This window comes from Cervus elaphus, chromosome 12 (assembly GCF_910594005.1).
Source record: "Cervus elaphus chromosome 12, mCerEla1.1, whole genome shotgun sequence".
NCBI lineage: Eukaryota > Metazoa > Chordata > Mammalia > Artiodactyla > Cervidae > Cervus > Cervus elaphus.
Window position 1 is genome coordinate 44,814,032 of NC_057826.1, and position 1,153,433 is coordinate 45,967,464.

Below are 1,153,433 nucleotides of genomic sequence, written 5' to 3' on the forward strand. Positions count from 1 at the left end.
AGTGTGCAAGTCAGACTACTGACTGGGTAATTTAGAAAAATGGGAGGGACAGTTTGTTTTCCTCAGGTTTCTTGGTTATTTTACTTTTTCATCCAAACCTGTGGGCAGTGTAGTCCTGGATTCCAACACTCCCAGAAGCAGGTGGGGAGATATATTTTTATTTACTTATTTGATGTGGATCATTTTAAAAAAACTTTATTAAATTTATTACAATATTGCTTCTGTTTTAGATTTTGGATTTTTTGACAGGAAGCATATGGGATTTTAGCTCCCCCCCCCAGGCATGGAGCCCAAACCACCTGCATTGGAAGCATGGAGTCATAACCTCCCAGGAGAGAAATCCCTAATGGGGTGAGATTTTTAATCACTCCCTTTCACTTATACCTACCTGGCTTCCCAAATACTAAGGATATTTGGCCAGGCCCAAGTCAGAGCACAAGTTATAGGTCTCCTCTGAGATCTAGAGGTCTGAGGTCAGACTTCTCATACCCTGGATCTTCCTGTGTGAAACCCTGAAGGGGAGGACACTCCTCTCATCTTCATCCTATGCACCAGGTTAGTTCCTAGTCTTAGTTCATCTGGAAGCTCACTTACCCCAGCAGGTTGGTGTTCCTGCTATTCACTCCCAAGTTGCCTCACTTCCTATTATAGCACTTGTCACAACTTACTGCAATTACTTGTTGCTTTGGCCTCCCTGCTTGACTGTAAGGTCTGTGAAGGAAGGGACACCAAACATGTAGTGGATACATATAAAATACTGTTGACCCATGACATGTATCTAACGATTGCCTGTTAAAGTGACCCCAGCCTCCAGTTCTTTATGAACTTCCATCACCTATCTTTAACTTCTAAGTCTGCAGAATTTTATTTCAAAATTAACATTCCCAACCCTACTGCCATTCCCAAATCTTCATTATACCAGTTGAGCAGAACTTTCTTCAAGCTTCATAAAGATGTAGATGGAGAAAGAAACTTAGACTTGGTTCCTCTTGTCTGAGCTCTGCCATAACTAACTCAGTGGTTGTAAAGGCCCTCAACCATTCTGGGTCTCACGTCAGAGCCTTGGATACTTTTAAGGCCAATGAAAATTGGGGGAAGAGGAAAAATGAAAAAAAAAAAAAAAAGCTTTTAGGAAAAAATAACCTCAGTAAAAAAATTAAAAATGAAATAAATGAGAAAATTAAATAAAAAATGGCGAAAATGTTGATAATATATAATATCAGTTTAATGGTCTTTATTGCTAGTGTAGTCATTGACAGCTTTGAACTTTCCAAGCCTTATAATCATGGAAACCAGTAAGAGTTACAGAAATCTTCCCACTTTTTCACATTCTGGAAATGGTAACTGGTTTATTGCAAGGAATCATCCTTTCCCACATGACTTAAAGAAGACTTACCTTGTTTATCTATGACACACACCCTCCAAATTTCCATTCTTTGCATCATAAATGATTAGCTGAACCCTGAACCATTTGTGCTAACTAACCAATGTGAACAAAATATCTGATACCTTGACTTGATCAAACTTTAGTCCCATAAAAATTTCTTTTGAATAATGTCTCTCTTTATCTTGTTTTTTTATATGACCTTGTAAAATGTAATTTTTTAATACAGGTATGCCTGAGGAATATTGTGGGTTCCATTCCAGACCACCGCAGTAGAGGGAATCACACATTTTTCAGTTTCCCAGTGAGTATAAAATTTATGTTCACAACATACTGTGGTCTATTAAGTATGTGATAGCATTATGTCCAAAAAAATGTATGTACTTTAATTAAAAAATAACACTTAGAAAAATGGTACTGATAGACTTGCTCAAGGCAGGGTTGTCTCAAACCTTCAATTTGTAAAAAAATGCAGTATCTGTGAATCACAGTAAAGCAAAACAGTCTAAAATGAGTTGTACCTGTATCGTTTATAAGGAAAGGGCCCCTCAAGAGCAAAAGGGCCCTGTGTCAGTTTCCTGGCTGTAAAACAGAGGCAAAATCTTTTTTGACCCCAAAACTAGTGAATTCAGAAGCTGAATTTCCAAAGAAAAGCAAGTCAGATCTTGACCTCAAGTCTAGACCTCAGGAGGAAAAGCAAGCCAGCATCTGAGAGGTGATGGGCACTGGAGGTGACTTGTGTGGCTAACCTGGGTATTGTTGTTGCTGTTATTTTTTAATTTGAATTTGAATGTACACCAACTCTGTAGTCTTCATCATTTATATTACCTATCTGATCATTGAAAGCATTTAAGTTTGTGTCTCTAGAATGCTTTTGTGCTCTCAGAAAAGTGCCCTGAATTACAAAAATATCTCCTCCCTTTCCTCTACCATGTCAATAGGGATAGCCAGGCAATAATGTCTGTTAATATCTCTACTGGATGATTCAAGTGTTTGAATGAAAGGACAAATATTTCATTTATAGTTGAAATGTGTTTCTTTGGTGATAAGATACTAACCAGTGCAACAGTCTCTCCTTTTGAAGCTCTGAAAGATTTTTACCAGATAAAATAAATATCCCTGGAGGGTTTGTGGTAATTTAACTTCAAATCAGAATAGATTCTCTGACATGTTTTAAAAAATGAGTAGAAATAATACATAAGGGAATTAGTTTGGCCAATTCTATGAAATAATAAAAAATAACTTGTGATGGTTTGAATACATGTCCAAAACTTCTGTATTACCCCTCCGTCTCTGGTGGAGCCTATTTCCCCGTCTCCTGAGTGTGGGCTACATTTAGTGATTGGCTTCTAACAAACAGAATGTGGTAGGATGGTGGAGCATAACTAGCAAATATACATCGTGAAATGACACTGGCACTTCCACCTTCTTTTCCTCTCTCTTGTATCTCTCTCTGGAGAAAGCCTGTGAACATGTTGTTAGGACATTCAAGGGACTTCATAGAGAGATCCATGAGGTTAGGAACTAAGATCTACTGCTAATAGCCGTCAAGAAGCTGAGGCTGCCTCATATGAGAATGCCGTTTTAGACGTGGATCCTCCAGTCAGTTGACATCTTAACTGCAACCTCATGAGTGACCCTGCAGCAGACCCACAGAGTTCAACCATCCCTGAATTGCTGACCCACAAATACTCTGCAGTAATGGTTGTTGTTTTTAAGTCACTATCCTATAGTGATTTGCTATACAGCAGTAGAAAACTAATACAGAATTGATTCAACAATCTTCCCTGACATTAATATCCTAAAGATAATGCTAATAATACCAAGCATTTTTGGCGTTTTCTGCTTTATAATGGCTTATATATTTTCCAAAATCCTTTTGATAAGCTGAACCACATGGACATTTATCATTCTTCTCAACTAGCCAGTATTCATCCCTGTTTCCTATGTTTGGAGAACTCTAACCCTCCTTGTGAAGCAGAACCTACTATGTCTTCATGGAGAATCTGGAAAACAGTGCCTTGCTTACTCTGTCACTCCATTACCTACAGGTCATGGACACATGTTCTGAGTTGTGCCAATCAGCTTCACAGCCCCAGACAAATACCTCCACAGCCACATCTAGTTCCCAGAGGCAGCAGTGAAGTGCTTCTAGCAGCTGCATCCAACGCATAGCAGCAAAGACATCAGTGTCTGTGCCTAATGCACGTGGCTGTGATGCTCCGTGGTACCATGGCTGTGGAAGGATTTTGGACTTTGTCATGATTGCATAATATCCAAACTTACACTTTCAGAGACATTTCCAATATCCTTTCCTCAAACCTTTTTCTGCGTAGAATAGCAAGTATTGCTTTCTCTTGCACATAACTAGAAATCCTGACTGATACAAGCAAATTCTGTATCCATTTTACAGATGAGAACTTTGAGGACCAAAGTTCTTAAGTTATGTGTCCATAGATACAAGTAGCAAATGATAGAATTGAGACACATTGATTAGTCCAGATTAGGGTAAGCAAACAGATAATTAAATTTTACATTTAAAAGATAAAGGACTTGTGTACTTTAAAAGAAACAAATTAATTATGTTCATCTTTAAATCAGATGAAATGCTACTTCCTTGCCCTGTCCCTAATATTAAATACCGATATTATGGCATCAAATGCCTTCTTGCTTCAGGAATGGACTGTGTTCTTCCAGACTTCCTTGATATTGTACAGATACTTCTTCTTGCAAGGGCTCTTCTCTGTCCATCCCTGCCACCCACATGTTTTAGTTAGTTTGCATCTTCTTACTTCAAAACCCAGATTTGGTGATGATTCATCTTTGCAGCCTCTCCTGAGCCCTTCAGAAGAGGTAATTATTCTCACCCACTCCTCATGCCCTCTCAGAGTTCTGTTTCTATTCATGATAAAATGTTTCCTAAGCTTGTTAATCTGTGTTAACAACCCTAACATATTCCGACAAAAGAAACAGAAAGACTCCCAGCTCTGCCGACAATGAAGAGAGTCTTGAAAAAAATAGGGGCTTAGAACAAAGTCTACTTATTGAACATGGACCCTAGGGCTTTAATGCCATTAGCTGTAAGAATGCTGACAACTAGGTGTACAATCCCATATAAGACACTGGGGATGTTTTCACAGATAAAAATGAATGATTCTAGAAAAGTCTTTAAGAAAATGACATTTAAAAGTTTCTCAAGTAAAAGGATACCCATCCAACGATGAAGGTCACTACTTGACAAGTCCAATCCTTACACAAAGAGTGTCCCTTTGGTTTTAGTACCTTAATTTTACATTTTAACTTAAAAAATTGAATTATATAGATTCATGTAGAAACCTCCAATACAAAGCAATAGTAAAAACATTTCAAGTCACATTAATAATGACATTACCCAATACCAAGGATAATAAGCAGATTCTAAAGTCTTCCAGAGAGACTTCCTTGGTGGTCCAGTGGTTAAGAATCCACCTGCCAATGCTGAGAACACAGGTTTGATCCCTGATCTGGGAAAATCCCACGTGTTGCAGAGCAGCTAAGTCCATGTGCCACAACTACTAAGCCTGGGTGCTGCAACTACCGAAGCCCACGTGCCTAGAGCCCGTTCTTTGCAATAAGAGAAGCCACCGCAATAAGCCCACGCATTGCAGCAAAGAGAACCCCCCACTCGCAGCAACTAGAGAAAGCCCACACATAGTGACAAAAACCCAGTGCAGCCAAAAATAAATGAATAAATAAAAGATTTAAATAGTAATAAAAAAAATCTTCCAGAGAGGACCAAATAAAGGTCATTTGCAAAGGAAGAAGAATAATTGTCTTAGGGCTTCCCTGGTGGCTCAGTGGTAAAGAATCTGCCTGCCAATGCAGGAGACATGCGTTCCATTCCCAGTCAGGGAAAATCCCACATGCCCTTGAGCAAAGCCTGAGTGCCACTACTGTCGAGCCTGCGCTCTGGAGTTCAGGAACTCCTGAGCCCTCGCACTGCAGCTACTGAAGCCCCCACACCTAGAGCCCGTGCTCTGCAAGAGAGAAGCCCCCATAATGAGAAGCCTGTGCACCACAACTAGAGGGCAGCCCCTGCTCACTACACCTGGAGAAAAGCCCATGCAGCAGCTAAGACCCAATGCGGCCAATATGAAATTAATTAATTAAAAAAAGGATAATTGTCTTAGACTTTTCTGGAACAATGCAGGATATTAGAAGACAGTGTATCAAAATGGATAGTAAAAATTTAGCATTTACTGTTGACATTTCACATACATTCTTTCCTTGCATTATAATCCCCTAAACCAAGATGGTATAATGAAAACTATGATAATACCTGGCAATGACTTTAGAAACTTAAAATTTGCCCTTCTGATCAGTCATTGGGGAGGAAAGTTGGAACAGTTTTATGCTGTTCAACTAAAGCCCTAACTATAAAAATTATAGAATTTTTAACATTATCAAGCGCAGTGTGACGTTTTAAGGAGGAGAAAGGAAGTGTATGTGTCTCTGCGTGTGTATTCTTTTCTGAACTGGCAGTGAGATTGAAGATCCTTGGGTGACTTTTAAAGAAGTTATAAGCCTGTGAAACAAGGAGCTTAAAAGATGATGGTAGATTCTTGATTATAGCAGTGCCATTGAGCAACCCTATAATAAAATATTTTAGGTGAAAAGTAACATTTAGACAGGTTATTTTTTCTAGCACTTGCTTTCAAGGTCAAATATATTTCTTCTTCCTGTTTTGGAAGTGCTACACTGAAAGTAAAATGAGAAAAGACAAGTAAATGTATTTTTTATGATAGAATTCTGAATCTTAAAAGAAGCTAGCTATTGAAGCAATTTGAAGTTGTTGCTACAACAGTGACCAAATCTAGTTATTTTCCATGCTCTAAATGCTTCATACAAAAGCAGAATAATTACCTGGGACAGTGTTATAGAATGAGTGACCCAGATGCACTTTGGATTTTTCAGTGTCCTTGTGAATTCTGCTCAACTGTCTATATAATTGATTGCAACATTGTGTACTTAATTGTCAGCAGTTGGAAGCTTCCAGAAGAAAAGCTGTCCCATAGACTTTAGCATACTCTGACATGAAGGGACGGTTAATTCCCAGAACTTGATTATATTAACATCTCAGTAAGAGTCAAGGAACAGAGTTGTCTGTCCTAGTACTATATATATTATTCCGGGAGAAGCAGTTCACAAACAAGAACTGAACTCCAATTTGTAATACCAACAATGACTTACATTTGGATGATACTTCTTCAGTAAACTTTCATACATATTACCTTAACTGATACAGTGAAAGGACAATATAGCAGAAATGGAAAATACAAATAACGGAGAAAGGACATAATATAGAAGTCATTTGCTTTTGACTTTGTATAACTTTTGGCAATTCTGCATGATGTCATTTTGAGGTGAAACTTTGTTGTTATTCTAAGCAGTCATTTCCTTTGAATTATCTTTTATGACTTAGTCCCTTTGATTTAACCCAGTTCATTCCACAGATAATATTAACTCCCCTCAGTTTTCAACTTTCCATTATTAAAAAATAATTCAGATTACTTCTTTTTGCTCATCTGTTCCATCCTTTCATGCTTCCAAGTTCTTCAGTTTACTCTGCTCCCACCCATGCCCTGTTTTGTTCTAAGTTTCTACTCCCATTATTTACCTCTTTGTTTTGTGGTTACAACCCCCATTCTCTCCTTTTATTGCACATGTCAAAATTGTGATTATATATCCATTTGCTTATTGATTCCCCTACTGCACTATTAGAAGCTCCATCAGGTCAGTTCAGTCGCTCATTCATGTCTGATTCTGCGACCCCGTGGACTGCAGCATGCCAAGCTTCCCTGTCCATCACTGACTCCCAGAGCTTGCTCAAACTCATGTCCATCAAGTCAGTGATGCCATTCAACCATCTCATCCTCTGTCATCCCCTTCTCCTCCTGCTTTCAATCTTTTCCAGCAGGGTCTTTTCCAAGGAGTCAGTTCCTTATGGAGTCAATTCCTTATGGAGCTCAGAAGCTCCATAGTAGTACTTAACCAGTCAGTTTCTTTCACCACTATATATTCATTTATAACAAGAGTGCTTAGCTTAGCATATAGGAAGTTCTTAATTAAATGTGTTGAATAATAAAATGAACAACTAAATTTATATTTCCAGTTAGCCAATTGTAAAAAAAAAAAAAAATTAGAGATGCTAACTCATATCTTACAAAAAAAAAAGATGAATTAAAGATTTAGAAGTGAAAAAAAAGAAATTTCCAAACTTTTCTAGGTTAGGTTTTTATAAATATTTTAAAACTTTGGTGTGATCAAATTTGATGTAGCTTTTCTTTGTCATATTTCATCCTCTGCCACCTCTTCTGCCATTTAACCTCCCCTCCCCCTTTTTCTACACCTCTGCCTTCTTTTTGTTCTGCTTTTAGAATGAAAATTTAAAAATCATATTCATTTATTATCTTTAAAAAATAAAAAAAGACTATTAAGAAAATGAAAGTCTATTCATGGTCCATACACCCACACACCCTTTTCCATCCCAGACAAACCAAGGTAATCGTTTTATCTGTTTTTCATTTGATAAAAACATTTTGTGTATGTGCCAGAAGCTGGAATTATCTAGGAGAATACTAATAAATTTTATGTGTATAATTAAAAATCACCTACACATCAAATCCATTGTAAACATAGTTATAATAACAAATGTGGAAAAATACTTTCAAGTCATGTTGAAACCTTTAGGATTTATGGTAGATTAAAGATGGAAGATATTCTGTGTCACTCTTTCATTGAGGGATAGAGTTTATTTCCCATCCTCTTGTATCTGAGCTAGCCCTGTGACTGCTTAACTGAAAGAGGATGGCAAAACTAACACTGTGCCAGTTGGGGCCTAAACCTTAATAAGGCCCAATGAGATCCCTTGTGGGCTTTGGGGAGTATTGAACTTCTATGCAAGAAATCTGACAACTTTGCTGGAGTGAGTATGTGAAGAGACCACATGGAGAAGCCACATGGAAAGGAAAGGCCCTGAGACTAGACCCGGAAAGGGAGAGAGGACCAGGCATCTGAGTGTCCCATTCAAGACTCTAAATGAAAGGGATCAAAACCAACTGGAGAATAATAAGGGGGCTGTCTTAGTCCATCTGAGCTCCTATAAAAAATGCTAAAGACTGGGTGGCTTATAAACAGAAAGCCATGTACCCTCCAGTTCTGAAAGTACAAGATACGAAGCAGCGGATTTGCTGTCAGTTGAGGGCCCACTTCCTGGTCCGTGAACCATGCCTTCTAGCTGTAACTTCAGTTTATGGGAATGGTTAGGGAGCTCTGTGCAATCTGTTTTATAGAAACACTAATCCCATTCTTGAGTAGTCCATCTTTAGGACCTAATCATCTCCCAAAGGCCATCAGTCTGGGCAGTAGGTTTCTAGATAGGAATTTGGAGCAGAGGGCACAAACATTCAGTCTGCTGGAATGAAAAACCTAAAATATGTGCTCGCTTCGGCAGCACATATACTAAAATTGGAACGATACAGAGAAGATTAGCATGGCCCCTGCGCAAGGATGACACGCAAATTCGTGAAGCGTTCCATATTTTTAAAAAAAAAAAGAAAAAAAAAAGAAAATAGAAAAAAAAAAAAAAAGAAAAAAAAAAAAAAAAAAAAACCTAAAATATGTGTCATTGGCCTTGGGACTGAATTAGGAGCCAAAGCTGAAAGGACCTCAAGGAGGTTGTAAAAGTTGGTTTGATCATAAACTGAATTGTATTTCCAGCACAGTGTTCAGAAAATGGTATGGATGCTAAATAAATAGCTGATGAATAGACATATGAGGTCTTATAAACAACTAAAATACCTCAATTTAAAAATGGGCATTTCACCCAGAACACAAAAATCCAGTAGGTATATAAAAACCTGCTTAGTCTCGATAACATTCAAAGAAGTGCAAATTAAAACAGTATCCTGGTTCGGTATTTGTTTTACCTACCAAAATGGCTACAATAAAATAGAATGATCCTAGGAAGGTATGCATTCTTACCAGTGAGAATAGACATTGTGAAAAGGTTTTTTGAAGGGCAGTGGAAATGGCAACCCACTCCAGTATTCTTGCCTGGAAAATCCCACGGATGGAGGAGCCTGGTAGGCTACAGTCCATGGGGTTGCAAAGAGTTGGACACGACTGAGCGACTTCACTTTAGCAGTACACACTAAATGCCTCAAAAACACATATGCTCTTGAACCCAATAATTTAAATTTTAGAAAAATTTCCTGAGAGAATAATTAAGAATTACACTAAACTTTTAGCCAGGAAGGTGATCTCAGTGTAGTATCTTTTTTATAGTAAAGTTTGTTTATGATTATCTGACTCTAGGAGTTGAACTGCTATATAGCAAAAGTGATGTTGCAAAATTGTATTAATGAATTTGAAAGGATGTTCATATCATTAAGCTTAAAAAAACAGGTAACGTAATGATGTGTTTGGTATGATCCCATTTAAAAAAATTATATAACAAAAATATACTATTATATAAATATATAACCTTAAAATTCTTCTTGTATATGTCATGTATAAGACATATTATATACACAATATATGTTATACTCCATGTGTCATGCATATACCAGATCATTCAGGGTCTTTAGTTCCTAATAGAAACTTGGTTATTTCCCTGAGAGCAGCATGGAGCCATTGTAAGATTTTAAAGCAGTGTAGCAATAAGATCTGCTTGTAATGATTGCTGTGTAGAATATTTCAGAGCTGAGCAAGAGAAGCAGCTATAGCACAGTAACTAAAAACTTGAACTCCAGAGCAAGACAGTCTATAGTTAAATCCAAGCAACACCACTTAAAAGCTGTGTAACTTCAGACAAGGTATTTAATCTCTCTGGACTCCAGATTGATTCTTCTATAAAATGGTGATGACAATAGTACTTACCTCCCAGGAAAGTTATGAGGATTAAATAATGCTATATAAAGTATTCAGAGGAGGGCCTAACACAGTCTGAACTCTGTATGTTATTATAATTCCCTTTTGAAAAATAAGGAGGCTTACTGAGGTTAAGTAACTTGCTTGAGGCCATCCATACAACTACAGTCTTGTAGTTGTGGTGTAGCTTCAGTTGAAGATGGACTGGAATGACCACACATTCCCTGTCTTATAGTATGGAGCACCATATTACCAGTTAATATCCCTAAAAGACAACAACTCTACTGAAGATACAATAATAAATCATGATGGTACTTGTATACATGTACTTGATTCCAAGTACAGTAAAACATGAGTGAAGTTCTGTTAGTTTTTTGGGACAACTGCACATTTTATATATTTTTCATCAACATAAAAACTAACTACACACTGAGTCTTATGCCCTAGAGGGTTTTACCTAATCTATCTGATTAGCTCCTTCCAATGCAGTGCCTCTGCTCCCGAAGTGAGGAAGGTGGATGGATTTAAAATGGGGGACAGGAACATAGCGATGTATACCCTCTTCTAGGATTCAAACCTACATCTGCCCAACTACAAAGTTTATGCTTAGTCCATTGATTTACAGGCTTTCACTTCTATTAAAGTATATTGCTGTCGTCGATTTAGGGCTCTTGAAATAACATTAATGAGAAGTTCAAATCTCCTTGGTGCCACAGAGTGACATTTCCAGAAATGGTATATTAACAGACCTGGCTGTTGACAAACTTGTCAAGTAGAAGCAGTTGGTATGGCCTTACTCTTCGGGATATTTCAGTCAGTTAATTTATCCTGGTTCTCCCTTCAACTTGTCGTCTCCTTGAGAGAACACTTGTTTCTAACTTTCCTCATGTTAAATCCCATTTCATCAGAGAGGGCCTTGTGACCCAGTTTATCTTAGTAACCAGTGCTGGGAGGCAAATGAGGCTGATGAAGTGAAGTGAAGTGAAGTGAAAGTTGCTCAGTTGTGTCCAACTCTTTGCGACCCCATGGACTATACTGTCCATGGAATTCTCCCGACCAGAATACTGGAGTGGGTAGCCTTTCCCTTCTCCAGGGGATCTTCCCAATCCAGGGATCGAATGCAGGTCTCCTGCATTGCAGGTGGATTCTTTACCAGCTGAGCCACAAGAGAAGCCCAAGAATACTGGAGTGGGTAGCCTATCCCTTCTCCAGTGAATCTTCCCGACTCAGGAATCAAATCGGGGTCTCCTGCACTGCAGGCAGATTCTTTACCAGCTGAGCTATCAGGGAAGTCCAAATGGGGCTGATGGGTTATCCTATTCTTTTGTGCATTCAAAAACAACAATCAATAAATATTTAGGCTCTTAATATTCCCTGCACAAATATTTAGTGAATGTTATATTTTAGGGGCTGGAGAAAAAGCAAAGAATAGTCTGTAAATTCTTAGTACTGTGTGCCTGAGATTGTTTCAAACTACATTGTTTCAACCTGATAGTGTGAAAGTCCAGGAAAAATTTCTATCCCATCAGTCTCTTCGCTCTAGTGCTTCTTTTGTACTCCCCCTAGTACTTATGTTCCCTCTCTTAAATAAATAAATAATTTTTTATTATTTATTCCCCACCGTGTCATAGGAAACATCAGAGGTGGTGAAGTTTTCTGTATCCCTTAGCAGTGGATTAAGGTATTTTTAGCTGGTGCACTGATGGCTATGCTTACTACCTTTATCTCTCATCCCTAGAGGGAAATATTCTAATTCCTAAAACTATATAAAGATCTTCCTAATTCTAGGCTATCTTTCCTTAGTAGATTAGTTCTTTCTTCTCTACTTATTTCCAGATAACAAGTAAACCTTAGTTTGAGTTTCTCAGGGATCTAGTACTTATGCAGGAGTCCCAAAATGTCAGTGTTTTAACCCAGATTCAGAATCTTATGGTGAGATCTCAGATATCCTGCTGCTGCTGCTGCTAAGTCGCTTCAGTCATGTCCGACTCTGTGCAACCCCATAGACGGCAGCCCACCAGTCTCCGCCATCCCTGGGATTCTCCAGACAAGAACACTGGAGTGGGTTGCCATTTCCTTCTCCAATGCAGGAAAGTGAAGAGTGAAAGTGAAGTTGCTCAGTAGTGTCTGACTGTTAGCAACCCCATGGACTGCAGCCTACCAGGCTCCTCTGTCCATGGGATTTTCCAGGCAAGATATCCTAACAGGGCCCAAATAATGACAGTCACATCAGAAAAGCACTTCAATTGGCTGAATTGCCTAAGACCACTGTTGGAAGCAAAAAAAAGTGATTATTATAAGGAAAAAAAACACAAAAAAACTAATCAAGTTAAGAAGTCCCTGCTTCTTTTGTAGGATGATAGATGTATGATCAGGCCATTCAAGCTGGCTCTTCTCTTGCTTCACTCATACGACTAGTCGATCCTCTTAATTATAGGGCTTAATGAGTCCCTCATAACTGATGTGCCCACTTGATGTCAGTTTCACCCTATAAGTGGTAGTCTCCTTCTCCCATGAGTAGCTGAGGCTGATGCCATGTCCCTCCTCTGTACCCTGAGGTGCACACAGTGGGATGTCACTCTGGGACCCTTTGTGTACGATCTCCCTATCCAATAAATCACTGATGTCTCTGTTGCTATCCCTGCAAGTACAAGACTTGCAGGCCTGTGGAGCTCAGCCCAACAGCAGAGCAGTAAAGGGCTGGGAAGACTATCAGGTGGTCGTTCTCCATGGGGGCAGTACTGCCCCTTGGGGACATTATGGTTGTGACAGTACCTGGAGTTGCTCCGGCATTTAGTTCCCCGGGCCCCAGAATGCTCACAGTGTAGCAGAACCCGGATAAATAGCACTATTAATTCATTCCCTTGCCCAGGGGAAGGAAACACACAGTGAAAGCTTTCCCCCGAGGTCATATGCCCAGTCAACACCAGAGCTAGAAACAGAATTTGTGTTAGTGACCTGGGTCCTTGGACTCTTTAATCATTAGAAATTGACAGGAAGCCAGATGAGAACTTTAGGCAAGGCTTTTTTGGGACTCTTACTGAAGCACAAGGGAGCGAAAACAAGTACCCTGTTTCCCAGGGCTCTAAAGGGGTAACACAGAGGCAGGCAGACAAGTTGGGCAGGAGGTGTGGCTTATATCGTGGTCTGCTCAGCCCCTTGGTGGTCTGTGGGCAAGGATATGCGCAGGACCTGCTTTTGCTCCCTGCATCCCAGCGTGGCAGTTGGCTTGTGACCTTTTTGTATCCTGTTGCTCATAACTGCACCAGATGCACACGTGTGCAGTTGTATTTAGCCCCTTGTAGTTTCTTGTATTCTGTTGCCCCAGGATCATTCGTCCCTGTGTGAGCACTCTGGTAAAGAGTCCCAGGTCCCAGCCTATCTCACTTGGAACTCCACTGCAGGGCTTTTTCCACCAGAACCACTTTTCTACATAGTTGCTCCTCATGCAGCCAAAGCAAAATTGTCCCATTGAGATTTTCTTTAAGGTGTGATATTTTGGTTTTCTTCAGATGTTATTTCTCACACTCTAAATCCTTCTTTGGGGTGGTTTTCAGTGACATTTCAAAAGAAGCTTCATTACTCTGCAGCTGTATGAGTTTTTTTAGAGAGGGATACTAGTTATGTTGCTTATCCGCTCAAAAATCTTTTATTAAAATTTGATCTTTATTTCCCTACTTAATCCTAATAACTTTTGATTATATTAGAAAATCAAACCTACCTCCAAATGTATAAAATGTGCTGTTTTTAATCATCGAAGAGAAGGAAGGTGCAGGTTTCATTCAATATATAACATTCATTGCAAATGTATCATGTTCCAGTGTTATGTTAGATTCTATGAGAACAGGAGCCATAATGTCAAAGGAAAACAATTGATCCCCCTACCCTCAGACACATGAGACGGTGAATCCCGTATAGTGGTTGTAGTGACATGATGGGATTCATATGAACGTCAAGAAAGGGCAGATTACCCAACTGTGGGTAGTGAGGCCTTCTATGGGGTTGATAACTCCAGTCGAGATTTGAGAGGTAGCCGGTAATAATCAGAAGTATAGTAGTAAGGTGGGGTTTGAAGAATAGGAGATAGAAATCTTGTCAAAGAGACTGGTGTCTGCAAATCTTGGGTTAACAAAATGTGTCATAACTGTGGTGAAACAAATAGTGTAGTTTTGTAGAAACACAGATAAGCATTTTTGTCAGTTGTGAAATAGAAATGGAAGGGAAGGGATAAAGAGGCAAGGAAGAGACTGGATGACGCAGATCTTTTAAGCCAAACCAAGGAATGTGAGAACCATTGAATGGTTTTCAGAAGAGAATTGGTAATTCCCAAAGTAGATTTTTGTAATAAATAATTGTTTTTATTTATTTATTAAATATTTATTTTTGGAATTAATAACCAGCTTCTAAAAATTAGAACCTCAGAGACCAAGACTCATTAAATGTAGAGAATATGGTCTGGCATTCTTACTGAAATTCATCACATCCACTCCCAGCAATGGTGTAAACATATTTCTGATCCTGGACCAATTTTGGCCCATATTCTCTCCCCCGTTCCGTACTCAGTGACAAGGCACTCTCCCCAACCAGTACTTCTAATCAGTGCTTATCAGTCCTGGGGACAGATGTTGTCATAGTAAAGAATGAGGAGACATTAGTTCAGAGTGCAGGAAGGCAGCATCAAAGAGGGGGGATTTATTGCATTATCACATGCATAACACAATTGTTATTTTATATTGTTATTACATATATATAATAAATATGTTATTATATATTGTTATATATATAATATATATATTGTTATACAATAATATATAATTGTTATTAATATAAATATTAATAAAAATGTCACTTTTCCTGCCATTGGACCAAATGATGAGAGATATATAGTGCTACTTCTGAATGAATGTTGGAGATGTAATTAACAATGTTTGGGGTGGGGGGGTGGGAATGTGCTTTCACAAATTGCTAAAGAATAGAGGATAGATGACCAAAATGTGTCCACTGGAGATATATGTAGTAACTGAAGAGGTGTTTTTGAGTGCTGACAGAGGAATGTTTTGTGTGTAACAACAATAGCACTGTATTGACATTCTTCTGTGTTAAATTAAAGCACCAGCCATATTCACATGCTTAGTTTGGAGAAGCTGTTATATTTCACATACTGACATAGAAGTGAAAATTCAGTTTGAGCTTGAATAAAATAGCAGTGACACATTCATCAGACTGACTATAAAAATAGTACTAAACACAGCAGTAGTCAAAGAGTAAATGTTTTCTCAAGATAGAAAAATTTTGTCCTTATTTAAAATCACATGGCATGGAGACAGGCAGCAGAAGATTAAAGATACTGGAGAAGGGAAAATAAATAGGATTTTTTTTTTCCTGAGATAATATGAAAGAATGAAAAAAAAATACATTGAGACATGAGATTGTAAAGGTAACTGGGAGAGAAACAGAACATCGTTGTTTATTTGTGCCTCCTCTATTTTCTAAAATAATTTGAAGTAGCCTACCAAAATAAAAAAAAAAAAAAAGGACAGAGGAATAATGAAGCTAGTAAACAGGGAAAACTAAGGACTTAGAAAAGAGGAAGAAGCAAATATGATAACCATGAGAGCTAATGTAGTTGGAGTGATCCGGTATCAAATTGGGCTCTGAAGTTTTTGGTAGTCTGGGCCAAGGAGAAATGTGATATGTTTCTAATTATCTCTTGCTAAATAAAAAGACACCTCAAACAGACTTTGAGCATTAGAGCATTAGAAATTGTTTATCAGTAGCTCACGGCTCTGTGAGTTTCCTGCAGTTCCGCGGGGAAGTTCTGGCTCTTGGCATCTCTTGCTGCTGTTGCAGGCAGTGCCTGGGGCTCGAATCATCTGAAACCCAGCTCCTTCACTTGTCTGGTCCCTGTGCTGGGAAGACAAACAGCAGGGCTGGAATAGTGAGGGCTCCTCAGGCATCTCTTATCTCTGCCTGGTCTCTCTAACAAACAACCTCAGGGTAGTTTCCAAGGTACGCGGTTCAAAGAGAGGCCAGCAGAAGCTGTATTTTATGACCTAGCCTTGGAAGTGCTCAGCCTCACTTTCTCTGCAGTTCTTTAGAAACAAGTCTCCAAGGCGGGCTTGTGTTCATGGGGAGGGGCATTAGACTTCTCTTTTTGAAAACAGAAAATGGCAAATAATCTGAAACATGTTTTAAAAATACCACAAGGTGTAACAGGTTTTTCATTGTCGAAAAGGTAGTGGTGGTCTTTCTTTCTGTTAAAAAGGTAGTAGTATATCAATTGTTCAAGCTCCCACTTGATGTCAGTCTTTTGTTTTAGATGAAGCAAGGGAGGAGACCATGAAGCATGAGAGCAGAGATGAACAGAGGATGAGATTAAGGAGAAAGGTGTGTGTTTGAAATATCTCTTCATAGGAGCATATAGCAGCAGCACAGTAGAGCCTTGCTTCTCAAAGTGTGGTCTAGGACAAGTGTCATCTGCCTAAGAGAGCCTGTAAGAAATGCAGAACTTGGTCTCTGCTTCAGACCTACTGAATCAGAATGGCAGCTTAACAAATTCACAGGGACTTCCTCTGCAGAAAATGACTGCTGAAGAGGTAAAAAAGAATTGCTGGGTAGTGAGGAGGGAAAAAGTATTGCTGTGTACACACCTAGAGCAGGCCATGTGTCCTCTTTTCTAGGACTGTGACAGAATATGAGTGAGAAAAGAAAACTAAATTCATCCGAGGTTGAGAATTCCACACATTCATTGACCAGGATGTCTCAGAGGAGTGTTGCATGCTTAGGCAGAATTGAAGTGGGAATAAGATCTAAATGGGTTGGGGAGAGCTTGGGTGCAATTGGAAGATGAAGGTTGGAATAAGACTGGAGAGCTATTCCTGCAGAAGTATCAACAGAGTATCCAAATAAGCCATAGCTAGAAAGGAAAAATACCAAGTTAGTTTTCAGAAAGAGATAAATATTATTTTGGTGCACTGGAATTGTATTGTATGGCCTGAAGCAAGTAGACTTTTGACTGAGACATTCACTCACTTTGTTTTATAGAAATATCTATAGCAATGACATTTACTATTTTGATAAACATCCTATATGCAGTGAAGGGCAGACAGCTGACAGACTGGTATCAAATATCAGTAAATTGCAGCCCATCATCACTGATATTTCATATTGTCTTATATGTGTGATTTGTATTAAAAGTATAGGGCTTGTGAAGTGTTGAGTTCCTTGGAGAAGTGGCTGATACCAATTCTAGGCCAGAAAGTGCATAAAATGTGTCTGGCATATCTTATCCTACTGAAAAACAAGGAAGCTATTAGAGACTGGGTTCATATCAAATGGACATGAGAGCCAATTTGAAGGGAGTTGAACTTGCCAAAGATGGGGTAATATTAGCAACAAAAAAGAATGATAATGGGTTGAGATACATCAAATATGTTAAAATCCATTAGTTCTTAATGATACTCACACACAAAAACTCTCATTAGTCATCTTTGGAAGATGCTATGAAACCGACACTATGCTGAAAACTGGTAAATGAAGTAAAGCAACTGAGCTTTTATATTACATTTCTTATAAAAATAGTTTCTTAAGGGTGCAAAATAGTTAATTTGGAAAAGACTTTTAAAAAAAATTTCAGTTAATGCATATGGAAGCAATGGTAGAAATAGAATATCACCATTGAACTCCTAATGAAATAATGGATTTAGGCCATGATCATTAATGGCTCTTAAAACCATTAGGTGAATTGCTGATGGGAGGCTTTATAAAGGTGGATCAGGCTGACAACAGCAAACCTACTGCCCAGTCTTAATGTCACAAAAAGAGAAAGAAGTAGACATTATGTTTCTCCTAGCGGAATTATACAGTACTCCTATAAAATAGTCATGCTATAAACCTGGGCTGAATCTGGTCATAATTTTAGCTTTCCAGATAATAGCTTTCCAGAACCAGACGGATGTGAAAAGTCCTCATAGGGAGGCAAGGAGCAAAGTTTAGCTTATTTCTTCAAGAAATAAATTGTGAAGGAAGAAAGACAGTGAGGGAAAATTACAGATTTAAAAGATATGTAAGAGACTTTGGATTTCAGTTTTGAAACTGAAACTGTTTACCTCAGATTGGGACTTGGCCCATATGCTGGGACTTGAACCCAGCCAAAACCCTGCTTGGAACTTGAACCCATGTGGCTAGGACAGGAACCCAGCCAATATCCACCGTACCTGGTTTCAAGACCTAATGAAACTCGTGTTCTTGATGTCTCATCACAGAAAGAATTCAGTGAGAGACAAAGTGATAGGTAAGAAATGGATTTATTCAGATTCAGAGAAGAGCACACTCCACAGAGAGTGTGGGCCAATGCAGAGGGTGAGTAGAGGAATGTGGCCTGGTTAATGTGGCCTGGTTAGGCTGGGTGATTTCATATGCTAATGAGTGGGAGGAGGATTCCAACTATTTTGGGAAGTTCAGTTCAGTCACTCAACATGTCTGACTCTTTGTGACCCCATGGTCAGCATGCCAGGCCTCCCTATCGATCACCAACTCCCGGAGTTTACTCAAATTCATGTCCATTGCATCGGTGATGCCATCCAACCATCTCATCCTCTGTCATCCCCTTCTCCTCTCACCTTCAATCTTTCCCAGCATCAGGGTCTTTTCAAATGAGTCAGTTCTTCACATCAGGTGGCCAAAGTATTGAAGTTTCAGCTCCAGCATCAGTCCTTCCAATGAATATTAAGGGCTGATTTGCTTCAAGATAGACTGGTGGGATCTCCTTGCAGTCCAAGGGACTCTCAAGAGTCTTCTCCAGCACCACAGTTCAAAAGTATCAATTCTTTGGCGCTCAGCTTTCTTTATAGTCCAACTTTCACATCCATACGTGACTACTACATAGCTTTGACTAGACCTTTGTTGGCAAAGTAATGTCTCTGCATTTTAATATGCTGTCTAGGATGGTCATAGCTTTTCTTCCAAGGAGCCAACGTCTTTTAATTTCACGACTGCAGTCACCATCTGCAGTCATTTTGGAGCCCCCAAAAATGAAGTCTGTCACTGTTTCCATGGTTTCCAGTTCTATCTATTTGCCATGAAGTGATGGAACCAGATGCCATGATCTTCTTTTTCTGAATGTTGCATTTTAAGCCAACTTTTTCACTCTCCTCTTTCATTTTCATCAAGAGGCTCTTTAGTTCTTTTTCGCTTTCTGCCATTAGGGTGGTGTCATCTGTATATCTAAGGTTATTGATATTTCTCCCGGCAATCTTGATTCCAGCTTGTGCTTCATCCAGCCCAGCATTTCTCTTGATGTACTCTGCATATAAGTTAAATAAGCAGGATGACAATATACAGCCTTGACATACTCCTTTTCCTATTTGGAACCAGTCTGTGGTTCCATGTCTAGTTCTAACTTTGCTTCTTGACCTGCATAGAGATTTCTCAGGAGGCAGGTCAGGTGGTCTGGTATTCCCATCTCTTTAAGAATTTTCCACTCGTTGTTGTGATCCACACAGTCAAAGGCTTTGATATAGTCAATAAAGCAGAAATAGATGTTTTTCTGGAACTCTCTTGCTTTTTTGATGATCCAGCAGATGTTAGCAGTTTGATCTCTGGATCTTCTTACTTTTCAAAATCCAGCTTGAGCATCTTGAAGTTCAAGGTTCACATACTGTTGAAGCTTGACTTGGAGAATTTTGAGCATTACTTTACTAGTGTGTGAGATGAGTGCAATTGTGTAGTAGTTTGAGCATTCTTTGGCATTGCCTTTCTTTGGGATCAGAATGAAAACTGACCTTTTCCAGTTCTGTGGCCACTGCTGAATTTTCCAAATTTGCTGGCATTTTAAGTGAAGCACTTTCATAACATCCTCTTTTAGGACTTGAAATAGCTCAGCTGGAATTCCATCACCTCTACCAGCTTTGTTCATAGTGATGCTTCCTAAGGCCCACTGGACTTCACATTCCAGAATGTCTGACTCTAGGTGAGTGATCATACCATCATGATTATATGGGTCGTGAAGATCTTTTTGTATACTTCTTCTGTGTATTCTTGCCACCTCTTCTCAATACTTCTGTTCTGTTAGGTCCATACCATTTCTGTCCTTTATTGTGCCAGTCTTTGCATGAAGTGTTCCCTTGGTGTCTCTAATTTTCTTGAAGAAATCTCTAGTCTTTCTCATTCTTTTGTTTTCCTCTATTTCTTTGCATTGATTGCTGAGGAAGGCTTTCTTATCTCTCCTCGCTATTCTTTGGAACTCTGCATTCAAATGGGTATATCTTCCCTTTTCTCCTTTGCTTTTCACTTCTCTTCTTCTCACAGCTATTTGTAAGCCCTTCTTGGACAGCCATTTTGCCCTTTTGCATTTCTTTTTCTTGGGGATGGTCTTGATCCTGGTCTCCTGTACAATGTCATGAACCTTTGTCCATAGTTCTTCAGGCACTCTGTCTGTCAGATCTAATGCCTTGAATATATTTGTCACTTCCACTGTATAATCATAAGGATTTGATTTAGGTCATACCTGAATGATCTAGTGGTTTTCCCTACTTTCTTCAATTTAAGTCTGAATTTGGCAATAAAGAGTTCATGATCTGAGCCACAGACAAAATGTGGTCCACTGAAGAAGGGAATGGCAAACCACATCAGTATGCTTGCCTTGAGAATCCCATGAATAGTATGAAAAGGCAAAAAGATAGGACACTGAAGGATGAATTCCCCAGGTCGGTAGGTGCCCAATATGCTACTGGAGATCAGTGGAGAAATAACTTCAGAAAGAATGAAGAGACAGAGCCAAAGCAAAAACAACACCCAATTGTGGATGTGACTAGTGATGGAAGCAAGGTCTGATGCTGTAAAGAGGAGTATTGCACAGGAACCTGGAATGTTAGGTCCATGAATCAAGGCAAATTGGAAGTAGTCAAATAGGAGATGGCAAGTGTGAAAATTGACATTTTAGCAATCAGTGAACTAAAATGGACTGAAATGGGTGAATTTAACTCAGATGACTATTATGTCTACTACTGTGGGAAAGAGTTCCTTAGAAATGGAGTAGCCATCATAGTCAACAAAAGAGTCCTAAATGCAGTACTTGGATACAGTCTCAAAAATGACAGAATGGTCTCTGTTCGTTTCCAAGGCAAACCATTCAATATCATGGTAATCCAAGTCTGTGCTCTGACCAGTAATGCTACAGAAGCTGAAGTTGAATGGTTCTATGAAGATCTACAAGACCTTCTAGAACTAACACCCAAAAAAGATGACCTTTTCATTATAAGGGACTGGAATGCAAAAGTAGTAAGTCAAGAAACACCTGGAGTAACAGTCAAATTTGGCCTTAGAGTACAGAATGAAGCAGGGCAAGGCTAATAGAGTTTTGCCAAGAGAACACACTGGTGATAGCAAACACCCTCTTCCAACAACACAAGAGAAGATGCTACACATAGACATCACCAGGTGGTCAATACCAAAATCAGATTGATTATATTCTTTGCAGCCAAAGTTGGAGAAGCTCTATACAGTCAGAAGAAACAAGACCGGGAGCTGACTGTGGCTCAGATCATGAACTCCGCCCTGTTATTTACCTGGGGCCAAACTATGGTGGAGGTAATGAAGATCATGGTGACCTCCTTCAAAAGGTCCCATGCATGTACTGCTACACTCAGTGCCCCCAACGCTGCAGCAGGCCACCACCAGCCCATGCCTCTGCTGGAGACTTACTCCTGGACAAGTCTGGATCAGTCTTTTGTGGGGTCCCTGCTCCTTTCTCCTGGATCCTGGTGTGCACAAGGTTCTGTTTGTGCCCTCCAAGAGTCTATTTCCCTTGTTCTGTGTAAGTTCTGGCAGCCCTATGGTGGGGTAACGGCCACCTCCTCCAAGAGGGCTTAAGCCACACCCAAGTCTCCTGCACCCAGCCATAGCCAAGTCTACTGCACCCAGAGCCCCTGCCCCTGTGGCAGGCCACTGCTGACCCATACCTCCACAGGAGATGCTCAAACACAGTTCTGTCTGTCTCTGTGGGGTCTGTGGGTCCTGGTGCGCCAAAGTTTGTTTGATCCCTCTGAGCATCTCTGGCAGGAATGGGGCTTGATTCTAAATGTGAATTTGCCCCTCTTACCATCTTGCTGGGGCTTCTCCTTTGCCGTTGGACGTGGGGTATCTCCTCACAGCTGCTCCAGCACTGCAGAGCCGCCACTCCAGCGCCTACCATCTTGCTGGGGCTTCTTTGCCCTTGGGCATGGGGTCAGCTTACATGAGCAGAAACCACTAGTTCAGTTTAGTTCAGTCACTCAGTTGTGCCTGGTTCATTGCAACCCCATGGACTGCAACATGCCAGGCTTTCCTGTCCATCACCAACTCCCAGAGCTTGCTCAAAATCATGTCCATTGAGTCAGTTATGCCATCCAGCCAGCTCATCCTTTGTCATCTCCTTCTCCTCCTGCCTTCAATCTTTCCCAGCATCAGGGTCTTTTCCAATGAATCAATTCTTTGCATTAGGTGGTCAGAGTATTGGAGCTTCACTTTCAGCATCAGTCCTTCCAATGAATATTCAGGACTAATTTCCTTTAGGATTGACTGGTTTGATATCCTTGTTGTCCAAGGGACTCTCGAGAGTCTTCTTCAATTCCACAGTTCAAAAGCATCAATACATCAGTGCTCAGCTTTCTCTATGGTCCAACTCTCTCACATACATGGATAATTTTCCATATAAATTATGGAAAAACCATATTTTTGACTATATGGTTCTTTGTCAGTAATGTCTCTGCTTTTTAATACGCTATCTAGGTTTGTCATAGCTTTACTTCCAAGGAGCAAGTGTCTTTTAATTTCTTGGCTGTGGTCACCATCCACAGTGATTTTGGAGCCCAAGAAAATAAAGTCTGTCACTGTTTCCATTGTTTTCCCATCTATTTGCCATGAAGCAATTGGACCGGATGCCATGATCTTTGTTTTTTGAATGCTGAGTTTTAAGCCAGCTTTTTCACACTCCTCTTTCACTTTTATCAAGAGTTTCTTTACTTTCTTTTTGCTTTCTCCCATAAGGGTGGTATCATCTGCATATCTGAGGTTATTGATATTTCTCCTGGCAATCTTGATTCCAGCTTGTGCTTCATCCGGCCCAGCATTTCGCATGATGTACTCTGCATATAAGTTAAATAAGCATGGTGACAATATAGAGCCTTTATGTATATTCTTTTCCAATTTTGAACCTCCTTTCCCAATTTTGAACCAATCTGTTGTTCCATGTCTGGTTCTAACTGTTGCTTCTTGATCTACATACAGATTTCTCAGGAGGCAGATATGGTGGTCTGGTATTCTCATGTCTTTAAGAATTTTCCACAGTTTGTTGTGATCCACACAGTCAAAGGCTTTTGCATAGTCAATGAGGCAGAAGTAGATATTTTTCTGGAATTCTCTTGCTTTATCTGTGATCCAGTGGATGTTGGCAGTTTGATCTCTGGTTCCTCTGCCTTTTCTAAATCCAGCTTGAACATCTTGAAGTTCACAGTTCACATACTGTTGAAGTCTCACTTGGAGAATTTTGAGCATTACTTTGATAGCATGTGTGACGAATGCGATTGTGTGGTCGTTTGAACATCCTTTGGCAATGCCTTTCATAAGGATTGTAATGAAAACTGACCTTTTCCTGTCCTGTGGCCACTGCTGAATTTTCCAGATTTGCTGGCATATTGAGTGCAGCACTTTCACAGCATCATCTTTAGGACTTGAAATAGCTCATCTGGAATTCCATCACCTCCACTAGCTTTATTCATAGTGATGCTTCCTAAGGCCCGTTTAACTTCACACTCAAGGATGTCTGGCTGTAGGTGAGTGATCACACCATCGTGGTTATCTGGGTCATGTAGATCTTTTTTATATAGTTATTCTGTGTATTCTTGCCACCTTTTCTTAATACTTCTGTTCTGTTATTGTGCCCGTGCACTTTGTGTGAAATGTTCCCTTGGTATCTCTAATTTTCTTGAAGTGATCTCTAGTCTTTCCCATTCTATTCTTTTTCCTCTATTTCTTGCATTTTTTACTTAGGAAGGCTTTCTTATCTCTCCTTGCTGTTCTTTGGACCTTTGTATTCAGATGGATATCTTTTCTTTTTTGCCTTTTACTTCTATTCTTGTCACAGGTCTTTGTTAGACCTCCTCAGACAACCATTTTGCCTTGTTGCATTTCTTCTTCTTGGGGATGGTTTTGAGCACTGCCTCCTGTCCAGTCCTCCGTCCATAGGTTTTCAGTCACTCTATCTATTAGATCGAATCCCTTGAATCTATTTGTCACTTCCACTGTATAATTGTAAGGGGTTTGATTTAGGTCATACCTGAATGGCCTAATGATTTTCCCTACTTTCTTCAATTTAAGTCTGAATTTTTCAATAAGGAGTTCATGATCTGAGTCACAGTCTGCTCCTGGTCTTGTTTTTTGCTGACTGTGTAGAGCGCCTCCATTTTTGGCTGAAATAATTATAATCCATGTGACTTTGGTATTGACCATCTGGTGATGTCCATCTGTATGGTTGTCTCGTGTTGTTGGAAGAAGATGTTTGCTATGTTTATGTTCTCTTGGCACTAGAAATTGCTAGAACTGGAGATAAAACACTTCCCTGTTAGTCCAGTGGTTAAGAATCCACCTGCCAATGCAGGGGACACAGGTTTGATTCCTGGTTCAGATTCCACATGCCTCAGGGCAACGGAGCCCATGCACCACAACTTCTGAGCCCGCCATGAGCTACAACTACTGAAGCCTGCATAGACCAGAGCCCTCACTCTGAAACAAGACAAGCCACCACATTGAGAAGCCTGCACATTGCAATGAAGAGTAGACCCTGCTCGCCACAGCTAGGGAAAGCCCTTGTGCAGCAACGAAGACCCAGTACAGCCAAAGATAAACAGATTAAAAAAACCTCTTAAATGGCAGTTTTGATGAATTCCTGAAGGCGAGGCTCTGACTGAGGGTGAGAAACTACTGGATTCCCAGGCTTAGAGATTCCTTGTATCGGGGGAGAGGGGTTTACCTCCAGAAACCTACTAGTTTTCAAGGTATACAGATCTGAGAAAAATTTAACTTTGGTCAGGGAGAGGGAAAACCATTTGAAATACCCAGAGAATGGGCTCCATAACAAAGATCTACCTGCCTTAATTTAAGCAAGGGAAAATCCTTTTATCTGAGCTCGGGGCAGGGTGGTAAAGCAACTCAAGCCCCTCTAGCTTTTCTATCTCATCTAAAATAAGAAAAAAAAAAAAGGCAAAGAAATTTATTGTGAAGGTCACAACCAAGGGTTGCAGGCCCACTAAAACCCCGAGATATAATTATAAGATTACAGCACACTTTACCCTCCACACCTTACCACTGCATCAACAGGGCTTCAGTATAACAGTGGGTTGTAACTGAGAGCTGCAAGATACAGACTAAATTTTAGAAACTGTACTTAAACCCAGAAAACAAGAGAAGAACGGGGGAGGGGGGGGGCCAAGAACACTATAGGAAGCCCTTGGACTGCAAGGAGATCAGATTAGTCAATCCTGAAGGAAATCAACCCTGAATATCCATTGGAAGAACTGAGGCTGAAGCTGAAACTCCAACACTCTGGCCACCTGATGCAAAGAGCCGACTCACTGGAAAAGACACTGATGCTGGGAAATATTGAAGATAGGAGAGGAGGACAACAGAGGACGAGATGGTTGGATGGCAACACTGACTCAATGGACATAAGTTTGAGCCAACTCCGGGAGATGGTAAAGGACAGGGAAGCCTGACAGTCCATGGGGTTACCAAGAGTTGAACATGACTGAGTGACTGAACAACAACGGAGGAAACCAAAGCCTTTGACATCTGTGGCTACCACAAACTTTAAAAAGAGCACAACTCCTCACTAGGTCAACATCAAATCTCATACTAAAGCCTATTCATTTTCATTCCCATTACTCACTATATCCTGTCCTACTTTCAGTAGGAAATTGCAAGGTATGCCTACAAGACCAAAAAAAGAACAATCTGAAGAAACAGCAAACATCAGAACCAGGCTCATAAATGACATAAATTTTAGAATGATCATATAGGGAATTTCAAATAATAATGATTAATTGATTAATATGTGAAGAACTCCAGTGGGAAATGAAGACAACATGCATGAAAACATGCAATGTGTAATGTTATAGATATAGAGACTCTAGGTAAAAATCAAAAAAGAATGCTGGAAATCAAAATTACTGTAACAGAAGTGAAGAGTACCTTTCATGGAATCATCAGACTAGACATGGCCAAGGAGAGAATACATGAGCTTCAAGATAAATCAATAAAATTTCCCAAACTGAAATTCAAAGAAAAGAAGAATTAAATAGATAGTTAGAGATATATAGATAGAAATATGGGTTTCCCTGGTGACCTAGATGGTAAAGAATATGCCTGCAGTGTGGGAGACCTGAGTTCCATCCTGAGTTCCAGGAGGATCAGGAATATCCTCTGAAGAAGGGAATGACTACCCACTGAGGTATTCTTGCCTGAAGAGTTCTATAGACAGAGGAGTCTGGCGGGCTCAAAGAGTCGCAGAGTCAGACACGACTGAATGATTAACATACAACATTGCACAACAAATAGATATATCTATATATATCTCCAAGAACTATGACACAGTTGCAAAACATGTAATATGTGCATAATTGGGAATATTAGAAACACTAGAAAGAGAAGAAAGAGAGAAAAGGACATAAAATGGTTGAAAGTTGTCCAAAATTAATGACAGAAAACAAGCCACCACAGATTCAGTAAATATAGAGGATGCTGAATAGGATAAATATAAAAAAATAAACATATTCACATGGTATAAAATTAAATACAGGTTTTTGAAAGAAGTCAAAGTATAAAACACCTTACCATTAAAGATACAATAAGAATTACAGTGAAATCTTGCCAGAAAGTGTGCAAACAGAAAGTGGAATAAAATAGTCAAAGTGTTGTCGTTGTTTAGTTGCTCAGTCGTGTATGATTCTTTTGTGACTCCGTGGACTGTAGCCCGCCAGGCTCCTTCTGTCCATGGAATTTCCCAGGTAAGAATACTGGAATGGGTTGCTGTTTCCTTTTCCAGGGGATCTCCCTGATCCAGGAATCTAACGAGCTACTCCTGTATGGTAGGGGGATTCTTTACCACTGAGCCAACAGGAAAGTCATGAAAAGTGTTAACTGAGCAAAGAAACACTAACCTAAAATTCTATATTCAGCAAATATATCCTTCCAAAGTGAAGAAGAAATACTTTCTCAGAAAAATGAAAAATAAAGAAATTTATCACTAGTAGACCTGCCCCGCAAAAAGTGTTAAGAATACGGATCAAAGAGAGCTCACATTCATTTTGCGACAGTTCAAAAAAGAGAAACTTTGGAAATACTTTGGCTGTTTGCTCTAGACCTTACCAGTCTTCTGACAAGATTGAGAAATTTTAATTTCAGGTCCTAGGTGTTTACCCAATTGAGTTAAAAATGTTTATTCATGCAGAAACCTACCTGTACATGTTTTTAGCAGCTGTATTAATAACTAAAATGGTGGGAATGTAAATTGGTGTAGCTAATATGGAAAACAGTGTGGAGGTTCCTTCAGTTCAGTTCAGTTCAGTCGCTCAGTCGTGACCGACTCTTTGCGACCCCATGAACCGCAGCATGCCAGGCCTCCCTGTCCATCACCAACTCCTGGAGTTTACCCAAACTCATGTCCATCGAGTCAGTGATGCCATTCAGCCATCTCATCCTCTGTTGTCCCCTTCTCCTCCTGCCCTCAATCTTTCCCAGAATCAGGGTCTTTTCAAATGAGTCAGCTCTTCACATCAGGTGGCCAAAGTACTGGAGTTTCAGCTTCAGCATCAGTCCTTCCAATGAACACCCAGGACTGATCTCCTTTAGGATGGACTGGTTGGATCTCCTTACAGTCCAAGGGACTCTCAAGAGTCTTCTCCAACACCACAGTCAAAAGTATCAATTCTTCTGCACTCAGCTTTCTTTATAGTCCAACTCTCCCATCCATACATGAGCGCTGGAAAAACCATAGCCTTAACTAGACAGAACTTTGCTGGCAAAGTAATGTCTTTGATTTTTAATATGCTGCCTAGGATGGTCATAACTTTCCTTCCAAGGAGTAAGCGTCTTTTAATTTCATGGCTGCAGTCACCATCTGCAGTGATTTTGGCGCCCAGAAAAATGAAGTCAGCCACTGTTTCCACTGTTTCCCCGTCTATTTGCCATGAAGTGATGGGACCAGATGCCATGATCTTAGTTTTCTGAATGTTGAGCTTTAAGCCACCTTTTTCACTCTCCTCTTTCACTTTCATCAAGAGGCTCTTTCGTTCTTCTTCACTCTCTGCCCTAAGGGTGGTGTCCTCTGCATATCTGTGGTTATTGATATTTCTCCCGGCAATCTTGATTCCAGCTTGTGCTCCTTCCAGCCCAGTGTTTCTCATGATGTACTCTGTATATAAGCTAAATAAGCAGGGTGACAATATACAGCCTTGACATACTCCTTTTACTGTTTGGAACCAGCCTGTTGTTCCATGTCTGGTTCTAACTGTTGCTCCCTGACCTGCATACAGGTTTCTCAAGAGGCAGGTCAGGTGGTCTGGTATTCCCATCTCTTTCAGAATTTTCCACAGTTTGTTGTGATCCACACAGTCATAGGCTTTGGCATAGTCAATAAAGCAGAAATAGATGTTTTTCTGGAACTCTCTTGCTTTTTCGATGATCCAGCGGATGTTGGCAATTTAATTCCTTAGAAGACTAAAAATAGGCTACCATATGATTCAACAGTCCCACTCTTGGGTATCTATTTGGAAAAGATGAAAACTGTAATTTCCAAAGGTTGCTGTACCCCTTTGTTCATGACAGAACTATTTAAAATAATCAAGACATGAAAACAATCTAAGTGGCCATCCACAAAAGACTGGCTTAAGAAGATGGGGTCTATACATACCATGGAATATTGCTCAGCCATAAAAAAGAACAAAATATTACCATTTGCAGCAATATGGATGAACCTGAAGAATATTATATTTAGTGAAGCAAGTCAGAGAAAGAAAATCATTATATGATATCACTTTTATGTGGAGTCTAAAAAATAATACAAATGAATCTATATACAAAGCAGAAATAGACCCATGGACATGGAAAAGAAGCTTATGGTTAACAAAGGGGGAAAGGAAGGGGGAAGGGAGAAATTAGGAGTATGAGATTAACAATATAAATTACCACATATAAAATAGGCAACAAGGATATACTGTTTAGCACAGGTAATTGTATTCAATATCTTATAATAACTTATAATAGAAAATAATCTGAAATATGTATACACACACACACACACACACACACATATATATATGCACACACACACAGCTCTCCTGGTGGCTCAGATGATAAAGAATATGCCTACAGTGCAGGAGACCTGGGTTCGATCTCTGGATCAGGATGATCCCCTGGAAAAAGACATGACTACCCACTCCAGTGTTCTTGCCTGGAGAATTCTGTGAACCGAGGAGCCTAGCGAGCTCCCTGGGGTTGCAAAGAGTCGGACACGACTGAGCAGCTAAGAGTTTCACTCATATATACACATATAACTGAGTCACTTTGCTCTACACCTGAAACTAACACAATTTTGGAAATTAACTCCAGTTCAATTAAAAAAACTCACCAAAACTGAAAGTTAACTGAGGTGTTCTTCAATAGATAGATGGATAAACACCAGTGATTTATCCATACAATAGAACATTACTCAGCAATAAGAAGAAATGAACTATTTTGCCATGAAAAGACTTGGTAGAATCTTAAATGAATATTGCTAAATGAAAGAAACCAATCTGAAAAGCTTCTACACTGTATGATTACAGTTATATGACATTATGGAAGGAATCACCATACTGTTCTATATAGTGATTGCACCAATTTTATATTCCCACCAATAGTGTAGGAGGGTTCCCTTTTCTCCACATCCTCTTCAGCATTTGTTATTTGTAGATTTTTTTAAGGATGGCCATTCTTATTGGTGTGAGGTGGTACCTCATTGTAGCTTTGATTTGCGTTTCCAAGAGGAACAATTTTTATTTTGTATTTCCTTTCACTTACATGTGCTAGTTTAAAAAAAAAAAAAAAAAAACTTCTCTGCATATTATACCATTTGGATTCTATCAATTTGGATTTATTTTGACCTTTTTTTTTATTAAGTATAGGTCACATGTTTCTGTTCTTTGGATATCTACTGAGTTTCTACTGCCTACCTGACATGAATGATACATGGTAGACACATTGAAGATTCCTAAGCAACAGTTAACTTGGCTGAACTCATACTACATACTCTGTCCCTCTGCAGTCAGTAGCTGACATTTCTTTCAGATGTGTAGTTTCCACCATTTTTTCCCCCCAACTAGTATCTCTGTGGTCTGTCCTGTGACTCTTAGTTTAGTGGTCAGCCAAATTTCAGGGCAATATTGGTTGTCTGGGAAGATCCCTTGCAGGAGGGCTTGGCAAACCACTCCAGTGTTCTTGCCTGTAGAATCCCATGGACAGAGGAGCCTGGCAGGCTGCAGTTCACAGGGCCACAGAGAATTAGACACAACTGAAGCGAGTTGGCACACATTGGTTGCATATTTTAGGACTTGTGCCTTACGTGGCTCTTCCCTTCCAAGGTCTTCTCAGTAGTTTTCTCTTCACTCTCCAAACCCTGAACACTGGCCTCTGATGCTTCAGAGCAGTAAGGCATCAGTGTTCTGATGTCCCAAGCTGCTATGCAGATTGGGGTTGTCCTCAGGCAAGAAGTTAGAAATTCCTTAATCTCACCAGCTGCAATTTCTGTTTTTCCAGAGTAGACATCCTTCCAATTTCTTCCTGCTTTTGGTTTTCCTCCAGTGTCTCCAGAAGGGTTTTCTTCTTTTACATAATTCTGTTCAAAATTTAAAACTTTAATCTTTGGATAGTTTGTCTATTCAAGCTACTTACTCTACCATTATCAGATGGAACTGTTTATGGAGGGCCAGCAAAGTTTGACCCAGTTTAAAATGAGAAGTCTGTCCTGTTTCTTGCTCATCCTATTGCACAAATATTCATTTAGTGCTTATGAAGTGCCGTGAGCTTTTCTTAGTTATTTGTGAATGCTAACTCATTCATTCCTTGAAAACAGCCCCTGTGAGATCTGCTGTTATTACTCCTATTTGCCAACAGAAAAATTGAGTTAAAGAGAGGTTAAGTTACTTGCCAAAGTTCACACAGCCAGGTAATAGGGTAAATGCTGAATCCAGCTTAGTATGTAGCCCATTCATCTTCTTTTATTAAAAAAAAAAAAAGAAAAAAAGCAAGAATTGATGCAAGAATTCTACCCCTGAGATCATACCATAATGCTGCCCTTTATCTATGGGAGTAACAAAAGGGAAGACAACATCAAGACATCCCTATTAATTTTACACCTCGTTTTGGTATATCATGTTTCTTATCTCTCAGCCTCCGTTTACTCACCTGTGAAGTGAAGTGAAGTGAAATATACTGTTATATTTAACAGTATAGTCCAGAAAGATCAAGTCTCATCTACCTGTGTAATTCCTCTTTGTGTCCACTAGAGGGGGAAGTGATGACAGACAGTCCTGGTTAAAAGACCTGAAAAAGAAAATCCAGTGTAAAAAGTTTATTAAAAAAAAAAAAAAAATATATATATATATATATATATATATATAAATATATAATGTAATACTAGCTATTATATAAAGTAGGGTATGTGGGACAGCATAAAGAAGAAGAGAAATATCACTGTTGTAAATATTTTCATTCCTTTTAGCTGCCTAACTTGTGACCCTCCTTCGCTGTAGAGGTAGAAATGTTGGTTTCCCAACATTCCCTCCAGCTGGGGTGTGGGCGAAGGGCAGAAGCGTTTCTCCTGACTGGGATTTGAAGGCAAAGAAAAGCATGTGCAGAAATATTTTAGGGAGATTGTACAGAGAAAGGAAGATCCTGTTAAGCAGGGGAGGCTTGGAGCTAGCAAGCTGAGTATGAGTGTGTATGACTCACAGGCTTGTGAGGCTTCGACATATCTGTCTTCCTAGATACCGCTCAGATTTGTCTCCTTCTGTTTCCTCCCCATGCCACTGCTGACTTCCTTTCTCACCTGCACTACCGTGCCAGCTTCTTAACCTGCATCAACTTAAAAACTAGTCACAACCTAAAAATTGAGAGTTATGTTTTATTTGGTGGAAATTTTTAGAAACTCAAACCCAGGAGACAGCATCTTGAATGACTCTGAGAGAACTGCTCCAAGGAAGTGGGGCAGGAGTCAGGTTATATAGAAGTTTGCAATAAGGGGCAGGTAGTCTGAACACCAAAGATTATTGTTTATTTAGGAAAACCAGATATCTCAAGTTAAGGAGTTTAGTGCTTTTCTATGTATGGGAAGATGCAAGAGTCTGGACTTACTGAGATCATTCCTTTCATATGCTTCTTGGCTATCTGGAGTCAGTATCCTGCATTATTTTACATCCCTGCCCCTCTGCCCGGTCCTCAGTGCTTGCAGGAGGGAGTGGCTGCAGCTCGATGGCTGCTATGTAATAGACATTGTTCTTCCTGGCTGCCTTCCTGGCTCAGAAATTCACACTTGGAGGGCCAGAATCACTGATGACTGTGACGTCCTTGTTCATTGATAAGTCAGGAAATATTCCATTTCTCCCTGGATCTAGTCTTCTTTCTCCGAGTTTCTATGAATGCCAGACTGATTTTCTGTGGCACAAATTAGATTATCTCACTCTTCTGCTTAAAAATCTCAATGATTCCTGATTTTCTTTGGAAAAATGTTCCATCTTGTGTGATTTGGAAGATGTTTTCATGATTTGACTTCAGTCATCCTGCATAGACTTACCTTTATTTAAAATTTGAATTAATTTATTTAATTGGAGGCTAATTACTTTACAATGTTGTGGTGGTTTTTGCCATACATCAACATGAATCAGCCACAGGTGCACATGTGTCCCCCCCATACTGAATTCCCCTCCCACCACCCTCCCCCACCCATCCCTCCAGGTTGTACCAGAGCATTGACTTTAAGTGCCCTGCTTCATGCATTGAAGTTGCACTGGTCATCTATTTAATATATGGTAATATACATGTTTCAGTGCTATGCTCTCAAATCACCCACCCTTGCCTTCTCCTGCATAGTCCAAAAGTCTGTTCTTTACATCTGTCTCTTTTGCTATCTCTGCATAGACCTTTCATTCAGCCTTCCCATCTTGCACTTTATGCTCTCATCACATTTAACTGTTGGCAGCTACACAAACTGATCATGAATTTTATTACTGTGCATTTAAACTTCTCCCTTATCTTTAGATCCACAGTGTCACATATAATGTACATGATAAGCATTTACATTCAATGTTCATTGAATAAGTGAACAGTACATGTTTACATGTTCTCTGATATTGAATCAAGATGAAAAGAAAGAATTTGCGAGATTCAAGCATATCCAAGAGGTGATGAAATTCAAGGTTATAATAATACTAATAATGATAGTAACATTATTACTGACAATTAGTAACAATAGCTAGCATGTATTGAACACTGTCTATGTATCAGACTTTTTGCCATAAGATACATTGTAATATCCCTTTAGTCCTAGCCACAGTCCTCTGAGGTAACTACTACTATACCCATTAAATAGGAAAAAAAATCTGAGGCATAGGCACAGTGTAGTTAAGTAACTTGCTTAAATTTATCAGGCCTGCCAAAGTATTGGAGTTGCAGCTTTAACATCAGTCCTTCCAATGAACATTCAGGATTGATCCCCTTTAGGATGGACTAGTTGGATCTCCTTGCAGTCCAAGGGACTCTCAAGAGTCTTCTCCAACACCACAGACAAAATTTGAATACAATCAAACTAATACCAGAACCTGCATGTTATACTACTTTGGAGCATACTTTCAATTCTGTGACATAAAAGAAATTCTGGGTAACTTCTGTGATATAAAAGGAAAAGGCATTTGTTTTGAAAAATTTGAGGAATTGTAATGTCAAGGTGTTAAATACTAACTAATCCTGATTTTTTTCTTATTACTTGTTAATTGTCTACATTCCCCTACTAGAAAGAAAACACCATAGGAGAAAAGGAACTTGTCTCTCTTTCACACTGAACACCAAGTCTCTAGAAAGTGTTTAGTATATGTAGTAGACATTTCATAAATATTTAAGGAAGGAAGTAAGGAAGAAAAGGATTACAAAGGATCTGTTAAAATTACAAAAGATCTGTTTGAGGCACTGCCCTTGTTTTACCAAATGTATTTTAAGTTCCTTAAGTGTATGTAATATTTTTTGCTTTTCCCATCAGTTAGCCTGGCATTGTGCATAGTAGGTGTTCAATAAGTAATTATTGATTGAGTGAAGAGTGGTAGAAAAATTAATGAGACACTTAATGAAAGACTTGGAAGTGAGTACCTTTTCAGGTTATCTCTGCTTTTCAGCATTTTGGGCAACTTTACAACTCAATTAGTTTAAGAAAATTAATAATAATAGAAACTATTTTGTCCATAGAAATGCAAATTAGTTGTGTCTGGTGGGATGTAACTAATTATTGGTCAATTCTATTTTAGCATTCCTTGTCTCACTATATATATATATATGTTCTTTGAATTCTTTTTTGAACAGGTTATGAAAACATACTGGTTCCCACATTAATTGGAATGTTATTCAGCCATGTAAAAGAATGAAATTTTGCCATCTGCAACATGAGTGGACTTGGAGGGTATTATGGTAAGTGAAATTAATCAGAGAGAGAGAGAAAAAAATACTGTATGGTATCACTTATACATGGAATCTAAAAAGTAAATAAACTATTGAACAAAACAAAGCAGAAAATGATTCACAGATGTAGAGAACAAACTGGTGGCTACCAGTGGGGAGAGAGAAGAGAGGAGGGGTGAGATAGGGATAGGGAATTAAGAGGCACAAACTACTACATGCAAAATAAATAAGCTACACCGATATATTATACAGCCCAGGGAATATAGCCATATAATAAATAAATGGAGTATAACCTTTAAAAACTGTGAATCACTATGTTGTACACCTGAAACTATGTATATAGTTGTTGTTTAGTTGCTAGGCCCTGTCCATCTCTTTTTGCAGCCTCATGGATTGTAGCCCATCAGGCTCATCTGTCCAGGGGATTTCCCAGGCAAGAATACTGGAGTGGGTTGCCATTTCTTCCTCCAAGGGATCTTTCCAATACAGGAATTGGACTCACATCTTCTTCATTGCAAGTGGATTCTTTACTGCTAAGCTGCCAAGGAAACTTCATGTATATAAATTGTACATCAACTATACCTCAATTTTAAAATTTTTAAAAATTGAGCTAAGTAAAATATTTGATAGAGGATATTTTTATATCTATATGAGAGTCATGAATATACCCTCTTTTAAAAACTGTCCTTTGACAAGATGAAAAACACATATTTCTTTTCATTCATAATCATGTTGCTTCTTAGAAATGAACATTGATGGAATTTGTGGTATCTCTAGATCCATTCAATTATGAGGATCCACTGTGAACAGTTGTGTTTGGGTTTTGTATTGTGATGTCTTCCCAGTTGAGGCCCAACCTCTTTAAAGTTTCTATTCTTTCACAACTTTTAAATAAGTGATAGGTACTTAATATCTTGCTAGATGCATTAGGCCTATCTGTCCACTAGGTGTCACCCTAACATCTTAGGATGCAAAGAAAAGCGTAATCTTTCTTTTCTAAGTAGGTTATTTTGGGTAGTGGATATATAAACGGTCCCATCTCTTCATGGCAAATAGATGGGGAAACAGTGGACACAATGGCAGACTTCATGCTTTTGGGCTCCAAAATCACTGCAGATGGTGACTGCAGCCATGAAATTAAAAGATGCTTACTCCTTGGAAGGAAAGTTATGACCATCCTAGGCAGCATATTAAAAAGCAGAGACATTACTTTGCCAACAAAGGTCCGTCTAGTCAACGCTATGGTTTTTCCAGTAGTCTTGTATGGATGTGAGAGTTGGACTGTAAAGAAAGCTGAGCACTGAAGAATTGATGCTTTTGACTGTGGTGTTGGAGAAGACTCTTGAGAGTCCCTTGGACTGCAAGGAGATCCAACCAGTCCATCCTAAAGGGGATCAATCCTGAATGTTCATTGGAAGGACTGATGTTAAAGCTGCAACTCCAATACTTTGGCCACCTGATGCGAAGAGCTGACTCATTTGAAAAGACCCTGATGCTGGCAAAGATTGAGGGCAGGAGGGGAAGGGGACGACAGAGGATGAGATGGTTGGATGGCATCACCAACTCAATGGACATGATTTTGGGTAAACTCCGGGAGTTGGTGATGGACAGGGAGGCCTGGCACGCTGCAGTCCCTGGGTTGCAAAGAGTCAGACAGACTGAGTGACTGAACTTAACTGATACAAATGGTTGATATTTTATGCCTTAACATAGGGGCTGAGGCAGGCAAGATTCGAGACAAAACTCAAGACTTCATGGTTGTCCATGTTCCTGCTTAAGGCACTTTTCCACACAACACTGAATTTTCTTCCTCCTAGAGTTAAAATATGCCTTTTTTTAGAAAATATTCTTTAAAATAAAAAATATATTCATTCACAAATAAGCATAAATATTTGTCATATGCTAGATCATATAAGAGTCCTCATAATTCTGGAGCAGCATCCCTTTGACATCCATGGTGACAGTCATTGATTGTGGACAATGACTCTCTCCTGGATCAAAACTTAGTCCCTCTCTTCTAGTCTGACTAGAGGAGCAAGCTAGGCCTTTTCCTTGGGCCGTGTCTCTGGCCTGTTTTGTCCAGGTATAGCAAGGAACCTACTAACTCAGTTTATTGGGAATCTCACACCCTTGATATCTGATACTCTAACTTTCCTTCAGCAAGAGTCCTATTAAATTGATTTTGCGAGAGTTCCCCTACACTTTATTCCTTTGGTTAATTTTCCATCCACTGACCTTTTCATTCTGCTCCTTGGCTATAAATTTTCAGTTGTTTTTGGTATATTTGGAGTTGAGCCCAACCTGTCTCCTCTTTTGTGATAGTCTTGACAGCTATTGCGGTAGCTGATAAATGGTTCAGGACTTCCTTTACATTCTAACAAGTGTCAGACTAACACTTTAACACTTTTTTCTTTAACAATTATAGACAGAATTTTACAATCAAATCCCAGGACAGGGTCATCTCACAAATAAAACAATAGGTACTTTGCATTCATTAGTCTCTGTTAATACTGACAGTGTTTTCTGTTGTCAAAAATTAACAACCTTTCCTTATGCTCCAGTTTCCTCTTCTCTTAAGGATTCACTTGTCTTAGGCTTTAACTGGGGTGTGTATGTGTGTGTATGTGTGTGTGTGTGTGTGTGATGAGAAATTAGGATGGGCTTCTTCATCAGAGGTTTTCACCACATTCCAAAATTTGTACTTGGATGCAAATGATACCAAAGATAACATGTAATTCATTTGTTTCTAAGAGTTCATTCATTAAGAAAAAAAAGGAAGTAAAAAAATACAAAAAAAGAAGGAAGTACATATGGATAGAGAATTCCAATGTCTGTAACATCTACTGTATCAGGTAATTTAGATGTCTGATTTAGATGTTGATTAAATTCTCTTGAGTTTTTTGACATTTGCTTCAGATCCATAGAAAACCCAATCCATATAAGTTTAAGAACGTTTAGGTAATTTGATGAAGTAGGAACTTCGTTTGTTTCTCTCCAAAACCTGGGCTATAATATTCACTTCTCTTTTTGCCAGCTACATACAGTAGGCAGGGAACTAAAGTAAATTGACTTTGACTTATTGTGATTTAGTAAAACATCTGAAATGGAAAATTTATAAATCTTTATTTTAGAGGGAAAACTTGTATTGTTTGGTGGCCCAGATAGTAAAGAATCTGCCTGTAATGTGGGAGACCCAGGTTTGATCCCTGGGTCAGGAAGATCCCCTGGAGAAGGGGATGGCTACCCACTCCATTATTCTTGCCTGGAAATTTTCATGGACAGAGAACACTGGTGGGCTACAGTCCATGGGGGTCAGATGTGACTGAATGACTAACATTTTCACTTGTATTATTTGGGCTTCCCTGGTGGTTCAGATGGTAAAGAATCTGCCTGCAATACGGGAAACCTGGGTTCAGCCCCTGGGTTGGGAAGAGTCTCTGGAGAAAGGAATGGCTACCCACTCCAGTATTCTTGCCTGGAGAATTCCATGGACAGAGGAGCCTGGCGGGCTACAGTCCATGGAGTTGCAAAGAGTCAGATATGACTAAGTGGCTAACACTTTCACTTTGTATTGTGTAGAGCAATGATTCTTTTTTTTTTTTTTTTTAGCAATGATTCTTATATTGATATACATTAACTGGGGTTTTTGTTCTTACCATATATTATAACACAGTTAATTATATATAAAATTATCTAGCAAACATGTGCAAAGTAACTATGCAGTCCCTAATTCTCTAATAGAATTCATTACCTGTCTTTCTATTACTATACCAGAGGGAGCCACTAGGTGTCGATCTGACACAGAAATGATCTAAAAAGGCCCTTAGAAAACAAGTGAGCTAACTGTCAAGGTAGAAAGATGCTGTATTTTGCCTTTTTCAGTATATAGGTGAATTTTATGTTTACTCAGCTCTTTGCTATCCATCTGCCTGGAGAAATACTACAATTATTTTACTGAAGTAAAACTATTTTACCACCAAGAGAAATGTAATAAATGTCTTGATTTCCAAAGTAGGGTTATTTTATTTCTTACAGATATAATACAAAAATATAAATTTTTTTTAGAACAGCGATAAAAAGAAAATCCTTGGGTGTAACAAAACTATGCAGAACACATATGAGGGAAACTTTATAGTAGTCTTGAAAGACATAACAATAAACTTCAGCAAGTTAAAAGCCTCCTTTTTGGATGTGATGTATCAGTGACCTGTGGATGTCAACACATGCATTTATTACTATCCCAGTTGAAATACTACAAGTATTTCTAGAGCAATATAAGTAAATTCTAAGATTCATATAAAAAGTAAATTTACATGAAAAAAAAAAACATGAAAATTCTTTTGTTTATTTATTTTATTAAAAGGAAAGAATAATGAGGTGGCCTAATGCTGTGCTTAGTAGCTCAGCCATGTCCAGCTCTTTGCGATTCTTTGGACTATAGCTGGCCAGGCTCCTCTGTCCATGGGAATTCAGACAAGAATACTGGAGTGTGTTGCCATTTCCTCCTCCAGGAGATCTTCTGACCCAGGGATCAGATTCACGTCTCCTGTGTCTCCTGCCTTGCAAATGGATTCTTTACCCGCTGGGCCATCAAGGAAACCCCATCAGATATTAAAGCATACTATAAAGCCTCTTTCTCATGGGTTGGGAAGATGCCCTGAAGGAGAGCATGGCAACCTACTCCAATATTCTTGCCTGGAGAATCCCCTTGAACAGAAGAGCCTGGCAGACTACAGTCCTTGGTACTGCAAAGAGTTGGACATGACTGAGCGACTAAGCACGCTTAAAGGCTCTATAATGAAAACATATGGTGTTGCGGATGGTAGATAGACCAATGGGGAGAACATCAGATACCGAGAAAAAGACCAAAGTCTGTACAGAGGTATATTATATATGTGATCACTCAAACTCTGAGGAAAAAGATGGGCTTTTAAATAAATGGTATTGTGACAACTTGATGGTCATTGGATCACGCCTTATTTCATGCACAAGAATAAACTCCAGTGGATCAAATGTATCAATGAAAAAATATCATAGAAATCAAGAAAACCCTAGTGATTCTTCTTAAACTTTATAACTAAGATAAACTCCTGAATATGAATTCTTCCCTATGATTACAAATTCAGATAAAATAAAAGATAGATGAGTGTGATCCCAAAGTATGCTTTTCATGTCAAAAAGGAGTCATAGGTAAAACAAAATGACAACACACTGGGACATAACATTTGTAAAAGGGTAATTGTATACATTTTTAAGGTATAAATTTTATTTAGAAAAATTTTAAAGACCAAAAACAGAAGAAAAAAGACCAAACCTTCCTGTGGAATGCTGGACAAAAGATATGAGTACAAAGTTCATTTAAAAATATTAACAAATAGTCCTTAAATATATAAAATATTTTCAACTTCATAACAAGGGAGAGGCAAATTAAAACACCACCAACGTATCATTTTCAAATAGCAAGAAATAAAAAGTTTGTGCACTTTGCTAGCACGGCCGTAGAGAAACACTCATATTGCTGGTGGTAGTAGTGGACCCTTATAAAGGGGAACTTGGCAATGTTAGGATGCAGCCTCGAAAACGACAGAATGATCTCTGTTCATTCACAAGACAAATCACTCAATATCACGGTAATCCAAGTCTAAGCCCCGACCAGTAATGCTGAAGAAGCTGAGGTTGAACGGTTCTATGAAGACCCACAAGATCTTCCGGAATTAACACCCAAAAAAGATGTCCTTTTCATTATAGGGGACTGGAATGCAGAAGTAGGAAGTCAAGAAACACCTGGAGTAACAGGCAAATTTGGCCTTGGAGTACAGAATGAAGCAGGGCAAAGGCTAATAGAGTTCTGCTAAGAGAATGCATTTGCTAAGGTCATAGCAAACACCTTCTTCCAACAACACAAGAGAAGCCTCTACACATGGACATCACCAGATGGCCAACACTGAAATCAGATTGATTGTATTCTTTGCAGCCAAAGATGGAGAAGCTCTATACAGTCAGCAAAAAAAAGACCAGAAGCTGACTGTGGCTCAGATCATGAACTGCTTATTGCCAAATTCAGACTTAAATTGAAGAAGTAGGGAAAACTACTAGGCCATTCAGGTAAGACCTAAATCAAATCCCTAACAATTATACAGTAGAAGTGAGAAATAGATTTAAGGGACTAGATCTGATAGATAGAGTGCCTGATGAACTATGGACGGAGGTTCGTGACATTGTACAGGAGACAGAGAGCAAGATCATCCCCAAGAAATAGGAATGCAAAAAAGCAAAATGGTTGTCTGAGGAGGCCTTACAAATAGCTGTGAAAAGAAGAGAAGCCAAAAGCAAAGGAGAAAAGGGAATATACCCATTTGAATGCAGAGTTCCAAAGAATAGCAAGGAGAGATAAGAAAGCCTTCCTCAGTGATCAGTGCAAAAGACAGAGGAACACTATAGAATGGGAAAGACTAGAAAATTAGAGATACCAAGGGAACATTTCATGCAAGGATAGGCTCAATAAAGGACAAAAATGGTATGGACCTAACAGAATCAGAAAATATTAAGAAGAGGTGGCAAGAATACACAGAAGAACTGTACAAAAAAGATCTTCATGACCCAGATAATCATGATGGTGTGATCACTCACCTAGAGCTAGACATCCTGGAATGTGAAGTCAAGTGGGCCTTCGGAAGCATCACTAGGAACAAAGCTAGTAGGGGTGATGGAATTCCAGTTGAGCTATTTCAAATCCTAAAAGACGATGCTGTGAAAGTGCTGCACTCAATATGCCAGCAAATTTGGAAAATTCAGCAGTGGCCACTGGACTGGAAAAGGGCAGTTTTCATTCCAATCCCAAAGAAAGGCAATGCTAAAGAGTGCTCAAACCACCACACAGTTGCACTCATCTCACACGCTAGCAAAGTACTGCTCAAAATTCTCCAAGCCAGGCTTCAACAATATGTGAACCATGAACTTCCAGATGCTCAAGCTGGTTTTAGAAAAGGCAGAGGAACCAGAGATCAAATTGCCAACAGTCGTTGGATCATCGAAAAAGCAAGAGAGTTCCAGAAAAACATCTATTTCTGCTTTATTGACTATGCCAAAGCCTTTGACTGTGGATCACAATAAACTGTGGAAAATTCTGAAAGAGATGGGCATACCTGCCTCTTGAGAAACCTGTATGCAGATCAGGAAGCAACAGTTATAACTGGACATGGAACAACAGACTGGTTCCAAATAGGAAAAGGAGTACATCAAGGCTGTACATTGTCACACTGTTTAACTTATATGCAGAGTACATCATGAGAAACACTGGGCTGGAGGAAGCACAGCTGAAATCAAGATTGCCGGGAGAAATATCAATAACCTCAGATATGCAGGTGACACCACCCTTAGGACAGAAAGTGAAAAAGAACTAAGGAGCCTCTTGATGAAAGTGAAAGAGGAAAGTGAAAAAGTTGGCTTAAAGCTCAATATTCAGAAAACTAAGATCATGGCATCTGGTCCCATCACTTCATGCCAAATAGATGGGGAAACAGTGGAAACAGTGGCTGACTTTATTTTTCTGGGCTCCAGAATCACTGAAGATGGTGATTGCAGCTATGAAATTAAAAGATGTTTACTCCTTGGAAGGAAAGTTATGACCATCCTGCTGCTGCAGCTGCTAAGTCACTTCAGTCGTGTCCGACTCTGTGCAACCCCATAGACAGCAGACCACCAGGCTCCCCCATCCCTGGGATTCTCCAGGCAAGAACACTGGAGTGGGTTGCCATTTCCTTCTCCAGTGCATGAAAATGAAAAGGGAAAGTGAAGTCACTCAGTCATGTCTGACTCTTAGCGACCTCATGGACTGCAGCCTACCAGGCTCCTTTGTCCATGGAATTTTCCAGGCAAGAGTACTGGAGTAGGGTGCCATTGCCTTCTCCATATGACCATCCTAGACAGCATATTAAAAAGCAGAGACATTACTTTGCCAACAAAGGTCCGTCTAGTCAAGGCTGTGGGTTTTTCAGTGGTTATGTATGAATGTGAGAGCTGGACTATAAAGAAAGCTGAGCACCAAAGAATTGATGCTTTAGAAATGTGGTGTTGAAGAAGTCTCTTGAGCGTCCCTTGGACTGCAAGGAGATCCAACAAGTTCATCCTAAAGGAGATCAGTCCTGGGTGTTCATTGGAAGGACTGATGTTGAAGCTGCAACTCCAGTACTTTGGCCACCTGATGCAAAGAGCTGACTCATTAGAAAAGACCCTGATGCTGGGAAAGATTGAGGGCAGGGGGAGAAGGGGACGACAGAGGATGAGATGGTTGGATGGCATCACTGACTCAGTGGACATGAGTTTGAGTAAATTCTGGGAGTTGGTGATGGACAGAGTCCTGGCTTGCTGCAGTCCATGGGGTTGCAAAGAGTTGCAACGACTGAGTGTTTGAACTGAACTGGCAATGTTTAATAGAACCATACATAAATGTATCCTTTGACCTAGCAATTCTGCTTCTTGGAATCTACACTGAAGACATACCTCTGTTAATATGAAACAAAATGTGCATGTTATTCATTTCAGTATTATTTATAAGCACGAAAGATGGTAAATAACCTTGATGCCCATTCATAGCAAGTAATTGAATAAACTATGGGACATTTACACAACGGAGTTATTTGTTCAATTCAGTTCAGTCTCTCAGTCATGCCTGCATCTTTGTGACTCCATGGACTGCAGCACACTAGGCCTCCCTGTCCATCACCAATTCCTGGAGTTTACCCAAACTCATGTCCATCGAGTCGGTGATGCCATCCAGCCATCTCATCCGCTGTCATCCCCTTCTCTTCCTGCCCTCAATCTTTCCCAGCACCAGGGTCTTTTCCAATGAGTCAGCTCTTCGCATCAGGTGGCCAAAGTATTGGAGTTTCAACTTCAGCATCAGCCCTTCCAGTGAATATTCAGGGGTGATCTCCTTTAGGACGGACTGGTGGGATTTCCTTATAATCCAAGGGACTCTCAAGAGTCTTCTCCAACACCACAGTTCAAAGGCATCAATTCTTCCGCGCTCAGCTTTCTTTATAGTCCAACACTCACATCCATACATGACTACTGGAAAAACCATAGCTTTGACTAGATGGGCATTTGTTGGTAAAGTAATGTCTCTGCTTTTTAATATGCTGTCTAGGTTGGTCATAACTTTCTTTACAAGGAGTAAGCATCTTTTAACTTCATGGCTGCAGTCACCATCTGCAGTGATTTTGGAGCCCAGAAAAATAAAGTCTATCACTGTTTCCATTGTTTCCCCATCTATTTGCCATGAAGTGATGGAACCGGATGCCATGATCTTAGTTTTCTGAATGTTGAGTTTTAAGCCAACTTTTTCACTCTCCTCTTTCACTTTCATCAATAGTCTCTTTAGCTCTTTTTCACTTTCTGCCATAAGGGTGGTGTCATCTGCATATCTAAGATTATTGATATTTCTCCCTGCCATCTTTGATTCTAGCTTGTGCTTCATCCAGTCCAGCATTTCTCATGAGGTACTCTACATATAAGTTAAATAAGTGGGGTGACAATATACAGCCTTGACGTACTCCTTTTCCTATTTGGAACCAGTCTGTTGTTCCATGTCCAGTTCTGACTGTTGCTTCTTGACCTGCATACAGATTTCTCAGGAGGCAGGTCAGGTGGTCTGGTATTCCCATCTCTTTAAGAATTTTCCACAGTTTCTGATCCACAGTCAAAGGCTTTGGCATAGTCAATAAAATAGAAGTCGATTTTTTCTGGAACTCTCTTACTTTTTCAATAATCCAACTGATGTTGGCACTTAAGGGATTATTTATAGTCAAAAATTAAAGAAAGAAGAGTTGAAGAATCTGATATGAAATGTTTCCAGATGTAAATTAAAAAAAAAAAAAGAAATACTGAGGAATATATATAGCATGCTAACATTTATATAAGAAAGAAGAGAAAATAAATATAAATATACTTTATTTTTTTTATTTTTTTTAATTTTTTTTTAGGGGTCAGCACATCCGGAGTGCAATGGATAAGCCTCGCCCTGGGAAAACCACCTTCGTGATCATGGTATCTCCCCTGCCAGGTAAGTATATAAATATACTTTTAAATTAAAAGAAATATAGGAATTATAAACTAAAAACTCCTAAGAATGGTTACACAAATGGGAACAGTGGGAATGGAATAAAAATGAAACTTCTCTTTTCCGTTATCATATTGTTTTAACCTTTTGACCAAAGTTTTGCAAAACAACTGATTTGGATTCTAAAAATATTAACGTTATTAAAGATGAACATGCTGGCAAATTATTGCAGTTTAAAGGAGACAAAAGAACATTTTTTTAAAGACAAGAGTGCATAAATTATAAAGAAGAGCTCTTCAATTTTATTTGATGCACTTCAGTGAAACTTGAACTTTAAAAGGTATTAAAGTATAAGTTCTTTATGATGCCTCCAGAGAACATGTTTAAAGAGCATCAGTAACCTTTCTCTATCCCACTTCATTTTACTGATCCTTTTGACTAGTTATCAATTCTATATTAATGTTAGAAGGCATGGGGAATAGTCTTCCAATAAGACAAAAAAAGAAGCTTTGCTGTTTTGTCAGTGAGATGTCCTCTTTTAAAGTTTGCTCTCAAATATTTGAAATTCAATATAGTAGTCCCCCCTTATCCATGGGATTCTGTTCCAAGACCAGTAGATGCCTGAAACTGCTGATAGGACCAAACCCTATATAACACTGTGTTCTTTCCTATATATACATACCAGTGATAAAGTGTAATTTATAAATCCCACACAGTAATATATTAACAACTCTAACTAATGATAGAACAATTGTAACAATATATTGTATTGAAAAGTTATGTGGAGGTGGTCTCTCTCAGCTTCAACTCTGCCAGAAATGTGACAGCAGCTTCTTCACAAGGCTTCACTACTGCCCAGAAGGACACACAATTTAAAGCTTACAAATGGCTTATTTCTGGCATTTTCCATTTAACATTTTCAGACTGCCTTGGGTCTGAAGCCGTGGAAAGTAAATCTCAAATAAAAGGGGTACTACTGTAGATAAATTAACCCATTTTTTAAAAGGCAAATGACTTCATTTGTACATAATAACCATGTTGAAATTATTGCTTATATTGAGAACAGAAGTGGTGTTTGAGTTGTAGGAAAGAACACATTAGTTCAATGTAAGGGCTTGAGAAAATTTCTGACTTTCCTCAAGTGAAAAAAATATATCTTGTATAAAGTTTGAAATTAAAATCCATTGCTGGAAAACATTTGAGTGTAGGAGAGTTTGGTAAACTACAATACTATTGCCTGATTCCTCCTCCATGTCTGAGCTCTTCCTTAAGGTAAAGCCAAAGCTTATTTGGTGATATTTGCAAAATAAATTTTCTACTTTAGAAGAGTATGACAAATAAATGTGTTAAGACCCAGAACAATTCATAACAACTATTAGATAAATCTTCTTTTTAGTTTTCAGTTGTCTAATTCATCAAATTAAAGAAAATTTTGGCTCTTAATTACGTCTCAAAAGAAAAACCATAACTCCATTGAAGAGTTTAAACTATATATTAGTATTTATTGTGGTAAATTTCAGATATGTACACAAAGTAAATAATACAAGTAGATATTAATATAATTAACCTACATGAACCCCTCACCCAGTGATAATGATTTTCAACTTATGTGAATAATCTTGTTATGTCTATACTGACCACTATATCCCCTCCTCTAAATTATAATAATGCAAAACACAGACATTTGCTCATTTCAAGATCAGGTTATACATTATTAGGATCCTTATCCTTATTCCTATTATTATAACATGGGCTGTGTGCTAAGTTGCTTGTCGTGTCTGACTCTTTGCAACTCTATGGACTGTAGCCCATGGACTTGTAATCCACCAGGCTCCTCTGTCTATGGGATCCTCCAGCAAGAATACTGGAGTGGGTTGCCATGCCCTCCTCCAGGGGATCTTCCCAACCTAGGGATCGGATATCTCCTCCATTTGGAGGCAGGTTCTTTACCACTAGTGCCACCTGGGAAGCCCTTATAACCTGGGTATACCTTAACATATAAGCATTAGTAGATCTCAGCACAATGAAATAATACGTTGCATTTGAACAGTTCTTTAGTTGATCAAACCTTACTAGTACCTTGTGGCATGTATCATCACGTGAACTTGGCAGCTACCCAAAACCTGTTTTCCTGGTCAGATCCTTGGCTCTAATAACTAATATGATTCTTTTAATTGTATAATAAAATGTGTCAATTTGGAATATTTGCATAGCTTCATGAACCAATATTTTACCAATGACTAGAGTGTTACATTATAGAATCATGCAGGAGTAAAAAGACCTGTTCAAAATGTAAGAGAGACCAATGGATTTTAACACAATAGAGTATGAAAGTTCACGATCCAGCTTCATATTTCTCATTGCAACTAGCCTAGAAAGTTGCCATCTCTGAGTCTTGGTACAGTGTCAAAGAAGAATATCTATAATTATCTGAAAGGCTATTAATGTGCTATTTTCTTTTCCAACTACATTTCTGTGTGAGGCTAGGTATTTTCTATATACTTAAACAAAAACAGTGTATTAAAGCAGATTGGATGCAGAAGCGAAAATCAGAGTGTAGGTGTTTTCTATTAAGCCTGACACTAAGGGATTTTTCAAAATTGTAAAACAATGTCACAGTTTTCCACCAGTTATTGAAAATATTCTGTTTTTTAATGTTAAAACATATTGATTTATTATCATTATTTTAAAGTAAATAATAAATGTTTTAAAATCCTCAGTTTATTGCCTAATATAGTTAACTATTGATAAATATAACTCATATAAACAAAGATTCTATGTTGTCCTCAGAGCCACTGAGAGATTGCAAAGATGAAAGAAATCTCCCCCTTTATATACAATACGTAATCCTCAAGTAAAAGGAGTTGACAGCATCATTTGTCACACACTGTTTATCCTAACTTAATGTGGTAATTGGGGTGACCGTTTGTCCTATTGAATTAGCTTTATCCAGGGGAAAACCAAATGTCCTCTCATTATGACAGGAGGTAATTTTGCTAGTTGAGGTGGATGCATAAGGAAGTTGGGCTACTGATCTCTCCCAGAAACTGGGAGATAGGGGGGCTATCTCCCTTGATGTTAATATCTCAGAAGATGGCTTGAGGTCCTTGAGAAAGACATTCCTAGATCATAAAGCTGACAAAATGTCAGTCTAGTCTTCAAAGGGACTTATGTACATTTCACAGAGAGGAGAAAATACTTAGATTTCTAAAGTAAATCAAAGAAAAAGGAGGAATGGGAAATTTCTTTGTTTTCAACAGAGGGAAAAAAGCCTGTTTTATTTAATTTCTGTTTGTCCTTACAGTGTTTACAGTCTGGTTACTTCATGCAGTAGTTTATGGTAACTGAGTGGAGAGGGGTCATGAAGAGAGAGGGAACACTCCTCTCTACTCCTATCTCACAACCCCTGCCTCTTTTTCCTCCCCAGTTTGCCATTTTCTCAAGTTTCTGAATGTTTAACTTGGCACTCATTGGCCAAGCCATGACCTGAAGCGATGACACCCTGCAAGTGAAGAGGAGTCTCTTCTTCAGGATCCTGACTTGCTGAGAGATCCAGGAAGAGCTTTCTCAGCTTCCTCTTCCTTGATCCCAAGTTTACAAGCTCCAGGTTAACCGCTGGTTAATAAATAACAGGTTAATAAAGGAATAGAATGTCCCTCTAATCATTATCTAAATTATTTCTTTTTTGTCCTCCCTTTTCAAAATTATTATGTTATAGGTTTTATTTAAAACTGTTTTGCTATACAGAACTCATTTCGGGTACGGGCCAAGATAAGGTATGGTTCAGATAATCACATTAGTGACTGTGTCTGGAAAAGCTTTCTTCTCTTGCTCCCTGGGGTGCTTGCACTGTCCTGATTTTTCTCCTGCTTCACTGGCTACCAGTTCTTGGTCTCCTTACAGGCTGTTCCTCTTCTACCTAGACTCTCACATTAAGGAGAGTATCTCTGTGGAGTTAAAAGTTTTCTCTTTATTCATTATCACCCCACAGATAGTTTCTTCTAATTCTGTGCATTTAATCAGTATTAATCAATACTGATATTGATGAATCTAAATTTATATCTTCAGCTCTGATCTCTCCTATGAGTTCCAAATTTCATATGCAATATAGCTTACTCGAAGCTCAGCTAAACAGCTCATAAGCAATTCATACAATATGTAGAAATAGAATTCTTCATGTCTCTCAGTTCTACCCTCTTACCAGGCTTCTTAATTTAACAACACCATTGTGCATTCAATGGTCCAATCAAAACACAAAAGAAAATAAAAATCTAAGAGTCATTCAACTGATGTGCATCGTCCACACCAAGTCCATTAGCAATTTCTGTTGATTTTACTTCTATCATGTGTTTTTTATCTGGCTCTTCTCTCAATTCTTATAGTTACCACCCCAGTCCTGTCCATACCACCATCCTTTCTCAGGAAAGGATGAGAAACTGCCTTTCAACCAGTCTCCCTGCTTTCATTCATTAACCTCTTCCCCTGTATGTCAATTACCATAATCTTATTCTATAATCTCATGATAAATCTTTAAGAATTATAAATTGCATTTAAAATTAAATTAAAAATCTCTATAGGAATGTTCTTCATACTTTTGGTTCGAATGCCCTTAGGTATTTTTAAATGGACAACTTAAATTTTGGAGAAAAATTCCTTTCATTTAAAAATATCACTATTTTAAAATAAAAAGATCACAAAATTCTCTTAAATATATTGAACTAATTATTAATTATAACCAGCAAAATCACTTTGTAAAATCATCCCTTAATGAGACGCACAGGACTTTTTTTTTTCAATTATATATTTCTGTAGAATAACACTTTTTATAGCTCAAATAAGATAGGGGTCACAGTTTAACATTAATTCCATTCCTAATGTGTATTTTTTTTTTTTGCATAGCCAAATTTCACAGGTTATTCAGATATGCCTTGATAAGCATAATAGAGAGATGAACCCTTAAGAATTATCATCTATGGTTATATTTGTACTCTCATTTCATGATTAAAAGTATTAACTTATCATTATGCATTTGATGGAAGAGTCATATCCTATCAACAACTAAGAGAGAGGAATCCATCCTAATTGACCAAAGTTGATTTTCTATAGTTCAGAACATGTAATTTGGGAACATTTTGTTTCACACTCATAATTAAGTAGATACTAGGAATGCAATTTAATCAACTTTGTAGAAATTAACAGTAAGAAAAGAAAATATTAATCATTATTAAGTACAGTATGTGCTTGTAAAAGGTGTACTACTTACAGGAGACTCTATAACATATTCTTGTTAATTTAAATCTTATAGATGAATCATGAAAATATATAAAATAGTGAATATGTAGTTGTGTAACAATAAGCAGAAGGTTTGCCTGGTAAGGAATCCACATGACAATGCAGGAGATATGGGTTTGATCCCTGGATCCAGAAGATCCCCTGGAGGAGGAAATAGCTCCCCACTCCAGGATTCTTGCCTGGAAAATCCCATGGACAGAGGCACCTGGTGGGCTACAGTCTGTGGGGTGACAAAGAATCGAACATGACTGAGTAATTAAATAACAATAGCAACAACATTAAGCAGGCTGCTTTCCTCCAAGTAAAATATTAAGTGTGGCTTTATATACTCAGTGATGTTGCAGCAGCAGTCCATCAGATATTATATTTTCCAACTCTGAATAAATATTTAAGAATTTTAAAAGCTTCTATCTTATTTCCAATATATGAATATTTTTCTTTATAAAGTAATGTTGATTAGAAGCAAATTTTTTAAGAAAATCATTGATCTTTTCCTTAAGATCATGCACAACATGCCATGGAGACACAGACTGCCTCATGGACAGGTAGCTGTGTGTACCGCTTTGGCTGTATGAACAGTGCTTAGCCAAAATATGGCTCTCCTTAGATCTTTATCCAAACTGGGTCTTCTGTAAAATGGAACATACACTGATTCTTTGAATATACCTCCTATACAGATTTCAATGTATATGAAATATATTTTCTTGATTCATCTATAAGATTTAAATTAACAAGACTATGTTATAGAGTCTCCTGTAAGTAGTACACCTTTTACAAGCACATACTGTACTTAATAATGATTAATATTTTCCTTTTTTGCTATTAATTTCTACAAAGTTGATTAAATTGCATTCCTAGTATCTACTTAATTATGAGTATGAAACAAAATGTTCCCAAATTACATGTTCTGAACTATAGAAAATCAACTTTGGTCAATTAGGATGGATTCCCCTCTCTTATTTCTCTGCAGGTTTCTTCCTAGAAGGGCTGATAGTTATTTTCAATTGATACCATGTTATCTTGTATAATTTTCCCTACTTAAAGGTCAATATCTCTTTTAGAAAATTTTAACAATTAAAAATACATATTTTTTTAAATAATGTATTTTTCCCAGAAGAAGTTAAATAGAATTGGATAATGATTCTGAAAAGCTCAAATGGTTTCAACAATTTTTTTTTTTTCAAATTATATACTATGCCAGTGTAGTTTTCTTTTTCTAGTTTAATTCTTTTGAAAATCCTGATTCAAATTGCAGATGCAGTCACAGCAGGCTCTCTTTCCAAGGTATGGGTCAATCCATCAGGACATATGCAGTTGCCTGTTTTCAGAAAAAGTCTCAGCAAGAAATGGCCAATGGAGTTTTATTCATTCAAGGCAGAATTCAGTACAACAGCTTGTTGTTTTAGGTTATACTTAGCATATCACCTAGAATTTAGTGTATTGGTCCTAAGATACTAAAATATAAATAATACTATTTATATTTATATAATATATTTATATTTATAATACTAAAAACAAAACATACTATTTTATTTTTTATTTTTCTACATGACAAACAAGAAGTGCAGAAACTCCTGTTTATTTTTTCACTTAGTCATTGCCGTAGCAAAATGCTACAGGCTGGGTGGCTTAAGCAATACACATTTATTTCTTACAGTTTTGGAGGCTGAGAAATCCAAGATCAATGTGCTGTTGATCAATTCAGTTTCTGATGAGAGCTCTCTTCCTAGTGGCAAAGGGCCACCTTGGCAGGCAGGATGGGGAGAAGGGAAGAGGGAGGAGGGTAATGGGTGGGAGTGAGGAGCAGAGGATGGAGGGAAAGAGGAAGAAAGGAGGAGAGGGAGAGAGAGGGGAAGAGAAGGGGAGAAGAGGGTGAAGGGCAGAGAGGGAGGGGGAGGAGAGAAAGAAAGATTTTCCTCTTCTTATAAGACCACATTCCTATTGGATTAAGGCTCCACCCTAATGGTCTCATTTAACCTTAATTATTTCCTGAAGACCATATCTCCAGATATAATTAAATCGAGGTTAGGAATATTAACATATGAAGGGCTTCAATGTACCATATGTTGGGATTGCTGTAGGCATTGTGGGTTTAGAGGCAACCTAAAGAGTCCATGCTTTCATGCATTTTAAAGCCATTATGGGGCTCAGACAATAAACAACAGAACAACATGGTATCATTAGCAACCCTGACTGTGGAGAAATAATAAAGATAGGAGGAAAGAGAGCAATGTAGATGAATATACATGCCATCTAGGATAGAGTGGTTAAGGACATTTTCCGTGGATAAAGGAGACATTTGAATAGGGACTTGAATCTGAGGGAGGGAGCTGTATACCTATTTAGGGAAAGGGCATTCTAGGCAAGTGGCAGCGTGACTGTGGAGTTCTTGAAGTGGGAGCATGCTTGAAGTATTTGTGGGATATTTGTGGAATAGCAAGCAGGTCAAACTGGATGATTGGATAAACTAGAGAAAGAAAATGTAATTGAAGAGAGAGCCAGAGGCCAGATCATACTAGGTTGTAGGGCATGATATCTTAGAGTTTCCTTTCAGTAGGTAGGAAAAAGCCCTTAGGGGTCGGGGTTGATGACTGGTTTGAGAGTAGGCGGTAGCTGACAGTTGTGGAGATAAGAGGCTATAGCACTGTTGGCTATCGCAGTCATCCATCCAATCTAGAAGACTCATCTCTGCCTCACTCTTACTCATCACTCACAACCCCCCTGCTTCCTGACCTTTGCTCTGATCTCTTTTAGACATTGTACCATTCCTTTCTCCACTCATTTAATCTTTTGTGATCCAGCTTCTGTCATTGACTGATTTCATCCAGCATATTTTATACTCAGAAAAACATTACAGGTGACCTCTCTTTATGTCTTTCATATAGTTTTAACATTCCTGGATTCTGCCAACTAAATAAGTTATTCTAAGTCTAATTCCTAAATGTGTATGATTCTACCTTACTAAAGTAACACTTTTCTTATCTGGAGATTCTGACTCCAAAGAGTCAGAATGTAAATGGAATTCAGAAGAGAATCCAGAAAAAAAAAAAAAAAAAGCCTGTGGGCTGCCAGAAAAGGGACTGGAATTCATGCCCTAAAGTCCACATTTTTTCTTCTTACAGTCTCATCTCCACAAATGACCATTAGAAGCGATATATGATAAATGTCCACGTGTCACTGAACCAAACTTGGGTCCCCTAGCCCATGCACACTAAAATCTATCTACAGACGCCAGATTGTGATGAAGGAAAGTTTGTTGCAAGGTGCAAGACAAAGATTATGAGTGGCTAATGCTCAAAAGACCTGAATTTCCTTATGATTTTCCAGGGAAAAGTGTTTACAGTGTGAAGGTAAGGGAGAGGGTTGTGGGGTATATGATCAGTTCATGGACACTTTCCTGACTGGTTAGTGATAAGGTAATCAGAAGTCAACATCATCAACCTTATAGTTCCAACTGGTCTGGGTCTACGTGCTGTGCATGTGGGCAGCATACAGTTAACTTCTTCTGCCTGGTGGGGGTTTTAGGATCTGCAAGACAACTCAAATGATATGACTCAGAATATTATCTGAAGCCCTTCGGTGCATGCATGCTCAGTTGCTTCAGTCATGTCCGACTCTTTGCAACGCCATGGACTGTATGTAGCCTGCTTGGCTCCTCTGTCCACAGAATACTCTGGGCAAGCATACTGGAGTAGGTTGCCATGCCTTCCTCCTTGGGGAGGAACTAAAAGTTTTTGATGTTGTTTAATGGCTAAACTAAATAATAATAAAAAATACTATTTTTTCTTGTTTCATTGTTTTTATTTCTGCATTTTATCACTTCCCTGGTTAAATTTGTTCTTTGCAACCCAGGGAAGGCTTTAGGAGGCTAAAGTTGATTGACAAACAAGAGGCAGGTGAGGACATGGGGAGGGGAGGGGTGCAGTGGTCTGTCCCAGAAAGGCTCCAATGGGTACTTCTCAGTCAAACATGGTGCTCAGTGGCAGGGAGTTCCCCCCCTTTTTTGTTTCTGGAGGTCTCCCTTATTTTGCCTCTGAGTTAGAAGAAGAATTTATCTATCCCTAGCTGGTAGAATGAGCCTCTCATCTCACTCAATTTGATGTAGGGTGAAGTCAGTCTCACAATGTGAAAACTGCTTTATCAGCAGGAAATATTGAGGACACCTGAGGGAATAGGGGTATCTGACATTTTTTAAAGTATAGACAGGTCCTGGAATGGCTGGAGTTGACCAATTAGAAAGCATTTCAAACTCTTAAACTTGCTGTTATTTTTCTCTACTCCTCTTTCTTTCCACTGGCCACCTTCCTCTTTGTCCCTTTTCTGTCTGCCTATGTGGGGAAAGGAGGACATGTGTTTTGTATCATCCTGTTTATTTTTTAGGAATTAGAGACAAATTTGTGGAAATAATTTAAAAAAAAGAGAGAAAACTGCTTCAAAGTGTCTTACAAATGCCTGCTAGAGCATTAGTCTTTATATTGGTGACAGCATAACATTTATTTAAGTCTAGCGTCTATTTTTAATGTTGCAGCCTTGGCACCTCGAATTAATCAAGATTAATTAATTGGCCCTGTGAATAGTGACAGCATCTGAGGGACTACGGTGTAGGCTCTCAATGAATGCCAGTTGAATTCAATTTCAATAATTGTCCCATTAAATGAATGACACGAGTCCTGAGAAAGGCAACTTATATATCTGGCTCATGACTCCAACAGCTGTGAAAGGATAGGAAGGCCCTTGGTGGACGCCTTAAAGACAATAAAATGGACTTCACACTCAGATTTCCAACAAGTCTCTGGGGTCTGACACATCTAGCTGGCAACCCGCTGGAAAAGTGGCAGTTTTCAGCTGCAAGAGGCATAGTTCCTGTAAGTCTCAATTTTCTTATTTATAAATGGTAATAATGATTAGCATGTGCTTAAACTTTGACGAGAGGCCATTGCCCTGGGAGCCGCCCCCTGCCCTCTCTGGCCATGCTTCTTGGCAAGGTGTGAAATGTTAGTAGGGCCAGGGAGATGTCTCCATGCAGAGCCTGCAGCACCCCTGCTCCACCCCAAAGACTAGCTCTGAACATGTAGAACCCAGAATTTCCCATTCAAAGGACTCCGAGCCTGCTTTCAGAGCTTGCCTGAGGTGGCCAAGAGGTCCTGCTTGAGGAGGGGTATGAACAGAATTATGTGATCCTCTAGAAGGCTGGCCACAAATGTGCATTTTAGACCTCTTGTGCAGTACTGGTAAGAAGGTGAGAAGAGGGGTGATCTGGAATGGGTACCCCAGGGATCCATGGGGATCTTGGGGCAGCCGCACACCTGTGTAAAAGTCCAAGAATGAGAGGACTTGAAATTTGAACCTGGAATTCTGGTAGTTATGATGTACATTTTTTCAAAGTCAGGTTAGAGTGATGAAATAGATTTTATTTAGCAGATTGCTTGATTTATTTTTAAAGATTATTTGTAATGTGAGGTAATTGCAGATTCACATACAGTTTTAAGAAATAATGTAAACGTATGTCTTGTACATTTTGCCTAGTTTCTCCCAATGATAACATTTTGCAAAAGTATAGCATAGTATCACTACCAGGATATTGACGTATATACAGTCCAAAGATATTCTGATTTCCCCAATTTTACTTGGAATTGTTGGTATGTAAGTGTGTATTAAGTTCTATACATTTTATCATGTGTCAATTCATGTATTTGCTACTACAGTCAGACACTGAACACTTGTAACATCACAAGGATTCCTTGTGGATTTCTTACTTTTAAATACATAGAACATTTCCAGCAAGTGAGGGGGAATAATATTAAACTTAAATGTTTGGTCTAGGCTAAATTTAGAGTAAAGTAATATCAACATGTCAAAATGGAGGATACTTCTGAAAGGGAAAACTCTTCTTGAAACAAAATGCTTGTATTAACCCAGTAATTCTGCTGGGAAAGGTTTTCCTCCTTCCTGCACTTACAGATGGGGGTTGTAGGGAGGCTGCACCAGAAACCACAGCCTCCAATTCCTGGGACAGGCTGGTTCTCTGTCCTTTATTGCTCAGTACCCCACGTCTATATGGGGCTTCCCTGGTGGCTTAGTGGTGAAGAACCTGCCTGCCAATGCAGGAGACGTGGGTTCAGTCCCTGGGTCAGGAAGATCCCCCTGGAGAAGGAAACAGCAACCCACTCCAGTATCCTTGCCTGGAAAATTCCATGGACAGAAGAGCCTGGCAGGCCACAGTCCATGGGGTCACCAAAGAGTCTGACGTGACTTGGTGACTAAATGACAACTACATCTATATGTTATTTACCCAACACGCCTCTTGTTCTTTTATTGCTTAATACTCTGCATCTGTGAACATAAGAAAGCTATTTTATGGGGCAGCCCTCTTATTTTAGTAAACTCTTGGGCTTTCTAAAAGGCCTTGTTTTCAGAGTGTGTAGGAGGGTTGAGGACCATCCTGTTATCTTATTTGGAACCTATAAATATCTCAGGGTTACCTCTACCCTGGAAACAGACTTTTAGTCAACTAGGCCAACTCACATTCTACGGGGGCAGTTAACAAGGCAGAAATGACTTCTATTACCTGATGATGGCAGGAGCTATCACTAAAGCTAGGACCTTCTGGAACACATCAAATGAGAAAAATTGCTGTTGGTTATAGTCAGGATTCAGGTTCAGAGCATGTCTACCCCTGACCTTCCTGTAGCTTGTCCCAGGTGCTCTGAGGCCTGTCCTGGAATCCCTCTGATGGTTGGCAGGAGCCTCTGTTCTGCCTCCCCAACCAGATACAGCCTGTTGGCGGGCTGGCTCTCCAAGCTCTTCTTTTCCGGTCTTTTGGTTTCTAAGTCTCTGCATTTTCAGTAGTTGGTTGACTCCTAGCAGGAGCCAAGACCTGATCTGGGAATGAAGCCAGGACCCAGGGCAGTCAAAAGACAAAAACTGGCTGTGAAAATAAACCGAGTACTTCCTCAGGGACTCGGGTGTTAGCAATGTTCTGGAGGCACACCATTTGTTTATTTTAGGGTCCATGTTATTGATATATATAAACATGTTAGACAAATGATTGGAGCTCTGGAGGTAATGCAACTGTGAACATATGTTGTAGAAGTTGCCAAGAACATCAGTGTGGGCAGTGGGATTCCACAGAAAGGAGTGAGAGGGAGCAGGGAGTACTTGTATTTGCATCTTGAGCATCGTCAAAGCGTATAGAGGGGGGATTTGTTTCAGTCTTACAAACCTTTTCTGTTGCTTTAATTTTTTAAATATAAGAAGGTTATAAGTAAAATAATTATTTTACCATTCACAGAAAAATCACAATTAACATTTTGGCTTAGTTCCTTTTATCTATATATTTATCATAAATTATACTTGAATTGCAAGTGTTTGATCATTATAGAAACTATGGAAAAATAAAAAATAGACAAAATTAAAATAATTTGTAGTTTTACTGATAACACTTCGGCATTTGCTGTGTATTGTTCTAAAATGTGTGTGTATGTGTGTGTGTACCATCTGTTAAAACGTATGCTATATATACTTTAATAAAATTGAGTCATAGTATTCAGCCTATTTTACAATCTTCCTTTTCTACTTAATGATTTATCTTGAACACTTTTCCATATTCTTGTAAAACATGACTTTTAATGATTAAATAATATTCCATCATATAGATGTACCGTAATTGACTGAACGGTTTTCTTATTTTGAATATTTAAGTGGTTTCATCTTTGTAGAATAGGAGGTGGCAGGAATTCAGCTTTTCTGCATGTGGTATCAGATGGACTTTCTAAAAATGACTCTTCATTCTGTCTGTTGCTTCCAGCTCCTGCTGTTTCTGGAAACTTGCTGTATCAACCATCTCTCCTTTTCTCATTAAGGGCATGAATCTTATCCTCTTATGGTAGAACTAAGAGTGTGATTGCAACAAGGCCAGACAAACTCAAATTTAAATATTTTTTCAAGATTTATTTGCTTTTTACTTGAAGGATAATTGCTTTAAAGAATTTTGTTGTTTTCTGCCAAACATCAACATGAATCAGCTACAGGTATACATATATCCCCTCCCTCTTAAACCTCCCTCCCATCTGAATTTAAATCTTACCCTGCCATTTGCCAGCTGTCAAAGACTGAATTACCTATTATTTAAAATTGAATTATTATAAGAATTACATGAGACAGTGTACCCAAATGTATGTAGCTGTTGAGCTGATAATAGTATTACTTACTGACTCTTCTTTGAGACATATCTGTTAAAATGCTTAACAGGGCAGACATTGTGATAGGTATTGAAGATACAAAGACGGGGAAAATAAACATAGATCTAGCTTTGTGGCTGTAACAGTTCAGGATTATAGAAAATCATCAAACAATGAAGTTTTAAAAAATTCAAAATTGCAGCCGTACCACATGCTAGGAAGGAGAGAGACCTGGTTGTCATGAGCTCTGTCGTCCAGAATTTGTTATGGCCATAGGGGCTCTTGTGTGTTCTGGAAAGGGCTGCAGAAAGATTGGTATCCACCAGAAAATATTCTATTTGCTCTAAGATACCTTTTTTTTTGGGTCTTCTCTCCCAAATGAGCAGAAACTATATGAATGTGACTTTGCAGTGATAGGGTACAGGTGGCAACCAGCAGGACATGTCTTTAACTCTTTCCTGCCCATGTGGCACGGCCTTTGATGGCAGCATCTGTGTACTCACAGCCCTTGACACGTGCCCCCAGGATAGGCCTTTGTAACGTGCTTCTTCGCCAGATGCCTGTTGTCTCCTAACCTGTTTGCTCTGCCTCCCTGGCAATCTTGATATTGCCAGAGCTTAGCAGGGTACCTCGCTTATGGTTGATTCTCACAACACACATGGCAGGTTGACTTAGGAGCAATATGATATCTCAGGGCAGAGTTGACAACACGTGCCCAGGACGATGTAGGAAAGAAGGAGGGGGTTTCTGGTCCCTGCATACACCAAAGCCCTAAGACAATTCCTTTGCCTTTAGCTTCAAGGGACTCTTGAGAGTCCCCTGGACTCCAAGGAGATCAAACCTGGCAATCTTAAAGGAAATCAGTCCTGTATATTCATTGGAAGGACTGATGATGAAGCTGAAACTCCAATACTTTGGCCACCTGATGTGAAGAACTGACTCATTGGAGAAGACCCTGATGCTGGAAAAGATTGAAGGCAGGAGGAAAGGTGATGACAGAGGATGGGATGGTTGGATGGCATCACCAACTTGATGGGCATGAGTGTGAGCAAGCTCTGGGAGTTGGTGATGGACAGGGAGTGTGCTGCAGTCCATGGGCTCACAAAGATTCAAACATGACTGAGTGACTGAACTGAACTGACCTGAAGTCAATTCCATGTGAAAAGGAGTGGGAAGAAAACGTCAAGGGGCAGCTGCTAGAAAAGAGTTCAGTGAAAAAGAGGAAGAGGGCTTTCAGACAAGGAGACTTGATGTACTGCACAGGTAAGGAAGGATGAGTGATGTGGCCTGAGACAGAAGTATTGAGGTATGGCTGTGCCAGTGGTAGGGAGAGGCAGGGGGAGGGTTGGTAGGTGGATAAAGAGGAGATGACACTGGGAAAGTAGTTAGAGCTGGCTTGTGAAATGTCTTCTGTCATTTATGTTAGAAACAAATTAAAAGAAAGCACACACAGAGACTGGAGAAGAGCAGGGCTTAAAAAATACAATTTAAATACTGCTAATGATCTGACAGCAAAGAAAAATAATGCAGCAAAACAAACCCTCCCAGATGTGATCAGCATGCTTAAGAATCTTTAACTTTACAAGCCATTCGGAAATAAAACTTCCCGGGTCTGACATCCTTGCTTGTGACCTTGTAATTGCAGAGCTAATAACTTTAATGCTTGAAAATAAAGGGGTATTGAGACCAGAGAAATACAGTATCATCTTTTTTTTTTAAATTTTTGGTTCGTTCTCATATTTTTGTATTAAAATATATAAGCAATAAGATTTTATACTTTACTCCACAAATAAATTCCTGTTGTTAACAAATGTCTTCATATACAAGCAGATTAAAAATATATTTGTATAAAATTTCAAGTTTATGCAAGAAAGAAGTTTATTACCTGAATAAATAGGTGTTCGATATGCTTGCTTCCATCCTGTTATCTATGGATTACATATAGTTTTTGTGTGACTATGTTCCGATGTGTAGAACTGAGGTTCCCCCAGACTCACTTCATTATTTCTCTTCCTAATTCCTAGAAACACACATAGGGCCTTGTATTTAATTTTGATCTCTTCTCTGAGGATTAAGAATTCAGATGCAGACCTCAGTCAGAACAGGTCACACCAACCAATGGACAGTCATGTGGATTTTGCCACCAAGCATTCTGATTTGGTGCCAAACTTGCGGAAAATAGGTGTATGTATCAGAGTCCGAGAAAATAAATGTCTCACTCAAGTTAGGATAGTTTATTTGCAAGGGACTAATTACAAAAGCTTAAAGGAGTAAAGGTCATATCAGAATTTATTAGAGCTGAGTAACCCCTTTCATTCCCAGTTTTGCATTTCATTGTCTATTTGGAAAACAAAATAACAGTGTACCTGCTTGCTTACATCACTTATTTATGTACAAGTAAACTGAATCAAAAAGGGGGAAATAAAAGACTAAAGAAACCTACGATAACAGTCAGAGTGTGTTGAAACCAAATCAGGGTTTTTTCCATTTAGAGTACATTGCTTTACTTGCGAGCACAGGTAGAGAAAAGTAGCAAGTACTTTCTCTGTTTACTAGACACCTCTACCTGCTGTTAGAATACACTGACAACATCTTCAATCTCCATTTCCAGCTCTGCAGGTGTGTCTGTTTTATTGATTGGCCGCCCACCAAATCAGGAGCTGATCTGCCTTATTGAAAAGTCCTGTTGTTCACAATATGTTTTCATTAGTTTATTAAGTGGTCTAAACATTTTGATTTTAAACTGCACTGTAGTGGGCTGCCCTGCCACTTCAAATTAGCTTGATCCTCATTCTCAGTTCTGACTCCACACATGGGCTTTTTATTGGCCAAGTGAATGCTGGAGTAGTTTTAGCTGCCCTTTTCCAAAGAGCTGCCAGGCAGCACCAAATTAGCATACAGATGGCACTCGGAGACAGCAGGAGAGGGAGATGACAGTCTCTTCTGAAAGTTAGAGTGTTTCGCTTTTGTATTTACATGTTTGAATATAGTTGGAATTGGTTTTTATGTGTAGTGTGAGGTAGGGATCCAGAGTCACTTTTTTATATGGAATGTTCCCCCAGCACCATTTACTGAATAGTTTACCCTTTCCCCACTGATTTGCAACACCATCTTTGTTAGCAATCACATTTTTTATGAGTGTTGGTCAAATTCTGAGTTCTAGATTGTGTTCTATTGGTCTGCTTTACTTTTTTTTTTAATCAACATATAACATTTATATCAATAAATTACTATCAGATCTCTAATCTTACTATTTTGTTGGGTATTGTTTTCTTTAATCATCGGTTTTATGGAATATTTTTCTGTTTTTGTTTTTTGCTGTTTTATGAAACATTTTAAATTAGCTTATTTTCTATGAAAATACCTTGTTAGGATTTTGATTGGAATTACATAAATTTATAGATCAGTTTGGAAAGGATAAATATATGTAAATATTACCTTCCTGTCTATAAGCAGAATATGTTTGCCCATTATATGTCTTCTTTAGTACTTCACTAAAAAAGAAAGTGTTAGTTGTTCAGTCATGTCCAACTCTTTGCAACCCTATGGACTCTAGCCTGCCAGGCTCCTCTGTCCATGGGATTTTCCAGGCAAGAATGCTGGAGTGGGTTGCCATGTCCTTCACCAGGGAATCCTCCTGACTGAGGGATCAAACCCTCATCTTCCGTGTCTCCTGCACTGCACTGCTATTCTTTACCTGTTGAGTCATTGAGAAAGCCCAGTACTTCACTAAAGTGTTATAATTTTTCTATAAAATTATCACAGATTATGCCATTGATTGATTGATTCATTGATTATTTTCTTGGAAGACTTACTTTTCAAACCAGCAAATTTGCCAGCATGCTTGTCTCATTCTTGATTTTAAAGAAATTAAAAAAAAATTTTTATTGTAATGCTTACTGTAGGTTTTTCTAAATATGTTTTTTTAAATCAGGTTTGAGTAAGTTCTCTTCTAGAATTTATTTTTATTGAATAGATGTTAGATTTTATTGCATGGTTTAGCTTATCTGTTGACACAGTATTATCATTTTCTTCTTCTAACTTTATGTGGAAAATTTTACTAGCGATTTTATATATTAAACCACTATAATATCTCTAGGATTTAAACAGCAGTTTATTTCACTCCAGAGTTGTGTTTTTTCCACTACATTTTTGCATCTCTCAATAAAATCAACTCTTATTCCTTTTAGCTGCGTCCTGAGAGCTCCAGCCACAGGTTTGGCTAAAAAATAGGCATTTTTACTTTTTCAAAATATAATTTGGATGGATTTTTCTAATTTCTTATTTCACATCCTTTTTCTCAAGACATTTTTATTAAGCATAAATCTTTAGGCAACCAATAACCTTTAAAGGAATCAGTTAAAAATTAAAGTTATCTGGGAGCCAATATGTGGAAATATCATCTTTTAAATGCAATTTTTAAGAAGTTTAGAGCACATGTGATAAAAGAGTATGTCCTATGAGATGCTTTAGAAATAGAAGGTTTAGGATTATGATTTTAGACAGTTATTTTCCTAATAAAATCTTGTAGTCTTATTTAATGGATACAGACACTGGAAGATTCTCAGGGGTCTTAGGTGGATCTATACTACTTGCCTGAGATAGTAACTATGATTGTCACTGCAGCTGATTAATTTTCAGGAAAGAATTGCATCTCCATATTGCAGAGATATTGTTGCCATGGTGATGTTATGACATCAAGATATGCACAGAGGGTGCTGCTGCTTTTTACCTATAGTTTATGGCATGAGCTGCATAAAAACAATTTTAGAACCATTTGAGGAAGATATAAATATACATATATATATGTTAAAGCCAGGATGAGAGTATAAAGCTGTTCTTTAAGATAGTGACTGTGACTATCTTAGTTCTTTTTCTATTTTGATGTACATTGTAATAATCTGATCATAAGTGAGAACATGAGAATTGAGAACTGTATACTTGCATTTTCATTAATTGAAGCTTTCAGTAAAGTACTTTCTTTCACTGAAAATGTAGTCTCTTATTCCTGTTGAGCAGGAGAATTGGAAGCATTGGAATGTGGAAAGAATATTGACTTTAGAATGAAAAATAGAAATTAAAGTTCAATCCCACTTTTTATTATGTGACTGCATTTAATCCCTCTGAATTTTGGCTTATCCTTCAAAAAAATGTGAATAATTTCTTTTGTTGAGAAGATTAAAAAAAAAAGACTGTCTAGATATCAGGTTTCTGGTAACACACCACCCTGATTTACCTCTGGGGAAACTATTCTCTACTATCCTTAATCCATGCAAACAATTTTCTCAGACCTTGACTGAGATTGTAACTCATAACTTGTGACTCTTGGTCATAGCAAATGATCTTGAGTGGATTTATGACATAGGCCAGGCTGTTGAGAATCCTTCTTGAAACTTCTGTCAAATATATTGAGAGAACTGTACTCTTATCAGGTATAGATACTTAGCTGATAAGCTATAAACTTGAGTTGACCATATCTTGATTACCAGTTGAGGATATTCAGCCTGAAAATGAAGTTTATGCATATGAAACCACTAGGTGGTATTTCAAGGGCTCTGAGGAGCTCTGGTTCTTTATGTCTTAGCACAAAAAAATAATTCAGTGAGAGCCAAAGTGGTAGATAAGAAGTGATATTAGAATAGGACGCTTGTGAGGCATCCTACGGGAGAGGGGTGAAAGGATGCCATGTCTTGAGTACTTAGTGGGCTAGAGTTTTATAATCAAAAGAAAAGTGAAGAGGGAGAAAAGACTGCCTTCTTCCTCATTCTTAAGTGGACATCATGCTTCATCATCAGCTTTTCCTCCATCAGGAGAGGGGTTTTCTTGTCCCTACATGATCAAGCGAGGACTATCATGGCACTATGGAAAAATTATTTCAGGTCTAAATACAATGAGGGTCTTTCACTCTGAAATGTTACCTTTCCATAAATTACTGTATTTTTATGTGTGAAGAGAGCATGCCCTAGCAATCATTAACTTACCAAGCTCACTGGGTAGGGTGTGGGTCTCATGTCACCATTGTTTTATTGTTTTGGCTCATGTCTGATGCTTCTGTTGTATGGTTTTGTTGCTGAGCAAGCCTGCACAGTTTTGTGGTTGAGCAAACTTGCTTTCTTGAGTAATCATCAACTTATAGGGGTCTCCTGTACTTTCCTCTTTACTTACAATGCCCTAGAGATATTTACTATTTAATTACCTACTTTGTCCCTTCACTCTGTGCCTATCACATAGGGAAAGTGATCTGAGAAAGAAACATGGCACACTTTGACAACGTGAACTCAGCAACATCTGATCTTTAACTTTTCAAAAATTATGTGAGCTGATATATTGATTAAACCAAAATTAGTTGGTCTTCTGTAGCTCAAAGCTAAAAATAATTCTGAATACCAGAACCATCAATATACTTACATATATGTTATTTTAAATTAAAACCTACTAAATAACTAAAATCTTTCTCATAACTAAAATTATGAGAAAGATTAGCTGTCACTGACTTTGATGTCACATGCTGTTTAGATGTTTCTCAGTTGTTTTTTGTTGCTATTTTAATATTTCTGTTTCTGAATAATTTATGAGGTCAGTTATTTGGTAAATATAATTGACTTTTTAAGTACTCTTTCTCTTTAGTTTTTTTTGGTGGGGATTATCTGTTTGCATTTTATTTATTTTTTTACAATAAGTAACAGAACCATGAGACTAGTGATATTGTTCACAGTGGGATCAATGGATGAGAACTGGACTAAAGTTAGAAGTTTAAAGGTTATATGTTACATGTATGTGGAGAAAGAAGAGTCCTTGAAGGAGAATGAGAATGAAGGCAAAGTGTATAACTTCATAGAGTAAGGGAAGTAAATGAAACATGTCATGAATGTGTTAATGTTCTGCATATTTAAATGTAATACAGAGACCCAATAAATGGTGCCTGAAAATTTTCCCTTGAGATCAGCATTTACAAGGCTTTTAGTAATTAGTGAGAGCAATTCCATGATATTTATTGAGAAGCTCTATATCAGTGAAATGAAAAGGGGTGGATATTAAAAAATGGGAGTTGAAAAGTAGAGATGACTCACTGAACAATCATGAATAAGATGAGAAGAAATACAGTGAAAATAGGAGACCATAGGATCAGGGAGAGTTTAAAATCTTTTCAGAAAGAAAGACCCTACATATACTAATAAGTGAAGGAGAAGAAGCCAGTTTAAAGGAGAAGTAATATATAAAAGAGGGGACTTGATAAAGTTAGTTCCCAGCTGAGAGAAAAATGAGTAAGTGCCAGAGAGCATATGTAAATGTGTCAGCCTTGAACTGGCAAGATGCCACCTGTGAAATCAGGAGAAAGAAGGCCAAAAGTGTGTCTTAGTGTGCACCAGTATGTTGATTATAAATCAGAAAGCTGGGGCTGATTACCACTGTTAATATAAATTTTATGAGTGAAATAGGAAGCAAGATTGTATATGAGAGAAGGACATTTGGCTACGATAAAAGAGAAACAGAGCTGGATGTTTTTTAAAGATGGCAGGACGGATTTTATTCAGGCTACTGCAGCAGTGGAGAGACTTCGGTGTAAACTGAGCTATCTTTGCTGAAACAAAATGTGAGAGGCTTTTAAAATCCTGGAGTGTGCTAATGGAATGTAAGGGGGTGGATTGGTCAATGTGATTAGGGTAGCTGTGTTTGCTAACTGGCACCTAAAAATGTTAGGCTCCTACCCAGCACTGAAATTAGAAGACAGGGGCCTTATCTTTTTCGATGATCACATTTCAGAGATGGCTCCCAGGTCCTTGAGAAAGACATTCCTGGGTTGTAGAAGATCTGTCTCAAAAGGATAGAGAGAAGATTTATAATTGTTAATTGTCTAGTAAATTCTCTAAGAAAAAGGAGATAAGAAGCTCATAGTGAGGACTTGACTGAAACTACCAGCAAATTCTTTTGGAGCATTGAGCTTTCTCAGGCAGGCATTTCAAAGGCATTTCATTAACCTAGGGACATGACCTTGAGCTGATAGAAGCCTTGCTAGAATTTAGCCAAGAATAAAGTGCTTGTCACCACATTGCTGTTTGACTTTCTCAAGGTCATATTGATGTGCATGATTCAGGTGTACATCCAGGTGATAAAGTAGCAAGAGTGATACATAAACAAGAATAAGAAATTTCATAGAAAGCTCTCTAGACTGATTATATAAAAACTGACTCATCATATAAAAAACTGACAGAATGTTCAGTTTAGAGCCATATGGAAAAATGAAGCAAATAGGTAAAAAATACACAGCTACATGACTAGAATCCTAAAAAAAAAAGGTAGGACAGAGCTGCAAGTCAGGCATGACTCTCAGACTTTACCTGCAGCCTTCAACAAAGTCTCATAATACAGAATTGGTTTTTTAATACCAGAGCATGTTATTTCATCATGCATTTAGTGTTTTAATCATCCATGAGATTTATTAAATGCCTACTATATGCCCATCACTGGTCTAAGGATGAAAAACTCAGTGTAAGTAGTTGTAACTATTAATTGTGTGCTGTATACATTTATGTTTAATATAACTGTCAGTAAACTGTATGTGATTCCATCCCTGAGGTTGTGAAGCTCTATTAATAAGTATTTTTATTTTCCATAAAGTCCTGAATTCAAGGAGATTTTTTAGGTACTGTTAATGAGACAGTTTTGAAATGGAGCAGATCCAACTGTCATTTATAGGCAGCACCATCTTCCTTTAATTGGGCAGAATCCTTATACTGAAATGATTTCATAAAATCTTTGCTTTATGATGAGGTTTAGAACATGTAACTAATGAATTCATGAAGTCAGTCATTTTAGTTCACTTGGGCTCCTGTAACAAAATACCATAGACTCTGTAACAATAGAAATTTATTTATCACAGTTCTAGAAGCTGGGGAGTCCAAAATCAAAGTCTTGGCTGATTCAGCGTCTGATGATGGCTGGCTTTCTGGTTCATAGACAGCCATCTTTTTGTTGTGTTCTACCTGGCATAAGAACAAAGGATCTCTCTGGGGTCCCTTTTCTAAGGGCACTAATTCCATTTATGAGGGCTCTGCCCTCAAGCCCTAGTCACATCTAAAAGGTCCCGCCTTCTAATACCACCACCTTTGGGGTTAGGATTTCAACATATGAAATTTGGGCTATAAGCATTCAGTCCCTAGCGTTTTGTGATGCTCTTCATTTGTTTAAACACAATTAAAATTTTATGGTGGACACTTCTTGTTTGTTTGTCTATTTATACTTATTTAACAATTTTTACAATTATTAATGATTCCATGAAATCCTGATGTTATAAACTTAGCTTGAATTTCAAGTCTATGAACTTGGTTAAGTTACTTAATTTACACATTAAAAAAAAGAGAGTTTTAGTATTTAGCTTGCTGAGTGGCATGGAGATTAAATGAAATTGTCTTTTAGGTTGTTCACACAGTCAAAGCCAGGCATATACATGTACTAATATATGGATAGTTTTTCTTTAAGACATTTTTAGGTAGTATTTATATACCTGAGTAAATTGCTGAAGAGCTCATTGGAACTTTAAAGGATAATCTTAGTAACTAATTTTCCCTACAACCCAGGCTTGCACATGTAAAGGAAAAGTAAGATCTGATTCAGATGAACACACATGCAAGCACATCCAGGGCTCATGAACCTTGATTTCTGTTTAAATGCTGTGCCTCTCATTGGCTTATGCCTCTGATTCTCTGAGATGTTCATTTTTTGGTAGGAACTACTTGCCTGAAGTCATGTACAGAGAATTTATTCCCCATCGAGGTCATTTAGCAGGGGATATTTGAATCACAGCAACTTAAGGTTTCATTATTCCAAGTAATTTTGAATTTTAGATGGGAGGCTTGAAACTTAGAAACACTTTTGAATTCTAAAAGAATTACTTTGCTGTTGCTTTTATAGTCACTGTAATAGGCAGTATTGTTAAGAGGAATTTGAACTAATTTGCATTAAAAAATGAGCCATTTCTATTTTACTCCCCTGAAGGACAAAAAAGATTGGGAAATAGCATATGAGGGGGGAAAAGGAAGCTAGAATGGAGGGAAGATAGTAAAGCCAGGAGGCTAGAGCCCAGATTATACCTTTTTTTAAAAGTTGGGAATTGGTAATAAGAAGAAGGGGAAAGAAGACAAGAAGACTAAGGAAGGAGAAGGTGTTTGAGAAAAAGAGACTGCCTGATAAATGTTGTTGTTTGTGTTTCTGTGATATAAATATTTCTGATATCTCACATGTTTAGCAGAATTTGCTAGGTACACAAAAAACTGAGTGAATGAATTTTGTAGAAATTAAGGATGACTGTTGGTTTCCCTATTTGGATTGGCACCAGGCAACATGAAAACAACATGCAGGAGATGGAAGGGCTTCTCTAAACTGATTTAATATTGGGAGAAAAAGCTTGAAGTCAGATTTGCAAACATAAACTCCCGGGGATTTTCATAAATCCAAGAGAAGACAATGTGATTTTTTAAGTTTCTTGGAAGGGAGATCTAGTAAAATATTCTTGTAAGTCTTTTGAGCAGAAAAACCCCAAGTGACCTTTATGTTAACCCCAGGCTTTGTGCTGCCTGAAACCAGTAAGACTCCAAGAGTCACTGAGCATCTATTATTAATCTACTGCTGTTGGCAATGGCAGTCTGCTGGGGAACATTATTTAGAGAAAAGATCCTATTTCTTCCTCATATTTTGGCAGAAGACTAGTAGGAAAATTACGTGAAAAATGAAATGATTTAATATAAATGTTGTATGATAAAGTGGCTTTTTTTGGATGACACTTGTATTATCAGGCTGAAAGTACAGGGTGGTGAGCTGGTATGAAAGTTTTCTTCTATATTTCTTAAAATAATAAATTCAAAGTTATTTTTAAAGTAACTTAGTCACCCAGAATTTATTTCATTCCCAAAGGCAGTTCATAAATTAAGATTTATACTTAACATGCTGCTTTCTTAATTTGGAACACATTAGTATAAGAAAATGACACATTATTTTGGGGCTTCTAAATTAGCTCTTGCAGAAATGGTATTTTTATGCTCATATGAATGTTGTATGTCATTTTAATTTTTTTATTGTTGATATGTACATCTATAATATTGGTGATTAGAGAGAAATAAGAATAGGCAATGTGCTATCTAGTATTCTATCAATTTCAACTCTGTTTTACAACGTATTTACACACAGTGAGAACAGAAGGTAACAATGTAAAATACTATAAGACTTTGGCATGCATTTTGAATTATTGCTTAGGAATATTATAAATTAAACTATGCTTGATTTTACTTTAGCTTTGTGACATGATATGAAAATTTATAACTTCCAGTGATAAAAATAACTCACAGTTGTGTATCATACATTATCTCATTTTTTTCTTCATAATGAGATTTGGAAACAAGCTCAGAAAAATAATGCTTCTTTTTTGGTCTGTGGCCTAATAGCTAACATACTGCCTCTTAAATTTTACAAGTGTAAGTATGCATAGAGTACATATTCATGATTTATTTTAATCTTCAAAAGAATTGATACATAGTTTGGAATAAGTACCCAGCAGAAATCAGTCAGAGTTGCATGATCCGAAGTATAATTTTATGCCATAAATACATTTTATTGGAGACTAAAGTATTAAGAAGTTCTTATATGCATTTAGAAATATATGTGGGTAATGATGTTTAATAGTTTGTCTGCTAAATTTAAGTACTGAAAATTATTAGCTTTAATTTTTTTCCCTCACTTGAATGCTGTAAATGAGCATGTACCACTCACAGAACAATAACGCTAGTCACCATGCATTCATCAAAGTACTTAATGAACACAGTAAAACTAAATAAAATAAAGAAGAACCCTATATAGTCTTTATAATATTTTGATGTTATTTAAAAAATCTGAATATTTAAAATTAATAAAGTTGTGACATATAGCAAATAATTTGTACAGTTATTGATTTCACTTACTAGATGAATTGATTCTTTTTTAGTCTAAACTTAACATATTACCCTGAGTGCCTCACATCAAATTACAAACACGAATTGATGTTCTGAGCCAGTTATTTCCAGATTTTTAAATTTCACAGACTGGTGAAATTAAAAGGAAAACAAATCAAGAGGTTGGCACAGGTCTGTTAGTATTTCCTATTGCCAGTGAGAGCATTAAACAAAACAAAATTTGCAGTTATCAGTATGTTATAAAAGAGAGGATACATGAATACCCCACCCCACCCCACCCTAAAAAAAGGCAAAAAGTTATAATCTCATATAGGAGACATCTTTGAGAAGAACAGTTATAAAACAAATTATCTTTCTTGCTCTCATATTGATTTTTTTCATTTTTCATGCTATGAACTTCCAATCTCATGTTCAGAAAGCTTCATCTAAATGGGCATCCAGGGAATATGATTCTTGGCTCTTACCCAGACTCTGTTTTTATCTCCCTGGCCAGAGTCTTGGCATCATATCTCATTTCCAATAGCTGTTTGTGATGTCTTTCTATTGCATAATCCTTCTGATTCCACTCCTGGTTTTGGTGACCTAGGTTTTATATTGATACAAAGGTTTTGGGTTATGCACATGCCCTTGGCTTTGTCCTTCTCTGTTGTTTAGGGTGAGGAATACCTATACTGTCCCATTGCCCCTTGAAATCCTCACCCTAACTATGATGTTTCCTACTAATTAAAAATTCAGACATGATTTTCCCCACCTGGGACAAATTTCAGTTCTACTAGTTATGCAGCACTGTGCATATTTTCTTCCTGAATATTAATGCTTCCTTGCTGCCCTTGACATTTTTTAAAAAAGAATATATTTTGTTCAATTCTGTGAAATACTTCACTAGTTGTCTTGAGTTTTGAAGATGTGTAGGACTTTTTTCATTACCTAAAAAATAATTTACTGAGGTGAACCTCACGAAGTTTCAAAATTACAGGAGGATATTTTGAGGATCCTCCAGCAGGTCACTTGGAGTTAAAGAGAACCATAGAGGACATTGTTCCACTATTCTACTCACAATGCACAGTGATAACAGCTGAATTAAATGGCCTCCCAACCTCTATCTGGATAGTTCTAATCATAAAGAGATCATCACTGCATAAGAATGGACATCATCATTGGAAATTTCTTTCTTACAATGGCCTAAAGTCTGTAAGTCTGTATCTTTTCTTAATAATAGCCCTTGAGTAATTTGATTATAGCTGTTAAATTCTCCAGGAGTCTTTGCTCCTTTATGTTAAATATCCCTAATCCCTTCATCCATCTACATTTCATATGACATATTTTTCAAATCTTTAATCTCTCAGACTTAATTTTCCTATATATGTTGACTATTTTGACAGTGTCCCAATTCTCATTGACTCCCAAAGCTGGATACAAGCCCTGAAAAAACAACCTTACAAAACAGAGAATGATGGACTATTTCCTTTGGGTCATCTGGACAGAGTAATCCTGTTAACAGAATTGAGATTGGATTAGATTCTTTAAGGTGTTCACATGAATTTTTTGACCAATTAAAGACTTAATGGATTTAATCTTCAGATTTAATCTTTGCTGCTATTATTTCTAACCAGTTCTTGTACCTTTGAATTTCTGAAACAAAATTTGAGGTTTTAGATTTATCTTTGTTAAAATTGACCTTGAAAATACATTTTACATTCACTGTAAGATGGAGACGTGTCACATTATGGAATGAGATCACTTTTTTTACATTTGATTTTTTAAATTTGTTTGGTAAAAAAGGGGTAAATTGAGGAAGAGAATTACTGTCTATTGTTGAGAAAAAGTAAAATAGTAATGACAATGGAAATGATAATATTAAAAATTTTAAACACATTCTCTGTGTAGAAATTGACTGAATTGACCAAAGTTATATTGAGAAGAGATCTACTGAGCACTTTTGTGTAGGAAAAATAAGAATAGCTTATTGCCTTTGCCTTTCTGATTGTTCATTTCCACTTTGAGTAGGCAGAAAATTGTTATCAATATAGAACTCTTTCTTTTTAAAAAACTATTTAATATTGGAGTATCTGAATAATAGTGTGATAGTTTCAGGGGCACAGCAGAGTAACTCAGCCATACACATATATGTATCCATTCTCCCACAAACTCCCCTCGCACCCAGGTGCAACATAACATTGAGCAGAGTTCCATGTGCTATACAGCAGGTCCTTGCTGGTTATCCCTTTTAAATACAGCAGTGTGTACATGACAATGTCAAACTCCCTAACTACCTCTTCTTCTCACCTCCCCCGCCCCCCACATAACCTTAAGTTCCTTCTCTAAGTCTATCAGTCTGTTTCTATTTTGTAAATAAGTTCATTTGTATCATTTCTTTTTAGATTCAGCATATAAGGGATGTCATAAGATCCTTCTCCTTCTCTGTCTTACTTCACTCAGTATGACCCTCTCTGTGTCCATCCATCTTGCTGCAAATGGCATTATTTTCATTTTAATGGCTGAGTAATATTCCATTGTACATATGTACCACGTCATCTTTATCCATTCCTCTGTCAGTGAACATTTAGATTGCTTCCATGTCTTGACTATTGTAAACAGTTCTGCAGTGAACATTGGGGTGCATGTATCCTTTCGCACCATGTTTATCTCTAGATATACGGCTGGGAGTGGGATTGCAGGATCATTTTGGGGTGCAGGTGTCCTTTCGTACCATGTTTTTCTCTAGATATATGGTTGTAAGTGGGATTGCAGGATCATTTTGTAGTTCTGTTTTTAGTTTTTTAAGGAACCTCCAATATTGTTCTCCATAGTGAAACAAAAATGAAAGTGAAGTCACTCAGTCATGTCCAACTGTTTGCAACCCCATGGACTGTAGCCTACCATGCTCCTTCATCCATGGGATTTTTCAAGCAAGAGTACTGGAGTAGGTTGCCATTTCTTTCTCCAGAGGATCTTCCCAACCCAGGGATCGAACCCGGGTCTCCTGCATTGTAGCCAGACGTTTTACTGTCTGAGACACCAGGGAAGTCTAGATCATTCTCCATAGTGGCTGTACCAATTTACATTCCCACCAACAGTGTAGAAGAGTTCCTTAAATGATCATTTTAAATTTTATTTTTTATGATATATATTTCTATTTTCTATTACATATACATTCAACTTAGCTTTTAAAATAAATGTGTTAAACATTAAAGTGAATTTGTTCAAGTACTGTATATTTGAGCCCTCCCACCAAGTTTATACTTTTTCATTAATTCATATTATTGGTATAGTTGTCTGAAAGTCATGAATCCAATTAAGTATATTTTATTATTCAGACCATGCTTTTATACAAGGATATAATTGGAAACTTTATGTTTGTAGTCTAAAAGATAATGGTGTCCAATAGGCATCTCAAATATAAAATTACCCAATTCAGTACTTTTGCATATATTACATATTGCATATATTTTTATTTTCTATAAGTTCATTGGACTTGTTTTCTATTATAATCAAAATATAATATCTTTATCAAAATTGTGTTTTTATTATGGGTTCTCTAGAAAACAGAGCCCCAGGCAATAAAATGATGCTGCCTAACGAGATGCAAATACACATGTGGTGAGACAGAGGGAAAAAGAGAAGAGAGGCAAAGAAAGACATGAAACACAGTGAGCTGGAAGCAGATCCAGCAGGTTGCTCAATGGGCATGTTTACTTGGTATTCAGCACTGTTCGGAGGATCATAAAGAGGAGTCACATTTCAGTGTAGTCTATGGAAGAGAGTTAAAAGGGAGAGATGCAGCTACCTAGCCCTGTGTTCTTCTGCTTTGCATTTGTTCAGGTTCAGCAACACCAAGTCCTCACATTCCTGCCAGTTCACCTACCATGTGCCTCCAGCTTCGTTCTCACCTGGTAGATAGGTCTGCACTAGCAGGTCCATGGCATCAAGTCTCAAGCTTGGACATAAACCCAGTATTAGCCTCCTCAGACTGCTGTAACAAAATACTGTAGACTGTGTGGCTTATGCTCAGTCATATCTGACTCGTTGCAGCCCCATGGACTGTAGCCTGCCAGGCTCCTCTGTCCATGGAATTTTCCAGACAAGAATACTAGAGTGGGTTGCCACTTTCTACTCCAGGGGATCATCCCAGACGAGGGATCAAACCTGTGTCTTTTGCATCTCCTGTATTGGCGGAGAGATTCTTTACCACTAGAGACCTGAGAAGCCCGAGAGAGTAGGTTACAGGACAGAAATTTGTTTCTCACAGTTTTGAAGGCTGGGAATTCCAAGGTCAGGGTACTAGCATGGTTGTGTTCTGGTGAGAGCTCTCTTTATGGATTACAGATGGCTGCCTTCTTGCTGTGTCTTTATCTGGCAGATAGCTTGAGCTAGGTCTCTGGTGTCTCTTCTGTTAAGGGCAATAATCCCATTGTGAAGGGCCACCCTCAGCACCCCATCTGTATCTAATTACCTCTCAAAGCCCCATCTCCAGTTACATCAGGGCTTAAGGCTTCAGCATATGAGTTTGGGGGAGACACAGTTCATTTTACTGCATCGACATGTGCTCACCACCCAAGTTCATGTTCTCCCCTCATTTAAGATACTTCCATTTCATCCCAACATCCCCCAAACTTTTAACTTGTTCTAGCAATCTACTCTAAAGTCAGGTTCAGTGTTTCATCTGAATATCATCAGGTAGGGATGAGAATCAATATACAGTTCATCCTGAGGCAAAATTCTTCTCCAACTATGAACCTGTGAAACCAGGCAAGTTATGTGCATCCAAAATACAATGAGGACAGGAATAGGATAAATATTCTCATCCAAAAATGAAAAAATTGGAAGAAAGAATGAGGTGACAGGTCCCAACCAAGTCCCAAATCTAGCAAGGCAAATTCCTTTAGATTATAAATCTCAAGAATAATTCTCTGTGGTTTGATGCTCTGCCCATCAAGCCCACTGAGGTGGCAACATCACCCCCATGGCTCTTTGGGGTGGCCCTGTCCCTCTGACTCAAAATTCAGCACGAAACAATAAAAATAATACACATTGCTAATTGTGTAATCAGTGCAGTCTTTTGGAAGAGCCGCTTTGCAATGCAAATCAAAAGCCATATAACTTTGCATATCCTTTGATTCAGTAGTTCAAATTCTGGCTATTTTTAATAATGATACTTCTTTGGGCTTCTCTTGTGGCTCAGTTGGTAAAGAATCCACCTGCAAAGTGGGAGACCTGGGTTCAATCCCTGGGTTGGGATTATTCCCCTGGAGAAGGGGAAGGCTACACACTCCAGTATTCTGGCCAGGAAAATTCCATGAACTCTCATAAGGTTTTGGACATAACTGAGTGACTTTCACTTTAATTGTACAAAATATTTCAATATAAGAATGTTTATCACAGTTTTTATATTATAATGAAAAAATGTATAAACCCCCAAAAAAACCCAAGATTGATGTAGTCATTCAGTAGATTAGAATGCAGCCAAAAGGAGTGACGATAGCATACTTAGATAATTTAATACCCTGAAAAAGATTCAACGTAAAGTAAGTGAATGAGGCAGTTACCAAACAATATTCCAATTATGGTAGATGCTATGAGTACCACAGCTGTGTAACTTTATCCTCGCTATTTTTGGTGTATGCTTGATATACTTCCAGTTGCCAGCATCTGCTTCTCTCTGCTTGAGTTTTCTTCTTCCATGTGCTTATCAGGCCAGAGATGCTGAAGAATTATGCCCCTGGGTGAGCACTGGCACACATTGACGGAGTTCATGTATAAATAGCTCAGGTCACACCCCTTTGTTGAGATAACTTTGAGACCCTTGTCCTATATATACTGACCGTGGGAGTCCGAGTGCCTTCTTGGAATCAGCTCCTGTTGCCCACAGTGGTCACTTCCTGGTAACATCCTCTGAACTGGTTGCTTTCCCTTTTCTGTCTCACTCTTTTATGCTCCTACGTGGGTTTCCTGACATCATTCAAGTGAACCACTACCACTCAAATCCTTATCTGAAGGTCTTCTTGTAGGGAAATCCAACCTAAAAACAAATTCAAACAGAATTTAAATTGAAAATTGTATATCTGTATAAATCTGATTGGAAATATGTAGATTGAATTAGCAATATTATTACTGGGGATGCTGAGATGATAGGTGGGTCTTTTCTTCCTTTTTACTTTTTTATACTATCTTTAATGAACCTAGAAGAAGGGAAAAAATAAAAGTTATTTTAAAGAAGAAAAATTAACAAATACTTTCTCCCCTGTTCACTTTTTCTCAGTCCCATCCTCATTTTAGTCCTTTCAAAGGAAAGCTCTTAATATGAGTTTCACTGATATATAGTGCAAAGACTTACTGCATAATTATATAATGGTTTTCACTCAAAGAAATATTAAAGGTAATACAGACTTAAAGCAGTTCCTTCAGCAACTCAATTTGAATTTTAAACTTTCAGTATTCTCTCTGCCTTGACTACATCTTTAAATATTTCAGAGCTAGGAAATTCTCTTTTTCACCAAAAGAGGGTTTGACCTGCAGAATTTTAGGTATAGATATTCATGAAGAATACTTTCCTCCTAGATTATATTATTTACCATGAAGCAATCCTAATTCCTTCTAGATGAAAAGGTATCAGCCCCTATGATGAACTTCAGAAATGGCCATTTTCACAAAAGCTGAAGGGCAGTTGTTTAACTATCACGTAATTCTATTTGTAGAGTTGGAGAGAAAAGTAAATTCTCCAGGCAAAGCTTTGAACCTGTGAAATGAGAAGTGTAAAGAGTAGGAAAAGTCATTGACCCAAGAATCAGGAGACCTGATTTCATAACCTTGGACCAGCTAACTACTTGTTCAGATGTGAATGTGGTAAAATTCAAGCAGAGAGAAAACGTTAAGTAAATGAAAGAGATGAATTCATGTCTACTGGGAACAGACAAGTTACAAAACAAGTAAAGTGATCAGACTTGGACTTTTTGTTTTTCCACATTTAAAAAAGACATGGATATTTGAGAAAGATGTCTTTACCTCAGGAAAGGTGGAGGAGGTGTGACTGATGGGTAACAAATGCACTTGGCCTCAGTTGTGAAGGTGTGGTGGGAACTGTGGGCTGTGGGTGATTGTGCTATTAATGTTAAGAGTTTGCTAGGCTTGCCACAATAAAATATCACAGACATAAACAACAGAAGCTATTTTCTCTCAGCTCTTCAGACTGGAAGTCCAAGATCAGGGCTTCGGCAGCTGTGGCTCTCCTGCGTTCTCTCTCCTTGTCTTGCAGATGGCCTCCTCCTCACTGTTCTCTGTGCACAGGTCCCTGGTGTCTCTCCTCCTTCTAGAGGAAAGTCAGGGAATGATAAAGTCTCAGGTTTTGAGAAACACCGAACTCTGTAATTTAATGATCCATTAAAATCTATTTTGAATCTTACTTTGTGTTTTTCTTGATATAGCTTTAAAAATATAGATCTAACATTACGTTTCTATTTACCTGTTTTCTTTTGAATTGTAAATATAGAAATTTGCTAAAAATTGGATCCACTTAAAAGTAAGTTGACTATGAAACATCCACACAAGAAAACTGTTTACATATTAGGGCAAAGGAAAAATGTGAATAAATTCCCCAAAGTGTAAATCCTGAACCTACTAAGCAATAGGGCAAAAATCAATGACTGAAAGATGGTAAAAATGAAACAGCAAAGAGCAGGAAGACAGTAAAATAACCACAAGGAAACCATTTTTTTAAAGAAACTCTTCTAAAAGCTCAGGTTAAAATGGCAAGTTAAAAACTATGTGGTAGACAAGGGTAATTAAAAAAAAACACTTTTCAGTTGTCATTCTTAGTTATTCTGAAATTAGGATATTACAGTTATAATAGTAGATTAATATTTATTAATAAATGATAGTAAAGACAAAACATTTTAAAACTTTATATTATTTTTTGAAAGAAAAATCAAAATATACAAGCTGTACATTCTGAGAGGGCAGATAAATTGAAATACTACAGAAGTAAGAATAAAGAAATTAATGAAGGTAAGAGCAGAAATTAATGAAATGGAAATAAAAAATATTATCATCAGAGCTTTTTATTTGAAAAGACAGTGTAAGACAATACAAATATACAACCTCAGTAATGAGGCATTTACTGAGATAATAATTTCACCATTTTAAATGAATACTAGCTATACATTTGTACCAATGAATTTGAAAATATAAAAGATATAAATAAACTTCCTGAAAAAATAGCAATTTGGAGTCAAGAATAGGTAGAAACTATAAAGAAAGATAGTCAAAGGGCTCTCTCCCCCACCTCCACTCTGATTTGTAGGCACAAGATTCAAATGTTTGGTAAGTAAATCCAATACAAACTTCAAAGCATAAGAAATTGAGATTTTTAAGCTATTATAAAGCATAGATAAAGATATACAAATTAGCAATTCATGCTATGAAAGGGGTATGCTAGTAGTTCCACAAAAAAAGAAATTTGCAAACTTATTTCATAAATGAACATAGAAGCAAAAATATTAAAAATAAGCATCTAATCTAGAGGAATATTAAAATAATGCTATACCACATTTCATAAATGCAGAGGTGGTTTAACATTAAGAAATCCACTGGTAATTCACTGCATTAGTCATTAAGGAGAGAAAGTATATGATAGATGCTAGAAGGCATTTGATGAAGTTCAACATCTGTTTCTGGGGAATATCTTTAGTAACTTTGAAATTAAAGGAAATATGCTTACTTTGAAAGGTGTTTGTTTTTATAGCTATCAGGATTCCCTGATAGCTCAGTTGGTAAAGAATCTGCGTGCAATGCAGGAGACTCTGGTTCAGTTCCCAGGTCGGGAAGATCCATTGGAGAAGGGATAGGCTACCCACTCCAGTATTCTTGGGTTTTCCTTGTGGCTCAGCTGGAGAATCTGCCTGCAATGTGGGAGACCGGGGTTCTATTCTTGGGTTGGGAAGATCCCTGGAGAAGGGAAAGTGTTCTCACTCCAGTATTCTGGCCTGGAGAATTCCATGGACTGTATAGTGGCCACTACTGAGTGACTTTCACTTTCTTTTGCAGCAGTTAACAGTAGAAACCATACTCATGGGGAAATGCTGGAGGAATTCCCAGTAAATTTAGGAAAAAGAGAAAGATGTCCACTCTCATTACTATTATTTATCTTCAGACTGGAGTTACAGAAGAGGAAACGCAAATTAACAATGAACAGTAAACATGAGAAAATGTGCTTGTCTCTCATACTAATAGGAATGAAAGCTAAAGCTTCCATAAAATACAATCTTTACATATTAGGTACAACATGAATGATGTTTGATTTTGATGAAATTGCTCCCATTACCTATGCCCTTCTTACACCTTCAGAGGTGACCATATCCTGCCCTCTCTTTCTTTGTGCCCCCAGCTTCTCTATGGATTAGCGAAAAGGACTTTACAACTAATTCTTTATAATTTCAAAGCCTCAAGACATCTGCTGAAAGTCAGTGGATTTATCTTCTGGAAAAACAGATGAATCTGAGTAATTGAGTGGGGGTGGTGTGGGGGAGCACTCTGGTCCTGTGGATAATGGCTGTTTTTTCCCTGAAATATCTTAAGAAAAAACACACCTTGCCACTGTGAAGATTGATTTCCTTTCTGCCCATTAACATGATGTGTATCCTATTTTCTGTAAAATAATAGCCCTTACGTTATTTTGTGAAGGTGTACTCTTTCCCCGCTTGTTGAAGGTTAAATTACACATCTTTATCACATTAATCTGTCTATGAATAGAAAATGACCGAGTTGCTGCTCTCTGATACCCAGAGATTTCCATTGACCACTTGACTGTATTTGCAGGCAGGCAGGGGCAGGTGGAGGACATCTCAATGCACCCCCACCTCAGGATCCATTGGAAAAGCAATTATATCATATGCTTCAACTGATCAACAGAAAACTGAAGCCAGGGTCCACTCGAATTGGTAGTCTATGGTTCTTTAATAACAAGAGGGCTTGTTATTTTTTAAAAAAGGGAAATAAAGTAGGTAGAAGAATCCATCTGAAAATCAGCTCCTGGTTTATCTTTCTTAGATCTGAAGGCTGAATGCTGGGCTTGTGTTAACCATGCTACAAGGATTGGAATAGCCTGCGTACCCTGCCCCAGCAGGGTTTTTATCTGTGCTTAATATGCAAAGTATTCTTGCTTGGGAAAGTGCCCAGTCCCCAAAAAGCCATACATCTCCTACTGTTTAAACCATAGGAAGTTAGCATTGTTGACTCTGCTTTTGGCCAAACCATAAAGAGCTAAAAGTGACCCATATGGTGTGGAAAGATGAAAATTAGTTAAATTCTGAGCTAGAGACTCCATTCCATTACTCAGAGGAGTGGAAAATCTTTTTTGAGGTTTTCTATAGAGACTTCACTGAGGGTCAGATTTAAAAACAGTAACCGTAAGGTCAGAAAGCTAAACTGATGATTCACCGTTTTGGATGAGAGATGGGCAGAGATCTTGGATCAGGGTCTGGGATTTGAAGATACAAAGTTTAGGGCAGTGTAAAACCAGCGAAGCTTGGAGGACAAGGGAGCCTAGCGTGCCACAGTCCATGGGGTCACAGTCTGACACGACTGAGCAACTGAAGTGAAGACCAGCGACCCCTGCAGTTACAAAGCACTGCCACATGGGGGCAGCAAACCTTTGCTATCATGAAGTGGCAAGTGCTAACTTGCTTCAAGGGCCTGTGGCTCTCCGATGAGACAGCAACATATCTAATGAACTACCTAAAAGAAAGTTTTCCTACACTGGCATGAACATTCATGACTTTTTTCTTTAGATGGCATCCTAGGAGTAGAAGAAAATCATTACTAGTTCCCTCCACAATTTCACACATTTGTTGTTGTTCAGTTACTCACCCATGTCTGACTGTGCCCCATGGACTACAGACAGCATGCCGGGCTTCCCTGTCCATCACCAACTCCTGGAGCCTGTTCACTCATGTCCATTGAGTTGGTGATGCCATCCAACCATCTCATCCTCTGTCATCCCCTTCTCCTCCTGCCTTCAATCTTGCCCAGCATCAGGGTCTTTTCTAATGAGTCAGCTCTTCACATCAGGTGGCCAAAGTATTGGAACTTCAGCTTCAGCATCAGTCCTTCCAATGAATATTCAGGGTTGATTTCCTTTAGGATTGTCTGGTTTGATGTCCGTGTGCTCCAAGGGACTCTCAACAGTCTTCTCCAACACCATGGTTCATCAATTCTTTGGCACTCAGCCTTCTTTATGGTCCAACTCTCACATCCATGTATGACTACTGGAAAGACCATAGCTTTGACTAGATGGACCTTTGTTGGCAAAGTAATGTCTCTGCTTTTTAATGTGCTGTCTAGGTTTGTCATAACTTTTCTTCCAAGGAGCAAGCGTCTTCCATTGAAACTCCATTGTGAACTTCTCAGTTTCTCTCAATATTAGAATACATGTCTCCTCTCTTGCAGGACTTCCTGGTGGCTCAGACAGTAAAGAATCCACCTGCAATGCAGGAGACCTGGGTTCAATCCCTGGGTTGGGAATATACCCTGGAGAAGGGAATGGCAACCCACTCTGGTATTCTTGCCTAGAGAATTCCACGAACAGAGGAGCCCGGTGGGATACAGTTCATGGGATCGCAGAGAGTCAGACACAATGGAGCGACTTTCACTTTCACTTTCCCCTCTCCTTGAAAACAGCTCATGAGTAATGTTTGGAGGTTATTGTATCTTTGTTCCAAATACTTTAATTCTCTCAATATCCCGATTATGTGGAGACAAATTCTTTGGGTTCTTCTTTTTTGTTATTGTTGTTTAGTCGCTGAGTTGTCTAACATTTTGCAACCCCATGGACTGGACTGTGGCACACCAGCCTTCCCTGTCCTTCACTATTTTCCAGAATTTACTCAAATTCATGTCCATTGAGTCGGTGATGCTGTCTAACCATCTCGTCTTCGCTGCCACGTTCTCCTTTTGACTTCAATATTTCCTAACATCAGGGTCTTTTTCATTGAGTCAGCTCTTCACATCAGATGGCCAAAGTATTGGAGCTTCAGCTTCAGCATCAGTCTTTCCAATGAGTATTCAGGGCTGATTTCCTTTAGGATCAACTGGTTTAATATCCTTGGTTTAATATCCAAGGCACTCTCAAGAGTCTTTTCCAATACCACAGTTCTAATGCATCATTTCTTCAGTGCTCAGCCTTCTTTATGGTCCAATGCTGACATCTGTATATGACTCCTAGAAAAACCATAGCTCTGACTATATGGATCTTTTTCTGCAAAGTGATGTCTTTGCTTACTAATAAGCTGTCTAGATTTTTCATAGTTTTCCTTCCAAGGAGCAAATGTCTTTTAATTTCATAATATAGTTTCATCTAAATTCTTCTCCCTCAGTAAAACAATGGAAATATTTTATACTTTAAGTTTACCAAGTCTCACCCACCAAAAATATCTTTTTCCTGCTTTTCTTCTGTCATTCAAGCAGCTAATTGCTATCTTTATGTAATACTAACATACATCAAATGTTGCTAGCTGTTATCTCCTGATATGCATCCTCTCCTTTTCTGCAATGACAACTCCTGAGTTTTCGCTCTACATACTTTTCACCTCTCTTCTTTTCCCCAGTAGCTTTAATGGAGATGGCCTGAGCCATGTGGATAAATATATCATCTCACTGATGGTAGAGCAACAAGTTTAGAGAGTCCTTGGCCATCTAGTTTGCTTTATTGGAATGCTTGCATCTGGATATTTAAAAGAAAATATACCCCGCCTTATTTAAGACACTATAATTTGGGGATTCTGTTATAGCAAGGGAGCCTATGTTGAATTAATACAAGCCTCTGATAGGTGCCTGGTAATAGTTGAACACTTTATGTGCGTCACATTTAATTTGCACAATCACTCTATAAGGTGGGTCTTATCCTTACTTCTATTTTACAAATGAGTAAACTAAGGACAGAAGATTAAGAAGTTTGGCCAAGGTCACATAGCTAATGGGTGAGAGAACTAATGCCTCTGCTCTGAACTAGCATGCCGTAGCTCCACCCCTTCTTTCATTCCTCACCTATAATTAAGACCAGGGCCTGAGAATCACGCTTGACAATAATTTCATAATTTGTTCCTTTCCTTTCTCTTCATTCCTACTACCACCAGCCATCCTTATTCTCCCTATTTTTTTTCCAAGCTGCCAGTCATATTCTCCTCTAATTCTGATTCATTCTCATTTAGCCTACAAAGTTACCTGACCCCAAATAAACTTGACTGTTGTGTGTTGCTTTGAATTCTTTGTCAAATTATTTTACAAAAGCCTTCATTTGTGACATGGGTCCTGGAATATCTTTTCTTTTTCCTTTGTGCAGTTGTAAAATACAACTTCCCTGGTAGAGTAAATATAGCTTCCTAGATGGCTCAGATAGGAAAGAATCTGCCTGCAATGCAGGAGACTTGGGTTTGACCCCTGGATTGGGAAGATCCCCTAGAGAAGGGAATGGCAACCTACTCCAGTATTCTTGCCTGGAGAATTCCATGGACGGGGAGCCTGGTGGGCTACAGTCCATGGGGTTTCAAAGAGTCAGGCATGACTGAGTGACTAACACACACACACAAAATATAATTTTACAATCAGTTATTATTTTTCAATTGAGGTATAGTTGAATTACAGTATTACTTTTGTTTCAGGCGTACAGCATAGTGATTCAATATTTTTACAGAATTTACTCCTTTAAAAGTGATTCTAAGATAATGGCTATAGTGTACAATATATCCTTGTTTCTTGTCTGTTTTACACGTAGTAGTTTGTATCTCTTACCCCTAACTTGCCCCTCCCGTATTTCCTATCCTCACAGTTAACCACCAGCTTGTTTTCTTTGTGAGTCTGTTTCTGTTACGCACATACATTCATTTGTATTATTTGTTTTTTTGCCCCACTACTGCTGCCAAGCCCTCCCTTCCCTCCATTCTCTAGGTTCCAGTGATACTTAATTGACCTTCCATGCTGATGTTGTGCTCAGCCATGTTTATTATTGCTTTGGAGCTTTTTTTCTTGCTGGGAATCTTGCTTCTTGATATCCCCTAGTTGACTTCTTCACCTTCAGCTTATGTCTGAATTTTGGGACGCATGCCCTGACTCTGCAAGTCTGTGCTGACTGATCAATTCCATAGCAACCTCTGCTCATTTACATTCAGAGTAACGTTCTTCTTTTATGTCTTTTATGTATTCCTGACAAGGCTATGAGCCTTGAGGTCTATGTTGTTTATGACTGTATTCCAGTTAAGAGCACAGAGGAGGTCTTTAATACATATATTTTGAATGGCTAAATCTGTGGATGAAATTGGAAGGGGCAGCAGTTGATGAGACTCTCTAGGGCTGAGCCTATGGCTTTGGTTCAGGTCTGAAGTTTTGAACTTCAGAAATTGGAAATATTGATGACTTGTGGCTTCTTCATGCTCACCCAATGTCTTGATTGAAACAAGATGATACATCAAGCCTGTTACCAGTGGAAGGCATTCAGGTTAGGACAGTGATTGTTAGGGTTATGAGTGCTTCTACTTTAACTCTTCAATTTGCCTCCCCTCCTCTCCCCCCGCCCCCCACCAAAAAAATATGAAGGAAACAAATTTCTCTGCTGCTGTTTTCTGCAGCTGGTGATATTGGGAGTGTTCATGCAGTGGGTGTGTGGGGTGGATGAGACGCAAATATCCCACTTTCAGGATGAACCCACAGAGCAACTATTGGAATGTGCTCCAGTGTCCTCTGATCTAAGAGTCAGGAAATCCGGATTATTGTTTATGCTTCTAGACTCACAGTCAGATCTCTCAGAGAGCCAGGCATCTACCTCAACATTCAGTAGGACTGGCCACGACGCACCAACTCCCTTCTCAGAGGAGGGGAAGACTAGTGGTGATAGGAACAGCATTTTTGGGAGGAAGTGGTGGGATAAGGAGTGAAGCTTTTGATGAGTTGGAAGGGGAAATGACTCTAGGCCACACTGAGTGCTTCATATTGAGTTGGCCAAAAAGTTTGTTTGGGTTTTTCTGTAACACCTTATGGAAAACTTGAATGAACTTTTTGGCCAACCCAATATTTTGTCTTAAAGTGACCACCGTTCGTAGCTTATTCTTTCTTTTCAATAAAGTTTGGTGTGAGGGAGTAGTGGCCAATGGTAACCATGATCTAGGTTCAAGAACTTCAAAGCAAACTAGTTATCCTTTGTTCTTATCCCTTAGATTTAGATGGTTGCTAAGATCTTTAAGTTCTGTATGCAAAACACCATTACTGTCTGTCTCTTATAGTCCATTTTTACAGGCATCACTGGTGCAGGCTCCAGAGACTCAAGAGTCATCAGGATTATTATAACAACTTCCTTTCCAGTCTCCACATGTCTAGGGGGAGCATCTTCTAAGCGACACTACATACCGCAGCTCATTCAGTCCTCATAAAGGGCTGTATAGACCTGGTCCCAAACACTGAATGTTCCCTGTTACCTTCAAGATGAATTTCAAATGCAAATAAGTCAAAATTCTCACAATCTGGATGCAGTTTACCTTTCTGATGTCTTTTCTCCTTATTCCTCTAGGCTGACTATACCTGTAACTGACGTTATTGAGAGCACACATGTGAAATCCTAATTTGTTCTTTGGTCACTTTCCTCAGCAAGCTAAAGCTCTGTAAATGGCAGTTCCATCAGGTTCCATGACTTCTTGTCCACTCTAGTTCTCAAAAAGTCCCATCTAGTGCAAATTTAAACTCTTGTCTTATCTCCTCCCTTCCACATAACACAGGCTCCATTTCCGTCCTGCAGGATCTTGAGGAGGGTGGGACGCCGCCTGTTCCTGCTGTCCTCTTTCCCTTTCTCCCCTGACTTGGAATCCTCTGGTGTTAAGGACCAGGGAGAGGGTCAAGGATGAGTCCCCCTTTTCCTGTGTGTGACCTTCCCTCTGGGTCATTCCTGTTACTATAACACCAACTCACCATCAACACTATCCCTGTTTTAGACCACTTAGTGTTAGCTCTGGGGAGAGGGAGCTGTGAATGTCGGGGCTTCCCTGTGGAGGGGGGCTTCTTGGGAAGTCCTTTCTGGGTCTTCCTTTGCCCACTCTGTCTCAGTCTCTGATGAAGCAGCATCCCTGTAGCCTTTGGGGCTGGAGTGCCATCATGTGTTGCCTGCAGAATGGCTACACTTGGCTCAAAGTGTAGTCATGCAGCGAACAGCATTCACCCTTCTGGCTGACTGAATCTCTTGAAGCGGAATCTCACTGGGCTGTAGGGAGAATTGTGCTTCCCTGTATCCCCATCTTGGGGAACTGAGGGGAAAAACAGTATGAAACTCTCGCCCTGGCCCATAACTCACATGTCTGACATGTTCTCGGTTGTCCTTCCCCCACGTTGCACATTCCACTGCTTGTGTAGGTTGATGGGACAGCTATTATGAGGTGCCAGCTGTAGGGTGGATGAGATGACTTAGTTATTAATACTTCCAAAAAGCTTTAAAGACGTATCAGCTCTTCCAAGAGTTTTCAGAATATTCTTATCAACTGTTAGTTCTTAACTTTAAGTTCTAGTTCCAATTCTGGGAACACAGGAAAAGTCTATTTTTTAAATAAATTCTCAGATAAGTGTATTTCTCCTAATAAAAATAGCTAAATATAATGAGGATTTAAGATCCTAGGTACTGTACAAGCACTTTAATTTCATTCACTTCTCTGACAACCCAATGGAGATGCATTATTAGTATTATAGTCGTTTTATAGATGAAAGCAATTGAGGCTTAGTGAGCTTTAGTTCTTGGGTCACACGTATGGGAAGCAGCAGTAACAGGACTGGGAAACAGGACTTTCTGACTTTAACCTGTGTGACATATTGATCCAAACACTTAGTTCCATGACCTAAGTCTTTACTCCTGTTGTTGAAATTGGACTTCAGAGAGTATCTAGTCAGATATTTCCATCATGCAGAGGAGAACCTTCCCCTAGAGGGCAGGCAAATTTGTCAAGGTCACACAGCAGAACTTTCCTCAAATGCTTTTGTTACTCTCTGTATCCAAACTCTGGGCTTCCCTGGTGTCTCAGTCAGTAAAGAATCCCCCTACAATGCAGGAGACACAGGTTCTGTCCCTGGGTGGAGAAGATCCCCCTGGAGAAGGAAATGGCAACCCACTCCAGTATTCTTGCCTGGAGAACTCCATGGACAGAGGAGCCTGGCGGGCTGCAGTCCATGGGGTTGCGAGAGTCGTTCACGACTTAGCAACTCAACCACCGCAGCCATATCTAAACCCTATTGGCCTTTAACACCTACCTCCAGTTCCACCCCATCCCACCTCCCAAAGCCTTTCCTGTCCAGCCCAGGCCTTGATGGTCTCACTTTCTTCTGAAACATGTACCACTTCCTCAACCACGCACTCAACACTTCCACGTACACAGTTTTGGCATTTCCTTAGTTGCCATGTAACTAATTTAAAAGATCATTTCATATGCACATGACTTTCTCCTTTACATAGTTAGTGACAATACTAACATGAGTATTAATTTAAAAAATTTTCCCTCATGTTGCAATTTAATTCAGTTGCCAGTTATCAATGAGTGGCTCTTTTGGGAGCAGGGGCTCAGACATGCCAATGGAGTCTGGATGAAGATCATACAATTTCCTGTTTTGTTTACTCTCAGTTTTAAAAAGCTAGCCTAATAATATTCTATGTGTAGCTGCAGCCCTCCTAGTGACTGAAACAAAACTGCCTGACGTTCCTCTCTGCAGCCATGGTGGCTGCACAGACCCAGCTGATCTTTATACTTACTTTTCAAAAAAGTGGTATATACTTGAAAAGAATAATAAAAATGGCTTAAAAAATGTGTTGAGCACCTAAGGTGATGTACCTAGGGATGAGTAAAACAATTCCTAATCTCAAGGAACTTTCTACTTAGTAAAGAACATTATTTAAGTGTGCAGATTTTATTGTTAAGAGAACAAGTTGTACAAATGCTATAGCTGTGAAATTTTAAAGAACAGATTGCATCTGGTTTGAGGGGATTTGGGAGACTTCTTAGAGGAAGCATACTTAAGATCGACCTTGTAGGTGAAGATGGGGATTTATGAGCATGAAGGCCAAGGGAAAAGAGGGAAAAGCAAGAAACAGCAAAGAGAAAGGCAAGCAAATAGCATTTGGGTGCAGAGCTTACTGTGATCTCCCTTGGGTATGATGTGTGACCCAGCAGGTTGACTGTGGATCACAGTTTTATTTTGTTTGACCAGCATAAGATTATTTTTTTCCAGTATAATCTGAATGCTTATAGATGGATCTTGCCTAGATATCATTTCTCCTTTCTTCCCTAGACCCTGAAGGCTTCTGAGTAAGTCAAGCAATGGGAGTATGCTGGTAAGGTGGCTGGGAGCCCAATGTTATGTCAGTGTAAAGATTTTCTTTTTTAAATAAATTTATTCATGTTAATTGGAGGCTAATTACTTTACAGTATTGTAGTGGTTTTGCCATACATTACTGTGAATCAGCCACGGGTGTACATGTGTTCCCTATCCTGAACCACCATCCCATCCCTCAGGGTCATCCCAGTGCACCAGCCCCAAGTACCCTGTCCCATGCATTGAACCTGGACTGGCGATCCATTTCACAGATGCTAATATACATGTTTTGATGCCATTCTCCCAAATCATCCCACCCTCACCCTCTCCCACAGAGTCCAAAAGGCTGTTCTATACATCTGCGTCTCTTTTGCTGTCTCGCCTATAGGGTTATCATTACTATCTTTCTAAATTCCATATATATATACCTTAGTATACTGTATTGATGCTTTTCTTTCTGGCTTGTTTCACTCTGTATAATAGGCTCCAGTTTCACCCACCTCATTAGAACTGATTCAAATGTATTCATTTTAATGGCTGAGTAATATTCCATTGTGTATATGTACCACAGCTTTCTTATCCATTCATCTGCTGAGGGACATCTAGGTTGCTTCCATGTCCTGGCTATTATAAAAAGTACTGCAATGAACATTGGGGTACACATGTCTCTTTCGATTCTGGTTTCCTTGGTGTGTATGCCCAGTGGTGGGATTGCTGGGTCGTGTGGCAGTTCTATTTCCAGTTTTTTAAGGAATCTCCACACTGTTCTGCATAGTGGCTGTACTAGTTTGCATTCCCACCAACAATGTAAAAGGGTTCCCTTTTCTCCACACCCTCTCCAGCATTTATTGTTTGTAGACTTTTGGATAGCGGCCATTCTGACTGGCATACTGGCATGAAATGGTACCTCATTGTGGTTTTGATTTGCATTTCTCTGACAATGAGGGTGTTGAGTATCTTTTCATGTGTTTGTTAGCCATCTGTCTGTCTTCTTTGGAGAAATGTCTATTTAATGTTCTTTGGCCCAGTTTTTGATTAGGTCATTTATTTTTCTGGAATTGAGCTACAGGAGTTGCTTGTATATGTCTGAGATTAATTCTTTGTCAGTTGCTTCATTTGCTATTATTTTTTCCCATTCTGAAGGCTGTCTTTTCACCTTGCTTATAGTTTCCTTTGTTGTGCAAAAGCTTTTAAGTTTAATTAGGTCCCATTTGTTTATTTTGGCATTTATTTCCATTACTCTGGGAGGTGGGTCATAGAGGATCCTGCTGTGATTTATGTCGGAGAGTCATGCAGGAGAGACTCAAGTTTTTGAGTGAAAGAGTGATGTGATTGGAGCTGTACTTTGGGACAATGGATCTTGCAGAAAGACCTATTGAAGCAGAAAGAAGTGAGGATCAAGAAATCAGTGTTCCCTCAGGTCCCTTGCAGGCAGAGGAAATTCTACGTCTCCAATAGTTCTTGTGGTCTGCACTACACGATTTAGCAACATCTTGTGTTCTCCGTTTTTTGGTTTTTTTATTGGAGTATAATTGCTTTACACTGTTGAGTCAGTCTCTGCTGTACGGTGAGGTGTATCAGTTATCTGCTGTGCTCAGTCGCTCAATCGTGTCTGACTCTCTGTGACCCCGTGGGCTGTAACTCACCAGGCTCCTCTGTCCATGGGGACTCTCCAGGCAAGAATACTGGAGTGGGTTGCCATGCCCTCCTCCGGGGGATCTTCCCAACCCAGGGATAGAACCCAGGCCTCCTGCATTGCAGGCAGATTCTTTATCATCTGAGCCACCAGGGAAGCCCAAGAATACTGGAGTGGGTAGCCTATCCCTTCTCCAGAGGATCTTTCTGATCCGGGAATCAAACTGGAGTCTCCTGCATTGCAGGTGGCTTCTTTACCAGCTGAGCCACCAAGGGAAGCATGAATCAGGTGTATGTATATGCATATCCCTTCCCTCTTGCCTCCTTCCACGCCACACCTCTAGGCCATCACAAGCACTGAGCTGAGCTCCCTGAGCTATACAACATGTTCCCTCTAGCTATCTATTTCACACATGGTGATGTATATATGTCAATCCTAATCTCCCGACTTGTCCCACCTCCCCTTCCCAGGTGGTGCCAGTGGTAAAGAACCCACCTGCCCATGCAGGAGTCATAAAAGAGGCAGGTTCAATCCCTGGGTTGGAAAGATCCTCTGGAGGAGGGCATGGCAACCCACTCCAGTATTCTTGCCTAGAGAATCCCATGGAGCATAGGAACCTGGTGGGCTACAGTCCATGGGGTCACAAAGAGTTGGACGCAACTGAAGTGACTTAGCACAGACCCCTTCCCCACCCCTTCCCCTGCTGTGTCAACACGTCTACTCTCTACATCTGTGTCTCTGTTGCTCACCATCACTAATCATTAGAGAAATGCAGAGCAAAATGATAAAGAAGCAACACTTCATACCAGTCAGAATGGCCATCAAAAAATCTACAAACAATAAATTGAAACGTTTGATTTCAATATTATGTTGAAAAAGAAGGCTTGAAGGATCAACTCAGGGGTATGTCGCTCTTCACAGAAATAGTGAACATGCCTGGCAACTCAGTTGCCCCATGTTATCTATCACATTATAAAACAAGAATGATAATTAAGAAAAGGCTGTAGACATGGATTGATTTTTTTCTACAGAAAAACCTCATATTTCATAGTGCTCACACAATATGTTTTCTTGGAAATCAAATGACAGGAGCAGAGACTGTTGTCTGTCAGGGCTTTCTGGCTCAAATCGTTTTTTTGCCCCAAATGGCAGGTCTGTCCAGGCTTACATTTTTTACAAAGTATGGGCAACAAAGTGAGTATGGACTGTTATAATACTCATTCATCTCTGTTTCATACTAGAAATACTTATTATATCTTAAGTCTTTTTGTGATTAGAAAGACAATATACTAATTGTAAAAACAAAACAACAAACAAATTCAGAGGTGTGTAAGACGAAGAAGCCTTCCTATGATTAAGAAGAGATAATCGCTGTTAACTGATTTACCATTTGTTTCACCATGGGATGGATGGATGGATGGATAGATTAGGTAGATAGGATTCTTGATGCTTTGAACAAAAGAGTAAACAATGGTGTTTCTATAAGTCCAACTATAGTATATATATTCTTCAGGAATCATTGAGGCAGTTTATTTCACTTTAGGACTGTATCTTGGTTTAAAATTCAACAGCTTCGGTGGGGTATATTTCTTAACTGTGGCTGTTAAAGCGCTACTCACTCTCTAGCTGGTAAACCATTCTGTGCAATAATTTAAATCAGTGGTTGAGTTAACCTGGTAGATAACTTACTGGGTCCTGGAGATTCTGAAGCTGGTTTTCCTGGAAAATTTAAGAGATTGTCAAGATAAATTCCCTCTGGGGTAATATGGTAGCATACCAAAAAGTCCAGGTTAAATAATTCATTTTAAGATGATTATTGAATTTGACTAGATGACTCATGCAAACATCTTTCAGTCTTCCATGGTAATGTATAGCAGAACTGGAAAAGACTCCTGCTCTCCTTGATCTAACTCTCTCCAGTGTCTGCTGCCTCATCCATCCCTTCAGTGCCATTCCTTCTCTAAGGTGAGCAGAAGCTCTTAGGATCACAGGGTCAGAACCTACTTCAAGGAGTTTCTGCTCTGAGTGTCAGAGGATTGTTTAGGCTTAATCCAGCTTAAACTTAGGTCAATGCTCATAGAAATTAAAGAGAGAGGACTTTGCTTCCTCCAGGACTAGGATAGATGATGGAGAGAGACCTAGTTAAATAGAAAGGCTAGTGTGTTTTGCTGGGGTGGTAAAGAGAGAGAGGGAGGTAAGAGGGAGAGAAAGGGAAGGTGAGAAGGAAAAAAGGAAGAGGAAAGAAGGGAGGAGGAGTTGGGGCCAGGGAGAGAAGGAGAGAAACCAGAGGAGGAGGAGGGGATGGGAAGGAAGGAGAGAGGGACACAGATGAAGGAGAAGAAAATGGAAGAGAAATGGAGAGAGAAGAGAGAAATGCTCACCTTCTAAAACTGTATGAGGTTAAAAAGGTGTGAGAAGTAATGTTATGTAAGTGTAGAATCAGATGAAGGTTACAACATGTGTACCTGTGTAAATGATTCCCAGTAAAGACACAGAACATTTTCTTTCCCTCAGAGAGTCTCTTTACTCAAGCTCCAGTTAAATGTTCCACCCTCTGTACAAATCTGGTGATTTCTGTCACTGTAGATTAGTTTGATTGTTAGCTTTATGCAAATAGAATTATATAGGCTGTTCTTTTTGGTATCTGGTGTCTTTTGCTTCATATAAAGTTTGTGGCATTCATTCATAATGCTGGATATGATTGTACTTTATGAATATGCCACATTTGTTTACCCATGAAACTTGTCTTCTTGTTTCATTATGTGATATTTGATTTTTCATTTTGTGTTCCGATAACTGCAATTCCAATATCTGAACTGAGCATAAACGTGCTCACAAATGATGAGGGACCGTATCATTTGGAAACAAATGATAATTGAAATGTGGAGTCAACTTGGAAACTTCATCTGTGTCCTTTATTATCAGCTTCTTATTACCAAATTTTAACCAAAACTAATAACCTCTAAAGTGCCCAAATCTTCTCGGTATTACTGCTTCACATTTACATAGGGCTCTATGGCTTATGGGCTTCCCTGGTAGCTCAGCTGGTAAAGAATCTGCCTGCAATGCAGGAGACCCCAGTCTGATTCCTGGGTCGGGAAGATCCCAAATTTTAACTTTGTGATGTTTTCCTCTATTGGATTTCTCTGGGACTATAATAAGAATGACTAATTCTCATTCTAATTTCTGTCCATAAGGACCAGGTCAGGGTTTCAGTGCAGCCAACCCGACTGCCCTGCTGACCTAGTCTGTTTATATCTGTGTGCTTCGTTTCTGTGCTGACCTTTGTTCACTGTTGGTTGGTCTTTTCAGTTCAGTTCGATTCAGCCTCTCAGTCATGTCTGACTCTTTGTGACCCCATGGACTGCAGCACACCAGGCTTCCCTGTTCATCGCCAATTTCCGGAGCTTCCTCAAACTCATGTCCATGGAGTAGGTGATGCCATCTAACCATCTCATCCTCTGTTGTCCCCTGTTCAGTAAATCTTTAATCCAACTTACTATTGATGGGCAGGGCTGTATCCCCACCCTGTTGTCTGACCTGAGGCCAAGCTGTGGTGGAGGTAATGAAGATGATGGCTTCTTCAAAAGGTCCCACTCAGACACTGCTACACTCTGCCCCTGACCCTGCAGCAGGCCACCACTGACCCACGCCTCTGCCGGAAACTCCTGGACACTCACAGGCAAGTCTGGGTCAGTCTCTGAGGGTCACTGCTCCTTTCTCCTGGGTCCCGATGCACACAAGCTTCTGTGTGTGCCCTCCAAGAGTCTATTTCCCCAGTCCTGTGTAAGTTCTGGTGGCTCTATGGGGGGTTAATGGCGACCTCCTCCGAGAGGGCTTATGCCATACCCAAGTCTACAGCACCCAGAGCCCCTGCCCCTATGCAGCCCACTGCTGACCCGTACCTCCGCAGGAGACACTCAGACACAGTTCTGGCTCAGTCTCTGTGGGGTCTCTGGGTCCTGGTGTGCACAAGGTTTGTTTGAACCCTTTGAGCACCTCTGGCGGGTGTGGGGTTTGATTCTAAATGCAATTTTGCCCCTCCTACCGTCTTGCTGGGGCTTCTCCTTTGCCCTTGCGTGGAGGGTATCTTTTTTGGTGGGATCCAACATTCTCCTGCTGATGGTTGTTCAGCAGCAAGGTGTAATTTTGGAGTTCTTGCAGGAGAAGATGAGCGCACATCCTTCTATTTCACCATCTTGGAGAAAATCTTTTACACATTGCTTTTTAAAAGAAAGGAATTCTCTGTTTGACTTATTTCACTAAGCATGATACCCTCTAGATCCACCAATATTGTTGCAAATCGCAGACTTTCATTCTTTTTATTGCTGTAAAACATTTCATTATGTGTGTGTGTGCATGCACTAAGTTACTTCAGTCGTGTCCTACTCTTTGCGACCCTATGGACTGTTGCCAGTGAGACTCCTCTGTCCATGGGATTCTCCAGGCAAGAATACTGAAGTGGGTTGCCATTTCTTTCTCCAGGGAATCTTCCTGACCCAGGGATTGAACCCACGTCTCCTATGTCTCCTGCATATGCAGGTGGGTTCTTTACTACTGAGTGCCACCTGGGGAGTATATATATATATATGCCAAATCTTCTCTATCCATTCATCTGTTGATGGACACTTGGGTTGCTTCCATTTCTTGGTAGTTTGTAAATAATGCTGCTATGAATGTTGGTGTGCATGTCTCTTTTTGAGTTAGTATTTTAATTTCTTTTAGATACATGCCCAGGAGTGGAATGGGTGGATCATATGGTAGTTCGAGTTTTAGTTTTTTGAGAAACCTCCATATTGTTCTCCAGTAGTGACTGTACCAGTTTATATTAAAACCAATAATGCAGGCAGGAGGATTTCCTTTTCTCCACATTCTCACCATTAGGTATTTTTAGGCTTTTTGATATTAGCCATTCTGACAGGTATGCAGTGATACCTCACTGTAGTTTTGATTAGCACTTCTCTAATAATTAATGATGTGAACTTCGTATGTCTATTGGCCATCTACATGTCTTCTTTGGAAAATATCTATTCAGATCTTCTGCCCATTTTTAACAGGGTTGTTTTTTACATTGATTGTATGAGTTGTTTCTTAAAAATATTGTAAATCAACTATACTTCAATAAAAATAAGTCAATTTAAAAATAAATAAAAGTAAAGAATATTTAAAAGCTGTTCTAAAAAAAGGAAATGAAAGCTCTATCTGCCTTATCAAGATATTTTCAATCCAGTATAGTTCTGAACTCACTTAAGGAAAAAAGAGATTTGTGTAAGTGTCCCTTTGCATTACTGAATGACTACTTAGTATCTTGTTCATGGAATTGAAACAGGAGAGAAAGGGACAGGGCATAACCTTTTAAAGCATGACATAGCTATTGAAGATATGATAAAAACTGGTTAGAACCAATTAGGTTCAAGATGGTAGAAGACTCGACTTTCCAGTTGACCTTGAGCCTTATTATATGCTCTTTGTAATATATGAGATAAATGACACTCATAGGCACCATGGCAGTTCTGAGGCCAAACATTAAAGGCCAAAATGTGAGTGGTGGTCCAATTCCTGGAAATCTCCACCCCTTCCCCAAAATAGTTGGAATAATCCTCTCCCTCATTAGCCTGTGAAATTACCTAGCCCATAAAAATTAACCACCCAATATTTCAGGCCTCTCGCCTGCTGAAATGGCCCACATCTGTCTGTGGAGTTTTTCTTCTAGGGCTGCTCTCGCTTTTTGAGATACCATATTCTGTCTATACAGAGAAGGCAATGGCACCCCATTCCAGTACTCTTGCCTGGAAATCCCATGGATGGAGGAGCCTGGTAGGCTGCAGTCCACAGAGTTGCGAAGAGTTGGACACGACTGAGAGACTTCACTTTCACTTTTCACTTTCATGCATTGGAGAAGGAAATGGCAACCCACTCCAGTGTTCTTGCCTGGAGAATCCCAGGGATGGTGGAGCCTGGTAGGCTGCCATCCATGGGGTCGCACAGAGTTGGACATGACTGAAGTGACTTAGCAGCAGCAGCATTCTGTCTATAAAATGTGTATCTCTCTCAAAAAATCCACTCCTTACCTATCACTTTCTTCTCTCACTAAATTCTTTCTGTAATGAGAAATAAAAAATCTGAGCTTCATTAAGTTCTGAGACCAGGGATATGATTTCAATTAAAAGACATGGATTCAAGTCCCAATCTGAGTTGTGCAATTTCAGAACCAACATATAAATGAACCTCTAGAGAAATGAATGCACTTTTTCATATTGTGTGATATCTGGAAAAGTGATGACCTCTATAAAATGTATTATGTTAAAAAGTCTTTAACCTACATTTTAAAAAAAACTTTTTATTTTGTATTGGGGTATAGTTGATTAACAATGTTGTGATAGTTTCAGGTACGGCTTTCACTTCAAAGCTATTTTTTGCTTTTCAACAATTAAATCAAATCTGGTCATGGTTCCCCAGGAAAAAAGAGTTGCCTCCAAACTCTCTTTGTAAAGATGACATGCCTTATACATTTTGATTGCCTTGCTAAGAAAAACATATTGAAAAGTAAAAGAAAAAAATTTAGCAAGAAAAATATTCCTTCATGATTCTAAATAAATGAAATTTTCATCAAATTTTTTTAGCTATAGCATTTATGTTAATAGTTACTTATAGCTTCTGTTAGTAAATAATGAACTTTGTGCTTGTAGCTTTCTTGTCTTTCTGTGACTTTTTGGAAAGTAAATCCAGATTCAAATATAAAATATAAGGTATGCTAAAATTTTAAAATAAATTTATTATACAGAGCATGTATGTGCATGTATATGTGTTATTTTTATCTGTTTTCAGGCAACACATTTTATCAAGGATGACTGGTATTCTTGTTTAAACCATGCAATTCCTCTACTAAGGCAAAATGGACAAATACTGTTACATTTTACAGATAGGAGTGTTGATCTAAACGGCTAGAAAGAGATGAGGCTGTGGTCAAAATTCAGCCCCTCTGAAAGATTTTTCAGTACTCTTTCTTATGCACATTTCTTTTTTGCTTATCTTTTTCCGTTTTGGGCATAGTCACCCAAGGAGAGGACCAGGCAGAAAACCAGGAACAGAAAGGGTCTGCAGAGGGCATAATGCGAGCGCTGGATGAGCAGCAATTTTTATTTGGATCTGAGAATTAGAAATCTGGCTGAAAAAGCTGGATGGATTATAAAAGTTGAACAAAACTAGATGGCAAATCAATATTCATCCAGAAGAAACTTTATTGACTAATTAAATTTCAAAGAGGTTAATTTGTGTTGCAGCAGCTTTGCAGTTATTTTCTGAAGAGCTGAAGGACTAGCCCTGTAATGTTTGAACTGCACGCTTGGTTTTCAGAGACAGTTGTGTGCAGGGCCTTAGAGTAGGACCATGGGTCAGCATTTCCATGACAGCCTGAAAGGACTTGAGCTTCAAGAAGCTTTTGTGAGGTCAGTGGGGGGCTCTCCTAGGACCAAATCCTGACCTATGATTAGAATAATCCAGTCTTCTCTTGAAATGAGATTTCTAACAGGGATTAACCAGGGCCTCTTTTTCCTCTTTTTAAAAGCAAACTGCACTGTCATCCTTTCTTTATGGAAATTATCTCAAAAGAGGGGCTTGAGAGAGAGTGCTTCTGCTTAAGACGTTGCTGTAGATAATATATAAAATACCATGCAGGTACCAACACCATTGCTTCTCACTCTCTTTTAGAGAACATCCAAGGGAGTTTTAGAATAACAATGGCTTGGTTTTAATGTTCATGAATAAAAGAAGGAGCCTGTAAGTAAGTGTCTTAGTTTGGAAGGCAATAAAGAAACATATCAAGAGAGAAAAGGAACTTGAGACTGATTTGGAAGTGGAATAGAAAAGAATCAATCCTTCTTCTGTATCACCCCAAGTAATGTTGGCTTTGCCAAATGCATCACAGCTTGAGTCAAGTTTCTGTAGTGTCTGGGCTATGGCAAGGAAGAAGCCCATCCATTACAGACAGAATCAACTCCCTAAGTCAGTTGGAGAAGTTGTATGTGTGTGTGTGTGTGTATGTATGTGTATGGGGGAATTTAAATCTTTTTTTTTCTGTTTGCTTTGCTCTATGAAGAAGAAATGAAACTTATTTAAATATCTAAGTTCTTCTAGTGTCTCAAAGTTGCCATCAATTGCATGATGATTGAAGAGAAACTTCTTACTCAAGTTTCCATGGTTAGGCAATGCTAGGGTTGAAATTGTGTTTAAGCCTGTGGAAAAGTATCCTACCCCATTGTGAAAATGATCATTTTAATTATCTTAAAGTTAAAAATCTTTGCCTTGTATTGGGACCATAACTTCTGATTTGAAGACATTTGAAATCAAATTCATATAATTGTTAAAAAGTTTTGCTCAGCCACTTTCAGCCACTTTAAAGCAGATTAACATGAATGAGAAATAGTGTAAAGAATATCCTTTAGAGAATAAGTAGGTGCTGTCAACCTCTAGATCCCCTTCCCAGGTCACAGTTTAATTATCCAGTAGTGGGCATCTGACATAAACTGACAATCAGAGCTTTTAACCACCTATTAGGAAGCCTCTTTGTCATTTTTCTCTTGCTATGGAAATTGTGAGATTTGAAAGATGATTTGTCACTTGCAATCAAATTCTTTACCAATGCATTTATTCATTTGGGGAGTATTTAGAGGGCTTATGTTCTCAGAAATCTTTCAATGGCTTCCAATAAGTGGATTATTTCTATATGATAATCATAATTAGAATGTACTTTTCACTGCATAAAACTATATAGGATCTTGTTAAAATATGACTATATCCGGAAGAACTCTATACCCAGCCCCTAACCTCTGTGATTACTTTAACACTAATTATCTTTCTGTTATCTAGTCAGCAACCTCTTGAAGTGTTGATTCAAAAGTCAGCACAAGGACTCCCTGGTGGTCCAGTGGTTAAGACCTTACCTTCCACTCCAGGGGGTGTGGGTTCAATCCCTGGTCAGGGAACTAAGATTCCACATGCCTGGTGCCCAAGGAACCAAAATATAAAACAGATGCAATATTGTAACAAATTCAATAAAGGCTTTAAAAAAAATGGTCCACATTACACCCACCAAAAAAAAAGTCAGCACAGGCCAGTTTTGAAGGAAAAGAAAGGCCAGAAACAAGCCTAGGAGGTAGAGATGGTTCAAAGGCTGAACAAATAGAGCACATTTCTCGGGGTTTTGGATGGAGTCACAAGCAAAAGATAATTGCCTTTGTTGCATCAGATTCAAGAGTCACTTTAATTTTCTTATCCCAAAAGGAAAGAGTAAAATACTGATGCGGGTCTATCGTATGTCCTCTCACAGAGTTGTTGATAAAGCAGTTAAATGCACAAATGACAGAAATGATAGATTCTGGTCCCATTGTTGCTATTTTATGCAGACAGAGTATGTGTTTTCCCAAGATTAGATTTTTATGACAACATTTTTTTTAAGTCATAACACAAAACTTTTTTTTGTCAAAGAAGATATATTTGGTTTTGACTGTTGCAGAAATCTCAGAGGAAAAATTCCTAGGCAGAATTTTACTTTTAAGAAGTATATGAACCTGAAGAGTAATTTTATTTTCTTTCCGAATAGGTTTTGTTTTTGACTTTGAAAGCCTCAGACTTCCATAAAGCATTATATTTGGAATAAATATATAAAATATTCCAAGGCATTGATATTTTATAAATATATAAAATATTTCAAGGTGTTCATATTGATATAATTATTGATAAATAATTCTGAACAAAAAAAATCCTAGAGAGAGTCTGAGGATAGACTTCTTCCATTTTCTTTCTCTTGTTTCCAGTTTTCCAAGTTGCCTTGACTCAGAGGTCAGGGGAAATGCTTCAGGTCTTGAGTACATAGGGGCTAGGAACCACGAGACCAACTGAGACCATCATCAGTCAGTAAAAGAGCTTCACACAGTGCTTAAAGCTGGAAGCAATCGTCCAAATCAACTGTATAATCCTGTCGTTTTCCAAATTGAAAGCTGAGGTGCAGGGAGATGAAGGGACCTGTCAAGGTCATGATCAGCTAGTGTCAGAACTGTGATCCAAGAAGACTTACTCTCCATTCAGCCATTCTCTCAGTAATTTTCCTGGATCCTTTTTATTTCATCTTTGGTTTGTTTCCACTCCATTTCCTCCACTGGCCCCTGATCTTGATCAAGTTATTGTTTTAGCTTCAGTCCTGCTGTTTGGTTGTACTGAGTGGGATTTCCCCACCTCGAGTCTTGGCATTCTCTGAATGGTTTCGATTCAGAGGTACCTCCAGAGGTTTCATTTGCTGATGACCTTGGGGACTCCCGCTCCACCTGCTGGCCTTTACCTGCTGTGGTCATGCCTACCACACCATAATTTATCCAGTTATGACTTCCTGCCAGGCAGTACTTTGCACTTGCCTAAAACAACCTCAAGTACTCCACATGACCGCTCTTTAAGATGAATATTTTACCACCTTGCTGTTGAGGAAATCAACGCTCAGAGAGGTTAACTCATGTCCCCATCATCTCATACTGGTGAGTGTAAGTCAAGATTAAAACCCAGGAACGTCCAAATCCCATTCTTTTTCCACGACACCCCTCAGTCCCAGTCTAAACTGCTTACAGCTCAGATTTTAGTGTCAAATCATTGCAAATTACTCTACTTAGAGCACTCTAGTTCCCATTAATCTGCTCTGTAAAATATACTTAATTATGTGTTAATACGTGAGGCTTCCCTCTTTGGGCTTTTCCAACACTAGGACTACCCTGCTTTATGCCCTTAGATGTTCTGCCCTGTTATGTGTTCTGGATGTGGGAATGGGGACAGTTAAATGTCATGCTGTTGGCTGAGACAGTTACTCTGTCTGGCTGAAACACTGACTTCCTGATTGAAGCTCCAGCTGAAAACAGACTGTCCAAATGGCGAGATCATAGAATGCCCTGAATGTTTGATGTGACGCTATTGAATATGTCTGTAGTCTTCCCTACTCCTACTTCTGCAGCTCAAGGAATACATAAATTCCCTTTTAAATCATTCCACTGTCGTCATCATGGTCAGGAGAGGTCATTGGCAGCCCTTCTTCCAACAGCTGCTGGAGGACAGCTGCTGTCTTGTTAGCTAAAGCAAGTTGCTTCTGCTTACTTTGCTCCACCTTGTTGGCAGCTGCTTAGATATAAACGTACTTAGAAGGCTCTTGTGTGACAGTCTTAACATTATACCTATTCTGGCAGGATTCTTCACTGCAAGAATGGAAAAGGAGGGAAAGTTAGTCATTGAGTGTTTATTATGTGCAGAAAAATATGCTACAGTTCTTCACATACATTACCTCAACTGACTGTCATAATAATTGTATGAAGTATGGGATTTTGCGCTCATGTTAGAGAGAGGTTAAATCACTTATTCAAGATCACACAATTAATGGGTATGGCTGATGTTTGACTCTAGGTGAGACTGACTCTATATGTATTACCAGGCTGCCTCTGAATACTCCAAGGTCCTGGGGTCCAAACCTCTGTCATGGCATCCATCATTACTCTCATCCTACAAGGCTTAGACAGGACCCTGGTTTCAGAAATTCTAAGAGTCTGCCCTAAGCTTTGATAATTTTATCTCCATTTAACAAGGAGTGTGATTTACATTGCTACACAGAGACCACATGAGGAGCCTGTAGCTTCCTGTAGTTTCCCTCGTCCCCTCGCCTACACGGTGTCTGGGCAGTTATCTCGGTGAAGATGATGCTTCTTGTTGCAGCGTGCCCCTGGTAGGTGGGGAGGCCAACATTCTTCTTCATTTGGCACAGAGTCAGTATATTCTTCTACCTAATGGTTTTGTATATGTGTTAAGTCCCAAGGGAAAAAAAAATCCAGCTGACTAGAGTAGCTAACTAATTCTTTCTCTGAATTGATAGCTCCAAACCTGACTTGAAGGAGAATTTCATTCAAATCATTATTGTCTTTCAGCCTCTTTCTCTCTTCCCATCCCTATGCTCTCCTGCTTTTATCCCCTGTGGCCAGCCCAACCCAATACCTTAAGCCCACATTGCCAGTATGCACCCAGTCTTCTTTTAAAGATGTTCTTTTCTAAGAAGTTGATGATAAATGACATTTTCTTTTTTTTTTTTTTTTAGTAATTCAGGTCATCTTGGTAAACTTGAATTTCGTTTTCTGAAAAACAAGAACATTAAACTGAAAATATTACATGATTCAATATGTCTCTTAAACTTGTTAAAAGAGTTGAACCTTAAGGAACTAATTTTATTCTTTACTCTGCATAAATTTTCAGCAGTGCCCTCACCAGCCACAAGGTACCACCTCTGTCCACCAGTGGGAGGCAGGGAAGGGTTGCCATTTCTCTCAGGTTTGTCCGTGTGGACCCTCCTCTTTCTATTTCCTCTTCATGGGCATCCCATTCTCTCCACAGTCCTCTTATTTGCTTCTCAGTCACCCCCTAGTTCTCTCTGCTGACCAGGCAGAAGCTTCTGCCCCAGACTTTGTCCTGACCCCTGACTGAGGTTTGTTCGAACTTGTTACCAATTTCACTAGACCATATTCAGTTCAACAAGTGTTGGTTTTGTGCAACCATGTGTAAACCTGTGATGCTTGCTGTGTTTCCATTCTAGGAATACAACCTCAGTAAGGAGAAAGCTTTATAGAAAGAAAAGCCAGAGTACTTTTATTCATCCTTCTCTCCTTTTGAAGGAATTTTGCATTTTTCTCAATATCCAGAAAATAATTTTAAAAAATAAGCTTTTTCTATATTAATAAAAATCTTGATAAGAAAATGTATATATTACATCTTTATATACTTATGTAATTTAAGGCTTCCAAAAGAGAAGAGTAATATACTTATCTACTAGGTTTTATATTTTATATAGTATTTCAAGTGTATTCATGTCTTAGGCATGAGGTTTAGAATTCTAAAAATCTCCATTTTGCATTTAAGAAATTTGATAAGATATAGCAAAAAGTAGGGTTGGATGATTGAAGTTGCACATGAATTATGAACAGATTTATTCATATACTTTATGCTCATTAAAATAATACACTTAAGGCAGCATATCAAATAAAGAGAAAGTAGTAGTTGGGTAATGTACCATTCCTTGCTCAAAGAAACTCATTATAGGATTTTACTTTTCTGAGTTTTAATGTAAGTAAGGAAGTGTTGCTCAGTTGTGCCCAGCTCTTTGCAACCCCATGAACTGCAGCCCACCAGGCTCCTCTGTCCATGAGATTTTCCGGGCAAGGATACTGGAGTGGGTTGCCATTTCCTTCTCTAGGGGATCTTCCCAACCCAGGGATCGAACCCAGGTCTCCTGCACTGGGTTCTTTACCAGTGCAGGCAGATTCTTTACCAACTGAGCTACAAGGGGAGTTTTAATGAGATACTTATTAACTTATTTAGCTTTATTGTGTATTATATGCAATTATCCTCCTGTATTGGTACAAAAGCAGTGGAGTAGAATTATTGATTCTTGCCTTCTAGGTCCCACAGTGATTCCAAAAGCACAGTCATAAATAACTAAGATGAAACAAATAAAGCAGTGGAAAGTCTTCAGCGTAGCTAAGTAAATATCTCTCAGCCTTGTTGGATTATTCACTCTTAGTTGTTTCTGTGAACATTTTAGGCCAAGGCACATCTTAGAAGCTCTTTTTTCGTAAGACTCCTCTTCCTTTTCTCCTAAAAGACTATTAAATACAGTTTTAAAGCTCAGGGTTACTGTGCCTCAGATTTCTTTATGTCTCATTGGCACCATTACAATACATCACCTCCAGTTCAGTGTCCCTTCCTGTGTGAAAACATTCTTGAAGTACCCATTAAATTTTGGAACTTCCTGCTTGGAATCCCACTTATTTTAACTTCAGGTGCGATCACCCTGACAGTTACCCTATTCATCTTTATTATAAGTTTTTCAAACACTACTCCCTCAACTTTGTTTATCCAGCAGCATCTATCAGGGATGTTGTAGACAGTGGCTATTTAAGAAACATTGGCTGAAAAGAATTCTTGAGCTGCTGATTGGCACCACTGTGATAGCAATGGAAAGTCAATATTTATTGTTCAGAAAGTAATGACCAAAGCCTGTCATTTGTCTAATGTGTGATTGTTTCTTTTCAATTTCATAATATGTTAGATTGAACCATATTCTCTTGCCATTTTTGCAGTTTAAAAATTGACAAAAGCTGAAAATATTGACAATTTCATGTAATTCAACTTATGTTTTTACTCATAGTTCTTTTTTCAATGTTTTATAGGCTTTTGCATAACTTGTGGACACTGAGATAATAACTATTAATTTTCCAGATTCCAAGAAGATTTTTTTATAGTAGAGAATCTCATTTGTGAGCATTCAGACCATTGTACCTGAATAGTCTATATATTTTCCTTTTGATTTTTTTCCAAATAAGCTCTCTCTATTGTGATGAAGTTAATTTGTCTTCACAATTTTTTAAAAAATATTTATTTATTTTTTTTATTAGTTGGAGGCTAATTACTTCACAACATTTCAGTGGGTTTTGTCATACATTGATATGAATCAGCCATGTCTTCACAATTTTTAAAGTATATGGGATATTATGTGAATAGGAACATTTTCCTTTTCTGAAGAGCTTCAAAATCAGTGATCTTTATTTTATTTTTGTTCATTTAAAAATTGTTCAGGATATATAGAAAGAATGGATTTGTTGTCATTCAGTTATATTTTTCCCCTTTTGCATACAATGCAGATTTGTTTGGGAAAAAATATACAGATATTGGGTTTTGTGCCTATCCAGTTTGACATTCAATCTATTTTTCCAATCTTAAGCTTCATGTGTCTAAACCTGAGTCACTGATCTACTCCCCCAAACCTTCCTTATCTCAACTAATGGCAACCTCATTTTTCCAGTTGGCCAGGCTAACTATCACAGTCATTACTGGATCCTCTTTTGTTCACTTTCCACATCCTATCAATCAGAAATTCCCCTTTGACTCAGCCTTCACTTCTACTTCTCCCATCCTGGCTCTGTCTACCGTTATTTCTGCTCTCATTACTGCAGTGGCCTCCAAAAAAATCTCCTTGTTAATATTCTTGTTCACTTATTTTTTATTCTCAAAATGTAGTCAAAGTAGTGATTTTAAAACATGAGTCAGATCATGTTGCTGTTTTGCTCAAAACCTTAAAATGGCTCTGCATTTCCTGCAGAGTGAAAGCCAGAGGCCTTACAATGATATGCTTCCTCCCCCTGCAGCCCTCTCTGAGTTCTCCTTTTTCATTCGATGTCGGCCACTCAGCCTTCTTGTCATCACTTGAACATGCCAGGCACTCTTCCACTGAGGGCAAAAATCCAAACAAGTTCTCCACACAGAAGCAGGTGCTCAATTAATATTTATTTAATTAAGTGAGTTGAAGTTAGTTTCAATTGGTAGCTATTATGATAAGATTTAGGGCCTTCCCTGGTGGCTCAGACAGTAAAGAGTCTGCCTGCAGTGTGGGAGACCCAGGTTCAATTCCTGGGTCTGGAAGATCCCCTGGAGAAGGACATGGCAACCCACTCCGATATTCTTGCCTGGAAAACCCCATGGATGGAGGAGCCTGGCAGGCTACAGTCCATGGGGTTGCAAAGAGTCAGACATGACTGAGCAGACTCACTCTCACTTTCGTGATAAGATTTAGGGGTGGGAATGCCAGTCTTGTTTTGCTGGAATTGTCATCTCATGGCATCTGTCAGTACACAAGCTCCTTCCCTCTTTCAAATGTCTGTTTTTGTTTTTTGTTTTTTTCCAGTTGATAATGTGGACTTGGGAGGTCTTCCATGATATGTTTTGAACAATAAATAAGATTTGGAACAGCATAAATATCCTAATTATTAGAATTACAGGAAGCACGTTGTTTGGGCAATTGACCAATGTAGGTTGGGTTTCTTAATTCTATAAAATGATTTAGAAGAATTGTCCATGATCAAATTAGAGATTTATAAGGATGAATTTATTTACAGTTATCTCCAGGATACCACTTACTTGATTTTAAATTTAAAAGTTAAATTATGAGATAAATGCATAGTTACAAGTTTTTAATTTTGTATTTCATTTTTAAGCGTGATAATATTGTCAAGCAGCCTGAATGTTAAGACCTTTATTTTTGAGCACTGGTAAATAGATTAGAACACCATCTGCAAAAGCTTGTGAAAGGTTTACTGTGTTTTTACAAATGACATTTCATAGCAATAGCAAGTAATTTTGTTTTTTCAAAAAGGATTATAAAGCACAACATTTATCTTGGCTTCTTTGATGGCCAATGTAAAAATCTATGTTTATTTTTGCCTATGCTAGAAGTACTTCATATATGGAGATAGCTTTCTTAATTTATGAAATTGATATTTCCCAGGAGACAATATGAAACATATTGCATTTAAAGGTTTTATATTGTTGTTGACCAGTGATTTGTTAATAACAACTGTGTTTTAATCATTAGTGTATCTTCCAACTAAGATAAACATTGAATTTTTGATTAAAAATTTTGTGTATAGCCTAAAAGGTTTTTTTTTAAACAAGATCCACAGGCTAACATCAACTCAAAGACTGAAAGGCAGCACCCCCTCCCCCAACATTGCCACTATGCATGCTTCTATTCCTTTTATATAAGTGACAAAACTACAAAGGTTCAAACAGTGTTGCGAGTTACTAGCTTCTCCTTATTAGTTTACCATGTCTACATTTTAGAAATAAAGATCCTTCAACCAAAAAATTAAATAACTGGGATTTGTATAAGGCTTGAGCAAAATTTATATTTCTTAACTGAAGTACGTACAATACTCTGTTTGTTTCTTGTGTGCAACATGGTGATTTGACATTTGTGTAGAGTGTGAAATGATCACCGCAGTAAGTATTGTTGCTATCAGTTACCACACAGAGTCAATATAATATTATTGACTGCATTCCTCATGCTGTACATTACATCCCCATGACTTATTTTATAACTGGGAGTCTGTGGCTTTGATCCCCTTCACCTATTTGTCCTCTTCCAACCACTTTTATTGGGGTTCCCTGATGGCTCAGCTGGTAAAGAAGCCACCTGCAATGCAAGAGACCCTGGTTCGATTCCTGGATCAGGAAGATCTGCTGGAGAAGGGATAGGCTACCCACTCCAGTATTTTTGGGCTGCCCTGGTGGCTCAGCTGGTTAAGAATCTGTCTGCAATGTGGGAGACCTGGGTTCAGTCCCTGGGTTGGGAAGATTCCCTGGTGAAGGAATTGGCTGCCTGCTCCAGTATCCTGTCCTGGAGAATTCTAAGAACCCTGGATAAGGGAACAGCTACCCACTCCAGTATTCTGACCTGGAGGATTCCGTGGACTGTATAGTCCATAGAGTTGCAAAGAGTCAGGCATGACTGAGTGACTTTCACTTTCAACCACTTTTATCAGACTTATTTCATTTAGTGTAATACCCTTAAGGTCCATCTGTGTAATAAATGGCAAGACTTCCTTTTTTATGGCTGAGTAATATTACATTGTGTATGTATATCATGTCTTATTTATCCATTTATCTATCTATAGACACTTAGCTGGTTTCCATATTTCACTATTATAAATAATGCTGCAAGGAATATTGGAGAGCATATATCTTTTAAAGTTAGTGTTTTTTTTTTCCTTTGGTTAAATACCCAGAATTGGAACTTCTGGATCATATGGTAGATCTATATTTAGTTTTTTGAGAAGCTTTCATACTGTTTTCTGCAGTGGCTGTACCAATTTAGATTCCTATCAACAGAGCACACGTGTTCTCTTTTCTTTGTATCTTTACCCATAGAGTGCCTTTATTTAAACAAAAGGCAAAGCACAACTTAGTGAAAGCGATTCTATGAGAAGCTAAGAAGGTAAGTTTATTCCAAAGGACACAGGTGCCAACTGAAAGAGCCTACAAAACTACAAAAATTTGAGTCCCCCCCCCAAAAAAAAGCAGTGTTTGACTACAACCCAAAGTATAAAGCGAATATCTATGAGTTCATACTGACAAAAGGAAATAATTGAATTATAAGTGTGGTGGTTGGTGGGAGACAAATCTCCATGCAGAAATTTTATAAATAATTTATGAAGGTACTATTGACTCGATGGACATGGGTTTGGGTGGACTCCGGGAGTTGGTGATGGACAGGGAGGCCTGGCGTGCTGCGGTTCATGTGGTCACAAAGAGTCAGACACGACTGAGTGACTGAACTGAACTGATGAAGCTACTCCACCCGGAAGGAGTGGGGAGTGTAATTCTCCATTCCTTAAGTACAGTTGTACTTAGTGACTTCTTTCAAAGAATACATTATTTAAAAGAGGAGGGGTTAACTTTGCAGTGCAGAAAAATAATAAAATGCTATTCAAGCCAGATGATCACAGTCAATACCACCGGATATGTCAGTTTGATAGTCTTTACTGCTGGTATGATGTGATGAATCTGATTTTCTGATTTTCCTCCCCTAAACCCATAGCTCTACTCTGATCATGATTAAAAGCATTATAGGGGTTTTATGTATCATCTTCTCAATTTTGTAAATATAAACCTGTTATGAAAGAAAGTTTATTTAAAAACTTGACTACATTAAAAATGCATTATCATCTACAGCCTTATAATCCTTTCTTATTTAGTATGTTTATTTTTCATTCTGCTCTGAACAGTATTGATAATTATAATGCTTCCAAGTTCAATTATGTATAATTGCCCAGTGAACATTTTCATGGAAAAAGCTTTTTTTAAAAATTATTGTTGTTAGGATTATTTCTTTAAGGTATTTCCCTAGAAATGAAATTACTGGGTCAGTGGCTTTTTGACTTTTGATAGATAAATGTAGAAGATTCAGGTATGATCTGATATCATTTAAATCTCAGTTGATATCACTGAATGCTCATATATTGACAAAATAAAAATAGTTTTCATAAAATATATCTCAGAATTCTTCTAGAAACATAATTAAATGTATCCCAGCCTAAGTAAGCTGCATATCTAACTAATAATACGTATAATCCTTTGCAGATGAGTTTTATACTCTCCAGCTGTCTGTGAGATTAGAAAGTGTGCAGATAGCTAAAGAATGAATAGTTTTTTTGTGATTCTTAGGTATTATCGATAAGAAGTCTTAATCCATCTCTGAATTCATTATATCATTAATATTTCTACCAGTTTTGTAGTGTCTACTATAAACTCTTCATAGGTTTATGAAGTCACTGTTCTTTGATGAGCACTGAAAGTGTCAATTAAGACTTTTAATCAATCTATTGCTTAATCTTAATGTCCTTAACAAATAGAGTTCTAGTAAGACCAAAAATTAAGAATGTCTGAGTCTGAGGGTGAAGTTGAAGCTATTTAGTGCTGTGTTTTTCAATTTTTAGTATTTCTTTGAAGTTCTTCAGAGCTCTGCAAATATTTTATTTGATTTTTATTTAAAAATACATCTGAAACAAATTAAAATTTTAGTCAGAAAAGTAACATATGAACCTGAATATTGTAATGTCAAATATGACATATTAGTCACCACCATCAAGTTAATTTGAATTGCCAATGTGATACTCTTTTGTGCAGTCCCAAGAACAACAATTTTATTGAGTATCTTATAAAAAAGTTGTTGACTGAAGAGTGTAACTATCATTGTTTCATTTGGTGTTAGATATTTTTACTTAAATGTGAGCAGTATATCTCTACCCATATAGTATAGCCCTTACGTGCCAAACCAATTAAGTGACAGTAAGTTTAGATCTAATAGTGAATTGTGTCAATGTTTCATTGTAGTTTTAGTACTCTTAGTTGGGTGCTATTTTGCACTTCTGAGTTAGTTTAGTAGATTTCTCTGAGCTTTCACGGATTTTTTATGTTTTTCAAAAATACCACTTATAGATACTTGTATATGAATCAGTATTTTCTTCCTAATGCTGGATACCAGTATGGATATTATTACAGTAATACTTTGGAAGCTGAAGTAGATGACCAGTTGTATCCTCAAGCAATTTAGCAGATGAATTCCTTCCTAAATTTCTACTCTATCCTCCTTTCTTAAGTGAACCAGTTTCAGGGCAACTGAATATTTTTCAGGGATGACAGTCATCTGAAAAATACTCGTTTCCTGGCCGCCATAAAGGTGTGAGGGGTAAGTGCTGGGGACTTCTAGGAAGTCTGGTTTGCCTAATATAGACACTATCGTGTTCCTTTGCATTTCTTTCTTTCCCATACCTGAAATGTGAATGTGAGATAGCTATCTTGCAGCATGGCCATAAGCATAAAAACTGCACCCTAAGGACAGTGAGTAGAAACATTGAAGGTACTCGGAACACCAATGACATCATAAAACTACTCTACCAGTCCTATAATGCCTACCTCCTACCTTTTTGTTAAATGAGAAAATAAACTTTTATTTAGGAAAGCCAAATAATTAATTTGTTTTGGTTTTTGTTACATGTAATTGTTTAAAAACTTAAAAAACTGCTGATGGAGTTCAGCCTTCTCTTTTTTTGTACAAGTAACTGAGACTTTATTTTCCTCCACTCTACAACACTTTAACTTTATTCTCCTTCATGGTAAATCAGGTAAAACTGTGTATTTATTTACTGTCTCTCTTCCACACTAGAATGTAAGTTCCCTAAGGGTAAGAACTAGATAGTTCTTGTCCATTGCTACATTCCAGGTACCTAGCACACAGCAGACACACTTGGTGTCCTTTGAATAAATGAATAAATGCATGAATCAATGAGCTCTCACAGGAGTCCAGTAACTAGATTAAGAAAATGTAAAACAGGGACTAAAATCCAGTTGTCTGATAAGCAGCTCAGTAACCATTCATTGCACTATTGCCTTGGGTGCTCTTTTAAATCCTTAGATAGCCATGATAATTCTGTACACACATTAAAAGAGCAACACATTACAATCCAATTGAATATACTCACTATGTCATCAAACTCTTATAGCATTGCCTCTTCCAGCTTGTCACTCATCTAATACAATTTGTGACACTTTTCCTGAATTGCCATGACTAGAAAATCTCCCTTAAAGGGCTCTATACATGATCTGTTTCTTGGAAAATCACAAGACACCTTCACATATTATTCTATTAATAATATGCACAATAATTTAAAAAATCAATTTAACTTTAACACTTTCCAAATTTATTTTGGTGCTTCCCAGGTGTTGCTAGTGGTAAAGAGCCTGCCTATTGATGCAGGAGACATAAGAGATGCAGGTTTGATCCCTGGGTCAAGAAGATCCCTAGGAGGGAGATCAGTAGCTTTGCCTGGGGAATCTCATGGGCAGAGGAGCCTGGCAGGCTACAGTCCTTGGGGTCTCAAAGAGTCAAACACGATTAAAGTGACTTAGCACACAATAATTTATTTTCTCTCTGAGTATCCTGTCTGTCTTCATTCTGTGGCTGACCCCTACTAAAATCCCAAGGAATTAGTGTTGTACTTTGAAAAACTGAGTCTTGACCATTGTAGTTTTAGTGAGGTATTTTATGTTCTTCAATTTCTTATGATTAAAGTCTTGATGAACATTGGTCTGATGATGAAAACCCTGCTTTGCACAAGTGTTCTTTTTTGGAGATAACTTTTACAGCTGTGAGATTCATGCTGGGCAGTTCAATATGAGAATTTCTAGATTATTTTCTCCTGCTGGCTCTTACAATCCTAAAAATGTAACCTATTCTTTTTTTACATAAAGCTGATGATCATTATTACCATCATCATTACCATCTTCTTCTAATATTAAAAGTGCAGTATTATTTTTAGACAAGTCTTATTTATCTTTTAGACGTGGCCATAATAAAATTATTTTAAATGATTCTTGCCCACAGACACAAATGCACACACAGACACACATGCACTTCCCCCCTACCCCAGTAGCTGCATCTTCACGTCTACTTTGAAATAACACTTTCCTAAATTGGCTTGCTCCATGGCAACCTAAACAGGGAGGTCACTATGGCCTCTTCTGATCCCCTAGTGAAGGGGAAAAGAATAAAAAAGCTTCAGCTTACTGAAGGAACAGAGTGTTGACTGGGTTGTTTTTAAGTTAGCAGGTTTCAGGAATAGACAGTCCATGTGTCTTAAGAACGGAGAAGCATTTTTTTTTTTTGTAGACCAATAATGACTTGAGAGAGGATTTTGTTGATCTTTAGATGAGCAGTTAGGCAAGAATATCCAGGGATTAAAAGAAAGAAAGAAAGAATGTAAAGTCCTCAGTCGTGTCCAACTCTTTGTGACCCCATGGTCTGCAGCCTACCAGGCTCCTCTGTCCATGGGATGTTCCAGGCAAGAGTACTGGAGTGGGTTGCTATTTCCTTCTCAGGGGGATCTTCCCAACCGAGGGATTGAACCCAGGTCTCCCGCATTGCAGGCAGACACTTTACCGCCTGAGCCATTTTCCAGAATATTGTTAAAGACTTCGATTTAATCAGACACATCTGAGTTTTAATCTACTATTCTCCCAAATTCAAAATGTTGATTATCTCAAGGATCCATTCTTGGCTTTTCTTTGTTCTTTCCTAGAACAGCACATTTAAATATCACCTGATGACTCTTAGGTGCACATCTCTAAGCATCTCCTGACTTACAAATCCAAGTGCCTCTTCACCCTTATACCTCTCTTTCGAAATCTAATAGACAAGTCTAATTTAAGATTTTCTAAACAGAAGTCTTAATTTCTATGGCCTGCTTTCTCCTAACTTTCACCATGTTAGGAAGGGTCAAACCCAGTTGCTCAGGACATCAACCAATCAAAATTTTGACTTCCTTTTTTTCCTTCTGTTCCATATGCAATTCATCAATGAATCCTATCGATACTTCTTCCAAATATGTTCAAATCTGAAAACTAAAACCATTTGCCCTGATAAGTCCCAATCTAAGCCACTTTTGTTTCTCTTCTGGACTATTACAACAATTTTTATATGGGTCTCCTTGGTCCATCTTTGTCCTCCCATGGTGCATTTTCCAAATAGCCAAATGTGTGAATGCCATTATATCACTCTCCAGCCTGCAGTGGCTTCACAGGTCAATGAGTAGAATGTCCAAGTTCCTACCATAGTTTGTAAGTCTCTACATGATTCTCTGACCATATCTCCTATCTTTATTCCTATTGCTCACTACATTTCTGCAACCTTGGCTTCTTTTGTTTTTGGTCCCTTAAATACACCATGCGTATTTCCTCTTGGGGCCTTTGTACTTCTTATTTCCTCTGTAAGAGTCTTATTTTCATCACAGACTACTCAGATCAATGTCACTTCTCAGAGAGTTCTCTGATCATCTTAACACCAGTAGGATTTTATGTATACAAAATCACTCCACTCTTTTGCATTTCTGTACTTACTTCTACACATATTTGCTACCTTCCTGCCTATATGCACTGTATATATCTTTGAGGTCAAGGAATTTGATTACCATGCCTAAGAAAGAACCTCTCTTTATAATAAGCGCTCTGTAAGAACTTGTTGACTGAATAATATGAATCCTTACAAACACTTCATTGTCATCTTTGTCTCTAATCTCTTCCTTCAAATGACTTTCCTTCAAAATTAAGCTTCATGAAACATTAACTTCTTGTGTTCAAGAGCACATAATAGATTTCTCAGAGAATAAATTTCCAAACTCCTCTTCCTGAAATTTCAAGACACTAATTTTCTTAACCTACTCTTCATGAACATTTTCACCCATGAATTTGTAAACTTTTTATTGCAAATGAACCCTGGGCTGGAAGACTGAGTTCCATGTCCCTGAGAAAGTCTCTTTCTGGTCTCTCATCTTTGCTGTATCTATCCAACTATAAATTCTCATGCAGTTCCACACAGTTCAATTCCCCCCCACCTACTGAGCACTATTCCAGCTTATAGAAAGCTCTTCTGATACATATATCTCTTATTTTTATATTGTTATCAGATTATATAATATATCCTTATACTATTTATGTGTAGATTAACCCTCTGAAAGATTGAATCTGAATATAAGGGAGCCTTCTCCATGTGGCTCAGTGGTAAGAATCTGTCCACCAGTGCAGGAGCTGTAGGAGAAACAGGTTCAATCCCTGAGTCAGGAAGATTCACTGGAAGAGGAAATGGAAACCCACTATAGTATTCGTGCCTGGAAAATCTCATGCCCAGAGAAGCCTGGCGTACTACAATCCATGGGGTCACAAAGAGTTGGACATGACTGAGTAACTGAGTACGCACATCTATCTCCTAGCATGATGTTCCACAAAGAGTTTATCTATTTAATTCTGATTTTACTACAGTTCAGTTCAGTTCAGTCGCTCAGTTGTGTCCGACTCTTTGCAACCCCATGAATCGCAGCATGCCAGGCCTCCCTGTCCATCACCAGCTTCTGGAGTTTACTCAAACTCATGCCCATTGAGTTAGTGATGCCTTCCAGCCATCTCATCCTCTGTCGTCTCCTTCTCCTCCTGCCCCCAATCCCTCCCAGCGTCAGGGTCTTTTCCAATAAGTCAACTCTTCGCATGAGGTGGCCAAAGTATTGGAGTTTCAGCTTCAGCATCAGTCCTTCCAATGAACACCCAGGACTGATCTCCTTTAGGATGGACAGGTTGGACCTCCTTGCAGTCCAAGGGACTCTCAAGAGTCTTCTCCAACACCACAGTTCAAAAGCATCAATTTTTCAGTGCTCAGCTTTCTTTATAGTCCAACTCTCACATCCATACATGACCACTGGAAAAACTATAGCCTTGACCAGACGAACCAGCGATCAATGCAAAGAAATAGAGGAAAACAACAGAATGGGAAAGACTAGAGATCTCTTCAAGAAAATTAGAGATATCAAGGGAAAATTTCAGGCAAAGATGGGTTTGATAAAGGACAGAAATGGTATGGACCTAACAGAAGCAGAAGATATTAAGAAGCGGTGGCAAGAATACACAGAAAAACTGTATAAAAAAAGATCTTCATGACCCAGATAATCACAATGGTGTGACCACTCACCTAGAGCCAGACATCCTGGAATGTGAAGTCAAGTGGGCCTTAGAAAGCATCACTATGAACAAAGCTACTGGATGTGATGGAATTCCAGTTGAGCTGTTTCAAATCCTGAAAGACGTTGCTATGAAAGTGCTGCACTCAATATGCCAGCAAATTTGGAAAATTCAGCAGTGGCCACAGGACTGGAAAAGGTCAGTTTTCATTCCAATCCCTAAAAAAGGCAATCCAAAAGATTTTACTACACATGGTATCAGAAAAGCATTTATTTACTGTTAATTCCTACTTATTGCAAAAAATATAAAAAAGCAAGACTGATAACAAAAGGCAACTAGTATTGATTTCATTGTTAGGAAAATAATAGGGATGGTGGTGAGGGTTATGCAGAACTGCAGTCACATAACTCACCTAGGGAGGGTCACCACAGCACATGTCCAGGGAATTATTACGGCTTAACGGTGGAGGCCCACTGTTCATTGGACCTGATTTTCCTTTTTCCAAGGAGGACCAGAAATATATATATCCTTTATGTTGAAATACCCGATTCTTAAAAGTTCAAAATATCTGAGGCCCAAGTATAAAAACTTTATTTTGTGATTTTGCAATGTTGAGTCAAAAATTATTCTGTGTTGTCAGTAACTGAGTTCCAGGAATCTGCACTTCATTCCCCCAACTTTATCTTCATCCATTTGCACTTGGCAAATATTTATTTTTTCTCCTTTCTAACACTAGTCTTAATAATTTATCAAAGATATTTTAAACATTTAGTATGTGTCTTCTGATGACAAAAGTAACATACACCCGTAAAGGAAACTTGGAAAATATTGGAAGTTTTCTTCACATAAGAATGTAAGAATAATTCTTCTATACAGTGCTATCATTTTTATGTATTTTCTTTAGTTAGTCTATGGTATATTCAGTTAACATAATAAAGTCATTGGGTTTAGTTTTTATAAAGGAAATTCTCCATAAAATTAAAAATTCTTGGTAAGCATTATTCTAATATCTGCATAAATTTCTGTTGCTTGGATTCACCATAATTTATTTAGCTACTTCTCTATTGTTGGGCAATTATATTGCTTGCAGTGTTTCTCCCATAATGAATAATGTTGCAGGGAACAGTTTTGTACATAAATGTTTATCTATGTCTTTGAATTATTTTCTTAGAAATGAAGTCAATAGATTCAAATATATATAAATATTTTTAAGGCCAAGTTGATTTCTAAAAATACTTTGCCAAATTATAATGCTGCCAGCAATATGAAAGTGTATGTTTTATTGCATCCAGAACATTTGGATATTCTCATTAAAAAATATTTAAGGATACTTGGTAATTCCATGTTTCTCTCCTCTCAGGTCTTCTCTCTTGCCACTGACTTATCTCCACATGTGATCTTTGTTTCTTTTTTAAAGTGAAAATTGGGATTTCTGTCCATCTACCTACAAAATTATCCATAACCAGGCTCATTCTTATTCCTCCCCACTTGCCTCAATAAAACAAATTACCTTTTCAGTTTAGTTTAATACCTCCACTTGTCCTTTATTTCTCATCTCTTTCTATATCCTCCAAGATCATACTTTCTTAGCCACACTCCTGTCTTCAATATTTGCAATATCTTGAAAAAATATATCAGTATATTCAATCTCTCTCTTTTGATTCTTTCCATATCGCTTATAACAGTTATCAATTTTGTTTTCTTAAATATTCTTCATTCTAGTTTTTCCTTTTAGTTTTACTCTTATTTCTCTACTTTCTTTTATAGCCAAGTTCCTTTGAAAGAGTGGTCTTAATGCTCAAACTTAACTTTCTCCACTTCCTGCCTTCTCTTGGGCACCAATCTTTCCCAGCACCAAAGTCTTTTCCAGTGAGTTGGTTCTTCACATCAAGTGGCCAAAGTATTGGAGCTTCAGCTTCAGCATCAGTCCTTCCAAAGAATAGTCAGGGTTGATCGCCTTTAGGATTCTCTAGCACCACAGCTTGAAAGCATCAATTCTTTGGCACTCAGCCTTCTTTCTGGTCCAACTCTCACATCCATACATGACAACTGGAAAGACGATAGCTTCGACTATTTGGACCTTTGTCAGCAAAGTGGTGTCTCTCCTTTTTAATACATGGTCTAGGTTTGTCATAGCTTGTCTTCCAAGGTGCAAGTGTCTTTTAATTTCATGGCTGCAGTCATCATCCACAGTGATTTTGGAGCACAAGAAAATAAAGTCTGTCACTGTTTCCATTTTTCCCCATCTGTTTGCCATGAAGCGATGGGACCAAGAGACCAAATGCAATGACAGATGAGGACCAGAAAGTAGTTGAAACTCACAAGTATGATTTATTTATTCAACTTATATCAAATACTTCCTACATGCAAAACACAGGCAATACAGTGTCTCAAGGTATAGGTGTAGATAATTCATTGTCAGTACTAGAAGAAACAAGAAGTTTGTAGTTATAGAAACCAATGCAGAAACAGAAGGTCAAGGGTCTCCAGGTAATTTAGGGGGACAAGGATGCATGTTGACCATAGCCTAAATGCATCCCAGTATCAACAGCAGAAGGAAGGCAACTGAAACTCATTTTGGAATAATACAAGTATGAAGGAAGGAAATAATGGTGTAAGAGGTATACTAGGAGAGATAGGAAGGAAATTCAGAAGCAATAGAAGCTTTGAAGGTGGCAGTGATGAAGCTAGACTGGTGGGACAAGTGTCCTAATAAGAGTATCTTTGAAAGGCGCCAGTGGAGTCACATAGTTAATCCAAAGTTTTACTCTTTTTGAAATAAATAGAAGATAATACTGATGCAATCAATTGTTCGCCTAAAAATATTCTCTAATTCAGAAGATAAAGTCTTCATAAGAAATTCAAATAAGTTATGTTGATATATAGATATTAGTCTCTATTTTAAAACTCTAAATCTAATGCAAATTGTGTGACATCAGATCAACTCAGACTTCAAGATTGCCTTAACCTCAGCAGATGTAAGATGTTAGAATTTCCTGGTGTAAATAAAAGGGTCCAGACATATTGTTCTACATCACTAGATTTTTTCATGTTGCCTATCATGCTAAATCAGAAGCACATCCATCACATGTCACTTGGACTATTTCAGAGTACACTCTCTCAAGAGAAAATGATTTCCATTTTAATTAAGTTTACAGAATTTGAAATCCAGCCAGAGCAAGATCATTTTGATCCGAGTCACTGTGATGATACCCCCATGTGAAACTGGATAACCACAAGGCTGACCAGATAAACTTGTCTTTCTTCAATCCTATCACCCTCAGCCAAATCAATTGTATGGCAATCCTTATCAATTGCCCATCTTGTCTACTATGATCAGTCCAGCTATTGCCCAGTGACTTTCTCTAGTAATGTTTCGTAGCCTGAGGGCAGGCAAAGGAAAACAGGCTGTAGGCATGATCTGGTATTAGAAAACTGGAAGTGGAGGAGCTGTGTTCATGGCTGGGTCACAAATAAAATCATATGTGCAGCCTAACTGCAAATGAGAAGGTATTTAGTGACCAAAGGCCTCACTGAGAGCTGTCTTGGTGGTCACGGTCATGAAAGAAAAGGGAGATAATGAAGTTTTTACCTGAGATAGGGAGTGCCTAGTGTAGATCTTGGAACTACATAAAAAAGGAAATATAATAAAAATAGAGACAGTATTATGCTGGGACATAAAAAGGTTAAAAATGATTCTCAGTAGTTCATTCACATGAATATCTACACACCTAAGAATTCTTAATTGATTGGTTGATTGATTGGTTTATTTGACTAATAAAAACCAGAAAATAGAGATTTTTAAATCTTAAAGACCTAATAAGGAGACCTTTGGTTGGGGGATTAAGAAGGAAAATTAAACTTTTACTCTAGGACTTGAATCTTGAGTCTACTGATTCAAGGACTTAAATGGTCATCACTGCTTCTTACAGGTGGCAGTACCTGGAACTCAGGAGAAACTGGATTTTTGTCTGTTTTTCTCTTTTTCAACCAAGAACCTCAGAGCTGATCTGTCTTCTCCCTTATTCAAAGCCTGTTTCTGAACTTCTAATCAAGTATATGAACTAATCAATATACTCCATTAATGTCATTATTTTTAACTTAGGGTGTATTTCTGTTTTTGCAATAAAAGAACTCCTGAGATTGGGTGATATCTATTTACTGCCCTGAACAGTACATGATTTTGCCTATTTATTGATGGTTGGTATATGTGTATACACACACACACACACACACACACACACACACACACACACACACACACAATGCTTTCAAAGGAAAGAACGTATTTAATTTTTGTAATAAATATTTGTAATAAAAGATCAGCATTTAGCAGACTAATAGAGTAGATAGCGCCTAAAATGGGGGAGAAAGCTATGTAGGATTAGTTCTACTTCAAATTTGCCTCAGAACTTGTTGGGGGCCTTGATCAGGTTACTTAATCTCTTTATCTGAACCAGTTTTCTCATCCGTTATGTGGGGATAATAATAGCTCTGGCAAAAGTAACTGCAATCATTAACTGAGGTGATGCATGGGAAAGTGGCACATAACTTTGCTAGTGGTTAGAATTCTGTACATAGTCATCACTTATTATTATCCAAATAAGCAGTCAGGTCTTTCTCCTTTACCAGGGAGCAGAGATTATATCTATATTCTTTACCCCTGAATCTCTAGTCCTAAGCACGATGCTCATATAAATGGTGCTCAATAAATACTTGTTGAATAAATGAGTAAAATAAAAGCCAAACGATAAAGGGAACCATTAGAGGTTATATCACCCCATCATTCAGTGTGTTTCTGATTTTGTTCTGTTTCATCAGAACCAAGAAATTTCTAATTTTCACAGGTAACATTTTTTATTATTTCTTTATTGATTTTTTGGTCTATTGGGTCACCATTGCTGTGTGTGGGCTTCTCTGGTTGCAGTAACCTGGGACCGCTCTTCGTTGCAGTGCTCAGCGTTCTGGTTGCAGTAGCTTCTCTTGTTGTTGAGCGTGAGCTCTAGGCACGAGGACTTCAGTAGTCGCAGCACACAGGCTCAGTGGTTGTGGCTTGTGGGCTCTAGAGCGTGGACTCTGAAGTTGAGGCGCCTGGGCTTAGCTGCTCTGTGATATGTGAAATATTCCCTGACCAGGGGTCGGACCCCTGTCCTCTGCATTGGCCTTGGATTCCTATCAACTGGACCACCAGGGAAGTCTGGTAACATTTTAAAAAATATAGGTATCTTGACGTTTCAGGATTTGCTTCAATTACACTGAAATATTTGAAACAGAAGGAGGAGGATGTTTTTCCTTTATGCAGTTGACTCTTCTATTACCTGGTAGCACTTCTTATCATGAGCGTAAATACAGGGCTAGGTCCTTGGCAATGGACTCTGTGCTCAGTGTCAGGTGTGCACTCATTATCGATGAGCCTGCACAGGAACACGCTTGTATCCTTGTCGCTGGAGTTTTTTGTCCTAGTGCCCTTGTCTGCCTTCATTGTACCCTACCAAGCTTGCAGAGACCTGCATTTAAAAGAGACTTAGGCAGTATTGGAAAGCTTTTAGATAATGGTACACACAGAAGTTCAAATACGCACTTAGAGTTAACAGTAGAAACTTAATTCTAGGGGTCACAAGAAAAAGTGGCCAGGTTAGCAGTGCATGACTGAGTGGGGCATATCCACTGTGCTAAAAATGTAGAATAAAACATTTGATTTTATACATGGTTTCAAAAATTCCTATTTGAAAATACTTAATACTTTTTAAAACATTACAACACAAATCACACATGTTGATTTTTAGAACAGTAAAAATATAGTAGCAAAATAGTAACATATTAGACAATTTTATCATTAACCAAACAGTGCTAATAATAGGTTTAATCTGTGGGAAACACATTTGTATCCATACATAAATGTTTTATTGAAAACTCACAAGGTGTGTGAAAATTCAAACACTCAAGTAGTATTCATTGTAAAGTAGGTTTCTCATCTTGCTTCCTGAGTGGCCAAATCTCACTCCTCAGAGGAAACTGCCATTACTAGTACTGTTTGCATTCTTATAGAAATACCTAGTGAATATAAGCATATTTATGTGTGTATATTTTTAAAATTGTACATAAGAACATTTTCTGCACTGTCCTTTTTTTAAAAATCACTTTATCTTGGAAATCTTATTCTATATCAACACATATTAAATTATATATCTAGCCCTGAAATATGAATCCAAATTTAGTGGAAACCCTGCAGCACCAGGACATGATTTTAGTGCTGACAGAGTCTAACTCCCCCATTTTGTGGTGGGAAGACAGGTTCAAGGAGGTAATGTGACAAGGAGAGTGTGACGGAGAAGGGAAACTTTCTCAATCCTGTGACTCTGTGTTATCCCCTACGGGTTGTTGTTGTTGCTTAGTTGCTAAGTCATGTCTCTGCCACCCAATGGACTGTGGCCCACCAGGCTCCTCTGTCTTTGTTTCCCAGGCCAGAATACTGGAGTGGGTAGCCATCTCCTTCTCTAAGGGATCTTGCCGACCCAAGTATCGAACCCACATCTCCTTCAATGACAGGTGGATTCTTTCCCACTGAAAAGTGGTACGTCTGGAAAGTTCACAGAAATTCTAGATTTCCTTCTAGGTGAAATATTGAAAGAAAGAGAAAAAGATTACAAAATAGTGACTGTGGTGAGTCAGCCAGTGTATTCAATTGAGAAAAGCTTAGAGGCTCTTTGCTAAAAGTTTCGGCTGAAGCAATTTTTAGTTCTGATTCAGTTACTGATTAGAAACCTGGGGCAGATATATGAGGCCTTGGAAATTAGATGCTGCTACAATTACTAGCTTTCTGTCTGCCAGCAAAAGGGAGAGGGCCCCCTCCCCCTCCTCTAGCCCCACAGGGGACTGAGCCCAAGCGAACCCATGCCCATTCCACAGAGGCTTGTTCAGTTCTGAACCTGAGCCCTGGGGCCCAGTTCAGCCCAGTGCACCAGTCTGAGCTCCTGGGGCAGTTTTCACAGAAATGTTCTACCTAATTAGGCAAAATATTTTACAAACTAAAAAATCTGTGGGGATATTGCTTTATCAAACACATTGACGAGACAATAATTTTCTATATTTACATTTTTAACACCTGACTTTCTCCTGGGGCAAATCAACTCATCCTGATCCATGTTGTAATTTCTAGCTTTTAGATAGAATTAGCTAACCATCTAACTGCTTCTAACAAAGTAACCATACTTTTCTATGTGAACTTTTCTTGGTATCTTTAGCAAAGCACCATTTAAGTTTACATATAATTCTGAACTTGGAGGTATAGTGTCTTTCCAATAGAGTGCTATAGTTTATTATAGCTAGGATTTTAGTATATTGAACATATTTGATGAAGACAATGGATCCTGACTTTGAATTCATTCTGTAGATATATTAATACTTGGCATCAGTCTCTGTGCTGGGATGAGGGTAGGCAGGGTGGTTGGGTAGAGTGAATGACTAATATAATACAGTTTCTACACCAAGGAGTGCACACTAAAGCAAAGATTTCAACCATGAATAATAACCTATAATACAAAGAGAACGCCCTTTATTTCCTAAGCTTACTGGGTTTTAAAAGAAGAGTACAATAACCATACTATAAAGGAGACAGGTCTCAGGGATTATAGAGGCCTAAGAGAAATTCTAAGGCATAAGCCTTATCCCAAAATCAAGTAGATTAAGGGAAAATTAGAGGAAAATAGAGCAGCATACTTATTAAACAAATGGAGAAGAAATACATTTTTACATCAAGTAATGAAAAGCACATAATAATTGAAAACATTTACAAATGAAACTACAAACCATAATTTTTTAAAGTTTTCGCTTACATATATAAAATTTTCAAACAATCAAAGAAGAATACAGACTAAACACTGGGAAAATATTGTAGCAACTATGAGCAACAAAGTTTTTAATATTTCTTAAGATGTTCATATAAATAAAAAGCCATAAAGAACTTGAATGACAAATGGACAACAAACTTAAGTGAATATTTCAGAAATGAGGAATATAATTAAAAAACAATATTTGAAAACCATGCTAAATTTCACTAGCAAGCAAAGTAATACAAATTGAACAACAAGGTTGAATCATAACTTTCTTTTTACATCAGCAAAAATTTTAAAATAATATAAATCAGTGTTCAAACACCATACAATTACATTCATCTCACACTTGAGCAAAGTAATGCTCAAAATTCTCCAAGGTAGGCTTCAACGGTACATGAACCGAGAACTTTCACATATTCAAGCTAGATTTAGAAAAGGCTGTTGCACCATAGAAAAAGCAAGGAAATTCCAGAAAAAACATCTACTTCTGTTTCATTGTCTACACTAAAACCTTTGACTGTGTGGATCACAACAAACTGTGGAAAATTCTTCAAGAGATGGGAATACCAGACCACCTCACCTGCTTCCTGAGAAACCTGTATGCAGGTCAAGAGGCAACATTGAGAAATGGACATGAAATAACAGAATGGTTCCAAATTGGGAAATGAGTACATCAAGGCTGTATATTGTCACCCTGCTTATTTAACTTATATGCAGAGTACATCATGAGAAATGCTGGGCTGGATGAAGCACAAGCTGGAATCAAGATTGCTGGGAGAAATATCAATAACCTTAGATATACAGATGACACCACCCTAATGGCAGAAAGTGAAGAACTAAAGAGCCTCTTGATGAAAGTGAAAGAGGAGAGGGGAAAAGCTGGCTTAAAACTCAACATTCAAAAAACTAAGATCATGGCATCTGGTCCCATCACTTCATGGCAAATAGATAGGGAAACAATGGAAACAGTGACAGACTTTATTTTCTCATTTGGCTTCAAAATCACTTCAGATGGTGACTGCAGCCGTGAAATGAAAAGACACTTGCTCCTTGGAAGAAAAACTATGACCAATTGAGACATCATATTAAAAACCAGAGACTTTCTTTTGCTGACAAAGGTCCATCTAGTCAAAGTTAAGTTTTTTCCAGTAGTCATGTATGGGTGTGAGAGTTGGACCATAAAGAAAGCTGAACTCTGAAGTATTGATGCTTTTGAACTGTGATATTGGAGAAGACTCTTGAGAGTCCTTGGACTGCAAGGAGATCCAACCAGTCCATCTAAAAGGAAGTCAGTCCTGAATATTCATTGGAAGGGCTGATGCTAAAGCTGAAACTCCAATACTTTGGACACCTGATGTGGAGAACTGACTCATTGGAAAAGACCCTGATGCAGGGAAAGATTGAAGGCAGGAGGAGAAGGGGACAACAGAGGATGAGATGGTTGCATGGCATCACTGACTCAATGGACATGAGTTTCAGCAAGCTCTGGGTGTTGGTGATGGACAGGAAAACCTGGCATGCTGTAGTCCATAGCGTTGCAAAGAGTCAGACACGACTGTGCCTGAACTGAACTGAAATCAGTAGTTTCACACTGTAGCATATTAACTATTTCTTGAATGAATAAACAAATAAAGGGATGGACTGATGAATATTGGAGGAAATACAAGATGCAAATTCTTTTTTACTATGTTTGAAATTTACATGTACAATAAAGGCATATCTCTGAAAAATACTGATGGAACAATATCCATGGCTCTTCTCATTTTCCTTATCTGTAACATTGAGAAAAAAGAATGCATTAATTTCAGTATTCCTTCCTTTTATTTAAATTATCTTTCCAAGTTTACTTTTGCCCCCAAATCTCTATATTACTTATACTTTTAAAATAAAAACCTATAAAATAAGGACTTCAGAATAAGTAACTTATAAATTAGATGTAAGAAAGAGGCAGTAGAGCAGGGTAGTCTGAGGTCAGGACTAGTTACAATTTAGGGAACAGTAGATGAGCTGACAGCCCAGGACAGAGATCTCCAGAATAGTTTAAGTCGTTGTCTATGTCTAAGGTTGGAGGGTGGACTAGGGAAGCCTGCCTTAAGAATACAACCCAAGTCACAGCCTGATGGCTAGGAGTTCAGGTCAGTTGAAGGTGGGACAAAATGATATGCCTGAAAAGGACAGCTTGAACAATGAGAATCCAGTTATGACACTCTGTACATTCTGTACTTGAATCTAAAGAGTCAGCTGATCTGAAATGGAAAGGATGGAGGGCAAGTAGCAGTGAGGAGGTGTTTCAGGAGAATGAGAGGATGGTCATGTCCCAGGTCTCCAGAGGGTCGCTGGGATGAGCCACCAAGTGAGGGTCCTTGGCTTTGCACAGGAAGGAATTTAAGGGCCATCCATCATAAAGTGCAGGCTTCCTAGGTGGCATAGTTGGTAAAGAACCCCCTTGCCAATGCAAGAGATGCAAGAGGCATGGGTTCGATCCCTGGGTTGGGAAGATCCCCTGGAACGGGAAATGGCAACCCACTCCAGTATTCTTGCCTGGAAAATACCATGGACGGAGGAGCCTCATGGGCTGCAGTCCACGGAATCTCAAAGAGGAGGACACGACTGAGCATGCATGCATGCATAGTAAAGTGAAAGAAGGTTTCTTTAGAGAGAATCAAATTCCATAGGCAGAATGCAGTCCATACTCAGAAGGTGAGAGAGGTCTGAAATGGGTTGGTTAGTTTCTATGGGCTCGGTAATTTCACAGGCTAGTGAGTGGAGTATTATCCAACTGTTTGGGAAAGGGTGGATATTTTCAGAAATTGGGCCATCGCCCACTTTTTGGCATTTTATGTTTAGCCTTGGAACTGTCATGGCGCCTGTGGGTATGTCATTTAGCTAATGTATTATGTTGAGTGTAAAGTGAGGCTCAAGTTCTACTGGAAGTCAAGTCTTCTGCTATCTTGGGCCTAATTGCTTCTAGCTAGTTTGTCATATCCTCAATGGCTATGTCATTCTTTTAAAGGTTGTGGCCTGCCCCCTTCTCTCCTGTCTCAGAAGGAATCAGAGAGAATGGAAACTGTCAGGACTTGCAAAGTAAACTGAGGCCTATCAGTAGTCAGAGAGTTGAGATGCAGAGCTGCCTGTGTGGTCAAGTATTCCGAAACTCTACATGGTGTTGTGAAAAGTGTGCTTCTATTTCAGAATTAGTGGGGTTGCCTTCTGAAAATGCAGATTGCCCAGCTTAATTCAGAAGTGTTGAATCCCTGTCCCCCAGGGTAGGCATTTTATGCATCTTCTCAAAATGATTCTCATGCACTTTAACAAACATCAGCATCCTTAAGAATCAGCAGGAAATTTCTAAAGAAGTGATGTATTCCTAGATTCCAGGACTGGAGATTCTGACTCCTTGCACCTGGGGAGTTGTCTAGATATTTGCATTTTTAACAGGCATCTTCAGGCTTGGAAGCAGGTGGTTTACAGATCACACTTAGGGAAATAATGGTAAAGGTTCTTTGAATAAAGTTAGAAGTTAGTGGGGAGACAAAGTCATGATTAGATATTAGGTGGAGCATTACCATGATGTCCTAATTTCTTATTTGTTTGTTTACTTATTTACTTATATGCTACTCTAGTTCTGGTGAATCTGTTTAACATTTAAATAAATATGAGAACTTTGTGAGAGAATCTTGTCCTCTCTTATCTCCACACCATCATTACTGGTTATCATGTAGGTTGTAAACATGCAAAGAAGTGACTTGTGGACTTACTACTTGAGTAAAAAGTGGTTTCATGCAATTGTACCTCCTGGAATTCTTTAACAGGTGTCTGCAGTTAATGTCTGAGTGAGAAGCAGCTGCCCCAGCAGCGTCAAACACCCTCCTTCCAGCTGGCTCTGCCTTCAAGTTAGAAATGGCACTCGACTACCAGATATTTCAATAAGAAAATACAATGAAGAAAGAAAAGAAAAATGGAAGTTGAGTTCTCTTACAGTCCCCAGGATAGAACTTGTAAGTGTATCAGTTCTTAGATAGCAAGAGGTCATTAATTGTCCTTTGTCTGAATGCAGGCTTAAAGTTGGTGAAAATTTTTATATTTTAGGAAATGTAACTCAGTGGTAATTCAGACCGTGGACAGAAAAATCACACACAGGATAGGAAGGGCCTCTTCTCCATCTCCTGCCCTTTTTCTCACCCTACTCCTCACCTCATGTACTCAAGTTTTCTCTAGCAAATTGGAAAATAAGATGAGCAATATATACAAAGGGAACCAGCTTTGTAGGCTTAGGAAATAAAGGATTTGGGGCTATGTAAAATTCTTGGCTACTTTCACTAACTTTGCTTGTGAAATTGTACTTTTTAATCATTTGTTTTGGCTGCTTTCATTGATTTGAAGAGTGTTTTTCTTTTTTTTTAATTTGGTTGCTATTTCCTTTTTTGTCCTTTCTAAAGTTTTACTAACTTAAAACACAGTCACCTGTCTTAACTGGGAGAAGAGGAAGCGTGAAAGGATTTTTGTTCAGTATTGTTTAGTTTAGCACATTTTAAGAAGAGTAAAATATTCTTGGGCTGGGTGTGGTGCTAGCAGCAGAATCAGAAGAAAATAACCTAGTTGGAAAGTGAGATTCTCAGGGGGAAAAATGTGAATATGATTACAATAAATTCTACTTGCTTGCAGCAAAGGTTTTTAAAATTGTTTTTTAATGAGGATGAATGATTATTCCTTTTCAACCCTGGCTTATTGGGATATTTTGCCTGCTTATGAAAGCCACTCAGTTGTAGACGCAGCAGGGACTCAAATCAGTGGTGTATTGAGGCTCTGCACTTGATACTCTCACCAGTGAATCCGCAGCTCAAGGGAGATGAGCAGGTTTTTGGCCTCAGGCCCAGTTGCCTTCCTCCTCTTGTCAACAACTTTTTATCTCCTAACTACGATTCTTTTTATTTTCTCACCCTCTTGTCACAAGTCACACTTATTAGTAGCTTGTTAACAGTCTTTGTGGTTGAAACAGAGGTAAAAATAGCACCTCAACCTTCAACCTTTCAGAGGGTGTGAATGATTCTCCCTTCCCCTCAGAGGAGCCCAGCCTGTGACATTGATATCTGTGTCTTGTTTATGTCTGTCCCCTGTTATAGCCAGTGAGTGCTGAGCGCAGGGACGGTCCAGCCCTGTAGCTGATATTGTACTATCTGAGGTGACTGGAGACCGAACACTCTGACTGCCTGGGGACTACTGAGCTCGCAGGGACTGAAAAACTGGCTGTATCCCAAGACAAACACTAGTGATAAAAGAAGGGCCATGAAGCCAGATGCTTCTTCCTGCAGGTGCCTGTCATCAGAGACCCTCCACCCTGCACTCCATGGAATCTGTCTGGTCGTATAAGTCACGGGTTTCTGAATTCTTTGGGGGCCATTGCATAGAGTACTCATAGAAAGATGGGGACACAAGGGGATTTTCGACAGTCACAGCATATGTACTTCCCTGGCTCCACACGAGGGAGAAGTAAACAATGGACTTCTTTTTTCCTCCAGTCTTTGATTCCTAGCCTGTGTGGGAATATCAGAACTCTAGCATTTGTGTGAATTGTATGCTATAGAGTTGAAGCAGGTATTTCTGAACTTGCCATTTTTTTCCCTAGAGTTTTGCAAATCTCATATTTTCATGGCAGCACAGTCTAATTGGTAAATGTGGGGGCTCTGGGTTCTGTTCTTGACTTGGACACTTAATGGCTTTGTGACCTTGGGCATGTTATGTACCATTGTGATATTTCACTCCCTTCATTAAAAAGTGGAGTTTAATAGTAATGCCTCATCTGTGGAGTTGTGTGAGTGAATGGAGTAGCAGGGCTCTCTTGCTCAGAGACGAGTCTGACACATCATAAACAAACATGTTAGCACTTGGTAAGCATGCAGAAGGATCTGCTTATTTTCCTAAGAGACCACGCATGCCTCAGTGAACCAGTTCTCTTAGGGTAGAGCTTCCCTGGTTGGGTAATGAATTAACTCCCTGATTGGAATTAGAGAGAGATTCTCAGAGGATGGATCCTTGTAGCTCTTGGGTGCTTATTTCTAAGCAGAAGGCAATTGAAAACAATGCAAAATCGTCAATGTTCTAGGCCAGCACATGTCCATTTCTAATGCTATCCTGTGATGGAACACACTGTAATCATTGTGATATCCCATGAAGATGACACAGTCATCAATTCTTTGGCACTCAGTCTTCTTTATGGTCCAACTCTCACATCCATACATGACTATTGGGAAAACTGTAGCTTTGACTAGATGGACCTTTGTCGGCAGAGTGTCTCTGCTTTTTTAATATGCTATTTAGGTTGGTCATAGCTTTTCTTCCAAGGAGCAAGTGTCTTTTAATTTCATGGCTGCAGACATAGTCTAATGTGATTTTGGAGCCCAAGAAAATAAAGTCTTTCATTGTTTTCATTGGTTCCCCATCTCTATGCCTTAAAGTGATGGGACCAGATGCCATGATCTTAGTTTTTTGAAAGTTGAGTTTTAAGTCAGCTTTTTCACTCTCCTCTTTCACCTTCATCAAGAGGCTCTTTAGTTCCATTTTGCTTTCTGTCGTAAGGGTGGTATCATCTGCATAGCTGAGGTTATTGATATTTCTCCCAGCAATCTTGATTCCACCTAGTGCTTCATCCAGCCCAACACTTTGCAGGATGTACTCTGCATATCAGTTAAATAAACTAAGTGACAATATACAGCCTCGACACACTCCTTTCCCAATTTTCAGTCTGCTGTTCCATTTTTGGTTCTAACATGCTTCTTGACCTGAATACAGGTTTCACAGAGGCAAGTAAGGTGGTCTGGTTTTCCTATTGAAAGGTTGTTGCTGAACGATAAGACGCGGGATTCTTGACCTCCGGAGGAGACGAATTCAATCTGGGGCCAGAGACGAGGCTGGATCGCTCAGAGCTTTTGTGTAATAAAGTTTTATTAAAGTATAAAGGAGATAGAGAAAGCTTCTGACATAGGCATCAGAAGGGGGCAAAAGAGTACCCCACTCCTAGTCTTTAGCTGTATGTTATATAGTCACTCACAGTCTGTTAATGAAAAGAAAGGAATGTCATAAAATTTAGAATGGCACCAGATAATTCATCCCTGGCCATAAAACGATTGACTTGAATCTTGTAGAAGGGCAGAATACCAACAAATAGTTTCGTTTACATAGATTAGGGAAACAATACCTGAGTAAGTAAGTTAGGCTGTTTGGCGGAACCAACTTGAAGATAGAGTCTGGGGTACATTAACATAGCTTAAGACAACATTTCCATAAGAAAAAGAAATGTATTGGTTAACTCAAGGTTTGAGAGTAGTTAGCTTCAGGTGAGACCAGGTGTCATGGCAACACAGCATTTTAAGAGAAACCTCCTTTTAAATTTGTATAGAGAAGAAAAAAATATCGCTGTTTTTTTTCCTCCTGCCGCTTAAGAGAGATAAAAATGTCTGGCACTTGCAGCCTCTTTCCTCCGTTTGGAGACCCCTGGCCTTCCTCTCTGTTACCCTCTCACTATCTTGTTAAGAATTTTCCACAGTTTGTTGTGAGCCACACAGTCAAAGGCTTTTAGCATAGTCAGTGGAGTAGAAATAGATAATTTTTTATGGAATTCTCTTGCTTTTTCTATGATCCAACAGATGTTGGCAATTTGATCTCTGGTTCCTTCACCTTTTCTAAATGCAGCCTGTGCATCTGGAAGTTCTCGATTCACATACTGTTGAAGCCTAGCTTGGAGGATTTTGAGCATGACCTTGCTAGCATGTGAAATAAGTTCAATTGTGTGGTAGTTTGAACATTCTTTGGCACTGCCCTTCTTTGTTATTAGAATGAAAACTGACCTTTTTCAGTCCTGTGGCCACTGCTGAGTTTTCCAAATTTGTTGATATATTGAGTGTAGCACTTTAACAGCATCATCTTTCAGTACTTGAAATAGCTCAGCTAGAATTCCATCACCTCCACTAGCTATTTTCATAGTAATGCTTTCTAAATCTCACTTGACTTCACACTCCAGGATGTCTGGCTCTAGATGAGTAATCACACTATCGTGGTTATATGGGTCATTGAGAATTTTTTAGTATAGTTCTTTTGTGTATTCTTCCACCTCTACTTAATACCTTCTGCTTCTGTTAGGTCCATATTGTTTCTGTCCTTTATTGTGCCTATCTTTGCATGAAATGTTCCCTTGTTATCTCTAATTTCCTTGAAGAGGTCTCTAGTCTTTCCCATTCTATTGTTTTTCTGTATTTCTTTGCATGGATCACTTAGGAAGAGTTTATTGTCTCCTTGCTATTATTTGGAACTCTGCATTCAGATGGGTATATCTTTCCTTTTCTCCTTTGCTTTTCACTACTCTTCTTTTCTCATCTATTTGTAAGGCCTCCTCAGACAGCCAATTTGCCTTTTTGCATTTCTTTTTCTTGGGCATGGCTTTGATCACTGCCTTCTCTACAGTATTACAAACTTCTGTCCATAGTTCTTCAGGCACTCTGTCAGATCTCATCCCCTGAATCTATTTGTCACTTTTGCTATATAATCATAAGTGATTTTATTTAGGTCATACCTGAATGGTCTAGTGGTTTTCCCTACTTTCTTCAATTTAAGTCTGAATTTTGCAACAAGGAGTTCATGATCTGAGCCACAGTCAGATCCTGGTCTTGTTTTTGCTGACTGCATAGAACTTCTCCATCTTTGGTTGCAAATAATATAATCAATCTGATTTTGGTATTGACCATCTGGTGATGTCCATGTGTAGATGTTCTTGTGTTGTTGGAAGAGGGTGTTTGCTGTGATCAGTGCATTCTCTTGGCAAAATTCTGTTAGCCTTTGCCCTGCTTCATTTTGTACTTGAAGGCAAAGCTTGCCTGTTACACCAGGTATCTCTTGACTTCCTACTTTCGCATTCCAGTCCTCTATGATGGGAAGGACATCTTTTTTAGTGTTAGTTCTAGAAGGTCTTATAAGTCTTCATAGAACTCTTCAGCTTCAGCTTCTTCAGCATTACTGATTGGGGCATATATTTGGATTACTGTGATATTGAATGGCTTGCCTTGGAAATGAATCTGTTGTTTTTGAGATTGCACCCAAATACTGCATTTCAGACTCTTTGGTTTACTATGTGGGTTGACTTTTCCATTTCTTCTAAGGGATTATTGCCCACAGTGGTAGATATAATGGTTATCTGAATTAAATTCACATGTTCCTGTCCAATTTACCTCACTGATTCCTAAAGTGTCGATGTTCACTCTTGCCATCTCGTGTTTGATACTTCCAGTTTACCTTGATTCATGAACTTAACATTTCAGGTTCCTATGCAATACTGTTCTGTACTACATCAGACTTTACTTTCACCACCAGATACATCACAACTGGGGATTGTTTCTGCTTTGGTTCAGCCTTTTCATTCCTTCTGAAGCTATTTCTCCACTCTTGTCCAAGCATATTGGCCACCTACCGACCTGGGGAGTTCAGAGTTCATCTTTCAGTGTTGAAGTGGTTTGCCATTTCCTTCTCCAGGGGACCACATTTTGTCAGAACTCTACACCATGATCTGTCTGTCTTGGGTGGCCCTACATGGCATGGCTCATAGTTTCATTGAGTTAGACAAGGCTTTGATCTATGTGATCAGTTTGGTGTGTGAGTCAAGAAGGCGAAGTAGGAGGGTGTGCACTCATCTTCTTCTATGAGTGTCCAGGATTCTCCAGTAGAGGCGTGGGTCGACAGTGGCCTGCGTGGGGTCAGGGACACTGACGCCACCAGTCCTGGGAGGCACAGCATCCTGGCATAAGTCATTTTCAGGAGGTCACCAAAGGAAAAATAACAGTATTTTGCATGTTCCAGGTACTCTGCTAGGCTCCAAGGATGTGATGATGAGCAAAATGACATAGTTCCCACCCTTTTAGAACTTGGTTTAGTGAGGGAATCATTGCTAATCAAATAATTGCATAAATGACTAGTAACTCACAACACTGTACAGCAGTTAAATGTGTTATGCCCTGAGGCTTAATTGTGGGGAGTGTCTAAGGGAAGAGGCTCGTGTAATCTGGGGCTTCCCTAATAGCTCAGCAGTAAGGAGTCTGCCTGCAATAAGGGAGACCAGGATTCAATCCCTGGGTTGGGAAAATTTTCTAAGAAAGTATTATTTAGTTTAATTGTGAAGGATGAATACAAAGTAGATTAAAGGGCTGAGGTGTCTTCTAGTAGGGAGAAGAACATTTGAACTGGCCCCATGGCAGGAGGGGAAAGACTCCCTGGGGTCAGAAAGTCATGAATGGGTTGCTGGAGCACAGATAATGAGACATCTTCTGTTTTCTGGGACAGGAGACACATTGTTTTAGAATATTTACTCTGAATGTGAATGGGAAAATGGAGTTGATGTTTTTATAGCCTTTTATTCTGGAACTTCATATTGCTACTGTAAAAATTAGTTCTGATATTGGTAAAAGCTTTCAAAGTTGCTTGGTGGTCTCTTTATGCATATTAGAAAAAGTACTCCATTTATAGTCAAAAAGTAAAATGAGTTATCATATTATTTATCTAACTCTCGTTAGAGGAAATTTATATCCATAATTTTATGTCAGTAAAAGACATTTCATTTTCAAGATGACTCTGAGCCAAGCAAAGCAAATATAAATATTCTGGTTAGCATTAAAGTTGGCCAAATCTCTGCAGAGACTATATATTTCATATGAAGGGAAGTCAACCTACTTAAATGTCTGTTATCTCAGAGCTCTCCAATCTAATAAGTTCTTCAGTGGGATATCAACTTTCTAAATGCCAGGACAAATTACAGCTATTTATGACTTAAGATTCTCTGGGCTATAAAGGACTCAAAATGCTTGTTCTCTCACTCTGACATGTAGTCAATGGGTGGATTTATAGTGCTTTGGGTCCATATAGATATATATATATATGATTAATGAGAATGTTATAGTTATAACCTCATATTTTCATGGCACTTAAAATTTTCTACAACATTTCCATATTTCTTATTGTGTTAAAAGTACAGTTTTAGAACCAGAATATATCTGTGATTTAAATAATCAGACTTTAATGGTTATTTAAAGGTGTTTTTAACAGAAAAAGCAATGAACTGTGTTCAAATTCAAGCTCTGTAATGTATTGTATTAGATGAGTGGCTTTGGGCAAGTCATATAAACTCTATAACACAGTCTCCCCATTTCTATATGGGGTGCATGCGTGAGTGCTCAGTCCCTTTAGTTGTGTCCAACTCTTTGTGACCCTATGGACTATAGCCTGCCAGGCTCCTCTGTCCATGGGATTCTCCAGGCAAGAATACTGGAGTGGGTTGCCATGCCCTCTTCCAGGAGCTCTTCTCAGCCCAGGGGATCAAACCAGCATCTCATGTGTCTCCTGCTTTGCAGGCAGATTGTTTACCGCTGAGCCACGGAGGAAGCCCCTATATAGAGGTAACTAGTACCAAATGTGTGAGGCTGGCATGAGTAATAATTGAGGGCACATATGAAACATTTTCCCAGAAGATGTTTAATCTTTACAAATATTTTTTAAAATGCCACACTTGTTCACACAAAAAGTAAGACTTGAAAACTTGAAAAAAGTTCCCACCCAGGTGTTACTGGCTCCAGTTGACAGGTGATGGGATGGAAGAGAATGGGGGTAAGCCACTTGTTTAAGACCACTTTCCAGTAAAAACAAGTTCTCCTGATTCTCGGTCTTTCATATTTCTCTCCATTCCTGTCCTTCTCCTTTGGAATTTCTTTGCCTGCCCATGTTCTCTTCTTCAGAGACTTATTCCCTTTCATACTAAGCAGAAAATAAATAGCATCCATGAGTTTTATTAACAAGACCCTCTGACCTCAAACTACCACTTTTATGTCTTACAAAAGATATCTCTAATCAGAAACTATCAGCTTACAATAATAGAGCATGCAATGTTGCAAGGGAAAAAAACTAAATTGGACATCAGGGAATTTAAGTTTTAGTCTTTCAATTTCAGTGATTAATTGTATGATTTTAAAAAAGACACTTAACCATTCTATGCTTTATCAAAAAGATGATATTGGACTGGGATATAGCTAGAACTTTTCTACCCTTAATATTTTGAAAATTTATGCACAGATGTAATAATTAAAGTGCTTGTTACTTACCAGGAGCCATTATCAATAGTGAAATGTATGAGGTGCATCTTTGTAGCTGTGATTCACTAGGCCATTCTACACATTGTTCTGGAGATTTTCTCTTTTTATTAAAATATTTCAACTTTAGATTTGTTGGGACTTCCTATGGGAGTTGATTATTCATGTGTATGTGTACATTTGTGAAATATGTGCCAAGTCACTTCAGTTATGTCTGACTCTTTACGACCCCATGGACTGTAGCCCTCAGTCTCCTCTGTCCATGGGGATTCTCCAGGCAAGAATACTGGAGTAGGTTACCACGCCCTGCTCCAGAGGACCTTCCCAACCCAGGGATTGAACCTGCCTCTCATGTCTCCTGCATTGACAGGTGGGTTCTTTGCCACTGGCGCCACCAACACTGCTCTTTCTACTCCATCTTTACTGAGCTACTATTAACCTATAACAACCAAATCAAATGACATCATTTCTGTGATGCTTTCCAACTCATCTAAGTGAAATCAATCACACCAAAAGCACTTAATTACTACCCACCAAGTTGTTTATGTGTCTGTCTCCTATGCAAGACTGATATATTCTTATAATCTAATCTAGAGCCTGGCACAAAATAGATTCTCAATAATTATTTGCTGAACAGATGAAGAATGATTTAGTAAGGCTCCATGCGTCTGTCCCTGAATGTGCTAAAACAGAGCAATTTTCAGATTATCCCAGGATTCTCTTCATTGCATGTTTGACCGTGTGTGATGTTTACGGTGGAAACAGTAACGAAGAAGCTTGTGACAATCTGGGTAACTTTGATGACTTGCAGGACCTGCCCCTGTGACCTTCAGCTGACACTCAGAAAGTAACTGTGCAATCCCATGCTTTGCATTTTCCTTCAGTGTGAGCTGTCACGACAGAGCACATGTTGTTTAAATTGTTTTCTGGTGGAAACTATCAAAATGTGGAACTGCAGAGAGTAGGATTTTGTTGAAAGAGATGAGCCCACAGAAAGCCCAAGGCATATGAAGGGACAGCGTGGTTTTTCCTTGGAACTATAACCTTGAGAATCTTCCCTTGGTTTATAAGTCCTCAACAGCTGCTTCTCAGGAACCCTCCCTGCATGCTGACCAGATCTGTAAGAACTGTTGTGCTAGAGTTAATTTACAACAGACTGGTAACCAATAGCAGTTTTGGACTAAGTAGATTATTATAGAGAACTACAGTAAAGTATATTCAACAGAGGTAGCATGGCATAATTCAGTGACAACAGACTACAGTTTTTCTGGTTCTGTCATTTACTAGCTGAGTGAACTTGCAGAAGCCATTTTATTGTTTGGAGGCTCAGCTTGTCATTTATTAAACAAAACTAATGATCTCTTCCTTTCTGTTTCATGGAATTGTGGTGAGGCTCAATTTAGAAGATAGATGTGTTTCAAAAATGTAGGATGCTATTATTTACCTCTCCCGTTTATATTTTACCTTCATAAATGAAGAAAATGGTGACAGACTGTACTATAATTTTAGCTTGTGGTTGGGCCAATGTTTAGTTGGATTAATTTGTGCAATAACACCAGTCTGTGATCTTGTGCTTAGCTTAACCTAAACAATTATTTAATTTTCACTGCAAATTTAGGTGATTGCCATACATACAGCATGTTAAAAAGCAAAAGCTCTTCTTTCCTACTCTCAAAGAAAGCCTATGTTTAATTTGATTAAGTCATAGACTTTGGAATATTGGATCATCTGAATATGATAACAATCAAAATATGACTTCTTTAGACCCTAGTTAATAGACTCTTTGATTCAAAGCAAATTTTGCTTATAACTAAGAATTCCAAGGTGATAACGAGAATTGAGCTTTCATTAGAAAACTTGGCTTTCACAGCTGTTCTAGGCCAAATATTGAACCAGAGTATTATTTCAGTCATTGGTTTTTATAAAGAGAAAGTAGCACTTAGTTTCATGCGGAATGTCCCAGAATAAGTGGAATTTGTTTGCATTATTCTTCTTCAGTGAAGGGATAAATGTCACCCAGTGATCTGATTAGGTAGTAATGAACTTTAGCATTTACATTAGATTTTTATTTCAGACAGCCTCTTGTAGGGTAGAAAACTTCCAAAAATTGTAATCATATCTTTTTACCTTACAAAAGTTAAACCCAGTCTATAAAGAGGAGACAAAAACAAGACACTTTTGTTTGGGGCCTGTCAAGATTTCAAATCCCAGAGGGTTTGTGTTTGGCAATACAGCCTCTCCTTCCCAAGGGAAAAGCTTGTTTTCTTGGTGGCTATTAGCATTTGCCACACACCTGAAACTGGAAGGACTTCTGAGGTGAGGAGAAAAAATTAATTTGAGAGCTTTGATATAAAGTCCCCCCCACCCCCAAAAAACAAATAAAGGCCATCAGCTAAGTAGGGCAGAGTGTTTTTGCATTCTAAATTCTGGCTTTTCTTAAACTCCTTGTAAAGGCAGACTAGCTCTTTTGTTTGGATTTTAAACATACAGCTTGCCTGGTAAAATTACAAGCTCTGAGAGTCTGGCTGCCTCATTTAATTTGTGGCGTCAGGGGAAACAATCCCCAGTGAAAACATAAACACCAGACTATTATTTACCAGTGACACTGGCTCTGGGCCTAATCTTCAGGTCTCTCCAAAAACTTTTTTTTTTTTCAAGAATGACCTTCCTTGTTTAGATCTGATGAGAGAGTCTCCATGTCTGACCAGACGCTTTGTTTTTGTCAACATTCCTGCCTGGATCTGTCAAATATGACATGATTTCACAGATCAGGCTTCCTTACCTGGAATCAAGGACTTGGTACCCTTGACTAGAACTCACAGACATTGGGGTCATATCCATGGGAACACAAAGTACTTTAAAATAACACCTGTCTGGGAGCTTTGAAGACACATTTATGAGAACAAATGCATTTGACCAGGAACAATACTATTATTGTTGATGAGATAGTTTCAGTTCAGTTCAGTTCAGTCACTTAGTCATATCCGACTCTTTGCAACCCCATGTACCGCAGCACCCCAGGCCTCCCTGTCCATCACCAACTCCCGGAGTCCACCCAAACCCATGTCCATCGAGTTGGTGATGCCATCCAACTATTTCATACTCTGTTGTCCTCTTCTCCTCCTTCCCTCAATCTTTCCCAGCATCGGGGTCTTTTCAAATGAGTCAAAACTGCACATCAGGTGGCCAAAGTACTGGAGTTTCAGCTTCAACATCAGTCCTTCCAATGAACACCCAGGACTGATCTCCTTTAGGATGGACTGGTTGGATCTCCTTGCAGTCCAAGGGACTCTCAAGAGTCTTCTCCAACATCACAGTTCAAAAGAATCAATTCTTTGGTGCTCAGCTTTCCTTCTAGTTCAACTCTCACATCCATACATGACTACTAGAAAAACCATAGCCTTGACCAGACAGACCTTTGTTGACAAAGTAATGTCTCTGCTTTTTAATATGCTGTTTAGGATGGTCATAACTTTTCTTCCAAGGTGCAAATGTCTTTTAATTTCATGGCTGCAGTCACCAGCTGCAGTGACTTTGGAGCCCCGAAAGATGAAGTCTATCACTGTTTCCCCATCTATTTGCCATGAAGTGATGGGACCAGATGCCATGATCTTAGTTTTCTGAATGTTGAGTTTTAAGCCAACTTTTCCCCTCTCCTCTTTCACTTTCATCAAGAGGCTCTTTAGTTTTTCTTTACTTTCTGCCATAAGGGTGGTGTCATCTGCATATCTGAGGTTATTGATATTTCTCCTGGCAATCTTGACTCCAGTTTGTGCTTCTTCCAGCCCAGCATTTCTCATGATGTATTCTGCATATAAGTTAAATAAGCAGGGTGACAATATACAGCCTTTTCCTATTTGGAACCAGTCTGTTATTTCATGTCCAGTTCTAAGTGTTACTTCCTGACCTGCATATATGTTTCTCAAGAGGCAGGTCAGGTGGTCTGGTATTCCCATCTCTTTCAGAGATAGTTTAGTTATTATTATTTTTTTTTTGATAGAAACATATGAATCTTACAGACATTAAAGCAGAGGTATTTTTGGAAGGATGTAGAGGTGACCATATCATTTATTTCCCAGAGTATAACTAGTACATACAGTACAGAATGATAATCTTGAATGGAGGTTCTGGGACTGTGAAAAAAGCAAAACAACAACAAAATAGCCAAAACCAAAAGCACAGGATTTGAAATCACAAGCCTGTGATTATTTCACATTACTCCTGGGACCTCAGTTTTCTCAGCAGTAGGGTGGGGGTATTTTTGTGTGTGTGTCTGTGTGTGTGTTTTATTCTGTGTATCAAAATAAAATGACATAATGTATTTTAAAGTGTTTTATGAATATCACAGCAGTAAGATATTGCTATTATTATGATTACTACTAAGCCTATTGGGAGAGGAAGGAGAGCACATAGAGAAAAATGTAAGTATTTGTTGTATCCTGAGTCCCATACTAGATATTATGCTATCTGTTAAGAATATAAGGACGTATGATCCAGTCCTTGACCTGAACAAGCACGCCTGGTAGGGGAAGTGGCCTTGTAAAAATATAATTGCAAGGCAATGTAGTTGACAGAATAATAGAAATAGCTACTGGATCCTGGGATGAAACCAAAATGTAAGGGAGTAGTTTGATTTAAGTGAGTCTGGAAGGACTTTCAAAGGAAAAGGACACTTAATCATTTGAAGCTTGAAGGATTAGTAAGTTTCCTTCTACCTCCCGTGGGGAAGAGGGTATTCAGAGAGAAGAGTGTTGGAGGAATATAAGAGCAGGGCAGGTTTAGGATCAGCCATTAGTTTGCTGTGCCTGGAGCTCTGCTTCTCTGTGGGGTAAACAGAGTGAGCTGAGGCCAGACAGGGAAAAAGGAGGCAGATTGTGGAGGGTCCCTTTCCCTCAGTGGTAAGCACTTCCCTCTAGATAAGGGCTTTAAGCAGGTAAGTGGCATACATTTATTTAAGTGAATATTTCTGTTGCGCTTTTTGTGTCCTGGGCATTGTTCTAGGAGTTTATGTGTTAATTTATTTCATCTTTATAACTGTCAAGTGAAGTAAAAACTGTTTTTATTCCCATTTAACTTCTGAGAAGAGTGAGGTGAAAACAGGATAAGTAACATTCCCAAGATGACACAGCTCATAAGTGATGGAACCACGATCCAACCCAGCTTCTGAAGTCCACAGACTTAACCACTCCAGTATGCTGTCACTCTGGATTACTTCCCTGCTTTAGAAAGATCACCCTGGCTTCTGGGCAGGGAATGGATTGGGGAGGAGGCAAGGCTACAGGCGAGGAGACCAGTGGGGATAGAGATATAAGAATGGAGACAAGAAATTGTGTTTCAGTGAGAGGGAATGGATGAGTTCAAAGGATGTGTTTGTGGTACAACTGATAGTAATTGGCGTGGCTGACTGTGGAGTATAAGGGACAGGGAGTTAAGGATCTCAAGTTTCGGGGCAAGTGATGATTCCATTAATAAGACAGGAAGAACTAGACTAAGACTAGGAGGAGAAAGAAAACTGATAGTGTGAATTTTGAAGCAACTGTGGAAAATGCAGGTGGCCAGGTATTGAACACAAATGGCTATAGGGGCTGGCATCCAAAAGAAAGGTCTAAGTCTGAATTTTAGATTTGGGAGTCCACTAAAGCTATGGGTGTATATGTGATTGCCCAGGGACATTTCTAATGGATCCCTACTGACTTGATCCAGCTTAGGTGATTGAGTTTGGCTGTGGGCATAAAGTGACAAGAGCAAAGGTTTTGGAATAGAACACTACGGAAAGCCAGTTCTTGTGGTGTCTTCAAGAATGATGGAATGAGCAAAATCCTGTCAATGTTTTCTGCCAGTAGTTACTTGAAATTAGGTATATGTAACTCCTCAGTTAGAGCTTAACAACTGCAGAAATAATAGTTTGCAAAAAAGAAAAGATAAAGTATGTCTGCATGCTGAGTATTTTCTCAGTGAGATAGAATATCTGACTATTCGAAAGGAAAGTTCTTGAAGACTCCCTTGGGAAGATACTTGATTATATCTGCTTTTAGTTTTGTTATGAGAGTGTCACTGTAGGCGCTTGCAGTTGGGATTTATAATATAGGGTGGTTTTCAGGGAAATGGCTTTCTTGGTGCAGGCTGCGGTCCATTACTGGAGGCACTGCTGTTTTTACAGAGTACCTGGGAGGTTGAACTTTCTGTTTTATCCATTGTATAGGTAATCTTAACGTACAAAAGATCCTTTATGTCAGTGGATTTCAGGAAGAGGTGATGCCCTTTATTTTCTGTTCGGGAGGACTTCCTGCTGAAATTCAGCCTGGATGAAAAGGATAAGGATTACTTTATGGCAGGAGTCATTAAAGAGAAGGATCACACACTATTTTTTTTTTTAATTAGTGTATAGATGCTTTACAATATTGTGTTAGTTTCTGCTGTACAATGAAGTGAATCAGCCATGTGATAGTTGCTTGGTCATGTCCAACTCTCTGCAACCCCCATGGACTGTAACCCGCCAGGCTCCTCTGTCCACTCCTTGAGTATCTTGGCACTCGAGTCCCCAGAGAGCAAAAGCAGATGCTACCAGTCATCTTAATGGCCGGGCTCTAAACTCATGCATGTCCCTGCCATTGCGTTTTGTCTGTCAAAGCAAATCACAAATTCTCCAGGCAAGAATCCTAGAGTGAATTGCCATTCCTTTTTCCAGGGGATCTTCCTGACCTGGGGATCGAACCTTTATCTCCTGCACTCCAGATGGATTCCTTACTATCTGAGCCACCACGGAATCCGCTATATGTATACATAAATCCCTTCCCTCCTGGGTGTCCCTCCCACCCGACTTCCCCATCCCACCCCTCTAGGTCACCACAGAGCTGAGCTGAGCTCCTTGTGCTTTAGGGCAGGTTCCCACTGGCTATCTGTTTTACATCTGATAGTGTATAGACGTCAATCCCAGTCCCCCAGTTCATGCCCCCGCCATGTCCAGATGTCCATTTTCTATGTCTACATCTCTATTCCTGCACTGCAAATAGGCTCATCTGTAGCATTTTCTAGATTTCATGTATGAGGAAGTCTAGAAAATGTACAGTTAATGTTAATCTACAATATTTGTTTTTCTCTTGACCAGGAAGGAGGCTTTATTGAGAGTTTACAACATTGTGCCACATGGTTTTGAAATGCCACTAAGGAACATGATGTTGCCAGAGATTTTGGATGCGTGTACCTGCTCTAAGTGATATTAAAACATCTAATACTGTTGTAAAATGACAGAGGAAGAAACCATTTCCAATTAGGAAAATTTACATATTTAGGTATATAGTTAACTATGTAATGGAACAACTTAAACCCAAACAATTCTTGCAGGTTCATGTAGTGGGGACAGACTACCTGAAATTGGGGCTTTGCTCTCCTTGTACTAACTACTTAAAAATTATAGGAATGTTAAAGTTCTATGCATTTGAGTATTTCAAGTACAGCACATTTGATTATAAACACTTTAGAGACTGTCTCCATTATAATAAGTTATCTGACATCGTACCCATTGGAAAGTTTTAGAAACCAGCATTTTCCAGCTACAGCTCTTCATTCTGAAAACTGGTTTTAACACTACAGCTAAAGGGAACAGAGTAGAATTTCTATGAGAAAAGTATAAAAAAAAAGACAGAGGTTAATGGCGACACAGAAGGGGAGAAGTGTAATGTCATGTCATTTGTTTTAGTTATAAGCTAGCCAAATTATAGAGACTTAAAACAATAATAGCTTTATTTCTTATCATTCTGTGGGTTGGCTGGTGATTCTTCTGTGCCAGCTAGCGCTACTCAGTTGGCTGCATTCAGTTGGCAAATGGGCTGTGCTAGACGGTCCAAGACTGCCTCTCTCACATGTCTGGAGCCCTGATGCTGACTGTCAGCTGGGCTAATCCGTTCTCCAGGGTTTTATATGGCCTCTTTTTCCACATAGTATCTTATCATCCATCCAAGATTTTTCCATAAGACCAATCTTTCCAGCAGGAGAGTGTGGGCTTCCTTATAACATGGCACTCGAGTCCCAAGAGAGCAAAAGCAGATGCTACCAGTCATCTTAATGGCCAGGCTCTAAACTCATACATGTCCCTGCCATTGCATTTTATCAATCAGAGCAGATCACAAGGTCAGCTGGAATTCAAGAGAGGGGAAATAATCATCACTTTTGATGGGAGGAGTAGCCGGTTGCTGTAAGGATGGGTGGAACTTCTGGAGACAATTAACCACATCATTAAAATAGATTTTTGGAGATGAGGGCTACTATGGTTCCTTTCAGGGCAGTGCTGAACTAAGTGTCTGGATTACTGGTGCTGAAGAAGAACCGTATTGGTTCATCTGTGCAGAAAAGAGTGCTTCTCAGTAGTTTTGTTGGATTTTCTCTTTATCTTTGCCTTCTGAATTCATACATTATATTTATTACCTGACAGAACCAATAAAATGTATAGGTTTTTCTAATGTTTTCATTGACAACTACTGAGGATCCACTCACTGTTAGGTCAGTGCTGGAAAGCACATGCATGATGCCAACATAATGCTGCCCTTGTGCATTTTACTTCTGAGATCTTAAGATGCTTTTCCAGTGTTAAGATTTCTCAAGCAATGAACTGAAAGTAAGATTTAAACCCAAATAAAGTTATTGTCAGCCTCTGCAGAGAACACTTTGTCATGGTGAATAAAAAATACTATCTAGTCATTGTCTAATGGGTTATTTCTAAATTGAATGTGCCTAATTGGAAAGGACACTTAATTAAGAGGTTTCCTGGAGAAAAAACGAGCAGGTGCCAACTGTCTAATGGCACTCAATAACAATGACTTCTGATTAAGTGAGCTGAGCTTGCCGTGTCAGGAGGGAAGTTGTTTTTTCCTTCTTTTGTTCATTAATCATAACCTGTCTATCACAAAGTATATGCCTCTGTGTAAACTATCTTTGATGCCTTGTTCTTAATCGTGCATGCTTTCCTGTGTGACTCAGGGTGAGGGGTTGATTTACAGGTCACTCAATTTCCAGCTAATAATGTCTAGCCTAAGCTTTAAAGCACATTGTTGAGACAAATAAACCAAAGTGAGTTGTGTGAAAGATTTTAGGATTCTCTCCTTAAGAACAATGGAATCAACTGAGTTGTTTTGGTTAACACCATTTCTTATTTTGCTTGTGAGAAGTATGTCTAATGCCACATCTGACACATACACTACATGTAGAGTCAGGTCCCTGGCGTTATGATGTTGTCACTGATTCATGTAGTAGAACCAGGTCACTGACTAAAATGCAGGTGAGTAACAAGATCATTAACCTGAACTGGAGCACCGTCAGTATTTTTAACCCTCCACAACATGCACCCTGTGGTGCTCATACACTAGGCGCTGAACTAACAGTGCTGACCTCAGAGAGTTAAATGGCAGACACAAATGTTTCACGTTGAAAATACTATTCACGAGTGCTCTGTACTAAACTAGTCTGTGTCTATACTTCTGATTTAAAATTAACGCAATCTGTGTAACTACACGTACTCAGTAAAGACTTGACAATTTTAATAGGAAGATGAACATGGAAGTGCTGTTTACCTAAGACACAAACTCTCCCCTACCTGGATTGCCATGACTCCCATCTCTGCTCATACTGTTCCTAGCAATCTAAGCTTGTCTTCTGAGTTGCTTTTTCTGTCTTTTCTTCCTGTCACTCCCCTTTGAATATTGGCATTCCCTTAGCTTCTGTCCTGAACTTCCTTTTTTGTTCATTTTGCTCTGTGGGCACTTGTGTTCATTCTTATGGGCTTCTGACTGGTAATGCCCATGTATATTTATCATCAGGTCAGATCTCTTTTCAGAAGTTTGAAACCGAAGTATCTATCCTGAGCCTTTCCATCCAATTGTTAGAGAAGAGTCTCACAATTAAACACATCAAAAGTAGCGCTCGTTACATTTTTCACTAGACCTTCCTCTGTTCCCATCCCCCAGTCCCCATGACTTCCTGCCATTCACTTAGTCATCTGAATCCAGCGACACCCATGGAAGACATTCCAGATGTTTCCCTCTCTTCACCTCTCCTGTCTATAAGTGACTTGTGCTTAGTCACTCAGTTGTGTCTGATTCTTTGTGACCCCATGGACTGTAGCCCACCAGGCTCCTCTGTCTATGCAGTTCTCTAGGCGAGAATACTAGAGTGGATTGGCATTTCCTTCTCCAGGGGATCTTCCCAGACCAGGAATCAAATCCATGTCTCTTACATTGGCAGGTGGATTCTTTACTACTGAGCCACCAAGGAAGCCCCATAAGTGACTAAAATCTGTTAATAATTTTTCTGTAAAGTCTTCCAAAAGCAATCCATTCCTTCCTTGCTAGCTCTAAAGCTACTGCCATAGTTCAGATCCTCATCATCTCAGTCTGAACAACTATAATAACATCCTAACTAGTCTCCCTGCCCCTAATATATACTCCATACTGCCCCATACTCCCCTACCATGAGGACTTTATAATGCAAAAATCTCGTTACTTTATGGTCCCGCTGTTAGAGCTGTTGTATCCAAACATTGTAGGTAGTGGGCTTCATCGGTAAAGGAAAAACTTAAACATACATTCCTAATATATGTATATTTATTCAGTTATAACATATCAACATGTATTACTACAGAAATAGATTTCATTAAAAGCACACACAAAAATAGAAATTAAGCATGAGATTAAAATAAATATAACTATACATTCTAATGCTTACTTCCTATGCTCCAGCGTGGAGTGTATTAGCACTGGTGGTAGATACATCCCACAGGTAGACCTCTGAACTATTGGATAGTTCCAAAGTTGTTTTTTATTTTTTTTTAAATTGAAGTATCATCAATTTATGATGTTGTGTTAGTTTCAGGTGTTTAGCACAATGATTCCTTTACAGATTCTTTTCCTTTATAGATTATTACAAAATACTGAGTATAGTTCTCTTTACTATATGGTTGGTCCTTGTTGTTTATCTATTTTACATATAGTAGTATGTATCTGTTAATCCCAAACTCTTAATTTATCCTTCCGCCACATTTCCACTTTGGTCACCATAAGTTTATATGTTTGTGGGTCTATTTCTGTTTTATAAATAAGTTCATTTGTGTATATATATATATATTTTAGATCACACATATAATCAGTGTCATATCATATTAAATGTCTATCTTTGTCTGTCTTCACAATGAATGAAATAATGCCACTTGCAGCAACATGAATGGACCTAAGGGTGATCATACTAAGGTGGAGCCAGTTCCACAGCTTTAGGTCTTACATGGTCTGATATCTCCCTGCTCCTTCAGCCACTTGCCTTAACCCCCTGAGCACACTCTGTGTTCGTCATGCTGAGCCCCTGCATCCCCCTGGAGCACCGTGCTGGCACGTGCCACTGTGTCTTTGCTCCCTCTGCCATCCCAGCTTGGAGTACCCTTCCCAACCTTGTCTACTGGGTGATCATTTATCAGATACTCATGGCACATCTAAATCTTTTCATCTTTGAAGTCTTTCCTGCAATTTTACCCAACAATACTCTGTACAGAACCTCACCAAGAACATCATTTACACAATCTCACTGTACTTGCTTGTATCTATAATAGTCTACTGATACTTGACCTTCCATTCTTGTAACAGAACCCTTTTCTCTGCTGACCTAAAATGAATAGACTGCCAGTTATTTCTCTAGCAAAGAAGGGTTTGTTTGGGTCCAATGAAGAATTGCAATTCAGAATCTGCAATGATGCTGAGCCACATGTAAGTCCTCACACAACAAGGAGAAGAGAACTCACTTAAAGAGGGGGAAAGGAAGGTGGGAGGCTAGGGTAAACAAAGAGGAATTGGAGGAATTGAGAGTTCAAAATATAATAGCTTTTCATTGGCTAAGTTGTGACTGTCTCTCATTGGTGGAGCTCTTGACAAGCAGGAAGAGGAAGTCTTTCTTCTTTCTGTTGGATGCTGCTATTGGTTTAAGGCATGAGGTCCATCCTGTGGCCTCCTGACTATTTTAACTGAGGTTTCTGTTTATTAATTTTTATATTTACCACTTTTGGTCAAGATCTTACTTTGAAAGCATCTCTGATTAAAAGTTAGGTTTTCTGGTTTCAATGACTTTTTTTCCTCAAGGCCAGAAGGAACTTTCCTGGGCATAATGCCCCATGTTTAAGGGAAAGTGTGCAGACTAAAACCTATTGAGGTCACATTTGTGTAACAAGGGGGTGTAGGAGGGAGAACTCTCAGGCACATTTTATCTAAAGTCCAGATGTTATCAGGATATAAACAGTGGAGAATACAAAGGTTCTAATAGGCCTAGTCTGGATATCTTGGGAAAACTCTCATCAGATGTCATCTGCTTCTGTTCTTGGAAATCTTCACTTTCAGTCATTGGATGACGTGCAGGTCCACTCGGGGTTCTTTCTTTAGGTGTGTGATGTGAATCCAAGAGTCTATTCCCTGGAACTTGGCAGCACAGATGTGGTTAGCAGTACCAGATAGGGACCTTCCTAGCAGCATTGAAGAGAGTCTTTCCAGGGGTGTCTTTTTCAATAGACAAAGTCTCCAGGTTTTGAAGTATGATCCTTAAGGTCTTCATCTCCCAAGAATACACTGTGAAAAGATGGCTCTACCAAAGCATGTAGAATTTTTAGTAAAGACAATCAGGCCTTTCAAATATTGAACCATTTCTCTTTTTATTAGTTGAGGGTCAAAAGAGGAAGCGGTCAAATACATTGGGTGTCCTGTAACTATTTCAAAAGGTGAGAATTTATGAGTTCCAAAAGGGGTAGATCTGAGATTTAGAGGGACCAATGGCCAAGGTAATTGGAGGGCCTCTAAATTTTGTCAACTGAGTCTTATTAAAGCCATTACTGTGTTCAACTAAACCAGAGGACTGAGGGTGATAAGCACAGTGAAAGTATTTTAAAACCGGCCAGAGAATGCAGATTTATCAAAGTACCTGGCCTGTAAAATCAGGTCCTTGATCACTGTGGAGTTTGAGAGGAATTCCCCAAATAGGGATAATCTTTTCCAAAAGGACTTTATCCACTGCGAAGGCAGTATCCTGTTTGCCAGGTAAGGCTTCCATCCAGTGTGAAAACATACAGACCATGACTAAAACATATTTCTATTCTTGAGATGGAGAAAATTGTATGACATCCATTTGCCAGATCTTGAATGGTTCATTAGACAGTTTAATGTGTCTGGGAACAGGCTTACCTGGATTGTGTTTTGAATAAGTGGGATGAGTGAGGTAGGCACATTTTGTGGCAATGTTAAGGTTTGTTTCTCCATTGATATCAGTTCATGAATGCTATCACTTTATCAATAAACCAATTATTTAATGCCTGTACAATGATTAGGACAGGGAATGTTGGAGTCTCTACTAGAGCTGGGTTGTTATTTGGTCCAAACAAGAGTTTTCTCTTTTTATCAAAACAACTGATGAATCTTCAGTCTTGTTCTTTATTTTCTAAAGCTAATTTTTGGGCTTCCCTAACCAGTTTTTCTAAGTTATCATTTGGGGAATTATCCCACTGGACCATGACAGAGGTTTGACTGCTATTGGTTCCTTTAAGGGCAGTGTTCCTTGCAGAAATGTCTTGACTAAAGTTATTGAAGTCTTAAAATTGGGTTGATTGAAGCCTCCAACTTAATTTCTTTTTTTAAATTTTTATTTATTTATTTATTTATTTTTCATTTATTTTTATTAGTTGGAGGCTAATTACTTTACAATATTGTAGTGGGTTTTGTCATACATTGACATGAATCAGCCATGGATTTACATGTTTTCCCCATCCCGATCCCCCCTCCCACCTCCCTCTCTACCCGATCCCTCTGGGTCTTCCCAGTGCACCAGGCCCGAGCACTTGTCTCATGCATCCAACCTGGGCTGGTGATCTGTTTCACTATAGATAATATACATGTTTCGATGCTGTTCTCTCAAAACGTCCCACCCTCGCCTTCTCCCACAGAGTCCAAAAGTCTGTTCTGTACATCCAACTTAATTTTTTTTCAAAATTGTTTTAGCCATTCTAGTTCCTGTGCTTTTCTATGTCCATTTTAGAAAAATCTAATCTCTATCTGTAAAAATTCTTGCTGGGATTTTGATAGCAATTGTGTTAAAACTGAGTATCAATTTGGGGAGAATTGGTATCTTTTTTGTGTTAGGTCATCTAATCTGTGAACATGGCATATCACTCCATTTATTTAGATCTTTGATTTGTTGTATCAGTGTTTCTATGATCTTCAGCATAAAATTTTATACAAGTTTTTGGATTTACACCTAAATATTAAAGTTTTGGGCTTCCCTGGTAGCTCAGCTGGTAAAGAATCCATCTGCAATGCAGGAGATCCCAGTTCAATTCCTGGGTCGGGAAGATCCCCTGGAGAAGGGATAGGCTGCCCACTCCAGTATTTTTGGGCTTCCCTGGTGGCTCAGCTGGTAAAGAGTCTGCCTGCAATGTGGGAGACCTGGGTTTGATCCCTGGGTTGGGAAGATCCCGTGGAGGAGGGAATGGCAACCCACTCCAGTATTCTTGCTTGGAGAATCCCCATTGGCGGAGAAGTCTGGTGGGCTACAGTCCATGGGATCACAAAAAGAATTGGGCATGACTAAGCACAGTGCAGCATTCAAGTTTTGAGCAACTATAAATGGTAATGTATTTAAAATTTTGATGTCATATATATATATTGCTAGCACATTAAAACACTATTTTATAGAAGACTGATTTTTTTGTGTGTGTTTATCTTGTATTCTGCAACCTTGATTTACTTATTATTTCTAGAAGGTGCTTTAATTTGGTAGAGTCCTTGAGATTTTCTATATAGACAATCACATCCTTTGTAAATAGGAACAATTTAACTTTTTCCGTAAATCTGTATGTCTTTGAATTACTTTTTTTTTTTTTTTTGACCTTATTCCACTGGTTACAACTTCTAGTACCATGTTGAATAAGAGTAGTGAAAGCAAATACTTTTGCCTTGTTCCCCATCATAAGGGAAGGCCTACCAATCTTTCACCATTAAATATATTGTTTGCTATAAGTTTTTTAAGATAATCTTTATCAGGTGAGGAAGTTCCCCTTTCTTTCTGCTTTTCTGAATTTTTACTATGAATAAATGTTAAATTTTGTCAAATGCCTTTTTCTGCATCTATTGATATGATGATGTGATTTTTTTTCCTTTGACTATTAATGTAGTTGGTTACATTTTCAAATACTGAACCAGCCTATACCCCTAAAATAAATACTAGTTGGTCAAAGCATGTAATTATTTTTATGTATTGCCAAATTCTGTTTGTCTATATTTTGTTAACAATTTTTACATCTAAATTCCTGAGGCATATTGTAGTTTTCTTTTATGGTACTATCTTTTGTTTGATTTTGATATCAAGGTAATCTCAGCTTTGTAAGGTGAATTGAGAAGGGACTTCTGGCAGAAGTTATGTAGAATTGGTGTTAATTCTTTAAAAGTGTGGCAAAATTCTCCAGTGGAACTGTATGTATTTTTTTGAAATTAAATCTTTGTAAATGTTTTAATTAATAAATTCAATTTCTTTAATAGTACAGAGATATTAAAATAGTTTATTTCATATTTGAAGAGTTGTGGTACTTTGTATTTTTCAAAGGATAGGTATATTTCATCAAAGTTGTCAAATTTATGGTGAAAAGTTGTTCAGAGTATACTTTAATTATTATTTTGATGTCTGTAGAGTCTGTAGTAATATCCTCTGTTTTAGTTTTGATGTTGGTAATTTGCATACTCTCCCTTTTTTTGTCTAAATTTTGACTAAATTGTCTTGCTAGAGGTTTGTCAATTTTATTGATATTTCCAAAGACCAAGTACTTCATTTCATTATTTTTGTCTATTGTTTTTCTTTCTAAAATTTCATTTCTGCTCTTTATGATTCCAATCTTTCTACTGACTTTGGACTTATTTTGCTCTTCCTGTTTTAGATGGGAACTTACATTATTAACCTGAAACTTCTTTTTGATTGCATGAATTTAGTGCTTTAAATTGCAATCTTAATGCTGCTTTAGCATTCTCCTGCAAATTTTGTTATTTTATACTTTACCTTTTACTCAGTTCAATGTAGTTTTAAAATTTCTTTAAGATTTCTTTTTTGACTCATTGACTAAATTGTATTGTTCAATCTCTAAGTGTTTAGAGATTTTCTTGTTATCTTCCTGTTATTGGTTTCTAGTTTGAGTTCATTGTGGATGGAAAATACATACATATAACTGTAATTCTTTTAACTTTGTTGAGATTTACTCTTCAGTCATAATATGGCCAATTTTGATATATGTTCTATGGGTTCTTGAGAAGAATGTGGTTTCTCCTATTACTGGGGGGATTGTTCTACAAATGTTAATTAGGTTCTCTTGGTTGTTGCTGTCACTGAATTATATATATTTGCTATTTTCTTATTTAGTTGCCCTATTAATGGAGGGTGTATTAAAGTCTACAGTTAAATTGGACTTGTCTACTTCTGTCTTCAGTTCTCTTAATTTTTACATGACTTATTTTGCACAACCATATTTGGTGTGTATATTTAGGACTGATATATCTTCTTGGTTGACTGACTCTTTTATATTTATGTAATGGTTTTCCCAGTGTCTGATAGTTTTATTTGCTCAGAAGTCTATGGTTTTATATTAATATAGCCACTTTTTCTTTGTTTTGATTAATGTTTACAATTCAGTTCAGTTCAGTCACTCAGTAGTGTCCGACTCTTTGTGACCCCATGACTGCTGCACACCAGGCCTCCCTGTCCATCACCAACTCCTGTGTTTACTCAAACTCATGTCCACTGAGTCGGTGATGCCATCCAACCAACTCATCCTCTGTCATCCCCTTCAAGGAGATCCAACCAGTCCATCCTAAAGGAAATCAGTCCTGGATATTCATTAGAAGGACTGATGTTGAAGCTGAAGCTCCCAATACTTTGACCACCTGATATGAAGAACTGACTCATTTGAAAAAGACCCTGATGTTGGGAAAGATTGAAGGCAGGAGGAAAAGGGGACGACTGAGGATGTTTATAATTATCTTGTCTATACTTTTACTTCAACCTGCCTATGTTGTTATATTTGAAATAAGTTTCTCATAGACATCATATAATGAGGTCATATTATTTTAATCCTCTGTCAATATGAGTTGTTTAATTGTTATAGTTAGATAACCTACATTTAATATAACTTTTATATTTAATATAAATGGCTCATCCTAAGATGGCTTCAGGCTTCCTAATGGTTGTTGTTTCTTAAAGCTCTTAAAAGGAAAAAATGCTTACTATTCTTTGAGAATTATTTTTTAAGACAAAGCCTAGTACATTTTCTGCTGTATCTTCAGGTGGAATTAAACCTCTAAATAATGAAAAATACAAAAAGCTCCAAACTTAACCTCAAATATTTCATACTCCAGAACCCAAGGACAGGGTATATTTTTATAATAATATATATAAATGATATATAAATATATAAAAATAATAATATAAAATAAATATATTTTTATAATTGTCAAAAAAAATGTATTAGTTATTTTTAGTGATTTTATTATTTGGATGATTTAATTTATTTACTCAACTTTTATAAAATCATACACAGATCCTAGTTGTTTATAATGAAAATTCTAGCTTATATTTGGATTGTGAGTGAGCAAATGGAAAAGTTAATCTTTTCTCCTTTGTATCTTATCATTACAAATGTAAATATAAAACTTGGTCTCAGGTTTACAGTGATCACTTCCATGTAATCAACAACTATATGACCTTCTCTGAACTCTTTAGTCTATACTCTAATTAGTTCCAGGTTTGTACATTGTCCCAGGCTTGCAAAGTGAAAACGTGGAAAGGAGATAGATAGAGGATTTTAAACTCTAAGCTCCATTAAGGCAGAGGCTGTATCTTTTTTTTTTGTTTGTTTCTCCCCACTTTATACTAAAGCATAGCATTGTGTAGCCCATAAGAGATGTTTGATTAATGTTTGTCAAATAAATGAATGAACCAATGAAGTAGAGGGTTGATTTATTAACCATCAACTCAATAATAGTCCTCAGTTGTTAGAATATCCTTTTCTTGCATCTTTTGTCTATACCAAATACCCATCCTTCAAGGCATAATTCAAAGTCCAATTCCTTCTCAGTGTTTTCTGAATCTTCTCAGCCCTTCCCAGAAGTAGACAGTCTCTTCCTTTCCTGAAATCGTACAGTTTAAAATTCCACTGATAACTTTCTACTTCTTGTTGGAGATGTTTATTCATGTGCGTTCTTAGGATCTGGCAGATTTCTTAAGTTAAGAAGGACATCTGTGTCCCTTTAATCTTGTCACCACAGCTCTTGTTAGTGTTTTGTGTGCCCCAGGGGTTCTTTCTGAGTGTCTGCTGCAGAAAAGTGTGACCACGTGAGGCGATTGTTGTTGAGGAGGTATTGTCTGGAATTGTTCCATAATGATGGTAAAGAACGGGCAAGATGACATGACCTTTCAGGTTTCACTGCAAAGAACAAATGGGCAGAAAAATATATAGAACCAGAACTTGTGTTTAGTATCACAATGACTTTGTTTTCAGAATTATATCCAGATACAAATTTTGGAAAGTGACAGCTAGTACCTTCTGAATTAAAAATCAGCTGTCATTTTAACTTTGTCAGTGGAATGGATTTGCTATGCAACTCAGTAGTGAAAGTACCTGAATATGTTCTAAAGCTAAATGAACAAGAACTAAAAGTAACAAAAAGAGAGTACAGACCAAAACCAAAATATTGATTTAAAAACATTTTATCTCTTGAAAACTACCCAGGTGAGAACTATCTAGGCTAACATAATTCTTACTTGCTTACTCTTTTTAACTTTTTAAATTACCAGTTTATGGAATGTAAATTTTTGAAGTTTCCATTTAAAGATAGATTAAAAAAATGATACAATCAAAAGAAAGTGTTGTGAAACCTTTACTGAAGAAAGAGTTATCATAGGTATTAAAGACCAACAGAAGTAGATTTATTATGTTCTATAGCAATCTAGGGCCACAGTCCTTTTATTTTATGGGGTCTTAAATTTAAAAAAAAAAAAAAGAGGGTGGAAGACTGAAATGACTCTAGAGGATATGAAGAAATTAGGAAAATGAAGAAATGGCCTTTCCTATTTCAGGGGAGAGAGCAGCTCAGGGGTGGCATTAGTCTATAGCACTTTGTTATGCTTACAAATGACACATTTGTGTTCCAGGAGGCTTTTAGGAGACCAGCTAAAGCAAGTGCATTTCCTTCATAGTCATATTCCCCAAAGTTTTATGTCTTTATGGAGCAATACTTTTTGATATACTACAATGAAATTTAATATAATAATTTGATGGAAAGAACCCTGGAGTTTTCTCCATTCTCTGATTCTCTCTGTGAGGAGAATATGAAAAGATGATGCCTTTTCTCTGAATCTGTTTCCTAAACTGTAAGATATGACGAATAGACTGAATATCTAAGGTCCCTTTTGTCCAACTTTATTTAACGATTCTTTATATATGTATTTAACAACTGTGAAACTCTCTACCTTTTCTCTTAAACCCCGTTCAGCTCAATAAACCTGCAGTGATGAGTGGCTTGGCAGAAGAAATGCCTCCCAGGAGGTCAGTGTACAAGCTAAGTTGGAGGGACTCAGATCCATCTTGGCTCTTTTCAACATTTTACCCTGATTTCACATCTGTTTTCTCTGTGAAGGCTTTCTGTTATATTTTAACGCAGTACTGTGAATAACCATAACTTTTTGGGGATGCCCACTGCATGGGTTGACCATATCTTCAGGTTGGGCCAGGGACAGGCATTGTTTAACTCTACAGATTAATTAAAACTCACTAATTAATGAGGTGACCCCTTTTCCCTCTCCAGAATACCTTGATTTAAGTGGTAAATTATATGGTCACTGTATTTCTCACCACAACTTTGTGAAGAATATATTGGCCTCCTAATCTCAGAGGTCAGGTAATGGTAGCTGGCTTTGAGAGTTTAAGCTTGCAAGCCATGGAGCCAGGATGAAAATTCAGTTCTGTCTGATGCCAAAACTTATGTTCTTAGCTGTTACACTTCAAGGACACCTTTTCCCACTAAATGCTAGAAAAAAATTACATAAAAATGTGACATAGAAAAGGGTATCACGTCCTTTATTTTTTATAAGTACAAATCAGCTTTATACCTAGGACATTTTTCCTGATATTAAACTCAAATCCATCTTGTTGCAAGTTCAAGTGATTTCTTTGGCTGGAGGAATCAGTTTTGGCTTATGTCCCAGCAGAGCTACAGACCAGCTGGTCATGAGGATTTTGTCTTTGTTCAAGGTGTTATTTATCCCTCAAGTCACTGTAAATGTAACACTTTGGTTGCAAAGAACAAAGGATAGAGGTTTCAAGGGATGCTGTGCCCCTTCAGTTCACATATCTACTCTAGAGCAGTGTGAGGGCTTGGGAAACGTGGAAGCTTGAAGTGGTAGGCTAAGGTCATATTCCGATGGCAAATGATTGTACATCATTTGTACATCAGTACATCATTCCTTGACCAGTCACTGCTCTGAGAAGAGAAGAATCCTTTCTAAAAAGTGTTGATTCTGAAGACCTTGGTCACATGGCCTGGAAGACTGTGTCCTATGTCCTAAAGTTGTGCAGATGTGAATTAAAGTGGTAGTTTCATAAAATAGTTAAGACGTAAAGGTGATAATGGTCGTTAAGAGGATGATGGTGTTACTTGTTAGGACAGTATCATTGTCTCAATTAGATGAAAAAGGAAATAGATTCATATGGCTTATGACTTACCTCCCCAAAGTTACACAGAAATTAATAAGCTAGAGCTTGAACTCAGATCTTCTAACTCTAAATCATTCTCCTATTCATTCTGTCTTTCCTCATCAATTCACCCTCCCATGCATCAACTCATGTATATTATCAGTTTTCAGAAAAAATGTACTGAGTACCAACTACATGCTTAAACAGGGGTTCCAAATATGAATGCCTGTTTGAAACACCTTGCGAATCTTTGGAAAACACTAATTCCTGTGTATGCCAACATAGACATTCTGATTTAATTGCTGGGCTGTGACCTGGGCTTCAGAATTTTTAAAAGCCTCCCATTGGATTCTAATGTGTAACCAAATCAGGAATCCACTGAGTTAGGCACTTGGTTAGAAACTAGGAATTAAAGAAGACCTGAAGCATTGCAACAAAATAGGGGATTCAAAGCCTATCCTTCTTATTCCAAAAAATCATTAAAACACAGGGACCCATGCAGTTCATAGCATCCAGGATATGGATAATAAAACACTACAAAATTTTATGGTCTCTCAAAATGTCTGATTTTTTTGGGAGGGCAGAGAGAGGTTTGTCAAGGAACATGGGAAAATGAAAATAAGATTTTTGGAGTGCCTTGTATTTATGCCAAGTGCAAAATGTGAAATTTGTGTCATTTCTACGTTCAAAACATTAAGCAAAATAGAAGATGCGAGTAGAGCAAATTGTTACTGAATTTAGCACCTCACAACAGCTCCTCTCAGGGGGTAATTTAGGCTTCTTTTTATATCATGGCTCAAACTTTGATGTGATGAGAGGATTTTGAAATTCACTTTGAGAATTCCTTTTCTCCCTCAGATTCACACAGTTAAATGATCAGAGATCACATTTAATTTCTATGTGGAAAGCCTTCATTAACTTGATGCAAAGCAGGCACTCTTGAGTCCTGAGGGAAATGAGAAACTGATGGCTTTCTTTCTAAGAGCATGATGAGAAGGTGGGGACCTCGGCTGTGCCGACAGGTGGCTGCTGGGTGGTGCTCTAGGGGTTTCCCCTTAGGAGGGCCAAAAGTCAAGTCACATTAGCAATGAGTCTCCCAATTCTGTCCAATTCAACCCTAAGGAAACTTTAGATTCAGGGATATTTCTGGAATAGCAAAATTATAGCCTTGTCCAAGAGTATTACAGGACAAGTAGAATAAAGATCCTCCTTTTTGGACTCGGCTAAAGCTTGAACAAGTTTACTCTAAAAATGGATGCATTACAAATTGGGGGCAGTTGCTCTGTGGCAGGAACTGGAGGCCATGACTCAGAGGCACAGTAGATATTTAGGTATTATCTACCTGTCCCATAGCATTTGTTAACACTTGCCAACACATTAGATACTCATTTTTGCCATACTTTCTGGTCTCCTGCTAAATGATGTCTAAGACATCTAGTGATGATAGGTTTCCTCATCACAAATCCCTCCTTGCTCTTATATCCCTTAGAAGCAATGTCAGAGGAGAGTCCAGAGTTTCTTGTCAATGAGACTTCAGATGCCATAAGCAATTGACTGGATACAGAAACCTGCTGTGACTCTGAAGGCATGCACTGCAGGCCAGGTAAGTATGCAAAGCTCCAGCTTAGACCAAAAGGAGCAGCAGGGCAGCACAGCTCTCCTCATCCCCTACCATCATCTCCTTTCTCATTCATCCTTTCCCATCCATCCCTTAAAGAGCCTGACTTTCTTGTAGTGATGGGTTGTAGGAGGAATAACTGCCATGTGCCTGCCAGTTTTACGTGCACCATCTCATTTATCTAAGTCACCTGTCAGAAGCTATTATCATCACCTTAGCCAAAGACTGCATCAGGTGTTTTTCTGCCATGTTCTCAAAGCATACTTCATGTCTGAATCTATGCTGATACAGTGTTTTTTTTCCTCTTTGTCTCACTAGACTGTGTGCTTCTGGAGGGTGGAGGCAATGTTTCTCTTTGAAGTATTGCTACTTAGTATAGTAATTTCACAGATCCCTGAGTTGGAAAGATCCCCTGGAGAAGGAAATGGCAACCCACTCCTGGAGAATCCCATGGACAGAGGAACCTTGCATGCTACAGTCCATGGGGTCACAAACACACACAGGGGTTTGAATAGGTGTAAGTGTGTTTTAAATTAGTGACTGATAGTTGCAAATAAAGTATTAACTTAATGGAAGTTTAAAAGTAATTTTCACAAGGTATAGATTGATTATTTATTGATAATTATTTATTATCACAGAATTATACATTGATTAACCTGGGCTTCAGATACCAAAGCTTTAACTTCAGGCCTCAGGGCTTTTCCTGATAACAAACAGCCTCTTTTACGGATGATGAAATCCAAAGTTAGATGTCCTCATATGTTTTTACAACTTGCTCTTAAGTGAACTTTCAGGTTTTGTCTTCTAACTGTGAACTTCAGATGGAAGTTATGAGATAGATTTGTTACAGAACAAATTTGGTACAAAATTTGTTATATAAAAAATATTTAGATGGCTGCCAGGATCAGCTTAGGAAAGAACAGTCAGACTTCTTTTCAGTGGTTTGGTTTATGTTTCGGGATAGGTAGTTGTCACTCAAGTTGTCACTGAGTTACAAAATGCTATGACTGAGCTTATATTTCTAAAAGTATGATAAATGATGTGCTTCTAGCCTTACTTGGACTGACAGGGTACTGTTATCTTGTTACTTTAAAGATAGCTCTTATTATTTATGGTCATATCAAAGCCAAAATCAATGGTTAATGTCTAAGGTCAAAATCATCAAGATATCAGCATATTTTTGTAGTCCAGTTATGATACTGGACTGGCTGCCTAGGACAGCTGAAATTCAGCTTTTTGGTTCTATTTTCGATATTTTGGAAAATGTCAGAGGAGAACTGGAATATGAAGTGTTCAGCCACAGAAGCACCAAAATATCAGTGCTATGATGTGGGAGGGCTTCCCTGGTGTCTCAGAGAGTAAAGAATCTGCCTTCAATGCAGGAGCCCTGGGTTTCTTCCCTGGGTTGAGAAGATTCCCTGGAGAAGGGAATGGCAACCCACTCAAGTATTCTTGTGAAGAGAATCCCATGGACAGAGGAGTCTGGGGGTCTACAGTCCATGGGTTTGCAAAGAGTTGGACAGGACTGAGTGACTAAAACTTTACTTTTATTTATGGTGTAGGAGGTAATTTCAGGTGAATATATATTTTGAGCAGGAATTATCTAGATAATATCTTTAATTATAGTATTTCACCTGTGTAGACAGAGATGCTGGACTTGTCTGTGAAGATTTCTGCCTTTTTTTAAAAAGGAATTATCTATTTGACTGCATTGGGTCTTAGTTGCAGCATGTGGGGTCTATTTAGCCTACCAGGGATCGAACCTGGACCCCCTACATTGGGAGCCTGGAGTCTTGGCCACGGGACCACCAGGGAAGTCCCTCTGCCTCTTTTATATGATGGAATCAAAGTTATTTTTTTTCCCAGCTAGCAAAAAGTCATAATAGGAAAAGAGCAAACTAGAAATTGTTTTTAATAGTGAACATGCTGAATTAAGGAATACAACATTGTGAGAGACAGGCTTAGTAAGAGATACTTTTTCAGTTGCTGTATTCCTGTTATTTCATTGTAATAAAGAGGGACTAGGAAATGAGAAAAGTTGAAACTGCTCCAGCCAAAGTGATGTGGGTAATTAGAGCAATCTCCATTCGGCTGAAGCACAATCAAAGTGACAGGGCTGTTGAAATTCCATCTCCTAAACATTTAAATGCCACAGAGTATTCTCTATAGAAATCTGGGGGCAGTTGTGATGTGGTGGTGTATAAGTGAATGATGGCAGCTGCTCAAGAATACAGGGAGGGTGGAGGGAGCTGAGAGAGAGAGAAGAGGTCGGTACAGAAAATCCTAAGGCTTTATACACACACAGTCAGCTGGGTGGTCGGCAATATTGCAGCCACCTACTTGTTCCCTTCTGCTGCCTTCTAGTCCTGGTCATTTTAATCAGATTTCACCCAATTAAGAATATTAAGGGATGGGGTGTTCGCACAGCAAGGCACTGTGTGGGGTGCTCAGAATGTTCAATGATCAAAAATGCCATCTGGGTCCAGCCTGTCTTGGAGTTTGCTTATAAAACAAAATGGAGGGGTAAGGAAGTTTATGGGACTGACACGGGTGTTATTGAAATGACAAGTCTTACACTGTGTAAGTAAAAGACAAGTAAAAGAAAGCTTAAGGATTGGGACAAAATTGGGAACTCAAAGGGATAGTTCATTGAGTTTGCAGACTGGTCACAGTGGGGCGGTTGAACCATAAAACCAATGAAAACAAGCAGAGAATGTGTAGTTTGAAGAATCAGAGGTGTTGGCAGTGTCATGAGATGGTCTGGGGACTGGATGGTGGAAGTATTGTCCTCTAGCAGGATGGAAGACAAGATCATCCAAACTGAGGCTGTTGGAGAACTGAGAGGCAGCCTTTTTGGCTGGGTTGTTCATGGGCCAGAGAGTGTGCTTGTGTAGACATGAATGCCCTGCACGCCAGGCTTACACAATACTCGAGGAGCTCTGAGTACTATCCATAAGGCTCCAACACACTGGTATTGCCTTCATAGAATGTTTTATCACTAAAATAAATGTCAAAGAATATATGCTATTACACTATTTATTACTACATGTATGTTAGTTATGACATCCTTACTCTGAAGTTCTAACACAAGCAAAATGAGAATTTACAGAAATGAGAATGTTCTTAAGGTAGTGTTTGTGAAGGTAATGTAAATACTTTGCTTGTTAGACTCTAAGAAATCCTCACAACATTGTGAATGCCCTGAATGTAATTCATTTTATGATATAATTGTACTACAATAGAAAATTCTCCCCTACTCCAAGCAGATCATTTCATTTTATACCTCAGAAATTCTCAGTAGCTTGATATAAACACTAATTCCTTTCTTGTGGTTATTGTTTAACTTTCAATTATAGTGGCATATTAAATGAATAAAGGGAAGAGAGGAATTTGCCTTAATTTACCTTTGGTTCAAGTCAGCTCATTTTATTTCTCTTCCTTAGAAGGTGCCAGAAATAGCGCGAAGCCTTGTACAGAAGGTAGCAGCAAACACCAAACAGTCCCTGACCCCTAGGAGCTAAGTGGGAAAGCCACAGGCATCAATAAACAATCTCTTAGGTAGCTAACTATGGTTAACTATTACAATGTCAGGTTAAACAGTTTGTTTTGGTGGGTGGAAAAGACAGAAACTGAGGGTGATCTTGTTTCCTGTTTTCAGAGCACTTTTAAAGGTAGTCAAACAGTGCTTAAGTTATGTTTCCCACATAGTTTAATTATTATTGGTCAGTCACTAAGTCATGTGCTACTCTTTGTGACCCCATGGACTGCAGCACTCCAGGATTTCCTGTCCTTCATTATCTCTTGGAGTTTGCTCAAATTCATGTCCACTGAGTCAGTGATGCTATCTAGCCATCTCATCCTCTGACGCCTCCTTCTCCTCCTCTCCTCAATCTTTCCCAGCATCAAAGTCTTTTCCAATGAGTTGGCTCTGCACATCAGGTGGCCATGGTATTGGAGCTTCAGCTTCAGTATCAGTACTTCCAATGAATATTCAGGGTTAATTTCCTTTAGGATTGACTGGTTTGATCTCCTTGCAATCCAAGGGACTCTAGAGAGTCTTTTCCAGTACTGCAATTTGAAAGCATCAGTTCTTTGGTGCTCAACTTTCTTTATGGTCCAACTCTCACATCCATACATGACTACCAGAAAAACCATAGCTTTAACTATATGGACCTTTGTTGGCAAAGTGATGTCTCTGTTTTATAATATGCTGTCTAAGATTGTCATAGCTTTCTTTGCAAGGAACAAGCATCTTTTAATTTCATGGCTGCAGTCACCATCTGCAGGGATTATTTTCTGTTATGCAACTTTTTATTTCCATATGAAAGAAAACTGTTATGGCTTTAAAGGTCAAGTCCTGGAGGCAGAGTCTTGAGAAAGATCTATCATGTATATTTAAGGTTATAGTCAACATTCTTTTAGACAAAGGTGCAGAGCCAGCATAATTAAGCACAGGGAACACAACACAAGGGTTAGAGCTAAAGGAACTGATCCAATATGGAGTCAGGTTAGTTCTTCTCTGTTACACAGTGTTTAAAGGATTGGGGTTATGTTTCTAGACTCAGAACCACCTCAGGCATGGACAGCTCTGGAGACATATAATGATCTTTCTACTCAAAAGTTAACTCTATAAATGACATTATTTCATCCTTTTTTATGGCTGAGTAATATTCTATTCTATTCTATATATGTATATGAATAGTATATATTCTACTCATCTAACAGATCTATTCATCTGTTGATGAACACTTAGGTCGCTTCCATGTCTTGGCTGTTGTAAATAGTGCCCCTAGGAACACTGGGGTGCATGTATCTTCTCAAATTAGAGCTTTTGTATTTTCTGGATATATGCCCAAGAGTGGGATTGCAGGATTATGTAGAAACTCTATTTTTAGTTTTTTAAGGAATCTGCATACAGTTTTCCATAGTGGCTGCACCAGTTTACATTCCCACTAACAGTGTAGCAGGGCTCTCTTTTTCAACACATGCTTCAGCATTTATTATATGTAGAATTTTTTATAAGGATGCCATTCTGATTGGTGTGAGGTGATGTCTCACTGTAGTTCTGATTTGCACTTCTCTAATAATTCACATTGTTTAGCATCCTTTCCTCTGCCTGTTAGCCATGTATATGCCTTCTTGGAGAAATGTCTATTTAGATGTTCTGGCCAATTTTTGATTGGGTTATTGTTGATTTGGGGGGGTATTGAGTTGTATGAGCGATTTTTCTGCTTTGGAAATTAAGCCTTTGTCAGTTGCATTGTTTGCAAATATTTCCTTCCAGTCCATAGATTTTCTTTTCATTTTGTTTACGAATTTCTTTGTTGCACAAAAGGTTATAAGTTTACTTAGGTCCCATTTGTTTATTTTTCTTTTATTTCTATCACCTTGGGAGACTGACCTAAGAAAATATTGCTACAATTTATGTCAGAGAATGTTTTGTCTATGTTATTGGACCTAGAGATTATCATGTTAAGTGAAGTCAGAGAAATGCAAATATTACATCATATCACTTATGTGTAGAATCTGAAAACAGTACAAATGAACTTACTTACAAAACAGGCTCAGAAACATAGAAAACAAACTTATAGCTACCAAAATGGAGGAGGGATAAGTTGGGAGTATGGAATTAACAGATGCACAATACCATATGTAAAATGAATAAGCTATAAGGATTTACTGTATATCACGGGGAATTATATGTAATATCTTATAATAGGCTATAATGGAAATAAATAAAAATGAATATAGATACACACACACACACACACACACACATATATATGAATCCCTTAGCTATATACTTGAAACTAACACAATATTGGAAATCAACTATACTTCAGTTAAAAGAAAAGTTAACTCTAAATTTCAGATGAATTCAGCCTCATGGTTCTACATGACTGCCTAATTTACAGAATTATTTGTCTCCTGTTTCCTTCACTGTCAAGGTCAGAATGCCTGTTTTCTGTTCTTGACTTTTCAGCTGGTCTTAGAGGCTTTGGGCTGCCTGTCAGAGAAAGAGCTCATGCTCTGAAGGAGTAGAATGCCTCTGATGTATATACTTCACCTTACTGGTGAGGAAGCAGAGTTCTTGGCTTGCCTCATCTTTTGATGAGCTCTAGTAAGACTTGAGCTGTTTGATCCCCATCACAGGGTCCTCCTGCTGCCCCCTCCTGCTTTCTTTCTTTCTCTAGCTTGTCTTCATGCTGGTGGCTTCATCAGTTAACTATCACTATTGATTTTCCATCCACACCTAGCAGCTTCCCCCCAGTTGTGTAAGGATGAGGCAGCCCTCTTTGGGTTTCAGGGCTCAGACAAAGGCTTTCTAACCCAGTTTGATAAGTGTTTGTATGCTGTGTTACTTGAGAGATTTTACAGCAATGTTCTGTGTATTAAAGTCTGATAACAGAAAACAGATTCAAGTCGCAATAGTAAAATAGAAACTCACTATGGTAAAAAAGATTGGTGTTGCTCAGAATAAATCTTATAGCCAAGTTTTTCATAGAGTGAATTTCCATTTCCATTTTTCCATGGACTTCATTACACAATCTGAGCTGGGTATCACTGTAAAAAAATTAAATCGAAGAAGCAAATCTTTAGAGATCACGTTTTAGAAGAGAAAAAATTAGGGCATTTTAATAAATGTGGTGAAGTAGTTAGAAGGCAGCATTTAAAACTCCCTGGATAAGCATTGAATTTTCCATTTTAAAAGATAGTTTATACTTAAAGAGACTTTTGAGATCACCTTTTTGCCCTGGCTAACTGCAGGCTCTAAGGTGATATACTATCCCTAAGTAGTTGTACTATTTTCACCAATTTTGTGCAATTACCCCAGGGCCATTTGCTTTTGAGTAGAATCAGATCTAGGTAAGGATTCTCATGCTGCAGTTGTCACCTCAGACAGATAATAACCTCTGTCTTTATCTGTTCCATATGGTGACAACTACCTCAGAGGGCTGTAGTGAGAAGTATTTAGGATCCTATAGCAGAGTTGCAAATATAGAACCCACCCCTTTGCCTCTCTCTGCTCTAGATGGTAGCTTGGGTTTCACAGGATCACAGGAATATAACACCAGTGTTCCTTATTCTTTAAAAAATTATTTTGTACTCTGTCATGTTCAGAGTTTAATTAACTCTTTTAGGCCATTAGTGTACCATTTAAGGAAAGCCTATCTAAATAAAAGATCCAGGAACCATACACTGGAATGTACACATAGACTGTGATGAAAATACAGTTGAGATTATTATGAACATGTATCGGTACAATGTGAAGAAAGGATGTGGTCTCGAGCTGACTCAGCTGAAAAGGTTTACTAGTCACTAACCACCCAAACAGTTTAGATTCTGAAATAGATTATTTTTAGAGAATGGGGCATAATTGGTCCAGTTTTATCACTTTAATAGTCAACCCTTTCATATCTATTTAAACTGATGCTAATGCCAAATCAAGTTTGTCCATTGAGTTACATGCCATAGACATATTGATCTTCTCTGAAGCCAAGTTCTCACCCTCACATCTTCCCTAGTTTTTTTTTCTCTGGCAGTTTTCACCTCCAGCTTTATTAAGATATTATTTGACACATGACACATGTAAGTTTAAAGTGTATATCAAATCAAATATGATGATTTGATATACTTATATATTGCAAAAAGATGACCACAATAAGGTTAGTTAACACTTCCATTGCCTCACATAATTATCATTTTGTGTGAGTCTGTGTGTGGTGATAACACTTAAGATCTGTTCTCTTAACAACATTCAAGTATGCAATACAACACTGATAACTATACTTACCACGCTATACATTGTATCTCCAGAACTTATTCATCTTGCATAACTGAAACTTTGTACCCTTTGACCAATATCTCCCCATTTTCCTCACCCCCATCCCCATGGCAACTAGCATTGTATTCTCTATTTCAATGAGCTCAGCTTAAGATTCCATGTGTGTGATTTCTTACATAATAGGTAAAGAATGTGATGTAGGTATTTTAAATTATCCTTTGTTATGGAAATCACAAAATTATTTTGAAAAGTTCAAAAGTCTCTCTCTGTGTGTATGTATTCCTTTGCCTAAGATGTATAGACAAGTAAAATTCAAACGGCCCCCGTGTTTCCTGCCCTCAACCTTTCCTTAATACCTGCGGTTTTGCTGTGGCCAGCAGGCAGTGAACTATTCCCTGGATCTCTGAGGCACCCCCCGCAATGGAGCACAGCCCAGTGCCCAGAATACCTGTTCCTCTCGGGTCCTGGCCATCAATCCACTGAGGCCTCAGTGATGTCCTTCCTCCCCCAGAGGACTCGACTCTGGCAGTCCTCCTTTCCACGTTGTTCAACCTCCTAGGAAATCGACAGCTTGCAGGAAGTTGCCACAGTTGCAGCTCTTTCGTCTGAAAAACAGTGCCCTTAAGTTCTTCATGATGAAGGTAAATTAATAAGTGGGCAGGGGATGCTTTTATCACGGGCACACAGTGGTTAAGAACAGGTTTGCAAACTGCATTTGAATCTTGATTTTGTTACTGTGTGACATTGCTAAGCCTTCATTTCCCTAATAGCAAAATAAAGAAAAAACAAGATTATTGACAGTATTATATTGGTTAATGTATGTCAGTGCCTAGCATAAAACACTGTTTTTATCTTTGGGTAATTTACTCCTATAACAAAACAGGCATTGTGAAAGCTAAAAACCTGTAGCTAGTGTCTTATTTACCATAAATATATACACTAAAGCTCCTTATGCAAGCATGTAGTGTAACAGAATAAATTGTATTTTGGATGACACATCAGCCTGAGGAATCTATAAACCAGCCTCACAGTGTCAAGAATTTGGGAGAAAGTAAGAAGTCATAGAAATTACAAACCTGCTTGCTACTCTTCATTTTCCCTCTTCCTTATTTTTAATACCTTTCTTATTTCTTCACTTTTGTTTATATTATCAAAATTTTCTGTTTATGTTGTCAAGCTTTGGGAGTAATCTTTGATCTCTGTATTTTGTCACAGCTCTCGATTATTGCACAGTTCTAAGCATTTTGCTGGATTATGAAATATCATCTTCCACATTAGCAACTTTAATGAGGAAATCAGACAAATGTATAAATCATTCATGAAAAATAGAATAGAAAGCTAGATTGAAAGCTACTAATGTGCTAATTGTTTTTAATAAATAAACAATTTGCTAATTATTTTTAGATGTTGACCTTTTAGTATACTGATGATATTTGAGCAAGTTAATATTTTGGTATATTCACAGTTCCATTATAAATTTACAACTTCTTTCAAGTAAATCAGTTGATAGTTAAAATTTTATTTTCACATGTGTGTATTGCTTGAATGTGAGTTTGTCACACTCCGAACCTACTCCAGTTTTTTGCAAGCACATGTCTAATTCCCTCAACTGTGATGTGCACCTTAGCAAACTGAGTGACAGTCACGTGTCTCATGAAGCAGACAAACTTACAAGATGCTGACTGTTCCATTTCAGTGTTGCAGTGTTCATTAACCGCTGGCTGCAAAAAGAATCCTGCATTATTAAAGAGAAGAGAGGAATAGATTGGAGCAAATGACAGAGTTTTTAGTGTCTTATTTTTTTTGCCAAACATAAAATGGAATCACAGAGGTGAGCTTCTGCTTTAGTTAATTCTTCCCTTGGTTAGAATATCAACATTTTTCTTCTCTGCTACCCTCATCAGAACCACCTGAAGGGAATAACTAATAAGAATTCATCTGCTGTCTTTTGTACATGACAAAATTCAGACTGCCTAGAAATCAAAGGGAGCGGGTTATTTCCACCAGCAAAGAAGTCATAATAGAGCACATTCGAGTAGTCCTTTCCATTGCCTGATTTTCCATATTGGCTTATGGGGGTCAGAAGGCTGATTTTATTGTCCTCATTCTAAACTGACAGAAGCTGGATTATGTTTTCATGGCCCTACAGAAGGGTTCTGGGCTTGCAGAGAATGCTTTTGAAACAGGTTAGATATGCCAGCAGGGGGCAAGCACTAGCTGTGAGAAAGGCTCAGAGAGGCTTTATTTTTCATGGGGCAAGTGCTCACACACTCTCCCTTATAGGCACTCACACACTTATATTTAATTATTCTGAGCCTTATTTTTAAAGGTTTCAATTGTCAAATTTTTGCGTTATATATAGACCCCCAACTTGTGTCTTCGGAGTCACCAAAATTATACCCAAGACTTCTGTTGTAAAAATGTTTTAGTTTAGGGATAAACAGCTTGGCAGAACAGGAAACATGAAGCTGGAAATTATGTGGAGCCTGCCTAAATTTGAATCCCTAAGTGACCTGAAGCAAATTTTGTAACTTCTTTGAGCTTCAGTTTTTTTCCCTTGGTGAAACGGGGATAAGTCTACCTACCTGACTGCATTGTTGAGATGCTGTATGAAGAGACATATGTAAGCTCTGTAAGGCACATCATAAAATCCTGGTAAATATTATCTTTCCTTTGCCATGAGTACAGACCCTGGGAAAGAGTAGACACACATGAATAGTGATAATAACCCATTAGAAAAGCCTGCTAAGAATGGATTTGGGAAGGCTTATGACAAGATGAGTCTGCAGAACTGAAGGACAAATGAGATGCTCAAGTAAGTCTGATGCATATTAATATTTCAGTTAGCAAAGGTGGAGCTACAGGAATATGAAACCAATGACTGAAGTTCACGGTTCACAAACCTAAAATGACTAAGAAATTGTCAGGGGAATTGAGTGCTGCACATGGAAATGGAAATAAAACAGTCTGGATGGTGGTTTTATATCCAGAAACATAATTTACAGTCAAGCAATTGTGTCAGGACAGAGGGATTTTATGCATCTATTTTAGCACCCAAGTTCTTGCTGGCAGGATTTAGGGAAGAAAATATCTTTTGGAGTTTGGCAAATCACAAGCAGACCCAGACCCATCTGTTCTGGAAGGAAGTCTTCTTTATCCATTGCTCTTTTACAGTTTGGAGGATTGACAGATGAAAGATGTGAGCTTGGGGGAGCAAAAATGGGTTACAATTGCAGGAAATAAAATCAGAAAGAACCAACATATTTATGGAGTAGAATGAGCACTGAGAATTCCCCCTGAGAAAGACAGTCTACCTCCTCATCCTGAACTAGGTATTCAGGAAACCACTAAATCAAACAGCTTGATGAAAAGGGTTTGGAAGCAAACAATTTTGCAGGAATGTTCATTCACTTGCTGAAAAGAGTCAATATGGTTGATCTGTGTTCCTAAATCCTGAACACTCCGTGGAAGTAATATTTTATGTCCAAGTATTTTATTTAGTACAAATACTTTTTTTTTAAACAGCAATTTGTACAGAGTTGTCCCTATAGGTATCTAAGAAAACTAGATAAAAAGATTCTTTGAATAATTACCAAGTCTCCCATATTTCTCTATGCTCTGAGGATATGTAAGGCAGCACAATGAAGCAAAATAAATTCTGAAGGGATGCTCAGGTGTTCTTCTGAGGTATTTAAATGTGAAACTTAATAAAACATGCTTGAATACTTATGTGAACTAGAAATCTATCACATTAAACAAGGACTTCACTTTCATTATTACAAGTATGAAATGCCATACTTTTCTACAACACCAAATAGTGTTCTAGAAATAACACCTTATCTTGAGTCAGCACCAGGTGAAGTTTTGACAAGTAACAAATTTACAACCCTTGGGGACCTCACAGTTTCTGACAGACAGGTGCCAGTGTCACTGGGGGAAGAAGGCGGCGCAGCTTACAGCCATCTTGTCAGCTATAATCACCCACGTGTGTTACAAGCTACGATGATTTCTGGATTTCTCCCTCTGTGGAGACAGCAACTTGGAAAAGACACACCCCTTCCAACTAATGGTGGAGATGCATTCGTCATTCACAGTATTGTTGTCATAATACAGTTGTCATTAAGATTTTTCTATGTGAAGCTTGTTAAATATCACATCAGGACCCTCCAAAGTCGTGTCTCACAGCATTTAAAGATGATTTATGCCTTCGTGGTCATCCTAAAGGCAGTTCTAGCATCGTAATTTTCAATTCTCTTTAACAAACTGATACTCACTTCTCCAATAGTACACTGTTCAAACCACACCTGATGTACCTAAATGTTGTAATTAACATAATTTGATATTTTAATGACAGTTTTCATCAGAAATCTGTGATATTGTTGAAGTGAAGAGTCTTATACAAATAAATTCCCATTTAGGGAAAAATTTGGTTTCTAATCTTAAGACTGGCATAGTTTTGGATATGTCCTGCCCCCAGATGCATGTTTTTTAAGCAGGAAGATGCAATTGTTCAAGAAAGTGTGGCTAATGACCTTATGTTTTCTCTCTGATGGTTCAAATAATTTTTAATCTTATTCATGAAGGTATATAAATATTTGGTATATTACTTTCACACAGGCAATACAGCCCCAAATAAACTAGTTCTTTTACAATGGGATCACTAGACATAAGACAACTCGAACTACGTTTTATTATATAAAATGTTAAATCTACAATAAGTTGGCAGATTATTATACACTCCCATGTGCCTATCAGCTGGCTTTAGTGACTATCAAAAGCCCATGACTTGCAGTTCTACCCCATCCACTCCTTCTCAGCCTGTCTTATTGGAAATGAATCTCAGACGTTATATCATTTCACTCATAAATATTTCAGTATACATCTTTAAAATATGTGAATTCTTCATAACACAATCTTCCATACTATTGCTTCATAATATGACTGAATCTCCATTTGAATGTTTTAATTTTCAATTATCTCACAAAGGTTTTCTTTCCCCGTCTCTTCCTCCTCTTTCCCTATCTTTTAACCAGAATCCAAAAATATTTAAACATTGAATTTATATTACATCTTTTAAGGGCACTTTAATCTATTGATTTCCTAATTTTCTTTTGAAATTTATTTGTTGAAGAATATATTGAAGAATTTAGTTGTTTTATAGACTTCTCACTTCCTGGATTTTGTTGATCAAATTCCTCTGGCATAGTTAACAGAATCTATATTTCCTAAAAGTGAAAGTTGCTCAGCTGTGTCTGATACTTTGTAACCCCATGAACTGGGGCCTGCTAGGCTCCTTTGTCCATGGAATTCTCCAGGCCAGAATACTGGAGTGGGGTAGCTGTTCCCTTCTCCAGGGGATCTTCCCAACCCAGGGCTCGAACCAGGGTCTGCTGTATTGCAGGTGGATTCTATACCAACTGAGCTACCAGAGAAGCCCTGTTTCCTAAAAATCAGTAGTTAAATCCACTGGCTTGATTAGACTCAGGTTCAATCTTCTTTGGCATGACTGTTTCATAGGTGGTTGTATATACTTTTTCATAAGAAGACATATTCTATATGATTGTCTCTCTTTTCATGGTGGTAACAGCTGTTGAAGTTCAATGCCACCAGTTTTCCTATGCCGAAATGCTCCCATTTCCTTTAGTTATCTGAAATTGTCTTTTATAGTGTATTTGTCAGGAAAAAAAAAATCACAAAATAATATTCCTTAAATTTTGTATATTTAAAACAGTTTATACTTTTTTTTTTTTTTTAATCCTTGAAAAGTCAGTTTGCCTGACTGTCAAGTTTGTGGGTCATATTTTCTTTCCTGAAGTATTTTAATTCTGTTATTCCATTGCCTTCTGGTACAAACTGTTGCCAAAGAGTCTGGAAACAATTTGATTTTTCACCATATATGTAACTCGGTCTCTTTGTCTGAATGTCCAAATAATTTGCTAGAATATGTGCTGGTATTGATCTTCATGGCTTAATTTTCCAAGGCAGGAAGTAGATTCTCTCATAACAACAGATTTCATTTTTTCTGTTTGTTTTAAATTTTAGGAAACTTTCCTTCAAGATTTTACTTTTTTTTTTTTCTTCTTCAGGTCCCCCTGTTACATGTATGTTCAATTTTCTTTGCCTAGCTTTTGATTTTCTTTTGCCTAGCCATCTTATCTTGCATTCCTTTTACTATTTTACATATTTTTTATTAAAAATTTTTACTCCTTTTACTTATATTTCTCTTAAGGTAATGCGTTATATCTCTAAACTCTGTTTTTTCATTTTTGAAGTTTTTTTTTAAGTAATTTAAGAAAACATAGTTCTCCCATCCAAGTACTAACCAGGCCCGATCCTGCTTAGCTTCTGAGATCAGACAAGATCACGAGATCGGGCGCGTTCAAGGTGGTATGGCCATAGGGAGGTGGGAGGGAGGGCCAGGATGGGGAACACATGTACATCCATGGCTGATTCATATGAATGTATGGCAAAAACCACCACAATATGGTAAAGTAATTAGTCTCCAATTTAAATAAATTTAAAAAAAAAGAAAATGTAGTTCTGATTCTTTTCTGAGTTCTATAAATTTACTGTGATTTTTCTAATTCTAATTTATATTATTCTTTCATATCTTATATCACTTTCTTAAAATTTATTTGAGCTTATTTGAAATGCTAATTTACTTTTTAAAATCTGTTTTGTGGGCTTGTTCTTATGTCATGTTTTTACTTCTGGGGGGTTATTAGTCTCCCTCATATACACATTGTTTTTTCATGTAACAACTTTGTATGGAGTTTGAATGTGTTCCTTTTCTGTTCTTCATTTCTTCACAAAAGTAGTTTTTAAGAACATATTTTAAAAAATTCATCTTGAGTTGGAGTATGCAGTTGCTGTTTTCAAATGACCCACTGTACTTTCAAATGAATGCCTTTATTTTGGGGTTCACCTGTTCTCAAGTTTTTCACATTCCTTGTGGCTTCTGTTTCTTCGAATACAAAAGATGATACCAGAAGGATCTTACAGCCATTTATATTTTAGAATGAGTATATCTTGTCAGCTATTCTTGTTTATTGGTTGTCTGTGGGTTTATTTTAAAATGTTTTATTTTTAATTATTTATTTGGCTGCATGGGGTCTTAGTTGTGGCACACAAGATCTTAGATGTAGCATGTGGGTTCTAGGTCCCTGGTCAGGGATCGAACCTGGGTCCCCTGCACTGGTAGTGTGGAGTCTTAGCCATTGGACCATCAGGGAAGTTCCTATCTGTTGGTTTTGGTTTTATTATAAACCAAATTTAGAATATTTGTCTATTCTGTCTAATTTTAAGTGGTGTTCCCTTGAGTTAAACTTAAAGGAGAGTTTATCATACAGATTAAGGTGGAAGCAGAAGTAAAGAAGCATTGTTGTTCAGTCACTAAAGTTGTATTTGACTCTTTGCAACCCCATGGACTGCAGCATGCCAGGCTTCCATGTCCCTCACTATCTCCTAGAGTTTGCTCACACTCATGTCCATTGAGTTGGTGATGCCACCCAACCATCTCATCCTCTGTTACCCTCTTCTCCTCCTGCCCTCAATCTTTCCCAGCATCAGGGTCTTTTCCAACGAGTCAGCTCTTTGCATCAGGTGGCCAAAGTACTGGAGTTTCAGCTTCAGTATCAGTCCTTCCAATGAATATGCAGGGTTGACTTCCTTTAGGATTGAGAAGCAAAAATTATGCTTTCTTTGCTTTAATGAAATATTTTCTCTTCTTGAATATAAACTATACTAGACATAAGCTAATTTGTTAGGATTGTTTTAGTGGCTTCATGGAGATAGTCATAATATAGAACTGTATCAACCATCATAGGTTGTTTCAAGAAAATCAATCTGTAGTCTCTATAAAGTCTTTGTTCTTAAATAGGTAGCTTCATTTTTTTCCCCTATAGCTTCTATATCTTAAAATATTTTGGTATTTAATTTGGAGAAACTACTGAGAATTAATAATTATATCTGGCTTTTGATTAGTTGTACCCAGGGACAATGGTAATGTTTCTGATGATAAAATGAGATTGTCCTCATGGCTTTGGAGACTTGCCTCTGAATTGTTGTCATTGTTCAGTTGCTAAGTCATGTCCTACTCTGAGACTTCGTGGACTGTGTTGCCTGTCAGGCTCCTCCGTCCATGGGATTTTCTAGGCAAGGATACTGGAGTGGGTTGCCATTTCTTTCTCCAGGGGATCTTCCGGGACTCGGGACCAAACCTGCGTCTTCCATGGGAGGTGGATTCTTTACCACTGAACCACCAGGGAAGCCCTGCGTCTGAATACAGAGAAAAATGTCCTTGCACTTTGAGCCAGAGGAGAACATTATCTAACTCATCACATGCCAGAGGGCGATTTAGAGAGAACATGAGACTGGTTATGCTGTATTCTAGACAGTTATTTCTCTATGCAACCTCAGTGGCTTCTGATTATTTTTGTGAGAGCTGGTTCCTAAGTGAGTTTTAAAATTGAGCTCCCAGTTGCCTTTAGTGAATTTGGCAAGGGTCTTTGACTTGGAAGTTGTGTATCAGTGAGAGTTTGACACCAGTAAGGACAGTAGAAACATGAAAAATAGTGAATACTTCTCAGGATGAGGAAGAATCCAGGGAAGATGGTGGGGAAAGCAGAAACACCTGGGACAGTGACTGACACAGGCAAGTGAGTCTGTAAAATCACTGAAACTCTACAGAGGAGCTTTTGAAATCAAGTTTATAACTAACGATAGTCTGTGGAAGTCATTGATACCAAGAAGCAGCAGCACCGTGAAGGATGTTGGGCTAACAAAAGATCCTAATCCTAGGGTTTCACAAGGTGTCGTATTTGGGTCTCTCCCTGAGAAAAGAGGAATCAGTCCTCTTTTTGTATGTAATTGGAGATTGAGAGAAGATCCACATTTCTTATCTCTTTGAGCCTTGTAGCAAGAATCAAAAGCTGATGGCAAATAAACTGCAAAGAACCCAAAGTTCTGTTTTGTTTCTGCAGGGAAATTGTCTTAAAATTGTAAGTTTTTACACACAGCTCCAGATTTCTGGTCCATCTTTTTTAAAAAGAGCAGATATTACTGTCTGGTGTCTCATTATTCCTTTTATAGGGCTTGTACACTGCCATTTCCTGCAGTCCTTATTTCTCCAAATTTTATCACACTCAGCTGATGTAAAACATCAACATGACCTTCTTAACTATTGTAATTATTTGTGTTTGCCGCCTCTGTTCTACAGGGAAAGAGTTTACCAGAACAATATATCCAGAGATCTCAGTAGAAGCCAAGGGAAAATGCTTGCAAATTGATCAAGAAGAAATGAAGAAGAGTCAGAGCAGGACAATTGATCATTGGGAATATGCCTATAAAAGATAAGAGTAGGGAGGGAGAGCACTTGAGAGATATGAGGTAGCTCAGGGCAACCCCTGGTCACGCTCTTAGGAGCTCAAACTGGAGGTGTTTCCAGCATTGTAACCTGTACCTCAAGTGGCAACTTGATAAAGAATTTTCCAAATGTTAATACGTAGTTTAACATAATACTCACTTCAAGTAGCAGTATTTTTGAAAGTTGAAAATAGCACATATTGTAAAATTTCTGACGTTAACCTTTTTTTTTGGCATACCATTCAGTAGTGTTAAATATATACATATCATAGTACAACAGATATTTAGAACATTTTATCTTACAGAACTGAAACTCTATACCCATGGAATATACTTCATTTTCTCCTCCCCCAGGCCTTGGTAATCACCAGTCTATTTTTCATTTCTGTGAGTTTGATTACTTTAGATGCATCATGCAAGTGGAATCATACAGTATTTGTCTTTTTGGTACTGGCTTATATCACTTAGCATGAAGTCCTCCAGGTTTATCCATGTTGTAGTAAGTGGCAGGGTTTCCTTCCTTTTTAAGATTGAATGATATCTTGTTGTATGTATATACACTCAACCCTTGAACAATATGAATTGTGTGAGTCCACACATATATGAATATTTTTCAATAAATAGGTAACTACAATACTACACAATCCTTAGTTAGTTTAAGAATGCCAAAGTCCAGATACACAGGGTCGACTGTGAAGTTGTATAAGGGTTTTTTGACTGCTGGGGATCAGTGCCTTTAACCCCAAAATTGTTCAAGGATTAACTGTACTATGTTTTCTTTATCCATTTATCCACTGATGGATATTTGGGTTGTTTCCATCTCTTAAGTGCTGGAATAATGCGGCAATGAATATAGATGTATGAATATTTCTTTGATATCCTACTCTGAATTATTTTTGATGTGTATCCAGAAGTCAGATAGCTGGATTGCACAATAATTATATTTAAAAAGTTTTGAGGAAACTCCAAACTATTTTTCATAGCCACTGCACCATTTTATTTTCCCACCAACAGTGCACAAGAATTATAATTTGTCCACATCCTTATAAACACTGTGGTGTGTTTTGTTTTATTTTTTGATAGTATCCACCCTAATGGATGTGAAGTAATATCTCATTGTGGTTTAAAGCTCTTTAATGATAATGAGCATATTTTCATATGCTTGTTAGTCATTTGTGTATCTTCTTTGTCGAAATGTCTATTTAAGTCATTTGCCCATTTTTTTTAATTGGGTTAATTTTGTTGTTGTTGCTAGGTTGTAGAAGTCCTTTATATATTTCTAATATTGAATCCTTATTAGAAAAAGACATACAGACCAATGGAATAGAAGAGAGCTCAGAAATAAATTCTTGCATATATGGTCTGATCTTTGAGATGAATGTTAAAATTGCCCAGTGGAGAAACTATAGTCCCTTTAACAAATGATGTTAGGAAAACTAAATGTCCACTTGCAGAAGAATGAAGTTGGACTTTACCTTATAACATATACAAACTTTAACTCAAAATTGATTAAAAACCTAAACATGAGACCTAAAACTATATACATTCTAGAAGAAAATGTAGGGGGAAAGAAAGCTTCAAGACATTGACTTTGGCAGTGATTTCTTGAATATGACAATATAAGAACAGTCAAAAAAAGCAAAAATAGACCGATGAGACTAAATCAAGCTTAAAAATCTTCTGTACATCAAAGAAAACCATCAATATACAAAATGTTGTATGTTGCAGAAAGTATTTGCAGGTAACACTATTTTTAACTTAATATGGGATCACTTATCAATGTAAAAAGTCTCCACTAGCTATTGGAATTTCAGGTATTGTAAGATGGTGATCTTTTTCTTTAACAGAAGATCTTCCTGGTCTTCTTTAAAAATACTTTTTTTTTTTTTCAAGATATGTATTTGGAAACTGGAAAAATCTATCTGTATGAGAAAGACTATTATCTCCCTTTTAAATCTTCTATGAAGCAGCAAGATATTTCTTCCTTCTACAACTTCCAGAAGTATAGCATCTTCTCCTCCAGAACCCACAAAAAAGATAATGAAGATGTTGATAACAATAACGGCTAATATTCTATCAAGAATTTTTACATTTTTCATGCAGTTAACTCTCACAACAAACACACAAACAGGTAACTTCTCTTTATTTTTCCTCATTTCATAGATGTCCTAAAATCAAAACTATCAGTGTACTTAAGTGTTCTGACGTCAGAATTATTATAAAAAGACTGTGGGTTCATTGTCTTAACTTCCTGTTTCTCCCAAGTGATACACTTTATTAATTTAGAAGATAGCATTGGTTACCTGAGAGCCTTTTCTCAGTTGAGCTGCCAAAGTAACCACGGAGTTGCTGAAGGAGAGGTGAAAAAGGGCAAAGACACGGAAAGTGAAAAGCTCTGATGAGAAGCTTCATGAAGTTCACAGCTGACACAGAGCTAGTCCTTCTGATAAGAGAGCCTTTCTCCCTGGCTCGAAATCAGACGGCAGGGTTTTGTTTTCGCTGTTTTCCTTTCCGGCTCTGCAGAGTACATGAATGTGCTCTCTGGAGATAATAACCAGGAAACTGCAGAATATGAAATGGCATGAAGAGGAAGGCTATGAGTCCAATCATACTAAATAAAATGTGTATCTATTTTTGATACAAGTATTTTTGACCATTTTAAAGAAATGTGGGGTTTTTTTTTAGCCAATTAAATTATTTTGTTTTTGGATTCTGATTATTAGTATATTCTCTTGTGTTTAAAATGTGTACCAGTTCCCAGTCTCCTGACACCTCCTTCCCTTTCCTGGTCTTACACATAAACACACAATTTCCTATTTCACTCTGCTGTTATTGCTAAGTACTAAAAATGTCTTTTATATCCATACTTTTTGAGGCAGTACTATGTATATGTTATGCTTCATCAAATTCTTCACCATTTGTTCTCCTTTAAAATTAAAATCCAGATATTCCCCTCTGACTTAGGTTCTCAGAGGTAGCTGATATCATCCATGGTGGCCATGTCTTTTTCCTTAATCTTTTCATAGTATTTCCAGCCCCCGCCTTAAGACCGCTTCAAGGAAATATTTTATTGTACATGGTTTGCATATATCATACATAGTTGTTTAAGCTAAGTGGAAAGGACTTTTAGTGTAAGACATGGATCATTGCTTATAACCAGAAAATGGGCAATCAAAATCTCTTTAATATCAAATATGGTTTAGTATCAAATATGGTTAGAAAAAGGACATATCTTCAGACATTTAGAATCAATGCAGAATTGACCAGTAATGTTTCCCATCCTTACTGAAGCTTCTACTGAGGTCATTTTCACCATCCTTAGAGTCATCAGCATATATTAAATAACTCCTGAAATGCTGGCAAGTAATAAGATTTAAAATTTTACTTCTTAATCTTTGCAAGAGAGGGAAAGAAATCATTGCTGTTTTTGAATAAAGTAAAACCCAAGAATCATTTATTTATCACTATTATACATAAATGTTTTATCTGAGACATTTATTCCTCCTAGTATTGAACAAGATATCTTAATTTATATAAGAGCTTTATTATCAAACATGTGAAAATGTCTAGTGGGCATAAAATGTTTAGTAAGCAAATATAACCCATCAAAATGATAATTTTTATTTTAGTAAAACCAAGTTGAAATTTGCAGATGGATATCAATAAAGAATAGAAAAGGTAGTGTCACATTATCTTGACTTATCTATGACATATGTATGTAGCTTACTAGTTAGTCTTCATTGATTTTCTCTTGGTAAAGTTAAGTATGTCTATCATTCTCATATATAAAATGAAAGGGAAAAGTACTAATTAACTGATATGTTCCTCTCTGTTTTAACTTTCTCTGAGTTTATAATTCTAACCACATGGTTCATTAGTCCCACAAAAGTGTGATTTTAAACAATTGGAGAAAAAAAGGAATACAGGTATTGAGCACATAGTATATATAAACACAGGAAACTGAAGCTTAGGGAGGATAACAAAACTGATATAAGATCATACAGGAAGAAAGCAGCAGAGCTATGAGTCAGAGCTTTGGTATTCTGAAACTTCTATTAAAAAAAAAAAACCATATTAAAATTTAAAAAAAATTACTTCTCTGAAAACTACACCATGATGAATGTAAGGCAGGCTCGTAACAGCAGAAAATGATGACAATAATATCTGTTAAGAAGTTTGATAACATATTAATTCAGTTCAGTTAGTCCCATGGACTGCAGCACACCAGGCTTCCCTGTCCAACACCAACTCCTGGAACTTGCTCAAACTCATGTCCATCGAGTCGGTGATGCCATCCAACCATCTTATCCTCTGTCGTCCCCTTCTCCTGCCTTCAGTCCTTCCCAGCATCATCAGGGTCTTTTCTAATTAAACATGTTAATTTTTACTAGCTAATATTTATGAAGTCCTGCTACATGTCTTGTGTTTACCAAACTGCTTTACAAGGACTATCTCACTTGATTCATCAGCAAGAGTATGAATTGGGGTTATTTTTATACAATTTTACAGATGAAGTTAACTAAAACTTAAAGAGGTTAAGAAACTTGACCAAAGTCAGGAAGGTAAGTATTAATACATCTTAGGGCTAATATTAGAAATCTGGCACTGTGATTCCAGACTCAGAACTTTTTGATGTTGTGTTGTATTACTAAATCCTAGTTCCCTGAAATAAACAAAAATCAAAGTAATAAGGAAATGAAAAACTTTCTATTCATCCAAATGCTGTGTCTTTTTAGCAGATTAGAACACCTTCAAAGATACCTTCATCCGATGACTTATTTGCTTAAGTACAGTGCTGACACTAATTTTACAGAAGGAAAATAAAAAACTAGTACATCAGAATGAAAATATAGATGGTATCATGCCAAATAGCATTCAATATTGAATGATCATTACTCAAAGTCTAATGATCATTACCCAAACAGAAATATTCTAAGAGAGCATCTGTTTTAATAATTTTACTCCCTTTATTTATTAAAAAAATTTACAAAGTTTGTCGTTGATTATGGTGTTAGTTTAAACAAACACGTGTGAGCTCCTTGCCTTGAAACCAGTCTCAAAATAGGAGTTAAATGGCTGACTTGTAACCTAGTCACCATCATTTCCAAGTTCTGTACAATCAGGTAGGTCAGAAAAATAGTCTTTTTGAGTTTGTTTCATCATTTTAGTATGAGACCAATAACAAGACCACTATGTATTGCAGGTTTTTAAAAGATGAGTATTGAATGACAAGTATGTAAAAAGACTTTGTAAGCGTGTTAAACTTCAGGCATTTTTATGGTGTGATGGACTCCCCACTGTTGTAATATGCAGTTAGAAGGTTTAATCTGGCACATAAATATGAGACAGCTGGTGTGAACTAAGGATGCCATTTGGACCAAGGAACAGAACAAAGCTAATTGGCTACACGGGAACTCAACCCATGTCCTTAGCCTCGTTAACTGTGATCTACTAACTAAGCCCATTGTTACTCACACAACCTACCTTTCACGAGCCTGAATTCATCTGGGCATTGACGACATAAAGATGAGTGACCCTGATCTCTGTCCTCAAGGGACATTCTAGCATGCAGTGCCAGGCAGATGCATAAATAAAGAGGTAACATACTTTATAATAAACTAATGCTGTAGTAGAGATTTATAAAAATGCTAAGAAGGCCCAAAGAAGAAAACCACCAACATTGACAAAGGAAGTGTAGTATTCTCATCTTGTTATTGAATTTGTAGGACCCAACATCTTTACATCTCAAGACACTTGCTGCTGCTGCTGCTGCTAAGTCGCTTCAGTCATGTCCGACTCTGTGCCACCCCTTAGACGGCAGCCCGCCAGGCTCCGCCGTCCCTGGGATTCTCCAGGCAAGAACACTGGAGTGGGTTGCCATTTCCTTCTCCAATGCATGAAAGTGAAAAGTGAAAGTGAAGTCGCTCAGTCCTGTCTGACTCTTCGCCACCCCATGGACTGCAGCCCACCAGGCACCTCTGCCCATGGGATTTTCCAGGCAAGAGTACTAGAGTGGGTTGCCATTGCCTTCTCCGCTCAAAACACTTAAGTTCACTTAAATCTATATGTTAAATAATTTCCTCATTTGGAGATTTCAAAGACACATTTTCCTTTCTTCCCACTTTTCCTTTCCTCCCTCCATCCCTCTCTCTCTTCTTTTTCCTTAATAGTAAACATTTAATATATTACAGCGTCTGTGGGTCAGAAATTCAGGAATATCTTAGCTGGGTGTTTCTGCCTTAGGGTTTCTCAGGTGGCTTCATTCAGCATGTCAGCAGGACTGAGGTCATGTCAAAACTTGAATGTAGCTTTCAATTTCAGCTTTCATAATGGCTTGTGCACATGACATTTGGCAGGAAGTCTTGGTTCTTATCCAGCTGTTGGCATGAGACCGTAGTTCCTGACCATGTTGACTTTCTCCTAGGCTGCTTGAGTGTTCTCATGACATGTTAGCTGGCTTCTCCCAGAGTGAACAAGAGGGAGCGGGCGAAGGAAGGCTGTGGTACTCTGTGTGACCTAACCTCCAAAGTTATGCACTGATACTTCAGCTCTAAGGTATGGTTTTTAAGTGGCCCATAATTTAATGGAAAAGTTTAAGAATAGAACTTAATGTATGCTTTACTATCATGAAATCAACATTTTGATTCTGCAAATCAACTTAGTGTGTACTTTACTATCATGAAATCAATATTTTGCAAATCTTTGCAAGTTGCAGTGGATGGCTTATTCCAAAATATTCATTCCCCTATATATTATGCAGTTATACAGAACTCGAAACGTCAGCTTGCTATTTTAGGTCTAATCAAGTTTATATCCTCAGGCGTCTTGGCAGGTCATCAGTGTTTCCAGTTCATTTGAATTGATACAGAGAGCCAATGATTGGTCACAGTGTTTTTTTTTTTTTTTTTTTTTAATATTTAGGTCCTGTGATTGGCTCCCAGTTCTCTGAAACAAAGAGTGAAGACTTCTGGAAAGCTGAAAGTACAGTTCAGTTCACACAAGCTGATTTATGCTTTTTCAAGAATTCTTTTGTTGCTTAAAGCCAAGTGCACTGGCAATAAGAGAATTATACAAAAATGGCCCTTTTACTCAATCTTTTTTGTTTAGTCAAGCTTTACTACCAATAAAAATTGACCGATGAGCCAGACAGCTTGCTTTTCTCCCACGTGAGCCATAAATGAGACAAATGATCTGGCCTAGCTTATGTCCTGGGATATGGGAGATGAATAGTACCTTCGAGGTTTCATCCATTCTGAAATTACAGCTGAAAGAATTTGAAGAAAATAATTTTATGGTCAATTTGTGAGTAAGTTTTGGGACGTTATATGTGGAATTGTAGGTATATACATGGGTATCATTCGTTTACTCTCCTGTGTTGTTTACTGCCACTAATCCAAGAATTCCAAAAGCTCTTTGCAGAAACTAATGTGTCTTATTGATAAGCATATGCAGGACTCTAACTCAATGATGCATTTATATCATAGTGATTATATATTATTCAAATAGATACTCAGCAGGTGAAACTACCCATCAAGTGCCAAGGAAATTCTCTTAGGGAACGTGGTGTCTTTTCAGGTCAATGAAGTCATCAAGGTCTGTCATTCTTTCCAGTTGTGACATGTTTTAGTAGCAGCTGGTGTCCCTCAGATACATGATTCCTGCCACTTTCAGAGATGTAAACCATTTCTGTTTTGAAGTATATAACCAGAATATTGATGATTAAAGTTAAGCAATGCATTTATCAGCACACACACACACACACACTGGCTTTGGAGCATTCCTCTTAAAAACAGACCGACAATTGTTAACCCTGTTCTTGTTTTCTCTATGAGTATATTTGAATTAGGACAGTATTTTTCACACCTCTTTTCATTATACTACATAATACATTCCGAATACCACTCAGAGTTAAGATCCTCTTACTTGTATTTTCTTCTGTATGCTTAAACATTTAAACCACTGATGTGTGTGTGTGTGTGTGTACATGTACATGTGGTCGCTCAATCATGTCTGATTCTTTGCTACCCCATGGACTGTAGCCTGCCATAGTCCTCTGTCCATGGGATTATCAAGGCAAGAATACTAGAGTGGGTTGCTATTTTCTCCTTCAGAGGATCTTCCCAACCCAGGGATCGAACCCTGTCTCTCTCTCATCTCCTGCATTGGCAGGCAGATTCCTTACCACTGACATTATATCCCAGTTTATTGAGGACTTATATATATATACATTGCACTAGGCTGGGTGCTGGAGGCTCCCAGCTGGTGATTGCCTCAGCACTTTGTTCTGCGTAATGCATACCAGAACAAGAAGAAAAAGTACTCTGTGAATAGGTGTTCTTTCCTCTATGTATTGAAGGACACTCTTCAAAACTGTGTATTGGCTAGCCTGAATTTTTCTGTATAAAAAGTCAGGTTTTGCCCTACAATCCACTTTCAGGTCTAAGAGTTTTCCTTTGCTACTGTTGAATGCTAACAGCCGGGGGCAGCAGAGCTTTGTCCTGGCAGCCACTCTGGTGGTGCTAAAGGTGGGGATCACACTGCCCCAGGGTTTGCCCCCTGATGCAGCTCCTTAGACTTCAAGCAGCTGCTTGAGTCCATTAACAGTCACTTAAGCAGCAGGTAGAGAAAGCTCTGCTGCTGTGAATTAAAGGTGGGGCTGAGAACTGGGAAGGGCTTGGCTACCAGCACCTGATACACACACACACACACACACACACAACACACACACGGTGTTAAATTTAGGGACAGTTTTTTTAAAACGATCATAGAGATATTATTTGGTTGTCATATACAGAAGATTGAATGGTTTTTGCCATAAGTTTTGCCAACAATGTGATATCAAGCTTAACTGTTCGTTTTGCTAGCAGCTATTCATTGTATAGCAAATAATGTAGGCAAAGTAGTCATTTCTAAAGTTGATCACTTTAGAATTGCCATCCTTAATGGAATAGCTATCCTTAAATGCACTGAAAAGTGGCATACAAATCTGTGTCTGTGCTTCTTATATTGTTTGATCTCAGCTGATAGTTGAATGTTCAGTCCTGGAACCATCCTCCTATTTTCCAAAAAGCTGAGAAAAGTAACTAGGAGAAAGCCAGCAGACCAGATGCAGTCTAAAACCTACAAATTATTCCAGGACTTAAGCTTCTTGAAGGCTCTATTTTAAGATCCAGTACTTTTCTGTGTTTGTTTCAACAGGAGGGTTAGAGGATAGAAAATGCTTTATTGATAGAAAGTGGGAGCTGTTACTCCCCCCACCTCCTCCACTCCTCAAAACTAAAAAAGAAAGGGAGGCCATTCAGTTCCTTGCCAGATCTGTAAAAAGCTCATATCAAATGGGAAGACATTATTCCTAAGTGAGAAGCAAAACCTCTGTATCACTCTCAAGTTTTCTACCATTTCCCACTTTGATGTGTGTGTTTGCGTGTGTGTGCGTGTGTTTAATTCAGATTTTTGAGCAACCACCTTCAGATAGATTTCCACACATTAAAAAGAGGAAAACCACCTGAACTGAGATCTCAGCATCTTCTCCCTGTGAATAGGGGGTTCTGTTTAGCTGCTTCTTGGTGGCTAATTGGGAATTATACTGCGTGCAGTGTACTTCTCACAATCCCAAGCAGAGCCAACTACATCTACACCAGTGATTATACACTATCTGTTACCAAATAGGCTGCAAACGCGGCCAGCCCAACCGACTGTAGGACTGGCTCCTAGGTCATCACTCAGCGATACCGAGAAAATTGGGCAGAGGAAGCGCCAGCATTAGAGGCGTCTTCCCTGGAGATGAAGCTGCGCCCCACACAGCTAGTTGTCAGTGCGGTGGTGACGGCCACACCTGGCAGCGGCCACCGCGCATCTCTGGAGAGCAGGGGCTGTGGCTCGGCCCAGAGGCGCTGCCGGGTGCAGCGGCCGCGGCGGCAGAAGGAGCCGAGGCGCTCTGGGTAGAGGAGCCTGGGGATCGCAGCGTCTGTGCTGCATTCCCCAGAGCGGCCGCGGCAGCGCTTGGGAAGTTCCCAGCACGCACTCAGCCGCGCTGCTCCTCAGCCTCAGTTGTTGATGAGCCTGGGCGCTCCTCAACGCGCGGGGAGACAACCTCTTTGGCTTTCTTAGAGACAGAAATGAGAAATGAGCTGCCGAAGGCATCTGGCAAGGAGGAGACTGAAAGGCAGTTTGGTGCCAGCAGCTAAGTTGTAGAATTGCTTTGGAGGCTGCCCCGGGAGCACGAGAGAATTTGACAAGAACAGACACCGTTGCAGACCCCAGGCATGCCTGATTGCACTTGAGTCAGATCGCTGGGACGCAGCCTTCGCTCCAACTATCTGTGGCCGACTAAAGGGAAGGAGACTAGAAACGGGATTGCAAAGTGATATTCCTGAAAGGAAAACACAGGCACTCGAGAAGGAGGGGCGGGGGGACAGCCCAGCTGGCGTGTGCGTTTTTTTTTAAAGGAGAAACCCTCAGGTATGTTCTCTCTTTCTCCATCAGCGCTGCCTCATCTGCATGGGATTGTGTGTGTGTCTTTCCTGGTCGACTCTTGTTGTCTGCACTTTAATTCACAACCAGGGGGTTCTCCTAGTGTAGTAGATGAATTTATCAATGGTCAGCTCTCCTGTGTTTAATAATACAGTTGGCTCTGTTGAGGATTATAGACTTCTCCGGCATTGCTTTATTTTAAATGCAGAATGATAAATGATTGCTTAGTTTCTGCTCAACTTTCAGGGGAAGATCTGCTCAGGGAAAAACAAAGCTGAGATAAAAGGCTAGGGCATTCTCTAAACCCTTGGGATTCAGGGGAAGGATGAGGGCTAAACAGTAAAGAAAAGTTGAGGGCTTCTAGGAAGGGGTTAAAAGCCAAGATGTCATAGACTAGCATTGTTGTCGCCCAGGTGTTTTTCCAGCTCAGCATCCAGTCTGGAGCGAACTGAGCTTTACCAGTGGTTCTGCATTTCCAGCTCTTGATCAATCCTTCAAGATAAAGGTCCTGCAGATTGGCTTTCAAAAGATGAAATGCTTTAACTGTGTACTTGGTTCTGTGTTACAATTGTTCTACCCTGCCGAAGGAGGCAGTCTTAAAAAAAAAAAATCATTTTGCTCCAACAGCTTGAGTAAATCCTAACTTCTGCAATTACATCATCGATACACTTGTATAATAAAGAGAAAAACAGATTATGGTAACAATAGTAATGTTGACTGCCGTTAGTACCTAGGCTGAGATGACAAAGCTCAAAGTCACTTTTCCTTATTAGGCTTTTAAAGGAAAAAAGGAAAGGGGTGGGTGGGTAGCACACATAAAATAAGTTTTTGAAAATATCCTGTATTTCTTTAATAACCTAAGACTGTAAGTTTATCTCATTTTTAATTAATAATAAATTCAGTGCTTTAAAAATAATCCTGACATCTTTTATGCTTAAATATAGTATTATCATGAAAGAGGGTACAATTAGTAGTACATTAAACATATATGTATTTTAATTCAATGAGCTTTACCAGAAGAGAGAAACAAGAGAATGATAAAGTTTGCTACTTTTTAATATATCAAAGTATTTTAAAGTGTTTTGTTAATACAGAGGCTCATGCCAAAGCTGTAGGACACTGATTTTTAATTATTGGTCCTACTTTATTATGGTTTAAAAGTACAAATGAAATAGAAGTAAATGGGATTTAAATTACAATTTATGCATACTGTAAAGTAAATCACCACCCTGCTCTCTTAAAACTAAAACCTCATTTTTGCCAAATGGTAACCATCTGGAGTGCTGATTCGGGCCACCTAGCAGAATGAGGAAATTAGTTGTTTCAAAATTCCACACATTACTATAATAAAAACATCAAAATATGGTAAGCAACTGCCATCAATTCCTGGGTCAGAGAAGTGATTTGGAAGGTGAACAAAGAGTTGAATTTATGAGTGGAAAAATTGTGTATTTCTTCTATGTTGACATCTTATGGGGAATGTTATAATATCTATAGATGAAACTATAGCAGCAATACAACAGTAGTTTTACTGAGTCCATTAAATGATTATTTTTCAAAGAAGTGAGTAAACCGAGCTAAGATAATTTAAAAGAATATTAGAACTCTCATTTACAAAGTTTCTTTTCATACTACAATGGAGTTCTGTTGAAAAAATAATTTTTATGAATTACTTTTATTGGAGGGTAATTGCATTGCAATATTTTGTTGGTCTCTGCCACACATCAACATGAATCAGCCACAGGTATACATTTCTCTCCTCCCTCCTGAACCTCCCTCTCAGCTCCCAACCCATCCCATCCCTCTGGGTTTTGGAAGAGGATAAACAGGTATGGTTTATTTCCTAGTATTTGATTATTCATTGTTAGGCTTCCATTATAGAACGCGGTAACTTCTTCCAGAAATTGTCATCAACATGTGATTCAGTAAATCCACGCCTCCATGAAATATGAGGTAAACATGTTAGATAAGCCTAGAGAATCCACTTTTCATATGTCTATTATTAACAAATTACTTACATTTCTAGGCCATCTACCCCTTTCTGTGGTTGTTAGTCTTAAATAATGAAGTAAATGTGTGATGCATAGATCTACTTGTTTAAGAGCACATGGAACATTGTAAACAGATGGCAACTGTGGTGATTTCCTCTTTCAAAGACAAATTGTATGAAGTATATGTGCGCGTGTAGGGGTCAGTTGAGAAGGAAATAGCTTTTGCGTCTTTGATGATTTAGGACAAATCTGTGATTTTGAATATCTTTTTGCCAGTGCTCCATTTACTTTTATTCCTATTGACCTGCTCAGTTAACGCAATGCATACACCCACCGTGAGTTCCCTTGGGCATTCTATTACCTGTACGTTGTCTTCCACTTTTAATACCATCAATTTCTATTATTCCTTCTTTCCATTCCACTCTGTCTACTATGGAAGAACTTTCTCTAGAATCTCTCAAATGTGAGAATCATCTTCCCACCTGAAAAAAGAATTGTCTTTCAGCTAGAAATTTTGAGATTTTAGAAATATATATGCCAAATTTATTTCTAAAACACACCTTTACAGGTAGAAACTCACTTTCTAACTGTATTATGACTTAAAACCTAATATCAACTTGCTTGAAACCATACATTTAAAATGTCATTCAACAACAATTTTAAGTTCAAGGCATTAACTTTGCATCTGTCTTTGTTGCTGCTGTTGTTACAAATCCTTCTGTCTCTTAAGTTTTCTGTGCTTGGATGGCTAAGCTCCAATTCCCTTCTAGCTTAAAAAAGGGGGGATTTATTAATAGCCCTCTCAGTCTGTAGCTTTTGAGCATGCAGAAGACTGAGCTCCCACTTCTGTAATCTCTATGGAGATAATGATGCCACAGCAGTGCTTTGCACCATTTGTCTCTTAAAGCATAGTTAGGAGGACAGGTGGCATTGTAGCCTGGAGATTGAAAGCCCTCCAGAGGAGAAGTAGAAATGAAGACACACAATTACTTCTCGTTCTCTTGTGAAAATGATCCAAGAGGCATGTATATTTTGCATATCCTCATTACATTGTCTAGTTTGGCCTCAGCATATAGAAATTATTGTAATTTTGATATGGGAGACTATTTTGCATTATTTTGTCTGTTTAGAGAATTAAGAAACTATTTTGTGGAAATAAATGTTGGTTAGCAAGATATAAACTCAATTTAAACAATTATACTCGGGATTCTCAAAGTATTTAAAGAAGTGAAGTATAAAAAATGTAATCAGAGAAGATGGGTTTCTCTCTAAAATAGTTTGTCTCCCTTACACTTTCACAACCTCATCTTTGTCCTGTTTCTTTTCCCAACAGACAATCTCCATGGCCCAAGTCCTGTGTAAAACACCTTTTTTTCCCTGAGTATTCTGGCTTTTGAATATTTGGGTGCAGTATGTCTTCTTGGTAGACAAAAAGTGTTTTGGGTGGATATACTTTGTTTCACGTATTGTTCAAGTTGAAATAGCCTACTCTAGAAGTAACTTTCCCAGGCTTTTTATACTTAAGGAAGGGGAAGAAAAGAAAAAGAGTAAGCTAGGTATAACTATTTCTATTGTATAGATGTTTCTGTTGTACATGCCTGATGACTTAGGCATGATCACTAAGTTGGGTTTCTGAGACAGGACACTGTAAATTTGATCCTAGAAAAACTGAGGGAAGAACAAACATGCTTTGAATCATGTCATTGTGAAGTGGTATGTAACTAAAAAACCTAAACAATTGCTTTATTTATGGGAACTACTTAGTAAAAATTGCTAATCAGATAGAGGACTGAAGCACACATTCTAATGAGAGTCCATTGCTTTTTGCTTTCTAGTAGAAAAGACTGGAGTCAGTTAAATCCAAGTTCAGTCTCTAGCTGGCTGGGTAAACTCAGGCTATCACTTCCTAGTGTTGATTTCCTCCTCTGTAATGAAGACTTATCTGATGCTCCTGGAGAATCAGTTCTCAGACTCTGAAATTCTATAAAATCTATGTAATGCAGACTCCATACGGTCAACTCCATTTGAAATGTAGCTACCGAATTACTTGACTCCAGTTCATTTTTCCCAAGGCTTATTAATATCATTTACCTGCTTGATAAGTTGAAGAACCTGTATGGATCCTTTTTGCACTTTTAAGAAATCTGACAGCTTGTTTTCCTTCACACAACTAGGTTATGGTAAATATTGTTTTATTAATATTCCATATGACCTCATATTTTGTATAAGGCCCTGTATTTGAGAGTCATAAAATATTTGCTGCAGCTTTGATAGATGGTGAAATCCTGCCACTTTAACAAGAAATATGGCATTTGGATACTTGGAATGATTTTGAATCATTCATAGAACAGTTTTGTTGAGAGGTTTTAAAAATAAAGTGAGTGCAAATACCCTACTTAGTCATTTGAATAGATTTACTGTCCTTCCAGCTGTCTTCTTCTGTATGGGCACACTCATGAGAACATGATAGAAAAAAGGGGATTGAGGGGATCTCTCATGGCTGAAGGCAGAGCATAGGAGATTTTATATTTCTGTCTTAATTTCCAAAAAGATTGATTGGCAAGAGGCAAAATATATAAATTAATTTCATACATATAAAAATAAAAATTTAATTCTAGTTGCTTCTTAGAAAGTGATCGATAGGATACCCGAGTGTCACAGTATTCTTGGACAATAGGTGAAGAACATTTTTTTGATATAGTGAGTGATAAGACATATAATGTTTGATGGATAAATACAACAAGTTACAATAAAAACATACACCAGTTGCTATCTTCCTCCTCTTAGACTTGAGTGGGAGCATTCTCTTGATCCTCTCTGTCTAGTCACTATTTTGGTGAGCTGAATTTATTTAGTGACATCTACTACCTCATTGAGGGGAATTACACTAAGGTGTTCCCCCCAAAATTGAGAGATTCAGCTCTTCCAGTTTCTCCCAAACAGCTCCTTTTCCTGATTTCCCAACCTCTCAGGCTCAAATCTCAAGTCATCATCACTGCCTTATACTCCCTCATGTCCTATATTCAGTTACTAATCACATGTTTTCTCTATATCATTTCTAGCTGTGTATTCTTTCCTTCCCCTGTTGGCACCACCTTAGTTCAAGTTCCTGTCACTTAACAATCAGAATACTGCACTAATCTTCCAATTGTTCTGTCATGAGCCTCTCCTCTGAGCATCTGTTCTGCATACTACTGCCAGATTCCTTGTCCTAAAAAATGCCTGGACCATGGCACATGTCACTTTCTGCTCAGAAACTTTCAAGGACATCACATTGTATATGAAATGAAACCTAAAGTATGTAGTGTCAAAAAAATACACCTTTAACAACTACATGCAGGAATGCCTTTTCAGCTTTACCTTTTAGTTCCCGATCAGTCTCTGCCCTAGTTAAACAGATTACTAATTAGGAGATTGGGTTTAGCATACATACTATTGAAACTATGTATAAAGTAAATAACTGATGAGAACCTAGTATATAGCACAGGGAACTCTACTCAATGCATTGTGGTGACCTAAATGGGGAGGGAATCCAAAAACGAAGGAGAATATGTTTATGTATAGCTGATTCACTTTTCAGTACAGTATAAACACAACATTGTAAAGCAACTATGTTCAGATAAAAATTTAAAAAAATATCAGATTGCTCACAGTTTCCAAATACTGAAATTTTATACAATTCCATAGTACTAAGTTATTTGTATCATTCATTTACTAATACATCATATACTTTCTCATGAGATTTCACCTTTGGTCTTGACCTGTAGTTTAAACCTTTATTCTTGCACACAACTTGAAAAAAATTCTAGCAAGACTATAAACACATTAAGTGTGTAAACTTTGACAAATTACTTAAATTTCTGCTTCTTAACTTTATAACCAGAAAATAATGGCACCTTAAAGTGTATTGCTTCATAGAGTTTTCAGGAAGATTAAATGAGATAATATAGATTAAGTGTCCAAAGAATACTGGCTATTCTCAATTGTAGTTATGTTCATACTCCTAACTACCTTGTATATAAAATGTGCATACTTAGTAAATTTGTTTGCTATTGTGCTTAATTTGAATTCTATAATATTATCAGTTACTAGAGGGAAAGACTAGTAAGGGGAGGCGAGAGGGTGGTATACAAAATAGAATATAACAACAACAAAAGACTAAAGTCAGAAGGAAAAATTCAAATTTCCACAGTGACTTAAGATAGTAATTTCCTAGCAGTCATATTTAGAGTAAACTAGAATGGCTTTGGATACTCCAGTTTTTTTAAATCAAGGGCCCTGAGATTCTAGCATTCTTTTGTGTATTTTCTATGATACCCAAAGGGAGGAAATACTAATTTTCTATTTTAGAGCAGATAGGGGTTTCATGAAGAGTCTAACACTGTAAAATGGTCCCAGGAACAAGAAGAGAGATCAGAATATGACCAGTGACCCTAATTTATTCTCATTGTTCAAAGGTCTGACTTTAGGAGGAACTCTGTAAATCTCTGGTGAATGTCAGGATCTTGTATCCTAGGAGCTAGTGAGCACAAGGACTGAAGAGCAGAAGACATATAGCTTCAAGAGAGATGCGAGATGAACAGTTAAAACAGGGAGCTGCCTGATTAAGCATGTCTTAGTATAGGTCTTTGTCAACTCCCTGTGATGTTTGTCTTCCTGTTCTTAATCAAGGGTTCAGAGACTAAGGACTACTTTTTCAGTTTGATTATTTCTAGTCACAGTACTTTCCTCATTGGCTCTAAGTCCCATATCCTCCTTCACTTCTTTTTATCTTTTTTTTTTTAATTGGAGTGTATTATAATGTGTTACTTTCTGCTGTACAGTAAAGTGAATCAGCTGTATGTATACAAATATCATATATTAATGCATATATGTGGAAAATCCCTTGATCTAAATCTTCCCCTTTTAACTTCATCTAATAAGCCAGGACGTGGTCTGCCTCTCTCCTATTTAGGCCAGTGGGACACCCAATTTGTGTCCACATTATTGGTCTTTACCATCCTGGCTTCTGCTTTTATGACATCCAGCTCCCAATGGCTTTAGCGATAGCCACAATTATGTGAAGAAATCCAGAGAATCCCCAATGGTCCTTTTTAGTTTTCTAGAAGGAATTCTTAGAGCATTTGTTTATTCCAAGATGGGAGGCAGTATAGACAGCTGATTATAGACAGCTGTTTTTACTTGTGAAAATTTGTTAGAGAAAAATTTCCACCCAAAAAATACCAAATGAAGAGTCTGAGAAAAACCTGCATTGAATTCTTTGGCTGATCTTGAAATCTCTAAATTTCTCAATAATGACGGTGAAAGGAGGGGATGTCAGTTAGCAGGGGCAAAGAATAGCCAACTTTAGAATCTATGGAGAGAAAACTTGAGCCTGGCTTTGAAAGTATTCTTTGTGAGTTACGAGCTGTATACATATATATATATATATATGTATATATATATATAAAGTGAAGTCAAGTGAAAGTTGTTCAGTTGTGTCTGACTCTTTGCGACCCCATGGACTATTCAGTCCATGGAATTCTCCAGGCCAGAATACTGGAGTCGGTAGCTATTCCCTTCCCTTCTCCAGGGGATCTTCCCAACGCAGGGATCGAACCCAAGTTTCCTGCATTTAAGCCCATATATATGTATACATATGCCCATATGTATATAAACTTATTTATTTTTTTCTTTTTGGTTGTGCTGGGTCTCTGTTGCTGCACACGGGCTTTCTCTAGTTGTGACAAGCTGGGGCTACTCTTTGTTGTGATGCTTGGGCTCTAGGAACACGGGGTTCAGTAGTTGCAGCTTGCAGACTCATTAGTCATGTGAGCCTAGTAGTCTTGGCACGTGAACTTAGTTGCTTTGTGGCATATGGAATCTTCCCTGGGCCAGGGATCAAACTTCTGTCCCTTGCACTGACAGGCCAGTTCTTACCCATGGTACCATCGAGAAGTCCATGAGTTACTAGCTTTTATATTGCATGCATGCGAAGTCTCTCAGTCATATCTGATTCTTTGCGACCCTGTGGATTGTAGCCTCTCAGGGTCTTGTCCATGGGATTCTCCAGGCAAGAATATTGGAGTACATGGCCATTTCCTCCTCTAGGGGATCTTCCAGACCCAGGGATGGAACCCACGGTCTCCTGCATTGGCAGGCAGATTCTTTACCACTAGGGCCACCTGGGAAGCCAAGGTTTTAGGTTATCTTTCTCTTCAGGCACTTGACACCATAGCTGAGTTGAGTTCAGTTCAGTTCAGTCACTCAGTTGTGTCCAACTCTTTGCGAACCCATGGACCACAGCATGTCAGGCCTCCCTGTCCATCACCAGCTCCCAGAGTTTACCCAACTCATGTTCATCGAGTCGGTGATGCCATCCAACCATCTCATCCTCTGTTGTCCCCTTCTCCTCCTGCCCTCAATCTTTCCCAGCATCAGGGTCTTTTCAAATGAGTCAGTTCTTCACATCAGGTGGCGAAAGTATTGGAGTTTCAGCTTTTTCAACACCAGTCCTTCCAATGAACACTCAGGACTGATCTCCTTTAGGATGGACTGGTTGAATCTCCTTGTAGTCCAAGGAACTCACAGGAGTCTTCTCCAACACTACAGTTGAAAGGCGTCAATTCTTTGGTGCTCAGATTTCTTTATAGTCCAACTCTCACATCCATACATGACTACTGGAAAAACCATAGCTTTGACTAGATGGACCTTTGTTGGCAAAGTAATGTCTCTGCTTTTTAATATGCTGTCTAGGTTGGTCATAACTTTCCTTCCAAGGAGTAAGAGTCTTTTAATTTCATGGCTGCAGTCAACATCTGCAGTGATTTTGGAGCCCAGAAAAATAAAGTCATCCACTGTTTCCCCATCTATTTGCCATGAAGTGATGGGACTGGATGCCATAATCTTAGTTTTCTGAGTGTTGAGTTTAAGCCAACTTTTTCACTCTCCTCTTTCACTTTCATCAAGAGGCTCTTTAGCTCTTCTTCACTTTCTGCCATAAGGGTGATGTCATCTGCATATCTGAGGTTACTGATATTTCTCCTGGCAATCTTGATTCCAGCTTGTGCTTCTTACAGCCCAGTGTTACTCATGATGTACTCTGCGTATAAGTTAAATAAGCAGAGTGACAATATACAGCCTTGACGTACTCCTTTCCCGATTTGTAACTAGTCTGTTGTTCCACGTCCAGTTCTAACTGTTGCTTCGTGACCTGCATACAGGTTTCTCAAGAGGCAGGTGAGGTGGTCTGGTATTCCAGTCTCTTTCAGAATTTTCTACAGTTTATTGCTTGACACCATAAACCTTGATTAACTGCTCTCATAGTCGGTTCTAGTTGTCTGTAGTACAGGTCCCACCCCAAATCTATTAATTGCTGATTTGTGTTTGGAATATAAAGCTTTCCTCTGTGAGAAAGGAAGAGATATTTCTTAGAATGCAGAAAATGTTAAAAGTCCACAAGACATAACACAAATTTCAAATCTCAAAATGTAATTAGAATTATAAAACTCTGGATGTGGTTTTAAAAAAATTATAGGAATACCAAGAAAGTACTTGTGAAAATACTTAAAATTTCTGGATGCCTATTTTTAAATTGTTTCTCAGTTAATCCACATATTGTCTCACTTTTCATTGTCAACTCTGGCTCTCAGTTCAGTTATCTAAAATGCCTCGAGGACAGATTTATTGTAGTGCTAAATACTAAATGAAAATGAACCAAAAAATAAATCCTGTTCATATTTTCTAGCAAAAAATGTGTTACTATATGTCTGTGAATATTAATGAGTATTAAAACCAAACTATCATGAAACTAATGGAGAGATACTATGAACTCCTTTTAATCAAGAATCCAAACACTAGTGAACAGTAAGCTAATTTGTGACAATTTGTGTCACAATTTGTGACATCCTTAGAATCAGAATGGATAGAATAGATATTTATAGGTTATAATGCTATTCAAACATTAATATATCTTATTTTTGCAATATTGTACAATAATGATATCATTATTATGACATGGAAGATACTCAAGGTTTCCCCTTAGTGCTTTCCACATTATGAAATATTAATTTATGCTTATCATGATTGATTTTTATTTAATACATTTTAATTATTTGAAATCAATAAGAAGATATGTTGGATGAATTGTCATTTTCTATTTAGTTAAATAGCACAGTCTCAATGATGAGGGATGACTGTCTGGGTAATTAGAATCCTATTTATTTGATTTGAGAGGTAGTAGAAATGACTTTGGAACAGAAGTTAATTCCTTTATAGACTGATTATCAGCACTAAGGGAACTATGATGTCCCAAGATCACAGACCTAGATCTCAATATATTATCTTCATGAGGAAAACAATCAGTCATAAAGAGAGATATAAAAATATTATTGTGCAAAAGCCATCTATTTTCTCAAGAAAGCAATTCAAAGCCAGTATCCTCCTGAAGGGAAACTAAAATATCAACTCCATGAATGAAAGACAGTACATTTTTCGTATTTCAGAGTACCAGCAGGCTTCTCTTAATTACACTTTGCTTAGATCACAACTGAAATTAGTCTGTGGGTCCTGAAGACTCAGCAGGTAACTCAGGAAAAAGGTGGGGCAAGAGTGTCACAGACAACAGGAGAAAGCCAAACTTGGGTTTAAAACATGTCCACACAATGCACATTTCAGAAATCCCGGGACAGCAAGGTGACTTTGTCTACATTCCTTTTTCTTGCTGTGTGCCTTAGGCTGCCTGAGAGACAGCTCCTGTCCCTTTCTGATTGAGATGTGTATATCCTGCCCCTTGAACTGTTGCCTTTGTCTTAACTAGGCAAACTACACAAAACTTGTAGTCTAGGGAATTCCTCTGGGTTGATTACAGAGCTGTGAACAGGTTTTGCAGAAATGAAGCAAGTTCAGTTTTAGACAAGAGGTGTCTGGGTGGTTTTACCATGTAGTGACCTGTGCAGAGAATGAAGGACTTGGCTTTCCCAGCACCTCTCTCCCTCACCATCAAGTTGGATCTGAATTTCTAGTGCCTTTCTCTTCACAGGCTGGTGAGCTCCTTGAGGACAAGGCTGGTGTCATTTTTATCCTTACTGTAAAACTGGTAGAATGCTTACAGACATTAGTTGCAAAGGAAAGAAAGAACTAGTAAATGGAAAGGGTTCAGATGGGGTGTGAAAATAGCAGTTTTCTATGTTCGAGATTATTAACAATAAATGATAATGCTTAAAAGATTCTTTCTTGGTAGCTCATTTCAAAAAGAGGGGATGACGTAAATTATGATTGTTGATCAGAGAGAATATTCCAGGCAGTGAATGTTTTGGGTCAAGAGGAGATAACAAAGTCCTGAATGGAGGGCAGCAAGCTGTTGTGTTGCTATTTAAGAAGCTTTTGGTCACTTTGGTAGGCTCTGCAGGAGGAATGTGCAAATGAATAAATAGAGGATCTGCCATCCAAAGCTCTTACATCTATTGGGGGCGGGAAAAGTAAATACAAATTATTATACAGAGAATGAATTAAGGGTAGGCTGCCAAAGTAGTGAATGTGAATGTGGGCTAAGCACAAACTACAAATGGAAGGAATGAATTATGACTCCCCATTGCAACAGTAATGGTCTGATGAGGAGGAAATGAAAGTATATTCTATTCAAGCAAAGAGGTAAAGAAATATCTTAGGAGAGAGGATACCGTAATGAGTAGGGCTGTTGGGAGGTCTGAATTTCATGGAGTAGGCATCAAGGAGTCCCTTTTTGGTGAAATAGGTTGGGTAGAAAATACTATTGTTTATTAAAATTGCTTGCTTAATTAATTCTCCCTGTTAATGCATTTATTATTATCAACTTATTAATGAATAATTTACTAATTCTGATTTTACAGAGGTCCTAGTGGCTCAGAGGTAAAGATTTCATGTGTCATTATAGCAGGTGCAGGAGACGCAGGTTTGGTCTCTGGGTCGGGTGATTCCCCAGAGGAGGGCATGGCAAACCACTCTAGTATTCTTGCCTGGGAGAATCCCATGGACAGAGGAGCCTGGCGGACTACAGTCCATGGGGGTCATAAAGAGTCAGACACCACTCAGCATGCAGGCAGGGGCTGTTTCTGTTTTGCCCACCATTGTGTCCCCAAACTTAGTGCAGGTCACAACCCATAGCTAGTGTTCAATAAAAATTTGTTGGGTGAGTGAATAAAGTACTGATATCTTCACACTATTGGTATTTTTAAAAGTTTTGACTCCATATCTGTAAATAGTTAGATTCCTTTTGAATATATCTTTTAGTTTTTAATCTGCATAGAGCACCATGCACCATGCAGGAACTGGTGTTGTAAAGAATTGTCTTTCAAAGAAGAAGCCTAGAGCCTTATTAGGGAGAGAAGATATAGGCAGGTACCATCTTGGTGTGAGTAGAACATTAGAGGATAAATTGAGCTGTTTCTTTAACGTCAGCATATTGTTCAGTATTTTGGAGTCTGTTGAATAAGTACCTTCTCTCCAAACTGTGATCAGATATATCTCACCTGAACATTTTGGTTCAGTCTGCATTTATCAGTGAAGGCAAGGTTATACAACCTTAATTACAGTCTTGGGAAGCTGTCAGCAAATTCCAATTAACAAGTACTGCTTAATTGTTAAAGAAAAATTAGGTAATCTTTCTTGGTTTCTGCCTGAAATAATATCCTGGTAAGAAATTCAGGGATATAAATAGAAAAATAATAAATTAGCTAATCATCAGCCCAAACAATTCCTAAAGACACCAAGGCAGGGCAGTAGTCTTAAATTAAAACTGTAACTCCTCAGGCTTCCCCTGTTTTGCCATTAAATCTATAGATTTCTTCTTTGGCAAACATAGGATTTGTACTTTGCTTATTATGGAATATAAAACCTGTTTCTTTTTCTTTTTTTTAACTGTTGAATACAACACAACCCAAATACAAACTACAGGGAGAATTATTTCTTATGTTCAGAGGTCCCTTAATTTATATACCATATAGGTTTTTAAATTATCTGCAAGTTAATATCAATGTTAAATTTTCTAGGGAGCTAGTTTTTTGTTTTCTGGAAAACTGTGCAAAGTACCTTTGTAAAGCATGTATCAATCCATTGCTTGCTTTTTAAGTAAGTATTAAATTGCTTATATTGACACATAACTGGACTTTTTTTTTTTTTTTAAACAGTGACAGCATGGTCGCTGTGTCTGTCCTCTGTTTTTAAAAGGAGCTGTCCTAGGTAGAAGGCAATGGCACCCCACTCCAGTCCTCTTGCCTGGAAAATCCCATGGACGGAGGAGTCTGGTGGGCTGCAGTCCATGGGGTCGCGAAGAGTTGGACAGGATTGAGGGACTTCACTTTCACTTTTAACTTTCAGGCATTGGGGAAGGAAACGGCAACCCACTCCATTGTTCTTGCCTGGAGAATCCCAGGGATTCTGGTGGGCTGCCGTCTATGGGGTCGCACAGGGTCGGACACGACTGAAGCGACTTAGCAGCAGCAGCAGGAGCAGTCCTAGGTAAGAAGATGTAACACTGCAATAGCCCAGCACCTCTGTTTTGGTGGAGATCTCTGGAATTTTTACAATATGGAAATCAGGGGAAACATTGGGCTGAAGAATCTAAGACCACATTCACGTTTCTTTCTGTGATTCTGACTGCTATCCCTAAGCATGGTTTTGAGGTAGGGATTACTTAAATGGGGAAGGACACATAAAGGAAGAACAGACCAACTAGTCCAAAGAGCAAACAAATCATAACAAATATGAAGTATCTCCCCCTCCTCTCCTTAACCCAATTCCCCTTCTTGCCTTCCCTCCATTCTTTTTAGAAAAAAAATTTTTTCCAACTGTATATTAAAGCATACCTGTTTTGTTTCTCATTTCCTTACATGTTTGGAATGTTTTAAATTATCCTAAATAAGCAGATAATTATTTAATGAATCCACAGAATCATCTGTGAAAGAGAGACCAAGAATAAATAAAGAATGATAGAGCTTTCAGGAGAACCCAACAAAAGATTAGGAAGGTTAAATATAGAGCAAGAGGACAGGGACTGCCAAGCCTTCTGCTGGCCAAAAAATTGATGACAGAACTCTAGCTTCAATGAGATATTCAATATTTGTTTATAAAGGATTTATTGGAGGCCCACCTAAGTGTTATGTAATAAAATTTTAAATCTTTTTTTTAATCTTTCAATAGTGATATATGCACATATCTTTCTTATCTCATACCCTCTTCCAAAAATAATGTTTTTGTCATAGTTTTCTTTTTATTGTATAAATGATTCAAGTTGAACATGGCCAATAAACAAACATTTTAAAGGAAAAAAATACTAGATGTGTTAGAAGTAGTAAATTATTTTCTATTTATTTGGTAAGATTTTAGGGCCATGAAGTTTTATGTTTAAGAAACAAAAACAATATAACTCTTATCCTTCTACTCCAGGATGCTGATGTTTTGTTAGTCTAAAATTCTTCCAAATATCTAAGAAAAGTAAATAATTTACATAGCATCAGTTATTAACATCTATAGTCATTAGATTCTTTCCTGAAAATTGTGGTAGGTCAGGTAAGACCTGAGTAATTGAATACTTGAAGGAGGCCTTGAGAAAATGCAGCAGAAAAGGTAAACAAAGATGAGGCCAAGTTGTTGGTAACTGAATATGTACACTTCACAAACATTATCTATGTTGGGCTAGGCTTTTCTGTGCCCCTCAGTTCCAAGGCTCAGACCAAGTGACTGAGAACTTCATCAGCTGCTAGGAAATATTTGATTTAGAATAATGTTCCATATTTGGACACAGCTGGGATCTTGAAGAATCTGCCTTGGAGATGCAATTTCTAATAAAGATCCATCAAGACTTAATTCTTTAAATTCTGTACAGTGTATCAGTATGGGGCCTTTTTAGTAGAATATTTATTACATTTATATTTAGTGTATTAAGTAGTATATTTAAATAGACAATCAGGCAGTTTAAATTCAAATTATGTTTTCCCTAACATAAGTATGTACTTTTTATATTTTCCAGTTATCTATATAACAACGTGTTTCAATGTGAAAGTTTTGGCGTTTCATATTTTGTACTCAAGTGTAGGCACTCCCACTCTTTAGACTTGTGGTGTTGGGCGGGATGCTGGATTGTGCCAGGCCATGGCTTTCTCCTCTCTATAGCAGGAATAATTAATATATTTTTCGCGAACTGTTTCAATGATTTAGCACAGTAATTTTTAAAATATTCAACATAGTGCCTAGAATAGAGCAAGCAAATACAAAATGGCAACTGCAATACTGTTATTGATATTTGCTACCTGTTACCTGTCTGTGCTATATATGATATCATATTGTGACAATAAACATAGTATATTTTGTAGACCTGGAGTCAGTTAACCTGAAGACCAAAACTAGGGCATATTCTGGGACAATGTGGAAATCTGTGAACTGATATCTGGGTCAGTCCAGGAACTAAGGGCCATTCCAGGGCTTGACTCTGGATTTGTTCCTTGATCCTGAAGTCCTCACACTCTGGCATCCATTATGGTCTGCACTGTGTGCCGCTCAAACACTCTTGCTTCATTTGTCAAGTTCACCATCTGGGATAGCTTGCTGATCTCTTTTCCTGGGGAAAGTTACATGAAGAAAGTTATTGGAATGAGCTGGAGCCCTTGTGATTGCAACTGCTCTCAAGACCACAACATATCACCTTCCTCCTATATATAGCATTTGATATGTCTCCTACCTGATGGCTAGCACTTCTCCTGGTCTAGCTGGCTTACCTCCTGTGGTGACCCAGATTACATCCCTGAGTAACCTGAGATCTCAGTCATTTTGCCATTCTTATCCATTCACCATCAAGTCTGGCAGGTAATTGTGAAGATTTTCCTCAGTTGCTTATGGGTGCCAGATGTGTTCCTCCTTGTCTACATAGTGTAATTTCAGCCCTACATTCTCCTAATGATCAGAGTCAATTCTTCCTGCCACAGGTTTAAGAGATGGAATGGAAACCATACCTTAAGGTTTCTTAGTTCTTCACTGTGTCCCAAAAGTAGCAGTGCCCCTCTGGGAGTCAGATACTCTATAAGCAGGAAAAACTAAGTTGTGGAGTTGCAAAGTACAGTTGTTCCATCTGGAACATTGAGAGAGTTAATAAGCAGGGATGCTCCTTGGTTTCCAGACCACTGTGTTCTATCTACTGGGGATGCAATACCGTGTGATGGCCATGGATGTAGAATGTATGCTTCATTCTGCAGTGTGGCATCCCATCCCATCAGGGTATCATTTCTAAGTTGGCATTTCAAATGTGTTTTCAAAGGCTCTTATTATTAAAATTATTAATCTGGAAGTTTCTGGGTTTGGATGTGGTGTGTCATGGAACACGGAGTCCTTAGTGAGGACCCTGCTGCTGCACAAACACTACTGTAAGGTAATACCCTTGGTCTAAAATGAAATTATGTGTGTGGAAAAGGCACATTTATATCTGCAGTTGTGTTGACTCCAGTTAAACTGAAGCAGTGCCCTTTCCAGAGTAGAGGTTCAGTGTAATCAATTGCTACCAAGTGGCTAGTCGATCTTCTTGAAAGATGTTGTTATTAGGTGCTCAGCATTGATCACTGTTGCTGGTGTGCTGGGCATTCAGCAGCAGCAGTACCCAGCTTAGCCTTGATCAATAGGACCCCAGGCTGTTGAATTCAAGCATGATTTCTATTTCAGCCTCAACTGACCATGATTGTTTGCTTGGCTATTCTTTGCTACTTCCATGGTGCATACTATCTGGTGGACCTTAACATGCAACACACAGTATTTCACACTTTGAACTCTTTCTTTCAAACCATCCACATTCCTCCTCTATAGTCTCTTTGACCCTGATGTTCTAAATTTTCTTCTTGCAGGCTCCTGAGAAATTAGGCAAGTGGTTCACCACTGCTCATGAGTCCACGTATATTTTTACCATGGGCCACTTCTCTTTGCACCCAAAGTGAATGATCAGGTAACCTACCCCAAATTCTACCCATTGGAAAGATTTTTCCCTCTCTGATGTCTTTCAGTGCTATACTGAGTGGGATGGTGTACCAACAGTCCATTTTCATGGAATACCCACATGTTCAGATACCCACACATTAGATAACCTGTCCATGCAGTAAGGAAGACTGCTTCAATAGCAATCAAGTCTTTCCTATCTAACTATATACATCCACATTGATCTAGTACTCACAGAATCCAGTTCATAAGTACTGTGTCAGTTCCTATATGATCCTATTGGTGCATGTATGTTGGTGAGGTTCTTCAGTTCCTTCAACACAGTCTTTTCCCTCCCTTTACAGACTCTTTTGTTTAGCTGCTTGTGTTGTTTCTTTTTCCTAGTTATTGGTCTGGGGGTCCATGGGAATGTTTTTGGTAGGTCTTGGAGGGTGCACACATTTTCTTGCAAGTTTTCAAGCAAGAGTGGAGCACTAGCTACTAACAGGGGAGAGCCACTTCTTGTCAGAGGATTCAGGGAAATATGAGGATTGAAGAGTTTCCAGTGAATTAACCCAGATGTCCCCAGCACATGACTCACAGTCCCATTTTTTTTCCCCAACTAAGGCCCCAATCTTGGCACAGCCAACCTGTCTAAATTGAGAGTTAAACCGTCTCTGGAGCTCTGCCACACTTATGATCAATTCCTGGGTCTGATGCTCAACTTTTTCTGCATCTGTTGCGAGAGGTGAGAATTTCTTTATCTGATGACATGGATGTCTGCTGTTGTTACCTTTAGTTTTAAATTGGTGGCATCACTTTAAGCCTTTCGATGTCTTTCTCTGTTGCATTAAGAGGCTTCAGTAGCTATTCCATTCAATGGCACTAATCACTTCCTCTCCCAATCTCTCAAATACCTCAATGTAGTACATGCAAGTTCTTTCCCTTCCACTGGTATTCACACATTGGTCCCCCACTAAAAGTGAATGTGTTAGTAATTGTTCTGTTACAGTATACCACAGGCCATCAGTTTTTGACGTAGCATCAGTGATTGGGTCCTCATTGCCAGTCCAACAGAGAGGATTTAGATAAAAGATCTCATTTTAGAGTCACTTCCCCAGTGCTCCCTTGATAACAACTTTTTTAAGTCAGGTTTTCTGGGAAACACATTATGAAACAGAGATATACGTGCAGAGCTTCTTTTGGAAGAAGCTGAGCCATGATGTATTTGCAACAGAGACCTCAGCCAATCCTAGGCCTCTGATACTAGGATGGCCCCTGTGTTAAAGCAAGAGGGCTAGGCATTTGGGAACTCCAATCAATGAATCATTGCATGTGGGCTGACCCAGAGAAGGGATAATAACCCCTTGGCCTCCGCCATTCTTAGAGAGTGACTCAGCTGTGTGCCTTTGGCAGTTGCATGAATGAGTGCCTTTGTCTTGGAGCGGGTGTTTGTGTGGCATACCACAGCTATGCCATACCAAATCTTCCCTTTAATGCTGAGAGAGGACTTGGATGGGAGGTTGGAAAGCAAATGTTATGGTCGCAGTTACTTTGATTTTAACATCAAGGACATGTAAGCACTCTGGGAAAACCCTTCTATGTCCTTCTATCTTCTATGACACAGAAGTTTACTCAGAAGACTTTCTCACTACTAATTTATTTAAGTTATTTTAGATAATATTTTTAAATGTATTAAAAATTAACAGATTATGGTTCCTAGGTGTCAAAGATTGTCTCTCTAATTTCCTATAGCGTTGTTTTGAGTCTTTACTTTCTGGCTATCAAGTCCTATCTGGTTATCAAGTCCTAGGTGAAGGGTCCAACTGAGTTAGGGGGCCAGATAAACACAGAATACAACCAGAGACTGAAACCTAGTATAATTTTATGGGAGGGAGGAAGGCTTACCATCATTTGTTAGCAGGGGCTTTTGAAAACTTGAATTTGGAGAGACATTCTATATTGTTATGTCTGTGGTTATTTGAGATACAAAAAAATTTTTGTATTTCCTTTGTAATTCCTTCCTATTTTCTTATTTCAATTACATCAGCGCCTAGGCTTGCCGTAGTTCAAGTTACCAACTGCTTCTTGGGCGATGATTATTCCCAGATGCTCTTTGAGGTAAGAGCTGGCTGATGCTAAGCATGTTTTAGTTTTAAACTAAAGAGACTTTCCATGTATAATTTACTATTCCATAATACAAAATATAAGAAACTTTTAAAGAACTGAACTTGTTATGTTAAATTCTTTATTGGGAGCATGTATTGCCAGTTATTATATGGAATGCGGTCTATTTTTGCCTAAAAAGTTGAAAGATGTCTTGCTCTTAGGTAGTTTAAAATAATTTCTTTATAGATTTACTTTAAAAGTACCCTGTGATATAGGAAAAGGATGAAATTTCAGCTCTGTTTATGAGACACTAATTTTAACTTTAAAGTGCCATACCCATTTTGCTTCCATGCTCTAAAGTGTAAATAATTGACTTTCACCCAAGAGTTAAAATCAGATGAAGTTCCACTGAATGAGGAGAATTGCACTGGACCTAACACTCTCAAAGGGGAAGGGAGGGAGGATATTAGTTATGTAAGCATCTAAGTTTTGGTCTGTTGGCACATTGGACAGCATTCATTAAAATTTAAAATTCTCAGTTTTACTACAGAATAAGGACACATCTAGAGTTATGTATAATCAGTGAGGTGAGAAGAACAGCTGAGAAGTCTTATCAGTAGTTAAGTGTAAAAGTCTGTGGTGAGAATTACACAAACGTTTATATATGTTCTTTAATGTGTAGAGTACTGTGAGGGGAAATTTTACTACCTCCATGGAAATATTTAATTTTTTGTGGATTTTTGTTTTCTAAAAAAGGTATTGATCTTAAGTGAACATGAATGAGGGCCTGAATCAAGGCAGTAAGTCCTGGAATGAAAGGCGGTCTGGCAAATGAGAGAAATAGTCAAGTTTAGGACCATAAAATTTAGAACCAGGTAGAAGTTTGGAGCAATTTAATAGAGGGATTAAAGATGAACCTAGAGTTCTAGTCCATATACCTAAGAGAATGTTGGTTTTGCTAATTAGTATTGTATGAGAAATTTAGAGAACTTTGTATTTCATGAATGAAGATAAATTTGAATATATTGACTACTGAATTCAAATACTGAATGGGAGATGTTCATAGTTATTCAGACCAAACTGAATGGAATTAACAAATAGGAATTAATGCAAAGATGAGAAGCTAGGTGCAGACCTACTGATTTGGTTAGATAAAGTTAGAGAAAAGGGAATAAAAGAAGTCTGAAAAGAGGGTGAGAGGCCAGCAGAACACAGACATTTACCTATGCTGGTGTCTCATCATCCCTTTGACAAAACTCACTGTGGCCTCAGACCCAGGCCTAGAGAATAGTCAGAAACACAGAATCTGCTTCTTCCATGGCCCTGTGGTCTCTTATTTCTGCTTTTGACACCCTGTGTTCAGCTTTTCTTTTTCTGAACGTATGTTTTCACTGCTCAGTTTTTCCAAAGATCAAAAGTTGATTGCTCAGGTCACAACATTGTCACTTTCTTGTTGAAATGCCTGAAAGGATCTGACAAAATCTCCATGTTCCAACTCCCAGTTCCCAAGATATAAAAACTAATTGGCCAAGTTTCCATCATGTAACCACTCTGGCCAAAATAACCACATCCAGAGAGAGGCTGTATTGTCATGGAGGTGTAGAGAATGATGTGAAGAAAGGCTGAGTGGTTATTGGTTTCAGATGCAGCAGATAAGTTAGGGAATATTAAGGTTTGGTACAAATGTGCCCAATTAAAGAGAAATTTTAATAGAGTTCTGAGGCTGAAATTGGGACAGCAAGAGGTTGAAGATGACTGACTCATGAGGAAGTAAAGACCAGGACTCCTCTGAGTTAGGTGAAAGGTGCAGTAGCCTGAGGAGGTAACAACACTGAAGGAAAGCTGAAGTCTCTTTTGTTTGTTTTGTATTTATAATTGGGTAGGACATAAACATGCTTATTGCTTAGGTTGAATAAACCCAGTAGAGAGAAAGAGAATTAAGATAGAAGCCAGGGAAGAGATAATTGCTGGAGCATAATTCTAGAGGTGGTGAGAGATGATGCAATCAGGAGCACAGGAGGAGATATGACCTTTGGAAAGAAGACATTCTCATATCCACAAGATGTGCAGTGAACATACAACTCTGAAGTAAATCTCTCTCTCAATACCTATTGTAGTTGTTCCAATTGGGTGACATTAAACCTGTGGATAACTTCAGTCTGTCTTCAGTCAAGGAGGCATTCTGTGTCTGCTAGATTTCCAAGCAGTCATGAGAATCAGGTCTGGCCTTTGTGATGAGACTGGATGTCAAAGAACCTTTTCTTCCCTAAACAGGATGTCTTTCTGTTTACACATTTATGTCTTTGAGTACACAGCCCAACTGCCTTTTTCAACATTGCACCCTCTAACTGGGGCAACTAAAAAAATGCTAATTTTCATACTAAAATCAATTAAACAGGTTTTCACCATTCTAGGAAATTGTCTCTCAAGTGTAATTTCCATCATCAAAGTACTCGCTATATTTTTTCCTAGAATGAGATTTGTAAGCAGTAAAATACATAGATTTCAGGTTTATAATTTGGACTTCCCAGGTGGCGCTAGTGGTACAGTGGTATAGAATCTGCCTGCAATGCAGGAGATGCAGGAGATACATGTTCAATCCTTGGGTGGGAAGATCCCCTGGAATAGGAAATGGCAACCTGCTCCAGTATTCTTGCCCGGAAAATTCCATGGGCAGAGGAACCTGGCCGGCTACAGTCTATGGGGCTGCAAAGAGTCAGACATGAATGAGCAACGAAACACATACAAAAAAATGAATATACATACTCTCCCAAGTAAGATAGAGACATTTCCATCACCCCAAAAGTTTCGTTACGTCACTTTCAAGCCAATTCCCATGCTTCACAGGCAACAACTTTTCAGATTTATGTTATCATAAGTTAGTCTTGCTTTGAACTTCATATGAATGGAATCAGAGAACATTTACTCTTTTGTGTCTGCCTTCCTTGCTCATCATGTGTTAAGATTCGTAGGTAATAGTGGTTCATTTTTTTTTTAAACTCTTTAAGTATAAAATTTATTTAATCATAAAGGATTTCTCTTTCTTCAACATGACTGCACACATTAAAAGTAAAAAAAAAAAAATAGAGACATATATTTACACAAATTAGAAACTACAGTCTCAGGTCCTGGATTGGGGGTTGAGAGGATGGACAGCAGGAGCAACTAGAGGATGGCTTCTCATCTGTTCCAGGTGTCCTGTGGTCATCTTTTTATTGGTTCATTTTTTATTATTGTTTAGTGCCCCACTGTTTCAATATACTGTAATTTGTATATACTTTCTCCTCCTGATGGATATTTTCCCACCTTTTGGCATTATTAATAAGGCTGCACAGAAATTCTTATACAAGTTAGTTTGAAGAAATATATCTTAATTTCTCCTGCATAAATACTTAGGAATGTAATTCCTGGACCTTAGTATAAGTTTTGGTTTAAGTCTACCAGAAACTACCAGATAGTTCTTAAAGTGATTATATTCTTTAACATGGTCTTCTTTAATGCATAAAAATTCTAGTTACTTTTCATCTTCTCTTAAATTTGGTATGTAACCAGTCTTTTAAAATTTTATCCATTCTCATCTATCTGAAATGGTATCTCATTTTTGATTTTTAATTTGCATTTTCTGATATTTAATGTTATAGAACGCATTCCCTTACACCTATTGGCCAGCTTTCTTGGCTGGAGAATCCCATGGACAGAGGATCTTGGTGGGCTACAGTCCATAGGGTCACAAAGAGTTGGACACAACTGAAGCAACTTAGCATGCACGCACACATTGACCAGTTAGAAATCAGTCTGAAATCTGATTACTAACCCTTTGTGTTGCTTTTAAGGATATGCTCTTGCCATTATAGATCAAAAGCAATAAAATGAGCAAAATAAGCTATCAAGTGCCTAATCATGTATAAAGAATACTTTGTGAACAGATTTTTTTCTTGAGACACCCAAGATGCAGAGCTCTATGTATTTCATTAATTAGACATGTGGGCATCTAATCAATGTATCAGTTTGCCAGCAATACTCATAATTTCTTGTTATAGATATATTCAGTGTAATTTTAGCATAAGGCATAACTGTGGCTGAAATATTTACTTGTATAAAATCAATAAAATACAATAAAATCATTATTATAAGTCTTTATCCACTCCTTTAGAGTATGTAATATTTTAAAAGAAATAACTTTTAACTATATATAACACTACACATTTTTATCTTTCTCACAAGGCTTCAGAATTGGTATGATTCTTAGTCTCTCATGAAAAACATCGGGCAGTTTGCTCTAGTCTAAATAGATGCAAAAGAGGAGCCATGTTACATTAGGACTCTCTTTTCTGTCTTACAGTCAGGAAGGGCATGGGGATAGAAGAAAGGTCTGCTCAGATCACAAGCTTACTGTTATTTATTAAAAACATAAATAATATCTAACATTTTTGAGTATTTCTGTGGTTCCAGGCACTCCTCTCATGATCTCTTATTTAATCCTTACAGCAATATGAAGGAGTTGGTACTGTTATTATCTCATTTGTCAGACGAGAAAACTTAGGAACAGAGAGGTTAAGCAGTTTGCTCACTGTATACAGAGAGCCAGGATTCACAGTAGACCATCCGGTCTGGCTTAACCTCCATCCCATGCCCCTCCCCGACTGTAACAAATAGTATATGTTGGAGCTCAGCTGGGCACCAAATGGAATATGCCTTCTATTCACCAAAGATGGAAGTGCTCCCTGATAGAACTGTGGTCATCTTATTTGAACAGTGTGCTGGGTATGGTTTGGGAGCCACGCTTACATTTAAATTCTACTCCCATCACTTGAGTAAGTCATGAGTAACTTCCTTAGGGTCTCTGGGTCTCAGTTTTCTTGTTTTTAGAATATGTGTGCTTAGTTGCTCAGTTGTATCTGACTCTTTGCTTCCCCATGGACTGTAGCCCACCAGGTTCCTCCCTCCACAGGGATTCTCCAGGCAAGATCATTGGAGTGGGTTGCCATGCCCTCCTCCAGGGGATCTTCCCAACCTAGGGATTAAACCCAGGTCTCCTGCATTGCAGGCAGATTCTTTACTGACTGAACCACCAGGGAAGCCCGTTTTTAGAATAAGAATAATATTTTACCTTAGGAGGATTTAAGGATTAATCATCTTAAAATATTGAAGACAGAGTAATCATTTTCTATTAGGATGAAAACAGCAAAAAAGTGCTTGGGAAGCTCAGGTGGGGGCATGTAATTTGCTCTTACAATTTGCTCTTACTCTTGGGCCCCTGCCTTATCACAGGTCACTAGGCTGGTAACGTGTCGCCAAGTAACCTAGTAGGACAGAGACATGGGAAACAGAATTAGTGGCAACTTTTGCTCCAGGATGGTGTTTTTCCTCAATGACCTTCCTTCATGCAGCTTATGTGTCTAGTAAGAATTCCATATCAATGTATGACAAAACCCACTGAAATGTGGTGAAGTAATTAGCCTCCAACTAATAAAAAAGAAAAAAAAAAAAAGAATTCCAATACATGATGAAAGTGCTCATAAGATTCTCTTACAGAAAGCTCTGTTAATATCAAAAGACCTTCTAGCTCCAGAAAATTACTGATGTTGACCATAGAGAATCAAGGTCAAAGTCAAATCACTTAAAGATGGATTTGGATTACTGCTTCTGAGAATGTTGCCATCATAGAAAGATGCCAAATCTTCTTGGATGGATTGCCTTAGAAGGAGGCAGTACAGCACAGGCAAGAGAAGCAGTGAAGCTGGGGCAGGAGACCTGTATTTTTGTTCCAGCTCTGCCGTTTGAACTCAGGCAAGGGTTTTGACCCTTCTAGGTTTTCATTTCATGTTGTGCACAATTTGAGGATTAGTGCTGTTTGAACTGTACTCTCCAAGCCCTGGTACCTGTAGAGGGTCTGTACGGGCGGTAGCTAGTGTGGAAGCAGCAGGTAAAGCGAGCCTCCAGCACTGTTTCTTTAATTCAATCAAAGAGGCTTGGCTTTGATCAGTTATATTCATTGAGTTTCCATGTCTGCTTTAGTTGGGGAAATAAGAGGGGGTGGTGAAATCTGGGGCTAAAATCCAGGTAAACTAAAGCAATATGTCTCTGAAATGACATCATTCTAAGTTGCTCATCTGTAGCCAGTGTACCTGTTTTCTGCCTACTGTCCACACCAGTGGGCAGAAGTTACAAAGACTGGAAAAAAAAAAAGTTACAAAGACTTGCTCTCCAGAGGAGTGTTCTGTAGCTGGGAACAGGGCCAGGCCATGGCCAAGATAGTCAGTGGGCCAGGCTTATTCAAGGCTGCCTAGGGGCTCATATCTGCCCTCTTCTATTACTTGTCTCCTTTGATGGGAAATTCTCCCCCATCTCATGCTTTTCTGTGTTCTCTCTGCTTTTCCCTCATACTCTTGAGGAATGTATTCATAAACCTTTTATACCAAGACAACACAAAGTGACTTACATGCCTTAAAACCTAAGAGCCCCTTGGTGAAATTTGCATTTCAGCAAGGACCAAATCTAAAACAAAAGTGACATAGCTTCTTGAGGCAAGAGTTCTTCACATGTATTACATAGGTGACCACTTTTTTCCTTAGGGTTGGTTCTCATGGGAAGTAGAGCTTAGTGTTTATGAGAATGGACTCTGAAGCCAATCAGTTTGGATTGCATTTCTCCCTGTGTCACTTCCCAGCTGTGTGTCCTTGGCCCAGTTACTTGGGTTCTCAGTTTCTTCATCTGTAAAATGAGTACCCATTGCAGATATTATAAACAAACATTATGTAGTAATGTCTACAAAGGAGTCGATAGAGTATGGCATTTAATAAGCATTTTGAAAATGGAAAAAACATGTACAAGAGGTATTTAATAAATAGTTTAGAAGAATAATGAAAGACTGAAGATCATGATTTGGAACATATGAAAAAGAGAAGATAAAGAAACTATTATGAAAACAATTAGTTCTTGATCTGTCTTTTAAATGATTGAGGCCAGATTAGCTGGAGGACCAGAATAATACAGATGATCTTACTTACAAAGCAAAATCAAGACACAGGTGTAGAGAACAAACATATGGATACTAAAAGGGAAAGTGGGGAGGTGGGATGAGTTGAGAGATTGAGATGACAAATATACACTATTGTTACTATGTATAAAATAGATAGCTGGGAGCCAACTGTATAGCATAGGGAACTCTATTCAGTTCTCTGTGGTCACCTAAAGGGGAAGGAAATCCAAAAACAGGGGATATATGTATACATAAAGCTCATTTCACTTTGCTGTATTGCAGAAACTAACACAACATTATACAGCAACTATACTCCAATAAAATTTTTAAAAAGAGAGAGACAACGAAGGAATAAACTATTGTATCTATGGCATCATGAAGAGGCCTGGAGTAGAGGGTATGAAATAATCTGTACCCAGAGAATAAGAGGGAAAGCTATATTTAAGGAAGATAAGACGGAAATTCAAGGGATGGTTTGGAGTGGTAGATGATATTACTTTAGGAGGCCAGTAGGCTATCACAATATTAAATGTCTGGAGTAAGGAGAATGTACATTATTATAGTGAAGGGACCAAGTTTGGAGTCAGGAGACCCAGGCAATACTTTGGCATCTATGAGACTCATAATTCACAATCCATACCCATACACTGTGGATAATATCCTCATAAGGTCATCAAGAAGATTGTGAGTTGATAGACACGAAAGTATTTCGTAGATTCTGAAGTGCTTATAGAATGATTGGTACTAGATGTCATTGTGGACTTCTAAACCAAAGTAGCAGCAAAGGAGGTGAGTAAAAAATTGTAGATGGGCTATTGTTTGATAAAAAAAAAAAAACCCTCACAAAATACCTTATTAGCTAGAATAAAGAGGGTATGAATCATTTGGCATTCATTCTTGGAGAAATGGGTCTTTCTGTTTATTAAAAATCATTTATTAGCTTCAGATAAACCTCTTAATCACTTTCTAGTTTGCTCATTTTTGTTGAAAAAATTTTCTATGTATTGGTTTCTTGTTTATATCTTAACATAAGACACAAAAATGAATAGTTCTCAGGGACACTGCACATGCATTATTGTGTTTCAGCAATTTTCATTGTCATAGTCAGACATGTGACCATAAGTTACATATATGCTGCTGCTGCTGAGTCACTTCAGTCGTGTCCGACTCTGTACGACCCCATAGACGGCAGCCCACCAGCCTCCCCTGTCCCTGGGATGCTCCAGGCAAGAACACTGGAGTGGGGTGCCATTTCCTTCTCCAATGCGTAAAAGTGAAAGTGAAGTCGCTCAGTCGTGTCCGACTCTTCACGACCCCATGGACTGCAGTTTACCAGGCTCCTCTGTCCATGGGAGTTTCCAGGCAAGAGTACTGGTGTGGGGTGCCATTGCCTTCTCCGAAGTTACATACATACATACATATATATATATACATATATATATATATATACACAAAATTATTTTACTCCCTCATATAAAAAGATATATATGATGGTTCTATTTTTAGCTTTTTAAGGCATCTCCATATTGTTCTCCATAGTGGACAATATATCAATTTATTAATCCATTCCTACCAACAGTGCAAAAAGGTTCCCTTTTCCCTACACCCTCTCCAGTATTTATTGTTTGTAGATTTTTTGATGGCCATTCTGACTGGTATGAAGTGTTGCTTCTTTATCATTTTGCTCTGCATTTCTCTAATGATTAGTGATGGTGAGCATCTTTCCATGTGCCTCCTGGTCATCTGCATGCCTTCTTCGGCACAGGAAGCTCAGCTCAGTGCTCTGTGGTGACCTAGATGGGTGAGATGGGCAGCAGGCAAGTCCAGGAGGGAGGGGATATATGTGTATGTATAGCTGATCCACTTCATTGTGCAGCAGAAACTAGCACAACATTCTAAAGCAACTATATTGCCAATTTTAAAAATAAAAATAAAAACAACAAAAATGAAAGATATATGACAGGTATAAATCCAATAAAGACATTCTAAGGGAGGCTTTTAAAAACCTGATCTTTTTATTTTCTCATCACCTGCCTTGTCCCAGCTGCACTGCTGCTCCCTCCCATCAGCTCCTTGTGACTAATGGTGTGACTAGCTTCCCCTTCCACCTCCAGCTACCCTGGCTTGTTACTTTGCTGTGCTGTAACGGTCCTGCTCATCGAGTTGTGTGGTCAACACACAGGTCAGAGCTACTTTCCACAACACACAGGTCAGAGCTCCTTTCCACAACACGCAGGTCAGAGCTACTTTCCACAACACGCAGTCAGAGCTCCTTCCCACCGGGCCCTCTGGCTCTGCTGACCTGCCCCTGCACATGGTTAGGTTTTGCTGTCTCTCTGCAGCAGCCCCTCTCCCTTCCCACCTCATGGGAAGTATCGTCCAGCCAGCTATTTTTCAAATCGCCAAGAATTTACTGTTGAACAGATATTTGGTGAACTGTGTTCACATATTTCTCTTTGACTTATTCTTGGAAAAATGTCTTTTAAACCAGCAGTCAGACAGTACAGGATATTTACTGTTAAGGTGCTGTAATGAGAAACAGAGGCTTTCTTGCTCTCCTCTGGTGGGGGATTAATGATCATCCTGACAGGGTCCTGCGTGCTTAACACAAAATCAATGCCAACAACGGAGCAGTGAAGAGATTTCCCTATTGGGCTGGTAGCAGGGATTTAGCAGATAGTAATAAACACAAGGTCAGAAACTCAAGTGGCAAGCCATGAGGTTCCTAGGCCAAAGGTGGGGATTCAGTTCAGAGTCAGGGGCTGAGAAAGGTCATGCTGAAATAGAGAGGTTGGAACTTGGGGAGGCAACCTGGCAGGTCCTCTTTCTCAGATCACCCTCTTTCTCTTCTCTCCCTTGCAAGTTAGCATTCGGATACCCAGGTCACCTATTTTATTGCATTTGATAAGGAACTTCGAATTGTTTATTGATCTGAAAAGACTTTAACTTAATTTTGGTAATGATTTAGCAATAAATTGCTGACTGTTCAAAGGTTCATTAGCTCTTTTGGCCCACAAGGACACCTACTGTTGAAGTCATATTAAATAGCTTTTTTACAAAATGGACTTATTAACACACTGGCAAAAAATATTTTAATCCCCATGAGACCCTAATATTCAGTTTGGAGTTGATACATTCTCAGTCCAAATCTGGGGCCTGGAGTCAAATCTGTGTTGCTTATTAATTGCATGTACTAAGTCAGGTCTCCTTGAAATCTCTAAACCTCAGCTTCCTTTTCTGGAAAATAATAATACTGACTTTACCCAATTATTATGGGATTAAAATGAAGTGAGGTAAATTTTAGAAAATTATATACGCAGTGCTTGGCACATAGTAAAAGTCATAATTAAATATTATTACTAAAGTGTCTCATAACATAGTCTAGCATTTTAATCTCTCTCAAAGATTTCCTGCCCAAAAATTTACATCTTACCCCCAAACATCATTACTGAAAACAGTGTGCATGCATGCTAAGCCTCTTCAGTCGTGTCTGACTCTGTGCAACTCTATGGACTGTAGCCCGCCAGGATCCTCTGTCCATGGGATTCTCTAGGCAAGAATACTGGAGAGAGTTGCCTTTTCCTCCTCCAGGGTATTTTTCCGACCAAGGGGTCGAAACTGTATCTGTTATTGCTCCTGCATTGGCAGGCAGGTTTCTTACCAGTAGCACCACCTGTATGAGTGTGTGATTAAAGGGCTTCCCAGGTGGTGCTAGGGGTAAAGAAACCTGCCTGCCAGTGCAGGAGCCTCGGGGGACATGGTTCAGCCACTGGGTCGGAAAGATCGCCTGCAGGAGGGTTGCATGGCAACCCACTCTAATATGCTTGCCTGGAGAATGCCTTGGACAGAGGAATCTGGCAGGCTACAGTGTATAGGGTTGCACAGAGTCATACATGACTGAAGTGACTTAGCATGCACACATGTATGTAATTAAAGGTAATACAACTGGAGGGTAAATATGAGATTTTGAATTCAAGTAGTTAAGTATCATATGATACATATGATGATAGACTGGTCTTCCCGCCCCTCCTCAACCCCTTCTCCTCCCATATATCTTTTACTGATTTTGATTCTATCCTGATCTGGGCTACTAACATTTGTTTTTAAATAGAACTTAAGAGAGGAGATTTGTGGGCTTGTATGTGGTGCATTTTAGGACATGTGTCCATTACCACTGGTAACATTCATTTTGTATGCAGCTTCATTGACCCCAGGTTTAAGGACCAACATATCTTTTTGCTTTAGTTGTTTTTCATAAAGCTCTGGTGGAAGCTGTTGAGAGAGAGGATAACATGGTGCTGCTCACTAGCTGTGTAATTTTGGCTGTGTCTCTTAATCTCTTTGAACCTCTTGTTTCCTCATCTCTAAAATGGACATAATAATGTCTTCAGAGAGTTTCTGTGAGGATTATTTGGGATGGCTTAAGTTTCTGGAGGGCTTCCCTGGAAGCTCAGATGGTAAAGAATCTGCCTGCAATGCAGGAGACCCAGATTTGATCCCTGGGTTGTGAAGATCCCCTGGAGAAAAGAATAGCAACCCACTACCAGTCATGTATGGATGTGAGAGTTGGACTGTGAAGAAAGCTGAACACCGAAAAATTTATGTTTTTGAACTGTGGTGTTGGAGAAGACTCTCGAGAGTCCCTTGGACTGCAAGGAGATCCAACCAGTCCATCTTAAAGGAGATCAGTCCTGGGTGTTCATTGGAAGGATTGATGCTGAAGCTGAAACTCCAGTACTTTGGCCACCTCATGCGAAGAGTTGACTTATTGGAAAAGACCCTGATGCTGGGAGGGATTGGGGGCAGGAGGAGAAGGGGATGACAGAGGATGAGATGTCTGGATGGCATCACTGACTCAATGGGCATGAGTTTGAGTAAACTCTGGGAGTTTGTGATGGACAGGGACGCCTGGCGTGCTGTGATTCATGGGCTCGCAGAGTCGGACATGACTGAGCAACTGAACTGAACTGAACTGAACCAGTATTCTTACCTGGAGAATTCCATAGACAGACAGTAGCCTGGTGAACTACAGTCCATGTTGTCTCAAAGAGTTGGACATGAATGAGCAACTAACACACACACATACAAGTTTCTAAAACATAACAGGTGCTCATTAAATGTTAGTTTCCTGCTCTATCCTGGCCGCTTGCTTGAAGGAAGTTCTGCAGGTGATATTTGAGACTCACCAGCCTTGTTAGGGGCTTCCCAGGTGGCTCAGTGATAAAGAATCTGTCTGCAAAACAGGAGATGTGAGATGGATTTCTGGGTCAAGAAGATCCCCTGGAGAAGGAAATGGCAACCCACTCCAGTATTCTTGCTGGGAAATCCCATGGACAGAGGAGCCTAGTGGGTTACAGTCCATGGGGTCGCAAAAAGTGTTAAATGTGACTTAGCGACAAAACAACAACAAACCTTGTTAAAGTAGCTATGGCTTTGTAATGAAATTGTAACAGAGACTGAGAAAGAGAACCCAGTGACTGGGAAGGTGAGATTTCTATATTGGAAATTTGCCTCTGGACCATGTAGGTATAAAGCATTCTCTATTTCCCCTCCAACTGCTTCTTTATAGTATTTTTTTCTTTGTTTGTTTTTCATGTCATCCTCCAACTGAGTAGGATTCCTAGGTTGCCTCCCACTTCTATCTACCTTATTTTTCACAACAGATGCCACATGATGAATCTTCTGTGAATATTTCTTTCATCTTTTCAACACACTTCTTAGTTCTAATGGTAACTAATATGAGCTGGGCTCTGCACTGTTTTAGATACTCTTCTAAGAAATTTACATGTGTTAACTCATTACAGCTATCCCATGAGGAGATACTATTTTTGTCCCAGTTTAATCACTGTACAAGTGGTTCCCTTTTCTCCACATCCTCTCCAGCAATTATTGTTTGTAGACTTTTTGATGATGGCTACTCTGACTGATGTGAGGTAATACCTCATTGTAGTGTTGATTTGCATTTCTCTTAAAATTAGTGATGTTGAGCATCTTTTCATGTGCCTCTTGACCATCTGTATGTCTTGGACAAATGTCTGTTTAGGTCTTCCATCCATTTTTTTGGTTGGGTTGTTTGTTGTTTTTTTTTTGATATTGCACTGCATGAACTGTGTATATTTTGGAGAAACTAACAATATTATAAAGCAACTATACTCCAATAAATAATAAAAATAATATGGAATAAAAAAAAGAAAAATGTACAAGTGAAAACAGTATAGAAGTGACTTTCTCATGCTTATATGGCTAATATGCCTCATCTAGAAGCTGTGCTGAAAACCAAAAACCATTAGTGTCCCCTCATCAAATGGAGCTTCTGAACCTAAGTTTCAGAGATTTCCACATTCTATTTACATTTTGTCCATGCAGACCCACCCTCCTTTAGTTCCCATCTCTCTCCAAGGTGGGTGTTTTTTTATTTTTAACATGATGTGAATGTTTGTGATGCCTACCTTCTGCATATACTGATTTTCTTTATCTGGATCTAAGGCCAAGTTCAGCTAGTTAGTTCAGTCTTCTTGGAATCTTTATAATCCATCTTCAAAATTATGGGCTTGTTACTTGTTCATTCATTCATTTGTGCATGTATTTATTTATTTGCCCAACAAATATTGTAAGTTTAATATATATCAAGCAATTTGAATATTTAAAGTTAAATAGATCACAGCCCCTGCCCTCTCAAATCACATTTTAGATATAGACACATAAATATTTCACACAAATAACTGTTATATTCTAAGAATTACCATAGCAAATGTGCATTCAAGGCATTGTGGGAGCACAGAGGAGGAAGTGCTGGAGCCTAAGGAGGTCAAACAAGGTGATGCTAATCCCTGCTGGATCTAAGATGTTTAGTTGCTTTAGAGACATTCATGAGTAAGATGTGGGGATAGAGGAGACGGGAAAGAAATGGAGCCAAAAGGAAAAGCATGGACAAAGGCAAGTGGATGAGGCAACATTACAATGATCACAGAACTGTTGTTATTTCAGCATGTCTTAGGCAGACATGCTTCTAGAAGGGACAGGGCATGAAACTACTGAGACAGTGATTTAAGTGGAAGGATTTATATCTTTTAAATGTATTAGTTTTAAGAAAGGTTGATTTGAGAGAAGAGCCAACTTAGAGTTAGGAAGACCATATAGGATATAATTGTAGTAGTCCAGATGAGAAATTGTGGAGTTCAGCACTGAGGCATCACTAGTGGGATGAGTGAACATATCTAGGGTATGGAAATAGGATGGATCATATTGAATCTAGAATGATTCCTGGGTATATGTCTTGGGGAAGTCAATAATTAGGATATGATATTAAACTGAGATTAATCATTCAAGAAAATGACTAGGTGTTGGATGGAGTTTATATTTGGACAACCAGCTGATGATATTTAATAAGTGACTGAAATGTGAGTTAATTTCTAACTTTCTGTGAGTTTGGAGTTAAGTATGGATCACCAAGATTGTGTTATGAACACAAGATCTACCCTCTTTGCAAAATTTTGGGTATGCAGTATTATTAACTAAATGCTCTGTGATGTGCAGTAGGTCCTCAGGGCTTATTCAACTTGCATGACTGAAACATTTTACCTTTTGGACCAATTCTTCAATAACTATTTATTGAATGTCTTTGTGTATGCTGGATTCAGGATGTTTGAAACTGGACAAGTCATTCTTACCATTAAATAGGACATAGGCCAGGGGATGGAAACAGGAATGAGAGAACAGTAGGGAAGAACATGTATTGCCTATGCACTGGCTTGCGGGAGAGTGTGGCAAAGAGAAAAGCTTGGTGTGGGTGGTCAGTGAAGTCTTCACTGAACAAATGATTCTGAAGCTGAAACACAAATTTTACAGACAAGGAAGGCTAGACATGAATGATATTCTAGGTGTAGAGAACAGAAAAGTTATTGAGGTGTGAAAGAGAGTAGAGCCTGTATTGAATAACAAGTTATTCCATGTGGTTAGAATACAGAACAAGTGAGTTCATCTGTGCAATGGTGTCCACATACCCTCAGGTTTGCGTTTTGAAGCAGGGCATCATTGCAGATTAAATTTTCCTGTTTAAAATTGTTCCAACCATTATTGTCTAGAACAATAGCTCTGAACTAGTAATACAGGTCAGGAAGTCTAAACACAATTTCATGAAAATATTAGGGGCATTGACAAAATTGCTGCTTTCATCTAAAAAAAAAAACCATGTATTTGTTTCAAGGTTTGGGAAACCCAGGCTCTTAGGCAGAGGGATTAGTAGAACAATTTATTTTACTGAAGTTGGCTTTAAAGTAATTTATCTACTCTGCTGCTACTTAACTTTCCAATATGTCTCCCCCCACCCCCCCACAGGAGAGATTGCATAGAGGTACAATAAATGTTTTTTGAATTGAATTCAGAAATTAATTTCTTGACATTATTATTAGTAGAAAACAGGTCCTGGCATGTAATTCTGAATGAATGACAAATTGTCTCAGACAAGCAAAATTTGACTCTGACTGTTTATGAAATCCAGAAGACGTGGATTTAGAGTGTCTCTCTCTCCTCCATCATTTTGCTTCCTTCTTGCATTGCAGTGCCCTGTCTCTTATGAAGCTTAGCTCCTGGCCAGAGAATGCATTCCCCAACTCCCTGCAGAATCCTAGTGAAGTGAAATTGGCAATTTTCCGAATGGAGGGAGCTGATAAAGAGCCATCAGGCTCCTAAAACAATGTGCAGTTTTATGATGTATTCTTTAAAGAATTAGAGCATTTATCTACTCAAATCCATAGTTTGATATCAACAAAGATTTTTGGTCATTACTAGTATTTTGTGATATATTTCAGTGATGAAATAGTTCAAGTCAACAAAATTATATGTGAATACCTATTACATACAAGGCATAGTGCTGGTAAACCAGCAAAATTAATGTAAACTGTCGTCGTCTTCACGTAAGTCAAGAAGCTAACTACTACAAATATGACTTAGTTATGTGGTCATTTACATTATAAAACACCAAATCATAGGATGAATTATATATCCAACCAATTTTTTATTATCTTTAGACATGTTTTATTTGTGGTACAATCTCTTTTTGTGATTTGGCACTCTATCTTCAGTTAGGATCTTAACCCTAGGGATGGGTTTCCTGCACCTGCCACAAGTCTAAACTGGTTGGTTAGGGTGGCTTTGCTTTTCCAAGCTACATTCTCTAAGAACTTAGATGTATTATCCTTATTTTCAAATATAAGATTTTCCTATTGTGTTTTTGTCATTATTATATGCCTAAATATTATATAATTGTCTATTTTTTTCAATTCATGATACTCCATTGACAAATTTGATGTTTATATAGGATGTCTTTTCTCTTGGTATTTATATCATCCTATGAAATATTTTCTTACTTGGATTATTTTAATCACTATTTAAGAAACTATCAATCATTGAATACCTAGAAAAGTAAGACTATTTGAATAAGAAAAAATCTTACATGAATAATATTAATTCAGTGAATTTTAAATGTTTGATGTGGGGCAAATATATTTAAATTGAAATGTAGTATTTGTATAAGTAAATGTAATTTTAGGAAAAGATACAAAGTGGAAATGATAAGCTCATATAGTGAATATATAATAGTTATTAAAATTTGCCTGTCACCTTAAACAAACTTTTCTAAATAATTGCTATTACCTTTACTAATATTTTAATTGTGTCTACCCATAAGTGATTTAGGAAAAGGAAAGGCATATTCATATCAATGTATGGCAAAACCAATACAATATTATAAAGTAATCAATAAATAAAACTGAAAAAAAATAAACACAGTTATTGGTTCTGCTTTCCTTACCTAGTTGTTTTAAAAGTGTGTGTTGAAATTCAGATATTTCTGTGTCCCCTCTGAAATTTTTCCACACACTGTGTATCTTGAATAGTTTTGAAAACTGTTAGCAATGGGCTAAATCTAGGATCTAATTCTGATATTCACTTTGCAATTCCTTTTTTTAGGTACTGCCTGAAGTTACGTGGAAATGAAAGAGACTCATGAAACCCCTCCTCCAAGAGAGAATGAATGTCTTTCATAAACGGAGCCTGGCTTCTGGTTTTCCCAGGATAGTGACACTGTGGCAGCCACAGCGGCCCTTCCTGCTATTTTCACTGATTCACAGAACATCTGAACAGTGATGCTGGCCTTGGATTTACAGAGTTCCATCCTGATACATTATTTACTTCCCTGGGACAGAAAAGCTTGCACTAATTGCTCTCCATGGTGGCTAATCTTTTCAAGAGCCTGATTTTACCTTACATCCATAAGCTTTGCAAAGGAATGTTTACAAAGAAATTGGGAAATACAACCAAAAAAAAAGAGAATCGTCAGCCAAAAAAAGATCAAGACCTTCCTGTTGCTGGCCAGACCAAAACCCCCAAATTTTCTAACACCTTGAAAAGCACAGTGAAGAAGCTTGCAAAGTGTTCATCCACTCGCAACTTATCCACTGAAGAAGAGGAGGCTAACAAAGAATTTTCTCTCTCCCCCACATTCAGTTACCGAGTAGCTATTGCCAATGGCCTCCAGAAGAATATTCATGTAACCAACGGTGATCATGAGGAGCTCCTTCAGGAGTTATCTTCCATTGAGAGTTCCTACTCAGAATCACTCAGTGAACTAAGGAGCAGTACAGAAAACCAGGCGCAGTCCACACGCATGATGCCAGTTAGACGCAACAGGAAGAGCTCCAGCAGCCTGGCACCCTCAGAGGGGAGTTCCGATGGGGAGCGCACTCTGCATAGCTTAAAGCTAGGAGCTTTACGCAAACTGAGGAAATGGAAGAAGAGTCAAGAATGTGTCTCCTCGGATTCAGAGTTGAGCACAATGAAGAAAACCTGGGGAATCAGAAGCAAATCTTTGGACAGAACTGCCCGAAACCCAAAGACCAATGCCCTGGAGCCTGGATTCAGTTCCTCTGGCTGCATTAGCCAAACACAGGATGTCATGGAAATGATCTTTAAGGAACTTCAGGGAATAAGTCAGATCGAAACAGAACTTTCTGAACTCCGAGGGCATGTCAATGCTCTCAAGCACTCCATTGATGAGATCTCCAGCAGCGTGGAGGTTGTGCAAAACGAAATTGAGCAGCTGCGGACAGGGTTCGTCCAGTCTCGGAGGGAAACTAGAGACATCCATGATTATATTAAACACTTAGGTCATGTGGGAAGCAAGGCGAGCCTGAGATTTTTAAATGTGCCCGAAGAAAGATTTGAACACATTGAAAGTGTGGTGTACCAAATTCTAATAGATAAAATGGGTTTTTCTGATGCACCAAATGCTATTAAAATTGAATTTGCTCAGAGGATAGGACACCAAAGGGATTGCCCCAACGCAAAGCCTCGACCCATCCTTGTGTACTTTGAAACCCCTCAGCAAAGGGATTCAGTCTTAAAAAAATCCTATAAACTCAAAGGAACAGGCATTGGAATCTCAACAGATATTCTTACTCATGACATCAAAGAAAGAAAAGAAAGAGGGATACCATCCTCCCAGACATATGAGAGCATGGACATAAAGCTGTCTACTCCAGAGCCCAGACTTAAGAAGAACAGTTGGCACTCTCCTGATGACAGTGATGGAGAGCTGGGATCTGACCTCAATAGAAACAGTTATGCTGTGCTTTCCAAGTCAGAGTTTCCAACAAAAGGAAGTGCTTCCAAGTCAAGTTCAAAATCACACAATGCTAGAGCCAAGAATAAAACTGCTAGTAGCAGCAAAATTGCAAATAAATCAGAATATGATAAAATTTCTTCACATTTGCCAGAATCGGATAACTTGGCCAAACAAACCACAACCCATTATGCAGATGTGACACCTCTCTGGCACTCACAGAGTGATTTTTTCACTGCTAAATTTAGCCGTTCTGAATCTGATTTTTCCAAATTATGTCAATCTTATTCAGAGGATTTTTCAGAAAATCAGTTTTTCACTAGAACTAATGGAAGCTCCCTTCTGTCTTCTTCAGACCGGGAACTTTGGCAGAGGAAACAGGAGGGCACCTCTACCATATATGACAGCCCTCAGGATCAGGGTTTGAATGGGGCTTCTCAGGGTGTCCAAGTGCAGAGTGAAATTGAGAACACAGAAACTGTGGACAGTGGAGTGAGTAATGGCATGGTGTGTGCGTCTGGAGACCAGAGCCACTACAGTGATTCTCAGCTCTCTTTACATGAAGATCTTTCTCCATGGAAAGAATGGAATCAAGAAGATCAAGGAGCCAATTTAGGTTTAGATTCATCTACCCAGGAAGTTTTTGACTATGATGCAAACAGTCTATCTGATCAACAGCTTGATGTTTACCATAAAGACCTGGAAGACTTGGGAAAGGGCCACAGTGACCTTCAGGATGACTCTGAGAGCTACGATTTAACCCAAGATGACAACTCATCTCCATGCCCTGGGCTGGATAATGAACCACAAGGACAGTGGGTTGGCCAGTATAATTCTTATCAGGAACCTAATTCTAATGAGCTCTACCAAAATCAAAACCAGTTGTCCATGATGTATCGAAGTCAAAGTGAACTGCAAAGTGATGATTCAGAGGATGCCCCACCCAAATCTTGGCATAGTCGATTAAGCATTGACCTTTCCGATAAGGCTTTCAGCTTCCCCAAATTTGGATCTACACTGCAGAGAGCTAAGTCAGCCTTGGAAGTGGTATGGAACAAAAGCACGCAGAGTCTCAGTGGGTATGAGGACAGCGGCTCTTCCTTAATGGGGAGATTTCGGACATTATCCCAATCAACTGCAAATGAATCAAGTACAACCCTTGACTCTGATGTCTACACAGAACCTTATTATTACAAAGCAGAGGATGAAGAGGACTATAGTGAACCAGTGGCTGATAATGAAACAGATTATGTTGAAGTAATGGAACAAGTCCTTGCTAAGCTAGAAAACAGGACTAGTGTTACTGAAACAGATGAACAAATGCAGGACTATGATCACCCTTCATATGAAACCCCTTATGAAACCCCACAAGATGAGGGTTATGATGGACAGGCAGATGATGTGGTTGGTGAAGGGGGATTGGAACCCTTAAATGAAGCACTGGCTGAAATTGAAATGAAAGAAGATGAAAACCAAAACATCCCTGAAAAACCAGTGGAAGTCACAAAGCCAAAGCGGATTCGTCCCTCTTTCAAAGAAGCAGCTTTGAAAGCCTATAAGAAGCAAATGGCAGAATTGGAAGAGAAGATCCTGGCTGGAGGTATTTATGTTTAACTGCTATATTATGAGCTCACTGGGTTGTGTTCTTGAGAACATGTTCTGTGTTTACCCTTGGGAGAAGGAATTTAGTTTCAAGGAATTTGCATGTTTATTCTGAGAATCTTATTTTACTTGGCTCCCCCAACAAGCTGGGCTTGACAATTTAAAATCAAGGTGCTTTCAAATAGGTCATACTAAAATAAGCACTATACTCCATGGATCAAGATTTCTGTGCTAGGATTAGTCAAAAAACACCCTTCATATTTCCAACTTAATGGCATCAGGTATCAAAGGAAGGGTGGGTGAAATTAAAGAGCAGCCTGGGGTCTACATTTTGGTTCTATTAAGTTTTATAGGGATTGGGAGAAAGATAAACTTAATCTTAAAGAATTAAGAAAGATAGATTCCTAGATTTACCACTCCTTTCCCCACCAATTCTGTGCTTTGGAGCATGGCAGCAGGAAGAACTAGGTCTACACAGCCAACCCCATCCTGAACCATGGAGGACCACAGCTTCACTCACTACCTACTGATGCAGCTAAGGGAGGACATTAAAGTCCTAGTCTGTGCCTGAATGGTCATAAGTCACTCTTTTAAAGGAGTCAGTAAGGGGATAGAGACAAGTATCTTCCTTCAAAGAATGGAGTAGAAGTCTCTTGACCATTATGGAAATGAAAACAGTACCTTACCTAATAATTTTCCTTGACCTCCTGGGGGAACAATTTTGGATCATATACTTTTGAAAAGTAACTGCATATAAGTAAAAGTTTTGTTGACTTTTAATTTCTCAACCAAACTTTATCTCAATCCCTTAACATTTACTTTATTTGCATGCTTATTTCTTTCTATCTTTAAGGTAGTTTGATATAATCTCAGTTTTAATTGATCATATACTGTTAATGGCTTCTTTGAATATGGAAATGTCATCTTTAAAATACTCTACATAATACTTCATAAAGTTATATATTTATATGATCAAATATCACTTGCTATTATAAAATAATATATAATAATTTATTTATCTGGTAGCTGATATGGCTTCATTTTCTGTGATCAGATACTACTTCAAACTGGTCATGTTCTGGCTGACATGGGTGGATCATTGACTAGACAGATACCTTCATGATTAAAATATTTTAGGCCCTAAAACAATTGAAATACTATTAGGGTTCTCTGCTCTAAAATTCTGTTCATATAAAACGGCATATCTTATGTAATTTTTTAAAGAACGTAAGTCAAGGGCATCTTGGGTACATTGGCTGTGTTTTTTGGTTGTTATTTTTAAAAGGAAGAGTTCTCAACTATTTTTAAAATTGATTTGAAAGGGCAAAGTAGTCAAAATTTTATGTAAATGTAACACATACTGGAATATCTTATTTTAGAGTGACTTTTAATATTATATATTCTTATTACTGAAACTCAGTTCATAGTTCAAAGCCTGAAATACAGGTCAGGCTTTGACATTATATTTTACTTACTATGGATTCAGAGAGATCTACTCAAAAGCATATTAAGAATAAGCAGAGTGTGTAGGTATGTATGTTTGTTGTGGTGCAACACATTAATGTTTTCATGCCAATTGGTTAAGGTATCCAAAATGTTAGGCAATATTATAAATACAATGAAATTATATGTTTCCAAAAGAAAAGTGGATCTTCATCAACTTATAAAAAAATCCCAAATTAGCAAACTTTTGCAAGGTAGTTTTTTACTTATAATGATTATTTACATAGGTAAAATCCTAGTCTTTCAATGGTACTTATCCTCAGAAAACATGAATTCATTTGGTTATTCACATAGCACCCACTTCGGAATCCTAAGGTAGGTAAAAACAATTGTGTACCACATACCTAACACACCAGGTGTGTCATACCTGACATGATGACTCCAGAGGACTCAGACCACTCTACCATCTTGGAACTTGGCTTGTTATCCTATGAGCCAACTTTGAATGGAATCTGTTGGATATCATTTATCCTACAGGAAATCATACATACATCTTTAAGATGCTCTCTGATGGCTTGAGAGGCACCAGATTGACTCCCCAGGAGGTTGCAGTAGCCTAGATTTTAAAGGCCATCTCTTTTCTCTTTGGCAGCAGCCAGGCAGTTGTCCCCCTCCTGTGACACCAATATGCCTCATGAGGAAGGGCAGCCAAGGGAGGGCATTTTTCAGGCCCCTTCCCGGTTCAGAGCGTCCCATTGAGGTGCCAATTGTCGTGATGGATTCTGTGCCCATGGCCATCTGCTTACTGGGCTTTGGGCAGATGCCAGCGTATTTTTCTCTTCATGACAATGCAGTCGCAATTGGGTAGCAGTGCTGTCTTCTCTCCATTACTGACCTGGCAAGATTGGACCTTAGATCTCTTGCTGTAAACAATGTGGGAGTGGTTCTCCTGACAGAACTTGATGGAATTGTTGGCTTATGAATTTGAATCATTATTTCAACTTTTGTCTTCAGGGTCCTGGTAAAGAGGGACTTTTTAAAGACCCCAGTGTACATGGATGTTTGATGCCAGTTTATATGAGAATCTTAACTTTGAACAGCAGGCCAATCAGGAGAGAGATTTTAGTCTATGTGTAGCCAGAACCTCCATGAGGCCATATTCTTCCCTTGCTGCTGGACCCTATGTGTGTAACTGGTCTGAAACACATCATGATGGTGAATATCTGATCCTCTCCCCTTAGCCTTTCACCACCCATCAACTGGAATTAATTAATATCTCCTCTGAATTTCCCTATACCTATTTCTTGGAGCTCTGGTATCCACCTTTATAATGATAATTTATCTGTATTCCTTATGTTCTCTTCTAAGCTGTAGTCTGAGGGTCAGAAGTCTTGTCTTGTCATCCTTTCATTTGCACTGTGCCTAGGCCAGTGCTTTATACAAAGATGGCACTGAATATGTTGGATGAATGCCTACATCAAAGGAAGCAGGATACTGAATAAAAAACATGAGCTTTCACAGAAAATCCAAATCCAAACTGTGGCCTTTAATTGCTAAATTGTGCCTTTATTTCCTAGGGGTTCAGAAGTATGATTAGAGATGCAAACCTATTATTGAGCACTATTATATACCAGGCATTTTCCCAGCAGTTTATCTATCTTTTTATTCCTTTGCCTCCTACAGCATCACTAAAAATTTGATTCCATTATTATCTCATTTTACAGGTGAGGAAACTGAGATGCAGAAAGCTTACATAACTTGTTCAGTGTCATACAAGTAGTAAGATGGTGAATACAGAATTAAATAGATGGTTAATTTGTTTTTTGAGAGCAGCCATATGCTTACTCACCTCAAAGACTGTTTTGTTCATGTTTTAAGGTGGAGAGACATGATGAAAGATGGAGGTAACCTTGGCCACAGGCAGGGCTCATTCCAACTAAAGGATTTTCACAAGAAAATAGAAATAATATGAAAAGCACTGAGGTTTTATTGTGAAATAGTTCATTCTCAGTTTTTCTAGTCCAAATGCATGGTTCATCTTATAAATCAAGGCTTGTAGAGCCCCCAAAATACTGTACAACAGATATTTGAACAATGATGTTCTAAAGTCTGAGTGCAATTTACCAGGAATTAGATTCTAAAGTCAGTTTGAACTAAGTTTTTCAAGAAAAATAGTAAAAAATGTTTTGTTTTGAAATGTCATTTCCAGGCTGCCTGTAGGTTCCGGAAGAGGCTGCTGCTAGACAGGATTGTAAAGTCCATAAGTGAATTGCCCTTCCCATTGCTATTGTAATGCCAGAGCCTGCCCCAGCATCTGGCATATTTATATATGCTAGACTCCTCTCTAGTTCCGTGGAGAATTCTTAGAATTCAGATAAACTTTAATTTTCTTTCTTTCTATTGAAAAGACTTTTAAAATTAGATATATTTTAATATAGTACAATGGGAAGAATGTGATAGAAAACTTGACTTTTCTCACCTTTGGCTCAGTTAATCACATCTTTCTATAATGATATTAACTTATACATCTCTAAAAACTTATCTCAATTTACTTAAATTCCAGCTTTAATGTTGAAGAATAAATATTTCAACTAAGTTTCGGAGGTTTGTTGGCCCAAATTTATCTATCAAGAGGTGCTTCTTAAACGTTTGAACGTCTCTGAGCCTCTGCTGCAGAGAGCCCAGCTCAGGAGCTATGAAGTCTGCCTTTTTGATGCAAGTGAGCATCATAGCACGGTTGAAGAGTCTGCTAAGTACTGTGTAGCAAATATTATACCTGCACACGTAGGATTGTTTCATCTCCTCTTTTCTAATTGGAAGAGACAGAATCAGTCTAAGAAAATGTGTGAATAATTTGCTTAAAATGAAGAATGATTTATAATTCTCCAGAGCAGCAGGTTATTACACTTATGAGGAGGTTTTGGTAATTTCTACACATTAAAATATAGAGAAGCACTATATATAGTCCTTGAAATTTAAACATCCTTCTTCAAGGCAAGTATAACAGTACTAGTGATAACAGAAGGCAGCCCGTTTGTAAAATGTTCTATTTAAAATCAGTGCATAGCATTACATTTTTGGTTTAGTATTGTTTGCTTCCAAAAATTTGACAATAACCTAAAATATCAAGTGATTGTCTTGGTTTTTGAGACAGGCTATGATCTATGTGAGGAGTGAAGGGGCCAAGGATCCTTACAGGCAGTGGAAACAGCTAGCATCTCTGCTTCTTGCTAGACAGAAAGCCCAAAATGCCCAAGGGAGTAATTCTTCTAGGAGACAGGATTGGTGCTCAAAAGAACACATGTGTTTATAAATCTCTTGAGTGGGGAGACAGGTAATGGTGGTGTGTACAAGAAGATAGTTCCAAGTGGACCCAAAGCTATTATTCTGATGTGGTATGGAACTAAGAGATAGGAACAGAACCAACACATAACACCTTCCAATTCTATTCACCTCTAGAATCTTTAAGTACATATTTAATCTTCATTGTCTAGTATTAGCCCCACTTTACAAATGAGGTAACTGAGTCTTAAAGAGGCAAAGGCAGGTCTAGGGCTACACAGCTAAGGGTATTGATGGAAATTGATGTACATATAACAGAATTCAGCATCTGATGCTCTTTCCATGACATCCCATTGCAGGTGTGGGTGAGTCTTTTCATGAAGGGACATAGCTTATATTTTTAAGCATGTGAATAGGTTGTGCTTTTATTTTTATTTTTTTAATTTTTTTAATTTTTTTTATTAGTTGGAGGCTAATTACTTCACAACATTTCAGTGGGTTTTGTCATACATTGATATGAATCAGCCATAGAGTTACACATATTCCCCATCCCGATCCCCCCTCTCACCTCCCTCTCCACCCGATTCCTCTAGGTCTTCCCAGTGCACCAGGCCCGAGCACTTGTCTTTATAATAGCCAGGACATGGAAGCAACCTAGATGCCCATCAGCAGATGAATGGATAAGGAAGCTGTGGTACATATACACCATGGAATATTACTCAGCCATTAAAAAGAATTCATTTGAATCAGTTCTAATGAGATGGATGAAACTGGAGCCCATTATACAGAGTGAAGTAAGCCAGAAAGATAAAGAACATTACAGCATACTAACACATATATATGGAATTTAGAAGGATGGTAACAATAACCCTATATGCAAAATAGGTTTTGCTTTTAAAATCAGCCAGTTTTGTGTTGGCTGCTGTAGTAAATACTGATCGCTGTTAACACAAAGTGAGTGATAATAGTTTGGGATGAGATAGTATCATATTTTTAAAAGTTTAGAAAATCTGGAAGGGTGACACTTCTCACATTAAAAGACTTTATTAGAAATGAAGGAGAGCCAGTGATCAGAGTTTTTGAGGAATGAAAGCATTTTACAGGAGGTAGAGAAGAAATTCACAAGGATACACAAAGGTCAGCTTTTAACAGCAACAATGAAATTCTAGTGTTCAAAGATTTTGTTTATTTATAATTATTAGTGGCTCCAAACTGTATTCCTGGAACATTTGTCTTTGTAGGGAAACTAAAAATATAACACATTTTCCAAGGAAATATTAACTGATGATGAAAGAATATGATTTCCAGATTATACTAAGAATATTGCTTCAAAGCCTGCAGTATATATTTCAAACTCCAGGGATTCAAGAAAGGGTATTATGCCAAAATCTCAGATGCATAGTTTGTTTTTTTTTTTCTAATGTCATTGTTCATATACTTTTTGCAAGTTCAAATAAAGAGCTTCTATAGAAATTGGGAATCATGTGAGACTTTTCTGTGGAGTGTGGGATAAAATAAAGAAACCCTGGAGTCTGGTGTAAGACACAGGGAAATATGGCCTAGTCAATTGTTATTGATTAGGTTAGAGTTTGAGGTGCTGGGATCTGACTAGATATACCCACTGGGGTAAATCAGGCTCTGGGATAAATCTCAGGAGGAAGTGAAGAATGAAAGCCCAATGCATTAGAGGAAAATCTCCTACTTGGAAAATATACCTCAGGCTACAAGTGACTACTAAGGCACCTAAGAGTCTAACTCTGGGCATCAGCTGGGGAGGTAGAGAGCAGCCAAGAACAGAGAGAACTGGGGACCTGAGGTGGGCAAGAATTTTCTCCAGGAAGGCTTTTTTTTTACTGGACCTTGGTTACTTGTTTAGGGATTAGGAAAGGATCTAAACATCCCAGAATAGGAACTATTCAGAGGAAAGCAAATCCCATAGGGATTGATATACGAGATTGGTCATCTAGAGAGTGACCCAAATGTCTGAACCTGGGTCTGTAGTCAGTAATGAGTCTCTAATACAGGTAAAAAAAATAGCTTGATTGTTCCCCTGGCATCTAAGGACTGAGCCCAATTTGCAAGCAGAGTGACCTGATGCTGAGTTTCAGGTTGCTGGGTTACCCTGACCACAAATAAAACTGGTCCCCATGATAAGGTATTATTAATAGCTTAGGTTGCCTCCATAGACTACAAGACCAGAAGGAACTAAATGCATTCTTTCTTCACCATGGTTTATTCCAACCTATGGTATGCATTTTCTTATTCTTTTTAAAAGGAAATTGTGTTATGGAATATTGTTAACTATCTCATTCATCAAACTTGGTTCACACTGGGTCTCAGCTACTTCCAAAATAAAAGAAACCCTTAGAGGATAAAAATGTATAACATTCAGCAGATTCTAACAACTATGTAATGACTCTGTAGTCAATCCCAAGCATACTTTGAGCAGTGTTACTTAGAATAAATGTCTCTCTCTACTCCCTCCAGCCATCTTCACTGCCCCAACTTATCCCTTACTTCTTCTCCAATTCAACCATGATTACTACTTTAAAAAGGATAGAACTAATCTCCAAGTATGAAACTTGATGTTTATGTGGGTGTTTTCTATTGTAGTGTTGGCACACACAAACACACACATTAATTTTCTTAAGAACCCCATAAGATAGGTAGCTTGATAATAGATAACATTTACTGAGTGCTTTGCTATGTGCCAGACACTTTTCTACATATTTTACACTATATTAAGTCATAGAGTCCTCACAATAATCCTATGAGATGGATACTGCTATTATCTCCCTTTTATAGATGAGAAACAGATAAGTTTACCTAAGGGGAGGAGAGAAAAAGAAACTAAGAAGTACAAGAGCCAGGATTTAGAGTTAGCATTTCTTTTCCAGATTCTATGTGCTTCCTCACTGCTGCTGAGTTTAAGCTTTCAGAAATTAAGTATTGCTATTCAACTTTATAAGATGGAGATGTGAGCTGGTAAAATGTTGATTTACCTGACAGCACGGATTTGTCAGCAGATCTGCAATTACCAGCTGTTCTCCCAAATCATAAGCCAGCACTCAAGCTATCAGACCATTCTTCCATTTTACATGACATTATTACAGGCAACATGATTATCCAAGTATCACTTCTGTGAAACTCGTGATAAAAGATATTGGTGGTTGCAAGTAATAGTGGCAACAAGAAATGACAGATTGAATATGATCTTACTTCCCAGAGATGTAGGTTAAGCTTCCTCTTTCCTTAATGCCTTTTCTGAGGCTTAATGATGTCTTGTGGAAAGTCCATGGCTTTCATTTTCTATTTCCGTTCTTTAGTGATTACAGTTAAAGACATACACACTCTTATGGGCATGCACACACAGAGATGTGAATTCACTTAATGTTAACAGGGTAGTATTTTACTATCTGAGGAAGATCAATAGGATAATTCCCAAGTTGATCAATGTTCTCTTTGCAGTTTCTAAACACATAAAACAACTTTTGTGCTTTTCTTTTCTTGTTTTTTTAAGAATTAACTCTCACAGATTTAATTCTCGTAAAACATGAGTGAGATAGCCAACCTCTTCAAGAATCTGTTCCCTTAAGTTCATTACTAGTAGTTATGTAGGTTGTAAAACTGGCAAGTGATGTGACCAAGGATCAACTCCAGGACTTTTGAATCCTATTCCGATGCCTTGTACACACAGCATACCCTTAGCTACTTACATACCTTTATGCTTCTTTCTTCCGGACTTGAGAACACCTAGTCTGCAATTCTGGAGAAGGCAATGGCACCCCACTCCAGTACTCTTGCCTGGAAAATCCCCTGGATGGAGGAGCCTGGTGGGTTGCAGTCCATGGGGTTGCTAAGAGTTGGACACTACTGAGCGACTTCACTTTCAATTTTCACTTTCATGCATTGGAGAAGGAAATGGCAACCCACTCCAATGTTCTTGCCTAGAGAATCCCAGGGACGGGAGAGCCTGGTGGGCTGTCGTGTATGGGGTTGCACAGAGTTGGACATGACTGAAGTGACTTAGCAGCAGCAGCAGCAGTCTGCAATACAAACTTTTGGAGCTGTGCCAAGGGTATCTCTCTGCTGAATCTTAAAGTTAAGGTTTCTCAGATTTTAGAATACATGAGGATCACTTGGAAGCACTTGGTGAAAATATAAATTCCTTGATCAAATCTTTAGTTAATCTCAATGCAAGGTGAGTCATGGATCACATTAAGAAATGCATATCAGTTAATAGTTAATAATACTGCTTTTGTCCTTTTGGTTTTTGTTGAATGATTTCATATGTTCCATTGGCTTGAGTTGTCATTTTTGTGTTGATGGTCCTAAATCAGTGTCTTTGGGCTAACTCTTCCTTCCCCAAACCTAGACATTTATTCTTTTAGTCATTAGTTCACCCACTAGTTCCCTCATTCTTTAACAAGTATCTAATTGCCTGGCTAGGCATCTGGGTTATAGTAGTGACAAATCTTATTTGGTCTTTGTCCTTGTGAAGTATGTATGATGAATTTAAATTTCAAAAGCGTACAAATGCGTCATTTTAAACTTTGTGGGAGAAGTAAGTAGAAAGTGCTAAGACAGCATCTTATTTGAAGTTTAGAAAAGTCTTCCCTGAGGAAATGGCATCTGCCCTGAAGTCGAAAGAATGAATACCTTGAACTAGGCTAAGGGAAATACAAAAAGCATCCCAGGCAGAGGAAGTGGATTGAGCCAGAATCTTAAGGCAGACAGTGGCGTGATATATTTGAGAAAATTAAGGAAAGCCTGATGTGGCTGGAGTCTATCAAGCAAGGCAGAGAATGGTATGAGACAAATCTGGTGAAATATCCAGAGCCCAGATTTTTTCTGAGTCTTATAGAGCAGTTGGGACTTTTTCTTTTCTCCTAGTTACCATGGATTGACCAAAAGAATGGAGGACTTGATTCAAATGGGATATTCCATAGGTCTCAAACTCATCATTCATAACAGCAATTTTCATCCTCTGTCTCCTGATCCTGCTTCTCCTCCTGGATTCCCTCTCTCAGCACATGGTACCATACGCTGTTTGCTCAGGTCAAAGAACCATCGTTCTTAGACGCTTCCTTGTCACTCTTTATTAGACATTTGTCTTCCATTTGGCTGCTCAGCATCTGAATTCCTTTCTTTCTGATATTCCTGATGCCTAAGTCCTTGGAGGGAGGTAGTGCCCTGTGTCCTGCTTCTGAGGCTGGAGGTGACTGGAAATGTACCCTCCCTTCACTTAGCAGCCCAGACTTGAGCACAGGACTTAAGGCTTGGTTAACTGGAAGCTTCCACCAAGGATTCGGAATTTGAATCAGTCATTTCACAAGCCCCGACCATTTGACCTTCTAACTATCTCTCAACCATAGCAAATTCTTTCCATCTCCTTGTCTCTACCCTAGTTCTAGAAACCATCACCTCTTGCCTGGACTGTTACTAGAATCTCCTAATTATCTTTTTGCTCTAGTCCACTGTGGCCCCCACAGTCCATCACCTTTTTGTATCCAGAGATACATATGAATCCACAGATCTATTAAGAACATCTTTGTAGTACTTTGAGGAGGAGGTCCAGGCAAGCAGTGGGCTCATTGTGCTGAAAGTGCCTATTTGCTTGCTGCCTCCCTCATAGGCAGTGAGTTGCTGGTCATTAAAAGTTGTGCTGTGTGCCAGGCATCTCTCACAATATCCATCAATGACCACCAGTGAGGTAGCCAAGCAGAGGGTTAAACACGTGGGCCCTGGAGTCAGCCTCCAAGCTGTCTAATCTTAGGCAAGTTGTTTAATTTCTCTGTGACTGAGTTTCCTCAAACTCAGCAGATAATAAGCATACCTCCATGTACTAACAATAAATAAATAAAAATACAGTAGGCTTTCAGCCAAACCAGTAAATATAAATAGGGAGCCAGTCTACCCCAAAAGCAAAGAGATTTCTTACTTTGATCTTAAACTGTTTCTGAGAAATTTTAGCCAGAAGTCAAATGGTACTATTATCTTCTTTCTTTCTTTATTTTTGGCTGTGCTGGGTCTTCGTTGCTTTGCAGGCTTTTCTCTAGTTGCGGCGAGTGGGGTCTACTCTTCACTGCAGTGTGCAGGCTTCTCATTGCAGTGGCTTCTCTTGTTGCGGAGCGCGGGTTCTAGGGCATGCAGGCTTTAGTAATTGCAGCTCCTGGGTTCTAGAGCATGGGCTAAGTAGTTATGGTGCACAGGTTTAGTTGCCCCATGGCATGTGGAATCTTCCCCACCCAGAGATTGAGCCCGGGTCTTCTGCATTGGCAGGTGGATTCTTTTCCCCTGAACCACAAAGGAAGCCTCAAGTACTAGTACTTTCTTATATGTTTCCTAACTGAACTAAACCATTTAGAATGCATTTTGGGGCATGATCAATTATATGATTATTTTTGTGGTTTGACTTCTTGAAAGACTGAGCCTCAGCAACTTGGCACAAAGTGCTCAACACAGTGTTAATAACTACAGTTATTGATGTTTTCATGGAACACAAAAACATGCAACTGCTTGAACTGTCTGGCTAGTTAACTGTTTTGCCTCAGGGTAATTTCAGCACAGAGAACCAAGGAAATCCAACAGCATTTTTTGAGTACTAGAAGTGTGATGAGCTCAGAATTAGGGCTTTGGGATGGGAGAAAACACAAGACACAAAGGCTTAGATTTGCTCCTTGATAGGTTACAGTCTAATTCAGGTCAATTCAAAATTATTTCTTTTAGGGATAGCAGATGCAAATTAGTATATATAGGATGGATAAACAATAAGTTCCTACTGTTTAGCACCATGAAATATATTTAATATCCTGTGATAAACTCTAATGAAAAAGAATATGAAAAAGTATATGTGTATTTGTATAACTGCATCATTTTTCCATACAGCAGAAATTAACAGAATGTTGTAAGCCAAGGATACAGTAATTTAAAAAAAAAACAATAAAATCATTTCTTAAGCTAACTGTTTTAAGAGGTACTGTGGCTTGTAATCAAATATTATTATTCAGTTATTTATTATAAAAATATTCATTAGCACTTATCTGAATGTATACAGTGAAGGACATCATAATTATAATTAGGAGAGGACATAGAAAAGGTAAATCACCAGATAGCTAATGACAATTGCTATTTAATTATTAATTAATTCTCATTTAACTTGTAGCTGTTATTACTACTAGTAAACCTAGAAAATAAAAGGGAATCATCACATAAAGATAGCAACTAACATTTATTCATCTCAAACTATATGACAGAAGTGAATTCTTTGCATTCAATTTTCGCCTGAAGTCTCCACAAACCGTTGAGTGCAGCAGTGTTTCTGGAGCTTCAGGTCACACATCTGAGCCTTCCCCTGGTTTTGGCTGCAGCTGTCATGGACCACAGCATGGTTGCTCAGCCTCATCTTTCACTGTCAGCCTCCCACCTCAAACAGGTGCCTTCATTCTTTTGAATTTCTGCTTTGGAGTCTCCCTGATGTTCAGGGATTCCCATCAGCAGCCCTCACGCAAAGGTGTTCTGGGGTTATTAGGAAAATGCATCAGCCTTCTACCTACCCTTCAGGAGACCACAGCTCTGGAGGGCCTCGCTGAATCAAGCCCCTGTTGTCTACAATAGCAGCCCTAGTGATGTATGTACCCTTAGACTAGACCCTACTTTTCTACCTCATTCTTACTGCTTCTCCTTTCTGCTTCCAGGGGCCACCTCCCAAAGAAGCTACTTATACCCTCATGTCCTCATCCTAACCTCTACTTTTGTGGAAACCCAAACTAAGACATGCAGTCATGACTATTAATGCCCTCACTTTACTGAAGAGGTAACAGAGATTCAGGCCATTAAGTTTAGTGTCATTTACCTAGCTGAGTCACCTTAAGCTGAGCCAGGGTTTGAATGATCACTCTTAATTATTATACCACCTCTTGTGAACAATAGGAAGATACTGATATTTATGAGAAAGGCCTCACTAATTGTAATCAGAAGGCCTAGGTTTGAGAGACCTTAGAAATGATTTTAGACAGTGATGTGAAGTGGGTTAGAGATTAGTGTTAGTGACAGCACTGAATGAGTAAACATACTTCTGTGTATGTTGAAGACAATCAGGACTAGATTGTGTAGAAGTGAATGGGGCTTGCATGCTCATCTTCTTATCATTACCACCCTCCACCAGTCCCTGGCTCCCAGTATCCTGGGCTGGCAAGTTCTGTGTCCACTGCTCGCTGCCTCATTATCCTCTGCCCTTCCCAACACTGCTTTGTAGAACGACTCTGATATTTATTGTAATTGATTTTCAGTTCATTAACTGCATCTCCTGGGGATGTTGGCATTTTTCCGCCTTTTCTCTTCCGTGATACAATGACAGGTTTTCTTGCTGATAAAGCCATTTAAGGAATTGGCAAACAGGTCAACTATATAGTTTCTGGGTAGGTGAGTTTGTCCAGATATCCTGAAATCTCACCATTTCAGTAACAGAGCACAGATAAGGCCAGGCTTAAATGAAACCATCTTTAAACAATTTGAAGTTTCTACATTTTTGAGGTGGAGTTAATAGGACTGATAGACATGTAAAGAATCAGAGCATTATTTCTGTGCAAATATTTTGGAAGGAACACAAGTGTGTGTCTGCCTGACTGAGTGTGTATACGTGCATAATGACCCAATTGGGCAGGTACAAATGATTTTCATTGATGCCTTTTATAGTCAATATAAGAATAAAAACCAGATACAGCAAATCTTTGATCTGGCTCCATAAATTTAACCACAGTCCCAGTCAAGTATGTTATAAAATAATGTGGATACATTATTATTCAGTTCAGTTCAGTTCAGTTGCTCAGTCATGTCCGACTCTTTGCAACCCCATGGACCGCAGCACCCCAGGCCTCCCTGTCCATCACCTACTCCTGGAGTTTACCCAGACTCATGTCCACTGAGTTGGTGAAGCCATCCAACCATCTCATCCTCTGTCATCCCCTTCTCCTCCTGCCTTCAATCTTTCCCAGCATCAGGGTCTTTTCAAATGAGTCAGCTCTTCACATCAGGTGGCCAAAGTACTGGAGTTTCAGTTTCAACATCAGTCCTTCCAATGAACACTCAAAATTGATCTCCTTTAGGATGGACTTGTTGGATCACCTTGCAGTCCAAGGAACTCTCAAGAGTCTCCTCCAACACCACAGTTCAAAAACGTCAATTCTTTGGCGCTCAGCTTTCTTTATAGTCCAAATCTCACATCCATACATGACTACTGAAAAAATCGTAGCCTTGACCAGATGGACCTTTGTTGGCAAAGTAATGTCTCTGCTTTTTAATATGCTGTTCAGGTTGGTCATACATTATTATTAAAACCAATTATTAAACAAAACACATTTTTGCAAATCACTGATGAACTTTATCATACATTTTGTTCGTAATAACTCTAAATTATTTCATGGGTCCTTGATTCTTATGGTCAGTTGCTTAAGTAAGTCATTTTTCTTCCCAAAACTTAACTAGTCAATGGAGTATTAATTAGAAGGATCTCCTTTTCTCATGAAAAAGACATGGTTCTGTGCATCTTCCAGGCTGAGAAATATTATAAAAGTGCTGAGTAGTAGTATTGAACTATAAATGTATCTGTGTGTCGTTGCTCAGTTGTGTCAGACTCTTTGTGACCACATGGACTGTAGCTTACGAGGCTCCCCGTCCATGGGATTTTCCAGGCAAGAGTACTGGAGTGGGTTGCCATTTCCTTCTCCAGGGGATCTTCCTGACCCAGGGATCAAACCCGGGTCTCCTGCATTGCAGGCAGACGCTTTACCCTCTAAGCCACCAGGGCAAACCTTGAATATATCTATTTATTACTATATTTATTACTGTATTTATTACTATAATTTGATTCTGTTGGTGGCTTTTGTTTCTCTGGCATTGTTCAGTGTGAGTATAAATTATTTAGAAAGAAGAAGCAGTTTGTGGATAAAAGTTATTTCCATGTCAAGGTAAATCAAATCAGGTGGACAAGAAAACACTCTTCTGATTACAAGACTGAATAAACATGGGTGATGCTTGGAAACTTTGTCCAACCTCTTGGACTTTCCTGTTGATAACTCAGGTTTGAAGTGTAAATAACTTTCCAACAATTCCTTATTTATCATACTCTCTTTAGCACAAGGTACCCAGTTTTTTGAAAACTCAGACTCTCTTATTTATTTATTTTTATTAAAATATATTTGACTTGCAATATTGTATTATTTTCAAGTAAACATCACAGTTATTCAAAATTGATACAGATTTTGCTCCATAAAAAGTTACTATAAAGTACTGGCTATATTCCTTGTGCTATACAATATATCCTTGTATCTAATTTACTTTATACTTAGTCATTTGTTCCTCTTAGTACCCTTCACCTATCTTGTCTATCCCCCCACCCCTTTCCCCACTGATAACCACGAGTTTGTTATCTGTCTGTTTCTATTTTGTTATATTCAGTCATTTGTTTTATTTTTTAGATTCTACATATAAGTGGAAAGAGAGTATGCTGTCTTTTGTCAGCTGTTTCCTTTGCTATGCAAAAACTTTTAAGTTTAATGAGGTCCCAATTATTTACTTTTGCTCTTGTTTCCTTTGTGTGATGAAACAGATCAAAAAAATATTAAGTTCCATGTCAAAGAGTGTATAACCCGTGTTTATTTTTATCTGGGAGCTCTATGGTTTCTGGTCTTATATTTAGATCTTTAATCCATCTTGAGTTTATTTTTGTATATGATGTGGAAAAGTGTTCTAATTTTATTCTTTTACATGTAACTTTCCAGTTTCCCCATCACCACTTATTGGAGAGACTATCATTTCTCTATTGTGTATTCTTGCCTCCTTTGTCATAGATTGATTGATGATATGTGTATGGGTTTATTCCCAGGGTTTCTATTTATACCACTGATCTTGTGTCTGACATATAGGTGGAAATCAAGAAGTATGATGCTGCCTGCTTTATTTTATTTCTTAAGTTTTCTTTGCCTATTTTAGGTCTTATGTGGTTTTATACAAATTTTAAGGTTATTATTTGTTCTAATTCTGTGAAAACTTTTATGGTGGTTTGATAGGGATTGCATTTAATTTGTAGATTTCTCTGTGTAGTATGGACATTTTAATATTAATAATATTAATTATTCCATCATGTGAAATGCTGGGCTGGATGAAGCCCAAGCTAGAATCAAGATTGTAGGGAGAAATATCAATAACTTCAGATATCCAGATGACACCACCCATATGGCAGACAGTGAAGAAGACCTAAAGAGCCTCTTGATGAAAGTGAAAGAGGACAGTGAAAAAGTTGGCTTAAAGCTCAACATTCAGAAAACTAAGATTATGGCATCCAGTCCCATCACTTCACAGCAAATACTTGATAGGGAAACAATGGAAACAGTGAGAGACTTGTTTTTTTGGGCTTCAAAATCACTGCAAATGGTGACTGCAGCCATGAAATGAGAAGATGTTTGCTCCTTGGAAGAAAAGCTTAGACAAATCTAGGTAGCATATAAGAAAGCAGAGATATTACTCTGCCAGGAAAGGCCTCTCTAGTCAAAGATATGGTTTTTCCAGTAGTCATGTATGGGTATGAGATTTGGACTATAAAGAAAACTGAAGGCCAAAGAATTGGTGGTTTTGAACTGTGGTGTTGGAGAAGACTCTTGAGAGTCCTTTGGACTGCAAGGAGATGAAACCAGTCAATCCTAAAGGAGATCAGTCCTGAATATTTGTTGGAAGGACTGATGCTGAAGCTGAAGCTCCAATACTTTGGCCACCTGATGCGAAGAACTGACTCATTGGAAAAGACCCTGATGCTGGAAGCATTGAAGGTGGGAGGAGAAGGGGTCGACAGAGAATGAGATGGTTGGATGGCATCACCGACTTGATGGACATGAGTTTGAGCAAGCTACAGGAGTTGATGAAGAACAGGGAAGCCTGATGTGAGGCAGTCCATGGGGTCACAAAGAGTCGGACATGATTGGGTGACTGAACTGAACTGAAAATTAATTATTGCAATCCATGAACATGGACTAACTTTACAATTATTTGTATCCAGACTCTTTTGAAATGAAACAGCAGAAAACAAAAAAAGACATGTAGATTTAATGTATCATTTCTTAGACTAATGGGTCTTAGGCTTTAAGGAACATCCTCAATGATTTAGCTGAATTCTGTCATTTGAGAGTGGAGGAAAATGAGGACCTGGAGGTAATATGTTTTGTCTAAGATCACACAGTGATGGTGCTCAAGAGCTTACTGCAAACTGATTCACCTCATGTCCAGTTCAATTTAGTCGCTCAGTCATGTCCGACTCTTTGCAGCCCATGGACTGCAGCACACCAGACTTCCCTGTTCATCACTAACATCCAGAGCTTGCTCAAACTCATGTCCATCAAGTCGGTGATGCCATCCAACCATCTCATCCTCTGTTGACCCCTTCTCCTCCCACCTTAAATGTTTCCAGCATCAGGGTCTTTTCCAATGAGTCAGTTCTTCACATCAGGTGGCCAAAGTATTGGAGTTTCAGCTTCAGCATCAGCCCTTCCAGTGAACACCCAGGACTGATCTCCTTTAGGATGGACTGGTTGTATCTCCTTGCAGTCCAAGGGACTCTCAAGAGTCTTCTCTAACACCACAGTTCAAAAGCATCAATTTTTTGGCCTTAAGTTTTCTTTATAGTCCAAATCTCATACCCATACATGACTACTGGAAAAACCATAGTTTTGACTAGACAGACCTTTGTTGGCAAAGTAATGTCTCTGCTGTCTTTTTAATATGCTGTCTAGGTTTGTCATAGCTTTTCTCCATGGAGCAAGCATCTTTTAATTTCATGGCTGCAGTCACCATTTGCAGTGATTTTGGAGCCCCCCAAAATAAAGTCTGTCACTGTTTCCATTGTTTCCCCATCTATTTGCCATGACGTGATGGGGCCAGATGCCATGATCTTACCTTTTTAAATGTTGAATATTAAGCCAACTTTTTCACTTTCCTCTTTCACTTTCATCAACAGGCTCTTTAGTTCGCCTTCACTTTCTGCCATAAGGGTGGTGTCATCCGCATATCTGAGGTTATTGATATTCCTCCTGGCAATCTTGATTCCAGTTTATGCTTCATCCAGCCCTGCATTCCACATAAGGTACTCTGCATATAAGTTAAATAAGCAGGGTGACAATATACAACCTTAACATACTCCTTTCCTAATTTGGAACCAGTCCATTGTTCCATGCCGGGTTCTAACTTTTGCTTCTTGACCTGCATAGAGATTTCTCAGGAGGCAGGTCAGGTGGTCTGGTATCCCCATCACTTTAAGAATTTTCCACAGTTTGTTGTGATCCACACAGTCAGAGCCTTCAGTATAGTCAGTAAAGCAGAAGTAGATAATTTTTCTGGAATGCTTTTGCTTTTTCTGTGATCCAACAGATGTTGGGAATTTTATCTCTGGTTCCTCTGCCTTTTCTAAATCCAGCTTGAACATCTGGAAGTTCTTGGTTCAGGTACTGTTGAAGCCCGACTTGGAGAATTTTGAGCATTACTTTACTAGTGTTTGAGATGAGTGCAATTGTGCTACAGTTTGAGCATTCTTTGACATTGCCTTTCTTTGCAGTTGAAATGAAAGTTGACCTTTTCCAGTCCTGTGGCCACTGCTGAGTTTTCCAAATTTGCTGGCATATTGAGTGCAGCACTTTACCAACACCATCTTTTAGGATTTGAAATAGCTCAAGTGGAATTCCATCACCTCCACTAGCTTTGTTCATAGTGATGCTTCCTAAAGCCCGCTTGACTTCGCATTCCAGGATTTCTGGCTCTAGGTGATTGATCACAAAAGGATGCCACAATTAAAAAAGCTACTCCCTTAATGATGGCATAGATTCAATTAATGTAAGTTTGAGTCAGACCCCAATGCCTAAATTATAGGAAGAAACATAGATGCAAAATACTCAGTGAAATTCTATTTGCCAACATTAGAATGAAAATCTGAAAATACAAAAAAGAAAAAATACTAAAAAATGTTGAATAGGTTAGAGAAGCATATATATGTATATATCTTAATTTCTAATATTCTAACATTGTCTATTGGGTCATAACAGAAATGATTCTTTTGATCACCTTTCTAGCTTTATGATATTGTCATGGAATTTTGGGTCTTGTAGTTCTTGAATACAGTTGCTCAGAAGCCTAGATGCATGCTAGGAACACCTCGGTGAATTTTATATATAAAGATTCTGACGTCTCACTCTCAAGGATTCTGATTCAGTGGGTCTGCAGAAGGATCTGGGAATGTGTGTGGTCACAGAATGGCCCTTTCTAATCCAGTCCCCTTGTTTCACAGATGAGAAAAGTTGAGACTCAGACATTATCTACCTAGGTAATTTTATATTTCTTTCTTTTCTTTTTTGAGCTTCTTTGGTATATGTGACCTATCTGACATTTTACTGATCATTTTGTGAGCTGGGAGAAGCATCCAACAGGAACAGCTCACTATTAAAGCTTGCTATCATACACTGTGGAGTGTCATTATAGGGTCATTAACCTCGTTCAATTCCATGGGCAGAGAGAAATTTTTGAGAAATAGAGACAAAGATGGAGAGAAAGACAGAAAATAATTTAAATACTACAAGTGGTTTTTCCTGCCTATTCATTCAATGATCTTTTTCCCCTGAGTTGACATCTCTGGCTTACTATCTGCTCCAGGAGGCTTATCCCTACCTACTGCATCCAATCTCCTTTTCCAAGGAGGCTTCTGGTCAAGTTTGCAGAAGGCCTACTGGCAAAGAGGAAGGAGGTCAGGGTGCCTATCCTCACTTTCTGCCTCTATGTCTCAGTGTAGTTGTAGTTGCATCTCTCCAGTTCACAGCTTCTGTCAGACACCATAGCAGCTCGAACTGGTCTCTGAGCATTGGATACACTCTTACGTTCCCTTTGTCCTTAAGCCCTGGCACAGTGACCATTTCCCACTGTATGTAGTCCCTGGAGACCTTACCATCCCTTTTTGCTCCTTTAACTCAGCTTATAACTCTGTTATCTGTCCCTTTGTTAAAGACATACCTTTGATCCATTGTCATTAATTCTGCTTTCTACAATTAACTAGATTAATACAAGATGGAAAATAGAATTGTTTCCCTGAGTAATTCTTGAGTTCCTTTGTGGTGTCAGTATCTCCTTGAACTAAAAAGGATTTATTTTTAAGAATACAATGGTGTGAAATCCTGTTTTCCATATTTACTTGATTTACATTGCACATCACTGTACATTTTATCATTTTTGAATATATATTAGTCTATAAAATTGTTAACACAAAACTATGTGCTTTATGACTTATCTAAGATATTTTCAAAAGCACTTCAGATTACATAGAATTTCCTCCTTAGAAATTGACTTCAGAACCTCCTTCCATGGTTAAGTGCAACTTCACTGTATATATCATAAAAAATTTTAAAGTTGGGAGGGAGACCATAGAGTAAGAAAGCCAGGCCAGAAATAATTTATCTAATTCTCATGACATATAGGTTAGTGTAGCCCAGAATCTGAAACAAGCACTTAAAAATGCCCCAGACTAATGTAAATATGAATATTTATAAATAATAATATAAACTGAAGCAACCATTTTCAAGGACAATTTAACAATATATACCAACATTTTCAGTAAATACACCCTTTCTTTTGTTATTTCTTTCTTTTTGAATGACCCTCTAGCTACACATGTGTAATGCTTTGCACTTGAACATATGTAGCACAATATGCAACCTAAGCATTGTTTGTCAGATGAAATGCAGTATACCACATAAATATCCACCAAGAAGACTTGTTAAAAGCATATAATGTATCCAGACAATGGATTACTCTGTTGTCATTATAAAGAATGAGATATATATAAATGCTTGCATATGGTAAGCTGAAAAAATTCCAAGATATAGAACAGCATGTGCTATATGACCCTATTTGTGAAATATTTCCCTATGTTTTTCTATTTCTTGGTTTTAAATCATAAGCATGTATTATTTATATAATAAAAACAAGCCATAATTCCTTAATGGTGGTGGTGAGAACACTTACTGCTAATTCACATACTGATAACTGACTTCACAGGAACTTATCATTACCAATTCAGAGAAACTTGTATAGGGAGCTCCGTTCGAATTCTTTGCCCCTATATCAACTGCTTGAAATCTAAAACCTATTTCTGGGTGTGTGCACCTTTGTCACTAGGGAGGTAGCAAACTCTGACTTTACAGAGAAATATCTGTGTGCATCATCACTCAAAGGGGAACATGGAAGCTGAGTTCTGTCGGTGATAAGAAGGCTTTTGTCATCTAAGATGTCAGTGATTCAAATGAGAATGTATGAGAGCATGATGCCAGGAAGCAGAGAGAGTTCAGGATAAGACTCCAAAAGCCCGGGCAACTCACAGAGAGGTTTCATACAGAAGGAAGGTATTAAATCAAAGAAAGCAGGATTTACATTCTTAGATGAAGTCATCAGCTGTCCGGGAAAGATAGAAAAGATGAAGATGTGGTCATAAATTCCTCTGTCTTAAAAGGCAGGTCGGGTAGTAATACTTGAGTAGTTTTGTAGGCTGGCCATCTGGGACTTGAGTTACAGAGAATTATTGTTGTACTAGGGGCTTGAAAGCCAAGGTAGGAGGTTGGTTTCTAGACCATAACCCTTTCTTTGCAGGGATGTTTGTCTCTACCTACCTTTGGTCTTGTATTCACTCCCAATGAAACTTAGAAACCAAACTGTTTTATATCTAGATGCTACATCAATAGTGTTAGAACACTTGCTGAAGTCATGGGAATGTCTCATATGAATTGGATGATTTTTTTTCTTAAAGAGAACACTGCATCCCCAAACAGGCCAAACTAGTCTCTAGTGTTAGAAATCAGGTTCGTGCTTATTCTAGCAAATCAAACTCAGGTCTCCCACATGACAGGAAGATTCTTTATTATCTGAGCCACCAGAGAAGCCCAGATAATCTGTATTCGTTGTTCCGTCACTCAGTCGTGTATGGCTTTTTGCAACTCCATGGACTGCAGCACACCAGACTTCCCTGTCCTTCTCCATCTCCTGGAGCTTGCTCAAACTCATGTCCATTGAGTCAGTGATGCTATTCAACCATCTCATCCTCTGTTATCCCCTTCTCTTCCTGCCTTCATTCATTCCCAGTATCAGGGTCTTTTCTAATGGGTTGGCTCTTTGCATCAGGTGGCCAAAGTATTGGAGTTTCAGCTTCAGCTTCAGCATCAGTCCTTCCGATGAATATTCAGGACTAATTTCCTATAGAATTGATTGGTTTGATCTCCTTGCAGTCTAAGGGACTCTCAAGAGTCTTTTCCAACACCACAGTTCAAAAGCATCAATTCTTTGGCGTTCAGCCTTCTTTATGGTCCAACTCTCCCATCCATACTACTGCAAAAACCATAGTTTTGAGTATATGGTTTTTAATATGATGTTAGCATATTAAAGTAATGTTAGCAAAGTAATGTCTGTTTTTTAATATGCTGTCTAGGTTTGTCATAGCTTTTCTTCCAGGGAGCAAGCGTCTGTTAATTTCATGGCTGCAGTTACAATCTATAGTGATTTTGGAGTCTGTCACTGTTTCCATTGTTTTTCCATCTATTTGCCATGAAAAGATGGGACTGGATGCCATGTTCTTAGTTTTTTGAATGTTGAGTTTTAAGCCAGCTACTATAATCTGCTATATTATAAAACAATCTCCTATGAAATATTATAAAATAATCTGCTACTATATATCAAATGGGTTTCCAAGGTTGCACAGTGGCAAAGAATCTGTCTGCTAATGCAGGAGACACAGGAGATGCTGGTTTGATCCCTGAGTGGGGAAGATCCCCTGAAGTAGAAAATGGCAACCCACTCCAGTATTTTGCCTAGAAAATTTCATGGATAGAGAAGTCTAGCAGACTATAGTCCATGGGATTGCAAAGAGTCAGACACGACTGAACATGCATACTATATGCTATAGATGCTTGTATGACTATCAAATTGTACACTCATTTCAATGCATAAATGAACTGAAAGCTGCTTTTGCTAACTAGTAGATGCTAAAATGGGGCTTCCTTGGTGGCTTAGTGGTAAAGAATCCATCTGCAATGCAGGAGACACAGGTTTGGTCCCTGAGTCGGGAAAATCCCCTGCAGGAGGAAATGGTACCCAATCCAGTATTCTTACCTGGAAAATCCCATGGATGGAGGAGCCTGGTGGGCTACAGTCCGTGGAGTTGCAAAGAGTCAGACACAAATGAGCACAGTATAGCAAAGATACTAAAATAGCAAAGTAACTATGGATGTTTTCTAGTTGTTTACCCAATGACAAGCTGAGCCTTTTATATCTATTTTTTTATTTCTGCACAATGACAGATAAGGAAAATACTATTATCCCAATTTTATAGATTAGGAAGGTGGAGAACAGAGAGCTTGCTCTACCTGCCTAAATTATGTTTTATAGAGAAACTGAGAGTAGAAAACCTAGGTCTTTCTGTCTAGAAAGCACTTACTTTTAAACATTTCACTGTGGTGCCTAAAAAAGCAAAAAGTGAATTTTTTGCATCTTTTCATGTGCCTCTTGGCCATCTGTATGGCTTCTTTAGAGAAATGTTTACTTAAGTCTTCTGCTCATTTTTTGATTAGGTTTTTTTCATACATATATTGAGCTACATGAACTGTTTGCATATGTTTGAGATTAAAGCAAAGGAGAAAAGGAAAGATATACCCATTTGAATACACAGTTCCAAAGAATAGCCAGGAGAGATAAGAAAGCCTTCCTCACCAGATCTGAAAGAGACACGTGCACCCCAATGTTCATCGCAGCACTGTTTATAATAGCCAGGACATGGAAGCAACCTAGATGCCCATCAGCAGATGAATGGATAAGGAAGCTGTGGTACATATACACCATGGAATATTACTCAGCCATTAAAAAGAATTCATTTGAATCAGTTCTAATGAGATGGATGAAACTGGAGCCCATTATACAGAGTGAAGTAAGCCAGAAAGATAAAGACCATTACAGTGTACTAACACATATATATGGAATTTAGAAAGATGGTAACGATAACCCTATATGCAAAACAGAAAAAGAGACACAGAAGTACAGAACAGACTTTTGAACTCTGTGGGAGAAGGTGAGGGTGGGATGTTTTGAAAGAACAGCATGTATATTATCTATGGTGAAACAGATCACCAGCCCAGGTGGGATGCATGAGACAAGTGCTCAGGCCTGGTGCACTGGGAAGACCCAGAGGAATCGGGTGGAGAGGGAGGTGGGAGGGGGGATCAGGATGGGGAATACACGTAACTCTATGGCTGATTCATATCAATGTATGACAAAACCCACTGAAATGTTGTGAAGTAATTAGCCTCCAACTAATAAAACATAAAAAAAAAAAAATTAAAAAAAAAAAAAAAAGCCTTCCTCAGCGATCAGTGCAAAGAAATAGAGGAAAACAATAGAATGGGAAAGACTAGAGATCTCTTCAAGAAAATAAGAGATACCAAGGGAACATATTGTGCAAAGATGGGCACAATAAAGGATAGAAATGGTATGGACCTAACAGAAGCAGAAGATATTAAGAGAGGTGGCAAGAATACACAGAAAGTCAAAGAGAAGTTGCTCAGTCGTGTTCGACTCTTTGCAACCCCATTGAATGTAGCCTACCAGGTTCCTTCATCCATGAAATTTTCCAGGCAAGAATACTGGAGTGGGTTGTTACTTCCTTCTCCAGGAAAGCTTCCCGACCCGGGGATTGAACCTGGGTCTCCCACATTGTAGGCAGATGCTTTACTGTCTGAGCCACCAGGGGAGCTCTCAGGAATACACAGAAGGACTGTACAAAATAGATCTTCACGACCCAGATAATCACTATGGTGTGATCACTCACCTAGAGCCAGATATCCTGGAATGTGAAGTCAAGTGGGCCTTAGGAAGCATCACTACGAACAAAGCTAGTGGAGGTGATGGAATTCCAGTTGAGCTATTTCAAATCCTGAAAGATAATGCTGTGAAAGTGCTGCACTCAATATGTCAGCAAATTTGGAAAACTCATCAGTGGCCACAGGACTGGAAAGTCAGTTTTCATTCCACTCTCAAAGAAAGGCAATGCCAAAGAATACTCAAACTACTACACAATTGCACTTATCTCACACGCTAGTAAATTAATGCTCAAAGTTCTCCAAGCCAGACTTTAGCAATACGTGAACCATGAACTTGCAGATGTTCAAGGTGGTTTTAGAAAAGGCAGAGGAACCAGAGATCAAATTGCCAACATCTGCTGGATCATCGAAAAAGCAAGAGAGTTCCAGAAAAACATCTGCTTATTGACTATGCCAAAGCCTTTGACTGTGTGGATCACAATAAACTGTGTAAAATTTTGAAAGAGAAGGGACTACCAGACCACCTGACCTGCCTCTTGAGAAACCTGTATGCAGGTCAGGAAGCAACAGTTAGAACTGGACATGGAACAACAGACTGATTCCAAATAGGAAAAGGAGTACGTCAAGGCTGTATATTGTCACCCTGCTTATTTAAATTATATGTAGAGTGCATCATGAGAAATGCTGTGCTGGATGAAGCACAAGCTGGAATCAAGATTGCTGGGAGAAATATCAATAACCTCAGATATGCAGATGACACGAGCCTCTTGATGAAAGTGAAAGAGCAGAGTGAAAATGTTGGCTTAAAGCTCAACATTCAGAAAACTAAGATCATGTCATCCAGTCCCATCACTTCATGGCAAATAGATGGGGAAACAGTAGACACAGTGGCTGACTTTATTTTTTTGGGCTCCAAAATCACTGCAGATGGTGACTGCAGCCATGAAATTAAAAGACACTTACTCCTTGGAAGGAAAGTTATGACCAACCTAGACAGCATATTAAAAAGCAGAGACATTACTTTGCCAACAAAGGCCTGTCTAGTCAAAACTATGGTTTTTCCAGTAGTCATGTATGGGTATGAGATTTGGACTATAAAGAAAACTGAAGGCCCAAGAATTGATGCTTTTGAACTGTGGTATTGGAGAAGACTCTTGAGAGTCCTTTGGACTTCAAGGAGATAGAACCAGTCCATCCTAAAGGAGATCAGTCCTGGGTGTTCATTGGAAGGACTGATGTTGAAGCTGAAACTCCAATACTCTGGCCACCTGATGCAAAGAGCTGACTCATTTGAAAAGACACTGATGCTGGGAAAGATTGAGGTCAGGAAAAGGGGATGACAGAGGATGAGATGGTTGGATGGCATCACTGACTCAATGGACATGGGTTTGGGTGGACTCCGAGAGTTGGTGATGGACAAGGAGGCCTGGTATGCTGTGGTTCATAGGGTCACAAAGAGTCAGACATGACTGAGCGACTGAACTGAGATTAATCCCTTGTCAGATGCTTTTTTTGCAAATATTTTCTCCCATTCTGAGGGTTGTCTTTTCATCTAGTTTATGGTTTCCTTTGCTGTGCAAAAGCTTTTAAGTTTAATTAGGTCCTATTCGTTTATCTCTGTTTTTATTTTCATTACTATTGGAAGTGGATCAAAAAAGATCTGCTGCGGTTTATGTTTTTTTTTAAGTTTTCTGTTTTTTTGAGTTGCGTTTATACATTAAAATATTTGGGTTCCTTCTTGAGCACTTTGATAAACAGAACAGATGTTTTTGTGATTCTCTCGATATAATAAGTTAAATTATAAATAAGATGAATATCAAGTTCTCTTAAACATCCCAACTCTGTTTAGAAACTTGACTAAATTATCTTTGAGTAAATAGATCACAGTTCCAACCAATTAATTTTGATTAAGTTTAGAATCCTCTGGCTTCTAATTTTGCTTAATAAATTAAATTGTCTTAAATTTCTTCTTACATGTTCATTACCTCCCATCTGTGACCCTACCATGTACCTCCATCATCTCTGCCCTGGGTTACTGCAGTGGCCTCTAAATTAACCTACCTGCATCTGCCTTTCTCCCCTTGACTCTTGCCAGTAGCCCGGGTGAGGCTGATAATGATAAAGCATGTTATTGTGTCATCCTCTGCTAAAAATTGTACTAATGGCACATCATTTTACTCTGAGTCAGAGCCAGAACCCTTACCTCGGTCCTATATCGTCTTCTGCCCATAACCTCTATGAACTCTTTTCCTTTTCCTGCTCCTGAGCCTCTTATTCACTCTGCTTCAGCCACACTGAATTCTTTGTGTTCCTCTAGTTCACCAGAGCATTCTGCTTCAGGCTAGGGTAGACGCTTGTCTTATCAGACACTAAGACAAGTGAAAACAACTAGTTTATTCTAAAGGTGATGCCAAGTTAACACTGTTTGGGAGAGAAGAGATAAATCCGATGGGTAAGAAGCCAGTTGAGGGTGTGTGACTGCTGTGATCATGTGGGCCTAGACCCACTGACTAACTCTAGGACCTCTCTGCTTTAGATATAGTCTGTGAACCAGCAGCATTGGCGTCATTTGAGAATTTGTTAAAATGAGACAGTCAGATCCTACCCTAGACCAACTGAATCAGAATCTGTATTTTAACAAGGAGCTCGGGTGGTTCATATGTCCTAACAGATGTTTGAGAAACACGCTCTAGGGGATCGTGTACAGCATGTCTCTGAGCCTACCTAAGGGCAGGGGACCTGGGAGGAGCTTGTCATCACTTTAGCTGTCATTGGCTGAGTCCTGGTTTCAGGGCCATTCATTTCTGGATTGTCTCACACACTGGCTGAGCATGCTCTATGGTCTGAAAATAGGGACTTGCAGAAAGTGAATCACAGTTGTTTGCAGTATACTGTCTCTAGATGTTCCGAGGTGCACACCCAGACTACGGGTAGGGTACCAATAGCATCTGCTACCCAGACTTCACTCTAGCTATTATCTCAGCCTGAAATGCTCTCCCCTCAGGTATTAACATGGCTAAATCCTCTTCCTCCTCTAAGTCTTTGCTCAAATTTTACTGTCTCACTGAGGTGTTTCTCTGTTTTATTTTCTACCTGCATGTAGGAACCCAGAATTCCCAATTCCCATTATACTGCATTTCCCTGTTTTTCAATTGTACTTATTCTAATTCACTGAATAATTCACTTATTTATTATGTTTATTGTTTGCCTTTCCACTGGAAAGTTAGCTCTATCACAAAAGGAAACTTTGTTTTGCTTACTTATTTGAATAAATAAATTTTCCTATTTTTGAGTATAAATAAAATAGTATATATAAACTTTTCTGTCCTGCATTTTGCTTATCATAAATATTTGCCATATGATGAAAACCCATAACAAATGTCATTTTTATTGGCTGCCAGATATTCTATCATCTCTATAAATTATAATTAAACATTCTTATAATGTTTGGCATTTCTTCCCTGTTTTCTCTTGTCAATTATAAATAATGCTGGCATGAGCTTCTCTGTGCATAAATCTGTTTCATTTTCAATATAATTTCTTCAGAATGGATTCCTAGAAGTCAAAATATTCGACAAAAGCTAAAAATTATCAAGACTCTTGATATGAACATACAAAGTTTTCTTTATTTCTGTCCCCAAATGCCTCTGCTCAGTAATGAATGAATATACCTGAATTGCCACCTCCTTTCCATCAACCTGAGGCAAGATAGTACAGTGGTTAAAAGCGGGTATCTGGAGACAGTAGTTAAGAGCAGGTTTCTGGAGACAAACTGGTTTGGATTGAAACCACTTCTCTGACTTACCAATTGTGTGATTTTGGACAAGTTATTTCACTTACCTGTGCCTCACTTTCTTTATCTGTTAAATGAGAATGTTGCAAATAATGTTGCTTACCAAACAGGGTTGTTGTAAAGATTAAATTACTTAATGCAGGTAAAGCACTTAGATGAGTGACTTGAACATGATAAGCCGTATGTAACTATTATCTATTATTATGTTGCACCTTTTCAATATAATAATACATTGATGAGTGAATAAAGGACACTTTGCTTATGCTTTATATGCATTTGAAGTTCGATCTTGTGGAAGTTGAAAATTTTCCTTTATATTTGGCTTTTCTGTTTTGTATTTGAGAATTTTATGCTCTCAGTGTTTTTTTATTGGTTTACATAGTAGGGATATTGATTTCTTATATTTGGGGTGAATATTTTTCTAACTAAATATTTGCTCTTTAATCATCTATCTTTAATATCTATGAATTGTGTATATTATATATAGTGTATTAACATTTTCCTATGTCTTCATTTTTTCTAAGTTTAGAAGGTTTTTCTCATTCAGAAATGAGAGAGAGATACACCTATATTTTAGATTTAATTTTTATTGTTAGTGGTTTATTTTTTCTTCCTTTATCTCCCTAAAATGCACTGCACAGTCTTTTAGGAACTAAGTTATAACTTGGCTTTTATTTCCAATCACTTAAATTAGCCTGTCATTTTTGAGGGAATTTGAATAATAACAGAGAAGAAATTGGACAGATTCTCTTACTCAGTCATCAGAAGCTGTGGTGAAAACTTTCATGGGAGAGCTCTTTTTCAACATGTTCACAGAAGTCCCATGAAGCTCCTCCAGGCTTCAGTGTAAACTCCCCGCACTCTTTCTAATTGGCAGGGACTAACTCTAACTCCTTCATAGCTGAGTTGAGACAGTGATGCCCAGAGAGTTTTAACCTGGGGGAAGATTCTGAGAGGCTATGGAATAAGTGTTCTCACATGCACACAAAACATCTGGCTTGCTTTATATGAATAATTTGATGCCATCTGTCACAGAGGCTGTTGCTGGGCACAGTTCTGGTAATGGAACATTTCTAGTACTTCATCCCTACTGAAGCTTATCTGCCCTGGGAGTACAGTGCTCTCAGTGGTGAAGAGGATTGTATGTGAGGTTTATGAAGACTGCAATATTTCAAAACTTGGTCTTTTACTTCTAATTTAGCGTGATGGAGTTGGGGCTTGGTATTATAAGAGTTGTGTGGTTTCAGGCGTTGGAGCTCTTAGATCCAAATGATTGCCAGAACATTTGTTCTTATTTTCAGTCAGTTTCATTTTTTATTGTCAAATAAAAATAATTGGAACTTATTGGATAATAATTGGAACATTGATAAATGTGACCTTATCATTGAAAATGCAAGTTTGTACTTATAACTTTAATAGTGATTTTTTAAAAAACCAGTAGAATATAACCAGGCTTGTTTTGTCAGAGCCTCACCAAAATATGCTGTCAAACATATTTTTGTCAGTCAATAGTTATGACATATTTTAATTAATTTTTATTTGCTTTTCTCTTGCTATGAATGAAATCTAGCATCTTTTTTTCACTGAGTTATTTATATATCTGTTTCTGTAAACTACCTCTATTAATATGTTTTTGTTAGTTTTTTTTTAGTTAATAAATTAAAACCTGTTAAGTGTTCAACTTTTAAAATATTTTTATGTTGGTTGTTACTTCTTTAGCTGTGATTATGTTGCAAATATTTTCTCCTAGTTTTACGCTTGTCTTTATTTTGCTTATTGTGAATTTTTGCCATATCAAAATTTCATACTTATTTTGTCTCATTTATTAATCTTTTATTGCATGTGGACCCCAGCTAGAGTTAGAATAGTTTTCCTTATACTCAGATTCTAAGGGAATGGGCCTATTTATTATTTCACCTATTTCATTCACATCTTTGATTCATTTGGAATTTATTCTTGTGTGCGGTTTAAGGAGTAAATCCAGTTTCATCATTTTCTAAATCACTATTCGGTGTCCCAGTACTAATAATTTAAAAGTCTGTTTTTTAACCTAGTGGATTGAGTTGACACTTTTACAATACAGACATACCTGTGAGATATTGTGGGTTTGGTTCCAAAGCACAGCAGTAAAGTGAATATCACAATAAAGGAAGTCATACATGTTTTTTGGTTTTCCAGTGTATATGAAAGTTAACCTATTAAGTCTGCAATAGCATTATGTCTATAAAATGTACATACCTGAATTGAAAAATACTTTATTGCTAAAATATGCTAACCATCATCTGAACCTGCTAGAGTGATAATGTTTTTTGCTGGTGCAGGGTTTGCCTTGATGTTGATGGCTACTGACAGATCAGGGTAATGGTTGCTGGGGTGCCTGTGACAATTGCTTAATATAAGACAAAAATGAAGTTTGCCACATCAGTTGACTCTTTCTTTTTTGAATACCTTCTCAGTAGCATGTAATGCTGTTTGATTGCATTTTGTCTATAGTAGAACTTCTTTCAAAACTGGAATTAATCCTCTAAAGCCTTATTACTGCTTTATCAACTAAGTTTGTATAATAGCCTAGATCCTTTGTTATCATCTCAACAGTCTTCTCAGTATCTTCATCAGGAGTAAATTCCATCTTGAGAAACGACTTTCCTTGCTCATCTATAAAAAGCTACTCCTTATCCTTTCAGATTTTGTCATGAGATCTGTGCAATTCAGTCACATCTTCAGGTCCCGCTTCTATTTCTGGTTTTCTTGCTGTTTCCATCACCTCTGCAGTTCTTTCCTCTACTGAAGTTTTAAACCCCTAAAGTTATCCATGTGGGTTAGAATCAACTTCCTTCAAACTCCTGTTAATGTAGATATTTTGACCTCTTCCCATGAATAACAATATTCTTAATGGCATCTAGAGTGGTAAATCCTTTCCAGAGGTTTTCAATTTACTTTGCTGAGATCCATCAGAAGAAATTTATGGCAAACATAGTCTTACAAAATATATTTCTTAAAGAATGATTTGAAAGTCAAAATTAGTCCTGATTCATGGACTGCAGAATAGACGTTATGTTAGCAGGCTTGAAAATCACATTAGTCAATATTGTACATCTCTATCAGAGCTCTTGGGTGACCAGGTACATTGTTCATAAGCAATAATATTTGAAAGCGGTCTTTTTTTCTGAGCAGTGGGCCTCAACAGTGGGCTTACAGTATTCAGTAAATCTTGTTGTAAACAGATATGCTGTCAGTCAGGCCTTGTTATTCCATTTATAAAGCACAGGCATAATAGATTTAAAATAATTTTTAAGGGTCCTAGGATTTTCAGAATGGTAAATGGGCATTGATTTCAACTTCTGATCACCAACTGGCATAGCTCCTAACAAGAGAATCATTCTGTCCTTTGAATCCTTGAAGCCAAGTGTTGACTTTGCCTCTCCAGCTATGAAAGTTTTAGAGGGCATCTTCTTCCAACATAAGGCTGTTCTGTTTCATCTACACTGAAAATCTGTTGTTTAGTGCAGCCACCTTCATTGATAAGCTTAGCTAGATCTGGATAACTCGCTGCACTTTCTGTATCAATATTTGCCATTGCATCTTGCACTTTGGGGTTATGGAGATGGCTTCTTTTCTTTAACCTCATGAACCAACCTCTGTTAGCTTTAAACTTTTCTTCTGCAGTTTTCTCACCTCTTCCAGCCTTTAAAGAATTGAAGAATTGGGGCTTGCTCTGTATTACCCCACGGCTTAAGGGAGTGTTGCCACTGATTTGATCTTCTATCCAGACCACCAAAACTTCCTCTGTATCAGCAATAAGGCTGTTTTACTCTTATCATTTGTGTGTTCACAGAAGTAGTACTTTCAGTTTCCTTTAAGAACTTCTCACTTGCATTCACAATGTATCTGTTTGCGGCAAGAGGTCTGACTTATAGCCTGTCTTGGCTGTAGACATGCCTACTTAACAAAGCTTAATTATTTCTAACTTTTGATGTAAGTGAGAGATGTGAAACTCTTTCTTTCACTTGAACACTTCGTGGCCATCGTAGGGTTATGATTTGGTCTAATTTCAATATTGTTGTTTCTTACAGAATAGGGAGACTGGGGAGAGGGAGAGAGATGGAAGAACAGCTGGTTGGTGAAGGAGTCAGAACACACACACAGCATGCAACAATTAATTTTACCATCTTACATGGGCATAATTCAGGGAGACTTAAAACCATTACGATAGTAGCACCCAAGATTACTGATCACAGATCACCAAAACAAGTGAAATAATAGTGGAAAAGTTTGACATATTTTTAGATTTATCAAAATGTGACACAGAGACACGAAGAGAGAAAATGCTGTTGTAAAAAGGGCACTGGTGAGACTTGTTCAACGTAGTGTTGCCACGAATCTTCAATTAAAAAAAAAAGCCATATCCTGTGAAGTACAACCATACAAAATACAATAAAATGAGGTGTGCCTATGTACTATACAGATATCCTCCAATTTATGATGGTTTGCCTTAAAGTTTTTCAACTTTACCATGGTTCGAAAGTGATACACATTCAGTAGAAACTGTAACTCCAGTTTTGAATTTTGATTTTTTCCTAGGCTAGCTGTATGCCGTACTCTCTCACCATGCTGGGCAGTGGTAGCAAGCTGCAGCTCCCCGGCAGCCACGTAATCGTGCGGGTGAACAACCAATAGACTTTTTTTTTTTTTTTGAGGGTTATTTTGTTTTATTTAAAATAGTGTTAGTCTTAGGCACCTCATTTAAAAAGAATCATATATATTATAGTAGCAAATTAACATGGAATTAATAAAAATTCAGATTAGGAAATCTAAGGAGTTTGTTTTCCTTATGTCAATATTTATGTAGTGTTTTTTTTTTTTATTGGAATATAATTGCTTTACAGTGTTATGTTAGTTACTGCTATACAAGGAAGTGAATCAGCCATTTGCATACATATATCCCCTCCCTCTTGAGTCTCTCTCCCGCCCCCTCATCCCATCCCTCTAAGTCATCAAAGAGCTGAGCTCCCTGTACTGTAGAGCTGCTCCCCACTAGTTACCTGTTCTACACGAGGTAACGCATATATGTCTGTGGTAGTGTATATGGCATTGCTACTCTCCCAATTTGTCCCACCCTGTGTCCACATGTCCATTGTTTATACCTAGTCAACCAATAGACTTTTAACCACACTATACCCACACAACCATTCTGCTTTTCACATTTAATACAGTATTCAGTATATGACATGAGGCATTCAACACTTCATAAAATTTTGGGTGTTAAATGATCCTACCCAACTATAAGCTAATGTAACTGTTCAGATCATGTTTGAAGTAGCCAGGCTAGGCTGTGATGTTCAGCAGGAGTGGTATATTAACTGCAGTTTTGACTTAAGATATTTTCAGTTTACCATGGAGTTGTCAGGATCAATAATCCCATTATAAGATGAGGAAGATCTGTATTAAAATTTTATATGTACTTGGGCTTTTCTTTCCCTGAACTTTCTATTTTTTTCCCCATTGTTCCATCTCTCCATTCATTGTGCTATAGTACAGTCTTTCAATGATAGAGGCTTTGGTATATATCTCAGTATCTGAAAAGATCTGCCGATAACCAGATAGCTACACAACCCATGGTTTCTCTCTTTTTGACATTCTATTCTGTTTTGGGTTTTGGGTTTTTTGTTTTTTTCACATGAAAAATCCAACTTGTTGAACTCAAAAATCTTGTTGATATTTTCATGGAGATTTTAATATATTACATATGCTATAACATAGTTGAATGATAAATGACCATGATATGTTCATAGCATTGAGATGTATTATCCAAGAATACCTTTCTATTTGTCAAACTCTATCTTGCATTTTAGTATATAGCTCTTTACATGCTAAAGTTTATTTTGTGTTTTTTTCCCCCTTCTTAGATTGCGCAAGTTGTGCTTCACCAATCCCCTACTCCACTTTTTTCTTTTTGGTTTGCTTTCATTTACGATTTAAGACAATGTCTTCAACATAATTGTTTATTTCATTTTATAGTTATCTAGTAATAGAAATAGGATGCTCAGTGAAGTGGTTACTGTCCAAATAAAAGGATATTATTGAAAAAAAAAGATATATAAAAAGAAACATTGAAATTCAAATGACTCTTAAACTTTGTCATCCTTAACCTGGACTATATTCTAGGAACATTGGACTGATTGATAGAAAAAGGTAAAAACAAACCCCACAATGAATAGTTAGCTCAACTTTAGCTCAACAATATTTTGTCACTTCTTTTTTTTTAATAAAACTTTCTGGGGTATATGTTTTCCCACCCACCTATGATTTGACAACTCTATTCTCTAGATCTCCACATATCCAAAAGATACTTCCATCAGAGTATCCATCTACTCTTTTGCTCCTGTTAATCTCTTCTTAGACTGTAAACTCCTGATGTAATTGACTGTGACTGATTTATCTTGCATTTTTCTATTAAAATGCCTGTATTAAGGTCATACTCTATTAAATATTAATTGTATAATTTTGTTCAAAGGTAATTTTGTGAATATATTTAAATGTGGTGAATCTAAGACTTTGTATTTTAAAAGTTCTTATACTTTTGCAAAATCAAGAAGTTGGGATCATTAAACTGGATATTAAACATCACCCATTGTTTATAATTTAAATTTGAACATGTGAGCCAAATTTGATACTTTTTTCATTCCTTTATAACTTTACATTTTCTCTCTGTCAGTTCTACAATATACTAAGTCAGCTATTTGCCAACATAAAGGCATATCACAATAGCAATTATTTACCTGAAATATGTGTTTTCCTTCAATACCCTGCCATCTAGATGAGAGTTCAAATGAGATTTTTACCAATATTTTTTATTTGGTTATTATTCTATCTTGTTGATTTTTAATGAAGGCTAGGCATAAACTCAATTGACTTTTACATAGTTGATTATTGTTTGGTTTTTTTTTGATTATTGTTTTTATTTAATGCCCATGAAGTTCACTACCCAACAAGTTGGGTAATCTATAGTGATGTCTGAAACAAGAGTGGCCTGTGTTGTTTGATCAAGGTTGCTAGATTGTTTTATTTATTTTCCTGTTTTGTAGTTTGTAGATTAACAGATGTTATTTTAGGAGTTGAACTTGGTCATGCTATATTATAAAAGTCATTCTTTGTCTACAGAGGCAAATTGGTATGGCTAAATTCATTAAGACATGATACCATGTAATTAATTCATTTTAACAAAATATTCATACATCAATTATAAATTGGTTAAACAACTCATTGGTAGTATATAAACAAAATATAAATGGAAAGATCATGCTTGTGTATACTTTGGTTTCCTTGACTACTAAATTAGCTGTTTGGGAGTTGTTCCTTACCAATTTTATTGTTATATTTTGTCCTATCTTCTTTCTGTAACTTCTCTAGTAAAGTTATACCAAACTGACCTTTTGTTTATACTTTGGTTATTTTTTATCTTGGGGAAACGCATTTCTTGAGATTCTTTTTTAAAAAATTTCTTCTTTTGATTTTTTTATGCACTGCTACAGAACACACAAGCAAGCACTGTTGTTGTATTGATGATAAATTTGCTTGGTTCTTCAAACTGATCAACTGAAGATTTTAGTCTGTAACCATGTCTAGACAAAATGCAAATGTAGGTATTTGATTTTTCTTTCTTACTGTCATATGTATTTGAAAAGTGTTGAACATACTTCTCTGAGTTGTTTTATAGAATTAATTTTCATGGCTTTATGATATCTTTGCCTAGGTGTTATTTGGTTTTGGGGGATAATTTTATTCTTATGTACATTTTCTAGGAAAATGTTAATAGTCAAATAACAGAATGAAACAGAGTTACAGTGACACTAATACAAACTGAACCATGAAACTGAAATATCTATTTTTCTTCCAGTGAATACAATTTATAAGTAACAAGGAATTTTTTAAATTGAAGTGTAGTTGATTTAGAATATTGTGTTAATTTCTGCCATACAGCATAGTGATTCAGTTATACATATATTTATATTCATTTTTATATTATTTTCAGTTATGGTTCATTATAGGGTAATGGATGTAGTTCCCTGTGCTATACAGTAGGACCTTGTTTATCCATCATATATATGATAGTATAGAATAAAATATAATAATAGTTTGCATCTGTCAACTCCAAACTTCCACTCTATCTCTCCTCTACCCACTTCTCCTCATTGGCTACTACAAGTGTTCTCTATGCCCATGAATCTGCTTCTCTTTCATAGATAAATTCATTTGTGCCATATTTTTGGATTCCACATATAAATGGATATTATATGGTATTTATCTTTCTCTTTCCGACTTATTTAGCTTAGTATAATAATCTCTCGTCCCATCCCTATTGCTGCAAATGGCATTATTTTGTTCTTTCCATGGCTGAGTAGTGTTCCACGGTATGTATGTACTATATCTTCTTTATCCATTCATCTGTTGAACATTTAGGTTGTTTCCATGTCTTGGCTATTGTGAGTAGTGCTGCAATGAACATAGGGGTGCATGTATCTTTTTAAATTGTAGTTTTGTCTGGCTGTATGCCCAGAAATAAGATTGCTGAGTCATATGGTAGTTCTATTTTTAGCTTTTATATAAACCTCCATACTGTTTTTCATAGTGGCTGCATCAACTTACATTCCCACCAATGGTGTAGGAGGGTTCCCTTTTCTCCATACCCTCTCTGGCATTTGTTATCTGTGGACTTTTTAATGATGGCCATTCTGACAGGTGTGAGATGATACCTCATTATAGTTTTGACTTGTAATTCTTTAATAATTAGCAATGTTGAGCATCTTTTCATGTGCCTATTGGCCATCCATATGTTTTCTTTGGAGAAATGTCTATTTAGTTTTTCTGCCCATTTTTCTACTAGGTTGTCTATTTTTGTTATTGTTGACTTGTATGAGTCATTTGCATATTTTGGAAATTAATCCCTTGTCAGTTGCATTGATTGCAATTATCTTGTCCCATCCCATAGGTCGTCTTTCATTTTGTTTATGGTTTCCTTTGCTGTGCAAAAGCTTGGAAGTTTCATTAGGTCTCATTTCTGTATTTTTACTTTTATTTCTATTGTCTTGGGAGACTGACCTAAGGAAACATTGGTGCAATTTATGTCAGATAATGTTTTGCATATGTTCTCTTTTAGGAATTTTATGGTGCCATGTCTTACGTTTAAGTCTTTAAGCCATTCTCAATTTATTTTTGTATGTGGTATGAGGGTGTATTGTAACTTGATTGATTTACATGTGGCTGTCCAGCTTTCCCAACACTACTTGCTGAAGAGACTTTCCGATTGTATATCCTTGCTTCCTTTGTCAAAGACTAATTGACCACAGGTATGTGGGTTTATTCTGGGTTCTCTATTCTCTTCCATTGTTCCACATGTCTGTTTTTGTGCCAATACCATGACACTTTGATTACTCTACCTTTGTAGTATTGTCTATAGTCTGGGAGGGGTATACCTCTTGCTTTACAACAAGGAATTTTAGGACAACTGAATGATGGAAGAGGAGAACTCCCCCAAGTTATCATAGGAGAGTTGTGGGTGCTCTCCCCACATCTGTTGGATGTTCTCCACTAGCATCTATTAGTCTCTGTATGATTTTCTTGACTGCAGGAGCATGCAGGAACCATCTGGAGACAGGGTATTCACATCTTAGAGGAGCAATTGACTAACAGCTAGAGGGAGATGGTAGACATAGCCCCAGCTTCCCTGAACTTACGTGGGCCAGCTCTGGAGTGTGTTCTGTACCACTTTCTATGCCCGACAGGAATAAGCTCCACCTACTTTTGAAGTTAGCTTTTCTGTGTTGGCTTTCTTCATTGACCTCTCTCACTTCCCAGTTCTCTGCCCTTGCTTGTTAACATTGCCTCCCAGGTAAACTGCTTGCCCTTACTTCTTACTTTAGGGTCTGATTCTGGCAGAACACAATCTAAGGTGGTGAACAATGATTGTTTCCTTAGAATTCAGGTTCTTGGAAGACACATCAACTCTACTCAGTATACTTTGGTTGCAACAAACAGAAGAAACACTTTCTGCTCTTGGAAGCTTGCATACCTTTTGCCCTGGATCAGAAGTTTTTCCTACTAATTAATTGGACAAACATCATCTCTCTTAATACCATATTTCTCTCTAATATCTATAATGGACTGATACCCAAGAAATGTAATTATATCATTGAGTTTGTAATAATACTCAAAATAGAACAATTCATTGGTCACCACTGGAAAATGATAGTAAGCCAAACTTTGTGTCAAAGAATAGACAATAAATGAAAAGAATCAAAAAAAAAAAAAAAAAAAGTTGAGTTGGAGCACAAAGACAAGCCTAAAGGCTTCTGAGGAAGTAGATAATCCTTATGTCCAAGGCAAAATCTTAAAATCTTACCTCTCTTGTTAGGAATATAATACAGAAATCCCTTGGGTATGCCAAAGTGGGGGTAGGAAAAAGAGGGAAAGATGGTGAAGAGAAGAAGGTATGAGTACCCCAACATGGGGACAAGAGAACATAGAAGAGGAAAATCTTGTTCTACAATATCTTTTCATACTCAATGGCCATGCTCAGTTTCAATGTTGTTGTTTAGTTGCTAAGTCATGTCCAACTTTTTTGCAATCGTGTGGACTGTAGCCCACCAGGCTCTTCTGTCCATGGGATTTCCCAGGCAAGAATACTGAAGTGGGTTGCCATTTCCTTCTCCAGGGGATCTTCCCGACCCAGCGATTGAACCTGTGTCTCCTGCATTGGCAGATGGATTCTTTACCACTGAACCACCTGGGAAGCCTCTGCTCAGTATCAATACAGACCAAATTGAGTTTCTAGAATGATTTAGAGGCAGGAAGTGTCAAGGAGGAAAGAAGGAGAAGGGAGTGGGAAGTGAATGAGGTAGAGATCTCCTCACCCTGTCCTCTTCCCACAAGTATATCAGTTAAATCAGGGTTATTGATGTTTATAAAAATTAAAAATACATCTTATAATTTAGGCCTCCTCTGTAACACACTGGTGACTGAATTCTTAATTTATGCCAAGATGGGGAATGACTCAAGGTGATTACATACATCTTTTAACAATTCCCATTCTCTGTTATTCTCCTAACAATTTAGAGGTTACAGTTTCCTGAAGAAGGTGACCTGAGCATCACATTCTAGACTGTTATGGTTCTTCACTTCAGCCCCAAACTTCTGCCACTCCATTTTCCTTCTCCTGCTTTTCATAAAATTCAATCTCTAGGGAAAGAAAAATGCCCTTGTTACTGCACTGTGAAATACTCTTTCACATCACTGAGCTAGTGTGTGTACCCTTCCTCTTTTTGAAATGTGCTTTATCGTCCATATGAAAGGGACGTTTACTACAAGATGGTACTTAACATGGTTCCTTGGGCCAGCAGCATCAGGATGGCCAAGGAGCTTGTTAGAAATGAAAAATGTTGGCCCCCACCCAAATATACTGAATTAGAAACTTTGCACATAGAACCTAGCAGTAGAGTTTAACAAGACCTTCGGGTAATTCTGATCCACCATAAATTTTAAGAACCAAAGTACTTTATATAATGATTGGTTGCAAATACTGAGGCCTGAGACAAGGAGGTCCTTCTATAGTTTGGAGTAAAGCTGGCATCCCAGTTCTTCCATCCCGATTCCTTTTGCCAAGAGACAAAATTGTAATTAGGAAGACTCATTGGTTTTGCTCCAGCAAGATGTTGAGAGGGGAGAGAAAGGCCTGTGCTTTCCATTAGGGATAGGCCCCGGGAATCTTGGTAGGGATGGATGAAGAGAAAATCTGTGGTTTTTGGTTTTCTCCCTCCTGGAAAACAGGATATTTCCTATTCCAAAATATCTCTTCCACACTGACTGAAATTTCACCAGCTTGAGTTAACAAGAAAATATTCCTGAATAGGTTAAAGAGTGTGTGGGCAGATGATTTGTCATAAGCTTAATATGAACTAGCTTAATTAGCTTTCATTCTGACCTGGCTGAGATGCCTAGAGAAAATGAGAGTTTTGATTTAGGGGAAGAGAAATTTCAAAGTCAGACATACACGAAGTTGAATAGGAGCTGTGGGACTTTATAGTGGGGAGGGGTGAATGATGGGTAAAGATTTAGGCAAAAAGGGCCTTACTGAGTTTTCACAGGAGAATGAAGGAGGTGCTAAAGATAGAAGCTAAAGCAATACTACCTGTTTCTCACTTTTATTTTCAGTTCAGTTCAGTTCAGTCACTCAGTCATGTCTGACTCTTTGTGACCCCATGGACTGCAGTACGCCAGGCCTCCCTGTCCATCACCAACTCCTGGAGTTCACTCAAACTCAAGTCCATTGAGTCGGTGATGCCATCCAACCATTCAACCATCTCATGCTCTGCACTTTTATTTTAGATTCCTCATAGAAGTTATTGGTAATCAGTCAAGGATAGCTGTCATGCTTCTTTGTTTTGTGGTTTGTTTTTTTTTTTTTTTCCTTTTCCTGTCTTTTAACATTTCTACTTCTCCCTCACTCATTTTCAACTTCCTGGGTTCAGGAGATAGGCGTGTAAGAAAGCAGACTAGTATTTTTTGGCTATGGCATATTGGAACAAAAACCTTTAAAGGGGATTCTCTGATGAATGAGTTCTAGGTACTTAGGAAATGCTACAAGAGTAACTTGACCTTCAAAAGATGACCATTCTTTGTATTTTGTGTGGAAGAAATGCTGTGCTTCCATTAAATGCACAAACATTTTGTGTGTGTGAGCATAAAGGTGAGAATGGATCCACACAGATAATGTAGGGGATCCCAAGATGAGAAACACAAAGGCTGCCCTGAAGAGGCTGTCATGGAGCAGGGTGGGGGCAGTATGCAAATAATTGTACTTCTGCTGCTGCTAAGTCGCTTCAGTCGTGTCTGACTCTGTGCGACCCCATAGATGGTAGCCCACCAGGGTCCGCCATTCCTGGGATTCTCCAGGCAAGAACACTGGAGTGGGTTGCCATTTCCTTCTCCAGTTCATGAAAGTGAAAAGTGAAAGTGAAGTCGCTCAGTTATGTCCAACTCTTCACGACCCCATGGAATGCAGCCTACCAGGCTCCTCCGTCCATGGGATTTTCCAGGCAAGAGTACTGGAGTGGGTTGCCATTGCCTTCTACTACCTGGAAATAAGGAATTTTTTGAGGAACAAAGGACAATAGGAGTTTTATGGATAGAAAAATCACTGTTTGTTTCCACCCATGAATTTCTTTTTTTGTTAAAATTTTCGTAAATAATGTTTTATTGGAACCCAGCTACACCCATGTATTCACAACTTTGTCCAAGGAGAAGTTAAATATGAGAGGCAGATACTGCATGGTTCACAAACATACACAAAAATACCATCCAGCCCTTTATAGAGAAAGATCACCAACCTCTGTTCTATACAGTTCCAATTTTTCACCATTTGAAAACAATACTCTCATGACACCTACATGAATAAATTTTCCTTCTTTTTGATTATTATCTTGGAATAAACTCCCAGAAGTGAGCATGAGCTAGCAGGTATGAGCACTTTGATGACTCTCTAGATGTGATGCTAGATTGTTTTCCACAATGATTATACCAATTCCCGCTGGCTCTGGGGGTGTATGAAAGTGAAAGTGAAAGTTGCTCAGTCATATCCAATTCTTTGTGACCCCATGGACTATACAGTCCATGGAATTCTCCAGGCCAGAATACTGGAGTGGGTAGCCTTTCACTTCTCCAGGGGATCTTCCCAACTCAGGGATCGAACCCAAGTCTCCCCCATTGCAGGAGGATTCTTTACCAGTTGAGCCGCAAGGGAAGCCCAAGAACACTGCAGTGGGTAGCCTATCCCTTCTCCAGTGGATCTTCCTGACTCAGGAATTGAACCAGGGTCTCCTGTATTCAGGCAGATTCTTTACCAACTGAGCTATCATGAGGATGTCAATTTTCACTCCCTCTCCTCTGATGACATCCTACCCCAACATTGAAATGACCTGGGCTGTGAGCACCTGGCCACCCATGAATTTGTGAGATCTGACTCATAGTCAAGTGCAAAAGTTGCTGGATGGATCTTTCTTCCTTAAATTTTTCCTTAAATTCTTTAAATTCTTCCTTAAATTTTCTTTCCTTCCTTTATATTCTTAAAGTATATGGCTTTTGTGTCCAATTTTTGGCAAAATTGTTCTCATGAAAGAAACTTTGCCTACAAAGGTGAGGTACAGAGAATTATTTGGAGACACTACCTCAAGGTCATAGGGCCAGTTCATGGTGACAGAGAGATCCATGGTTCCAAGATCCTGCCATGATTTCATTTCTGTTATTTCTGCCTATGGATATTGGATTGGCTAAAAAGTTCATTGGAGTTTTTCTGTAGATGCTATAGAAAAATCTGAATGGACTTTTTGGTCAACCAAATAGATCTACAGGCTTTATCTAAATGTGACCTGTTTGTTGCTAAGAAGATAATGAAGCAAGGATCACATCCTTGAAACTTGAGAAAATAGAAGAGGGTATGAGGAGATCTCTCTCCCATTCGCATTTAGGGTAGGGGTCTGGCAGGTCAGTGTCTTGAATTTCCATTGTGCTCTCCTTCATTAGGATCAGCAGAGAATAAACTCATAATGAGACTGCACTGTTCCATTCAGTATGTTCCTTCTCACGGCAGGTAGGAGCAGTGAAACACATGCAGTGTGGCTGATTTCCCAAGAGATGATGCTAACATAAGCCAGGAGCTCATTCAGAAGAATTAAACGGAAATCTTCCCAATACATATTTACTCACATCTGTCACTTCCCTCCCCCCCATTTCCTGTGCTTCTTGATCCTCTGCACTCAATCTGTCAGTGGGAGCCAACACCTAAAAATCTTGTTAAGAGCAGTTAAACAGGAACCACTCAAGATACTGTTTAATTTACTTTTGGGAAACAGGCTTTAATTGGAGAATTCCCATCTCTTTGGATGCAATTGCCAAAAGCTTAGAGGTTTTAATTTGCTGTTGTTGACCATCACTAGGTGAGAAAGCTTTCAATGAAGAAAGCTTTGAATTTAGTTATCAAAATTGAAGAGAGATGAGGATATTTGAGAAGTGGAATATATAAACAAACAAATTCATTCTGCATGGATTTCTAGCCAACTAATAATAATTTTATAATAGAAAACTACTTGGGTTTAATATTCATTCATTCCAATTTCATGGTACCTTTGGAATTCTGAAATAGTATCTAGGCCTCCAAATTAGATATGCAAACTACAGTGTCTTTCTCCAGGCTCTGGACTGCACCATGAATGGTGATTGGTCTTTCTCTACAGGATCTCACCTTCTATCCTGGATCAGAGAGAGAAATACTAGGTAGAGTCAGGAAAGCCTGCAGGGGCACGCCTCCCTGTTGCTGGCCTGCTTTCCCAGTCCTAACAAGGGGGCCAGCTCCAAGATACATTCTCCAGATCTGCACTGACACCTACTATCTCTGTCTTTGATTTACCAACAGTCTCAAATCCCTTAGGTCCTCAACTCCATTCTTCTATTTTTTTTTTCCCTGCATGCCAGGATTTCTGGTGCCAACCCTCACTGTTCACCATTTTCTCAGTGCTCATTTTTGCTTCCGAGAATATTTTTCCTTAATGATGAGCCCTGGGAAGAGAACTCAGAATATTCAGTCTGAGTGGGCCCCCTCTTCAATGTTGGGATAATGCTGGCTGCTGGTTTAAACAACAAAATCTCATGGCTTAATATGATTCATCCGTTGTTCACAGGACAGCTCAATGCAGATTAAGAGGCTATGTTCTGAGTAGGAAGGCACATGTCTGGACACCTCTTTTAGGGTGACTTTATGATTTCCAGTTAGTGGGAGAAAATCCAGGAACCTCACAGAAGCTTTTAGGAACCAGCTCATTACAGCAGCCAGAGCTAGTCCTAGGCCCCAATATAACTGCAAGTGACCTGGGAAGTGTATTCTTCTTCTGCAGACAGAAAGAGGCAATGCTATTGGTGAATATCTAGCCTTCCTCTACCTTCTGTCACTAAATGACTTATTAACTTCCAATAAGGGAGGTAATATTAAGTGATTATGATACTGTCTTATGGGGAACAACAAACACAGTTTGAATTTAATTATTTTCTTCTGAGTGGTTAATTAACTATACCCGCAAATTTTTACTATTTGCATGAACACCCAGGTAAAGTTCTGGAGATCTGAATTACCTTATCTCTAATTATGGCTTTCACAGTATTTGAGCCAGTGTTAAATAGAAAAATAAAAAAGGCCAAAGTGTCTTTAAACCAATTACCAAAGTAAAGCCCAGAGAAGCTTCTGGGAATAATTTATTTCACTTTTATGGTCAGTATCAATAAAAGATAGATCATCTAATTTAATAAGTAAGCAGTTGTGGATTCATTAAGGTTAGGTCTAAGGCTTTTCCTGTATGTATCATGATGGTCAACAGCTTAATACAAAACAGATACTGGATAAAGATTAATTTCTTTTCTGTTATCTAAAGACTGATTTCTCCAGTGAATATGGGTCATCATTTAAAAACTTTTCTAGTAGAGTTGGGGCTTATATTTGTTTGAAAAGTGAAAGTGTTAGTCGCTCAGTCATGTCTGACTATTTGCAACCCCGTGGACTGTAACCCGCCAGGTTCCTCTGCCCATGGAATGCTCCAGGCAAGAATACTGGCGTGGGTTGCCATTCCCTTCTCCAGGGCATCTTCCTGACCCAGGAATTGAGCCCGTGTCTCCTGCATTGCAGGCAGATTCTTTACTGTCTGAGACTTTAGAGCAAACACATCTTGTCTCCACTGTTTTCAAACATTTTTTTTTTTTTTCCGAGGTTTGAAAGTTTATGTTTAAATTCAGTGCGTCTGCACACTTGTGTTAAATAGACGTGGAGAGAAGTGCTAAGAGCCAGGGCTTTCATTCAACCTCCGGCGCTCAGCCCTGACCCAAGGTAGCTGGAGGAATCCTCAGAGTTTCTTGCTTGAGGAAACAGACCTGCAGAAGGAGGTTTGTGATGCCGAGAGAGCACACTCTGGACATACAGGTGGCCTGTCCAGGAAGTTAATGACCCAACGACAGAGCATTTCTTTCCTATCAGAAGTGGAAACCAGAAATAGGGTCAATTGGGGGTGTTTCAGTCCTTGAAATTAAGGAATAGAGAGAAGTCCTTGGCAAGGTAGGATTGGGATGGCCACCGAATTTTGTCTGGTACAGTATTCCAAAAAACAGAGCTTCTCTTAAGAATTATCTATCTGTTTTTTAAGAAATCTCCACACTGTGATCACGGGCATCTAGACATTAATGCTGAAGAGAAATACAGACATTTGCATTTGGTTGTTTCAGACCTATCTAGGATAGGTTTTGCCATGCTCATTCAAGGCATTACCATACTCCATCTCAGGCTTGCTTGCTTTGACAATCTTTTAGCTTATAGTCCTGGCCAATGCTGATAGCTCTCAAGGTAAATGACTTTCTAAGATTATTAAGAGTAGTTCTTCCCCATACTCTGTTTAGTTTAATTTGATGACTATTTAAATGATGTTGTCTCAAGTAATTACTTTTACCTCAAGGAAAACTGGAATATCTATGTAACATTAATGAATATTTAGATCAATGCCATATTTAAAATTGCCTTTTAATCATTTACTTAACTTCTGAGACAACAAATGTATCTATTCAATTGTCTTTTAGGGTTAAACGAACCCACCTAATTTTGGATTCTCTATTGTCAGAGTTAATTAATGTCTTATATTGAAAAATTGTTGAAATATTTGACTTTCTTCAATTGATTTTTAAAAAGGCCCTTTCTCCTAGAGAAGGAGAATTCTTTGTTTCAGCCTATAAGTCATACTGTGACAGTTGTAAAGGTTGTCCCAAGTGATGCTATGTTTTGAATACTGTTCTAGGAAATAGCTGTAAATGTTGACACTGCATAGACAAAACTAAAAGGGGATGGAAGTTTTGTACTTTTGATAGATAAATATGAGTGTCAATGGTATGAAGTAGATAGTAAGTCCATAATGAATTGCTTTTATCTGTCTGGAGTTAGGAGGGGATGTTTAGACTTATGTGTCACTAATCCTCAGCTTTTGGATAGTTCTCAAGTCCCTGGGCCTCAGCTTTTCCTGGATTAGAATGAAGATAAGGCTCCCTGTGCCCAACAGGTAGAGTGCTGTGAATCACATGGGATCAATACATGTGAAAACACACTTGTAAAGTGCTTACAGTCTGATTCTTTTCTCAAGTTAAGGAGTTGGAGTATTGTCAGATGAAATACCTGCAGGAGGTCCAGTTCAATGTAAATTTCAGATAAAACAAAAAGTAATTTATCCTTGCTTATATAGTAACTCTAGTTTGGAGTTTGAGAAGCTGCAAAAGACAGTGTCCATTACTTTCCAAAGGAAAGAAATTTTCTGTCCCTTCCTGACTCCTATATTGGTGACTGAATTTCTGGAGGGCCTTTAGGAACCCCTTCTTCAGTCTTAAGGAAAGCCTTGATAAACTGTTCTGAATGTTGCTGCAGTGCAACATGGGTGATTCAATAGCCTCAACTGCTTGAAAAAGTTTTAGAAATGACTCAGATATTTTGAAATTGCAGTGCAGTTAAAAACTATTTAATTCACTCCTCTTAGAGATGAAGACTCAAGCCCAAAGTTGGGAATGGATTGCTTGCCATCAGACAGATAGCTAGCTAGAGTATGAACCACAGCTAGAACTCCCTTCCCCTGACTCCTAGGCCACTGTTCTCTGTACCACCCTGCCCAACCCCACCCCCCCCGCCCCCCTTCCTGTGTTGAGGGGCTAAATCCAGCAACCACCTGCTTTTATAAACAAAGTTTTATTTGGAGCTCAGGGTCAAATGACCGGGGCCATTTGTTTATGTATTGTCCATGACTGCTTTCACTCTACAATGGCAGAGTTGTGTAATTGCAACAGAGACTGTATGGCTGGCAAAGCCTGGTGTTTATTATCTGGCTCTTTATAAAAATAGTCTTGATAGCTGTTGAAGGAGAAAGGTTTGTCATCCCCTCATAGTTATGAGGAGACAGGGGGTTTGCTCTTCTAATTATTGCAGGCAGACCATACTAAATGTAAAATTTCCTTTTCAAAAATGATAAAACATAAGCTGCACATACCATGAGTGAATCCATGAATCTGCTCTAACTGTAGGAGCACTGAATTTCTTTTAGGTGTGCTAGAATTGTCAGAAAGGAATTGCTTTCTCTTTTCATTGTTTATCCCATAATGAGGGCAAATTACATTATTAGTGAATAATGTTTTTGAGAGGTCTTTGTGCACAAGGCATTATGTCTGTTTTACAAATTCTAAACTAAAGCACAATGCATGGGTTTTGCCATTAAGGTGACAACATGTTAAAAGGGGGCACTAGATTTACTCTCTATTATCTGTCACATCTTAAATGATGCTAGGAACACAATGGGATATGCTATACATTTGGATGTGAATACACATTTGGATGCTTGCACATTAGAGTTGCTCTGCAGAGACCAGACTAAGGGAGAATAGGAAGCAGCCCTGGAAGCTGGTCTTGTCTCTGTTTCATTTCTCAATAAGACAAAGGCCATCATGGGAAAGAGCAAGTTCTTCATTAGGTTGGAAGTGTTTAAACAGCTGCAGAATGAACATCAGAAAGGCATGGAAATAAGAGCTGGATGCAGAGGCTGTGAGTATCCCTTTCTATGCTGAGATTCTATGATTAGCAGCTTATGGCCTTTTAGGAGCCCTTTAACAGTGTCCTTTTGATCGCGGTTATTGGTAGTCATCTGTTGGTGCAGTCCATGCGGACAGACATGAATAGCATCTCAAGTGTGTCTATGAATACTGAAGTGCTGTACATATTTCCTGAGGAGACTTTATTTTTCAAATTTATTATTTTCTGCATAAAAATAATCCTGGGCATCACAGCCTTGACTAAATTCTCTGATGCTTCTGTTGAAAATTACATATGGCTTGATGCTTTGCCAAGTTTGCTTCAAACAGTGTTTTGAAACTACAACTGTCTTCTTGCCACCAGTTTTGCATCCACAGAGATATTTCAACAGAAAAGAATGATTTTTTTCCAAGACAATTCAGAAAATCATAGATGATTTGAAATCACACAAGGTACACCATGAAGTCTGATCACGTTTTGAGCCCTTGTGAGGTGGACCCTTCTCCTGGGGATTCTGTGGTACTTGGACCTGATTTTCTGTAGATGAGGAGGAGTCCTACAGGTAGGAGGAGGAATAGTCTTCAACCTTCAGTAAAAACCTTTCCCTTTTCTTGACATCACATACAAGGAAGAAAGTCAGCGGTTACTGACATCTGTTTCCTGCCACATACTTTATGTATTATTTCATTTAATCTGCAGAACGAGTTAACTATTGTTCACCTTCTGGTTTCAGTTCAGTTCAGTCGCTCAGTTGTGTCCGACTCTGCAACCCCGTGAACCACAGCACGCCAGGCCTCCCTCTCCATCACCAATTCCCAGAGTCTACCCAAACCCATGTCCATTGAGTCGGTGATGCCATCCAACCATCTCATCCTCTATCGCCCCCTTCTCCTTCTGCCCTCAATCTTTCCCAACATCAGGGTCTTTTCAAATGAGTCAGCTCTTTGCATCAGGTGGCCAAAGTATTGGAGTTTCAGCTTCAGCATCAGTCCTTCCAATGAACACCCAGGACTGATCTCCTTTAGGATGGACTGGTTGGATCTCCTTGCAGTCCAAGGGACTCTCAAGAGTCTCCTCCAACACGACAGTTCAAATGCATCAATTCTTCAGTGCTCAGCTTTCTTCACAGTCCAACTCTCACATCCATACATGACCACTGGAAAAACCATAGCCTTGACTAGACGAACATTTGTTGGCAAAGTAATGTCTCTGCTTTTAAATATGCTGTCTAGGTTGGTCATAACTTTCCTTCCAAGGACTAAGCATCTTTTAATTTCATGGCTAAAATCACCATCTGCAGTGATTTTGGAGCCCCCCAAAATAGTCAACCACTGTTTCCCCATCAATTTGCCATGAAGTGATGGGACCAGATGCCATGATCTTAGTTTTCTGAATGTTGAGCTTTAAGCCATCTTTTTCACTCTCCTCTTTCACTTTCATCAGGAGGCTTTTTAGTTCTTCTTCACTTTCTACCATAAAGGGTGGTGTCATCTGCATATCTGAGGTTATTGATATTTCTCCAGGCAGTCTTGATTTCAGCTTGTGCTTCCTCCAGCCCAGCGTTTCTCATGATGTACTCTGCATATATGTTAAATAAGCAGGGTGACAATATACAGCCTTGACGAACTCCTTTTCCTATTTGGAACCAGTCAGTTGTTCCATGTCCAGTTCTAACTGATGTAAGATGTTAGTTCTAACTAACATTTACAAATGAAGAAATTGAGTATCAGGGAGATTATGTGATAATAGTAAGGTCGTATAGCTTGAGTTGCTGGCATTGTGGTTTAGGTCTGCTGGATTCTAAAGCCCCTGTTGGATGGTTTTGTTATAGGATCTCCCACCAGCAATGAGGAATCCAAGTAATTCAGACTTGGGGCTGTTCTGATTTAGCCATGAGTATTTATAGCCTGTTTTGACATCAGTCCAAATGTTTCCATTAAGCCCTTGCTGTGTTCAAGGCACTGTGCCAATTGTTACAAAAATTCAGAAATACAAGGCTACCCTCAAGGACTCAAGGATCTCAGAATCTAGTTAAGGGTAAAAGACTTGACAATATAAAAAGATAACTAAAAATGGAAGGCAACCCATGCCAAGAGCTGACTAAGTGAAATATGTAAGTGTTGCAGGGGTTAGAGAAGGCAAGTCCCTTTCAGATGTAGGTGAAACCCCCAGGGAAAGTAATTTGAGTCTGAAAGTGGCGTAAGACATTGTTACAGCCACCAACCAGGTGAGGTTGCAGCATGGACATCACATTTAGCCTACAGACCTATTTTGATGGCTTGCGTAGTTTGCAGTTTTGTGTTGTTTTTAATTTATATCAGTTCATATACAAATCTGTTTTTTGGTATTTCTCAAAAGAAATTTTCAAAAGATGTGGGCCATCCATGTACACATGGCAAAAGTTAGATTGTGTGTCTCCCAGTTTTCTGGCCTTTGCTTTCCCAGGAGTTATAGATATTCTGCTTTTCCCACATACATTTCTTTCCTGGCCCAATGGGTGTTTGACCTTATAACTCCTGATCAACATGAGGAAAGTTAGACCCAGGGTGTGGAACGATTTCTAAGAATCCAACTAATTATTCATAGGATGAATTACACCCCCAAACTTATAACTATTAGTTTAGTTTTCTTTTTACTATACTAGCCCCATTATCATTCGTGAGAATCAGTTCATACTTTAGTAGAGAATGTGGACTTAAAACAGGTACACAATTAATTATGCCACATTTATGGAACCAGGTGTGTCTGGAAAGTCAGAATTTTTTAAATCTTAGAAAGGTAATGCTATTAATCTATCAATGATCAACTATTATGGAACAAGTTCAGCAGGGTCTGGAGCAGCTTCCTAAATTAAACTAATATTTCTACCATGAACTGTATGATTGTTAAACCTAAGTGATAGAAGTAAAAAACTGTGAAATTCGGTTAGAATTTGCTATCAAATCAGGTCAGGTCAGATCTTGCAATAAATTTGTCCCATTTCTAAACTTTTGGGATTTCAGAATTATAGATAAAGGTGTATAAATAGCTACAGCTATCTTAATACTCTTGTGTTTGTTGTCTCAGTTCTCCTATGTATAAAATGAAGATAATAATAGTTTCTACTTAATCAAAGTTTTGATATAATGAACAGTGGCTAGAACATAGTAAGATGTATGAAAGTAATGATTATTATTATTTTCTTTATTCTTATTTTTGTCTAAAATATTGATTTCCTAAATCAGATTCATGATTTGTTTTTCTGCAACCACTTCCTAAGTGTCCACTTCTAAGCATGTAGAAGCACTTTGTATAATCAGTTGTGAATGGCTCACCCTGACCCAGTGGACAGGAAATGGTGACCTATAGGCTACACGTGACCTGCTACCTCTTTGTAAGGGCTTTGACCCAAGAATGTGTTTTTACATTTTAAAATGGATAAAAACAAAGGTCAAAGAAGAGCAATGTTTTGTAATGTGAAAAATTAAAAAAATATATAACATTCAACTTTCAGTGTCCATACACCAAGTTTAGTAGAAAGCCATATGCTTTAATGGAGCCGCTGAATGGTGGAATTGGGGAGATGCAGCAGATGCTGTGTGTCCTGCAAAGCCTGAAGTATTCATTGTATGACCTTTACAGAAAAGGGCTCCCAACCCCTGCTCTGAATTAGCTCTGGTCACACACTCTCTGCTGCTCTCAGCTTCTCTGACTCCTGACTTGGTTGCCCATCCCCAGCCACATCTTGCCTTGTGAAGCAAACCCATTTCACTTGACTTGGTTTCCTAAGATGACCTTGGATTTGCTTCTGTTGCAGTTGAGGGTATTCCACTTCTCTGTGACTCTGCTCAGCCTTCTTCTTTCTTCTGTTATCATTTCTACCAGGAACTTTATATCCCCATTTTTTCCCAGTTCCAGGAGTGAAAATCAGGAGTCTGATCTGTGGCTCATCTCTGGCAGATCCATGGAAGGAGAATGGGGAGCTATAGGGTATTTGCTCCGGCACAATGCAGTCTACAATTTTAGTTGTTATTTCAAGCATTCCTCTGCTGCTAAAACCCCACCCAAAATAAGCCTACTAGATTCTTTGTTGAAAATCTTGTCTTTTCCATGCTGTAGGTATTTGCCCCTGAGTTTATCTATAGATAAAGTTGGTGATAAACCAAAATCTAGGGCAACCCAGAATCTCCATCAGAGTGTCTAGAAAAAGCCTTGATAACTGTTGAGCCTGTACTTTACATCCACTTCTTACTTAAATGGAATCACTAGGGCATGAGAAAGTGAAAATTGTCCCCCAAACAGCCTGGCAGTTTGCCATGTCACTCTTACATGGGACTTGATTTGCATAGACAATATGGCGGGGGGCACTTTTTATCCCACCCTTTCTTTCCAGTCATTACATTTTCTTTTTCATACTGAGGTGATTTTAATGGAGAGTTCAGCCTGGGGTAGGTGGAGGTAAATTGAGAAAGGGATTTGAATTATCTAGGAACTCTTAACAAGAGAGCTTTGTTCTCATTTCTCTTGGGTAATGTGCACTTTTGGGTCTTTCATGTTGATCTGTATAAAAGAACATTTTACTACTTGTAGGTATAATTATGTAACTGAATGATGAATTTACCAACCAGCTCTTTAGAGCTTGCCAACAATTTAAATAGCCATAATCTACAGTGTCTTCCTATTTACAGTTCTTTAAGAATCAGTCACTGTGAAGGACTTATTGGTGATGTTTAGTATCTTTTAGCAACTTTTTAGTATCATCAATATTGCTTAGTTGGGGGCCAGGCAGACCTGTTCTCTGACATTTGTTTATGACAAGAGTCTATTTTCTCATTGGTAAATGTCGTAATTTTTTTTTTTGGTTGACGTATAGGTGCTTCCCTGGTGGCTCAGATGCAGGAGACTCAAGAGACATGGTTTCCATCCCTGGGTTGGATCCCTGGGTTGGAAAGATCTCCTGGAGAAGGAAATGGCAATCCACTCCAGTATTCTTGCCTGTAGAATCCTGTGGACAGAGTCCATGGGGTCAGAGAGATTGGACATGACCGAGCAACTAACACACACACACGTAGTTAATTTACAGTGTTGTGTTAATTTCAAGTGTATGAGCAACATTAGTTAGTATATGTTCTTTTTCAGATTCGTTTCCATTATAGGTTATTGTTTACCTATTTTATATATAATAGTGTTTATCTGTTAATCCCACACTTCTAAATGTAACTTCCCTCCTTTCCCCTGCTTAACCCTTTAGTAACCATATTTTCTTTCCTATGTCTGTGAATCTATTTCTGTTTTGTAAATAAGTTAATTTGTATCATTTTTTTCTGGATTCCACATGTAAGTGCTATCATATGATGGTAAATGACTTAATATTACTCATAGAGTAATGAAAGCACTAAGGAAGACAGTATTAAATACTATTTCATTTGCAACTCAGACTAATGTATGAGCTTTTCACATATGATGGTTGGTATTATTAAAAGTACTGAGCAGCCATTGTAAAATATCAATCTGGCCAGTTGTACTGCCATTTATTAATTCAAAGAATTAATGTGCAATTTAGATGAATTTTAAAAAGCATCAGTGTGTGCACATATTTAAAAAAGCATCAACATGTGTCTGTGTAACTGCTATCTCCAGAGATATAATAGTGTCAGAGAATAATTTTCAAATATTAAATATATAAACATGAAAAATGATTTGTTAAAATCTGAAAACCAAGTCTTAGGTTCTTAATGACCATCTAGTTTATTGGCCTCATAGTATTGGTGAAGGTGCTTAGTAATTTTCTTGAAATCACACAGCTAGTTCATGGTAGAGTCCATGAATATTGTCTCCTACAGTTCTAGGCCACCTTTTTCCTTCCCTCACTCAGATTCTTATATTTAATTGCCTTTAAAATGTGTCCTCCCCTTTTATCTGTAAACATGGAAAACATTTAGGAATTTTTTTTTCAACTTCTTATTTTGTATTGGGGTGTAGCTGATTAACAATGTTGTAATAGTTCCAGATGGACAGCAAAAGGACTCAGCCATACATATTCATGTATAGGAAAATTGTGTTTTTTTGTTTTTTAATGCTTACAGTTCCGAGGAAAACACCCAATTTATTGGGTAGTGAAATAGAAGTAGTTCAGTTTTCTACGAGGTGTCCAGAAGGCTTCCAGCAAAGGAGAAAAAAAGTCTGTACTTTTATTTCATAATGAGTTTGTGTCAATGTAAGAAAAAACTAGGAATTGGAATTTCTGTCATTAGCACCTCCCTCCAACACATAGACATGCACATCTTTAACTTTACTACCTTGTTCTGTTTTAGGTCTGATCCTTGTGAGAATATCCTTGGCTGTAGAGGAGGGATGAAGGGGAAAGAAATGGATGTAGCTGAACAGATATTTCTACCTGCTTTCTTTCCATGAAAGTTTAACTTAATGTTATATACTCATTTAGATAAATGATTATAAAAGCTCATTTTGTATAGTCATCTTGTATTTTCAATATATTTTCCTAATCTACAGAATGGACATTTTATTCCCGTATTTATGATGATAATTTGAGAGATGAGTGATTTACCAAGGGCACATGGTTAGTCAGTGGCTAAACTGGATTTCAGATTTTGGTTTTTGGGCAATAAGCCCAGGGTTCTTCAGAAAAAACCATAAGTTTTTTATCTCTTTATCCATGGGTCTCAAATAGCATTGGAGGTAAAGGAAAAGAAAAGAAAGAGGACAGATGTCCAGCATGCATATGCTATTTCTCACAGATTATCTTTTTTAGAAAATGCTAAATACGTTTTGTTAATATACATTATTAAATATTAAATTATTAAATATTTTAATGCATCGTCTTATTTTCAAAGTGTACTTTTTTTCAGCAATATTCATTCTTAAAATACTAATTTACTAATTGGCACAAATAGTAGCTGCTTTATTGGTTCCATAATATGTAATTTAACTTAATAACAATAATTATAGATCAGCTTGCTAAATAAGACATTACTGCCTCTGTTCTTTTTCTATTCTGTCAGTCTATTCTTTTTGATCATTTCCAAGTTATTAATGTATAACAGAAAGGGGGTAAAGATTTGATTTTCTCAAAGATCCCTTTTTGTAATCACATTTTATGAGCTTATGTATTGTCTTTATAACTCAGGAGCAGTGAATGTGCAGGCAGACCCACCTTCTTTTCTTCCTAAATTGTTTTATTTAAACTACTGATTTCTGGCTTTGCAAATTCCCAGCCTCATGTCTGGATTATTTCCACCTATTTTTCTAAATTCCAGAGTCTGAACCTGTACTCCCTACTGCCATTGACATTTTTTAGGCACATAAAGAGACGCATCTAAAATATGATGCTTTAGAAAGTTTGAAAGTAAAAGGATAGAAAAAGAAGCATCATACAAATTCTTTACAAATGATAGCTATTGTGGTTATATTAATATCAAGATAAAGAAGATATTCAGGCAAAAATGAATATTAAAGAGAGATAGTTCATAATGGTATAAGGTCCATTCACCAGATAAATAATTTTAAATTTATATGTATCTAATAATTTAGTTTAAGGAAAGTTATGACCAACCTAGATAGAATATTAAAAAGCAGGGACATTACTTTGCCAACAAAAGTCCGTCTATTCAAGGCTTTGGTTTTTCCAGTGGTCATGTATGGATGTGAGAGTTGGACTGTGAAGAAAACTGAGCGCCGAAAAATTGATGCTTTTGAACTGTGGTGTTGGAGAAGACTCTTGAGAGTCCCTTGGACTGCAAGGAAATCCAACCAGTCCATCCTAAAGCAGATCAGTCCTGGGTGTTCATTGGAAGGACTGATGCTGAAGCTGAAACTCCAGTACTTTGGCCACCTGATGCGAAGAGTTGACTCATTGGAAAAGACCCTGATGCTGGGAGGGATTGGGGGCAGGAGGAGAAGGGGACAACAGAGGATGAGATGTCTGGATGGCATCACCGACTCGATGGGCATACGTTTGAATAAACTCCTGGAGTTGGTGATGGACAGGGAGGCCTGGCGTGCTGTGATTCATGGGGTCGCAAAGAGTCGGACACGACTGAGCGACTGAACTGAACTGAACTGAACTGAACTGAATAATTTAGTTTTTAAATATATAAGCAAAATCAACAGGAGTAGATGAAAAAATGTATAAACTTACTATTAGAATGATATATGTTGAATTCATCTCTCTCTGTAACTGACAGAACTACCAGAAAATAATTAGTAAGGACATTAAAGATATGATAAACCCAGTCAACACTTTAGGTCTAATTGATGTATTTATAGCACCTAAACCTCAAAATGCAGAATACCCATACAAATTAGAGTATGTTCTTAGACCACATGAAATACAGCAAGAAATAAGCATTGAAAAGACTCTTTAAAATCCACATATGTTTATAAATTAAGAAGTACACTTGTGATATAGCCAACAATTGTGAAATGCAGATATCATAGCTTATTTAGTTAATATACTATAAAAATTAGGTTATGAGAATTAGGAAAATTTAAACTGATTCAACACTGGGTATATTAAGGAATAATACAGTTATGTTTTGAAACAGAGTCCTTATATTTTTAAGCTATTTACAGATGACATATTTACCAGTGATTTGCTTCAAAATAGTCCTGAGAACAGAGAAGTAGACTGGGAATAAAGATGAAAATAATATGCACATGAGCTGATAATTATTGAGTCTGATTTATGAGCTCTTGGCGGATTCATTAAAGTATTATCTCAGTCTTTATATGTGTTATAAATTTTCCACAATTAAAAGTTAAAAAAATAATGCATATAGAAATAACCTCTGAATCAAAGAATAAATTCCAGTGAAAATTAGAAAATATATTAAACAGAATGATAATTTAAAATGCTGTATAAACACTGCAGAATGTAGTGAAGCTAGGTTTTGAAATGCTTTTATAATCTCTCATGAATATGTTAGACCAGAAGACTGGCTGAAAATTACCAATATAAACATTCATTTTGAGATATTAACAAAATCTCCATAAAAAATAGAAATAAAGAAAAGTGTACAAATTAATGGCAAGAGAACAAATATAAAGTTAGAATTAAGAAAGCCAAAAGTTAGTTCTTTGGAAAAATTAAGAAATCTGCTAATCAAAAAAAAAAAAAAAAAAAAGAAAGAAATCTGCTAATCGCCTCGTGAAACTGATAAAAACAGAGAAAAAAAAAAAACAAAGTGAGGAATTAGAAGAAGCATTGCCATTAGTTTTTCAGACATTTAAAAGATTGTAGCAAGATATTATGAATCTTAGAACTTGAAAATGTAAATGAAATAGAAAAATATTAGGAAAATACAAGTATTGTAACTGGCACCAGAAGAAAGAGGGAGTCTGAATAGCCTGGTAACAATGAAAGCAATTAAATCTATACTTTAAATTCTCCTCACAAGAAAAACTCCAGGCTCAGATAGCATCACTGGAAAAGTATACCTAACTTTCAAAGAACACATAATGCCAATTTTTCACAAACTCCTCTCAAATCTTGAGAAAAAAAGGAAACATTCCATCTAAGTTCATTAGGGCAGCACATCTTTGACACTAAAACCTTCCAAGGGCATTATGAGAAAAAAGAACAATAGCATTCATGAATATAAATACAAATATTCTAAGAGATATTAGTAAACTAAATCTAACAATAAATAAGAAAGATAACATAAGCCAGCTGAATTTCTTCTAAGAACACAGATTTTATAACATTCAAATAGGAAGTCGTAGCATTCAACATTATCACAATGATGGGAAAAGTCATATGATCACCTCATTAGATAAAGTTTGTAAAGTATTAGATAACTACCAACAACTGTTTTTGACTAATCTCTAGCAAAATGGTAAAAAGTGAACTTCCTCAGTCTGAAGAGTACCCATAAAATGATACATTTCAGTCATTTATAGGAATGAAATGTTGAAAATTCCCCTAGATCAAGAACAAGGCAAGGACATATGATATCACTTCTCCAACTGGACATTTTCTTTTGAAGATCCTGCATGTTGAAGTAAGACAAAATAAATATAAAAGAATTCTGTTATCTTTCACAGGGGATATAGTCGATAATGTAAAAAATACAAAACACACCATACAATTCACCTATTTAATGTATATAATTCAGTGAATTTTAGTTAACAGCTGTTTTAAAATGCAAGGATAAAGATTATTTAATATATTCTTTTGGCGATACAGAGGATAGATTTTTTAAATTTTTTATTAAATTTGTTTAAGCACTCATGAAAGTAAAAGAATTGTTCAGTTCAGTTCAATTGCTCAGTCGTGTCCGACTCTTTGCGAATCCATGAACTGCACAGCACGCCAGGCCTCCCTGTCCATCACCAACTCCCAGAGTCCACCCAAACCCATGTCCATTGAGTCAGTGATGCCATCCAGCTATCTCATCCTCTGTTGTCCCCTTCTCCTCCCACCCTCAATCTTTCCCAGCATCAGGGTCTTTTCAAATGAATAAGCTCTTCACATCAGGTGGCTAAGTATTGGAGTTTCAGCTTCAACATCAGTCCTTCCAATGAATACCCAGGACTGATCTGCTTTAGGATGGACTGGTTGGATCTCCTTGCAGTCCAAGGGACTCTCAAGAGTCTCCTCCAACACCACAGTTCAAAAGCATCAATTTTCCGGGCTCAGCTTTCTTTCTAGTCCAACTCTCATATCAATACATGACTACTGGAAAAGCCATAGCCTTGACTAGATGGACCTTTGTTAATAAAGTAATGTCTCTGCTTTTTAATATGTTGTCTAGGCTGGTTATAATTGTCCTTCCAAGGAGTAATTTTTGTAATACTTGGAAGGAGTAATCCTTCCAAGTCTCTTAATTTCATGGCTAAAATCACCATCTGCAGTGATTCTGGAGCCCAGAAAAATAAAGTCAGCCACTGTTTCCACTGTTTCCCCATCTATCACGTGGACCACAGCCTTGTCTTACTCAATGAAACTAAGCCATGCCGTGTGGGGCCACCCAAGACGGACAGGTCATGGTGGAGAGATCTGACAGAATGTGGTCCACTGCAAGACGGAATAGCAAACCACTTTAGTATTCTTGCCTTGAGAACCCCCTAAACAGTATGAAAAGAATTGTTAAAAATGCTCTGTACCTACTTTGTAGATTAAATTTTGTTTAATACTTTGTCAATTTTATTCCATCTATTCTCATCATTTAGTTGATATATTTTAAAGCAGTTTCCAGGTGCCAGATAATTTCACTTTTAAACACTAATTTGTATCCCTAAATAGATAAAGTTTGTCAAGACATTCTTCATAAAGAAAAACAAAGTGAGAGGATTTGCTATTTGAATATTAATACATATAACAAAGTTATAATAATAAAGTCAGAGTGGTATTGATCCTAGGATTAAAAATATAGACCGAAGGATGGGACTGAAGAACTTAGAAGTTGATCAATAGACACTTTATTAACCACAAAGTAGTTCCCACAGAGCAGTGGGAAAAGGATGGTATTTTCAATAAATGCTGCTTGGTAAAATGATTATGTAGGAAAAATAAATCTCGATTCCATCCCATCCTCATGTCACACACATAAATAAAATTATTAGGCAAAACAATAAAGATCTAAAAGATCATCTAGAACATTATCTTTATGACTTTGGGTTATGAAAAGATCTCTTAAAATACAAAGAGACACTAATTATAAAGAGAAATATTGATAAATGGGACTGTCACTAAAGTGAAGACATTCTGTTTGATAAATGTAAATAAAAATGTAAAATAAAAATTAAAGTAAATCTATGAAGAAAACAAACAAAAGATAGCATTAAAGGGGTAAAACAGGGGGTCACAAAGTGACAGAAAATACTTGCTAAGTGTTCATTATGGACTGAATTGTGTTCACCCCAAACCCATATGTTGAAGCTTTAATCCCCAATGTGACTGTGTTTAGAAATAGGACCTCTAAGGAGGTAACTGAAGTTAAATGGGGTCATAAAGATGGACTCTAATCCAATAGGACTGGTGTTCTTATAAGAAGGGATACTAGGAGTATGAACAAGGAGACCATGTGAGGACATAAGAAGAAGGCATTTATGTGAAAGTCAGGAAAAGATATCTCACCAGAAACCAACCCAACCAGCACCTCAAAATTGGACTTCTAGCCTCCATAACTATAAGAAAATAAATTTCTGTTATTTAAGCCACCCAGTCTATGGTATTCTGTTATGGCAGCTCTAGAACACTGCTAGAGCATATATTTGACAAGAGAGCTTGTATCCAAAGTGTATGATGAATTTCTACAAATTAGGCAACCCAGCAGAAAAATGAGCAGGAGAGATGAACAGGCAGTGAACAAAAACAATGGTCAAGGAAGTGATTAACTTAGAAGTCAGTACTATAGTTTTTGAGGAAGTAGGAGGAGATAGTAATTTGGAGGAAGCACAAGATAAATTTCAAGGGTACTGGAAATATTCTATATCCTTGCCTGTGTGGGGGGTTATGTGGGCATTCACAGTATGGTAATCTTTGTGTTTTGTGTAATCTGATTTCTGTCTGCACAATTAAAATGCTTTAAAACAAAGTAGAATTACAAAATAATTATGAAGCTATTAGTGGAGAACTCTGGAGAGTTGTTTAGCTGCTTCTTTATTTATATCCCATATAGGATGGCACATTTTAATAGAATCTGCATGAAGAGAGACATGTTAGTAGTATGGAACATCCAAAACAATCTTTTTAAGATGTGTTTCTAAGATTCTCAGAAGTGATGTTTCCTATACCCTTAAGAGTCACGTGGAATAACCAAAACTCTACCAACAAAATGATAAAATCACGGCTGGTAGGCCACTCGAAATAAAATGCTAAGTAAAGGGCCTGAAGATTAGATGGGTTTGATACTCCCCCTAACAAAGTAAGAATATAAATCTCTGCTTGGCTCTTGTGTTTGTTCTGTAACCTCCCTAAAATGAGAGTTTAAAGGAGGGAGAGTTGGGATGATGAAGAAAGGAATCATAAATCCGCTGAAAGGTAGTTCTATGCTGCCGCGGAAATTGTCTTGTTTTTATAGGTTTGAAAAACTGCCATTGACTTCACATGCACTATAGGTGCTGCTGATTTTCTAGCTCAGGGCTTGTCAGTTTCTGGAAGCACTGTTTCCTTTTCTCCTAGCAACGTAAATTGAACTTATCTGATTCAGACAAGTGCCATTCACCTCCTCTCACATATTTTTCTTATTGCTCCCATGCCAAGTGCTATTTTTATAAATGCTGCTCCACACAGTGGAACAGGCTTAAAGTCTGATTGTCTCTATGTTAAATATTGTAATATTAATTCTAACTCCCAGAGGCGAAGTGTTTGTCTTAGCATGTGCTTTGCTTTTGGGAGAGAGCAAGAGAACTTTTTTTTTTTTTGGTAGAATCAAAGAGTCTTAAATTTTAGAGAGCCCATGGAAATCCTCTAGCTCATTAGATATGATGGATTTTAGCATGTACTTTAATACTCTTGATGTCTGAGGGCTCATTATCTATGAAACTATCTGCGTTTTTGCAAAACTCTATATGAGAAAGTTATTCTCTGTATTAGGTTGAGATGTGCAACCTTGAATTTTCCACTCTTTCTTACCTCTGTTGTCCTATTCTTTTATTTGCATTTTTCCCCATTTTTATTTTATTTTTATCTCCGTTTTTCTCAGTAATGAACATCTCTTAACTAGCATATAGACATTGTCAGAGCTCTTAAAGTCCTCAGCTGTGCAGGTTGCAGACTTAAATCAGTCTGAAGAATGTTACTACCACTGGTGGATTTCCTGTGCCCAAACTGCCTCAGTTACCACCGAGAGATGCCTACAGAGCAGTTCCTTTTGGCAGAATCTTGTTTTGGCACAAAAGAGAATTATTACAGATTAGACCTGGCACCTAAGAAGCCGAATTAAAACAACTTTCTGTTTCATACTCTTCAAGCTCACTTTCTCTACTGACCAACGCTTTTATCTCTGCTAGAAACTTCCCTGACTGAGGAAATAATCAAATAATTTCCAACTGTAATCAATTCTGGTTAACTTGGATATTGGGAGAGAAACACAGTTAATTTCTAGTATTGTCTCTAGTCAAAATATAAACCACATGGAAAGAATGTGATTTCGTTTACTTAAAATTGCATCCAATATTTAAGAAAACATCCAACTATTAAAATGTATACAAATGATACCTGTGTAGCTTAGGGATCCAGACTATTAAATGTATCTTTTGATTTTTAAATGGCCTTAAAATGCGCTCCTATAGTGTTTGCATCAGGTGAATTTCCCTTTTTAAAAAAACACACTTGGCAGAGATATAGAAGCAAATATGGACATGACATGTACATGAAGTAGCAGGCAGTAGTGTCCAACTGCTTGTGACCCCATGCACTGTAGCCTGCCAGGTTCCTCTGTCCATGGAATTTTCCAGGCAAGAATACCAGAGTGGGATGCCATTTCCTGCTCCAGGGGATCTTCCCAATCCAGGGATGGAACCCGTGTCTCTTGAATATTGAGTAAGCAGATTCTTTACCGACCGAGCCACCTGGGAAGCCCAGAAGCAAGTATGAGTTCCTTCTTTTTCTTTATTTTCTTTATTCAGTCTCCAAAATTGTCTGCTTTCATAGCCTTAATTCTTCAGATTCAGTTCCCAGGGATCACTCCCCACCCTAGCACACACACACACACTCAGACACATGGTGGTAGAGCATCTGAGTGCACACACGTCTTTGTCTATACCAATGGCCTTCAGTTTGAGGTCACTTTTTCATTCTTAGGAAGACTTGGGCAGAGCGAGGACATCCTAGTCTATGAAGAGAGGGCAGCATTCTTAGACAGCATTGTCAAAATATGATTGTCTGTGTAGTTCCAAACTGTAAATGCTCTTATATGGGTAGGGAGTTTTGCTGATTCATAGAAACATTATTTTTTTTTTTCTCATAGGATATTATTCTTGTTGTTATATGTTGTTAATACTGTTGCTTAATCAGAGTTCAGCTACTATGAGGTTTACCTATCCCTGGGCTGTAACTTTTATCATCTCATGGTACTTCCTTCCCCCAAAATATTCTCTGAAGTTTAAATTTTGACATGGGAATTGGGATTGTTGTTCAAGAAAAGAATGAACTCCCTCTGTATCTTTTAATCATTCTAAGCATCTAGAGAATGGGGACAATGTCATGTGTAGTGACTCAGCACTCATATTGGCAAACAATAATGAAGATTTAAACATTTTCTTCTTTTCATGAGTAAATCACTCTTCCTTCTTCCACTGCTGTGGCGAGGAAAAAAAGAAACTAATTTCACACCAGTGAGACAGAAGAAAATTTGGGATCAACCCCACCTGGCTTTGGGACCAGATAACTAGGAAAGAAACATCATGAAATTTCCAGAAACTTGATATTGAAATTGGCAATATTATGGTTCCATCCTATACTGTACCTCCATACTCTTGACCGTTCTCCTATGCATCATTAACATGTCTCCCCTTCCCAGCGCCTTCCTGCCCCTGTGGGATCAGGGCCACAACAGGCAGTGAGACGTCCAAATGCAGTGTTTTGATCCTGAGTGGAATGTCTGAGGATAGCAGCAGAGCTCTGACCCGTATTGCTGGGGAGGACTTTGGCCCTGACACAACTGCCTGAGGCACACATGTGTTTCCTTTGCTGATGTACAGAAGAACTCTGACATTGGCTAAAGTTCTTTCTCTGAGGATATGTATCACCTGCAAATGTCAACTGATAATTTTATGCTAGCCAAAGGGAAGTGGCTCACTGAAAAATGGAACCACTTCACACCTGCGGGATGACAATACATTCTATATGGGCCTTGGGGCCTTGTAGGCTATTTAGAGGGTTTCTTTAGATACTGTTTAAAAAAAAAAAAAAAGATTTGTCAGTTAAGACCCTGCTGTTTCTGTAGGGAAAAAAAAACAGCATTTGTAAAAAGGCTTAAGAATGAAGGGTTAAGAAGCTCTGTCTACCGGATACTGAGTGTCCTACTTAAGATAGTAAGAGCAAATGCGATTATAATACCATATGACAATGCTTTTTATATTTGCTTATAATCCTCACAGCAATCTTTCAAGATATTAACCTCAGTTTACCCAAGATTAGCCTAGAGAAATTATATGACCATCCATATTTTGAAAGTAGCTGAGTCAGGATTGAAGCTCACACTCGCTAGCTCAAGTTCATATTCTTATCAATTATATTTAGCCAGTTATCAAGAAGTTCATTCTGCACACTGTCCAACTTTGTAATGCTTGATAAATCTGAAGGATAGGGGCTACCCTCCCCACTCTTCCAGGTGGATGTTGATAGTATATAGAGCTGTTGGTTAACACATTATTTGACTGCTCCTTGTGGAAAAGGTGGAAGCTTCAGCCTGGAAGCTCCCATCACTGGAATAAGCTTTCTGATACTTAGGCAAGTGCTTCAGCTCTAAGAAGAAGCAGATTGGTTCTGTCCCTCCACGATGGCACATGTTAATGTGACTGGTGCATGTCAGTAGGGACCTGATGATGATGCCCTAGGAGCACTAAGGGGAATTTGGAGCTTGCATACATAGGAGTGAGAGTGCAGTTGGTGGCCGCATTAGCTTCGGTTCTGTAAGCTCTAAGGATCATCCCCAGATGGCTAGGAATCACCTGCTTTCTACCAAGGCCATCCGGGGTTGCTCCAGCAGCCCCCCACGGTCCTCCTCCCTGGGTCTCTTCGGACTTGCCTGGCTGGCTCTGAACTCTTGCTTTGTGGCACTGGTTTGGTCCTGCCTCTCATCTTCAGTTTAGCATTCGCATTTGTCTCTCCTGCGCTAGAATTTCCTCTTTCCTTCCAGGACTGTCCCTTGATGTGTCCCTCCAGCCTTCTTACCTTGTATTCAGGTAACATCCCCTCCCTAGTTCTGTCCTTATAGAGCCTCAGCACATTTTTTTTTTCCAGTTATTTTTCCCATTTATTCTTCCAGATGGATTTTATAGATTGTTCATAGGTTCTAAATCATCTGTTTATATTGGAGTTGCTTTAAACTTATGCATTATTTTGGGAAGACTTGATACATTTGTAATGATGAATCCTTCTGTCTTCACTATTCTATATTTTTACATTTATTTGAGATTTATTTTTGGTCTCTGTAAATTTTTGAAGGCTTTTAATGTAGGTTCTTATATATATTGTTATGTTTATTTTTATAGGTTTTGCATTTTTATTGCTTCTTTGAATTGGGAATGTTTTCAGTATCTTTTCTGGATTTTGGTAGTATAGAAAAGCTATCAGTGTCTAGACGTTTATTTTGTAACTTGTCCTCTTCCTGAAAACTTTATTAGATTTAAAAGTGTTTTGTTTTGTTTTTTCAGTTGGTAGGCTTTTTAGGAGACATCACTTTGTTGCACAGGTCTTAAAATTTTCCACTTGGCTTGGTTTCTGCTACTGGGATTTTCCTGTTGAGATGTATTCCTTAATTTTTAGTGTTCTCATCACTGGAAAGCTTTACTTATTATACATCCAAACATATTTCTTTCCTTACATATCAAGCATTTAATATCAATATTGGTTTGAATTAAAATCTGATCTACTGTACTTCTTAGATTTGTGGATTTTGATGTGAAATCTCTTTCCTAGGAGCCAGGGAGAGAGTTGTGTCTTTTTAATTTCTTCTTCCCACATTGCCACCCTTCGAGGTCTTGGCTGTGATATTCCCACCCCACTGCCAGGGTGTGAGATCTCAGAAAGCCTCTTCTCTGAGCTGTGCAGTTTAGGATGCTACCTGAACAAACAGCTTAAGGATGACAGAGTGTGGTATCATGAAGTCAAGCACTTAACATGACTTATTTTTACTGTGAACCTCCATAATCTTAAAAATTAGGGGCTTGTATGGGGGTGAGGGGATTAGTGAAATAAATGAAGGAAATTAAGAGGTACACATGTTCAGTAACAAAATAAATGGGTCACAGGGATGAAATTACAGCATGGGGAATATAATCAATAATTATGTGTGTATTATCTTTGTATTGTGCTTCCCTGGTGCCTCAGCAGTAAAGAACCCTCCTGCCAATACAGGAGACATGGGTTTGATCCCTGGGTTGGGAAGATCTCCTGGAGGAGAAAATGGCAACCCACTTCAGCATTCTTGCCTGCAAGATCCCATGAACAGAGGAGCCTGGCAGGCTACAGTCCACGGGATCAGAGAGTTGGACATGACTTAGTGACTAAACAACAACAAATATCTTTGTATGGTAACAGATGATAACTAGACTTATCATTGGTGATAATTGTGTTATGTATAGAAATATAGAATCATTGTGTTATGTACCAGCAACTAACATCGTGATGCATCTCAGTTGTACTTCAAAAAACAAGCCAACAAATACACTCATAGATAAAGAGATGAGTTTTGTGGTTACTAGAGGCAGGGAGTCAGGCAGAGAGAATTGGATGAAGATGATTGAAAGGTATAAACTTCTGGTTATAAATCAATTCTAGGGATGTAATGTACACATGATTTATTTACTTAATACTGCTGTGTGTTATATATGAAAGTAATTAAGAGGGTAAATCCTAAGAGTTCTCATCACAAGGAAAATATGTTTTTGTTTCTATATGATATTATGGGTGTTTACTAAACTGATTGTGGTAATCAAATCATTATGCTGTGCTGTAAACTCATACAGTGCTGTATGTCAATTATATCTCAGTAAGACTGGAAGAAAAAAAAGAGAAAGGAATGACATTAATGGCTGAAAGTATTTCAAGAATTAACAAATATAACAATAGGGGCTACTATTGGGATGATCATTAGGGTCACAAAACACATTCATTCAACAAATATTGACAGAGTATCTGCTATAATTTTAAAAAGTAATGATAGTAAATAAACTATCAGTATTTTATAATAACTATATCTGGTACAACCTAAATATTTACATACATTACTGTTGAGCAGATCCGCTGGAGTAGGAAATGGCAACCCACTCCAGTATTCTTGCCTGGAGACTCTCATGGACAGTGGGCTACAATCCATGGGATTGCAGAGTCAGACGTGACTGAAGCTACTTAGCACAGAAAAATATCTGGCACAATCTAAATCTTTACATACATCATTCCATTTACACTCATGCCAACACAGTTAGGTAGTGTTATAATTCCTCTTTTAAACTGTCTCTTGAAGAGGTTTACAGATTTGCTCAAGGAAGCACATTTAGTGTTGGAGCCAAGTTGTAAACCTGGAAAATCCCTTAATAATCTACAACATTGCTTGTTGCAAGTGATATGAAAGTTGAAAAGAAGTGCTCAACACCTTCAATATTGAGGGAGATAGCCATTTTGATAATTAATATATAATATGGAAACTGAAAGATGAAAGTGAAAGTTAAGTCACTCAGTCGTGTCCGACTCTTTGCGACCCCGTGGACTGTAGCCCACCAGGCTCCTCCGTCGTACTGGAGTGGGTTGCCATTTCCTTCTCCAGCGGATCTTCCTGACCCAGGGATTGAACCCAGGTCTCCTGCATTGCAGGCAGACGCTTTAACCTCTGAGCCACTAGGGAAGTCCTATGTAAACTAAAGTATACGGTAAATGAAAATATATACAAGGTGTAATGGGATTATAAGGGACATAGTTACCTATGATGTCATCACAGATTTGTCTTTTTAGCATGAATTTTGACATTAATTCATTGGAGACCTCACTGGAGAATTTTTTTTTTTTTTAAATTTCCAGCTATTCTATGACAAAGATAGGAAAAAGTTCTCTTTGTTTAGAGAGTAAGTATCTGATTGTATCTTCCTCTCAGGGAAAGATGAAATGATCTTGGAAGAACTCTCCTAGCTTCCAAAATTTCAGTTCCCTTTGGTATCCATTCAGTTATGCTCAATGATGCTAGATTCCTTAGGGTCCTATCCTTATTTGCCATAAATTCTTGATTACCAGTCCTACTCCAACTTAATATTTATGCTTCTATAATTAATCCCTAAGGCTATTTTTATAGAATACTGCAAATTATGAGTAAAATGTTTTTTTTAAAAAAATGTCAATCTTAGCTGTTTTGACAATATAGTCAAAAACTGTTTCCAAACAAATAGTTGAGTCATTCAAATATGTTTAACATGTTTATTTCTTATTACATAGATAAAATGACTGAATTAATTTTTCACTTACCCCAAGGCCCTTTAGTTTCAAATCTATTTGTTGATATGGCTAAATAGTTAAGCTAGTTGTGTTTGCTTTGCATCGGTGTTACTCTTTATATTGTCCTTTGCTTTTATCTAAAGGTATAATTTGATGATTAGCAATTAATAAAATGCATGGGTTATAGCCTTTGTCAAGCTGGTTATTAATGATGTTCTCATGAAATGAAAAGCTTAAGGGGAACATCTTTTATTTTTAAATGAGTTTTTAAGATCTTGTTCATATTGGTGGATAATTAGCAAATGCTGTGGATGCTGCAATGGTCTATTAGCATGATCTGAGAGTCCTTGCAAGGCTGTATTCAGATTCTTCCTGCTATAATGTAGGTATATTCTAGACTTGACGTGACTGCCTTTTGCTGCTATTGAGCATATATGCTCATGTTAGTATGACCTTTTTTCTGTTCTTAGAAAGGAAAGTAGTCGCATTCAGCTTTATAAATACATTGACATTGTCCAAGAATGTTTTGATAACTAACACCTTCTGAAAATGAACCAGCCAAGGTTCATCCTCAAAATGATGTTTTCTTAGTTCAGGTCCTATGGCAAAAATAAGTAAATAAATTTTAAAAGTATACTTAACCACCATAGAAGTTATAAGAACACACCTCTTGGATCTCTGACTGTGAGGAGCCCCAGATGCTGGACTCTGAGAGCCGTTACTGTGTTTCCACTGAGGTCAGACTCCCCCAGGCCAATGCCTGAGCAGGACAGAGAGGCAAAGGCAGACCTGCTTTCTGGGTGTTGGGGTGGAGCTCCTCTAACAGGTGATTCTTGAAATAAGGATTCTCCAAAGTCTTTGCCAGACTCTCTTAGAACCACACGGCTGTCTAAGACAGCTCCACCCAACCTTCCTTCTCTCTCTTTCACCTGGGCTCCAGGTAGGTTCTGCATCTCTGCTTGACAGGTCTCTCGGCCTCTTCCATCTTCCTCTTTATTTTCCTTTACAGATGTCAACCTCAATAAATATTTCTGCAGCTGATCAATCCCACCTGGACATCTGCTTCTAGAAAGACCTGATTAGCACCTAGCCTTTCAAGCTGAGACAATATTAAGAGCTTAGGTTTAAGACCAATTAGAACTCAGGAAGTTGTATATTTTATAGCAAGTTTTGAGGCAACTGTGTGCTTGTGTCTTTAAATAAGCTAGACCCATAGAGTGAAACTTTAAAACAACTTTATTTTTGTCTCCTACTCTTCCTTCAAACTTGTTTGGGGGAACTTTCTCTTCCTGCCCTCTTAGATGAAAACTTCAGTAGATACCATTAACTTTTATGTTATTTTCAGTTAACAAAAAAGTTTTTCTGCACGTTTTAGCTTATCAAACATCTCAGTTCATCAGTTGAAGTGCCCATTCCCATGTAACAATCAAAAGGTCTCTGAAAGTTTTATTAAAATACTTCTTCTCCTTTCATTTAGGCCTATGGATCTATATCTGAGTTTTGGCAGGGAAACCCTTCATTACTGGGGGATTCTCACTCTTGATCTCTTAATATGGCCAAATACAAAACTTTCAGTTATCTGCTTAAATTCTCCTTCCTCTTTGAGGAATTTATCCAGAGAGCTTCAGCATATTTATGGTGAAGTCCTAAACACTTTCTGATGGCTGTCTTAAATAACATCCTGAACAGTGACTCTTTCACAGGTATATCCACATCTGCTCCATAGGAAACACTCACATATCCTTCGTTCAGCAAACTCTTGGCATGCAAGTACTGCAGTACCCAGTACTGCAGGCTCACTGAAGTACACCGTCCCCTTCAACAGATAGACTGCCATAGTCTTTTCCTTTAGATTTCTGAGGCATCTTGTCTCTTAAACTCTGGGGGATACAAATCAAACTGTCAGTCCCATTTTGGACCTTTTTCCAAGGCTGAGAGATGAAAAAGAATCTCCTTTATATTTCACATAGGTTGTGGCATGATGGGGTGTGAAGCAATATTCACCCATATCCCTCTAAATTCTAAGCCTTCCTCTTAACCCCTCCAATCTTTCTTACAAGCTAGAGATGCATATTATGCTTCATGTCACTAAGCTAGCATTAAGCAAGCTTCTTGCAGTGTTAGGCCACCTTTCCTTGTTTTGCGGTTCTACTTTGGAATATGGCAATAGTTGGAACCTATTCAATAGATTGATATTCAAATGATAGTACAAGTACCAGAAGCATTCTCACCTGGGAGTCTGTAAAAACATTGACTTTCAGATCCCAACCCAGAACTCTGCCTTTTAACCTGATTCCTAGGTGATCTGTATTCACAGTGACTTTGAGAAGCACTAACCTAGAGAATGCAGCTGAAACCAGTGAGAAGTATCCTATTTTAATATTCTGCCACGACTGTAGTTTCTGTTTATTCAGTAAATATATATTGACTATGTTAGGTATAAAAGGACTTCCCAGGTGACTCAGTGGTAAAGAATCCACCTGCCAATGCAGGAGACACAGGTTCAATCTCTGGGTCGGGAAGATTCCCTGGAGAAGGAAATGGCAACCCACTCCAGTATTCTTGCCTGGAGAAGCCCATGGACAGAGGAGCCTGGCAGGCTACAGTCCATAGGGTCACAAAGAGTCAGACACAACTGAAATAACCGAGCATGCATGCATACTGAATTTTAGATGAGGAAAGATTATGTTTTGAATTGAGCCTTGAAAAACACATAGCACTTGGCCACGTATGGTTGAATTGATCCTTTGATACGGGAAGATTAGAGTATATAAAAGCACAGAGGGGCAATTCATAGGCACATATACAGAGACCATCTCTGACTGAAAAAGTGTATAAGTGGAGGTGATCCTGGGAGCCACACTAAGGAAGATACATCAGGGCCTTGAATGCAGAGTCAGAGTTTATACTTAATTTAGAAATGAAGTGAAGGACTTCCTCTGGTGATAGAGCAAATGCTTCTCCTCAGCAACTACAAGTGTGTTAGAGAAATAGCTTGAGACTTTAATGGCTTCTGAATTTAAAATCCGGCTGGGGTGAAGTACACATCTAGAGATGACTGCGCTAGGTTTCATGATCTTTGACGCTGCTCATTCGTCTATTTGAAAAAATAATAATAATCTGTGATAGATCAAGTAACTGTGGTCTAAACGACTCCCAGGGAAATATTAAAAGGGGGACGTGTCAGTGCAGTGTTTGGGAGCCTGCTTTGGAGAAGTGCTGATTTTCTGCTCTGCTGTCCAGGAGAACTTTCCTAGTGATAATATTTACTGTCCCCCAGTGTTTCACCCTCATTCTCTCCTCAGTGTGGATGAAACCCCTTCTCAGAGCCAGTAACATTACAAAAAGACAACTAGATATATGCCTCCTAATGGGAGATCTTATCACTACTCATGAGGTAATCTTACCAAATAAATTGTCCCTAAACGTGATCAAGGCTCTAAACCCAAATACCAATCTACTGAAAATACAGTGAAATAGAGTTCCATTAAAAAAACAACACTGCAGGAATAGAATCAGCAAAACCCAGACTATGGGAAACTCTATAGTTATAGAAAAGATTGTCTCCTCATCATCTTTACCTATTAAAAATAAATAAGTGCAAGAAGAGAAAGAGGAGGTAGGGGAAGAAAAACCAATAGGTTAAGAGACAACAAGTCAATCACAATGTGTAGACTTAATTTGAATCCTGATTCAAACAAACATAATTTTTAAGTTATTGTTAAAATGACTTTTAAAGTTATGATACTTGAGACAATTGGAAGTTTTTATCTGTTTTGATATTAAACAAATAGTTATTAAATAAAATGTGGATAAAGCTCCATTCTGATACAATATCCACTCAGTTGCCCGAGTGGCCTTTAGAAATAGTCGTATTATGACAATTTCCTGCTTTCAGCATTCAAAAATGACATAGACTAAACAACAGTTCCTTACCATTGTCCACAATTTAATATGGTCTAGTTCCTGCCTTCCGCTTCAACCTTACCTCATGCTCTTCCAGCCCTTGTTCACTCCTCCAGTCTCACAGACAGAGGTATGATGAAACCCTCAGTAAGGGAGATCTAAAATAAAAGAAGAAAAGGCCCTATGTATTTCTCTATGTACATATAGACATGTAAATATATTTTAACTATCTAGAAATATATATGATGAATTAATAATTATATTTGTGTTTTTTGGTGGGGGGAGGTTTGGATTGAGAGGAAAAATGTTTACCTCCTTTATTGGTAATGTTGAATCCAGTTCTCTACCTATACAGGAAAAATGCTCTCCTGTTCTTCTTCTCACCCTACCACACTTCATATCTGATCACCAAGTGTGTAGGGTATTTTTCCACACATCAAGCAATTCTCTGTGACACCTGCTGGGTGTGTGTGTGTGTGTCTGTGTGTATGCGTGAGTGCACATGTTTGGTCGCTCAGTTGAGCCTGACTCTTTGTGATCCCAGGGACTGCAGCCCACTAGGCTCCTCTGTCCTTGGGGTTTTCCAGGTAAGAACACTGGAGTGAGTTGCCATTATCTCTTCCAGGGGATCTTCCCGACCCAGGAATTGAACCCACATCTCCTGCATTGCAGGAGGATTCTTTACTGCAGAGACACCAGGGAAGCGGGTGTCCCAGAGTTCAATTCAATTCTGACACTGACTACATGGAGCTGGTATCAGATCTCACAAGTGAAGGCTCAGTCCCCACTTCAGATACCAGTTGCAAGTCTCAGGTTGTCTTCTGCTCTTCTGACATACCAACTGTAAATTGGGATTTAGGGTTACAGAATCCAACCCTTTCTTGGGTGCAATAATTTGCTAGAATGACTTACAGAACTCAGTGAAACCTATTTCCTGGCTTGTTATAAAGGACATGAATGAAGAGGCAAATGAAAAGGCATATAGGGAAAGTCCAGGAGGGTCCTGAGTGTGGGAGTTTCTGTCTTCCTGTCTTGGTGGAGTTGGGCTCCACCACCCTCCTGACATGTAACTGTGGTCATCGACCTGGAGGCTCTCTGAACCCTCTGTAATTGGGATTTTTATGGAGGCTTCATCACTTAGGCAAGATTGATCATTAACTCAATCTCCAGTCTCTTTCCCCTTCCAAGGGATGAAAATTCCAAGTTTCTAATCATGGCTTGGTCTTTCTGGTGACCATGCACCATCCTGAAGCTACCCAGGAGCCCACCAAAACGCAGCTCATTAGAACACAAGACACTACATCACCGAGGAAATTATGAGAATTTTAGGAGCTTTGTGCCAGGAACAGGGGCAGAGACCAATGTAAGTGTTTTCTATTTTTCCATACTACCTTAAAAATAAACTGATGTATCACCTGGACAATTAAGTCAGATTTTTAAAAAAGTTTAGTTAACAGTGTTTCCCTTCTTCAAATGTCCTAAATAGAGACTATTAGACCCTTCCATGTTTTCAGAGTAGTTTGGTTATAGCCCTCTTTTAGCATTGCTTGTATCCTACACATATTTATGGAGGACCCCTATAATGTAGTTTATAAAGGTAGTCATGCTCCCTAAAGGAGTCCATTCTGTCTGATTGTTATGGTGATCATTTCTCTTTGAAAATAGCCTGTTTGCCACATGTACTATTTGTTAGTTTGCTTTTTTTCCCACTTTAACCATACATCTCAGAAGTTTTCCTATGATAGGAGATTCTTATCAAATGTGTAAGAAAATGGTTGTTTTCATGGGGAACTTGGGACAGATCTTTGTAAGAAGATTCTGAGATTCTGATAGATTACTGTACCTGGGACTGTGTGTAATTTTATGACTTTCAGTCTTTTTTTTTGAATCGTGTATAGTTTTATGAATTTTCAAACATTATTTTCTAAATTCCTTTAACTTGTAAAGGAATCCAGAGCCCAGAGTAATTTACTGTTTTACAGGAAGAAAATCTCAGAGACCCTGAAATTCCAGTAACTTACTCTTCTTCATAGCAAATTCTAGGAGTAGACCCAGAGGGAGCTATGGCTTCAAGTCTATCTGTAATTTATCTAGTGATTCATCTATCTGTTCACCTGATCATCCCTTTTGGTTCACAATGGATTTGAAATGATTAATTTTATCTAGTAATGAGACTGCTATTCTAAAATGACTGATATGCCATCTCTAAGAGGAATTCATCAAAATAATACTGAGATCATTGTTGGAATAACTTACTTGCAAAATGAGTGTTGTGATGGCATCAATACTCATTCGTATGTAGGGACACTGGAATTAAAAACAAAAATGAAGTTTCCCTCCTGTAGAAGCTACATTTCATATATGCTAAATGACTATGAAAATTTCTCTGCCATATTGGTCTAAATTGTACTCACTGTTACAGAAAAATATAGAATCAAGTGTTTTTACCAGTTCAGTTCAGTCGCTTAGTCATGTCCGACTACTTTCTATCCTATGGACTGCAGTACACCAGGCTTCCCTGTCCAACACCAACTCCTGGAGCTTGCTCAGACTCATGTCCATTTAGTTGATGATGCCATCCAACCATCTCATCCTCTGTCGTCCCCTTCTCCTCCTGCCTTCAGTCTTTCCCAGCATCAGGGTCTTTTCTAATGAGTCAGTTCTTCCCATCAGGTGGCCAAAGTAGTGGAGCTTCAGCTTCAGCATCCATGTTCCAATGAATATTCAGGACTGATTTCCTTTAGGATGGACGGTTTGGATCTCCTTGTAATCCAAGGGACTCTCAAGAGTCTTCTCCAACACCACAGTTCAAAAGCATCCATTCTATGGCACTCAGCTTTCTTTATAGTCCAACTCCCACATCCATACATGACTACTGGAAAAACTATAGCTTTGACTAGATGGGCCTTTGTTGGCAAAGTAATGTCTCTGCTTTTTAATATTATGTCTAAGTTTGTCATAGCTTTTCTTCCAAGGAGCAAGCATCTTTTAGTTTCATGGCTTCAGTCACCATCTGCAGTGATTTTGGAGCCCAAGGAAATAAAACCTGTCACTGTTTCCATTGTTTCCCCATCTATTTGCCAAGAAGTGATAGGACTGGATGCCATGATCTTAATTTTTTGAATGTTGAGTTTTAAGTCAGCTTTTTCCCTCTCCTCTTTCACTTTCATCAAGAGACTCTTTAGTTCCTCTTTGCTTTCTGTCTTAATGGTGGTGTTCTTTGCATATCTGATGTTATTGATATACATTTTTACCAGTACAAAGATCAATAAAAAAGCCATGGCAGATTCAGTGACCTTAGTCAAGCAGAGTAGCCTGGGATAGTTCTGAGATAGCTGGGTCTGGTGATTGCCCCTACAACTTACTACCCTTTATCTTCCTGGAACTGTAACAATCATCAGATCCCCAAATCTTCATTCATGTGCACATTCCCATTTTTGCATGGGTTTTGTTTAAGATTATATAGAAAATAATGCATACCAGCATAAGATAGATATGTCACAAAGAATTGCACTTTTCCAATTTTATTGGAAAATCATAAGGCCAGTGATTACACACACACACACACACACACACACACACACACACACACACACACACACAGTTTAACCTTTCCATAGGCACATTTTAAAACTATCTTACCAGGAAAGATTTTTAACCAAGCAATTTAATGTTTACTTTTTGATCATTTGCAAATAATGAACTTCCTACAAGAGATTTCCATCTTTTTCATCAAATACCAGTAAACCCCTTAAAGGTCATTTTAATTTTATAATACACTGCCAGAGAAGATCAGCAAAGTTTGAAATAGCTGAAGATTTAGGTCCGTTTGCAATTGCCTCTTTAACTTGGAGCTTTAACTTGTCATTTCTGTAATTTTGCAATTTGTGACTGCCTTAAGTGTTTTATTGACCTGAATCACTCTGAGAAGTCTTATCAAAGCTCAGCAGTCTCTTTTTCTTTGACCATAGATGTCCAAAGAATTTGATAGCACTTGATGAACTGGTTGAAGATTTTACTTGGAAAAGAGCAGTTTTGTCTGAGTAGAATCATGATGAATGACCACAAACCCAAACTTCCAAACCCCGCTTCTCTGTGATTTGGGTGCCAAAATTTTCCGGGGTATTTCATTGTTAAGAGGCTGTAACATCTAAAAAAGGATAGAATGTCCCTTTCCTTTTACAGACTTCCTATGGAAAAATCTAAACTGTGGCTAAATCTAACAATCCCCCTGCTCCTACACTTTATTCTACACCTGGGCTACTGAGCTTTGCATGAAAAGAAACCAGACCTGATTGGTGGTATCACTGTAAATCTATGGCCACACAAATATTGGTGCATTTCAGGGCTCACACGTGAGTCTCCTTCTCTTCTTCATTTACACTCTCTCCCTGTGTGATTTCATCCATTCTCACGGTTTTCTTTAAATGCAGTTTTTATACTGAGAACTCATCTTTAGCTCGAATCTTCACTTGGAGTACCTATGCATCCAGTTATCTATATATCAGCTGTTTCATACATATCTCAAAATTAACATGTTAAAAAAACCCTCAAAATTTAAAGATTTATTGATAATCAATTACCATTAGTTGAAATGTATCACTTCTTCTATCACTACCTCATGATCTACCCCATTACTCTTTGGGGACTAACTGTTGTTGTTCATTTGCTAAGTCATGTACAACTGTTTGCAACCCCATGGACTGCAGCACACCAGGCTCCTCTGTCTTCTACTGTCTGCCAGAGTTTTCTCAAATTCAGGTCCATTGAGTCAGTGATGCTAACTACATATCTTTTAAACCACATGGCTTTTAAACTGGTTTCCCTTCTTTCATTTTTGCCTACCCTTCATCAACATCTTCCCACCAGCCTCTTTTCCATAGAGTGGGAGCCATTAATTTAAAAATACATTTACTGAGTTATAATGTATAATACACATATAGTAAAATGCGTGGATATTAAGCATTACACCCAAATAATTAGCATCCAGATAAAATAGGATGTTATTAGCATTCCAAGATGAGTATTGGTTCTTAAATCTGTTTCAGTTTTTTTGTAATTTTTAATCCTAGAATTTCATTTGATTTGTTTTATGTATATTTCTATTTTATGGTGAAATTCTGCATCTTATGAATTTCCTTCAATACATATATAATACACTTCTTAAAAATCTATCTTTCATATTCCAATATCTTGATAAACTGTGTTAACTTGTTTTCACTGTCCTTTTGTTCTTTTCACTTTTTAGTTATTTGGTTCTATCTCCTGACATGCTTGGTAGTGTTTATTATTACTAGTAGTACTGAATCATTATTATGTGTAAAAAAGTGTATAGTTTTAAAAATGATCTTATCTTTGTCTACTGAGAATTCATTTCTTTTCCAGAGTACAGATGGAATAGGTTCAAGCTTTGCCGCATTAGAGACTGGTTTGTTTCCAATTTTTATCCTACTCCTAGAGTAGATTTCTTCAGGAATTTCAATAGAAAATTTGAGGCCTCTAGCAGTTGTTTTGGCCTGTCAGGCTGCTATAATGAATTACCATGAACTGGGTGATTAAACAAACAAACAAACAAACAAACAAACGAACATTTATTTCTCACAGTTCTGGAGGGTGGAAATCCAAAACATGGTGCTGGCAGATTTGATGTGTGAGGGGGTGCATTTCCTGGTTCACAGATGGCTATCTTTTCTGCAATGTCCGAAAATGGTGGAGAGTAGAAAACAGAAGAAAGCTATTTCTTGACCTTTGTGAGGTCAGTAATCCTTTTCATGATCGCTCCACTCATAACCTCACCTAATCCTAATTAACTTTCAAAGACCCTACTTCCTAATACCATCACATTCTTGGGTAGGGATTTAACATATGTGTTTTGAGGGACACAAATAGTCAGTCCACAACAGTACTGTTCCCTTTCCTTGAAGGCTCCTGAATTTTAATTTTTATCTACCCCAAAACTGAAACATCTGCTTAGCATTTCAGTCTCTTAGCAATCACTTTCTGTTTGGTTCTTTGGTGTCTCACTTGCACTTGTGCAATTTAGGGATTAGCAGATGCTTCTGGGGAAATAGCCTATAGAATTTCATTCTTCATGTAATTTTTTTCCTACAGTCTGGAATCTTGTCATCCCAGTTACCAGTATTTTGGTAATTTTTCAATGCCTTCATACAGTTCTTTATTATTTTTTTAAAACACAGTTTATATTTCTTCCTAGTATGGGAGTTAGTTTGATATTAAAATTCTCCATTTTAAATGCAAAAATCAAATCACATCACTCCGTTGGTTGAAACTCTCCAACAATTGTCCATTGCAAGTAGTGTAAAATATAAACTCCCCTCTATGATCTAAAATAGTGCAAACAATCTGCATTGAGTAACAGAATTGGATACAAAACTAGGATCTTTTGATTCCCAGTCCAGGACTGCAACAATTGTGTCTCATGAAGGTGCTTTGTGGTGTGAAGAGCATAATTTGCATTTTGATGCATTGACTGGGATTCCTCCTACCTCCTGGTTAATTTAATGTAAGACTTGGTTATTTGTGTGTTATTTCTATTTCTGGAACCTATCACAGAGCCTGCATCATAGAAACCCTTCAGCGTTTATGAAACTGAACTAAGAAACTTTTCATGTTTCCCCAAAGTTTGTATCATTGCCAAAATTATTTAAGAAGTCTTTAGCCTATCTGAATCTAGCCCTGTATAGTGAGAGATTTAAATGTCAGTCTTTTGCTATCTTCCCCCCAGTGCACACACACATACACACAAACATACATACACTTACACACTTTCCTTTTTTTCTAAAATTCTCCTAACCCTTTTCCTTAGCAGTTAATTATTATTCAAAGAGAAATGTATAAGTATATTGAAAGTCCTTAAATCAAATGTTTCCAGGACTAAGTTTTATAATTCTGTTACTCGAGACCACTACCTTCATGCTACATGTAAGGAAACTGAAGTTTGTGCAGGTTAAATGACTTGCTTAAGGTCATTGGCTTGACGAGCACAGGAGGACAGCAAAATGCCCGTTTTCTGATTCACAGCTTGTGATTATTTTTACAGCCTGTCTTTGCCATGTCGATATATTAAAACAGAGATTTCCTCCTTTGGTCTGTGGTTATTTCCCCTGTTGATTATAATTTTTCTTTACAAATATTTTTAAAGCTGGAAATCTTACATTGTTTTACTAAATAAAATTACATTCATCATTCCCATATGTAGACAAGATAAGCGGAGTTTATGTAGATCAAGGGTTATGGGACCTGGAGTTCATGCCATTTGTCTTCCTCATTCTCTCTCCACTATTCACTCTCCCTTGTGGAACAAGAGAACCAAAGAACAGAATTTTAAAAACACAGGTCAGGTGAATCAGTTCAAATTACTAAACCAGCTACCTTTGTTTAGTGTTTTTTGCATAACAGTTTTGGGACATATATTATTGCATTTAATGCCCGTGGCACCCTCTGCGAAGCATCTGAGATATGCTGAGATCTACTGATATTACAGATGAGAAAGTCAAGACTCAGGCTAAGCAATCTTCAATAAATCATAAAAATTTAAAAAAAATGAACACAGTGACACCAAAGTATTATGTCTTAGAGTTCAGAATTCTTTCTTCCACATTTAGGGGCAATGCATATAAACTTTTACCATATCCTTCTTAATATAATTACCTGGGAACTGGAGGCTCAGTGTAACGTAAGAGTGTTGGTGCCATTATAGAGTATTTTCATTAAAATTCAGTTTTCCAAATTTCAAAGAAAATGTTATAGGGCATCCAGATGTACCTTGAGAGCCTCGTGTTCTGGATAAAGAATTTTCAAGTTGAAAATTTCACTGCTTTTGTAGAACTTGCTCCTGTGTATCTGTGTCATGATTCCCAGACTGATTACTCATCCTATTAATTCTTGAAGCATGTGTCTGCACAACTGGGAATACGCTGTTCATAGGGAAGTATTCTGGTCTCCTTTTGGGGAGTGTAAGAGCAAAACAAATATTTTAAAATGACAAGCAAACCCTTTTCTGTATATGTCTAATATTTTTTTTGTACTTTCTCAGCTTAGAGTATTTTTAAAAAGCCACAGACTTTTACATGATTAAATTAAAGGGTTCTGAGTGCCCATTCTACTCCTGAGCAGGCATCTGTCTTTCCTACTCTGCATCTTTGTTTACCCGTACTGTCTTAGTATTTTAAAAACAGAAACCCTGAGGCTGTTCACTTAATCCTGATGTCTCTTGTCCCGTGGAATAAAAAAGAAGAAAATCTTGTGAGTTCTTTTGGAAAGCAGTATTCTCTGCCTCTGTGGGTGCCATTGCACTGCTGTCGTGTTGACAATAAGAGATCCCTTGGCCAGATGCAGTTCATGTCTCTTGCTGGAAGCCTGTAGATGGCTTTGGCAGATTAATACTTCTGTTGTTCTGGAAGGAAGGCAGTTTCTGTCCTCTGTGACTGAAGTTCATAATCTGACACTTGCTCAGGGTGCATATCTACAAAAGTGAAACATTTCCACAGTTCTTTGCTCTGCGGTGGTATTGCACGCCATCACAGGCCTGGGGTCTGTCAATTGTGGTTATTTGATGACTTGTTCACAAACACATACACACCTAGACTCACACTCTCCTAACACATTTACCCATATACTCACAGACACAGAAGCATACACATGCACTTGTGCAATCTCATGCACACATGTCGTGTTAGTCCCTCAGTTGTGTCCAGCTCCTTGGGACCCCGTCGACTTGCCAGGCTCCTCTGTTCATGGAATTCTCCAGGCAAGAATACTGGACTGAGTTTCCATTCCCTTCTCCAGCACACATATAAATACCTATACTCACCCTTTCCCTAAGGGGCGTGTGCCAGGTGACCAGGCACAGTTCACCATCATCACCTTCATATTGAGGCTTTGAGAGTGGAAACCCTACCTTCTTAGACACAAAGCCTGCTCTGTTTCCTGACACAAGGCAAATACTATTTCTTCCAAGCAAAGACCATACCTGGTGGTGTGTATAGGACATTTTATAGTTTACAAAGTGTGTGGAAATAAATTCTATGAAAACACAATTGTATTATTTTCCTTTTAGAAATTAAAAAGAAAATAAAGTTCTGGCATTCATGGACATGCCCAAGTTCACAGAGCTTTTACATGACAATACTGTCTCTCATTCTCTCTGTCTCTTTTATTTTTCTCAATCTAGGGTGTTTATTTAAAAAATAATAAAAATTATTCTGACAGAAAAATTATTCAGACAGAAAAATGCAGAAAAACAATGTACCCATGCACCAACCACCTAGTTGAAGAAATGAAATATTGCAAATAGAATTGAACCATGTGTGTGTCTCTTTATCCCCCTTTCTTTCTTCCTGATAAGTAACCACTATTTTGTATCTGGCGTTTATTATTTTTTTACATTTCTGTAAATTTTTACTGCATATGAATGTATTTTTAAACAATTCTAGTGTGTCTTCTTACAAGTTTTATAACTTTTTGTTGTCTCAATTTTGTCATGTGTGAAATTAAAAGAATGGTAACTTTTTTTTATTATAATCACAGTAGGTTTTTAAAAGTACCTTTAAAAAATTTAAAATAATGCTGTTATAAACATTCTTACACATAGGGGCATGGAAGACAACCTCTAAGGTATATATAGAATTAGTGAATTGCCCAGTCATGGAAATGCATGTCTTAAGCCCAATTGGATATTACTAAATTGCTTCCAGAAGCTGTACCCAGTTGCATTCCCACTGGCAGTGTATGAAAATGCATAAGAAGATACCATATCCCTGCCAACTTTTTATATAATTTATGAATTTCTGCCTGTCTAAATGAATTGTTAATTCATATGTTTTGTCGTTTTTTTGGTTGACTGTCCTTTTATTGCTCAGTTGTAGGAATTCTTCACAATCCCTATTTAAATCAGTTAATTGTAGTTTATCATAACCTGTGATTTTTTTTCACTCATTTAGAGTGACTTTTGGTTAAGTTTTATATTTAGTGCAGTAAAACTTGACATGTACTTTCTTTATGAGATGTGTATTTTGGGATTTTGTTGAAATTTTTCCATACTCTGAGGTCATATACTCTCAGATTTTCTTCTAAACGTCCTAGAATTTTAATTTTTATAGTTTTCTAATTTCGACATTTAAAAGGAATAACAAGAGATAGAAATCTAATTTTATTTTTTAATTTGTGTGTATAATTATCTCAGCATAATTCACTCAGTCTTCAATTTTTCTCATTGATCTGCAATGCAATCTGTCTTGTACCTAGTACACATTATATATGTATTTATCTATATCTATATATAGATGTTAATACATACAGGATCAGTTGGAGATTCTAGCTTCTGTCCATTAATACATTTGTTTTCTAAACCAAATCCTCAATCTTGATTACTTTATGTTAAGTATAACATGAAATAATATTACAATTTTCATTGCTTGTTGTTTCTAAAGCAAATTCTCATTCTTAATTACATTTTTCTTCTTTAAAAGGTAATTTATTTATTTTAATTGGAAGATAATTAGTTTCAGTTCAGTTCAGTCGCTCAGTTGTGTCCGACTCTTTGCGACCCCATGAATTGCAACACACCAGGCCTCCCTGTCCATCACCAACTCCTGGAGTCCACCCAAACCCATGTCCATCGAGTCGGCGATGCCATCCAGCCATCTCATCCTCTGTTGTCCCCTTCACCTCCTGCCCCTAATCCCTCCCAGCATCAGGGTCTTTTCCAATGAGTCAACTCTTCACATCAGATGGCCAAAGTATTGGAGTTTCAGCTTCAGCATCAGTCCTTCCAATGAACACCCAGGACTGATCTCCTTTAGGATGGACTGGTTGGATCTCCTTGCAGTCCAAGGGACTCTCAAGAGTCCTCCAACACCACAATTCAAAAGCATCAATTCTTCGGCGTTCAGCTTTCTTCACAGTCCAACTCTCACATCCATATATGACCACTGGAAAAAAACATAGCCTTGACTAGATGGACATTTGTTGGCAAAGTAATGTCTCTGCTTTTTAATATGCTGTCTAGGTTGGTCATAACTTTCCTTCCAAGGAGTAAGCGTCTTTTAATTTCACGGCTGCAGTCACATCTGCAGTGATTTTGTAGTCCAAAAAAATAAAGTCTGACAATGTTTCCACTGTTTTCCCATCTCTTTGCCATGAAGTGATGGGACCAGATGCCATGATCTTAGTTTTCTGAACGTTGAGCTTTAAGCCAACTTTTTCACTCTCCTCTTTCCCTTTCATCAAGAGGCTTTTTAGTTCCTATTCACTTTCTGCCATAAGGGTGGTATCATCTGAATATCTGAGGTTATTGATATTTCTCCCGGCAATCTTGATTCCAGCTTGTGCTTCATCCAGCCCAGCGTTTCTCATGATGTATTTTGCATATAAGCTAAATAAGCAGGATGACAATATACAGCCTTGATGTTCTCCTTTTCCTATCTGGAACCAGTCTGTTGTTCCATGTCCAGTTCTAACCGTTGCTTCCTGACCTGCATATAGGTTTCTCAAGAGGCAGGTCAGGTGGTCTGGTATTCCCATCTCTTTCAGAATTTTACAGTTTATTGTGATCCACAGAGTCAAAGGCTTTGGCATAGCCAATAAAGCAGAAATAGATGTTTTTCTGGAACTCTCTTGCTTTTTTGATGATCCAGCGGATGTTGGCAATTTGATCTCTGGTTCCTCTACCTTTTCTAAAACCAGCTTGAACATCTGGAAGTTCACCGTTCACGTATTGCTGAAGCCTGGCTTGGAGAATTTTGAGCATTACTTTACTAGCGTGTGAGATGAGTGCAATTGTGGGGCAGTTTGAGCATTCTTTGGCATTGCCTTTATTTGGGATTGAAATGAAAACTGACCTTTTGCAGTCCTGTGGCCACTGCTGAGTTTTCCAAATTTGCTGGCATATTGAGTGCAGCACTTTCACAGCATCATCTTTCAGGATTTGAAATAGCTCAACTGGAATTCCATCACCTACTCTAGCTTTGTTTGTAGAGATGCTTTCTAAGGCCCACTTGACTTCACATTCCAGGATGTCTGGCTCTAGGTGAGTAATCACACCATAATGATTATCTGGGTCGTGAAGATCTTTTTTGTACAGCTCTTCTGTGTATTCTTGGCACCTCTTCTTAATATCTTCTGCTTCTGTTAGGTCCATACCATTTATTAGTTTACAATATTGTGATAGTTTTTGCCATACATCAGTATGAATCGGCCACAAGTATACATGTGTCCCCTCCATCCTGAAGCCCCACTCCCCACCCTGACACTCTAGGTTGTCACAGTTAATTACTTTATATTAAGGATTACATAAAGTAATATTTATCATGGTTTTTATTGTTTTCTTGGATATTTTCAGCCATTTGTTCTTTCCTAGAAATTTAAGAACCAGCTCAAGTTTGATTAAAAAAGCCTCAATGGACATTTTGATTGTCACATTATTACCGTTACTCTATATTGCCCTTTTTGTACAATAGAACTTCCTTTTTTTAATCTTTTTTTTCAGTTCATGACCATATGATTTTGGTCACCTCAAGGAAGTCCATTTGGGATCTGAATTTATGGCTTTTTAATGTATCTAGTAAGTTTTAAGGCCACTGATAACTGCTTCATGGTAGAGAGTATGGATTTGAGTAACTAAAATGATCAATGCCACCATACTTTACTTTTTAATTAATTTTTATTGAAGTATAGTTGTTTTACAATGCTGTGTTACTGTCTGCTCTACTGCAAAGTGAATCACTTGTATGTGTACATTTATTTAGTAGCTCAGCCATGTCTGACTCTTTGTGACCCCATGGACTGTAGCCTGCCAGGCTCCTCTGTCCAGGTTATTCCCCGCTCAAGAATACTGGAGTGCGTTGCATGCCCTCCCCCAGGGGATATTCCCCACCAGGGATGGAACCCAAGTTTCCTGTGTCTCCTGTATTGCAGGCGGATTCTTTATCGCTGAGCCACGCTAGAAGCCCAGTTGGTAGTGTATTTCCGATCAAAACCAAGCTTTTAGGTTTTTCTTCACTCTTTGTTCGGTATTCCAAGATCCGTAATTATCGCCATCAGTTTTTCCCACCTGGTGTTGACCTCCCTGCTCCCGCAGGCCTGCCCACCTGAACCTGATGCCTGTTTATGACCTGGGCTCCCAATTGTCCCCCAGCCAGGCCCTATTTCAGAGAAGGCAATGGCACCCCACTCCAGGACTCTTGCCTGGAGTATCCCATGGACAGAGGAGCCTGGCGGACTGCCGCCTATGGGGTCGCACAGAGTTGGACACGACTGACGCGACTTGGCAGCAGCAGAAGGCCCCATTTCTCTTTGCTCGCTTCCCTCTCAGACCCTGCCGTGTCCTCTTCCCTGGAGCCCCGGCACCTGTGGGTAACGACCGTGATGGGAGCCACCTGCGACCTCCCGGGGAAAGCGTGGGCAGGAGAGCCCCTAAAACAGGCCACGTGGGCCTGAGGCGGGGCGGAGCAGTGCGCATGCGCTCTCGGAGGACCTGGGGGCGGTGTCAGGGAGGAAGGCGAGCCTGGAGGAGGGGGTCTGGGGGAGCTCCAGGGACCCCGGAGCAGGCGGTGTGGTCACAAGGCGCCTGGAGGAGGCCGCAGCAGCTCCTGGACAGAGAGTAGGTAAGAAGGCAGCCCTGGGGGACAAAGAAAGCCCCTCCTCTCCCCTTTTACCCCGTGACTCAAGTGAGCCCACAGCACCCCAAGTGAATAAACTTAGTTCCCTTGGGACAGACCTCCTTCACTGGCGGGGTGAGAGTCAAGGCAATTGGATGAGCCTCCCTCCCCCCAACCCCCAGACCTGATGCCCGAAATTATTTTAATAGCAAATAAGGCCTTTCACTTCTGTACTTAAAAGACTGAATTATAATACAGAAGACAAATATTTCCTGACCCAGTGAGTTCGTAAAGTATACGGGACGAAAAAGACCGATGTTGGGAGTCTCGTCTGTTCCCTTGGGCTGTTAACCCGAAATCTGAGTCAGGGAGAAACGGGATAGGTGTTGGGGTGCAGAGACCCCCACGGTAGGCGGCTGTGACGTCAGCTGTGATAGGGTCGCTACTTGAGTTATTTCATGTGCGTGAGATCGAGCTCAGGACTCCGGTGTAGGAGAAACATTTCACAAATCGCTGTGCTGCAAAGTAATTTCAAGCCTTGAGTTACTCAAAAGATGCTTACTGTTCATGAGCATGAACTTAGAGAACAAATATGCTCACGCCAAAAGGGACAGACATAAATGTGGGGTTTTCTTTAATTATATTTGTTCCTTGTTAAATATAACAGACACTGCTTCTCTGAGTGTCTAGAGAATATGTTCCAGGGTAGCAGTAACTCTTTTTTCCCCTTTGACTTAAATCTTTTTCTCCATCTCCTCGTAGTCCTCTGCCAGCAGTGCCAGAATGGCCCAGATCTGTCCGCAGGGTGGGTTATGGGGCTTGGAAGTCTTTTCAGCTGTGGGACACGGATTCCTCAGCCCTTTAAAAATGATCTAAGGTACATACAGTCGTGGTTAAAATAGTGACTCAGCCACTAAGTGAGTGGATTTTTTTTTTTTCGATCCATGACAAACATTCTTGAAAATTATCTAATTGTTTTCTCATTCCCTAAGTTGTGAAACAGAGTCCACTGGAGCAGTCTAGGGAGGCCCTTCCATTGAGACAGCACTTGTTTTCTTTAGTGTATTTTCATGTTCATTGTCTGCTTTGATTCAACGCTAGTAAAGTAGGGCACATGTCATTCTGCTCACTTGACAGACCCGAAAGATAAAACACAACAGGGCAAAGGTTTGCTTTTCTCCCAGAGTAAATTGGGAGCAGACCTGGATCTAGAAGTGAGGTCGGCCACGTTGGGTGGTCTCCGGACCCCAGCTTCACACAACTTCAGACCCTTGTATCCAGGACTCATGAGCTCACCTGAATCTCACTAGGCCTGAGTCAGGTGAGCTGTGGAGGTACCACCTCCACTAGGTTATCAGTCATCCAGCCAGCACCCTCCTCCCTCCAGATAGGATGGGGGATGGACCCTGAACCAGGGATTAGGGCAGGAGGAGCTTTGCATTTGTTCATGTAAGGTTCTTAAAGTGGAACTTTTAGTGAACAGTATTCTCCAAACAACATGTCAGTGATAGACAAAATTTTCTAAATAGTAAAACATTACTGTTAATTAGAAATTAATATGTCAAGGTGCTTTGGACTTAAAACATGACACTTCACTCACAGAGGGGCTTTGCTAACCATCCTGTGGCCACGGTGGCAGAGTCAGGGTCTCTGTTCTGTCCCTCTCAGACCTTTGTTCTGTGTCTTGATAAATTCTTCTGTCATTCTCTGTCCTCTGTGGGTATGTTTGTGCATGAGGATAGAAAGGGTAGATAGATACGTATAAATTTACTGCAGTGTATACGGTACCTGATTCATCTGTTATGCAGTCTTTGCTATCCTGCCTACAAATCCCTACACACTTTCTTTCCTCCACTCTATGCAGCAAGTTTTTGTCTTAGACCATTGACTCCATTAGTTATTAGCCTCCCTCTCTGCCTTTCCAGGAGGGAGAAGTTTACCTTTCAAGAAATATTATGGTTTAGGTGGAAAAGATCTGGTTTACTGTGGAGTCCTGAGGGGAAGATCCAGGAAATAAAATAACCCTGTATTTCTGACATTTCCTAGCTGCCCAGAGCATCTCTGTACAGCTGACATAATTTTTCGAAGGATACAGGTTTTGAATACATCACTTATAGTGTGAAACATGTTAGCATTTAAGATATTGGTTTTTTCTGCATAGAATATGACATATACTTATTTTACATGTTATCAGATTTCTAATAACTCAGTTCACCACTTAAATTTATTGGAAAGAAATTTTAAAATGTGTTACTAGCTTGACACTCCTGACAGACACAAGTGTTTCTGAACAAGTGGAAAGATACCTCTTGTTCTTACACAGAATGACTGAACATTATAAAGATTTCATTTTCCCTGATTAATTTTTTTATTTTAAAATTATCCAGTTTTCTTGAGATATGATTGACACATGTAGCACTATGTAAGTTTACATCTGTACAGCATATGATTTGACTTACATATAATGTGAAATACCTCAGTAAATTTAGTTAGCATCTGTCATTCCTTATAGATACTAAAAAAGAAGAGGTTTTCTTCCTTGTGGTGAGAATTCTTAGGTTTATTAACTTCAAACATACCGTATTTCTCCTGTGGGTTGTCTGATTTTGTTTTCTGTTGGATTTCACATATGAGAGCATACATTGTATGTCTTTCTCTGTTTTAGTTCACTTAGCATAATGCCTTCAATATGCATCTGTGTTTTTGTACATGGCAGAATTTCCTTTTTATGGCTGATGGGGGCTTCCCTCATAGCTCAGTTGCTAAAGAATCCGCCTGCAATGCAGGAGACCCTGGTTTGATTCCTGGGTTGGGAAGATCCGCTGGAGAAGGGATAGGCTACCCACTCCAGTATTCTTGGGCTCCTTGTGACTCAGCTGGTAAAGAATCTGCCTGCAATGAGGGAGACCTGCCTTAAATCCCTGGGTTGGAAAGATCCCCTGGAGAAGGGAAAGGCTACCCACTCCAGTATTCTGGCCTGGAGAGTTCCATGGACTATGCAGTCCATGGGGTCACAAAAAGTCAGACCCGACTGAGCGACTTTCACTTTCACTTTTCAGTATTCCACTGTGTATATACCACCCTCGTGGGTTGTTTCCGTGTCTTAGCTATTGCAAATAATGTGGCTAAGAACATGGTGGTACAGATGTCTCTCTGACGTAGTGCTTTTGTTTCCTTAGATGTATTCCTAGAAGTGGAATTGCTGGCTCATATGGTAGTTCTACTATTAATTTTTTGAGGAACCTCTGTGCTGTTTTCCATAGTGGCTGCACCAATTTACAGACATCTCAACAATGCATGAAAGTGAATGTTACTAAGTCATGTCTGACTCTTTGTGACTCTGTGGACTATACAGTCCATGGAATTCTCCAGGCCAGAATACTGGAGTGGGTAGCTGTTGCCTTTGTCAGGGGATCTTCCCAACCCACGGATGGAACCCAGGTCTCCCACATTGCAGGCTGATTCTGTGCCAGCTGAGCCACAGGGAAGCTCCCAACAATGCATAAGTATTCCCTTTTCTCCACAGCCTTGCCAGTGTTTGTGAGTGCTTGTCCTTTTGATAATAGCTGTTCTGACAAGTGTGAGGAGAAGACTCATTGTAGTTTTCATTTGCATTTTCCTAATGATTACTGTTGAGCACCTTTTAACCATTTTAATATGTTAACCATTTGTGTATAACTTCCTTGGAAAATGTCTTTTCAGGTGCTTTGCCTATTTTTTAAAATTGGATTATCTGTTTTTGCTATTGAGTTGATTTTATATTTTGGAAAATTATTGAAATTAAAATGTAAAATTATTAAAATTTCTTGTTTCATATATGATTTGCAAATATATTCCCCCATTCTGTAGATTGTCTTTTTATTTTGCTGATTTATTTCTGTTGCTCTGCAGAAGCGTTTAGTTCGTTGTAGTTCCATTTATTTTTTATCTTGTTCATGGCTTCGTTGTCATATCCATAAAAGTTATTGCTGAGACTCATGTCCAGGAACTTTTTTCCTGTTTCCTTCTAGGAGTTTTATAGTTTGCTGTCTTACATTTAAAATTTTAATCCATTTTGAATTAGTTTTTGTGAATGATGTAAGATAGGGATCTTGTTTTGTAATTTGCATGTGAGTGTCCGAATTTCCTAGTACCGTTTATTGAAGAGACTTTTTTTTCTCCATGAGTATTGTTTGCTATCTTGTCAAAGATTAGTTGGCTATATGTGTATGACTTTATTTCTAGACTCTTGATTCTATTTCATTCATTTCTGTAAAAACAGAATTAAAAAATGCCAGTACAATACTGTTTGGATTACTATAGCTTTAGAATATAGTTTGATATCAGGAAGTGTGATGCCTCCTGCTTTGTTCTTTGTTTTTAACATTGCTTTGTCTATTTAGGGATTTTTGTAGTTCCATATAAACTTTAGGATTGTTTTTTCTACTACTTTAAGAGAAAAACAACTTAAAGGCAGTCACAGGGTAAAAGACACCAACAGAGCCACACTCCAAGAAATACTAAAGGAAGTCTTTCAGGAAGCAGGAAAATCATACTAGGTAGAAACTTAAATCCAGACAAAGAATGAAGAAAACTGCTAGCACAAACTACATGTAAGATACTGCCTGTTCACAAATGGTTCACATCTATTAGGAAAGTAAGAAGCTGGTAGAACAATTTATCATTCAATAAAACCTGCCTGATGAAATCATTGAATTTGTTTAGGGGTTAAAATAATGTATTGTTTTTAAACAGATCTAAAAGACTGAATTAAATAAGTAGATTATACCTCTCTATCCTCTTCTCAGAACTTTGCCTCATAGCCACCTCTCAGAATGTTTGTTTTCTTCCCCATGTCCAAATAACATGCTTATACTGCTATTGGTTCTCGATATTAATCATCCTTTGTAAGGTGATCTGGTGGCAAGCTTGAATTTTCTTTGGTTTATATCCAAAAGTATTTCAGATGTCACTTTCTGAGAATCTTGTCTCTGAGGCTCTTTACTTTATGTAGGGAAGTCTAAAGTTCTCATAACTACAGAACCTCTGTAGTTCTGGGAGCAGCTGAGGAAAGGGTTCTTAAAGTTCAGGGTTCATATATAGGATTTATTTAACTTTGTTCTTATCTCATTCCTAGCATTTGCCTGGATTTTCTGGGTCCATAGACTCTCAGATTCAATTTATCATGAGAACAAACCTTGGCTCTCCTTCCTGAAGCATGACCATTGGACTCTGCTTTAGGATGAATAGGATCCAGAGGTCCAAATACTATATTCAGATGGTCAACCATTCTCTTGCTTTCTCCCTCTTTCTTCTGGTGCACACTCATTATTACCTAGTTTTGGATATGTCAGAGGTTCTTATGACTAAATCATGTTTCTTTCTTGTAGTAACTACTCACATAAGGATCTTTCCTATTGTTTCTTTCATTCTGAGAGTCTTCCTATATTTTAACTTGTTACACTTTAGTGCAGTCACAAGAGAGAGAAGAGATACATGTTTTGGGCCAATTTATCAAGTTTAGATGCAAGTTCCATGTTGCATTTTAAAGCCCTTGGGTGAAGGGTTTAAATAAAATAACACCCTCTACTACAAATGACAAACAAACAAAGAAACCCTACCAGTTTGTAATGAAAAATACAGAGAGGAAAGTCATACTGACTATTGTAGAAATCATGAAAATCTGAATCATGGCAGTGATCAGACTTAGCAGGAGAGTGTGAATGTGAGAGGAGTTTAAGAAGTTGTTTCAACCAATTCAGGTGACTTACTGAGTATAGGGGGTAAATATAATGAAAGAATAAAAAGGGTAGGATGACTGTAAGACTTTGGACTTGATGACTCAGTGGAAGCCACTGCCTTCCTTTAAACAGAGAATCCAGGAGGAAGATAGGCAGAGGAAAAGGTCAGCTCTATTTTATTTTATTTTTTTTTAAATTAGAGATGCCTGGGGCTCACTCAAGTAGAGATGGTCACTAGGTAGATACTTTGTTCTTGAAGTTTGAAAGGCAGTGATTGCAATTATGCTAGTGTTATCCTGAATAAAGTACTTGTAATGAGCTCTAATAATTTTATTTGTTGGTATAGCAGTATTTCTTGATCCTTTGACTCCTTGAGCATATATAAGTAATACAGTGATTCCATCTGGGAAGCATCTGCCTTTATTTAAAATAAGGGAGAACTGTAAGACCTTTGAGACTCATGTTTTTAGAAATAAAAAATGATATATAGAGCAGAATTGGAAGGCTGAAATTTGGGTTTGTCAGAGTGGATAATTTCCTTTCTTATAAAAGTGAACCATTACTGATCCTAATTCCAAGTTGAAGAGAATAAATATTAAGACAAGAACTTGAAATACCCCAGTGACCACATAAATTCCTTTAAACCTTAAAAATATCAAGTGAGGATATTCAGGAGTGCTGTTAAAAAGTGATTCTGATTTGAGAGTTTGCACAGAATGACTTGTGATAGACTAGATTGGAATAAAAGTAGCATATAATCATTTCACATACAGTCTTGTTCTCTTATTTTTCGCTTTAGTTTCAGCTAAAAAGTCATCCTCCTTTCTTCAAATCAACTCAGTCCCTTATTTTATGTTCCATGTGATATTTCTATCTCATCGTACCCACTTAATTTCTTTCTGGAGGCTTCTTTTCTTCCATTCATCTTCCGAAAAGACATTTAATAGATAATCTACCGTAAGACTAAGGCTTAAATTGGCCAAAGTATCAAAAGTAGTAACATGGGTATACCTAGAAATTATCATAGTAAGTGAAGTAAGTCAGACAGAAGACAAATATCCTGTGATAGCTTTTATATGTGGAATCTAAAATATAATACAAGTCATCTTGTTTGCAAAGCACAAACAGGCTCACAGACATAGAAAAGAAACTTATGGTTATTAAAAGGGAAAAGAGGTAGGGAGAGATAAATTACGAGTATGAAATTAACAGATACACACAACTACATATAAAATAGTTAAACAAGGATTTACTATAAAACACAGGGAACTAGATTCAGTACCTTGTAATAACCTGTAATGGAAAAGAATCTGAAGCTGTATACCTGAAACTAACAAACTATTCTAAATCAACTGTAGTTAAAAAAAATACTAAAGGCAGTTGGACAATAGTCAAAGTTGACTGAGGGTGCACTGGCAGTTGGCAGGCAGGCAAGATGGAAAAAGCACCTGCCTTGTTTTTTTTGAGCTTTCAGACTAAGCTCCACATAGCAGCATACTGATTTCCAGGGAACTCTCACTTACTTATGTTCCTCTACTGTGTACTTTGGAGAAGGAAATGGTAACCCACTCCAATATTCTTGGCTAGAAAACCCCATGGACAGAGGCGCCTGGCAGGCTACAGATCATGTGGTAGCAAAGAGTCGGACACTACTGAGCACACACACAACACAATTGTGTATAATGAGAACTACTCTTAGAGTGAAGCTGCATTCCTGGAAATGCAAATTCTCCAAATTATGTTATGCAGGTTCCTATGCAGCAGCAGCATCTGACCACACTGACATCAAATACATTCTTCTGTAGAATGATATCAGAAAATTAGCAAATGAGTTACAACACCTGTTTTCATTGATGTGAAAAAAAAAATTGTGACTAATATTTTAGACAGTTTTCTTTACTTCAGTTCTTAACCCTTATTGCAGTTATAGACATGAGCCATTGACTGGATTTTTAATGTTTAATGCACTAATAGTTGAATAGAACAAGGCTGAAAATAAAGGCTATCTAGGCACAAGGCGGGGAAAAGGCTGTAACCAAAAAAAGGATTTATATTTGTATCTTAAATGAAAATCACATATAAATATGAACATTTTCAAGCCCGTTTAATATAGTTTCTCATGCATTGGTAGTACTGTAATGTACTGCTTGATAGACACAAGTATGTGCCAGGCATGAAGGTGGAATGTGGAGTCCCCTATAAAGGGGACCACCTGGTTTCCATTTTTTGAAGGAGCTCAGAATCTGCAGGAGAGGCAGTGGAAGAAGGCAGTCTTTAAAATTTATGATATTAATTCAACCTTGGAACCCAGCTGAGAACAGGAGCAGCATTGGCTTTCCAGAGGTACTGCTGTTTTCTTACAAAATGAGAACGCAGCTATATCTGTTGAAAGGGAATTAATGTGATCTATAATACTTAAGGGAAGTTGAGTCTTCTCTCAGGCTTTTATATTAAAGAGCATTATACCCATTACTCTGCCATGGTTTTATTCTCTTTTAGGGAAACATGAGAATAGATTAGGTCATCTCTTCAGGTCTCCTTATTTTCAGTCTATGATTACATAAAACGGGAAAAAGCATCCGTGGAAGTGAAAGTTCCCATTAGAAGAGTTGAGTTGAGTCTTGAGAGGATAGAAATGCTAATATATTATGCTAAAAGTTACTAACAACTGATATGAGTGGAGAAGAGGGAAAGGTGGATTCTGGGACTTTGATGCCACACGTTGTAAAACAGGAAAAAAACATGTCAGAGGAAATTTTTGAAGAATCAAATACAAGGATTACCCAGTTTTTTTTCCTGCTGTGTAAGAATGACTTTTTGTTTTGGTTCTATAGCACATTTTTGGAGTTAATAATTTGGCAGTAGTTTTGATATTTCAACAGAAATGCACTTTACTAAGTAATCCTTTTATTTAAAATCTCAAGTTAGGTCAAGAAAAAAATTATCGGCTATAACAGTCATAGTATATAGTTGGTTTTTTTTCAAAGTCTCAGTTTATACCAAGTTCCCTTAAATTGTTTCCCCATAGCATACAGATTCACCTCCAAAGCTGGAAAATCAGTGGTCAGAGGAACAAGCTTGTCCTTTTTTAAGCTGTAACTTGATGTTTTCTTCCATTTCTATTCTTTTGTCTGAAAGATAGAAACTACAGATTAAAAAGAGGTAAATTTATTCAGTCAGCTGAATTTCTCTCCATTGATTGATTTAGCAGTAACAAGAGGAGTCGTCTACTATGGGGGGCAGGGTACCACAGGTTCGAACAATACATTAGACAGAGGCACTCAGCAAACTCAAAGGAGAAAGCATCCTATGTAGCTGGTCCATCTTGGGATGTTTATCCATTCAGCTGGGAGGAATTCTGATAGATGGAGATAGATCCAGAACCTGGAACATGGGCACAAACTTTCAGGTTCTTTTTCAAGAGTGGTATGATAGTACTTTCCACCTCCACATGGGGATACCCTACCCACCTTTATCTTGTGCATCCCCTGATTGCATTAACAGGTGTTTCCTACTTAAGATTAAAAATGTTTCTTACCTGTGCGTCTCAGCCTCCAACTAATGGTTTACAAAAGCAAAAGCTAGAAATAGCAGCTTCCCTTTATGCAAACTATATTTTCTGGCCAAAACAAATAATTTTGTACTTAGTAATCTTTAGAATAGTCAGTACCTCATAAGCTCTAGGTGTATGCATTTCTTGGTAAGATGTGGAATCAGTATGGAGCAGTGTGCTTTGAGTTGCACAGGTTGGTGTTGTGGTATTACTGTTGACTAGTCCCCTTCCCCCTGCAGAATCAGTTAAGACAAATGGTGACCATTCATTCCTCATCAAAGTCACTTTGGTGGCTACACCATCTTCCTTGGGCATTAGCAGGGGGCAAAAGGATACTCTAAACATCTTCAGGTTTGGTTGTAGTGCCTTCTTTTTAAAGTGGAAATATCAACAGACAGTTCCTAACCTGGAAAACATCACAAGAGACAAACAGTAATTTTCAAAGGTTTTATACCAGGAACAATACAGAAAAATGTCGTCATTATTTGGTTTGTTAGGTTGAATGAGGTCTGAATGCAAAATCAATTTCTGTGTCTTTAGCCTGGGAGGTGAGATTGCTTTCTGTGTTTTGAAGATCTAGAGTGAAGATACTACAGGAATTAAAAAATGTATTTTGTGTGGTAGTCGGTTTCAAGGTGATCAAAGAGAGGCTTCCATTCATTAGGAAAGCTATAATTGAACGTTATTTGAACATTATAGCTCTAGCCATATGACATCTTTTTGTGAAAATTAATGATTATTAGTTTTCCACACCATTAAGCGAAGCATGGAGTAAAGATCAAAGTTGTATTTTTGTGAATTTTCTTCCTCATGAGCTTTAGTGCCTAATATAATTATGCCCTCTTGTCGTGATTTCCTATAACTGATTAGCCTCATGAGTGACTTCCATTAGAGATTACCAGGCTAACAGGCAGGAGTGGAAAGTTGACTTAAGTCCTGAAACTTCAGACGAAAGTAATTAGTTGCTTTCTGAAAACTTGCACACCAGGGCAGTATCTTTAATGCATAATGCCTATTTACAGAGTTTTGGGTAGGTTGCTAGATGTGGGCTTTCCTGGTGGCTCAGCTGGTAAAGAATCCTCTTGCAATGTGGGAACCCTGGGTTGATCCCTGGGTTGGGACGATCCCCTGGAGCAGGGAATGGCTACTCACTCCAGTATTCTGGCCTGGAGAATTTTATGGACTGTATAGCCCATGTGGTGTAGGGAATCTAAAAGTTGATGCCCATTCCAGTTGGTGATGCCTCTTCACCTTCCAACTGTTGGAGTAGCATGTGATGCATGCCCCAGAATTTGAGAGACAACATTCTACCTTCTCTTTTCCCTGAATATATACCAGAATTCCTGTGTTGGCAAATTAAATATATTTTTACTTCTGATTTGATACTTGGCGGAACATCCTCCTGTCTGTATGGTATGCTGAGATGGATATAGAAACTATAGGCTCTCACAGATCTTCCTTAACAACTTACCATTTGCTGAGAATTTTGTAGGCATCAAATCAGTTAAACATAGAACAATGTGACCTTGCTAGAAAATGACTTTAACTTCACTTTTTATTTCCTTGTAAAATATAATGTCTAAACCCAGTGATTTCATCCTTCTCTTGAAAAGAACTGTTTTTGTGGACAAAGTCTTACTTGGAACCTTGGTTACAAAGCAGTTAAGATCAGAAATGCTGTAGTTGAATCAAGTGTGGTGGGTGTCCCAGATGCCAAGCCTCTTTCTCACTGCTTGAAGTCTCTTGGGAACCCAAAAGGCTTCTGGGTACACAATTTGAAAATCAGCAGGCAGTATGATCTCTAAAAGTCCTCTCGTTCTGAGATGATAGGATTTTAAAAAGTAATTATTGTTTTCATGTTATTTTCTCTGTACTCTGCTATGCCAGTAATTGATGGGAGAGGTTCCTGTCATCAAAAGATGGTACGATTTCAGCAGATGGGAAGCCAAAAAATAATGGAAGTTATGTGGGAGCCAGCCATGGGCAGCAGAGAGGAGTGTTCTGTTTGGTGGTAAATAGTGAGACATGAGGGGAGAAGTTGCTTTTCCTTAAAGATTACTTGGCTCTCCAGTCTCATTCCCTTCCTTCTCTAGGGACAGTCACTATAAAAACTTTCATATGTGTCCTTTTAAGCTATGTTGTCATATTTTTACTATCCACAGATACTACAGAAGTGGAGCTTTGTTATCTGAACATTTTAATATGAATGATGCCATACTAGATAATTCTGCAACTTGTTTTTTTAGCTCATAACCTATTCATATTGATGACTGTTGGTCTAAGTCATTTATTTTAAGGTATTTTGTCATGTGAATATATAAAAAAGTATCCATTTCATATTACTTAGTATTTATAATATATCTTTTTTGCTATTACCAATAATTTTTTAATAATAGTCTTTCTACATGTAGTCTGGTAAATATGTGCAAGAATTTCTTCACTTCACATACCTAGAATCAGAATTGTTAAGCAAAAGGGTAAGCAAATGTTATCATTACTGATATTTTGTTCTCCAAAGTGATCATATAAATTTTTACTACCATCGGCACCTCATGAAAGTGTTCATCCATAATAACAAAGCAGTCTTAGATGCTAATTTTTTTTTTTCCATTTCAGTGGTTGGGAAATAATACAGCATTGCCATGTTAATTTAAGCTGTCTTCATAGCTGATGACTTTGAGCATCTTTTCCCATGTTTAGTGTTAATTTAGATTTCCTTTTAATGAACTGCATGTTGGAATGAGTTTTCTATTTTTCTACTGGGTTATTCAAGTTCTTTTATTAAGGATGCCAAGTTGTTCTGTGTATTGCAGATATCTTCTCCAGCTCTTTTGTGATATTTTTGTTATTGGTTTTTTCACTTTTAAGGTGATATATTTAGCATTCTTATACTTTGACTTATGCTTCCTGTGTCTTATTTAAAAATTTTTCTTATGGGAAACTACATTAAATATATTCTATGTTACAAAATATTTTATTCACATGCACTCATCTCACATGCTAGTAAAGTAATGCTCAAAATTCTCCAAGCCAGCCTTTAGCACTACGTGAACTGTGAACTTCCAGATGTTCAAGCTGGTTTTAGAAAAGGCAGAGGAACCAGAGATCAAACTGCCAACATCCGCTGGATCATCAAAAAAGCAAGAGAGTTCCAGAAAAACGTCTATTTCTGCTTTATTGACTATGCCAAAGCCTTTGACTGTGGATCACAATAAACTGTGGAAAATTCTGAAAGAGATGGGAATACCAGACCACCTGACCTGCCTCTTGAGAAACCTACATGCAGGTCAGGAAGCAACGGTTAGAACTGGACATGGAACAACAGACTGGTTCCAGATAGGAAAGGGAGTACATCAAGGCTGTATATTGTCACCCTGCTTATTTAACTTATATGCAGAATACATCATGAGAAACGCTGTGCTGGATGAAGCACAAGCTGGAATAAAGATTGCCGGGAGAAATATCAATAACCTCAGATATTCAGATGATACCACCCTTATGGCAGAAAGTGAAGAAGAACTAAAAAGCTTCTTGATGAAAGTGAAATAGGAGAGTGAAAAAGTTGGCTTAAAGCTCAACATTAAGAAAACTAAGATCATGGCATCTGGTCCCATCACTTCTTGGGAAATAGATGGGGAAACAGTGGAAACAGTGTCAGACTTTATTTTTTTGGGCTCCAAAATCAGTGCAGATGGTGGCTGCAGCCATGAAATTAAAAGACTCTTAATCCGTGGAAGGAAAGTTATGACCAACCTAGATAGCATATTAAAAAGCAGAGACATTACTTTGTCAACAAAGGTCCGTCTGGTCAAGGCTATGGTTTTTCCAGTGGTCATGTATGGATGGGAGAGTTGGACTTTGAGGAAAGCTGAGTGCCGAAGAATTGATGCTTTTGAACTGTGGTGTTGGAGAAGACTCTTGAGAGTCCCTTGGACTGCAAGGAGATCCAACCAGTCCATCCTAAAGATCAGTCCTGGGTGTTCATTGGAAGGACTGATGCTGAAGCTGAAACTCCAATACTTTGGCCACCTCATGTGAAGAGTTGACTCATTGGAAAAGACCCTGATGCTGGGAGGGATTGGGGGCAGGAGGAGAAGGGGACGACAGAGGATGAGATGGCTGGATGGCATCACTGACTCGATGGACATGAGTTTGAGTAAACTCCAGGAATTGGTGATGGACAGTGAGGCCTGGAGTGCTGCGATTCATGGGGTCACAAAGAGTCGGACACAACTGAGCGACTGAACTAAACTGAATTGAATATTCCATCATGTGTACATGTACCACATTTTCTTAATCCAGTCATCTGTAGATGGTCACTTGGGTTGCTTCTATATCTTAGGTATTGTAAATAGTGCTGTAATAAACATTGGCATACATGTTCCTCTTTGAATTAGTTTTTTTTTTCCAGATATATACTCGAGTAGAATTGCTGGAAAATATGGTAGTTCTATTTTTAGTTTCTTATAAAACTTCCATACTGTTTTCCATAGTGGTTGTACCAGTTTACATTCCTACCAGTAGGATACAAGGTTTCCCTTTCTCCACATCCTCTTCAACATTTGTTATTTATAGACGTTTTGAGGATAGCTATTCTGACCAGTATGAATCTATTCTGATTTTGATTTGCATTTCCCTGATGATGAGCAATATTGAGCATCTTCTCCTGTGCCTGTTGGCTATCTGTGTGTCTTTTCTAGAGAAATGTCTTCTTTGGAGAAATATCTATTCAGTTCTTCTGCCCATTTTTTAATCAGGTTGTTTATTTTTTGGTGTTGAGTTGTATGAGATTTTTATATATGTTGGATATTAATCCTTTATTGATCATATCAGTTGCAAATATTTTCTTTTTTTTTTGTTTCTATCTTTTTATTAGAGTTTTATAGAAAGACTGTCATTCCATTGGTGATAGCAATTGAACAATACTCATAGAACATAACTTCTTGAGTAACTAATAATTATCAAAGGTTATAGTTGTATAATATTGAGGTATAGAACAAAATACAATTATTGGAGGACAATTGCTCTAAAATATTTTCATTTTGTTGATGAAAGCTTTTATATTGCAAAGGAAACCAAGTTTAATTAGGTCCCATTTATTTTTTGCTTTTATTTCTCTAAAAGGTGGATCCAAAAAGATATTGCTATTATTTGTGTCAAAGAGTGTTCAGTCTGTTTTCCTTTAGGAGCTTTATAGCATCCAGTTTTGCATTTAGGTCTTCAGTGTATTTTGAGTTTATTTTTGTATATGGTATTAGAGAATATTCTAACTTCATTCTTTTAAATGTGGCTGTCCAATTTTCCAAGCACCACTTATTGAAGAGACTGTCTTTTCATTGCCTCCTTTGAAATAGATTAATTGACCATAAGTTAATGGGTTTATTTCTCAGCTCTGTATCTTATTCCATTGATCTGTGTATCTGTTTTTGTAACAGCATCATTCTGTTTTGCTTATTGTAGCTTTGTAGTATAGTGTGAAGTCTAGGAATATAATTCCTCTTTGGGGAAAACCAGTTATGCCAACTTTATTAATTCCTCATGGTTTTGTACTGCTGTTTCTTTTCTATGGAAGTCCGCATGTATATGTGTGTGTTTGTGTATTTGGGGGCTCTCTGATTTCAATGTTTTACAAATCTGTTTTGTGACAGTATTACTCTATACCAATTTTCATAGCTTTTAAATTACCCTTGATATTTTGTAGGGCAATGATATTGTCTACTTTTTTTCACACTGTTGGCTACTCTTTTTTTTAAAACATAAATTTTAGATGTGTTTTATAGAAGTCTGTGAAAGTATCTATCTTATTGTGGTGTTGATTCCATTGCACAGTCTTTACATGTTAATTTTAGGAGATTATATCTTTAGATACTGAGTTTTCTTACCCATAAAATTATATAGTTTTCTATTTCTCATGTCTTTTATCTCTTTCAAAAATGTTTTTATAATTTCCTTTGTAATGATCTTGAACTTGTTTTGTTAGATATTTCCTGTGGACATAGTATTATCCTTACACTACTGTGAATAAAAATTTTTGGTATGTTTTCCCTTGCTGCTGTTTAGTCACTCAGTCATGTCCAACTCTTTGCAGCCCCATGGACTGTAGCAGGCCAGGCTTCCCTGTCCTTCATCATCTCCCAGGGCTTGCTCAAACTCATGTCCATTGAATCAGTGATGCCATCCAACCATCTCCTCCTCTGTTGTCCTATACTCCTCCTGCCTTTAATCTTTCCCAGCATCTGGGTCTTTTCCAATGAGTTGGCTTTTCGCATCATGTGGCCAAAGTATTGGAGCTTCAGCATCAGTCCTTCTAATAAACGTTCAGGATTGATTCCCTTTAGGATTGACTGGTTTGATCTCCTTGGAGTCCAAGGGACTCTCTAGAGTCTTTCCCAACACTACAGTTCAAAAGCATTAGTTCTTCGGTACTCAGCCTTCTTTATGATTAGTTGGTTCTCATTAAAATATAAGTGTAGTGTTTCACTTTTTATGTCAATTTTTACATAGAGTGACTAGAATGGACGTTCTTGCTAGTTTTAGTAGTTTTTCTGTAGCTTCTTTTGGACTTTTATGCAGTTAGTAGTAGTGTCTTCAAACAAAGACTTTTTGCCTTTCTTGCTTAAGTGTGGTTATTGGAATACTGTGCTAAATTGTAGAAATTGTAGCAGGAATATGTATCTGACTCCTGACTTCAAGTTTCATGATTTGTGTATAGTGTGTTGTGTTTTAGTAAACATCTTTTATCAGGGTAAGGAAATTCCTGAAGAGTTAGTTTAATATGGATTTGCTTTCTTTTGTTTCTTTGTTTTTGGTAATTGATGAATCTTTAATTTTATTAGTTTAATGTATGTAGTGAGATTTTTCTTTTTTCCTTCAATACTTTAATGTGGTCAATTATACTGATGGGGTTTTTACATCAACTAAATTGAGTTATAAGCTTTCTCTGTAAAACACAACCATTTTTAAGATTTATTTTCATTTATTTTAAAAAGAAAATTTGTCACAACTGCAAATAGAAAATGTACACTTCCTGTTAATGCTTACTTACATAAAATGACAAATTAGTATTACTGAATGCTAACTCTGCTTTGGGGGGTCTTATATATGCCAGCTGTCCTGGTCCTGACTTCTCAGAAATAAAATCTCATGTCATAGCACATGGCCTCTGGGGAAACGTAAAACATATCCATTTTAAGTGAGTAATTTGATGTATTTTGACTGTTTACACCATGTAACTCATTTCACAATCTAGACAGAGAAAATTTCCAGCAACCTTGAAACTTCTCTCATGCCCTTTGCAGTCAAGTCCTCCAGCCTGCTATACTAGGCAACTGCCTATCTGATCCTAATTACTATACATTCATCTCGCTTCCTCTTGAACTAGAGTGGAATGGAATATTACAGTAAACATATTTTTGTGCCTGATTTTTTTCACTTAGCGTGGTATTGTTGAGATCCATCTATGTGCTTGTATGTAACAGCAATGTATTGATTGTTTTATGGATGTAGCAGGATTTGATTACTTGTTGTTCTACTGGTTGACATTTGTGTTGTTTCTTGTGTTTAGCTATTAATAAGGCTTCTGTGAATTTTTATGTTTAAGTCTTTGGACATAGGTTTTCTTTTTTTTTTTTTTTTTCAAGTAGCAAAATGCCTGGGTCATATGGTATGTTTGAATATTTTGGAAGTAACCTGTTTTCCAAAGTGATTTGTAGCATTTTACATTGTCACCTGGAGTATAAGCAAGTTTAAGTTGCTTCACGTATTTGTCAACACGTCATTCTTTTTGATTTTAGTCATTCTACAGGATGTGTCATAGTATCTCATTATGGTTTTAAATTTGATTTCCCCAGTGATTAATGATGATCATCTTTTTGTGTGCTTTTTGGTCATTCATATATATATTTTTTGAAGTGTCTGTCAACTATTTTGTCCAGTTTTAAATGGGGTTTTCTCAGTGTTTTAGATACAAATTAATATTTTTCTCAGTCGTAGCTTTTTCTTTCACTTTTATTGAGTATTTCAAAGAACAGAACTTTTAGACTTTAATGAAATACATCTCATTTAGTTTTCCTTTGACATTTATGTTTAAAAATTGCTTAACTTAAAACATAGATTTGTAGGATATATTGAAAAGACAGTGTAGAGGTCACATGTATCCTTCATTCATTTTCCTCCAATGGTTATCTTAGAGTATAGCATCAGAACCAGAATTTTAGCATTGGTACTCTCTGTCTATGTATATGATATATACATAGAGAGATATGTCACTTTATCACATTTTGTAGATCATATAGCCATAATTGTAATCAAGATATGGAACTATGCCATCACCAAGATTTATCTCTCATGCTTTCCCTTCATAGTTAGTTTATGGTTATTCTGATCCATCCCTCCCCTCCTCAGCTATTTACAACCCCAGGCAACAACTAATCTGTTTTCCATCCATATAATTTTGTCATTTCAAGAATATTATATAAACAAAATCTTAATTCTTAAATTATGTTTGGATAATAGTGTTTTTTTTTCCCACCACTGAACATAATGGGCTTGATCTATTTAAGCTGTTGTGTATCAACAGTTTGTTTTTATTGCCAGAGTAATACTGTATGATATAGATTTATCAGTGTAACTAGTCAGCTATTGAGGGACATTTTGGTTCTTTCCAGATTTGGGCTATTAATATAAAGCTATTATAAACAACCATTTGTAAGTTTTTATGTGGACATGTTTCATTTCTCTAGGATAAATGCCCAGGGGTGCAATTGAAGGTTATAACTATATATTTAGTTTTATAAGAAACTGTCTAACTGTTTTCCAGAGTTACCATATCATTTTAGATTCCCATTGACAATGTATGAGAGATCGAGTTTCACTGCATCCTTCCTAACATTTGGTATTGTCGGTGTTTTTTATTTTGGCTTTTCTGATAGGAGTGCAGAAGCACTTTGTCTATGCATTTCCTGAATATCTAGTGAAACCATCTTTTCCTGTGTTTGTTTTTTGTCATGTGTCCTCTTGCGTGAAATGTCTGTTTATATCTTTTTTCCATTTTCTAATTCTTTGTATGGCTTTTATAGGGTGTTTTGTTTTGGGGTTTTTTACCGTTGGATTTTGAAAGCTCTTTATGTTATTTCAGGTACTAATCATTTCTTAGATATGTAGTTTGCATATATGTTCTTCCAGTTCATAGCTTGTTTTTTCATGCTTTTAACAGGGTCTTTCCAATAACAAAGTTGTAAATTTCGAATAAAGAAAGCTATTCAGAGTCCTATGCCTTTTAATATTTTTTCCTAAGTTAACTAAGATTTTTGTAATTTCAGAGTTGGAGACAACTGAATATTACACACACACAACTTAAATGTGTGATTTGTCTTGAGATAATGTTTTCCTAAGATGTGAGGTTAAGGCTGAGGTAGTGGTTTTGCTTATGAATGCACAATTGTTTAAGCACCAGTTGTTGAAAAGTCTATCCTCCATTGAATTCTTTTTGCATCTTTGCAAAAAATCAGTTGTGTAGGTCTATTTCTGATTTTTGTGTTTTGTTGCATTGATGGGAGAAGGAAATGGCAACCCACTCCAGTGTTCTTGTCTGGAGAATCCCAGGGATGGGGGAGCCTGGTGGGCTGCCGTCTATGGGATCGCACAGAGTTGGACATGAGTGAAGTGGCTTAGCAGCAGCAGCAGCATTAATTTATGTTTCATTCTGTCCACTGATAACACATAGTCTTGGTTATTATAACTATAAAATAAGTCTTGAATTTGAGTAGTAGAATTTTCTTCCTTGTCTGCTTTGGTTTAGCTGTTCTAGTTCTTTGCTTTCCATATAGTTTTTAGAGAAATCTTCTATGCACCTACAAAAACTTTCTGGAATTTCAAGGATTGAATTAAATATGTATTGAAATGTATATTCAGTTCTTATCAAAAATATATATAAAACTTTATAAAGTTTTATATATATTTGTAAAGACCTGACATCTTGCTGTCTTAAAACTTTCAATTTAGGGGGCAGAAATCAAAGTGGCAAAGTAGGAAGATCCTGAGCTCATCTTCTAGATGAGCTCAGCTTCTAGATGAGCTCATGGACATCAAAACTACAACTGCATATAGAATAACTACCCCTAAGAATGATCTGAAGATCAATAGAACAAATTTTCTACAACTAAGGCTATGAAGGCCACATTGTGACAAATAGGAAGGATAGGGATGCAGTCTAGTCAGAAACTGCACCCCGATGGAACAACCCACAAACAGGAGGAGATATCACAACCACAGAGATCCCTCCACAGAAGCAAGGGATATAAGTCCCACATCAGGCCTCCCAGCCTAGGGACCTGCATTGGAAAGATGAGCTCTTATGATGTCTGGTTTTAAAAAATCAGTGAGATTTTCCAGGAGAGCTAGAGAGCTGTGAGACTCTGCTCTTGAAGGGTTTGTACTCAGACTTGCTCACTCCAAGCCCCAGCACAAAAGCAGCAGCTTAAAAAGAAGCTGGGTAATTTGAGAAGGGGGCTTCCCAGGTGGCTCAGTGGTAGAGAGCCTGCCTGCCAATGCAGTAAACACAGGAGATGCAGGTTCGATACCTGGGTTGGTAAGATCCTCTAAAGGAGGAAATGGCAACCCACTCCAGTATTTTCGCCTGGAGAATTTCATGGACAAAAGAGCCTGGAGGACTACAGTCCACAGAATCACAAAAAATCAGATGGAACTGAACATGCGACAGGAGCAGATTTATTGACTAACTTTAAGGTATCTGCCAAAGGGGCAGAAATATGGTAGAACTTTCTATAGGAAAAGAAATACTGGTGGGCACCATTCTTTTCTCCACTCTTTCAACTAGCTAGCCTGGCACTGCAAGGTGCCATTTCTGTGCTGTGAGCCCTGCCACAGCATTCCCTTGAGGACCAACCACTGTTCAACCTCCCTGCAGCTGGCCTCTCCACAAGGCTTCTGCCCTGTTCTACCTGGTGGGCCACTTTGGCCAGTCCTGGTAAACTTGTAAAGTGGTTCCTGCTCTGGGACACGTGCTGCATGTCCCAGCATGCCTTCAGGAGTTGTGGCCAGGCTTTGCATCCAGTAATGCTAGGGGACACACATCGGCATGCTTGCCGTATTCACTGCCAGGCCTCACGGACAGCTGTGTGGAGTGGCAGGCCCACCCACAAGGGTGTCCACAGCAGTCGCTGCCAAGCCTTTAAGACAACTATCCAATCCCACCCACCGGCACATTTGCAAAAATTATGGCTCAACCACAACTGGAGGGCACGTATAGCCCACACAGGGGATACTCCTGGAGCACATGGCTCTGGGACCTGGGGGAATTGTGCCACTAGGCTCCATGGGACATGTTCTACATAAAGCCGCTCTTTCAAGATCTGGAGACATAGCTTATAAACTTAATACATAGAAGCACACACAGAATTATGCAAAATGAGGAAACAGTAGGAATATATTTCAAACAAAAGAACAAGACAAAACCACAGAAAAAGAACTAAATGAAAGAGAAGCAATGTACCAAGAAGAAAGTGTTCAAAGTGTTAGTCATCAAACTTGTTCATCAGACTTGGAGTTCACCAAACTTGGAGAAGAATGGGTAAACTAAGTAATAACTTGGAACAAATGAAATATAAAAAAGAATAAGTTAGAACTGAAGAATACAATAATGGAAATGAAAAGTACACTACAGGGAATCGACAGCAGACAAAAGGATGCAAAAGAATAAACAACAATTTGGAATACAGAGTTGTAGAAATGACACAATTGAAACAAGGAGGAAAAAGTAAATTTAAGGGACCCCTGGGGCAACAATAATACTAACATTTGCACTGTATGCATCCCAGAAAGAGAAGAAAACCTACTTGAAGAAAAAATGGCTGGAAACCTCCTTGGTGGTGGTTGGTGGTTTAGTTGCTAAGTCATGTTCAACTCTTGCGACCTCTTGGACTGTAGCCTGCCAGGCTCCTCTGTCCAAGGGGATCCTTCAGGCAAGAATACTGGAGTGGGTTGCCATTTCCTTCTCCAGGGGATCTTCCTGATCCAGAAATTGAACCCAGGTCTCCTGCATTGCAGGCAGATTCTTCAATGAGTGAGCTACAAGGGAAGCCGAAAACCTTAACCTGGAACAGAAAACACATCCAAGTTCTAGAACAGAGTCTCAAGCAAGATGAATCCAAAGACCCACATTAATACACCCTATAATTAAATGTCAAAAGTTAGAGACTCTTTAGTTGCATGAGAAAAACTAGTTATATACAAAAGACCGCTCATAAACCATTAGCTGATTTTTCAGAAGAAACCTTGCAGACCAGAAGGGAATGACAATATATTCAAAGTACTAACAGGAAAAAACAAACAAACAAACCATAAATACTCTACCTGACAAGGTTATCATTCAGAGAGAAGGAGAAATCATTTCACAGATAAGCAAAAGCTAAAGGAGTTTTTTGCCACTAAACTGGCTGGCCTTACAAAAAATGTAAAAAGAATTTCTTCAAATGGAAAAGGCAAAGCCATAACTAGAACCAAAATTAAGAAAAATCTCAATGGTCAAAGCAGACTTTGGAAAGGCACATATAAATCAAATATGAAGGTTTAAAGACAAAAGTAGCAAAATTTTACCTTAAATACACAAACTACTAAGATATAAAATATCAAAAACATACAGTGTGAGGGTACAAAAGTAGTGCTTTTAGAATATACTCAAATTTAAGGTGCCATCCACTTTTGGGGTGGGATTTTTTTAAATTTATTTTTTGTTTGTTTTTGGCCATGCTTTACAGCTTGTAAGATCTTAGTTCCCCAACAAGGGATTGAACCTGTGCCCTCCACAGTGAAAGCATGGTGTCCTAATCACTGGACCACTAGGGAGTTCCCCTATCAAATTGAAATAGACTGCTCTATACATAGGTTGCTACATGTGACCGTTAGGTTAGCCACAAACCAAATACCTGTAAGAGGTACACAAAAAATAGAAAGGAACACAAACATAACATTAAAGAAAGAGATCAAATCACAAAGGAAGAGAAAAGTGAAGAAAAACAATTGAAAAACAATGTACAAACTGACAATAAGTACATAACTATCAGTAATTAATGTAATGGGATTAAATGCTCCAATTAAGGCATAATATTATATATATGTATACACAGACACACACACATATATATAGATGTATCACATCTTTATCCATTCCTCTATCACTGTCTTTCAATCTGAAGTGAGTCTCTTATAAGCAGCATATATAGGTCTTTTTTTTTTTTTATCCTTTAAGGTCCCCTATGACTTTTGTTACTATTACATGTATGCGTGCATACTCAGTTGTGTGTGATTCTTTGTGATCCCATGGAACTGCAGCCTGCCAGACTTATTTCTTAATGGAATTTTCTAGGCAAGAATACTGCTGGGGATCTTCCTAACCCAGGGATCAAACCCATGTTTCATGAGTCTCCTGCATTGACAGGCAGATGCTTTACCACTAAGCCATGTGGGAACCTCCGTGGGAAGCCCCATATTACATATAAACAGTATATGTATTTTGCATGTGTGTGTGTGTGGTGGAATATTACTCAGCCACAAGCAAGCATCTAGTCTTGTCAATTACAACAAGATAGGTCAATCTGAAAGATTATTATGCAAATGAAATGTCACATAAAGGCAAATACTGTATTTCATTTATTATGTAGAATGTAAAAAACAAAAACAGTGGATTCATAGACACAGAGAACAAACCGATGGCCCCCGGAGGGAGAGAGGTAGGTGGTTGGACAAAACAAGTAAGACGAATTAAGAGGTATAAGCTTCCAAGTATGAAATAAGTGATGGGAATGTAATGTAAAACATAGAGAATATAGTCAGTAATGTTACAACTTTGTATGGTGACAGAGGTTACTAGACTTACGATGGTGATCAATTCATAATGTATATAAATGTCTCAAATCACTATGTTGTACAGCTGAAAATAGTACAGTATTGTCTGTCAACTATACTTAGATTAAAAAAGGAAAATACTTTCAATTCATGAACATGGTATATCTTTGTATATATTTTATATATATATATATATATATATGTATGTATCTTTGTATGTATTAACATATTCTTAGATTACTTTAATCACTGTAGGGTAGAGGTTTTAAGTCTCTGACAATGATTATGGATTTCTCTACTTTTCCTTTCAGTTGTGTAAGTTTTTACTTCACATGGTTTGCAGCTCTGTATTTAGTGCATAGTTATTTGGGATTGCTGCAGCATCTTGGTGGATGGACCTTTATACCATACTGTATCCTTCGGCCTCTGTTTTCTTTGCTCTGAAGTCTATTTTATTTGATATAAACATAGCTACTATTGCTTTCTTTTGATTAATGTTTGTATGGTATATCTTTCCATCTGTTTACTTTCAGTTTGCTTATATCATATTTGAATTGAGTTCCTTGTAGGCAACATTAGTTAGGTCATGATATTTTATGCACTCTGTTAAGCTCTTTTATGTGACATATTTAAACTATTTGCATTTAATGCAAATATTGATATGTTAATGCTTAAATCTTTCATTTATTCTTGTCTTTTGTTTGTTCATCCCAGATTTCATTTTTTTTTTCCTGCCTTGTTATAGATTACTTGTACCCTTTTTTAGGTTTTGAGTGTATCTCTTTGCAGAGATTTTAAATAGATATTCTAATTGTTGATTTATGCATATGTTTTCAATTGCTGCCTTAAAATTACCACAAACCTGATACAACTTTAGAGTTTTGAAGGTGAAATTTTAATACAGGTAGCACTGGGCTAAAGAAAATTTATCAGCATAGCTGTATTCCTTTCTGGAGGCTTAGGGAGGAATCTTTTTCATGGATTTTTCCAGATTCTAGATGCCACTTATATTTCTTGGCTCATGACCATCTTCTTCCATCTTCAAACTAGCAGCTGTGTGTTGAGCTTTTTCATACTGCATCACTGTGACTTTGTTCTTCTACTTCCCTCTTCCATTTTTAACAGGTCCTGCCTTTGTGATTACATTGAACCCACCAGATAACCCTGAATAATATCTAGGTTAAGGTTAGCTATGAGTAGTCTAATTCCATGTGAAACTTTATTTCCCCTTTTCTAAGTTACATAAAATATTTGGATTCCAAATTTCATTACATAATCATCTTGGGGACCATTATTTTGCCTACCACATATTATTCATACATAATTTATCAAAGCCTGCTGGTGCATACGTTTAACCAGTTCAAGCTAAATGCAGTAATCTTATCTCCCTCTGTTGCTTTACTCTCACACATTTAAAATGTCTTAAATATTTCTTCTGTATACACAGAACCACATTATTCATTTTATTTCAACCATCAAATAAAGTATATAAAACTCAAGAGGAGAAAAGTATATTGTAAACACCCATAGTTTGCTGTTAACATATTCTCTTTTTTTCTAGATGGTCCAGGATTCCTTTTGTATTTACTTTCTGTTTGAAGAGTTTTCTTTAGCCATTCATCTAGAGTAAGTTGGCCGGTTAAAAAGTTTCACTGTTTTCCTTCATCTGAGAATGTCTTGCTTTACTCTTTATTCCTGAGGATATATTTTCACTGGATTTGGAAACTTGAGTTAATAATTTTCTTTCTTATTTCAGCACTTAGAAACTGTCATGCCATTCTCTTTTGCCTCTCTGGTTTCTGATAAATACATTTTCATTCAAAAATTTATTTTTTTATTTTAAAATTTTATTTAATAATGGATATTATATATAATATACATATTATATATATAATAGTTAAATATTATAACTAATATTGTGTTTCAGGTGTATAGCAAAGTGATTCAGTTATACATACACTTTTATCTATTATTTTTCAAATTCTTTTCCCATTTAGGTTATTACAGATTATTGATCAGAGTTCCCTGTACTATACAGTAGGTCCTTATCTATTTTAAATATAACACGTGTACATGCCAATCCCAAACTTTGAGTCTGTCCCTCCCTTCCACCTTTCCTCCTTGGTCACTGTGTTTGTTCTCTTAGTTGGTGAGTCATTTTATATTTTGATAAATAAGTTCATTTGTATGAATTTTTAGATTCCACTTATAAGTGATATGTCTTTCTCTGACTGACTTACTTCACTTAGTATGATAATCTCCAGGCCCATCCATGTTGCTGCAAATAGAATTATTTCAATCTTTTTAATAATGACTGAGTAATATTCCGTTGTATATATGTACCACATCTTTATCCATTCATCTATTGATGCACGTTTAGGTTGCTTCCGTGTCTCGGCACTGCTTTGATACAGAAATAGCGTGTAAATTATAAATAGCACTGCTTTGAACATTGGAGTGCATGTATGCTTTCCAACCATGCATTTTTTCTGGATATATGCCCAGGAATGGGGTTGCTAGATCATATGGTAGCTCTATTTTTAATTTTTAAGGAACCTCCATACTATTCTCCATTGTGGCTGTACCAGTTTACATTCCCACCAACAGTTTAGGAGTGTTCCTTTTTCCCCGCATCCTCTCCAGTATTTATTGTTTGTAGGACTTTTTGATGATGGCCATTCTGATCAGAGTGAGGTGATATCTCACTATCATCATAATTTGGTCTTCTTTGGAGAAATGTCTGTTTAGGTCTTCTGCCCAATTTTTGATTGGGTTGTGTTTTTGTTTTGTTTTAATATTGAGTTGCATGAACAGTTTGTAAATTTTAGAGATCAATTCCTTGTCATTCACACCATTTGCAAATGTTTTCTCCCATTCTGTGGGTTTTCTTTTAATTTTGCTTATGGTTTCATTTGCTGTGCAAAAGCTTTTAAGTTCAATTACCTCCCCCCCCCTTTTTTTATTACCATTATTCTAGGAGATGGATAGAAAAAGATATTGCTGTGATTTATTCACAGAGTATTCTATGTTTTCCTCTAAGATACTTTCATAGTATCTGGTCTTACACTTAGGTCTTTAATCCATTATGAGTTTATTTTCATGTATGGTGTTGAAGAATGGTGGTATGATTATGCAGGTTCTCCTGTTCCATCTTCAAGTTCACTGATGTGTTTTTTCTCTCAAATGAATGTTAAATCTATCTGCTTCATATTTTATTTGTTGTTACATTTTAATTCTAATATTTTCATTTGTTTCTTTTTTATATTTTCAGTTTCTTGCTGAAACTGTCTACTTCTTGAATAAAACTTTCTATATTTTCTTTTGTTTCAGAAATTTATGATCATATGATGAAACATGTTCTGTTGACAACTTTAAAATCCTTGTCAGTTAATTCTAAAACCAGTGTCACCACATTGGCATCTGTTGTCCTTATTTATTCAGTGTAAGGGTCTCGGTAAAACAGGAAACCTGGACCTCTGAGGTATTATATGACTTTGAATCTTACTTAAATCTTGTGTTTTAGCAAATGTTGTCTGACTGCTTCAGTAGTTGTGTGTGAGTTATGCCTTATTTCTGCCAGGTGAAAGTGGAAGTCCAAGTTCTCTCAGTTTCCGTGGACACTGAGGTGGAGAGATTTCTTGTTACTCCTGGACGAGACTGGGAGTTGCTTACACCACCTTGGCTTAGAGGGAAATGGGTGCCTAATTGTTGCTTCTTGTGTGGCCACCACTGACATTGTAGGGTGACCTTGTTATTGTTGGTCAAGTGGTGAAAATCCTCACTCCCCACTTACTACCACTTCTTTTGGGGAGAAGTTCAGGCTTCTTGTGTGGTTTCCAGCTCCCCTTCTATGACGGCTCTCCAGACAGTGTGGGGAGCTGGAGCATCTCATCGCAGCATGGCCGGGGTTAAATGTCCAGGCATACCTTTTGGCCTTTCCTGACAGGAGTGGAAATAGGGCCACAGCTGGTTCTGTGATATTTAGCTTAAGTGGGTTAACTAGTCTGTGAAATGTTTGCTGTTTTGCTAGCCTGTTTCTTTCCTGGTCATTCTGCTAGAGAGAGGAGCCTTTCCTTGTTGGTAAAATTAACATTTTTGGGGTACTGGCTTCTCCAGTGTTTCGTTTGGGATATTTGAGTCAAAAAGAACACTGAGAGAACTTATCACCGTATAGTACTTTGATGCCAAAGTTTCTAGCCTATATGCTTTGTCTCCAACTTTTAGTGTTTTATATGTATATTCATTTTATATATAATGCCCAAAGTTTTTAGCTATATTTAGTGAGAGTGATGGGGAAAGTAAGGCTATTTTTTTTTTTCCTGGAAGCAGTTGTTCAGTTGATTTTACATTGTTCAAGCACTATGTTACCTTGGGGATAAGCACAACTTGGATAAGTGTATGCACCCATGCCCCATGCACACTACTTTATAGAATACAAAAAACTGTTGAGAACTTTATGAACTCGTATGTGATACTGGTGTATAATCTCATGTACTATCTTTTTCTTGAGTTTTTTTTATTGGAGTATGGTTGATTTACAATGCTGTGTTTCAGTTATACAGCAAAGTGATTCAGTTATATAGACACACACACACTTTTTTCAGATTATTTTCCCATATTGGACATTACCGAGTACTGAATAGTTTCTCGTGCTATGTAGCAGATTTTTATTAGTTATCTGTTTTAGTATAGTAGGGTGTACATGTCAGTCTCAATCTCCTATTTTACATTCCCTTCCCCTTATCCTCTCATAACCATAAGTTTGTTTTCTACTTCTGTTTTGTAAATAAGTTCATTTGTACCCTTTATTTAGAATCTACATGTAAGAGATAGAATATGGTATTTTTCTGTGTCTGACTTACTTCACTTATTATGACAATCTCTAGGTCTATCCATGTTGCTGCAAAAGACATTATTTTGTTCCTTTTTGTGACTGAGTAATAGTACAGTGTTATCTCCTTCATCCATTCCTCTGTTGATGGACGTGTAGGTTGCTTCCATGTCCTGGCTATTGTAAATAGTGCTGCAGTGAAGATTAGGGCACATGTATCTTCTCAAATTGTTTTTCTGTGGATATATGCCCAGGAGCGGGATTGCTAGATCATGTGGTAGCCCTATTTTTAGATTTATAAAGAACTTCCATACTGTTCTTAATAGTGGTTGTACCAGTTTACATCCCCACCAACACTGTGGGAACGTTTCCTTTTCTGCACACACTCTCCAGAATTTATTATTTGTGGACTTTTGATGATGGTCATTTTGACTGGTGTGATGATACCTCATTGTAGTTTTGATCTGTATTTCTCTATTCGTTAGTAATGTTGAACATTTTTTCTGATGACAGTGTCAAACCTCATAAAATTAACTTGGTACATTTCCTTCTGTTTCCATTCTGCATATTCTATGTGATTATAGAAGTCCATCTTACTTTTGTAGCTAGGTTTGTTTTATCTGTTTTACACAGACTATAAAACCTGGTATTCTTTTTTGGGGAGATTTTCGTACTGATTCAAGTATTCTTTAGTAACTATTGGTTTGTTTAGTTTTTATGTTTTGTATAAATATTGGTAATTTATATTTTAGAAATTCGTATTTTGGTAATTTAATGTCTTTAGAAAATTACCCATTTCTTTGTTTTAGCATTGACTGACAAAGATATGTATTATGTACTCTAGCTTTTTTTTTTTTTTTATACTCTAGCTTTTAAATGTCTACTTCATCTTTGGCTATGTCTCTTTTACATAATATTGTTCAAATGGACATTACCCTTAATCGGTCTTGCTCAAGGTTTATATTACTATTAAAAACCTTTTAAAACATCTTTTTCATAGCTACATTTTCAGAAAATAATTTTGCATCATTATTTCCAATCTTTGTTATTCTGACTTACTTTCTTTGGGCTTATGCTATGATTCTTTTTAGCTTCTTGAGTTGCATTTTTTATTTCTTTTAATTTATTTAATACATTTAGTTCTGTAATCATATCATACCAGGTTTATCACACAAATACATATGTCTTTGTATGTTTGTATATGTTTAATATTATTTTAGTTATGCATATTTAATGATTTCCACCATTTTTTTCACCTCTGTAAATCTTATGGGGAAATGTTGAATGAGCTTCCAGGTGTAGGTTTTTTGTTTTTTAAATTGCTAACTCGTTGATTCCTTATGCAGTTGGAATTTATGATAACATTTTAGTGCAATGTTTTGAGATTTCTTTTGTGGCAACGTACATCATCAATTTTTATTAGTATTTTATGTGAAAAGAATAAATGTGTTTAATTTGATGTGAATTGTGAAACCACATTTGTATAGGCCTGAGATTCAGTGTTTCATGGGTAAGTTTTTTATGTCTTTGGGTGGATTGAAAACTTCCTTGTTTCTCCATTCCATTAGATAATTTTTATTTCATGCATTTATATTGTATGAGATTTTTATACTGAATTGACTTCCTGCTCTATCCAGGCAGCTCCAAAAACATTGTTTTTTTAGCTTGCTTGTGCACAGATTCTGTGATATAGGCTTAAGGTTATATTTCACTACCGCTCATGGAATTTTATCTTTATTTTCAATTTTGGTATCCTGAATCCCTACACAGTGCTTAGCACTTAGGGGGCACTCTGTCAATACTTGCTGAATGAATGAATGAAGTGTTATGATGCCCCTGTAAGGTATTTTGGCTTTTGTTCCATTCATAGTCACTGTTGAATAGCTTCTTCGTTTGTAGTTATTAGGAGATTGTTCTTCTCTCTGAGTTTGGATATGCTTTACAGTTTTAAAAATTAAGTTACTTAGCATTTGTGTATGCATGTGGAATTGTGGTATATGTGGGTCAGATAGGAGTTCCCTTCCATGTCATCTTGTTATGCCTTGTCCAGAGGACTAGTTTGGAATTTTTAGAAGAGAAAATTAAATTCTGGTCATGTTGTATATCAGTGTCTTTCTCAGAAACCACCTGCGATTCCACATTGCAATTAGGGTATAAACTCCCTAATAAGATATATGAAGACTGTCATACTATGACTCTATTCACCTACCTTTTATTTCATAGAATTCTTCACTGTCATGTTACCATGTTTCAGTCCCTATAGCTCTATATTCTTTCACAATGCCTATTAAAATTCTTTTCCCTCTGCCAAGAATGCCTTCATCTGACAAACACTTTGTTATAGTGAAAGTTTGTTATACATAAGAAACCAAAAGCCTGGAATTTAGAGTTAGAGGCTTCAGATACATGCTAGTCAAACCTTACTTTACTTATGAGAGGGAAAATTGAGGGCAGTGGAGGTCACATGTTGCCTAAATCACATTCAGATTTCCTTCTCAGAGATGCTCACACAGGAACTTCTGATGGGCTTAAACTTACATCTTGTGTGTTCTTATATGCTACAAGTTTTAGTTTCTTAGGTTCCCATGCAGCATGTTGGATAGAATAATCATGTTCACCTGATAAGTGTTTTTGAAAAAATATTTTTTTACTTTTTACTTTTTTATACTTGAATTTGAATTATATTTAGTTATTTTATTCATCTGAAACTTCATGATATGAGATATAAATAAGTATTATAAATATTTACCCTATGTCCTAAGAAACATTTATTTATTTAGAATTTTTATTGGACTATAGTTGATTTCAATGTAGTGTTTTAGGTGTACAGCAAAGTGATTGACTTATTCATATATCTATTCTTTTTAAAATTCTTTTCCCATTTATGATATTACAGAAAATTGAGCACAAGTTCCTTGCGCTATACACTAGATCCTTGTTAGTTATTTATTTTAAATATAGTAGTGTGTGTATATAAGAATCCCAGACTCCCAATTTGTCCCTACCCCACCTTTTTCATTTGGTAACCATAAGTTTGTTTTCTAAGTGTGAGTGTGTTTCTATTTTGTAAGTTCACTTGTATCATTTTTTAAATTTTCTACATATAAGGGATATCATATATTTCTTTATCTGACTTGTTCGCTTCTTATGACAATCTCTAGATGCATTCATGTTGCTGTAAATGGCATTATTTCATTCTTTTTATGAATGTGTAATATTCCAATGTATATATGTGCCACATCTTCTTGATTCCTTCATCTGTCAATGGACAGTTAGGTTTATTTCATGTCCTATCTGTTGTAAATAGCACTGCAATGGATACTGTAGTGCATGTATCCTTTCGAAGCATATTTTTCTCTGGGTATTGCCCAGGAGTGGGATTGCTGGGTCATATGGTGCTTCTGTTTTTAATTTTTCAAGGAACCTCCATACCCTTCTCCATAGTGTCTGTACCAATTTACATTCCCACCAGCAATGTAGGAGGGCTCTCTTTCCTCCATACCCTTTCCGGCATTTATTGTTTGTAGATTTCTTAATGATGGCCATTCAGACTGCTGTGAGGTAATATCTTTCTGTAATTTTTATTTGCATTTCTCTAATTAGTAATGTTGCGCATCTTTTCATCTGCCTCTTGGCCATCTGTATGTCTTCTTTAGAGAAATGTCTATGTCCTCTGCCCACTGTTTTGCATCATTCCATTATGAAAATGTTTAACTGAAGAGAGGATATTTTTTCAAAACTCTAAGTAGGACTGTATCATTTAAATGTATAGCAATATAGCCTTTCAAAATGCATAATTCTTCATTTTACAAGAACACTCCTTCTTTAAAAATTTGTCATAGTTTGTCATAGATTTAAAGTACCATGCACCTAATCCTATTTAAGGATTATACACTATATGTAGTGTAAGTGAACCAGATCTTTTCTTAAATATCTTTTCTTTCTAAAGTCTTAACAGTTTTTTAAAATATTTTATATTTTACTTCTTTTTTTTTCCATTTTGAACTTTTTATTTTGGATTGAAGTATAGCCAGTTGACAGTGTTGCAATCATTTCAGGTGAACAACAAAGGGATTCAGTCATACGTATTCATGCATCCATCTCCTCCAAACTCCCCTCCCATCTAGGCTACCACATAATACTGAGCAGAGTTCCATGTGTTGTACATAGGTCTCTGTTGGTTATCCATTTAAATATACCTGTGTGTACATGTCCATCCCTAACTCCCTAACTTTCCCTTCCCCCATCCTCTGCTTCCCAACTGTAAGTACATTCTCTGTCCATGAGTTTCTTTCTGTTTTCATTAAAATTTGTTTTATTGAAGGGTAATTGCTTTATAGAATTTTGCTGTTTTCTGTCAAACCTCAACATGAATCAGTTATAGGCATACATATATCCCCTCCCATTTGAACCTCCCTCCCACCTCCCTGCCCATCCCACCCCTCTCGGTTGATACAGAGCCCCTGTTTGAGTTTCCTGAGCCATACAGCAAATTCCTGTTGGCTATCTATTTTACGTATGGTAATGTAAGTTTCCATGTTACTCTTTTCACACATCTCACCCTCTCCTCCCCTCTCCCCATGTCCATAAGTCTATTCTCTATGTCTGTTTCTCCACTGTTACCCTGTAAATAAATTCTTCAGTACCATTTTCCTAGATTCTGTATATGTGTTTTAGAATATGATGTTTATCTTTCTCTTTCTGACTTTACTTCACTCTGTATAATAGGTTCTAGGTTCATCCACCTCATTAGAACTGACTCAAATGTGTTCCGTTTTATGGCTGAGTAATAGTCCATTGTGTGTATGTACCACAACTTTATCCATTCATCTGTCGATGGATATCTAGGTTGCTTTCATGTTCTAGCTATTGCAAATAGTGCTGCAGTGAACAATGGGATATATGTGTCTCGTTCAATTTTGGTTTCCTCAGGGTATATGCCTATGAGTGGGATTTCAGAGTCATGTGGTGGTTTTATTCTTAGTTTTTTAAGGAATCTCCATACTGTCTTCCATAGTGGCTGTATCAATTTACATTCCCACCAACAGTGCAAGAGTGTTCCCTTTTCTCCACACTCTCTCCACCATTTATTGTTTGTAAACTTTTTGATGATGGCCATTCTGACCAGTATGAGGTGATATCTTATTGTAGTTATGATTTGCATTTCTCAAATAATGAGCTATATTGAGCATCATTTCCTGTGTTAGCCATCTGTATGTCTTCTTTGGAGAAATGTCTGTTTAGGTCTTTTTCCCACTTTTTAATTGGGTTTTGTTTTTTGGGTATTGAGTTGTATGAGCTGCTTATATATTTTGGAAATTAATCCTTTGTCAGTTGTTTCATTTACTATTATTTCCTCCCATTCCGAGGGTTATCTTTTCACCTTGTTTATAGTTTCCTTTGCTATGCAAAAGCTTTTAAGTTTAATCAGGTCCCACTTGTTTACTTTTGTTTTTATTTCCGTTACTCTAGGAGGTGGGTCATAGAGGATCTTGCTTTGATTTATGTCATCGAGTGCTCTACCTATATTTTCCTCTAAGAGTTTTATAGTTTCTGGTCTTACATTTAGGTCTTTAATCTATTTTGAGTTTATCCTTGTGTATGTGTTAGGAAGTGTTCTAATTTCCTTCTTTTACATGTAGCTGTCCAGTTTCCCCAGCACCTTTTATTGAAGAGGCTGTCTTTGCCCTGTTGTATATTCTTGCCTCCTTTGTCAAAAATAAGGTACCCATAGGTTCATGGGTTTGTTTCTGGGCTTTCTATCTTGTTCCATTGATCTATATTGCTGTTTTTGTGCCAGTACCATACTGTCTTGATGTCTGTAGCTTTGTAGTATAATCTGAAATCAGGAAGGTTGATTCCTCCAGCTCCATTCTTCTTTCTCAAGACTGCTTTGGTTATTCAGGGTCTTTTGTGTTTCTATATGAATTGTGAAAATTTTTGTTCTAGTTCTGTGAAAAATGCCATTGGTAATTTGATGGGGATCGCATTGAATCTGTAGATGCATTTGGTGGTATAGTCATTTTCACAATATTGATTCTTCCTACCCAGGAACATGGAATATCACTCCATCTGTTTATGTCATCTTTGATTTCTTTCATCAGTGTCTTATAATTTTCTGTGTACAGTTCTTTTGTCTCCTTAGGTAAGTTTATTCCTAGATATTTAATTCTTTTTGTTGCAATAGTGAATGGGATTGATTCCTTAATATCTCTTCCTGATTTTTCATTGTTAGTATCTAGAAATGCAAGATATTTCTGTGTATTGATTTTGAATCCTGCAACTTTGCTAAATTGACTGATTAGTTCTAGTAGTTTTCTGATACTATCTTTAGGGTTTTCTATGTACAGTGTCTTGTCATCTGCAAACAGTTAGCTTTACTTCTTTTCTGATCTGGACTCCTTTATTATTTTTTTCTCTGATTGCTGCAGCTAGGACTTCCAGAACTGTGTTGAATAATAGTGGTGAAAGTGGACACCATTGTCTTGTTCCTGAACTTAGGGGGAATGCTTTCAGTTTTTCACCATTGAGAACAATGTTTGCTGTAGGCTTATCATTATGGCCTTTACTATGTTGAGGTAGGTACCTTCTATGCCCATTTTTTGAAGAGTTTTAATCATAAAGGGGTGCTGAATTTTGCCAAAGGCTTTTTCTGCATCTATTGAGATTATCATATGGTTTTTATCTTTCAATTTGTTAATATGGTGTATCACATGGATTGATTGGCGTATATTGAAGAATCCTTGAATCCTGGAATAAACCCAACTTGATCATGGTGTATGAGTTTTTCGATGTGTTGCTAAATTCTGTTTTGCTAAAATTTTGTTGAGGATTTTGGAATCTGTGTTCATCAGTGATATTCGCCTGCAGTTTTCTTTTTTTGTGTGTGTTGTCTTTGTCTGGTTTTGGTATCAGGGTGGTGGTGGCCTCATAGAATGAGTTTGGAAGTGTTCCTTCCTCTGTAATTTTTTTGAAATAGTTTTGAAAAGGTAGGTATTAACTCTGTCATAAATGTTTTATAGAATTCTCCTGTAAAGCCATCTGGTCCTGGGCTTTTGTTTTTTGGGAGATTTTTGATCACAGCTTGAATTTCAGTGCTTATAATTGGGTTGTTCATAATTTTTATTTCTTCCTGGTTCAGTCTTGGAAGGTTGAACTTTTCTAAGAATCTGTCTATTTTTTCCAGTTATCTATTTTATTGTCATATAGTTGTTCATAATAGTCTCTTAAAATCATTTGAATTTCTGCATTGTCTGTTGTAACCTCTCCTTTTTCATTTCTAGTTTTGTTGATTTGATTCTTTTCTCTTTTTTTCTTGATGAATCTGGCTAAAGGTTTGTCAATTTTATCTTCTCAAAGAACCAGCTTTTGGTTTTATTAATCTTTACTCTTGTTTCTTTCATTTATTTCTGCTCATATCTTTATAATTTCTTTCCTTCTACTGATTTCATGAAAAAATGGGCTCAGTAAAGGACAGAAATGGTATGGACCTAACAGAAGCAGAAGATATTAAGAAGAGGTGGCAAGAATACACAGAAGAGCTATACAAAAAATATCTCCATTGCCCAGAAAATCATGATGGTGTGATCACTCACCTAGAGCCAGACATCCTGGAATGTGAAGTCAAGTGGGCCTTAGGAAGCATCACTACGAACAAAGCTAGTGGAGGTGATGGGATTCCAGTTGAGCTATTTCAAATCCTAAAGGATGATGCTGTGACAGTGCTGCACTCAATATGCCAGCAAATTTGGAAAACTCAACAGTGGCCACAGGACTGCAAAAGGTCAGTTTTCATTCAAATCCCAAAGAAAGGAATTCCCAAAGAATGCCCAAACTATAGCACAGTTGCATTCATTTCACACGCTAGTAAAGTAATGCTCAAAATTCTCCAAGCCAGGCTTTAGCAATACGTGAACCGTGAATGTCCAGATGTTCAAGATCGTTTTAGAAAAGGCAGAACCAGAGATCAAATTGCCAACATCTGCTGGATCATCAAAAAAGCAAGAGAGTTCCAGAAAAACATCTATTTCTGCTTTATTGACTATGCCAAAGCCTTCGACTGTGTGGATCACAATAAACTGTGGAAAATTCTTCAAGAGATGGGAATACCAGACCACCTGACCTGCCTCTTGAGAAACCTGTATGCAGGTCAGGAAGCAACGGTTAGAACTGGACATGGAACAACAGACTGGTTCCAAATAAGAAGAGGAGTACGTCAGTCAAGGCTGTATATTGTCACCCTGCTTATTTAGCTTATATGCAGAGTACGTCCTGAGAAATGCTGGGCTAGAAGAAGCACAAGCTGGAATCAAGATTGTGGGGAGAAATGTCAATAACCTCAGATATGCAGATGACACCACCCTTATGGCAGAAAGTGAAGAAGAACTAAAGAGCCTCTTGATGAAAGTGAAAGAGGAGAGTGAAAAAGCTGGCTTAAAGCTCAACATTCAGAAAACTAAGATCATGGCATCTAGTCCCATCACTTCATGGCAAATAGATGGGGAAACAGTGGAAACAGCAGCTGACTTTATTTTTCTGGGCTCCAAAATTAATGCAGATGGTGATTGCAGCCATGAGATTAAAAGACACTTACTCCTTGCAAGGAAAGTTATGACCAACCTAGACAGCATATTAAAAAGCAGAGACATTACTTTGTCCATCTAGTCAAGGCTGTGGTTTTTCCAGTGGTCATGTATGGATGTGAGAATTGGACTATAAAGAAAGCTGAGTGCCGAAGAATTGATGCTTTTGAACTGTGGTGTTGGAGAACACACTTGAGAGTCCCTTGGACTGCAAGGAGATCCAACCAGTCCATCCTAAAGGAGATCAGTCCTGGGTGTTCACTGGAAGGACTGATACTGAAGCTGAAACTTCAATACTTTGGCCACCTGATGCGAAGAACTGACTCATTTGAAAAGACCCTGATGCTGGGAAAGATTGAGGGCAGGAGGAGAAGGGGATGGGAGAGGATGATATGGCTGGATGGCATCACTGACTCAAGGTACATGGGTTTGGGTGGACTCCGGGAGTTGGTGATGGACAGGGAGGCCTGGCGTGATGCAGTTTATGGGGTCTCAAAGTGTCGGACATGACTGAGCAACTGAACTGAACTAATTTTGGGGTTCTTTCTTCTTTTTCCAGTTGTTTTAGGTGTAAAGTTAGGTTGTCTATTTGATTTTCTTGTTTTTGAGGTGGGATTATATTGCTGTAAACTTCCCTCTTAAACTGCTTTTGCTACATCCCATAGGTTTTGAGTTGTCATGTTTTCATTGTCATTTGTTTCTCAATTTTTGAATTCCCTTTTGATTTCTTCAGTAACCTGTTTGTTATTTAGAAACATGTTGTTTAATCTCCATGTGTTTGTGTTTCTTACAGTTTATTTTCTTGTAATTGATATCTAGTCTCATAGCGTTGTGGTCAAAGAAGATGTTTGATATGATTTCAGTTTTCTTGAATTTACTGAGGTTTGAAATGTGACGCAAGATGTGGTCTGTCCTGGAGAATATTCCATGTGCACTTGAGAAGACGGTGTATTGTTTTGCATTGGGATGAAATGTCCTGAAGATATCGATGAGATCCATCTCATCTAATGTATCATTTAAGACTTGTATTTCCTTATCAATTTTCTGTTTTGATGATCTGTCCATTGATATGAGTGGGGTGTTCAAGTCTCCTACTATTATTGTATTACTGTCAATTTCTCCTTTTGTGTCTTAGTGTTTGTCTTAGTTATTGAGGTGCTCCTATGTTGGGTGCATAGATGTTTACAATTGTTATGTCTTCCTCTTGGATTGATCCCTTGATCATTATGTAGTGTTTTTTCTTACCTCTTGTAATCTTTATTTTAAGGTCTATTTTGTCTGATATGAGGATTGCTACTCCACCTTTCTTTTGCTTCCCATTTACATGGAATATATTTTTCCATCCTCTCACTTTCTGTTTATATGTATACTTGGGTCTGTAGTGGGTTTTTTGTAGATAGCATATATATGGGTCTTGTTTTTGTATCCATTCAGCCAGCCTGTGTCTTTTGTTTGGAGCATTTAATCCATTTACATTTAAAGTAATTATTGATATATATGTTCTTATTGCCATTTTCTTAATTGTTTGGGGTTGACTTTGAAGATCTTTTTTTCTTCTCTTGTATTTCTTGACTACATAAGTCCTTTTAAAGCTGGTTTGGTGGTACTCAATTTTCTTTTTTTTTTTTTTTTGGTACTCAATTTTCTTAACTTTTGCTTGTCTGAAAAGCTTTTTATTTATTTCTCCATCATTTTTGAATGAGATCCTTTCTGGGTACAGTACTCTTGGTTGTAGATTTTTTCCCTTTCAGTACTTTAAATATATCCTGCATTCCCTTCTGGTTTGCAGAGTTTCTGCTGAAAGATCAGCTGTTAAGCGTGTGGGATTTCCCTTTTATGTTACTTGTTGCTTCTTCTATGATGCTTTTAATATTCTTTCTTTCTGTTTAGTCTTTGTGAGTTTGGTTAGTATGTGTTTTGATGTGTTTCTCCTTGGGTTTATCCTGTATGGGACTGTTTTTATCTCTTAGACTTGGTTGACTATTTCCTTCTCAATGTTGGGGAAAATTTCAATGATAATCCCTTCAAATTTTTTCTCATACCCTTTCTTTTTTTCTTCTTCTTCTGGAACCCCTATGATCCAAATGTTGGTGCATTTGATATTGTCCAGAGGTCTCTGAGACTGTCCTCAGTTCTTTTCATTCTTTTTACTTTAGTCTACTTTTCAGAAGTTATTTCCACCATTTTATCTTCCAGCTCACTGCTTCTTTCTTCTTCTTCAGATATTCTGCTATTGATTCCTTCTAGAGTATTTTTAATTTCAGTAATTATGTTGTTTGTCTCTGTATGTTTATTCTTTAATTCTTCTAGGTCTTTGTTAATTAAGTCTCACATTCTCTCCATTTTGTTTTCAAGGTTTTTGATCATCTTTACTATCATTATTCTGAATTCTTTTTCAGGTGGTTTGCCTGTTTCCTCTTCATTTATTTGGACTTTTGCATTTCTAGTTTGTTCCTTCATTTGTGTAGTATTTCCCTGCCTTTTCATTATTTATTTTTTAACTTATTATGTTTGAGGTCCCCCTTTCCCAGGCTTCAAGGAAAGTTGAATTCTTTCCTTGAAGAAGGTTGAATTCTTTCTTCATGTTGGTTTCTGCCCTCCTAAGGTTGGTCCAGTGGTTTGTGTAAGCTTTGTATAGGGTGAGATTTGTGCTGAGTTTTTATTTGTTTTTCCTTTGATGGGCAAGGCTGAGTGAGGTGATAATTCTGTCTGCTGATGATTGAGTTTGTCTTTTTGTTTTGTTTGTTGTTTAGATGAGGCATCCTGCACAGGGTCCTACTGGTGGTTGGGTGATACCCAGTCTTGTATTTGAGTACTTTCCTTTTTGTGAGTTTTCACTATTTGATACTCCCTAGGGTTAGTTCTGTTAGTAGTCTGGGGTCTTGGAGTCAGTGCTCCCACTCCAAAGGCTCAGGGCTTGGTCTCTGGTCAGGAACAAAGATTCCAGAAGTGGTTTGTGATGGTATTAAGTGAGATTAAAACAAATATCCAAAACGAGAGACCAAAGATGAACTCCAGACAAATGGTAGTTAAAAATCAGGCAAATAGTAATTAAAATATTGGAATATACACATATACATATACACTCATCAGCAAAGTGAAAGCAGTCCAGCATAAATACAGTAGATTGACCCAGCAACCAAAGGAAATAAAAAATTATATTTACCAGTTAAGAACAAAACTAAATAAATCATAAACTGGAAAGTAAACTAAAGCAAGATGCCGAGTGGAGAATAAAGCAATGAAAACAAAACTAATAGATAAGTTGAAAGGAAAGGAAAGAAAGAAAAGAAAGAATAGATATACAAAGTTAAATAGAGGTAGATAGATTTATATCCATTAAAGGTTAACTGCAATTGAAAAAGAACAGTAGGAAAGGCAAAGAAAGGAATAAATGTAGAAAAAATGTAATAGGTTTAAAAAAATAAAATTATAAAAAAGAGAAAAGAAAAAAAACTCCATAGAACTGCAAAAGCCCAACATAGAGGCAGAGGTTTATAACAACAATAAAAAATGAGACTGAGAAAAATGAAAAATGAGACTGAAAAAAAAATTAAGCTCGAAAGCTTAATTGGATTTCTTAGTGCCAATAAAATTGACAACTACAACGGGGGGAGGGGGTGGGGAAAAAAAAGGAAAAAATTCCAAAAGAATCTACAGAAGGAGTCAAAAAATAAGAATAATAAATGTTTTTATTGAATCACTGCTATGAGAGTCCTTTCCCTCGCTGGGAATCACAGTCCACCTTACCTCCCTAGGAGGAGGCAGCTTACCTGCTGTTGCGGCAGCTCAGATTCTAATCTGGTCTCACTCCTGTGTGTCTTGCCTCCAAGGTCCACAGCTCTCAGAACGAGTGCATTTTCTTTTTTGGGAGCTCTCAGTGGCTTTTTATATATTCCGTAGACACAGAGTCTGCCTAGTTGATCGTGTGTATTTAATCTGCAGCTTGTACAGCTGCTGGGAAGGTTTTGGGTCTTCTTCCTTAGCCACACTGCTCCTGGGTTTCAGCTGTGGTTTTTTTCCCACCTCTACATGTGGGTTTGCTCCTGAGCCGCCCTGGAGGATTTGCTCCTGTGAGGGCCAGTTATGGAGGTGATGCAGCAGTTTGGGTCACAGGGGTTCTGGCAGCACCAGGTACTCAGGGGAGTTGGCGGCTAGGGCAGCAGGAAATACAGTGGCCTAGAAGGGTATGGCAACCAGTGTTGGCCAATACACTCCAGTAGTCTTGCCTGGAGGACCCCCGTCCCTGACAGAGAAGCCTGACAGGCCACTCTGCTGCTGCTGCTGGTAAGTCGTTTCAGTCGTGTCCGACTCTGTGCGACCCCATAGACGGCAGCCCACCAGGCTCCGCCATCCCTGGGATTCTCCAGGCAAGAACACTGGAGTGGGTTGCCATTTCCTTCTTCAGACAGGCCACTCTACGGGGTTGCAAAGGGTCGGACAGGACCGAAGTTGACCCTGCATGCATAGACGCAAGGCTTTTTTTCCCTGTGGCAGCTCTGCCCCAGTGAGATTTGAGCGCAAAGACGGCGCAACTGCTTGGCTTGCGGAGACCCTGGCGCTGCCGAGTGTGCTGGGACATGGACTGCCTCCGCCACAGGAGATGTGGCCCTAACAGTCTTTTTTTGAGCCTCTTGTAGCTGGCCATCAGAAGGCTGCTTTTGCCAGACTTTCTCCATAGTTCCTCCCATTCAGGCACTTGAACTAAGTTCGAGGGAACTTAGAGGGTTCCCCTGTCTAGGATCCTTCTCTGTTGTTCAGCATGTCAGGCACATCGAGGGGCCCCCTGGGTGGGGTCCCACTCTGTATTTCAGCACATCAGGCACTTAAAGGGGCCCCCTGGGTGGGGTCCCACTCTGTATTTCAGCACATCAGTCACTTAAAGGGACCCCCTGGGTGGGGTCCCACTCTGTATTTCAGCACATCAGGCACTTAAAGGGACCCCCTGGGTGGGGTCCCACTCTGTATTTCAGCACATCAGGCACTTAAAGGGGCTCCCTGGGTGGGGTCCCACTCTGTATTTCAGCACATCAGGCACTTAAAGGGGCCCCCTGGGTGGGGTCCTTCTCTGTAGTTCAGTGTCTCAGGCGTTTGATGAGCCAGCCTCTCTATTGTTCAGCTGGCATGTGGGGAGAGAAAGACTATGGTGATGGCTCCAACCCCTATACGTGACTCAGCAGTATTGCCTTGCTTCCATGGCTGCCTGGCTTTCCTCCACCAGCATTTCCCGCCAGGATCTCCTCCCTCACATTTCCTCAGTCCGCTCCTCTGCATTCAACAGCAGCCCTCACCCTGGGATTGCTCCACAGTCGCTAAACTCCAGCTCCCAGCCGCTGCACCTTCCAGGGGTCCAGTGTTCCTGCCTGGATTGTGTATGGCTATCGCAAGGACTGTCTAATTCTCATTCTGTTTCAGTTCAGTTCAGTCGCTCAGTCGTATCCAACTACTTGTGACCCCATGAACCGCAGCACGCCAGGCCTCCCTGTCCATCACCAACTCCCAGAGTCCACCCAAACCCATGTCCATCGAGTTGGTGATGCCATCCAACCATTTCATTCTCTGTCATCCCCTTCTCCTCCTGCCCTCAATCTTTCCCAGCATCAGGGTCTTTTCAAATGAGTCAGCTCTTCGCATCAGGTGGCCAAAGTATTGAAGTTTCAGCTTCAGCATCAGTCCTTCCAGTGAACACCCAGGACTGATTTCCTTTAGGATGGACTGGTTGGATCTCCTTGCAGTCCAAGGGACTCTCAAGAGTCTTCTCCAACACCACAGTTCAAAAGCATCAATTCTTCAGCACTCAGCTTTCTTTGCAGTCCAACTCTCACATCCATACATGACCACTGGAAAAACCATAGCCTTCACTAGATTGACCTTTGTTGACAAAGTAATGTCTCTGTTTTTTAATATGCTCTCTAGGTTGGTCATAACTTTCCTTCCAAGGAGTAAGCGTCTTTTAATTTCATGGCTGCAGTTACCATCTGCAGTGATTTTGGAGCCCAGAAAAATAAAGTCAGCCACTGTTTCCACTGTCTCCCCATCCATTTCCCATGAAGTGATGGGACCCGATGCCATGATCTTAGTTTTTCCATTCCATTTAGGCTGTCACTTATCAGCTGTTTCGCTCTCAGCCTTGAATGTTTCTCCTCTGCCTCAGATAGTTACCCTGATGTGGGGATTGGACCATTGCTTCAGTTTCCCCACCCGCAGGTGGGGAAAGTCCAGTCCTACTGACAGTCCTGTTTCCCCCCACTAGTTCCTCATCCTATCAAGTTTTGCATTTGTTCTATATATTCTTTTCCGCTGGTCAGGTACTCCTGTCCACTCTGAGCTGGTGTTCTGCATATACTTCTGTGTCTGAAGGTATATTCCTGATGTATCCATGTAGAGAGATGTACTCCACTTCCATCTACTCCTCTGCCATCTTGTTCTCTTCTTTCTGTTTAAGTAACTTCATTTGTATCATTTCTTTCTAGATTCCACATATAGGAGATGTCAGATCATATTTCTCCTCCTCTGTTTGACCTACTTCACTGGGTCTGGCAATCTCTAAGTCCAAATCCTCTGCCCATTTTTTGATTGGATTGTTTGGTTTTTTGCTTTTTTTTTATATTGAGTCACATGAGCTGTTTATAACTTTTGAAAATTATTCCCTTGTTGGTCACATCATTTGCAAGTATTTTCTCCTGTTCTGTGGGTTGTCTTTTCATTTTGTTTATGGTCTTTGCTGTGCAAAAGCTTTTATCTTTAATTAGGTCCCATTTGTTTATTTTGTTTTTATTTCCATTAGTCTAGGAGGTGGGTCAAAAAATGTTTTGCCGTGATTTATGTCCAAGAGTGTTCTGCCTGTTTTTCTCTAAGTGTTCTATATTCTCCAGTCTTATATTTAGGACTTAAATCCATTTTGAGTTTATTTTTGTGTGTGGGAGTAGAGAATATTGTAATTTCATTCTTCTATATGTAGCTCTCCAGCTTTCCCAGAACTATTTATTGAAAAGACTACTCTCTTTCCATTGTATATTCTTGCCTCTTTTGTCATAGATTAGGTGACTGTAAGTACATGGGTTTATCTCTGGGCTTTCTGTCCTGTTCCACTGATCTGTGTTTCTGTTTTTATGTCATTACCAGTGTTTTGATAACTATAGCTTGTAGTGTAGCCTGAAGTCAGGGCACCTGATATCTCCAGCTCCACAAGACTTCTTTCACAAAATTGCTTTGGATATTTGGAGTTTTTCATGTTTCCATATAAATTTTGGGCTTCTCTGGTAGCTCAGAAGGTAAAGAATCTGCCTGCAATACAGGAGATCCAGGGTCAGTGCCTGGGTCAGGAAACTCCCCTGAAGAAGGAAATGGCAGCCCACTCCAATATTCTTGCCTGGAGAATCTCACCAACAGAGGAACCTGGTGGGCTGCAGTCCATGGGGTCACAAAAAGTCAGACACAACTGAGCAGCTAACACTATAAATTTAAGACTTTTTTTGTCCTAATTTTGTGGAAAATGCCATTGTAATTTGATAGGGATTGCACTGAATCTTTAGATTACCTTGGGTAATATAGTCATTTTGACAATATTGATTCTTCAAATTGAACAACATGGTATATCTTTTCATCTGTTGTGTCATCTCTTATTTATTTCATCATTGTTTTATAGCTTTTGAAGTATAGGTCTTTTGCCTCCTTGGGTAGGTTTATCCTTAGGTATTTGATTATTTTTGATGCATTAGTGAGTGGAATTATTTCTTTAATTTCTGTTTCTGACCTTTCATTGTTCATGTTATAAATGCAACAGGTTTCTTTGTTTTGTATCCTGCAAGTTTACTTAATTCATTGATAAGCTCTAGTACTTTTCTGGTAGCATCTTTAGAATTTTCTAAGTATAATGTCATGTCATCTGCAAGCAGTGACAGTTTTACTACTTTTCCAATTTGTATTCCTTTCTTTCTTTTCCTTCTCTGATTCCCATGGCTAGGACTTCCAAAACTATGTTGGAAAAAGTAGCAAGAGTGGACATCCTTGTCTTGTCCCTGATCTTAGAGCAAATGTTTTCAGCTTTTCACCTTTGACTGATGTTGGCTGTAAGTTTGTTATACATGGTCTTTGTTATATTGAGGTATATTTCCTCAATGCCTACTTTCTGGAGCTTTCATCATAAATGGGTGCTGAATTTTGTCAAGTTTATTTTTTTCTCCATCTATTGAGATGGTTATATGGTTTTTAGTCTTTAATTTGTTAATGTGGTGTATCACACGTACTGATTTGCAGATACTAAAAAATCCTTGCATCCCTGGGATAAATCCCACTTCTCTGTGGTGTATGATCCTTCAAATGCATTGCTGCGTTTGGTTTGCTAGTATTTTGTTGAGAATTTTTGAATCTGTATTCATCAGTGATACTGACCTGTAGTTTTCTTTTTTGTAGTATCTTTGTCTTTGATTTCAAGGTAATGATGGCCTCAAAGAATGAGTTTGGGAGTGGTCTTTTTTGTAATATTTTGAAAAGGATAGGTGTTAATTCTTCTGGAAACATTTTATAGAATTTTCCTGTGAACCCAGTCTGGTTCTGAACTTTTGTGTGAGCTTTTTATTCACAGTTTAAATTTCTGTCCTTGGATTGTCTATTAATATTTTCTATTTCTTCCTGGTTCAGTCTTGGAACATTGCATCTTTCTAAGAATTTGTTCATTTCTTCTAGGTCATCCCTTTTATTAGCATATAGTTGCTTGTAGTATTCTCTTTTAACCCTTTGTATTTCTGTTGTGTCAGTTGTAACTTTTCCTTTTTAATTTCTAATTTTATTAATTTGAGTGCTCTCTTTTTGTTTCTTGCTTAGGCTAGCTATAAGTGTATCAATTTTGTTTATCTTTTCTAAGAACCAGGTTTTAATTTATCTATCTTATTGTTTTCATCATCACTATTTCAATTTTTTCTGCTCTGATCTTTATGATTTCTTTTGTTCTACTATCTTTGGCTTTGGTTTGTTATTCCTTCTTTAGTTGCTTTAGGTGTAAGTTGTTTATTTGTAATTTTTCTCATTTTCTGAGGTAAGAGTGTATTGCTATAAACTTCCCCTTTCAAACTGCTTTTGCTGGATTCCTTAGGTTTTGGAATGTCATGATTTCATTTTTATATAACTCAAGGTATTTTATATTTTGATTTCTTCAGTGATCCATTGATTGTTTAGTACCATATTGTTTAGCCTCCCTGTATTTGTTTTTTTACAGATTTTTCATGTAGTTGATTTCAAATCTCTTAACATTGTGGTCGGAAAAGATGCTTGATCTGATTTCAACTTTCTTAAATTTAATGAGGCTTGCTTTGTGGCCCAGCATGTGATTAACTCTGAAGAACATTCTATGTACACTTAGTATATTCTGCTGCTCTTGTATGGAATTCTCTGTAAATATCAGTTAAGTCTTTGTTGTCTCATGTGTCATTTAAGACCTCTGTTTCCTTATTGATTTTCTTTCTGGATGATCTGTTCATTAATGAAAGTGGGGTGTTGTTTATAAAGTTTCCACTATTATTGTGTTACTATTGATTTCTTCTTTTATGGCTATTAGTTTTTGCCTTATATTTTGGGGTGCTCCTATATTGGGTATGTGTATATTTGCAATTGTTATATCTTAGATTGATCATTTGATCATCATGTGATATCCTTCTTTGTTTCTTGTGAACAGTCTTTAAAGTCTATTTTGTTTCATATGAATATTGCTACTCCAGCTTTCTTTTGATTTCCATTTGCATGGAATATATTTTTACATCCCCCACTTTCAGTCAGTGTCTGTCCCTAGAGTTGAAGTGGGTTTCTTGTAGACAGCATACATGCAGGTCTTGTTTTTGTATCCATTCAGCCAATCTGTCTTGTGGTTGGAGCATTTACATTTAAGGTAGTTAGAGATACTTGTGTTATTATTGCCATTTTGTTAATTGTTTTGGATTTATTTTGTAGGTCCTTTTTCTTCCCTTCCTCTTTTATTCTCTTGTGATTTGATGACTGACTTTAGCATTGTATTTGGATTTCTTTTCATTTTTGTTTTGATTATATAATGTAGATTTTTGGTTTGAAGTTACCATGAGGTTTTGATATAGCAACCTATATATATAAACATAATTGCTTTTTAAGTTGCTGTTCTCTTAATTTCAAATGCAGTTCCAATATTCTGCATTTGTACTCTTCTCATGATTACTGATTTTGTTATCATATTTGTGTTTGGATGATTTTCTGCCTTTATGTTTACCGTTACTGGTGAAATTTTCTATTCATTATTTTCTTGTTTCTAGTTGTGGCCTTTTCTTTTCTAACTGGAGAATGTCCCTTAGCATTTGTTGCAAAATTAGTCTGGTGGTTCTGAAGTCTCTTTATCTTTCGTTTTTCTGTAAAGCTTTTGATTTCTCTATGAATTCCAAATTAGAGCCTTCCTTGGTAGAGTATTTATACTTTATATATATTGTGTCAATCCCTTCTGGCCTGTAGAGTTTCTGCTGAAAAAAAATCAGCTGATATCATTATGGAAATCCCCTTGTATGATATGTTGCTTTCCCTTGTTAATTTTATTATTTTCTCTTTGGCTTTAATTTTTATCGACTTGATTACCATGTCTCTCAGGATGTTTCTCTTTGGGCTTTTCCTGCCTGGAACTCTGTGCTTCCTGGACTTGGGTTTATGTTTCATTTCCTATGTTAGGGAAGTTTTCAGCTGTCATATCTTCAAGTATTTTCTCAGATCCTCTCTGTCTCTCTTCTCATTTTGACCCTGCCATAGTGGTGCATTTAATGTTGTCCCAGAGGTCTCTGAGACTGTCCTCATTTCTGTAAATTCTTTTTTATTGATTCTGTTCTGCAGCAGTGGTTTCCACCATTTAATCTTCTAGCTCACTCATTTTCCTGCTTTGTGTATTCTGCTATTGATTCCTTATAGTGTTTTTCATTTCAGTTATTATTCATCTCCATTTGTTTGTTCTTTCAATCTTCTAGCTCTTTGTTAAACATTTCTTGCATCTTCTCAATATGTGCCTTTCTTTCCTCAATATTTTGGATCACCTTTAGTATCATTACTCTGATTTTTTTTTTTCCCCCCAGGTAGATAGCCTGCCTTCAGTTCACTTGGTTGTTCTTCTGGAGTTTCATCTTGTTCTTTCATCTTGGACACATTTCTTCTGCTGTCTCATTATGTGTAACTTTCTGTGATTGTAGTGTTCATTCCTCAGGCTGCAAGGTTATAGTTGTTCTTGCTTCTGCTGCCTGCCTCCTGGCGGATAAGGCTGGTCTAAGGGGCTTGTGCTGGCTTCTGGTGGGAGGAACTGGTTCCTGCCCACTGGTGATTGGAGCTTGGCCTTGTTCTTCTGGTGGATAGAGCCATGTCAAGGGCTATGTTTATCAAGCAGCTGTGGGCTCAGGAAGACTCTAGTCAGCCTTTCTCCTGAGGAGTGGGCTGTTTTCCCAGCCTGTTGGTTGTTTGGTCTGAATCATTTCAGCCTTAAGGCTATTGGGTGGGCCAGGTCTTGGTGAGAAAATGGTGACCTTCTGGAGGGCTCTTGCCAATGAGTACTCTTCAGAACTACTGCCAGTGGTATCTTTCTCACTGCAGAAAGCCTCGCCCCACCCCACCGCGAACCTCTGCCGGAGACCCTTCAGTGCCAGCAGGTAAATCTGGCTCAGGCTTTTATGAACTGCCTTTTCTCCTGGGGCCTGGTGCACATGAAATCTTGTGCATGCCCTCCAGGAGTAGTTTCTGTTTCTCTCAGACCTGTGGAATTCCTTTGATCAAACACTACTGGTCTCCAAAGTCAGATATTCTGAGGATTCTTCTTTCTGATCATAGGCCTCCAGGCTGGGGTGCCTGATGTGAACCCTGTGGGAGAACCTCTGTGATATAGCTGTTTTCTAGTTTGTGGGTCTGCCACCTGGCAGATATGGGTTTGACTTTATTGTGATTGCACCCCTCCTATCATCTCATTGTGGCTTTTTCTTTATCTTTGGATATAGGATATATATAGGTAGATTCCAGTGTTTTTGTTTTCTTCTCAGTGATTGTTCAGCAGTTCTTTGTAGTTTTGGTATTTTGGTGAGAGGGGGAGAACTCGGGTCTTTCTACTCTGCCATCTTGTTTACACCTCCCTAAGCCTGGCGTGCTGCGATTCATGGGGTTGCAAAAAGTCAGACACGACTGAGCGAATGAACTGAACTGAAGCACCATTTTAGTAACTAGTGTTTTTTATTTCCTTGATTGCAATATGTCCTCTCTTATTCACTAAATTCTTATGTATAAGGGTGTATTACTTAGCTATACTGTATGTTTTGGTGGTGGTTGTTGGTGGTTTAGTTGCTAAGTCGTGTCTGACTCTTACAGCCCCATGGACTGTAGCCCACCAGGCTCCTCTGTCCGTGGGATTTTCCAGGCAAGGATACTGGACTGGATTGCCATTTCCTTCTCCAACTTTATGTTTTACTAATCTTTTATTCTATTTTGCCAGGATGATATTTTAGCTGTTAAAGACTTTAATATGTGTGTAATCCATCCTCATTAATCACCTTTAAAAAAACTTACATGTCAAACAAACAAAAAAAATTACATGTTTTTACTTGTTTGTTAACCTAGTTACACTTAAAATAGGATAATTTCAAGTTACAACAACTTGCCATTAGGATTTAACTATTAAATCTGTAAATCTGTTAGAAAATAATTCACCCTCCCTATATCAAAAGATGAAATAATAATTTTTTAAAACAGATTTTTAAATATTTCAGTAAAGTGGTATAGCTTATGTAAGGTTGTACATTCTGTGCTCAGCAAATGTTTACTAGACATCTCTTATGTTTCAGGAATGTAATGGGAGTTTAAAAAGTTAAACTATCACTGAGGCATTGTCTAGAAGGATTTCAGATGAAGAAACTGAGAAAAGTTGAGGATTAGCCAAGGGGAATATGCACTGTATAGTACTTATGTATAAAGATCATGAATCCCTGAAAAGTGATAAGTTTCCAGGAAAGGGGTTATGTTTCAACTGAGTTTTGAAGACTGAGAGGCAGTTAGCTGGATAATGAAAGTGATAACTTGTTTTAGGGGAAAGAAACTGAAAATGCAAAGGCTCACACTTAAAAGAGCATGGGATGAAAACTAAATAGCAAAGATTTACTTGTGGCCAAAGTATAGGATGTGAATCAGGACTGGTGAGCCATGAATTTGCAGTAGACAAAGATCTTTTTTTCTCAAGTGGGCAATGGGTGAAATTAGTGGGTTTTTAAAAGAGAATGGAGATGATCATATTTCCATTTTAGAAAGGTTTTAAAGGGGATAAGAAAGGAGTCAAAGTGAACAAAATTGGTTAATTGATAATTAATAAAAATATGTATTCAGTGAAAATATGAATGAACACTGAATGAAACAATGAATGAAAAGTTAATGAATTACTACAGTTAGCAGCTGAAAATTAATAACTTTTGTAAGATTACCCTTATTCAGTCAAATGTGATCGATATAGAAGCCAGTTAGAATGGGGGACTATTTCAAAATACTAGATATATGAAATCAGACTTAATATCATTGTTTCCCAAACTAGCTATTGCTAGTTAGTAGGAAATACCATAATGTTGTTATTTGATGTGTTGGTTATTTATTCATTTGCTGTCTATTTGATTAATCATAATAGTTTTCCAGGAAGTTTGGTTTGACTTGTTTTCAGTGTATAATACTATAATTCTGAAAAATAAAAACTTCGTATTTTACCTTCCAGCATTTATGTTCTTTATTTCTGTTTTACTCTATTGGTTAGGATTTATGGAAATAAAATATTGTAGTGGACATTTTTGCCTTTTAATAACAGGGATATCCTAATATTTTACACTTAAGTTGATTCTGAAAGACATTTTTCAGCATATGAAACAACTCATTCCAGTCTAAGTAGGTTAAAAATTATTTGGAAGGTTTTGAAATTTTATCAAATAGCTTGTATGCTCCTACTTAAAAGCAGATATGTATTTTATGATCAGTTGATGTCATTTTATAGTAGTCAATGATTTTTAAATCATGCTTTTGAAAATCTTCATGGCTATGATATTTTATTCTTCTGATACAGTGCTGAATTTTATTTTCTGTATTTTGTGAAGTATTTAAAATATTTATGGCCATATTGCTTTATTATTTTAAATTGTGCCTACTGTGCTTTATATTCAAAGATATAACCATGGGATAGTGTAAAATCTTCAAAATATTACACAAAAATATTTAGTTATGGTAACTGGTTCATATTTCATGGGTCAAGAAAACAAATAATTTCAGATTTTTATCAATAAAAATCATCATTGAATTACATGTCCTTGAGCAAATCGTTCTCTCTCTGGGACTCATCTGTGAAAATAAGGGGTCTGGGATATAAGAACTGTAAGGTTCTTAGAACTCCAGTTCTAGCTTTCTGCAAACTTGTATTCACATGGAAATCCCTCTGGCTTTATGCTAAAAAACAGTAACATTGTGTAATTTAGAAATGGGCCATGCTATGATGACCCTTGAAAATTTAGACTTGAGTTTCAAAAAGAAACAAAAAATTTGAAAAATCACAAGTCCATCACTCATCTAGTTAGGCCCATGAGCAGTTGAAACTGAGAAATACTGACTTTGTGATTTTATCCTAAGTTATACTGGAGAACCATGGACCAACCATCCCTCACTGTTTTGTTCAACTTACTTGAAACGTTGAATCCAAAGAGCAGCAGATGGGGAGTCAGAAGCCCTGGATTTATATCACTCTGTAATTTGGTGGTTTGGGAATCTTAAGTCATTTAACCCCTTCAGGCATCAGATTTCTTATTTGCAAGGTGAAATATACTTAATCTTTTAGTTCTAAAGTTCTATGATATGAGAAGCAATAAATAATCCCATAATAAAAATTCTTTAATTTGTATAGTCACCTGGGGTTTACTTTCACATATATTGATCTTAATTGATCCTCTTCACAAAGTTAGGAGGCAAAAAGCAAAGTATTAGTTATTAATTATTATTTCAGAGTTAGGTCTAGACTCCAGACCATTTGGTAGTTTGCCCAGTGTGCTTAGCAAGTAGTGGAGTCCCAGCTGGAGCCTAGGCATTCTGATACTTCAACTGTTCTTTTCTTTTAATGACACATTGTCTTTTGTTAAGCTCTGTAATCACCCTTTTATACTTTTCAAGCATTCTGGCACATTTTCCAACTCATTAAATTGCAGGGACCAGCTATCCTTCTTCCCTTGGGGTTCATTTATAATTTTAAACTATATAACATTAACACTTTGTTCATGTATATGTTTAAATGATTTCTTGAAAAGTACTCCATCTAACATTTATTCCTTCTTTTCCTGATTCTCTTTCAGATAGCAGTTCTGTGGATGAAAAGGTTTTAAATCATACTTTTTCTTCCCTGCTGAGGGATCTTGTCTTTTTGTACATGTTTGTTTGTGACATATTAGACCTGTTTTGGTTCTTCGGTTTTAGTTGTGAACTGTGCATGTTATCCCAGCTTTCCATTCATTGGTTGTCCTTTAAGTGTGCCCCAATCTGTTGCTTTTATGAAGAGATAACACCTTGCCAGCTTCGCTTACTATAGCTTACACTTGCCAACCTAGGGGTCTGCTACTGTCAAACGCAGCATCTGTTGTTAAGTCTGGTGAATCATGATCTCTCTGACTGATTCATGATCTTCACTGCACATACCAAGTTTTAAGGGCAAATGGTATTGGAATATGATATTTTCCTTGACTCTGCCAGTGCTTTTGTTTGAATGCTGACAGCTAATTTCAAAACCTCCACCCATAAAAACACAGTAGCTTTGACTTGGAGCTGACCCTGCTTAGCATCTGTCATACTAGGTGTTACGTGTCTAGTGCAGTTGACGCGTGTTCCAAATTCATGTGTACATAGCTATAGGATGCTAAAAGTCTGTTTCTTTTGTTTCTCTCCATTTTCATTTAAGGCTCGGATAGTAAGTGGCAATGATGTGGATGCTTCCAAATTCTCTGCACTACAGGCCTTTGGTGGGTGAGTACATTCATAACCTTCCTAATTCATTCCATTCATCAATGTTTCTTGGCTGTGCTCTCAACATAGGTATTTTGAGTGCAGAATGTTGCCTGATGGTATAATTAGCTTGCCTTGCTGTTGCTTTCTTCTTGCAGTAAAATAGTTTTATGGTGCTTTTTAAAAAGTATATAGATTTGTGTATATTTAAGTTTAATTATGAATAAATGTATCTGTATATAAAGAAGAAAATTGAAATCACCTAGCCAGAATAGATCATTCCATAGACAAGACATAACCATATAATTTTAATTACTAGTACAGTTAATACAGTGTTTTGATATGCTTGTTTGCACTTAATGACATTTGCATGAGAATATCTTTCTGTTTCAATAAGTCAATCAATGTAATCATTTTCTGCAATTGCATTTGATGGGTGTATAAAAGTATTTAAAATGTGACCACAAAATAATGTGTTAATTATATTTTCTATGTAAAACACTTAACAAAGATCTACTTTAATGCCCCTAAAGATACAATTTGGCTCATGTGTTGTTAGGCCTTTTTCTGTGTGCTTGCATATACATGCATATATATATCCATATATACATGAATATACATATATGTTGTATATATTTTTATAGAATAAATAGTTTTGTATATCCCTGTACATTGAACATAAATGCCAACACACGGCCATTCTATAAATAAACAGTAACTTAGTGTTCATTTAATAGTGGGTATCATCATAGTTGTTTCATAAATAATGACTCATTTGTTCTTTACAATGGCTCTTTGAGGTAAGTACTATTTTGACCACCATATATATAGCAGTTAAAAAAAAAAAGGACATTTCTCTTCGTACAGCTAGTAAGTAGCAAAGTGAGTGTTCAAACCCAGTTAGTTCCAGAGTCTGTGACCTTAATCAGTAATACTGTCCTTCATCTTCAACTTGTGGGTTTCTCTTTCCTTACCTTTTCTTTTTTACTGCTTGACAACATATTAGTACTTTGGAAAACTTTCCACCTCATTATTTATACGTAATGGAAATTTTTCAAAATATTTATATAATATTTGTTCATTCTTATATTAATTTTTCCAGAATATTTCTAAGCATCATTATTGTAAATGATACTAGAACAGACGTATAATCAGTTTTCAAAGTGTAGTGTGTGGACCAAAGCTTATGCACACGATAAATAAATTGTTTTTTAAGTATTGCAATTTGAACACATCTGTGTATAATAGAAATAGAAGCAAAATTTAGATATATGTTTTAGGTTGCGGCAAAGAAATAGTCTCAGTTATGTTTTATAGTATTTTCATTCCTTTAAAACGAATCTTGGTAAGTAACATCCACATGCTATTTACTGTAACCCATATGAAAAATTTTGTTTCAATTTTAAAGCTCCAACATAATAAAATCATTTTATTTGGATTTTTCAAATAAGTAAGATATTTGCTATATATACAGTCCTTTTGATGCTCTTTAAATACATGAGGAATTGCATTTATATTGGAATATCACAATAATTTAAATCTGTTATGAAAACTGACTGTGGCAAAAGCTCACTATGGATTAGTTATAGAAAAGTCAGGTAGTAAATGGATTATCCTCTCCGCACTAAACCATATATACTTTCTTTAATTACTAAAAAGTGACAGTGTGATACATCAAGTAGAAGTATTTATCTTAGAAAATAAGTTGAATTTCAATTTAATTTTGGAAAAAAATTGTATGTCATAGTCTTAGAGACTTATCTGAGTTTATGATATTACAGTTCTTGCAGTTCCTACCTTCCTGTGGCATTCATCACTTAATAACAACTTGCTTTCCTATCTCACGTCTGAATATGGACTTTCATCATTGTCAGTGCAAAAGAGTTAGTCTACCTAAATGTTTTGTTAAGTGTATGCTGTGTAAATGTCTAGCTACAATAGTTCATCTTTGCATTTTGATCCTTTCCACATTATTTTTCTAGAAACGTCCTCCTTCATGGACTTAGCAAGGGATTTTGGAAATATGGCGGTATGGGAAAGGGGTGATAATTTTTAGTCATCAGAAAGAGAATTTTCTGTTACCTGAAAATAGATTCCTCCTGAAGAACTTGAAGAATACATTTAAATGCAACTTTTCAGTCAAATTGTCTTCCAGAAATATTTGTTTCTTATTTTACTTTCCCTATAAGTATTTAAATATATATTTTAATAAAGCAAATTGTCACTATAATTCTTAATATTAAAACTTCTATTGTCCTGGGAAACTGAAACTGAGACTGGAGCCGACTTTGAAAACAGGGAGTCATTGCTATTTCATGACAAGGCTGCTGCATCCTTCACCCCTCTGCCTTCAGCACTCCTACTCAGCTCAGAGACAGACCACGGCTATCCTTCCCTCTCACATCTCAAGTGTCAATAACAGTCTATATACAGTGAAGTACAATGAATATACAGTAACAGTCTATATACAATGAAGCCAGGTAACGTAGTTAACAATACTGCTAATTTCTGTTCATCTCTCTGTACAGTTCCTGTAAGTGTTGCTGGAAAAGACATGCCAAAGTTTTATTTTTCCTGTCTGTCACAGTATAATTCAGACAGGTTCTGGGAGAGGAATTGGGAGAGAGTAAAGATGGACAGAAAAAGAGAGAAGGTTATAAAGATGCTTGTTTCAGTGAAATCATACATTTAACATTTTACATTATAGTATTTTTGTGAGTTTGGTAGCTTTTGTCATTATGTAAGCTAAGGGTCTTACCAAGATACAAAAATACGAGACCTATTGGGAGAAAACCATCTCAGATAAAGTGGAGAAACAACAGGGGTAGGCAGGAAGTGCCTTGAACCATGATGCAGGTCTGATAACCTGGGAAAAGAGAAGAAGGAAGGAAAACTAGGCATGAGAAGCCTTAAGCTGACTGCAGTGAAACTGCATGAGACTACAGCGAAGTGTCAGTCAGCGGGGAGTCCCAGAGAACAGGCTGGCTGTGAGGGGAGTCCCACCCTGAGCATCCGCGGCTAGTCTGTTATGCCCATTCATTGGGTGGCAGCAGCTTGGGGAGAGAGTGGCCTGGGTAAATAAATGCTGCAGTTGGTCCTGGAGGTGTGTTAACTGAAGGCTGTCATCCAACTACTCCTAGAAGATTTCTCTGAGGAATATCTGAGTGATACGTGCCCGTGGCTGCCTGGCATTTGATAATTTGACATTATTTGAATGTCAGTTTGATGCCACTTCTTTAACCAGTGACAGTGAATGAAGGCACATAAGTACCTTCATGAATCACTTTCAGAGTTAAACTGCCACTCCCTTGGGGCTTTAATTGCATTTACTTTAAGTTCACTTTTCCCTGGATGTTTGTAGCCGGTTTTATTTTTAATTTTTTTTTTGAAGTTTAGTTGATTTACAATGTATGTGTTTCAGGTGTACAACAAAATGAATCAGTTATACATATGCGTATAGTATTTTATTTATTGCATACTGGGGAGCATTTCAAGGCCTCTCTCTATACTTTTTCCTTCCTAGTCTAGAGGTACCAGTCGTGGTGCTACCAAAATTCAGGAAAGTCTATAAAACAGTGATGGGGGTAGCAGGAAAAACACATGTAGTTTGAGAGAAGAGAGACTCCTTTTTGTTCCCTTCCCTCTTCAGTCACCAAACTTTATCATGGTAGTTCTCATGGAAATAAATTCTCTGAATCTATGTTAAGAAAGATTTATATTCTGCCTGTGCTTCTGAGCTATGCTATAGCCACTCTCCTTAATCCCAGGAACCTGGTGTTTGCTTTCTAACCACTACTAGGATTATTGAACCTGTTAGAAAAGAGGTGATGTTGAAAGATGTAAGAAAAAGAGAAAATGGAGACATACTATTGAAGAGCAGTATCTTTTCTATATGACAAATAGAAAAAGATTAGCTTCTGTGTTGACCTCCCTTTCAAACAGATAAAATTGCTTTAAAAAATATGAAATAAGTGCCAAGATTTCCAAGTTCAATTATTACCATGAACAAATAACTTAGTGAATGTGAGCAAGTCAATCATTAGTCAGAATTCTGAACAGTTCCTTTGTATTTAAGTTTACCTTGATTAAAGTCTTGATTTTTGTTGTAGTTGTTACACCGGACACAAACTAGGTTGTACAATATATGGATATAACAGGTTTAATATACTGTTTCATATTTGTCATAGTTCTCACATTGCTTTTATATTCTCTATAAAGTTTAGGATCCTATATTCTGTCCTAATGCCTTCTTCCCCACTGCTAGTCTCGACCTCCATGTTTTGTCTGGCATGAAATTAGTCACATAACGCAGAAGCTAAGATTGTTCTTACTCTTAAGGAGCTCTTAACTCATCTTGTCTCATAGTTACCCTGGTAACTGAGAACTTTTTTTTCCCCTATCTAGCCCATAAATTAATTTCTTCTGTGCCCCCTCAGGTAATTTCCTTTCTTCTAAAGGAAAAGGCCAGAAATTCTCCTAAGTCTAGACAACAGTTCTTTCCACTGCTATAAACCCTTTGCTAGGTCAGTGGTCCATCATGCATAAATATCCTTGCATGCTGTCAACCAGGTTTGCCAAGTACAAAGCAGTAAATGACAGCCCTCACATAACTTTGCTTCACTCACAATAGCAAATCACTCTTTGGGACAAAATAGAAGCCTTTTTCTTTCACTTTCCAGTTAGTTGTTTTCATGGAAGAACTCTATTTCCTCCCAGGGGATTTGGTAAAGGAGGGCACTATAGATTTAGGGAGAACTGAGTTAAGATTCAGTTCAATTCAGTTCAGTCGCTCAGTCGTGTCCGACTCTTTGTGACCCCATGAATCGCAGCACGCCAGGCCTCCCTGTCCATCACAAACTCCCGGAGTTTACCCAAACTCATGTCCATCGAGTTGGTGATGCCATCCAGCCATCTCATCCTCTGTCGTCCCCCTTTCCTCCTGCCCCCAATCCCTCCCAGCATCAGGGTCTTTTCCAGTGAGTCAATTCTTCACATGAGGTGGCCAAAGTAGTGGAGTTTCAGCTTCAGCGTCAGTCCTTCCAATGAACACCCAGGACTGATCTCCTTTAGGATGGACTGGTTGGATCTCCTTGCAGCCCAAGGGACTCTCCAGAGTCCTCTCCAACACCCCAGTTCAGAAGAGGGCTGTTCACTGTTACATATGGGTCATCAGATGCGAACAGATCTGCTTTCATAATTCAGAGTTGTACAGCAATTCAATCACCACACCTGTACCTTTTTCAACTTAGGTTGCCATCAGCCTCATTTTAGTTTTCAATACATTTTATCTAGGCAATTACAAGGTTATCTTCTAACTGATCTTCCTGCATCAATTTATTCTTCTACATTAATTCCAGTCTGTATGTATGTGGTTAAAGGCTAATCTTCTTAAAGTGAAAGTGGCTCAGTCACGTCCAACTCTTTGTGACCCCATGGACTGGTTAGTCTATGGAATTCTTCAGGCCAGAATACTGGAGTGGGTAGCCTTCCCCTTCTCCAGGGGATCTTCCCAACCCATGGATCAAACCCAGGTCTCCTGCATTGCAAGTGGATTCTTTACCAGCTGAGTCACAAGGGAAGCCCATCTCCTTAAAGCACAGTCCTTTTCTACTGAAATATGTCTAATGGATCCTCATTTCCGCAATATAAAGTATGGCTATTTGTACATGGCTTTGAATCTCCTTCCTGATTTCTGTTTCTCTCTTTTTACAACAAAGTAGTATTACTCCCTTTTCTTACATGTCATTCCTATGGCATATATTAATTTCTTAAGTTACATAACCTTCACAAGATTCATATCCTTGACTACTTGATTTTAAGCTCTCTAAAGGCACAGAGTCTGTCTTTTGTTATTTGGGTTTCCTTTTATAAAGTTTATGATAGTGTCTTGCCCATTTAGGACCTCATTCATAAGTTCATTTTGGTTTAGAATGACAGTCTCTTAGATCATTGGTTAGAATTATTTTTTAAGAGACTTGGGTCTATCATATTTTAAGAAAAAAGTATTCTTGAAATAACTGTGGATTGAGGAGGAGACACATATGAGAAGTACTGAGTTTTAAAAGAAACTTAAACATCTCTCAAACTCAGTGTTACTAAGCTCTTAACAGAAAAAAAAAAATCACCAGGCAATTTTTCTCATAGAAAATATAACCCCAGCTGATTAGGAGGACACTTTGCTTTGGATTATGAATCTTCTTTTCTATTTTGGAGTAATGTTTAAAGATTCTGCTGAGAAAATTTATAAAATATTACTCTATTATGCTAAGATAAATTTTATCCCTTCTATCAGAAAACCTCACCACTTTACAACACTCTAGATATAAATTCACACTGTATTAAAGATTTCCTCTAGTAAACTCTATACTTGCAAGGAGAATTTTTATGATTAATCATTGAGTGATCTTTTTCACCTTGTTCTTTATAAAAGTAATAAACGGAGTCATCTTGCTTAATCCACTATAGAATGAATGAAACCTGGCATCTCATAACTAATGTCAGGCATAGTTATGCCACTGCATAGTGATAGCAGCTAGAAAATAATCCCATGTGAGACTGGGGTCCTCTAGTGCTCAGCACTCCGCCTGCAGTCCTCTTGCCAAGCAGACACATTATATTTTATAACCAAGATCTAGCCTAAACAGAGAACCTCTTAGCTAGGAAAGCTGACATCAGTAAGGCCATCAACTTTCTAAAACTCATTTATCAAAAAATTATTTCTAAGCCATTAGTTTCCTGTGGCAAAAACAAAGCAAAACAAAAAACACCAAAAAACCCCCTCTAACTTTGGCCTACAACCAGCTATGAGTTTCCTAGTTCATGTTGAGCTGAAATGCTTCATTAGACTCATAAGTTCCTCAATATCTCCAATGAGAAAATCTTAGTTATTAGAGAGTCCATTTTTATGTTCACCACAAAGCCCAGCCACTAGGCTGACTCCTTCAATGTATGGAAAACCACCAGGTTTTCCTACAAAACTACAAAATACCAGGACCACATCCTTAGACTCTGTTAATAGGAAATATATGTTAACATAACATCTGTGGAAGGAAGATTTGTTATTGACTGCAGTCTGAACCAGATTTATAAACACCATAGTTTTCTTGGAGTAAATTATAAATAATTTCTTCTAGGTGTATTTTTTCCTACTTAGATGTTGGCAAATAATTCATAGAACTCATTCAAAGGATTAAGAAAATGAAATTGTTACCTCATTACTACTAGCTTATAGTTCACAAAGATAGAGATTGACACCTTTTTCATCTTCTGGCCTAGTTTGTAGCTTAACATTTTTTCTGACTCAGTAGTAAACTACAAATGCAGAAGGACACTCAATGCAGGGATACTGTGTAAGACTCTCAAATCTGGTAATGATTTTAATGAAAAGATTCCTCCATCCACAAAAGACCTGATGTCTACTCTAAATGAGACCATTTTCTGTGCTGATAAAGCAGTGCATAGAGTATTCCTTAGCCAGATTATACTTGTATTATTAAATTGTTCATAAGAATATGCAACTTCAGGATCATTCTGGGTTGCAGAGTTTTATTCATCATATAACTTTCTCTATGGCTCAAAGGGTAAAAAAATCGCCTGCAATGCAGGAGACACAGGAGACGTGGGTTCAATCCCTGGGTCAGGAAGATACCCTGGAGGAGGAAATGACAACCCACTCAAGTATTCTTGCCTGGGGAATCCCATGGATAGAGGAGCCTGCTGGTCTACAATCCATGGGGTCGCAAAGAATCGGACACAACTGAGCAATAATATCATCACATAAAGGCCGCTCTCGTTTTTAAGAAAGATAGGTTTCCATTTCTGATTGAGAATATGCTTATGATCCTTCATCCGTATCAGCCCTGGATGCAGCCCTTCATTCAAGGGAAGGAAACCACAACCGCTACCAACTCTGAAACTTCGCTTTCCATAATTGTTTCACACAGCACTGGTTGGCTCCTCAGAAAGGGCCTGCTTTCCCTTTTAACTTTCAGTGACTGCCAGTCAAAAACATACCCAACAAGAAGTCTGTCTTTCCCTAGTTTCTGAAAGCCCAATCCCAGCTCACTGTACTTGAAATGGTCTTTAAATAAATCCCAGATAATGCACACTTTCCAAAGACTAGCTTTTGGTAAAGCCACCTCAGCTTTAGGGATTGAAGTTGCAATCTACACCCTCTAGCCCCTGAGGCCATATCTTTTCTCACCTTTGTGATTCCCATTCAGAAATGCTTTCCTTCTTCCAGACTCCTCATCTGAAAACCAAAATATCTTTCAAGCTGGTACTTGCCATCCTCTCTTCTAACCTCAAGTATTGCAGGAGGACCCACCTCATTAATGTAGCAGTTCCTAGAGATAATCTAGCCTCAGAAAAAGAAATTCCTAGTTAAGAAACCTTAGGAGAGCATATTTGTTGGAGAAAAAAATTGCTATGTAGAAGCGTATTTTTCTAAAGCTTGATTTGTATTTAATTTGCTTATTGAACATCTGTGTATTACTGTGCATTTTCAGTTCTTTAAAACAGATCTTTTGAGTTAAGTCTCTGGCTTGGCTTAAATTCATTAGAAAATCAATGAATCTTTAAAGATACACTAAATAGAATCAAGTTTAATGTTCGAATGCCTTCCAGTTATTTTATGTATTTGAAAAGCAACGAATTAAAATCACTGATAATCCTTTATGAATATAGTAATTGGGTAGTCAGTTTTAAAACAGTGCTCGTTCAGTAACTATGGAAAATATCACCTGTTACATTGAGCAGAAAAAAAGGCTTGTGTTAGAAAATTACCAATTAGTCAAAAAGCATTGAAAATAATGCCTCTAGGTAACATGGCAATTATGATTACCATGCATCCTTAACCTGAGGGTTCTTTCCAAAGATTAATTGATTTGACTATTCACTACATCTAACATACATAAACTATCTTAGGGGGAAAAAATGAGCTTGATCATTTTATATGCCAATAAAGCATATATTAAATGGTGTCTTAAGTATCTTTTAATAAATGAATACCTTATTCTATGAAGGTAAATAACAGGTTTCCTCTTATAGACAGATATTTGTTGTTGTTTAGTCTCTAAGTCAAGTCCAACTCTTTTGGGACCCTATGGACTATAGCCCACCAGGCTCTTCTGTCCATGGGATTTCCCAGGCAAGAATACTGGAGTGGATTGTCATTTCCTTCTCCAGGGGATATTCCCAACCCAGGGATCAAACCTGTGTCTCCTGCATTGGCAGGAGGATTCTTTACTGCTGAGTCACCAGAGAAGCCCAAAGGCAGACAATAGAGGAGAAAAAAAAAAAAAAAAAGGAAAGAAAAACACAGTAATAGTCACTGCTCACCAAAATAATTTGCTTTCATAATCTCATTTGAAGTAAACAAGTTTGCTTAATCCCCCATATGTTCTTAAATATTGAGCAGCTTGTTAATCGAACCATGATTTTCAGATATGACCAATTCTAAATTGAAGACTAGTAGGAGTTGAGAGTCCCTTGGGCTGCAAGGAGATCCAACCAGTCCATCCTGAAGCAGATCAGTCCTGGGTGTTCACTAGAAGGACTGATGCTGAAGCTGAAACTCCACTACTTTGGCCACCTCATGTGAAGAGTTGACTCATTGGAAAAGACCCTGATGCTGGGAGGGATTGGGGGCAGGAGGAGAAGGGGACGACAGAGGATGAGATGGCTGGATGGCATCACTGACTTGATGGGCATGAGTTTGAGTAAACTCCGGGAGTTGGTGATGGACAGGGAGGCCTGGTGTGCTGCGATTCATGGGGTCACAAAGAGTCGGACACGACTGAGCAACTGAACTGAACTGAGGAGTACGTCAAGGCTGTATATTGTCATCCTGCTTATTTAACTTATATGCAGAGTACATCATGAGAAATGCTGGGCTGGATGAAGCACAGGCTGGAATCAAGATTGCCGGGAGAAATATCAATAATCTCAGATAGCAGATGACACCACCCTTATGGCAGAAAGTGAAGAACAAGTAAGAGCCTCTCAATGAAATGAAAGAGGAGAGTGAAAAAGTTGGCTTAAATCTCAACATTCAGAAAACTAGGATCATGGTATCAGTCCCATCACTTCATGGCAAATAGATGGGGAAACAGGGGAAAAGAGTGGCTGACTTTATTTTTCTGGGCTCCAAAATCACTGCAGATGGTGACTGCAACCATGAAATTAAAACATGCTCTTTGGAAGGAGAGTTATGACCAACCTAGACAGCATATTAAAAAGCAGAGACATTACTTTGTCAACAAGGGTCCGTCTAGTCAAGGCTATGTTTTTTCCAGTGGTCATGTATGGATGTGAGAGTTGGACTATAAAGAAACTGGAGTGCTAAAGAATTGATGCTTTTGAACTGTAGTGTTGGAGAAGACTCTTGAGAGTCCCTTGGACTGCAGGGAGATCCAAGCAGTCCATCCTAAAGGAGATCAGTCCTGAGTGTTCATTGAAAGGACTGATGCTGAAGCTGAAACTCCAATACTTTGGCAATCTGATGTGAAGAGCTGACTCATTTGAAAAGACCCTGATGCTAGGAAAGATTGAGGACAGGAGAAGGGGACGACAGAGGATGAGATGGTTGGATGGCATCACTGGCTCAATGGACATGGGTTTGGGTGGACTCTGGGAGTTGATGATGCACAGGCGTGCTGCGATTCATGGAGTTGCAAAGAGTCAGACACAACTGAGTGACTGAACTGAGGAAGATACTGGTCTTTATTCCTTCTTAACACTTAAAAATAATATAAAATAGAGGATAAATGTAAGGAAACATTTTAGATATTTAAAAAATAGGGCTGATGTTTCAAATTCATTATAACAACAAATACTTTCCCTAGTGTTAAGGTATAACAAGCCCATATCTAAGCACTATGTGTGATTTTCTTTAAACCTCATCACAACTTTTTGAGGTAGATGTTATAATTATTTTTCAAATGAGGTTGCTGAGGCTTAGAGATATTTAACATGGTCAAGGTGAACTAATGATCATTAGAACTGAGGTTTGAACTAGGCCTATGTTATTCTAGGACTTGACCACTTTACTAGTATGCCAAACTAATGTAATTTGCAAATAAATGAAGCTTGAGTCTCTATCAGTTCTTTGTAATTATATATTTTGAACTTAATGTTACATTATGTATTGTTCTGATAAGGTTTCTAAGTAGGTGTATCAAATAAAAGTTGTAGATACATTTCTAGATTCCAGGAAAATATTTGCTAAGGGTTTCTAAAATATCTTTTAGGAATATATATTTCATAATATCACTAAGATAAATTAATGATGAATTGAATGACCAAACCCAAAGTGTGATGACTAGTGAATCAGGTGGACTGTCTTAGTGGGGTGCTTTAAGAATTGACTTTAGGCTTCCCTGGTGGCTGAAACAGTGAAGAATCTGCCTGCTGTGCAGGAAACGGGAGACACGGTTTTGATCTCTGGGTTAGGAAGATCCCCTGGAGGAGGAAATGGCAGACTAATCCAGTATTCTTGCCTGGGAACTCCAGTGGACAGAGGAGCCTGGTGGGCTACAGTCCATAGAGTCACAGAGTCGGACATGACTGAGCACCGGCACTTTATTTTTAGTTGAACTAAATGGAAATGTGAAAGATCTGATTGTAGGATTTGTGGGTGACATTGTTGGTCAAATAGTTAGTGTTATTAGATAATGGAATTAATATCTAAGATTTTCACATATTACAACTGAATTTGGTAAGATGAAGTTAAAATAGTGTATGAGTCAGGATAAACCAGGTTACTATGCAATAAGTCACCATCCTTCTCAGTTTTTTTGTATTAATCAAATAATTCTTACCCATAGTACATTTTCAATGCATATAAAACATGGAAGGAGGATGCACTTGATAGCTACCCAGGGAACCAGGCTGGCAAATTCTCAACACATGTTTTCATGGTTTCACTGTAAGGGAAGTAGGCAGTGACAAACTGTGCTCTTACTCTTAAAACTCTTTGTTAGACGTGACATGTTTCCTTCCTGTTTATACTACAATGAACAAAGCAAATCATGTGGCAATGGCTAGTTTAAGGGGAGGGTTGTTGTGCTCTTATCATGTATCTGAAAGGAGAAAAGACCTGGAGTGTTTCTCAGCAGCCTAATTGTCACATTTAGGGGTAGGCGGGGGGCCTTGAACTCAGACTCTGTAGAAGAGAGGAAATACAGTTGAATATCGACACATGAAAAAAATTCAAAGTGTTCATTGAATCTAGTAGCAGATTAAGTCAGATTGTGATGGTAGCATGGTGAGCTTGCAGGGCAAGTCCCTGGAGAGCCCAGGGAGAGATGTGCAGAATCCAAACAGGACGGAAGGCCCTGTGGCATTCCCAGCTCCCCTGCCTCTCAGGACTGTGCACTCAGTTCAGGGACCAGCACCTGCACAGCGTGTAGGTAAAATAGAAGGTTTGTCGATCAAACAAGTGTGCTGAAAAGGGATCTCAAGTCACACCATATGAAAAACCATCAGTGAGCCAGGGACACTGAACCTGAAAAAAGGAAGGTTCTGGAGAGAATGTATTCAAGGTCTTCAGATATTTAAAAGATTAGATGTGGGAAAGTGATTAAATCATCCCAAACTTCGCAGAGGGAAAATCATGGATCGCTGGTGAAATTATGAGTAGGCAGTCTTCTTAATAGGAGAAGAAATTTCTAATAGTAAGATTTTGTGAAGAACAAAATTCTCTGTTTCCAAAGATATTTAAATAGTTTGAGTGATCGCTTGTTAGAAATGTTGCAAAGGAAATATAGGTATCAGATGCTTGATTCTTTAAAAATTCTTCGAGTTTCAAGAATCTATTACCTCTTATCCTAATATCCTAATGTAATCTTGGTATACAGATGTTGCTCTGTAATGAGCCACCCTGCAATTCAGTAGCTTAAAACAATGATTAACTGATCTTGTCTGCATTCACTTATGCACATATGGTCTGCTGGACAGGGGCTGATTCTCACATGTCTATGGGTGTCTGGCTATTATCTGGGCAACAGAAGGGAGTGGGCTATATGTCACTTTTCATCCAGCTGGCCAGACGAAGGTTGTTCATATGGCAGAGACAGGATTCTAAGAAAACAAGTGGAAGCAGCAAGGCAACCTTAGGCCAGGCTTGAAACTGACAACCTGCACTTTTGCTACATTCTTTTGTCCAGAAAAAGTAATAGTCAGCTCAGACTCAAAGAACATGGAAATAGACCCTGACTCTTTATGAGAGAAAAGAATTCAGGACATTTATCTGATCTACCATACTTATGTTTGCCTATAATTAAATATTATTCAAAATTACACACTTAGAATTTGAAGAAAATAGAATGCTATTTCATGTGTTTACCTTCACTTATAAAATGATATTCTACTTGGAATAATAAAAATAAAAATTACCATGAAAATAGCAGAATCTAATTTTTGGCATTAAACCAATTACCTCAGCTATAATACAGGGTTAAGGGTGACTTCACTTTTCCAGTGGATACAGTTCTCTGAAAATTTATTAAAGGAAAATAGTTCTGATTTGGAGTTACCAGGAAAGATTTTATGAGGAGATGGTGTTGAAATGGGATATGAAGTTTGGTAGGATTTCAATATGTGCATATAGAAACATCAGAGCAGAAAGCAGTTCAAAAACTTAAATAGCATCACAGGCAAGAAAATGTATGGACAATAACATGTCATAGTATATGCAGGAGAAAAGTGGAAGATGGGTTTGAACAGGTAAGTTGAAATTTTGAATGCTTGACTACAGATATTAAATATATTAATCTTTTGAATAATATATCTAACTTTGAAGTTCTGTGTCTTGTTAAAATGACTCAGTTGTTCTGGGAGCATAGTGGTTGAACAATAACTACTAGGTGATGACAATGAGGGGAAGAAACTATGAATTTATATTCAGAAGCCTTTGTAATTTTCATTAACATAGCAGACTCATCTGCCAAAAGTATAAGAAACTTAATTTTTAAATGCACGTTAGTCTTTAGAAGCAAGTGCACTCAGGCATGGCAGACATGTCTTTTGCTTGGAGTGTTTTTACATAACTCTGTCAACCATGATAAACATCATTGCAAATCCTGCTCATTATCTTGATGTTTAGATTCTAAGGTCCTGGGTAGGAAAGGCCAAAGCAGAGATGGATAGAAGCCTTTGCTGCTCAAAATGGTCTGAGTGTAAATCTTTTCACATAATGTCACATCATCCACCTTATCAACTTAACATATAAATATTCCTTCAGGAAGCAATACTTGTTGAAATACTTGTTCCAGGTGACAACTACAGAATCTCATGTTTCAGAAGAATCCCCAAGTTTAATAAGATGCAAGTGTTTGTATCAAGTACAGTAAGTCCCCTATATATAAATGAGTTCCATTCTGAGAGTGAATTCCTAAGTCCAATTTTTTTGTAAGTCCAACAAAGTTAGCCTAGGAACCCAACTAACACAATCAGCTATATTGCACTCTACTGTAATAGGTTTCTAATACTTCTCATACAACTAATGCATAAAACACCACAAAATAAAATATTTTTAATCTCACAGTACAGTACCTTGAAAGGTACAGTAGTACAGTGCAGCAGCTGGCACACAGGGGTTGGCATAGAGTGAATGGGTAAGAAAAATTATTGATTGGAGGAGGGGGAGAAGGTGGGAGATGGTAGAGCAGCAGGGTCAACAGCAATAGGAGATGGAGGTCAAGCTGCAATTTCACTCTAGCCTGTTGTTGATGGCACGGGTTCTGATTCCTTGCTGGATTCAATTCTATCTACCTTTTTGGAAAAAATGATCTGTTGATGTCTGGGGAGTAGCCCATTTTTCCTCTTCATAGATGACACAGTAGCACTGGATTGCATTCTGAATGGCTGCTGCAACCTTGTACCATTCTACATTTGGATCCTGTTCCTCAAAAACAGTGCCTCCTCAAATAAACTAACTTGCGTGATTGGACCTGTGAACACAGTCTCACATCTTCGAAAGTTCACAACTTAAAGGTTCATATGTAGGGAACTTACTGTATAGAAAGGTTAAAAAAAAAAAAAAAGGAGACATAAAATTTCTTCTGGAAATGCAAATTAATCCAAGTATACCATGGGAGAAGTACAGTGTTCCTTATAAGCTTCACATAGGTAAAAAACAGAAATGTCAGAAGTGAGGAAATACAGTTGGCCTTTGAGTTTGTCTCACTGGAAATGTAAGTGCTGAAGAGTTTAAAAAAAAAAAAAGTGGGCTGAAAATATTTGCTATAGCTATCTTTTGCTGGATTTGGGGATTTGAGATTTTTTGTTGATTTACGTATTTCCTTTTATCTATATGTTCTATACACTTTTTTATTTTTCTATAATAAATATATATATATATATATATATATTCTACATTTAAAAGTACAGGAAGGACCAAAGTCATGGATGAAACCTCAGATTATATACAATAGAGTATATTGTCTGGATCAGAACTGAGAGTCAGATTTGACCAGTGTGGTAAAATCTGTGAAATCTCTTGCCCATGTATGCATTTGCCTTCATTGATTTATACAAAGTTTGAGGGGAGTACTTGTAATTGAGGGTTTAGACTTAGATGTGTTCGGTGGGAAGACTGCATTAGCAGTAATGAAAGTGATCTGCAGCGCAATTCAGAGAAACACAGGGCGGTTTACGTGAAAAGTCATCAAAAGTGAAAAAAAAGTGGCCTGACATGGCAATTCAGCCTGAGATCTGAACAGCAGAGAAAGGTGTGTGTGTGTCTGTGTATGTGTGTCTGTGTGTGTGTCCTTATCCAGTCTTAAAAGTTGTATAAGTAGCTCGGAAGGAGGAAAAAGGATACATGTGACTTTGGCATCCAAGAGAAACTGCTGAACCATCCTGCTCCCTCACCAACTGGGTACAGACAGCTCCAAGGGTACAAATTTAGAGACAGAGAGTAAGTAAGGGGATGATATTTTCAGTTTTCCTGTTTAGCCACTGGGACTTGAGGAGGGGAAAATCCTGCAGCATCTCTGAGCTAAAAGCCGATGTGGTGTGACAGTGAATACCCAGGATTTGGAATTAGAAGTCCTAGTTTTAAATCTTGACCACATCACTTATTACCAGGGTGAGTTTGGGAGAGTCATTTAATTTGTGAGTCATTTGAAAAATGCGGATTGTAACCATAACATGTAGCTCTCAAGATTGTTTAATACATCTCAACTTTTTCACCTAGCACACGCAGACATAATCATTTTATGATACATTAAAGGAAAAATAAAAGCTTTGCTTATGATAGCCAGAGATGGTGTCTCCTGGGACTGCAGAGTTTTGAGGACATAGAGCTTTCATGCTAACCCCAGGAAAGCCCTGGGCAAACTGGGATGAGGTGGCCACCCTAGTGGGGCTGAGGGATTCTGGCTGCCCCATGTGACCACTAAGATTAGTGTACCTGTAATGCATGTGTAGCCTCACTAGAAGGTTCGTTAAGAGAATTAAATTAGGCAATATACTTCTATCTATGCAACTCTGCTCCTCTAGGCTCTGCCTGAGAAAATGCACAGATTCATACTTAGAGAAGTAGTTATCTATTTCAGCTCTCTGCTCAGCATTTTTCCTTAGACATGATTGCCTCTGGAAGACACAAAGGTCATATCTCAAGAATAACAAAGGAAAAGAGAAGAGAGGAGTCTTAAGAGAGAATGGAGATCAGAACGGATCCATTTCTGATCTGAACTGAGAGTGAGAAGGAGAAGCTTGGGTAGAACAGAAATATTTTCTCTTGTCCCTTTAAGGAAGCTAGAGTAAGTAGAACTCAGCTGGGCTACATCTCGTTTCTAAAGACTTTTGATATTTGACTAAAGAGGTGGTAGATACTTCCTCCCTTTTAGCATATATTATAGTCCATGTCTCTGCTTTTATTCACTAGATATTAGGCTTATCATCTCAACTGAGATAAGTTTCTTTTTTCCTGATGCTGAAAGCTGGGCCTTGAGCAGAAATGATGAACCTCTTGGAGTCAGCTGAAAACAGATCTTATCATGGCTTAAAACTCAACACTTCCTGCATCGCACCATTGAACACCTCCCTAATGGCAATGTGTCTTATTAATATACTTTAGTTATTTCATGTTCACAACTGAGCAGGCTACAATAGAACTGTCTAATAAACATTCTGATACAATAATTTCTAAGCTCCTCTAGCATTGAAATTGTATGGAGATTGTTGGACCAGATAATGTAAACACAGTAAAAATTTGACACAATATAAATATCAATAGATTTGAGTAGAGGAAAGACTTAGAAGGAGGACTGTATAATTTCAGAGATAAGTCAACACATTTTACACCAAGTGCAAAAGCATTGTTTATGATTAGAGGATGTAAAACATAAGGCCTTCTCTCTCTCTATGCGTGTTGCATATAGCTGAGAAATTAGTTGAGGGGATAATGCTGGAATGTGAATTATAAGTGATCATTGAAAACAGGAAAGAAAAAGCAGGTGGTTTTGTGGCTAAAATATATATGAATGATCTCTTGGTATTTAAGTTCTACTTCACAGTGACTTGGACATGGGAATTAGGGATCCATTTTGGTAGATGAATAGGCTGGTCTTGAGAGGTAATACTGGGACACCAGATCATCCAGTGCCAGATTGGGAAGGACCTTGAACATCAGTTGGGAAGCTTGGGGTTTTTGTTTTCTAAGCTACTTTTCTAACTCCAAATACGCAAAGGATGTGCTGGTTCACCAGAATCAGGGGAAATGCCAAATGCATCTTCTTCCCTAGTATATTATGTTATCTGCATAGCTTATCCTTAGAGAAAGTTTTAGACAATCAGGAATCAGGGAGGGCATTTGAACTTTTTTTAAAAAATTTGTATGAAGATTGAGTTTGAAATTGTCAATATACTGGAAACCAGACAATTGGAAGACTTGAAATATTATGGATAAAAAGCATAAGGACTATTTTATGAGAAATTAAATGATGAGTTTTACTCTAGGCATATTTAGCTGGGGGAAAATGTGAAGTGGTTAGTCAAATATAATGTTGGATAGTTTTCTAGAAATGAGGGACTGGATCATCAGTGAAAGTCTGAGACTGGTATATAGATTAGAGATTAAACTCTGCACAAGTTGATAGTTAAATGGAAATGGCACAGATAGAATATAGAAAACTATGAAGAATGACTAGGAAGAATGTTGTTAAATCCTCATGATAATGCATGCTACTACTTTTTTCCTTCTTTCAAATAACAGAATGTTAAAGTACAGTCTCGTGTTAAGTGGTTGATCGCTCCAGGATATCCTTGATTGATGTGTTCTGAGATCTTACAAAGATCAGGAGTTATTCATCCTCTTTTTAAATTTAGAAGTGAAATTCATGAACTTTAAGTCTGGTGTAAGGTTCTGATGTCTGGAATTCTAGCTAACTAGGTATTCAGCAGTACATCTTTGGGCAGGTTTATTAACATCTATAAATTTTTTTCATTCATATGAATGAATAATTACAATGTCCACCTCATTTCAGTGCTATGTGTATTCAGTGAATTAGTGTATGTAAGCATTTCACACAATATATAACATACAGAAAACAAATGTTCATTACGTGCTAGTCATTAATAATCATGGAATGATTTCAAATATGCTTCAAAATCTCTGTCTTTGAAGGCTTCTTTATAGTTTAGATTATAAACATCGAACTTCTTTAATGAGAACTGAAGTGCTCACATCAGTCAATACCCTTTGTAACATGAGTGGATTCAGATTGCTGACTGTGATATGTCAGCTTCATACAGTCTAAGAAAAGCCAATGTGGGTAACAGGACACACCCCTAATTAAAAAGAGCTTTGCTAGTCCACACTTGATGGGTTATTATTAATAAGTCTTTTGATCTATATTTAATTTCAGAGTCATTCAATAAATTAAATAATAACAAATAAGCTGGTGAAGTTGGGCAAAGAAAATGAGGTCTTATACTGGTATTAGTCATAAAGCCATGACTTAGTACCTGGCATATATTCCTAGTGTGATAGTGGTGAACAACTTACTGAGGCTAATGATTTTATTATCGAGGGAAACTGTAGCTAGTCTAAATTTAAATATTTATTAAATATTTCAATTAACTTGGAAAATTAATAATACTGTCACAATTTCTCTCTACAATGGGAATACATGTCAATATTTTTATAGATTGAAAAATGTTCCTTTTTTGATATTCTTATGTTTTGTTTTCTATTGGATACAGTAGGTATTTTGCTGATTATCACTAGGAGTTTGACTTTTCCACACACTTCCAGGTCTCTGCCATAGAGAGATTTATGTTTTTGTCAAAGCATACATCTTATGTTGGTTAACAAAAATTCTCAGTTCTATGTTCTTTAGTTGTTAGAAAGTGACATACAGTACAGTCATGTTGTTATCATTTGTAAATTTGTGTGTGTGTATGAAAAGATGCTTTTAATATTTTTTTCCATATAACAGTGGAAGTGAGAGTGTGGGTTGCTTAGTTGTGTCCGACTCTTTGTGACCCCATGGATGGTAGCCTGCCAGACTCCTCTGTCCATGGAATTCTCCGGGCAGGAATACTGGACTGGGTTGCCATTCCCTTCTCCAGGGGATCTTTGAGACCCAGGGATTGAACCTGGGTCTTCTTCATTGCAGGCAGATTCTTTACCATCTGAGCCACCACAGCCAGTCATACAACAGATAACAATATATAACTCAAAGGGCTAAGGTGAACCCGGGTGTTTAGTTCACTGCAGGGCTCATCACCTGTGATTGCAGAATTTAGAGACCAAATTCTGTTGGCTTGTGCCTCTGTGAAATCACGAATGGACAAAACAAAAGGCATTCAAGAGATTGCCTGTGCCAGTCTTTGTAGTGAGAGATACTTGAATTGTTGTGGCCTTGTGCCAGAAGATCTCCTGGCGAGGATGTTTAGGTCAGTTCCAGAAAATAGACAATTCCTAGATATTACTGTGAAAGGTCTCCTGGGGTCTCTAGACTCAGAAATCATCTCCCACCTCCTTCCTGCATCTAATGCAAACTAGTTAATTCTGGTTAATGTGCTCCTTAGTTTCCACTTAATTCATTAGTTTTCTAATCTCTTACAGAGCTATATTCTTAAATATTGTACTCCTGATTTAAAATAATCTCCTAAATTACCCTTTATTGAAATTCAACAAGATTAAACATGAAGGGGAAATCTAAAGAAAACAGATTTTGAACAATTCAAGTCACTATGTTTAATTTTAACTTTTCAACATTTGTTACTTAAACAGGTAAGGGATGAGAGACATCTAGATAAAGTTATGCCATATTTTAGGATTTGCTTCTCTTTCTCTGTCTCTCTCCAAGGTAGTCAGAATAATGACCCTGCAAAAATCTATACATTCTAATTCATGAAACCTGTGACTATATTGAGCTTCTCTGGTAACTCAGCTGGTAAAGAATCCATCTGCAATGCAGGAGACCCCTGATGGATTCCTGGATCAGGAAGATCTGCTGGAGAAAGGATAGGCTACCCACTCCAGTATTCTTGGGCTTTGCTGGTGGTTCAGAAGGTAAAGAATCAGCCTGCAATGTGGGAGACCTTCCCTGTGTTGGGAAGATCCTCTGGAGGAGGGCATGACAACCCACTCCAGTATCCTTGCCTGGAGAGTCCCCATGGACAGAGGAGCCTGTTGGGCTACGGTCCATGGGGTGGCAAAGAGTCGGACACAACTGAGTGAATAAGCACAGTATAGTAGCTAAGACAGTAAAGAATCTGTCTGCAATGTAGGAGATCCAGGTTTAATCCCTGGGTCAGGAAGATCCCCTGGAGAAGGGAATGGATATCCACGCTAGTATTCTTGCCTGGAGAATTCCTAACTTACTTAACAAAAGGAACTCTGTGGGTGTGATTGAATTAAGAATCTTGAAATGAGATTATCCTGAATTATCTGGGTGGAACCAGTGTAGTTATAAAGGTCCTTTTAAAGGAAACAGAAGTGTTAGATTCAAAAAAGGAGATGTGATGAGAAGAAAGGAAGCAGAGGTCAGAATCATGTAAGGAAGGGGCCACAAGCTAAGGAATCAGGAAGCTTCAGCCTCTAGAAACTGGAAAAGGCAAGGAAATTGATTCTCCCCAAAAGCAAACAGTAGGATCACACCCTGATGATACCTTGGTTTTAGAACTTTTGATCAAAACTGTAAGATAATGCATTTGTGTTATTTTAAGCCACTAAATGTATAGTAAAGGGCTTCCCAGGTGGCTGAGTGGTAAAGAATCTGCCTGCCAATGCAGGAGATGAAGGGGGCATGGGTTCAATCCCTGGATTGGGAAGATCCCCTAGAGAAGGAAGTGGAAACCTACTCCAGTATTCTTGCCTAGGAAATCCCATGGACAGAGGAACCTGGTGGGCTGCTCTGTTGGGCAGTCCATGGAATTGTGAAGCTGCTGCTGCTGCTAAGTCGATTCAATCATGTCCGACTCTGTGACCTCATAGACGGCAGCCCACCAGGCTCCTCTGTCCCTGCGATTCTCCAGACAAGAATATCGGTGTGGGTTGCCATTTCCTTCTCCAATGTGTGCGTGCATGCTAAGTCGCTTCGATCGTGTCTGACTCTCTGCGTCCCTGTGGACAACAGCCCAGCAGGCTCCTCCATCCACAGGATTCTCTAGGCAAGAATACTGGAGTGGGTTGCCATTTCCTTCTCCAGGAATTGTGAAGAGTCAGACACAATTTAGCAAATAAACAACACTACTACCACCAACAAAAAATTTGTAGTACTTTGTTATAGCAGCATATAGGAAGCTAGTACCCTGTCCCTCTGTTTTTTAAGATGGTCTAAATAATTCTTAAACGTTATCACCAGAGCACTTTGCATCTTCTGAAACACCTGCTGTTGTTCTTTTCAGCCTCCTGTCTTCTATCTTATCCAGAACTTGTGCAAATTTTGTAACAGAACCTCTTGTGCAAATGTACCACTATGGCTGAGGATTGAGGTTGCTTCTGGTATCAATCTAACAGAAGTTATTCATCTAGTATAGGCTAGGTGCTCAGTGATGTGCTAGGTATTGTCTTAATGTACTGTATCCTTTTTTATCTAACAGGTTGCATTGTCTTGTGTAATCATGTGTTGAGTAATAAACTTGGAGAGTGAAGTTACTTGCAACCTGAAAAATCAATTATTGTTCATTAACTAGCATAGGAAAGGAGTTTATTTTCCTAGCTGGAGAATTATATTCTCAAATGTAAATTATAAGACCAGTTTATTTGGTAAGTTATTATTCATAAAGTTATTTGCTTCCTTAAAATATCAGGTGGACACCAAGTCAACATCTGAGATCTAAATGAAAACAATTATTACAAGTGGAAGCAGCCTTTGTTCTGTCAGTCCAGCAGAGTTTCCAGAACTGTCGCCCACAGAGGGGCCACTTTCACTAACAATTGTGTATGTGTGTTGTCAAATTTGAAGTACAGTCTCAAGTGGTCTGGATTGTTGTACACTACTTGGATTTGATTTTTCTTAGCAACCAATTCAGTTGGCACTGAAGTACTAGAAACAATGATAACTGTGATTTCCAGACAGAAAAAATTCAGGTAGCTCTAGTTTAGAATGGTTTCATCATAATATTTTACAGATTGGTGTTTTAAGTAGTGAGATACCAATATATCTACCTTTGGGTTTTTGTACATCATGTGCTGTTAAAATAATTTATTTAAAAATGGAAAAACAGAAAAATTACTTACCCAGAGATAGAGTGGATATTTGTGTGTTTTTTGTTTCTGTATTTTTAAATAATCCATACCCATTTCACAATTTTGAGCTTCAAAAGTGGAATAAAAAGTCCAAATTCACATACTTTCTTTCTCAGTATCTCCTTTCCCACTTTTCAGGATTAGCCACTGTTTACAATTTATTGCATATTCTTCTAGAAATGTATTTTTCTCTCCCTCCTCTCCCCCTCCTATATATAAAATAAAACTCTTTGATTTCTTTCATCAGTGTTTTATAGTTTTCTTTGTACAGGTCTTTTGTTTCTTTAGGTAGATATATTCCTAAGTATTTTATTCTTTTTGTTGCAATGGTGATGGTATTGTTTCCTTAATTTCTCTTTCTGTTTTCTCATTGTTAGTATATAGGAATGCAAGGGATTTCTGTGTGTTAATTTTATATCCTGCAACTTTGCTATATTCATTGATTAGCTCTAAGCTGTGCTACATAAACACAATGGAATATTACTCAGCCATTAAAAAGAATACATTTGAATCAGTTCTAATGAGATGGATAAAACTGGAGCCCATTATACAGAGTGAAGTAAGCCAGAAAGATAAACACCAATACAGTATACTAATGCATATATATGGAATTTAGAAAGATGTAACAATAACCCTATATTCAAGACAGAAAAAGAGACACAGATGTATAGAACAGACTTTTGGATTCTATGGGAGAAGGCGAGGGTGGGATGATCTGAGAGAACAGCAGCAAAACATGTATATTATCAAGTGTGAAACAGATCACCAGCCGAGGTTGGATGCATGAGACAAGTGCTCAGGGCTGGTGCACTGGGAAGACCCAGAGGGATGGGATGGGGAGGGAAGAGGGAGGGGGGTTCAGGATGGGGAACACATGTAAATCCATGGCTGATTCATGTGAATGTATGGCAAAAACCACTACAATATTGTAAAGTAATTAGCCTCCAACTAATAAAAATAATTGGGGAAAAAAAAAGAAGTAATTGATTGCCTTAGTCTGGGGTCCTGAGAGAATGAAAGGTCACTGCTGAAGGATATGCAGTTCCTTTTAGGGGAATGATTGTGGTGATAGTTGCATGACTCTTAATATACTACAGTTGTACACACTAAATGGGTGGCTTTCATGGTATGTGAACTATATTTGAATAAATTTATTATAAAATAAAACTGAAATTATTTTGTGTAATATTTATAAATCAAGTATTTTCACTTAAATGTGTTACCAGCAATACATAATTATATGCATATATTTTCAATATTTCTGGGAGGGTGTGCATAAAAAGCTGTAATAAGTGTTAACTATGCGCCAGGTACTACTATTTTTAATCCCATTATGTCATTTAATTCCCACAACTGTATTAGGTAATCCCCATTATTGTCATTTTACAGGTAAGGAGATTGAGGGGTAGATATTAAATCCAAAGCACACAATGAGTAAATGGCAGAATTGTATCCTAATCCTAGCCCTGTCTTTTTTCAGAACTTAGAAATTGCAGACATTTTCTCATCAGATAAAAGGTTATCATCTTTAATGTAATATTGCATATCAGTCAAATATGGTGACACATAATTTAAGTAAATTTTATCATTAAATATTAAGCTATTTCTTTCTCATAGTTATAAATAATGTGCCTTAAAAATTGTTTCACAAAGATAAGTTACTGGAACTATAATTACTGTATTACTAAATTGCCCTCAAGAAGGATTTTATTACTTTCTTCATGAACTGTTATATATTATTTATATTATAATTTTCTCTCTTGTTAATCTGAAAGGTCACAAGTGTACCTCATTTAAAAAAATTTTTATTACCAGTGAAGTCAAACATTTTCTTGTTTCTTGCCATTTGTACTTTTTATTGTGTGATTGTTCTGTTATTTACTTTTGCTTTATCTTTAGAGTGAACTGTCTTTTCTCTTAAAGTTTATGGGGATTATCTATATACTGAGAGTATTTTTGACTATATATCACAATATTTTCCAGCTTATAGTATTTTAAATACTATTTATGATGTCATTTTGAAGAAATTTTGGTCGTATTTATCAATATTCTCCTGATTTTTGTCTTTGTATAAAATTATAAAACTATTCCCTATACCAAAATTATAAAATGATTTTCTTCTAATCTTCTCAAACAACCATTTGTATCTTTAGTGTAGATCAATTTATTTGAATGTATGGTATGAGATGAAAGAAATTTTCCCTCAACTATTTGTGTATAAAGAACATTTATTGAAGAACACATTATTTTTTGCAGATATTTGAAATTTGAATATTTATGCAAAATAATATGTATTTGTAACCAAATCACTTTGGTTGTTTCCAGACTTTCCATTTTCTATCAGTTTTAGGGCTAATTTCACAGCTTCTTAAGTATAGGCAATTATGCAAGGAAAAAAGTAGCTTAAAGATTAGAAATGAAGACATAAAATTATCTGTGGAGGGAATGATAATATAGAAAAGCCTAAGGTGTCCACTAAATTACTGGAACAATTATCAAGGTAGTAGAGATTAAAGGTTAATATATCCATAGTCAATTTTATTTTTATATGCTATAAGCAAACTATTAAAAATGAAAATTTTAAAATGTCATCAAATTGTGTCAAAACATATACATAGGAATATAAAATTTAAATAATATGCAAGACGTGGCCAAAAACTTTCTAACATGGTTGAGAGAAGGTAAATAAATTGATATGTCATATTCATGAATTTGAAACTACAAAACTATAAAAATGTCACTGTTTTCCAATCTGATTCTGCTTCAACTTCAGTTATAATCCCTAACTTTTAAAAAAAGAAATTGACAAATGATTCTAAAATTTACAGCTAAGTGTGAGGTAGTTGATATTCAAAGTAGTCTTAACAAAGAACAAGTTTAAGCACATATGGTACTTGAATTCAAGATATAGTAGAAAGCTGTAAGAATCAAACAATGGGAACTGGCATAAAAATGAAAAATATATCAATGGAATGGGTAGGGTCCAGAAATTAAGCCATGTAAATGTGCTTGTCTGATTTTCAACAAAGGTGACAAAGTAGTCCAATAGGGAAAAAAAGTCTTTTCAACAAATGGTGCTGAAATAATTGATTATCCATATAGGGGGACATGGAACCTCCACTTCTAACTCATGCCTTACAAAAGTTTTAAAAATGTCATATACTTAAACATTAAAAATTAAAAAAAAAACTTTTTAGATGGAGTCATGCAAGAATATCTTTATTTCTTTAGGTCACAGAAAGGGATAACTATTTAAGAAGTTAATACATTGAAGTGAAGTGAAGTGAAAGTCATTCAGTCATGTCTGACTCTATGACCCCATGGACTGTATAGTCCATGGAATTCTCTAGACCAGAATACTGGAGTGGGTAGCCTTTCCCTTCTTCAGGGGATCTTCCCAACCCAGGGATTGAACCCGGGTCTCCTGCATTGCAGGCAGATTCTTTACCAGCTAAACCACAAGGGAAGCCCAGTTAGTCTTCACCAAAATTCTCCTCATGAAATGATACCATTAAGAAAATAGACAAGCCATGTTTTAGGAGGAAACACATTTGACACATCTGACAAAGGACTGGCATGCAGGTGATACAAAGAAATCCTACAACTAGAGATTAGTAAGTTAACCCAATAAAAAATGAGAAAAATATTTCAACAAATACTTAACAAAAGAACATATAGGGATAGTCTTTATATACATGGAAAAATGGACAACGTCATTAGCCTCATTAGCCTTTAGGTCACCTGTGAATCTAATGTTAATTCAGAAGAAGGGTAAGCATGATAGACCCTGATGATAGATTGAAGGCCCATCTTGATAGGTTACTTGGAGAATTTCCTTGCCATTTGTATTGATGTTGTTCCTATCAAAGAAGTAGAATCTGACAGATCCCAACAAAGACTGTAGGCATTACTTACATTTTCTTTTCCATATAGATAAAAATTGTCCTTTTAAAATAGCCTGATCTGAGAGAATGTTTGTCTGGGTAAGATAAACAGGTGGTCCTTGAACAACACAAGTTTGTACTGTTTGGGACCACTTACACACAGGTATTTTTCACTTGTAAATACTGCAGTACTCTAGGGACGACACTTGGTTGAATCTGCAGATATGAAAGACCCCTGGATGTGCAGGGCCAGCTATAAATTATATGTAGATTAACTCCCCTCTTGTTCAAGGGTGAACTGTATTTGATGGACTAATTCACAAGCTTATTTTGTTGAAATGTATCTGATTAATAAGTTTCTCTTGGTCGTTTTGATTTTACTTGCTAATGGAATTATGAACAACATTTTAGAATCCACCCTAAGAATGGGATTTTTCTCTAGGTAGAAAAGCTATTTTTTTTCCTTTTTTTTTTCTTCAGTATTTTAGCATTACTAGCCATCTTACTAAGCTCTCTTATCAATTCCAATAATTATTCAATTGACTTCTGGTGTTTCCAAAAGCATTCTCTGTAGATAATGGCACTGCATTTAGAAAACTCAGTACACTTAACATGGCCTGGAAGTGTCCTGGGCTGCCTCCCTAGACTCATCTCATGCCCCTCCTTCCTTCCTTCACCCCTCCACTCACTGTTACAGCCTGTTTTGTTTCCTCAAATATGACAATTCCACCATCCAGCGTGAGGGCTTTAAACTTGATATTCGCATTGCCAGGTCTGCTCTTTGTGCACTTCTCACCTCTCCTCACCAACTCCTGTCTGTAACTTAGATCTCTGTATGAGACCCTTCTTCCAAGATGCTTTCCCTGGCCCTAGAGTTTATATTTGGTACCCCTGTTCTCTCACATAATGGCCGGGACTTTTCCTTCAGGGAGCATTTCACGGTTTGTGTGAATCGGTATCCTCTTTGTGATGATGTGTTTGATATCTATCTGCTTTCCAACAATGTTGTAAGTGTCATATCAACAAGAAGGATATCTTTTTTTGTCAATCACTATATTCCTACATCTAGCACAGAGTGTATTGTACAGTAGGAGTGCCATAAAAACTTCTTAAAAAATTGAATGCTATCAAAACTAGTTCCTGTTTTTTTCAGATAAGACCTTGCTGTCACCTGTCTCTTTAGAAGGAAAGAAGAAAAGGTTGTCTCTCTTATGATATTCATGTCTGATAGTGACTAAATAGGCTTCCACTTGAGAAGCATTTGTATTTGAGAAGTACACATGTTAATGAAATAGGGATTTTGGCTAATGATAGAATTCTCAGACATAAAACTACAGGGTGCTTAGAGGAGGAAAAAATGATAAAAGCAATCATTTAACTCAGAGTTGCACAGATGACTGTCTATAAACATTTGACAAAAGATAAGGTCTCCTAAGATATAAATGGTATGGAGGGAATATAAGTATAGAAAAGGAAATGATCTATACAAACAAAGTACATTTCAAACAAAGGCTATTATAATTATATATGGTGCTGTGAGACCTTTATGAGATTGACAGCATTGGAAACAGTTTTTCATTGCCCTTTTCCCTAAAATGGCTAATTTTTCTGAGAGAGACAGCCATTTCACTTGAACAAGTTACAGGATTTTGTCTGTGATAATGTGTAACCTGTACTTGAAGTTCATTGGATCTTAGCAATGGTGCTCAGAAGGAGCGGTACCCTGTGGAGAGAGCTCTGCAAGGAATACTCCTCAGACAACCCCTTTATACTAGATTTTTTTTTCTTCTGACAACAAAGATACCTCCTTCAGGAATCCCCATTCTTTCACAAATACCTAATGAGTGAATTGGCCTAGCCTTACAGATGATACTTGATACTCTGATGTCTGGAGGTATAAGCCTCTGTTTCAGTTAGATTCCGAACAGGAAGATGGCATTGCAAAACAGAACTGAGGAGGCTTGCTTACAAAGGGACAAAGTTCAAAGTGCGAACAGGGGAAACCCACGAGGATGGGAATATGCATGATACACAGTTAAGTGTATAATTCAGTGAGTTTTGTCAAATGGACACATGCTCATTTAAACAGCAAACAAAAATTCAAAATATTTCTATTCCAAAACATTCTCTCTTGTCCCTTTATAATTAATCTCTAATCCTAGGCTATGGGCAGTAACTGAGCAACTTTGTCACTATAGATTAACTGTACCTGTTATTGAACTTAATATAAGTGCAGTAATACAGTAAGTACTTATTGACCCCAGATTCCTTAGCTCATAAGTGGTTGATTGTATTAAGAGACATTTTTTTCTTTGGCTATGTATTGTTCTACCGTATGAATATACCACAGATTATTGGTTTTCAACTGAAACACACCAAGAATGTTTGGAGGTTTGGGGATCTTTTTTGCCATTTTTTTTCATTTATTTTTATTCGTTGGAGGCTAATTACTTTACCGTATTGTAGTGGTTTTGCCATACATTGACATGAATCAGCCATGGGTTTACATGTGTTCCCCATCCCGATCGCCCTTCCCACCTCCCTCCCCATCTCATCCCTCTGGGTCTTCCCAGTGCACCAGCCCTGAGCACTTGTCTCATGCATCCAACCTGGGCTGGTGATCTGTTTCACCCTTGATAGTATACTTGTTTCAATGCTATTCTCTCAGAACATCCCACCCTCGCCTTCTCCCACAGAGTTCCAAAGACTCGGGAAAAATTAAAACTTGTACAAGGATAGTTTAGAGGATTTAATGCCATTTTTGTTAAATCCTCTAAACTATCCTTGTACAAGTTTTAATTTTTTCCAAGTCATTTTATATATTTTTAAATTTTCTGTGTAGGGCATTTTATGTCCTATCTAAGAAATATTTTACCACTTTGAAATTATCAAGATTTTCTTCTGCAATGTCCTTTAGAAATTTTGTAGCTTTAGCTTTTACACTGATGTCTCTGATCCATTTATAGTTAATTTTTATGTATATTATAAAGGTAAGAGATAAAATTTACCATATATGAACATATAGTTGTTCTAAGATCGTTTATTGAAAATACTATACCCATGGAATTTTCTTGGTGATTTTGCTGAGAATGAGTTAATCTTATATGGGTGAGTCAATTTCTGGACTCTCTATTCTGACCACTGATCTATTGATGCTTGTATTTTTTTTTAATGCCAGTATCATACCGTCATAATTGCTTCAGCTATCTAGTAAGCCTTGAAAACCAGTAGTATATTTCTCCAATTTTGTTTTACTTTTTGAAGATTTTTTCATCTAGTATAATTCCTTCCAATTTAAATTTTTACAAGTTCTTAAACAAGAATTGCCAGGATTATAACTGATAACACATTAAATCTCTTGTCCAATTGCTGGTTGGTTGTCATCTTAAAATAATGAATGTTCTGATCAAAGAACATAAAATGTCTCTCCATTTATTTAGGTTTTCTTCAATTTATCTTGGCACTTGTTTGTGTACAGTTTCTGCAAGTATTTGCCAAATTCATCTCTTAAATATTTCATGGTTTTGAGTGCTGCTATAAATTATACTTTAAAAATTTTACTTTACATTTTTTGTTTCTCAGAATTAGAGGTAGAATTTATTTTTGTAATACTAATCTTGTATTCTGCAACCTTGCCAAAATCACTAATTAGGTTTCATTTTTGCAGCTTGCTTAGGATTATCTGTGTACACAAGCCTGTTTTCTGCATATACAGTTTTATTACTTCCTGTCTAAAAATGGATTTTGTTTGTTCTTCCTGCCATAATACAGTGACTAGGATGTGCAGTACGGTGTTAGGTAGTAGTGACAGAATCATCATCCTCATCTTGTTCTCAGTCTTGAGGGGAACCATTCTGGCTTTCACCATTAAACATGTGAACGGTAGGTTTCTCATAATTGCCCGTTATTAAGTTCTTTTCTATTCTAAGAGTTTTTAATTGCTAAAGGTATGTTAGATTTTGTCAAATACCTCTTCCAAAGTCCTGCAGTAAAATAAGGTGAGTAAACCTCCATTCTTACTGCTTTTTGAGAAGCAGTATTTCACCACAGTGTCAAACGTTGTGTGTCAGAAGAGAAACATGGCTTCAGTGACACTGAGTGGAGTACCTTTGAGGACAGTCAGTTTACACAAAGTGGCTGAGTCAACGTGTGTGTGTGTGTGTGTGTGTATGTTCAGATGTTATTACTTCTTTTTGGTTCCTGTGATTTCATGTTCTTAGTGTCACGTTACATGGGTCTTGATACTTAATATTCTCTTTCATACTTATTCAAAATGTTATTAAAATTACTAGTAAGAGCAATACAGCAACACTTAGCAGAACTTCACCCTATTTTCTAGAGATAATTTGAGGTGAATTTGTTACATAGAGAATGGTAAAATACTGTCTCTATTTCTGTGACTTTATCTTAGATATTTAGGTTGTCATATTTAAAAAAAATAAATGATAGAGTAGCAAATAAATGTAAAACAAAACAATTTGCTTTTATACAAATTACAGTTTCTCCATAAATAGGAGTATTTCCATAACTAGTAAGCTACCTCATTTACATAATCAATTCTCACTTATTTGTAGATTATTCATGGCATAATCTCTTATATTTAATCTTTTACTGTCAATTTTTAATCATACCTTTGTCATTTTAATTCATGCCAAATTCAACAGGTTTGGTTCAGGTGTGACAGAATCATTGTGTTATTGACTATGATGTAGTATAACATCAAGAGATAAAACTAAAATGCTGAGATTAAAGCCAACTTGCACTTAAAACAACTGAAAATATATAAGTAGCATATGATTATGTTTTAGTCTCAGATTCTTAAGGTAAAATGAAGCCTGGATCATACATTAATTCCATAATTATTTTTTGACTTTGCTTTCAAAGAGTTAATATTAACTATTTAAGTAAAAGTGAAAGTGAAGTTGCTCAGTTGTGTCCAACTCTTTGCGACCCCATGGACTATAGTCTACCAGGCTCCTCCGTCCATTGGGATTTTCCAGGCAAGAATACTATTTAAGGGAGATATACAGAGAAATAATTACAACAGTCAATAAGAATTTTAGTGGAAAGTGGACTAAAGAAAAAAGGGAGAAGGATACATCAGGAAAGTGGTAACAAAGCTGTGACCTCCTGAGCTAAGTCTAGAGAAACAAATAGGGGTTTCCACTTAAGACTAGACAGAGGTATATGTTTTCGCTGCCAGAAACACTCAAAAGAAATGAGGTTTAAATAAATACAAGGAGTCTGGGAAACCACAAGAATTTCAGTATGGAGAAAATCAAGGTAAGGTAGAACTTGCACAAAGGCGAGGAAGAGATGTAGGAAAAGTCCATATCATGAAGGACCGCATAGTACGTTGAAGTGCATGGTATTTTACAAGACACTTTTGAAAGTCCTGTGGGATTTCAATCAGTAGCATTGACAAAGTAGATCTAGCTTTTAGGGAAATCAACCTAGTATACTACAGAAAATGTATTGTTGATTTGTGAGAATGAAGGAGGGAGGCCAGTTAGAAAACTGTAAAAATCAGGATAAAAAAAATACAAGCTCTAAAGAAATAAAGCAGTGGGGATGAAGAGAAGAGCATATATTCTGTAGTTATTTAGGTGGTAAAATTTAAAGGACTTGGGCTAATTAAATATGGCATTGAAAGGGGGGAGAACAAATCTTGATTTAAATTCCCTGTAAATCTGGATATAGAAAGGAAGAGAACAATTAACATATGTTAGGAAGGGTATCAGCCCTTAAAGTTACAATCAAATACCTTGGAACTTAGTATATCACTCAGGGATAGTAGATATGTCAAAATTTAAATACAAAAGTCTTTATAATGGTGAGGACAGCTAGGCAACTGCAGAAGTCAATTGTATCTCATTTTACAGTGCCTGTAGGATGTATAATCCCCTGTCACTAACATGTCCTGTGAGATAAATGTTATCACTCACATCTGAAAGGATCTTCTCAAAGAGATTGTCTACCCAAAGTTACTAAGTAGCAGAACTAAAATTTGAACCCAAGTGTGCTGAAATCCATGTAATTTCCAGGATTTTAAGAGAAAATGTTATCAGAACTCAGTGGAGGGAGAAAATGACAACTGTACTGAGCTTATGATGTTAGGATGAAAGGATGCCTTGAGATCATCTAGTTTCTGATTCTGTCCTCCAGTATTTTCCTTGAGTATAATCCATCACCCCAAACTGGATCTAGAATTTTGCTAAGAAGTCAGTGATACAAACCTTTGTCCTTAAAGGTTATCTTCATAAAAAAAATTCATGCCACAGCATGATGCACATCATGTTTTACAAGGTTGTCATATGTATCAGTTGTGAGGGACATTATTAACTAATAACATTGTTATCAACAGCATGCCCCATTCACTTTCAGAAGAGTTTGCCAGTTAAGGGGAACTTCGATAGGGAAACTCAGTTCCTATAGTAACTGGATCGCTGTATCCAAATTCATTTGAAAATGATCTTTTCTAAAACATATACTTTTTTATTAAATTACTGAGGGCATCTACTTTCTCACACTGTGTAATATAAAACACTGAGTTAATTGTCAAAAGATCGATTGTAAAGCATGAAACTAGAGCAAAGTGGGGTGGGTGGCTAGACTCTGCTGTCCAATATGGTAGCCCCTTACCACAAACAAACATCAAGCGCGTGAAATATAGCTAGTCCAAATTGAAATGTGCTGTAAGTATAAAATACATACTGGATTGTAAATAATTTACAGGATATAAAATGCAAAATATCTTAATTTTTATTGATTACATGTAAAAATAAAAATTTGAATACATTAAGTCTAATAAAACACATTTCACTGTATTTAGTATAACTACTGCATTATCTTTCTTTTGAATGATGCTGAGGTCTAGAGACAGGATCATTACTTTATGTTAAAGCCTGGTGCATTATCTCTTCTCTGCCAAGGTGGGATGAGATTTTGTTGATTTCTATGGGTATAGAAGTGTTGGTTGCAGTCCTACCTTGCCAGTCATCCCTCTTTGTTTACATGTTAAAACATCCTCTATTTACATGTTAAAACAACAATTAATTAAATTTTATTGTAGAAAGAACTATCTAGTACCCAGTAACCCCCACATGCAGAACTTATAGTTAAAAGCTTGAGGTGAGGTGAGGTGAAGTCTCTCAGTCGTGTCTGACTCTTTGCGACCCCGTGGACTATAACCCACCAGGCTCCTACGTCCTTGGGGTTCTCCAGGCAAGAATACTGGAGTGGGTTGCCATTTCCTTCTCCAGGGGATCTTCCTGACCCAGGGATCGAACCCCTGTCTCCCACATTGGAGGCAGACGCTTTAACCTCTGAGCCACCAGGGAAGCCCCTTAATTAGGCTTTAATTATGTGCTCAATTGCTTAAGCTTTGGTGCCCAAGTGGGATCATAACAGCAAAGATTAACATTTATATTTATAAAAGGGCTATTATAAGAGCTTAAATATAACAAGTCATGTGTTTAATCCTCACAGAAGCCCTGTCAGAGAAGTACTGTGAGTAATGTAATTTTACAGATGAGCAAAATGAGGCACAGGGAGGTTAAACATGTGGCCCAGGCCTCACAGATAATGCAACAGAGACAGAGATTTGAATTCAAGAAGCCTGACTTCAGAATCTGGTTTCTTTCTTCAGCATCTGTAGCCCAAGACACAGCTCACTGGAATGGATTAGTTCCTTTAATATCTCCAGCATTCAGTTAATCTAGGACTCAGTCTCTCCCAAGTTCTGTTTGTCCAAAGCACTAAAGAGCCAGCAGGGCACATGGGGGAGTCATGGCACCAGCCTCCCAGAACCACACAATTCAGAAGCTATTATTTTCTCTGAAGTAAGTGCGTTTCTTTATCTAAAGTAGATTCTCCTCTTATTTTTTCTAGTCATGAACAATTTTTTCTACATGTAGGTAAAGCAAACGAGTTTCACTAAGATGCCAAATAGCTAAAGTTCACAGACTTTGACTCTCAGGTGATTTAGAGGAAACCTCACATGAGATTAAATTTTGCTTTTACTGAATGTTGCAAAATCCTTTTGTCAGGCTCAAGCCTACTGACCCCACATGTTTCTACTTGCACTTCCCAAGTTTGTGATTCCAGGAGCAATGAGAAGCAAAATGATGTACATCTATATTTCTGCTCAGTTCCTCAGTTTCCCAGGCCTTGGCTAATCTTCATGATTCCAATGGGACCAAAATATTTCCTTTGCATCACTTATTTTCTTGCTGCAGCTGAAAATAACTTACCATGGACAAAGAAACTATTGATTAGTCCTAGATGAGAAACAGACTAAAGAGTGAAAATTTTAAAACAACCACAAGAGGACCAGAACCCATGGAAGCCAATCTAGCAATAGTAGCAATATCTTATTTGCCCCAAAAGTACCCATAAAAACCGTAAACCAAAATCCATAGTTTTGAGATGAGTATCTCCTGATGCTGAAAGAATCTTCTTTGCTATGCACCTAATATCAATTATAGTCACATTACTTAGAGCCTGCTTCTCTCAGTAAAACTGTTTACCTCTCAAATGCTAGTTCATCAACTAAGCTCCTTTATGTTGCTTAAAATTATATTCAATGGCATAATGACCAGTAGGGCTTCTCAGGTGGTAGTGGTAAAGAATTTGCCTGCCAAGCAGAAGATGCAGGTTCAATTCCTAGGTTGGGGAGAAACCCTGGAAAAGAAAATGGCAACCCACTCCAGTGTTCTTGCCTGGAAAACCCCATGGACAGTGGAGCCTGGTGGGCTACAGTTCATGGGATCACAAAGAGTCAGGCACAGCTTAGGGACTAAATAGCAACAATAAATGACCAATAATCTTTGAAATTCCATTTCTCCATAAGCTTTTTTTTTCATGTTGAATTCCAAGTTGCCAGTACAAACATTATTTCTTAATATCTAGATGAGTGTTTGATACCTTAATGTAGGGTTCTCTGGTTAATCTGGTATAGAGCACATAGCTTAGACCAGAGATAGATGTGAATCTCAACAATCCTGCTAAGTCTGAATATAAATATTGGAGAATCATACCATTATTTTATTGGCTTTGGCAGACAGCCAACTTGGGTGTTAATGGAAGAGAGTGATAACAACAGCAGGGTAGGATGTAAGCCTATCAAACCACCAACTTTCAAGGAGGAAAAATCTGGGGGAAAGTAGGAGGCAGAGAAGAAAAGGGAGAGTAAGATCATTACCTTAATGTATAAATAGGACACGGAAGTCTTATTTTAATACAGAATGATCCTAGGCTATTATAGCTGACCTGACATTTAGAACTTGACCAATTAAAATTCTTTGCTCATCAAGAAATGAGGATGTGTTTGAACAGGGAGGCTGTCGGAAGAAAAGAGGCACCTGTCCCCCCAAACCCTGTTGTTGTCCAGGAGCTCTTACCATTCCAAGGAGATAAACAGAAGCAGAGTAAGCATTTAGAAAAATGTTAAAGCGATTTACCAACATTCAGATCCGTGACAAGGGGCCCGTCTGATTAGGTAGGGTTGTGAAGCATGTAGTACAAACTGCATACTAGTTATGAGCAGGAAGACCACAGAGTGGTTTATCATGGATAGGATTTTTAAAAACTAAATCTTGCCATCACCATAGTTTGCCTAAGAAGTAGGCAAACTTCTTTGCCTTTTGTAGTAGTACAGAACATATTTTTAGTGCCTAAAATAATGTCTGCCATATTTAAGTTTTCTCTTCCTCTACCCCGTAGACAAACTGCCCTTTACTCAATGTCGGTGTTTGCCCTTCATTTCACTTATGTTTTTGTAATGGCCTTCATTTAAACCTCATAGAATCATAGATTTTAACATCCTGAAAAGAACCATAAGGGGCAGACAGTCCGACATTCTTTTTTAGCCAGAGTCTTCAAACTGTAGATTTTTTTTCTCTTTACTGTAAACAGAACTTTACAGTAGTTGTTCCTCATGATGTATAACAATGTATTTCCCACTTTTTAGTAGCATATGTAGATCACACTGTAGACTTGCATCTTCTGGAAAGTAAGAGCCAGTTTCACTGAAGGTACTGGGATTATCATCTTCCATCAGGGACTATATGCCTTTTTACTTGGGTTATCCATTCTGATTTTTAATCTTTTTGAGTTTTGGGATCTTGCTTACTTTGGCCCTATAGTGTGCAGTCACATTTTATAATACCTTCTTTAACTCTTATTCACATTTTATAATATTTCTGCAGATATTACATATAAAAATAGGGCTGGGAAAATTGTTGAAAGATGCATCCCTGTATCAAAAAATTCTTAAGGAAAAATTATAATTCTAATAATTCTTATTCACACTAAGACCAGAAAGAATGAAAAAATTAGGTCTATTGGGCTGTCTTTCATAAAAGTTTGCATTGAAGAATAGATTTCACATGACCAATTAATACCTTAAACCACAAGTATGGTATAGATTTAATATTTGAGAACTAAGACATCATATCTAGAGTTAAAATTTTGGTTTACCATGCAGTCATGATCTCCACCTTGTTCTTTAGAGTAAGAAGATAGATGTTTTATGGGATGTGCTTTATAGTAAAAGAAGCAGGGATGCTACCCATGAAGAATCATCAAATTAAGGTGAAGAGAGTTTAACAGTCTTTATCAAATGAATACCAATAATTCTGACAGATACTCCTAAGCTATCTTTAAACTGGCAAACTGGATATATGATTAGATTGCTTCACTCTTAACATCTCAAATGAATACTTTTCTGTGGTTATATTCTAGGAATCTGAAAACTTAGAATGCTTCAAAGGCATTCTGAATGAAGATCTGCAAAACTATATCTATCTAAAAGTAAGAATGAGTATTTTTGGATAATATCATGCATTTGTCTCAGGGTTAATATCGCTAAAGAGAACTGATCCTATATAGGTACTGTTTCATAAAATAGTGCCACTACTGGCCTAACTAATAATAGTGAAAAAAAATTATGGTGATGGTAATATAACAGTTACCAGAGGTACCATATGTATAGACTGGGATGATAACTACATCAGTTGATTGGGTTATACCTTGATACTCAAAGAGAATTTTTACAGTTCAGAATTTCATAAGCTCCGCCCCCCCCTCCACCGCTGCCACACACATATATGGGCTAAGGCAACTTCCCATCCTCTTGAGAAAGGACTACATATTGCTACTTATATTAATATGAGCTGATATATAATAACTAGATAACCATATTATATTTATGTTGTGAGTCACCAGTCTCTCTTGCTTAGACATTAAAGAGCAGTCCTAAACTAATTCAGAGGAAAAGCAGAGACAAGAAGAACTTGATTTTTCCACTTTTACTCCAGTGTGTATTTTCTTCTATGGATCTGTTTCCTGATAAATTAACTCTAAATTTTTATTTAGGCATCACGTGTATAAACTTTTAAAAAAGAGAATGTGATTTACAGCTAATTTTTCAAAAGAAACAATGGGTGCCAGCAGAAAATAACATCTTTAAATACTATTTTTTTAAAAAGTCCACTTAGAATTATATCTTGTATAACTGTAAAACCAGAGAAATTATCCTTTAACATAAACTGAAAAAATGCAATGGTATATCTTTATTGCAAGGAATGTTAAAAGAAGTTCTTTAGACTGAAGGAAAATAATTCCAAATAAAAGCATTGACTTTAGGAAAAACCAAAGAGTACAAGAAAAGGAAAATATGTTATACATAGTTATGAAAGAATATTGCTGGTTTAAGTATTAATAATACCATGTGGGGTCCATAACATATATAGCAATAAAATAAATACCAATGATATAGTGTAAATTGAGTTAAAGTATTATGTTTCATTCATCCTTAAGTAAGTGATATAAGTCCTAATTTGAGGTTGACTTTAATAAGCAAGTTTACAGCTTTAATATCTAGAGTTACCACTGTAATAGAATGTAACATACAATACAAAGAAGCTAATGGACTTCCCAGGTGATGCTAGTGGTAAAGAACCCACCTGCCAATGCAGGAGACTGAGACATGGTTTTGATCCCTGTGTCCATGGTTTGGGAAGATTTCCCCAGAGAAAGGCATGGCAACCCACTCCAGTATTCTTGCCTGGAGAATCTTATGGGCAGAAAAATCTGGCCGACTATGGTTCATGACATCGCAAAGAATCAGACACGACTGAATGACAATACAAAGAAGCTAGTAGAGAAGCAAAATGGCATAGCAAAATTTAAAATCTGACCTAGAAGGACACAAGGAAGATAGGATTAAGGGGAAAATAGATGTGGCAGTGGATATCACTACTTTCTGAATGTAGGCTAACTGGATCCAGTCATGACTGTGCTCTTATTGATCTATATAATCAGGGGATAGCAACTTGTCTTTATAAAACAAAACATGATTTTTAAGAAATGTTCTTTAATACATCATGATTCTTCAATCATTTCTTTCTGAAGAAATGAGTATCATTATTTTCCTTGCCTGAATATTTACATATATAATATCAAAGTTATTAATGGCCAGTATATTGCTGGTTTGTGCTAAAAATCAAAAAGAAATTTATCAATATTTAGATAATTTATAAAGTTAAGAGATGTGAATTATTGAAACATTATAGAGAATATGAACAATGAATTGTTTTGAAATTCAGTTATTCACACTATGAATATTTATTGAGAATGTAATATATGCTACTCTTTATGCTTGGATCCAAATGTAGTGAGATGAAAAACATTTCAGCCTATTACTAGAGAGCCATCATTGCAGACAGTGATAAGTATTAGAGTAGAGGTAAATTCTCTATAGAGCAGGGGCACAAAGGGAGGATTGGTTGGTTTTATTCAAGTGAGACATGGAAGTCTTCACAAAGGACAAGACACATTAGCTGTATCTTAAATGATTTGGCTTGGAAATTAATATTTATTTAGAAAAATACAGGTAGATTTGTAACTTGAAAAAGTATCATCTTAAAATATATGACCATTTTTAGCATAATAGTCTATGAAATATTGACCATGCATTTTCTTTTTTTTTTTGACCATGCATTTTCATCACATGAAGTACTGTGTCTGATTTAGTGTGTTTCTTTTGTTTCTGAAGTAACAGATGCTAATAAATAAGAAAATTAATAAGAAAACAGGTCAAAGTGTTTTCCTATGTTGAATTTTCAAATTTTCTGCTTGATTCGTTATCCGTTTTCTTTCCAGTTTGAATTTATTTCATTCAAAGCAGATGGAGAAATTTTTAAAAGGTTTGTGTTATATATTTGACATTTGAAACATTATGTGTCTTACACAGAATAATTGTGTAGAACAGTTAAGTATAGCAATACTTTCTCCTCAATTATACAGCATATTTCAGGATTCTAAAACCAAATTTATCACTTTATATCACAGAATATAACTTTTCTCAAGGGGAGTAATTTGTATTATGATATTTATATTAAGTGACAATAAACCCATACTGTGGGAAAAGCAATTATGGATTGGGAGTAAAGACCGGTCAGTCTTCACATAAGAATAATTTAATACCTTTAAGATTTTGGAGAAAACATCTATTATTTTGTTAAAAAAGAGTGTCTTTGTCTTTTTTTTTTTTTAATTTTTTTATTAGTTGGAGGCTAATTACTTCACAACATTTCAGTGGGTTTTGTCATACATTGATATGAATCAGCCATAGATTTACACGTATTCCCCATCCCGATCCCCCCTCCCACCTCCCTCTCCACCCTATTCCTCTGGGTCTTCCCAGTGCACCAGGCCCGAGCACTTGTCTCATGCATCCCACCTGGGCTGGTGATCTGTTTCACCATAGATAGTATACATGCTGTTCTTTTGAAATATCCCACCCTCACATTCTCCCACAGAGTTCAAAAGTCTGTTCTGTATTTCTGTGTCTCTTTTTCTATTTTGCATATAGGGTTATCATTACCATCTTTCTAAATTCCATATATATGTGTTAGTATGCTGTAATGTTCTTTATCTTTCTGGCTTACTTCACTCTGTATGAGGGGCTCCAGTTTCATCCATCTCATTAGGACTGGTTCAAATGATTTCTTTTTAACAGCTGAGTAATATTCCATGGTGTATATGTACCACAGCTTCCTTATCCATTCATCTGCTGATGGGCATCTAGGTTGCTTCCATGTCCTGGCTATTATAAACAGTGCTGCGATGAACATTGGGGTGCATGTGTCTCTTTCAGATCTGGTTTCCTCGGTGTGTATGCCCAGAAGTGGGATTGCTGGGTCATATGGCAGTTCTATTTCCAGTTTTTTAAGAAATCTCCACACTGTTTTCCATAGCGGCTGAACTAGTTTGCATTCCCACCAACAGTGTAAGAGGGCTCCTTTTTCTCCACACCCTCTCCAGCATTTATTGCTTGTAGACTTTTGGATAGCAGCCATCCTGACTGGCGTGTAATGGTACCTCATTGTGGTTTTGATTTGCATTTCTCTAATAACACATGAAAAGATGCTCAACGTCACTCATTATTAGAGAAATGCAAGTCTTTGTCTTTTAAAGTACTTAATGCACATTGCTCTTAATCACAAACTACTGTGATCTACGGCACACACTAGGAACAGTATCATTTTTACATGAACAGTGTTGGTATGGTGTTTATATACTTTCCAAGTGGCTCCGTAGTAAAGAACCCCCCTGCCAGTGCAGGAAACAAGGGTGTGATCCCTAAGTCTGGAAGACCACCTGGAGAAAGAAGGGAAACCTATGCCGGTATTCTTGCCTGGGAAAGCGCGGCACAGAGGAGCCTGGCAGGCTACAGCCCAGGGGTCGCAGAGAGTCAGCCATGACTTAGCAACTAAAACAACAACAAACCGTGTATGAAAAGGGGTACATAATCATTTCTGAGAGTATTTTTAAAATTAAAGCAGAATTCTGATTATCTCTGAAATTTTTCTTTTTCTCTCCATCACTACTTCTTGCCCTGACCTGGACATCTACCATAGTCTCCCTTGCGGCATCCATCTCTACATTCATTCTTGACCACACCAAGATGTTCTCCATACCATGGACTATTTCAAAATACACTATGAATTGTTTAAAATTCTTTAGTGGCTTCTGTTGCTCTCAAAATGAAGATCAAGGCCATCCATAAAGTGGCCTGACCCTTCTCCATAATGCTAAGTCCTGCTTTTTGCATTCCAGTTGCACTGAATATTCAGTTTCTGAAGTGTGTCTAGTTCTCTTTACCGTTGGTCTTTAGTCTCTGATGCCCTCTCTGCTCAGAGTAGCCTGCTTGCTGCTTGTCTTTGTCTACAAAGGTCACTTGTATTGTCAGTCAGCGTGTTCTCAAGCAAAGACTTTCTGACCTCTGTACTGGTGTGACTCTTCTATAATAAGTCTTCTATAATAAGACTATTCTATAATGGCACCAGGTATGTCTGTTTTACATCACTTAGCCAGCTATATTTACACTTTATCAATATAATGATTTGATCCATCCTCTCTCTCCACTTCCCTGGAAAAGGGCTTCCTTGGTGGCTTAGAGGGTAAAGCATCTGCCTGTGATGCAAGAGACCCAGGTTCAATCCCTGAGTCTGGAAGATCCCCTGGAGAAGGAAATGGCAATCCACTCCAGTACTCTTGCCTGGAAAATCCCGTGGATAGAGAAGGCTGGGAGGCCTCAGTCCATGGGGTTGCAGAGTCAGACATGACTGAGAGACTTCACTTTCACTTTTCTTCTCTCCACTAGGTAGTGAGGGGCACCAGGGTGCAGATTGTATGTTTCTGCTTACCAGTGGTTCTCCGTTATCTAGCAGGATATGCCTGGTACAGTGAACAGGATATGCCTGCTCAGTGAACAATTGTTTACTTTTCTGATATCATTTCTAAACTAAGTAAAAAGTCATTATGATGGAAATTAATAAGAAAACATAAACACCTTGCTTTGGATAAATCCCAAATTTAAGTAATTTTCCAGTTGTGATGTGTATAAAAGCAAGCAAAATACTTGCTGAGCTATTATCTCACCCACAAAATAAAAATAGGCAAATAGTAATAAGAGATTTTGTCATTCTCAATCTATGTAATTGTAATAAGAGAATTTGCAAGAAAGACTGTTACATTGATAATGGAATACAGTTGTCTTGACTTCTTTTTGTGAGTGGTAATTTACTAAACAACTTGAAGTATTGTTTACTTATCATAAGTGCAAATGTGAATGGAATTTGGAAACAGGTTGCTTGATTCCAGAGCTTAAGCTATTATTAGAGTGGTTCTTTGCTGTAGCAATTGTGTGTGTGTAATATTGGCTGTCATTTGTTAAACATCTGTCATGTGCCAGGCTCTCTGCTATGAGCTTTATATACATGATGGCTCTTGAGCCTCATTGCTGGGTAGGCTTGTATTATCTCCGTTTGTTAGATATACTCTGTGTAATTGCGTGTATTAGAAATTTGAAATTGATTATCACAAATAGGGGAAATCACTAATGCTTAAATATTTTAATTTTATTGAATTATAGCAGCTTTACAATGTTTTATTAGTTTCTACTATAAACCAAAGTGAACAAGTTATATATGTATACACACACACACACACATATATCCCCTCTTTTTTTGGATTTCCTTCTCATTTAAGTCACTACAGAGCACTGAGCAGTTCCCTATGCTATATAGTAGGTTCTCATTAGTTACCTATTTTATACATAGTATCCATAGTATATATAATGTCCAGAACATGGAAGCAACCTAAATGTCCATCATCAGAGGAATGGAAAAAGAAGATGTGGTACTAATGCTTAAAAAATCTTAAGTATTATTTTTCTAAATAGGAATTTTCATCAGGAAGCAGTGTATGTCTTCTCTCTTGCACTGTTGCAGTTTGCAAATTCTCTACCAACAGGGCATGTGTTTACATAATACTTATTCAGTAAAACTACATTAAAGGTCAGGGTTGTTACTGATTTGAAAGATTGTTTTGACGAAATTATATTAAAACATTATCATTAGTAATCTTAGTAATATCTTCACCCAAAAATAAATAAAATATCGGGGACATCCCATTGATTACTCTGAGTACCAGTCATCTGTTCTCTACGTACGAGAAACTAATTTTCTTTGTCCCATGGATCAATGTCTGGATTGAGGGTAGAATGTATAAAAGTGGCTTAGGAAAATTTTTCTTCTCCTCACCCAGAAAATAAACATTGCCTCAGCACACGAGGGAGAAATGAGTTGGGAGGATGTGGGTGTGCAGCTTGCCTGCACATATTCTATTTAGAATTTCTTTTCTTATAAACTGAGCTCTTTGCTGTTACCATTTTTAAAAATTCAATTTATTTTAATAGCTCTTTCAAGAAAAACAGCACCTTCGTAGCATCAGTTGCCTACTGAATCTTTTGTAACTATTAGGAAAATGAGCTCCATAAGTAGTAACTACTTCAGTAGAAGTTATTAGGAAATTTCAAGAGTATATTAAGGTGGAGAGCTTTGTCAACAGAGGCATAATGAAGGCAGCAATTGAGGCAATTTTTTTTTTTTTTTTTGGTATTTTGGGCAAATAGAAGCAAGATAATTAAGAGAAAAATTGAATTATCTAACTCAAGAGGTTTTCTGGTCATGAGTCAATATTAGTTGTAGCAAAGTGCTGATAAAACTATGTGCAGATGAATTTTTCAGTGTCATCCACTGCTTTGTTGTAGCATCTGTATTTTTTGATGCCACTAGATACATATTTCCATATGTATGTAATAAAATATACATTTAAGACATATGTATATATTATACATAGTTTAAAAAGTCTGTTTTGAAAAGAATACTATTGCAAAGGTAGACATGATTTAGATAATTTGGGAAAACCATAAAAATATGATAGCATTTCAAATAAATAGTCTTTTTAGCTAATGTTTTTGCATTTGTAAGAAGGCTTAGGGGGCAGAACTCACTCTACAGCATTTTATGAAAATGCCCAACGTGGCAGTGCCTCATGCCTTAGGGGTATAGGGTAATATTTAAGTACAATGAGGTCAAAGATTCTGTATTCTGGTCTGTACAGGTGGCAAAAATAACTGTTTATGAATATATATTTATATAACCATTAAGACAGAGATAATTAACCATATGAATTGATTAATGTTACCTCCTGCTATAGGTTAATGTCTGTGTGCCCCCAGAATTCATATATTGAACCTTATCCCCAGTGTGAGTGCTTTTGGATGTGTGGACTTTGGGAAGGGACTCGGTCATGAAAGCAGATAGTTGTCTTTATAAAAGAGACCCCCAAAGGGAACCCTGACCATATGAAGTTACGGCAGAGTAAAAAGCTGTGTATGAATTAAAGTTCTACCAGCTTCCTTATCTTGGACTTCCCAGCCTCTGGAACGGTAAGAAATAAACTTAATTGGCTTATAAGCCACCCAGTCCGTGGTGTGGTGTTACAGTAGCCCCAGCTCCATAAGTGGGCTCTTGCAGTGATCAACCTCTGCATAGTCAGTGACAGAGCTGAGACTCCTACCCAAGACCTACTAACTTGAAAGCTGTACCTTCTACAAAAGTTTATTTGAATAGCTGGCAATACAGACACACAAATCTTCAAACAGCAGCAAAAGTACACCACGATAAGAAAATCTCCCAAGCCTGTAATTCTAGTCACCCATTTCTAATAGACATCCACGGTTACCCGTTTACTAGTGATATTCTATTTCTGCAGGCATCTTAATGTACGTCACTATGTGTGTGAAAACACATCATATATGCTATCCTGCATTTTTAAACTTTGTGTAGCAGAGAATTTCTTCCATACTAACAGATATAGCTACCTCATATATTGTAGAAGGTATCATATCATACCTATGACATTATATATCATAATATTCTTAAGGGACATTTAGGTTGCTTTCAGTCTTGTTTTATTACCAGCAGTGCTACAAAGACTATTATTTTTATATATATATCATTTAGTAATTCTGTTTCAGGTGTCTCTTATAGTGCAGTTGAACTCTGCTTTTTGACGTAATGTTAGAATATTTAAACCATTTATATTTATTGATAAGCTGGCTTAATTCTATCATGTTTTTCATTTTTACATTTTCTCCTTATAACCTGTGATTTCTTTGTTTGTAGTCTGTCTGTATTTCTCTAGTAATCAGTAAAGTTTATCTTTTTATCTATAAATTAATTCTCTAGAATTTGTGACAGTATTTTAAGTATTTCCTATGATAAACAATGATAGAATTAGCTTAGCACACATGAGTTTAGTCCTTTAATATTCTCTACCACCCAAGTGTGGTTTTATTACTTATTTCTTTTAAATATTAATAACTTTTTAACCTAGGTATAAATGCTATCCTGGTCCATGACTATAAAAATAATGATTTCAGTCAGCTTGAACCACTTCTCACCTCAGTTTTCTCTTATTCCAATTTTTGTCAGTTATATCTTTTTTGCCTCATCTGGGCTTATATTTGTATTTCTTTCTGCAGTTGTGGTGTTAATGTCTTTGTGTAACAGGTAAAATAACTCAGCGTTCCTTCCTGCTCCTTTTGCTATAGTTTCTCCATTCACCTCTCAGTTGAGATTCATTTACTCTTTCCATGAAGGGCTCTTGTAACTGTATTCTAAATTCTCAATATTCAAGAATAGTTTATTGCCTTTGTCATTGAACAATAACTTGACTGGTTTATTAATCACAACTCAATGCAGGAAACAAAAGCCATTTTAAGTAGCCTTCAGAAATATCTTGCAGAATAATACAGAACATACCCAACAGCAGAGTTATTACCTTAGAGGCAAACACTGCAAATGCTGAATTAAATCCGTAAACCTAGAGCTGCAATTTAGAGCTTCATTTCAGTTCAGTCACTCAGTCATGTCCGACTCTTTGCGACCCGATGGACTGCAGCACATCAGGCTTCCCTGTCCATCACCAACTCTCGGAGCTTGCTCAGACTCATGTCCATCGGGTCAGTGATGCCATCCAGACATCTCATCCTTTGCTGTCCCTGTCTCCTCCTGCATTCAATTTAGAAGGCAATTTAGAGCTTAGGAAGCTGGAATTAAGTTGCCACCACTGCTGATAACATCATACCTGTCTTAGAAACCTAAAGAATAAAAAAATGAAACATTGCAGCAGAAAAACTGTTACCTTGCTTGCTAAAAAGAGACAGAAAATGAATTTGGCAGTTCTGCCCTCTAAATCTTACTGGAGTTCATTTGATTGGTGGATCCTAATTTGAAATAATAATAGACATATCTGCATGAAAGTCTGGGGAGTGGAGTTTTTACCTTCCCTTATCTGCTCTCCTGGAATATACACTAAATGGAAAATGGCATGAAAATCAAATTAACCAGCTCATAGTACCCATTATCTGGGTTAAAATAATATTTGTGTCTTTTTTCTTTTCTTGAGGAACTTATAAGCAATTCTATGTTCTGTTGTAAAGGAATCTTAGCATAACTTCTCCCCCATCTTTGCCTACTTACTCTATGTGTTCTTTAAGGTTCAGTAATATTAAGATATACTTCTAAATGTATTACTTCTGGGTTGTCTTCATTCTGGAAAATAATGTATATTCAACATATTTTGAAACACAATATTTATGGAATATTATATCTTAGATTATAATTATTATTGCTACAGTTGTTCCCCTTTATTTGTGGTTTTGCTTTCCATAGTTTCAGCTACCAGCAGTCAACCATGGTCCAGAAATGTTAAGTGGAAAATTCCAGAAATAACCAATTTAAAAGTTTTAAATTAGGCACCGTTCTGAGTAGCATGATGAAATCTTGTGCTTTGCCACTCCATCCCACTGGGGTCCCTCACTGTGGGTAATATCTATTCCTGATACCCAGCCATGGACGTCATCATGGCTTAAGGATCACCTGAAGTAGATGGTCTCCTTCTGACATATCAGAAGGTCATAGTAGCCTATAACTGTGTCATTCATCTCTCTTCATCTCATCATATAGGCATTTTATCTCCTCAGATCAACACAAGAAGAAGGGTAAGTACAGTAAGACATTTTGAGAGAGAGAGGCTACATTCCTGTAACTTGTATTACAGTATATTATAATTTTTCTATTGTTAGTTATTACTGTGCATAAGTTATAAATTAAACTTTATTACAAGAAAAAAAAAACCAAACATAGTATATATGTAGTGTTTGATACTGTTCTCAGTTTTAGGTATCCACTGAGGATCTTGGAATGTATCTCCCACGAATAAGCAGGAACTACTGTATTATTAGTATTTTACTCCTTTACCTTTGGAGTATTGAATATGTATGGATGGGATCATTTTTTGTTGGCCTTCCTACATGCCTTTTTATTTGTAATTTATTATGTGCTGAAATTATTTCCACTGTAATTTGCTCTCTTCTCTCAATCTTACCCTGTTTTACTCTTTCTGTATTTTCAGCAGTGCCTGTTCTCTTTTGGTTCTAGGTAATTATTTCTGTAATTGGTTTTTCGTCTTGGTTTCCTTCCTTCTTTAACACTCCTTCCGATGATTTATCTCCCTATCTATCTAATTGCATTTTCTCTGAGCTTTTGTTTGTTTCCCAGGAAGTCTTGTTTTATAAAGGTCGTTGTTTCATACTACTTCTGAAATACAAGATAGCATGCTTGTCACAGTTTTCATTTCTTCAGGGGAAACTTTTTATACCTTGGTAACATTCTTTCTTGTCACTTATTTTTCCTGTTCCTTTTCACCTTTATTTTTGTAGTGTCTTTGTGTCAATATTGTGTTAGTGTTCCACTGTTATTAGTATCCAGTCATTAAAAAAAAAAAAGACCTGAGTCCCGTTTTGGGTATCTACCAATAGAGGCATGTCACAGACAACAGTAGATTCTCCTAACTCACAGCTGCTACCTGATGACAGAGCTGTGCATATGTGAATCCCTTCAGCTTTTACTACCAGACTGCTCACAATGTACCCTTTCTTCTTCAACATTTCATTCTTTATTATATCTGTGTATTTCCTCGTCGGTTCTTCCTTGGTTTACTTTATTACAGTGTAGTGTCAATGGCATATCTTTTTGCCTCTACAAAGAATTATTGGCTCTCTTACTCACAGTGGCTTATGTAATTCTGACCATTGTGGCCTATTAGTTGCATCTAAGAGCTGTTAGCTGTAGGGCAACTTTCTGTTTCCTTTTGTACCTTATTCAACCTTCACTTCATTTGGCAGCGCTTTCTCATATGCTGTGGTTTGAATTACAAATGTCTCCTGGTTTTACCTAATATCAAATTTGCTTCTCTCTCTTTGTCTCATTAATTTCAAATGAAAAGGGAAAGGAGGCAGTGTTATTTATCTGTTTTCAAAATAGAAAACTAAGCAACTCAAAGCTCACACTCTAAATTACTCTGCTATATTGCTACATTACATTCTCAATGCCCCACTACTATTTTTATGAATCACCTATTATCTTAGGTTCATGATCATTACAACTGGGCCTTCAGGAATTTCAAAGTTGTTTTATTCTTCTGCTTTGGGAGTGCTAAGTGAGGTGATATTTAATATTTTAATATGTGACAAATGAGAAAAAAGTTAAAGTTTTGGCCTTTTAGAACAATCATTTTTGTAAAAGTTCTGATCAGAGTCTTCACATAGGAATCAGAAATTCGGCCTCACTCACTATTGGTAAGTAATGACCACATGATATACTTGCCATGATATCCACACTTCATGACTCCCTTCTCTGCGTGCATGCGTGCTTAGTTGCTGAGTCATGTCCAGCTATTGCTATCCCAAGGACTATCGCCCACCAGGCTCCTCTGTCCATGGGATTCTCAAGCAGGAGTACTGGAGTGGGTTGCCATTAGTGTGAGCAGATAAGACACAAGTTTCCTACCATACTTGTACATGTTGACCCCTCCTCATTGAGGAAGCAATGTCTTGGTTTCAAAGACTTACCTTTTTTGCTTTTTCCTTACAGCCCATCACTTTCAACCATTTAATCATCTTATTTCTCCTTCTCTTGTCCACTTCTATCCTAGACGTTCCATCTGTGTTGAGTCAGCTGTCAGTCTTACTGCTTCTCGGTGTTTCCTCCTGTCCATCTACCAAAAACACTACACTCACATCCTCTGGCCATTTAATCAGCTCTCCCACATTTATTTTACCCTTTACAAATAAACCAGTTGAAGAGCTAGATAATCTATTGGTGCCTGCCATTATCTCCATTTTAATGATAAGGAAATCAAGGCAATGAAGAGGTCAAGTGATCTACTCTTATCTCAATATAAGGAATTTTCTCAAGGGAATTTCATCTTCCTGTGAAGACTTTTCTATTTATTTGGATGGTATTGATTCCTAAATGTGCATATCTGGACTTGATTTCTGATTCTCACTTAGGTCTCCTTTATTATTAATGAATTAAAAATGAGTATCTTACACAAATGAAAATGATATTTAAAACTACATTAATTTTTCTTCACACTTTTCATACAGTATACACACATGCATATATATATATATATTTTTTTTTTTTAACATTTTTTCTCTAGCAGCTATAGTCCTGCTTGCCTGTTTCCTAAATGTTAGTTATTGTTGTATTGTTTAGTGGCTAAGTCATATCCAACTCTTCTGACTCCATGAACTGTAGCCTGCCAGGCTTCTGCATCCATGGGATTTTCTAGGCAAGAATACTGGAGTGGTCTGTCATTTCCTTCTTCAGGGAATCTTTGCCATCCAAGATTCCAGCCTGCATCCCCTGCATTAGTAGGCAGGTTCTTTACCACTGAGCCACCAGGGAAGCCTTCCTAAGTGTTAAGATCCTGCTACTCCTGGTAAATTCTTCCATATTTGCTCACAGAGAGTGTAAATTCTCTGAGTGATCTTCATTTAAATGAGTGATCTTCATTTAAAATCAGTTTAATAATACAACTCAGCATGGACTGCTGCTAGCCGTCCTATTTGCAGACTCTTCTAAGTCTAATCGTATTTTCACACAACTGCTACAAACATGCATAAGCAATTTATCATGTCACTCTTTGGCTCAGAAGTTGTGGTAGTTCTCTATGAATATTGGAGAATATTCTTTAATCATTCATTTAACACTTGGTTATTAACCTCTTACAGTGTTTCAGGCACTGGTGAAACTGTCACAAGACAAATAAGACCTCACTGTCATAGAGAGAAACAAATAAATATATACTATATATTTCTTATATATATATATATATAATGTAATATTTCCAATATAAAGAGAGAAGTCAGGGATTATCAGATAATGTAAAGTGCTGTGGAAAACAAGATAATGTGCTGGATTGTGACAGCATAGCATTTTGGATTGTTTCTCAATGTAACACTTGAATTAATACTTGGTTATTGAGACCTGGCCTAGCAAATGGAACAGAGGAGGAGAGGAGCCTAATCTAATAGGGGAATAGAAAGCAGGCTAATGTGGTTCAAATACAATTAACCAAGAGCAAGACTGGTTGAAGATGAGTTTGAAGAAGTTAAGGCTAGAAAACTGAGGGCCAAGCAGACCTTCCTACAAGGTGTGAACTATATTCTATTAGGTTGGTGCAAAAATAATTTCAGCTTTGCATTGTTGAACTCTGCCATGTGATCTTGGAATACGTTTTTTAATAAATGTGGTTATGTTATACATCATTTTAATGCACATTTCTTACTTTATGTTTTTTTTGCTAATGACTTACTGTGCATATGTGGTCACTCAGTCGTGTCCGACTCTTTGCAGTCCCGTGGACTGTAGCCCACCTGACTCCTCTGTCCATGGGGTTTTCCAGGCAAGAATACTGGAGTGGGTTGTCATTTCCTCCACGAGGGGATCTTCTGACTCAGGGATCAAATCTGCATCTCTTGAGTCTCCTGCATTCCTGACAGATTCCTTACCCAAGGAGCCATCAGGAAAGCCCAATGAATTACTACTTTCTGTTTATTGTATATGTATTTTAGACTATGAAAAAAATGTTAGAGAAAAAGCAAATTTGAGTGATTTTCTCACTGGAATTCAAAATGGGTCATAAAGTAGCAGAGTCAACTCGCAACATCAACAACACATTTGGCCCAGGAACTGCTAATGAGCAAACATTGCAGTGGTGGTTCAGTAAGTTTTGCAAGAGACAAGAGTTTTGAGGAAGAGGAGCGCAGTGGTCGGCCATCAGAGGTTCACAGCGGCCAGCTGAGAGCATCATCAAAGCTGATCCTCTTACAACTACATTAAAAGTTGTCGAGGAACTCAAACATCAATCGTTCTATGGCCATTTGGCATTTGAAGCAAATTGGAAAGGCGAAAAAGCTCGAGAAGTGAGTGCCTCATGAGCTGACAGAAAATTTTAAAAAAAGTGTTTTGAAATATCATCTTCTTTTATTCTGTGCAACAACAAACCATTTCTCAATCAGATTGTGATGTACAATGAAAAGTGCATTTTATATGCCAACCAGTGGCAACTAACTCAGTGGTTTGACCAAGAAGAAGCTCCAAAGCATTTCCCAAAGCCAAACTTGCACCCAAAAAAGGCTTATGGTCACTGTTTGGTGGTCTGCTGCTGGTCTGATCCACTACAGCTTTCTGAATCCCAGTGAAACCATTACAACTGAGAAGTAGGCTCAGTAAATTGATGAGATGCATTGAAAACTGCAACGCCTACAACTAGCATTGATCAACAGAAAAGGCCCAGTTCTTCTCCACAACAATGCCTGACTGCACATTGCACAACCAATGCTTCAAAAATTGAACGAATTGGGTTACAACGTTTTGCCTCATCTGCCATATTCACCAACCTCTCCTGACAACTTTTTGCAGGGAAAATGCTTCCACAACCAGCAGAATGCAGAAAATGCTTTCCGAGGGCTTGCCAAATCCTGAAGCATGGATTTTTATGCTGTTGGAATAAACAAACTTATTGACAAAAATGTGTTGATTGTAATGGTTCCTATTTTGATTAATAAAGATGTGTTTGAGTCTAGTTGTAATGATTTAAAATCGAGTCCGAAACCGTGATTACTTTGGCAGCAACCTAATAAGTGTAGTGGGACACCCTGAGGGGATTTTAATTAGGGAAGCTCACTTACATGCATAGAGATCACTGTGGAGCTCTGTGTAAAAGTTAGGAGACTATGCAGTAATCCAGCCTGGGGGTGAGGCAGCAACTGAGGATGCTGTTGCCTTATTAAGCTCACTTCTTGTTTCTCCTGATACATGCTCTTAATTTTCATACTTTGCAGAGGGATGATTTATCACTTACGATAATAACACCATATTCTGTTTGTCAATTTTTTTTATTACCAATGTTCTTTGATTTTCAGTAGCAAGAATAATATTGGTCTATAATTTATTCATAAGATATTTTTTAATGTCAAATAAAAAACAGAAGTTTTAAAGCTGAAGCTCTTAGATAAACACATAATGAAAAGTGAGGCTTTAAGTTACTTTTCTACATTGACTTCCATGTGAGAATTTGACAATTTTGCTTATCAAAATTGTATATTTCTACAGATTTTGGCAAAATGATGCAACTCTCTCTTGAAATCAAATTATGTCAAAGCTACTTTTTGAATTCTGGATAAAATGCTATGAGGTTCATTTACTACTATACTATGAGTCAAGTGTAGGGTAAGGGGATGAAATGGTGTTGAAAATTATTAATACAAACATAAATATGTATTTTAAAGCAACTTTAAACAGTTTATTGGAGAAAGGTTAAAAACACCATCAAACAAAAATCTTCAGTAAAAGACAAATAGGAAATTATGATACACTCCAGAATTTAAAGTCCCTCCCTGTATGATGATTTCCTTAAGGTGCTCCATGCATTGAGTTCAGTTAACCTTTCAGTATGAGAGTTTTGGTGTGTATCTATGATTTTTTGATTCTTGCTCACAAATCTTTGTTGTTGATGTTGCTTCAGTTTTTTCTTTTTTTTTAAAATTGGAGAATATGGTTTACAATGTTGTTTAGTTTCTGCTATACAACTTGAATTTTATGTAAATGTATATCCGTTCCCTCCCAGCCCCCCCCCCCCCCCCATCCCATCCATCTAGGTCATCAGAGAGCACCAAGCTGAGCCCCCTGAGCTATACAGCAGATTCCCACTAGCTATCTATTTTGTACATGGTAGCGTATATATGTCAATCCTAACCTCCTAATTCGTCCTCTATTGCACATGTAAGGGAAGTAGAATTTCAGTCTTGTTTATTCTCCAGTCTGTAACTATGCTATAAACAACTCTGCAGGAAAAGGAAACAGCATGTGCCCTCAACAGGATGTTTATATTCTACACCACTAAGTAGAAGCTTGTCTGGTAGAGAAAATGTAGGTGTGGAGAATGACAGTTGATCATTTAATAACGCAAATCCTACAGTTGCAAGGCACCATTTCATTGTAGCTTTGTGTTAAACTGGTGTATAATAACAGTGGTTTTCAAGAAAGCCATGGGCATAACAATCCTTTCTTTCTTCATCCAGTAAATATTGAGTAGCCAACTCTACACTTGTTGACCACATAGGTAGAGTATTGGGAAGAGGATGGAAGTAGCCCCTTGTGCACCCTAGATGGATCAATTAATATACCATTAATATCATGAAGGTTCCCATGTACAAAGTGAGTCAAACTTCATATAATCCAAACGTCTTCTCTGAATATTCAAAATCCTCTTCTATTTGCTCTTCAGTCTTCATATTCTTAGCAAATCAATATCACAGCCATTCTTTTCATACTCTTTTCAAGGATGTTTATTGATGTCATTTTTGTTTTGAGTGGCAGGGTACGAGAAAGATTATAGGAAAGTGAAGTCAAAGAAGAGAGTGCTGATGACTATAGAGAGGGCATTTTATTGCAGTTGCTTGAAATTGCTCAAATTAACCTACTGCTTTATAATACACTGAAGATGAATTAATTGAAAGCAAGCTACATAGCTTGTTCTCCAAATTCACCTTATTTTGTCTCATCGATGCCATTTGCAAACGCCTGTGTTCTCCCCTCTTCTTACAGTACTGCATGGTCATGGCCATCTTCTTTGACAGGCCGTAGGAGAAAAGGCCATAGAAGAAGTGGACCTCTAGCCTCCATTAATGAGACTTTGTCATGGAGATCCACATGCACAGAAAGCAGACCTGGCAGGACTCATCTTACACTCATTTTTGCAGATAATAGAAAAAGAAGATACAGTCTCCGACTTGTTTACTAATGTAATTGTATTGGCCAAATCATGCCAGGAAAATAAGAAGCAGAGAAGTTACAGGCCATGGAGACTCGTGTGTACATAGAAAATTACTAACTTCAGCATAAAGCATTTTGATAAAAAGATAATGTATCATGATCAGGTTAGGTCTATCCCAGGAGTGCAAGTTGAACAGTAAACAATATAACCTACACATGCTCATTCAGGTAGAAAATTTTATGACTATTTTAATAGATGGTGAATAATCATTCAGTAACATCAAAAACCAATTAGTGGTTTTGAAAAAAAATCCTATTCAATTAAAAAGTTTCTTAACCTGATGAATTTATATAATAGAAACCTGTAGGAAATGTTGTGTGTGTGTGCATGCACATACACCTGTATGTGCTAAGTCATGTCCAACTCTTTGTGACCCAGTAGACTGTTATCCACCATGCTCCTCTGTCCATGGGATTTTCTAGGTAAAAATACCGCAGCAGGTTGCCATTTCCTTGCTTAATGGTAAAAAAAAATTCCTCTAGGCCAGTAATGAAGAAGTGAGTCTGTTATAGCACCACCTCTACTCAGCATTGTTTTGAAGAGTCTAAACAGACCATAAAAGAAAAATAAATAAAAGCTATAATATTTGGACACAGAAAACAAAGCTTCCATTATTAGCAGATTATACAGTTGTCTACATATAAAATTCAAGTATGAAATATTATAAAGTTTAATAAGCCTGTTGGGAAAGAATATTGGATTGGCTTAATATTTAAAAGTTGACTGCATTTCTGTAATATTTATTGGCAACAAAGAGTGAGAAATCAAGTAAATAAAAAGGAAGAATTTACAATACTAATAAGAGTATAAGGACCATAGGAATGATGTAAAAGATAATATTTGTGCCATTTACTGAAAAACACAAAACTTAACTGAAAATGCACAAAAAGGGTATAAAGAGAGATATACCATGTTCATGCTTAGGTGAACCAATGGAAGCTTCAATTCTCAGTAAATTGACCAAGTTAACATAATTAAAAATCTCAACCAGTTTTGATATTTAGTTGAAAAGGTGATTTAAAACATTCATGGAAGACAGAAAAATAAGTTCACACAGTAATTTAAGAAAGTAAACAAGGTAGAGAGACTTATCCTGCCAGTTAAATAACTTAGTATAAACTCTAATAATAAAAATAGAATAGTGTGTGTGGAAAGCAAAGGAATTATTATCAGAAAATTTAGGATAGTTGTCTCTGGAGGAGAGGGATAAGTTTGCAAAAAGGCAAATAATTTTGGAAACATTTTTTGAACTAAGTAAATACACAAATGTTTATTTATCATGTATAGTCAGCTACAGTATTAATTTCAGTTCAGTTGCTCAGTCATGTCCGAGTCTTTGTGACCCCACTGACCACAGCATGCCAGGCTTCCCTGTCAATCAGCAACTCCCGGACCTTGCTCAAACTCATGTCCATAGATTTGGTCATGCCATCAAACTATCTCATCCTGTGTTGTCCCCTTCTCCTCCTGCCTTCAGTATTTCCCAGTATCAGGGATTTTCTAGTGATTCAGTTCTTCAAATCTTGTGGCCAAAGTATTGGAGTTTCAGCGTCAGTATCAGTCCTTCCAACGAATATTCAGGACTGATTTCCTTTAGGATTCACTGGTTTCATCTTCTTGCAGTCCAAGGGACTCTCAAGAATCTTCTGCAACATCACAGTTCAAAAGAATCAATTCTTCGGCACTCAGCTTTTTTTATAGTCCAACTTTCACATCCATACATGACTACTGGAAAAACCAAAGCTTTGACTAAAGGGACCTTTGCTGGCAAAGTAATGTCTCTGCTGTCTTTTAAATATGCTGTCTAGGTTGGTCATAGCTTTTCTTCCAAGGATCAAGCATCTTTTAATTTCATGGCTGTAGTCACCATCTGCAGTGATTTTGGAGCCCCCCCCCCACAAAAAAGTCTCTCATTGTTTCCATTGTTTCCCCATCTGTTTGCCATGAAGTGATGGGGCTGGATGCCATGATCTTAGTTTTTTGAATGTTGAATTTTAAGCCAACTTTTTCATTCTCCGTTCACTTTCACAAAGAGGCTCTTCAGTTTCTCTTCTGTTTCTGCCATAAGGGTGGTATCATCTGCATATCAGAGGTTATTGATATTTATCCTGAAAATCTTGATTCCAGCTTGTGCTTTATCCAACCCAGCATTTCGCATGATGTACACTGTATATAAGTTTAGTAAGCAGGGTAGCAATATACAGCCTTGACGTACTCCTTTCCCAGTTTGGAACCAGTCTGTAGTTCCATGTCCAGTTCTAGCTCTTGCTTCTTGACCTGCATACAGATTTCTCAGGAGGCAGGTAAGGTGGTCTGGTATTCCCATTTCTTGAAGAATTTTCCACAGTTTGTTGTGATGCACACAGTCAAAGGCTTTGGCATGGTCAATAAAGCAGAAGTAGAGTTTTTTTCTGGAACTCTCTTGCTGTTTTGGTGATCCAACACATGTTGGCAATTTGATCTCTGGTTCCTCAGCCTGTTCTAAATCCAGCTTAAATATCTGGAAGTTCACAGTTCAGGTACTGTTGAAACCTGGCTTGGAGAGTTTTGAGCATTACTTTGCTAGCGTGTGAGATGAGTGCAATTGTGCAGTAGTTTGAGCATTCTTTGGATTTGCCTTTGGATTCTTTGGATTGCCTTTCTTTGGGATTGGAATGAAAACTGACTTTTTCCAGTGCTGTGGCCACTGCTGAGTTTTCCAAATTTGCTGGCATATTGAGTGCAGCACTTTCACAGTATCATCTTTTAGGATTTGAAATAACTCAACTGGAATTACATCACCTCCACTAGCTTTGTTCATAGTGATGCTTCCTAAGGCCCACTTGACTTCACATTCCAGGATGTCTGGCTCTAGTTGAGTGATCACACCACCATGGTTATCTGGGTCATTAAGATCTTTTTGTATAGTTTTTCTGTGTGTTCTTGCTACCTCTTCTTAGTATTGTCAGCTTCTGTAAGGTCCATACCATTTCTCTCATTTATTGTGCCCATCTTTGCATGAAATGTTCCCTTGGTATCTCTACTTTTCTCGAAGAGATCTCCAGTCTTTCCCATTATGTTGTTTTCCTCTATTTCTTTGCATTGATCACTGAGGAAGGCTTTCTTATCTGTACTTGCTATTCTTTGAAACTCTGCTTTCAGATGGGTATATCTTTCCTTCTCTCCTTTGCCTTTAGCTTCTCTTCTTTTTTCAACTACTTGTAAGGCCTCCTCAGACAACCATTTTGCCTTTTTGCATTTCTTTTTCTTGGGGATGGTCTTGATCACTGTCTCTTGTAGAATGTCATGAACCTCTGTCCATAGTTCTTCAGGCACTCTGTCTATCAGATCTAATCCCTTGAATCTGTTTGTCACTTCTACTCTATAATCTTAAGGGATTTGATTTAGGTCCTACCTAAACGGTCTACTGCTTTTCCCTGCTTTTTAGCTTTAAGTCTGAATTTTGCAACAAAAAGTTCATGATCTGAGCCACAGTTGGCTCCTGGTCTTGTTTTTATTGAATGTATAGAGCTTCTCCATCTTTGGCTGCAAAGAATATAATCAATCTGATCTCAGTAATTGACCATCTGGTGATGTCCATGCGTAGAGTTGATTCTTGTGTTGTTGGAACAAGTTGTTTGCTATGGCCAGTGCATTAGCAAAACTCTGTTAGCCTTTGCCCTGCTTCATTTTGTACTCCAAGGCCAAGTTTGCCTTTTACTCCAAGCATCTCTTGACTTCCTTCTTTTGCATTCCAGTCCCCTTTAATGAAAAGGACATCTTTTTGGGCATTAGTTCTAGAAGGTCTTGTAGGTCTTCATAGAACCCTTCAACTTCAGCTTCTTCAGCATTACTGACTGGGACATAGACTTAGATTACTGTGATATTAAATGATTCTCCTTGGAAACAAACAGAGGTTATTCTGTCATTTTTGAGACTGCACCCAAGTACTGCATTTCAGACTCTTGTTTTGACTATGTGGGCTACTTCGTTTCTTCCCTAGATTCTTGCCCACAGTAATAGATGTAATGGTCATCTGAATTAAATTTGACCATTCCAGCCCATTTTAGTTCACTGATTCCTAAAATGTTGATGTTTACTCTTGCCGTCTCCTGCTTGACCACTTCCAATTTACCTTGATTCATGGACCTAACATTCCAGGTTCCTATGCAGTATTGTTCTTTACAACACTGGGCTTTACTTCCATCACCAGTCACATTTGTAACTGGGCATTATTTTCACTTTGGCTTTGTATCTTCATTTTCATTCTTTCTGGAGTTATTTCTCCACTCTCTTCCAGTAACATATTCAGCATCTACCAACCTGGGGAGTTCATCATTCAGTGTCATATCTTTGTACCTTTTCATACTATCCATGGGATTCTAAAGGCAAGAATACTGAAGTTGTAAATTATTCCTTTTTTGTTGTTGTTGTTCAGACAGTTGTGTCCAACTGTGCAACTCCATGGACTGCAGCAGGCCAGGCTTTCCTGTCGTTCACTATCTCCCAGAGTTTACTCAAACTCATGGCCATTGAATTGATGATGCCATCCAACCATCTCATCCTCTGTTGCCTCCTTCTCTTCCTGCCTTCAATCTTTCCCAGCATCAGGGTCTTTTCCAATGAGTTGGCCCTTCACAGCAGGTGGCCAAAATATTGGAGCTTCAGCCTCAGTTTTTCCAATGAATATTCGGGGTTGATTTCCTTTAGGATTGACTGATTTCACCTTCTTGTTGTCTAAGGAACTCTCAAGAGTCTTCTCCAGCTCACCACAGTGAGCTTCAGAGCTCAGCCTTCTCTATGGTCTGACTCTCATATTCATACATGACTACTGGAAAAACCATAGCTTTGACTAGGCAGACCTTTGTCAACAAACTGATGTCTCTGCTTCTTAATACACTTTCTAGGTTCATCATAGCTTTTCTTCCAAGGAGCATCCATCTTTTAATTTAATGACTACAATCACTGTTCACAGTGATTTTGGAGCCCAATAAAATGAAGACTATCACTGTTTCCTTTGTTTCCCCATCTATTTGCCATGATGTAATGGGACCAGATGCCATGATCTTCTTTTTTTTTTTTTAATTTTATTTGAAATATTTATTTATTTTACTTTACAACATTGTATTGGTTTTGCGGTTGAGTTTTAAGCCACCTTTTTTTACTCTCCTCTTTCACCTTCAACAAGAGGCTCTTTAGTTCCTTTTCACTTTCTGCCATTAGGGTGATGCCATATATTGTAGTTACAGTGATTGGTGCTGATTCAGTTACTGTCTGTCATTTCCACCAATTTGTCCTTGTTTTGCTTTCCAGAGCAACAGAGAATGGGTCTCTTTTCTCTGTCATAAAGCCTGTCCTTAAACATTTAAAAAGCCTGGTCATATCACCTTTGAATTTTCTCTGCTTTTTGCAAAATATCTGTAGTGCTTCCTGTCAGGAACTCAGGTGACCTGGATCAGAGGCAGGAGCATGGTGAGTTGCCAGGTCTCCAGAACAGCTGATTTAAGGAGTAAATCAGCTATTTGTGAAATTTCATTTCACAAATGAGAGAGTTGACAGTTTAAGCAGTAGTTGAAAACCAGAGAAAGTGATGATTCTCCCTGTCCCATATCCCCTGTGAAACACTGATCTGGGGCTACCAGGATCAGTGCAGACATGAGAGTCCTCACTGCTGAGGGAGCCCAGTATGAAGGGTTCCAGCAGTTTTGCTGACTGTGGGGTGCGGGTTCAGCAGGGAGGAAAAGGGGGAAGGGTTAGAGGTGAAAAAGTACTGAGTCAGAGTAGGAAAAGAAGTGTCTTTAAAGTTTCCCTCTCCCTATAAGGAGAACTTGAGAGGAAACTCAAGGACAGAGAGAACAGATTTGTGGACATAGCTTGGGAAAGGGAAAGTTGGGATGAACTGAGAGAATAGCATTGATGCACACAAAGTTACATGTGTAAAATAGATAGCTTGTGGGAAGCTGTCCTATAGCACAGGAAACTCAGCTTAGTTAGTGCTATGTGATGACCAAGGTAGTTGGGATGGTGGGGGAGTGGGAGGGAGGCTCAAGAAGGAGGGGAGATATATATATGTGTGTACACGCACACACACACACACACGCTTACAGCTGATTCACATTGTTGTTCAGGAGAAACTAACACAACACTGTAAAGCAATTATATTCCAATTAAAAAATAAAAAAAGACCTAGGAATGAAGTCCCCAGTTCTGTCAGTGTCAATATGTGAAAGGTTGTGACCTGCTGGGGACCTGGGTCCTTGACTCCACCTCTCTCCAGAGACAGCAGTGCATTGGCCCTGCACCAAGTCTTGTTTGGGGAGAGCAGCTTCCCCTTATAAGAGCTGCCACTTAGAGCCTTCATTATTGTCTGTGATAAGGCCTGAAGAACACACATGGGTGTTTAACTAGGAGTCAGACTCCTCACTTACAACGACTTAGAGTATGATTTGGTAGGCAGACCTCCCTCCTTTCCAAGCCCTTTTCTCCGAGTGTGAGTGTGTTGTAGGACAGAGCAACACAGGGAGGAAATGTATTGTAGCATTCCTTTAAAATTTCGTTAAATCAGTTTAAGTTACCACTGTGTTCCTGAGAATATATGACTGGTGTAAGATAAAACCAGGCATTTCTAAGGACAGATTTTTCTAGCTGAACTATTAAGTTCTAACTTTGAAGAGTCAGGGGTATAATTGAATTTTCAATCAAGCATTTGCTGTCATCTAAGTGGTAAAGAATCTGCCTGCCAATGAGGAGACACGAGTTTGATTCTTGGGTCAGGAAGATCCCCTAGAGAAGGAAATGGCAGCCCACTCCAGTATTCTTGCCTGGGAAATTCCATGGACAGTGGAGTCTGGTGGGATACAGTACATGGGGTTGCAGAACAGTTGGACATGACTTAGTGACTAAATAACAACAACAACAATAAAAGTAACTATCATGGAATCAGTGATATTAAAGTGTTAATAACTAGTAGATTGGGTTTAGAGTGAATATTCAGTTTTCTAGGAGTACCATTATTTTTGGGTTCCCTGGTGGCTCACGTGGTTAGGAACTTGCCTCCACTGTGAGAGAGGTGGGTTTGATCCCTGGGTCAGGAAGGTACCCTGGAGAAGGGAATGGCTACCTGCTCCAGTACTCTTGCCTGGAGAATTCCATGGACAGAGGAGCCTTGCAGGCTACAGTCCACAGAGTTGCAAAGAGTTAAACACAACTGAGTGACTAACACAGTTATTCCTGATGTTAGGCTCTATAGAAAACTAAAAAAATTACCTTCCTAAAAATATTACCAATAATTAGTTTTCTGATTTTTTTATTCTGTAATAGTATCGTTCCTTCTCTTTGTGCTCTTTGTTCATCACCCTCTTGTTGTGCGTAAATTGATCTTCATAAGGCTCTTACCCCTCATCCTCCAATAACATTAAGTTCTCATTTACATAAGTAGAAGTTATTTTCCGTAACAGCAAAGGTTTGCATTTTTTTCCTCTTAGGATTATTATACACTCATCTCCACCTTCTTGAAGCAGTTAAGTGTAGGGTAGCACCCCTCACAGAAAATGGTTAACCACTTGCAATAATAAACTGTCTCTGTTTAGACATTTGAATGTTGATGGTTATTACAGCTTGGACCTTGAATCAATACTCACAGTATTTAAGGACTCTATCACTTTGCTTCTACTTCCTAAGACAGAGCAGATCAACCCCATAGTTGGGACATAAACCAAGATGAGGTGAAGGAAGTTCCAGTGAGAATTAATTCTGTCTAGACCAGACAGTAAATTGCATTAAAGTTATTTGTGGCACTTTTCAGCAGGTGTAATATAAAAATGGAAGTCTCCATTGAAGCAGTGGTGCTTCTAATACATATAGTGAATATAAGGAGTCAACTCTTAGTGTGGTCAATGAAACAACCTGGAGAATTACAGCAGAGTGAAACTGCAAGGCAAGGCTCTTGGCTTATGAAATTGGCTCTGGCAAGAACACAATTCATGAATGCCAGAAGCCTATGACATGGTGACCTTCAGTTATGTTTATAACTCCTAATGTAAAGCATTCTGCTGGGGCTGTTAAAATATAACCCACTTCTAATGGAAAATAAAACCCAAGGTATCTGAAGTAGCAAGAATAACTTGAGCCCTAAACAAAAGTTATGACTAAAATTTTGGTTCTCACAATATGAGACTTCTTACTCTCATACAATATAGTGCATGAATTTAAAGTAGCAGTGCCACCTTGCTGATGTTGTTGGTGATGATGGTGATCATCAAGAATTAGAAAAGAGAAAGGACAGGAGTGAAGCAGAAAAGAGAGAAGGATTGGGGAGGGATAGAAAAGAAGTTACAGAAACAAATATGCCCATTGGAATTCTATGATTAACCAAGTGTTTGAGGAAATGGGGTAATTCATGTAAGTTATTTATCAAGAAAACGGAAATGTCCATTAAGGATACCTAAATAATTAATATTTTATTTGAACAATTTATATTAACTATCTAAAAGTATCATGTACTTCTCTTCCTTCTTAAAATAACCAGTACATAATATTTGTCTTTTCTTGAGATGGCTCAGGTCACCATTGTGAATATCAACCACTGAAGTGGTTAGTGGATGTGGTGGTTAGGAAAACTGACTCTGAAACCAGACTCTCAAGTTCAAAACTCAGCTCTGTGATTGGTAGTCATGTGATTTGGAGCAAGATAATTAACATCATTGTATTCCAGTGTGCTAATTTATAAGGATAATAGTAATACTATCTCACAGATTTATTGGATACATTAGATGAGTTAATGCATGTAAAGCAGCTATAACAGTACCTGGCACATAGTAAGAACCCAAGACATAATTGCTATTATTGAACAGTAAATGCTTGTTTACTCATCCTTTCACTCATTCCCACAATATTTATTTATTGAACAACTATGTGCCAGGCATTGTTCAAGGCATTTGGAGACAAAACAAGGTCCTGCTTCTTGTGTAGCTTGAACTCTTGTAGGCATGATAATAAAAATTAAACATAAGTAAATAATGTGGAAGATGGTCATAATAACTATGGACATAGAAAAAATAAAGCTGGATAAAGGGAATTGAGAATGCTGAGGTGGAAGTGAATTTTGGCAGGGGAGTAGAGGCAGTTTGCATGTTGCAGTATTAAATACAATAAGGTTAAATAAGTCTCATTGAAAAGATGAGATTTAAACAAAAATATATCCCATGCAGTAAATATCCCTAAGTTATAATATTTTGAGTTTTTGTATTTGCTGCTCAAGGGCTTCCCATGTGGCTCAGTGGTAAAGAACCCACCTGCTGATGTAGGAGACTTGGATTCTGTCCCTGGGTGAGGAATATCCCCTGGAGGAGGAAATGGCAACCCACTCCAGTATTCTGGCCTCGGAAACCCCATGGACAGAGGAACCTGGAAGCCCACAGTCCAGGGAGGTGCAAAGAGTCGGACACAACTGAGAACACACACACTCAAGGAAAAAAAATAAATCTTTTTTTCTTTTTTTTTTTTTGTTCTCTACCTATGTGTTATTTTGTCTGCAGTGTATTTATGCTTATCAGTGTTTGTCTACATGGTCAAACAAAAATGGAGCAAGAAGTCTTACTTTGTGTGATTCAGGGTCTCCAACAGAGAAGCAGATGCCTATTTACACAGAGTGATTCCATGGTTAAAAGGCAAGTCCCTGGACCGTGAGTACCTGCCCTCCCCCTTTTCAGGACTCAGGGCTCCAGGGACTCATGGTGAGAGCAAGCATCCCTGGGATACTGCGCACTGTCTTCAACCCTCGTCTTGAACCCACTCTGCCCTTGTCTCACTCCACTCTAAATGTTTAGCTGTATGGAGGTCTAGTTGCTTGAGGAAAGAGGGTTTAAGGGTAGAACTAGAGGATTAATGGGGTAAAAGTCCTAGAAACCAAAGAGGAAAAAAAGGTATTTTCTAGCTGTCTTAATTTTGATATTAGAGGAGATTATAAGTCCCTGGGAGTCCTAATTCTATATTCCAGTTATAAACTCTCCTAAATAGTTCCGAGATAGAGTGAAGAGTCTGTCACATGTTAATCAGTACATGTTTATTTTATTAAAAGTATAAGTAACTGGTTTTATAACTAGACTATTATTATTGAAAGCAATTCCCTGGTATTTAGTAGCTATATTAATTTTGAACAAATCATTTAACTTCTCTGAACCACAGTTTCATCTTCTATAAAATAAAAATAATAACTCCTACTTAAAAAGTTACTGTATTACAAAGACTACTTAAAATGAGTCTAGTGCAAAACCTGCCCTGTTGCTGGTGTTCAACAAATTGAAGAAATGTTTAATGTCATGTATTGAGGAAAGCTGAGCACCAAAGAATTGATGCTTTTGAACTGTGGTGTTGGAGAAGACTCTTGCGAGTCTCTTGGACTGCAAGGAGATCCAACCAGTCCATCCTAAAGGAAATCAGTCCTGGGTGTTCATTGGAAGGACTGATGTTGAAGCTGAAACTCCAATACTTTGGCCACCTGATGTAAAGAGCTGACTCATTGGAAAGACCCTGATGCTGGGAAAGATTGAGAGCAGGATGAGATGGTTGGATGACATCTCCAATTCAATGGACACGGGTTTGGGTGGACTCCGGGAGTTGGTGATGGACAGGGAGGCCTGGCGTGCTGCAGTTCATGGGGTCACAAAGTCGGACACGACTGAGCGACTAAAGTGATATTAAACAAAAATTCTCTAGATTGTAATTTTTTTTTTGTCTAGCAAAGCAAGGGTTAAGTTTTCTAATCAGCAATTTTATCTTGGTTCTTTAAATTGGTTGCTTTGTCACTAGTTAGATGATTAATGCTTCATCTATGAGCATGATCATGAATGAAGGTTGTGTGGCATAAAATATTTGCTTTTATAATAAAATGCAGTGATGTTCCATAATTTTTTCTCATGATGACAGATTCATGCATCTATGATACAAATATTTCCCCCTTCATACTACTTGGTGCAGCTTTATGTATTTTGGTTGTGTATAAATCAGTGTTTTATAATTACATATATTCATACATAATCACATCTCAACAAGTTTTTATGTCTCCTCGCATGTGTGTGTGTGCTCATGCTCAGTTATGTCCGAGTCTTTGCAAACCCATGGACTGTACTCCGCCAGGTTTCTCTGTCCGTGGGATTTCCCAGGCAAGAATACTGGAGTGGGTTGCCACTTCCTACTCCAGGGGATCTTCCTGATCCAGGGATTGAACCCACATCTCTTAAGACTCCTGCATTCTGGGAAGCCATATGTCTCCTTAAGACTAAGAATAACCTTACTTTAGGTCCTCCATGTCAGGAACTATGAAGAGCCTGATACTTTACCTTACTTACTAGCTGACAAGTTAGCCTACCATAATTTCACACTTGCTGGGAGAAGACACGAGACTCCTGGATCAGAGGTATGAACATAGCTCAAGGCACAGCATATAGCATGAGCTTCATGTTTGCATCCGTTTCTCTTACCCCCTAAGCCTACAGGGGCAATGTGGTGACAGACCTAGATGGATGCAAGATACACAGTGGATTTGTGTCAGTTTTGAGTTTAGGAATCCCCAATCTTTTGAAAAAACAAAAAAACAAGCCAAATTTTGCCCCAGAGAGAGACATTTTATTTACTATGCTGGTCAGCACACAAATCTGTTTTCTACTTCAGAAGAGTGCAGTATCTCTCTATATACTCCACAAACTGTAAAAGGTTAACTCAGAAGCCAGTGCCTCCACTTCCAGAGTGTACAGAAATGCAAGAAACCCATGAAAAACTGTCTCTCAGCACTCCACAGCACTTAGTAGTCTAGATACACAGTAGGAATTCAATAAATGTTGAAATGAATGAATCTGACCAGAGAATCATGAAGTCATTGCTAAAACTGACATGACCGTTTATTTATGTGTCCTCTGTGCTGATTTCCCTGTCACTTGAGTTTCTGAGGAAGACACTAAGAACTCAAATATTTGTATAAAAATGATGTTTCCCAATACTACGGGCCCACACCAATCAAAATTAGAGATGAATGGGAACAGAGGAATTAGTTCAGTTAGTAAATTGTCAAATTAATATTACCAATAAGGAGTTCCTCATTGGTTATATTAACAAGAGTTATAATTAGCAGTATGCTGGTGTTTTACAGCTGGCTCACTGCTAAAGGAACAAGGCCCTAATTTGTATTGTTTGCCTATTTTCCTGGTCTAAGTTATCCTACATAGACAGTTTCAAGCTATTAAAGTGACAGTGCTGAATGTGGAGTTGGGAAAAGACGTATACAATCTGGACCAGCTCCATTACATCACTGGTTGTATTGGATAAAATGAAAATAATAGAACCAAATACCCTTTCTCCAAGCTTTCAATTTTTTTTTTCCTCAGTGTTCTCCCTCAATATAAAAAGTTTAATGAAACTTGTAGGGATATATCACATTTGATAAATCTGATCCTAGTTGTTTTTTTCTAGAGAAAATCAAAGGGATTAAGTTTACATGACAGCTGCCTGGCCTGTGAGCAGGATCAGATCAGGATGTTACTCAGCTTGCATCCTATATAGTAGTATTTTGATTGGTGCAAAAGTCTGTTTTCCCTGATACATTGCTCTCAGGTTATAAGGTAAGAGTTTATAGTAGACTACTCACTGACTTAGTCACTTACTCTTAAGACCCATGTATTTTGTATGGGAGTCTAATTGTCAACGTCTCAACTGATTTATCTTGCATAGGGAGGCAAAATGACCAAGTTGTGATTATAGGAATTAATGTATCCTTTGACCAGCTATTGCCTATTCATTAAAGGTGCTGAGGTCTTATACCAGACTTCTAAGGAGAGATGTATGTGATGGATGCATAGACAGCCAGGCATGTATCTAAAGGGAAAATTCAGGTGGACCTCTGTATCATCTTTGTGTTAATGACCATAGTAAGAAAAATGACCATTTTCAAGTAAGTATACGTAAACATCACTGGCCAGATGTTTCTTGCCCAAATCCAGAGACTCACATACAGTAATCAAAAACCAGCTCCAGTATATCAACATATATTGAGAGAAGATCATTGATACGAACATGGTAAGGTGCTCCTCATAGGAGCCAGGCAGATTCAATAAGGTCTTACCACTTTCTGCTTCTCCACTTAGCACAGTGAACCCCTCCTCAAATCTATAGACTTTGGTTTCCTCCTCCTCCCTTCCATTCTAATTATGCCTGTGTTTGTTTGTTTTAAATACTGGATTTAAAAATGTTTCTGTAATGCTAGTTTGACAGCCTGCTAGCAGAGTTGATGACACATTAGGTTAAACATAGATGGATTTTTCTTTTCTAAATAGCTGTAATCACCTTTTAGTTGCATGTGTGCTTTTTAAAGTTCCATTTCAATTCCAGTAACTATACCTGAAAATGCAAGGCAGATCCATCAGGACCAAACAGTGCTTGCTTTCTATTTAACCTCTGATTGCATTGGGTAGGCGAAGTACTCCTATGATAAGAACAATAAGAGTAAAGTTTTTGATTAGAAAAATAATCATTTGTTTTTCAATTTTCAGAGAAGCATAGTTGCTAGAATAACAATATTTGTTTCAAATCCTGAGGCAGACAAGAGAACTGGGACAATATTTTAATTTCTAATTACTCCAGATTCTCAGTTTATGTTCATTTGTCTTAAAAGGAATACCTAAAAATAGCTGAAAAGAATCCTTCCAATCGCTGATTTTACTGTTTTTGCATGATAGTATGTGTGAAAGTGACAGCCACTCAGTCATCAAACTATTTGCAACCCCGTGGACTGCAGCCTACCAGGCTCCTATGTCCATGGGATTTCCCTGGCAAGAATACTGGAGTAGGCTACCATTTCCTCCTCCAGGGGAACTTCCCGACCCAGGCATCAAACCCAGGTCTCCTGCATTGCAGGCGTTTATTTTTTTTTTTTTTTTATTAACCATCTGAGCCACCAGAGGAAGTAGAATGTGTACCAAGACTAATATGTGTCAAATCTTAACTAAATACTATAGATGAAAATGAAATTGTATATAGTTCCTATTTTTTGAGAAGTCTGCAATCTGAGTGAAAATCAGATATGATCAAATGATTATTATTATAAGAGGAGTAAATTCAGTACCTTGGTAGCATAGTCAAATGGTTCTTGGCTATTAAAGTTGTTTAAGATCACGAAGTTGAGTTTCATTAACCCTATAGACTTCTGATTTCTTGTACAACCCTGGGCCATCACTCCTGAGTACCTTCATGAGTTGAAGAGGACTTTTCAGCAGATGGATGGATAGGTTAGGGAAGCCACTTCTGAACTTGCTAAGCATAAAGGGGTTATGCTTGAAACTATCTTAGATGTGAGAATGTTGCTGAGCCTAATGGTGCCAGGAGTTCTCCAGCCATAACATGAGATTATATATCCAGAGAGTCAGAGCACAGACGAAGCTATTGAGGGAGAGAAGTAACAGACTTGGAGTCAGTGACCAGGGAAACATTTTTAAAAATAAGTGCTTGATACCACAATATTCTGTCCCTGCATTTTTGTTTCAGTTGGAATCTCTCCAACACCCACTCCTTGGTTGGCAATTCATTAAACCAGTACTTGTGTGTATGCGTATATGCATGACCTCAGTCATGTCTGACTCTTTGTGATCCCTTAGACTGTTGCTCACCAGGCTTCTCTGGCCATGGGATTTCCCAGGCAAGAATACCAGAGCAGGTTGCCAATTCCCTATTCTAGGGGATCTTCTCAACCCATGGATCAAACCAGAGTCCTTTGCATTTCCTGCATTGGCAGGCAGATTCTTTATTGCTGCTCCTCCTGGGAAAGCCAAACCAGTACTTGATATATATTTATTGTCTTTCTAAAAGTATATTTTAATTGTATTGAAAGGATTCTGTACTATCTCTTAAAATAGTGAGATAACCATGGGATAACATCCCCAGGGCTTGACTCGGTTGTGTTTTCTGTGAATGCGGTACTTCCTTAGATACACAGAGCTTGAGTTTTCTTTTTTTATTTTTCCCCCTTGGTCTTTCTTGGTATACCTATCAAAGTTAGACCACTTGATAAGATGTGTCTTTATTCTGAGCTAAACTCTGGGTCATGTTTTGTGTTTCTTTTAGCATAGGGTAAACTGTAAAAAGGATTCAAAAACATTGAGAATAAGAGGGAACTTGGGCTGTAAAAGCTGGGCAGCAACCTAATGGCTTAGTTTCTGCCTTCAGGCACTACCAGTTTTCATTAGTGATGGGAGAGAGATTGTTAAAAAAAAAAAAAAAAGCTAATTTTCCTTATTGATAGGAGACAGATTGTTAAAAATTTCAGGGGATTAAACATGCAGCATATTTCTAAAGAACAGTATGATTAAAAGGAACATGAGGCTATGAGGCTTTAGCTTTGAGAAATGTAGTTTTTTGCTATTGGATATTTGATTGTATTTAATGGCTTTCAAGTAAAGCATATTACAAGAACCTGGTGTTTCATTAACTTACAAATGATTGTACTTTATAAACTATGTATGAGTGAATGTTGAGTCTTTCCAGAGAGATTACTAAGAAAATTAGCTTTAAACCAAAGAACGTTAATACATACAATTTCATATTTACTATAGCTTTGAGCCACAGAAGCCTGGTTTAGCAGTTTAAAAACTAACACTCTAAATTGAGACCCTGTGTGGTATGAATTTTAATTAAATGAGCATAATTTTCATATCATAACAGTTGCTTAGTTATAAGTAAGTTTGGGGGCTGTGTATTTTACTTGTTTTCTGTTGTGTAGCATGTGATGTTATGAGTTTAATCTAGATGCAGATGATGTTAACAGGGATAAGAAAGGTTTCTGGTGTAGGGAATTGCAAGCTTTAGAAAATACTGTTGGCTTTTTGATAAACACTCTGTGAAGGAAATGAGCCCTGGAAGGTACATATAATAATTGAGTTGTTAGAAATTAATCCCCAACACCTGGCATTGTCCCTGTAAGACTAACGTTAAGAAATTTTCAGAAGCACATTTAACAGCTGCATTTTAGCTTTTCACTTCTCCAACTCATTACACTGAAACCTAGGACTGTTTGGTTGTTTTGCTATGAAAAATAGTTTTAATCATTGAAACTATAACCTGCAATCCCCTTTACTACCAGAATGGTGACTCTTTCACATCCCCTTTATGTCTAAAAACTAAAAACTTAAAAATTACATTAGCTTTTGAAAAATAATGTAAAAATGAATAATGAGGTAGTCAGCACTTCTGAAACCATGTTTCAAAAGAACAGAGATTTGAAAGAAAAAGCCTGCTTTAAAGTGCTAAGGAGCATTGCAGAGTGGCAAGAGGTCAATGCCTAGGAAAGGAGAAAGTAATTTAGTAGAATACAAAGGCTCTTCTTGACAACGTGACCATTTACTCTTTAAAATATTATAGCAGTTTGAATTGGGAGCTTTACCAGCGTCACAAATTGGAATGAAGGGGTTGCAAAAGAAAGTGGTAAAAACCACCTCAGTCAAGACCCTTGTTAAAGAATCCAGAATTTCTTCAACAGTCTTTCAGACCATCTCTCTGTCTCCTTGATCCGTCCTCTAATCCATCACGAACCGCACTGCCAGACCAGTCTTCTTAAACATTGCTTTCGTCATGTTAGTCTCATGGCTACATACTCACAGCAAGATGGATGTGACAGTTCCATCCAAGATGAACTGCAGATAAGGAGGTTAGTAGTTAGGAAGTCAACAGAATGCCAGGTGTGACAGGGTAAAATTCACAAGAAAATTGTGGTGATCCTGATTTAAATAAGATGAGAGGGGATGTGAAGAAGGAAAAGAGACTGTGACAAATGGAAATGGACAAGGCTTGATACCTCTTGGATATGAGAAGCAAAGAAGACAGAAGGGCATCAGTGATGGTCTGGAGCCCCGAGAGTGTCTAGCTTGGTACCACAAGCTGCTTTCCTGGACGAGTGTTTACACGCCTTGCAGTTCAATTTCTGCATGCCTAAATACAAGAATGATGGAATGTATAATTTCTCAGGTGGCTTAAGTTTTACAACTTGGGTTAGCGGTTATAAAGGATTTTAAGACTCTGCAATTGAGCAAGTGGTGATAGTACAGAAAGCAGAGAAATCAAAAGGAGACATCTAAAAAAAAATTGCAGGAAAGATAATTGGTTCTAAAATGGAGTCTTTACGTGAGAGTGCTGATAGGTTTGTGGAAATATTCACGAACTCTTAAAAACTATTTATTGGTATCGCTGTGCTCCTGAACAAACATGCCCTTGCCTCTTTTGGGGAAGTTAATTCATATACATGTTTAGTATGAATTAGAGAAAGAGTGAAAGCAAGAATGAGAAAGGGCACCATTTAGAAATGATGACAACTCAACATGCCAGTTCACTATCTTATTAACACATGCCCAGCATGAGTAAGAGTTGGAAGATAAGAATATGCTGTAACTCATAGTTTCATTTTCCTCTGGTCATTCAGTTGTGAACAGTATTGTCCCACTGCACATAATTTTCTGTATTTTTCATAAACCATGGCATCTAAACTCAAACCAAGTGCAGTCAACCCCTTGCTATCTGCAGGAGATTGGTTCCAGGGCCCTCACAGTTACCAAAATTTGAAGATGCTCATGCCCTGTATATAAAAAAAGGTTTAGTATTTGGTTGTAACCTATGTACACCCTGCTGTATACTTTTAATCACCTCTAGATTACTTACAATAGCAAGTAGAATATAGATTTCCTACTCCAGAGGATATTCCTGTTCCGGGGATTGAACTGAGTCTCCTGTGTCTCCTGCATTGCAGGCTGATTCTTCACCTGCTGAGTCATCAGACTCCCAAATGCTATTTAGATAGTTGTAAATGCTATGCAGATAGTTGACAGCACACAGAAAATTCAATTTTCACTTTGAGGAACTTTCTGGATTTTTTTTCCTAAATATTTTCAATCTTCAGTTGATTGAACCTAGGGATATGGAACTGGTAGATCCCTAGGACTAGCTCATCTCATTCTCCCTCAAGAAACTAATGATACTGCAAGGTAAAAGGAAATATGGCTGTACCTGTTTTATTGAGATATTGTGTTCGTCTCTAATATAGTTCCCTCCACCATGATCATCAGTGGTAGTTTAGAGGACTAGATATGGCTTTCCATAAAAACAACCATCCTACTTTATGCCTACAGTTCACAGAATCCAGAAAATAGTGAAGAGGAGTCTGGAATGATTAGTACTAGGGAGAAGCTTCATGCTTTGAATTTTATTTCTAAGTCAGAGCTTAAATAATTGAGATGATAAAAGCAGTGTTTTTCAAGATTAGAACTAGCAGAAAAAATGAACTTGGTTAGAGCATCTATGAGACCTTTGTCCAACATAAATAACTGGAACCAGGATTATATATGAGGGTTGCTGCTGCTGCTAAGTCGCTTCAATTGTGTCCGACTCTGTGCGACCCCATAGAATGCAGCCTACCAGGCTCCCCCGTCCAAGGGTTAGGCAAGGAATAAACCCAGCCAAGATGCATGTTCATCAGGGCTGAGGCACTAACCGAAATAAGATCAGAGGAAAGAAGCCTAAACCCAAGCTGTGTCAGAAGAAGTTAATGGTGCTCAGAATACCACACAGGGTGCAATTGCAACTTTGGCTTGCTGCCCTTTCCTTTAATTCTTTAAGTAGATAGGGACCCACAAGTGTGTGTCTGCTAGAGACTCTATTACTAATATGTTCCCTAGTTGAAGGAATGTAGCTTAGCCAAAGGGCAGCAGTGGGCCAGCATACATTCAATCAATTTCAATGATGTTCCTATTTAGACAAATCTATAATGAAATAATTGTTACCAATAATACATAATCTACTTACACATATTTTCTCAATCGGTGCTACCAACAAAGCCACTGTGAAGGTAATTTTTGAATTTTCTATAGATAATTGAGGTTCATAAAGTTTAAAAAATATTTATTGGTTGAATCACTAGGCTCTTACCTTCTTCCAGTGACTAAGTCTTTGCCTGCTAACCCACTTTAGTCTGTGGTCCTTATCTTTTCCCCTGGTCCTCAGGCTTCTGTCTCATACTTTCATGTATTATTTCACAGATAAGAATCTTTGGTTCCAAACCAAGACCATGGATAATTTAATGTCTCATCTCTCTAGTGGCAAGGCTTACTCACTTGACCTTCCGTGTTTCAGTCTTCTTTGTTCCATGCCAGAGTTGGCTATAGGGAAATAAAGGTTACTAAGTTTTATTTCTCATTTTTTTTTGAAACCTATATTCTATCAGGGACATCCACATGAACAAACAAAATTCTGTTTTACAGGGATTATGGGAAAAGACTTAGAATAACTGTTCTCAAATGTTTTTCTGCCTCAGTTCAACCAAAGAGTAGAATACCATTCTCTCAGTAACAAATATTTAATTTTAACCCATACAGCTGCTGAGAAGTCCATCTGAAAAGCAGGAGTCATGATCCTACCCCCATCTTCATCCCCTTACTCCCAAGTCCCTCCCACTGAGCATCCCTGATGTTGAGGTTGCAGTCAAGTAGAGTTGGTTGAGATGGGGAGGATGCACTTACACCTGCCTTAAGGGTTGATGACTGTTACGTTCAAGTTTCGTTTGAGAGGTCAGTCAGTGTCAGCTCATGCCACTGAGTGAGGAGACCAGTACCAGTAGAGGAAATAACAGAGTAAAATTAGACAAGTAGGGAATTGTGTAATGTCTCCAAGGATCTATAAGGAGTTCAAGATGACTAGAACAAGGAAGTATAGGGAGAAGTCAAAAAAGATGAGACTGGAGGAGAAATCATACGTTAGTGAGTTCTGATATCTTGTGGGCACTGAGGCATATTGAGTGTAAAAGATGACGTTTTCAAGTTTGTGTTCTAGAAAAATCACTGTGTTAATGATGTAAAAAAAAAAAAAATGGGCTGGCAAAAATTTTAAGAGATTAGTTAAGGTAGCAAACCCTGGGCTAGGGACCATCAATGGGAAAGTTCAGGAGAGAGGAAACTGCATTTTATACTTTTATACTTTAGAACAAATGGAGATGCATGCTAATAATTGATGGTGTTTCAAAACCATTGGTAGCCAAGTAGCAGTTGCAAGAGATTATAAGCCTGAGTTCTTGTTAAACTTAGTTTAAAAGTGCCCTGGGAAAGCATAATCATTTTATTCTTATTGCTAGTGATATGGCTGGACAGTTGCTCCACTTTAGAAAAATAAGGATGATTTGAAGAAGGATCACACAAGATATAGTAATGAAGCACTATTATTCATAATACACAATCACTGTTGCTCTTGATGGCTTAAAGGACAATAATTTGGAAAAAGCTCCAATGACAATTCTGAGTTGAAGAGTAATTCTGAAAAGCTGGACTCTGAATAATAATTCATTTTGTTTAAATTTTCCTTTTCATATGTAAGAAAAAATATATGTGACATATGACAGAAATCTATGCCACAGAGTCACTTAAAGAGGGCCCTTCAGTAAGTATAAAATTTAAATTATAATTTCAAGGAGAGCGTGGTGTCAGAGATTAATTTCATTTTTCCCCAATGGTGTATAAAATAGTATTTCATCTTATGACAGATAGTATCTTAGTTTTGATGAGATAAAGAATCAATAAACCTTTAGGAATTGCTGATTAACTGCCTGTGGGGAGTGAGTCATCAATTACACAAACATAAATACTCATTTGTTGTTGACAATAATGGAAATCTTTTCCAGAAAATGAAGAAAAGGAAAAGAAAATATCCTGAATGACATATCCTAATATGCTGCAAGTGAATAAAGTATATCATGGTCATCAAGAAAAGTGTTAAAATGGGTGTAAAACACATCACATTAATCCGAAAAAGCAATATTGGTCATTGTATGTTTATCATTAAGTAAGGTAATAAATGCAGAGAGTTGTTTTTTAAAGTCTTAAAGGGTGTACAGCTGTACTAGAGGAGAGGGAATTAAAATGATTTAGTTAATCTTTTACATTGCCTTAATATTCCATAATGCTAAAAAAGATTGATTATATAACCCTGCCCAATAACTGCCTTGGAAACATAGAAATAAACAGAAGTATTATGTTTTTTTTCAGGCTTATAGTCTTCAATTAATTTAACAACTCCTTTGGATATAAGCAGAGTCTACCAATTTTCTGATTTCTAATGGAAATCAGCAAGTCTCCAAATATTACCAATTAAGCATCAAGCATCCATGTGTGGAAATAGCACATCTTTGTCCTATAATCAGAAAGTGCTGCTTTCAGGAAACCTGCTTATAGTTTTCATGCATTACTCTCCTGGTGTCTTCTCAGAGTTCTTTTTCAATCTGAATAGACTCAGTATATTATCAGGTCAATGTTGGAGTAAAAATAACTGCTATGTATTTAATAAAATCAGCTTTACCTCTTCTACCTGTGTTTCAGATTTCTTAAAAATTACTGAATACCATATATATATCTTTTAGAAATTTTGTATTATTTTTTTCTGTAATGAAATAACTGAACCTGACTCAAGGTATATAGCCATATATTTTTATACACAGATTTTATTAAACTCAGTAAACTCCTTTTAGTATAATTACGTGAAGAGGAAATAAAACCATGAAAAATATAAAGACTTTTTAAGAGAAAAAATATTGAATTAGAATACATCTCACTTAATTTAACCTATAAAATTATATCCATTGTCAATTATATGTGGTCATTGACGTTCCAGATATTTCTGTGGATCTCCTAATGCCTTTGTCTCATTTGTAATGTCTGGAGTCTAAAAACTCCATTTTCATCAGGGGAACACTTGAATAGCTGGAGAGGAACCACTTGGGGAGGATTGGGACTATTTTATACAGTGACAGAGGGCTTCTAATCTGAAGATAATGCCCTTTGAATACACTTTTTTAATTAAAATACTAGAAGCACCTCTAAATCAACTGGGACAGGCCTCTGAATTCTCCTACAAAATATATACATTATATATATATATATACATGTTATTAATATCAATATATATTATAGTATATGGTTATATATTATATAGTTATATTATTGTATGTTATATGTAATTATATTAATATAATTATATATATCTTTATATATATATACCTTATTAAGAATGTGATGTTCAAGGCAAGACACTCCCACAATGGATATCAAGCTCTACCAGGTATTTCTAGGCCTGGGGAAGTTGCTCTCCTTAAGATTTAATAAGGGTAAAATGGGATTAATGGGAAGCCTCAACTCATATTGTTGTAAATGTGGAATTGTGTAATCATAAAAGCAGTAGAGTATGATAGTGCTAACTCTGACTTAGATCATGATCCTTGGGATGATTCTGAACTATTCTGTGCCTTTGTTTCTTCATCTATAAAATGGGAGAAGTAATTGTACCTATTCCTCAATGTATTTTTTTGAGAATAAAATTACATAATACTTGTAAAGATTGAATTTGATGATTAGTATTATATCTGGCTCCTGGTAACCACACTTAAACGTCAGCTAGAATTAGCTAGTTTGCTGGCTACTTTAGAGACAGCATAATCCAATCAGCTATTACAGAAAGGGGTGAAATCAAACAGCTCTTCCCTAAAACTAGATTTCCCTTCAGAATTACCTGCTTGCTGTTGCCCCTACTGATAACTGCCTCTGACCTCCTCCTCATCCAGCCTAACTCGTTCCTTCTGGATCTTAACTGATATCCATGAACCTGACCTCTTGCCAAAAAGTTGACTATTTCCTTACCTACTGTGTTCTTTCCATGTTTCACCTTTTTACGGTTGTTGTTATTTGATCACTCCCAGACCTCTCCTGGTTAGGAAGCCTCTCCGTAACTACTATGCAAATATTTGACATTTGTATAGCACTTCATGGTATTTACCAAGCACTTCTCTATTCACAAAGTGAGGCTGTTAGGGCAGGATTTTTTTTTTTTTAAGTTTGAAATAAGAGCTTTATTATTACTTGATGGATAAGCTCATTAAAGTATGTTTATCCAAACTTCTTGGAGTAATGGTAAAAATGTAAAACAAGAAAACACAACCTGATGAAGCTGCCTGTGAAGCTTAAGAGAATATATTTAACTTCATTGCAGTTATAAAAATTATAAAATATAGGTTTAATGAAGTTAAATAACAAGCTCAGATGAGACGGAGGAATTTTGGATCCATGTGTTCTGACTTTGGCTCAAATTTGGCCTCAGTCCTTGTGTATCTCTCTTCTGATGAGATAAGCATAAGGGTGAAGTGTGAGATTCAAGAACATATATGTGCGTTATTGATTCCTGAATTTGTGAATATGTACAGTTACTCCAAATTCTAGATGGGCTTTGGAATTTAAGTTCCATGAGAAGGAAAACACAAAGAAAATAAATAATTTGTTATTGATAGGAAGAAAATACATGACTCATTTATATAACACTTCACGGTTTTATAAATCACTTTCTCAACCATTATCACAGTTGAATATGTTACTTTACAAAGTTATTAAAGTCACATTATTTAGGAGTCAAAACATTTCAAAACACTTGGAGGCAGTGAGTTTCTATGTAATGTGGTGGAAAGACATTTATTGATGAACATTTTATGCCATTATTATTCTGTTTGCAGAGGAGTGAAAGTAGAAACTGCATGGAATCAGAGTCTTAGTTTGGAGCAAATGAAACTGGAAAAATGCTCTGGAAACCCACTTACGTAATCCTTTCCCATCTATTTATTTATTTATTTTTTACCATGTATTTAGTGTTTGCGATGTGTGTGGGAGAGGGGAGGTTCAACATGAACTAGCAGGGAGAGAAGAATATGGGAAGAAGATAGGAGGGAAGCAGGATGTCACACTGAGATAGCAGTGGTCTTTCTGAAGATGTGTTGAGGAAAAAAAAGAAAAAATACACTGCCCTTCTGTACTCTGCAGTTTCTTGGAGTTCATGAGAGAATGTTGCTAATGAGTCTTTTGTGATCTCAATTCTCACTTTTTGTCACCGTGACTATCACAGCCCTTGACCTAGAGAGTGTCTTCTGTACTCAGTCATGTCTGACTCTTTGCAAACCCATGGACTGTAGTCTGCCAGGCTCCTCTGTCCATGGGGATATTACAGGCAGGAATACTGGAGTGGGTTGCCATTTCCTCCTCAGGGGATCTTCCCAATCCAGGGATCGAACCCAGGTCTCCTGCATTGCGGGCAGATTCTATACTGCTGAGCCACCAATCAGCTGCTCTAGAGTGTCAGACAACAGAAGCTGTATTAATTCCTTTTTCACAGGTTCAGTGGTGGACCACTTAAATGTTAAATGTCATCTCCAGCTACCACACCCTGTCTCCCCTCCCATCTTTTATTCCTTCCTATTCTTTCTTTCCTCTTCCTTGGTCTCTGCCCCATAGTTACTCTTGTCCTGTATTCTGTGACCTACAGGTAACTTTTATTTCAAGTGCATGACCTTAAGTATACTCTGTTCATCACCAACAGTGACACAACCATGTGCAGTGGTTTTAATATATTTCACATGTATTACTGCATTTGGTCCTTATTTTCAAACATGTAAGTTATGACATTATTACTGTTTATTACCATCTTCATTACTATTTTGCTCTGACTACTATTTTATATGAGTTGGATGATGCATTTTTGTGAATTGTCCAAGATCACCAAATCGGAAGTATTAGAGTTCAGACAGTTGGCTACTAAGAGATACAAGACAAAGGTTTGCCTTTGTTAAATTAAGCAGCAGGAATGAAAAGACAATCTTTGTGTCAGTGAAAACTGAGTATTAAAATGCTGATAACCTATTATTGGCTGTTGCAGCCTATTTCAGTGGCAGAGCTGCCCAGCTAAAACACTGTGTCCGCATTGTGATATTTCTGGTGCAAAAGTTGGCTCTCAGCTAAAGGTTAGCAGAAGTTGTGCAGTTCAAGTGAGCAGAAGGGGAAGCTATCATCAATGATGTTAGCGCCTTTTTGGTTGTATAAAAAGACTGGCTTCAATGCAAGAAAAATCAAATTCAATCTATGAAATTTATTTTAATAAACAAATATTAATATATTTAAAAATTATTTTAAATTGCAGATATAACACATGCTTATTATAAAAATGTTGAACATTACTAAATTTATAACGTAGGGCATCTTCTCTCTTTCATCCAATTTTATTCCACAGAGGTAAGTATGGTTATCAATTTGGTGAATATATTTCTAGACATTTTCCATGTGTATATAAGCACCCATGCATATGAGGGTCAATAGGAAACTTAATAATATGGAAATATGCTTTCTTAACATACTGTATTTTTTATATATGCACATGGGTATTTAACTCATTTACTTTAATGATTGTATCACTTGCATTGTGTAATATTCTATAATTCATTCAATCAGTATACTGTTACTGAATATTTAGGTTACCTAGCTTTTGTTGTTAGTACAAAAAGTTGCAGTGAACATGCTTGTACAACATTTAATCTTGTGCATTTATCTTTGGATAATTCAGATAAGTGGAAATTATGGTACTGGGATAATCACTAGTATTTTAAGTATGTTGGTATATTCTTAAGATGCTGCTTGGGGTTCAATCTGTGAAGACACAATGTACACACACAAAAATAGTATTTTTACAATAAAAGTATTTTTTTTTTAATCATTGCAGACAGATCAAACTTTCACCAAAACTGGTTTGATTCTGTTTCTTCCACTAGGTGCAAAGTTCCATATACCTAACAATTTTAATTATCCTTTCTGTGGTACAATAAAACAATGTGTCAAATCAGGCCATATATAATTCTTCAAAGTATGGAATATCAGAGATGGAGAGTATCACTATGTGTGATAGTTGGTGTCTTGTTTTGGGGCAAGGTCCTTGAGTCTTGGATCTTTGCTGCTGTCTTAACCAGTATGGTAATCCTTTAACCTTTCTTTCACAGCCTTTTTACTACAGACAGTGGAATTTTTTTAATAGGAAGTCTATTCCCCATTGAAATCATCCTTTTTCCCCTCTTTCAGAGCTGGTCGGGGACTTTATGGTATTGACAGTATGCCAGATCTCCGCAGAAAGAAAACTCTGCCTATTGTACGAGATGTGGTGAGTCACTCCTGTTTAATTCATTTTGACTGCATGCGTTGTCTTTATTAGATGTCATATTGTCCTTCTCGTTAAATGCCTCGCCTGTAAATATTTCATAGCATAAAACACAGAAGAAGTTGGATGCTAGCAGCATTAGGCTTAATATTTCTTTAAAGTCTATTAGATGGAGGAAATAGCTCTAACCTTTTGACAGCTTTTGATATTAGGTGAAATTACAGATTGAGTTAAAATAGTGCTATAATTGAGCAAAAAGGAAGTCACATAACATGCCAGGCGGGCTTCTGCAATTGCGCTTTGATGTGCTCAATTTTATAGATGACCACGAGTTTAATTTGCAGTGGAAGGCTGGATTTGAAGTCCTCACCTTAGCCCTATAATCTTTAACATTTTATAAAGCAAGCAGAAAATGTTAATCAGTTCTTTATTCTTTTATGTTAAGATCAAATCTAACCAAATTAATAAGCTGTTTCACTCTCCAAAAAAAACCATGGCTTCCAGGTCATTACAGCCTATATTAGCCCTGAACACAACTCTGAATAACAAACTCTCCTATAAGGAAATATGCTGGAGACTGCTGAGAAATGAAAAGAATGAATAATAGTCTGTATTAAAGTCTGAAAAAATAGCCCATCAACAGGAAAAAGAAATGTTTTCTATCATTCACAGTGTTTTCATGTTTTGGAGGCATACTCTTAATGGTTTATTACATGAAAAATATATTTCTCCCAGAGAAACTGAAGTTTCCCTTTTATAACAATGTACACAGCTTCTTGATACTGGTAATTTTTAATTTTGCTGTGAAAGCCTTGATCTGAAGGTCATCACTTTAGCTTTAAATTAGAGAAAAGACAAAATCTTTCCTGGAAAAATCTTATGCTGGAAAGCATGATATGTCTGTACAGTTAGCTCAGATTCCTGCCATTGTAGTGTGACATCATTTTTTAGCATTAGGCTTATTTAACATTATTATGTTCTTTTCTCATATGTCTAATTATTTATATTTTATTTTCTCTATCACTTGGACTCTTCAGGCCATGGTAAGTGATTTTAAATGTATTTAATTACTATTTGGCAGTCTTCTCAAATGTATACTGCTCTTATTTATTTATGTGATCAAAGAGAACATGGTGGGGAAATAAAAAGAAACATACAAGAAGTTTGGGTTCTATAAGAATTTAACATCTCAATTCTGAAAGATAGAACAACTTATGTAAATAGCAAGTGCAAATATGGACTGAAATAGACTAAAAACATAATTTGAGGGACAGTAGTTGTCAGAGATAAAAGACTATCTTTGGAGATAAGTGCCCTATAAGTTTATGTGGTAGGGTTGGAGACAGATGGAAAGTCACCTCCCCACTTAGGTCTGTACTGAACTTAACTAGGCACAGTGTCTTTGTGGCTCCAAGTAGATATATTTCTGACCAGATGAATTATTCCACTCTGACTTCCCTTTGTTCCTAATGGGGGAGAATATTTAATATTCCCATGTAGAACTGATTTCCACAGTTCTCTATAGTACCATTGAGTATATTATACATTATGTCATGTATGTTTCTAGTGGGAGCAGTATAATGGTTCTATTTTACAAGGGAAACTAAAGGAATGTAACTCTTATTTGAAATCACCTAAGTTACCAGCATTGATTGAAGAAAACAAATCTGGGAATGATGATTCTCACTTGATAAAATGGATACTTGGTAAGAAAATGCATTGGCTAGATATGGAAGCATATTTCAGGAAACTATAGACAATTCAAGAATCATCTAATACCTGTTGTGATTCAGGGCTATCAGAGAGGTCAGCTGGCTCTGTGTCAATGGTCATGTTTTATGAAGGCATGTGATTATGGTCCTCTTGGAGAAAAACAATGTTTTAGAAGTCTCATGCTAGCCTAGAAACCTTGGGTTACTCAGCCTTCCTTACTGGGCCTCAGTTTTATCATTTGTAAAATGTAGGGTGTAGGTTTGATGATTTAAAAGGGACTTTTTTAGCTTTAATATTCTGTGATTCCACATTCTGGATGAATTGGCTGACTACTGAATATGGTAGGTCCCTGTTACCTAAAGTATGAATAGTGATAGTCTGTACTCTTACATCTTCATCTTCTGCTGAGTAATAGGTGAATAACAGTCACTTCATGTATCAGTAACTCACAATTTTTTTTTTTGTTTGTTTTAATTTTTTAAGACCCTGGCTGCCCGGAAGTCTGGACTCTCCCTGGCTATGGTGATTAGGCCATCTTTAAACAATGAGGAATTGGTAGGTGCAGAGTCAGCTACTAACTATGCATTGATCATAGTCTGGGGAAAAGCATTCTGCTTGGGCTGCTTGTTTGTTATGTTTATTCCAAAGTTCTAGGAATAACTGGGAACATGCAGAAAGTCTCACCCTGAACAAATTTCCTCAAAGCCTCAGCTGCACTATCATACAAATTATCCTGTGTTGCTCAAATATTCATGTACCTTCCATCTTTACAAATGCTGTTTCATCCAAACACAGTTTGCTTGTTATAATCCACCTGAAAATTCCTGCTAAATTTCTACATAGACCACATGTTGCCTCGATTTTGAGCCTTTCCCAAACAACCCCCTCCTCTTTTGGCTCAGTTATTTGTTTCTTCCTCTGGGCCTTCCTAGCATTTAATCACAACCTCCAGAGGATGGTATGGTTAAGAGTGAAAGCTGCTTGCGGTGAGTCCCATTTGGATCACTAAATTAGCTTATTGTATCTGGCAAGTTATGTAACTTCTCTGGGCCTGAGTTCTCTCATGTGTATAGTGATGTGATAATAATACAGAAGATGAAGGGATTGGATAAGTGTTTAACATGCTTGCACAGGCTAGGGTACAGTATATAATAAATACAAGCTGGCGCTTTTATTATTTTTGTTAGTACAATTTGATTATTTTGCATAAACCTTCCCTTTTGACTCCATGGGGGTAAGAACTGTATCTTGTTTGATGTTCTTGTTAAATTGCTTACTACATAGTCTGGCGTGAGATAGATGCTTTGTCAATTCCTTATTGAATGAAAGAACCAACATGATTAGAAGGTAGAAATAGATTGCAAGTATCTAGATCAGGGATTCTTGTATTTCACTCATTAGAATTGCCTGTGTGTCTGTGTCTGTGTATGTGTGTGTGTATGTGTGTATTGCTCAGTCATGTCCTACTGTTTGCAACTCCATGGACTGTAGCTTGCCAGGCTCCTCTGTCCATGGAATTCTCCAGGCAAGAATACTGGAGTGGATTGCTCCCTTCTCCAGGGGATCTTCCCGACCTGGGATCATACTCAGGTTTCTCCTGCACTGCACGCAGATTCTTTACCCTCTGAGCCATCTAGAATCACCTAGGGGAGCTTTCAGACCCTGATGCCTGAGTCTCACTCCCATGAATGATTTAACTGGCTTCAAGTGTAACCTGGATAGAAGGGTTAAAAAAACAAAAACAAAAACACACACACACTCCCAGCTAATTCCAATGAGCAGTGGATGTTGTGCCATGGTAACTGCATCCTGCCAGCCACTACACTGGGCTTGTATCCAAGAATATTTATCTGTGCCCCCCTTTATTGCAACTGTGTACTCTACCTCCTCCAATTTTAGAGACTTTGTCTTTCTTAGAGAATAAAAACATGGCTACTATTGCTTGTTTTAAATTTCTATATACTTGACATGTAAACACCATTAATTACATTTATATTTCTCATTTTCTTCTTTCATTGTCATCTTCCACCCAAAGCCAACCTTTCCTAGGTCTGCATCAGTAAACCCTCCTCAACCCAATATATATCAGCAGGAGTACACGTCTATTTGAATATCTGGGTGCTATGGTGCGTTCAGAACATTTTGTATTGTGCCATGGTATTTTTAAAACATGACTGCTTTCCCAGGGGCTTATTTTTATCTATTGGGTTTATGATACCATGTAATACTTCCAGTGTAGTTTGGATACAAGAGAAAATAAACATTCTCTGATATATGAAAAAGCCTTGTATTGCTAACTGAATCTCAGAGTATCCAGTCTTTTGCTTTAGAGGAAATAATCAAAATGGAAGGCTTTTATTGATAGACATGTTTTAAAATATGGTCTTTGGTTTAAAGCACAAATACTCATCCCTATGAAAAGTTAAGAGGAAAGTAATAGAAATTAGGAATGCCATTACATTTTCTGATGCTCTGACAGAGAGCACACCCTCACTGTATGGTTAAAATAGCTATTGATCAACTGTTCCTTTACTTAAAAGTATTCATTTTCTTTAGTTTCAGAAGGCCTCTGTAAAAAATTTTTCTGTGTGAGTGTTGGGTGGATGAACCAAGCCCAACAGTTCCTGCTAAAACTCATAAAGCCCATTTCCCTGGGGCCAGTGTCTCAAAAAGCAAATGAAATATGACTTCCATACAACAGGCATATTAAATGTCATTCTTGACAAGCTGTCACATTAAGTCATTACATGGGCAACTAATATAAATGCTGGAGTGAATAATTTCTAGCTCCTGGTGCCACAAGTCCCAGGCACCCTCAATGTGAAGCATGAAATATTTGCCTTTACATGAAGAAAAATGACTCGGCCATGCGGAAAAATGGTAGCCTTCTATTTTAATAGCCCTATTCTATTTGAATTAAAGAGATGTACAGTAAAAAGCTCAGTCATCTCTTCCAAGGAAGGAAAGTGCTCTAAAATCTGAGGCAAGTTGACAGTGGGTAGGCCAGCACCATCTCCATTGACACACAGTTGGCAGTGGGCAAATCACTGCCAGGTGCTCCATCCGTCACCAATTCCCACTCACCATAAGGAGATACTGGGGTTGATTGGGAATCTCAGTCTATTTAGCCCTTAAGGCCTACAATTTCTAAATAGTTCAATCTGGTTGAATAACACAAGACAGAATAACAATCTGGTATTCATACACAGTAATCTGCCTGGCACTGTACTGCTTAGCTTTGTACTTGTTTTCTCAGTGATAATTTCCTAGGTTTGGACCCAATAGTAGCACAATGAAAATAAATCCACTCAACATTTTAAGAAATATGGATTGCCTAACTGTGTTTCAGGCATTGTTTCAGATTTTGGAAATAAGGCAGAGAACAATTCATCTAAAAATCCCTGCCGCCATGATGCTTATAATGTAGTGAAAGGAGAACTGAGGTAACAGTCACCCAAGGACTGTTGCCATGGTTCTTAGCAGAAGCTCTTAGTTGGTGGGGTATTTAAATTAAGATAGGCTTAGATGATGGTTATAGGAAACTCAGAGTGAAGAACCCAAATCACCAAGGCTAAAAGAGATTCTCGAACATGGTTTGTTCTATCTGGGTTGATGGCCATGTTTAGGAGGCTGGCCTAAGGACGTGCTTATAGAGTGTATGAATTCTCATTAAGGGTTGATTTGTCTAGGGATATAGAGGTCCTTCTTCAGGCCAAAGTAAAGAGACTGGCAAGAACTAGGTGTGAGAGTGATCAGGAAATCAGACCTGGGTCCTCTTCCTAGCATGACGCTAGAAGGATACATAGGAGAAGGAAACAGGTCAGAACCACCTGCCTAGTATCTGGGATTCAGTCTGGAAGTTGAAGGCTCACAGTTCAGCCAAGGAGTCTGGGGTCCTGCTCAGAAACAGGAATCCTTTCAAACCACGTGAATGATTGTTGAAGTGATGTGACTTGAACTTGAATCTCAGCTCCACCTCTTACTGCTTTGCAGAACTCATTTCTTGTAGTTATACTTTATCTCCCTGAGACTTGTTTACCTCATCCTTAAATTAATACAATAATACTTATTTAACAATGAGTGAGAATTAAGGAAATGTCTTGCGAGGCACAGCAATGGCCATCAGGGCAATAAGGTAGGAACTTAAGGTGAAGAAAGCAGAGTACATGCTGAGCCCGGTGCATCCCTGTCGCCTTTGCAACTGAGGGACAGGTTGCAGGAGTATTCACAGGGGCTTCGTTACAAGTAGTGTTGCTGTTGGTCTTGCTTCCTGCCTTCTTCAAGAGCATGGTCCTAGGCTTGAGAAAAGTGTTGGTCCAAGCCCACCATTTATTAACTGAAGGAACTTGGGCAAGTTACTAAAATTTTCTTGGCTTCAGTTTTCTCATATATTTGCTAATTATGTAAAATGTTTGTACCCACATTCATTAGTCAAATGGCTTATGGTTTACCATGTCTTTGAACAATCATGGCGTCAATAATAAATTGTTAAGCTGGAGAGCTTTCTTTTTCATCACTTCTCTGGGATGATCTATGTGAAATGAGTGTTGCTATCCCTTGAAAGACTGACAAAATTTGCCTCTTAAAAGCATCTTGTAGTTTTGTTTTGGGTCTTTTTTTTTTTTTTTTGAAGGTAGTTATTTGACTACTGAATCAATTTATTTAGTGTAACAGTTCTATTCCTGTTATTTAACCATTTGTTCTTGAGTCAATTTTGATAATTTATATTTTTCCCAAAGGTTGTCTTTTTTCCTAAATTTTCAGTTTGAATACCATCAAATTGTTCATGTAATTGTATCATTCATAAAAGCTTGAGCTGTTTTTATCTTATTTGTACGTTTTTCTCTTTTGTAAATCAGTATACAAGAGATTCTCTGGCATTTGTTGACTCCATATTGTTGATTTGCTTTCTATTTCATTTATTTCTGCTCTTGTCTTATTCGAATTCATCTTCTACTGTTTATATTTATCCTGAAGCTATTTTTCTCACTTAAGCTGAATATGTAGTTTGTTAATTTTTATTGTTGCTGTTAACTATTGTTGTTGTCCAGTCGCGAAGCCCTGTTTGACTCTTTGCAACCCCATGAACCACAGCATGCCAATCTTCCCTATCCTTCAATATCTCCCAGAGTTTGCTCAAACTCATGTCCATTGAGTCAGTGATGCCTTCCAACCATTTCATCCTCTTTTGCACCCTTCTCCTCTTGCCCTCAATCTTTCCCAGCATCAGGTTCTTTAACTATTGCATACACACAAAATACATACAGCATCAACGAAGTGAAAAACAGTACAAACACCTGTATATCCGTCACTTAGCTTTGAAAAGAGAATATTTCCACCCTCTGTGTATTCCTTTCTCATTTTCTTCCTCCTTCCAAACTTCAAAGATTTTATATCTATCATTTTATTGCTTTTGTTTATATTTTTAACCACATGTGTATAACTTAATTTTCTTTTTGTCTTTTCTAACGTATGCATTTAAAACTATCCATTTTCCTCTTAGCATACTTTAGCTGCATCATACAAATTTTGATATATAGTGCTTTTATTGTTGTTTAGATAGAATTGTTTCATAAATGGTCCAGTGATTAATATTTTGACTCATCAGTTATATGGAAAGTGTTTTAATTAATATTCCAAAGATAGGGCTTTATTTTGTTACTGCATTGTATTCAGAGGAGATGGACTGTACGTCAGTCTTTCTTATTTGAGGATTGCTTTATAGCTTAATATATGATCAGCATTGTAGATATCCCATTGGAGCTTTTTTCTTTTAGTACATAAGTTTTATATCCCTAATAATTTGTTTCAACTTTTGCTAGTGATCCTAGTAATCTTTTAATGCTTAATCTTTTTAATGCTTTTTCCTTAAAAATATTCTATGTGATATTAATACAGCTACACTAAATTTTAGTTCAGTTGGTAAAGAATCTGCCTGCAATGCAGGAGACCCCAGTTCAATTCCTCGGTCAGGAAGATCTGCTAGAGAAGGGATAGGCTACCCACTCTAGTATTCTTGGGCTTCCCTTGTGGCTCAGCTGGTAAAGAATCCACCTGCAATGCAGGAGACCTGGGTTCGATCCTGGGCTTGGGAAGATCCCCTGGAGAAGGGAAAGGCTACCCACTCCAGTATTCTGGCCTGGGGAATTCCATGGACTATAGTCCATGGGGTCGCAAAGAGTTTGAGATAACTGAGTTGTTTTCAGTTTCACTAAATTAGGTTAGTAACCTCCTTGATAGAACCTTTTCTAGCCCTTTATTTACATTTTATTGTGTCTTTATTCATATCTTATAGAAAAGCAACTTGATTTTAAAATTTAATTACAGAATTTTCATTTTTATGGGTGAATTCTATATTGTGGGTGAATTATTTCTATTACTTTTTTTAAAATTTACTATTTCTCTTCATTTTACTCTATTTCCTTTCTAGGTCTAATTTCTGTAGATTGAGTTTTCTTTACTTTCCCTGCTTTCCATTAAATAGATTGAAGTTATCTATACTATTTAAATGAAGTAGATAATTTTTTTAAATATTTACTTAAAATACTTTTCATTTTTTAAAGTTGATCAATAGTCCTGTCTTAAATACACACACACACAAACACACACACGTATATATAAAGATCTGAAAGCACTTAGGCTTTGGTTACTACTTTCAGTGCCCACGTTAGGTAGGAGGCAAGTCTGAATGTCATATCTGAAAATGATATGAAAAGCCCAAGGTCAAAGCCCATGGACTTTAACTGGATTCCAAACATATCTTCTAGGTTTCCAGAGAATCCACTTTTGTAATTTTCTCATTAAGTTCCTTTTTAAAAACTTTCTAAGATAACTGGGGAATCTGTTTCTTTTGAGCCCCTTCTATATAGTAAAATGTTTTTTTTTTTTTCCCACAAAAAACAGGAAAATGTTTTTTGTTTTTTTCTGGCTAGGTTGCCAGATTAGTTTTTCAATATATAAAATGAATATACTGATATTTCTAGAAGATTGTTGGGGAATCAAATGAGATAAATTGAGAGCACTTCAACCCTTTTGGACACATGGTGAAATGTGAGTGTTACTTGCTTAGTCATGTCCAACTCTTTCAACCTCATGGACTGTAGCACACCAGGCTTCCCTGCCCATGGAATTCTCCAGGCAAGAATACTGGAGTGGGTTGCCACTGCCTTCTCCTGGGGCTCTTCCTGACCCAGGGATCGAACCTGGATCTCCCGCATTACAGGCACATTCTTTAGTGTTTGAGCCACCAGGGAGCCCCTTGGACACATAAATATGTAGTAAATATTATTATTATTTATGATTGTCTGCTTTCACTACACGGCTTTCCATTGATGCATGAGTGACTTTCTTAAGTTACTAAAGAAAACAGTAGAATAGGTTCCCTTTAAGAGAGATGCTCACCCCTTTCCCTCTTTTCCTTTTATAATATCCTAATCCTTCTCCCTTCTCTTTCATGACCTCTATCAGAAGATTTATAAAAACTCAGTCTCTGCCCCAACTGATGAGAACTAGACCTTTCCACATTAAAATGTCCAAAGTTTCCCCCACTGGAGAAATTCACATTATTTTTGGCCTCTTATATTTAATAAGTTACTCATCTTATACCACTTTCTTTATAGATACATATTCTTGAAAGTTTGAATTGGAGAAAAACCGATACTTATAGGACATGATGAATTTGTCCTAATTTGTTTCAGATCAAATTCCTTGTCATGTCTTGGCATGAAACAAAATTATCTTTTAAAGTGTGTATCCTGTATTGTCCTCTTCTTAAATTATTGAGTCATCTGTTTTATCACTGTTCTACCCTCTTTATTTGGAATCAGTCTCTTACTTACTAAAGTCAGTGGTAATGTGAATAAAAATAAATTACATAAAGTGTTCCATGTAGAGGCACATAACTTTTAGTCTCTGTACTTTCTGCTATAAAAATTTTGCCTGAGTAATTTTACCTTCTGGTGTCAATCTTATGTAATGATTAGTCTGATTAAAAAATTAGTCATGAAATTATGTCTGTTTTTATGCTCAGGAACTTATTCTACCATTGTTCTGTCCTCATAACAAATTTCAAAGGTCACATTCTGTCTAACTTTTGCTCTGCAAATCTTTCTGATGCTTTTGTCCAGAAATAGCAAAATGATACATAGAGGGCAGTAAATTGATTTCTTTTCTAAAAAGCATGCATTAAGCACATGAAATACACTTCAAAACAGAAAGCATACTTTTTCCCTAGAATGATCAAAATGTGATTGTTTTTAAGTGTAGGAAAATGATGGTTTGCATATTCCTATGAGGGAATACGAAAAGAAAAATAGTACTTTATTAGTTAAGTCACTGGTTAACATGGGGGCGGGGGGAGAGAAAAGGTATGTGGCAAATGGAGGCAACCAAGCTTTGTTCCTGTTGTAAGTGTCAACAGTTGGTAGATTGGAATTTTGGTGGCCCCAAAAACACAGGTAATTGTTCTCGGTAGGAGGCTTGATTGCCTTATTTCTTGGACTCATTCTAATTTCCCCATATAGCTGTCAATAGGAAAGGCAATTCCAGAGCCCTAATTTTTCAGGAAGTGATTTAGTAGAGCAACTTGCTTTAAATTCCAGTTTGTCAGAGCAGGAATTTTTAACAAAATCTGTGTCTAAAATATGAGCATCTTCCCCTTTGTAGTCCATAGGTCATACTTAGTTACTAAGTCTTATCTGAGTGAAAGTGTTCCTTGTTCTCATTTGTACAGATCAAGGCACTGTTGAAACACAATAAAATTGCCTTATTTTCTGGAATCACTTCAGTAGTATAAAAGTAATGTTTATTATTTTTTACTTCTCTGCAAAAGCCTGATATCCTGGCTATAAATATAAAAATTACTGGAAGACTATGGGTCAACCATGCCTAACTTTGAAAGATTATGCTATTTTTTATTTTAGTGCTTTTTCAGTTTATAAATTACTTTTGCAGTGACCATAGATTTTATTATTATCAGAACATACATTTTAGCTAATAATATTACATTGACTGTACAAGATTTGAAAAGTTTAGAAGCATTTAAAATAGATTAGTGGCAAGTCTCCCAAATCGCTGAATCCACTCTGTCCCTCAGTCCTAATTCCAGTAATTAGGATTCTGCTTGTTCTTTGAACCATCTTCTCCATATGTCTGGTTCCTTGTTTACCTAGGCCAGAGACCCTCTCTTGATAACATAATTCCCAGTTCCCATCCTTTCACATCAGCTAGCATCCTATTAGCTGCACCAAGTTATCTTTCTATCTATTCTGAGTGCTGGTATGCATCGATATATATGTGTATATATTTTATCCTCCTGTTAATCCAATTCTTAATCCAAGGTAAGTGGCAGACTTTCATTTCCCATGGCTCATTTTAGGGTTTTCCTTTATTTTCTTCTCTTTTGTTTTTATTCCGTGCCCCATATCCTAAGTTTTCACCTTATTCCACAAAAGCTATGTCCTTGTAATCTTATTTTATCTGCTCTTATTTTGCTGCTAAAAATACACTCTTTTCCTCAGTATACCATATTCCCCTGAGATGATCATATCAGATGTATTTTTCCATGCTTTCCTTAGCTATTGATTTCCTGAATTTCTATATTGACCATCATTCTATCTTATGCTTTGCTGGAATAAGAAATATGTTCATAAACCATTTATTTTAGAGTGATTTTCAGCTTAGTAAACACATGCCCATATCCCCAAAATCAAGAATGAAAAACTCATATTATCATTTTCTTGAGACTGGGGACATATACCCTCTCCCTCTAGTAAATTATCTAATGTTTTTGTCCAGCTTCTATTGCTTTCAAATGTTATGGTTTATTTTAATGCCCTATTCAATTGATTTTTCATGTGCTGTCTGATAAATTTTCCATGTTTCTTCTTTTTTGAAATTAGCTTCTCTTCTCATGAAATGGACCATACCTCTTTAACCAAACCAAAACAAACATTTCAATTTCAATGAAACCTTCTCAGCTATCTGTCAAAACTGTCTTTCACTTATTTTCCTTCAACATGTGTAATATTTTAGCAAGTGTTCCTTATATTAATACTCTTACTACAGCCTAAAGATTTAGAGAACTGACTGTATATCACTTGAATTCAATAAAAAGAAAATGGACATGGGGATTAGATAAAATGCGTTAATCATTAAATTTAAATTATGTGGATAAATTCATATTAAAAAGCAACTGCTTGCCTAACTCTAGGCTTCCCTGATAGATCAGTTGGTAAAGAATCTGCCTGCAATGCAGGACACCCCGGTTCTATCCCTGGGTCAGGAAGACCTGCTGGAGAAGGGATAGGTTACCCACTCCAGTATTCTTGGGCTTCCCTTGTGGTTCAGCTGGTAAAGAATCTGCCCAACTCTGCTTTCTAAGTTAATATGTATCTCTCTCTTTTCTTGTGTTCAGTAGCAGACTCTGTTCTTTTCATACCCAGTTTCCAGTTAGAATTGTTGTTTTTTTTCCCCCTACTAAGACAACAAATTATGCAATTGCAAATATCGCTGAACTCCATTCTTGTTTGTTTGTTTGTTTTTTAGCTAAACCAACAATTCTGTACTATGCACACGCACACACAGTCCCCCAGGCCCTCAGCTCAGTTAGAACATAAAACTGTCTATGTAGAACTAATGGTATATCTCTTATGCCAAGAATCATTCAGTTCACTTCAATGATATTGAATATCACTCTGCTAGACAGTAAAGGGGAAGCAAAGATGAATAATACATGCTTCTAATTCTAATAGAACTCTTTTAACAGTTCTTTTCAAGACATGACATCTTCATTACAGAATGAAACCAAGAGATTTATTGACTCAGATTATCTTTATTGAAAAGTGATGGATCCACTTGTTCTATGTAAACCCTAACAAAGGGTTCCCCTACTTGAGAAGTTCCCATATTTTGAACACACTTTTGGTCTGCAGACTCACTTGAAATGTAAAGAACTTTGATCAGACCCTCATTGAGTAGCAAGGCTGGATCTTGTGTTTCAAAAGATAGAAAAATTTTTAGTGAAGATTAGCTTCCTGGTAGGGAAACTCCTTGTACCATTACCAGAGATATTCTGGGGAAACGCCTGGTGAGGGGAATTACTGTTAAAAGGAAAAGTGCTGTTTCCATACTTTGAAATTGAAGAATAATAGAAAGGTAGCCATTTCAACACTGTGGGAGGATACTCTGAAATGAGATTTAAGGATGATTAATGAAAAACACACGCACTTCCCTCCTAGTGTTGCTTATCAGCTAGACTCCTACAGGATTTACGTAAACAACTATTCATCAGGCATCAGATGGTTGTGGGGATTGTAAATGTAACTTCAGAGAGTGCTGGTCTTTCTCCCCAGTGAGTCACCGGCAGAGTGGGAAATGAGAAGCAAAGAGACTCATCTAAACAAATCTGCAGTATGAGCACTCATACTTAGCATTTATTCAGTGTTTGAAGTCTATGGGCTATATTTGTTACTATCACACAGTTTGATCAGCACACAGACAGGTAGAGCAGGAAACTGAGGATTAGAGAATTTAAGTCTCTCCATAGATTATGAGACTCTTAAGTAGCGCAACATTCATTTCATGCCATGAAAAGGTGTTGTACCCTAACACCCAGAGACAAGACAGCTCCTGCCTTCTGAAGCCCATTTCAACTGTCATGCGACAGAGCCTGTGCTCAGGAACTCGGGCCTCTGGGCTCCTTGTTCAGTGCTCACTTCACCAATGGCTTCCGTGTACTGTTAAAAGTTATCTCCGTTCAGTCATCTGTAAAGATGTGGATGGAGCTAGAGTCTGTTATACAGAGTGCATACAGACAGTGTTATACAGACAGAAAGAGGAAAACAAATATTATATATTACTGCATATGCATGGAATCTAGAAAAATGGTACAGATTAATGTATTTATAGGGCAGGAATAGAGATGGAGACATACAGAATGAACAAGTGGACATGGTGGGGAGAGGAGTGGAATTCATTGGGAGATTAGCACTGACATATGTATACACTACCATGTGTAAAATAGATAGCTAGTGGGAACCTGCTGTGTAACAGAGGGAGCTCAGCTCTGTGATGACTTGAGGGGTGGGATGGGGTGGGGAGGGAAACCAGAGAGGGAGGGGATACATGTGTACATACAGCTGGTTCACTCTGCTATACGGCAGAAACTAACACAACACTGAAAAGCAATTATATCCCAGAAAATTAAAAATATATATAGCTCCCTTTAAGGCAGTGAAAGCAGTTCCCTGTAGAAAGATCTACAGAAGTATACTTCGGAATTGGGGAGGGTGTCATATTACAGAGGATGTCATGTTAGAATCAGGGAAGTGAGGCCTGGTTAAGATACAAAAGAGGAGTGAGGGGTGTTTATAGAAGTTTAAAATCAGCATTGGGAAGACTTTCCATGACTTTATAATTTTACCAAGAACCAACTTAGACCAAGGATAGTAATATAAATTCCTTTTGACTTTTGAATTGATATTTCCTGAATATCTATCTCAAGCCATAGACTAGATTAGGCTCTGAGTATTGATCCAGCAGTGAGCATGATGTTCATCATCCTTGTGCTCATGAAGTAACAGGATAGAGGATGTAGTCTTTATCGAGAAACCAGAGCTCTGTGCTGCCATGAAAGAACCTCGGACAGCAGTGGAGCCCAGTCCAATGTGAAAATGAGGGAGTTTCTGTATTCAAATTACTGAATTGGGCCCTGGAGCATTGAAGGAAGAATACTTGAGCAGAGTCACTGTGATGACTGCCATCACTTAAATCAATAATTAAAGAGTCCTCTCAAAATAGCATTTTCAGGAAAAAGTGATAACATGGTTTGTTTTATGTTGGACTTCTCCAGATCCATTGATGTACCTTACATTGGTAACTTCTCTCACCTTCCCAGAAAATACATGTCTTCAAGAAGACCCTACAGGCACTGATCTACCCCATGTCCTCCACCACCCCGCACAACTTTGAAGTCTGGACAGCTACAACACCTACCTACTGTTATGAGTGTGAAGGGCTCCTATGGGGCATTGCCCGGCAAGGCATGAAGTGTTCGGAGTGTGGAGTGAAGTGCCATGAAAAGTGTCAGGACCTCCTGAATGCCGACTGTTTGCAGAGTGAGTACTCAGGTGAACAAACAGGTGTGCAGAGCTGGTCTCATCCTATGTGTTTTCAGCCCTTGCTAATTCTCAACAAATCGTATCCAGTCACACAAAGTTATACACACTGCCCATCAATCACCTAACTGACTTTGTTGACCCTGGCTCCATCAGATTCCTCAGAATAACTACTTGGAGTTTAATGGCACTTGGCCCAAGTAGAAAATTTCAAAGTGACTTCCAATCTGTGTTCCTACTTTTATCTCATAATAGCCCCACATGGTCAGTGGGAACATGTAAAGTCATGTTCCTCACACAGGGTTGATGCATCCCTGAGGTGACAGCAACTGGAATTCTTTTCCAAGCCTGCTTGACTTCTGCCTTCTGCAAGCAAGCCCCATGCTCTTCTGCAGCCCCTGTGCAGACCTTGAAATTGGGAGGTCGTGTATCTGAATGTCAAAGACAAATCTAACTTACCAGATATATGACCTGGAAAAAGTTTTTCTAACTCCTCAGGGTTTCATTTTTCTTCCTTCAAATAAATAGGAATAATAAACTTTACCTTAGTGGTTTATTTTGAAGACTAAATGGGAAAGTTGCTGCTAAGAGCCTGGCACATAGTAGATGCTCAGTGAATATTAATGGCCTCTCCACTCATTTACATTTCTGAATAAGTACATGTCACTTTGACTTTTATGACAGGTTATCTTAGATTTTTCATTTCTGAAAAAAGAAAACCCTTTATACTGGTACTTTAAATAATAAGTCCTGAAATGCCAAAATTCTCAAACACATATTATTAACGTTTAACTGCTGAATTGATTTGTCTGCTGACTTTAAATAACTAAAAATGTACTGCTGAAGAACTCTATTTAAGCATGGACTTTTATTTTCAAATGATGTGTTTTTCACATTTAATATCATCCCCTTTCTTTATTATTTATTTGAATATGGTCAGTGTAAGGTGCATGGGCTGCCTGAAATTGAGGGAAGACAGAGGGAAATGTCAAAATAGAGATTAAATCATAAATGTTGGCATGGCTGGCTGTTGTAGTAACAGTTCACACACATTGTACACTTTCTTCTTCCTGATTAGTATTCTCCCTATACAACCAGATCAATTGAGACTGTTAATGGTAATGAATGTGTTTTTTAAAGCAAAATAGTACTCCTTTAAAACATAAAATGTATACTTAGGAATGAGTGCTTATGAGGAAGGGAAACTGACTCAGTATTACCCAGCCAAGTTACCTGCATTTTCCCATCCTACAATTACAATTTAGTCTACCTCTTTTAAAAGTGAATTGTGAACCAGTGTCTTAAGAAACAACCACATTAGGGCAGTGATATTTTGAGAAAATAGGTAGGAAAAATATTGCCATATAGAAACTATGGTTTAGATCTCTTAAAGAAAAAAATGTAGGTCATACTTAAGAAATGAGCTCATTCTTCAGGTCTCTCAAAGACGAGAGATGCCACCCACTCATAAGCTTTAGAAAAATTTTCATGGTCTGTTTCCATTTCTTCAGATAGCATGCTTTATTTGGTAATGGTTAAATACATGTGGCAAGCTTTTCATTGAAGTTATTCATTAAAAGGTATGTGAATTGGAAGAATCAGAGACAGTACAAAAAAATGAAAGCACATGTGTATCCCCCAGGAAAGGGATATTTTCCTTAATAACTCCTTCTATTTCCCTGAAACTCACATTCTCACACTGAATGGAAAGAGGTTTTGCTAATACAGGAATTCGGCTCCACCACTTACCACAATAACTATCAACAAAATTTAAAGTTGTCCTAGCAAACTAATGTTCAAAATTCTCCAAGCTAGGCTTCAATAATACATGAACTGAGAACTACCAGATGTTCAAGCTGGATTTAGAAAATGCAGAGGAACCAGATACCAAATTGTCAACATCTGTTGGATCATAGAACAGGAAAGAGAATTCCAGAAAAACATCTACTTCTGCTTTATTGACTATGCCAAAGCCTTTAAGTGTGTGGATCATAACAAACTGTGGAAAATTCTTAAAGACATGGAAATACCAGACCACCTTACCTATGTCCTGAGAAATCTGTATGAAGGTCAAAAAACAGCAGTTAGAACTGGACATGGAACAATGGACTGGTTCCAAATTGGGAAAGGAGTATTCCAAGGCTGTATATTGTCACCCTGCTTATTTAACTTATATGCAGAGTACGTCATGAGAAATGCTGGCTGGATGAAGCATGAGGTAGAATCAAGATTGCCAGGAGAAATATTCATAACCTCAGATATGCAGATGATATCACCCTTATGACAGAAAGCAAAGAGGAGCTAAAGTGCCTCGATGAAAATGAAACAGAATAGTGAAAAATCTGGCTTAAAACTCAACATTCAAAAAACTGAGATCATGGCATTTGGTCCCATCACTTCATGGCAAATAGATGGGGAAACAATGGAAACAGTGATAGACTTTATTTTCTTGGGCTCTAAAATCATCATAGATGGTGACTTCAGCCATGAAATTAAAAGACCCTTACTCTATGGAAGAAAAGCTATGACAAACCTATACAGCATATTAAAAAGCAGAGACCTTACTTTGCCTACAAAGGTTGGTCTAGTCAAAGCTATGTTTTTTCCAGTAGTCATGTATGGATATGAGAGTTGGACCATAAAGAAAGCTGAGTGCTGAAGAATTGATGCTTTTGAACTGTGGTATTGAAGAAGACATTTTTGAGAGTCCCTTGGACTTCAGGGAGATCAAACCAGTGAACCCTAAAGGAAATAAACCTTGAATGTTCATTGAAAGGACTGATGCTGAAGCTGAAGCTCCAGTACTTTGGCTACCTGATGCGAAGAACTGATTCAACTGAAAAAGACCCTGATGCTAGAAAAGGTTGAATGCAGGAGGAGAAGGAGATGAGGGAGGATGAGATGATTGAATGGCATCACCGACTCAATGGACATCAGTTTGAGTGAGTTCTGAGAGTTGCTGATGGACAGGGAAGCCTGGCGTGCTGCAGTCCATGGGGTTGCAAAGAGTAGGATACGACAGAGCAAATGTACTGAACTATAGAATTAGTGATATTTACTTAAGAAACTTCTCTTTTCATTACTTTAAGCAAAAAAGTTTTTATGGTGGCACCTTGTTTGCAATACCTCCATGTGTGCCAAAATGAAAAGAAAACAAGAGAATAAAAATTTAAAGAAGTGAGAGTTGGAAAGCATAGCTAATGCATTCTCCTGTAAACATAGGAGGTTCTTCAATTTCCTTCTCAAAATTATCATTCAATTTGTTTGAATACCCACAGAGAAAATTTAACAGTATGGCAGGCAATTTGTATTAGAAAATTTTAGCTTATAAATTAAAATTTGAACCAATTTTAGCAACTGGTTCAAAATAACCTCTAGTAACTTCTATTCTTTTAAGCCAAATCTTACCTTTGAAGAAAATATTTAATAAATTGTCTCCGGTCTTGTTTAATAGTTTTACAAGATAATCATTTTTAGATTTCTAGAACCCTCATTATTTTGCTAATTCTTTTCTGAAAATGTTGCTGTCTGTCAGTATACATACACACATACACAGAATAAAACAAAAGGAAGCAAAAAGTCTATATTTGGGTCTGACCAATGACCAATTAACAATAAAGGACATTTAAAGTTACTTCATTTGAGTTTGGTATTTCAGTCTTATGGAATATTGGGTCTGTGACTTACACACTTGCAGTCAAGTGAAGTTAGAGCAGGTGAAAAGCCCACCCACCGTTTCAGTACCTCCACGCATGTTCAGAGATTCAAGGAAATGTCAAATGAGTTCCCCAAACAGCCTCATCTCAGTTCATGTCTGCCTGATTTTATTTGGAAGTTCTACACTTCACTGCCTTCCTGGCCCAAGGCTACCATCCATGTGAAGTAGAATGTAGAAACAGAGACTAGCAAAGAGAAACAGAGAAATGCTTGAGAGAAGAGCACTGACCTGTCATAACCCTGTTTGCTCCAGGCCAGTAGGAGTGGCCAGATTTCATCTGCTTTTTCTTAAATTAACTCATTTCTGTCCTGTTACTTGAAAATACAGTTACTGTTTTTTGGAAACAGCATTTGGTGATAGAAGAATTGAAATGCAGCTAATGGAGAAGTAGTTTCTCACCCTGAAAGATATTAAAAAAAACTTTACAATGTTGTTTTGGTTTCTGCCATACAATAATGCAAATGAGCCATAATTATACATATATCCCCTCCGTCTTGAGCCTGCCTCTCCTCCCCTCATCCCACTTCTCTAGGTCATCACAGAGTGCCAAACGGGGCTCCTTATGTTATATAGTAACTTCTCACCAGCTATCTATTTTGCACACAGTAGTGTATGTATGTTGATGGTACTTTCTCCATTTGTCTCCCTCTTTCTCTCCCCTGCTGTATCCTCAAGTCAATTCTCTATCTCTGCATCTCACTCCTTCCCTACAAATAGGTTCATCAACACCACTTTTCTAGAATCCATATATATGCATTAATATACAATATTTGTTTTTATTTTTTAATTTATTTATTTTAATTGGATGCTAATTGCTTTACAGTATTATAATGATTTTTGCCATATTGACATGAATCAGCCATGGGTGTACATGTGTTCCCCATCCTGAACCCCCATCACATCCCTCAGGGTCATCCCAGTACACCAGCCCTGAGCACCCTGCATGCATTGAACCTGGACTAGCAATCTATTTCACATATGATAATATACATGTTTCAGTGCTATTCTCTCAAATCATCCCACCCTCACCTTCTCCCACAGAGTCCAAAAGATTGTTCTTTACATCTGTGTCTCTTTTGCTGTCTCGCATATAGGGTTATTGTTACCATCTTTCTAAATGCCATATATATGTGTTAGTATACTGCATTGGTGTTTGTCTTTCTGACTTACTTCGCTCTGTATAATACGCTCCAGTTTCATCCACCTCATTAGAACTGATTCAAATGCATTCTTTTTAATAGCTGAGTAATATTCCATGGTGTATATGTACCACAGCTTTCTTACCCATTAATCTGCCGATGGACATCTAGATTGCTCCCATGTCCTGGCTGTTGTAAACAGTGCTGTCATGAACATTGGGGTACACGTGTCTCTTTCAATTCTGGTTTCCTCATTGTGAATGCCCAGCAGTGGGATTGCTGGGTTCTATTTCCAGTTTTTTAAGGAATCTCCACACTCTTCTCCATAGCAGCTGTACTAGTTTGCATTCCCACCAACAGTGTAAAAGGGTTCCCTTTCTCTGCACCCTCTCCAGCATTTATTGTTCGTAGACTTTTTGCATTTTTACATTTTTTAAAATTTATTTATTTTAATTAGAGGCTAATTACTTTACAATATTGTAGTGGTTTTGCCATAAATTGACATGAATCAGCCATGGGTGTACATGTGTTCCCCATCCTGAACCCCTCTCCCACCTCCTTCCCCATCCCATCCCTCTGGGTCATCCCAGTGCACCAGCCCTGATCATACTGTCTCATGCATCAAACCTGGACTGGCGATCTGTTTCACATATGATAATATACATGTTTCAGTGCTATTCTCTCAAATCATCCCATCCTCGCCTTCTCCCACAGAGTCCAAAAGACTATTTTATACATCTGTGTCTCTTTTGCTGTCTCACATGTAGGGTTATTGTTACCATCTTTCTAACTTCCATATATATGTGTTAGTATACTGCATTGGTGTTATTCTTTCTGGTTTACTTCGTTCTGTATAATATGCTCCAGTTTCATCCACCTCATTAGAACTGATTCAAATGCATTATTTTTAATGGCTGAGTAATATTCCATGGTGTATATGTACCACAGCTTTCTTATCCATTCATCTGCTGATGGACACCTAGGTTGCTTCCATGTCCTGGCTATTATAAACAGTGCTGTGATGAACACTGGGGTACATGTGTCTCCTTCAATTCTGGTTTCCTCGATGTGTACGCCCAGCAGTGGGATTGCTGGGTCATATGGCAGTTCTGTTTCCAGTTTCTTGAGGAATCTCCACACTGTTTTGCATAGTGGCTGTACTAGTTTGCATTCCCACCAACAGTGTAAGAGGTTTCCCTTTTTTCCACACCCTCTGCAGCATTTATTGTTTGTAGACTTTTGGATAGCAGCCATTCTGACTGGCATGAGATGGTACCTTATTGTGGTTTTGATTTACATTTCTCTGATAATGAGTGATGTTGAGCATCTTTTCATGTGTTTGTTAGCCATCTGTATGTCTTCTCTGGAGAAATGTCTGTTTAGTTCTTTGTCCCATTTTTTGATTGGATCATTTATTTTTCCGAAATTGAGCTGCAGGAGTTGCTTATATATTTTTGCGATTAATTCTTTGTCAGTTGCTTTGTTTGCTATTATTTTCTCCCATTCTGAAGGTTGTCTTTTCACCTTGCTTATAGTTTCCTTCGTTGTGCAAAAGCTTTTAAGTTTAATTAGGTCCCATTTGTTTATTTTGGCTTTTATTTCCATTACTCTGGGAGGTGGATCATAGAGATATAGAGGGTTCTGTTGTGATTTATGTCAGAGAGTGTTTTGCCTTTGTTTTCCTCTAGAAGTTTTAAAGTTTCTGGTCTTACATTTAGATCTTTAACCCATTTTGAGTTTATTTTTGAGTATGGTGTTAGAAAGTGTTCTAGATTCATTATTTTACAAGTGGTTGACCAGTTTTCCCAGTACCACTCGTTAAAGAGATTGTCTTTTCTCCATTGTATATTCTTGCCTCCTTTGCCAAAGATAAAGTGTCCATAGGTGTGTGGATTTATCTCTGGGCTTTCTATTTTGTTCCATTGATCTATGTTTCTGAATTTGTGCCAGTACCATACTGTCTTGATGACTGTAGCTTTGTAGTGTAGACTGAAGTCAGGCAGGTTGATTGCTCCAGTTCCATTCTTCTTTCTCAAGATTGCTTTGGCTATTTGAAGTTTTTGTATTTCCATAAAAATTGTGAAATTATTTGTTCTAGTTCTCTGAAAAATACCGTTGGTAGCTTGATATGGATTGCATTGAATCTATAGATTGCTTTGGGTAGTATACTCATTTTCACTATATTGATTCTTCCAATCCATGAACATGGTATATTTCTCTATCTTTTGTGTCCTCTTCAATTTCTTTCATCAGTGTTTTATAGTTCTCTATATATAGGTCTTTTGTTTCTTTCAGTTCAGTTCGATCGCTCAGTCGTGTCTGACTCTTTGTGACCCCATGAATCGCAGCATGCCAGACCTCCCTGTCCATCACCAACTCCCGGAGTTTACTTAAACTCATGTCCATTGAGTTGGTGATGCCATCCAGCCATCTCATCCTCTATCATCCCCTTCTCCTCCTGCCCCCAAACCCTCCCTGCATCAGGGTCTTTTCCAGTGAGTCAACTCTTCGCATGAGGTGGCCAAAGTACTGGAGTCTCAGCTTCAGCATCACTCCTTCCAATAAACACCCAGGACTGATCTCCTTTAGGATGGACTGGTTGGATCTCCTTACAGTCCAAGGGACTCTCAAGAGTCTTCTCCAACACCACAGTTCAAAAGCATCAATTCTTCAGTGCTCAGCCTTTTCACAGTCCAACTCTCACATCCATACATGACCACTGGAAAAACCATAGCCTTGACCAGATGGACCTTTGTTGGCAAAGTAATGTCTCTGCTTTTTAATATGCTATCTAGGTTGGTCATAACTTTCCTTCCAAGGAGTAAGCGTCTTTTAATTTCATGGCTGCAGTCACATCTGCAGTGATTTTGGAGCCCAAAAAAATGAAGTCCGACACTTTTTCCACTGTCTCCCCATCTATTTCCCATGAAGTGATGGGACCAGATGCTATGATCTTAGTTTTCTGAATGTTAAGCTTTAAGCCAACTTTTTCACTCTCCTCTTTCACTTTCATCAAGAGGCTTTTAGTTCCTCTTCACTTTCTGCCATAAGGGTGGTATCATCTGCTGTAATTGATATCTAATTTTACCACATTGTGATCAGAAAAGATGCTTGGAATGACTTCAATATTTTTGAATTTACCAAGGCTAGATTTATGACCCAGGATGTGATCTATCCTGGAGAAGGTTCTTTGTGCACTTGAGAAAAAGGTGAAATTCATTGTTTTGGGGTGAAATGTCCTATAGATACCAATTAAGTCTAACCAGTCTATTGTATCATTTAAAGTTTGTGTTTCTTTGCTAATTTTCTGTTTAGTTGATCTATCCATAGGTGTGAGTGGGGTATTAAAGTCTCCCACTATTACTGTGTTACTGTTAATTTCCCCTTTCATTCTTGTTAGCATTTGCCTTACATATGCGGTGCTCCTATGTTGGGTGCATATATATTTGTAATTGTTATATCTTCTTCTTTGATTGATCCTTTTATCATAATGTACTGTCCCTCTTTGTCTCTTTTCATGGCCTTTATTTCAAAGTCAATTTTATCTGATATGAGCATTGCTACTCCTGATTTCTTTTGGTCTCCATTTGTGTGAAATATCTTTTTCCAGCCCTTCACTTACAATCTGTATGTGTCCCTAGGTTTGAGGTGGGTCTCTTGTAGACAGCATATATAGGGATCCTGTTTTTGTATCCATTCAGCCAGACTTTTTCTTTTTGTTGGGGCATTCAACCCATTTACATTTAAGGTAATTATTGATAAGTATGATCCTGTTGCCATTTACTTTGTTGTTTTGGGTTCCAGTTTATACACCTTTTCTGTTTCCTGTCTAGAGAAGATCCTTTAGCATTTGTTGAAGAGCTGGTTTGGTGGTGCTGAATTCTGTCAGCTTTTGCTTGTCTGTAAAGCTTTTGATTTATCCTTCATATTTGAATGAGGTCCTTGCTGGGTACAATAATCTGGGTTGTAGGTTTTTCTCTTTCATCACTTTAAGTATGTCCTGCCATTCCCTTCTGTCTTGAGCTTCTATTGAAAGATCAGCTGGTATCCTTATGAGAATCCCCTTCTGTGTTATTTGTTGTTTTTCCCTTGCTGCTTTTAATATTTGATCTTCATTAATTTGATTAATATGTGTCTTGAGGTGTTTCACCTTGGGTTTATCCTGTTTCAGACTCTCTGGGTTTCTTGCACTTGGGTGGCTATGTCCTTTCCCATTTTAGGGAAATTTTCAACTATTGTCTCCTCAAGTATTTTCTCATAGCCTTTCTTTTTGTCTTCTTCTGGGACTCCTATGATTCGAATGTTGAGGCATTTAACATTGTCCCAGAGGTTTCTGAGGTTGTCCTCATTTCTTTTAATTCTTTTTTCCCCCTTTCTGCTTCATTTATTTCCACCATTCTATCTTCCTCCTCACTTATCCTATCTTCTGCCTCAGTTATTCTAATGTTGGTTCCCTCCAGAGTGTTTCTGATCTCAGCTATTGCATTATTCATTATTGATTGACTCTTTTTTACTTCTTCTAGGTCCTTGTTAAACATTTCTTGCATCTTCTCAATCCTTGTCTCCATGCTGTTTATCTGTAACTCCATTTTGTTTTCAAGATTTTGGATCACTTTTACCATCATTATTCTGAATTCTTTTTCAGGTAGACTCCCTATCTGCTCCTCTTTTGTTTGGCTTGGTGGGCATTTATCATGTTCCCTTACCTGATGAATATTTCTCTGCCTTTTCATCTTGTTTAGGTTGCTGTTTTTGGGGTGGCCTTTCTGTATGCTGGAAGTTTGTGATTCATCTTTATTGTGGAGGTTCCTCCCTGTGGGTGGCGTTGGATGAGTGGCCAGTCAAGGTTTCCTGGTTAGGGAGGCTTGCTTCGGTGTTCTGGCAGGTGGAGCTGGCCTCCTCTCTGGAGTGCAATGAAGTGTCCAGTAGTGAGTTTTGAGTTGTCTATGGGTTTGGTGTGACTTTTGGCCGCTTGTATTGTAATGCTCAGGGTTATGTTCCTGAGTTGTTGGAGAATTAGCTTGGTATGTCTTGTTCTGAAACTTGTTGGCTCTTGGGTGGAGCTTGGTTTCAGTGTAGGTATGGAGGTTTTTGGATGAGCTCTTTTCAATTAATGTTCCCTGGAGTCAGGAGTTTTCTGGTGTTCTCAAGTTTTGGATTTAAGCCTCCTGCCTTTGGCTTTCAGTCTTATTCTTACAGTAGCCTCAAGACTTATCCATACTGCACCTATGATAAAACATCTAGGTTAATGGTGAAAAGATTCTCCACAGTGAGGGACACCCAGAGAGGTTCACAGAGTTACATGGAGAAGAGAAGAGGGAAGAGGGAGATAGAGGTGACCAGGAGGAGAAGAGGGGGAATCAAAAGAGGAGAGAGCAATCTAGCCAGTAATCAATCCCCTGTGATCTCCACAGTCTGGACCACTCAGAGAGGTTCATGGAGTTACATAGAGAAGAGAAGAGGGAGGAAGGAGATAGAGGTGACCAGGAGGAGAAGAGGGGGAGTCAAAGGAAGAGAGACAGATCTAGCCAGTAATCAGTTCCCTAAGTGTTCTCCACAGCCCAGAACACCCAAAGAGATTCACAGAGCTGGGTAGAGAAGAGAAGGGGGAGGGGGGAGATAGAGGTGTCCTGGGGGAGAAAAAGGAGGGTCAAAAGGGGAGAGAGCAATCAAGCCAGTAATCACAGTCCTAAGTAAAAATGGGTACTGAAGATTGGATTCTTAAAGGTACAAAATTGATAACAAATACCAAAAAGCAAAGGTTAACAATCTAGAGGTTAGACTCTCAAAAATACAATATTAAAAAAAAAAAATCACAAAAATTATAAAAATATATATATATATGGAATTTGCTTTAAAAATAGGGTCTTTTTTTGCAAGGTAATAATAGTTTATAAAAATGAAAATTAAAGGAGTAATAAAAAACTTAAAAAAATTTTTTAATTAAAAAATGATAATAGTAAAATGTATCTAGGAATTTCTCTGGACCTGTTGAGGGCAGTATGGGGTCAGTTCAGTTTCAGATATTTCCTTGTTCCAGCTTACACTTCTTCTCAAGGTCTATAGGCCCCTTCCAATGTAGTCAGTGCTAACTACAGGGTTTTAATCTGTTGCACCTGTCACTTCCAAAGCGGTTACCTCTTCTTTATTTTGGCTTCCTCTGTTTGCAAGTCTCTTCAGTATCTAACTTAGGCCCTGACACAAGGGGGTGAAGGTTGTCACTTATTTAGGCTCATTTGTTCAGTTGTGCTGTGGGGAGGGAGGAACACTGCAAACAAATATCACTGGTGTGTGGGGGGAGTGCTCGCAGTGTCTGGGCCACGCTGGGTTTGCCCCCGCTCACATGTGTGTGCTTTCCCAGTTTATACTGCTCAAGCTCCAGGTTGCTCTGCAGGGGAACTGTCTTAAGTGGGCCCTGGGTTTCGTGCACTTCCCAGGTCTAAGTCGCTTAGGTTCAGGTTCTCAGGTACTCCACAAAAGCACAGACTTGGTTGGGCCTGTGGTTTGTGCCCTTCCCAGGTCCAAGCAGCGCAGGTGACCAGGTGTTTGGTGAGCACACCCTCCCCAGGTGGGCGGTGTGTCTTATCGCCTCACTGGTCCCAGCCCCTTGGTTTCCTGGCTGCACAGCAGGAGCACCATCTCAGGTGTGCCATGTGTCTCCTCTAGGGAGCTAATCTCTGACTGTGGCCCTCCTGACCAATGTCAACCCTCCAGGATCCCAGGAAGACTTGGTTAGCAACTGGGAACCTGCTCACAGTTTGTTGGAGGATGCCATCTCTGGGGTGGAGATTGCCCCTCTTTCCGGCTCTGGCTGTCAACTGCCTGCCTCTCTACCTCCAGCGGGGGGGAGGGGCCGGCCTGCAGCCAGTTAGCTCTCCCCTGGCTTTCACTTGGTCCTTTGTTCTGTGAGCAGGCTAGGTGATGCCTTATAGCTTTTTTCGGGAAAGTTCTCTCTCTCTTTTTTTTCCCCCCTCTCTGGCTATCCCACAGTTTGGGTTGCTATCTCACATTAGCTCCCTCAGATTGTCCTCAGGACATTCAGCCCTGGTCCTTACCCTAAGCATGCAGCCCCTGTCTCCCTCTTCAGCCCCCGCTCGCTGCTGGTGGATGCGAGCTCCTGGGCTGCTTCTCCCCTGGGAGTTGCGGTTAGGTGCATAATCTGTGTTTTTTTGTTTTTTCTCCCTCTGAGATTCCAAAACTCCCCACAGACCTGCCAGTTTCCTGGTGTTTGGAAACTTATCCTCCTTCACAACTCCCTCCCCGGAATGGGTCTCTGTCCCTAACTCTTTTGTGTCTCTTTTTATCTTTTATATCTTGTCCTACCTTATTTCAAAGAGAATGGGCTGCCTTTCTGGGTGCCTGGTGTCCTCTGCCAGCATTCAGAAGTTGTTTTTGTGGAATTTTCTACTTGTTTTTCTCTTCCTGATTTTCTTCACTCTGTATAACAGGCTCTAGGTTCATTCACCTCGCTAGAACTGACTCAAATTAGTTCTTTTTTATGGCTGAGTAATATTCCATTGTATATATATACCACATCTTCTTTACCTATTCATCTTTCAGTGGACATCAGGGTTGCTTCCATGTCCTGGCTATTGTAAATAGGGCTGCAGTGAACACTGGGATACATATATATATTTTTGGATTGTGATTTTCTTAGGCTATATGCCCAGTAGTGGAGTTGCTGGGTCATAGGCTAGATATTTTTCCTAGCTTTTAAAGGAATCTCCATACTGTTCTCCACAATGGTTGTATTAGTTTACAGTCCCACCAACAGTGTAGGAAGTTTCCCTTTTCTCTGAAACCTCTCCAGCATTTATTGTTTGTAGATTATTTGATGATGGCAATTATGAATGATGTGAGGTGGTACATTATTGTAGTTTTGATTTGCATTTCTCTCATAATTAGTGATGTTGAGCCTCTTTTTTATGTGTTTATTGGCCATCTGTATATCTTCTTTGGAGGAATGTCTGTTTAGGTTTTCTGCCCATTTTTTGATTGGGCTTTTTTTTTCTTGATATTGAGATGTATGAACCACTAATATATTCTGGAGATTAATCCTTTGTCAGTTGTTTCATTTGCAATTGTTTTCTTCCATTCTGAGTGTTGTCTTTTAATCTTGTCTATTATTTCCTTTGCTGTACAAAAGCTTTTAAGTTTAATTAGGTCCCATTAGTTTATTTTTGTTTTTATTTCTATTATTCTAGGAGGTGTCACCTCTAGGAGGTTACACCGTGAAGGTGTAACCCATAAGGACCTTGTCCAAACAGTTATGGTGGCAGTTTTAAACTAGGAAAACATGAAAAAAAGAAGTGTATGTTGGTTGGGATGAGGTCGTATGTGGAGTGAGACACATGTAAAAGAGATTTCATGCAAGAAATATTTCCCTTGATTACCTTTTTAAAGTAGAAAAAAATAACTTCAAAATCAGAAAAATATGCAAGTAACCATGAAGCCTAACCCAGTTGGCCAGCACTTTCTTACACATCTCCAAAAAAGAAATCCCAGAGTCCCACTGAAAAAAACATTCTACCTAGTTTTAGTTCCTAACTGGAAATTTCAAGTATCTGCCTAAAAAGAGAAAGCGTTTCATCAAGAGTTCAGGAAAGCAGCATCTTGTGAGATGTATTATTTTGTTCTGTGTTTCCCACTAACATTATGTTAAGCTTCTGTGCACTAATGCCTAGCCATTGTGACTTCATAACATTGACAAAATCTGGCTCGTGCATTCCTGTCTGCAAACTAGTGATTTTTTGGGGGTGGGGTATTTGTGTTACCACATTTTCCAACCATGCTATCTTAAGACATATGTTATTTGTGTAGGTTGAACAGCTACTGTGGGTAGGAGCTTTATTCTGGGCTTTCAGATCTAGAAAAAAAAGTTATCAGTGTTGTCCCTGGGTTCAGACCTATTTTCTACAACTTAGGTGCATAAATGTGAACACATATCTTGGAAACTTTTTACATTTTGCTTTGTCAATAGCAATTATACAAAGTATGTTTACATAATCAGTACTTAAGAAGCTTTGTATTTGCTGCTTTAGGGTGGAGACCAGTCTTTGTTTCCCCATAATTTAGCACACGTGTAAGCACAGCTAACTGCATAATAAATATTGGGAAGCAACAAATGAGGACATGAGAGTGCAATTAGAAATAGCATGAAATAGTTTAGAGATCATTCTTCCATAGAACCATAGATCATTAGGGGAGCCTTTGAGATCCATGAATTGGAAGAATCCAAGCTACTGATTTTATTTAGTGCAGACAGCTCAGTATCTTATAAAAAAAAAAAAAACCAAATGAATAACATAGGTAGAGTTACAACTAAGGTCTCTGAACTCCTAGCCTAGTGATCTCTCCTAATTATAAAGAAATGTGCAAAATGGATCCCTAGAGGGGGAAATGGAAAGTTGTTGAATTTTATTTCTAGTGCTTTCCTCCTCTCTCTGCCTTTTAGACAATCTATGATGCCCAGGCCTTGGCTTCCCAAGCCTTCCCTTCCAGATGACTCCCTAAGACTTCCCTCTATGGCCAACCCACCAAGCTCGAGGTTCACCCATTCTCTATCGTCTCTATCTACAGCCACAATATACTCACAATGCTGACTTTTCAATACTAAATAGGAAATGATTTGATAAGATAACTTGGATAAAAGTGGAATCAATAGTTAAGTTACTTTAATACAGTGATCAGTTTCTTAATCCAAAGGAATAACCTCATAATGGATCATTTTCAGGGTATGTGGGGGTACAAAAAGGGTGACTATACCTCACTTAATGTGACAGATGGAGAAGGCAATGGGAGCCCATTCCAGTACTCTTGCCAGGAAAATCCCATGGATGGAGGATCCTGGTAGGCTACAGTCCATGAGGTCTTGAAGAGTTGGACATAACTGAGTGCCTTCACTTTCACTTTTCACTTTCATGCATTGGAGAAGGAAATGGCAACCCACTCCAGTATTCTTGCCTGGAGAATCCCAGGGACAGAGGAGCATGGTGGACTGCTGTCTACGGGGTCACACAGAGTCAGACACGACTGAAGCGACTTAGCAGCAGCAGCAATATGACAGAAATATTCTATGTAACCTAAGAAAAAAGGCTATCTATCTATATGTATCTTTTTGGAGTCCTGAGCTACTTGAGAAAGATCTGGCTTCTAATCCTGTCACTAGTAAGAGTTTCCTAAAACCTCTCTGAGCACCATTTTCCATATATGTGAAAAGGATTAATAATACCTGTCAATGCTCTCCCGTTAAAGATCACTAAGAACACTCCTGTGGTTTTGAAAGTTCAGTTTATTACCCATGGCTTTGATGGAGAATGCACACCAGGGTGAACCACAGGGCATTTCAGTAAGAGAGTGTTAAAAAGAGAGGATTTCTCTGGCTCAGGTGTTGCCTTATAGTGAGGACAATCCTGTTATTGTGTACATAAAAGAAAAAAATCTTATCTATAAGAAAGCAGACAAGAGAGACTAATAGCTGAATTTAGTAAAGAAGCAGTAGTCACTCATATATGGAGGAGGAAGTTTGGTATTTTGTGGTCACACAGTGACCTGGTTTTCACCTGTGCTTAGAAAAACTTACAGAGTGGTCTTATTTGTTTAAAGAGGGACCATGTGCAAGGTTGGTGACCTGTGAGAATCCTTACACCCAGCTGGAGAGCAAGATTGCCTAGTGGTGAGCGCTGGGACAGCTTCCAGCCACAGTGTGAACCAGTTGTGTTAGCCAAATTTCTAGATGTCAGAGGCTATTTAAAAATAGAGAAAAAGAAAAAAACTTTTTTGTTTAATTTTGTTTAATTTTTTGTTTCTATCCATTTCCTTTCTTTCTCTTTTTGAAAAGGATTTGAAGTAATCTATGTAGCTAAGTGATGAGACCAAAAAGTTCTGTCGTCTTCCTATCCCTTCCTTGCTCCCTTCTTTTTCTCTTACACAGTAAAAATGTTTTTTAATTTGCCCCTTCTTTTTTTTTTTAACAAGTTATTTGTTCCCGTAATCCCTATAGATAGTTTTAGACTCGGAAATTATTGGGAAATCTCGAGAAAGCAAATATCTAAATAATGCTTAAGAGATGCAGTTTTGATACACAATTGTGAGAGTGCATTCCTGATTTTGTGGAGGATTTTGAGACGCAAATGTTTCTAAACTTCTAAAAGATTGCATTTACTAAAAATCGGATGATGGAATTTGGTGGGTTTGGTCTAGTAGAGAGGGCAGGAATGGTTGCTTCTGTTTGTTTGGGGCTGTAGGTTTGATGACAGTGAAGTCACTTTGTAGAAGGTGGCAGTTCCTGGAAAGGGGGCTCCCAGCCTACATTCCCCACCTCCAGGGGTGGGAGATGATGCTAGGCTGGATCTGTGCTCCTCCAGTTACCCTCTTGTTAAACATCAGTCCTTTGTTGTGTGGGAGAAATCATGCGGAGTGTGTGACTTTGATCTTACAAGAAAAAGGAGGTGGCTGACTTAAAGACGTGGGAGTCGTGAAGCTGTTCCTTGAAAGATTGAAGGCATGGTAAAAGAGGAGGGTTAAGATTATCTTGGTTGTAAAAACAGCTAAAGGGAAAGAGTAGGAAATGCCAACTACATGCCCACCTATGTGATTTCATGGGAGAGGAAAGCAGGGATGACAAAAGCAGGTCCACCTACACAATTTTACGGTAAAGACTGTAAAAGCAGTAAAGTTTATCAGATTAGACACTCTTAGGGGAGACACATGGCTCAGTGTCAGATCCTAAGTGCAGGGTTATTAACCACTTGCAATCTCTGGATTCATCAGCTTCAAATGCAGGTAAAGGGTTAATGGATGTTAGTAATAAATTACGATTAACATTCTTGTTATCATTATTCTTTTCTGCAGTCTCTTTGGACTCTGTTGTCGTTGAACTCTGATCTAGTGAACAGTTAATAGAGCATTTAGCCTTGGCAGATGCTGAGCATGACACTGTCAAGGGCAAAATTTTCAAGGAGTGCTTCATGGGGCAAGTGAAGTGCAAAACCCTGTAATTTCTTATTAATGTGAAATTCTTTAATAAATGCTATACCCACACCTTTGTCCTGAAATCCCTGTGCTTATTCAATTATTAGTATTGAAACTATATCAGTATCTCATTTAATCCTTACAATGACCCTGTAAAAGAAAACAGTCATATTATTTCCTTCTTTTTCTCAGATGACAAAACTAAAGCTTACAGAAAGAATTAACTAGCCCAAGTTCAGATCATAAGCAGCAAATCAGAATTTAAATAGAAGGCTGACTCCTTCTGTAACCACAGCACCATGAGCGCTATGCTCTTTGGTCTTATTTAAAAGTAGTTTTCTTGATTTACTTTTTTCACTGATATTTGGACTTATGCATTTGCTTTATGTTATTAAATGCATGAAATACGTATGCCAACCAAATTCTGCTTTTATAATGGTGGGCACAGATTTGTCTTCTGAAAATTCTAAATCTGAAGCTAAGAGCCCAGTGTATTTTGTCTTTTCATAAGATATGACAAAGAATGTCTGACATTTTACATAGCAACTCATTCTTGTTTCTTCCAATATTTTTGGCCTTATGGTCACAGTGTGCAAAAAGTTTATAGCACATTAAATTAAACCCAGGGCCAAATTGAATACCCAAATATAGTAATTGTTTTCTTTTAGATTCCCCCAATAAACTTTTTATCTTTATTGAGTGTATCTTATTTTCCAAGCAGTGTACTAGATACTTGGAATACAAATAACTGAAGTTGGCTTTAAAGACTAGTATGTAGAGGACGTGTGTATATAAAATCAATACTGTATATAAAATCTGTATATAAAATCAATACTGACAGAAGTAGTCACATCAGTGTTGATTGAAAAATATTGAAGAATTCTGTGAGGCAGTTGCTTGAAATCGGCCATGTTAGGAATATTTACAGCACAGAAATCTGCAAATGCTATAAATCAAGTTTGGCTTTTGTTGTTTTGCTTTTTTCCATGGGGGAGGGAAGAAAATGTGACCACTGAATTTAGAAAGCCAGGATTTCTTTTAAAGAAAAGATAGTATCATATGCTGAGAGTGGAGAGTAATGGAGAGTGAAAATGTTTTAGAACAGCTGTTGAAAGAATAGGAAAGAGAAGAGACTGGGGCCAAGGTGGGATGATGCATTTGTCACATATATATATAGATAATTATTTGGAAGGAAAACTGAAATTATAAATTACCATGTAAAATGATGAAACTGTTACTTTCATATGCAATTTAGATGCTTTGGGTAATGAATAAAAATGAAAGAAAAATGACGGTTTCTAACTAATTGGCTTTATTCCATTAAATTAGGCTTAAGGGCATCATGTGAGATAAGTCTGCCTCTGTCTAAGGTTGAATTCCCTTGCAGTCTTCTGCATAATTGCGTTTTCTGATCTGTCAATTAAGTGTTTTTAAAAGTAACAAATATGAGTTCCATTTGGATAATGTATTACACTTTACAAAGTGCTTTTATTATGTAATATCGCCTTTGATCTTTATTGTTGACCTCTGGTTGACTTATTACTGTATTTCAGTGAAGCTGCTAGATCTTCTACCACATACTTTGAAGGAAGACTCATATAGATACAAATCTGTTTATCTCTGATAACTTTGAGATAAAGATAATAAGCCCAAAGGAAAATAATAAACCAAAGAGCTGGAAATTTATTTAAGAAATAGTTTCATTAGAAAAATAAGATGAAATATGTGGGTTCAGTAAATGATAGGGCAATGAAAAGTCATTGTAGATGAGTTACAAATTTGTGAATTGGTCTGTATCCCTAAACTAAATCAAAGTTGAATCATTTTTCAGATCAAAAGCATAGACGTTATGTGTCTTTTCTAGAAATAATAGATAAAAGGCTCAAACATAAGTCTCTACTAACTTGCTCTCCCAGATTGGTGATTTTGCAATTTATGGGTCTGTCTGTTGTCTGTAAATATTAGAGTAGATATGCTACTCCAACATCAAGAGCATTGGTGAATTACGTCAAAGTTAATTGTCAAGCTTTCCTAGTTGATTCTTCAAGAGAATTTAAGCAGTGGTTGTTAAGTAGAGAGGCTTGGTTTCTTAAGAAGAAAATTCTTTTGACATTCTAACCTTGAATTTGGTAGTTATTATTGGGATGAACATTTATTATGTGGATGGCAGTAAATTGGCTCTGCCTGAATTAGAAAAATAATCCAAAAGTTAATGCATTTAACTTTTGAGGACTTTAACATTTCAGATATGCAGATGACATCACTCTTATGGCAGAAAGTGATGAGGAACTAAAAAGCCTCTTAGATGAAAGTGAAAGAGGAGAGTGAAAAAGTTGGCTTAAAGCTTAACATTCAGAAAATGAATTTTCTAAGATCATGGCATCTGGTCCCATCACCTCATGGGAAATAGATGGGGAAACGGTGGAAAGAGTGTCAGACTTCATTTTTGGGGGCTCCAAAATCACTGCAGATGGTGATTGCAGCCATGAAATTAAAAGACGCTTACTCCTTGGAAGGAAAGTTATGACCAACCTAGATAGCGTATTAAAAAGCAGAGACATTACTTTACCAACAAAGGTCCATCTGGTCAAGGCTATGGTTTTTCCAGTGGTCATGTATGGATGTGAGAGTTGGACTGTGAAGAAGGCTGAGCACCAAAAACTTGATGCGTTTGAACTGTGGTGTTGGAGAAGACTCATGAGAGTCCCTTGGACTGTAAGGAGATCCAACCAGTCCATCCTAAAGGAGGTCAGTCCTGGGTGTTCATTGGAAGGATTTTTGCTGAAACTGAAACTCCAATACTTTGGCCACCTGATGTGAAGTGTTGACTCATTGGAAAAGACCCTGATATTGGGGGGGATTGGGGACAGGAGGAGAAGGGGACGACGGAAGATGAGATGGCTGCATGGCATCACTGACTCAATGGACATGATTTGAGTAAACTCCGGGAGTTGGTGATGGACAGGGAGGCCTGGCATTCTGCGACTCATGGGGTCGCAAAGAGTCGGACATGACTGAGCCACTGAACTGAACTGAACATACTTTTCTAGAGCTTTGAAGGCATTAGTAGACATAACAAGCATAGTTGTTTAGAAATGAAATATTGGGGGAAGCCAATATTTTAATCATGCTTCTAACCCTTTGGACATTCTTTGAATCACCTTTAAAACCAAACTTTTGAGGCACTTTGAATCTTGCAGGTGACTTTTTCAAGCAACTGTTGTTTTTTTCTATTTAATGATTATTCCAATACTTGAAGTAAAATATCTCTTTTGGGGAGTTGCAACTATGTAGTTTAGCCTATGCTAATTTTACTCTGTGAGAATTATGCTCTATGGAATGAAGCCATTATTAACAAATTACAAGAATGCTTAGAGGTACATAACTCACAAATGTATAGTTATTCTAGGGCATGTTTTAATAGATCACTATGGCATTAAGTGGTCATGTATGGATGTGAGAGTTGGACTGTGAAGAAAGTTGAGCACCAAAAAATTGGTGCTTTTGAACTGTGGTGTTGGAGAAGACTCTTGAGAGTCCCTTGGACTGCAAGGAGATCCAACCAGTCCATCCTAAAGGAGATCAGTCCTGGGTGTTCATTGGAAGGACTGATGTTGAAGCTGAAACTCCAATACTTTGGCCACCCCATGTGAAGAGTTGCCTCATTGGAAAAGACCCTGATGCTGGGAGGGATTGGGGGCAGGAGGAGAAGGGGATGACAGAGGATGAGATGGTTGGATGGCATCACCAACTCGATGGGCATGAGTTTGAGTAAATTTCGGGAGCTGGTGATGGATAGGGAGGCCTGGCGTGCTGCAATTCATGGGATCGCAAAGAGTCAGACACGACTGAGTGACTGAGCTGAACTGATGGCATTAAGAATGTCCCTTCAAATTATATCTTAAACAGAATACATTAATTTTTAGTATTCTTTTTCACATATGTGGTTTAAATCTTCAAACATTAAAAAAAATATATAAAGACAGGGAAACTGGTCTTTCTACCAATAGAATATGCATCTCTTTGACCATACTTTAATTACATTTTGATTACTACCAATGCACTTTTACCACTTTAGAAAACAAATATTATATTTTCAAATAATGAAAATGTTCACTAAAATATTGATGTTAAATTTTATATGAATTTGTTATAAGGAAAGTTCATAGTTGACCTTCCCTTTTAGTTTCTGTGTTTAAATCAGGCGCACACCATTTACAGAAGTAGATTCAAAGAACATTAATGAGACTATCCTTTGTGGTTGGAATTGTGTAGATAAATCATCACATTCAATCTCTAAACAATTTTATGAGCTATTAGTATGCCTATTTCATAAATACAGTGTTTCAAAAAATATAATACAAGGTTGGCAGTATTTATAGTCTTGGAGATAAAAATTGAAATGATTACTACCTATAGCCACAATATTCTTTTCATTATATCTCAGTTGCTTCTGTACCAAAAAGTGTTTGGTTTCAGCAGCGACAGTCTCTCTGGACCCAGATACATGGTCTTTTACTTTCCTATTTCACAGTCAGTAAGGAACCTTGAGAGTCAGAATCAAGGTCCACTGTTTGCTCATGGAATACAGAGCAACCCAGAGGCCACAGAGAGCATTAAGACTGTCGGACTGGTGGTTGGAGAAGCTGAGGGACTCGAGGATTGCCTTTTGGAAATTCTTCACTGCCAGGATTTGTTAACAAGAGTTTATAACACAAAGATAGTTTATAGCCCAGAAAATTGAGACCAATCATAACAAATACATGTCCTAGAAATAAAAAATTACTTTTTGAGTAGAAAGTGAAAATTCAGCCTGTTTAAAAAAGTGGCCATATCATAGAATGAGAGTGCACATCTGTGGTCCATGATGTAGGGATAGTGCAGCCTGGTGGTTTCTAAATCCTTTTTAAGTAGAATCACTTTCATTCCAAGTAAAATCTCACCCTATATTTCAATCTAATGGATAGTGGTAGTTTTCATTTTGCAAGGAAAAATGTAAGCTTTTAATTACAATAAATTTCATGAATTAAAAATAGGCACTTTAGGTGAATGCAAGTATTTGAAATGTTGATTTTTGAGTGAAATTTGTCATAAGTATCTGTTTCTCAATTTTGTCTTGGTTACCCAATGAGTAAATATGTGTGGTATGTAACACATTTGATTGTGTGTGTTCCTTTGGTTTGGAAAGTTGCTTTTAAAAATTCAAACCAAATAATTGCACAGCTGTGATTCAGTTCAGTAATACAACTAAAAAACACTGGGATTGTGGATGTCCATTACCTACAGTAGCATAAGGGCTAGTCATTCTGAATCTCAGCATGGTGCTTATTCTCCTGATATTTTCTGAAAAAGCTGCCCTGATTCCTGAGAATTAGAGCATTCATTCATTCTCATGTTCTTCCTTTTTTTTCTGACCCTCCTTCTCTTGGTCTGTGAAAAATAGCTTCATGTATATTTACATCATCATCAAATTTTCTATTATTAGGAGCAGCAGAAAAGAGTTCTAAGCATGGTGCAGAAGATAAGACTCAAACCATTATTACAGCCATGAAAGAAAGAATGAAGATCAGGGAGACAAACAGGCCAGAGGTGTTTGAAGTAATTCAGGAAATGTTTCAGATTTCTAAAGAAGATTTTGTGCAGTACACAAAGGCAGCCAAACAGAGTGTACTGGATGGGACATCTAAGTGGTCAGCAAAAATAACCATTACAGGTAAACATAAGTCTTTTTGAAAATTTTTATTCCACCTTGAGATTTTTATGTATCTTAGAAATCACTGCTAATAAATGTTATAGGCAAAATAAGGAGATTTTTTTCAGTCTTGTCAACTTTGAAGTCTAATTGAAACTTCAAATTTCTAAAAGGTATGGTAGATAATTGAAGTCATTTCAGTCCATGTCTCATTCTAATCAAAAGTCATGTCTAATCTAATCTTCCTCTTCGAGAGGAAGGAAGTTCTGTTTTATAATATATTTGTCAATACCCTGCAGTTTATAGGAGATTAGTTTTGTTGCTGCCTGACACAGATAAATGACAAGAGTAGACAATAATCTCTTTAGTCAATTTTTCTTAATGAGAAAACAAATATCATTTTACTTACTCCTGGATCAATACCGCTTATCCATTTGATCCTTGACTCAATGCAGTTTGAGTGTAGTGATGTCTAGTAATTGGAACTTCTGAAGTTGCTCATAACAGTAACAGCAACTGCATAGGTTCTCATGTGAATATTTACCAAGCCTCTTAACTCACTCATATTGTATTCAAAAGGTAAAATAAAGAAGCTTCTCTTTAATACTGATAGTAAACTCATGTACACAAAAACATTTTAAATCACAGACTTTGAACTACATTGGATAATTCAAAATATTTACTGAATTAATTAATTGGCTTAATGTTTGTGCATTCTCATTTGTCTATACACGCATGCAGTGACATATGAGTATATAGCTAATAAATATATGTAGAGGTATGTCTACAGCTACTGTTCATTACAGGCAAAAGGAAATATTAGCCAAAGAAAGGTTTTAATGTTGTGTGATTGATTCCTTCATTAAACATTTTGTTAAATCCTGTTGTTCATGAGACTGAAAGCAGTGGGTATGTGTCTGCAAACCCAGGGAACAAAATAATAGAAAACGTTTCCTTCATTATCAGTTTTTTGTTTCTGCAAAAATATTTATACTAAAAGTTTGAATTTGGTTTGTTTCAGTGGTTTCTGCACAAGGCTTGCAGGCAAAAGACAAAACAGGGTCTAGTGACCCGTATGTTACAGTTCAAGTGGGAAAGAACAAAAGAAGGACTAAAACCATTTTTGGAAATTTGAATCCAGTATGGGATGAAAAGTTTTATTTGTAAGTATATAATGGAAAACTATTAAAATATTGAAATATTTGAGGATAAATTTACAAGCATGCAAAATACACAAGCAATAATTATTTCATGTTTTAATTGTATCTATGTAGGAATTATAAAAAGATGTTGTGAACTGATATTGTGAACTTATTTAATACTCTTATAATATTTATTATTTGTTCCTCATCTTGAGAAGCAAGTGAATAAAAAGAATATTACAAACAAAAAAGGTGGCACAGCTGGGGTTAGTTTGCAGGAGAAAAAAAAATGATTGCAACATGACCTGTAACTTGAGTTGACCCAGTATAGTGAGGAATTTACAGGCTTGATTCAGCAATATCTTGACATCTGAAGATTTATGACTGAAAACAGTAGAAAGACTGAGCATCACATGCCCTATCACACCCATACCAGCCTATACTGATGAAATGGTTGATGATAACTTTTAGAACCTCTCATTTTCTGTGCGTCATTTATTTTTAAACCTTTTATATCCTGTACCAAATAGCAAGGCATCATTTTTCTGTCAAGGGTTCTTTTCTTCCTGTCAATCCTTCTTGAAGAGAGATAAGATGACTTCCGGTTACTGTTTGTTGGAAATGAAAATGCCAATCTATGAGTTTAAAAGTAAACGATGCTTTTCTCTTTCCTTCTTATTTGTTAGTGGTTTAAACATGGATCTCCTTTACGTGCTAAGTAAGCAAACACAACACATAGAGATTGTCTGGCAATGTGGGAAATAGTGTGCATGAAATAAGAGCTTCATGTGTATATTGGCTCAGAAAGTATTAAGAAAAGGGTGTGGGAGAAAAAAAAGGGTGTGGAAAATGAGTTGGTACCCAATAACAGAGGGTACCAGAGACAGTGTTAAGAGCTTTCTGTGACTTCTCCCTTCAGACTACTGGGAGAAACCATTTTACTATCTCTTTGTTTGTTAACAGAAGATAAGAAATTGATTGATAATCAAAAATTCTTATTCCTAAGGCAGTCAAGTAAGTGAATAAAGCAGGATAAGGACCATAAAGGAGAGGGAAAGGCACTGCTGCAAACTTGAGAGCTAGTGACTCATGGGCAAGAAACATCTCCATTGCCATGCTGTCTTGTGGGTGCAAGTAGCCAGAGCTTAGTTTTGTAGGAGAAACTGAAGATTTGAAAGTTCAAAACCAGCAAAGTGAATCAGTTATACATATACGTATATCAACACTTCTTTCCCCATATAGGTCATTATAGAGCATTAAGTAGAGTTTCCTATGTTATACAGTATATCATACAGTCTTGATATACAGTATATCATACAGTTTATCATAAAGCTTTACTTTATAATAAATAAAGTCTTAATATCAGACAGTCCTAGTTGTCCAACTTTTTCTTTTTTCAAAGTTATTTTATATATTTTAGAACCTTTTAATTATTTTCATGTGTATGTTTTAATCAACGTCATTTTTTCATACAAAGTAAAGCCTGGGATGGTTTTGATTGCTTTCTTCTCTTGGCTAAGAGTTCCAGTATAATGCCAAGTAAAAATGATAAAAGCAGACATCCTGGCTTTGTTCCTGATACTAGAGGGAAGAGGTTCCTTTCTTGATTAGCTCTGATATTAGCTGTGGGCTTGTAGATGCCACTTTTCCAGTTAAGACAGCCTTCTTCTACTTCCAGTAGGCTGAGTTTTGATCAGAAGTCAATACTGCATTTTGTCTAAGTTTTTACTGCATACTGAGATGATTATCTGATTCTAAATGTCATTTTGAAAAATATACTTGGACAATATTGTTCCATTGTGTTTGTGTTTTTGTTGCTTTCTTATTTTTCATGAGAAATCTGTTGTCTTCTTTGCTTCTTTGTTCCTCTGTACGTGTTATCCCCCACCCCCATGATTGCTTTTAAAGTTTTGTTGTCTTTACTCACCTGTACAATTTGATTATGGTCTTTCATGGTTTAATTTTCTTTGTGTTTCTGGTGCTTAGGGTTTATTGAACTACTTGAGCCCATGAGTCTGAAGTTTTCTTTAAATTTGGAAAAAGTTTGGCCATTATTTCTTCAAATATTCTTTCTGCTTCTGTCTTCTGGAGGTTTCACCTACACATATATAAAGCCTCTTGAAGTTGTCCCACAGACCATGGATGCTCTACCCGCCCCCTCTCCTTCTCTGTATTTCACTTTAAATTATTTCTATTGCTGTGACTTCTTCTTCTGTAATGTCTAATCTACTCTTAATCCAAACCACTGCATTTTTCATCTTAGATGTTTTAGTTTCCACATCAGGAAGTTCAGATTGAGTCTTTGCGTCTTCAGCAACTCTACTTAACTGTTTTAAAAATTAAGATGTATTTGGAGGAGGTGACATTCATAGGAAAATTGAAGAGCCCATGTAGGGATTTCCCAATATACCTTCTACTCCTACACATGCATAGCCTCCCTCTATTATTACCATCTCCCAACAGAGTGTGGGTATATTGTTACATTGATAAAACTACATCGACACAAGATAATCACTCAAAATTCATAGGAGACATAAAATTTCTCATCGTGTTTATATTCTATATATTTGGACAGATGTATAATAACATGTATTCATCATTATGGTATCAGGCACAGTATTTTCACCACCTTAAAAATCCTCTGCTCATCAACTGTTCATTACTCCTCACTCTGCCAATTCTTGACAACTACTGATCTTTTACTGTCTCCAAAATTTTGCCTCTTCTAGGAGGTCCTATTATTTTGAGTTATACAATATGTATCCTTTCCAGATTGACTTTTTTCCATTTAGTAATATACATTTAAGGTTCTGTGTTTTTTTTTTCATGGTTTGATAGCTCATTTCTTTTTTAGCACTGAGTAATATTTGTCTTGATGTACTAGAGTAATATTATCTTGAATTTGTCCATTCACCTTACTGAAGAACATCTTGGTTACTTCAAAGTTTTAACCATTATGAATAATGGTTCATAAAAAACTTATGTCCACATAAAAAAGCTCCTGTAAATAACACAGGTTTTTATGTGGACATAAGTTTTCTGCTCCTTAGGGTAAATGCCAAGGAGTATGATTGCTTGATCATATGGTAAGAATGTGTTTAGTTCAGTAAGAAACTGACAAACTGTCTTCTAAAGTGGCTGTACCCTTTTGCATTCTCACCAGCAGTCAGTAATAGTTCTTCTTGCTCCATATTTGCTCTAGCTTTTGACATTGCCTGCATTTTGAATTTTGGTTGTTCTGATGGGTGTGTAGTGATACTTTGCTGTTGATTTATTAGTACTGTGATTTTCATTTAAGACATTCTTTATGGGATATCTTTTCATTTGCTTATCTGCCATCCTTTTTATTTTCTTTGATGAGGTGTCTGTTAAGGTTTTTGGCCCATTTTTCAATCAAGTTGTTTATTATTATCTAATTTTATTATTTCTTTGAATATTTTGGATAATAGACTTTCACCACAGGTGTGTCTTAAAATACTTTCTCCCCATCTGTGGCTTGTCTTCCCATTCCTCCGATACTGTCCTTCTGTACTTAACTTTCTGATTCATGCAATTATTATGACAGTTGTTTTTATGCCCTTAACTGCCAATTCTATCATCTGTGTCCATCCTTGGTTAGTTTTGATCGATAGATTTTTTTTTTCCTTATTTTGTGTCATGTTTTTCTGCCACTTCATGTGCCTAATGGTTTAAATTGGATAACAGACTTTTTGAATACTGCCTTGTTGGTTGCTGAATACTTTTAACATCCTCTAAATATTCCTGAGCTCTGTTCTGAGATGTAGTTAAGTTACATGAAAACCCTTTAGTTCTTCCGGTCTTGCTTTTAAAATTTATTAAGTGGAAATGAAACAGCACTCAACTTCAGGCTAATTACTCCTCAGTGCTGAAGCAAGACTTTTGCATATCCTCTGCCAACTGACTCATGAATGATAAACTTTTCTTATCTGTGCAGGAGACATAAGCACTACTTCTGGCCTTGGTGAGTGCTGGGCATTGTGACATCTAATTATTTTGAGGATGGCTTCTAACCTGGCCTTTGGTAGTTTTATCACATGCATGCACTTATTACTCAACTGATTGCTCAAGATGAGCCTGTAGCAGATTGGAAGTTGTTTTTTTGTTTTTGTTTTTTTCAGTTCAGTCCTCTTCTTTTTGGTAGCATGGTTTGTGACTCCTAACTGCTTTGGTTTCCTCAGATTTTCAGCTCTGTCTTTCTAACTCAGAGAGTCCAGACGACTCCACCTGGCTTTCCTCTCTTTGCACAGTGGCTTGGAAATTCGCTCAGGGAAGTAAGCTGAAGTAATGGTGAGGCTCACCTTGTTAATTTTGGTTTTTTTTTTTGGTCTTCTTGGAATCACTGTTGACAAATCTTGAGTATATTGAAAAACAATATTTCAAATATTTTGCTCACTTTTTGACTTTTCATGTGAGGGTATATCTCTAGTCCCTGTTACTTCTTCTTGACTAGAATAGAAAGTCTGGAACTTTGAATTTAACTTATTAGCAGAACAAAATAAGAAAGTGTGAGAGCCAACACAGAATATGTGAAACAGGGTGCAACATCTGGATATATGTGATTCGTAGGTTGCCAGTTGCAGTCTATGAAACAAAGCAGCAGTCCCCAACCTTTTAAATAAAGCATCCTTTAATGTTGTGGTATTATGTCGACAGCACTAAACAGACATTACCACAGAAATGCTGTAGTCGAAATAGTCTAGTTTTCTAATCCTGCAAAGGGCCTCCTTTGACAAATCATCTGAGTAATGATACATGCATGCAGTGAGAAAACTGCCCCAAATCAAGATAAGCTCCACCCAAAAGAACTAGATATGACAGCGTCCAGTGCTCATTCATGTCAGGAATAGTGTTTGTCCCCAGGTCAGAAAACGTCATGGTTCATGGGCTGAGTATATTGAAATAGGTAGTTAAAATATGAGTTTTTGATATGCTGATTGGCAGTTTTTTGTGTAATTTACTGTATGCTTGGTTTTCTTTTTGATAAGAGACACCACATACTGGCAACAACAATATATGTATTTTTTAAACAGCCTTCTTTTCAAGGAAGAGGAAATTTAAATTTATTGTACCCTGCTGGTATATATATAGTTATATATATATTTCTTATTTTCACTTTACCATCAATATTTATGAGCTGTAAGTGAAACTATGCTCACAGATATTTTGTTTCTTTCCTTCTAGAATGTAAAATATGAATGTCTAAATTTTCAACAGTAATTAATTTTGTTGCCAGCTACCTGAACGCAAAGATTCCGTTTTTATTACTGATGTTCTGTATCATTGGTTCTAGAAATACTATTTTGAATCTACCTGTGCATGTTTTCATTTGACCATGAAAATGGTGTGGAAATTGCAAATTTATCTTTCTTTATAAGGGACTTTCTTTGGCAGGAGGAAATGAGTTCATGGTGATTTTATGTGCAGATTTTGAAAAATGCATACGTGTCATAGATGAACTCATCCATGCCTCCCACTAACCTGACAGTTCTTCCCTGTGAACTGGAGTGTAAAAACGTGTCCTGAGGTTCTGAAAATAGGATGGCTTATTAATGGTGTGACTTTAGCTTGCATTTGGGGCAATTTGTTTAAATTCTGAACTTTAGCTTTTCTAATATGAAAAGCTGAGATAATACATACTTCATAGGATTGATATATTTCTTGAGATAATATATAGAGAGCTTTTGTTACCTGTTAAGCATATTCAAAATAGCAGTTGTATTATTACAATCATTAACGTTAGTGACATCATATCCTTTGTGCCAAGGATTTAGAGCAAACATAGCAATAATACTTTAACATTGAAAAAGTTCCAGTCTGAATAATGAGACCAAGATTAGTCTGATGAACAAGGTGCTGTAGGAAGGAAGTACTGCTGAAGTAAGAATTTAGAGAATTGAAATTGAGTGAAATACTGAGAGATGGTTTTATCCAACTCCTTCATTTTATTGAAAAAAATCAAAGCTTACACAGGTTATAGTACAGTCAAGTCTACAAAGGAGCCCCCTATTGTGAAATCAAAAATAAGATACAAGTAGAGTACAGAGGTCTGTTTTTACCCACATCCAAATTCTTCCTTCAGAAAAAATGCAATTGATCTGAACCAACAAGGCAGTCACAAGCTGGTAAGACAAAAATGCAAATGAAGTAATTTTTCAATTTTTTTGCTTGAAAGCTTAATTGTTCTCCCACTAATGGCACTTTGATGCCCTCAAGAGATTAATGCCAAGTGATTTCAATTTTAATTCTACCTCTCTTATCGTGGGTTAAAAAGAGAAGTTGGAAATTTTAATCTTCAAAAGACTATGAATGTGTGACTCTAGAATGGGACACTCTGGAGAGTGTTTACAGGGAAAAGAGGCATGACCAGTTAAGCCTTTGCAGAAATGTGGGAGAGTAGGGGTTGTAAATGTGTAATTTTTAAAATATCACATGAGAGTTAATTAAGCTAATATATATAAAAACGCTTTGAAAATGATAATGGTATGTAAATCTAAGGTGTTCATTATCTTTGCTCTTGGATCCTAGTAATTTATGTATTTGATCATTACATAATTAATTATGACATTTTATTTTATTTTCCTGTGCTACAGTTAATGAAATGTTTATGCTTGTCATAAACCATTCCCTCAAGAGGAAAAGGAGTCAGTCTCTCCAGTGGATTCTAGGGAGAAAATGGCAGTATTGTCTGCTCCTTTGAATGAGAAATTTTGTGATTAAGAGACATAGATTATATGTTATATGTTGATACTGTGATTTCTAGAGAACCCTGTAGTTGATCCATGGTGCCTCATTTTTGCTAACATAGGAAATGAAAACAAAATGTCACACTGACTACCTCTTGGAGGGGCAGTAGCAGGCATGTATTAGCTATCTTGTTTTGACTGGTAATAACCATTAGAGTAAAGAGTTAATTTAATAAAGAGTCTAGTCAATGCAATGCCTATGGTTTGGAGAAGGAAATGGCAACCCACTCCAGTGTTTTTGCCTTGAGAATCCCAGGGATGGGGAGCTTGGTGGGCTGCCGTCTGTGGGGTTGCACAGAGTCAGACATGGCTGAAGCAACTTAGCAGCATGGTAGGTGTGTGGACATGCCCTCATTTATTCATGGTGATGTTGAATAGACATGGTAATGGTGTTTAAACATTCTACTCATGTATTGTCTGAACAACCAGCTCCACTTGCTTAGTGGGGTATCAGTTAAATTCTACTTCCATTTCCTTATATGCAAAGCACTATATTGGGTCCATGGGAAGTACTGACTTGAGTAATTACATATTATATTAAAAAAAAAAAAACTCTCTGTACTTAAAGTTTATGAACCTAAGTTCCAGAGCCCTTCTGGATTCAGCATGCTTCTTAACCACCAGGAAATGCCTCAACCTCTTTGAATCTCAGGTTCACAGTGGGTTGTGGTTGTTCAGTTGCTCAGTCTGACTCTTTATGACCCCATGGGCTGTAGCACACCAGGCTTCCTTGTCCTTTGCTATCTCCCAGTTTTTTTCAAACTCATGTCCATTGAATCTGTGATGCCATCTAGTCATCTCATTCTCTGTTGTCCCCTTCTCCTTCTTTCAGTCTTTCCCAGCATCAGAGTCTTTTCCAATGAGTCTGTTCCTTGTATCAGGTGGCCAAAGTGTTGGCACTCCGGTTTCAGTATCAGTCCTTCCAATGAATACTCAGAGTTGATTTCCTTTAGGATGGACTAGTTTGATCCAGTGGACTCTCCAGGGTCTTCTCCAGCTCCACAGTTCAAAAGCATCAATTCTTCGGCACTCAGCTTTCTTTATGGTCCAACTCTCACATTCATATGTGACTAGTTGGAAAAGCCATAGCTTTGACTATACAGACCTTTGTTGGCAAAGTGATGTCTCTGCTTTTCAATATACTAGGTTTGTATATTGTGTCTAGGTTTGTTCACAGTGGGCATTGAGCACAGAAAGTTTTCCCCACCTTGACTCAGTAAAGTTATTGTTATGAAGTAGTATTATACAGAAGCTCCTTTAACCCCGAAGTATCAGAAACTCATAATGCTGTCATTTATAGAGGTGTGATCGCCTTGGCCCTCACAGCATATGCCACCTGTGTTCAATTCACAGCGACCCAGATGGAGCGGCACGCTGAGTGCCTCAGGCCCAGGACTCTCCACCATGTCATGTGCTGCTCAGCCCAGGGCTGAGTATGAATTAAGCATAAACTAATCTCCATAGGAGATAGCATTTAAATACTGCAATCAAATAAAAATGTCTTTAGAGCATGGCCGGTTCATATTTTAAAATGACAGCCTGAATGTAATCAGGGATTTGATGTATTGCCTGGATTACTAGTGCAGGCCTCTTCTGGACTACGTGGGAAGGGAGCATTTCCACAGTCATCTGAGCTGGCTTGCAACGATGGTATCAGCATCAGGAAGTCATTTGTCAAGAAGATAGTCCCACATTTGTCCAAAGCAAGGAGCTTAGTCACAATTTACAGGGTTACAGATTTGTTTGCTAATCATTGTCTTTATTGTGGCACCATGGGGATATATAACCAAAAGAAAAGAAGGAAAGAAAGAAAATAAAGTCACTCAGTCATGTCTGACTTTTTGCGACCCCATGAACTATAGCCTATCAGGCTCCTCTGTCCATGGAATTTTCCAGGCAAGAATACTAGAGTGGGTTGCTATTTCCTTCTCCAGGATATCTTCCCAACCCAGGAATTGAACCTGGGTCTCCTGCATTGTAGGCAGACGCTTTACCATCTGAGCTACCAGGGAAGTCCATATAACCAATATTGCCTTTCATTTGGTAAATATGGTTGAGCCAGTACCCATCTATACACAGCAGAGCTAATAGAATAGCACCTACTTCATGAATGATTTGTACAAGAACTTAAATGTTTGGTAATAAGGAGAGGAGCAGGTATAGAAAGAAGATTGGATGAAATTCAGCGAGATTAGAATTGAGCTTAGAGCCACCAAAAAGAGGATTTATAGTCAACAAACTAAAATTTCAGAACAGGACAGATCCTTGGAGATACTGCTGTGATGTTCTATAGGCTAAGATATAGGGGGCCATGTATTTAGTTTTATAGTGAGGATCAAATAGAATTCAGACAAAATGCCCCAAATATCTAGGGAGTAGGGGATTGCAAACGGCAAGCTCAGAACAATGGGGGCTATTCTGCAGAGATCCCTCTTGGTGAGAAGAAAGGGTCTACATTTAAACTGACCCATAGAAAAGAGATCAGGAGGAAGCAAATGTTATTATGGACACAGAGTGCCCTTGTAGGAATCCAAGAAAAGCCAAACAGTAGAACTCCAAAGGGACAGAAATTATTGTGACCTTTTAGTTTCTTTCTATTTTTCCCTCTGACATTTGTCCATCTCTGCCTGTTTTTCTCCATCTCTGCCCTTCATTATATCCTCCCCCCCCCAACCTCTCCATTTCTGCCCTTATTTCCCTTCTCTCTCTCTGTCTTGCTTTGCCCAGTCTATCACTGTTCCTCCTTCTGTCCTTTGCCCTATCTCCCTTCTTTTCTCACTCCTCTGTACTCTGGTCTCATTGCTGAATAGTACTTGGTCAGTCAGTTCAGTCGTGTCCAACTCTTTGCTACCCCATGGACTATAGCACGCCAGGTTTCCCTGTCCATCACCAACTCCCGAAGCTTGCTCAAACTCGTGTCCATGGAATCGGTGATGCTATCCAACCATAACATACTCTGTCATCCCCTTCTCCTCCTGCCTTCAATCTTTCCCAATATCAGGGTCTTTTCCAATGAGTCAGTTTATCGCATGAGGTGGCCAGAGTATCCGAGCTTCAGCTTCAACATCAGTCCTTTCAATAAACATTCCGGACTGATTTCCTTTAGGATTGACTGGTTTCATCTCCTTGCAGTCCAAGGGACTCTCAAAAGTCTTATCCAATACCACAGTGCAAAGGCATCAATTCTTCAGTGCTCAGCTTTCTTTGTAGTCCAACTCTCACATCCATACATGACTACTGGAAAACCATAGCTTTGACTAGACGGACTTTTGTCGGCAAAGTAATGTCTCTGTTTTTAATATACTGTCTAGGTTAGACATAGCTTTTCTTCAAAGCAGCAAGCATCTTTTAATATCATGGCTGAAGTCACCATCTACAGTGATTTTGGAGCCCAAGAAATAAAGTCTGTCACTCTTTCCATTGGTTCCCCATCTGTTTGCCATGAAGTGATGGGACCAGATGCCATTATCTTTGTTTTTTGAGTGTTGAGTTTTAAGCCAGCTTTTTCACTCTCCTGCTTCACTTTCTTTTTTTTTAATATAATATCATAGTTTTATTTTTCATTATTTGAGAAACATCCATATTCTTTTCTGTAGTGGCTGCACCAATTTACACTTTTACTAACAATGTACAAGTGTTCTTTTTTTCCACATCCTCATCAGTATTTGTTAGCTCTTTTTCTTTTTTTTTTTTTCATTTATTTTTATTAGTTGGAGGATAATTACTTCACAACATTGCAGTGGGTTTTGTCATACATTGAAATGAATTGACATGAATCCTGCTTCACTTTCATCAAGAGGCTCCTTAGTTCTTTGCTTTCTGCCATAAGGATGGTGTCATCTGCATATCTGAGGTCATTGATATTTCTTCCGGCAATCTTGATTCCAGCTTGTGCCTCACCCAGCCTGGCATTTCACATGATGTACTCTACACATAAGTTAAATAAGCAGGGTGACAATATACAGCCTTGACATGCTCCTTTCCCGATTTGGAACCAGTCTGTTGTTCCATGTACAGTTTTAACTGTTGCTTCTTGACCTTCATACAGATTTCTCAGGAGGCAGGTCTGGTATTCCCATCTCTTTAAGAATTTACAGTTAGTTTTGATCCACACAGTCAAAGGCTTTTGCATAGTCAATAAAGTAGAAGTAGATGTTTTTCTGGAACTCTCTTGCTTTTTCGATGATCCAGCAGATGTTGGCAATTTGATATCTGGATCCTCAGCCTTTTCTAAACCGAGCTTGAACATCTGGAAGTTCACAGTTCACATGCTGTTGAAGCCAGGCTTGGAGAATTTTGATCATTACTTTGCTCTCATGTGAGATGAGTGCAATTGGGCAGTATTTTGAGCATTCTTTGGGCTTGCCTTTCTTTGGGATTGGAATGAAAACTGACCTTTCCAGTCCTGTGGCCACTGCTGAGTTTTCCAAATTTGCTGGCTTATTGAGTTCAGCACTTTCACAGCATCATCTTTCAGGATTTGAAATATCTCAACTGGAATTCCATTACCTCCACTAGTTTTGTTCGTAGTGATCCTTCATAAGTTCCACTTGACTTAACATTCCAGGATGTCTAGCTCTAGATAAGTAATCACACCATCATTGTTATCTGGGTCATGAAGATCTGTTTTTTACAGTTGTTCTCTGTATTCTTGCCACCTCTTCTTAATAGCTTCTGCTTCTTTTATGTCCTGACCATTTCTGTTCTTTATTGTGCCCATTTTTGCATGAAAAGCTCCATTTTTATCTCTGATTTTCTTGAAGAGATCTCTAGTCTTTCCCATTCAATTGTTTTCCTCTATTTCTTTGCATTAATCACTGAGGAAGGCTTTCTTATCTCTCCTTGCTATTCTTTGGAACTCCGCATTCAAGTATATCTTTCCTTTTCTCTGTTGCCTTTAGCTTCTCTTTTCTCAACTGTTTGTAAGTCCTCCTCAGATTACCATTTTGCCTTTTTGCATTTCTTTTTCTTGGGGATGGTCTTGATTCCTTTCTCCTGTACAATGTCATGAACCTCCATCCATAGTTCATCAGGCACTCTGTCTATCAGATCTAGTCCCTTAAATCTGTTTCTCACTTCCACTGTATAATCATAAGGGATTTGATTTAGGTCATACCTGAATGGTCTAGTGGTTTTCCCTACTTTCTTCAATTTAAGTCTGAATTTGGCAATAAGGAGTTCATGATCTTAGCACAGTCAGCTCCTGGACTTGTTTTTGCTGACTGTATAGAGTTTTTCCATCTTTGGTTGCAAAGAATATAATTAATCTGATTTTGGTTTTGACCATCTGGTGAGGTCCATGTGTAGAGTCTTCTCTTGTGTTGTTGGATGTGTTTTCTGTGACCAGTGCATTCTCTGGCAAAACTCTGTTAGCCTTTTCCCTGCTTCATTTTGTACTCCAGGGCCATATTGCCTGTTATTCCAGGTATCTCTTGACTTCCTACTTTTTCATTCTAGTTCTCTATGATAAAAAGAATATCTTTTTTTGCTGTTAGTTCTAGAAGTTCTTGTAGTGCTTCATAGACCCATTCAACTTCAGCTTCTTCAGCATTACTAGCTAGGGCATAGACTTGCATTACTGTAATATTGAATGGTTTGTCTTGGAAATGAACAGAGGTCATTCTGTCATTTTTGAGATTGCACCCAAGTACTGCATTTCAGACTCTTGTTGACTATGATGGCTACTCCATTTCTTCTAAAGGATTCTTGCCCACAATAGTAGATATATGGTCATCTGAATTAAATTCACCTATCCCAGTTCATTTTAGTTCACTGATTCCTAAAATGTCGATGTTCACTCTTGCCATGTCCTGTTCAACCATTTCTAATTTACCTTGATTCATGGACCTAACATTCCAGGTTCCTATGCAATATTGTTCTTTACAGCATCGGACTTTACTTCATCACCAGTCACATCCACAACTGAGCGTTGTTTTCACTGTGGCTCCAGCTCTTCATTCTTTCTGGAGTTATTTCTCCAGTGATCTCCGGTAGCATATTGGGCACATACAGACCTGGGAAGTTCATCTTTTTGTGTCCTTTTTGCCTTTTCATACTGTTCATGGGGTTCTCAAGGCAAGAATACTGAAATGGTTCACCATTCCCTTCTCCAGTGGATCACGTTTGTCTGAACTCTCCACCGTGACCTGTCTAGCTTGGGTGGCCCTACACAGCATGGCTCATAGTTTCATTGAGTTAGACAAGGCTGTGTCAGTAAGTTTTCATTAAATAGCTTTCATGTGGTTCTTAATAGCCTTGGTCCTAACATCCTGTGTCTCCCACTTCTAGTACTCAGAGTTTGCTGTCTATACAAGTCATATTGGTCTCCTGGTGACTAATTTGAGCCTATGGATTGAGTCAATTCCCTCTAAGTAAAATATATCTAGTAAAGGCAGATGGAATCTAGATTTATGTAGCATTTTCAAGACTCAAGCAGTACAGCCAGTCAACCTCTATTTGATTCATCTGCTTGCCCCCTGGATGTGTCCCACTTGTGGACCAACAATTTTGAAGGCAGACAGAAGAGATCCACATGGTTGGGCTAACTGCAGCCACACTGGAAGCATGCAGCTCTCTACTGACCTAGAACCCTACAACAGTAAGTCCAGCTTCCCAGGCATTTCTGTGTGCGTTAGTATCAGCTCCAACCATCTTTAGAAAAATAATTCATTCAGTGAACATTATGTGTGAGTCACTCTCCTAGGTGCTACAGACACTGAGATAAATATGAACAACAAATCTAATTATGTCCCATCTGTTTATTTTTAGTTTTATTTTCATTACTCTAGGTGAATCAAAAAGGTCCTCCTACCATTTTTTTTTTTTTTTCCTCCTACCATTTTTATCAGAGTGTTCTGCCTTTGTTTTCCTCTAAGAGTTGTATAGTATCTAGACTTAAGGTTTCACAGGTGGTGCAGTTGGTTAAGAATTCACCTGCTGTTGCAGGAGACACAAGAGATATGGGTTTGATCCCTGGGTCAGGAAGATCTCATGCAGGGGAAATGGCAACCCACTCCACTATTGTTTCCTGGAAAATTCCATGGACAGAAAAGCCTTGCCTTCTTTGTCAGAGATTAGGTGACATCATGTGGGTTTATCTCTGGACTTTTTGTGTCCTGTTCCATTGATCGATATGTATGTTTTTGTACCAGAATCATACTGTTTTGATTACTGTAGCTTTGCAGTGTAGTCTGAAGTCAGAACACATGATTCTTCCAGCTCCATTTTTCTTTCTCAAGGTTGCTTTTGCTATTTGGGATCTTTTGTGTTTCTATACAAACTAATTTTTTTTTTCTTATGCTGTGAAAAATGCGTTGGTAAGTTGACAGGGATTGCATTCAAACTGTAGATTACTTTGGGTAGTGCAGTCATTTTAACAATACTGATTCTTCCAATCCAAGAACATGGTATATATCTCTCCATCTGTTTGTGCCATCTCTGATTTCTTTCATCAGTATTTTGTAGTTTCATAAGTACAGGTTTTTTTCCTCCTTATGTAGGTTTATCTCTAATATCTTATACTGTTTGATGCAATGGCAAATGGAATTGGTTCCTTAATTCCTGTTTCTGATATTTTGTTGTTAGTGTATAGAAATGCAAGGTATTTCTGTGTCTTAATTTTGTATCCTGAAACTTTGCCAAATTTGTTGATGAGCTCTGGAAGTTTTCTGGTAGTGTCTTTAGGGTTTTCTATATGTAGTATCATATCATGTATAAAAATGCAAACTGCATACAGCAGCAGTTTTACTACTTCCTTTCCAGTTTGGATTTCCTTAATTTATTTTTCTTCTGTGATTGCTATGGCTAGGGCTGCCAAAGCTATATTCAGTAAAAGTGGAGAGAGTGAACATCCTTATCTTATTCCTGATCTTAGAGGAAATGCTTTCAGTGTTTCACCATTGAGAATGATGTTGCTTTGGGTTTGTCATATATAGCCTTTATTATGTTGAGGTGTGTTCCCTCTATGCCCACTTTCTGGAGAGTTTCTTTTTTTAAATCATAATTGGGTATTGAATGTAGTATATATCTTTATTACATTCATTCTACCAGTGATAATATACCACTTCACACACAGTGTAAGAACTTTACAAAAGTACACTCCCTGTTGTTTCTTCCAGACCTTTATGCTATTATGGCCAAGTATTAGCCAGGATGTGGAGGAACTGGAATTACTTTATTGCCATTGAGAAAATAAAGTGGTATAATTACTTGAGATATAACTGACATACAAGTAACTGCATATATTTCAAATGTATAATTTATTAGGTTTTGGCATCTGTTTTCATTCATGTAACCACACCACCACAATCAATATAACTGGAACATCCATCACCTCCAAAAATTTTCCTGGACTTCTTTCCCATCACATTCCCCTATTATTTCCCTTTATTGAAACCCTCTCCCCTGGCCAACCACTGATTTGATGTCTTATATAATTAGTTTGCATTTTTATAATTTTATATAAATGGATTTATATTGCACATACTCTTATTTTTCCCTGAATTCTTTCACTCAACATAATTATTTTGAGATCTACCTAAGTCACTGTATACACCAATATAGTACATTTCTTTCCATACAAGAGTATTTCAGTCTATGCATATGAAACTCGTATATTAATGAATGCTTGGGTTTTTTTCAGTATTTAGCTATTATAAACAGAGCAGCTATGAAAGCTTATGAGTAACTCCTCAAATGGGCATATGCTTTCAAGAAAGAAATAGTTTTCTCAAGTTGTGTGTAATCACACCATTGTGGTTATCTGGGTCATTAAGATCTTTTTTGTATAGCTCTTTTTTGTATTCTTGAAGTTATAAGTAGTAGAGCCAAAAGCAGAGATTCTACCTGCCCTCCCCCCCACCCCGCCCACCTGATTGCTTGACTCTCTTACTCAGGCCTTCTGGAAGATCTAATTGGTACATAATAATGTTATAAATTTTCCATAGCTACTCATTGATTTCTGTATAAAAAGTCATTACTCAAAATTAAAGCAATATGCCATCTTAGCAAGTCTACTTGCAGTGACAGGTTTCCTTGGTAGTTATACTACACTTTAGAGCACTTTTGATAAAGTCCTTGATGATTTTCATGCCTGTTTTATATAAATGTTAGTGTTGTTTTCCAACCTAAGTATTGAGTTATTTGATGGTGAGGACCTCCTAAAATAATGTTAAATATATAGTAAGCCTAAAAATCTGTTTAATGGTTATTTCCAAATGATAACTTCTAAAGTGAATTTCTTACCAGTGAGTGTGTCTATAAATGTTTATAACATGTCTTTAAATATTTATAGACATAAATGTTTATTTGCACTATTGTTTCACCCTTATTTTTCCCTCCTTCCTCTCCATTGGGAAATATTAATTTTCCCAAGAAATTCCAAAGCTATGTCTTTCTTCTCTGTGTCAATAATTTGAGCATTATTTGGTGAATTCAGGTATTTACTTTTTTTTAGCATCACCAGTATGTGTTTTCCTTTCAAAGGAACCCTTGCCAATGCAGCTTGTCTTCATGATGTGTTTTTTACTTTCAGTTTTATGTCTCTGCCTAATAACTTTTAAATACAGTTGGATTTGAAGGGATAGTAAAGGGGACAAACTGTGTTTTAACTTATTTAAAGCCTTGAAATAATCAGTAGAATAACATTTTGAGCTTTTACTATGACCCAGTTTTGACAGAGCTAAGGGTAAAATTAAGAAAACACAGGATGGAAAATTACCACTAACTCTGAGGGGACATTTAGCATATCTTCTTGTTAGAAGATGATATATAATCCCTTTTTGATATTATAGATTTACTATTTTATGAAACCTTACTATTATAAAATAATTAAGTTCATATGTTGGGATAATTCCATCAAAAATGAGACACTATATATTTTTCCTTAATATATATATTTTATTGAAGTGTAGTTGACTTACAGTGTTTCAGATGCACAGCAAGGTGATTCAGCTGTATATACACACATATGTAATTTTTAAGATTATTTTCTGTTATATGTTATTATAAGATATTGAATATATTTCTATGTGCTATACAGTAAACCTTTGTTGCTTGTTGCATATATATTTTTAAATTAAAAATCTAGCATTATATTCATAATAAGTCAAACAAGTGAAATAAAATGTCAAATTTTTTTGTTAGGCAAAAATTCATAAGTTTTCTAAAATATATATATTATACATATTTATATATCAGTATATAAAAGCTTTTCTACTACTCTTGATAAAGGCTTAAGAAAGAATATTAAAAAAGATGGAGAAAGTGGTAAATATAAACCTAATTAAATGGGGTCACTGAATATGAAATAGAAAAAGTGAAACAAACTAGATAAAAGTAAAAGATCATTATTTAGTCGAGTCGTTTTTAAAGATAGCTTCTCATTAGAAACCTATTTGGGACTCTGGAGAAAAAAAAGAAATACCTGGGCATTTGTATTTTTCAAAACATTTCAGCATAATTCTGATATGCATCTGAATTTTAAAAAGTGATTACAGGTTTTTCTGTTGTAGTTTTGGTGATACAGTTCTCTTATTTTTCTGTTGACCAATCATGATACAGTGATATTAAGTGAGTAATAGTTACATAATCACAATAGTGAAAGATGTTTATCAGTTTTCACAATCAGTAGGCAGACTAAAAATAAAAAATAATTACAACTGCAAGCCATAATGGCAACATGATTACCCTAACAGTATAGACTGCATACAATTTGGAGGGGGTCAAGCAGAGTTACGTGGAAATTGAAAGTGCCTGCATTGCACATGTTTTCATCCGCCTAGCTAGTTTGTGTCTTTTAGTTGGTTCATTTGATCCTATTACTGTTTTCTTAATTGTTTTAGGTTTATTTTCTGTAGGTCTTTTCCTTCTCTTATGTTTCTTGCCTTGAGAAGTTCCTTTAGCATTTGCTGTAAAGCTGGTTTGGTAGTGCTGAATTCTCTTAACTTTTGCTTGTCTGAAAAGCTTTTGATTTCTCCATAATTTCTGAAACAGAGTCTTGCTGGGTAGAGTATTCTTGGTTGTAGGCTCTTCCCTTTCATCACTTTACATATATCATGCCATTCCCTTCTGGCTTGTAGAGTATCTGTTGAGAAATCAGCTGATAGCCTGATGGGAATTCCCTTGAAAGTTACTTGCCATTTTTCCCTTATTGCTTTTAATATTTTATCCTTGCCTTTAATTTTTGTCAGTTTGATTACTGTGTGTCTTGGGGCATTCCTCCTTGGGTTTATCCTTCCTGGGACTCTGTACTTCCTGGACTTGGTTGACTGTTTCCTTTCCCATGTTAAGGAAGCTTTCAGCTATTATCTCTTCAAATATTTTCTCTAGGATCAATGCCATTATCCAGTGACTACAATTTAGTAATCTTGAATATCTTTGTTATTTAGTTCTTTTATTTGCCTTCTTATACCACCATCACTAATTTCTTCAGTATCTTGATTATTGATCAGACTAGGTTTTATAAATGCACTCATTTTTTAATCTCATAGAATTTTTTGTACTTGCCAAGTACAAAGTAGATTTTCAGTTAGGACATAAACAAGATTTTGTTATATGGAGCTAGTAGTTATGGCTAGATCAAGCCACGTGAAATTTCTGATAATTTTTTTGACCTATAAAAATTATAATTTCATATGGTTCAGCCTACACTAATATCTTCTTTTGAAATTAATTATATCTGAATAATCAGTTATACATCTATATCATCTGGAACATAGTGTTTTTTATACTTTTTTTGACTTAAGCTATGTTTGTAGTTGATTCATTTCCCAGGTGACCCAGTGGTAAAGAATCTGCCTGCCAATGCAGGAGACTCAGAAGACATGGGTTCAATCCCTGAGTCAGGGAGACCCGCCTGGAGATGGAAATGGCAATCCACTCCAATATTCTTGCCTGGAAAATTGCATGGACAGAGATGCCTGGCAAACCACAGTCCACTGGGTCACAAAGAGTCGGATATGACTGAGCATGAGCATGCGCGTGCCTGCACGCACACATAGTTGATTAAATTGGATCCTTTTGAACGTCTGAAAATATTCAAATGGATGTTTTTTAATGTAAAGTTTTGGCCAAATGTTCACAATTAAGTAGATCCAAATCTAATTTTCAAGACATTTGAGTTTATGTTTTAATGATGAAAGGTTGTTACTATAATGAGGACCAAAGTCAAAGTAACAGAGGTGCTGTCGAGTGGCTTCTTGTGGTATTTCTTTTCTTTTTGAATTGCATCTCTTTGTATTTTCCATAACCTCCAGCCAAAGAATCCAGAGAGGTCTGACGTATACCCAAGATAACTGTTTATGAGTTCTTAAGCTCAATTGTTGTATTCCCGATAATTGGTTGAGCTTAGATTTAAGTGGAAAAGTTATTTGGAAGGCAGCCTTTCCTAAATTTCTTCTCTTTTTTTTAGCAATGCCTTGGTCATTTGTGCAGAAGTCTTCCACAAGCGTGTGCACTGTTGCTGTGTTGCTGATGTTTGGATTGAGAGGGATATTAGCTAATAGTATTTACCTTTATGATCACTGCTTCTGCTTTGAGTGTGGTATTCAGATAAGGTCTTATCAGGCAGTTGGTATAACTTCAGTTTGCTGCTGACTTTCCAATTATTGCTCCAGAGTTCCTCTAGAGAATAGCAGTTGTTCTTTTCTAGCAAAGAGTGAAGGGGAGAATTTAAGAGAAAGGTTACTTAAGTGCCTGTAAAAATTCATGCTGACTGATTCTGTTCTCTTGCCAGGGACAAATTCTGGCTATTTATTTTAACCCTTTGTCTCTGGCAAGAAATAATCATAAGCTCTTTAGAGGTCTCTTTGGAGGAAGGAATTTTTCATTTTTTTTTTTCCTCCTTTTCAATTGAACTGGTGTGGGAAAGAGGAAAATATTGCACACATATTGTATATACATATGTCATTCATATATAAAAGATGTGCTTCCTAAAAGTCATTATAATATGAGAAAGTATATTTAAATTTTCTGATTAGCAAAGATTGAAAAGTGATAGTATTCAATACTAATGAATGTATAGAGAAACAGCTATAAGTGTAAGCACATATATGCTTTCTGCAGAATATTTTAGTAATGTGTGTATATGTTAGTTGCTCAGTCATTTCCAACTCTTTGAAACTGCATGGACTGCAGCCTACCAGGCTCTTCTGTCCATGGAGTTTTCTAGGCAAGAATACTGGAGTGGGTAGCCATTCCCTTCTCCAAGCCATCTTTCCAATACAGGGATCGAACCTGGGTCTCCTATTTTGCAAGCAGATATACAGATATGTGTAACTGACATAATTTCCAAACTAAAAAATCCACTGTTAATAATTTCTCAGACTAGAATATTTTTACAGTAGCACTACAGTAGTATATTGGAAGCCACTTAAATAGCCATCTACTATCTACTATAGGGGATGAATTCAATTAGGATACAGCATATAATTGAATATATCATATAATCATTAAAAAGAATGATGTACATGTGTATATGTCAGGATGGACACAATTTATAAAGGTACTAAATGGTGTGTGGAGTATGATCTTGCATTTGTAAAATTAAATGTAATTATATAGATCAAGTATCAAACCTTTTAAAGGTTAAAAACTAACATTAACAATATATTTCCATTAAAATATTGACAGTAACATTCAATGAGTGAAGTAGGGCACTGAATACAGTGTGATATAAATTGTTCTTATTGCAGTGGAAATTGGTAGAGGATGCTCCGTCTTTGTGAAAAAACAATATAGTTTTAAAAGTTTTAAAGCATCCATGTATGTATACAGAGTGGCTATATAACAGTAATGATAACAAAATGGTTCATATTTTAAAGCACTGTTATCTTTTCAAAGCACTTTTATACTCATAAATTTTCTTTCCAAATCACTCATTGTGTTATTACAAAAAATATTTATTATTCTCTATCAGTTTCCTTTCCTCAAATAAGGAAATTAAATGATACACTCTAAAAAAATGCTTTTAGCATTAAAGAGTTTTATCTATGACAATGCAAATGTTAAGAGCTGTCAGGGAAGGACAAGCCAATGCTAAAAGGAGTACGAGAGAGAAGCAAAGAAATACTTTGAATTAAGCAACATATTTCTTTATGGCATTTTCTACATGAGTTTAGCATATATGCTGGTCATTTACCTGTTAGCTATAACATTTATTCCCTGCAATGTCTTTGGCATGCTCTTTATGTCAGGGAACTGAACTCTGAAGGCCAGATTTCCCTGCCGACTAGATTTGGCTGTGAGAAAGCATTGCCGTAAGATCAAAGGTGGGCGAATGGAAAAGCCAGAGCATGTTTTTTCGTTCCCTCTCTGCCTTGCAGAGCATCAACATAATGCCTGAGTCTCTTCCATGTTTCGGTCTCCTGCTGGATGGGACTTTCCTCTGTGGTTTCAGTTCCTATCTATCTTTTCCCCCTTGTGTGAACCTTTCCACTGTTGGTGGGAATGCAAAATGGTGCAGCTGCTATGGAAAAGTTTGGAATTTACTCAAAAATTTGAAAATAAAACTAGCATATAATTCAGCAATCTGACTTCTGGGCATATATCCAAAAGAATTGAAATCAGAATCTCAAGGAGTTATTAGTACTTCCACATTCAGTGTTATTCACAATAGCCAGGATGTGGAGACAGCCTCACTGTCCAACGACAGGTGAGTGAATGAAGAAAATGTGATGTGTGCATACAATGTGATGTTAGTCATCCTTACAAAGGAAGGAAATTCTACAATATGTGTAGGAAGGATGAACTTTAAGGTGTTATGCTAAGCCAGTTACAAAAAGACAAATACTGCATTATTCCACTTTTATGAGATATCTGAAATAGTAACAGAATCATAGACCAAAATGATAGTTTTGGAGGCTATAGAGAGTGAGAAATGGGAGTTTACTAATCAACAGGCACAGAGTTTCAAATAAGTAAGAGAAGTTTGAGGATCTGCTATACACTGTGTACTTACACCCAACAATACTGTTCAGTTCAGTTCAGTTGCTGAGTCGTGTCCAACTCTGCAACCCCATGAATCACAGCACGCCAGGCCTCCCTGTCCATCAGCAACTCCCAGAGTCCACCCAAACCCACGTCCATCCAGTCGGTGATGCCATCCAGCCATCTCATTTTCTGTCATCCCCTTCTCCTCCTGTCTCCAATCCCCCCCAATATCAGGGTCTTTTCCAATGAGTCAACTCTTCACATGAGGTAGCCAAAGTATTGGAGTTTCAGCTTCAGCATCAGTCCTTCCCATGAATACCCAGGACTGATTTCCTTTAAGATGGACTGGTTGGATCTCCTTGCAGTCCAAGGGACTCTCAGGAGTCTTCTCCAACACCACAGTTCAAAAGCATCAATTTTTTGGTACTCAGCTTTCTTCACAGTCCAACTCTCACATCCATACATGACCACTGGAAAAACCATAGCCTTGACTGGACGGACCTTTGTTGGCAAAGTAATGTCACTGCTTTTTAATACGCTATCTAGGTTGGTCATAACTTTCCTTCCAAGGAGTAAGCATCTTTTATTTTCATGGCTGCAGTCACCATCTGCACTGATTTTGGAGCCCAAAAAAATAAAGTCTGACACTGTTTCCCCATCTGTTTGCCATGAAGTGATGGGACCAGATGCCATGATCTTAGTTTTCTGATTGTTGAGCTTTAAGCCACCTTTTTCACTCTCCTCTTTCCCTTTCATCAAGAGGCTTTTTAGTTCCTCTTCACTTTCTGCCATAAGGGTGGTGTCCTCTGCATATCTGAGGTTATTGATATTTCTCCCGGCAATCTTGATTCCAGCTTGTGCTTCTTCCAGCCCAGCATTTCTCATGATGTACTCTGCATATAAGTTAAATAAGCAGGGTGACAATATACAGCCTGGACGTACTCCTTTTCCTATTTGGAACCAGTTTGTTGTTCCATGTTCACTTCTAACTGTTGCTTCCTGACCTGCATACAGGTTTCTCAAGAGGCAGGTCAGGTGGTCTGGTATTCCCACCTCTTTCAGAATTTTCCACAGTTTATTGTGATCCACACGGTCAAAGGCTTTGGCATAGTCAGTAAAGTAGAAATAGATGTTTTTCTGGAATTCTCTTGCTTTTTCGATGATCCAGCAGATGATGGCAACAATACTGTACCTTACCCTTAAAATTTTGTTGAGGAGAAAAAAAAAAATCTAATTCCCTAGTGGCTCAGTGGTAAAGAATCCACCTTCAGTGCAGAAGACATGGAGACATGGGTTCACTCCCTGAGTTGTGAAGATACCCTGGAGAAGGAAATAGCAACCCACTCTGGTATTCTTGCCTTGGTAATCTCGTGGACAGAGGATCCTGATGGGCTACAGTCCATGGAGTCGCTAAAGAGTCGGACATGACTGAGTGGCTACTGTTATTGAAATACTCCGGTACTATCATAAAGACAGACGTATAGATCAATGGAAAAAGAAGAGAGACCCCTGATAAAAATTTTCATCTAAAACACTTTTAGTAGTTGAATAAAATTTTACTATATCAGTATGCATCAAGTATTTAATTTTCAGTGTTTTGATAATTAGGCTAACTAAAATTTTCCCTATTTTAGAAATTTGCAGTAACTTGTCCTTTGCTATTAAAGCAAAATATATGTTTGAATTATGTAATTAGCTATATTAGTTAGCTAGTCTAGTTAAAGCCTTCTAAGTGCCCAGCATAGTTCTGTTTTTTATATATTTAATCATGTTTAAAAGGTTATTATTGATGTTCTATAATAGTTTTATAGATTGGCCTTGAAGGCCCAATGTAATCACATAACTTGCCTAAAACCATATTGCTAGTAAGTGGCTCAAATGGAGTTTAAATCAGGGAGATCTTTTTTTCAAGTTGGTTATGTTATTACTCCATTATGGCTATGAACATTGGCTTGAAAGTAAAATGAATAAGACAACTTATCATATAAATCATAGACCTTGGGATATCAGAGGTAGAGTAAGACAACCATAAAGCAATGGCAACATATGCTGTTCCGGCTCATTACAGTTACATTATCTTTTGCCCTAGGTGAGTGATGATACTTTCATGATTATCTGGGTCATGGGGATCTTTTTTGTATAGTTATTCTTTTCTTGCCACCTCCTGTTAATATCTTTTGCTTCTGTTATGTCCGTACCATTTCTGTCCTTTATTGTGCCCATCTTTGCATGAAATTTTCCCTTGGTATCTCTAATTTTCTTGAAGAGATCTCTAGTCTTTCCCATTCTATTGTTTTCCTCTATTTCTTTGCATTGATCACTAAGGAAGACTTTCTTATCTCTCCTTGCTATTCTTTGGAACTCTGCATTCAAATGGATATATCTTTCCTTTTCTCCTTTGCTTTTGGCTTCCCTTCTTTTCACAGCTATTTGTAAGGCCTCTTCAGACAACCATTTTGCTTTTTTGCATTTCTTTTTCTTGGGGATGGTCTTGATCCCTGCCTCCTATACAGTGTCAGGAACCTCTGTCCATAGTTCATCAGGCACTGTGTCTATCAGATCTAATCCCTTGAATCTATTTGTCACTTCCACTGTATAATAGTAAGGGATTGATTTAGGTCATACTTGAATGATCTTCAGGTTTTCCCTACTTTCTTCAATTTAAGTCTGAATTTGGCAATAAGGAGAAGCATCGCTATGAACAAAGCTAGTGGAGGTGATGGAATTCCAGTTGAGCTATTTCAAAACCTAAAAGATGATACTGTGAAAGTGCTGCACTCAATATGCCAGCAAATTTGGAAAACTCAGCAGTGGCCACAGGACTGGAAAAAGTCAGTTTTCATTCCAGTCCCAAAGAAAGGCAATGCCAAGAATGCTCAAACTACTGCACAGTTGCTCTCATCTCACACGCTAGTAAAGTGAAAGTGAAGTTGCTCAGTCATGTCTGACTCTTTGCAGCCACGTGGACTGTAGCCCACCAGGCTCCTCTGTCCATGGGATTCTCCAGGCAAGAATACTGGAGTGGGTTGCCATTTCCTTCTCCAGGGGATCTTCTCGACATAGGGATTGAACCCAGGTCTCCCACATTGCAGGCAGACACTTTAACCTCTGAGCCACAAGGGAAGCCTCACACATGCTAGTAAAGTAGTGCTCAAAATTCTCCATGCCAGGCTTCAATAGTATGTGAACCGTAAACTTCCAGATGTTCAAGCTGGATATTTTTTTTCATTTATTTTTATTAGTTGAAGGCTAATTACAATATTGTAGTGGTTTTTGTCATACATTGACATGAATCAGCCATGGATTTACAAGTGTTAAAGGCAGAGGAACCAGAGATCAAATTGCCAACATCTGCTGGATCATTGAAAAAGCAAGAGAGTTCCAGAAAAACATCTACTTCTACTTTTTTGACTATGCCAAAGCCTTTGACTGTGTGCATCACAACAAACTGTGGAAAATTCTTCAAGAGATGGGAACAACAGACCACCTGACCTGCCTCTTGATAAATCTGTATGCAGGTCAGGAAGCAACAGTTAGAACTGGAAATGGAAAAACAGACTGGTTCCAAATAGGGAAAGGAGTACATCAAGGCTGTATATTGTCACCCTGCCTATTTAACTTATATGCAGAGTACATCATGAGAAACGCTGGGCTGGATGATGCACAAGCTGGAATCAACATTGCTGCAGGAAATATCAATAACCTCAGATATGCAGATGATACCACCCTTATGGCAGAAAGTGAAGAACTAAAAAGCCTCCTGATGAAAGTGAAAGAGGAGAGTGAAAAAGTTGGCTTAAAACTCAATATTCAAAAAACTAAGATCATGGCACCTGGTCCCATCACTTCATGGCAAATAGATGGGGAAACAATGAAAAGAATGACAGACTTTATTTTGGGAAGCTCCAATAAGACTGCAGATGGTGACTGTAGCCATGAAATTAAAAGATGCTTGCTCCTTGGAAGAAAATTTATGATTAACTTAGACGGCATATTAAAAAGCAGAGACATTACTTTGCCAGCAAAGGTCCATCTAGTCAAAGCTTTGGTTTTTCCAGTATTCATGTATGGATGTGAGAGTTAGACTATAAAGAAAGCTGAGCACTGAAGAATTGATGCTTTTGAACTGTGGTGTTGGAGAAGACTCCTGAGAGTCCCTTGGACTGCAAGGAGATCCAACCAGTCCATCATAAAGGAGATCAGTCCTGAATATTCATTGGAAGGGCTGATGCTGAAGCTGAAACTCCAATACTTTGGCTACCTGATGCGAAGAGCTGACTCATTTGGAAAGACCCTGATGGTGGGAAAGATTGAAGGCAGGAGGAGAAGGGAACGACAGAGGATGAGATGGTTGGATGGCATCACCAACTCACTGGGTATGAGTTTGAGTAAACTCTGGGAGTTGGTTATGGACAGAGAAGCCTGGCATGCTGCAGTCTATGGGGTCACAAAGAGTCAGACAAGACTGAGCCACTGAACTGAACTGACTATCTTTTGCCCTACAGATCATTGACACGCAGTTTCTTTATCTTTGGACAATTTAAAACAAAATGCATGTCACCATTTAAAGAAAAGTCAGATTTAGAAAGATAATGCCTTGAATCCAATGTCCAATAAATGTCAAACATTTTTCCAAAGTGAATCTTTTCCCCAACGTCAAACACATGGTTAATTTTCAGCTATACCAGTAGCCACTAATTGGAATATGCACGTTTGTAATAGTTAAAATAATAAAGAAGAGTATGATTTCTTTGACCAATGATATTTTCTTATATTTTTGGTAAATTATTTTTTTCATATCTAATTGCTCTAGTGCTAGGGACTGGAAAAAAATGTTTTTTAGGGAATTTTCATACAGAGGTGATCTTTAATCAGGTATTGAGAGGCAGGTAGATGTTCATCAGGTAGAGGACTAGGGAAAAGACATCCTTGCCCTATGAAACACAACGAAAAAAATGTCTGAGCTGGTAAAATGTATGGTGAACCAAGGGAGGTGGTGAGTAGAAACCACCCTTATTGCACAAAATCTTATACTCACACTCATTTATGTTTCTCCTAATTTTTGAGACAGTAATTTGATCCTTCTGTTTTCTATATATGTCGTTGCTTTTTTTAAAAATTATATTTGGCATATAAATTTAAGGAACAGCAGGTTGATTTGATACATGTATACTATAATATGGTTGCCATTGTAGCATTAACTAGCTCCTCTATCACATATCATGATTATCATTACCTTTTTGTCATGGGTATAATTAAGATCTAATCTAAGCAGATTTGATGATTATAATATAATATCATTGCCTGTATTCATTATACTGTGCGTTCGATCTTTAGGACTCATTTAGCTACTATTTTGTACTCTTAAATATCATCTCTCCTATTTCCCCATCTTCTAGATCCCTGGTAAGCACTATTCTTTCTAGTTTGTTTTCTAGATTTCACATATAAGTGATCTTATGGACCTTTCTGTTTTCTGATCTCTATCCCTAAGTGGTCTCTCTCTTCACAGCAAAATAGACACGAAGAATTTTTCTCAATAAGCAAATTTCTTACTTTTATGACTTTAACAAAACTAATATTTTATCATCTTTTTTCTTTCTTTTTTTTTTTTTAAATTCTCTTTCTGAGAGTTGCTTGTGTATAGAAACACTACCAATTCTTGTATGTTGACTTTGTATCCCGCTAGTTTTAATAAGGGCATTTATCATTATACAGTTCTCTTCTAGAACTGCTATTGCTGCTCTGTATTTTCATTTGCTTTTTTTTTTCCATTTATTTTTATTAGTTGAAGGCTAATTACTTTACAATATTGTAGTGGTTTTTGCCATACATTGACATGAATCAGCCATGGATTTACATGTATTCCCCATCCCGATCCCCCCTCCCACCTCCCTCTCCATCCCATCCCTCTGGGTCTTCCCAGTGCACCAGCCCTGAGCACCCGTCTCATGCATCCAACCTGGGCTGGTGATCTGTTTCACCCTTGATAGTATACTTGTTTCAATGCTGTTCTCTCAGAACATCACACCCTCGTCTTCTCACACAGAGTCTAAAAGTCTGTTCTGTACATCTGTGTCTCTTTTTCTGTTTTGCATATAGGGTTATTGTTACCATCTTTCTAAATTCCATATATATGCGTTAGTATACTGTATTGGTCTTTATCTTTCTGGCTTACTTCATTCTGTATAATGGGCTCCAGTTTCATCCATCTCATTAGAACTGATTCAAATGAATTCTTTTTAATGGCTGAGTAATATTCCATGGTGTATATGTACCACAGCTTCCTTATCCATTCATCTGCTGATGGGCATCTAGGTTGCTTCCATATCCTGGCTATTATAAACAGTGCTGTGATGAACATTGGGGTGCACGTGTCTCTTTCAGATCTGGTTTCCTCGGTGTGTATGCCCAGAAGTGGGATTGCTGGGTCATATGGCGGTTCTATTTCCATTTTTTTAAGGAATCTCCACACTGTTCTCCATAGCGGCTGTACTAGTTTGCATTCCCACCAACAGTGTAAGAGGGTTCCCTTTTCTCCACACCCTCTCCAGCATTTATTACTTGTAGACTTTTGGATAGCAGCCATCCTGACTGGCGTGTAATGGTACCTCATTGTGGTTTTGATTTGTGTTTCTCTGGTAATGAGTGATGTTGAGCATCTTTTCATGTGTTTGTTAGCCATCTGTATGTCTTCTTTGGAGAAATGTCTGTTTAGTTCTTTGGCCCATTTTTTGATTGGGTCATTTATTTTTCTGGAATTGAGCTTCAGGAGTGCTTGTATATGTTTGAGATTAATTCTTTGTCTGTTGCTTCGTTTGCTATTATTTTCTCCCAACCTGAGGGCTGTCTTTTCACCTTGCTTATAGTTTCCTTTGTTGTGCAAAAGCTTTTAAGTTTCATTAGGTCCCATTTGTTTAGTTTTGCTTTTATTTCCAATATTCTGGGAGGTGGGTGATAGAGGATCCTGCTGTGATTTATGTCAGAGAGTGTTTTGCCTGTGTTCTCCTGTAGGAGTTTTATAGTTTCTGGTCTTACATTTAGATCTTTAATCCATTTTGAGTTTATTTTTGTGTATGGTGTTAGAAAGTGTTCTAGATTCATTCTTTTACAAGTGGTTGACCAGTTTTCCCAGCACCACTTGTTAAAGAGGTATTTTATCATCTTTAATGTCAAATAATACTTAAAACAGCTATTAAAATAGGTTTATCTGTAGTATTATTTCTTGTGAAGGAAACATTAGAGATAAAAAGAGAACAAAGGGCTTTGAGGTATTAATGATCCAATTGTAGGGCTGTAAGGTGGGGCAGGAAAATTGGTGTATCATATAAGATTAATGTATCTTTGTCCTTTGGTTCTCAGATCTATTACAGTAGTAGAATAGATCTACAACATCCGATTACTGCATAGAAAACCATCAGAGAAACTTAAACAAAAGGAATATGTTGAGGACTGGTGTTTTTTTATTTATTTCTTTTTTTTTGTCAATTCAGATTCCCGTAATTAAATGGCCTTGATAAATGTAATAGGAAAAGTCACTGTTCACTGGCACTGGTTTTGAACTTAGAGTTTGTCTATCTGCTCTAATGCAATTGAAAGATAATAGGATTAGGGCTCCTGATTCAATAACAAGACACCTATACTGTGATGGAAGTGGGTTACATAATTCATAATAAATCATTGAGAGGAAATGTGTGCATCAAGTGTCTCACATATTTCCATTTGGTGGGTCAGAGTTTAAGGAATTAAGCTGTAACTAGAGAATTTAATTACTGTTTGAAAGGCTGCTGCTGCTTTGCCTCTGGATAGCTCTTGCAAGTTTCTGGCTGATGATTTTTTCAATCAATTCCCTGCCTTTCAGCTTGAGCTGAAAGAGATTATTTATAATTGTTAGATTTTTTAAAATACAATTTTGTTGCTTATAACAGGAAAAGATAAAGACTAAAAAAAATTTCACTAATCTTACCACCTATATTTTGAATATAACCTTACAGATTGTTTCAATGCATATGTATGTATATAAACTCACATTTATATATACCTTTAATATCTATCTTATGTGTCTATTAACAAAATTTTATACAATGACATTTAAAATATTATAGAAATTTCATTTACTATACTTAAAATATATAGCTAGAATTTTACAGATTCTTAAAGAATATGATTTTAATTGCAACTTCATTTACTATTGTTTTTTTTCTTGATATAGTTGCCGTGTGAGATTATTTTAGTTGCTTCATTATAACTAGTTCAACTATAGATACAGTTCTTATTTTTGAATGACTCTTTGCTCATATACTACTTTCATGACTTCCCATCAGAGGATGACTGTTTGAGCAAGAGCTTGTTGTTCTATTGAAATCAGGCTTTATTGGCTTTATGAAATTCATGAGCATCTCTTTAGGTAAAAATCCTTCTCAGAATAGGTTAAACTTCGATAACTTGGGTTTGGGGTTTATTTTTGTTTGGTTTTTTAATTTGCTTTTTGTCTTTGTTTTGCTTTAATTATAGGAGATATGTATTTGGACTATATCCAGGAAACTAAATCTAAAAAAAAAAAAAAAATTGCAGTGAGACCATTTGAAAATTTAGTATAAGTAATTATAAAGAAATTAGCCTTTTGGATGGTTGCCAAAAGAAAATTGGCCAAATGGTGATTGGCAGTGCAGAGATTAGGGTACCTGCAAATTGAAAACAGAAATAAAGACAAAACAGAACATAAACACACATAATAATCCTGAGTTCCAAAGAGTGAAATGCTTTGCTTTAATTTCGGAAAGAATAAAATAACTTATTCCCATGGAAACAAAGCCATTCCTGTCTCTAATAATGAAAAAACATAAAATTGGGCATATTAATTACTCTTTAAGATGCACATTGTTTTTAGTTAAGAAAAAAGTACGATGCAAATTGTCCTAACAGTACTTACTTTATTTACCAAGAGTTTGTGAAGCAAAATATCTTATTCTCCTCTTATAGGAAAGGCAAGTTACAAGCTGGTGAATTAAGACAGGAATCTTTGTCAGCTAATTAATCAGGGTGGAAATGATCTAATAGAGTAAGATTTAATGGAGTTATGTGTGATAGATTTTTCTCTTGTGTGTAAAAAATCTTTCTGTCAGATTTTCCTATATGAGCATACAGTTTCCCATCCAAATAATAAACCTTTGTATTTTCATAAAAGTCAAAGTTTGTGAAACACATGCTAAATAGTTAAGGAATGACATAAAACACAGCAAGTATAAAAATAAAAAAGTATAAAAATTTGTTTGTATAGAATCAAACAAAATGAACTTGGTAGATTTTTAAATTATTTTCCCACTGATTCAGTTAGAATTTTATTAAACTTCTTATTAAGCCATGATGGTAGCTTAATCAAAAAGAGATTTATTTCATTCAACAAGAATTCCAGGTATAGGCGTTTGAGGGCTAGTATGGAGAAGGAAATAGCAACCCTGTCCAGCATTGCCTGAGATATCTCATGGACAGAGGAGCCTGGTGAGCTACAGTCCGTGGGGTTGCAAAGAGTCAGACACAACTGAGCAACCAAACAACAACAGCGGTAACTCTACTATCCCTTCAAAGTGAAAAGCTTAATCTATGTTCCTCATTTATCATCTTCCGTGGAAGATGTTCTATATCCGTGTTCCAGAGGAATAAAAAAAGAAAATAGAAGGACAGAGCCAGAAGACTTTTGCTTATATCTCATTGTAGAACTGTGTCAAGTGGTCATCTCTAGTTTCAGGGGAGACTAGGATATTGCACAGAAGCAGGAAAGGGAAGGAGGGCTTGAAAAATTATTGGCTAACTGAACTTATGGTATCTGTCACCTTCCACCTCTTTGAGCAGTCAGTATTTATTCATGATATTTCCATCTCTGTATGTACTTTAAACATAATGGATCCATCCTCTGTCTTCCAAGGTAGGTAGTCCCCAAATTACATCCAGTTACTGGGTTTAGTATGAAGTCTAGGCTCTTTGGGTAATCTCTTTATCACCTCCAGGTTTGGTTCTTTGTCATTCCTAAGTCTATAAATTAAAGATACATCATCTTCTTCTAATATCTCCAGTGTATTAGTATAAAGAGGAAAGAAATTAGGATAAAAGTAGTTTATCCTAAAAAAAAAAAAAAAAAGTCTCATTCAGTAACAGGGAACAAGGGAAGCATATGACTGTCAGTGGTACATAGCAAATATAGAGTCCTGCTCAGCAGGTTACTCAGGATTTTCTGATACTAGCAACAGAAGTCATTCCTTGGCTAGCCAATCTGGCAGGCCTTAGCACTTCTTGGTGAATTTCTTTTATATATTTTCTCCAAGTCCTTGGTTCTACATCTGGGGGGGCCTTCCTTGACCAATGTGCCAATGCCTGCATTCTACACAGATGCTGTGTAAAATGAAAGTAAATGAAAGAGGGCTCTAAAAAGATTTAAAAGGCACTGTGTATCTACAAAACCATAAATTGGGACCATCCTAGGAAATCCAGGTTTATGGTCTTCCTAGCTGGGAAGAGGTTCTACTTGGAGTCCACTTCCTACTGCTGTGAGTTCAAGGACCCAGAAATTACTTTAAATAAAGCCTGTAGCAACCCTGGGGCACATTTAAAAGTACCATGCCCTGGAAGTTTTATCAGACTTCCAGGAGGTGAGCTTCAAGACAATTTTTAAGTAACCACATGCCCCTGGAATATTTACCTCATTATCACTGGCTCCTTTGTTCTGACCAATTCCTCTCTCTTAACCTAATGGCTGCTGCCTGCCTCTACCCCTATAACCCCTGCCTATAGCCCTGTAACCCTGTATGCCAGGGTGCAGCACCATTCATCTGATCTTTTCCATTAAGTTCCCTTTCATTGTCACTTAGAGACTTCCTAAAGAAAGGTGTTTGAAATACCCTGGGGTAACAGTTTTATCTATTTTTGAAGCTGCACTCAGAAACCTCTGCTTGTATGCATACATTTTGTATACAGAAGCAGCTGGCAGTCCTCAACCTGTGTAGTTCCAAATTGTGATATTCTCAGTTGTGTGGGACACAAGCAGAGTGACCTCTTTCAGAATAGCTGTGTTCCCTTGCATCTCTGCTTAGAGGAGTCGAGCTATAGTTTGAGTGCATCTCTATCTACCACAGTACATTTGTGAAAGCAGCAAGACTTAATGAGCATATGCCAATATTCTGAATTTTACTCATACCATTCATACTAATAAAAAAGTTTGAGTTGGTATGTGGTCACGATTCCAAAGTATAGCAAACAACAGTTTGACCAGCTGTTTTGCTATTGCACTCCAAAATGCAGTGGCTCTGAAGCCTGAGGTAATTAAACCTTCAATGCTTGCCCTCATCATCTCCTCCACAAAGTCAATTCCACATTTTAAGTTCTATTATTGTAGCTCTCTTCATTCTTTGTAAACTATTACATTATTCATTATTGTTCATTGCAGCCAACAGAGCCCACTCTAGTTTATGCAGGAAAAAAAATTATTTCATAGACTCAGATTGCTCAAGAATTTTTGGAGAGGCCAGAGGCCAGCCTCTAAATCAACTGTGCAAAAACAATGTCCAATTATATCATGAGGCTTCTTTGCAAAAAAAAAAAAAAAAAACACACACACAATTGCCACTATTGATCAATTATTTGTCCCTCAGTACTAAATACCAGAGACTGTATGACAAAGTGTTAAAGACCACCACCCTTGTTGCTAAAAGAATTAAACCCCACAATACAACCACTGCCTCACTTTGTTCAATTTGAATTCAGGTATTGCTTGAATTTAGGTCAAACATCTGGACCATACTACAAAGGAATCTAAGAATGTGATTTATCAAGCTTAAGTTTTGAGAAGATGAGGAACATAAGCAGAAATATAGCCAAAATAGAAGGAGAATTTTTAGAGATGTTGGGCATCCTTATGTCATGACTTGATTTAACAATATCTTATATGCTTAACTGAGATTTTTAACTTATTAGGCAGACTATGTAATGTCCACTTTCTCAACACCCATTGCAATTAAATTAGCTTTATGATACATAATTTTCTGAGCATGGACATGTTGCCATAGATAACTGTTGCAAATAGGAAATATATCATAGAGAAAGCAGCCCACAGATTTCTGACCCATATTCAGTTATATGTAGTTCAGTTAAAAGAAATAGAATGGAATGGGGCAGGATTTTCTCTTATTAACATTACTTAACAATTGCAGCCTTTTTTCAATATCTTTGATACCTGCAACATCCAATGGATGGAATGGTCCATGGGAAATCTTATTTACTATGCAATGTGGTATGCCTTTCTGGATTAGATAAGATTTAAAACAAATTGCTAACATCAAATGACATTTAGAGAAGTTAGCAATGGTTATTAACTTTCCACATCTATTTTCAGTGAATGCCATAACTCCACAGATCGAATCAAAGTCAGAGTGTGGGATGAAGATGATGACATCAAATCCAGAGTGAAGCAACATTTCAAAAAGGAGTCAGATGATTTTCTGGGGCAAACAATTGTAGAAGTGAGGACCCTGAGTGGAGAAATGGATGTCTGGTACAATTTAGGTGACTATCTTGTATCTACTTGAAACGTGTTAAATAAAATTCCAGAATATCTGTGACAGGTATTATATTCCCATATTGGTAAAAATAACCAGTGTTTTTCTAGAACATTTACTTGGCCTTTAGGCGGGTAAGTTTCATTAGAAAATAAGGTGATAATTATTTAAACTCAATATTATTGAAAGATACTGGCAAATTTGAGATAAAAAAGTCTTTCAAGGAATCAAATGGGTGTCTTTTAGGAGAAAAATATTATTCCATTCTGAATTTTTAGTTCATAAAGTATAGCTTCAAAAAACTTTGCCAAATGTATAGAAAACAAATAACCTATGACTTAATAATGTCTGACTTATTTCTTATTTTCTTTCAGTCCCTTAATGAATTTTGGCAATAAACAAAAAGTATATTTTAGATATCTTTCAAAGATGATATGAAAGTAGGCTTTAGTAAGGCAAAGCTTTACCCATATGCTTGTTCTGATGATGAAGATATGAGAATGTTTAATTGGCATAATTTTAAAATGGAATTTTATTATTGTACCAAGAATTAAATAAAGATAAGTTTTAATTTGACTTTTCCCACAATTGAATAATAACCTAGAATCTTTAGTGCTGACTTAAATAACAGTAAAAAGATATGGATCACCTCACTTTCTGTAAAGGACATGATCTAAAAATATACTTATCATATTATTGGGAATTTTTTAATTACATTTTTAAGATATGGTGGTGAATCTAAGAAAAGTTTACACACTTCCAGGATTATGAAATGTTTGATTTTAGGATACCTACGTATTTTAGCACATTACAGAGTGCTTTTCACTTTTAGAACCTACGTGCTTCAAGTAATACAGCAGTTTGCAAAGTTAAGGGGTGAAGTTACAGAATTGATGGCTGTCTAAATTAAGAAGGAGAGAGATGTAACTGAACACAAACAATTCAAGCTAGACTAAAAACTCGTTATCGAAAATATTTTATTTTGACGAAATCTCTCTTAAAAGTAATGCTTCTCCATTATTGGCATAGAGTTTTTGCTTCATTTATAATGATAATCCTCCTGTATCTTGTTTATACTATTAAATAACTTTACACATGAAAACAGAAATGTTAGGAAAGGGTAAATTTCAGACTGCTAACTCTGCACAATTATCACAAGTTGTGTTTTAATTAAAGAGCAATTTAATTGATTGTACATGCACTTTTGTTTTCCTGTGATAAATTAGCATGTTGTTGAATTGAGTTGTAATTCAGAAGAGAAATTCCTCAAATTATTCTTTTGACAAAATGTACAAGGGTATAGTCAGTTTGCAAAAGAATTTGAGTGTGCTTCTAATAAAATCTGCCACCCAGCTCTCCTGCAGAAACTGTCCTTCAGTGTATGGAGAGAAAAATACGATGCAGCCCAACATGGATGCCTGTGCCTGCTCATCCTCAATTCACACTTCTGTGCCATCATTACTGGTGTTTAACCTTTAGAGGGAAAACAGGTTTTAGCTTTGTATAAAATCCACAGTGGGTTCAATCCCCATTAGTAACATATTTTCATTCTTTGTGCAGTGTTACTACTTCCTCAACACTCAGAATTCATTTCACCATGCAGAGGAGGAGTTAGCCAAAAGTTCTGGGCATCCGAGCAGAGCCTGTGTCCCATGAATCCATTGTGATGATGGTACTTAAAATGTTCCCCTGTAAAAAAAAAAAAATAAAAAAATAAAATAAAATGTTCCCCTGTGATCCTGGGGAAAGGTCTGTGACAAAGAGGTCTGAAGACCTGACTTTCTCTTGGCTACAGCAGACAACTTAAGCATTTGTTGAGAATCAACTCTCCTAGCCAGTAGGAGAAACTCTCATAATCCCAGCATTAAGTGAAGACTCTTAGCAACACAGTGACTATTAACTATTAACCATGAAAAATCAGCAGACATTCCACAAGAAGAAAGTAGACTTCATGATTTAACTGTATCTTATCTGGCTAGAAATATAGTGATGCATAGAAAGAGGGGCAATTAAAGAAGTCTTCACCACTGACTTGGTGTGGCTCTCCATTTTCATCTTTGGTTTTTTTTAGATGGATCAGCTTGCTTCTTTATGTGTTTCATCAGGGAAGCAGGTATCAGTCATAGGTCCCCTACCTACATTCACACCCTAGAAATTTGTCTAAGTTTATCTTTCTCTCAAAGCTACCCCTAACTTCATATTAGATGCATATATACACATACATTACACACACATTAATTGAATTGACTACATATTGACTCCATTCAAAGAAAGAAAGAATCTAACACTTGTAAGTAAACACAGGTTGTAGACTATAGGTCTTCATGAATCACTGACAGAGAAAACTATTAACAGATGTTTTTGTTAGAGCTTTGACTCTTTTTTCAAGGACAGAAAGAATGGGACTTTTTGATAAAGTACTCTCCTGATTAATTTTATCTTTGAGTTATTTTGCTTTTAATTGCACAAATAATTAATTTCTATCATCTTAACTGATCTAGTACATGAAACTTTGTATCAGAATGGTAGAATCATCTGATTAAGCTTTTCTATTTGAAATACCTATATCACATTTTGACGATCTCAATGACATATAGGCACATTACTTTAAATTGTATTTAGCAGAATCATTATTGTTAATCAAACCTGATCTAGAAAAATGACTTTTAGCAATATAAGCCTTTTTTTAAGCTTTTGAGAACTTGTATAAGAAAAATGATATTGTCAAAAATGACTGACCAATTACTTTCTGCTTTATCAGAGAAACGGACAGATAAATCAGCTGTGTCTGGGGCCATTCGACTGAAAATTAATGTGGAAATAAAAGGAGAGGAGAAGGTTGCTCCATATCATATACAATATACATGTCTACATGAGGTAAGTAACTTGAATTATATTAATAATAAGACCTAGATAAATTGCATTGATTAGAGATAATGCAACAAAATATTTGTTTTAAAAATAGAATTGAATTAGGTTTGTGAAGTTGTCCCTGAAGTTCTTATTCTTTACAATAGCAAGTGATGTGCTAGCGTATCACATAGCCTATATATTGCCCCCTGAAGAGAGGGCTGGTTGTCTTAAAATGAGGTTTAGAACAAGCATATGAGGCAAGTTTTAATAAACAAGGCAATGAGATGATAATGAACAAGTAGAGCAAATTACCATCCTTCCAGGGAGGAAGAAGACTGTTAGAAAGCATTCATTGAAGAAATAAGTCATGATATTTTGGAAGCATTAAATCTGTAGTATCAATACTGTAATAATGAAGGAGAAGATCCAAATCATGCTAATTTTTGAGAACTCTGAGTTAGTGCTCAGGTTATGTTGAAGATTTAATTAGGACTATTGTGTATTAAATATGAAAAATCTGATGTTGCAGAAATGTTGTTGGGGAGCCAATGTGATTAGCAGTAAATTTGTCTGTCTTTTTCTGAGTATAACAGACGACTTCATACATACTGAACCCTCCTCCATTTTAACTACCCTTTCCACAAACATATCTGGGTAGCAAGTATCAGAATGTAGGTTTGCACTCATGAATAGTAGAGAATATACTATCCAAAAAGAGGAGCTTGGTTGGCTTAGAAAGAAGTAGAGAGCACTCAGACTGAATCAAAAGGGCAGATGCTCTGGGCCCCTCGTGCCTCAGTGTCCCTGCACAGGCAAGCAATCTTGGGCTTCTACCAGATGCTTTGCAACTGAGAGCTTAGTTTGACATGTCACTGGAGCTTTTCCATGATGCAAAAGACACATCCCATGTATCAAAAAATATGTGGTGAAGCTGAGGACTATACCTTTCCCCCTGTTCAAAGAGGTACAGAGAAAGTACCTTCCTACGAAAGAGAAAGGTAGCTGGGAGAATCATTGCTCTTTGCACACGATTTTTCCTAAGTGTATCTATGAAAATGTATGTGTAATTACCTGCATCTCCCTTTCACTAAAGAAGGAAACAAGGAACAGTATCTAAGTCATTTACACATTGCACATAATTAGAGATAGAACCAAGTAATTAGAGATGGAACCAATCTCCTGAGTACAGACTAGCCAGTGATAATCCATCAAGAAAGGTGGTTCACCAAATGCAGTGTTCTGTGACAACCTAGGGGAGTGGGATGGGGTGGGCGGTAGAGGGAGGCTCAAGAGGGAGGGGACATATGTATACCTACGGCTGATTCATTAGATGTAGGACGGAAACCAACACGATATTGTAAAGTAAGCATCCTCTAATTAAAAATAAAATTAAAAAAAAAGTGGTTCAGTTTGTAGAACAATAGCAATAAATCTCAAACTGGCAGGATAGGGAGCCAACTCTGGCCATAAAATGTGGGCACAGATTTGGAATGACAGGAATAGCGTCTTGCTTTGCTTTTCAGAGTCTTTTCTGTGGGTCCAAGAACCCAAAGAACTGAAATCCAGTTCAGAAAGGGTCCTTCAATAATCCATGCTGCAGCAGTTTCTAAACTTCTTAGAAGCAAAAAGGAATTGTATGTAGTGATTTTTTTCATTACGAAATTGTAAAAATATTTGTTTTCCACCTGAATTCATTGTCATGACTTGTGCCATTTTGTAGCCGAAGTGCTTTAGTTTTGTTTGCATATCTAGATTTTGTATTAACATAGTCAAAACACATTATTCATCCAGAGCTTTTTAATTTACTCAGAGCCCACAAATGCAAAATATGTGCTAGCATGTAGAAATGTTTACTTGCAAAACCATTTACTTCCTTCTAAAATGATACAATGTATCTGAAACATTTAAATCATTGATTCTGTATAGACCTAGACAGAAATAAAATCAGAATTTGCATTAAGATGAGATTCAGTAAAATGAAAATCTGAGATATTGCTATTGCTTATAGATTCTGATGAAACATTAGATGCAATTACAATGTAAGTATAAAATTTACGGAAAGTTACAGTTAAATATGTCAGGCCTAGTCTGAGAAAACTGAACGTTTGAAAAACACTTACTTTTAGAATTTGTTCCATTACTTGACTGAAGTGAAAGCTAATGGTGGAGTGAAAATCCCAGAGGTCAAAGGGGATGAAGCCTGGAAGGTTTTCTTTGATGACGCCTCTCAAGAAATAGTTGATGAATTTGCCATGCGTTATGGGATTGAATCCATTTATCAAGCTATGACGTAAGTACTACAGAATCTTTGCATGTTCAAAAGTCTCTGTTGAAATCCAAAGGGGAACTCTTTCTTCAAATCAAATGAATTTTTAATTTAATAGATAATTACAGTTTGGATGTAATTTATTAGATGCTGGCTACCCTCTCTGTTGCAGCTATAAAGTATTAAGGATTTGGTAACTACCATCATCTTCTCAATTCTTATTCCATCCCCATGTGCTGTTCCTTGACTAAATTAGCAGCATCTGGGAACTTAGAAATGTAAATTTTCTACCCTACTTCATATCTTCTGAATCAGAAACTCTGAAGATTTTAATATGCCCAACAAGTGGTTCTCATGTACTCTAAAGTTTGAGAACCATAGCCTTATTTGATATTTGAGCCTGATACTAGAGCCTGATGATTAAAATGTGTTGTCCAAGGTTACAAAGCTGGTTAACATCATAAACACTTCTAGAGTCATTATGGTGTCTTAACACTAACTTTAGACTATATCCTTCCTCCTTATTTTTATTTCAGTGCTGCTAATTTTGTTAACCCAAACACTACAGTAAATAAGGTCCTTTAAAAGTGATCCGTACAGACACACACCCTTTAATGAGGAGTTTCAGTAACAATTTAAAGTTGAATTATTGCTTGTCTAGAGTTAATCTTTTGAAACCTAGTGTAAGTTTATAAGTGCATTTTGTTCAGATATAAGCCATATATAATATGTAAACTATTTATATATAGGGCTTCAGTAAATATCCTGTAATGCAGGAGTCGCAGGAGACATGGGTTCATTTCCTGGGTTGGGAGGATACCCTGGTGGAAGGCACAGAAACCCACTCCACTATTCTTGCCTGGAGAATTCTGTGGACAGAGGCCCTTGGTGGGCTACAGTCCATTGGGTCACAAAGAGTCAGACATGACTGAAGTGACTTAGCATGTGCACGTGTGTGTGTACACACACACACACACACACACACATATATAAAAGGACTATTCTTTCATATTAAATCTTCAAGGTTTATTGCTCATAGAATTTAATGAACAGTCATATTTCTAGAACATCATATAAGAATGATTTTTTAAAACTTTCTGATAGTGTATGCTTTTTCAATTTACAGAATGTCCTAGTGCTAAATATCAAAAGCTTATAGATTCTTAGTCATGAAAAGTACTTAGGGGTCAACCGGTTGAATCTCTCTCTGAATCAGGAAACTCTTTTTGCATCCCTTACTGGTTGTCATCATTGCTTTGTTTGCTCCCCTGCAGTGATAGGGAACTCAATTCTTTTTTTCTTTAATTTGAAGTATAGTTGATTTACAATGTTATGCTAATTTTTACTCTCTGGCAAAGTTTTTTTTAATCCAGTCAATAATACACATGTAAACATTTTTAAAACATTCTTTTCCAGTATGATTTATCCAAGAAGATTGGATATAGTTCCCTGTGCTATACAGTAGGACCTTGTTGTTTATCCATTCTAACTATAATAGTTTGTTTCTACTGACCCAAACTCCTAGTTCATCCCTCTCCCTCTCTCCTTTGGTAACACAAGTCTGTTCTCTATGAGAGTGTGTTTCTGTTTGGTAGATAGGTTCATTTGTGCCACATTTTAGATTCCAAATATAAGTGATATCATAGGGTATTTGTCTTTTTCTCTGTGACTTCACTTAGGATGATCATCTCTAGTTGCATCTGTGTTGCTGCAAATGGCATTATTTCATTCTTTTTTAGTATTCCATTGTATATATATACCACATCTTCTTTATCCATTCTTCTGTTGATGGACATTTAAGTTGTTTTCATGTATTAGCTATTGTGAATATTACTGCTATGAACATAGGGATCCTTGGTGAATTGTAGTTTTGTCTGGGTAAATGCCTGGGTGTAGAGCTGCTGGATCATATGGTAATTTATAACTTTAATTTTCTGAAGAACCTCTATACTGTTTCCTATAATGACTGTACCAACTTATATGCCCACCAACAGTGTAGGAGGGTTCCCGTTAATCTTAATGATGGCCATTCTGAATGGTGTGAAGTGGTACTTCATTGTAGCTTTGATTTTCATTTCTGTTATAATTAGCAATTTTGAGCATCTTTCCATGTGCCTAATAGCTATTTGTATGTTTTCTTTGGAGAAAAAATGTCTTTTGCCCATTTTTCCATTGGGTTTTCTTTTTTGTTGTTATGTTGTATGAGCTATATACAGTATCAGTAGTATATTTTGTAGATTAAGCCCTTGCATTATTTGCAGATATTTTCTCCTGTTCATAGGTTGTCTTTTCATTTTTTTGTATGATCTCCTTTGCTGCATGAAAGCTTGTAAGTTTAATTAGGCCCCATTCATTTATTTTTGTTTTTATTGCTATTGCCTTGGAAGACTGACCCAAGAAAATATGGTACATTTTATGTCAGAGGATGTTTTGCCTGTGCTCTCTTCTGGGAATTTTTTGATGTCATGTCTTATGTTTGCCTTTAAGCCATTTTGAGTTTATTTTTGAGCATGGTGTGAGGGTGTGTTCTAACTTCATTGATTTACATGCAGCTGTTCAACTTTCCCAGCACCACTTGATGTAGAGACTGTCTTTTTCCCATTTTATATTTTTTCCTCCTTTGTTGAAAATAAATTGAACATATGTGTGAGTTTATTTATTTCTGGGCTTTTTTCCCATTGATCCATATGTCTGTTTTTGTACTAATTCCAAACTGTTTTGATTTGATTACTGTGACTTTGTAGCACTGTCTGAAGTCTAGAAGACTTATGCCTCCTTTTTTTTTTTTTTTTTACTAGGATTGCTTTGGAAATACTGGGTCTCTTATAGTTCCATATACATTTTTGAATAATTTATTCTAGTTCTGTGAAAAATATCATGGGTATTTTGATATTGATGGCATTAATCTCTAGATTGCTTTGTGTGGTATTGCCATTTTAACAGTATTAATTCTTTCAATCCAAGGGCAAGGGATATATTTCTATTTCTTTGAATCCTCTTTTTCTCTCCTTTAATAATGTTTTAATGGTCTAAGCTTAGAAGTCTTTCACCTCCATGATCATGTTTATTTCTAGGTATTTTATTTTTGGGTGCAGTTTTCAAAGGTATTTTTTTTAACATTCTCTCTGATATTTCCTTGTTAGTGTAAAGAAATGCAACTGATTTCTAAATGTTTATCTTGTGTAGTACTACTCTGCAGAATTCATTTATTAGATCTGGTAGTTGTTGTGTGCAGTCCTTGGGTTTTCTATATATAGTGTCATGTTATCTGAATATAGTGACAATTTTACCTCTTCCCTTGCAATCTGGTTACATTTTATTTATGTTTCTTGTCTGATTTCTGTGACTAGGATTTTCAATATTATGTTGAATAGAAGTGGTGAGAGTGGGTATCCTTGGCCTGTTCCAGATTTTAGCATGAAGGTTTTCAACTTTTCACTATTGAGTGTTACATTGGCTTTGGGTTTGTCATAAATGGCTTTTATTATGTTGAGATATGTTCCTTCTAAACCCACTTTGATAAGAGTTTTTTATCATGAATGGATGCTGAATTTTGTCACTTTTTTTTTCTGTATCTATTGAGATGATCATGTGGGTTTTGACTTTTGCTTTTTAATGTGATATATTACATTGACATGTACGTGCTGACTCATTCTTGTGAATGGTCATGGTGTATGATCTTTTCTGTGTGTTGAATTTGGTTTGCTGATTTTTTTTTTTTTTTTTGAGAATTTTCATGTATATATTCATCAAAGATATTGGCCCTGGAATTTTATTTTCTGGTGGTATCTTTGTCTGGTTTTGGAATCAGCATGATGGGGGGCTTCATAGGATTCTTTGAGAGTATTCCCTTCTTTTCAACCTTTTGTAAGAGGTTTAGAAGGATCAGTAAAAGTTCTTTGTATGCTTGGTAGAATTCTCGTAAACCATCTGGTCCTGGACTTTTGTTTGTACGAAGTTTTTTCATTTTTACAGATTCTATTTTATTTTTAATTATTGGTCTGTTCAGATGATCTGTTTCTTTTGATTCAGTTTTGGTGAGCTGTATGTTTCTTGAAAATTGTCCATTTCTTCTAGGTTGTCATATTTGTTTGCATGTAATTGTTCATAGTATTCTCTTAGGATGTTTTGTATTTCTTCAGTATTGACTGAGTTTTCTCCATTTTTGTTTCTTATTTTCTTTATTTGGGTTCTCACTCTTGTCTTCCTGGTGAGCCTGGCCAGAGGTTTGTTAATTTTGTTTATTGTTTCTAAGAACCAGCTCTTGGTTTTATTTATTTTTTTTTCTGTTTTTTTAAAAAATATATATATATCTATATTTTATTTATTTCCTCCCTGTTTATTTCCTTTCTTCTGCTGACTTTAGGTTTTGTTCTTCTCTTTCTAATTCTTTTAGGTGGTATGTAGGTAGGTTAGGTTGTTTATTTGAGATTTTTCTCGTTTTTTGAGGAAAGCCTATATTGCTATGGACTTCCATGTAAGATCTGCTTTTACTGCATCCCAGATTTTGCATGGTTGAATTTTCATTGTCATCTGTCTCAAGGTATTTTTTAATTTCCTCTTTTATTTCCTCATTGACCCATTGGTTTTTCAGCAGCATATTGTTTAGTCTCCATGTAATCTTTTTTTTTTCCCCTCATTTCTTTTCCTATGGTTGATTTCTAGTTTCATGCTGTTGTGGTCAGAGAATATTCTTGACACAGTGTCTGTATTGTTAAATGTTAGTTTAAGAACTCAGTTAGTTTGTTGAGGTTAGTTTTATGCCCTAGTAATGCAGTCAGTCCTAGAGAATATTCTATGTACAGTTGGAAAGAGTATTTATTCTCTTTTGTTTTGTTTTTGATGTAATATCCTGAAAATGCCAAGTCTAACTGTTGTATCACTTAAAATTTCCATTGCTTTATTGATTTTCTGTCTAGAAGATCTGTCCATAGGTATGAGTGGGGTGTTAAAAGTCTTCTACTATTATTGTATTTCCATCAGTTTCTCCCTTTATGTCAGTTAGTATTTGTTTTATGTATTTGAGTGCTCCTATATTAGGTGTAAATATATTGACAATGTAAAATCTTCTTATATTGATCCTTTAATCACTATTTAGTGTTCTCCTTTATCTTTCTTTATGGCCTTTGTTTTAAAGTCTATTTTGTCTGAAATGAGTATTGCAGTGGCTGCTTTCTTGTCATTTCTATTTGCACGAAATATCTTTTTTCCATCCTCTTACTTCCAGTCTATGTGTCTTTGCCCTGAGGTCCATCTCTTATAGATAGCATATTGCATTGGTTATTTTCTCTTTTTTTCATCCAGTCTTCATCTTTGTATCTTTTGATTGGAACTTTCAGTCCACTGACATTTAAGATAATTATTTATATATCTGTATTTATTGACATTTCTAGTTGATTCTGTTTCTTTTCTATTTCTTTTTCTTTTTGTGGTTTGCAGTTGATTCTGTTTTTCTTTTTGTGGTTTGGTGATTTCCTTTTACTTTATGCTTTGCTTTTCTTTTTGGTTTTTGAATCTTTTGTGTAGTTTTGATTTGTTGCCCTATTTTATAAGTATGTTAACCCCTTCCTGTGGCTTCCTTGGTGGCTAAGACAGTGAAGAATCTGCCTGCAATGCAGGAGACACGAGTTCAAACCCTTTCCTGGGCCACCCAGGTGGCACTATGGTAGAGACTCCACTGCCAAATAGGAGTCTCTCCATGTCTCCAAATAGGAGACATAGGGGGCACGATCTTCCTGACCCAGGAAGGAAGGAAATGACAGCCTACTGGAGGAGGAAATGACAACCCACTCCAGTATTCTTCCCTGAAAAATCCCAAGGACAGAGGAGTCTGGTGGGCTACTGTACATGGGTTGCAAAGAGTCGAACACAATGGAGCATGAGCGTGCAGCCACTTCCTATAACTATTTGGTTTAGACTGATAGTCATATAGTACGCTCATATTCTTAAAAAAAAAAAAAAAAGGAATTTACACATTCTGAAAAAAGGATTTAGTTTTTTTCATTTTATTTCTCTCCTACACATTTTATGATTTTGATGTTCTTTTTTACTTCTTAGTATTTATCCTTTTGCTGTTCCTTGTTTTCACAATAGTTTTTTTTTTTCCTCCTTAAATCTGGGTATTGGCTAATTTAAGTGACTCAATTTCTATTTATAATTTCCTCCATCCTATACCTTCTTGCTAATTTTCTATATAGAGAAGACTTTTCAGTATTTCTTTTAGGGTAGGTTTATTAATAGTATTTCTGCAGTCTTTTAGTTTTTGCTTGTCTGAGAAATTATTTTCTCTCCTATTCTAAATGATAATCATGCTGGGTATAGTAGTCTAGGTGGAAGATTTTTTCCTTTCAAGACTTTGAATATATTTTGTCACTCCCTTCTAGCCTGCAGAGTTTCTGTAGAGAAATCAGCTGATAGTCTTATGGGGGTTCCCTTAAGACTGTTTACTAATTACTAATTACCACTCTGTTTTTCTCTTGCTGCCTTTAGAATACTCTTTTCTTCTTTAACTTTGCCATTTTTCTTATAGTTTGATATAGGGTTATTTGTGTTAATTTTGTTTGGGTTAATTTTGTTGAGGACTTTCATGCTTTCTATACCTGGATATTTGTTTCCTTCTTTAGGTTGGGAAGTTTTCAATCTTAATTACTTCAAATACCTTTTACTTCCTTTTTCTCTTTCTTCTTCTGGAATCCCTATTATGTATAAATTGGCATGCTTTATATTACCCCATTGATTTCTTAAATTGCTTTCATTTTATTTTTTACATGGTTTTCTGTCTTTTTCTTTGATTGACTAATTTCCATTATTCTGTCTTCCATATCACTATTCTTTTTTCTGCATTATTCATTGTGCTATTTATTACCTTTAGCTTAGCTTTTATCTTGGCAAATGAATTTTCTAATTTTTCTTGGCTCCTCCTTATAGTTTCTAGTTACTTTTTTTTATAGCAATCTGCATTTCTGTCAATAACCTTTCTTAATTCCTTCAGTATTTTCATTACTTGCTTTTTGAACTCTGTGTCTATTAGATTGAAGAAGTCTGTTTCATTGTTTGCCCCTTCAGAGGAATTCTCTTGGTCTTTTAACTGGAAATGGTTCTTCTACTTCTTCATTTTGCTTATATTTCTCCTACTCTGTGAGTTTAAGAGAAACAATTATCTACTGTTGTTTTGGAGGACAGTTTGCATGTGGAAAGATTACGGTGTCGCTTGTATGGATTTATTTTAGTTATTTATTTTTTTGCTTGTATAGATTTAATTGTTTTTGGCATGGGTGCTGTTTTGGCTTGGATGCTTGCTGTCTCTTTCCTCAGTGTGTGCTGGCCATTATCCCACTGATAGAGGGTGGGCAGGCTCATGGCCCGCGTGTACTCCTGGGAAGGTGGGGAGGGTGGTTGGCACCCAGCACCAGCACCTGCCTCTGGAGTCTGAAATGCCAGTGGTGGCTGTGCCTGACCCTGGAGCTCGTGCAGGTGGTGGCCTGCCACCTAAGAGTGCTCCCCCAGAAAAGGAAGCCCCTACGTCTGTGCACCTCCAGACAGTGGTGCCTTGCCTGTCTGGTGGGCTCTGGCTCCTTCGGCATGCCACTCCCTTGGTTGTGGTGCACCATACCCTAACCCCTTCAGGCTGTCTCCGCACAACCAGTCCCCGTCTTCTTCTAGGGTCTGACCTCCAAGACTCAAGCCTCAGCAGCCAGCCCCCACCCATCCCAGCAGATGAGCGTCTCAGGCTGGGGAGGGCAGGGCAGTGACATCTACCATCTGTGCAAGTCTCTTTCCGCTATGCTCTCCATAAACTAGTTCTACTCTCTTCAAAGGCTCTGAAGCTCCCCCTCTCTCCTGGCTAGTCTTTCCACCAGTGAGGGGACTTCCCAGGATGTGGAAGCTTTCCCTCTTTCACAGTTTCCTCTCTAGGGGCACAGGTCCCATCCCAACTCCTTTCTCATTTTTTGAATGTATTTGTGGGAGAAGGTGAGCACCATGTCCTACTCCTCTGCCATCTTGGTCCAGTCTCCAGGAGCTATTCCTTTTGAGGCAGCCTATTTTGAAACTGGAAAGCCACAATGAAGTCTGTCCCATGTCAATGTCTATAAGAACTCATCAGAGCAGCTCGTGTAACATTTGAATTCAATTAAAATATAACTATGATTTAATAGTCTAAAGTAAATGAACTGCACTGCCAAGAGAACTATGTTTAGAAAAAACATAGAAAAATCTTTTGGAAAGAATCCCAGTAAAACAAAAAGTATCAAGTTTAATTTATTCCAAATATCTCTGTGAACTGATGTCAGATTTCTTCATTGCCATGTTTCTGATATTCTGAGAAGCACAATCATATTACTACAGAGAAAAAACATAAATGTATGATAGTTTAAAAGAGAAGAATCATCCATCTTTCAACTTACTTTTATTTTTCTACTACCTTTTTAACTTAAGTAAACAATAAAAATATTTTTGAATGCCTTTTTGGTATCTAGTGACTTGCAGGTCAGTTTGGACCTTATCATATTTAAAAGACAGTGTGATAAAGTCTCTGCCCACATTGGAAATACTCTGAAGCAGAGGTTGGCAGTTTTTTTGTATGGGTGTGAAAGGCCAGAGAGTAAATATTTTCAGTTCTGTGTGTCCTACAGTGTCTCTGACAGCTGCTCAATTTTGCATTCCTAGCACAGAACCAGTGTGGATACTAAGTAAACAAAATGGCATGGCTGCACTCCAATAAAACTCTATTTTAAAAACAAAAGCCATCAGCTGGGTTTGACTGTGGACTTTACCAATTGCTAACTTCTCATCTAAAGAGAGTAAGATAGATAAACATAAGAGAAAAGAATACCTGCTTTTTGTGGGAGAAATTGACAAGTGAACTTTGACAGTAACAAAATGTGGCACATTATATCTACCGATGATTACACATTTGATTTGATATTGATATTTTTATTTATTATGTTTCTTTTAACATTAACCAAGATGACCTTGACATTTCCCTCGACTTCACAAAACTTTAGACAGGTTTCTTTATGCCTCTAGGCCTGGGGTCTCCCCCTCATCTTGGCTCTTCCAGAATCTGAAAAGTCTAACCTCAGAGACCCCTGCCTTCCCTTTCCTCAGAGCATTTGTTTTAGAAAATTTGCTATATTTCTTTTCTCTGTCCCTTTAAGATATAAAAAAATTTAAAGCCTCTTGTCAGTTTTTCAAGCCAGGACCAACTTTTTCATGTACTTGGGAGCCATCTCTTTAAAATGTCCTCATATTACTCAGATATTAAAAAAAAAAAAAAAAAAAGAACACATTTGAGTCAGCCCTAATGAGGTAGATGTACCTAGAGCCTGTTATACACAGTGAAGTAAGTCAGAAAGAGAAAACCAAATATTGTGTATTAACTCATGCATATGAAATCATCAGTACCATCTTTCTAGATTCCATATGTTAATATAAAATGCCCTCTTATTTTTAAAAACACAAAATTAAGAAATTCAGCTTCGAGGAAAAAACATATGACTCTCTATATAGTAAGGATACTTACACATTTTGGAAAGGATAAAACTGCTTAATTCTCCGCACTTCACTAGATACCACTGGATCAGAAAAAATCTAATAACAATTTCTTTTGCTATTTGAAGTCCCTCTATGTTTAGTCAGATCCCCAGGTAACTTCATAATCTTACTGTTTTATTAGAGATTGTTTGGTTTCTTTCAAGCATACTCCCATTTCTTTGAAGATGGATTTGGAGCACAAATAAATAAAGAGGAAGTATGTATTAAGTCAGAGAGTCCGGTTATACATTATTAAATTTTCCTCTTACATATTTCTCATCATAATAAGGAGCCTGAATCTATTTTGCTGGTAAATAACCTGAACATTAATACCGAACTTTCCAGTCCTCCAAGGTACCTCCTGCTTACTGTAAACACTCTTTCCTTTTACCACAGAACATTAGCTATGAGGGCACAGTGTATTAGCCCTATTTGTTGCAAAAAAAGTCTCTTTTGTTTTGGAGCATTCATGAGAAGGAGGAAAGGGATTACAATTTCCTGTTTGGACAAGTGATTGATCAAGGACCTGGAGGATTTGTTCCCACATGGTAAATGCAGCCACCCATCTAATGGAAGAGCAGTTTTCCAATTTGTGACAGTAAGAATGAGAGTCTGTTCCCTTTTTCAAAGCTATTCCACATGTTTAGCATGAGACTAGGCATAAAACCTGTTTTCATCATTTGGGGAGTTTTAGAATTTTTTTTCATCTATTTATTCAAGCATATGTTTTCAATAATGTTCTGGCAGACCAACTGTTTACCCCTGAACACAATTAAGAGAATTTAATGTCAAGCATTAGGGAGTAAATTGTCCTCTAGTGGTGATTTATGTCAAACAAATACATTTTAACTGAGTGTTTAATTTGAGCCTTTCATTTATTTTAAAATGAAGCCCATGATGTCTCCCCAGATTTTAGATTCTATTAGATGATAGCCATGCCTCTATAATACCAATAAGAGAAAAGCACTAGGTTGTTTGTTTTTTTTTTACCTTAGTATGCTTAATAAACAACCTGTACTTTGGTACTGGTCATCCTAATCTATTTCATATTTGGACCAGAGCTGTTAAGATACACTTTACTTTAAAGTCACTAGTCCTTATAGCTGTTTGAACTATGAGCCTGCTTTCTAAAGAGAGTGCTGCTTAATTGAATCATCGATTCTTTTAAAAAATATTTATTGAGTACCTGTTATGTGCCAAAAGTTTTCTAGGCACTGAGAATATATCAGCAAGCAAGAAGTTAAGGTCCAGTTTCTCACGAAGCCACTTTCCAGAAGATGTAATTCATTTATCTGATAGACACTGTCTGAGCATCTAAGTACAAAGACTTGTACAGGACAGTGGAAATATGCCAATATCTCTTCATCCCCAGTGAGGGAGAAGAGGAAGAATAAATCACCTAATAACAAGACAGTATAATGAAGGCATGATTGTGTGCTGTAAGTGTGTACCCATGGAGGGACCATTCCAGGCACAGATGAGGAAAGGTTTCAGATAATGCTGAGAGGCAGGCAGCATGAAGGCGTCATGCTTACTTACTCTTCAACTTCCATCATTCCTCTAAACCGTATACATTTCATACTTTCCTGTCCCTCCCCACTGGCCTGGTGCTCAAACTGTCCATAATTGAGCTCAAGCAATCCACACTATTTATGAAAAGCTATGATGCTTTTGGCCAAAGGAGAAGTGATCTTTAAAGGTTTCAGCTTCCTCATTACTGATAATGATGAGTAAAATCATTGAAATGCATGCTAGTCTGAATTTTTAAGAGCAAATGTGATAGGTATTATTTTGTGTGCATGCGAAGTTGCTTCAGTTGTGTCTGACTCTTTGCAACCCTATGGACTGTAGCCCACCAGGCTTCTCTATCTATGAGATTCTCCAGGCAAAAATATTGACATGGGTTGCCATGCACTCCTCCAGGGAATCTTCCCAACCCAGGAATCGAACCCACATCTCTTACATCTCCTGGATTGGCAGGAAGGTTCTTTACCACTAACACCACCTGGGAGCCCATGAATATTATTTTAGTGTATTTCAGTGTATTTCTAACATTACGGATATAGGTAGTCTTTCCTTTCATCTTCCCTGGTAGCTGAGATGGTAAAGAGTCTGCCTACAATGCAGGAGACCTGGATCCAATTCCTGGGTTGGGAAAATCCCTTGGAGAAGGAAATGGCAACCCACGCCAGTATTCATCCCTGGAGAATCCCATGGGGAGCCTGGCAGACTACAGTCCGTAGGGTCGCAAAGAGTGGGACATGACTTAGTGACTAACACACACGTCCTTTTGTCTGTTTTTTTGTCTGTTCCCTTTGTCTTATTATATTGCTTCTCTGAAATCTCCTCTAAGACGCTAAGAATCACTGCATTTTGGTGCTTCTTTCCAATCATTCTGCTCTCATTTTCATAATTGATTTTTCAATCTTTTCTATCAAAAGCATTTCCCATTCTTTGAAACCATAAGATGGGTGTGATTAGGGACTATGCTGGAGAAGGCAATGGCACCCCACTCCAATACTCTTGCCTGGAAAATCCCATGGATGGAGGAGCCTGGTGGGCTGCAGTCCATGGGGTCGCTAAGAGTTGGACACGACTAAGCAACTTCACTTTCACTTTTTACTTTCATGAATTGGAGAAGGAAATGGCAACCCACTCCAGTGTTCTTGCCTGGAGAATCCCAGGGACAGGGGAGCCTTGGTGGGCTGCCGTCTATGGGGTCGCACAGAGTCGGACACGACTGAAGTGACTTAGCAGCAGGGACTATGCTATGCTACTTGTCCATGCTCAGTCATGTCTGACTCTTTGAGACCCTATGGACTGTAGCCCACCAGGCTCCTCTGTCTGTGGGATTTCCCAGGCAAGAATACTGGAATGGATTGCCATTTCCTCCTCTAGGGGATCTTCGGGACCCAGGGATCAAGCCCTGGTCTCATGCATTACAGGCAGATTCTTTACTGCGGAGTCACCAAGTAAGCCTGTGATTAAGGACATTGTCGATAAAAAGACAGGAGAGTTAGATGATTGTCTTATTTTCATCAAAACAATAGCAAGTGGACTGAATCCAGATTTATTATTTGAAATCCCTGGTCAGGAAGATCCCCTGGAGAAGGAAACAGGAACCAACTGTTGCAAATCCAAGAAATTGCAAAAGGGTTGCATATGATTTAGCAACTAACAACAACAATTTCCTAATATTTTCTCAATAGTATTTTGAATGGTTGATAGTGTTGTAACAGTTGTGTCAACTGAAAAAATACCAATAGCTATCTCATTATAAGCAATTTAAGCATCATTTTGGGGTTTGTGACTTTTAACTTTCCCCATGGCATTGAAATTCCATTCATTAAATTGGTTTGACACTAAACCCATTTTCTTACAAAAGCAGTTAAGTCTTTTTAGCATTATTAATCCATTGCTTTCAAATCATGTCTTCCTGGGGAAAAGTTAAACATTTTGAGAGATTACTCAGTAGTAATTTTGACATATACTATTTGAAGATGGGCTGTTTGAGGGAGTGGTTTGCTGTAGAGATATACTGTCATTTTGAATGGCTAATTGTGCCTATAATCCTGTTCCTGCTCTTTCTCCCCCCCCCCAGGAATAATTTATGTTGTATGAGAATGGCAGCCTTAAAAGGCAATGGTGGTGGTTGTTCCATCACTCAGTTGTCCGATTCTTTGGGACCCCATGGACTGCAGCACACCAGGCTTCCCTGTCCTTTACTATCTCCCTGAGTTTGCTCAAACTAACGTCCATTGAGTCAGTGATACCATCCAACCATTTCATCCTCTGTCGTCTCCTTCTCCTCTTGCCTTCAGTCATTCCCAGCATCAGGGTCTTGAGTTGGATCTTCAAATCAGGTGACCAGAGTATTGGAGGTTCAGTTTTAGTCCTTCCAATGAATGTTCAGGACTGATTTCCTTTAGGGTTAACTGGTTTGATTTCCTTGCTGTCCAATGGACTCTCAAGAATCTTCTCCAACACCACATTTAAAAAGCATCAACTTTGGCAGTCAGTCTTCTTGATGGTTCAACCCTCACATCCATACATGACTACTGGAAAAACCATGGCTTTGACAAAAGGGACCTTTGTAGGCAAAGTAATGTCTCTGCTTTTAAATATGCTGTCTAGGTTGGTCATAGCTTTTCTTCCAGGGAGCAAGCATCTTTGTATTTCATGGCTATAGTCACCATCTGCAGTGATTTTGGAGCCCAAGCAAATAAAGTGTATCCCTGTTTCCATTTTCCCCCATCTATTCGCCATGAAGTGATGGGACCTGATGCCATGATCTTAGTTTTCTGAATGTCGAGTTTAAAGCCAGCTTTTTCACTCTCCTCTTTCACCTTTATCAAGAGGCTCTTTAGTTACTTTTTGCTTTCAGGCATTAGGGTGATGTCATCTGCATATCTGGGATTTTTATATTTCTCCCAGAAATCTTGACTCCAGCTTGTGCTTCATCCAGCCTGGCATTTCACATGATGAACTCTGCATGTAAGTTAAATAAGCAGGGTGACAATATACAGCCTTAACCTATTCCTCTCCCCAGTTTTGAAACAATCCATTGTTCCATTTGCAGTTCTAACTGTTGCTTCCTGACCTGCGTACAGATTTCTCAGGAGCCAAGTAAGGTGATCTGGTATTCTGATCTTTTGGATAATTTTCCACAGTTTGTTATGATCCGCACAATCAAAGGGCTTTAGTGTAGTCAATAAAGTAGAAGTAGATATTTTTTCCTGGAATTCCCTTCTTTTTTCTATGAACCAAGAGATGGTGGCAATTTGATCTCTGGTTCCTCTGCCTTTTCTTAATTCAGACTGTACGTCTGGAAGTTCTCAGTTCACATACTGTTGAAGCCTAGCTTGGAGGATTTTGAGCACCACCTTGCTAACATGTGAAATGAGCACAATTGTACAATAGTTTGAATGTCCTTTTGCATTGCCATTCTTTGGGATTGGAATGAAAATTGACCTTTTCCAGTCCTGTGGCCATTGCTGAGTTTTCCAAATTTGCTGGCATATTGAGTGCAACACTTTAACAGCATCATCATTTAGGATTTGAAATGACTCACCTGGAATTCCATCACTTTCCCTAGCCTTGTTCTTAGTAATCCTTCCTAAGGCCCATTTGACTTCACACTCAAAGATGTCTGGCTCTAGATGAGTGATCACACCATTTTGGTTATCCAGGTCATTAAGACCTTTTATGTACAGTTCTTCAGTGTATTCTTGCCACCTCTTCTTAATATCTTCTGTTAGGTCCATACCATTTCTGTCCTTTATTGTGACCATTTTTTCATGAAATGCTCCCTTGGTATCTCTGATTTTCTTAAGGAGATCTATAGTCTTTCCCATTCTATTGTTTTCCTCTATTTCTTTACATTGTTCACTTAAGAAGGTTTTCTTATCTCCCCTTGCTATTCTTTGGAACTCTGCATTCAGCTGGTATATCTTTCATTTTCTCCTTTGCCTTTTGCTTCTCTTCTTTTCTCAGCTCTTTGTGACTCTTCCTCAGACAACCATTTTGCCTTGTTGCATTTCTTCTTCTTGGGGATGTTTTTGATCACTGCCTCTTATACAATATTATGAACCTCCATCCGTAGTTCTTCAGGCACTCTGTCTATAAGATCTGATCTCTTGAATCTCTTTTTCACCTGCACTGTATGAGGGATTTGATTTAGCTCATACTTGAATAGCCTAGTGGTTTTCCCTACTTTCTTCAATTTAATTCTGAATTTTGCAATAAGGACGTCGTGATCTAAACCACCGTCAGCTCCCCATCTTGTTTTTGCTGACTGTATAGAACTTCTCCATCTTTGTAAAGAATATAATCAGTCTGATTTCAATATTGACCATCTGGTGGTGTCCATGTATGCAGTCATCTCTTGTGTTGTTGGAAGAGGGTGTTTGCTATGACCAGTGCATTCTCTTGGCAGAACTCTATTAATGCCCTGCTTCATTGTGAAATCCAAGGCCAAACTTGTTTGTTCTTCCAGGTATCTCTTGGCTTCCTACGTTTGCATTCCAGTCCCCTATGTTGAAAAGAACATCTCTTTCTTTTTTTTTCTTTTGGCAGTAGTCCTAGAAGATCTTGTAGGTCTTCACAGAACCATTCAACCTCATCTTCTTTGGCATTAGTGGTTGAGGCACAGACTTGGCAATGGTTAGAGGCAAGAAAGTTTGCCTTGTCAGTAACCCTGCATGAAGAATGGGCACACACAGACTGAGAGGCAAATACTGCCAAACTGAAGACCAGGTAGAAGTCTGTTAGCTGAAAACTCACCAAGTGCAAAGGATGCCACAGTATAAGTCCCCTGCCCCTACTTCCTGGTCGTCTCAACTATCCATTCGTGCTGATGAATCAAATGCTGTTGGTAGGGAAGATAATGTGTATGACTAGGCTGGATGTGTTCTCTGTATTCAGAGATTCATAGCACATTAGAGACTGTAAGAATTAGATCTTCTCATAGTCCTTTGATTTTACAGATGGATTGACTGAATCTGTGCATGAGAAAGTTACTTTTCTGAGGTCACTGCCTGAACTAGGGTTAGAATGAATCATCTCTACTCCATGGTACCTATAACTCTTAATTGGCCACTGATTATCCCTCCCTAGCCCAACCACTTTCCTCCACATACCAAAAAAAAAAAAAAAAAGGCTTTTTGTTGACTATTTCTGCAAGATTTCTTAGAAATGTAGCCATTACCGTAATGAATATCTTTACTTCTTTGAAGTTCATCTCTTTTTTCTTTTTGTCCTTCAGTCATCTAAGAATTATACTTTGATGCATACTACTACCTATATTATATTGGCTGCCTAACCATTTATCATTTATGGTTAAAAGCAAAGGTGAAAAAGAAAGTTCAGTATAGATTATTGTTTTGATACCAACAGCTACTGTCTTTAACTTACTGTATTCATAGTCATATTTTCTAAAGAAGTACAGGTATTTTTACCAGCTAGGTAAAATATTATATTTCTTAGAGTGACTTGGAAATTCTGTTTCTGGGTTTCAGTGTCAGTGTTTTATTTTTTTAGTTAATATCAAATGCTTAAACTTTTAATCCTGGTATTCCAACTCATTGTTTAATTCCTGAGTCACTAGTTCTGAAGAACATTTTAATATAAATTCCAAAAGGTTACAACTTCGTTTTAAGTGTTGTATCTTTAATTTTTAGATATATTGAGACATGTTCAATGAAATTCTGACCAAATTTAGGAGAGTCATATTTATGACTTCGATCTCTTTTCCCTTTAACAAACAACAAAAATTTTGTTGTTTGTAATTTTAACCAACTGACAAAAAAAGCATCATAGTGATGCTAATTTGATATTGAAACTGGTATAAAAATCAGATGGGGTGAACAGTATTATTTAGTGAAATGTTAAATTTTCCTCTTTGCCCTTTGATTTTTCACATCTTTACCATTTTCATCCCTGTGTTTTCCATTGGAAGTTATGAGACATCATTTTATTAATATCTTTAAAATTAATCCTTGATATTTATTTTTAATTTTTATTGGGGTACAATTTACAATGATGTTAATTTCAGATGTACAGCAAAGTGAATCTGTTATACATATCCATTCATCTACTCTTTTTTTTTTTTTTTACATCTATTCTTTTTTAGATTCTTTTCCAAGTACTGAGTAGAGTTCACTGTGCTATACAGTAGGTCCTTAATAGTTATCTGTATTACATATATTGATATATTGTACTGTGTGTGTTAATCCTGTTCTCCCAGTAATATATTTTATTATAAAACTGACTTCTATTTCTTAGTAATTTTATAGTGTTTTTTTGCATTTACTCAATCAGAAATTAGGTCTATGATACATTTTGAAAGAGAAGAGTATCTTATGTATGATTTGTTTAACTTCATCCACAAAAACCTTATTTAATGATACTGTAAAGTATAATATAGGTTATACATTGTATACTTGAAAAGTTTTACTGTTTTATTAAAAAAAAATATATAAAGAAAAGTTAACCTTAGTCAAACAAAATTTAAAAGGAGTTGTATTTCTTTCTTATTGGTGCTAAAAGTTATATAAAGACTTATAAAAATCAACAGTAGAGCAAAAGTTGAATTAACATTTAAAATATGTATGTATTATATTTTTCCAGTTAGGGCAATAAAACATGCTAATGGTAAAGTGTTTTTAAAAGTACAAGATATGTTTTTTAATTACAAAAATATGTAGTGCCGCCCAGAGACAACATTTTGACCATTTTAGTTAATAGTATTTCCTACCAAGTTCTTAGTTGTTTTTGCTGTTTAAGTGTGTGCGCGCACATGTGTATGTTATGATAATAACATGCATGGATGTTTGCATCCTGCTTGTTTGGCAACTTACAGGGGGGATTCTTTGAATCTAAATTAGTATTTGTAAACCACCAGGATGGTACCAGTATTCACCTGCAGATCCTATAATGGTAAGTGATCCTTCAAAAATGTTCCCTCTGTGCTATGACTTTATTCAAATGCAATGTGCATTTAGATTGAGCAGAGATATTTACCTGCTCCTATTGGTGGGCTCTGTGGAAGAGCCAGATGCCTTTTCCTGGATAATGTAAACAACCTGTGAATTCTTGTCTTGCTAGAGCAGAACATCAAAGGCTGTATTTAATCTCCAGGGTGTACTCTTCTCCGTGTTCTTCCAGCCCTTTGTTCTAAGTAGCTTCAAATCCCATTGCCCGTCCCCTATCGTGCAGGCTGTATGGCAGTCTTGGGAGCTGTGTACTCTTCAGTGGGCATAGACTGAGAAGGTGTGGGAAACGAGAGGCAGGTTCACCGCCTTGGGAAGCCATTATCACGGAACAGGACAGTGAGTGACAGCCTTACTGGCCAGCCTCCTAGGGCTCACATTTCGGATGTGGGGGGTTGTCACAATGTATGGTTCCTAGAAATATCCTCCCGTTTCTTCCTTAGTCAGGTTAAGAGTTTAAGAGTTTAGACACTAGTCAGTCACTGAATACCTCTCAGGCTATTCAACTGCTGTAAGCTTAGGCAAAGTCCCTCCCAGATATAGGAAAGCTTTGATTGCCACACCTGATTTTTTACACTGCTATGATTTCACATCCTTTTTTGGTTTTTGTGGCTATTTCTACAGGAGATCACAATAGATCATGTACAGCTGACTACCTCCCATCAGACCCCACAAATCATCTCAGTTACACTTGAATGAGGAGGTAAAATATTTCTGTCAGGTCACTAAGATGAATGCATGCCTAATACTCAGGAAAATTTAAAATATTGCTCTCAGGGTACCAGTTATAAGCAGAATACAATTCACCTTCAGAGTTGTGATCATTATGGCATTAACTGCTATGCACTTCAACTCAATGTTCACAGAGCAGCTGGATGTTGTAATAAACTGTCATACTCAAAGTAACCAAGTGCACATCCTATACACTAACTCTCCTTACATGCCGATAACTCATCCTGCTTTCACTTGGCTTCATTAAACACTTAGGGACCAACTCCTGTGTACAAGAAAACATTATGCTGGAGGTGAGCCGGATGAAATGACAACTAAGTATTCTGGAAGAAACAGATACATACACAATGCATAACATACAGTATTAGAGAGGGAGGAGAATAAATTAAGAGAAGGTCACCCTGGTAGTTAAGAGAGATGTTTCTGAACTTGCATTGCTTGAACTCTAATCCTTAATCACCTTACTTGCTCTGTGACCTTAGGGAGAAAAAAAATCAGAAAAGGAAAATCTATTTAATTACAACAAGTACAGAGGGGGAATGAAACTTTAGAAGCCCTGGCCAAAAAAACCATAACATTCCTAAGGCTACCTGGTTTACATGGTGTTCTTGTGCTATTGTTGGCAGAAGCAGCAGCTTTCCACCTGGTATTCATATTCCCAGAGGTCATTATACATTTTCAGATATATCATGGCTAAACTTCAGTTCACAGTTGTTTGTTAGGAAATTCAGATTTTAGAGAAATATTTGAGGTTTTTATATTTGGGAGATAAGAAATAGTGTGACTCTGTGATTTTTAGATCATCTCAAGGTGCAAAATATTTTGTTCCTTCTGACTATGGTATGTGAAGTCCTTAGTCATATTGGATTCAGGGCAGAAAGGTCATTTTTTGCTTCCACATCCCCTACGTTGTTGTTCTGCTTCCAATACCTACTCTTTTCAATCCATCTTTACACCACTTCAGTGTCATCTTCCCAGATTCACCTGATGGTATCACTTCCCTCTGCGGAAATTTCAGCCAACTCCATGAACTCCTTAGCTAAAGATCAACAAAATATGGTATTGATCCATTTTTCCTTGATCATTTTCTGCTACTTTCTCACTTTCCATCATCTTTCCTCTTGATGCAACCCCCAGTCACTCCACTAACATTGATTTTCTTACAGCCACATGATGTTTATTTGTCAAGTCCAATAGTTATTTTAGGTTCTTATAAGACTCTTTCAATGCACCTATCAGCATCAGTCATCCTTAACCCTTCAAATCTCCTATTCCATGGGTTCCCTAATTCCACTGGCCTAGCTTTCCTTTAAACTGTCATTTTAAATTTTATCTCAGCCCTAGAATTCACTTATTTTTCTTCCACCAGTTCACTATATGTCAGTATTCCCTAGGTTCCATTTCCTGACACTGTTCATTCTACTTGATTTCCCTGGATAACCTTATCCATTCTCATGGTTTTGAAGTGATCCCCAGATCCCCAGGTCTCCAACAACCTGGTGGACATTCTTATATGAAAGCTCTTCAGGTGCTTTAAACTCAATTGAATGCATAATCCCCACCTTAATTCCTTTTCTTCTTTTTAGTTCCAACTCATTTGGCAGAAGCATCACTCACCTAGTCACCCAAACTAAAGACTTGGAATGTAACCACTTCTCTTTCTTATCTTTCACTCATCAAGAACTGAGTCCTCACAGTTTTTTTCTCTCAAAATTCAGGTTGCCTAAGTGGTAGACAAATTACTGAGATATGAGGGCAAAATGGGATCAGATTATGTACTGAAATTTTCTTTATTCCATGGATGTTTTATCTTTCCACTTTTATCACAAGCTGTGCTTTCAATTTTTAAGTCTTTTGTTAGAGTTCAAATGAAACAGGTTTTCATGAGAGAAGTAACAGAATTGAATACTTGATGCTTCTGATGTCTGTAAATGATACTATTATTCAAGGTTTAAAAGAAATGATCTTTAAGCATAAAGCTGGCATAATTTAATTTGTCTTCACTGTTCGTTTGTTTGCTTAATTAAATCCAGGATTTAGCAAAATCTCAGAAAATAAAACTGCTTGTGGAAACTACTCCTTAATGACAAAAGCTCACAAACTAGACTCAGGTCAGATGTTAAGTTGACTTGTTTAATCATCGTGCGATGAAAGGAGGGCTTCCTGTTTACCTTATTGATGTGAGAGGAAAGCAAGTGTGGAAGCACATTCTGGTTGCAATACAACACTTCAGGAGCTAAACTCGTTAGGGACAGAGTTGCCAGAGATGATAGACTCCTGGGTTCTTGCTTTTCGACAGTGTGAGATTCCACTGAAGATAGCACTGTGTGTGTGCACACACAGCACTCTCCAGTTGAAAGAAATTATGCACATGTCCGCATGACAAATCACATTCTAATTAAACCACTTCACATTTGTGAATGAGAAATTTTTAAAAGGCTGGAATCGCATTCTCTTTCAGTTAGGGGTTGCAAGAGTTTTTTCTCCTTTTCACAGATACAGTCGAGGAATTGTTTAATTGCTGATGTTAGAGGATATGCTGCTATGTGAATTAATTAGGTTCTGTTTTTAAAGCACTTAATGTTTTTGTCTTACAGGCATTTCTCCTGTCTGTCTTCTAAATACATGTGCCCTGGTGTCCCTGCTGTAATGAGCACCTTGCTGGCAAATATAAACGCTTTCTATGCTCACACAACCATTTCAACAAATGTGCAAGTTTCTGCCTCAGATCGATTTGCTGCTACCAACTTCGGAGTAAGTATTATTTTTTGAACTAAAAATTTCTCATAACTTATTAGAGTTAGATTTTCAAGGAGTTTTGGATTCCACATATCTTAGAATTTTGCTGCGGAATATACATCTTAGGGAGAATCTCAGTGCATGCTCATTCACTCAGTTGTGTCCAATTCTTTGTGACCCCGTGAACTGTAGCCCACCAGACTCCTCTGTCCATGGGATTTCCCAGACAAGAATACTTGAGTGGCTTGCCATTTCCTTCTCCAGGAGATCTTCCTGATCTAGGAATCAAAGCGGAGTCTCCTGCATTGGGAGGCGGATTCTTTACCGCTGAGTCACCAGGGAAGCTCTTGCTTGTCTCTTAGTATGATAGACTGAAGTTTAAAGTTTGATAGTCAGTGCGTATCTTCATTAGATTAAATCTTCATATATGTAATGGCTTTTCCAATGTAGGAAAACATATTTTGTAATAGAGTAGAATTGTTTATAGGAAACTTCCCCATGAATGCAAATTTTCAGATATTGTTCCCTGGTAAGTGTGAGCTCAGATGGCTTCTCTAGAGCCTTTGGGGTTTTCATTTACACTTCTTATGGATTTCTACTGGTACTAATGGATAAGGACATATTACCTAAATGAAAATGAAAAAGTGTTAGGTGTATAGAGCCTGAGAAAACTATCTGTACCTAATTAAGACTGTCCACCTGATATATTCAAATGCATTTAATAACATGTTGAAAAGTAAAAATGCAGGATCCTAAGGAGTCTCAAGTATTTATCTGTTGTACCTGATGCTGGAACCCATTCTCTATAAGCATAATGAAATTGAAATTGACAAGATCGGAAATAAGATATAAATTTATGGTAATCCCAGTAAAGTGATAAAGATCTAAACTGAGAGTTGGTGGAGATGAGATTGGAAAGAAAAATTCCAGAGCTTTTCAGAGCATAGAATCAACAGTTCTTTGTGTCTTTAGGCATGTGAGCAGTGGGGGAAGGGAAAGATGCCTGAAATATTCCCCAGATTTTCACGAGGGCCTTTGGTAGGCAGTAGCTGTCAATAACCATGTAAGACAAGTAGTTCTATACTCATTTGTTTGTGGAGGAAACTAAGATCCATGGTAGGAGAGTGGTTTCCATGACACCATAGTTTCTCTTTTCACTGTGCTTCCAAATTGGTTCACTGAATAGATTTTTATTATTGATTATGTTGTTAGAAATCGAATTTTGAGGTATGTATCATAGAGTGGAAACAAATGAGACCTAACAAACAAAAGATTGTAAAGTGCTGCTATGTTTATTCTTGCCTTGTCCTTCACATCTAGAAGAAAGTGCATGAGAAGTGTGTGAGATCAGTTGGAATGGATTAAAGGAAAAGGTAATTATTATTTATTGACACATCAAAATAAATACTAATAGAAGAGAACACTTTCTGGGTTAGGAGTCATGGAGTTTGAGTTTGTATTCAAATTTAGCAAGTCAGTTCAGTCATTTAAACCTCAGTATCTCAGTACATTCAGTGAGGATAAAATTTTTGCTCTAACATGTTTCTCAAGTTTAATATGGAAATCAAATGAAGTAAAAGATAAACTAGTTTTTAAGACTTCACAGTTCTCTCTAAATATAAGGTATGACGGTTTCATCTCTCCTGACTACCTACGGTATATACAATACAACATCAGCTGCTTTTGTTAGACAGATCGACTCTTCTAAGAGCTGGCACCAAAGAAAAATCCCTAACCAGCTCAACAAAGTACTGTTATGGCATTATCAGATCACAGAACAGTTTTTGTTATAAAAACCTCATCTTGATAACAATCTCACTGTCTTGGGATTTTACCTGTAACATAAAGCATTTGGTGTTTTGAAATTGTTTTGCTTTTAATATTCTGCCTGGGTATACTGTAGAGAATAAGCCAATCTGTGGAACACTGAGCCTGTCTACCTCTGAGTAAAAGCTGTATTTATGTGATTAATTTCCACTGTAAAAACTACCTGGAGGAAAATGAGATAGCATGCTTCATGCTGACCAAAGAAGAGGAGCCAAAGTGATTTCACTACTTTGTAGTGTTCTAGTAGCAACATAATTACTAAAAAGTTCATTTTGTAAGTCAAATAATTTAGAAGACTGTCAAATAAGAAGTCTTTTTTCAGACTACCATCTTGATAACTTGGTAATTTGATACATAAATTTGGCTAGATTTTTCTCTACCTATTGAAAAGAATCCAATTTGCTCAGGAAAATACATATACAAAAGTATAACATTCCCTGAATCCACTTGTCCTGAAGTTCTTATTAATCTGATTTCTGAAGCTGATGCTGTCAATTGTGACTCAGATAGAAGCACCATTATAGAGCCCCCTTTTTATCTTGCCCAAAGGTGTAATCTAGACACATTTAATCTCAAAAAAAAAAAAAAAAAGAGTGGAAAAGCTTTCTTACCTATAAGGATTGTAAAGCAAACATATATTTAAGAAAACAAAATCACTACTCTTCCAAATCCAGATTTTTTTGTGTGCAGTGCTATTTAAAGTCATGGTTTAGATGAAAAATGTTTAAGAATAAAGTGAAAACTATAGAACACATGTGTGAAGAGGAGGGGCAAGCAAAGTTCACTGAGGAAAATTGTTAGACAAATAGGGTAAAAACGATAATAAGAATCTGACATTATGAAAGACAAGGTAAAAATATTTTAAGAAAAGAGAAGTGTATTGCTTTGTCAACTGTTGCAAAAAGTCCAAGTAAGATCCAGAAGGAAATGAGGTTTTGGCAGTTAGGAGGTCATTGCTAAGTGAAGTGGTTGAGATTAAAGCCTAATTTCTTAGAAATCCTCAGTGAATGGCACGTATGAATACTGGTATAAATTAGGGTTTGTTTATTCCCTAAAATATAATACAATCATTTAAAAAATCAAGTTTTTTTAATTTCAGTAACTTAAGAATCAAGTTTTTAAAGGAACGTGTATATAATTGAGCAGTGCACATGAAATAATGACAAAAACATATACATACAAAACTCATATATACTCTAATTCCAACATTGAAAACACACACACACATACACATATGTACATACATAGTTACTGGTTTAGAAACAAGCCTGAAAGACAATGTACCAAAATGCCAGTGGTGCAACCACTTGCTAGGAAATAGCTAATTTTTTTTTTTTTGGTGTGTGTGTGGGCGGGGAGTTATATTCATCTTTACATTAAAGTTGTACATTTTTCTATATTATATTTTTAATAATGAAAAAATAGAGAAAATGTGTGAGGAAATTGAGACTAATCTGTTAAGCAACTTGAATGAGATGGTATAAGAGATTGGTTAAGATTAAAAGGCTTTATCATTTAAAAAAACACGTTATTTTTACTGTCTGGTAGGGTAGGAGTTTTTAGTGTTTAATAAGATACACTGAACATATTTATACATTGTTAGGACAGGAACTAACTGCAAGAGTGATGTTGCAAATTAATCAGATGGAGCATAAGTGATTCCATAACATTCCATAGGACAAAGAAGTAAATGTGGTCAAGAGGACTGAAGGAGGAACATTCTTTGAAATTAAAACAAGGACAAGTTCTGCTCTGAAATTTGAGGGAATGTTGTGTGAGTCCTTGCAGAGAATGCTAAGTTTTTGATATACAGAGTGAAAATTTGATGAAGTCAACATTTCCCTAATTACATTACATTACAGCGTTTCCTATCCTTCTCTGTCTACAGGACAAGAAATGTTCATGTGTAAGATAAGGCCTATGATAAAGATGTGTGAGCTAGACGTGGCTGGAAAATGTTTGGTTAAGCTCCTGAAGGGAATAGAAAGACGAATGTCTCGGGGCCTCGTAGGACAAGTTCCTAGTAAAGCCGAAAGTCTCATTTGGTGTTAGGAAGCATAACTCTGTTGTCATAATTCATGTGGCTGTGCATTTTTCTCAGAATTTCTCAGCATGCAGATTCTGATGTAGTAACAGATTCAGCATAAGGCTGAAATTTTGCCGAAAAAAGAGGCAATGGAAGGGTTAGGCAATCAAAAAAGTTGAAGTGACTCACTGTGGAATCTAGGTTTGATAAGTGGAATCATGATAGTGACAGAGACAAAGGATTTGGATAGAAACATAATGCTGCTGCTGTGCTTAGACTCAGTTGTGTCTGACTCTTTGCAACCCCATGGACCATGGACGGTAGCCCTCCAGGCTCCTCTGTCCATGGGGATTCTCTAGGCAAGAATACTGGAGTGGGTTGCCATGCCTTCCTCCAGGGGATCTTCCCAACCCAGGGATGGAACCCAAGTCTCCCGTGTCTCCTGCATTCTTTACCCACTGAGCCATCAGGGAAGAGCCATCTTCCATATCTAGGAGAAGACTGTTGAAAATTGAGAGTAAAACAGTGGTGTCCTAGAGCTAGTTTGTGCCTGCTGACTGACAATGATTGCTGAATTTTAAAGAATATTGCAAGCTGGTTATTGAATACAGCCATCCTTGAAACTGGAAATACGAAGAGCATTTACATCATGAAAATTGGTAAATGCTAAAAATCAAGGCTTTATTCTTTTGGAAAAAATGGTTTTTCAGCACACCCTTGTGTGCAAAGATTGCTGGGAGTCAAGAAGATCAAAGAATTTGATTGAACAAAAATATCTTCATTGGTGTTGAAAACACCATAGGGAGAACAAGAGTTGAAAAAGAAGAAAAATTTCCATTGGGTGGGAGTCCATTTTTCAACTCTGAAGAAGAAAATTTAGGAACTTTAGTGAGTATTTCAAGACTGTAGCCCATCAGGCTCCTCTGTCCATGGGATTTTCCAGGCAAGAATACTGGCATGGGCTGCCATTTTCTTCAGGGGATCTTCCCAATCCAGGGATCAAACCCATGTCTCCTGCATTGGTAGGCAGATTCTTTAACACTGAGTCACCTGAGCGGCCCTATCTTAAGACACAAATAGCAAATAAATTATTAGTAAAATTTATGTTTATTTAGCCCAATTTTTTTTCTTCAGCAGAGACACCTTCTTTGACATAGCCAGTGCCCCACAAAACAAATACCCTGCATCACCAAGGGAATGAACATGAACTTGGGCAAACTCGGGGAGATGGTGGGGGACAAGGAGGCCAGGTGTGCTGCAGTCCATGGGGTCGCAAAGAGACCAGCACAATTGGGCAACTGAACAGCAACAACAATCCCTTATTATTACGTGTATTCTTTTATTTATTCACTTATTCATAAGATGCATGTTTATGTGATACTTCACGTAAGGCATGATGGCTGGTAGTAGAGGGACTGAAAGATAAATGTTGACTTCTGTTCTCTGAGGCTTATACTCTAATGGGATAGTCAGATAACTGTGTGTGACAATAACCATAAATCACTCCCCAAATGGGGTGTCAAAGGAGCTCGTTTTTATAAATGTGCTTTGAGATTGAGGAGGAGAAAGTGACTGATACTCTTCAGAGGCTCATGGCAGCTTGCCAAAAGGAACAGGACTTTTAGGGGTGAGTAGTATTTTTCAAAGTCCAAGAAATAGTAGGAAAACTACCTGGGTCTTCGAAGTAAAGACAAGGAAAAGATGCAAAAGTAAGTTAAAAGGGTGTGTAGTGTGCCTACTGAGGAGCACAGATAGAATAAGAGATGGAAATATAAGAGATTGTTGTGCTGCTGGATTGACATTAGATGACTGAGGGCCTTTCAAGCCCACTAGGGCTTCCCTGGGGGCTCAGATGGTAAAGCATCTGCCTGCAGTGCAGGAGACCCGGGTTCGATCGCTGGATTGGGAAGATCCCCTGGAGGAGGAAACGGCGACCCACTCCAGTACTGTTGCCTGGAAAATTCCATGGACGGAGGAGCCTGGTAGGCCACGGTCCATGGGGTTGCAAAGAGTCGGACACGACTGAGCGACTTCACTTTCACTTTTACTTTAAGATATTTGGACTTAATTCTTGAGGAACCATGTAGAAGCTGTTCGAATTTCTGACTTAGAAAGTTCACTCTGTAAAGGAAAGTTTGGAGGTGAAAGAGAGCATCTGTATCAGGCAGGGATTCAGCTCTATGGTGATGAATGGAAACTAGACTTGTGGTGGCAATCCCTATGAGACGTATACACATGTCAAACTATAACACGGTTCACCTGAAACTTATGTAATAATTTAAAAAGGCAGCTCTTCCTCCTGATCACACAGCCATGTTCCAACATGTATGTTCCTTTTCCAAATCCCTGAGAAACCTGAACTATCTGATAAAATGACAAGCTATGCTTGCAATCATAGAAAATGAAAAAAACAAACAGAAAAAAAAACATGATGTCTAAAACAAATTGCAAAAAGAGAGAGAGAAAAGACCTGAGAAAATATTTGAAGAGGTAATAGCTGAAAACTTCCCCAACATGGGGAAAGGACATAGTCAGCTAAGTCCAGGAAACCCAGAGAGTCCCAGGCAGGATAAACCCAAGGAGGAACAGACCAAGATACATAGTAATCAAACTGACAAAAGTTAACAAAGATAAAATATTTAAAGCATTAAGGGAAAAACGATCAATAATATACAAGAGAAGTCCCCTCAGGCTATCAGCTGCTTTCTCAACAGAAACTCTATAAACCAGAGGGAATGTTTTTGTTGATGGAAGGGTATGGTATGTTTAAACTGATGAAAGGGAAGAACTACAACCAAGAATATTCTACCCAGCAAGACTCTCACTCAGATTTGATAAAGAAACCAAAAGCTTTCCAGACAAGCAAAAGTTAAGAAAATTCAACACCACCAAACCAGCTATACAACAAATGCTAAAGGAACTTCTCTAGGCAGGAAATAAGAGAAGGAACAGATCTACAGAAAATAAACCCAGAACAATTAAGAAAATGGTAATAGGATCATACATATCAATAGTTTCCTTAATGTAAATAGATTAAATGCACCAACCAAAGACATAGACTGGTTGGGAGGATGAAAACGTGCACTTGTTTGTGTATGCACTTCCACTTACCATATCACTCTGCTTGACCCACCAAATTGTATGTAACTATTTTATATTGTTAAGTTAATCATGTTCCCCTTATGGCTTGCAATTGTAATTATCTTTTGTTTTTGTCAGCCTATTGACTGTGAAAACTGATAAACATCTTTTACTATTGTGAAAAAAAAAAGGAACCCTAAAAAAGAAAAGAGCTTTAAAAATAAAAAAAAGAAAATTGGAAGTAAGACTCAGAGTCAAGAAGAAGCCTATCTAAAGTTTAGTCAAACTGAGCAAAACATTAGGCTTTCTTGCTCAGTGGATGATAAAATCTCAGCGCTTTGCAAGTTGCCTATTAAGTGACTATATACTCTTTGAATTTATGTCATGAATTTATGTCATTTATTAATTAGTGTGTCATTGATAGCATTGTTTCATTCGCATTTTATGATTTTATGGTATCCCTGTGAATATCAGTATTAATCTCAAATCTACAAGGAATGCAAATATGTTTCCAATATATTCATACAATTAGCATTAATTAAATTATCAAAAATTTGTCAAAATAGCCTATTCATTAATTCTACTTGAAATGTTTCTGTTCAGCCTAAAGAATGACTGCTTTTGATATAATCTAGAAAATACTTTCTAGAAAATACTGTTTTCTGGTCCAGGTCAGGATACGTTTATCCTATTCTCGTAAATTTTGTAAAAACCTAAGGGCAGTTTGAACATGTAGCTAGGGCTCATCCCTGGGAAGCTGAATCAAGTGAAGACCCCCCAGAGCTTAAGCACCATTAGCTCAGGTAAATCTACCGCTGCTTTTGGAGTGAGATACTGAGAAGCAAGTGGATCCAGAGAGAAGCTGGGGATGATGCAGAGGCTCCTTATCATCCTTACACACCTTTCTTGTAATCCTTCCACGATTCCCAGGGTCCTAGGGAAACTTACTAAGAGTATCCTTGTGGGATAACAACTGCCTCCCCCTATTCAAAATAACTCCCTCTTTCCTTGGGCCAAAAGTGGCCCACCAGCTGGTTTTGTATGGCTTATAGTTAAGAATAGCTTTTACATTTTTAAGTAGTTTTAAAAAATCAAAAGACTACCATTTTTTGATGCATGAAAATTATATGAAATCTACATTTCAGTATCCATAAGCAAAATTTTACTGGGAAACAACCATGCTCATTTATTTATATACTGTTTGTAGAAACTCCTGTGCTGCAATGGCAGAGTTTAGTAGTTGTGACAGAGACCACAGAGCTGCAAATATTTACTGTCTGGCTCTTCATAGGTAGTTTGCTGACCCCTGGTCTGGACTTATTCTTGTCAACTAATTAAAACTTAATTTTTTATAACAGACAATGCTTACTGCTAATGTTACAGATTTGGTCCCTACCAAATACCAGGCATAATGTGGCAGTTTCAGGAACGTGGTATGCCCCTTGGGAAACATTTTTTAATCACACAGTCTTTTCTTATTTCTCAAATCACACCATGAAGGTAATAGGCCCCCTCTGCTCTCACAAAGCCAATCTCACTCTAGCTAAATAGAAATATGGTAAATAAAATTAAATTTCAAGCTGTCCTGCTGTTTAAAAAATGTCTATGAAAATTCAATCAGCAGCACACTTTTAATTTCATATCATCTGATATTGTTTGGGATTTAGCAGCAACAAGCCTGGTGGTTTTCTCCCCAGTTTTCTATTTTCTTTGAATGTAATTGTCCAGCTGGGCACTGAAGACCTCGGTAGGAAGACTAAATGCATAATCTGTATCAGTCAGAATTTTGTTGAGCTGCGTGAAACAGACTAAACAAAGTTAACTCAGTATTTTCTTCCCATGTAACCTAAGTCCAGAGGTGGTAAGGATTTCAGGGCTAATACAGCTGCTCAGGATTGCAGTGTTCTGAAAGGATGGACAGCCAGAATTAAGGGTGAAATGTGGGGGCTCCTAGCTTCCCACCTCATCCTTCTTACCATTTGTTTAGCTTTTATCTTATAGCCTCAGTATATTTGACCTTCTTGTATCCAGTCTGAGTTTAAAATGGAAAAAGGAGGCACACACAAAGGGCAAATGGAAAAATGGCCTGACAAAGAATTATATGGCAAACACTAATATTATACAACAAATTCTGCAGAACATTCTTTTAGAATCCTTCAAAATAATAATTCACTGGTAATATTTTGGCTAGTTCTATCTCCTTTAATAAGCTAGATACATCTTAGTGGCCAAAACGTTGCTACATGGTCATTCCTAGGGTTAAAAAAAAAAAAAAAGCCTGGGAAGATAAGTGTTTCATAAAGGACACATATGACTCCTGAGTTTCTATTAGGAAGGAAGAGAAGAAGAATGGATATTGGGCAGATGGCCAGATGAGTTGGTCCCAGTGCGTTTGGGTCATAGCATGGTTGACTAGAGTCATGTCAGCTGTCTTAATGATTCATACCAATCACAGAGGTCGCATAGAGCATTCAGAAACTGACACAAACACATTGATTTTTATGATCACTGAATGATTAACTACTGTGACCTAAACTGATGATTGTACGGGCTCTTTTATTTTTCTGTTTTGATTGAGAGTCACTGACCCACATCAGTGGGTGATGGGGGGTTAATAAAGGGCAGTATAGGTCACCTCCTCCCCTAGGAAGGTATGTAGGGCATAAGAAAGAAAAATCCAAGACATTCATTGTGTTTTTTGGCAGCTTTCCTGGAGAATCTTACTTGCCTAATAAGATGACAAGCTTTTGGAAGACAAGTTTCATTTCTTAGGCTCCTTCACTGCCACCACAGGGGTTAGTTAACACAGAAACCATACTCCAACTTTGTTCACTGATGTATAAACCTGATAAAAGGCAGTTTATTCAGAAAATTGAAGTCTCAACTTAGGAACAATTTATCAACTCCTGTTAATATTCAGCTCATTCCATCAAGATCAGTGACTCCAAGGAATATGAGTTATATACCCCATAAATCTACCTTATATGTGAAACTACTGGGAAAAATTTCTAGTTTTTCTAATATATTGCAGAGTGTAAAGTAGTATTTACAGAATATTAATGTAGGGGTAAGCCTTTAATGTCATCTAACCATCTCCCTATTTTTTTTTTTTCATTTTTGTTTAGGAATCAGGGACTCAGAGTGGTTTTTGTCAACCCATAATTTTTTTGTGTGACTTTGATGGCTTTTACCTTATCTAATTTGTTAAATCCACACACCTATATCTTTATAATTATTACAAAACTACTTAATTATTATCATCTATCTCTTCAAATTCTTCTCTGAAGAGGTCAGTCCAACACTGAACAGCATCAGAGGAAGGCATCAGTAGTTTTTGTTCACCTGATTTTTATACTTTTTTTAGCACTAAGTCATAAATACACTGTAAAGGCAGTTGATCCTTTAAGATTATGAGTCTATTACCAAAAGGGAAGTGCTTTTTGAAATTGATTTTGATAAAAAGCAGTTATTCCTGCTTCCATAGATGGGAGAACTTTAAAAAACTGTGGTTTAATTTTGGAGAGATGGTGTGGCACGTGAGGGTTGTAGGAGGTTGGGTTATATTTTTCTTCCTGACTCATACTGCTGTGTTGTCTGGACTCTTTCTAACACAACTCTCTGGATACTGTCTCATTCATCAGAGAGAGGCAGTGTGACTTACAGAAAGAGTGTGGATTTGGTGTCAGAGACCTGAGCTTGAATCACAGCTATTACACATACCAGCTCTATGATCTGGGAGAAATAACTGACAATTTTTGACCTTCCTTCCTATAAAATGGTTTTCTGTGGTGGCTCGGTGGTAGAGAATCTGCCTGCTGATGCAGGAGACATGGGTTCGATCCCTGGGTTGGGTAGATCCCCTGGAGAAGAAAATGGCAACCCACTCCAATATTCTTGGCTGAAAAATTCCAAAGACAGGGGAGCCTTGTGGGCTACAGTGCATGGGGGGTCACCAAAGCGACAGAAATGAAAACTAAACACCACACCTATAAAATGGGGACCGTAACTCGGACAAGTTTTGTTGTGAGGACTATATTTAGAATGATCATTGATTTCCATTTTCCTATTTTGTGTTTGCTTTGTACAGAGGGAAAAATTCATTAAACTACTGGACCAGTTGCATAACTCTTTAAGAATTGACCTGTCAAAGTATAGGGTATGTACAAAATTATTTGCCTAAAGGTTAAATGCTGTGCTTGGCTCAGATCATTTCTTGTCATATTGTAAAAATGTTATCCACTGTGTAAGAGAGAAGGAAAGATAATAATCTTGGAATCTTGCGTGCTGTCAGAGTAGGCAGGTCTCCTGAATAATCAAGTAGACATCCCTTGTCCAGGTACCTCACTCCACTTCAGCCTACAATACTCTGTGTGTGTGTGTTTGTGTGTCTGTGTGTGTGTACACATATAGCTTTAAATATTTTAATAGTCATCAGATTGAGTGGCCCACTGCTACTTCATGAATTAGAAGTATGTGGCCCAGGCCTCATCTTGAAAGATGCCCCTTCTTATGAGATATCCTGCTGATACTTCCTCAGCTTCTGAGATTAGTCACTGCTTAGTTCACTCCCAGATCAATACAATGTGTGTTTGTGAAGCTTTCCAGAGTTCATTGTGAACAGTTCTATGCTTTACCTCCAGGTGAAACACACACAAACACACGCACACAAATATATTCATGTATGTGTGTGAAAACACACATATTATTTTAGTTACAGAATACCTTAGTTACAAAAAAATTAATTGCAAGTTTTATTTACCAAAAAATCTGTACTAATAGCTATTGTATTCTTTACTTAATGGTTTATTCTAAATGTGTTTACATATGTTCACATATGTATCTCTTCGATAGTCATCTTTTTTTAGTCTTTTATTGAAGAATCTTTTTAATGCACATTTCTGGAAATTATAATACCAGATTTTGTCTGAGTCATCTATCATGTTGGAACTGGGGCCAACACTATGAGAAGGGAACTGCTATGTCAGGCAGTGAAATGACATTTGGGGACAAGAAGGACCTTGAGGCCACCACATTCACCATCACTTTGACACCCCAACTTTGCTTGAGCTCTTGAATATCTATTAAGAAAAGTTACCTGTGGTTTTTCTGATGACTCTTTAAGAAGCCTATCTGAAAGCATGTTAATATGAGAAATTTCTCAATGCTAAAATCTTTTCTTTAATATTTTAATACCTTTCCTTTAAGACCTTTCCTTTTCTTCAGAATTCTGAACATCTGCTTTTATATGACATTTCTCACCAAACTTTTTGTTTAAATCCCAAAAACTTTTTGTAGAGAAGTACAGTGCAGTCTAATTTTTATCTTTTTAACTTTTAAAAGTTTCTTTGTAACAAAAAGTAAATATAGCACATGTAAAGGCTCCTAAAAGTATTTTCAAAAAAATAACCCATCTTGAGAAAAATATAAAAAATAATTTTCAAATAGATACTGACCTTCCCTCTTTCAGTAAGAATACTATTTTATGAATCAAAAGATGAGTAACCTAATAGTGCCGCATTAATGATATTATTATGTACATTTTTATTATATTATGGGAATAAATAGAAGAATGACTTTCTAAGACTAAGACAAGACTATCCCCAACTTTTTTACCCTCTGTAATATTTTATGGTAAAAATGTTGTGAGAATACTGTGGTGATACTTTCTAAATTTTTCATGATTTACTTACCATTTTATTTTTTTCCACAGAAAGCTAGTTTATTTCCCACTGGAGGCTTAATGCTGGGAATTTACCCATTTCCTGTTTTCTAATTAACTAGGAACACTTTCCTGCCAGCAATGCTGAAAGACTGCAAGACCTGAAATCAACTGTTGACCTGCTAACAAGTATCACCTTTTTTAGGATGAAGGTACATCATTTATTTCATTGTCACAGTCTCCATGTGACACTCGTTTATTCCCTGGTAAAGTCTGGTTTTACCTGTTTCTTGATAAGTATTGTTCATCCCCAGTGATTAAGATGTGGTACCTTTGCCCGAGTTAAATGAATCTTCCAATATAAAATGTTGAGAAAAGGATTATCCTAGATGCTTAGGATATTCTGATACATTTAAGTTAAATCCATCTCAAACAAAGCTCTCCAATGAGTGGACATGGCACTTACTTAAAAAAAAAATCTCTAAGAACATTAAATGGAAATGACGTTCACTTTGCATTTCAGCTTTAACTTAGCTATTTTGCTAGACTTCTTTTTTCATATGTGTGTGTGTGTGTGTGTATGCATACATGCTCAGTCATTCAGTTGTGTCTCTTTAGACCCTATGGCCTGCAGCCTGCCAGGCTCCTCTGTCCATGGGATTTTCCAAACAAGAATATTGGAGCAAGTTGCCATTTCCCCCATAGGGGATCCTCCTGACCCATAGATCGAACCTGGGTCTCCTGCACTGGTGGGCGATTTATCTATCTATCTATATCCAGAGATATGTCCATATATATATATATGTCCATATATATACATATATATGTGTGTGTGTATACTAACTATATATATATATATATATAAGTGATAAGTGAAGTCACTCAGTTGTGTCTGACTCTTTGCAACCCCATGGACTGTAGCCTACCAGGATCCTCAGTCCATGGGATTTTCCAGGCAAGAATACTGGAGTGGGTTGCCATTTCCTTCTCCAGGGGATATTCACAACCCAGGGTTCGAACCCAGGTCTCCCGCATTGTAGGCAGACGCTTTACCATCTGAGCTACCAGGGAAGCCCCATATATGATAACATCAGTTATATACATATATATATATATATTTATCTCCATATAGTCAAAGCTATAATTTTCCAGTAGTCAGGTACAGATGTGAGAGTTGGACTGTAAAGAAGGCTGAGCATCAAAGAATTGATGTTTACAAGCTGTGGTGCTGGAGAGTCCCTTGGATAGCAAGGTGATCAAACCAGTCAGTCCTAAAGGAAATCAACCCTGAATATTCAATGGAAGGACTGATGCTGAACCTGAAGCTGTAATACTTTGGCCACTTGATGAAAACACCCAACACACTGGAAAAGACCCTGATGCTGGGAAAAATGGAAGGCAGAGGGAGAAGGGGGCAACAAACGATGAGATGGTTGGATACCATCATCGACTCAATGGACATGAGTTTGAACAAACTCCTGGAGATAGTGAAGGATAGGTAAGCCTGGTATGCTGTAGTTCGTGGGGTTGCAAAGAGTTGGACATGACTGAGCAACTGAACAACAAATATTTATCTATGCAATTGTTCCAGCTTCTGGAAAGTTAAAGTGATACCCAGTCCAGGCTCACTAGGAATGTTTGCTCATTGACAAGTGATGCCTGCCATTGGCATTGAGTGGGTGGGGAAATGGAAATGAGAGTGGGGAGTGCCAGCACAGTGCTCCAAACCTTCCATTCTTCAGTCAACAGCCTTGCGGTGTTCAGGAAACAAAATCTTCTTAAACTTGTAGCTCCCCCCTCCCCACCCTCACTAATAACTGATAACCTTGCTTCCTATCTCACTGAAAAATGAGGAGCACCTACTAGATAGCTTCGTCAAGCTCTGTCTGCAGACACCCGCCACCCCCCTCCCCCCATTGCCTGCTTACCTACACCTGGGTCCATATTCTAATCTTTTCTTTTTTTGCATCGTTATTGCTTAGGTATTTGTTCTCCTAAAAAAATAGCTATATATTTTCTACTCATGCAATTAATTTCCTCCCCTCCTGATGCCAAAAATTTGGCCTCTGTGCACTGGTACTTAATCAAATCTCTGAGACAGTTTTGTGTAAAATAGAAAAGAATTCATCAAGTGCTGTGGGGGGTAGGGGAGAAGGTAGGTCCAATGTTGATCAGAGTCTGCTCAGGGCCTGTGCTTCTTTGATTTTGTCTCAGGTAATCTCTTGAGTTTCTCTGGTTCCTTTCATCTGGCCTCAGGTGGTCTTCTCTAGAATGAATAGTGCTGACATTTAGATTTTAGTTCTATAGAGTTTACTGATTTTGTTATGTGTATCCCTTGAGGTTAATCCCTTACAATTATACAATGGCAGTATAGATTCAAGGGATTAGATAACGATAGACAGAGTACCTGAAAAACTGTGGACAGAGGTTCCTGACATTGTACAGGAGGCAGTGATCAAGACCATCCCCAAGAAAAAGAAATGCAAAAAAGCAAAATTGCTGTCTGAGGAGGCCTTACAAATAGCTGTGAAAAGAAGAGAAGCGAAAAGCAAAGGTGAAAAGGAAAGGTATAACCATTTGAATGCAGAGTTCCAAAGAATAGCAAGGAGAGAGATAAGAAAGTATTCCTTAGTGATCAATGCAAAGAAATAGAGGAAAACAATAGAATGGGAAAGACTAGAGATCTTTTCAAGAAAAGTAGAGATACCATGGGAATATTTCATGCAAAGATGGAAACAATAGAGTACAGAAATGGTAGGGACCTAACAGAAGCAGACGATATTAAGAAGAGGTGGCAAGAACACACAGAAGAACTATACAAAAAAGATCTTCATGACCCAGATAATCACGATGGTGTGATCACTCACCTAGAGCCAGACATCCTGGAATGTGAAGGCAAGTGGGCCTTAGGAAGCATCACTATGAACAAAGCTAGTGGAGGTGATGGGATTCCAGTTGAGCTATTTCAAATCCTAAAAGAAGCAATGAAAAGAGTGAGTGACTATTTTTGTGTGCTCCAAAATCACTGTAGATAGTGACTGCAGCCATGAAATTTAAAGATACTTGCTCTTTTGAAGAAAACCCACTACAATATTTTTTATAGTTACTGTGTGTATGTGTGTGTTAGTTGCAATTAAGATACGGAAGTCCATGACCTTCCAGGGTTCCCTTATGTTTCCCCTTTACAGTCAGCCTCTCTCCCACACCCTGATTTGTTATTGTCCCCCTATAGTTTTACCTTTACCAGAATATTGTGTAAATGAAATAATAATCTTTGTAGTGTAACATATTGGCTATTTATCCATCTTGAGTTTATTTACAGTTCATCCTTTATTTATTTATTTTTTTGGTGAGTAGTAATCCTTTGTTACTACATGTAACATGTATGGACTACATGCATTTGGGTAATCTTTAGTTTTAGGTCATATCAAATAAAACTGTCAAAAATATTCATATATGTTTTTGTGTAAACATAAATTTTCACTTTCCTTGGATAAGTAACAAGGAGTGAGATTCTTCACTATTTGTTAAATGTATGTTAAACTTTACAAGAATTGCCAGTTGCAGTTGTTCTACATCTTCTGGTGAAGCTCTTGTCATTTTCCATGATTTTATTTTATTTTTAGCCACTTTACTAGGAATAAAGTTGTGTCATATTGTGGTCTTAATTTTTTCCTTCTATAAAATTATAATTAATAATGTTGATGTGCTTTCTTGGGCTGATTTGCCAGTTCAGTGTCTTTTGTGAAAAACCTGTTGAAATCTTTTGCCTATTTTTCATTCTTACTGTTGAGTATTAAGTTCTTTATATACTCTGGATACAAATATTTTGTAAGGTACTTTATTTCCTGATATTTTCCTCCTGTCTGTGCCTTGTATTTTCATTCTCTGACATTATCTTTGCATATCAAAAGTTTTTAATTTTGATAAAATCTACTTTATTAATTTTTCTAATTGGAGATAGTGCTACTGGCTAAGAAGCTAAGGTCACAATGAAATTTTTTTATTTTTCTTCTAAGTGTTTTATTTTACTTTGTATGTTTAGTCCTGTGTTTCATTTTGAGAGTTTTTTTTTTTTTAAATAAGTGAAGTATGAGTCAAGGATCATTTTTTTGTATATGCATGTTCTGTAGTTTTCATACCATTTCATACTGTTTATAAATATGCTCATCCCTTATACATTGAATTGCTGTTGTATCATTATAAAAATTCAATTGGTCATATTTGTTTGAGTCTGTTTCTGGGCTCCGTGACTTCCAAATTTCTATACTTTAATCATCACCATGTTATATTGTTTACTGAAGCCTTATAGTAAATCTTAAAATTAGATAGTATGCATCTTCCACTTTTTTTGTTATTTTTCAGAATTGTTTAGATTATATTAGTTCTCACTGGGATTTTAATTGGGATTGCATTAAATCTATAGCTCAATCTACAGAAAATTTTAAAAAATTAAAATACTAAATCTTCAAATCTGTTCTTCTTTGGAACCAACTCCAGTCAGATTTTGCCCCATCACTTCATCAAAAATGATCTTGTCCAAATCACCAGTGACTATCACTTTGCTAAATCTAGTGATCAGTCATCAGTCTTCATCCTTCAGTGTTCAGTATCACTTAATATATCTTATCAATCAAGACTTTGATAAGATAGACTTTGACTTATTATCAAGACTTTCTCCAGGAAAGTCTTTCTTCTCTAGATTCCAGGACACCCCTCTTAAACTTATTTTTCCTCCTATCTCACTGGCTTTTTTTTTTTTTTTCTTATTCTTCTTTATTGCTTTGTTCTTTGTCATTTACTTAATGCCATATGGCTAGAATTACCCAGGGTTTACTTTTTGGAACCCTTCTCTTCTCTGTACTCATCTAGTCTCATTTCTTTAAATTCTTCTCTAAACTAATAATGCTCAAATTTTACCACTAGCCCAGGCATCTACACTACTCCAGGTTCATCTACTCAGATGTCTATTTGAAATCTACTTGTATATGTAACAGGCTTTTCAGTATTAACCTGTCAGAAACTGATCTTTTGATCATCCAAACACAGACTTACTCATCTAAGTTAAAGCCACTTCCATTGTACCAGTTATTTAGGTTGAAATTTTGGTGTTGTGCTGCCTCCCACAGGCCAGCTTGCCCAGCTTGCCCAGCTTTAAGACCAAAGAAAGAGCCTGGAGTCAGCAACAAACATCAGTGGTTTAATTGTTAGGGGGATCTTACTTGTCTGAAGCAAGGTCTTGGAGTGACATCCCACTGCATATCCCAGATAGTGGACAGAATATGGTGGTCATCTTCATCCTGGGAAGAAAGTGGCGTTACCAGATATAAGGGGAATTGATGTCCCATTGATTCATCAGTTACCAGAGAAACCAGCAGAAGAGCATGTCCTTCACCACCACTTTGATAAGTTGTTATGGTGACTAAAGTTAGATGAATCATTAGATGGTGCCTGGGGAAAGTATACAGGAGATCAGTCAGGTAGTAAGGTGTAGCTGAAATAGACACTAGTGGAGCAGTGGATGTACAGAAAGCAAGAGCCATCTTGGGGGACCTGATCATACACTTCCGGTTCTGACACTTCTCTTTCTCTCACATGAGTCATCCAATTTGTCAGAAAATCCTGTTACCCATTCCTTCAAAAATTAACCAGAATAGAATTTCTTCTAACAGCTCCTCCTAGCTTTGCACAATCATAATTTAAGCACTATCCTCTTGACTGAATTACTGCACTATTCTCATTACTGGCCTTCCTGAATTTTTCCATAGCCAGCCTTAAGGCGGCATAAGGGAGCCTTTTTAAGAAGTGTGTTAGGTCACTTTGCTCTTCTGCTCAAATAGTCCCCTTGCTTCCTACCTTGCTTAAAGCTAAGTTCTAGAATAGTCTATGATTTTTTCACTGGTCCCACCCTCTTCTCTGAATTCATCTACTATTGAAGCCCTTTTTATTAAATTCTGTTCTATTGAAACCTTTTCCATCCCTCTTTGTCTATTTTTCTTTCAGCATGCAATACCATTTAATATATCTTATTGGTTTCTTTTATTTTCTACTAACATTTAGTTTCATGAAGAAAGGGATTTCTGTTTCTTCTGTTCCCTGCAGTATTGCCATTGTTTGATGTATAAGTGAAAGTGAAGTCACTCAGTCGTGTCTGACTCTTTGCGATCCCATGGACTGTAGCCTACCAGACTCCTCCGTCCATGGGATTCTCCAGGCAGGGGTACTGGGGTGGGTTGCCATTTCCTTCTCCAGTCTGATGTATAGTAGGTGATAAATATTTGTTGAGTGGTTGGGTGGAATGAATGAATGATATTGTGATGGGTAACTTTACTATGTTCATTTTCTCTGAGTTGTTATATTAAGAAGTTAAGGTGAGTGTTTATACCTTTAAAACATTTCTAAGACCACATTTTTCCTGAATACAGAAAAGTCAACTAAAAGTGTTTATAAAATATTGCTTGACTATTTTTATATGGTTAATACGGTGTTCTACTTTTAAATTTAAGAAAATAATTTGTATACCAGGTTCTGGAGCTGCAAAGCCCCCCTAAGGCCAGCATGGTGGTGAAGGACTGCGTCAGGGCTTGCCTGGATTCTACGTACAAATATATTTTTGACAACTGCCATGAACTCTATTCCCAGCTAATAGACCCGGTAAGAAAAAACATGTGTCTATTTTCTGTTCTAATGTCTGCTTCCATAAGTAAGTAGGAAAGCATGTTCATTCAACTTACGTTACCTGCACGTTGTTAGAATTCCCATATCTTTTCTTCACATTTGAATGTCACTTTAATGTACATGAAATAATCCACTCCTTGCGATAACTTGTTATATTAATGGTGGATATTATTCAAGGTTTCAAGTGAGGAGTCAGTTTCAAATAAGTGCTTTTCTCAAAGTCACACAGTGGGAAAGTGGAAGATTTGCTACTAGAATTTAGGATTTCAACTTCTGCTCCTGTGTCCTTCCCCTAACTCATCCTGCCTTATCATTTCTATCTCACAAAAATGGTAGGTGGGGACATATTTGTAGAACACGCGGGTAATATACTCACATATGTACATTTATTATTAAGAAATATTTCTAAATACAAATGAAAATACAGAAAGTATACTTGCATATACTTAGCACTTAGATGACCAGTTGTTAGCATTTAGTAATATTTGTTCTGCTCTTTAAAGTTTTAAATTGGCATCTCACTTTGTAGTTCTTTCAAATTTCATTCTCCTCCCTTCGTCTTCTTACAGAGGTGAGCACTATTTTAATGTTAATGAGTTGGAACATCTTTTCATATATGCTCAGTGAACAATTCAGTTTTATTTTCTGTGTGTTGTCTATTAATTCCTTGCTGATTTCTCTCTTGGCTTGCTTGCCTTTTACTCATCGATTTGCATAAAATTCTAAAACGTGTTTTGGATACTAATCTTTGTTGGTTATGTGATTCATTTATTTATAAATACAAGGTATATTATGTGATATATCTTTTTGTTGCATCAAAGTTTTTTAATACACACTATGTTTCATATATATTGCTATTACTTGTGTAGAACTATTGTTTGGGGATGACTTTTTAATATGATTCTATTGCCTATTCGCTTCCCTGAAGAAAGCCATTGTTCCAATAGATATTGGAAACCATTACCCGTGGAACTTCTTGGTTGCTTAGAGAAGGGCAGAGTCTAAAAAGTGTATGTTGGATGAAGGCCAGGAGGATTCTTTCAAACAAGGTTTCATGCTCGGATTCTTAAGAGTGTTACTCTTTCTGGGTCAGTAACTCCTTAGCCTAATAGGAGAACACAGTAAAGCTGGAATCTGTCATTGTATAAGCAAAACAACATTTAACTGCATAATTATTCTTAACTTTATAATTTCTGCTAAATGTGTGCTATTAGCAGTTTGGAAACTTGGTTCCCTGGGGTTTCGAGGGATTAAACTGTCCCTGACTTCACACCTCCCCTTGGGTGGCTTTCTAATGGCCTTCCTTTTTCTACTGTCTGTTCTTTATCTTCTTCCCACAAAACTCTTTCAATTCTTCCTCTGCATTTTCAACATCGCTGTCTTTATTTTGCCCAAAATATAAAAATTAAGCTTTTTATTATACCATGTTAGTTATTCATACATAACTTCATAAGCAATCTTACCAGACTTTATTATCTTTAATTTCTTCCTACAATTTCAGACACAAACTGGTCCCTTCTCCCGAGCCTTAAATTCTATTATTTTCTGTAAATTGATCATCTTCTTTTACATCCATGCATTTATCCTGTTCTATCTGCCGAAAATGTTCATCCCCCATCCTCTGTCTTCATCAAAATCCAGTTTAAATATGACCTCCTTTCCTACTAGTTCACACTCAATGGATGAATCAAATCATCTAAATAAAGTGACATGCCTTAATATCTTTCAAATGTATTAATAATAATAATAAACAAGTTTTATTTATATGGTGTCTCACATGGTAAAGAATCTGCCTGCAATGCAAGAGACCTGGGTTCAATCCCTGGGTGGTGAAGATCCCCTAGAGAAGGGAATGACTATCTCCTCCAGTATTCTTACCTGAAGAATTTAATGGACAGGGGAGTCTGGTGGGCTACAGTCCACTGGGTCACAAAGGGTCAGATATAACTGAGTGACTAGCACACTTTAGAGAAATATGTGCAATTCCCATAAAGCAAACATACCCCTAACAAAAAGCAAATAAATTATCACATAAAAATTAATATAGCTTAGTACCTGCTGACTTGGCTTTAAAAAGATGTTTACCTGATTTTCTAACCTTGTATTCTTATTAGATGTACATGGTGTTTGAAAATCAAGACCAAAAGGGCACTCTATCACAGGAGACTCTCATTGCTTGCCTAAAACCTCTTGCCATTGTATGGGGTCATGTTGCAGAGGCCTGGATGACAGGATGTGGAAGGAATTGAGGGAAGTCCCATCTAGTCCCAACCTTTAAACATAAGTCCACAGTGCCTTCTTCCCCATTATCTTTACCTACCTGGATTGCTTCACCTCCCAAACCCTTTTCTGGCTAACTTGAGCTCACTGACCTTTTCTTCAGAAAGCCTCTAGGACCTCTCCTGGCTAATTTAGGAGTTGCTGCTCTCTGGTCTCATAATATACCCTGACATGTCACCAGCAGCATGCTTACGATGATGCGTGTATTAGACATATAATGTAACATTTGTCTGACCTGTGTTCCCCACTAGGCCACAAGTTTCATCTTTGTAGCCCCAGTGTTTAAACACTGCCTGACACAGAGTACAGTTGATAAAGTAATAAGAAATACATTTTACAAAAAAAAAGAAAAAACACTCAGTTATTTATATTCTACTTCAATGACTCCACTGTAAGTCTGAGACCAAGAACATAATCTCTGATATTAGAGCCCCTGAGTTCTAATCCTGGCTGTAAAGCTGATTACAGTAAAGCTGGTCGCCTTAGATAGGCTAGCCTCTACAAGCCTGTTTCTTCATCAAGATGTACGTTTAGTATTTATGCCACTTCTGTGTTTATCTGAGTTCTCTGTAGATAATGTCATGCCTGAAACCAAAAAAACAAGAATTTCAGGGTTGTTAGGCACAGTATAATTCTGCTTATTTAAGTGTGGAAGCTTACTTTCTTTCTCCAAAGGGGTTTTTAAGAACCATATACAAATAGTACTTAGAATAAAAATGAAAAACAAACAAGGGAAAAGTTGAAATTGTTGCAGTTAGACAAGATAGCTGGAAACGGCTGGCAGCGTTTTCTCATGGAACAGCGTTTACTTTGACTTAATCACCAGGCCCACGTTTGTCCTCAGTTCAGCATAACTAAGACTCAAGTGTGGCAGTGTGGACATAGAAGATTGATCTCTTGCATAAAGATACATGAGGGATCAATTCATAAACTAGCCCAATATTCTAATTATTTTTTAATAATGAGTTTTAGAATCTTCTCACAAGCTTATTAGCTTTTGAGTAACCATTTTGATAAATTACCTCTTTGTAGCTTATGTTTATTTTAAAAAATAGAATCTCTTTTTTTCCTGGTTGCTATTCTGAGGTTACTTAGTTCTTTGTCAGCTTTTGATATTGCAAAGTTTTTCACAATCCATCAACTTTATCTTTGTCACAGTGTACGTTTATTAAAAAAAAAATTTCTCAATCTTAATATAATCAAATTGACCAATTTTTCTATTTAAAATATGATCTTTGAAGTATTAAAAAGTCTTTCCCACTCACTCCCAAATTCAAGATCTCCTTATGTGAAATTAACAAAATGGATGTGTTCTAGCTTAGTAGTAATTTTTGTTAATATCATCCAGCTAGTTCCCTTGCTGCTGCTCCTAAAGCAACCTTCAGATCATTGCTTTTCTTTTCATATAGATAACTTCCAGAAGAGGATAAGCCAAAACATCATCAAGTCTGTTTAAAGCATCTGTTTTTGGTTTTTGGTTTTGCTTTTTTTCCTGAAAAAACTGGCATTTGTTTCCTGAGGTGTCCTCAGAGCGTACACATCAGGCACTAGTGCAGAGTCCCTTTGTTTCCCTCCAAAATCAAGTTTCCCTGCCTCTTACCTTTGCGATAATCTCTGTTATGAAGTTGTTATTAGCTTTCTGGTTGATCTTTATGAACATTTATAATACATATCTATTAACCATTTGTGGTACCTGTCTCTCTCACATACTCCAGTGTACAAACAAGCAGTGCAATGGTGTGGTTACACGTACTAACTCCAACAACCTTTAGGTATTTGAGAGGAAATCTGTAATTTTTAAGGCTTGGTGTTACTTTTTTGAGAACTATGCATACTGATACTTTGAGGTACATTTATTGATTTTTTAATGGCTACCTATCACATAAATACACCACAATTTAAATATCAGCTTCAGTGTTTCACTTTTACAAAAATAGTGCAGTGAATATCACTGGGCTTTTAAAGAACAGAGAAATGACCTCCTTTCCTCTACTTTTCCGTTTCTACTATAAATAATGCAGACTTGACTGTAGCATGTGGTCACAGCACCCTCTTATTTTTTCACATCTTAAAATGTCCTACAACTTATCTGATGTCCATAGTAAACACTGAGTTTAATGGGAATAGAAACTCTTATATTATTGAACTTATAGTACATAATGCTGTGCCTTGCATATAGTAGCAGAAATAGCAAAGAACTACTTACTTAATAGAAAGTCTGCACAAAAATATTTGTGCATGTGCAGCATAAGTATACTGCTATTCATTTCAAAATTTTGACCAAGATGTCTTCTGAAAAGGGAAGTTGCTCAGTCGTGTCCGACTCTTTGTGACCCCGTGGACTGTAGCCTGCGAGGCTCCTCTGTCCATGGGATTTTCCAGGCAAGAGTACTGGAGTAGGTTGCTATTTCCTTCTCCAGGGGAGAAGTCTTCTGAAAACTCCATAGAAGAAAGAAAATACCCTCCCACGATACCTTAATTGGAAACTTATATGAATATATACATATCAAGTTTAAGAAAGTCTTCCTTGATTTGTAGATATGTACTTCTTCAGTTCTTTTAGTCAAAACATTTGCCATAGATGTTTTTGTTTTCCTATTGTTTTTGCTCTAGATAATTAAATAATAAAAGGAAAGTTTAAAATGTAACTTTGAAATTTATAGGTAGAAAAATCCCAATTCTGTAATTCTTAATTTGAGATATTATTTAAATAATAATCCTTGAAGAATTAGCTAGAAAGTGTGCCTGACTTTTCTTATATTTTCCCCCTGGCAATGGACTTTTTCTTATACAATCAGTAGCATTAGTTTGGGGGATGGTGATCATTCTGAAAAGAAGATAACTTTTCACTACCTCATGTGATTATTATCTACACACTAAAACTGAGTAAATACAGACACACTTTAATCTTAATTTTTCTTCAAATATTATAAAATGTGTAAAAGAAAGTTTATGAAAGGAAATTTCATAAGTATAAACTTCATAATATATAAATTCTTATAAAAATAAATTGTTCAGAATGAGTGGTATCCTATTTATTGTGTGAGGAAAACAGGAACATAAGAAATCCAAAGCATAAAGAATTATTAAATAGTTATGTTTCCATCAATGTGTATTTTAGTTTTTCTGACCTAGGTCAATAAATTAATCGATAAGTGAAACCTTAATAAACTCTAAAATAAACAACATGCAGAGTAGATTTTGTCAGTAAGACTAATATAATTTTGATTCTAAAATTGGACTATGATAATATTTGGAAAGAAAATTATAAGCACATCTTGAAAATAAAAAGTGATTTAAACATTGCAAATAAATTATCAGATGGCATATTTAAAATAGAACCAGGTCAAGCAATTTTATCTCAGGAATGCAAGGATGATTTGACATTAGGAAAAAAAAAATTATCAATATGAATCACTGTAGTAGTTAAGTAAAGGAGGAAGATCATATATTTATGTTATATATGTAGAATGAACATATGGTGAAATTTGATGCCTCTTTATGATCAAAGAAGAGACTCTTGAAAATTTAGGAATGGAACAGATTTTCTTTTATTTAAGTTTACATTTAAAAAAATTGTGTCAAATGTTAACATGAAATTTAGGTACATTTAAGAAAGAAATAAGTATCCTATTAATACTGCTGTTTAACATACTCTTGAAGAAATAAGGGAATATAAATTAGAAAGGAAAATAACTGTTGTAATTTATGAGTCATATGGATAGGAAAACTAACAGAATCTACCAAGAGCTCTTGGCTCACATAAAAATAAATCTTACTTAACAAATACAAGAACAATAGAATTTCTTTACACTAAAAATTGTGTTATACGTATTACTAGGGAAAGGAACAGACAATTTAGAATGTTAGGAAAAGTGTCTCATCATATGGAGCTAGAGGAGTGTGGGGAGCTATGGGAAGGACTGGTTTCTTAGGTAACACCATATCCAGTGTGAACTTGAGAGGATGAAAGAGGCAAGTGTAAATGGTAGTAATAATAACAATGTGTGTGTTTAGTCGCTCAGTCGTGTCCGACTCTTTGCGACTCCATGGGCTGTAAGTCCACCAGGCTCCTCTATCCGTGGAGATTCTCCAGGCAAGAACACTGGAGTGGGTTGCCATGCCCACCTCCTGGGGATCTTCCCAACCCAGGGATCGAAGCCAGCTCTCCCGCATTGCAGGTGGATTCTTTACCATCTGAGCCACCAGGGAAGCCCCAATAATAATGATAGTATAGGATAATACCTTTCTGATGCATGTAGAAAAGACTTCTTAAAATTCCAAAGCACAAATCTTAATTTTCTTGATTTTGAGCTTCTTTATTTTTTTAATTTTATTTATTTTTTTAACACCAAAAACATTTTGTATTGAGGTATAGCCAATTAACAATGTTGTGGCAGCTTCAGGTGAACAGTGAAGGGACTCAGACGTACATATAAATGTACCCATTCCCCCCTAAACCCACCTCCCATCCAGGCTAGCACATAACGCTGAGCAGAGTTCCATGTGGTATACAACAGGTTTTTGTTGGTTATCTATTTTAAATATAACAGTGCCAAAGCACAAATTTTAAATAGAAAAATTGATCAATTTAATTATTTTAAAATTGGCAATTTCCTATGAATGTACACTGTGAGAAAAGTAAAAGGTTGTGAAAGATCTTTGCAGTGTCAAAAGCTGACATAGGACTAAGGAATTCCAAAATAACAACCAGGAAAAGAGAGAGATTCCAATTAAATAGGCACCAAAAATGAACAGGGAATTTATAAAAATGCTTACTCAAGAGGCTTATAAGCTTGGAGAAGTTCCTTAAACTCATTATTAATTTAGTCAAAACAATATTGAACTACTGTCTTATATCCAGAAGGTTGGCAAAAATAGATAATGCCAATGTTCATGAGGAAATGGAGACACTGGAGCCCCCATGCACTTTTGGTTAGCATGTAAACTAGGACTTAGGAAGCAGCAATCCTGATATATCTATAGGTTAGACATATTTGCACAAAGACCCCTAAGGAGATATTTAATAGAATGTTTATTCAAACATTGTTTTTGATACTGAAAAGTTGGAGGCAGTCTATAAGTCCTTCATTAGAGAATAGATAAGTAAAACGTGGTGGATTTACTCTATAGAATATCATGAGACAGAAGAAATGAGTTAAGTGTTTACGTAGAAACATGGAGAGAAATTAAAAACATACTGCAGAGTGAAAAAGAAGATACAGAAGGTGATGTATAGCATAATACTAGTTATGTAAATTTAAAGTAAACACATACCACAACAATAAACATTCTAACCATCAGAGAAATAAACGCCAAACATAATAGATGATCTTACATAGATCAGGAGAAAATAGGATTTTGAAATGGCGATTAAAAAAAAAAAGAATAGGTGGAAGAATGGATGGATTGATAGACAAGACAGATGGGTATATGAATCACACATGGTCATTATATATGTACTTGAGATTCCAATGTGTTCCTTACCTCAAGTCAAAAAATAAGTTGACTTTAAATTTCTGAAGAAAAGTATTATCTCATTGTGATATATTTGGAATCTAGGACCTATCTTCATAAAACCTTTAACTGAAATAAATTTGGCATCTAACAAGTATAGAACTGAATTAGATTTATTACCAAAACTACCTGCTTCATATGGTTATACAAAAAGCTAGAAATGATGACCCTGGCACTGCATGATGTTGTAGCCATAAGGCTCTCCTGTTAGAATCTATATTGCATTATGTGATTTTTGTTTTAATGTGTTCCCTTTTAGAAACCTTTATTCTTTAAAGGTATAACTTCATTCATAAATAATTATAGGTGAAAATAAATCATTCCATGACGTGTTTCTTGGTATTTTTTTTTTTTTACCACCTTTACGGTGTTTGGAATACGATGTTTCATTGAAGGTTTATACATGGGGTCAAGTCATCTCACTTACAACTTATTCTTTCACTCTGTGATCCTACAGTTACCTGGGAAATCAATGGGTCTTGAATCTTTTATTTTTAAAACACATTTTTTATTCAGATGGGGCATTTTAGTAAATCAAATTACTTGAAATTCATGAAAAGTTCAGTAAACATAAAGACAGAAGCATACATTTTCTTAACACTTGCTTGATTCTAGTTCAGTCTTTCTCAAACTGCCCTGATCCTAAGAATCACCTGGGAAGTTTGACCACCTCAAACCCAGTGAAATAGGTTATCTGTGAAGAAATCCTAGGAGTCCATATTTCAACAAGTTCTTCAAGAGATTTGACATTAGGCAAGTATTAAATAAAATGTTATTTGTTACTAGCCCTGGTTTTATTTTTTGCTTTAGAATTTTTCCTTTTTGATAAATATCTAGAGAGAAGGAAAATAAAGTAAACTTCAATTAAAAATTGAAGTGCAAAAAGTGTTATAGTATGTAAGAAATCTGCTTATGGGATATTTTTGCCAAATAGTCTGTGTTGTGTTTCATGACTTAGACTGCTCTTTCCCAGATGCCCAGAATTTATAAAATCCTTAATATAATTCCCTTTTAAGAGGAAAAAAAAATAAGTAGATGTTAGTGATGTTACTGAGTCATTAGTAAAATAATATAGCTCTTAAGATCATAGAAGAGACAATATGGTGAAACAGATTGTAAACCCCTCTGGAACAGTTTTGTCATTATTGCCCATCAATGAATTCTTCATATGTGGTATAGCATTCACATATAACAGATACTCCCAAAATACTGAATATAGTAGTTGTGATTTTTGTTTATAATACATGTAGTTAAAACTATAAGGCTTTAAAAAAAAAACATTGTGGCTCTGCTACTCACTAGATTTAGCAAAGCAATCACTAATAAACCAGTTTTCCTATCTCTAAAATAAACATAATGATATTTTTTCTCTCTAGTCCAAAACCTAGTGAACTTCCATTATTATATTTTTGTGAATGAATGAGTGACCTTTAAGTCCTTTAAAGGGCTTCTGTGGTGGCTCAGATGGTAACGAATCTGCCTACAATGCAGGAGACCCAGATTCAATCCTTGGGTCAAGAAGATCCCCTGAAGAAGGAAATGGTAACCCACTCCAGTATTCTTGCTTAGAGAATCCCATGGAGAGAGGAGCCTGACAGGCTGTATGTAGTTCATGGGGTCGCAAAGAGTGGGATATGAATGAGTGACTAAGACATCATCAGAAAGTTGTATGTTTGAAAATATCTGATAAATTAGGGCTTCCCAGGTGATGCTAGTGGTAAAGAACTCACCTGCCAGTGCAGGAGACAAGAGATGTGGGTTCAGTCCCTGGGTTGGGAAGATCTCCTGGAGAAGGGCATGGCAACCCACTCCAGTATTCTTGTCTGGAGAATCCCATGGACGAAGGAGCCTGGCGGCTACATGTCCAAAAGGTTACAGAGTTGGATGTGACTGAAGTGACTTAGCATACACACACATCTAATAAATTAGAAAACAATGCCAAAACATAATTAAAAGAGAGAAATATACTGAAGACAAAATTCAAGTCAAGATATCATTATTACTGAGTGATTTTTACAGAAATACAGACTAGGTTGAAAGGCAGATGTGAAATTCTAAAGGAACTCTGGGCCATCTAAAAGGACTTTTACATGGTAACACTTTGATGTATTAAAAAAAAAAAACATTATGTGTAGCCTTCCAGTAAACATTGATACTGTTGTCCTCATTGCTTTGATTTTATTTATATGATTTTTTTTTTGTAATAAAGGGTTTGTGTGTGCCTGTGTGCATGTACACACACATTTATATCTATATCCATCCATCCATCCATTTGTTTAGAGCCAGGATATACCCTCCTGATACTTTTATCATATTACTTGTTTTGGAACATCATAAGCAATAATATACTCACAGAAATCAAATGGTGTTACATTAATAAAATGGAATATAATATATTGATGAGACAGTCTCCATTAAGAGATGCTGACATTTAGTAGCAGGTTTCTTTTAAAGCTCCTAATCTTCGGAACAGTTTCAAATGGAAGACATGAAACAAAATACAACAAACTATCCATTGTTCTAACTTTTATAGTACATGTGTAATTTAACCATCACCCATGACTGATGTCTGTTCACATAATCTGGTAATCCAATTTCCCTCACTGTACGCAGAGCAAGTTAAAGGATAATGGAATCTCACATAGAAATGAATTGGTCCCTTTTTACGTTTCATTGCTGCATTTTATTTTCCTCAAATGTATTACATGGCTCTCCACAGAGAGGTTTGGTTTCCTTACCATGCTTTAAAATATCTTATTAAAAATTCAGTTTTTATTCCATCTTGTTCCTTTTAAAATTTCATCAGATAAAAGTATCAAACTTTAGTTACTTGCTTATTCTGGCATTGGTGAAAGCGGCCAAAGGGAAGCATTCTAAATCATATGGAAGATTGATTCTGATTCTGAGTTCTATGTCCCATATGGAGAAAAGGGTTTAGAAGTTACACATTCATTCACAAGTATACAGTAACTAAAATTTGTTGAATTCTTGTTATGTTCCAGGCACTGTTAGAATAAGGAAAAGAGCAGTAACAAGAATAAGGAAAAGGACAGTGAATAGCCATCCTTCTCATGGGGTTCACAGTCTAGCCAGAGAGGTAGATATTAAAAAAATAACTAAACCAATAACTAAAGTGTCAGGTGTTCTGAAGGGAATATACAATGTGCTGCTGGAATATAAAACGGAAAGAACCATCCTAGTCTTGGACACAGAAAAGAATACAGCTTATAATAATGTGATTTCTGGATACCCATCACGGAAGATCATTCTCTGGAGATATTAATTCTAGAGGTATGTATCCAGAAACAGCAGGGAAGTATTTCAAGATAAAAAATAATTAATAAAGCATCCCCTTAACTTTTGTTCAAAATCACATATAGTAGGCAGTGTCTGGAGTACTGTAAGATGTTTCTGTTTTTCATCTCAGCAAAAGAGCTAAAATACACTGATTTTTGTTCAGCTTCAGTTGCCTGTGTCTACTGATATTATCTTAACAAGGTCACCAAGTATATAGACTTTGCCTAAACTAGAGATAAATTATCTACTCTTATTTTACTCGACCTCTCAATAACACTTGTTACTGTTGGCTACTCCATCTTTTCTGAAATGCTACTTTCTAAGTAATTATAACCATCTGTATTTTTTTCCTCCATCTTCACTGGCTGCTCGACTTCAAACTTTTTAGCACACTCCTTCCTCTACTAGGTCTTTAAATGTTGGAGATTCCAGGGCTCTGGTCTTGGCTCTTACTCGCTGGCTGCACTTAATGATTCAGCCAAGTGCTTCAAACACAAGGTTTTTGTGTTTGAGGAGCACAAACGTGTTGGGGAAAAAACCTGTTGGGATCACATCAACCTATTGGGAAAAAACAGCTTGTGTGTGGGCCAGAATGAAGGAGGTAGACCCCTTTTCAGTTCTGGAAATAGTTCTCATAATTTCTAGAGATGAATAAATGGTCCTGCCTGCCTTATATCAGCAAAGGATCTTGCTTTCACTTAAGTGATTATCTTAGGAAGAAATAAAGTTTTGAAATCACATGCATCTGTATTCAAATAAAACCTTGTCTCCACCATCAGCTTAGAAAGATATGAGTCTTGGGCAAGTTATGTAATTCCTTAAAGCGTGAATTTATTCATTTGGCAAAAGGGGATAACAGTACATCTCACAGGATTGCTGTGAGGATTAAATGTGATAGTGCTTGTGAATCACCTTACTCATAGGTATTCAAAAAGATCTTTTTATTATATTTATTTTTTATTGATATATAATTAACATATAACATTATTATACATGTAAACATTAAGTTTATAACATACTGATTTAATATTTGTATATATTGCAAAATGGTCACTATAGTAAGTCCAGTTAACCTCTGTAACTATGAAGAGCTACAAAAATTTTTTTTTTCTGGTGATGAGGACTTTTAAGATTTATTTTCTTTTGTTGTTGTTGTTCAGTCTCTAAGTTGTGTCTGCCTCTTGGCCAATCCAATATAATATAATGTCATTGGTAATATTGACAGTTACTTCATCCTTTAAAATTTGGATGTGCCTTTTATTTCTTTTTATTGCCTAATTGTTCTGGCTAGCACTGCAATACTGTGGTGAATAAAAGTGGTGAGTATAAGCATTCTTGTCTTATTCCTGGTCTAAGAGGAAAACTTCAACTTTTCACCATTGAGTATGATGTTAGTTGTGGGTTTGTTATATATGACCTTTATTATGTTGATACACCTTCCCTCTATACCTAATTCATTGAAACTTTTATCATAAATGCATGTTGAATTTTGTCAAATGCATCTTTTGGATCTGTTGAGATGATTGTATGATTTTTATCATTTGCTTTTTTAATGTGGTATATCATGTTAATTGATTTGCAGATACTGAACCATACTTGCATCCCTGGGATATTCCATTTGCTTTTGGTATATGATCCATTTAATGTATTGTTGACTTCTGTTTGCCAATAATTTTTTGAGGGTTTTTTATTTCTATTTTTGTTCCTCAGGAATATTGCCTGTAATTTTCTTTTCTCATGGTAAGAGAATGAAGGTGTGTTTCCCTCTTTTATCTGTACAGTGAAGTGCAAGGATGATAGCCTGCAGAAACTTTTTCTTCAAATGGTAGTGCCTCATGGGACTCAGGAATGCCATTTCCACTGGCCTGCAGAGCCAGATGATCAAGGGACATATTTGATTCTACTTAAAAATCAGGGTTCCAGACATGTATAAAAGGTTCCCTCGGGAAGACATTAAAGCTGTGGAATATGGGAGAGGAAAGGCATGAGGGTGGCATCTGCCAGAGTAAGAGAAAATAATGGTCACTAGTAAGAAAATAAAGATGGTAACCACTAGCTTTAGCAAGAGAAAAGAAAGGTCACTAGTAAGAAAATAAAGATGGTAACCACTAGCTTTAGCAAGGCAGATGAAGAGCACAAATATGGTGCCCCACTGTTTAGAGGATGAAAATGGCACCCACTGGAGGAAAAATAGCACCAGCTTTAGCAAGCAAGAATATGCAAGTGGCACCCACCAGCATCTCCATTCCCAGATAGTATCCAAACAGTTCCTAACACTCTGAGATTAGCAAGTGGATCTCATTGACATAAAGTCTGGATGTTTTTCAAATGCTGCCTCTGTGCTGGGTCTTTGGATGAATGAGTCTCTACAAAAACCCTTCAAAAATCATTTCTCAGTTTGCTATAACCCTTTGCTTAGCCCTTAACTGATAGGACTTGAGTCCTATCAGTTTTCAAAGCCAGATATTACGGGGGCTCATCTTTCAGGTGCAAGTCTTCAAGCTGTGGTGCCTGATGTGAGGTGTGAGCCCTTCATTCTTCAGAGAGAAGCTTCATGTTTTTGAGTTCCCTGATGATTGTGGGTCACTGAGCTGGGGGGTAGTGTTTCCCCCCAGTTTACTGAGATTGTGTCCCAGCCTCTCCACCTGTCTCAGTGTGATCCTTTTCTCCTTTGTGGAGGTGAAAGAGCTCCTCTGGCAGTTTTCAGGTCTTTGTTGGAGACATTTATTTCATATGTAACTTATTGATTGAGTGTGTCAGTGAGGAAAAGTAATTTCAGGATCTTCCTACATCATCAACTTGCACTGCTCTTAGGTCTTCCTTCTTTTTAAAATTCTGTCTGCAGAGTTGGCCCTTGAACAACATGGGTTTGAACTGCATAGGTCTTTTAAGCACAGGTTTTTTTTCCAATAAATTCATACTCCTTTTTTTGTTTTGTTTTGTTGAATTTTTTTATTGTAGTACAGTTGCATTACAAGATTGTGTTAGTTTCTTGCTCTACAGCAAAATGAGTCAGTCATATGTATACATATATCCACTCTTTTTTTTCAATGTTTCCCATTTAGGTCACCACAAAGCACTGAGTTCCCTGTGCTATATAGTAGGTTCACATTAGTAATCTGTTTTATACCTAGTACCATAAATATATCAATCCTAATCTACCAATTCATCCTACCCTCTCTTCCCCTCTTTGTAACCATTTTTGTTCTCTACATCCATGACTATTTCTGCTTTGCAAATAAATTTCTCTCTACTGTTTTTCTAGTTTCTACATATAAGCAATATTATATGACATTTTTAGTCTCTTTCTGACTGACTTCACTCCATATGATAATCTCTCGGTCCACCCATGTCTCTGCAAATGGCACTATTTCATTCCTTTTTATGGCTGAATAATATTTTATGGTATATACTACCGTATCTTCTTTATCCATTCCTCTGTCAATGGACATTTAGGTTGCTTCCATAGGTCATATGATAGCTCTGTTTTTAGTTTTTAAAGGAACCTCCATACTGTTATCCACAGTGGCTATACCAATTTACATTCCCACCAAAAGTGTGGGAGGGTCCCCTTTTCTCTACACCCTCTCCAGTGTTTATTGTTTGTAGATGTTTTGATGATGGCCATATGAACAATGTAAGGTGATATGTCATTGTAGTTTTGATTTGCATTTCTCTAATAATTAGAGAAGGCAAACATCTTTTATTTGTTTGCTGGCCATCTGTATGTCTTCTTTGGAGAAATGTCTGTTTAGACTTTCTGCTCATTTTTTGGTTGGATTGTTTGTTTGCTTTTTATAATAAGCTGCATAAGCTATTTGTATGTTTTGGAGATTAATCCCTTGTCAGTTGCTTCATTTGCAAATATTTTTTCCCATTCTGAGGGCTGTTGTTTTGTTTGTGGTTTCTGTTTTTGTGTAGAAGCTTTTAAGTTCAATTGCATCCCATTTAGTAGTATAGGATCTGAGTTGTTTAATCCATGGATGTAAAATTGCCAATAGAAGGGCTGACATTAAAGTTATAGGAGGTTTTTTGACTGTGAAGGGGAAAGGGACCCCTAATCCCTGCGTTGTTCAAGGATCAACTATACTTGTATATAATTTACTGATGGAAGCAGAAGTTTGTGCTATAGTAGCTAGCACTAAAACACAATATTTGGTTCATTGCCTCTTTTACTCAGTCTGACTGCTTGCTCTATAAGGAAAGAGGAGATTATAACACACAAAATACCCAGTTTGCTGGACCCATCAGGCTTACTGTGAAATGTATATGCAATTTCTCTCTATCTGCTCACAAAGCATCTTTCAGGTATTTGGAAGCACTGGAATATACTCTGATTAAGCTTGACACTGAAACTCATCAAAACCATTTTAAAGATATTGTCTTCATATGTGCTTTCTAGATAGAGATACACAGACATACATGTATACAGATATGTGCATCATCCCCTTTGTTGTTGTCATTCAGTCACGTCCGATTCTTTGCAACCCCGTGGACTGCAGCACCCCAGGCTTCCCTGTCTTTCACTACCTCCCAGAGTTTGCTCAAACTCATGTTCATTGAGTTGATGATGTCATCCAACCATCCCATCCTCTGTCACCACCTTCTTCTCCAGCCCTCACTCTTTCCTAGCACCAGGTTTGTTTCTAGTGAGTTGACCTTTCACATCAGGTGGCCATAGTATTGGAGGATCATCCCATTATTTTACGCAAATAGTATACTACATGTGTTTCACTTATGTGTCTTTGAGATGGATTTATATCAGTGACTAAAATATTCCCATTCTTTATTCCATTGAGTATATATTTCACAATGTATGTAATCTGCCCCTTTTGGTGGAAATGCAAGTTATTTCTAATGTTATTGCATGCTTAGTCACTCAGTTGTGCCTGACTATACCAAATTATCTTCCGAAGAAGTTTTATTTGAATTCAATCTCTCTAACAACCACCGATGCAAAGGACATGAACCTGGGCAAACTCCTGGAGACAGTGACGGACACGGAGGTCTGGCATGCTGCAGTCCATGGGGTTGTGGAGAGTCAGACTAGACTGGGCGACTGTAGCAAAACAATATACCACAGTGCCCTTTTCAAAATTCTTATTAATGCACTGTTTTACCAAAGTTGTTTTTTCATTTCTTAAGTAGGTATAAAGGTTTAATTTACTATATTACTGTAAGTCATAATTATTTAGTTTGAGGAGAAGGGTTTCCTTATATCTGGAAAACACAAATTTAAACCAGGAATTTTTTCAGTGATCAATGCAAAGATATGGAGGAAAACAATAGAATGGGAAAGACTAGAGATCTCTTCAAGAAAATTAGTGATACCAAGGGAACATTTCATGCAAAGATGGACACAATAAAGGACAGAAATGGTATGGACCTAACAGAAGTAGAAGATATTAAGAAGAGGTGGCAAGAATACACAGAAGAACTAAACAAAAAAGATCTTCATAACCCAGATAACGATGATGGTGTGATCCCTCATCTAGAGCCAGGCATCCTGGAATGTGAAATCAAGTGGGACTGAGGAAGCATCACTACGAACAAAGCGAGTGGAGGTGATGGAATTCCAGTTGAGCTATTTCAAGTCCTAAAAGATGATGCTGTTAAAGTGCTGCAGTCAGTATGCCAGCAAATCTGGAAAACTCAGCAGTGGCCACAGGACTGGAAAAGGTCAGTTTTCATTCCAATCCCAAAGAAAGGTGATGCCAAAGAATGTTCAAACTATCACACAAAAATATCAAACAATCACATTCATCTCACACAAAATATTGTGTGAGCAAAATAATGCTCAACAATACGAGAACCATGAACTTCCAGATGTTCAAGCTGGATTTAGAAAAGGCAGAGGAACCAGAGATCAAATTGCCAGCATCTGCTGAATCATTGAAAAAGCAAGAGAGTTCCAGGAAAACATCTACTTCTGCTTTATTGACTGTTCCAAAGGCTTTGACTGTGTGGATCACAATAGACTGTGGAGAATTCTTCAAAAGATGGGAATAACAGACCACCTGACTTGTCTCCTGAGAAATCTGTTTGAAGATCAAGACACAACAGTTAGAACTGGACATGGAAAAACAGACTGGTTCCAAATCAGGAAAGGAGTACATCAAGGCTGTATATTGTCACCCTGCTTATTTAACTTATATGCAGAGTACATCATGCGAAATGCCAGGCTGGATGAAGCATAAGCTGGAATCAAGATTGCCGGGAGAAATATCAATAACCTCAGATATGCAGATGACACCACCCTTATGGCAGAAAGCAAAGAAGAACTAAAGAGCCTCTTGATGAAAGGGAAAGAGGAGAGTGAAAAAGTTGGCTTAAAACTCAACATTCAGAAAACTAATATCACAGCATCTGGTCCCATCACTTCATGGCAAATATGTGGGGAAACAATGGAGAAACAAATGGGGAAACAGTGAGAGACTATTATTTTGAGCTGCAAAATCACTGCAGATGGTGACTGCAGCCATGAAATTAAAGGATGCTTCTTCCTTGGAAGAAAAGCTGTGATCAACCTAGACAGCATATTGAAAAGTAGAGACATTACTTTGCCGAAAAAGGTCTGTCTAGTCAAAAAACCAAAACTATGGTTTTCCCAGTAGTCATGTATGGATGTGAGAGTTGGACTGTAAAGAAAGCTGAGCACTGAAGGATCAATGCTTTTGAACTGTGGTATTGGGCAAGACTCTTGAGAGTCCCTTGGACTGCAAGGAGACCCAACCATTCCATCCTAAAGGAAAGCAGTCCTGAATGTTCATCGGAAGGACTGATGCTGAAACTGAAACTCCAATACTTTGGCCACCTGATGCAAAGAACTGACTCATTGGAAAAGACCCTGATGCTGAGAAAGATTGAAGGCAGGAGGAGAAGGAGATGGCAGAGGATGAGATGGTTGGATGGCATCACCAACTCGATGGACATGAGTTTAAGCAAGCTTTGGGAGTTGGTGATGGACAGGGAAGCCTCGTGTGCAGCAGTCCATGGTGTTACAAAGAGTCGGACATGACTGAGCCACTGAACTGAACTGAATTTTTTCAGATAGAAACCCTAAATCTATAACCGTGTTCTCCAGTTCACTCAGTCTTATGAAGCCATCAGGTTTCCCTTTAGAATTCTTTAATTTACAGCATTATGGTCTGAAAGTCAGAAGCTTGTATTTATACAAAAATCCTTTGTATAAATCTTCCTCTTGAAGAGGAAGCATTTTTTCAAAGGCATCAGAGTAAAACCATAGCTTTCTATAATTGAAAGACTTAAGGAGACATGTTTAAAATCTGATTACAGTGCAATTGACAAAGAAAGTTATTGCTGTGACATACAACAGTTTTAGATAATAACTATAATATTTTTACTAGGACTTATCAGATTTTTAGGAACCCCATATAATTTCCAGAATATCTATATTAATAACATTTATCATACACTATAACCTAAGAAGATTTATTGCTCATTTAACAATATTTCTCATGTAATTTAACATACTAGAGGTACCTAATTAATCTAATATCTCTCTTTGGAATGTTTCAGGGACCTTTGAAGCATCACAAAGTTAGCTAGAGGTCAAAAGGAATTTGATTTAAGAAGTTTTATCAAAATACCCAAAGGGATGTAAAACATTTGGTGAGGTAGGATCATAGGTCACAGTGAAACAGTAGTTAATCATTTAGCCAAAGTGACAATAAAGATTTCAAAGACAAATACATAACTGATCATTTACAGATTTTAAGTTTCTTTGCATTTTATCAGAGGCATTTCAGCATTAAAACAAACAAGCAAACAAACTTTTTCTTTTTAACAGAGAGAAAAGCCAAATTCAAGTTTTGCACCAGCTTGCTTTCAAAATTTGTTCACTCAATTTATTATAACATAGTCAATCCCAACCGTGCACAAAACTCCTTTCTCTGAATCCAATTCCCACAAACCTTCCATCACTTTCTTTATCCATCCAGAAACAATCAGTTTTAAGACAGACATAGATTCTTTTTTCTTAATAAAGTGTAATTCCATTCCTCATACCTACTTTCCTGAAAACATATCCTATTTTCCTTAAGCAACCATGAACTGTCTTTTTACATAAGCACTTCCCCTACTTTGAGATTATGTTAAATATATTATCTCATCTTTTTGAGCAGAATTTTTGTAATTTCTTCATATTTAAATTTGTGACTCACCTGGAATTTATTTTGATATTAGGTGTGATGAAAATCTTGTTTTAAACTGATGTTTTACTACAACTTTGGAAATAAAAGTTAGGTGTGAACTATAGTGCAGAATCAAATCAACCAATGATATATTTGCTTTCTATTCCACTTAATTCTAAAATACAGCCTGTAGTATTATAAAAATATTTTTGTTTTCTTATAGTATCTATAACATGTCAATCTGTAAATTGTCTTAATGAAAAATAGTTGTATATTTAAAAGTCAGTTGTCAAGCTCAGCTTTAAGAATAAGTTGATTTTTTTTTCTGTTCTAATCTTGTGATCTAAAATTCTAAAAAAAGCTAGTACTGCATATTTTATATAGCTCTTTATACAGTGATTAATATTTTAAAAGACAAAGCAGAAACTAAGAGAGATCTCATCAAGCACGTGCATTAAAATAGAAAAAGAAAAAAAATTCAAGCTCCCAGAGTTATAAAAACAGATAAATTAGGAAGTCTAAACTTTTTAGGAGAAAGCCACTCGAGGAGATAAACACTGACAGTCAGGGGAAATACAGACAAAAATTAAACTATGGTTTGCGTATAAGTTCATTTTGTTCTTACAGTAGTATTTTCTTACAAACTACACTTTCCTTTCAAATATATATATATAATTTCAGTCTTTAGTCAGTTAATCATCAAAAGCCATGTAGGCTTTGCTATGCTAATTATGGTCTTTCTGAAAGATACCTCTTTTTGGTTGGATATAAATAAAAGATGGAGGGAATTCTGTATTCAATCTATATTCAGTCTAGATTATTCTGATAATCAAATGTCAAAAAATTAACCATGTGAAACTGTGGTGTGATGGGTAGTTGCAGATATTGAAACACCAGGAAATGTGGTCAGTATTAAGCTAAGGAAAGGCCAAAGATGAGTTTTTATCCCCATGACCACTGTCTCCACATGGAGCCTAGTTTAAGCCCCTTAATTTGCCAGTCAATGCAATAAATGATTATGTATTTCCTGTTGCATATAAAGCGTTAAGCTAGATGCTAGTTATGCCAGGATGAATAACTCAAAGCTTTGCTTTCAAAGTTTATTTTCCACTGCACCTTTCACAAAGGGTAGTCATAGACCTATGCACCGACATCACCTGAGAGCTTGTCACAAATGCATATCCGTAGGCCCTGACCAGGAGTTACTAAATCAGAAGCTCTGAGGGTGGGGTCCAGCAATCTGCTTTAAAAAGCCCTGTAGGTGATTCTGATGCTTACACCTGGTTGAGAATCCCTGATCCACATAACTCAGACAAGTAAGGGGGCAATTAAAATATAATGTGGCAAATAGGCTGAAAGGGAAAAGATGGGGTGTTCTATGAGCATACAGGAAGCTCAAATAATGGCCTGGGCTGGAGTGAATGGGAAAGAGGGGATCAAGGAAGGCTTTCAGGAAAAGTGACTTCTAAGAAGACAGAATAAGTAGGACCTGAGCAAGCAGGTGGATTAGGTAAAGAAGGATGGCCTGGTGAGGGAAAGAAGGCAAGAGAGAGTGTTACAAAGCAGGGAGGGTCCCACACATGTAAAACCTCAGAGCTGTATGAGAGTTTACTCCCTCCCAGGAGTGAAGGCTGGAGCAACTTTGACCAACCACAGTGCAGAGCTGATCATGAGGCTTGATCAAGGGTCAGGAGTGTCACAAATACTAGTAACAGTAATACTCACTCTAAAAATAGCGAAAGTAGCTCTGGTGATAGTAAGGCTGAAGGGAAGAGCAGATGTTTTGTGAGACAAGTTAAGAAGTTTGGATTTATCCTGCAGGACATGTGAAGCCACAAAGAATTTTAAGTAGGAGCATCAGATTTATGCTTCATGACAATGGATCTGGCTGCAGAATGGAGCATTAATGGAGGGATGGGACTGGAAGCAAGGAGAGGCTATTTGAGTAATCTGGCTGGCTTAAGTTTTCTAATAGAATCTGACTTATTCTTGCTAAAATTATTTACAAAATATGCCTTAGGTCTTTGACAGATGTTGAGTAAGAATAATGCATATTGAAAGATTAAAGTCTTACCTCTTAAATAATGGCTTCCGGTTTGGGAATCAGTGACATAGTGGGTGTTTATAGAATATAAGGGGGAATAGCAAAGCTATTTTTAGTTATTTTAAAGTTCAGTAAGAAATATACACTTGTGTGAAAGCAAATTAAAATTTATATTTCCTTGTTTTTGGTCTGAAGTGATGTCATCTCAGTATAGGTTCTGTGGTCATTTAATGCTTATTAGAAACTCCATTTTAACCTTGGCATATCACTGGAGAACAGAACATGAGAAAATGAGATTTTGCTTAACTGATACAGTAGAAAAGAAAAAGAAATAGAATATGTGGGAGAAAGTAAATGCATGTATCTTGCTATTTAAAGATTACAAAGTGTGGCATGTTATCTATGTGGTAGCTGGACCTAAGGGAATTAGGGAGCTAGCCAAGCGTTAGGCAGAAAAATGATCTGAGACAAAAAGAAGAAGATTACATTGCATGAAAATAGTTCAGGTTTTGAGATTAAAAATTATATTTTATTTATAAGTAATTATACTCAGAGTTACTATGAGAGGGAAAAGCTGCAGCTTCCATGAAAGCCATGGAAGTTCCCAGTATTTGAACAGACCCATTTCAGTGTTCACTTATTTGTCTTTTTTTATTTTAATTTATTTTTTTCATTTATTTTTATTAGTTGGAGGCTAATTACTTTACAATATTGTAGTGGTTTTTGTCATACATTGACATGAATCAGCCATGGATTTACATGTATTCCCCATCCCGATCCCCCCTCCCACCTGCCTTTCCACCCGATTCCTCTGGGTCTTCCCAGTGCACCAGGCCCAAGCACTTGTCTCATGCATCCAGCCTGGGCTGGTGATCTGTTTCACCCTAGATATTATATATGTTTCGATGCTCTTCTCTCGAAACATCCCACCCTCGCCTTCTCCCACAGAGTCCAAAATTCTGTTCTGTACATCTGTGTCTCTTTTTCTGTTTTGCATATAGGGTTATTGTTCCTATATAATAAATTCCATACACTTATTTGTCTTGATTTCCGGTAGCCTAGTGTGGTTTGATGAGTTTTTGTTCACATTCGCATTTGGTTCCTCTCATTTTCTGAGTGGCGGGTGCTTTTGTAATTGGATTGAGCAAATGATAGTTTGTACTTTTAGTGAGGGACAATATTAATTCAGTTTAATAACATTCTTTTGGGAAACAAACTCATATGAATCTAAATAAAAAGTTTAAAACCTATAATGAAAACAGAGGCACCATATCTAATGTTCACCTCGGGGCACTAGAAGCATAATATGGCACTGATTGTACTTATTGTGTTCCCCATTAAATGACTTAATGGACCTTATTAGATGTAATTTGTCTAGAAAGTGCTGGTAGCACACTTATCTAGTGATTGATTCTCACTGAGCAATAGTCGTGTGGACTAAATACCATGAATGAGTAATAGTGGCATGTGTGAACCACTTTTACTAGGACTTGAGAACACTCTAACTGGGTCACGACCACCATGCAGGGTCCTTCCTGCGTTTCCATACATTGTGGCTGACTCCAACGCTGTGCTTGGAGCAGTAGCTCTGATTGAATTACAGAGACTCTAGTCACAGAGATAGTGCAGCCCCACCATCATTCTGATATGGACAGTTTTTTTTTTTCCTCATTGTCCAGCAGAGGAGATCTAAACCAGAGAGTTAAACCGTTCCCCATCAGAGCTGCAGAAGCGCCTGCAGCCTTGGGCGGTCCTAATGGTCCTCTCAGTCCTTCCCTGTTTTTATTCCTGACCTCACTGGCTGTAAGGACTGCCCTGAGCTCTTTTGCTCTGCACCATCCTTCCCTGTCTTATTGGTAGATCTTCAGAGGCTAAGCTCACTGAGTCCTCAGAAGTCTCACCTCCATTTCTGTAGTACCTTGGGGCAGGGCGAGTCTCTGGTAATGGCCCAAGGGCTCTGCACTGAAGTAGTTTCTCTTCTTATTTATCTAAATTTTAGTCTTGTATTTGTATAATAAGTTACCCTTTGTATGACCTAGGAATTTGGGATAGCCTAGATGTTCTTGTTGATTTGCAATTTTAAATCAATATATGCCAGTTATATGGATGCTGGGAGACCAGGCTTTCTGATTGAAGAGTCCAAGTCTTTCTGGTCAGTCCTCATGTGACCAGTTTTTGAGGATGCCCACCTGCCCTGCCCCCTACCCCAACATATGACCCCCAGAAGCAGTTTATACCTTTGTGAACACTGTAGAAATATTCTTTAGAACTTCTTCAGTTAGAATTTGTCTTCCTGAAGGCTCAGTACTTAAGACTACTTGTCTTATTCAGTTATAAAAATATCATAGGTTTTTACAAGGAAAGAAAAATTTATTAGTTTCATTTCCACATTTTGAAGATATTTAGGATCATGTTACTTTCTTTAACATTTGAGGCACTTTAAAGTGTTCTAAGAGAATTAGTTGTTCCATCCAGATAAAGCAATTTGAGACATTACCTATGTGTGTTTTTTTAGTTGCTATTTTTATAAATGGTTCCCTTTAAAATCATCTATCCCTCAGATATAAAGACCTTGTTTTTATTTTAAAAGCATCTTTATTATGATTATTATGTTACTCTAAGTTAATTACTGATGTTTTATCTACATATAATTTTGTTGATGCATTTTCTACCTGCTCTACAACAGATTTTGTTCCGTACATGGCAAAATGTTATAAAGAAGCTGTCAGCTTAGGGTACTTATGTTTAGCCCATCCAGATTTCCCTTATGGCTTTACAGATGCGGATTGTAATCCTGCTTTGTATTTTCCCTGGGATTCATTTTTCATCTCAAAGTCAGATCCCCAGGATAAAAAATGTTCTTGTCTGAAAACATTTTATATTTTACTTATGTGCACCACACACACATACACACACACACACACACACACACCCCTATATGTGGTTGTTGTTGTGATTCAGTCTCTTAAGTCGTGTCCAACTCTGTGACTCCATGGACTGCAGCACGCCAGGCTTCCCTGTCCTTCACTGTCCCCAGTGTTTGCTCAAATTCATGTCTATTTAGTCAATGATGCCATCCAACCATCTCATTCTCTGTCACCCCTTCTCCTCTTGCCTTCAGTCTTTCCCAGCCTCAGGATCTTTTCCAGTGAGTTGGCTCTTTGCATCAGGTGAGCAAAGTATTGGAGCCTCAGCTTCAGCATCAGTCCTTCCAATGAATATTCAGGACTGATTTCCTTTAGGATGGACTGGTTGGATCTCCTTGCAGTCCAAGGGACTCTCGAGAGTCTTCTCCAACACCACAGTTCGAAAGCATCAGTTCTTTGGCGCTCAGCCTTCTTTATGATATAGCTCTCACATACATTTGTGGTACCTGTAGTTGTTTAGTTTTGATATCTTGGTTCTATAACGTTTGTTTTACTTTATATTATTTTTATTTTTTGCAAGTCTTAGCTCACCTGTTATACCACAGCGTTTTGGAAAGAGGGTTTGATTCATTTGAAGAATCCCTTTCTTCCCCGCTCCCCAGCCTACACACTGTGCGGTGCCTATGTTATCTGCTCAACAAATAGTGATTGAACAAATGAATTCAAAATAAATACTTAAAGGTTCCTAGAGGGAAAATGCAAATAATTCAGCAAGTCATAGCTATTGTGACTGGAGTAATTAAGGAGTCAGTTGTTTTTAAGTGTCATCTGAATTTAAATAGCCATATTTGGTTAACCGTATTAGAAAGCATAACTGGAACTTAGGCCATTGAAATTGACCCTGCACTAAAGCATTCCCTCCTGACCAGAGCCAGGGCCCACTAGGATAAACCCCCACAGATGGTGCAAGTATCGGGTTAGCACTTAAGTTTTATCCTGAAGACACCTCGCTTGCCTTGCTCTGGTCCCAGCCCTGCATTTCAATGAACCTTAGTAGAAATTTCTCAACACTGACACTTTGTCTTATATTGTTGCACCCCTGTACAACCACTGATTGTGTTGGGGTGACACTGCTGACTATCTGAGAACACAGCACCATCCATAGAATAGATTATTCACAAATCTACAAAGTATTGTTTCTGCTATTGTGGGAATCAAGATGTTTCCTTTGACTCCATCTTTTTCCTTTGTTAACTTCTCAGATGTCAGACCGTCTTTCTGTGTGTGTTTGTGTGTCTGTGTGCTTAGGTGCTCAGTTGTGTTCAACTCTTAGCGACCCCATGGACTTGTAGCTCACCAGGGTCCTCTGTCCATGAAATTTTCCAGACAAGAGTACTCGAGTGGTTGTCGTTTTCTCCTCCAGGGGATCTTCCCGACCCAGGGATTGAACCTGTGTCTCTGGCGTCGGCAGGCAGATTCTTTGCTGTGCCACCTGGCAAGCCCTCTTCTTTCTATAATTAAATCATATATTGTCTCCTCTGTGAAGTGACTCTTAGTGTTTTGAATAGTCATTTATCCTGATGAAACTGGGTTCAAACAGTAGAAAAGCAGTAAAACGTAAACAAGTTAATTTTTCTAAGCTTCCTTTCCTCTCCCAGCCCCCACAACATGTGATGCTAACACCTAAGTCATGTTTATTATAAACTGTTTAATGAAAGCCTGCTATATTCCTGGTATCTGCACTAATACAGGTAACTCATTCAGTATGGGAGATTTGACCTTTTGTTACACAGAATAGATCTAGGTCAATACTTAAGTAATTAAGTGTGATAGTTTCTATCTTGACTGAAGTGCTCCTGTTTCAGTAACTGAAATAGAGTAGGAACTCATTAAATAGCAGATTTTAATATTATCTTTTCTATTATTATTCAGACTGAGGAGTCTATTTTGTGAAACCCAGAGCGTGAATGAATGAATATGGCATTCCTGTGTTAAACAACTATAGATTCATTTCACTGTATTATTGATAAAAGAAGACAATTAGAATCATCCCTCCCTAAAAGAATGGCTGATCTAATGTACCTAATCCTGTGGACAGAGGAAGCTGGCAGGCTACAGTCCATGACTAAATGACTGAGCACACAGGCACACTTATAAGGCCTTCCCAGAGCTACAAATGCAGAATAATAATCAATTTTGTCTAGCCACCACACGATAAAATTGAATATCTTTGTGTTTTTGTACTCATAAATTATAGAAATAGACTTTGTGGACTAAAGGATTTTTAGCCCAAGAGGAGTTACATTTTGAATATTGGTATTCACCAGTTGAATGGTAGGGTGTTACAGTCTTACTTTAGTGTTAGCAGTATTAACCCTGGGATAAGGTTAATTTGGAGATTTTTCTCCATCAGCGAAGGTACCCCTATTGCTTAAGCCCTTTCCTTTCTCCACTTCCTTCTTGTGTATAGCTTAACAGCCACATTTACAACTAAACTGTTAATTGACTTTTAAGATCACTGTTCCCCATGTAACACTAAACTTATAAGTAATGATTCAAGCATTAAAAAGAAGCCATACAATTTAAAAATATGCACCACAAATTTTATGTTTACCCACTGAATTGATAAATCTAGCAGGAAATTCTAGATGGGTACTATCAGCTGTAAAATTAAAGATAGGGTATGAAGAAAACACAGTCTCCTTTTGGTTATTTGCAGGTGGGTGATCTGGTTTGAAAGAACCTTAGATTCGCCTTTTATGTTTTTTGTTTAAGGCAATTTCCATGATTTGTTACTTTACTAATAGATAGGTAAACAGTGAAGAAAACTGAAACTCAGATCAGTCAACTCACATGCGTAAAAGAGGAGAACAAAAAGATATGAGGGCCTGCCTGCTCTTCTAATTACCCACCCTGCCATTTTCTATTTTTAGGAACAATGACAATTGACTGTATTGGACACTCTGATTAGTCAGGGATCCTCAGTTGTGTTGACTACATACTCTCCTTGTGTTTTTAAGGGTGGTAAGAAAAAATAGGCAACTTTCATATGAACTCATTGATTCTACTTAGTGACTATTGTTGAGTTTTTGTATTATTACCACTGATATATTATGGCACTGCTATAGATCTAGCACTTGGCATTCCTGTAACACTTAGTATTTTCTTAGTACTATGTTAACTACTTCTATCTCTCTACACACAGATTAACACACACACACACACACACACACACACACAATGGTGATTTGTGGTGCTTACTCAGGAAGTGACATAAGTGAACTGATAGACAATCTACTTACTGACCCCATTTAGCATGACTGTTAAACATGAGAAATAGTCAGTTTTAGAAATGCAAAGCTATAGTAACTGTCTATTTTTGCTAAGTCTAGTAACTGTTTTTGCTAAGTCTAACATAAACTTTGGAAACTTGAAATACTCTCAAGTAATTTAATTCACTACATAAAATCAATAAAATGAGACACAGATATTTGGACATGGAGTAAAGTTTGGTTACTTGTCGTTAAGCCTAGAGAATTTGAGATCTTTAAAGTCTCTTTCAACTCTCAATCTCTATATGAGCAATCTGACAATTATATCATGATGATATCTGCAGATACCCCCATGCCAATTCTCATATTACCCCTGTCTACATCTTGACTTTCAGCCTCCTTTTGACAAAACATGAATTTGATGTTATCTAGTTGAATAATTCTGATTTCTAAACTAACATCCTGTCATATTTTTATTTATGGATTTCGGTTTATAAATCAACATTCCAAAGATTATTTACAGCTTTTTAGCCTCTGGTAACAGTCTTTGACCTCAGTATCTGGATAATGTATAAGGACCTAAATTTCTTGCAGGGACAAAAAATAAAAAGAAAAAAGAAAAGAAAGAAAATCCCACTGACATAAGCTTAAAAATTAAAACATGAATCTTGATTAAAATGTAAATTTTCACCAACCGTTAATTTTCCTGTTTGGAATAATTATCAAGCATTTGAAGGAAATGTATAGGATAGATGTTCTTAGATTTAATTAAACATATGCTCTACTCATTGCCCATACTTACCATCAACATAGCATCCTATTAAATTTTCAAATTGAATAAACATGCCCAATTCATCTCAAGACTTTTTTGACTGGTGTGAGGCTTATCAGCAATTTTTAGTTCACTAGTGTATTGTGCATAAGATATCGTGTTATAGAAAGATGTAATTAAATTATAGATATTACTATTCTGTTTGTCTAATCTTATTTCGATATATAATTATTGAACTTACAGGATTTGTCTCTGACTTCACTACAGCTTTGTTTAAAAGACTCCCTAATAATGGTAATATGTCACATCAGTGGGTTCTATCTTATTGATACCTTCCTCAGCTAAAAACCATACAGAGAAGAATCCATTCCCTTTTCCTTAGGAACTCAGATTACTTTTAAAATTTTATTTTGAAAAAGATCCTAAGTAAAAAATAGTGACCATTTATGTTTTAAAAAATAATAATAATGGATGCTTAGTACTTATAGCCCAGATTTAGAAAGAGGTTACTTTGATAGCATCTGGTTCTCAGAAATAACCACTGTGGTGAAGCTTATGTTGAGGATCTCTTTGCTTTTCCATATAGTTTTACCACATATGAACATTTCTCTAAATTAGCTAATACCTAGTACTGATTGCTTTTAAATGGATAAAAAAGTAATCATACTGAATATATTCTGCTGTGTCTTGATCTTTCTCTTCAGTATTATGTTTGAGATTCATATATCCTGGAGTGTGTAATAGCTCGTCTTAGCTTGGGTGCTCTGGAAAGAGAATCTGAGGTGGGGAATCAGATGCAGAGTTTCACCTAAGAGTGCTCTAGAGCAGAGCTGCCCACTGGGACTTTCTGGAATGGTGCCTGTGCTTCATGTCTAAACTGCCTCTTTTGGTAGCCATGGCCACAAGCCATGGATGACTTGAGTGATTTAGTTAATCTAGTTTAAATGCAAATGTAAGTATCTATGTGTAACTCATGGGCTTATGTATGGGACAGACAACTCTAGAGAGATATACCTGTAAGGAACTGGGAAAGGCAGGATCGAGCAGAAGGAGAAGCTGACTTGCCATGTAGTTACACCTCAGACCTCACCCAATCCTCAGAAAGGTCTGGAGCAGGGAATGGCTCTTTCAGAGTTGTCCCCGGTCGAGGCAAAGCAGCTGAGCTTGAGTATCACAGCATAAGCCAGTCATCGGTGCTGCCTTCTAGAAAAAGGAGAAATCGTGGGTGAATCAGTTTCTCGTCTCTAAGGGCAATTCCCACTGAAGTTGCACAACTAGAAGCCTTCAACAGCCAGTATTATCAGTAGCAAAGGGTTTAGTGCCAGGCCCTAAAGAGGGAACCTGAGCAGAGCACCATAATACCCACTATGCAGTTGGCCCTTCATTGTCAGTACTCTATTGAAATCTCATTTTATAAATCAATTTATTTGTATATTCTATAGGTAATGGAGAGTTGGGGTATTTCCAGTTTGGGGAATTGTGGCTATTGTAAACACTTTTTTATATACAGAACTGTTTAGTTCTGTGTATGCCTCCTAGTGAATAAATGCAAGGATTTCCGTAGGATATATGCCTGTAAGTAGAATTACAGAGAGTTAGGATATGTGCATAATTTACTTTACTGGAAAATGCCAAACTGTTTTCCAAAATGGTTATGTATTTTACAAATTATAGCCCTTTCATTCAATAGTTCAGTTCTGTCAATTGAGGTTTATTCAGATATCTATTCTACTATTCAGAAGACAAGCCTAGGATCTTTGATATCATTTCCCCCCTGAATAAAGTATTAAAATAACTTTTAAAAAAAATTTTGGCACATCCAGCCAAGGGAAACCACCCTTAAAATAATTTTTACCCTGCAGAGGTTAGCAGAATTCTGAGAACTCTATTGAGTTGTGCTCTTATATAACATTTTTCTCTTAACTGTGGGCAAAACCTGTGACTTGCATTTAGCCAGTGGAATATGGCAAAAACCTAAGACAAAAACCTAAACCTGTGATTGGATTATATGTCAAAAATAAAGGGTTTTGCAGATGTAATTAAGGTTCCTAATCAGTTTGACTTTGAATTGATGAAAATAAGTATTACACTGGGTATTACCTGACCTAGACAGGTAAGCCCTTTATAAGGAAGATTGGACCTTTTCTGAGGTCAGAGAGATTGGGAAATCAAGTGCTATATATTCTATAGATATAAGAAAATGAATTCTGCCAACAGTCATGCAGGCTTGCATGGGAGCTCTGAGTCTCAGACGAGCTCCCAGTCCTGGCCAGCACTTGGAGAGCAGCTCTGTGGGACGGTTGAGCACACAGTTACCTGTGCCTGAACTCCTGACCCATGGAGACTGTGACAGTAAATGTGTGTTGTTTAAAGTTGCTCAACTTGTGACAATTTGCTGCAAAGCAATAAAAAACAAATATACCCGCTTAGCAGCAAAACTTCTTTCTTTTTTTTTTCAACCACATCCCTTTACTTCCCCCATCTGACTATTCGATTTCTTGGGTCTTTTGTATTTGGAGTGAAAGACTTTATTATTTCTATCTTTAAGAGAATTATTCATTCATTGAAAAGAGGCACTGAGACTACTTTAAATTTAAATTGTAACATTGTATCCAGTAGTAACTTCTTCCTTTTGAAGAAATTATATTCATTTTCCATGAATGAGTGTACCCATAGGAACGTGTTTGAGAGAAATTATGTATGTCAATTTCAAGGACTAAATATCTAAAAATTGCTTTCCGGAAACATCTAAGAATAACTTAGCTTAAGAGAAAACATAAAGCTTTTGCAGACTCCTTTAAAGACAGAAAAGGTTTTGAGAAGGTAACAATGACAGAAACAAAAGAAAAATGTGGATGGTGCCTGAAACATAGGAAAAAAAGATGGAGAATTTAAATTTATAAAGAATGATGGGCTTATCACAGATCAAAGCAGAATGATTAAACAAACTTAAACTAAAATAGGAGTGATATATTTCATTCATACTCACATACAGTTGATGAAAATGGATGCTCTTGCCACAGTTGTGGTTCTCTAGAAGTAAAACTTAGCAGAACTTGTAGGTAGTTTGTATGAGACATGATCCCAGAAAAGAGAAGTTGAGTGTGTAGGGAAAATGAGATAAAGAAGACAGAGAAGCAATACAGGTACCTCATGAGTTGATTATCTCTCAGTCACCTGAGGCTCTGTTCCTTTGGAAGTCCATAGGGAAATTACGGGGCACGTACCTCAGAATTGTCCCAGGGGGTGATGGGGAGTTTGGTGGGTTAAATGGTGTCACCCAAGACCTCAGAATGTGAATTTACTTAGAATAAGGACCTTTGCAGTGTAGCTAAGGTAAGCATTTAGAGATTAGTGTAAATCCAGTGACAGGTGTTCTTGTAAGAGACAGAAGACAGAGTAACACATAGAAGAGGCCATGTGAATATGGAAGCAGAGATTGGAGTTATTGTATCCACAAGCTGAAGAATGTCAAGGGTTACCCCCTGTCATCAGAGTCTAGGAGAGAGGCATAGAAGGAATTCTTCTGGCAGACTGCAGAAGGAAACAATCCAATTGGATTTGATTTTGGATTTCTCAGTTCCAGAGCTGCGAGAGAGTAAATTTCTTTTGTTTTACATCTGCAGTAATTTGCTACAGGAGCCACAGGAAACTATTACAGGGAGGCTGAGCTGTTGACCTCTCACATATCTGGGCCACATCTGAATGTGATGGAATGCCCTTCTGTGACTTTATAAAAAGCACTGGGCATCTTGTCAGAGAAAGGTTGCAGCAAATGTTTGAGGTGGGACCCTGGTGACACATGTGAAATTACTCACTACTTGCATTGAAATCAAGTGGGCTTAGAAGACATGACACTGACGTCCACAAGCATCTGCTTCACTCTTCCAAGCAGAAATTCAGAAAACCTGATCCCTTCTGTCCTGTGATTCTACCATCTTAAATGTGGTACTAAAGTGGCTGTGCTTTTGCATAGAAAACTGGAAGGGAAAAGAACACAGAGGGTTGTACATGTGTGGTTTAAAGGCTTAAGCACTTCTGTTGGCTAGAACTCAGTCATATTTCCCCAAGTACCTGCAAAGGAGGCTAGGAAGTATAGTTGTTCTGCTTATCTGATGCTCTATGATTAATAATACCAAATCTCAACTGTTGGGGGATAACATTTAGTTTGCTCATGAATCTGCAGCTTGGGGAGGGCTCATGTCTGCTCCTTACAGCACTAGTTGAAGCAGTTCATCTGGGGCTGGAGGGTCTACTTCCGAGACGGCTTACACACGTGGCTGGCAAGTTAGTAACAACTGTCATCTGGAAGTTTGGCTGAGGCTGTTATCTTGGGGCCTTGGTTCATTTCCTTGTGGGCCTCTCCAAGGATTCTTTACATTTCTCTCAAGTGAGAATTGCACTCACACACTCACTTCCAACACTTTGCAAAATTCTCATACTATTCCAGCATCAGGCTCATACTTGAGATTCAGGATTCCTTTAAATCACATCCTGATGGAGATGAAGCTCCTTGGGTCCTGTTTCTGAAGGGAGGTTCCTCTTGATCTAAATACCCGGAACTGAAGAGTCAAATTGCCTGCCCCCTCCCACATGGCTAGTAGACAATAGTAAGATAGAGTGTAAGCTTCAACAGTTACTTCTGTTCAAAAACAGGAGAGAGGTAAGAGTTATTTGTTCATGAAAATACAGAAATCTAGGGAGAAACTTGTGCCAGTAACTTATTGGTGCCTAATCCTGCTCTCGAGGGGTTATTCTCTCTGACTTTTGGCTCTGAGCTCTTGACCTTACCCTTGAGTCATCTATCCTGTTCCATAGGGACTAGCTCATCATTACCTATGAGGAGACTTCTAGCTTGCTTCCTGCCTATAGAAGTTTGGAACCCAAAGGCCTCTTTTCATTTCACACTGCCAATCTTTTGTCCAAACTGATATAATTTACTTCAGATATCTGTAAAAATTCTATTAAACAAAAGCAACACCCATGCTTCTAAGACCTTTACCTTGGAGTAAAAGTCATGGGCTATAGGACAATGCAGTTAATATTCTTAAAAGTTGTTTTGTTTAGATGAAAGGAACCACAAAGCACATCTATAAGATTCTTACAAGCCCCCTTTTTTTCTAGCACAAAAATTCTCAGAGGAACTTTCTTAAGGTACTCAGAAAGTCTACTGCATACATCTTAAATATTTATAAACCTCTCAGAAACCTTGCTTTGGACTTAGCTATTTTGCGCAACCATAGAGTCATGCTAATAAAGTACCCCAGATTTGATACATTCCCTGAAACTCTTTCTCACATTGAAAATTTTGTCCTCTGGAGATATTAAGGATGAGAACATTTTTGTTTTGAACCCAAGAAGTCCTAGTTCCTTTATATATCCTCCGAGTTCTGCTTGGAAAATGATTCATTTGTTTTTTAGTCCATCTCTCTTTCCAGTGTCATCTTATTCTATGTGATGTTGAGAAACCACTTGACATACTCATTATTCTGCTGAATCTACCAGTTCACATTACATTTTCTACTTTCTGTATTTATTGCAGGTGACAACATTGACAAATTTTCCTTGCTAAATAACAGGAGTCACCCTTTTTCTGGCCTAAAATAACAATTTCCTCACTGTCCTTCAAGTTCTCACCAGCAAGTCTTCTGATTTCACTAATAATCTTCTTGAAGCCCTTCTAACTTCTGCCTACCATTCAATCCCAGATCAATGCCACAGGTTTTAGGTTTCTAACATTAACACCCCACTTCCAGCATTAAATTCTATTCTAGTTGACAAGCCACTATAAATCTTAATGGCTTAATAAAACAGTAACAATATCTTAGTTTGCTCACAAATCTGCCCTGGTCATAGGCTTGGGTGCATCATCTCTGCTCCATGCTGCTCCGTCTGATTGTGCCTGACTGGAGTTGGAGGATCTACTTTCAATACTCATATGACCAACAAGATACGCTGCTGTCAGCTGGGAACTGCAGATCTATTCTTTTCCACATGGACTTCTCCATGGGGCCACCTGGGTATCCTCACAGCGTAGTTGCTAAATTATAAGAGGAGCTGGTGCAAAAGAGAAGAAATGGGAGTTGCTAATTTCATCAAATCTCAGTCTGGACACATGCATAGGTCATTTCTGCCATATTCTTTTGGTCAAAGTCACCCATATACAAAGGAAGACAATATAGGCATACTTTTTAATGAAAGGATTATCAAAGAATTTAAAGGCATCTGTCGCCCTCCACAGTAGTTAAGCTGTGTACTCAAGGAAAAGGAGAAACAAATCTGGTGAATAGTTGTCTTTTTTCTGACACAACGTATTCTATCCTTTTTAAATGGTAGTCATATATTCAGTGGGTATGAAGTTACAATTATACAAGGTAAGTTTTAGAGATCTGCCATACAGCACAGTGCCTAGAGTTAATAATACAGTTGTTTGTTGTTGTTGTTTAGTCACTGAGTCATGTCTAACTCTTTGCGACCCCATGGGCTATAGCCCACTAGGCTCCTCTGTCCATGGGATTTTCCAGGCAAGAATACTGGAGTGGATTGTCATTTCCTTCTCCAGTGGATGTTCCTGACCCAGGGATCGAACTTGAGTCTGCTGCATTGAAGGCAGATTCTTTACCATTGAGCCACCTGGGAAGCCCCAATAATGTGATGGTGGTTGTTCGGTCACTAAGTCATGTCCAACTCTTTGCAACCCCATGGACTGGAGCATACTAGGCTTCCTTGTCCTTCACTGTTGCCCAGAGTTTGCTCAAACTCATGTCCATTGAGTCAGTGATGCCATCCAACCATCTCATCCTCTGTCATTCCCTTCTTCTCCTGCCTTCAATCTTTCTCAGCATCAGTGTCTTTTCCTGTTTCCAATGAGTCACCTCTTTGCATCAAGTGGCCAAAGTATTGGAGCTTCAGCATCAGTCCTTCAGTGAATATTCAGGGTTAATTTCCTTTAGGATTGACTGGTTTGATTTCCTTGCCATCCAAGGGACTCTCAAGAGTCTTCTCCAGCACCACACTTTGAAGACATCAATTCTTCGGCGCTCAGCCTTTTTTTATTGTCCAGTTCTCACATCCATACATGACTACTGGAAAAACCATAGCTTTGACTATATGGACCTTTGTAGGCAAAGTAATGTCTCTGCTTTTTAATATGCTAAGTTTTTCATTGCTTTACTTCCAAGAAGCAAGGGTCTTTTAAATTTCATGGCTGTAGTCACTGTCCACAGTGATTTTGGAGCTCAAGAAAATAGTCTGTCACTGTTTCCATTCCATGTCTCTGCTTTTTAATACCAATAATAAAATTGGGTATTAAAAATTTTGTTGAGAGGATAGATGTGGTGTCAAGGGTTCTTACTGTGGGAGAAAAGGATGCAAGGAAACTTTTGGAGGTGATTATTAGCTTTATAACTTTGCTTTTAGTGATCATATCATGGATATGTACATATGTTCAAACTCATCAAACTGTGCACATCAATAAAGCTATAAATTAAAAAAAGGCTCCAAGTATTTATAATCAACTTACTGTCAAGTGATCAAAATTTAAGTGTTCATCTCTATAAATTTAGTTACAGGCATGTAATCATAGAAAGTCTATTAAAATGAAACTCAGAGATTGTGGTCAATTTTTAAATACAAGATGAACAAAGGATTTTTTGTACACCTTTAAATGACTGGAGGTTTATAACATTTGTAGAGATCTGATATTTAGACGTTTTTCCTTATGTTGTACTGAAATCTTCTCTATTGAAAGTTTTACTCACAAGTACTAGTTTTATTTTCTTGACCAAATAAGACAAACTCAATTTCTATTCTAATCTCTTTCTATACCACAGTCCACCATGTATTTGAAGTCAGCAGTCATGGTACTCCTGAGTATCATCTCAGTGCTAGTAGTTCTTTTAAATATTGGTATCTTAAATTGAAAATAAATGCCTTCTAGACCAAACACCTGAGTTTGATCTCAGTACTACTAGTTCTTTAAATGTTTATATCTTAAATTGAAAATAAGTGCTTTCTAGATGTGACCAGTTTACATTTTTCCTTTTTAATGCAAGTTTAATTCATGTAAAGAGAAAAGGGAAAACAATTTATACATTAAAGTGGTAATATTTTATGTTCATGAAACTGTCTTATGCATCTCTCTTGGGATTCGAACAAGAACCTTGTCAATTAGCAGAGCATTTACCATAAATTTAATTAAAGGTGAGTATTAATTTCTTACAGTAATAAATGTCTCTTACTGAAAATGTTCTACCCATATAACTCACTAGAACTATCAGAAAAATAGGATTAAATAGATATACTCTGATTTTAATATTAAGCATCCAAATTTGAAGAAATGAATTCCTTGCCCACGTTTAGACAAGTTGATGTAAGTTGATAACAAAATACCAGTTTCTCACTTCATGTTGTTATTATTTTCTGTTATTTCATGCTGTTAAGTAATTTGTATATTTAACGTCTACATTCAAAGTTATGACAATTTATAGTTCTGTATGTAGATCATTAGCCATTTATAGTCTGTTGAAATTCAAGGAACCATTTAGAGATTTTAAAAATCACTTAGAATATCCAAACTTTTAAGTGCGTTTTTGACAGTTTAACTATCAGTATATCTCAGACTTACTGAAGCTGAAAGGACCCAGTGAAGATTCTCTGTTTTATTGTTATACTGTAATACAAAAATTCTAATATTTTTAGAATTCAAGGAAATTGAATAATTTCTAATAACTTTAGAAAACAAGGAAATTCATCCCCCCCCCCCAACTAGGTTAACATATTTCTTAGGTTTATAGTTACTCTTATTAAGAATACCAGGTGCTCTATTTTTTTCTTCAATTAGCAACCATAAATTAAGTTTTTTGGATATAACAATAATTCCCTAGGGAGAGTTAATTTAAAAAGTAATGTTTACAAAAGGATTAGCATAGCAACATATCAACACCTGGAAGGAGCACCACATGAATATCCTAGAGGTTATTCCATCTCCACTTAAAATTAGAGAGCTATGTAGTTGGAAATTTGTCATACATAAAGATAAAGCAGAAATCTTCTCTTACCACACAGAATGCAAAATCTAGCAACCTATGACCAGTGTTAGCATCTGAGAGGTACTGTATCATTCTTCCTTAAAAAAAAAAAGAGGCCTATTTTTGCCTGACTTACTAACAGTTTAGTAGTGAACTCTGCCTAGGAATGTGAGAATTTCAGAAGAGCAGAGCTGTATGTATTAAGTCCAGACTCCCGGGTCATAGCTCTAGTTATCTTGACTTAGTAGATCTGCACAAGGACTCTAAAATCAAATGTTTGTATTTCTAATAAACAACTGAGGCGATCTTGATGTAGATAACCCATGGATCAGACTTAGAAAAGTACACGTCAGGGGCAGCTTTGCATATAGTCTCAGATTTCACTGCTTGCTGTGTGATTCATTTAAGTTTTCTGCATAACTTACAATTCACAATTTCCCAAGGCATTTTTGCTATGGATTTGAAAAGCTATTTGTATAATAAATTATGGCAGTTGGAATATAAACTCTGCCCCAGCTATCCCAGAAGGGCAAAAATGGCACACCTTTGTCTGTGATGAAAGTAAAGTCAGGTTGATGCACACCTAGCCAGAATAGTCAGGGCTATTCATTCCATGTATGATCACAATCCAGCTCATTAGCAAATCCAAGCACTGTCTCATTCAGAGTAATTTCTAGAGTCTCTCCCATTCATGACCAACATTTAAGTGACTTCCTATATATCAGTAAAATTCAGTGGTGAAGAAGGCATTTTTGACAATGGTATTAAAAATTAGTAGTGGAAAAACCTTTGAAGTAGGTAGATAAAAGGTGTTAAACTTGGAAATGGTCTAAGTGAGGGATGAATTGAACTCTGCTATAGGCAAAAAAAAAAGAAAAAGTAATGGGAAATATTGGCACCACTTAAAATGAATGCCCCATTTTTATTAGATCTTAAGATGTATAAGGAGACTTAGGTCTTCAGTTACAAATGTGAATTTTCTTTTTTTTTTTTTTTTTTTACAAATGTGAATTTTCTATGTAGCAGTGACTTTTAAGCTTTTAATTAGATAGAAGGGTCATAAGCCCTGTGGATCAATAACTTAATTTGTCTTTATGCCTTAACAAACAAAATCCAACTCTGTGTTCTGCTTTTTAACTGAGTAATTTTTAACTTTAGAAGAGAGGTTGAGTGAGGTAGTCTCTCTTTTCAAGGTCTTAGTTTTCTGATTTTGTGACGACCTATGATCTTGTCGTTTAGTTGCTAAGTTGTGTCCGACTCTGTGACCCCATGGACTGCAGCACGCCAGGCTCCTCTGTCTTCCGCTGTCTCCTGGAGTTTGCACAAACTCATATCCGTTGAGTCAGTGATGCCATCCAACCATCTCACCCTGTTTCCTGTCCTCCTCCTGCCCTCAATCTTTCCCAGCATCAGGGTCTTTTCCAGCGTGTCGGCTCTTCGCATCATGTGGTATTGGAACTTCAGCTTCAGCATCAGTTCTTCCAATGAATATTCAGGGTTGATTCCTTTAGGATTGACTAGTTTGATCTCCTTGCAGTCCAAGGGACTCTCGAGAGTCTTCTCTGTGACCTTGGGACTACTTTAAACTATGTCAAGCTCAGTTGCCTCATCTGTTAGGCTGTTTCCTCATCTATAAAATGCAGTAAATGTTTCTGTAGCCTTTCTAGTACTATAAAGACACTGACTCAAGAACAAAGAAAAGAGGTACAGCGATGTGGGTAGGTCTGTGAGCTCTAAGCTGTTAAGAAGTGAGCACAAATGATATGCATTTACTTATGTGTTGATTTAAACTTCTTTATCTCTTTCTTTTATCTTGTCTGTGGACAGTCTAGTTGATTTTACTCCAAATGCAGGACTCTGGAATCCAGTTGAATGCCTTTGTGCTGAAAAATGATTGTAGCAGTCTCTGGTGTGGTAACCAAGTTTCTCATACAGTTAACAGTTAATACATGTTCAGTCTTTCTCCTCTTTTATTTTCTTCCTCTTCTAAAGGATGCAAGCCTCCATGAGATATTTTCACATCCTCTCTCTTTTTTTTTTTTAACTTCCTATCTACCCCTTCACACCATGATCAGAGATTCACATCATTTTCCTTAAGTGTAATCAGATAAGAATTTAGCCTTCCAGAATTACCAAGATAAGCAATTTTAGTGAAGTCATTCAGGATACTATAGTGTCATTTTGATGGTTTCCTATATTTGAGCAAGCAGAGTGGGAGTCTATGAAGTGTTGGGAACTGCACTCTCTGGATTTCCTAGTATGTCCTTGTCTGGTTGTCCATCCTGCCCAAAATTGAGTGGAATTAAATCAACACTAATTGGGAGAAACAAATAAAGGGATTGCAGTCATATGAATTGTAGGGACTAACTAGAAACTTCAGTAAGAACTTTTGGGACATTGGATACTAATAATAAAACAATATCGATTAAGAAAGTTCTATAAGTTAGGAGTTTGGGATTAACATTTATGCAATGTTCTACAGTAAAGCATCTGTCTACAATTCAGGAGACCGGGGTTTGATCCCTGGGTTGGGAAATCCCCTGGAGAAGGAAATGGCAACCCACACCAGTACTCTTGCCTGGAGAATCCCATGGACGGAGGATCCTGGTAGGCTACAGTCCATGGGGTCGCAAAGAGTCGGACACGACTGAGCGACTTCACTTCATTTCACTATATAAAGTAGATAAACAACAAGGACCTATTACATAACACAGGGAACTTATTCAATGTCTTGTAATAACTATAATGGAAAAAATCTGAAAAAGAACATATATCTATATTTGTATTTATATCTGTTGTTTAATATTGATTCCATACACCTCAAACTAACACAACATTGTAAATTAACTGTACTTCACTAAACATGGTTAAAAAAAGAAAGCTCTAAAATGGAGGGGAGAGCAATTGGCAATTAAGTTAGAACCAAACCTTCTTTGTGCCTATAGCTCTCAAACTGCAGATGAATGCTAAGCAGCTGTGAGAGTCTCAAGAACACAGGGCATGTGCAGGGATTTCACATAAGCACTGATAACTTTATTTTCTGAAAGTATTCATTCTCATTCAAGATAGAGAACTCAGAATAAAAATCAGCCCATTGTTATTGGTGGGAAGTAATGTTTGTCATCTGTGTCTATAAGCTACATAACCAGGTCTTGCAGTTCAGAATATAAAGAGCAAACCAAAGCTATATGTTTTAAATGTGATCTAGGTGTTCTGTTTTCAGTAACAAAGAGGAGATCAGAAAGAAGTTAACCCTCAGTTTCTTTATCTTTGAAGTGAGGGTTTTAATGTTTGGCTTTGATATTTGAAAATCACTGAAGATCACCCAAATGAGAACTAACAGAGGCTGTTTATTCAGATCTTGCTAAAACAGGGAAGGCAGCCAAACTCACTTTTATGTGGCAGAGACTCAAAGTCAGGCAGGAATGTGAAAAAGCTTTATAGTGAAAGGCAAGGGAAGTTTCAGGTCTAATATGACTGGAGTTTGTTGGCCTGAAGAAACCGGGAGTCACCTAACTAGAAGGAGGCTCAGTTAAATGGCAAAAAATAGATTTTGTTTGTTAAGGCATAAAGATGCAAATTAAGTTATTGATAAACAGGGTTCATGATCCCTGTGTCTAGTCAAAAAGTTTGAAAGTCATTGTTACATGGAAGCATTAGTATTTCTATCTGATGACCTAAGTCTCCTTATATATCTTAAGATCTAATATAAATGGGGCATCCAATTTAAGGTGGTGCTAACATTTCCCATTACTTAATAAAAAAAAAAAACTTTTTTTGCCTATGGCAAAGTTTAGTTCATCACTTAGACCATTTGCAAGTTTAACACCTTTTATCTACCTACTTCAAAGGTTTTTTCCACTATTAATTTTTAATACCACTGTCAAAAATGTCTACTTCACCACAGACTTCTACTAATACATAGTAAGTCACTTAAATGTCGGTTGTGATTGGGAGAGACTCTGGGAAGTTACTCTGAATGAGACTTAGTGCCTGGATTCTCTGATGAACTGGATCGTGATCCTGCACAGAGTGGGTAGCCCTGAGTATTCCGGCTACATCTACATCAACTTGAGTTTACTTTCATCACAGATAAAGATGTGTCATTTTTGCCTTTCTGGGATAGCTGGAGCAGAGTTTATATTCCTACTGCTGTAATTTATTATATAAGTAAATTTTAAAACCCATAACAAAAATGCCTTGTGACAGTATAAGTTTGAAGTGAATATGAAGCGTAAGGAAGCTGGGATCATTGACCAAGTCCTAACCATTCTGGGCTGACTGTTGCAGAGGTTGTGGATTGACTTCCGGACTGGTTGCTATGGAGATTGTGGGTCAGATTTCTCTCATGTGTAGTCTTAAAGACCATATTCAGTCTTTAAGGCTGACAGTTCTGTTGTGAGGATTGACCATGGAGTGAATTGGAAAGAAGCCTCTGTTGCTGCTTTCGGAGGTGGTAGAAGTATTATTAGACAGTAAAGGAAAGTATGAGCGTCCCTGGTGGCTCAGTGGTAAAGAATCCACCTGCCAGTACAGGAGAGTTGGTTTCAACCCCTGGGTTGGGAGGATCCCTTGGAGAAGTAAAGGGCAACCCACTCCATTATTATTACCTGGGAAACTCCATAGACAGAGGACCCTGGCAGGCTACAGTCCATGGGGTCGCAAAGGAGTCAGAGACGACTTACTGACTAAACAACAAAAAGGGGAGGGAATATTATCTGGGGGAGAGAAGCAATAAAGGTGACTCCACTGATGCAAAAAGCGTTCCACCTGCTTTCCCTGGGCTATCGGAACCGTACCTAGAGTAATCGTGTCTAATCCTGCCTAAGTGTAGGCCAGTATAAATGCTCTTCTTTCTGGATGATAAACTGTCCACATTGCTTCACAGACGTCTCAAAACCCCTGAACATCTGTAGCTTTATGTTCTGCTTCCAAAACCATTTAAAAAGTTCCAATTTTTCTAACCTGTCATCTACTAGGGCTAACATGTCCTTATCTCCGAAGTATGAGAAGATAAACAGCCGACTCAGAGTCAGAGGAAATTGCAAACTTATTATATAAGAGCTATCTAGTTCATGTTTTAATATTATCAATAATTTGCCAGCCTTTTGTTATATTTTAAAGCTTATTTCTTTTTTAATACTCAGGCTCACTACTATTTCATTTTCTTTTGTGTCTTTTTATCCACTCTGTCCTGATTTTCCTAATTCCTATCGTCTGTAAGCCTTGTTGCCAAAACTTTCAAGACATCACTTACCTGCCTTGAACAAAAACCATCTTGATCTGTATGCTACTGCAGTCAGCCACTGCATGCACACAGATTCTGTAAGCTCTTTGCAGAGATGTCACAACTTCATTATCTTACCTGAGGAATCTTTTCTTAGCTCTTCTCAACCTCCACTCTGGAGCCCTTTAGCTCAGTTGTGTCTGACTCTTTGCAACCCCATGGACTGCAACTGGGGCCCTTTATCTGATCTCTATTCCTGCCCCCATGACCTGAACACCTGGACACCAACATCCTCCTCCCATTGTCTGCTGCCCTTGCTTTCTCCTCCCTCTTCTTTCTAGATCTACTCCTCCATCGTCCCTCTCATTTCTCTTCTTCCTTCCTCCGGACCATAATACATATTTGTTTCAGAGCTCCGGCCATTCTTGTCAAACACTTAAATCCCTTTCCTATGCATGGCCCTCCAGTAGTAAATCCAGCAGTGTTTCCTTGATTTCTGAATCCAGTCCTGGAGGGAACTCATGATGGTCCTAGATGCTCAAGAACCCACCCTCACCAGCGCTCCCCAGCTCCCTGGCAGGTCCACTCTGGGTCCAACTCAAAGTCTGCTCTTGTTCCTTGCAAATGCTGTTTCGAACTTTTGCTACTTCTCTTATCTCAAGATAAAAATTCCTTGCTCTCTTTCCTCATCATCAATGAGATTTACCTGCAAGCCTTTTTTATCACCTGACCATGCTCTTCATTTACATTTGAGGGTAATCCTCCCACATTAACTCTGGACACCAGTTTCTCTCGTTTCCGTAGGGACCTCACTCCCCTATCTGTGCTTCTCTTTCATAAAATGATACTTTTTTTAGACTCTCTCCCCAAGGTTTTGCCTCTGGCTATGTAGTCTCCTCTCTTGCTCTCTTTGAGTAATCTTGTTTACCCCATAATTTTAGCTACCGCACACATGCTGGAAGTCCTCAACTGTGTCAGTAGTTCAGAGAGCTTCCTAAACTACTGATCGGTTTACCTGGTTACCTTCTGGATAGTTCCATTGACTTCTCCCCCTCTCTCTTTTTTCTCACCGTTTATGTAATGAATTATATTTATTTTACTTAACTATTTCCTAAGTATTTTCATAAGCCTGCCAATTTTATTTATTGACTATTTCATAAGTATAACTTTATTAAACTTCCTGCTACTGCCAAATCATTTTTTTAAAACACAACTATAATTATGCATTCCCATGTTTAAAAGCATATAATAGTCCTCATCAAATTTAGTATAAATGCAGATTCCTTTGTATGAAAAAAAGGTCCTTCAGTATTTGACACTTGCATCTCTCTAGCCTTTTGTTTCCCAAAGTACACTCAGAGGAACACTTTTTTCTGTGGAAGGTTTTACAAGATGGAATGTGGGGAATAGGAGAGGGGTGAAGGGCTCTATCAAGTTCAAGCATTTGAGAGAGTAATGTTTAGTTGATAACTTTCAGAGTATTGATTCTCAACTGGTGCTGATTCTAAATAGCACCAGAATTTCTTGAGACTTCATTATATATGCAAAGTCTTAAGCTTCACCTTAGACCTGCTGAATCAGGAACTCTGGGTGTAAAGCCTACCAGTCTTTGTTTTAGCACACCTTCCCAGTGATGCTTAGAAACACTAAAGTTTGGAAACCACTGTCTTAGAGATGCATATTAACATCTTACTACAATAAGTCTGGAAATGATTTATTTATTTAAGCAAACATTTCCTCAATTTGAGCATGGACCATGTGTGTGTGTGTGTGTTTGTGTGCGTGTATAAGATACTCATTAATATCCTTAGAGAAACTTGTAAAAAACCTGAAGCCTTACATTACTAGTAATTCTCTATTTAGCTTTGTGTTCTTTTGTATTTAAATATCCTATCCTTGCATCATTTTCCTAAAATATTCCCCCAACCCTTGTCTGGCCAACTCCTTAGAAGAGGTATTTCAAAATATGCATATAGAACAAATACATGGGATGGCACAGAAATACTTAATAGCAACCTTAGAAGTGTTCCTCCCTCCTACTACCATGAAGATATCATGTTATTTCAAAATTTTTTCATGTAATGGTTCTCTCTGTATATTGATCTTTTCTTAATGGAGTATCTTCATATTTTCTTCTTTGATATTGTAAAGTATAATGTACATCTTATCAGCTTGTCTGTACAAGCTTCTTATATTGAAATATCCTTTATAAACATAACTAGAAGCTTTTCTCAGTTGATCCTACATTCTGGTAACTTTCTACTTTTAAAAAATTATCTCCCCATTATGCTCTCAGTATTTCTTTCACATATCTTTCCTCAATTGTCTGTTAACAAGATGATTTTTAGTCACTATAAAACTAATGACAATGTTAAAATTGACATACTAAGTCATAGTTTTATAAACCTATTGTATTTTATTTGTTTAGGTTAAATTATATGTTATACCCGTATACAATATAAATATGTATTTTAAATATTTTTCTTATGATAAATAGTAATTAATAGAGGTTTTAGTAAGTAATTAATGTACTTATTACTAGCTTTCAGAATTTCCACTGCCATTACATTAATTTTTCTAACCATAATTTCAAATGCTTTAATAAAATTCTCAAATAGTAATAAAGTATTTCATGGTGGCTTAGTGGAAGAATCCACTGGCCAATGCAAGAGATGTGGGTTTGATCCCTGGGTTGGGAAGATCCCCTGGACGAGGAAACGGCAGACGACTCCAGTATTCTTGCCTGGGAAATCACATGGGCAGTGGAGCCTGGCAGAACACAGTCCATGATGTCACAAAAGAGTCAGACATGACTTAGCAACTAAACAACAACTTAGAACAACTGAATTCCTAAGCAATCAAGTGAGTATTCTCATGTATTGGGCTGGTCAAAAGGTTCGTTTGGGTTTTTCCACGAGACATAAGAATGTTTTGGCCAACCAAACACATGATTGTACTCCATCCTTTTAAACATGCAGTCTATTAAAATGCACTAGTAAAATGCATAAAGCATGGTTTGTGATACCAATATGTGATACATAAAATCTAATGACAGCATTGTTTGGTTTATTCTGATGCATGATATAGAATTCTATGCAAAATAATGTTACCAGCTATAATCCTTTAGTGGCATTAAAAAAGGAATGGAAGTATACTTTGTGACAGTTAAGGGACTTTGGAATTAATGTGTATTCAACTACTTTGGTCTTTCCCCTTTCCCAGTTCACACTTTGCAAAATGATGATAAGGACTCTGGTGTTAGACATGTCTTTCATAGTCATTTACTTTTATTTAATCATGTTACTTGAAACAAGTTAGGCATATAGTTTGGCTGTATACACATCAAGATGATTAATGATAGTATTCTCATACAGTTCACCATGGCCATCAGAACTAATTTTACTTACAATCTTTACAACTCACCAGGTTCTCTGGATTTCTGACCACATCATAGCGAGGGAAGTCTATTGAGTTTAATGTAATGAATAAATAAGTACATTACTGTGACCATAATAAATTCCTGTTCATAAAAGAAAGACAAGCTTCCATAGACGATATAACTTAATAATTGGAGAAGTTAGACATTTGTTTGCCTGTATTGCTGCCTTTTTCTTCTTAAACATTTTCTGATGTGCCTTGGTGTACCTGAGGAATTAAACGAGGAAGGCTGCAGAGTCTCAAGTGGTTCTCAGGGGTCAGATGCATAAGGTTTATTAAGATCCTTTGAAGACTACTTTTGGTTCATTCTGGCAATTTGAAGTAATATGTGCTAGCCACTAGTCTTTTGACTATCTTGGTCTTCAGCTTTTAATATGTTACATTTTGAGCTTAAAGGTAAATTAACAGCCCTTGGAAGTACCCTCAGAAAATTTAAATCCCTGAAGGTACATTATAGTCTTTGTATGAGGTCTGTAACAATACACGGTTATATTTAACTTCAGTGAGAACAATAATAGTGTGATGACTCATCTAAATCTGGTTACATATGTTGGGCATTATTAGAAGATACGCTTATAGTTATTCAGCAGAGGGTGGCTGATCTTTGGAAGTGACATGGTAGTTGAGTAAAACAAATGATTTTTGTTGTTTAGTTGCTAAGACATGTCCAACTCTTTTGTGACCCCAGGGACTGTAGCCTGCCAGGCTGCTTTGTCATGGGATTTTCCAGGCAAGAATCCTGGAATGGGTTGCCATTTCCTTCTCCATGGGATCTTCCTGACCCAGGGGTTAAATCCACATCTCCTGCATTACAAGTAAATACTTTACTACTGAGCCACCAGGGAAGCTAAATGATTGGACCAAATAAAATCTAATCCACCTTTTGTATGAGAGACCATGAATTTCCTGAGCTACCATTTGGAGTTTTCAAATATCCTGGACCTACAAGCTTATAAATACTTACTTCAGCAGAAATAGTCAAGGAAGCCATATGCTTCCCACTTACATACTTGAGTAAAAATTGTCTGTCTCCATCTTCATCTTTTTTCCTAATTTTAAAAAGTAAATGTAAAAGAAGTGCTGTAAGAAGAATACCCAATGAAACAGAACAACCAGAATAATTTACCTGTATGTTCGAAAGAATTGCATATGTTGAGTATGAAGTTTATATGTAAAACATTCAAGAGTATTATACTATTTTGATCTCACTGTAAATTTAGGTCATTCAGACAACACTCCTTCCAGAGGTGACAGTGGAGAATTCATTCAGTATGATAAATTAAGGATTCCAATATGATTTAAATATACTTATATGCACATAAAAAAAGACTTACAAAGTTAGAGTTAACTTAAATGTATTTGTGAGTGAAATGAAAGCGTTCTGGTCCATTCATGTAACTTTATATCTGTAGAATTTAACAGTACTGAGTTTGTAACCAGACAGCCTTTCTTGAGTTCTGCCCACATAAACCAGTGTGACTTTTGAAAAAAATACTTAGGCAGGATAAATTTTACACACACAGCATTGTACACACAGAATTCAACCTTTTGCCTTGGAAAAAGTCACATTAAAGGGACAAACTCTATAACAATAATTCCTAAGATCATAAACTGCAATAGAGGAAGATAAACCTCCATTCCAGAACCAAAGCATTTAGAAATTCAAGCCTGGCCATTGTGACTTTACCCTGTGGGATGCCATTCAATGAAGAGAGAAAACCTGAATGTACTAACTTTGGCTCGCATGATCTGAGAGTTGTTCATAACTCTCTTTGTCTGATCTTCCTGCTTGACAGTGATTTCTAACTAAAGTCATGCCCTTTAACCTTTTGTTTTGCATGTTACCTGACTTTCTGAGCAGAGTAAGAAACAGGACGTCCCTCGGGAAGATCAGGGACCAACCACCAAGAATTTGGATTTTTGGCCCCAGCTTATAACACTGATGGTCACTATTATTGATGAGGATAAAACTGCCTACACTCCTGTCCTGAATCAGTAAGTATATTTTTTTGTTAATAAATGGATTTTATGCAGCTAAAGTTAAACATAAACTATTTGAAGTACAGCTTATACTCTCATGACAATGACAGACTTGTCCAAAATTAAGCTATAGAAAGAAGTATTTTCTACTTTTATCAATAAACATCAATTCAGTGATAGTATGAGTTTTTAGTTTCAGCCACATAGAGTGTGATTACTTCAATATGGAAACAAATATTTCCCCCAAATTTATTTTCATTTTTTATAGAAAAATTTCCTCTTTCTACTGTCTTAGAAAAATGCTATCCCCCCCAAACTTAAAAGAATGTTAAAGAGCTCGTATTAAACATATTCCATTGTGACTTTTTAATAGTAAGTATTTGGCCCCAAATGTATACTTTCAAAATAGTTGTGTATCCTGGATTTTAAAAATTTAATGCAGTATTTAAGAGAACAAGCCCATTTTCTCAAATAACCTAAGCCTATGCTGTCATGCATAGAATTTATAAATTCTATGCAGATGAATTAAGGCAGGTAGGGTGATTGCAGCCATGAAATTAAGACGCTTACTCATTGGAAGGAAAGTTATGACCAACCTAGACAGCATATTAAAAAGCTGAGACATTACTTTGTCAACAAAGGTCTGTCTAGTCAAGGCTATGGTTTTTCTAGTTGTCATGTATGGATGTGAGAGTTGGACTATAAAGAAAGCTGAGCGCTAAAGAATTGATGCTTTTGAACTGTGGTGTTGGAGAAGACTCTTGGCGAGTCTCTTGGACTGCAAGGAGATCCAACCAGTCCATCCTAAAGGAGATCAGTCCTGGGTGTTCATTGGAAGGACTGATGCTGAAGCTGAAACTCCAATACTTTGGCCACCTGATGCGAAGAGCTGACTCATTGGAAAAGACCCTGATGCTGGGAAAGATTGAGGGCAGGAGGAGAAGGGGACGACAGGATGAGATGGTTGGATGGCATCACCGACTCTGGGAGTTGGTGATGGAGAGGGAGGCCTGGCGTGCTGCCATTCATGGGGTTGCAAAGAGTTGTGCATGACCGAGTGACTGAACTGGAACTATAAAGGTAGTAAAGCAGGTGAATTAAAATTCATGGCTGTTCTAGAAGAGTCTGAAATGAACAACTTACCAAAATTCCACCAGCTATGAAACCTTGGGCAAATTATCTAGTTTCCTTGGGTCTAAGTTTCCTCATATATAAAATAAAGGCATGAATTACATAATTTCCAAGACCCAGTCCACCTTTAATGTTGCACCTTTAGGATTTATTCCACACCCACACACTGAGAGCTATACAACCAAAATAACAGCTGACTCTGCCAATCAGGCATTTGCAGTCTGCTTAATGAAGAGAGTATTTTGACTTATTGGTCATACCTGAAATGCTGTAGGAATAGCAGAAATAGACAAACCATGAAGTACATTTAGGCTTAATATGGTTTTATTATTTCTCATTTTCTATACTGGTCAAGACAGGGTCAGAAAGCTTGTGTGTAATCCAATTGAAATTCTAGCTATAGAATAAATACATGTAAATACTCTAATTTTTATCCTTTTATGTTTCTTTACTACCGACATTCACCTGCCCCACATTTCTCCTAAATGTGGAGAAAGTGGTTCTCTCTGGTGTGCAGTGATAGCATCATCAGGCTTGCTTTCACACTTTTGTTTTCCCTTTTTCCCTTATAGCCACCTTTTCTGCCTGATGCCAGAGTGTATCATATTGAGTATCTGTAGAGACTTTGCTCTTTTATTTCTTCTGATAGCTCAGTACTAGATCTTTTCTTTTAACATATAACACCCTCATTTCATCTTGGGTGGCTTTGAGCTGTTTTCTCATTTATTCTTTGGACTTTTCTTGAAGACAGAGTAGATTTCCTAAAGGCAAGGAGATTAATAACTTCTTTCAAGACTGTGCCCTTGGGCTGGGGTAGGCCACTTGATAAATGACCATGGAATGAAGACAAATATCTGCTGAGAAATGCTAATTAAAAGTTATTTGAAATAATTTATTTTTAATCAAAATTTTTTTACATTTACCAAATATCATAAATTAGAATATGATATTAAAAGATACATTATAGAATCATGGAATCAAAGTTTCCCAGAGTCATCTTTAATCATATACCAATAAAAATATACCAAGATTTATAGTTCCTTTTTTGTTACAGTATTAAAGGAAGTGGAGGGAATATATTTACTTATGCCAAAAATAAATTTTAAATTATGTGCTAAATTGAGTCTTCTAAGTATAAAAATGAGCCATGACACAAAGAAAGATATGTCTTTGCTTTACTTTTTATTTATTTATAGTGTCAGAGTTTAGAGTCACTTTTTTTTCTATGAAAACCTAGCTTGAATAAATCTGAATGTCATCCCTCTCTTGGGAATCTGTACTTTATGATTATATTTACTCAGATTTTGATAATTTTCTAAAGACTTTTTGCTTACTAAGGATCGTTCCTTAAGGAATCAAAATTCCAAACCATTCCAAAATTCCTTAAGGCATTTGTTTCCCATATCATTAAGGCTATATTTTAAGTGAACTCACTTGGACAGCAAGGTGTGACCTTAGTGGCCGATGTTTATTGTTGTTGTGCATTCGCTCAGTCATGTCCGACTTTGCAGCCCCATGAGCTGCAGCACGCCAGCGTTCCCTGTCCTTCACTATCTCCTGGAATCTTCTCAGACTCATGTCCATTGAGTCAGCCAATGTTTGCAGTTGTCTAATTTGATGAGATTTCCATTGATGCATGTTTATTTATTTGCACGTGTATCTTCACATTTGTTGTTGTTCAGTCTCCCAGGCATGTCTGACTCTCTGCAGCCCCATAGACTGCAGCATGCCAGGCCTCTCTGTCCCTTACCATTTCCCGAAGTTTGCCCAAGTTCATTTCCACTGCATCAGTGATGCCATCCAGCTATCTCATTCTCTGATGCCCTCTTCTCCTTCTGCCCTCAATCTTTCTCAGCATCAGGGACTTTTCAGTGAGTCATCTGTTCACATCAGATGACCAAAATACTGGGTTTCAGCTTCAGTATCAGTCCTTCCAACAAGTATTCAGGCTTGATTTCCCTTAAGATGGACTGGTTTAATCTCCTTGCTGTCCAAGCGACTTTCAGGAGCCTTCTCCAGCACTATAGTGCGAAGGCATCAATTCCTTGGCATTTCACCTTCTTTAAAGTCCTGCTCTCACAACCGTACGGACCACTGGGAAGACCGCAGCCTTGATTATATGTATGGATCTTTGTCAGCAGAGTAATGTCTCTACTTTTCAGTACACTGTTTGTCATGCATAGCTTTCCTGTCAAGAAGCAAGTGTCTTCTGATTTCATGGCTGCAGTCACCATCTCTAGTGACTTTAGAGCCCAAGAGGAAATTTGTCACTACTTCCACCTTTTACCCCTCTATTTTCCATAAGGTAATGGGGCCAGATGCTATGGTCTTAGTTTTTTTTGTTTTTTTTTAATATTTAGCTTTAAGCTGGCTCTTTCACTGTCCTCCTTCACCCTCATCAAGAAGCTCTTTAGTTTCTCTTCACTTTCTGCAATTAGAGTGGTATCAGCATCATATCTGAGGTTATTGATGTTTCTCCTGCCTGTCTTGAGTCCAGCTTGTGACTCATCCAACCCAGCATTTCTCATGATGTGCTCAGCATATAGATTAAACAAACAGTGACAACAAACAACCTGTCTTACTCCTTTCTCAATCTTGAACCAATCAGTTGTTCCATACTGGGTTCTGACTGTTGCTTCTTGGCCGGCATACAAGGTTCTCAGGAGACAGGAAAGTTGGTCTGGTATCCCCATCTTTTTAGGAGCTTTCCACAGTTTATTATGATCCATGCAGTCAAAGGCTTTGATACATAGTCAGTGAAACAGAGATAGACGTTTTTCTGAAATTCCCTAGCTTTCTCTGTGATCCAGCGAATGTTGACAATTTGATCTCTGGTTCCTCTTCCTTTTCTAAATCCAGCTTGGACATCTAGAAGCTCTTGGTTAGCATAATGCTGAAGCTTAGCATGCAGGATTTTAAGCATGACCATACTAACATGGAAGATGAGGTCAATCATTCGATGGTTAGCACATTCTTTAGTACTACCCTTCTTGGGAATTGGGATGAGGGTTGACCTTTTCCAGTCCTGTGGTCACTGCTAGGTCTTCCAGATTTGCCGACATATTGAATGTAACACCTTGATGGCATAATCCTTTATGGTTTTGAATACTTCTACTGGAATTCTGTCACATCCACTAGCTTTATTAACAGCAGTGCTTCCTAAGGCCCACTTGACTTTGTTCTCCAGAATGTCTAGCTCTGGGTGGCTGACCACACCATCATAGCAATCTGGTTCTTTGGATTTTTTTTTTGCATAATTGTTCTGTGTATTTTCATCTCTTCTTGACCTCTTCAGCATCTACTAGGTCTCTAGCATTTTTGTCCTTTATTGTGCCCATCTTTGGGCAAAATGTTCTCTTGATATCTCCAGTTTTCCTGAAGAGATCGCTAGTCTTTCCCTTTCTGTGTTTTTCTTCTAGATTTATACACTGTTCATTTAGACGCCCCTCTTGTCTTTCCATGCTGTTCTTTGGAAATCTGCATTTAGTTGGATATACCTTTCCCTTTCTCCCTTGCTTTTCACTTCTTTCTTTTGCTGTTTGTAAGGCTGCCTCAGATAACCACTTTGCCTTCTTGCTTTTTTTTTCTTTGGGATGGTTTTGTTCACTGCCTCCTGTACAACATTACAGACCTCTGTCCATATTTCTTCAGGCACTTTGTCTACCAGATCTAATCCCTTGAATCTATTCATTACCTCCACTGAATATTCATAGGGAATTTGATTCAAGTTGTACCTGGCTGGCCTCCTGGCTTTCCCTGCTTTCTTTAGTTTAAGCTGAATTTTGCTGAGAAGCTGATGATCTGAGCCACAGTCAGCTCCAGGTATTGTTTTTGCTGACTGTATACAGTCTCTCCATCTTTGGCTACAAAGAATGTTCAATTTGATTTTGGTATTGACTATTTGGTGATGTCCATGTGTAAAGTCATCTCTTGTGTTGTTGAAAAAGGGGATTTGCTATGACCAGTGCATTCTCATGGCAGAATTCCGTTAGCCTTTGCTGTGCTTCATTTTGTTCCCAAAGGCCAAACTTGCCTGTTACTCCAGATATCTCTTGACTTCCTACTTTTGCATTCCAATCCCCAGTGATGAATAGACCATCTTTTTTTTATGTGTGTGTTAGTTCTAGGAGATTTTCTAGGTCTTCATAGAACTGATCAACTTCAGCTTCTTAGGCATCGGTGGTAAGTGCATGGACTTGGATTATTGTGACTTTGAATGGCTTCACATAAATCTTCACATTTAGGCATCACTAGTTATCTTATTGGTTAGAAAAGCACAGTGTTTCACAAAGTAGAAAGTCCAGATGACTGACATTAGGATCAAATAGGCTGCTAGCTGTGTATGCAGATTCTGAGCCCCATCCCAAATCTATGGAGTTAAAATGTGAATTTGGCCCAGAAGTCAGCATTATTAATAAAATATTCCTTGTGTGTTCTATATACATCAAAGTATAAAAGCACAGGCCAATTTATGAAGAAAACATGTCTGGCTTAAACAAGTTTTGTTTTTATTTTGAAGGTTATAGCAAGATAATGAATGATTTAAAAATACAGGCCTTATTTTTATATTTTTCAATATAGTTTAGGGTTATGGATATAATTAATTAATGAAGTACTCAGGGTTATTATGAATAAAAACATTGCAGGCTTTTGCTTATTCTAATTTGATACTAGTTTATAATTGTATAATGTAATCATACAGGGAGACATTTGTTTACTTTGTACACTAGTATGTATTCAGGCATATATATTAGTTGACTAAGTGAATAAATTAAAGGAAATCTCTATGTATACTTGGCACAGTGTCTGTTCTCATCATTCCTACTCCACTAATTAATTAAGATACTATTTTTTGAAGAATACTTATTCACCTTTTCAAAATTATTTTTTATGAAGTAGTTTTCCAGATGCCTATAGAAATCTCACTATTCCATTGAAACTGAAAACTATTAAGCAGAGTAGTTTTAGAACTTCGGGTGTGGATCTCTCCCTTTTAAACAGATATATTGAGGTATCAATTCAGTCGCTCAGTCATGTCCGACTCTTTGCAACCCCATGGACTGCAGTACGCCCAGCTTCCCTGTCTATCACAAACTCCCGAAGCTTACTCAAGTCCATAGAGTCGGTGATGCCATCCAACCATCTCATCCTCTGTTATCCCCTCTCCTCCCACCTTCAACCTTTCTCAGCATCAGGGTCTTTTCAAATGAGTCAGTTCTTTGCATCAGGTAGCCAAAATATTGGAATTTCAACTTCAGCATCAGTCCTTCCAATGAATATTCAGGACTGATTTCCTTTAAGATGGACTGGTTGGATCTCCTTGCAGTCCAAGGGACTCTCAAGAGTCTTCTCCAACATTACAGTTCAAAAGTATCAATTCTTTGGCGCCCAGCTTTCTTTATAGTCCAACTCGCACATCCATATGTGACTACGGGAAAAACCATATCTTTGACTAGACAGAACTTTGTTGACAAAGTAATGTCTCTGCTTTTTAATATGCTGTCTAGGTTGGTCATAACTTTCCTTCCAAACAGCAAGCGTCTTTTAATTTCATGGTTGCAGTCACTATCTGCAATGACTTTGGAGCTCAAAAAAATAAAGTCTGTCACTGTTTCCATTGTTTCCCCATTATTTGCTATGAAGTGATGGGACTGGATGCCATGATCTTAGTTTTCTGAATGTTGAGTTTTAAGCCAACTTTTCACTCTTCTCTTTCACTTTCATCAAGAGGCTCTTTAGTTCTTCTTTGCTTTTTGCCATAAGGGTAGTGTCAGCTGCATGTCTGAGGTTATTGATATTTCTCCTGGCAATCTTCATTCCAGCTTATGCTTCATCCAGCCCAGCATTTCTCATGATGTATTCTGCATATAAGTCAAATAAGCAGGGTGACAGTATATAGCCTTGATGTACTCCTTTCCCAATTTGGAACCAGTCTGTTGTTCCATGTCCTGTTCTAACTGTTGCTTCCTGACCTGCATACAGATTTCTCAGGAGGCAGGTCAGGTGGTCTGGTATTCCCATGTCTTTTAGAATTTTCCACTGTTTATTGTGATCCACACAGCCAAAGGCTTTGGCATAGTCAGTAAGCAGAAATAGATGTTTTTCTGGAACTCTCTTGCTTTTTTGATGATCCAATGAATGTTGGCAATGTGATCTCAGTTTCCTCTGCCTTTTCTAAAACCAGCTTGAACATCTGGAAGTTCATGGTTCATATACTGTTGAAGCCTGGCTTAGAGAATTTTGAGCATTAGTTTGCTAGCCTGAGAGATGAGTGCCATTGTGCTGTGGTTTGATCATTCTTTGGCATTGCCTTTCTTTAGGATTGGTATGAAAAACAGACCTTTTCCAGTCCTGTGACCACTGCTGAGTTTTCCAAATTTGCTGGCATATTGAGTGCAGAACTTTCAAAGCACCATCTTTTAGGATTTGAAATAGCTCAACTGGGATTCCATCACCTCCACTAGCTTTGTTCATAGTTCAGTATTCTTGCCTTGTGAATCCCATAAACAGTATGAACAGTATTGAGGTATAACTGAATACAATAAAACTTTGCATACAGAATTTGTTTAGTTTTAAAACATGAACCATCACCACAATCAAAACAATAAAGATATTCATAATTTCTATGTTTCTTTTGTAACCTATCCCAGGCCACCAATGGTCTGCATTCTAATGCTACAAATTAGTTTGAAAATTGTGTCCTTTTGTGAAAGGAATAATATATTATGTACATCCCTTTGTTTAGTTGTTTTCACTAGTTACTATATTGAGATTCATACAGGTGTTTGTGGGTATTGGTACTTCATCTCTTCCTATTTCTAAGTGATATTCCACTGTAGAGATACACCACAAAATGTTTATCCATTCATCTGTTAGGATTAGGCTTAAGGTCAAGGTGACCATTTGGATTTTTTTTTCAAGATTAGGTTTCTGTGAATATTTGTTTATAAAATTTTATGTAGAATTTTTTATTTTACTTGAATTATGTAATATGTATATATTTAATATTTCTTAAAGTTGCCAAATACTTTCCAAAGTGTTTATACATTGCCAATACTTAGTGCAATTGAACATTTTACTTTTAGCTATTCAACTAGGTGTGTAGTGATATTTCCTTATGGTTTTATTTACCACTTTCCTAAGAACTGATATTGAACATCTTTCATGTGCTTATATGCAATCCATATACCTTTTCTGGTGAAATGTCTGTTCAAATCCTTTTGCTATTTCCAAATTGGAATGTTTATCTTTTTATTAACAAGTTGTAATGGTTAAGGTCTACTGTCACATATAAATATTGTGATATTTTCTGCTATTTTATGACTTTCTTTTCCATTTTTTCCATTTCTTTAGCAATCTTTTAAAAAAATTGATGGAGTAGTTCAATTTGTTGACTATCATTTTTACAGTTTGGGTTTTTTGTGTTTAAGAAATCTTTGCATCCACCATATTCAAGTTGCAACACCACAGTTTTCTTCTAGATGTCTTTTTCTGGGTTTTTTTCATATTTTTATTTATCTTTCCAACTCTATTTGTTAGAAAAATTATCCTATCCCCAGTTGCTTTTGCAGCTTTGTCAAAAATCTGTTAATTAAATGTGTGAATCTAATTCTGGACTCTCTGTTCTGTTGACCCATGTATCTATCAGTCTATTAATGATGATCTTGCTCACCTTTTGTCTGGAAAACTCTTTGTCCTTCAGTTCTGAAGGACAGCTTTGCTGAATAGAGTGTTACTGGTTGTCAGGTTTTCCCTTTCAGCATTTTGAAAAATCATCATACTCCCTCCTGGCTTGCAAAGTTTATGCTGGAAAATTCACTGATAGTCTTAATGGATCCCCTTCTACGTAACAAATTGATTTTAAGATTCTTTTTTTGTTATGCTAAAATTCTTACTTTGTTTATGCCTTGCTCTCTGACCTCAGTGACCATCTTTATGACCATTATTTTGAACTCTCTGTTGGGTAAGTCACTTTTCTCTATCTTACTAAGATCACCTTCTAATGATTTATCTTCTTCTTCTGTTTGAGACATATTTCCTTGTTGTTGTTACTTTTTTTTTTTTTTTCATTTTCCTTCACTCTATGTGTTGGTTTCTGCACATTACATGTGCAGTCTTGGCAAACTGTCTCATCATCAGTCCAGATGAAGCTCCCGGTTGTCTCTCAAACCTTTGTGGTTGTCCCCCATAGTTGAGGGTGTGGCAAAATCAGTCAGTGTTCCAAGGAAGAGAATATCAGTCAGCACATAGATGCAGGCTAACCAGAAACTGTACCCTCATGGAAGAGCTGAGAAAAGATATAGTTAAGTTCCTTCCAAGGAGAAATTGTAAAATGGGTATTTTTACCTGCTTCCTCTACAGGAAGCCCAGGCAGATAGTCATGAGAGTGGGGGAGAAACGAAAGGGTGCTCCTGCACCTAGGGAAAAGATGCTTCTTTCTTTGCTGTCCTCTTGTGGAACATGTAAATGCAGCCCCATTGGCTTTCAGAGCTAAGTGATTTGGGAATTCAGTCCATTGTATGGAAGCCGTAAAAACTGAGTCACTGAATATGTGGACAATCTCCTTTCAAGGTGGTACTAGCAATTTGGTTTTATTGTTGGATCAAGCCAGAGAGGGAATGCAGGGGAAGTGCCTACCAGCTCCCCTGGACTCTAAGGAAGATCTCAGTCAGCCTCTAGATGCATGTTAAATAAGAAGCCAGACCTTCAGGCATCAGCTTGTAAAGTATGCGGTCAGATCCCTCAAGGGAAGACTGGACAATGGACAATTTTGTCTGCTATTTCTGGGCTGAGCCTTGAGGGGTAACCACAGGAAGTGAAGTACACCCATTGGCAAATACTTCTTTGTTTGTCATAGTCCTTGAGCCACTGGATATATCTCAGTGGGATTTTCTGACTATGTAGTTGTACAGTCCGTGTGTGGGTACAGGGAAGTTCAGAAGTTCCTTCGTTGTCATCCTGGTCCTTCCCAAAACTACTTGTGCTTGCCTGTGATTTTGGTATTTGTGTCTTTCAAGGAATTTTTCCATTCAATATAAGTGGCCAAATTTGTTGTTGTAAAATTGCTTATGACATTTCCCTATTATGCTTTTTTCTTTTAAAAAGTCTTAGTTCAGTTCAGTAGCTCAGTTGTGTCCAACTCTTTGTAACCCCATGGACTGCAGCACGCCAGGCCTCCCTGTCCATCACCAACTCCCGGAGTTTGCTCAAACTCATATCCATTGAGTTGGTGATGGCATCCAACAATCTCATCCTCTGTCTTCCCCTTCTCCTCCTGCCTCCAATCCTTCCTAGCATCAGGGTCTTTTCCAATGAGGCAGTTCTTTGCATCACGTGGCCAAAGTATTGGAGCTTCAGCTTCAGCATCAGTCCTTCCAGTGAATATTCAGGACTGGTTTGATCTCTTTGCAGTCCAAGGAACTCTCAAGAGACTTCACCAACACTACAGTTCAAAAGCATCAATTCTTCAGCGCTCAACTTTTCTCAGCAAAGATAGGGTTTACACTGGGGAGAATGGACAGCCGGAAAATCCAAAAAGTATTAATCAAAAGTACAAAAAAGAAAGGAAATAAGTCATTTTGAAAGTTTTTATGAATATTAATTGCAGCCTTCTTGAAATTTAAAATAGATGTTTCTCTGCAAATTTCCAAAATATGCTATTTGGACAGAATAAGAAGTTTTTGTTTTTTTTTTTTTTTCTCCCCCTAGGAGCACAAGAGTACTGTTATAAGATTGCTTACTAAGTCTTAGACTAATTCAGTCACTTTTGATGTCAACTTTCTGTCTCCCTGACTGCATATCATATAGAAAAGAAAAGGTTCCTCTTGGATTTTCATTTTATTATGCTTGCCAGATGATTTATGCACAACTAGATAGCTATGTTATGAATATTATCATCAGCATATAGGGAACTATGGGAAATTAATTAGAGCCAGGCATTGTACTAAGCATTTTTACAGTTTAATGTCTAATTGAATCCTAAATATAATTGCAATAGAATCAGTGCTGTTAAAATCCCCAAATTGCAGATGACAGAAGGGCTAAGTAAATTTCCCAAGATCACACATTTAGTAAGTGGCAGAATCAGAATCTAAACAACCCTCTACATTAACAAAATGATTAATTGTGGGAAAAGATCCCATAAGTAAGGGCAGGGCATTAATCCTTCAGCGCAGTGCAAACACTTCTCGTGTCTCAAAGATTAATCTGGATTAATCTGGTTTCATGAGAAACCTGAAACTGTTGCAGGAAGGGGGACCCCCTTCCAGGGCCCGAAGTTGGGCTCTTGTCTAACACTCAGAAAAGAATTGTCCAAGGAGACACGTGCTGACAAAGCAAGAGATTTTATTGGGAAGGGCACCCAGGTGGAGAGCAGTAGGTAAGGGAACCCAGGAGAACTGCTCTGCCGAGTGGCTCGCAGTCTTGGGTTTTATGGTGATGGGATTAGTTTCCAGGTGGTCTTTGGCCAATCATTCTAATTCAGAGTCTTTCCTGGTGGCACACGCATCGCTCAGCCAAGATGGATGCTAGCAAGAGGGATTCCGAGAAGTGGACGGACAGGTAGTGTCTCCTCTTGACCTTTCCCGAACTCTTCCGGCTGGTGGTGGCTTATTAGTTCCGTATTCCTCATCAGGATCTCCTGCCATAAAACAACTCATGCAAATGGTTACTATGGTGCCTGGCCAGGGTGGGCAGTTTCAATCAGTGTGCTTCCCCTAACGAAACAATAATTACAAATTGTATAAAGTGTAAGATATGCCATATGATGGCACAACTTGTAGTTGTGTATTAGACAGTAGACAAAATGCATGCAGTTTTAATTTTCTGTAGGAAAAATGTAAATTTGAAGTGTGTACCCACTGGGGCCCTCAGGAAAAACCAATAAAGATTTATTTTTCCCCAAAATTCTCTGCATTAAAAAATTTGGCTTCCCCAACATTTGTGATACACAAAAGTGATCAGTTTTCTCTTGTGGATTAGGTGCAAGAAATGTTAGAATTGAGGCCCACATTTAATAACTCTATAGAATCTAACTTCATACATTTATACACCTTTTTTTTTCTTTTTTATTTTTATTTCCTCATTTTCCCTTTTTTTTTTTTTTCTCCAAAAAACACATGTTCTTTCTCTGGAGGCCCTCTATGTCCTGCTGCTGGATTCTGGACTGGTTGCTCTGTAGGTCTATTGCAGCACTGTTATTTGGAGATAGTGATTGCTACCATTGGTTTAGAAGGTTTCTTTCATTTAACTTAATGTCAGTTACTGGGCAGTATTTTACAAACTGGAAACAGCAATACACAAGACAAAAAAGTTATTTAATACTTTTGCAGGGAGTGGAGAGGAGTTAGATAACAAGGCATATAAACGAACAGATAATACAGTGTTTCAGGTGTTGATAAGAAGGTAAAGCAAGAGAAATAGAAAAATAGTGACTTAGCAGAAGTGAGGGTTGTTGCTAATATGTCAATTTCAATGGCTAAGAACATACTCTTGGAGAAAGTGACATTTGAATTGAAGCATGGATGATTAAAGGAAGGCAGACAGAAACAGCTCTGTAACTGTAACCAGGAGAATCAGTAACAAAGTTTCAGGGCTGAAGCCTGGCATGTTGGAGTAGCAACAGGGAAGGCCATATGACTAGGGGTTAATTAATGGGAGAAGCAATAGGAAAAGATGATGTTGTAAAAGTTGCACTTTTATTTATTGGATGGTGCTACAGATTCCCATAGTTGACAAGGCAAACAGACTGCAACACTTTGCTTTCATATTCTTATTTCAGTTGCTATCACCTGATATGTGGGCTTCCCAGGTGGAGCTACTGGTAAAGAACTTGACTGCCAATGCAAGATACCTAAGACATGGGTTCGGTCCCTAGATCAGGAGGATCCCCTGAAGGAGGGCACTGTAACCCACTCCAGTTTTCTTGCCTGGAGAATCCCATGGACAGAGTAGCCTGGTGGGCTACAGTCCATAGGGTTGCAAAGAGTAGGACACGACTTATGCAACTTAGCAGGCAGGCAGGCAGGCATCTGATATGCAGTCAGTATTTACTCAGGTTACAGAGAATGAGAAGTAGTAATTTGGTTAATCAAGATTTTTTTTTTAATTATTACCTTTTCTTTATAGCAAAGTTAGTTTTACAAAAGCTTAATGGACTTCCTACTATCCAGCTCTGAGTTCCTGCCACACTTTCCTTTACCTTTAAAATTTAAAGACTTAGCTGAAGCATCACCTCTTCCGGCAAGTCTTCCCTGATTTTGTCTAGGATGTATAGGTACCACATTATGGTTCTTCCATGAGTTCCATTCTGTCATTGCATTTATAACTTGGTATTATGAGTATATGTATGTAACTCTGTTTTCCCCACTATTCTAAAAGGTTTTTGAAGGAAAAGACCTTGTCATCCTTTTATCTTCACAACCTTAGCATAGTGTGAGATGAAGAGATGATGTTCAACTCGTTAACAAATGGAGGTCCCATTGCACCCTGCTTACAAAATCAATTACATGCTCACAAATGTTGGTAGCAAAGGAAAGACACCTTTAATGAGAATGCCAGTAGTCTGGGGAGATGATGGACTCAACATTCCCACAAAACCAATTCTGAAGATTCTGCTTGGCCATGACATTTTAAAGAGAAAGAGTAAAGTAATCTTAGTTAATCACTGAGACAGGGATTCAGAGTGGTCACCATGCCCACTGCCCCACCCCACTGGTGTGCAGACTCAGTGACTTCTTATGATCTTCCTCTAGTTGTAATCTTGTTCACACAGTTTGTTTGGAAGATGACAAGCTTCCCAAGTGAGGGGGAAGCTAGGTAAGAGATCTGGTCGTCTGTTATTTATTGATATTTATTCTTCATTTCTTTTTCTTTGATCTACAGAAAGAACTGACAAGTTAGGCAAGGTATTGTGTGATTAAAACATTTGAGAGGTGTGCTTGAGCCAGAGATAAGCAGAGCATGGGGGTGCCTGGTTTAAAAGTTAATTCTAATGTACCTTTGTTAAAGTGACAAGAAAAGGGGCTTCCTGCTAAGGGGAGTTTCCTGTAAAGAGCTGCTTACAAATCCCCACTTGTCAGAACATCATTCTATTTCTGTGACATTAGGGGCAAAGATCTATCTTCTATAATTCCTTCATGGTGATATAGGGCACTGTATTCTCAGAGTGGAAGGTGTCAGTGTGAGTCTGTAGCATTTCTGACAATTTTAGTTGTCTGCCTATATATATGGGCAGAGAAACCTACAATTATTCTGATGCCTGGAGAGATGTAGATTATCATGAGCAATAAAGTTAATCCCATTCTTGAGGCCTGTTCTTGAAATTGTTCTAGCCATAGATTCAGTGGACCTACTGCTCAAGTAGGAGCATCTGACATTATGGCTACAGTCTGGTCATCATGCAGTTAACTTTTTTCTCCTTTGGTGGCAGTTCTAGTATCTGTAGAATGATTCTCTATTGTCTAATCATTAATTGTTTGGTTTGGTGTTGGGGGTTGGTGCCTGCAGGGTTCTACTCAGTTCCAGAGTCATGTTCACTAAGTAAGTAAAATTTGCCAATTCCATACTTGTCCTTCTGCTTTGTCTTTAGCCTTATTCAGATTTTTCTCAATGATAAGTGATACCCCCTTCTCCCATCCTAACATGCAATTGAAACAAAACAATAGATGATTACTTTGGTTTAGTAAAGTAACATCCAAAAGCTCCTTACCATAACAGGCCATCTAAAAGGTTATTGTGAAAAAAAGCAGAAAATTGCCGTTGTAGCTTTATTGGCATCAGACAGGAATGATCATACACAATAGGTGCTTTTTCACTGAATACAGACAGATAAAATGACTGCTGAATCATAGTGAAAGTATTTAAGGGAACTAATTCTAAGCAGTCTTTGTAGCAATGCCTCATTCTTTGACAATAAGAGATTCATTCATAAATATGCATTATATTTGGGAAACAACTTACAGACAAAGGAGTCTCCCTCCACCGATGCTTGGGCACTCAAGATGTTTGTTTGGAATCACCCAGTGGGCATTAAGGTCTTTACTTTTACTGCAAATCTCATTTTATTATAGTTATTTTGTAAGCCATTTTAGTATTTTTGAATACAATGAATACATCAGTAATAAGTAAAAGAAAGAGGACTATGTTTCAAGTATGCAAAGATAAATGTGACTTGAGTGGCTTAGTGATCTAACATTTTTGAGTGAGAGAGACTGATCTCTGAGACCTTAGAAAAGTTTTGCAACATTTTTCAAACTGTTTTCCACATGTGAAAAATCGGGAGGTAAAAGAGAAGACATAGGACCATTATCAGAATTGGAGGAGATGAAGCTTAAGAGCACTCACCCAGTGCTGGTATTGCTAGATACTCAGCAAATGCTAATTCCCACCTCTCCTTCACTGCCTCAAGCTCCCTGACCCTGACATGAATCTCAGAACTTGCTTTCCCCCCAAGTCTGTAATCTGGACATAATGAAGTAGCTTGAGAAACAAGCTACAAGCTACAAGAAGTAGCTTGATCCTAAGGCAGTAAATTCCATTTGCTATTCCCTGCCCCAAAGACATTACCCAATTTTTTTAAAGCTTTATCTGGCCATTTCTACCTGCCTCACTACCAGGTAACATCTTCATTGTCTTACAAAATGCTGATTTTACTAGTTAAGCTAGATGCATCCCAAATTTTATTTTTCATATTTAAATTAAATATATATTTAAAGATCCAAATTCATTAAAATAATGCCTTAGGTTGTAGATATAAAGAGAAAACAGAAGTATAAAATGTTAGTTGTATTTAAATGACATTAGTGACCCACTTTGTTGTTGTTGTTACAAGAGAACTTAAATACAAAAGGAAAAATGATCATCCCAGGAAATGTCCAATAGTAGTTGAGTTCACATTACAAATGCTTAAGCTGACTTTCACCCTTAACTGCAATGGTATGATGTGTTTCAGTTGCTCTTTAATTTGTAAGGCTACTTTGTAATTTACTAGTAGAGTCCTATTTAATAAAGTTCATTCTTCTTGGCTGTTCTCTCTCTTCAAGGTAATGGCAGATAATTGCACTAAGGCATGTCAAGTTCTCATATTAACAAAAGCTGAATTTTAAAAAATAATAATGTTAAAAGAGCAGAGAGAACTAAGTGTCTCAACTTCTGGCTGTGACAGTGAAGTTTCAGTTGCAGACAGGACAGATATCAGAACCATTGCTTACTCATATGAAACAAAGAACACATTTTTCTTCAAAGTCAAACTTTGCATATCAAAATAATACTTCACATATAATGAATTCTAATTGTTATCTGTTGTGACTAATGAATCAGTATTATCAGATCTAACAGTGGAAGACTTTTCCTTATTTCACTAAGAGATTTGCAAGATAATAAATTGAATTATTAAATTGTGTCTCATAGGATTCAAGGTTTAAAACATTTATGCTTTGCATTAATTGCTGCAAATTAAAAATGGGAGACATTCAAATAATGTTGAAATGGATCAATTATTTCATTAAACCTCTTTTTATAAATGATAGACTAAGTGAAGTCATGATTGCATGGAAAATGAAGAGGTGGAGCTATACATTCTAAAATTCAATTTGTACCAATTTTATTTTTTAAATATAAATAATGATATATGAATATTTAATACACTATATTATACATGTACTTGTTTTAACTTTTAAGTATATGTTATAATTCCTAAGAAGTTAGGAAATGGTCATGGCATGCATGCATGCCAAGTCACTTTAGTTGTGTCCAACTCTTTGTGACTTTATGGACTGGAGACTGTCAGTCTCCTCTGTCTATGGGATTCTCCGGGCAAGAATACTGGAGTCGGTTACCATGCCCTCCTCAAGGGGATCTTCCTGACCCAGGGATTGAACTGTCTCTTGTTTCCTGCATTGGCAGGTGGGTTCCTTACTGCTAGTGCCACCTGAGAAGCCCAGGAAATGGTCATGGAAAGTTAAAACCTCTTTCATTCAAGCTTGTATCATAGTTTGGAATTTATTTATCATTAGCATATAAATTGTTAATATATGGCTAGAGACTGCTGAAGTTTGGGAAACCAGTTAACTCCTGTGAGTATATAACAATTTCCCTCTTCAGTCAAGTTTATTGCTATTAATTTTATTAGGAATTTTTTTTCTGGAAACTAATAACTAGCAAACACAAATGTAAACTTGCATTCATTTGATAATTTTTTTCACATTAGAAATCAGTAAATCTAAATATTTTCTTGTATGTCTCATTTGTGGTAAAATTTTCATTATAGTTAGCAGTAAACATTTGTTAAGTGCTCACTGTGGGCCAGTGGCTGTACAAAGTATTTACATATAAAGTTTCATTTAATCCTCATAACAGCCCTAGAGTCCCAAATTGCACAATTATCATCTCCATTTGACAGATGAGGAAATTGAGTTTTAAAGAGATTACTCAGTGCTCCACTGGGTAAATTAGTTAAGTAACAGAGGAAATCAAGTCTCTGTCTTTTGAATTGCGTTGAGGCTTAACCACTGCATTGTACTTCTGTGAACTGTGCACAGGAAATAGCCAGTACTGTGTTAAATTACAGAAAATAAGCCTCTAGCAAATATGCAAATATATAGACTTCTTAGCCAGCTCAAAGAAAAGGGAGAAATCTTCAACTGTGGAATGTATTGGAAGAAAACAACTCCTCCATTTGGTTTGATACAGAGAAGACAGCACAGATATAGCATATACAATTTGATGCCATAGTGAGATTGTGTATATCTATAAAGGAAATTTGAACACAGTGCAAAAATACACTGTTATGGAAATATTATTTTGTGGCCCCTTAAAAATTAGAAACATAAAATCTTGCCAGTGTTTACTCAGAACTTGATAAAAAATCTCTTATGAGAAATACTCTATGTCTCTCCTCTTACTCCGAGTTCTGTTTTGCTGCTTTTATTGGTTGTATATAGTTGTGAATTTTTCTCCCCTTTTTCACTGAGTAGGTAGGAATAAAGAAGTTGTTTCAAAAACTATTATCTTTGTAGATGTTCTTACCAGGTCACATCCTGGCTTGTAAAATTGTTTAAATTGCTGGAGAGTAAATTTAAGTACTTACAAATAAATAGAGAAATAAATATATAAAAGTATGTGTGTATATAAATGTACAAGTACAGTAAGAAGACTGTGTAAGCACAATTAATATTATTTGTTAGTGAAGAGATGCTAGATGGAGAATTGTTTTCTAATGCCAGCCAAAACTGCTTAAGGAGAAAAAAAAAATCATGTTATTTTCATCAGTACTGAACTATAAAGCAAATGTCAATAAAATTAGATAAGTTAAATCTTGTGGCAACAGTAAAATGATAGAATTTACAGTTTTACACAGTACAAAGGCACCAACACTATCACTAACTCTTAATATTGGGAGCTACAATTCAGTTTTTAGTCACTGTAAACCTGTCTTTGCCCTTATCCTTCACAGTAACTTAATCATTGCTAATTCTGCCTTGGGGCTTCCTTGGTGACTCAGTGGTAAAGAATCCAAGAATCTGCCTGCCGATTCAAGAGACAGGGGTTCAGTCCCTGAGTCTGGAAGAACCCCTGGAGAAGGAAATGGCAACCCACTTGAGTATTCTTGCCTGGGAAATCCCATGGACAGAAAGAGCCTGGTGGGCTACAGTCCATGGGGTTGCCAAGGAGTCGGTCATGTCTTAGTGACAGAACAACAACAAATACAACAAAAGACTTTAGCTGGAAGAGATACCGAGCTGTGCTTTCAAGGAACAGAGAGAGTATTTATGATCAGATGGAAGCTGAGGAAGAGAGGACAGATAAGAGACAATGATCAGAAGACGTGGGACATTAGATATGTTTAGAAATTATAAGTCTAGGTGGCAAGAGCATGGAAGGCATTGGAGAGTAGAGACAAGTTATAGTGGGGGTCAGGTTGCCATTGGCCAGGCAAGTCATCTTAATGGGCTGAAGTTTCTCTGGGCTACTGAATGTGTGACAAGCAGCTGATGGTTTTAAAGTAGTGATTTGAAATATTACAGCCTATGTTCTTCCAAGGTAAATTAGGTGGGAGTATACAGTATGAATTTGAAGAGTAAGAAATGGAGGTAAATAACAGATCAACTAACAGATTACTTCAGGTTTTGAGTCGTGAGACTTGAATTGGGGATGAGATGGTAGGAGCAGGGGAAGGATAAATTCTACAGCTACGTCAAAGGAAGAATCCACAGGAGAGAAGAAAGAAGATGCTGTGGGTTGTGGCAGACGTTGATGACCAAGTTTGCTCTCTGGATTCAGGCAGGGTTGACTCATGAAATATTTTATTTAACTAGGATTTCTGTGAGACAGAGCCAGAGAAGTGTTTCCAAATGCACCAAAAATACCATAGAGGGGTAGTAAAGTAAAATGAAAATACAGACTTTGAAAGAACCTGTGTAATTATTAAGTAAATAAAGGATCTTTGAGTAATTATTTTTTAGCACAAGGATATATATTATTTCCATTGGTAATAATAAGAAAACCAAGTTTGAAGCTGCCCTGTCATAATACACAATAAGCAAAACTTCTAATGATATCTCAAACCCCAAAGATTATCTTCTGTATGGAAGCAGAGCTTGGCAAGAGATTTAAATTAAAGCTTGAGATTTAAATTTAGACTGTTGCAGAAAATATGAAGCCAATCATTTGAACTGTAAATATTTTAAAGCAAAATCAATCCATTTAAACAAAACAAAAGAGCTAGCTGTAAGGACATCATAAATGTTTGGGAATTTCTATTATTATCATAAAAAGAATGAAAAAAATACAGTCAAGAAGCATAAGCTCTGTATCTGATTCTGTCATTGATGTATTTCATGTTTTAGGACATGTTTCTTGATATCTAATATTCCTAAGTGTAAAATGAGTATAGTCAAAGTTATATTTGTTGTCTGTATGAAAAAAAATTGAATATTTGCTACTTGTTTATTGGAGAGCTCATGAGCTTTGGAAAATCAGCTCAAGGCTCTAATTCTGACTACCAGCTCTTCATTTGTAAAATGAGAATAACAACAACCAAAATGAATTTTGTGAGCAATAAACGAATGTTATTTAGCTTTTTAAAATAATCACATAGTATTTAGTAAAATTCCATTTGATTTTATTTCAGGATGCATGTAAATGTTCATATTTTTAAAAATAATCATCTTCAACTTCACAGGCCTATTTGATATAGAAAATGAAAGTTCTAATGTTTGTGTATCATTTCTTGTGAAGAAAAGAAAGAAATAAAACCAAAATAAGACTCCCTTTACCCATGCCTTACAAATTTTTAGTAGTTGGGCGTATTGTTTCCAACTATTATTTTCTGCACATATAAGCATAGAAATTCATTTAATAGTATTTATTTTTATTCTTTTTTTTTAAAACAAAATACAGGCTCATAGTATGTATACTAATCTGTAATTTGCCTTGTTTGCTTAAACTGCCTGACATTTATCTTTTCATGTCAGTACAGGCAGACCTATCTCGTTTTGTTTAATAGTTGCATATTATTCTGTAGTTTCATATAACACCATGATGATGCATCCATGGAGGGGGAATCCTGAGACACAGGAGAGAAGGGAGTGTAAATAACTCAGGTATTGGAATAGCATAAAAACTGAAAACTTGTAGAGAGTCAGGCTTTTGGAAATCAGATGCAGACATCCTGAATTTTCTTTTCTTTTTTTTTTTTTTTTTTTGCTTGTTTTCTAGCCTGAAATGTACTTAGTAAAAAAAATTTTACTATTATTTTAATTGAAATTTCTTTGAATATTAGAATGGTAAGAATCTCTTATCTACGTTTGCTAGGTTTTGTGGGGTGTTTTTTTTCCTTTTTAGATCTTCTATTAATCACAGTCATTTTTCTAATATTTCTCTTTTTCCTCAGATTTATAACTTTCTTTTATTAATAGTATTATCCCTTTGCCTTTTATATATCTAGTGTATATTTTTCTAGTATGCTGTTTTTATTTTAAATGGCAGTTTGGTTTTGGTTTAGGTTTTTGTTAAATCCTCAACAGTAATAATGAGAACCCTTAAACCTTAGTTTCACAAGAATGAAAATCAAATTTGACATTGCTTATGCAACTGAGAAAATCCTGACACAAATAGCTTATTTTTAGATTCTCTGTTTGGAAGTTATCTGATTAAGAAGTCTAGATTAAAGGAAAATATTTCAAAAGTTGCTTTGAGAATCTTTTATTATGTTAATTACAGCCATTAACTGGTGTGCATAGCTTATCTCTTCCACCAATTAATCTTTATCCTCCTTGAAAAGTACATACAAATCTTACTTTCTTCAAGTAACCTCTGTGAATGATTGTACCAGATATTCTTCTGCATCATATACTCTTAGCTTTATTGTGTCGAGTAATTTGTACTTAGCACTAAGTAAGTATGTGCCTTTCCATTGTGATCCATGTTTTTTCTTTAACCAAAGTATAGTTAATTTACAGTATTGTGTTGCTTTCTGGTGTACATCAGGATGGTTCAGTTATATGTATGTATATATATATATTTATAAATAGATAAAAATTTCAGATTCTTTTCCTTTATTGAATATAGTTCCCTGTGCTATGTGGTAGTAGTCCTTGTTGTTTATTTTATGCATAGTAGTGATCCTTGTTTCTTAAGATCACATCAACCCAAATGTAGACAGCAGAATATAAAAACAAGCCACTCAGGATATGTTTGGCTCTTGCCCTTGTTCACTGGTCTAGCTCCTCTGCATCCTTTCAGCTACCGTTGCTGTTCTGCATTCTCCTTTTCTATTTACTATCCATATTCCTATTCCTCATGTTGGTCTTCTTTGATCTCATGGCAGTCACCATCACTCACAGCATACATCAAGTCTCCTGTCACTATTGCTGCTTGATAACAGAAGTTCTGAATCCTCTCTTGCCAAACTTGTTCATACTACTGCTTCCCATCTCTGTGCAGGCTGCAGAGTGACCCTCCATTGAAAATAAGCTGCTCTCACAGCCCCTAAGCACCAGTAAGGAGGAGGAGGAGTTTTCTCCAAACTCCTGGTTTTCCAGAACTACTTTTTTCCACAACCAGCTCAACCTTCTCAGGCTTTAGCTTCTTTGTGGGACTTATCAAATGTGTGTGTGTGTGAACATAATATATATGTGTGTGTATATGTAATCTATATATTTGTTTTTACTGTCATCTGTACTACTAGGTTGTAGACTTCTGAGGGGCAAGGATTGTGTGTGTTTTATTTAGTACTTAGCCTTCAATTAATAGTGACTTATTAACTAATGTTTCTTATTAAATGCTAAACATGTTAACACTCATTTTTATTATATTACCTCTTATTTTACTGATAATAAAATTTTTATATTTTTTTCTGAAATAAGATATTGCAAACTTGATTGAAGGTTTATTTGTACATATGTCTCTTTGAATTCAATTCCCTTCTCTACTTGCCCAAACCTAACTATTAGAACTTTTTATCCCTGTGAATTTCTTTGTATCTTTATGATAGATTCATGCACATTGTTACATGTATCAGTTTTTTATTCTTCTTTATTGCTTAGTGGATTCAATTTTACGAATATAGCTCAGTTTATTTATCCATTCATTGACTGAAAGGATGACTTTCAACATATATAGTTTTTGTAAAAATATGTCCCATTTCTCTTGGATAAATGCCTGGAGTTGGACTGTTGATAAGTGTATATTTAACTTGATTGACAAACTGCTCTCCAAAGGGACTGTCATACTTTGCAGTCTCAGCAGCTTTATATCAGAATTCAAACTTCTCTGCGTCTGTACACTTTCACCAGCCCTTGATATTGTTAGGTGTTGTTTTGTTTTGTTTTATTTTGAGCTGTCTTAGTAGACATGTAGTGATGTCACATTATAATTTTAATTTGGAAGTACCTAGTGACTAATTATGTTGAGCATATTTTCATGTGCTTATTTTCCATCTAATTATATTCTTTGCTCAATTATCATTCAGATCACTTGCCCATTTTTTGTTGGGTATTTTTTTTTTCTTATTATTGGGATTTGAAAGTACTTTGTATGTTCCAGATATGTCCTTTTTCAGATATGTGTTCTGCAGGTCAATTGCCTTTCTTCTCATTTTGTCAATAGTGTCTTTAGAAAAGCAGATTTTAATTTTCATAAAGTCCAATATATCAGTATTTTATGGTTTGCACTTTTTGTGACAGATCTTAGAAACCATTGCCTGATCCTAGATCATAAGATCTTCTGTGTTTTCTTTTAGAAAATCTTTAGTTTAGGTTTTATATTTAGGTCTGTGATTCATTTTGAGTCTTTTTTTCTTTTCCCTTGTATGATGTGAAGTTTGGGTCGAGGTTTACTTTTTTTTTTTTTGCATAGGGATATTTAACTACTCTAGCAGACATATTGCAAAGACTACCTTTTCTCCATTGAATTAATGTAACATTTTATTGAAAATTAATTGACCTTGAAGATACAGTGTCTTAATTACTATAGTTTCATTGTAAGCTATAAAGATAGGTGATGTAAAACCTTCAGCTATTTTAATAAACACCATTTTTGCTCTTCTATTTCTTTTGCTTTACCATGTAAATTTTAGAATGAACTTGTCAATTTCCACAGAAAAAAATTCTGCTAGAATTCTGCGTGAGATTGCATTGAATCTGTAAATCAGCTTGGGAGAATTAATATTCTAATGACATTAAGTATATCAATTCATGAACACAATATATTTCTCCATTTATTTAGGTCTTATTTGATGTTTCTCCTCAGTACTTTGCAGTTTTCTTTATATAAATCTTGTACATACATATTCTTAGATTTATACCTAAGTATTTAATATATTTTGGTGCTATTGTAAATGATACTGTTATTTTAATTTCAATTTTCAATAGTTCATTGCTAGAATATAGAAATACAGTGATTTTTGTATCTGACTTTGTATTCTGTAACCTTGCTGAACTTATTTAGTAGCTATTTTGTAGTATTTTGAGGATTTATATTATTGTTTTCTCCAAATAGAGTGTTTCTTCCTTTGCCGTCTATATACCTCTTTTATTGTTCTTTTATTTGACTGTGTGCAATCTTTAGGAGCTCCAGTACAGTGTTTAGTAGGAAGAGTGAGAGTAAAAACCATTGCCTTGATCCTTATATTAGTATGATGTTAGCTGTAGGTTTTTTGCAGATTCTCTTCATAAGGTTAAGGAAATTTCTTTTAATTCCTAGTTTTCATAGTTTTGTTGTTTGTTTTGTTTTTAAGCATGAACAAGTGTTGAGGTTTGCCAAATATGTTTTACTCATCTATTGAGATGATAAAGTTTTTCTCTTTAGTCTGTTAATATGATACATTAAATTGATTCATTTTTCAGTGTTGAACCCATGCTGCACTTCTGGGATAAGTATCTTGGTCATGATGTATTATCCATGTATATATTGCAAGATTGAATTTGTCACTTGTTTTTGAGGATTTCCAAAATCCTCTTTGGAAATCCTGTCTTTGTTTTTTGTATCAGACCACCATACACTTAATTAATACATTCTTTTTTCTGGATTCAAAAAAATTAACGTAATAAATTTTCTCATTTTATGAGCTTAATCATTCTAATTATACATTTATAGTGTTGATGCTGTGCATATATTACATAAAAATTAACATACTACAAATTGTGGGATGTTTATAGCTATCTACAAATGAAACCTTTTGAAATACATTACTTGTTTAAGGTTATTTTTATATTAATAGAGTAAAATTTATTGTTGAAAATTAATTTTGTGTATATGTAGGTTATATTAATTTTTTGATCATAGAAAGTGTTCAGAGTTTAAGTACTTAATAAATATACTTCCACATTTAAGTTTTAAAGTATCAGTTGAAATTATTAGATGAATTGATAGATGGGAGTTGGAAAGAACATTTGATAAAATACACTTTGCTTTGGTGAAGTAGTATGTAGGAACCATGGTCTTTTCTTTGTTGAGGTTATCCTGAGGTCTTATTTATTCATTTAATAATGTATTCATTTATTTAATTAATAAATTTAATTAATAAATTTATTTAATTTATTTTAATTTAATTAAACTTAAATATTAATATTTAATTTATTATATATTTTTTCTTTTTTTGATTTGGACTCAGATATAAATGAATGTGAGAGCTTCTTTTGTTAATTTACATGTATGTGTCTCTGTGTGTGTGTGTGTGTGTATATGTATATATATATATATACACATCCTTATATACATGTACATACATTATTATGTATTATATATTATATATATTAATATTATATATTTATATGTATTATATGTGTATATATGTAATATATATGTATTATATATATTTGTTTATATGTATATAGATATATGTGTGTGCATTTTATAAATAATATGCATAAAATTTAATATATATATATATTTGTCAGAACAGAACATACTTTCTTACATACTATCAGGGGCTGAGTGTTTATAATGAATGAAATTATTTTCACTGAGCTTACATTACTTTGAGCCTTATCATGAGATTGAAAACACATATAAACAGAATTCATATTCAGCAGCAGTAGGAATATTGTCTTTGGCTTAAGCTTGTTTGATCTAAAAAAAACACAGCCTGCCTGGTAATTCTGAAATGACTAATGGGGTCTACCATGGACCATTTCACCAGAGGAGTAAGGAATCTTGATGAAATAATTTACTTTAAGCAAATATAGAATGGAAGCTACAGTCCATGTGGTCACAAAGATTCGGACACAACTGAATGACTAAGCACAGCACAGAATGGAAGCATTCAAGTTTGCTTCAAGAAAAATGGCTGTTGTGATAAAAGCAACACTCATGTGTAGTTTTTTTCCATACCATTGAAATTGATAAAGAGAAATCTCATAAGTAAAAGTATTTAATACTATATAATAATGATTGTGATATATGTGTAATATAAAGTGTTTTCTTTTCTCAGTCACATGTTTTTTCTTTTTGATCTACTAATGTATGTGTTTGGTTTTAGGTTTCCTCAAGAGCTGAACATGGGAAAAATAAGTGCTGAAATTATGTGGACCCTTTTTGCTCAGGATATGAAATATGCACTAGAAGGTAATTAAAAATATTTAAACTTATTAGAATATGCATTTTAGTTAAATTCTGATTTTGTGTTCTTATTTTAAATGTGAAGAATCGATGCATCAAAACATTGATTGTTGTGATCAGTTTAGTTCTAAAACTTATTTCCGCATTGTAGAAAGATATGATCACAAAGTATTTAAAACTGCTGAAGAGATACATATATTTTTAATCAAATGGTTTAAGTTGCAGGATAATAGTGAGTATTTAATTTGTAGGACAAGGTTTAGATGTAGGAATACTTTATGGCATAAATCAGATCACATCAAGAGGGTGGATGAGTGATATTTGTTCAGGTATTTGTCTTCATAGACTTAGAAATTGTATCTTAGAATGGGCAGGTTAAAATCTGGCCAAAGTTGGTACAAGGACAACGGCAGGACACTTCACTAGAAATTCCACTTTCAATATACCCAAATCACAGAATGTAAAGCAAGGCAGATACAGCTCTCAGCTGAAAAACTGTTAAGTTTCTTTGAGCACCCAGCATTGTGTTTAGAGGTGAAGATAGAATGTTTAACCAGCCTGGGGTTCCTTCTCTCTAGGAACTTAAAATCTTGTAGAAAGTTTTCTTTGCACTTATTCAGTGTATATTAAGGCCCTAAATGCTAAATACCCAGACTACACTCAGTATGAAAGATACAACAGTGAACAGGCTGGCCATGGTTCCTGCCCTCGAAAATATTATGGAGGACAGCGGCAAATATGCAAACGGTCACCATGTGGGATAGTCAGGTGTTGGAGAAGACTCTTGAGAGTCCCAAGGACTGCAAGGAGATCCAACCAGCCCATCCTAAAGGAAATCAGTCCTAAATATTCATTGGAAGGACTGATGCTCAAGTTGAAACCTCAATACTTTGGCTACCTAATGTGAAGAACTGACACATTTGTAAAGTCTCTGATGCTGGGAAAGACTGAAGGCAGGAGGAGAAGGGGATGACAGAGGATGAGATGGTTGGATAGCATCACCAACTCTATGGACATTAGTTTGAGTAAACTCTGGGAATTTGTGATGGACAGGGAAACCTGGCATGCTGCAGTCCATTGGGTTGCAAAGAGTTGGACATGACTGAGCAACTGAACTGAACTGAAAGATGATGGGCTATCTAGAGGTGAAACTCTGAAGTCAGACTTGGGATAAGGGGTAAGGCAGGTTTTCTAGAGGAACCTCCCCTGAGGAGGTCTTATCTTGACAAAGAACTGAAGTTATAAGTAGGAGTTCACTTTGGGAAGGGATGAGCAGGAAGCATCTCTGTCTGTTCCTGGTCGAGGACAGTGCATTAGCAAGTAGGGTGAGCACAAGGTGTATTTGAGGAGAGAATTTAGCTGATTCTGTGAGCAAGAGGTAGCAAGAAATGAAGCTGGAGGAATTGGCAGGGACCAGCATGCAGTGCCTTATGGGCCATGGTGAGGAGTTTAATTCTCTGATAATAGAAATAAGAGCCCATAGAGAACTTCAGGAGGGACGTGTCCTATTCACACAGGCAACTAAGAACAGACATCAGCACGGAAGATGGATTGGTGGAGTCGGTGCTCACTGTGCCACTGTTGTTGTTGTTGTTGTTGTTTAGTGTTACTAAAATGTAAGCTTGCTACTAGGCCACACAGAGGAAACATACTGTACTTTTCCTTATTCAAAAAAGAAGGTACCCAATAGATTTTAATACCTGTTTTCTGGTAAAATCTAATTAAATAAATTAGGGTTTATCCTTAAAATTACATCACAACTTGCTCAGAGATACAAACTCCTTTTTCTGCAGTGAAGCATTCCTTTTTTATTGTATTAATCAATCCTGCTTTCTCTACCTCTGCCTCCTCTCAAACACATCCTTTTATACCACTCTGTTTTGGTTGTCTCTTTGGGATCCAGAATGCATCTTAAGCATCTTCAATCAGGCAGTAACCACCAGACCACTAGACCAGTAAGTTTCTTCAGAGAGCATTTACTCCCCTAGTCCTACCCCTGACACGTCACCACCCTCCTCATTGCCTATTCAGTTCAGCTCAGTCGCTCAGTCTTGTCAGACTGTTGGCGACCACATGGACTGCAGCACTTCAGCGTAGAATTGTTAACCTCCCCTGTCAAACCCTGCTTCTTTCCCTTGCCTCCCGATTACAACTGCTGGCACCACCATCCATCCAGTTACTTAAATCAGACACAAAGAATTATCATGGATTCCTTTACTTTACTCACATACTTGAAGCTCATTCCTGTCTTCAGGTATTTTTTGCCAGCTGGTCTAATGCCTGGATTTCTCTTCCCACCATCTTCACCAGCAGCCCTGTGGGGCTCAATTTAACGGCACCTGCTCAGAATCTAGTCACCTCCATGAATAGCCTTATTTTAACGCTCTGCCTAACAACTAATTACTATCCTATTTATTTAGTTACTTAGGCTTACTTCTTATCTGTCTTCTGTACCACCATGTATATTTTTTGTCTGTGATTTTTATCAACATTTCTATATTGCCTAGAATGATATCTAGTAGATAGAACCTACTTAATCTCTATGTGTTGAGGCAATGAAGCTTTTCCCAGGTAATCCCAGCTCAGTGGTGCAGTGGGTGGGGAAACTTCCGCTTGTGATTGTTTTCTGTGTGATGTTGGGTACACTCTAAGATGGCAACACCTTTGTGTTTCATTGTCCTCACCTACAAAATGAAAAGTTCACACTGAGCCAGAGGCTGGGCAGTGGGCGGGGGGATCCTGCCCACACTTCACAGGAACTTGACTCTTTGGAACTGCTCCACAGTGGTTCTGCCACCAGGGCATGTTTTGTTTGGGCAGGACCTCTATCTTTGCTTACATAACAACATTAGTGCAGCTATTGGATATTTGATTTTATGTTCCCCTTGCTTTAAAAAAATAAATAGTAATTTCAGTCAGCTAAGTAAAATATTTATGTTAGGAAAGTAAATCTCAAAAATTCAATGTTTACTTGAAACAACAATGAAATTAGGAATACTACATGTAAAGCACCATAACTTTGAATGTTTATTGACTAGAGGTTAATAGTTTTGTACAAAAACAGTACCCCAAAATGCTGAGATTATATTATTGAAAGTCAGATCCAAGGTCAATGGTAATTAATAACCCTGTGGCTATCTTAGGGTTTTGGAGACAAGAATCTTTTTCTTAATGTATTTTTTGTTTGTTTGTTTGACTTTCTATTAGCTGCTGTATTAAGATTTAATTCACATCCCATGCAGTTCATCTGCTTAAGGTGTCCAGTTCACTAGTTTGCACATTCACACATACTCTAAGGAAGTCATGAGGAATTGCAGTTCCTGGTTTATGTATTATACCTTCTTCCATACCACATGAGAAGACTTTTGAGTGCAAAGATTGTATTTGTTATCTTTGTATTCACTGAACCTTAATGGAAACTCAGTCTGTGTTAGTTTACTTGAATTACAGATAAGACAACCCTATAGAAAGAACCTTGGAGACAAGGCTGAATACTTAGGTTCAAATTTAACATTTGTAGTATTGATAGAGATCTGAGCCTGGAAAACCTAGTTTCCAAGAGTTTTCTCACTCAAGAGCTACAGCAGCTTGGCAATTAATGTATAACCTCTCCAAATGTGAATTTTCCTTTCAAAAAGAGGTAATATGAGTTCCTAGGATAGGGTGAGGTTTACATTATACTTTAAATGTTCTTTGACAACTGGAAGCTAGTATGCTAGTGGGAGGATACCGTTATTATTATAATAAGGAATAAAAATCTGTAAAAATCTCAAAATAGTCTTCTTTAGGGGTCATTTAAGGTTTAAAACTTCTGGCAAAGTGTTTACAAATCCATGCTCATCTGTTCCCTATCTCTCTCTCCTTCCCTTTCACCATTTCCATCTATAGATAGCTTCTTATTGTGCCCTTGAAAAAATAAATGTGACATAAATAATATTGTTGGAGGAAATGAAGGCTAGGACTACCTCACAGAGTAGAGGGCATAACTTAAAAACCTTCTCCTGGCAGGCTCTCTGTACATGGGAATGTCTTACTCTCCCTATTTGCCTTATAGAATGTTGTAAAATTAATTTACTGTGGACAACTGCTTCAGGCTGTTGACCTAGAAAGATTCCATGTTGTTATATAATTTAAGCTACATAGTTTGTCTTATGATTAAAGCATCTGAGCTCATGTTGTAAGTAAAACCTCGATGAAGTCAGGTCAACAGAGAACAATCAGTTAAAATTTATAGACTCAGGCTTTTTGATGCAGCTTTTTGCTTTACTTCATAAACTCATCAGCTGCTACAAAAAGAATAATCTAATTTAAAAATGAAGTGAGTTTTCTCCCAACTTTACTCAGTCTATATGAGATATTTTGTTTTCCTATTTGACATTAATCATTTATAAGTTTGATAAGCAGAAATTGATCATTATGGTGATAATTTGCTGAATAAATCAGAGTAAATTATTTTACAGATTTTTTTAAGATGTACTTTCTGGGAAAAAAGTAGTGTAATAAGAAAAAATGGAAGAAATATTGCATCAAATGAAATGTTTGATGAAATATTTCATTTTATAATGAAATGGAGTTGGTTTTGCAGTTTTTTTTCTAAATAAGTTATTCTAAAGACTCTTATAGTCTTTAGCTTGACTGGTAAAGTTCTAAGATTGCAATAAGTTAGATCTATATGTGAATTTTGGCTCCACTAGTTTCTATTATTATCTATAATTTTGGATAATTTATCATAGTAAGTCTCAGTTTCCATATTTTTACATTAGGGACAAAACTACCTACCTTATAAAGTTATTTTAAGGAGAAAGGGAGAAAGAGAGAGAGATTTGGGGGTGAGAAGGGGCTACTTACTGAGTGTATAATAAATATTCAAATATTAGCCTTTATAACAATCTTGAGGATTAGAATTTAGTAAACCAAAACTTTCAGATAATTTACAATACTACCAAAATGTCTAGATGCCTAAAAGTGACTGAAAGTTTTAATTGGGAATTCCAGTTGGTAGCTGACGTTGTATCTGTCATCTTGGTATGGGTAGAACTTGGTTGCCTGGCAATTCTTATATTGGGGCAGTCTGGTTCAGGGCCCTAAAGTGTTTAAACATATGTTGGTGTTTTCAAAGTCTTTATTAAAAGAAACCCTGCTAGGCCCCAAGAGAGAAGCCAGATGGTGGATTGGGTCCACAAACATTCAGGTGGTTTCTAATTAGCAATTCTGTAGAAGAGTGCTTGGGATTCTTTAACCACTACTTCTTAAGTTGGGATTTGTGGCTGGGCTTTAAACTGTATCCTGAAATTACATCTACATGTAAGGGTGAGTGGGCGGGATGGGAGAGGGGTGTCTAAGTCACTTACCAATTTCTCAGATGAATCTTTGAATAGAAAACTAATTATAAAAATCATTGAAAATAAATTAGTTAAAAATGACTGTTTTACTTAATTAACTTAGGCAGAAATGGAATTAATTACAATATAAAAATACAATCATCTTTCACCTGGCCTTAGTAAAATCTCCCAGTTCAGAGCTCCTCAAACTTTAATGTGTACGCTAGTCCCTGAGAACCCTGTTAAAATGAAAGTTCTGATTAAGTAGACCTTTGGAGGGACAGAGTGGGTGGTTCTCTCCATTTCTAACAAAATCTGAGATATATCCAGGCATCTGGTTAGTGTACCTCAAACTAGTAGCAGCAAGGCTTCAACACTGGGCATTGGTTGGGGGAGGGTGGTGATGGTGGTATTAGTTCTGGACATTCCATCTTTTTATCACCAATTTTTCTTGTCTGCTGCTTAGTTATCATGTTGGTCCTCACCAATGGGTGAAGATTATCAGACTGCCTTTGTAATTTTTCACTGTCTCATCATCTTAATAAGTACAACTGTGCTGTAAACTTTGCTCTCACTGTTTCCATGTACTGTCTTCTCTTGATGTGTGAATTTGAGTATTTGCATATTGAATATCTTTAGAATGTCTTAGTCTCTTATTTTGCGGGGCCTTCACTTGAAAAGTATAATTTTTTATTGCCCTTCACCCCCATACAGTTCCTAGGCCACCTTGTACATTAAAGAACATTGCCCTTGTCCTTGTAGGCCCAGAACAATGAGAACACAAAGTTGTAGTCACATCTCTCCTGGCCTCACTGACCTTGGTTCTACTGAGAGAACTGATCTGTTGGCCCCTGAATTTCTGTAGCCTCCCTTAAAATATTCTTGTCCTTAACATCTTTCTGGTTTACCTCATACCTAGCCTACCTCACACTGTTATTTCATACTTGTCATCTTTCTTGTCTTCCTATCAGCAATTTTCTGCTAATTTTCAAGTTTACTCTCACAACTCACTGATTGTCAATTTATCTTGATCTTCATTCTTTGGGTGGAAAAGATTAGCTTCTGACTAATTTCCACAGTCAGTAAAATCTCCCTGGAAAAAGCTGATTGCTTTCATCTCCTGTTTCCTACTCTTAAGCTTTCTTAATGGTGTTGGAAAGATTAAAGCAATGCCTCCGTATTCTTCAAAGAGTCTGGCTGGAGCCGAGATTGGCAGCACTTTGTAAAGGCTCTCCCGGGTCTCTCTTTATCACCATAGAAGATCTCAACCTGTTTGATGTCCTTTGCTGTTTCAACACTCCTCATAGGTACAGACATTGCCATAAATATCAGAGATGTTGATGTTGCTAAACTAAGAAGAGATGACAGGTGGCTTTCCCTTATCCTATTGAGACTCTTCACTATTACTTTTGCCCAGAAACAGACAACTGTTGAATGACTCAAGTATCACAATACTTATTGATAAAATATTAGCTTTTAATGGATAATGTCTTAAACCTGAATAAATTATATCCTATATTTCATATGACTAATAAGTTATTTTCTTGTACTGAAAACTGTTTTGTTCAGATTAGGTGATTTGGCAATAGCTACAGTTCAACACTACTTTAGGACAGTTCTACATTCCTGATGTTATAAAATAGCCTTATAAACAGTACTGGTCGCAAAGAGTTAGACACGACTAAGTGACTGAACTGAACTGAAACAGTACAATTGCTTCAGCTGAAAATTCAGTTCAGTTCAGTCGCTCAGTCATGTCTGAGTTTTTCAACCCCAGGGACTGCAGCACGCCAGGCTTCTCTGTCCATTACCAACTCCTGGAGCTTGCTCAAACTCACATTCATTGAGTCGGTGATGCCATCCAACCGTCTCATCCCCTGTCATGCCCTTATCCTCCTGCCTTCAGTCCTTCCCAGCATTAGTATATTTTCCAGTGAGTGAGTTCTTCGCATCAGGTAGCCAAAGTATTGGAACTTCAGTTTCAGCATCATTTCTTCCAATGAATATTCAGGAATGATTTTCTTTAGGATTGACTAATGAAAACTAGGACGTCATAGTTGACCTCTTCTCTGAATCCTATTAGCAAGTTTATAATAAAAGCTCTATATATGAGTGCTTTTTAAAATTGTTCTGAGATTCTTACTTTGGTTCTTGTTCAGATACATTATCTTTCCTGCTCCCGCTTTCACGGTTATGATTCTTCCTTTGTAGATGCCTCCCAGACCACTGGAAAAAGTCCAAATTTCTTAGCATGGCTTATGCCCATTCCCTCCTCTCCTTTCTGTACCTGATTTCAGCCCTCATGCTTAATAGTTTCCTCTCTACACATACTGAACGCTCTAGCTACATGCAACTATTTAAAATTTCCCTGAAATCCTTCTATGTTTCTGCTTCAGTACATGTGCATGATGCCCCCCATCCCTTTTCAGGCTTGTTCTTACTTGCCATTCCCAGCAAAGACTCATGCATTCTTAAAAGTCCAATTCAAACATTACTTCTGTCAAGTCTTCCCTGAGGTTATTGGGGATAAGTACTCCTTAGTTATTTTCCCATTATACTTCCTACTGTACCATCTATCCTTGTATTATATATTACAAATACTTCACCCACCATGCGCTAAGCTTTTATTTGTCTTTGAATGACTCTCCCTGTTCTCCCTCCCATTCACTGACCCTTAATAAAAATGTTGTGAATCAATGAATGCAGGCAGGAATATAAGCCTATGGCTATAAACAGACAAAAAGCAAAGATATAGGTTCCATTCCCAAACTCTAATTTCCAGTCACAATTCAGCACAATCACATGACCTGATATAACCACTCACATAAAGGAGAAATATTTTCTAAGTATATTGTTGTTCAGTCGCTCAGTTGTGTCTGACTCATTGCAGCCCCATGGACTGCAGTATGCCAGGTCTCTGTCCTTCACCTTCTCCCAGAGTTTACTCAAACTCATGTCCATTGAGTCGGTTATGCCATCCAACCATCTTGTCCTCTGTTGTCCCCTTGTCTTCCTGCCTCCAGTCTTTCTCAGCACCAGGGTCTTTTCCAATGAGTTGGCTCTTTGCATCAGGTGGCTAGAGTATTGGAGCTTCTACTTTCAACATCAGTCCTTCCAGTGAATATTCAGGATTGATTTCCTTTAGGATTAACTGGCTTGATCTCCTTGCAGTCCAAGGGACTCTCAAGAGTCTTCTCCATCACCACAGTTCAAAAGCATCAATTCTTCAGTGCTCAGCATTCTTTATGGTCCAACTCTTAAATCCACACTGGACTACTGGAAACACCATAGTTTTGACTACATGGATCTTTGTCAACAAAGTAATGTCTCTGCTTTTTAATATGGTGTCTAGGATGGTCATAGACATAGGTCATGACATGGTCATAAGATGGTCATAGCTTTTCTTCCAAGGACCAAGCTTTTCTTCTAAGGACCGTTAAATTTCATGGCTGCAGTCACCATCTGCAATGATTTTGGAGCCCAAGAAAATATAGTCTGTGACTGTTTTCATTTTTTCCCATCTAAGTATGCAGTCCCAATATTCCCCCCACAGTTCTGGAAAGGTTTAGTACTCACACATGTGGGAAAAATCCTAAATCCCTTTCATTTACCCACATGAACTGTGTCTCTGTGTGTGTGTGTGTGTGTTGCTCATACATTTGTGTGTTGTAAGAGAAGTTAGGATTACAGTGAAGTACAGCTTTGCTTCCCTGACAAATTATGAAATACCTCTTCAATGGCACTCTATTTATCAGTCCCCACGTGGTTTTCTACCCATTTGTTTTGACATATCTTCACACAGAATTTCAAGTCTAGATTACTAGACAACAAATAAAAACAAAAACAAATAGTTACCAATTCTCAGTGCTCATCATTGCAAAAAAAAAACAGTTCTATTCATTCAAATTACGGTTCATGAACTGAAATATTTCTGGATGGATGTATCAACTTATATGTGGCAGTTTATTTGGGAGAGTCTATTATATTATAGCATATTATATTACATTACATTACATTTGCCCCACACCCCCCAAAATAAAGGGAAAAAATGTATTTGCTGGTACTTTTTAAGTTTTCCTGATTCCCTAGGCCAGTAGTTCTCAAAATGTGGGTCCCAAACCAGTAAGCATCAGGGTCATCTGGGAAAAATGTTAGAAATGCAAATTCTTGGATCCGCCCCACACCTGTTGTTTCAGATTGAAGCCCAGCAATGTGTTTTTTGTTGTTTTTTTAAAACAAGACCTCCAAGTGACTCTGGTGCATGCTAAAGTTTAAGGACTTCTAATCCAGGAAATGTATAATCCACATAGCACCTTCTTCTGTTGATGACCTGAATACACAATGATATTTTTAATTATAGTTGATTTACAATGTTGTATTAGTTTCAGGTATACAGCAAAGTGATATATATATCACTTTGAATATATATATGTGTGTGTTTTCTGATTCTTTTCCATTATAAGTTATTACTAGTTATTGAACATAGCTCTTGTGCTATACAATATAGATCCTTTTATTTATCTATTTTATATATAGTAGTGTGTATCTGCTAATCCCAACCTATTCAGTTTTCCCTTTGGTAACCATAGGTTTGCTTTCTATGTCTGTGAGTCTGTTTCTATCTTGTAAATAAGTTTATTTGTATCTTTTTTTTTTTTTGATTCTGCATGTAAGTGATTTTGTATGATATTTGTCTTTGACTTATCTCACTTGGTGTAATAAGTTCTTAGATATATGATATTATTATCTATATCCATTTGTCTGTTGATGAGCATTTCGGTTGCTTCCATGTCTTGGCTATTGAATTATATAGTGCTGCTATGAACAGTGGGGTGTGTGTATCTTTTCAAATTGAAGTTTTTGTCTTTTCTGGATATAAGCCCAGGAGTGGGATTGGTAGATTATATGGCAACTCTATTTTTAGATTTTTTGAAGGAACCTCAATACTGTTTTCCATAGTGGCTGTGCCAATTGACATCTCCCCGAAAGTGTAGAAAAATTCCCTTTTCTCCACCCCTCTCCAGTACTTTCTCTTTGTAGACGTTTTCATGATGGCCATTCTGACTGATGAATGCACAGTGATTTTTTAAGATATTTAAGTAACTCAGAAGAATGTGCCTTATAATGAAGAGATAAAATGAAGAACTAGTATGGTTGCATCAACTATGTAACAACAAATTAGGAAAGAAAAACAAGTTCAAGGAGCAGACTGATTTGTGAATATCATTTTTTTTTTACATTTTTAAGTAAAGAGAAAGAAAAGACTTAATACATTTTAAAAGAAGAGAATCTAATAGAAATTTTCAAGAAAATGAAGGGCCAAAGGGAATGGACTGGGCCAAATTCATTAGCTTGAAACTCAGTGGAAATAACATGACAAGAAAGATATTGTTGACTCAGCAGTGTAGGCATACAGTTCTTAGGTTAACCTAAGGAAAGTCCATGGAATATTCAGTAACATAGAAGAAGGTGAACCTCCATTACAAAAGAATGAAAAAGTCGCTTATTATGTTTAATGTCCTAATAAAAAGAAAACCAGAAACATATACACCATTTATGTCAAGTCATTTTTCATTTTTTTGCCTTGGAGTCAAATTTCAATAGGGGCAAATAAATTTCCTATTGTGTTTACAACTTTATTTAAATAGACAGAAAATCAATGCATTTTGAGACATTAAATGTTTTTTTGTACCATAATCATGCAAAAGTCAAATGTTATAGAAAGTGGATAACTATTAACACCTTTACCATTTGTTTACATTTTATTGTTCTTATCAGGGTGACTTTAACTGGGGATTTTGGTAAAGCTTTGCATAACAATATTTCCCACATTTAACTATACAGCATGCTTCGTATATGTTTTACAGAATATTTTTAATTAAGTAGAATGATCTTACCAGTGACGGTCTCAATTATGTGAAATTCTGAGCTCTCTGGGGAAAGGGACCATGTTGACAGTATTCAATCCTCAACACATATCTGGCTCATTAGTCATTCAATGAAAATCCAAAGTGCATGAAAATAGTGTGCATATGAATATGTGTGTGGGTTAACTACAGAATTCAAAGTGATTTTCATCTATGTTAATGCCAGGGACTGCACATTGGTAAAACTTCCTGTATGTTTCCAGTGCATTCTGTATTAAAGTGCATTATTCATTACTTGAATTGTCCATATTGATATTTGAACAACAGCATGGTAAAGCTTCAGTTCGTCAAGATATCTTTCATCATGGAAGCCTTTGAGATTCAACTCTTAGCCAAAGGCTTTCCAACATATGACAGTCTATTTCACATTAGCAAGCACAGCATATAAAGCATATGGTAAAACTCTACTTCTATAAGATAGAGTCAAATTTTATCCATCAAACAGATTTCACAGGCTGGTTAATACAAATCAGCTGTCAAGCTATTCTCTAAGGTCTAAAACCTTTTTAGCTGCCATCCCCCATGGAATTTAATGGGTAAATAGAAATCATTGAGAATAAATGTTTTTTAAAAAAAAAAAGGGCAAGATCCAGGTAGACAAATATATTTCAGCTCCACCTTCCTCCACTTGTCTTATTCTTTCCTCGCACCCCCCACCTGACTTGACCCCATCTTTATTATCCTCTCAAACATCTGGTACACTCAGAACTTTCCAACAGATTGAATATACTAAGGTGTTTGGGACATCTTGCTTATCCCTTCCAAAAGACCTGAAATCAGAATAAGGAAGTAAAAGAATTAAAATTTAAAACTGGGAGGGGTAGGGATGTCAAAATAAATGCTTACTCTCATGAACTGGAAGTGGGTACAAACAACAGGAAATAAAATGGAAACTAGACATGAAGCTTACCTGACTCTGCTTTTCATCTTCCAAATATGTTATTTCCCAGATACTTAGGGGTTTCTTGCCTCCTTTCATCTTTACTTCGAAGGAAAGCATCAGTGTTCATTCAGATTACCTAAACTGGGGCGCCCTGAGTCCTGCTCACACTTAGAATAAATGTATTTTGCAGTTTCTTCCTCTCTGGAAGTTCCCCCATACCCCGATGATTAGGCTGAAACTACTTGTGTTGTATTTCTGGAGTAGACAAAGAGGGTAAGTGATGTGGGTAATTAATCTAAGACATGTCTAAACTATTTGGCCTCTAAATAACAGGAAAGGAAAAATAGGTATTCAGAAGTGTTTATAATGCTATTATTAATCTCACCCTGTAACCATCTACTAACTAGTCTTATAACTGATTTCAGTAAAAGTTATTTAAAATATGCTGATCTGAGTACTGTATGGTGTTCATTAGATGGTTGTTGTTCAGTTCAGATGTGCAATCATATCTAACTATTTGCGACCCCATGGACTGCAACGTGCCAGGCTTCCCTCTCCATCACCAACTCCCAGAGCTTACTCAAACTCATGTCCATCAAGTTGGTGATGCCATCTCATCCTCTATTGTCCCCTTCTCTTCCCGCTCTCAATTTTTCCAAGCATCAGAGTCTTTTAAAATGAGTCAGTTCTTTGAATCAGGTGGCCAAAGTATTGGAGTTTCAGCTTCAGCATCAGTCCTTCCAATGAATATTCAGGACTGCTTTCCTTTAGGATAGACTGGTTGGATTTCCTTGCAGTCCAAGGGACTCTCAAGAGTCTTCTCCAATACCACAGTTCAAAACCATCCATTCTTCAGCTGGGAAGTTAGACTTTGTCTCTTCTGCAATATCTTATTGATCACACAGTTTAGCTATATTCAGTGTAGGAAGGGATGTACAAGACCATGAACTCCAGTAGGTAAGGGTCACTGCTGCCATTTGGAAGGCTGGCTTACTCACAGAGTTAGTATTTGCCTCTCTGATCATTTATTGATAATATTAGAATTTTTTTATATTAGGACAGGCTTTTATTTTATTGATTTTTAAACAAAAGTTGCAATCAATGGGGATAAAACCAACTTCTTCCTTTTACTGCTTTCCTTTAGCTCCTATCCCTACCACAAGAAAGAGGGTCAGGATGAATCACTTCTTGAGGTTTTTTGAAGACAAATTCATTTCCAAGATGCTAGGGACTTTGTTGGTAGCTCTCTCTAGTTTCCAAGCTAAGCTCCTCAGGGAAGGGAAGTCTGCCTCCTTGAGATGAAATAAACCCCACACTCTCAAGAAAGGCACTCTATCTCTTGCTCTCTTTTCATTACAGAACAGTGATTTTCATCCCTGGCTGTAGCTAGAGTCACCTGGACTAGATCCTAAAATGGAAAAATTTAAAAAAAAATATCCCAAGTTTATAATCTTATTTAGCAATCATCTATTTAGCACTTACTAGGCCCTTCTTTAAAAAATATGCAAATATTAATTTATTTGAACTTCATAACAAGCCCAAAAGGAAAGTACTATTGCTTTAGCTCCATTTTATACATGAAGAAATTGAGGCACAGAGAGGTTAATTATTTTGCCGAAAGTCACACAGCAATTGTTTAGAGGAGACCAAACTTCAGGGAGTTCTAGTATATATCCAGGATTGAATACCACTACTCTTAACTAAGTTTTTTAAGGCTTTTGAGAATCTGATGAAATATGCAAGCTCTATTATCAGAAAGATGCCCATAACATATACATGAAAAATGCACATATATCCTTTCAGGGATTTGCGTGTAAATCCCCCACAGAATTTTTGTTAGACTTTTCCCAGGGACCCAAGAATACCAGATTAAGAACCTTTTCATGTTTGAGCAGTTGTTTTCCCTGATCTCCTTTAGGCTGGACTAGTTGGATCTCCTTGCAGTCCGAGGGACTCTCAAGAGTCTTCTCCAACACCACAGTTCAAAAGCATCCATTCTTCGGTGCTCAGCTTTCTTTATAGTCCAACTTTCACATCCATACATGACACTGGAAGAACCACAGCCTTAACTAGACTGACCTTTGTTGGCAAAGTAATGTCTCTGCTTTTTAATATTCTGTCTAGGTTGGTCATAAATTTCCTTCCAAGGAGTAAGCGTCTTTTAATTTCGGCTGTAATCACCGTCTGCAGTGACTTTGGAACCCAGAAAATAAAGTCAGCCACTGTTTCCACTGTTTCCCCATCTATTTGCCATGAAGTGATGGGACCAGATGCCATATCTTAGTTTTCTGAATGTTGAACTTTAAGCCAACTTTTTCACTCTCCTCTTTCACTTTCCTCAAGAGACTCTTTAGTTCTTCCTCACTTTCTGCCATAAGGGTAGTATCATCTGCCTATCTGAGGTTATTGATATTTCTCCCGGCAATCTTGATTCCAGCCTGTGCTTCCTCCAGCCCAGCGTTTCCCACGATGTACTCTGCATATAAGTTAAATAAGCAGGGTGACAATATACAGCCTTGACGTACTCCTTTTCCTATTTGGAACCAGTCTGTTGTTCCATGTCCAGTTCTAGCTGTTGCTCCCTGACCTGCATACAGGTTTCTCCAGGGACAGGTCAGGTGGTCTGGTATGCCCATCTCTTTCAGAATTTTCCACAGTTTATTGTGATCCACACAGTCAAAGGCTTTGGCATGGTCAATAAAGCAGAAATAGATGTTTTTCTGGAACTCTCTTGCTTTTTCGATGATCCAGCGGATGTTGGCAATGTGATCTCTGGTTCCTCTGCCTTTTCTAAAAGCAGCTTGAACATCTGGAAGTTCACGGTTCATGTATTGCGGAAGCCTGGCTTGGAGAATTTTAAGCATTACTTTACTAGCATGTGAGATGAGTGCAATTGTGCAGTAGTTGAGCATTCTTTGGGACTGCCTTTCTTAGGGATTGGAATGAAACCTGACCTTTCCCAGTCCTGTGGCCACTGCTGAGTTTTCCAAATTTGTTGGCATATTGAGTGTAGCATTTTCACAGCATCATCTTTCAGGATTTGAAATAGCTCAACTGGAATTCCATCACCTCCACTAGCTTTGTTCGTAGTGATGCTTCCTAAGGCCCACTTGACTTCACATTCCAGGCTGTCTGGCTCTAGGTGAGTGATCATACCATCATAATTATCTGGGTCGTGAGGATCTTTTTTGTACAGTTCTTCTGTGTATTCTTGCCATCTCTTCTTAATATCTCCTGCTTCTGATAGGTCCCTACCATTTCTGTCCTTTATTGTGCCCATCTTGGCATGAAATGTTCCCTTGGTATCTCTAATTTTCTTGGAGAGATCTCTAGTCTTTCCCATTCTGTTGTTTTTCTCTTATTTCTTTGCATTGATCACTGAGGAAGGCTTTCTTATCTCTCCTTGCTATTCTCTGGAACTCTGCATTCAAATGGGTATATCTTTCCTTTTCTCCTTTGCTTTTAGCTTCCCTTCTTTTCACAGCTATTTGTAAGGCCTCCTCACACAGCCATTTTGCTTTTTTGCATTTCTTTTTCTTGATTACTTTCTCCTGTACAATGTCACGAACCTCCATCCATAGTTCATCAGGCACTCTATCAGATCTAGTCCCTTAAATCTATTTCTCACTTCCACTGTATAGTCATAAGGGATTTGATTTATGACCTGGCAAGTGCTTAGAACTGTAAATCCTTAGGCCCAAACCCTAAACCCACTGAATAAGAAACTGAGCATAAGGTTCAACAATCCCTATTTTAACAAGACTTCCAAATGAATCTCATGTGTGCTAAAGTGTGAGAAAACACTGTTCTAGAAGGCTGGTATGTGAAAGCAAATGATTAATCAATGACCCTAGCTTCATGGTTCTGTAAATACATCTTACTGTTTTTGCTTCACGATTAGGCAGATAGAAATTTTCTTCTGTTAAAACTTGATTTCTTTGGGAACAATGATCATCAAAGGAAAGTCCACTACTGGTATTCATAAAGTACATGCAGCCTCTAGGTACTCAGTCGTGTCCAACTCTTTGTGACCCCACAGACTGTAACCCACCAGGCTCCTCTGTACTTGGGATTTTTTCAGCAAGAATACTGGAGTGGGCTGCTATTAAAAGTGTTAATTAATAATTATACAAATAAATATATAATTATAAAATTGAATCAGGATCATGGGTGAAATGTATATCTGTTAAATTTCAAAGATATGTGTTAAAAATGAACCTCTAGAATTGAAACCTCCTCACCTAAATTCTATTCATGTCTTGGCCATTGTCATTCTGAAACCTTTTGGTGGCATTTTGGGGAGCTCCAAAGAGCTGCAGTCCTTTAGGTCTCAGCACAGAAAGAATTCAGTGAGAGGAAAAGTGATAGATAAGAAGTGATTTATTAAAACAATACATCATGGGCTTACACGCGACAGGGGAGAGGGTGCTGTGTCCTGAAAACTTAGTGGACTATAGTTTTATATTCAAAGGAAAACTGGGGAGAGGAAAAGACCACCCTCTTCCTCATTCTTGAATTTATGTCATCATCAGCTTCTCCTGCAGGTAGGGCAGGGGAGTTTTCTTTTCCATATATGGTCAAGCTGGGACTGTCATGGCACTACAGAAAAATTATTTCAGGTCTCCATACAATGAGGGTCTTTACTTTATACTCTATATCTCTTTTCATAAATTATTTTTTATGTGTTCAGAGAACACATAAAAAATCTCTGTGTGTTTGTGTGCATTGCGCAGTTGTGTCCAACTCTTTGCAACCCCATGGACTGTAGCCCACCAAGCTCTTCTGTCCATGGGATTTTCCAGGCAAGAAGGAATACTGGAGTGGGTAGCCATTCCTTTCTCGAGGATATCTTCTCAACCCAGAGATTGAACCAGTCTCCTGTATTGCAGGCAGATTCTTTATCATCTGAACCACAGGGGACGCCCGAGAGCATCTCCTACAGGTCCTTACCTTATTGAACTCACTGGGCAGGATGTGGGTCTCATGCCATCATTGTTTTACTGTTTTGGGGCCTGCCTCATGCTTCTGAGGCATGGCTTTGTTGCTAACCAAGCCTGCATTCTTAAGTAATCATTAACTTTCAGGGGTGTCTCATAATTTTTCCTTTACTTACAATTCTGTAGTGGGATTAACTCTTTAATTACCTACTTTGTCCGTTTACTCTGTTGGACTTCCCTGGTGGCTCAGACGGTAAAGAATCCACCTGCAATGCGGGAGACCTGGGTTTGATCTCTGGGTTGGAAAGATCCCCTATAGGAGGGCATGACTACCCACTCCAGTATTCTTGCCTGGAGAATCCCCAGGGACAGAGGAGCCTGGAAGCCTCAGTCAATGGGATTGCAAAAATTTGGACACGATTGAGCGACTAAGCACAGCACATCAATTCCAGCAAAATATGCCATCATTTGTATAGGGTTTAGACTTCCTTATTTTTTTCACTCTACCACCATGTACAGACACACAACACCCAGATATCCATAAACAAATGATACTTCTACTTCCAAAACATATCTAGCTTTGTATAGTTCTCTCTATCTCCACTACCTCCATTTAGTTCTAGCTACAAACCTTCTTTGCTTTGATAGCTGCAATAACCCCTAAACATTTTGCACATTTTCACTCATGCTTTCCATTGTGCTCATAGCATCCAGACTGACCCATCACATTTAGATTAGATCTGGACATTCTCTGGCATATAAAAGCTTCTCAAATCTTCACCTTTCAATAGACTAAAACACTTTTTCTTAAACCATGGCTTATATCACACTGTTATTCGACTCTGTTCACCCTCCAACATCTCTTTCTCTTTTCCTCTCATTTATCTGTAACCACACTGTTCTCACACTTATTCGTCAGCTGGGCCAGATTTTCGTCTTTAGCAGAGCACTCACATTGGCTCTTCCTTTCACTTGTGAAGCTCTTCCCTGCTCTCAGTATCACGAGGTCCTTCCCTCTCTGCATGTCGCAGTTCACATTTCATTCCTTTTCATGACCTGCCCTGACCATCCCATCCCCTACTCCACTCCCTCAAAATCCACCCCCGCTTTTCCTTTAAACACTTACTGTATCAATCATTTTATTTAACCTAGTTATTTGTTCATTTGTTTACTAATTTTTTCTTTCTCTTATGGAACTTTTTGTGTTTGGGTCATAATCCAAAGTAAAAACTACATTTTTACAATAACACAGTAGATACACACAGATACACACATATAACCGAAACAAAAGTTTCATGGTCCGTGGAGTCTTGACAAGGATAGAGGTAATGCAAACTCTCAAAATTTATTTCTTATTCTATTTTTTTCAGTTTCATATGTATATACATATGTATATAATAAATAAAATCATATAATACATATAATTTATTTATAATGCTCAGAATTGACTTCATGACCCATTGATGACTTGGGCCAGCAGTTTAAAAACACTGTTCTTAAACTTAAAAACAAGCATCATGGATTTAGATACCTTATACTTCCATTTGTAAATGATCCTTACTCCTAGAACATGGTAGGTAGTCAGAATCTTTGAATCATTTAAAATACACTACAGTAAGACTTAAATCCCACAAAAGATTATCTGGACTTATTTCCATATTCATGAATTTTCAAATACCAATAGAACATAGACATAATGTCTCCAATAATAATTGGGAATTTGACATAATTTTGGTCTTGGTTTTGGGTGCCTACCTCTTTATTTTTGAATATCTATAATGAGAATGTTATATTTAAGCATATTTTATTTCTCCTAAAACTAATTAAGATATCAGTGGTCAATTACCATATCCCCTGGGCAAGGTATTTTTGAATGGAGCACTTGAATGTGAAGTCTGTAGTAGGTCATAATTGCCAGGAGGAAAATGTAGTCAAGAGTTGAGTCAAGAAAATAAGGTGGATATTTGCTGAAAACAAAGAAGTGTGTTTGCATGTGTCAATAACATAGTAAACTATCATTTATATGAAAAGTATGTATTTAACTCTTGATCGCCACCCGCTCCCTCCCCTGCCCGCCTGTGTTGTTTTCCTGCTATTAATATTCAACCACACCTCACCTGGGAAAATATAAGGAACAAGAAGAATTAATAAAGCTTCAAGTAGACTTTTCTTCCCTTTTAGCAGTTTTTGTTAAAAAAAAAAAAATCAGAAAAATAACAAATGGAAAGTAATTGTTAAAATTATTTTAGAAAGACTCAATTTAAACAGGAAATATAAATATTTAAATATCTTGACCATAAGATTCTAATTTCTGCCTTGCGGCCCCTGATAGATATTAAAGAAGACAAGACTCTTTAGCAATACATGGACATCATCTAAACTACTTTTACTTGTAGAACTTGTAAATTTAATCTCCTCATTAAATCAAATGAAATCAATCACAAATGCAGCAGCGCCTGCAGATGTACAGATCCAGCCACAGAATACAAATATCTATAACTTCTGAGGTAATATTTTGATCATGAATCCTTGTCTTTATTTGGAATTCCCAAAGCCCAGCCATTGAAAATGTTTTGGTAACAAAGGAAACCTGGGAAGGTGATGGCATTTGGTATAAAACCAGTTTCCAAAACCTTTCTCCTGATAAGGAGCCCAGGGAACCATGCTTTTGCCATGCATTTTATTTGGAGACATTCCAGGGAAAGCTCTGAACAAATGATCACCTGTTGGTTTTTTTGGGATGATTGCTAGTTACAGACTGTTTTGCCTGGTTATAATTTGAGAAGGGGAAAGGCCCTGTGTAAAGTCCCTTTGTCATTTAGAGCAGAGCTTGAAAGCATAATAGACAAGATGCACATATTTTTCACTCTATTAAGAAACTACGTGTGGGTGGATTGTGGTGGTGTAATGCCAGACTTATATCAACCCCATAACAATGGACTATTCAAGATGTAAAAGAGCTGAAATAAGGGACAAGAAGAGAGCATTTCTAGAAGCTTAGTGGAAGAGGAAGATAGAGATTATACCTCTGGACTGTCTGATGCTAGAGAGAACAGAGCAGGTTGGAACATGGGGCCACTTTGGAGAGAGAACGGAGGTGTGTCATGTAGAAGGGGGGCCCACTGGGCTGTGCTCTGTTTGGGGAACCCCTCCTCCATCTCCGCACGAGACTTCAGTGCACTGTACACTACTTGTCATTGGAGTGCTCCAAAAGGCTAATCCTGACTTCCAAATAGGTCAAAATAGAGCTGAGGCTGACAAGCTACACAAACGGTGTGTACTACATACAGGAAGCTCCAGCCATCTCTCTCATAGTAGGAACAACTTTAGCTTTAAGAGATTATGAATGGAAATATTTTAATATACTTTAAAATACTAATTATTATAATCTTTTACTATTAATATAAGATTTTAAATAATAGCTTCTTTTAAAAGAGTGAAGTCACTTGTCTATAAACTTTAGTACCATCACTATGATAAAAAAAAAATCTTCACATATCATACCTCAAAAATCCCTGTGTAGATAGAAGGGTACCACAACATCATTGCCAAGAACCACTGCTCTGTCTTAGAGAAATACAAAGGCAGAAAGGAAAATGAAAGATGAAGACAAGGTGATAGGGTGGAGGTATTTGTGAGAATTCTTTAGAAGCAAAGAGAGGGAACCAGTGATAAGTCACAGGCAAGCAAGAGAGCTCCAAACATGGGAGAATCACCACACAGGTGTAAGGCTAAAGAAATACTGTCCAGAGAAGTTGGAGGAGTAGGAGGACACTGACCTCTGGTCTGAAGGAGTACCAAGTCGTGAACCCAAGCCCACGCCAAGCACTGGCTTTGGCCCTTCTTACTCTAGTGTTGCTCCTTTCTGAGACAAAGGTGCTAATGCTGGGAGGGAGGCTAGCACACATACAAGGAACAGAACCAGCTCGAACCTAAACCTCAGGGCTTCTGCTCCAGCCCCTTAGGACCACCCCTATACCCCTGATAGGGTAGTGTTGGCCACTGAGCATAGAAGAGGGCCTGACTCACATCTGACTCTAGCTCAACCCCACCTCCCACCGAGGTGATAGCTTGGCAGAAAGATGTGGCGTACATCCATGTTTAATCCATCTCTCTCATCAGAACCAAAGGGCATACACAGACAGCATAGGAACACTCCTACACAAGGACACTCCGTCAAGATTGGAATAGGCAATTGCTTAACCTAATTTCACAGAGACAGAGAAAGTTAGGGGGAAAATGGGAAGATAGAGAGATCTTTTTTAAATGGAAGAACAAGAAAAGCAACAAACCGGAAAAAAAAAATAAAACAGATAAAAATTATCAGATAAAGCATTTCAAAACAATAGTAATAATAATGCTAACTGAACTAGGGAAAAGAATAGATGAACACTGTGATAATTTTACCAAAGAACTAGTGAATATAATTTTACCAAAAACTAGTGGTTCTTACCATAGAACCACCCAACCATACAGTACAATACCTGAAATGAAAAACACACTAGAAGGGATTAAGAACAGACTAGGTAATACGGAAGAATGCATAAGTGATCTGAAAGATAGGATAACGGAAATCACTCAGTCAGAACAGCAAAAGGAAAACAAATTATAAAATAAAAGAAGGACAGGTTAAGGGACTCTGAGACAATGACAAGTGTATAAATTTCAAGTTATTGGGGTCCCGGAAGAAAAGAGGGAGAGACGGATCAAAATGTATTTGATGAAACAATTACAGAAACCTTCCCAAACCTGAAGAAGGAAACAGATATCAAGGCACAGGATACACAGAGAATCCCAAACAACATGAATCTAAAGAGGCCCACACAAAGACATATAACTAAAATGTAAAAGTTAAAGAGAATTATAAGGGAAGCCTGGCGTGCTGCAGTCCACGAGGGTTGCAAAGAGTTGGACATGACTGAGCGACTGAACTGAAAAGAAGCAAAAGAAAGAGAAAAACAGAGTCGTATACAGGGGAACCCTGGTGAGATTATCCATTGATTTTGCCGTAGAAAGTTTGCAGGCTCTAAGGGACGGTGTGATATTCAGTTCAGTTCAGTTGCTCAGTCATGTCCGACTCTTTGCGACCCCATGAATCGCAGCACGCCAGGCCTCCCTGTCCATCACCAACTCCTGGAGTTTACTCAAACTCATGCCCATTGAGTCAGTGATGCCATCCAGCCATCTCATCCTCTGTCGTCCCCTTCGCCTCCTGCCCCCATTACTAAAGTGCTAAAAGGGGAAAACCTACAACCTAGGATACTCTACCCAGCAAGATTTTCATTCAGAATTGAAGCAAGGGTAAAGAATGTCTTGGACTAGCAAACATCTGAATTCAGAGTTCCAGGGAAATAACAACATCTCAATGCAGAGTTCCAAAGAATAGCAAGGAAAGATAAGAAAACCTTCCTAAGTGATCAGTGCAAAGAAATAGAGGAAAACATTAGAATGGGAAAGACTAGAGATCTCTTCAAGAAAATTTGAGATACCAAGGGAACATCTCATGCAAAGATGGGCAAAATAGAGGACAGAAATGTTATGGACCTAAACAGAAGCAGAAGAGATTAAAAAGAAGTGGCAAGAATACAGAAGGACTATACAAAAGAGACCCAGAAAACCACAGTGGTGTGATCACTCATGTAGACCCAGACATTCTGTAATGCAAAGTCAAGTGGACTGTAGGAAACATCACTATGAACGAAGCTAGTGGAGGTGATGGAATTCCAGCTGAGCTATTTCAAATCCTAAAAAATGTTGCTGTTAATGTGATACACTCAACCTGCCAGCAAGTTTGGAAAACTCAGTAGTGGCCACAAGACTGGAAAAGGTCAGTTTTCATTCAAATCCCAAAGAAAGGCAATGCCAAAGAATGTACAAACTACTGCACAGTTACACTCATCACACACTAGCAAAGTAATGCTCAAAATTCTCCAGTCAGGCTTCAACAGTACATGAACCATGAACTTCCAGATGTTCAAGCTGGATTTAGAAAAGGCAGAGGAACCAGAGATCAAATCGCCAACATCTGTTGGATCATAGAAAAAGCAACAGAATTCCAGAAAAACATCTACTTCTGCTTTATTGATTAGGCTAAAGCCTTTGACTGTGTGGATCACAACAAACTGTAGAAAATTCTGAAAGAGATGGGAATACCAGACCACCTGACCTGCCTCTTGAGAAATTGGTATGCAGGTCAAGAAGCAACAGTTAGAACCGGACATGGAACAACGGACTGGTTCCAAATTGGGAAAGGAGTACATCAAGGCTGTATATTGTCACCCTGCTTATTTAACTTATACTCAGAGTACATCATGAGAAACGCTGGGCTGGAAGAAGTACAAGCAATGGGAACTCAAACCGGGCTTTGGTAACAACCTAGAGGGGTGGGATGGGGAGAGAGGTGGGAGGGATGTTCAGGTGAAAGGTGACATGGGTAAATTTGTGACTGATTCATTTTGTTGTTTGGTAGAAACAAACACAATACTGTAATGCAATTACCTTTCAATTAAAAATATTTTTTAAAAAAGAAAAAAAAACACAATGAGATATTATCTAATACCTGTCAAAATGGTTATCATCAAAAAGAACACAAAGATCAAGGATGTGAAGAAAAGGCCCTAGTACATTGTTTGTGAGATATAAATTAGTGATGAGGGAGCCTGGTAGGCTACAGTCCATGGGGTCGCAAAGAATTGGAAACGACTGAGCGACGTCACTTTCTTTCGTTCTATGGTTTCTTTTGGAGAAGGAAATGGGAACCCACTCCAGTGTTCTTGCCTGGAGAATCCCATGGACGGAAGGGGCCTGGTGGGCTGCGGTCTATAGGGTTGCAAAGAGTCCGACACAACTAAGCAACTAAGACACACACACAAATTGGTGAAATTCTATGGAAAACAGGATCTAAGTTTCTCAGAAATCTAATAATAGAACTATCTTATGATCCAGCTATTCCAATTCTTGACATGTACCCAAAGAAACAAAAACAGCAACTTGAAAAAACACAAGCACCCCAGTGTTCATAGCAGCATTATTTACAATAGCTAAAATGGGGAAGAAACCTAGTGTCCATCAACAGATGAACAAAGAAGATTATATATAGATATATATAGATATAGACATACACACACACAATGGAATATTATTCCAACATTTAAAAAGAATGAAATCCTAGGTTCAGTTAAGTCCCTCAGTCACGTCCGACTCTTTGCGACCCCATGAATCGCAGCACACCAGGCCTCCCTGTCCATCACCAACTCCTGGAGTTTACTCAAACTTGTACCCATCGAGTCAGTGATGCCATCCAGCCATCTCACCTCTGTCTTTCACTTCTCCTCCTACCCTCAATCTTTCCCAGCATCTTTTCCAATGAGTCAGCTCTTTGCATCAGGTGGCCAAAGTATTGGAATTTCAGCTTCAACATCAGTCCTTCCAATGAACACCCAGGACTGATCTCCTTTAGGATGCACTGGTTGGATCTCCTTGCAGTCCAAGGGACTCTCAAGAGTCTTCTCCAACACCACAGTTCAAAAGCATCCATTCTTCAGTGCTCAGCTTTCTTTAGAGTCCACACTCACATCCATACATGACCACTGGAAAAACCACAGCCTTGACTAGACTGACCTTTGTTGGCAAAGTAATGTCTCTGCTTTTTAATATGCTGTCTAGGTTGGTCATAACTTTTCTTCCAAGGAGTAAGCGTGTTTTAATTTCATGGCTGCAATCACTGTCTACAGTGATTTTGGAACCCAGAAAAATAAAGTCAGCAACTGTTTCCACTGTTTCCCCATCTATTTGCCATTAAGTGATGGGACCGGATGCCATGATCTTAGTTTTCTGAATGTTGAACTTTAAGCCAACTTTTTCAGTCTCCTCTTTCACCCTCATCAAGAGGCTCTTTAGTTCTTCTTCACTTTCTGCCATAAGGGGGTGTCCTCTGCATATTTGAGGTTATTGATATTTCTCCCGGCAATCTTGATTCCAGCCTGTGCTTCCTCCAGCCCAGCGTTTCTCATGATGTACTCTGCATATAAGTTAAATAAGCAGGGTGACAATATACAGCCTTGATGTACTCCTTTTCCTATCTGGAACCAGTCTGTTGTTCCATGTCCAGTTCTAGCTGTTGCTTCCTGACCTGCATACAGGTTTCTCAAGAGGCAGGTCAGGTGGTCTGGTATGCCCATCTCTTTCAGAATTTTCCACAGTTTATTGTGATCCACACAGTCAAAGGCTTTGGCATAGTCAATAAAGCAGAAATAGATGTTTTTCTGGAACTCTCTTGCTTTTTTGATGATCCAGCAGATGTTGGTAATGTGATCTCTGGTTCCTCTGCCTTTTCTAAAACATTTTGAACATCTGGAAGTTCACAGGTCACGTATTGCTGAAGCCTGGCTTGAAGAATTTTAAGCATTACTTTACTAGCGTGGGAGATGAGTGCAATTGTGCGGTAGTTTGAGCATTCTTTGGGATTGCTTTTCTTTGGGATTGGAATGAAACCTGACCTTTCCCAGTCCTGTGGCCACTGCTGAGTTTTCCAAATTTGTTGGCATATTGAGTGCAGCACTTTCACAGCGTCATCTTTAAGGATTTGAAATAGCTCAGCTGGAATTCCATCACATCCACTAAATTTGTCTGTAGCGATGCTTCCTAAGGCCCACTTGACTTCACATTGCAGGCTCTCTGGCTCTAGGTAAGTGATCACACCATCGTGATTATCTGGGTCGTGAAGATTTTTTTTTGGTACAGTTCTTCTGTGTATTCTTGCCACCTCTTCTTAATATCTCCTGCTTCTATTAGGTCTCTACCATTTCTGTCCTTTATTGTGCCCATCTTTGCATGAAATGTTCCCTTGGTATCTCTAATTTTCTTGGAGAGATCTCTAGTCTTTCCCATTCTATTTTTTTTCTCTATTTCTTTGCATTGATCACTGAGGAAGGCTTTCTTATCTCTCCTTGCTATTCTTTGGAACTCTGCATTCAAATGGGTATATCTTTCCTTTTCTCCTTTTCTTTTTGCTTCCCTTCCTTTCACAGCTATTCATAAGCCCTCCTCAGACAGCCATTTTGCTTTTTTGCATTTCTTTTTCTTGGGGATGGTCTTGATTCCTTTCTCCTGTACAATGTCACAAACCTCCGCCCATAGTTCATCAGGCACTCTGTCTATCAGATCTAGTGCCTTAAATCTATTTCTCACTTCCACTGTATAGTCATAAAGGAGTTGATTTAGGTCATACCTGAATGGTCTGGTGATTTTCTCCACTTTCTTCAATTTCAGTCTGAATTTGACAATAAGGAATTCATGATCCAAGCCACAGTCAGCTCCCAGTCTTGTTTTTGCTGACTGTATAGAGCTTCTCCATCTTTGGCTGCAAAGAATATAATCAGTCTGACTTTGGTGTTTTCCATCTGGTGATGTCCATGTGTAGAGTCTTCTCTTGTGTTGTTGGAAGAGGCTGTTTGCTATGACCAGTGCATTCTTTTGGCAGAACTCTATTAGCCTTTGCTCTGCCTCATTCCACACTCCAAGGCCAAATTTGCCTGTTACTTCAGGCGTTTCTTGACTTCCTACTTTTGCATTCCAGCCCTATAATGAAAAAGACATCTTTTTTGGGTGTTAGTTCTAGAACGTCTTGTAGGTCTTTATAGGACTCTTCAACTTCAGCTTCTTCAGCATTACTGGTTGGGGCATAGACTTGGATTACCGTGATATTGAATGGTTTGCCTTGGAAATGAACAGAGATCATTCTGTCATTTTTGAGATTTCATCCAAGTACTGCATTTCAGACTCTCTTGTTGACTATGATGGCTACTCCATTTCTTCTAAGGGATTCCTGCCCACAGTCGTAGATATAATGGTAATATGAGTTAAATTCACCCATTCCAGTCCATCTTAGTTCAATGAATCCTAGAATGTCGATGTTCACTTTTTTCATCTCCTGTTTGACCACTTTCAATTTGCCTTGATTCATGGACATAACATTCCAGGTTCCTGTGCGATATTGCTGTTTATAGCATCAGACCTTGCTTCTGACACCAGTCGCATTCACAACTGGGTGTTGTTTTTGCTTTGGCTCCATCCCTTCATTCTTTCTGGAGTTATTTCTCCACTGATCTCGAGTAGCATATTGGGCACCTGCTGACCTGGGGAGTTCACCTTTCAGTGTCCTATCTTTTTGCCTTTGCATACCATTCATGGGGTTCTCAAGGCAGGAATACTGAAGTGGTTTGCCATTCCCTTCTCCAGTGGACCACATTCTGTCAGACCTGTCCATCATGACTGTCCATCTTGAGTGGCCCCACATGGCATGGCTTAGTTTCATTGAGTTAGAGAAGGCTGTGGTCCTAGCATTTGCAACAACATGGATGGATCTGAAGAGTATTATGCTTAGTGAAATTAGTCAGACAGAGAAAGACAAATACTATATGTTAGCACTTATCTGTGAAATCTAAAAAATAGAACAAAGGAATAGATAGAACAGAAATAGACTCACAGATAAAGGCAGCAAACTAGTGGTTACCAGAGGGGAGAAGGGGAAGGGGGAATAGTAACAAGTACAATCTGCTCTGTATAAAATAAACAGTAGAAATATATTGTATAGCATGGGAAATGTAAATAATATTTTATAATAATTTAAATGAGTAGAAGAATATTAAAGCACTGTGTGTCCACATGAAACTAATATTGTAAATCAACTATACTTCAAGTTTTTAAAAATTGGATTTCTCAAAAAAAAAGGATCATCTCTTAACCAACATAAAAAATCCTACAGGTACTATCTGGCATGAAAGATCATATTTAAAGACCCAAAGGCAAGCAAGAACTAGAATACTGAGTTATCCTTTTCTCAATATTTGTAGGCTCTCTTAGTGATACTTTCCAGAGGAATTTCTCCATCTCCTGAGAAGTTATTCTACTTCAGTTACCTTTGTATTGTGCTCTATGGAACACTAGGTCAAAACGTCAGTGACTGCTTTGGTAGTAAGCAAAGTGCTAGGAGATAGAGACTTCAAAGCAGCTAATTTTCCTCCTGTGTGCTGCAGTGTTTCTTAGGTATTTGTTGCTGTGGAACAAATGATTCCCAGAGTTAGTGTTTAAAATTATGAAAATTTATTATTCCAGGCAGTTCTGTAGATCACGTCTGAAAAGAGTGTCTCTGGGATGAATCACAGTTTTGGCTGGGGGTGTTTCTTTCTGGAGGCCCTAGGGGAAAATCTGTTTGTTTTTTTATAGCTTCTAGAGACTTCCTACATTTCTTGACTTAGGACCACTTTTTGTCTTCAAAGTCAGCAATATTTATCCAAGTTTGTCTTATACTGCCTCACTCTGACACTGATTCTTCTGCCTCTCTCTTTTAAGTGCCCTAGTGATTACATTAAGCCTATCTGGAAATTCAGGCTCCTTTCTCTATCTTAAGGTCATCTTATTATTAAAGTCTTATTAATATGAGACCTTATTCAGATCATACTTAGTTGCAACCAAAAATTTTGAAGAGTGCATTATTAGTAGTAGCATGGTTCATCTGTGACCTCTACTTTAGGATCATATTTACTTTATTTATTAACACCAAAAACATTTAGTACTGGAGAATAGCCAGTTAGCAGTGTCGTTATAGTTTCAGGTGAACAGTAAAGGGACTCAGCCGTACATATACATGTATCCATTCTCTCCCAAACCCCCCTCCCATACAGGCTGGCACATAACATTTAGCAGAGTTCCATATGCTATACAATAAGTTTTTGTTGGTTATCCATTTTAAATATAGCAGTGTATACCTGACCTTCCCAAAGTCTTTAACTATCCCTTGCCCCTGGCAACCATGAGTTCATTTTCAAAGTCTATGAGTCTCTTTCTGTTTTGTAAGTTTGTTTGTATAATTTCTTTTTCAATTCCACATATAAGGGATGTCATATGATAGTTCTCCTTCCCTGTCTGACTTACTTCACTCAGTATGCATTCTCTAGGTCCATCCATGTTGCTGCAAATGGCCTTATTTCATTTTTTTAATGGCTGAGTAATACTTCATTGTATATATACACCACATCTTCTTTATCCATTCCTCTATCAGTGGACACTTAGGTCATTTCCATGTCTTGGCCATTGTAAATAAACAGTGCTTCAATGAACATTGGGGTGCATGTATCTCTTTGGGCCATGTTTTTCTCTGGATATATGCCCAGGCATGGGATTTCAGGGTCATATAGTAGCTCTATTTTTAGTTTTCTAAGGAATTTCCATACTGTTCCCCATAGTGGCTGTACCAACTTACATTCCCACCAATAGTGCATGAGTGTTCCACTTTAGGCTCTTTTACAAGGCTGAAATGAAGGTTTCATTCAAAACTGTGGTCTCATCTGGAGGCTCAACTGATGAAACATCTTCTTTCAAGCTCTATCATGAGGTAGTTGACATATTTCACTTTCTCAAGAGCTGTTAGACTGATTGCCTCACTTCTTCCCTGGTAGTTGCTTGCTAGGTGGATGAGTAGAGGGGTGGGCTCTCCAACATGACATGTGATTTTATCAAACCCCTCAAGCCCAGAAAGCAACAGTGAGTTAGTCTACAGCAAGTGGAATTTGTAGTCTTTTGTAACCCAACCACAAAAGTGGTATCTCTTAATTTCTACTTTATTCTGTTTATTAGAAATAATTCATTAGGTCCAGTCTACACTCAAGATGAGGGGATTACCCAAGGTTGTAAATACCTGAAGGTAGGGGTCATTTTGGGGTTTAGAGGAAGTCTTCTACAGAACGCTAAGTAACAAAGTACACTGGCATTAGTCAGATGAGATGAGTACAAAATATGTCTCTACTACCAACCATTCATGTGACATCCAGCAATTTTTCATAGTAACTCTGTGCCTCAGTTTCTTTGTCTGATAATTATACTCTTGTGAGGATTAAATGAGATACATAAGCAAGATGGTTAGAAGATTACCTGGTAACTATGAGTAAGTACCCAGTAAATATTAGCTTTGGTGATGGTGATGATTTACGTCTTTACTTGAATGGTGCTCATTGATCAAACATGAGTTGAGAACTCTTGAAATAGATTCTAAAACCCTATCTAAATTAAAGATTTACATGTTTCAATCTAAAAAGTCTATTTGCCAACCCTTAGAATATATAGAAAATATAACATTTTATTAAACACCAAAAGATAAAGACAGGATGATTTCTTCTTTCTCTATTAAAAATATATGTTATTTTTCTGATTGAGAAAAAGCATTATGGGAAATTTGAAAGATACAGAGAAGCACAAAAAAAAAAGAAAGAATGAAATAAGTTGATGTTTTTTCAAAAATTTGTCATACAAATAATACTTGTATAACTTTAACTTTTGCATTATAATTAATCAAAATACTTTTCATGTGAAAATGTGATACTGCATCATATCTTACTTTTGCTTTATTCCCGACTTACTTATTTATTGACTATGCTGGGTCTTTGTTGCTTCACATGGGCTTTCTCCAGTTGTGGCAAGGGGAGGCTACTCTCTAACTGCCATGTATGGACTTACTGCGGTGGCTTGTTGACAAGCATGGGCTCTAGCGTTCACAGGCTTCAGTAATTGTAGCACGTGGTCTTGGTTGCTCCTCAGCATGTGAAATCTTTCCTGACCAGGGACTGAACCATGTCCCCTGCCTTGGCAGGTGAATTGCTAACCACCAGAGAAGTCCTTGATTTTTTTTTAAACAATGTCAAGTGATACTGACTTTTTCCACCATATATTACAAGTCTTACTAGAAAGTGTATATGGTTATATATTCTAAGCCCCTGCACATCTGAAAATATCCCTGTGTTGTACTTGAATGACTCAGTGGCTGAGTATGTAATTGTTGGGTATATTTGTTTTCTCTCAGAGCACTAAACATTTCTCTATTGCCTTGTGGTATTCAGGCTTATAACAAAGGAATATAAGACCAGAATGCCTTTTTTTCCCTGCTCTGTTTTGCTTCCACCTAGGTACTTATTAGATACTTGAAATGTCAAATGTTGAAAATATGTGGAAGGGCCTTTTCCATTGCTAATTCTGCCTGGTACTCAATGGGTCCTTAAACCCTGATCACACGCAGAATGACATACAGAGTCCCTACCGTGGACTGTAAAGTTCTACACAGTAGCTGGTATCTTCCTCTGAGCTCATCTCAGCACTCTTAGCTTGTCACTTTGACGCAGCCACTCTGGCCCCTTGCCTTTCTCCAGTCATATAAACATATTTCTCCCTTAAGTTCTCTACATGTACTGTCCCTTCTGCTTGGCAGTCAACCTGCTTCAGGTCTCTAGAATGGAAAGCCTTGACACCTTATAAAATAGGAAAATTGATCCACCCCCAATCTGTCACCCTCAGGCATGCTTATTTGTCTTTTGCTATTGCCTCTATAAAATATAAGTTCCATAAAAGCCCTTCTGTTTTATCAGCTGCTATAACACCAGCAGCTTCAAAAGGGTGGTGAATCAAGTCCTGGTGGGCCACTGCCTCACTGTTACCAGTTTTTTCCTCCTATGCCTCCTTCCTTTTTTGGGGTTGCATGTTTCCAAAGTCTTATGTCATTTCTTGAAGTTTCTTGCATACGAAGCCATTCTTCCCTGGACTCTTGGCTCTTTAATGCTTTTGTAAATAAGAATGAAATACTCAAAGTGCTTTGATATATTTACAAGGCCGTGTATCCATCATCATAATCTAAATTTAGAGTATTTTCTTATTTGCAAAAAGAAAGCTTGAATCCCCTTATCAGTCACTCCCTATCTGCCTACACTCTTTGACTTATATACATTAAATAGATGAACTTTGGCTGTGCAACTTACATCTCAATAATGCTCTTCTAAAAAAAGTGATTTATAAGCAGGAATGTCATATAGGTGTTTTTAATTTTTAGGCAGAAAAGAAAAATAGAGATGCCTCAAGGGTAACAGGTTACAGGACTATCCTTAAATTAACTTCCCATGTGGTCCATCTTTTTACCTTTTAAAAAATGCAACAGTTTATAACTTTAACACATTATCCATTATTTTTCTTAAGTTATAAGTTATTACTCATGACCCATAAAATATGGTTTCATATAAATAAATATGGAAACAAAAATTGCATGTAGGCTTAGCATATTAACTATAACTAGTGATGTATGCATTATTTCTCTTTGTCAAATTCTTTAATGTAGATGTGCAGACAGGTAATTTCCACTCAAAATAGGTACTGTTATAATTTATAAATGTTTATTTACTTGTAATTTTAATTAGCTTTCCTCTTAGTTAAATTCTACCCAAGTTCACTTACTTCAGATTTTATCATCTACTAATTCTTATTCTTTATCTCTGTGGGAAATTGATAGTGAAACTTTGAAGTCTGTTTAATGGTAGCATTGCCATTTTGCTGTTCCTTTAATCTGCTTCTGTTTGCCTATAGAGAAATATGTCCTGTCACTTTAAAAGTAAGTTATTAGAAACTGAAAAGTAGTAAAATTGTGGATAAAAATATAAGAGATTTTATTTAGATAGTAAAAATTGTATTTTAATGGTATTTTATCTTTTATAATTAAAGAAATGAATATGATACACTGAATTGTACACTTGTAATCAAAATACTTTATTACCAAAACAATAAAGCTATTTGAGAGTATGAACAAGTATATAATTAACTGTCATAACATGCTTTGTACCCAGGAGTTTCTTTAACCATAAAACAGTCTTCAATGGTAAGTTGAATATTTGATGAGTGAAAGTCTCAAATTCTATATTCACTTTTTTAGTGTGAATAAGGAAAAATAAACTATGTACACTCTCCCCTTTTAAATTATTATTTATAAATTCTTATTCACTTATGATGATAAAGAATTATTACATTTAGCTTTGAAGTCCTCAAATTATGATATCTTAAACATTTGATTAGTGCTTGGTAGCCAAACCCAACTGGAATCAGTTGTCAAAATTTTTAGATGATTTGGGATAAAAATGTATAGAAATCTTAAAATTATATTTATTAGTCTTTGCATGACCCTTTTCATATTGAACTCTGCTTTTCATTTATATGTTTAAGCTTTTTTTAAATGCGCTGCTTGCTCATACTCATTAGCCTGCTAAGCTTCTCAACATACTATGAGGTAAATCAGTGTTAAATATGAATAGAAATTGAGGTATACAGAGGTTAAATGATTTGTCAAGTCATATTCCCTATGTCATTGCCTTTAAAAGGTTATCTTGCCTAAATTTGCATTAACTGAATACAACTGTTGTACGGAAATTGAAATCACATTTTCTTACACTCCATGAGCCCGTGAGATTGATAACTACACTAAATACTGTCTCAGGAATTTCAAGAAGGAGAATGAGCCTGCTGGTTAATAGAGGTCTTTCATTCTCTTATTCTACAGAGAGACTCTGGAACCTGGCAACTCTATTCATTAGCTAGTATAACCAGGAGAACAGTTGGTGTGTGGGTTTGGACAGATTCTTTCCTACTTAGTGATCCAGGTCTTTCCATGGGAAATTTCACATATGAAGCATGCTGCAGATCCTCTTTAGAGAAAACCTGGACAAAAGAGCGTAACACCCTAAACAGTATTTTATTTTTTTGCCTCTTATTGCCCTTGCAAACAAATGGATTACCTACTACTCGTGGGGGAATATTCAGTGTAATTATTCCTAAGAGAATATCATATTTGGGGTTTTATTTTGAGGAATGTGTTTGGTTTTGTTAAATTACATATTCAAGAAAAAGCTGACTCCATTCAGCTTTATAAATCAACAAACTTTCCAAAATACACAATTAAAATTTTTAAATTTCAGATCTCTTTGAATATTATATAACCATATTAAAGAGCCAAGTTTACTTCTCTGAATCACAGTACTTTTCCAGGATTTGTCCTCTGTCTTTATATGGGTTCTTAGAACTTACCTCCTCTTTCTACAATGTCTGAATATTTGGAATATCTAATAGAATATCAAATAAGTAATATCATGTTTTGTCAGGATGTGCCACTAATATGCATCCATCTGGTTTCATTTATTTTGCATTCCTTTATTTAAATTCCAAAGTTAATGAAATGAATTTTTGTTTCACAATTCTTGCAGGATCCACATTCTGTAAAACAAATCTATTTAAAATATGTGCTGCAATCTATGTAGAATGAATTGATTTCAACTGAGGAAGTAGTTCTGAAAATGGTTGGTTTTATATTTTGCAAATTACTTTCTTTAGTAAAGTAGGATTTTCTGGAATTCAGAATATCCTGTAGTTATGTTGATTATATCTTCTTAACAAAATAACAAGACACATGGTCTGACAAGTAAGAGTATTTGCATGTAAAGCGGAACAACACATTTGAAACTAGAATAGTCGGAGAATCCAGGCTTTGTGGTCTCCATAACTGTAATGCCAGGAAGTACCAGATAGTCATTTGTAAAGATCATTAAAGAAAGGTTACTGCAAAAATATTCTTAATATGTAAATTGATCTATAATTTGCATTTAAAAAGCCTGGCTCAGCAGTTAAAAATCCATCTGCAAGTCAGGAGCCACAGGAGATGTGAGTTCAGTCCCTGGATCAGGAAGATCCCTTGGAGAAGGGCATGGCAACCCACTCCAATATTCTTGCCTGGAGAATTTCAAGGGCAGAGGAGACAGGCAGGCTACAGCCCACAGGGTCACGAAGAGTCGGACACGACTGAAGTGACTTAGCACGGATTTCTGACATCCACAAAATTACTTATTTGACTGCCTAATAAGCTAATATTTATTTTTAAACTGAAGTATAGTTGATGTACAATATTACAAGAATTACAGGAGTATAGCATAGTGACTCACAAATTTTAGAGTTATATTCCATGAACAGTTACTGCAAAATACTGACTATATTCCCTGTGTTGTATGATACATTCTGTTAGTGAGCTAATATTTAAAACGTCTGTTTGTGTCAGGACTGTGGTAGGTACTTGAGACCAAAAGGAGGGAATCCCTGCCCTTATGAGTTCAGAGTCTTGTCAAAGACACTTTGACACTTGTCAAAGCAAAAATATTTCTGCTTCTTTAGGGAAAAGTAGTTGTGATATCTGCTATCTACACACACACACACACACACACACACACACACACACACACACACACACACACACACACACACACACACACACACACACACACACACACACACACACACACACACACACACACACACACACACACACACACACACTGCTGTTAGAACATTTGAGAGGGGCATTTATTTTGTCAGGCAATTCAGAAAAATGTTCCCTAAGGAAGTGATAGTCCAGCTGACAACTCAAGAACAGGCAGGAGTTGTCCAGTTGAAAAGGGATGGAAAGACCAGTTTTAATGGAAAAAATTTAAACCAGTAAACATGGAGCAAAATCTTTTCTTTTAAATTACTGATTTTAAATATCATTACTGACCCTCCAAGTCTATAGCTTGTGAAATAGGAATTTACATTTTTTGTTGGCTTCCTGCAGTGAGGAGTATTTGGCTTATGTGTGGATGTGTTCACCAGTTCAGCATGTATGGTAACACACATGCTTCTTTGCCATGATTAAATGGGTTTCTTTTTGGATAATTGTTCTCAAGAGTTACCACCAAGCCTATTTTCTGTGCTGGCAAGTCCCCAAAAGGTTCCAAAAGAGGAAATGTCCTTCTTTAGCTCTTGGGTTCTATGTGTGATATTTTAGTCACGAAATAATTTCCAGCTGGCAAGTTTGACATACATATTCAATAGCAGCTAAATATTGTTGTTGTATCTATTACATAAGCTGCAAAGAAACTCAACAGATGCTCCAAAATTTATAAAAGTTGTAATTCTCAAAACATTTGGTGTTTTTCATAAAAATCTGACTCTCGTTTATGATTGATTTGATTGTTCACATTTCAGCCCTTCCCTTCCCCAGATCCATACAGTTTGCTTATTTTCTGGGCCCCAATATGTTCCATCTTCAGAGTTGGGCTGTTTTCCCAGAAGTCAGGCCATGAAAGAAGTTGAGTGATAGGGAAGCTTTTATGAAGAAAATCAGACCAGTTGGAATTTAAGACCTACCAGAAGAAGGTCAGTTTTCCCAGCACTGCCCAATTGTAAAAAGAACACTCATAACAAGAAACATCAAATGATCATTCAAGTTCACAGCAGGTGGTTAGAACACAGCTGATACACATGAACCACTTTCTCCAGAATCTGTCCAGTATAGTTTGTATTACACATTTTATCAACAGGTAGATGCCATTCTAATGGCAGAAAGTGAAGAGGAGCTAAAGAACCTCTTGATGAGGGTGAAAAAGAAGAATGAAAATGCTGGCTTAAAACTCAACATTCAAAAACTGAAGATCATGGCATCTGGTCCCATCACTTCATGGCAAATAGAAGGAGAAAAAGTGGAAACAGTGACAGACTTTATTTTCTTGGGCTCCAAAATCACTGCAAACAATGACTGCAGCCATGAAATTAGGAGATGCTTGCTCCTTGGAAGAAAAGCTGTGACCAACCTAGGCAGCATGTTAAAAAGCAGAGATATCACTTTGCCAGCAAAGGTCCCTATATTCAAAACTGTGGTTTTTCCAGTGGTAGTGTATGGATGTGAGAGTTGGACCATAAAGAAGGCTGAGTGCAATGGAATTGGTGCTTTTGTATTGTGTTGGAGAAGACCCTATAGAGTCCCTTGGACAGTAAGGAGATCAAACCAGTCAGTCCTAAAGGAAATCAACCCTGAATATTCATTGGAAGGACTGATGCTGAAGCTCTAATACTTTGGTCACTGGGTGAAGAACTGACTCATTGGAAAAGACCCTGATGCTGGGAAAGATTGAAGGCAGGAGGAGAAGTGGACAACAGATGATGAGCTAGATAGATTGCATCACCAACTCAATGGGCAAACGGAGTTTGAGCAAACTCCAGGAGATAGTGAAGGACAGGGAAGCCTAGCATACTGCAATCCATGGGGTCACAAAGAGTCAGACACAACTTATCAACTGAACAACAACAACAATACATTTTATAGGATATTGATTAAAAATCATCCCTTTAAATCCATGAAATTAAAAACATTCTTTTGCTAAACTACTGGGCTTCCCAGGTGGCTCAGTGATAAAGAATCCACCTGCAATGCAGGAGATGCAGGAGACAATCTCTGGGACAGGAAGATCCTCTGGAGGAGGAAATGGCAACCCATTCCAGTATTCTTGGCTGGGAATTCCCATAGACAGAGAAGCCTCGTGGGCCATAGTCCATGGGGTCACAAAAGAGTCAGACACAACTTAGTGACTCAGTGACAACAACAAAGCAACTAGCAGGCAGCTCTATATTTTAGTGTTGCTCCAATTTGGGTGTAATGAAATGAAAGTAAGTACTCCTCTGTCCTTACCTTTTTATCTTATATTCTTTGACTGTCTAAAACTCAGAAATTTGTCTAGTTAGCAAGGGTGAGTGTGCTTATAAGTAGGAGTGGGGCAAATAATTTCCAAGCAATAATCAGCTTAATCCCTAAACAAAGTATATGATGGGGTTTACACATAAGGAAAACCTTTTGGATTTCCCAGCCAAAAAAAAATAAAATAAAGTGTCATATTTTTGGCCAGCCTAGATGAGATTTTCAGGTCAAATCACCAAACCAGCAGCTATGATCCCCCAGCAAATGCTAAACTTACATAGAACTTATGACTAAAGACTTAAAAATTCAGTTGATTTTCCTATGAGTATCTCCTAATGGCCCCAACTCTTCTACTGAAATATGAATGGAAGGGGACCACACTGTACAGATGCCTATATGTTGGCTTTTCTTCTAGTAGAAAATGTTGTGCCAACAAAAGAATTGTGTTCTAAACCTTCAGTTCCCTTGTTTCCAAGGCCTTGTTATAAGTGTGAGCATTTTTTAAATTTAGATGTAAATGTGGCTGAACCCCCATTACTAGTCAACATGAGCCATCCTTTTTCTATTCCTGGATTCATATACTCAGAATCTTCTCAATTCTAAAAAAATAAGTAGAATATACCTTCAGATCCCCTGGAGGGAGGGCATTGCAACCCACTCCAGTATTCTTGCCTAGAGAACCCCATGGACGGAGGAGCCTGGTGGGCTATGGTCCATGGGGTCCACACCTTAATGCTTATACCCTTGCAATAAAGGCACACTGATTTGATATTCAGGTGCAATTTTTCCATCTTTTGAACTACTTTCATCTACCTATCTGTGAGTTACAATTAGTCTTTCTAGAAGGTTGATGGTTGGGAAATCAAATTAAGGATTTACCTTTTTTCCAAAACTGTTATTCCTCTATTGTACTTGACAGCCTCACTCTAAGCCCTGGAGCCCTGCCCACATCCTCAGATCTGACTAGGTGATCTACTTCCCTTCCTCCCATTCTGCAGGGTCAAAGCTCTATCAGTTTTCACCTTTAAGGGCCCTCTTCTTTTCTCCCTTTGTCAATCTTCTTCTCCCTTCTCACTCATAGCTGCCCTAGTTCAGGACATCATTTTTCCCATGGATTCCTTCCTAGATACCAATCTTCTCAAATTGCCTCTCCTGCTGCTTGAGGTCTGTCTAAATTTATTCTCCTTCCCTTGCTGTCTGCCTCTCTCTTCTTTCTTCCCTTCCTACTTCTCCCTCTCTTCCTCTCCCCCACATGGAATTGTTCTAAATGTAAAACACTTTGATATAATTTCATTAATAGCAATATTCTATCCAATACCTTTGCATTGAAAAGCTGCCTCATTCTTCATGAATGCCATTTATGTGTAGGTATATTATTACTCCTAAAGGAGTAGTTGGGACGCACTGCTTTTATCACTTTTCATTAGCCTAGGTAATCTAAAGTTTGAATTAAAATATAAAATAGAAACAATAATTCTCTGCTTCATGGTGCATGAAAACTGGCTCCTTTGTTGATAATTTTGAATTTTGAATTAATTTATGTTTTATTGTTCAATAATCATAACAGAAGTGAATTTTTAAATTAGCCATGATCCTTACCTCCATTTTATACTGCTACATATGCACACAGAGTTTTGTATAATTGTAATGATAGCATAAATGTACTTCTGTATTTTTTCATGCTTTTTTAGAATTTTGTCATATTAATAGAGTCTCAGAATCATTTCAATAGTTACATAATATTTTACCACATCCATAAACCTCAACTTTAACCAACCTATTTTTGGATAATCAGTTAATAGTGTTCTTTAAATTGCAATGAATAATGCTACCTTGAAATTGTTTTTGTATTATGCTTTTCCTTCCTATGTTTATATCCTTGAGGCAGATTTCCAGTAGAATCATTGATGTCAACACTGTAATTAATACTGTGTATATTTCTTGAAGGGTATTGCCAAATGATGTAGCAAAGTTTTCAACATTGTGCGCTGTCACCAGGGTCTGGGTATACTTGTTTAGCCCATCTTTGACAGTAGAGATTATTGGAAAGACTTCAGGTTTGCTGCTAAAATAGTTTCAAAGTGGTACGTCACTGTTTGTTTATACTTTGAATTTCTTCCATGACAAAGGAGTTGAACATTTTTTCATATGTTGACTAATTTTACTCATTTTTTAAAATTCATGTCCCTGCCTTTTAAATATTAGTCTTTAATTCAAAGAATACTATTTTAATTTTTAATCTCTATGGCTTCTTTATAAAATATAGCTTTTAATTTTTAAAACAGTTGCTACATATTTTTTTCAGAGTGTTTTCCATTTAAGTTGCATTAGTTTTGTTATAAGGGGTTTTTATATCATATAATCTTTGTGGTTTCTTTTAGTTTCATTGCTCTCCAGAAAAATATGTTGTCAATTTCTATATGATTGCTGTATATATATCAATTCTTTAATCCCTTAGGTCTTCATTTTAGTGTTAAAAATCTATTTTATAATAGAAAAATGTCATATATTTTGTGGCTGTAGGAATAATTCATTTGGACGGAGGAATAATTGATGAGGCAGAAGAGATAGTATATGATTACAACCCTGAAGTCTCTGAGTGGGAGAAATCGGGTATCACCCAGTACACAGGTGGACGGGTTAGTTTCAGGTCAGAGTAGAGATAGTTCAGCCATAGTAGCAGGAGAAAAGGAAAAGTCCACAGCTATAAGGCAGGATGGTAAATGTGGTAGTGGGACCTAAGTGATCAAAAAAGAGCGAGGAGAGGACAAGGGTTCTTGGATGTGTGTGGAAAGAGAAGAATAGGAATATAAAATAATACTCTCAGAGTACTTAGTGAACTGTGGAGATGGCTGTCTGTATATGGACATCTTGTTATTTTGACGTTCGTGGCCATTACTTTAGAGAACAACAGCCAGCATGATCTTGTTTGTTCTAGTCCTGTTGAGACACTGGGATTCAGGCACAGAATAGATAAGGAACTAGGTTTACCAAAGTTTGTCCTTAGCCAGGAGAATATGACAAGAGAGGCCAAGTGTTGATACTTGAGAGTGTGTGTAAAAAAGAGATTACAGTCATGGACCATAGACTCTCAGGTAGATAAAGAGAAAAAATTATAAATGAGGTAATTTATAGAGAAAATATGGCTCTCAGTGCATGTAAGAGGAAATGAGATAAGGTAGTAGTCAAGGAGCATGTTGTCTTTCAAAGAGCAGAATGCTTCAAGTTGAGATTTGGAAGGAATGCCCTTGTTGGTAACATGATCTAAGGTAAGACCCTGGCTAGGGTTTCCCTAGTGGCTCAGCGGTAAAGAATCCAAAGGATGGATGTGTGGGGGAGAGGACAGACCCAGGGGAGAGTGGAGCTAAGAGCTGAGAATGAGGACCCTAACTAGGCCATCTGCATAGTTACTAAGATCACAAAAAAATGATGACAGTAATGATTATGAAGAGAAAATAGCAGTGGGCTAAGAAATGTTAATTCAGTATTGATAGTAAATTCCAGTAAGTTTGTATTATTAAGGATTTCCATTGATGATATTTGAAAGTATCTGCTTCTATCTTACCAATACCAGGTAGTGTCAATGCACTTAATCGTTATCAATCTAGTAAGTGAAAATATGTTGGGATTGAATTTTCCTTTTTTAACAATAAGTACAGTTGATCATCTTTCCTGTCCAGTCATTTGTATTTTGTTTCCCGTTCATGAACTTGGCCATTTTTCTGCTGATGTGTATTCATCTTTTATTAACTGCTTGAAAAATATCTTCCTGGAATAGAAAAACTCCTCCTGAGCTATCAACTGCCTAGCAGTGCTTACCAGTTATTTATATTGATACTTTAGTGAAATATTAATAAGATTTTTCCATTCTTAAAAAATAAACATTATAATTAAGGTATATATTTAGTAATTAATCATGTGGATAAAGCATCAGATTAATGTATTATTTATTTGGAATGTATTCTTCTAAAGAATGAAAATTTATAAAAGTTAAATATTAAAAAAAATTTTTATTTTTAATTTTCCCCCTAATTTATTATTTTATTTTGTATTTTTTTTCCATTTATTTTTATTAGTTGGAGGCTAATTGCTTTACAATATTGTAGTGGTTTTTGTCATACATTGACATGAATCAGCCATGGATTTACATGTTATAGTGGCTATAGTTAATACAAGGAAAAAGACGCTGCTCAAGTTTAAAAGCCTTTACTTGACTTCATTTGAATAGCTTAGGTTCTCAATAGCAACCCTACACATAGATAGGCAATACTGCTTCAGATAAATTTGTTGGATTTTTCAGTAGAAAATGAGAGTTAAATTAATATAATGCTAAGAGAAATGCAGCTTTATTGACTATTTTCCTCTCTGATGAAAAGGTATTAAAAACTCACAAATGGAATGCTTTTAATGGATAAACAATTTCAGAGGTCTTCACACATTGATTTCCTCTATATCTTAAAACTTCTATAATGACATGCTTCACTAAAATTTTCATTTATTGTCTAGCTCAAAGGATAATGGAAGCTGATTTGCTGTACAGTACAATAGAATTTCTCTATATATTAAATTGATAATACTTATCTGGTGGCAACATTCAGTGTCATGCAGTTGCAGTATGTATTCATGCTATTGTTATCTGCTTTTGGAATATGTCTGTGAGGTACTTCAGCTTGAAAGAAGCAATAAATGAACCCTCCACCCCCAAAAGACAACTAATGAAACAGTGAAGGGAATAGTATAAATTCCCAGAGTTCAAATGAACTGTACTATTCCATGACTCCAGTCATTCTCAGATTATCCTATTTATATTTGGTCACCAAGAATACATCAGAAGACAACTAATTATACATAGTGGTCTTCATAGTTATTTAGCGAATCTTTTTAGCCCTTGAATGATTAACTCCAATTCATTTATTCAAAGCTTTTTTAACTCTGGCTTTTTGTAAACACAGATATAAACACTGGGTTGACATGACAAAAAAAAAAGAGAGATCTCAGCATTATACTTGATTTGAGTGAGAGCTAGTGAAAAATTAAGAGTCATTAGTATGACTCCCAAGCTGAATAAGAGGTCAGCATGGAATAATACTAGCAAGTGATAACTTCTAATATGTTTAATATGAGTTTCTGAAGAAGTAAACAGAGTCAGAGACAGTTGTGGAAGTGGAGGATAGGTTAAAAAAAAATCTAACATGCAGAATTAGAGTTTACAGAGAAGGAAAAACAAAACAGTTCAGTTGCTTAATTGTGTCTGACTCTTTGTGACCTCATGGACTGCAGTATGCCAGGCTTCCCTGCCCATCCCCAACTCCAGGAGCTTACTCAAACTCGTGCAAAGAGTCAGTAAAGCCATCCAACCATCTTGTCCTGTGTTGTCCCTGTCTCCTCCTGCCTTCAATCTTTCCCAGCATCAAGGTCTTTTCAAATGAGTCAGTTCTTCACATCAGGTGGCCAAGTACTGGAGTTTCAGCTTCAGCATCAGTCCTTCCAATGAATATTCAGGACAGGTTTCCTATAGGATGGACTGGTTGGATCTCCTTGCAGTCCAAAGAACTCTCAAGAGTCTTCTCCAACACCACAGTTCAAAAGCATTCATTCATTGGTGCTCAGCTTTCTTTATAGTCCAACTCTCACATCCATACATGACTACTGAAAAAACCATAGCTTTGACCAAATGGACCTTTGTTGGCAAAGTAATGTCTCTGCCTTTTAATATGCTGTCTAGGTTGGTCATAGTTTTTCTTCCAAGAAGCAAGCATCTTTTAATTTCATGGCTGCAGTCACCATCTGCAGTGATTTTGGAGCCCAAAAATATAAAGTCTGTCACTGTTTCCATTGTTTCCCCATTTATTTGCCATGAAGTGATGGGACCAGATGCCCTGATCTTAGTTTTTTGAATGTTGAGTTTTAAGCCAGCTTAAGTTTTAAGCTGGCTTTAAGAAAATAGTAGAACTTATATTTAAGAACTAATAAAAGAAAATTTTACAGAAACAAAAGATCTCAGGATACAAATTGACAAAGATAACTTAATACTAGAAAATCAACTTGAAACTGTCAACTTTGAAATAGGTCCTGATAAAATTATTAGATTTTAAAGATAAAGGAAATATCTTAAGAGTTCCAGTCCTAAAGTGAATAGTACCCTTATTTTTAAAAGCCCCAGAAAACTCTTTAGCCCCTTCCACACAGTGAAGATAAAAGAAATCACATTCTACAAGTCTGAAAGGGCCTTCACGATGCTGGAGCCTTGATCTTGGACTTCCTAGCTCTAGAACTGTGAGAAATAAATGTTTGTTGTTTATAAGCCACATCGTCTTTGGCATTTGATTATAGTAACCCATGGAGAAGGAGATGGCAACCCATTCCAGTACTCTTGCCTGGAAAATCGCGTGGACAGAGGAGCCCGGCAGGCTGCAGTTCATGGGGTCACAAATAGTCGGACACGACTGAACGACTTCACTTTCACTTTTTAGCAGCCCAGACAAAGATACAAGGCTACTTTATTATTGAAAAATCCATTAATATCATGTGTTTAGAAAATCCATTAATATCATATATCATATTAATAGATATATGAAGAAAAAGCATTTGATAGTCTCCATAGATGCTGAAAAAGCATTTGACAAAATTCAGTGCACACTGCTAATAAAACGTTCAAAAATTAGAAACTGATGGATATTTCCTTATCAAATTTCATAAAAATAATTCTATGCTTATACATCTAGATGCATATGTGTATGTATATTAAATGTAAGTGTTTATACGTGTAGATATATGTACATATGAAACACATAATTTATACAAATTTGGCAAAATTTTGATGATTGTTGAGTCTGAGTATAGAATATATGAGAAATCATTATACTATTCTTTCAAGCTTTCTGTAATTTTTGTATTACATTGAAATAGAAAATTGTAAAATTCACCATCTCTGAATAATGGAGATAAAAAATAGACTAAACAATGTCATTTTCTGCTATCCTTTTTAACCAAGTTATTGTTTAACCAAGCATTTTAATATGTTAATTCTTGTTCAACCAACAATCACTGTTTACTGTGATTTATAAAGTATATTTCATTGATGGCACATTTATATAATGTTATCTCACTGATTTTTCAAAAGAACCTGAAGGGGAGATAGAGTTCCAGTCCTATTTTACACAAGAGGAAGTTGGGGCTTCAAGGAGTAAAATGGTTTGCCAAGTTGACAACGGCAGTAAGTGATAGATTCAAGATGAAGATCCATGTCTGTCTCTCTTACTCTGTCAGGTCTATCCTTCAGCACATTCATTTAGCCCCAAAGACAGATTAGTCTTTCTATATACTTTTGCTTAATTTGGGGAATTATATCCAAGGCTTCTTTGGTATTCCTAAAGCGCAATATGTGGTTTGCACATCACAAACAATAATATTTGTCGATTTGAGTTAAATTACAATGTAATATGAGTAAATCCAGAGGAAAAATTAAGTCTGTGCTTACTTAGTTCCCTGGATATATTGATTCTCTTTGTCTTCACTTTCACCCAAAGAGTAAAATCTGTTAGCTGACAGAATGAAAAATTTAGATAAATTAATATGAGCAGAAGATTGATTATATAAAGGTAGTTAAACAAAATATTTGACTAAAGAATTTTGACTTTTAGGTGGGAATTTTATTGATGGTAAATTCAATAAAGATGGGGGGAAAGACACAAGATGCTTATGTCTTTCATACTCTGTTTTGAAGAATGTGGCCTAGATATAGTGCAGTTGACATCATATAATTTATGTGTTCATAAATCCTCCAGTACATGGAGTACTTTCAGTCACTGACCATTGCCTAAAGGATAAGGTATATTTTCCCTGCGTACACACTTTATTGAAGTATAGCATACATAAAGTACACAAATCACAGTTTTCCAGCTAGACAAATTTTCGCACAATGAAGTTACATGTTAACAGAACCTCAGAAATCCCGATCATGTTCCTTTCCAGTCACCTAATCCCTCTGATAGTTGTTCACTACTTTAACTTCTAACATGATACGACTTTTGCCTGTTTTGAAACTTCATCTATATCAAACCATAGAGTACATCTATTTCATGCTGGATTTCTTTCACTCAATATTATTTTCTTGTGAGATTTTACCCTGATGGTTTGTTCATTCTCAACACAATATGATATGCAAATGTACAAATATGCCACTGTTTATTTATAAATTTTGCTGTTGTGATATATTTGGGTAGTTTCTGGTTTGAAGCTATTAAAGTGCTGTTATGAATGTTCTTATACATGTCTCAGTGACTATATATGTACATGTATTCCCTCATGAATATACCTAAGGAGGGGACTTACTGAGTCATAGGGATGCATATTTTCAGCTGAGTAGATATTGCAAACAGGTTTTCCAAAGTGGTTATACCAGTTACCTGGCCCATCAACAGTGTATACGAGTTCCAATCACTCCATATCTCCAACTTCCTATTGCCTGTCTTTTTTTGATAGCCATTTTGATAGGCATATAATCATGGTATAATTAAAATGGTAGTTTAATTTTTGCTTTCCTGATGACTAAAAAAGTGAAATACCTTTTCATAAGGTTTTTGATCATTTGGATATTTCTTTTGTGAACTATCTTGTTGATCTTTTGTCCATTTTTTACCCTCTGAGCCAGCAGGGAAGCCCTCTTATCCATTTTTTAGCTGAGCTCTCTGACATTGTCTTAAAATTTAAAACTCATTATACGTTGTACATATTATCCTTTTGTTGGATATTTGTATTGCAGATGTTTTCTCTCAGTCTATGGCTTTCTTGCTCTCTTAATAATGTCTTTTCTTTATTCAAGTATAGTTGATTTATAATATGATATTACTTTCAAGTGTATAGTTTATAGATTCAGTACTTTTATAGATTATACTTCATTAAAAGTTATTACAAAATAATGGCAATAATTTCCTGTGCTATATAATTTATCTTTGTGGCTTATCTGGTTTTTAGTAGTTCTTATCTCTTAATCCCATACCTCAAATTTGCCTCAAATCCCCTTCCCTCATCCTCTGGGTGACCACTAATTTGTTTTCTAAATCTGTGAGTCTTTTTTTCTGTTTTGTGTATAGATTCACTTATATTATTTTTTTAGATCCCACATGTAAGTGATAACATACAGTGTGTGTCATTGAGTCATTGACTTATTTTAAGAAGCATAGTATTTTGTTGGTTCACCTATGCTGCTACAAATGGCAGAATTTCATTCTTTTTATGTGCTCAGTTGCAGCCAACTCTTTGTGATCCCATGGACTGTAGCCCCCCAGGCCCCTCTGTCCATGGGATTTCCCATTCTTTTATAGCTGAGAAATACTCTATTGTATGTATGAACCACATCTTCATCTATTCATTTGTTGATGGGCTCTTGGGGTGCTTCTGTGTCTTAGCTATTGTAAAAATGATGTTGTGAACATGGGGTACATGTTTCTTTTTGAATCAGAGTTTTCATTTTTTCTGGATATATGCCCAGGAGTGGATTTACTAGATGATATGGTAGTTCTATTTTTAGTTTTTAAGGAACTTTCATACTGTTTTACATAGCGTCAGCACTAATTTACATTCCCACCAACAGTGTACAGGGTTCCCTTTTCTCCACATCCTCACCATCATTTTTCATTTGTATATATTTTGATGATAGCCATTCTGATAGCTATGTGGTTGTACCTTGTTGTTATTTCTATAATAATTTTTCTATAATATTTATAATTTCTATAATAATTAGCATTGTTGAGCAGTTTTTCAAATGCCTGTTGGCCATATGTATGTCTCCTGTGAAAAATGTCTGTTCAGGTCTTCTGCTCACTTTTTTGATTTGCTTTTTGATGTTGAATTGTGTGAGCTGTTTGTATATTTTGGATATCAACCCCTTGTTGGTCAAATCACTTGCAAACATTTTCTCCCATTCAGTAAGTTGTCTTTCCATTTTGTCAGTGTTTCTCTTTGCTGTACAAACGCTTTTAAGTTTACTTAGGTCCCATTTATTTGTCTTTGCTTTTATTTCTTTTGCCTTAGAAGACAGTCAATAAAATACTGCTACAATTTATGCCAAAGCACGTTCTGCCTGTATTTTCTTCTAAGAGCTTTATAGTTTCTGGTCTTCGCTTTAGATCTTTTATCCATTTTGAGTTTATCTTTTTTTATGGTGTAAAGAAATATCCTAATCTCATTCTTTACATGTAGTTGTCCAGTTTTCATAGCGCCACTTGTTGAAGAAACTGTCTTTTCTCCATCATATATCATTACCTCCTTTGTTGTACGTTAATTGACCGTAGGTTGTGGGTTTATTTCTGGACTCTGTATCCCATTCCACTGATCAATATGTTTCATTTTATGCTAGTACTTTGCTATTCAGATTACTATAGATTTTAGGTACAGTCTGAAATCTGGGTGTGTGATACCTCCAACTTTGTTCTTTTTTCTCAAGACTTCTTTGTCTATTTGCTGTTTTCTGTGGTTTCATATGAATTTTAGGGTTATTCTAGTTCTGTGAAAACTGCCATAGTATTTTGATAGAGAGTGCATTAAATCTATAGATTGTTATGGATAGTATGGTCATTTTAACATGTCTCTGAATGATTTCTTTTGAGATATAGAAGTTATTAATATTAACAGTGCAATTTATAAGTAACCTCTTTTATTATTATAACTGTTTTTGTCCTCTTTGATTAATTTTTGCCAACTCAAGATTATGAAAATAATCTCATTTTTTTTATAAAAGCTTTTTTACCTTTCAATTTTAGACCTACAATCCATCTGAAATTCAGTTTTTGTGTATCAGCCTCCACTTGATGAAGTTATATGATATAATAGAAAGATCTCATACTCTCTTAAGGTCAGATAGATGTGGAGAATATAACAGAAGTATGTAAAAGTGTATGCCCAATAAGACTTTTCTTTGTGTACTAAGCATAGCTTTTAAAAACAGTATTAAATAAGGATATTAATTTTATTGGCATGGAAAAATATTGAGTGAAAGGAGTAGGTTACAGAACATAAAGCATTTATACAAATTACATGCACACATATAATTTAGATAATTTCATTTAAATAAGAATGGTTTTTCATGTTTATTTTGGATTACAATGGTAATCCTTACTTTTCTTTGAGCTTTTCTGTATTTGATTTTTTTTCAATGAATACGTATCTTCATTTCCAAAATAAACATGAAAAGCCATTCTTATTTAAATGCAAGCAAGTACATAGGGAAGAAGAATTATCCAAAGATACCCACAGTAACCTTTTAGGTTTTTTCTTTCCATCATTTTTCTTGGCATAGATAGTGGCTGTTTTATCCTTTAGTAAAAATTATAATTCCTGTTTAATTAGTCTTCTGAACTTGGTACAAGTCTGGCCTGGGAGAGAGAGAGGCTTTAACAAAGGAACTCTTTTTGGCCAATAAATAGGTTTATTTTTATAATGAAAAAATGATTCATGAACAAATGTATCACTTTCATGGTTATCTACCTGCTTTATAAAAGAAGGAACCAATTCCTTCATATCTTTACATGTTTATTAGTAGAGCCAGTTCAGCTGTATGTACTTTGCCTTCATGTCAAAAATATGACAGTATATACAATTCATCAGTCTTCTGCAAATTTTCCTCTCATGATTCTGTAGATGTTGTTTAGTTATCCCATAGCTTCTGGGGAATGGAAGAGTCACAGGTCAGCCTATTTTAAGTAATTTTATGTATTTGTTGTTCTGTTGAGGAGCCTAAAAGTTTTTACTTTATTTTGGTCTTGTAACAGTTTTCGCAGATGTGTCTATTTACTAGTACTTAGATGTGAATATCTTTTCACTACTAGAGAATTTCTTAACTTGCTTCCCTTTCTTTCTCACTAAAAGCTTATTCTCTTTACGCATCTTATTATTGATTCTATTCCATTCGTTTGACTTTTTTTGGGGGGGCGGGGGAAGGATTTCTATAGTCTCTGACTACTGTATCAGTCATTTTCTAATCTTCTGCTCTGAGAATTATTCCTGAATTCCAGAGAATTTTACTAAGCTAGCCTTCAAACTACTGATTTATTTTCATAAATTGTCTTTTTTGCTCTTTCCTTTATCAAGTTGTATTCCTTAATAAGTTATTAATTTTTGAAAATATGGGTACATGGTTAAAGCAGTAAAAAAACATATTCTGTGAAAAGTTTCTGTTCGATACCTGACAAGTTTACCACTATTTACAGTTTCTTGTCTATTTCCAGAAACATTTTAAGCATAAACATGTTTATATGAATGAACCATTTCTCTTTTCTACATAAGTGATCATGTATTTTCCATATTCTTCTGCAACCTGCTATTTTACTTAACAATGTAACTTGAAGTTTGTACTATATAAGCACATTTATATCTACCTCATTCTCTATGATAATTTTTAATATATTATTTTCAATGGAATGGATATATAAAACAGACCTAATTCTTTTATCAATAAATATTTAGACTATTTTTAATATTTTGCTAATATAAATAATGGAGCATATCTTTTTTGTTTACATGTGCAAATATATTTAAACAGAAAATTCTTTGCAGTTGAAGTGCCAAAAGATTTGTGCATTTAAAATTTTTCTAATTTTTCCCTAAAAAGCAAGACAGTACACTTTCTATTTTAGCAATCTGATAGAAAAATACCATCTCATTAATTTTCATTTCTTTAAATATAAATGAAATTATGCATTTTGTACATGTTTAAGGCCCTTGTCTTTTTTTTAAAGAATTCCCAAGAAAATCATCAATAACGTTAATAAAATAACCATTACCACTAATAAAAAATTAGAAGTAATCCAATGTTTAGGATGTTTTAATCACCTCCAGCTAAAATATAGATTAGGTGAAGCATTTTTTAACTGTGTATCTGTTGGCTTCACTTCCTTATAAGTAGATGATGGCAACTCAGAAAGCAAAGACAAAATAACTTAGTTGAAATCTACCAAAAAAATAAATCCCTACTTTTTATCTTATGAGTTGTAAATAATTGATAGAAATCAATTTTATCCTAAAAAAGAACTTCAACTACAGGTTACATTTAAATAAGTAGTGAGAAAATATACAGGAAACTGCAAGAAATGAAGTTCATAAAGATCTGAGTCTTTTAAGAAAAAGCTACAGGCAGTGATTTTGCAGTATAAGTTATAAGCTGGGAAATACATGAAACTGATTAATTATGAGTGGTTTTTATGAGCTATGTATATGGAATAGTTATGTGCATATTTTATTGACAATTCTTAATAAAAAATTATTGATATATATGGTGGTGGTGGTTTCATGGCTAAGTCATGTCTGACTCTTGCAACCCCATGGCCTGAGGCCTGCTGGGCTCCTCTGTCCATGGTATTCTCCAGGCAAGAATGCTGGAGTGGGTTGCCATTTGGTCCTCCAGGGAATCTTCCTGACCCAGGAATCGAACCCAGGTCTCCTGCATTGTAGGCAGATTCTTTACGGACTGAGCTATGAGGGAAGCCCCTCATATTGTATATGCATGGGGCCTTTTATTTTCATGCAGAAATTTGGTTGTTTTAAGACACAATAGTGGCTTTTCCCCATGGGGAGCTTCTTTTTCTTTTGTTTTTCTTTTTGTTTTAGGTAAAATTTACTCAGGTACATTATCATCTCATTTTAAAAAAAAAACTTTGTTTTATACTGAAGTATAGCTGATTAACAATGTTGTGATACTTTTGTGTGTACAGAAAAGGTACTCAGCCACACACATACTTGTATCTATTCTCCCTCAACACTCCCCTCCCATCCAGGCTGCCACATAGCATTGAACAGAGTTCCACGTGCTATACAGTAGGACTTTGTTGGTTAGCCGTTTTAAACACAGCAGTGTGTACATGGTGATGCCAAACTCCCTAACTATCCCTCCCTCCCCAGCCTCCCCACACGTTAACCATAAATTCATTCTCTAAGTCTGTGAATCTCTTTCTGGTTTATAAATAAATTCATTTGTATCATTTCTTTTTAGATTCCACATGTAAGCAATGCCATACGATATTTCTCCTTCCCTGTCTGATTTACTTCACTTAGTATGGTAATCTGTAAGTCCATCCATGTTACTGAAAATGGCATTATTGCTTTATTTTTAGTGGCTGAATAATATTCTATCACACACACACACACACACACACACACAATCCTCTTTATCCATTCCTCTGTTAGTGACATTTAGGTTGCTTCCCTGTCTTGGCTGTTGTGTACAGTGCTACAGTGAATACTGAGGTACATGTATCCTTTCACACCCCTGTGAGAAGCTTTACACCAGCAAACTTTTAGGTTGCATCCAGTGTTGAACATGTCCTCTACCAGTCTGTTTGATGACCCACTGTTCTGACCGTGTCGGAGAAGAAAATGAAGGCATAGACACAGCCAAAGAACTGGATGTAGCCTTTACATTCTTTTGTCTGTCTATTTATCCATTTATGGTTCTAAGCAGACAAGGTGGTGTGGGAATCAAACATTTATCTTATCTGCTGTCTTATCTGTTCTTAAAAACTTTATCTAGGCAAAGAAGAGGTAAGAGCCAAGGTGGTATGTTAGAAAGACACAGAACCAAAATTAGACCTTATGCTGAACTGTGGTGTTGGAGATCTTCTCTTGAGAGTCCCTTGGACTGTAAGGAGATCAAGCCAGTCAATCCTAAAGGAAATCAGTCCTGAATACTCATTGGAAGGACTTAGGCTAAAGTTGACGTTCCAATACTTTGGCCACCTGATGCGAAAAACTGAACTGAAAAAATGCAAAGAACTGGAAAAGACTCTGATGCTGGGAAAGATTGAAGGCAGAAGGACAAGGGGGCAACAGAGGATGAGATGGTTAGATGGAATCACCAACTCAATGGACAGGGTTTGAGTAGGCTCCAGGAGTTGGTGATGGACAGGGAAGCCTGGCGTGCTGCAGTCGATGGGGTCGCAAAGAGTTGGACAAAACTGAGTGACTGAACTGAACTGTACTGCTTCTACTAGTCATCACTGTAACCACCAAGTCCAAGCTGCTAGGTCCGCCCATTGCTTGCTCTACTTCAGTGGCTCCTCTGTACTCTCCTGTTTCCACTTTGGTCTCCTATAATCTGTTGTCCAGGTAGCAACCAAAGTGATGTTTTACAAATGTAAAATGAGACCAAAAACCTGCAGTGTCATTCCATACCTCTTAGGAGGAGAGGTCCTCATAACAGGCTCCAATCCTCTGTGACCCAGCCCTGGCTTCTCTCGCACCACTCTCCATCACTCTACTTCAGCCACACCGGCTTCTTTGCATCTCTTTGAACTTGTCAGGCATACTCTTTGGCTTGAGGACCACCTGCTTGATGTGTTTTCCACCTGAAATGCTTTTCCAGGAGATGGCAGCATGGTTTGCGCTCTGACTTCATTCAGTTGTACTTTCATGTTGCCTCATTAAAGATCTTCCCTTTGCACCCTACTGGAAAAAAAAAAAAAAAAAATGTATGTTCATATACTCCCTTATTCTGCATTTTATTTTTCCAGAACACTTAACCACTACTTCACATTGCATTGAGTGGTTTTTATTGTCTGCTTCTCCTCACTATATTATAAATTCCAAAGTTGCAGGAAGGCTCTGATTTTCTTTGCTGTATTCTCAGTATGTACTGTCTGGTTCATAGTAGATAATCAGTAGATGTTGCATAAACGAATGAAATCCGCATTTTGGTCTCAAGTACTAACTTCCATAGAAATACTCTGTACTACTTCTGTTGCTAAGACTATGGGTAAAAATACAATGTAAGTGAAGCTAGTTTTTTGTTTATTTTTCATACTCTTGCTCCATGACTTGTCAATGCCAATAGCTTCTGTGAGTACCTGTATTTTACCATTATGTTTCAGCCTGTTGGCCATCTTTTTGTTTAAAAATACTTTCCCATCACGTCTCATTCTTTCCTCTTAACTATCCATCTCTAGTTTCCTAGCATAAGATTATGTGCTGTTGACTTCATATGGCTTCCTGAATTTCCAAGGCTCAGACAAATCATGCAATATTCTTCCAGGCCGTACATAAAATGGTATGTTCTTCTTTATGGGTGTTTGGGAAGAGTAGCTCCACACTCCAGCTTGCCTTCAAAACACTTCGCAGATGTAGGAGTCTGTGTCATAGATGAAGACTATAGAGGAAATGTTGGTGTTGTACTCTTGAACTTTGGCAAAGAAACATTTGAAATCAAAAGGTGATTGAATGCAGAGCTCATCTGTGAACAGATTTCTAGAAATAGACTAATTTCCAGCTGTAGATGATACTAAAAGAAGTTCAAGACATTTTGGTTCTGCTGGAGAGAGCCAATCTTACTTGAAACCCTCCAGTTTAGATTTATGGGTTGTAGGAGCTACACCAGAATTTTAAGAGGATATATCAGAGAGTGTGACTGTGAAGTATGTCTGACATTATACCATTCCTGGTATCATTTACCCAGGGAACCTCAATTCATTTTGGGATTCTGCTGAGATACTGGTTTTAACTGTGAGTAGGACTACCAGCTACACATGTAAACATGCTTCCTGGCATCGATTTCAGTGGTCATGGAGGAGGGCAATATTTTATTAATTTTGCTTGACTTTTTTAAAAGCTCACTATCTTCTTTCTTACCCTACAAAAATTAATGATACTTGTTTCTTCCTTGTCATTGATTCTTCAGAAAGTTTGCTATAGTAATTGATTATTATGGCTACTCTTTTCTCTTGTTTGCTGGTTTCTTTCTCTGGAAGCTTCACATTGGTCCCAATTGCTTTTTTTGTTTTGTTGCTAGTGTTCTTATCATGTTTAGTCATTTATTTTTTAAGTTTTCTTTGACATACTTTGTTAATATGATAGCTTACTTCAGCAGCCAGAATTTACACATCTCCAAAGATATGCTGATATTACATAACCTTTATAGAGCTGCTCTAAAATGGAAAATTATAATTCTTATTTTCTCTCTCTTTTTACTTCTAGTTACAGGGTTTAGAATTCTCAGTGTATGAAAAAGAGCTCATGATCTCCATCTGTATACCATTAATATGCACCTGTGCTTATCTCTGATAGATGTTTATATGTGTACATTGTTTGTAAAAGTCTGATACATATTTATATTTGCAGAGTTTCTGGCTGATAAGGTTTAGGCTTTGTGAGCTGACCATATTGCACAAAAAATCTTAGGCATTGAGTTCCTAATCCTGGCTTTTTATTTGATATTCCTCCCAAACGTTCTATATCATTACCTCTTAGAGACAGAGCAGCCTGCCAAACACTTAGAGGGATGTTTAAGATAGCCCTACAGAATTGAACTACCAACTATGGGACAATACAGAGTGTTTATGCAGTAAAATGACATCACAAATTAAGAAGCAGAAAATGACACTGTGAAGATTGATGGTAGCAAATTTGCTTTTGGCATGAGAATGGATTCTCTACCACACCTATAAATAGATAAATAATTGTACATTTCTGAATTATACATAAAATCCCATGCATCCACTAACTTTCAAGGAAAGTCTATTATTTTAAAGTAGTAAATTCTAGTAAAAGCAAATAGGAATAGCCTTCAAAATTGCCAAGATTTTTCCTTGTACAATTTTAATGAAGCACTTTTATTCTGGTAGTAAAATATTCATCTCATTGAAATTCAAAGACTGTTTTTTAATAAAATTATTACACTGCAGTTCAGAAAACTAATTAAATGTTTTATTTTGCAAACATAATGAGCGTGTTAAATATTTGTTGCCAAAATTAAAAATGTAGGAGGACTGATCAGTCCTTCGGCATTCTTAATTTTGTCAACAAATTTTGATGTTCACATCATAAGAGATAAAGGCAGTTGTGTGACTGTGGTCTACCATTAAGCAGAAGATGCTTTCTTATATCATTGCTGGTATGTGGTAATTATGATGTAACTGTTCAGTTCAGTCACTCAGTTGTGTCCGATTCTTTGCGACTCTTATTAACTGCAGCACGCCACGCCTGTCCATCACCAACCCATGGAGTTTCCCCGACTCATGTCCATTGAGCCAATGATGCCATTCAACCATCTCATCTTCTCTCATCCCCTTCTCCTCCTGCCCTCAATCTTTCCCAGCATCAGGGTCTTTTCAAATGAGCCAGCTCTGTGCATCAGGTGGCCAAAGTATTGCAGTTTCAGCTTCAACATCAGCCCTTCCAGTAAACACCCAGGACTGATCTCCTTTAGGATGCACTGGTTGGAACTCCTTGCAGTCCAAGGGACTCTCAAGAGTCTTCTCCAACACCACAGTTCAAAAGCATCAATTCTTCAGTGCTCAGCTTTCTTTATAGTTCAACTCTCACATCCATACATGACCACTGGAAAAACCATAGCCTTGTTGACAAAGTAATGTCTCTGCTTTTTAATATGCTGTCTAGGTTGGTCATAACTTTCCTTCCAAGGAGTAAGCGTCTTTTAATTTCATGGCTGCAGTCACCATCTGCAGTGATTTTGGAGCCCAGAAAAATAAAGTCAGCCACTGTTTCCCCATCTATTTGCCATGAAGTGATGGGACCGGATGCCATGATCTTAGTTTTCTGAATGTTGAGCTTTAAGCCAATTTTTTCACTCTCCTCTTCCACTTTCATCAAGAGACTCTTTAGTTCTTCTTCACTTTCTGCTATCAGGGTGGTGTCATCTGCATATCTGTGGTTATTGATATTTCCCCCGGCAATCTTGATTCTAGCTTGTGCTTCCTCCAGCCCAGCGTTTCTCATGATGTATTCTGCATATAAGTTAAATAAGCAGGGTGACAATATACAGCCTTGACGTACTCCTTTTCCTATTTGGAACCAGTCTGTTGTTCCATGTCCAGTTCTAATTGTTGCTTCCTGACCTGCATACAGGTTTCTCAAGAGGCAGGTCAGGTGGTCTGGTATTCCCACCTCTTTCAGAATTTTCCACAGTTTATTGTGATCCACACGGTCAAAGGCTTTGGCATAGTCAATAAAGCAGAAATAGATGTTTTTCTGGAACTCTCTTGCTTTTTTGATGATCCAGTGGATGTTGGCAATGTGATCTCTGGTTTCTCTGCCTTTTCTAAAACCAGCTTGAGCATCTGGAAGTTCATGGTTCACGTATTGCTGAAGCCTGGCTTGGAGAATTTTGAGCATTACTTTACTAGCGTGTGAGATGAGTACAGTTGTGCGATAGTTTGAGCATTCTTTGGCATTGCCTTTCTTTGGGATTGGAGTGAAAACTGACCTTTTCCAGTCCTGTGGTCACTGCTGAGTTTTCCAAATTTACTGACATATTGAGTGTAGCACTTTCACAGCATCACCTTTCAGGATTTGAAATAGCTCAAGTGGAATTCCATCACCTCCACTAACTTTGTTCATAGTGATGCTTTCCAAGGCCCACTTGACTTCACATTCGAGGTTGTCTGACTCTAGGTGAGTGATCACACCATCGTGATTATCTGGGTCGTGAAGATCTTTATTGTACAGTTCTTCTGTGTATTCTGCCACCTCTTCTTAATATCTTCTGTTTCTGTTAGGTCCATACCATTTCTGTCCTTTATTGTGCCCATCTTTGCATGAAATGTTCCCTTGGTATCTCTAATTTTCTTGAAGAGTTCTTTAGTCTTTCCCATTCTGTTGTTTTCCTCTATTTCTTTGCATTGATCACTGAGGAAGGCTTTCTTATCTCTCCTTGCTATTCTCTGGAACTCTTCATTCAAATGGGTATATCTTTCCTTTTCTCCTTTGCTTTTCACTTCTTTTCTTTTCACAGCTATTTGTAAAGCCTCCTCAGACAGCCATTTTGCTTTTTTGCATTTCTTTTTCTTGGGGATGGTCTTGATCCCTGTCTCCTGTACAATGTCACAAACCTCCGTCCATAGTTCATCAGGCCCTCTATCTATCAGATCTAGTCCCTTAAATATATTTCTCACTTCCACTGTATAATGATAAGGGATTTGATTTAGGTCATACCTTAATGTTCTAGTAGTTTACCCCACTTTCTTCAATTTAAGTCTGAATTTGGCATAAGGAGTTCATGATCTGAGCCACAGTCAGCTCTTGGTCTCATTTTTGCCAACTGTATAGAGTTTCTCCATCTTTGGCTGCAAAGATTATAATCAGTCTGATTTCGGTTTTGGCCATCTGGTGATGTCCATGTGTAAAGTCTTCTCTTGTGTTGTTGGAAGAGGGTGTTCGCTATGACCAGTGTGTTCTCTTGGCAAAACTCTATTAGCCTTTGCCCTGCTTCATTCTGTACTCCAAGGTCAATTTTTCCTGTTACTCCAGGTGTTTCTTGACTTCCTACTTTTGCATTCCAGTCCCCTATAATGAAAAGGAGATCTTTTTTGGGTGTTAGTTCTAAAAGGTCTTGTAGGTCTTCACAGAACCGTTCAGCTTCTTCAGCATTACTGGTCAGGGCATAAACTTGCATTACCGTGATATTGAATGGTCTGCCTTGGAAACAAACAGATGTAACTGTAGTTTATTTGAAATATTTCCTTATAATATATCATTACACCTTATGAGAGGAATATATGAAGACATGAGAAAAACAGGCATACAGATTTTGGAAAATAACAGCTCACTTTTATAGAATCATCCAAGTGGTAATAACTCCTAAGAATATAGCTGAGAGCCTACAAGTATGAAACAAGGGTGATAGGAAAATAAAAAGTAATGTTAGTCAACTGCAAAATACATGTATTTTTATTTCTATGATTATTTCCCTTTCAAAGCCTATATACTGTTTTCTTAACATGAACTTAACAGTCTGATTAACTGATTCCCTGTGTGATGGTGGATCAGTTCACAGGAGGGTCTGCTGGAAGCTCTTAGGCTAATACAGTTACATAAAGTAAAGGAATGGCGTGACTGTGTGTGTATGTGTGTATGTGTGTGTATTCATGCATGTATGAAGCAAATTAGAAAGCAGAATAGTTTGGGGGTTAATTAATAGGCACATCTTAACCTTTGAAAAGCCTTTGTGTGAAGCAACAGAACGTAGCTTCACATAGCCTAACTCCGTAACAAACAATTTAACACAGTGACAGCTTATTTATTTCTTGCTTGTACAAGTCAAAGAAAGTGTTTCTGATTGCACAGCTGTCTTCTGAGAAGTGGTTCAAGGACCCAGATTCTACCCTTTAGCAGCCCTACATTCCCCAAGAACCTTGGAATCCTTGGCGGGATCTTCTGCATCTGGCCAGCAAATGAGGGAAAAGAGAGCAGAGCAGATTTCACAGGAGGTGTTTTAGGACAAAACTGAATATGGCCTTTATGACTTTGACCCACAAGTCAGTCATAGGCCAATCTATTGCAGGGAAAGTTGGGAAACGCAGTCTGTTTGTGTGCCTTGGAAGAAAAGGACTTAGTTCTATAACCAACTAATTAGTTAAACCTGCCACAAATCCTGAGGTTCGTGATGATTATCACTATAAGTCAGTGCTGAAAAAAGTTTAAATTCTACTTAATATTTTCTACTTAAGGACAAGCATCACATGTGGACCTTATTTATATAGGTGTGTACCATTTCCATTATCAATTGCATTTTTCTTAAGCTCAAACTTACCTCACCGACTAATTCAGTAAACTGAAAACCTCTTGCTAGATAAGCTAGAGTGCATAATCCGTGTGAAAATGTCAATTACTCTTTTGTTGAATTGGCAGAATGTGAAAACAGATGGTACCGGTCTTCTGTTTCTGTCCACAGAGCAGTGAATACTAGTTGATGGTGCATGAAAGCGATGCAACTTAGGAGGATAGAAACTAACTCCTATGAGCATGAGAGCAATTCTGTAAAGAGAAAACTATTAGCAGTTCTTCTAAGTAAAACCCTGTTTGAGTTATCATATAACATACATTCTTAGGAACTAGAATGCATGATCTCCAGTCTAGAGCAAAACCAGATTTCACCTTTTTAATAGATAGAAGATAATTGGTCGCTTTCCTATCTTCTTTCCTGTGTCCATTCTCTATAAGAGAGATATGGTAGGTGGGGGAGAGGGCGAAGGGGAGAGGGTGATGGCCAAAGTGTGGCTACAGAAAGTTAGACAAGCAGAAGTGTTCCTCTCCTGAAACTGTGGGAACAGCAGGGATGAGGGAGATGTGGAGGGTAGAGAGCTTGCAGAGTCCAGGACAATGGGTTTGAGGAGAGCTGTAAGTTCTGAACAGAGTGCCCAAGTAGGGAAAAAGGCAAAACTGCTGCAGTTATGGAGAAACGAAGCGTAAATAGGTTAAGCAAATAAACTGAAGGTCTTGTCTAGAAAACTGACTAGGACACTGCCCACAGCTGGCATTTACCTGCTTACCAAAGCATATCTTATCTTTGATCTTTTAAAATTTCTGTTGAGCCATTTTTTTTTCCTTTAGCAGTTACATTCTTTCTATCCAAACTTAGTTTATATGCATTCTTTTTTTTCATTGAGGTATAGTTGATTTACAATATTATGTTAGTCTCAGGTATACCACTTAGTGATTCAGAATCTTTACAGATTATATATATATATATTATAGTCCATTTATAGTTTTTATAAAATATTGGCTATATTCCCTGTGCTGTACAATATATCATTAAAGTCTATTTATTTAGACATAGAAGTCTGTACCTCTGAAACCCCTCCTCCTATCTTGCTCCTCTCCACCTCACTCTCCCTACTGGTAACAGCTAGTTTGCTCTTCTGTGTTTATTGATTCTTTGTTGCAATCATTTGTTTTATTCTTTAGATTCTACCTGTAAGTAATAACATATGGTATTTGTCTTTCTCCATCAGACTTATTTTCTAAGCATAATAACCTTCCAGGTCCATCCATGTTCTTGCAGAAGCCAACATTTCATTATTTTTATGGCTGAGTAATATTCAATATTCAACTGTATTCAACACATACACCACATCTTCTTTATCCATTCATCTGTTGATGGGCACTTAGGTGACTTGCTTATCTTGGCAAGTATAAATAATGCTGTTGTGAACACTGGGATTCATGTATCTTTTCAAATTACTGTTTTCATTTTCTTAAATGTATACACAAGAGTGGAATTGCTGAGTCATATGGTACTTCTGTTTTAGTTTTTTTGAGGAAACTCCATTCTATTACCTGAGTAGTTGCACCAGTTTACATTCTCTCAAACCATATACTAAGGTTCCCTTTTCTCCACATTCTTGACAACATTTGTTATTTGTGGTCTTTTTTAATATAGCCATTTTGACAGGTGTGAGGTGAATCTCATTGTGGATTTGATTTGCATTTATCTTATGATTAATGATGTTGAGCATCTTTTCCTGTGCCTATTTCTATCTCTGTCTTCTTTGGGAAAATGTCTATTCATGTCTTAATTGAGTTGTTTGGGCTTTTTTTTTTTTTTTTTTTGATGTTAAGTTGTATGAACTGTTTATATATTTTGGATATTACCCATTATCAGTCACACCATTTGCAAGTATTTTCTCCCATTCAGTAGGCTGTCTTTTCATTTTGTCGATGATATCTTTTGCTGTGGAAAAGCTTTGAAATTGAATTAGGACTCGTTTTTAAATTTTTGCTTTTGTTTCCTTTGGTTTAAGAGAATGATACATAAAAATCATTACTATGATTTATCTTGTAGAATGTTCTACCTATATTTTCTTCTGGTTTTGTGGTTTCTAGTCTCTTACATTTAGTCTTTAATCCATTTTGAGTTTATTTTTATATATGGTGTGAGAAATGTTATAATTTCATCCTTTTACATATAGCTGTCCAGTTTTCCCTTTACTGATTATTGTGGATATAGCTGATTTTACTACTTTTGTCTTTTAACCTTCTTACTAGCTTTGTCAGAGAAGGGAATGACAGCCCACTCCAGTGTTCTTGCCTGGGAAATCTCATAGACAGAGGAGCCTGGTGGGCTACAGGGTCGCAAAGAGTCAGACACGACTTAGCAACTGAGCATGCGCTAGCTTTGAATGGTTCATTTACTACCTTTACTGTATACTTGGGCTTCGCTTGTGGCTCAGCTGGTAAAGAATCCGCCTGCAATGCGGGAGACCTGGGTTCAATCCCTGGGTTGCGAAGATACCGTGGAGAAGGGAAAGGCTACCCACTCTAGTATTCTGGCCTAGAGAATTCCACGGACTATACAGTCTATGGGGTCACAAAGAGTTGGACACGACTGAGTGACTTTCACTCACTCACTCACTGCCTTTACCAAGGAGCTTTTTCTTTTTTGTAATTTTTCATGTTTCTCATTGTGGCCTTTCTTTTTCACTTATAGAAGTCACTTTAACATTTCTTCTAAAGCTGGTTTGGTGGTACTGAACTATTTTAGCTTGTCTCTAAAACTTTTGATTTCTCCATCAAATCTCAGTGGTAGATTATCCTTGGTTGTAGGTTTTTCTCTTTCATTACTTTAGTTTCAACTGAAAATCAGCTCATTGCCTTATGGGAGTTCCCTAATTTCTTTTCCCTTGCAACTGTTAATATTTTCTCTCATATTCAGCTCTTGCCGTTTGGATTACGTGTATCTTGGGGCGGTCCTCTTGGGGGTAGATCCTGTTTGGGACTCTGTGCTTTCTGCACTTGGAGGTCTGTTTCCTTTTCCAGGTTAGGGAAGTTTTCAGCTATTATATGATGTCTTCACACATGTTCTCTGCTCCAATCTCTCTCTCCTCTTTCTGGGCCCTCTGTTACGTGAGTGTTAGTACATTTGATTTTATTCCAGAGATATATTAAACCTCCCTCATTTTTTCATTCTTTTTTTTCTGTTGAGCTTCAGTGATTTCCACTGTTCTGTCTTCCAGCTCACTGATCTGTTTCTCTGTATCATTTAATCTACTATTGATTCCTTCCAGTGTATTTTTCATTTAGTTTGTGTATTCTTCATCTCTGTTAAACAAGTTTTAACTTCTCACTCTGTTTTTCCATTCTTCTCCTGAGTTCTTTGATCATCTTTACAATTATTATTTGAACTCTTTTGCAGGGAGATGCCTATCTCCACTTAGTTCTCTTTCTGGGGATTTATCACGTTCCTTTATTTTAACTCATGTTTCTCTGGCACCTCATTTTGTTGATTTGCTGTTTTTATTTCTCTGTATCTAGGAGGTTATGTTTCCTGACCTTGGAGAAATGGCCTTTTGTTGGAGACATCCCGTCCATCAGCCCACTCCCCACTGGTCACCAGAGCTGCCTGCTCTGTTGGGGGTGGGGGTAGCCTACTGGGGCAGGCTGGCAGGCATGACTGGCTCCAGGTCCAGTTGTTTGCCAGGCCCAGCCTTGCACTGAGGCTGCCAGCTGCTGATTGCTGGGCTGTATCATGGGGTGGCTGTTTTTCAGAATTCATAGGGTCCCCGGTACTAGAGTGGTCTCACCGGTAGGTGGAGTTGGGGTCCAGGATATCCTGGGTTGTCCACCCCACACATGGGTGAAACCAGGTCTTGGGACTAGAGCTGACTGACTGGTGGGCAGAGCAGGCTAGTTGCAACGTTCAGCAGTCCCAGAATTGGGGTCAGACTGCTGATGGTTGTGGCCTGTTCCTGTCACAGCTGGCTGGGGGGTCCTGAGTGTCCTGAAGCTTGTCTGAGCTCTCTAGTGAGTGGGGCTGGTGGGGAGGATGGCTGAAGAGCCCAAGATTCCTCAGAACTGTTTACCTGCTGCTGGGGTGAGGGGCCAACTGGTCCCGGGCTGGTGCTGGACTGCTGGTGGGTGGGTTTGACCCTGCCATGATGGGCTGCAGGACTCAAGTTGACCTTGGGCTGGTGTCTGCTCACTGGCGGGTGGAGTGAGGCTCTGGTCCTAAGGTTAAAGCAGGCTTGCTGATGGGGGGTGGGGGGGGGGGGGCAGGGCACCCGGGATTCTGGAGCTGGTGCCTGCCCACTGGTAGGTGAAGCTGTGTCTCGGGGTCTCTAGCTGCAGGGCCCTGGGGGCCCCAGCATGCTGGTGTGTGGGGCCAGGTCTTTGGCCCTCTGGTGGGCAGGGCAATGTCCAGGGTAGCTCTGGGCTCAGGGACTCTTAAGGAAACTGTCTGATGATGGGTGGGGCTGTAGTTGGCACTGGTGAGTGCCATGAGACCTCCCAGCACTGGTGCCCTTAGGCTAGTGGGTGGGGTGGGGCTGGGTTCCCCAGGCTAGCAAGCTAAAGGGAGGATTCAACAATATTGGTTGCTAGCACTAATGTCCACATGGTACAAGGAGGTCCCCAAAGTGACTTTAGCCAGTGTCTCTGTCCCCAGGGTGAGCTCCAGTTGCCCCCCTGCTTCTACAGGAGACCCTCTAAGATCAGCTGACAGGTCTTACCCAGGCTCCTTTCAAATCTCAGTTTCTTTCCTGGGTCTGTAAGTGTGTAAAATTTTGTGTGTGCCCTTTAAGAGTGGAGTCTGTTTCTCATAACCCTCTGGGTCTTCCGAAAGTTAGCCCCACTGGCCTTCAAAGCCAAATGTCCGGGGGCTCACCCTGGCACAGGATCCCTGGGCTGGGGAGCCTGATGTGGGGCTCAGACCCCTCATTCCTTAGGCAGAACCTCTGCAGTTGTAATTATTGTCTGTGCATTGTCCACCCAGGGGCATGAGGCCTGACTGGACCACGATTCTGCCCTCCTACCTCCTGGTTGTGTTCCTTCTTATCATCTTCAGTGGTAAAAGGTCATTTATGATAGATTTGGGTCTCTTTCATAAATAATTATTCTATGAGTAGTTGTGATTTTGTTGTGCTGGTGAGAGTTCAGCTCAGGGTGTTCCTTCTTTGTCATATTGGGAACTCTCTCATCTTCATATGTTCTTAATATTTAAAGGATTAAAAAATAAAGCTATATATGAACTTTTTTGAATATGTGTGCAAAATGAACATAATTTGAATATGTATTTTGTTAAAAATGTAATTTAAAATAAACTATAAAAATTAAAAATTTTAAATGTTTTCCTATTTTGGGGGTATAATTCAAATATAGTTTTCAGAAAAGTATTTCCTTCTAAAATATACAAACATATGTATTAAAATGAGGACAAATGCAAGTCATTATTTCATATAAACTTTTACATAAATCACTTGAATAAAGCTAAAATTTAATGAGTTAAATCTCATAAATCTAAACTTCAGACATAAAAATATTGACAGTTCTAGAATTCAAAACCATCTAGTTGGCAGAAAATCAATATAAGGCTTCCTATATGTACATGGAAAACTACATATATACAAACTTTGCAAGTAATATAAATCATTGATTATTCAAAATATCCCCCTAGCTAGTAGTAGATTTGGTTTGCATACTGCATTAATTCATGAGCACCTTCAAATGCATGAATTGGACCCAAAGAAAATGGGTGCTTACTGATACTTTCATATGCAATATTCTACTGCATGTATGCTATCCAGACAAAGAACCTGGTGGGTTGATTAGTTTATCCTTTCTCTTACACACATGCTTCCATAGCTTAAATTCCTTCCCGTATTCCAAATCTGTAACTATTTCTGTTGTCAACAATGGCAATCTGCAAACCTTGGTAGTATTTGGACACTGTCACCTACGGTTTCTAGAATAGAGAACAAAAGATATTCCAGTGTTCCTATAGGCTTTAGAGAGTATTAATCATAAGAGCAAGTGGTGTTAGTCACAAAGACAAATGTTTAGTTATGGCTTGTTCTGTGCTAGTACCAAGTGTGGGATCCCCAGTGATAGAGGAAGCTACAAGCTATTTAATTTTTGAGTTTGTATTTGGGATAAGTAGAATCCTCTTTATGTGTGGACTGCTAGGGCAAGAGTCTTCCCTTATCTGGGCTTCAGGGTAGTAGTGCATTAAATTCCGACCTATAAATTTATCAAATACATGTTTCCTCTTATGGTATGGAGGGATACTAGACATACAAAGGGAGAAGGATAGGGAGAGAAACAGCAGTGAAGGGGGAAAGGGTGAAATAAATTTGGAAGAAACTGAAGCAGAACATCACCTAATTCATAATTTTGCCTAGGAATTTGGTCTGTAGGTACTAATATATTACTCTTGTTTATGTGTATAAATGTATGTCTCTGCATTTTTCTTAGTTCTGCAAATTGTCTTGAATTATTCTTTAAGTAATTTGAGAATGTTCAGTTTGGGGTAGTGTTACCTCTTGCATTTATTATTGAGATTTAAGTCCCTCTGGAGTCAGGTTTTGAAAAGCAGGGATGCCCTCAGTTACTTTATAACAATCTAATTTCTTCCATAAGTGCTTTTAGCCTGAAATATTAATTAAAGCATGTTCCTATTATAAATCAAAGCCCTTCGCTTGAAGGAGATTCACAGAACCTCAATTAGAAATTCTCAGAGGACACTTTCAACCTGCATATAGTTAGGGATATTTTGGGTTTGGTTGTATCTATACTTAAAGCCAGAATTGGCCAAAATTCATATTGAATAAAGATAAATGTGTCCAGTAACACTACTTTTGTCTCTATTTCCCAGTTCTGTATGTCCAGATCGAAATATGGTTTTAAGTTACAGTTTTGAGCAAGAGATTTTTAAAAGTTACATTTAGAAAATATTGCTATATGGGAAAATAATCTTTAAAAAGTGTTGATATATGTATATGAATAACTGATGCACTTTGCTATATACCTGAAACTGACACAGCATTGTAAATCAACTAGACTCCAATAAGAATTTTAAAAAGAAAAGAAAATCCTGCTTAAAGAAATGGCAGAAGAGTCACAGAGTACAAAATAATTTTAGCTGAACTTAAAAGGTGAAGAAAAAAACAGCTATCTTAGAAGTAGATATATTTCTTCTCCTTAATTCTTTAAGTATTAAATATCCAGACCAGAAATGTGATCTACTCATTCACATTTCCAGTATTAATCAGGAATTATGCCTCCTAGTTTGGTTCATGTTTTATCCATACTTACAGGTTTTAATTCTTTCTGGCACTTCAGTATCAGGCTAAAAGTAGTCAAAATATGAAAACTTGCAGATAAATAGAAAAATGTTAGTATGTTATCACTCTTTAACTCAGCAGAATGCTCACCTTTTCCAGGAAAGCACATTAGAGCATTCACGTTTCTCCATAGGACCAAACAGATGATTTTTGCATTTTGTAAAATTTCAGGTCTGTCTTTAGCAATTCACTTTGCCTTAACCTCAGATATAATGTTTTCTTCCTTTCTGAAATATGAATAATAAAAGTAGACTGGAACACAGCATTGTTGGCAAACCACACGTTATTAAATGTTTGATTTTATCTATTACAGAACATGAAAAGCAGAGGTTATGCAAGAGCACTGATTATATGAATTTGCATTTCAAAGTGAAATGGTTTTATAATGAATATGTGCGGGAACTTCCTGCCTTCAAGGATGCCGTTCCTGAATACTCCTTGTAAGTAGTGATTTTTTCACCCCCAAGTTTATTCTCAATTCATAGTCCTGTAAAATTACACCTGAATTATGCAGCCCTAAAATCTCTTCACATAATCTTCATTTGAATGCAGACATTTCTGTTATGAAATTAGCATTAAATGATTTGCATATCTTTGGGAAGTATATTTAATTGAATTGTGTTGCATTTTTCAAGTATGTCTTACTTGGATATTCAAGTCAAAGAGAAACAAATACATAATACATAACAGCTCACACGATGAAAATGATTTCTTGTAAAAGTGCTTGAACTCGGATTTTGTTAGTAAAATGAAGGGGGCTTGTGTATTGATCTATATAATCCAGATTTCTCTTTGTTTCAAACCTAAACATGTCTTAGAAATTTATATTTCTAAAATAGAAGTCATTGTTAAACAGGTAACATTGTCATAAGCTGTTTCTATCAAATACAATTGTTATCACACCATCAGATTTATAATACTGTACATTTGATATTTGTCAGAATTCCATTTTATTCTGTTGAGGGGGGTCTGCCATATCCTAGGCACTATGCCAAGAGTTGTCGGAAATGGAGAAAAAAATAAAGACCTCACCTTGAAAGGAACTTATACTCAAGGAGACATGGACAAGAACAAAAATCATGATAAAACAAGGCAAATTGAAATAAGTACTAATTCAAGTAGTATAAGCAAAATGCAGTGCGGTCTCACAAAAGAGATATATTACCCCTATTTCAGTGACTCTACACAGTATTTATGAATAAGGTAACATTTAATATAGACTTTGAAAGGTTGGTCAGGTTATAAGAAGAAAAGGAAAGAAAAGTTCTGAGGGTAATTATGGAAGAAGGAACACATGGGCTGTGGCCCATGGGAAATAGTTTAATTTCAGTGAAGAACACAATATTTTTACAAAATTAATAGTAATGTAGGAAAAGTGCTTTTGACTAGATTATATAAATACAGTGGAGTTTTTGCTACTTTCATTAGGCATTGTGGAGGTTGGAAGAGGCAAAGAATGGAAGGGGTAGAGAAGAGATTTAGGAGGTAGTGAGGAATGTAATGATAAGATTAGAACACCCATGTATATAACTTTTCTCATAGAAGTTTATAAGCTAGAACGAGATACCAAGAGAAGTAAAAAGTTTACACATAATAGTGTGACTGTAGTAAAAGTGTGAAGGTTGAAGATGTGTGGGAGATAAATTTCAAAGAGAATTTACAGAATTTGTCAGCTAAATACACTTGAGGATAGAAGAAAGAGTTAAACATGCAGTACAAGTGTCTAAGTGTTGGTGACACCATTGACTGGGAATAGGGAAATAAAAAGGGGAGCTATTTGCCAGAGATTTGTTCTTCTGGCTCTGTCTGAACTAACTAAAATCAGACTAACATGCTCACTGAAGACCAACTATGAAAGCTGAATAAATTAAACAGCATCAGAGAGCAATTAAGGCAAGTCACTAAGGACTGAGGCACTAAGGCAAATCAAGGATTGAGTCACTAAGGTCCCTGAGAAAAGAAATGCACTGAGATGAACCCTGTGTGTGTTGCAGTTTCTTCCCAGCCCTCTCCAGCTACATGCATTTACCAATTTGCCATGCCAGTCATGGTGGTCAAACAGAGAACAGTAACCCAGAGTTTATAGTCATCTCCCTGGGCTGGAAAAACAAACATTGGTGTTCAGGGCTATAGAGGCTGCTTGGTCTTGTGGGACCAAGATCTCGGAATAAAGGGGACTACAGAGAAGTAAGTACACCATGTTGTATGCAGTTTCTTTTTGAGGTGTTCTCTGATTCCTAATCTGCCCTTGTGTGGAGAGTGAGGCAGAAATCGAGTAGAGTGCAAGCACTAAGAGATTAAAAAGCTATGTAGAGACTTCAACATTCTCACAATGTTAGGGAGACAAAAATTAGAAGGTAAGCCTTTCTAAGAAAGAAGAAGCACTATAAACATCCCAGTTTTTCAGGTGAGATCCCTGAAGGACCTCTGTTCTAAAAATAAGGGCAAACTGGAAATAGACCAGCCTAAAACCCAGCCTTTCCTGGATCTTGGTGATCTTCCTACATTCTGTCTACAAGCAAAAACTTAGATCTGCTCTAAAGGAAATGACAAATCAAAGGTTCCACAATTTTTCATAGACAATGAACAATGTTTAAAAGGTTAAAGATTGCCAGACAATAGGACCAAATGACTAGAATCCAAGAGAAAAAGAGATATTAGCCTTATCAGACATAATTTGGTATGTCCTTCAAATTGTGGGAGGACTTCAACAGTAAAAAGGAACCTATAAGAAGAATAAATTGGACATCATAGAATTGAAAAAGGAAAAGTTAGGAATGTAACAGATGGACCTAATGGCAGAATATACACAGCAGAGGGCCTAAAATAACTGAGCCATAGAAACAAAAAATACAAATATAGAAAAAAATAAAACAGGAATATATGGGGCAAATTATAAAAAGGTCTGGTATACAATGAAATGGGTCCCAATAAAAAGAGAAGATAGAAAGTATAAATAGTATTTGAGCAGTGTGTAAAAAGATACTAGGTGTGGATTTTGCAAAACTGATGAAAAGTTTGAAACTAAAGTTCAAGAATTTTTATAAATCCTAAGAAGGATAAATGCAAGGAAAACCACCTGCAGGCACATCATAGAAAACTGCTTAAAATCAAAAAGAAGTAAAACTTAAGTGTACTGGGGTCAAGGAAGGGAAGACACTACCTTGAAAAGAGCTGCAGTAATACAATTGACTGATTGTTCAACAGAAGTGACTGAAACCTGAATACAATGCAGTGATATCTTCCAAGTGCTGAAAGAGAGCAATTAGAGTTCTACAAGCATCAGATATATCCTTCAAAAATAAAGGAAAATAAAAACATCTATACAATATAACTGGGGATCTTCCCAACCCAGGAACTGAACCCAGGTCTCCTGTACTGGAGCCAGATTCTTTCCCAACTGAGCTGCAAGGGAGGCCCAGCTGAAAAGCTAAGAGAACTCATTTCTAGGAGACTCTCATCAAAAATATACTCTAAGCCTTCAGACAGGGGAACTCAAGATAAGAATACAGTAATAAAGAATTGAAAGTATTAGAGAAGATGAACAAATTAGTACTTTTAGAGCACATTAGCAATACAAAATTTTAAAAATCTGTAGAATAAAATATGTATAGAATTAAAATAGAGGACAAAAACAGCATGAAAATGTAGAAGACTGATAGACTGAGTTAATATAAGGTCCTCGAATTGTTTGGAAGGTGTAAATACTCATTTTAAAAAACTTTTACTATGTCTTGTGTGTGTGTGTTATAATTTATAATGCAAGCCCTTAATATATAATATAATACTAGGCATCAAATAAGATTATGGGGAAGGAGGAGGGAGTAAATAAAAAACTACTTAAAAGGCAAAAAATGAGAAAGAAAGGAATGAAAAACTAGTAGGAAACTGGGGGTGGGTATGGAAGTTGATAGATTTAAATTTTAATGTATCAGAAAATTAAGTGTAAACTTTATGTGCAAGTAGACTAATATTCTAGCCAACAAGTATTGTTCTACTAGATAAAGTAGTAAAACCCAAAATATCTTTCTTATAATTTATTCACCTAAAGCATAGGAGTCTAGAAATGTTAAAGGATGAAAAAATAACTGAAAGGAAAATTATGCAACTATATTAATATTTTAAAAGTAGATTTTAAGATAAATACTTTGAGAGAAATTTTTCATAATAGTTAAGGGAGCAATTCAACAAAAAGATGTATCATTTCTAGTGGAAAGATATTACATGTTCTTGGATTAGAAGAATTAATATTATTAAATGGCCATACTATCCAAAGCAATCTACAGATTTAATGTGATCCCCATCAAATTACCCATGACATTTTTCACAGAACTAGAACAAATAATCCTAAAATTTATATCGCACCATGAAAGACCCTGAATTGCCAAAACAATTCTGAGGAAAAAGAACAAAACTGGAAGTATAACCCTCCCAGACTACAGACAATACAACAAAGTAACAGCAATCAAAACAGCATGTTACTGGCACAAAAACAGATATATGGGTCAATGGAACAGAAAGGAGAGCCCAGAAATAAACCCATACACCTACAATCAATTAATCTTCGACAAAGGTGGCAAACATATACAAAATATAAAGACAGTCTCTTTAGCAAATGATGTTGAGAAAGCTGGACAGCTACATGTTTATCAATGAAGTTAGGACACATCCTCACACCATGCTCAAATATGACACCATAAAACTCTGGAAGAGAACACAGGCAAGCATTCTCTGACATAAATCCTATCAGTGTTTTTCATTAGGTCAGTCTCCTAAGGCAATAGAATTGAAAACAAAAATAAACAAATGGTACCAAATCAAACAAGCTTTTGCACAAAACAGAAGTCACAAACAAAATGAAAAGACAACCTATGGAATGGGAGAGAATATTTGCAAACAGCATGACCAACAAGGGATTAAATTCCAAAATACAGAAACAGTTCACATGACTTAACAACAACAACAAAAGCAATCCAATCAAAAAATGGGCAGAACAAATAAATAAATATCATTTTTCTATTTGTTCAAGCTTAAAAAAATTGGGCAGAAGACCAAAATAGACAGTTCCCCAAAGAAGACATACAGATGGTCAATAGGCACATGGAAAGATGCTCAACAAAACTAATTAGAGAAATGCAAGTCAAAACTACTGAGATATCACCTCACACAGGTCAGAATGGCCAACATCAAAAAGTCTACAAATAACAAATGCTGAGAAGGTGTTGAGGAAAGCGATCCCTCCTACACTGTTGGTGGGAATGTACATTGGTTCAGCCACTATGGAAAACAGTATGGGGATTCCCTAAAAAGCTAAAAATAGAGTTGCCCTATGATTCAGCAATCTCACTCGTAGGCATATATCTGGAAAAAACTAACTTGAAAAGATACATTCACCCTCAAATTCATAGCAACAATATTTACAATAGGCAAGTCATGGAAGCAACCTAAATATCCATTGACAGATGAATGGATAAAGAAAATGTGGCTCAAATATACAATGGAATATTACTTATCCATAAAAAAGGGTGGAACATTGCCATTTGCAGCAACATGAATGGACCTAGGGGTTATCATACTAAATAAGTCAGACAGAGAAAGAAAAATACCATATGATATCACATTTATGAAATAAAAAATATGATACAAATGGACTGATTTACAAAACAAATGCTCGCTCATAGACACAGAAAGCAATCTTATGGTTACCAAAGGGGTAAGGTGGAATAAGGATAAATTAGAAGACTGGGATTAACAGATACAAACTACTATATATAAAATAGATAAACAAAGCCCTACTGTTTAGCACAGGGACTATATTCAGTACCCCATAACAAACCAGAGTGGAAAAGAATATGAAAAAGAATATATAATGTAATATATACAACTAACTCACTTTCTTGTACACCAGGAACTAACACAACATTGTAAATCAACTGGACTTCAATTAAAATTTTTCAAAAATAAAATTTAAAAAGATATATAATTTCTCAATTTGTATGTATTAAATGACATGTCAGCAAAATATATAAAGCAAAAATTGTCAGAAATAAAACAAAAAATAAAATCTACAATTCTATTTGGAGATTACAATTCTTTCAGAAACTGAAGAATCAGACAAAAATGTCATTAATAAAGACATTTCAAAAGCATGAATAAAACACTGAGAGACATTTATCTACCCAGATATATCTCTATGTGCTCACCCAGATTTTCCACAAATTTTCATAGATATAATTTACACACACACACAGAATGCCTATCTATAATTTATAATTAACCAGCAGTGAGAAAATATACATTTTTAACAGACACACATGGTGCACTTACCAAAATAGACTATCTGCTAGACCCAAAAGCAAATATAATGAATTTTAAAAGCTTAGACAATATACTGTATGTTCTTGGACCACACATAGGAAATTAAGCAGACACTCTAGATCATTCATAAGTCAAAAAATAAACCATAGTGTAAATTACACAGTTCAGTTCAGTCTCTTAGTCGTGTCCAACTCTTTGCGACCCCATGAATCGCAGCACACCAGGCCTCGCTGTTCATCACCAACTCGCGGAGTTTACTCAAACCCATGTCCATCGCGTCGGTGATGCCATCCAATCATCTCACCCTCTGTTGTCTCCTCCTCCTCCTGCCTTCAATCTTTCCCAGCATGAGGGTCTTTTCAAATGAGTCAGTTCTTCACATCAGGTGGCCAAAGTATTGGAGTTTCAGCTTCAGCATCAGTCCTTCCCATGAACACCCAGGACTGATCATGAGGATGGACTGGTTGGATCTCCTTGCAGTCCAGCGGACTCTCAAGAGTCTTCTCCAACACCACAGTTCAAAAGCATCAATCCTTCTGTGCTCAGCTTTCTTCACAGTCCAACTGTCACATCCATACATGACCACTGGAAAAACCATAGCCTTGACTTTGTTGGCAAAGTAATGTCTCTGCTTTTTAATATGCTGTCTAGGTTGGTCATAACTTTCCTTCCAAGGAGTAAGCATCTTTTAATTTCATAGCTGTAGTCACCATCTGCAGTGATTTTGGAGCCCAAAAAAATAAAGTCTGACACTGTTTCCACTGTTTCCCCATCTATTTCCACAGTATTTTTAACTAATGATAAAATATAACATGTCAAAACTTGTGGATTACAGCTAAAACGGGAAATAGAGGGAAATTTATGGCTCTAATTCTATAAAAAAAAAAAGGAAAAATTATAAAATCAGTGATATAAGTTATCAGAAGAAATATCTAAAATCAAGAGAAAATAGGAAAAGAAAATATCAACATGACCTGGGATAAAAATAAAGTAGAAAATTTTGTGTGCTCTGTCCTTTCCAACTCTTTGCAACACCATGGACTGAAGCCTGTCAGACTGCTCTGTCCATTGAATTTTCCAGGCAAGAATACTTGAGTGACTTGCCATTTCCTACTCCAAGGGATCTTCCTAACCCAGGGATCAAACCTGCATCTTTCCTGTCTTCTGCTTTGTTAGGCAGATTCTTTACCACTGTGCCACCTGGGGTTAAAACACCAAGTGTGTTTTTGAGATGATAAAAATCCAAGAAGCCTTAGCAAGGGCAGTGCAAAAAAAATATGTCACAAATTACCATTGTCAGGAAACGATATCACAGAAGATCCTACAAAGATAGAAATTATTAAGAAGAACATTTATGGTAGACCATTTAAAAGTTAGACAAAATGTATAAATTCCTTTAAAACTAAAACCAAACTAGCATAGCAAAAAATATAAAATCTGAATGGGTCTGTAAGTATTTTAAAATTTGAATCCTTAATTAAAGCTCATGTCACAATTAAAACTCCAGGCCCAGATGGCTCCAAATGGAATTCTTCCAAATGTTTAAGAAAGAATATCACCAATGTAACACAAACTGTTCCAGAGAAGGCAGGAATACTTCTCAAACTATTTTTAAGGTCAGCATATCCTCACTACTAAAACTCATTGAGAACACAGCAAGCAAGAATAATTACAGGCCAGTTTCTCTCTGAACATAGTTAAAAAAATAAATGAAATATTAGCCAATATAAAAAGTCTAATATAAACATGACAAAGGGGAATTTATTCCTGGGATATGAGATTAAGCATTTTAAAAGCAATGAACACAATTCACCACATTTAAATTATGGAGAAAATTCCTACAATCATTACACTAAACTTATAGCAATAATTAGATAAAATGGAACATTAATTAAAAGTCGAGGAAACTCCCTTAATCTAATAAAAGAAACCCCCTGCATTTAAACAAACTATACAAACATACTTATGGATAAAATTTTGAAAACTTCCCCATGAGATCAAGAATGAACAATTATGAAAAATTTTATATATATATATATATATATATATATATATATATATATATATAGGTAGGTAGATAGATAGATATAGGACTTCGCAGGTGGTGCAGTGGTAAAGAATCCACCTGCCAGTGCAGGAGACACAAGAGACATGGTTCAATCCCTGGGTCGGGAAGATACCTGGAGGAGGAAATGGCTACCCACTCCGGTATTCTTTCCTGGAGAATCCCATGGACAAGGAGCCTGGCGGGCTATAGTCCATGGAGTTGCAAAGAGTCAGACATGACTGAACACACACACACACGTATATATATACCTGAATCACTTTACTGTACAGTAGAAATTAATTCAACATTATAAATCAACTATGTTTATACACATCGAAATTTTTAAAAAAGAACAAAACTGATAACTGATAACATCACTTTTATTTAACATTGTATTAGAAGTCCGAGGCAGTACAGTAAGACAAAAGTCTGATGATTGTAAAAGCATATAATGATGCTGTCAATATGTTTTTATGACATAATTATACATCTAAAAAATTCAAAAGAAACTATGGGAAAACTAATAGAATCTAAAATGTGAATGTAGTAAGTTCATTGAATTTCTATATCTATAGCCACAATTAGAAAATTATGTATACACAATACCATTTAAATGACATTAAAGCCATGATAAAGACTTGTGATGAAAGATGTGCATGCCCTCTATTCAGGCAACTATAAAATATTACTTAGAGATACTTAAGATGTAGTCAACAAAAATATACAATATTCCTTACAAGATGCATTATTGTAAAGATGATAGTTCTCCCTTCATTGATTTAATACAATCCCATAAGGAGTGCAGCAGCTCTTTTTGTGCAGAATGATAAGTTTGTTCAAAAAAGTGTAGTACATAGAAATACAAAGGGCCAAGACTAGCCACAGCAACCTTGAAGAGGAAATAAAAAAGTTGGAGAACTGCACTATCAGTTGTGAAGACATATTCCAAAGCTAGTTATTAATTGTATAGTGTTGTGTGTAAGAAATAGATGAATGAAATAAAGTAGTCTGAAGATAAATTCACTCATTGCTGTTAATTTATTTGCATCAAAGATGCCAACTCAAAGCAGTGGGGGTAAGGATGACCTTCTAAATAAATGGTGCTAGACAACCATACATCCATTGTACTTCCATATGGAAAAAAGAACTTTGAAACTTAGACCATTCACAAAACCCAACTGCAGGTTGATTGCAGATCATGGAATACGTGTAAATCTATGGCTGATTCATATCAATGTATGACAAAACCCACTGAAAAAAATAAATAAATAAAGGAGAAATTGGAGGGGAAAAAAAAAATTTTAAGGTGAGCCTGCAGGATCAGTTACAGGAGAGGAGTTGTGGTAGATGAAAGCCAGATGGCAAAGCCCTGAGAGATAAGAGAATGACACAGCGGGGCACACAGCATACAAGATCTGCGTTTTACAGGATTTTGAATTGTAAAGAGAATCATAGAGTGAGAATTGGGAACTAATCATGAAACAGCATGAGAAGGGTCAAGAGAAAGGAAGGGATTAATGTAAAAGGGAAAGTTAGATAGATAGATATTGGCTACCCTGCACAGCATGCAGGATCTTAGATTCCCAATCGGGGATTGAACCCATGCCCCCTGCAGTGGTAGCTCAGAGTCCTAACCACTGGACTGCCAGGGAATTCCAAGAAGGGGATATATTTAATAAGTGAAGATAAAGGTCTTCAAGGTAGCAGAACTAGAAAAAGAGAATGAAAAGAGGTTTTTGGTCCTGAATTACTCTCAGATAAGAAAAGAGCAATACTGCATTTACTGTTAATTATGTGTGAATGACATCTTTTATAGTATGTCATAATATTTATTTTTTTCAGGTGGTTTGAACCTTTTGTCATGCAGTGGCTAGATGAAAATGAAGACGTGTCAATGGAGTTCCTACATGGAGCCCTGGGAAGAGACAAAAAAGATGGAGTGAGTTTAAATGACTTTCAGATTGCTTATTTTTGAGATTCATTCACACTGCTCACTTTTAAGCTAACGGGAATTATTAGGTTTATTGCTATTAATTAACATTTATTTTAATTCTCTAATTACCAAAATATAATTAAAACACAATTTTAAAGGCTAAGACCCCTAGGGAATTGCTTTAAAAAAAATCAATCACCCCTTTGCCCCAAGATTCTTTACTCCTTGAATTGGCATGAATCTACAAGTTCAGTAGGCTTATACAAAGCTTCCCCATTGCTCTGGAACCTTTCCAGGATTCCAATATTAGGGACAGACACCCTCCCAACCCCTCTAGAGTAAATCAAATGTCTCAAGCCACAATCAGCTTGCTAAACCATCCTAATGCCTGTGGGGAATGAGAAATTGAAAAAAAAAAACCACTCCCCCAATTCAATTAATAGTAACCTGCCTCATGATACTAGTTTTACTACACTTTTCAGAAAAGGAGATGAATGATTTTAAAATGAACAAGCATTTTCTCATTGGGAAATGAAAGCACATGATATAGGAGATTGAGTTGTTTTGAGAAGTAATGAAGATTCTTTCCACAGTCCATCTAATATGCTTTGGGAATGGTTTCCTCTTCTCTCTTCTCAGTTCCAACAGACATCTGATCATGCGCTCTTCTCTTGCTCCGTGGTTGATGTCTTTGCTCAGCTTAATCAGAGCTTTGAGATTATTAAGAAACTGGAATGCCCCAATCCAGAAGCATTATCTCACTTAATGAGAAGATTTGCAAAGGTAAGTTAAATGGAATGAGTCCTTTCTTTGCTGGGACAATGTGTGTGTGTGTGTGTGTGTTAGTCACTCAGGTCATGTCCAATTCTTTGTGACCCCCATGGACTGTAACCTACCAGGCTCCTCTGTCCATGGAAGTCTCCAGGCAAGAGTACTGGAGTGGGTTGCCATTCCCTTCTCCAGGGCATCATGCTGAACCAGGGATCGAACCCAGGTCTTCTGCATTGCAGGTGGATTCTTTACCACTGAACTACCAGGGACTATGGCATGTTATTATTTTCCTGCACAGAATCTGAAAAATGCTGTTATTTTATAGCATTAGTCTTGTCTGACCACTACCCCAATTCAATTTTCTAATCCCAGCAATAAAAAGACTGTTTCAAGTTTGTCATCTGACTGTTTTTTGCCCTTTTTTCTTAAATATAGATTTATCAACTTAAAAAATCAAGTTGCTATTCACATGAATGACTCAGTCATTTGTAATTGATGAGACTACTATGGGTGGCCCAATTAATTTATATTTCAGCTTTGTAGCAGAGAATAAATCTTGGAATTTCATATTCAAATGGAAAGTGGTTTTTTTTTAGCAGTAATACACTGTAGTACAAAATATGTTGAACTTGGAGTAATGAAAATTGAGTTCTAATTTCAAATCAGCCAATAACTATAGTGTGAGCAGTTCGCTTGATTTTTATGAATAGGCTTTTGTTAGTTGATTTTGAGCAACCAGATTTCTCTGACCTCTTCCTCCTCTTATTGTCTAAGAAGGCTTATAAAGTACTTACTACTTTGCAAAAGTTTCAAGGGAAATATAAGAACTAAAAGATGCTGTCTCTGTCCTTCAGATCTCAAAGACAGACAGACAGACAGATAGATAGATAATCAAGATCACTTGACATGAGCTAATTGGAAGGTGGCATAAAAAGGGATATTCATGAAGAGGGACAATTCAATCTCAAGAACAGTGGAATCCACAATAAATTGAGCAGAAAGAAAACTAATGAGAACTAAAATAGACAAAGTTTCCCTGGGAAAAGAGGGCTCATTCAGCCTAAAAAGGTAATGTTAGAAAAGTACCATAAACCATGGAAATAGCAGGAACAAACAGATAGGAAAAGCTGAACTGGCATGTGAAGAATGGGGAGAAACAAGCTGGAAAAAAAGAAAAAACAAAAAACAAACAAAAAAAGAAGTTCTAGGAGAGGCAAAGGTTGGGAGAGTGAAGATGTGTCCAGGTGTCCAGATCTTGAAAAGCTCTGCTTCCCAGGTTGAGTAGTTTAGATTTAATCTTCTGAACTATTTAAGAAGTAGTAAATATCTGGAGATTGTGAATGAGAGTTTTTGAATACAGAGATTTTCATTATCAGAGATTTTGAATACAACAAATGTAAGGATGGAGGGCAAGGACCTACCCAGTCCTATGCCTGATGGCCCTGTGGGTGGATAACAGTGGACGTCTTGGCTGTTTATTTGACAAGGGCTTACTCATCGCCTCATTTGCACACTTTACCAGCCACTTTCAGAGATGCAGTCATGAAGAAGAACAATCTCTGACTTTAGAAAACTTATCATGAGATGGCCAAATCTGTAGACAGCTATGAAAAAATCAAATGCTATAATCAGGGTATCTCAGAGGTTGAAAAAGGTCATATGTGTATGTGTGTGTGTGTGTGTGTGTGTGTGTGTGTGTGTGTGTAATTTTAAAAAATAAAGAAAGTCCAAAGCTCAGTGAACTTGTTTACAATATTTAAGATGTATTAATTTGCCAGGGTTGCCTTAAATAAAATACCACAGAATGGTGATGTAAACAGTAGAAATTAATTATCTCCCAGTTCTGGAAACTAATTCAAGATCAGAGTGTCATAATGTTTGCTTTCTTCTGAGGCCACTCTCTTGACTCCAGCAATTGACTACCTTAGTGTGTCTGGACACAGTCTCTCCTTTGTGTACATACACCCCTTGTATTTCTGTGTGAACTCAGTTGCTCAGTCCTGTCTGACTCTTTGTGACCCCATGGATGATAGTCTTCCAGGCTCCTCTGTCCATGGAATTTTCCAGGCAAGAATATGGAGTGAGTTACCATTTGTTTCTATGTGTGTCTAAATTTTCTCTTCTTAGAAAGACACCAATCATATTGGAGTAGAGCTCACATTATTGGCCTTATTTTAACTAACTGACTTCTTGAAAGATCCTTTCTCCAAATACATTCATATACTGAGATACTGGGAGTTAGTGTTTCAACAAATAAATTTCAAGGGGACACAATTCAGCCTATAAAGGATGTACATATTTACCATGCCACTGCTTTTAACCACAGATACAAACACAAAGGGAGATTACTTCATCTGCATTATCACAAAACATTTGTGATCACAAAGTTTGAGATCCTTTGTGAATGCAAGGCATGAGGCACACCCTGTCACTGGCTCTGGTTCTTAGAAAAGTGTAAGTCTTGTTCACTGACAAATGGATTAGGAAAGGGCTTCAGCATCTTTATTAACTGTAGTAGGACAGTTAATTTATGCTGAGGTAACTAGTAAACCAAGAAAGTGTATGATTTAACACAACAAAGACTGACTTCCTGCTCACCAAACTTCAGCCTTTGGTAAAAAGAAAGAAAGAAATAAACAAAGCCAGATATACTAGTCAAAGTGGTAAGGACAGATTTTAATCAGTAGTAAACTACTGCAATGGGGGAGAGTCCAGACTGAAACAGACTGTTTTGATTTGTCCAGCCATCACTGGGTGTTTCAGAGGCAGAATGACAGAGCACAAGTAGGGGCCCAAAGAGCAGGAGAGGGGCGTGATCCACGGGAAGCCCCCCTAGTTTGCTAACTGGTACTTACTGAAGTTAGGCCCCTACCCTTCCACAGAGGCTGGGAGACAGGACCCTATCTTCAGGTGTTGGCTAGAATAAATGGTAAATCTTTTGGCAGCCTTGGGTTTTTTCAGGCAGGCACTTTAAGGAATGTGGGGTCATCCAAGAGATGTGTCTTTGAACTCTTAGAAATTTTGCTACTGTTTTGTTCAAGTCTTGATAAGCCAAGGTTAAGGCCCAGTTGAGAAGGGGACTCAGAGGAGCCTGGGCAGAGCTTGCTCAATAGAGAATCTTTGTCGTCCTCCACTATTCTGTGACTCAGGACTTCTAGCTTGAGAGGTCCCACTAGAGAAAGAGCATAAGATCTATAGAGGGCTGTGGAACTACAGTTGGAAAGTTAGGCTCGTGTCGTAAACAGTCTTAAAGAGCAGGGAAAGTGGCTGAATTTCTTTAGTAAAAAATGAGGAGCCCATGAAGGTTTTTAGGCAGACAAGCAGCTGTCACCCTAAAATGTTGTAAAGTATTTGTCTGCCATGAAATACTTTGAACTCCAGTCTTTGTATCTACTAACTAGGAAGACTAAGGTAACCTCCCACTTTTAGAGATAATAGTTAAAAATCATTTATTGCAACTTTCTTGAGCAGCTGATTCTAATTTCCCACTATGGGGAAATTTGCAGTGAATTCTGCAGAATTATTCTAAAAAATTCTCGAAGTCTTTTCTTGACTAGCAGCTGTGTTTTGGATCACTGCCAAGAAAAGAATGAAATAGGGTCATTAGGGACAGTGTTTTTAAAAGTATGTCACATGCTATTTCTGAAACTCTGTAGTGGAAGCAGGATCAGATAAGAATTGCACATATGACAAAAGTAGAATTCACAGAGTAGTCAGGTTATGTAAGATGGGGACAAAGAAGCCCAGAGTGTAAGGGCTGTCTGAAGCAAGAGGAAAACAATAGGCTGCATGTGTCACTGAGGAAAGGTGAGATTTATTGGCACAGTGAAATAATCTCAGTGAAATAAAGACACTTTTAACCCATGGACATTCAGTACTAACCAGTTGCTATCATAGGGAGATGAATTATCATAAGGAATGAAAAACATTTTCTAGGAAAATAGAAATTGGCAACCTTCAAGGAAAAATAAACTTTTATTAGCAGGATTATTTAAAAAAATGGGACTTTGTGGTTAATCTAATTAGCTGTTTCACAGGAACCACAGTCTACTGAAGTTTATTTCATCAGCTGTGACCATTGGTCTTGAAAACCCTATCCTTCTTAGGACTGGGATCCTTGTATCAAGAGATACTGAAATCCTATTATCTTTCTGGGACATAGACTGATTTAAACCATCCCCTGGAGGAAAGACACATTAATGATGTCTTCAGACATTTAAGAGGAGTTAGCACGGTCAACTGGATCTTAAAAACATGATTTGTTTTCACTAAAGCATATAAAAGACTGAATCAGGTACCAAGCAAATCCTTTAAATTCATAGCAGGTACATTCAGGAGCTGTGCTGAGTGGGAAAATGGACACATGGTTGGAGAATATTCCTATGGCTGTCTTACTGCTCTTGACAAGTATGGGTACTTCGGTTTAAAGAACAGTGAAGTAATATTTTCAGTACTACTTAAAAACAAATCAACAAATGTTAATTGACTCCTAGCTAAGAGTTGTCAATATTATGGTGAATGAGACACACATATTCCTTGTGATCTGGGAACCTAATCCTGATTGTAAAAATAATAATGATAATTCATTGAGCACCACTATGTGCTAATCACTTTACATGTATTGTCTCACTTATTCTTTACAACCACCTCAAGAGATACATACAATTATTTTTCCTAATTTTAATATGACAAAACAAGCTCAGAAGGTTTAAACAATGCAAAGACTAGAAATGATATGAATGGAACACTTTCATCCACCAATCTATATTACCTTCACATTCCAGTGTTATCAGAAATCAGTTAGTAAGTTGAAGAACAAAATCTCACCATTCATGTTTTTCCTTTAAGCCAAACCTAGGCTTCCCTAGGGAATTCTGTCTTATGTTGGATATGTTAAAATACAATGTGTGAAGCACTGAAGTGGCATCACTAGTGCCATTTAACAGATACTGCAGCCTTCTTGTCCTCTATGTTGCTCTGATACTGTAAAGCTCCATGCATGAAATGTGACTGCAGAGATGCATTTGGTCCAGGGTTCTTGTCTTCCTGATTATAAGAGTATACTCCTAGATGTCCCTCCCAGTAGTACTGACAAGATATTTAGTCTACTTCTACAACCCACTCCAGTATTCTTGCCTGGGAAATCCCACACACAGAGGAGCCTTGTGGGCTACAGTTGATGGGGTCACAAAGCGTCAGACATGACTTAGTGAGTAAACAATAACAAACCCCAGAATTGCTGACTCAGTAGACCTGGGACTGGACCAGTGAATTTTTTTTAATTGATTTAATTTTTTTGACTTCACTAGGTCTTTGTTGCTTTGCAAGGCTTTCTCTCTGGTTGTGGTGAGCAGGGGCTACTCTTGGCTGCGGTGGCTTCTCCTGTTGTGGAGCACAGGCTCTAGGGTACACGGCTTCAGTGGCTGTGCCACATGGTCTTAGTCCTTTGCTGAATGTGAAATCTTCCCAGACCAGGGATGAAACGCACGTTCCCCACATTGTCGGGTGGACGCCTATCCACTGCGCCACCAGGGAAGTCCTGGGTCAAGGAATTTATTTATGTATTTCTAGCAAGTTCCTAGGTAATGCTTATGATGATGTTGGAAAAATGCTTGAGATAGATAAGTCTTAACTAACTACAGTAGATCCTTGAACAACATGGGTTTGAACTTTGGGAGTCCAGTTTTTAAATAGTAAATACTACAGTACTATATGATGTGTGGTTAGTTGAATCCAGGGATATGGATGAACTGTGAATACAGATGGCTCAGACAGTAAAGGATCCACTGCAGTGCGGGAGACCCAGGTTCGATCCCTGGGTTGAGAAGATCCCTTGGAGAAGGGAATGACTCTCCATCCAGTATTCTTGCCTGGAGAATTAGACAGAGGAGCCTGGCAGGTTATAGTCCATGGGGTGTGAAGGAGTTGGACATGACTGAGCAACTAACACTTTCACTGTAAGCTACAAGTCAGTTTTTCACTGTGCAGAGAGTTGGTGTCCCTAACCCTCTGGTTGTTCAAGGTTCAGCTGTATTCACTAATATTAATTAAGAAATGTCTGATAGTGATTTTTCTTTGTTAAATAAATTAGAATGACATTGAAGTTGCCCCTGAAATGTACATGAACACATTTAGGTGTACTTTGTATACTCACAAATAAATGGATATTGTCATAGCCAGTGTACCGACATTTCTATGAGCACAAGGCCTTAAACTACATTGTACATGACAAAGCCCTTTTCCTTAAATGCAACCTATCCTGACTTGCAAACCTCCGGCGTTTGTAGGTTATTAGATGTGAGATCCTAGGATCAGTTGCCTCCCAGCTGGAATTCAAGGGAATTACTTCATAATTCCTATGAAGCAGAGGCAAGAATTAGACAATGTGGAGACACTGAGAATAATCCAAAATGGCCGTCTGGATTCCCTTGCCCAAACTAAATCTTGAACATATGATAGTCTGAGATGCAATAAGCTCCTAAAGGCAGGCTTCTGTTGGTTTTTGATTTTGCAATATAGTGAGTTGATTCCTACAGTTGACACTCATAAGAACCTGTAAACTGAGAGTAGTGTTCATATGTATGAATAAATCAGCACTCATTAGGTAAGTCCCAAAGTACTTTTCAACATGAAGTCTAAAATAAAATTTGAACAGATGCATATAGAAAATACTTTAGTCTGATCCACCACCTGTTTTCCTAGATTTGTTAGTCTACTTCTTGATAAGATGTTATATTTTTAGAAGCCAACTTTTCTATTTTAATTGATGCATGTTTTCACTTTTGGTGGCTCAGTTGGTAAAGAATCTGCCTGAAGTGCTGGAGACCTGGGTTCTATCCCTGGGTTGGGAAGATGCCTTGAAGAAGGGAATGGCAATCCACTCTAGTATTCTTGCCTGGAGAATTCTAAGGACAGCAGACCCTGGCAGGCTACTGTCCATAGGGTCGCAAAGAATTGGACATGACTGAGCAACAATGCTTTCTTTTCTTTCCATGAGCTATTGGTTTTCTTTCTGCTTGTTAGCCCTAATTTCAGGTTTCAGGTTTTCACTGTGATGTTTAAAGTCTATAAGATGAGTTCATAGTCACGTTCTGTGATTTCAGGTCTACAAATTGTACATCTCTCCTTCAGCTTAACTCCTTGGACTATCAGCCCAAGTTGATTTTGAGTCACAAAGAAAATTCAGAACAATGTGTTGTACATAAAAAAGCTTTTGCGTCTTTGCTTTTCTCTGAAGAGTTGACCTCTATTTATTGCTCTTGTTGCTTTCTCTCTTCTAAGAAAATCAGGTCCACTTTGGACTTAAAATAATTCAAACTCTGTAAGTAATAGCAGTAGCCTGCAAACACATCAATATCTGTTTAAGTAATTAAAACAAAATGCAACTAATGAAATTTGTTCATTTTCCCTTTTTTTGCCTAGTTAATGGAAGCAGAGGGCATCCTTAGGCTCAGTAAGAGTTATTAGATAGAGAAGGAAAATGTGGAATTAGGATTAAAAAGGCCAAGGAGGGGAAGATGAGGCAGTATTTTTAGCAAATATTGCATCAATAAATAACTTACTATATTAATGGTAAATTAATAGATATTGTGATGCAACAAAAGCTGAAATTTTGGTCTTAAAAGGTGTTCTTTGTTATTAGTAAGGCTTTGTATCATTGAAAATATTCATTGCTAAGTGACACATATGGGTATGTTCTGACACCACTCATAATTCAGGAATATTGTAGAAGGTTTAAAAAAGAACCACCACAAGGAATTTTGTCACAGTAGAGTTGTGTGTGTGTGTGTGTGTGTGTGTGGTGTGTTGGGGTGAAGGGGAGATGGCAACTAGAAATCATGCCAGATGATGAAAGCACAAAGTGTCAATTATTCAGAAAGAGAAAAAAGTCATTGGGGGCATTAGGTAATAAATATCCAAGCATAGTGGAGGTACCACCAAACCATCTATCTCCTGAGTCTTAAGTTAAAAATAAATCATTTTGTGATGGAGCTGGTTGTATTAAAATAGAATGGATGTGTGTGGACTATCTTCCAAATGTACTCAGAAATACTACAAATTGCCATGTAAATATAAGTTTGAAATCTTTCTTTTGGCAAAGGTGTAGATTTAGTCACTACTATGGCCCTTGTTTATGGGCTCGGACACGACTGAGCAGCTGAACTGAACTGAACTAATGGCCCTTGTTTGGCTTCCCAGGTCAGTGGTTAAAAGAATTTGCCTGCTGCTGCAGGAGACTCCAGTTCCATTCCTGGGTTGGGAAGATCCCCTGGAGAAGGAAATGGCAACCCACTCCAGTATTCTTGCCTGGGAAATCCCATGGACAAAGGAGCCTGGTGGACTGCAGTCCATGAGGTCACAGAGAGTCAGAAATGACTGAGCAACTGAGCACACATGTGACCCTTTTCATCTGAAAAAGTCTTTTGAAGTTTTCTGATTAACATAACCTGGATTGTGTGAGTTTGTGGGGATAGATACATATGTAGATATATATGTACGTATAAAGTTTTACTTACCTGAATAAATGTCTCAATTTTTTTTTCCTAGACCATCAATAAAGTACTACTTCAGTATGCTGCAATTGTATCAAGTGATTTCAGTTCATACTGTGATAAGGAAAATGTGGTAAGAAAAAATGTCTCTATTCTCAAATAGTCCTCAATTGAGAACTGATATAAGTAAGCAAGGGAACCTGTTTTCTTTGTGTTTTCATATAGATGATAAAAATAGATATCTCAGGAGACTGTTAGAAAGCTTTCTAGTAGTCCTGAACTGGTATAAAATAGAATTCAGAGGAAGGTTGAGAGCATCTCAATGCCAGTCAGCTTGTGGTTTTCCATGACGATGAGTAAGACTCATAAAAACAGTTGAAAACCCACGTCATTGTAAACACTGGAGCTGGGACCTAGGGGTTAAAAAGTTCAGTGTTCACACCAAATAATGTAGTTTTGGCATCAATACCAAAATTAGTATAATTTATTCTTTTGGTTTTCAAATAAATTGAAAAGAATAAAGTAAGGAGTGATACTGATCTATACTCTGAATTATTAACTTATCCTCTTATTTTTTGGATGATTGACAAATGTTGATAACATCTAAGCCAATATTACAGATTAATGAAAGGAATAAAGAGAAGTGAGATAAACCAAAAGTAATTTGGAATATAATCAATGTTATTTTATGGTGGAAGGTAAAATCTTTCTATTCACCATAATAATTTTAGGAGAAACATGTTGGTAACATTATAAGAATTTTTTAAAACACTTAAAAATATTTTAAAAGTCAGTACTAGATTTTTCAAGATAAAAATCAGGGGTTATTTTCCTCTGTCAAAAAATCAGTTCCTACTATCCAGCAAATCTTAAAGAGAATTCTTGCTGAAAACTCATTGACCTCTTGCTGACAGCTCATTAAGATAAGTCAGCCCTAATGGTTCTTGAGTGTACCAGAAGATTCTTCTTTCCCTTAAGTGAAAATGCTGCCCAGAAATTTTATTGAAATGCCTGGATGTGTCAGCAGTGATTTCTAATTGCCATTGATTACAAATATTCTAATAGACAAGATAGAGTATTTATTTATTGAAAGCATCTAGTTATAATTAAATTTATAATACAACTGAAAAGTAATATGTTGAAAATCAAAACAGTGCCAGATAATTTCAGAAAAGATTCTGACTTCTTTGGTATCAAAAATTGAAGACTTTGAAAGGTAGCTATGAATTATCCAGGCCAATTCCTGTCATTCAGAAAGGAAAAATAGCTTTAAAAAGCCCCTGTAGATTTCTATTTTATGTTTTGACATTTATAGTGTATTTTATTTTTTAATATGAAAAATATAAATCAGCATTATATCATCCTCTATATTTTTCTTTATATTCTATACTTTTCAAAATGAAATTTTTATAAAGAAAGAAAATCATTGAAATATTATAGCACACAAGCTTACTTTTCTTTCCTTAATGCTTTTCTTTCCTAATTACTGATGTCTTGACCAGTCTTAGACTCTCATTTAAATGCCAAGTGTTATTTTAGCTTTTCCGCAAAAGGATATCAGTCAGCTACTTAGTTTAACCTGTCAGCTAAGAAAGATTGAAGAAGTGCTTTTGCACATTTGTGTGTGTGTCACTGTTGTTACAGATATAAATTTTTAAATGTCTTTAAATATCAAGAACATTGAAAGTTAATTTTTGTTTTCTCTGTATACTTACGACAATATTCCCATTTTATCTGCAAATAGCACTAGAAACTTTTAAAGAGAGACGCCTAAGAGATGACCGTGATATTTGCTTTCCCAGGGGCTCAGAATTAAAGATGACAGTTAAACAAAATATCTGTGGCAGAATAATTTTTTTTTTCCTTCTGTGACATTTTAAATTTGGAATGGGTCACACGTTTTTAATCCATTCTTCCACATTCCACATTATAGCAAAGCAATATTATCTAAATCAGAATTACTTGATTTATTTTAAAAATCTTTTTCAATTCAGAAACATAATTTGGTGGGGTTTTAAAAAATACAACCAACTAGTGAAATCAGGTTAATGTTCCCTTTACTGTGGGTATTTTAGTTGTTTATTTGTTGTTCATTTACTTGAGAAGTAAGTAAAAGCTGTTCCCTGATTAAGGTAGTGTTGTGTAATTCAATTCTCAGTAGTGATTTGATAAACTGATTCAATAAAATTGAAATTTGAACATGTCAAGGTCAGCAGAACCTTAATCAAAGAAGAATGTCTCATATTTATTTTTATCTCCCTCTGGATAACTGCATCTCTTTTTTTATATGTAGCCTTACTCAGGTCAATAGCAGTCTATGCCAAGTGAGCCCAATTGTCTTTGTTCATTTTGCTTCTTAGTAGCTCTTTTCCATTGGAAATTATTTCATTAAGAAGGCCTGGAGTTGGTTTAATGTGTAAAACTAGAACTAAAGTCCTATTATGTGTGTCAAAAAAAGAGATATGCTTGAATGCTAATATCAAATAATCAGAGTCTACCCAGATAACTTAGAACCATGGAAAGCAGGATGATACAGCCTTACCCATAGAGTCTTCCTGCTTCTCATTAAAAGCTGTGCTCTTCCTTAGTTCTTTCCCCTCTGCAATGAAAAAGGAAAAAAAAAAAAAAAACAATGACCCCGTCCCCTAGTGGATAAAGCTCTTTTGGTTCAGTTTGTTGACACTGGGTCAAGAATCTGAAATCCTGAAAATCTGATCATATATGCTACAGATAGGACTAGACTTGGATCCAGAGACTCTCAACTGGCAATTCAAATCAATTTGTAGAGTACTGTGATTCAGCTTACTGAACAGAATCTATAGGAGATAAATCTGTGTTGTAAAAATAAAATATTTAAGTGCCTGAAATTAAGAGAATAAGTTCTAAATTGTTTTTGTAAATTCAAGTTAGGATGTGGTCACTTTAAGAGTCAATTAGAAAGCTCTTCAAAGGTGTGTAATGTGGTTGAAACAATGATAAAATCTTTCCACTGATGAGCACTAACACCTTGCTGATGTCCTGGAAGTCCTTTGCAGGTTTCTCTCTGATTCATTATTGGCTCATTTCCCAGCACCTTGGAAGGCATATCCATTTTCCTTTCTTTGACTCGTTTCTTCCCCTGATATGCTGGTTCTTCAGAATCAGCATGTAGCAAATGTTAAGTTATTCCATAACTATGCTGAATTCTGTTATAAATTAATTTCAACCATTCTGAGGACACATCTAGCCCTTTCACAAAGCTTTACATCTTTATGTTATTGTTATATCTCTGCCTCCTTGAAAAGAAATCAAGGAACATTTTTAAAGCATGTATTATGTGTGAGGCTCTATGCAGCACTCTGGAAGAGAAAGCAGAAAAAGACACAGCAGTGCATACAGTGCTTTTAAGGTCAGCCGGCAAGACAGTCAGAAGCAACTCAGTTGTGAAGTTAAATAAAACAAATGTCAAGTGAGTGACAAAAGGATACAATCTGGGAAAATGAAGGCCCTAACCTGAATGATGGATGTGACTCAAACAGGAAAAGAGGTTCAAGCGAAAGGCCCACAAGCTAAGCCAAGCCACCAAGCCTGGAAAGCACAGGCGTTCGGTGGGGAAGAAGCCTCTTGGAGCTGCAAGTTCATCATAATATAGGAGAGGGAGATGAGAAGAAAAACATGGCTTGGAGCTGTATAACTAAGGGCCTTCAATACCAGAATGTGGACTTTAGTGATAGTAAGAATTTATTAAAGGTTTTTGAAAGGGTTGTTTTTGTTTGTTTTCATTTTTGAAACTTAGGTGATATTTTAGCTTTTGAAACAATGAAAACACCAGGATAGTTTAAACTAGTGTGTTTTTCTTAATGTAAATCTTTAAACAAAATCTGAATTTGGTTAATTTTGAAGTATAAAATGCCACATTGCTAAGAGTAAATCAATTCTAGTAATAAGTCTCCAATGGTTTACTAAGTACAATATTAAATCCCATTGCCCAAAATGGCTATATATTCCCTCTTCTATGATTAACTGTTTAAAAAGTATAATCTTAAAGTGGCATAATTGTTCTATTTGCCAAATAGAATAGGGTTTCAGTGATAGCTGTATATTATTACATTGAAGGCCAACCCATTCAGTAATTTAATGAATTTCTTGTTTTGTTTGTCTTATTTAAAGCCCTGTATATTGATGAACAATATTCAACAATTGCGGGTTCAGCTGGAAAAAATGTTTGAATCCATGGGAGGAAAAGAGGTAAGTATATCTGTATGCCTACAGTTGTTAAATATCTCCTTAGAGATCATTAGCAGCATATATTTCTTTGCCACAGAAAGTGACATAATCAAGTTTTTACATGGGTTCACTACAGAACAGGAAATGCTAATAATCTAAAATACTATTAACAGCTAAAGTGATCATTATCCACAACAGAATAATTCAGTAAATACAGCAGAAGTGTGACTAGGAGAAGGAAGATGGATCAATAACTTTTTGTAGTGTGTTTGTGTATATATATATTAGTCATATATGCACAATTAAATATATTTATGTATATGCTAATGATCTGTAAAGTTCCACCAGTGCAGATGCCTTTTACTGTTCTGTTCAATGTCAACTTAATACTGATTTTCTTCTGCAGTGTGCTTTGCAGCACTAGTGGTTTTTGATGTATCACTGGTTTATTTTTCACATCTCAAAAATCTGTGCCAAAACTGTGTTGTGTATTGTGTCTGTAATGTGTTGTGTCTTTGTCTAACATCTCTGACCTGCAATTCCATGAGCAGAAGAAGGAAGGAGAAAGATTCTTTTATGAGGTTTGTGATAGTAAGCATCTTATCCTTTACCTGGCTGTTTCCCCTCCAAATCCAAAGACCATTGCACTTCCTACTTGTTCTCATTTGCTTGTTTGGATCAGGCAGACCGTGAAACATTAGCTGAGCTGCCACAGTCTTGTATTTCACAAACCAACATGAACATCTGGGGGCTTGAGGGCTAGAGACGGTGCCGCAAGGGAAGGTCAAGCAGCTGTCACTCTCCCACCACCTACTCTGTAAATCAATCCCGAGGGCGGCTAGGATGAGGGGATATTTTTGTTTACAGTTTTATTTTCATGGTTCCTAATTATTGTGGTAAGTGCGTGAGATGTATGTAAAGCTAGGTTTGATTTCAAAGCCAAGGTCTCATTCATTTCTAAATTGATAAGGCCGAAGATGCTTTTTTTTGTTTGTTTTAAATTGGAGTAGAGTTGCTTTATGATGTTGTGTTAGCTTGTGCTATCCAGCAAAGTGATCCGCTATACCTATACATATATAACCTCTTTTATGGAATTCTTTCCTGTTTAGGTCACCACAGAGCACTGAGTGAAGTTATATTGTAGGCTGTCATTAGTTACCTATTTTATACAGAATATCATTAGAGTGTATATGTCCATCCCAATCTCCCAATTTATTCAACTGCCCCCACTTCACACATGACGTTTGTTTTAATCCCTTAAAGACATGTATACATTTTCACCCCAATGTCTTTTTCATTATTCTCGAGCCTCAGTCTTTAGAGAAATGAACTATTTAGCATTCTACAAATAAGAAGCACCGGGATAGATGGATGAAGGTACAAAACTTCAAAAATGAACTTTTCTGAGCTATGCCACCACTGCCGTCTCAGTCTAGTTTATATAAAATAAGGCTTCATTCCCCAAAGTGTGGTAATGGTTTTTGCCTGGTTTGAGGGCATCAATCTCATTTTTAAAATTCTTTTGCTGAATCAGGTGAGCACTTGGGGCTCATAGCTGGAGATTCCCTTTTCAATTTAGTGATGTTTTACATTCAGACTTTAAGTCCACTTACTGTTTTGAAAAGTAGTGAAGAAAATACTGATTTTTTTTTTGTGGGAAATTCTCTCTCGCTTTAGTGAATTTTAAAGACCAGAAATCATTTGAGGATAGAGTTATATTTGAAATGCCACATTTCCAGAAATTTCTCCTAATACTGCTACTATAGCATTACTATTTTGTGGTTGAACTCTGTGAGAGATATACTGCTGAGCTGAATGTTAACCAGACAAATTATGCCTGTATTTAAAGGAAACTGTGTGGGCCAAGCCACCTGCTAACCAAAAAAGCTGCAGGGCGGTTTGTTCACCAACCAAAATTGACTGCTTGTTTCAGATAAAATTGCCCATTTGAAATGTACAGGTTTTCGTGTGATAAATTGAGTTGCAGATCTGTGACTATATCACAGAACTGTATTGGAGAAAATGATGGAAGATGAGCTGAGCTGGGTGCCTTCTCCCTTTATAACTCTTGCAATGCCAATTGTTAAACTCCTCATGCAAAATTTCAAGTGAAAATCAATTAAACAAATTAAATGAATGTCTAGCTCCTAAAAATGGAATTTGTTAGAGGGACAGCATTGACCCTAGCTCCTTTCTTTTCCTAATTTAAATATTTTTTCTCCCTTCTCTCCCTCTCTTTACCCTCTTTCTATGTTCTTCTGTCTCCCTTTCTATGAAGTTTCTTTTCTCTTTTTCTTTTCTATTTTCATCTTGTGCTGCCAAGAAAAATCTTTAGGCAGGCCATGCCAGCTTTGTGTATGGGTTGAGGAAATGTGAGGAAGAAGCTTGACTTGAACCCAAGTCTGAGCGTAACAGGCAGCCTCCCAGAGAGAAAGTATCTATCTTAATACAGAATGATGTTAGAGTTGCTGATTGCTACAGTGAGCCTCCAGAACCTCAAAATAATAGAGTCCTTTCATTCTAGTTTTCTATATGGCAATATTTAAATGGTTCCTTAACTTGAGTCTTTCATTAAGATGAAAAAGGATTTTATTGAGAAAAACAAATTTGCCTTTTGATACTCAAAGTAGACACAGCACTTAATATAGGCATGTTTGGTGGCCTTTAATGAGAAGACAGTGTGTTTGTACTATTGCCAATTCCCAGTTGTTTCCTCACAGTGGGACTGGTTATAAAACCTCCACTATTTGCTAAGGAAAACTTTCTCAACTAGATTTTATCCTTCTTCTAAGAGTTTCTTGTTACTCTGTGCCCCACCATCTGTACTAGGCTGTGCACTTCTTGCTACAGAAAACTAATTAGCAAATGATTGCTTGTGCATTTTGCTCAAAATAGTTTTTGATGCCGTGTGTCCTTTAGTTGGCTTCTGACAATAGCGTGGCTGGCCTCTTGGACCACCTGTAAAGTGCCGGCCACTTGCAGGCCTGCTTGCATGACGCTGTAGCTCTCTGTCACTTTGACCCAACCACTGTTGGGGCAGTTACTCTTTCTTTGCAGGGTCAATCTCTTTTCCCCCTGAAAACAGAAAGAGTGTTTAAAACTTTTTTTTTTTTTTTTTTAAATTCACTCTCTGCGTGGAGTCCAAGATGGAAACATTGCCTAATGCTGTGACAGTCTTGGGGGTCATGCTGTTGACACTAACTCCAAATACAGCCACTTGAGCAGTCCTACAGTAGCCTGTGGGTCCTGTTAGCACATTCTTTTCCAATGCCCTATTTAGAAAAAAGAATCAAAACAGAAGAGCAACTACTAAATTTCTGCTCTTCTAGTCTCTTCTAGTCTGCATACAAATTAAGAGATCATGCTTTGGCTTGATGACTCTCTGATTACTCTTGAAAATAGGAATTTTAAAAATTCACATAAACTATGAAGCAAACATATCCTTTAGGAATGAGGCCCAGAGTTGTTTTTTTTTTTTTTTTAAGTGCATCCCAGGTGATCTTTTATGTTCATACAGTTTTATGAATCACTATAGTAAAACAGATAAAATAACCAAACTCTGGTAGGGACTGATTTGAGCTAGAAGTTAAATCATTTACACCACAATTCCCGTATGGTATTACTTGTCCCTGTGTAACACTAACAGGAAAACAATCATCAAAATGCCAGTTAATAATTTTCATGTAGCCATTAACAATTGTTTTCTCTTTCTCGGGCTTTCTTTCTGTAATAGTTCAAATAGCTCAAAAATAAAACAGATATATTTTTGTATATATCATTTTAATAGTTTAATTTTGTCATGAGTATAACTCAGCATATATCAATTGCAAATAAATACTTAGTCCTATATTCAATTTTTTGTAAAAACATATTGCTACAGTCTACAGAAGGGACTTAGTTGTAGTTGCTTGATCTGCAATCTAATTTGCACAAGTACATGAAAAAGAAAATCAGATAATCCCAAATTTAATTTCTTTCCAGAAAGTTATGAGATATTGGTTATTAACTTGCATTTTGGTAATTGGTTTAGAAGAATTATGACCATGCTGTGTAAGCAGAGGGTGCATTACTCCTTCACAATATTGCGATGATAAAATAATATTGAATAGTAGAATCTATAATTATTCATAGGCCTGCTATCCTATTAACTATACTTCAAGTTCTAGAAGTTAGCCATTATTAATACATTTAGGAGAAATGGAGGGCAGGTATTTACTTAGCTAAAATTTCTCATTCTGCTGACCACAGAGCAGACCAAGTAAGTGTTACAGCAACGTTATTGTTATTGATATGTCTCGGAAGGATTAAATCTCTTGCCTCATCTTACCTTGTTAAACTTTCCTGAACAGGGCTTGGAATCAGGGACATAATCCACCTATCCTAAAAATGTACATATTTTAATGAGCAATTTAATTATCTTTTGTTGCAGAGATGCAAACTATATTGTTCTTCATTTTTTAATGATGAATTCGATATGTCAGTTAGAAACTGAATCTGACTGTCTAAAAGTGAACACATGTAGGTGATTGAAATTCATTGTAAAACTTACTAGCCATACAGATGCAGCCTTCAGCTAAGCAACCTCTGATCAGAGAGGATAGAAATTGACTTCTGTTCTATTTCAATTAGCAAAGTTCTTTCATACTTTCTGGGCTACAGGGGTTGAAGACCACTGCTTTAAGGGAAATAATACTTCGTGCCAGTAGTTTTTGAACATTAGCAGGTACGAGAACTGCCCAGAGAGCTAATTATAACACACATTGCTGAATTCCACCCTAGACTATTCAACTCAGTAGTTCTGGAGTTGGGCCGCATGACTTATATTTCTAACAGATTCCCATGTGATGCTGATGGTACTGGTTAAGAGACCACATTTTAAGAATTAATGCTCTTTGCTTTTAGGATAGCTACCAGATACTTAGGAAATGGCTCAGAATACCGTTATGCCTTATCTGTGCCTGACTCCTAACCCACCTACTTAAAATATTTTGAGTTTTGAGAACACATTGGACTCAGTGTATTCGAACAGATCTTGATACAGCATGCAATAGGCAGTGAAGTATTTGGATTAAAAAATATAATAATCTCAAAATATAGAGATTATAAGACTGACTAACTTTCAGTCTTATACAAATATCCAGCATTTTTAAAACTCTGGACTTCTGTGCTTACATTTTATATATAATTTTATTAAAGGAGGTGTTATAGTTGTAAAGAGGCTAAAAACTTTATGTTCAGGTTTCTGATCTTGTCTCACCCTTTCTCAGTGTAAACAGATATAATGCTCTAGTTAATACGTTAAATGAGAAGACATCCATGATTTCTCTTTTCCAGAAGTACAAAATAAATTAGAAAATAAAATTATCAAAGTAGGTACTAGATGTCATTAGATAATAAAGTAGTCAATTTTAACTAGTCATATTATGTCTTCCTGTTAGTTCCAAATTATTTCATAAAGCAAATTTGCCAAGTTCATCCCATGTAATTGAAGTGTCTACTGGTGTCTGTTTTCTGTAGGATGACAGGAGTTGAGATAGGAAATAAAGATATTTAAATAACTGCTCTTGCTGTCAAGCATCTTCTAAGAAGGAGTGAGTCCACATAAAACAACAGTCAGAGCAGAGCTCCCTGTTGGACTCAGTGAAAGGGATTCTTAGAAGACAAATGCCTCCTGTTCTGCCTGAACCACTTTAAGTACCTCTTACCCTTGGGGCTGACTGCCTCAAGAAAAACAGAGATAAGAGCTTGCTGAACATGAAGAAGAATGTACTCCTTGATTAATTCATTCATCAAATTATTGATTTGCTGAACACCTATTATGAGCTGTATATTTTTACTAGACTACAGAGGTAATAATAATTAATAAAATGTAGACTCCCACCCTCAGAAAACTTTGAATTTATTAGGGAAGTCAGAACAATTAAAAAGATAAGGTTTATTAGGGGAATCCCCCTTTCTAAACTTGCAAATACATGTTTCAAAGGAGAGTTGTAATTGTTACATCTTCAGTTCAGCTCAGTCCTGTCTGACTCTTTGCGACCCCATGAATCGCAGCACTCCAGCCCTCCCTGTCCATCAAACACTCCCGGAGTTTACTCAAACTCATGCCCATCGAGTCGGTGATGCCATCCAGCCATCTCATCCTCTGTCGTTCCCTTCTCCTCCTGCCCTCAACCCCTCCCAGCATCAGGGTCTTTTCCAATGAATCAACTCTTCACATGAGGTGGCCAAAGTACTGGAGTTTCAGCTTCAGCGTCAGTCCTTCCAATGAACACCCAGGACTGATCTCCTTTAGGATGGACTGGTTGGATCTCCTTGCAGTCCAAGGGACTCTCCAAGAGTTTTCTCCCACACCACAGTTCAAAAGCATCAATTCTTCGGTGCTCAGCTTTCTTCACAGTCCAACTCTCACATCGATACATGATCACTGGAAAAACCATAGCCTTGACCAGACGGACCTTTGTTGGCAAAGTAATGTCTCTGCTTTTTAATATGCTATCTAGGTTGGTCATAACTTTCCTACCAAGGAGTAAGCATCTTTTAATTTCATGTTACATCTTATCCCACAGTAATTCAAAGGATCAACTCAAACTAGCTTATTATTGTGTAAATAAAACTCAAAGGTGAGATGTATTTGGCTGAATTCAGTAAAAGTAAGCAAGTATTTCTAGCTTCAAGAGTAGAAAACTTGAATTTTAAGTGCTGGCCCTTTATTTTGGCAGCCTGAAGATACTACCTGGTTTCTTTCTCCTCCTAACCACTCTGCAATTAGAGTTAATAAATTAGAATTAATAGAAAACTAAGAGAATGATGAGGGCCAAAAGGGCAAATCACTTGAGGTGATTTAATAAATATGATTGATTCTAGCACTACTACTACATAAAGTTCAGCTAACTGCTAAGCTGGCAATATTAAGGAAAGGTGCTCCCTTGGAGGCTGAGAGGCTTCTGGGTGGAAGATCCATGTCAAAATAAAATCCAGACCCAAGCAGTTTCTTCTTGTTAACCTCATTTCCCAGCTCATTCTCCAGACAGCACAGGGTCACCCCCATGCTACTGAGCATCTTTTTAACTAAACTTCCTCTGAACTTTAAGAAAACTTCAGGGGAGAGAATGCAAGCCATAGCCAGAAGGGAGAGAAACAGAGTTTTACTTTAACTGCCATTTTCTATAATAGACCCATTTTATTGTCCTATTGAGGATCCCTTGCAATTGTTTATGACTGCATCAACGAGCCATACATCAATGCAGAAACTTAGTAAAACTTTACTTCTCTAATCCAGCCAATTGTCCTTCTTCTACTTGGCAGAGTGGCCGTCAGGCACCTCATGCAGATGGCTCCCTGAAGGTATTCTGTTGACTCTGACAGGTCCTCAGCTCAGTTGATTGAACAGCCTCTATTCACACTGCTGAAGAGTGGCGAGATTCAGTAATGTGAACAACTGAAAGGCAAAGACGGAGTGAGACAGAGCAAAGAGTGTTTACAGAAAAAAATCTGAACGTAAAGTTTGTGTCTCATTTCTTCTATTCCTGACACCCCTACTCTGTCCTGATTCATAGTCAGCCAATAGGTAGAGCTAATAAGCCCCATATTCCTTCCCAGTCAGGTTATTGTGCTTGCTTGTCTTTTTAATGACCACAGTCAGAGAATTTCTTAAAAGAATATCGTTTCTTAGATTGCTTTTTCATCCTCCTGTGGCCCCCAAATCTGTCAAGTGAATGACACATCATCTAGACCTTGATTATCCCCATTCGTAAGAAAGAAATAACTGGACTATAGAATTTCTGAGGTTCATTCTAGCCTAACAATGTGTAATTATAAGGAAGAGAACCTTGTTAGCAACCCGTAGAGTATAAGGTTAATGTATGTATCGTAGGTGAAAAGGAGAAAAAAAAAGTTTTAAAGACAAGAATGTCATGTCTCTCATATAAGACTTGAAGTTATTTTTAAAAGTTCAGATAAATAGAAATAGAAAAAAATAACAATTTGCCATATTTCATTAACTCAAATCTATATTGAATGAACTATACAAGATGAGGCATTTTTTCCCTTCAGTTGTCTAGTCTGAAGAACCTAACTTAACATATCTCAAAGATATTTAGTTGGTTTGAAACACAGTGACAGTTGGTTTTACTGCGTACTCTTCTTAATTAGGATGTGAGACAGCTACTGCTGTTCTTCCACTTTTTGAAAGCACGAAGTTAGGAGCATGAATTTATATAATTGATACCTCTAGCATAACAGTTCGTTCACATCTGAGTGGCACAAAAATGTCATAGTCTATTTCTGAAAACAATCTTATAAGTTCTTGGGGAGGTTCTCTCACAAGAGGAATAAAAAAAGAAAGTAAAGACAGAGTTGCATTGGTAGATCTAGGGCATAATTTTTTTTTGCAATGGAGGAACCATGTGTTCTTTATTTCTGACAACATACCATAGTATCCATGCCGAATGCTATAGCTCTAGAAAGTGATTTAGAGCATTTCAAGGAGAGTAATTTCCTGCTGAATTCACTAGGGAATTTTCACTGATTTCTCAATCATCTATTTTCAGTTGACCTAGGTAGTTTAGGATGGATAAATTCTGGTCAAGTAGAAGGACTGGAGAAAAGTGATATTTTCAAAATAAAAGAAATAGCAAGAGTCCAGATAAGGCTGTAAGAAATTCCTTGAAGCACTTGCCTGGTTGAAAGTCAGTAGAGGGGTCAGCAGGTGCCATGATCAGATTTTGGCTTTATTAAAACAACTCTAGGAACAGTTAGGAGGATGGAGTAGAAGTGAGAAAACAGCAAATAGAACCTGGAGATGATTGCAGCATAGCTTGGATGAGAAAAATTCTGCATCAGAAAATGAAGAGGATAGGGCAGATGGAGAAAACATTTCATAAATGTTATCAGTCATATTTGATATTCAAGTAAATATGGAAGGAAGAAAGCAGAGGAGAGTCAAAGATGGCTCTTCAGAATTCTGCCTTAAACAATTGCATGCTATCAATCAAATCAGAGGCAATAAGAAGGGAAACTAAGGTTGGTTGGGCAGGTAACAAGTTCTCTTTTTGATAGGTTGAGCTTGAAGTTATCAAAGTGGAAAAGGTTAACAGGAGAGAATATACTCAGGCATCCTGTTACAGCTGTTGGTGATGGTTTGGAGATCATTAGCACAGAGATGGGAGTTGAAACCATAGGCATAAATGTGATGGCTCAAGAAGGGAATATAGAGTGGAAAAAAGAGGACTAGGAAGGAAAAATTGAAGTCATTAATATATAATGAATATACAGAAGAAGTGAAGTCAACCAAAGAGATAGACAAATAGGCAGAAAAATAGGAAATCTAGGAGAAGGTAGTCTCTGGAGAAACAAGGAAATAAAGAGGTTGAAAGAGAGTAAACAACAGTGTGAATGTAGTTTGAGTAGGATAAATAAAGTCACTGGTCTTAGCAAGAAAGAGATCATTGGTGATATGTGAATATTTCAGTGGAGTATCCAGAGCCAAACCACACTATAAAGGATTAATAAGTATTTAAGAGATAAAAAGAGACTTAATTTTACACTTATGGTGTGCAGTTTGAAGGTCAAGAAAAGAAAAAGATACTAGCTAGATGTCAATGAGAAAGTAGTTACAAATAAGTTGGGCTTTTCTTTTATAATTTGTTTACCTTTTATGTTAATATACATGCTATTTAAGTATGATTTATACATTGGAATAATAAAAATAATAATGGAAAAATGGAAGATAGACCAGGATATTTGATGGAAACAAAATGCAAAAAAAGAAACTCAAGTTGAATAACATTCTACATTTCCTTTTTTTTATAGAAATAATGGTGAAGTTCACATTTACTGAAGGATTTTCTGCAAAAAATCTTGACAAGGGTGTGACACCCACAAGACTAATGACCAGATTTTGAACACTGTAAAGATAAGGGCCAGGGGACCTTCCTAATCTACATTTCTTTCAATGAGCAAATAATAGAACCCTAATGCTGATGAACTGAACGTAAGAAAGGGCAGTTTAGCAGCTTCTACAAAAGAGAAAGGAAATGACATAGTAATAAACACTGTGGAAAAGGAATAAAATTTCCACTAAAGACCCTTAACTTCTTTACAGGAAGCCTTTATTTTTCAGTAGTTTGTACTGAACTATCTAAAGAATTTAAATTCAACTTTCCAACCCACTAGTTGTACCTTTAGTAAGAACTTAATGGTTGGTTTAACAATTACTGTTACAAGAGGTTGAAATAACATACAGTCCTATTAGGTCCCTTAGGGAAAGAATTTATGCTGGAAAAAGAAAATCTAGTGGGGATATGGTAACCATATGTTTGGAACCAAGAAAATATCAGGATATAATCTGGCATGGTCTGGCAATGACTCAAACACTTGAATTTAGGACTAACTTGGTAGCTCTAGAACATGTGGTTGCTAAGGAACGAAAGATTTCAAATACAAAAGTATTCTGTTAATAAGTCAGTGCAAAGCATCAATCTAAGAAAGAGCACTTTGCATATCACAGTTACCTTTGAAGGCATTTTTTCATGCTTCTTGCTGCCCAGGTAGTAGTGAAGTTTGCATTTACTGAAGGATTTTCTGCAAAAAAAAATTCTTGAAGAGGATATGACACCCACAAGACTAATGGCCAGACTCTTTGATACTGTAAAAATAAAGACCAGTAAACTCTTAGGCTTCCAGGGACAGATACCCAGAAGAGCAAGTTAAGTCAGGTAGAGTTTAGTGGAAGAGAGAGATTTATAGAACAGTTAAAGGGGAATGTTGTATAGACAGTGATAATGCAGAACACAATTAGTGCACAAACGAAAGTCACTGACTGCCTGGGGTTAGTGACACATGGGGTCAGATTTGCAAAAGAAGGTGATAAGCAAATTGTCTTTTAAAGAAAAGTGGAAGTGAGACTTGAGGACAAAGAACTTCAAAGATAACCTTGCCTACTAGCTATCTCTTCTGGAGAAGTCATTAATATCACCACAGCTCAATGCTATAAATAATCTCAGTGGTGTGAAAACTCAGATACTACATAAGCATGACCATGGTTCACTCAGACCTTTAAAACCACGCTTTATCTGGCCTAAATTTTGGAATTCCCCAACTTTTCAAAGTGTGGATAAAATCTGTTGTGAAAGTTGTACTATAAATTCAGATTTTGACCCAGTATTCTTAAATTTTCATGGAGTATGTTCCTCTTTACATGGAGTCACTTAATATTTTATTTCATTGCCAGCCAAGGTATTCACGTACACCTGCTAATACAGTTTATAATTTTAAAAAATTTTAACTGTGGCTTTTGAATGCTTAAAATTTATTTTTTTTGTTTCTCTTTTTGATTTTAATAATTCTAGATGACAATATAAAAATGTGCAAATTGTTTTTTGATGTTATATTCCTTATGGAACTAGGTTAAGTTTTAAACATTTATTAAAAAAAAAATTAGGTAGCTTTTTATCTTTCCAAAGTGGCCAGTAATTTGTAAAATATGCTATGGGGAATTTAGGCAATAAATAATCAATATATAATAAATTAATATATATAAGAAATTACTATTTCTTATAAAATTTAGAGAGTTTGTAGGAGTAAGGAAAATTTTCTCAATTCAGACACAAACAAATGCAGAAAAACTCAAGAACTGGTAAATTTGCTGGCCAAAAAGATTGTTTTATAATTAGATGAGTATGATATTTATACCCATTATTATTACAAAAGATCTTCAATTTACATAATGGCCTCAAAATTACTGTTTGTAGTTAGTGGTTTACTGGTGTGCTTTAAATAAATACCAAAATACTTAACTAAAACCAAACTTTTTCTTTGTTTTTTTTTCCTGTTTATATGACAGAGGCATTCTGGCTTCACCCACTTAAAAACTCATGCATCTCTCAGGAAATGAAAACTGTCAGCCAATGTTTAAATTGCTATAGTTTGACAGTTTCAGATTTTCAAGTAATAACCAATTACTTGCTAGGCAATTTCCACTCCCCAAATACCTAAGGTAGACTAAAATGATTCATAGGAAAATAGATCATTTCACCCAACTGAACTATTTAACCATTTTTGTATGACTTTAAAGTCATCTATGGCTGATTTATATCAATGTATGACAAAAAAAAAAAAAAAAGTCATTATATTAACAGGTAACTCAATGTGTATATCAAACTAATATGAGAACAAAATATACACTTTAAATAAGAAGCAGCCCAATTTCCTGAAGAAAACCATGCTGTTGAAGGTGGCAGTTCTGTGGGGGAGGGCAGAACAACCACCTATCCCCCCAGCAAGATTTACCAAGGAGTGGGGGACCTGGAGAAAATTCTTTGGGAGGTCTTCTCTCATTTTCTGTTGGTGAACATTTTTATCCATGTGAAGCTGGGTTAAAACTGATAGGATAATAGCAAAAACACATGATTCAAAAAAATAATCAGCTTTCATTGTTCCTAGGATTGGGGTGAACAATCCACATATGTTTTCTTGGCTAAGGGTTGGGAAATACAGTTTATTACACTAATTATGTTTAAATGCATATCAATGTCAGAGCTTTTTAAAAATAGGCAATATCTATTTTTTTTCTGAATTACTGCCTTGCTACTGGTTATAGCTGAATGGAACTCCCAAAGTATGAGGCTTAGGGTTATTTATTGTAAGTTTCCAACTTCTAGAGAAATCTGTATGTGTTAAGCTTGCTCATGCATGTGTGGATAATCTCTAATGACAGAGGCAGGAAATGATATAGACCAGAAGAACAGCATTGACTTAGGGGCAGAAACTAACTAATGCTAAAATCACCTAGATTTGAGTGAAAATTGACATCAAGGATTGGTTTGATATAAACAGTAAAGTATCAGATTTTAAATGGAATATTTGGTTTCTATTTTGTTTTTAGTCATGTAAGTATAACATAGAGCAATGCAGCTGCTGAGGTGTATAGATAATACTTCTTCCTAATAGTTTCTTAGTATTAGAAAAGTTTCTTGGAGGACTGTAGGATTTATGATCAGTGTATTCTATTAGGGACAATTTTTGATCCTGGGTTAGCTTCCATGAGTTTAAATTGATTTGTGTCATACAATGTATTTGGTGTTCTTAGGTTCTTTTATTTATAGTAAGTCCTTCTTTCATTTGCTCTACTTCGAAAGGTTGTCTTTATCCTAAACTCCTCTCTTCAGCGATAGACCAACTTGAGCAAGAACTATAGGTACTAATGGTAGGAAACTGAATTTCTGAAGACTCAAATGAAGATTGGTTTAAATTTCAAAGAATATTCTAGGTTTCCCTTTACATGAAATTCTATCAGCTAGATACAATACATCTGTTATATGTCATTCTATTTTGACAACTAGCTTGCAAAAATATAATTAAAAAAGGATACAATTTTCTAAAATGCTAGTAAAGTTTGTGTTCATCCATCACTTTAATTATAAAAAATTCTGCCACATTAACAGTTTGGTGTTTTGTTTGTGTTTACTTATAGTGTAAGTTATTTTCTAATATCGATTAATATTATTTTAGAACTGAAATCAGATAAAAAGAATTTGGCTTTTACATTGTAAGAATAAGCTTAATATGTCATCTTGATTTAATTATTTTTTACCCTCACCCCACACAAAAGAAAAACTTAAAAAAAATATATATATATATATTATATATATATATAATAAAATGGGAAACTTGAATCTTGAATTCTGAGTTAAAAATTGGCATCTAGGAAGAAAAGTTAGGCCTGTCACCTATAGAGAAACACACTGGAGCAATAGGATAATTGTTTATTACTTTTAATTCTGTACTTGAAAAAATATGAAAACTCCTTCAACTAAGCACAACATAATGTACAAAAATTAATTTTTAGCAATTTAAAAAATTTTTCAATGGTTCTATTTATTTACAGGGATATTACAGATGAAAATGTTTTCAAGAAACACACATGTTCAACTAACATATGACCAGTTTTCTAAGTCATGAAATTATCATGTTCTGTAATATATTTTGTCATGCCTTGCATCCCACTGCTATAACCAACAAAGGCTTTGCTCTATAGCTCTTTTTTGTATGCATGCTATGCATTTTAATCAGTTTTTTATAGTAAAACTTTTAATTTAATTAGAATTTCTAAATTTTGCATTTGATTTCAAAGATTAAAGAAGAAAAAAGGATATGTATGCCATATTGTTTGAAGTTTACCTTATAATAAGCAAAAATACATCATGCTTCTAAGAAATAAAAGCCATGCTTTCTCAGAACTCCAAAGTAATATTGTTTATGATCTCTTTGCAGTTAGATCCTGAAGCTAGTACTGTTCTAAAAGAACTTCAGGTTAAACTCAGTGGGGTTCTGGATGAGCTCAGTGTCACTTACGGTGAAAGGTAAGTGGCCTAAGTAGTTACTATCCAAGTGTATTATAATCATGTTTTCAGTGCTGTCTTTCTCCTCTGACTGTCTAAATCCATTTAACTTTAAGACTCAGTTTAAGCATCACCACCCCTGGAAAATCTTTGATGACCCTGCAATTTTATAGTGATGTCTTGCTGTTTGCTCCCCAGAACTCTGAGTATCCTGCAGTTAGGAGCACTTACAACACTACGCTCTAAGTTCTCGTTCACTGGCCTGTTTTCCTCTCATTACTGTATGTTTCTTAAGGGCAGAAATGACATTTCATTCCTCTTTGAAATTCTAGTTTTTAGAGGTTAGCAACTGGCTGGCAAAGGAATAGAGGAAGGAAGAAAGGCAGGGAGAAAATCTTTACATGCATGACAGGGATGAGTTGTATTCATGCCATACATATCAGTGTGGTTCCAAAGAACTGAACTCTTAACCCCATAAATGAATTAAGACAGCCTGCTATGTTTTAGGCTTTAGAAATGTTAATGCAGTTAGCTCATGGGAAACTACTAACACATCTATGTTATGTCTTTTTTTTCCCATTAATTAAGTTTGCTTATTAATGGTGTGGTTCTCAAAGAATGAGAAGTTCATTCTATATAAACTTCATTTTGGTCTTATAGGAAAAAGCCATCATCTCATCAGCAAATGTTAAAATAGGAAATTAATCTCTTATCAGTCATATCAATTGCAATATTTTCTCCCAATCAGTAAGTTGTGTTTTCATTTTGTTGATGGTTTCTTTTGCTGGGCAGAAGATTTTAAGTTTAATTAGGTCTCATTTGTTTATTTTTGCTTTTATCCTTTACTTCAGGAGACAGATCCAAAAAATACCACTGTGATAGTGTTCTGTCTTTCCTTTCCTCTAGGAGATTTATACATAGTACACTGTTTTAGGGTCTTTAATCCATTTTGAGTTTATTTTTGCATATGGTGTTAGAGAATGTTCTAATTTCATTCTTTTGCATGTAGCTGTCCAGTTTTCCCAGCATGATCTGTTGAAGAGACTTGTTTATTCTTGACTCATTTGTCATAGATTAATTGACCATAAGTGCATGAGTTTATTACTGGGCTTTCTGTCCTATTCCATTGACCTCTGTGTCTGTTTTCATGCCAGTACCATATTGTTTTGATTACTGTAGTATTTTAATATAGTCTGTAGCATAGTCAAAAGTCAGGGAGCATGGTTCCTCCAGCTCTGTTCTTCTTTCTCAAGATTACTTTGGCTATTTGAGAGCTTTTGTGTTCCCATACAAATTTCAATTTTTCTTTGTTTCAGTAGTGTGAAAAATGTCATTGTTAATTTGATAGGGATTGCATTGAATCTTTAGATTGCCTCAGGTAGTATAGTCATTTGAACAATACTGATTCTTCCAATATAAGAATATAGTATATCTTTGCATTTATTTGTGTGATTTTCAATTTTATTTCATCAGTATCTTACAGTTTTTGAAGTACAGGTCTTTTGCCTTCTTGAGTAGGTTCGTTCTTTGGCTGGTTTGTTTGTTTTCTTGAATATAATGGTAAATCAAACACATCTTTGAAGAAGTTCATTACTTTCATACAGAATTTGCTTTAAGTATTAGTTCAATAAATATTGACTTGTTATTTTAACCTATGACTTCAGTTCTCAAATAAGATTGAAATTTATGCTTGAGACGGCTAGCTATCTCTTTGGAGTCTAGTCATGACTTATTTGTGTATTTTGGAAAGACACATGCTTAATAGACATCTACTGATTAGTTTTGCCACTCTTAAATCAGAAAGACTAAAAAGAAGAAGACACAAAATATCATACTTTTTCTCAAATGTAGGAATGAAACAAAGTAAACTCTTGTGCTTGGACTCCTCTTCAGTGTCAGAGGTGTGTTCTTCATCTTCAGGGAGAGCCCCTTCACAGTTTAGATGCTGAGCCAGATGCAGTCTTGATGTATTGAGCTTTTAGGCTTCCCTTATAAAAAGATTATCATATTCTGTTGCCATGGATTTATCTCCCACACTACCAATCAAGTCTGTATCTCACACTCAGGGTGGGTAGGAAGTCCATAATGATCAGTCTGATCATGCAGTAGAGTCAAACTGGATAATTTCAGTCTGAATCCACCTTTCTTTTAGTGTAAATTAGTGGTTGCAAGTTTTAAAATTAAGTGCATAATTAATTGCCCCAAATCCATTTCATGTGCTGTTATTAAAACCCACAATTAAATTATTCTACTCTATGTAGCTGGCAGGATGATTTTTCAGGAAAGCCAGGGCAAAGCCAAACCAAACATCTGAAGCCTGAGTCTCTGGGTTATAATACACACATAGGAAAACCACCTGGGAACTGAGACTAAGTGAGATAAAACTTCAGTGATATCTTAATGATGTTTGTAATGACTTCTAAACCTTTGCCACTCAGATTTCTGCTTACACACATATTTTGCAGTTTAGTTCTTTGGTTTATTCAGTTCAGTTCAGTTCAGTCGCTCAGTCATGTCTGACTCTTTGCGACCCCATGAACTGCAGCACGCCAGGCCTCCCTGTTCATCACCAACTCCCGGAGTCCACCCAAACCCATGTCCATCGAGTCGGTGATGCCATCCAACCATCTCATCCTCTGTCGTCCCCTTCTCTTCCTGCCCCCAATCCCTCCCAGCATCAGGGTCTTTCCCAATGGGTCAGCTCTTCACATCAGGTGGCCAAAGTATTGGAGTTTCAGCTTCAACATCAGTCCTTCTAATGAACACCCAGGACTGATCTCCTTTAGGATGGACTGGTTGGATCTCCTTGCAGTCCAAGGGAGTCTCAAGAGTCTTCTCCAACACCTTCTTTTAATCTTTGGTACCAGTGGCTAGCTGGATTAAACAAATTTTAAAAATCAGGAACATTTCATAGGAATTCTGTGTGTGTTCTGTGGCTTCTCAAGTGCTCATAGAGTCTGTCATTATCTGGTACTGTGCGTGTGTGTGTGTGTGCACGTGCACAGTCGCTTCAGTGGTGTCCAACACTTTGGACTATAGCCCGCCAGGCTCTTCGGTCCATGGGATTCTCCAGGCAAGAATATTGGAGTGGGTTGCCATGCTCTTCTCCAGGAGACCTTCTCAACCCAGGGTTTGAACCAGTGTCTTCTGCATCACAGGTGGATTCTTTACTACTAAGCCACCCGAAGCCCTACTGATTAATAAAAACTTTTCAAGCAGAAAATGGATAGAAAAAAGACTCTTTAGGTGACTTTACCAAAAGTTGATAGAGACAAAAGATTTTCAGGTCAGATGCTAGTGTTGATTCAGCCTGGATTAATGGTAGGGTAGAAGAGCATTCTCTCTTATTCTCTGGTAATCCTTCCTCCATATGTCTGATCCCACACAGAGCTGTCTTCTGGTGGGTGTTTACCATATGGGTCTGTTGTAGGAGCCTGTTTGTACATTTTTGGATCATGAGTATCATACCTTCTGCTCAAGCCTCCACCTCAATTCACTTATTTAAGAATCAGTTCTAAGAAAGTAGCTATTTCAGAGGTGCTTAATACTACAGTCAGAAGGATCACTGATGAGCTAGTGGTAAATCAACCAGGTCAAATGTTTTCCAACATGATTTACCTTTCCTGTATAATTGCTCCAAGTACCTACCACTACTTCTTGTTGCTGTTCAGTCACTAAGTCATGTTCAACTCTTTGCAACCTCATGGACTACAACACACCAGGCTCCTCTGTCCTCCACTATCTCCCAGAGTTTGCCCAGGTTCATGTCCATTGAGTCAGTGATGCAATCTAACCATCTTATCCTCTGCCACCGCTTTCTCTATTTCCTTCAATCTTTCTCATCCTCAGGGTCTTTTCCAATGGGTCAGCTCTTTGCATCAGGTGGCCAAAGTATTGAAACTTCAGCATCAGTCCTTCCAATGAATATTCAGGGTTGATTTCCTTTAGGATTGACTGGTTGGATCTCCTTAAAGTTCAAGGGACTCTCAAGAGTCTTCTCCAGCGCCACAATCTGAAAGCATTAATTCTTTGGTGTTCAGTCTACTTTCTCATCATGCACGATTACTGGAAAACCATAGCTTTAGACCATGTGGACCTTTGTTGGCAAAGAAATGTCTCTGCTTTTTAATATGCTGTCTAGGTCTGCCATAGCTTTTCTCCCAAGGAGCAAGTGTATTTTAATTTCATGGCTGCAGTCACTGTCCACAGTGATTTTGGAGCTAAGAAAAGAAAATCTGTCACTGTTTCCACTTTTTCCCCATCTGTTTGCCATGAAGTGATGGGACCAGATGCCATGATATTCATTTCTTGAATGTTGATTTTTAAGCCAGCTTTTGCACTCTTCTCTTTGACCCTTATCAAGAGGCTCTTTAGTTCCTCTTTACTTTCTGCCGTTAGAGTGGTATCATCTGCATATCTGAGGTTGTTGATATTTCTCTTGACAATCTTGATTCCAGCTTGTGACTCATCCAGCCCAGAATTTTGCATGATGTATCTGCATCTAAGTTAAACAGGATGACAATATACAGTCTTGATGTACTCCTTTCCCAATTTTGAACCAGTCCATTGTTCCATGTCTGGTTCTAACTGTTGCTTCTTGACCTGCATACGGGTTTCTTATTATTATTGCCTGGTAAATCCTTTTCACCATTCCCAAGATATGATAACTTCCCAAGCTTTTAATTTGCCCTCATTATCCTAACTGGCTTTTTTCTTGCCTGCTTGTGTGTGTATTATAATTATACTTATTGCTGAAGTTGAGAGTAACAGACAACACAGAGGACTACTGGATATGCTCAGAGTCTCCACTATTTAAATCTCTTACTATATTCTGCTGTTTACTTAGGAACTACCAAAGTTGGTGTAGGAGGATATAAAGAATGAAAACAATAATACTAAGGATCACACTTCACAGACTTAGTTAAATATTTTTTTAATCTTTCTTGAGTGCCTGCCTATGTTGGGTTAAAGTGTATTTAATAAGAACCTTGATGTTGAATTGCATTGATTTGCTGTTGTTGTTGTTGTTGTTCAGTCACTCGGATGTGTCCAACTCTCTGCCACCCCCTGGACTGCAGCACCCAGGGGCAGCTTGCCTGTCCTTCACTATCTCCGGGAGTTTGCTCAAACTCATTGCCAATGAATCAGTGATGCCAACCAACCACCTCATCCCAGTCACCCCCTTATCCTCCTGCTTTCAATCTTTCCCAGCATCAGTATCTTTCCCAATGAGTCAGTTCTTTGCATCAGGTGGCCAGAGTATTGGAGTTTCAGCTTCAACATCAATCCTTCCAGTAAATATTCAGGACTGATTTCCTTTAGGATGGATTGGTTGGATCTCCTTGTAGTCCAAGGGACTCTCAAGAGTCTTCTCCAAAACCACAGCTCAAAAGCATCAAGTTTTTAGCACTCAGCCTTTTTTCTGGTCTAATTCTTATATCCATAAATGATTACTGGAAAAACCATAGCTTTGACTATACAGACCTTTGTTGGCAAAATGATGTCTCTGCTTTTTAATGCACTGTCCAGAATTTTCATAGCTTTTCTTCCAAGGAGCAAGTGTCTTTTAATTTCATGGCTGCAGTCACCATCCACAGATATTTTGGAGCCTAAGAAAATAGTCTGTCACTGTTTCCATTTTTACCCATCTATTTGCCATGAAGTGATAGGACTGGATACCATGATCTTCAATTGTTGAATGTTGAGTTTTAAGCCAGATTTTTCACTCTCCTCTTTCACCTTCATCAAGAGGCTCTTTAGTTCCTCTTCACTTTCTGCCATTAGAGTGATATCATCTGCATATCTGAAGTGATTGATATTTCTCCCAGCAAACCTGATCCCAGCTTGTGCTTCACCCAGACCAGCATTTTGCATGATAATACTCTGCATCTTATTTAAATAAGTAAGGTGATAATATACAGCCTTGACATACTCCTTTCCCAGTTTTGAAACAGTCCATTGTTCCATGTCTGGTTCTAATTGTTGCTTCTTGACCTGTATACCAGTTTCTCAGTTTCTCCAGTTTCTTGGGAGACAGGTAAGGTAGTGTGGTATTCCCATCTCTTTAAGAATTTTCCAGTTTGTTGTGATCCACACAGTCAAAGGTTTTAGTACTGTCATTGAAGCAGATGTTTTTCTGGAATTCCCTTCCTTTTTCTGTGATCCAACAGATATTGCCAATTTGATCTCTTGTTCCTTTGCCTTTTCTAAATCCAGCTTGTACATCTATAAGTTCTTGGTTCATGTACTGTTGAAGCCTAGGTTGAATGATTTTGAGCATAACCTTGCTAGCATGTAAAACGACTGCAATTGTACAGTAGTTGAACGCTCTTTGGCATTGTCTTTCTTTGGGATTAGAATGAAAACTGAGCTTTTCCAGTCCTGCAGCAATTGCTGAGTTTTGAAATTTGTTGGTATATTGAGTGCAGCACTTTAACAGCATCATCTTGTAGGATTTGAAATAGCTCAGCTGGAATTCCATCAACTCCACTAGCTTTGTTTGTAGTAATGCTTCCTAAGGACCACTTGACTTCACTCTCCAGGATGTCTGGCTCTAGATGAGTGATCATACTATCATGGTTATCCAGGTCATTAAGACCTTTTTTATATAGTTCTTCTGTGTATTCTTGCCACCTCTTCTTATTTGCTGTTAACTATCAGTATAATATTAGTTACTTATGTAGATTGTGCAAGGAGAAATATTTCTTGTTACTCATATTAATATTATTGCTTCTATTGGTTAATAGATTAGTCCAGTGTAACACCTTGGGGTTGATTTTGCTTTTGTTGATATTAAGATAAAGTAATTGTTGAGCTTGAATGCTTTTGTAAAAAAAATTATTATAGTTGCTTTACAATGTTGTGTTAATTTATGCCAAACAGCAAAGTGAACCTGCTGTAAGTATACATATATCCCTCCCGTTTTGGATTTCCTTCCCATTGAGGTTACCACAGAGCATTGAGTACCCTGTGCTATACAGTAGGTTCTCATTAGTTATCTATTTTATATATGGTAGTGCATACATGTCAATTTTGATCTCCCAATTCAGTCCAGTCCCTCCATGCCACCTTTGGTGTTCTATATGTTTGTTCTCTAGGTCTATGTCTCTGTTTCTGCTTTTCAAATAGGTTCATCAGTACCATTTTTCTAGATTCCACATAATGCGTTACTACAAAATTTTCCTTTTTTTCCTTTTCTCCTTCTGACTTCACTCTGTCTGGCAGTCTCTAGATCCATCATGTCTCTACAAATGACACAATTCCATTCCTTTTTATGGCTGAGTTATATATATCTCAGCCATACACACACACACACACATACACACACACACATATATATATATACCACATCTTATGCCACATATATATATATGCCACATCTTCTTCATCCATTCTTCTGTTGATGGAAACTTAGCTTGCTTTCATGTCCTGGCTATTGTAGTGCTGCAGTGAACATTGGGGTGCATATATCTTTTGAAATTATGGTTCTTTCCAGATATATGCCTAGGAGTGGGATTGCTGGGTCATATAGTAGTTCTATTTTTAATTTTTTGAGGAACCTCCATAGTCTTCTCCATAATGATTGTATCAGTTTACATTCCCACCAGTAGTTTAGAAGGGTTCCCTTTTCTCCACACCCTCTCCAGCATTTATTGTTTGTAAATTTTTTGATGGCCATTCTGACCAGTGTGAGATAATAGTTTTGATTTGCACTTGTCTGATAACTAGTGATGCTGAGCATCTTTTCATATGCCTGTTGTCCATCTGTATGTTTTCTTTGGAGAAATGTCTGTTTAGGTCTTCTACCCATTTTTTGATGGTGTTCTTTGTTTTTATATTGAGCTGCAAGAGCTGTTTGTATATTTTGGAGATTAATCCCTTGTCAGTTGCTTCATATATTTTCTCCCATTCTGAGGGTGTCTTTTTGTCTTATTTATGGTTTTCTTTGCTGTGCAAAAGCTTTTAAGTTTACTTAGGTGCCATTTGTTTATTTTTGTTTTTATTTTCATTAGGAAGTGGGTCAAAAAAATTTTGCTGTGATTTATGTCAAAGAGTATTCTGCCTATGTTTTCCTGTTAGAGATTTTAAGTGTCTGGCTTTACATTTAGGTCTTTAATCCACTTGAGGTTATTTTTGTGTATGGTGTTATGGAGTGTTCTGATTTCATTCTTTTACCTGTAGCTCTGCAGTTTTCCCAGCACCACTTATTGAAGTGACTGACTTTTCTCCATTGTATATTCTCCATTGTATACAATGTATATACATTGTCTATTCTCCTCCTTTGTCATAGATTAGGTGACCATAGGTGTGAGGGTTTATCTTTGGGCTTTCTGTCCTGTTCCATTGATTTGTATTTCTCTGTGTGTGTGTGTGTGTGTGTGTGTGTGTGTGTGCTCGTGCAGTACCATACTGTCTTGATTACTGTAGCTTTGTAGTATAGTCTGAAGTCAGGGAGCCTGATTCCTCCAACTCCGTTTTTCTTTCTCACAGTTGCTTTTGGCTATTTGGGGTCTTTTGTGTTGCCATACAAATTGGAAAATTTTTTGTTCTAATTCTGTGAAAAATGCTATTGGTAACTTGATAGAGATTGCTTTGAATCTGGAGATTGCTTTGAATCTATAGATTACTTCGGATAATATAGTTGTTTTCACAATATTGATTCTTCTGATCCAAGAATATGGTATATGTCTCCATCTGTCTGTGTGGTCTTTCTTTCTTTCATCAGTATCTTATAGTTTTCTGAGTACATATCTTTTGCCTCCTTAGGTAGGTTTATTCCTAGGTATTTTATTTTGTTGTTGTTTCAATGGTAAATTGGATTGTTACCTTATTTTCTCTCCCTGATCTTTTTTGCTAGTGTATAGGAATGCAAGAGATTTCTGTGTATTAATTTTGTATCCTACAACTTCATCAAATTCATTGATTAGTACCAGTAGATTTCTGGTGGCCTCTTTAGGATTCTTTATGTATAGTATTATGTCATCTGCAGACAGTGACAGTTTTACTTCTCTTTCAATTTGGATTGTTTTTCTCCTCTGATCGCCATGGCTAGGACTTCCAAACTTATGTTGAATAATAGTGGCAAGAATGGACATCCTTGTCTTATTCCTTATCTTAGAGGAAATGCTTTCAGTTTTTCACCATTGAGTGTATTGTTATTAATAGCTGTGGGTTTGTCAAATATGGCCTTTATTATGTTAAGGTAAGTTCCCTCTATGCCTACTTTCTGAAGAGCTTTTTAATTGTAAATGGGTGTTTAATTTTGTCAAAAGCTTTTCCTGCATCTATTGAGATTATCATATAGTTTTTATTCCTATATTGGTTAGTGTGGTGTATCACACTGATTGGTTTGTGTATGTTGCAGAATCCTTGCATCCCTGGGATAAATCCCACTTGATCATGGTGTATGATACTTTTGTGTGTTATTGGATTCTGTTTGCTAGTACTTTGTTGGGGATTTTTGCTTCTGTGTTCATCAGTGATACTGGTCTGTAATTTTTGTGGATGTGGATGTGTGATATCTTTGTCTAGTTTTGGTATCAGGGTGATGGTGGCCTCATAGAATGAGCTTGGGAGTGTTCCTCCCTCAGAAGTTTTTTTCTGTTGTTTTTTTTTTTTTTTCCGGAAGAGTTTGAGAAGGATGGTTGTTAGCTCTTCTCTAAATGTTTGATAAAGTTTACCTGTGAAGCTATCTGTTCCTGAACTTTTGTTTGCTGGAAGATTTTTAATCAGTTTCAGTTTCATTGCTGGTGATTGTTCTGTTCACATTTTCTGTTTCTTCCTGGTTCAGTCTTGGAGGGCTGTGCCTTTCTAAAAATCTGTCCATTTCTTCCATTTTATTGGCATACAGTTGCTTGTAGTAGTCTTACTATCCTCTGTATTTCTATGGTATCAATTTGTAATTTCTCCTTTTTCATTTCTATTGGGTTGGCCAAAATATGTGTTTGGGTTTTTTTCTGTAAGATGTAATGGAAAAACTAGAACAAACTTCTTGGCCAGCCCGATAATTTTATGGATTTGAGGCCTCTCCCTATTTTCCTGATGAGTCTGGCTAAAGGTTTATCAGTTTTGCTTATCAAAGAACCAGTTTTTAGTTTTATTGATCTTTGCTATTGTTTTCATTTCTGTTTTACTTCTGGCCTGAATTTTATGATTTCTTTCCTTCTGCTAACTTAGCATTTTGCTGCTTGTTCTTTCTCTAGTTGCTTTAGGTGTAAGGTTAGGTTGTTTGAGATTTTTCTCATTTCTTAAGGTAGGATTGTATTGCTATAAACTTCCCTCTTAGAAAAGCATTTGCTGCATCCCATAGGTTTTGGGTCATCATGTTTTCATTGTCATTTGTTTCTATGTATCTTGATTTCCTCAGTGATCTCTTGATTATTTAGTAGCATATTAGCTAGCCTCCATGTGTTTGTACTTTTTACAGTTTTTTCTTGTAACTGATGTCTAATCTCATAGTATTGTGGTTGGAGAAGATGCTTGTTGTGATTTCAAATTTCTTACATTTATCAAGACTTGATTTGTGACTCAAGATGTGATGTATCCTGGAGAATGTTCCATGTGCACTTGAGAATAAAGTGTATTCTGCTGCTTTCAGGTGGAGTGTCCTATATATTTCAGTTGTGTCTTGTCTGATCTAATGTGTCATTTAAAGCTTGTGTTTACTTATTAATTTTCTGTCTGGATGATCTGTCCATTGGTATAAGTGGGGTGTTAAATTTCCCCACTATTATTGGTTTGCTGTTGAGTCCCCCTTTTATGACTGTTAGCATTTCCTTTAATGTATTGAGGTGCTCCTGTGTTAGGTGCATAAATATTTATTATATCTTCTTCTTGGATTGATCCCTTGACCACTATGTAGTGTCCTTCCTTGTCCCTTGTAACAGTCTTTATTTTAAGGTCTATTTTGTCTGATATAAGTATTACTACTCTGCTTTCTTTTTATTTCCATTTGTATGAAATATCTTTTTCCAATCCCTCACTTTCAGTCTTTATGTGTCTCTAGGTCTGAAGTGGGTCTCTTTATAGACAGCATTTATATCTAGGTCTTGTTTTTTAACCCATCCAGCCAGTCTGTGTCTTTTGATTAGAAACTGTTTATATCAGGTAATTATTCACATGCACGCTTAGTCATGTCCGACTCTTTGCAACCCCATGGACTGCAGCCTGCCAGGCTCCTCTGTCCATGGGGATTCTCCGGGCAAGTAGAATGGAGCGGGTTACCATGCTGTCCTCCCAGGGGATCTTCCCAACCCACGACTGAACACAGGTCTCCCGCATTGCAGGCAGATTCTTTACTGTCTGAGCCACCAGGGAAGCCTGATACATATGTTCCTATTACCATTTTCTTAATCGTTTTGGGTCTGTTTTTGTAGGTCTTTTTCTTCTCTTATGTTTCCCACCTAGAGAAGTTCCTTCAGCATTTGTTGTAAGGCTCTTTTGGTGGTACTGAGTTCTTTTAAGCTTTTGCTTCTCTCTAAAGCTTCTAATTTCTCCATCAAATCTGAATGAGATACTTGCTGGGTAGAGTAATCTAGGTTGTAGGTTTTTCCATTTCATAACTTCAAATATATTCTGCCACTCCCTAAGGCCTGAAGAGTTTCTGCTGAGAAATCAGTTGATAACCTTATGGGGAGTCGCTTGTATGTTATTTGTTACTTTTCATTTGCTGCTTTTAATATTTTTTCTTTGAATATAATTTTTATTAGTTTGATTAGTATGTGTCTCGGCCTATTTCTCCTTGGGTTTGAGACTCTCTATGCTTCCTGTACTTGGTGGCTGCTTTTAAGCTAACTAAGGTGTTTATTTACTCTTTCGATAAGGTTTCTAAAAAGCTATACCTTTTTAGATTAACATTTAAAAATACATTAAAATGTATAACTTTTTGGTAATTTTTAAAGTTGAACTAACATCCTTTTCTTGGACAACCAGCTATCACCAGCCTTGTTAGGCTTGTCACCTCTACTTATAAATCTTATATTTTGCTACAAAGATGAGTTTGTCCTACAAGCTGTTTATAAGCAGCTTTTCTGGTTTCAGGATATTTAGCTTAAGTTCTCTTCATTAAATGTTTAGTTAAATCATTATACAAAAGGTAAAAGGGGTAAACTTTGCTTTTTATTACTTTTAATCATTCTTTCATCATTCCTTTATAGTACTTTCTCTATAGAGCCAAAGGTTGTTTTAAATTTCTATCTCTCATACTTTAAATGTTAAGTAAATGATTAATTTTCTTGTGGTAGTAAAATTTAAGGATGATTTTGTCTAGTTTTACTTCAAAGTGTTCATAGATTATGAAATATCCTAGGTGCAAACTAAGTGCTTTTATTTAAGCTATGCCTTGATTTATCCAAGCCCACTTTCCAGTTTGTTTACCTTGACAACTTGTCTCCTCTCATACAGGTAATGTTTGTTAATACTGGACTGAGCCTAGAAGTTGGCTTGCCAACGTAGGGTTGACAGATAAAATATAGCATATGTCAAATTAATTTGAACTCCATATTAAAAATAGACAATCTTTAGTATAAATATGCCCCAAATATTACGTGGGGCATACTTACACTAAAAAAAAAATTCACTACCTGAAATTAAAACTACCCAGGCATTCTGTGTTTTAATATGCTAAGCCAGGCTAGAGGTAGAGGCCAGATAATGGAAGAGGAGCAGTCATTGCGGTTGGAGGAAAGCCAAGAGGGTTTGAGTCCCAGAGGCTAACTGAAGAAGGAGTAACCAACTGTTAAAAGTCAGTAAGAAAATGTCATTTAAAACAATGTTTCGAGAAATTCAGCTGTTACTGGGAGAGATGGGGATCAAATGATCCCCCATTCAAATTAATTCAACCCGAAAAGCATCTTTCTTATCTTCTTTACATATGAGGGTTCCAAATAAGTTTTCATTGCAACAAAAAACTTTGCAGCTGAACAATAAGCTTGAAAACTAATGAGCAAAGGAAATCATGCCATTGGAAATAAATCAAACTCCCTGGGATGAATTTAACAGACACAGGCAAAGGAAACCATAATTATTTGCTTTTATTCCATAATTTATATTCTTTATTTTCAGTTTCCAGCTTATCATTGAAGGGTGCATAAAACAAATGAGTTTTGAACTAAATCAAATGAGAGCAAATGGAAATACTACATCTAATAAGAACAGTGCAGCAATGGATGCAGAGATTGTATTAAGGCCTCTCATGGACTTCTTGGACAAAACGTAAGTATTCTACTCAATTTTCTCTTTATTCACTGCCCTAAGTTCAGCAGATGTGGATTTGAGGTGGGGGCGGGGGGCAGAAATAGTTTTCCTCTATGTAGGACAGTTTTAAAGGGCTTCTACAGAAGTAGATCAATTCATTAAAAAAAAAAAAAAGCATAACACTTAATTCATTACTAGATGGGAAAATAGAAGGAATGACTATGTACAGAGGAAAAATGGAGAGGAAATAAGTGTTGGTAACTAAGGAGGCTGCTATTCTGAGGCACAGAGAGATTAGGATTTTCACGCTTCTCAGATAACATTTGGACATGGAGATAGATAGAAGTGAGTCCAGAATATCCAAGTTCATGTCGGAAACCTGCTGAAGAAGATAATAGCACAAATGTGACTAGAATTAATTCAGCTCAGAGACGAGTTGATTACTGCCTCGTCCCACCTTAAGCAACTATTTACTTAGTGTCCATCTGCATCAAACTCTATAATCTAGACACGGACAGTGATGATGGAGAGTCAAAGTACTTGATACCATGGAGATTTCAGTTCAGTAGTGGTGGGAATGGGTGGGAAAGGAGGCCTTCATGACCAACTAAGATAGTGTTCTTAACTGAAAAGGTTGGCTTGTTTCTCTTTCTATTTGGTCCCTCCTCTTAGAAGTTCTAATTTTGTAAGTTTGGAGTAGGTACCTGTGTTTTCAGATGTGTCCAAAATTGGAAACCATTGATCCAAAACAACAAGGGGTATGATTTCTTCAACAGTGATACTTGAAACCAGAACTGAAAGTAGAAAAGAACATAATTTTGAATGCCTACCAAGGGATCAGTGTAATATCTACTACTTTACATGTATTACCTCATTTAATATTGTTGTGACAAATTAATTAATACCAATGAAACCAAGATAAATAAGAAGGATACATTACCTTTTGTTAAAGATAAGGACAGCAAAGAAGGAATTCAGTTCAGTCGCTCAGTCATGTCCGACTCTTTGCGACCCTATGAGTCAGAACCTTTTCTATGTATTAATAACTTCTACTTCAATTCCATTTCCCTTTGCTTATAACCTTACTGCATAAGTAAGGCTAATGTTCTTATCACTTTAATTTTAGTGTTTGGTAGAAAAAATCTTATTTTCTGTTTGCTATGAAGAAATATACAGAAGAGAGGTGAATAGGTAATTAGGTGGCTTAGCGAGAAATAGGTAGGCAAGTGGTGTAGAAAAAAATAGAAGAAAGGAGGGAAAGAAAAGGAAGAAAGAGAAAAAGCCATCTTCATATCTTTAGGTTCTTAATAGACACTTTTACTCTTATCACCTAATTTCTTAACAACTCCTTGAAATTTTTGTCATGACTGTTTTCTGTGGATGAGACATAATTGATTCACAACTACCATTTAGTTGTGACTGTGATGGTGAGTGGAGAACAGGATAAAGCAATCCTGAGCCTCTTAAAACTCCTACCAGAATGCCTTCTGTTTAGAGATTTCCAGTCAGCAGTTTAGAGGTACATTATTTATCACTGGCAGAACTATTTATTTTTGCATATGCTGTAACCAAGAGTTGTGAAACATACAGAAAGTTTTAAATTATCCTACTACTGTTACCTGCTAGGGCTTTCCTAGGTGCTTTAGTGATAAAGAATCTGCCTGTCAATACAGGAGACACAAGAGTTGCAGCTTTGATCCCTCAGTAGGGAAGATCCCCTGGAGAAGGAAATGGAAATCCACTCCAGTATTCTACTAGTTAAGGGACCCTGAATCTATTTCAGCATCCATAAAACAGCTAATACATAAACTAGGTTTCAATTATTGTTTTAGTCAGTCTTAAAAGTCTCTTCTATACCTGATTATACTTTATTATATCATCATATGTAATCTCCTCACATTCTTAGTAGAAAGAGACTATAGAAATAGAAAAACGTCAGTGAACTTTAATAATCTATGATCTTAAAATTTGAGGAAGAGATAGGCATGGAGAGCTTGGAAATGTGGGGGCTAATACAGAATGTATAACCATAAATCTACTTATTAGGGGACCCTTTTAAAAGTCATACCAATTCTGTTCTCAAGGAACTAACAGTTTAGAAAGAGAAAAAGAAAAGTATAGCAGATAAATGCAATAAGGGGTAATACAGTAGTCTCCTATTCAGATGATCAGCAGAAATATCATTTGTGTTAGGTCTTCTTTAAAGGCAGATATGGTTTGGATGTATGAAAATGGGAGATGGGAATGCCAAGGGAAGGGAAAAACAGCTGGATACATTTTTATGAAAATATGGTCAACTGTATGGCAAGGTATCTCTCTTATCAGCAAGTATACATAACATTTGAAAATTGTCTGGTTAAGTGGTTCTGTGATCAGTCAAAATAGTTCAGGTTCCAAAATATATGTGTTCAGCTTACATTACCAAGTTGATTAACTCTGACTAAATTAAGGAAGCAATTGCTAGATTTCCCCTCTATTTTTTGTTATTTAAAATGAATGATTAAGGTCAAAAGTCTCCAAGGTGGTTTTGAGATGATCCCCTTAAAAACTGTGTTATATTATAAATGTACAGACTCTCTTTGTGTAGCCTCCCTAAATATTATACAACACTGTATTTCTTTATGCTTAATTTTCTCCACTAAGACCTCACTACTCTATAAAACAAGCTATAAAGGCCATTTCCAGCTAATAGAAATCCCATGCAGAGCTGCAAACATGTCAACAATTTTATTCCTATTGGTTCAAGTCCAGTTTAAACAGGGTTAGATAGCACACCAAGTACGTGAGCTGACCATAAAAACAAGATCAGTTTTTAAACTCAGACCTTTAGCAAATGGAAATGACACAGCTGTTGCAAAATTGGCACATTTGTTGTCTCTCAAATCATCCAAAGAATTTCTCTGAGGATAGGTTCTGTTATTTTTTCATGACATATCATCTGGTTTCTACCCCGTGTCCATATAGTGAATATCCATCCGTCTACTAGCAAGCTAGAACTACTGCCTCTGAACAATGGGTTCCAAACTTGTGGGGCTACAGAGTTCCACAGCTATGCCTCCAGGGCCCCCAGCTCTCCCCTTCTTCCAGGGTAGGTCACTTTAATGTATTTTTATATACTAGGTTCTACACACAGCAGTGTCAGGAAAGATACTTCTATGTGAAAATGAGTTTGGGAAATCTCTTCCTTTGCTTCTCAAACATCACATGCATTTAAATATTAACTCCTTAAGTGTTAGTATTAATTATATATTTAAATATTTAAAAGTCAGTTCTGTCTCTATCAGATCCCAGTTTGTAATTTCTGCATCCAACCATTCAGAGTACTTAGTAGCACTATAGAAAGTTCATTAGGCTACCCTGAAATATATGATCCAACTCTGGCACTCTGTACAACAGGTTTGATAAACTTTTATTAGAAGAGTCTCAGAGTTCAGTGTCAAGTTATGGAAGTTACAGTACTTTCCATAAATCTTTGTGCAGCACTGTGCCTTCAGGTACTGCTGGGCCTTCATGCACAAGTGCGTTTACCAAGGGTAGCATGGGCCGTTGGACAACTTACTAAATCTCAGCCGTCACTCACTAACTTCACTTCCTTAGACAAGTCCCTCAAACCTCTCTGAGCTGGTGTTTGATTTCTGAAATGGATATACTAATCCCAGAAATATCTGCAGAAGAGGTTTCTAAACTAAAGTGCTATATAAATGTTCAGTGACGTTACCATCATTATCTCACCATGAGAAGAATTGGTAAATACTTTAAGCCTATCACAGTTGGTGAATTGGGAATCTAGAAAATCTGAACTCAGAGAACAAATTTGTGTTTGTTGGGAATGAGTAAAGCCTAAGGATACAAACTTCCAGTAAGGTAAGTCCTGAGGATGTAATAGATAGAATGTATATATAGTACAGTATTTATAGGAAACTATACTATATCATGTATTTGAAAATTGCTAAGGGTGGATAGTAAAAGTTCTTACTACAAGCCAAACAAATATAACTCTGTGAGGTGTGATAGATGTTAGCTAAACTTACTGTAGTGATCATTTCACAATATGTACATTTATCAAATGATTATCTTGTGCTCCTTGAACTTACACAATATTATATATCAATATCTCAAGAAAATTGGAAAAAAATAGCAGTAAATTTTGCTTTTGAGTGAATCATATCCATGTTTGCCATGTCATTGTGCAGATCCAATGCCAGTTAGTGACGAAAATGTGCTTCTTTGGTATTTGGCCTGTACCATGAACATGGGGCGTGTAGTGAAAACAACCCTGGAATGCAGGAAAAAATCATGTACTTTGGGAGCCTTGATGTCAATTTGGGAAGCAATTTAAGAGAAGAAATACTCTGAATTAATTTTCTACCGAACAATGAATTATACAAAATATGATGAAATGGATTTTAGATATTATGTATTTTTTTCCAGTAAGTTTATCATCTGAAAATTATAAAGGTATCATTCAGGTATCTGAATCTCAGCCCTGAAAAATGTGATCAGTAAAATAAGGTGATACCTCAATGAGAGACTCCTAAGCGATTATGTATTTTATTTCAGATTAAGTCTCTCAGCAAAGATCTGTGAGAAAACAGTCCTGAAGCGAGTATTGAAAGAGTTATGGAAGCTAGTTCTTAACAAAATAGAAAAACAAATTGTTCTCCCTCCTCTGACGGATCAAACAGTAAGTATTCAAACTCATGTTTGATTGTACTTCCAATAACCCATCTGATTGGTTTTTGTTTCAATGAGTGGTTTTGATCCAGATGAAATAGTACTTAAATTCATTTTGGGGAAAAGGGTTTGGTATACAATGGCTTAGCAAGGATCATTCCAATGACATTTCCTTATATGAATCCATTTTATTTTCCATTATGGCTTATTACAGGATGTTGAATATAGTTTCCCTGTCTTACACAACAGGACCTTGTTGTTTATTGATTCTATATATAGTAGTTTGTATCTGCTAGTCCCAAACTCTCAGTCCAACTCTCCACCACCCCCACTACAAATCATTTTTAAATAGTGGAAATAGCAGTCAAACTTCACACTTGCTTGATATTTCATCAAAGCCCAACTTATGGGGCTGTCTCATCTACACAAACCTCACCCCAGAGAAACAGATATATGCTCGAATATGCTTGCTGTGTTTCTTCCTACAGTTTTACAGTTTAAGAAGATAAATCTAACCCTGCTATCTGGAATTTTCTTTTTAACCTTTTGCTTTTATCAACCACCTTTGCACTTGGTGGTAAATATAGGTGTTATCTTTCAGTGGATTTGATGAACATGATTGTATCAGACATAGTGAAATAAAAAGGAACCAGAAGGATCAATGACAGCGAAGTCAGACAGTGATCAAGTGCATACACCAGCTAACTCATAACTCAGTTCACATATCCTGAGCCAAGCAAAGAAAGAAATAACCCTAACAAGCACTTGCTATAGAACAGTTTTTCTTCTTTGACTGAGAAAGACAAGCTGATATAAATAATGAGTAATTATAAACTAAAATATATATTGACACTATTAATCATGCATACTCAGTGAAATTATATAGAAAACATTTTCTTGCAAAGGTGTTCCAATGTGCAAAGATTAGTGTTTGTTGATTTGCCACCAGACAGTGTTAAATATAAATTACTTTGACTTTTGCCTCATGCCATGAGTGTGTGTTATAATCATAACCTACACATATGGGTAGCCAGATCACACTTAGAAACATACACACTTACATCTCTTATTCTCCTATAATACATAATGCATTTCTTTAACATCAGGTAGCTTTCACTTAATTGGCCAATAGGGGAGGCTGTCAGGGCAACCTGCAAGTTGGGTCGCTTTACTTACACACTTTATTTACATTCTAGGCTACTAATGAGTATTCTAGTAGTGCTTCCAGTGTTTACTATGATGTTTTTACAGCTCTCCCCAGGGCTTTGAGGTGCTAGGGAAAAACCTCTGGCTGAGGAAGGAATTAAGAAGGCAGGGCTCTGACAGTTTAGATGGCATGTCAGGAGGACCAGCTCCACCTTCTTCAGCTCTGGATCTTGAAATTTTGCATTAACTTATTTTAAGGGGTGGGGAGTGGAGGGAAGGAGTTGCCTCTGCTACATATAAATAAATAAAAGGTAAGCTCACTGATGTAATCCACATTGTACATTAAACTGGCTGCCAGAGCAGTAACTCGGACTGAAATTTCCAGAAGTGGAATGCTTGTGAGGACAGTTGTATTGCCAGATACAACCCTAGATATCTGCTAGGCGTCCAGATCCAATTTGTAAAATAGACCAATTTAGGGCATATGAAATAAAAGTCACAAACATAATCAGTACAACAGGGAACACTGTCTATTAACTACATTTCTACTTTGTTACAAAAGATCTTACAAGTCATCTTTCTCCTTTTCTATGTGTGTTCCTAGGGACCCCAGATGATTTTCATCGCAGCTAAAGATCTGGGACAACTCTCCAAACTGAAGGTAATAAAAATAAACAAATGACTAGTTGTCTGTGAAAGGTAGTGCTATCTACTACAGAAGGACTAAGGATGTGTGTCTGAGATCTCACAGAGTAAAACGGAGGGACTGAATTGTGCTTTCTTCTTCTCCCCACACCCTATATTTTTTTGTATTTTCCAATTTGCAGGGCAGCTGGGAATTTTTGACTGTGTTGAAGCATCAGGAGTACTGCTTTTGAAATAAATTAGAGAGCATATTTTCATTTTTATAGTGAACTGGCTTTGTATGAAGAAAGGCAAAGAGTGCTCCACAGAAACCCAGTAAAATCTAGAGAACTCTTTAGGCAAGAAACCTAATGCAGGAAAATAAACTTATCAAAGCAGACATTGAGCTTGTCAAGATAATCAACCCCGTTATAACAAGGATTTGCTGTATAAACAATCCTACCTTTTATTATTGCTTGAGAGTCACAGGACTTTGCAGTTGTTTAGAGAACTTCAGATTTTTTTCTCTCTAGAGTAGAAATTTGACTGGTTAAAATACATATTGTTGTTCTGTAACAGACTTTTTGCACTTAGCATAATGTCCTGCAGTTTCATCAATGTCGTAGCATATAACAAGGGTTCCTTCCTTTTAGAGGCTGAATAATATTGTAAGTACATACCACCTTTTTTATACATTCATTTATCAATGGACCACATATAGGCCAAAATTGTACCTGTAGTTGAAATATATATGTTCTTGTTCTATTTCTACCTATGAGAATGTGGTGTAGCATAGGGGTAGGTTCCAGATATTGACCACGTTCTACCTCAGCTGCTTCCAAATATGTGACACTGGCCAAAGTACTGAACATGTCTAATTTTCAGATTTGCCACTTGTAAAATACAGACAGTGTTAACCCTTGGTTCATAGATTTGTTGTGAGGATAATGTATTCATTATCTTTGCATGGTAACTGCAAAAGGGCATGCCTCTTCCCCAGGCTGGCAGCTCAGGGTTACATATCATCGGGGCTGTTTTGTGTGTACACAACAGGGGAACGATCATCCATGTGACTGCGTATTTGCTTACTGAGTTGAAGTAGGTGCCCTATAATGGCAGTACCTTGTTATATATCACCTACTTTGTCCCCTTCATCAGAAAAAAAGTTAGAAGCCAATAATCCATTTAGAAGTCAGAACCATCACCTGAGATTGTTTCTCACAAATATTCAGTGATGGTGGTGGTTCAAAGGGAAAGTAGAAGGTAGATGTCATTGTGAAACTTTTGTTTTGGATCTTGGATCTCTATTGTGTTCTTGATCCCTCTTATTACCTCCCTGAGATTTCTATCCCCTCTTTTGAAAAATGGATTTATACAGCATTGAAGTTTCTCATAGAAAACCTGGAAAAGTGAAACATCACAGTGCCTTATTACAAAAGAAATGGCCTTGGCAGTGAGTGTAGCATCTGTGTGACATCGGGAAACAGATACTGCATCTCCTCCAGCTTCAGCTTCCTGAGTTGAATGCTTTATCAGCTATAACTGTTTCAGTTTCAAGTGATGGAAAGCCAGACTAACAGAAGCAAGGAAGGAATTTATAGCTCCATGAAATTTTACAGTTCTGGGCTAACTCTGGCTTCCATCATTGCTTGATTAGGAAGTCAAACAATGTTACAGAAGCCACTTACTCTCTTTCAACTCTGTTCTTCCCTTGTTTGACTTACTGCCTTAACAATCCTCGTTTCCTGTTTGTAAGACAGTTCTCTGCTTATATCTAACATTTTTGGACTTGAAATTTTATAGAAAAGAACACCCACCTTGATGCAGGGATTTCTAGCAAAGTTCACAGGCACATAATCAGTGCTAATGCAATATTATCACCATTCCCAAGCCAACCACCGTTGCCTGGGGGATGACATATGCCAGTGGGCTTAATTCACATACCCACACCTGAGCTGAGGAGTGCTGTCAACCCCATTCAAATCTTATGAACACAGAGAGAGAGAGACTGGATCCTCAGGGGGCATATGTATGCTACCTGAGAAACGTCAGAGTCCACAGAAACCAAGCACTTATATCCCTTTAGTGGCCTCAAAATTTCTTCAGTTCAGGGAATTCTCTTGATTACAATAAACTAAAAGCATATCATGGATAAAATGTCCTAAAAGCATTAATTCATTAAGACTGAAATAATCCGAAGGACTAGAAATAGAATCCTGTTGTTCACAGATGATAGAAAAACAACTTAGTTTTAAAACATATTTTTTCTATTACTGTTCCTTGAGTTTTTAAAGTTATTCGTCCATTTAGTTATTATTTGAATTAGTGAGCAAAAGTCTTCTATATTGTTATGTAAAAGATTAAAATTGTAGCCAAAATATAGAACTACCATTTTTTGATTGAAGTATAGTTGATTTACTATGTTGTGCTAATTTCTGCTGTATAGTAAAATGATTCAGTTTTATATATATACACACATTGTTTTTAAAATTCTTCACCATTAGTGTTTACCAGAAGATATTGAGTAGATTTACTTGTGATATACAGTAGGACCTTACTGTTTATCTATTCTCTATATAATGGTTTGAATGTGCTAACCCCAAACTCTAAATCCATCTTCCTCTACCTACCTCCCCCTGGACAAACACAAGTCTGTTCTCTGTGAGTCTCTTTTGTAGATAGGTTCATTTATGCCATATTTTAAATTCTACATGTAAGTGACACCTTATGGTCTTTGTCTTTCAGATTATTTCACTTAGTACATAATATCTAAGTCTATCCATGTTGCTGCATCATGTACATGTACTACATCTTTTTTAAAATTAAAAAGATTATATTGGAATATAGTTGATTTACAATGTTGTATTAGTTTCAAGTGTACAGCAAAGTGATTCAGTTATACATATATGCATTATTTTTCAAATTCTTTTCCCACTTGGATTATTGAGTAGTGTTACCTGTGTTATACGGTAGGTCTCTATCAGTTATCTTAGTAATGTGTATATGAAAATCCCAGACTCAGTTTATCCGTCCCCGTCATCTTTCCCCTTTGCTAACCATAAAAGTCTGTTTCTTCTGCCCATTTTTGTTGAGTTGTATGAGCTGTTTGTATGTTTTCGAAATTAAACTCTTCTCAGTTGCATCAGTTGCAAATATTTTCTCCCATGCTGTAGGCTTTTTGTCTTGTTATGGTTTCCTTTGTTGTACAAAAGCTTGTACATTTGATTAGGTCCCATTTGTTGATTTTTGCTTTCATTTCTATTACCTCAGGAGAATGACCTAAGAAAGCATTGGTCCAGTTTATGTTAAAGAATATTGGCTAAGTTCTCATCTAGGCAGAACTGCAAATTTTATAAAACTGTTTTTACTAGAATGTTGCTTCCAATGTTTTTGTTTTCATTTCAAATCCTGGGTCTTTTCCTTTTTTGTTTGTATTAGTTTGAAAGCAGATTGGATCCACAGGTAAAGTGTCAGTATTAATGAGTAAATTCAGCAATTCTGTACAGAAATATTAACAAATGACTACCTTACTTAAAAGAACACAGAATCAAGGAACATAGAACAACAAAGGAAACTAATTTCTTTTCTGCATGTGACTATGATTTAGAATTAATTCATTAAGCAAGGATTTATCCAGATTTTTACATATTCTATACTACATCTCCTGGAACTTTATAATGTAAGTATGCCCAACTTATTACTATTTTATTGGATCAGATTTATCTGGCATAACATTTTTATGGACAGGTGATACAATATCAAAACCAGTTAGTAAAAATACATCTGAGACAATGAATTTCCTGCAAGCAAGCAGTAACACATTAACAGGCTTTTTCAGATACTACCTTATTTGCATAAGCTTGTTAAATTCCAGAAAATCATTTATTGTAAGAATTGTATTTTTCTATAGCACCAACATTTATTATTTATTAGCATCTATTAAAAAATGTGACCACACCAAAAAGCCAGAGAGATTTATTTACTTGCCTTCAAGCATTTCTCTCTATAATTTGGCAAAAATTTCCCATTATTCTTTGTCTCAATGGGTATTTAATATCCTTATTTTTAAAATATTAAATGGACTCATATGTTTGTGGTGAAATCCCCACATCAGAGAAAGATGCAGAAGTATATACCATGAATCTAGCATTATACCAAGTTTTGAACAATATTCAAGGGAATGTAATTCCATTCAAGCATATGGAATCATTTTAGATATTCTGAAGTATAACTCAGTTACCAAAAACATATTGTGTGCCTAGCAGGTGATAATTGCCAAGACAGGCACTGAAAGTCTGCAGAAGTGAGTAAAACATAGGAATTATCTTCAGAAAGTCATGGCACCTGCTAAATGACAGAGTAACATAAGGACTGGAATAGAAAGATGAACCACTGGATGTGACTGTACAATTCGTACATTTCACGAAAGTGTCCCACAAAGGGAGTGAATGACAGCTGAATTAGGGTCCATGATCCACTTGCTGTGCCCCATAGAAAAGGAGGTGCTTTTTATTACTGAACAAAGACACTGATCCCTTGACCAAGCCATGCATTCTCAGAGCTATGTTCACCCATATTGACTTTCCTTCTGATTCACAGAGACGCACTTATCTAAGTTAGAAATTAAGCTCTGGAGGACAAAAGTCTTTCTTTTATGAAACAATATATCTCAGTCACCTAGAATGGTACTGGCACATGATAAGCACTCGGGAAATATTGTTGAATGCTGTTGACTAGAATAGTGGATGCCCTGGGGAGATTGTATCAATCTGTGGGTTAGGAATTTAAAAATTTTTCTCCAGACAAGTTTTCCTTTCTGTTGTCCTCAACTTTCTACCATCATTTCCCTAAATAACTTTAGATGAAGACAGAGTTCATAGTGAACCATGAGGAAAATGCATTGTTATTATGGAAGTCAGTCCCAAAATATTGAAAACTGAATTTAAAATATTAAAAACCTCCAGAACTGAATTCAATTAACAGGGAATTTTCCTGTTAATTACTGAGCATTAAGGGGATCCTAGAAAGTGAGAGCATTGTACTTAAGGTAGATTTTATCAGTAATAATTGAATGAGGCAAAAATTTACCTCCTAAGTCCTTTCCAAGGTTGACCTTCTTCAGTGTGACAGAACAGAAAGCAGGGATTAATGTGGAAAAGCTTGGACACACATTTTCTAGGATTATCCCCCCCCCCATAACATTAGTTTGCAAGTGAAAAATAAAGCCATATATGAATCAAAGTTCTGCTTTTTAAGTTAACATGTAGTATTCCTTCTTTGGGCAAAATGAATTTTTATTAAATATTTGACAAAATTGTCATTATCATCATCTAAATGTGTTCATATGAGAAAGTTATCTCAAATGGGAAATATCTGCATACAAGGATTATACAAATTTTGTTTGAAGACAGTTGTTAAACAAATGAACTGGTAATTTTATAAGAAATTGTTCACCTGTTTTCCAGGAACACATGATTCGAGAGGATGCCAAGGGTCTGACACCAAGACAATGTGGTATAATGGAGGTGGTCCTAGCTACCATCAAGGTAAGATTATAGAGTCCCTGGATATGTACCCTCAGAGAAGTATACTCCAGATGTCTGTAGAGCTGTACATCCATAGACATGGTAGACAGTTATATACAAACATTCTGGTAGTGTCAGACTTAGCCCATACTATGTCATTATTATATCCATATTACTCTACCCTTAGAGTTGCTTTCTTTGTCTACCTTTAGAAAATGGGTAAGAAATCTATGTTGTAACAGATGTTTTCAAAGACAGACATGTACCTCCAAAGTCCAGTTAAATATCAATAGATGCTTCAGGGGACTTAGGGTTAATAGAATTTCTGTTTCTGTTTTCAATGCTTGTTGAAATGATTTTGGAAAATCAATTTTCTCTTCTCTCTTAGTAAAGATAATAATTTAGTTTTCTGCTGAAAACCCAAAGGTATTGCATTGTGTGCATCAATGTCTCATAGCTAAAGTTTGACTGAAAGTTATTGTGAGTGAATGAGTGAAGTCGCCCAGTTGTGTCTGACTCTTTGCGACCCCATGGACTGCAGCCCACCAGGCTCCTCCATCCATGGAATTTTCCAGGCAAGAGTACTGGAGTGGGGTGCCATTTCCTTCTCCAGGGGATCTTCCCAACCCAGGGATCGAACCCGGGTCTCCCGCATTGCAGGCAGACACTTTACCATCTGAGCCACCAGGGAACCCAAAAGTTATTGTAGTGTGGGTTAAATATAGGTAGATCTCAAAAGATAACATCAGAGTTCTTTGTTTTCATATGATCCCTTACAGATTTATATACATACATTTTATATGTGAAAGTTTATTAAAAAGTGAAATATTAATCTATCTCCTAAATTTGGACTGTGTCCAATGTCTGAACACTTCATGGGGGGGAAGCACCTATTATCAAGGAAGTGTAAAGAGCGTAGCAGAGAACTGTGAGTTACCACAGGCCATTTCCAAGCACAGAATAATCTCACTGGATAGAAACAGATATTACAACAGGAGTCATTAAAACACAGAGTTCTGTTTGTATGACGGTCAGACACTCCACAAAACTATTACCTCATGATTTTTGCAGTTTCAGCATTTAATAAGAGAACATCTGCAAAATAAAAGTTGCGAGGTGACAATTTTGTGACACTTGGTAGAAAATGGAGTGTGTGAATTTTGGTATTGAGATGACAGAGGTGCACTTCCTAAAGATGCAGCCAGAGTATGGGCTGGAAGTATATAAATATTGTGCAAAATCATTTTTAAAAATGGAAAACAGGAAAGAAAGGAAAAATACAAAACCAGCTCTTTTTAAGAATAATTTTCAAAAATATGAGTGAGAAATGACTGCCCTTTGGAATTATACCAGCACTCATGGCTACAGAGGAAAGTGCTAGTAGAAAAGAGTAATTCTGGGGCACACACTGAACAGTTAAAAAAATGTGGTTATATAATCAGAATTCAGCCCTTAATGGATTTTATTAGGTCAATAGGTGACTTTAAGAGAGCAAGAAAAAAAGTGTTCTGTGAAAATAGATAATGGCCTTCATTGTACTGACAGAACTGGCCCCTGTCCCCTAACTCCAACTTTTCTCTAGTTCTTGATGGGGACAGATGACCACCTCCTACAAGACTAGTTCTGCCCAAACTCTGGGACAATCCTGATCCCCAAGCAAATCCCTCTGGTCTATATGTTGACAACTATACTGTCTTCCTGCCCAGGTCACTGGTGATAGTACTTTAGTTCAGCCTCAGTGACCAGACACTTGCCTTGCCCTTTTAAAAAAAGCCTACTGCCTGGTATGTAAGATCCAGTAAGTGGGTCCGTGTCATTATCCTCTTTCCCAGGACTGGAGTCTGACCTTGGTCCTTCAGAACCTGAGGTCAGGTCTTCAGTCTCCCCACTCCCCAACTTTTCCTCTGGGGTCTCCATGCTACATCCACTTTACCTGCTTTTAGAGCCTCTCATTCCTGTCCTCTGTCAAGAGAGTCACCTAGTATTTCTTCCAATGGCCCTGAAGTCAGTTTGCCAAAGCTGGGACTCCTTTTTATCTTTTCTGATTCTGAGATTTACCCTGATTATACTACAAGGCACTGCTTCTAATGGTGACTACAAAAGAATTCAAGAGAAAGAGGAATACTACTTAAAAAAATTGTAGTCTCAAGAGCTAGTGATTCAGTATCTGCTGGGGGCTCAGCAAAGGGAATACTGTCAGGTGGAGACTTCATGGGAAAGATATTCTTATACTGAAGTAGTAGACACTATCCAGGCTAATTCCCAAAGGCTGCCAACAACATGATCCTTAATTCTTCTTTAGGTGAGATCCTTAATTCTTCTTTAGGTGAATTTAAGCGAATAAGCTGAACATGAGAAAGTGAAAATTGAATGAAGAGGATGCTATGGAGTTTGTAGACTGTAGCTGAAATAGTGTTGTGCATTCTTTCAGTCATCTTTCACATACATAAATCCTCTCACCTGATTCTTATAAACATCCTGGGTGTTAGGTACACTAAGAATGATCATTCACGTTTTACAGATGAAACAGCAGAGGCAAAGCAGGTTTAAGTCCAGAGTCACTTGTAATTGGCAGAGCTGAGAAAAGACGCCAAACTCTAAAATCAGTGCCCTTGCGTCTATGTCTTCTTATTTCACTAAATGTTAACAAGGTGTAGGAAAAGGCAGTAAGCCAAAATGGGTAATATTCCTACAGATAGATTAGTTCTTTCTAAATTAAAACACCATGTTTCAATTATTTAGATTATTTTCTAACAATTTAAAATAATATGAACTCATTCAACCTCTACACAGGCAATGATGAAAATATTAACTTAAATACTAAAATTCTAATTAGACTGGGTTATTTTGTCATACTAGTCACAGGTAGTTTCAACTATAAGTCAAAAGTATAGAACATGGTACAAGAAATAGTTACCAGGATCCACTGCAGCTAGCATGGTTGGCCTTGGAGGCATTACATTTGCCTGCCAACACTGAGCCAACAGCTCTGAAACAGATAGCCAACAACTTAATCAGCATGCGCAAGCTGCTACAGAGGCCAATGCAGAAACCCTATTTAAAGCTGAGCTTTGGAGTCTCAAACTCATATCTCAGGAAGATTCAGGACTTACAAGAGATTCCCTGAAATGTGGGTTTCTTTCCAAGAAAAACAGAAGAGCTTTTTCTGACAGCATGTACTCTTGACTATATCATGAATCTCAAGACTTGTTTTTTTTGTTTGTTTTTTTTTTAAAATTTTGAACCATCCTCTAGTTATTTTCTGATGAAGTTCAAAAAACATAGGGGAAAAAAACTGGCTGGTTTTATTTTCCCCAACATTCTAAATTACCCTGGAAAACTTGTTATTTGTACCTAAACATGACACTCTGAAATGTATGTGGCAAATGTTTGACATCATGCCATGGATACAGAGGTTTCACTAAAAATAATGGAAACAACCTAAATGTCCTCAGCAGAGGAAAGGATAAAGAAGATGTAGTACATATATATAATTACTCAGTCATAAAAAGGAACAAAATTGGGTCATTGGTAGAGATGTAGATGGACCTAGAGACTATCATACAGAGTTAAAATAAGTCACTAAGAGAAAAACAAGTATCATATATTAACACAAATGTATGGAATCTGAAAAACTGGTATAGACAGCCTTACTTACAAAGCAGAAGTAGAGAATAAACATATGGATACCAAGTGAGAAAGAGAGGGTGGGATGAATTAGGAGATTGGGATTGACATATGTATATATTTACACTATTGATAATATGTGTAAAATAGATAATAGAAAACCTACTAACTAGCACAGGGAATTCTACTCAGTGCTCTGTGTAGAGCACCTAAATGGGAAGGAAATCCAAAACAGAGGGGGTATGTGTATATGTCCACTTTGCTGGACAGTAGAAACTTACACAACATTGTAAAGCACTCCAATAAAAAATAAAAAAAAAAAAACATGGATTAGGGCCCTCTAGAAATCTGCATTTCTTGGTGTTCAGGGGAGAATGTGGACTAACTATGAATATCTATTCAGATACAGCCATGAAAAATCCTAGGTAACACCACTTCTGACACTCAGGATTCCAGACAAATAACAGGACATGGGATATTATACCTCTCAGGCTCTCACCCTGACCAAGTCCTACACAATCCTGGTATCCATTATTCAAGAGTCAATGTTGATGGCTGTTTCTTACTTAGCATGTTGTTGTTTATCATTTGTAAGTATAGTTTTTGCATTATTTAAACTTCAGGTGCTCATGGGAAGAACAAAACAACCTATCTAGTTTGGAGTGCTGCAATTCAGAAATCATTATTTGAGAGCTTACCGTATGTAACAAAGATGATAAGATGTAAAGAGGTGACTGAAAATTAAAGCGATCTTGCTCTTAACTTAGGAACAGAAACATCTACAACCCAGAAAATATGAAAGTTACTGACAAAGTACTGGGAAGTGCAGAGAGGGTGATAAATTCTCTGTGAGTGGCTAGAGGAAAGCTTCCTGGTGAAGGAGGTTTCAGATCATTAAATGAGAAAGTCATCACAGGCTTAGAGCAAAGCTTGAGTGAAATGTGACTGAGGTATGGGGTAGCCTAAAAATTTCAAATAGGCTAATGTAGAGGGAGATCAAGATTGGTCGAGAAATAAAGGGAATATATAGTATAGAAGAGACATTGACTTGGACCCAAAGTGGTGAGGCATAAACACCAAGAATCTGAACTTCAGTTTGTTGGCAAAAGGGAGTAAGTAGCATATTATGATCCAATGTGTAACAGAGGACTCCTGTTGTCTTAAAAAATAATTTCTTAAATAACTATCAAGTAAGTCTTTAAAGCAACCTCAGTTGTTAAAAACAAGTGATGATTAACTTTGCAAAACAGATCATCTGCATGAATTTTCCAGAAGTCTGATACTGGTATTGGAAGGAAAGAGAGTGATGATGGGTAATTTCTACCAAAATGGTACATGTAACAAAAGTAGTAAAATCTCCCAGCAGACTTGTAAAGAAACATTAGCATATTTCCATGAGCCAGTAAAAACAGAGTGCAAAAGATCTTCAAATATCTGGCAAATGGGAAGAATTAGAAGAAATTAGCATTTTTATTGGGATTATAAAAGGGATGGCTTGTTAACCATGCAGACAGTATCCTGAATTTTTAGTTAGTAGTTCTATTTTTTTTTTCTCACAAATCACATTAAGCTCTGAAATGTTCTACTTTTCTATTTTTTTGCACTCTCATGAAGAATATAAGAAACACAAATATCTATGGTTGTTTTTTAAGATAAAATGATACCTCATACAAAGCTCTTTCGAGCCCCTCATCACTCACATCATTCACCCATGTATTAGTGAAGCAATGTATTCCTGTATGAGGGTGGGAAATCTTTACAAACATCAGAAGGTGGATATAAATGCAAAGAAAACATCTGAAACTACATGAGGAATACCACTGATAGAGTATCAGAATAGTGGGTGATTAAGAGAGAAAGACTAGAGTATACAAGTTACTGTCCTCTCTTGTGGGAGTACTATTAGGACTTAAGAATGTATTGTCGAAAAACAAAATGAGTTATCACATATAAAACAATGAAAACAGTTCCTATCGTATAGAAAACTCTTCACAAATGTAACCATCATACTACTTGTGTGCATGGGTGCTCAGTCATATCTGACTCTTTGCGATCCTGTAGCCTGCCAGACTCCTCTGTCCAGGGATTCTCCAGGTGAGAATACTGGAGTGGGTTGCCATTTCCTCCTCCAGGGGATCTTTCTGACCCAGGAAGCAGACTTGCATCTCCTTTTGCCTGAGGACTGGTTATTTTGAAGGAGCTTCTTTCCACTGGTAAACCCAAGACCCCACATATTCTAGTAAAACTAGATTTTTTGTTTGTTTTCCTCCTTTCCTAATAAACCACTCATTCTCTCTCAATGATGCTCTTAAATCTGACTCTTTGCCCCAAGTAACAGTCCAAGTCCTGTCCTCCGTCCTTTTGGTTTCCTGTGCTCAGCATTTTCACACTACAAGGGCACAAAACTCCTAAGATTTCTGGTGCTTTCTGAGACTTCCCTCTAGGAAGCAGTGCTATTCTCTTTCTGCAGGAGTTTCTAGATTTAAAGGCAGGGAAGGCCCGTTGAAAATTAAGTAATGATATGTGTTAACTTACAAAAAATATCATGTCAGAGATGGAATAGGGGATACAGATGCTACTGGGCTTGAGGAGGGTACACATATAAAAGTGGGAAGGATTTAGGGGAGTTAGCAACTACCATGAACTCCAGAAATCAGGGAAATATGAAAGACTAATACAAAGAACAGATGACAGCTCACTGGCTGGAAAGGAAAGATACTAGTTTTCTTTGGAGGGAGGCTCATGGCTTGAACATACTCAGGGAGAAAGAATTTGACCATGAAAAGGCACAAGACCAGAAGGCTGGAAGTCAATGATTAGACCACTCAATGGACTGGACTGGATTTAACTGGAAATTTGCATAGTGAAGCAGTGTAACATTGAGGTTACAGGAAATGTTGGGGTTGAAAGTAGATGATACTGAAAATATTAATACATGGCATGCTAAAAGTACCATTTCAGCAATGGAAGTCTTACAGGAATGTGCAGAATGGATTGACTAGTTTAAGACTGTAATCACAGAGATCAGTTATGGTTATTTAATGCATAAGATGACAAGGACTATCACAAAGACGGTAATCTTAGGAGTATAAAGTGAAAGATGGCTATGAGTGACACAGAAAGGCCCAGTCACTGGAACTTGGCAACTAAAAAATGAGGCAGGAATGATGGAGGAGCCCAGGGTGACTCAGTTTTAGCCAAGTGGTTGAGAAGCTTGGTCCCACAGAGAAAAATGGCAAATCAATCAGGAGGGTCATTTTCCTCTTTCCACCTTGGTGTTAGATATAGTGACAGGAACATGGAAATAAGTATCTAGTAAACTGCTGGAGACAGGGGCTGGTGCTTAGGAAAAGAAGCAAGGACAGAATCTGGGGAATTATTCTCACAATAAAGCTTAGCTTATAAATAGAAGGAACTCTATAGTTCACAAAAATCTTCTAGACAGTGTAATTAATTTCATCTTTATGACACCATAGTCAGGCAAGATGGCTGTTTCTGTTCCCATTCTACAGAGGAATTAACCAATACTCTGTGAGGTTAAATAACCTATGCAAATCACACTGCATAGAGGAAAGACAAGGAGTGTTTTCTAGCGCATTTTTGAGTAAAGAACAGGTCAAAGAAGTGAAAAGGATTCTAACATCTTGAAACTGAAAACAGAAACTGACATGTCCCTTTTCCTGCTCACATAGAAACATTTTACCTACGGTATTGTTGGTCAACTGTGCTATTCTGCACTGCGCTTAGCCCCTTAGTCTGACTCTTGCGACCCTATGGACTGAAACCTGCCAGGCTCCTCTGTGCATGGGGGTTTTCCAAGCAAGAATACCGGAGTGGGCTGCCATGCCCTCCTCTAGGAGATCTTCCCAAACCAGGGATTGAACCCAGGTCTGCCACATTAGAGGCAGATTCTTTACCATCTGAGCCACCAGGAAAGCCCAAGAATATTGGAGTGGGTATCCTATCCTTCTCCAGAGGATCTTCCTGACCCGGGAATCAAACCAGAGTCTCCTGCGAGTTGCAAGCTGATTTTTTACCAGCTGAGCTACCAGGGGAGCCCTCTGGCCAACTGACCATCCCTTAATAATGGCCAGTAATGGGACCTTACTAATTCACATGTAGCAGCTTCAGGTTTTAAGATACACTTCTTATAAAATATTTTCTTTATATCAAACTGATATCTGCTTCCCCAGTGCTTCTAATTATGAATTGGTTCTCCTTCTACCCTTTAAAACTACTATAAAATAATTCCATTTCCTTTTCTATGTCTTCCCCTTTTCAGTGCCTTTCAGACATTAAAGAAAACGATCATGCTGCCCCAACTTATCTACAGCTGTTTATTGAATAACATGCCTTCTAGAGCTTACAAAGTTCTGGTCATGTACCTTGAGGCAATTTCCATTTTATATTTCTCATAAAATGGTGATGCCAAAGAACCAACCTCATATTCCAGATATGTTCTAATCAGCAGAGAATGCTGACAACCCTTTGTCTTGACCTATCATGATATTAACACATGATCAGATTTCATTAGCTTTGATAGCTACCGCATCAATTAATAAATCATATTAAATTTGAGCATGAGGAAAGCTTTAAGACTCTAAAATTTTACTGATGTTAAGCCATGTTACCCCCATTCTTTACTTTGCAATAAAAATTTTATTGTGAATACAGACGTTTTCCTTTTCTCCTTGTCATCAGGTTGGCATTTGCATAGCCATAGAAATCATTTCCTTTTCTCTGTGAAGGAGGAGCCCATGGCATGTGTTATTTATCTGTGTTCACTGAACCACTGAACCGAGGCTTTCGTGCTTAGCTTCCTGCAACTTGTTTTCTCTCCTAACATTGCTACCTCTGGCCTGAGTTTGTCTTACAACATCTTCTATTATACAATGCACTTAAAAGACAAAGGCAAAAAAAAAAAAAGACAAAGGCACCATTTCTGCCCTTATAAATCTTCTACTGTTCACTTACTGTCCTGCTACAGCTGTTATCAAATGACGCAAAACACTTCATGGCTCAAAAGGAACAAGTCAGCTCTGGATCATAACCTGAAACTCTACAGAGACCCTCAGGCTTTTCTCGGGAACAAGCTCATACCTTATTTATGTTTTCACCATGTGATTAGTTCCCCATGTATCGAAAGCCTACAAAATAATACCTTTTTAGTGAAAACATGTCTTCCTATAAAGTTATTAGAGAGTTTCAAGACAAATACTGTACATAGTTTATGCTTTTATAGCCTAACTCTAGTTCAGTTTTTACATAAAGTCTTCTAGGCCCTCAAAAATACCTCAATTATATTAAGTCCAGTTACATTCTTCTATCCTAGAGTTTCCTTAACAATATTCCATGGAACACTTGTGTGTCCCTGAGAGTTAGTAGATGTCCTGTGTGATAGGTGTCCTATAGTCTAATAATTTTAAGGACAGGTATGTTAGTGAAAGGTCAGTTTTCCCTACCACCGTGAATCGCACAGCCTTTAATGTATTAAAAAGCATTGTGAATCTTTAAGAGTATATTAACTTCTCAAGGCTTTCTACTTCCTAAAGGCAACTTGTAACTTTCAGGAAGCACAAGGTCAGTAATGACAATAGAGTGACAGTAGTAAAACAGGATATTTTAAACTGTACCAAAGAAACGTGAGAACTACAACGGCCGGTATCCCCCGCTACAGGAAAGGAGAGCGTTCCTATGAAACCTTTCATTAGCTGAGATGACATAGGCAAGAAGCAATTCCCTTAGGACTCGTCCTGCTAAGGGATGCACAAAATAAATCGAGATCAAGCACAAACACAGTCCAAAACCATGGCAGCTTGATGCTCAGACGCTGGGTGTAAACCCTGGGTTAGGCGCTGGGTGGTACCACTCTCGCTACCCAGGATGTACACTGCCTCTAAGAGCTCACTGCTGTTTTAACATCTCCTCTTTTTTTCACAAAAGTGAAAATCATTTTCATGTATTTTTTGGTTAGCAAAAACAGTACTAATGTAGGTCATCTACAAAAGTGAAGTGGCATAAAGCCAATTTTCAAAGAACGGGGAATACCTGTACTTCAGTTCTTCTCAAGCAGTTCCTCTCAGTTACCTAGTGGGACTTTCCCCGTTCTTTAGTCCATGGTGGTAAATTATCGGGTGGCTGCTGAATTGGAAAATGGCAGTGTTAATAAACAAGACACCATAGGTGTCACCTCTTTGAAAGTCTTTATTGATTCCTTCAGCAACAGCATTATTTCCCAGTCCTATTGTCTGTCTTTATAACACCTCCAACATATCATTGGAGTCATTCAATGACAATAACATTTCCTACTTGATCACAGTCCCTTTGGGAACAATCTCTAGGCCTCTTTTGCGTCATATCCTTGGCATAAGTTCTGGTTCTCAACACAGATTTAGTAAATATTTGTTAAGGGAGAAGAGGAAGAGAGAACGGCCAGGAAGGTCACCCCATCACTGATGCTCTGTAGGTAAGCCACAGGTGATGGCCCCTCCTCACAAATTAAGACAGTAATCTCTATTAAGGTTGTCACCATGCTGCTTTACATATACTGTGAAAGATCATTTGTTTTAAAAGAGTGTATGCTCACTGAAGAAAGCAAAGGGGAAATTTTTTTAAATGCCTAGAGACAAAATGACAATGAAAATATGATGACCCAAAACCTATGGGATAGCAAAAGCAGTTCCAAGGGGGAAGTTTATAGTAATACAATTCTACCTCAGGAAAAAAGAAAAATCTCAAGTAAACCTAATCTTACACCTAAAGCAACTAGAGAAAAAAAAGAATAAAGCCTAAAGTTAGGAGAAAGGAAGAAATCATAAAGATCAGAGCAGACATAAGTGAAATAGAGACAAAGAAAACAATGGCAAAAATCAATGAACCTAACAGTTGGTTCTTTGAAAAGAAAAATAAAATGCATAAACCTTTAGCCAGACTCATCAAGAAGAAAGCGAGAGGGATCAAATCAATAAAGTTAGAAATGAAAAAGGAGAAGCTGTTACAACTGACATCACAGAAATATAAAATACTACAAACAACTATAAACCAATAAAATGGACAACCTAGAAAAAAATGGACAAATTCTTAGAAAGGTACAACCTTCCAAGACTGAACCAGGAATAATTAAAAAATATAAACAGACCAATCACAAGTTATGAAATTGAAACTGTGATTAAAAAAATACAGAAAAGGGATCCCCACACACAATTGGTGGTAATGTAAATTGGTACAACCAATTATGGAGAATAGTATGGACATTCCTTAAAAAACTACAAATGGATCTTCCATATGATCCAGAAATCCCATTCCTGGGCATATATCTGAAGAAAATCATAATTCAGAAAGACACATGTACCCCAGTGTTCAGTGCAGCATTATTTACAATGGCCAAGACATGGAAGCAACCTAAATGTCCATCAATAGAGGAATGAATAAAGAAGATGTAATATATATACACATATGTGTATATATACACACACACACATATACACTATGAAATCATACTCAGCCATAAAAAGAATGAAAAAATGCCATTTGCAGCAACACGGTTGGCCTAGGAGATTGTCATACTGAGCGAAGTAAGTCAGGTGGAAAAGACAAATATCATATGATATTGCTTATATGTGAAATCTAAGAAAATGGTCAAAGTGAACCTATTTACAAAACAGAAATAGAGAAAGAGAGTCACGGATGTAGAAAACAAACTTGAAGAAGGGAGGAAGGGATAAACTGGGAATTCGGGATTGACAATATAAACACTGCTATATATAAAATAACTAATAAAAACCTACTGTACAGCACAGAGAACTCTTCTCAGTACTCTTTAATGACCTATATGGGAATAGAATATAAATGAGTGGATATGTATATATGTATAAGTGATTTACTTTGCTATACAACAGAAACTAGCAACATTGTAAATCAACTATACTCCAATAAAAATTTAAAAAATAAGAGTATAACTGTGACATTCATGCAATTATAAAACTTGTCAAAAATATTATTTAACTCATCAATTAATGAGACAACCAGTAAGATCTTACAATTGGCTCAAAGAAGAATCCCAAGAGCTTCACATAAAGGCAAGCAATGAGGAAAGTTGAAATAAATTTGAATAGAGGCAAAACAGATCTGGCCACAAAATGGTGATCAGTTGCATCCCACCAGAAATAATTAATTTGCATCTCTTTGGACAGGAGTCATATGCATTGTTATCCACTTTCTACAATTTACAGAGTTTTACATAGCCCAGGTGACCCTAGTGGTAAAGAGTCCCATCTGGCAATGCAAGAGATACAGGAGACTCAGGTGCGATCCCTCGGTCAGGAAGATAGATCCCCTGGAGGAGGAAATGGCAATCTACTTCAGTACTCCTGCCTGGAAAATTCCACGCACAGAGGAGCCTGGCAGGCTACAGTCCATGGGGCTGCGGAGTGTCAGACACACCTGAGCAACTGAGCACACACACAGCTCCAAGACAGTGAAAAGTGAGGATAACTCAGATAGGTATCACAGACGGAGCGCTCTTTGAACATTTTTGCTCATTTCAAAGTTTTTCAAAATTTTTTCTGACAACTACATATAGTCCCAAGAGATCACAAAACATCATCTTAGTTGCAGCTCATTACTTTTATTGTGCTTTACTAACAAGCCTCCACCACTTATGCTCAGGTATGATAAGATTGGAGCTTGTCTGGGAAACAATGAATGGGTGAGTGCTTTCCCCTCCTGAGAAGCCACCACGTCTTGGTTCAGTCTATGCTGCAGCTCTTTGCAAGTAGGGTGTGTTATCTCATCTGATGCTTCCCTGGTTCATTAGGTAAACAGAGCTCCAGAGCTCACCCCACCACTCCTCCAGGAAAAGCAGTCAATTCCAAGCAAAACTCCCCTCTCAATACATTCATTAATACTTTTCCACTTAAGTATCGTATCACATTTCCTGAAGAAAGGAATTCTGATATCTTTTCATCCCCCAAGGCAACTGAAACAATTCTGGGCTCTAACTCCACAATAAATGCTTTCTATATGTCATAATATCTAATATTTATATAAGATCAAGGTATAGAAGATGTTTAGATATTAAATCTTTGTCATCCCTTCAAAAATAAGAGACTTTCCCCATTTTTCTCTGTCTCCTCTTCATAACCATTGGTGGATTTAAGTGCAGTTTGTGTTTTCACAGTGCACTCAGCTAGAATGGAATGGAATTGTAAGTGACCATAGGTTTTTCTTTTTGAGGAAGAAGTTTGTGACTGTAGCACAGATTCTTCAATTTATATCCCCATTGCCTACTTTCTCAGGCCTGTGACCTGAATTTTCTCAATATTATAGTCTCTAAAATTATGACCAAATGCCTACAAATGCTCAGAATATGTTTCTGCAGAGGGAAGAAAACTGAATTTTGAATTTTCAGTTGACATGTTTTACCTTGGAAATCTCTAAGTAGGCTAGACCAACGACACACAGGGAAGTGTATCAGAATCATTTGTTGAGCTTTTTCAAAACACGCCGTTCTGTGAGGACCCTAGATCCTAGTGAGCCAGGTTGCCGTGTGGGTGAAGTTCAGCGTTGTTGGTGCAGGGAGAGAAAGACAGGCCCATTTATCTAACCTTAACAGGATACAGTAAACACGCTATCTATAAATTGCTGGGAGATAGCATCCTTAGCTCTATCATATATCTTGAGATAGATAATCTGCCCTCTGAAGTGATGTCTGTGCTTAATACTTGCAACCATGAGAAACTCTAACATCCCCCAATGACCATATTTATTGTCAAACATATATCTTCTCTATTATTTAACCTATAAATATGGTGATGTTTTGAGTTTGTTGGATGACTGTGGCAAAGAAAAATAAGAAGAAAGAAACTGTTTTATTACATTTCTCAGTCACAGTTTAGGGGACGCTGGACTTCTAAGGACCACTCTGCATCCTCAGGGTGGCCTAGGTGTGTGTACCACTGTGCGATTAGATCACACGGAAGGTGGGAGCAGTGGGCACTTGGCCTAGAATTGCAAATCAGCATCTGGAAAACATGTGACCAGAAGATACTTTATTTGTGAAATCTGGCAACCCTGGGTATTTTTCTTATGCTCTGGAAACAGAAGTCAACAATCGAGTTGACACATTATCTTAAACCTAGCATTCTGTAAGCATTTGGCCTCTATATCTTCATGATCCCATTTAACTAAAGCTTTAAATGAGAGCAACACTTGAGATACTAAGGTAACCTGAACTACATGGCGATGACTTGGTAATGGCCATATGGTACTATGTCTTTGGGTCTATCTTATGTTGATCATACTGTATTATTCCATCTGAGACTCATGATTATGGCCATAAAATCCCTCATCTAATACTTCTTTCTAAATGCCTCCGCTTACATTGTTTTTCTTTTCTTTTTAGCAATACTTTCATGCAGGAGGAAATGGCCTGAAAAAGAATTTCTTGGAGAAAAGCCCAGATCTTAAGTCTCTGAGATACGCTCTCAGTCTTTATACCCAAACGACTGATGCCTTGATAAAGAAATTCATAGACACCCAAACCTCACAGAGTAAGTAACACATTGGACATGAACAGAGGTAAACTGAATACAACTAAACTTCAATGTAGAAATGATTATAAATAATATCTGTAATTTGACTATAATAAATTAAAGCATCAATATGAAGATGATTATGATTTGTAAAAAAATTATTCAATTTTTAGAAACTTATTTTATAAATAATTTCAATAATACTGAGATATGCTTAATACTAAAACTGTATGGAAGAGTTGACCTTTGCTGTTGATTTTAATTTCATAACATTTAGTAAACCTTTGTTGTGAATAACCATAACTGTGATATTCTCAAATTAGTACAAAATAATCAGTGTTTATTGGTCTCAGTAACTTCTAAAATACAATAATAATTCCTCAAATCCTAACTTCAAATGAAAAAATCTCCTGCTCTTGGGTTATCAGGGAGGAAATCTCATTTGATCTTAATTTTATGGAAGAAAATTCCAAGTCTTACTTTGAAGAGGGCCAAGTATGTTAGTGGAAATTCAGATCTATTTCATATGGCAAAGTTCCCACCTCATAAGCTTCCAGAATATTACTGTTAAACAACCTGTCTTTCAAGTTGCTTTGTGATTTATTATATTTTAGTAATTACATGCATTTAAGATCTGGAATTTCTGAGTGATTACTAAAAATGTCACTCTAAGTCAAAAAAAAAAAAGTCAATTGCAGGCTCAAATTCTAGGACATAATAAATTGCACCCCACTATAATCAAAATAAGGAGGAGGACACAACTTCTTTCATGAGAGATCCTTCCAAAGGAAGCACACAGATTTTTTTTTTCTTGATGAAAATCCTTCAGACTTATCTGTGTTTCATCATGGATATTTTCACTTTTCTAACTACACAGAAGATAATACCAAGGTAGGTGCTAGGTAGCTGCTTGACCTGTCTAATACTTTGCGCTTTCTGACAGTGTCCAATAAATGCTACAAACACTCCTCTTAATTCAATCTTCAAACCCAGATTACATCTTAAGATGGTTCCAAAAAGGATAAAAGAGTTGAGTCATAAGGCTTTGTCAAGAGATACATTACTCCTTGAATCATGATCCCTCAAGGTTTTCTAAACTACAAATATGAATGCAATTCTAACACAACTCATCATAATAGTGTTGTTGCTTTATTCTCAAGAGAATGTGAGTGTTTAAAAACTTAGCTTTGCTTTTGTAGGTATACATTATGTGTATACACATACAACCCATGTTTCAGCATAGATGTCAAACCAAAAAACTACATATGAATATCAACTTCGGTGTATGGAATTTGGCACACATGTTTGTTTTGTATGAATTGTATGGCAACATTAAAAATAGATGGGGAGTGGGGGAATAAGAGGATTCATTATCCCAATAATCCCTGACTGTGTAACTTATTTTAGTCTTGGTCTTTCTTTTTTACTTCCCTTTTCTGGCTTTTTCTAGTAATGCAATTTTTTCTGCATAATTGAAATTGGTACGCTTTAGATATGAAATGGCTTTGCCTTTTCTCTGATAGTTACCTTCAAGCATACTGCATGGAAACTATTCCCATCTCCTCCTCTGTCCCTCCCTTGTCATCCCTCCAGCTGGTCCCAGCCAACCATGATCAGGTCCACAGGACCTGAGGTATGGGGGGAGTTTGATGTGCCCTCTCCTCCCCTTCCCCATCATCTTCTAGATACCTCTCTGCTTCAGGGTATTGGGGGCAGAAACTGAAGGGGAGGAGGCAATGTATTTAATGTCCCCTTACAGTTGAATCCATACGCTAACTTTCCCAGGGGCCCCATGCTAGGGAACCTCCTATCCGCTCAACCCCAGGTCCCTTCAGGGACCCCGCGGTTGCTGCCTCCTGCAGTACATGCCATGGCTTCTTGCTCCTTGAACATCTTCTCATAGTGTCCAGCCCTCTGGGATGAGGTCCCAGCAAGAAGACTGATGACCAGCTTCTTCCCATAGAGCCCAGTGGAGCTCATATATTCTTTCCACATTTTTGGTGATCATGAGGACTTCCTCACTGTCACCCGCCATCTCTCTAAAACTCCCGTCTCTACCTGCTCAGATAGTTGTTTATACTTTTAAATTGGAGGAGAAGGGGAAGGAAGAAATACTGCTGCCTAATATAGCACAACCCTTGTTCAATCAAAAATGAGGCAAGCCAGGCTCACCAATTAATGGATGCAGTGTTTCTGAGTTTCTACTTCTCTCTTTATTCTATCACAATCCTATCTCAATACTCATTACCATACACTGAATAATAAAGTGAGCAACAATACCATATCCTTCATAAAATATGAAAAGGAGAGATAAGAGGAAAATTCACTGAATATTAGAATTCTTTATAACACAACCAAAAATAGAACATATTAAAGGACACAATCTCCATTTTCTGTAACAGACCCTAAATGACTTCCAAATGCCTGAGGCCAGTCCATGTTCTCTTTGTCTTCTAAAGAACCTTAGCTTCCTCAGGTTCTTTAAATGACAAAGAAACATGGAAAAGTTGACTTCTAAAGAGTCTTATTTAAATGGACTGGTCTTATGAACAGTTTGACTTGGGCTGTATTAAAAGAGAGGAACTTGGGTGCCACTCTTATATCCCTGCAGATGAGTATTTACAATTATAGTAGGATCAACTCTCCCCCTTTTTATATTCCTTATCATAGTACAAGGAAGAGTCCAAAATGATCAGATGGAGTTTCAGTTTCCAGTTTAAATACTATTGCAATTAAAATAATTTTCTAGGATTTGGCACAGTATCAAATACCCATGAAGATTTATTATATTTAATTTTTGCTAATCTTATGTTTTGTTAATAAAATTTAGAAAGACCATGCTGGTGTTATGGTGTCTTTCAAATATAAGATATGAAATGGGAGGTAAAGCTACACACTGAGAACCCCTTCCACCGTCTGCCTAAGGTGCCCCATCCGGGGTGAGCTCGGGTGTCAGACAGTTAATATCCCAGGAAGCAGCCCTCAGCCAATGGAAGATAGGAAGTTGGCAGATAAGAAAACAAAACTTGAGCTTCCTCAGTTGGGAAAACTCTAACATGAGTTCCACACAAACTCCAGAATTGCCCTGTGAGGTGAAGCTCCGTCCTCTCTGAGAGGACGCCTTCCTAGGTGGATCCTTTACCATGGAACGCTTGTCTCAGCTTTCCCTCCCAGGGGAACTCAAATCCAGGGTCACGCTACTGGAAAGTAGGGAGCCAGATTCCAGTTCAGCTACTCTAGATCTATATCCTGTGATCTTAACCACCATGCCTGCATCATCTTGATAATAATTAAATTATAAAGGTTAAATACCCTGAATGAATTTTTCCCCTTTACTTGAGCTTTTTCTCTCACAAATCCGCAAGTTAGGAATACAGAACTAATTAGAGAAACAACTTATAACACAGTGAACATTATTTGAAAAATATTCTACGTTATGATTGATAAAATGAAAACTGATTTTTTTTTCTCCTTAATTTCTAACTCATACATGTGCAAGTATTAATGAATTATCGTTCAAGTGTTAATCAACATGCTGTGTAAAAGACATTGAAATCCTTTAGAAATTTAACTGTGCTTTTTAAAGTATCCATTTTTTGTTCTCATATTCTCATAAACTCTTCCCTTAGTCCATTTTCTTCTTTCCTTTTCTTTTGTTAAAATGCTCTTTTGCATCTCTTTCTCCTTTCTGCATTATCCTTGTGTTAGAAAATTAATTGTAACATTAAATATAAGGAAAAATGAATAATTAACTGGGTTATGTTTTTCACTGTCTTCAAACTGAAAGATATACTTTCCTTTGAAAATATTTTTAATTTAACTTTTATATAAATGGGTTTGTGGTACAGAAAAACACTCTGTATCTTGTTCACTTATTCTTTTTTTTATTCTTTATTTTCTCTTTTTCAGTTCTCTCTGTTTTTACCTTCTCTTCCTCTTTCTTTGATCTCTTTTTAGAATAGATTTAGATGTCCTCTTTTTCCAGTAATAATAATAAGAAAAAATGATAAGGGGTAGAGTTTCATTAGAAATTTATGGGCCAAAGAGTCAATTGAACTCTATAAATTTGGAAAAACACTCTTCTTTCTCTTCCAAATACTGGAAAATAAACAAATTCAAAATGGATAGATAAGTATTCTTAAGTCCTCAAGTGAAACTGACAGGTTAGTTTATAAGAGTAACACGTTTATTAGTCTAGCAATGTACTGCAGTAATGAAATACCACTATACTCTGTGAAAGTGCTGCACTCAATATGCCAGCAAATTTGGAAAACTCAGCAGTGGCAGGACTGGAAAAGGTCAGTTTTCATTCCAATCCCAAAGAAAGGCAATGCCAAAGAACGTTCAAGCTACTGCACAATTACACTCAATCACACTTGCCAGCAAAGTAATGCTCAAAATTCTCCAATCCAAGCTTCAACAGGATATGAATCGAGAACTTCCAGATATTCAAGCTGAATTTAGAAAAGGCAAGGGATCAGAGATCAAATTGCCAACATCTGTTGGATCATCGAAAAAAACAAGAGAATTCCAGGAAAACATCAGCTTATGTGTTATTAACTACTCCAAAGCTTTTGACTGTGTGGATCACAACAAATTGTGGAAAACTCTTAAAGATGGGAATACCAGACCACCTTACCTGCCTCCTGAGAAACCTGTATGCAGGTCAGGAAGCAACAGTTAGAACCAGACATGAAACAATGGTCTGGTTCCAAATTGGGATAGGAATGCATCAAGGCTATATAGAATCAAGATCGCCAGGAGAAATATCAGTAACCTCACATATGCAGATAACACCACCTGTCAGAAAGTGAAGAGGAACTACAGAGCCTCTTGATGAAGGTGAAACAGGAGAGTGAAAAAGCTGGCTTAAAACTCAGTATTCAAAAGCTAAGATCATGGCATTCAGTCCCATCACTTCATAGCAAATAGATGGGGAAACAGTGACAGACTTTTTATTTTCTTGGGCTCCAAAATCACTACAGATGGTGACTGCAGCCACAAAATTAAAAGATGCTTGCTGCTTTGGAAAAAAGCTATGACAAACCTAGACAGCATATTAAAAAACAGAGACATTACTTTGCTGACAAAGTTCAGTCTAGTCAAAGCTATCATTTTTCCAGGAGTCATGTATGGATGTGTGAGTTGGACCATAAAGAAGGCTGAAGGCTGAATGTTGAAGAACTGATGCCTTTGAGCCGTGGTATTGGAGAAGACTCTTGAGAGTCCCTTGGACTGCAAGGAGATCAAACCAGTCAATCCTAAAGGAGATCAATCCTGAATATTCATTGGAAGGACTGATGCTGAAGCTGAAGCTCCAATACTCTGGCCACCTGATGCGAAGAGTCAACTCATTAGAAAGGGCCCTGATGCTGGGAAAGATTGAAGGCAGGAGGAGAAAGGGATGATAGAGGATGAGATGGTTGGATGGCATCACTGATTCAATGTACATGAATTTGAGCAAGCTCTGGGACACGGTGAAGGACAGGGTAGCCTGGCATGCTACAGTCCATGGGGTTGCAAAGAGTCAGACACGACTGAGCGACTGAACAGCAACAAATACCCTGCATTCACTTTGAACAACAACAAATACCCTGCATTCACTTAACAAATATTTACTGAGTATCACCTCTGAGGTCACGTACCATAGGGTATATATTCAAAGCTGAACCTAGTGCTGTGTACACCAGGTGCTCTACTATGGACGTTCTCGTGCAGAGGTGATTTCGTCCCTGTGGGGCATCTGTCAATGTCTGAGGAGCTTTGATCCTTTCACTGGGAGTGGTGTTTGTTACTGGTATCTAGTGGATGGAGACCAGGGAGGCTGCTAAACATCATACAGTGTACAGGACAGCTTCCTACAATAGGAAGTTATCTTTAAGTCTCCAGATGTCAGTAGTGCTGAGGCTGGGACACCTTGCTCTAATACTCGACTGAAACAATGTGAGAAGTGATGTAACATAAACCATGTTAGAAGAGGGAAAACTTTGACTCAGGTAGACAAAGAAAGGTAGAATAGTCAGTGGAAAAACTGAGTCATGAAAGTAGAAAGAGAAAGGTATTTTGGATGCAGAAACTGTTCAGGGAAGAATATACTTGCATTATTAATTTTAAAATCCCAATAGGTCAAGCCTATCCTCAGTATATTTTTATGAGGAAGCAATGTTTATTTTGTTTTTAAAGGAAAATTCACCATATCACTACTTATGTTTGACCAATAGATAGTGTAAGGAACTCTAAGGCACTTTTTAACACTACTTTGTGTAACATTAGTAGAACTTATATTCATATTTGTAATAATTACCAAACTCTTCCTCTTGAAATTGACCCTATGGTTTACATTGGGTAGTTACCTTGAAAATTTATACTTTTTCCTTGTTGTTGTTTCTCAAAGATATGCTACTTACAGTTTTAGAAGCTGGTACAGAATTCATTTCTTGCATCTTAATTACATTATTCATCATCATTAACAAAAAAGCTTCTCTAACAGGTATTTCATTATACCAAGGGCTCTTCGAATATTTCATACAGTAGAAGACAGTGAAAAATGTACAAAACTTTAACATATTAAGTAGAATTTTTTTCAATGGATAACAATTTAGAATGAGGCACAGAATGATTAATTGCTGAGCTATCCTAGGTCATATTCTGTTTCCTTACCTGAGCATTTATCACAGTTTGAGGAACTTAAATCTAAAAATCTTTCCAAAGGGAATTTTTTTGTCTAAGTTACAACTGGATCATAAAGCAAAAAGAAATGACTGTATAAATTAAAATATATGAAATTAAATGTTTTTATTCTATACTCTATCCTCTTAACTCTTTATGAGCAATATCTTTGAGTCCTTGCTTACTTGAAATTTCTTAAAATTTAAATACCATTTTGGTCATTATAATAACCTATTTTCTGCTAAAGTATAGTATATTTTCATGTAAAATGTACATCAGATAGCTACATTTTGAACCTATAAATATGCTTCAATATGTTCATTATATACAAAGCATTATCTCTAATCATGTTGTTCAAATTATAAAAGATATGTTCATAAGAAGAAAAGAAACTCTTTGTGAAGTGGTTTACTGTAGGAAAGATCTCTTCTAATCAGAAATGTCGAACTTAACATTAATGGTATTTAGTTGGCAGAAGAGCTGGCATTGAAATAAAGAGATTAGTTTTAAGGTCAGGGGCCACAGCTGGAACTTCACCTTGATCCCACCTATGGAAAATGCTGAAGAATGCCTTCAGGGTATGTGGGGAAATCATATTAAAATCCATTCAGCCATCTTCAATTTAATACTGATTTGAAACCATAGTCAGACCTGGTTTCTCATTTTTGTTAATCAGGCTGTCAAAGATCACCAGATAACCAGAATCCCCTCCAATAGACCTATGCCATCGTCTTACCCGTGGAACAGGGGGATTCCACTAGCTAGTACTGCCTTCCAAGATGAGGGGTTAGCATTTTTGGGGGGATACAGTGGAAAAACTGAGGAGGATTTGTGTGATTTGGCTCTTCAAACACTGCAGTTGGTCTGAAGACATTCTACTCTAGATGAGGCTCTTCCGTGCAATCAAAAAGCTGTACATAAAAAAACTTTAACAGGAGTGGTGATGTGATATGGTTCTGAGAACACTCAATCCTTTCCCAGGGTAGAAATGTGTTAGATAAAGTGACAGTAATGCTGAGCAATCAAAAACAAGTTGGCCACCACTGTGCTAGTCTTCCCAATAATCCTGCCAGGTGAGTAACTTCATCCACACTTGTCAGGGTAAGAAATGAATCACAAATATATTAAGAAACTTGCTAAAGTCATATAGGTGAGCGGCAGAGGCAACACCCTTCCCACTGTATCACACTTAATTTAATCAGCAAAGAAAGCAGAATCTGTCATTATGACTTTCTACAACTCAAGCTCTCTTCTCTGTAGTTTTGAGTAATTGGAGTTGCTTCATCCTCCTTACCTCTCATTCTGGTATGACTAAAGCTCCCTGCTGCCCAGGAGATAATCTTTCGGCTGGTATTGTTTTCATACCAGCAAGAAAATCTCTCCTCAAGAACATCTTCCTTACTTCCCTAGTTTCTTCTCATTCTGAACCCCCGTACTGGGCATACTTAGTGGCCAGAGAATCTTTTGAATGTTAATTGGAAGTAATTATACCACAGGAATCTAGGTTGAAATTAAGCAAATGCATTCTGCTTTCAGAAAGCCCTTTCTATTAATATATAGCCTGATTTCTCACCTCTAGAGTCCACTCTGTGTGTGTGTGTATGTGTGTGTGTAAGCACAAAGCTGTTGCTACTTTGGTCTTCTCTCTCTTTTCTACTCTTCTCACCCTTGGGCCCACCAGCAGAAATACCATTTTGTAACACTCCCCTTGCACATAGAGTCATATCACGATTGCTTATCTACATTTATCTGCTCTCCTAATGTAAACCTTGGGAAGATGGGACCTTGCCTACTCATCCTTCAAATCTAAGTGCTCAGAACAGTGCTAGATACAAAGTAGGTGAATTTAGTGAATTTTAGAAAAAAATAAATGCTTGGAAGTTAAATGCAGAAAATTTAGAATTATGTGATATGACATAGTCCTCATATTTGAACTGAAGCAATTACAAATCTTTATTGAAAGCAAGTGTATTTATAGCCAAAAGGAGAGGAAGAGGGAGAGAAAATGAGGGAAGGAGAAGGGGGGAAAGAGAGGAGCTCACAGTTTGATGGCTGATGATGTTCAGTAGTTTCTGTACAGGCAGAAGATAGTAGGTGCCACTGGAGAAACTCAAAGGGCTATATAAAGTTAGATGGAGAGACTTAAGGTCACAACGAACTCATCTTTAGGAGCATTTTCTATGTGCCAGGCTTTGTGCTAAATGCTAGTTAAACTCCAATGAAAGACTGTGCTGAATATCTTTCATTTGCCACCCTCCTCTCTCCCTAGGAGTCTGGGCTGTATGGATTACAACTATGGATTCTCTTACTGTTTGGTTCCCACTGGGTTCAGTCGGTAGGGAGTCCATGCAAAGCTCCCTGGGAGGAAAGAGTAAAGTCAGATACTCCTTCTCTCTGATTCCTCGGGGCATGATCCATTCCTTGATTCAGACTGACTTTGTCCTTTGACTTTTGCCTTCCCTAGAAAACTCTCCCTTTGGATCCCAGCAGCTACTTCTGCCCCTCAGGCTTCAGGGACTATGGGTATTAACAGCCCCACTAGTCCTTGTGTTTTCCTTAACCCCCACCTAAACCTTCATAAACAGCCTCTTTCTCAAACCTTCCAAAATGACCCTAATTTGAGTTTCCATCTGTTTGCTAATGATACCCCAATGGACACAAAGACAAATATTCATGGCTTTGCTAGGTTTTTCTTCCATGCCAAGTCTTTCACTCGGATCATCAAAGACAAACATTTTAAAATAAACAAGTCAAGCATCAGAATAATTATCTTTGGACTGAGAAAAATAACATTTCATTTTGATGACTGAGCTGTCCAGAATGAATAAAAGAGTATATTAGCTTTTCACTCACAAGGATATTTCCATTATACTGTGGCCAAGTCATCAAAATCCCAGCTCCCACTTTCTCATAGTGCAGTTTATCTGACCCAGAGTTTCATCTCTGAAAACCAGAAATCAGATTGAGACAACTGGGAGCCACTTGTGAAATCATTTGCAAAATCTAAGCATCCTCACAGCACAAAGCAGGTGTTTGTTATATGTCATGTAATGGGGAAATTATCATTCTTTGTACATTCATCTAAGTATGTGTGTGTGTGTATTTCTAGGTCTGAAAAAGGGTTCTTTCATCGTTACTTCATTCACTTTTAACATAGATAGTTGGAAGATTAATTTTGCTATAACACTACCCACACAACCGTGTGTAGGGGAGGGGCATCTTTTCATTTCTCAATTCGGTGAAAACTAGATCTCATTCCAAGACTATGCAGAATATCAGAGGTATCAGAACGCTGCTTTCTTACTTAAAGTGCTGTTAGTTGTTTCTTAAAGGCTAAGCTGTATTTAGATAATTCTGATAGTAACATATAGACTTTTCTAAAATTAAACAAAATAAAAATTACTTTCTCTTTAAAACAAAACAACGACAAAACACGTGACATTTGGCATTGCATTCAAAGATCTAACTAACAGCCATTCATACTTGCATTTTACTATAGTTTGTGTGTGTGTGTGCATGCTCAGTCATGTCCTATTCTTTTGCAACCCTATGGAGCCCACCAGGTTCCTCTATTCATGGGGTTCTCCAGGCAAGATTACTGGAGTGGTTGCCATTTCCTTCTCCGGGGATCTTCCTGACCCAGAGATTGAAGTTGTATCTCTTGCATCTCCTACATTGGCAGGCAGATTCTTTACCAACTGCACCACCTGGGAAGCCCTTACTATAATTTATAGGCATCTTCAAATAAATTTTTCTTACTTGAGTCTGAGAACAGCCCTGCAGAGACAGAGGTCACTTGATGGTCTTTTGAGATGGTCATTTCACCCAAGAGCAATAGATGCCATTGAAGTGATGAAAGCAAGGGTATGGCATGGAGAAAATAACTGAAGGGAGACAAGACAAAAGCAGGCGGACAGGTTGGAGGAGGCTAGGCTACTGGGAATAGCTATGGAGACATGTGAGTAGGTTTAAGGTGTAGTTTAGCACTATAATAGGCATGATCTGGTAAAATAAATCTTGTCAAATTAATAAAAATTTAGGATAATAAATTTATATGGTACCAAAGTAAAGCAACTTTTAATTCTCTATGGTGAAATTATGGTTGTTTTCTGCCTGCTTGTAATTTTCTGTACTTTTAAAATTATCAAAAAATGTCCAGATTTTTAAAAATCATAATTTAAAAAGAAATACATGAATAATACATGTTGATATGCAAAGTACATTAGTTTCATTGACTACCAAGGTATAATCAGTTCCAAGTGGTAGGTTTTGATGTCTTTCAGGGCCTTGGATTGTAAATCTGTGGGCTAAAATAAACAGCCCAGTTCAACCTTTGCTTTAGGATTCTAAAGATCTCAAAAACTGCTCTGGAGGTAGAATTATACGGAAAATGCAACATGTAAATATATATGTTATATTTGCAAACATATATATGTTATATGTGTACATGTAGTTTAATGATTTGTAAATCTTATTTTATGAAGAAATCGACCAGAGTAAATGTGTAATACATTGATTAAAGTTAGCAAGTGCTAAGTCAGTGTTAAAACAGGTGTTCTTAAAAATATTAACACTTTTTTATTATGGGTAATTGTGATACTCTTCAGTGATTTTGTTACTGCTGTTATTTTTAAGACTGATTAGAAAGTGAAACAGGTTAGAATCAGGTTAGAATGCTGGGAATTTTATGGAAACACTGACAAACTGAGATGTCAGAAAAACGTTCTTCAAATCACTGAGTCAAGAAAACAAAATGCAGTATGATTTCTCTGTTTTCATTCACTAAGATCAAGTTTTTGTGACCAGTGGGGTCAGTGGCATTAATTGAAAATTGCAGGCTCTTGCTTCTCACACCCTTTATAACTAACTTCCAAGAAAAGACAGGGGGTGTTTTCTCCTTCAGTTATTCCTTGGCACCAGGAATTAAGCCTTACTATTCACCGTGTGATTTAACTTAGAAAAAGAAATAGCAATTGTGTTAAGTGGCATGGAAATAGTAAATCTCAATCTTTAAAGGTTTAAAGTCAAGCTTGTATAAACCTCTGGCATAAAGGTCACTGCTTATTTATGGAGAAGAAGGGGCAAGAAATCGGTGTGTTAGATAACACCGGGGGTAGGGAACAGTAGTCATGGCCCAGGCATTTGTCCTACATCTGCTTGGCTATATGACCTTGAGACAATTCACTCAACTTCTTTAAGCCTCAATTTTCCCATCTATAGAATGGATAACATAATTCATTCCAAAGTCCTTTGGGTTACTGGGAGGATCACAGTGGTAATACACATGACACACAGTCTCTCGGTGAATGTTTATTCTTACTGCATCATTATTATCGGATACACTGTCTGAAGAGTACATCTTATTCTACAAATGTGAACAAAGAGGAACTTTCTTAGGAGGCAGCTATCTGAGCAGGGAAGCCAGGAATCAGTCAGTGCTCCTCTGGGAGCTGTACCTCCAAGATACCAAGATGCTCTCTGAGTGACTGAGAAGCCTACCATACTGACACCTGAAGGAGTCATACCTGCAGTTTCTATGAAGGTCTCCATATATGCCATGGTTACCAATAATTGTATATTTTTTGAATCCTTGCTATATGCACAGAGCACTCTGTTGGGTAGGAGACACATGTGGAAAATTCCCTGCTCCAGGAAGCTTACAGTGAAACTAAAAACAACTACATAAAAGGGGAAAATCACCAGCCCTCCAGGCCACTGAGTTTGAGAACCACCAGAGTAGAGTCTGTAGGGAGGAGTGAATGGAGGGGAGATGGAAGAAGTAGGTTTTGATCAGGACTTAAAGAGCTTTGAATGTTAGGCTCAAGGGTGTAGAGATTGATTTGTAGTCAGTGTGAGGCCCAAAAGAAAGGGGTGATCAACAGATCAATCTAAAGTAGTCATGGTGTGCCATCTGCTTTTGCATAGGAGGGAGGGAGGAAGGAGAGGAGAGAACTTTTTAGAAAATAATTTTACAGTTTTAAATATTTATAGTCTAAGTACTGTAATAGCAGGAATAGACAAAAGGGAAGAATAAGATTCTACAGGTCAATACAAACCAAAGCAAGCAAAGGAGAAAAAGTGGTAAACTTAGGTAACTTGTAGATTGGTGAAACCTTCCACTGAACGAAGTGTAGAAGTATGGATAGGGAGCTGTGATAAACTCAATTTTACTTATTTCTGTCAGTGTTACTAGTGGGACATACAAGGAACTATGTCCACTGGAGAGATGGAAGAAGTATGATGAGAGCGGTCAGTCCTGCAACTCCGTTCAGGAGGTGATGACTGAATCCTGGGGAGGGGAGTGTGGTGGAAGCTCTGAGGAGGGCACACAGCAAGGGAGGATAATTGAAATCATGGAGAAGCTACCACTTCCAGGGAAGGCGTGGCCAGAAACAAGATGAAGATCAGGGCAGGGTGAACGTCAGTGCCATTTCAGCACTTTTGCTACCCGTGCCTTCAAGTCTCTAATTGAGGCTGAGCACTTGAGAAGGAACAAGTCTGTAGCTCCTTGTGAGTCCTGTGGGTAAATCATCATACTTGTGATGAAGGCCGACTAGGCAACAAATGCTCATCATGACCATCACTGCTATTAGCCTACCTAGTGTTAAACTCTGTAATGGCCTTCAGTACCATTGGAAGAACTTAAGGGTGTTGGCTATTTATATGTACTTAAGAAATGTCTTACCTCACTTTGGGTTTTCTTACAATAAATGTGTGGTTCTCACATTTTAGTGCACATGAAAATTACCTGCAGGGCTTGTTAAAACACGGACTGTTGGACCTCACTCTTAGAATTTCTGACTCATTGGGTCCCAGGCGAAGTCGGAGAATTTGCATTTGCAACAGGTTCCCAGGAGCTGCTGATGCTACTGGTCCAGGAACCACACTTTAAGAACCATTTTGAAGCCTTGCACAGAAACACACCCTACAGTGAGGCCACCCATAGCTCATTTAAGGCATTGACTACAAACTTTAACTGCAGGCAGTTTTTTTAGTGTTTTCAGACTGAAACCTCTAGATAAAAGGAACATGAGAAGCATAGGAAGAAAGTATAGAGTCAATAAAAATGTTCTTTTTCCAAATGAAAGTATGTGTTTTACAACCTCGAAGATCCTCAGGTAGACACTACACACACGCACACACGCATGCACACACACGCGTGCACACACATGCACACACACGTGCATGCGCACACACACATGCATACACACACACACCCAAAAAGGTAAAATACAGAAAAAATATTTTCCTATTTGCCAGAGTTGACATTCAGCCCTGCATATTTTCCTTACATTCTCCTCATATTTCAGCTTTCAGTTTAAATCGCATTGCCTTTTTAGTGTAATAGGGGAACCTAGAAACTTGATTACTGCCTGTGATTCCAAACAAAAGGGGTTATTTTCAATTATTTTCAGTTCAGTTTTTATGAACAATCTTATGTGACTTAAAAGCCAATTTTTGTGGGAAAACTTATCTGTTTACCTATATGTTTATAGTGCAAAATTCTGTGATAGATTTAGAATACATTAGATCCTTCTAGCTCTAAATTGCATTGCTGTCTTGTAGTATACAGTTACACCTCGTTTCATTTTCCACTTGAAGTCACTTCATTCCTTTGGTTTACAAACACCTTGAATTCTCTTTAACTGAAAAGATGAGGTAACTTGATAGAGCATCTGCCTTAGCAATAATAACTCCCAAGGTATATCAAACTAAACAGAGCAAAACTATAGACAGCATATCCTACATCATTTGAGAAAGGAAAGAACATGGGCTTGAAAGGCAGGAAAGCCACTATGAAGAAATTCAAAAGAATGGAAGAATAGACAGATGTACTAGAAATACAAATGAGGATCAGTTTTTCTTTTCCTTTAGAGAAAACCATTTGGAAATTAGCAAGTAGATGTGACAGTTACTTAGATGGCAAGGCTAGCGAATCCTAGAAAAACATGGTCCAAATGTCCATTACTTAAAGCATGCCTGAATATCCTCTCAGTGACCCTATAAGCAACATGAGACTATACCCATTCTCAGAATACAGGGCTGAGATTGAGTGACTTGTAAGAGTTACATCGAAAAAAAAAAAAAAAGAGTTACATCGATATTAAGTGTAGAAATGGTCTCAAATCCAGATTCTTCAAAATACAAACACAAGGTATTTTCCACTGCCCAACCCACTAACCAAAGCTTTCACTTAAAAGTTGATTTTTCAAACATTTAGTGTAATGCTCTGGACATACGAGTAAAACTAATTTTGGTGCATGGTCATTTCTGTTTGTCATTAGCCGACTGTTAGTTACTTATACAAGCAGCAGAACTAAAATGTAATAAAGTCTAATAGAACCTCTTTTTATTTGTGTGGATAAATAGTAACAGAGATAGTTAACTATAGAAATTAATTCAACATCTGCCTAAATATTTTCCCTGGTCATGGGGAGTGTTTGGGAGGTACAGTTAAAAACAGTATTTCCTCTCAATCTTCGAGAAGACAGGAACTAGAAAGGTAAATATACAGAAGAATCAACTATTGACTCAGGGATATAACTAGGCGGGCAGATTGTTAAAGTTGTCAATCAATAATAATTTACTGGCAGCAAGGCACTTATTTATCAGTTCACTTATTCATTTAATCAATATTTAATCATTCATAGATTCACTTTACACACCATATGGCTGGACGCTACGCAGATAATTTATTTCCTTCCAGCCATTATTTTACTACCATTATAAATGGTATAAGTCTATTGATTGGGATTCAAACTTGGATTTCAATTTCTGACTTTTGTGTCATTCTGATTTGATACAATAGCCATGAAGTGACATGACAGACAGATGGCAGAATGGCAGAATCTCCTACTAGTGCTGTTCAGAAAACCCATGAAATATTTATAAGACCTGAGGTTTTATGTGCTCAGAGTCTATTGTGCGAAACTACATTTGTTTTCAGTTCTTAAAAACCAGCTAGCAATTAATGCAACTTATGCAAAATGGCTGGTGTTAAAAGGCAATCTGAACAGAACACAGCTTTGCAATATTTTAAAGAGTTATGTAGTTTTATAACTTTTATAAAAGTATAGGCATTTCTGTTAGGATGGGGTTCAACCCTAGAGGTAGATGTACCCTGTCCCTTTCCCCAGGCAACCAAGCTTCCAGGGAGGGTAGGATGATTCTGAGTCTCCTCCTTCCAGTTCCCCATTTTCTGTTCCTCCACCCTGCACATCCCCTGTATATGCAGACAGTAAGTACCTTTTTACTCTAGTCAGGTTAAAAAAAAAAGACCTCTTCATGTAAGTTATTGATATATTCAGTAACAAAATCATGAAAAACAAAAGTGAAAGTGTTAGTCGTTTAGTCATGGCCAACTCAATGGTCTGTAGTTCACCCAGGCTCCTCTGTCCATGGAATTCTCCAGGCAAGAACACTGGGGTGGGTAGCCATTCCGTTCTTCAGGGGATCTTCCCGACCCAGGGATCAAATCCAGATCTCCTGCACTGCAGGCAGATTCTTTACCATCTGAGCCACCAGGGAAGCCCAACAAAATCATGAAGGAGAATCTAACTGGACATTGTTTAATGATTAATTGAGGCATCTTAAAAAAAAAAGAGAGAGAGGAGAAAAAACAGAGATGATATTAGTTGTGTGTTTGTTATACAGCTTTTAGAAGATAATAAAATTGGTCCTGGGCACTGACCACAGGTGAAACACTTTAGCCTTAGGAAGTTGGATTTTGTCTAATTCCTGGATCAGGCTGAATCAAAGACTGAAGTCCTAGATAAGATGGTGCAGTAAAGAGTCCTAGAACCCAAAGCATTATCTGCTCAAATACAAAGGAAACGCTAATATTTAAAATCTGTTTATTTTCTGAACTAAATTGAACTTTCCTCTGCAAGTATGTGGTCATGTTATTAATTTCTTCAAATCCTGGCCCTGCTACTTAGTAACTCTCTAATGACATTGGGCACTTCATTCATTTATCTTTGCCTCAATTCTGTCACCTATAAAATGAGGATAAGAATAGTACCAAGGGCTGTGGTTGGTGAGAAGACTAAGTGAATTAATATATGTAAAGTTCTTAGAACAATGTCTAATACCTAGTAAGTACTTTATAACTGTATTCTTAATTACAGAACTAGTGATAATTTATTGTTTTGTTTAAAATAATTCATTTGTGTTTTCAACTTTTATTTTGCCAAGAAAACTATCTGGAAATACACTTCTTAGCATTCATGTTAAGAGTGGTTTTAGTGACACAAATGCATCACTTAAGGGTATAACATTTTTCTCCAGAAATATGTAAAATTCTTGGACAGCTTTTTATTCTTTAGTTCATTTGAACAGACTCAATTTTCAAATGACTTATACTTGATATTATATAGAAATGTAGTCTAATTGAAAGATAATCATCTATTTCACTTATTATTCACTTGATCTCTTGAGAAAACAATTAGAGTGCTAACAGTTTTTCTTTTCTTATAGCATAACATATATTAAATATAAAAATGGATTTAAGAACATTTTTTCTGTGAAAAAAATGTCTTTACTGGCAGTGATAGTTGTCTATTGAGTGTTTGGTTTTAACGTTTTGACTGAACTAACTGGAAGTTTTGGTCAAACATGCAATATGACTGAGTCTTACTGAATTGGACTGGGTTTGAGATAACTTAGTGTTAAAGTTCAAGCCAGAAATATGAGTTCCATTTAAGAGATTATATTTACCAGAGTGCTTCTTTTCAGTTCAGTTCAGTCACTCAGTCGTGTCCAACTCTTTGTGACCCCATGGACTGCAGCATGCCAGGCCTCCCTGTCCATCACCAACTCCCAGAGCTTACTCAAGCTCATGTCCATTGAGTCAGTGATGCCATCCAACCATCTCATCCTCTGTCATCCCCTTCCCCTCCCACGTTCAATCTTTCCCAGCATCAGTCTTTTCCAATGAATCAGTTCTTCGCATCAGGTGGCCAAAGTATTGGAGTTTCAGCTTCAGCATCAGTCCTTCCAATGAATATTGAGGACTGATTTCCTTTAGAATGGACTGGTTGGATCTCCTTGCAGTCCAAGGGACTCTTAAGAGTCTTCTCCAACACCACATTCAAAAGGATCAATTCTTCAGTGCTCAGCTTTCTTTATAGTCTTAACTCTCACATCCGTACATGACTACTGGGAAAACCATAGCTTTGACTAGACGGACCTTTGTTGGCAAAGTAATGTCTCTGCTTTTTAATATGCTGTCTATGTTTGTCATAGCTTTTCTTCCAAGGAACAAGCATCTTTTAATTTCATGGCTGCAGTCACCATCTGTAGTGACTTTGGAGCCCAAGAAAATAAAGTCTGTCACTGTTTTCATTGTTTCCCCATCTATTTGCCATGAAGTGATGGGACTGATGCCATGATCCTAGTTTTCTGAATGTTGAGTTTTAAGGCAACATTTTCACTTTCCTCTTTCACTTTCATCAAGAGGCTCTTTAGTTCTTCTTCGCTTTCTGCCATAAGGGTGGTGTCATCTACATATCTGAAGTTATTGATATTTCTCCTGGCAGTCTTGATTCCAGCTTGTGCTTCATCCAGTCCAGCATTTTTGATGATGTACTATATACGTTAAGTAAGCAGGATGACAATATACAGCCTTGACGTACTCCTTTCCTGATTTGGAACCAGTCTATTGTTCCATGTCCAGTTCTAACTGTTGCTTCTTGACCTGCATACCAATTTCTCAAGAAGCAGGTCAGGTGATCTGTTATTCCCATCTCTTGAAGAATTTTCCACAGTTTGTTGTGATCCACACAGTCAAAGGCTTTGGCATAGTCAATAAAGCAGAAGTAGATGTTTTCCTGGAACTCCCTTGCTTTTTTGATGATCCAGGGGATGTTGGCAATTTGATCTCTGGTTCCTCTGCCTTTTCTAAATCCAGCTTGAACATCTGGAAGTTCTTGGTTCACCTACTATTGAAGCCTGGCTTGGAGAATTTTGAGCATTACTTTGCTAGTGTTTGAGATGAGCGCAATTGTACAGTAGTTTGAGCATTCTTTGGCATTGTCTTTGAAATGAAATTGGCATTGAAATGAAAACTGACCTTTTCCAGTCCTGTGGCCACTGCTGAGTTTTCCAAATTTGCTGGCATATTGAGTGCAGCACTTTGACAGCATCATCTTTTAGGCTTTGAAATAGTTCAACTGGAATTCCGTCACCTCCACTTCCTTTGTTCGTAGTGATGCTTCCTAAGGTCCACTTTACTTCTTTTAATGGCATATAAATAGTGCTAATTACGACTGTGGGCATTCTTTCCCCTATAAATGCTATATTAAAAAGAATCTTCCTTTAACTAATGGCAAAAATGCTTCCCTATTATTTTTAGATAATTTGTCTCCATATAACAGCTGATTACAGAGACCAACCAATTATAACGTTTTTACTTTTGTGGGTTTTTTTTTCATATGTTAACTAGAGTTTAAAATAAAAATATGTCAAATGACTTTGGATTCACACTTATTCTGAGGAGCTGCCTGCTGCTATGCATGTATGCATACACATACACAATAGAAACTCAAGAAACCAAACAAGAAAGATCTCTAGTGACATGTGGTATGATCACATGTGAGGCACTGGACAGAACTGGATGCCCAGAGAAAGGCAAGGACCAGAGCAATTCTACCAGGTTCACTAGGAGATAAGACTGGAGGACAAACCCTTTAAAACCAGTATCCTCTGGTAGAAAGGCATCCACAGCACCTCCAGGCTGGAGTCCCTGCTGCTTCAGACCCTCTACACACCAGGAGTTCATCTAGTCCAAGGTTTGGGCCCCTCAGTTTATGAACCCCACACACCTGTCTGGGGAAGACGTATGGAAGGAGAGGGAGAATTGTGAGGCAGGGAGAATCATCATATCTCCGAGGCATTGCTAAAGGGGGCAAAAGAGCCCAGACCACATGAAAGGTAATAATTTGGTTATTTTTGAGAATTGCATTTTGATCTTCTCATGAACTGGCAATCTGTTGCCTAACACATAAAAAGAACTCAATGTTATTTGAGTAAGTAAATTACAGAATGACATGTTAATACATTATATTAGAAATATCACAGGAAATTGCCTACACTAATGATGATTCTAAGTGTTAGAAAAGCAAATACATTATGTAAAAATTTCATTCTGCCTATACAAAAAAATACTGTTGAGTTGGCCAAAAAGTTTCTTCAGGTTCCTCTGTAAGATGTTTTGGAAAAATCCAAACTAACTTTTTTGGCCAACACAGTGTTATGTCTGGCCAATAATATAAGTCATTTTCCAATTTCATCTAATTTTTATGGAACAAAATACTGATTTTTTTTTAGAATACAGTTATCCAATGTATTCTCACAAAGTAGAATTTGGCTTAACATTAAAAAACAATTACTAACCACTGCAACTAGCCAGTAAAAGAATGGGATGCCTTCTTAGTAACGTCTACATGATAGAAAATAACCAAGCTAAGACCAGGCAAGACTTTCCAGGCATGTCATAGGAAGGACTCCTGTAATGAATGAAAGATTCTAACTTCTAAGGTCCTTTTTTAATTCTAAGATTCTGTAAGACTGTTTCAGGGTTTTAGACATTCAGAGTAAAAAGCTATCTAAATACAGTTTTATGTTCTCCAGAGACATTTCCATGCATTGTATGTTTGATTTGGGTGGATTAAATTTCTGTTAAATCATGCCAAAGAAGCAGCACTAGAAAACATTTATTAATTTTTTCCTAAAATAATTTAGTTAATATATCCTGATTTAGCTCAAGTATTGTAAAAATTCAATTTGGTGTTATAATTTTTACTAGATTCCTAAATTGTTCCTTCCATTTTTAGAAAGACTTGGCTGCTTCTCTATAAGACATGAAGCATTAGCATAAAGATTCATCTCCTAAAGTTTACATCAAAACATCTATGAAATTTATTGCTGAGCAGACATACAGTAGATGTTCATTGTGTCATAGTGAGCCTTTGAGAGGACACATGGGTTCTCTGTCATAGTGAGCCTTTGAGAGGACACATGGGTTCTCCTCAAGCTGATAAACTACAACGAATGGCTATTTGAATCATTCTATTTAAGAGCTACCAGATAAAGACTATCTCAGTGTTTCCTAATTGTTTCTTAGGATAATGATAGAAGATACAAGGGAAAAAAGTCCAGCAAAAAATAACAAAAAATAGATTATGTGGTCAATTTAGTTTTGTGACCTCTGACTTTAAAAAATTAAGCAGTTTTCCCTCATTTCTAATTTCCCAGTATGCATTATGAAGAGGACATAGTGTGCAATATTTCCACACATATTTGTTCATAGAAATCTCTTATTTACAAAGCCCATTTTGTATAGATGAATCATAATGCCATTTATAAATATTGATTAAAACATATGCATGCACGTATACTCATGAATTTTTAGAATTTGTTTTCTTTCAGAAATGATGGCATAGGTACTTTTTCTCTTCATTGTTGTACCCCTGGTGCCTGGTGCTCAATATTTATTGAATGAAAAAAATCAGCAATTATGCTAGTGCAAAAAACCCCAAAATAATCCATTCTATTATTCTTCTCACCATTTCCCTTCTTCCCACTTAACCCCTCTCATAATAATAAGACCATAGTGTATTAGCAGATTTTAGAGTTGTTCATGGCTTTACTTGAGCCTCACAAAAACACAGGTAGAGATATCTTGTTGTTCTTATCTTATCAATGGAGAAAATTGAGGTTCCAAGAGGTGAAAAACTCACACAAAGCCTCATCACTAATTATTAGGACAAAAATCCCTGTTTCAGGTTTGCATAGCCAGTCAGTTCTCTACTACCCATCAGCTCTTATGGCAGCCTCAGAGGTCAGATCGTAAGAGACAAAGCTGAGCAGTTCCCTCGCATTGGACTCCTCCTCCTTCCCCTACTTCTACTTTGACATTCTGTGTTTTATAAACCCCCCATATAACTTCTATTTCTTTAGTATCTTCTTTCAGTCATTGTTACCATTTTTATCTTCAGTAGTATAACAGGTACAAACCAACACTCTAACTCTGGTAAGACTGTCCAAGTTTTGAAAAATAAGATTCTTCTTTAATATTAGACCATTATGGATCCAGGGCCCTGGAAGAATTTCAAGAGAGCAATTATTCCTATAGTAATCAAATGTTAAATCACCAAAACACATTTTCGTCTACACTGTTTTTAAGAATCTCCTTTAGGTGGCCTACATCAGTGTTTAATCTCTTGTACAGTGAAAAATCCTTCCCCATATCTAAACACATTTTCTCTGGATATGTGTTAAGCCTATTTTGTCTGTTTCTATTCCAAGTGGAAATGAAGGACATCAGTTTTTTTTTTCTTCCTGTGTATTACTTATAACCTAAAGAATAAATGGACCTCTCTTTTTTCTCTCCTACCTCTCTTCAACCATTGCAAATAAACTTGAAGAGAACATTAAATACATATACTATTTAAATTAGAGACTTTAAAATGACTAATTTCCTCTCTTGCTTTTAAAGTAATTGAGTGTTTTGATTATTTTTGTTTTTAGGAAGAGATTTCATAGGTGTAACTTAGCAGACGTATAATCATTGTTTAACCCCTTATTCTATTAAATGCTTTGAGACAAGGAGAATAATGGACGCTGTGCCTACCAGAGTAAGTCTTGGTCTAATTCACCAGAGCATAACAGGCAAGCCAGGGCCATTAAAGGGCCACTTCAAGCAGCACATCTTAGTGTGGAAATGTAGATGGTTCTGGACTGCTCCTTGACCTCATTAGAGCCAGGCCTCTATAAATCCCAGAGGAACAAAGTTGTTACCCAAGGAGAACTGTGTGAAAAAGAGAAGTCTAGAGATGTATGTATCTCAGCTGAGGCATATGCTTTAGAGAGGCAGGGACTTTCTATGAACACAGTATCATATCACTGAAGGCAAAGAGTTAGGCTGTGTTCAGGTTATGGGGACAGCAGGCCAAAGAGTCAGAAACATAAAGTCTAGTTTGAGAACAGAATGAGTTCAGGCAATTAGATTATAAAATGCCTCTGAGATTTCTTCATCCATAGAGAACTTTCATATTTTTGAATACATAATAACTATAACACCTCAATGCTCATTACAGTTTACTTTTTTGTGCCTTATTTTTTCAAGTGTTTATGGATAAACAACAGCTCTGAATCTGGAACATCCTTCTCATCTAATCATCTTTTTCTTATACAAGTTTTTTTTTTTTTTTCCCTCGAGAAAAAATACCTCACCTCTTTTATATGTTAATTAAACTCCATAGATTGATCATTTATTCATTCATGTGGCTAATGTTAGCTAAGTGTTTATCATGGGCCAAACACTATTCTAAATGTTGGGGACATAACACATGACACTTCAATCCTGCTCTCAGGTTATCTATCATCTAAACTGATTAGGTTAGGTTAGCGTGAACTACTACATTCCTCCTAGCAATTAACTCATTAGTTTAAAGAAATGCTTGGCATGTCATGCAATGCATATGAGTTAAGTCAAATAAACAACACAGTTTAATGATCTATATGTCAGGAACTCTGCTAGATGCTACAGAGAATCCAGAGGGCAATGTAACAGGGTTTCTAAAATTAAGAAGAAAACCTCCTAGGGGAATAGGCCACTAACAAAATCACTTAATCATCCAAACCAGGTCTTTCAGCATCACAGGGCAATGCTGTGGGTTTAGGGGAGGGAGAGAGCACTTGATGGTAGGAATGAGCTGAGGAGACAATGGAGGAACAAAGACCTAGGTTGACATTGACGGATTAGTAGGAATTGTATAGCCATCAACAAGCAGAGAATCAAAGAAAAACCATAAACCTTCAGCAAAGTGGTATAGCAATTGCCTTATTTGTATCCCTGTCTTCTACAGACAGCTAATAAAAATTAATTGGCTTTCACCGACTGTCAGCAGAAAACAGTAGTAAAAGTTTTGGTAATCACAGAGAGTACAAGACTTCCTGATCATTATCACTATGCTCTTTCATTTTGAGGATACAGTGGAACAGTCCAGACACCTCTGTTCCTCCCAACCTCCACCTTAAAAGAGTTCTGTCAGTGCTGTTCAGTTATAACCTCAGGCAGAAGGAAATACAGTCACCCAGGTGCCATTCCAGGGCTACCACCATCCATTTAAGACCGTTCCCGCTCGCAGTAGAGACTTGGAAGCAACAGTTAAGACAAAGTATGGATGAGAAGTGCCTGGTCTTTGCAGTCTGTTGCCGTGGTTTCCAGTCCTTCCCCCCATCAGTGAGAGGATTGACCTGCATCCCCACCCTACTTCTTTTCTATGATCCCACAGCTGGCTCCCGGGTCTTATGCCTGCTCTCCTCACTAGCCCTTTTCTTGGCTGGTTCAGCCAAGTTTACACTCAACAGGCAGTTCTTTCTCCATCAACTAACAGCTATTGAGAAGAAATTAGCTCCTTATTGGCCTCTGAGTACCAAGAAAGCATCCAAAGGCAGCTAAGCCATAGGTGGTTTCCATGGAGCTTTGCAGCCTGGAGGTAGAGGGGACACTTCACCTTAATTACCATAATAGCTCTTTAACACACCACTCAGAATAATGAACACAATTGTTTCTAGCTTTCACTGAAAACAATAGATTGATTTCACTGGGCTGCAAGTGAGATGGGGTTAAAGCAAGCTGAGAGTGGCAAGAGCATGCTCCCACTTGCAGCCAGCCTCATAGAAATGAGACCCAGGAATAGCCTTTAAGTGTCTCCCATTGTTCCACCGTCAAGTAGGTAGCATGTTTTAAAACTGTATTTTTACTTTGAGAGTATGTTTTTAAGGGTTTTTTGTTACATTTTTATTGTAAAATAAATGAAGAGAACCACATTAAATGAATATAAGAACCACAAAGGTTAACAAAGACAACTTTGCCAGCCCCCCCCCAGAAACTTCATGCTCCCTGCCCCAGTCACACCCTCACCCCTCCTCCAAAGGTAACCACTATCTTGACTTTTATAGTAATTAGTTGTTAGCATCTCTTTCTAGTTTTATACCCAAGAATGTTTCATTAGACATGAGAGTTTCATCTCCTGCATTCTTCTCAATTTGGATGCCTTTTAAGTCCCTTTGATTTGTAAATTCCTCCTCCATCTTTTTTCTTTACAATTTATCTTTTGAAGAACATGGGTTGCTCAATTATATTCTCCCACCGTTTGGATTTTCCCAATTGAAGATGTACAGTGTGATTCAGCATATTCTCCTGTGTTCCCTGCATATCAGCCACTGGGTCCAGAGGCTTGACTAGACTCAAGTCCCACGCCTTAGGCAAAGCTGTAGATAGAATGAGTGTAGACTCTTTGCATAGAGGCTGGGGTGCCCCTGCCCCTTCAGTCCTCACTCTGTTCTCTGTGTACTCCCCTGTTCTTGGATTGGGGCACCCCCACCCGCTCCCCAAGTCCCAGCTGCTATCTCAAATTGGCCCTTGGGACTGTCCAGTGAGTACCCATTGGATATTCTGGAGCTCTCTGGTTCTCAAATCTGTCAGCTGTCCCCCTGCTTCTCTTCCAAACAGGCATCAATTACACAAAAGCCTGGTGTCTGTTGGTGGTCACTCCTGCATACTCATGGTTAGGGATTCGGGGCTCCCTTGGCACTCATTATATGGTAAACGCTTTCCTTGGTCTTCTGGTTTCACCAAGTGGTTTCTCTGTAAGTCGTTTTGTGGACATAGGAAGATTCAAAAATTAGGCTGACTATTCTGAGCCATCTTCCCAGAATTCTAGCATGATTTTTTATCATATGGACTGTATCTTTGAAACAATAGATCCTTGTGTTTTAATTAGAAAACTACTTGATATTCATAAAATCACTTTACTAGCAACTTTGGGAAAACATGCTTATTCTGTATATTGAGAGATTTTTATCTGTTTTGTTTTGGGTTTTTTTTTTGGTCATTCCACAGTTAAATTGCTGCCAGAACCCTATTTGTAGCTCTGAACTCATTCTTAGCCATACACACAAAGTCACTTCTTTTGCTAATATTTCAGTCCAGATCTATAACCATTCTCACCCCCAAACTCCTTCACACATAAATAGTAACGACACAAAGAAATTCTCTGTTTAAATAGACTTTGTTGAAAGCTCACTCCTGAGCATGGTTTTATTTTCTACCTGACTTACTAAATACAGTGTTCTGACTATCTTTATTACCGAATTCCAAGTGTTCTTTCCCACTTATTCACAGGTCCTTTGATCTCTTAGCACACAGACGCCTGATTCCCAGGTTTCCAGACCTTTGATTTGCTTCTGATGCTTTAACAAACCTCAGCTCATTGATCTGTGACCTCTGCACATCTCTTCATGGAGTTGGTCTTTTCTTAATCCTACACTGGACTGGCTGGCCCCATTGTCATTCATGCCCTGACATTGTAAATACCACACTGTATATCATCTGGTGGCCTGCTTTTTCCAGTAAAATGATACAAAACTTCAATTGTCATTTAAAACTCTTTGAAAGGATCAATTTTAAAGAATGCATCATTTCCTACCGTAGGCTAAACTGTAGTTAACCATACATCTAACACTTGGTTACTTTCAGTTATTTTTCAATTAAGAAAAGCAACTAAGAGTTTTCAATTGCATGTACTTTTGTACCAGAAAAATAATAGCAGCTACAACTCTGAGTTTAGTTGCATATTTGCTTGTAGACACTTTACACTTGACTAGGGTGGTAGAAGTTTGGGGGGATCATTTTTATCTTTATCCTAAGGGCTTCCCCTTCTTCTGACTTCCTGATTCCCCCAGAATAAGCTCTAGTTCTATATCTTTTTTTTTTAATTCAAGTAAAGTTGATTTATAATATTGCGTTAGTTCAAAGCATACAGAAAAGTGATTCAGTTTTATATATATGGGCTACTCATGTGGCACTAGTGGTAAGGAACCCACCTGCCAATACAGGATACATAAGAGATTTGGGTTCAGTCCCTGTTATATGTTTATATGTGGATGTGTGTGTGTGTATTTCAAATTATTTTCCTCTTTAGGTTATTATAAGATACTCCAGAGTCTATTCCCATGCCCTCTGTGTGCTGCATTACTGAAGTTGCATGTAGTTTGCAGTGCTGGGGTAGGCCTGGTGGTCACACACAGTCATCTTTCAAAATCCCCATCCTAAAGAAGTTTATAGTTTACTTAATTGGAAGTACATGCATTTTGTATACAAATAACTGTAACCAGAATAGAAAATACTAAAAGTTTTAAGTAGATTATAAACAAAAGTTATATCAAAGGAGAGATTATTTGCTGGTGGAGGGCTTCCTGTAGGAAATGGCATTAGACCTCAGCCTCAAATCCTGCATTTACTTTTCTTTTTTTAACTTGAAAATATAATACATGGAACTTGACTTTTTTTAGGGCAGCGGTATTCAGTTCTGTGGCAAATGTTGCATTGTGAATTCAATCAGTGTTAGGCGCTGACAGAGGACTAATTTTAAATAATTTAAACAAAGAGGGAAATGAATTGTAAAAATGCTGGCAATTCTGTGGTGAGAACTGAGCCACATGGTGCAGGGAGATATCAGACCAAGGAAATTACTGGAAGCTAGTATTTAAATGCCTTCAGAACTCTGTCTCTTCTCTGTGTTTCTCCATGCATGTCTGCCCCTTTTTCAGAGTAGGATCCAACGTTTCCTTTAAAAAGAAAAGCAATTTGCCATTCTCTACCCTACCATGGAGTTTCTTAGCATTGTTGGAACTTATGAAGTTGTTAGACTGGTGGCAGTTATAAAGAATAGTCATGAAATTGCTTCTGAGCCCCTTTGCTTTTTTCCTGATGGTTTCAGACAAATAGTTGATTTTGTATTTTTATGTGTGTTTACTTCAAAGCATAAAATCTCCTCAAAAGCATTTATTCTCTAGGGGGAAAAATGCCAATATCTCTTCAGTTGTCAAATTAGTAAGTTCAAGGCTTACCAAGAAAATAAGCATTAACAGAGTGTATATGTAAATAATTCTTCTTAATTAATCTAAGTCTTAGGTCAGTCAAAACTAAAATCAAATTAATATAGTCAAGATAATTTCCTTTAAAACAAGATATATTGATATTTTCTATAAATATAAAATGGATTTAAGAAAATAAAGTAGATCTTATTCAAAATAGAAAAAAATGTAAAGAAAGGAATTAACATTCATAAGCACCTAACATGTGTTAGACGGTAAGTTTGGCCAGTGTTACCTCATTTTGTCTGTTTCATATGGCGAATGAGATGTGATTATTTTAGCTCCACAGATAAAGAAACAGTCTCAGAGATACGAAAGTGATCACCCAGTGCCAAAGCTAATAAACAATGGAGCCCAAAGTCAAACCCAAATCTTTCTAATTACAAATTCAGAATAAAAATTACAGGAATCTTCAAGTAGAGTTTTTAGGTAACTATTTTTTTCCACTTCTCTATAACTAGAAAGTGCAGTGCACTCATTTCATGGGTTTTTGCTCCCACCAACACCTAGCAAAGTGGCAGGTTTAATAAATTAGTGACCAAATGAAGAAATCATGTTTAATTCATTTGTTTTTAAATTATATACAGTAACTCAGTATTTCATAGGAAATATCCATATTTCATAGTCTTATTCAGTGCCATAAAATGATCAGCAAGCAAAACAGACTAAAGTAAATAAAGAAAAGGAAAAAAGAAAACGCAGAGGGTTTCCTGTATTTAAGAGCTCTAACTACATTTACTGTACTTGCTAGGAAGTAGAACCATATCTAGTCTATTTCTTTTCTGAAATGTTATTCATTCTGCCCATTACAATTCTGTCCATTTTGTTATACTGCCTCACTGCATTGCATTAGATTAGACCAGTTCTTGATGAAAAGGTCAGAGCAATATATTACTGAGCGCTGGTGCCTTTTCTGCAGAGGAGTTCATTTGTGTACGCCCACCTCCTGCAGAGTAGCCTCCTCTAAGTAATGGGGAGAGTTACCTTTTCCTATTAGAACACTGGCCTCCAGTTCTTTAACCTTTGGACCTGCAAGGAAGTCTATTATATTAAATGATCTCTCGGCTATATACTCTGAACCTAGGAGCTACTACTGTGGTTATCTCTTGGGTCTGTTTTCATTCTTGTCCATAACAAAACTGATTTTTTTTTAATGCCTTTTACTGCTGCTTCTTGAGAATATTCTGCTGGGTGAGCATTCCTGACTGATTACCCTAAAGAAGTCAGTACTGTCTTCTGTTGTCATCTAGGTACCTATTAGCAGATCACTGTGGACACCACTCCATCTACCCATCAACTGCACATTACCAGCCTTCCTCTCAACACTTTCATTACTTGCTCACATGCTGTCTTCAGCCATTTGTTCATGATATCTGCTTGGTGGGGTGGGTCACATCCTGGTCAAAATGGCAGCCACATCAGTAAAGTATGTAAGGAGAGCCCAGGGTTTTAAATCAGTGAATTGAACTCACCATCTGTACTTTCCTGCTCTATTCTTCTGATTATTTTTTATATATTTAAACACTTTAATTAGCAAGTGATAGATTCTCACTGAGAACAAATCAGTATGATGGAAAAGCTAATACATATACTCAGCCAACTCCACCCCTCCTGTGTGCACTTTTATGTTTATTCTCCCAGACCTTTTAATTACGCACATGTAAAACTTACTTTCTTCTTTCTCCCCCTCAAAACTGGGTGATGTGCATACTATTGTGTTATTTGATGTTTCATACACATCTTTTCATGTCTTATATACAGACTTCCCTCCTTTAGAATGGATTAATACTATCGCATAAGATATATGATGGTGTACTATTTTATTACTTATAAACATATAGGTTGCTTCTAATTTTTTTAGCCATTATAAAAATGTTTCCATGAAATCTTTAGTCATGCACTTCCTTGTGTATTTATACAAATATTTCTGTGTGACAGATTCATAGGAAAGAAATTGCTAGGTCCAAAGAAGTGATTTAATATTCTAATAAATAATGATAATACAGAGGACTTTCTATATGCCAAGTGCTTCTGTAAGTTCTTTACAGGTAATAACATTTAATCTTTACAACAATTGAGTGAGGCAGGTACTACTGTTATTCTTATTTTACAGATGAGGGAACTGAAGCACAAAGAGGTTCAGTAACTTAACCAAAGTCCCCAGCTAATATGTGGTAGATCCTGAATTCAAATCTAAGGAATGTGGCCTGGATTCTTTCTATGCACATCATCTCCAAAACTTGCTTTCCAATTAATTTTTATATTAGTTATCCTGCCAGCTTTGCCAAGTGTGGATATTATTAAAATTTTTAGATACAGTTTATTTATTTATTTATTTATTTTTTATTTTTAATTGAAACTATCTAAATCTTGGTGTAATTTCATGATGCAATAAAGTTCAGTCAGTAGAATAAACACAAGGGTACAAAATGAGGCAGAATATTAAGTGTGGATATTATTAAAATTTTTAGATAATTACAGTTTTTTTAATGTAAACTTTTTTTAATTTTTAAAATTTTTAATTTTTTTAAATTTTTAATTGAAACTATCTAAATCTTGGTGTAATTTCATGATGTAATAAAGTTCAGTCAGTAGAATAAACACAAGGGTACAAAATGAGGCAGAATATTAAGTGCCAAAAAGGGTGGTATGGATAAGAACAGAGAAGTGGCTGCAAGTGAGAGTCAACAGTGTAGGCTGGAGTGATTGGGAAAGCCATAGAGAGATGGCAGAGCTTGGATGGAGGGTAGTACTTAAGTATATGGAAGGCTTGCAGAAAGGGATATTGCTGAGTTAGTGTGGGGTGAATTTGACTATAATTGACGGAGGCAGTATTTCTAAAGCCAAGAGTTACTCGGGGAATTTGGAATTTCCTGTCAAAACAACAGGAACCCTTGGTTCTAGGAGAACAAGAGTAGTAAGATGAAATCTGTATGCTGGGAAATTTTGTCCTGCTAAGTGATATAAAATATAATAGAAGTGTATGAAAGCACAATGTTTTTTTGGAAGGTGACGGATATATCTAGATTTGGTGATGAGGTTCCAGACTAAGGCACTGGAATACTGAAGTACAGATTGAATCAAATAAACTCTGTTATGAATGATGAACAAGATGAACTTATTGGTTAGGATCAGCAAATAAAGCAGAAAGAGTAAGTTTCATGAGGTTTTCAATGATTTGAACTTGGAGAGCAGAAAGAATAGTGTCATCTGGTTGGAAACAGGGATGCTGAGAACTGGAGTAGGTTGAGAACACCATATGTTAGTTTTTAGATTTGATGAGATTAAACTAGATGGAAAACATCTAGCAAGGATATCCGTTAGACAATTAGAAATGGAGTTCACTTGGAAGATGAGGATAAGGACTAGAAATAAAATTTTTAAGTTTAATAAAGATGAAAGCTGAAACTGTAAAACTATAGAGAAAGGGTAATGAGAAAAGAGAGCAGAGAGCCACAGGGTGATACTGGGGAATGGCCCATAACAAAAACCTGAAAGAAGAAGGTGGCTACAAAGATGGCAGAAAAGGACTGAACCAGAGAAGGAAACAGTGAATCAAGAAAGTAGACAATGAAGGAAGCCAAGGGGGATATGACTACAAGGAGGTAATCAACCATGTCAAAGCTAAAGACATGGAAAAATGGCACAGAACTGGAAAAGCATATATATTTATATAGTTTAAAGAGAGATCATTGGGGACTCTCAAAATTTCCAGTAGAGTTTGCTGTAAGATGACAAGAGATGATTTAAAACTTGATTGTACATAAGTGATTAAATATGAATGGTACATTCAAGAAATTTCATAATTAAATATGAGGAATAAGATCACATCTAAAGAAGTCAGAAGGTCGATGCATAGGCTGGTTGAGTTTTTTTTTTTTTAAGTATTTCTGAGTTAATCTCTGGGGGAACTGGTAGGATCCTGAAAGGTTAAATTACTTTTAATCTCATTATCAAACTCTTCTGCAAAAATATATGGATATACTGTTTCAACCTCTGTAATCAGTAGTGAAAAATTCCTATTTATTGATAAATTTTGTGTTTTAGCCAATATGAAATAAGAATTTATTGACACAAGTTTTAAAACATTGTTTTAACTAGTTTCTTCTGTTTTGATTATAAAAATAATAGATACATATTGGAGAATAGGAAATATAGAACTTGAAAAAGCAAAAAATTTATAATTTAATAAACTTTTGATATATTTTCCTGCAACTTCATTGTATCCTTATTTTAAATACTTCCGAAGCTTCATATGAAGTATGTATCCCTTTCATATAGCATTCCTACATAAGTATTTTATATAACTTCTTGTCAATGTCATGCTTATATCCAATTATATAGTTCATAATTTATATATTTCAAAATTACAAAATACTTAAGTTTATTTCTCATTTTAAGTCAATATTTTAAGTAAATTTAAAATACTAAAAATTTACTAAAAAATTTCCAGGTAAAATTCTTTTGTATTTAGAATTATGTTTTGAATAGAATTCCAGAGACAGAATTATGAAATCCAAAGTTCTGAATAACTAGAAGGCATGTAATACCCAAGTAGCTTTCCAACTATAAATTTGTTCCAATGAAAAGTTGATTAGAATATTGGACTTTTCCACAAAATCTCTAGTACAAGGTGGTTGTTTTTGTTTAAAATGTTTGTTAATATATTAGGTAATATAATTAATTTGATTACAAAAATAAATATTTTCAATATTTATTAACTAGCTGAATTTCACTTTTTGTGAATTGTCTATAACCTTTTTTCATTTTTAATGGTGCTTTTGAGTTTATCAATTTGTGTTTCTTTCATACATTAAAGATAGTAACCCTCTATATCGTTTGTTGCAAATATTTTTCACTCAACTGGTTACATGCATAGGATGTCTTTTGACCTTCAAATATTTTCAGATGTTTGCCTTTGTGATTTATATCTTTAATTTTAAGCCTGTGGAGACTTCCACATGTAAATATCAAATAAAATTCATCCATATTTTCTTTTTTCAGTTGGATTTTTCAATTTAAACTTCTTAATTTATCAAAATTTGTTTTCAGTATATGATATATAATAAGGCTATACAGCTTTTCTCCAAATAGTAACTGATTCTCCCACCAATTATTAAATAATTCTGCTCTGTCCCACTGATAATTCTTTTGCCATTGTATCTTAAATTTATTGGAATTCTGTTTCTGGACCTTTTCTCCTTTTCTGTCTGACCATTTATAGCCCAGGATTAGACTAATCTATTTATTATTGCTTAATAAAGTATTTTAATATTTATGAGAATAATATATTTTCATTTCTCTCTTTTTAAAGTCCTTAGTTATTCATTGAGTGTTTTTAAAAGTTCATAGTAACTTTTAATAAGTTCTGTTTTTAGTAAGTCCTTAGTTTCTATTGTCATTACTTCTCAAATTAGCTTTGAGTTGTATAAAAAAAATTAAGTATTTGGGATTTTGATGAAAATTGCAGTACATCCATAACTAAATATCCAAATAAGTGATATCCTTAAGGCATTTTATCTTAACTTTAAACTTTATTCATTGTTTTGTGCCTAAATCACATTTTTGTTTTATCACATTTTAATAAACTTTATTTCAGTATATACCTTTTTCTTGTTTTTTCTGGCTGCTTTGAGAATGATATATTGTCATCCAAAATCATGTAACTTTGTTTGTTATGTTTTAATCTCTCAAGGAACATTCTTTTCAATTTGTCAAGTGTTATTTTAGTTATTACAAAAAAATTAATGTCACCATTTCCAGAAACTATATTGTATTTTCTGTTTTTAATCATTGCCTTTATATAAACTTTCAGACCTTGTGTTTATTCTTATTTTGTATAGTCTTATTCTGTTTTCAGTTTTGAAAGGGAATTTCTAATGATTCAGTTGTTGTTTTAAAAGAAATGTTCTTTAAGACAGCTAGGAACCATCCTTCAAATCTGAAAACTAAGATTTTATCATGAATGGGCACTGAAATTTATCAAATGCTGTTTCAGAATTTATGAGATATTCGATATTTATTAGATATTAGTGATATTTATTGGAATACTTAAAACACCATTTCTTGTTAAGATAAAGCCTACTCTGTGATAGGGTTGTATTTTTATCAATATTTCATTGAGAATTTTTGTAATTACATGTATAAATTGGTTTAGTTAGGTTTTCTTTTTATACTACCCATGTTTTGTCTCAATGTTATATATAAAACTAACTATGAAGATTATTATCTTGTCTTCTATTCAAAAACAATAGAATTGAAAAAGAAAAACCAAAGTCCTTATATGTAGACAACACAATTACTTCCATAGAAAGCATAGGGAAATCTATAGCAAAACTACTGGAACTGATAAGAATTTTCCATTAGATTGTTCACTATAAAATCAGTATACAAAGTCAGCAGCATAACTTTACACAATTAATAGCTAACTAGAATATGAAATAAAATAGAAATCCATTTAAAATAGGAATAAAACAGAATACTTACATATAAATTTTGCAAAATATGTATAAAATCTCTAAAAGTATTTGAAATTTTACTCAAGATAAGATTTGTGAGGAGAAGGGGATGACAGACAATGAGATGGTTGGATGGTATCACTGACTCAATGGACATGAGTTTGAGTAAGCTCCGAGAGTTGGTGATGGACAGGGAAGCCTGGCATGCTGCAGTCCATGGGGTCGCAAAGAGTCGGACACGACTGAGCGACTGAACTGAACTGAATACCCACAACCACAAACTACCAGAACCTCTATAATTAAGGAATTGCCATGAGCTGCTACAAAACAAATTTAAACTCCATAGTCATCTATTCAGGCTTCCCTGGTGACTCAGTGGTAAAGAATCTGCCTGCAATGCGGGAGACCTGGGTTCGATCCCTGGGTTGGGAAGATCCCCTGAAGGATCCTCCCACGCCTGAAGGAGAGCATGGCAACCCACTCCAGTACTCCTGCCTGGAGAATCCCACGGACAGAGGAGCCAGGCAGGCTGCAGTCCATGGGGTCGCACAGAGTCGGGCACAACTGAGGCGACTGAGCAGCAGCAGCAGTCATCCATTCACATAAATTGTTTTCAGCTATTTGCACATTTTTCCTGCAAAGAGAGTAACTTGCCTCTGTAGCTACTGTATTACAAGAGAGAATACTTCTATGTAATGGAAGCCAGACATAGATCAATACCCGTTTATTTGATAAAGAAAAGCTATTGGGTTGACTATAAAGTTTGCTCAGATTTTTCCATACTATGTTATGGGAAACCTGAACAAACATTTTTTTGGCAACCCAACACATTAAGTATGCCTATAATTTTATTACGTTGCCACTGATTCACTTACACAACACTAAAACCTAGAAAACAAAGTTACTTTCCCATTAAACAGTTCATCCCTTCCTAACACTTACCTTCCTGTTCAATACACACACTATCCAAATTTCTGTTCTGTCTCTCATGAAGCTCCTTCACTATGCACATACAGAGCTCAACACTGGGAATGTAAAATTAAGACTATGCTTATTCTGATAAATTCAAATCTAGTAAAGGAGGTGTATCTATCTGATATCCACCTGATAGTTTAATTGGTGCTACTGCTCAGTGACATGCTTCCTACAACACAGCTTCCCCAGTCTGAGGTTCTTTTGGCTGAAATATGTCTCCAAGTCACATTCTGTGAGGAAACTGTATGTGTGTGTAAAATAAATTTTCTTAGCTCTTGAATTTTTGAAAATTACTTTTTGTTTCATTCTTACATGAGAAACAACTTTCCTAGATTTAAAATTCTGTGAGCATAGACACTCTGTCTCATAACTTTATTGCCATTGCCCATTTCCTTCTGATGTTTATTTTGTGAGGAAAAATATAGGCCAGCTGAAATTCTTTGCATTTTTCTTCTTGGATACATTTCTTCTTCCTCCAATTCCTTCTTTTCTCCTTCTGCTCCTCCTCTTTTCTCCTTCTCTCCTTCTCCTCAATTTCTTCTCTTTTTACCTGGATATATATGTGTATAGTTTGTGCTTTTCAATTTTCCTAAAACAAATTGAATTCTTTAAAAGTTCAGAGCTGTTTTTAACCTCAAGAAATATGCTTTTCGTATACATTTGATTATCAATGGTTTCTTCAGGAGTATCATTTTCAGCAGTATGCTTTCACCTCAATCCTTGAGATATTGTTACCTTGTGTTGTAGGAATTATTTTCCTGAAGTCCCTTAGCGTGCTTAGTCGCTCAATTGTGTCTGACTCTTTGCGACCCCATGGACTGTACCCCACCAGGCTCCTAAGTCCATGGAATTCTCTAGGCAAGAATACTGGAGTGGGTGCCATACCCTCTTCCAGGGGATCTTTTCAACCCAAGGCCCCCTGCCTGGGCCCCCTGCGTTGCAGACAGATTCTTTCCATCTGAGCCACCAGGGAAACCCTTTATATATTCCACTTCAGTTCAGTTCAGTCGCTCGGTCATATCCAGCTCTTTGCAACCCCATGGACTGCTGCATGCCAGGCTTCCCTGTCCATCACCAACTCCAGAAGCTTGCTCAAACTCATGTCCATTGAGTCAGTGATGCCATCCAACCATCTCATCCTCTGTCGTCCCCTTCTCCTCCTGCCTTCAATCTTTCCCAGCATTGGGGTCTCTTCCAATGAGTCAGTTCTTCGTATCAGGTGGCCAAAGTATTGGAGTTTCAGCTTCAGCATCAGTCCTTCCAATGAACACCCAGGACTGATCTCCTTTAGGATTGACTGGTTTGATCTCCTTGCAGTCCAAGAAACGCTTAAGAGTCTTCTCCAACACCACAGTTCAAAAGCATCAATTCTTTGGCTTATTTTCAAATAAGAAGATCAATTCAGGTCATACATTTCAGGTAAACTGGATTACCCTTAGCCACTTTCCAAAAATCTTTGGTTACAGATAGATCCAAGCATTTGAAGCTATGGTGCAGTGCATAGCCCCTAGCCTTATCTAACCTAGCTGTTTCTACTATTATGTTTATTGATGTCAGTGACTACCAAGAAGAAAAGATATGCCTAAAGCTCTCATCCCTAAAAATGGATCTTATTTTCATCTCTTTTACGAACAGTGATTTCCATGGTGTGAATACATACTGCCTACTACTGTATGGGAGTAATCTTTTTCATCTGATTCTCCCCCAGGTAGTAGTGTTTGCTAGCAGTCATGATGCTAATGAATAGATCTTAAAAGAGAGATGCTGACAGATCAAGTGACACAGATAATAATTAGAAATAATTCTTAGTCACTAGTCAGAACTGAAAGTTTAGTTTTCTGATTTTTGCCATTTCTGAGTTTCCACTTAGAAAAAAAAAAAAAAAAACCACTGATTGTCATATCCACATCCTACCTACTTGCCAAATTTTACTATTCATTGACAGTCTGTCCCATTGTGTGAATTCCAAAAGACCTTTTTAGAGACAAGCTAGTTTGTCAGTGGAAAGAGAACTTCAATGAAAATAATGAGACCTATCATTGATGCTGCCCAGCTATGGAAATTTGTATGAGACCCTTAGCCTCAACTCCCTTACCTCTAAAACAAAGATATTGACTCAAATAGTTTCAAGACCAACACTATTTCTAACATTAAAACTATTTATTTTTCAATATTAAAATATTTCAGTTTAGGATAACTAAACTTTTAGTAACTACTTCTAGGATTTGACACATTTCAAATTTTAGTAATCACTGATTAATTTTTTAGCAACACTTTAAGGATGCTGTAGCCATGGAAACTCACTGATATAAAGTAACACTATAAAAATGCTTCAATTAACAGTAAGTTTAAGGATAAAACACAGAAAACTTTGAAACCATAAGAGTCCCTGAAGACAATATTAATTTAAACATGCATTTGAATGATTACTGTGGGACTTAACATGAACAGTTGCCAATGAAAGCCAAGTATTATCACACAAAAAACATAATCTTAAAATATATAGATATTTTCTGTATGTTCCTGAAAGGAACATTTACAGAACATACTCTGCATGTTCCTTGTCTTCAATTTCTGCCTTTCTGCCTTTTAGTTCAGCAAGACTTTAAATGCCATTAATAACAACAGCAAGAGAGAGTTTACTTTCTCCCCTTTGATGTAAAAAAGGAAAGGGGGAAGGGAAACGAGTAGAAGAGAAGATAGTTCATGAACATCACAGCATGTCAGAGATCTGAGGTCAAATCTCAGTTTTCCATTTACTGACTTTGACAGGCATCTAACATCTGTGTCCAATTTCACTCATTGTGTAAAATGTACACACTACCTTTATGTGATATCAGAGCAAGATCTTATCCTTAAAATATTCAGCACGATGTCTGGCACACACAAGTAGTCAAAAATTGTACCCATTATTGTTATCATTACTATAAATTACTTCAAATATAAATGTTAAATGACATGGGGATAGTGAGCAAAGAACAGAGAAGGAAAGCACAAGAAGGGATACGAGGAGGAACAGGGTTTAAGTCAAGCCACTTCCTGGTTTCTTCTACTCCCACCACCTGGGATGATGTCTAACAACCTAGAAGCCTGAACGGAGGTGAGTTACTCCCACCTGGAGTCCTAGACTTGAAGGCGGGAGGAGCAGTAGGGCAGGTCCGCTGATTCTAAACTGCAACACCGCCAGAGTGGTCATTCCTCCTTAATTCTCCACACCTTTTTTTTTTAAAAAATAGAGATTATATTAATTACTTTAAAATTTGGTTCACATGTCCTTCTAAAAATTAAGGGAGAATTTTTTCCCCCCACATGATTGTTTCATAGCTTGGTTCCATTTCTCTTCTCAGATTTATCTGTTTCACAATATAGGGTTAAGCCTTCAAAATAATGCACAAAAATAAAGTCAGCACCTTGACATCAAGATTTATATCCACACCTTTTTTGAGGCTCCCAACAGAGTCGCATGAGGACAGATTCAAACCCCTTTGTCAGGGGCTTAAGCAGTTTGGTAAACTTATACAAATGACTGGAGCAGCTGTGATATTTTTCATCTAATATCCTACAGGATACTAATTGAGACTTGGAGGTAATTATCAATTTAAAACACTACATGCATAATCATTACTAGATGCTTTTAAAATTATTCACTCCTCCACAGAATGTACTAAACTTACGTTAAGTGAGAGATTCATCCTATTAGGGAGATTATAATAATACTATATCATAATCTTATGGTGATCAGGATCTGTTATCAAAAAGTTTTTTTTTTATCAAAAGCTGCTCTTCTAAAGAGAACTTCAAATAAAACAATTAGTTCTTTAATTCTCCTTCCCTTTGCCAATGTTTACTCATATGAGCATGACTCATTCCCAGATAGAGGTTGGTATTCATGATCCAATAATGTTGGTGACAAAGGACACATTCTAGGAGCCCGTTGATTGATTTGAGGCACAACAGTCTAATTTCTATGGGTTTAGAATATACAAGATTATGTAACAGGCATAACCTCTGATTAAATTTTCATTAAGTTGAAAATTGCTCATAAAATTGTTAAATAGCTGAATAAAAAGCTCCATATTAGATTATTTTCATATTTCATCCCATCAAAATTGAAAATCTCTTATGTTGCCTTTTTTTCTCTTTTGGAAAATAACTGCTTCATTGATATATTCTTTCTTCAGTTTGAAGATGCTTTGTTCAATTCCATTTTTATTCTGGGATGGGCAACCAACAGATCTTGCCATGCACAAATGTCAGATGGGTCAGATCAAGGCTATAGCAAACCAACCCCACCAAATGGGAAAAAATATCTACTGCAAAATATCTTACTGAGTTAAGCAGCTTCCATAGTTTTAGCAACTGCAAGTGTATTAAATGAATCAACTCAATCATGTACAATCTTCACTTTGCACAGTAATGTAGGACCATAAGAATAACTGTGTAAACTGAAACTGTTCGAAGCAATCTTGATTAATAGTCGAGAAAATTATAAGTCTGTGAAGATTTTTAAAAATATTTTGTCAAAAGAAACAAAACCTTTTGCTGTCAGCTATAAATACAGGAATAAGGAATGAAATGTATAAGGAAATAAAAAAATAGTAAAACATTCACTTAATATGTTGCAATTGGAAACATTAGAAACACTGAGAATTAAACCATTTCTTTTTAAAATCTTATCAAGAGTAGTGTGAACAGTGCTTGCTGTTTTCTTCTCATCATATAAATATAAGGAACGAGCATCTCTTCTGTGCCTTGGCAAATTAGCATTCCACAGTTCAGATCAATCACTGACAATTTATCCTTCCTACTTTCCATACTGTAACTGACATATCTCAGAGTTCCTTTAATGTGAAGTTTTTCTTCAGTGTCACCTCCACCAGGACATCTTCATCATCTTTCTCATTTATGTCAATAAGGTCACTTTCATTAAGTTTCTTGTCTGCCTCTCTAGGGTCCCTCCATTGGCAGTAATGTCAATATTCCCAAGGTCAGTAATTTTTTTCTATTAATTCATTTACATTCTATACAAATTTCACTCCAGTGTTATTGCTTTTTGTTCCTTCGTTCCACTTTTTTCTTGGCCGGCCAGTTCCCTCTTTTGATTATCCAGGTTTTAAAATGTCACATGGGTTTAGGAAACAAGGCAGCAACACAACTATGCATTTGTTGTGTGTGAACTGAACAGGGGCACAGTGACCAATCACCAGACTTTAAAAGAAGTGATGTGATTGGTCAGTGATGATAATACCTATCAGTTACTTATATGGTGATGTGTGGACTAAACTACTAGCGGCAAAGTTTGTACTTTAGGCAATGACACATGTTTAATAGGCCATGAAAACTGAAATTTGAACGTGTCATTGAGAAATGGGTGTTATTTAACTAAACTGTAAGAACTGAAATCTGGGCATATCACAGAATATAAAAATTGTGCAAAATGAGGATTGCTCCCATATTTGATCAGTGACTAAATATAAACTGGCTATTTAATAAATGCCAAAAGTATGTTATTATATGAATTAGAGATAAGTAGTATGGATTATTAATATTACTAGAGGTTTCCTGCCATTATAGAATATAGTTAGAAAGAAAAAAATCTGCTTAATTTTCTACAATACTAGGCATAATATGGGTGCTGTGGAGTGGTATAAACACCAGATCATGGAAGCACACACCCTGAGTTCTCAGGTAACAATTATGAATAGCCTGACTATTAAACAATACTTACAATAATAATAAAACCTTTTAAACTAGTTGCTTCTACTGAGAACTGTCAGAAAACTGTCACATTTTTAATTCCACTTTTTAGGGGTGTACCACATTAAACAAGCAACTCTCAAGACTATGCTTGACGTGATTGAGCAGTAAATTTCACATTTTCTGTTAAAAAAAGGAAATATGTGTTTTCTGCCAAATACTTACACCCAAGAGTTTCCTCAAAATTGTTTGGGGATTGCTGAGTACATGAGTTTGGTTTTCAACATGTTTTTTTTTTCCCCACCAGTGGAATCCTTCAGATTTTTTAGAAAACACACACAGGCACAGAGTTAGGATGTGCAAGTGGAAGATGAGAGAGCAGCAATTTGGGAAAGGGAAAATCTTACCTATGCATTTAGAGTACCTTTTAAAAAGTTTTAGGCACATTTCTATAGCTGTTAGTTGTTTTCAAACAGCATAAAATTTCTCCTCTGTAACTAAAAGCACATATTTTCCGAATTCAAGTTCTATATATTTTCTAATAAAAATCAGATTCTATAACAACACAAAGCCTTTAAATTACCTTGGTAAAATTCCTGATTAGGAACTCAGATGAAGAAATGGCACCTCCTGGTGAGCGCTTTGATGGAAAGCTTTTCTCATTTACAAACTTGTTGAATCAATAACTTTTCTGACCATCACTTGTTTACTCTGGAAACAAACCAGCCATTGCTACATGACTGCTTATGGTAATACTGACATGACCACCTATAAAAGTCTTGATCACAAACCCACATACTGAGCAGGCTCTGATCTTTAGTATAACAACAGAGACAAATACACAACCTGGATGCATTTTCACTGTCTCTCATTTACTGTGATTTCAACAATAGTTAAACAAACAATATAACCTTTAGCAATCAAGAAAACTCATTTCACAGAATTCTTGGTTAACAAAAGGTTTTACATCATAGTGGGAAAGAATATCCCCTGTGAGGGCTCTTAAAAACCTTCCATCTCTAGTGTACTCAACCCAGAAAATTTTACCAAAGAAATTAAGAATTCCAAAGTTGTTGGGGAAAACTCTAGTCACTCTGCTTTTGTCTTACAGCAGTATTTGATTTAGATAACTATAGTGTCAATGGATTTTTCTCTCCAATTTTCTATGGATCGTCAAGGTATTTAATAACTTTGGAATACTCTTAAGAATTATTATTATCATAAACCTGGATTCATTTACCAGCAGCTCTTATGTGCAAGGCATATAATATCTTACATATTTTTCAAAATTATCCTTTTTTAGCCTCATTGTAATGTTGCCAGGTAGGTGGGATTATCGACACTTTACAAATAAGGACATGCAAATTCACAGTTTTAAACTGTTAATGTGTGACAGACAGATTCATGATCAGGGAAGTCTGGTTTCATCACCCAGGGACTTTATACTTTGTTATACATGTCTTATAACTCAAGGGGCACCATAAACATCATGGTCTATGTATAATGGTGTTTGAGGAGATCAAAAATATAACCGCAGATTATTTCTAGAATAGTAAAAAAAGAAATGAAAATATTTTAGTGTAGAGGTGTTTGGACAGAGCTTCATTGGATAGTGGAGGAAGGATGTTCTAAACACTTGTTTTCAGTTGATGAAAACATAAAGAAAAGTTTGAAGAAATTAAGCCAAAGACAATGTGGACCAGAAGCGCTGATGAAGGAGAGGTCATCAGAAGCATCCTAGCGAAGGGCTGGGTTTTGGGATTTGACTCAAAGTATAATAGGATGCAAGTGGGAGGTTTTCCAAAAGGGATTGCAGTAATAAAAAATGATCTTTTACACAGATGAGACAAATTCTTTCAAAACCTAAATTTGACTGTGCCACCCATAGCCAAAATCTTAAAAGACTTCTCAGTAGCTCCAAGATAATGTCTTAACAATTTTTAAATGACATTCAAAGTACCAACATTTTCTCTAACATTCCCTGTTGTTACTTCATCTATGCTTCATACATCCTGAACTCCTCACAGATTCCAGGACACACCATTCTGTTTTATGCATCTACATATGGGCACATGCTATTTCTTGCTTCTCTGTCTAAAAAAAAAAAAAAAAGTGAATTTCACCTAAACTTTCAAGAGCCTCTTAAAGCATTTTCTCCCCTGAAAAAATCCATCATGATAATAGTTGTTAAACAGTGAATGTCCATATTTTACATCTTATCCCCCACAAAGATTGTCTCAATGTTCAAGACCTAAGAATATTGCAAAAATACTAGAGACACTTCCATTAAAGTTATGAGCAAATCAAAGATGTTAGCTCTATTAGCCAGGGTCACAGAAGGAATCAGATGGCACACCCAAATTAAGATTATTTGAAAAAGATTCAATGGAGAAACTATGGACCAAAAAATGGGCAGGATATAAAGAGACCAGAAAGAGTAGTAAACTAACCGCACTGAAACAAATAACAAGGGAGGAAAAAGCTCCGAGAACCAGGAATGAGACTGTCACCTGCTGAGGGTTGATGAGGGCAATGTTGGCTTTTTGGTTGCAGGATTCTTCCAGCAAAATGATGGCACCATAGGAAGGAAACTAAAGAAATAAATATCTGACCTGGGTCTACTCCCTCTTCCCCATATCTTGCCAGGACTTATCATCTATAGAGCATAGAGACCACTGACTTGTCCATCTAGGGGCAGAGGACAGAGTGGAGAAGGGTAAAAAATGAATCTGGAGAGCCAAATGAAGGATAACAAGCATATCCACTTTTAACACTGTCACGGCATGTAGTATTAGAAATATAAGCCAATAAAATTAGCCAAGGCAAATAGTAAAAGGTATAAAAACTGGAAAGGAGAAGTGCAATTCATTGAAAATAATATATGTGTATACTTACAAAACTCAAAATGAGTCATGAAAATATTTCATTAAAAAATCAGTTGACTGAATTAAAAAATATACAAAAATCACTAGCCTTCCTGCTATCCAATATAATGGAAAAGGGGTCTGATTTAAAATAGAATGAGATGTAATAACTAGGAATAAGCTTTTTAACTGTTCAATATTCACATGAAGAAAAATGTAAAGCATAATTGGAATACACAAAAGGAGAGAAATAATGGCAAGATATATTCTATTCTTCATATCATAAGGATGTCACCAGTTTAGGGATGATGTCAAACTATTTTATTTTCCCAAAAAGTATTATCAGTCCCTCTTGAGTCCTACTTTCTACTGCATAGGCACCTCCCTTACTGATATCAACATCCGGGTACACACCATGTTAGTTACTTGCACTGTTAGAAGGTTATTCAGGTTTTTAAGACCTTGTTCTGCTCACATTAAAGTTTTAATTAGTTATTGGATTAAAAGCTCTCTTTCTCTCTCTGCAAACGGGAAAACAGTGACTCTAGCAGTAGAAGGAGGAGAGGAGGAGGAGGAAGCCGTGGCTTCTCTGATGTGCCCTGTTCTTCTTTCTCCTGGAGGCAATTTCCATGATATTGAGAAAGAGAGAAAGAGAGAAAAGAGACAGATCAATCTTTATTTAAACCAACACAATATTTTAAGGCAATTATCCTCCAACTAAAAATAAGTAAATATAAAAAAAACTGCAATGGTGACCATTAGTAGTCATTATCTATCTAAGGGTCACTGTCTACTCAGTTAGTAGTAGAACTTTTCCAGATGCTTCTCTTAGGGGACGTACAAGCTTGGTAGAACTGGCTGGTGTGAAATGTATTTTCAAATAGTTCCCCAGGGCATTGATGAACTCTTCCAAGACTCAAGACCTGGCCACTATTTCGTGCTGCACCCCACCTGGGTGTATGGGCACACACATTCCTTTGAGATGCTTGCCTCTTCACCATGTCGGTGACAATCCCTGATAAAACCAGAGCCTATGGTCACATTTTCCCTCCCTTGTCCCCGAACGCTGGCACTTCAAGCCCATCCAGGAGCCACCTCCCATATTTCTCAGCAACTGTGACCTTAAGCAGAGAGGGAGGTCCCGGCACACACGGTGGCTTGCTGTCCCCCACTCGGCCATGCTCAGGTTATACTGTCTGCTAAGTAGGCAGCCAATTAAAAAATGAAATGCTCATCTAGCTGGCACTTTCAGCAAGTACTTTAGGAGTACTTCTCTTGGAATTTTCTTCACTTCAGGAAAAGTAAACACTTCTCACAGATCAATGAGCAGCTCCTTGGCTAATGCCCAAAGTGATCACTTCCTGTCTTTCAGTCCTTTTAGTAACAAATGGTTGGGGCAGGGTGGGGGTGAGAGCGGTGCTTGTGGTGAACCAGGTTTTCTCAGCAGATCCTGTTAGGAAGTTCTGGCTGAAATGCAGTGATTTTTTTCTCAAGTTAGAAACTGGAAGTCTCTTAGAATCTCTTCTTTTCAGCTTAGTCATTAGCCATTTATTTCATGAAAATAAGATTCTTATTAATCTCATATATATTGCAAATGGTTAAAATCTCTATGGGGCAAAATGAGGTTCCACCTACATTTGACAAATACCATTTCTAGAAATTATACTATAGATAAACTTGTAAATATGAAAAGTAATTATTCATTATAGATCATAAGAGCAAGAGACTAGAAACAACCAAAGTGTCTTTAGATAAATAATGGTATGTCCATATAATGGAATAAGGGCTAAATATTATTTTAAATATTTTAATTTTTCCATTATTTGTAAGCAGATTAATGATTTGTTTTTTAAGCAAGTATTCAGGAAATCTTGACTTTGCAGTTAATGCTGTGATATTCCAGACCATATTAAAGAGTGGGACATAGCTTTGTATATGTGGAAATGGAATGATCTTAATACATTTTTAGGTAAAAAGACAAAGGTAAGGTAAAGGATAATTAGAGTATGTGTTTCTATTTGAGGAAAAAAATGTATATGTTTATAGATGATACGTTAATAGGTGTGTGTATGTGTGTGTATAAGGTTGATGCAGTTATCCCTATTTTACAAATAAGAAAACCAAAACTTGAGAACATCGCAAATTCCCATCACGGAACCGGGTGTGGCATCACAGGCACTTTCCAATACAACATTCTTAACCCTTGACTAACCTTTATCAGGGTGGAGTTGCTTATTCCTTTGTACATCATCCAATTATAAATGCCCCTGTTTAGAGTACATCACACGATATGCAGCAGTGTGTGTGTATTGCTCTCCCCGGTCCTGAGTGTGGGCCTCATGAGGGCAGGTGCTCTGCAGAGCCGTCTCTGTATCCCTGATGCTTTTGTGTGGCACACTCAAGAAGAGCACTTCAGAAAGGAATGAAGGGCAGTGACACGTCTTCATATGTAAGTGACGAGGAGAGCTCTATTAAGTGCCTAGAGTAAGGCAACTTCAAGTTTTTTTTTTTTTTTCTTTTTAACAATAGTAATACTAATAGGATGCCTTCTGGTATCTGAGGACTGTGTGAAAGTTTAGCTAAATGGGCTAAATATGATTACCAAGACTCAAACCTGCATAGCAAATTTAACTTAGTGAACATGTATCAGTATCAGTTATGTGCTGTTAACAAAAAGAACCATTTGTTTTCACGATCATACTTTAAAGTCCCCGATGCACAGAATGTCAGTGTTCCTTATTAAATGGTCTGAAAGGTCAGGCCAGTAAACTTTTGCTGATTTGCAGGTCGCCCCTCCAAAGATTCAGTGGGCCAGATATCTGTTCATGTGGACATCACCACCACTCCAGGAACCGGAGAGCATAAAGTCACTGTAAAAGGTATATTTTGGTTTCAGGTAGATCAAACAGCCTATAAGAATTTAACCTCTCAAAAAATAATTATATCCAAAATGTTTTTTTCTGGAAACCCTGTTTTTTAAAATCGATATTAAATTATTTTAGGGCATGCTTAGAATACCTTTATGAATCTGAAACTTTTTATTTTAAACAAAGAAATTAATAGCATAGATATTTAACCTATATTACTTGAAAAGTCTAAATGGTTTAAATACATTGATGATTACATTTTAGAACTGTATGACTATGTTCTCTATGGTTGAGGCTGTGGTTGCCTCCAACTTACCAATGACATTTTAGATGTTAACTCAGTACATTCTTACTATCCACATAATCTACCTACTTTTTCTATGTGATTTCCAACAACTGATTTGATTTTTTTTAATGGGTGGTCGAATCAATTGGCTTTATATTATAAAAATGAAATCTGAATTCAGGGGTCATTTTGAAGATGTAATTTAATGATTAATACTTTGCTCAATAGAACCATGTTCTATTTTTATATTATCATGGACAGTCACTTTAAATAGTATCTATTTTAATCAAAACCATGGCCTTCTAATATATTTCAAGTTTCACTACCTAAAATTTCACTACCTAAACTAACACTGTTATGGTATATAATAGATTATATATGGTATTAATAAGCATACAGATAAGTGGGCATGACTATATATGCTAGTGTTGTTAAACATTTTTCAAAAAATATTTTGCTGATGTATACCAAATGCCAGAAGTTTTATGAACCTCCTGAATTAGCAAATTTAATTATAAGACACCTCCTTAAGGATACCATCACCATCATCAAAGAATGAACAAAGACGTATGTATAAGAATATTCACTTAAGTATTATTTATGGTGCCTGAAATTAGGAAACTGCCATAATATGCAACAAGTGATTTGTTGAATGTTGAATGAAATCTACACATAATTAAATATTTTCTGTTGGAAAATATATAATGAATTACAGTGCTATCCATGATGGACTTAAAAAAATGAAACTATTTTTAAGACTGCAATACATTATGATCCTATTCTATATATAAAGATTGAAAGCATCACACCAAAATATTACGTCATTTCTTCTGAGTGATAAAATTATAGATTTTTCTTTTAATCTATTTTCTGTATGTTTTCTAAATATTTCATGAGCATATCATAATTTTAATATGAAAAGCATAATGTTTTCACCTAAACAAGAGTCATAACTTTTCAGTAATAACAATTGTCATTTTAATTACAGCTTTTTGCCATCCCAACACCACATGGCTTAGAGCTGAAAGCCCTATCAAGCATGCAGTCCAGAGAGAAAATTATTTTTCCTAGTCCTCATCAGTGGGGTTAGGGTGTTATTAAATGCAAATCACAGCTTCATACATCATTTTTAGAAATAAATATCCACTTTAAAGATCAAAGGAAAAGCCTAGGATTCCACACATGGGTTTGCTAACACTTTATATTCCTTTCCTTTTCCTTCTGTTTTTTAGTGATTGCTATTAATGACTTAAACTGGCAGACCATGGCAATGTTCCGCCCCTTTGTGGAAGTCTGTATGCTGGGACCCAACCTCGGAGACAAGAAGAGAAAACAAGGCACAAAAACAAAAAGCAACACATGGTCACCAAAGTATAATGAAACATTTCAGTTGTAAGTTACAACCCAGCTCCATTTTTCAACCAGGCAATAGGCATCGTATAGCTACACTTCTGAGGGACTCGCAGAGTAGGAATGGCCCTGGGCTTTGCCAAGGAGAGTAAAACCTATAGGTTTAAGGATTCCTGTTCACCACTGATCCAAGGCAAATGAAGAAAACTGTAATAGGAGGGCTTTGCTCTCATGGAAGTCACACTCTAGATATTAAGAAAATTTGATAAACAAAATCATAAACAAATAAAAAGCTGTCATATGATAGTTAATACCAAGCATGGTATTAAAACAGTGTGATTGGGTGGTCTGTTGGCTGCTAAGGTGAGGTGTTCAGGGAAGCCTCTCTGACTGTTAAATAGGAACCTGAGAAAATAATGGGGCTAGTTGTAGCCAGGTTATTACACCACTGCAACTAAAGGAGAAGAGCTGTTACTAAAATTGGGACTGTGAAAACTTCATATGTAATCACTCACTTACTAGGAAAGTGACCTTCTGTGGAGACAAACAGCTTACTTGAGGAGCCTCACAGGCAAGAAGCCAAAGAAATAAAGTCTGCCCTCACTCGCAGCATTATCTCTGACTCCAGTGATGCTCTCTTTTGGCTAAACCCCACTGGAAGCCAGAGCACAGAGAAACTCAGTGGGTGCAGTCCTTTCAGGTCAGCATCCTCCTGCAAAGTACAAGGAGAAGAATGCAGAGTTGATCCAGGTGGAGCAAATGGAAGTTATCTGGCACTGAATGAAATCAAGGATGACTCCTAGTTTTTGGCATAAGCAGTTGGGTAGATATTCACTTGCTGAGATGGGAGAGTAGGGACAGGCCATGAGGAAAGCAAAGATTTTCTTTTAAATCTATTAATTTGGAGATGGGTATTGTACATCCAAGAGGACATATCAAATGTATGGTTAGATATAAATTGAGAATTATCTGTATATAGATGTAATTAATTCTACAAATCTAGATGAGCTGACCTAGGGACAGATAAGAAGCCGAGGGGAAGGGAACATAAGTCAAAGCCCTAGGGACTTTCACACACACACACACACACACACACACACACACACACACACACACACACACGCGCGCGCGCGCGCAAAGGACAGATAAGAAGCCGAGGGGAAGGGAACATAAGTCAAAGCCCTAGGGACTTTCACACACACACACACACACACACACACACACACACACACACACACACACACACACACACACACACACACACACACACACACACACACACACACACACACACACACACACACACACACACACACACACACACACCCCACATGCATGCATGCACACTTACCAAGCTTCCCTTACTGCTTTTGTTCTTTGTTATTTCGCATTCTTGGTTTCCCAGAGACCTTTCAGCACTGTTTTCTGAATAATTAACTCTTAGCACTCATTAAAACTTAACTATCCTACTACATCTATTAAAAGGGTTCTAATAATGCCTGCTAACAAACCAGCTCACAAGAGTCCACCTATCTACTCCTCCAAATTACACAAAAACTTTGATCCACTTAAAAAGTCTTCCAAAAGGTTCTAGAAATACCTGAATAATGCAAAATTCAGATATAATGCAATGAGCTACCAAGACCACAATTCTGGGGAAAAGGCAGCATTTTGACTCATTTTAATTCACAAGAAGTCCCAGAGCCTGTCATATTTTGCCCTTCTATTCTTCACCCCCCAGGATTCCATTTTCCTGAGTGTCATTTCAGGCTGTCTCTAAAATAAGTACACAGGTTAGTTGTCCATGTCTCCTGGAAGCGAAAGTCTGACTTGGCAAAATATTTGATCAGAAAAAAGTCACTTAGAAAAGGAAGGAATCTGGAAGCATGTACCACTGAGGAATAGAAGTATGTTCATTAGAAAGTCAGGACTATCTGAGGAGGAATTAAAATAAGGGACGGGGGGATTGTCCTCGGCATTTCACCACTCAGCCTTCTTCATTAGGTTCAGTTCTGCATTGACAGGCTGTCTTGGGTCGTTATTAGAAGAGGCCGGCCTCAGCCCCAATCTTGACAGGTCTAACAGTTGCCATATGTAAAAACTGGCATTGAAGCGCCAGGCACTGCTGGAACTGATTTACTCTGGAGATTTGTATCCAATTTAGCATGTTATGAACAGTGCTTGATAGTCTGAGCAGTGTATTTCCCTGAGAAAAGGCTCCTACATATAATAGCTTATCCAGGAGTCTGAGGTAGAGAAAGGAATTGGTAATAATGGATGTTGAAACAATGGCACAGAAACTCTTCCAAAAGGTATCCCTCCCCCCAGTCTAGCTTCCATGACCCTTAGTAACCCCTCCTACCCCTATATCACTGGGGAGACCTTGCCTGCAATGATTAATGACAACATAATATTTTAATTCCAGTTTCTAGTAATATCCTTAACATCAGGGAGCAGTCAAGCATTTTTAGATTGATTTCCCATTTCTATCTAGGAAAAGAAGGAGTTTTTAAGTTAGATTGCTGAGTAATAGCAATGTAAATACATTCTAAGGAAAATGTAAAGAATGTTTGCAGAGTTAAAATGCAATGATACTTTATTTGCCAATACAACATTCTAAACAATGTATAAAATTTTCCACAGTCTATTAGAACCATATCGATCCCTATTTGAAAATGCTCAAAATCCCTGTTTTTAATCCACACAGCACTCTGAGTAAAGAAAACCGCCCAGGAGCCTATGAACTCCACCTTTCGGTTAAAGATTACTGCTTTGCCAGAGAAGATCGAATTATTGGAATGACAGTAATTCAGCTCCAGAATATAGCCGAAAAGGGGAGCCACGGGGCATGGTATCCCCTTTTGAAAAATGTCTCTATGGATGAAACCGGTTTGACTATCCTTAGAATCCTCTCTCAGAGGACCAGTGACGATGTGGCTAAAGAATTTGTAAGACTTAAATCTGAAACAAGATATGCTGAAGAGAGTGCTTGAAACAATACCACACCCCAAAATAGCATCTCTGAGAATTCACAAACTGTTTGACTACTGCATGCATGTGCAAATACAGGGGAATGTTTATTTCACTACATTTCAGTGTTTGCCAGTGCTCAAGTACAATGTCTACAAGGTATGTGGGGAAACTGCAGAACTTTTATACTAATTCTGGTCTTTGAGAAATAAATGTTCCATGAAGTGCCAAAATCATGATGTTCAGTGAAATATCCAGAGTATCTTTTAAAATGTTTATTTCATTACCAATTTCTCATCCATTAAACATACTAAAACACAGTCTTTTGAGTTTGTCCATTAGTTATCCTTGCTATGTTGGTTTATATATCTGGTAGATATGAAAGCATTTGTTACTCAAATTCTGTTTTATTTAGACTTACCTCATAATAGATGTCTTACAAATACCCTTTTCTACCATGACTAGACATGCAGTTACTTCTAGAAAGCATTTGTAATTTTATAGTTGCAGATATATTGTGATGATTTTTGCATACAAAATAAAATAGAAAAGGTGGGAAATATTTTATGCTGACCAGTTTCCAGCCTTTCTGAAATATCACTGTGAAGAAATGCTCTTAAAGCAAACTTATGCAAAGCAATGCTAAATAGTTTGTTAACATGTTTGATATATCAACAAAACTTTGTTCCTTAAAACTGCCAAGGTCACATCACATTTGTTTAAAAAAAAAAAAAAAGGTAAGTTGAAGCATTTGCCATCTAGCATTGTCTTGGCTTTAACAAATTTCATTCTTTAGAAAATCATAGGATTACTGGTTTAGAAGTACGATGGAAGGGTTTTTTCTTAAAATTACCTATGATAATTAACTATACTGTTAGTGTTTTCCTTCTGACAGTTATGACTAACTCCTTCTTTACTGAGTGCTATAATCAGTTAAATGTTTCCTTTTTAGAAATATTCAACAATTTGTACTAAATGCAGCATTATTATATATTGCACTGGAGAAAAAAAGTCATGTCTTCAGCTATTTAGTGAAAAATGCAAAATGAAGTCTGAACAAATTGCTTACAGTTTTGTAATTTATGTTATTTATAAGCCCAAGATGCATACAATGCAATAGGAAAACAACTTATTACAGCTCAGTAGACAAAAATATAACTAGGTTGGATTTTGAATATGAAATTGTTTATAAATATTTGCACTTTCTCTATTTTTATGGTTTGACTTTTTAGAGTCTGCACCTAAATAGTTGGCTGTAGAACAGTACTTTGTAATTGTAACTTATGGTCATAACTGTTAGTGGGCAACATATACCTGCAGAATAAAGACCCTGTTAACAGTGACTGCTTTGTGAACAAGCTGGTCCAATATGTTAAGAACAAGTGATAAGTATCATGATTCCCAGAACCATGCTGTTACTGGGTATGAAACCACAGACAGCAAGATCCACTAATTTATGTTAAATTGATAGGCAAGTGCTTTGTTAATAATGTCTTCAAATGCATAGTACAATGCAATCCTCTGGCATATGCATTAATAAATGAATATATATTAAGCACATGTAATACTTCATTGTATCTTCTGCCTTTTTATTTCATATATGCAACATCATTTCATTATTTAGGAATAAGAAATCCAGATTCTTTTTACTGGATAGAACACTCTTCACAATGTTTAGTTCTAGTATCTCATGAGAATTTGAGGGGAAAAAAATTCCAATTCTGTTCCTGGAAAAAGTTGCACTTAACAAAATAATGAGCCTGAAAATAGGGAAAAACTGTTGTATCTACCTGTCTGCATGTCTCTGAATACTGTTAAGCTATGAAAAAAATTCAACATTCAAGATATAGACAAGCAACACCATTAAATAAAACTGTACATAACAAAAGGTATCATTATTTTATTGAAGAATTCATTCAAGATTTAAAACAATTTTACAGAACATTGACTTGAGAAGCACATTAATGTCATAAAGCACAACATCATTGAATAAATAGCAGTTTGGGTGTGCGTTGATCACACAAAAAATTATGACCTAAGTATATTTCCAGTTTTTGTTTAATTGGATCTATTCATTCTGTCTTTGTGTATGTGTACAATATGTATCAAACACTAATGGTGATGGTGTGAATTGTGTCTATATATTAATATCATAAAGTACCAGTACTAATTTTGAGATGGTTAGAAATTCTACAGTCTTTGTTGTTTCTCCCAAGATATAAGTATTTGTTGTCTCTGGCACAAAGCCTGTAGTGTTTACATAACCAAATTAGTCACTCTGAAGTTTACAGCAACCTCTACCAACTATAGGCTTCATTAAAGTGTGAAGCAATTTATTTATTTTAGATAAAATGCACAAAGTTTGACTTTTCATCTACGGATGAAACTTACGGTAGATGTTCTCAAAGAAACACATGAAAATCAAATTTTGCTAAAAGGAAGTGTTTAAAACCACAGTGAAACATTTATTATTTAAAGGGGTTTTCATGAATTATTCGGAGAAGGCACTCCAGTACTCTTGCCTGGAAAATCCCATGGACGGAGGAGCCTGGTAGGCTGCAGTCCATGGGGTCGCTAAGAGTTGGACACAACTGAGCAACTTCACTTTCACTTCACTTTCATGCACTGGAGAAGGAAATGGCAACCCACTCCAGTGTTCTTGTCTGGAGAATCCCAGGGGCAGGGGAGCCTGGTGGGCTGCCGTCTATGGGGTCGCACAGAGTCAGACACGACTGAAGTGACTTAGCAGCAGCAGCAGCATGAATTATTATTTAAGGTAAGCAATCAGATGTCCTTATAACAGCCTGCTCTAATTCATATATTTCTAGGATAATTTATATATTGAATTTCGCTTAAAGGAGGTACATTTATGAAAGACAATCCTAGCTTAACATTTTGTATTTGATCTTTTAAAAAAATATTTGAAATGAAATTTATTTAATTTCTCTTATATAAAGATATGGCTACACTAAGCACTTTTTTTTTTTTGGTTTTATTTTATTTATTTTTTTTATTAGTTGGAGGCTAATTACTTCACAACATTTCAGTGGGTTTTGTCATACATTGATATGAATCAGCCATAGATTTACGACTAATATAGTAGCTTCAATCTCATACTCAATGAAAGGTAATCATAATTATGCAGGACTCAGAGAATAACCCTGGTTAGAAGTCTGATTCCCCTGTTACCATTTGGCAGAATATGGGCATGCAGAGGGAAGCGACTGCCTTTCCTGACATTTGCTGTGTTTAAAAGCACTCTAGTCCCTTGTTTGAAACAGCTGGTTCCTTGCTCACTCAGTCCCAGCCCTCCACAAATGAGTAATCTCTCTTGTTCAGGCATCTGGTATTTGTTTTTCAAAGTAAAATACTAGGGTATATGACTTGATGGAGACTAAGCTCCAATTTGTGAATATCATACGATACTTATTTTAAAATATATATTTTTCACATAGCAATTTTGAAGTCAGGATTCATTTTATAGTCATTGTCATGCTATAGATTAATGAGTGTTTTTCCCCCTTTTTAAATAGTAAATAATGGTTCGTCTTGCAATGAAAAACTTCTTATAGGCAAATGTAGAAATAATAGTAGTTATTTTCTTTTTAACAAATCATATATATTTTAATCTGCATACACTAAAATTACTATGTCAAGAAGCAACAATTAGAACTGGACATGGAACAAAGAACTGGTTCCAGTTTGGGAAAGCAGTACATCAAGGCTGTATATTGTCACCCTGCTTATTAAACTTATATGCAGAGTACATCATGCAAAATGCCAGGCTGGATTAAGCACAAGCTGGAATCAAGATTTCTGGGAGAAGTATGAATAACCTCAGATATGCAGATGACACCACCCTTATGGGTGAAAGCGAAGAGGAACTAAAGAGCCTATTGATGACAGTAAAAGAGAAGAGTGAAAAAGTTGGCTTAAAACTGAACGTTCAGAAAACTGAGATCATGGCATCAGTCCCATCACTTCATGGCAAATAGATGGGGAAATGATGGAAACAATGACAGACTTTACTTTCTTGGGCTCCAAAATCACTGCAGATGGTGACTGCAGCCATGAAATTAATAGATGCTCCTTGGAAGGAAAGCTATGACAAACCTAGACAGCATATTAAAAAGCAGAGACATTACTTTGCAGACTAAGGTCCATCCAGTCAAAGCTATGGTTTTTCCAGTAGTCAAGTATGGATGTGAGAGTTGGACCATAAAGATGGCTGATAGTGAAAGTTGCTCAGTTGTGTCTGACTCTTTGCGACCCTGGGTCTCCTGCATTGCAGACAGATCTTTACCAACTGAGCTATCAGGGAAGCCAAAAGAAAGCTAAGGGCTGAAGAATTGATGCTTTTGAACTGTGGTGTTGGAGAAGACTCTTGAGAGTCCCTTGGACTGCAAGGAGATCAAACCAGTCAATCCTAAAGGAAATCAACCTTGAATATTAATTGGAAGGACTAATGCTGAAGCTCCATTACTTTGGCCACCTGATGCGAAGAACTAACTCTTTAGAAAAGACCCTGATGGGATGCTGGGAATCACTGAAAGGAGGAAATGGGGACAACAGAGGATAAGATAGTTGGATGGCATCACTGACTCCATGGACATGAGTTTGAGCAAGCTCCAGAAGTTGGTGATGAACTGAACTCTGTTGGTATACATTCCTGTTTTGACATTTCATAGAATCATGTATCAAGCACAGCCAGCAGTATACAGGACAGCTCAATCATCCCCCAAAATTCCATTATCCAACTACTTTTTAAACAAACTCTCCCTCTACATTTAGCTCCTGACAGCCCTGATCTATTTTCAGCCCCCCTGGTTTTATGTTCTCCAGAATGACATTGAAATGGAATCATAGTAGGTTACCTTCTGGGCCTAATTTCTTTCATTAGGCATTATTCATTTGAGTCATCTATGTTATGGCATCTATCAATTGTTTTCACTGCTGAGTAGTACCCAATTACATAGACATACAAGAGTATCTGTTCAGTCATCAGTGCAAACACATCTTGGTTGTTTTCGGTTTTTGGATGATTATGAACAAAGCTGTTATAAACATTTCTGTACAGGATTTTATATGACTGTAAGTGTTTATTTCTCTTAAAGGAATACATACTAATGGAGTTTATGGGTCATATTATACAGCTAACTTTATGAAAAAGTGTCAAATGATTGTATCATTTTATATTCCCAGCAGCAATGGGTAAGAGTTCCAGTTGCTCCAAATCCCTGAAGCACTTGATATTGTCAGGTCTTTGTTTTTGTTTCTATTTTAGTTTGCAGTCTGTTGATGATCAATGCTGTTGAGTATAAGCAAAGTACATTTGTTTATTTCTCATCCATATATCATCTTTGGTGACTGTTTGCAAACTTTCTGTCCATTTATGCAACTGGTATTTTGTTTTACTATTGTTGAATTTAGAGACATCCTTGTGTATTGGATATATAATCCTTTGTCAGATATGAGACTCTCAACTATTTCACCCCAGTCTGTGGCTACTCCTTTCATTCTCATAACAGTGTCTCTCAGAGAACAAAAGTATTAAATTTTGAAAAGTCATTTAATTTGGTTCTTCTCTCTTTGTTTCTTAATGAGTCTTGCTAACGGTTTGTCAATTTTGTTTATTTTTTCAAAAGACCAGCTTTTAGCTTTGTTGATTTTTGCTATGGTCTCTTTAGTTTCTTTTGCATTTATTTCTGCCCTAATTTTCAAATTAACAAAATTAGAAATGAAAATGGAGAGATCACAACAGACAACACTGAAATACAAAGGATCATAAGAGACTACTACCAGCAGCTCTATGCCAATAAAATGGACAACTTGGAAGAAATGGACAAATTCTTAGAAAAGTATAACTTTCCAAAACTGAACCAGAAAGAAATAGATCTTAACAGACCCATCACAAGCAAGGAAATTGAAACCATAATCAGAAATCTTCCAGCAAACAAAAGCCCAGGACCAGATGGCTTCACAGCTGAATTCTACCAAAAATTTAGAGAAGAGCTAACACCTATCTTACTCAAACTCTTCCAGAAAATTGAAGAAGAAGGTAAACTTCCAAACTCATTCTATGAGGCCACCATCACCCAAATTCCAAAACCAGACAAAGATGCCACAAAAAAAGAAAACTACAGGCCAATATCACTGATGAACATAGATGCAAAAATCCTTAACAAAATTCTAGCAAACAGAATCCAACAACATATTAAAAAGATCATACATCATGACCAAGTGGGCTTTATCCCAGGAATGCAAGGATTCTTTAATATCCACAAATCAATCAATGTAATACACCACATTAACAAATTGAAAGATAAAAACCATATGATTATCTCAATAGATGCAGAAAAAGCCTTTGACAAAATTCAACATCCATTTATAATTAAAACTCTCCAGAAAGCAGAAATAGAAGGAACATACCTCAACATAATAAAAGCTATATATGACAAACCCACGTCAAGCATTACCCTCAGTGGTGAAAAATTGAAAGCATTTCCCCTAAAATCAGGAACAAGACAAGGGTGCCCACTCTCACCACTACTATTCAACATAGTTTTGGAAGTGTTGGCCATAGCAATCAGAGCAGAAAAAGAAGTAAAAGAATCCAGATAGGAAAAGAAGAAGTGAAACTCTCATTGTTTGCAGATGACATGATCCTCTACATAGAAAACCCTAAAGACTCTTCCAGAAAATTACTAGAGCTAATCAACAAATATGGTAAATTTGCAGTATATAAAATTAACACACAGAAATCCCTTGCATTACTATACACTAACAATGAGAAAACAGAAAGAGAAATTAAGGAAACAATACCATTCACCATTGCAACAAAAAGAATAAAATACTTAGGAGTATATCTACCTAAAGAAACAAAAGACCTATACATAGAAAACTATAAAACACTGAGGAAAGAAATCAAAGAGGACACAAACAGATGGAGAAATATACCGTGTTCATGGATTGGAAGAATCAATATTGTCAAAATGACTATACTGCCCAAAGTAATCTATAGATTCAATGCAATCCCTTCAAGCTACCAATGGTATTTTTCACAGAACTAGAACAAATAATTTCACAATTTGTATGGAAATACAAAAAACCTCGAATAGCCAGAGTAATCTTGAGAAAGAAGAATGGAACTGGAGGAATCAACCTGCCTGACTTCAGGCTCTACTACAAAGCCACAGTCATCAAGACAGTATGGTACTGGCACAAAGAAAGAAATATAGATCAATGGAACAAAACAGAAAGCCCAGAGATAAATCCACGAACCTATGGACACCTTATCTTTGACAAAGGAGGCAAGGATATACAATAGAAAAAAGACAATTCTTTAACAAGTGGTGCTGGGAAAACTGGTCAACCACTTGTAAAAGAATGAAACTAGAACACTTTCTAACACCATACACAAAAATGAACTCAAAATGGATTAAAGATCTAAATATAAGAACAGAAACTATAAAACTCCTAGAGGAGAACATAGGCAAAACACTCTCCGACATGAATCACAGCAGGATCCTCTATGACCCACCTCCCAGAATATTGGAAATAAAAGCAAAAATAAACAAATGGGACCTAATGAAACTTAAAAGCTTTTGCACTACAAAGGAAACTATAAGTAAGGTGAAAAGACAGCCGTCAGATTGGGAGAAAATAATAGCAAACGAAGCAACAGACAAAGGATTAATCTCAAAAATATACAAGCAACACCTGCAGCTCAATTCCAGAAAAATAAATGACCCAATCAAAAAATGGGCCAAAGAACTAAACAGACATTTCTCCAAAGAAGACATACAGATGGCTAACAAACACATGAAAAGATGCTGAAGAGAAATGCAAATTATCAGAGAAATGCAAATCAAAACCACAATGAGGTACCATTACATGCCAGTCAGGATGGCTGCTATCCAAAAGTCTACAAGAAATAAATGCTGGAGAGGGTGTGGAGAAAAGGGAACCCTCTTACACTGTTGGTGGGAATGCAAACTAGTACAGCCGCTATGGAGAACAGTGTGGAGATTTCTTAAAAAACTGGAAATAGAACTGCCATATGACCCAGCAATCCCACTTCTGGGCAGACACACTGAGGAAACCAGATCTGAAAGAGACACGTGCACCCAAATGTTCATCACAGCACTGTTTATAATAGCCAGGACATGGAAGCAACCTAGATGTCCATCAGCAGATGAATGGATAAGGAAGCTGTGGTACATATACACCATGGAATATTACTCAGCCGTTAAAAAGAATTCATTTGAATCAGTTCTAATGAGATGGATGAAACTGGAGCCCATTATACAGAGTGAAGTAAGCCAGAAAGATAAAGACCAATACAGTATACTAACGCATATATATGGAATTTAGAAAGATGATAACGACAACCCTATATGCAAAGCAGAAAAAGAGACACAGACGTACAGAACAGACTTTTGGACTCTGTGGGAGAAGGCGAGGGTGGGATGTTTTGAGAGAACAGCATCGAAACATGTATATTATCTATAGTGAAACAGATCACCAGCCCAGGTTGGATGCATGAGACAAGTGCTCGGGGCTGGGGCACTGGGAAGACCCAGAGGGATGGGGTGGGGAGGGAGGTGGGAGGGGGCATCGGGATAGGGAATACATGTAAATCCATGGCTGATTCATCTCAATGTATGGCAAAAACCACTACAATATTGTAAAGTAATTAGCCTCCAACCAATAAAAAAAAAAAAAAAAAATACAAAATTTAAAAAAAAGGAAAAGCAAAAAAAGAAAAAATCATTTATATTTTTTCTTTTATGGATCATGGCTTTGCTGTTTAAAAATTCCTTACCTCACTCAGTCACAAACATTTTCTCCCATGTTTTATCCAAGAAGTTTTGTAGTTTTAGATTTTACTGTTTGGTCTATGATCCATGATCCATTTTGAAATTAGTTATTTAGTTTAATTATAGGATGTGAGGTTTAGGTTGAGGTTTATCTATTTAATTATTTTTAACTTACTAATTAATTTGCATAGGGAAATAAAATTGTTCCAATACCACATGACACCATTTATTGAAAAGACTATACTTTTTCCTGTGAATTATCTTTGTACCTTTGTCATAAGTCAATTAGCCAAATGTGTGTGGGTCTATTTTTTAAATCTCTATTTCCTTCCCTAGAGAAATTCCTACCTCTTTGCCAATTTGACACTGTTTTAATTACTGTAGCCTTGTATTATCTTAAACTGTGAGTTTTCCATGTTTTTTAAATTATTGTCAGCTGTTCTAGTAATTTTGCATTCTTTAAAAAATTAAAGCACTATTGGAATTTTGATTGGGATTTTACTGAACCCACAAATCATTTTGAAGACAGCTGACATCTTAACTGTGAACTGTCATCATTCTAATGAATACAATACTGGTCTCCATTTATTTAGATCTTCATTCATTTCTCTCATCAGTTAGTTTTCAGCATAAAGATCCTACCAAGTACTTCTTCTGTGTGTGCATGTATGATAGTGTACACAGGAACTTGAGAATAAAATTCAAATTTAAATTCATTTGTGTATAGAAATTGATTCTTGTATATTAACACAGTTCCCATAACCTCACTAATCTTCCTTCTTATTTGCAGGATCTGTTTGGTAGATTCCTTGGGAGTTTCTACACTGACAATCATGCCAGAGAGGCATTTTTGTTACTTTCCATTTGCATGCATATTATTGCTTTTCTTTCTTTAATGCACTGGCTATAGCTTCTAGTACAATCTTCTTTTCTTCTTTTTTTTTTTTAAGAACAAGGAGGAAGTGTTTGTGCAGTTTTAATCATATCATATACAATATAAACTTGTAGCACTGCTAATGACCCTAGGAAGAATTGAACTTCAGTGGTCTCAAACTATTTATAATAACTGAAATCCCTCTATAATGTATTCATACCACAATATATAAGGAAGAGGCACAATTTTTATTTTTTATATTAGTTTTATCCATTTGTTAATACATAAGCTTCCTATTTTAACCTGTTCTCATAGCATACACTATTACAGCTAGAGCTGAAGATAGGCTTGACCTGTTCTCAGTCTCAGGGAAAAACCATTCAGTCCTTCACCATTAAATATGATGTTAGTAAGTAAGTGTTTATCACTCAGTCGTGTCTGACTCTTTGTGACCCCATGGACTGTAGTCCACCAGGCTCTTCTGTCCATGGAATTCTCCAGGCAAGAAAACTGGAGTGGGTAGCCATTCCCTTATCCAGGTGACCTTCCTGACCCAGGAACTGAACCCAGGTCTCCCTCATTGCTGGCAGATTCTTTACTGTCTGACCTACCAGGGAAACCCCTAATATGAAGTTCCTTCCTAGTCCTACTTTGCTGAGAGTTTTTAATCAAAAATGATTTTTGTATTTTGTCTAATGATTTCCTGCATCAATTCAGATAATCATATAATTTGTGTTCTACAGTTTGTGAATATGGTCAACTACATAGACTGATATTTTAACTGTTGAAGCAGCTTTGAATTTCTAAGATGAGCCCCACTTGGTCATGATGTATTGTCTTTCTGCATATTGCTGAATTCAATCTGGTAATATTTATTGACCTATTTTACATTTATATTCATGGATTCTATTGATCTATAGTTTTATTTTCTTGTAATGTTTTTATCTTGTTTTGATATTAGGATACTTTTGGCCTCCTAAAGAGTTGGAAACTGTTTCCTCCATTTCTATTTATTTTATTAATCTTTAAAAAGAACTAGCTTTGATTTCATTGATTTTCTCTTTTTTTTTTTTCTGCTTTAAATTTCATTGTCTTCTGTTATATCTTTATTTCTTCATTTGTTTGATATAGGTTTAATTTTCTCATCCAATTTATTAAAGTGGGACCTTAGATTAATGATCTGATACCTTTGTCTTTTAAAATGTAAGCACTTAATGCCACAAATCTTCTAAACACTGCTTTAGTTTCATTCCACAAATTTTGATAAGCTATATTTTGTCTTTATGCAGTTAAAAATATTTTCCAATTTTCACTGTGACTTCTTTGACCCATAAGTTACAAATTTTGTGTCTTATTAAATTTCCAAATATTTGCGGAATTTTATAAATATTTTCTCTTACTTATTTCTGCTGCTGCTGCTGCTGCTAAGTCGCTTCAGTCGTGTCCGACTCTGTGTGACCCCATAGACGGCAGCCCACCAGGCTCCCCCGTCCCTGGGATTCTCCAGGCAAGAATACTTATTTCTAGTTTGATTTCATTATACTTAGAGAATACACTTTATATGATATCAATTCTTTAAATTTGATAAGATTTGTTTTATGATCCAAGGTATGCATGGTGAATAGCATATGCAGAAAAGAATCTACTTTATTATTATAATTTTATAATCATAATTTTAGTTTAGAGTTATAATTTTAAGGCACCTATGAAGAAATCTAACAAAGTCAAGTTGATAGGAAGTATTCTGGCCATCAATATTTTACTGATTTTGTTTCACTTTGAGAAGAATGTTGAAATCTCCAAATATAATTATGAATGTATTTATCTTTTCATTCCTATTTGCTTTATTTTGAAGGTCTATTGTTAGGTGCAGGTATGTGTGTGTGTTTAGTCGCTCAGTCATGTCCAACTCTTTGTGACACCATGGACTGTAGCCCACCAGCTTCCTCTGTCCATGGAATTCTCCAGGCAAGAGAATATTTAGGTGCATATATATTTAGGATTATGATGTTTTCTCATTGGGCTATGTAATGTTCCTCTTTCATGCTGGTAACTTCCCTTATTCTAAAGCCTGCAATAACTAATAGTAGTATAGTCTTCTTTAGGGTTTGACTGGTGTACCTTCTTCCATTGTTTTCCTTTTAAACTATCTGTATCACTATATTGAAAGTGTGATAATAGTAGCTAGCACCTCTATGATATACATGGGTCTTTTTAAAAAATCTGATTTGACAGTCTTTATGTGATACACTTTGACCATTTAACAAAGCTAATTAATTAGATTTTTTTAATTGCCAAAAACCTGATATGAGATAGCTGAAATAAAAAGACTCATAATGTATTGGTCTTTTGATTTCTTTAGGTTGTCAGACAGAGTGAAGTAAGTCAGACAAAGACAAGTATGATATTGCTTATATGTGAAATCTTTTTTTAAAAATGGTACAGATGAACTTATCTATAAAACTGAAATAGAGTCACAGATGTAGAAAATAAACTATGGTTACCAAGGGAGAAAGGCAGGGAGGTATAAATTGGAAGATTAGGATTGACATACACCTACCACTATATATAAAATAAATAAATAGTAATGACCTCCTGTCTAAAACAGGGAACTCTACTCAAAACTCTGTAATGACCTATATGGGAAAATAATCTAAAAAAGAGTAGATACATGTATTATAAGTGATTCACTTTTCTATACAGCAGCAACTAACACAACAATGTAAATCAACTATACTCCAATAATAATTACTTTTTTAAAGAAAAAGTCATTTAGGCTACAAGTTTGAAAGGTTTTACAGACTCAAGTTGTAAGCATCTACACTTGTATTTCTTGAAAAAGATGTGATAGAATCATAAAATGTAAGAGCTGAGAGTAATCATGCAGATAATTTAATCAAAATTCTTCATTTAAGAAACTTGAGACCCAGAGGAATATAATGACTAGCCTAATACCAACTAGTTAATAACATAATATGATACTGGAATCCTATAAGCTAATTTTCCTCAACTTATCTTCTGTGCCTCACCTCAATACCTTGTCTGGGGTACTTCTACTTATTCTAAAATCAGTCCTCCAGGGCTGCCTCCAGAAAGCAAAGGGATGAAGTTTAGCCAAACTGTGATTTTATCCCAAAAGTCGTATCTAAAATTAGCCAGTTAATTCTCACATTTTTTTTAAAGCAATGATATTAGGTGGAGATCAAACCAGTCAGTCCTAAAGGAAATCAGCCCTGAGTATTCATTAGGACTGATGCCAAAGCTTCAATACTCTTCACCTGATGTGAAGAGCTGACTCATTGGAAAAGACCCTGATGCTGGGAAAAAATGAAGGCAAGAGGAGAAGGGGACGACAGAGGATGAGATGCTTGGATGACATCACTGACTCAATGGACATGAGCTTGAGCAAACTCAGGGAGACAGTGATGGACAGAGAAGCCTGGCGTGCTACAGTTCATGGAGTTGCAAAGAGTTGGACACGACTTAGCAACTTAACAGCAACATTAGATGGGTGGGTATTCTCTCTTGTAAATGTAGCATTATAGAAAAGGGAGGTTAAAATCATTGATAAATGCTAATCATCTTTTATTTTTATTTATACCCAGATGATTTAATTTTAATGAATCATATCCTGTGAACATGGTTTTAATTTCAATTTTATATATGAGAAAACTAAACCTTGGAGAATTTAAATCACTTGGCAAGATTCATATACACTCTTACCTGTTTATGCTCACATAAATATATGGACACATTCATAGCCAATGATAAAATGTATTAAGAAAGATGAAAAACTTTCCATTCACAGCAGCAACAGAAAGTTTAAGGTGCTTAGGAAGAAATTTAACCATGTATAAAGACTTGTGTAAGAAAATTCAAACTCTATTAAAGGGCATAGATGACAATAGAAAACAAAAGAAAACATAGGTTTCTTTATGAAAGACAAGGCTTGATATTCTAAAGATAGTATTGCTTCAAAATTAATCTATCAATGAGTTTCATTACATTTTAATTTTAAAAAACCAATATATTTTTCTAATTGACTACAAACTAATTTTAAAATTCATATGAAAGCAAAAGAATAGCCAAGGCAATTTTGAAGAATGATCAAGTACCCACCCAGCTGTGCACTTCTAACAGGTTTCATGATTTGTCATAATGCTGTAGTAAATAATGTATGTTTTTACATAAAGGTAGATAAATAGACAAATGAATAGATTCCCTAGAAACAGATCTATGAATATTTGAGAATTTGATGTCATGTTGCATAGTGTAGACTTTTTAAAATATATACATTATATATATTTAATAAATGTATATATTCTGTATCTGTAAAGAAATAGATTAAACTAGATCTCAATGCCAAACTAAAAATGAAATCCAGATGAATTGCACACCTAGTAATTAATAGTCAAACTAATATTTTAGAAGAAAAATATTAACTTCACCACAGAGAAATTAGGAACAATTTTTAAAACAAACTTTCAAGCATAAAAGAAAAGATAAATTTACACATAACTAAAATTTAAAACTTTTTAATGACTAAAGGAACAAAGTTAGGTGAAAGTCAAATAAAAAATATCTTAACAAGCTTAATTAACTCAACTACATTATGGCACAAATTTTTTAAAATTACTTAAAATCTGTTAGAAAAATGCAGGAAATTATCGCTAAGCAATTCACAAGAGAGAAACACCGGTGACAATAAATATATTTAGAGATGTTTTCTCTCAATAGAAATAATTTTTTTTAAGGCAAAACATCTCTCTGACTGGAAAAAAATGTGAAAAAAGTTGATCAAGAATTAACATGATCGTTTGAACAATCCCTCATCCATGTCATTAGCAAGATTTAAGAAGACGTTGCATCCATGGCTTCCCTGATGGCTCAGTGGGTAAAGAATCCACCTGCAATGCAGGAGACACAGGGAACTCAGGTTTGATTCCTGGGTCGGGAAGATCCCCTGGAGGAGGAGATGGCAACCCACTCCAGTATTCTTGCCTGGAAAATCCCATGGACAGGGAAGCCTGGCATGCTGCAGTCCATGGGGTCGCAAAGAGTCGGACACAACTGAACAACTGAACTGAACTTGCCCAGCACTATGAAAACACTGTGAAAGTAAGTGTAAACATATTCATGATGATCCTCTCCTTTGTTCCTCTCCCTTCTAACTCTCAAGGCTAAAACTTTACAGCTTAAAGAGATAGTGTCCATCCAGTGTGACTTCTCTTTGAGAGTTCAGAGAAAACCTTCTGACAACTAGATGTTTCCCAGTGGTGCAGCACCAAATAAAAGTTGGTAATAGTGGCTCTTTAGTACCAAAAACTCTGTCCTGGGGCTCCATCTCTCCATTCTTCAACATATTGGAGGCATTGACTATGTTTTACTGAAGTTTTTCTTCTGAAATGATTTGTAAATATTCTTCTCAAATAATTTATACTCCATTTAAAATTATGTGAATGACTTACAGCTTTTTAATAATAGTCAAGATTGCTGGGAGAAATATCAACAACCTCAGAGATGCAGATGATACCACTCTAATGGCAGAAAGTGAAGAGGAACTAAAGAGCCTCATGATGAGGATGAAAGAGGAGAGTTAAAAAGCTGATTTAAATACTCAACATTCAAAAAACTCAGATCATGACATCTGGTCCCATCACTCGTGACAAATAGATGTGGAAAAAGTGGAAACAGATATTATATTCTTGAGCTCCAAAATCACTGTGAATGGTGACTGCAGCCACAAAATTAAAAGACACTTGTTTCTTGGAAGAAAAGCTATGATAAACCTAGACAGTGTATTAAAAAGCAGAGCCATCACTTTGCTGACAAAGGCCTGTACAGTCAAAGCTATGGTCTTTCCAACAGTTGTGAATAGATGTGAGAGACCATAAAGAAGGCTGAGCACCGAAGAAGTGATGCTTTAGAATTGTGGTTCTGAAAAAGACTCTTTAGAGTCCCCTGGACTACAAGGAGACCAAACCAGTCAATTCTAAAGGAAATCAACCCTGAATATTCATTGGAAAAACTGATGCTGAAGCTCCAATACTTTGGCCACCTGATGTAAAGAGCTGGCTCTCTGGGAAAGACCCTGATGCTGGGAAAGATTGAAGGCAGGAGGAGAAGGGAACAACAGAAGATGAGATGGTTGGATGGCATCACCGACTCAATGGACATGAGTTTGAGCAAGCTCAGGGAGATAGTGAAGGACAGGGAAGCCTGGCATGCTGCAGTCCATGGGGTCATAAAAATCGAACATGACTTAGCAACTGAACAACAAAGTAGTCATTTATAATCATTATTATCATACATGCACAAAATAACTTTTAACTCATAATTACCAGTCAAGAAATTTAACACACTTTTTTATGGGGGATTCGGATTTTTTTGTTTTCTTCTACTTTTCAGTTTCCTGGCCTTTTGCAGTCTTCCATGTTTTTTGGAGAAATTAACTCTATTATTTAAAATATGAATATTTCCAAGATCAAGCGGTTTTCATTTCATATTTGTTATTATAATTATTCTTTAATAAATTATTTATGTTTACCTCATCAATATTTCTGCCTTGAGTGGTTAGTTCTTTTAGTCAGTTGACCTTTGTGTTTTATTGGTCTCAATGCTTAATAACTAATTACTATCATTAACTGAGAGCTAGAATACGCCAGTCACTATTCTAAATGCTTTAAATGCATAAACTTATTTAATATTCACAGTACCATTATGAGGTTGGTACTATAATAACTTTTGTAAGAAAGGTTATGGCTTTCTTGATAAGAAAATTACGGCTTGGAATGTTTAAGCAAATTTCCTAATGTCATGAAGTTATTAAGGAAACCAAGATCTAAATCAGTATTGTTTGATTCCAATTTTAAGTACAAGGGGAAAGAAAGAGAGGCAATGATATAACTATTATAAACAAATATTCACTTAACAATACAGACTATATTAAAATATATTTAAGCAACAGCCTATAAACTAGATTATTAAAAAGACTGAAACCAGAAAATAAACTTGGAGAATTTAATGTTATGCCCATCTCAGAAATTTATAAATTCCTCCAGAATAGTCATTGACATTAATGATCTCAACAATACAATTAGTAAATCCAAGATATTAAACACATATAAATAAGAGAATTTTATATCCTACATACAAATAATATGAGTAATATGAATTATTTTTGAGCAAACAGCACAGAAAAATAACTACTAGCCTATAAAGGTAAACTCAAAACATTCCAAATGATCACTAGCACACTGAATATATTCTCTGACAAAAGCAATAAAAGTATGAATTATTTAAAAAGTAAAAGCTAAGAGTTATGTGTGTTTGAAAATTAACATCTTACCAAATAATCTTTGCCCTATGGAAACAATAAAGGAATATTTGAAGCTGAATTGTGGTAACACTACATGTCAGAATTTGTATATGAGAGCAATACATGGAAGTAAATCTATAGCCTTAAATATATTTACTTCAAAAATAAGAAATTTCTAAAAATATAAGTGAAGTATCCAACTCAAGAAGTTGTAAGACAAGTAAGAAAATAGGCCAAAGCAACTAAGAAGAAAGTTATAAAATTAAAGTTAAGAAAAAAAATTAAAATATCAGAGACCTGGATATTCCTCACTAAAAGTCCATATTCAAGTTTAGCAAAATCAAAACCTGGGCCTATGAACAGATTTATAAGATAGATAAAGCTGTGGCAAGACTAGTGAAGAAAAATAGGAGAAAAGATCCTAGTGCATAAATTACAGAAAAGAAGAGCTATGAGCCCAACAGAAATATAATAATAAATGGAATAATTAACAAAACTGTTCGAAAAACCAGATGAGGCAGATAAAAGCATGGAAAAATATAAAAATGCCAAAACTGACCAAAATATGTATAGAACACAAATAAACTCTAAAGTGCTTTTTTTTAATTGGATAATCTATTGAGAAATTCACTTTCCAAAAATGCCAGTGAGTGTGTAAACATGAACAGCTAATTGACAAAGCAATAAGACTGCACTCACAAGTTCCACTCATAAGTTTTATATCCCAAAGAAGCTGTCACATAGGTCCAAATGTGTGAAATAGACAACATGGACGTTTAGCACAAGGGTAGAGTTTTAAATACACTGAATCATTTCTGTACTCTATTTTACACTACTTTCCTAAATTAACTTGAAATGGATAAAAGTCTTAAACATAAGACATGATACTTTAAAAGTCCTACATGAAAATATAGGGAAGCAGCTCCTTAATACTAGTCTCAGTGATGATATTTTGGATATAACACCAAGAGTACAAAACAACAAAAAGTAAAAATCAACAAATAGGGCTACATTGAACAAAAAACTTCTCCATTGCAAAAGAAACAATCAACAAAATGGAAAAACAACCTACTGAATGGGAGAAAATATTTGCAAACCATGTATGTGAGAAGAGGTTAATGTTCAAAATATATAAACAGATCATATAATTCAGTATCAATAAAAAAAGATTAAAAATGGGGAGAAGTCCTGAATAGACATACAGGACATACAGGTAGCCAATGGGTACAATGAAATGATGCTTAATATTCCTAATCATCAGAGAAATGCAAATTAAAACCACAATGAGATATCCACTCACACCCATCAAAATGGCTGTCATTGAAAAGTCTACAAATGGCAAGTGTGGGCAAGGATATAGAGAATAGTATATTGTTGACAGGATTATAAATTGGTCTTAGCTACTGTGGAAAACACTATGGAGGTTCCTCAAAAAGCTAAAAATAAACCTATTATACCATATGGTCCAGCAATTCCACTCCTGGTTAAATACCCAGACGAAGCTACTAAAAGATATATGCACACGAATATTGACAGCAGCATTATTTTTAAGAGCCAAGACACAGAAAAGACCCTGATGCTGGGAAAGATTGAAGGAGGGAGGAGAGGGGATAACAGAGGATGAGATGGTTGGGTGACATCACCAACTCAATGGACATGAGTTTGAGTAAACTCCAGGAGTTGGTGATGGACAGGGAGGCCTGGCGTGCTGCAGTCTGTGGGGTAACAAAGAGTCAGACATGACTGGGCGACTGAACTGACTGAACTGAAGACATAGAAGCAAACTCAGTGCCCATCAACAAATGAATGGATGAAAATGTGATATGATGCTTGCGCACGTACACACACACACACACACACACACACACACACACACACACACACACACACACACACACACACACACACACACACACACACACACACACACACACACACACCCTGGAATACTACTCAGTCATTAAATTAAATTCTGCCATATGAAACAATATGGTTGGACCTAGAGGGTAGTATGCTTAGTGAAATAAGTGAAACTGAGGAAAGCAAATACTGCATGTAATCACTTCTATGCAGAATCTAAAACATTAAGCAAATACATGTAACAAAACAGAAACAGATTCATAGATATAGAGAGCAAACAAATGGTTACCAATTACGGGGGCAAAGGAGTATGGGATTATGAGACATAAAATACTATGCATAAACTAAATAAGTATCAAGAATATATTGTACAGTACAGGGAAATACAGCTATTATTTAATAACTTTAAATGGAGTATAAGCTATAAAAATATTGAACACTATGCTGTATACCTGAAACTAATACAATATTGTAAATAAGAAAAATGACAGAGAAACTAAGTATACATTGTTCAAATGAGACACCCAAATGGCCAGCAATTAAATAAAAAGTTGCTCAATATCACTAATCATCAGGAAAATGCAAATCAAAACCACAATGAGGTACGACGTCATACCGGTGAAATGACTTTTATCAAGACGACAAGAGTTAACAAGTGTTGACAAGGATGTAGAGAAACGGAAAACCTCGTGTACTGCTGGTAGGAATGTAAATTCATACAGCCACATGGAAAACAATATCAAGTTCCCTTAAAAAATTAATAGAACTACCGTATGATTCAGCAATCCCACTTCTGGATATATGCCCAAAGGAAACAAAAAGAGGATACCAAAAATATATATACATGTCCATGTGTAAACATTATTCAAAACAGCTGAGATATGGAAACAACTTACCTGTTTCTCAAAGGATGACTGGATAAGATGTGATATGCACATACACAATGAAATATCATTCAACCATGGGAAGGACTTTCTGCTATGGATGGATCTTGAAGAAATTATGCTAAATGAGGTAAGTCAGACATAGAAAAACCAATACTGTATGATACCACTATACATGAAATCTTGAAAAAGTCAAACATTATAAACAGAGAGTGAAATGATGATTACCAAGCGCTGGGGGATCAGAGAGATGTAGGAGGGTATAAAGTAGCAACTAGTAGTTGAATAAATTCCAAAGATCTAATGCTTAGTTTAGTGATTATAGACAACAATATTGTATTATAAACCAGACATTTTAAGAGACTAAATCTTAATTATCCTACCACAATAAAGAAATGATAATCATATGATGTGATAAAGGTGATAGCTACACTGCAATCAAACTGCAAAGCACAAATGCATCGAATCAATATGCTGCACACCTTAAACTTACCCCATATTGTATGTCAAGTGTTTCCATTAAAAATAAAAGAAAGAAATTGAGCAAATCCAGAACACAAGAGTAAGAACTAAAATCAAACATAGGTTGAAATTTAAAAAGATACTGACACACTAAAATATAGTAAAAAAAATACATAACATTTGAATAATACACTTAGACTAGAGAGAATTGATGTCACTCTTGAAATCTGAAAATATTATAAACAGTACACATATTATCTCAAGCTTATATGGGATATTTTTAAAATATGAATCAAATATTCTGCCAAAAAGGAAATATCATTAACTAGGTAGGGAGGAAGGGAACAAAGAGGAAACATACAGGCCATAGTAGCCTTACACTAAAAGCTAATAAAATAAACTGCAATGCCCACTCTTTGGAAAACTGAAAAGATAGGCAAAATAATAAACAAAATTGAGAATGCAAAAGGTACAACTTTTTAAGAAAGAAAAATCACAGCACAAAGGCTTAAAATTATAAGAAATTTATAAATCCATGGTATTCAATGTGAAAGCATGGATGAAATGTCCACTTTTCTGGCAAGCTTTTACTTATCAACCATATTAGGATAAATACCATTAGCTTCTGTAGCAAGCAATGTGAAAACAGTAAACGTTTATTTCTTACGGTAAACTGGATGCAAGTTGTTTGATTCTTGGGCAACTTCTCCTTCAGCAGTGATGTTAGCACACTTCCTCCACTTGCAGTCATCTAGACAAGACAGAAGATAATCATGGATGTCACATGAAGGATTTTAAGGCAGTCATGGAAGTAGTGGCACATGGCAAATATATATATATATATATACACACATTCCTATAATTATTACATGTCATAAGTAACAGACTAGTAATCTTAATTTTAATAATTAAAATTACTTTAAACTATTCAATAGCATTGCAAAAAAATATATATGGAATAGATTTCTCCTCAGAAACTGAAGATCTACTATTAGAAAATCCATTAATAAAATGCATCACATTGATACACAAAATTTAAATGATTCTCTCATTAGATGCTGCAAACTATGAAATTTAATAAATATACTAGATAAAAGTTTAGAGAAAATAGGAGTAAACCATTCTTACCACAAGAAATGGTCCCTTTAAAATGACTGAAAAGACAAAATTTTTAAATTTCTACAGTATTTAATCATTTTCTGGGATTTTTTTTTCCTGTTGGCCCTTCTATTGTTTTATTGAGGTATAGTTGATTTTCAATATTGTATTAGTTTCAGGTGTACAACATAGTGATTCAAAATGTTAATATACTCCATGAAAGTTTCTTTTCTGGAATATTAAAAGACTGCAATAATGCATGAATCAAAGGAAAAAGGAAGTGTGGTTCTCTGCTTCATTCATAAAAATTACTGAAGTAGCAGCAAATTTACAAAATAATGGTTTTGTTGTTTTATACAGCCACTAAAGTTGATGGCTATGGGCATGATGCAAAGAACTGACTCATTTGAAAAGACCCTGATGCTGGGAAAGATTGAAGGCAGGAGGAGAAGGGGACCACAGAAGATGAGATGGTTGGATGGCATCACCAACTCAATGGACGTGCGTCTGAGCAAGCTCCAGGAGTTGGTGATGGACAGGGAGGCCTGGCGTGCTGCAGTCCATGGGGTCGCAAGGAGTCAGACATGACCGAGCAACTGAACTGCACCGAACTGCACTGAACCTCGTAAAAGTCTGAAGCACTAAACTCAGCATCAGTTCAGTTCGGTTCAGTCACTCAGTCGTGTCCAACACTTTGCTATGCCCAAAGCTAAATTCAGAAACTTCTCTTCCAACTCAACAACCTTAACTCTTTTCTGTCACAGTATTTATCTTCTTTTGACTTAGGTCAGCCAACAACTTGGGGGTCAAAATAAGGCAATCTCCCTAATCTCCCACATCCAATCCATGACCAAGTAGTATCTACTTAAGCTTCTGGGTATCTCTAAAATTTGCCCACCTCTTCTTTCTCTGCAGTACCAGCAAGGTCTACACGACTGTCACAGCCCTTATGTACTACTATCAAAACCTACAAACCTTTCTCCCTGAATCCACTTTGGCATCTCCTTCAAGCTACACTGTAGCTTTGCAGGCAGTGTGACATTTTAAAAAGCCAGTATCATCATACAAGTCCTTTGCTTAAAACAGTTTAATGATTTTCCTTTGTTTTTGTGATAAAGCTCAAAATAGATAACAACCTAAAAGAAAAGCTGTTGTCTGATGCTTCTTCATCATTGTATTCTGTGCTCCAGATTCTCTTTATGTTCATCAAATGCACCTTCTGCATTTCCCCTGGAGTCTTGGAAGAGACTGTTCCCTTTCCCTGAAGTCCTTTTCTTCCCTTTTCTCTTTATTCCACACTTACCATCCAGTCTCAGCATCCTTAAGCATCTCAAATGTTTTTTTTATCAAGGAAGGTATCTGATAAAGATCCAGTTGCCTCAATATCTCATTATCATATATTCTTATTTCTTCCTAGTCATCTGCTATTTCCTTTTAATATCTCTTTATGTCATATATTTTTCCTCATATCACCAAATCACAATGGCAATTACCTATTTGTGTGGTTATTTGGTTATTTACCTGTACCCTCTCCCAAAATACACACTACATGCTCTAAGAGCATGAATTTTATATATTTTGCTCATTATTGTATTCCTATGCTGTTCTTTAAAGAAGGGGGGGTCTTAATATATGTGTATATGTGGAAAGAGACAGATTAAATAGCTATAATAAACAAATGAATATATAATATCCTGAACTATTAATAAGTGATAGAATCATGGATTATATTTTCCTTATTTTACTGTGTTTTGTATTTCATACAATTATTATTAATAACAATTTATATACATATATATTTTTATTAAATAAGCTTACTTCACAAATTTGGAAAAGTTTTAAAATGCAGTAAATATTTCAAATTCCAAAAAACATGACCCAGAGTTATCTGAGAAAATATTTCCTTTGCATTAAAATATGAACATACACATATTTGCATAGATCTATTTCATTAAATTGGCTACTTCGGGAAGAACAGGAAAGGAAGTAACTGGAAGAAATGAACAGGTAAAGTTGAATAAAAGCAAAGACAACGTAGCAGTGTATCATGATCCTAGGAGGAACATGACCCTAATTCAATCTCTATAGCATTAATAATAATTTTCAAAGATACTTTTTAAATCTTGAAAACTAGACAACTGAATGCTGTCAGGTAGGTAAGAGGGTTTAATTGAACCAATGACACTATCTCTTATTTCTTGATAGCAGTAGCCTTCGCAAAGGCTAAAGCATTTATAGAAAAATTGTTTAAAAGTCCACAAAAGTCCACAAAAATGTAAATTTCCTGAGAAAATAAACATCTGTTAGCCTAGTCTTGAACTGGAAATAGAGAACTCAAGTATTCTCAAGTAAAGCCTCCAGTATTCGTACATGTTCCACAAATGCATCTTTATCCAACATGCTCATAAAAATTAAAAAATAAAAGGACTCCTAGAATAAAAGAACCATGTAAAGCTTCAAAAAGTGCTTAGTGAGACTGAGATCCTGTCTGAATACACACAGTTTAAAATACCCCTTTAATTAACCCTTCCTCAGGGAATTTGCTTGTTTTACATTACATTTTCCTTTGCATTTAATGTAAAATATTATAGCTTGTTCTTTTTTTCATATATGGGGCTTTGTGCTAAGACTTTGTTGCTGATTTTGACCTTTGCTTTTCTCTTCTGACCCTTTTCCCTCTTACTAAGTGTAGTGTGTTCTTGACATAAAAACATCTAACTCAGATACTCAGTAAAAGCTTTTTGCATGCTCATTAGCACAATATTTAACTATCATCCACTCAAGAAAAAAAAAATCCCATAAGAGCCCTTACTATTCTTATGTGCCCACAGTTACTTCAAGGATTTTCAGCATGTGTGACTGTTATTATTAAACAGGATATAAGTTACTGCAAACATTATCAAAAGGCTATATAATTTCAGAATCCTGGTAGAGAAAACTAAATGATTCAAATAAATCTTTTTCTTTGGGTACTGTTATGAGATTGAATATTATTTGTTTTAACAATTTTATTTTTTTTTCTGAATTTAGATGGTCATTTCACTTCTTATTGGTATTTTCAAACTGAGCAAAACATCTCAACTCTCACATTTCAGCAGAAGATACAAAGATTTATCTTAAACTGAAGTTGTTGTTGGTGGTGTTTGTTTTGTTTTGTTGCTAGATTTCAGTGGTTTTGAGATGCTAGATGCTAAGTTGTTTCCTGAAACATAAGTATTTGTTAACACTTCTCTTTGCAGTTCTAGAGTCCATGGCAGCCTAAAGTTTGGGGGTTCCCTCTGATGGGGTGTTTAAGAGAAGGAGGAAGAAGTTTGATGTTGTGCAAACTCAAGTTCAAATCCTTACTTAGCATTAACTATGTGACCTTGAACCGTTGACTTTCAATTTCCTCCTTTGTAAATAGAGTCTACTACCAAACCTCCTGAGTTTGTTTTGAAGATCAGGAAAAAACACATCATGCCCTTGGTACAATCTAGGCACTCAAATATTAGTTCCCTTCCCCCTTTTCCAGAGAACTACATTATATTCTGAATAGCATTTAAATAAAAGATTTGATGAGATTTTTAAATAGAGATGCAAATAAGTTTGTCTTTTGTTTTATGAAAAAACATTTGAGTCAAACTCTAGAGAGAGATGGCAAGATAAAAATTTTTGGCACATTGTTTAAAGAACATTCTTTAATTTTAATTTTGTCTCCTATTTGAGATAGGAGACCTGTCTCAAGTAACATAAGAAGCTTGATGCGGAGGGTGTGTGATGTATGTAATGAGTGTTACAACTCCTAAAGAACTCCTAAAGAACATGGCACTTGCTAAAGGTCATCTTGGAGAAAAATATTTCCCAGCATTTTGAGGCTAGCTTTTCATATATGTCACTCAGACAGTTGGAGTTATACTGCGTCTTTACTGCTGAAGAATCATGAACAAACAGGATGAATAAATATTTAACAAAACTTTCAACAGCTAATTAAATTACTCATTGAACAAATACAAACATACCTATTTCCTTATCCTGTAAGTATTAAGTCCTGTTTTTTATTTTTTAATGGCTCCTAGTACATTCAATCATTGTGTGACTCTGATGAACCTTTCATGTATATTTATAACTTACAGAAGACGTTGTGCTGAAATCTGCCACCATGCAAGGGAGAGAATTTGAGGTCTGGAGATGGATGTCTTTTTTTTTGTTTTAAACACATTTTTTTCTGGACTCTATGGTTGTTCAATGAACACAGAATTTTGGACATAAAACTGCATGCATTTCCCACTGGACAGCCAGCTCCCTATCCACATTCTCAAGCCTCCTTGCTGGATGAGGAATTTCACATATCAAATAAACTTATCAAATAAACTCTGTCTCCTTTGAAAGAGATAAAACCAGTCTGATTTAAGAAATCTACAGCAGGCACTCTTTAAGCCCCGACCCACCTCCTTCAAGAAAGCCTTCCATCATTATTAATAAACCCACCCACTCTTCAGATTCACAAATTCCTTCAGTTTCCTAAGACCTGTCACACAAAGTGTTTCAAGGAGTTCTTCAGACTTCTTGCCATGCTCAGCCTCTGTACAAAGCACAGCTCGCTTATCTTTGAATGAGGGAAGAGAACGCTCTCAGAGAAGAAATGCCTTTCAAACGTACTCATGAAACTGTAAACATCTTCTCAAACTGATTAAACAAAATGTCCAAGCAGGAGCTGACTTCAAGCTCTGTCCTCAGTCTAGAAGGCCCTTGTCCTCATCATTTCTCGTCTAGTTAGCTCCCAGCAGCCTGCCTTTAACTCAGGTCCATATTTTTGTAGGAAACGTCAGTATCTTCCCCAACACAAACACACCCAGATGGCCCTTTCCTATCCTATGCCCGTGTTTACTTACCTATTTCCATGATCAAACCTTGACTTCTGTATCCTTAGGGTTTGGAAGCTCAAAGTTTCTTGAATGTATGAGCAAATACATATCAAATGAAGAGGTCAGAAGCTCCCCTTAGATGCAGCAGCACAGAGGACAGGACTAAAAGAGCCCGAGAGAGTCCCACTTTCACATATCCACAGTACAGTATCCACAGATGACCTGACAAATGTCCTCTGAGAGATCTCCTAAGACTCACTATTTGGCAGCAGGGGCTATAAATCTCTGATATGAGTTATAAGTTTCAAGAGTTTTCAGTTCAGTTCAGTCACTCAGTCGTGTCTGACTCTTTGTGACCCCATGAACTGCAGCACGCCAGGCCTCCCTGTCCATCACCAACTCCCAGAGTTTACTAAAACTCATGTCCATCGAGTCAGAGATGCCATCCAGCCATCTCATCCTCTGTCGTCCCCTTCTCCTCCTGCCCCCAATCCCTCCCAGCATCAGGATCTTTTCCAATGAGTCAACTCTTCGCATGAGGTGGCCAAAGTATTGGAGTTTCAGCTTCAACATCAGTCCTTCCAATGAACACCCAGGACTGATCTCCTTTAGATGGACTGGTTGGATCTCCTTGCAGTCCAAGGGACTCTCTAGAGTCTTCTCGAATACCACAGTTTAAAAGCATCAATTTTTCAGCACTCAGCTTTCTTCACAGTCCGACTCTCACATCCATACATGACCACTGGAAAAACCATAGCCTTGACTAGACGGACCTTTGTTGGCAAAGTAATGTCTCTGCTTTTTAATATGCTATCTAGGTTGGTCATAACTTTCCTTCCAAGGAGTAGGCGATTTTTAATTTCATGGCTGCAATCACCATCTGCAGTGATTTTGGAACCCAAAAAAATAAAGTCTGACATTGCTTCCACTGTTTCCCCATCTATTTCCCATGAAGTGATGGGACCAGATGCCATGATCTTAGTTTTCTGAATGTTGAGTTTAAGCCAACTTTTTCACTCTCCTCTTTCACTTTCATCAAGAGGCTTTTTAGTTCCTCTTCACTTTCTGCCATAAGGGTGGTGTCATCTGCACATCTGAGGTTATTGATATTTCTCCCAGCAATCTTGATTCCAGCTTGTGCTTCTTCCAGACCAGTGTTTCTCATGATGTACTCTGCATATAAGTTAAATAAGCAGGGTGACAATATACAGCCTTGACATACTCCTTTTCCTATTTGGAACCAGTCTGTTGTTCCATGTCCAGTTCTAACTGTTGCTTCCTGACCTGCATACAGGTTTCTCAAGAGGTGGGTCAGGTGGTCTGCTATTCCCATCTCTTTCAGAATTTTCCACAGTTTATTGTGATCCACACAGTCAAAGGCTTTGGCATAGTCAATAGAGCAGAAATAGATGTTTTTCTGGAACTCTCTTGCTTTTTTGATGATCCAGTGGATGTTGGCAATTTGATCTCTGGTTCCTCCGCCTTTTCTAAATCCAGCTTGAACATCTGGAAGTTCATGGTTCACGTATTACTGAAGCCTGGCTTGGAGAATTTTGAGCATTACTTTGCTAGCATGTGAGATGAGTGCAATTGTGCAGTAGTTTGAGCATTCTTTGGCATTGCCTTTCTTTATGATTGGAATGAAAACTGACCTTTCCCAGTCCTGTGGCCACTGCTGAGTTTTCCAAATTTTCTGGCATATTGAGTGCAGCACTTTCACAGAATCATCTTTCAAGATTTGAAATAGCTCAACTGGAATTCCATCACCTCCACTAGCTCTGTTCGTATTGATGCTTTCGAAGGCCCACCTGACTTCACATTCCAGGATGTCTGGCTCTAGGTGAGTGATCATACCATCATAATTATCTGAGTTGTGAAGATCTTTTTTGTACAGTCCTTCTGTGTATTCTTGCCACCTCTTCTTAATATCTTCTGTTTCTGTTAGGTCCATACCATTTCCGTCCTTTATCGAACCCATCTTTGCATGAAATTCTCCCTTGGTATCTCTGATTTTCTTGAAGAGATCTGTAATCTTTCCCATTCTATTGTTTTCCTCTATTTCTTTGCACTGATCACTGAGGAAGGCTTTCTTTTCTCTCCTTGCTATTCTTTGGAACTCTGCATTCAAATGGAAATATCTTTCCTTTTCTCCTTTGCTTTTCACTTCTCTTCTTTTCACAGCTATTTTTAAGGCCTCCTCAGCGCTTCTTCAAGAGTTCTATCTCTTGATTATTTCCATGGTTCTTTGGACAAGTCTAGTTCATTCAAATTCCCAGCTGCCGATGTAGTAACATTTTGATTCCAATCATGTGACCTATAGTCCTTCAGGATGACTCTCTCACCAGGAAAATAAGCCTGAGACTTTAGGAAGACTCTCATATCTGAAGTTCAGCTGGGGTGAAGGAGTGAGTTGGAAGAGAAAGGAAAACTTGCCTGCCGCCCTTTCTTTTTTCAAAGTTCCAGGTAGGCTGTCCTGTCTGTTCTACATTAGGCATAATAGTACATCCTCCATGGACTATCTACTTCTCTAGTAACAGCTTATTTATCAAGTTAATTTTTAATCTCCAAATTACAATAATAACTATCTTATTGATGGACAAATTTGCTCCCACAAGTATAATGAGGTACATGATAAATACTAATTATGAGTTTGGTGTTATATGAACTACTAACTCTTGTTATTTTTGTTAATAATGGCTTTGATATTTGCTTTCTCTCCTGAAGTCGCATTCTCTGCTCCTAGCCTAGAACATGACAAGTGTACTACATTGTTCTCCATTTTTTTTTTTTTTACATTGTTCTCCATTTATTCTGTTTTATTTTGAATCCATCCTGAGGGGCTACCTACAATCCTTGTCTAGAATTCAATGCAGGCAGAAATTTGGCACCACACTGGGCATAAGTCCACTTTCCATACATAAATTGTTTGCTTTAACCAGGCTGATCTCCTCATTGTACTCCTCACTCATTTCCCACCACTCATATGACACTGAGTCCCACCTCTGAGTGAGTGTTCAAAGTGTCCTGTCAGCTGGTTACACCAAACCCCATCTAATCCTGTTAGATGATCCATTTATCTGGATCAAGTTTCCACCCGCTTGGCTCAATCTTCCCCAACCACTTTCAAACTGAGTAGACAGATACCACAGCAGTGGTAACCAGAAGAACATTCTGAGAAACTGCAAAAAGACCCAGAGGACATTCTGTCTGCACAAAGAACACTGCTAGGCTTGCCTATCAAGGGTTTGGGAATTCATTTTCGCATCCAAATCAAGAAGTCAAATTGTCTCACGTTGGTGAAACTATAATACACAGTTGGAAACTGCTAACATTCACAATTCCAGTCAAAGAGCAAAATACTCAATGTCTGAAACAAATACAAATCTAGAAACTTAGCCTGATAAAATCAGGTTTCAGAAGAGACAGTGTGAGTCAGGCAGTTGGGTACCACAAACATATAAGGCAGCCCTGTGTGTGTGAACTGACCATCACACCTATGGGGCTGCTTCCCGGGCAGCTCAGTGATAAGAATCCACCTGCCAATGTGGAAGACAGAGGAGACACAGGTTCAGTCCCCGGATCAGGAAGATCCCCTGGAGAAGGAAATGGCAACCTACTCCAGTATTACTGCCAGGATAATCCCATGGACAGAGGAGCCTGGAGGGCTACAGATCATGGAGTTGCAAAGAGTGAGACATGACTGAGTGACTGCACATGAACACACACATCTAAGGAGTCAGATAGAGTCCAGATGCGTTCACCTTCCTCATGGAAAGGTGTATAGGAAACATGTAGCTGACTAATGTAATGTTCTCCACGAAAGAAATGATAGAAGGTTACTTGACAACTACTTTAATTTTTAAATGTAATAGGAGTCAGAACTTTCAAGGATTTTAGTTCTTTATTGTATCAATGACACTTTGTGTTCTGATTCTGCTTCTAAGTGGCTATATACCTGCAGCAAGTTATTAACCTTCTCTCTGCGTCAGTTTTACTTTCAACTCTGAGATTAAAAAAATGTGGTAAAGGGGAGCATTCCTCTTAGGGGCAAAATGCTGTTCCTTTTTTGCTTAGACTGTTATATTAACCCACATCAGTTCTATGAAATCACATCCAATCATAAGTTATGATGGAATCTACCTATATTCAACTTCCCAAAGATTCTTGCAGTTACTCAGAATCACTGAGAAAAAAATTGCCTAATCAAGATATTCCATAATATTCCACTTTGACTCAGTGTAAAGACATAACCTTAACGTGTTAATGTGAAAAAGAAGTCTTCTTTGTCTAATATTTTATAAGGAGCTAATATTTTGAAAGTGCTTTCTTTTTTTTTTTTTTTTTTGATAAAGCATACTTATTAACTTGACCTCCCCACAATAAAAGAAAAATGCCTTAGTTTATTTTACTCTTTCAGTACAATACTACCTATTTGGTGCACTGAAATTCTATGTTTAGTTTGTCTCTAAAGCCTTAAAGAAGAGACATTACTTTATTAACAAAGGTTCATCTAGTCAAACTGTGGTTTTTCCAGTAGTCATATATGGATGTGAGAATTGGACTATAAAGAAAACTGAGTGGCAAAAAACTGATGCTTTTGAACTGTGGTGTTGGTTGGAGAAGACTCTTGAGAGTCCCCTGGACTGCAAGGAGATCCAACCAGTCCATCCTAAAGGAAATCAGTCCTGAATATTCATTGGAAGGACTAATGCTGAAGCTGAAACTCCAATACTTTGGCCACCTGATGTGAAGAACTGACTCCTTGGAAAAGACCCTGATGCTGGAAAAGACTGAAGGCAGGAGGGGAAGGGGATGACAGAGGATGAGATGGTTGGATGGCATCACCAAATCGATGGACATGAGTTTGAGCAAGCTCCAAGAGTTGGTGATGGACAGGGAGGCCTGGCATGCTGCAGTCCATGGAGTTGCAAAGAATCAGACACAACTGAGCAACTGAACTGAACTGAAAACTCTTAAGGCTGAATTTTAACTTCCTATTTGGGGAACTCATCATCCCAGTAATTTTCCAGCAATGCAATTGTATTCACAACTTGAATGAATGACTATGCAGAGTACTGTTTCACAAAGAAGCTCCTAGAGTGTAGAGTTAAATGCCCAATTAAACAGTAAGTTAATATGGAAATGAAGATGAAGTTCTCCATCATAACTTAGTAAACCTAAAACTTTGCAAACATTTGTGTACTTCTTGGGCCAATGCATTTCCTTTAACAGGGGAAGTCTTAAGAGTCCAGACAAAAATAATGTCAATCTTTACCTTATGGTATAAGCAAAAATGACTTCAAAATATATCAAAGATGTAAAAGTTAAAGCTAAACAACTTATCAAAGAAAGTAGGCTAGAAAGGATAAAATCTTCTTGACCCAGAAGATCTGTCAGGACACAGAAACATGATTCACAAAAGAAAAAATTTGATAATTGGACTAAATTAAAATTTAAAACTTTTGCTCACCAAAAACTACCCTTAAGAAAATGAATAGGCAAGAAACAGAAGATGAAGATGAAATTGTATGTATGTGTGTATGTATCTGTGTATGTATTCACCATATTGATAAGACAAACTAATTAAAAATGAGTGAAAGTTCAATGACACAAACATGATACACTGTATTTTTTTTAATGGAAGTTTTATATAGATCATTCTACCCTTTCTTTACCAAAGAATCATTAACTTATCTCAATAGCTTTGTAGAATGTAAAAAATGTCTCATAGAGCACTACACAATAGTTGTTTGCTATTATAAATCAAACTCTGAGTGTGTGTTTGTAGAAGCAGAGGGATATTTCTGAGGATAATGGGAATCTCTGTAGTTTTTAGAATTAGTCAAATTTTAAGGACAAAGAAATTCTTCTTTTGTAGCAATGTTATCATAACATAAATTATAAAACTACACGTGTATATTCTTAATTATATTTTTAATCAACTTTATTAAGGTATAGTATGTTGGTGGTGATTTAGTCACTAAGTTGTGTCAGACTCTGGTGACCACATAGACTACAGTCCAGCAGGCATCTCTGACCATGGGATTTCCCAGGCAAGAATACTAGAGTGGGTTGCCATTTCCTTCTCCAAAGGATCTTCCCAACCCAAGAATCAAACCCACATCTCTTGTGTCTCCTACATTGGCTGGCAAATTCTTTACCACTGCGCCAACTTTGTTTATCCTAAGCATACATTTATTTAATTGTATTAAAATGTCTACAATGTTTCTCAAAGTGGTTGTTATGATTTGACATTTTTTAAAAAACAATATATGAAGTTCCAATTGCTCTATATCCTTGCCAACACATTATTATCAGCATTTTAAGTTTCAATCATTCCATTGGGTGGGCAATCTTCACATCTTACTGAAGATTTACTTTGCAGTTCTCTAATGGTAAGTGATAAAAAAGCATATTTGTATACGCCTATAAATGCAAGATGAGGTCAAATCTTTTGCTTGTTTTTAATTAGTTTGTCTTATAAATAGGTTGAATACACACACATATGCAGATACATAGACACATACATTCAATTTCATCTTTGCCTTCTGCTTCTTGCCTATTCATTTCAAGGGTATTTTTTGGTGAGCATAAGTTTTAAATTTTAGTTCAGCCCATTTATCAACTTTTTACATTTGTGAAGCATATTTTCTGTGTCCTAACAGATCTTCTGTACCAAGGTCAAGAAGATTTTATCCTTTAATCCTACTGTTTCTTTGGTAAGTTGTTTCAGTTTTAACTTTTACATCTTTGACACATTTTGAAGTCATGTTTGCTTATAGCATAAAGATTGCAGTACTTTTAAAAATTATAATAAAAATAGAATACATACATTCTCAACTTATGCACAAATACATACACAATATGTGTATTTCTCGACTTTCTATTCTGTTCTGTTGTGTTCCCTTAATCTATATTTTTTCTTATACTAGTACCACACTATCTTGATTGTTATAACTATGGAAATCCTTTAAATCAGTATGTCATCCTACTCTTTTTAGAAATTATTTAGGATATTCTAACTCCCTTGTATCTTCTCTCTTGTCTTACATACTCATGTAAATTTTAGAAGCAGCTCAATTTCTACCAAAAAAAAAAAGACTACAAGTATTCCAACTGGCACTGCGGTGAATCTGCCACAGCATTTTGAGGGGAACTGACATCTGAATAGTACCGAATCTTCCAATCCATGAATATTTATGTTCATTTCTTTCAGCAATATTTTGTAGTTTTCAGGATATAGGTCAAGCACATATTTTGTTAAATGTATCCTGTCACCTACAAATTGGCACTTGCCATCTACCTCTACAAGGATTAATTTATGAGCTGCTACAGCTGCTGATCTTCAATTCCCCCTGAAAGGAGATCCCAGGATGAAGAGCACAGATGAAGCACAGATGCTCTGGAAAAAACTGGAAGACCAGGTCTTCAGATAATTTGATATTTTCAGGGGACAGTTTTATGAGCCCAATTCTTGTATCTCCTCATACATAGAAAGGTAGTAAAATCCTTCATGGTGATGTCTGCTCCAGAAACCTTCTGCAAAAAATATATGCTTAATTGCACGTACTCCGCCTTTACCAAAATCACATATATACAGACCATCCCCCTACCTCTTTGGAGCAGTTTCTCAGAGCTATCTGAAATGCTGTCTCCTGGGCTTCATTCTTCCCCAACTTAAACTTAACTCACAACTCTCAGGCTGTGCATATTTTTTCAGCTAACAATCCCTGATGATTTCTTGCTCTCTGATGCCACTTTAAACGGCAATTTTTAAATTTTTATTTTCCAACTATTCTTTGCTAGACTACAGAAGTATATTAAATAATCGTTTTTATATGTTAGACTTAGAGGCTTCCCAGATGGCTCAGTGATAAAAGAATCCACCTACCGATGCAGGAGACGTGGGTTCATTCCCTCGTCAGGAAGATCCCCTGGAAGAGGAAATGGTGAACCACTCCAATATTCTGGCCAGGATAATCCCATGGACAGAGGAGCTACAATCCATGGGGTCTCAGAGTTGGACACAACTGAGCATGCTCACGCACAAGTTAGATGTGCATCCTGACAAAAGTTTCATGTCATACCTTTTATGTTCTGTTTTTGTTTTAATTCAGTTCAAAATATTTTCAATTTCCCTCATGAAATCTTTATTGCCCCATGGGTTATTTAAAAATATTAATTTCCACAGATGTCTTATTTTTCTCAAGTCTGCATTGTGCTCACTTCACCACACTGCCAAGAACTCAATTCCCCTCAGGCTGTGAGCCAACAGTCAGGAATACAGAGAACCCAAGGTTACTAAACTTTCTAATTCTTAACAGGCATGTAGCAAAAACCAGTAGAAATCCATGAGCCATCCTGAACCAACACTGAACCATCCTTTCTCCTTTAGGCTCATTTGGAAACAACGTCACAGCAGGAAATAACCCATTCAATGGGGATGATAGCACAGAGTCAATAAGAGAAAGATTCACAAAAGACAGAGTTAAGAGAAAACACAAAGGATGTTGAGGCATCCTGGGACAACAACAGGAAGCAAGTATGGGGAATGGTCACTTGATGTTACTCAAAGTTCCAAGAAGGGCCAGCCAACAGGAGTTGCGGCCTCAAGGAGAGACACACAGAGAGTGGACTAAAGAAATGAACACTCCAGCCTCTTTCTTCCCATGCACCAAACTCCTTTTGGTTCCTCCCACTGGCCAGTTCAACCAATAGCTGAAAGGCAAGAGAGCCCGGTTTATACAATCCATGGAGGTCAGCCACCTGATCACAGGAATAAGGGAAGGCTGAGAGTGCAGACTGAGAGGCAGATTCAGAATAATCAAGTATATCATGCTACGAATTTCTGTGCATCAAGTTTCAACCTTTATTATTGAAATCGCCAGCACTGAAAGAACAGAGGAGATTATGAGATGGCTTCTGCAGATGAAACGTACAAACAAAAGATACTGTGTCTCTGCTAGCACTGACATCTATTTTTTCCTGCCTGCTCTCAGGCTCCTGTTAAATCCGGCTGATTGACACAAGGATTGGAAATGTAATCCTAAGTGACATTTACTCTTCCTTTAAAAGCTGCTTAGCACCAGTCTGCAGGGCTATTAGTTCATCCTGCATTTACCTCAGGAAAAAAAAAAGAAAGCCAGACAATGATGGCTGAACTCCTAGAAACAGCTGGATAACTAATATCTGGGTGTTTTTCAGGACATGGGGAAACCTTGATTGAATATGTCAGTGGGCATTAGGCTTTTACTACAGCTTTTTTTTATCCCTCAAATGGATTAGAATTATCAGGCAGATGCCAGCACACACACCTAGCACAAACTTGCTCGAGGTGTGGCCTGGCCCTTCCTTTAGGATCAAATCTTCTGAGCAGTGATTGGTCTAGTATTAGATCTAATTCAATCCAGCTACTGACAAGTAGATTCCTTTCTGGGAACACTGGGTACTTGTGCAATTAGAAGAGGTCTGTTTGTAACTGCTAGAAGTCAGGTTTTTCCAGTAATGGGTACTGCTCAACTCTGACTTTTCTTTAAGATGGATAGGTAATAATTGACCACCAAAAGTACCCATCTCTATTTTTGAGGTTGTCACTTTTCCAAGAGTTAGCTACTACCATTGGCCTTAGCAATTTGTAATATATATGTGTGTATATATATACACACATTTATATTTATTTGGAATTAAGAAATATTTTCCTTTTAGCCATAAGCATAATTTGCTGGGGTGGATGATAGTGTGTGATTAATCTGCAGGTTCCTATAAACACAGAAACTGGGAAATCTTTTAGACAACTGAGCTATTTTCTTTCCTTAATAATAATTGTCTTGTTTAAAAAGCACATACTATATGCCAGAAACTGTGCTAAGCACTTAAGTATTTTATATTTTTAATTCTTGGGAAATAAATAGCATTATTGAGGTAGGAGAGAGATAGGCCCTTGGACTGGATGCTTGGTGTCTGTTGAGTAAAATTGAAGCTTTGTTCTCACCCAGACACTCCAAGGACAAAGCTAATGAAGGAAGCTGAGCTCTGCTGAAGTTAAGAGATAAGGAATATGATGACCACTCCTAAGGTCCCGGAAATCTTCCCTGTCTGCACACATACATGAAGCCTCCTCAGTTCAGTTCAGTCGCTCAGTCACGTCTGACTCTTCGTGACCTCATGGACTGCAACACACCACTCCTCCCTGTCCATCACCAACTCCTGGAGTTTACTCAAACTCATGTCCATTGAGTTGGTGATGCCATCCAACCATTTTAGGGGGTCCAAAAGGGAGGGGGTGCCACCATATAATAAGCATGGATATGCAGCCACAGGCCTCTGCAGTGGGATCCATCTTAGCAAAAAATTTGCACATGGGGCTCACTGGGGAGGGTCCTAGGACCAGTCAGGTGTGAGGAAAAAAGCACAAAACACCAAGATATTGGCCAAATGTAAACAAAGATCTGGAAGGACAGCCCTACGTAAGTGACTTAAAAATCACCTTTTTACTGCTGTCTTCACTAGAGAGGATGCCCACATGCTCTCTTCCATATGCTTGGGTGTGTATTTCTACCTAGCTTCTGACTTGAATAAATAAACTCTTCCCCTGTGTGCTCTCGCATTTGTTGTGCTGTGTCTCTCCAAATAAAATCTGTACCCATTTTTACAGTTTCTGCCTCCTTGAAACATTCTTTGCTTTCAAGTGGGGGAAAGTGCTTTGCTGCTAGGCTTAGTGCCTGGTAGACTAGCAACTAGGATTCCTGGGTTTCATCCCGGTCACCAGGTTTGATTCCTGAGCAGGGTCTAAGATCTTCCATCAGGACTACTCCATCAGGTGAGGCTCTGAGATCTAGCAAATCTGCATAAAGTCACACACTCAGTAAATGGGAAAGGCCTATGAACACAAGTTGGTCTGATTCTGACACGCATATTCCTACCTGCCGTGTTTCTTTGTCCACCTAACAAAACAGAGAGCCAATTTATTAGCCTCTTGGGACTGGATTTGTTGGAGGGTGGAAGCCAGTTCTGGCTCCATGCTGGAATTGTTTCTTTGACTTGCTTTTCATTGCTTTTGTTATAATAATCATACAGAATGGTTTGCCTCAGAGAATCCTGCCCCTCTGCCTGACTGTTAAACTAAGTGCCTTGTTCAGAACCCTGTCCACCTGTGGATGGCAGGAAGGAAGAAATTAACACATCCCCTGCTCAAGGCTTCCCATTCTAGGAGATGTTTGCAACATTAATGGCCTTTTTACTTTGCTTTCCTCAAGCTCCCCGCCCCCCATCTCTAATCTATAAAAGAAGCTGGCATCCAGACCCCAATAAGATGGTAATTTTTTGAGCCCTGTCATTTTCTCAGGCTGCCAGCTCCCCAATTAAAGTCTCTTCCTTGCCGCAACACCTGGTCTGTCAGATTCATTGGCCTATTTGGAGAGCAGAGCAAGTTTGTACTGGGTAACAGATTTGTTGTGCACAGGGAATGTAACTGTGTTTGCAGACGGTAACCCACCATTCACACATTAGGTGTTGTTACTCTCTCTTTACCACAAGGCCTAATTAGCCTTTTGTGACCTTGAATTCCAAAAGAGTTGTGAGCTCACAGTGGGATTTGAATTTTTCATGTCTGTTTGAGGGATCCCTTGGGTTGTCTTTGGCCAGCTTGGGGATGATGCATCCTCACTATGGATTTCCCAAATATTGACAGCCACTTAGCTAGAGAAGGACAGGAGGGGGTTGCTAGTGGTGCAGAGAGATGATGTGAAAGCATGTTTCTCTCAATATATTTCCTTTTAAAAAAATACTGACATAAACGAAGCATCAACTTCTAGGTGGCTAACCAAAGCTTCCAGAATAAGTATGGAGGTTCTGAATGGAGTCAAACTAAAATTATTATTTAAGAGCAAGTTAGTCAAAAAGAGAGGGAAAATATGTATATTAATGCATGTACATGGACTCTAGGAAAATGTTACAGATGAACCTGTTTGCAAAGCAGACAGATACACAAACATAGAGAAAAACATATGGACACCAAGTGGGGAAGGGTGGGTGGGATTAATTGGGAGACTGGGGTTGACATATATACACTGCCATGTATAAAACATATAACGAGTGAGAACCTGCTATATAATACAGGGAACACTACTCAATACTCTGTGGTGACCTAAATGTAAGGGAAATCCAAAAAAGAGAGGACATACGTACAGCAGATTCACTCTGCTCTACAGCAGAAAATAACATAACATTGGAAAGCAACTACACTCCCATAAAACGTAAAAAGAAGAGCAAGGCTGTTACAATGATAATAAGAAGCTCTACTGGTTTCAGACACTATTAATTAGCGCTGGGATCCTCAGGGCTCTCCGGCCCAAATGACAAAACTAACAAAAACAGACATTGACAACAGAGGTTGTGTAAATTTGTAGGCTGTATAGTGGTATCACACTACATATGTAGAAGAATATAGTATTGGGTTAATTTCTAAACAAGAGCTTAAGGTATGGAATGAATTTTTATTATTTTATGTGACATTTGAATGTTACAGAAATATCCTGGAAGCCAAACACTTTCCAGAAATCTCTGAGTTAGAAAGCTCTAGAATTCATGTCAGATCCAGTGCTGAGTAGATCAAGAGGCAGACAGAGGGGAGAATGAGAAATCCTAAAAGGCAAACTAACTTCCACTGCTTCAGAAACTCCTTTAGGAAAGCATCCTTCACACCTTGTTTACTTTCTGTGCCACTGACACACTTCTTGATTAGTTAGAATCTCCTAAAAAAAGGTTCTATGTTCAGCACTCAGATACCACTAAAGATGCCAATACTTGTAAAAGTCTCCCTCCAGACAAACATTAGAGCAAAATATGCCTCACATGGACTTGGAGGGCACTATGCTAAGTGACATAAGTCAGCCAAAGAAAGACAAATTACTACATGATATCACTTATATGTGGAATTTTAAAAATACAACAAGCTAGTGAACTTAACAAATAAGAAAGAGACAGATACAGAGAACAAACTAGTGGTTACCAGTAGGGAAAAGGTAACAGAGAAGAACCGTAAATAGGTAGGGGAGTTGGAGGTACAAACGGTTAGGTATAAAATAAACTACAGGGATATATTGTGCAAGACAGACAATATAGTCAACATTTTATAATAACCATAAATGTACTATAACCTTTAAAATTATAAATCATTATACTGTACACCTGTAACATATACTATTGTATAGCAACTATACCTCAATAAGAAAGGAAAGAAGGAAAGAAGAGAATTAGGAGGGAAGGAGAATGTGATAGACACTATGGTTGATGAAGCATATGTGTGCAAGTAATAACTGGGGCATTTGTGTGAAGGGAATACGGGAATATAGGTTTTCTGTCTTCTTTTTCTTTTACTGGTATTATAACTTTAACTTTGAAAGGATTTCCAAAAAATTATGAAAAAAGTAATGAGGAGTATCTCTATGTACAGGAGATCTCCAGGACATGTACCAGTGAAAAGTAAGGTGAAATAATGGTGTGCTTTATGGTTAGTGATTATATTGTTATCTTGCAATTAATGACCCAGACAACCACGATGGTATGGTCATTCATCTAGATGGAGTGTGAAGTCAAGTGGCCCTTAGGAAACATTATTATTAACAAAGTTAGTAGAGGTGATGTAATCCTAGCTGAGCTATTTAAAATCCTAAAAGATGATGTGGTTAAAGTGCTGCACTCAGGAAAATTTACCAATGGCCACAAGACTGGAAAAGATCAGTTTTCACTACAATCCCAAAGAAGGTCAACGCCAAAGAACATTCAAACTGCTATACAACACTGCTCACTTCACATGCTAGCAAGGTTATGCTCAAAATCCTTCCAGTTAGGCTTCAACAATATGTGAACCGAGAACTTCCAGATGTTCAAGCTGGGTTTAGAAAAGGCAGAGGAATCAGCAGAGATCAAATTACCAACATCTGTTGGATCATAGAGAAAGCAAGGGAGTTCCAGAAAAAACATCTACTTCTGCCTCATTAACTATGAGAAAGCTTTGACTGTGTGAATCACAACAAACTGTGGAAAATTCTTAAAGAGATGGGAATATCAAACCACATTACCTGTGTCCTGAGAAACCTGTATGCAGGTCAAGAAGCAACAGTTAGAACTGGACATGGAATAACTGACTGGTTAAAAATTGGGAAAGGAGTATGACAAGGCTGTATATTGTCACCCTGCTTATTTAATTTATATGCAGAGTACATCATGTGAAATGCTGGGCTGGATGAAGCACAAGCTGGAATTAAGATTGCCTGGAGAAATATCAACAACCTCAGATGTGCAGAGGATACCATGCTAATGGCAGAAAGAAGAAGAATTAAAGAGCCTCTTGATGAGGGTGAAAGAGAAGAGTGAAAAAGCTGGCTTAAAACTCAACATTCTAAAAACTAAGATCATGGCATCTGGTCCTATCACTTCATGGCAAATAGAAGGGGAAAAATTAGGATCAGTGACATTTTATTTTCTTGGGCTTCAGAAAACTGGGCGTGGTGACTGTGGCTATGAAATTAAAAGATGCTTGCTCCTTGGAAGAAAAGCAATGACAAACCTAGAAAATGTACTAAAAAGCAGAGACACTGCTTTACCAACAAAGGTCTGTATAGTAAAAGCTATGGTTTTTCCTGTAGTCATGTACAGATATGAGAGTTGGACCAGAAAGAAGGCTGAGTGTTGAAGAATTGAGGCTTTCAAATTGTGGTGTTGGTGAAGACTTTGAGAGTCCCTTGGACAGCAAGATCAAACCAGTCAATCCTAAAACAAATCAATCCTGAATATTCATTGAAAGGACTGATGCTGAAGCTCTAATACTTGGGCCACCTGATGTGAAGAGCTGGTTTGTTGGAAAAGACCCTGATGCTGGGAAAGTGTCAGGGCAATAGGAGAAGGAGGCGACAGAGGATGAGATGGTTGGATGACATCACTAACTCAAAGGATGTGAGTTCGAGAAAACTCTGGGAGATAGCTAAGGACAGGGAACCCTGGAGTCCTACAGTTCATAGAGTTGCTAAGAGTCAGACATGACATAGCGACTGAACAACAACTGATTGAAACAGAAATGTATTTGTTAGAATTCATGAATTAACAGTGTTATTTTAAAAACAAACTATTGGTTCCCATTGGAGGTTGCCAGGACATCACCCTATTAATCTGAAAACTTGGAAGTTAAAGGAAAAAATCAAATGTTGATCCTGCCTTTCTCTATGAACTGTAGTTAAGATTTTAAAATGCTTTTCCATCCCAGAGGGATGGGATGCGCAGGGAGGTGGTGGGGGGGGGGGGGCAGGTTTCAGGATGGGGAACACATGTACACCAATGGCAGATTCAAGTCAATGTATGGCAAAACCAATACAATACTGTAAAGTAAAATAAGAAAAAGAATAATAATAATAAAAGAAAAAAAAAGAAAATAAAAATAAATAAATAAATAAAATGCTCTTCCACTAATACATCCTGTGACCTGTATAAATTTCTTCACCTCTCTGCACCTTGTTATTTGTCTCTAGATGAAGATAATGCCACCTACCTCACAGTGATAGTTAAGAACATTAAAATATACAATGTATGTAATGTTTCCTGTTCAGGGAGTTATCTTCTCTACAAAAAGATTGCTATACTCCTTAAGGACAATTAACCTTTAATGTACTTCTTTTGTATTCTCCAGTTCTTCAGTTTATCACTAAACTACCTACTCCAGGGCCTACTATAATCTCAAGCACTGTGTTAGAGGTGAACTGTGAAGGTGATTAAGACATTCTCCCTGACCCCAGAGAACTTTTAATCTAGTAAAACTACCTAGAAGATAGCTGGAGCTCATTAAATCCTTGTTGAATAAAACGGAAATTTTCAGACTAGTTTAGATTTCAAGAGACTGGTGGCTCTTTTTCACACATGCTTCTTGTCTTATAAAAATAAAATAGGAAGACAGCAGCAGTCTTGGTACCAAACTACCAAAAGATAATAATAAAAGAAAAGCTAAAAAAAAAATCACAACAAATCTACAAAAAGAACAGATTTAATATTACTTAGATTTACAGGTAAAACTGTCTGAAGAATATATGTGTGTTTCAGTCTTACCCAGCCTGCCAGCAAATAGGCACCATTAAGCTATTCTGGTCATGTTAAATGTTTAGGACAAATGGGGCAAGAGTGAAGATTAATGAAGACAAATAACATTTGAAATGGCAGGATCTAACTCTAGGTAAGCTGCCCTAGAGATGACAGCTGAAATTCACTCATACCCCAAAACTACACCCAACCAACAGCAATTCATCATATGCATGAAATGAGGTGAGAATTATTGACCCCGGGTGTGTACATTCCTCCTGGGAATCTCCTACAAGCAGATGGCAAGCTGAATGTGAAAATGTATTCCACTCTGGGTAGAAAGGTTTCTATTGTAAAAAATATATATATCAACAAGGCTAGTACCCCATGAAAAATTCTGAGTAACAGTGATAGAAACAATTCCTTGGTTTAGTATCTCCTGTTATAACCAGTTGCAAATTAATTTTTAATTACATACCTTTTCAGAAAGAATTACCAAATAAACACTGGGAAGAGAGGAAAACAAAAGAATGCAAAAACAATGAATAGATAAACATGCAAAAACATTTTAAAGGTGCTGCAAATTGTTCAGTGGACTATCAATTGCAGTGTGTGTGTGTGTGTGTGTGTGTGTGCGATCTGTAACCACGTCTATGGTGACAAAACCAACTTAAATTCTTATTCTTAGACCAATGTTTCTCAACATTTTTCACAAGAATTCATACACTGAAAATGGGAATGTTTATACAGCGCTAGATTACTGAGACCTTTGGCCAGGAAATGCTATTGTCTGCATCCTGCCCAGATGACCCATGACCTGTAGGGATAAATAAGTGTCCAAATACTGCGGTAATGTGTTCACTGCACACCATGCGCTGCTGTCTACTACTCCTAGGCTAAGGGTCTTCAAATGATGGCCTTGTGGGCTCTGATATCCAGTCCGAAGGATACTGGTTAGGTAGATCTCCATACTCTCAACCTGGAGCAATTTTACTTGTTTTTTTTTCTGTTAAAGAAAAAATTCCACTGCAGGAAAAAAAATATTATTTTGAAAATTATTTATTTGGTTTCAAACCAAGAAATTGAATTTTAAACTAAAAGCAAGTTAGGACTAGATGGTTCATTACAGCAATGTTTCTCAACCTGGTCTGTACAATAGAATCACTGAGGGAGGCTTTAAAAGCACTAAGCCCTGGGCCAGAGTCTCAGAGATTCTGAATCATTCATGACTTATCTCGGACATTTCCTACTGCTTAAACTCTCCCTCGGTGATTATCATGCTTAGCCAAATTTGAGAAAAACTGAATTAGATACACCTATTGGCCAGGTAGAAAAAGTCCTATAATAGGAGTCATTTGAGACCCAGATATGCTTGTTCATTTTATTTACCAGTTGCAAATCCTAATTATCTTATTTATTCAATATAAGACAGTAATGATAACACTTATAATTTGCTGTGGGTTTTCTAAACTAAGAACTTTAACTGGGAAAAAGACAAAGTGGTCAATGATACGAAGAAGATTTGGAGGCAACAGTGTGAGTAAAGAGCCTAGTGATTGTGCTTTCATAAGAAGACAGAAAAACTTTAGTGCAACAAGAAAAGTCATAAACTGGGGAGGAGTGGATATACTGAGACTTCATTTTGATCTGTTTCTTCCTTGCATTCTCTCAGACCTCCAGCAAAGGATCAAGGCCACTTAAAAATGGAAATAAAGAGAAAAGGCAGCACAAAGCTGGAAACCTTAAAAAGGAAAGAAAAAAATGGAAGTCAAGGGAGGCAGGAAAGAGAAAATCTGAAGCAAAGATTTGGTGCAGCTATTTTGCTTTCTAGAAGCCTAGAATTTTTGGTGTAAAAGAGAACCCAAGAAATAAATATAAAGAAAATCTGTAAAACTTCTGGAAGAAGAGAAAAATCAGCTGTGACACCATGTACAAGAGACTACGTATGAGATCATTGTTCTTTTTCACTGGAAAATAAACTTAAATCCAAAGCACTAATTTGCTGAAATAATTAAAAGTGACCTTTCAACAAACACCTTCTGTGGGCCAGATATGCTCTTTGAGGTTTTATATAGATTACCTTTTATATGTGAATTTATGTATAATCAACATTTACATATACTAGCTCTAGTTTTTATTATTTAAATGTCCTTAAAGGTATCATTTGCACTTTATAAAAGAAGAAATTGGAACTGAAGGAAGTTAGATATCAAGGCTTCATGATCAGAACTCAGGATGGAAGTTATTTGAATTGCATTGTTTGCCTCCAGTGTCTACTGTCTTTCCTCAGCACTTGATCACGCTTAGGAATTAAGGCATTTGACACAGCACTGAGTCAGTGGTAAACACATCAATATATGTACTTTGGGAACTGCAACAATAGGAAGAAAAAAACTCAAGATTTTTTAAAATTCTCTTTAAAAATAAAAAGTTTGCTGTAAGAGCAATAAAAATATTATTTTAGAAAAAAATAAGTAAAATTTTAAGATCTGGACCCAGAAATACAAAGATGTAGTAAAAATTCTGACAAGGGAGGCAGAGATTAACTACTACCAGATACTTTTCACTCAGGGGCAAGTAATGTTTACAAAAACCATGCATAGTGGAAATAGATATGGAAATAAAAGGAATATAATATGTAGTAAATTAAAAAAAAAAACACATCTTTTTAAAACAAGTTCATCCCTGATCTTACTAAGGGGGAAAAGGAGCAAAATTTTGTATAATTTGGGTTTTAAGAAACTACTAAAGACCATAAAACTACTGAAGACCAAGCTCCTGAAGACCATGAAATGATTAGAACAGGCAAGCACATGTGTTCAGGGCTCAGAACACAGAAGAGGAAAGCAGCATCAGAGCAGGTAAAATATACCCTAATCAACTCAGAAGCGGAGAAGGCAATGGCACCCCACTCCAGTACTCTTGCCTGGAGAATCCCATGGACAGAGGAGCCTGGTAGGCAGCAGTCCATGGGGTCGCGAAGAGTCAAACATGACTGCGCGACTTCACTTTCACTTTTCACTTTCATGCATTGGAGAAGGAAATGGCAACCCACTCCAGTGTTCTTGCCTGGAGAATCCCAGGGACGGGGGAGCCTAGTGGGCTTCCGTCTATGGGGTCGCACAGAGTCGGACACGACTGAAGCGACTTAGCAGCAGCAGCAGCAACTCAGGAGAGTCTCATGTGGGAAAAGAGAATCTCAAGAAGGGAACTCAGATGGAATAATTGAAAATGAAGATGTGTTTATAACACTGAGTTGGGGAGAAGAAGGAACACAGGCAGTTTCTCTAGGAAGATGAAGACCATTTGATAAAGAAAAAGAGAAATCGGTACTGCCTTTATAAAAAAAAAAGAATATATATATACACACACATATGTATATGTATATACTGATCGATTAGCAGAATGAGACAACTTTTTCAGAATGATGGAAATGCTTTTCTTTTTATCATGTTTGCTGTAGCTATATAACTGTATATTTTAAAACATCAAATTTTCCACTTAAAATTGAACAGTTTTAGTATCTGAAAATTATACCTCTAGAAGGCTGACTTTAAAATCAATTAGGAATGAAAGAAAGTGGACACAAAGTTTTCAGAGAGACAAATACATGTGAAGAACAGGCATCTGTGGTACTGCAAGATTAAAGGAAGGACGTCTTCCAGGAAGAAATCAAAAAACAGAACATGAGGTGGCACCGGTGGAAGAAGAGAGGATCTGTAGAAAATCTTGAAGGACTAGAAACCATTATAAAGCAGAAGAACCACCAAGCAGAGTGATTCTCCTTTCTACCAAAAATATCATGTCATCCTAATACATGGGCGTGTACCTATCAACTGGTAGACATACCAGGCCACTGGGGGCACTTCACACTGGGGCTACAGAAAGACAGGCTAGGGCACACTTTTTATTTTTCACACATTGTGGATTTTCAACAGATAAGCAATACCTAGGTTAGAAGTTTATTATGTGTCTAATTTCTCAAAAAAAAAAAAAAGAAAGGAAGGAAGAAAAAGAAAAATGATTCAAGGATATAACATGCTCCTACCTAGTATAAGAAATACTGTAGATGGGGGAGAGGAGAATTTAAAACTTAAAAAAACAGATGTAGCTGTATGGGGATCCAAATAATACAAATGTTTATATCAACTCAAAGAAACAGAACATGTTTATTCAAAAGCAAAGTGACACAGTAATACTAAGCATTAATTGGAGAAAAATAGACAGTGAGAAAAACACTGCTTTGCTGACCTTATGACTTTTCTTTTTCCCCTTCCCAAAAGATGATATATATAGTATACAGAGTAAACAAATTTCTATGGTTTGAGAAAAAGTTAAACCATGAAGAACAAAAAATCTATGAAAATGGAATTAAAGGAGAAAATCCAAAGGCTTTAGGAAGAAAATTAGGTATTATAAGTCTCTACCCAAAAACAAAAATAGAACTACCATGTGACCCAGAAATACCACTACCAGGCATATACCCAGAGAAAGCATAATTCAAAAAGACACATGGACCCCAATGTTCAATAAGGCACTATTTACAATAGCCAGGAGATGGCCATAACCTAAATGTTCATCAACAGAGGATAAAGATGTGGTCAGTCAGTCAGTTCAGTCACTTGGTTGTGTCCAAATCTTTGTGACCCCATGGACTGCAGCATGCCAGGCTTTCCTGTCCTTCACCAACTCGCGGAGCTTACTCAAAGTCATGTCCATCGAGTTGGTGATGCCATACGTATATACAAAGGAATATTACTCGGCCATATAAAGGAACGAAATTGGGTGATTTGTAGCGATATGGAAGGATCTAGAGACAGAGTGAATGAAGTGAATCAGAAAGAGGAAAACAAATACCAGGTATTAATGCATATATGTTATATCTGAAAAAATTGGTGTAGACAATCGTCTTTGCAAATCAGAAACAGAGACACAGACATAGAGAACAAACGTCTGAATACCAAGGGAGAAACAGAGGGGTGGGATAAATTGGGAGATGGGGATTGACATATATACACTCCTATGGATAAAATACATAACTAATGAGAATCTACTGTATAGCATAGGAAACTCTCCTCAGCATAGGGCTGTGATGGCCTGAATGGGAAGGAAATCCAAAAAAGAGGAAATATGTGTATATACATAGCTGATTCACTTTGCTATACAGCAGAAACTAACACCACATTGTAAAAGCAACTATATTCCAATAAAAAAAAAATTTAAGTCTCTACCCATTTAAGAGATGGCACATAAAGCATAAACCAAAGTAAAAAATTAGAGAAGACATATTAGACTGTTTGAACTTGAGACAAATAAATCACAGAACAGTACGGAGAGGGAAGTGTGAAGAGAATGTCTATCAGTCTAATAAATGGTATCCTATTCAGGATCCTGCAAAATAACCTTCACCAAAAAGGCTGTTGATGTGTTTATGTAATAGGTCAGCTTTTGTACTTATCAAGTTGGATGTGGAAACAAAATTAAATTCAGAGTAAACAGTAGTTCCTTGAAGTGTATGGACATTTGTGGAACTTCAAGATCATTTCACAGAAAATACTTATCAGCACTGAAAACTACAAATATGCATAATAAATGGAGGCAACTAGGCCCCATGAATCCAATCATGGCTTATGCAGTGGCTGGTTCTCTCAAGAAATAACCAGAAGGTATAAGAAGCCTGTCAGAGAGACAGGAATAAAAGGGCAAAAATCAAAACTATAAACAACTGACTTGAAGAAACAATTGGTGGAGGAGCTAAAAAAGAAAATGTGTTGTTTTTGAAGTGAAGTGAAGTCACTCAGTCATGTCCTACTCTTTGTGACTCCATGGACTGTAGCCCACCAGGCTTCTCCATCCATGGGGTTTTCCAGGCAAGAATACTGGAGTAGGTTGCCATTTCCTTCTCCAGGGAATCTTCCCCACCCAGGGATCAAACCCAGGTCTCCTGCATTGAAGGCAGACGCCTTACCCTCTGAGCCACCAGGAAAGTCAAGAAACAGAAGTACATAAAGTAGAAAGAGAAATCTATTCATAGGGAATTTACTAGCAGATAGAAAATGATAACATGGTCCTAGTGCCCCTTTCATTCATATATACTAGTTGTGGACAGATCCTACCAACAGGACTCCTTATCGTACTATGGAAAAAAGAGCTAGGTGGCAAAACACTTGATGAAAGGTGGGTAGTGAATGGCAGGCTGAGCAAAACCACTGTGGAGTAGTTCAGAGTTTCTGCATGATAAGAAATAAATAAATAAACCCAGAAGATACAACTGTAGGTTCTGATTCAGAGTCAGAGTCTACTTGCCAGTTTTGAAAGACCAATAAAAAGATTTTTCACCAAAGAGGAAACATTTTTCACATAAAAACAAGGCAACACAGAAAAATAAAATATATGACATGGTTGAGGATACAGCCTGAGGATTTAGAGAGACAGTGAAAAAGTATACAAGGAAATCTCAAAGGAGATTTTCAATATAAGATTTTCAACTCATTGAAGAGATACTGAAGGCAAAGCAAGAGAATGTTCAAACTACCATACAATTGCACTCATCTCACACACAAGCAAAGAAATGCTCAAAATCCTCCAAGTCAGGCTTCAACAACAGATGTGAACCATGAAATTCCAGATGTTCAAACTGGATTTAGAAAAGGCAGAGGAACCAGAGATCAAATTGCCAACATCCACTGGATCACTGAAAAAGCAAGAGAGTTCCAGAAAAACATCTACTTCTGCTTTATTGACTATGCCAAAACATTTGACTGTGTGGATCACAACAAAGTGTCGAAAATTCTTCAAGTGTTGGGAATACCAGACCACCTGACTGGCCTCTTGAGAAACCTGTATGCAGGTCAAGAAGCAACAGTTAGAACTGGACATGGAATGACAGACTCGTTCCAAATCAGAAAAGGAGTACGTCAAGGCTGTATATTGTCACCCTGCTTATTTAACTTATATGCAGAGTACATCATGAGAAATGCTGGGCTGGATAAAGCACAAGCTGGAATCAAGATTGCCGGGAGAAATATCAATAACCTCAGATATGCAGATGACACCACCCTTATGGCACAAAGCGAAGAACTGAAGAGCCTCCTGATGAAAGTGAAAAAGAGTGAAAAATGTGGCTTAAAACTCAGCATTCAGAAAACTAACATCACGACATCCAGTCCCATCACTTCATGGCAAATAGATGGGAAAACAATGGAAACAGTGAGGAACTTTATTTTGGGGGGCTCCAAAATCACTGCAGATGGTGTTTGCAGCCATGAAATTAAAAGACACTTGCTCCTTGGAAGGAAAGTTAATGACCAACCTAAACAGCCTATTAAAAAGCAGAGACATTACCTTTCCAAGAAAGGTCCATCTAGTCGAAACTATGGTTTTTCCAGTAGTCATGTATGGATTTGATAGTTGGCCTATAAAGAAAGCTGAGCACTGAAGAATTGATGCTTTTGAACTGTGGTGTTGAAGACTCTTGAGAGTCCCTTGGAGTGCAACCCTGAATATTCATTGGAAGGGCTGATGCTGAAACTCCAATTCTTTGGCCACCTGATGTGAAGAACTGACTCCTTGGAAAAGACCCTGATGCTGGGAAAGACTGAAGGTGGGAGGAGAAGGGGAAAACAGAGGATCAGATGGTTGGATGGCATCACTGACGAGATGAACTGAGTTTGAGTAAGCTCCGGGAGTTGGTGATGGACAAGGAAGCCTGGTGTGCTGCAGTCCATGGTGTCACAAAGAGTTGGACACAACTGAGTTACTGAACTAACTAAAGATATTATAATGTTCTCAGGAACTAAGGGAAGTTTAAGTGGTAGTTCAGAGCAGGACTGTCAGCTGGAGTATACTGCTTTGAAAAGTCTAGTTCAAACCAGAACAAAGTCCTGAGTTTCAGAGAAGACAGGAAAAGATAGCACCATCAAGACAACTCCACTGAGAAGGCGGAGTCCCAAAGTGCTGAGACTCTGAAGACACCAGAGCACAGGATGAATCCACTGAGACTAGAGGGGAGAAAGTACCCAATTCTCAGCAATAACAAAGGGCCTGTGAGCTGTTCTTACTTTAGTCTCACTGATATTTATGATTTTACAAGAATTAAAATCCCATAAATTACAGAACCTCCAGAATTTCTCATTCTTGACATCCAAGGGAATTACACATGTATATGTTATACATATGTATATAGAGGACCTGTGTAAAGTTTCAGGGAGTAGAAAAGTAAATAGATAACTGTGTGGTTAGGTGTCACAACATCTAAATGAAAAAATTTCATTTTGTTCACTATTGTGCTTTCAGTGAATGAACTAAATAAATGCCTCACTCTGAATAATTATTTATTTAATGAATGAACAAGTAAACTTATCTTTTCTTGTAGCAGTGCTAGCAATAGAAAAAAGTCAAGCGTTATTACCACCAAAAAAAAAAAAAAGTTGACAAGTTCATAAAAGAAATGCATAAGAATATAAACATGTAAAAGGAAGGACTTCCCAGGCAGCACTAGTGGTAAAGAACCTGCTTGCCAATGCAGGAGATATAAGAGATGCAGGTTCAATTCCTGGGTCAGGAAGACCCCCTGAAGGAGGGCATAGCAACTCACTCCAGCATTCTTGTCTGGAGAATCCCATGGACAGATGAGTCAGGCAGGCTACAATTCATAGGGTCACAAAGAATACAGGTCATTCAGTCACAACTGAAGCAACATAACACGCATGCGCAGGCACACACCAGAGAAGAAATCATGAGGGTAAGAGGCAATACTCAAAAGAGGAAGATAAAATAAAGTTGAAGGAAAAACATCAGCATTTTGAGAGCTTAGGGTTTATCAGAATCCAACATGCAATATTTATGAATACTTTGGGATGAGAGAATTATGAGATGTGCCTATGACTAGCTACTAAATGAAGGACATAAAATAAATAATGTAAGATTTAAGAGACTCTTTTTTGTCTTGAGACACTGGATTCTCAAGCGACCAGAGGAGCTTGTCCAGCCAATGATGAACTCATGAGATGTTGTGGCAGGGCTCTATGGAGGAATAGAAATTTTGGAGGGTGGTAGAACTAAGTACCTCTATGCCACCTTTCAGCCATGGCTCTAAGTTTCTGTTCTTAAATCCAAATATTATGCTTTTCTCTGTTAAAATAGGGAACAAAAGAATTGTATGAGAAAGTAGATTTGAAACCTGTCTCTGTGGCAGGCTAAGCCAATTTGGATATGAAAGTCATAGTTCGCTTATTCTTTTTTTTTTTTTTCGCTTATTCTTTTAATGCAAAGATTTTTCAAAGAAAATGAGGAAGAGTCAATAATGTATCTGCTTATTAATAAACAGTAGTGAATGCATTGTGGTTCCAGAGTCACATGGATTGAAGATAGTAAGTCTGAATATGCAAGACGCCTTTGTTCAAAAATACTTTTTCTCACATTTATCAGCCACTTTCGTCTGAAATGTAGATATCCCTGCAGGAATGCATTTACACAGACAGGGCTTAGGAGTTTAAAAGCCTATTAGTCATTCACCTCTAAATTTTATTTCAATCCCTAATTCACATATTAGCTTTAGGAATAAGAACTTTCATGGGGTGATAGAAAGATACTCATTATCTGTAGGACAGAAGAGCATTTGAAGAAATGTAGTAATTAAGGGAGTTAAACCAGCAAAATACAAACTCTGACCACTCTGAAATTTTCCCTAGAATTCTAGTTACAGTCAGCACTTAGTGGAATATTGATACAGTTTGGAGGACAAAATTTCTAGTTTCCTAATTTCTATACAGTCTTCTCAGTGTAGACATATCTATCTATTTCTTTTTTTTTTAATTAAAGTATAACTGATTTGCAATGCTGTGTTAGTTTCAGGTAAACAGCAAAGCAATTCATATGCATATATTCTTTTTCAGATTCTTTCCATTATAGGTTATTACAAGATATTGAATATAATTCACTGTGTTACACAGTAGGTGCTTGTTTAACTATTTTTATTTTTTTATGTTTACAATTTTTTTAAAATTATTATAGCAGAAACTCCAGATAATAGCTAGATTGTATTTTCTACACTGATATAACCATGACAGTATCTTTTTTTTTTCCTCTCCCTCTTTATTTATTTATATATTTATTTTAATATTTTTTTTTTATTAGTTGGAGGCTAATTACTTCACAACATTGTAGTGGGTTTTGTCATACATTGACATGAATCAGCCACGGAGTTACATGTATTCCCCATCCCGATCCCCCCTCCCACCTCCCTCTCCACCCGATTCCTCTGGGTCTTCCCAGTGCACCAGGCCCAAGCACTTGTCTCATGCATCCAGCCTGGGCTGGTGATCTGTTTCACTATAGATAATATACATGCTGTTCTCTCGAAACATCCCACCCTCACCTTCTCCCACAGAGTCCAAAAGTCTGTTCTGTACATCTGTGTCTCTTTTTCTGTTTTGCATATAGGATTATCATTACCATCTTTCTAAATTCCATATATATGTGTTAGTATACTGTAATGATCTTTATCTTTCTGGCTTACTTCACTCTGTATAATGGGCTCCAGTTTCATCCATCTCATTAGAACTGATTCAAATGAATTCTTTTTAATGGCTGAGTAATATTCCATGGTGTATATGTACCACAGCTTCCTTATCCATTCGTCTGCTGATGGGCATCTAGGTTGCTTCCATGTCCTGGATATTATAAACAGTGCTGCGATGAACATTGGGGTGCACGTGTCTCTTTCAGATCTGGTTTCCTCAGTGTGTATGCCCAGAAGTGGGATTGCTGGGTCATATGGCAGTTCTATTTCCAGTTTTTTAAGAAATCTCCACCCTGTTTTCCATAGTGGCTGTACTAGTTTGCATTCCCACCAACAGTGTAAGAGGGTTCCCTTTTCTCCACACCCTCTCCAGCATTTATTGCTTGTAGACTTTGGGATAGCAGCCATCCTGACTGGCGTGTAATGGTACCTCATTGTGGTTTTGATTTGCATTTCTCTGATAATGAGTGATGTTGAGCATCTTTTCATGTGTTTGTTAGCCATCTGTATGTCTTCTTTGGAGAAATGTCTGTTTAGTTCTTTGGCCCTTGTTTAACTATTTTATATATAATAGTAGTGTTAGTCTTAATCAAATTTACAATTCCAAAGCAGTGTATTAACATCCCTTTTTTGCCTATCACTCATTTGGGATGGGATAAATACACTCATCCATGGAGATGAGTGACCAAAAATGATAAAGGAATTAACACTTTTTAAAACACACACTATTGTACTGTTTTATGGGTCATGAAGCAACAGTTAGAATCATACATGGAACAAATGACTTGTTCAAAATTGGGAAAGGAGTATGACAAGGCTGTATATATCACCTTGTTTATTTAACTTATTCACAGAGTACATCATGTAAAATGCTTGACTGGATGACTCACAAGTTGGAATCGAGATTGTCAGAAGAAATATCAATAACTTCAGATATGCAGATGATACCACCCTAATGGCAGAAAGTGAAGAGGAACTAAAGAGCTTCTCGATGAGGGTTTAAAAGGAGACCAAAAAAGCTGGCTTAAAACTCAACATTCAAAAAACTGAGATCATGGCATCCAGTCCCATCATCTCATGGCAAATAGAAGGGGAAAAAGTAGAAGCAGTGACAAATTTTATTTTCTTGGGCTCCAAAATCACTGCAGATGGTGCTGCAGCTATGAAATTAAAGACACTTGTTTCTTGGCAAGAAAGCTATGACAAACCTAGACAGTATATTAAAAAGCAGAGACATCACTTTGCCAACAAATGTCTGTATAGTCAAAGCCATGTTTTTTCCTGTAGTCATGTACATATGTGAGAGTGGGACCATAAAAAAGCTAGTGTCAAAGAACTGTGGTCCTTTTGAATTGGGGTGCTAATGAAGACTCTTGAGAGTCCTTTGGACTGCAAGGAGATCAAACCAGTCCATCCTAAAGGAAATCAACCCTGACTATTCATTGGAAGGACTGATGTTGAAGCTCCAATACTTTGGCCACCTGATGCAAAGAACTGACTCCTTGGAAAGGACTCTGATGCTGGGAAAGATGGAAGGCAAAAGGAGAAGAGGGCAGCAGAGGATAAGATGGTTAGATGTAACATCAGTGACCCAATGAAACTGAACTTAAGCAAACTTTGGGACATAGTGAAGGACAGGGAAGCCTGGTGTGCTGCAGTCCATGTGGTTACCAAAGAGTTGGACATGACTTAGTGACTGAACAACAACAAAATCTGTCAATTTGGCAGTTAGAATCATGCAGACATACAGTTTTTCTGATCTGGACTGACAAAGCCTTCATAATCTGGGCTCTGCCTCTTTCCAAACTACCCTATTTCACTTGCCCTCTCTCTTACTCTGCGGCAGTCAAATGGGTTTCCTTTTGCTCAAGTACCCTAAGCTTGTTCCACTTCAGGACTGGGCCTCATGCTTGCTGCTTCCTGTGCCTAGAGTGATCTCATTAACCTTCACAAGTTTGATTTCTCTTTCCTTTCATTCAGTTTCTAGTCAAAAGTCACCTACTCACATATGTTGACCACCCAATATCCACAGCTCCCACCTGGCCCCTTCACTCTCTAATCTTTGCCCTACTTGATTTTTTCTTCAAGGCACTTGTGCTGTGCTATGCACACAGTTGTGTCTGACTCTTTGTGATCTCATGGACTGTAGCACTCAGTTGTGTCTGACTCTTTGTGATCTCATGGACTGTAGCCCTCCAGGCTCCTCTGTCCATGGGATTCTCTAGACAAGAATACTGGAGTGGGTTGCCATGCTGTATGCCAGGGGATCTTCCTAACCCAGGGATGGACGCAGGTCTTCCATATTGCAGGCGGATTCTTTACTGCCTGAGCCACCAGGAAAGTGCTACATAAACTTATTTTTTTGCATTTAGAATCTGTTTCCTCCCAGTTGAGTACAAGCTTTGGAAGGGCAAAGTATTTCTTCTCTCTTGTAATCCCTATGTTCCTAGCACTTTCAATAGTGTCTGGTACAAAACAGATGCTTGAAAAAGGTGTGTTGAATGAACAACTATAATTCTAATTTTCAAATAATAGTATGAAAAAATGATGCCATTTTTATAATGTTACAAAGCACAGACACAATAAGCTATTGTTCAAAGTGGCATTTAAGTGATTTCCATCTAGTACTGTCTGGCCATAAGCACAAGCTTCTAGGTTCACTGAAACACCCAGTCTCATTGCAAGCCTGACTCCTATTTTTTACACGACAAAGAAAAATGCTGAAAAATACTCAAATTGAGACTGTTCGGATAGCTATTATTGCATGAATATCTACAGCCAAGCATAAGAAAAAGAAGACAGGCATACTCACTTTTTTTTTTTTTTTTAACCATGAATGGGACAGGGAGTTCTACTGTCATTAACGGAAAACTTCAAGAGATTTATAAAGTGAAGTTGCTCAGTCTTGTCCGACTCTCTCGACCCCATGGACTGTAGCCTACCAGGCTCCTCCATCCATGGGATTTTCCAGACAAGAATACTGGAGTGGGGTGCCATTTCCTTCTCCAGGAGATCTTCCTGACCTAGGGTTTGGACCGAGGTCTCCTGCATTGTAGGCAGACGCTTTACCGTCTGAGCCACCAGGGAAGTCACCAAGAGATGTATAAGTCCCATCCTAAAAACAAGAAAAAAACTGGGAAATCCACAGAATCATATATTTTCTTAAGCCTACCAAAAGCTAAGGTTTCAGAAAAATTGAGGGTGCTGAGTTCCAAAGGAAAGATGGAACACAAGAACTGTTTCACATTTGACTAAACACAAGAGGAAAAGGTAACCTGCCATGAAAGAAAAGAAGGAATCAGCAAAATAAGCAATCCTTTATGGCTGTCTGTGGATTACTATGACAATTTATAATCCCTGGAAGCACAGATACAAGGGGTACCTATATTCGTTTACAAGCTCTTTTTCATAAGCCCCCACTAGGAGCTCACAAAAGAAGACAGGGGTCAGAGCAGGATGTCCAAATGAGCCACCTTGCTGGAGCACAGACACAAAATACGCCCATTCTCTGAACCATGATGTGAAACACAAGCCCTCAGCAACGGAACAGGTTTAGGAAATCCTACTGTCCCCAGCAGCCAGGGAGGATAGGAACAAAAGTTGCCTGCTACTGAGTGTAGAGAGAAATCCCTACTGTGGCCCATACATGCAAAGTGGTCGTGAAATTGGAACATAAACACTGAGAAAAACTTCATGGCACCCCAAACCCAAGGTAGTAGCAGCCGACTGCTAAAAATATTTAATAGCTACTGTGTACTGAATGCAACTATCACAACAAAAACTCAAACCCAGCGCAACTACTGACTAGATTCACTCAACTTCCCAGACTTGACTTGACAGGGGAAGAAGTCAGCCAATTTCCAGGCATCAGATCAGTTCAGTTCAGTTCACTCACTCAGTCATGTCCAACTCTTTGCAACCCCTTTGACTGCAGCACACCAGGCTTCCCTGTCTACCGCCAATGCCTGGAGCCTACCTAAACTCATGTTCATCACGTCAGTGATGCCATCCAACCATCTCATCCTCTGTCGTCCCCTTCTCCTCCTGTCTTCAATCTTTCCCAGCATCAGGGTCTTTTCCAAGGAGTCAGTTCTTCACATCAGGTGGCCAAAGTATTGGAGTTTCAGCCTTCCAATTAATATTCAGGACTGATTTCCTTTAGGATGGACTAGTTGGACCTCCTTGCAGTCCAAGGGACTCTTGAGAGTCTTCTCCAACACCGTAATTCAAAAGCATCAATTCTTTGGCACTCAGCTTTCTTTATAGTCCAACTCTCAAATCCATACATGACTACTGTAAAAACCATAGCTTTGAATAGAGGAAATTTTGTTGGTAAAACAATGTCTCTGCTTTTTAATATGCTGTCTAGGTTGGTCATAACTTTCCTTCCAAGGAGCAAGCATCCTTGTATTTCATGGCTGCAGTCACCATCTGCAGTGATTTTGGAGCCCCAAAAAATAAAGTCTCTCACTGTTTCCACTGCTTCCCCATCTATTTGCCATGTAGTGATGGGACCAGATGCCATGATCTTAGTTTTCTGAATGTTGAGCTTTAAGCCAACTTTTTCACTCTCCTCTTTCCTTTCATCTAGAAGCTCTTTAGTTCATCTTCACTTTGTGCCGTAAGGGTGGTGTCATCTACACATCTGAGGTTACTGATATTTCTCCCGGCAATCTTGATTCTGGCTTGTGCTTCATCCAGCCCAGCATTTCTCATAATGTACTCTGCATATAAGTTAAATAAGCAGGGTAACAATATACAGCCTTGACTTACTCCTTTCCCGATTTGAAACCAGTCTATTGTCCCATGTCCAATTCTAACTGTTGCTTCTTGACCTGCATACAGATTTCTCAGGAGGCAGGTCAGGTGGTCTGAAGAATTTTCTTGAAGAATTTTCCACAGTTTGTTGTGATCCACACAGTCAAAGGCCTTGGCATAGTCAATAAAGCAGAAGCAGATGTTTTTCTGGAACTTTCTTGCTTTTTGATGATCCAATGGCAATTTGATCTCTAGTTCCTCTGCCTTTTCTAAATCCAGCTTGAACATGTGGAATTCCATGGTTCACATACTGTTGAAACCTGGCTTGGAGGATTTTGAGTATTACTATGCTAGCGTGTGAAATGAGTGCAATTTTCAGTAGTTTGAGCATTCTTTGGCATTGCCTTTCTTTGGGATTGGAATGAAAGCTTACCTTTTCCAATCATGTGGCCATTGCTGAGTTTTCCAGATTTTCTGGCATATTGAGTGCAGCACTTTCACAGCTTCATCTTTTAGAATTTGAAATAGCTTAAATGGAATTCCATCACCTCAATCGGTTGTGTCTTACTCTTTGTGACTCCAATGGACTGTATAGTCCATGGAATTCTCCAAGCCAGAATATTGGAGTGAGTAGCTATTCCCTTCTCCAGGGGATCTTCCCAACCTAGGGATCAAGCCCAGGTCTCTCACATTGCAGACAGATTCCTGACCAGCTGAGCCACAAGGGAAATCCATTTCCAGGCATAAATATTATTTATTTCAGTTTATGCCCTTCTTCTATACAATGTTTGGCATTTAATTGAAAGTATGGCATACAAAAATGTTAAAATAAAAACCACCCATTGTCAAGTGAACAAGCAGTCAATAGATCTAGACCCCAAGATGACCCAGATGTTGGAAGTTTCAATGACTTTAAAATATCTATAATTAATATGCTAAATAATATAGTAGAAACAGTTGGCAATATGTGTGAACAAATGAAAAATCTCATCAAAGAGATAAAACCTTTAAAAAAGAATAAAATGGAATGCTGGAAATGTAAATAGATTGTATTCTACCTGAAGTATACATCACTTTTAAATTTTTTTAGCTAGTAGAAAAGTTTAATGGCATATATGTATACCTTAGTTTTTATATATCTTTATACAGGATAAATGTCATATTCCAAATTTAGACTTAACCAACTCTTAAAAATCAAACATTTGTGTCTGATACTGCTGTTTATCTTGTCACCACCAGAAATGCAAGCCCCTCCATATCTCCCATTATGTGAATTCTCACCCTGGGAATATTTTACACAGTTATGAGAAAATTTATGTCTCCTCTTTCCCCCAGCTCCTTCTCCTGAAACCGTTAAAAAGAGATGAAGTTTCATCTCAGCTACTTACTATGTATATGGATTTGAAAATGGTAATTTGCCTTTGTGTTTTAATTTCCTATCAGTATAATTAAAGATAACTACCAGCTCACAAGTTGTCAGAATAATAAACAATATTGTCCAAAGGATTTTATATAGAAGACACCCAATAAATGGTAGCTATGATTACTATAACTTCATGCTTGTGTTTACAGTAGTTCTCGTATACTTGAACATGGGGAGAAAGTTCAACTATGTCTGTAGAGCATATAGTCATCTGTAACTGAAGCAAGGGATGTTTGTCATGAGTGTGTGCATGCTCAGTTACTCAGTCATGTCTGACTCTTTGTGACCCCATGGGCTGTAGCACTCCAGATTCCTCTGTCCATGGAATTTTCCCAGTAAAAATACTGGAGTAGGGTCCCATTTCCTGCTCCAGAGATGGGGACCCACTCCATGGGATCTTCTGGATCCAGGAATCGAAACTGGGTCTATTGCATCTCCTTCATTGACAGGTGGATTCTTTACCATTGAGCAACCTGGGAAGCCTTTGTCATGGGTGTAAGAGTTAAATTCCCCTGGATTCATGGCAACATAATCAGAAGAATCACATAAGGCTTCCGGTTCCTAGTTTCCTCAAATGTAAAATGACGGAGCCTAATAATCTCCAAGATCTCTTCAAATTCTAAAATTCTACAATTCCAAGCCTATGGGAATCCTTAAATTGTGACTTCTGATAAGATTTAGGAGTTCTCTTTCTCTTTGTAACTCAAATAAAATCTTTACTATTCATTCCTACCATGAGTTAATATATAGTGTAAAGGAGATATCTATAGGAGATAGGCTAAAATCTGGTATCTATCAATGGATGAATGAATGAAAAAATGATACATCTATGCAAGCATTTAATGTTCACATACATTCATTTTATCACACAGCAAATAGCTATATTATCTTGTCTTTTATCTTTCATGCCCAGGTTCTATCTCTGTTTATTCTGTGTTATTTTTCTGATGTGAATTTTTATTTTGATCTTCAGCAAAGAACCATGGTCATTAACCAATCACCACCTAGCATATGCCTGAATCTCCACTGAAGATTTTCATCTGTAAAACTTTGTTTATTTTTGTATATTGAGCAAAATATTTTTTCATCATCTGGCTTTATTCCTGAACTACAGGTGGAAACAATAATGAAACTGATATACATCACATGATAGATTAACATAGAACATTTGTTGTTGCCATCAAGAAGGCTCGCTGGGTTTGAAATTATTATAAGCAAGATATTCCAAAAAGGGGTCATATCAGAATATTTAGTTTTTAAAACTTCACCATTATGGATACCAAAAGACTTTGGACTAGTGTCACTCTGGATTTCCAAATAATTACAGGAAAGGTAACATTACAAGAAAGGTTGTCATTTTTATCACACAGACTTTTATGTAAGATGAACATCAAAATACTAGGAAAGAACTGAGTTTTAGCTAAATTGTTTGTATTTTACTCAAATGTCATGTAAGCTCAATTCCACCAGGGAAAACAATTTGATATTAAAATTAGGTGAAAGAAATAAAAGGAATCCAGATAGGAAAAGAAGAAGTGAAATTCTCGCTGTTTGCAGATGGCATGATCCTCTACATAGAAAACCCTAAAGACTCTACCAGAAAATTACTAGAGCTAATCAACGAATATAGTAAAGTTGCAGGATATAAAATTAACACACAGAAATCCCTTGCATTCCTATACACTAACAATGAAAAAACAGAAAGAGAAATTAAGGAAACAATACCATTCACCATTGCAACAAAAAGAATAAAATACTTAGGAGTACATCTACCTAAAGAAACAAAAGACCTATACATAGAAAACTATAAAACACTGATGAAAGAAATCAAAGAGGACACAAACAGATGGAGAAACATATCATGCTCATGGATTGGAAGAATCAATATTGTCAAAATGGCTATTCTACCCAAAGCAATCTATAGATTCAATGCAATCCCTATCAAGCTACCAATGGTATTTTTCACAGAACTAGACCAAAGAATTTCACAATTTGTATGGAAATACAAAAAACCTCGAATAGCCAGAGTAATCTTGAGAAAGAAGAATGGAACTGGAGGAATCAACCTGCCTGACTTCAGACTCTACTCTAAAGCCACAGTCATCAAGACAGTGTGGTACTGGCACAAAGACAGAAATATAGACCAATGGAACAGAATAGAAAGCCCAGAGATAAATCCACGAACCTATGGACACCTTATCTTTGACAAAGGAGGCAAGGATATACAATGGAAAAAAGACAACCTCTTCAACAAGTGGTGCTGGGAAAACTGGTCAACCACTTGTAAAAGAATGAAACTATAACACTTTCTAACACCATACATAAAAATAAACTCAAAATGGATTAAAGATCTAAATGTAAGACCAGAAACTATAATACTCCTAGAGGAGAACATAGGCAAAACACTCTCCGACATGAATCACAGCAGGATCCTCTATGACCCACCTCCCAGAATATTGGAAATAAAAGCAAAAATAAACAAATGGGACCTAATGAAACTTAAAAGCTTTTGCACTACAAAGGAAACTATAAGTAAGGTGAAAAGACAGCCGTCAGATTGGGAGAAAATAATAGCAAATGAAGCAACAGACAAAGGATTAATCTCAAAAATATACAAGCAACTCCTACAGCTCAATTCCAGAAAAATAAATGACCCAATCAAAAAATGGGCCAAAGAACTAAACAGACATTTCTCCAAAGAAGACATACAGATGGCTAACAAACACATGAAAAGATGCTCAACATCACTCATTATCAGAGAAATGCAAATCAAAACCACAATGAGGTACCATTACATGCCAGTCAGGATGGCTGCTATCCAAAAGTCTACAAGCAATAAATGCTGGAGAGGGTGTGGAGAAAAGGGAACCCTCTTACACTGTTGGTGGGAATGCAAACTAGTACAGCCACTATGGAAAACAGGGTGGAGATTTCTTAAAAAACTGGAAATAGAACTGCCATATGACCCAGCAATACCACTCTTGGGCATACACACTGAGGAAACCAGATCTGAAAGAGACACGTGCACTCCAATGTTCATTGCAGCACTATTTATAATATCCAGGACATGGAAGCAACCTAGATGCCCATCAGCAGACGAATGGATAAGGAAGCTGTGGTACATATACACCATGGAATATTACTCAGCCATTAAAAAGAATTCATTTGAATCAGCTCTAATGAGATGGATGAAACTGGAGCCCATTATACAGAGTGAAGTAAGCCAGAAAGATAAAGATCATTATAGCATACTAACACATATATATGGAATTTAGAAAGATGGTAACGATAACCCTATATGCAAAACAGAAAAAGAGACACAGATGTACAGAACAGACTTTTGGACTCTGTGGGAGAAGGTGAGGGTGGGATGTTTCGAGAGAACAGCATGTATATTATCTATGGTGAAACAGACCACCGGCCCAGGTGGGATGCATGAGACAGGTGCTCGAGCCAGGTGCACTGGGAGGACCCAGGGGAATCGGGTGGTGGGGGAGGTGGGAGGGGGGATCGGGATGGGGAATACATGTAACTCCATGGCTGATTCATGTCAATGTATGACAAAACCCAGTGCAATGTTGTGAAGTAATTAGCCTCCAACTAATAAAAATAATTGAAAAAAAAAATTAGGTGATAAAACTGCCTCTAACTCCAGGAAAATTACAAACACTAGCAACATTTTTGCCCTCAGTCAGTCTCTCCCATAAGTAAGCTTCCATAAGCCTCTTATCCTTCTCCATCAGAGGACAGACAGACTGAAAAACACAATCACAGAAAACTGACCAATCTGATCACATGGACCACAGCCTTGTCTAACTCAATGAAACTATGAGCCATGCCATGTAGGGCCACACAAGAAGGATGAGCCATGGTGGAGAATTCTGACAAAACATGGTCCACTGGAGAAGGGTGGGGCAAAGCACTTCAGTATTCTTGCTTTGGGAACCCCATGAACAGTATGAAAAGGCAAAAAGATAGGACACTGAAAAATGAACTCCCCAGGTCAGTAGGTGCCCAATATGCTACTGAAGATCAGTGGGGAAATAACTCCAGAAAGAATGAAGAGATGGAGCCAAAGCAAAAACAACACCCAGTTGTGGATGTGACTGGTGATGGAAGAAAGGTCTGATGCTGTAAAGAGCAATATTGTATAGGAACCTGGAATGTTAGGTCCATGAATCAAGGCAAATTGGAAGTGGTCAAACAGGAGATGGCAAGAGTGAACATCAACATTTTAGGAATCAGCAAACTAAAATGGACTGGATTGGGTGAATTTAACTCAGATGACCATTAATCTACCACTGTGGGAAAGAAGAAGATATGGAGGAGCCATAATAGTCAACAAAAGAGTCAAAAATGCAGTACTTGGATGCAGTCTCAAAAACAACAGAATGATCTCTGTTCATTTCCAAGGCAAACCATTCAATATCACAGTAATCCAAGTCTATGCTATGACCAGTAATGCTGGAGAAGCTGATGTTGAACAGTTCTATGAAGACCTACAAGACATTCTAGAACTCACACACACAAAAGATGTCCTCTTCATTATAGGGGGCTGGAATGCAAAAGTAAGAAGTCAAGAAATCCTAGAGTAACACTCAAATTTGGCCTTGGAGTACAGAATGAAGCAAGGCAAAGGCTGATAGAACTTTGCCAAGAGAACACACTGGTCATAGCAAACACCCTCTTCCAACAACACAACAGAAGACTCTACACATAGACATCACCAGAAGGTCAATACCAAAATCAGATTGATTATATTCTTTGCAGCCAAAGATGGAGAAGCTCTATACAGTCAGCAAAAACAAGACCAGGAGTGACTGTGGCTCAGATCATGAACTCCTTATGCCAAATCCAGACTTAAATTGAAGAAAGTGGGGAAAACCACTAGACCATTCAGGTATGACCTAAATCAAATCCCTTACAATTATACGGTAGAAGTGATGAATAGATTCAAGGGATTAGATCTGATAGAGTGCCTGAAGAACTATGGACAGAGGTTCATGACACTGTACAGGAGGCAGGGATCAAGACCATCCCCAAGAAAAAGAAATGCAAAAAAGCAAAATGGCTGTCTGAGGAGGCCTTACAAATAGCTGTGAAAAGAAGAGAAGCAAAAAGCAAAGGAAAAAAAAGAAGGATATATCCATTTGAATGCAGAGTTCCAAAGAATAGCAAGGAGAGATAAGAAAGCCTTCCTCAGTGATCAATGCAAAGGAATCGAGGAAAACAATAGAATGGGAAAGTCTAGAGATCTCTTCAAGAAAATTAGAGATACCAAGGGAACATTTCATGCAAAGATGGGCACAATAAAGGACAGAAATTGTATGGACCTAACAGAAGCAAAGATATTAAGAAGAGGTGGCAAGAATACACAAAAGAACTATGCAAAAAAGATCTTCATGACCTAGATAATCTCAATGGTGTGATCATTCACCTAGAGCCAGACAGCCTGAAATGTGAAGTCAAGTGGGCCTTAGGAAGCATAACTATGAACAAAGCTAGTGGAGGTGGTGGAATTCCAGCTGAGCTATTTCAAATCCTAAAAGATGATGCTGTGAAAGTGCTGCACTCAATATGCCAGAAAATTTGGAAAACTCAGCAGTGGCCACAGGACTGGAAAGCGTCGGTTTTCATTTGAATCCCAAAGAAAGGCAATGCCAAAGAATGCTCGAACTACTGCACAATTGCACACATCTCACACACTAGCAAAGTAATCCTCAAAATCCTCCAAGCCAGTAAGGAGGTAAGTAAGCAAACCATGAACTTCCAGATGCTCAAGCTGGATTTAGAAAAGGCAGAAGAACCAGAGATCAAATTGCCAACATCTGTTGGATCATGAAAAAAGGAAGAGAGTTCTAGAAAAACATCTATTTCTGCTTTATTGACTATGCCAAAGCCTTTGACTGTGTGGATCACAACAAACTGTGGAAAATTCTTAAGGAGATGGGAATACCAGACCTCCTGACCCACCTTCTGAGAAATCTGTATGCAGGTCAAGAATCAACAGTTAGAACTGGACATGAAGAACAGACTGCTTCCAAATCGGGAGAGGAGTACATCAAGGCTGTATATTGTCACCCTGCTTATTTAACTTATATGCAGAGTACATCATGAGAAATGCTGGGCTGGAGAAAGCACAAGCTGGAATCAAGATTGCTGGGAGAAATATCAATAACCTCAGATATGTAGATGACACCACCCTTATGGCAGAGAGCAAATAACTAAAGAGCCTCTTGATGGAAGTGAAAGAGGAGTGTGAAAAAGTTGGCTTAAAACTCAACATTCAGAAAACTAAGATCATGGCATCCTGTCCATCACTTCATGGCAAATATATGGGGAAGCAATGGAAACAGTGAGAGACTTTATTTTGGGGGGCTCCAAAATCACTGCAGATTGTGAGTGAAGCCACAAAATTAGAAAACACTAGCTCCTTGGAAGAAAAGTCATGACCAACCTAAACAGCATATTAAAAAGCAGAGACATTACTTTGTCAACAACGTTTCAGCTAGTTAAACTACGTTTTTCCAGTAGTCATGTATGGATGTGAGAGCTGGACTATAAAGAAAGATGAGCGCCAAAGAATTGATGCTTTTGAACTGTGGTGTTGGAAAAGACTCTTGAGCATCCCTTGGACTGCAAGGAGATCCAACCAGTAAATCCTAAAGGAAATCAGTCCTGAATATTCATTGGAAGGACTGAGGCTGAAGCTGAAACTCCAATACTTTGGCCACCTGATGCGAAGAACTGACTCCTTGGAAAAGACCCTGATGCTGGGTAAGATTGAAGGCAGGAGGAAAAGGGGACAACAGAGGATGAGATGGTTGGATGGCATCACTGACTCGATGGACATGAGTTTGAGTATACTCCGGGAGTTGGTGATGGACAGTGAGGCCTGTTGTGCTGCGGTCCATGGGGTCGCAAAGAGTCAGACACAACAGAGTGACTGAACCTAACTGAAGAACATTTATAATACAACAAACTAGTCTGTACTGTGGAAAAAGTGGTTAAAAAATATTCATTTCAAGATCAAGTAACTTGAAGAGAAGTCCAAGATGACAACACAGGAAGATTATTCCAGTATGATAGAATCTCCTGGCTAAAGTCTGAGAGCAGAAGTGATTGTGGAACTCCCCTGCCCCCTGCCTGGGGTTGGAGAACACCAGCAAATCAGGCTTTCTCCTGTTTCCAACCTGAGGCTAGTACATGTGCATAGACAAGGCAACCTACCCTTCATCGCTGAAGCCTGTAGACATATACAGTCAAGACATTTTCACACTCTTTTCTTTTTAAATAAAATTTTAATTTTAGAAAAAATTATAATTATAAAATCAATGTGAAGATAGCATACTTACATATACCATACTCAGTTTCCCCTATTATTAACATACTACAATATATTTGTCACAATTAATGAAACAACATAAGCCAGATGGCATATCTTGCTTCTTCACCTCTCCAACTGCCTTGCTAAAGCCAGCAGGTGTGCACAATCCATACAAGGGACATGACTCCATCATCTGGCCCTGGTGGTCAAGGGGACTGATGTTCCTGAACTCCACAGGATGTAATACCTGGAAAGACTGTTCTTGCCAAGCCACCACCCCCATGGCACTTCATAGAGGACAGACTAAAACACAAACTCACTCTTTCTGTGAAAATAGTCAGTTTGCTAGAAGCACAGACTTTTGAGTTTCCCACACGTCTAGAGACTAAGGAAGCACTCTCAGGTAACATAAGGAGACATCTTCCTCACAAATATCCCAGGTCTCACTATAGTTCAAAGAAATCTCCCAGAAAGGAGCTTACATACTCTTCTAGAGCCTCAATTTTCACAACTGTCTCCCAGAAGACATCTTCAGATTTTGACTTGAGACCTGAAGCCCTCACAGAACAGCATGTATTTATACAGTTTAAAAGTCATTTAAAAGTTGCTTCCCGAGGTTCTGGCCAATCAACCTGAAACTACAATGAAAGTGTTAGCTGCTCAGTCGTGTTAGACTCTGCAACCCCATGGACTGTAGCCCACCAGGCTCCTCTATCCATGGAATTCTCCAGCAAGAATACTGGACTAGGAATGACCGTCTGCCTGCAGTCAGTGATTACCTGCTCTTACCTGGAGAAGATTCCCTTCTCCAGGGGATCTTTTTGACCCAGGGATCAAACCCAGGTCTCCTGCATTGTGGCAGATTCTTTACAGATTGTGCCACCACCTAGGAAGCCTAGGTGTTAAATGAGATTCTTCCAGTTGAACACTGACAGCTCTTGGGACACCCTCAATAAATGGAGCGCATTAAGAATAAATCGGGCAGTATAGACAACCTCAAAGGTCTGGAGACAACCAAGGGTAAGGTTAAACAAGGACAATTATCATGTACACAAAGCGACTTCTTCAAGACAAAGAGGTAGCTGTTTCATCAAATACAAAGAAACAGACACAGAATCTCAAGCAAAATGAGGTAACAGAGAAATATGTTCCAAACTAAACAAAATCTCAGAAAAAGACTTTAATGATATGGAGATGAGTGACTTAAAAAATAATTTAAAATAAAGATCATCAAGATGCCCACTGAACTAGGAAGAATGGGTGAACACAATTAGAACTTCAACAAAGAGATAGAAAACATAAGAAAGTATCAAACAGAAGCCACAGAGGTGAATACTACTGATAAATGCACTGGAGAGGTTCAAGAGCAGACTAAATAAAGCAGAAGAATGGTTCAGCAAGATTCAAAATAAAGCAATGGAACTCACCCACACAAAGCAGCAAAAGCGGGGGGGGGGAAGAATTTAACACATGAAGATAACTTAAGGAACCCCTTAGACAACATCAAGCAGAATAATATTCACATTATAGAGATCCTAGGAGAAGAAGAGAAACGAGGGCAGAAATATTTGAAGAAATAATGGTTTAAAAAAAAAAAAAGCAAAGGTAAGGATAGAAAGGAAAAGAAAGGAAAAAAGGAAAAGAAAAAAATGGCTGAAAATTTACCTAACTTAGGGAAGAAAACAAACATCTAGGTCCAGGAAGAGCCAGAGGTTCCAAATGAGGTGAAACCAAGGATATCCGTACCAAGACAAATTATAATCAAAATTTCAAAAGTTAAAGAGAAATTTCTAAAAACAGCAAGAGAAAAACAAATTACATTTATAAGGAAACTCTATAAAGTTATAAGCAGATTTCTCAGCAGAAACTTTGCAGGACAGAAGGAAGCAGCATGACATATTTAAAGTGATAAAAGGAAAGAAAAACTTCCAACCAAAAATACTCTATTCAGCAAGGTTATCATTTAGATTTGAAGACAAGATAAAGAGCTTTTCAAATAAGCAAAAACTAAAGTAATTTATCACTACTAAATCAGCCTAACAAGAAATTTTACAAGGAAAGCTGAAAAGAAATGGAACAATATACCAAGAAAACATAAAGGTAAAAATCTCACTGGAAAAGGTAAATTTGTAGCAAACACTGTAGATTAATTACTTATCAAGTGACTAAGGAGGCTAAAAGACAGAAGTAGTAAAAATTAACTAAAGCTACAATAATTAGTTAAAAGATATATAAAACTTTTAAGTGTGAAAAGTAACAAAACTAAGATGTAGGGGGCAATAAAAATGTAGTTTTGGAATGTGTTCAAATTTAAGTTGCTATCAACTTAGACTGTTATATACATAGTAAAATATATGTGAGCCACACAGTAACCACAAAGCAAAAACTTATAGTAAATACACAAAACAAAACAAGAAAGGATTCTAAACACAGAGCTAAAGAAAGGGGTCAAACTACAAGGCAAAGAAAGAAGAAGGGAACAGAAAGGAAAACAAAAATAGCGAACAATAACAAAGTGGCAAATACATACCTACCAATAATTACTTTAAATGTAAATGGGCTAATGTAACAAATGACAGAGAATAGATAAAAAACAAGACACATCTATAGACTGCCTAGAAAAGATCCACTTCAGAAGTAAGGACACTTAGAGACTGAAATTAAAGACATGAAAAAAGATACTCCACAATGAGGTACCATTACACGCCAGTCAGGATGGCTGCTATCCAAAAGTCTACAAGCAATAAATGCTGGAGAGGGTGTGGAGAAAAGGGAACCCTCTTACACTGTTGGTGGGAATGCAAACTAGTACAGCCGCTATGGAAAACAGTGTGGAGATTTCTTAAAAAACTGGAAATAGAACTGCCATATGACCCAGCAATCCCACTTCTGGGCATACACACTGAGGAAACCAGATCTGAAAGAGACACGTGCACTCCAATGTTCATCGCAGCACTGTTTATAATAGCCAGGACATGGAAGCAACCTAGATGTCCATCAGCAGATGAATGGATAAGGAAGCTGTGGTACATATACACCATGGAATATTACTCAGCCGTTAAAAAGAATTCATTTGAATCAGTTCTAATGAGATGGATGAAACTGGAGCCCATTATACAGAGTGAAGTAAGCCAGAAAGATAAAGAACATTACAGCATACTAACACATATATATGGAATTTAGAAAGATGGTAACGACAACCCTATATGCAAAACAGAAAAAGAGACACAGAAGTACAGAACAGACTTTTGAACTCTGTGGGAGAAGGTGAGGGTGGGATGTTTCAAAAGAACAGCATGTATATTATCTATGGTGAAACAGATCACCAGCCCAGGTGGGATGCATGAGACAAGTGCTCGGGCCTGGTGCACTGGGAAGACCCAGAGGAATCGGGTGGAGAGGGAGGTGGGAGGGGGGATCGGGATGGGGAATACGTGTAAATCTATGGCTGATTCATATCAATGTATGACAAAACCCACTGAAAAAATAAATAAATTAAAAAAAAAAGAAAAAAGATACTCCATGCAAATGGAAACGAAAATAAAACTGGTGCAGGTACACATATCAGAAAAATAGATTCCAAAACAGAAAGTGTAATAAAAGACAAAGAGGGACATTATAATAATATAGGGGTCAATTCAGCAACAAGATAAAACATTTATAAATACATAGGCACACAGTAAAGAAACTATAAGTATCTAAAGCAAGTATTAATAGACATAGAAAGGGAGAAATTGACAGCAATACAGTAATGGTAGGGGATTTTTACACCCTACTTACAAGTATAAATGTATACTTATATTTATACATTTATATATATATAAGAACCAAGATTTTATATTTACATATAAATATAAAAACTAAGAAATGGTTCTTTAAAATAATAAAACTGACAAGCCTTCAGCTACACTCACCAAGACAAAACTCAGAAATGAAAGAGAAGCTCCAGGACTTCCCTGGTGGGCCAGTGGCTAAGACTCTATGCTCCTAATACAGGGGCTCAGGTTTGATCCCTGGTCAGAGGACTAGATTCCACATGCCTCAACTAAAGATCCTACATGCTGCAACTGGGACCTGAGGCAGCCACATTAATAAATATTTTTTTAAAAAGAAAGAAGCTCCAACTGGTATCACAGAAAGTTCCAATGATATCAGTATCATAAGATAATGCTTTGAGCAATTACATGCCAACAAATTAGACAACCTAGAAGAAAAGAATACAGAAATTAATAAAAGCAAACAAATTGAAAGTGAGAAGAGGTTTCATAGTTTTACAGAAGGAAATTTATTTCAGGCCATTCTCCTCTTAGTTTATGAGACCTATGATAAAATGCAGTAGCGCTCAATTTATTCCTCACGCAGGACCTTATGCTGAATAATTTCATAGACACAATGATAGAATATATAAATTAGAAGAGGTCATGTTTCCCAGAGACTATAAATTTTAAGAATATAGTAAGAGTCAAATACCATATTTTTTTTGATGGCTTACCAAAAGTAAGTACTTAAAATATCATAACGTAGCTACAGTTGTTTGATTTTAAATTGCTTTATTCCTACTTTCACAAAGCTGAATGCTAAGAAAAGAACATCTAAGAGCCAGAGACAATATATTTAGACTCTCAGGGAATCAAAGGAAAGAAAGCAGAAAAAGCCGTGCCCTGAGAACTTCTTGAGGAAGGGTACTAGGAGATACTGATACAAGACAACCAGAAATGCAGATGAGCAACAGGGGGAAGCAGCGCCCAGTGGCCAAAGCCAACTCTGGCAGATCCAGAGAACTCTTGAGCAGTTCTATATCCTACACTATGGTTCTAGAGTTAACAGGATTAATATCCTGAAATGATCAGAGAAGTCAGAAGTAATCGTCTCAATCTAGAGTTTCTGACATTGGAAATGAGAGTAATCAATCTATATTCAGTAATTCAAAAACTATAACAGAAGTAGTAGCACATAAATTATACTATATATTCAGTAGATACAAACTTTCTCAGTGTATACCCATATAATGAGAAACACTAAAAATTGTCCTTGATAGTAAAAAAATGAATTAAAAATTTTGAGATATCTGGAAAATATCTAGACAGGGAAATGAGGGCCAAAGGGAATATGTGATATTTTCCTCTCCTACTGCCTTTGGCTTTGTCATTTTTCCCTGTGTTCTCTTCCTTCCATCTTTCCTTTTTTTTTTTTTAACTCTTTCTTCTTCTATTCTTCTATTCCTTTTGTATTTGTTTTTAATCTCTCTCTAACTTTTACTAGCTAAAGATCAACCATCTGTTTCAGATCACTGGCAGACCATGAATGAAAACTGTCCCCTTGAATCTCCTACAACCAGTACCAACAAATTTTCATGTTTCTTACAGCCCACAGTGACACATAGCTGACACAACACACAGCAAAAAATGCTTTCACTTGCAAGTTCGTCTTTTTGCTACAGATTTTATAGGCTTAAGAAACAAGCTGGTTGGGGCTTCTCTGGTGGTCAGGTGGTTAAGAGTCGACCCGGCAATGCAGGGGATGCCAACTCAATCCCTGATCCAGGAATATCCCACATGCTGCAGGCAGCTAAGCCCATGTTCTGCAACTACTAAGCCAATGCTCTAGAGTCCAAGAGCCCCAGCTACTGGATCTGTATGCTGCAACTACTGAAGCCCATGTGCCTGGAACCCGTGATCCCCCAAGAGAGAAGTCAACACAATGAGAAGTTGGTGCACCACAACTATAGACAAGCCTGTGTGCAGCAAGGAAGACCCACCACAGTCAATAAATGAATAAATAAATCTTTAAAAAACAAGAAAGAAACACACACGTCTTTCAAAGAGGTCACACATCTGGCTTGATCCATCTTCCTCACAGCCTCATGCGTGTGAAGTCACTTCATTCATGTCTGACTCTTTGTGACCCAATGGACCATACCCCACCAGGCTCCTCCGCCCATGGGATTCTCCTTGCAAGAATACTGGAGAGGGCTGCCATTTCCTTCTCCAGGTGATCTTTCCAACCCATGGATTGAACTGCGTCTCTTAAGTCTTCTGCATTGGCAGGCAGGTTCTTTACCTATAGCAACACCTGGGAAGCCCCAGACAGCCTGATGGCCTGAGTGAAAGTCATTCACTGAGATTTTCAAGAAAGTAAGCTCACATTTACCTTAAGGAACTAAATTAACCCAATAGACCAATAATAAAGAAAGAAATAAAAAACTTGATGTACCTCAACTACTATACCCTCTTTTGAATCATAGTTCTTAGTTTCAGGTCCTGCCCTGGTTCTTTTAATTCAGGTCTGGGAATCACTAACGTCTTATTATGTATCCACATTTCACTTCTCTTAGAGCTTGTTTAAGTGCACCAGTCGTGGCATGATGTTATGATTTCTGAAAGAAATGGCATAGTATTTATTACTTAGAGGAGCTCCCTTCTGCTCAGTGATATTGTGGCAAGATACAGCTGTTACAATGAGAGTGTAACTCAGTCCCTGCAGATGTCTCCCGAATAGACTGATGCCTGCTTAGAAAGTAGCTCGGTCCTTTCCTCTTGGGCCTAAAGAGGATATCCTCCCCATCCCAACTGTGACATTGGTCATCTCTTCCAAAGAGTACAAAGTTTCCACCATCTGTTGAATATGCATTCCAAGCACACACAGAAACTGATTATTTGAGAGACATGGGGTCTTGTTTGGAGCAAGAGTGTTCTGGGGCACTTTAAAATTTCATTGTACCTTGGATCATTCATTCTCACTAAGTGAGGCTACTTCAATCTTCAGGCAGTGAGTGATGGACACTTTTTTTGCAAGCTAGTTATTCCCTGTATCTAAATTCCTATTGCTGTTGATCATGTCTTTCTCTGCTACTCCATGACTAAGCTTTTTACTTACCCAATCCAACCCAGATTGAATTTATTACACCACCTTTTTACTTTGAAATAAGGTCCCATTGGTCAAATTCGATTCATGTGACTTCAGCAGATACTTCTAATAGGCCAGTAGAATCCAGTAATTGGTATAAATTATAAATCTGTATCACACATTTCAAATTTCAGAGATTAAAATTAGCAGCATTAATCTTGAGTACTCTGTATTTTTCCATTAATTTTGCCCCTGGCTCTCCCATATATTTTCATTTGGGCCATTAATGTTTTGTCACTTTGCTGCTCACAAAGCACATTTGTCTTGTCCCTTTCTTCTTACAGAACTGCCTAGATCTACTCCAAGCAATAAATGTGAAAATGCAAAGGGTAACAAAAAGTACATCATCATTACTAGTAATAATTTACGAAAAAGTTCAAACCCACAATTTCTCAAATCTTCCAGCTCTAATGTGTCACCCAGCACTCAGAACAAGGCTTTGCATTTCTCACTCTCCTTTATTCACAGTGGTACAAGATACATTGTCTCCTATCTCCTTCCAGTCTCATCAGTAATAACAGAAGTCTGTGCTTTCACATTTGTAGTTCATATCCAGGCCATGGATGTAGGGTGCCTAGGCAAATATGCAGAGATTTGAGAGAAGCACTTTAAGAGTTTATGTTCCTAAAGGACAAAGGAGCATCATGGGGGAAAATTCCATCCTAAGAAATAGAAGCTGAAGCACAAATCTTTGATTAAGTACAATAGACCAGACTGAGAAGATTCAGGTTACCCTACAGTTTTAACCATGAGCTTCCAAGATGCAAATAGAATGATGCTATTAAACATGCTTTGAGCTCTCAATTCATGATGCCTACTTGGTAGGGAGATAGTTTTAAAACTAGGGGGTAAAATACATACAAATCCAATTAATTACAATTTTGATAAGCTCTACAAATAATAGCATGGGGTCATTAATATGTAATTTCATGCTGTAAGATTCATTATTTCCTCAGTAAATATTAGCACCTACTTGGGTTCCACACAGGACTACTCCAGTCCTCAGGCTAAGTGAAATACAAAATGGCATCACATGAGATATCACCATCCTGCCTTGACCAATCTTTTGTAGCCTCAGTGATGACACCAATAGGTGGAAACAGCCACAAAAGTCAAGCCCTTTGCAGTGAGTTCTGTGCAGCTTCAGTGCTCTCATGTCGGACACCAGCTCTCTGACAGAGACAACCTTGACAGGCAGATAGAAGCAACTACCTTTAGGCTTTGATAGCAATGCCTTTGAAGGGCATCGGTGTCATGGAAGAATAGTCACCATTAAAGCTAAGAAACCAGGAAGTAACAAATATGACTATGGTTAAGAAGTAATTGTGATGTTTTATTTCCTGAAGATGACCAGAATTTTTTGAAAGAAAAATCAATCTAATGCTGATTAGGTAAACTCAACCAGGAAGTACACGGTTTTATATTAGGTATAGATAGCTTCACTTTTATATCCTATCTGGTCTGACATAGAAAACAAAAGATATAGAAAATATCTATGCATGAATATCAATAATAGAGTTAGTAAAGTAATGTAGTTTTGAGTAAGGGATGATTATATACATGCCTCCTGCTGATCCAAAAGAGTGAATCTAGTATAAAACTGAAGCCAGAATGGCAGATTTTGGAGCAAAGGATTTCCTGTAAATTACATATCTTCCCCCCCAGCCCCATCAGAGAATACTAACTGGTAACAAGCATATTATCTGTTTTCTAAAATCTCTGTGCTTTGAGGAATATGTTGGTGTATATTATAAGAATATATGATATCACTTATATGTAGAATCTTAAAAAAAAAAAAAAAGAACTCATAGAAGCAGAGACCAGAATGATAGTTACCACAGGTAGAAGGTGGGAAGTGGGGAGTGGGGTAAATTAAAGATGGTCAAAATATACAAACTTAACAACTATAACATAAATAAGTTTCAGGAGTGTAATGTACAGCATGGTGACCATAGTTAACAATACTGTATTGTATATTTGAAACCTGCTAAGGAATAAATGGAGAAGGAAATGGCAACCCATTCCAGTATTCTTACCTGGAAAAATCCCATGGACAGAGGAGCCTGGCAGGCTACAGCCCTTGGGGTTGCAAGAGCCGGACACAACTTGGTGACTAAACCACTACCAAGAGAATAAATCTTAGAAGTTCTCATCACAAGGGGAAAAAAATGTGTAAATATGTGAGCAGAAGGTAACTAAATTCATTTAATTAAAGCAGAGTGAGAAGTGCAAAACCTTATAACCATTTCACAATGTATACATACATGTATTGCATCATTGTGTTGTACCTCTTACATTTATGTTGGCATTTATATCTCAGTAAAGCTGGGGAAAAAAGATTTTTTCACCTAAAAAGTAAAAACCAAACAGCCTTAAGAACCTCAAGATTCAGAAGCAGATTCATTGAAATTCAATGTGTTTGTCACTGGTTTTTCCTCTACCAAGTCGTCTAGACCAGGCATATCCAAAATTGGTTGCGTTGCCTGTATTTGACCAAACTAACCCTTATTTTCAAAAAAGACACTTTAAAAATTTCTTAAAAAAAAATCAGTTTAGATATAATACTAATGTGAAAACACAAGTAGGCAGCAAACAGAAGCAAAGCCAACGTTCTTTCCATTCTAAGTATAAGCTCCCGGTCAGCTTTGAGACTAAACTTACAACAGTCTACATCCAACAAGAGTGGGCTCCAAAAATGTGGATTTGCCAAGACTTTAAATATAGATCTATATCTATATTCACTACTTTTACCAAAGAACATTGTCCTAGTATACACTGTAACTTGAGATAATAGCTAACCAATTATAAAGTCGTCAGTACCCTGAAAATGTCACCATCTATAATCTAAAGACAAATCTCTGCAATGTTATAGTGAGCCATGTAATTCTTTATCCTCATATGATAAATTTCATAAAATGTAATCTAAAAAATGAAAAATCTCTTTTGGGATTCTTTATTCCCCAATGCAAGCCCACAAATGGTCATGACTTTGCAGTCAGCACTTGATCTACCTGAAGCAGTAAACACGTGGCTGAAATTACTGAATACGGGATAGTCACTAAAATGTATTTCAGGCTATGATGCTTTCAGAGAATACATAGATACATCACTGAAATTTTGAAGACACAGGTATTAGAATAAATTACATAAGCATGGGAGGTTTATTATACAGTTGGATGAAAGAACATATGTTTCTAACATCTCAGCATATGACATTTGTTAGGTTCTGTTCAATAATGCATCAAGAACTATCTTTTTGTGACACGCTAAATGAAAAACTACTCATATGCACACATTCTCAACAGTAAATATATTCTTTTTTTTCATTTATTTTTATTAGTTGGAGGCTAATTACTTTACAATATTGTAGTGGTTTTTGTCATACATTGACATGAATCAACCATGGATTTACATGTATTCCCCATCCTGATCCCCCCTCCCACCTCCCTCTCTACCCGATTCCTCTGGGTCTTCCCAATGCAAAAATCCTTAACAAAATTCTAGCAAACAGAATCCAACAACATATTAAAAAAATCATACACCATGACCAAGTGGGCTTTATCCCAGGAATGCAAGGATTCTTTAATATCTGCAAATCAATCAATGTAATACACCACATTAACAAACTGAAAGATAAAAACCATGTGATTATCTCAATAGATGCAGAAAAAGCCTTTGACAAAATTCAACATCCATTTATGATTAAAACTCTCCAGAAAGCAGGAATAGAAGGAACATACCTCAACATAATAAAAGCTATATATGACAAACCCACAGCAAGCATTACCCTCAATGGTGAAAAATTGAAAGCATTTCCCCTAAAATCAGGAACAAGACAAGGGTGCCCACTCTCACCACTACTATTCAACATAGTTTTGGAAGTGTTGGCCACAGCAATCAGAGCAGAAAAAGAAGTAAAAGGAATCCAGATAAATATATTCTTTAATTTTAAAAAATACAAGGCCTTATGAAAAAACACAAGTAGAACCACAGATAGAATTGTACTTTAACTAGAATCTTTAAATGATAGATTAGATAGGTAATACAAATCTTTCAGTTATTGATCTACTCACTTGTTCCAAGGTAATATTATACCCTTTTGTTGCATAAGCAAGCAACCGGAGCCAAAAGGTTATAACCTCTCCTACCTCTTCATTCCTCAAGAATGATCCAGTCAACCCCATTTACTTTGCCGCCCCACTTTGTCCTTTCATTTCATTAAAAGGCAGTAGAATTTATAGTAGTTACTAGCATTACTGCTGATACAGTAATAACATCTACACTTCGCTTCCACCATATGGAAAAGAATGATTTTCACCATACTGACATCTCAGAACTCTCACAATATACGTAGACACACATGTATACACAGACGCACACATACACACATATACATACACACACACGTACATGAAATGACTGTATGTTATCAAGTCTGATACAAATATGAGCTATTAATAGTTTTTCTATTTATTTTAAACCGTGTTTACTGTGTGTTCCAAAACTCTGAGGCACCCCAAAATGTTGTATCTACTCCTTTTCTTCTGAAAGTTTGGGAAACAACTATTTATTCCCGGGAATTAAGCTATTATTAATTTCCCTTGATCAAAAAAGTTATCACAGAAGTAGGTAAGGATGGTGCAAGTTTTGCAGTCCTCCCACAGTCAGGGAACCACGTCACTCACAGCCTGACTAAGCACATCAAAGTAGCAACACCCTCCCCACCATACATCTGCTGTCCTGAGATCAATTTCTCCAAGTCTTTCTTCACAGTCTTCACCAGAAATGACTGTTGCTTCTTCAACAGGCTTAAGAAAAAAACTCATATTGCACTCAAATATGAATCTGAATGTACTGGATAAAATAGATTTAGCAAATAATCAGAGTATAAATCTGAATTACTCCACACTTAATAGTGGAAAATACAGGAAACTTGTCATAAGATGCTGTTAACACATCCACTCATCACCTCTGGATGACTACCCAACTGTTGGCACATTATCTAACCATACTACAATGCTCAGCACTTGGTAAATACTCAAAAACACTATCAATTTGTATCATTACTGCAATAATCAAAAAAACTCTGAACCTCAGCTTCACCATATTGAAAAAAGGGGGAGGAAATGATCCCCATGCATTGTAATCTAAACATAACAATTACAACTTGACTGCAAGAGCCTTTACACATTAAGGTACTTAAACATCCCCTAACCACAAAGTCTCACAATTGCTGGATGAGACAGGCAGGGGAGTTATAAATGAAGTTATTGTCCCACATATGTTGACAGAGAAACTAAAGCCACAACCAACAGCAAAATGCACAAAGAGAAGCCAGTTCTCTGATTTTAGCACAGTCTCCCTTCACCACACTTACTTCCACAAAGTATTTACAGCCAATTATCGGCAGATTTATAACAGCCCATTAAAATGTTCTGATTTTCTATAAGCATGCATAATTTTAAAAATACATTTGCTTAATTCTTTTTCCATAATTATAGATGAAAATTCTTCCCCTGGCTCTTTAAGTTATGATTCATGAGGCTTGTTATGGGTTGACCAGTTAGGTAGAAAAGGCTTGAAAGCACATCATTAACAATAAGAAATCCCCATCAATACTGAATCCATGGAGAATTTCAACTGAGAGTGATTACAGTATTTTATATATCATACTACAGCATAATATAATGGATTACTATATATTTTTATTCATTTTAAATATAAAATATTCATTAATTTTGCTCAAATCTGCTCATTTTTTTCTCAACTATGAATGGAAGGGATAAAATAAAATTATGTCTAATACCACCTTCTCAATCATCACTCAAGAAAAAAATTGAAAGTATTTTTACATACAGTTTTAGATTATCTGAATAACTTTTAAAGTGAAAATACATTGTCTATGTGCTACTACATGCTGTACTTATCAATAAATTAAGGCAATGCAGAGAAAAATAAATCCTGTCATAGTCCTATACACAGTAGAAAATAGGAAAAAAAATGTTACATACCCTCCCAGAGTATTTTTTAAGTTACTTTATGTGATTTTACTTTTCTATTCTAGGAGAAAAACATTGAGAACTCTATCAACACTGTTTTGACAAGTTTTGAAGAGGAAGCAAAAACTCAAGCACAAAAGAAAATTTCATAGGACTAAAAATAAAACTGGTTTGGGCTGTTCTCAGAAAATAATGGGGCAATTTACGACAATAATACTAGTGTTTCACTGGACACAAATGCAGGAATGAACCCTTTTCTGTAATGAAAAGAAGGGATATGGTCATTATCCTATGGGAAAATGCATGGTGGGAAGCAGACATTAAACAAGTAATAACAGTAACAACCATATACATCAAATGGGATAACTGTTATAAAGATTAACAGATATATGCTACTAAATATCAGATAGATAAATAAGGACCTACTGTATATCACAGAGAACTATATTCAGTATCTATACTGAATGTAATAATAATCTATTATGGAGAAGATTCTGAAAAGTGTACATATATATAATATATATATATAACTGAATCACTCTGATGTACATCTGAAACCAACACAACACTGTAAATCAACTGTACTTCAATTAAAAAAAAAAAAGGTACAGGGCCCTCAGAACCCATGTGACCTTCATTTGCTGTCTCTAGTTTCTGCATGCCTGCTTTATTTCTCTATTACAAACACCAGCTTTTTCTCTTTCTAGGTTCATTCACATAATATAAGGTGACTTAATAATGACATTTTCTCATGACCTCTATTTTAAGAAACCAAGTCAGGAACTGAGGTTTGGATCTTAGTTCTAATTGGAGTTATTAGAGAGTGCTCTATATCAGCCAGAGTCCCAACAGAAAACAGAAGGCTTACCTGGCTGTTATTTTTCAGCAGAATTTAATTAAGGGCATACTCAGAGTAATGGAGGAAAAATTAAAAGAACTGATAATGGAGATTAAGGTACCCGATATCTAGCAACAGATGGAGGATTTTATCACCACTAGGTCTGAGGGAGCAGAGGTTTCCTGAAAAGAGCTGTAAAGACAGACTCATCCTCTGTAGAAACCACAGATGGGGCAAAAAGAGAGCCAGGTAACATCCAGACCTCTGTGCTCCATACTCCAGACCCACTGGAAGGGACTCCTACTAGTTTATAGTGGCCAGTCCCAAGAGCATAGAGTAGGGCAGAGAAAGACTTAAAAAAAAAAAAGAAGAAGAAGAAACAGAATTGTGGGTAGGAAGATAAGAGATGGGAGAGGGGCAAAAGAAGAATAAGCAGCATACACTCTAAGTGATCTAGCTGGTGTGGATTCCTTGCTTTTCATTCAACTAGTTCTGACCAAGAGGTTAAGTCACTGAACAGTGACTCAAGAGTGCTAACAACCGGCACCTTTTTTTTAATTGAAGTACAGCTGATTTTCAATGTTTTGTTAGTTTCAGATGTACATCAAAGTGATTCAGTTATATATACATTATACATATATGCACACTTTTCAGAATCTTCTCCATAATAGATTATTATTATATTCAGTATAGATTCTGAATATAGTTCCCTGTGCTGTACGGTAGGTCCTTGTTCATCTATTTTATATTTAGTAGTATATATCTATCAATCCTTTATAACAGTTATCCCATTTGATGTATAAAGTTTTTACTGTTATTACTTGTTTAATCTCTGCTTCCGACCATGCATTTTCCCATAGGATAATGACATTATTCCTTCTTTTCATTACAGTATCTCCACTGCCTAAGCTCAGTACCAGTCTCCAGCGAGCACTCAATAAATATTTAGAAATTAATGGATGAATCAATGAAAACATGGGCAAAAGTCCTTTCTTATAATATCCTGACAATTAAACTCAAATTATTTTGTTTTTAATCTATTATTTGGAAATAACTTCAAAACAGAAAAAGGTTGCGAAAATATAAAAAAATAACTCCTGTAAACTGTTCACTCAGATTTATTAGATCATCTATTGATAATGTTTATTCCATCCATTTGACTATTTGTGCATCTGTGTTCTAGATATGCATTTTTTTTAACCATTTGTTGGTAAGTTACATGTATTATGGCTTTTTACCCACAAATAACTTAAAATTAATTTCCTAAGGATAAAGATATTAAATGGCTACAGTACAGTTATCAACGTTAATATTGATAGGGTAATTTTACCATTCAAATTCCAATTTTGTCCACTGACTCCTCTTTTTCCCCTCCAGGACAGGATATAGTTTAGGGTTAGGTATTGAATTTAGTTTTTCTGTCTCAATTAACCTCCATTAATCTGAAACATTTCCACAGCCTTTTCTTATTGTTTTGTCTTTTACAATATTAACATTTTAAAGTAATATAACACCTTCTTTTAATGGAAAGTTCCTCACTATTGGTTTGGCTGATGTTTCTCCAAGATTACATTCAGATTAGGTATTGTAACTCAGAACGCTATGTAGGTGATGTGTCCTGAAGGTTTTACAGCTGAGGACTCAGCATGTCCATCTGCCCTTTCTTAGTGATAATTAACTTTTGATCACCTGATCAAGGGGTTGGCCAAATTCACCCTGGTATAATTACTATTTCCTCTTAGAACCAATAAGCACTCTTAGTGGGGGACATTTAAAGAGTAAACAAACTTGCTGTCTCCCATCAAAAGTCCCCTATAGATTTATCATTTCTTTTAGTGTAAATGAAATTGACTATTTTTTTATATGCTTATGGGTTAATTTTTCTCTTGTTGAGAACTTTTATCCATTTTTCTCTTAGATTTTTGGTTTGTTACTTCTTTATTTTAAAAAGGTAAATAATTTTTATCTCTATATAAAAAGGCCTTTTGGTTTGGAGATCTATTTTTCATTTCTGCTTTCACTATATTTTGAACTGTTACTAGCAGTATTTATACTTAATACATATTTCTATTTTATGTAACCCAGTAATGTTTCTTTGTGCTTTAGTATGAATAATTTCTGTTTAAGTTCTATATGTTAGAAAAGAAATATTTTTTAGTATTGGGTTCAATTCATACTCAATAGACCTTATGTTACTGAGATGTTTTATATCCTTACATATTTGTCTGTTTAGCCTCTTACTCAAAGCAGTGTTAGTATCTACTATTACTATATTTCTATTTATTTCCCCTTGGATCTTTTGTGATTTTGTTTTATGTAGGTGTTCATGCACTATTTTATGCATAGATATTCATAGCTATTAAATTTTATTTTCGTATGTCACATTAAATGTTTTGGCTGTTTTTTACTTTATCTCAGGTCAGGATTACAATAACAGTTTTCTTATTTTTTCCATTTACCTGGTAAATATTTGTCCACCCATATAATTGTATTGCCTTTATGAATCACTGCTCTTTGGATATATCTCATGTCTGATATAGAGTTAAGTTTTTCTTAACAAAGCAATTTGAAAATTTGTTTTTAACAGGCAAGTTAAACCCATTAACTCTAACTTTTATAGCTAGTGTCAGTTCTATGAGACCATGTGTTGTAATTACTGTGAGTATTGTGTGCTGTTTACTGAGCTTTGTCTCTATTTGTTGTGCTCTCTACTTTTCAAAAACCTACCTTGTTACCCAGAAAAGATTTTATTTTTATTATCCTGGTTACCTTATTTAATACCTTTTTTCCCTTACCCTTTTGCTACCTGATATGTCAGTTACAGACGGTATCATATGACTTGATCTGTCAGCTATAAAATATTCGGTGACCCTATTCTTATTTCCTCACTTATATGCTCAGTTTCCCATTTTGCCATAACATGCAATGTTTATGTAACATGCAAGTTTATGTTTATGCAAATGTTAATGTATCCACACCCTACTTTAGCTCTACAACTAAATATATGAAATATTATGTCTTTTTGCCAAAGTTTTTCTGTTTGGATGAAGCTAGTTCTCCAGTATATTTTTCTAGAAGGCATATGTGCACAGTATTTCCTGAGTAGAGTTCTGGAACAGTCAAAATTAAATTTCTGCAGTCTTGATCTTTGAAGAACATCTTGGTTCACATATAATACCCTTGGTTTAATTACTCTTTAACCCTATATATTCCTTCCTGTGTTATTAGTGATTGTTGTCATGTATTTTAATTTTTAATATTTTAAGCATTTAATATAATTCTTACATATATTTAGTCATCTTCACATTAAATTAACATGCATATTTACTTTTTTTTATCATTTCCCTTTATTATTTCTTGTATCTTGGAACTTTAATCTGTTCTCGTATTTCTTCTGCCTGAATAACAATCTATTAGCATATAGTTTAGTGTGGCTGTATTAAACACGGCTCACAGTTTTTGTCTAATAATATGTTTACTTTCTTGTCATTTTTGAAAATGAAATGAGCACTGAATTGAGAACTCTAGTTTGGAAGTTATTCTAACTCAGTAATTTCAAGATTTTATTTTCCTCTGGCTTTCATCTATTCATAAATCAACTATCATTCTTATGGCTACTCCTTTGTTGTTATTTTGTCTGTTTCTCTAGCAACTTTAGAGATATTTTATCTTTTTTCAGAAAAGAGATATTACTATAAAGTACTTGATGCAAAGAACTGACTCCTTAGAAAAGACCCTGATGCTGGGAAAGATTGAAGGCAGGGAGAGAAGGGGACAACAGAAAATGAAATGGTTGGATGGCATCACCGACTTGACAGACATAAATTTGAGCAAGCTCCAGGACTTGGTGACGGAAAGGGAGGCCTTGCATGCTGCAGTCCATGGGGTTGCAAAGAGTCAGACACGACTAAGTGACTGAACTGAACCACAACTACGTTTTACACTTATTTGATGTACTTGGGGCTTGAGTCTATGCTCTTGTGTCTTTACTTAGTTTTACCCAATTCTATCATATTTTTCTTCATATATTAACTATTTCTACCAATTCTTTGCTGTTTCTGATAACTTTAATTTTATATATATGTTATACCTTATAACTATATTATGTATGTCATATAATTGTTTGCATTTTTATAGTTGGATAAAACCATCTATGGATTTTTAAATTTTATCTTTTAAATAAGATAAATTGTGCCTAATCTACAGAGGAACCCACTCACAGACTTTCAGTTATATTTTCTGAAATTACTTTCAGTTATATTTTCAGTTCTAGACTGTTGGTCTTTGCCATGTATTTCATTTTTGTACAAATAATCCACCTAAACTCTTCATTAAATCTTTTAATTCTTGAACATATTAATCAAAATCATATTCAAATTTGTCTGATAACTCTATTATATGAAGTCTGTTTCAGTTACCTATTATGTCTTAAGGATTTCAAAAACTCTTGTGTTCTATCTATTTTTTATTGAGTCCTACACATTATAAATGAAGATCAGGAAAGATAATTTAAGATGCTACATACTGTAAGTTGCTTCCTTACCGAGAGGCCTTAGTTTTGTTAGAGACAGCATAATCCAAAATGATATTAATTTAATTACAAATTGAAAGAATGTAAAGCTAGGTTTCAGTCTGCTGAAGACAGAACAATTACTTGTTCACTATTATTCCTATGATATAGCATTTTGAAATTCTAGGAGTCTGGGATGTTTCCCAGAGACCACTCCTTGTCAAGCCCTAAACTAATGATGTTTCCTCTCTGAGTCATATTGCCGCCATGTCTTCTCTATCATATGCTGATATTTTTCTCAAAAAAGGTAATAAATCACTGCTGGTCCCTACTAAGAACACATTTATCAAATAACCTCTATGTCTAAGCAATCTCCAACCTCTACTCCCTAAAGAAAATATCTATAGGAATAGTTATATAGAAATCCAATATTTCTTAAAATTTACTTTGCATGTCACAGAAAATAGATTATGAGTCTATTATTCCTAAGAAGTGTGATCGGTAAAATTCAGAAGTTTTTTTCACTACAATGTACTAGATAAGAATAATCCAGTTAGCAATACGAAAATTTTTTATTTTAAATTTTGCATTTAATCTGAAATTTCAGATTCATAATTCAAAGGTTTTTAAAGTTCGTTTCACTGAAACAGAGAAAGAAATCGTTAAGGACACAGAAAAGTTCTGCTTAATTTTCTCATGTTTTTTCTCCTATTTAACTGAACTAAAATCTTTACAGGGAAGGGATTTTATTATCATCATTGCTTACAGCATTGTCATAATTACATTCATCATCATCACTGACACAAAGAATTTTAAATATATAACCACAGTCTGGAAATTAAGAATCTGTAAGCAAAACCTATTTTAAAAATCAGACACAAAATAAAACGTTATTGCAGCTTACATGGTCTATTTAATTTAGCATGTAAGTCACTGTCCTTGAGTGCTAATATAAAGTCAACCTGTTCCATTCAATTCACTCAACAAATACTTATTAGGCACTTACCATGGGGCAATGGCAGTTCAGTGTACTGAGGATATAGTGGTAAACTCAAAGTTTCAGCCCTCACAGAATTCACATTCTTGTTAAGAGAGAGGCAACAAATAAAACACAAAGATAAATACAGACACACGTTATGAGAAGATGACCAAGGCTATGGAGAAAATTAAAGTAAAAGGAACTCAGAGGAGTGAGCAAGGAGGGGTGTTGTTTTATTGCCCAGATGATAGAGTGACATTGTAAAAAAGATCTGAAGGGACTGAGAAAGTGAACAATGCAAATATCCAACGAAAGAGGACCCAAGGCAGAGAAAGAGCAAGTGCAAAGGTGGAAGAGCTTCCTGAGGTGGAAGGATGCCTAGTCTGTTCAGGAAGCAGCATGAAAGTCAGAACACACATGCTTTAACTGAGGTTAGAATGGAAAGGGTACAACTATAATGCTTAGGGCTTCAGAGGTTATTATAAAGACTTGGACTTTTATCCTGAAATATAGGAAGCCATGGAGAAGTTTTCAGCAGGTAAGTGACATGATCTGACTTACACTGTTAAAAGACCACTCAAATTTCCATGTTGAAAGTAAAAGGCAGCAAGGTGAAAAGACAGCCCTCAGATTGGGAGAAAATAATAGCAAACAAAGCAACAGACAAAGGATTAATCTCAAAAATATACAAGCAACTCCTGCAACTCAATTCCAGAAAAATAAATGACCCAATCAAAAAATGGGCCAAAGAACTAAACAGACATGTCTCCAAAGAAGACACACAGATGGCTAACAAACACATGAAAAGATGCTCAACATCACTCATTATCAGAGAAATGCAAATCAAAACCACAATGAGGTACTATTACATGCCAGTCAGGATGGCTGCTATCCAAAAGTCTACAAGCAATAAATGCTGGAGAGGGTGTGGAGAAAAGGGAACCCTCTTACACTGTTGGTGGGAATGCAAACTAGTACAGCCGCTATGGAAAACAGTGTGGAGATTTCTTAAAAAACTGGAAATAGAACTGCCATATGACCCAGCAATCCCACTTCTGGGCATACACACTGAGGAAACCAGATCTGAAAGAGACACATGCACCCCAATGTTCATCGCAGCACTGTTTATAATAGCCAGGACATGGAAGCAACCTAGATGCCCATCAGCAGATGAATGGATAAGGAAGCTGTGGTACATATACACCATGGAATATTACTCAGATGTTAAAAAGAATTCATTTGAATCAGTTCTGATGAGATGGATGAAACTGGAGCCTATTATACAGAGTGAAGTAAGCCAGAAAGATAAGGACCAATATAGTATACTAACACATATATATGGAATTTAGAAAGATGGTAACAATAACCCTATATGCAAAACAGAAAAAGAGACACAGAAGTACAGAACAGACTTTTGAACTCTGTGGGAGAAGGCGAGGGTGGGATGTTTCGAGAGAATAGCATCAAAACATGTATAATATCTATGGTGAAACAGATCACCAGCCCAGGTTGGATGCATGAGACAAGTGCTCGGGCCTGGTGCACTGGGAAGACCCAGAGGAATCGGGTGGAGAGGGAGGTGGGAGGGGGGATCGGGATGGGGAATACATGTAAATCCATGGCTGATTCATGTCAATGTATGACAAAAACCACTACAATATTGTAAAGTAACTAGCCTCCAACTAATAAAAATGAAAAAAAAAAAAAAAGAAAGAAAGTAAAAGGCAGGATGTGAGGCAGAAGAAAGCCAAGAGATCAACTTTGAGGCTATTGCAATAGCCCAGTTAAGAAATAGTGGTGATGAATTGGAATGTTGACATAATAATGGTGAGATGTGGTCAGATTCTAAATGTTTTCCGAAGATAGAGCTGACAGATTTTGCTGACAAATGCAATGATAGATGAATTCACAGTTTTCAGCTAAGGCGAGAAAGAAGGATGAATATGTTGTCGACTGAGATGTTAAAGACAAGGCATGGTGTAGCTTGGCTCATTTCTAGAAATGATAAATTTTAATAGCTATGAGTTATCAGTAAGGTGATGCAGAGCACATCATAAAATATATGTATCTACATTCTAGGAGAGGTTGAGATATAAATTTGGAAGTCACCAGCTGATGTAACATCTTTACAGTTGGATAAAATCACCTCATTAGGGAGTATGAAAAGAGAATAGTAGAGATCTGATAACTGAACATTTGAATATTCCAATATTCAGAGGTCTTGGAAATGAGGAAAATCAAACCGAAGCTTAACCACCAGTCAAGTATCCAGAAAGCCAAGTGAAAAAAAAATATTTTTAAAGGAAAATAAAGTAATCAAATGACGAAATAATGCTGATGAATTAGGAAGACAAAGACTAGGAATTGACCATTGTGTCTAACAACATAGTAGTAACTTTCAAGCCTTCTACAGAGTGGTAGATAGGCCTAATTAAAATGACTTCAAGAAAGAATGGAGAAAACAAGAGTATACATATTGAGGCAACAAGTACAGGCTACTACTTTGAATATTTTGCTGTAAGAAGCTTAGAGAAACAAGAACGGAGGAGGAATGTGAGGCTGAGCATATTTTATTTTTGACTGAGAATATTATTGCTTATTTGAATAAAGCAGTAAAGGGGAGAAATCAATGATGCCAAAGAGACAGCCAGAATGATCACTTGAGTCACATCCTTGAGAGGGGATGGGATCCAGTGTAGAAGTAAACAGTTGACCCCAGTAGATATAGATACAGGTATAGATAAAGAGATAGATCTAGATATGTGATGACTATTACAAAAGACATTAACTTTTTTTTTTTTTTTTTTTTTGCTGCACTGTGCTGTTTGTGAGATCTTGGTTCCCTGACCAGGAACTAAACCCATGCCCTCAGCAGTGAGGATGCCAAGTCCTGGTTACAGGACCACCAGGGAATTCCTGAGAATAAATCTTCTAACAGATAAGCTTTTTCTCCATATTTTATCATGATATCACTTATATGTGAAATCTAAAATACAATACAAATGAACATATCCATGAAATAGAAACAGACTCTCAGATATAGAGAACACACTTGTGGTTGCTAAGGTCGGGGGAGAGAAGGATTGGGAGTCTGGGTTTGGTACCTGCAAACTATTACATACAGGATGGATAAACAACAAGGTCCAACTATTTAGCACAGGGAACAACATTCAATATCCTGTGATAAATCATAATGGAAAAGAATATGAAAAATAATAACAAGTCACTCTGCTATACAGAAGAAATTAACACAACATTGTAAATCAACTATAACTCAATTTTTTAAAAAACAGAGTTGGCTTTCAATAGAGGCACACACAATTGACCAATTACAGATAAAAAGCAACATATATGTATACAAAAGCAGTCAACATTGTTTTAGCTCTGAAAAGTAGGAAAAGAATTGGATTTAGCCAGTTTTCAGAATTTTCAAGAAGCATACAAGATAGTCCACGAAGGCATTTGCAAAATGGTGATTATGATAATGGAATATAAATTCTATGTGGAAGTTGAAGTGAGAAGATGTAGTGTGTAGAAATATTGAAGAAGTACTAAAATCAAGGGACTACAAATCCTAGCAAGGCTTAAAATTAGGGGGGTCAGAGCACTAGAGAGAGTAAATTGGAAAAAGAGGAACAGTATCTGAAGAATATAATGCTTAAGATTATGGAGGAGTGCAATCACTGGCAATGCCAACATCTACATTATGACCACAGAAGTGAATGCCTGAGGGCTGAGATAGGGTTAAGAACATGATCACCAGATCACAATCAAGGAACTTAGATGGTAGACATGTGGATAATGAAACCACTTAGTATTTGGCAAATTCATTCTCTCTTTCTGTCTTTATAAATGTGTGTATGTATGTGTGTGTGTACAGTATATAATTATATACACACACATTCCAGTATGTGTGTTCATAAATACACACAGGAGAGACGGAGAGAGAGAATGAAATAGAATGAATCTGTTAAACAGTAGGAGTTTAAAGGTGTATGGAAGAGAAAGAGACATGAAGTGCTATAGAAACTTGCAGCAAAGCATAGTAATTAACAGCATCATCTGATAGCTTGAACCTCAAATCTGAGTATTTTTAATGAGAATGTTCTGAAAGGCACCAAGAGAATATGTAATTATCTCCAGGCCTTATGGCAGAAAAGAACAGAGGGAAAAAACTCCTCCTCCTTCAGAGGCTTCATGGGAAGGAGTTCTTCAGAGAGTGACAAGAATCAGAGAGCAAGAAGGTGAACAGGTTAAAAATTCAGAGGGTTTATTAATAACAGAGTACCAGAGTTATTTAGTGGAAGGTTTGGGGAGTAAGCGCTAGTGGTAAAGAACCCACCTGCCAGTGCAGGAAACATGAGACTCAGCTTCAATCCTTGGGTTGGGAAGATCCCCTGGAGATGGAAATGGCAACCCACTCCAGTATCCTTGCCTGGAGAATCCCATGGACAGAGAAGCCTGGTGGGCTACAGTAAATAGGGTTGCAAATAATCTGACATGACTGAAGTGACTTACCACACATAGGTTGGGGAGTAAGAAACAAGAGAGATTCATAAAAAGTAAAGAGATTTATTGGAATAAGAGATGAACATGGATTATGGGGAGATGGTTTGGAAATGTTGGGGTTCACAGTAACTGATATAAGCAAGAAAGAAGGGCACAATCTGTTCTAAACCCTTGAGCAGGATGCAACGAAGAGGCAGTGAGTGTCAGTGCAAAAGGAGGGGATGGTTCTTAGAATATTTAAAGACGTGGGGTCCCCTCTTCATTCCTAACATAACAGTGTGAAAGTCAGAGAAGAAATCACATTTAATGAGACAATCTAAAACACATGTACAGAAAAAATATGGTCTATCCAATAAGGGTTAAGGCACTTATACAGTTCAGTTTAGGCCAAAATATCATAGGGTCTGTGGAAAATCTAGTATTAAGATTTGGGTTAAAAAAAAAAATTACAAAAGGTATTTTGCCCTCTGTGGCATCAAGCAAATAAAGCAGTTTCAATTTTCATCTTATTGTCAGACTCTCCACCTGTGGGTTGGGTACCTAAATATAACAAATGCTTTTTCAATCATCAACATAAAACATCCACACTGCAAACACACAGAGAATCAACTTTGAATTGAAGCTAATTCTTAAAAAACATTAAGAACTATAGAACTCTCACCAATCCAGACACTAGGCTTAAGCTCTTTATTTCATATGACATTTGCAACAGTTGTGTTACACCTGCTTTTCAGAGGAAGAAATTCAGGCATAGAGAAATAAAAGCTGTCCTTGGTCACACAGTGAGCAAGTATTGAAGGATGAAGTGTCTGAGCTGAGAATACTATCTGAGAACAAGACCTGTGATAGGCTTCTGTAGTATTTCTCAAAGTGCAGTCGTGAGGCCTGTGAATCTGTAAGAAGTGCAAATTCGAGGACCCACCCCAAACCTATGAATCAGAAGTGCAGGGGGTGGTGTCCAGGCAGCTGTATTTTAATAAAGTTTCCAGGTGATTTTGATGCACATGGAAGTTTGAGAATCCCTGTTCTAAAGTAGGGAGAAATTAAGTATCAGATTATTGAAAGCATGATCAAGCACAGGATAACTACTGTCATTCTAGATTCTTTAAACTCTCTCACAGGGCTGTGTGTGTGTGTGAAGTGATTGTGTGTGTGTGTGTGTGTTTGTGTGTGTGTAGTGCTGGGTGTGTATGTGTGCATGGTGGTGTATGTGTGTGATTGTGTGTGTGGTGTGTGTGTAGTGGTGGAGCGTTTGTGTAATGGTGTGTGTGTGTGTAGTGTGTGTGTAGTGGTATGTGTCGCTGAGTGTGGGGAGGTGGGATAGGGCTGTAGTACTAACTAATCTCCCTCCTTCATAAAATCTTCAGGATTATCATTAACTTCAGAATTGGTTAAGACTGCTGTCGTCAATCAATCCAATTATTTGGAAACATATCTAGTTTACTGTTTGGACATTTTGAGGATTTGAACATTAGCACAACTGTTGTCCTTATTTTCTAGTCTATTAAACACATGAAGAAACAATAACTTACTCTTTGACACATTAAATTCTCATTCTCACTACAAAACTCTAATGACTTTTAAAGATGTATTGCATATTATAAGCCTTTCAATTTTACCAGAAGCAAGACTTTGCAAAACAGGGCAATTATGTTGTGGGGTTTAAGACAAGAAAACTGTCAAGACATTCATCTGATTCTGTAGAGGCAGAACACCTTCTTATAAAAGATGTTCTTGCTGCCACAGAGCTGTTGCTAGGGGCAGCTAAACTGCTGAGACAGCCACTTAATCTCTTTCAGTGAATAGAGAATCGACATGAAATAGATCAAAATTGACATTTTTGCAGTACATAAATAAATGAATTTCATAGACAATAGATTTTCACAAAATCATAGCAAGATTCCTCTCATCTATTTCCACATTTTCCACTCAAAACAGAGACTATCACAAAATCAATTGTTGTTGCCGTTCAGTCGCTAAGTCATGTCCGACTCTTTGTGACCCCGTTAACTGCAACACACCAGGCTTCCCTGTCCCTCACTATCTCCCTGAGTTTCCTCAAACTCATGTCCACTGAGTCAGTGATGTCAACCAACCATCTCATCCTCCATTGTCCCCTTCTCTTGCCTTCAATCTTCTGCTGAATCAGGGTCTTTTCTACCGAGTCATCTCTTCACATCAGGTGGCCGAAGTATTGGAGCTTCACCTTCAGCACCAGTCCTTCCGATGAATATCCAGGACTGATTTCCTTTAGGATTGACTGGTTTGATCTCCTCGCTGTCCAAGGGATTCTCAAGAGTCTTCTCTAGCACCACAGTTTGAAAGAATCAGTTCTTCGGTGCTCAGCCTTCTTTATTGATATTCACTCCAAAACTTTTTCTCTTGTACCGAGGGCACAATGAAAAACTAAATCCACCAGGAAAGAAACCGCATGAAGAGAAAATCCTGCATCTGCTTTTCATTTTGTGAAGCAGGGCTGGTGAGAACCAAGTAACTTCGAGCATTAGTCTGCCTCTGCTAATTTTTCTTTTAGCCACTTTACATCCACCATATCACATGTACCTTCATTATAGAGGAATTGATAAAGGTATAATTAACTTTATTTTATAGAGGAAGAAACCAATCCCCATTAGAAGTTAAACAAATAGACATATCTAATGTTATAATGCTGTGTTTAAGACTTGAGTTAGAAACCAGTTCTACGGATTGTTACCTCTCTGATTCTGGCCCAATTTCGTCACTTAAACTGCTGAACGTGTCTAGGAAGAGTTCATGCCACTCCCACCTAACAAACAGTTGATGATCTAGATGATAATTCTTAAACAGTTCAGGGTCACTCTTTCAGTGGGCCCATGAGGGCAAACACCAGTATGTTATTAGCTTTTTCATTTTCATCCACTCCTGAGTGGGTAGTGAAGTGTTCTACAGGCTATATGATACATGGTGTAGGAGGTGGCAACAGACTGAATGCAGAATCAGGAAAATTCAGTTTTCCTCTATTAAGCTGTCACTAAAAATAGTTATAAAAATGTAAAAAATGCTAACCATTTGACCTAAATTGTTTTTTCCTTTGATATTTACATACAGCCCTACTGTATGTAAAACACTGGTAGGACAGAGATACTCAGTGATGAATAAAATAACAGTCCTTATTCATATTGGGGATATAAAACAATAGTCAACCTCTGGTCCATATATATTACAAACTTTGATATGTCTTTAAAGAAAAAGAAGATGCTTTAAGGTGGAATAATGAAGTGAGAGAAATATAGACTAGGAAGGCTGTACAGAATATAAGGAGGAATCACCATAAAATAAATGAGAGAGGATATGTGAAAGAGGAAAGAGCACATCTTTATGATCTTAAGGTAGGAAAGAGCTTGAGGAACTCAAGTAAAGGAAGCTGGTGTATAACAAGCAAAGAGGAGACTGGAAAGAAAGACCCTGGAAAGTGAGGCAGGGGTCATATCTTACAAGCCATCATAGGTCATGATAAGAACTTTTAAGTTTTATTCTATGTGCAATATGAAGTTCTTAAAGAATTTGAAACACTGAGATGCCACCTGCCATATGTTGCATGGGCAACATTGTTTAAAAAGTAAATGTATCAGATTGAAAGAACATATTGATCAAAGAAAACCAAGAGAAATAGAAAGGAAAAATCAGTGAATCCACAGGTAGATCACTAAAAGCTCGCAGAGAACCAGGCAAAGTAAGGTGGGACCGGGTTCACTATAGAAGAATCACATTTCTTTGAGCAATAAAGTGAAGTAAACACACTTGGAGTTTGACAAAATAGGCCAGAATCCACTTGAGTCTGAACTCTCCAAGCATCTCCTCAGGTTATCTCAGCAAAAGAATTTTATCTCAATTCCCAGAACATTATAATAAAAAGAGCATCCAAATGAAATAAATAGTAATTTTAGGTGTAGAAATACATGGTCTGATTAGCTCCACGTGGGAGGTCTTAAGAATGCAGGAGTAGTGTGAGTTTATACAAAAAAAGTAAAAAAGTAAAATTTTTTTAAGTAAAAAAAAAAAAGTTTAAAAAAAGTAAAATTAAGTAAAAGAGATGATGGTACATCATCTCTGGTGAGAAACCTTGGACAGATAAATGAATTATATTTGTATTTTTCTACACATTGACCTTGGAATAGAATAGTTTTAACACTTGTGGCTTAGACTGTTCTTTCTGTTCTTGCTCTCACACAGGAAAACTGGATTTAGGTCAATAAGAGACAGGAATAAAGCCCTGAGTTAACAACCTGACTTACACATTTACAAGTTCACTGCCATGTGAGAACAGCCTGAGGAGAAGGGAGCAAAGCTGGAGAAACTCATCAGGAGGCTGTTATAGCAGTCAAAGAGAACGATGATGGAAGTCTGGATAAAATGGTGATGATGAAAAGGGAAAGTTACAGATGGCTGTGAGACAAGGAGTATGTAAAAATATTTACCAAACAACTGACAAAGGATTAATCTTCAAGCTACACAAGCAGCTCACTCAGCTCAATATCAGAAAAACACTCCAATCAAAAAGTGGGCAGAAGACCTAAACAGACGTTTCCCCAAAGAAAATATACAGATGAATAAGAAACACAGGAAAAGATGCTCAACATCGCTCTTTATTAGAGAAATGCAAATCAAAACTACAATGAGGTATCATCTCATACCAATCAGAATGGCCTTCATCAAAAAATCTACTAACAATAAATGCTGGAGAGGGTGTGGAGAAAAGAGAACCCTCTTGCACTGTTGGAGGGAATGTAAATTGATAACAGCCATTAAAAAAACAGGAATAAAAGTACCATATGACTCAACAATCCCACTACTGTGCATCATAATCATAGAACGAAATCATAATTGAAAAAGACACATGCACCCCAAAGCTGATCGAGCACTATTTACAACAGCTAGGACTTGGAAGCAACCTAGATGTCTACTGATGAATAAAGAATTTCTGGTACATATACACAATGGACAGAGGAGGAGATGGTTGGATGGATCACTGACTCAATGGACATGAGTTTGAGTAAGTTTTGGGAGTTGGTGATGGACAGGGAAGCCTGGCATGCTGCAGTCCATGGGGTCACAAAGAGTCGGACACGACTGAGTGAACTGACTGACTGATACAACGGAATATGGTGTATGTGTGTGTTAGGGGCTCAGTCATGTCCGACTCTTTGTGACCCCATGGACTGTAGCCCAGAAGGCTCCTCTGTCCATGGGATTTCCCAGGCAAGAATACTGGAGTGGGTTGCCATTCCCTTCTCCAGGGGATCTTTCTGACCCAGGGATGGAACCTGGATCTCTGCACTACAGGCGGATTCTTTACTGTCTGAGCCACCAGGAAAGCAGTATTTCAGCCATAAAAAGGAACACATTTGACTCAGTTCTAATAAGGTGGATGAACCTAGAGCCCATTATATAGAGTGAAGTAAGTCAAGTCAGAAAGAGAAAGACAATCATATATTAATGCATATATATGGAATCTAGAAAGAGAGTACTGATGAATCTGTTAACATTTGCAGGACAGCAATGGAGACATAGAGAACAGACTCTTGGACACAATGGGGGAAGGAGAGGAAGGGACAAATTGAGCAAATAATATTGAAAGATATACATGATCATATGTAAAATTAGATAGCCAGTGGAAATTTACTGTTTGATGCAGGGATCTCAAATCTGATGATCTGTGACAACCTAGAGGGGTGAAATGGAGTGTGATGGAGGTTCAAGAGGGAGGGGACATCTATATATCTATGGCTGATTCATGTTGATACATGGCAGAAACCAGCACAATACTGTAAAGCAATTGTCCTCCAATTAAAAATAAATACTTTTTTTAATCAATGGAGTTTTTAATATAATGGATTTTGTGAATGGTGAAGAAGGGTAGAGATAAAATATGGGTCACAGAAATCTGGTTTGTGCAGCTGAGTAGATGATGATTCCATTTACTGAGGTGAGAAGAACTGTGGGGAAAATAGGTCAGGTAGGACACTACAAACAAGATTTTATTTGGACAAGTTCAGTTCAGTTCAGTCACTCAGTCGTGTCTGACTCTTTGCAACCCCATGAACTGCAGCACACCAGGCCTCCCTGTCCATCACCAACTCCCGGAGTTGGACATGTTAGGTTTAAGTTATTTGGGTGCTATGTCAGTGGAAACTGTCAAGGAGGCAGTAGAATAAAAATGAATAGAGCACAGAGGTAAGATCTGGAATGAAATATACATTTAAGAGCCATTGGTATATATATTTTAAGACCTCAAATATCAATAGTCCCTTAACATCTTCCGAGGCTTACAAGGTCCCAGAGGCCTAATCATGACTTTTCCTGGTCTCCCCAGATATGGTCCCGAACCCAGTGGGAAAGGCTCCGAGGCAGCTAGTTCCCATGGCAACATAGAGCTGCACCAGCTCTACCTCACCTAGTCCTTAACACAAGATATTTCACTTCCTTGACAGACAGCAGAATTATTCAAACAAGCCAATTGCATCCAACCCAGAATAAACCCAGGATATACCACCATCCTGTGAATACAAAGCCTGCCTCCTACAGCCCCTACCTGTCCATTCTATTCCCTTGTCCAAACCCCATGTGATTTCACATAGTCCCCATGTCCTCCTTCATCAAGGTGTGAATATACGTGTCTAAAAAACTTCTTCCAATCTCCTGTTCAGTGACCAGTGTCATGTATTCAGCCATCTTATACTATTTAAGACTGCGGATTCCTCCTTCACCAACAAGGTAAATAGGCCATCAGAATAGTATATAAATGGCATTTAAAGCCACTGAGATAGGTTAAGTCACACAGAAAGAAATATTAAAGAGGAAAGAAAATAGGGCCTGGCAATGAGATACAATAATGATCCAGGAGGAAAAAATGAAACTCACTCAGTTGTGTCTGACTCTTTGCGACCCCATGGACTATATAGTCCATGGAATTTTCCAAGCAAGAATACTGGAGTGGGTAGTCATGCCCTCCTCCAGAGGATCTTCCCAACCCAGGAATTGAACCCAGGTCTCCTGCATTGCAAGTGGATTCTAAATCTTAATTAGGGCTTCCCAGGTGGCACTAGTGGTAAAGAACTCATCTGCCAGTGCAGGAGACATAAGAGATCCACGGGCTCGATCATTAAGACACAAGACATAAGGTTTGATCCCTGGGTTGGGAAGATCCTCTGGAGAAGGGAATGACTACCCACTCCAGTATTCAGGCCTGGAGAATTCCATGGACTATATAGTCCATGGTGTCGCAATGATTCAGGGGGAAAAGCTGAGAAATGTCTCGAGAGGTAAGAGGAAACCAGTAAACTGTAGAACCTGGAGGCCAAAGATAAGAATATTTCAAAAAGAGAGGAAAAAAAGTTACTTTTAACACTATCATAAAAGTTACAAGACAAAAATATGTTAATGGATACATGATATAAAAAGAAAACAGTTGACAAAGAGTAGGAGTAAAAGTGTAGAGATGCTGTATGTAGCTGAAGTTAAGCTACTATCAACTTAAAATATACAATTAAAACTGCAAGATATTTTATGTAAATCTAAAGCTAATCACAAAGAAAAAACTGCAATAAGTATAGAAAAGAAAAAAAATAAAAACAGTCAAACAAAGTATTAAAGAGTCATAAAGTAATGAAGGAAGATAACAGGAGAGGAAGACAAGAACAAAAGGAATGCACAGCAAGCAGAAAACAATTAACAAAATGGTGAGAAATCCTCAACTATCAATTAATTGTAAATGGATTAAATATCCTGATCAAAAAGAATAGAGTGGCTGAATGAATTAAAGATAGCAATATACTATCTACAAGAAACTAATTTCAGTTTTAAAAACACATATGCTAACATTTGCTGCAAATCCTATCCAAAGTAATCTATTGATTCAATGTAATTCCTGTAAAATATCCAATGACATTCTTTAGAGAAATATTAAAAGCAATTCTGGAATTCCTATGTATCCATAAAGAATCTGAATAGCCAAAGCCTTCTTAAGAAAGAAGAACAAATCTGAAGTCATCATACTTACTGGTTAAAAATATATTACAAAAGTAACAAAATCGAAACAGTAAAGCACTGGCATAAAAACAGACATATTGACCAATGAAAGAGAATAGAGAGGCCAGAAATAAATCCACACAAATACAGTCAATTAATCTTTGACAAGGTGTTAAGAACAGAAAATGGGGAAAAGGATAACCTCTTCCATCAATGGTGCTGGGAAAACTGGATACTTAAATGAAGAACAATTGGGCCCTTATCTTATATGGTACACAAAAATAAACTCAAATCAGAGCAAAGACTTAAACATAAGACCTAAAACTGAGAAACTACAGGAAGAAACAGAGAAAAGACTTCTTGACATTGGTCTGGGCAGTAATTTTATTTTTTCAATGACACCAAAACACCAGCAACAAAAGCAGAAAAAGAAGTTTCTGCACAGCAAAGAAAGCCATCAACAAAATGGAAAGGTAACCTATACAGTGTGAGCAATATATTTACAAACCATTTATTTGTTAGACGTTAATACTCAAAATACATAAGGAAACTATACAACTAAATAGTTGTATTTTTGTTTTTGCTTTGCTATAGTTGTATTTTTTTATTTGACAAGCAGAACAGAGAGACGAACAGAAATCCAAACATTCCAACATAAATCTAAATTCAAAAATGGACAAAGGGTTTAAATGGACTTTTCTCAGAAGAAGACAACAGACACATGGAAAGGTGCTCAACCTCACTAATTATCAGGGAAACAAAAATCATAAAAGGTATCACCTAATACCTGTTAGAATTGCTATCAAGAAATCAAAGATAAGAAGTGGTAAAGATGTACAGAAAAGGAAATCATAATATAGTACTGGTGAGAATGTAAGTTGGTACAGCTATTATGAAAAACAGTACAAATCTTCCTCAAAAAATTAAAAGCAGAACTACCTCATAAGCCAGTAAAGCGACTTCCCAGGTATATGTTGAAATTAAATGAAACCAGAATCTCAAAGAGACATGTGCACTCCCATGTTCACTAAAACATTCACAATAGCCAAGACACAGAAACAACTTACTAACAAATGCCCATTAATGGATGATGGATACACACAAATACACACATGTGCTATACATATTATTTTCAACCTTAACCAAGAAAGAAATCCTGTTCTGGAGGGTTTCTGGAGGACGGTATGCTAAGTGAAATAAGCCAGACATAGAACAACAATGTTGCATGATTTCTCATATCTACAAATAGTCAAACTCATAGAAGCAGAGAGTAGAATGGTGGTTTCCAGGGGTTGGGGTAGGAGAAAACAGAGATATTGGAAAAGGGATACAAAGCTTTAGTTATGCAAAAAGATTAAGTTCTAGAGATCTAAAGTACAATAATCTGCCTACAGTTAACAATATTGCACTGTATATTTGAAATATGATAAAAAGGTAGATCTTAGATTTTCTCACCAGAAGGAAAAGGTGGTAACTATATGAGATGATAGATAAATTAATTAGCATGACTATGGCAATCATTTCACAATGTACACATGTATCAACCCAGCAAGTTGTATGCCTTAAATATACATGATTTTACTTGTCAAAAACAAAATTTACCCAGCTGCAGTAAGTAACATGGAAGTCATTGGTGAATTCGGCAAAAACAGGTTAAAGGGAGTAGCTGGCCTGCAATCAACTGAAATGACCTGAAGAGTAAGTGAGACATAAGGGTGTGAAGATGTAAAGTCCTTTGAAAGTTTTAGTGATAAGGGGGAACAGAAAAATGGGTTACTAGACAGCAATCTAGAATTAAGGGAAGGAACTTGTCTGAATTCTGGGAATAATTTAATAGGGATAAGCTTGATAACATAACAGAAAGAAGGGATATTTAAGAAAGAGAAGTCCTTTCTTGGGTGGAATAGAGTACTTTTGGGGAAAAAAATGGTCTTTGGAAAAAACACAAGAATTCATCATCCTTGTAATAGGAAGAAATTTTTTCAAAGCAAGTGTGGATCCTGAAATTTTCTAGATGATATAAGGAGGAAGAGAGGATTCTTTTCTCGTGATTCCTATTTCCCCACTGAAGTTGAAGCAAATATAGTAGTGACTCAGAGTAGGAGCTTGAGGAGGGAGGGGCGATATAAGAGTTCATGGGGAGAGTGAGTGAAGAGAGAGCCCATTTGAAAATTATGGTAGAATCTCAGTAGTGATTCTCAATTAAATCAGTCCCTAATTGCCTGTAAATTACAACTATAACAATAACTGCTACAATTTTGTAAACATCTACTATCAGTTCACATGTATTATCTCTTTTCATTTAAACTTTAAGTAACTTAATGATGTTCAAATCATTTTCCACATTTTAGATGTAAGGAATTTGAAGCTTAGAAAGCTTATAAGTAAACAGGGAAGTGAACTGAATTCAGTTCCATTTAATGTAAATGATATCACACCATAACAGTGTTTCTCAGACGTGAGTAGTGTGGATATAATATAAAGGGAAACAACTCCAGGCTCCTAGCACTTACTGAAATTATTTTATTTTAAAAAAGAATGACATAATGCCTTTTGCAACAACATGGATGGACCTAGAGACTGCCACACTGAGTGAAATAAGTCAGAGAGAGAAAGACAAATATCATATGATATCACTTATATGTGGGATCTAAAAAATGGTACAAATGACCTTATTTACAAAACAGAAATAGAGTGGCATATGTAGAAAACAAACCTATGGTGACTGAGAAAGGGGAGCAGGAGAGAGAAAATCGGGATATTGAGTTTGTCACACACACACTACTATATTTAAAATAGATAACTAATGAAAACTGCTATATAGCACAGGGAACTTTATTCAGTACTCTGTAATGACCTATATGGGAAAAGAATCTAAAAGAGAGCGGATATGTGTGGATGTATGACTGATTCACTTTGCTGTCCACCTGAAACTAACACAACACTGTAAGTCAACTAGACTCCAATAAAAATTTTAAAATAAATAAATATGCACAAACATAAAAATGAGAATAAGCACTATACTTATAATTCTTGTATAACTAAAAAGTCATATAAAATTTATAAATTACCAACAAAAACTGTAAGACCAATTAAATTCCAGTATCAACAGTATATTAAGTGATACTTGTAAAAAATGATTCATTTATTATAAACATAATAAAGTAATATTGTTTTATGCAATGTTTAATTTTTAGAAATCTTTATGTTTTGAACACAACAGACTATCACTTAATTGCCATCATTATCATTATTTTTCCTTTCTAATGATGGACTCATTTCTAACAATCAATTATTACTTTCAATACTGAATTCTTCGCTAATACACTTAAAAATACAATATTGAAAATAATTAAAGAAAATGTCTTCATCATGTGAAAAAAAAGAAGTCTTCATTGAGTCTTCATTGGAGTTTGGGTGAAACTCCAATACTTTGGCCACCTGATGAGAAGAACTGACTAATTTGAAAAGACCCTGATGCTGGGAAAGATTGAGGGCAGGAGGAGAAGGGGATGACAGAGGATGAGATGGTTGGATGGCATCACCGACTCAATGGACATGAGTTTGAGTCAACTCTGGGAGTTGAGGATGGACAGGGAAGCCTGGCATGCTGCGGTTCATGGGGTCACAAAGAGTCAGACACAACTGAGCAACTGAACTGAACTGAACTTCATTGTGTACTTACTCTGCTAACAACTAACAACAATTTTAAGATAATACTTATAAAGGTGATATATATTTACTATATTTAGATATGGTTCTGACTACCTGAGTGCAGGTACAGTTTAGTGAATGAATTATTTCACTGGCAAATTCTCAATTCCAAATACTGTGCTCCCAAGTCATTTGATCTTCTGACACCAGAGCATTTGCATACTAAAATACAAATGCAGGCACTGAAATTGTACAAAAACACTACTTATCAATTCTTTAAGTAAAGGCAGTGAACATACTCATTTGAAAGAATACAGGGTACCTATGGAATAATGGCAACTTCCTAAATCTAATGTCATTACCCATCATACAACTATCACAGAGAGAAATAAAGTGATTAAATTGTCCATAAGCCATGTCAAGGCAGAAATGGGGAGACAAATACTACATAATTCAGTACACATGTAAGTAAGACAAATATCTGAAACTAGTGCTCAGTTTTGAGCTCAGTCAGATAGAGACTGAACAGAATAGAGAAAAGAGTACTGGGGGTCCTAACTCTGGTGGAATACAGATACAATCAACCCCAGAGGAAGCCACATATTGAATGAGGGAAACTAAGAACAAAGCCGAGACTTTGAGGATCAGAATGGTAGCTGCATCACGTGGGACTAATGGCAGCAATCTTGGGGAAACGTATTTCTTAAGGCTTGTAAAGAAGCAAGCTCTGGAAATATGACTCTCACAGAAACAAAATACAACTATAAAATTAAAAGACATGTCCTCCCCTTCCTTCCTCACCCTTCCCCTTGGAAAAAAATATCTACTAAACATTTTACAGCATCAAAAGAAGAGGGTGCTCTTAACTAACACATCTAGGAAACCACCAAAACTTAAGAGTAACAGACAGAATCCTCTGTTATTGCTAATGGAGGAAAATGTAAAACCTTTAAAATAAATGACAAATGGCAGAAGTCATCACTACAAAGTTATTCTAAGGAAAAAGAAAAAAATATTTTAGCTGATAAAAATATCCATCAAATACATAAACACAAAGCAACAAAAGGTTGAAACACAATATCCCAAGCTGAATTAAATATCTTAAAAGAAATATCTGCATAGATTTTTAAAGGTTTGAATTAAACATTTAAATCTCTGAATGTAAATGGACAAAACAGGGAAGCTATGGAATGATAATTAGTTGAACTCAGAAGGAAACTGAAGAAAAACACAAAACTATCTCCTTAAAAAGGCAAAATCTAAGACTTCTACAAGAGAATAAGTACAACTGAAATATAAATAAGGAAAACTGAGAAGAAATAGGAGAATATACAAGAAAATTAAAATAACATAAAGGGAGGAGTAAAAAAAAGATTATAGGGATGCTGATAAATATGGTAAATAAGCAAATTTCTTAAAAATATTGGTATCACTAAAGAAAACATAATGAAATAGAATACTTAAAAACATAATTCAAGAAGCTTTACAGAAATAATAGGAAATTTAAATCTACATGCCAAGATGACCTTTAAAGATGAAAAATATAATCTGGTGAGTCTTCAGGCAAAAGGATTAAGTGACTTAAAAAAGGGAAAAAAATAAAATCAGCATCAAATATCTCAATGACAACAAAGAGCAAGATCAAGGTGCAGCAGTGCTTTGAAGCGACTCAAGGAAAGAAAGGATAAGCTGAAGACTTTTTAATCTAACCAAGTTGTCCATCAAGCATCAAGATTTAGGAAACAGTTTAAATATCAAGGACCTCATGGAATACTGTATTCATAAAACATCCCTGTAAAATCTACTATAAAACAAGCCTCATGCCATCAAGAGATGATTAAGAAAAGGATGGGATTATATTCAATATATTTAAAGTAAATGTAAAATAATAGTAGAGGCATGGCTGGAAAACACATGTAAATATCACAATTCAAACAGGAGAGGACACAGAAAAAAAAGAAAAGGAAAGTTACATAAACACAATGACTGCCCACAGGAATGTGGACAAAGATATACTGCCATTCCAATGTACAACAAATGTTGCCCACCATCAAGCCATCATCCACCACAGCTGCCGTGATGATGTGCTCTGAAGGAAATCAGGATGGCGACAAACAGGATACTGGACATAGTTATGATGCACATCTAAGGATTAATTTCAATGAGTCCAGACTTTTGCATCTTCCCATGCATAGAACAACAGTAAACTCATTAACCTGAAATGTTGTGGGTGGGGCTGTGATTAGCATTAATCTTTTGGCATTTGGTCAAATAGTTTTATTTTTGTTCTTTATTTTTGGCAAAAAACTTCCTCCCTTACCGCCTATCCCCAGAGCCATCTGAGATGCTGTCTCTCACGCCATAGTCCTTTGTAAGAGCCCTGAATAAAACATAACTCACAACCATCAACAGGTATGAAGCGGGAATCAAAATATATTCCTCTAAAGTTGACAAACAAAGAAACCAAACCCAAACCAAAGCTCATATAAAGAAAAGAGTACTAAAACTACCATTAAAAATGTTAGTATAAAGGAATAACAAGTGCAAAAATGCAAATTTGCCAATATAAAAAAGAATTTTTGAAGGAGCTTATAAAAGCCTATGTCTTGTGGTCTTTTCAAATGAGTCAGCTCTCCGCATCAGGTGGCCAAAGTATTGGAGTTTCAGCTTCAACATCAGTCCCTCCAATGAACTCCTAGGACTGATCTTCTTTAGGATGGACTGGTTGGATCTCCTTGCAGTCCAAGGGACTCTCAAGAGTCTTCTCCAATACCACACTTCAAAAGCATCAATTCTTTGGCATTCAGCTTTCTTCACAGTCCAACTCTCACATCCATACATGACCACTGGAAAAACCAGAGCCTTGATTAGAGGGACCTTTGTTGGCAAAGTAATTGTCTCTGCTTTTTAATATGCTGTCTAGGTTGGTCATAACTGTCCTTCCAAGGAGCAAGCATCTTTTAATATCATGGCTGCAGTTACCATCTGCAGTGATTTTGGAGCCCAGAAAAATAGTCAGACACTGTTTCCACTCTTTCCTCATCTATTTGCTGTGAAGTGATGGGACTGGATGCCATGATCTTAGTTTTCTGAATATGGAGCTTTAAGTCAACTTTTTCACTCTCCTCTTTCATCAAGAGGCTTTTTAGTTCTTCTTCACTTTCTGCCATAAGGGTGGTGTCATCTGCATATATGAGGTTATTGATATTTCTCCCAGCAATCTCGATTCCAGCTTGTGCTTCATCCAACCCAGCGTTTCTCATGATGTACTCTGCTGCTGCTGCTGCTAAGTCGTTTCAGTCGTGCCCGACTCTGTGCGACCCCATAGACGGCAGCCCACCAGGCTCCTCTGTCCCTGGGAATCTCCAGGCAAGATCACTGGAGTGGGTTGCCATTTCCTTCTCCAATGCATGAAAGTGAAAGTGAAGTTGCTCAGTCGTGTCCGACTCTTAGCGACCCCATGGATTACAGCCTACCAGGCTCCTCCGTCCATAGGGTTTTCCAGGCAAGAGTACTGGAATGGGGTGCCATTGCCTTCTCCAGATGTACTCTGCATATAAGTTAAATAAGCAAGGTGACAATATACAGCCTTGACATACACCTTTTCCTATTTGGAACCAGTCTGTTGTTCCACGTCCAGATCTAACTGTTGCTTCCTGACCTGTATACAGGTTTCTCAAGAGGCAGGTCAGGTGGTCTGGTATTCCCATCTCTTTAAGAATTTTCCACAGTTTATTGTGATCCACACAATCAAAGGCTTTGGCATAGTCAATAAAGCAGAAATAGATGTTTTTCTGGAACTCTCTTGCTTTTTTGATGATCCAGCGGATGTTGGCAATGTGATCTCTGGTTCCTCTGCCTTTTCTAAAACAGCTTGAACATCTGGAAGTTCACAGTTCACATATTGCTGAAGCCTGGCTTGGAGAATTTTGAGCATTACTTTACTAGCATGTGAGATGAGTGCAATTGTGCAGTAGTTTGAGCATTCTTTGGCATTGCCTTTCTTTGGGATTGGAGTGAAAACTGACCTTTTCCATTCCTGTGGCCACTGCTGAGTTTCTCAAATTTGCTGACAAATGAGTGCAGCTCTTTCACAGCATCATCTTTTAGAATTTGAAATAGCTCAACTGGAATTCCATCACCTCCACTAGCTTTCTTCCTAGTGATGTTTCCTAAAGCCCACCTGACTTCACATTCTAGGATGTCTGGCTCTAGGTGAGTGGGAGTGATCACACCTTCATGATTATCTGGGTTGTGAAGATCTCTTTTGTATAGTTCTTCTGTGTATTCTTGCTACCTCTTCTTGATATCTTCTGCTTCTGTTAGGTGCATACCATTTCTGTCCTTTATTGAGCCCATCTTTGCATGAAATGTTCCCTTGGTGTCTTTAATTTTCTTGAAGAGATCTCTAGTCTTTCCCATTCTATTCTTCTCCTCTATTTCTTTGCCTTGGTCGCTGAGGAAGGCTTTCTTTTCTCTCCTTGCTATTCTTTGGAACTCTGCATTCAAATGGGTATATCTTTCCTTTTCTCCTTTACTTTTCACTTCTCTTCTTTTCACAGCTATTTGTAAGGCCTCCTCAGACAGCCATTTTGCTTTTTTGCATTTCTTTTTCTTAGGGATGGTCTTGCTCGCTGTCTCCTGTACAATGTCATGAACCTCCGTCCATAGTTCATCAGAAAATAAAATTTTATAATAACAAAAGCCATAATTTATAATAAATATATAATAGTTATTAGTCTATACACCAAAAATTAATAAATAGAACAATCTACAGCAACAGCATTTATAAATATAAACTACAGCCATGCAAAAAGGAGCTAACAGAAGCACACTCATCATAGACTTTAATATACTATACTTAGCCCAACATAGGTTAAGTAGAGAAATATGTATGTTAAGTCACTTCAGTTGTTCACATGTCCAACTCTTTGCAACCCCATGGACTATAGCCTGCCAGGCTCCTCTGTCCATGGGATTCTCCAGGCAAGAATACTGGAGTGGGTTACCATGCCTTCTCCAGGGCATCTTCTCCACTCAGGGATCGAACCTGTGTCTCATGTCTCCTGCACTGGCACTTTACCACTAGCACCACCTGGGAAGCCCCAGAGAAAACATAAAAGACTTAAATAATTATTGTTAAGTTAGACCTCATGGATATATATATAAAATTTTATAACCTTAAAAAGGTATATCTTCTGAAGTATACATGAAACATTTATGAAAATCTGATCCCCAAAGTGTCTCAAATAGGTCCAGAAAATAGAAATAATAGAAACATTATCTCATCAAAATGCAGTAAGACTAGGAATTAGTATGAAATTTTTAAATGTTCTATCTCAAAATTGAATAGCTCTCTGTTAAACAATTTGTTGAATAGGAAAAGGCACACCAAGAGAAACAATTTCTAAGATTAATGATGATGAAAGCCCTTTGCATCAGTACATGTGGGACAAAACATGAGAACTGATCAAACAAAAATGCATTATCTCATACACTTAAATATACATTTCAAATGAAAATAAGTTAAATTCTCAACTCAAAGTAACATCTTAAGTAAAAACCTGAATGAACTTTTCAGCCCACCCATAAATTGGTAAAAGAAGAAAAAAAGTCAATCAAAGGAAAGCCTAAGGAAATGAAAATGTGATATAAAAAATAAAAAACAAAAATAAGTATAATACATCAAAACATTAGTTCCTGGGGAAAAAAGTAAAAGAATGGAACTTATATTAACTATGCCTACCAAGGAAGAGTCCTACAGTCAGAGAAAGGCACAGAAGACAAGTCAAAAATGGAAACTCATGATGCATTAATATGTGACTGGGCATTTAATGGGATGTGGCTGAGACATCCAATAAAGCTGAAGTTTGAAAGGAGGAGCTTGGTCAAGCCTGTATATAAAATGGACAATGAACGCATTGACCTCAACACATTATTCAGTTATGGTACCTTACGACAACACCAGCACCGTTCACTCAGCTACTTACTGTACACACTGTGAGTGCTGGTTTATACTAGGCCACTGATTTATACATTAACTATGAAAAGACTAGAAGACACATGGAGTTACATACAGAAGAAAGTACTTGCATTTGCATGGGAACGAAATCTCTACATTAACTCTTTATTGTACATGACGGATTTTCAGATTGCTAATGTGAATGCCACTCAACTACTTCTACCATAGGCACAAGTAAAAGGATGCTTGTTTCACTTTTCACAATCACTGTGGTGCAACAGTCTTCTTTGAGTCTAACAGGTGAGTATATGACAATACTGTTCATACTGTTAACGGGGTTCTCAAGGCAAGAATACTGAAATGGTTTGCCATTCCCTTCTCTGATGGACCTCGATTTGTCAAAACTCTCCACCATGACCCATTCATCTTCAGTGGTCCTTCACGGCATAGCTCATGGTTTCACTGAGTTAGACAAGGCTGTGATCTATGTGATCAGTTTGGTTAGTTTTCTGTGATTGTGGTTTTCATTCTGTCTGCCCCCTGATGGATAAGGATAAGAGGCTCATGGAAGCTTCCTGATGGGAGAGACTGACTGTGGGGTAATCTGGATGATGCTGTTAAAGTGCTGCATTCACCATGCAAGCAAATTTGGAAATCTCAGCAGTGGCCACAGGACTGGATGAGGTCAGTTTTCATTTCAATCCCCCCAAAAAAGCAATGCCAAACAATGTTCAAACTACCGCACAATTGCACTGCTCACATGCAAACAAAGCAATGTTCAAAATTCTCCCAGCCAGGCTCCAACAGTTCATGAACCAAGAACTAACTTCCAGACGGTCAAACTAGATTTACAAAAAGGAGAAGAACCAGAGATAAATTGCCAACATCCATTGGATCACTGAAAAAGCAGGAGTGTTTCAGAAAAACATCTACCTCTGCTTTATTGACTATGCCAAGCCTTTGACTGTGTGGATCACAACAAACTGTGGAAAATTCTTAAAGAGATGGGAACACCAGGCCACCTTTCCTGTCTCCTGAGAAATCTGTATGCAGGTCAAGAAGTAACAGTTAGAACCAGACATGGAACACAGACTGGTTCCAAATTGGGAAAAGAGTGCATCAAGGCTGTATATTGTCATCTTACATATTCAATTTATATGCAGAGCATATCATGAGATGTCTGGCTGGATGAAGCACAAGATGGTATCAAGATTGCCAGAAGAAATATCAATAACAGATATCAGAAATATCAGAAATACAGATGACACCATCCTATGGCAGAAAGCAAAGAGGAACTAAAGAGCCTCTTGATAAAAGTGAAAGAGGAGAGTGAAAAAACTGGCTTAAAACTCAACATTCAAAAAACTAAGATCATGGCATCTGGTCCCACCACTACACGGCAAATAGATGGGAAAACAATGGAAACAGTGACAGACTTTATTTTCTTGGGCTCCAAAATCACTGCAGATGGTGACTGCAGCCATGAAATTAAAAGATGCTTTCTCCTTGGAAGAAAAGCTATGACCAACCTAGAGCATATTGAAAAGCAGAGACATTACTTTGGCAAGAAAGGTCCATCTAGTCAAAGCTATGATTTTTCCAGTAGTCATGTATGGATGTGAGAGTTGGACTACAAAGAGAGCTGAGAGCCGAAAAGTTGATGCTTTTGAACTGTGGTGTTGGAAAAGACTCTTGAGAGTCCCTTGGACTGCAAGGAAATCAAACTACTCAATCGTAAAGGAAATCAGTCCTGAATATTCACTGGAAGGACTGATGCTGAAGCTCCAATACTTTGGCACCTGTTGCAAATAACTGAGTCATTGGAAAAGACCCTGATGCTGGGAAAGATTGAAGGCAGGAGGAGAAGAGGACGACAGAGGATGAGATGGTTGGATGGCAACGCTGACTCGATGGACATGAGTTTGGGCAAGCTCTGAGGGTTGGTGATGGATAGGGAAGTTTGGCATGCCACAGTCCATGAAGTCACAAAGAGTCGTACACAAGTGAGCAACTGAAGTGAACTGATATGACAATGGAAAATATCTATAAATGTGCATTCATGTTTTGGGGACTTCAATTTGTGTCCTTCGAAGATTTACATGAAGCTTTTGAGTGTATTATGGAGAAGGGAGAATACAATTTATATGACAACAGATTATGTTAAGAGAGTGTATATTCATGGAAAGCATAGTAGATGTAGAAGACAACCAGTGGCTCCAAGATTTCCACCAGAACCTTGGAATGTCTATCAAGCAGAACTGAATAGCAAATGCAGGACTAACAATGCAGTGGAAGGCTGGTACGGGAAATCTCAAAAGCTGATGGTAGTGCAACATCCTTGGAGATTTATTGAAGTGTTAAAGTATGAGCAGCAAAGCAATAAATAAGTTATCACTGGGTCTTTAACGATCACACTGAAAAATGGCCATCAATTTCAGGACAACACTGACAAATTTGTATAACCAAATCTGTTAACGATGTAGAGGAGGAAAAATTTCTTCTATCCCTATAGATTCTTTTGTTTGGTCTAATAATGAAATTGACATAAAATGGATTAATAAGAGCAAATCAAATCTAATTTTGTATATACAGAGGCCCCTTAGCTATGGGACCTAAGAAGTGACTGAGGCATGCTGTTCACCTACCTTTTTAGTAAAGAATCAGTTGTTTGTGAAGATTTGGCAAACCAAAGGTGTTTCTGTTTGGAGCAGAAAATTAATGAAGAGTAACAAAGTCTGTTTGTTTACAGAGCTTTCTCAACATTAAGCTCCCTACCTCCAGTCTTCCATCCTCCTGGCACAGGAAGGATCCCTTCCCATAGGAGCTTTATTTTCCACTTCCTGGGAAACAAAGGAAGCTCAGGGTGTTCTTTTTGCACCAGCTGTTTCTCAAATAACTTTAATTTAAAATAATCAATATGCCATCTTTCCACATTTTGAGGTGGCCTGCCCTAAACCCCATTAACAGATATAATAAAGAACATTTTGGAAAGACAAAATACAAATGACCATTTGGTATGGACCAAATGTCTCATCAGATGTTTGGGACAAGACCAAATGTCCTACAGGGATCCTCAATTGATATAAAGAATATTTTGGAAGAGACATTTAATTTAAATGTACATTGCATAATACCAATTATCAGTGGTAAGTGTCTTCTGTGATTGTTGTTGTAGGTACATAGGAAAATGCCTTTGTTCTTAGGAAAAATATCTGAAAAACTTCAGGGTGAAGTGTATCGATGTCCGCAATTTTCAAGTAGTGCAGACCCCCCAAAACATGTGTGTGTGGACAGGAAAAGAGTAGAAAACAAATGCTAGAAAATGCTAACAATTACTGAGCATAGGTAAAGGGTATGTGTGTCTTTATTGCACTACTTTTCAACTTTTCTGTCTGTTCAAGTTTTATTAAAAGTTGGAAAAATTTTAAAGGCATTTGCTTGCTAAGTGAACATGGCCTTCAAACTCAATTCATCTGCTAAGTTTTTATTTTCTGCAGTTTTTTGCATTCTTATACCACCTGGTTGCTATATGACTAAAATAAACTCAGCCACTGAAGAAAAATAAGCTAGCCACATGACACAAAAGCCAGAAAAGCTTTGCCACTGAGTAGGGAAAAAATTACCGTCATTAAACTTATTGGCAAGTTATATTCTTATAAATTGTTATTCTCCTAATACAATGTAACCATTTATTGCTTTGTGTCAGCATCTAATAAAAGGGAAAGACAAACAGGCAGAATTGATGCCCAATTACACTGGGGCAAATTTTTTATGCTCTAAGAGTAACAATATGTCAAACATTAATAAAAGAAGATACAGGTGGTATTTTTTCATAATTTACCAGACAGGAGAGGACATTATTTCCTTCTATTGCATGATTAAGTTTTGTAGGAAACATATATTCAGGTTGACAGGTCTAACAGCTTATACAAGGTGTATAAGCAGTCCTCATGATTACAATCACCCAAGTCTCAAATTGAACTAAAATGACACATGTAGAAAGGGGCAGAAAAACCAAGGTTATGGCTTTAGTTCTGCTTCCAAATAAGATCAATATTGGCGGGTAAATCACTTTCCTTCTCTGAGCTTCAATGTCCTCTGTAAAATGAGACACTTGAACTGAATTAAGATGGTTAAAACTGAAGAATCAAGGGCCATTTATTCTTCAAGGACTAGGTGGTGAGGAGCCAAGTTTAAATCATCATTTTTTAAGAAATAAAAACTCAGTCTGATGTAGATATTATTCTTTAGAGCCCAATGAGGCAGAGAAAGGAGGAGGCCAGGATATCCATAAAACTGATGAGCCCCAGGGAGTCACTCTCTTCTCGACTACAGGCTGCACTCTCTGGGAAGGACCACTTGGCCAAAAGACCACTCTGTCAAAGTTCTGGGAAAGGAACAGCCCCAGAGGAAGGTTGGAAATTAGATTGAGTCAGCAAGGCAGCCTGACTATTATTTAATATGATCTCTTATCCAGAGCCACAAAAACTCCTTGTAAATTTGATGTGGTTAAATGTTTTTATTATTAATTCTAGGAAGAAATAATATTTTGAAAAAAGGTGGCGAAACAGAAATTTGAAAGGCCTCCACAAAACCCCACAAAGAGGAAAAGAGTAATGCTGAAGAGGTAAAGTCAGAAAAAAAAAAAAAAAATTGGAGTTTTAAGAAAACTTTGCCTGAACTTTTGAGGACATATTGTCTCCTCAGTGAGGATATATAGCACCTCAGTGAGGTGCTAGTTAAGGCAAACACAGTTAAGACCATAGCTGAGCAGAATGCTTGGGAAATGGATTATCTGATTAAATAATTTCAAAAACTTGTCAGTCTCTCAACTCTTCACTAATTAAAGTACTTTTCTAAAACACAAAGGCAAGTTTATTCTTTCCTAAATAAGAACAGTGTTGGACATTACTGAATCTTCCTTTGATCATTTTAGACCCTTCAATTCCTCCAGATCATTATTTTCAACATCATTGATCTGCATAGGGACTAAAGATAACAGATGTGCCAACATTGGGCTGAATCCATCTGGGCTCATGCATCCCTGGAAGATGCATTCCTGGAGGGAAATAAATCCTGAATACAAACTATTTTCTTACTCTTTGCCTCCTTTTTATGGAATACAAATGTGGCCAAAAATAAAAACAAAAATTTGTTAGTTGAGGCTTTTGATTAGTTTCAGTTCCTGAGACTACACTCTTTCAACATAGAAATTAGAGCAACATCTCTTTGCTCATATATTTTCAAGAAAGTTCCTGAAGCCTATCACTGACAGTTTTTAAACTCTTAAGAATTTGGAAGCAGAAATTCTACTTATAATTGAACTTCCTTGAGTTTGCAGTCACAGTGCTTCAAATTCTAATTCTACTGTGAAACAAACCTAGATTGAAAATTTTAGGATAAAAAGTTTATTATTTATGCTGGGTAACTATTCTTAAGCAGAGTTTTTAAAACAAAATAGCAAGTTTTGTTTAAGATGTTCATGCTTCTGGGAGCATTTCCTTGCATTCTGCCACTGGATTATTTGTTCATAGATCAGTGTCCACAAATTTTCAATGGCAACAACATTAATTTCTGGTTTGGAAAACAAACTAAGCATATAAAAATTATCAGTTTGAAAATAAATTTTGATTCTTAATTAGTATCTGAGTTTGAGTCTTTTCTTGAAAGTGAGATAACAACTTGCTCAAATTCCTTGTTTAAAAAAAATGAAAATGTCATGTGAACAGTCAACTGATAAAAGCAGGCTACATGTCCTAGGATGATTCACAGAAGTACTATCCATGGTGATTATGGATCACAGTTCTTAAGGCAGGAAAGCAGATCAAAATTTTCAAGGTTATGTTCAAGATACACTCTGTTATGGAGAGAGGAGGCATGCATGAGCCAAGTACAGTAGTCCTGATCTCCCCTTATTTGTGCTTTCCCTTTCCACAGTTTCAGTTATTCACTATCAACTATGGTTCAAAAATATCAAACAGAAAATTCCAGAAATACACAACTCATAGGTTTTAAATTATGTGCTGAGTAGCATGATGACATCTTGAGCCCCCAGGTCTTTCCCTCCTGGGACATGACAGTGTATCTACACTGTATACACTAACTACCCACTGGCATAGGAAAAATACATAGTATATACATGGTTCAACAGTTTCAGGCATTTACTGGGGGTCTTGGAACATATCCCCTGCAGAAAAAGAGGAACTACTGTAGCATAAAATATCACTCAACAAGGGTTATCTAGCTACTGCCACAGCCAAATGAGGTAATGAAGTCCAATAATGAGCCCTGCTACAGCATTATCTCTTGGAAACCAACTGGCCACCCAAAACTCCTTCTGCCCCCGCAAGCATAATCATTAATATTGACGGAAATCACCACACATTCCAGACAGAGCTTCAATATGCACTGCTACCCAAGGCCTTACAGAAAGAGCATCATATACACTGCCCAGAGCGCACTACACACCCTCACATCAGAGCAAGAAACTCACTTTACAACAAAGAAAATAATGCAGTGGGCAGGTACACAGCCATGAAATTCTCTGGTACTTACTTCACTCCACAGAAATTGCTGACATAATAGTATGATCGGATGGCCTACTGAGGGTGCTGCAAAGCCCTAGAGGAGGGGCCATATCCTGCCAGCAAGGGGAACCAAATCCTCCAGTATGCTAAATCAGTGACCATAACATGGTACATTGTCACCATAAGAAAGAATTTATATGTTTCAAAATAAAGGTGCCCAAACAGTGACGGCCCCCTCCACCATCTCCACCAGTGGCTCACATGGGGAATATGTGCTCACCATTCCCCAAACTCTGGGTTCTGCAGGTTTAGAGGAAGAAACTTCCATCAGTAGATAGAACAGAACTCCCATTGGTCATAAAATATGGTTTCCACTCAGGCACTTGGGTTACAATGGGTGTGAGGACCAGCAACAAAACAAAAGAGGAAGTCGCCATCTTTTTTGGTAATTGACCCTGGCTTCCCTTGTAGTTCAGTTGGTAAAGAATCTGCCTGAAATGCAGGAGACTTGGGGTTGATTCTTGGGTTGGGAAGATCCCTTGGAGAAGGAAATGGCAACCCACTCCAGTATTCTTGCCTGGAGAATCCTATGGACAAAGGAGCCTGGCAGGCTACAGTCCAAGAGTCGGACTCTTGGACTCTTAGTTGGACCCCTACAGTCCAAGGGGTTGCAAGAGTCGGACATGACTTACCTACTAAACCACCACCACCAACAAAGGGACAAGGATTATTGACTTAGGTATTAAGAAGAGGTAAACAAGATTGGGTGCAACAGAGTGGTATGACCATAGATAGATGAATTTATTTGCCAAACAGAAATAGACCCACAGTTGTGGAGAACAAACATATGGACAGCAAGGGGGAGTGGGGGATGGGATGGATTGGAGGTGCAGACTAACATACATACACTACTGTGTATAAAATGGGTAACAAGTGGGAACAGACTGGATAGCACAGGAAACTCTACTCAGTGCTCTGCGATGATCTAAATGGGAAGGAAATCCAAAAAAGAGGGGAGATATATCTACATGTGTGACTGAATCTCACTGCTTCCAGCAGAAACTAACACAACACTGTAAAGCAACCATTCTCCAAGTGAAAAAGAAGAAAGAAGGGTAGAGCTGCTATTACACACTGCAGCAGGAAGCATGTGGCCCTCGGGCGAAGGCTGTGTCAGAGCATTCCCTCACCTTTTGATCACAAATCCACTACCACAGCCAAAACCTTAGAAAGGCATGGCTGAGGGACTGGGTCCCCTCAGGGATGAAGGTCACCTGCAAGGAAATCCCCTCAACTAGCCCAGGGACTAACCAAGGGTAAGGGATCTGGCACAGATCCTGACAGTTTAACTTCAAGCCCAACTATAGCAAAAGGTGCCATTTCTCCCATTCCCTTTGTTTTACAAGTTCCCACTGATAAAGTGGTCCACCAGAGTCCTGAGGGAGAAGGACTGTTCCCAGAACTTATGGGAGACCCTGAATCCAAGGGCAAGATGTGGACTGTTGTGAATGCAACACTTCGCCCACCCACTTTACAACTGAGAGATTTATTTCTCCCACTGGCCTCGAACAATGAGATTCCTGCTTCCCTAGTCAGTCCCTACCCGAGAACTGGTTGACGTGGGGACGTCAGGGCCCAGCACTTCTGCCCCAAAAGAAACAACTCTGAAGGGGGCCTTCTCAGCTTCAGAGCTGAGTCGTTGTGACTGTATCACAGCCCAAATCTTCCTAGTTCCTGCTTCCTTTCTTTCCTCAGCTGGTGTTGACCCCATGACTCTTCCCTAATAAATTTCCTATACCCTTATTTCCATCTTAGAGTCTGCTTCCTTGGGTAAACCATCTATAATAATAACCTTTTCCTTGGGAAGCTGTTATATACACTTGCTAGATTTAAAGAAGAAAAAAAAAAAAACCTCACTATTTTACTTAGGCCATATTTTTTTTCTGTTTCCATGCAGTATTTTTCCTTTCTTCTCTTAAGGTCTTCTAAAGAGCAAAGAAAACTTTCCCCTCAAGTGTATTTATAGTCTAAAAAGAGCTGAACTATACAAGATTATTTTTTAAATAACCCTTGATTTTACCAATATAGTCACATACTTAAGGGGGCTAAAGAATGAAGACAAATAGTATTTAAAAAAAAAAAAACTGATGATAAAATGAAATGTTTTGAATTTTGTGTCAAATAATTTGCTAAAATGTTTATGGTACATCATTGGCACATAACCTTAAATTTATCCAATATATCAGAAATCTAATGAATTTTATACTGGGAGCAATTTTAACATACCTCCTTTCTTGTTTTCTCCTGTCTTTGCTCATCTTCCATCTTTAGAATCTGTTTCAAGTCTACAGTCCTAGTAACTCTGCTGTCCTACCTGTCATTCTTTTTAACTGAAATTACTTACCATTCTGGATTGCCAGACTGCTGCATTCACTATATGCTGACCTGAAGTATCTGCTGTTCAGATATGCAGTATCTAGCAGTGTCCAGTAACTGCCTTAATTGTACACTTTGTCCTGGCCAAGCATTTTTCTTCCTTATTGTAATACAGAGGAGTCATAGTTGCCTCCAAGTTAGGTTCTAATATCAATCTGTAAGGCAGAAAATATGCTATTATTACCCTCGAAAATCCCATGAAATCAGAGGGGAAAATATCTCAATAAATATATCACTACTGTTTTTCCTTCCCACTTTCTAGTCAATAATCCTGAAGGGTTGGCCATTCATCTAAGGAAACACTTTGTCCCCTTAAAACAACACCATGATGAAACACTAAATTTCCTCTTGGCTTAAAGGCATAAGAAACTTAAGACTCTAAAAGGCAAAAGAAACTTAAGGTCCACTGAGTGAAAGGCCATTTCAGTTCATTGAGGGAAATAACTGATGTGCTCACCCACACAATGTAAATAGATTTTTCTTTGATATATTTTTCTTTCTTGGTTCATTTTTTAATTTATTTTTTAACTGAAGGATAATTGCTTTACAGAATTTTGTTGTTTTCTGTCAAACCTCAACATGAACCAGTCATAGGTATACATATATCCCCTCCCTTTTGAACCTCCCTCCCACTCCCTCCCATCCCACCCCTCTAGGTTGGTACAGAGCCCTGGGTTGAGTTCCCTGAGCCATACAGAAAATTTCTTGGATCATTTTTGATGATTATTTATACACATGAATTCTTGTAAATGAAATGCGAGCATCAGTAGATCTGACAAGGATAGAATACCCAGGAGATGAACTCCCCTAGCAGCTGTCAGACTCTCATTGGTGCAAATCCAGCATCTTGCTGAAACCTTATTCCTGAACCTCTTTCATATGACGGTTTCAATTCTTCCAGATTATTTCTGTTTATATATCTCCACCCACTAATCTCCACCTGTGTATAATAAGGTACATAATTCCACCCACTCCAATTCAACCTCAGCCTATATCGTGTTTTTAACTTTTCTGTTCTATATAAGCATTAGCCACCTCCCTGCAAAGGAGGCTCAGATCCATTTAGCTACTAGATATTATTTTCCTAATTTTATAGTTGAGGAAATAAATATTAGAGAGGTTTAGATTTGCCCAAGGTCAGACAGTTTCGATGCTGAAAACCTTCCAGAGTTCTCTTCGGCTTTTATAACAGCACTTTTGCTATGCTGGAGTGAGGAGAACAAGCTTTGTTCTAAACATGTGTCACTAAGTCACAGAACCACGCTGGACACCCAGCATTTTACCATATGGTTGGCGAATGACTGGAGAAATGGCCAAGTGCCTAAGTGATAGCTGGGTTCTACAGAATGAAAGATGGCATGGCTGCTCTTTGGCAAGAAATGGGTGCTTTCATCTCATTGCAGTGGCCCTCAGCACTCTAGTATGCTCATCAGCTTTACTTGATTCCTAAAACATGAACACCTAAAGGACCAAATTGTAAAGCCATTTACAAATGCCATTCCTATTTTACTGACAAGTCTTCAGGGAACCTATCCTAGTGATCCAGGAAAAATTCAGAGAAAAAAAAACTTTGATTTGGCTTGACATAATTATCAAGTGAAAAAATAATCTGCCTATGAGTCAACAATTTCTGTGTCCCCAGCATTTCTAAAAATAAGCCACTAGGCAACCCAAACTTGGAATGGAATTGAAATTTGACCCACTTAAATGTATTTTTGTTCACTAGTAAGGGTGAGAATTTTTAGAAATGATGATTTCTATGTGCTCATAAAGTACATTCATTAGTATGTCTCATTAAAATGTTTCAAAATTTTTCTGCCTAATTATTAAATCATAATGAAAAGTAACTACTCAATAACTCACTAGAAATACTCTTCTCCAGTCACACATCACTGGATGTGTGAAAATTTGAGTGATTTTTTTTAATTGTTAACACTGATTTATAACATTATATGTTTCACATGTACAGCATTATATTTTCCATCTATATACCCTACAACCAAACTGCTTCCCACCAAAAGTTTATTTTCCATTCATTACCACACAGTGATCCCCTTTATCATTTCACCTCCCTCCTCACTCTTCATCTTTCCTCTCTGGTAACCACTACTCTATTCTCTGTATCTACATGCTTTTGTTTAGTTTGGTTGGTTCATTTATTTTGGTTTTGTTTGTTTATCATATTCCACATATGAGTGAAATTGTATGGTACTTATCTTTCTCCATCTGACTTATCTGAAACAGATTACTTAAATGCCATCTAAGAAGGCAGAGTGAGAAGGCTGCCAATCACCTACCCACTGCCTACCCATCAAAGGTATTCTGATGACATCTGCCAGAACTCATCTGCATGTGGATCAGGAGGACAGTAGAGTTATTCCTGCTCACTTCTACACCATGTACTCTAGTTTACCACTGTGAGTCAGGGAAGAGATGAGAGAAAGTGTGATGGGCTAAAAACTCTCAAGAAAGAAAGCACAGCTAAGGCAGATGGCCAGAAGAGGTGAGGCTGTCAAACTGCATTTTTTTTTTCTTTGAGATACTAAGATCCTTTCTTTCTTATAAATATCAGCTAACTTTCCTTTCAGAGGTGAAAAAGGGAATTTGGGGATAAATCATGTGCTGGTTAGTATAGAAAGAGTAAGTTCTAATTTAAAAGTTTTTTTGAAGATGGCAGAGGAGTAGGTGGACGCGGATACATCAGGAACACACCTTCAGACACAAAATTGCACGCAGAACACCAGCTGAGAGCAGGCAGGAGTACCTGCCCAGAGGAAAAGGATGTACAGGACCACACGAAACTCGATAGGATGAAGGAACTAGGGGGGGAAACAGGAGTGTTAGTAGGACTGGACCTGCCCTTGGCGGGTGGGGGAACTGAAGCAGAGTTCCAATCCCCACATCGGGGCAACTGGTCTGAGTCAGAGGAGAAACATTTAAGGATGAGAGTGAAACAGCTGATCAGTGGCAGCCTGAATGGAATGAGAATCAGGCAGTCCTTGCCACAGCCATACACACCCCAGGCAGGGACGCACGTCCCCAGGAAGGCACAAAAGCTGGGAGCTGGATTTTAGGGGTTGCAGAGCAATCCCAGGGCCAGGGCTGCTACTGACTGCAGAGAGATGATGGGTGGAGGGGATGTGAGAAAAGAAATTATGGTGAAAAATGCCTGTGGAGGAAAGCCCGGCAGCCATGGAAGCAAGGCAATACACTGCGGAGTCATGCATAGGAGGTGGAGTCATCACTATAGCCTCTCTCTCCCCACATGCCAGCATCGACAGCTGAACAACAGAGAGGCTGGCCTATCAAAAGCCTGACGCACTGAACTACAGAGTAGGACCCCATCCAGGGTGCCCCCTTAAGTGCCTGATGCACGGATCTACAGAGTAGGACCCCAGCGGTGTGTGTGTGTAGGGGGTGGGGAGGGGGACCCCTCTATGTGCCTGATGCTCTGAAGAACAGAGAAGGGCCCCAGGCAAGGGAGCCCTCTAAGTGCCTGAAAGGCGGAGCTGCAGAGAAACACTGGAAAAGAGGCCTTCTGATTTCCAGCTATAAGAGGCTTGAAAAAAGACTGATAGGGCAGAAGCACTCAGCAGAAGACTCCTGAGGCAGAAGCAGTCCATGTCCCTGCACACTTGGCACCACCAGGCTACCTGCAAGTCAAGCAGCTGTGCCACCCTCACGCTCAATTCTAACTGGGGCAAAGCTGCCGCAGGAAAAAAAAGTCTTCCATCTATGCCCACAAGGTTGCTTCGGTAGTGTCCAACTCTGCGACCCTGTAGACTGTGGCCTGCCAGGCCTCTCTGTCAGGGAGGGGGGTTCTCCAGGCAAGAATACTGGAGCGTATTGGCCAATACTGGTTGCCAAACCCTGCTAGAGCACTGTATTTCCTGCTGCCCTAGCCGCCAATCCCCCTGAGTACCTGGTGCTGCCAGAACCCCTGAGACCCAAGCAGCTGCACCACCTCCACACCTGACCCTCACAGGAGCAGACCCAAGTCCTCCAGGGCAGCCTCAGAAGCAAACCCCAGTGGATGACCCACATTCAGACATGGAAATAAAACCATAATTGGAACCCAGGGGCAGTGTGGCTAAGGAAGAAGACCCGAAACCTTCCCAACAACTGTACAAGCTGCAGATTAAACCCACACGATTAACTAGAGAGACTGTGTGTCGATGGAATATATCAAAGGTCATTGAGAGCTCCCACAAAAGAAAATGCACTAGTTCTGATGGCTGTGGACATTGGAGGCAAGAACACATAGAAGTAAGACCACATAAGAATGTGAGCTGCCCCCACAGCAGGTCCAGAGATCAGCACAGTGGAGGAGGGCATCCTAGGGAGGTGAGGTGGACTGTGACTCCCTGCGAGGGAAAGGGACTCTGATAGCAGTGACTCAAGAAAAACACTTATTATTCTTATGTTTTGACTTGTTCTGTAGATTCTTTTGGATTTTTTCCCCATCCCCCCCCCCTTTGTTGTAGTCATCGATTTTATTGGCACTACGAAATCTAATTAAGCTTTTGAGCTTTTTTTGTTCTCCTAAGTCAAATTTTTTATTGTTATTATAAACCCCTGCCTCTACATTGGGCTTTTGCAGTTCTGTGGAGTTTTCCTTTTTCTTTCTTTCCTTTTCTCTTTAATTTTAATTTTTTAAAACCCATTATTATTTTTTCTACATTTATTCCTTTGTTTGCTTTTTCTACTGTTCTTTTCTTGCCGTTAATCTCTAATGTAGATAAATATTCTTTATCTACCTCTATTTAACTTTGCATATCTATTCTTTCTTTTCTTCTCAACATATTTGTTAGTTTTATTTTCATTGCTTTACTCCCCAATTGGCCCCTTGCTTTAGTTTTGTTTTCCAGTTTGTGCATTAGTTAGCTTTGTTTGGGTAGATATAATTTTTGGTTTCCTTTGTTTGCCGGCTCAATCTATTGAACTTTACTTTTGTTGGACTGTTTTGATTTTGCTTATGAGTATATATGTATATGTGTATATTCAGTCACACTTTTTATTGTTGTTATAAAACTCTGCCCCTATGTTGGGCTTTTGCAGTTCTGTAGAGTTTTCCTTTTTTCTTTCTTCTTCCATTTTTTTCTTTTCTTTTTTATAATTTAAATTTTTAATTTTTTAAACCTATTATATTTTTCTACATTTATTCTTTGTTTGCCTTTCCTACTATTCTTTTTGCCTTGCAGTTAATTGTTCATGTATATAAATCGTCTTCACCTACCTCTATTTAACTTTGCTTATCTATTCTTTCTTTTCTTTCTTTCTTCTCAACATTTTGTTAGTTTTATTTTCATTGCTTTCTTCCCCAGTTGGCATCTTGTTTTATTTTTGTTTTCCCATGTGTGTTTTAGTTAGTTTTGTTCTTAACTGGTAAATATAAGTTTTGATTTCCTTTGTCCACCAGGTCAATCTACTCTACTTTATTCTTGTTGGACTTTTTTACTTCTCTCATGTGTGTAGATGTATATGTGTATATTCCATGATTTTTTTTTTTTTTTAATTTTTTTTTTTTTATATATATTTTTTTTTATTCCATGATTTTAATTATTATTTTCCTGATTTTGTAACTGCCATTTGTCTGGGGTTCATCTTTGGTTTCTCCATTTTGGATATTTGTCTTAATTTTATTTAATCCCATAACAAACCACCTGTGGAATCTTCATTCCTGACCAAAGATCAAGCCCTGAACCATTGGAGTGGGAGTACTGACTCCAAGACCCTAGACTACCAGAGAACTAACCCAATGGAGTATCATAGTGAGAACTCACACAAAGGAAACCACTTGAATACAAGACCCGGCATCACCCAACCACCAGTAGCACCCTCTGCAGGACGCCTCATCTAAAAAACAAACAAAACAAAATTACAAACCTAATCATCAGCAGACAGGATTACCACCTCACTCAGCCTTGCCCATCAGAAGAAAAACAAACAAACAAACAAAAATTTGAACAAATCTCACCCTATACAAAGCTTACACACACTACTGGACCAACCTTAGGAGGGCAGAAACCAAAAGGAGAAAAGAATTCAAGCTTGAAGCTTGGAAAAGACCTCAAACACAATAAGTTAAAAAAAAAAAAGAAAGAAAGAAAGAAAAGGCAGAGAAATACTACACAAATGAAGGAACAAACTAGAAACACAGAAGTCCAGATAAATGAAGAGGAAACAGGCAAACTACCTGAAAAAGAATTCAGAATAATGATAGTAAAGATGATTTAAAAAAATCTTGAAAGCAAAATGGAGAAAATGCAAGAATCAATTAACAAAGACCTAGGAGAATTAAACAACAACAACACAATTACTGAAATTAAAAATACTCTAGAAGGAATCAATAACAGAATATCTGAAGCAGAGGAACGAATCAGTGATCTGGAAGATAAAATGGTGGAAATAACTGCTGAAGAGCAGAATAAAGTAAAAAGAATGAAAAGAACTGAGGAGAGTCTCAGGGACCTCTGGGAGTATATCAAATGCACCAACATTCAAATTATAAGGGCCCCAGAAGAAAAATAGCAAAAGAAAGGGTATGAGAAAATTTTTGAAGATGTTATAGTTGAAAATTTCCCCAACATAGAAAAGGAAATAGTCAATCAAGTCCAAGAGGCACAAAGAGTCCCATACAGGATAAACCCAAGGAGAAACACACCAAGACACATACTAATCAAACTAACAAAGACTAAACACAAAGAAAGAATGTTAAAATCAACAAGGGAGAAGCAACAAGTAACATACAAGGGAAACCTCATATGCTTAACAGCTGATATTTCAGCAGAAACTCTGCAGGCCGGAAGGGAATTGGAGGATATATTTAAAGTACTGAAAGGGAAAAATCTACAAGCAAGATTACTTTACCCAGCATGATCTCATTCAAAATTGATGGAGAAATAAAAAGCTTTTCAGACAAGCAAAAGTTAAGAGAATTCAGTACCACCAAACCATCTTTACAACAAATGTTAAACAGACTTATATAGTCAGGAAATACAAGAGAAGAAAAAAGATCTACAATATCAACCTCAAATTATTATGAAAATGGCAATAGGAACATATATATCAATAATTACTTTAAATGTAAATGGATTAAATGCTCCAACCAAAAGACACAGACTGGCTGAATGGCTACAAAAACAAGATCCATATATATGTTGTCTACAAGAAACCCACTTTAGACCTAAAGACACATATAGACTGAAAGTGAGAGGATGGAAAAATATATTCCATGCAAATTGGAAGCAAAAGAAAGCTGGAGACTACTATCAGACAAAATAGACCTTAAAATAAAGAAGATTACAAGAGATAATGAAGGACACTACATAATGATCAAGGGATCAATCCAAGAGGAAAACATAACAATTTTAAATATCTATGCACCCAACATAGGAGCACCTCAATACATAAGACAAACACTAACAGACATAAAAGGAGAAACTGACAGTAACACAATAATAGTAGGAGACTTTAACACCCCACTCACATCAATGGACAGATCATCAAACAGAAAATTAATAAGGAAACACAAGTCTTAAATGATATGTTAGATGAGATGGAACTCATTGATACATTCAGGAGATTCCATCAAAATGCAGAAGAATACACCTTCCTCTCAAGTGCACAGACTGGTTCCAAATAGGAAAAGAAGTGTGTCAAGGCTGTATATTGTCACCCTGCTTATTTAACATATATGCAGAGTACATCATGAGAAACGCTGGGCTGGAGGAAGCACAAGCTGGAATCAAGATTGCCAGGAGAAATATCAATAACCTCAGATATGCAGACGACACCACCCTTATGGAAAAAAGCGAAGAGGAACTGAAGAGCCTCTTGATGAAAGTGAAAGAGGAGAGTGAAAAAGTTGGCTTAAAGCTCAACATTCAGAAAACTAAGATCATGGCATCCAATCCCATCACTTCATGGCAAATAGATGGGGAAACAGTGGCTGACTTTATTTTTCTGGGCTCCAAAATCATTGCAGATGGTTATTGCAGCCATGAAATCAAAAGATGCTTGCTCCTTGGAAGGAAAGTTATGACCAACCTAGACAACATATTAAAAAGCAAAGACATTACTTTGCCAACAAAGGTCCGTCTGGTCAAGGCTATGGTTTTTCCAGTAGTCATGTATGGATGTGAGAGTTGGACTATAAAGAAAGTTGAGCGCTAAAGAATTGATGCTTTTGAACTGTGGTGTTGGAGAAGACTCTTGAGAGTCCCTTGGACTGCAAGGAGCTCCAACCAGTCTATCCTAAAGGAGATCAGTCCTGGGTGTTTATTGGTAGGACTGATGTTGAAGCTGACACTCCAATACTTTGGCCACCTGATGCGGAGAGCTGACTCATTTGAAAATACCCCAATGCTGGGAAAGATTGAGGGCAGGAGGAGAAGGGGATGACAGAGGATGAGATGGTTGGATGGCATCACCGGCACAATGGACGTGGGTTTGGATGAACTCCGGGAGTTGGTGATGGACAGGGAGGCCTGGTATGCTGCGGTTCATGGGGTCACAAAGAGTCGGGCACGAGTGAGCAACTGAACTGAACTGAACTGATATATAACACAATTTCTTTATCCATTGATCCATCAATATACATTTAGTCTGTTTCTATATGAATAATGCAATGAATTTGGGAATGCAGGTATTTCTTTGAGGTACTGAGGTATAGTGTTCTCCTTAATGGCTTTACCAATATATATTCCCACAAACAACATACAAGGGTTCTTTCTATGCAGTCCTAACAACCACTTGTTATCTTTCATCGGTTTGATAATTATCCCAACAGGGGTGATTTTTTTAACATTTACAAGTCATGTGTCTATGTTATAAAAAACATTATAGACAGATATTAAATTTAGATATATATTATTTCCAAGGTTACAAAATAAATAGTTCATTTCAAATTTTGAAAGGTTTACACTTTAGAAGTTTCATGTTTATTGAGATTATAGCTATCCTAGACCTCAATCTGTAGTTTATCTCAAGTCAATAAGCCCTACTGTATTTAGAAATAATTAAAATATCCTTCCTGAATCTGCTCTTCAAACTAATACTTTATTTCCTTCAGTTCCTCCTTAGACAATATGGGTTAGAGTTTCTTCATTCAGGGTTAATATTACAACCATTTTACACAGCATATTGTGGACACTAACCAATCAGAACCAGATGCCAACTAAACAGAAAAGATGCAGATGAATCAGAATACATGCCAACCAATCAGGACAGAAGTGAGTGCTAGAGGACAGTCCTAGAAGCTTCCCCTGCCATGCAAGACATGACCTCCCCAGTCGCTAAACCACGAGAGATAGCCAGAAGTTCACAGAAGGGACAGGAGGTTTGGGGTAGCAACCAACAACCAATCCATATGAGAATATTTTGGTATTTTAACTTGGCTAGCATAACAATGCACTCTGGCTGAGTATCAGGTCTGCCTTCACTTACTTCTTCCTATAGTCCTACAGAGTTGCTCTAGCTTTCTTTTTAAATTTTACAACTATTGAGTTATGATTAAAGTGATAGCTGACTTTGTAGAAAGGAGAAGTGTCGCTTAAGTGGAAGTTAAAGAAGACGCCAATGAGAAATAGGCCAGTTCATCGTTTACAACCATATGTGTATGTTCAGTGGCTCAGTTTGACTCTTTCGCAACCCCAGGGACTGTAGCCTGCCAGGCTCCTCCACCCATGGGATTTCCCAGGCAAGAATACTAGAATGGGTGGCTATTTCCTCCTCCAGGGGATTTTTTGACCCAGGGATCAAACTCTTATCTCTTGTGTCTCCTGCATTGGCAGGTGGGTTCTTCACCACTGCAACACCTGGGAAGCCCCATTTGCAATCATGGAAAATTTCAAATATTGCAGATGTTAGGTGTCTCTGGGGTATGAGGCATGACTCAAAGTGAGAGCTTGCCAGGCACAATGTACAAGAGCTGTTAGACTGTGTCTCTTACAACCAAGTGATTTTCCCTTTCTTCAATTCCCCCAGGAGGTAACTTGTTTTCTGGAGAAATTGAATCCAAGCATCTGAGAATTCAGGATCAGTGAAGCACAGTAAAAGTCCAGAGGCAATGCCATACTAGAAACAGGAAGATTTAGTTGAAAGTATTGTATCCAGTTCCCTTCCCTCACCCAAATTCTGACATATTCACAGACAGGCCTTTGGAGGGTTCATCTCTGGAGAAAAGGTTGGTGGGAATATAAAATGACACAAACACTTTGTGAAATAGTTTGGTAGTTTCTTTAAAGACAAATATACACTCATCTTTTGATATAGCCATTCTGCTCCCCTAGGAGCTTCATGTATCTGCTCAAAGACTTGTACATTATGTTCATAACAGCTTTCTCTGTAATAGACAAAAACTGTAAATGCTCAGAATGTCCATCCAGAAGTAAATAAACTGACAGATCTATATAATCAACTACTGCTCAGCAGCGATAAGAAATGCGCTACTAGTATATGCAACAACATAGATGAATTGCAAAAGAATTATGTCAGATGCAAAAAAGCTACACAAAAAAGGAGTACATACTGTATGTGCAGAGGTGGAAAACAAGGAGGTGGGTAGAAGCAAAGATCACCGAGGGGCATGAGGAAATTTGAAAGGTGATGTTTATGTTCACTACCTTTGGTGTGAGGATGTTACCGTTGTTTGAACACAATTACAACATTAAATTGTGTATTTTAAGGGCATACATTTATCATATGTTTTAAGCATACACAGCTTATGGTATATCAAGTATAATCCAAATAAATAATAATTATAGCTCAAATAAAAATTAAGAATGAGTGGAAACCCAAGTATACTCCTATACCTTCATGTCTTTAAAATCTGGAGTGGTATTTATTACAAATTGTCACAGACTAAGGTTGTCCTCTTTTAGTGAATGATATGATGGTTTTTAGGTCTTTGGCATTATTTTTAAATTTAATTATTATAGAAATCTTTTCTTTTAGTTCTATTATTTGTTGCATGCTTCAGCTTGAATGTAAAACTGCAACAACAGTGGACAACTGTATCCAAAAATGAACTGCAATTTTTTAATGCTTTTTAAAATAAACTTTGAGAAATCGACATATAAAATTTACAAATCTAAAAAAAAATTTACAAATCCAGAAATGATGGTTTTGCCTTACTTTATGACATAGGTAACTCCAGAGCATGCTAATGATTATGATCAAAGTTGTTTTACTTTCATTTGAATGCCATGACTCCTCTTTTGAAAAAGTACTTTAAATTTATGTTTTACGTCTGGTTGAAATAAAATATAGGTATGTGGTATTTGTTACACTAGTGAATCACAGCTACTAGAAGATAATTTTTATAAATTCATTAGGAAAAGGCTGAAAACATCCCAGTAGTTGCAGCATAATTCAGTTTCTTTACTACTTTATCAATTTTGTTTTGAATAATTTATCTTTGCTTGGATTTGTAAATCATCTTTAAAATATTGCTTAGTATATCAGAATTTTCACATTACCCCAGGTTTATTTTTTATAAGCTCTCTAGGATCACAATTCAATTCAGAGTTTAGTACTGGGTGCATATCACAATAGCCTGTTAATATACCAATCCCAAGACCCAGCTCACAGAGACTCTGATTTAACTGGCTCAGGCAAGGTCCCAGTACAAGTATAATTTTTTTAAACACCCTAGGTGATTCTGATGTGCAGCCACCACCAAGAACCACGACTTAACATTCTCTGTCAGTGTTTCTCAAACTTGTTTGAACATAAGAATGTTCAATGTGGTATTAAAAAAAAAAGAAAAAAAACTGAAAAATGTACTTTCAAGAGAATGAGAAGATGAGCCACTGACTGGGAGAAAATATTTGCAAAGTGTACATCTGATAAAGAATAGTTATCTAAAATATAAAAAGAACACTTAAAATTCAGTCATAAAATAAACAACCCAACTGAAAAGTAGACCAAAGACCTTAAAAAACATCTCACCAAGAAGATACACAGATGGCAAATAAGCATATGAAAAGATGTTCCACATCATATGTCATCAGGGAAATGCAAATTAAAACAACAAGTCATTACCAAGCGTCTATTACAGTGGCAAAAATCAAGAATTCTGCCAACACCAAACACTGGTGAGGATGTGGAGCAACAAAAACTCTCATTCACTGATGGTGAGGATCCAAAATGGCACAACCACTTTGAAAGACCATTTGGAAGTTTCTTACAAAACTAAACAACCTTTATCATATGATACAGTAGTCACATTAGTCAATATTTATCCAAAAGAGCTAAAAAACTTACATCCACACAAAAAGTTGCACATGAATATGTGTAACTATGTACGTAATGTGTGTAAATACAATAGCTTTATTCATAACAGGCACAACTTGTAAGCAACGAAGATGTCCTTTAGTAGGTAAATAAACTGTAGTACATCTAGGTGATTAAATATTACTTGGTATTGAAGAGAAATGAGATATGAAACCATGAAGAGGCATGTAGGACCCTTGAAAGTGAATTACTAATGCAAAAAGCCAGTATAAAAAGGCTACATATTGTATGATTCCAACTATATGACATTCTGGCAAGAGCAAAATTATGAAAACAGTAAGAAGCTCAGCTGTTGCCAACAGTTAGGCAGGGGAGAGAGAAGTGAAAATGTGGAGGACAGAAGAATTTTAGGGCAGTGAAAGTACTCTACATATTATAATGATAGATACATGTCATTATTTGTTTGTCCAAATCCATAGAATGTAAAATACCCAGAATGAAACCATAATGTAAGCTATGAACTTTGGCTGATTATGATGTTTTAGTGCAGGTTCATCAATGGTAACAAATGTACCACTCTAGTGGAGAGTGTTGATAATGTGAGAAGCTGTGTGTGTGTTTGTGTTTGGATGGGTGGGTGCCTGTGTGTGGGTGTGGAGGGGTGGATGGGTGGGTGGGTGCCTGTGTGTGTATTCAAACAGAAGGTGATATCTGTAAAATATCTGTACCTCCCACTCTTTGCTGGGAGCCTAAAACTACCCAAAAAAATGAAGTATTTTTAATTCTATTCCAGAATACTAGAGCCTCAAACCAGAATCAGGAGTTTCAGGGAAGGAAGGAAGGAGGATCAAGAGGCCCAGAATGAAAAACAATGCTTCAAAAGATGCCAATGATATCATGACAAATCTCAAAAAGATTAAGAAAGAAAAAGGAAAAAGGAAATTAATTCTTCTACTTCATCATTTCCACTTCCAATGTATCACCCTTTATAAAAGAAAGAAAGAAATCTGCTAAATATCTTTGAAATTATCTCAACTTATGTTCATCACCCCAGTATTCTTGCCTGGAGAATTCCATGGACAGAGGAGCCTGACTGGCTACAGTCCATGGGGTTACAAAGAGTCAAACACGACTGAGCAACTAACACGCACACACACACACACACAAATATCTTTGAGATACCTCAACTTATCTCCATCACCCCTCAATGCCTATAGTCCAAGCTCCTGATATTAAGCCTCAGTGGTACGGCAATATCTTCCCATGGAATATCTGGCTTCTGCTCATCTTCCTCCAACCTATTTTCATTAGGGCCAAACTTATTGTTTGAAACACCAATCTGATCATGTCACTCAGGATCTTAAAACATTTCTCAAACCTTTTAGGATCAAAACAAATTTTTAACACAGCTGCAAACCTTTGTGGTCTGGCTTCCACCTCCCTTTCCAGCCTCATTTTAGACTTAAATTCCCCTTTATTCCCTCTCATCTGGCCATACAAGCCTTATTTCAGTGTTTCCACACTGACTAAGTGCCCTCCTGTCACAGGCTATTTGCAGATGCTGAGCCCTCTGCCCTTCTACCCTGACTTTACCTAGTTACTTTCTATGCATTTGTCAGAGCTCAGGCAACAGCCAAGTCCTAGCGTTTCTCTAGTAGGTCAAATCTCTCAACTTCAGGCTTTCTAGAACTGGTCACAATTGCATCACTGCATTTATATGTATGACTTCAATATTTGTTTTTGCCATCTCCCGATTGACCATTTCACAATGAACTCCCTAAGAATGGCATGTTACTTTTTGTCTCCAAGATCAGCCTGCCTGGGTTCAAACTCTAGCCGTCTGGTCTGGAGACTTCTGTTATTTGTTCTTTCTTGCCTCAGTTTCCTCATTTATTAAGGCCCATATATGTAGATATGTGTGTGTTCGGTCATGTCTCACTCTTTGCAACCCCATGGACTGTAGCCCACCAGGCTCCTCTGTCCACGGGATTCTCCAGGCAAGAATACGGAAATTTCCTACTCTAGGTGGTCTTCCCAACCTAGAGACTGAACCCGTGTCTCTTGCATCTCCTGCATTGGTAGGTGGAGTCTTTTCCACTAGCACCACCTGGGAAGCCTAAGGTCCACACTAGTATCTATCTAATTGCGTTAGTTTATTAAATTTACATGTAAAATGCTTAGCACAGGACTTGTCTTATTATAAGTAGTAGTAGTAGTATTACTGTTATTTTGCACATTGCTTAGCACAATACCTATTTGTGGTAGACAGAATACTGGCCCCTAATTCTAGGAACATGTAAATATGTTACCTTACATGACAGAAAGGACTTTGCAGATATGATTAAGGTCACAGGCTTTCAAATGGAGAAAACTTAGATTATACAAGTGGGTACACTCTAATCACATGAGACATTAAAAGCAGAGGGAATAGATTAGAGAAATCAAATGGAGGAAGAAGGAGATATCATGAGAGCAATTCAACCTGCCATTGCTGGCTTTGAAGATAAAGGAAGGGGCCATGAGCCAAGGAAAGCAAGTGACCCCTAGAAGGAGGGGGCCAGCCTCCATATAATACCAAGCAAGGAAATGCCCTCTCAGTCCAACTACTACAAGGAAATAATTCCCTCAACAATTTAATAAGCAGAAACTGGAGTTTCCCTGAAGCCTTCAGAAAGGAATACAGTCTGCTGACATCTTGATTTTAGTCCTCGAGACCATAGCAGACTTCTGACCTCCAGGACTATAAGTGAGGTTTCTGCGGTTTGAAGCCACTACGTTTGTGGTACTTTGTCATGACAGTGATAGGAAACTAATACACAGGCCCCTAGCAGATACTCAATAATAAGGAATAAAATAAAAAGAAATAATTCTGATCTGTGCTGGAACATTGGAAACCTACAATGTTTTACATATCATTTCATTTAATTCTCACAAATACCTTGTGAATTTGATGTGAATTTTCCTATTTTTGAGAAAAGGTGAGTAAAGCTAAAGATAATTTGTCCAAGATCACTCAGTCTTTTCCCTGATCTGACTTCAAGGCTGAAGTTTTTCCTCTCTACATTACATCTTTACTAACCAAAAGTTTTAATTTGATTTATATACCACTTGAGTTTGCAAATCACTTTGTATCTACATTATCCTCTCAATTAAACTCTAGTAAATCTAAAATCTCTGACCTTTGCAGTATGAATGAAAATGTACTATATAAAATGTGTGATACAAGCTAAAAATAACTCATGTATTTAAGAACAATAACTAAAATTCATTAAACACTCACCATTCACGACTACTATTTTAAACATTCATGTGTGTTAACCTAATTAACCCAACTATCAGTGTGATGACAATTACTATAATTAATTTCCAATTGTCATTTTTGCTTAAGAGCAGTTGATTTTTTTCAGATTTATATAGTGATGCTAAGATAAATCTTTGATATTATTTACTCTGACAGCAGAATTAAATCAAATATTATTATTATAATTTTCAGCTCAGGTGAAAAACATATTAAAATTAAAAGGCAAGAGACTTCTTCAAACCTTGTTTCTTTTCTTTTTGATAATGCTTTTATAAAAACACCTTGCATTTGAATAATGAGTTATATTTAGATGGTAACAGATGTCCATGGAAGAGATATGTCCCCCAGATGTAAGACTCCCTGTAGAGACACTTAATTTGTAAATGTTTAATCACAATTTAAGGTGTTAATTGGCACAGTGAAGAATTCTTTCAGGCAAAATTATTTTTATTACTTCAGACTTAGATACTAAAATGGAAACTGGATAGAATGGAAAATGAATACATAATTTTATTGGCATGCATTCAAATTATACCAATTGTAAAAGTTCTTTTAATGCTCCCATACTGCTGTCATTTGACTTTGGTATTACTAATACACTATATTATGAACTTGAAGGCATTTTTATCAAAAAATTAAAGATGAGATAGTTCCATATGTGTACACACACAAATAATCAACTTAAAAGTCTGCCACCTCACTTAGAGTGAAGACAAGACACAAACATTAACTATCATAAAGGGTGCTTTACTTCAAAAATTTTCTGCCAGTATTTTCCCTCCTAATCATTCCCTACTTTTCTTATGAACCAAGAACTTACAGATGTACAAGCTGAGTTTAGAAGAGGAAACAGAAGTTTAGAAGAGGAAACAGAAATCAAAAAGCCAACATTCGTTGGATCATAGAGAAAGCAAGGGAATTTTAGAAAAAACATCTACTTTTGCTTCATTGACTATGCTAAAGCCTTTGACTGTGTGGATCACAACAAACTGTGGAAAATTCTTAAAGATGTGGGTACCAGGCCACCTTTCTTGTCTCCTGACAAACCTGTATGCAGGCCAAGAAGCAACAATTGGAACCAGACATCAAACAACCAACTGGTTCAAAATTGTGAAAGGAGTACATCAAGACTGCATATTGCCATATTGTCACCTTGCTTATTTAACGTATATGCAGAGTAATACATCATGCAAAATGCTGAGCTGGATGAATCACAAGCTGGAATCAAGACTGTCAGGAGAAATAGAAACCTCAGTATACAGATGATACCAACCTAATGGTAGAAAGCAAAAAAGAATAAGAGCCTCTTGATGAGAGTGAAAGAGGAGAATGAAAATCTGACTTGAAACTCAACATTCAGAAAAAATCATGGCATCCAGTCCCATCACTTCATGGCAAACAGATGGGGAAAAAGTGGAGACAGTGAAAATTTTCTTTTCTTGGACTCCAATATCACTCTGGACAGTGATTGCAGCCAAGAAATTAAAAGATGCTCTCTCCTTGGAAGAAAAGCTATGACAACCCTGGATAGCATGTTAAAAAGCAGAGACATCATTTTGCCAACAAAGGTCTGCATAGTCAAAGCTATGGTTTTTCCAGTAGTCATGTATGGATGTGAGAGTTGGACCACAGAGAAGGCTAAGTGCTGAAGAATTGATGATTTCGAACTGTGGTGATGGAGAAGACTCTTGAGAGTCCCTAGGACAGCAAGGAGATCAAATTAGTCAATCCTAAGGGAAATCAGCTCTGAATATTGGAAGTTGAAGCTCCAATACTTTGGCCACCTGATGCAAAGAGCCAACAATTGGAAAAGACGTTGTTGCTAGGAAGGATAGAAGGCAGAAAGAGAAGCGGGCAATAGAGAATTAGGTGGTTGGATGACGTCACTGACTCGATGGACATGAACTTGAGTAAACTCCAGGAGATATTGAATGACAGGGAAGCCTGGTGTGCTACAGTCCTTGGGGTTACAAAAAGCTGGACATGACTTAGCAACTGAACAACAGTCATTCTACATTCAGTAACACTCAATTCCTCACCTTTTCCACACATACTTTTCTCAGCATTTCTTTTGCCTAAACTGATGGTCTTCCTTTCCTCTACATAAACAAATCACTGCTCAGGTAGCTTGGTCCAACTCAAATACTGCATCTTCTGTGAAGATGTCCAAGGATTGTCACATTTATCTGTTTTTATGTCTCCACCTTGGACTTAAAGTATTTATAAGTCAGGGATCAAGAACTGAAGATTTCTGAATCCCTGGAATCTGGAATTCTTGGTCCACACACAGTATGTACTTAACCAACACAAATATTGATCAAGTAAGTGTTTTGGGATCAAGTATACAAATGTGTTTACTCATTCTTTCATACTTTCAATAGAAATGTACCACATGCTTTACTGATGCCAAGCAACTTGTCATGTCATGCATGATACAAGAAAGAGATACAAAGAAGATAATGACATGCCCCTGCCTTTAGAGGAGGTGGACAGTCTTGTGAAACTCTAAGAACAAGAACTCCATGCACAATGTAACAAGATCCTTAATGGAGGTTACTGCTGTTTATTAGGGAAAGAAGTTGTTTTAAATCAATAAACTGACTCTTTACTACTAGATAACCTGGGAGAAGTTGTTTGGGGGTCCTCTCAGTCTCAGATATTTGTCTGTAAGGTGTTAAAAAAAAAAACATTATACGTATAAGGCAAATATAGAACTATTAACACCAGAAACTTAAAATGCTTTAAAGATTCCATGAAACTTCAAAGATGACATTGTTGAATGAACAAGAGTGTCCATATGTACCATTGTTCACAGCCCATAGCCATTATGGAAATTATTATACCAAGAGGTGATATTTACTGGAGTTTTCATATTATGAGTAGTATAAATACCTTTTTCTCCTGAGTCAATTCTCTACAACTTGTTAAAGAAAATTAGCAGAGATAAAAATGAAATCAGTGGAATTTGCAATGCAGTTCTAAAATTCTGAGATCAGGAGGAACAGATGTACTTTCATAATTGATTTTAGAACTGCAATGTGTGAAAGATGCATTTCTGTAGGTGAGAAAGATGAGCCATATACCTTATATTCCAAATGTAACTACTTTTTCATAGTTCAAATTACAGTATATTAATACTAGTCTAAGAGTTCTCAAAATAGAATAAATTTATATGTATAAGAAGAAGGAAGTTAAGGAAATAGGGACAGTAAGTTCTGAATTAATATCACACTTCTGTAACATTTATCAACAAAAATATATAGCACATTTAATAAAACATACAACACTCTCAAGCTACCTCTTCACTAGTATAGCTCAGTGACCCAACATTACAAGATTCTATTTCTTAATTTCATCTATCACCTGAAGTCTGACACCTGAGGAGAATAAGGTGTAGCTTTTGGCAGTTTAAGAGGAGTTTGTTCTTCTATCACAAAGAAGGATGCCACAGCAGTTGCCACACAAAATTTTAAATATAGCAAATGAGCTCATGTTTCTCTTCCAATAAACCATTTGCTTATCCTAAAGAAAGAAGAGGATCTGTGCTTTTTCCCCTTATAAACTTGTATCTTTCTCTATAGATGAGCTAAAAGACAATACTACTCAAATGACCAAATAATTGACACTCAGGCAAATAATATTTAATAATGGACAGAATCATTTCTCACTGGATAAGTAGAGCTACACATTGGGGTTTTAGATTAAAAATTCAAGTCTTTTTTCTTTTCAAAAATAGTTTTTATACAATTTGAGAAGGATTTTGTTTTTCATTTACATATAGTCCGCCAAACTTGTCTAACAGAACAATCATCTTCAAATCATTTAGCTACTTCTTCTAATATTTAAATCTGTATTTTAATTTCATAAAAATTTCTATTTTAAATAGCATAAAAATTTCTATTTCTATACTCCACAGGTAATTTTTATCAATTATTATTGGTTTCCTATTATGGTAGGCCACTGAATGCTTACCTACATGCCACACACTATTCTAAGCACTTCATATATAGTTTTCATTTAACCCTGACCTAACCCAATGAGGCAAAAACTAGTATTATCCCCATTCTATAGATGAAGAAACAAAGGCACTAGGAGATTAAGCAAATTGTCTTAATTTGTACAAGTAAGCCATAAAGCTGGGATTTGTACTCAAACTTAAATGAGGCACATTTTACAGTGGCTTCTTATGAAGAGTATTTGGGAAGTATATTTTTGAGTACTTATATGATTGACAGTGACTTTATTTTACTGTCATGCTTGAATGATAACTGGATATAGTATAATAGGTTGAAGATATTTTCATTCAGAATTTTTAAAGACGTGGATTATAGTGTTGCTATTGGCAAATTTAATGTCATTTGTATTTTCATGTGTCCTAGTTTCTCTGTCTGAATTCTTCAAGAATTTTATTTCGGAAAGGAATGTCACCAAGATGGTAACATATTCAGTTGGCCAAAAAGATCATTCAGGTTTTTCATAGGATATTGTGGAAAAACCCAAATGAACCTTTTGGCCAACTCAACAGATTGTTTATGCTTTCACTATCATCTCACAAGAACCATTAGTAACTATGCAAGGACAAGATAGCACTGAGAGAAGCCTAGAGCAGGAGAGTGAGGCCAAAGTACCTACCACCACCATGGTAACGAAGACAGGTTGCATTAGAAGGGTAAAAATTGCTACATGCTGATTGCATTGCCAGTCCCCCCCAGTTTGGAAAAAAACCATGCAGAGAAATCTCCCCCAAGCCTACAGTTCCTCCACTGAGAAAAAAGAGCCCCGGGGAGACACTCTGCTCCCCTACCACTTTGGGTCACTTCCTGGAAGCCTGAGTCTCATCCCATAGGGATTGAAGGGAAGTCTGCAGGGCTTAACCATGGGGAATCTGATCATAATGAAGAAGCAGGAAGGGGCTAGCAACAGCCAGCACTCAGACTCAGATCTACCTGCAGAACCCAAGTAAAAACCCCAACCACAAGCTTTGCTTATCTGCAGAACCAAATTCATGGTGCACTGTGACCAGAGAACTATAGCCAGGATCACTGCTCAGTGTAGCCCCTGTTTGCATCTGACCAGAAAGACTTCCAAGAGCACCTGAAGGCTGCATAGTCCACTAGATTAGAGAGACAAACAGATGGAGCTGACTGCCCACAGAGCCCACAGATTCCCCTGCCATACCCATGAAGGGTAATAGCCCCTCCTACTGTTGAAGGTAGCTCCAGGCCCCTTCTGTCCAGAAAGGCTAACAAGAGCATGTGGAAACTGCATAGGCCACAAAATCCTCAAGCAGAGAGGATGGCATGCAGATTTGCAGAGCAAAACAAGTAGTCTTGTTCAGCCAGGGAAGTTGGCTTGGATCAGCTTGAATCACAAGACACAGAGAACCTTATTGGCTCTCTATCTTGTGCCTGGGCAGGGAAACAAACTCATAACCACACTCATTGCTTAAAGAATACCTTCAGCCATTCTAACCAGGGAATCTGACCAAGGCACATGAGAAGCTGCACAGACCATCCAATAGCCCTGTTTTCAGTGACACTTGAACATAGAGTAGAGCCCATATGTCTATCCCCATCTCCAAAGCAAAACGCCTTGCCTGGCCAGGGAATTCAGTAAACACTCTTGACTGAGTTGAGTCTGCAAACAGCTGTGCAGGCACTGCACCCTCTTCTCCTGCCCTACCAAGGCAGGAAAGCTAATTCATAGCCCCTACTTGAATAGGTGTTGAGTATAGTGTCATGTCCTAATCAGTTGATCTGAACAACACTATAGAACAAATGGACATAAAAGACATATCTGGAACATTCTGACAAAGGCAGATTACACATTCTTCTCAGATGTACTAGGAACATTTTCTAGGATAGACTACACATTAGACTAAAAAACAAGCCCTAGCAAATTCAAGAAGATTGAAATCACACCAAATATCTTCTTTAACCACTATGGTATGAAACTAGAAATCAATAACAGAAGGAAAGCTGGAAAATTCATGAATACATGAAAATTAAACAGCATGCTCCTGAACAATCAATAAATAAACCCAAGCATATTTGGTCAACCATATTTGATAAAGGACTTAACGAATATTCAAATGGAGAAAATACAGTCTTGTCAATAAATGGGGCTGGTAAAATTGGATATTCACATATAAAAGATGAAACTAAACTCCTGTATTACACCACTAACAAAAATTACCTCAAAATGTATTAAAGGACTAAGTTTAAGACCAGAAAGCATAAAAGTCCTAGAAGAAAACTGAGGAAAATGTTCCTTGACAAGGGTCTTGGAAATGATTTTTTGGATATACCTAAATCACAAACAACAAAATAAAAAATAAACAAGTGGGACCACATCAAACTAAAAAGCTTCTGCATAGCAAAATATACAGCCAACAAATTGAAAAATAAAAGAACAGAATGGGAAAAAAATTTTCAAACTACATATATCTAATAAAAGATTAATATCCAATATATATGGGGAACTCATACAACTCAATAGCAAAAGGAAAAAAAATCATATAACCCAGTTTAAAAATGGACAAATGACCAATAGATGTTTTTCCAAAGAAGATATATTAATGTCCAATAGGTATGTGAAAAGATACTCAACATCACTAATTAGGGAAATACAAATCAAAACCATAATTATATCTTACCTCTAAGATTCAAAAAGACAAGAAATAACAAATGCTGGAGAGGATGCGGAGAAAAGGGAACATCTGTATGTTGTTGGTATGCTTGTAACTTGGTACAGTCACTATGGAAAACAATATAGAGATTTCTTAAAAAGTTAAAAATAGAACTACCATATGATCCAGTAATTTTACTTCTAGGAAAAAGGAAACAAAAACACTAACTCAAAAAGATATCTCTATCCCCATGTTCACAGCAGCATTATTAACATTTAGCCAAGATATGAAAGCAAAGTGTCCATCAATGAAGAAATGGATAATGAAGTCAAGATATATATATCATGGAATACTATTCAACCATAAGACACAAGGAAATTCTGCCATTTATAACAAACTTGAGGGCATTATGCTAATTGAAATTAGTCAGACAGAATATAAATAGATAATAAGAAACTACTGCATAGTACAGGGAATTCTACTCAATACTCTGTAACGGCCTATATGGGAAAAGAATCTAAGAAAGAGTGGGCAAATGCATATGTATAAGTGATTCACTTTGCTATACAACCAAACCTAACACAACATTGTAAATCAAGTATCAGTTCAGTTCAGTTGCTCAGTCGTGTCAGACTCTTTACGACCCCATGAATGGCAGCATGCCAGGCTTCCCTGTCCATCAAATATACTCCATAGGGACATAATATACAACATGACAACTATAGTTAATGCTGCTCTATGATATACAGTTCCCTGATACCTCAGTTGGTAAAGAATCCACCTGCAATGCAGGAGATCCCAGTTTGACTCCTGGGTCAGGAAGGTCCACTGAAGAAGGGATAGGCTACCCACTCCAGCATTCTTGGGCTTCCCTTGTGGCTCGGCTGGTAAATAACCTGCTATAATACAGGAGACCTGGGTTAGATCCCTGGGTCGGGAAGATATACAGGCAAACCTCAGGCGTATTGCAAGTTAAGTTCCAGACCACCACAATAAAATAAGTATCACAAAAATGTAAATTATACAAATTTACTGGTTTCCCAGTGCACATAAAGTTATGTTTATAATATACTGTAGTCTATTAAATGTGCAATAGCATTATGTTTAACAATGCATATACTTTAATTTAAAAATATTTTATTATTAAAAAATGTTAATTATCATCTGAGCCTTTAGCTAATTGTCATCGTTTTGAGGGTGGAGGATACTGCCTCAGTGTTGATGACTGCTAATCAATCAGGGTAATGGTTGCGGATGCTGGGAAAGGTTGTGACAATTTCATAAAACAAGATGACAATGAAGTTTGCCACACTGACTGAGTCATCCATACAGAAAAATTTCTCTGTAGCATGCAATGCTGTTTGCTAGCATTTTACCCATAATAGAACTTTCAAAACTGGAGTCAATCTTTGTAAAACCTACTGTTGCTTTATCAACTAAGTTTATACAATATTGCAAATATTTTGTCATTTCAACAATGGATTAAGTTCACTATCTTATATGGGTGTGGTTATGGTGCCCTAAAACAATAATAGTAACATCAAAGTTGACCATAAGAAACAATATAAATTTTGAAATATTGCTACAATAGCCAAAATATGACAGAGAAATACAAAGTGAGCACATGTTTTCAGAAAAGTGATGATAGACTTGCTCAATGCAGGGTTGCCACAAACCTTCAATTTGTAAAAAATGCAGCATCTACAAAGCACAATAAAGTGCTATAGAACAAGGTATGCCTGTGTATAAAAGTTGTTGAGAGTTGGTGCTAAGAGTTTTTATCTCCAGAAAAAAAAAATATACACATATGTAAAGTTTTGGTGAGATGGCGGCTGTTAACTAAGCTTATTGTGATAACCTTTCACAATATATGTAAGACAAACCATTTCACTGTAAAACCTAAACTTACACAATGCCATATGCCAATTATATCTCAAGAAAACTCAAGAAAAAAATTATGTCTTTATTCTTGGTATTTCAAATTTCACACATGAAAGCAGTCACTGGGCTGGGAATTTGCTGGGCCTTGGCAATGTAAAAATTCATTTCTTTTTATTCTGGAAAATGTCTAGCAATATTCCTTTGACAACTTCCTTTCTAATATTTCTTCTGATCTCCCTTTCTGAAATTTTCATTAGGTGGAAATTTGTCTAACAAAAAAAAAAGTTATCTTTAAAAACCTATTAATCACATTTTTTATGAACATTTAGCTAGTAGACACACTATTTTCTAAAATGTCTACTGAATTTTTATGTTTTAGAGCCTATATTTTTAATTTCCAGGAGCCCCTTCTGGTACCTTTTATGTAGAATACTATTCATCTCATTGAATGAACAAATCCTATTCTAGTTCAGTGAATACTAATTCTATGGTTTTACATTACTTTTCTGGTTCTTTTCTTTTTCCTCCACTGTTGTTTCCCACCATTTATTTGATTTCTTTCTTTCAGATTAAAGGTTTATCCAATATGCCGTGGACTAAAAAGTTAATTGAAAGCTCTGATTTAGGATGGGTGGAGTTTTTAAACTAGTCATAATTAAAGGGTGATGATGATGTCATCTTGTCTTCTTATTGGAAATATTATGAACAAATATCAAGTCCTATAAATGTTTTCTGCAAAAAAGAATCTCCAGAGAAAAATCCTTCTAGTTCCATGTAAAGAAGTAAGGATGAAGAAGGAAAGGGGGTATTCAAAATATTTAACTACCACCACAATTTGGGAAGCAACAAATCAAAACACCCACCAATCAGGCGGTCTGAGCAGACCATTGCTGTGCATATATTATCTTTTTAGCTGCAAGGGTCAGGAAAATGATCATGTTAGCAAAATGAGAGAAGTAAGGCCCCACCCTTGTACCTCAGGTGAATACAAGGGAGAATTTACAGGGAAGAGAGTGTAAATAAACTTGATGCTGAAATTCTGGAGATGGACAAAAGAAATGGCCCCAGGATTTTTTCACTTGGTTTGCAGACTGAATGCCCATATTTTCAGCTGTGCATCTAGCGACCTCTCCTCTATCTCTAGTATTTAGAGTCTTTCTGGCTCTGCTTCTCAGTTTCCTCTGGGAGAGGGAGGAGGGATAGACAACCGTGTGGGTTGTAGGGTGGGGCTCTAACCACGTCTTACACAGATTTTCCCATGATCCCCATGGTTTCTTTCCACAATCCTGAGTGTATAATATCTTACTTCTGGTCAGAACGTTCATTGACATCAACCCTACAGCAATTTACATTTGACTTTCCTCATCTCTGTTTTCACATATTGTAATGCAAGCTTACAGATATCAGCTTGTTTTTTTTTTTTTAATTGGAACAGATATTTTGCTTCTTATTCAGCTCATTTAAAATAATTTTCAAGAAAACAGAGAAACAGAAACTACTTTACTATTTTGAAACCAGTATACCCCAACCTGAGTACCCTATCTAGGCCCTGTCACAGTATTTTCTTCTCTTTATGTGGTACTGGAGTTCTTTCGTACATGATTTATTTCTACTACTAGACCTCATAGTTCCAAAGAAAAGGCTATCTGACTCTTTCTCAGGGCTTAATTCAGTGTATTTTTTACATATTAGGTTCTCAGTATATATTTGTGGATTGAATGTATGAAAACAGAGAATCAAAACATTATTTTCCTTAATCTTTTTCTACAAATTCTTTTTCTAGAGAGTATACAGGCTTGTTGGAGTTAAATAAAAAATATTTGACTAATACTTAGCTCAGCTCTAGCATGAGGACACACATAAAAAAAAAAATAAATAAAAGACAAGACAGAACAAAGCAAAAGTACAATCAATGCCCTCAAAGAAGTTATCATCCTTTAGGCATTATAAGATTTACAAGAGAATACCTAGAGAAGACTAGGAAACAGTACAAAAAGAAGCACTGCACTTCAACAATATAAATGCAAAATTACAGGGGTCAGATCTAGAATTCTGTAGCAGATTCACAGTTTTAGTCATCTACCTCTTTATTATGGGGCTCGCCAGGTGGCTCAGTGGGAAAGAATCCACCTACAATGTGAAAGACATGGGTTAGATCTCTGAGTCAGGAAGATTCCCTGCCCTGAAGGAGGAAATGGCAACCCACTCCAGTATTCCTGCCTGGAAAATTCCGTGGACAGAGGAGCCTGGTGGGCTATATGGGGTCGCAAAGCCAAACACAACTGAGCACACACGCACACACACCTCTTTATTATAGACCCATCTCCTGTGCAAAATTATTCTAATATATTCCAGAACTGGCCTACCCGCTTAAAAATTTCCCAGGGAAGCTGTTTAGGAGCTAAGTCTCCTGATGAAACCAAAACACCCTTTTATGAGCAATGAATTTTCACTGCTAGGAACAATTGTCATTATCCAGTTGGCATGCTCACTAGATTGCATTATTTATGACTTTATAAATGCTTCCTCCTATTTCAAATGTCTCTGAGTTACCTTCATCAATAAATCAATAAATCATGTCTGTAACTGGGAAATTCTCCTTGGGTATTTATTAATAGCAAGCCAGTTTCCAAGGAGCCAAAAATTCAGAAAGCCGAAGAGCCTTGGAACACTTACTTATTTTTCTCAAGTTTGAGAAAGTTACTAAATCAATTTCTAAAGTTCCTTCTAAGTCCAGGTTTCTGTGACTAGATAATAGACACACACACACACACACATGTATAAATGATGGTCATTTGTCTACTTTTGAAATATTTGAATTTCTTATAATAAATTTACTGTCAGCAGAATCACCCATATTGGTCTGATATTCAAATAAATGATAACCTTTTACTGAAATGGAGAGATGATTTACAGAGAGATGATAAATGTAGACAGATGGACAGTCAGACAAGTGAATTAAATTGTTTAACAGGTAAGAGCTTCACCTCCGGAAACAGAGAGACTTGAATCTCAGCTCTGTTACTTGCTAAATAATGTTTGATAAATTACTTTGTTTCTAGGCTTTAACAGTCCCATCTGTAAAGTGAACATGATAATACCTGTGAAACTCACCATAAGTATTAAATGACATATTGCATATTAGGTATATCATTTTGGCACATAGTAAGTGCTTAGTAAATACTAGCTCCCTAATTTGATCAAAACTTTCAAATGTCCCAAAATGCAAATCTTTATGAAAGTGTATTATGTTCAGGGCACAGATGATGTAATATCTTTTCCTTCCATGGACCCCTGAAGAAAAAGACTGGTAGGATGTGACAAATATTGTCCTTTCACCAGACAGAAGATGACCTGGGCTATTTGTAACATAACCTCCTTTCACTTTCCCAGTTACTTAAATTTCTAACAATTTCAAAGAACTTGGATTTTCATTAATGTGTCATTCTATGCTGTCCCTTCAAGTCTTTGTAAGAATTTTCTCTGACAAAAATTTACCACCTTTCTTGCCTATAAAGCAAAAGTGAAAGTTGCTCAGTCGTGTCCAACTCTTTGCAACCCCATGGATTGTATAGTCCATGGAATTCTCCAGGCCAGAATACTGGAGTGGGTAGCCTTTCCCTTCTCCAGGGGATCTTCCCAACCCAGGAATCAAACCCAGGTCTCCCACATTGCAGGTGGATTCTTTACCAGCTGAGCCACAAAGGAAGCCCAATACTGGAGTGGGTAGCCCATCCCTTCTCCAGGGTAATCTACCTGTCCCAGGAATTGAACCAGGGTCTCCTGCATTGCAGGCAAATTCTTTACCAACTAAGCTATGATAGGACTCTTAAAAACTTTGTAAAAGCCAACTTAGGTACTTCGTCCTCCATGAACCCTCCCTCTCACTTAAAAAGTAAAATTGTTCACTTCCTCTTTTATTCCACCAATGCACTTGTAAATACCTTGAAGTACTCTAACTCTGTTTCATAATTATATGTGGACCTAGGAATCTTTCTGGCTGGTCCATGATCTTGTTGAAGGTAGAATGTACTATGTCTTATTTCTCTCTGCATTGCTGGTACATAGCACAGAACCTAACATCACTCTGAGCTAATATTTCATACTTTCTATTGCTAATTTCTTTCCCAAAGAAGTAAAACCCTATAAAACTTATTCTTCTCTTGTTTTAAAGTCTACTTAACTTGTTATCTTCATTTTAGAGCAATCTAATTAGATTTCAAGGTTCTATCACATGAACACATATCAGAAAATTGAACTGCTTTCTTAATTAATGTGCTTCATATTCCTATCTATATAACTCTTTCAAATTGTTTCTTTTTACCATCATTCATCTTTGACTGGGCTAAGCAATACTAAAATGCTATTCCCATAGACATATAATTTTCTGGGGCAGTACTCAGACTGAAGAAGACACGTCCCTTCAGTACAGCCAACCATTTACCAATTAGTTAACTGAGGCTCATTGTCCTGTCCCTAGAAACTACAAAATCATTACTATCAACAGCCCCCACGGGAGAAGACGGATTATAAAGAGGCCCATTCAAATCCCAGAGATGATCTGTGCATGAAATGGGGCAAAATAGCCCAAAGGCCTAGTGTTTTCCTTTGTGTTTTGGCAGCAGTTAAACCATAAAAACAACAGTTAACAGTTCTGAGTTGGAGTCTAATGTTAATATAATGAAAAGTAAATATAAAGCTTATACTTGTGTGCTAAATATCAAATACTAATGGAACCAACTGTCCCTACTGACCCTGGAAGGATACCACCAATACATTTTCCTGTCCTTTGGAAAACAAGTACCTCATGCCACCTTCATCCTGTATGGTTTCTTTTCTAGCCACAGGCAAGTTTTATCACTACAACTTGCATTACCTCCAGTGCTCATAAACCTCTATCCAGGCCACAGTCTTGTCAAAAATATTGAGAGGGTAACAGGCAGGAAGGCCAGGGGTCTCCAAATGGAGGAAATAGGCTGCAAGTGTCTCTTATAATTCTGTGTTGCCATGAGGACACCTGGTTCCACCAGAACTTAACTGTTCTCAAACCTTGAGCAGTTTTTCTTATGGAAAAGTTTTTCTTAAGCTATGTTAATGAAACTATGTATTTGCTTTGGAATTTGCCTTTCTTCAAAATGGTTCCACCTAAGGCTAACTCTTTTTTCTTTTCTCAAACTTTGGGCTGATAATAGCTCAACAAACCAGTATTCATATCAATTGTTTTATGGCTGGGGGATGACACACCTCATGCCATCCTATCTCAAAAATGCATATTGTGGGAGAGGGGCCTGGTGAAATTCCATCAGCTGTGACATGTCTCTCTGACCTGATTAATCACTTTCTAACAGACATAAAACATCCGGCTAAAGACTAGCAGAGGGGCACTCTCCGTCCCCTTCTGATGTCTATGTCAGAAGTTTTCTCTGTTCCATTTCTTACTTTAATAAAACTCTGCTATACAAAAGCTCTTGAGTGATCAAGCCTGGTTCCTGGTCCCAAAGTCAAATCTTTTTCACAGATCACGTGTCTGCCACTATTCACAGTAAGCTATCAATAAGGCATCCCGGATGGAAAATCATTCACACGATTACACTATTCCTATTATCTATTGAATTAAATTCAAACTTTTCATTCATCATGCCCAGTTTCTGTACTTGAGTATTTGTGCTCAGCACCTAGATAATATATAAATTATATCAAATATACTTTAAATGCATTGCTGAGTCCCTAAAACTAAAAAGGAAATTTTCCAAAACACAAAAATAGCAAAGACAGAAAAGCAGAGACTTGAAGTAAGAATGATACATGATCTCAGAAACTAGGACTATCTTGGAACAATGTTGTTAGAAACCAGAGCTCTAGGGACTGAGGGCTTGAAAGAATAGTAGGCATGGGTTTGCCAAAGTATATGCATATGTGAGAGAAAGTGGAATCTGAGACCTAAAGTCAAGACCCAGAAAGGACAATATAGTCAAGGAATGGTAGGAAAAAACTTACCTGCCTTCAGTAATGGAAACCTGTTCATCTCTGCTAATGCCGTATCAAAAGTAACAACAATAAAAATAGCCTCCCCCCAACTTTATTAACATGAGCCTACCATCGCATGGACACAAAATCCAAATCTGTAACATCTTCACAGTAGAAAAATGTCTGATTCAAACAATAAAGTCACCCTTAAAAGCTCTCAGAAGGTGTTAGAGAGAAACATCAGATAATGTACAATGAAATACATTTTGACTGCAAATTTCACAAGAACAAAAACTGTGAAGTTAAATAAATAAGGATGACTATGTTCAGAAGTGTTAAATTGAGGGACACAGACCAGAATGCAGCCCAAATTCAACTCTGTTGAAACATAAGGTGGGCAAGTTTTTAGGAACTGGGGTGGGAGGATTGTAGGCAGTCTGGATTTGCTAATTAGGTTTACCCAGAAGAAAACTAAACTTTCTAGTATCTTTAGGACAGAGAGCAGTTTCACAACTTGCAATAAGGCAGACCCAGGAGTTAGAGTTCCCCCTCTCATGGGGACCAGCATCCTTGATGATGACATTTCAAAAGGATCAAAAGGATGGTACTTGAGAAAGACACCCTGATTTGTCTAATTGTCAAAAAGATTTTTAAGAGATTTACATCTCAAAGGGATAGAGAAAGGATTTACAGTTATCAGTATTTTTCCAAACAAAGTGGTCAGGAACCTAGAGTCCAAAAAAAAAAAGTTTGAAGAAACTGAAGCCTTCTTAATAACTAGAGATGAGATGGATAAATCTACCTTCAATGCATGAGATTCAACATCTCTCCATAACTGATAGATCAACCAGACAAATATTTAAAGAATAAATAAAACACCTAAGCAACACACTTAGCATTTTGATTTATTGGCACAAGTAATAATTCACATAGAGTATTTATTAGTATAGATCATTTAGCAGACCATAAAGCAAGGAATTTCAAAGTCAGTATTATATAATTTACTTTCTGATAACAAAGAAATTATATTAGAAAATCAAAATATTTTTGATATCAATAGTTTTAAAAGGATCTAGTGTTTGCCAGTGAGGACATTTGGTTAGAAGCTTAGATTTCTAACTGGTAACTGGATGTATGGATGGACTGAGTGGGGCATGTCCAAGGTTTTGTGACCCCATGGACAACAGCACACCAGGCTTCCCTGTCCTTCACTCAGACTCATGTCCATTGTGTCGATGATAACATCCAACCATCTCATCCTCTGCTGCCCTCTTCTGGGAGTCAATTAACCAAGATATCTTTACTCCTTTAATAGGTATTATTTTAATACGAGAGTTCTTGGTATATGACATTCCAAATATTTCTATTCAAAACTATCATTTTAGCAATATTTTCCCAACTGAATCCTTGAACTACAGCCTAGTTCAATAATATATTATTATGCAAATATTCGGTTCTTAATGAGGCATCCATCCTCTCTTTCCATGCCACTGTCAAAATATCACCATCAGAGAGAAGTGGAATGGCTCTCTGTGGGGAAGAAAAACAAACCAAGTTCCTTAATTTTCATAAAAATAACTGACATTAAAATTATGTAGACCTTGCTTCAAATATCAACACAAAATGTCTGTAACAAATCAGAAAACTTTCTCTTATGCTAACTATAGCTTCAGTCAGTTCAGTCACTCAGTCGTGTCCGATTCTTTGCAACCCCATGAATCGCAGCATGCCAGGCCTCCCTGTCCACCACCAACTCCCGGAGTCTACTCAAACTCAAGTCCATCGAGTCGGTGATACCATCAAGCATCTCATCCTCTGCAGTCCCCTTCTCCTCCTGCCCCCAATCCCTCCCAGCATCAGGGTCTTTTCCAATGAGTCAACTCTTCGCATGAGGTAGCCAAAGTATTGGAGTTTCAGCTTCAGCATCAGTCCTTCCAATGAACACCCAGGACTGATCTCCTTTAGGATGGACTGGTTGGACCTCGTTGCAGTCCAAGTGATGCTCAAGAGTCTTCTCCAACACCATAGTTCAAAAGCATCAATTTTTCAGCACTCAGCTTTCTTCACTATGGCTTAATTTCTGTCAAATGCACAAAGCCTTCTCCTTTCCCACTGGACTCACAGCTAACCTATGTTTGTGAGCCTCCCCCAAGTCATGCAGATCCACACTAAAAAATGAAGTTTGTGCAAATGTGATGAAAACTTGGTGTGAACCATAAACTCTGCTACAAATTCTGTTTCCCTCTCCACCACTGGCTGAATGGAGAGGAGGTCACACGTCAGCAGAAGACAGAGTCATAAGGTGAGTTTAATTCCTTCCTCAAATTATCACCTAATATTACATTATCTGTTCCTCTTCTCAATATCTTTCACATGATAACTTATTATTTAGAAGATGAAGGCATGCCTCATCTAAAGTATTAGTATACTTCCATTTATCCATACTAAAAAATGAAGTTTGTGCAAAATGTGATGAAAACTTGGTGAGAACCATGAACTCAGGTACAAATTAGTGTTATTAATGAACTCTCATGTTTCATTCTTTCATTGCCAGGAAACTTGGAGCTAAATGTAAATGCAAATCCTCACTGTTCTTTAACTGCTTAACATTATTTTAAGCTGGACTAGTAAATTTTTTTCATCAGCTTCAATTCTTTTGGAAATTGGGTAAGATAGTAAATATTGTGAGTGAAAGGAGTGCAATTCAAATTATGCCTCTGATACGTCTTTTCACCCCTCTCATTGCTGAATCCTACTTAAGCCTCCATACCTAATACAAATAGCATTTCTTCTATGAAGCTATCCCCCCATGACTCCAAGCTTACTATATTTATCCTCTTGCCTTTCAAATCTCTTACTGCCCTTCCTATCTATAAAATGTGTCTATACTAATTAATGTTTCCCTGAAGCCCCACTTAACATCAAAATTAACACAATCTCACTCTGCATGGGAGCAGTAGCACATTCAGCATTCCATAAAAAATAACCCGCCAGGCACATAGGACATGCCCTTTTCTGCATCACACACCCATAGCCCTCAAGACAGGAACTAAAGTGCTTGTCATGCAATTCAGCCAATGAATACACCATTTCCTTTTGTTCCATTATAATTCTCAGACTCAGAATAAAATCCTCTAGAGATCTTCTAGAGAGTACTATGTCTTCTGAAGATCCTAGTGAAATGCTGGGTAAAAAGTAGGTTAACTGACTGTGATTCATAGGTTAAGACATAGACCAGTCTAGAAGACTAATTCAGGAGTGACTAAAATCAAAGTCCAAGGATTTTGATGCCTATGCAGGAATCACTTTGCCCAAACCCTAAGACTCTAAAGTGCTGGCTCTGCATCCTTCCCTTTCATCTCAGATCTTCCCCATGGAGAGCAAAACGGAGTAAAAGAGAGTAAGTTCTGGAGTCCTGGCAGAAAAAGTTTTGAATCTTGGATCTGTTCGAATGCATGCCACATTTCCTAATCTTACCCAACCTCCCTCAGCTTTATCTTCTCTTAGGAATGATGGTTACTAACATCAAAAGTTGTAGGAGGAGCAAATATGATATTACAGATGAAGCATACAGTACAGTGCCTTACACAAAGGCTCACTCAACAGTATTTTCCCTTGTCCTTTTCTAGAGCCATCTATTTCCTCATCTTCACTCTCCTGGTTTACCTTCTATCCCAATGTTCATATACACTGAAATGCATGATTTAAACACTTCAGGGCTACCATGGTCCTGATATAACACTCTCCACTTGAACTTAGAATTTCATAGTCTATGAATCCTCACAAATTGAAAAATTGCAAGGTATTTAATCATGTCTGTGATTATCCCAGTTGTTAAATTTTATAAAGCTGAGAAAATAACAAGAAATATTTCCTTGCAAGTAACCAAGATAGATCTGTATCTATCCATGTCTTAGATGCAACTACTTACCGGAGAAGACAAGGGGAAAAGGAAGAGCCCATTGTTATACTTCAAAGCTCTACAGTCTGTGTAGTGAGAATTTCTTAACTACATTCTGAAGCCTAAAGTGAAACCAAAAGGAGAGAGAAAACAATCATGGAAATCAATCTACTTAAAACAATCTTTAACAATGTTAAGATTCATTATCAACTGGCATGAGAGTTGGACTATAAAGAAAGTTGAGCGCTGAAGAATTGATGCTTTTGAACTGTGGTGTTGGAGAAGACTCTTGAGAGTCCCTTGGACTGCAAGGAGATCCAACCAGTCCATCCTAAAGGAGATCAGTCCTGGGTATTCATTGGAAGGACTGATGCTGAAGCTGAAACTCCAATACTTTGGCCACCTCATGCGAAGAGCTGACTCATTGGAAAAGACCCTGATGCTGGGAAAGATTGAGGGCAGGAGGAGAAGGGGACGACAGGATGAGATGGTTGGATGGCATCACCGACTCGATGGACATGGGTTTGGGTGGACTCTGGGAGTTGGTGATGGACAGGGAGGCCAGGCATAAAGCAGTTCATGGGGTAGCAAAGAGTCGGACACGACTGAGTGACTGAACTGAACTGAACTGCGTTGGAGAAGGAAATGGCAACCCACTCCAGTATTCTTGCCTGGAGAATCCCAGGGACGGGGGAGCCTGGTGGGCTGCCGTCTATGGGGTCACGCAGAGTCGGACAAGACTGAAGCGACTTAGCAGCAGCAGCAGCAGCAGCATGTAACTAGCCACATATTACAGCTGATCAATAATTTCACACATGCTCATCCAGAATGGTCTTTTGATGTTTCCTAACCCTTAAAACAACATTTTGAACAACAGTATTCAAAGAAACTGATTTTGACTGTGCCTTCTGACTATTGTTTACTATTCCCAAATTTAATATTATATACATATATGTTGTCAAATCAGCAATTATTTTAATTATTTCAAATGCTCTCAACCTGTATGAAATATTTCTCTCTGTATTAAGCACACTGAATACAGACTCCTAATGAGATGGTAGATAAGTGAAAACAGAATAATTATCTGCACTTTGAAAACTGGAAATACTGTTTCAAAATCCAGACATGTAATTCCTAGAAGTACTAATGATAGAACGGTAAGAGTTAGAAAGAATATAGTTAAGATATCTTTTAATGATGCAATTAAATCAACTTTCAATGAACTATTCTGAGCCTTCACACCTGTAATCATATTAACTCGAAGGAAATGTGCACAATATTATTTAAATACCAATTCCAGTCTCTGGACTGGAGGACTTGGCATTTGAGACAGTGTTAGCCTTTGCTAATGGAGCCTGAGCCCAGAAACAGGCTGCTGAAGAGCACCAGAGCCTCAAAGTGACAAATGCAGCTTTTGTGTCCATTTAGTGGGGAGGGATTTTGGCTTTCAAGAGGAAAAACAAAAAAAGGCAAGAGAGCTAGATAAAGAAAGGATTAGGATGAAGACAGATACGACATATGGAGAAAAGAAGGTTATGAGATTGTGTGCTTAAAAATCTCTAGTCTTTTTGAAGTTGATTAAGCCTTCTCTCCAGGTCACTCAACCCTTACATCCCCACCTCCTTAAACCCACTGCCATGGTCAGAGAGCAATTCCCCAAGGCTCTTCTTACTAATTTCCCCTATCTCTCTCTAGCCATATTGCCTTTTCTTTTTATTGCTTCATAAGCAAGCAATGTTTGCTAACAAAACATTTCTTGTGCTTTCCTGTCAAGGCTTGGCCAGCTGGGTAAAAAGGTCATCCAATCTCAGACCCAGCCTGCTGCCAAGGGATCAACTGTTCATTGAAAAGGTATGAAGAAGCCTGAGAGTAAAAATCAATAAGACTGGGAAAGAGAATATATGGGAACTCTCAGTACTTTCTACTCAATATTGCTGTGAACCTAAGACTACTCTAAAAAATTGTCTATTAAAAAAATTGATAGCACTCAAAGTAGCAGCAATTCTGAAAGTAAAGGAGAATTTTGCTTGCTCATGCCTGAGTTAATAGAATATTTTTTGCTATTTGTGATCATGAAAATACTTAACTGGCTATAAGTACAGACCCTACATATTTTGCACAACTTAAAGCCAAAGAAAACATGATAAAATATAGCACATCTCCTCTCCCCACTGATTGTTCATTTGCTATTTTTCCACCGACTTCTGTTAAGTTTTCATTTAACACACAAAGGCAACAATATGGGGTAATTCTGATCAATGGGTTAAAAAAAGAATTCCAAATGGAAACCAAAAAGTTCCTTGAGACAAATGAAAATGGAAACACAACATACCAAAATTTTATAGAATGCAGGAAAAGCATTCCTAGAGGGAAGTTTATAGTGGTAACACCTATGTTATGAAAAAGGAACGGTCTCAAATAGCTAATTTAACATTAAACCTCAGGTAACAAGAAAAAGAAAAACAAACTAAGCTTCAAGCTAGAGAGAAGGAAAGAAATAAATATCAGAGCAGAAATAAATGAAATAGAGACTAGAAATAACAATAGAAAAGATCAATGAAACTGAAAGCTAATGATATTGACAAAACTTGAGCAAGACTAGCAAGATAGAGTACTCAAAATCAGACATGAAAGTCATTAAAAGCAATAACAAAGAAATACTAAGAATCGTAAGAAATGAATATGAACAAGAGAAGGCCAACAAATCAGACAACCTGGAAAAAATGACTAAGTTCCTGGAAACATACCATGTACCAAGACTAAATCATGAAGAAATAGAAAATCTGAATAGACCAACCATGAATAAAGAGATTTAAACAGCAATCAAAGGTTTCCAACATAGAAAAGCCGAGATGGCTTCACTGGTGAATTCTATTAAATATTTAAAGAAGAACAAACTCCAGTCTTTCTCAAACTCTTCCAAAAAATTGGAAAGCAGAGAATACTTCCAAATTCACTTTACAAGGACAGTATTACAAAGCCAGATGAGGACACTACAAGAAAAGAAAATTACTGGCCAATATCCATGATGAATACTCAAACAAAAATTTTCAACAAAATATTAGCAAACCAAATTCAAATCTCATTAAAAGGATTATATGCTATATTAAATGGGATTTTTTTTCCCTAGGATATCAGATAATTCAGTATACACATATCAAGCAATGTGATACATAGCATTAACAAAATGAAGGATGAAGATCATATGATCATCTCTATATATGTAGAAAAAGCATACAACAAAACTCAGTCCTTCCACAGTAAAAACTCTCAACAAGTTAGGTAGAGATGAAATGTACCTCAACACAGTAAAAGCCGTATATGACAAATCCACAGCTAACAGCTGTGGGTTTTAACAATGCTGAAAAGCTGAAAGCCTTTCTTCAAAGATTAGGAACAAGACAAGGATACTCACTCTCACTACGTCTATTCAGCATAGTACCAGAAGTTCTAGCCAGAGAAACCAAGCAAGAAAAAGAAATAAACACCACCCAAACTGGAATGGAAGGAGTAAACATGTTTCTCTTTGCGTATGGATCTTATATAAAAAATGCTGAAGACTCCACCATATAACTAATAAGTTCCAAGATAAAGAATTCAAAAGTCAGTTTTATTTTTATATACCAACAACTATCTGAAAGATAGATTATAGAAACAACTCCATTTATAATAGCAACAAAAACAACAAAATATTATAGGAATAAGTTTAACCAAGGAAGTAAAAAAAATCTATACACTGAAAAATATAAGAGAAGGATGAAAGAAATTGAAGAACACATAAATAAATGGAAACAACTTCTGTATTCATGTTAGAAGAACAAATGTTTTAAAATGTCCATACTACCCAAAGATATACAAAGTCAATGCAATTTTTATCAAAATGCCAACAGAATTTTTCATAGGAATGCACAGCATGTGACTTCAGTTGATAATACTGTATTATATAACTATAATTTGCTAAAAGGGTAGATCTTAAGCATTTTCACACACACAAGAATAGCTTTGTGAAGTAATATATATGCTAATTAACTGGATGGTAGGAATCATTTCATAGTGTTTATGTTTATCAAATAATCATGTTGTACATTTAAATATTACCATTTTGTTTCTCAAGTATATCATCATAAAGCTGGGAAGTGGAGAAAATGAACTGAGGCAGAGATTATGTTGTGTATTTGTTAAAAACTGCCCTCTTGCCCAGATCAGAATACCTGGCAGTGACTAATCTATCAAGCCTTTTCCAATACATTTGTAGAAATGGAAAATAGTATTTTCTTACTCACACTCATTAACTGAGCATGAAATTGAACACTGCTCTAAGTACAATGTCTAGTACTAGATATAGATTAACGAGTAAGGTATGATCTATACCCAAAAAAATTCACCCACCACCTATCAGGCAAAACAGAAGGCATTCACAGATAACCATAATTAAAGATGAAAACGGCATGTGGCATGAAAGAAGAGAAAAAATGTCACAGGTGTCTAGAGAACAGAGGGGAAGCTTCCACTGAGGCCCAGAAACTATTTCATGAATATAATAAGCTTTGAGAAAATACTTCAAGGATAGATCCAGATATTGTCCACAATTACAATTGTTCTCAATTTTCTACATTGAGGGAGAATTATATACCCCTGCCCTTTGTTGTTGCCAAAATACAGTGGATTCACAATGCTGTATTTGTTTCATGTGTAGAGCAAAGTGACTCAGATTAATATATATATGTTAGAGACTTTTCCATTGTAGGTTGTTATAAGATATTGAGTATAGTTCCCTGTGCTATAAGTAGATCCATATTGGTTACCTATTTTGTATATAGTAGTGTATATTTTAATCCCAAACTCCTAATTTATCCCTGCCTCCTTTTCCTTTGATAACCATAAGTCTGCTTTCTATATCTGTAAGTCTATTTGTTCTGTAAATAAGTTCATTTGTATCATTTTTTTTAGATTCCATATATAAGCAATATTGTATATTTTTCCTCCTCTGCCCGGTTTACTTCACTTAGTTTGATCATCTCTAGGTCCAGGCATGTTGCTGCAACTGGCATTACTTCATTCTTTTTTATGGCTAAGTTATACTTCATTATGTATATGTACCACATCTTCTTTATCCATTCCTGTCAATTGACACTTAGGTTGCTTCCATGTTTTAGCTATTGTAAATAGTGCTGCTATTAGAATGCATGCATCTTTTTTAATAATCCAGGTAATGTTCAAAAGAATTACAATCGTTCTCAGTTTCCCAGGTTGAGGGAGAATTGTATGTTCCTGCACATTTGAATTCAAAACATATGCATGATTTGCTTTGCGACAAACTGAAGTGGAAGTGTGCATGTATTTTCCTTAGCTCCTTCTCCTTTGTGTTTGGGACAGATATTCAAACAGACTGCTATATCAGCCATCACATTCCAGAGTGATGTCCACTGAAGCCTCTCCTTTTCCGCTTCGGCTCCTCTCAGCCACTGCCAAGATCATCAGCCCAAATAGAAAAAATTTCAAGGCCACAGATAGTCATTTTTCCCTCCTCGCTAGCAGTCCATGTTTGCTAACTCACTTGCCAACATTTTCATTTTTTCAGGACTAGACTTGCCATATTTAGGTGATATGCTGACCCCAAACCCAACCTGCCACCAAGAGGGTTCCCTGCTCACTGGAAAAGAACAAAGGGTAGACCTGTCCTAACAGGAGAGAAAAAAGTACTTTGTTGTCACTAAGACTTGGAGAGCGCTGATGACTGCAGCATAATTTATTCTACCCTGGCTGATTTAGCAAGATTTGAATATGTGGCAGGAGAGACATGGCAGATAAATGAAGAGAATTCTGAAAACCTTTATGAAGAAGAACAACAGTTTAAAAGTGTTACAGCTTTAAGGCTTATAAAAAGAAAGTGAAGCCTGCTGTGTTTGAATCTACATTTTAAGAAAATTTGCAAGTTCTTTTACCCAGTGATATCTATTACTAGCTCAAGTAATTTTTTTCAAATTTTCAGTGATTTCTCTACCTGCTTTTATTGCTTTTATTTAATCTCACACACAAAAAAATTGACTGGATATTATTCCCTCATCTTCAGGTGACATTTAAAGATTGAATTAAATCCAGCAAACTCTGATTTATGTGGCTCTGATAAACCATGACATTTCCCAAATGAGTCTATAAAAAATGCATAGATGATAGATTCTCCTGATGCTCTGAGGGTATGATGATTTCTGTACTAAAGAAACACATAAATTCTACCTTTTAAATTGTCATCATATACCTATATTCTCTTGATTTAGGGAGTAAGATGAATATATTATGAAAGAAATGCTGTTCTTCAAATTTAGAAACTATTCTCTGATTAAGAAACCTTCGGTTAAGAAACTAGCCTCTTACAGCCACTTTTGCCTTCTAATGGAATGCATACAATTTACAACTGTTTTATAATAGTTCTATGGCAAAGGAATGACCACATATATCCTAAAGCTTTCATTCATCTTTCCTTTGTAGTAAATAAAATGTATCTTCTCATATAGGCTGTTGATAGCTGGGGCTTTCACCTACATGATCTCATTTCATTCTATTAACAGCTCAGTGTCATTGCACTCAGTTTCTATGCTTGCTCCTTGGAAGGAGAGTTATGACAAACCTAGAGTACACTGCATGCTGTCTCTTCAAACATGTCCAACTCTGTGCGACCCTATAGACTGTAGCCCACCAGGCTCCATTGTCCATGGGCTTTCCCAGGCAAGAACACTTGAGTGGATTTCCATGCCCTCCTCCAGGGGATCTTCCCAACCCGGAAATCAAACCAGCATCTCTTAAGTCTCCTGCTTTGCCAGGCGGGTTCTTTTGTTTCTTAGAGAAGGAAATGGCAACCTACTCCAGTATTCTTGCCTGGAGAACCCCATGGACAGAGGAGTCTGGCAGGCTACAGTTCATGGGATTGCAAGAGTCAGACATGACTTAGCACTCTTTCCTTTCCTTTCTTGACTGCTAGTGCCACCTGGGAAGCCCCATGACAAACTTAGACAGCATATTAAAAAGAGATGCTTCTGGTTCAAGATGGCAGAGTAGAAGGACATGCACTCATCTCCTCCTGTGAGAGCACCAAAATCACAACTAGCTGTTAAACAGCCATTGACAGGAGGATGCTGGAACCTACCAAAAAAAAGATACCCCACATCCAAAGACAAAGAAGACGCTGCAGCGAGACTGTAGGAGGGGCACAATCATGATAAAATCAAATCCCATCCCCGCCAGGTGGGTGATCCACAAAGTGGAGAACAATAATACAAAAAAAAAGTATCTCACTGTTGTGAAGGTTTGGAACCCATGTCAGGCTTCCCAGCCTGGGGACCCAACAAAGGGACTGGGAAACCCCAGGGAATCTGATCTTGAAGCACAGCGGGATTTGATCACAAGACTTCCACAGGAGTAGGGGAAACAGACACTCCAGGCTTGGAGGGCACAAGCAAAACCTTGTGTGCACCAAGACTCAGAAGAAAGGAATAGTGACTCCACAGGAAACTGAACCAAAACCACCTGCTAGTGTTGGAGGGTCTCCTGTGGAGGTGTGGGTCAGCAGGGGCTCATCACAGGGATCAGAGGACTAGCAGCAGCTGTCTGGGAAAGTCCCTTTTGGCCTAAACACTCTTGGAGATCACCATTAACCCTACCTGCATGCAGGTCAAGAATCAACAGTTAGAACTGGACATGGAACAACAGACTGGTTCCAAATCAGGAAGGGAGTATGTTAAGGCTGTATATTGTCTGCCTGCTTATTTAATTATATGCAGAGTACATCATGCGAAATGCTGGGCAGGATGAAGCACAAGCTGGAATCAAGATTGCCAAGAGAAATATCAATAACTTCAGATATGCAGATGATACTACCCTTATGGCAGAAAGCAAAGAAGAATTAAAAAGTCTCTTGATGAAAGTGAAAGAGGACAGTGAAAAAGTTGGCTTAAAGCTCAACATTCAGAAAACTAAAATCATGGCATCCAGTCCTATCACTTCATGGCAAACAGATGGGGAAACAACAGAAACAGTCAGAGACTATTTTGGAGGGCTCCAAAACCAATACAGATGGTGACTGCAGCCATGAAATTAAAAGACACTTGCTTGCTCCTTGGAAGAAAAGTTATGTCCAACCTAGACAGCATATTTGGAGAAAGAAATGACAACCCACTCCAGTATTCTTGCCTGGAGAATCCCAGGGACGGAAGAGCCTGGTAGGCTGCTGTCTATGGGGTTGTACAGAGTCAGACATGACTGAAGTGACTTAGCAGCAGACAGCATCTTAAAAAACAGAGACATTACCTTGCCTGCAAAGATCCATCTAGACAAAGCTATGTTTTTTCCAGCAGTCATGTATGGATGTAAGAATTGGACCATAAAGAAAGCTGAGAGCTGAAGTATTGATGCTTTTTAACTGTAGTGTTGGAGAAGACTCTTGTGAGTCCCTTGATTGCAAGATCAAAACAGTCAATCCTAAAGGAAACCAGTGCTGAATATTCATTGGAAGGACTGATGATGGAGTTGAAACTTTGGCCACCTGATGCAAAGAAATGACTCATGTGAAAAGACCCTGATGCTGGGAAAGATTGAGGGCAGGAGGAGAAGGGGATGACAGAAGATGAGATGGTTGGATGGCATCACTGACTAGATGGACATCAGCTTGAGCAAGCTCCGGCATTTGCTGATGGATAGGGAAGCCTGGTGTGCTGCAGTCCATGAGGTTGCAAAGAATGAACTGATACTGATACTGATTAACCCCACCATAGAGCATGTAGACTCAAGGGCTGGGTCGCCTCAAGCCAAAAAACTACCAGGGAGGGAGTGTAACCCCACCCATCAGCAGATAATTGGATTAAAGTTTTACTGAGCAAGGCCTGCCCACCAGAGTAAAACCCAGTTTTTCCCATCACCAGTCCCTTCCATTAGGAAGCTTACACAAGCCTCTTAGCCTACTCCATCAGAGCACAGACAGAAGAGGCAAGGAAGAACTACAATCCCACAGCCCCACCGAGACTAAAACAAAACCACATTATAGCAAGTTAATCAGCATGAAAAAGCAGAAATGCCCTTCCAGATCAAGGGACAAGATAAAACCCCAGAAAAACATATAAATGAAGTGGAGATAGGCAACCTTCCAGAAAAAGACTTCAGAATAATGATAGTAAAGATGATTCAGGATCTCAGAAAAAGAATGGAGGCAAAGATTGAGAGATGCAAGAAATTTTACCAAGGACCTGGAAGAACTAAAGAATAAACAAACAAAGATGAATAATACAGTAGAAGGAATCCATAGCAGAATAACTGAGGCAGAAGCACAGATAAATGACCTGGAGGACAGAATGGTAGAAATCAATGCTGCAGAACAGAGTATAGAAAAAAGAATGAGAAGAAATGACGACAGCCTAAGAGACCTCTTGCACAAAATTAAATATATGAACATTTGCATTATAGGCGTCCCAAAAGGAGAAGGACCTGAGAAAATATTTGAAGAAATAATAGCTGAAAACCCCTAAACATGGAAAAGGAAATAATCAACCAAGTCCAGGAAGCAGAGAGTCCCAAGCAGGATAAACCCAAGGAGGAACACACTGAGACATATAGTAATCAAACTGACAAATATTAAAAGCAACAAGGGAAAAACGATAAATAACATACACGGGAACTCCCATCAGGCTATCAGCTGATTTCTCAACAGAAACTCTATAAACCAGAAGGCAATGGTATGACCATATTTAAAGTGATGAAACGGGAGAACCTACAACCAAGAATACTCTACCCAGCAAGACTCTCCTTCAGATTTGATGGAGAAATCAAATGCTTTCCAGACAACCAAAAATTAAGAGAATTCAGCATCATCAAACCAACTTTACAACAAATGCTAAAGGAACCTCTCTAGGCAGAAAACAAGAGAAGGACAAGTCAACCTACAAAAAACAAACCCAAAACAAGAAAACAGCAGTGAGAGATTTTTTTTTTTTTTTTTTTTTTTTTTTGCTCCAGAATCACTGCAGATGACGACTGAAGCCATGAAATTAAAAGACGCTTGCTCCTTGGAAGAAAACCTATGACCAACCTAGATAGCATATTAAAAAGCAGAGACATTATTTTGCCAACACAGATTCATCTAGTCAAAGCTCTGGTTTTTCCAGTAGTCATGTATGGATGTGAGAGTTGGACTATAAAGAAAGCCAAGAGCCAAGGTATTAATGCTTTTAAACTGTGGTGTTGGAGAAGACTCTTGAGAGTTCCTTGGACTGCAAGGAGATTCAACCAGTTCATCCTAAAGGAAATAAGCCTGAATATTTATTGGAAGAACTGATGCTGAAGCTGAAACTCCAATACTTTGACCACCTGATGCGAAGAACTGATTCATTTTAAAAGACCCTGATGCTGTGAAAGATTGACGGCAGGAGGAGAAGGGGATGACAGAGGATGAGATGGTAGGATGGAATCATGGACTCAATGGACATGAGTTTGAGTAAGCTCCAGGAGTTGGTGATGGACAGGGAAGCCTGCAGTGCTGCAGTCCATGGGGTCTCAGAAAGTTGGACACGACCGAGCAACTGAACTGAACTGGAAAGGATCATACATATCGATAATTACCTTAAATGTAAATGGATTAAATGCACCAACCAAAAGAAGTAGGCTGGCTGAGCAGATGTAAACATGTGCATGTATGCACTTGCACTTACATCACTCTGCTTGACCCCCCAAATTGTATGTAATTATTTTACACTGTTAGGTTAATCATGTTACCATTATGGTCTGCAATTGTAATTGTCTTTTTTGTCTGGTTATTGATTGTGAAAACAGATAAACATCTTTTACTCTTGTGATTATGTAAGTATTACATACTTAATACCATTGTATCATGATTGGTCAACATAAAAATTACAGAATTCTGTATCACCAAAACTACCATTTAATAGAAAAACCTATAATCATTTTTTTAAAAATCCAGATGGGTATCAGAATTATCTTGGAAGTTCTTGAAAATACAAATACCCAGTTACTGTTTTTATTTTTATTTTTTTTGTAGAGCTGCAGATACGTTTCTAATGAGCAGCCATGTTTAAAAACAACTGGACTATACAAAAAGCTTTTACTTTTATCTAGCTTGTTTCATTTTTTCTATTTCATACCCAGTGCTCTCGTTTCATTTAGTTTATGTTTTCCAATTTCTCCATCTCTTTTTTTTTAATGTTCTTTCTCAGGCCTTTATAGACTGTAGTAGAAAAGCTATTGTATACATATATGTAAGTAATATATAGAATATATAATTTTAGAAACCTTATAAATTTCTGCCTCACCAAAAAACTTATGACATTTTGATTCCATTTGTTTGACTTAGTATGAATAGAATGCTAGATTTCTAATTTAAAAAATAGATATGCAACAAGCAATAAAGGTTTACTATATAGAACTGGGAACTATAGTCAGTATCTTATAATAACCTATAATGGAAAATGATCTGAAAAACAATATATGTGTATAACTGAATCACACACACAAAAAAAAGAAATTCTGCTTTTTGAAATTTAGTAATATTTATCTTTTTGCCAGTTTTACTAAATGTCCTATGGACATCTAATAACAGCACCTGAGACACAAAATTTTAAATATTTTATGTCAAATATTAATACAAATTAATTAAATATAAATATATTTAAATTATTGATTACATCATTCAAGATGCTCCTATTCTTAATTTTTATGCACTTGAAAAAAATTCTCAGAGAAATGTTAATATGTCTCACTATGATTATATATTTTTTCTTTTCCCTATATGTCTTCTGATTTTGCTTTGTATATCTTTGTTGATATAGTGTCCAGTGGTTTATGGTGTCTATCTTCTTTGTGAATTATAGCTTTTATCATTAAAAATATTCATCTTTGCTTCAGTTAAAATAAAAAATTTTTAAAAAAAAAGCAGAGCCATCACTTTGCCAACCATGATCCATATAGTCAAAGCTATGGTTTTTCCAGTAGTCATGTATGGATGTGAGAGTTGGACCATAAAGAAGGCTGAGAGCCAAAGAATGGATGCTTTTGAACTGTGGTGTTGAAGAAGACTCTTGAGAGTCTGTTGGACTGCAAGGAAATCAAACTAGTCAATCCTAAAGGAAATCAACCCTGAACATTCACTGGAAGGACTAATGCTGAAGCTCCAATACTTTGGCCACATGATGCCCCGATATTCGGAAAGACTAAAGGCAAAAGGAGAAGGGGGTGGCAGAGAATGAGATGGTTAGATAGCATCACTGACTTAATGGACATGAAATTGAGTAAATTTGGGGAGATAGTGGAAGACAGGAGCCTGGAGTGCTGTAGTCCATGGGGTCGCAAAAAGCTGGACATGATTTAGTGACTGAACAACAACAACCATCTCTGCAGCTGTGCTTTCTGATGGCCCATCAGGTTGTCCTTGCTCCTCTTGATCTTGCTAACCCCAGCTACAGAGCCTTCACTGCCTATCCCATCTGTGCTTTGACATCAACATGCTCCTGAGTACCTGTTTTATATCTTTTTCAAGTGACATCAAACCTGGTCCCTTCCCTCTCATATCTGACCTTGACTTTCCATGTGGTATGAAGCCCTAAGTGCCACACTTTGTAGAGAATTCAGTATCCTTCCACTTTCACATTTTCCACATTCTTTATATATACATATATGCAGAACTAACAACAATGTTTTTTATGTCTATTCTTCCCACTTAGATGGATGGCATTTTTTTTTTGTTTCTAGGTTTATCACACATATAACTGGTCATAGTGTTATCCCAGCAACCCACAAACACATTTGACAACCTGTATTTTATAGATGAGTCCTCAGTTTAAAAGTATGTATTGAAACAAACAACAACTATAAACATCCCCTACACTCAAAAAATGCACCATAATTCAGGAACAACCTGCATGAGGAACGTCAACACATGTTGTCTTAACAGAAGTGATTCTACTTGACCAGATACATCCCAGGCAGTACAGCAGTCAAAAGATCCGTTAGTATATAGGTAGTAAATTTGAAAAAGCACATGTCAGTGTAGCAATTCCTTTTTTTGCTAGCCAAGTCATCACAGTCACTATGCTTGGTCCTAATCTAGAGACTTAATAAGAAACAGATTTTTAAATGGTCCCAATGTTTTGTAAGTCTTATGGAAAAACTCAAATGGAGATTATCTGGCAAAATGAACCGAAAGCTTTCCCAATGCATGATGAGCCAGTGCCTTTTATCATCTAAGAGAAATTTTGTTGTTGTTGTTCAAACACAGAACTCGTGCCTGGACTTCTCTTGTATCCTGTAGAGGATCTATCATAAGGCCAAGTGCTTAGATCATGGCTGAGCGGGAGAATCCTGGACCGTAAGTCAGACCACACACTTCCTGCTCCAAACCCTGCCTTTACCTTAGTACAGTCTTTTATCATAACTTCTCCCGACCTCTACCTGCTCATCTGTGACATGAGGGCAATGGCCTAGATGACCTCTTCCAACTCTACCTTGTTGGAAGTCTCCTGAGCTCCTTCAACCCATGCTGGATGATAGGAATAGGCTTATGTAAATCATGTCCTGACCCTCTTCTTAAAACTCCAGGGTTGACTGAGCTCCTTTTTCCAATTCTGCTGGTAGGCTTCACAGTCAGTCAGAGATACCTTACAAAAGTAAAATAACTATAAACAGTGCAGAAAATGAGAATAATATCCTTGTCAGAGCCAGTGGGTTAAGCCAAGCTGGTGGAATTGCTCACTGCAAGAGTATGAGAGCAAATAAAGGTGAAACAAATTGAAAAGAAAAGAAAAAAAAAAAAAACAACAACAACAAAACTGCTATTACCATGGGCCACTGGCTGTATCAAACCCTGACAAGCCTCCTGACCTTGACTCTCCCTGCCTCAGCCATGCTGCCTGTGCTAAACTCAGCAGCCCAATGTGATAACCGTGAGCCTGACTTGGTTTTGTGAATATTCACTAGTCAGTTTTCACCACTTTCAAGCAAAGAGCTAGTGGCTTCAGAGCATTCAGTTTTCTTGCCAACCTAGTTTGTTCCTCATCTTTAGAAAGAAAAGAAAAGAAAAAATTGGCCTTACACAATAATCAAGTGATATGAATAGCTACTCCCTCATGGAGCTCCCATGAAGTTATTAATCCCAGCTTTCCATTTTCTTATAAGTTATCTGTCGACTAAAAAAAGATAAGCAATGTGAGAAGTGTGAGTTAAGCTTTATTTGGGGAAAAATGAGGACTGCAGTTTGGGAGACAGCACCTCAGATAGCTCTGAGAGACCGCTTCAAAGAGGCAGTGAGGGAAGGTCAATATATAAGATTTTGGTGAAGGGTGAGTTCAATGCACTCAAGCACTTACTTTACAAAAGGTTTTCTTCTAGTCATGAGGAACTGATGTCACCATGAAGGGATTTAGTGCTTTTCTTGATATGAGGAGATGCAAGGATTGGGATCATGAAATCAGTTCCTAAAAATATCTAGCTATCTAAAGACCTATTCTGCCAGTTTCCCTGGAGCAGAGAGTGCCTCACTCTCCACCCTGAATTCCCCTCAGGGAGTGTCAAAGATCAGCAGCTGCAGCAGCCCAGGCAGATGGCAAATGCCCTTGTTGTTGTTGTTCAGTTCAGTTCAGTTCAGTCGCTCAGTCGTGTCCGACTCTTTGTGACCCCGTGAATCGCAGCATGCCAGGCCTCCCTGTCCATCACCAACCCCCAGAGCTTACTCAAACTCATGTCCATCGAGTCGGTGATGCCATCCAGCCATCTCATCCTCTGTCATCCCCTTCTCCTCCTGCCCTCAATCTTGCCCAGCATCAGGGACTTTTCCGATGAATCAACTCTTCGCACGAGGTGGCCAAAGTATTGGAGTTTCAGCTTCAGCATCAGTCCTTCCAATGAACACCCAGGACTGATCTTTAGGATGGACTAGTTGGATCTCCTTGCAGTCCAAGGGACTCTCAAGAGTCTTCTCCAACACCACAGTTCAAAAGCATCAATTTTTCAGTGCTCAGCTTTCTTTATAGTCCAACTCTCACATCCATACATGACCACTGGAAAAACCATAGCCTTGACTAGACGGACCTTTGTTTGCAAAGTAATGTCTCTGCTTTTTAATATGCTATCTAGGTTGGTCATAACTTTCCTTGTTCAGTCACTGGCAAATGCTCTAGGCAAGTGCCAATTTGTAGTTGACATATCAAATAAGTGTTAAGTTATTAATAAGCCAGACATGTGATTATCCAGACATGAGGGCCCACCCAGGACCTATAAAGAAAGACTGCTCCTCCCCCAGTATTTCTGTTTCTTCCAGGACTACTGATATCCTTAGTTATAAAAGCTAAAAGCTTTAGCGCTGTTACTGAACTTTCCCTTCTCTGACCCCCAAATTTAGTCAGTTGACCCAATCTCTCAGTTGTATGTCTGAAATGTTTTCGAAATTCACTCCATCTTCCCTACTTTTGCTAACTTTTCTGTTCATCTCATACTTCGCCTGGCCTAGACCATTAAAAAAAGACTTGTGTTTTTCCCTCCCTATTTAGTCTCTCCTTTCCATGATCCATCTTCCTTTGAAATAATCTTCTTGAACTTCCTGTCACAGCTCTACTTGAAACTTAGAATTATTCTCTTAGCTACAGTATAAAGTCCAAATTCCCTTGGCCAAGCATTAAAGCACTGTTGGCTTCTATTTCTAAAAATATATTGACCATAAAATACCATTTTTTGGTTAATTAGCTGTCATAGTTAATTTTATGTGTCACTTTGGCTAGGTCATGTTACCCAGATATTTGCTCAAACATGATTCTAGATTTTTCTATGAAGGTATTTTTAAATAAGTATTAACATTTAAATCAGTAGTCTTTGAGCAAAGCAGATTATCCTCTGTAATGTTGGTGGTTCTCATCTAATCAGTTGAAGGCCTTAGGAGAATAAAGAATGACCTTCCAGAGTCAAAACAAAAAATTCTGCCAGAAAACTGCCTTTGATCTCAAACTGCAATACAGCAGCTCTTACCTGGGTCTACAGCCTGCCAGCCTCCCCCATAATTTTGAACTTTCCAGCCTCCACAATTTTGTCAAATTATCCCTTAATAAATCAACTAATCTCTGTCTCTCTCTCTCTCTCTTTGCCCCTCTTACCATATTGGTTTCATTTATCAGAGAACTATGTATTAGTTTAATGCAAAAAAAGATTCAGCTGACAAATGTTTTCAGGTAATGCTACTGTGAACAAGAAAAAAAACACACTTTTGAATAGTGAGTCTGCTAAAATCTAATAACGTTGTTGTGTACACCCTAAAGCACTAAGTCATGCTACTCTGTGCCCCCAAAACATGGAGGAAGAAAAACGTTTCATTGATAAGCTGGTTGTAGTTTAAACCAGGTTGGGAAAAGAGGGTGTCATAGCACTCTTAGGGAGAGAACACCTCCTGACCAAGCTAACTGCCTGGTTATGGATGCTGAGGCTCCACCTTCTGGCAAAGCTCAGATGCTAGAGGTCTAGACAATGCATTCAATTGTTCTACATGATAAATGAATTGGAAACTTGGAGTTGTCTTTTGCTGTCAATGTGAAGGACTTAAGAACCTTTGGACCTGTGTGTCTAAACAAACGCAATTGGGGCAGACCTGGGATTAGAATGTGACTCCTATGCCAGGCTGACCTCAAAGCTGAGGATGCAGATTAAACGTGGAAGAAGAGCCGAAGTCACAGGTGACAAGAAAGACTAGAGATAGAAAAGGAGTTGGAAAAGGCAGAGTCTTAGAGGAGGCTATCATCTACAAGGTGAACACTGGAAAAGAGAGAGGGGATTCGACACCTCTGAGAGGAGAGAGAAGAAAAAGGGCACAACAGCGAGGAGGGAAGTTGGAGGAAGGTTAAACTCTTCATCTTCTTAGGTGAGTGGAAGGCTTAGTGGGAGGGAGAGTAGGCTTCAGATTCAGGGCTGTGATATGACCCTGGCTCTTACTATTCGCTTAACTAAGACAAGTTACTTTCCTCCACTGTACTGAGGTAAAGCATGACAATATAGAAAGAAATCAATGAAGGTTTATTATCATTACATTGCTCCTGTAATGAAGCTCTAGCCTTATTTATTTAATAAAGTTTATGTAGCACTTACTATTTATTAATATGTGCCAAGTACTGTTCAACAAGCTTGACAAATATGCTTGACAAGCATCATCAGAGCAGCCCTATCAGGTAGGTGTGATTATTAGATTCCACTTTACTGATGAGTACATTGGGCCAAAGAGGTTAAGTATCTTTCTGAAGGTCATAGGTGGTATACACATTAGATAAAATGCTTATTTCTAGATGTGTTAGAAGCAAGCAGCTTCATCCTCAACCAGAGGCTCAGTGCACTGTACCATTAGTTGTGAACTCTGATAAGTAAACTGGAACCAGAGAGGTCAAGTTTCTTTCTACACACACACACACACACACAAATTAAAGATATTAAGCAAAATTATTTTAACAGTCTCTAACATGACGTCTAAAAGTCAAAATGCAACTAGGGATTCTGTAGTATATTTCTGGCATTCTGTGAGCAGAAATCCTCTTATAATATTAAGTCTGCTGTCCAATTTTTAGCAGTTACATAAGTTTCTCGAAATCCACAATAGGTAAAAATAAAGACTTTCTACTCTGCTAACATAAAACAATAAAGTTTATGTTTTAGGAGGAAGCATATGCTCAAATTACCTTCAAAATGTGGTACCTAAATATGGTTTACCTGTATGTAAATTCACCCATGCAGGAATCAAAAAAGACTACAGAACAAATTAGGACATTATTAAAAATTACAGTGGTTGTAATCCTCCTTTTTTATTCCACTCTGAAAGTTACAAGTACTTCCACATACACACATTCTAATCTGACTGATCCCATGGTGGGCAGCTGCAGGGCACAGCTTTGGGATCAGGAAGTTAGGTTTGATGCTTCTCCTCCTTGAAGCTGACTGCTATGTAACGTTGAAAATTTTTAAAAATACGTCATGACTACATTTTTGTCTCAACTCCCAAATGAAGAGAACAATGACTGCACCAAGTTTTGTACAATTCAGTTCAGTCACTCAGTCATGTCCAACTCTTTGCAACCCCATGGACTGCAGCATGGCAGGCTTCCCTGTGCATCAATTAAAACAATACATTTAAAAGTTTTCTACACCCAACCTGTCTCCTTTCAGGAAGAAGAGTAAACTACCATCTACTGGGAGTTAAGTCCTCCTGGTCCATCTCAGCCCACCCCACTCAGAGATAACAAAATCACCATCCACATTGTTCATATTCTTGTAAAGAACTGTTGTGATCTTGAAATTTTATTACTTGTGGGAAAGAAAATGACTACTTCACAATGACTTTTCCTAGTAGTATGTCTTGATGTCTCTAAACCTCTCTCCTTCAAACTGAGATAAAAATTCAGTCTCATTTAGAAAGGCCATAGGTTGGAATTTTACATCAAAGGGCACAGCAAAGGGGCCTTTATACCTCACATTCATGCTGCAGATCCAGGACTATTTGGACAGTATCTTTAAAATTTTCTTGAGGGCTAAATGCCAGGCAGTATCCTGGATTGAATATTAGAACAGAAAAAGGGCATCAATGGAAAAAGTAGTAAAATATGAAGAAAGTCTGGAGTCTGATACTACAGTTAATTTTTCACTTCTCACAAACATACCAGGGTTATTCAAGACAACAATGTTAGGGGAAACTGGATAAGAAGTACATAAAAACTCTCAGTTCTATCTGTGCAACTTTTTCTGTATGTCTAAAATTATGTCAAAAATCAAGGGAACCTGAGTTTCTTACTGTTGGAAGAGGGAGCTGCAGGTATGTAAAGGGGAAAGACAGCACTGCAATGTCATCCATGGTGCTAGACCTGCAGCCATGGGAATTTGTTCAAGGAATACCATGGCATGTTCATCTTAACCATGGAAAAACATTTGCTGTTGTTCTGAGGGCAGCTGATCAAAGGCTGTGATGAGGTTTCCTGGGACTTTTGCCTCTACCGGCATCTAAGTGTGCTGGGCACACTTAGGGGGCTGTCTGAATCCCACATGCAAATTTGGGTTAAGTTGGCCAGAAACACCACATTCAGGGCCAGAGCCCCAGCTGTCTGAAGGTGAGGGGAGGCTTCGGGGGCTGTGCCTCATCAGCTGCCAGTGATGGAGAGGTGGGAATACTGTCAGTCACCAAAGAAATAGAGAAAGGGAGGTACAACGTATGGATTGAGTTCATCTGATCAGGAGTTTACCTATAAGGAGAAAATGTGTGCCAATAAGCCCCAAGGAATCCGATGGCTAAGGGGAAAAGAGCAGGCTGTTAAGGAGCTGAACTAGCCAATCCTCCAAAAAGTCCTTACTAATGACTGAAAGTCAGAAAGCTCACTGCATAAGCCAAAACCCCAAACTGGTGATCACAGAGTCAGCACAGTTTACACAGAGAGAGGACTTGGGATTCTCAGTCTCCTTCCCAATACTTCATGAGACCTTTAGCCTACCCCAAACTCACCCCAAGCCATTGTGTGAACTCAAAAACATCTCAGCCCTTTGGACCTCAGGTTGCTTATCTGTACAAGAATATTAGTCTTGTTGATCTCTGAGGTCCCTTCTAACAGGGACACCCTGTAGTCTGTGCTTGATACACATATTTGTGAGAGCATGAAAAGTCACGTCAGTAATATATTCTGAGAGTCTGCCCTGGAAATCTAGGCACAGTTGATACAGCCATGGTTGAAACAGGCAAAGGTCCTACTCTCATGGAGCCTTATTCCAATACAAAAAACAAAACAGATAAGCACATTTACAGTGTAATGCCAGGGAGTGACAAATGCCAGGAAGAAAAATAAAAAACAGGGAAAGTTATGGGTTATTTCTGTTTCAACAGCCAAGGAAGGCCACTTTGAAAGGTAACATTTTAGCAGAAATGTGAATTAAGTGAGGGAGCAAACTATGCAAACATTTAAGAAAGGTAATTCTGAGAGGAGAGAAAGAATCACGTGGGCAAAAACTCTAACATACAAGAAGAGTTGGAATATTCAAAGCTGGTGTGGCTGGTGCAGAGAGCAAAAAAGTGGAGGGAAGAATTAGGAGGCTACTAGTACAGGCAAGAAATGACAGTAGCTTGAACTAGAAGCACAGAAATGATAACTTTATATACCAGCCACTTTTTTAGTACTTGTCTTAACTCATCTAATCCTCATACAACCCTGTGAGGTTGGCACTTTATTAACAGATGAGCAAGGAAGAAAGATTAAGGAATTTGATCAAGGTTACACAGCAAGTGAGTAGAGGAGGCAAGAGCCAATGGAACGGGGCAGCCTGAGGCTGGTAAAGTGAAAGTGAAAGTCGCTCAGTTGTGTCCAACTCTTTGCAACCCCATGGACTATACAGTCCAGGGAATTTTCCAGGCCAGAATACTGAAGTGAGTAGCCTTTCCCTTCTTCAGGGGATCTTCCCAACCCAGGGATCGAACCTAGGTCTCCCACATTGCAGGCGGATTCTTTACCAGCTGAGCCACAAGGTAAGAAGAGCTCAAAAGCAGGGTACATTTTACACGAAGGTTTAACAGGACTTACTCTGGGATTGGATATGGGGAGTGGGATAAAGAGATGACTCAATCTTCTCCAACCTGCAAACACTTATTTGGGGTGATACACTCACAAAAGAGAAAACAATCAGTTCTTTGTGAGTGTGAGAAAGAGTCAACTAGGCATGTAACAAAGGGGTGGGCACACCAGCTGTCACCTTAAAAAGGGATTCAGTTTCATTGCAATTGGCAATCTCCATTGCAGAACTCCACACATACACAAGACTTGACTGGCAGCTTCAAGGGTAGGGCCCTGCCTCCCCCCTCTATACAGATCTAAACCACATATAATACTGGTACACACCTGCAAGCATTGGATCAGTCACTGCTGAGCATGAAACAGCCCTTTCTCATACAAAGATGTCTTGCTAATTGTTGGTTTCCAGTGTTATCAAAAGCCAAAGAAAGATATAAATCTAGGCGACGAATCTTGCTATATAAAAAAGATCTTTAAAGACTCTGTTCTTATGGGAAAAGAAAAGAAAATGCAAGACACCACACTGAACACCTGAGAGTGCTTTCCCTGAACTCCTGGGTATCAGCAGAAAATTCAATAAAATTCCTCAAAGCAGATAAATGGCTCAGTGTCAGCATAAAGCAAGGTTGGTAAAGAGATTTCATTTTGAATGCCATCTCCAAGGCTTGTTAGTGGCTGCCTAGCAGTTCGGTGATAAAGCAACATGATCAATTAGTGATGTCTGCCAAGGTGTAGAAAGAATGGATGCATGAATCTCAAGTATTTCCATCTTTTTTCCATAGGGAGAATTCTAACTTCTGAAGCTATTCAAAAGTATGGACTTAGTTTCCCTATCACTGAAGTACATGTCTAAGGGAAGCTGCTGGGTTAGTCATCATTAGTACTTCCTATGACTCCATCAGCAGAAGGTAGGCATATGGGGTGATCTTAACTATCTTCTTTATATTTTTATGCATTGCCTGAATTTGCACAATCTTATCATGTTATTTTTGTAATGATAAAAACTCATTTTAATTTATTTAAAAATTAAGTATTTTGAGGATAAGCACTCTCTTAATGTTAAGTCTGAGTTAGAAAGATTATAGGGACAATAATCCCTCTCTAATGTTAGTACCCCTTGTATCAAGTTTTTTAACACAGGAGTTTTATCTCTAAGACTTTTCATGAAATGAATTCCGTTCACAGTGTAGAGTACCCCAAAATCAGATCTGTAAGAGACAGTTTGAAAAGGTAGACAGGAGATAGGAGAGAAAGTACCAATCAGAAATCAGGAATAGAAAAAGAGGACAAAAGTAGAATTTTTGCAAGGAAACTTTAAGAGAAGAACAGAAAGCTAAGAGACTATCACGTCAGACCTAGATGACCCTCCGATTTGGCGAGAAGGGTAGGAGTGAGAGGTCTGGAGTCGTGCATGAAGGTCTCTGGGCAGCACTATGGCCCACACACCCCCAAACATACAGAGGTTCTCTGAGTCACAGTCAGGCACACAAGCCCCAGAGAAGGGAACCCTGGATCTGCTCCTTACTGGATGTGTGACCTTGGCTGAGCCACTTAATCTCTTCGTGCCTGTTTCCTCACTGGTGAAATGGGGGTCACGACTACATCTACGTCAAAGGGTTGCTGTGAGGACTGAATGAGTCTGTCCAGGTAAAATGCTTAGAACAGTGCATGGTACACAGTAAGTAAAATAAATGCTCAAAGGATTTAGGCTTGTTAAAAACAAACAAACAAAAAAAGAACTTTAGAAATAACTAAAATCAGTAAATTAAGAGTCTCCAAAGCTTTTTCCATCTCAAACATCAAAAATGCTTTTGTTTCTGTGGTTAGGGTGGGATCTAGGGGACAGATCAACACTGTCACAAAATAATAGTCTGAACAATTAAAGCAGACTACATTTGAAAAACACCAAGGGGCATATTATTTGCAGAAAAACTAAATGAATTGATAAATATCCTATTGAAATCCTCAAAAATTCTAGTAAGTAAAGGAGAGTAGGAAGAATTTAATTGTACATTAACCATTATCACTAAATTAAGACACATGAAACAATATTTCTTTTAGTTTGCTGTCCTAAGTATTCTAGGTTAGTAAACACATGAAACCATATTGATAATGGTTTTCATAAGTTTATTCATTACTTGTGCCTGATCTTATTTTTTTCGTAATTCCTACAGTTTTTAAACCATCTATCTCCTAATAAAATAGGGTTTTTAAAACAACACTCATGAATAGGGCATGGCTAGACTTAAACAGATGTTGAAGCCAACCTTTCTGAATGTTAACTAATGCAATATGGCTTTTAATCTTTTGGGGTTTTTAGATTTTTTAAATTTAATTCTACAGACAGACTTTTACCAGGGCACCTCTGGAACATTATTTATGCTATTCTTCTTGAGGCATAAAATGTAAAAAAATATACTAGAAACTCCTCCCAATTCACTGTTGGCCCTGATTCCAAATCCATCTTTGTGCCAACAAAGCAGCTCTACCTTGATAGAAAGAAGCCTGGTCTTGGGTTATGGTGATCTGGGCTCAGATCTTAGGTCCATTATCTTTATACCATGATCATTACATTAGGTCTTATTACCTGTGTGAATCCACGCAAGTTCTTCAGCTTTCCTCAACCCTATTTTTCTTTAATAGAGTTTTCTTTATGTTAAATAGAAAACAAAGTAAAACCTAGTATTTGTGACAATTATATGAATTAACATATACAAATAAGACTGATGTTAGACAGTATATTGTCCCTGATGCTCTCCTCCTCCCACCCCAATTCCTTGCAAAACAAAAAAAGCAAAAAAAAAAAAAAACTTAACAGGCTGAAGAAGGATGAGAAAACACCAAGCCAGGGAGAGTTCAAGAGGAAATAAAGTACAGTCATAGATAAAGGAGACCACTCTTTCTTCCTTCCACTCAGGAACCACAAACTTTGAGGATGCCAAGTGTCTAACGGGCTTAAGAAATATGGAGAGTTTGGGAAGGTTGGCTCTTTTCCCTTTCCCTCCCGTTTCTCCAGTCTCTCACTGCTTTTCTCTCACCTCCCTCTGCTCACCCACAACTAGGCTTCCTTGCATCCCTTCCTTTCCTCCCCTCCTCCTCATTTTGGGTAGAAGTTGTCTTCCGTTGCAGATCATTTCTCTTTGGAGACTAAAGCAGATCCACAGTTGAGATCAGAGGAAGGGAATGAAAACCCTGGAGTCTTTGCCAGGCTGCAGGGAGAGGCAGCAGAAACCTCTGAGTCAGTGAGAACTCAGTCACACTTCAAACGGAGCAGGATTCAACACATTGAAATAAGTCAGTGGTAAATTGTTACACGTTCTGGGGGAACCTAAGTCAGGGAGGTAAAGTCACTCTACCCAGATGTCAGGAAATTGCAGCTAAAGCACAGATGCCTGCAGCTCCCAAACTGAGATGGACAGCAGGTTACAGACACCGACAAAGCCACTGCCAACACCACTGCGTGTACCCACACTGGTCAGCATCCACCACAGCCAGAGAAGAATGCTTACATCCCTTTCTTCCAAATATCACATAGGAACTGTCTTTACCATGCTAGCAAGTGTAGTTCTCAGGCTTGAACAACATATCATAGTTGGGACACTATGATAGAGCAGAGACCATAAAGGGAGAAGGCATGGGGTTCAAGGCCAAGAAACAACAGCGGGCATAAACCCACATTATGTTATTCTAACTATGTGTTGGTTGGTTTGTATGTTGATGGCTTAGCCAAAAGAATCAAGAAGTCAGGAAGCCAAGGTAACAAAATCTACACCTTGGCTGGAGTGTTCCTTGTATCAGTACTAAAGGACTGATTTTTTTTTTTTAAGAATTTTACAATTGCCTTATATATAATGAATCTAGGAATGGGGACTTTTTCTTGGATGATACAGTTTTTGAAATTCATTTTTAAACGTTTTAGCCAGAGTCTAGTTAGGTTCTGTTCCCATTCATAGTGAAAGGATGGGATAGGAAATGCTATTTATTTTACATCCTATGGTTAGGCAGCTTTCAAGAGGAAGTGACAGTCAATTCAGCACTGACACCTAAAGTTGTGAGCCAAAGCTCTTCTAGAAAATCTGGAAACGATTTATCTTCTTTACTGATCAATATACAAACAGAAAGCCAAGCAGTTAAAGATTAGTACCTAAGAAAGGAAGCTCACAACCACTCATATTGAAAGTAATATGAATTGCTTCTGCAGATCCCTGAAGTTCTCTTTTACTCAACAGTTTACTCAACCAACTTTAAGTTTTTAAAAGTAGGCCAAATCATCATTGAGATTCATCAATTCAGCTCACTAATACAAAGGCATTTAATTAGTCCTTAGAAACAGATGGAGAATATACAGTTGTTAACTCTCTTTAATGTTCTCTTCCCTCACATTCTATTTTATTTTTATATGTGCTAATAGGAATTCTACAGCTTTCAAGATGGGTTGATCTATACATATTAGTCCCCAGTTTAACTGTTGGAATGAGGAATAAGATCGTATCATTAAGTACATCCGAGAGAAGAAAATTTTCTTTAAACAAACCCCATAATAAGAATACGAAAGATATCAATACATCTTAACACATGAATATTTCAAAACCCCACCATAAACAAGGTTTAAAAAGAAGTGGCAGGTTGGGAGAAAATGTTCACAACATAGATAACGAACACTTACTATCATGAGTTCAATTTTTAATTACTACAAATTAAAAAATGATAACAATAAAAAGGGGCACAACAAGAAAACAGGAAACTCACAGAAAAGCCCAAAGGACCAATAAACATGTCAAAACGTGCTCAATATTATAATGTAGGGAGATGTAAAATAAGTAATTTGAATTTCATCCACTTTGGGAAAAAATATAAAAATACACAATACTGAGGCCTACTATAGATGTAGAAAAATAAGGTTGTTTTTTTGTTTTTTTGGTTGAGGCAGTATAAATGAGAACATTCTGAAAGGCAATTTGTCAGTGTCTATTGATATTTTAATTGTATGCAATTTGTCAGTATCTGTTAATATTTTAACCGTGTACTCATTCTGACCAGGAATTGCACTGTTATTTTACATACTTAGACACATTTGCAAGGAGACTTCATTTCAGTATTCTTTGTAACAACTAAAGAAAACAGTAACAAATACCCCTCAGTAGGGGAATGGTTAAATAAATACATAACCAACAGTATACAGTATGAAAAAGGAGTTAGACCTAGAAGACAAAGTTGAGTTTTTCAAAAAATTGTGAATAATCCATATGACATGATGCCTTTTGTATTTAAATGTGGAAAACAGCACTTGGTTTTCTATTCTTTTTTAAAAAACAGAGAAACGACAAAGATGACACTGATCTCTGACAGACAAAATAACTCAGGTCAAAGAGATCTGGGAGGGAGGGTTGGTAACAGGGAATGTTCCTTTTTATCTATTCCAGTCCAACCGTTCACAAGGACACAGGAGTCATGTATTACTTTTGTAATTAAAAATAATTTCTACAAATTATCAAACAAAAAATAAAAGAACAAACATTAACATTTCTACACTCACCAAACAGAAACATTTATCTGATTCTCTATTTCTATCCCCTTAGTGCCCAGCAATTTCCTATTTAATAGCCCAGCTTATGTGTAATTTCATTTACAAAGCCTTTTTTGACAGATCTCTAATCAGAGATATTCAGCTCTCAAATCCATCTTCATTTCTCTAATATGGTTTTTAACCCATTGCATTATATAACAATTAACTCACTCCTTCATTTTTCCCAAAACAGTGAGGTTTTCAAGGGTAAGGAATCTGAATCCATGGCCTCTAATGTGAGGTCTGTCTGGTCCAGGAAAAAAAAGAATAAATGAAGTCAGTGTTTAGATTTCCTCTTTGCTGAAATGTCACTAGAAGCAGCCCTCATCTTTCTAAATTCCTAACAAGATTTAACTCAAGTCATACTTCTCTTCTTTATTAAACTCACTTAACTTTCTAATCAGAACTGTGGGTATAAAGGTTTAAGTTTATTTCCCATTCTTACCTGATCTTTTTTTATCACATTCTACCTTCACTCTCCTATTTGATCTTACTGAATTAAGACAAAATATTGTATAATGTGGTCAAGAGAGTGAGGCAGTCCTTAAAAACCACCACCAAGCCATGTGAATCTAAATCTCCCACATCTATGACAGTGTCTCTCATGTAGTATGTGCTTAGTGAATGAATGATTGTAAATTACAATACAGCCACAAAGTCACCACAGGCCTCAGATTCTCAAAGAAACATTCCCTGATCCTCAATCCACACCAACACCCCAAAGATGAGATCCTATGAACGAACTAACAATTCCTCTATGGATAATATAAAAATCACACATTCCATGGACTATAATAAGGGTACCTTTTAGGGACACTTAGTAAAAAGGGACCCCCATCTAGACTCTGAAAAGTTTCACTTTATATTATTTACAATTTAAGCAGTACAGTATAGTAGTTACAGTGATGAGTTTGAGAGTCAAACACATGAGTTTGAATCCTAGCTTCTCCACTTACTCACTGGGTCATCTTGTTTGGAGGGAGCTACTTACTCACTCTGCCCTTTTATTAATCATCTATTTAAAAAAAATGAGAATTAGAGCATCTGTCTCAAGGGCTGCTAGGCAATATTGCAGACAAGTACCTAGAATAGAACCTCCCACCTATTTCAATGAGACCAACTATTATTGTTCCTATTGTCTCCTGGTTTTCTGTCTCACAGCAGAACAAAAACAGAATATCCGAAGAAGACTAAATATGTAAGATAAATCAAACACTAAGGATAGAAAAGAAATTTCTAGCATCATAAAGCCTATTTATTTATGGTCCTATATAGATCCACATTCATCCATAGTCCTAGAAGTGCTGAGAGAATTACAACCAGAGTATACACTATGGCCCACATTAATACACAAGACAGAACATCTAGGATTCTGTTTATACTATTTGAAAAGAGAGGGAAGTGTGCATGACAGTAGTTTTTAAGTATGTATTTGAGTGACTATGATAATAATTTCCCTTAGGAAGAAACTTCTGTTGGCTGCAGAAATGTTTAAGTCATTCTAAGAGAGGTAGTTCAGTTGCTATAGGACGTGGGTTTCAGCTGGTCCCCAGAGTAATAGCTAGGAATCAATGAACTAAGATGGACTGGAATGAGTGAATTTAACTCTGATGACCATTGTATCTACTACTGTGGCCAGGAATCCCTTAGAAGAAATAGAAAGAGTAGCCATCATAGTCAACAAAAGAGTCTGAAATGCAGTAATTGGATGCAATCTCAAAAATGACAGAATGATCTCTGTTCGTTTCCAAGGCAACCCATTCAATATCATGGTAATCCAAGTCTATGCCCCAACCAGTAACGCTGAAGAAGCTGAAGTTGAACAGTTCTGTGAAGACCTACAAGACCTTCTAGAACTAACACCGAAAAAAGATGTCCTTTTCATTATAGGGGGCTGGACTGCAAAGGTAGGAAGTCAAGAAACACCTGGAGTAACAGGCAAATTTGGCCTTGGAGTACAGAATGAAGCAGGGCAAAGGCTAATAGAGTTTTGCCAAGAGAACACACTGGGGTTCTAGCAAACACCCTCTTCCAACAACACAAGAGAAGACTCTACACATGGACATCACCAGATGGCCAACACCAAAATCAGATTGATTATATTCTTTGCAGCCAAAGATGGAGAAGCTCTATACAGTCAGTAAAAACAAGAAGGGAGCTGACTGCGGCTCAGATCATGAACTCCTTATTGTCAAATTCAGACTGAAATTGAAGAAAGTGGAGGAAACCACTAGACCATTCAGGTATGACCTAAATCAAATCCCTTATGACTATACAGTGGAAGTGAGAAATAGACTTAAGGGACTAGATCTGATAAACAGAGTGCCTAATGAACTATGGATGGCGGTTCATGACATTGTACAGGAGACAGGAATCAAGACCATCCCCAAGATAAAGAAATGCAAAAAAGCAAAATGGCTGTCTGAGGAGGCCTTACAAATAGCTATGGAAAAAGGGAAGTGAAAAGCAAAGGACAAAAGGAAAGATATACCCATTTGAATGCAGAGTTCCAAAGAATAGCAAGGAGAGATAAGAAAGCCTTCCTCAGTGATCAATGCAAAGAAATAGAGGAAAACAATAGAAAGCGAAAGCCTAGAGATCTCTTCAAGAAAATTAGAGATACCAAGGGAATATTTCATGCAAAATGGGCTCAATAAAGGACAGAAATGGTATGGACCTAACAGAAGAAGAAGATATTAACAAGAGGTGTCAAGAATACACAGAAGAACTGTACAAAAAAGATCTTCACGACCCAGATAATTACAATGGTGTGATCACTCACCTAGAGCCAGACATCCTGGATGTGAAGTCAAGTGGGCCTTAGAAAGCATCACTAGGAACAAAGCTAGTGGATGTGATGGAATTCCAGTTGAGCTATTTCAAATCCTGAAAAATGATGCTGTATAAGTGCTGCACTCAATATGCCAGCAAATCTGGAAAATGAAGCAGTGGCCACAGGACTGGGAAAGGTCAGTTTTCATTCCAATCCCAAAGAAAGGCAATGCCAAAGAATGCTCAAACTACCGCACAATTGCACTCATCTCATACACTAGTAAAGTAATGCTCAAAATTCTCCAAGCCAGGCTTCAGCAATACGTGAACTATGAACTTTCAGATGTTCAGGCTGGTTTTAGAAAAGGCAGAGGAACCAGAGATTAAATTGGCAACATCTGCTGGATCATCAAAACAGCAAGAGAGTTTCAGGAAAACATCTATTTCTGCCTTATTGACTATGCCAAAGGCTTTGACTGTGTGGATCACAATAAGCTGTGGAAAATTCTGAAAGAGATAGGAATACCAGAGCACCTCACCTGCCTCTTGAGAAACCTGTATGCAGGTCAGGAAGCAACAGTTAGAACTGGACATGGAACAACAGACTGGTTCTAAATAGGAAAAGGAGTGCATCAAGGCTCTATATTGTTACCCTGCTTATTTAACTTATATGCAGAGTACATCGTGAGAAATGCTGGGCTGGAAGAAGCACAAGCTGGAATCAAGATTGCCAGGAGAAATATCAATAACCTCAGACATGCAGATGACACCACCCTTATGGCAGAAAGTGAAGAAGAGCTAAATAGCTTCTTGATGAAAGTGAAAGAGGAGAGTGAAAAAGTTGGCTTAAACTCAACATTCAGAAAACTGAATGATCATGGCATCTGGTCCCATCACTTCATGGCAAATAGATGGGGAAACAGTGGAAGCAGTGGTTGACTTTATTTTTCTGGGCTCCAAAATCACTGCAGATGGTGATTGCAGCAATGAAATTAAAATATGCTTACTCCCTGTTAGGAAAGTTATGACCAACCTAGAGAGCATATTAAAAAGCAGAGACATTACTTTGTCAGCAAAGGTCTGTCTAATCAAGGCTATGGTTTTTCCAGTGGTCATGTATGGATGTGAGAGTTGGACTATAAAGAAAGCTGAGCGCAGAAGGATTGATGCTTTTGAACTGTGGTGTTGGAGAAGACTCTTGAGAGTCCCTTGGACTGCAAGGAGATCCAACCAGTCCATCCTAAAGGAGATCAGTCCTGGGTGTTCTTTGGAGGCACTGATGTTGAAGCTGAAACTCCAATACTTTGGCCACTTCATGCGAAGAGCTGAGTCATTGGAAAAGACCCTGATGCTGGGAAAGATTGAGGGCAGGAGAAGGGGATGACAGAGGATGAGGTGGTGGATGGCATCACTGACTCAATGGACATGGGTTTGGGTGGACTCTGGGAGTTGCTGATGGACAGGGAGGCCTGGCGTGCTGTGGTTCATGGGGTTGCAAAGAGTCGGACACGACTGAGGGACTGAACTGAACTGAACAGAGTAATAGCAAAATAAACAATCCTCCTCTCCATGACAGAATGAGAAAGCTGCTCCTGGCTGGGAACAGGATGTGAGTGGGATGACAGCAGGTGACAGGAGCAAGAAAACAGAAAAGTAAACAAGATAGTGGACCCAAGAGGAGCTTCTCCTGAGACTGTCTCAGTATTCAGTAAAGTCCAAAAAATTCAGACATGTTTGGCAGCTGAATGTCTCCTTGAAACCAGTAAAGGCTTCAAATTCTGAAACTGGAAGATGTAGGAGCTAGAATCTGCAGAAATCATGACACAACTGAACCTTAGTGAGTGAGTGATAGTTGCTCAGCTGTGTCCAACTCTTTGTAACCCCATGGACTGTAGCCCGCCAGGCTCCTCTGTCCATGGAATTTTCCAGGCAAGAATATGGAGTGGGACTAACCTTTCAACTAAATTCAACAAGCAGGAAGTCACCCCCAAATACATGTTTTGAGATACCATGTGTGATAGAGTTGTGGTAGATCTGTATTCAAAAAGTGTTCAAATCCCTCTCAAAACATGTTGGCACATAAGAGTTAAATTACATATATGAGAAAAATTCCTATCCTATCAGTTCCTAGTAATTAAGACATTAATTTCTTCTTCTGAGAAGGCTCCCATCAGGTAGATATAGCAGTCACTGGATGTAATGTTCCTCTTAGTCTTTATAAGACCTGACTTTGTTGCACATCCTACCTCATACTAGGACCAGAGCTGTGTACCTGTTAAGGGTTCTATGTTTTGTTTTGTTAATTTGTTTATTTTTGGCTCTGCTGGGTCTTCATTGCTGCGTACAGCTTTCAGCAGATGCAGTGAGCAGGGACTACGCTCTAAGTGCGGTGCACGGGCTTCTCGTTTTGGTGTCTTGTCTTGCTGTGGAGCACAGGCCCCAGAGCGTGGTCTCAGTAGTTGTGGCCCAGGGGCTTTGCCTGCCTCACAGCTTGTGGAATCTTCCCAGACCAGGGATCAGATTCATGTCCCCTGCATTGGCAGTGGGATTCTTAACCACAGGGAAGTCCCAGTAAGGGTTCTGTGTTTTCTGAGTTATGTGAAGGTCAAGACTTCTCCATGCATTCTCCTTATGCTAACTGTGGAATTCAGCAGCACATGTGGCCTCCAAGTCAGTTCTTAGGAGAATGGATTCCACACATGGGAACAGGGTGCCTTTGCCTCTTCTCCTAAAGCTTCTCTCCAGAAACCATCTTAAACCTACTCCAGACCACTTTGTTTCCAGCCTGCTCTGGGGTTCACATATTGGGAATTGCAGAGGTCGGGGGTTGGAGTCAAAAGCCAAGTCCCTGAGTCACCATGCCCAGCCACCTTTGCCTCTGTCCCCAAGGGTCACTTTGCAATCATCCATCACTGATACTGTGACTCCAGCAGTTGAGCTATTTTCCTGGGCATGAAGTAACCTGAGGCTTTTCTACCAGCCACACCTGCAAGGAGCAGATGCTGTTGCTGTCCAAATTCTACACCCAGTAGCCACTTCCTCTCGAAGGCATAAGTCCCACCCGAGGCCAGGCTCCAGCCCTGGGCTCTGAGGGAGGAGAGCATGGGGAGTTCCTCCAGTCTACACAACTTCACTTGCTCCCGGTATGGAAGGCCATTTAAATACTTACTGAGCACTTCCTGTGGATAAGTTATTAATACCTTGCCAGGCAGTTAGCCTATTAGCTCATTAAAGCCCCACAGTCAATCAGAGTAGAGCTCTTGTGCTCATACTAAAGGGAAGACTGTTGGTCACGATGCCTTCAGCCCTGCGTTAAAGAATTCCCAATGAGAGTGGTTTACATAATTGTGTCTTTGGCTAAAAGGCCAGGCTCTGGAGACAGAATGCTGGTTTTCAAACCCTCGCTCTATTGTCAGGTCTGTGGGCGACTTTGGGTAATTCACTTAAAGCATTTTAGGCTTCATCTTCCTCAGTTTTAAGATGGGAGAATACTGGTATCTTCACCCTAGGATTGCTGCAAGGTTAAAAAGGGGTAATGCATGCAAAGCACTTAGAACACAGCCTGGAAAATATAGGAAGCCTGGGTGAGGTAAGTCCAGGTTGGGGTAAGTGAGAAGGAAGAGTTGCCTATTTTTCTGTCCTGTCTTCACTGTACTTTTAACCTCATGGGACAAGATGGCAGCCACAGTGTCAGGCATCACATGCAGAAATAACAGTAATATCTGACAACAAAGGAAGAAGAAAGCTGTTTCCTCTCTTGCTTCTCATTTTAAGAAGGAAGAAAGCCATCCCCAGGCAACTTTTCCTTTTATTCTTCAGACGGCAGCGGAGGTTGTGAAAACAAGTACCAGGATTCCCAGACTCTAGTATAATTTCTGCCAGCACAAAAGCTACAAAAGTGAAGATGACTGTTGGTTAGGCCAGCAACAATGTACAGAAACTAATTTTCAAAGTTGTTAAGTTGCTTAAGGTCACTATGGCAGAGCTGGAATGTAACAAGCCTGGACCTTCTGCTGGAGATGCCGTCTCCCAGATCACTGCACACAGATCGCTGCCTTTCCAGGGCTACCGTGACAAAGCACCACATATGGGGTGGAACGGAAGCCAACAGAAGATGACTGTTTCACAGTTTTGGAGGCCAGACATCCAAGGTCAAGATGTCAGAGTTGGTTTCTTCTGAGGGCTCTGAGGAAGAACCTGTTTCATGCCTCTCCCTTAGCTTCTGGTGGTTTGCTGGAAATCCTTAGCATTCTGTGGCTTGTAGAAATACCCCTTTTATTCCTGACTTCATCTTGATATAGTGATCTTGTCTGTATCTGTCTCTAAACGTCCCCTTGACATAAGAATGTCAGTCATATTAGATGACAGTCTACCCTAATGATGTCATTTTAACTTGATTACCTTATAAAGACCCTCTCTCCTGTGCTGTATAACTGTAAATTTCACAAATGAAAACTTATCCTCTCTCTACTACCCTCAGTCACCTAGTTACCAGCCCCTGAAGAACTGTTATCAGTTCTGGTATCAGGGGCCTGTGTATTGTTTATATTTCTGGAGACTGATTACACATTTAAATTCTTACATCATTTTTTTTTAAACACACACACACTCAGAATGATTCTCATCTCCATATCTCGTTTCATAGCAAGCTGAGAAATCTCATGAAATGTCACTGGGCACTGCTTTTCCTTCCAAAACAAAAATATTTCAAATAATAATAAACCACAGCCTTGGTATGGTTAAGACATACCCCAGAGTCCTTTATGTTAAAGGCTGACCTATTGAAAACTTGATTGTAATTCCTATGGGATACTTAAGTAAGTTCTCCCCTGACATTTTGATTCTCTATTTATACTGATTTTAAGTTTCAAAATATAATTGATAGGCACATAAAAATTGCACAAATTTAATGCATACAATGTGATCAGTTTAACACACGCATACACCTGTGATATCACCACAATCAAAGCAATGAAGATATCCATCACCTTCAAAAAAGCCATTTGGCAGTCATTCATCTTAAGCTCCTCTCTGAAGTACCTGGAGACAGAATCTAATGCACATTTCCTAAGTTACTTTAACAGATGCTAAAACTCTTTCAATTGGAAGAAGTTAACTACTTGATGACCACGAGCACTTGGCCTCCAGACCTATTAGAGCTGGTGGATGGATAATATTAACCCCTGTGACACCACCCTGTTACTTCACCATCAGCCCATCAAAGAACTGTACACAGGCTGATCACATACCCTGCAACTCCCCTCCTCCACCTAGCCTAACCTTTAAAAATACTTTCCTGAAACCCAACTTTAGTTTAGGCTTTTTGAGAATTAGCTGTCCTAGATTCTTGTCTGGCACTTAGAATAAACACTGCACTTTGCTTCACCACAACCCAGTGTCAGTAGATGGGCTTTACTGCACACGGGCAAGCAGACACAAATTTGGTTTGTAAAGGAACTATGTGTTAGGACCTCAACAGTTCAATCCATAACAACATAGGTGGAAACCATATTAAATGAAAACCAAAAATCTTAGCAGAAAATAAGGGAGAGGATGACATCTTTCTATTTATCCAGCTGATAGAGAATTATTAAAATACTGGCTCAGACAAAAAACATCCACAAACATAACACAGAAAAAATATATATATATACACACACACACATATATATATATCTCAATAGATTAACTGAACTCAAAAGTAAATATTTCCTTAACATAACTAGTAACTATTTTGAGGGGCAAAAAGTGGGCTTTTTGGTCCATTGCTTCTTGTCTCTGAAAAGGGATAATGCATTATTCATAATCTAATAATGTTTTGCCTTATGGAAGTACTTTTAACTGAAACCCTTAGGGGAAAGAAAAATGGAACAGGTCTTATCTTCCTTCTTATTTTCTAAGAGGTCAAGTATTTAAAGTATTTAAGGTTTCTAAAATTTAGTCTATTAAGGACAAGAGCTTTTGTTCTTAACTGTTATCACAGGTCACTTAATTACCAAACTAAAGCTTGTCATCACTAGCAGACAAGGCAAGAACTCAAAGGGTCACACTTGGAAAAAACAATTAATGTTTTTGGATTTTGAGGTCACTGTTTCTAACAGCTGCTGATAATAACAAGTAGCAGGAATTAAGCAGTCACTGCGTATGAAGCACCTGGCTAAACAAAACAAGACACTCTGCAAGGGTGAATTTATTTTTTTCTCGAAAAACCATTTTATGAGGATACCCTCATATACCCTTTTTCCATACCCTTGTTGCAGTTAAAGAGACTAAAGCATAGGAAGGCTATTGAAGACCATTCTGAGTAAGTGGCAAAGCCAAAGGTTTGAACCCAGGTCTCCTTAATTTCAGAACTCACACACTTAACAGAGCAACGGACTAAATGTCAGATACCAGTCTTGTCACTAGTTCTATAAAGCTAGGAAATCTTCGTCTGTAAAGTACAGATAAAACTGTCTCGCTCAATTATGGGAAAGTCGACATTTTCCCTTAGACATCTCATCTTTGAATCAAAAACACACAGCTGTTATGTGCCCTTTGAGACAGGAGATAGATGAGCTCCAGGTTGGACATTCACAACTGGCCTCCTGTTTGCATTTCATGTGGCACGAAGTGGGCTTCAGGTTGGACAGCTACAACTAGGCTCCTATTTGCATTTCCTGAGACAAGAAATAGGTGGGCTCCAGTTAAGGAATTTACAGTCAGCCTCCTGTTTGCCTTCTGAAATGGAATTAAAAACAGAAACAGGGTAAAGAGCCAGACTTTATCTCTTGTAAACACCTTAAGGTAACAGTTGTGGCAATAGTTAAGGTAATAACCATGGCAAGGACAAAGAGGGGCAAAACCCTGTTTGAATAAAGGATTAAGGGATCTCCACTCCCCCCACTCCCCCTTTTTGGGACAAGGGAGACCCTACACATGTGCAAAAAGTCTCCTTGAGGGTCAAAAGTCAGGGGATAATGCCAGGCCCTAATGAGACGGGTCATGGTGGAGAGGTCTGACAGAATGTGCTCCATTGGAGAAGGGAATGGCAAACCACTTCAGTATTCTTGCCTTGAGAACCCCATGAACAGTATGAAAAGGCAAAAAGATAGGACACTGAAAAATGAACTCCCCAGGTCGGTAGGTGCCCAATATGCTACTGGAGATCAGTGGAAAAATAACTCCAGAAAGAATGAAGGCATAGAGACAAAGCAAAAACAACACCCAGTTGTGGATGGGACTGGTGATAGAAGCAAGGTCACATGTTGTAAAGAGCAATATTGCATAGGAACCTGGAATGTTAGGTCCATGAATCAAGGCAAATTGGAAGTGGTCAAACAGGTAGCAAGAGTGAATGTCGACATTCTAGCATCAGCAAACTAAGATGGACTGGAATGGGTGAATTTAACTCAGATGACCATTATATCTACTACTGTGGCCAGGAATCCCTTAGAAGAAATGGAATAGCCATCATAGTCAACAAGAGAGTCCGAAATGCAGTACTTGGATGCAATCTCAAAAAATGACAGAATGATCTCTGTTCGTTTCCAAGGCAAACCATTCAATATCACAGTAATCCAAGTCTATGCCCCAACCAGTAATGCTGAAGAAGCTGAAGTTGAATGGTTCTATGAAGACTTACAAGACCTTCTAGAAGTAACACCCAAAAAAGATGTCCGTTTCATTATAGGGTACTGGAATGGAAAAGTAGGAAGTCAAGAAACACCTGAAGTAACAAGCAAATTTGGCCTTGGAGTAAAAAATGAAGCAGGGCAAAGGCTAATAGAGTTTTGCCAAGAGAATGCACTGGGGTTCTAGCAAACACCCTCTTCCAACAACACAAGAGAAGACTACACGTGGACATCACCAGATGGTCAACACCAAAATCAGACTGATTATATTCTTTGTAGCCAAAGATGAAGAAGCTCTATACAGTCAGCAAAAACAAGACCAGGAGCTGGCTGTGGCTCAGATCATGAACTCATTATTGTCAAATTCAGACTTATTTTAAGAAAGTGGGGAAAACCACTAGACCATTCAGGTATGACCTAAGTCAAACCCCCTATGACTGTACAGTGGAAGTGAGAAATAGATTTAAGGGACTAGATCTGATAGAATGCCTGATGAACTATGGATGGAGGTTTGTGACACTGTACAGGAGACAGGGATCAAGACCATCCCCAAGGAAAAGATATGCAAAAAAGCAAAATGGCTGTCTGAGGAGGCCTTACAGATAGCTGTGAAAGGAAGGGAAGTGAAAAGCAAGGGAGAAAAGGAAAGATATTCCCATTTGAATGCAAAGTTCCAAAGAATAGCAAGGAGAGAAAAGAAAGCCTTCCTCAGTGATCAATGCAAAGAAATAGAGGAAAACAACAGAATGGGAAAGACTAGAGATCTCTTCAAGAAAATTAGAGATACCAAGGAACATTTCACGCAAAGATGGGCTCAATAACGAACAGAATTGGTATGGACCTAACAGAAGCAGAAGATATTAAGAAGAGGTGGCAAGAATACACAGAAGAACTGTACAAAAAAGATCTTCATGACCCAGATAATCATGATGGTATGATCATTCACAGTCACCTAGAGCCAGACGTCCTGGAATGTGAAGTCAAGTGGGCCTTAGGAAGCATCTCTACGAACAAAGCTAGTGGATGTGATGGAATTCCAGTTGAGCTATTTCAAATCCTAAAAGATGATACTGTGAAAGCTCTGTGCTCAATATGCCAGCAAGTTTGGAAAACTCAGCAGTGGCCACAGGATTGGAAAAGTTCAGTTTTCATTCCAATCCCAAAGAAAGGCAATGCCAAAGAATGCTCAAACTACCGCACAATTGCACTCATCTCACATGCTAGTAAAGTAATGCTCAAAATTCTCCAAACCAGGCCTCAGCAATACTTGAACTGTGAACTTCCAGATGTTCAAGCTAGTTTTAGAAAAGGCAGAGGAACCAGAGATTAAATTGCCAACATGTGCTGGATCATCGAAAAAGCAAGAGAGTTTCAGAAAAACATCTATTTCTGCTTTATTGACTATGCCAAAGCCTTTGACTGTGTGGATAACAATAAACTGTGGAAAATTCTGAAAGAGATGGGAATACCAGAGCACCTCACCTGCCTCTTGAGAAACCTGTATGCAGGTCAGGAAGCAACAGTTAGAACTGGACATGGAACAACAGACTGGTTCCAAATAGGAAAAGGAGTACAACAAGGCTGTATATTGTCACTATGCTTATTTACTGATATGCAGAGTACATCATGAGAAATGCTGGGCTGGAGGAAGCACAAGCTGGAATCAAGATTGCCAGGAGAAATATCAATAACCTCAGACATGCAGATGACACCACCCTTATGGCAGAAAGTGAAGAAGAACTAAATAGCCTCTTGATGAAAGTGAAAGAGGAGAGTGAAAAAGTTGGCTTAAACTCAACATTCAGAAAACTAAGATCAAGGCATCTGGTCCCATCACCTCATGGCAAATAGATGGGGAAACAGTGGAAGCAGTGGTTGACTTTATTTTTCTGGGCTCCAAAATCACTGCAGATGGTGATTGCAGCAATGAAATTAAAAGGCGCTTACTCCTTGTTAGGAAAGTTATGACCAACCTAGACAGCACATTAAAAAGCAGAGACATTGCTTTGTCAACAAAGGTCTGTCTAATCAAGGCTATGGTTTTTCCAGTAGTTATGTATGGGTGTGAGAGTTGGACTATAAAGAAAGCTGAGCGCAGAAGAATTGATGCATTTGAACTGTGGTGTTGGAGAAGAGTCTTGAGAGTCCCTTGGACTGCAAGGAAATCCAACGAGTCCATCCTAAAGGAGATCAGTCCTGGGTGTTCATTGGAAGGACTGATGTTGAAGCTGAAACTCCAATACTTTGGCCACCTGATGCGAAGAGCTGAGTCATTGGAAAAGACCCTGATGCTGGGAAAGATTGAGGGCAGGAGGAGAAGGGGAGAACCGAGGATGAGATGGTTGGATGGCATCACCGACTCAATGGACACGGGTTTGGGTGGACTCTGGGAGTTGCTGATGGACAGGGAGGCCTGGCGTGCTGCGTTTCATGGCGTTGCAAAGAGTCAGATAGGACTGAGCATGAGCGACTGAACTGAACTGAACTGAATGAGTCTTGCTCCTCCCAGAAACTTTCTCTTGGAAATCCATCTTGCCTGAGGGGAGCATGCACACCCAGAGGAGGGTCCCAGGGTAGGTCAGGTGTGGAAAAAGAAACCAGATAATTGGCTAAAGATAAACAAAGACCTGGAAGAACTGACTTATATAAATGACTTAACCCCCTCTTTGCTGTTCTCCTCCTAACTAGGGAGGACACCCACACCCTCTCTCCCTGGGTATGCATCTCTGCCTTGCTTCTATCTCAACTAAACTGTTCCTGTCTGCTCTTCTACTTGTTGTTGCGCTTTGTCTCTAACAACAAACCTTGTAGCTGCATTTATAGTTTTTGCTTCCATGATAAATGCATTTTTCACTGCGGGCAAAGAGCCAGGGGAAAAAAGCTTCTAGCTCCTCACCGTTGTTGGTCTGGTGGTTTAGGATTCCCAGTTTTCATCCCAGCTACCCAGGCTCAGAACCTGGTCAGGGAATTAAGATCTTGCGTGGCCCCACTGCTCACTGCAGCCTCTCCAACATCACTTTGTCCCAATAAGAGAGGTATTTGGTTTGGGTATTAGGACCACCACACAGAATCACCTTCTAAATAAGTGTTCTTCCTGAGCCCCATTCCTTTAATACTTGGTGTTTAGCCTTTCCTCCTGCATCACTTTATATTTTCTTGGCCAATGCTGCATCTCAGCTCGTAAAACATCAGTTGCCTTCTGTATCCAGCCTCCTTTCCTTCTGTCTGCTATTTCCTGCTTTTAATGACATCGAGGACTGCACAGATGCCAGTAATGACTTTCTTCCCCCTCTTTATGTAGTTCAGGTCTCCAGACAATAATAGGCTTCCAACTTCCAATCTACAGAAACTATGAAAATGGGAGCCACAGGAGCAAAATGGGGCATCATCCATCCTGTTCTTTCTGCTATTAGAGTACATGAGCAGCCCCTTTCCCCTAAAACAAGCTTCTGCCTATGCGTTAGGTTCAATCCCCCTTCGCTTCTGACAATCTGTTCACTATTGATTCTCTTTCCTTAAACCTCAGTTTTAGAAGTTGTGTTAATGATTCCCAGTCTAGGGCACATTTTCATCACTGATCCATGCTAAGTTCCTATTTATTTGTGTTCTCTCACCACATTTACGTTTCCATCTCCTCCCCACCCCAAACCGCCAGCAGCCAATATGCTGTATTAGTCAAGGTTCCTCAGGAAAACACTATCAAATAGGAGGAGAGTGTGTGTGTGTGTGTGTGTGTGTGTGTAGAGAGAGAAAGGGGAGGGAGGCAACAAGGGCAAGAGCATGAGCTCAGTGAAGGGCAGGCTGAGTCTGTTTTTCAAGCCTTTTGTAGGCTTGTTTCCTTTTTTTTTTTTTTTAATTTTTGGCTGCAGCACCACACAGCAAGTGGAGCCTTCATTTCCCAACCAAGAATCAAACCCAAGCCCCCTGCATAGGAAGACTGAGTCTTAACCACTGGACTGCTGGGGAGGTCTGGAAGGCTGAGATTTTATAGAATTGGCTCACACAACTGTAGAAGCAGGTAAGGCTGAAATCTGCAGGTAAGTCTGCAGGCTGGAAACTCAGATAACAGCCAATGTTGTAATCTCGAGTCCAAAATCTACAGACTAAAAGGTCAGGCACAGTTTCCATTTCAAGCCTAAGGAAGAATTGCCTCTTCAGGAAATCTGTCTTTCCCCTTAAAATCTTCAAGACTGGATGAGGTCTGCCCACATTGTAGAGGAGAGTCTAATTTACCTCCAGTTAACTGATCTTAAGTGTTAATCACATTCACAAATACCTTCACACAGACATCTAGACTAGTATTTGACCAGTCAGGTACCATAGCCAAGGTGACAGAAAATAGACCATGACATGTGGATTCCAAAAAAATGTGTGCTATTATGCATTTTAGATTTACATAAATAATACTGTGTTAATCATTCATAACAGAAGCAGAAGAGATTAAGAAGAAGTGGCAAGAATACACAGATCTGTACAAAAAAGGTCCTAATGACCCAGATAGCCATGATAGTGTGGTCACTTATCTAGAGCCAGACATCCTGGAGTGAGAAGTCAATTGGGCCTTAGGAAGCATTGCTAACAACAAAGCTAGTGGAGGTGATGGAATTCTAGCTGAGCTATTTCAAATCCTAAAAGATGATGTCGTTAAAGGGCTGCACTCAGTATGTCAGAAAAATTTGAAAAATAGCAAAGGCCACAGGACTGGAAAATATCCAATCCCAAAGAAGGGCAATGCCAAAGAATGTCCAAACTACAAAAAAATTGCCCTCATTGCACATGCTAACAAGACTATGCTCTAAATTCTTCAAGATAGGCTTCAGTGGTATGTGAACTGAGAGCTTCTAGATATACAATCTGGATGTTAGAAAAGGCAGAGGAACCAGAGATCAAATTGTCAACATTTGTTGGATAGTGGAGAAAGCAAGGGCATTCTGGAAAAACATCTACTTCTGCTTCATTGACTACACTAAAGCTTTTGACAGTGTGGAAAATTCTTCAAGAGATGGGAATACCAGACCACCTTATCTATCTCCTGAGAAACCTATTATGAATCAAGAAACAACAGTTAGAACTGAACACGGAACAACTGACTGGTTAAAAATTGGGAAAGAAGTACATCAAGGTTGTTATTTGTCACCCAGCTTATTTAACTTCTATGCAGAGTATATCATGTGAAAGGCCTGACTGGGTGAATCACACGTTGGAATCGAGATTGCAGGGAGAATTATCAACAACCTCAGATATGCAGATGACACCACTCTAATGGCAGATAGTGAAAAGGAACTACAGAGCTTCTTGAGGGTGAAAGGAGAATGAAAAAGCTGGCTTAAAACTCAACATTCAGAAAACTAAGATCATGGCATCTGGTCCCATCACTTCATGGACAATAGATGGGAAAAAAGTGGAAGCAGTGACAGATTTTATTTTCTTGGGCTCCAAAATCACTGTGGACAGTGACAGCACCCATGTAATTAAGAGATGCTTGCTCCTTGGAAGGAAAGCTATGATAATTTTAGACAGCACAGACCCATATAGCCAAAGGTATGGTTTTTACAGTAGTCATGTACAGAAGTGAGAGGTGGACCATAAAGAAGACTGAGTGCAAAGGATTGGTTCAAATTGAGGTGCCAGAAAAGACTCTTGAGAGTCCCCTGGACTGCAAGCAGATCAAACCAGTCAATCTTAAAGGAAATCAACCCTGAACATTCATTGGAAGGACTGATACTGGAGCTGAAGCTCTAATACTCTGGCCACCTGATAGACAAAGCAACTCATTGGAAAAGACCTTGATGCTGGGAAAGACTGAAGGCAAAAGGAGAAGGGGGCAGCAGAGGATGAGATGGTTGAATGGCATCACCGACTCAATAGATACGAATTTGAACAAATTCTGGGAGAGAGTGGAGAACTGGCATGCTGCAGTCCATGCGGTCACAAAGAATCAGACACAACTTATTGACTGAACAACAACAATCATTCCTACTCAAGGCAGAATCCACTGTCACGTAGCATCAGCATCACCTACAGTCTACATACAAATACAGACTCTCAGGCCTATCCCAGACCTACTAATGCAGGTTAGAACCTGCATTTTAATAATCTCTCTCTTAATTCCTACTCAACTCAGAGAGCTATTAAGAAGGCTAAATTGGATGAAGAGCAATTTTACTCTTAAGTATATAGAAAAATAAAATGAATTATATATTCCAGGAAATAAGAATTCCCCCAGTCTTATTAATTATGATATGTAAATTAACAATAGAATGAATAAATTGTGGTATACTTACACTTTGGGATATAACACAGCAGGACCCTGTGGGGCCTTACCAGGATAGGCCTTCCCCCAAATACTTTGTTTTGACTCCTCTCTGAAGTGCTTAGATAATAGCATTTGATGCACATTTCCCGAATTGTTTTGTAAATGTAAAAAACCTCCCCCCTTCTCCAATAAATGGAAGATGTTAACTACTTGACAACCATGATCACATGGCCCCAGGCCTCCTGGAGACTAATGACTGATAATGTTAAACCCAGTGACACTACCCGGCTATCTCGCATCAGCCAATAAGAGAATCATGCACAAGCCAATCACAGACTCTGCAAACCCCCTCCCTCACTTGACTTTTAAAAGTGGTTTGCTGAAATCATTCAGGGAGTTTGTTTGATCTCACTGTGCATCGGAACCATGAGCTTGGATTAATAGGAACACTACGCAGTCAGAAAATATACAAGATGTAGCTACATGTACCAACATGGATGAATCTCACAAAAATTAATGCTGAGAAAAAAAGACTACACAGAATATATTCTGTATGATTTCACTTATATAAAGTTCAAAAACAGTCAACATTAATATGTGGTAGTTAAGGTTGTACATATCTATCAGGATAATGAAGAAGGGAATTAGAAAGTAATCACAAATTGTCAGATGGCAGGTTTAGGGGCAGGGGGAACTGATACTGTTTTATTTTTTGAACCTAGCAGTGATTATATAGGTGTGTGCTTTATAATACGTCATTCGACTGTGCATTTCTGTGTTTGTGCACTTTTCAGTAAGTTTTATTTCACAATGAAAGAGAAGAGATTAAGTACAATAACATGTACAATATGATGACATCCAATAAATGACAGTTATATCCCAAAACTTACCTGATTTTCTCTGCATGGTTGAGAGTGGTTGAGGTCAAAGAACTTCTTCAGGGATGTGTTAAAATTTTAATGTCCAAGTTTTATACTGCCACCAAGAAAACATCACTTGGTAAACAGAGCAGTAAAAGTCATTTTTGAATATTCAGAAGCAAACCTGGAACACGGTTCAGGGAAAAAGAGATAAATTTCTAAATTTTCTAAATTTCTCTAAACCAGAGAAGAGCAAAAATTCAAGGGAGTGGGCTGGAAGCTTATCAGAAGAAGAATGTCTCAAGAAAAACAGAACAACATCTAGAAGACATGTGTATTTCTCCCCTCCCCACCCACACCCACCCCCTACCCCAGCAAGGGCTCCCTTCCTAAGAGGAGTGATAGATGAACTTTAGGACAGTGTCCAATATTAATCTGTTGTCTGTTGACCAGATGACAAGCTTATTATATGATTATGTGTTAGTCAGTATGGTACATTCATCAGTGATTCCATTTCCAAAATTTCACTAAAGGCTAGTCACACATGACAGCCTTATGATAGGTGGTGTTGTAAGGAAAAGGCTTCCCTGGTGGCTCGGTGGTAAAGAATCTGCCCGCTAGGGTTTCAGGAAATGGATGCCTTGTCACCTCTACCTTATCAGCATCTGGCACGAGAATTCAATGTTTTCATCAGTAGTCTTACATAGGTGTCAATTAAATACTATAAATGATGGCCATTTCCAAGTGGACTGGTGGAGCTCTTAAACTATGACCAGACACTGATGTTCTCCAGAGGATGCCATAGTCACTCAACAGTGCTATGGATTCCTGAAAAGATGGAGCCACACATAATTCTGGCAATTCATCCACAATAATCCATGATTGGTGATGTGGCCAAGTAAGTAAATAATTCAAAGTTCAATTAAAAAACCTACAGGTGACTTTGGTCTCATAAGAAGAAAGCCCTAAAATCATTTTAGTGGCCTCAAAAATCCCAAGTTAAAGGCTCTCTGTGTAACCTAAGAGGGAAAACAAAGAACAGAACACATGGGGTATCCTGTTAAAGACAAAAATTGGATCTGACAAGTATCATCCATGCTACCCAGAAAACTTTGGTGTAGTCAAGTCAATTCCTGAAGTCCCTCTGTTTACTCCCATAACTTTCTCCTTGACCTGGAGAGACTATATCAAAGTCTTGGCCTTATGTTTATAAACATGTGTCCTCATTGGTAACTCTTAGATCTCAAAAAATAAAAACATATTGAGAGAACGTCAATCTCCTAGAAAGTTTCCTCAAAGTGAAGTGGGAGAATAATTTGGTTTCCTCGGGGATGAAGAGGGTATGCTGCTGCTGCTGCTGCTAAGTCGCTTCAGTCGTGTCCGACTCTGTGTGACCCCATAGCCGGCAGCCCACCAGGCACCCCGGTCCCTGGGATTCTCCAGGCAAGAACACTGGAGTGCGTTGCCGTTTCCTGCTCCAATGCATGAAAGTGAAAAGTGAAAGTGAAGTCGCTCAGTTGTGTCCGACTCTTCGCGACCCCATGGACTGTAGCCTATCAGGCTCCTCTGTCCATGGGATTTTCCAGGCAAGAGCACTGGAGTGGGGTGCCCTGTCCTTCTCTGAAGAGGGTATAATGCAATGTAATCAACCAAGCAAAGAGCTTTTCTTCCCTATACCAACTACCTCCCTCTCACACCCTCAAGCATACTCTCTAAGTGCTGATGACCCATGTGAGGCAAACATGGTGAGGCCGTGACCCTTCTGGAAGAGACTGAAGGAGGAAAAACAGGGTTCTGTCACTATACAATTAACATCCCTACCTTGTGCTTCCAATCTATCATGTCAAAAAAAGTTTTCGGTTTTGTTTTTTTTTCTCCCTGTTTATTAGTCTATCTTCCTTACGTAAGGTAATGAAAATTTAGCGGTAACCTCTGAGATTCCAGAACGAGAGGATACAAAAAACACAAAGGTCCATCACTTGTGTTTTTTCTTCTTCAACAGGATCTTTTCCCCTGGACTTTATTACTGAAAACCATACAATTACCCCACCTGCCCGTCTCCTGAGTTACCAATCTTTTGGTCCTGTGTGATACTTGTATGTTCAAGCTGTGATAGCCTCACACCATTTTTATTTGTAAAAAAATGTCCTGAGTGCCTCAAAGGTATATTTGTTCATGCACACAATTTTTAAAAGATATTAAGGGACTGAATAAAAGAATAATAATCTAGACAGCCCCAGGCACATCAACTTTCAATAGGGAAAAACTCTCATTTCCTAACCCTGTACAGCCTCCTCAGGAGAGGTTTAATCAGTCAACTTCAACACATTGTTGAGGTCTCTACCATCACTGGGGATCAGACAAAAGCCAGGAGTCATAAAGTTAAACTTTAATGTAAAGCTAATGGAAAATGAACTAAGTCAAAAAGTGCATTTAGTATAAGAATCAAACAGCAGACTTCAAACATGGTGGCAGAGACACTTACATCAAACACCATGAACCCTGAGGGATGGGGTGGGAAGGGAGGTGGGGGGCTTCAGGATGGGGGGACACATGTGCACCCGAGGCTGCTTCATGTCAATGGATGGCAAAAACCATCACAATATGTAATTATCCTCCAATTAAAAATTAATAAAAAATCATAATAACACAACACCACCAACAAAATGACAATTTCCCAAACCCAAATTCATGGAATATTGAGATCTAACAGAAAAAGAACTTAAAAAAAGCTGTCATGAAGAAATTCAACAACCTACAAAAAAACTCAGGAAGTCAATACAAAGATCTCAGAAATAAAGTTAACAGAATATTTTGCCGAAGAGAATGAAATTTTAAAAGAGTACCTAACAGAAGTTCTGGAATTGAAGAACTCAATAAACGAGATGAAGAATGCATTGGAAATAGAGCAGATTATATGGAAAAGAGAATTAGTGAGCTAAGGGATAGGCATATAGAAATGATTCAGGTGGAAGAAGAGAGAACTGCACTTTTTTTTTTTTTTTACGTGAAGAAACCCTTTAAGAACTATCTGTGCCGATTATAAGTGCCAGCTTAAGAATAATGGGTATTCCAGAAGAAGAGAAGAAGAATGGATTAAAGAGCATACTCAAGAATAGCTGAGAACTTCCAAAACCTAAGGAAGTAACTGGGTATACACATCCACAGTAGAACTAGTAGAGCTAGTAGAACTAGTAGAACTCCTTTCTATCTCAACAAAAAGATCTTCTCCAAGATACATAAAACTTCCAAAAGTCAACAATAAAGAGACTCTTAAGGGCAGTGAGGGGGGAAAAAAAAAGACAGTAACCTACAAAGTTACCACACAATTCAACTGTCAGCACATTTCTCAGCAGAATCTCCATAAACCAGGAGAGAATGGATTGACATATTCAAACTATTGAAAGGTAACAAATCCAGCCAAAAATACTCTATCCAGGAAAGTTATTCTTCAAAATGGAGAAATACAGGCTTTCTCAGAAAGACAAAAGCTGAGGAAGTTCACCACTGCTAGACCTTCCTTACAAAGTGTTGAATGGAGTTCTTTAAGTTGAAACAGAAAGATGAAAGTACACAAAATTCTGATTGAGGTGGAAAATATTCAGAATACTCTTAACTTTTTAAAAACAGCATATGAAACTCTAAACTATGGCATAAAAGCTTTTTTTTAAAGATCATTAACTATAATTCTATAACTTGATAGGGAAAATCACAGCATAACATAATAATCTGTGACATCAAAAATATAAAAGGAGAAGAATAAAAGGGTTGAGCCTTCATAAGCAAGTGAAGATATATTTCTAATAACAGAAAAAAGACTATTTTATCTGAACAGTTTTATGTAAACCTGATGCAAGCAAAAATCTAAAGCAAAACAAAACATTAATAAGGGAAAGACTAAGCAGATCACCATGAAAAACCACCAACTGACAAAGATAGGCAACTAAGGGAGGAAAAGGAGACACAGAATAACTAGAATGCAAAATAGCAATAGCAAACCGTTATGTATCAATAACCACCAAAAATGCAAATGAATTGAATGCACCAATCAAAAGGTAAAAAGTGGCTGGACAGATGAATAAATGAGACCCAACAATGTGCTGTCACAGGAGATTCATTTAAGCTCTGAAGACACACATAGATTCCAAGAGAAAGGATGGAAGATGACATTCCAAGTAAATTGAAGTGAAAAGGCAATAGGTATAGCCATACTTGTATTGGACACAGGCATCAAGTCAAAAAGAATAACAAGACACAAAAAAGGTCATTACACAAAGGGGTAGATATATCAAGAAGATATAACAATTGTAAACATATATGCTGTTAATACCTGAGCACTGAAATATATTAATTAATAACAGATCATAAGGGAGAAATAGACCACAATATAATAATTGTAGGGCAATTTAATACCTCATTATCATCAATTGATAACTCATCCAGACAAAATTAACAAGAAAATGTTAGAATCAAGCCACACTGTAGAACAAATAAACTTAATAGACATATACAAAATATTTCATCTAACAGTAGCAGAATACACATTCTTCAAGTTCACATGGAACATTGTCCAGGACATATAAGCCACAAAACAAGTCATAGCTAATTTTAAAAGACTGAAAGCATAGCAACTATCTTTTCCAACCACAACTGTATGAAACTAGAAATCAACAAGAAGAAGAAAGTGAGAAAATACATAAATATTTGGAAACTAGAGAACACACTGGCTCAATGAATAAATCAGAAGGGAAATTTAAAAGTATCTCAAAACAGATGAAAATGAAAACATAACTATCAAATATTGTGGGATGCAGCAAAAGCAGTTCAGAGAGGAAATTTTACAGTAATAAAATGCCTATATTAAGAAATAAGATAAAAAAAGAAATTAGAAGCATCTCAAATAAACAACCTAACTTTACACCTCAAGAAACTAGAAAAAGATGAACAAGTTAAGCCCACAGTTAGCAGAAGTTAAACAGTAAGATTCAGAGTGGAAATAAATGAAATTGAGATCAGAAAACGAATAGAAAGGATCAACAAAACTAAGAAATCGTTCTTCAAAAAGAAAAAAATTGACAAACTTATAGCTTAATGAGAAAAAAAGAGGGAAGACCCAAAGAAGTAAAATTAGAAATAGGAGACACTACAACTAAAATTACAAAGATACATAGAATTATGAGATTAACATGAAAAATTATATGCTGACAAATTACATAGCCTAGAAGAAATGGATACATTTCTAGAATTATACAACCTACCAAGACTGAATCAGGAAGAAATAGAAAATCTAAATAGACTATAACAAGCATAATAAATGCAATTCATCAAATCAATAAAATAAATGATAAAAGCACATGATCATTTCAATAGATACTGAAAGAGCAACCGAGAAAATACAAAATCCTTTTCTCATGATAAAAGTCCTTAACAAAATGGGTATAGAAGGAACATACCTCAATATAATAAAGGCCATATATGAAAAATCTATACCTAACATTATAATCAACAGAGAGAAAGTTGATTATAGAAAGATCATTCTGTTCCTAACAGAAAGATCAGGAACACTACAAGACTGTTCACTCTCACCACTCTTTGTCAATATAGTACCAGAAGTCTCATCCAGAGCAGTTGGGGAAGATGAAAGAATTAAAGATCTGTACGATTAAAAGCTACAGAACTTTGCTGAAAGAAATTGAAAAAGACACAAACAAATGGAAAGATACACCACTTTCATGAATAATCAAAAGAATTAATATTATTAGCTCAGCTGGTGAAGAATCCACCTGGAATGCAGGAGACCCTGGCTAGACTCCTGGGTTAGGAAGATCCCCTGGAGAAGGGACAAGCTACCCACTCCAGTATTCTTGAGCTTCCCTGGTGGCTAAGTCAATAAAGAATCTGCCTGCAATGAAGGACACCTGGGTTCAATCCTTGGGTTTGTAATTGTAGGAAATTAGCCATAGAGATCTAATGCACAGTGCAATGAATATGGAACATTATAATTGCAGAATATAATACTGATACATTGGCAATCACTACAATATATAAATGAATCAAAGTGAAATGCTATATACCTTAGACTTATACAATGTGACGACACATCAAATTTATTCAATTAAAAAAAGAAAGGAAAAAATTTTATAGCAGGAAACCATGCACGTAGAAGCAGAATTAGAGAATGGAAGGAACCCTGGAGTAGAAGTTTAACACTTTAGGTCTAAACCAAGCTCTTCCAAGAACTGGCCAGTGTAACTTTGTGAAAACCATATGACTTCCTTACCTTTCATTTTTTCTTATTCATGAAGTCAGAGTAACAGCATTTACCTTGAGGGATACTATATTTACTAAATAAGGTTACTGATGTGAAAACCTCAGTATGTAATAAACACCCAATAAATACCCAGGAATCTAGATCTAGCCTTTCTGTAATTCACCCAGTATTCAATTAAGGGTCAGATCCTCTGTTATCCAACTTTGTGGTACCAGAATCTTGTATCATAGAAAGGTATCACACACCCCCTAGAGAATCTTTCACACCCTGCACCATACTTAGCTAATCTGAAAAGCCTCACAGGTCTTTGCCATAATTATGCCAGTTGCCAAACTAGGTGACAATCAGTCTTCATTTCTTTGTAATTTTCACAGGCCCTAGTTAACACAATGCTTGGAGCACAAACAGACTTGTGATATATGTAGGAAATAAATGAATGTATTTAAGGGAAAACTTACAGAACTCTGTTACTCAAAACAGTGAGCTAACAAGTGATGAGCTATTCAAGACAACAAAATCATTTGCCTCTTAGGTATGATTTTGCTGGCAAATCTAATTTAATGTAAAAAGCATAATTTTCTAGATGACTAGGAAATGAAGCATCCATAAAAATGTAATCGAGATATCACTTGTACTTAGAGGGAGTCATCAATAAAAAAAAAAACAGTAGGTATGTTGTATTATACATCTGAGGTCTTAACAAATATGATGCATTCTACATTTTTACAAAACAAATCCTTTTCTAGTTATTTATCTGAGGTAATCATAAAAATCATATTTAAAAGAAAATAAACTATTTCTACTTGCAAAATGGTGATTTTCTTTTAGATATCACCCCAAGACAACAATATAACAAGAAACATAAATGAAAACAATTCTTAATGAAACTAGGTTAGTCAACCTCAAAGACAAAATATGTCAAAGACCTTCCAAATGCCCTAAAGTCAAGCAAGCATGAAAAACAGTTAGGAGAGAACATCTCAGGCTGCAATCTCAAAGAATGGTGGCAGAGATCAAGTGTTCAAATAGATGGAACACCCAAAAGGCAAAACCAGTAGTATCTGGAGTTTAACAGCAGTGATTTGATCTGTTTCATGCCTGTCAGATCCCAAAGCTTCCAATTCTTGATGATCAGAGAGAAGTGAAGGCCAAAAAATCCCACTTACATGCACTGCATGTTATAAGAAACTTCTACTACAAACCAGTAAACTTCTGGGGGCCAGCCTAAAACATCAAGATGGTTCTTTCCCAACATGAATCTCTTGCAAATAGGTACTGCAGAAAGAAAAGTGAAAAAGAACCAGCACTAGAGCTATACAAGAATGTCACAATTTTATTTTAATGTTTGGAGCAAAAGAATAAGAAAAATGAATAAAAGAAAATTATAGAAAAAGAAATTGCCACAGAGGAAACAAAAATCAAAGAGACCAACTTAATGAGAAGTGCTGAAATAACTACCTCCTTAAAAATAGCTCAACAGATGTATAACAGCTATGGAGGTAAGCGTAAAGACCATTGAAAGAGAAAAAAAAAAAAGTAAAAATCATATGCTGAGGTCAGAAATAAGGCTGGAGGGAAAACTCAAAACTGTTATAGAAATGAATATCACATGGGGATGAACATAAAGCAGAGCAGACACTGTTAAGAACAGGATGAGAGAGGCAAGAAAAATAAGCAAAATGGAGTGACAAAGAGCTAAAGATAGATAAAATAATGGCTATGAATACAAAGGAGTTTTAATACCTAAATCCTTTTTTTCTGAAGGAGATAATCCCAATGACAGTTCAGGAAAAAATGCATACACACAAATATGTGTATATACACAAGCAGCTATGCATTTCAAACTGTAGTAAAGCAACACTTTTTAAATTTGCAAATTGTTTCAGGCAGATATACTTATTTAAAGTAAATAACGACAACAGCAATGTCACAACAATGTCAAATAGCTATAAAACTTTCCAATTGCTTAATCTTGTTTTCTCCATTTATCTGATGGACAAACAATCCATAAACCAGCATTGATCCACAGACCATACTTTGATTACCTGACTTATATTAACACATAGGTGAAGAAACTGCCTAGAATTCAGCACAGAGATAATGAGATAGAGATTGAAATCTTGAAAGAAACCATAGGAGACGATCAATGGTGGACAGAACGAGAAACACGACCACTAGTTAGAGCTCCTGCGAGAAAGAAAACAGTGAAAAGAGAATATTTGAAGAGGGACTGCCTGAGAAGTTTTTATCATTTAGTGAAACTTGCAAATTTTCTGATATGAATCACAAATTGAAAGCAAAATGAACAAGAAATCTACATCTTGCTATACCTCTCATACTGAAAATGCAGACCACCAAAGACAAAGAGGTATCATAAAAGCAAGCAGAGACAAAGATGGTAGATCTACAGAAAATCTATAACTACACTAAGTAAAATACAGGAAGATACTAGATAGTATCTTAAAAACAAAGAGAAAAAGGTTATTTTCAAAGTTGAGAGAAAATTACTGTTAACCACAAATTCTATAACTACTTAACCAGTAATGAAGGAGAGCAAAATTAACAGTTTTCAGACAAACAGAAGTTAAGAAGAGTTTAATAGCAGATTCTAAGGGAATTGCTAAATATATATTTCAAGAAAGAATTATTAAACTCCAAAAGAAGGACTGAAATAAGAAATAATGAGCAAAAATGTTATAAACAACATACAAAAATGGATTGTATGTAAATAATATTATTTTAAAATAATTTCATAACTTGGACAAGAAAGGAAACAAAATATGGGCCAAAAATAACACGCACACACACAATCTTATTTCTCTCAATTGAAAGTATAAAGTTTGGAGCTCTCTTTTGGCACTTGATGGCACATAAGCAAATAGATGAAATTGTTACTTTTATTTATTTTGTAAATTTTTCTAACAGCCATTGGAAACTGATCAATAACCAAATAAGGTAGGAGAAAAGAGCAAGCAGTAGGTATGTAATACAGATTGTTGTCATTTAGTCTCTAAGTCAAATTTGACTCTTTGCAACCCCACAGAAGTGTAGCCCACCAGGCTTTTGTGTTCATGGGGTTTCCCAGGTAAGAACACTGGAGTGGGTTGCCATTTCCTTCTCCTGGAGATCTCCCCGACCAAGGGATTGAACCTGTGTCACCTGCATTGGCAGGAGGATTCTTTACTACTGAGCCACCAGGGAAGCCCATATATTATATTTATAGATACACATATATATATATAATTTTATATATAACTAATATGGTATTTTCTAATTATTTAAGGCTATTGCAGCTTAAAATGGTAAAACACATTGCAATTTGTAAGCATAAGTACTAAAAATATATGTATGCACTGATGTTTTGCTTCAAAGTTTTTTTCTGGTTTTTTTTTTTTTAACTTTTTATTGGGTAGGCCAAAAGGTTTGTTCAGGTTTTTCCATAACAGCTTATGGAAAATGACTAGGAAAACTTTTATTTTGAAATAACTTGAATAAAGTTCTAAGAATCCAGAGTTACCCTTTACCAAGATTATTCATGACTAACATTTTTATTCTCATTTGTTATTTTTTCTTAAATAGCTTTGTATAGATAAGATGCCTTGCATCTCTGCATTGCATGGGCAGAGCATTTGGGGTGGTTTACAAGATGTCTAGCTCAAGAATGCTCTCCCTCAGTCGGTGTAGCACTTTCTCTAATATGTAGCCTTTTTGCAGGGGTCAGGGAGAAGAACTTTTTTGTCATTCCATTTTTCAGTGTTGTCTGGCAGGGTTTGAAATTTCCCTTTTTTCTTTTTTCCTTTTCTAGCCAGTTCCCAGAGGATGATTTCCTCACTTTTATTCTCTTTTTCTCCTAAAGTATTTCCCTTTTTAAGACTACTTCCTAGTAGGGTATAATGGGGTGGGGAGGCTCAAAAGGAAGGAGAGATATATGTATATACTTACAGGTGATTCAGATTGTTGGACAGCAGAAATAAACACAACATGGGAAAGCAATTATCCTCCAATTTAAAAAATAAAAAACAGTTTTAAAAAGACTTCTTTCTAAAACCCAGCACACACATTTTTGGTTTTTTTCTTATTTTTTTTTTAATTGGACGATAATTGCTTTACAATGTTGTGCTGCCTCTGCCATACATCAACATCAATCAGCCCCAGGTCCATGTGTGCCCCTCCCTCCTGAAGCCCCCTCCTGTCTCCCACCCCACCCCACCCCTCGAGGCTGTCACAGAGCACTGGCTTGAACCCCTTCCCTAGGTCAGTGCATTCATCTCTTGTAACTCCTTTTTATTACTGTCAACTTTATGTATGAAAATATGGGACGTTCTCTTTCTAGAAGGGATTTCATAGAACTATCTTTCTTTCTTCCACACAGTTTTTCCAGAGAGCTTTTTACAAAGGCTTGGGGCAGAAACTTAAGACACCATTCTACTGAAAATTAGTATTTATTTTTCTGTTTACAGGTAACTTGAAGTTTTAGTGTATTTGGATTCCAGGTACTCTGAAGGTATTGGAGCTGTGTGGTTTTCCCTTTTCTTCTTATTGATCCATTTAATTTTGGGCAGTTAGGGAGAGCTTCAGATTTCAATAATTTCCATTACCTACAATGACTTCTGGGAATTATTGCCCAAAATGTTGCTTAAATTGTAGGTAATATTGCTTATTGCAGTTGCTGTCATATGATTTCATAGTACATAAAAAGTTAGAAGTTAAAGGAAACCACATAGAAATCCCACAATCGAGTTTTCTAAATTTTTTTCATTTGTAAAAGCAATATGGAGTTTAAAAGAAAACAATTGCCTTTTCTATTAGCATAGTTGTCAACACCTTTCAAGTTAGGGTTTCAACATAACCACTAGCTATCACATTTTAATTCCCAAAGAGAAAGAATGAAGTATCAAATTAAGAAAAAGTCCCTAGAATGAAATATTTTTCTAATGTCCTTAATTTTTTTTCTCCTTCTATTCACAAAAATGTTATCATCAATTAGCACTTATCTAAGGAACATGTTTTGGAACCACTGAGTTGGTTCAGACCTATCTTTTGTGAGATGGACCCAGAAAGGTTAGATATTCCTGTAAGGTCTGTGACATTCAGGGTTTTTTCTACTATATCATGCTGACTTTTTTATGTTGTAGTACTAACAGTGAAGACTTTTATAAAGGCTGAATGTGCTTTCTGTTTTGCACATCTATTTGTTTCTGGGTCTTTTTTGGTTCCTCACTAAATCAGTTCATATTGCCAAACTACTCCTTGCTTGCTCATGCACACTACTGTTTTCCTGACAAGCTTACTGAAAGATTCCATCAGAAAACTTTTTTTCTTACTTAATTCTGACTAATGAGCTAGAACCATAAACCTTTCAAACTTTCAGTAGGGGAAAAAACATATCCTGCCAATTTAACTTTCACAGAACATTATAAAACTATATTTGGTATAAAATATATGACAGCTTCTTGCACTGAGAGTTAGGATTCAAGATATCTATTTGCATTACTAGTGATGTAACGTTGCTTTGTTTGTCAATAAGGAGTAAGAATAAGTTCCTTTTGCCTCATATACATCTTATGAAACATTTTTATTATCTTTATTTGCATAGAGGGATAGAATTAATCATACATTGAAAGCTGTTTAAACGCTTCACCATCACTCAAACTGTTCCCAAATGAGTCAGAAATTTGTGCTCTATAAGCTAGGTATCCAATATATTATTTCAAGTCTCATAATGCCTTATATTTCAAAATTTCTAATGAAAAGATTGCACACTGCACAAATATCTTTAACAATGGAGTATAATAGTTTCCAGGAAAATTATCTAAGGATATGTCTCAGTCCCTGGCAACACTGCTTTCCTAGATATTTTATATAGAATATTTTATAGTTACTTTGTTTTGCATGAGTAATCAATTCTTTCAAGTCATAATAATCACCATCAAGTAGAATTTACTGGATATAAACATTCTATCAAAACTATAGGGGTTTCCAAAGATTAAGAATTTCTCTTTTTCCTTGTAATTCAAACTTCATGTTGGTAATATGTTCTTAGTAGTAGTTGTTTACAAGCTGGTTTACAAGTGGTTTACAAGGACTACCTAAGTCTAAGCACAGCCCCCCAACAGATTTAGTTCCTGAAATTTCTTCCTTATTTAAAGATGCCTGTATGTTTAGGCTTGGGTGGTCATCCCAGTTTGTAAACTACTACCGCTGAAAACACATTAACTAAGGGTTTCTCTGGTGTCTCAGATGGTAAAGAATCTGCCAGGAATATGGGTTAGGAAGATACCCTGGAGAAGGGAATAGCTATTCAGTCCAGTATTCTTGCCGGGAGAATTCCACAGACAGAGGAGCCTGGTGGGCTACAGTCCATGGGGTTGCAAAGAGTTGGACACAGCTGAGTGACTAACACACACACACACAGACATATTAACTAAAGAAACATACATTGCTTATACATACTGTACCCTGGAAAAACACTAATGCTCATTGTAGCAAGGTTTAAAGATCTTGATATTTTATTTTTAAAAAAAGAAAGGCAAAAAAAAAAAAAAGAAAGGCAGAGGAAAGCCCTTTTCAACACTTAGCTAAAGCCAAAGGTACTAGAAGGGGCAGAAGAATGGATCCCATCCTTAAGTGTAAAGAAGAAAAGTTTACAGAACCAAGAAAAAAAGAGAGAAAAGTAATTCAGAGAGTGAAGACTAAGGTCACTGAAGAGGTTGTACAGAGAAGATAACAAAATCAGGAAAATAGAGAAAAGTGAAATGTGGATAGAATTAGAGATACTGTTAGAAAGAATTAAACATTTACACTGGGAACCTATTAGCCTCAGCAATTTATGGGCTGAGAGACAAAGACTGTAGTGCAGAAATGGCTCTCCAGTCCTGAGAAATGATGATCATTCTCCCTGACTCTTCACTCCATAGGATATCAGGGCATGAGACCAAGTGGACCGGACTTGACACAGTTTCATCAAGTTCCATAAGATATCTCCAGAGATGATGTTATCTTTAAAGTAAGTATGTTGTCAGTTCCTTCCTCTCTGAAACTCTGTTACATTCCAAACCACTACTGGGGAAAATTTTTCATACACACAGGCCAGCTTCATAATTAAGCTAGTCAAGTTCTGGTCCATTAATAACTGCCAGGTAAACCACTGGAAAGAGTTAATATCTGAATTACGGAGAATAAAAATTAAAGGATGAAAGGTTAACAGGTGTGGTTTCACACCTGTGTTTGTCTGACAGAGACACAGAGGCAGCACTCAGCATGGGCACGGGAGACAGGCAGGTGAGCTCTATGGGGCTGAGAGCTGTACCCCACTAGCCTCGTGCTCCCACGTGGTTGCTCCTTCCTATATTCCACTCCCCAACCAAGGGCAGCATGGAAACAACAGCGCAGGCTGCGGGGACGGTAACAAATCAAGGCGCTTTGGGCTTCACCATCTAAGTAGCAAGGACTACAGCATTGAAAAAAGTAACATCCCATCTATTTTCTCTTATCCATCAAGTGGAATGAAGCTGACTTCAAACCTCTATTTTTACATGGCTAGGAGAATATATTTGGAGCTTACTCTTCATGTTTAACCTTCTCCAAGACTGCTCCTAATATCTAAACTTAGGAGTGAAAAAATTCTCACCTTAGACTCTGTAAGAAGCCTTCCATAAGAAATGTGTTTTTTTTTTTTAATGACACAAAGGAAAATATCCTTTGTCTTATGAGGCTCCTTCAGTTTCTCTCCATTGGTTTACAACCCAGAAGGGCCAACAGCTTGTTAAATATCCTGCTCAGAGCTGAGAGTTCCACCTCCACCTCCTAACATGAATAAGCTTCCCTGGTGGCTCAGATGGTAAAGCATCTGCCTGCAATGTGGGAGACCCAGGTTCGGTCCCTGGGTTGTGAAGATCTCATGGTGAAGGAGATGGCAACCCACTCCAGTATTCTTGCCCGGAGAATCCCATGGACAGAGGAGCCTGGTAGGCTAGAGTCCATGGGGTCGCAAAGAGTCAGACACAACTGAGCGACTTCACTTTCTTTCACTTTCACAGACAGCCAAATGAAGCAAAGGAACTTAAATGGGGAATTAAAGGCTTGAATGATGATTCAGGAACGTTCAGTGTTTTGGGTACGAAAAACCTGAAATACTTAAAGAATAAAGACATAGTCAGGCAATAGTCAGATTAGAGTCAGGGAGGAGAATCTTCTAGAAAAAGAAGACAGGGGAGATGGGAAAGATGATGTCTCTTCCCCCCAAACCATCTCTAATCTCCATCCTTCCCTTCCATAAATTTGATGTAAAAATTTAAAGAGGAAAGAATATTAAAGCCTTTTTTCTGTACTTTCTGCTTTGTCCTGTATTTTTTTTTTTTTAACAAGTATGCTTTAAAGTGAGTGAAAGTCGCTCAGTCATGTCCAACTCTTTGCAACCCCATGGACTGTAGCCCACCAGGCTCCTCTGTCCATGGGGATTTTCCTCGCAAGAATACTGGAGTGGGTAGCTGTTCCCTCTTCCAGGGGATCTTCCCAGGGATTGAACACAGGTCTCCCATACTGCAGGCGGATTCTTTACCATCTGAACCACCAAGGGAAGCCTGAGCATGCTTTAAATCTTATACTAATTCTGCAGGTATAAACTGTACATAATTCTTCTCTACATTCATCATAACTGCTTGCACAGAGCAATAGCTTTAGCAGGTTCATTCATAAGAACCCATTACTCATTAACAAGTTCACACGAATGAAATAATGCTGGGATGAAGGTGAACAGCCTAAAAATGGGTAGTCAAATTAGCATCCCTGACAGCTCAGGCTTCCCTGATAGCTCAGCTGGTAAAGAATCTGCCTACAATGAAGGAGACCCCAGTTCGATTCCTGGGTTGGGAAGATCCCTTGGAAAAGGGATAGGCTACCCACTCCAGTTTTATTGGGCTTCCCTGGTGGCTCAGACAGTAAAGAATCTGCCTGCAATGCAGGAGACCTGGGTTTGATCCCTGGGTTGGGAAGATCCCCTGGAGGAGGGCATGGCAACCCACACCAGTATTCTTGCCTGGAGAATCCCCATGGTGGGTTATGGTCCATGGGGTTGCAAAGAGTAGGGCATGACTGAGCAACTAAGCACAAGTACATTGAAGCAAAGCTACAACTATAGAATTCAGTGGAGGGTAAGAGGACTCTAGGGACTAGGCAGCAATTCCCATCCTAAAGTACCACCAAGGCACATGGAAAGATATAAACAATGTCTATCTGGAATTTCCAGAGGCTGTCTTAGCAAAAGGGTACTCTATCCATAGAGTACCATAAGGCACTAGGCAAATTAAGTCCATAGGCAAATTTCCAGCAGGATTTCATCTGCATGAAAGTAGAGCCAAGCTCTGAATAAAGGGAGTAGGAATCAAGAGAGAAAGCAATCTCAGATCAGTTGGGAACACAGCCCTAAGTGCTGAAACCAGAGGGCAGGTAAGTGGGCACAGTGAGTCAGCAAGCCATCCTCCATCCATGCTTTCCTCTTGCTCCTTCTATTCCCAATCTCTCTTTCTCCCACAACTCAAGTCCCTTTTCTTGTTGTCTATCCCTGTTAGTCTGAATTTTCTAAGCCTGACACTCAAAACTTTTCAAAAATGAAAAATTCAAACTAGGATTTCCAAGTAGCAACCTAGCTACCTACTTCTCAGTATTTCCTCACTACATGGGAGGCTGATAGAAATGTTCGCATATTCCCATCTTATGAGGAACAGATCTAATTTCCCTCATAAATGGAAAAACTATAAAAAAAATTCTTACTTATAAGTAGGCATGTCAATCAGCCCATCATAGAAGATATAACCAGCCCAAATCAGAGACAACTTCCCAGTTTTGGCAAGAAAATGCAAATGATACACTTGAAATATTCTGTCTCGAGCCTCAAAGTTCATCCAGTACAGACAGGTGAGCTCTCAGAAATAAAATGTCTTCCTGCCAAGTTGATGGATTTTTATTAAGGTTTTTCTCCAATGGCATTTTTAAGGCTGAAGATAAATTAATAGTTCATTTCTCTTTCAACAAATTCAGAGGAACAGCTCCAGATTTCAGGAAATATACGGATCTGAAAAATGTGTTTATATATTGTGTATTTGCCTCAACACATTTGGACAGTAATGGATCTCAGATTACAAGTTTAATTTAAAATTACACAATTTCTCAAATTTCACAAAGTCAGAAGGAACCACTGTAAAAAAATATATATAGATCCAAAATGGCTCCACTGCTAACTGGAAGTATGAACTTGTAGTAGTTAAGTCTCTGAGTTTCCCTTTATTCACTTTTGAAATGAATTTCACAAGCACCTTAACTCACAGTGCTATTTTTGATTATCTAAGTTGATCCACTTCTCATATATTGGAAGTTCATTGGCAGGGAAATCAGGAGAGTCCACACCAGTCATGATTCTGACCTCAAGAAAACTGACATACTAGACTCCTCCCTCTTTTAATACCTACATCTAATCAAATTCAGTCTGTTCCTTTTTAATAGTCAGTCAGTCCATTCAGTTGCTCAGTTGTCTAACTCTTTGCTCAGTTGTCTAACCCCATGGACTGCAGCACGCCAGCTTCCCTGTTTATCACCAACTCCTGGAGCTTGCTCAAACTCATGTCCATCAAGTCAGTGATGCCATCCAACCATCTCATCCTCTGTCATCCCCTTCTCCTCCTGCCTTCAATCTTTCCCAGCATCAGTATCTTTTCCAATGAGTCAGTTCTTTGAATCAGGTAATCAGGTGGCCAAAGTATTGGAGCTTCAGCATCAGTCCTTCCAATATTCAGGACTTATTTCCCTTAGGATGGACTGGTTGGATCTCCTTGCCGTCCAAGGGACTCTCAAGAATCTTCAGTTCAGTTCAGTTCAGTCACTCAGTCATGTCCAATCTTTTGCAACCCCATGAATCGCAGCACGCCAGGCCTCCCTGTCCATCACCAACTCCCGGAGTTTACTCAAACTCATGTCCATCGAGTCGGTGATGCCATCCAGCCATCTCATCCTCTGTCACCCCCTTCTCCTCCTGCCCTCAATCCCTCCCAGCATCAGGGTCTTTTCCAATGAATCAACTCTTTGCATGAGGTGGCCAAAGTATTGGAGTTTCAGCTTCAGCATCAGTCCTTCCAGTGAACACCCAGGACTGATCTCCTTTAGGATGAACTGGTTGAATCCAAGAATCTTAGTAGTTCTCAAAGTCTTCCCATTGTCTTAAAACCCATTCATCACTTTTTACCAGATGCAATGATCTCAAAATGATTTCTCTATCTCAAGTGTAATACCTATATGTCATCTTTTACACTGCTTATTATCATGAACTCTTCTTAAAATTCTTCAGAGGAACCCAGGTCTTTAGGATGAAATACAAACTCTGCAGTATGACCATAATCTAGCTGCTAACTACATTTCCACGATTAACTCCCATGGTTTCTCCTCTTGCACTGTGCTCTCCAGTTACACAGGACTTCTACAGTTCCCAGAACCCATCCTTCCCTCTTAATAAGCACATACCTTTATATCTGCCACTCCCTGTAATTAAATCTCCTTTCCTTATCCCTTTATCTACCTAGCCAACTCACACTCTTTATTCAAACCTCACGAAAATTTTAACCCACTCCAGGAAAACTTTGCTAATTCCACAGTCTGACTGAGGGGAGACTATGTTCATGTTTGTGTTTCCATAGATAGTCACATTTCCTTCTGTATTGTCCTGTTTATTATTGCACTGTCCCTATGCCCAGCAAAGAGTGAGCATTTTGAGGGCAAGTCCTACAGCCAGGATTTCTGAATTTCTAGAGCCTAAAGCCAAATCTTCCATACAGCTAACACAGTTTTAAAAGGATTTTATAAATAAGGTGAATGAGTAAATTCAATTTCTAACTTCTCATCAGTAAAGTAGAATTATTAATCTGCCTCACCACATGAAAAGATACTCAACACTGCTAGTTACTGCAAATCAAAACTACAATGAGGTACCACTTTACATTAGTCAGATAGCCATTATTAAAAACTACAACCATCAAGTGCTAGAGACAGTGTGGAGAAAGAGAATGCTCCTACACTGTTGGTGAAAACACAAATGGTATAGCCACCATAGAAAATAGTATGGCGTTTCCTCAAGAAACTAAAAATAAAGGTACCATATGATCCTGTAATCCTGTAATTCTCTGATATATGCTCCAGACAAAGCATATATCCAGACAAAGCTTTAATTAAAAAAGATACATGCACCCCTGTGTTCATAGCAGCACTATTCACAATAGCCAAGACATAGAAACAACCTACATGTCCATTGACAGATGAATAGATAAAAAAGTTATGGTACATACACACAATGGAATTTACTCAGCCATAAAAAAAATGAAATGATGCCACTTTCAGCAACATGGATGAACCTAGAGATTATCATATGAGTGAAGTCAGAAAGACAAAGACAAATACCATATGACATCACTTACATGCGAAATCTATAATGTGACACAATGAACTTATCTATGAAACAGAAACAGACTCATAGACATAGAGAATGGACTTGTGGTTGCCAAGGTGGTGGTGGGGGTGTGGGGTGGGGAGAATGAATTGAGAGTTTAGGATTAACAGATGCAAACCATTATATATAGAATGGATAAACAGTAAGGTCCTACTGTACAGCACAGGAAACCATATTAAATACCCTGTGATAAACCATAATGGAAAAGAACGTGAAAAAGAATTTGTATACACACACACACACATATACACAACTGAATGACTTTGCTGTACAGCAGAAACTAACACAACACTGTAAATCAACTATACTTCAACAAAATACACTTTAAAATATGCCTCACAATATCATAGCTATCAAATGAGATGATATTCAAACTTTGCTTAAAATTAATATGCCAAAAATAAATAAAATTAATATGACAAAGAATGTTTGCTTCTTAAAAAACAATACTCTGTTTTTAAAACCTCAGTTCTCTTGGTCCTAGTCCTTCCACCAAGCCTGCTCTTTCAATCTCCAATGCTGGGATACTCCCTACTGTCCTTTTACTCTCCTTGTGCTTCTGCTTCTTGCTTGTAAAGGACTTGCTGGAGAGAAATTTATAAACAAAATGATTAGCTACATTATAAATTTATGATCTTTAACATCAGCTGGGCCCTCAGTACCTCTCAGTTCCTATAATTTACTCATTTTTCCCATTTCAAAAATCAGCTGTTAAAATGTTTATTATTCTCCTCAAGTTCTCTGAACCACATTCCTCATTCTCAGTGAATAACCAAGTCCAGAAATTCACCAAGGCCTTAATTTGGTCATTTGTCATTCCATCATCATCCAGCCTTAATTCCAAGCATATTTTCCTCTGTCTTTTTTTTTAAGAAGCATACTTTTCTCTCTATACTTCAATCTCAAAAATCAGATTTTCATCTGCTCCAAGTTCAACACTTCTACTAACTTAGCAGGAATATTTTATATTGCTTCCTTGGTGGCTCAGATGGTAAAGAATCCACCTACAATGCAGGAGACCTGGATTTGATCCCTTGGTGGGAAGAGCTCCTGAAGGATGGCATGGTAACCCACTGCAGTACTTGCCTGGAGAATCCCCATGGACAGAGGAGACTGGTGGGCTACAGTCCACGGGGTCACAAACAGTCAGACACACTGAGTGACTAAGCACATACACATATTTTATATTTAGCTATTTTCCTACTTTAGATCCATGGTTGACATAAGTTGGCTGATACGTAAGCTGCAAAAACAAAATTGGAAAATCTTTGTCAGATTCCACTATTCAAATCAGGATACCTTCAGCTGAAATTAAAATCAACTTACAAATATACCCAAAAAAAAAAAATCACAAGGTAAAGTAGAATAGATTCAAGACTGATTAATCTACCATTTCAACCACATCTAAGACCCTTATGTTTTCTGTTCTTTGACTGCCATGTGAATTCTGGTTCTCTTTGTAGCTGTTAGTGAGTAATAAGTTGGGGCTATAGGTTCCTCATTTATGTATGAGGAAAAGAAAGACCAATTTCCCACAAGACTCTCTGAAGAAAACTTTCCCAGAAGACTCAATATACTCTTCCTTGCATCATTACATTACATATCCTTTTCTGAGACAGTCATTGACAAGAGGGATGAAAATACTTTTGAGTCAAGTCCACCACTAGAGCTAAGGACCATTTTCCAAAGAACATTAGGAGGAAATAGAAACACTATCAATTTTTCAAACACAGTAACCATTACACCAACCAAATGACTCTCTCACACACAGGCATTCTGCCTGCAGCTCCTCCTTGTAGCTTTGGTGAACAAGATCTCAATCTCACCAGGTTCTTGCCTTTCTCCTTTTGAAGCTCACAGCCCACAAAGCCCTGTCGTAGAATACAGCACTAATTCTAAAGCTACCAATATTCTCCAGAAGAACGGGTTCTGTTAAAGTAGGTGTAAATGCTTGTATCCTCTTCAGTCATCTTTATATTTAAATTTCCTACACTCCACACATAGGATTAACGAACAGCTGCATATCCTTAACCCTGGGTTGAGACTGTCAACTGGGGACTGAAGTACTTTTATCCCCACTGGTGGTCTCTCTCTGGGCATTCAATCTGGGCTAGACTAGGGGACACACAACATATTGTCCTCCTTCAACATGTCTCCTAAGAAGTTATGTTTGAACTCCTTCCTCCATCACATACAAAGCCTTTGTGTAGAGTATCTCGTGCAAATAGATTTCTTACCAGCTTCCTATTAATTTCTCAAAAGTACTCAGACTCACCTGCCCCCATACGTGGAGACAGTCTAGGGAAACCAGTATGCAGTGATGGGATATGATAAGCTTTGGAATGAGACAACTTTTGGCACAAACATGCAGTCAATACATCTTAGGTGAATTAGCATATGAATATACAAATGTATTTCACTTCTCTCAGCCTTACTTTTCTCATATAAAAAATGAATTAAGAGGCAACCTCACATGGGCAACTCATTTTGGATAAGTCACTTTACCTCTTTGAGTCTGAAGTTCTCTCCACTACCAAATGCAGTTTACAGGGAGCATAGCACAGGGCTTCTGTGAGTATCAAATGATATACACAAAGTATCTAAAAGAACGCCTGACCCACTGTGGGTCCTGGGGAAGTGTTGTTCTCTTCCCAATCTTTTTAGATCTCTCAGTCAAAATGGAATGTAGTAGGGAAGATGTAACAACAGCTGTAAGTTATTAATTGTTGACTACATGCTAGTCACAGTGCTAAGCTTTTAATACTCAAGATTTTGTTTAATCATCACAAGAACAGTCAACAGCAGTATTAATGTCCTGTCTTTTACAGATGAAGCAACTCAGACTCAGAAGAGGAGTAGCTAGTACGAAGTTGCATACCTACCCCTGGAGTCAAGATCCAGATCTAAGACTTTAACTTCGGGGCCTTACTCTTAGTAATCATACCATCAGCCTCACTAAGATAACTCCATCCGTGTCAAAGCAGGTGCAAAAGAAACAATGGCAACTTAGGACTCTTCTGTGCATACATTTTTAAAGTACGAAAATTGGTTTATAAAATTGTTCCCTTCAGTGGGTCTTTCCTCTGAAAAAGGAATTATAGTTTTCCGTTTTACCTTTTTTTTCTGTTTTAAATATAACCACCTGTCCTTGAGCCACTTGCCAGAATATTTCCTAAAAACATTCTCTTCTCAAGCTGTGTGACCTTAAATAAGTGACAGGCTCCCCAGACTGTGTCTCTTCATCACTAACATTGGATTCTTTTTTTTTTTTTTCTAACATTGGATTCTAACAGCATTTTCCTCACAGAAGTTTTAAAACTTTACATAATAACATATTTGCAAAATATTTTGTCAGCATATAATACATCCCCAGTGAATAATAACTTACTTGTGACTCAAATGTTGCCTGGAGTTACTAGGTCTCTTAAAATCTAGGTATGATTCACAAAAACTCACTCTTTAGTAGCAGAAGTCTCATGTTGTTGTTGCTTAGTCACTAAGTCATGCCTGACTCTTTTGCAACCCCATGGATTTTGGCGTGTCAGGCTCCTCTGTCCTCCTACGCGTCTCATGACCTTCCATTATCTTTTCAGACTCTTAGGAGGGCAAGGAAAGCTTGCATTCTTATTACTTCTGGCCCCAAATTCTTATCGAGCTAGCTCAGTTTGTGAGTTGCTTTGTGTCCCAGGCATTTTATGACTATTCCCAATTTCAACTACTGCAGCCATGGGGTCGCTAAGAGTTGGACACGACTGAGCAACTTCCCTTTCACTTTTCACTCTCATGCATTGGAGAAGGAAATGGCAACCCACTCCAGTGTTCTTGCCTGGAGAATCCCAGGGATGGGGGAGCCTGGTGGGCTGCTGTCTATGGGGTCACACAGAGTCGGACACGACTGAAGTGACTTAGCAGCAGCAGCAGCAGCAGGCATGGACTTCCCAAGGTGGTGCTAGTGGTAAAGATCATACCTGCCAATGCAGGAGACTTAAGAGATGCAGGCTCGATCCCTGGATCAGGAAGATCCCCTGGAGGAGGGCATAGCAACCCACTCCAGTATTCTTGCCTAGAGAATCCCATGGACAGAGGAGCCTGACAGGCTATAGTCCATAGGTCACAAAGAGTCAGGCATGACTGAGGTGACTTAGTACGCATGCAGGCATGGGACTCAGTTCTTTCAATTGATTAGCAATCTTTTTTTTTTTTTTACATTCTGTATCTCTTTTCACACACACACAGAGCCACTGAACCCATCACTTAGACAAGTCTTTTTACTGTGAGTAACAGATGGGATTTATACTGTAGCAAACAGAACTTTAAAAATCTGCATTAGCCATCTTTGTGCTTAAAATGTCCCTTGGCCTGTTTTGCAGTTCGGGCTTCAACAAACAGAAGTGTTGCTTCTTTGTCTTCTCTGTTTCATCTCCTCTATGCTCTCAAAATCCTGGACTCCAGTTAGTTTCTAAATAGAAAAATTTCTCTCTTCTTTATAGCCCTGTCTCTTGCTAACCTGTTCTCCAAAAGTAACAATTTCCACTTCAGCTGTGAATAATTTTTTCACCGTCATTAGAATGAATCATTTATCCATCCTTGGCCCTTATTCTCAGACCTTCTGGCAGCTTTATGCCATCATCAAAATTTCAATTTGACAGTATGGTTAGGATTTGAGGAATAGAAATTGAGACTTCTTTGAAGTCATTCATTAGCTAATTAATCCTTTCAATTAATATTTACTGAATTTACTTGGTTCCAGACACTAATAGATTCTGAGGCTATCTTGGTGAGTAAGACAGACTTTGCCACTGTCCTCAGAGGGCTAAAGCTATTGATAAATACAAAGTTTTTAATTAGAATCATTTAAAGTGTGGTAGATACCATAGAAAAGGAAGAAGAGAATACCATGGGCTTATATGACAAAAAGATGGTCATGAATTTAAAAGAAAACAAACACAGGAAGAAAAGAAATGGGAGATTTACAAAAGACCCAAAATGAATAGATAGAAATTACAATACCTAAACGTAGTATTAGGTTCAGATAACAGGTTAAATATTAAAGAAGAAAGTATTAGTAAACTTGACAATATAGCAGTAGAAATCATCCAAAAGGAGCCCCAGAGAAAAGAAAGACTGAAAAAATAATGGAGTCTCATGATAAGATGAATAAGTTATGGGAATCTAGTATACAGCATGGTGACTGTTGTTACCAATACTATATTGTATAATTGATAGTTATTAAGAGAATAGCTCTTAAATGTTACACACACACTCTCTAAATATATTAGAGAGTGCAAGTATTAACTAACTTTGTTGTGGTAATCACTTTGCAGTATATGCACATATCAAATCATCACATTGCACCCTTAAACTTACACATGATACATGTCAATATCTTAATAAAACTGGAAAAGAAGAAAATAATGGAGGTTCAATCAGTGACTTCTGCAACATTTCAAGCAATGCAATATATATGTGATTAGAGTCCCAGAAGGAAAGGAGGGAAAAACAATTTTTCAACAGCCAATTTTTTTCCCCCAAATTTGATTAAAACCATAAAATCACACAGCCAAGTAGCTCAATGAAACTCAGGCAGGATAAACACACACACACACACACAATAACACCAAAGCATATCATAATCAAAGTGATTAAAACCAGTAATAAAGGGAAAACCATAGAAGCAGATAACATTGAACACATTATGATAAATGTAAGAAAGAAACATCACATATTTCAACACAGAAGCCATTCCAGCAGGAAGATAATGAAACAACGCTAAGGTTCTAAAAGAAAAAAGCACAACCATACACCTAGACTTTCACCTTTAACAAAAGATACTTCTTACAATGAAGGCAAAACACTTTTATACAAGTAAGCCCTGAGAAACTCTTTCACAAGTGTACTCTCAGTACAAGAGATAGTACAAGAATTTCTCCATGAAAGAGAAAGTTAAAACAGACGGACAGAAAAGAACAGAACTTGAAATAATGAATGATAGTTCCATTAATTAAATACAAACCATATTATCACATTGTTTAATATCTTTGGGAGAGAATTAACTGTTTAGAGCAAAAATTACAATACATTGTGAGGTTTATAAAACATGTAGAAGTAAAATGTATGACAAAAAGTGGGAAAAAAAGATAAAAAAGGGAGAAAATGGAAGGATACTTTTACAAGTTTTTAATACATGAAGTGAGAAAACATTTTAATATTTGAGGGTAGACTGAAAAGTTACAGTCGAACATTCTAAACCTATGGCAACCACTAAAAAATTTGTAAACAAAGAGATATGATTAATAATTCAATAGTGGAGGTAAAGTGGAATTCTAAAAAGTGCTCAGCTAATATAAATGATGATAGAAAAAGAGGGAAAGGAGGACACAGAACAAATAAGCAGGCAGAAACTAAGAGTAGATTTAAACCTAACCATTTAGGTAAGTATACACAAAATATAAACATGCTTAACACTCCATTTGGAAGGCAGAGATTGTCAGACTTGATGAAAAAGCAAGACCCAATCATAAACTATCTACACAAAACCAACTTTAATGACACAAAGTTTAAAAGTAAAAGGATGGGAAAATATGCTTTATGCAAAAATTAATCATAAAAAAGCTGGAGTGACTATATGACAAAAGGTACATTTCAGATCAAGAAATATTAAGAGAAAAAAAGTAGGATATTTCATCCAAAAGACACAATAATCCTAAAATACATGCACTCAATAACAGAGCTTCAAAATAAATCAAAACTAACAGAACTTAAAAGAGAAATTGTTCTAAATTCAACAATCTTCTTAGTAACCAATGGATCAAATGAACAGAAAGTCAGCATAGAAAAATAAGACACAAACAGTATTATGAATTGTGACCTAGATGGCATTTACAGAACACTCCCTCCAACAACAATGGAATATACACGAAACATACACCAGAAGATAAAATATTCCGGAACATGAAACAAGTATGAAGAAATTTAAAGGGAATAAAATTGTGAAGACATTCTCTGTTCACAATAACATTGAATCAGAAATCATTAAAATAGAAAAATTCAAAATTATTTAGAAAGTATTAAACAACACATGAACTAAAGAATAATTCAAAAGAGAAATATAAAATAGTTTGAACCGAATTCAAATGAAAATGCAATGTATTAAAGTTCATGAACTGCAGTTAAATCAGTGTTTTTAAGGAAATTTGTAGCTTTAAATACTTAGATACCTTAGAAAAGTTCTAAAGCCAAAATTGTAAGTTCCTGCCTTAATAAGGTAGAAACACAAGAGCAAACTGTATTCCAAAGAAGTAGAAGAAATTAAAGAGCAGAAATCAATGAAGTGGAAAACAAAAATTATATAAATTAATAAAATAAAAAGCTGGGTTTTTAGGAAAGATTGGCCAAAATGATAAAACTTTGAGCTTCCCTAGTGGCTCAGATGGTAAAAGATCTGCCTGCAAGGCAGGAGACCCAGGTTGAATCCCTGAATCATGATGATCTTCTGGAGAAGGGCATGGCAACCCCCTCCAGTATTCTTGTCTGGGCAGAGGAGCTTGGTGGGATACAGTCCATGGGGTCACAAAGAGTTGGACATGACTGGGACTAACACTTTCACACTTCAGCTAAACTAAGAAGAAAGAACAAATTACAAATATAAAGAATTTAATAGGGCATCACTACATATTATTCAGATATTTAAAAGATATTAGCAGAAGGTCACTAAATTTTTCATGCAAATAAACTCACTAACATAGATTAAAAAGGTAACATTTCTTGAAAGGCACAAAACAGTAAAACTGACAAACATAAAAAAATTCGAATTACCCTATATCTACTGCAGAAATTGAATTTATAATTAAAAACCTTCCTTCTCTCTAAAAAGTATCTAATACCAGGCTAGGTGGCTTCACTAACAAATTTACCAAACAATTTCTTACAAAATATGGAGAATAAAAGAATACCTCCCAACTCATTTTATGAGGCTGACATTACTTTAATACTAGTCAAAGATATTACCAAGAAAAACATTTATATCTCTCATGAATGTATTAGATGCAAGCTTAACAAATTAGCAAATAGAATCAAATAATACATTTAAAAAATAATAAATCATGACCAAGTAAGGTTTATACCAGAAATGTGAGGTTTATTTAACATTTGATAATCTGTTAATGTGATTTACAATTTTAATAGCTTAAGTGGGGAAAAAGAAAAGCTCATCTCAATCACTGCAAAAAAAATTGACAAAATTTAATACTGATTATAGAAAAAAATTAAACTTCTAAAAATACACACAAACTTCTTTTTTTTTTTTTCTGTGTGACTTTTTTTTCTTTTTTTTTTTTTTAATTTTTTTATTAGTTGGAGGCTAATTACTTCACAACATTTCAGTGGGTTTTGTCATACATTGATATGAATCAGCCATAGATTTACACTTATTCCCCATCCCGATCCCCTCTCCCACCTCCCTCTCCACCCGATTCCTCTGGGTCTTCCCAGTGCACCAGGCCGGAGCACTTGTCTCATGCATCCCACCTGGGCTGGTGATCTGTTTCACCATAGATAGTATACATGCTGTTCTTTTGAAACATCCCACCCTCACCTTCTCCCACAGAGTTCAAAAGTCTGTTTTGTATTTCTGTGTCTCTTTTTCTGTTTTGCATATAGGGTTATCGTTACCATCTTTCTAAATTCCATATATATGTGTTAGTATGCTGTAATGTTCTTTATCTTTCTGGCTTACTTCACTCTGTATAAGGGGCTCCAGTTTCATCCATCTCATTAGGACTGGTTCAGATGAATTCTTTTTGACGGCTGAGTAAAATTCCATGGTGTATATGTACCACAGCTTCCTTATCCATTCATCTGCTGATGGGCATCTAGGTTGCTTCCATGTCCTGGCTATTATAAACAGTGCTGCGATGAACATTGGGGTGCACGTGCCTCTTTCAGATCTGGTTTCCTCAGTGTGTATGCCCAGAAGTGGGATTGCTGGGTCATATGGCAGTTCTATTTCCAGTTTTTTAAGGAATCTCCACACTGTTTTCCATAGTGGCTGTACTAGTTTGCATTCCCACCAACAGTGTAAGAGGGTTCCCTTTTCTCCACAGCCTCTCCAGCATTTATTGCTTGTAGACTTTTGGATAGCAGCCATCCTGACTGGTGTGTAATGGTACCTCATTGTGGTTTTGATTTGCATTTCTCTAATAATGAGTGATGTTGAGCACCTTTTCATGTGTTTGTTAGCCATCTGTATGTCTTCTTTGGAGAAATGTCTGTTTAGTTCTCTGGCCCATTTTTTGATTGGGTCATTTATTTTTCTGGAATTGAGCTGCAGGAGTTGCTTGTATATTTTTGAGATTAATCCTTTGTCTGTTTCTTCATTTGCTATTATTTTCTCCCAATCTGACGGCTGTCTTTTCACCTTACTTATAGTTTCTTTTGTAGTGCAAAAGCTTTTAAGTTTCATTAGATCCCATTTGTTTATTTTTGCTTTTATTTCCAATATTCTGGGAGGTGGGTCATAGAGGATCTTGCTGTGATTTATGTCGGAGAGTGTTTTGCCTATGTTCTCCTCTAGGAGTTTTATAGTTTCTGGTCTTACATTTAGATCTTTAATCCATTTTGAGTTTATTTTTGTGTATGGGGTTAGAAAGTGTTCTAGTTTCATTCTTTTGCAAGTGGTTGACCAGTTTTCCCAGCACCACTTGTTAAAGAGGTTGTCTTTTTTCCATTGTATATCCTTGCCTCCTTTGTCAAAGATAAGGTGTCCATAGGTTCGTGGATTTATCTCTGGGCTTTCTATTCTGTTCCATTGGTCTATATTTCTGTCTTTGTGCCAGTACCACACTGTCTTGATGACTGTGGCTTTGTAGTAGAGTCTGAAGTCAGGCAGGTTAATTCCTCCAGTTCCATTCTTCTTTTTCAAGATTACTTTGGCTATTCGAGGTTTTTTGTATTTCCATACAAATTGTGAAATTCTTTGGTCTAGTTCTGTGAAAAATACCGTTGGTAGCTTGATAGGGATTGCATTGAATCTATAGATTGCTTTGGGTAGAATAGCCATTTTGACAATATTGATTCTTCCAATCCATGAACACGGTATGTTTCTCCATCTGTTTGTGTCCTCTTTGATTTCTTTCATCAGTGTTTTATAGTTTTCTATGTATAGGTCTTTTGTTTCTTTAGGTAGATATACTCCTAAGTATTTTATTCTTTTTGTTGCAATGGTGAATGGTATTGTTTCCTTAATTTCTCTTTCTGTTTTTTCATTGTTAGTATATAGGAATGCAAGGGATTTCTGTGTGTTAATTTTATATCCTGCAACTTTACTATATTCATTGATTAGCTCTAGTAATTTTCTGGTAGAGTCTTTAGGGTTTTCTATGTAGAGGATCATGTCATCTGCAAACAGTGAGAGTTTCACTTCTTCTTTTCCTATCTGGATTCCTTTTACTTCTTTTTCTGCTCTGATTGCTGTGGCCAAAACTTCCAACACTATGCTGAACAGTAGTGGTGAGAGTGGGCACCCTTGTCTTGTTCCTGATTTCAGGGGAAATGCTTTCAATTTTTCACCATTGAGGGTGATGCTTGCTGTGGGTTTGTCATATATAGCTTTTATTATGTTGAGGTATGTTCCTTCTATTCCTGCTTTTTGGAGAGTTTTAATCATAAATGAGTGTTGAATTTTGTCAAAGGCTTTCTCTGCATCTATTGAGATAATCATATGGTTTTTATCTTTCAATTTGTTAATGTGGTGTATTACATTGATTGATTTGCGGATATTGAAGAATCCTTGCATTCCTGGGATAAAGCCCACTTGGTCGTGGTGTATGATTTAGTATAACTTTCCAAAACTGAACCAGGAAGAAATAGAAGATCTTAACAGACCCATCACAGGCAAGGAAATCGAAACTGTAATCAAAAATCTTCCAGCAAACAAAAGCCCAGGACCAGATGGCTTCACAGCTGAATTCTACCAAAAATTTAGAGAAGAGCTAACACCTACCTTACTCAAACTCTTCCAGAAAATTGCAGAAGAAGGTAAACTTCCAAACTCATTCTATGAGGCCACCATCACCCTAATTCCAAAACCTGACAAAGATGCCACAAAAAAAGAAAACTACAGGCCAATATCACTGATGAACATAGATGCGAAAATCCTTAACAAAATTCTAGCAAACAGACTCCACACAAACTTCTTTATGCTAATAAAGATCATCTACACAAAAGAAAGTACTCTAAAACTAATATCATACTTAATGGCCCACAACTGAATGCTTTCTTTCACAATTGAAGTAGGATATCCACTCTTACTGCTTTGATTTAATGTTGTACTAGAAGAAGTGAAGTCACTCAGTCGTGTCTGACTCTTTGCAACCCCATGGACTATAGGCTATCAGGCTCCTCAGTCCACGGAATTCTTCAGGCAAGAGTACTGGAGTGGGTTGCCATTTCCTTCTTCAGGAGATCTTCCTGACCCAGGGATCGAACTCGGGTCTCCCACATTTCAGGCAGACACTTTACCATTTGAGCCACCAGGGAAGCTGCTGTTGTACTAGAAATCTAGTTAACTAAGTCAGTAATTAAATAAATAAATGTCAAACAGATTGGAAAAAATAAGTTTTGAGCTTCTTTTTTCAGATGATTTAATAATTTATGTAGAAAAATCATAAAAAACAATCTAAGCAAAAAAAGTCACTAGAACATTAGAGTTTAATAAGCATGTAAGATGTAAGGTCAATAATCAAAAATCAATTACATTTCTACATGGTAGGAATGAATAGTCAGTAATAAATTGTCTTAAGTACCTTTTATAGTAGTATCAAAACATGAAACAAAGATACATTAACAAAATATGTATAAGATCTCTACAATGAAAGCTACAAAATATTATTGTTCAGAAGTTAATGAAGATCTAAGTAAATGGGGAGATATACCATTGCTATTGGTATGAAAATTTTTTAACTGTGGTCTAGTTGATTTACAATATTATTTTCAGGTGTACAACTTAGTCATTCAGTATTTATATTAGTGATTCAGTGATTATACTCCATTTGAAATCATTATGAAATAATTTTCCTATGTATCTACACAATGACTTACACATGAATGTTCATGGTAGTTGTATTCCTAATAGCAAAACACTTTGAAAACAATCATATTTTTCAATTAACAATGGAGTATGAAGGCAAAGAAAAATAGATACAACAGTCATGTGATCTCTCTTGTGATGGTGATGTTTGCCAAACAATGTGAGTGTGTCAAATGTCACTGCACTGTGCATGTACAACTGGTTAAAATGGTAAAGTTCACATTAATTTTATACTTTTTAAAAACCAGAAAATAAATCAGTTTGTACTTCATAGCAAACAAAGAGAGAGATGTGAGTAACACAAAAGCATCAAGAAAGAGAAAAGGCAAGGCTGAGGACACAAAAGGAATTCTTTAGAAATTAAGTATTTTTTTCACAAATCCAGCCAGAACTATCATGAACATACAGAGCTTCTCAGAAACAAATGTCCATTTTCCTCCTTTATATTCCAATTCATTCATTAAATAGTAATGTAACTATTCAGAATTTCAAATGAGGAAAGTTCATAGTAGCATCCAGTAGGATGCTTATGCTATCCACCCTTCCCCCAGAACAGATGACCAAGCTGTGCCCTCTTATCCTGGGATGCATTAAACAGATGCTCTATAGTTCTCTTAACGTCAATGGCTCTTACCATGATGCCTCTTCAGAGAAGCTCCTGCCTTAACTAACCCTCAGATATTCCTCGTCTGGGTCTGGATTGTTCTTCACTGACTTGCAACCATCTCATTGTTCTGGCCTGAGTTCCCTGTGACTGCACACCCTGTGGGTTCGACTCTGTTCTCCGTTCCATGTTTCTCTCCTTCACTAAATATGTCTGAAAAATATTCACCAATCAGCTTCTTAGTGTTTCCTTCTTAAATGACAGTCTGAGGATTTTTTTTCCCTAATTATTTTCAGAATAATAATTGGACTTAATCTCACCAGCACCCAAATGTCTTCGTTAATGAATCCCATTCTGCCTGAAGCCTTTCTCTATACCAATCATGGTTTTCCTTCCTTCCTCGATCCAGAGCTTTTCCATTTTTCTACCTGTTATATATAGCCTAAAAATTGTGTCTACCTCAGAGTTATTAAGAGGTTTAAATTAGATAACATAAGTAAAGCACTTAGAATACTGCCTGACACAATAGGTTAAGTGTCAAGCACTACATTAAATGTCAAGCACTATTATTTCTTAGGCTCCTCTTACTATGATGGGAAAGAGAAATATTTCTCTCAACATTGTTATGTCTATTCTGTTATTTTGACTGATCTTCAGTTGTTTCACCTACGGTTCAGCCCACTATCCCAGGTTAGCAACACCCTAAGGAGTGACTTGAACAAAAGTAGGCCTTCTTATAGCATTATTGAATGTTCTGAGAATATCTATGCTTCTTGCATCAGCACTGCCTATCTGCATGACCTTCAACAAATTAATTATCATTAAATGTCAGATTCCTTACCTACCAAATGGAGATGAGTGTGAGAAGCCTTGAATTAGCAATTTTTATTAGGTCAAAACTATGGGACATAATGAAAAAAGAAGAAAAGAATGATCCATATGAAGGAGTCACAGCTGAATAAGCACACAGCCCTACTTATCTGTTGAAGAACCATATTCTGCATCTATTGGTTTCACTGCTGTGTTGTTCAAAACTGTTCCATACACTTCCAAACTATGAGCTAGACTTCTCCATTTTGTTCTCATTGTTGTTCAGCTGCTAAGCTGTGTCTGACTCTGCCTCCCCATGGACTATAGCCCACCAGGTTCCTCTACTATCTCCAGGAGTTTGCTCAAATTCACATCCAAGACTTTTCAACAGCTTAAGAAAAATAACACAGATGAACAGTACAGTGGAGGTATTCCAACAGAGGATAGATATTCACTGAACTGAGATAGTGAAGAGTCTCAAACTTCAGATCTTTTAATCTTGTGAGGCCAGAATTTAGTTAAACTCGTTCATGGAAGACTGAAACCTAGCAGGATCAAATCATGTTTTAAGATCCCTATTATAAGATATTTAGAATTCAGTTAGTCCTTGATACACCAGACAATATTTGGGGCTCTTTGTGAAGAACGTGGCAGAACTCCACAGATCCACATCTATCTTTGCTCTGAAAGCTCCACTTGAGTGGGAGGGAATAGGCAGGGAACACAACCCCAGCCAATATCTATTTGCATTTCATGGTTAGAAAAAAGAATTGAGAAAATTAAATATAGGATAATCTATTTCAATTCCTGTAAAGTCTATTTCAAGATCACGGAGTTCAGGCTTATTTTACAAGCTGTTCCGATTAAAGATTCTCTAGCATCTCCTTTTCCCAAAAGTCTCACAGAAAGACTCAGAATATATCTGATTCTTTCCTAAAATTAAATTTGTGAAAGAAATGCACTCAAACCCTTTTATTTTTTGAACTCCCTCCTTAGTTCTTTCTCTGGCAACATTCAACAAACCCAGAAAATCATGTAAGCACACAATCATGTTCTACAAATCGTGGAGATCTATTCTACAGACTGAAGGATTTTTGAAATGAAAACTTTTTTCAACTACTCTTATGAACTATAGCACTTCCCTAGTGGTTCAGACAGTAAAGAATCCACCACCGATGCAGGAGATGTGGTTTGATTATTGAGTCAGGAAGACTCCCTGGAGAAGGAAATGGCTACCCACTCCAGTATTGTTGCCTGGAGAATCTCATGAACAGAGGAGTCTAGTGGGCTACAGGATCACAAAGTGTAGGACATGACTGAGCAACTAAGGAGCAACACACTCCTATGAACTGTACTTAAGGCTATCCTTATAAATCTCTATGTAGGATATACTTAGTATGCACTATTGTAAGTACCTAGTAGCTATAATGGTTGATATGGGGCATCTTCCACAAAGTAAGTTTTCTGAGCAAAGAGATCATGTGACTGTTTCACATGAGAAAGAGAACAAGGTATATATCACCTCTTCCATAGCATAGCTTCTACATATAAAAGCAGAATAAAGAGAAGTCTTAAAAATTTTAATAACACATGACAAAAAAGAAAACAAATCATTTAATTAGCATCATTACCAAGGTAAAACAAAGTTCTTTGTTCAAACTAAACCAGGTAAAAGCTGCTGACTGATATTAGAGAAAGTGTAGTTACTAGGCTAACTTTTCACAGAAGAGGACATTAAAGCACCCAAATCACAAGTTGAACATAGAGACTAGGCTCTTAGGTAAAATGAGTCTGTGGTTTACTCCTTTTACTGGAGTCCCAATTGTGTATAAACATCCCAGACCTGATGTTTATACACATCTAAAAAGGTGACTTCTCTAATAAGTAGACTCAGCCAAACCCATGGGTAAATGACATATGGGTGGCCCTTACAATTCTGGCCAAGGATTTTTCCCTTAGGTCCAATATATAAACATTGGAAATAGTATTTATTTATCATTTAAGGACAAGTACTATAAATAAGAATGACTCAGGAAATCAAATGAACAGTCATCAAGAGGTGTTGCATGAAAATAGCTCTGTAGACTATTAAGTGAAGGCCCATAAAGGATGCCAGTTCAGTTCAGTTACTCAGTCCTGTCCGACTCTTTGCAACCCCATGGACTGCAGCATGCCAGGCCTCCCTGTCCATTGCCAATTCCCAGAGTTTACTCAAATTCATGTCCATTGAGTCAGCGATGCCATCCACCCATCTCATCCTCCGTCGTCTCCTTCTCCTTCAATCTTTCTCAGCATCAGGGTCTTTTCCAAGGAGTTAGTTCTTCATATCAGGTGGCCAAAGTATTGGAGTTTCACCTTTAGCATCAGTCCTTCCAATGAATATTCAGCACTGATTTCCTTTAGGATGGACTGGTTGGATTTCCTTGCAGACCAAAGGACTCTCAAGAGTCTTCAACACCACAGCTCAAAAGCATCAATTCTTCAGCATTCAGCTTTCCTTACAGTCCAACTCTCACATCCATACATGACTACTGGAAAAACCATAGCTTTGACTAGATGGACCTTTGTTGGCAAAGTAATGTCTCTGCTTTTAATATGCTGTAGGTTGGTCATAACTTTTCTTCCAAGGAGCAAGCATCTTTTAATTTCATGGCTGCAGTCACCATCTGCAGTGATTTTGGAGCCCAAAAAAATGAAGTCTGTCACTGTTTCCATTGTTTCCCCATCTATTTGTCATGAAGTGGTGGGACTGGATGCCATGATCTTTGTTTTCTGAATGTTCAGTTTTAAGCCATCTTTTTCACTGTCCTCTTTCACTTTCATCAAGAGGCTCTTTACTTGTTCTTCACTTTCTGCCATAAGGGTGTCATCTGCAAATCTTGAGATTATTGATATTTCTCCCCGCAATCTTGATTCCAGCTTGTGCCTCACCCAGCCCAGCGTTTCTCATGATGTACTCTGCATATCAGTTAAATAAGCAGGATGACTATATACAACCTTGACGTACTCCTTTCCCTATTTGGAACCAGTCTGTTGTGCCATGTCCAGTTCTAACTGTTGCTTCTTGACCTGCATACAGATTTCTCAGAAGGCAGGTCAGGTGGTCTGGTATTCCCATCTCTTTCAGAATTTTCCACAGCTTGTTGTGGCCCACACAGTCAAAGGCTTTGGCATAGTCAATGAAGCAGAAGTAGATGTTTTCCTGGAACTCTCTTGTTTTTTTGATGACCCAGTGAATGCTGGCAATTTGATCTCTGATTTTTCTGCCTTTTCTAAATCCAGCTTGAACATCTGAACGTTCACAGTTCACATACTGTTGAAGCCTAGCTTGGAGAATTTTGAGCATTACTTTGCTAGCCTGTGCAAATTGTGATGATGAGTGAGATAAGTGCAATTGTGTGGTAGTTTAAGCATTCTTGGCCTTGCCTTTCTTTGGGACTGGAATGAAAACTCACCTTTGCCAGTTCTGTGGCCACTGCTTCATTTTCCAGATTTGCTGGCATATTGAGTGCAGCACTTTCACAGCACCATCTTTTAGGATTTGAAATAGCTCAACCGGAATTCCATTACCTCCACTAGCTTTGTTCGTAGTGATGCTTCCTAAGGCCCACTTGACTTCACATTCCAGAATGTCTGGCTCTAAGTGAGTGATCACACCATCATGATTATCTGGGTTGTAAAGATCTTTTTTGTATAGTTCTTCTGGAAATTTCAATCTGAGTCAACTCGAGAGAGAGAAGAACATCCTTTAATAAAGGGAGAGGAGATAAGAACAAAGTCAAGGCAGGTCCTCTCTGTATTCCATGGGCTTTAGACAAAGAAAACTGATCTGGAAGTAAGATTTTCCATTGGAAATCTAATTTCGGAAGTAGAAAATACACCTGTCTACAAAAATGTGACCCCATCCCTTCCACCATTTTGGTCTGGGTCAAGAGAATATTCTTTGGAGGAGACATAGCCCAAAAGCAAAGATTCATGATATTGGTATCACAAGCTATGAGACAAGGAATATTCAAAAGTTCAAAAATTAAGCAACAGGAGAATTAGGGAAATAGCTTTGCCTGTCAACCTCTGAATTATTGCCTCAGGCTATTTAGAATTCTAATAAAAGTCTGCGCCTAGAAATCTTAAAATATATGGTGCATTGGTAAGCGTAACTCAGTGTAATAGATCATTCCAAGGCTATATAAAGCCAGTTAGATGAATATGTATTTCTTATTCTAGGTATTTTATGGTGGGAAGAGACAACATGAATGGTGTGTGTGTGCACTCAGTTGCTCAGTAATGTCTGACTCTTTGCAACCCCGTGGACTGCAGCCCACCAGGCTCCTCTGTCCATGGGATTTTCTAGGCAAGAATACTGGAGCAAGTTGCCATTTCCTATTCCAGGGGATCTTCCTGATCCAGGAATCAAACTCATGTGTCTTGCATCTCCCACACTGGAAGGTGGATTCTTTATTATTGTGCCTCCTGGGAAGCCCACATGAAGGGTAACATGTGTTAAATTAAAGAAAGAGCCCTCTTTTATTGGGATTGAACTGGTTTTCCAGATTGGAGGTTCTCAAACTATAATGTGAATTAGATTTATCTATGGATAAATTTTTTAGATACATTTTAAAAATTCACATCTTCAAATATAGCCTTATTGAGATTGAAGCCCAGAAATGTGTGCTTTAAGAAATAGTCTATGTGACTCTATGGACTGTAGCTCTCCAGGCTCCTCTGTCCATGGAATTCTCCAAGCAAGAATACTGGAGTGGGTAACCATTTCCTTCTCCAAGGGATCTTCCTGACCCAGGGATTGAACCCAGGTCTCCTGCATGGCAGGCAGATTTTTTTTTTTTTATAATGTCTGAGCCACCAGGGAAGCCCTGAGAAACACACAGGTGATGTAGGCAGCTGGTGGCCCACACTTTGAGAAGTAATACATTGTGCATATTCTCTGTGCCACATCAGTTATCCCTAAACTGGAGTGGGTCTACCAACTTCTACACAACACCATTAAAGTTTAAACAGCTTCCAGAAAGCTGTGTCTTAATACATTTTGGCCAGAAAATGTTGCAAGTTCTACTAGAGAAGCAAATAAAACAGTACTTGACCATGAGAAGTGTAAACAATGTGATTGAGAATTAAAAGATATTAGAGGTTTGCTTAATAATATGTCTTACTGACTGTGTGATCAATTCAAGTGTAATCAAACACTATCATATCAAAGAGAGTTTGGTAAACAAATCATTCTGGAACTATTGAACAATGCAAAAGTCTTTACTCATAACTCAGGCTGCTTCTTTTAAACATTCCAGAAGTTATTTGACAGATTAAATGATCCTAACCATTCACACAAACAGCCTACCTTTTCGTAACTGCCCTGTCTCTACTAGCTCACCCTCCTTCAGGCTCCACATCAGCTTCCCAATGGTCCTCTACTTGTCCCACATGCATCAAACTTCATCATGCAAATCAGCTTCCCTGTCATTCAACATCCCCACCCTTAGTGGAACTCCTGCCCACACAATTTCCTTGCTATTCAAAGCCACTACCCACCAATCAACCCATCATGCTCCCAAGTCTACTCAGCATTTGCAAACCCTACTCCATTTCTCTGTCCACATGATAAACTCAGTTCCCTCCAACCCATTTCTGGGTTGTGTCACAGACACTGGCATCCTCAGCCATCAGCCTGGTAAGTAACCCCCGGGCAAAGTTCATAAACGTAGCCTTCTGATGAAGGAAGGAAGGACAGGCTTGTTAAAAAGATGTGAATACAGAGCAGCAGGGGTCCTCAAGCTAATGTCAGGATAAGGACACAGGACCACTGGTGAGTGGAGACTGGCAAATACAATTCTGGCCATCATTAGCCCACAGCTGCAAACAGAAGTCCTCACTGGGCAAGCCTGAGTGAATTGTTTTTAATGTGAAGATAAATTCATTTGATAAAATATTTTTATTTTCTCTTCACTAATCTACTTCATTAATTAATCTATATTTCATTAATTAATCTATATTAACCCTATGAAAATTAGCATTGAAAAAGACCACTTCGGGCTAAAAAGAATTTTTTAACTCTGTGAAGAAGTTCAGGCTGTCTGAAAATTTGCTGGCTCTAATCAAGCCAGCTTAAGAGGGAGCAACGTGTCACCAGAGGTCAGCTGGTTGTAACTTCTGAATTTTTCTCCAAACTCCTTTTAGTATTTCCCCAATATGCTCTAGGTTTTTGTCCTACAAAATATAATGATTTTGATATGTATTAGCCTTACAATTTTTGAAATATTGGAAATCTCTCTCAGATATTACTATCTTTGGAGATTCTATATTTTCTGCCGTTGATCTAATATATCCCTTTCTTTTGCTTACCTGAACAATCTTAGCCTTACAAGGAACTTTTCTTACTCTTAAGGACAAAAAGAAATAAAGTGAAGCAGAGCCTTCCCAACTGGTTGTCTAAGCTACTGACTAACAGAAGAAATCAAGAGCAAACAGTTGAAAATAGCTGCTCTATTTCCTGAAACAAACAGTTCTTCATACACTTGAAAACACATGTCTCTCATTGACCTTCTATTCCCCTGGCCAGCCCACCAACTCATAAAATATGAACCATTTATTGCATAGATTAAAACATATGTTTGGTCAAAACACATTTCCCAAAACTATCTGTGTATACAGAGTTTACAGAAACAACTGAGCTGGCTTAAAATAAGCACACATGCCATCTTTTAAGACTGAAAGTTTCATGCAGAGTTTGTTATGTTTTCTCTCAAATGTTGCCTTCAGTTTATAGTTGGTATTTTTTCTAAAGTGCTAATTGTTGCAGATAGGGTAAGCCATCAGTGAGTATTAACCAGTATTCTTTTTGCAGAGGAACACTAGCTTAAACACAATGGTTCAAGTAATCAAATCCTAAGAACACAGGTAATGTTTGCTTCCAGATCAGCTGTGTTTATGGACTCAAAGAGTACTAGGACTTCATCTCCTGCTCAGCTGCCTTCTGAGCAGTGGTCCCCTTCGCTCAGACAGAGAACATAGTTGCTGCCTGCTCTGAGGTTATATTCTAAGAGCTCACAGTCTAAGGAGGAGGGAGTTACAAGTTTTCTATGATTGAAATGACCAGAACAGGGCTGACTAGTTCCTCAAAGGAAGGGAGGAAGTGCCATTGAAAGGATGGGGAGGAGGGAACAAGCTGGGCAGAGGGAAAGCCATCAGGACAATTGCCTAAGATAAGGTCTTGTGTCTGAACAATCAAGCGAGATTAACGGACCAATCAGCATGAATTTACCTTGCCACCCTGCCAGAGCTGATACATATGTAGAAAAAGATTAAAATAGTAAAGCCTGAATATATGTACATTCCTTTATTACTCTTAATGAGCAATATTTGGGGAGTTTGGTTTTGGTTTTTTCTAGATTCTTGAGTTCTAAAAAGTTGTGTATCTTTCCATCCATTGCCTGGCAGAAAAAGAGGAAACTGACTAGAAGGTACAGAGGCCGATATTCTTGTTGTTCTTGCTTAGTCGCTAAGTTGCATGACTCTTCTGCAACCCCATGGACTGTAGCCCGCCAGTCTCCTCTGTCCATGGGATTTCCCAGGCAAGAACACTGGAGTGGGTTGCCATTTCCTTCTCCAGGGGATCTTCCTGACCCAGGGATCAAACCTGTGTCCCCTGCATTAGCAGTTGGATTCTTTACTCCTAAGCCACAAGGGAAGCCCTGATTATTAGACTCACATACACGTCTTACAAAGATAATTCATAAATCCAACATCTACTTTCCTTAGTACTGGAATATGGCTCCCAAAACTTTCTTACTCTCAAATTCTAATATTTAGTTCAACTGACTGCTTCTCCATGGTTAATTACTTAATGATCAGTTATTTTGAAAACAGACTCTCATTAACAATTTATAAACTCATCAGTGACTTTATATATAATGTATTACAAGGTCATAGAATCCCTTTTCACAAAATATTACTTTTTAAAAATAGCTACATAATTAACTGCGATAATTATTTTTTAAAACCACAATTATAGGAAATAAAACATATGTCTATTAAGAATTCAACTTCCTTTCTACACAAAACTCAGGTTTGTACGAGCGCAATTTTTACAATATTGCAAAAGGTGCAATAAAGTAGATTTATGTACCTGTACTTAGTTAATAAAAGCTCCAACTATTTTGTTCATGTGCTTCTCCAAAACTGATCCATGATTTTCTCTGCTAGACCTGGAATAAAGGAGGAAAAATCAATTTCTAGCATCTGTCACAGAAAATCCACCTACAAGCCCACTATTTCAGAGAGCCACTTTGGTATATTACTGCCCATACTCTAAAATCTGGTGTAAGAATTTAAGGGACTGGTATGATTTGTGTGTTAAGTGAGGAATAAGTCTTTATTCTGTAAATGGCCACCTGGAAAGTCTGGCTATATATATATTTAAAATTATAGATTCTTTAAAATAAATATCACTGTATTCCAGCCCGAGAACAACTGCAAAACAAATGCTTGGTTTTAAATGCATAAAACTGAGCTTCCTAATGACAGCCCCAAAAAACTTAATGAAACACAAAAATGTTTGAATGCAAACCCTGAAAGTGCTTCATAGAGAATTTGAGAGTGAAAATGAATCTGTGATATTTGTTCTGAGCTCTAGAAAACAATCTTTGATCATACATGTAATAAAAACATAGCTATAAAAAATGAATGTTTAAACTAGGCCGTTCCTAAGGCCCCCCAAATATTCTTTGGTTCTATAATTTGTTTATGCACTATTCTTTATCTCTGATTTTCTTGTTTAGGAACTAGAAATAAATTCAACTATTCTTAGAGACAAAACGTAAAGCTAACTTTATCAATTTTAGTTTTTGTTTATATCGTCATTATACAATGCCATTGAAGTATATTTAAGAAAAAAAAAAAATGACAGCAATACATGTTTTGTCCTCTTTGGTTTACTTATTTACAGGTGGCGCTAATGGTAAAGAACCGCATGCCAATGCAGGAGACATAAGAGATGCGAGTTTGATCCCTGGGTTGGGAAGATCCCCTGGAGAAGGGCACGGCAACCCACTGCAGTATTTTTGCCTGGAGAATCCCATGGACAGAGGAGCATGGTGGGCTACAGTCCATGGGGTCACAAAGAGTCAGGCACAACGCATGTAGGCCTAGAATCATGATCCTGTTGGGATTATGGAGTGAGAGATGAGTTTGAGAATGATGGGAAAGGGAAGAAAAAGAGGAAGAAACAAAAGTCCCTGCTTTATTTGGGAATAAATGGTTTTGATTTTGACAAACTTACAAAACACACAGCAGTTTCTCAGTGAATCATTTAGTAAATTACTGACTAAACTATACCTGTATTTGGAGACAAATTCCCTAAATTAACATAAAATTAATCCCAGGATTCAGAAAGTATTTTAAAGGAATTGAGCCTAAAATTTTACATTTAAAAAAAGCACACACACAAAAAATCCTTTGTGTGGAACATTTCAATTTTAAGGTGAACCTTGCTAGCAGATAACGTTTGCACAGTAGCTTGTCAAAATAGTGGCCTATAAGAAAAAAATTCCTAATAAAATAATGCAGAAAAACACATTATATCAAATCTGCCGAACAGGATTTTCATGGGTTTCTGCTGACTGACTGCTTAATACTGTACCAGGTTTTATGCTTACTTAGGCATTTGGTCCAAATAAATATAAAGCAGAAGTGACACCAATTACCAATACTTGAATACATAGAGGAACAAGCCATGAATTTTCACTCCCCAAAGCATCAGAATCAAAGCAGAGGTGGCAAATGCATAGGCCAAGCTGCACATGTGAAAACTAAAATCAATAACCACTGGCTAGCTAATTTTGCTCTGTTTCCCAGTATGGGTTCTTCACCTCTTCTACCTTCCTCAAGGCTCAGCACAAATCAAGATGTGTGACAGTGATGATCTGAAACCAGTCTGAATACCAGAACAGCTGCCAGTGGGAATCTGGCCTCAGTCACACCTTAGCAGGAGTGCCTGGGCAATCCCATGGGCAAAGGAGCCTGGCAGGCTATAGTCCATGTGGTCATAACAGTCAGACACAACTTAGCAACTGAACAGCAACAACAAAGGAAAGACTGGCACTGATCTAAATCCCTGGAGTTTGGCCAGAGAATGAGCCGTTTCAGGCATCCAAAGGCAGGATGTTTCTTAGCCCACAGCCTCCCACCAGATCCTCCAGAATCAGTTGACTGTTACCCAGGGGACCAGCTACCGAGAACAGTGGTCCACAGTTGAGTTTTTCAATCCTCTTCCCTCCCAGAGACTGGAGCTTCAACCGGGGGGAAAAGGGTAATCAACTCATCAAGTCCTCTCTGCCTTCTCGCTCAAAGTTTCCCAAAGCTGTGATCTCATGTCTTATAGCCACACCATAAAAACACTGTGTGTTAGTCGCTCAGTCATGTCTGACTACTACTATCTTTGAAATAGGTTTTTTCATAGTGTGCTGGTAAGATTTTAATTTGTCTCAACCTTTCAGGATGAAAGAGAAGCATGCACACTGACATATTAATTTTATGTTAAAAAACAAGTGAAAGTGAAGTTGCTCAGTCGGGTCTGACTCTTTACGACCCCATGGACTGTAGCCTACCAGGCTCCTCCATCCATGGGATTTTCCAGGCAAGAATACGGAGTGGGTTGCCAGTTCCTTCTCCAGGAGATCTTCCCAACTCAGGGATTGAACCCGGGTCTCCCACATTGTAGGCAGATGCTTTACCATCTGAGCCACCAGGGAAGTCCTAGAAAACTTACCCTAAGACAATTATTGGAGATTTGATGGGAGCTCTATGTCAAGAGTGCTAATTAAATTGTTATTTATGAGAGCAAAGACTTGAAAACAAAATAGTGATTTTTTTTTTTTTTTTTTTTTTTTTTGACATCAGACTTAGTTTATTATGGTCGCTTTCAGCCTCAGACAGGAGGAACAGAGCTGACGACATGCAAAGCAAGGTAAGAAAAACCTGAGGCCCGTGGTGACAGGGAGAGCCGACCTCAAGGAGCGTCCTCCTCGCAGGCAGCGAACCACAGCCCCCCAGCCCCTCCCCTGCCAGCCCCCCAGGCCTGAGCCCAGATGCGCTGGGGCGGTGGCTGCTCTCACGCCCAGCACCGGAGCACACAGGCTGGGTCTCGGGGTCATAGGGCTGATAGCCCCGAGCCCCTGCAGTGAGGCCCGTCCTATCCTCAGGCAGCAGAGGGGCAGCGGGACAGACCTCAGCTCGGTCCTCCCCTCGGCGGCCCTGGGGCAGTCCACAGGCGGGGCGAGGACCGCGCTGTCCCAGCCCCGGGGGTCTCGATCAGGGAGCAGGCTAGGTCCTTCGGCAGCGCTTCCGCTGGCAGTGCCGGGGCTCGGGTCCGCTGGCCGCGGGCGAGGGCGCAGGAGGCTGGCGACTCATGCTGAGGACCCAGCCCAGCTTGTGGTGCAGCACCTGCTTGAGGCCGGGCGGCAGGGGCAGGCCCTCGAGCGTGTCCCCGGAGCCAGGCCGCAGCTGGCACAGGCGGTAGCAGCACAGGTACTGCAGGGATGTGACGCTGGTGCACGAGCGGATCACCTTCATGCTGCTCTTGGCCGCCGTGGAGCACACCATCGGGTAGAACCTCTTGTTCTGCAGCTGCGTGGCCGCCACGCCTATGCACTTACTGTTCTTGAAAAAGGTCAGCGTCCCGTGCCAGGTGTCCAGGTGCACGCCGATGATGGAGCCCTGGCCGAACCTCGAGGAGAAGCTCGTCTTGTCGCCCTTGTGGTGGAGGAGGCCTGTGTAGGAGAGGCCCCAGCTGTCCTCTTCCCGGCCAAGCAGGCTGCAGAACGTGTGGTGGTACTTGTCCAGGTCCACATCCGACGTCCCGATGCCCATCATCATGTCGGTGCCGTAGACGGGCGACATCATCTTGATCTCCCAGAAGTGCTGGCCCTCCCCCAGCTCCTTGGTGCCCCGGATGGCTGCCGTGCCGCAGCTGTACTCCATGTGGAAGCTGACCTTCCGGTTGTCACAGCTCAGCAGGGTGGCCGAGGACTTGTTCAGGTCATCCCAGACCCAGTCGAAATACTCGTCCTCCTCGCCGCAGCGGCAGTCCCGGCCCCAGTGGGCAGTGTGCAGGCTGCCGCAGAAGGCCTCGCTCTGGCTGTCACAGTCGCAGAAGGCCTCTCCAGTCACCGGCACGGCGCTGGGGATTGATGACGGCAGGGACGTGCACTCGGGGTCGGAGTCTGAGTCGCTGTGCTGCCCATCAGAGTCGTAGCCCCAGTTGGCAGTCCCTGTCAGAGCGACAGCCCGGGCATCCGCATCCCGGCGGGCTGCGCTCAAGACAAAATGCCACGCTCTGCTGCTCCGCGGGCGCCTGGCCATCGTGGAAAGGAGCTGCAGCCGCTCTGCGCTGCCGCGCTCAGCCGGGCCAGCCGTGACCTCCAAAATAGTGATTTAATAAATTGTACAAGACCAACAAAATTAAGTATTACTAAGCATAAAAAATACTAAAATACTTCTGAACAATAGTTAACACATAGGAAAATGTTCATAATTCAAGTGAAAAAACTCAGAAGCAAAAATTCAATAAAGTTTAATTCTTTCAGAAATACATATTTCAAACACATTTGTGCATAAGGAAAAGACTATAAACACATATACAAAATATTTAGTATTGGGACCTTCTGTATAACAGAATTAATCATTGATTCAATTTGTGTCTATTAATATTTTTTTCAGAATTTTCCAATCTTTTTAAATGAACATGACTAATGATTGGCACAGGTTATTTTTTTCATTATTTGTTTAATGAAAATAGTTTTTAAATAGGGATAAGAAATGACTCTCAAAACAGAAAAGATTCAGAGACCAAAATGTCATGCTTTCTCCACAAGATTTGTATATTAGAAGCTGGATGCAGTACCCTCCCAAATTCAAAGGGGAAACCTAGAAGCCAGGGCAAAGGAAGGGTGGGTTCTTCAAGTACTACCCAGGCAAGCCTTCACCTGCTCTCTGCAGATGCTGCCCTGCTTCCATCACCAGTGCCTCAGGTCCAGTGCCTATGCATCCAGAGTTTAACAGAATTCAAGAATTCTTCTGGAGACTTCTGCTAAGATTACAGCATTAATTGTTGCTATGCAATTGTCTTTTGTAGGAAAATCCAGATTTTCCTACATAGAAACAGACTTCAGTGGTGATATACAAGCTTTCCATTCACACAATCAAAAAGAGTGTCAAGTAGATAGTCATCTACCACAAGATACACTTCTGGCTCCAAGGATATTTTTCAGTTGCCTGTCAAAATAACCTTATAGCTGTCCAGTTAGATTTCTATGTTCTTAGCCCAACCCCAGAGTCAGAGAGAAGTGTCGGGAAGCTTAGAAGGACAAATCCGTATCAGACTAGAATGTCTGTCTGCACTAGACCTGGGCTGGTGCTAAAGACTCCTGGCATGCCCATGTGAAGTGAAGTCACTCAGTCGTGTCCAACTCTTTGTGACCCCATGGACTGTAGCCCACCAGGCTCCTCAGTCCGTGGAATTTTCCAGGCAAGAGTACTGGAGTGGGTTGCCATTTCCTTCTCCAGGGGATCTTCCCAACCCAGGGATCGAACCCGGGTTTCCCGCACTGCAGGCAGACGCTTTACCGTCTGTGCCACCAGGGAAGCCCAGGCATGCCCATGAAATCAGAGCCAATAGAATTCCCTTCATGTGCTGTTGAAAACACTCTCCAAGCTCATGTTCCTTAATACCTAGCCCCCCAGCACCACCCCAGCAACGCTAGATATAAAATCACTGCAAATGGTGACTGCAGCCATGAAATTAAAAGATGCTTGTTCCTTGGAAGAGAAATTATGACCAACCTAGACAGCATATTAAAAAGTAGAGACATTACTCTGCCAACAAAGGTCCATCTAGCCAAAGCTATGGTTTTTCCAGTAGTCATGTATGGATGTGAGAGTTGGACTATAAAGAAAGCTGAGCGCCGAAAAATTGATGCTTTTGAACTGTGCTGTTGGAGAAGACTCTTGAGAGTCCCTTGGACTGCAAGGAGATCCAACCAGTCCATCCTAAAGGAAATCAGTCTTGAATATTCATTGGAAGGACTGATGCTGAAGCTGAAACTCCAATACTTTGGGCACCTGATATGAAGAACAGACTCATTGGGAAAGACCCTGATGCTGGGAAAGATTGAAGGCGGGAGAAGAAGGGGACGACAGAGGATGAGATGGCTGGATGGCATCACCAACTCAACGGACATGAGTTTGAGCAAGGTCCGAGAGTTGGGGATGTACAGGGAGGCCTGGCGTGCTACAGTCCATGGGGTTGCAAAGAGTCAGACCTGACTGAGTGACTGAACTGAACTGAGGCATGATGACCTGATGAGCCCGGGAACTTTCCAGATATTTAGAAATGACCAGACATGGAAAATACAACTCTTCTTTCCATTAACCACACCAGACTTCCCCACATCTCCAAATACCCTTATCTACCCAAACTGGTTGCTTGGAAGCTTTGTAGACCTATCCTAAATCAATCCAAACTTTGGGCTTGACTTCAGTGGTCCTGGGAGGCTCTAGGAAAATCTACCATGATACTTTCTGTGTGTGGTTATAATCCCTGTACTAAGAGATGTACTAAAGGGCACACACATCTCCCTGAACATTATGGTATCAAAGATTTGGGAACATCATTTGTGGCTAATCACTCAGTAATGCCAATCCGAGGGAAAACTCCACAAAGGTAAAGCTTATTTAGGCCCCTGCTCACCTTTCCTTTAGTTTCTTATGAATTTTCTACTTTATCTACCTCCCCCAATCAGCACTAATCTGGGTGCAGCTCTACCTCAGCATTTTTTTCTGAAACAGGATTTCTCAAAAGCATTTCTTTCCCAGAGAATTCTTTGACCAACTGGTTTGGCAAAACTCAGAAAAGTACATACTCTACCTGGAGATTAATACTGAACCTTGGCATATGTAAGACATAAAAGCCATAGTAAAGATTTTGTTTAATCCTATACTCCCCAAATACAGTTGATCATAAAACTGGTCACCCATTCTCGTACAAAAATCCATGTTAGCATTTAGTGGAACTAGCATTTTGTAGAACATTGTTTAGGAAATGCTTTAAGAAACATTCTTTAGGTAACAATGATTCCTTTTCCCCAGAAGTGTGTCAAAGGATGTTTTTAAGACTAAATCATGCCTTCCATACAAATACAAAATATATATCACATATTACATTTAACTTATTAGTAAGGGAGCCAATAAAATATTACAATAAACCCAAAGGGAGTAGACACACAAAACAAGAAGAAGGAACTCTGAAATGAATTTTAAAAAAATGTAAAATGGGCTACCTATGTGGCAACAAATAACTGCATTTCACTGGACACTAGTACTTTCCACTTCCATGGGCAAGAATCATTTGTATGATCCTCAGTTTGCCACAGTTTTCAGGGTTGTAAAATAAAACATGGAAAGACAGGGTGAAAGAGTTAGGCAAGACACCCACGAATCTTCCTTTCCTCTTTTCAACATCTTTCACAGTTTCTCCTGACAAGTATTTTATTTTTAATGCACAACTTCTAGAGACCAAAAACAAGGAAACACACAGGAAAAGGAGAAGATTTAAATACAGGGTTCTGATCACGCTTGAGTCCTACCATCCGAGCAGCCAGTGTCCATAGTTTCTAAATGGCTTACTTCCCTGATGCATGTGGGATTTCCACGCTGCCTTCTAAATAGACCACATAGTACAACTCACACTCAAATCTCTTTGCTCAGGGCTGCAGTTTTACTTTTTTCCCCCCATATGACTATTTCCCAAATACTCTGAGATAGCTGGGTAACTTCAGATATTTTAGATGCACAACTCAACATGTTCCAAATTAGCATATGGTACCAGATTCCCCTGAAGTGTTCCCAGTCATGTGGAGATCACTACTGTGTGTGGCCACAGAGGACTTTTAATAGAAGCATTACACAGGGATTTTTTTTGAAAATTTTAGGGCTATAGACATCTGCTGAAGCAGAAGAAGGTCTAACATGATGCCGGATGAAGTCCTTGCTGTGGAACACACTTGAAAATGTGGGAGAAATCTCATAAAGCAACTGTCACTTCTTTTGCAAGTTTTGGGAATCCCAGGGAGACCGCATATGCTGTATTGCCTACTGCTCAGCTGAAGCAGAAACCCCATATGTGTAGCTCAGGGTGTTTCAAGCTACAATAAAGCGCTCAAGTGGAATAATGATGGTTGCCATTTGTTGCTCATGATAGAATACTAACTTCACTCTCACAAAACTAAATCCAAGCAGTAAACTCCTTAGTAAGGAAAAAAAAGAAAACTTTTTATATTGTCACTGGTTTTAATAGTTAGGAAATGCTTTAATATATTTCAAATATTTGTGAAGAATATGAAATAGGAGTTGAATATCACATCTTGTATGTGTGGTTTCTATTTTCAACATATACATATTTTAGTACTTAGACAACTGATCTCAGTCAATTAATGTCTCTTAAAGGGAAATAATGGTTACTAATAAAAGGTTGCTTTATTCTGTTATTTAAAAAAAAAAAGCTCCTTGGTACTACTGAATGGAGTTTTGCCTCATTATCAGTTAGGAGCAGAGAGAAGTTTCTAAGTTAGGAACTCTTTTTCTTTTTGGCATAAAGCCTTTTGTTAAATGACAAGTGTTTTGCTGGGGGTTTTTGGGGTTTTTTTGTTTGTTTGTTTTTCTAAGAATGTTCAAGTTAAGCCCAGATTCCCTTTCAGATAATAACTTGAACATCTCTGGTTATAACTAGTCCTGTCCCTTCTGGTACATCCACCAGAATGTAACCTCCTCAAGGGCAGGAACTGTGCCAACCATATTCCCCTATTTTGTCATGAAGGCCTAGCAGAGTATCTAGAATATAGTAGTCACACAAATATTTGAATGAGAATGTGTAATGGAATGATTTCTTGAGTGGAAATTATATACATTTGTATTATAAATAAGAATGAAACCTCAAGCCTTGGGCTGAAGCTATTTAAAAATCCCTAATACCCATATGTGTGTGTATGCTCAGTTGGGTCTGACTCTTTGCAGCCCCACAGACTGTAGCCCACCAGGTTCTTCCATTCATGGGATTCTCCAGGCAAGAATACTGCAGTGGGTTATCATTTCCTTCTCCAGGGGATCTTCCTGGCCCAGGGACTGAACCCACATCTTCTGTGTCTCCTGCTTTGGTAGGCAGATTCCCTACAACTGAGCCACCTGGGAAGCCCTAACACCCATATGAAAAACAGCTAATTATATCCTTCCAGTTGGCAGAGCCCTGGTAGGGAACACAATACAAGGAAAGAGTTGGAAATTTCACCAAAGAACAAAGAATAGAGAATGAAGGTAAACAATCTATGAAGCCGAGCGCCAAGAGCCTCACATACGTTATATTTTTAAATATTTTAAGACTTTTTACTTTATGATTTTCAACAAATCAGTATTATGTGAAACATTAGAAACACATACAAAGAAAAGTCTAAACCTACAAACACCCCACCCCACCCAGCTGTCCTACGTTTTGAGATAATCAAGAGAGATCATCTAGTGTGTGTCCCTGCATACTTTCTCCTTGCTCAAAAGTTCACATATTTGTAAAACTTATTAAATGTTTCTTTACTTTTTTAAAACCAAAATAGCATTACATTTCCCAAACTACTCAGGACCTTGGTTTTTCTAATAGCTTTTAATGAATATTTTCTATTCATACCAAACTTATTTTTCTAATTTATTTAGGCATACACTGAGACAATGGAAAAACTCCCTTTTTTTTTTTCAGGAAGTTAGCAGTTACCTAAAAGACATTGTGCTAAGCAAATTAAGCCAGTTACAGACGGACAAATATTACATGATTCCACTGACATAAGTTACCTAAATTAGTCAATCCCATAGGAACAGACTAGATTATGAATTGCCAGGGACTGGATGACAAGAGAAACAGGGAGCTGCTGACCACTGAGTAGAAAGTGATCATTGACATGAGATGAGTAAGCTGTACAGTGTACTGATTGGAATTCTATAATCCCCTCCTTAGACTTCAGACACTAGCTACAAATTCATGTGCCCAACACACAGTGAGGCCAAGCAAACTGAAATGTTGGAGCTTGGAGCAGAGAAGTTTACTCAAGGCCATGCAAGGAGACGGGTGGCTCATGCCCTGAAAAGCCTCAAGCTCCCCAAAGGATTTCCGCAAAGCACTTTTAAAAGCCAGGTGAGGCAGGTGGGTCACAGAGTCTGTCATCAGCTTGTGCACAGTTCTCTGATTGGCTGATGGAGAGATAGCAGGTGGTATCAGAGAGGTTAGCATTATTAGTCCTTAGGGTTCTGCAGGCCTAGGGCTATGTGCTCATGGTTGTCAAGTAGTTAACATCTTCCATTTGTTGGAGAGGGGGAGGCTTTTTACATCTGCAAAACAACTCAGGAAATATGCATCAAATAGTGTCATCTAGGTACTTCAGAGAGGAGCTAAAACAGAGGATGGGGGGAAGGCCTGTCTACACCCCCAGCTCTCCAGCTCCCGGAAGGCCCCAAGGGGCCTGCTTGGAAACACAGCCTGTTTCCTGTACTACTGACTGACTGGCTACAGATCAAATGTTCCCACAACCCCCTCTGTGGGTTCAATTCATTTGCTAGAGCGGCTCACAGGACTCAGAGAAACATTTTACTTACTAGATCACTAGTTTATTATAAAAAGAGAAATAATGAACAGCTAGATGGAAGGATGCAAGAGATGCAAAGAGCAAGTTCTGTGAGAAGGGGTGTGAAGCTTCCTTGTCCGCTGGGAGCACAGCCTTCCCAAATCACCAGTGGTCACTTGTCTGGAAAGTCTCCAAATCCTGCCCTTTGGAGGTTTAATGGAGGCTTCATTATATAGGCATGATTGATTACATCATTGAGTGTTGGTGATTATGCAAACTTCAGCCCCCTTCCTCTCCTCAGACATCAGGAGGTGGGGTTGTAAATCCTTTAATTACAAGGTTTTTACCAGGCAACAGGTCCTATCCTCAGGTGCTTTCTAAATGTTACCTCCCTAACATAACAAAGGGCTTTCTTGGTGGCTCACAGGGTAAGTTCAGTTTAGTCTCTCAGTCAGGTCCCACTCTTTGTGACCCCATGAACAGCAGCACGCCAGGCCTCCCTGTCCATCATCAACTCCTGGAGTCCACCCAAACTCATGTCCATTGAGTCAGTGATGCCATCCAACCATCTCATCCTCTGTCATCCCCTTCTCCTCCTGCCTTCAATCTTTCCCAACATCAGGGTCTTTCCCAATGAGTCAGTTCTTCACATCAGGTAACCAAAGTATTGGAGTTTCAGCTTGAGCATCAGTCCTTCCAATGAACACTCAGGACTGATCTCCTTTAGGATGGACTGGTTGGATCTCGTTGCAGTCCAAGGGACTCTCAAGAGTCTTCTCCAACACCACAGTTCAAAAGCATCAATTCTCGGCACTCAGCTTTCTGTATAGTTCAACTCTCACAATCATACATGACTACTGGAAAAACAATAGCCTTGACTAGACAGACCTTTGTTGGCAAAGTAATGTCTCTGCTTTTTAATATGCTATCTAGGTTGGTCATAACTTTCCTTCCAAGGAGTGTCTTTTTATTTCATGGCTACAGTCACCATCTGCAGTGATTTTGGAGACCAAGAAAATAAGATGTCCCACTGTTTCCATCATTTCCCCATCTATTTGTCATGAAGTGATGGGACCAGATGCCATGATGTTAGTTTTCTGAATGTTCAGTTTTAAGCCAACTTCTCTCTCCTCTTTCACTTTCCTCGAGAGGCTCTTTAGTTCTTTTTCACTTTCTGCCATAAGGCTGGTATCATCTGCATATCTGAGGTTATTGATATTTCTCCCAGAAATCTTGATTCCAGCTTGTGCTTCATCCAGCCCAGCGTTTCTCATGATGTACTCTGCATATCAGTTAAATAAGCAGGGTGACAATATACAGCCTTGACGTACTCCTTTCCCTATTTGGAACCAGTCTGTTTTTCCATGTCCAGTTCTAACTGTTGCTTCTTCACCTGTATACAGATTTCTTAGAAGGCAGGTCAGGAGGTCTAGTATTCCTATCTCTCTAAGAATTTTCCACAGTTTGTTGTGATCCACACAGTCAAAGGCTTTGGCATAGTCAATAAAACAAAAGTAGATATTTTTCTGAAACTCTCTTGCTTTTTCAATGATCCAGCAAATGTTGGCAATTGATCTCTGGTTCCTCTGCCTTTTCTAAACCCAGCTTGAACATCTGGAAGTCCATGGTTCGTGTACTGTGGAAGCCTGGCTTGGAGAATTTTGAGTATTAATTTGCTAGCGTGTGAGATGAGTGCAATTGTGCGGTAGTTTGAACATTCTTTGGCATTGTCTTTCTTTTGGATTGGAATGAAAACTGACCTTATCCAGTCCTGTGGCCACTGCTTCATTTTCCAGATTTGCTGGCATATTGGGTACAGCACTTTCACAGCACCATCTTTTAGGATTTGAAATAGCTCAACTGGAATTCCATCAGAGGGTAAAGCATCTGCCAGAAATGTGGGAGACTTGGGTTTGATCCCTGAGTTAGGAAGATCCCCTGGAGAAGAAAATGGCAACCTCCTCCGGTACTCTTGCCTGCAAAATCCCATGGACGGAGGAGTCTGGTAGCCACAGTCCATAGGGTCACAAAGAGTGGGACATGACTGAGGGATTTCACTTTCACTTTCTCTAAGATAACAAGAGACACCTTCAATTGCTCTCTTCATAGGGGAAATTCCAAGAGTTTGGAGAACTCTGTGCCAGAAAGGAGACAAAGATCGACTATAGTTGGCTCTGTATCCATCGGTTCCACATAGAGGATTCAACTAATCTCAGAAGGAAAATACTCAGAAAAAAATTCCAGGAGTCTAAAAAGCATAACTTTAATTTGTCACACGCCAGCAACCAGTTACATTTATATCATATTAAGTATTACAGGTAATCAAAAGATGGTCTAAAGAGGATATGCGTAGTTTATGGGCAAATCCTTGCCATTACATGTAAGAAATGTAAGCATCCTTGCATTTGGGCACCCACAGGGGTCCTGGAACAAATTCTCCATGAATATGAAGGGATGTACAGCTGCACTTTGAACAATCAGTTTTGAACTGTGAAGGTCAATTTATACACAATTTGGTTTTGTTTTGTTTTTCTTTTTCCCCAGTAAATATGTACTACAGTTCTATACAACTCACAGTTGGTTGAATCCACAGATGCGGAATTGCAGATAAGGGCTGACTACAAAGTCACATGTGGATTATCAACTGTACAGGGGGTTTTTGACCCTAATCCCTGCAATGTTCAAAGATCAACTGCGTGTTTATTGTAAATTGCATCACACTGCCACAATATTTTTTAGCTTAATGGAAACCTGTTTCCATTGTCTTTTGTATCTGTCTTTTCCCTGTAGGATAAAGTTTCTGATGCTAACCTATTTTGTTGAAAATTCAATATTTTTTTTTATTGCTGAAGAGTATATTCCATTTTATGAATACACAAGAAAGTGATTACTCACTAATTAGTGGTCATTTTTGTTGTTTCCAGTTCGGGTTAACAGCGCCAGTAAGCTGCCATTAACATCTGCTAACACATGTTAGCATGTGTGGAAACTAACAACAGAAGAGTCATCTTATGCTGGGAAGGTCCGTTCAAGATAAGACACTCTCCCCCAATGGAAATAACCAGCAGTCACAAGCAGTGACATTCCAGGACAATTGAGCTATGGCACACCCAACCCTAATCACCATTTGGGTGGAACATTAACCAAAGGATGACCAGAAGGGACCATAAAAGGAGCCCAGGTTCTCTCCCCTGGGGAAGATCCCCTCTTGGTTTTGCCCACCACTCCCTGCAGTGAACTCAACAAATCTCACTTTCTACCCACACTTCTGGTTCAGTTAGTTCTTTTATCACTGGCATTGCCAGCCCCATTGCCACCCTCTTGCAGTGTGTGTATATATATATACACACACACATACATTTTCATTTCTGTTGGGTAAACACCTAAGAGTGGAATAGTCATGGTGAATAAATCAGCTAGTAACTAGACTTCCCTGGTGGCCCAGCGATTAAGACTCTGTTTCCAATGCAGGGGACACATCTTCCATTCCTGGATTGAGGAAATAAGATCCTACATGCCCCAACACCAAAAAAAGAAAAAAAAACCTGCTAATAACACTTTCACATAATTCTTGGTGTGCACATATGTTTTTAGTTCCTTTAGTTGTTAAACTGCTGGGCCATTTGGCAAAAGTATCTTTAACTTCACGAGAAACTACCAAACTTTTCTAGAGTAGTTGCACCATTTTGCATTCCCTCCAGCAACCTGCAAGACTTTTTCAGTCATTCCCCAATGTTGTCAGCACTAAGTGCTGTAACTCTTCCTTGGTTCTTCTAGAAGTGGGCCAATAAGAGGATGGGATTCCTGGGGGGCACATCTTAACTTGCTTGGATGATCTTTAAAAACAAGCATATTTCTATCATTTCCCCCACAACAATCACCCAAGGCTTGGTGCAAGAAGAAGACACATCATCACCACACACATCCGTGTGCTGCCTCAGGCCCATGAGGTCAGTGATAAAATGAAAAGAAGGGGAGTCAGCACCACTTTACATTCACCTACATCATCCACAGATAAAATGAAAAGAAGGGGAGTCAGCACCACTTTACATTCACCTACATCATCCACAGAACTCCCAAGTAGCACTCTTTCCTCTCATTTAATGCTTGCTGTTTTGCTCTAATCAGTTGAAAGTTATGACTGGGCCATGGAAGACCTGGAAAAGCCATTCTTTAATCTCTGTTGATAATTAAAAGCCATTGTGTAACAGTTGTTTTGGTTGTTGTTGTTTAGCACTTAGAAGACATTGCTTCTTTTTCTTTGGGAACTTAAATGGCTGTCCTGAAATGAGGACCCTTACATTAGGTCTTCTTACATATATGAAAGCATTTTCTAATAGGTTTCCCAATGAGGTAATGATGCAATACCTCACAAGTCATCTGAAATCCCTCTGCATGGTTTGCCTAAGTTGTGCAGCAGTGACTAGAAAATAATTTAAGCAGTGGCATCCCCCAGCACCACCACCCCCAACCTCCACTGGGAGGCTTTACCACAAGCACCCATCCTGGCTCCTTACGCCTAACCAGGGACTTCAGTAGAAAAGCTACCTAAGTTCAGTGTTTCTAGGAACTTCCCGACTTGCAGGAAAAGCATTCCCTCATCATGAAAACTGAGCCAGGTAAGAAGGAAGAACAAGGGTAGAAATCTTAAAGGGAACCCATCTCCAACCCCAGGTCCCTATCCAGCTTAGCTCAATTATACTTACTTGAGATTTTCAGTGTGATTGTCTCTCACCATCCTGCCTTTGAGGTGAAAGAGGCCTAATGGGATCACAGAGCCAAGTACTGTTCCCAAGACTTGCATGCCAAATATTGGCATTTTCCTCTCTCCCTGAGGAGGTCTATATGTCTGGAAAGTACTTTGATGAGTCAGAGATCACACTGAATTTCAGAGCCAGAGGTGGAAAGGGAGTTCTATCCAATCGCCAGCCCAAACTTGGCTGAATCCCATTTACAGATCAAAGAGTGCTCTACCTCAAGGACACAGTGAAAATTCAAGTGACGCCTGGATGGTTGACATAATGAAACAGACGCACCCCACTCTTCACTACAAAATCACTTTTTGTGGTTTATTGTAAAAGAAAATTTTAGGCATTAAATGTACAAAGAACATTTTATCTCCTGTGTTTCTACCATTCAGCTCAAAAAATAAAACACAGTCTATCCATTTGAAATCTCCCATGTGTTCCTCCCTGATCCATCACCTTCTCCCCCTCCCCACCCCTATCTTTAAAGGTTTGTTGTTCAGTCACTCAGTTGTTTCTGACTCTTTGTCCTTCACTGTCTTCTGTCATGTCCTTCACTGTCTTCTGGAGTTTAAAGGTAATTACTCTGAGTTTATCATAGTGCAAAAAAATTAAGAAATGCATGGTGATATGTATGGATCACTAGGCAATATGTTTGATATGCTTTTAAATTTTACATTCTTGATGTGATGCTATATATAGTCTTCTCCAACTTCATTTCTTTGGCCAATTTCTGACTTATACACAGTATTCTATTTTATGGTTATACCATAATTTTGTATTCATTCTCCCACTGACAGACAACTATGTTCTTTCCAGTTTTGTTTTTAGTTTTTAATTACAAACATAGCGGCTGTAAGTCCTATTCTACATATCTCCTTGTGTATCTGAGGGAGAGTCTATTTAGGGTATGTATTGATGGGGTCCAGGGAAAGCCATCCCAGAATGTGCCACTTTGGCATGTGGCTTATTTTGTGCCAACATCAACCAAGCCTCAATGGGCTCAAGAAAACCTCTTTACATCCCCCTTGTAAGAATTTAGATGAGGAGGCTGGTTCAGGAAAAGAATTCCCACCAAAGGTAACTACAAAGAGTATGGGATAGTGTGGTAGGCTGTGCATGCATGCTGAGGTGCTCAGTCATGTTCAAATCTTTATGACCCCATGGACCACTGCCCACAAATCTCCTTCTGTTCATGGGATTATTCTGGCAAGAATATTGGAGTGGGTTGCTATTTCCTCCTCCAGGGGATCTTCCCAACCCAGCGATCAAACTAGCATCTCTTGCATTGGCAGGCGGGTTCTTTACCAATGAACCACTTGGGAAACCCCATGGTAAGGTGCGGGAGCTCAATAGGACTTCTTTGTTCAAAGTCCTTTCTGTGCCCTATTGTTTCTGTAAGGAATGGAAAATATTTGTTCACCTAATATTTGCTCTTCCCATCTTTCTCCCCTTTGTAGTTTCAGACACCTACCCACCTCTCCTTAGCTCAGGATGGCATATAAGCCTCAACTGTCTCACTGTCTAGGAGCCACTCTTTTGTCTATGGGGATGCCCATACATATAAAATTAAATTGTCTTTCTCTTGTTACTCTGTCTTATGTCAATTATCAGACCAGCCAAAAAAACCTAAAGAGAGAGAGGTAAATGCTCCCTCTCCTACAATATCTAAAAATGGGGCTGCGGAATCAGAGGATAAACACTTTGAACCTATCAAGATTGTCAGATTGTACCCCAAAAGGATTCTGCCATTTTATATTTATACCAAGATTGCAGAAGAGTTCCTATTGCTCTGTAGTCTATTTGCCATTCTGATGGCTGTGAAATTGTATGCATGTGTAGTTTTATAATTTTCCTGATTAGAGGTATCAAAGCAGAAGTTGCATGATCAAACTTAAACAGGTAAGAAGACTTCATTCGAGGCTATGTCAATGATAGAAAGAATGCAATGTGAACTCAAGCCTGCTGAAACAAAGGGAAGAAGATTTTTAAATCCTGAGGTGAGCCAGCAGAAGAATACTAGAGCACATCAGGAAGGAGGTCAACCAATGGGATGTGTCCAACACATTCAGTTATCTCCAAGTTTGCAATTGCCTTCTCTATGATTGGTCCATTTTGGGCTTCCCTTCCACAGAGATGAGGGGTCAGGACACTGTCTCTCTTGATGCTTCTGTTTCCAAGGCTGACCCCCCCAGGGCCATAAGAAAGACATCTTTAGCTTACAAAACTACCAAGAGGCTTTTTAAGAACACTTACATCTCAAAGGCACAGAGGCAGAATTTACAATGAGAAGTTTCAGAAGCCTAAGTTTAGTCAAGCTAAGGGAACATCATAGCCGTCTTGGTCAGAGTTTACCAGCCCTTCAGTTTCTGATTGAGGATTGCCTGCTCTTATTTTGTGCCATTAATCTTTTGTTTCCTGAACTGCTAGTATTAATTATTGTAAGAGCTCTTTACATATTCTGGATGCTATTCCTTAATCTGTTTATGCATTACATATCTCTCAGCTTGTGGTTTCTCCTTTGATTTTCTTTATAGTATCTTTTGATAAAAAATAGTTTTCAATTTTGATGTATTAATAGCTGAAGTGAAGTGAAGTGAAGGTCAGTCATGTCAGACTCTTTGCGACCCAAAGGACTATACAATCCATGGAATTCTCCAGGCCAGAATACTGGAGTGGGTAGTCTTTCCCTTCCCCAAGGGATCTTCCCAACCCATGGATCGAACCCAGGTCCCCCCGCATTACAGGCAGATTCTTTACCAGCTAAGCCACAAGGGAAGCCCAAGAATACTGGAGCGGGTAGCCTATCCCTTTCTCCAGTGGATCTTCCCAACCCAGGGGTCAAACCGAGGTCTCCTTCATTGCAGGTGAATTCTTTACCAACTGAGCTATCAGGGAAGCCCAATTAATAGCTAAAGTTATCCAATATTTTCCCCTCTGAACTTTATTTTTGTGTGTTAAGAAACCCTCTCCTATCCTCAAGTCATAAAAATGATCTATTTTACTCTAAATTCTGCTTTCCAAATTTAGATCACCTACTGATTACGTCTGGTATATATGACTTTGGAATACCACTTGTTAATAAACAAATTTCCAGTGGTGCTAGAGGTAAAGAACCAGCCTGCCAATGCAGGAGACAAGAGTCGCAGGTTTGATCCTTGGGTCAGGAAGATCCCCTGGAGAAGGGCATGGCGACCCACTCCAGTATTATTGCCTGGAGAATCCCCTAGACAGAGGAGCCTGACCGGCTACAGTCCACAGGGTCGCAAAGAGTAGGACACGACTAAAGCGACTTTGCACACATGCAGGTTTATTCACTGATTTATTAAACCCCATCAATATATTTTTCTCTACCTACACCAAGGTTTAAACTTATCGCAAGGTTTAAGCTGAAACAAACAAATCTTGATATCTAATAGGTCAATGCTCTCAGCTTCCCTCCCCAATTTTCTTGCCTTCAACTGTGTTTTAGATGATTACTTTGTTCTTATCTTTAAAATATTTCAAGAACACATTGAGATTTATTTCACTACTTTGGGGAACATAATTCTATCAAAAATTATTTTGGTAGAGAACAATGTCCTATGCGTACAAGCACTATGGAGGACAGGAGTGGAATAATAGGAAAAAATACTGAGAATGCCCATGGTCCATCTCATCTACACCAACACACTGACAAGTCTGACCCTTGATTGTACAAGTCTGATCCAGGCCCTTCAGCATATTCCCATCTTTCCATGCTCAATGCGCACCTAATTCTTTCTTTTCTGTATTCCTGTGCACATTTTTGGAAAGATCCTCTAGGGAAAAAAAAGAGAGAGAGAGAGAAAGAAAGAAAGAAAGAAAAAGGCTTTAATATGTATCACTGAAACTCAGCAACTCAGGAAAAGACTAGAGCTTGGGAAGGAATTCTAGATTGTGACTGTTTCCTTAGACATACACTCTCAGGCATCTAATTTGCCCATTAAAAAAAAAAAAAAACCTAACCCTTCCAAAAGGTTTTTTTCATTAAACTACACCAACTACTCTTTTATCCTTCACCACTAGTAATCTTCCAATGCTATGCCACTGCCTGAAAGGAAATAAAAAGACACAAAAATCGTTATAATAATTGCCACATTCTCAGTAGCATCAGCTTCTGAAAGTTTCCTCTCTTGGCATGCACAAGTCTGGCAGCAGAAACTGATGAATTAATTATAGGCATTCAAAACCTTTATTCCCCTTTTAGAAAAGGTGAGGTGAGGGGCAAATTCGGTCACTGTTCAACAATAAATTTTCCTTGAATGACCATACAATCTCAGTAAATATCAGATCACTGCAAGGTTATTTTGGCAGCCCTCTGTCTTTTATACATTAATGTCCCTTCCCCTGCCTTGGGCTCTATTTCCCTGCACACTTTAGCCCTTTATTTTAATAAAACCATATAAACTGTGGATTACACTTTTCAAGCAGCATATACAAGCGTGAGCTCTGATAAGGTGTTTCAAATGCTACTTACAGCATGGTGCAATTGCTAGGCCATAACTAGCCTCATTTTCTATTCAGATTATTTTTTTCTCCCTCTCTAGGGAATAAATGGGACAACATAAAGCTCCCTACAAGGCAAAGATGATATGATCAACTTTAGCTAGCTCAGAATGCAATTTTCCACCACAGCATTATAAATTAATAGGATTCCTTCAACTCTCAGAGCCAGCTCCTGGAATGCTGAGAATCCCTCTGAGCTACTCTTGAGCCAGTCTTTGAAACTTTCATTATGAAACTCAAAACTTCAGATGACATCACTCCTAACATTCTACTGCTTATGTGTCTAGTAAATAATTACCAGGAGTGCTTTCCTCTTTATTAAAAATGGGATGGACACCCTCTTTGTCACCCCTTAATTCCACCTCCAGGGATGTACACAGGGAAAGAGCAGATGGATTCAGAGCAGGAACTCAAGCCCAACTCCTCAACCTCAAATCTTCACTTTGTCATTTACAAAATGTTTGACTTTGTATAACTTACTTAGCTTCTCTATGCATCAGTTTCCACATCAGCGAAATAGAGATAATAGTAATAACTACCTCCTAGGTTTACAATAGGAAAAAATAATTTAGTATATATAAAATACATAGATACTGGCATACAGTACCCTGTAGATTAGAGCCTGCAGTTATTTAATAAGCATAAACACATTCTTCAAAACATTTGAGAGCAAAAGTTCTTTAAAAATAATCTAGATTCCCATTGATTATCATTTAGTTAAATCAATAGCACACTACTGAGAAATCCTTGAAAATTATGAAGCAGAACCATATCACTTTAAGAAAGCCTGGCAGCATGGTGTTCATATCAAGGCAATAAAGGAAGATGTGCTCTTTAAAAGTATATTGACCAACTGGGAAAACTCAGACTCTCAGCATGGATGGTCATACTCCAGAGTATAATTTTACTTATTCTGGAATAGGAGTGGAAGAAATTCAGACATTTAAAGACTCAAAGTTATCTCCCATGTACATTTTCTAACAAAATCACTTGAGGATGCATTCCAGCCAACACAGTAAGAATTTCAGAACAAAGGAAAACATGGTATTCAAAAAGCTGTGAACCAAACCAAAAGCAGGGAGAAGGCTGAAAACATCACAGATCTTAGGAAAAAAACTGAGCTGCAGACCTAAAAAAAGTCAAAATATGCCTAGAATCAAGTCTTTTAAAAAGTAGCTTTAACAAATATCTCACTTAAGATTTAACAATAGCCTTTCAAAAGGCACAAAAATTGATATAAAAAACTGAAGGTGGGGCTTCCCTGGTGGTCCAGTGGTTAGGAATCTGCCATGCAATGCAAGGGACACTGGTTCAATCCCTGTTCCAGGGAGATCCCACATGCCCAGGAGCAAATAAGCCTGTGTACCACAACTACTGAGCCTGTGCTCTAGAGGCCTCAAGTCGCAACTACTGAGCCCACACACCACAATCACTGCAGCCCATGTGTCTAGAGACTGTGCTTCAGAACTAGAGAAGCCGCCTCAATGAGAAGTCCATGCACAGCAATGAAGAGCAGCCCCCACTCACTGCAACTATAGAAACCCCACACGTAGCAATGAAGACTCATCACAGTCAAAAAATAAAACAAATAAATCTTTGGGGGAAAAAAAAACCCTTAATGGGGACACAAAGCCAAACAAAAAATTTATGGTGGTCAACATATAAAGCAAACTGAAATGTAACAAGATCTTTAAATCAAGTGAAGGCATGTAAAACAAGATCATTCTTCTACCTTTATGCTTAGGATTCTTCTATAAGCAGCAGACCTTTAGTCACCTCAGAGTCTATATTTTCAGAAGGCTCATATCACACTTTTATCATTTCAGAGTGAATAACTATACAGAGTTATCATGTTTATTGATCTTCAGGTTTTAGAATAAACATATGGACAAACACTTCATTATAGCTGCAAAATGTTAAGCACAAAATGTATCTTGTCTTTTCTTGGCCAAATGGTGTATTTATATGAATTACAAAATAGTATCCCCTCTGTAAGACACTTTACTGCAATAAGTATGTGAAATATGATAAAGAAACAGCACCCCTTGGAGCTGTCCACAAAACTATCAACTGTGGTCCTGGATAAATTAACACAACTCAAAGAGTAAAAGCCAAAAAGGGAAGATTGCTAGAAATGCACATTTATACATTTTGCCTACAAGCGAGTCAAGACATATATTTAATTTATTGGATCAATAAAACTATGCTTCAGTTTGCTATTTATAGTTATTAAGCAAGTGAAAGAAGCCAATATCTTTTTTACTAAAATTTGTAAATTGGAGGAGAAATGGCTATTACTGTCTTTGAGTTAAATTTATTTTCTAGTGTTGGGATCCACTGATAAATCTATAACAGAGTTATTGGTTATTACTTGGAGTTATGAAAGTAGCTATCTCACAAGAATAAAGAAGAGAATTGGTCAAAAACTTCTACATGGGGACTTCCCTGGTGGTCCATTGCCTAAGACTCTGTGCTCCCAATGGAGGAGGCTGGAGTTTGATCCCTGGTCCAGGAACAAGATCCCACATACTGCAACCTCAGATCCCACGTGGCACAACTAAGACCCAGTGCAACCAAATAAATAAAAAATATTTTTTTAAAAATACTCCTGCATGTAGCAAGAGTGATTGGGTAAAACACTAACTTTTCATTCATCATTAAATACTGTTTTATTATGCATTTAGATTATTTTTATACAGTTGGCCCTTGAACAAAGGTGAGGGGCACCGAGACCCTATACAGGCAAAAATCTATATGTAACTTTATGGTTGACCCTCCATATCCACAATTACGTATCTGCAGATCCAATCAACTGCAGATCCCGGATGTGTTTAGTGAAAATGTTCTGCATGTAAGGGAACTCGGGCAGTTCAACCCTTTGCTTTTCAAGAGTCAACTGTCAGCCTTTTAAAGAATGATTCTGCATATTTATAAACATACATATATTGTATAGTACATACACAATTTTATAAAGGCTATTATCAACCATTACTTTTACTCATCTCTGGACTATGAATTAAATAACTTATTTTATTTTGGCTTTTGGCTATTTTCCATTTTTCCCAATAGGCTTGTAAACTAGGTCATTTTATAAATCACCATCATCAAAAATTGAAATACTCTCATTTTAAGAAATTGATAGTAAACTCTCACACCCCTTCTCTCTGCCTGTATTATCTCCCTGCTCTTCTTGCCAATGAAACTACAGCTTGTACATGAACCAAACCAATGCCTTGTGACCACTGTACCAGAACAGACTTCAGCACTGTACCTTATACTAGTTGACAGTGGAAGGCCAGAAAATGTCATTGTTAAAATGTTTAATCTATATCTATAATGTATCACTTCATAGTGGGATAAGATTGCATTTTGCCAAGTAAACATACTCTTCTCTTACTAGTGGATCTGTATTGAAACAGTACTCTGAAGAAAAAGTACAATTTGTTAATCTTTTATACAACAAAAAAACAGGACTCATCAGACTGTCAACATCATGAGAGCACACTCAATATTTACAATTAACTTCTCCTTGTTTTCCGGAGGATCTACAATGGTATTTTCCATGTAAAGGCACTAAGTTGTCATTAAATTTGAAAAATGAACGAGTAACTGAGATAATGAGAAATCCAAAAGCCAAAATTGAGTATTCCTCATGTCTGGGCAATATATTCATACTCTGTGGCTACAGAAACTAAAAAGACTTGCTCATTTTGCAATGGCCATCTTTTCATTTTTTCACCAGGAAAATTTTCACCACAAATATGCTCAAAGAAACCTAGCCTAGCCTGAAGTTCAAATATGACTCTAAATGAACAGCTAGGAACAGTCTTGGCATTTCTTAGGCACCCACAGTACCATATACTCTTATACTAGGTGTTGTATAGAGAATATTTCTAATTAAAATACACAAGATGCCTTGTGTTTCCTCTAGAGCATTACAACTCTGTTTGGAAAAGCATCAGAAACATAGAAAGCTTGAGAAAATTAAGCCGCAACAAATTAACACATCAAAGAGAACAGATTGCAAATGAATTTTGTACATGACAAGGGTACACTGATGGAGAAATGAGCCACAGGGGTGAACTCCCGTATCTCAGAGGCAACTGAGGATAACAGTTAATGGAGAGCATCTCGTTACAGATTCTGGAAGCAAAGTAAAAGGTTCTATAAACAATAATCCAGTGAGACCATTGCATTTCATTCCCAAGGATCCTCTTCACAAACTGTCCCAGACCCAAATGGAACTTAAGCCACTGAAGAAATCATTTTGAAGCTAAAATACTCCCAAGTCCTCTCTGCAGAACCACACTCCTCACTGCCACCAACCCGGCTCCCAGCGAGCCTCTAGGGAGTACAGACCTGCAGCAGAACCACACATTCAGTCAATGGCTGAAGATTACAGAGGGAAGGGATAGGGACGTTAATTTATATTTATTACATGTTCTACTTATATTCATTTCATCTTAAAAATCACCTATAAGAAAGCTAACATTAGCTCATTTTACACATAAAGAATCAGAGTTTCAGATTAAAAAACCTGTTCAATGACACATCTAGGAAGTGGTGGTCCTAGGAATCTAGCTTCGAGACCTAGAAGCTATGGCAAAGAGCCTTCACCCTGGGAGTTTGGGGGTAGATGTCCACCATCCTCATAACTGGCCATGTTTCTTTGACTCTGAAGAACCTTACCCTCAACTGTCAAGAAACTGCAGCCACACACCACACAAAGATGGAATTCAGCAGGAGAACTTTGTAGAAGCAAACACTGACTCCCTTACACCAGGATATCCAAGTCACTGGAGGTCAGTTAACTCTGTCTCACTTTCCATCTTTAACATGAAGGAACTGGATTTGATCATCACCTCTTGACTCTGCACTTGTCCTTTGTATTAAGTGAGTCTCAAGTGTGATAATCAAATACTGAGCACTGATGGAAGAACACTTCAAAATGCTCTTTTTGTCCCTGTGCTTCCTGGAGCTGATCCTGAAACATGTCAAGCATCAGGTAGTCAAAGCATAAGTCAGTGAAGGTCAAAATAAACTGAATTCCAGGAGCAGCACTAAGACTTAACTTGGAAAGAAAACTGGAAAACATTTAGGTGCCTTAATATGCAAGCAATCAGTCATACAATGAAGTTAATCAGATATTAGTAAATACAGAGGTTTCCCCTTACCCCATCCCCTCATTGATATTTATTCTTAGAATAGCTCATAGACCTCAAGTGTTTCCCCTCTCTCTCCCTACAGCTACAGATTTTGTTACAAAGGATACCTTTCAAGGACTGGGCAGTTACATGTTTCAAATTCTAAGATAATAGTTCTTCTCACCTATGGGAGAAGACCAGGTGGTCCTTAGAATTTGAAACTTCTACATTGAGTTTCTAGTTATTCAGGCTAATTCTTGTTTAAGAGGGGGATTCAGGATGAAGACCAGCAGGGATGAAGGTTAAGAGAGAATGGAGTGAGTGTGGTTATGATGGACACCATGGGCTGAGATTTATATAGGATGCTGCTGCTGCTGCTGCTGCTAAGTCGCTTCAGTCATGTCCGACTCTGTGTGACCCCATAGACGGCAGCCCACCAGGCTCCCCGTGTCTGGGATTCTCCAGGCAAGAACACTGGAGTGGGTTGCCATGTCCTTCTCCAATGTGTGAAAGTGAAGTCGCTCAGTCGTGTCTGACTCGTAGCGACCCCATGGACTGCAGCCTACCAGACTCCTCCATCCATGGGATTTTCTAGGCAGAGTGGGGTGCCATTGCCTTCTCCCATATAGGATGCTACCTACTAGCAAATAAAAAGATTCTACTCTTGTTCTTCCATGGGCATAGCTTAAAGTGAGCTGTAAGCAGAGGACAACAGCAAGGAAGAGACAGAGAACACTGCTGTGCAATGGGGAGACATATGAACAGGATCGGCCTGGAAACTGGGATTCCCAGGCACTACCCAAGTTCCATCATGGGCTGTTTTTGTGACCTTGGCCAAGTTATTAATAGTTCATCTCGCTAGGTCTTAATTCTCCCATATAGAAAATCATATAAAGAGCTTCATGCTGACATCTAAAGTTCTATAAACTATAAGAAATGAAAAAGAAAATGTTAGGCCAACTCATTTATTTTTATGTACCTCCAAATGTCAGTCACTCTTTCTTCCTTTATTGTCCCCTAAGGGTCCCAGATGACCAGTCAGCTTTCTTATTGCTTCCAGCACTATCAAACATTATTTAAGATTTCTCTGTCCCCAAACTGGCTACAGAGTAATGTCTTCACTCTGCACTAAACTTCCTGTTATCTAAAAAGCATTCCAGTCTTTTATTTTTACTGTTATTAGAGGAACTAAATATCCACTCACAAAAGTTGCAGTGTAAATGTCCCTTACTCCTTTTAGAAATGGTATCTGTATATCCCAGTTGTTGTTCAGTAGCTTTGCAATCCCATGGACTGCAGCAAGCCAGGCTTCCCTGTCCTTCACTATCTCCTTCCCTAAGAGCTCTTATAATTTTTTCTTAGAAAAAAAGCATTTCTTACATATTCCTACTCTGCATGAAGACCCCTTCTCTCAAGCATGTAGAACTGAAGTTAGGACAGAAATATAGGGAAATTAACAGGCAGCCCATTCACAATCAATGCTTCCTCAAGCACTCCAGATAAGGTGACATTGTGGGGAACTAAGCTTTACTATCCCTAAGTTTGTCAAGGACTTTTTCCTCACAAGAGAGAATACCTCTGTAGAAATGTCTGGAAGACCCTGTCTGGAAAGGGCAAAAAATCAGCTACCAAAAAAGATCTAATTGACTTCAATACAGTCTCACTTCTAGGCATGAAATCTTCTAGAAAAATTAATAAATTGAATCAGTTTTGTAGCTTTGGGAAAAGTGTGTTTCTCTTGAATGTTTATGAAAATTCCATCCCTTTGATTCTTTTTACATTCCTGGTGCCCAGATCCAGGTAGAATGAGAAAAGCTATTCACTCCTGAGGCAATGTTTGCTTGACTTGATGGTTCCCACTTTTTCTTCCTAATTAAATAGCACCATCTTTACATGGAGCTAGCCATCGGCTGCCTGGAGGATTCCTGACTCTAACCAGTCACCATTTTCTCCCAACTCTCCAATACTTCCAATGGGGCAATGCAGCCTAGGAAATGATCTCAGGGTGGTACCTTCCCACCTGATGGGGAAAGAGTCACAGGTTCTGACCTTGGTCCTGTCATGGTCACCATGTTCAAGTAGTTTGGATGAAGGCTTACATGGCAAGATGTTTAATTTGCAGCTGATACAGATCTTTAAGCAGAATCCAGATTCCCAAGTATCTCTCTTGTTACACTGGAAACATGGATCAAAACCAAGAGAAAGAAATTAAGCAGTAGTTTGTGTAGTTTTATCTAGGCTTAAAAAAATTAAATATAGCTATTCATGTCAAATAATACCTCAAAAGTTTTGACTGGAAATTGTTCATAAATCAACAAATATCATAATCTAGCTGCTAAAAAATGGTGTGATCTGGACTGCACCAATAAAATTGTAATGTTAAGATGAAGAAAAGGAAGGAAATGGTTGAATGCCAGGTCCTATTAACACAAACAACTTGCCCAAGATCAACACATGATTGGACCACATACTGTATTCTGTCCTGGAAGCTGCAGTTTTAGAGAATCAACAACAAACTGGGTAGCATACAAAAAATACATCTGGACATCTGGAACATTCAAGGAATCTAAAATGCATATGTTAGAGATTTCAGGGTAATTAGAAATTTTTCCTGGAGGAGACATATCTGAGGATGAGCTGCACTACATCAGTGCTACCACAGAGGAAGGAACCAGAGCCAGTATACGGAAATTCTGTGGAGGCAGATTCCAATTCAATCTGGGCCCTCATAAAAGGCGATGGACTGCATTACAAAGCCCAAAGTTCTCTGGCAAAGTACTTAAGCAGAGTCTGCAAGGATCACTATCAGGAATAGTGTAAAGGAATCCCCAAATGGCAAGGAAGTTTGAACTCTATTTTCAAAGTCTTTTTCCACACCAGAGTTGTGTGATGCAGCATGGGAGGAAGAGAAATTCGATGAGTTCCAGTTCCAACTCTACCACTATTAAAACAGAACTTTAGTTAGGAGACAGTCTTTCATCTAGCCTACTTCTTCCATTTTGCAAATGTAGAAAGTCAGGTCCTATGAAGACAAACGACTTGCCCAAGATCACTCCATGAAAAAAACAGTAGGTCTAGGTCCCCAGATCAAGTCTCTCTAGAATAACTTACAGTCACTGATATCGATGCCTCAAATTGAGAATAAAAAACATATGATTTAAAACTAAGTGAAAAAATGCTTCTTATATGAAAAATATGCTTAGAAAAAAAAAAACAGAATGGAAAGAAACACTAATAGGTATAGTGCTGAGAGATAAAATGGTTATTATTTTCTCCTCTGAATTCCATAATTTTATTTGGTGTAGGTGTATAAATTTTACTATAAAGAAAATATAAAAGAGAGCTGTTCTAATTTTTGAATGGATTCAACCCTGTTTGGTGACAGCAGAGAGCCAAGTAAGTAATGAAAGCAATAGCCTTCATGTGTATGTTGAAAACACTTAAAGTTACCCTCTCGGTAAATTCCAAATACAGATCTTCCTTTATTTATGATGGGATTACACCCTGATAAATCAATAAATTCTAGTTGAAAATACCTTAAATCAAAAATGCATTTAATACACCTAACCTTCCAAACCTCATAGCTAAACTTAGCCTACCTTCAATGTGCTCAGAGCCCTTACTTTAGCCTACAGTTGGGCAAAATCATCTAACACAAAGCCTATTTTATAATATAATTAACATTTATTCCATATGTACATGACTTGTCACACTGTAAAAATGCCAACAGGAGGAGGGTCATCACTTCTGAGGTCAATGGAAGTGCTCCCCACCCAGTTCAGCCTGGGGAGGCCCCTGTTTCATTTGTTTGGACTCTAGTTGCTTTTGTAGTTCACTTCTTTGGTCTCTTCTTTACCTTGTCTGAGTGTCACAATATCCTGCTGGAAGAAACAGCTTCCTGAATCCATGGATTCACTATGCTTTATTTCCTTCCTTAAATTCTTTGACTCCTAAGAACACAACTTGCTAGTTATGAGTTCATGCAAAGCCCCTTTCTCCAGCTCCTCACCCCCAAGCAAAACACAACTGCTCTACAGTTTGGGGGCTCACTGCCAGGTTACTTTCCAGAACAGCCTCTCCGGGCATCACCCCTGTGGTGCCCATGAACTCCTCCGTGTTCACATCACCACCCACACTAGGAATCACACACCCTCATGTTTGCCTACATAAGGAAGAAGCGGCACATTGTTGTTTTGACTTGTATGTGCTACTGACTCTCTCTTCACAGTTTGATCACTTTCTAAACCTAAATCTAAATCATTTCTATCTTATAGTACAGTTCATTTTCCCTACCCAGCACTTGTACACCAGGCTTGCTGCCTGCATGCTCAGGGCTCTATTATACCAGATGTTCTGTTGCAGAATGACAGAGGGGGACTGGTTCTTTTCCTCTCCTCTCTGCATACCAGTCCTCTTACACACACACACACAAACCTGTGCTGTTTATGTCAGTATGTATTCTCACAGACCTGGGCTCTCCACTTGAAACCCACCTTTAAGACCTTCATCAGCATTTTTTTTTACACATTTGGAACACATATCAGTGACTACAGAGATCCTGACTTTATTAGAAATAAGCAGCTTTCATCTCATTGTCTTATAAAATAATTGTTTGGACAACTTAATATGCCAGACAGATCCTCCTTTAGCTCCCAAAAGGCAAGATTTACTTCCTTTTAAAATCATTTCTTAGATTATTTCTGAAAATACCATTTTCATAGAGTCTGTACTGTGTTCCTTTGCTCTCCCCCATCCTCTGTGTATTCTTTCAATTACCACTCATCTTACTTACCTCTGGATTCCCTGGTGGTTCAGATGGTAAAGAGTCTACCTACAATGCAGGAGACCTGGGTTCAATCCCTGGATCAGGAAGATCCCCTGGAGAAGGGAATGGCAACCCACTGCAGTATTCTTGCCTGGAAAATCCCATGGATAGAGGAGCCTGGCGGGCTACAGTCCATGGGGTCACAAAGAGTCGGACACAACTGAGCGACTTCACTTTCACTTTACTTACCTCTTGACACCTCAGAAGTCCCCTGATATCATACATGACTTTCTCATCGGACACTCCTGAGGTGCTTTTGTGATGGCTAGGTCTCTGCAGGTCAGTTTGAACTAGTCCATGATGTCTTGAAAGTCTATGATGTGCTTCTAGAAACTTCCTGAAGGATAGGAAAGCTTTCTAAAACATAAGGAACAGCTTCTAATTCTGGTGGCTCCATGTGGTATCCCAAAGGTATGATGGACTCCCAGAATTTCACAGGTGGAAACAACGCAGTTCTATTCCTTCATTTGAAAAGAATGATACTGAGGGCCAGAGAAGTTATTCAAGTTCTTAAAACACAGAGCATTCAACCAGAACACTAGCATCCAAGTTATTCTGCCTGCTACCGCTTCCCTGGTGGCTCAGACGGTAAAGCGTCTGCCTGAAATGCAGGAGACCCGGGTTCAATCCCTGGGCCGGGAAGATCCCCTGGAGAAGGAAATGGCAACCCACTCTAGTACTCTTGCCTGGAAAATTCATGGACAGAGGAGCCTTGTAGGCTACAGTCCATGGGGTCGCAAAGAGTCGGACACGACTGAGCAACTTCACTTCACTTCACCCTGTTAATAGTAGGCAAGAAGAAAGATTTTAAGGAAAAAATGCTATTCAGGAAGACCTTCTCATCTCCAGGTCAGTTGTCCCTAGGCAGCCTGAAACTTGAAAGGATTGGCTGCCAAACCCCAATTTGTGCTAGAGATCCAGAGGGCCCTGCAGTTCTGGGGTTTTGGGGTTGGGGTCAGCCTGGAGTCACTTTCACAGCATCAGGAGGCTGCAGCCAGGCCCTGCTAGCTTCCACATTGGAAAATCTCTTAAGCAGAAGTCATTTATGAAATTTCCAAACAGCATACAATCTTATGTTTGATGTGTGAGCTCTGGTTTGCTTTATTTGTCAGTCACCCTGAAATGCAGGCTTTATGAAAAGACAGACATATATGCTTTAATTTTTGAAGGGAGACTGCCATGGATAGCCAAGGATTAAGACTAAAGCTGGCAAAACTCACAACAGCAAGACTGAGCTCAAGGCCAAAGAAAAGCCTTCTGCAGGAAATATCCTAAGGCTACACATCCAGTGCCAAAGCTTTGTCCTTATGGAAAATTTTGCCTTTGTAGCCTCCAAAAGTAATACTTAGGACAGTGTCTCCAAACTGAATCCTGCTGTTTCCTAGGATTCATGGAAGATTCACTTGAAAAATGAAGAAATTACCCTCAATACTAGTCCTCAGAGTTTTATAAGATACACACTAAGTGAAGATTAAACACTAACCATCCCAGGATAAAACTCCTAGCTATTGGCCTCCTAGAGAAACCTGCCACCCTGAAAAGCTGCCTGAACCAGGCAGGCATGAAAAGCACTGCTTAAAGTACCACCAGCAGAGAGAAAGAAACCAACATCTAACCCGATGAAAGGGGGTTTTGATGAGTGACCACATATTAATTATCAGGATGATTATATCCAACACCAGTGTGTTTTTCACGAGCTAGAAAATAAGCACAGTGCTACCAAGTAATGGAAAAGCTGCAGTATTATTTCTAAGTCCAGTGCTGACACTAACACCTGAATTTCCTCAAGGATTTCTGCTGATAACTTGGGGAAAGAAAGTAACATAATGCGTCTTCTATAGCCCCTCAGCAAGACTGAAAGCCAAATGACTCAGACAGTGAGAATTCTACAGAGAAATTCCAGGAGTCTTTTGTTCCTGTTGCTCTGAATCCACCACTAGTGAATGAAACAAACAAAAAATAATAATGAATTTCCAGGGCTTCATAGCTCTGATTCTGATGAGGCAATACACAAAGAAAAGCCTAAATAAAGTAGAGAAACTAAACAAATCCTTCCTCTTTGCTTACTCTCACCCTAGGTTCACAGCCTGACAGCTATTAAGATATTGGACAAAAGGGATGATGATTGCAGCAAGCAGTTCCAGAAAGTCAGGATACCCAGGAGTCCACCAATAACAGCAATGGAGGAGAGACTAAAGAACTCTCAGAAGAGATATGTCTTTGCTGCTTTTTTAGTCCTTCCATGAGAAGGAAGAATCAAGTTCATCTTTGAAGTCTGGCAATTTTCTTTTTCAAACTCTTTTCCCATTTCGGTTGTTATATAACATTGAGAGCAGAGTTCCCTGTGCTATGCGGTGGGTCCTTGTTAGTTATCTATTTTAAATATAGCAGTATGTTCATGTCAACCCCAAACTCTCTAACTGTCTTCCTCAGACTGCAGCTAGATTCAGGAAACATTTTTTTTCTTCCAATGTATTAACAAGGCACATGATAGTTCTACAAAAGTAAAAGCTTATCCAAAGGAAATTAACTACTTGGGATAATTCAGACACTAATCAAGGACTTGAAAGATAATTATTATTTTTCCCACACCAACTTTTGGAGTTCGAGTTCTTGCATCCACAAAACCTGCTTGTAAGCTACAGAGGAAGTTGAAGAGCTCTACTTAGAGAGATTGGTCAGGCTGCTATTTCAAAATTTAGAAAGATCTAGAGGCTACTGGAGCTTTAAACTCTTGTTTTAATTCAAATATATGGAAATAAACATTCAGAAAGGGTGAACCATGGAAACAAATGATGAATTAACAAGAAAGATACTTTTGTGGGAGCATCTTACAATGTGAAAACTTGCCAACAAAAGGTTTTGAGGAGAGATGAATTGTGGGCACTTGTTCTCCTCTGCTGCCAAGAATGAAGACCCATTTTCTGAGATCTTTATTTCATTTTTCAAACAAAATATCATCCAATGTTTACCTGTCTGGTAGCTATTCAGTCTGGCCCCCCCTTCTCCTCTCTGGTATTTTCTTTTCCCTCCTCACCTGTTTTATGGAGGTATAATTGGCATATGACAATGTATTAAATCGTGTAATGATGATTTGAAATGTGTATTGTAAAATCATCACCATGATGTTTAGTTAACTTACAATACTGCACAGTTATTTGATATAAATGTTTGAGTACATGATGAGAACTTTTAAGATCTACTCTCTTAGCAAATTTCAACATATTGAGTAGGACAAAAAGTTCATTCAGGTTTTTCTGTAAGATTTTATGGAAAAATCTTAACAAACTTTTCGGCCAACACAATATAATACAGAATTGTTAACTGTGGTCACCATGCTGTATATTATATGTATATCCCTAGGTTTCCTTTGGGCTCCCCCCGTGGCTCAGCGGTAAAGAAACTGTCTGCAATGCAGGAGACCTAGGGTTCCATCCATGGGTTGGGAAGATCCCCTGGAGAAGGGCATAGCAACCCACACCAGTACTCTTGCCTGGAGAATCCCATGGACTGAGGAGCCTGGCAGGCTATGGTCCATAGGGTCGCAAAGAATCAGACATGACTAAAGTGACGAAGCACACACAGGTCTGTCTCCTTTACAACTGGAGGTCTGCATGTTGTGACCACCTTCATGATTTCATCCACCACCTACCCCTAGTAGGCACATATCTTTGAGAGTTTAATGATCTCACTTATATGTGAAATCTAATAGCATTTGTCTTTTTCTGACTTGTTTCACTTAACATAATGCCTTCAAGGTCCAACCATGTTGCAAATCGCAAGATTTCCTTTTTTTAAGACTGAGTAACACCCAACTGTGATTATGTGTATACACACACATACATACCCCACATCTTCTTTATTCATTCACCCCTCAATGGACATTTAGATTGCTTTCCTAACTTGGCTATTATAAATAATGCTGCAATGAACAAGGGAGTACAGATTTCTCCCAGAGACAGCCTAACCACACAGTGCTATTCAACTGGAGGTTCTGAACTTGACTGTGGGCATGAAAGCAGCTGCTGAAACTAAGTCTTATATTAATCAGCATTACAGTAGCTGTTACTGTTAGTAACCCTAAATGCTGGTTGCCACACTGCTGAATAGTCCAAACGTGTGATTCTGCAAAATTTAAACCTACTAATTAATTCTGTCTGATATACTGGTAAAAGCTGTACACTTTATCTTTGTTTAATATGAACATAATAAAGTACACAAAATTAAAATCACTTAAGAGGCATTTTAAGCTTTTTAAAATGAAGATAATTACATATTGATTTTGTTACAGTCATTTTTTTCCCATCAACCAAAATGTATCCAAATTCTAATTCCTTTAGAAAAAATGGTATTTAGAAGTTAGGGCCAGATCATTTTTAGCTTAACTGAATGTATTTAATGTTTATCTCAAGGTAAAGAATTCAGCTTTTTTTACATTTTTTAAAAATCACAGCATTTACAGTATTCTCATGTTTTTAATGTACAGTTTATATAACAAAAATTTTAATAGTTATTCTAAGTTTTAGAATGCTTCTCCTGAGAAGCTTACGTTGAGAAGTGGAAAATAGTCATGTTAAACCATCCAGAATAAAATAATCCCCTGAATATTTATATAACACCTACGTTCTTCTATCATGTAGAAATTTATAATGTATATTTAATTATAATTACATAATTATAGGTTATTATGTGAATTCATTTTCCCCTCAAAATTGATTTTGGTCTTATCTTCCTTATTGGGACAGAAATTTCTTACAGCTAAGAACCTTGGCCTGGTTCTATCACTGTTTTGTTAATTGCATCATTTTTTAATCACTCTTACCTAAAAAGTTGGGCTTTGCTAATGCCTAATGCATTCTGAAATAACTGCCATCTTGCAAGATTATCAATGCCCTTACAAAATTTCAGTTTAAAATATTCAGATGCAAATAAGGTAGAATGAGACAAACTTGCTCTGAGAACCTCTGTTTTAATGATGTTACCCTCCAGAAAAGTGAAAATGAAAGTCACTCAGTTGTGTCTGACTCTTTGCAACTCTATGGACTATTCAGTCCATGGAATTCTCTAGGCCAGAATACTGGAGTGGGTAGCCTTTCTCTTCTCCAGGGGATCTTCCCAACCCAGGTACTGAAACCGGGTCTCCCACATTGAAGGCGGATTCTTTACCAGCTGAGCCACAAGGGAAGCCCTACCCTCCAGAAACCTAATTCTATTCATTCTCTGCTCCTATAAACTCCATGAAAGCAGGCAAGAGATGGGAGCTGGGAGGGGGAGGTCTTCTTTATTTCTACCTTTTCAATGCCTCATACATTTCCTGATACTCAAACACCAACATAGCACTAACTTCTTGTGTGTACAATTAAACATCTCATATCACTCAGGAAAATACAACTAGAAAGGATTCTTTAAGTCTAGAGTCTTCTCATAGCCCTATGAATCTGATAATCAATTTTCCAGGTATTATTAGGCTCTACAATTTAGCTCTTAAAATGCAAGTTCATACAAAACTAAATCCTGGATCAGCTTTCAGTTTTTCAAGGCACATATACAAACTTACTTTCACAGCATTTACAGACACTTTCCATATTCAAATTTTGTGTGGTCTAAAAGGTATATGAATAGATGGTCAACATCACCCATCAAGGAGATGCAATCAAAAGCCCAGTGACATATCACCTCATACCTATTAGGATGGCCACTAGCAAAAAACAAAACATAACATGTTGGCAAAGATATAGAAAAACTGAAACTTACACACTGTTGGTATGAGTTTTGTTTTTTGTTTTTTGTTTTTTTTTTAATGGTACAGCCACTACAGAACCAGTATGGAGGTTTTGCAAAAAATTACAACTACAATATGATCTGGCAATCCCACTACTGGGAATGTATCCAAAAGAAGTGAAACCAGAATCTCAGAGAGCAGTACTCTCAAGTTCACTGTTAACACTAGTCACAATAGTCAAGATGTGGACACAACCTAATGTCCATCAATTGATGAATGGATAAAGAAAATGTATGTATATGTACTCGCTCAGTCATGTCCAACTCTTTGCAACCCCATGGACTGTAGCCTACCAGGCTCCTCCGTCCATGGAATTTTCCAGGCAAGAGTACTGGAGTGGGTTGCCATTTCCTTTTCCAGGGGATCTTCCCAACCCAGGGATCGAACCTGGGTCTCCCACATCGCAGGCAGACACTTTACCGTCTGTGCCACCAGGAGGCAGTGATAATGAAATATTAGTGAAGTCGCTCAGTCGTGTCCGACTCTTTGCAACCCCATGGACTGTAGCCTATTCAACCTTAAAAAAGGAGGGGGGGGGGGGGCGGGGAATGGTGCCCTATGCAACAAGATGGATGAGCCTAGAGGACATTATGCTAAGTCAAAATGGCCAGGCACAGAAGGATAAATGTGCATTGACTCCATTATGTGATGTAGCTAAAATAGTCAAACTCATAGGAACATAGGAACTCATAGGAACAGTAATAGCATGATGGTTGCCAGGGACTGGGAGGTTGAAGAAATAAGGAGTCACTGTTCAATATGTATAAAGTTTTAGCTGTACAAGGTGAGTAAATTCCCAAGTTCTGCTGTAAAATATTGGGCCTATAGGTAATGACTGTGTGCTTAAAATTTTGTTAAGAGGGTAGATGCCGTGTTAAGCATTCTTACTATGATTTTTTAAAGGCTTTGTGTGACCTGACACTACAATGGTAAGGATCATAAGGCAAGATATTCTCTTACTGGATTTGAAATACATCAACAATCTAATAGGTAATTCCATGTTTCCTTGAAAAATACAGCAACTGAGCAAAAGGCACTGAATACAATTAATATGTGTCACTTTCATCAAGCCAGGATAGTCTGATGAACCACTCTTCCTCTCACATTTTCTGTTAAAGGACTTTCATTTTTTTAGATACTGTGTGACCAACATTGATAAATCCTTATTTAACAAGTCCATTTTCTCTGCTGGAATGGGTTGAATTATGTCTCCCCAAAAGATACAATAAAACTCTGGATCCACATCCCAGAATGTGACATTTAGCATTAGAGTTCTTATAAAAAATGATTGGGTTCAAATAACATGATTAGGTTGGAGCATAATCCAGTCTTACTAGTATACTTACAAAAAGGAGAAATGTGGGCACAAACCAGATACACACAGAGGGAAGGAGAGATGAAGGCACAAGGAAAAGATGGACATGTGACAGGGTGGGGCGTCCACAAGCCATGGAACAGCAGGACTGCTCACACGCCAGATGCTAGAAGCAGCAAAGAACACTTCTCCCCTGGACACTTCAGAGGGGACACGGCCCTGGAGACACCCTGATTTCAAACTTCTAGCTTTCAAGTCTATGAGAATAAATCTCTGTTATCTTAAGCCTCCCAGTTTGGGGTATTTTGTTAAGGTAGACCTGGGAATCTAATACATCTGCACTTAACATGCACATCCTTTCTTATCTTATTATACCTTCATTATAGAACATACCTGTTTCAAGGCTTAGCTAGACACAGTTTCAATCCCTGGGTCAGGAAGATCCCCTGGAAAAGGAAATGGCAACCCACTTCAGTATTCTTACCTGGAAAATTCCATGGACAGAGGAGCCTTGTGGGTTACAGTCTATGGGGTGGTAAAAGACTTGGACACAACTTTACTGACTAAACAAAAAGAAAGTTGATCATGTGTGTAAATTGGTTCCTTTCCAGTGACACAGAGGAAGGCATAAGTATCTGATCTTTCATATACCTCCTTCCAAAGAAATGCTCTGAAAGTCATATGCCTCATTCTCATCCTTTAAATCATTCTTTACTGTGTTCTTTCGGGACCTTTGGAAGAGCACAGTTGTTCAGTTACTAATGAGCAACTCATGTGCTCAGTTGCTCAGTCATGTCCGACTCTGCAGCCCCAAGACAGTGTTGTCTTAAATGTTGTCTTCAGATTCCTCTGTCCATGGAGTTTTCAAGGCAAGAATACTGGAGCAGGTTGCCATTTCCTCCTTCCTGACCCAGGGATTGAACCCTCATCTCTTGCATCTCCTGCATTAGCAGGTGGATTCTTTACCACTAGTGCCTCCTGGAAAGCCCGTTAAACTATATGAGACAGGCCGAAAGGGTTTCTCCAAAGCCCCAATACTCTGTCCAAAATTAGATTAAGTGAAAATTGAGTATTACCCAAACTGTTCCTCAGACCTTTAATGGTGACATTTATTCCCCTTTTCAAAAACCCAAACAATTTTGGATACCCAGTGAGAGCAGAAATAAGAAAGATTTCCTCAAGGTCAACATTCAAACGTTCAACTTAAAGAGTCTATGTCATAGGGCATAGGCATTCTGATCTCTTTTGCTTCCTTACCCTAGAATAGAAATTATCTGCAGAGATGACATATAATCTTAATATTTGTTTTCTCACGAAAGGCACTAGGAGAATTTTCCCCGTCTCCTATAAGAAACATTAATATAGCAAGCATAAATAATTTCTGGGGCTCCCCTCATGGCTCAGTGGTAAAGAATCTTCCTGCCAATGCAGGAGACAAGGGTTTGATCCTCGGGTCGGGAAGATTCCCTGGGGGGAGAAATGGCAACCCACTCCAGTATTCTTGCCTGGGAAATCCCATGACAGAGGAGCCTGGTAGGTTACAGTTCATGGGGTCACAAAAGACTTGGACACAATTTAGTGACTAAATAACAACAACAATAATTTCTAAGCAAAGAGAAAATAATTTAAATATATTCCAGAACACAATCTTTTCATTGAAATATAGTTGACCTTCAACACTGTGTTAGTTTCATGCGGACAACATAGTGATTTGGTGTTTTTGAAGGTTATACTCCACCATAGGTTATTAAAGGGCTTCCCTGGTAGCTCAGATGGTAAAGAATCCACCTGCAATGCAGAGACCTGTGTTCGATCCCTGGGTTGGGAAGAACCCCGGGAGAAGTCCATGGCAACCCACTCCAGTATTCTTGCCTGGAGAATCCCCTTGGACAGAGAAACCTGGAGGGCTACAATCCATGTGGTCGCAAAGAGTGGAACATGAGTGGGCAACTAAGCACAGAACCTAGGTCATAAAAGACGGTGGGTACAATTCCCTGTGCTACACGGTAAATCCTTGCTGAATCTGTTAATAGCATACCCCTAACTTGTCCCTCCCCCATCCCTTCTCTCCTTTTGTAACCACAGGTTTATTTCCTAGGTCTGTTAGTCTGTTTCTGTTTCATATAAACATTCACTTCATTTGTGTTATTTTTTAGATTCCACATATAAGTAATATCATATATTTGTCTTTGTCTGCCCGGCTTTATGTCACTAAAACGTAATATTCTCTAGGTCAATCCATGTTGCTCCAAATGGCAGTATCCCACTCTTTTCTACTTCTGAGTAATAGTCCATCATGTGTGTATACACACACACACACACACACACACACACACACACACACACACACACACGTCTTCTTAATTCAATCTTCTGCTATTGGGCCTTGGAATGCTTCAATGTCTTAGCTATTGCAAAGAGTCTGTTGAGGAGCAATATGTATCTTATTATTTTCTACAGTTCTATTGCCTGATGCTCAGTTGTCAGTTACTCAAATGACTGAACACATTTTTTTTAATAAGCCCATCTCTAAGTCATATAGAAAGTTAGAGTGAGTCCTGAGCAAGTTTCCAGTGAATAGATAACCTTACTCATGGCTTGGGTACAGTACTGTCTTCAGTATCAAAGGGATGTCCCTCCACAGAGTAATGTCTTGGTCTTTCTTGGACTTTTTCTTCTCATTTTCAACCTTTGCCCTTTTACTACTGACACATCAAATCAAACTGGATCATAGAAGGCCATTCCTGTCACTTTTACTCTATGTCAAACTCATTTCTTGACTATAGGATCAGTCACTGAAAACACTCATATTCAGGCTTATCCCTAAAATTCTGGGTTGCAACTCAAGTTACATCAACAAATATCTATCAAGCATCCAAGAGAACACTTTGTAAGTACTGTGAAAGCTATAAGATGAGCTCATTGTGCTCAAGGTGCTTACAATCTAGTTAACTTTGGAAAATCTAAGTGGCAGTAAGAGATTTCAGTCAAACATTAAGAAAATCATCATTTAGAACAATCCTTCTCCCTCCTTCTTTGCAGTCCTTTTAAACCAATTCAAGAACAACTTTCCACAGGAAGTTAGTTTGTTTGTCACCATACCCCAGTATACAATATCCAGGAGATGCCTCTTGAGCTGATTTAGTGGAGTATAAAAAGCCAACATTTTGTACAAACAAATCTGAGTTAGAATTCAGATTCTGCATACCCTGATAAGTCTGTGACTTTGACAAGTCCATTTTTCTCAGCCTCGGCTTCCTCATCTATAAAACAGGCAAGGTGACGTTTACCACATGAAGTGATGATGAGACAAATAAATCAACATTTTCATGTAATCAGCACAAAGATTTTTGTAATGATTTTCCTTTACATTGAGATGTCTTCACTCAGGTCACTGGAGATTCTGTATCTTAGTAATTTTTGTGTTAATGTGTTTCGGTTCTACTCCCCTGTCCTGGGTGCTACGTCCATTAAGAGAGAAAACACCTCTTAAAATCTCCAAAGTACATTATGGCCAACTCCATCCACACTCACATACCTCCTCTGGAAAAAAAAAATTAATTTTTAATCCTTTTAGGATGAATGATTTCTTCTGATGTTGTTAGTGCCAGTGATAAACCTAGAACTTCAGAGAACAAAGTTCATACACATCACAGTAGCTAAAGTTGAAAAATCAGCCCCACTGTGTCTTCACTTCTAGTAAACAACCTCTCTGCTAAAGAACTCTTATTTTCATCTCATTTTCATGTGTATTGCTAAGCAACACCCTGTACCCCCAGTCTTATTTCTGGTTCTGCATTTATTGTCACAGACACCTACAAAGTTATAGCCCACATACTGGAGTATTTTTAGGTTTCATTTGTGAGCAGTCATATCTGCTATCAAGTATCTCAATTCACAATAATGATGCTTCCTACTTGTAGAGAATTATCTTCACCGGCAAACACATAATGAACATTCTCACCTATTTAATGATTACTGAAGTGTTCACTGAGGTTGCCTCTGGTGATCTCAGCATAAAGGGAGATAGCTCACTCAGAGCCCACCCCACAGGAGATAAAAAGACTCAGAGCAAAGGTCCATTCCAGGTCTCTCACCCCACCTACAATTTGGGCTCTTTGACAAGTGATGGGCCTCAGTTTTCTTATCTGTAAAATGCAGAGATTTTGCTTATTTCCATGCATCTACCATTTACACACTACCTAACATTTCATGTCCCACAAGGAATTTTCTTGCTTCTGGCTGACTTGTGCCCTTTTTACAACCAATTAATTTTGAAAAGTGAAACAAATAGAAATTTGACTTATGTTTTATAAAAACTGATGGAATATACAGATGAAGCCAGTTATTTAGAAGAAGCTTTGCAAAAGAAAGAATTAAAAGAAGGTATTGTTGACTCAAAGTTTTTATTTTACCTTTTAGCCCTGTCATACCCTGATCTTTAGGATCAGCAAATACCTAAGAATATTTAGAAGATGCTGTCCACCAAGGAACAATAATTATAGTACCAGGGACTCAGAAAATCATGGGATTTTAAAGTCAAAGAGACCTTCGAGACCAAGAGGCCGTAAGTCACAACTAAAGGAACATCTCACAGGAGGACCACAGTTGGTGATACAGGATATGGCTGAGAATCAGGAATGTGGCCTGCAGGCTACACCAAAAGACAGTTTCCTAAGTGGCCAGAAAACTATGCAGGAGAGCTTTGGTTAGAGTCAGAAAAAGAAACTAGAAAGTGCAGCAAGAGGCTGAAATATACGTGCAACTGCAACCTTCCTAATTGGTATATATTTGTTTATTTATATCCTATCTTGTTCCCAGGAAAGGTTTCAAGCAGTTTAACAGCCAAACAATACAGAAATTTAAATAAACTTTAAAAAGGAAGAAAAGTAAGGCAGAGAATATATACAAGTAGGAGGTGTATTAATTTATAGTTTCTAGTGCTGCAGAGAAACACATTTATCCATTCTAAATAAGGAATGTCATTGTCGTGGCAGGAAGCATGGGGCTTAGCACAGTGCCTGGCACACAAATACATTCTGTGAGTTACTCTTCACATTACTAACGTTATTTGAAAATTAATAAATGTTATTTATTTCTTCTTCAAATAAGAGGTCAAACTTACCCTGATGGGAAACTTCCTTCCTATCTTATCTACTTCCTCCCTACTTCCTTTCTGTCCCCAAATGCTCTAACTTTATGAAATAATAACTAAAAATATAAAGAGCCTTCTAGGTCCTGGAGTCAGTATCTGCCCTATTGGCAATACAGCCAGCTCCTAGCACAGCTGTGGCCACATTCCTCATCTTTTTTCCTGACTTCCTTCTTCCCCTTTTCCTAGGGGTGTTGTATGCCCAGGGCATCTCTTCAACTCAGCTGCACCACCATTACTCTGAACTGCACACACAAACTTTAGGTCCTGCAAGGGCTACATTTTCAAATGGATCAAAGCTTAAAAACAAAGGCATTAGCTTTTTAAAGTATAAATCCAGTTGCCAATGGGTAAAGGGCACAAGAGGTTTGCTTTTTCAGAGAGAAGAAACTGTGAATAATCTCTCATTAAATACAGCATAAAGTTCAGAGTACCAGCTGAAAGTATAACCCAAGTATCATTATAGGACCCACACGGCAGACGTCATTTAAAATGAATCTGTATCCCGCTAAAACTGAGTTCCCTCACCAGATTTATGATTAATCTATCCAAAACTTTATTCCCTTTCTCATTCCACCCGTTCCCCCTCAGGACTGAGGATTATAAAAGTGGGGACTGAAACAAATCAGGACCCTGTAGGGCCTTCCCAGGTATAAAAGTTTCTCCATGTCCCCAGTTTCTTGTTTGTAGAAAAAAGGATTTGGTCTCCTAGGCCTTCCTCTGGGATCCAAAGAGCAGACTCAGCAGTTAATGATGAGAACAATAGAGTCAAAGGACTACTAGTTCCTCCTGAAGGGATGCAGATAACAATCTGATGCAATTTTTGAGTTGTCCTGCAAAAATTAAAATGCCACGCAGAGGAGGATGGTGATTACGTGATGACCACAAGCATGTAAAACTTAAGACTGGTTGGAACAGGAAGGCTGAGGACTGAGATTCCAAAAACATCATCCTGTTACCTCATGACCAACCATTCAGAAGGTCCATAAGCTGACCAGACATCCTATGACCCTTTCCCCTGATACTGTCTTTAAAAATCCTTGCCTAAAAGCCACTGTGGAGTTCAGGTCTTCTGAGCCTGAGCTGCCCTGCTCTTGCTTGTTCAAACTGTTCAGTTGCTCAGTCGTGTCCAACTCTTTGCAACCCCAGGACTTCAGCACACCACATTTCCCTGTCCTTCACCATTTCCTGGAGCTTGCTGAAACTCATGTCCATTGAGTCAGCAATGCCATCCAACCGTCTTGTCCTCTGTCATCCACTTATCCTTGTGCCTCTATCTTTCCCAGCATCAAGGTCTTTTCCAATCAGTCAGCTCTTCGCAAATGGTGGCCAAAGTATTAGAGCTTCAGCTTCAGTCCTTCCAGTGAAAATTCAGGATTAATTTCCTTTGGGATCGACTGGTTTGATCTCCTTGCAGTCCAAGGGACTCTCAAGAGTCTTCTCCACCACAGTTCAAAAGCATCAATTCTTTGGCACTTAGCCTTCTATGTGGTCCAACTCTCACATCCATACATGACTACTGGAAAAACCATAGCTTTGACTATAGGGACTTTTGTTGGCAAAATGATGGCTCTGCTTTTTAATATGCAGTTTGGGATGGTCATAGCTTTTTCTTCCAAGGAATAAGTGTCATGGCTGCAGTCACCATCTGCAGTGATTTTGGAGCCCCAAGAAAATAAAGTCTGTCACTGCTTCCATTGTTTCCCCATCTATCTTAATGAAGTGATTGAACCGGATGACATGATCTTTGTTTTTTGAACGCTGAGCTTTAAGCCAGCTTTTTCACTCTCCTCTTTCACTTTCATCAAGAGGCCCTTCAATTCCTCTTCACTTTCTGCCATAATGGTGGTGTCATCTGCATATATACGGTTATTGATATTTCTCCCAGCAATCTTGATTCCAGCTTGTGCTTTATCCAGTCCAGCATTTCACATGATGTACTCTGCATATAAGTTAAATAAGCAGGGTGACTATATATAGCCTTGACATACTCCTTTCCCGATTTTGAAGCAATCCATTGTTCCATGTCTAGTCCTAACTGTTGCTTCTTGACCTGCATACAGGTTTCTCAGAAGGCAGGTAAGGTGGTCTGGTATTCCCATCTCTTGAAGAATTTTCCACAGTTTGTTATAATCCACACAGTCAATTTTAGTGTAGTCAATAAAACAGAGTAGATGTTTTTCTGTAATTCTCTGATGGATATTAGCAATTTGATTTCTGGTTCTTCTGCCTTTTCTAATTCCAGCTTGAACATCTGGAAATTCTCGGTTCACATATTGTTGAAGCCTAGCTTGGAGGATTTTGAGCATTACTTTGCAAGCATGTGAAATGAGTGCAGTTGTGCCATAGATTGAACATCTCAGGCATTGCCCTTCTTTGGGATTAGAATGAAAACTGACCTTTTCCAGTCCTGTGGCCACTGCTGAGTTTTCCAAATTTGCTGACTTATTGAGTACAACACTTTTACAGCATCATCTTTTAGAATTTGAAATAGCTCCACTGGGATTCCATCACCTTCACTAGCTTTGTTCGTAGTGATGCTTCCTAAGGCCCACTTGACTTCACACACCAGGATGTCTAGCTGTAGGAGAGTGATCACACCATCGTGGTTATGCTTGTCATTAAGACCTTTTCTGTATGGTTCTTCTGTGTTTTCTTGCCACCTCTTAATATCTTCTGCTTCTGTTATGTCCATACCATTTCTGTCCTTTATTGTGCCCCTCTCTGCATGAAATCTTCCCTTGGTATCTGTAATTTTCTTCAGAAGATCTCTAGTCTTTCTCATTCTATTGTTTTCCTCTTTCTTTACATTGTTCACTTAGGAAGACTGCTTGGTGTACTGCAAATAAGCCCTTATTTGTTATAAACACTCTGAGAGTTTGGCTTTCCACACCATGGGCATATGACCTCTTGATTGATAATAAAAGACAATGTTGATTTCACAATTTTAAAAAATGAAAAATTTAAATCTATATTGAAAGGCTTAACTACTTAATATAATACTTTAAATACAATAAAAGTATTTAAAATTCTTTGGTTCATCTTGGCTATTCTCATTCTCCTCTTGATGACAATACTTCCCCTCAAACTGTCCAACTTAATCCCAAACAAAAGACATTCCTGAAACAGTGGTTTCCTGGTCCCTTCCACTCTCTAAGACTCTTTCTCTATTCCTTAGCAAAATTAATATAACAGAAGGTCAGTAGCCCAGTCTAAAGACCCTAAAGTTCCTTTAGAAATGTGGCAAGGAAGGAGGAGGAGGGAAAGGAGAGAGGAAAGGAAAGAAAACAGAGAAGATCTGGCCCTGCTCTAAGAGTGAAATTAAGATTGCCACTGAAGATAGCAAGAAAGATGATGGTATCTAGAGCAGGACTTCCCAGAACCAGGACCACACAAGATGTTTTACTCACAGGGAAAAAATGTACCAAAGAAACTCCAGCCTCAATTTCGTAAACAAATGGAAAGTGATGACAAGTAGTTGAAAGGTAAAAGCTGGCATGCTCTTTGGGTAAGAGCACGTAAAGCCATACTTGAGCCTCCATTTCAGGCAGTATAGAGGCCAGTACATCTCAGAGCCAGTCTCAAACAAGGTCAGCACTGAGCTGTTAGATATCCTAAAAGGATTATCTCTGCACATCCTTAGAACATTTATTCCAGGCTGTATTTCCAAAGACAACTTTGACATCATGCTATCCTCTTGCCCTATAGACCTTTTGATGTCCACAGCCTTCCTCCTTCAGATGCCTTCTAGTGTTTTGCACATGTACTCATTACCACAGCTGCTTCAGATCAATATGAGACCCCTCAGCCAAGTGTTTGTCTCAGGTGTGGAAGTAACAACCCCACCTTTACTTATTAGACAAGGACATCTTCCAGAGTTACCTGCTACTGGCAAGGGCAAGAACATTGCTCTCTGAGAATATTAGGAGCTATTTTACAGTATCACAACACAGAGCTACAGCTCAATATGTCTAGACTTAAGCACCTGGAAATTTTACCCCCTACAAAAAGCAGTATTTGGGGGCTTCCCAGGTGGCTCAGTGGCAAAGAATCCATCTGCCAAGCAGGAGACATGGGTTCAACCCCTGGGTCGGGAAGATCCCCTTATAGTTACCCACTTTAGCATTCCTGCCTGGGAAATCCCATGGACAGAGGAGCCTGGTGTGCTACAGTCCATGGGGTCACAAAAGTGTCAGCCACGACTTAGTGACTAACCAGCCAACAAATGCCTGGAAATTTTACCCCCTCAAAAAGCACTATTTAGTTGTGATGTCATTCAGCCATAGGTATTCAACAATGTTTACATTTTTTCCATATTTCTTTCACTTTTTCACATTGTCTTTTTGATGTCCAGTGGTTATATAAAGAACAAAAAATAATCTTTATTGCAGCAGAAAAGCAACTCTTTGCAAACTTTACCCAATCGTGCTACAGCATAAAACTACATGAATTAAATGAAATTCAATAACCACCAGCATTGAAACTAAAGAGCTTCCAGGATACAAATCAATACCTCTGTAGTTCAGGAGCTATTTCTACCCATAGTCATGTTAAAATCACCCAATATTGGTTTTCATTTCCAGTGATGATAGAGAAAGATAAAAATGAACTTCATTCCTATGGAAACAAGATAAATCTAGATAAAATATTATTTTTCTTTAGGACTAATCAAGAAAATGCTGTTGAACTGAATTCCAGAGATAAAAACTATTTTCGTAAGTGAGCAGAGAGTTTATCAGCTTCTATAACCAGGGAGAGCATCTGATTTGGGTAAGAGCAGTGTGAGAGCAGGTGTGTGCTAGCCTGGGGACTTTGTAGAGGTGAGTACATTGGATGGCAGTACCAACCAGAATCTGAAAGAACCCAAAACATAAACAAATCACTTGACCCAGTAACTCTCCACCCCAGACACAGCAGTAAATGCAGGACTATGAAGTAGAAAAAAACAGTAATCTTACACATTTTCAGAGCTTCAATCCTATGACCCTGCCAGAAATAAACATAAAGGTAGACCAACATCATCTGGTGTTACAGTCTAATCCCATCCCAGAGGAACTACTGGCCAGATCAAAGAGACAATACTGGTACAGGAGGTTGGGGTTTGGATTTAACAGAGAAGAATTCAAGTTGCTACCTGCCCAGCACAACTAGATTGCAGGATGAATCTAAATGATTAGCCCCTTAACCTAGCCATATTATGGATAAAGGCCTTCATGCTTTAGAAACTATTTAAAACAAAAAGAAAGAAACAAAAAATAACCAGGATATGAAAGCATCCTAAATTTCCCTCATATTTTGTGTCTCTTGCACTGGCAGACAGATTCTTAACCACCCTGCCACCTGGGAAGTCCAATATGAGGTTAAGCCTAAAGAGACATTGAAATCTTTGGCATGCTACTAGGAAGTGGGGTGAAACAGCATGTGGACAAAGACATACAACCCTCTCAGCTCTCCCAGCCAAGCTTAGCTTCCAGTCAATTCCCCCGTTGAATGCAGCTACATTGTGAATTTGGATGCATTCAGCACAATAATGCATGGTCAACCCATACACTTCTGACAAACATTAACTTGATAATGTTTTAAGACACTAAGTTTTGTACTGGCTTGTAACAAGAGATTATTAATACACTGAAGGTAAAAATATCAGTCAATATGACTATGATTCAATAGGTGTTACCGAAACTGAAGCAAAGAGATAATAGGTAGAGAAGAAATAAGGCTCAAGAACCCCAAGCTGGATAAATACAGAGAAAAGCATACCTAGAAATATTATAGTCAAACTGCTAAAAAATAGAGAAAATGTCAAAAACACTCACAGGATAAACAACAGCATTACACAGATAAACACTATATAGAGAACAAAAGCTAACTTCTCATCAGACACATGAAGGCCAGAAAGCAATGGAAAGGTAACTAATGGCAAAAATATTCCAGCAAATAAAAATATTTATGTGCCTCTATATGCACATATACATATATATGCATGTATATGGGATATGTGTATATCCACACAGAATTTTTTTTTAAATGTCAGGTTGATTGAGATGTAATTTACATACAGTAAAATTAACTCATTCATCCTTTTTAGGTATAAAGTTGGAAGAGTGAAAAGTTTATAGTTCTGTAAGCAACTCATTCCCTTTTGTTGTCAATCACTACTGCCACCCACAACCAAGCACTGACTGATTTGATATCTATCCCTATTATCTGGCCTTTCCAGATGTCATATAATGTAATCTTATAGTATGTAACCTTTTGTGTTCAAGTTTTGTGGGGTTTTTTTTAGCATAATGCAGATAACACTCATGCATGGTGTTGCCAATATTACTAGTTTAACTTTTTTATTATTGAATAGAATTTCACTCAATGAACCACAATTTGCTTATTCAATCACCAGCTGATGAGAATTTAGATCACTTCTAGTTTGGGACAATTATGAATTAGACTGCTGTAAACATTTGTCTACCAAGTTCTTCTGGTGACGTTTTCCATTTCTCTTGAGTAAATACCCAGGAGTAAAACTGCTGGGTTACATAAAAGTGTATGGGTGTGCTCAGTCACATAGTCGCACCAACTCTGACCCCATAGACTGTAGCATGCCAGACTATGTTTAATGGTATAAGAAACTGCCAAACTGTTTTCCAAAGTAATGCTACCATTTTTAATTCCCACTAGCAAAGTCAAAGAGGCGTGAGACTTCCAGTTGGTCCACATCTTCTTGGTACTTGTGTTTTAACTTTAATTATTATAACAGATATGTTGTGACATCTCATTGTGGCTTTAATTTGCAAGTCCCCAATGACAAGTGATGTTAGTCATTTTTAATTATTTTGTCATCCCTCTCTGGAAATGTTTCTTCAAATCTTTTGTGATTCTTATGGGGGTATTTGTTTTCTTACTGAGTTGTGTAAATTCTATATATGTATGCTGGTTATGTATCCATGGTCAGGCACATATTTTATAAACTTTCTTGAAGTCTGTAGCTTGGTTTTTCTTGTTTGGTTGGTTGGTTGGTTTTTTTGTTTGTTTGTTTTTTAGTATCTTTCAAGAAGAAAGTGTTTCATTTTGATGGACTCTAATTCACACCATTTTTGTTTATGGTTTCCTTTTTAGGTTTTCTAAGAAGTCTTTGCCTAACTTAAAACCACAGAGATTCTTTCCAGGAAATTCTATAGTTTTCAGTTTTGCATTTAGGTCTGTGACATACTTAATGTTAATTTTTATAAATAAGGGGTATAGGTCAGGTTTCTTTTTTTATATATGGATGTCCAAGTGTTTTGGCACCATTTGTTAAAAAGACTATTTTTTCCTTATCGAGTTACCTAGTCACCTTTATCAAACTTTTTGAAAAAAATTGATCGTTGCTGTGTAGGTCTATTTCTGAATGTCCTATTCTATTCTAATGATCTGTATATCTCTTTTCACCAGTAACACAATATCTTGATTTCTGACCAAATAAGTACAGCAAATGGTGGGTGTAAAATAGAGTCAAATGTGTAGCAACAACAGCATTAAAAATGAGAAGCTAGAATAAATAGAGCTACATTTTTACAAAGTTCACACACTGCAATCTTCTTAAAGGTAGACTAACCCACTCCACTCTTCTTGGCTGGAGAATCCCAGGGATGGGGAAGCCTGGTGGGCTGCCATCTATGGGGTTGCACAGAGTCAGACACGACTGAAGCGACTTAGCAGCAGCAGCAAGATAAGTTAACTCGGCGAGAGGAGTATTCTCAGCAAAGGGAATAGCAAAAGTTTTGAAGAAATAATGGTATTGGTTCATCTATAGAATGAAAAGACCAGAAAGGTATGACATAGTGAGCAATGGGGAAACTACAGAAGGTTAAGAGTGGAGAAGTGTTCCAAGAAAAAATTATCCCGGGCCTTAGAGACTGTGTTCGGTATTTCAGATTTTCTTCCAGTTCAGTTGCTTAGTCGTGTCTGACTCTTTGCAACTCCATGAACCGCAGCACGCCAGGCCTCCCTGTCCATCAGCAACTGTTGGAATCTACCCAAACCCATGTCCATTGAGTCAGTGATGCCATCCAACCATCTCATCCTCTGTCATCCCCTTCTCCTCCTGCCTTCAATCTTTCCCAGCATCAGGGTCTTCTCAAATGAGTCAGTTCTTTGCATCAGGTGGCCAAAGTATTGGAGTTTCAGCTTCAGCATCAGTCCTTCCAATGAATATTCAGGACTAATCTCCTTTAGGATGGACTGGTTGGATCTCCTTGCAGTCCAAGGGACTCTCAAGAGTCTTCTCCAACACCACAGTTCAAAAACGTCAACCCTTCAGTGCTCAGCTTTCTTTATAGTCCAACTCTCACATCCATACATGACTACTGGAAAAACCATAGCCTTGACTAGACGACCTTTGTTGACAAAGCAATGTCTCTGCTTTTTAATATGCTGTCTAGGTTGGTTATAACTTTCCTTCCAGATGCTGTAGAATTCCCTTGAGGTTCTTATATGCTAAAGTGTGTGTGTGTTAGTCGCTCAGTCATTTCAGACTCTTTGTGGCCCCATGGACTGTAGCCCACCAGGATCGTCTGTTCATGGGATTTCCCAGGCAAGAATACTTGAGTGGGTTGCCATTTCCTTCTCCATTTATATGCTAAAGAAATTGTGTAAAATTTTAATTATGTCTCTCTGGATATTGTGGGCAGAATGGATGAGGACTGGAGGAGACAGAGTACAAACAACAGAATTCACTGGGAGACGAGCTTAGTAGTCAGGAGGAAGTGTCATGGCTTCCAAAAGGTAGGTACACTCGAAACAGAGAACAGGGTGGATTTGGGAAATGGAATTGACGAACTTGATAATAGGTTGACTGTAAAGAATAATGATGGAGGGCAGGGTATCAAGAATGACTGTCCAATGACTGACTCCTGCAGCAGGTTGGTTGGTAGGAAAGATAAGTGATCAGGAAAAAGCTCTGATAAAAAGACAGAACACTTTCTGGGATATGTTGGATTTGGGAGAACTACACACTCTTCCTCCTTGTGTGCAAGATACAGTGTAGCCCCAGGGCAAGCAGAACCATGCTGGAACTGCTAGGGGTAGGCAGCTGTGGGCACAGCAGCAGTGGCTCCTAGGATCGAGAGCATCAGTACTGTCCTGTGATAACCAGAAAGCCCGGACCACGTGCCCTCTACACAGCTACAAGGGCAGGAGTAAGGGTTTGAAAAGGAAGACAGTGATAATTTAAACTGAGAGCCCTGTTTGTAAGCACATGCTATGCTTCTGAGGATTGCCAGAAATATGAGTTTTGTGGCAGTGAGGTGCTGAGATTTAATAAGTACATGAACCACTGACTTAAGCCAAACAGACATTTCTGTTGAAAGACTGGTAGGACTCGACCAAATCACAATATAATACCACATATGAGTAAAGAGAATTTGATTCTTGGAAAGCAAGTTTATCCTGGAAATAGTCGTGTATTGAACAAGGCAGAGTTAATAAAACAGCTCTAGGACTTACTATCCTGGGTCCTTTAATTTGCCTGAAATGCTTTCGGAAAATAGAGAATATTTTTTTAAAATTCATTTGTATTCCTTCAATGTTGACTGTTGTTACTCAAGAAAATGTGATCATACTTAAGAACTTTTAATAGAACTGAGTATTTTTAATCCCTTAGGATCCCCACTCCCCCAAAAAAAAGTTCTGTGGAATAAAATACCCCTTCTCAGACTCCTTTGGAATAAAAACTTATTTAGATCCAATTGTTTCTAAAAGCTGTAATCTTTTACAGACTTCTTATTTCCTATTGAGGTAGAGCAGGTTAACAATGTTGTAACAGTTTCAGGTAAACAATAAAGAGACTCAGCCACACATATACATGTATCCAGTCTCCCCCAAACTCCCCTCACATCCAGGCTGTCACATAACATTGACCAGGATTCCCTGTGCTATACAGTAGGACCTTGTTGGTTATCCATTTTAAATATAGCAGTGTATACATGTCCATCCCAAACTCCCTAACTATCCCTTCCCCCAGTCCTTCTCCCTAGAAACCATAAGTTCTTTCTGTTTCTTTAAAAACTGTACTTTTAAAGAGAACAATTATATAAGTAATTATTCATATGTACATATAAAGAAAGCATTCATTTGGTCAGGACTATTAGTAATAAGTTGAAAAAGGTGTCTGATGTAACAACACATTTTTATTCTATTTCTTTATAACATTTGGTACAGTGCTACATAAGAATCTGACATTGGTGATGTTATAGGTGAAATCGCGTCCCCACCAAAACTTTTTAAAAAGTTTAAAAAGATTTGAAGTCTTAACCCCTGGTACCTTAAAATGTGATCTTATTTGGAAAAAGGTCATTACAGATACAATGAGTTAAGATGAGGTCATACTGGAGCAGCGTGGGCCCCTAATCCAATATGACTGATAGCCTTATAAGACAATGGCTGTGTAAATAGAGAAACACTGATGAATTCCATGTAACAAAGGCAGAGACTGGTATTATGTACCAACAAGCTAACAGATGCCAAAGATTTTCAAACCACCAGAGGCCAGGAAGAGTGAAGGCGGGATTCAGTGGGAACGTGATGCTCTTGACACCTTGACTTCGGATTTCTGGCCTTCAGAACTTTGAGACAGTAGCTTTCTGTTGGGGTAGGCCACAGAGAGTATGGTCCTTCGTTAGGCAGCCCTACTAAACGAATGCAGATGGTTGGAGGCTCTTCACTTTCACTGAACCCCTTGCATCATCCTGCCCTGCCCCAATTCCTAAAGTTCTTGTGAAGCCACCTGAGAAATTTTAATTATTCCCAACACTTCAGTGGTGGTGGTGGTTTAGTTGCTAAGTTGTGTCCACTCTTTCACAATTCCATAGACTGTGGCTCACCAGGTTCCTCTGTCCATGGGATTTCTCAGGCAAGATTACTGGAGGGGCTTGCCACTTCAGGGGATCTTCCCAACCAAGGGATTGAACCCACGTCTTCTGCTTTGCAAGCGGATTCTTTACAACTGAGCCACCAGCAAAGCCCCCAATTCTGGGTAACTCCCAGTTCAGTTCAGTTCAGTCACTCAGTCATGTCTGACTCTTTGTGACCCCCATGGACTGCAGCACCTCAGGCTTCCCTGTCATCACCAACTCCTGGAGTTTACTTAAACTCATGACCATTGAGTCAGTGATGCCATCCAACCATCTCATCCTCTGTCATCCCCTTCTCCTCCTGCCCTCAATCTTTCCTAGCATTAGGGTCTTTTCCAATGAGTCAGTACTTCACATCAAGTGGCCAAAGTATTGGAACTTCAGCTTTAGCATCATCAGTCCTTCCAATGAATATTCAGGGCTCATTTCCTTTAGGATTGACTGATTTGATCTCCTTGCAGTCCAAGGGACTCTCAAGAGTCTTCTCCAACAGTACAGTTCAAAAGCATCAATTCCTCAACACTCAGCTTTCTTTATACTCCAACTTTCACATCCATACATGACTCCCAGTAAAAATACAACACGTGTCCCTCATCATGTAACTTTGCAACCACTCTCATTAGAGTAGATGCCAATGCTTCCTTACTCCACTGATGAGCTTTTCCATGAACCTGCTTTGACCAGTGAAACGAGGAAAGAAGAACCAGTGAACTAGTTTCAAGCTAACACCTTAAAGAGGCCTGGCAAGACTCTTAAAGTCTTCTTGGCACTTCTGCCATCCACCATGTGCCACTAGCCAGAGACAGACCTGAGCCCAAATCACTGTCCATGTCAAGGCACATACAAACCAAGCGAAGCCCAAGAAAGCTATATTAGCAAGACCGGTAAACCCATAAGTGAAAAATACATATGTATTTTGGTAAACCTCTGAGCTTTAGGGGTCTTATTAGATGTTATTATTAATAGCCAAGTGAAACATTCACATAATCATAGCTTTTACTCCATGTTTGGGCTTCTGCTCCACATTCTAATTTGGTTTCCTGAACTCTAAGCTGAAATATTTAGATATTCCTATCTATCTGTTGCCCCTAAATCCTTAAAAAAAAAAAACAACAACAACTGCCCACCCACCTCTGCATAGCCTTCAGTTCAGTTCAGTCACTCAGTCGTGTCCAACTCTGCGACCCCATGGACTGCAGCACACCAGGCTTCCCTGTCCATCACAAACTCCCAGAGCTTACTTAAACTCATGTCCATTGAGCTGGTAATGCCATCCAACCACATCATCCTCTGTTGTCCCCTTCTCCTCCTGCCTTCAATCTTTCCCAGCATCAGGGTCTTTTCCAATGAGTCAGTTCCTTGCATGAGCTGGCCAAAGTATTGGAGTTTTAGTTTCCGCCTGAGTCCTTCCAATGAATATTCAGGACTGATTTCCTTTAGGGTTGACTGGTTGGATATCCTTGAAGTTGGATCTCCTTGCAGGGGCAAAATAGCATTTAGAATCAAACCCCTTACCCACCAGAGGCAGTCAGAGGGCTCAAACAAACCTTGTGTGCACCTGGACCCAGAGACGGAGCAAGAACTGTGTTTGACATGAAAAGATGCTCAACATCACTCATTATCAGAGAAATGCAAATCAAAACCACAATGAGGTACCATTACACGCCAGTCAGGATGGCTGCTATCCAAAAGTCTACAAGCAATAAATGCTGGAGAGGCTGTGGAGAAAAGGGAACCCTCTTACACTGTTGGTGGGAATGCAAACTAGTACAGCCGCTATGGAGAACAGTGTGGAGATTTCTTAAAAAACTGGAAATGGAACTGCCATATGACCCAGCAATACCACTCTTGGGCATACACATTGAGGAAACCAGATCTGAAAGAGACACGTGCACCCCAATGTTCATCGCAGCACTGTTTATAATAGCCAGGACATGGAAGCAACCTAGATGCCCATCAGCAGACGAATGGATAAGGAAGCTGTGGTACATATACACCATGGAATATTACTCAGCTGTTAAAAAGAATTCATTTGAATCAGTTCTAATGAGATGGATGAAACTGGAGCCCATTATACAGAGTGAAGTAAGCCAGAAAGATAAAGAACATTAAAGCATACTAACACATATATATGGAATTTAGAAAGATGGTAACGATAACCCTATATGCAAAACAGAAAAAGAGACACAGAAGTACAGAACAGACCTTTGAACTCTGTGGGAGAAGGTGAGGGTGGGATGTTTCGAAAGAACAGCATGTATATTATCTATGATGAAACAGATCACCAGCCCAGGTGGGATGCATGAGACAAGTGTTCAGGCCTGGTGCACTGGGAAGACCCAGAGGAATCGGGTGGAGAGGGAGGTGGGAGGGGGGATCGGGATGGGGAATACGTGTAAATCTATGGCTGATTCATATCAATGTATGACAAAACCCACTGAAAAAAAATAAATAAATAAATAAAGGAGAAATTGGAAAAAAAAAAAAAGAACTGTTTGACTATCTCCTGCGAAGGTACGGGTCAGCAGCGGCCTGCCATTAGGGACAGAAGCTCTGGGTGCAGCAGACCTGGGTATGGCATAAGCCCTCTTGGAGGAGGTCACCATTAACCCCACCATAGAGCCACCAGTACTTACACAGGACTGAGGAAACAGACTCTTGGAGGGCACAAACAGAACTTTGTGCACACTAGGACCCAGGAGAAAGGAGCAGTGACCCCCAAAGAGACTGACCCAGACTTGCCGATGAGTGTCCAGGAGTCTCCAGCGGAGGCGTGGGTCAGTGGTGGCCTGCTGCAGGGTTGGGGGACTGAGTGTAGCAGTGCATGTATGGGACCTTTTGAAGGAGGTCACCATTAGCTTCATTACCTCCACCATAGTTTGGCCTCAGGTCAAACAACAGGGAGGGAACACAGCCCTGACCATCAATAGAAAATTGGGTTAAAGATTTACTAAGCATGGCTCTTCACATCAGAACAAGACCCAGTTTCCCTCTCAGTCAGTCTCTCCCATCAGGAAGCTTCCATAAGCCTCTTATTCTTATCCATCAGACAGACAGAATGCAAACCACAATCACAGAAAACTAAACAAACTGATCACATGGACCACAGCCTTGTCTAACTGAATGAAACTTAGAGTCGTGTCATGTAGGGCCACCCAAAACAGACAGGTCATGGTGGAGAGTTCTGACAAAACATGGTCCACTGGAGAAGGGAATGGCAAACCACTTCAGTATTCTTGCCTTGAGAACCCCATGAACAGCATGAAAAAGCAAAAAGATAGGACTCTGAAAGATGGACTCCCCAGATTGGTAGGTGCCCAATATGCTACTGGAGATCAGTGGAGAAATAACTCCAGAAAGAATGAAGGGATGGAGCCATAGCAAAAACAAGACACAGCTGTGGATGTGACTGGTGACGGAAGTAAAGTCCGATGCTATAAAGAGCAATATTGCATAGGGACCTGGAATGTTAGGTCCATGAATCAAGGCAAATTGGAAGTGGTCAAACAGGAGATGGCAAGAGTGAAAATAGACATTTTAGGAATCAGCAAACTAAAATGGACTGAAATGGGTGAATTTAACTTAGATGACCATTATATCTACTACTGTGGGCAGGAATCCCTTAGAAGAAATGGAGTAGCCATCATAGTCAGCCAGAGTCCAAAATGTAGTACTTGGATGTAATTTCAAAAACAATAGAATGATCTCTGTTTGTTTTCAAGTCAAACCATTCAATATCACAGCAATCCAAGGCTATGCCCCAACCAGTAATGCTGAAGAAGCTGAACAGTTCTATGAAGACCTGCATAGCCTTAATGAGGTCGATTAGTTAAGGGTATGGGGCTTCCCTGTTAGCTCAACTGGTAAAGAATCCACCTGCAATGCAGGAGAGCCTGGTCCAATTCCTGGGTCAGGAAATCCCTGGGAGAAGAGAATGGCTACCCACTCCAGTATTCTTGGGCTTTCCTGGTGGCTCAGTCAGTCAAGAATCCTTGTGCAATGCAGAGACCCAGGTCTGATCCCTGGCTTGGGAGATCTCCTGGGGGAGGTCAACCCTCTGCAGTAGTCCTACCTGGAGAAACCCCATGGACAGAGGAGCCTGGAGGGCTACAGTCCACGGGGTAGCAAAGAGTCAGACACGACTGAGTGACTAAGCGCAGCAGCACAGTGAAGAGTACCCTCCACCAGAAAGAGAATAGGATGAGAGCTCTACTTAAGGAGAGATCACCTCATCCCTTCCTCAAGGAAACTCTCACATTCCAACAGAACAGGTGCACTGTTTTTACATTTCTCCATTTCCTTCTTAGGCATCTCAGAGCACCCCTCCCTATTTTAAGACAGGGTAAGCATTACATATATACTCATAGACTGAAATAAATGAATTTTTGTTCCCTCATTTCATATTGTCTTTGCCAGCAGCGTACAACACTGCAAGCCAGCAGAAAAGGACCTGACAGCAGCAGTTAGGAACAAGAATTATGCATCAAGCCATTCCCTACATTCTAACCCAGAAAGAATGAGATGGCGCCGGATGATAATTCCTGATTGACAGAGCAAGTTCTAAACTGGTATCTCAGCCATGACAGGTACACAGATACTCATGCAGATTCAAATGCCCTTTGTATAACCTCTTTCACAGCAAAAGCCAGGTAAGGTGACTTGGAAGAAAAACTGCCAAGTTTGGCAGGGCAATCAGTGAGGAAGGCTCCAGAGCGAATTTCATTTCTCAGCAGAGGTGAAGTCAATCCAGTCCAATCTGACTTTCATAGGACATTACACACAAGGTTTTTGTAGGTATATTCAAAGTAGAAAACACCCACAGGTCTTGACCTTAAAGCCTGTTTTCCTTCCTCAGGACATAAGCTGGGAAGCAGTTAAGTCTCCCCTAAAGAGGGTCAGTGGGTAAAGCTATAGGGGAAAACACAGTTCAGAGTAAGGGTCACAGCACTAGGTCACTTTGAAAATGAAACAGAACATAGGTCTCCCACAGGGGAGTCTACACCTGCACCAAGGGACAGAGGTTCAGGAGAATGCCCAGCAGTGGCCATTTAAGTAGTCACAAGCTAGAAGATAAGACCTAGCCGTACTAAGCAGAGCTGGAAACGCGATGCCTCCTTCCCATGGCCTGGGAATGACACTAAGTTCCATTTGCTCAGCTTCATGGTACATCACTGCTTTCACATACATTCATATATGACAGCATCTGGTCCTCACAAAAACCTGGTAAGGTAGGATCAACTATTTTATTAGTCTGCTGTGCTGTGCTTAGTCATCCAGTCGTGTCCAGCTCTTTGCGACCCCATGGACAGTAGCCCGCCAGGCTCTTCTGTCCAGGGGGATTCTCCAGGCAAGAATACTGGAGTGGGTTGCCATGGCCTCCTCTAGGAAATCTTTCCAAGCCAGGGTTCAAACTCAGGTCTCTCTCATTGCAGGCAGATTCTTTACCATCTCAGTTAGTCTTTAAGAGCTACTATAACAAATTATCACTAACTGGGTGGTTCAAAACCAGAAATGTGTTCCCTCACACATCTAGAGGCTAAAAATATGAAATCAAAGTTTTGGGAGGGCCCTTCCTTGCCCCCACCAGCTGCTAGTAACCACAGGCATTCTTCGGCTTGCGGCTGCATCACTCCAGTCTCTGCCTCAGCCTTCATAGGACCAGGTTTTCCCTGTGTCTCTGCTTCAGAAAGAGAGTCCTCTGCTTCTTGTAAGGCTAGAAGACATGTTGGATTAGGGCTCCCCATCATGATTTTACCTTAACTTTATTGTGTCTGCAAAAACACTATTTCCAAATAAGATCACATTCCCAGGAACCACTAATTAGAGAACTTCAACGTATCTTTTGGAGGAACACAGTTCAGTCCCTGAGAGTTAGCCCCACTTCACAGATAAGAAAAATGAGTTTTTAACAAAGGCCAAGTGACCTAAGTTGACACTATCAGCAATAAGCAGGAGCTAGGACTTCGACCATGTCTGATTTTTTTAAGTAAAAAAATCAAAATAAAAAAGGAAAGCCTTTTTAAGAGTAAAAACTTCTATTATCAAGTGACACTGAACTAGAAAAATATAATCAAAATTATTATCTAGAAAGCAGTTACAAAAAATCAGAACTATTCTACATAAAAACAACCAGTTTGAATACAATTGAAGTGACTTTTACAAGAAAAAGATAAAATATACATAAAATAGATAACTAATAAGGACCTACTATATAGCACAGGAAACTACACTCAATATTTTGCAATAACCTGTAACAACAAAGAATCAGAAAAAGGATACGTATGTGTGTGTGTGTGTGTGTGTGTGTGTGTAATTGAATCACTTTTCTGTCCAACTGGAACTAACACAACATTATAAGTCAACTATACTTCAATTAATAAATAAAAAGAAAAAAAAGACAAAACACCTAGGAGCAAATATAAGAATGTGTGTCTGATCCAACATAATGGATTACACACATATTTGCTATTCTAAATCCCTACTAAAATGACAATAAGAGAATAAAAATACATTACCCACCTGGATAAAGAGTAGGAGAAAAGAAATACATGAGAACTATCAGAACTGTCAACCACAGCTTTAAAACTTAAAAATAGATATTAAATCATCCTTAGTAAGCTAAACTGATTAAGCAGAATGACTTTGGAAAGCCAGCCCTAAACAAGCCACTTTACATTCTAGGACCATAGAAAGTCTCTAGAACTAGATGCACCAAATGCCTTTGAAAGGATCCCTCCTTCTAACACAAAAGAACTGGAACAGCCTTACATTTTTTAGGCCACAGAATTATTTAATTAAACTGTATCTATCAAAACTGTAAATGCATGTAACACTGACTCAGCAATAACTAATTTTTTCTTATGAGTGTACTCACATATGTATAGATGTGTAAAATGATTTTTAGGGTATCATACTAATTAAAAATTAGAATTAAATTATTAAATACAATAAACTGATATATTCATAATGAAACATATCAAATGAAATATTTTCAGATAGTTTAAAAAAAAGAGAGAGAGAGAAGTCTGCATGTGCTCATAAGAGGAAAATTTCCAAGTTTAAAAGAGTTAAAACTCAAGTGTGTGGTATGCTCCCATCTTAGCCCATTCACCTGTGGGAAAAGATTTGATCTCAGTCCATTTAGCTTTTCACTGAAACTTGGTCTACAGTGAGGTTCAACAGGTAGATGAACCTGTCTATTGGACTTTGGAGAAGGCCTCAAGCAAAAAGGAAAGAAAAGGGGGCCTCTGAATGAAAACCAACATGAAACCACAAGTCCAGCAGAATGGATCAGACAGGACAACAAGACCTGTACATCCAAGGAAATAATAGTTCCAGACCTAGGATGAGGCTGTGTGACCACTCCTGAATCAGTCTCTCCTCCACCAACCCTCAATCAAACCTCACCAATTCACAACTACACAAAGAGAACAAGGGGAAGAGACACAACCGTGTGGTCAAGGCCCAGCAGCTCTGCTATGGGTAACCCTTCGCAAACACCTGACCCTGTAGTAGGGCAGAAGCTCCCTCTCTTCACACCTGAGGGTTAATACCTAGACATTTTCATAGGAGGCAGAGAACCTGGTCAGCCCAGGACCACAGCCTGGTCAGGAAATAAAGGGCAGCAGGTAGCATCTCTGATCAGAATAGAGAAGCCATTCTGTGCACATCCATGCCTGTTGGAAGAAAAAACTGGACTTCTTGTTAATCAAGCAGGAGATTACTCAGAACATAAAACTTGTCACACTTTGAGTCACGTACAGTAAAACAATGGGATGTAAAATAAACAGCATAACTAGAATGCTAGTTCTATCTTGCATTTTCCCCTTTCAAATCTACTATCCATTCTTTTTGTTCTGCTCTATGCTTAGTGAGATTGGCCTGTGTGGACTTAACCAGCTGGTTCCCTTCTATCAGGATTCAGGTCAGGTTTGGCCTTGGAAATCCCAGCTAGAGGTCACAGAAACGAAGGGGAGTGAGGTCAAAATATTTATTTCCCTAGTTTCTTCCCATGCAAGGTCATGTCAGGCGGAGGATACACCTCCATCCAACATTCCAGTTCCTCTTCAGGGAGTTCGTCACCTGACTCTCCTCCCAGGCTCCAGTAACATTCCTTCCTCTCACACCTTCAAGCCAAGGGACAGTAACTTCCAGATGTCATTCACTTGATGTTTCACACCATCCCCTGTGATTTCTCAACACCCTGTCCATAACTTCTAAATAAACCATGTGTTAAACTCACCTCAAACTATCATCTATTATTGTTGGGACCCTGACTGATAAGTGATTTTTAAGGAAAAAACCAAATTTGTCTCTCTAAATAAGTTTCTGAAAGAATTTTTTATCACATGTGATGTAAAAATTATGGGGAAACATTGACCAATATTAGAGACATCAACAATGTTTCATAGAAATTCATTCATTCAATCTGTAAATAATTGATAATACACTAGTACATACCAATAACTCTTCAAGATGTTGAGGAGAAACCATTTAACAAATAGACCAAACACCTAATGTATCTTCTTTGTTACAACATTAGAAACCAACTGAAACAAAAAGGTTAGGCAGTCTAAGAGCTAATATATATATATATATGATAACAGGACAGTAGGAAGGGAAAGGTTATTTTAGGTAAAGTAGTCACAGAAGGCTTCTCTCTGCAAGAAACACTGAAATAGAGACATAGGTGAAGTGAGGATATAAATGAAATAATTATAGAGAGAGAGTGCTCAAGGCAGAAACAAGGGGAATAATATTATCATATTTGTATTTTTTAAAAAATCACTCTATAAAGGAACAGGAAGTCCTAGTCAGAGCCAACAGGTAAAAAATACAACGCACGCAAATAGGAAAATGAGTAAAATGGTCTGTTTGCAAATAATACGATCTAAAGTATTTAGAGTATTTAATTAGTACATTAAAGATCTAATGTATTGGAGTATTTAGGCATGTACAGAAAATCCTAAATACTCACACAAAAAAATTGCTAGAAGCAATCAACAAATTCAGTAATGTTACACACTATAATATCAACATTCAGAAAACAGCTGTATTTCTGTATACCAATAGCAAAACATATGAAAAAGAAATAAAGAAAATAATCCCATTGACAACACCACCAAAGCAGTAAAATCATCAGTAATAAATGTAATCAAGGAGATACAAGATCTCCATGCTGAAAACTACCATCCTTTGATGAAAGAAATTGAAGGCACAAATGAATGGAAAAATATCCCATGTTCGTAAATTGGCAGAATTACTATGATTAAAACGCCCTTGTTGTTTAAAGCAATCTACAAATTCAATGCAATCCCCATCAATATTCCAGTGGCATTTTTCACAGATATAGAACAACCAATCCCCAAATCTGTATGGAGCCACATAAGACTCCAAATAGCCAAAGCAACCCTTAGTGAGAGGAGCAAAGCCAGAGGCATCACACTTCCCAGTTTCCAACTATACTACAAAGCTATAGTAATCAAAACAGTGTGGTACTGGCATAAAAATAGACATATAGATGACCAAAAGAGACTAGAGAAATAAATCCATGCATATATGGTCAATTTATGACAAAGGATACAAGAATATACAACAAGGAAAGAACAGTCTCTTTAATAAATGTTGTTGAAAAGACTGGACAGTCACACACAAAAGAATGAAACTGGATCACTATCTTACACTATATACAAACATTACCTTGAGATAAATTAAAGACTTACATATAAGATCTGAACCTGCAGAACTCCTGGAAGAAAATATAGGGATAAATCTTGACACTTGTCTCCACAGCTAGACATGATATCATGTCTAGCAACAAGATAAAAATAAGTGGGACTACATTAAACTTCTGCACAGGAAAAAAAAATATGAAAAAGCAACCTGTGGGATGGGATAAAATATTCACTAATCAAATCTGGTAAGGAGTTAATATTCAAAATATATAACAAACTCATAAAATCCAATAGAAAAAAAATGTCTTTTTAAATGGGAAGAACTGATTAGACCTTTTTCCAAAGAAGCCATGCAGATGGCCAACAGGTACATGAAAATGTGACCAACGTCACTAGTCAGAGAAATTCAAATCACAACTACAATGAAATTATCACCTCATACCTGTAGAATGGCTAGCATGAGAAAGAATTAACAAATGCTGCTTGGGGTGTGAAAAAAAGGAACCCCTTGTGCACTGTAGATGAGAATGTAAATTGGTACAGCCACTATGTAAAACAGTATGGAAGTTTCTCAGTCAACTCAAAACAAAACTACCATAAATTCCAGTAATCTCACTTCTGAGCACATACTCAAAGAAAATGGAGACAGGATCTTGTAGAGACACCTGCAATCCTATGTTTATTGCACCACTAGTCACAACAGCCAAGATAAAGAAATAATGTAAAAGTCCATCAATAGATGAATGGATAAAGAAAATGTGAACAAACACACTCACAGTGTAATATTACTCAGCCATAAGAAAGAAGGAAACCCTGCCATTTGTGACATCAGTGAACCTGAAGGACATTATGCCAAGTGAAATAAATCAGATAGAAATAAATACTTTAGGATTTCACTTATGTGGAATTTTTAAAAGCTGAAATCAAAAAACGTAGTAGAGTGGTGGTTACCAGAGACCTGGGAGTAGGGGAAGTGGGGAAATATTGGTCAAAAAAATACAATTTTCCTTTATATGATTAACTGGGTCTGTAAAATCTAATATAGAGCATGGCAGTTGTAGCTAACACCATATTATATACTTGAAAGCTGCTAAAAGAGTGATTCTTAATTGCTCTCACCACACAAAAAAAGAGATGGTAATTATGTGACAAGCTGGAGGTGCTAGCTAACACTATGATGGTAATCACTGCAATGCATAAATGTATCAAATTAACACATTATACATCTTAAATTTATGTCAGATCATGTGTCAATTATATATCAGTAAAACTGGGAAAAAATAAACAGGCAAAAAGACATAAAGAAACATTTCACTGGAAAGGATATACTGATGGGAACTAACCATAAGATGTTCAGCATCACCAGTCATTTGGGAAATGGAATTTGAAACCATAATGAAATATCATATACCTATCAGAATAGCTGAATTTTTAAAGTGATGTTGAGGATATGGAGAAATTGGACTGGTCATAAATGGCTGGTGAGAGTATAAAATTATCAGCCATTCTGGAAAACAGCTTGCCAGTTTCTTTAAAAATTCACACCATGTGATCCAGCATTTGCAGTCTTGAGCAGTTATCTCAGAAAAAAAAAAAAATATATATATATATATATATCCACACAGAAATCTGTACATGAATGTTCATAGCAGCTTTACTTGCAATATTCATAAACTAGGGGTAAGTCCCTCAATAGGTTAAACAACCTGGGGTACCTCCAGACTATGAAACACTATTCAGCAACAGAGATGAAACCAAATTGATTCAGCAACACTGTCTGGATCTTTCAGAACATTGTTCTAAATGAAAAAAGCCAGTATCAAATGATCACAACTGCATGATTCTATTTATGTGCTTAACATTATTAAAATGACTGGACTATAGAGATGCAAAACAGATGAGTGGTTGCCAGGCTTAGGGATGTGAAGGGGGAATGAGAGAGTATAAAAGGGTAGCAAGAGGGAAATCTCTGATGTTGGAATAGTTCTGTATCTTGATTGTGGTGGTGGTTACCTGAACCTACTCATGTGATAAAGTGACATAAATCTACATACACACATTGGAACAATGTCCAATTTTACTCTAAGTATATAACTATCAGGGAAAACTGAGTGAAATGTACATGAAACCTCTTTGTGCTAACTTTGCAATTTCCTGTGGATCTATAATATTTCAGAATATTAAGTTTTAATAGTTCATTCTGGTGGCTATGGGGAGAATATATCATAGGAGCAAAGGTGGAGCCAAGAAGCCAAGAAGTCTTCACCATCATCCACACAGAGAGGCAGTTGACTTGTTACTAAAGTGGTATCTGAAGAAGAGGTAGAAGTATTTGGATTTGACATATTTTGAATATGAAACTACAGGATTTGCTGGTGAATCAAAAGTGATGTAAGAGAATGACAAGTAGATAATCTTTAAAGGTTGTGTTTTCTGTTTGTTGTTTTTTACACCTAAAGTAATAGGGTAAGTGTCATTTTCATTCACTCAGGCAGAAGACATGAGGATGAATGGCTTATGCTTTCTTTTGTTTATCTGAGTCGCTAAGTCATGTCCAACTCTTTTGCAACCCTATGGACTGTAGTCCCCCAGGCTCCTCTACCCATGGGATTCTCCAAGCAAGAATACTGAAGTGGGTTGCCATGCCCTCCTTCAGGGGATCTTCCTGACCCAGGGATCAAACACATATCTTATGTTTCTTCCATTGGCAGGCAAGTTCTTTACCACTAGCGCCACCTGGGAAGCCATGGCTTATGGGCAGTGGGACTCAGTTTCAGCCATGGTGAAGTACCCATTAGCCATCACATGATTATGTCTTGTAGTAAGTTATGTATGTAAAGCTGGTGTTCAGGAGGAACATTTAAGCTCTAAGACTCTGAGATCACCCAGAATGTGTATACACATCGCTTCTTGGTCTTTTGGCTAAGATCAAGTGCAGAATGTATACATAGAGAAAAGGTCTAAAGATCTTTATTGTGACATGCTAAAGGTCACAACTGAGCAGTTGGAAAAATTATAGTGTTCAGCAAAGGAGCCTGAGAAGTAGCCAGTGAGGAAGGTAGAATTCCAAAGAAGGGCAGGATACCAAAAGCCAACAGAGGAAAAATTATTTTGGGTGAAGGGAGGGATAATCAACAGTGTGAAATATTACAGAAAGATTAAAAGTGAGAAGTAAGAATTGACTGCTTGGGTTGAAGAGACAATAACATTGGAAAGAACGGTTTCAGTGAAGTGAAGATCCTATAGAGGTATTCAAGAGAAGACAGGAGGTAAAATAACTTCTATAAACAACCCTGTGGAATGCTTGTTGTAAAGGGAGCAGGGAAATGGTTGGTTACTGGAATACAATGTATAGATCAAATGGAAAAGATTAAGATGGAAAATATCATATGCCTGTATGCTGGTGGGAATGTTGTATTAGAGAGGAGAAGTGATGCCACAAAGAATGAACACATGGATGAATGAAGTCCTTAAGCAGGTAAGAGGGGATGGGATCCAGTGCACAAGTTGAGGCCTTAGATATCAACACTGGGTAGAAGCAGAGAGTAAGAGTACAGATGCACACTTGTCGGTAGATTGTGTGCTTGGAACACATGGTGCACTCTGATGCTACTGCTATGTTCAGTGTGATAAGGTTATTAACTTAGTGTAAGGAGGGGACAGGGATATGAGAGACTGAGAAAGCAGAGGTATGAGATCATCTTTGAGGATAAGAGCAGAAGACTGAATTCACAATGAAAAAGCAACAGGATTGTTTGGCAGCACTGAAAGCCCACTTGCATATTTAGCTGATATGTATATGAATTTAACAGTGAGAGCAGTCAGCATGGCTGTGGGTTGTTCTTCCAGCCTCCTTATGGTGTTTGGGTGAAAGTGAAATTGAGAAGTATGATAGCGGTAATGGAAGATGGAGTCTAAACCGGAAAAGGAAGCCAAGCCCTTTGAGGGAGTTGATGAATAGTTAAAAAGCAATAAGGTCAACTGAAGGATATTCTGGGTAGTAAGTTATTGGAGGGATTATCCTAGAGAGTAAACTGGTAGTAAAAGGAGGTGACGGTCAGAGGAGGATGCTTTAAACTTGTATGACATGAAAGCAGTGGTAGAGGCAGTCTGGAAGAAAGAAACAATAGAGGAGAGGAGTTTAAAGAACTGAAAAGCCAAGACGCTGAATGAATCATCCCCATGGATATTGAAGTTCTAAAACATGATATCAGAAGTAGTGGTAAACGAAATACAGTAAGCCAAGTGCTAAAATCGTCAAAATGAAAGAGAAAGATTCATAAATTACTACAAGCAGGCAATAAGATGCTTCAAAAGCCCTGAGAAGGGATGGGGAAGAAATGAACTGTGGCTGATAAGCAGCATTAATGAACAAGAAGAATATCCACCCCACCTTCAAAACTAGGAGTACACAGGATAGGATAAAAAAGAAAAGGAAGCCATGACTAAGAACACTGTAGAAGTGGTCACCATATGATTCTTTCTATACCAACGCTCATAGTGGCAGAGAGTTTTCTATAACCAGTTATCAAGAGGAATTCCATACAGGAATGCTCAGCTGCTACATGATAGGTAAAGGTATAGTGGTATTAAAGCACAGAATAGTTGATGGTGGAGAGATGACATCTGGAAAGATGTTTTCTACTTCACAAATTAGCACATTCACCTATCATTGCTTTCTCATAACTCATAACCAAGACAGATCTATTGTATATACACTTGTCCTCAGCATCCTAGAAGGTTTCTGATTCTGTCTTCTTCTGAATCAAATCCATGGACTCAAGCTGGAGAGTTCAATTTTTTCTATGCTTGCTTAAAAGTGAGTTAGCATCTGATTATTAACTCACCTTAATGCATTTGATACTGCTGTACACATTCCAAACTGGAAGGAGTAAGAACTTCAGGGATCATAGTTACATAAACAACAGGCTGCAATGATACTGTTTTAACATAGTTAATTCTCTTAGGAACTTAAAATGCCGAGCCACAGAAATAGCTTAATTAGTCTCGACTTTCCTGAGGTAGGAGGGATGCTCTCAAGTATTCCTCAGTTAACAGTTGAGGTTCAGAGAAGTTGTGCTCGACCTCCCCACCCTTCTGCTTGCTCAAGAAAGCAGCTAAAGAATCAGCCAAGTTACCTCAACTGAACTCTGCTACAAAGATGGTCTGCAGGAGAACCTCTGAAAGCTCTGTTCTTTGTCTTAATAGGCTCTAAGCCATAAGCTGTTGGCAGTAATAAGTATAATCATGCATATCTATCCTATCTCTTCCCCACACATATACACACACCCTTTTTAGAAGAAATAGATTACCGGTACAAGGGTGACAAGAGGCCTTACAATAAGACAAAGACATGCCACCCACCTCTGTGCTCAGTCACATCTGACTCTTTGCAACCCCATGGACTGTAGCCTGCCAGGCTCCTCTGTCCATGGGATTTTCCAGGCAAGAAGACTGGAGCAGGTTGCCATTTCCTACTTGGGGGATCTTCCCAACCCAGAGATAGAACTCATGTCTCCTGCATTGGCAGACAGATTCTTTACCACTGAGCCACCTAGGAAGCCCTGCTCATACATGTATTGAAACTCTGACCAGGATGTTACAAAAGTATTATTAATAGACAATGCTTATGGAGAACAAGATGCTGCTCTAAATGCTCTCCATGGTTTGACTCTCCCAATCCTTATACCAGTCATGAGATATATATTATCCCACTTTACAGAGGAAAGTGAGGCACAGAAAATTGAGTAATTTGCCCAAGGTTTTATAGCTAGTTCAGATAAAGTCAGAATTTGAAGCTAGTTGTTCTGTCTTCAGAGTCTAAAATTTTAACCAGTATGCTTTATTATCTAACACACATGCTCCCCAATCTCACCAATCGTATTCGCTGACAGAAATCATTTCCTCAGTTTCCAAGAGGTGTGGGACCACTTCCCAGAGAAGAGGTAAGAAACCCTTTGCTGAAGACAGGATGGTGCTCTTGTTTAATTTCACCCCAAGGTCCCATAAAACATGGAAGCAGCTGCAACTCAGAGAATAAATTTGTTCTCAGCAGAAAATTATCCTCTAGTACAGTGTTGGGAAGTTTAATGACTATAGTGTTCACTTGTCCAGCTTATTAAAAATGCATTTTCAGGGGACCTAGTCCCTGGAGTCTGATTCACTACGTCTATGATTGGGTCTAGTAACCTTGCTTAACAAGCCTTGCTACCACCACTGCTGCTGCCTGGCAGACCTAATGAAGTTGGCTCCCAGACTCCACTATGCCAAGGGCCACTCTCAGGAGAGATAATTCTAGTTATAAATGAGTAGAGAGGAGAGGAGAGTCACATGAGGTAATGAAATTTAGTTACTGGGTGAATTACAAAAACAAAGCCTTTAAAAGAAAAGAAAATATAAAAACAAAGCCTTTGATATTTCTTTAAAGTCAAAAAATCAACTTAAACCATTGCTTTCTTTGCCGTGTACTTAGTCGCTGGTCGTGTCTGACCCTTTGCGACCCCATGGACTGTAGCCCTGCCAGGTTCCTCTGTCCATGGGGATTCTCCAGGCAAGAATACTGGAGTGGGTTGCCATGCCCTCCTTCAGGGAATCTTCCCAAGCCAGGGATCAAACCCAGGTCTCCCACATTGTGGGCAGATTCTTTACCATCTGAGCCACCAGGGAAGCCCTAAATCGTTGCTTCTAAAACGGTAATAAAATATATTATAAAGATCTGAGAGTTAGAAATATATGAATGAACCCCTGACTTCCTGCCTCACTTATATATCTTGGGAAATTGGGCCTCCATTTTCTCCATTTTATAATGGAGAACATGATATTGTGTATAATTCTGTTGCAAGATTAGACTATTTATGTTTATTCCCACCATATGCCTGAAAATTGGGTACATACTTCCTTACTGCTTGGGCTGTGCACACAAGGCTGAAGGTTGAACAGCCATCCCACCAAATGAAACGAGCAGAACGAGAGAGGGAGCCTCGGTCTGACAGCATCTTGGAATGCCCTGTCAGCTCTGGATTGTCCATCTCTCGAGATTTTACAAAGTATACACAACTCCAAATTTAAGCCATGGCTTCTCAGATTCCTGTTTCTCACTACTGAATGAGGTCACTGTCCCTTTATCATCGTGTGATGTCCTTGTCTGCCTATTGTTACAGTCTGGTTCATAGTCTATTTTGTCTGATATTACTACATAGAACCACAGTTCAGCACACACTGGGGTGCACTGGGGGCTGCACCCAGGGACTAGGGCCTGGGGCCATAGCCCAGCGCAGGCGAGGGGTTTCTTTGGGGTGTGCTAGATCCAGAGCCCAGCACAGGCTGGGGCTTCTCCCAAGGTGCACCGCCTTGGTGAGGGGGTGGAAGTCAGACCAAGGCACCGGCTGAGGAGGTGGATGCTGGCGTGGCTATGGCAGGCTGGCTAGAGCAACAGGTGCTTTGCTATCTGCTGCCCCTGCCCTGGGACTTTGAGAAAGTTTGTGTGCATTATCTAAAAGCAGTGTCAGTTTCCTACACTCTTCCAGGTCTTCTGATTGTAAGCCGGGCTGGTTTTCAAACCCCGTTAAGGGCTCTCATCTTTCCAGTACTGGTCCCTAGGGCTGGGTTGTTCAATGTGGAGCTCAAATCTCTGGCTCCTTTAAGAGAACCTCCAAGTTTGTGATAGCCTCTTCCTTTTTGGGCTCCCTTCCCCTCTTCCACATCTCGGTATGTTTTTTCCCCTTATGTACTTAATTATAGAAGAGATGTTCTATATGTAATTCTAGTTTGGGTGTGTCCATGGGAGAAAGTGAGCTCAGTTTTCCTACATTGTTTTGATTCTCCCATTTGTTATGTTTTTCCAAAATTAAAAAATAAAGAAACCCTCCATGGGAAGAACATCTCATTTGTTCCCTCTACAAGAAAACTCATATTATTAATTCATAACACTACCAGGCCTTATCTATGGGTTCCCAGAAGCACTAATTTTATTCTCTGTGAAGTCATACAGAGTGGAAATAGCTCTAAAAGATTAAAGAAAAAATGCCTAGTATATTTCTTTAGAGCATTAAACCAGTATGTTTACTTCATTCTCCCATTATGTTCTATTAATAGGCTTTCAAATGATTTGTGAGCACTTCTAGAAAACAGTCATCACTATAAAGCAGTATGAATTCATTAAGAACAAGCTCCGTTAAGTTAATGGTTTTACCTAAGAAATAGGTTTGCGACATTTATTGATCATGGTTATAGTACAGATATCCCTGGGTAAGGTGGAAAAACATGGATTTGCAGCATATAAAGCTTTTAACTAAACAACTATGCCCAAAGAGGGCCAATTAGTGAATAGATGTTAAGAAAACCAACAGTATCAGTATTTTTCATCAACATCCTATAAAAGGGTTTTAAAAGTCTATCACTTTTATAGATAAGCTAGGAGGAAGAGTTAACTTGTTATATGAAGCAATCAAAATCTCATCCTCTCTCAAAGAGAGTAAACATAAGAGCTTTGCTTTTATGACCTAGAGGATAAAATACCCAAGAATGCTTTGTAAAACCAAGTTTGATAATAGTTGATATAAAAAAAGAAAAATTCCAAATAATTATGTGTATTGACATGCCTATAAAAGCTAAAATAAACTCAGACTAATTCAACAAAGGTAAGAGTTTCTGATTGAGCTGTGTTTTCTTGAGGGACACCTTTAATAAAAGTATCATGTATTCATAAGCAGGTAAGCTACATCTGGAGCATTGTGTGCAAATCTGTCTGCTTTGCACAGATAGCTGTGTAAAAATGACTGTGACTTTTGTCGTGTAAGTCCTACCTGAAAATTCAAGCCCTGTCCAGACTGTGAAACCAATAGTATCCACTAGATAGCCCTTCTTTTTTCCTCCCTAGATAAGGAATACAACAGCTTGGTGCTGTGGGATTGACTGCAGAGAAAAAGATAACCATGTTCTTCTCTGGTGACTCAGACAGTAAAGAATCCACCTCCAATGCAGGAGACCTGGGTTCAATTCCTGGGTCAGGAAAATCCCCTGGTGAAAGGGATTGGCCACCCATTCCAGTATTCTTGCCTGGAGAACTATGCACAGAGGAGCCTGGTGGGCTACAGTTTACAGGGTTGCAAAGACTTGGACATGACTAAGAGACTAACAGTTTTGTTGTGTTTTTTTTTTACCTCCAAGATTTGAAAGGCTATGGGAGATAGAAGTCCAAAGTACCACTTACTAAATATTAAGATCAAGTATCTCTTTATTCCCTGATCAGCTGGGAAGATGGACGAGGGTTATCCGAGAGCAGAGGCAAGAGAGGGAAGAAGGCATATGCTCCATTCCTGCCTACTCAGGCTATCATGCCTGTTCTCAGACCTATTTCCCATTCTCCTTTGGCCTCATCTCCCTTGTCATCTGCCTTTTAGATTCCATCTTCTAGTTGGAGGCAATGAGGAAAGACTAAAGGGAGAGTATTTCTGCCTCTTCTGTTTGGGCAATGCCTCTAGCAATGATTCTGCCTGTTGCATGGCTCCAGCCTTCACTAAACAGCCTGACCTCTGCAGCCCTAGCTCCCACAAGGCAGCCCTCTCCACAGTTCTAGACATCTTCACCTTCCTCAGTTCAGTTCAGTTCAGTCGCTCAGTTGTGTCCAACTCTTTGAGACCCCACGAATCGCAGCACGCCAGGCCTCCCTGTCCATCACCAACTCCTGGAGTTTACTCGAATTCATGCCCATCGAGTCGGTGATGCCATCCAGCCATCTCATCCTGTCATCCTCTTCTCCTCCTGTCCCCAATCCCTCCCAGCATCAGGGTCTTTTCCGATGAGTTAACTCTTCGCATGAGGTAGCAAAGTACCGGAGTTTCAGCTTCAGCATCAGTCCTTCCAATGAACACCCAGGACTGCCTTCCTACCAGCCCACAATGGCCCTGTTTCTGTGAGAACCCCTAGAAGCTCCTTTAGTTCTTTTCTCATCTAAGTAACAAATTTGTTATAATAAATTGCTTCTGTTAAGTGATTTGGTGTGGGGCTTCCCCGATGGTCCAGCGGTTAAGAATCCTCCTTCAGTGCAAAGGACACAGGTTGGATCTCGGTCCACGAAGGTCCCACACGCAGCAGGGAAACCACCTGTGAACCATAATACTGAGCCCTTGCGCATAGAGCCTATGCGCCACGCAAAAGGAGCCCTCCCACAGCTAGAGAATGCCCGCACACGGCAGTGAAGACCCAGCGCAGCCAAAAGTGAAACAAATATTTTTTAAAACATTATCTGGTGTCAGTTGTCTTCCTTGACAGACCCTGACTGATACTGTCCTACCCTATCACTCTCACTTAATCTAGTTATCGACTGAAGGAGGGTAATTTTTTAAATTATGCTTTATATTTGTAAATTAGAGTTTAATGGACTTATGCCTCACTTATGACTGGGAATGTGAGAGCTGCTGCCTCTGAGAGAAGCCACAATCTGAGCATGGTAAAGGCAACAGAAGAGGCAATATGACCCAAGAAGGCTTGTTACACACTGAGAGCCCCGTGGCTGCCAGAGGCAAAGAGATGCAAGAGTTCCCTACGGTTACACTGTCACTTCACATTCAGTCTTAGACCTTCAGAAATCTGACTTCTCTTTTCTAAAACTATTTTTACAAAGATATGCAGTGACCTATTTTTTTTTTACTCTTTTTTTTTTTTTCCACTATCCACGCTATTTGACCACTTGTCCACATCCGACTGCATAACTAATCCCTCAGTCTGCAACTCCAAGTTGGTTCACCCTTCCTTGCTGGCCTTAAGATGTACAAAATGAGACCCAGAGCAATGAAGGCTGGGCATTTGCTACAATCCCAATTAGACTATGGTGGTTCTAGTCTTCTCAGTTTTACCTACTTTTACTTTAAATATTTGCAGGTATTGGATTCCTTTAGGTTTAAATTTGTGGGTATCTTCCATACCCTTAAAAATGCTTTTTGGCCGAGATAGCTATAGCTACCATAGCTTTAGGTTTCATATACATTTGGCATATCTAGCCTTTCTGGACAGGCTAGAGGTTGGTTTTAACCTAACAACCTCTTGGCTAATTTTATTTTCTATTGAAACTAGTGATCAATTATTTCAATTTACTTCTGCCATATTACTCTGTTCCATATTTTGGTGGAGATTTTTCCTTGCTCCATTTTACTTTATGTAAAAGTACTTTATTTGGTGATGTAACCCCAGAAAACAACAGTAGAGGTGAAAAATGAGGAAGGAGTTCCAGGACAAAGATCTGTAAAGCTGGCTGCCGCCAAGTGCCTGGGTGCTCCATCCTGTGAGACCCTCACAGAACTCATCTCAAGACATACATCCATACTGGCTCCTACCTCTTCACAGCCAAAAGTTCAGCCACAATTCAAACCCCTTTCCATAGGCACTTGGTCACTGTCCTCTGTACAAATTCATTACCAACCCCAGTTCAGCCCCTCCCTCTGTTGTAGTCTGAAATATTAAAGCCATCTCTTTATCAAGCAAGCATTTCTCATCTTCCTGGTCAAGATACTCTTTTATTGCCTGGGCCATGTTCACCTGATTCTGTTGACTTAATAAATCCTATTCACATGTTAAATAAAACCAGAATTTCCAGTTAAATAATCACTTCAAAATAAACAAAGACTTTTAAGTATGCCACATGTAATATTTGGATTCTACTTAAACAACAAACCCATTTATGGAAAACCAAACAATACAAATATAAAAAGTCCAAACCACTTGGAAGGTTTATCACCCATATAATGTTGCTGTTTCATTCACTAAGTCATGTCTGACTCTTTTGCGAGCCAGTGGATTATAGCCAGTCAGGCTACTCTGTCCATGAAATTTCCCAAGCAACAAGACTGGAGTGAGTTACCATTTCCTTCTCCAGGGGATCTTCCTGACCCAGGGATCAAATTCGTGTCTCCTATACAGCAGGCAGATTTTCTACTGCTGAGCCACCTTAACCAAACAAATTTCCCTTGTCTGTTACAATACACTTTATTTTTCATCAGTTCTACCAATATTCTTTACTGTCTTTAAGACAAAGCTCTAATCCTTAGCATGTTACACAAAGCATAACATGAATTGACCCCACCTGCACTCATTCCCCAGTATCATGTCTCACCTAATTGCATTCTTTTTTAGGCTACATATGATCTCTAAAACAGATAGCCCACATACTGCCCTTCTTCTTCTACACATAATGCTCCCCAGAGCCACCATTTCCCTGGGCTAACTCCTGCCTGTCCCCGCAAATTTAGCCTTTCTGCCAATTCTCAAACTTACTCTCTTCAGCTCAATTCCACCAAGTCTCATATCTCCCAAAAATCTGTTTAGCGTCAGAACCTGATAGTCAAATTCTGCAGAGTTTGCTGAATATATTGTTCCTGACTTTCTAGCTAAAAGAAAAGTGCCCATAAATTATGCTTAAGTCCTATTACTGATAGAAATACAATTTCCTGAGGAAAACTTTCCCCTTAAATGTATTAGAGCTGCACTGAATGCTTTCGATACTGGCCTCCTATAAGAGATCATTACCTTTGGACTATCCTGCGTTTGCTTTTTTTTCCCCTCTCCCATGACTGATCAACTTCTCTGCAAGATGAGCGTTTTCGGTGAGGGTGGCAGTGAAAGGATGGTTTGGAATTAAGTTCCATTCATTTCTCTCCCCAGATTGCACTGGAAAAAAGGCTTACCAGGCTCTCTTCATAAAAGTCAGTAGTTCACTGGGGCCAGCATGAACAGAATAAAACCAGGCAACATAGAGCCCTCTGAAAGTGAGAATTTAACAAGAAGAAGAGATAGGTTAGCCAAACTTGAGCATTCACTCATCACTTATTACCTTCCTAAAACCCAAAGATGGTTATATCACAATCCCCTCATATCCAACCTTCAGTATCTCTGAAGTTTAAAGGCAAAAGCCTGACCTGCAGTGGTGGTAGTAGCACACAGTGGTTTTGTGGTGTCTGGGTCTCTCTGCCCTGACTCTCATCCATCTCTCCCCTCTTCTCTCCTTTGAATTCATAGGGAGCGCAGCAGGTTAGGACCTGGCCTTTGGTTCTTCTCCAATATACATGTTTACACTTTGCTCTTCAGTTGCTAGTTGTGTCCGACTCTTTGCAACCCCATGAACTGCAGCATGCCAGGCTTCCCTGTCCTTCACCATATCCTGGAGTTTGCACAAACTCATATCCATTGAGTTAATGATGCCATGTAACCATCTTGTCCTCTGTCGTCCCCATCGAACCAGGGTTTCCTGTGTTGCAGGCAGGTTCTTTACCAGCTGAGCTACCAAGGAAGCCCTGATTATACATAGTAGCTAGTAGTAAGAGACCACAACAGCACAAATGAAAAGCAACCTAAGACTGAAGATAACAAAACAAACTTTTAAGACACCAATTATATCAGCTGAAACAAAATTATTGGAACTGATAGATTTTGAGCAGCCTAATGAATATGTTTAAAATGATAAAGATATGAGAAAATTATTAAAATGTTTGTACTCCCCAAAGAGATGTACAGATTCAATACAGTTCTCATCAAAATCCCAATGGACTTTTTTTAACAGAAATAAAGAAAACAATCCTAAAGTTTATATATAGAACTAAAGAAGATTCTGAATAGCCAAAGCAACCTGGAGGAATAAGAACAAAGCTGGAGGCATCACACAGCTTAATGCCAAAGGATACTACAAAATGACAGTAATCAAAACAGCATGGTATAGGCAAATAGATGTATAGACAAATGGAACAGAAAGAAATCCCAGAAATAAACTCATGCATATATAACAAATTGATCTTTGACAAGGGTTCCAAGAACACACAATAGGGAAAGAACAGTCTTTTCAACAAATGGTGCAGGGAAAACTGGATTTCCACATGCCAAAGAAAGCAGTTAGACCTCCATCTTAGGCCATACATGAAAACTACCTCAAATTAATTAGATTCCAGTGTTGTATTTAAATCTACAAAACTTCCACAAGAAAATACAGGGGAAAGTTTCTAGACACTGATCTACATAATGAGTTATTTGATATGACACCATAAATATAGATAAAAGAAAAAATTAAGACAAGTTGGACTACAAAACTAAAAAATCCTCTATATAGCAAAGAAAACCATCAGAGTGAAAGGCTGTATACAAAAGAAAATATTTGCAAACCATGTATCTGATAAGGGGTTAATGTTCAAAATATGAGGAACTCTGATAACTCATTAGCAGAAAAATGAAATAAAACCAAAGCCAACTTGATTTTTTTTTTCGTGGGCAAAGGACTTGAATGGACCTTTCTCCAAAGACAATATACAAATGGTGAAAAGACACGTGAAAAGATGCTTCACATTGGGGAAATGCAAATCAAAATCACAATGAGATATTACTTCACACCTGATAGCATGGCTACTGTCAAAAAAGAATTAGAGGGGAAAGGGTAAGTGCAGGCCAGAGAAGATAGAAATTTTACATTGTTGGTTGGAATGCAAAATGGTGCAACCACTATGAAAAACAGTAGGACAGTTCCTTGAAAAGATAACATGGACCTACCCATCCCACTTTTGGGTATATAAGAATTCAAATCAAGATCCCCAAGAGATTGCTGCATTCCCACATTCATTATAGCATTCTTCATAATAACCAAGACATGGAAACCACCTAAATGTCCATTGGCAAATACGTAGTTTTTTAAAATGTGGTGTATATACACAAGGGTGTATTATTCAGCCTTTAAAGGAAACCTAGCTTTATGTGACAACATCAGTGAACCTCAAGGACATAATGCTAAGTGAAATAAACCAGTCACAGAAATATAAATAATGCATTATTCTACTTGTGAGTCATCTAAAATAGTCAAACACAAAAAACAGAGTACAATGGTGGTTTCCAGGGATTGCAGAGCAGGAAACATTGGGAATTGTTGCATAACAGGTACAAAGTTGCACTTTTTCAAGATAAGTTCTAGTGATCTGTTGTACAACATCATGCCTATATTTTTTTTTTCCCAGTGGGTTTTGTCATACATTGACACGAACCAGCAATAGATTTACACGTATTCCCCATCCCGATCCCCCCTCCCACCTCCCTCTCCACCCGATTCCTCTGGGTCTTCCCAGTGCACCAGGCCTGAGCACTTGTCTCATGCATCCCACCTGGGCTGGTGACCTGTTTCACCATAGATAATATACATGCTGTTCTTTCGAAACATCCCACCCTCACCTTCTCCCACAGAGTTCAAAAGTCTGTTCTGTACTTCTGTGTCTCTTTTTCTGTTTTGCATATAGGGTTATCGTTACCATCTTTCTAAATTCCATATATATGTGTTAGTATGCTGTAATGTTCTTTATCTTTCTGGCTTACTTCACTCTGTATAATAGGCTCCAGTTTCATCCATCTCATTAGAACTGGTTCAAATGAATTCTTTTTAACAGCTGAGTAATATTCCATGGTGTATATGTACCACAGCTTCCTTATCCATTCATCTGCTGATGGGCATCTAGGTTGCTTCCATGTCCTGGCTATTATAAACAGTGCTGCGATGAACATTGGGGTGCACGTGTCTCTTTCAGATCTGGTTTCTATATTTTATACTGTATTACACATTTAAAATTCAAGAGGGTAGTTCTCAAGTTAGGAGTTTTATCACAATAAAAAAGTTTTGTGAGTGACAATAGGTGAAATTTTTTAATCAAAATATTTGGAGTAACTATTACAGCAAAAGCGTAAGACTTAAAGTTGGAGGCTCTGATTGAAACACTCAGAACACAAGAAAATATGAGAAAGTTTTCAAAAGAAAGCATGTGGAAAATAAATGTGCCAACAACTGACTAATAGGAAAAAAAAAAAAAAACTCAAGAGGCAAAACCATTTCTGCTAAAATTTGACATCCATTTATGAATTCAAAAGAAAATATCAGTAATCCATGAATAAAGAAGAATTTCCCAAGAGTATCTACAAAAAAATCTGCAGAAAATATCGAGGAAGAGGATGAGAAATAATCAAGAAAAACTATTAGAATGAGAATATGCAGTTAAGACTGGATTCAGAAATCTTCCTCTGCCCCTCTCGCCCACTAAAAATCAATACCATTTCTCTAAACCTAAGATGACCATCTAGGAAACACAAGAATAAGTTATTTTTAATAACAACAAAAAGTACCCAGGGTTCAGCTTTAAAAAACAAAGTCTTCTATGGAAAAAAAAATTCAAAAATCTAATGAAAGACACAGAGGGTGTCTTTTCATAAACAGAAGAAGACTTCCATAATCACAGGTGAGAGGTTTCATTATGAGATACTATTTTATCTCCCAGATTAATCAAATTTAATGTAACCCCAATCCAAACTCAAGCTGGATTCAAGGAACTGATTTCTAAATGTATATGAAAATAAAGATGCATGCAAACAGCTTTGAAAAGGAGTAAGAAAATGTTATGTTATACCACAGACATGAAAATATGCTATAAATACCAATAAAAATGAGGATGACGCTAGTACAAAAACAGAAATTATCTGATAGGGTAGTGTAAAGAGCTGAGATAAATACTCATTTGCATATGGGAATTTATTATTTAATAAAAAACAGCACCACAAATCAACAGTGAAAGGATAATTTACAGAGAAGTAGGAAAACTGTTTCATGCACTGAGAAAAATTAAAATGCATTCCTACTTAATTCAAAAGGGTAGACTCCAAATGGAATAAGGACCTGAACATATTCATGTAACCCATAAAGTCAACAAAATATAGAAGGATATCCTCAACATAAAGACAGGGAAGAATTTCTTAGACCAACAGAAACACAGACCACAAGGCAAAAAAAAAATCCTGAATTTATACCAAAATTAAATTTTTCTATGCAAAGACACCATGGAAAGAGTTGAACAAAAGACAAATGTGAAGAAGATACTACCAATATGCATACTTAACAAGGGCCTAACTATTTAAAAATGAAGAAATTCCTATAAAATACTACGATAAGAAGTCCAATGGGGAAAATGGGCAAAGGATGTCAAAGGATATCAATAAAGAACCAACCCAAAAAGCTAATAAGTCTGTGGAAAGAATTGTATATCTATTAGTAATCAGAAAAATGCAAATTAGGACAATAATGCAGTATCATTTTATGCCTAATAAACTGCAGAAAAAACTGCTAGAGAATGCCAAGTGTTCCTGGCAAGTGTACAGATTGATCTCTAGGTCTGCATCAGTCTGGCAGCACTTAATCAGGTGAACTAATTACATACTCTTTGACCTAAAATTCCATACCTGAACTATTATCACAAAAATTCCCACACAAATCATCAGGGAGCACGTGTGATGGTGTTTATTGCAGTTCTGTTGGTGATAGAATGGAGATATAGCTGTCTCCTTGGTTCTACAATGGGAAAGTGAATACACAATATGATAGTTAAACCACAGTGCACCATGAAATAGTAAGAAGTAGTAGGCTAGATGCACACGCAATCACAAAGATAGGTCACAAAAAGAATGGGTTAAGGAATACACAAAACATAAAAATACTGTAAGTTTAAAATATGTACGCTAAAAGATGAAGTCTGGAATTTGCTTCACAATAAACTGGGTAGGGTGGGAATAAGTGGTTAAGGTAGGGGGGAAACTATAGATAAAATAATCTGGGCCATCAGTTTATTATTATTGACACATTATAATTTTCTCTCTACTTTTGCATACTTAACATGTTGTATAATTATTAAATGTATACAAAACTCAAATTTTACCCCAAAAAGAGAATATATGTAAAATGCACCAGAATAGTTGCTTGAGGGAGTAGAAGAAAGGAACAGTAAAGAAAATATAAGAGGAAAAATAAGAGGACTTCTGTGGGCCAGTGAAAATACAAGTATAATACTTCTTGTTAACTGGTATACTGCCATTAATATTTCACTTCAGAGAAGCTTCTCGGTCTGGGGCAGTGAAAGGCAAATGCTGTATGCACTATTAATTGGTAGTCATTGCTTTCATTTGTCAAAACAAACTAAGATGAAACAATGTTCCTTAACCAAACATTCATTCAATACCATGACCCTCCCTGTAACTAGACTGTTTTTCAACTGCCTCCTTTGGCATTTATTTCACTACCGAGTTACTATCACTGTTTACTCTTCACTTATTTCCAAGTAATTGGTTCATTTTTTCCCTCCCATTATGATTTTCAGACCTTAATATTAAATACTGACCCTCTCTTCCTACGAAACTCATCTTTTGCATGTTTAGGAACACCACACACAGCCAACTGTAACAATACTGGAATAAGAGCAAAAAGAACTATTTATTAAAATGAAAGGGTGACTACTTTTATTTCACCTATTTTTTATAAGACTAGGTCTTTCAGTCTCCAGACTAGATATGTGCTACTCTGGGAAGTAAATTGAACAGGTAAATTGCACGTGCAATCAGGCCCCACTGAATCCAAAACCAACCTCTATAGTGTACTCCAGTAGAAGACTTTGTTTCTCCATGACTTACAAGTAGAAAAATAGAGTAACAACACAGCAATTATTTTGGACCTCCAATCAAATGGGTCCCAAAAGAAACAAAAGGTGGAGGGGATGAAATGTAGTATAATTAATACTTCAAGTTAGGAGTGCTCAAATGTTAGCTTATATCAAAATCACTGGGAGATCTTGTTACATCAGATGGCAGTGCACCACTTCCCAAGTTTCTGATTCAGTACACCTGGGTTAAGACCCCAAGAAACATGTTTCCAGCAAGTTTCCAGGTGCTTTTGAGGATAGTGGCGGCAGTATTCCAAGGCTAAGGCTTTCAATCAACCCTGCCCATGCCCAGGGCCCAAACCCTTGACTACTAGAGCATATTGCCTACCATACTCACCTGATTTTACTTAAAGCATTTCTCCAAACTACCAAAAATATGTTTAATTTGTATGTGTATGTATGAGAAAAGCCTTGGGGCAGGTTTACCAGGATAATACTTCACTTTAAAGAAACTCAGTTCAGTCACTCAGTCGTGTCCGACTCTTCGCGACCCCACGGACTGCAGCATGCCAGGCTTCCCTGTCAGTCGCCAACTCCCGGAGTAGAGCCAAACACATGTCCATCAGTTGGTGATGCCATCCAACCAACTCATCCTCTGTCATCCCCTTCTCCTCCCACCTTCAATCTTTCCCAGCATCAGAGTCTTTTCCAATGAGTCAGTTTGTCACATGAGGTGGCCAAAGTATTGGAGCTTCAGCTTCAGTCCTTCCAATGAATATTCAGGACTGATTTCCTTTAGGATGGACTGGTTGGATTTACTTGCTGTCCAAGGGACTCTCAAGAGTCTTCTCCAACACCACGGTTCAAACACATCTATTCTTTGGCGCTCAGCTTTCTTTATAGTCCCACTCGAACATCCATACATGACTACTGGAAAAACCATAGCCTTGACTAAACAGACCTTTGTTGACGAAGTAATGTCTCTGCTTTTTAATATGCTGTCTAGGTTTGTCATAACTTTTCTTCCAAGGAGCAAGCATCTTTTAATTTCATGGCTGCAGTCACCATTTGCAGTGATTTGGGAGCCCCAAAAAATAAAGTCTGTCACTATTTCCATTGTTTCCCCATCCATTTGACATGCAGTAATGGGACCAGATGCCATGATCTTAGTTTTCTGGATGTTGAGCTTCAAGCCAACTTTCTCACTCTCCTCTTTCACTTTCATCAAGAGGCTCTTTAGTTCTTCTTTGCTTTCTGCCATAAGGGTGGTATTATCTCCATATCTGAGGTTGATATTTCTCCTGGCAATCTTGATTCCAGTTTGTGTCTCCTCCAGCCCAGCATTTCTCATGATGTACTCTGCATATAAGTTAAATAAGCAGGGTGACAATATACAGCCTTGATGTACTCCTTTTCCTATTTGGAACCAGTCGGTTGTTCCATGTCCAATTCTAAATGTTGCTTCTTGGTCTGCATACAGAGAAGGCAATGGCAACCCACTCCAGTACTCTTGTCTGGAAAATTCCATGGACAGAGGAGCCTGGTGGGCTGCAGTCCATGGGGTCGCTAAGAGTCGGACACGACTGAGCGACTTCACTTTCACTTTTCACTTTCACGCATTGGAGAAGGAAATGGCAACCCACTCCAGTGTTCTTGCCTTGAGAATCCCAGGGATGGGGTAGCCTGGTGGGCTGCTGTCTATGGGGTCGCACAGAGTCGGACATGACTGAAGTGACTTAGCAGCAGCAGCAGCAGGCCTGCATACAGATTTCTCAGGAGGCAGGTCAGGTGGCCTGGTATTCTCATCTCTTTAAGAATTTTCCACAGTTTGTTGTGATCCACACAGTCAAAAGCTTTGGCATAGTCAATAAAGCAGAAGTAGATGTTTTTCTGGAACTTGCTTGCTTTTTTGATGATCCAATGGATGTTGGCAATTTGACCTCTGGTTCCTCTACCTTTGCTAAATCCAGGTTGAACATTTGGAAGTTCATGCTTCATGTACTGTTGAAGCCTGGCTCGGAGAATTTTGAGCATTACTATGCTAGCATGTGAAAGTGAAAGTTTCTCAGTCATGTCTGACTCTCTGTGACCCCACGGACTATATGGATCAAACCCTGGCCTCCCGCATTCCAGGTGGATTTTTTACCAGCTGAGCCACAGTGGAAGCCTAAGAATACTGGAGAGGGTAGCCTATCCCTTCTCCAGTGGATCTTCCCAACCAAGGAATTGAACCAGGGTCTTCTGCATTGCAGGCAGATTCTTTACCAACTGAGCTGTCAGGGAAGCCCTTGCTAGTGTGTGAGATGAGTACAATTGTTCCGTAGTTTGAACATTCTTTGGCATTGCCTTTCTTTGGGATTGGAATGAAAACTGATCTTTTCCAGTCCTGTAGCCCCTGCTGAGTTTTCCAAATTTGCTGGCATATTGAGTGCAGCACTTTCACAGCATCATCTTTTAGGATTTGAAATAGCTCAACTGGAATTCCATCACCTCCACTAGCTTTCGGAGAAGGACATGGCAACCCTCCAGTACTCTTGCCTCTTATCCTTCTCCATCAGAGGGCAGACAGACTGAAAATCACAATCATAGAAAACTAACTAATCTGATCACATGGACCACAGCCTTGTCTAACTGAATGAAACAATGAGCCATGCCATGTAGGGCCACCCAAGACAGACAGGTAATGGTGGAGAATTCTGACAAAACAAGTTCTGACAAAACGTGGTCCACTGAAGAAGGGAATGGCAAACCACTTCAGTATTCTTGTCTTGAGAACCCCAGGAACAGTATTAAAAGGCACAAAGATAGTACTCTGAAAGATGAAACTCCCCAGGACAGTAGGTGCCTAATGTGCTACTGGAGATCAGTGGAGAACTAAATCCAGAAAGAATGAAGGGTTGGAGCCAAAGCAAAAACAGAACCCAGTTGTGGATGTGACTGGCAATGGAAGTAAAGTCTGATAATGTAAAGAGCAATATTGTATAGGAACCTGGAATGTTAGGTCCATGAATCAAGGCAAATTGGAAGTGGTCAAATGGAGATGGCAAGACTGAATACTGACATTTTAGGAATCAGTGAATTAAAACGGGATTTCATCCCTCCTACCATCTTGCTGGGGCTTCTCCTTGCCCTTGGCTGTGGGGTATCTCCTCAAAGTTGCTCCAGCTGCCGCTCTAGCACCACGCCTAACTGGATCTCTAGAAATTTCAAGCTGCCCAAATACTGTGCCAAACACAATTCATTCTTGTCCACAAATGCTTATTAGGGACTAACCATGTGACCAAGTATTGCACTAAGTATGGTACCCTGCATAAAACAATCTCTCCTTCCCAGAGCTTGCACTGAACTCCCAAAATATAAGTCCCAGCAGGGTCTCTGCTAGTCCATATGGTGCTTTCCTGTGAAGTTTAAAAAAAGTACCCACCCAGCAAGTGGAGCACAGGCTACATTTAATCTCCTCCTATACCCTGGGTTGGCCCCTTGTACAGTATATGACCTGTATAAACAGACAGTCACCCAGAGACTTGTTTATACAAAGCCCTTATGTTTAAACTTTGTCTTGTTTATTTCTATTTAATATGCAGTTCTCAAACTCAATTATGGGTTGTCAAATCCCACAGCATATTTCAAGGTTTTAGAGACCTTTACAAGGTTGAAGGGAAACAGGTACAAAACTTGGACAATCATACTCCTCTATCCATGGGATATTCTCATGATTACTCTGTAGCAGATTCGTGTTTGTATTTTGCCTCTTCATCACTGGTTTATCTCCTCTCCCCTCCCTTACAGGAAACATACTGTATTTAACAGTAATTATATGCATGTATCATTTTAATGTGTGTGTATAGAAATGTAGAAACCTATATTTCTTTAAATATAATGCATTCATGTTATTTTAAGGTCAATGTGCTTTTAATTTCCTACACTTACATTATGCTGTAGACTTAGCCCTACTTATGTTTTTCACTCAATGCTACATTTTTTAATTCTAATAATACAATTAAATGTACATCTAATTCATTACTTCTAGCCACAGCAAAGTATTCCATGGAGTATATCCACCATATTTTGTTTTTCCATTCCCCAAATGATGAACACTGAGTTTACCACCAATGCCCCCAATTACTTCCAACAATGTTATAATGAAAATTCTGATACACATCTCTTAGTGGACTATTTCAGGATGAAGTAATTACAAAGTGAGAAGTGATGGTGGGAAGCAGGTGGAAAAAAACAAGAAAATTCACAGCCTAGGCAGAAAATAAATTTTCAATGATTTTAGAATAAGTGTTGCTGGAGTTGCCTTTTTATGGGAAGCAAAGGAAAGGCAATAAAAATGATTTCTTCAAGAACTGATAAGAAATGCTTCATCACAGATGTGTTCTTATAACCACTCAGAAAGAATAAACTAGAAGTATTAGAGTTCAGGACAAGTCACTTAATGAGAAGAATTCATTTATAAATTTAGAAAAGTGGTCATGGTAACCTAGCAAGGATTATTTTAGTATCAGCTATGTAAGGAAAAAAAAGAAAAAAACACTATTCCACTTCCTATAAGGCACTGCCCAACTACTCCATAGGGCATAAACTTCTCACTCTGGAACAGTTCAAGAATGTTAGAAGAAAAACTGTTTTTAGTACTAAGGAAAACTGTTTTTAGTACTTAGAAAAACAGAATCAGTAATTGTTGTTACCAATGGCTCTAGTGCTGCCTCACTTCAAAATCACCTGTGAAAACTTCCATTGCCAGGGCTCCATGCTGGACCACTCAGCTCAGATTCTCTAAAAGTGATTCAAGAGTGGCATATTTTTAAACTGCTCATAATAAATAAATAAATAAACTGTTCATATAACCCACACACGCAGATAAGATCGGTAAAAAATCACTGGACCAACCACTTGAAGTTACAAATACTCAGCTTGCAAATCAGGTTATCAACAGCAAGTAAGAGAAAACATTGCTTCAGACTGGCCTAAGTAATAAGGGAATTTATCAGCTCACCCAGCCACAAGTTCGTAATACAGACTTCTGTGAAAGTACATCCAGGGCACAGCTACACGTCTCCAAGGTTCTGCCACTCCTGCTCTAACGGACGCCTTCCTCCTCAGGCTGGTAACAAGATGGCTTACAGCCATCAAAGCCACACATCCCAACACACCCAGTAACTGTTGCTTCTGGGGGGAGGGGAAAAAAAAAAAACCGTTCCCCGCAATCCCCAATGCATATATACTCATGGCTAATTGTACCAGCTGATAATGGTAACTGACTTATCAAGAACAGCTGAGACGGATGGTTCTCAAACATGAGTGTACATTAGAATTACCTGGGAAGCTGGTTAACTCAGATCACTGCCCTCCTCCTAGGGTTTCTTTTTCAGTTCTTCTAGGGTTTTTGTTGTTTAGTTGCTAAGTCATATCCTACTCTTTTGTGACTCCTTGGACAGCAGCCCACCAGGCTCCAAAATGGAGTTGGTTGCCATTTCCTACTCCAGGGAATCTTCCGAATCCAGGGATGGAACCCACATTTTCTGCATTGGCAGGCAGATTCTTTACCACTGAGCCAACAGGAATCCCTCTTCAAAGGTGGGGCCTAAGTGTTTACATACACAGTACCCACAGCAATTGTGATGTACTTTGAGAACCATTCTGAGAAACTGCTGACAATATAAGCAGCTTTCCCTAAAACATACGGCTATGTCAAAGAGTAAACACCAGTGGTTATTTACATATGACCACAAATTCTCGGACCCTCCTTTAAAAATTAGACTCTAATTTCCCTTTCTTTGACTGTGAGTTGGACTTAGTGGCTCACTTATAACAAATAGAATAAGGTAGAAGTGATGGTGTATGACATAAATCATGAGTCTTAAAACACACTGCAGTTTCCATCTTGGTCAGTGTCTCTTCTGAATTATCCACTCCACAGGAAGCAAACGGCCATGTCGTGAGGACTCTGACGAGCATCCCATCTGGTAAAGAACTGAGCCTCCAGACCACAGTCATGTAAACCAGTCCTCTTGGAAGCAGATGCCCCAGCTCCAGTCAGGCCATCAAATGACTGCAGACCTTGCCGTTCTCCTGATTCAAACTCCTAAGAGATCCTAAGCCAGAACTCCCCAAACAGGCTGCTTCTGAATTCCTGACCCACAGGAATATAAGATTATAAATGTTTGTTGTCTGAAGCCACTAAATTTTGAGGATAATCTGTTATGCAGCAATAGACAACTAAGTAATAAGTGAACAAAATTTTATGAGAGAAAAGAGAAACCATCTTGAGTAATCCACAGTGTCTGGTGCAGCTTGCTCCAGTTAATGAAAGTTTAGTGTAACAACACACATACCAAGAAACTCAGGAAATCCAAACTAGATTTTAAGAAACAATGGGAAGTTAAAGGTCCTTCTATATCCAGCAACCTCTAGGAATCTCAGCATCAGGAGCTCAGGGATCTTCCTTACAGTGCTGTTCCAAGGTTAATTAAAGAAATATTTATTCCAGGAGTTTGGGGGAGAATGAATACATGTATATGTATGACTGAGTCCCTTTGCTGTCCATCTGAAACTATCACAACATTGGCTATATTTCAAAATAAAATTAAAAGTTTAAAAAAATTTGTTCCATTCTCTTATTCCTATGGACCAGCCATCTCACTTCTATTCTATATCTTTTGTTATTAATTTCATAATCTCCATTTCTTCCTCCTGGTTTGTGCCTCCTCCAAGGGTCCTTAGGCTCTCTTACTGCTACTCAAAGTGTGTTCTACCTACCAGCATCATCAGTTTCACCTGTGAACTTGTTAGACCCTATGGATTGTAGCCCACCAGGCTCCTCTGTCGATGGGATACGCCAGGCAAGAATACTGGAGTGGGTTGCATTGCCTACTCCAGCGGGTCTTCCCGACCCTGTGACAGGTGGCTTCTTCACCACTCAGCCACCTGGGAAGCCCTAATAAATAACTTTAAAAAAGAGAGAGAGCATTTGATTAACCTGTTTTATCTTTTAGTACAAAAGCATGTCATAGGCATTTAACCATTCAAT

General features: G+C 37.6%; 2 protein-coding genes, 3 non-coding genes and 2 pseudogenes across 9 annotated transcripts; 3 read left to right on the forward strand and 4 right to left on the reverse strand.

Annotated features, from left to right (window-relative positions):
- Positions 1-8,860: 8,860 nt before the first annotated feature.
- On the forward strand, positions 8,861-8,967 carry LOC122706090. The gene has a single exon (XR_006344330.1). It is a non-coding gene; the product is annotated as a U6 spliceosomal RNA (small nuclear RNA).
- Positions 8,968-44,920: 35,953 nt separating this feature from the next.
- On the reverse strand, positions 44,921-45,097 carry LOC122706068 (annotated as a pseudogene).
- A 15,417-nt stretch (positions 45,098-60,514) lies between these two features.
- LOC122705642 lies at positions 60,515-74,421 on the reverse strand (annotated as a pseudogene).
- A 110,135-nt stretch (positions 74,422-184,556) lies between these two features.
- On the forward strand, positions 184,557-832,432 carry UNC13C (unc-13 homolog C). Of its 5 annotated transcripts, XM_043920107.1 has the most exons (36): positions 184,557-185,291; positions 202,138-202,235; positions 202,832-202,952; positions 204,255-204,325; positions 221,265-224,515; positions 362,068-362,090; positions 362,667-362,731; positions 443,338-443,416; positions 444,451-444,456; positions 445,610-445,681; positions 458,022-458,241; positions 480,557-480,784; positions 481,785-481,926; positions 515,983-516,152; positions 518,907-519,022; positions 521,125-521,288; positions 542,617-542,773; positions 553,780-553,848; positions 555,474-555,563; positions 561,877-562,005; positions 609,787-609,920; positions 636,016-636,101; positions 702,668-702,794; positions 712,562-712,658; positions 713,292-713,435; positions 721,971-722,048; positions 726,065-726,142; positions 740,396-740,484; positions 753,526-753,675; positions 758,218-758,341; positions 760,082-760,138; positions 765,567-765,647; positions 779,656-779,803; positions 826,181-826,273; positions 827,780-827,939; positions 830,605-832,432. In XM_043920107.1, the coding sequence occupies exons 5-36, from the start codon at positions 221,524-221,526 to the stop codon at positions 830,888-830,890; spliced, it is 6,654 nt and encodes a 2,217-aa protein (XP_043776042.1). In that variant the 5' UTR covers positions 184,557-185,291; positions 202,138-202,235; positions 202,832-202,952; positions 204,255-204,325; positions 221,265-221,523; the 3' UTR covers positions 830,891-832,432. The 5 variants fall into 5 exon arrangements, with proteins under 5 accessions (XP_043776042.1, XP_043776045.1, XP_043776044.1 ...); XM_043920110.1 differs by lacking the exon at positions 202,832-202,952; XM_043920109.1 differs by lacking the exons at positions 202,138-202,235; positions 202,832-202,952.
- TRNAC-ACA lies at positions 490,610-490,681 on the reverse strand. Its single transcript has one exon. It is a non-coding gene; the product is annotated as a tRNA-Cys (tRNA).
- Positions 832,433-1,068,134: 235,702 nt separating the features above from the next.
- Positions 1,068,135-1,069,674, reverse strand: LOC122704846 (SPRY domain-containing SOCS box protein 3-like). The gene has a single exon (XM_043919908.1). The coding sequence runs from the start codon at positions 1,069,618-1,069,620 to the stop codon at positions 1,068,583-1,068,585; it is 1,038 nt and encodes a 345-aa protein (XP_043775843.1). The 5' UTR covers positions 1,069,621-1,069,674; the 3' UTR covers positions 1,068,135-1,068,582.
- Positions 1,069,675-1,095,727: 26,053 nt separating this feature from the next.
- On the forward strand, positions 1,095,728-1,095,799 carry TRNAF-GAA. Its single transcript has one exon. It is a non-coding gene; the product is annotated as a tRNA-Phe (tRNA).
- The last annotated feature ends 57,634 nt before the right edge of the window (positions 1,095,800-1,153,433 follow it).

What these genes read in the sequence shown, in the direction of transcription:
- UNC13C (XM_043920107.1), top strand. Translation starts at nt 221,524, where the DNA reads ATGGTGGCTAATCTTTTCAAGAGCCTGATTTTACCTTACATCCATAAG. An exon ending in GCAGTTCTGTGGATGAAAAG is followed by an intron (nt 362,091 to 362,666) that starts GTTTTAAATCAT and finishes TTTTCATTTAAG; the next exon opens with GCTCGGATAGTAAGTGGCAA. An exon ending in GACAACTCTCCAAACTGAAG is followed by an intron (nt 760,139 to 765,566) that starts GTAATAAAAATA and finishes CCTGTTTTCCAG; the next exon opens with GAACACATGATTCGAGAGGA.
- LOC122704846 (XM_043919908.1), bottom strand. Translation starts at nt 1,069,620, where the DNA reads ATGGCCAGGCGCCCGCGGAGCAGCAGAGCGTGGCATTTTGTCTTGAGC.